This window comes from Coturnix japonica, chromosome 2 (genome assembly GCF_054131305.1).
Source record: "Coturnix japonica strain WE chromosome 2, WE-NBRP24, whole genome shotgun sequence".
NCBI lineage: Eukaryota > Metazoa > Chordata > Aves > Galliformes > Phasianidae > Coturnix > Coturnix japonica.
The window spans coordinates 81,552,162-82,664,661 of NC_140664.1; the positions used below are offsets into that span (position 1 = coordinate 81,552,162).

Consider the following 1,112,500-nt stretch of genomic DNA (forward strand, 5'->3'; position numbering starts at 1 on the left):
GAAGTGAAAGGAGCAAGATTGCAGTATTTGCCTTGGAGTGGAAGAAATGTAGACAGCATCACCTTATCTGTGGTCTTGTGGTTGAGGTAAATTAGTGATACACACTAGTTGAAGAAGATATCTAAGTGATTCCTCCACTGGCACTAGATTTAGACTTTGTCATTAGCACTGACTGGATTTTCTATCTGATATGGATATACTCTTCTGAGCTCCTGGAGACCAGCAAGAAATCTAATCCATTTGCAGGTGCTGCTCCTACATATTTAATGTGGGAAATGTTAAATTATCTGAGAAATCTGGAAGACAAATTAGGTATAAGGAATGAGAGTTATCTGGGTTGCTCTGTCTTAAATGAGCAATACATTAATTAGCCTGTGATGGTGAGCCTTTCTTCCCTAGTTTTAAATACTTGTATGATGAGTAACTTCTCAACCCTTTCTTTTTTTTCCCCTTCATTGCTTTATTCCGTATTAACTGTCTGGGAAAAAAAAAAAAGTTTTATTGTCTTTGCAATATATATTGTTGGAATACATATCATCCAATTCTCCATGTTTGTAGAGCAAACAGCTACATGCGACTTCATATCTTCAGACTTACAGAGGGAAATTGCTGTTGCTTAAAACAGAAGGGTCATACCACAGCACTATGTGTCTCCAAAGTGAGCCTCTACTGATCAGCTTAGATGTAGACAACTAACATTCAGTTTGATAAATCCCACCATCAGTGTCAAATCACAATCTCTCTCCTTTTTTTCTTCTCACCTTTTTTTTTTTTTTTTTTATAAAGGAGTACCTTCTGCTTCCGATTTCTGATTACCAGAGAACAGCATCCATTAAAAAAGGGCTGCTTAACTTCGACAAATCTGTGTTTGTCTTATGCATCACTCTATCAACAGTATTTCCACAGCAATAGCAACAATACTCTAAACACTTTTCAAGAATACATGCATACATATATATATCCTTGTTCAGTGAAGGTTTGTGTCTTGCTTCCAACAGAAACTTCAAGGACCAGATAGTATTTTAGTAGGTAATCATCAGTACTGTATATTCCTGTAGTCTAGAGAAAAAGAACAGGGGGTGGTGCTAAATATCTTTTCTTCCTCTTTCCTCAGCAAAATTGCAATTCATATAAAACCAGTTACAGTGCCTCAGAGGAAAATCATTTTCATTGTTTCAGCTTTTTAACTCAGTTGGGTGAGTATAAGCAAACAATGGCCTCATTGATCCACCACATAAAGGTCATCTTTCTCTGTAAGTAATTTGTTATTTGTTTTATTGTCAACTTCTGGCTTCCCACTTCAATGGGACTGTACAAATTTAAAGCTAGAAGTTCATCTCTGTGAGGTTTTTTCTTTTAATTTCCATGCAAACCTAAATCAACAGGGCAAATGTAGACTGCGTGCTTTGGGTTATCCCTGAACCCCAAATTAGAAATATAGAATCATTTAAGTTGGAAAAGACCTTCATGATCAAATCCAATCATTATACCATGCCCCTGAGCACCACATACACATCTCTGAAATATTTCCAGGGGTAGCAAACCTGTCACCTCTTTTGGCAGCCCCTTCCAATTCGTAATCAACCTTTGTTTTCTATTACTTGTCACCTGAAAAAAAGAAACCGACAGCCTCCTTGCTGCAACTTATAATCAGTTAGTTTTTGAAAGCCATAATGTCTCCTTGCAGCCTCTTCTTCCTTAGACTAAACTGCCCCAGTTCACTCAGACTCTCTTTTCGTTTGGCTCGCATTTTAGCCTCTTCGCCAGCGTTTGTTTGTTTGTTTTCTGAACACTTTGCTCTTTCCCTCAAACAAACTATCCTTGTGTCACTAAAACTTAGGACTCAAAGTACAGCCTCACCAGAGACAAGTACAAGGGGACAATCACCTCCCCAGTCCTGCTGGTTATATTACTTCTGATGCAGACCAGGATGTTATTGGTCTTCTTGGCCACCTGGGCACAATGTTGGCTCATGTTCATCTGCCTGCCAGCAAGCATCCCCAGAATCTTTTCTGCTTGGTTGATATCCAGGCTCTCTTGCCTGAACCTGTGCTACTGCATGGAGTTGTTGTGACACAAGTGCAGCCAATTTGGCCTTGTTGAATATTATATGAGTGGAACTGAGGCAGCCTATACAGATCTTTCTTCAGAGCCCTCCTACCCTCAAGCATGTCAACACTGCCATCCAACTTGGTGTAGTCAGCAAACTTAATGAGTTTGAATTACCTGCACTTTGTTTGCAAGGCATCTACTAGAGTCATCTAGTAAATTAAAGCTGGGTAGACAATGTTAAACCTTCGCCTACCTTAGCAAGTCTGACTTAAGGTAGACTTTGTCTGATTACACTTGCTCATGCATTGGAAAAGTGAATAGAAGACAAAGAATTAAGCACAAACAAGCACAGAATTATATTACTCTAAAATGTATATAATTGTTCTGGAATTGGTAATTTTTAAATTCTCTTTCGAGATGATAGACACTGCACTGCACTTTATTGTATTTGAAGTTAGCTGTTACTTAAATTTTAAGTTGAATAGAATCATAGAATCCTTAAAGTTGGAAGGGAACTCTGAAGGCCATCTAGTCTAATTCCCTTTCAATGAACAGGGACACTACAGCTAGATCATCTTGCCCAGGGCTTTATCCAGACTCATCTTGGAAGACTCTAGGTACAGGATATGGACAAAAAGACAACTTTCACTGTGATACAAAACAAATTAAATTTACTATATGATCAGCATATATAACCTGCTGTATGAAGATAATCTACCTTTTTGCTTATAGTTTTGCCTTGATTCTTAGATGCTCCTGTCCAATAAGTTAGAACAAACATTGAAGTTATGCGAATTCTGCAGAGCTTTGGTGAAAGTCACCCATTCTCTTTCAGTGTTCCCAAACTAGTAAAATACTAATGAGGCAGCAAGTCATACACAACAATATATGATATCAGACTCTGTATCAAATGAAGGTTAAAGAAACGATGAGTAAAATATCTTCAAGCTTGATAACCCTGTACTGCCTCTTGAAGCAACCATCGACAAATACATTTAAATTTGTGCATTATTAACCAGCTGTCTCTTGGGAGCCATGGTGTGTTTATGTTCTGCAGAAGATGCCATTATACATCTACTGCCCAATATGGTACTTGGTCTTTACATCTTGTAACTTTAAAATATAACTAGCCCTGCATGAAAAGTTATTTCTGTAATGCCAAGATATTTGTATTCCAACGCAAAGTGCCAGTTCAATACAAAAAGGGCATGTATACCATTATACACCAGCTGCCTCATCTAGCTATTTGCAATTGCCAAATATAATAAAGCTCTTTATTAGACAAGCAAAAATTAGATTAGAATCTGGACAGTTTCATGTTTTAAAGAGCTTTTCTTGTAACTGAAGAGAGAATACGTGTTTGTAAGAATTCCTATCCAGAGAACTGACTGGCAAAGTTATTTATAGGGATCTATGATTGCTTCAAAACATGCATACTCTCTCCTCTCTGGAGTCTTTATTGAATTTTCTGTGTAGAAGGTGAAAATGAAAAAAAAAAAAAAAAAAAAAAAAGTGTTCTCTGCTTAACTTTAAAGAGGTAGACAGTCGGGAAAAAGACTGAAAAGAACAGATGCATGGAAATTTAAAATGGATACAAATGGACTAAACTGATATATAAATTAAGAAGACATACTGTAACTGCTCGTAACATGCTAAATTTAGGTCTTGCTCTACCACGTGGTAGCATATGATTTCAGTGTCTTGCCAATTTATGACATGAATACAAGGTGCTATCCATAATACACAAACACATGATTATTTTACTTGGGTACTAGGAGCCCAAACAGATGCTGTAGATCTGCTTAAAATGTAGGAAAAAAACCATAATTTTAGAAGAATGGCAATGATTCCTATTAGATGGTGGCTGATGGCATAACTCAATCACAAGTACAGTCACAATAGAATTTGTATGTTGATTGTACCTATCAAGTACAAAATGGGAAGATGGGTTACTATATTTTTTTTGTTGTTTAGTTATCAGGATTATTACATTTTGACTTAATGTACTAAGAGAAATAATTCCATGGTACATATGAACTGTTAAGTCTTCCCTGAATTGGTACAGTCCAGCGTAAGGTTTATAGAGTCAAGTCTCAGAGTGAAAAAAAACATTCGGCTTCAAGTGAGAAAAAAATACCTTCTAGTGAACATTCACAAGTTTCATCTGGTAAAACACCAAAGTAATAACTACAACAACAAAGACTTTTTTGTAAGTATTTCAGATCTCAAGTAAATATTAATCATAGAAATAACTGAAATTTAACATGCCCTGTCACAGAAAGCTTTGTTATGACATAATAGATTAAATTTTGTAACAAAATTTATTTGTTGCATTGTCCCTTGCTGAATTAAACAAGTTAATGTACCATTATAGCTCTTGTTTTGAAGAAAAGCAGGAACAAGCATAATATGTTGGCTTGAATAACTGATGAAGAGAGATTTATGACTGCTTCTGCAATGATGGCTGTTCCCTGCAATTACTTGAGGAAGATAGGACAAGCACTGAAATCAAAAGATGGCAATTCAAAATGAAGACTGCTACACTGCATGCAGCACTATTTTGAATAGATTCAGTAGGATTGCTTAACTATTATTACATACAGTGTTATACATACTCAGCATCAACTATGATTTGACATTCTGTGTATATGAATATTCGTTTATATATATTTATATAGAACTGTCTCACCCCACTCAGTGAGCTTTGAGGAAGCTATTTTTCTCTCCGAGTAACATCTCTTCTAGTCAGCAGGGGTCGTTACTGAGACACAGTCATCCAGGAGTCAGAGGAATAATACACGTCAATTTATTGAGAGTTTTCTAACAACAAATACCATACGTGGAGGTAAAAATGGCTAATTTGCTAATAAAGATTAATAAGCATTACAGATAAGAGCACTTTGGCACAGGAGTTATTTCTATGCTAAAAGTTCTAAGACAATATTAGGCAATGGCTGTTACAAAGAGTGAAATAGAAAAAGAAGATGTAGAGAAAAGGTACAAAATGGGGAAAGACAGACAGACAGAGAGATATTCAAACACAGCAAAGTTTCACCACTTCATGATCCAGCAGGACCTTGCTGTCAGGGGATGCTGATCTTTGGTAGCGGTGGATCATCCAAGACCTAATGGTCAGTTAAAGACCACAATATATGTTCTCATGCATACAGTTCAGAGTGGTCAAGACCAGTGGCCGATTCTGGCTTCAGTGATCTCAGCAGGAACTCTTTTGTCTTTAACTCTCTTTAAGTCGGCAGAGATAAGTGGAAGCAGGGAGAAGACAGCTTGTATCCTGTCTTCCCAGGATAGAATGGCATCATCTCCTGTATCAAGCTGAAAATCTTTGCTCACTGGCCCTTCCATTCAAAAGCAAATGGATAAGGGCTCTGTCCAAAAGAATGATTTCAAATGTAAATCTGTCCACGAAGTGTTTTGGATTGCCTCGTTTTTATTTGCAACATCTCAAGTATTGTCTAATCCAACATTTTATTATGAAATTAGGATGAAGAAACAAGCTGATAAATGGCTCATTTAAACAAACAATCGAAACAGATGCAAGACATCCACTTCTCCATTTCAGAACTGTTATGTTACTTAACAAATGGCACCTTGCTAGGAAAAAAAAAAACCAAAAAAAACAAAAAAAAAACAACATCGGAAAACCAAGAAAAACAGAACATAGCATATAGCATATAGCATTCTCCAGTCATTTTTGGGTCCCTTTCTTCAAACTTGAAGGCTGTATTATTCATATAGTACTGCTCAGCATAAGTACTGATTAATTCCAATAACATATACACTTATATTTATGTCTCCTTGAGATTAATAATGTCAGGTATTGTCTTGTGATAATTGCATTTCATGTTCAGCATGTCTAACTTCTTTGTGTTCTCTTGTTATTCAATAAATAGATTTTAAAAACATTTCATTAGTTATTAGTTACAATGTTACAGTAGCAATTTTGTAAGGAACAATTATGTTCATAGTTCTGCCAAAAAATAAAAAATAATAATTTAAAAAAAAAAAAAAGAGAGAAGGGCCACAAAAATGATTCATGGAATGGAACAGCTCTCCAAAAAGGACAGACTGAAAGAGATCAGGCTCTTCAGCCTGGAGAAGAAAAGGCTACAAGGTGCCTTGATAGTGGTATCTAAAGGGGAGCTACATGAAAGAAAGGAACAGACTCTTTAGCAGGCTCTGTGGTGACAGAACAAGGGGAAATCACTACAAGCTCAAGGAGGGTAGATTTAGGTAAGATAGCAGGAAAAAATCTTTTTCAGTTAGGGTAGTGAGGCATTGGAACAGTATGCCCAGTGATATGATTCATGTCCTCTCCCTGGAGACTTTCAAGGTGAGGCTGGATCAGACCCTGGACTACCAGATCTATCTATGGATGTCCAAGTTCACTGCAGCTGAGTTGGACTAGATGACCTTCAGACGCCCCTTCCAACTCTAAAGATTCAATGATGCCATGAAAAATGTTCATACAGATGTGTTCATATTGCTTGAGAGTTTAGTTAATTAGATAGTTGATGCCTCTTCTTGAAGAAGTTTATAATATACATTATTCTGAGATGTTTAAATGCCTGTATCAGAAAAGTAAGATTTCTGATTTTTAAAATCGTTTTGATAGCAATGTAACTACATCTGAGAACATTTTACTATTCCAGTTTTCCTCAACTTCCTGATGAAGCTGCATTGTATATCCAGCGTCCAGGAAGAATATACTATGTAGACTTCTGCAAAAGCAATTCTTCCTATTTATTTCCATGAAAAATACAACAGATGCAAAAAGCACAATAGCACTGTTTGACAGAACACATTCTCAGCTACAAAACAATATTTTTGTAGTCAAAGCCACTAAGTATGCATTTTCAAAACCAATGAATAAGAATTTCTATGCCCTGATATGCTTGGCCATCCGATAGGTGGCTTGTCTGTCATGTTGCTGGCTCCAATGATGAAACTCAGCACCCACCACCTTACTGTCAGTGGGTGCCATTTTTCCCACATGGAGGTATTAAATGACACACTTTGGCCTCATGCACACTTCCATGTCAGCTGTCATTTTGTCAGATTGTTTCTCCACTGCCATCTGTTTCATGACAACAAAATATAGTGTGATATTGGTGGGAAGGTTCAACCTCAGAGATACTACCAACGTCTGCTTCTGATGTTGCCTGATATAAAGAGATCTAAAATCTAAAGGAACTAAAACAACAGAAGTGGGAACTATTGAGCCTTTCGTCAAATCAGAATACCATTTCAATTTTCCATCATTAATCCCTTCAAAATATTTCTCAATGGCTGTGCAAATATCATCTCTATCTTCGGCTGCCCTAAGATATCAACCCACATTATATAGATGGCAAAATTTCAAAGGAGTATTTCTCCTGTGGTGTCTTCTCTTTTTGGATAATTCCTTCTTACACATTGACAGAAGTAAGTAGTTACCCACTCTAACGTGTCTTCCCTGATGGTTATAGGAATTCTGGTAGCAATTAGTCTGCTGCAGTGTAGAGTCTGACCTCTTTCACTAGAGCTTCTTTAATCTCTCAACCAAGTATATCTTCTTTTTTGTTGTTGTTGTCACATCTTCAAGTTCTTGGAAGCTGCTTGATTAGTGGGGAAGCCACAGCAAGTCCTTCTTACAATGAATGATGTTTCTTGATGCTCTAACTCTGGAGGTACATCAGAATGCTTTCATCCCTACGCTGCAAGGGAGACAGCCTTTCCTATATTTTCTCCACCTTCATCCTCCTTCCACCTCCCTCTTTCAAAATTCCTCATCTTTAACTGCTTATCATACCTTTAATTTTATATTTGGCTTGGAAATATAAACCAGCACTTGACTAGAGGCAGGTAGATTGAGTCCAACAGGGGACATGCTAAGTGAAAAGTCTTTAGTCCTGTGGACTGTATATAGAAAACGGGAATAATCAAGATGATAAAATAAAATTTATCACATTCATGAGGCTTTATTAACTGAGGATAATAAAAACACTGGTATGCCTCAAGCTCCTTGAGCAATTTCCATTGAAATACTGCAATGACAATACTAGAAAAAGGCATTATTTACTTCTGAGCTTTAAAGCAAGAACTCTTAGTTTTGTATGTGTTATCAGAGTCTATTGAGATTAACAGGGGCCAAACATTCTTTTCCAGGATTAGTTCAAACCAGTCATGCCAAAATGACAGATATCATCTATTTCAGCAGAAATCAAAAGACCAATTAGCATTTTTCATTTATAAAACTAAGGAAGCACTGTTACAAAAGTAAATCTTGATAAAACCAAGACTAGCAGATAGATGATTTGCAAAAGAGGCTCAGTATTGAAGTTACCTTTGAGAAGCCCACTTAGAACAAATCATCACGTTTACATAATGATATACATATATCCCATGGCACATTTGAAATACTTCTGTTCATTAAAAGATTTCAGTCAGTTCTACATTTAGAGTATTGTTAAGTCAAAAATGACTCACCTAAAAAAGATTTTGATAACTAATTTTAATTAAAGTAGCCCATCAAAATAGTTCTATAAGCTCTAATCATCCTTCTTCCATAGCTATAAAATTACTTCGTCACTGAATTCTCTGCTTTTAGTTGACACACAGAAACTAAATGGCTTCTCCTATACAAAAGATAAATCTTTCAAGATTTTGCAAAACTTAAATTATTCATATGCAGTAGATAATCTCCATTCTTGACCTACTGCATGGAGTTTGGGATCATTTCCTTTGAATGAGCTAACATTCTCTTAAAAACATGATAACAATTACATGCTCCAAAAGCTACTCTGTGAGAATATGTATTCAATTGTGAGGTACTTTTTTTAACAAATGAAATAAGAAAGATAAAAGACAACAGCAAAAAGGGTACAATTAGTTTTTTTTATCTCTTGGTGTCTGATATTTGTTATTCATCATTTGCCAGAAATCAGAGCTGGAATGAGATCAGCTAATTTAAATATCTTTCAGATAATTTATAAAAGCTCAACTTCCAAAATTTACTATGAACTTTATCAGAAAATTTGCAAGAAAGCTTGATACTGTAGGATTCTGATCCTCTTATCCATTAAAAAGATCCAGGAAATTATATGGATAAATCTAAGGAGAGAATCAATAGAAATAAATCAATACATCAGGAGATATTACTATTACATAAGGGCCTGATAATAAAACAGCTGGTAGAAGGCTGATTTTCTGCAAGAGGCACTTCACTGATGCAAAGAAATTGATCATATTTTCAAAAATTCTCTACACTGAAAGAAAAAAGACACACATAAGTTCTATTGAGGCTGTGTCGGATAATAATGATGTAGTGAAAACCCCTGCTCTTCTACAGACTGCTGCAGACACTATGATTTTGATAACACAAAACAGACCTAAATCCAAGCTGGCTATGCAGCAACTCCAAACACACCATGCAGGAATCTTGGCTTGCACAAATACACAGTGCTTCATGTATCTTGGCTGCCTGCACTCAGAGCCATCTGCTAAGCAGGCAGAAAGCCTTATTGCAGCTCAGTGTGCCAGCGTCACAGGAGCTCCACTGCCAAGCTAAGATAACTTTAGGTAGGCAGTCTTCATGGCCTGCCTAAGTGCCATCTATTCAACATAAAACTTATCTTTTGTCTACACTATTCAAGATACTGCAATAACTAGATTTAAGATATGCATTCCACTAGATGTTATACTAGATGTGTGCCCCGGTGGCGCAAGTGGTAGGATTGCCGCATTGCAACACCGGAGGCCCTCGGTTCGAATCCCCCCTGTAGCACAAGTGGTAGAAGTGCCGCTCTGCTACACGGGAGGCTCGAATCCCGAGGGGTTGGACTCTAAGGTCCCTTCCAACCCGCACAAGACTATGATACTATGATACATATTTGTGTATATGTATTCCAGTGTAAATGTAGTGTGTACCTGATGAGCTTGCATATTTTTATGGGCAAGGAAAGTTTACATTTAAGGTCACTACTGCAACTAAGAAAATCTACATTAAAATATCATACTGAATATTGGTATATATGCCAGGAATTACAAAATTGCCTAGTTTTTTTGTCTTCTGCTCTTTGAAAAAAAAAGATCCTTGAGGAAAACAGATGCATCTGCTCTTGAGGTACAAGAATCTGAAAATCTCTCCATGAACAAATGATACAGACAGAATACTGGAACCCTCTTTCAACTGCTGTCAGAATTCTGCCTCTCTGAGAAGTTTATTTGTGGACTATTGTTAGTAAAATCCAAGTACAATATGTAGCAGTATCTCCATTTACATATTTTAACTATATCTGTGATATATTACAAAGTAAGGTAAATATAGATAAGATTTTAATGAGAAATTACTCTCTGATTTTATGTGCATACCATATGGAGAATACAGTTCATATAATTTTGTCAGCTAACTCTTATTCAACAAAATGCTCAAGGTTATTAAAACAAACAAACAGAAACAACAACAACAACAACAAACCATCTAGTAAAATATCTGCATTCAGCTAAGAAGAATGCCTTTTTTATCATCTCCCTTACATCAAAGACTATATACTCTTTCTTCTCCATAGATCTATATCGTTTCATTAAAATGTACTTACTAGAAAAATAGATAGATATCTTTATTTTTCTTGTAATTGTCTGTATTGCATGTAAATAAAATTATGGAAGGCCACTGTAGAAAAAAATAAAAAATAAAAAAAAAAAATCACATATTCACTGCTATTTAAAGTTTCTGGATTGTTAAAGTCCTTCAACAAGATTTCAGATCCACAATTGTGCTGTCTTCTGATTCCTTTAATATTAAAAATTGAAAGGAAAAAATATTTTCTTTTATTATATTTTATAATATGATTAAGTCATTAAAGGGAATAACAATATTTTCAGTATTACTCCATAGCTTGTATTGTTTCCTGTATTATAGTTACAAATAGAATCATAGAATGGTTTGGGTTGGAAGGGACCTTAAAGATTATCTAGTTCCATCCCCCTGATGTGGACAGGATTATTATCCACAATATCAACCTGCTCAGCGATGCACACAACCTGGCTTTGAATGTCTCTAGAGCTGAGGGATCCACAGCTTCTCTGGGCAGTCTGTTCCTGTGCCACACCACCCTCCAAGTGAAAAATTTCCCCTGGCATCTAATTTAAATCTCATCTCTTTTAGTTTGAAACCATCCCCCCTTGTCTTATCACTATCTAACAATACAAAGTGTTGATTTCCTTCCTACTTACAAGCTTCTTTCAAGTACTGGAAGGCTTCTTCTCCAAGCCTTCACTTCTCCAAGCTGAACAACTCCATCTTCCTCAGTCTTTTTCTTCTAAAGATGAGGTGCTCCAGCCCTCTGAAAATCTTCATGGCCTCCTCTGGACCCATTCCAACAGCTCCATATCTTTTCTGTGTTGAGGGCACAGACCTGGACACAGTTTTCCAGACAGCCTCATGAAAGGAGAGTAGAGAGGGGCAATCACCTTCCACTCCCTACTGGCCACCCCTCTTCTGATGCAGCTCAGGATACTGAGTATCCTGAGTATCAGAAGTAGGTCTTCCAGACTGCAAGAGCACACTGATAGATCATATCCAGATGCTGTCCATCAGGACCTCCAAGTCCTATTCCACAGTACTGCTCTCCATGAGTTCTTCTACCAGTCTGAACACACATCTGGGATTGCCCCAGCCCATGTGCATTTGCACCTGACCTTATTGAATCTTAAAAAGTTCACACACTCACTTCTCAAGCCTGTTCAGGTCTCTGGATGGAATCCTTTCTTTATGTCATATCAATTACATTACTCTGCTTCATGTCATCAGCAAACTTTTATTCAATTTCAGTTTAAGTTTTGAAAATGTAAATTAAAACACCTGTTGGTGTAGATAATGAAATCACACAATCAGAAAAGAAATCAGAAAGTTAGTAGAGGCTTGAAGTACTTATCAATAATGTTGAAACATACAAATTAATCTATGCACTATTTTATAATGCACTATTAAATCATTAATATTCATGATTGACTATTTGCATGTGGTCTGAATATACAGTTAAGATGTTGGTAAAAGCAAATGGGGATAGAACTTCCACAAGAGTTTACATAGCCTCATAACAAAACCCCAAACATAACAGCAATTTTTTTGTTTTGTTTTTGTGTTTGTTGTATTTGAAATTAAGTCTAAAATGCCTTGTGCCTTTTTTTTACTAAATATTGATCGGGTTTGTATCATATCAGACACTCACAGTGAAACAACTTTTGTAAGTTTATTTGAAATTTTATTTTAAAATCACAAACATATAAGGATTGACTAAATAGTTATAACTACCTAATATTTTGTTAGCTGCTGGAAGTCACTCAGAACTAATCACATTCTTTCCTGTGTACCCATATCTATGGGTAAGATAATTGGCCCTGGCTCTGATTGCCTGTCCCCAACCAAAAGAACAGCTTTACAGCTCTGCTAGAATAATTTCTGCCTCTGTATATTGCTCCAGGCAGTACCAGACATTACTTCAAATCCTGCTTCCTGACTGTTTAAACTAGATTGACTTTTATTTATTTAGTTACTTACTTGTTAGCTGATAAGCTGGTATGTAAACCATGCTTTTGCCTGTGGGGTTGCAGAAAAACTAAATTCAGACAGCAGGAAGGTAAGCAATGGCAAAGGAAACAAAAGTGAAAACAGAAGCATCTTCAAAGAGCACAAGCATATGTCAGATGAACTGCTGGAGGCTTTGTTTAAAGGCAAAAGCACTGAGGCAGAGGTTCAGGGAGCAACAGCAGCAGCCTGTTGGTAGGATGCAACCTGGCTAACCAACAAACATTTATTCTAGAGTTTAGCTATACAGACTAGCTAAGGGAGTAGTTAAACCATCTGTGGTCATCTGTGAGAGCACTTGTTTTTTGACTAGAGGTACTAGAAGAGGAACGGGAAAAAGATGAAACTGCTTCTGGAATCAGGATACATTGCAATGGAAATTAAAATAATAATAATAATAATAATAATAATAATAATAATAATAATAATAATAATAATAATAATAATAGGTAAAAAGACTTGGGGTCTCTTATGGTATTTCTAATGTGATTCATTTCTCACTCAAACTAAAATATCTGCAGGTGAGGCAGATATTCTTTTTAGCAAAACTTCTCCTTTCACAACTAATTTAGATCTATTCTTTTTCTTATTTCAAACTGAAAAAAAATCAATCACATATTAGATATGGATGGCATAGGACCTTGATCTGGAAAATTATGTAGTTTATGCATATTATACAGTAAGCAACTTAACAACAAAATCTTTCTGCTTCAGAAATACATACAGATATCTGTAACCTGTATGTAAAATGTCTTTGCACAGAGGCACTGTGACATATCAGCAAAAAATTAACGTCTTTTCCAATAAATGTGTCAGTAAATGCTGGGTCAGTTGTTCCAGTAAACTAAAATCTGTATGATTTCTGTGCTTCTGATAAATACTGACAAGCAGTATTCATTTAAAGCATTATGTGCTTAAGCAGCCTATCCATTAGCATGTACTGCAGATGACTTCAGTGCTCACTGTTCTAAATGGTGATGTAGAAGGCTGTAACTCATTTTTTACCTAGGCCATAGGACATATAAGCTGAATAAAAGATGTGATGCTCAGGGCCAGTCAGTCCCTGTGGGCAAACTAGTTGCAACTCTGGATCTAATTATCTCTAATTTCCTATGGATTTCTGTCAGATGGCTTCTGACTTTGGTGTCTCAGAAAGGCCTCTGCTATGAATGAAGCTTTTCCCCAGGTAACGTCTTTATGAAAGGGCAAGCCTTCCACTGTTGTGGATTCTTTCTTTTCTGTTAATACCATGTTCTTGTGTTGCAGCCTTTCCTTTACTAAGCTGTCCAATTTAACAAAATAAGAGTTATTTTCAAGACCTTAATACTGCTGAAACTTGAGTTTTTCCAGAGAGTTCAAAAGGCAGAGGAAAATTGGAAGGGTGGGGAAGGCAAAACATCCCAAGCTGATAAAGATACAGAGTGATCACACTGTCCTTGTACTTAGAGAAACAGTAGCTGTACACACACAGAATGAGAAATTATCCTCAAAAAAAAAAATCACACACTTCTTAAAATTTATGTTTGCAGTGATATTTGGACACAATTTTTGGAAAAAAAAAAAAAAAGTATTTAAAGGTTGGAAAAAAATGAAAAAGAAAAAAAATAAAAATGCATATTGGAAAACAATGAACCAATAAACTTCTCTAATAGCTGTTTAAATTCTAATATGAAATATGTTATTAGGTTAGCTTTCAAAGCCTACCTACTATGTTGCACACTCCCTGTCAGTCTGTCAGCTTGCAGCATCCCCACCTAATCAGAGTTCTCAGCAAGCATCAGACACTGTTATCCACTTGTCAGAGCTGCATGTCCCAGACTCAGCCCTAGAGCACTGGATGCACAAGATAAAGCTGAGGGAAATGCTCTGCTCAGGTGGGAGAAAATAAATTGAAGGAGAAACAATATTGTCTTCAATAGTAAACTAATAGGAGAATGCAGAAAAAACAGAGCCAGATTTTTCTTAGTCATAAACAATTATAGGTCAAGAGACAAAAGCCGTAAACTGGAACACAGAAAATGCAATTAGATATTTGGAAAAGAATTCTAAGGTGAGATTAGTCAAATACTGGATGTGGTGCCCAAAGACATTATAGGTGTTAAGCTCTCAAATGGACACATCCCTGAGCTACCCACTACAAAGTGTGGTGTGGAACAGGATGTCATCCAGGGGTCCCTCCTGCCCTCTGTCACTCATGACTGCTTTCACTCATGTACAAGCAGTCAGAATTCACCAGGATATTATCCTTTCCCACAAGATTCCCTCTGAAATCTCTGATTTATTTTCTACAGAGGCACAGGGCTGGCAAGATGTTAAAAAAAAAAAAAGCAAAACAAAACAAAAAAAAAAAAAACGTAACCAAGAATTACTGAATTATTCCCCTAATGCTTGCAAAAGTCTCTAGATACCTTTCACTTACTGAGTAGGGGTGTTTACATTCTCCTGCATAACTGAAAAGGAAAGGCATATCCATGACATGTTTTCACTGCTGCAAAATAATGCTACCATCTTAGAATAAAGAGGAAGAATTTTAATTTATTCTAGATGTCATCCCTAGTGGTAATTGTCAAGATTAAAGAGTAATCATCTTTTAAGAATTTCAGCAAAATGAAATTCCTGACTGTACTGTCACTATTTAATCAACAGTAACTGCAGAATTTTAAATCAAGACTAATCTCCTTCTACTAAAGATGATACATAAGTTGCTCTGAAAGTAACGCTTCCTGTTTATTTCTGTGGAAACCACAGCAAATACAAAGAGCACAATAACACTATTTATTAGAGCAAATTCTCAGCTACAAAACAGAATTTTTCTACTTAGTCACCACCATTACTTAAGTCTTTCTGCCTGCAATGAACCAGAGCCTGCATGCCATGCTCATTACATATTAGCACCAGGATACATGACCCGTTACTGCTGTCACTGCTGTTGAAATGCACCACCCACTGCCTCACTGTGCTCGCATCCACTCTTTGGTCTCCATAAGTGTTCAGCAAGCATTGATGAATGTCAGTGAGTGCAATTTTTTCTACACAGAGGAATTCGGTGACACCCTGTTGCTTCATATGCCCTTCCATGTCAGACACCATTTTGTCAGACTGCCCCTCTGCTGCCATCTGTCACATGGCAATGAAATTTAACAGAATATTGGTGGGAAAGTGAACTTCTAATTCCATACCACCAACATCCTCCTCTGCCATTGTTAGTCAACATAATAAAATAGGAGGATTTACTATCAGAGCAGCCCTTGCAGTAATGTCTGAAATACTTTTCAATGAAGCCAACACAGTATCTATGCGTCTAATCAGCTCTGCCTACTCTTTCCAATTTGATCAGATAATCTTGGTTTAAAAAAACAACAACAAAAACAACCAAACAAACAAAAAAATGACTTTAGTTCTATCCAATATGTAATATTTTACTTATATAGGAAATTCTAAATAACAGTATAATATTTGCTGCCATTATATTTTTCGAGTAGCACCATTCAATTTGAAGATTTTTCCACCATGACTTCATTTTTCATTTTACAGTTTAGTTTGCATGCTTCTGACTGTTGTCTAAAATTTGTATTCTATTGCTCAGATTAATTTTACTTAAATGACATAATGAACTTTGTTCCAAATCTGTTTTATGAAGCATAGTGGAAACTGTTTTATTAGAAATTGTATTCAGAAGACTGTATTAGGAATAATTTATTTACATGACTTCTGGACTGGAGTGCCCTCTTTCTTCATGTCTGAAGTGAAAATGAACAGCATATGCAAGAAGTTCTGTTTTCAAAACTGTTCAAGTGATCAAGTAAAACCATATTCTCTTTTATCCCATCCCAGGCAAGTAGAAGTGGTATAATTGCAGCTCCAAAAGTTCAACAGGGGAAATTGTTTTACCTGTAAATAGGAACAGTACCTCTGAGATTTGCTAATCTATTACAACTATGTGGTCTTTTTCATGATTTTGTAAGAAGGCAAAAACTTCAAGTCCTTTATCAGAGATCAAAGTCTTTTTCTAGAGAGAATTCTCTTTTTTATTTTTATACCCATCATATAGTATATGTGTCCTACTTTACATTTAAATTTCTTGAGATCTTACCAAACCATCTAAGAGCATATTAATTAAACACTACAAGTAGTAGTCTTTGAAGTTAATACCTTAACTACTTTAAAAGTACTATTTATTTTAGAAGGACAGGGTTAACAGCCACAGATGCCTGCAATAAATATATTCAGATATATTTATATTGAAAAAAAGAACACTTAGATTGGGATTTTATTTCTTCATTTATGACCTGATTTTTATGTTAACACACTCTCATTTTTCTGTCTTTTCTTGTATTTTGTTATTTTGAGGGATTGTGAACTTCTTAGGATGGAAAAGGGTCTAAGTAAAAGAATGTAATGCTTCTCTCTGAGTGAGGCATGCTAATCCTAAACAGTCATCATCTTTAACTTCATTTTCCTTTCAATTAAAAGTACATCAGCAAACCCAAAGGTAATATAACCCAGTAGTCATGTTATTGTAAATGTCATAGGAAAAAAAGGAATCAAAAAAGTGGACACAACAGCCCAGGCAGAACATAACTAGACAATCAATATTTTGCTTATCTTACACAAATCTAGGCAAGCTACCTTTTCATTACACACTACAGCACTTTGAATTTGTACTCAAAACAAGAAGGTGGATATTAATTGATATGTTTTGCTCAGCAAATAACAAATGAAACCCTTCACTCCTCCCTTTAATAGCAGGAGAGTATTATGTGTTTTAAGAATAAGACAGTTCCAAGGCTGAGGTTCTGCACAGGTTATTTAATAATATATTGCAGGTCTGTAAGCCTTTGCTAATCTAGCCAAGGACCTTACATAGGAACTTGTACCTGCTTTGAAATCAGGACTAACACTTAAAATCTATTCCACATATAGCAATGCATCTATTGCAAACAAAACTAGCCTTTTGGAGAATGCTATCAGCAAATTGCCTCTTTATTGAAACTGGAATTACTCAAACTCATAAGTATTCCCTCAAACTGTGCAAGTTTTTCCAATGTGCAAAAGCTTAAGAGAATTCTCAAGATAGTGCATGAATGAAGGAGTACATATAAAAAAACACCCTGCCATATTCATTGTTTCAAAACATTAACCACCATTTTTAGTTAAATCTGTCATTTATTGTAATAAATACATCTCCTGGAAGTCTTCTTGCCACTTTCACTTGTAACTTAATCTTCATGCATCTCTCCTGATAATGCAGCCAGCTCTAAGTGGTTGTAGAATTACTGTGTCCAGAAATGAAGGTATTGAGATGCTCTGGAGTACTTATCTATGGTTTGTTTTATATCTATATATTGTATTATAAAATCTGCCTCTGAACACTGCTTTCTTCATTATCTTATAGAAAGTCTGGAGAAGAAATAAAAGCAGATAAAGATTTATAGATAAATATAATAACTTACATTAAACCAGCAGATAGAGATGGGGAAAACATAATAAAAAATAAAAACTGTAACGAGCTTTTAGGAACCCTATTTCTTCCTTGGGGCTAGAATAGTTATATTTCAGACTTAGGCATCTGAGAAATGTATTCTTTAGATTATCTCTAAAAGTAAACACACTTGATATACCTATGAATTTTAGAAAGGGTGTAGGGAAAGAACAGAAGAGTGAAAGAAGATAGAGACATGACAAGGTCATTAATCTCTTAGGGGAAAGACAGCAGTAGTTTATAAAATGTGAAACACAAGGAGATTAATGGGTCTGGAATTGGATGAGGAATATGACAATACGTTACAGAACCAATATTTTTACTGAGATTGTGGGTTTTAGTATTCGGTAGAGTTACGGATTTTAATTCCAAAGTTTATTTTTATAAGGAGTTTTGGTTCCCTTGAGAATCAGGGCTGAGAGATCAGAAATTGAACAATTGTCTTCAGAAAAATTCTCCTCTATGGAAGTTCAGTGGGTTTTATTCTTTACTGATTGTCTGTCAGGATTCATTCTCGTTGATAGCAATGGCTTAAGGCTTAGTTTTACTCTGAGATTACTTGGTTCACAAAATGTAGGATATTAGATTCTTTGATATATAGGTAGAAAAATGTGATGGTTCTGTTATAAATGGCATTTAGTTGTCATGTTTTCACAGTGGAAAGTTTATGCTTCTTATGGAAGAATGTCCTGGGTCATTTCAGTGTACTTAGGATTTCAAACATTCACATCCAGTGGCGAATGAGGCCTGGAAACTATTTGGAATTGATGCTGGAAGTTGTGCAGAAAGGGATTTATGCACACCAATCAGTATTTTATAAAGCTACTTTATAAAGAAATATTTTATATGACTTTCTACACAGTTATATAATTTCAAAATACACAAGACCACTGCAACTAATCTCAATAGCATGTGAAAAATGGAGGAAGGTTTCATTTTGTGTAAGATTATCTGTAATGTCAATAATGCAGTGTTCACTCTCCTGAAGAAACTGAAGATGAGAATTATTCTTGGAATGGAATGCTGGGAATACTTTAAACACTAGATGTGTAAATATCTGATTCAAATGACCAAATAAATACTTTGAAACAGTGATTCAGTCACTGATTATTATCAGTAGTAGATTTTGCAGTTCAATCTTTATCAAAACCTACCTTGATATTTAGCAGCTTTTCCAAATCCTGATCTCTGTAAAGGAAGTACCAGTTGATTGAAGAAATATATAAATATATTATTATTCTAAGATTATTATCCCTTCCAACTTAAACCAACCTATGATTCTATGATTCTCTGATCCCACTCAAAATTTATTTTAAAGGGTTATGTTTATTTTGGTCAAATCTGAATTGTGTTTGTTTGCACTGTGAAGATTATCCTCATATTTTTAAAACTCAGCCTTCTGCATTTTATATTCAGCAAGACACTGAAAGACATTGAGGCCCTCGAGCATGTTCAAAGAAGGGCAACAAAGCTGGTGAGGGGTCTGGAGCACAGGCCTTTCAAGGAGCAGCTGAGGGAGCTGGGATTGTTCAGTCTGGAGATGGGGAGGCTCAGGGGAGACCTTATTGCTCTCTGTTCTACCTGAAGGGAGGTTGTTGTGAGCTGAGGGTCAGCCTCTTCTCCCTTGTAACTGGTGATAGGACTAGAGGGAATGGCTTCCAGCTGTGCCACGGGAGGTTCAGGCTGGACATTAGGAAATATTACTTCTCAGAAAGGGTGGTCTGGTAGTGGAATGTATTGCCCAGGGAGCTGGTGGAGTCACTGAACATGGAGGTGTTCAAGGAATAATTAGATGTTGTGTTGAGGGACATAATCTAGTGAGAACTATTGGTGATGGGTGGATGGTTGAACTGGATGATCTTGTAGGTCTTTTCCAACTTTGGTTATTGTTGGGGAATAAGATCAACTGGAGGACAGGCCTGAATAAATAACTGCTAAGATAACAACAGCCAAAGCAGCTGAAGTGGAACAATGGAACAGGGATACAAAGAAGAATTTTGCTGGATGCCCCATGTTAACATGATTTATGCAAGGGAGGATTCTGGGAGTGAGAAGAGTTGTGTGTGCATGGCGTTGCATAGCAGGTATATGGGACATGCATGCATGGAAGCCACGCTGGTATATAAGCAATGTGACACTGCAGTAAATTGAGAAAAGACTTCATGGCATGCACGACTGTGCCTCTCTCCGGATGGGGTCTGGAAATACTTTTGAGCATAGGCTCTTTATTTGGCATTATTTCTTCTACTTTTTCACTATTATTCAATTATCAGGGGTTCTTTAATGTTTCCAGTAACCTCTTATGTTCGGGAGTCTGAGATAATATTTTGAGTTTTTGTAATTTTCCCATTCTTTTTGTATGTTTAATTCTAAAACATTAGAAAGAGGAGGAAAAATATCCAAGACACTTAAAAATTGAGATATGAACAACAGTAGTCAAAGCTGAGATTTTTCCAAGGCCTAGAATGGTAATGCATTATTGCAGAAAGCTTCAATACCTCTAAAAAGGTAAACCTAAATGAACCAAAGAAGGTGCATAGCTCAGGCATTCATTTCTGTTGCTACCATATTGCAGTAATAGAAGTAAACGGTGGGTTCTTTTGAAATAAGGAAAGTAAATAACATGGTGAACACCCTTCTACAACGGCTTTTCCACATACACTCAGTTTTAATCATGTACCTAAAACAGGATGCATATCGTAGTGCTCTGTGAAATTTCAGCTGATAGTAAATGCGCTTCAGGCTTTAGTCTACAATCAGTCGAAAATGGAAATAAAATATGTGAAAAAGTCTTGTAAAATTTTGTCTGGAAATAGGATATCAAAACATTCATAGCCTAAATTGTCAAAAACTAAGTATTACTGTCAACTTCTGACAGCAATTCTAGAGCTCTGTAAAAACATAATTGTACCAGACATAGACTAGATGAAATATGTATTTTCATCGGTTTAACAACGTAGAGAATAAAAATATAATAGCTTTGCACATTTCACATCATAGCATTGATCAAAGCCAGTAACTGCTTGCCAAAATGAGTAAAAAGTGATTTTGTTCATCTTCTACATCCTTCTTTTCACATTAAGGAATATTTCTACATCTTTTTTTTATCTTCATGGGATGAAATATTAGTTATGTTCATATCACTTCCCTACTATAAATTACTACAAAGTCAAGTTCCATTTTCTCCTTTAATTTCATAGCTAATATTTTTTATTTTGTTTTAGTGCTAACTGTGAAATGAAATGTGGCCTGTCCTCTGGAATTCTGGAGTGTCATTATGATTTGCTGACCTTAAGCGTTGCACATTTTCTTTGCTAACAATAAAATTAAAATATCTTCATTCTTAAAAACTGTTTTGTTGCTGAAAGTGCAGGAAATGGCAGAGGTGCTTACTGTGAGGTCTGCAAGTATTTGAGTATCAGTCCCATACAAAAGCACTCCTAGGTGGGTAGGCTAAGCTACAGTATGTTCTGGGAATTGCTTCTTTTCTTCTTACTGTTGACTTCTGTAACTGAATTTAAAGTCAGTTTTTAGACATAGACCTGCACACATAGATCATGTGTTCTCTATTTCAGAATAGCCTGTTAATTCAGGTGGAAAGAAATTTTTCTTGCCCATGAGTTGTCCACTCCAGACAAACAAAACAAAACAAAACAAAACAAAACAAAACAAAACAAAATAAACATAATGACATTTATCCTTACCAGTGAAACAAAAATAGCAACTTACAAATTCTACAAGATAATGAAGAAACATATCAATATACAGATAAAAAATTTTATGGGAGAAAAAAAAAAAAAAAGAAAAAGAGGGTTTTACATAGGAGGTAGCAGCAGTTACCATGCTCAGCTCATTTGCAATAGATTTGCCAGCTTCTGTTGGAAAGGAACTATCTGATTTCTGTTTGATTTTTTCTTATTATTTTGTTTTCCTTACCAGCTCTCAGAGCCCCACAGGCTATATTAAGCCTTTCTGACTATTACGGACTTCACCTGCAGCCACCCTGCACATTCATCAATAAGTCCAGGAGCACCCCTGCATCTTAGCATAGAACCATAGAGTCATGGAATGGTTTGGATTGGAAGAAACCTTAAAGAACATCTAGTTCAGACCTCCTGTCACTAGATCAGCATGCCCAGGGCCCAGTCTAACCTGGCCTTGAATACCTGCAGGGACAGGGCATCTGCAGCTTCTCTGGGCAACCTGTGCCAGTGCCTCACCACTTTGAAGCATGGGGCTGTCAGAATGAAGTCATAGGAGTCTCGCTTCGGTTTTTAAACTGTAATTTGTTTTTCCTGAATTGAGCCTGGCCCTTGCTTGTTATCTTGCTTCATACAGTACTCACTGGACCACCAATAGGGCTTCCTACTGCAGAGTCAATAGGACCCTGCTTTGCTCCTGTGCAGTGAAATGACACCTCAGTGGTGCAGGCTTGGTCTGACCCATTCTGAGGTCAGCCCCAGGTCCTGGCTCCCTTCCCTGAGGAAGCAACCCTTGTAGTGCCCTGAGGCAAACGTCAACCCTTTTATTTCCCAGCTCCCAAAGGTATTTTAAGCTGTTGAAAATAACAAAAGGAAAAAGAACATCTGAGAAAGAAGCCCAACTTTTCCTGGCAGCAATAACTCAACAATCAAAATGGTAATTGCTGCTTTTCTTGCTGACATGCAGTTCTCTCAAATTTCAGGTTGCAATCAATAGAATAAAAAAGTCATTGCCATAAGCAGACCACTTCTACTAATTTAGTTCACTCTTTCAATTCCTAAGGAATCCCATTCTTTATATCCTCACCAGTAGAAGACTGTGCTCTCTGTGTATGAACTCTTACCAGCAAGAAATGCATACGCCAATCTATATGCTGAGAAATATTTTTATCAGTAACTTCATTCCCTTTTTATTTTTGGAATTCATATTCTCTTTTTAATCCTGCAGCCCTAAGCCTTTGCTTTTTGTTTTGGATGTACACATCATTTAGCCCCAGATATTTTATGGCATTTTCTTGTCCGTGGATAATATTAGAGAATGACTGTTACAGGTCAATCACTCTGTAGAACAAGCTTTACTAAGTTTACAGCTAAAAGCAGGTGTTAGTGATTAAATATCCATCCAGTCTACAGTCTATGTTAAAAACCTAAACAATGCTTAGAGAATTTTTCAAATTACAAGAATTTTTACAAGTATTCTTGAGTCTACTTGCATGCAGATGGAAAAAAAAAAAAAAAAAAAAAAAAGAAAAAGAAAAAGAAAAAGAAACTGTATTTAAAAACTGGAAATAAGACTTCTCAAATAAGACAGCATTAAAAAGTATGTTTAATGCTTTAAGATTTTGTACAAAAGCAAATTTTACTACTTTCATTTTTATTTCTAATGAGCTGTTTCAGGTCTATAGAAAACTACCAGAAAACAAAATCATAGAATCATAGAATCATGGAATGATTTGGATTGGAAGGGACCTTTAAGATCCCTTCCCTTATGTTCCAATCTACCTGCTATAGGCAGGGACACCTCCCTCTAGGCCAGGCTGCTCACCACCCATCCTGGCCTTGAAAGCTTCCAGGGAGGGGGCATTCGTAGCCTCTCTGGGCAACCCGTTTCAGTGTCTCACCACTCTCACCGTACAGAATTTCTTCCTAATACCTAGTCCAAACCTCACATTATTTATAGTATAGAAAACTGTGAGCTTCTTAGCTGTGGTTTCGTAACTATTTACACAATGTTTCTAATAGTGAGTCTCAACATTTTGCATAGATCTAGGGAGCAGTTTTTGTCATGCCCTGTTTTCTCACTTTGTTCATTAGTGCATTTATGCAAATACAGAATTGTCTTTAAACACTGAAACAGGCTTTTGGGTAAGTAAGTGCAATCCATCACAATCAAAGGCATCCAGTTAATGTATTGCCTTTAAGTTCTATAGCAAAGGAACTAATGTTTGATGACATGTTCATAGACTCATGGGTCCCACCAGGAGTTTTGCAAAAGTTTGCACAAGCTCTTAGCATCCACTATGTTGTTTTTCTGAAAATAAGTCTATACTCAAAAATGAAGATAAAAAAATTACATCACATAAGCAGTGGCTATTATTTTGCCTCTTATAGTAAAATTGTTCTTCTCCTTCCTTCAGAGTAAAATGAATTTGTTCAACAAAAGGTAATGGGATGTTGGCAGGAAGTTTCAGCCTCTACTGCCTTACCATCTTCTGACTTACTGCTTCTGACATCTTACGCCAACATAATAAAATAGGAGTCGTGACATTTTTTTTATTATAAAAAATCCTAGTTGTGGAACCTACAGGTTCATCTCACGGAGGTTTTTTTGAGTGGAAAGAGGAGCTGGCTTCCACTTGCTGTTTATGCATGTGCAGCAAATATAAAAACAAAACAAAACAAAACAAAACAAAAACAAAACAGGAGAAAGGGTTTGCAGAGCAGACTGCATTGAAGAAGACAGAAGTTAAAGAGCTATAATATGCTGAAAGCAAAGATAATGCGAAGTTGCATAACTGAAAAACTGAACATACTGAAGGACATTGCCAACTATACTGCCAACATTTTTTCTCAGTCATTTTTACACAAAAGGTGAATAAGAATAGGTTATTTTGTTCTGTCCCAAAGGTCTCCATACTATAGCCTTCTGGACTCATCAGCTTCTGCTTAAGGATTATAGACAGTGTTGGCAAACACAAAGAAGAAAGACACCGTTTACTTTGAACTGTTTTCAACAGTTAAGTTGCTTCTCCCTTCAATTCTATCATTGTGACAAAAATGTATACTTCAGAAGTGAGCCTCAGCATTATCATGTTTACTACATAACTAGGTGTTTTTTCAAAATGTTTATACATATATCAATATAAATTCACCTCACTGTCACTCAAATCACTGCAGTTTTAGCTGATAACTGTTCACCTAGCAGCTGATTTACAAACTCTATATGCAGAATTGTTAATATTTGTTGCCATTTATACCCTGAACTTTACCACAAGTAAACTCTGGATGACTTTTCCTTGCTGAGACACCTGAAGTTCCTCACATTCCCTAGGCTTGTTTGGTCCATCTACATAATCTTTATTATTTCCTTTTTTTCTTTTAGAGAAGAAAGCTTGTTTTCCAGCTTGCTGTCATGGAGAGGCACACTACATTTTGTTACATACAAATGATTTTGCTGATGGGATGGATTTGTGAGTAGGTGAAACATCAAATAGTTCCTTTGATTGTGATATTTCTATTTAACTTGAAATCTCTACAGAACTTATTAAACAAGAGCAGAAAAAAATCTGAAAAACAGCATGAATTAAAATTAAAAAAAATACTTTTTTTCCTTCATTATACCATGACTTTTTTTCCTATTTGAATTTGAGATATATAGATGTTGCTTTTGAATGAAAAATATATAAAATATGCAAAGGCAAAAGCACTAAAATACATTTTAAATTATCTCTTAAAACAGTGTTTTGTCTCACAGGGATTATCGTCAGCATCTTTGACATTATGAGTTACCACACTCACAAAATGAGCATGCTTATAATGTTGTTGGAGAGTTGAGCATGTAAGCAGGTGAGAATTACAGATCTCTCAAGCCTGGAGTATGAACTGAGGGCAGCTCTGCAAGCATTTGTGCTACATCTCCTGCTTATAAATCTCCCCCATGAATACAACAAGGGTTGCTTCATGAAAAAGGATATAGTTTATTACTAAATATAAGGATCTGCATAGACGATACAACTTCTGACTTTGTTTTCCATAGAATAGGTAAATAATAAATAAATAAACAAATAGGGTTAACATTTCTTAAGGATTTTTTTTTTCTTCAGCTTTTGATTTACCACTGACTAAAATTTGTTATTCACATAGGTGTATTACAGGTCTATGAAATTAAGTAAAAGGTCACGCTGCTACTTTCTCGACCTATCCGTATCACAGCCAGCTCACTTACTTGTGACAGCTTTAACTATGTTGCCAGTAAATCAAGACTGACAGAAGGACAAGGTCAACATCACTTTCCAGGCAGCACAATGTTCCCTGTCCCATACTACCTAACAGCTTATGCACTTTAGATTGCTTTAAGCAGCAAACCAAGAAACCAGAAGAGAAAATTATTATATATTACTAGTATAATTGACAAAGAAAATTTGATGTATCTGCTGAAGAATTTTCATTGGATAGATTAAGTTTTGCATCACAAATTCATCACATTTTCTTCAGGCAGTTCTCATAGAAAATTGTAAAAGAGAACAAGTACTTGGAGAACAAGTATTCCTACAATTTCAGAATCACGTAGTGTTCAAATTAAATAAAGAGAAAATATTTGGACAATCACCTCATGTTTGTGTTGCTGTCAGCAGTTTAATACTGTACAAAAATTATTTGTAATTAGACACCACCACAAGGCACTTCCAAACAAACAGAAAATTGTATTTTGGATTCTGCTTTATGGACAAGTAAAAGGAGAGAAAATTAGTTCTTCCTTTATCTCATCTGCACTTGGGGACATAGCAGAGATTTATTTAAAGGCTCTCTTTTTGCTCTACAAGCTTAGAGAAAGTGATTGCAAGGTAATGAGACAGAAATATAAACCAGATACTTAAAAACTTTACAGACATGCTCTTGTTTGCAGCAAACACCTCTTTTTTTTTTTCTCTTTTTTTTTTTTTTTCCCCTAAGACATCAGTATAAAGTGCTGAAGAACAACTTTCCTGATGTCTAGTCTAAAGTCTTTTATTCTGTGCTGGCAGAATAACACTGCAACTATTAAGAGTCACAAACACTTAGTTTTATTTACCATCAGACTGGCACTATTGAGAATATAAATTACAAGATATGTCTCAGAGGACAAGAAGGCTGCATGTGCACCTTTATTTCTTCCAGCACCCTTTTCTTGATTGCTTCACAGTGCTAAAATCTGCTCTTCTCATCTCTGAATAAAAACTCCACTGGTCTCCTCTGTGCCTCCAAGTTGCCACCCAAAGTGCCATTATATTTCCCAAACTGAACATACCACTTCCAAGCAACATCTCAAATTTCTTTTCTCAGACTCAGTCTAAGGCAATAGCAGAGCCACATATATGCAGTAAAAAAGTAGTCATTTAACAATATGGTAATGTGAGAGAAAAGGCCAAAAGGTTTGTGTTGAATATTCTTTAGATATGCCAAGTGTCATATATCTTATATAAAACTCACATTTGGCAAAAGTATCGTTCCTGGCAGCACTCCTTGATGCTTCATATCTTAAACAGAACTGCAGATAGAAAAGTACATAATGTACTTCTTTGTACCAAAGAGAAAGAAAGAAATAGTACGTTGGGGTGAAAGCCAGGATTTGATCATTTCTAATTTTATGCCTATTAATATGTGGCTTGAATATATCTTTGCAAGAAAAGTCTCCTAGTTTTGTCCTGGAGCCCAGCAACACTAAACCCCTTCTTGTTTCGAACAAACAAATTGTGAAATTGAACAAATTTACTGAAAACAGAGCTCAGATTACAACTTAGGCAGTCCCTGAGGAAGTGCACAGCCAAGGCTATGAACTGCAAGGCTTCTTCAGTATTTACATTATCATCTTTGTGTTTAGCCATTCTTTTCTGCCCTACTGAAGCCATTCTGCCAAACAGAACTCAAAATCCTAATATCTGTTATTGTACTTCTATTTCAGTAGTTTTACAAACCCCAGTAACTGTGAATAAAGTTACCATGTGGAAGATCTTTCATACAAATTCAGATCCTCTAAATTGCTTCTGAGGCTCTCTCATGCTTACTTTATCTTTTTCTGAATATTTATCTCCACTGAATATAGACTCCCAAGTTCAGCAGAACCCTTAGTGCATAAAGACTACACATAAAGACCAACTGTGCTCCTTCCGATCCTTCCTCCATTGTCTACACTCTGCATGAAATATATGAGCTACAACAGTGTAGTCCTTTGGTACAGTAGAAAATGAGGACATGAGCATTTCCTTCCACATATTTTCCCCATTCCCATAGTATTCTCTAAATTGCTACAGTCCTAGATGATATGACTCTGGAGGTTACGGAGAAATCAAGTGGATTATCTTGTTTCCACTCTTTTCTGAAGGCTGGCTTGTCTAACAGCCTCCAAATCCAAGGTGGAAATTCAGAGGAGCTGAGATATCCTTGTATGGAAGAGGAAGACTTGCTGGTGCAGAGTTCAGACATTTCAAGCCAGTTTCAAGCCAACAGTTCTCCTTTGGAGAAGGAAAAGAAGACAACATGGCTGCTAGGGGGATTGAGAACTAAAAGGCATGCAAAAGAATTTCCGACCTATACACGTTTGTTATTTTTTTCAATTGTATTGTAGCTTTTAATCTAGTTATTATTGTGTGAGAGAATGTGTAGCACTGATTTTTGGATGTTTCAAATAAATAATACCATTCCTTGGAAAGTCATAGCTAAGTTCATATTCATTCAGCAGTTAAAACTGCCAAATACAATGGCTGTTGTATGTAAAAAGTTGAAAAATCTCAGCAAAATAATTAAAATAGTGAATGTCAGTTCCTCTTTTATCCACTTCTAGGAAAAGTGTCAATAAAGAGTTCTTGATCACTACAATTTCTGTATCTGAATTTGATTCCTATATGGTAATCCTGGTGATCTTGTTTAGACCAGGAAGTCACTTTGTTCTACTCAAAGTTTCATGCTCCATTTACCGAGATAAATTATATAGATATCTATTCAGCTCACACACTTAACATTATACTGATGAAACTGGTGAACCCATTAGCAATTTTGCTTTTCTATCAGTGTGATGTCATGAACATAACTAACATAGTTCTATGATGTACACTTCTAATTAATTCTTAGCACAGCTTATTTATGATTGCAACATATTTCCATAACTTCGAATTATTAAATCACATCTGGACAATAACTTGCATGTTACAGATACATTAAAATTCATCAGCTTAGTACAGAAATGACTAGTTTAAGTTTTTTGAACATGGATGATGAACTAATAATTCTCTTTGTCTTAAAATTCTCTAAATTCCTAGCAAATCCTTTCTGAATTTAAATTCAGAAATTCAGGGAAGCAATTGTGATTTACCACAACCACCACCAAAAAAAAAAAAAAAAAAAAGTGTCTTAAACACAATTTTAGCATTTAAAATTTTTATTATGTTATTGTACTGTATTTTTATTTCCTTATTCAGGATGGATTTAATTTGGTGAAGAAAAATACTGTGGGAATTCTGATGTAAGCCACTTCATTTCAGACAGGTTCAATACTAATTATTCATTCCTGTTAAAATAGAATTTGTAGCTGAACCAAATACTTCAATTTCATTTTTCAAAACATTGATTGTGACCAGATTATCAACCACTACATTTTTTCAGTTGAGCGATATTAATATCTAAACTATAAATCTGCAGATGACGCAATACTAGGAAGACAAACTGACACACGGGATAGTTCTTCTGCCAATCCAAAGGATCTTGATAGGCTGGAGAAATGAACAACAGGACCCTAATGACATTCAATAAAGGAAAACACCAAGTGCTGCACTCTGGAGAAGAAAGCCACAGTGTACCAGTACATATTGAGGACAAACAGACTGGACAGCAGCTTAGCAGAAAAAGACCTTATGCTCCTGGTTGACAGATTGACTCCAAGCCAGCAATGCACTCTTGTGACAAAGAAAGCTGCTAGGATTTGGGATGCAGTAGTAAAAGTATTGCCAGCAAATCAAGGAAGGTGAACTTTCCGCCTAGTTAGTCTTGACTGAGACCACACCTGGAGTGCAGGGAACATTTCTAGACCCCTGGAACAAGACAGGCATGGACTTCCTGGAGTTCAGTTAAATGAAAAATACAAATCAGCATTTGAGGGATTTTGTTGTTGCTGTTTCAGGAAGTTCTAGAGCTTTTGTTCTTCTTTCTGCTTGCTCTGTATACAAACTGAGTGTAATTATTCTCTGGTATATATTTTAATGGGGCTATTTGGGCCTACCTTGATGTCATGTGTAAGCCAAAGATGGGTTTTTTTATCTAAGCCTTATTACTTTGCATTCATAATGATCAGAACATTACCATCTTATCCATCTGGTATTTATTAAAAGCTATCACAGGTAAGATTAACCAATCTGTCAGAGCAATTTAAGAAGGGTTTGTCTCTTGCCATGCTCATTCCATGTCTCAGACATAAAGGATATTTCTATCCTAATGCATTGAAATGGGTTTATGCAAGCCATCTCTAATTAGTTATAATATCTCTTAGGCAGTCTGGTTGTAGGGATTCAGGTGTACTTTATTCTCTTAATATACAGCAATGGATTCACTTTTGCTCCCATAAATCCTTACTGATGTAATAATGCCACTTCATAATATACATTTATTCAGTCTTAAAATAGAACCATAGAATATCCAAAACTGTAAGAAACACACAAGGATCACTGAGTCTATCTCCTGGCTCCAAAAAGGACCACCCAATTCAAACTTTATGTCTGAGAGTGCTGTCCAAATGATCCTTGAGGTCCAACAGCTTAGGACCATGATCACTGCACTGGGGAGCATTTCTTAGCTGAATTTAATCACAGAGGCAGTCATTTAAAAACGTAATATCACTATATTTATTAAAGATTCATATATATATCTGTCTATTCATTCTTGACAGAAAAGTCCCATTGTGACACTAATGTGAAGGAAGTCTTCCTTTTTACCTTGTCAGTAATAGAGAGAATTCCTAGAAAAATTAACCAATGAAAATACTCTGAATTTTGTGATTTCACAAGCTCAGAAAGCTAAGAAATCAGATTATAGATGGGAAGTAGTATTCAGAAGTAAAATAAATTTTCATCTATTCATTTGTTTTTCATCTGTTCATCTGCTTACATGGGAAAAAATGTTGAAGCATAAGAGCACTTCATACACATTAATTAAATGTTCTAACCTTGTGAAGGAGGTCTTACCCCCAATTTTCAGAGAGAAAACTGAAGAAGTAAATGACTTCTTGAAGATCATGAAGAAGCTTGTGATGGAAATTAAACTTGACTCTAAATTAAGTACTTTGTCCTCAGTGATTTTCCTTTATGGTTCATTGTGAGTGACATGAATGGCATGAATAACAAAACATCAGTGTTTCCAAATATAAGCTATATATCACATTCAATATCTGGATCTGAACTTTATTTTAGTCTCTTATTAACACTGATTGTGGAAAGAGGCCAAAGCTGAACCAGTTCTCACTCTTATTAACACTCATAGTGGAATAAAGCCAAAGCCAAATTAACTGTTTCTGTAACACATAAAAATCATAAAAATAAGAAAGTAGGAAGCCTGAAACCAGATCAGAAGATTATTTGACTAATTGTGTAGGTCCAAAGCAGTGAAATTAGAAGTATAAAAGAAATCCTGTTGCCTTTTTTTTTCTAACAGAATAATATCAAAAAGATTCATAATTCTGTGTATCATGTTCACTTTGTTTAACTGTATTTCAGTGTAATCCGCTTTTGTAACTGAAGAAGCACCTGTATCTTTTTTTTTTTTTTTTTTTTTCTATGCATGCTTTGATAGAAAATAAGATGGAAGCATATATCCATCAAAAGCAACAAAAGTCTAGGAAATTAGTTTTTGTCTTGTTTAGTTTTGTTTTCCTTTATTTTTTCATTTACTTGAAAAGCAATTAGCTTCTTGCATGTGCTGATTGCAAATAAAGTGACAGCTAGGTGCTGATGCTGCTTGGGGCCACATGGCATTGGTCATGGGCAGGGTGAGGCCTTATGGTACCGCAGGGCTTCCTATTGGTCCTGTTGTCCTACTTGAATGCTGGTAATTGCGTTTTTGTTTCCATTTTCCTCTTCTGTCTTAGGAAATAATCTTTATCTCAACTCAGTAGTTCTATTTTGTTTCCAGTTCTCTCCCTCATACCACTGGACGGGAGTTAGCAGGCAGCTGCATGGTGTTGAGCTGCTGCCGGGCTACATCAAATAAAGTCCCTGGAAGTTACATATTCCTGTCACCCCCAGTGTCTCCCCATCCTCTGTTAAAACAAGCACACTTAACAACAGATTTACTGAGTGTGAGCAATGGCGAAACAATGCTGACAGTATCTGTTTGCATAGAGTTCCTATTCAGAGGCAGATTGCAAGTTGTTTCTCTGAAGAATGTGTTAGTGGCTTATGATTAATGAGGTATTTAAATTTTGGCTTCTGCTGAAGGAATCAGAGCAACCAATTCTAATGTGCTTTGACACAACACTTGCACTGTGTGCTTCTTCATTGCCATAGCCTGCCTTAAAACTGTTATGTGCAGATTGACACCTGTTCCGCCCAAGTCCTCCTCATCTTGAAATCCCTCGTGGCTGGGATACACTGCAGCTCAGCAGTCCGCAGCATGGATTCACCTAATAGAGATGGGACCCTTGGTCCTCTATATAGGACAACTGGCAGCTTGGTTAGGGATTGAGGACACCAGTGGGACCCTCTGAACATTTGCCCTAAGACTGCAATCTCTCCTGGCATTAGAGGAAGGCAGGAGAGGAGTGGGTAGGGGCCTGTCCATTCTCAGGAGCCACCTCACAGCTCCAGCTTTGTCTGGCAACGCCAGGGCTGGTGGCAGCACAGGATCCCCTTGAGGGTGCATAGGGAAGGGCCAGGGCTGGAGGAGAAGGGAGGATAAACAATGTGAATTCTGTTATTAATGAGGTGCCTCCATCCTTGTTAGGTATCTTGGATTTCTGAGTTGCTAAGGGATTGGTTGGAACAATTACATTCTTAGTGATGTCTCTTGATAAACATGTGCGCAAAAGCATAATGTAATGACAAATATATGTCTTGTTTCCTTTAGCCTGTATTTTTAGACCAAGAGGACATATCTGTTCAGGACAGATTTTCAGCTTAGAACCAGAACAATTGAAGTCCCCATTCCTGTCACTCATAAGCGCTTGAGATACAAAAGGGAAGAAGTTTTGCCAGTAATTACAATCCATGGTATTACAACTGATTTAGTCAGTAGTGAATAATATTAATTGTCCTAGTGAATGATGTGGTAAGAAATCATAGAAATTGCCAACAGAAATAATTACTGGCAGCTTTTCAAAGCTTCTTTGAGAACTTTTCAACTCTCAAGAAATTTTGGGCACAAAGATTTCTTAGACTTCAGATTGACAGTGTTTATATCTAAGCTGGCAGCCTTTAAAATCATATCTAAACCAAAGCTTGTTCATCTAAGTGGAGGTACCCCTGCTATATTTTAACTCTGCATGTAAAATGAGTTTCACACACACTAGTCCTTTCTGACTCACTAGATGTTCAGTTTCATAGGAAGAAAAACTTGAAGTTTATACCAAGGGAGATGCATACCTCATTTCTACTGCCTGGATGATTTGGAAACTGAAATTCTGGGGTGTACTGAAGCATGCCCTCTCAGTTTATGCTCTAAGCATATATAGGCTAGACTTGTCTAACAAAATAGGCAATAGACAGTTACAACCCATACTGTTGGAACATACTCTCTCCTTCTAACTATGTTTCGAATAAACACTTCTTCAATTAAATTACCCAAATCATTTTCTTTTCCTGAATGATCCTAAGTATTTTTCTCAGGCTACATCTGCAGTCTGCTCAGTCCAAGGAGAAATCCCTAACGATGGATGTAATGACACAGCATGGCTTGCTACCTCATTTTTCATTGTTTACTGTTACAGTAGCTGCCATCCATGTCCACTCTACATATTCTTACATCTCTTCTGGAGTCCATGAGGCAGATTTATGGTAGAAAAAAAAGCAATTTTTTAATGTTGATCTAGTTCTAGATTATTATCCTCAGTATCATTATATTTTAAAAAAATAAAATAAAATAAAATTTAAAAAAGGAGGATTTTGAAGTGGTACAATATGTATTCTGTGCCTTGGAATGTAGTATGAGAGAGTTTTGAGGCCATAAGGACTGCCCAGACAGTATCAGAACTGTAAGAACAGAGAGCTATACGTGATGCAGCTATATTCATGCTACCCATAGGAAGCAGTACCAGGAACAAAATATTGCCAGCAATGTCAGTGCAAGTTAAAATATATACCTTCTTGTCCCAAGCTACTAAACGGATGGAAAATAAAAAATAAAAATGAAATAATAAATAATGGCTACTTGAGTCCTGAGCATCAAAACAGCAATCGTTAAACAGAAGTTAAAAAAGATCAAAGCAGAAGATTTTGTAGGCACAGATACCACTGGAAGCATGATGAAAAGAAATCAGACATATTCAGCTGATAATCATATTTTATGAAAAAAAAAAAAAAAAAAAGTAAATCCAAGAAATCCAAGAATTCCTTTTTAGTAACATATTACACATTATTTCTTATACACTCAAGTAGAGGTTATTTCAGAAAACACTGAAATAATTTAGTGAAGATTAAACATAGCTTTCAAAGGAAATTACAGATAATTTTGTTTAAAAATATCAACCTATTAAGGCACTAAGTAGTGTCACTCTGTAGTGGTAATACATGAAAATAATTACAACTATGCACATCTTTAGAGAGAAAGTTTCTAAATGTATTTCAATAGAGATTTGATTTATAGTTAATGTACATATTTGCCACATAATTTTCAATTGAAGTTTCTCAGAGATATTCAGCTTAAAACTGTATGGGATGAAAAGGAAGTGTCTTCCGTAAATCAGGTTGGACTTGTTGATGGAATTCTGATGTTAATTTCTACTTGCATTTTGACACAGTAGGAAAGAGAGGCAAATGAACAGTCATTTGCCACTTTATTTTGGAATAAAATCCACTCATATTTTATATATTAATAATAAATCAGATCCATCTTAAGTTGCTTATTTTTAGTATGCTATGAAGTTTCTGTTTTCTATTAATCTCTGGATATATTTGCACATGAACATAAGTAAAGAAAAGAGGAACCAGCATTGAATATATTAATAGAGTTCTGAGGATGTGGGATATTATAAACTGTTCTACAGAAAATTACAGTAACTGTGGTTTTGCGATACTCCATGATGCAGACTGCTAATACAAGATAGATATTCTGCACTTGTACTGTTCCAATTTGTCTGCTTTCAAAGAAAAGAAATAAATAAATAAATAAATAAATAAGTCAACATCAGCCACCATATTAAAGTAAATAAATTCATTTAGTGGAAAATCACAGCTTGTCTTCAAAAAGTTATCTAGATTTTTCAAGGCTACAGTCTTGATCCTCCAAAGTTTTCGTTTTACCATGTGTTTAATTAACACTGTAGTCATGGAAATTTCAAGCACCCGTAATTGTTCCTCATAACCATGTTCAATAGTCTGGAAATAGCACGTCATGATTTTTAATTTCTTATCTGCTCTGCATTTAATCAGCATTCTTCATGGCTAATGTCCCCCTCCCTCTTTCCTTTATTCTGCAGCCTATGACCTTTGAAACCAGTGTTGAGAGTAACAGCTCCTGCAGCCTTCTTTGCAGCAGGCCCTTGCCAATATTATCCTACAGTCCCACAGTGTGTAAATTCCAGAGTGCAAGGTCTCGGGTTTCTTGCCTTCTTCTCCATTCATTACCTGTAGCATAAGAGCCTCAGCAAGCAATTCCTTCTCTCTCTTTCCTGGTCTTTTGAAATTCCAAATATTTCTAGAAATTTAGAAAGGATATATAGTATGCTGACTGTCAAAGAGCACTATAAAACCTTAACCAACAAGGAGGGGAAGAAAAAGGTATCAGATTAACTTGGGGTATTTCCTTTCTTCTGGAAATCCCAGTAGTATAAGTAGACATTTAGTGAAAGATGGAGGCTGGCAGACAATTCTATCAGGAACTCAAGAAAGAAAATATGGAAACCAGTTGGAGATTCATAGGCCATACGAATTAGGGTGATGAATCCTTTACGACATAAAACTCCCTATTAAATACAGCCAATTAAACTGGAATTGTTAGAGGGAATTTTCTTCCCAGATAGTTCCTTTAGACAGAGCTACTCTGATTTTTAGCTGAGAAATGGAGGAGGGAATGGCATTCATGCTTGTCAAGAAGGACTACCTGTGTACCTTTACCAGACTGCATAGGTAGCTCGTAAGAGATCTTCAAGGTTAGAATTCAGAATTCTCTCCTTTTTTTGTGAGACACAGAAAATTAGTCCCTTTGTTTCTGAAATCCAGGATCTCAATAAATGAATTAAGAGGATTATCTGTGCCAGAAAGCTTATATATTTATCCCTTCAAACACACTACTTTCCAGCTTTTCTAAAAGTACCTATCCTAGTTTGATGCGTAAGAACTGTCTTGTATCACAAGTCACATACTATTCTCAGCCTCCTGCATGGATATTTTTCTTAAGAGAAAATATGCTGTTAACGTTATATGAAGAATAAATAGCAAAATTAGTATTATTTTGTACAGACTATATCATTTCATAACAGCAAAATCTTTCTTAAGTTCATAAAAGTTAATAACATGCTAGAGCAGACACAAGTTTCATTTAAAATAAATAATGCATCTATTCATATGTAAAAAAATATCTGTAGACTAATCTATAGACTAAATATCTGGAGACAAGCATAGATTGTTTTGGAAAAGCTACCAGTTTTTTACCAAGCTGATCACCAAGCTGTATATTAAATAACAGAACATGAGCACAAAGATCACACAAAGAGCAACGGGGGTATATGAGTAATGGTCAATCTTTTCAATGCACGTATCTGCTGCAATCAATGTAAAAATGGTTGCACTGCTATGGCTCTCATTCTGTGTTTCATGCAGGTAGTATCACACCTGAACAGAAATGAATGTCAGCTTCTGATTTCACTCATTTTGGCATCAGTCCAATTTAGCTGTACTGATTTTTATGGTGTTTTGGTTTTTTTTTTCAAATTCAGAGGAGCAAAGTTATAAGAGAGCTAGAAAATCATATGATGGTTAAAAGTACTCTGGTCATTGCTAAAAATTTTTATTGTAGTTACTTTCCTTTTCAAAAGCTAGAATTCATCATTTATTAAGCTTAAAACAACATTTTACATAAAACTGCTCTGAGTTTTTGAACACGGCTGAGATGCAGAGTGAGTGAAGGAAGTCTTGCTCTTATTCTAAAATAAAATTAGGAAATGCCATGAAATTTAAAATAGTACAAAAGGATGCACTATACAGGATTTGCAAATTTCTTGTTAAGTCAATATGCTTTGAGACTTGTAAGAAATAAATTATGAAAACATTCCCCCAAAATATTCTTTACCCTTTTTCATAGAGCTTCATATATAGATTGCCAAAGATGGAACTGATTTAAGCAAGCTATGCAGGACTGAGTCACCAGTTTGAACTGATCAAAAACTGCTTCCGAAGAAAATGATGCAATGTCTCACAATTCACAACCCTAAAGAGAATGTAGTCTGACTACTTAGCATCTACAGCTTGTGTCCTTGTAACCCACCAGTTCAGATTCTTGGAGGTAAAAATCCATGATTGCTCTATCACAATGTTTCAGAAAACTTTCAGTAACAATATAAATAAACACCTGAGAAGCAGTTTTGTAAAGAAATTTAGACGGACACTGCTTTGTTGATAAGGATGGTTCTTAGTCCTCATTTCAGCCCATTTGTGCTCACTAATAGCTCAAAGGTCTTTGCAAATAGCCTTTCAGGAAGCAAAAACGTAGTCTTCCTAAACAAAAAGGGAAGCAGATCACATTCAGCCTCCCACAATGTCAGGTTCAATAGGAGACAGTTACAAGCTAGTGGAACATAATTATGTTCCTCCCTTGAAAGGGGGAGTCTATCAAAAAATCAAGATAATAGTCATGCAGAGGAAAACATGCCTGGCTGACTACGAATGTATACAGTCGTTATCCTTCAAAAATGCATCTATATACATGGAGCTAGTTCAATCCCTAAAGCCTACATAACAGTTTTTTTTCCACTGGAGACTTTCTGCCTAGAGTCAGCAGTTACCTCACCATAAATAAAGATTGCCCTTAAAAGCTTGCAGTTGGATGTGGAAATAAAGTAGGAGGGAGAGCAGCATTATCACAGAAGTAAATGTTAAAGCTTTGTTATATAAACTATTAATATAGAGTTTTGTTAAGCGCTATCACAGAGCGGCTTGAGCCTGCTCAGGGGAAAAGCTTTTAGAGTGCAAGTTATAGAAGGCAAGGAGATAGGTTATGTGTAGATGGCAGGCTCTTACGATAAGCTAGGAAGGGAATAAATACATGGGCAAATATCAGAGGTTACAGAAATAGGAGTGATCTCTTCACCAGCAGGAGACTGTTGATTTTAACCCTGGCAGACAGGTTTGCTGGACAAAATGTCAATGCTGCTGGGCAGAATCCACCATAAATAATAAGTAGTATGCCATAAGTTTATTTTCAGAGTTTTTATTTAATCTGTGTAACCCAAGAGATTCTGATTATTCTCTGTTTAAGAGAGCAATCGTCTATTAGCTTATGTCTGTTTTTCTTCTGAATTTTAGCCTGAGAGATTGGCAACTTTTGCTTTGTCTCCTAAAATGGATGGGAATATTTCCTAAAATCTCTCACTCATAACAATCTGTGTACTAAGGTATAGCTAAAGGAAGTCTGGTGTTTTCACAGTTCTGAAATTGTCATTCACTACCATTACCCAGAGTGTTTGTGTTTTCAAATTTTAAGATGCAATACCTGACTGGGCTTCAGAGTTAGAGAAATTGTACTGATGGTTATGTGCCTCATATACTCTGGTAGTGGAAGTAGTAAATATTAATAAGAACACAAAAGCCTTTCTGCTTTCTGGACTCCATTCTTGTAAGACTCCCTAGCACTCATATATGTTATTTGAGAAATATTAGATATCTAGCTGTCTGTTTCCTTTAGTATCTTTCTATAGACAAATTGTGCACATACTTGACTAGCATTTTCTAAGGGTTAAGTTTGGGTTAACTAACCTACCAAAAAAATTCTGCACTTACATTTTCCATTTCTCCATGATCTTATAAGCTCTAGTCATACACCCTCTTATACTCTATAAACAGGAGAACTACAGCCATCTTGGACTTCGACTATAGTTCAATACTCAGACTATAAGCTGGCTGCAATCCCTCAATTTTATAGTGGAAAGACATTAATTTTATAGGTACCCAGCAGATACATCAAGCTGTGGAAGGTTTAGAACATTCTGAAATATTCTTGCTGGATTTTGAAACCACTTCAGTTATATTCAATTCTGTGCATTTCTTGTTTCATGTAATATATTCCAGAATTGTGAACTCACTACCTTCTCAATTTGTTTTATTGTTTCTTGGAGAACAGTGTTAGTGTTAGTAATGTCACCCATGAAAAATCTCCTTCGTAAACAGAAAGAAATTGTCTTTTAAACACATACTTTGAACCCTTTCTACAGTAGATAAGACAGCAATTATCTGTATTTATTGAGCATTCCATATAAGCAGCATACACAGGAAAGAAATACGACTGGAAAGATCAGGATACAACAATTTTTCTGATACAGAAGCAGGGAAATTGCAGTGGATATGCTGAAGCTTTCTGAATAAATAACCCATGACCTTGACTCCAGGAGGGAAGTATACATGTGAAATAGAACTGATGTTTCCTGAACACTGACCATTAATGTCAGAATAATAGCCATAGAATAAAGGCCACATTGTCAGAAGATTGGGAAAAGCACCAATCATTTGTGGGGAGAACATCCCACCTGCTCAAAACAGATCTAAGAATCACACAGTATGATTCTCTGTGTGCTCAAGGGAACTGTACTTCATGTACAACTGCATAGATAATCAGCTGTTTTTACAATAGCATGATTTCAAGTTCTGAACATTAAGCACTGGCAAGGCAGAGCTTCATAATGGGAAATGTGACACGGTAGGAACAATATACCATAATGCTGTTTGGTATTTTAAGATGGGATGTGTTTAACTGATTACAGTATTTAACATCTGAATCCTGCCTGTGCACAGCAAGTCTTTATATTACCAAGTGAAAAGATTTTGACACATTCTGTCTTGGCAGTAATATCATAGAATGATCACCAAATGATGCAACTTGACTTAAACTTGGTATTATATTAATTCTGACCTAGATAGCCTACAGAGCATTTGAAGGATACAATGAACCAGATTTAAAAAATGATTGCATTCCAGGTTGTTATATTCATAAGGGATCAAAGGCTAATCCTGCCTTTGGCAGCTCAGAATAAAACCAAGATACAAATGTCAAAAGTCTTTAGAGAATGTCTTTCATGTTTGCACAAATTCTAACTTGTATATTCCGTTATTTAAGCCATACTTCTTTTTATGTATCTGTTCTTGATAACAAAAAGCCTATGGTAAAAAATTCATGTGTAAACGAATCCCACTAATGAGTAGACTGCCTGACTTGACAGGATGAGACATGTACTGCACAGGATCTGTTTCCCACATGGTACGTTTTGTCATGTAGCCTGGGTCTAAGCAATTACATTATTTTAAATGTAACTGAAGTTAAATAAAAATGTTAAGAAAAGCTGTCAACTATGAAAACATATCAAAGTAAAGAATTAGGCACCCAACCATGACTTGTTTTTTTCATGTGGCATAATTTTACTAGAACAATGAGGAAGAAGTGTGTCTGATGAGTTATTTTATACTCCGAACATGCTTAGTGCAATTCCTCAGTAAGATCAAGAAATTTTTTTTCTTTTTCTTTTTCTTTTTCTTTTTTTCTTTTTCTTTTTCTTTTCCTCTTTTCCTCTTTCTTTCTTTCTTTCTTTCTTTCTTTCTTTCTTTCTTTCTTTCTTTCTTTCTTTCTTTCTTTCTTTCTTTCTTTCTTTCTTTCTTTCTTTCTTTCTTTCTTTCTTTCTTTCTTTCTTTCTTTCTTTCTTTCTTTCTTTCTTTCTTTCTTTCTTTCTTTCTTTCTTTCTTTCTTTCTTTCTTTCTTTCTTTCTTTCTTTCTTTCTTTCTTTCTTCCTTTCTTCCTTTCTTCCTTTCTTCCTTTCTTCCTTTCTTCCTTCCTTCCTTCCTTCCTTCCTTCCTTCCTTCCTTCCTTCCTTCCTTCCTTCCTTCCTTCCTTCCTTCCTTCCTTCCTTCCTTCCTTCCTTCCTTCCTTCCTTCCTTCCTTCCTTCCTTCCTTCCTTCCTTCCTTCCTTCCTCCCTTCCTCCCTTCCTCCCTACCTCCCTACCTCCCTACCTCCCTACCTCCCTACCTCCCTCCCTCCCTCCCTCCCTCCCTCCCTCCCTCCCTCCCTCCCTCCCTCCCTCCCTCCCTCCCTCCCTCCCTCCCTCCCTCCCTCCCTCCCTCCCTCCCTCCCTCCCTCCCTCCCTCCCTCCCTCCCTCCTCCCTTCCTCCCTTCCTCCCTTCCTCCCTTCCTCCCTTCCTCCCTTCCTCCCTTCCTCCCTTCCTCCCTTCCTTCCTTCCTTCCTTCCTTCCTTCCTTCCTTCCTTCCTTCCTTCCTTCCTTCCTTCCTTCCTTCCTTCCTTCCTTCCTTCCTTCCTTCCTTCCTTCCTTCCTTCCTTCCTTCCTTCCTTCCTTCCTTCCTTCCTTCCTTCCTTCCTTCCAACATGTCTTCCACAAAACCCCCATCAGAAAAAAATGCAACCACAAAAAATGTGTAGAAAGTCTTGGAAAGATCAGGGCAATTAAAACTATTTTTAAATTGATTGTATTCTCAGTGGTGGCTTCCATGCTAAGTGTAGTAACATCCACTCTGCTCTAGCTAAAAAGGATATGTTGATGAGAAGAAAAGCACAGTGAAATGAGCTCTGGAGCTGGATGGCTTGAATAGCATAGATTATAAAATTCAGCATTCTATATGTATGAAATGTTTGAATATTCATGCAAAGACAATTTTACTTTCATCACTAATTCCCTCTTCCGTATGTGATGCACCCACAGCAAGGCTGTGATCACACTCAAATTATTTCAAACTAATGCTGTTTAGCCTAAGCATAAGGAATTGATGATCCTTCTTATATGCTGAAATCAGAGAATGCTTAAACATTAACATCAGGCACATTATCTCATTATGTCTGCTTCTATATCTTTTATGTAACCAGTAAAAAATTTTTGTTATTGAGCATCTCCAACCATTTTATGTTAAACTACATTTATAGAATTATTTATAGGATATTTTCCACAAATTAATTGCTTCATGCTAATCATGCTATATTTGTAGTCATTTCTGCAAAATATGTGGGTGTTTCTTTGTTGTTGTTTGTTTCTTTATTAAGGGGTGGGCAGGGAGAAGAAAGATTTTAATAACAATAATGTAGGTATTCAAGTGTATGAAGAAAATTTTTTAACAAAATAATTTTGCTTCTTCTGTATATTTGCCATACTAAAGTTTCTGGATGGAAAACAAAACTGAAATAATTTTTCCACTGATTTTCAAAGAAGTTTGCAGGACTTGTAGAGAAGAAATTGTGTTTCAACAAGACAAGAATTCCTTCCTCAGAAATACCAACGAAGATATTATGATATTACCTAATGGAAACAATCCTCTACATTGAATGAACACATTAGATCACAACAAAGCTTTTAAATACTTAAGCATCTCTGGGACTGATCATAATCCAGTCCATGAAAAGAGGTTACTGTGTAATTTCCAGTAATTATTAACTCCCATCTATAGAAGTTGCAGTCAAGTAGAGGTAGTGTTGTTCTTCAGCTGAAAACAATTATTTGGGGTGGAGATAAGGATGAGGACTGTGAATACAATTTCTGCTGAATGAACAGTAAAAAAGCTTGCAATTCTTGTTTCTGTAGTTTTTGTTTTGTTTTTCCCGGCAGTAGGGAGAGGGTGGTTATTATTAAATCTTATAATACATGTCAATTTTGTCATCGGCCAAGAAAAGCAATTAAAATGGGCCTGTCTATATTTTGAATCTTGAGATGAATCTCTTCTTTACTACCCTTGCTATAAGACATCCCATAACAGAATAATTTCTTCAGGCACTGTTCTGCTTTAATGATCAAGGCAGTAATGCCACAACTTCACCTTCTGTGCCTGGAAAGGAAAAATGGAATTGAGATTCAGAGAGAAATTTGGGATTCATAGGCTGAAGTACTCCTCTATTTTTTGGTTCCCCTGCTCTGAACTACAGCTGCCATTTACATCTGTGCAGAATGAGTATGAAGTGTAATTGCTCTGCTTATACACTTTGAGATAAAAGGAAAATTGCTAGAAATAGAGAGGTATGTTAGTCCTAGTGAGCAATTTGAGAAAAGGATTATGAAAACTGGTATGCAGCTGCCTGGCCCAGTGTGTAAGAGCCATCTTCTTTGAATTATACTGAAGAGTCGAGATCTTTCTTAGAGAATATCTTCAATGGTGTAGGTCATTCTTCATTTTAAGTGAAATACAGAGAAGGATATAACACTTTCTGTCATTCTAGGAACCTGATCTACATGCCTTTTCAAGCGTCCAATTAGCCTTACCTTCTTTTCTAAATGAATAATATGTAGTTAATGTACTCAGAATCAGTAAAACATGCACACTTTATTATCATTCATATTTTAATAATATGTCGAGGTTTGCTGACTGTTATTTGCCAGCTGAATTCCAACATAAGCATTGATGCAGTCCTTAGCTTTGCAAGCATTCAGAAAATCCACAAAATAAGATATTGCTATGCTTTGTTCTACTTCTACATCATGCTGAGTATTCTGTGATTTGATGCTCACATATTTTTTCTAGAGAAGTACATAATCAGTGTAGAATATAAGTGTCTGCTTGGATGCTTTGAAAAGCATGGGCAATGCCAAAGCCAATCAAAATATCTATATCCTACTGCTGCACTCCCTACCCTCCGTCCCCCCTCCTCCTGCTCCATTTCAAAACACATCTTCATTATTTCTTCTCCATTTGATGGAATTTTAAGCAACATAGCACTGAGTGACAGGTTCTTCCATGAAATTTTTCTTCAACTTTCCACTCTTATTTACAAGAAGACACATTCTGCAGTACTGCCTCAATTTTGTTTTTTCTATTCCTTCATACTAATTCAACTCTGAAAAGACATTTCACAGCAGCAAGGAGAAAAGCTGCTTTTTTGTGGTTGTTGTTGTTTGTTTGTTTGTTTTTGTGCTTGGTTTTTGTTTTTTTTTCACTCCTCTGATGAGAGAATTTTAAACATACTACGGTTAGCTATGTGCACTAGTAACAGGAACAATGACTGTCATTTGTTTCCATATAATATTGATCTTTTGCTAAACTTTAGGAGGATGACTAGTTTTGAAAGCAATGAAGATTGATCAATAAAGCAGATGGTAAAAGGAGTTAAACCTTCTGCTACCTGAGTAATAGACTTTTTCCCAACAAGCAGGTAAATCAATTACATCACTCAGCCACTCAGTTGTCTTCTTCATCTGAATTTTATGATCCAAAACATGTTCTGAAAGAATTAAGTTTTATGCCTTAAATTTCATTGATTTTTGTCTCAAACTATATACAGGGACACTTAAAATGTACATTTAAAACAGTAATTTTTATTTGATATCTAGGGTTTACATAATATGTTTTTTTTTACAAGATACTACATAAATTATGATATTATTCTATATTCCTCTTGCTTTATCACTCTAATTACATGAATCTTACTGTACCTGTTCTCATACAGGAGAAAATAGATTTGAGCATAGTGTAGTTTCCAAACTTTGTAACTAAAGTACACATAACCTGTGACAGTATCTAATAAATTAGGCAGCACTGTTATATACCACATCCAAATAATGGAATCTGATGCAGTTTACTTTTAAATTCAGATAAGAAAAGATGGCCATTTTTTTAGAAAAATTTGAAATTTGTTATTTTATGCTCATGTACAAGTATTTAGTCTTTACTGTACTGCAAATGTTTATAAACCTATAATAAACATTTACAGAAATTACACATTTATGTAACATTTTTAAAATTATAACTTTCTATGTGACAGTTAAAGAAAACAACTCTATAGACATGATTTACTCAGACACAGTGTTGACTCACAAAATCACACAGAATTTTAGGAGTTGGAAGGGAGCTCTGGAGATCACAGAACCAAACCTCCCTTTCAAAACAGGTTCCATACAGTAGATAACATAGGAAAGTGCACAGACAGGTATTAAACATCTCCAGAGAAGGAGACTTCACATTCTCTCTGGGCAGCTTGTTCCAGTTCTTTGTCTCTCTCATGGTAAAGAATACCACTTATTTAACTCTAGGGCCTCAAGAAAGTGAGTTAGAAATCTTTTTTTTCCTCCCCTTAATTTCCAGATTAACTCTCAAATGGCTACCATAAAGCAGAACGCTATGATTGAACACTGTGAAAAAGAGAAAATACTTTACTGTTACCTAACAACCTACTGCTCTCTAGCATGATAATAAACTATGATTAAGGGTATTCTTAGTTGATTCTACTGAAAACTGATTTCAAATGTCAAAATATTTATAACTAATCTACATCTTATAATAGACTACACTTTTCTTCTGTCTTTGAGTATTTGAGCATTTGAGTAATTAAATTTTACAGCTTTTTATTCAGTAGTGTCTGTTTCATGTTTTTGCACTCTAGTGAAGCTATCAATTTTTGGCAGTGAAAAAACCCTGCTGAGTCAATAGCTCCTGTTTGCTGTGACATTATTGACTCAGCAGACAGTTCCTTGTTTGCTTGTTTTTATAGAATATGGACTTCATATCCATAATCACTTTTGCTTGATAGAGTGCATTAATACAATATATACATGGCTCACTGTCATCATGTCCTGTGTTATCCATTTGGTTTAGACTCTAGGGAAAGGTTTTAATACCAATTGGAGGTAAGTTCGATATATACTAAATGATACAGTACTGCTGCTGTACATGCCTACATCTTGACATCTTGAATATCATTTTAAACCGGGTCGTATGTCACCTGTCCTCTTTCAAGGCCTGCAGAAAACTTTTCTTTTTATTGTTTTGTAGCTGCACCCACTACATATGTAAGTGATCTAAAATATCAAAAAGGTTTCTACATGCCATTGGATTTCATGCATTTGTAAGCAGTCATTTTTCATCATTCCCTGTAGACATTTTATCAGCTCAGATTAAATACTTTGACGTTAGGACAATTCATTTACAACAAAGTAACAACTTATTTCTTGATTCAGAGAGTCTCCTTTTAAGTCCTATCCATTTAGAAATTGTCCATTATAAATAAATAAATAAATAAATAAATAGCATTTAGGCATTCAAATTCATGAAATAATTCCAAAAAATATACAAGCATTTTACCCTCATGCAAACATATGTGATTCTTTTAAATACTATGCGACAGATGTCTTACTGCAAAAATGTTCTTGGGACTCTGAAGTTTGTTCCTCAGCATGTCAAAAAGCAGTGGTACCTTGGTTAAATTACAGAAAAACCTGTATAAATATGAGGTATTCCTGTGAGAGTAACGTCCTGACTTGTGTCATTTGAAGTAACTGAGGTGGAGATAAACTGAAATTTAAGGCACTCCTTTTGCTTAAATCTGTTTAAAACAATAACTTGTTTAATTTTTATACCTTAAATAACAAATATCACCACCTTCCTTCAAAACTATTAAATTAATAGAGGTGATCACTCCAGACTAATTGAAATCAATATTAGAACTACCAACAACAGAGAGAGGAAAATAAATAAATAAATAAATAAATAAATAAATAAAAGCGCATAAATTTGTAACATACAAAAAATTACTCTTGTATCTGAAGGAGTACAGGTAATTACTCTGCAAAATGTCTCAGAGAGAATGCAATGGAGGAAAATGATGTTATACTATGCCAATCTCTCTATCTTATATTCTATCTGTGACACAACTACTGGATATCTACCCTATCGTTGGAAGAAAAACACAGAAGAGGAGAAAAAATATATATGCAGTGTTTGCATATCTAGGTTAAATTATTCGTGCATAGGCTCGTAGCATTTTGAAGACTTCTTTTATTACTGTTAATTTCACTAATCACGAAGATAAGTGGGTCAGATACAGGCAGTCCACAGGCCTTGGCCAACTGTCCACAGCTAGCACTGCTGTTCACAGATGCTTCAACTCTTTCCCAGTTTACATTTACACAGCACGAATGGAAAGGCATCCTATTTATCTCTTTCCATCTAAATAGAGTCTCTCCAGGAACAGCATAGCTGTGTTTTGACTCCATCTTTCTTCAGCACCAGAATTACAGTAGGATAGCTTGGTCAAATAGTGGAAGTTAAAAGCAAATTGTTTCAGGCATCTGTGTTGATAATAGAATTAAGTAAACCTGATAGAATTAATTAAATGATTCAGAAGTCTTTGGGGATGATGGAGGAGGCTGACTGAGTCTACATGAAGAAATTAATTTAAGAAAAGTTAAGTACAATTCTATCAGAATTCTATCAGTAAACACAAATTATGTAATCAGGTTACTAAACACAAATCACTTCTCAGGGGGTTTCTTTTAGAAGCAAACACCAATGCTAACTCTAACAAAGCGTTTAGAAAAGTTTATTTTTAAATAACCTTGATCTTTATTAAGGAAATTGCATTTTAAATGTAGTTCTTTGTAGATTTCAGCTTGTTAATATGACCTTAATATGGGCTTTCATTGAATAACCATACTTTGATGCAAAATGCAATAACTTGTTTTATGTTGACTTAAGTTTAATGGGAAAACTACAGCTTGTCAAGCCCTGGACTTGACGTAATACATGTCCCCAATAAATGTGTACTGTGGCAAGGAAGAATATTCCAGAGTCCTACGACAATTCTTCAACACTTAGTGGTGCTTTCCATAGCAACAGAGAAACTTTTGTGGCATCTGATTAACTTACAATTAATCAGGTAAACATCATAAAGCTGCAACTTTGTTCTCTGATTTCACTGGGAAATGAAAAATTTAGCACAGTCACAGGTTACTGAGATTCTGAGAGCCATTCCAAGCATTTCTATCACGACAAAACATTTTATGAGGAATATTAAAATAGTAGCTTATATTCAAAATTAAAGAAATGTAAATATTCATATTAAATATTGAAACAGCATAGAGCTTGCTGGTAACATAACCAGAAGTGTATTTTAAGATAAACAGCAGTTAATGTGCAAGAAAAAGGCTACTTCTTATTTTTTATACTAAGAAAAATAATAATAAAATCCAAGAATATAATTCAGATTCTCAGTTCTTCTGCTGAATACATAAACCTTTTATCTATCATGAACAGGTTTATGGTGTCATCTATGCTATCAAAATCACGACTGAATATTACTTTAAAAAGATATACATATATATGTATACATATATATAATCCCACTTCAAAACATAACTTTATCCAAAAGAACCTACAGAATTTTTTAAATGATAGCAAGTTTCCAATATTGTCAAAATACGTTTCCCACAATTCTCCTGTGTTATCATGCCCCATGTTCCACCACATTCCTTTGTTCTAGCTCATTCCATTATCAGATTCAAAACATTCTGCAAGGTCATTCTTAAGAAATTACATTAAAAACCAATAGAGTACCTTTCCTTGGTACTTGAAAAACAAAGCTTGAATATATCTGCTTTTCTGGTGTTCAAAAGCAGTATATTTATTTCAGATCACATGTGTAACCCATTTTCCTTTTTTAAAATATATTACTTGTTAAGCAGTTTACATAGTACACATTCATCATTCATATATAGTGCAGAATCATAGAATATCCTAGCCTGGAAGGAATCGCGTTGGACTACCCAACAGCCAAACCCCATGCTTGAGAGTACTACTGTAGCTGAAATGCAAAACCACAGACTGACCCAGTGACTGAGCATCTGGTGGGAAGGCAGGGCCAACCGAGTGGAGATCAACTGTATGCAGTGTGCCTGAGTGACTGAAAGGGGTGGAAGCTGGTTCCACCCCTTCCCAGACCTAAATTAGGGACTGGCATAAAAGGCAATGGTATTTTGGTGGAGTTTCCCGCAAGACTGAAGCCTTGTGAAGGTTAGTTCCTTTCCTGGATATTTATTTATTCATTTATTTATTTATTTATTTATTTATTTATTTTCCTTTTTTTATCCCCCTTCTTTCCTCTCCCTGTCTCAGTGCCTGTGTCTGTCATGTTTGAGCAAATCCTTCCTTCTTGTGTCCTAGTATCTTGCTGCTCTGCTGTTATCATTGTGCTTTCTGTTGTATTATAGTTACCCAAGTACTTTTTAAACTTTGGCAGCTTGAAGCTGTGCCCACTAACCTAGCCAGCTTGTTCTATACCTATTATCCTCTGGTAAAGAACGTTTTTCTAATCTCTAATCTGCAGCCGCACGCCATTTCCTAGGGTTCTGCTGCTGTTACAGGGAGCAGAGCTCAGTGCTGCCTCTCCACTCCCTGCGAGGAATTGCAGGTGCTATGAGGCGTCCCCTCAGCTCCTCTGCTCTGTGCTGAGCAAACCCGAGTTACCATCTAGACCTTTCATCATCTTCTTCACCCTCCTTTAGATGCTTCAACTGTATTCTAAGAGTGAACCCATATCATGGAGGATCTCTATAAAGCTCTATATTGACATAAAATCTTATATAGCCATTCAATTAGGGCTAGTGAAGAAGAAAAACATAACGTCAAATTAACTAAAATGCTGAATAAACCAGAAGGATATATTAACAAGTAGAGAAAAAGATATAGCAGATAATTATGTAATAAATCCTTTTTGAAGAAAATAGACTGTTTCATTAGTATCTAAGAAACTTGCACTTTCTTAAGCTAATCACACTGATACATAATACTTTTAGTCTTTTTGAAAACATGACTCAACACTGCTAAATGAGATTTGAATGGAAAGAGATGTGCCTATGGATTTCCTTGCAGTATTTAGGTCTTAACCACAGGCAGTGAAATAAATGATTATATATATATATATATTCTGTTAGTTAAGGGCAACATGATGGCAATACATGCTTGTAATAAAAAGTTTTCAAATATGAATGCATCTTTTTGATATCCAGTACCTAATCAATTTTGATGTTTTCCTCTACAAACTTTATAGTCTGATATATGCTTAAAGGAGAAAGATATTTCATAGAAGGGAGAAAAAGAAAAAAAAAAATAAATTACTCATCACTATCTTCTATGTTGCTGAGGACAATTTTTAATGTGTGTGCTTGTTCTTCTGTTTAATAGATTCATGTTACATATTAGCTATTATTTTTTGTAAATCCATATTCTCAGTCACGTTAAAATGCAACTCCCGAGTTGCATGAAGCTCTGGAAGTAAAATACAATGCTTCAAGTATTCCAGAACTGATAGTCAGTTCCTCAGTAAATCTTAACCAATCTGAAGTGAACCTAAAGCACAATGAAGTACTGAGTACAAACAGTTTTTGAGTATTGTATTTCACTTTCCATAACTGCCATTTGCAATCCATGTCGCATCTGATATCACCAACGTAGCATATGCTGACACAATAGTATCACCTTCGTTTATCCTCAAAGAATGCTAAATACTAAACAGCAGCGTTTTACCATCTGCTGTGTGAGCTCTCAAATAGGCTTGTTGAATGCCCAGGAGTGTCACACCTTCTGAGGAATGATAAAGAGTATGCTAGAGTGGAAATACACAGGGAAGGGCATAAAGGGCAGTTCAAATCTTAATTTTGTAAATTGCTTTCTTCTGGCTTTATATTAAAATAAGATGCCAAGTAAAGTTACTGGTAGAAAATATGACATGAGTAACACAAATTGAAAAGTAATTTAAACTTGAAGTAAATAGTCCCAGTGGAATATGCAGTATTTTAGGTCAGACGTTCAGGTTTTTCTTCAGACTAAAAGGTATTCAAGGCAGTTAACAGCAATAAGTGTCTAAGGTCACCTTCCCTTTATGCTGCAAGATTTTCTTGGCTAAAATTATGAGAAAAGTCTACAGTATCCAAAGAAGAAATGCTGCAAAATTTGGTCTGTAGATAGTACAAAAAATGAAAAAATGCATAAAGGAGCATGAGTAAGATGCTAATATATTGGTCATTGCAGGGGAAACTGATAACATTCTTTTTCACTAAGGAATGCATGTGGAATAGACCTGAGGAAGGTGCAGTGCTTAGTATTTTATTCTAAGTAGTTCTTGGTGATACTCTTGCAGCTGAGGAAAAAATACAGGAAAAGCCTGACGTGAAGATTTTTGCTATCTGAAAGTTTTATCTGGTTTCGTTCCTGTATCTGTTTAATTTTATTTCCCTTATGAATAAAATTAATCTGCTAGTAGTAGTGTGCAAATAGATACACCAAATAAATGAGTTATAAACAATTATGTGAAATACATGAAACTGTTATAAACAGCAAAATGTACATAGAGAATGGTATTTCCTGCTACTAGAGGAGGGAAATAATAAATTCCAAGTAATTACTGGCACTTGCCATTTGGAGAAGTAGCCTTGGAGCCTATTGCCAAATGGCTATGGTATCATTTTGCCAGTTTTAAAGAGCTAGCAGGTAGCTTAGTAGTATGTGAAAAAGATTCTTATGGAAGCAATATTGTACAATATCAACATTTGTTTCAACACTACTCTACCTTTTTTGTGTTTTGGCTTAAAAGCATTTTTATACTAATTGTTCTGCCATTCACCTTGCAGTAGAAATATAGCTACATTTTTCAAAAAAACTTTTGCATAATACAATCTGAAAAGAGAACCATGTGAACAGGAATTATACTGTGTGTGTTGATTCTGTTTGTAGTTTTTCTTTTTTTTTCCCCAGAATTTCCTGCTCTTTTTACATTTTTCTATAGGTCTAGATTAAAACAGTACCTGTTAAGATTAATCACTTAATTAGCCAAGAGTCTGGTTGTGCAAGGAACTCTTTTTGATCTTGATGCATATCAGGGACTTTACTGCTTTTCCTTGAAGCTGAGAATGTTTAAACATAGTCAATTCAGAATAGGCAAACAACTAGTTGCTAAGGACTTACCTGAGAATCTGGGCTCCTGTCTCAACCAGCACCAACATGCTCTTATTGCCTCACCCATGGAATACTGTGGGATGGGGCTCATTCTGTAGAGGCACGAGCTTCTTCCCCTCTTCTTGCCAGTCACAGCTCCCTTCTTACCTTATCTCAAGGAGCAGACTGTCCTTACCACCAACTTACAGGATCATGTACAAATTCACAGTAATTAAGGAACCTTAGTTGTTAGAATCTCTTTAATAAGGCAATGCTCACATGGGGAATCAGAGCTTTCAAACATAAGATGATCAGTCCCTGTCAGGATGGTGCCAGGTGCAGTGGTTCTCATTGCAGGGGATCTTGTGCTGATATTTTCATATGGATTCCCTAAATCATATCCCTTATCCATTTCTGAATCCTGCAGTCCTACTAGACAATTACAGCATATGCACAGTATATTGCTATTTGTTATCTTGAACTGTATACAAAAGCCCTCATACCTTAAAAATGATCCAAAAAAATTGCCCTAGATGAATACTTCTGCATCTGCAGGAATTATTTCTAATGCCTAGTTGAAATTATTTTATGTAAAGTCAATTCTACAGGAATAATTGCCTCAGAGGCTTGGTACAGCAGATGGATTCTCCAGTGAAGATATTAATCAATATACTGAAGTACACACACACTCCCTGTGAATTGAGGAGTGAGTAACAGGGGTTATCTCCTGAGCTCACTGAATTTCCCATGTAGGGAGCTATTGCAACATTTACTGATTTTTTATTTTTTTTTTTACTGTTGAAGTGGGGAAATAAATCTCTCTGTCTCCAATAATCCATAGATTCACCTGAGCAGAAACTGGCCAGGGGGGCTCTTTGATCGTTCAGGAAATTGGTGACTGAGTGTGCTGAGAGTGCACGTGGTCACAGCCATGATATCCACCTACAACACAGTTATAAGTACAGGAAAAACAGAGTATCTATCAAATAAGCTTTTGGTACATTCATGATTAGAATGTTTGCATGCTTCGACACAGCAAGTTAGTATCTCTGACAGCTGGCTCAGACAAGTTGTAAATTATAAAACTTTGGACAAAATGAAGGTCAAAATAATATGTATCTTCCAGTCAGATTTTTCAGAAATAAACTTTCTCTTTTCCTACATGGAAGTACAGTAAAACCATATTAGCGATGTGAATAACATTTACAGGAAGATCTGTTGGCTTGTTTTCTACATGTAAATTTATCCTAAACTTTCTGATTTTATTTTATTTTATTTTATTTTTTTAGTATTCCAGCTACTGCTGTTTGGCTGCATGAGAAAGAACTATGTTAAATAAAATGGACCACAGCGTGAAATGCTTGGTCAGCAATGAGATTACTTCCAAGCCTGTTTTAGCGGGCATGATTAGTGTCCTTCAAGAGTTTGTCTGCAACAGAGACATTTTCCTTTGTTTACTAGCAAAAAAAACTGAGCAAAGCAAAACACTCTATTTTTAGAAAATAAAGAAACACTAATTCCTAAGAAGCCAAGGAAGGCATCATTTTATTGAAAAAAGAAATAAAGGTTGTATCAGTCCTACAGTTCTTTTGCCTCCAGACAACTGCGTCTTGTTCTCCTTCTCAGCATCCTTAAAAAATGTGCATGCTTTCATAAGTCTCTTAAAGAACACTCCTTATAAACTTTGAATAAGGTAATCTAAGGACTCCTGTCATGAAAGACACATTAAAGGGGTACTCATCTTTTCCTATGGGAAAAATTTAAACTTGCAGATCAAAATAATCAAAATGACTTTCCAAAGGTATTCTATAAGAAGTGATAGAGTGAGCAGCATATTCAGCCTATTTTTCTACTGCTTCTTTCTTCCCCTCTCTTCATCTTTCTTTCTCAGTCCCAACTCAGAGTCCTTTTCATGGCCTTTGTAAGTTATGGAGCATTCCATAACATGTTAGAAAACTGCATGAATGCAGTAGCGGTCAGCTTCTAGCATCCGTTTGAAAGCTTGTTGCAGTATTGATGCACCGAGGCTGAAAGAGAGCTGAAAATGTGAAGCCTGTGATGGCGGTACTTAATCTATTACTTCAAAGTGTCAGTAGTAGCAACAGGGCCATCTGCTGCTTGCAGCAGGCCTGTGGATACAGGCCATGCCCAGATTCCTACTACATACCCTTGGACTCAAGGAATGGGAACTGTTTTACTTTATTTCTGTGAATAAATCAGTGTACATTAAAGGAAGTGGAACATTCAGTTCTGGCTGCTGTAGTCAGAGCTGGCTCTGTGCTCTCAGCAGACTAGGCAAAATTGAATTTTGCTGTCCAACAGTGGAAGGCAATATGAATTTTAAGAGGAGAATGACAGTTGATAAATCTTCCTCCTTTCTGCCCTCCAAAAGGGCAGGGCTTTATCTTTCCTTGGAAGAGGAACAACACGGACATATCAAAACCAGTCTGCAGGGCTGGGAGATTAAAAACTCACAGAATTCCCAGTGTTCCCACATAGAAAATGCTGCTGTGTTCTGTGTACTGCCAACATTGCTGAGGAACTCCAAACTCTTCTCAAAATAAAGTCATTTTTAGGTGCACATCAGGGCTGACTGCACTAGAAGCCTAGCAGGACTTCCTTTTAGTGCAGGCATTTTCTTACCCTTCACAACCTATCTGCTATAGGTAGATGCAAATTTTAACTATGCTTATTGTCAGCCTACCTTAAGTCAAAAGAAACTCTTCTTTTATTCAACAGAACATGACATAATAAATATCAGAATACTTGCTTCATCCATTAAAATCAGTTTGAACTTTGTTCAAACAGCTACTGAAATATACGGACTAAATTAGGCGATGTTAAGAACTTAATAAATTACATTTTTCTTTTTACTTGATTTCTTTATGAGCTAACATAGGTTATATTTATGGGTAATCAATTCTTAAATATATTAATTTAATTGCTGCTTCAGTTCTATTTGTTATAATGAAAAACAGCTGAAAGAAAAATTAAGATGTAGCTCAGTTATACATTTCAAATAATAACGCTGAAAACTAGATGTGATCAAGTTTGATGCTTAAATTAAGATTTCTAAAGTGTTTTAAACTGTATCTCAGTTGTCTCCACGAGGGCATATACAATGCAGATAATACAGGAGACTTACACCCTCCTCCTGCAGGAGAGGGAAGTCAGACAAGATACAGCAGAAAGCCTGAAATGGCATTAGGTGATCATGGGAGCAAAAGTAGAGCTCCTGATAGCTTATCAGTGAGTGTCTTCCTGTGCCTATAATGGCTGTATTGCAAGTGATTGATGCTTGTCTTAAAAGTGCACAAAAAGGTTGGAGACTTAGCACAGTGAAGATTTGGTTAAAGAAATGGTCATAAAGTTAAGAATGCATTGAAGTCATGTAGCAATAGGAAAAAAAGATTTGCAGATAGAGTGGAATTCTCCTTCTCCAAATCTGCACATGATAACAAATTGTAAGGGTGGTCTGGAGGGCTGGACTGCTGTGCAATAAAGGGACCTTAACTGAAGAAACGGTCTGAAAGAAACTTGATCGAGTAGAAAAAATGTATGTTAAGTTGCACAGTTTAGATAGAAAAATCTAACAGAACCTTATGGCCTGCATACAAATTGAACAGAAAAAAAACAAAACACCTTTGAGAGAGAGTTGGAAGTAGTAGTGGTTAGCAAATTAAGTAGGAGACAGAAGTGTCCACTTGCATCAAGAAAGGCCAACAGCACCCTGGCTTGCTGCCAGCAGGTCCAGGAAGGTCATCCCTCCCCTTTCTTTGGCACTTGCCACCACATCTGAAGTACTGTACTCAGCTTTGTTCTCCCTTACCACACAAAATGCACTGACTTATCAAACAGGTGCAGCAAGGTTTTACCAGGAAAATGGGAGGACCAAAGTAAATGACATGAGGAGAGGCTAACACAGATGAGTCTGTTTGGGTTTAGGAATATAGCTCTACCTAAGGCGGGGAGTTCACAGGTGCCTTTAACAAGCAAGGTATAGAAAAAGGCACAGCCAGACTCTTGGAGAATGAGAGGGAATGGATATAAAAATATAAAATCTATTTTAATTCTTAATTTGGTTAGACTGGCTGCCTGGAAAGCAAGTAAAATGTCCATCTGTGACCACAGTCAAAACTTGACGGAATAAAAACTTAATTTTCATGATTTTAATTCTGCCCCTCCTTTTTGGGGGGGCGAGGGGGGGCAACAGGATTTTGGACAAGATGATCTCAAAAGGTTTCTTCAAACATAAGTTGTTCTGGAATTGGGTGATTCAATAATAGTATCAAAAAGGTGTAATAGGTATAGAAATGCAACAATACCTGCATTTTTATGTGTCTGGATAAAGAAACTTTTTGATAGTTTCATGGGACTGGTTTGTCATTATTGCATAGCTTGAATAGAATGATATATCTATGTGAATATCAGAAGAAGAATTTTAGAATAATTACACTCTCCTACACATGCAGGGAGCAGAGAGAGTTTGAAATAAGAATGAAATGTACTGTTCCCTCTGAATAAGTTAATATTATGCAAAAATGATTTTATTTCACACATTTAAACAGATGTTTTTTACAACTAACTTTACAAGTATTTTGAAAACAGCAAAGGAGGAATTTTGTACCATCTGCTTTACCTGTGTAAATCTGCCAAGTTGATAGACTTGCATTTTGTAAGATGGCAATGACAAGATATAATCTGTCAAGAACAGTCCATATTAGACATGTGTTAGACAACTGTTAATCACGTTAACAATCACATGTTTAGAAAGTGCCTTGACCTATTTGAAGAAATAAAGATTGATCTTCAGTAAAAATGCAACAGTAAAAATTGACTCAAGAAAGAAATACAGGGGAAACAGACTTTATGAGTTGTTCACAAACAGCAGAGATCGACATAGAATCATAGAATCACCAAGGCTGGAAAAGGCCTAGCAGATCATCCAGACCAACCATCCACTCCTCACCAACCATTAGAGGAGATTATGCAGCTCCTTCAACAGAGAATTAAGAACTTAGTGTTAAAATGGTTTATATATTTAGATATCTGAAGTAAAATACATTTGAACAGGTAATCTCATAGTTGTTGCAGAGAGATAAAAAGATCATGTTATATATTGTTATCCTTATAGAGGATCAAAACAAAGTGACAGGGCATTTGAAATAAAGGGCAAATAAAGAGTAAATGCAGAGAAGAGGTTCAGGCGGGCAGTGGATTGCATGCTGTCAGAAGGAGTGTGAAAGCAGAGTTGTGCTTTTTTAATCTATCTTAAACAGGAACCAAAAAAAGTAATTTTCAGTGTTAGTTAGAAAAGGCTATTTTTGAATATGATAAAGGCAAAGCTTGGAGCCACGTATTATATTTCCACAGCTTTTCTCTGCTGAATATAAATTGTGCTTAATAGCTTTATTTCACACATATTCCAGTTGACTTAAGGACACGGCCTGCAAACAAATTGGCATCACTTGCTGTATAGCCTTGCATTTTGTGCTCTTCTTAGCCACTAGGATTCATTTTAATTATTTCACCTCATTGTCCTAGAGAAATATTGTCAGACACAGAGAAGATTGCTGGCAAGGCTCTAATTTTCAGATCAATATTCATCACAGTATGTAGAATACTTAGACGAAATTCAAGAGAAAAATTCAGCACTTCAGATTAACCTTGCAATGAGTTATTACACACAGAGCAGGGTTATTATTAACTTCCTTAAATGAAAATTTTGAAACGGGAAAATATATTTGTCAAGGTAGACTTACTGATTGGTTGGCTTAAATTAATGAACTCATCGAATATGAAGGGCCACTTATATGTGGCCTAAGTTTTGCCCAAGTATTGTTTACAACATTAGATTTGACTTTTACATTTCTTATATGCAATTGTTAGACTAAAAAGAGCTTATTGTCTAACACTGAATTTACACATAATCCATCTATAATGCTAAACATTTCAAACATGATATCTTTAGGGAAACAAAAAAAAAATAATCTGAACAATTACAACTGCTTATTAATTTAAAGAAAAGTGAAATCTTACTAAAGGAGATTATGCCATTCTGAAATACATTCTGGTGAAGTAATTTAATTTCACCTCTTAGATATTGTGAACTTTGCAATTAATATTTATATTCAGGAAAATGTTTTCTAGTTGAGAAGGTAGTACACTTTATTTAAGAAAATATTATGCTGTCGCTGGCCTATTAGCTACCTACCAAGTTTCTTAATTTAACCTTACAGCTTTCAAGGCCGAAAGATTACATACACAAATTAATGAAAAAATAAGTTATTTGACAAACAAAATCCTGAACTTAATTCAAGCTTAAAAAAGCAGTTGTTTTCTTGTAATTCACTGAGAAATGAAATTCTGTTTATTCAATCGTATGAAGAAAAATATTTATTTACAGTTTTGTGCTTCCTTCTGATGTTAAACTGAATAGGAGTTACAGAAGTTGTGCAAGGGTTACACATAAGAAAACTCAAAGGAAACCTTATGGAAACAGGTTTTGTTTTAAGCAGAATAATTTTCAGTCAGTCACACTCATTCCTGTATGTATTTTGTTCATTTGTTTCATATGGAAAATAAAGGTTGCTAGCTATCAAGTCATTTCTTGGGTTCTTCTTAGTTGGTGACAAGGAACTGGTTTATGGCTAAAGTATTTTAGAATTATGATTTGACACTTGTTATGAACTGATCTTTGATACTTGAAGTTCTGTTTCTTGCTTCCTTCCTTGTAACATTGTAAGGGTTGCTGTCCTTGCCTTGTTTTCCATATCATACAGTTACATTCTGATAAGGAGTCACAAATACAATGTTATTGCTATCTGTTAAAAGGGTGGTATTCTACTAAGTACTAAGTTAACTATCCTGTGGTTTTATTGCAAAAATACGCACCTCTCTGTTGACCAGGCTTTTTTTGTTTGTTTGTTTGTTTTCTTTTTCTTTTTCTTTTTTTTTTTTGTTCTCTATCAGCTTATTTCTAAATACATGCTTTTTTTTTTTTTTTCCTAGTACTGATATGGCTGTGCATTGCCATTTCATATGTCCATCATACCAATGTTTTCATCTGTCTCTATAGTATATCTCTATCAAAAGCACAGCTGTAAATGATATAAATGATAGCACAAAAAGCATAATGGTCACAGACGTTTAAATGCCGTATATTTAAATCTAATGACACAAAGTTACTCTACAAAGAAAATTTTCAAGTGCATCTTCAAATGCATTGCATTTTAGTCAGGGATGTGTCTTAACTGATCAACACAAGATAATACTTACATTCTCCTAAACATTATGATTATCAAATAGTGTCTAAAACAGATCCACTCCATAGTTTTATCCTCTTAAGGTCATAGACCTGTAGGACTGGAGAAGACTGAATCTTTTGCTACCTTATATCTAAGTTCTTAAAATCCAGGTTTGTTCTTGTGCTTACCTCTGCCAGTGTTAATTTCCTAATGTTTCTGTATTCCTTGTGCAGATTTTGTTAATTCAGTTTTATTTGGAGACTCTGAGAACAATAATTACTGTTCATTTCTAACAGAGACACGTGTTCTTGTCACTGTTGGCTCTCTTTGGGGAACTTCCACTAAGGAAGAAATCTAGGAAGCTTTCCTTCTAAGCTCTAATTCACTCTGAATAGTTCTGCTAGAACCATCTGAGCTGGATGTAGTGGATGAACCTGTTGACTTACTAGATTTATTTCTGTTTGTTTTTTGGGGTTTTTTTTGTTTTTGTTTTTTTTTTTACAATGACCATGGGTTGTTAATTCTGCATTGTGAGACTGCTGACTGTTACTGTTATCATCAATACATGCTAAAACAGGGTTAGAACAGAGTTTATATCAATTACTTTATAAACATAAAATAAATGTTTAATTTAGTCCAGTGGCACCATATTGGTATATTCAGTAATGTGATGTGAGGCAGCACTTCAGAATTTTTCAAGGATGTGAAAGATCTGCTGCTCATTGCATGCATCCATGGAGGAATCTCCCACCACTTAGGACTACCAGTTTGAAAACAGATTGTTGACTACTGGGCGGATCACAGGTGACTACAGTTCCTGATTACCATGTCAACTGGAGTTCTTTAAGACCATGTGAAAACACAGCAGGTTCTGATTGTTTCTTATCTCATTCTGATTGTTTACTGCTGCTTACCTTTTTTTGGGTTATGCAAGGGTCACCTTCCTAACAATCAATACAAGAATTTAAGTACTCTTTCTTATTATACTTCTAAAAGTTCATCTCATCCTCCTTGTAACTACAATTAAAGTGCATTTTCTAGCCAGAGTTTATCCTCAGTTTATCTTAAGTTCAAAACCTGCAATTAGAAAATACCTTTGCTGATACCAGAGAGCGTAAACAGTTTAGTGGTCACACTTTGATGTAGGCCTACTTTTAAGGTTAATACTGCTGAGCAGTAATACCATGTCATTCCTTGTGTTAGTATTCTCAATATAGTTTCATTCTTTTGTTCAAGCTGGACCTGTAAGGCCATATTTTTCTGAATTTACTATGAGGTCTCATGTGGCTCTGTGTGAAAAGCTTTATTAAAGTAAAGCAATCTTATCTTCTATTGACTTCTTATCCATTAGACTAAAAGTTAGTATGTCAGAAGAGGAAATTAGATTGTTTTGACATCATTTACTCTTGAGAAAGTAGTGTTGTCTGTTTTTTATCACCTTTTTATTCTCCTGAAGAGTGCTTATAAATTGGCTATTTAATAACTTCTTCCAGTATCTTTCAAGATACTGAAAATACTGTGATTTCTCAGGTCTTCGCTTTCAAACATTTAAACATTATTCTTATGTCTTGCCCTTCTTCAGTCCCCTGAGACTTCCCACTCTGTGCAGTCTTAAAGATAATGACTTGTGTGCAGCAAAAGAAGTCTATGACTGCACCTTTTACTGGGAAACAAGTGCTATGGAGCGATAGAAGAAAACAAAGAAAAAAGATTAGCTTCTGATGACTAATGATAGCTTAAGATAAGTGCAGTCTCTATCCAGAGAGAAGCTACTCCCTCAGCTTCTAGCCCTTAAATGAGAGTGAGGAGGGACTAACCCAGAGTCCATGCCTTCTGGTCACGCAGGTGCATTGCTTGCACCTGAGCTCCCTGGGTTGGTTACACCTTTTCACCTGGTGCTCAGTCATTGGTTCAGGCTATGACCTTGCAATTCTACTTCTGTTTGTACACATACTAGTTCAGCTATTTTGCAAAGTGTTTTTCTTCCTTTCTTCCTACTCCTGCCTTGGCCCATCTAATTTAATCAAATATATGTACTTTTAACTATGTCATTTTGTTTTAAGTTTGTGTATTAGTAATAACTACACATACTCTCTTGATACTGTTTTTGCAAAACAGTTTGTAACATGGCAATGAATATTTCTTGATTTTTATTTATTTTTTTCTGACATATGATAACTTTCTTTTGAGAGATTTTCATCATACTTTTTTATCTTCAAGATCATGGTGTATTTATAGATTTCATGTCTCTACCTGTTTATCATTTATTTATATGTAAATATTTCAGGTTTTATTCTCTGTTTGCTGTTTCTTTAGATTCAGTCTTATTATGTGAAGCAGAACTGCAAAACTGCATGGCATCCTTTCCTTTTTTTTCTTTTCTTTTTTTTTTTTTTTTTCTTTTTCCCAATCTAACGTAAGTTCAAGATTAGGTTTATTTTATTTTTAACAGTTTTCTGTTGTCCTAGTTCTAGAAATCTTTATAGAAATCTTATAGATTTTTGTGTCTTTATTACCATTGTAATTTTTGCCATGTCACTCATCCAGTTCTAAAATAGGTGGAAACCTCAGAAAATTATTACTGTCATCATCATTATTTTCATTTCAGTCAGTTTCTTCCTTTCTTCTTTATGAAAACTGTGAACTTCATCCTCCCGTGACCATCTCCATTACCTTCCAATTTTTAATCCTCAGTTACCTCCGCCCAGCTAGAATCAAAATTAGTTCCTGAACTAACTAGTGTTTTATATTACCCCCAGTGCCTTCTCTACCTTCTTTTTGAAGCTGTCTCTGGTTATGTTGCTTTCTAATAGGAACTGGATGATTAATGTTTCCCTTTATCACTTGGCAACAGAAGAAGTAGGAGCTAAAGTATCCTCTATTCTATGTCTGGTGAAATAGTTTAAAATTATCTATAATTACAAAGATCGGTTGTTTTTTTTTATAACCATTCAGAAACAAAACAACAAAAGTTTTCTTCAAATTATCTTTCTTAATTTAAAAAAAGATGGAGGTGGTGTTAAATATTGTCTTTGTCATCTTAAATACTAGTCTTGAGACTTGTCATGAAAGTTCATGAGGCCAACATGTAAATTTGTCTGCATGATCAGACGTAGAAGTTCAGTCTGTGCTTTGTACTGTAATGTTCAGTTACTTCCGCTTATTTTTCTTTTACTTCTTTTATTAGCAGGATGTAACAATCTATTGTCAGCTCCCTTGGTGAGATCTGACTTGTGTTCTACCCTGCGAAGGGTTTTTTTCCCCAGCTCCCATCAAGTATCCTAAAGATCCTTTCTCTAGTTTACTGAGCTGATGATCTCCTGTAATGTCTAGTGATGCATGTATAGAAAAGTTTTATAATATATTTACAGCTGGTATACTTATGTTTGCCAAAATAAAGGTGATAACTATGTGTAGAGTGATTTACACTTAACAAATTATGTCTGAATTTTTTTGCTGATTAAAGTTAGGATAGTATACCCTGGAATGGGTTGCTCTACATAATGTGCGAGTCAAAATTACTTCCCATCTCCTTTACTTTTGGTGGCTACAATTACAAACAAGTTTGGATAAAACACTAGTAAATGACAATCTTCATTACTGAAGGCTGTGCAGATCCCATATGTCTGATGACCTCTGTTATCCTGAAGATAACTGTATCAGGAAGGTAAGAGCTTGCTTTATTGAAAAATCTAACAAATAAAGCCTTCTTACAAATAATAGTAGCTGCAGAGTAGATTTGCCTCCCAATACTCCCTCTGTATGAACACTGTGTACCCTGGCTTATGAAAAATGTTTATAAGCTGTAAATGTCAGTCATTTTAATATAAGTCGACCATTGGGGAGTGTAAAATTGTGTTATTTTTAGCATCTCAAATCTGAATTGACTAGAATGTGCTCAAATGCAATTTAAAGTTCACCTGTGTGCTGTTCCTACTGACTAGCCTTCACTTTAAAATATAAAGATCATGTAACTTTAAACAAAATGTCTAATAGTCAGCACCAACATTATCAGTATTGTTGTTGGTAAGGCAAGGTAGAGCACAAGTTTATTAGAATAAGTGGTTGTACTTCTGATAGGGGATATAGTAGGCAGAAACATTAATTGTAGAAAAGTTGATCTTTTTCCTGTTACCTTCAGAAGGATCATTATGTATCTTGAATGCACGACAATAAATATTCTGTCAGGATGGATTTGACACTAAAAAAGTGAGCATTACATGTAATTTAGGGCTAAGAGAAAAACTGGTTTGGATATCAGGACCCCACTGTATTTGTGTTATACTCTCTCTTAAATATGAGATGCACCTATGTTATATCTTTAAAAGCTCAAAAAATGAGCACCATTTTTTTCTCATTGATGTTCATGATGTTAATGTTCATTGAGATTGCTATACTATATGCACCCAGTGTTATTTTCTCATTAGTAGAAATTCATGTCATGTGCCATTCTTCTGATTCTTCTTCCAGCAGTTTAAGGAAGTGCAAAAAAGCCATACTGCACTTTGTATACTGAAAAACTGTTTCTCTTTCCATGCTTCATGTCTTTCAGACTTGTTCTATTCAGACTATCCTGTAGAAATGTAATTTCAGAGAGGTTCTATTTATCTCAAAGCCTAACAGTCCTTCTACTATATCAATAATCTAATTGATGCCTATTCATCAGTTCAGAATGAAGCAAAACTGAGTAACAATAAAAGATAAAGTTTTTAATGTCAACATGTGTTATGGCAATTACTGACTAGTGAACAAATGTGTGAGCAAATATTGAATGTGATTTTTCTGTGGGACAGTTTTATCTTGATCAAAAGCTTTCTTAGATTATATGTATGGCAAACTATACATATATATATATTTCAACTTCTGCTGTCTCTTTTTTCCACTAGTCAGCCTAAATTTCCCATGTAGTTTGAGTGAATTTCAAATAAGCATGAGATTATTTTCTACCATAAATATAGGCTATTATGTACAAGTGATCTAGTGCTTTGAAAATGAGGAAGCTTGTTTCTTATGTCTTTTTTACTTCTCTGAAATATTTAACTACTCAAGAATTTAGAAAATCTCAGAAGTTACAAAATGGCTGTTTCTACCTGATTCAGCAGGAGAAAAACAAAAAACAAAAAACAAAACAAAACAAAAAAAACTAAAACTTCTTCAGGATAAAGACTGCAGTACTGAAAATACAGTTTATAATTTCAGGTGCTTTTTTCACTATCTAAGTAAACTAAGAAAAAAAAGAACAGAAAACTATTTGCTATAGTAGACATGAAAAAGTAAGCAAATCCTAGAACTGTGTTTGGGATGCTATCTTGACTAGGAATGATAAACACTGTCATCTTAATTCACAGTAGGAGCTGCTTTTTAAATAGCCTATGTCTAATACTTCTAAAATCCTATCAGAATAAGGAACTGTGAACAAAGTTGGCCCACTTGCAGTCCAATACAAAGATCTGTGACCCAATGATATCAGCAATATGCGTCAGGGAGTAACTTATACAGAGGAAACAGAGATTATCTGCAGTTTCCAGTGCTGGAAGAGCATCATACACGAGATCTGCAATCTTCCTACATCATCACCTTAAACAACTTCATGCATTCTTTTACCCATTGTAGGGTCTTAGCACGTACTCTCAACAGCAAGATTACTTCAGCTGCACCCGCCTGAGTTTACATTGGACTTCAGAGAAGCTGTCTCCTGGCTGCCTCCTAGGGATATTCCAGTGGTAGTCTCCTGTGTGTTTAGCACAGCTGTAATAACAGTGGAGTTTGAGGCCAACTGCACAGAATGTCAGGTTTGGCCATCCTTCCTTGCAAGTCAAGAAGCATGTAAAAGAGACAAGTATTACTTGTAACAATGCACATTTTGCTGTGCTATGTGACTCGCTGTCTCTGTAACTTGCAGCCTGGTATAGCTACTGTAGCAGACAGCACAACTTTGCTTGCATTGTGTGTATTTAAAAGAGGTATCTCATCCAGAAAGGCCACAGAAGTCGCCTATAGACTGTCATGGGTACATGACTCTTGCGGTACTTTGTAACTTTCTCTCACCATTCCTACAATGGAACTTTTATTAGGGATCAAACCAAATGGTTCCTTTGCCTTACACATGTAGGCAGCAGCTTCAACTAGCAAAAGCAGACGCCTAGTCATAAAAGACACATGAACAAAAGAACCAATCGTGTTCCTGCAGTCTTTCTCTGTCTGCTATCACTTCGTTTTCAGGATGGCCAAGGCATGGCTGTGTGTGCTAACAGGGAAGGTGGATGCAAGCACTGGAGTGGGTGCAGGTTCAGTGTTTAAATTTTAGACAGGCTTGGAATGCATCAAGGGAAGACTTGAGTTCAAGCCCTAGGTTCTTGCTTCTCTGAATTCTCATTCCCCATCTTTTTCCCGAGGATGTTAATTGTTTGTCAGAAACAGCTGGCATCAGATACTGAGGTGACAGTGACTGCAGTATGCGTAGATGCATATACTGGCAATGAACTACTTGGCCCTCTGGCAATAGGAGATCTGAGCCAAAACTAATCATGTCTGCAGAAAGTAGCCAGTAGTGCCAGGCTACAGATAAGCTGGGGAAATGTAGGCAAGAACATCTGTTACAAAGTGTTCAATACATTGATCGGATATGTGAAAAAGAAATGGTACAAATTTATACATAGATTAAATGCATATGGCTTCAACAGAATGAGAAGAGTAGAAACTAGGAGAAAAAGATCAGAATTTAAATTAGAACATTTAGTCTCAGCTCATCTAGCTGGGCCACACATCTAGAAGGGATGCACTGTACCAGAATGCACACTGAGTTAGAATTCCTGTGTGTGACTGTGCCTGATAGAAAATACACATGGAAAAACAAAAGTTTACAGATGTTTTCTTCTGGGATTTAGTGCTTCAGGGATTTCCTGAGACACTCTATTGAATTTAATATACAGTGCTATTGTTGCCATCCCTGAATTCGATTACATGGTATCTTTTGATCTTTATATATATATATATATATATATATATATAGGATCAAATTTCCTTATTTGCTGAATACCTGGTTCTGGCAGGGAAAATAATTATACTCAAAATGTAAAAAATATATATATTTCTTTTTTACTTAACAGTTTCAATTAGAAAATTCTGCTCCAGAACTACAAGCTATTCTAAAAAGCCACTAGCTCATAATTAAATTTATGTATTGTAATTTTAAAAGATGTCATAATCATTTTTAATATGGATACTGCAGTCTATCTTAATTTACATTCACTACAAAGGAAGACACTGAAAATAGAATTTCAGGCATTTTCTGCTTCCACTGAAGTTCAAGTGCAGTTTATTTCTCAGCTGAGGCACATAAAAGTCTATATTTGGACACACAGGTTTAGACTATATGGCATTCCATTAGGACACACTTTAGTCTGCTTCAGGTCCAAGAACTGAATCGAGAAGGTCATGCAGTATCAGACCCAAAGTAATAAACAGTTTCAAGAAAAAAAATACATGGAAATCTTTTGTACACCAAAGAATTCCCAATACTGACAATCTTTTCCTCCTGGGCAAGTGCACCTTAGTTTGAACTATAGCACTGAAAATATGTGTTTCACCAACTGGATTTATTTGTTTGTTTGTTTGGTAGGAGAGGATAAACAAAACAAAGCCAACCAAATACATATATGTTTAGCTGCAGCTCAGAAAAGCTAGTAAAAATTGGAAGAGATTTCCCACAAATATCCATACAGGAGAACACTTTAGTTTTTAAAAAGTAGATTGAACTATGATTTTAATGTTAAATAATGTATTACTTACTGCAGCCTTTTTAATTGACCTCTTATTGAAATCTTTCTCAGTCACAGTAAGATAGACCAAACAGATGTGCAGTTTTCTTGCTGCACCTAACAGGTGCAGTACAATTACACAATATATGGCAAATTACATTTATTAAATGATACAGATAATCAAGAAGAACTCCCAAGGAACTTACTAAACTGTAGCCAGTGGTTAAGACTATGGGCAATATTTTGTAAACTCAAGCATGTAGACATAACACAATGGAAGACAAAAAGTTGGAATACTGGAAAACATTGTTGAGCTATTAATCAACTGCAAACTACAGACTTGGTTTTCATTTCTAGACAGTTCTTCTACAACACACTTTGATGAGTTCTGATCTGTCAAATACTATAACATAGCTAGATATCTTTGGTCAAACCTCTAGGCAAGAAGTGCTAATTTTCCTAGAGAAAGTAGATCTGTGGAGGGAATATCCAAGGGCTGGAGCATCTCTCTCATGAAGATAGGCTCAAGAACTGGGGTCAGAGGAGGCCTCATTGCAACCTTTCAATATTTAAAGGGAGTTTATAAACATGAGAAAAATAAACTTCTTACGTGGGCATACGGTGATGGGACAAGGGGAAATGATTCTAAACTAAAGGGAGGGAGATTTGGTTTAGATGTCAGGGTAAGGTTTTTACTGAGAGAATAGTGAGCTGCTGGAACACACTGTGAGTAGAAGCTGGGTATTTAAGGCCAGGCTGCATAGGGCCTTGGGCAAACTGGTCTAGCACTTGACCTAGAAGCTGGCAACCCTGCTTGTGGCAAGGAGGCTGATGTGCCTGAAGAAGCTTGTGACTGTGAACAGTCACACAGCAAATGGTAGGAGATCTGCCTGTGCAGTTGTCATAATTTACATAACCATATTGAGAAAATATTTTCTAGATGGCCTTGATAACATTCTACTGTGTATTCAGCATGCTATTTCTGATATCCATTTGCTTCAGAGGTACTTTAAATAAATATGACACTAATAATTCATTTTCATATAAAGCTGTGTTAAGTCAGGATGTTGAAGTATTTTCTTATAGGAATATTATTTTCAAAATGTTCTGCTTATATACATTATTCTACTGTAAAGTTTAACAGTCTCTAATTTAGAACTAAAACAAAATTTGTGTGTCATGTGATTAGTCAAACTAAATTGAATAAAATATCATATGCACTCAATGCATCACTGAACACCAGGAGGTGCATATTTACTGTGAGGTGGTGGAGCACAAGCACAGGTTGCCAAGAGAGGCTATTAAGTCTCCTCCTTGGCAATATATAAAAGCTGCCTGGACCTGGACATGTGAACCCTGCTCTTGGTTTCTTTGCTTGAGCAGGGGTTGGACCAGATGAATCCTGAGGTTTCTTCCAGTCTCAGTCATTCTGTGATTCTGTACTGGATACTTGAGAGATCCAATATGATCTTAATATCTTGGGTATTTCAATATCCTAATAGCCTAGTGTCATGTTTTATGATTTTTGGTTATCGGTATTCCACATCATAACATTGTATAGTGCACTGGGATTTAAAATGTTCATTCTCCAGGTCCAGTTACCTGTTCAGAAGAAAAGAACTACTACATTTCCCAGAAGAATGTTAGCTGTTCTGTTATCATTTCTGCTCAAAGGGAACAGATATAAGCCTTAGTAGGTCACCTGGCCCCCACTTTTTCAATTGCCAGGCTCTCTCCACTGCTGTTCAACCTGACTGCACATCTCACCTCAGCATTAGTGCAAGGCCTTCAGTTTTCAAACACTTACTCTCATTTTATTTGATTTATTAGCTCCAATTCTATTTATATTGTATTGTATTTCATTTATTATAGTGTTATCTTGCATTCCAATATCTTATTCAGTAAATTAGTTTGTTTCTCCTAAGATCATTGCTGCTGATTTGTTTTGGGTCCTATCTTTCCTTCATTCCTTATCCTTTTCCAGGGTGTGGATCTGCAGGTTCCTCCACCCTGCTAGTCATGGAACTGGGTCAAACCAGCCTATAAACCACTGACACTCAGAAAAGCATCAGGAATTTAAAAAGATAGTGTTATTTCATTTGTCTGAATCATTGTGACCATTTTTTTTCCTTTATGCGACAATCTTCTTTTATGATGCAGTGTGGATCAATATATAATCTAAGACAGGGTTTGCTTCTGTTGCACACATGTACTAAAATCATCTTGCTTTATAGCTTATAGTTTTACTTTACATAGTTTTAACACATCTCATCATGTCCTTCCTTAGTACTAGAACTGTAATTTGGGTAGTCTCCAACATTTAGCTATCTCCTCAAATTTTTTCTAACATAACTGCTGGGGAACTTCATAGAATTATATGTTACTCACTAAAGGTTAAAGGTTAATAAAGGTTATTCACTTCTCTCTCTTTTTTTTTTTTTTTTTCCTGTCTCACATTCACCAGTTTTAATTTTTGTCTTTCTCTTCATGTTCAAATTTTGAGACCAGTCATGTTGTCTTTTTCTTCTCAGTCGAAAAACTTAAGTTATCAGTAAAACTAAATGTTGAGGTTTAGAGCTGTGAGTGGCGTGAATCTTAGAAGCAATGAAAGAACTTAACATCCAAAGTTGAACAGAGGATGAGTTGAACTGCATAACAGGTGATTATAACTAGTGTAGATTTTTGGCTCTAGAAATAGTTAATCAGTTTTTACTGATTACATAGTTATTCCTGTGAGATCCTAATATTGTGTTTCCCCAAGATTCTGTGCATTGTTCCATAGAAACTCTTCAGATGAAAAGCATTGCCTCACTACTTACTCTTTCTGTGTGTTTGCCACCACATACCATCTTACTGTAAGCATGTGATATAACTAAACATTTTATTTTTTTTATATATAAAAATTTTACTCATTACAACAGGAGATTTATAAACATTAGATCTAGCAGCTTGAAAGATTCAATAGCATTTCTTTCTTGGGTACAACTTCACTGCACTGTCTAGAATAAATTGTTTTGAGATATTAATGATGTAAGTGGGGTTAAATGTTCAGATTTCTGATTTCACTGCACTGATATTTCTGCTGACATAATATTAGACAATCTATATATAATCTTATTTATCCTATTACTTCAGCTGCTTTTTAAGTAGAACTGAAGATATATTAGTCTCTTTCTTCCTTTTCTTCTTTTTCGTTATGTGTGCATGTGTATGTATGTGCACTGATGAACACTGATTTACTTAACGTAAATCTTCCTTTTAATGATGCGTTGTCATTTTACAAAATGTTTCACCTATTGAAATCAGTTATTTGATTCTGCAGTTTAAACTGAATTTCCCAACCCTATACAAAAGTGGTACCAGTTTACACACTTACCTGCATTAAGATCTTTCTAAGACAGTGAAAATTAGGCCATTCTATCAGTGTGCACAGATATCCTAAAAATTCTGGTACTCTATACTGTCTAAATGTAGACCAATAGATTTTCTATGGCCTATTGCAAGCTTTTATCACAATAATGTCTCTGTATTTGAAGCTATTTATGGATTGATGGATTTCTAATTGAAAAGGGATCATTTTCTGTAGAGTTTGTGACACTAAATCTAGAATTTGAAATATATGTTTAGATGGGAGTGTAATATATTGCAATTGTGAAATCGTTACTTTTCAATAAAAGAGAGAACAGAAACAGATATAAAGAGCATCTGGAAACTAAAAATATGAGAACCTTGTATACATACATAGATACATACACCATGTATAAACATGTGTGTGTTTTATATATATACAAACTATATGCGTATATTTATGTATCATGTATGTATATATATTTTTGTACATATTTACACACACAAAAGAAGGTTCTGTGACAGTATTCTTTATATTCTTAAGTGTCTACCTGGAATCAAAACAAAAGATTGATCTTCTTAGCAAACAAAAAACAATGATACCCACCATATAATGCATAAGACTGTTCAGTTCTAAGCCTGTTATAAAAGTGCTTATTTGGTTTGTATGGTAATAAGTAGTCAACAGAATGAAATCTATGAGGAATACTAGAAGTAAGGTGAGATAAATAGATTAATCATATAAAAGGAAATCAGGAGACAACTCTTTTGCTTAAAGCTTCTTACACTGTTGGTGTGTTTAAAACCAATTTAAATGGATTATCTGCATCATCTACTGAGATGATTCTAATTTCTGGTATTGTCAGAGAGTACTCAGGACTCTTAATAATTTATTAGAAGCTCCTCCAAACAAAAAGGAGATGTTGTTAAAAAAGGAGATTTTGTTACTTGTGCTTTCTTGGAAATGGTAAAATAAAAATATAGAGTTATGTAGTAATGCAGAAGTAACTAAATCCACACTACATTTATTAGGGCCTGCCAAAGAAATGTTATTCATTGTCATAAGTCTCCATATGTAACTTTGGAAGCATAGGAAATAAGTAGACTCAATTGAAATATGTAGGACCTTATATCTTGCTTTATGAGGAGCCTGTAATACAGTGTGATTCAGGCATGGAAGAATGTTACTATAAGGTGACTTCAATAAATTCAAAAAAAAAAAAAAAAAAGAGCATATATACAATATGTGGGAGAGCCGTGTGTATAATAGACAGTAGAACTTCAGAGGTAAGTCTAGACCATTCAGCAGTGAGATGGATGTACAGCAGAAGAGCAATCTGTCTGCAGATGGAAGGCAGAGAAATAAACTCAGTCTGTAATCTATTTGGCAGGTATCCTTGAGCAGTGATTACTTTTAAAGGCTTCCAGTAAAAGTAGATAAATTAAGTACAGAAAAATGACTCAAAAATCAATGAGAAAGTTATCCAAGCCTGTGGACTTTCTTATAGCATTCAGTAATTTTTGCACTATTAACTTCTATATCAAAATCATTTTCTGTGCTGACCTTCATTAGGAGATTTTTTAAGGATTGAGTATGATCAAGGAAGTCTACTATTTTCAAAAAATAATTGTGAAGTATCATAAATGAATAAAATTTATCCAGAAATTAAAGCAGCAGATTATCAATGCATTTTTGCACCTAATGCCAGCCAGTTTCAAAAGCAGTTCAGTATCTGCATAGAGGTGTTGCTTAGGTGCCTTCAACCTTGAATAAAATGGGAAACTAATCACTTAATGGAAGTACTTGGCAAAATTGATCCCTGGAATGTGCTTGGGTAGCAAAATCTATTCTAAAATATTCTTATCATGCATGTTCTCCTCGGACAACAGTGTATCATAATTTTATGGGAAGAAGTTAATGCTCTAAAGCAGACCATTGCTCCTGGAGAATTAGACCACTATCTGTATATTTCAGATGTTAATCTCAAAATTTACCTTCCTGTCTGGAGTATCAAAACTTAAGCATGCAGAACAGGTGACAATCTTAAAACATCATGAACTGAATCAAGCATTTTCTAGATCTCTTTACTCCTATTCTGAAACAACATCTTGGAAGTTCTCACCTATGATCAGACTGACTAGTCAATAACTGGCCTATCTGAAAATCAAAGTAAAATTGAATAAACTACATACATACATAAATTATGAGCATTATTACTGTTAACTGCTACTCCATGAATGAGATTAATATTATGGATTTCAAAATGATAGTAATATATGGTAATAAGCATGAGTAATATACAAGGATGTATTAGATACTAAAAAGGAATTGCTCTTGTGGCAACATTGTCTTTTGGCAAATGATTGTATTGATGGTGGTGAGATGGTATTTGCTGAGATAAATGAAGAACATTTCTATATCATCCCTTGGCATAGCATAGCAGAAGTATGTGCTTGCAGCCAACACCAGTCCCTCTGTTACAGACTACTTTTCCTTTTACTTTGGAAATCAATTATTACAGCGTCCACCTGATACAGCAGTAGAAAAGACAATGCATATAATTGAACTAAAAGCTCTTGAATGCTGAAGTGGTGAGAAATTTCACTAGCTACATCATCAGTTGATTGAGCTCCACAACTGCAGCCACTTCAACTGTCATGTCTGATCTACCCAAAAGATGAAACTTAAGTGTTATATTGCCTGGGGAATGGGAAGCAAGTACTTGCCCACATGCATGTGTGGGAAAGTTACCCTTCAGCCTTTTTAAATTACCAGAGCAATATTTATGTGGCTGAAAATAACACACAGCTCGCTTTGCTTCTTCAACAGGCCTAAGTATGTTTCTTTTCTGAGCCTAGACACCCCAGCAGGAATTACATAGGGGCCACTCTGACTGGAGGTGGTAGTTTAATACGTTCTCAATGCTTGTTCTTTTCAAACCTGTAAGCTAGCAGAACCGTACCTCATTCCTGATGCCAGATTAGCTTTTGAATCCCAGAAAAAGAGAGACAGTAAAAGCAACCCCTTCCTCAGGGTACTGTGATCATCACCAAAAAACTTCCCTGATATATGTTGGAAATATAATACTGCACAGAGGAAGCAGTCCAGGAGGTTTCTAAATAGCTTCCTGACACAGCTGGTATGAGAGCCTACAAGGGGTGGTGCCCCTGCTAGACTTGCTCTTCACTAACAGTGAAGGACTGTTAGGAGAGGTGAAGGTTGGGGACTTCTTGGGTTGAGTGACCATGAAATTGTAGAATCCTTTGTTCTTGGAGATGTCAGAAGGGTGACTAGCAAAACTGCTATCTTGAACTTCCGAAGTGCAGACTTTGACCTGTTCAGGACACTTGTTGCAAGGGTCCCTAGGGAGTCACTCCTTAAGGGTAAAGAGGTCCAGGAAGCCTGGATGCTCCTCAAGATGGAAATCTTAAAAGCACAAGAACTGGCTGTCCCTGAATGCTGTAAGGTGAGCCGTAAGGGAAGACTGGTATGGATGAACCAGGAACTATTGTTGAGACTCTGGAAGAAAAAGGGAGTCTATATGGGAGTCTTAGGTTGGATGTTAGGGGGAAGTTCTTTACTAGGAGAGTGGTGAGGTCCTGGAACAGGCTACCCAGGGAAGTTGTGGATGCCTCGTCCTTGGAGGTGTTCAAGGCCAGGTTGGACGGGGCCATGGGCAACCTGATCTAGTAATTATAGAAGTTTGGTGGCCTTGCCAGGCAGGGGGGTTGGAACTTCATGATCCTTGAAGTCCCTTCCAACCCAGGTCATTCTGTGATTCTGTGATATATCCTCTGGAAGAAGGGACAGGCTACTTGGGGAGATTACAAGGAAGCTGCTAATGTATGCAGGGAGGAAGTTAGGAAGGCAAAAGCCCAACTTGAACTCAGATTAGCCACTGCAGTTAAAGAGAATAAGAAATCCTTTTACAAATATATCAGTGGTAAGAGAAGAACCAAGGAAAATGTCCATCCTTTACTTGATGCAGCAGGGAATGTGACCACTAAGGAGAAGGAGAAGGCTGGGATCCTCAATACCTTCTTTACATATTCCTTTAATAGGCAGATCAGTTATCCTCAGGTCATGTTATGCCCTGATCTGGAAGTCTGGGATGCTATGTAGAATGTACCCCTGATGATAGAGTGGAGACAGTTAGAGAGTTCCTCCACTGTCCATCCTGATTTCTCCTGGGGAAACAGGCTGCCCATGGCCTGGACAGGTATACCCTCTTTTGGCTAAGGAACTGGCTAGAGGGTTGTGGTGAATAGGTGGTGGTTAACAGAGTTAAATCCAGCTGGCAATCCATCATAAATTGTGTCCACCAGGGGTCAGTACTGGGGCTCATCTTGTTTAATATCTTCATTGATGACCTAGATGAGGGCATCGAGTGTACCCCCAATAAGTTTGCAGATGACACCAAGTTGGGAGGGTAGGGAGGCCCTTCAGAGGGATCTGGATAAGCTGGATCACTGGGCTGAGGTGAATGGGATGAGGTTCAACAAGGCCAAGTTCCGGGCCCTGCACTTTGGCCACAATAACCCCATACAGCACTATAGGCTTGGGGATGCATTGCCAGATAACTGTGAAGAGGAAAGGGACTGGGGGTGTTGGTTAATGCTATGCTGAACATGAGCCAGCAGTGTGCCCAGGTGGCCAAGAAGGCCAATGGCATCCTGATCTGCGTTAGAAATAGTGTGGCCAGCAGGATCAGGGAGGTAGTTGTTTCCCTGTACTCAGCACTGGTGAGGCCAAACCTTGAATACTGTGTTCAGTTTTTGGCCCTTCACTACAAGAAAGACATTGAGGCTCTGGAACTTGTCCAGAGAAGGGAAACAAAACTGCTGAGGGGTCTGTACCACAAGTCTTATGAGAAGCAGCTCAGGGGGCTAGGATTGTTTTGCCTGGAGAAGAGGAGGCTCAGGGGAGACCTCATTGCACTCTACAACTTCCAGAAGGGAGATTGTGGTGAGGAGTGGTTTAGACTTTTCTCCCAGATAACAAGCAGGACCTGAGGAAATGACTGCAGGTTGTACCAGAAGAGGTTAGGATTAGACATAAGGAAAAAACTTTTCTCTCAGAGTGGTCAGGCACTGGAATAGCCTGCCCAGGAGGTGGTGACTGTCCCTGTCAGTGTTCAAGAGGTGTCTGGATGAGGAGCTACAAGACATGGTTGAGTAGCTTGAGATAGCAGTGGTTATGGGAGAACTGTTGGAATAGATGATCTTATAGGTCCTTTCCAGCCTTGTGATTCTATGATTCTATGAACAAATAGACAGTATCTCTATCATTTTTAAAATTTTACTTTTTTAAAGTAAATTTTACATTTTTAAAATTTTACATTTTTAAAATTTACTAAAATTTTTAAAATTCTACTTTCTTGAAGTTCTCTAATTTAACTAATTTTCAGTACAACCGTGGGCTTTCACTTGCTTTCAGTTCATATGTTAATTCATTTTCAAATTTCTTGGTGTCAGAGGAATTTGCTTCTTTTATGGAATTACAGATTTGAGTTCAGTGCCTTGCTAAGCTATGTTTACCAGTAAGTTTTCCATAGCCCTTAGTTCCCCAAATCTCCTTGAAAGCCCTCAGATTTGCAGATGTACTTAATCCTTCAGACATTTTAAGATAGCTCTATTTAGTATCCACCTATCCATCCAACTATTCTATTCTATTCTATTCTATTCTATTCTATTCTATTCTATTCTATTCTATTCTATTCTATTCTATTCTATTCTATTCTATTCTATATCCCTTGCAGTACATGACACTGGTAGCCAGTGATCAAGGAATGCACAGTCTCATCAGTTCAGTAGAGCAGCCGATCTCTATCAAGTATATGTGTAACTTGGTATATTTCATTCTAAGTAATTATATTTGGGTTCTACACAAGATTCTATGTAAGAATAAAAATCACAAAAGAAAAATTAATACTTTCTTTATGCTGTATTCCTCACAGCCTGCAGCAGTGTTGCCTTGCAAATCATGCCATGAAATCACAGTAATAGCATTTACTGAGGCACAGAACCTGTGCATACACTCTAAATTGCACTGCAGAAGCCTAGTTTTGAAATTAACTTTTCCAAACTTCTATACTAATATTTGACAAATAAATGAACACTAATATTCTTTATAATGTCACTACTGCTTTAGGAAAGATGTTTGAAACAGGAAATATGATATTGAAATAAATTAGGTTAGTCTATAACCTAGTCTTCCTACCTTTCATGTCACACAGGAAATATCTCAGCTGTAGTTCCCTACGAACATAATCCCTATCCTTGTCATCTGAAAGCAAGAAATCAAAGTTCTCTAAGGGAATGAACTGAGATTTTTTTAAAGTCTCAAATGGATGGGAATACTTTTTGGTTTTGTTCCTATCCCACCAGAGTACAATTAATAAAACTAAGAAGTATTGAAAGTAAATATAGTAAGCTTTAAGAAGTATTCCACTACTGAGATTCTTTTAAAGATTCAACAGCATTTCAAGGACACATATTTCCATTATGTGTTTGAATTGAATGCTAATTGTGTGTTAGTTTGTAATTTAAGGATTATGCCTTAACTGATTTTTCATATCAGAAACCAATTTACATTCAGTGCATCAAATACTTTAAGAAACAGTTCCAATTACCAGAAATGTTTTGAACTATGTTTGACTTTTCTTAAGGAATTAAATGATAATCAGGTAACTTTTAAGCTTTATTGAGCAATTTTTTAATTATTATTTTTCTCCTGTTAATCTTTCTGTGCTCGTAAGCAATACATGGTTTCATGGAGAAAATGCAGTTTAAACTGATAGTATTTTTTAATTCTTATTTTGTAAGCCAAGATTTTACTCTCATGGATTAAGTAATTCACTTCAAAGTATAAAAATCTCAATAATTGATTCAATTAATGGTCTTCTAAACTCTATACCACACGATTTTCTGTGGAAAACGGCAAAGCTTAAATATGCAATCTGCCTTAACTTGTAGATAACCTGTGTCTGAATCTGAACATATAATTTGTTGAAAATCAATTAAGATTCCATTTTGGAAACTCCTTCTGCACAACTAGATTGAACCCATATATTTTTCCTTTCATGGAGAAAATTGTTTAAGGAAAAGAATATCCTGCTTAAATACCTGCCCATGTTTAAGCCACTGCTCAACACTGCGTGTTTGTGTTTAAGATTTGAGAACTAAGATGTTGTGAAAAAGAGGATAGAGACAACAGTTCTGACATTCTTTCATTTTTTATGCCTATCAGTTGTCAGAGAAAGAATGCAGATGTATCTATTTATCCCATTAAGTCTCCTTTCCTTGCTTTTTTTTCCCTACAAGATTGTCAATGTGTTATATGGCATAACTTCAGCATTTAACCACACAAAAGACATAGTGGTGTGAAATCTGATGATTGCTTTTGCTTTATTTTCAGATAAAAATAATTCTCATGCAGATAGGCCAATTTGTATCTTCCTTCATTCAGTTTCTGTTGTCTTCTCAAATTCAAGTAGCCAGTGTAACACCTCTATATAGAAGAGAATTCAACCATCTTCTCTTCAAAAGCAGTTATACAGGAACTATAAAACATAATTTCTCTGGGAAAGAGTGAGTAAAAGTGAATATAAATGGCCTTTTTATACTAGCTCTAAAGTTCTGAGATGTTCTTCTGGAAGATAGAATTGAGAGGTCATGACCACTCAGCATAAGGAGAGCCATTTCTAGATTTTGCAAAAGGCATGGAGCCAGAACATGGATGTTCCTGAAGAAGAATGTGTGAAGAGATTCTATACAGATAGGGGGGAAAAAAATAAAAACAAACAAACAATAAAAAAAAAAATCGCCTTAAATGGTGTTTTAAATTCAAATGCCTGAAGACTTAGCAAAGACAACCGGATTCCAATTACTTGTTTAGGTTTGGCTGGAATGCAACACTCTTAGAGTTTATGTAAAAAAGTTGCTTAGTTGTCAGGACAGTTCATGCCTAAAATTCAGCTGGCTGTTTTGGAGAGGTGTTTGAGAATAATTCTGCCATCGTAATCTTTATTTCTAACAGCTGAATATAAAAAAAACAAAATTGAAAATAATTTCTGTGACCTGAATTATAAGTAATATTTTCAAGCCTCCTTAAATTTAGCATTAATGTTGAAAGTACAATATATTATATCAAAACATCCCCCTTTCATAGAGTCCACAGCTAAAAACCTACCCTATTATGTTTTGCAAGGTCTATGTTAGGAAATGACTGTGTATCCTGACATTCAACAGACCAGGCATGTTTCCAGCTCTTCCCAAATGTAAAAGAAACAGATAAGAAAAATCTCTGCACCTCACTAAACACAGATTTCTTATTGAAAGTGCAATTTTGATATTCTAATTTCATAATTAGCACCATGCTTTTCTATCATTTCATTTGAACTTGAATATTTCCTGTACTTAACTTTCTTACCAAATCAGACCTACTGTGTTGTCAGAGATATATGGATCTCATTCTTGGGGCCATGACCAGCATGATGGCTAAGGCAGCCATGGACTGTTTTCCTCCAGGTGCATTTGGCACCTGAGGAAAAACAAACAGTGGTGTTGGGCTCTTGTGGACTGTGCATGGCTACTAGTTTAGTTAATGAACAAGTTAGATTGTGAACTTTGTTTTTCAGATGTGATTTCTAAAACAATATTCAGAGTTTCATAACCTTTGATTATAATAATAATTATATATATAGAAATCTTCACCAATGAGCTGAGTATTCTGGTCAACAATATTTACAGAGTGCTCATTGACACAGAAATGACAGCAGTTCAGTCTTAGCAAATGGCTATCAGGTTTCCCATTAAACTGACTGGGAGAGAGCAGAAGTTGTAATGACTAGAAGTAATGCTCGTAAGAATAAAATGATCATTTGAGAGTGGTCACCTATGAAAGAAACCACAATAGCATGGGTATTCATGGAGATGCTTTCTCATATTCTGTTTTATTTTGCTTTATTTTTTTAACTGAGGCAAGTTGAGTATGATTTTCCCTTCCATGCTGTACCTGGGCAATTTAATTGAATGGGGCTAATCAGCATAAAAGTGAAGACAATTCAATCTTACACAAGAGTGTTGTTTTGGGTTTTTTTTTCCCCACTGCTTAGTGTGGCTAGGTGATGATTTTCCCCGAAATGAAGCAAATTATACACTTTTTCCCTCGTGTATTACTTGTGACTTACCTAATTTAGAGGAAAAGATGGGTCTATATTGATAACTGCATTTCTTGGGAACAGTCTTTACTTTTTTGTAGTCTAGCAGACAAAATAGCTGGAATTTGGCAACGCCTAAAACGGAGACTTATCAATGAGTAATTATAGATAGATGTCTTCTTTACACTTTAAAATCACTTCAGTGTATTTTTGCAACCTTATAGTAAATGAAAATGAGGTCCTAATCCTAAGACTTATGCCAGTTTGAGCGTTTTTTTGTGTCTGACATACTGTAGTCCTGAGTAACTTTTCTAGGCAAATAAAAGTCCCCTACAAATATTGTCATAATTCAGGTGTTGTCTTAACTATGGTAATTTTATCAGCAGCAGCACTAAGACAAAAAATGAAAACAAATTCAACATCAATCTCAGCAAAACAGAAAAGCAAGTAAAAAGTGTATATCTGTACTTGCTTTTCCTGGAGGAATGTCTAAGTTGTTGGGTGCTGCCAACATATGGTAGCAAATTTCTCAAGATCTATTCTGCATAGAATAAACTGAAGTGGTTTTCTTGTTTTCAGCAATGTTACTTAATTTCTGCTTACAGTATGGTACATTACTTTGTCAAGACAAATAATCACCATGCAGCTCCGGATATATTTCTAATATTGTTTTATGGGATTCTGCTATTGGATATATGCTATCAAGACAGCCTGATGCAACTATATGTGTCTTTACATGTGTATCTGTTTGTGTAATGAACAGTTACGTTCCTGAGTATATATCGAACCTTTGGTTCTATGAGTACTATAGAAATATACATATAAAGAGGGCACTTCCCTCTACTCCCCTGAAAAGTGTTATATCATTAAATTAACACATTGCTGTCTATGGCTATTTGTTTAAAATTCAGCTCCTGTACTTGGGATAAGTTTTTTTGTTTTGTTTTGCTTTGTTTTCTGCAAGGCTATTTCTTCAAACAAAGATGTACAAGAGACTGTGGGTATTTTAGAATTACTTTTTCTGAGTCATTGATTTTGCTTCTTCTTGCATTTTTCTCTCTTTTGAGCTGAAAGTGTTCTCACTAGCATTATGATTGAAGGCTGTATTATTTTGCAGTAGGATACACAGAACTTAGGCAAGAATCAGAGTAGCAAACACAACATTTAACATCACAGTGTTTTGAACCATGAATTGTTCTACCTTGCTGCAGTGGAAAGTTTAGGCTGTTTTTTTGGGAAGTCCGGTATGTAATGCAATTCAAATAACATAACCATCCCAGCAAATAATGCAGAAACAGTATGTAGTGAATTCTTCAAACAGTCATTTATCATTATATGCTGAAACAAATAAAGTATCAGCAAGGGAAAGAAATAAAAGATATTGGGAGACATTCTTTCCTTCCTTCTTCATTCTGCTGTAAATATTAGGCAAATGTAACGACAGGATGTGATGCTTTGGGGAAAAAAAAAAAAAAAGCGATACATTAAGTGATAACTTAATGGAGCAGCTGCATAGGAATTCCACAAGAGGAAATGAAGTTTCTGTTCGTTTTGGGGCCAAGCAGTGTCAGAAATCTGGCTAAAAAATTTACTGTTGAGAAAAAACGTTTTAACAGAAACAGAAATTGTAATTACATTTCACATCCTCATGGGATTTACAAATGCCAGAAAGTCCACAACAAAAGTTCCTTCAAATGTAAGGGAACTTTTAAGAAAGAAATGAAAACTCATAGCTAAGGGAATTCTTGAAGGTCTTACAGAGGATCTACAGATTACTGAAAGGTACCTTCCAAGAAGTGTAACACTAATGAACCAGAAAGATAGTTTAGGTAGGCAAGAAAGTAAGGAAGATTGTTAGAAATAAGAAACTGGAGTCAGCTTTTTCAGAAAAAAAAAAAATAGAAAAGATCAGGAACTCTGGCAAACAAAATTTAGAAAGACAGTTAATCTAAAAGAGTTTGAAAACAATTAGTGTAGTATATATATATGGAAGAATTCTCATCTATATGGATTTGAACATAATAGCTTACAATCAAGAAACCTTTCAGAGCATCTGTTGAACAAATTGCTCATCAGCTTATTAAAGAGCACTAAGAGCGGGCAAGGCATTTACAGAGAAGATAAAATTATTCTTGAGTGTTACCCCATGAAAGAACCATAGCAATTCAAATGCTAGACCATGTGTTTGAGAATGGCTTAGGAGAGGATATATCTGAAATTGAAGAGGCTGTGGAACAAGTTGGTAGCATGAACAGTCAAAAAGTTACCGTGACTGGAATACTTCTTACTTTCTTCAGGCTATCTAAGAGCTCTCTATGAGCTCAGAAGAAAAGCATATAAATTAGTAATTTTGAAAGAGTTTATCAGTTTCCTTGATATCAAAATGCAGTATGATATATAAGCACTGACTATAAAAATAAAAGTTATAGAAAGATATAGGAAAGTCCAGACCTATAAGTCTGACATCTGAATTGAACCAGATAAATAAATACTGTAATTACTGGTCATTTAGATTATCACAATATGTTTTTTGTTTTTGTTTTTGTTTTTTAATGTTTGCTTGTTTTTATGAAGTTCTGACTTACAAATCTCTATATATTCTCTAAAAGAATTGTTATAAAAAGGATAGCTTATAAAGTTATTGTTATTTGTCCTACACTACAATTATAAGGACATGGAAGGCAATTTATTATAAATATTTATTTTTTCCATAATTCTACATGTTTGTTTTCTAGTATTTGTTGCTGCAAACAATTAATGAAGCAAAATCTGTAATATTAAAAGATTAGCTTCTTATATTACTAAGAGCACACCGTTAGACAAATTAAAACTCTCAGGAAATTAAGATAAAACTCTTCATGTTTCCAAGCATAAGACAACTGAGAATAAATTTTCCATGTGGTTAGATTAAATTTCCAGTCATCTGCTGTTTAGCTGGTGTGATGATAAACACTGTCTTACCTATGCTGACAGCTACATTTTGATTTTGATTAATCTCATATTAGGTTACTCTCAATCCATTCTGCACCCAACTTGTATTCTTGTCTGTACTGAACCTAGGTGCAGGACATTGCACTTTGCTTTGTTGAACTTCATGAGGCTCATACAGACTCACTTCTCAAGACTGTCAGGCGTCTTCTGAATGGCTCCCCCCAGCCTGTCAACCATGCCACTCAGCTTGGTTCAGTCAGCAAACTTCCCAAGGGTTCTTGTTGCTGAGAAAAATGTTAAATTTGTGCCAGTCCCAATAATAAACCTTGAGGAGCACAGCTTCCTGTTGGTCTCCACCTAGACAATGGGCTGTTGACCACAAGTCTGTGAATGCAACCATCCAGCCAATTCCTTATCTAACCAGTGATCCATCTGTCATATCCATATCTGTCCAATTTTGGGACAGGGATGTGGTGCAGGAAGACACATCTTTGTGGCCTTCTGCTGGACTCCTAGGAGGTTGTCTTTTTAGAACTGGGAAGTCCAGAGATGGAGACAATATTCCAAATGTGGCCTCACCATGGCAGATTATAGAGGGAGGATAACCTCCTTTGACTTGCTGGCCACACTCTTTTCTGCTGAAAGCTAGGAAATAGTTTAATAAGAAGTTTGGTAAGTGCCGAAGATAATGTTAAAAAGTACAAAGACAAAATGAAAGAAGACATATCTGTGCATACCAGTAGCATCTTCTAACTAGAACAGAACTTGTTAGTCATATCCAGTAACTAGCTCTGTCTATTATGTCCTTCTAGTCAGTCATTTGGGTTATGCTGCACTGAAAATACTCACAATAATACTTCCCCCTTTAAACCTTTTTATACATCACATGCAGCTGATGACAATAAGCTCTTTATCCTTCTGTGAGTCTTCTTGTTCTTCCTCTGGAAAGAAGTAGGTGTCCCTGACAGCACTCATTGCATAGTTGAATGATCAAAGATTATGGCTGTTGATAAGCAAAACGAGTGAGAATTACAAAAAAGCTGAGAACATATTGGACCATAATATTAAATTTACATGAATACAAGTATATGCAAAGTAAAATTAACTTGTAAGCTTGACAGAGTCTAATGTGAGACTGCTGATATTTATGCACTTAAATCTAAGATGTGACACGTAGTTTCTGTCTTGCTTAATAATTAATGCCTTATTTTTGTATATTTCTCTTTGTTTATTTACTTGACAAAGTATGACTTACTATAATCTGTCATCAACAAATAGATGTATATCCATGTACTCTTTTGGTGAGGGAACCATTATAACTCTTACTATTTACTTCTGGAAACCAGCTGTAGACATCACAATCTTTGTAGTAGTCATAAGTTCCTTTGATAAAGGGTTAATGCTCAAAATAAAGTATTACATGTATATGTAACAAAATATTTTACTTAGACTTGATGGTTTAATATGTGATAAATATATACTAGCTTATATTTTGTAAACGTATAATGCTTCAACAAGAAAAAAGAAGCAGTGAGGAATAGAATTGTGTAGTTTCTAGAGAAATATCCTTTCAGACAGTTGTTTGTGTTTTTTGTCCCTAAATACACTGCATATAGTTTGCATAAGGGGAAAAGCAAGCAACTGAAATGCAAAGATTTATTTTTACTAAAACCACTATAAGACTTTGGAGAAAATTATGACAGCAATCAGGATCCTTCCATATAAGGCAAGGTCAGAGTTAGAATCAATATATGGTAGGTAAATATCTGTGATTCGTCAGTTTTGAGAATTTTGATTTAGCGCACAAATTAAGCATGTCTACAATGTAGTTCACTGATTAAGTCTAATTTGTCTGAATTTTACAATGATGAAGCATTTTTATTAGATTGAATTAAAACTTTAAAAATATTTTGCCTGGTATTTTAGTCTCTAGTTGCTGATTTGATTTATTGTAGTGTTGAAGACACATGGATACACTTAGAAAGCTTAATGTAATTGCTCAGTGGTTGAGAGATTAATGACTGTTAAGTTACCACTATGTAGATATGAACTGTTCCATTAAACTGTAAAAAGACTTTTCATTATGGTTATATAAAATCCTTTGGATTTATATAGGACTGGAAGAATCATGAGGGATGAAGTAATATGCAGATTTTTTTACTTTTGAGCTACTGTTTGGTTTAGTCTTAGTAAGATGCATTTGACTTGTTAGGTAGGTACTTATAAATATATTCAGCTGCCAGCTTTAATATGGATGACTTACCATTTAAGAGGTTTCTATTATATTGGTTATCCTCTGCAGATCTGTGAAGTAGTTATTTGTGAAGTAGTTGTTCTTGGTTAATAATAATAATGCATTAATACTATATGGTTCTTCTTCCAGGAAATATTGTAGGGCTGTTAAAACAAAATAGATTAAAAGAAAACCCTAAAAAAATTGCCAATTAGGAACAAGATGGTGTGTATATCTGCATATGGTTATGTCAAAAAAAAAAAAAACGAAAAAAAAACATGAGGAAGTAACTAAAATAATTCATATCCTGGCAGCAGTTTAACAGGGTTGTGATTTGTGTTTGGTTCATTAATCAGGGACATGAAATAAACACAGAATAAAGTCTGCAGGTGATAGTGATGCAGGTCATCAGAACTGGAGGAAAATATAAAGAAGCAGATGGAGAAAATAAAGTAAATGGTCATAATGATGCTGAATGAAATGATGAAAGTAGTTGTACTGGAGGAGGGGATGGCATCCTGTAACTATAAAACTGCTACAGAACACAAAATTAACAACATGAAGTCTGAACTATGATCTAGTTAGTAAAGTGGAAAGCACATCAAAGGTTAATAAATGGGGAACTGCAACTCCAAAAAAAGATGAGAACGTCAGAACATCACCTCAGTGTCTGTGTTAGTCATATGCAAAGCAGTATAGGGTATCTTATGTCAGAGATCTCTGAAATTGCACAAAGGCTATGTTTGAAGAAAAGACTATGTATGAAGAAAAGTTTTCTTATTAGTACAATGAGATGGTGCTGTTTTAGTGGACATTCTTTGTGGTTGGTGGTTTTTGTTTTTTGTGTTTTTTTTTGTTGTTGTTGCTGTTTGTTTTAATTTTAGAGGAAGTACAAAAGAAGCAACATGATTAAAAAAAAAAAGTTAAATTAGAAGCCATCTAAAGAAGATAAAGGCATAGGAGGAATAGAAGAACAGTAAGGACAGCAAGTTGCCATTCAATTTGCCTGTTTCTTCTTCTATTTATCTAAAGATACATTTTTAAAGTCAGGATGCCTGTGCTTTCATAATGGCTTTAAATTATGCAGATTTTGTAATGTGAACTTTATTGCATTGTAAAGGGGCACAGGGACCTATCTGAGAGAAATATGGAGGTAGTTCAGATGTGGAACTATGCAGGTATTAATTAAAACTCAAACTGCTGGAAGTAAAAAGCATGAGTCAATTCCTGCTGGATCAGTGTGTAAACACTTCTATTATAATAAATATAGTTTTGGCCTGCAGCGCTCTCAATGCAAGTCATCACTGCACTCAGTGCAGATCAAAGCTATTTTCCAGGCACCCTTTTCAGACATCTGACTTCATGGCACACATTTGAGTTAACAGTCATGTTCCAGGTAAACAGACTGTGGTGTAATTGAACACAAAAGCTTAACAAACTGAAAGATGCACACCACTCCAGTGAAGTGTTCTTTTATGTCATATACAGCCAATAATACTGGAAGCCTCTTTTAGTCTGCATAATGACTGAAATACTTTTTGAAATAACCTGGTCTTTTGTCCATATTTTGTGTCAGGTCAGTCTGAATATTGACTGACTGTAAGATAGCCTTTCTGGACTGAAACCAACAGATTTTCGAATGGCATCTGACTTTAATGAGAAAATCAGCTGCTGATTTGTGGACTTGTGTGCAAAAAAGAGTACATTTCCATCCCATTAATTCCAGAGGCTGTCCATCTGCTTTTGTGCAAAAAACAAGCTGTTGTGATTTTTTGTTGGGTCATCTTTAACTTCAAATTAGTAATTTCTAATTTCATCATTTTTAGTATTCCGTGAGATTTTATGAAGCTATCAAGCAAAACATCATGAAAAAATAGATTTAAACTTGGATGTTGACATGCACATCATACAGAACTGAAGGATTTGGCTCTTCTGACTAGCTGAAATCATTCAGATCATAAGTCTTTCAAAGTGACCTCCAACATAGTTTCTCTTTGTAGAAAATGATAAATTATTCAGTTGAAAATAACATTTCCCAAGGATGTTTTCAGTTAATTCCTTATCTCAGAAGTAGAATTTTGTGCAAGAAATGAACAGCAAAAACTGAAATCTGTGGCTCAATCTGAAGTTATGTCTTTGAAGCTCTCACAAATAATAAACAAATTAAACAGAATATCCATTCTTATTTTAACCATGCTTTAAAGGTTATTACAGATCACTGCTAATGTTTGCTAGACATGAATAGTAGCCCATTACTTCTCTTGTTATGCATTGCTGGTTTATATGCAATTTAAAATGAAAAGCCAAATTAAGCACTGCTGAAACATCACACAGGAAATAAAATGTTTTATGAGTAATGGAAAAAAGGAAAGTATTACACACTCTAGAACCATAGAATATTGTTTCTATCCTGTAGTTCAATAAATCTGTCTGTGATAAAGACAGATATTTAATGTCTAGAAACACTTATAATGTCTGTTGCTCATGTATTAGTAACGAACTGAAACATGGCTTTAGAAAATAAGATCTTGATATGCAGAAAATGTGGAAAGAAACACAGCTTCAGTTAAAGCAAACCTATTGTATGGGTTTTACAATTTCCTGAAAGGAGTTTATAAGTCATAGAAATAAGATTAATATCTGACTTGATAACAAAAATAATCTTGGGTAGGTTGGTTGTTTTATTATAAAAGACTAACAGGTGACTAACTGCCCTTCTCAAAGCAAAATTTACTATTTGGTATTATAAAAGGCTCAGATATCAGTCTTAGATTTCTTCTTCTCTATTTGAGACATAGGCGTGGCTTTTAGTACATACAGCAAAAGTATATGCACAACTGTCAGTTTTATGTTGGCTTACTCTCTTTTAACAAGGTCTTGATTGTATATTCATTTATTTTATTATATGTAGAATCTTTTCTTCATGAGAGGAAAGGTACTTGTGATCTGAGCCAGACTTTGACATATTACTCATATCTCATTATGCATATAATGCTATAAAAATATTACAAAAGCTCATTTTAAAAGCTTCAGATAACACTGGAACCTATGATTTTATTTTATGAATTGAGGAAAGTGGTGCCACTTCTTTGCTATTCCTTTCATGCTATTGACTTTATTCACTCAGAAAATATACTTCAGTTATTCTTTTGTTGAAATGGATAATTTTATGTAATGCAGATTCAAAAGCATCTTCTGAATTTAAAATTTGATCTCTGTACTCTCCTCAATGCAAGGATTATTGCATCCTAGGAACATTAACTGCTTAACAGGATGTAGGGTAGAGACTCTCCATTTTCTTTACTTACCTGGGCTTCAAAATGAGGTTAAATGGCATCATTCTAAAAGGTGACTCAGAACATTAATTAGTTTTTCAGAGAAAGCATTCTTGTGAGTAGTGTGGCCGTTATCTTTAGGTTATAAGCTAATCTTGAGGACATAAGTGCATAAACAACAGCAGAAAAGTTCTATTTCCACAGCTATTGAAACAAGATTTTATTTATTTATTTATTAGGCAGCCCTCAAAGATCAAAAGTAACTACCCATGGGAAGCAAGAAAGGTTTTGGTATAGATTTGTCAAACCATTTTGAATCTATTCAAGACAGATTTGAAGAGTTAATGACATGAAACTTCTCCTTCCTGAAATAGCAGAAACAAAGTGAGGAAAAAATAACTTATAAAAACTTGTATGCTGTTCTAATAAATTGTAGTTAAGATAATTTTGCCCTCCTGTCATTAGCAGCAGCAATTCTGTTAATTTTTACAGTTTGTGTATCCAAAATTTCTTCAAAGGTCTACATGCACCATAGCAATTATGTTATTTTCTTTCATATGCCAATAAAGTTTATTCAAGTATTATTTTTCAAGATTATTTTTGTATTAATCTTTCTAAGAATTGTGGCAAAAAAAAAAAAGTCTGAATTTACATTTAATAATGATTAAGGTGGTGTTTTTTCTTAATTGCAACCGTTTTTTGTTTGTTTTTAATGGCTGGAAAGAGATTCTTTAAAATTAATTTAATAGCAGAATTAAATATATATATATTTCTATGAATTTCAATTTCTCATAGAATATCCAGCATTTAAAAAAATAAAAAAAAAAAAAATAAAAAAAAATCTCCATCACGAATTATAGACATACATAAAGCTCAAATTCCATCAGTGGTTAAAAAGTGTAGAAAGAGCTTATTTCAGAAATCAGTGATTCCTTAACTGTCCAATAAATAGTATTTCACCTGTTTCTGACATTGAGGAGACATGGATGGAATGGAACTTGATGGTTCCTGTGTTAACAAGAAAATGTCGTCATACATATTACTTCAGATGATGTTGTTTTTCTAACATTATATTAAATCATCCCAAAGAGAATTCAGAGGTTTCACTTGGGGTTTATAATTGTGCTTCTTCCAGTAAGAGATCTATATAAATCCTTGAGAAATAGCCTGATGAACAGATACTCTTTGTCTCTTTTGCTCTTAAACAGATGCAAGGTCAAATGTTAATTCTGGATTCTCCTTCATTCCCAGAACTGTCATTTGCAGAAGAAAAAAGACTACTAAGCAGGAGTCAGAGGGATCAAATCATCACCTTTAGCTGAGAGATCTGTGGTTATGGGGAATAGTGCCTTGTGCTACTACTGTGAATGGTTACCTCTTTTATTATTATTATTATTTAAGGAATTAATGCTTCCAAGAAAATGTTCTTATTTATGTTTTCAGTCTGGGCTGTGAGAGGACTGGAGCAAGAACTGGAAGAACAGGGTTTTGTGCTAAGGTCTCCTATAGATTTTCTGACATCCTTGAGCAGTAACTTCATTCTAAAATAGAACGAAGACAGTCAACCCAAGAAGGATCAAAAACATCAATGCAGAATACACTGACATGATTCACAGGGAAGTTATGAAAAAAAATCAAAATATTTCACTTTCATTTCAGAAAAGAATATCATTATCATCTGCAAAGCCTATCCTTTTCTTGACTCTTTGCCTTTCACAGATCAGCATTACTTCAGTTCACAGATGTTCATTTCATGCAATAAATTTGGTAGCAGATAAAATGAGCAATAAACAAACAGCATGCTTGTGTAAAGAAAATATTCTTTCATTGAGAATTCACCCCCAGATATACCACAAATATATACCCGCAGATATACAGATAGCACGTCTGGATACAGGCAAGGCAGTAACACAGAAATATTTATTTGCCTACACTATTACATTGTCTACATATCCAGAAGCTTACTAGGCAAATTTTATAAACACTTTTTGTGTATACTTGATTATTTTTACCAACAGTTACAAAATAAGTAGGTACTGTTCATATAAACTCAGTTAGTAGATTTGTAGTTTAGCATAAGAAATAATGTAACTGTGGCACAATTAATATCCTGTTTGTTGGTGTATGTTCAAGCAAGCAGAAGAGCTCATATTGCTTTTGTGGGGTCAGCGTGGATATTTACTGATTCATATTGTGTACATTCCAGTAACCATTAATTTCAAGTGTTGCTCAGATTTGGTGGGCTGTTCAGTTTATTGTCTGGACTGTATCAGTGGTGCTAGTTAAAGCGTATCTGGGTTTCTTGTATTGGTTTTATTTTGTTTGTAAGCAAATAAATTCCTATGCACTGAAAAAAAATAATAATAAAAACAAAATGACTTTCAAGCAGATATCAAATATGGATATTTTGAAAAGTAGATATGTAACCATTGGGATTTTGAAAAGATAACTATCCGCCTCAGTGACAAATTACATTTATCTTTAAACAGAGGACTGGACTTTATTCATGGCCATATTTCAAACAGAATATGTGATTACACATAATTTTCAGCCTCAGATGTATGTCCCTCACATCATTAATATTACAGCTGCTGTTCCTTTTTCTTTTTTGGTCAAATTTATAAGTAAAACTTAAAAAAAAAAAAAAAAAAAAAAAAAAAAAAAAAAAAAAAAAAAAAAAAAAAAAAAAAAAAAAGTGGAGACCAATCACATTTTTAACTATTTAGTTAGAGTAGCCTTGACTATTCTGGGGGGTTTGGGAAGTAAACTGAAATTCTAAATGCTGACATTTACTGTTAGATATGTAATCTGCCATAATGAGAAGCAAGTATTTCTTGGTCATCTAACTTCAGCGTGAGATACTGCAATATTTATGAACAATTAACACTTCATTTCCTACTGTAGCCTAATAAATACAAATGAGTTCACTTTGTCTCTCTAGATCTTGCAGGATCTAGGAGTCATAATTCTGCAATGTATATTTAATTTGAAAATATCTGCAGAGCTGAATCTCTAGTCAACTAAATAATAATAATTTTAAAATATAGGAAGCAGGAAGTGATAAAGAAAGGTTGAAAGCTTCCACTAGCCACTAGCTGCCAGCCAGGCTTAAATCCATTGAAAATGGGCCCAGCCATCAAGTCAGTTTTGTACCCAGTGGACTGTTTTTCCAGGTTTGCTTAAGAGCTGTGATCTGCAAAAATTTAGATGGAATAAGAATCAAAATTGTTTGAAACAGAAACAGTGTATCTAGAAATAGTACTTTTCCTGTCTTAAAGTCATATCTCCAGAAACTTTTCAACCAGCCATAAATTTGGATAACAGGTACCTCTGAAATTTGTTTGTATTCCCATCTAGAAATATTTCACTTGTTCCTTTCCTATAAAAGATTCTTTGTAAATATTTTTGTAGTGGAAATGCTAAGTCAAGGCCTGATTCAGTGACTGCGCACCTGGTGAGAAGGCAGAGCCAACCCAGTGGAGCTCAGCTGCATGCAATGTGCCTGAGTGACTGGAACAGGTGGAGCCAGGATCCACCCCTTCCCAGGATATTGTGTTGGAGATCCCTATCTACCCGAGTCTTCCATGGTGAGCAGTTTATTTTTTTCTTTTGTTTCTGTGTCTACAGCTGCTGCATTGAGTATATCACTTCATCTAGCCTTGGACTTAGCTATTCTATTATCACTGCTGTCCATTCCTGTGAAAGACAAAACTGTTTTTCTTTTTTGTCTCAAAACTTGCTATTGAGGCTTTTCTGGTGATAAGACTCAAACTGACAACTGCTAATTATCTAGGGGAATGAATGGAGGGTGTCACCATGCCACAGTACCTCTGTTTATGATTGTAAAGGTAAGCACTGCAAAAGGTAATAATGTTTGTGCATGGCAATGATTGGACCACTCCCTGCTGGTTTATCTTTTGGCCCAGGTATGTCACACTAAACTGAGAGAAAAGAAGAAAAAAAAGCCCACAGAAATGGAGGATAAAAGGCCCTCACTAAACTGGGGACTTTGGAGACAAATTCCCAAAGATACCTTTGACAGAGATTTCACAGAGGGAAAAACCTCTTGCTTGCTGTGGAGTTCCTTTGCTTTCTCCCATCCTCCATGGTGATCAGGCGAGTTCCTGAGATCAAGTGACCTACTGTGTACCCTCCTGGACCCACTGTGGTGACTATCTCTTTTGCTCTCTACAAAGACTCCTTGCTTATGTTTCCTATCTTTCCTATTGCCCATCTCCCCTTCCCCATCTCTGTAAATGGCTAGGACTTGTAATAAACTGGTTAGAACAACATTTGAACCATTGTTTCTTAATCTCACGCTGGGTATACATACAACAAAGAACCTCTCCACCCTCCTATAAATTCCACTGCATTATAGCATTACAATTTTGCATCTTCAGTTTTTATATGTACTCTTAGTGCCCATTTGCATGTTCTTTATTAATGCTTCTTTGTATTGTAGTAGAAAAGATTGTGTGATGTCTTACACATATATAAAAGACACTTGTTCCTCTATGAAATACATTATGCTCTAAGTAAGGCATGTAAAATTTTTTAGCAGTCCAAGTACCTGTGTTACCTTAAAGATTTCTGCATAAAATGTAGTAATGCAGGAAAAGAGGGGAAGAGTGGGAAGAATTGCATTATATATTCTTTGGCTTTTTATGTTTTGACAGCTGGGTATGGTCTTTAAATAATAATAATAATAATAAATAATAATAATAATAAATAATAATCTGGAGTTAGACCAGCACTGAAAACTCATTTGAGAAAATAGGTGTTTGTGGTAGAAGAAGACTCCTAGAAAATCAAGTAAATGCCAGTGTCAGACACAAATCTAAGCATTGGGATTTGGAAGTCATTTAGATTTGTATTTCTAGATTTGTGTATCTAGATTTGTGTTTGATGTAGGAATAAAGGCGGAAGCAGGAGAATACAAAAGTAGAATAGTGTTTCTTTACCAGTTCAGCAAATAATCCAAGCATCCACACAAAAATGATCTGATTTTAGAAATACACACAATATGTTGGTATTCTTCACATGTATGGGCAGGTATGGACAAGAGGTTTTTTTGTTTGTTTGTTTTCTAGTGAAGGGCATAGTTAAAACAGTCCCTTCCACACTGTTTGAGACTCTATTTGAGGATACATGCCAGCATCTATACATCTGATAACGAATGATTAAATACTTTTGAGCGGGACTAAATGGATCAGGCTTTGCTTTGAGGTACTACTTACTTACTGCAAGTGATTTAATTAGGGAGTCACTAAGTGAAAGCTAAAAACACAAGATATAGGGACATATGTCTTGAACTAGCTGGTTTATTTTTTAAAAATAAGGATTTTAAATGCTGTTTCAGTTTAAAAACTAATTCCACTTACGCTAGACATTTCCAGGTGACGTGTATAGAAGTAGTAGTATATAAATATCGCTGTCAAAAATAAACTTTGTACAATGTGAGTGTTCATAAATTCCAGAAATCTGTAGTTCACATTATCACAAATTACGCATCCAAAAGTCTTTGTTTAGGAAACTTCCACTGAATTCTCAGTAACTTCATTTCTTAAAGTACTAGTTATTCACTACTTGAACTATAGAAGACCTCTCCAAAATAGTAAATTCATTTGTTACCTTCTAGTGGAATGAGGATGTTTGTGGAAGCAACCAGAAATACTGTATTAGTATATAATACTTTTTCCTTTCTCCAGCATCACCATTCTGTTAGTGGTCCAGTTTGGAGACTTGGTAGGTTCAGTGAAAATTACATGAAGCAAAAATATCTTTTTACATGAAAGTACTTCTAGATGAAACATTATTTATTATCATTCATGACTAGTAATTAATGCTAGTTAATTATACAATTTTGATTGATTAATATTATCTCATAGTTATTGTTTAAAAAAGAGTGAAAATCATGAAGTTGATACCTTCATATTACTGGTCTTAAAGAGATCAGCATAAACCAGAAGATTAATATTTGCATGATCAGTTCATCATTATCTTAGACTCTGATAGCTGCAAATATATTAATATGGAAATATATGTGGAATTTATGTTTTATAAATATAAATTAATATAATTTATATATTATGAAATATATGTGGAAATTAATATGTGGAAATGTAACTCTATATTTTCTTTGCGTAAAGTGTTTATTTTGTAATGTTTGTATATTGTGTTCAAATTCTGCATAGTTCGATTTGCTTCAATCTGACTAAATTTATGAATAGATGACAGTCAAGACTTCATTTCTTATTCACTGAAGCTTACATACACTGTGTAAGAGTGTAAACTTTATGTTGTGTAGTTCTATGATCTAATGGCTTGTGTAAGTAAAGCTCTCACTTGGGTGTACATTAGAATGTAGACGATCATCTGCAGAATCTGAAACGTATCTTTAGTTAAATAAAAAGTCCTGACCTTTCTGCAGTGAGGAGAACATTTGTTCATTGCCAGTACGTATAGTTTTCCTAAAGGATTCAATCTGGCTGCCTAATTTGGTAACAGACAAAACAGGTGCATTTGATTAGAGAAAATATTTTGTTGTGTGTCAGCCAAACAGTGACTTTCACGTCTTTCAGAGGGTAAATTAATGTCACCTACTTAAAAGGCCCTTGATTGTTACTATTTTCTGACTTGTTTCTGCTGAAGTTTACTTCATTGTTGTGTACACTTTATAATGTGAAGCACTGAAAGTGTAGATAGGAGAAACTGGCTGGATTCTCACAATCATGCTGAGAAGCACTTTAACCCAGTTATTGTGTCATCATTTTCAGCAGAATTACTCAGGAAGTAAAGAACTAATGTAATCTGAATAACACATCTGACTATAAATTTCTCACAGAACACCATTCTGCCTTGCAGCATAACTAGAAAAAATAATCCTGTATGCTACTGTATAAGTATGTGCTGACTTAAGTTTATGTACCATTCTTGACCACCAGTATGCAGGCTAGGTGAGAATATCCCCCCTGTATCCAGTGGTGTGTAGTACTGATTAAACATACCTGCTTTATAACTACTCTGAGTTTATAGAGTTTGATTTCCACTCATCATCAAGATTTAAAAGTATTTTTAATGTGTCACTGAGATAAGTTATACATAAATATACATACTGTATTGTTATTTCTTCATACTTATTCCAATGGAGCTCTCATTTATTCTTTTTTATAACTTTTGCCACTTTCTTTGAGGAATGCTTTTAAGCAGAGCTTGAAAAGTGTAAGGAACATAGTAACAATACTAACCCTGAATATGATGTATTTCATACGTGATCTTAGTTGTAGTTTAGTGACTCAGTCAAAAATGTTAATTTGACTGTAGTATTTTTTACTACCTTTGGATTCTCTTTTGTATTAAATTGTAGTATCTGGAGTGGAGCTCAATGTATAGAAAATGCCAGGGAGCTTATCTCTTGTCACAGGTTTCCAAAATGGCTGAAGTTGGTAAAGACCTCTAAAAGCCATCTGGTCCAATCTCTACTGATGCAGAGCATCTTAATTACGTTGCCTAGGAACATGTCCAGGAAGCCTCTGAAGATCTTAGTTGAGGAGTCTTCACAACCTTTTGCCTTTCTGGGCAGCCTACTTAGTTGTTCCATCTCCTGCACAGTAAAGTAGCATTTCCTGATGTTCAAATGGAACTCCGTATGTTTTAGTTGGGCCCACTGTCTCTTGTCCTGATGTTGGGAGCCATTGAAAACAGCCCTTTGCACCTTCCCTTCAGCAACTTATACACTTTGCCTATTTATAAGATCATCCCGGAGTCCTCTCTTCTCCAGGTCAAGCATTTCCAGCTCTTTTGCATCAGAATGATACTCCAGTTCCTTAACTGTATTTGTGGATATACACTAGGTTGTGTATCAACAAGAGAAAAATCATGACATGAACTATTTGTCAGGAAACAAATCCTTCATATTTGTAGTTTAGTCAATAAAATTTCATATCCTAATCATTAAAAACATAGTATTTAATCCTATTTTATAAGAAATTGAAAAAAATATATATTTAAGACTGTTTACAATCTATTATTTTTTAAGATGCTTGTACGGCTTTACAAAAATCTATTCCTAAAGGTCAAAAGTTGACCAAAAAATCAAAGTGAGTCCTGAAATGTAACCTTCTGGTTTGATACCACAAACAATATAATTCAATTACCATGGAAAAGTTCAAAAATTAAGTGTTGTGAGTAGATGACCTTCCAGTGTTTTGCAGCCAGCTTTAAAACTGGTTTATATCTTGTGTCATATGTTACATGCTCACTTTTAAGATAACTTAAAAGCATTTCAGTTGATTTTAGTGTCTTGTAATCTATATCTTCATTATTATCCATGCTATCAACATCTACAACATTTGTAGACGAGAAGCGATAATGGTATCATCACCTGGATTTATGAGGCAATAATAATGTTTCCAGTGATGTTAAAATGAAGTTATGTAATAAATAGAAGGGTGTTTGTCCAGGAGTGTAATCCTATCCATTATTTTCCTTATCCTGACTGAAGGAATATCTCTTTGTGAGCACATGTTTAGAAACTGTTCTTGTGTAAGGGGAAAGCAAAGAAAAGGGTAATATGTAGTAACAATTACGTTATACCTGAGCGGGAACAATCTCAGCTGGATGGAAAAAAGGTTAAGATTACCATTTCATAAATCCTTAAAGACTTTCATTTTCTCTGCTGTTGTCATAAAATTATCTTTGTATAAGGGAATAACAACTTGCAATAGCTCTAAGTTGTCACTGCTTCAAGGATTCATGTTATGTTTTTTTGGAACTATCTCTTACTGCACCATCTGGATGCTTTTAGTACAAATTCCAAACATGAAATCACATGAGATCCAATTTGTAACAGCCATTCTTTTCTGTGAGTATGAAACTTTCTGCAGTATTTATGTAGTACTTTTTCCCTCCGTTCAGAAGTACTCTTTTCAGTTCATACTAATATACAAATAAACTGGTTTGCTGTCTTTTGGAAACTTAACTCTTAACCTATACTTTCTTAAAGGATGTTATAAATGTAATAGTAGATAAGATGTGTATGACAGAATGCCACACCATGGTTTTAACACATACCCAATGAGACACCAGTAGTGTATAGTCACAGAAATCTTGTCTGGCATGGGCATTGTCATTAGCCTGCTCTACAGTTAAATAGAAGAAAAATGCGACAGTGTTCTGATAGTTTCTTTAGTAAGTTCATTTAACTGAGCATATGTCAATTTGAAAGAACTTGAGTACCAAATCTTAAACTCAAAGGGAAAAAAAAGGGAAAATTTAAGCATAAGGAATTTATACATAAATTTTTGCTTATATGTCAACAGAATAGTCATGTGCATTCACTTCTTTGTATAATGTAATTCACCTTCTTTCCTAATAAATCATGTTTACAAAGAAGGGTGGGGGAAGTTGCTAGTGTGATTTAATGTCTCCTAATCAATAGGTATAATATTGATCCTATAGAAGCCTGTAGTCCAGTGTGAGGGGGAAAAAAAACTAAAGGAAAAAGTCTATATTGTTCTCTGCAGTACAAACAAAAGCTTAGGACAGTCCTTAACAAAGAATTACATGATCTAAAATTTGCAGTACTTTAGTATTTGATGTCTAATTAGTTATATTGTTAAGAAACATCAAAAGTAGGGGAAAGTGAAAGGATAAGAAATCTAACATTCTTCCTGCACTTTTTGTGACTATGCATGTATGGCAATCACCTCATAAATCCTTCTAGAATTTAACTATTGCCAATAGACATGCTATGACTCTTCATATAAGAGACTCAAATAAAAATAAATAGAAACCATTGCAAGAAAACAGATTCTGTGAGACAGATTAAGAGCACTCCACACATTGTGAATTTAAGACATCATGGCAATGCTCCATCTCAGTATTATGTTTGATAGAAATATTACTATATTACTGTTTAATACTGTGTATTATTATATATTATTATGTCTATAATAATACTGTGTATTATTTACTTCAGTAAATTCTGAAATCGATTAATTATCTGAAACATAGCGTCATGTCTCCTATGCTGTAGAGAGGCTCATCAATCCATATAATTTTTGTGTGCGTTAAGCATTGCTCGATAATTTATATCCTTTTTTCTCTCATGTACTCTGAAGATCAGTTGGGAGGTGCAGGTGGTTCTGGAAGACAAAAAAATTGAGCTGCTGTGTTTACACAGCAAAGAAAGAACTCTAAACTTAATACAGAAATTTACTTTTAACAACTTCATATACTCAAGTTTGTAAACACAGTAGTCTACTGCTTGTCACAGCCTGACAGTCTTACTTGAGAAATGTACAAGTGTTCAGGCAAAGAGCTTACTCCACAAGTCTAGAAACCCATTAGCAAACTTATGATAGACTGCAATTGCCAACTTGTGTGATAGGAGTGTGTATATTGGACTGTTGTGCAACTATTCAAGAAAGTAGGATTCTCACTGCATTTCTCTATCTTTCTCTCTTGAGTATCCCTCATTATTCATACTGATGGCCTTAGATACGTCGTCTCACAGCCTCAAACAAATTGCTCATTTTACTTGTAGTAACAAAAACAATTTGGACTAGATGGAAATTGAATCAATTGGATTACTAGGGCAGTTCTTGTCAACATTCACGTTTTTGGTTTCATCCTTACTCTCTGGAGAGAAGAATGTGACTGGCCATTATTCCATTAGTAATCTTTCCTATGACTAACAAGCTGATGTCAAACCAAAAAGGTACCATTTTCTGTCTTTGTAGTCTGGCAACTGCTTCATTGTTTCAGTGCAAAAAGTCAGATGGTCTTCATTTTGGAAAGTGGGATGCCTTTGTGAGGCAGCATTTGTCTTCACTTACTGCTGCCTTCCTTTTCCAGTCATGGCAAATTATATTAAATATAAAGCACTTAAATTGCTTTATAACTATGTTATTGCTATCAGTGAAAGACCAAAAATACCAGAAAACAGAAATATATAAATATATTGATATAAAATATAAACTTTCAGGCTGTCTAAATATTCTGATTAAAAGTGAAGGATTCAACATATAGAATTAACACTAAGACAAATTCAATTGTTACCTCTTGTTAAGTTTTGAGTTAGAATCCTCCCTAAACATACCATTGTTAAGCTTTTCTATTTTTGTCTCCCAAATCCATACCTTATTCAACATCTTTCAAAAGAATTAACTGCCACAAGAGCTCTTAGATTTGTTAGTAAAACTTCCCATACAGTTTAACAAGCTACTTATTACAAATCTTAGAAAATCTTATATAAAATTACATAGCTTGCACCTGAATTCATAATGCTGAATTCACATTGTTTCACAGGTTTATAGAAGTAATAATAAAAAATATCTGAAGTAAGCTTTTCAAGGAACATCCATTCCATTTTGTCTGAAGATAAAGCTGCAGTTTAGAGATCATCTGTCTACAGAAGCATCTTCTCTGATCAAAAAGCTGGAGGTAATCCTGAGTTAAAGGATATCACTTGCTAAGCATCTTAAGAGAAACATCCATACGCTTGCATAGCTAATCCAAAGAAACGTCTTCAAAAAGACATGACAACACAACACATGGGCTGTAACTTGTAAAAATATCCATAAATCATTATGGCATGAATAATAAATTTAGCTGAATATACGGTTGTCTTTTCTATAGGATTAGCAGGTTCATTTGAAGGGTTTGATTTAAAGGGTTCATATAAATATCCCCCAGGCCTGGCATTAATGCAAAAGTTACTCTTTAAGTCTTCTTTTCAAATTACCAATAACAGCAAAAATAGATTTATCTTCCTTAAAAACTTTCCATGAATGACATAAAGCCTACATGTAACAAGGAGTAAGATTAAGACTAGATCTAATGAAGAACTTAAGCACCTACGATGACCGTCTTAGTGGTTAGCACCTGTCCACTAGAAAAATAAAATCCAGAAGTAGCTTTGTATTATATAACATGCAGAGCCTAAAAATGATCTCACAAAGGAAAGAAAGGAGGACTAGAATGAAACGTCACTTGGAGAATGTCATAATGGAGTCTTCCTTTATTCATCATTTTTTGAAATCTTTTCTTCTGCTGAAAAAATGTTTGAAGTTTTTAGTAGATTTTTGATGTTGTTGTTTGTTTGCTTGTTTTAACCTAACACAGAATAGCTCATTGTATTTTCTGTAAATATTTTTTTTAATTATGATTTGTGTCCAAGGACATAAGTTCTGGACTTCATAATTGAACTCAACATAGGACATATCCCTTTCTTATTTCTCTTCTGTATGGTTCAAAATGTCTATGGAAACTCTAGATAAGCAAACATAACTGTATGTCTGTCCCATTGTTTTCTTTTAATATTAAACTTCACGGTAGAATGTTTGTACCAAATTAGATCTGCACAATAACTTTTGCAGTTATATGGAAGTTTATTTTGTACTTACAGAGCTTTTTCTTTCTTGAGATTGACTTAGATTTTCTTTTTCATGGAAAAGTTTGTTTTGCATATGTGATAATTTGTCCATTTCAGTTATAATAGGAAACTTTGCTCCTTAAGGAAAGCCCCACAATAAGCTTTTAGCAAGACCTGAGTTTGTAGTTGCATATTTATTTATTTACTTATTTATTCTGTATTTAGTTTGTGCCTGTGTTATTACATCTGTTAGAATATTCACACTTAAATCACGTCCAGATTCCTTTATGTGTTTAAATAGTCATTTAATATGCAGCTGTATTTCAAGCCACTACTAATTTCATAGCTTTGCTTCTTAGATATTTTCATAATAATCTTGCTCAGTCTGCTGACTTTAATAGTCAGTAATTTTACAGTAGTAATAATTCACAAAGTCCAAATTGATGAATGGCAGACTTTTCCAACAATTTGCAAGGAAAATGGACATTTTCATACTTGCTGAATGCCTTTTTTACTGATGGAATACCATCATCTCTGAAATGATGCTACTAAATTGAACAGCAATTTTAAAAGTCTACGCATTGTGGAAAACACAAACATAGTAGTGTCAAGTGAGGAAAAATTATAAGCAGAAGTGGGTTCAATATGTAAAAAACTTTATACCTTCACATAAAAGGAGCTTTGTATGTTGTTAAACGATTGGCATATGCAAATCAAAAAGGATACAGAGGATTTTATGTAAAAGTCTTCCAAGTTACAATGGTCTCAGTATTTTTTAAAAGAAGGTCATGAGAATATTTTTACAGAGGTTTGGTACTATTGAAATACAAAATATACTGAAGTATTTATTCAGCTTTTGAAACTATGCCCATTAGGATCCTATCTCATTATTAGGTATGGTTTCTAAGTGTGGTTGTGTAGCTAGGAGGTTGAGTTTCAAAACCCTTTACATTTTTTCCAATCAGTTTCCAAGCTGATAAACAATAACTTTTTGTACAGCTATGTTCTGGAGTTAATATATATTCTTGGTATATATACAATATATATATATATAATATATGTATATATAACAGGCAACTGTTTAATCTTTGACTTAATACAGATATTTTATATTTCAATGCCTCGTAATCAATTAAAGCAGGGTTTTTTTGTTTTGTTTTTGGTTGTTTTGTTGTTGTTGTTTTGCCTACTTGTATGTACAATAACCTCAGTGATATCACGCTGTAGTTATATAAAAATCTGAACATGAACATACTGAATGAATCACTGATCATTTGGAAGACAGCAAGATTTTACCTTTAGGAAAAAAAAAAATATATATATATATATATATATAATATTTTGAGAAGTTTTCCAAGCAGAAATTTAAAGAAATAATTTTTATAATCATAAGTATTATAAAATAAACAAATTCTGTTAAATTAGGCTAAGTTCTCTCATGATTTATATATTTGAGGTCTGACATATCATCCAAAGGAATATATTTTCCTATTTCAAATTCCTGCTCTGAGTAGTTAATAAGGGAAAACAAGCTTCTGGTTTAGATGAAGCAGGTCACCAAAGTTAACACAATATATGTGTTATTTACTGTAACAAATAGGTCTACTACGGTCACACACCTCTAAGATAAACATTTATTTTTATAAGTTACAGTAAATAACAATTTCAGAAAAGAACACTAAAAACACAAGAAATCCAACCAGCAATAGAAAACAGGTCAGTACATTTGCACATGACTTTAAGGTAAAATGAGTATGAATATCTTCATAGAGAGCCATGTAAGCCAACAACACTAGCATGAGAAATAATCAGTACTGTATGTCTACATATGACACATCATTCTTCCTTTATGATCCCAAGAATTCTTGTTAGTGTACCTTTCCTGTCATCAGTCACCTCTCTTACCTCTCTATTCACTGATCATTGAACTTTTCATGTCTTTCACATTACAGTTGTTGGTCTTTATACTTGCTTCTTATAGTGTTTATATATATCGCTAATTAAGCTCCGAATGTCTGCCACATCAAGTGTATTATGTAATTTCAGAAATATTTTCTCTGTATGAATGGTTGTATGAAATGAACATGAGAAAAGTGTAGAATGTTTGCAGATAGGGAATATTTCCCATATTTGACAAAGATTTATTTGCTCTCATTCTTTTTTCAGAAAGACAGTGATACTAATTAAATTCTTTTTCCCACAGGCTGTGATTCATATTGACATTCTGTACACAAATCGCTCATTTTGCATGTTGTGTTGCCTTTGCTGAGTCTATTAAATATTAATGTAGCAAGTTTTCTTGTTGTTGTTACAAATCATATGAATGCCTGCAGTCAGTGCTTTTGGGAATGTTTGCAAAAGAAATTAAGCACACTCAAAAAATACCTTCTTCTGCCACTGTCCAACTTTTCCATTCATGGTATGATAAACAGCTTGTTCTTGATTCTGCTCTGTTACCCAGCAAACAACCTACAGATCAAACTATGTAAGCATTATTATAAAGGAAGTATGCATGTCAAATGCCCTAAGATTTATCATTCAGATATAAAAGAGAATGTATCACATAAAGGAAATACCATTTAGGAAAACTATTCTTTTCAGAATTATCCCACTTCATATAATAAATGTTATTTGCTCCCTAAATTCAACAGTAATTTATGAAGGATGTAAAGGATTTTCAGTGTCTACTAGGAATGTGATAGTTGCATAAAGCAAATGTCAGAAAACTGCATATGCTCAAGAATTTCAATGCTGGATATAGTGGATGATTACTTTCAACTCAGCATTTTGAAAACCAGGATTCTACACACTTGTCCTCTGACATCACACCATCAATAGCTGGGTTAGTGCTTCCTACTGTCCTTCAGTCAACTACAACTCCTCAGAGACCTTGTACATGTCCAAATAGCTTATTTAGACAGATTGCCTTTGTAGGGTGATTTTGAAGTACAGAGAATGGAGAATTACCAGTGTTTTGCAGACACATTGCTATGTCCCTCTGAGCTTGCTATAAATGTATTAGGAAAAAGAATATTTAAAAAAAGACTCACAGAAGATATTGTTCAAAATCCAAGATCATTTAAAAGAACAACTCGACTTCTCTGCTTTGCTATAAGCACAGGGTTTCCAGGCAAAGATGCAATTCAACAGACACTGTTCTGTCAGACGATTTGCACCATAGAAGAGGAAGAAGAAAGTTATCTGCAGCTGCAGGCTGACAGTCTGCATAGACAGCAACTAGCTACCCCAGTGTGTTTGTATGGCAGTATGTGCTAACTGAAGGAAATGAGAAAACCTGATAAAAGAACATAATACAAATTTATTTGCTATTTTAAATACAGTAGTTTAAGTCTGTGTACACTTTGGCACACTTGATTTTATAGGAATTTGCAGTATGAGCATTCATTGTGTTCCATGATAGGATCCCAATCGAGCCAGGGCACTGAAGTAGAACTTGGCATTTTCCTTATTGTAAGGACACTAAGTGACACCAGAGAGCTTTTTATATTTAATGACATTTTACTACAAAACAGTGTACACGGTGTAATTTTTTAATTAAAGAAAAATTGGTTTTGCTGTGTAGATACAGATACTGAACGTTACTTCACTCCACTACTTTGGCCTTGTAATCTGTAATCAGACAAGTAGCTTTCAAACTTGCTCTCATTTATAAAGTTTTAAGGGCTTCCTAGGTTGTAGATTTGGCTCAGGGCTGCTCTTCTGCCGCCTCAGGAAATTTTCTGTTTCTCATTGACAGTGTTGTCCTTGCCTGTCTAGGGTCAAATATTGCCCACTGTTGTCCAGGAAAGGGGCAGTCTCCTTCCACAACCTAGTAACTGTACCTAACCCAGTGTGCAGCAGCAAGAACAAAACAGAGGCAGCCCTTATCCTTGCTTTTAGTCATCTACATCTTGAAGTTGAATGTGAATCCATCAAATGATTGATTATCTAGATTACAAGAGGAAAGCAAGCCATTCAGACTAGCTAAGAATGTAGGTACCAACCCACCCACCTGCCAGCTAACAGTGTGTGCTGAGCTTAAAAAATCAAAAATAGGGCAAGCTTAAGATTTATACAACAGTTTGAACTGTAGTTACTGCCAGTCCGTATCCTTTGTCAGCCATGTTATCACAAAATCTATTGAATTTCCTGCGAGGAAATTTTTGAACTTCATACTGAATTTTGAGCTTCATATTAGCATGAGGTGGCACAAAGAGTGCCACTAACACAAGTGCATTGTTGAAATTACTTAAAAATCAAAGCCCCTCTATACTTGTGTAATCATATGTTTGTTTCACATACAGCTGATTCAGTCTCGATGTTCACTACTCTCTTGGGAATCAGGGAATAACTTCCTCATTATGATTTGGCTAAAGGAGTCTGTGTCAGGCTACTTCTGTTGGCTGCTTTCAGATCATCCTCATTTCTGGAAAAAGCTTAGCTGCTTGGTTTTTGAAATCACATTTTTTTTGTGTGTGTCAGAACTTACAGTGGCAAACAAAATTGAAATATTTGTGTATGGATAATGGTTTTAATGTTTCTGCCTTGAAGGTCAGTCTGACAGGAAAACAAACAATATCGATAATACTCATAAAAATGGTATCCTTGCAAACCAGTTCTTTCTAGATCCAGTTTGTTCAGTTCCGAAATATTCTTATGTTAGACTGAAACAAAACACCTTTTCTGTGCTCCTTTGTCTCTCATTCCTAAAGGCAGCATTTTGAAAGAAACAAACATGAAATGGTCTTTCAAATTGCAGTCATGCCTCACTGATTTTTGTGCTCAAAACTGCGTTCCCTTGTACTGCATCTGGTCCTTTACTGTGGATGTCTACTTTTGCTCCTGCAGACAGTATCAGCCAGGCACAATAACATTTTATTTTATAATCTGCAAATGTTGGAACACAATGCTATATATTCTATAATTGAAATTGTTGCCATGTCCTTTGTATCTTGCAACATTTTTGTACATGCAGTCATTGTTATCCATTTTCTGTAAAATATTATCCACAGAGGTTTAGAAATTTTCATTATGTTTGCTATAAAAGTCAGGTAAATAATATTTTATGTCTTCTTTTAAGTCGAAGTATCTTGCAATTAATAGAAAACACTTTGTAGACCACTTGCTAAATGAGTCTGTAGCAGAGAAATAGTACAGATTATTCATTTTTATATGGAGTGATGATATTAAAAGAGTTACAAGCTAATACATCTTTAGCTAACGCTTCTTCATTTGTCCTTGGCACATGAAACATTGTTTCATACATATTTTTCTATCTGTAAAGCACTTCAATGTGTATTTGGACTGAGTTAATTTTTGCTGAGTAAGTGAAAAGCAGCCTTATACATACAAGTTTTTTGAAAGGCAACAAAGATAGATTGTAAATTTAAAGAAAATAATGGAGATGAAAAACACTTAGCTTTCTGATTTTCCCCCCATGCATCAGTCCAAGAGCCTTACAGATAGGCTATTTTTTATTTTTATTTTTATTTTATTTATTGATTTATTTATTTTTTCCAGAAGAGAATAGTACCAGATAACTGAGAATGGTCATTAGATGTACAATCTCAGGAGAGATATAGCAATATGTTTTTCTTTCCTGGAGTAGATAGTCAGAGTCAATCAGATGTAAGACAAGTCTGACTCACATTTTGTAAGCTAAATTGCTATAGAAATGACCTATGAAATGTCCCTGTGAAGATTTCTCATCACAGGCAGGGCAAAAGCATTCAGGTTTTGATTCTACTGTAATTTCTCCTTTCCTGAGCTCTGAAACATTTTAAACTTTCTCTTTCTATGCTCTATGTGATACTGCCATTTGTTAAATGAACTACTGCTATTTGGGTGATGAATGATAAAATCAAAATCTTCTTTATTTTCATTTTCTTTAAGTGCCAATAGAAAATTTCAAGTGTGACGTGCAAGTGGAGAGAGTGGCATGAAAGGCAACTGCACATATGAACATTGTTTCAAAAACTTAGTAAAAATGTATAATGTAGCAGGAGACAATGGGCCTGAAAACAAGATTCACAAATTCCAACAGGGATGTTCTACTCCTATACAGATCTTCCTTTTCTCTCTCTCTCTCTTACACACACAGTTCAGATGGAGGCATAGAACTCTTACACAGGTCTTCCTCTTGTCTTATTTCCTCTTTTATTTTTATTATTATTATTATTTTTAAATCTGATCACTTTTGCAATATAAAATGTACTATGTGGACTGAGACTTGTTGAAAATCCCATCCTATTTAGGAATGGTATATAAATACATTTCTTCTTTTTGGGAACTGTATTGTTGAGATTTTTTTATTTTAATTTTATAGGAAATCCACTTGACAAGAAAATACAAGTTTATTTTCATGGCATGGATATTTAAGATGTTATTGGGGAGAAGAAAGTAAAACACCAGAAACTCCTTATTATCACAGAAGATACAAAGATATGTAAGTGATATTCCTCTTTCTTTCATTTTTTGTTTGTTTGTTTGTTTTTCCCTTCTGACAGTTTATTGGTTCTGCCACTTATTATGAATATATTCAGCTTCCTCTTGTGGTGGAATTTTACAGGTCTATGATCTAAAATCTTCATTTCTCTATGTTCTGTTCTTGTGGAAGGGCTCCAGGGTCCTTCATTCAATTTATGTAAAATAGTTAAGATATTCCCATAGCAAAAATGACAGTACCTCCTAGCTTTATCCAAAGACATTCCTCTGTGAAGCAGGACTTTAGGCTCTGCTATAGATAATGTTTGTTCATTCATAGAATACAGAACATCACAAATACAGATTTTTCAAAATCTTCTCCCTAGCCAAAATGACTGACAGTCCTCAGAATATGGCTTCAAATATCAGCCGGTGACTGTAGGAAATGAATTAAGTCGTCTCATATCCTAGAATAGAGCCCTAATATTTTGATTGTTCAAGAAAAAGGAAATAACTTTCTACTAACACTTTTGTTTGTTTTAATCCACATAGCTAAAACTTTTGTCAAAGATCTTACATTTATTATCAAAATAATCAATGCATTTACTTATTATTATTATTATTGCTGTTATTTGGTTACTGAAAATGTGCCCTGCTCTGATTTTATGGCATTTTATTTTCTTAGGACAAAATTTCCCAGCAAATCAGTTTAATACTGTAAACCCTAAAATAGGCCCTGAAAAGGACCTATTTAAGCACAAAAAATGCACTGCTGTGTTAGCACTATTGAGGTGAGACTACTTCAGGTAGAGCAAATAAGCTCCCTAGGGCTGCTAAGAATACATGAGTTATGAAATATTTTTCAAATACTCTTGAAGAGGTTTCAAAGAGGTTTCAAACATCTTTTCATTTCCCAGATGCCACCCTATGTCAAAAACTTTAATTTTGCTTAGGGGTGATATGTAATTTGGCACCAAATGACCTTATCAAATTTTATCAAAAGGAAAAGCAATACAACTGGATTCCCTCAAGTAATGTCTTTGAAGTGTTTTTAATATAATGTTCAACTGAGGATTTTTGTATCACTTCCTATTAGCACAGTTTCGGCTGCAGCCATTTCAAATTGGTGTTAGAACACTTTTATCTACTCCAGCATTCACTTGTGCACTTTAAAACATGATGTTTCATTTAAAATAATAATAATAATAATAATAATAAAATATCTTTAGAAACACACCTGTATGGAATATTTCTGCTCTTTGTACACCTTTCTTTTTCAAACCCAGCTGAAAACAGACTGTTGAATACAAAAAAGTGGTAGGCTACAAATTGTTATCGCAGCTTGTAGAGACTGTACTGTATCTTGTGAAAAAAGTTAAACTATTACCACAGCATCTCTGGCATGAAAAGATTCTCCATTTGCTCAAAACATTCAGTTCAGGCTCTGAATTTTCATTTCTATTTTGTCTGTAAAGGATGCAGAATGGCTGAAATGGAAGAATTTGGTCTTTCATACAACTGCTAAACCCACATGATATATGTGATAATTTAAAAAATGCATCCTTGCTGTATTTATAAAATTGCCAACTACGATTCATTTTCTGTCCCTTATCTTCTACAAATTGTTTCATGTATCCATCTGGAATTTAAACTTCAGCATCATTTACTGGATTGTAAAACTCTAATTAATCAAGCTTTAGGTCAGAATAGCAATCTGAACTGTTTCTTTCATGAAACAACCCACTACCTCTTTGCTAGCTTATGGATGTGGCAAGCAATAATAGCTTCTGTCTAACATAGGTGTAGTAAAACCACAAAAGTAAATGGAACATTATTCTTAAAATTATAATAAATTCAATTTAACAATTTAGTTTAATTCCAGCATAATTACATGTAGTAGCATGGGTAAATTTTATGCTTATCAGCATATATATGTGTATATATTTATGTATATGTATGTATATGCATCTTTAAGGTTTGAAAATGAAATTAAAAAGTCTGTATCTGTAAATCAAAGGGCTACACTGAGAAAGTAAAACTGCAAGTAAGCGTATCATATGTAGAATACATGGTAATTAAGATGTAGATACCAGAAAGGAGAGGATTGCAAAGGAAAATTCCTGAGAAAAGCACAAAAGAGGTAAAGCAGAAAGCAAGTCTGACGTTTGCTGTAGTTTATACCATATGACAAGCTAGTAACAAAACCCTGACTTGGCTAGGAGGAAGACAAAACTCAAATAGAATAAAAATCTTACTCTATTTTCTTTCTTTCTTTCTTTCTTTCTTTCTTTCTTTCTTTCTTTCTTTCTTTCTTTCTTTCTTTCTTTCTTTCTTTCTTTCTTTCTTTCTTTCTTTCTTTCTTTCTTTCTTTCTTTCTTTCTTTCTTTCTTTCTTTCTTTCTTTCTTTCTTTCTTTCTTTCTTTCTTTCTTTCTTTCTTTCTTTCTTTCTTTTTCTTTCTTTCTTTCTTTCTTTCTTTCTTTCTTTCTTTCTTTCTTTCTTTCTTTCTTTCTTTCTTTCTTTCTTTCTTTCTTTCTTTCTTTCTTTCTTTCTTTCTTTCTTTCTTTCTTTCTTTCTTTCTTTCTTTCTTTCTTTCTTTCTTTCTTTCTTTCTTTCTTTCTTTCTTTCTTTCTTTCTTTCTTTCTTTCTTTCTTTCTTTCTTTCTTTCTTTCTTTCTTTCTTTCTTTCTTTCTTTCTTTCTTTCTTTCTTTCTTTCTTTCTTTCTTTCTTTCTTTCTTTCTTTCTTTCTTTCTTTTCTTTCTTTCTTTCTTTCTTTCTTTCTTTCTTCCTTCTTTCCTTCCTTCCTTCCTTCCTTCCTTCCTTCCTTCCTTCCTTCCTTCCTTCCTTCCTTCCTTCCTTCCTTCCTTCCTTCCTTCCTTCCTTCCTTCCTTCCTTCCTTCCTTCCTTCCTTCCTTCCTTCCTTCCTTCCTTCCTTCCTTCCTTCCTTCCTTCCTTCCTTCCTTCCTTCCTTCCTTCCTTCCTTCCTTCCTTCCTTCCTTCCTTCCTTCCTTCCTTCCTTCCTTCCTTCCTTCCTTCCTTCCCTTCCTTCCTTCCTTCCTTCCTTCCTTCCTTCCTTCCTTCCTTCCTTCCTTCCTTCCTTCCTTCCTTCCTTCCTTCCTTCCTTCCTTCCTTCCTTCCTTCCTTCCTTCCTTCCTTCCTTCCTTCCTTCCTTCCTTCCTTCCTTCCTTCCTTCCTTCCTTCCTTCCTTCCTTCCTTCCTTCCTTCCTTCCTTCCTTCCTTCCTTCCTTCCTTCCTTCCTTCCTTCCTTCCTTCCTTCCTTCCTTCCTTCCTTCCTTCCTTCCTTCCTTCCTTCCTTCCTTCCTTCCTTCCTTCCTTCCTTCCTTCCTTCCTTCCTTCCTTCCTTCCTTCCTTCCTTCCTTCCTTCCTTCCTTCCTTCCTTCCTTCCTTCCTTCCTTCCTTCCTTCCTTCCTTCCTTCCTTCCTTCCTCCCTTTCTTTTATTTTGTTTTAATTCTAGACTGTCATTTACACATGTAATGACAAAATTAGTCACTGATAGGAGTAAAGTAAATAAAAGGGATGATGTTTATAATTCAGTAATTCAGTCTTCACTAGTTCATTACAACATATTATAAAACAGCATTAAAATCATCTCCTATTTATTGGCAAAACAGTAAGGAAGGAAGAATACAAAAATTTTGCAGGCTTTTCTTTCTGAAATAACTAAGTTGTTTATACTTAAAATTTAGAAACATATGTAGGATTAATAAGTCTAGAAAATACTGATTTTCATGTGTTCTAACTTTGGAAAAAAACCCACAAGATTTAACATGATAATTAACTTAATATTATTTTAATTAATATTATTAAAATATTAATAATTAATATAATGTTGTATACTGAATATCCCTGAAAACTGGCATTCAGATACATGTGATCATGTTGCTGAAAATCATGGCTGGGAATAAGTGGAACCAGAAGTGTGAGATACAAAAAAAAGGACTAAAAATGACTTTCAACAACTGCACAATCAATAGCTCATTGTAAAAGCAATGCAGGAGGGACTATGTTACTATATAATTATTGTATGATGAATGTAAATGGAGTGGATAAATCTGAGCTGTCAGTGGGTGTCAAAAAGAAAATAGCTGTAAACATTACATTGTAAAATATAAGTTAAATTTGTGCTAGAAAGAAGAAATTACAATTATTTGAAAAAATAATCTTTGCATATTACTATAGAACTTCTGTAATAGTATTTATGCATTCCAAAAGTACATTCAAGTTAGTTAATCATATCAGTGGTGGTGGTGGTTGGTTTGGTTGACTTGTTTATTTATTTACGTACTACTTAAAAGCAATAATTATTACATTTCAGATGCACAATCTTTGTTTATGAAATATTGTCTGAGGCAGTCTCTTTTCAAAATTCATTATATAGTGGTTTACCACACAGTTCACTCAGAGATATTGTAGATGGTGCTGGCCAGAATGCTGACCAGATTTTATCTTCAAAAAGTTTACTCTATGAAATAATGGATTTTTCTTAAATTAGGTGTTCTCTATTTTTGTATGTACAAAACATTACAGTGGGAGCAGTTAGTAGAGAGGGACATGGTTTGCTGAAACAGATTTGTAACATAAATGAAAATTAAAACAACTTCATTTGTATTTCTGGGAAAAAAAAAAAAAAAAAAAAAAAGAATTAATGCTAGTTATGTGTGAAATATTTCTATTACAAAACATGACTGAGGTTTTCCAAACTTGCCTCTTTCTTTTTGTGAAAACTAAAGAGCTCCATTAAAATGAGCACAGTTCTTCTAATGAGCCATAGTATATGATTTTGGATAAATGTGATTTACTTCTCAAGTATTTTCCTTATACTCAATTACCAGTTGTGTCAGGTATTTCATATCAATTCTTCTCACATTTCACGTTCTCTCAGATTCAGTGTGCAAATTCAATAATGTTAAAATATCTGTTGGGGGGAAAAGAAGTTTTGGTATATACTCCCTTATTTTGATAGACAGGTGTTAGAATCATTTGCATGACTGTCACATCTGCATCCAAAGGGAAAAGATAGAACTTTTAATGCAGAATCACTTGCGTTTAAAAATACAACAAAGAACATCAGGATGAGAACTGGTTATAAGGTACAGACTTCCTTTAATCTCTCAGAAGTAAGGGAAGTAATTGAAAAATAGGTCATTGTGGAATTTTTAATCAAATTTAATGTATTTACTTCTGCCAGTCTGTCACAGTTTTCCTATTTTACTAGGAATTAATTCTGAGAAAAAATGATTACACTGTGCATTTTATTACATACAAATTCAACAAGCTGTAGGTAAAGAAAGAAGTCTAGGCTGCTGTGGAGATATTTTATTATCTTTCTGATTGTCTCAGGTTCCAGCATACGATGTTCTCTGTAACAAGAATCCTGACTATATGCAGAACACCTTTTATTATTTTTCAGTTTATAGGGTTATTTTTATTTATTTATTTTTCTTAAAAAGTCAGCAGATTTTGAACATCTTTGAAACCACATCCTGTAACTGATGAAGGTATAAATATGCCTTAATACTGACTTTTATCTGATTTTTGAAATGGGAGAAAAAAGGAATGATGCTATGCCAACTGGCAGTGATGTCTCTAAAGCAAGGTCATATATGGGCTGCTAAGGAACCAAATTCTCTAAATCGTTCAAGGGTTTAATGAAAAGAAATTGCAGTATAAAATACCTCTGATTAAAATAATGTTATCAAGATAAAAATTAAAGTCATAGTTCACTGTAATGTCATTCCATTTTTCCAAAAATATATATGGAAGAATCAACTTCAGCCAATTCATTCTGAAAGGATACTGGAACATTGTGTACTGGGATACTTGATGCTGGATTCTACTGGAATTTAATGTCAGGAATTAGGAATCAGTAAAAATTAATGCTCAATCCTTTTTCAATTGCAGAGAAAACCCACTCATCCCTTCTCTTCCTGACAGCCTCCTTAAAACTTGGTAGTTTGGGTTTTTTTTGTTTTTTTTTTGTTTTTTTTTTTTTTACCTTACAGCACTTCAGTGTGCAAAGATACACAAACAGTTGTTTGTAAGTATTCTGAATATCTTACTTCAATGATACGAACCAACTGTCCATGAATACCTTTAGTTTTTATAGCTGTCTAGTCTGATTAATGCAGTAATAAAGCTGAGAAGACTGTTTTTGGTTTCAGGTTTGACTCCACAGTAACATAATTTCCCATCTTCCAAACCACAATTTTTTTATTTTTTTTTCCCTTCAGATAGATGGTTATGTGTCTTATAATTACAAATGAAAAATATTGTTGTTAGAAGCCTAGTAGATCAGGCATTCTAAAGCTAGTTATAGGGCAAAACATAAGATAAACTATTTGATCATATCTCGTTCTTTTGTTTAATAGAGGACATCCATCCAGTTCACTGAATGAAACAGGGATGAAATAGGAAGAACAAAATCCATTAAAGAATGCAATACTGTACACAATATTATTTGTAATAAATAAACACAAAAGAATTAAATGGAGGCTGCACATTACAGTTTTATTGGGACATAGCATATAATTGTAATCATATCAGCTCAGACCAGATGTCCAACAAGTCCTGAATCCTATTCTCAAGAACAGATTGATATGGAAATGCATTGGGACAAGGAAATAATATAATGACACTTTTCTAGCCACCAGTGATTTTCAGCTTGGAAACTTCAGCAGACAGTTAGCCTATGTGTGAATTTTTGTATTCTATACATTTATTGAATTATTTTTTAGTTGTTTGGTGTGCATAATATTTTCTGGTAGGGAGTTTCATGGCTTAACTAGGAATTGTAAATGGAATCATAGCCTTTAGTATGTTTTGAATCTGTCACTTTCTAGGTTTGTATTATATCTCCGGTGTTTGCATTGGAACTGGAAAATACGTTGTTTTGTTATCATGCTTGGATAGACCGCTGTCTTTTCCTCCCTTAGTCAAACTTTGTTTCTCTAAATAGCAACATTATCACCTATGTTTTCTGCAGACATCAGCACTTCCATACCTCTGGCCATCGCTCTTCCTTTCTTTAAGAACTTCCTCATTTTACACAACTACATTTGAAATGGGAGCACCAAAACAGCAGCAACATTGGAGACAAAATTTCATGTGTAATTGCAGGATGGCAATGTTTTTTTCCTATGTTCTCCGTTCTTTCCTGGATGATGCCCTATGTTCTTTCACCCTCTGCACAGTTTCCTTTCTGAGAGCCCGTAGACTTTTTGCGTAAAATTAGGGTTTGGGCATTGAGTTATGGCATTTTATGTCTATTTATGCTAAAGAGATTTGTCATATTACTACAGAATTTTCTATATTGTGAAATATAGAAAATTCTATATATTATATATATCTATATTGTGAGATCCTTTTGCAATTTGTGTTTGACTAACATCACTTCTGCCCTGAATTCAGTTCTGTCTGTTATTCTCTATTCTTCTCTGTTCCAGCCTATTGCTATTAATGTGTTTAGTACTGACATTTGGCTTAGTAACTTGGAGTCTCATAAAGTTTCCTAAAATCTTTTCTAAAAATTGACAACACATCAGCTGCCGAGCAGTTTGGAGAGAAATTTCATCTGAAGTCAATAGTTCAGTTATTTTGTCCTTCGAGAGTTTTAGCTGATTATCTGCTGATCCTCATGAGTTATTACAATTCATATTGACTTCTACTGTGTAACCGTTGTTGGCAAGATTTTAATTTAAGGCAGATCTTCCCATGGGCAGCCTTGTATTCTGTCATGAGTACTTCCTTTTTTGCTTCTCTTGTAACATAAATTGATTTCTTATTATATTTCTGACTTTTTGGTCCTTCATTTTATGTTTAAGATACTAAATTTTTGTCTTTTTATATTCTTTGTATTGATTCAGCTTCATCTTTAGATTGGGTTCTTCCTTTTGTGTAATAATGTCAGCCAGACCCTGTTGTTCACTGTTGACATCCTCTTGGTCTTTGCAATCTTTTTTTTAGTAATGAAATGAATTTTCACTCAGCTCTAAATAAATAAATAAATAAATAAATAGATAAATAAAAATTACTTTGGGGGGTTCTCCCTTTAGCTTTCAGTAACCACCTTAACCACCTTTCTCTTTATTTTTTCTTAGTAGTTTTTCTATTTGAAAAGTTAAGCGTAACTTCTGTTCGTTTTCTGACTTTCTTTGCAGCGACACAGTTGTCATAAATGAAAATTCAGTCCAGTTGCAAGAATGAATTCATGATATTGACTTTAGTAGGTTTGTTTCTACTTTTCTATTGGTGTGAAAGACTTGCTAATGGCATTACTTATGTCTGAATACTTGATTTTGCACCCTCCAGAAGATCTTGAAGATGCCATTCCTCAACTCAATAAACTTTCACCCTAAAGCAGAGTCTGATCTTGCTTCAAACTTGATATATTTTGTTTCAAACTGTTTGGCACCTTCTTCCTTCTATACTACTGTCTGCTTATCCTAGCACTAATTTGTTTGCCTGGTACTTTTTTTGCTAGGTATTTTGTGAATTTGGTCATGCGACTTGTTCTGTCATTCCTTCTTCTCATTTTCTTCTTCATCTACCTCCCAGTTACTGAACACTGGCCTTTTCCTCAACCAGTTCCCTTCTTCATCCTTTCCCAGCTGCATTCCTGCTGGATACCAAGTCCTAGCATCCTTCTTATGCTCCTAGTCTTTTATACTGACCTATGATCTGATTTTCATTATCTATGCATTCAAATATTGCTTTTATACTTAGGAAAATATGATGAAGTGAGGTAATTTTACAATTTGAAATGGCAACTGGTTGCCAGCAATGGGAGGGCAAACCAGCCTTCTTATAAAGGGGTGTCCTTATTAAAAGGAAAACGAAAAACTGTTATGTTAGCACACTGATATTTTAAGAATTGCTTAGTTTCCTTTCTTGTGAAATTAAGGTTTAAATGAAAGATACTGAGTATCCTTCTACTTAATATCTATTATGCAGTATGGAAAACAAAAAACAAAAAAAAACCACATAAACAAGAAATATTTTTCTACTTTGAAGCAATATTTCTGTCTTCTAGGTTGCATACATATTTTATATGTCTAATAATCATGTTATAAAGCTTAGGTGAGTTAGATTAGAAACTTGATTATGTGCATATGCATATTTTTTGTTAATACCTAAAAATAAATCTCAGGCATTGTTTTAGGATTATTTTACTAGCAGAGATATCTGTTTTGAGTTTGAAATTTATCTTGCAGAAATATTCCATAATATTTTTGTCAGAAAACTTCACTAGAAAGTGAACAAAATGGGGGTAATACATATTTGAAATTATTATTAAAAGAAGTTATTACTTAACTAGCTACAAGTAAAGCATCCTTTGCTTACACTTCTTTCTTCAGTTCTTCATCCCTACTGAATTACCAAGGATAATACATCTGCAAGAATCAAACACTTATGATAATACCTTACCAGTAGAGCTCACAACTAGCAAAAATAGTTCTTGTTAGTGAAATGTGATTATGGATAAATTTGTGTCTAGCATTAATGATAACTACTGACTTGAGGAACATTTTGGAATTGCCTCCTGATGCTTAAAAATTTATGTTGTTTATTTTATTTTAATAGATTAGATCGAAGCAAATATAGTAATATTTTCTTCTTGCCTTTACACATTACCACACTTTTTTTTTTTCCACATTCCCATTTCCTTTTCCCTCCCCTTTTTCTTCCCCTAGTTTCTATTAACTCATTTGAAATGTATCTAACATTTTTGCTTCTTTTTTTGAAGATATTGCTGTCCCCAAAACAGAGACTCTTAATTATGCATCAGAAATGAGATTTGTTTTCAAATGTCTTCTTCGGTGTATAAATGGACCCTTTTTATTTTTTTTTTCCTAATGTTTAGACATGTCTTTGTGCAACTATATACAAAAGAAAACTCAGGAACTTCATAATGCTAGCATTGATACAGGAAAACAGTTTGGATACAATACCCAGCAACTTCTGTATGGATGCTATGGGTGGTTTGAAGGTCAGTATTGATTTTTTTTTTTTTTTGCATTAACATATTTACATTAATGCATTTGGTTAAAAATAAGATTGTTTAAAGTTTTATTTCAGTATTCAGTCCCAATTCCTTATAAATGAGATAAACTTTATTTCAAACAAAGAAATAAACTGATACAGAGATTTACATCTCTGCACTGGGCCAATAAGAGATCAAATGGAAGCCCTCCAGTACCCAGTCTGCCATCACTGACAGTTCATCTTATCTATTTTCCTTAGGAAAAAAAGGACATGGTTAAAATACATTCAGCTGATGAATATTATCAACATTTTACCTAAATGTCCCACTACTAAATCTCTGAATAATTAGTAAGCCTTTGAGTTCAGTGATTTAAATGCACAAGACTCACAAATGCTTAAAGCAATGTGTAAGAAAATATCTTTCTGATTTGCAGCAACAAATCTAATCTTTGAAACCACACTGCTCATAATAACATTGCATTAGTAACATAGATGTTACAAAATCTTAATTGTTAGCAAATCTCTCACTAAATACCACCAGAGGAGAGGATGTGTACACTCAGGAGAAAGATCCTTTTTCTCTTAACTTATAATTTTTTAAATTTATTTTTAATTATTGAATCTTTGCAAAGTATTGTTTTTTTTTTATGTAATACTTAAATTGTACCATGATATTTTTGCACTTTTTTCTACATGTGAACAAATGTTACTCACTAACAATGCTATCTGCCTGAGTAACAGCACTTAAATAAAAATTAAAGTGTCACAGTAATTGAGATTATAATACTGCATATAGCAATGAATTTCCAGATGATAAACAAGGGAAATTCAAAGTATGCACCTATGCACCTTAAATCTAAAAAAAAGAAACAGTGGTTTACAGAAAAAAAATAATAATAATTAAAAAAAAAATTGCTGAAAGGAACTTCAGTGTCATTTCTGATAATAGTAAATACATATTCTAAAGAAAGAATAATATAGGTTATTGATAGTAGTACAGATTTTCACTGTAGTTCAGTGAATTATTTTGAAACAACCACTAAAAAACTTTTTTTTTCTTTCAGTAATTGTTTAGGAGGCAAGTGGAAAGTGGTAATTTTCCTAAGAAAAATTTCCTAAGAAATTTTCCTAAGAAAATTTGCCTAAGAAAAAAAGAGAAGACTGTTTCTTAGATATATTTGTGACAATAAAGCAAATAAACTGAAATATGAGCTTTCTAACAGATGAGGAAAATTGAACATCCATACAATGTCATATAAACTGGCATTACTTGGCACTAGTGAAACAGTACGTGGCTAAGAATTGAATACATCTGCTCTCCTTTGTGCCTGTGATAAGGGAACATTAGAGAAGCAGGTGTGCAGGTGCCCCATGCTGGAATATTTCCTCTGTCATTTTCCCTGCAGAATACATGTCTTTTTTCCCTTTTTGTGCAATAGAATTTGGAAATCAATATGAATATGACTTGTGCAATCATATTAATCCAGGTAGACAACCAAAATATAGCAGAACAATTGTTTCTTCATCATACACTAGATTTTCCATTTATAATGTCATTAATTTTTTTGTTTTTCTCTGCTTACACCAGTAGAACTGTGGTATCACTGCTTTCTTTCTCCCTAAATATTGCAAACACAGCAATGCTTCAGGTCCTGAGGTACACAATTTTGATATCAATAATGACTGATTTGCTTGGGGAAAAACTGTCAAGTGACTGTCAATTATTAATAAACACAATGCTTTATTATTAATAATAGATTGCAAGTATGGTTTAATGTTCATTTAGAATGATGGATTCAGAAAACAGTTTTTCAGCATTTGCAGTTTCGTCATGTAAAACTGTTGACAAAAATAATGAGAAAGAAGTGCAGAGGACTGCTACACTTGTATTTAGATTCTGTTTAATATTATAGAGAAAGAGTGGTCGTATAGTCAAGAACAGCCTCTTCCACAGGTTCCCTTTGAGCCTGGATAACTAAAAAGGTTTCCCATACCTCTCTTTCCAATTTGAAATTAATGACAATTATGCCTTCCCTATAAAGTGATGTCAAGCTGTATTTGCTATTTGTGTGGCCCATATTAACAGTAGCAACTACAGTAACATTATCATTGGAGCATAGTCTGCCTCTCATTAGAGATAAAATACAAAGTTGCTTGTTTGGGCTTTTTTAAAGAAACTCATAGTATAATTTTGCTGAAGAGAACCAAATACTGTATCATTCATCTTAAAAGCTTCATTTATTTTTCAGTTGATTTTCTTAGTTGTCCTATGAGTTTGTTTGAAGCTTTAGTAACTCCTCAGGTTTCTTTTCCTTGTTTCCCTGTCTTTGTGGATTGTGCTGTCAAGGAGACTCCCTTGGTTAACTGCAATTAAACTAGTACCACCAGTAAACATCAGGTAAGATGTGATAATATGTAATGTGAAAACAAGATAGGTTGTTGTTTAATGGCTTGTTTTATGTTTGTGTAATTAATTTCTCTAGATACAGTTTCTTTCATAGCTTAAAATATGTATTTAACTACAATTCAAAAGTGAAAAACAATATCCAGAGGCATCTGGCTATGTTTTTAGAAGTTTTTCTTTATTATATCTTTGTCTTTGTTAATAGTCATTAGAATGTGAAAATATATTTTTTTTTTTCACAAGCAATAAAAATAGGAAGTTTTGCTTTGTTAATCATCAGTCTGTTTTGAAAAAGGATTTTTTTAAAAAAATATCTATTTATTTATTTATTTATTTATTTTCCTAAAGCAGGATTTGGGACTTGGAAAAGAAACTTCATGATTGTGTGGAGCAATATCGGCTGCTGTGAATTCAATATTATATATATATAATAATGTATATATATATATTTCATGTTAGCTGAATGAAAAAAAGAATAGTTTTTGTATTACTTTCCTTCTTTTGTTACAACCACTGCAAAAATCCTAATGTCATTTTGTCAAATTAATGTGCTAGTATAGACAGTGCTGATAGTGATACAAAGAGATAAGGTCCTTTAGCCAGATTATGTCTACCAAAGATATGGGCAGTGTAGACAAACGGTTTATAGTAGTATTATTTCCAGCCATCTGTGTGCATAATTTTTTAGGGCTGACTATGTACATGAAAGAATATGGCTGGAGTCCAGTATATTGCAACAATTTTCTGCTGAGGGATTTTTGAGAAGCAGAATGGTTATTTCATTGTTGTATCTGTCTTGCACTTGAAGCAGAGATGTGAAAATACTCTGAATATAGTGCTACTTCACTGCCTCATGTTTTACTTCATTCTTCCTTCAAATGTAACGGCACAATACAGTGAAAGATAGAACCATTAGACAAATATTACTATGGTTAGGCTGCAGTTGGACTTGATGATCTTCAAGGTCTTTTCCAACCTGGGTAATTCTATGATTCTATGATATTGTATAAGCAGTTTTGCTGAGCCTCTCACCCTTCCATTAAAGAAGTTACTTAAATGAGAGTCTGGAGGGAAAAACCAAACAGTTCTTTAAAATACAATCTTGCAGAATTTCACCTAGGACTGAATAAGAAGGCTTATAGGCCATTGAAAAAGTTATGTACAAATTACAATGATGACTTTTCTTAATACTGATGAGGTGAATGCAGTTATAAGAAAAGCTAATAAAAGTATTTTTAATCCATTTGCTGGAAAGGTAATAAAATCCCTGCTCCTTGGTGGAATAAAAGTCTAATACAGCTATTAAAGATAAGGCAGGGAGAGGCAGATCTAAATAAAGCTGAGACGTCACATTTAATAGTAGGCTTAATGGAATATAAGAGGCTCAGAAGGTTATAAGGCTGAAAGAAAGTATATATTGGCATAAGTTTTATTCAAGTGTTAGATGAAATACAGTGTCATCAAAACTGAGATGGAGAGAGGTCTACAATGCTAGGATAAGTAGAGAAGATAATTACATAAAAAATGTATTACTATGTGAAATTTTAACTGTGATCATATATAATAGAACCCTCTGTTATACTATAGATCCCTGGCGCCTTTTGATAAATTAGGACAGCAGAACCATAAGGAGTACTTAAAGCAGCCAAAGAAGACATTCTCCTAAGAAGCAGATTATATACTTCTATTAAAAATAGCTGCTACATTTGGTTCGTTAAAACTTATCACTTTAGAGGGGAATGATATATGGAACATTTCACCTATAAGCCTCTAAGGCTGGCTTCATGAGAGCTACAAACTGAATATAAATCTTTTCCTTTAAAGGTGATCCTTTCTGTAAGGAGAGATGTCCATCAGCAAAGCAATGCATAAAAACTTTTAGCTTCCATTAGCCATCCTCAGTCTGAAAATTTACTTGCTTTTTGCTTACCACCTTGAATGAACCTATATGAGCATTTGGATTCAAACTGGAAGATTTCTACTGTGAATCTCCTGATTCACACCCACTTGCATTATTTTGGTTTTAAAATTGGTTGATCATTGATGTGTTTCTCTTGCATGATGCTAAACTACAGATACAATTTAGAAGCACATCTGATATGTTGCATCCAGGAGTGGAAGTCAGGACATGGGACCAAATCCAGGGACACTCTGCCCTACCATATGGTATAGATCCTGGTCCTCCCTGTCAATTACTATTTTGCCTATTTTGCTTTGCATTGCACATATGCTCTTAGGGGTTCACTAAGATGATAAGATAAACACAACCTTTGTGTTGAGTATTCTCTAGCCCATGATTTAAGGCCATCACAAAAAAAAAAAAAAAAAAAAAAAAAAAAAAAAAAGCTTTGTAGCACTACTGTTAATTAAACAAATAGACATAGTTAATGGAAAAATACAGTTAGCATTAAAACCTGCAGATTTTTGGTGTCTTCTTGAAATAGCCAGATTCAAAGATTTCAATAGCTGAAAAAAATTCATAGTAAATCATAGTATGACTTGAGCTGGAAGAGTCCTTACTGTATATATGTACCAACATCAGACTTTTTTGTGTACTGGTGATCATATCTAACTGTATTCATCAGTATCAGGTTTTTCTGTGTTCATAGAATTCTTGGCTCCCTAGAGAGGTGTTAATAAACAATTCTTCCATTGACTGCCACCAAAGAAGCTATAGTTGACATAACGTTTCTGATGTAAACTTTCATGAGATATTACTGTTGTTTCCTACCATAATGGACATATTTTTTCTAAGAACTGAATGCATATTGTTGCTACTGAAGAAGCTCAAACTTTCATTATCTCTGCTTTTTGGCTTGCTTTCTCACTACCCTTATTTCATTTTAAGTAATCATATTTAGCAGACTGCTACCACCCTTAGGTATTATGCTTTCTTCCTCCAGTCATTTTGCCTTCTGTATTTTATTATACTGGCAAAGCAAAGCTGTCCACTGCCCTGGAGGATTTCTTTTTCATTATTTCGACTTGAATTTACTTATGTGTCTGTATTTGTCTATATTAAAAATTTATGTGTAAAGTATTTGTAAATAAGAACAAATCATATCGTTAGTATCTGGAATCAGCACGGAAACCCTCTGCACACACACTGAAAACATAGGAGACATAAAAATGAGCATTTAATGTGGTCACTGGTATAAAAGAATGCATTGGTTTAATTGGCAAATAACACTTGGGAGGTGCTTCAATAGAAAGATTTTTCAGAAAGGAAGGAAAAGGCTATAACAAATAACAACTGTTCTGGAAAATCTTTCAGGATACACAGGTCTGTCAGAACAGTAATGGAGCATATCAAGCCAAATGGCCAGTCCTTCCCAATTCACACAAAACTTTAAAGAAGTTTTTAAGCACTGGATAGAAGATAACTTTTGATGGCTGTTTACTACCCAGAAAGGCAGAAAATATTTGTCTGCACAAAGGATATATATGAATGTGTTAATTTATCCATTGACATTCTGGTTATATATAACCAATTGTTGTTCAGTATTTTGTACAAGATAATTTCTGTATTGGGAGATTAGGAAAATAAATGATAACTTTTATTCTTTTTCTCACACGTGCTGTACATTTATCATGCCATCTATTATTACAACCCTTATCCACTGTCAGTGTTTCCTTCATCTGTTCCTTGCCTATTCTAATCTATTTTTTTTTTTTTCATCTCTTTTTTCTCCTAGGTCTTCAGAGCAGTTTCTTCAATGACACAATGCTTAACTGTTCCTGGGTTCATGGAAGCCATGCTGCTCAGGAGCTATAGGAGGCCAGGCAAAAGTCTTGATCTTTGCTTACAAAGTAGGCATACTACAGAGAGTGCCAACCAGGCAAGAAATCCTGCAGCTCATTACTTAAATTCTGATTATAAGGCATTATTTTGCTTAAAGAGCCCCAAGACAGCCTTTGGCTGTCTTTTGACAAAGACATTTCATTCTGTCATTCTTCTGAGAATGACTCTCACCCTTCTCAGAATCATCTTTGTTGGAGCCTCATTAAGCACCCTTTCCATGGAGGTATAATTCCATTGCTATCTGCACCAGTTGCAACAGACCCAGACCCATTTCACTGGGCAGTCCCATGGCTCATAGTTTAAAAGAGTTCTTCCTTTCAGTGCACAGCTAATTTCCACTTCAGTCACTGAGTCACCTGTCAGAGGGGGTAGGATAGGTCAAGACCCCATGGGAAGAGAGAATACTCATGGAGAGTAGCATCTACGCTGCCCATGGTGATGGCACACCAGGCTACCCATAGTGACAGAGGTGCAGCTGATGAAGAGGAGTAGAGTGTTCTGCAGTGGAGGATGGAGTGGGCTCAAGAGCTACAAAGAAAGAGCCTACAGTGTGAGGGAAAGTGTCCAGATCCCCTTTGCCTCTCCTCCCCATTCTGATGCTGGGATACTACTCAATTGCAGACCTTCTAACAATTTCTTTTCACTCTGAATTTGGGTTAAAGGCAAACGAGAATCTTTATACAGGTTCAAATAAAAATGTTATAATCAAGGGACCAATGTTAACATTGTTAAGACTCCTGGAATGCAGTCACTGAAAACTCATTTTTGTCAGGTAAGTGAGATTTTTGAATTAGTTGTTTTTAACTATTTCAAGCTCTTAATACATATTCAAGTTACTGACTATGCTGTGTATGCCAACTTGCTACTTTTTTTTCAATAGAAACTTTTAAAATTTTTGTAATATTTTGCTTTTTCATTTAGTTTGCTGAGAAAGATCTTTTTATTGTTGTTGTAGCTTAGTAGGACATGAAAATCCTCCATAAGTTCAGAAAGACTTGTTTAAAAATCCATCCAAAAATATCATTAAAATAGATTTTTTTTTCCCCTCATTTTATTCCCAAGACATTAAAAAGACATAAATAAGATGTTTTCTGAACTGGTTGAGCAAACAGATTAAGAAATGATATTTAAGTAATTTTTTAACTGGTTGCAGAATTTTTTTCCATGCTGAAATGGGTCCTACTAATAGTAATCAAATTTAACCTCACTGCATTAAATAGAATTAACTTCAATTTGTAATAACTTCCTTATCTAGCTAATTATTGTTGCTAATATTTACATTATGATGATGCATTATAAAAGGTTTTTGTCACCTCTTACCACTGCTAATGTGCTGCTGTATTTGATAAAACACTTCCCAACATTTCCCCAACTAGGTTTTTCTTGAAGTGTGTTGTGTATGTATGAAAAAACTGAAGCACTTTATATTAGAAAGCCTTCATGCCTATTTCACTGCTCCTTGCAGTGAACATAGTGAAAAAAGACCCTTTGTGCTATGTACCGTATGAGTGACTGTGACAAAACGTGCTTCCTGATCAGAAAACCTCTTTTCCAAGAGATTTGCAATCTCTTTTAAAGAACTCTTTTAAGGTTTTGTCTTAACAATAACTGTTTTGTAGAGATAAAGATCACATCTATGGTAAATTGTTTTGGGTTTCATTTATTTTATTCTTCTTCAAAGGGCCTTATTCTTCAAGGAGATGCACATATCGGTTGATAGTGTGTTGACAAAATAACTTCTCTATCTACAATTTTCTAGCTTTTATACAGTCATGACAGTCAATTAAAGTTTGTTGGATGTTTTACCCAGAGAACAAATGCAACACATTTGGATAGAATTTAAGCCATGACAGTAGTTATAAAAGCTTAACTCCAGAGTGTTTGTAGCACATTTACTGTTTTATAGTCATAGGTCTTATTTCTGTTAATGATTGAGATTCATTCTAGTGTTGCAGAAATTCTCAGAAAATTCTTCTGAACAGCTGGAACATATAATTTCATCAGATGAAAAGTCAAAACATTAGTATATGGTATTCTTCAAATGTTATGAATATGAAGATAATTGTAAGTGTCCTAAGAGCTAATAGATATATATATTTACCCAATGAAACATTGCTATAGAATAATAATTATATCTATGACTGTCTGTATTAGTAGCAAGGTTTTGCCTGGCACTAGATAAGTTTCTGACTTTTAAATGATACTCATTCACAAATTCTGATTGTCACCAAAATTATATCCTAAGTCAGAGTATCAATGATGATGAGCATTACCAATAGGTTTGGTTTTGTTTGGTTTTTTTTGGTTTTTTTTTGCTGGTATATCCAGAAACACTCAACAGGTCCTTCAAAATAGTAATTTAACACTCTTCTCCAGTGCTAAGGCATTGAAAAAAGAATGATTCTGTGGAAATGGAGGCAATTAACTCATTTTTCTTCTCTTTTATTATGGGTAACATAAGTATTTCCCAGCGAATTTATAGGATCCTATTAATTAATGCTTATTAATTTATTTAAAATCCCTGAAGAAAGGGCATTATGGAATTACAAAATATTATCATTTCTTCTTCAAAGCTTGAGCTTCATTCCTCTTTTTACAAGTGGAACATTTGGTCTGCTTTTCTGTTGGCTAATTGCCAAAGTGGGAAGCCTTTTAATTACCTGCTGGAGCGACAAGGGCCATTAGGCAGCTTATGGTGCAGCTTCTTTTTGAGAAACTGGTGAAGAAGATAATGTGTGCCATCTACTGCACATGAGTCAATTAATAATTTGAAATTTCAGCTAAAGAAGAGAAGGATGAGCTGTGATGACATTATGTTAATTGATTCCTGTAGTTGTAATGAAGTGAGTGATAGCACTATTTTCTAGAATTAGTGCTTTGGATGGATAGAAAGTATTAGATGAGTACCATTTCTTGTAAAGCTCATTTTGTATATCTAACTTCTGAATAATGATTTTTTAAGTGTTGCCATTTCCTGCCATGTATTGATTACGTTAATTGAAAAGTACTCTAATATCTCAGCAAGAGCGCAGAAATTACACATTCATCTAAGCATGCTTCTTGTGTAAACAAAAAACTTATTCACTGTGAACTCATATTGACTCATGTTCCTGCTAATATCCGAGGACATATGATCTCTAGCTTACAATTTTCTTCTATACCAAAACATTTTATGTATGTGTGATTCTCACCAGAAATCTTTTGATATATGTATTGTTTTTTCATTTGACTTAGTTTCCCATTGTTATTTTTCACTAATACTCTAAGAAGGAGAGAAATACAGATAAAAATCCTACACTGATTGTTGGGTACCTCATCTATGTATTTTTTTTAAGAGATTCGGACACTAATTTTACACATACACATTTTTACACATAGGCAAAAATTGAAAGATTCAGAAAATGTGATCTTCAAAAGGCTGAAGAATATTTACCATCTGTGCTTTGTGACATTAAGAAATGGGTGTAAGATTGTAACTCATGAAGTCTGTTTGTACTTATTTTGCCTCTGCAAGAGGCTTTTGGACTGAACTGCAGCTCTTTTGATTACATATGATTCAGATATTCCCTGTACAGACTATTATGACTCAGGCAGATATAAATGTTAATTAAGAATTAACTGAAATCAAACGTGCTTAAGCAATAGTAATGTAAGTAATTTATATCACATTGATTTATTTTGATCTTTGAATGTATTCCTTGTAGGTATAAAGGAATGAAAATGGAATATGATTAGATTCGAAAATCAATTACTCTTGAATAAATAGTCAATTATATAAATGGTAGCAGTAAACAGGCTTTATCACAACTGCATTTGTCAGATGCAGGTCATTAAAAAATGCTAGAATGTAAATTGCGTGGTAGGGTGAACCCATGAATGCCAGAAATTGCCCTGAAATGATTGTCCTAGCAGTTCTCTACTGTGATTGTTTCATCCTGGAGCCTGCACTAAAAGGCAGGATTCTCTGTGAGCATGGATTCTTTCTGTAGGGTGAATGTTTCTTGCTCCAGTGCAGCCCTCTTCATCCCTTTGTTCTTCTTCAGTAGCCTCTTTTTGTGTGTATGATCTGTTCTCATCCACTGATAGTTCATGTTTCCATTTTCTTTCAATCCTCAGATACCTTTCACTAGGTTGAATGTCTGGTAAAATTGAAAAGAGCTCTCCAATAGGAGAATTAGACTTTTGAGAATGGTACAAAGTGGAAAAGAAAATGCTGGGGAAAAGAAATCTCTGACCTATTTTCTCTGACCTAGCTATTTAAGAAAGAGAGTTGCTTGTCAGAGCAGTACTGACACAGCATGTTGTTTGTCTTTGAGTGTAGCTTGTACCTATTAATAGGACACAAAATAAAGTTTGTCACAGCTCAAATTATTTGATGCACTTGTTCTCGGATATAACAGATCTCATGAAGAAATAAAGCAAAGTTCCCTTTTTTCCATTTTTTTTTTCTTTTTTCCAACTTTGCTACACTGTTCCTTCATGCTGTATAGGTAATTCAGACACTTGATTTCTGGTATAGCTAAAATTGTCTACCCACAGATTAAATTATATTTGAAGAATGGAACACTGCTGTCATTGATTTATGCTACATACTCTGTGTAGTCATGTTTTCATTTCAGTGAGACCTTGGTAGAGTGTTCAGAAGGAACATTCTCATGGATTTTGGAAGAAATTAGTCAGTAAACCCAGTTGGGAGGATTGTACACTTACTTGCTTTGTTATTTCTCAAAACTCATAGTATGAATGCTTATCTTCTGCCTCCCATCGAGAAAGAAAAAAACTTATTTAAATTTCACCTCTTTCTCCGAAAACATCTGGGAATGCTCATGCTGTAGCCTCACTTTCTTGGACTGGATTGTGCTCCACAGGCAGACTGCCATTGGTGGTCACATTTTCACTATGAAGTAGATGGGGAGGTGGAGAAAGGGATATTCTAGCCAAACAATTGGAGATATTCAACAGGGTGATTTTTCATCCACACCATCAGAGTGTTTCATTTGGGCATCAACAGTGCAGGATTTTTGGGGGGGGGGGGGTGGAAATAGAAGCAATTAAAGGCTTCTGGCTCTTCAGGAGAGGGAGTAAGAGACTGTTCTGAAGGTGGGGAGTCCTGCACTGCAAACCGTACTCTGCTGGATCCTTGTCTTGTGTGACAGGTCTTAAATGGAAATTGTACAGACTGACTCTAAAATACTTGTTTCTGAAGAGAAAAAAGAGAGTACTCGTTGTTAAAGTGAAGAATGTATCTCCTCTCGTCTGTAATGTCTGCATGCTGTTGTCCTGTATTCCAAGACTTAGACTGCAAAATAGTTTTGATTCTTGTGAAATAACACTTCCCTTTGGTTTGTGCAAGTAGTCCTAATTACCAGCTTAGTAATGTGTCAGCAATTCTTAAGTGGGAACAGTCAGTTACATATGGTTCAGGTACATTCAACCTGTGTCTTCCTCTTCTGTACATGCCTTCTTGACATATGTTTGTTTGCTTGTTTTTCTATGTAGATAGCAAAGTATGAATAACCCACTGAGGATCACGCATGTCCTTAAGCCATCCAATAAAGGGTGAAAGCAGGAGGCAGATCCACAGGTGAGTGTTGTCCAGTTTGTTCCAATTATATTTGTGTGTTTGGAGAATACATCTGTTTGTTGTATGCATGTGTTTTTTCTTTTTTCTTTTTTCTTTTTTTTTCTTTTTTTCTTTTCTTCCCTCTTATTGTTGTTTTTAACCTCAGGCAGCTGTTTGCCTTTAAAAGCACATTTTCAGGTCAATTCTGTCTACCTAGTTTCACTGTCACCAATCTCCAATGTTAGTGAGCTCAATCTGGATCTCAGTGGGAGATCTAAATGTTTTATCTTACATTGTTTTCTTCAATCACAAATAATCTTATTTCTGGGGTGGCTCAGTGTATCATCACTGCCCTTTCTTGCCTCCAATGCCCCTAGAATATCCTTTACAAAATGTTTTAAATTCAACTTCGCCTCTCATTCTATTATCCTAATTTTGGTACTTAACAAGAGCAGGGAGAAATTCTTTAACAAGTTGGAAAGTGGTGTATAAACAAAGGGAGAAATTAGATTTTAGTAAGAAGATATATTTCAGTGAGATATGAGAGAAATAAATATGAATGAACATATTCTTTTTTGTAATTCCCATCTGATTTGAAATAAAATATATGCAGCATTTGTATGTACAGGAGAATAATGACTAAAAAAAGGACATACAGTATTTTTGACAAAAAAAAAAAAAGTGTTTTTTATTATTTTTTTTTTTCACACTGGATTTGCTAATTTTAATTAGCATCTACATGGAACACTTTCTTTTTCTTTTCCTTTTTCTTTTCCTTTTTCTTTTCCTTTTTCTTTTCCTTTTTCTTTTCCTTTTTCTTTTCCTTTTTCTTTTCCTTTTTTCTTTTTCGTTTTCTTTTTCTTTTTATTTTTCTTTTTCTTTTTATTTTTATTTTTTATTTTTTTCCCACACATACTGAGCTGTATCACAACAGAAAATAAATAGCTTATTACATTCTTAGACTTCCTTTTCAAAGGTTCATTAGTACCGAATCTGCACTTATTTCCTGGTTGATTGTGTACAAGTTAGGATGAGTTCTTTATGGAAATAAGGATGCAAACATGTTTTTTGAAAATTCAGATGATACAAGGGGCATAATTTCTCAATAGCTTTGCCCTTGAATTATCTCAGATGGTATAAAGAACTCAGATTATATTGAATGAACCGCATGAGTCATGGAAGGAAAAGTGGGAAAGGGTGAACTTAGCAAAGTGTCAATGCTTGATCAGAGATGGCTACTTGGAAGCAAAATCAGACATCCCTCAAGTATGGTTGTGAGAAGATTATAGAACTTGCTAGAAGAAATGATTATTGGGACAAAAATTAAGGAAAGAATAGATACTGCTGGGACAGTCAGGATGGAAAGAGACAACAGACACACAGTTACAGAAACTACTGAATTCAGACACACAGAATTCTGTCATTTTTACTACTGAAGATGCTGTTCCTTCACAAGAAGGTACCTTCCAATCACAAGAAATAAAAGCACAACTCTTGCACATGAAAGAATAAAACTATGTAGCAGAAGTTCTCCACTCTTAAGGGGGTTTTCCTTCAGGTCTCTCCAATATCCATATTGTATTTTGCCTCAGTAATTTAGAAACTGTACTATACTAACAGATGTCAAATGTTATTTTGTTGAGCTCAAAAAAGCTCCATAATCACTGCACGGATCACGTTGTTAGACTGTATTGATATTTTCAAACATTATTACCTGTAACATCATAGTAAAAACAGGAAACTGAAAGAAGAACACTTTTTTTATTATTATTATTATTTTTCATGAAACAACAAATTGCTTAGCTGTGTGCGTAGCTGGCTAGGGAAATGCATTAAATCTGTTCTGAAAATGAATATCAGTTTTGCTACAAAAAAATACTGCTTTACAAAACAGTGCTTGATATTTTTCTCCTATATGTATTTACACTTTTCTTGATAAGATACAGTCTTCATATTTTGTCCTGCTGTAAGCAAAACAGTCAAGACTCCATTTCAAAGCAGCATTTTGACACTCTCATCATGACAGTAAAAGCTGAAGTGCTTGATATTCACAAAATGCAGTGATAAATTTCAGCTTAGAAATACCATGTTTTGCTAGACTGAGTTCTTTAGTTTTGGTTTAGTTTGGTTTGGTTTGGTTTGGTTTGGTTGTTTTGTTTTTTTTTTGCTGCAACTGGTAGAATTTAATGTTTTGCTGACCCACCTAGCCAATGCTCACTCAAGCGTGCAAGAACCATTAAAGATTTTCTTGCCCCATATTGTTTTCTGCCCTTAGCAAACACCTGTTCCATCCATATGGTAGACTACACTTGATCAGAGTTACTATTTCCCAGCAATCATTAGATCCATTTAACCCTTCCTTCACACCTCCCCCCCCCCTCCAAAAAAAAAAAAAAAAAAAAAAAGAAAAAGAAAAGAAAGAGAGTTTAAAAAAGGTAGTAGCTGGTGTGTAGATCTAAATACAGCAATTGACAGCGTTATAAAGGTTACAAGATGATGTTATGGCAGCCCTAGTTGTAAAATAAAAAATAATTTGTAGATAATAATAATTTGTAGATAAAAAAAGCCAGAGTCAGAACCTAAGAGAATTCTTTTGAACTTTGAGTATAAAATGGGCATTAGATCACCTCTTCTGGGTAGCTAAGGCTCCTGTATGTTCTGCCTTAATGACAATCTCCTACACCCCCAGCTTTGGGAAGTTAATCAAGGTTGAATCTTACAAATAGTACTCAGGGGAGGAGGGAGAAAAATGTCAGAGAGCTCTTCTCTGGAGATCTTCGCTTGGCAAAGCATTCCCAGGAGACTAAGTGAACTGAAATAGGCAAAGGCAATCCTAGGAATTCTTTAAAGAGAAAAGACTAAGAGCATCAAGCTTTGATCCACTGGAACATATATTTGTGACTTTTACATTTTGTGGAGCTGGGACAGTAAAAATGCTAGTAAGCTATAAATATCTCAGACTCTTATGTGAGGCTGCTGTTAGTTGGTAATGTATTGATTGCAGAAAAAGATTCAAGTTATAAAGTAGCAGACTTTAATGAAGGTTTAGTCTTAAATCAGAGTAACATACTATGAAATTGCTTCATGTAGGTTGCTAAGAAACTTTCTATGGGTAGTTACTGAGTTCACAGCTACAGGATATATCACTTGGTACTATCTATAAATTACTTAAAGCCAAACATGTAAAGAGGTAATGCTGGAATTATAATATTGGACTACTGCAGACATTACCAACGCTAACCAGAGTAATAGCAACACTATCTCTGTCCTTGATTAACAGCCTGGCTTAATAGTCATAGGCACTTCCAGCAAAACTCATCTATCATGCAAATTAAGAATGATAGTGGTCCTGTTGCTGCAGATAACTGCAACATTGCCAACGCACAGCAGTGTTCTACTTCTATCATTTAGGAGTGTGATGGGGTTTAGAACATTTATTTATAGCCATGGTAACATTCCAAGGGCTCAGATGGTTTTAATCAGCAGAAAACTGACTACCAGAGGTATTCAGTGAAGAATTCATGGTGTCTTTCCTCTGACATTTAGTTCTTAGAAAGCAGTGAGGAAGAGGAGAGAAACTGAAGAACTGGGTGCTGGCAGCCCCAGCAACTTGGGTATCAGTGTCTCACACCCTGGGAATAATCTTTTTAATAGTGCAGTACCATCTGTGGTATTTGTGTGAGCAGCTGTGGCTGTCACTGCCTGGCAAACCCCAGCCCAGGCTCTCAGTGGCTACCCAGAAAGGTCAGTTGGGTGTGCTGAGGAAGCATATAGCATGTAGTTTGTTTTCCTTATGGGGGAATTAAGAAGTTTAAGAAACTTAACATTTTCAGAAACGAGCACCAGAAGGAATGAAATGCACATATGCAGAAAGATGAAGGTATTACTAAGAGAGCTGTAGGCTGTAAAAGAGAATGTTTTGATCACAGTATCCAAAGGTCTGAAGGTACTCTGACTGCCAAACCTGAGCTACCCACAGTATGTCCTGCATTTCAGTTCATGGGTTTGTACAACATTCTGCTTCAGGTTTATTTTTTTATGTCTGACTTTCTAGTTTCAAGACTGTATTCTAAATTATTCTCAATATGCAGACTTACTGCAGATAAAAAAAGCTTTAATTAAGTTATATTTTAATAGCGGGTCTTGCAGGTGCTCATGTAGGCCTATTTTGTATGGATGATGTTAAGTTTCTGAACTGGAAACGTTTTATTTTGTTTCCCAGCGGTAGAGACAGATGATGAAAACTTCTTATCCAGAAAGAAAGTGGAATAAACAAAACTGTAGAAAAGAAGACTGTCTTATTTACTTGTATCAAAAGTTTCACAGTTCTACTTGAGCCTTCACATGAACACTCTCTTATCAACAGAATCACTGTTTCATCTTGAGCACAACATTTAATTATCAGTCTTTCAGATTTGTTTGAGAAATAGAAATACTAACCTTTCTCTGCATGAGGTAGTATGAGAGAAATGTATAGCCATTTAAATATAGGTTGCTCCAAAAGTAATCACTTCTATTTATTTCCACGGAAAGTACAATAGATACAAAGAGCTCAATAACACTATTCAATAGAGCAAATTCTCAGCTATACAACAGTCATTTTCAACATAGTCACCACTATTAGCTATGTAATTTCACCCATGATGAACAAGAGACTGCATGCCTCACTGTCATAGTTTTATGATTCTTTGCAATCAGTATTCCATATCATAACATTATGTAGTGCACTAGGAGTTAAAGAGGTAATGCTCCAGTTCCAGGAACCTGGTTCTCAGAAGAGTAGAAGAACTACATACTCCTGGGGACTTCGTGTTTCTGTTTTCTGTTCAGAGGGAAAGATAAAAACTGTTTGCAGATCATGAGACACCCTTTTTTCCCTTTCTGCTCGTCCCCACAGTATGTGTGTTTCCTAGTCATCTTGCCTTCAGCATTAGAATTAGGCTTTCCGTTTTTGGACACCCTCTTTCCATTTTATTTAGTTTACTAACTTCAATTATAACTATATTGTGTTCTTCCATTCCGATATCGTATTTAGCAAATTAGTTTGTTTCTCTTCAAATTGATGCTGCTGTTTTGTTTTCAGGCCCATCTCCCTACCCTTTTCCTCTTTTCCCTTTCCCTTTCCCAGGGCATGGATCCATGGACCCCCCTGCCCAATTAGTCACAGAACCAGGCCGAGCCAGCCAGTAAGCATTCACTCACAAAAAGCTACACCAGCAGAGGTGAGCCACACTCACTGTCACCACTGCTGAAGTGCCTTACTGTGCTCACATCCACTGTTTGGTCTCCATAAACTTTTAGCATCACTGAATGTCAGTGGATGCCATTTTTTCCACATAGAGGAATATAGTTCCACACTTTTGATTCATACGGACTTTTATGTCAGACATGATTTTGTCAGAATGCCCCTCTGCTGCCATCTGTAGCACAGCAGCAACCTGGAATGATGGCTAGATTCACTCTCTGCTGCCGTACCACCAATATCCCATGGGCCAACATCATAAAATAGGAGGTACTGCTTTGGGAAAGCCCTTGTATACTATGATAAGTGAATATCATAGAAATGTCATAAGACACTGATAAATATATGTGTATACATGTAGAAATAAATGTTGGATATCACGTATTTTCATTCTTATCAGAATTAATATTTATGTAGGTAGAAATTTGTTACTTTTTATTTCCTTATTCTTTTTTTTTTTTCTTGTTTCATTTGTGTAGGCACAAGGATGACATACAAAAGCAAGAACATTAGTGTTTTGAATATGTTTGTTTCATCTGTGAATAATAATTTATTGAGTTTTATTCTGAATAAATTATCACAGAACTAAAATGAATGCATTGGTTTATGCATAAATTTGCATTTTTCCAGGCATAGTTTAAGAACAGAAAAACTATGCATAGCACTTTGAGTTCAAATTTAGTTAGAATTCTATGTCACAGTGTTCTAACTGTTTCAAGTTCAGTTTCTGCCTTTAGTATGTGTAAATCCATGAAAGTATTTGCATGTATAAATACTGGTTACAAAACTATATTCCTCATCTCCTACTGTCTATTTTTACAACTTCTGGTGTGTTTCATAAAGAGACAGTATTTTTATTTCATCCTTTTCATATAACTTAAAAGATTTTATATATATATATATATATATAAAGTATATATATATATATATATATATATATATATATATATATATATATAAAGTAATGTGTAGTTGAGTAGGGGTTCTTCCATCAGACTCAGGTAAGGGTAAAAGGGCATTGAGTAAACTGAGACTGACTTTTCTTGACATGACCAACGAGCAGAATAGCAGAGACTCTTAGAAAGTAGTGCCCTGCACTGTGATGCTTTTTGAATGCATCAAGGTAATCTGTACCACTTTAGAGTATCCTGCAGGGAAGAACATCATAAAACCAGTGAAGTGCATCACATGACAGTTATTTGTACTGTAGATAAACAGATTAATCCCAGATAACATGCTTTAGATGTACATGCCGTATTACTAAGCCACCCATAGAGAACAATCAGACAAGGTCAAAGAGATTCCAGTAAAGTGGAAATAGTGAAAAAGTTGAAAACAGATACATGTCAAGCTAACTGCTGGCACATATTCTTATATATTACAGTACTATTCTTGTCTCGGTTCATCTGGTGATGGAGCAAAAATCTTGAAGCACCACTGTATTAATCCTATCCTAAAGCTTGAGTAATGCAGAGATAGTGTCAAGACAGAATTTGTTACATCCTCTCATTTTTGTATATTTAGACAACCCTCTGTTACCTTTTTTGTGTACTTTCAAAGTTACATTAGGCATGGATTTACCAAAACAGCAGAAAGGGATTTTCCGTCTTCACCTTTTTGGGCCAGTTCATAATCCTTCCTTGCTTGCCTTGGCTATGGCTACATACCATCTCATATTAAGAAAAGGGCTGTGCGCATTGCTGCTTGCTGTATGGTAATATGATGTGACAATGAAAGCATAAATTAACTGACTATTAATATATCAATATATATATCTATATACATATATAAATATATGAAGGTAATGAAATTGAATCCTCGTATACAGGCAGAGTACGGGGGAAAAAAAATCTCCATGGTATTTCAAAAGATTTATGGAATAGAACATAAATGGAATCTTTCTGCTAAATTATTTGTGTCTGTTGCTTTAGTTGAGTATGGAGAAGGTTTAAAGCAAGAAGATGTAGTTCATGCTTATAATGATATCAAAAAGCATTTAGAAATTAATAACCTTTTATGCTTTACTCTCACTCAGTCTTGGTCTAGTCTCAAACCACGGCAATTAGCATTACGATCAAGGACTTGAAAAGAGAGATTTTAATTTTCTCAACTTTTGAGTGGTTTCATGATCTAGGTGCTCTTCCCACAGACTGGAGAAAGTAGGAGAAGTTCAAACAGTGAAAAACACTTCTGGCAGTGCATCAAATATTGGCTTATTGTAGTTTTGGTACAGGCAGAGTCAGAAGTGAGCAAGGACATAGCAGATTTGTTCTGCCTATTAGCATGTGGAAACAGACAATATTTCTGGTTCCTTCCAACACAAGACATTCTATGATTGTATGATTCTATGAGTTTTTGTGATTCTATATGTCATAGTCAAGTACTGGCTTCAGCAAAGGAAAGGCATCGAGTCTGGATTCATCTCTAGTCTTTATCTGAAACACAATATTCTGAAATTTTATTTTAAAATTTGGTACAATTTTATTTAGTTGGCAGAGCTTCATGAGCAAAGTAAATAATTATTTTCCCCTCCTTTCTGATTATGTTTTTCATAGAATCATAGAGCTACTCAGGTTGGAAAAGACCCCAAAGATCATCAGGTCCAACCTCAGCCTAACCATAGTATCTTAAATCCTCTTGTAAATCATATATCCGAGCATCACATCCAAATGGCTCTTAAACACATCCAGGGATGGTGACTCAACCCACTCCCTGGGGAGCCTATTCCAGTGTTTAATTACCCTTTCTGTAAAGAAGTGTTTCTTAGCGTCCAACCTAAACTTACCTTGGCACAACTTGAGGCCATTTCCCCTCATCCTGTCACCTGTCACCAGTGAGAAGAGATTTGCCCCACTCTCACTGTAAGCACCTTTTAGGTACTGGAAGAGATGGAAAATATGTAAATGTACACCCCATACTTCTTCTGACCTGTTTTCTAAATTACATTTTAATATATTAAAGATGTGTGCTTATGTGCGTTATTTAAATAATCTATTTTTTTTTTCAGTAAAGTAATGTATTCAGTAAGCATTTAAAAATATGTAAGAATAATTTCCATGTCTGAATAGATAGATTCTGAATATTTTTTGTAAGATCACAAATTTGCATTGAAAAACTCTGTTGATAAATATCAGAAGAAAGCTGATACTGTGATTTTTTTACTACTTATTCCTACACCTGCAGCATTTGTGTTTACCTAATCTAATTTCTTTAAATTACTTCCAGAATTCAAGCCCCAGCTCCTTGAACCTTAAATTAAAAGCTTCAATCCACCTTCAAGGAAGTGCAATCACGTTGCAAAGGAAATTTGATGTCAACACCTACTGAAAAAGCCTCACAAAACTTCTGGGCTGCCTGTACAGATTTTCCACAAAGAGTGTATCAAAATTTCCTCTTTATAATTTGTCACTTTAAAACAGAAGTGCTTTTACGACTCCTGAAATTTTCTCTAGCTCATGATGTATTTAAAAGTGATTGTGTATTTGAAGGGGAAATAAAATGACAGTACAAAGATGAACTGTGACCATCTGTGATTTTATCATAAGAACTGATTTAATTTTGGTTAGAAAATTCTAAGGAAAGCCTAAATTCAGTAATCTGTATGGTGCAATGGGAAAACAATCTGATTGTCTAGGACAAAAGCATTACTTTCATGAATTTTTTTACCCAAAGTGGAGTGCTATAGAAACAATTATATGTGTTTCTCCATTCTACGTAAAATATTCAAGCAGGACTTTAAACTTGTAGACTGTTATTCATTAGCAACATTAAAGACAGAGTCTTTACCAGATAATACATATGAAGAAGGAGACAGCTTAGAATTTCAGGACTAGGAGCAGGAATATAAAGGACAGCAGATCAATGTAGTTGAATAAATATGTGCATGGAATTAACAGATGCAAGGTACTATACATCTAAGATACTGTGTGCATCTTACTGGAAGGAAAATGCACTTATGCATGCCTCCTTGACCTGTGGTAGCTTTTTGAAAATCATCTGTCATTGGCTAGTGTCAGAGATAGGTTACTGGATGGGTCTTTAATTTCACTCAGGACAGCTATTCACATAGCCAAATTTGAAATTGAGGTTGATGATGTATGTTTCTTCATGGCATGTGCTATAATTTCTAATATGTAGTCTTTTAAGTACTCATCTATGAACAAAAATTAATGTATTGGAGAGGGGCATTAAGTTGATGTAACCTTAGTTTTGTGTGTTCCGAAAGTCAGAACTACCCAAGAATGACATTCTAGGTTACTGGGAATTCCATTTTTGCTCAGTTTTACCCATCTGTAATGCCTTCACCTGATATCTAAGGAAAATATGGAAAGGCATTTTGTAAACAAAATCCTGTTTGTAATAGTATGTTAACAGACATTTTTTAACCACTGACATTGTGAGGCATCTTGCTATTACACTGCAGTTAACATGTTAGATGGATTTGCTTTTACATGAAATAAGCAATATGACAAAAATAACTTTAACCATTAATAACCATTAATAATGTTAATAACCATTAATAAATTTGCAATAATCATTGCAAATTTGCCTAGCAATATTTGAGGCGAGCTTTCAAAATACAAATTGTCGATAATTGTTGTATGTATGATATCATAACACAGACACCTTACATTAGATCAGAGAACATTTCTGCATGTATCAAAATTTCCACATGCACACGTAATACCATGGTAATTTCACAACTTTTACTTCCTTGTGGACCTACTTTTCACTTGAATAGCCTGTACGTCTGAGCAGAACTACGGTGGCATTTCTCTATGTCAGTAACTTTTGAGTATCAGCCAATGGTCTGTGTGGACCTGGTATAACTAAACCACAGCTTTGAAAACTTTCCAGACTTTTCTAAACAGTTAAGCAAACTATTTCACCAGTTCTTTAGAACTTCATGGCACAGCAGTTCTCTCCTGTATTGGTTTGTAAGGAATTTGTGTCTTGATGCATATTTAGTGCTGTGAGCCAAACACTTCTGTGCTTTCCCAGTTCAAAGAATTCTTTCAAAATAATGCGTTTTTTTCTTCATTAAAAATCAAAAAACCAAAAAACCTGTGACATCTAATCTCACTGAAATGTTAATATATTATGTTAGAAGAAATGACTTCTCTGTTGTAACAGTACTAAAGGTAATGCTCTACCTGTGCAAAATAGTTTACTTGTTGCAAAAAAAGGAAATTCCACTGTAAAAATATTCCTGATTTTTGAAGGCTGTTCCGTGATTTAAATGAAGACTTGCAGACAGTTTTATATTGACCTTTGGAGAGAGTATACATGCACTGATAGTAGAGGGAGAAGGTAAAGCACATTATTAGGTTATTAGTGTGACAGAAACTCTTTTAGGACACAACTGTAAGATTTCCCATCTGAAGTCACTAGGAGGTCTGAGTCCAACATGGATTCAGAACAAGTTTGTAGCAGGAAAAGGAAGAAACAGGTAGTCAAGTGTCTGCTCTTTGCTCATCAGGAAAGACTAAAGGGCAAGGAAGATCAATACAAAAGGAGAACCAGTGATAAGAGGAGTAAGTAATGAATTTTTTATTAGACTGTTCCCTGCAAGGAGATAATCTATCTAATTTTCTATTTTTCTTGTCTCGAGGCTTGTTTTTTGTTGGTAGTTTGTGTTTTCCTTTGCTTCTGACAAATATCAATTATGTAGGTACTTTAATGATATGTAGTCTGAGAAGAGGAAGAATTTTAAGAGGTATCATTTACTGATGGATTTTTTTGTTTGTTTGTTTTGATGCACTTTCCTAACACTTCTTCAGCACCTGAATGCAATAAGAAGGAATCCTGTATGTGTGTATGTGTTTCTATATATGTATGTTTATTTTCACACTTGTTCTTTTTCTCTCATACATATGTATGTAGAAAAAGAGTGAAACATTTTCAGCAGTCTTTAGCTGTTTGAGCTACTCCAATAGCACAAAGAATCAATATAATTAGTTAATTTTGAAAATCTGTCAAGTACATTAATTGAACTAAATGTTTATTTTCAGCAAGGTTTAGTCTTTCAAGATGGGCTTAATTTCCTCTGATTTAGTATCTAGATTTCCTCAGTTATCTGTTTTTGTTTTGTTTTTGTTGTTGTTGTTGTTGCTTTTCTTGATTGTTGATAGAAGGAACTTGGGTGACTAGCCTAGACAAAATATTTGAGTTTGCTGTGATTTTAGTTATTTTGCAGTTGCACCCATCATGAAAATGAAACTGCACATTCTTTAAATTATGCATTTATGTTAGTAATTATATGGGAAATAGAACATATGCTATAGTGATTTACAGAATAATAGTTTTCTTTTTTATGTTGCTTTTGTTTATGCATTATCTCTACAACCATAAACTCGCATTTTATGCTGCCTGTAACCGTTTGTTGGCTTAAGGAAAAGAGAAGAAAAAACAGAGGCAAAGGGAGGAACACCAAAGAAAGGATGGTGGAAAAGTCCACTAAAAATCTTCATTCATAAAACAGTAGAGTCTCACAATTAATTGGCAGTATTTAAACATGACCTATAACAGTCTAGTAGTAGAAAGCACAACAGTAGAACTTTACATTGAATATACAGTTATTGATTTATAAATCAGTAAGCAGTAGTGGATTTAAATTTTTATCATAGAAGTAAGGTTGGTTACCTTGTTAGGAGGGATTAATTGTCTCCCTCTTTCCCCTCCCTATTAAAGGATCACATTAACTTTGGTTTATGCAGATCAATGAAACTGCTATCCAAAGTGTGTTTTAAAAATGGCATGTTTTGCTCTAATTTTCTTGAACTGCACTTTCTTTAAATAGATCAATACTTCATATAGATTAAGTGTACACCTTATTCTATTTTTTAACTTCAAGTATTATGCAGATACATCTTTCTTATGTGTCATAAATATGCATTATTTTATTTGTATAATTATTTCATTTATGAAAATCCACCATTTAATAAAACATTCTGATTTCTAAATTATAACTTTCTAGATGAAGTGTGCATACAAGTGCTTCTTCTCTCAAAAGCTGAGTGGCTGCCCTTTTGTCCAGACCCTAAATAGTTGATTGAAGCAATGTTTATTTTGGGAAACACCCAATGAAGCTAGTGTGCATCAAAAAAACTGGAAGCACAATTCCTATCTTTTATCTCTAGTTTGTTTCCTCAGTGGTGCTAAGTTGATTTACAACTATGCTACTGAATTTGTAATGTCTAAGCTCACCTATGGGATGAATTGGGAAGAATACCTGTAGAATCATAGAAGCATAAAATGGCTTTGGTTAGAAGACTACTCCAGATGGAGCTGCAAAATGGCAGAGTAGAGGAGGACAGCCTCCTCCCTCTCCCTGATGATCAGGTCAGGCCTTCTGGGTTGTAGGCACACACTGCTGGTTTGTGTCAAACTTGTCATGCACCAAGTCCTTCTCCTCAGGGCTGCTCCCAATAAGTTCTTCTCACAGTCCATACACATATCTGGGATTGCAAAACAGCAGTATGAAGTATCATATGAAGTCTCTTGCAAGTAGTATCTGGGAAACTGGAAAACTACATTTGGCTATTGCATCTCTAATTATTTTCTTTTGTAAACTAAATGTTAAGTGTTGAATGAATTGTCCACACAGAAGACACGTTTATTCAATCATTAAAAACTTGTAATCTGTACTATTAACAGTTATGTTAGTAATTAGTTTAAAAGAGGAGACCTGGATTAAAAAAAAATTCCTCAGCAGTACTGCTGCTCCTCCATATCAGTCATTTTCACTACACTGAACTCCTAGCACAATAAAGAGAAGTTCATTACCTATCTCCAGTTCAGGGCTGTAAAGATTGGCAGCAGGAAATAAGATAAAGTGTACAGAGGGAAAGTTTAATTGAGGTTAAATGAGTCTTAGCTATTTGCTAGCATAGAAAACATTGCTTCTGTTGGTGCATTCTGACATTACTTTCCTTAGTCTATCTTTTTTCTTTCTGTGAATTGCAACTCTTTACAGCTCCAGTGATACAGGAAAATAAAGCAAAACAAGAAAAAGCCACTCAAAACAAATCCTCCAAGCTGAAAATTAGATGATAACACTGATTATTCCTTCTTGAATATCATATATTTATTTCAGTTACTGATTTCAAACATTTGGGCTTGAGGCAACTCAGTTTTCTGTGGCAGGCAAATGACTTCCAAAATCTGACATTCTTCTCTACAAATCCAACAAAAAATGGCCTTGAGTTTTAGAGACCTCTCTTTTGTTAGAAATGAAATAACTTAGTGATTCTATTAGCAAAATTAGAATGTACTGATTTTGTGCTACTACTGTATACTGGAAATAGCTGTATGGGTACAGGGAGGGTCATAAATGGCAGAAGATCACAAAATATTTTGCTGCTATATGACACACCAAGTCAGAGTTTGTAACATATACGACTATCATTATAGAGAATGGAATTTTGTCCAAAAACAGTTTCTGACCTCATGGACATCTTAACCTGATTGTCTGTTTGTTTTTGTTGTTGATTTAATCTTCTCTCATAGATAAATAGATGTCTTTACATTAATATAATACAAACAGAATACTTTGAAACACAAAGTACTTCAAAACTGTCAAGACATTTTTTTCCATTTTTAAATTAATAGATAGATTTTGTGATTTCAAAGGAAAAATTATCAACATAGATTCTTGTCCCTTTTAGGAATGAGAAAACAGACAGTGAATTTTTAATTTTTTTGGTTACCAGTAGACTGTGTACTCATACTGGAATTTGGAGGTACTTTTGTAATAATGTGAAAGACATTGGTCCCTCCAAATGTAATGCCTCCCATTAATTTCCAAGGAAACTGCAACAGATACAAAGAGTACTGCAACAGTATTTGAGAGAGCTACAGAACATTAGTTTTCAGCATAGTTATTTGTATTAGCTGTGCATTTTCAACAGCCACAAACTGCATGCCAAACATGCATGTTGTGCTTGAAAAATCTGCACCGGTGGAGGTGACCCACTCTTTCACAGATGGCATGGTGTCATATTGGTTAGGAAAATGTTGTCCATGCAATCCATCTTTCATTTGCCTGAACAGATGGTAGTCAGAAGGCATCAAAGGTGCATGTGGTAAGATAGTCCAGCCAAGACTGGGATTTTGCTTCATAGACTTCAGGAATGGAGCCTGATGTTATGTTTCAAGAGTAAGCTCATCTTCTTCTCTGGAAGTTCAAGCCTTCCCAAGATAGCGCACACAACTTTACCCACTGATGGCTGCATTTTGAACTTTCTCTTCAATGGATAATTCATATATCGCTGCTTTATGGACTACCATTTTAATTCCAGCTCATAGTGGTGACACCACTTCTTATCACCATGAATGATGTAATCCAGAGGTCTTTCACCTTCAGCCTCATATTTGTCCAATAGGTCCTTAAAAACTTGCATACAGTATTCTGAGTCCTGTGAGAGCACTTGTGGTACCCACCTAGTGAAAACTTTGTGACATTCCAGCATTACCACCATCATTTTCAACAGAGGAGCTGATCAAGGTGTTCTTCATTTCATGTGTGATAGCTTATGGCCATCCAGAATGTGGCTTGTCCTTCACATCACTGTCACTACTGCTAAAAATACATCACCCACTGCCTCACTGTGTTCACATCCAATGTTTGGTTTCCACAAAGATTCAGTAAGCATCAGTGAATGTCAGTGGGTGCCATTTTCTCTGCATGGAAGAATTCAGTGACACACCTTTGCTTCATCTGCACTTCCATGTGAGATGCCATTCTGTTAGACTGCCTTTCTGCTGCCATCTGTCACTCGGCAATACAATGTAATAGAATACTGGCAGAAAGGTTCAGCCACTATTACCATTCCACCAGCGTTCACCTCTGATGTTGTGAGACAATATAATAAAACAGGGGGCAGAACTTCTGAAGTTGCCATTGTAGAAAATATTTATATTCAAGAGGTATGTTTGACATAAAGTACTTCAAAACTGAAATATCTATGAAGTGGTTTTAATCACACATAGTTCATTTAGAATACTTGCATAATAAAATTTTTGTTGCTAAGAAAGAATTACTGACTGCTGTCAAATTCTAACTTATCTGTCTTGAACTACACTATTACAGAATCACAGAATCACAGAATTACCTGGGTTGGAAGGGACCTCAAGGATCATGTAGTTCCAACCCCCCTGCCTAGCAGGGCCACCAAGCATACGCCTTTACTAGATCAGGTTGCCCAGGGCCCCATCCAACCTGGTCTTGAACACCTCCAAGGACGGGGCATCTACAACCTCCCTGGGCAGCCTGTTCCAGGACCTAACCACTCTTCTAGTAAAGAACTTTCCCCTAACATCCAGCCTAAATCTTCCCTCTTTTAACTTAAAACCATTTCCCCTAGTCCTGCTATTATCAGCCCTTTCGAAGAGTTTACTCCCCTCCTGGGAGTAAGTTCCCTTCAGGTACTGAAAGGCTGCAATGAGGTCACCCCGCAACCTTCTCTTCTCCAGGCTGAACAAACCCAACTCCCTCAGCCTGTCCTCATAGGGGAGGTGCTCCAGCCCCCTGATCATCTTCGTGGCCCTCCTCTGGACCCTTTCCAAAATCTCCATATCTTTTTTGTACTGAGGACTCCACACCTGGACACAGTACTCCAGATGGGGCCTCACAAGAGCCGAGTAGAGAGGGACAATCACCTCCCTATCCCTGCTGACCACCCCTCTCCTGATGGAGCCCAGGATCCCACTTGCTTTCCGGGCTGCCAGAGCGCACTGCTGGCTCATGTTAAGTTTCTCATCTATCAGGACCCCTAGGTCTTTCTCTGCTGAGCTGCTCTCAAGGACAACTCCTCCCAGCCTGTACAGGTGCCTGGGGTTCTTCCGGCCCAAGTGCAAAACCTTGCACTTTGCCGTGTTGAACCTCATTAGGTTCACCCGAGCCCAGCTTTCCAACCTGTCAAGGTCCCACTGAATGGCATTGGGACCTTGATTACACATCTTGCTGTTAAATTTCTTTATTTTGTATGCATGTGCTTTAAGAAAAACATCTTCATCATCAGACAATTGTAAGGACACTGAATACAGGTGTACCTGATGGAGAGATGGGAAGAAAAATGAACCAGCTGGTACATCAGAAATTGTGTATTTGAGGAAGTTTGTGGGATAGGTTCCTTTGGTTTGGAAAAATAGAAAAATTATACACATAGGAGGAGGAGATTCTCATGCAGAGAAAAGTCTGAAATTTTGGTAATATTAAAAAATCAGGTAACTAAACCTAAAAACTGAATGACAGGCCCACCACTTTTATCTAGCAGGCTCATTTAATTTTGACAAGACATGGAGAATCTAATCTGTGTTTTTTTTTACTCCCTAAATTTGACTTGCCAAACAATGCCTGCTTAATGTTTACAAATAAACATCTGTATAACTAATGACATATAATACTACTATATTTTCTTGCTGAAAAATATGCTCTCTGGCCATAAAGCTTAGCTCAAGGAAAATAATCTTTGGATATTTTGTAATATTGAACGCATCAAAGATATTTCAGCATCTTCAAATTATCCATAACATTCTGAATGCAAATGAATGCATGTAGCTCTTTTCAATTTCACTGGAGCTTGACTCATTAAGAAATTAGTATTATCCTGCATACCAAATTTAGAGGCATTGATGTAATGAATTGAATACTAAACATAAATTGAATCCTGGGAATTTCGGCATGCCAAGTGCCTGTGAAAATAGATTTTGTGTATCTGAAGATGGAAGATACTCTTTTCAAGAAGAAATAAATATCCTGACTAAAAATCCTACTCTAATAAAGGCATTCATGGGATTCCTTGAATGATACAGTAAATGATGTAATAGTTTATATCAGTAAAATCTCCTATGTTATATAATCTGGGTAGTTTGAACTACTTTCCATTCTCTACTTGACTGCACTGTCACTGACTCACTCTCTGTTAGTGAAGGTTTTTGGTCTAAGTCCTGTTCATATTCCTCTTTATGAAGCAACACTTTCAGAAGCAGCTATCTGTCATCATTACTTACATTCATTCTGCATAGAGTTTTGGTCCACCACCAAATGAAGATTAGATTCCTTGTGGCTATTCATTCTAGCCAAATGTTGACTGTTTGTTGTTAGATAGCAGAAGTCTGATTTTACTTAGGATTTGCACCTTACTTTATTGTATTTGTTTGTTGGTTGGTGATTTTCCTCAAAGAAATTACACAAAGACTACTGGAGGTTTTCTTTTATTTTCTGAGCTCATACAAATTTAGCTTCATCATTCTGAGTTAGCACTTGGATTACCATAATCTGCCTTCATACTTAAATGCTTGAGGTTGCTCTCAACTCCCCAGCCTTTGGAATTATAGCATCCCTGTTAGGTATTTTCAAGCAATAATCTCTGAAGGTTGTAAACATATAGGACATGAAACTTATGATACAATGTGCCATTAAAAGAATGTGGCTTTGCCTTGTCTTCTTTGGCAGTGAAAAGTGGTTTAAACATAGTGACAGATCTGTACTTCTTTCTGGCACCTTGACTGAAGTTATAAATTCTAAACTGAAAAGTTTCTGTTTCTGCAGAAGCAACAAGAATGATTACCATCATCTCTTTTGGAGAATACCACTACCTGAAGAACAATAAATTTTCTAAGTGAAACTCAACTCTACTGCTATGCTCAGCAACTAACTCATCCCAAAGAATTTTCTACCTGATCTAACTGAGCCTCTGAAAGTGAGTTAGGATACTAGAGGATTTGAAGCAGAAGAGGAAGAAATACATCCCATTAATTGTTCATTTCTGTAGTGCCTGAGATGTTATCAGCAAATCTTACTGAAATATCCATTATAGGTCCAGTTATACATTCCTCAAAATTTTTCTTCTGACACATAATAGTAAAAAAAGATTGAACACTAAGATATTTTTTCATCTGTCATTACCATATGGCTTATATATGCAACTAATATGAATATCAAGATCATTTTGATCTTTTATTTATTCTCTTTGACCACTGTGTAAATTAGACATGATAGGTATAACACCGCATTTCTAGACCATCAGTGTTCATCTGCATTGATTTATTTTCAGACACAGTTGAGGTTTTGGTGTCTGTCTTCCATGGAATCCATGGAAGATTAAACAATTGCAGGTGCATGACGGACAAATTATAGACAAACACAACTTTCCACATTTACCATAGATTCAATATCCAACTGGCTGACAAGCAGGCAGATAGTTCACATTTCAAATGCATAGTCTATTCTGTAACTTTTAAAATAGTGCCATTTTTAGATTTAGGATGAAGTAGTTGACTTGTTGAATTCTTTTGTCCATTCCCATTGTAGAATTACAATGAAATCAATGCACAGTACTAACAAGAGCTAATTCTGCAATTTTAGCTCTGCAGTGCTAGGTTTTTGTCTAGTAGCTTAGTAATAATATGCTTTTTTTCCTGCTTTATAACTACAGTAATTGGATTGCATCTACAGACAATCAGTTCATGGTCTTTAGAAGAAAACCTCTTAGGGAAACAAAAGATAGCAGGGATTCTCAAGACCAGTAAGTGCACAGCCAGTTTCACTGGTCTTGATAAAGTACCTATGTTTATACCAACTTAAACTGCAACAGAATCTAACAATTATTCATAAAACCCCCTTTCTTTTTCTTTTTAAACACATTAAGAAGTACAGAAATGCGTTTTCAAATTTAACTTAAACTTCAGTATAATTTTATTTTACAGCAGGATTTGATTAGTTTGTAAAACTACACAATACTAATAAATAGAAAAAATGGCTTAAGTTGAAGAAAAAGGGTTTTTGGAAAATGTCTTTCTAACAATGCTTGATAACATTAATATCCCCTAATAAAGATTGATTCTGTTTATTAACAGTCATAACAGGTATGGCTGAATAATTACTATGTGCTGAATACTAATAATAATTATTATATTTTCTTTTATAATTTGCATACTAGAAGATCTCAACTCTGAGGTAACATCTGCTTTCCAGCAAAGTGCTGCTCCAACATAATTTTACAGCTGAACAGAAAAGGGAACAAAGAGCTTAAGTAACTTGCCCAGGATCAGCAAGAATGAAATCAGCCTTGATTAGCTCCAAGTGCAAATTATTTTTCAGTCTTTGGCTCTAGACAGTGAAGTTGATGTATCCCTAGTCTTTAACAGCTCTTGCTGAAGATACACAGAGAGAGCATTCAAAAATATTGGATCACACCAACCCTTTCCTATGCATGGCAGGAAAATTTCTCAGAGGTTTTCCTTATACTTTCCTGAAAAATTCAGTGTGAAAGAAATTATAATGTAAGAAAATAAGGAGTTCTCATGGTTTGTTTGTTTGTTTGTAGATGTTTTTGTTTCAGTTGTGACAATTCTCACCTGAGGCAAAAATTAGACAAAAGTGATAACAACTTCAGCTAGAACACTTGAGTCAACATTTAGGTCTGAACCTTAAATTGAAAGATTATTTGTGTGGTTTAATCAAGTCTTGCAAAACTCATATTGCTGACGAGACATTTGTCAGATTTGTTCTGACACTCCTTTGAAGTGACATTGGTGTTGCCCAATTGGTTTTTGAAAACACATACGGCACTGTTCCCCTAAGCTTCATCTGTAAAAGGGCAGATGTTCTCTAGCCAGCTGACTAACTGCAGTAATTATGTTAAAACAGGAGTGTACTGATTCCTTCCGGTGCTGTGCAACTTAAAGTGCATGCGCAGTGCCAACTGAATTGAGTATGAAATCTGGCCCAATTTCACCTCAAAGAATTAAATGTCATGTTTCTGCCTAAGCAGGGATTTCCACTGCAGTTAAACCTCGAGGTATAGTGCATTTATGTAATAAAATATACCATGGCGTGTTATCTTGATGACATCAAGCTGATGGGTGTGGTTGACACAGCTGAAGGAAGGAATGCAATTTAGATGGACCTTCATAAACTGAAAAGTCAGGCTCCTGTGAACTTAATGAAGTGCAAGATTTTGCACTTGGGTTGAGCTAATCCTAGATATGTATACAAACTGAGAGAAGAAATCCATGAGGGTAGCCCTGCTGAACAGGACTTAGGGGCCCTGGTTGATGAAAAACATGAGCCAGTAGTGTGCACTTGCAGCCTGAAAGGCCAATGGTATCTTGAGTTTCATCAGAAGAGGGGAGACCAGCAGGGTAAGGGAGGTGATTGTCCCCCTTTATACTGCCTCAGATGTGGAGCTTTAGTGTGAAGATATGAAGAAGGTTCAGAGGAGGGCCACAAGGATGATCCAGGGATGGAGCACTTCTCCTGTTAAGACAAGCTGAAGGGACTGGACTTGTTCAGCCTGGAAAAGAGAAGGCTGCAGGGAGACTTCATTGTGGTCTTCCAGTATTTAAAGAGAGTTTATAAACATGAGGGAAATGAAATAAACTTTTTACATGGGTAGATAGTGATAGAATGAGAGGGAAAGGTTCTAAACTAAAAGAAGGGAGAATTAGATTAGGTGTCAGGGGAGTTTTACTGAAAGAGTGGTGAGGTGCTAGAATATACTTCCCAGAGAAATTGTGGGTGTCCCATTCTTGGAGGTGTTTAAAGCCAGGATGGGTGGGTTCCTGGGCAGTGTAATCTAGTACTTCACCTACTAGCTGGCAACCCAGCATGTGACCAGGGGTTGGAACTTGATGATCCTTGAAGTCCCTTCCAACCCAACCCATCCTAGGATTCTATGATCTGTGTTAATCTCTTCCCACCAATTTGCTAGAGAGATTTCTTTTCTCCCTTATTTCTAAAGGAAAATATGCCATAGAACATAATTTCTGGATGATGAAAAAACAGCGTCTCTCTGTTCCCTTACTCTTCACAGGTCAAAAGCTGTACTGTATATCACCTCTATTATCTGTTTTTCTCATCTTCTCATAGCATCAGGCAGCAATTTGTATATTTGTAATAACTTGAACTTGGGTACAAAGGCTTTTTTGTTTAAATTATTTTTATCCTATCATAGGATATTGTATTAATGGGAGAAAAAAGATTTAAGAAATGTTACAAAGCAAATGGATACTTAAATAACATAAAAATTGTAAAATGACCTAATGAAAAAAGATTCTAGAGATAGGTCTTAGAACCATTACATATATAGTTACAGAAATTCATTGGAGATATATATAAGCATAATATGCATATCTTGAAGAGATAGCTGCAAAGGAATTAATTTGGAATACTTAGCATATTAAAGTAAATGTTCACAACAGTATAAGATAATAGATTATAGTACTGTGCCTTAAAATGTACTGAAAAAGACCAATAAAAATAAGCAGTAGGAAGGACATCATTAGATGTGAGTTCATGAAGCTCAAAGTTCTTTAAAGAAAACTGAATAATTTTTAAAACCTATTTTCCACAATAGAAGGGAGGTGGTTATTATGCCAGTGCTTTTGGAGAATGACTGCATAAAAGAAACATTTTTCCATTTGAAATTATGACACAAGCTTCCAGCCAAAGCTGCCACTGCAATTGTAATGTCCATATTCTAGTATCTGTCTGGATAAGAAATGAAGCCTTATTTGAAAAATTCATGTACTTCATATGAAAGGATACTGCTGAGCAAACAAGAGAAATGTCTTACTGCTTCCAGGAGGAATCAGGGTTAGTTTAACAACTTTCTAAGACAGTTTTATAAGAAAACATATGGCACAAAAATAAGCTGAGTATAAAAGGCCTGTCCCATATAATGGTTATAAAGGAAAAATAACATAGAAATCAGAAAAATACAAACAACGAAATAAAAAGACAGAAAACAAACCTGGCACCACATTTCCCCAAGTCCTTTGGAAGATACAAGTCATCAAATAACTCATAAAACTGCTAGAAAAGTGGATTTCTGAGGGAGCATTTTGCAAGAGGATGTTGTGTCTGAGCCGTTCTAAGAGAAAACACAATATATTATCTTTGTCAGAGTGTTAACTCCAATGAATAAGGAAAATTATTTAGTAGAGCAATTGAAGAAAGAAGTAGGTGCTATAAAATTGGATTAATAATGAGGAAGTAGAGATTTCTGTGAGAACGACTGCCACAGCAGGAGGATATTTGGAGTCAGTCTCCAAAGGCATTGTTTGGGAGATTCAAATAAAGTTCTTTTATCACTAAGAAAACATACTTTTGAGAATCATAGCTACATTTGCAGAAATTAGAAATCTAAAATATTTTTCCTTTGTAATTCACCATCCTGGTACACTGGAATAAACTGGAAGCAACAGGAAAAGCATACTAACAAATCTTTTATGATGACTCCTGTATTCCACCGTTCACTTATGAAACTTGAAGAAATACATGAGACTCAGACCTTTCATTTTGCATTGGTGAGGGGTAAGGAAAAGTGACTACAAAAAACTAGACAGTGCTTTTATAGACATAGTTTTTACATACTTTCTCCTTGGGAATCTAAATCTTTAGTTACTAGGATTCTGTTCTTGGCATATCTGGTATAGGAGAATGCATTTAAAGTGCCTCTAATATAAGTAAATAAAGTTTCCGAATTGAATTATGGCTTTAAAGTCCACCATCTTTTGAACTCTAAGAAATTCATCCAGATATTGAACTGTGAACTCCAGGGAAGACCTTTTCCAAATTATATGCTTACAAATATCCTTTTAATTCTGTATTTAAAAATCAAGAATAAGTGACTTTTTTTTTTTCCCCCCTAACTTGAACTTAAGAAAAAAACAGTCAGATTGTCTGAAACAAAAGTAGTGCTATACTTAAGGTAAACTGATTTTAGAAGGAATTTATGAGACTAAAATCAGGTATGTGCAGACCCATAGTCAACTCGACTGTTGTACCATTCTGCTCTAAGAAGTTGAGCCAGTCTGAACAGGATGGCAGACTCCATTCCCTACCACAGGACTACTGAAATTATTTTCTTATGAAGTCTTCTTTTCTTTTCTTTTCTTTTCTTTTCTTTTCTTTTCTTTTCTTTTCTTTTCTTTTCTTTTCTTTTCTTTTCTTTTCTTTTCTTTTCTTTTCTTTTCTTTTCTTTTCTTTTCTTTTCTTTTCTTTTCCTTTCTTTTCCTTTCTTTTCCTTTCTTTTCCTTTCTTTTCCTTTCTTTTCTTTTCCTTTCCTTTCTTTTCTTTTCTTTTCTTTTCTTTTCTTTTCTTTTCTTTTCTTTTCTTTTCTTTTCTTTTCTTTTCTTTTCTTTTCTTTTCTTTTCTTTTCTTTTCTTTTCTTTTCTTTTCTTTTCTTTTCTTTTCTTTTCTTTTCTTTTCTTTTCTTTTCTTTTCTTTTTTCTTTTCTTTTCTTTTCCTTTCTTTTCCTTTCTTTTCCTTTCTTTTCCTTTCTTTTCCTTTCTTTTCCTTTCTTTTCTTTTCCTTTCTTTTCTTTTCCTTTCTTTTCTTTTCTTTTCTTTTCTTTTCTTTTCTTTTCTTTTCTTTTCTTTTCTTTTCTTTTCTTTTCTTTTCTTTTCTTTTCTTTTCTTTTCTTTTCTTTTCTTTTCTTTTCTTTTCTTTTCTTTTCTTTTCTTTTCTTTTCTTTTCTTTTCTTTTCTTTTCTTTTTTCTTCTTCTCCCCTCCCCTCCCCTCCCCTCCCCTCCCCTCCCCTCTCCTCTCCTCTCCTCTCCTCTCCTCTCCTCTCCTCTCCTCTCCTCTCCTCTCCTCTCCTCTCCTCTCCTCTCCTCTCCTCTCCTCTCCTCTCCTCTCCTCTCCTCTCCTCTCCTCTCCTCTCCTCTCCTCTCCTCTCCTCTCCTCTCCTCTCCTCTCCTCTCCTCTCCTCTCCTCTCCTCTCCTCTCCTCTCCTCTCCTCTCCTCTCCTCTCCTCTCCTCTCCTCTCCTTTCCTCTCCTCTCCTCTCCTCTCCTCTCCTCTCCTCTCCTCTCCTCTCCTCTCCTCTCCTCTCCTCTCTTTCCCCTTTCCCCCTTTCCCCCTTTTTCTTTTCCCCTTTCCCTTTTCCCCTTTCCTTTCCTCTGCTCCTTGCCTTTGCCTTTGCCTTTGCCTTTGCCTTTGCCTTTGCCTTTGCCTTTGCCTTTGCCTTTGCCTTTGCCTTTGCCTTTGCCTTTGCCTTTGCCTTTGCCTTTGCCTTTGCCTTTGCCTTTGCCTTTGCCTTTGCCTTTGCCTTTGCCTTTGCCTTTGCCTTTGCCTTTGCCTTTGCCTTTGCCTTTGCCTTTGCCCTCACCCTTGCCCTCGCCCTCATCTCTTGCTTCTCCTTGCCTGGCCTCAAGTTACCTCATTGCAAACTGTCACTGAATGCATGCTAAACAAAGCAAGGCTCAGACACAAACTTTTCTTCTTTTGCCTTTATCTAACCTGATTGGTTACAGAGTTTAGTATCCAAGGGTCAGATCACCCGATCTGCTGGGTCTATCAACAAAAGGGATGATGCAATCCAATATCTATGTTGTTTTTACACAGCTACTGCCATGCAGATTGCCATTGAAATCCAGGCAGTCAGCTGCTGCTGCTGCCTACTGTCATTAATGCTGTAGCTTTGAGCATTATTTCTCTGCTGCAAACATCCCTTAAATTAGTTTTCCTCCCTTCTGCTGTGTTCTTGTGGAAACACCAGTAGGTTTTACTGGGAGCTTTGAAAGCAACCAGCCTCCATGGCATTTATTAGTGGCAGGAAGCAACAAACTTCTGTGGGCTCCTACTGAGAAGTTAAATAGCTTCAAACATTTTCTATCAGCTTAGAGCACTGTGCTAGATGGTGCAAGCACACTTTGCTTCCTTTGCCTTACTGTCACTCTGGGATATCCATTCTGAAAATAGATTTCAATGGACTAGAAAATTCAAGATAAGCTTGATTGCCAATCTGTCACAAGCCCCTAAAAGAATGAAAAATCAAGTGACAGCTCAGAAGAGCTTCTTGGTACACTTCACTCAGTGTTCACTATCTTGTCAACCATCAATATTTATGCTCAGTAGGGGAAACCTCGCCAAATGAGAGGATGTGAGAGGGCACTGATGAAATCAAAACTCTGACACAAGTCACAGTTGGGCTTGACTTTTGTTTCATTAAAAAATTAATTGGAACCAAACTGTGCAGTTGCAAAGCTCATCAGTGCTTCCTGTTCACAACGTTAAGGAATCAGATGTTCGAACACCACAAATTAGTGAGGAGCATGTTTACACTCTACTCCCTTATTACAGAAAATGATTATTTGATTAACAGTGAGGTGCAGCCAGGAAGAAATGCCAGCATTTGTTGACAGATTTAGTGTGCCTTGGTGATGCACCTCATTCCACTGGGTGGACCACAAATGGTGCTTCAGTGAGTGCTCTTGAAGAACCCATAAATAAAGAAGTGCAGCCAGCTGCCAGTGAGCTCTAAATTAACCTCAGAGCAGAAACCTTTCAGGACATTGTCTTCATGCAATACTGACAGCACTGCTCCTAATCAACAAGTTTGCATGTGTGCTAAAAGGAAAACTTGCTTGTAAGATGTAGAAAGAGCTCAGAGGACCACACCCTTGGGTAGACAGGATCTTTCTTCTGTTCGGATATGTTCCCTGCTGTGTTGAGAGAACACATTATTTGTTGGTAGATATAAACTCTAGCTTTCATTTCAGAGGAAGCTGTGTAATATTACTGCACTGCTGCAACTGTACTATTTCAAAGCTTAGCCATCCAACTACTGTGTGTGGCTATCTGATGAAAATTAAACTGGGAAGAATAGGTTACTTCTTTCTGAGGCTTTAAAAGGACAAGTTTTCCCCTGAGAATGAATGTAATGCTCCCTATCAGAGGGGCTTCTTCAACCTGGTTTGATTTTAAACAGCTTACAGCTGGAAGACAGAGTAATAAGAGTCTCTTACAAAGATAACAAATGCAGTTCGTGTATAACTGAACAAATATTAATTTTGTATTGTAGCTTCTTAGCTGAGGTCAGGATCTATATGCAAAACTGCAAAGCAGTCAAAACTTACACATCAGTAAACAGGAAGAGGGAAAAATGGAAGTATATTTATAGTCACCTATGAAATTGTTAACTGTGAATTCATTACATTATGTAATTTAATAAGAAAATACTAATTTAGTAATCAAAGGTGTTAAAATTAATTACTGTCTCTGCCAGTTTACTTCCAGTGGGATTGCCATGAAATTGTTAGACACTAAAAAAACAGGGAATCTTAAAGGTACTTAGAAAGTCTTCTGTATTTAATTGTGAAGTCCTTAAATCTGCTTAATTATATCTTCTTAATCACACAGGGAATAGATTTAAACCTAGAGACACTGACAGTTGCAGTTTATATGGCTTCAATTTCCTTTCCACTGGGATTGAATTAATGTAATGTAATGCCTGTGTGTGTAGGTTGCAGAGCAGCTTTCCCCCTGCAATGCACACAACCACCCCCTAAGAAAGCTGGTCTGAACCACGATGCCAGAATGTAGTCTGTGTGATTGTAGTGTTCTATCATGACATCCCTCAGGTCACTGAGTCTGGTCTCTTTCCCTCACTTCCAGCACTAGGCAGGCATCCAGTTCCTCCTTTCCTCTCCTTTCATCCTCTGCATGTATTTGGAATATAATAATAATTGGTGGTCTTTATTAACTATTAATTCATAGTAATTGTATTAAAACATTTCATTAAGGTTTTGTTTTGTTTTGTTTTGTTTTTTCCCAGTCATGACTTTTAGCAATTTGATAGCTCTCACACTTTTCTCTTTTAGAAATCAGTCCTTATATTGCTATTTAATTATTGATTACTTTAATAATATCTGCATTGGCAAGAGTACTCCGTTATTCAATCCATTGGCTAAAATCTTTTCACATTTTCTTTTCTTTAGAGATTCCAGAAGTATTATGAACAGAGTATAGTAGGACTGACCATATAAAGAACTTCTTTCTTTTTTAAATTAAAATGGGGTGTAGTGTATTAGGTGGTAGGTGGGGTCACGGGATGTGACGGGACAGGTCCCTCCTCCTTAGTTAATATTCATGATGGGTGGGATTAGCCCCGCCCACTTTCTAGTAGGTTCTATACCAAAAGTTATATAAGGGTCTGTTTGTTTTAATAAAATGCCTTTTGCCACGCACTCCCTTGTTGTGTCGCCATCTGGTCCAGCCGTGGATACCCGGGCACGAACGGGACGCACGGCACCGTGTAACATGGGGAGCCTAGACCTGCTTTTATCCTGATACAAGAGGCCAGTATACTGACAAATTTATGTCTATTTTCCCATCCATAAACCAGCTTCAGTATTTGTCCTGTTAAAATGCTCCCCATACAGTCACAGTTACTTGTGTGAAATATATATCGCAAGCATTCTAAATGATTATTTTGAAGTACATGCACAACATACAGTGGTCTGAATTTAATCTTTGAATCCACAAGAAATTATTTCACTTGCATCATGAAAGCTTGGGTCTATCTTCTGATCATATTACAAAACTAAAGCCTTTTCCAGATTTGTTATTGCCAGATTAACTGTATGTTCCTTTTGTTGAGATTTATGCAGCATGTCAAATCTTAAAGTGGTATCAGTTTATGTAGTTTCACTTCTGGGGGAAAAAATCAGGGTGGTTTTAATCCAAAATTTTTGTCAGGAGAAAAGTATATAAAATGTGTACCTGTGAATATTAGAGAAGTTGGATCTTGATTTTCTGTTTGTGTTGATGTTGTCTGTGACTGCAGAATTGATGAATATGTACCCACAGCAATGTACAAATGCACCGCATGTTTAAATGCAGGTGAACTTAACAAATCTTTCATCTCATGAGGATGCCAACTATCAGTAGCTCCAAAGGCCATGAATTCCTCAGCAAAGGCCAATTCCTCTGGGGTACACAAACAATCCAGAGGACAGTGACAATGTTAGCCTAGTGACCTATGTCTACATCTGCAGGTCTATACAATAATTTAATTAGTAAAATACAATCTGAAACTTTGTTTGTGACAGAAACAGGAGATACCAGAGCTATGTGCTAGATGTAACTTTGACGTGGATCTCCTGATCCTATTACTGAGCTCAGGTCCTCCCAGGAACCCCAATGAGCTGCTAAGGATTTACATACCTTTTTTTTAGCACAACTACTGTGCTGGGATTCACTAAATTTGAGTGATATATAATTCAGTTACCTGTAAGTAGAAGAAGGATAGTGTAAATATAGATTAATCTATCACAGGAATAGTACAGCTATAATAAATTAAGGAATTCCAAAGCTCTAATATGCGATGAGCTTAGTATCCAGAATTTGGTGTCTTAATGCACAGCATATTCACAACTAATCTACAAATGAAAACTCTATATTTTTCTCTCATTTACTTTTGATCATTAGGCTGGCTATCGTCAGATGAGTAGTCAACATAAGAATTTCTTCAGAAATAGTATGGCACTAAAGTATTGAGGTTATAATTTAACAAATTTTAAATTTCCACGCAGAAAATCAAATTAAGTCCAGGTTTATAGGGTTCATTTCTTTCCATGCAATTTTATTATGATCAAACTCCATGAATAGCAGATGCTTTATTGCCATTCTAAATGAAAGGGGACTTGTTCCCTGTTTTAGTTAATTACACTGCTAATGCAGTAACAGGGTTTACTACTCCTTTACATTCATCAGCCCAATGCAATATTAAGCAGTTATTGACTTAGGAGAGGTGAACCATCATTATTTATTTAGCTGAGAGGTAAATATTCGGCAAGCCAGTACAATTAAGCTTCTGCTTCTGTTCTCCATTTTTCAGAAAGTGTAGGTGGTAAAGGGAGGTTTATCAAATGCAATAATAACTGCATCATTAGGGTTCAATTAGGAACTAAAGAGGATCTGAAGAACTGTACTATAAGTCAGCACAACAAAGCTGTCTTATTACAACAATAAAAATAACAAATCACTAAATAAATTTTCACTCTTCAATATTAAGTCTTCAGATCTAAAGAGACAAAGTGAAATGATAAAAACATGCACAGAATCTCTTACAATTTCAAACTTCTGTTTAATGTTGTTCACATGAGGCAAAAAAAAAAAAAAATTCAAAATTGATGTTTTAAATTCAGCAGTTTTGTTGGGAGTCATTTTTCTGTCACTTCTAAATCATTAAACAGGAAACTGCCAACAACAGTTTCTTTTTTACAGCTCTAAGAAAGTGCTTTGAATACGAACTGTATGATGATAATACTGCAATCTTCAGTCCATTCAACATTTAGAAAAAGAAAGAATTTCCTGTTGTATTTCACTTCCCCCTGGGTGTATATTCAGAAAAGTACCGTGCTGCTGGAGTGTTTTGATGCAAGAGAGTGAATCTGCCTTCTTGAGGAGGGACTGTTAAAAGTAATTCACAAATTTAGATTTAAACTAAAACTGAGTTGTTGCAGGAAATGCTACTATTTTTTTATTATAAAGTATAATCTGCCACCACATCTAATGAGCTCATGTTAAGTGCGATTTGAACTTTTACACACTATGAGGATGAGTGTAAAGCAAACAGTGTTGCCATTTACAGAAAGTTTGTTAGTCTTTTTTTCTTGTTCATCATATTATTCGAGGCATCTAGAAAGTAGTTTAAACTGTACTCATAAACTGTGTAGAAAACGGGACTGGAAAGGAATGACTTTTTCTAACCTGGCCCTCATCTATGTTCTGATTATCAAGACTGGGAAACACCATAGTTTCTTCCCTTTCTGTTCACCTCTTTTTTTCCCTGAAAGGATGGGAACTGCTCCAGCTTAGTCCAATTCCAACATTTTGTTCAAGTAAATTCCAGTGCCAAGATGTTCTCTAGTGTTTTGTTTTTGTTTTTGTTTTTTCCAAAATAGCTAGTATTTTCTTGGGCTGACTTAATTTTGGAGATACTGTAAAATCTTGATCACATGGTTACCCACCTTTTCTCTTGGTGAGCTACTGGGATAAACTTAGAATAATAATTTATGCAACTGTTAATTGATCCGAGTATGCTTAGATGTTATGACCTTATAAACTGACATGAAACAAAGTAATTTTAAACACCATTATTTCTTGCATCTCGTAGACATGTTTTAATGCTTTTTAAGCTATGGAGCTAACACCTTTCAGTACTATTGGTGAAAGTACAAAGACTTATGGATGATCACATTCAGGTACATGCTACACTTTAAAAAGCACTTGTGTTATAAAGGCATTTGAATATTTTGCCCACTGACCTTAAATGCAAGAATATACAATTTAAAATGAATTCTAGAATAATCCATACCATTATACTTGTATTGAGTTCAATGTCAACCTGATACATGGGTGGTAAGAATCAAGGCTGTTTTTGAAAGAATTGCCTCCTACTTGCTTCCAACAGATACAAAGAGCACATTAACACTATTTCATTGAGCAAACTCTCAGGTAGAAAACACTATTTTCCAACATAGTCAACATCATTAGCTATGCATTTCTGCCAGCCATGAACAAGAGCCTGCATGCTGTTCTCATAAAAATCTGCACCAGTGGAGGTGACTCACTGCTGCTGTCACCACTGCTGAAATGCACCACCCACTGCCTCACAGGAGTAAATGAATTTTAGTACGAGCCTGATCTACTGTCACTGAACTTGTCATTTGCAGCAACTGCAAAATAAACAAATTTATTTAAGTATTTATTCAGGTAAATACAAGGGGGAATTACTCTCCTTGCATTCCTTTATGCCAGTGTTTATGCCGCTGTCAATGATTAAGTGTTTGTTCCTGTGCTACAGAAAACCGCATGCTCGGGCTTTACTGCAAGGAATGTTTGATGAGAAGGCATACTCTTCTGCTGATCCACTGCTACAGCCTTAAGTTATGGCAAAGCCCTCTCCTCTATTAGTTAGTGAAGGGTCATCTAGGTGTTTAATACTTGCATTCCAACGTGACTTAATAAATAACACTGTCTCTAGTTCCAGTTTGAAGCATTATTAAGCAGTGAAAGTGTGCAGTAAGCCTTTTGCTGGAATTCTTCAAAATTTAGCTCAGTGTAAAGGAAATTGTTCTTACTCCCCTTTAAGACACAGAGAATGTTGACATAGAAATTTCATTGTTATAGCTTTTGCATAATGGAAATTTTCACACGTTTAATTTTCTTTTACAAAATCCATAGTATAGCATGCCTAAAGAAGCAGGCCTGTAATTATATATGTGATATGACAATTTATCTAGAGTAGTATGAAAGCTAAATTTATATCTCTTAGATAAGTGTGATTTTCCTGATTTATTTATTTATTTTAAAGCCTTTTTTTTTTTTTTTTTTTTTTTTCAGTCAAGGTAGTGCATGTAGTTACAGTCTTAGCACTAAATCTTTTTCATACAGAATGATAAGACCTATTCTAATAACTCTCATGCATTCATTAATCAATGTTTTTTGTGATGCCTTTAACTTGGTAAGCCTGAAAATGTGATACTAACAAACTATAAAATGTAAAAAATTAAAGGCATAAAATGCTGTGTTAGCCTCCAATTCCTTTGTAGGCTTTATGGAAATGTTGCAAAAATGCAGATAGAACATGCCAACTGAAGAAGGAGATTATGATGAACGAAAACAATAGCAACAACAAATAAAACTTTATTTAGCCTATTTACTCTGGACAAAGTTGTATTCAAGAATATATTTTGTTTTTGAAAATGACTTTGAATTGTAAATTATTCTGTATTTTCCCATGCATTTTAAATTATTGTTGCTGTTGTTACTATAAGTAATGTAAGAGAGGGTAACTTTCAGCTGTACGTTAATATCATGGTTGCTAAGACATAATCATGAAGTGATTAAACAGCTGTAAAAACATGTACGTGTTAGATATGCACATATAAGATACAAAAGATCCGTAACTATTTAGGTTTTAAATTTGGGTCCCAGTTTCACTTATTTTTCTGATGTTATAACTACTATGCATTCATAGACAGACTGGTTATTTTAAGAAAAACAAATCCTTTACAGAATGCTAAAAATTAGTAGATGTTAAACTTTCCATAAGTCTATTTGGACTCTGTGTACTCATTTCATCATATCTGTACATGTGTATCTTCTATGTGCAGAAAAGACACAATGTATTGTCAGTTTTGTTGGTCAGAGCTGTGAATTGTTTTAAAAAAAAAAATGTTTATTGGAAATAAACTATACCCTACGTTGTGTTTAATTAGGTCAAACTTTCTAGGCATACCTTTCTATGTTCACTCTTATATCATATGAAGGTTTTTTTTTATTTTTCTTGTGTCAGAATACTGTGCTCAGGTATAGAATGACAAATTCTGATTGCTGCATCTTACATTACTCTTGGAAGCACTGATTTTGAACTCTGGATTAGTTCACCAGATTTCAGTATGTCTACATTGTCAAAATATTCAACTGTTTTGGTTTTTTTTTGTTATTCTATGGGAGAGAATAAGTCTCACATATGTTTTCTTGCTTAGTCTTAAATATATCCATTAATTCCTCCATACAGCTTACCAGTTTGCTTCCAAAATCTTTGTTACCGAAAACTGCTTATACCAATTAAAGGTTCTGGAGCTTTTCAGTGGTATCTTTGGAGATCAAGCTAATCATCTATTTTTGATATATTTAATTTTTTTTTTTTTTTTTCACATTTTTAATAACAGGTGCACTTAAGCTTCAGAAATTTCACATTTACAGAGAACTTCATTTCTAGAGGGACTTTTAAATGTCCAATTCTATTTGAGAAGCTATTTTCAAATATAGCTCATTTATATGCTAATTTTGCTTATTTATATGCTAATATTTTCCCAGTAAACTTTTCTGAAGATTCCACTGGAAGACAAGAAGTCTACAGTGTCTGTTTTATTTAGTGCCCAGCTCCTGTTAGCACAAGATCAGCATCTTCCTTTGCCACCAACATGCCATATCATCAACATTTGCCTCTAAAATCATGGACAAACATTGTGAAATCAAAGGCTTTACTTTTGCAGTAGAAGGTGTAGATGTACATTGTATTCATCAGACTTCTTTCTTTTTTACTGTAACATTACATATTACATTACTTACTGCACAGAGACATGATTTAGTGGAGAGTTGTTAGAGTTAGGGTAGTACAGTGAGATTGCAGTTGGACTTGATGATCTTTAAGATCTTTTCCAACCTAAGCAATTCTATGATTCTATGATTCCATTAAACACATGGGATTTTTAATCTGTTTGAAAATGATCACTTAAGCTAACATTTACTCTTAAATTATTAATATTTCTTTTCTACACTGTAAATTTAATTGTAAGGATAATATTTCTAAAATATAATATATCTCCTGACTTTCCAGGTGATTGTAGCATGTTAATGAGACTGTCCTTCATTCAAATTTAGTTTTATAAATTGAGTAGCAAGAGTCATACTGAGATGCTAAAACAGATATATTATGATAGTCAAGCTTTTAGTTTAATTAAAGGAAATGGCAAGAATGTTGGCCAAAAGCTAGATCTACAGAAAATTCCTCTTGCTGTCTCATGTATCTGATTAGTTTTTTTATAATCCTGGCAGGATTTTCTTTGCCTTGCATTTACTGACTTTTAGTAATTTTTGTCATCTCCCTCCTGTATACTAGTTCTTTCCACTGTATCTTCATGCACACATTTATTTCCATATAGTGTCCTTTTCACCTGCTTCCTTCCATTATATGTATATACATACATTTATTTAATGATAATTAATGTCATAAAATCACAAGAAAGTAAGAAATACTTACATAAGCTGCTTAAAAGTGTATCCAATTGATTAGCATATAGCTCACAAGCTTTTCCAGACTAGAAATGCATCTACAGGCTTCCTCAAAATATTTTGGAAGCTGATATTCTGATTTTCCCAATAGCTCAGTCTTTTAGACTCACATTAGTGACTGTTTTCCTTCTTGCCTCCTTTCTAATATGTTGAATTAAGATGCTGGGTCATTATGAAAAAATAATAATAATAAAGGTAAAAAAGATACATTTGGCTCTAATATTTTACTAGACAAAAATTTTAACAAAAAAACAAATGCGGCAGCAGCAGCAGCTGTGGGTGAAAGCATTATGTAATTATGTGTAATGATCAATATCTAATTATAACATAATTATGGTTTCTAAATTAATGTGGGTACTTTGTACCTTAAAGGCAATAAGAGGAATATATGTGTTGGTGTTTTTAGCATGTCTCCATGTAGCCATTACTTTAATATTACTTTTAATGTTAGTGTGATTGCCTTTGTGTCTCATCTACTCATGATAGACATATGGTTGTAATATTATAGTAGCATTACATATGTAATCTAATTTGAAACATTATCTACACTTCATATCTAATTATAAGGGCTGCTTTGAAAGTAATGTCTCCTACTGTATTATATTGGTTTATGATGTCAGAGGTAGATCTGGTGGTACATTTCCTGAGTGGCAACAGTGATAGTGGGTCACCTTCACTGGTATGGATTTTTACAAGTGCGGCATGCAGGTTCTTGTTCATCGTTCATGAAATCGTGTAGCTAATGGTGGTGATGATGCTGAAAAACAGTGTTTCATAGCTGAGAATCTGCTCTATGAAATACTGTCATTGTGATCTTTGTATCTTTTGTAAGTGTTACTTTTAGAGCAACCTATGTATTATTTTGACAGTGTGCAAAGAACTAAGGAAAATACAGCCTGGCCACAAGAGTTATAAAACAACTCTATGAAGATCTCTAAGTTACCCAGGGAACCTCTCAGCATGACCGAGTAGGTGAATCTTACCCAGTAGGTATCCCAATGAGGGAAAGAGAAGCTCAGCCTGACAACTGATTCCAGAAGTCAGAGATGTTCTCCTGACTTGTCTGAAATGTTATCTTCACTAATCCTCCCCATATTCTTAGGCCATCTTTATACTATTTCTTATTTTACAGATAGATCATGTGTGACTCTAGTCATACATATATTTATTTTGTTAGGTCTAAAATTCTCTTGCTTCTCTTCTAAAGGTATAGGCTAAAAATTTTAGAGTGTCTGCTCAGAGAGGGATAGTCACACCTTGAAGGTGGGTAGTTTTTGGATGGAGAAATGTTTTGGTGTAATAATGAGCATATAAATGAACAAGGTTCAACTAAGGATGTCATTTTATTTAAAAAAAATAAAAATAAAAATAAAAAAAAAAGCAAACTGGGAATTCCTTAGAGAACATCAGTTCTTTAAATTTTTGAATTTCCTCCCCTAGAATAAATACAAGTTAGGTGAAAACTATAAGCTGTTGTGTGTTTTTTTGTTTGCTTGTTTGTTTGTTTGTTTGTTTTTGTAGGAAACTTGAATAATGTCTTATGAACATGAAAGTAAATATTCTGTATTTTTATAGTTATGTATACTTGGATTCTGGATTACAAACAAAAGTTGAGCATCATTTTTCACTGAATCACAGAATCACTGAATTGTAGGGGTTGGAAGGGACCTCTAGAGATCATCGAGTCCAACCCCCCTTCCAAAGCAGGCTCCCTACACCCTTTTCAGAAGGGAAAGAACTGCCTTTGATCACACAATCATAATAGGAAAAATAATATCACACTTATTAAAACAACATTCGTGTAAAGAAGCAAAAGACACCAACTTCCTAACTACTGGGTTTGTTGCAGTTCAGTTGACCTTTTTGCCCTGCTGAGATGGAGTTGTTTAAACCTAACTGGTGCAGTAATCCTTTCAAGTGCTCTTTCGCTCCACTGCCTGATTTACTGCTTGCAGAAGCAAGAAGCCCAAAAGAGAATCTATTTAAAATAAACTGCAAAAATAAATAAAACAAATGGAGGAATGAACTCAAGCTTGTTTACTGCCAAACTCTCTCTGCTTCTGTACATCAAAGAGTAGTAGACAAAAATGTTAATATTACTGCTATATTTTTATGAATAAAGGTCCTCTGCTAACAGGTAGATGACACTAAAAGCTCCGCAGTGAAAAATGTTTTAGATAACCAAAACACTGGAAAGCACCTGGCCCTTTTTCATAATACTTCGATAAAACTTACAATTTGGTCAGCCTATTTTTTTCAAAAGCAAACGTTTGGCTTCAGAAATAGCATTATAAACCAAGAAGAATAGTAGCTGGCATGGATTGATTAACAGAGACCAAAAATCGTGCTATGTACTGCCAAAGGGATGAAAAGCCCCTCTTTCTTCCTGCTTACTTCAGGTATTGCTTGTATATACATTTAACTATTCCCTGTGTACTATTGAATTGAGCAGTATACATAGGCTATACTTAAAGTAATGCCACCTATTTTATTATGCTCACTTATGATGTCAGAGATGGATCTTGGTGGTATGACAGCAGAGGTTGAAACTTCCCATCAACATTCCATTACATTTTGTTGCCATGTGACAGAAAGCAGCAGACATGAAGCCTGAGAAAATGGTGTCAGATATGGAACCATGTATGAAGCAAAGGTGTGAAACTAAATTCCACCCTGAAGAAAAAATGACACCCACTGAAATTCATCTGTGCTTACTGAATGTTAATGGAGACCAAACTGGATATCAGCACAATGAGTTGGTGGTTGGTGTATTTCAGCAGCGGCAACAGTGATATGAAAGACAAGCCACATTCCAGACAGACATACACAGCTGTCACACCACGAAAAGAAGAGCAACTTAATTCACTCATCCATGCAAACTGACAGATTACAACCAGGGAACTGTGAATGGAATGCAATATCACCTTCCATGCTTCGGAAATGATGGTAGCAACATCACAGTATTGCAAAGTTTGTGCCAGGTAGATACCATGAATGCTCACACAGGAACAGAAAGAATGCTGTATGTAAGTTTGTCAGGACCTAATGAATTAGTACAAGGCTGTAGGTGAAAGTTTCCTGGATCACATCATTTATGGTGGTGAGACATGGTATCACAAGCTGGAGACAAAATGACAGTCTATGAAGTGGAGTCCATGTCAATTCCCCACTGAAGTAAAAGATGCAGCCCTTAGCATATGAAGTGATGTACACTGTCTTCTGGAATAGGAAAAGAGTGATCCTTCTGGGAAAACAACAAATTATCAACTCTGACCTCTACAAAGTAACACTGACTAATGACGTTTCAAACTTGCAGAGTCAGGCCAAAGATAATGACAGCCTTTCTCTAGTAAAACAGTAACACCAGGCCCTGCACAACTTGAAGACAATGGAGCACATTACTGACCATTGCTGGGCTGTCCTGCTCAATAGTACAGAATTTAGCACCTTGTGACTTCTACCTGCTGAGGCCAGTGATAAATGGACTGCATGGGCATCTTCTGTGGCTGATTTCTGCTGTTTGATAGGGGTTTTAGTTAATATGCTGCTACCTCTGGACAAACATTTGAGATTTGAGATCATGAGGAATCTGAGAAAATGAAGTTTGCTGTTATGGAACTTATGAATTTCCAAAATATTTACATTCAAGAGAAAAACTAATTTGGAAACCCACATTGCTTTTTTGTATTTTTAATGGATATCACAAAGCGTGTGAAAGCAGCCAGAACAGTTTGATCACAGATTCACCTTTTTTTTTTTTTTTTTTTTTTTTTTGTTACCAAAATTCTGGTTGTTTAACCACTGTATTAGTTAACCTAGTTTATTAACACAAGCATAAAATTACTGCTTCAGAGTAAGTGAGGCAGAAAGCATAATAACACTTCTGGAGCATTCAGTTTAGTCTAAAAAAAGTACAGGTAATGGTGAGTTCATTCCACAGACAGTTAGTCTGGAAGTCCATTCAACATACTCCACAACAAAAGTGATGGAGATTAGCACAGGGTTACTTGAGCTGATTTTACACAGAATGATTCAAGTGCTTGAAACAGCACTTACAACATAATGTTAAACATTGTGAGAAATCACATTAATTCAATTTGATAAGACCCATAAAAATCCAGAGCACTGTGCAATTAAATTAGGGCAAGAAATGGCAGTTAACACAAAGTCCATATTTTTCCACTGTCCATTTTCCACTGTCCTCTAGATGTTAAATAATGGACAGTTGAATTATTTAAATACATACTACAGAAGTTCAATTAGAAATTAGGGTTAGAGAAGGCTGAAACTAAATACATACACTGCAGGAATAAATGATTAAAATCTGTAACTCCCCACTGTAGGCTGTAGGCTAGTCCTACATTTGGCCTGTAGCTTGAAAAAAATATAGTCTTGGAAAAGGAATGCATCTGAGAATAGTTATTTGATAAAGTAGACAAAAAAAAAAAAAAAGAAAGAAAGAAAAGAAAGAAAAAACAGCTACTCATATTCTAGTGATGGCTTACTGGATTATTCCTGTTCATCAGGAAGTATTGATAAAAAAAATAGGAAAGATTTAAAATCTGTGTTGAAATGTGAAGTTTTAGACATAGATGATTTGCCGAAGATCTTTTGTAGTGTTTGGTCTATCAGGAGTATGGATTTTATTTTATCCAACCTTCCATTTAACTATAACATTATTCTTACTCTGTTTGTAACTTATTTGGCCAATTAAGCATGCTGATTTGGTGAGTTAGTGCCTTAATATAATTGATTAAAAAGGCTTAATGAAATACACACCTGGAAATATTTAATCTATCTGACACAGCATATAAGTAATTAGGGCTAAATCAACACAGTTAGCTAAAAATATCCAGTAATAAAAATCATCCACAAGAATTTATCTTCCAGTATGCAGCAGTGAAGCAGGCAAAGTGACCACCAAAACAACAGTCTTGATTTTGTGAAAATGTGCAGCAGAGCAGATGATGAAAAACTGCAGGTACATAAAGCTGTTGCTATGGTGTTCAATTCTTGCACCACTGTGTCTGGATTTAGTACCTTAGACTGAATTACCAAATCATATATTCCAAATATGACTTATCATTTCAACAGAGCCTAGTAATAAATGACAGGAAATGCATTACCCATCCAAAATGTGTAAGACTATATGAGCAAAGATTGAATTCAGGTTTTCTAAAATGCACATTATATTTTAAACTGTAATTGTCTCCCCTAACATATATACCCAGATCATAATTCTGAGGTTTGAGGTGGTATTTGAAGACGCAGTTTGCTAGCTGTGAGTATTTAGGGATAGTGAGAACATGAAGAGAAGGATATATAATACAGTTATTGATCTGATCTAAGCTCCTGCTTTTAAGACAATGATAAAAAAATGGAAGCAATCAAAAATTGAAAGTTAAAGTATCTCTCCATGATGAGTTTGGTACAGCCATAAATGTAACGTGATGCTACAGAAGACATTGCTAACTAAATTGTGAAGTGGACTTCTAAAGACAGTAGTCACAATTTTGAGATGGCAAAAAGGGACAGGCAGGCCTTTCTGAAGGGGAACTAATTATTATAACAGTAACACCTTTCCTTATACTTCCTATCTTTTTATTATATAATTTTTTAAGTTCCTCAGTATTGACAGATGATTTTCTCTTGGTTTTCCCTAACATTCTCCTTTCCTGGAATTTTATACCTTCTCTCTCTTATTCTTCCCCATTACTGCTTTTACTCCTTTCATCATTTGCTTCATTCATATCCTTTCCTCTCTTCTCTGTTTCTATACTATCAATCATCTCTGGCCTTTGTCTCAGGGTACAGTCTTGAACCTTCCCTCATTTTAAAAGACAGACAAATCCAGTACTAGTTTTATTATCTTATACTTTAACACCGTCCTGTCCACTGTCCTTCATAAATGCCATCTTACCAGATTCATTTAATTTGAGAATAGCTGTACGTAGTTGATACATATATGCTGCCTTCTAGGCTAGCTCGCTTTTTCTCTTGACTCTCCACAGTAACTTCATTTTCTCTCTTGCATCAAGCCTACAAGATAGGGGGTTTACATCAGATCTCCCAGAGCTTCATGCAGCACTGACTGACTTCTCATAACAAAAACCTCCGTTTTGGACTTTAGATGGTAAACAGGTAAGCAAAGTTATTTTTTTCTGTCCATCTTTTTGTCTTCCATCAAAACTCTGATGTACTTAATAAGCCTGTAGCTACACAAACAGGTTCAGAACCCACTCCTTATTTGATCATTGTGGAAATGATACACTGATCTTTGAGTAAAACTATATTTTATTTTATTTTTAAACAGACATTCTGTCTCTTTTGCATAGAGGATATTATAAGGATGATTACAAAAAGTTTTGCAGTAACCAATTGAAATACAGATTTTTCCCAATATATTTTGAAAATTAAAAAAAATTAACAATTTAACCAGAGATAACAAAAAGCTACTGAGATTTGAAATGACTGTATCTAATTTGAAGGTAAACTGATTGTCAGTGTAGATTAAAAAGAGGTTTTATTTGGAAAATTTGTCTTTACAAATAGGGAATTTTAAAGAAAAATAATTTAATATAATGTAACAATTGTATCAAGTTTAATCCTGTGATAGCTTTAGCAAAAGCTTGTGTGAAGGTTTTGTATTCTAATATTTGTGGTAAGTGGTACCAAGAAAATAACATTAAATAAAACACCCCCTGACTATCTCGATAGATCTGAGAAACTCCTCATACTTTCTTCAAAACTCTAAAGCTTGAGAGAAAAACTGATGAACCAGGATATATTGGTGATTTTGCCTAAGAGGCAAACTCACTTATGTGTTTCATTGTAAAGTACCAAACTGTTAGTGTTATAAAGGAGAAACAGGAGAAAAACATAAACAAAAAGAATAAGAAATATGGGGAAAAAAAAAAAAAAAAGGAAAATGTGATCAAAAGGATAAGAAACATAAAAACTAACAGGAGAGGAGAAAACATTCTTACGTATCAGGACATACTCTTCAGTGTATTAAGGAGAACCAGGAGTAACATAGAATTAGATCTAACTGCACAAAGATATAGATTAAGTGATTACTGTTTTCATAGCTGTATTGAGAGTGTAATGAAAATATTTTAAGACAATTGTATTAAGCAGAATATTGACAGGATGTTTTCAAAAGCATCTAGAGATTTGTTTAATTTGCAGATTATATTGAAGTTCCAGTTTGCTAAGATCAACACTCAGGCATCCCAAATTTAAATGGCTTTTTTCCCCCTTAGTACAACAGCATGTAATGTCTCAGCAAAATAAAGTTAAATTTTACTTCTTATATTTGTAATCTCAGCAGCCTGTGAGTGTGGGCAGTTCTTCAGAAGGTAGGAAGACTTCCTGGAGAGCACCTCTTACATTCAAGATGCTGACATGTTGCATTTTCTGTTCAGGTTTCCAGTGAGGAACACTTAGCACACAGTTGTTCTATGTGACTGTAGCAATATAAGATGTTCACCAGTGATGCCTAGGCGTGGACCTGAGGAATAAGATCTTCAGAGAGTTGAACTTGAAGCTTCAGAGAAATTCTCATGCCAAGTCCCATCAGGGAGGGGACTATGCCGGGTCAAAAATGAATTATGTTTGCGATCTGGGAGGTTGCAGCCTCACAGTGCTGCAGGTACTTGCCTTGCAACTTAAATATTTACAAGTCATCAAAAAGTAGTGCAGAAGTCAACTTTGAAGCAAGTAATGATTGCACTTATTCACATGAGATACTGCTGTGCTGTAGGAGGTAAAAAATGTATTATAAATTATGCAGTCACCTTATTGGTTATTCTGAATTCATGAGCTCAACCTAAGGAGACAGTCAATTCTCTTTTTTTTGTTCTTTCCTCAAAGCAATTGTTTGTTCAACAGCAGTGCATCTCTCCCATATGGGTGGTGCCATGCAGCTGAAGTGATCTGAGGTTTGGTGACTGACCAACTTACTGTTTTCATTATTATAGGTCCTAATCTCCACAGCTCAGACCTAGAGAAACAAAGTGTGAAATTAAGGCAGCTTCCAGAACAAATTTTAGTTGCAAGGATAGCACTGGCAGGATAGAGAGAGCGAGATGTACTAAGATAGCAACTACATACAGATCTATTTAGATGTGACTAATGTCATCTCAGTAGTTTTTAAATTATTGTTGCAGGTTTTTCTCACAAAATGCCTGCAGGTGAGAGTTTTCCTCGAGAGAAAAAAACAAACAAAAATTATCTGCCTTAATTTCATCTGGGATGGAATTGTTTTCTTTAGAGTGTCTGATATGATGCTGTGTGCTGGTTCTAGGAGAAAAACAATGTTGAAAAATCACTGGTGCTAATTTTTGCTAAGCAGTGTTGTACAGAGATTCACAGAGAAGGGCCCAAGGAGCTGGGAAGGAACAGAATTAGAACAGCTGACTTAAAGTGAGCAGAGAGATATTTCATACCATATGACATAAAGTAGAAGGAGTTTTGAAGGGGTGGGTGTTCATCTTGCTCTCTTCTGCATCTTAAGGGACTAGCTGGGCATTGGTCAGGGGATGGTGAGCAATTGCTTGTGTATCACTGATAGAATTCCTTCATATATGTATATATAGTCATAGCTATTATCCTTTTCCTTTTCTCTATCTTAGTAAATAGTTACATGTCAACCCACAAATTGTCCTTTTTTTTTTTTTTTTTTTTTTTTTTTTTTTTTTTTTTTCCCAACTCTCTCCCACATCCCACTGAGAAGGGGGGAGTGAGTGAATAACTGTGGGGTTCTTAGCCATCTGCAGGTTAAACCTCAATACTGTCTTTTGCTGCTTTCAGCAATGAATGCGTTCTCCTCTTCCTACCTATGTCTCCTGGGGTATGGCTGCCTGGGTTCAGGACCACCTATCAGTTCTCTGGCCTTGAAGCACCTTAGTGGGGGCCTCATCCTGACATTTGGGAACCACCTTGGAGCCACAGCCTGACCCTAGTCATGGTTATCATCACCTTGAGCAACCACCCCAACCATACATCCTACAGTACTAAAAAGAAATGGTATCATAATAAAACTTGAGGTCATGTATACTGTTACAAAATGTAGTGTGCTGAGTTTTACACGCCCAGAGCTAAGTGGGAAGAGGTTGCCAGCTGAAGGCATATTAAACAGAGATGTGATCTGTAATTCAGGAATTTCATTGATTTTTTGAAAACTGGGAGAGTGTATTGAAGAAAAAATAATAATAATAATTAAAAGGCTTAACTCCTTACTAGACTTTTCTGTGAGCATCCAGTTTTTAAACTGCTACATACATTGCTGGAAAGGATCTTTCAGTTTGAGCTAGTAATGGCATTTCTGTGGTTACAGTGGTACATGTGGGAGTCCCAGTACACTGTTGATATTGTGGAAGTGAGGAGATCCTCTATTAGCACAAAAATGAATTCCTAAACTAAGCTCTTCAAAACCTATGTATTTTTTTGGCCAACTCTGATCATATTCCAACTGGGGTCATTCTGTCCTCCTCATTTGGTTTTTCAGAGTCTTTTAACAGACTATATTCCTCATTTTCTTGATGACTTGTCATACTGTCTCTGTGAAAGATCAGCCTATGGTAGTGCAACAAAAATACAGAATGCTAAAAAATAACCTTTTTGTCTAAACGAATGACCTGCTGATATTAAAAAATAAATACATAAAAATAAAAAGATTTGTTAGCAAAATTTCTTATGAAATCAACACATGCAGATCCTTCCTAGACTGAAATAAGGGCATTAGTTAATGAAAGCTTTGTATTATATAAGAAGGCTGCTGAAAAAAGTGATTAAATGAAAAAGGTTGCATACTGAACATCTTCCACAGTGTATAAAGTTGGTGAGAAATCAGTATGTAGAAAAGCTCGACAATAAGAGGATTATCAAAATTTGCGATTGAATTTGTTTTGAAATAAGCTTTCAAAACATCTTGAATGCAGAGATGTCTGCCCTAGAAATAAATAAGTAAAAGAAAGAATGTGAATAATGTTAATGTGAATGAAGACATTATATTTCAAAGCTTGTGTCCTGGTTTCAGCTGGAACAGCGTTAATATGTCAAATATTGTTTAAATATGTAAATATATGTTTAAAAGGGTTGATAGTGATAAGGCAAGGGGGAATGGTTTTAAACTGAGACAGGGGAGGTTTAGGTTAGATGTCAGAAGGAAGTTTTTAACACAGAGGGTGATGGTGCAGTGGAACAGGTTGCCCAGAGAGATTGTGGATGCCCCATCCCTGTAGGCATTCAAGGTCAGGCTGGATGTGGCTCTGGACAACCTTGTCTACTGGTTGGTGACACTTCCCCGGACAGGGGGGTTGAAATGAGATGACCTTTGAGGTCCTGTTTAACCCAGTCCATTCTGTGATTCTATGAATATCACACCCATGTTATGGTTGTTCCTGAATGACAGGAGCACACCCAAGGCCATGGCAGTCTGACAAGGAACAGCAACCACACCACCATTATGACATGGGAGCGGGGAATAACCAGCAATTAGGCCAAGGCTGTGTGATATGCAGAAGGCCATAAAGCTGCAAGAAGTTGGCCAGGGGCAGCTGCTGCTCAGGGTTGGCTGGGCATAAGTTAGTGGGTTGTAAAATCTCAGTCTGTGAGCAATTGCATTGTTAGCTGCACATCAGCTGGAGAGTGGCAAGTAATTGCACTGCAGATATATATATAAATTTATATATCTATATATAGTTATCACGTTTTTTTGTTTCAATTTTCCTTTTCTGTCTTTGTAGATAGATTTTATATCAAACCACAAGTTCTGTTTTGATTCTAGTTCTCTACTCCATGCTACTTGAGGGGAAGTAAGTAGATGGCTGTGTGATGCTGAACCAGATTAAACTACCACAGCTTGAAAGCATAAAATATATATTTTTTAAATGTGTGAAGTTGGGCTAAAAGCCATGTTAAACCTGAATGTAGCTTTTAGCAGACATGTAAGCACACTCCAAGCAACACATGGCTCTACATCTTATTTTCAGAGCCAATATCAGCATATTCTAATATGCTTATATCAAGTTGCAATGAATGTGATTTAGACTCCTTCTTCATTAAACACCTGTAGAGTACTGCCAAGAATTCGTTAAGCAACCTACTTGGTCAGAGCTCTGACTATGTCTTGCCAGACCTATTACAGTTTATTTGAACCTGTTTATTCCTACTGCCAGCATCTGTGCATCCCAGGCATTCTGTGAAGAAGTAAAGAACATAAGTCGATGTGTGCACTGAAGTAAAAGAAAGGATGATTTTTTTGCCAGAAGCATGAATTTTCATCCTTGGGGAAAAAAAAAAAGAAAGAAAGAAAAAAAAGTATATAGTTCTGTATATAATTTCAAATGTTTTTCATTCAGTCTGTGAAACGTGTGCTGCATTCTCTGATGGTCTTGAAGCAGAGCCAAAGTATTTGTCTTGAAGTAGCCTACGATCTGACTTCTTCAACATACAAACATACTAGTTTTGCTATCTGTTTGTGGTAAATCAGGATCAGAGTGAAAAAACTTCTGTGATTAATAAGACTTTTAGCCCTGCAAAGTTTTATACTCCACTCTCAGTTAAGTTTTTAGTAGCAGTACTCTGGAATACAAACAGGCCTGTACCCCATTGAGCAATGGAGCATTTATAGATACTGAAATTCCTCATGAGATGTGTGATTTTACTCCCCAAATAGTTGAAACCATGGTATTCAGTTGACTACTGATTATCAGCTATTTTAAGTGGTCTGTGAAGTCAACATTTTTCCTAATTTGTAAAGCTGTTGAACTAGCAAAAACAAGCACTTAAAACATTTTAAATTGAATAGCTTGATGCTTTGTATTTTTTTAACTTAAATGAAATTTATTTTAATGTAATAACCTTTTTTAAGACAAATAATCAGAAGAAACTATGGTTTGTCAAAAATAAAATGAATAATCTTTGAAGTTTTTACCTTTATTTTGCAGGAAAATGCAAATGTCCCTTTCATGGACATATCAACTTGATGGGAAAACTTCATGTTACCTAATATGTTTATCGATTGCTAGACTTTAGTGGTAAATTATAACAGGGCAGTTGAAAAGCTAACTAGTTTTAACAAATGGTTTATGGCCTTTAAATCTGTTTTTGTATTCCAGTTGGCAGTCTAATTAATCACACTGTACAGGGATTAGTTGTTATTAACAGTAGGAACAGGAAATCACATTTGTTCTTGTGATCCAGCTTCTATTAATCTCCATTCCTCAACTGTTTGGGGGTTTTCTTGGTGTTTTGTTTTGTTTTGTTTTGTTTTTCTATTTGTTGAATTAGGGTTTTCTTAAGCAAGACCTAAAACTAAGAAAAATACATTGTTAAAAAAATACTTTAATCTTTAAGATTTTCATAAAACTAGTGAATGCCAATGTTTGAATTTTTCATTTTCTGAGAACAGACTTTTCTCACTGAAAAGGCAAAATTACACCTCTTCTTCCAAACTGAATAAGATCTTTGGAGCAAAAGAAATCCCTGTCTTCATGCACTTTATTTATGGAAACTATCACATTATTCTCTTCCTACTATAATGAGTAGTTTGCACCAAACATAAAACTAAAACACATAATCTGTTGTAAGGTCCTAAAAATGTCTAGGGATTCTTTTCAGTACGAATGTTTTTCATACAAGCAATTTTCAAGTACAAAATGACCCTGTGGTTGTTAACTCACATAATGCATTCTCACATTTTTTAACATAAGCACAGTTGCACTAAATATAAAGGTTCACCTCATCTATTAAGGTGTTTCCAATGACAGTTACTAAGCAGATAGATAGTTTGAGAAAGCTGCTCTCTGGTAACCTGTCCTAGCCTCCAGAAGTCCGCAGCTCACAGACAAGTTAAACCAGAGGCAGTGTTTGTATTTAATAATATTTGATAGGCTATTTCTATGAGTGCTCCTAATGAGTCCCATTTTGAAAACTAGTTCCTTTTGCTTGTATTTTAATGTCCCTTTTTCTAATTAAGTCCTTCATAATTAATGATAAAACCCCCCAACTCCTCCCAGCTATATAATTTTCAGTTTAACAACATATAAATGTGTTAACAGTTTTGAAAATGTAACTACCTTTTACCATTTTACCATTTTTTCCTCCATAAAATTGCAAGTAGCTGAAAGACCATTATATTTGCTGAATCCTACCAAAGAAACCCTGCATAAATTAACTTTACTAACAGTAATCAAACAGTATGTGAACAATAATCATAGTAAAACTGTTCTTAATTAAAATCATAGGATCAAATAGTGAGGGTGTCACGGGTTACCTAGATTTACCTGTGCCCGTGACAGGGGGAAGCCACCCTGTAGGGCCCCCCGGGCCCAGAAAGGAAGGGAATGGAATAAAAACAGCAGCAATCTAAGGAGGAAAACTTATTTTACTAAATATGATATTGGAATACAAGATAACACAATATAATATAATATAATTGAGGCTAATAAATCGAACGAAACAGAGAGAGAGAGTTTCCGAAAAACGAGAAGCCTACTGTGAACTCTAGGCGACACGGCTGGAATGCTTTCCACTCCCCAAGAAGTTTGAGAGAGAGCACTCCAGCCGGGGAACGAGATTATATAGTGTCCTGGTCCCGTGACTTATCCCTGACTGTGATGTTCTCTGGGATATGTTCTTCTTCTATGAACTGCACATTCAGCAAAATCATCCATGCTTTACGTGATGTTATGATGTGGAATACTGATAGCAAAATTACAAAATTACAAAACCATGACAGAGGGAAAATAGCCCAATAGTGTACAGCTTGAAACGTACAGTTTCTAAATGAATTTTTGAGCTTGCAACTACAGATTCTGGAATTATATCTGACCTAGAAAACAAAAGCCAAATGAATGTATTGTAACATATAATATATACGTTCATTATGGGTTTAGTACATTCATCATCCTGTTTTCTTCATTTTCTTGTTTATATAGTTCTCAAAAGATTTTATAAGCATGGGTTGTGTTTTTACCTGAAATTATAAAATCACAGAATGGCTTGGCTTGGAAGGACCTAAAATATTATCCAATTCCAACTCTCTGCCATGGGCAGTGTTGCCACTCACTAGATCAGACTGCCCAGGGCCTCATCCACCCTGGGCTTGAATGCCTCTAGGGATGGGGCATCCACAGTTTCTCTGGGAAATCAAGAGTCAGCTTTTACTAAAGGCTAAACTGACAATACTGATTTTTAAACAAAACATTACCAGTTGTATGTAACTGTATGTATTAAGTGCATCTAACAAGAGCGTCCAATTTGTTGCAGTGTACGATTCACATTCTAGCTGACCTTACTTTGCACTAGAGGGTTGGACTGTATGGTCTCCAGAGACCCTTGTCAACCCCAACTATATCATGATTCTATCATTTAGGACTGATAAAGTACTTTCCCATCTGCACTGAACTTTCCAGGCTTTTTACTTTCTGAATCTCCATTGACAGGTACATAATAAATCAGTGTCTGTGTGAATCCACATTCTTCTACTTCATTTCAGTTCTGCATCAGCTGAACTTGGCGGAGGCTGCCCTGGGAACCTTCCTCCATCTTCAGTTGACCAGAAGCCAGCACTAGCCTTTTGGAATGGTATCAGCAGGATATGTGATTTATATACAAAACTATATTTTTCATATTAGCATATCAGAAGGAAAGTTGGGAGCAAGGAAGTCAGCCAGGACAATCCCACCATGCTTTATAATTTTACAAACTAAATTTCTGAATGACAGCCTTGTTAAAAATATGTGTTGTTTAGTGCCAACTTGTTTTCACCTTCAAAGCTGTCTGCGCTAATAATGAGTAATTCCACTTGGAATATATTTCCTTTAGTTTAGTTCTGATTTTACAGCTGTAGACAACTATATTATCCTGGATGAGAGAGGGAAAGAGAGCAGACAAATGCAGTCAATACAAGGTCTTTGCAATACTGACATGACAATGAAATTCTGTGGAGGGCACATGAAGGAATTATATATATTTGTGTATGACTATACATATAAAAGATGTCTTGATCTGATCAATATGTGTAAGGAAAACTGTTGATCACAGCCTGAACCTCTGATTAACAATCTGAGGCAAGCAACAGGTCAGCTGTGGGAGCACAGGTGAAGGTAATTCAGCTGTGCTCCCGGAACAGGTGGAGCTTGACTCCACCTCTCGTAGGTCCCATTTAAGGGCTGACCACCACTAAGGTAGTATCTCTTTTTAATGGTTGCTCCTTTGTGGAGTTTTTTGTGGTGAGCCTCAATATTGGTGAGAATCCATCTTGACTGAAAGCCTCAGCACTGGTGAGTCTTTTTTTAGGTATCCTCTGGCTATCCATTTACTCTGTAATTACAACTATACACTTGTATTATTCCAACTATACACTGTGTTAGCTGTTAGTATTCCTTTGATCTGCTTGGATACTCTTCATACTAAAATGAATTTCTGTGTAGTGCTGATACAACAATACCTTCCAAAAAAAAAAAAAGTTTTCTACAGAAAGCAATCTTGGAAAGGTATAGCTGGTTCTGTTTTTGGACAATGGTTTTGAAGAGACTGTATCTTTTCCAGTAATACGTACATGTGAACTTATCTACTAAAACCATCCTTGGAAATCTGGTTAAAATATCAGTGCACAGACTGCTAATTTACCAAGAACAAGTATACATTGACTTGTTTCCACTTTCACTGAGTTCTGTGAGTGTTGGTTGCTGTAGTTAATTATTATTAGTTTTTTAATAATTATTTATTATTATTACTTCAATACCAGAAGCTTGATTCACACATGCCTAACATATCATCTAAATTTTAAAGTATATTGAGTTCTGTGAGGTTTTATCTGAAGACAAATAACATTGGTATATCTTGGACCAGGTATAACTGTCAAGTCTTAAATATCTCCTGAAATTTTCTGTTTATTTCCTTCACATTCTTAATTGAAAATATAAAAAATGATATGGGTTTGTGGCTGCATTATTTAACAAAAGAAGACAGCTGGAAGACAATCTAGACAAATATAAATGGTTTGAAAATCACTGTACTGAATACATTAATAGGTAGGTTGCTCCTAAAATAATCTCCTATTTATTTACATGAAAATAAAAACAGAAGAAGTGCATAATAATGCTAGTAGATGAACCAAATTCACAGCTAAAAGGCATTATTTTAAAATGCACTGATCTCCATTAGCAAATTTGCATGGATGATCTGATTGAGATGCTTTTGATTTTTGTGGTGTAACGGCCTTGCTTGGCTGTCTGGAATGTAACTTTCTTTCACATCAGTGTCACCACTGCTGAAACATACCACCCACTGCCTCGCATTCACTGTTTGGTCTCCAAGAACCTTCAGCAAGCATTGGTGAATGTCAAGGGATGCAATTTATTCCACATGAAAGAATTCAATTACAGATCTTTGCTTCATATGCACTTCCACATCAGGCTCCATTTTGTCAGTCTTCCCCTCTGCTGCCATCTGTTGCACAGTAACAGAATGTAATCAACAAGAGGGAGAAGACTCAACCTCTACTGCCATACCACCAACATTTTCCCCTGATATCAGGGACCAATAAAATAATAGACATTTCTTCCAGGGCAGCCCTTGTACATGTTTTTATTATTCTTTTTCAGTTATTGTACTTTTTGACTATGACACTGTCCTCTTCAAAGTCTGTAACAAATATAAGCCAGCAGAGGAGACAAATGCAGAGTGCTTCTTGTGCAGAAGTTATAAAATGCTTTGCATAATTTAAAACAGGAAAAAAAGAAAAGATTAATTAAAAAAAAAAAATGAAATCTGTGTTGGTACTAATTACATTGCTCTAAGATTGGTTTGGCCTTAGGCTAAATTACAAGATCATCATGGCAACTAACTGTTCCATGGCATTCTGAAGCTTTCCATGTTTGTGTGTATGTATTTTTAACATATCAAACAATGACAGTTTAAGTACTTCAGTATGGAAATAAAATATTTGACAAAAGCATTGTATATAATGTTATTTTTAAGATTAAAGTGATCAGTATCTGAATCCTTGTCTGTGCTTGGAAGCAGTCTGTGGTCTTGCCCTTAGCTGTGCCCAGTTGTCCAACTACTTGCACTCCAAAATATCATAGTGCAAAATGAAATACAAATATGCAAAAAGAAGAAACTTTAATTTCAAAATAATAAGACAAAATAATGTCAGGTCTATAGTTTTCAGTCTGTAAACACAATCTTCTGACAATGAAATATGTATGACAACTTTTTTCTCGATCATTTTCTTTTGCTGGCACAGTATAATAATCATTTAAAAAAAGATTATCAATGATAAAAACATGACAATATGAAGATGCTGGAAAATTCCATCATGTGTGAGTTAAGCTATTTGATTTTTTTTCATTCAATTAACATAATGGAAGTTAGTCTTGGGAGATAAATTTATGCTTTATTTAGGTCAATGAAAATAACATATATGAACATAATGATAAAACTGGTCCCCAAACAATTTCTTGGGATCTCTTTCTATGAAAGTAGTAAAACAGTTGTACATGCTCCAGGAAGCATGTCTTTCATATCCTTTTTCTTGTTGATGATAGAAAATCTTTAGCTTTTTTAACCTTGTTGACTTGAGTTCTCCTTCAAATATTGCCTGAAATAGAAAGCACTTAACTTTTATAACACATGCTGCAGGATACGTGGGATAACAGCTCCTCATATGATGGAACATGATCCAGAGTGACCTACCACAGATGTCACGTTAATGTAAATCAAAAGAAATACCACATTGGGGTTAAAAGTGGGCAGATAATTGCTCCTAAAATGCATGCGCTTCCTATCTCCAGTGGGTTGATGAGGAAAAAGAATCCCTTGAATCTGCCAGAACTCTTCTATTATTAGACTGATGGGAAAAATGGCTTTATGGAGAGAGTGGGCCTATTCCAATATTTAGCTGGAGTTGAAACCAATTGTTTTCAAATGAATGAACTGATGTTTGAGGTCTCTACCAGTTTTACCCTCTATAGTCAAGAATTAACTTTTATGTCAAAACAGTGCATCATTGGTAACAACATCCTTTTAGGTATTACAAAAATTGAACTTTTAGGGAGATGTATTGTTCTTGAAAAATGTACCTGTTGCAATATCTGCGAAAAGCTTAACTAAATTCAGCTTGTAACAGTCTTCTTTCATCCTACAGTAATTCTCTTCAACACTTTCTTTCTAGTTAACTATCAACATGTCAATGCCACAAAAGCCCTAAAAACCTCTGTTTTAATTTGTAGGGAAAAAAAAAATAAATCCCATTTAACATTAATATCCATGTGCATTTTTTAATTAAAATTTAATTCACAAAATTGGTTAAAATATTCCAGGACAGTGATATAAATGCATACAGTGCACAGTTATCTTTCAGTTGGGTAGCTATATGCAGAATCATCGTATCATTTCTATTTATTTTTTTATTATTGTCTTAACACTTTGCCCTTGAGGAAAGTTTTTATTATTATTATTATTATTTTACTACTTCTTTATTTCCTTGGTAAATTGATTATTAGACAGATTAGCACTGTCAGATTTAAGGGACTATTGAAGCATTGTAGAATTTTTCTAGGACCAAGTTGATGGAGGAAATAGTTCTGCTTCTGTTTTACTAGTTATCAAGATAAAGTGAAATTAAATCCACTCTACAGCTATGACCAGAACCTACACAATTTGTATCAGTTAGTGTCTAATGTAGAAATTAGATTATGGTGTAATCTTTCAAATTATGTTGGCAGATAACATATTTCTGCGTCTTTCATGCTGTAGAATTCAGAGTGGGTGAAGGCATACTACAGGTTTGGCTTTATTCTGTGTATCTACAGCATTATTCAAAGAGTCTGATAACACATAAAAGGACCAAAACTAATGTCTCCTATTTTATTATGTTCGTACACAACATCCAGGTGAATGCTGGTGGGATGGCAGTAGAGGTTTCAAGATGCATACTTTTTTATTTAAAAAAAAAAAAAAATCTTCCAAATTTAACTATTAAATAGGGAACTATTCTATGCTTTAATGACAGTTCCAACAATTTACTTGTCGTTGTTGTTGGTTTTTGTTTTTTTTTTTTAAACTGCCAAATAAGTATCCTATTACACTGCAGTTCCATTGCAGAATCTTCAGTTTCCCAGATTTTAGTCACCTTTACATACTGACATGTGGTCAGTATGAGTTGAATAATTTAAAATTTTCTAAATAGAGGGAAAAAAATAAAGTAAATGATCCCTCACAGTTAGAGATAGAAGGTGACTTTAAAATCTTAAGGGACTGGCCAATATATTAAGACTAGTCAATTAAAAAATTTAATTAGAGATGTAGAGTGGCTTCACTTGTCATATGTGTACTTTAGTTAACCCTGAAGCAGGTTTCGTTATTACTTGCTCATTCCTATGCATTTATATATTTTTTAAGATTTCTCCTTTATAATGACACTTCTGTTTCCTTTATTAGATGGTCTAAATACACTCAGATAAAGCAAATACAAAGCCGTTAGTGAAAGGGCACATTTTTGCAGCAGGCAATTAGAATAGTCTGGCCTATTTAAATTCTAGCCAATTTATTTTTCTTACACATCTTATCCCTTAGGACAAGGTATAGAAGTCAAAAGAACTCTATCAAGATCTGAGTTCATTTTCCTTGCAGAGATTTGTTTTTTCTTTTCTTTTCTTTTTTTTTTTTTTTTTAATTTTACCTTTATTTGCTCATCTGTTTTGTGTAAATACTAATCATGACCAATATATATATATATACATATATATGTATTATTTTTATTTATTTATGCATTATATATAATATTGTTTTATATATATTATCTCTCTATATATATTATTATTTTTTTATTCCCAGCTTAAAATAAGTCCACATTAGGTGACCTGAAATTTTGCATGGCATGATTCAAATGTAACACAAATATGTCCGTAAGAAAAACATATAAGATTATTCTACTCAGATCTCAGCTCTCTGGCATTGTTTTTAAGAGTCTTATGTCTCTTACCAAAATACAAAAGTCTAATTGTGAATCTTCTCCCATGTAAGGGTTTTGGTTTTTTTCTTTGAAACATAATTCACTGTTGCTTTTTGATGGTAAATATTAAGTGGTATTAAAATGCATCATTTTTTATTTTGAAGCTGTGCTTTGCAGATACTTACATTCTGATGACCTTTATGAACAAACTTGCAAAACAGAGTTCGTGTTCAGAATTCTTGTAGAATAGCAAGCTACTGAACTTTTTTTACCTAAAAATGTTTACCTGAAATCAAGTAAGATTTGCTATTAGAAATTAGTTGAGGATAGCACCACACATATCACCAATGCACACTTTTCTGTCCTACTATGTGAACCACCACCTCTAATTTTATTTTTCTAAAATGAAATACAATATATATTAGTGCTCTCCTGGACACTTAGAAACCAATAAAATATTTTGAGAGATGAAGTATTGCAGCATCTGCAACTCAGGTAGACAATATTTTATCAGTTCTGAGGCAAAGAATGCATTTTTCCCAATAAAGTAAATGCTGAATTTAATATGAACATACCATAGTGACAGGGTAAGGTGAAGATGCTTAAAGAGAAATTTATTTGTAACACTATCTGGGATTCAACCCCTGATTTGTGATCACTTTGAAATTCAGTGCTGCTAGAAGTCTTTGTGGGGTCTGAAGCTATCGATTGGCCTTCAGTATTTTACAATAAAAATAATGCTCTCAGAGTTATAGTGAAAATAACTTTTAAAGATATGCTGCATTTCTTTATACATGCTTTCTTACAGTATAATTATTTATTATTTGAAGGCTCTATTTTGACACTTTTTTTTTTTTTTTAACTGTTTGAGCGTACTTCACAACGGAGGAAGCTTAATATGACTGAGTAGTTAGTTCATAGCATTGCTTGGGTTGGTATGGTCACCATCTAATTTCAACACCGCTGCTGTGGGCAGAGACCCCTTCTGTTAGACCAGGCTGCCCAGGGCTCCATCCAGCCCAGCTTTGAACACCTCCAAGGGTGGGGCATCCACAACTTCTCAGAACAACCTGTCCCAGTGCCTCACCACTCAGACTGAAATAATAGATGATGCTATATGATCTTCTCAGAGCCTTCTCTTCCCTTTTTTTCCCAGGAGAGGTCCTCCAGCCCTCTGATTATCCCCGTAGCCTCCTGTAGACTCACTCCAACAAATCCATGTCTTCTTACACAGGGGATTCCAGAGCTAAACATAATACTCTAAGTGGGATCTCACAATAATGGAGAAGAGGTCAATGACCTCTCTTAGTCTACTGGCCACACTTTTTCTTTGATGCAGCCCAGGATGTGACTGGCTTTCAGGGCTGCATGCTTACACCGCTGGTTTGTGTTGAGCTTTGTATCCATTAGCACTCTAGAGTCTTTCTCCTCAGGGCTGCTCTCTATTTCCTCATCATCCAGCCTGTATTCATGTTTGGGATTGCCCTCATCCAGGTGCAGGGCCTTGTGCTTGTCCTTGTGCAGTTTCATAGGCTGGCATATGCTCACTTCTTAAAGCTGCCAAGTTTCCTCTGGATGGCAACCCTTCACTGCAGTGTGTCAACTGCATTATACAGGTTAGCATCATCTGCATGCTTGCTGAGTGTGCATTCATTCCCACTGTCCAAGTTACCAGCAAAGAAGTTAAGTGATACTAGTTCCAGTACCAATCTCTCAGGAGCACCATTTTGCACTGGCCTCCATCAGTACATGACACCATTTACTGCAAGCCTATTAGTGCAACTATCCAGCCAATTCCTTATCCACCTAGTGGTGTACCTGTCAAATCTGTGTATATCCAACTTAGGGACAAGGTTGTGATGCAGGACAATGAAAAATGCTTTGCATGAGTCCAAGTAGATGACATCAGTTGCTCATCCACTAACTACCAATGATATAAATGTAGCAGAAGGCCACCAGATTTGACAGGCACAACTTGCCCTTAGTGAATAAACCATTAATCACCTTTCTATTTTCTGTGTGTATTACCATAATTTCCAGGAGCATCTACTCCATGTAGTTCCCTGAGTCTTCCTTTTTTCCCTTAATAAAAATGGGGCTTATGTTTCCACTTTTCAATCAGTGGGAACTTCACTGGACTGCTGTGACTTCTCTAATATGAATGGCGGCCAAACAGTGTTATGTGTCAGTTCTTTCAGAATCCTTGGGTGCATCTTATCAGACTCCATGGAATTGGGCACCTTTGTATTCCTTAGATGGCCTTGAATTGAGCTTCTTGTACACTGGGTGGTTGTTTCTTAGTACCTGCCTTTGCCTTCTGTGACACGAGAATTATGGCTGAAACACTTGTCAGTCCAGACTGAGGCAAAAAAGACTTTGAGTTCGTTTCTAAACCTTAACTACTACTTTTCCATCATTCCTTAGATTTAAAATGTATGAACTTTAATTACAAAGAAGGCTTTTAAAAATTTTCTTCATGTTTTTTGTTGTTGTTTTGTTTGTTTTTGTTGTATAACATGTTGCAGGCTTGCTTGGGGAATAAACCTGCTAATTTAACTGAATAAGTAGAAAATATCTCTATTTTGCTTAAAAAGAACAATAGTAACTTTTCAATAACCAGCTGTAATTTGGATATAATGATGTGTTTTGTCTTGAGATGAGCTGAGGAAGAGGTCAACAATTATGCAATGTAAATATGTAAATTCTAGGGAAAATAGGTGCATGATGAGTTTTTTTTGTTGGTGGTGGTTTTTTTTTTGGTCATGTTTTTGTAGTAGATGATGTAGTTGATGTAACGATGATTAATTTAGTAATTTAATGTTGTACATCAATGCCAGAACTTAGCAGCATGAATGCATGAATTCTGGTCCTTAGGGTTGCAAAATCTTAATTAAAGAACCAGATTTGTTACTCAAGGAATTTAAAACACACCTTTATTTTTCACTTAGGCCACTCTAAGGAAAGGGAACATGCTATCATAGATAAATTTAGAAAGGTAAACTTTTACATATTTTTTGAAAGCAGTTTATTTAAAATGATCTAATTTTAGCTAGGGTATAATTACTGTCTGTATTAGAACAGGAGTTAAAAGAATAAAGTTATGATAGGACACAACACAGCCTCACACAAAACAAAATACAGACAACCCCAAGTCCTTCACCTGTTCTTTTGCCTGTTGAAGTAAAAGTACATTTTTCTTGAATGGGTTCATGTGAAAACAGAGACACAGAGCATATAGTAAAACCCTAGCAGAGTAATCATGACTTTTTTTGATTCTTCATAGGACAGCATCTCATTTATTTACTGCTTTGTCTATTTCATGCTCTCACTAATTATAAAAGTGCCTATAAAATCCTTCAAGTAAGGAAGCAGGATCTAAACAAAATTTAATTTCAATAAAGCTGCGTAATTGATCTACCTAGATGACAGTTTCTTGAAGATGTTGAAAGCAATGGCAAATTATCTCAAAAGCAAGTGATTTGCTACTCTATAATCATTTTATATTCATATTTTTACATGACATTTTATTTCAAACAGAGCCAACTGACTTCAGAATCTCTTCATACTGATATGCAGAGAGCATGCAGACTTTTCCTCTAGGTACCAACTAAAAAAAAAAGAAAATGGATTTAACAGGGTCTTGCACATGGATTTTCATAGAATATTCAGTGTTGTTCTTGCCCTTTCTTAAGGCAAGAAGGTTAGGTTAGATTCTTAAGGTTAGAACTGAAAACTCAATAGCTTAAGTTTTCTTCAAAGAGATTTTTAATAACCTTATCATCCTGGCAACTCTTCTTTGCCACCTTTATTTTAACCATTTTCCTAATTTAATTACATTTCTAATTCTCTTGAACGAGCCATAGTTAGTTTAGTTGCCAATCTAGATTTTAGAGTCATTCTATTCTTTACTAAGTTGTAATCTGAACTGTTAGATTTTATGAGGTAGCAGAATAAAGATTCTAGAAGTGGCATGGCATAAGTCTATTTTCGCTAGTTTACTATTGTGTATTTATAAGATGTTACATTAAGGCAAGAGTTTTCAGGACCATGGGTACAGGAATCACACTTGCATTAAATGAAAATATGTCTATTGAGAAACATACTTTCTAAAACAGTGTAAATCTTATTAGGACATTTTTATTGTACAGAAACTGTGAACACTAATAAGTCAGAATTTATGTGTTTGATAGAACGGACTATTAAAATAAGCATGAGACATTGTTTAGTGTAAGGAACAAAAAATTATTCTCTAAGAGAATTTCTGCTAATGTAATTTTCTATGAACTGAATTGATAGAGGCTATCTTATTAAAAAACAAAACAAAACAAACAAAAAAAAAAACAAAAAAAAACCACAACACAATTTCATGTAGAGCCACTTTATTTTAGGGTATAACATTTCGTATAATATTACTCTTTGTATTCCTTGGGAGAATGTGTGTAGTGGTATAACTAGGGTGAGTGTGAACTTCAAATGAAGTGAAGAAAAATTTTAGAATATAGCTCATTTTACTAAAAAAGAAACAAGAAATGTCATGCCTCGCTGTTCATTGTCTCAGAAGTTGTTTCCTCAGTTTTAGCTAAGCATTCTTTAAACAGTCTTGGAAATAGGATAGATAAAACTAGGCAAACCATTCCATTGGTAATTATAGATTATTGACTTTTCCTTCTGCTTCCATTATGGTACAACAGACAGCAAACAAAGAACCAAGTTAAACACCTTCTATTGGTAAGTGATCATTACTTCCAGTTTTCACTCAGTTCTATCTGAATGGTGTTTGTTTTCACAGGCACTGCCTGCCACTTGCTGACTTGATGGTAAGGTTTGAAACATGGAGCCATATAATGATATGTGAAACTCTATTTGAAGAGATAGGAGTAAAGTGATTTCTTATGCTTCATCTGACAATGTCAGCTATTAGCTACCATGTTATACTTTATACTGTACTAGAATGCTTTATATGATGAATTCTGAATACTGTAAAAACTGAAAAATAGTTAGTGGCTAGTGTCTCTTAGCCTACACTGGTGAAATCAGTAAGGAACCTATGGCAAAGACTGTAAAAACTTAATATGAAAAAAAAAAAAAAAAGCAAGCATTTATACTAAAACTGACAAATTCCAGTAAATGAGTATTCACAAGATATATTTGCTGGACATTCTTATTTTAAGTTAACTTTGTTCATAGCAGCTCATGTGTTGCTGTGGTTTGGATCTGTGGTTAGGACAATGCCTTGTAACACACCTGTGTTTGGCTGTTGCTGAACAGTGTCTATACAGCACCAGGGCTTTCTCTTTTTCTCATCGTGTGCCCCCTAGGGTGCGTCCTAGGAGAGGACACACACACGGCAGGTGAACTGAATTGACCAACAGTTGTTTCATAACATCTCATGTCAAACTCACTAATAAAAGCTGAGGCAGAGGAAAAAGCATGAGGTGTTAGCTTCAGAGCTGGTAATTGCATGAAGAAATGTCTGGACATAAGTATGCTTGTGGGAGTTGGTGAGCATGTTCCCTGTGTGTGTTGTGGTTGTTTGTTTCTTTCTTTCTTTCTTTCTTTTCTATTTATCTTTCTATACCCACAAGTTTTCCCAACTGTTGCCTTAATCGTTCCCATTTTGCTGGGCAGTAGTGGGAGGTGCAAATACATGTGCATGCTTGGCTTTTGGCCATGGTTAGCTGCATGTGTTTTTTGATACACAAAAACACAGCTTTCTGTCAGAGTATGGAAGACAAATATGCTTAAAAAGATCCCAAAACATGTTTCCCTACCAAAAATATAATGGAGGCAGATCTTGAGTACTGGAATAGTATGCTGAAATTGGTTTCCAAATTACAGGATGGGGATTACAGGATTTGAGTCATCCACTGTCTAACCCCCCTCCCTCCCCCCCCTCCCCCCCCCAAAAAAAAAAAAAAAAAGAAATCTGACAGGAAAATACAGGCACCAGTCCTTATCTTGTTTCTTCTCATTTCTCCCTGGAAGGATGGCAAGCACTGAAAACAATGGAGCATGCAACAGCAATGGCTGTGGTGGTATCCTTTACAGTTAGAGCACTGAGGAAATGCAAGATCTGAGAAGGGAACATTTAGGTGAATGGAGAATTTCTGTCAGGACATGAAGGCAATTATTCATTTTAGACACTGAAGAGAGTTAAGAAATGATGAAGAATAGGTCATCCGGTTTGCTGTCTAGGACTTCGATCTGTGACTTAATAGAGTCTGGACCTGTCCAATGCCCTTTTCTTCACACCTAGGCTATAAGGTGAATAGACTGACTCTTTTCAGACTTTGATGTACATCAGTCTAGCAGATTCTCAGAATATGCCCTAACAAAAAGAATTGCCTATTTGTGGATTTAGATGTTCTAAAGAACTGACAGTCTTTCAGTTCATCTTGTAAATGCAGCTATCATTCATGGTTATGATCATATCTTATTTGTCAAAGCACTGAGTCATTCCTTTGCTGACATGGCTGCCATGTGCAGTTTCAAAGAGCAATGACAGACAGAAGTTTCTTCTCTATGGGCATCGGCCAGGCTAGATGTGAGATAGATCCAATTTACAGGCTGCGCCTACTGCCACTAGCATAATTTTGAGATTAATTTAAAATTTTGTAGGACTTCATATATGAGACTTGACACAGCATCCATTATCTCAGATACTGACTTATCTGCGTTAGCTCAGCTTGCCTATATAGACAAGTGCATAAAAAGTTAAGTTAAAAACTTACATGAAACACCTCAGAAGTTCTCTAGGGGTTGTTAAGAACACCTTCGTTGTAGGTTGGAACAATCACAGTGAGCAGAAATAAAAATAGAAAACCCTTGACTAAAGACTGAATAAATTAAACTTTGTTTCAATGACTTTTAAAAGAATGTCCAAAATGTCTACAAGTAATAGTAGTGGAAGTGTGATAGAACTCAGTGCAGATAAAGTAGTTGAGATTTTGGTAGTAAGGATTCAACAAACTCATAACTGATTTAACATCATTTGTTCTGGATCCATTTTTACCACTCATGCTTGGAAGGTTTGCAGATCCTTCTACTGAGGCACTGCGTTATAAAAGGCTAAGATTATTTCTACCAGAATATGCTTCCAATATGATGCTAGGAAACTCAGGTCCATACATACAACATCTGTAAGAAAAGAATTTAGGGATCTTTTTGAAAACTGTAGCTTTCACACAGTGATTAAATGAAAGGAATTATTGCAAATGGTCTGGATTTATTTCTTAACATTTTCATTTGAAAATCTTAATTTTCACTTGGAATTGAATCAATACATCTGAATTTTTGAGTTACAAGAGCATCTGTTTGTTGGAAACATGCCCAATGTCAGTGTCCACAGTGAAGACTTTAGGGGTATTAAGAGTGAATTACCAACAGCTGGGCTCAGCTTTAAAAAGATTGGAATATGTTCAAAATAAGTGTCTTCAGTGTGCAATGTAAACTCTCACCATTCCAAAGTCAGGGAAGATAAAGTTGATACAAAATTAAATAAAGCAGGATTAGTGGCAGATGCTAAAACTGCCCAAGAATAAGATCTGTTATAGATTTCCATAACACAATTCACTGTAGCAAATCACACTTTTAAGATACCAAAATTTAATAAATTTCTTATTATTACCCAGCAGGCAGATACCTACTAAGAAGGTTGTTTTTATTGTCAAAATATTTTTCCCACAATCCTCTTAATCAAAGCTCTTTTGGATTGGATGGAAGAAAGAAATAACAATGAAACTAGTAACAATAACAAATCTACTAATGCTTCTTTAGTATATATTTGTTCTGCCAAAGAAGACAGACTTCTTGGCTTTAGGGAACAAATTATGAAAATAAATAAATAATATATTTTTATTGAGATTATTCATGTGAGTGTTATAATTAAAGCTATGTGAGTAAATTCAGCTTTTCATTCATGAGGCAGCTTATAGCAAGGGCAATCATAACAGGCTGTATCTTTCTCTTAAATGCACTGTTCCCTTAACTAAAATAGCACAGTGGAGGTGAAAAGACAAAGACAAGTCTATTTTTAATTTTGTTGTAAAAAATAGTCTGTGCTTTCAGGACGTACAGAAATAGAAGGTTATAAACCAAATTTTATTTATCTGATGGCAAACAAACAGACAAACAAACACATTTTATATGAGCACATATATATATATATATGCATGCATTTTCCGATTCTGTGCATCAATGAAGTATTTTTTCCCTGACATAGGCAGAAATCATAAATTTAATAGTAGTTTTAAATTTGTACATGACGGAAAATAAAGAAACAAAAAATAGCTTTGTGGAAAAGGGTGAGTGTGATTTTTTTTATTTTTTTTTTTTTTACTGCAATCTGTAATAGTTAATTGTTGAGGAGGGTATAAAGTGCAAGAACATACACTGTGTTTATACAAGGTTTGTGAGATATAGATATTTCTGTTTTTATAGTCTGCATCTATTTCAGAGCTCTTAAGGGTACAGATGAAAATTTCCTATGGAGTGCACAAATCTCATAAACTGGTATGGCACAGGCAAAAATAGAAGTGACTTAAATATGATGATTTTCAAACAAGTTATATTTATTTGTCTTCTGGCCTCAGAAGTCTTAGGGCTCATTTGAGTTAAATTTCTCCTTCCTTTCTTCAGAGCTGTGAGCACTAGGAACTTCTAAAATGAAGCACAGATTTTCTTTTGATTACACAGTTGGGGGAACTGGAACTTAAAGTTCATACAGTGTGGGAATTGTAGTTAAATTAAGAGCTGGCCATTTAAATGTTCAGTCCATAGGCATGCAAGTAGTAAAGGTGGACTGCTAGCAGCCCTTCAGGGTCAGGCCTGTGAAGAAGTTCACATCAAATAAGGTTCACTCCATATAATTTCCATTTAATCTGAACATAAACTCTAAATGCTCTGTTTTGCTTAGCTTTCTTGTATTTGCATTTCCTGGCATTTTCATCTTTTCTACTGAAAGTTTATAGTATGTTTTTCTTACTCCATATATCCAGGGTTGTTGTTTTTTTTTTTTTTTTGTTTTGTTTTTTTTTTTGCATTTAGTTGATTAGAAAGGTCCCTGCTTCAGAAACGTCACTTCATGAAATTGCTGGTAAGGCTCCATACAGCGCTGATTGCTGTCTGAGCCTGTATTTAACTGACTGCACAGGGAATCAGTGAGATCTGCTCTGGGTGCACAAACACACTCAGTAATATTTCTGCAGGCCTATTTCTACCTCTATATTTTCTTAAACTGCAGATATCTGGACTTCTTTTTGTGTGAGTGCTATTGACTGAATGTGATGATCAAGCATCACCTATGTTTAAAGGCCTGACAGAATTGCAGATTGCATTGCATGTTTACAAAAGCTTCCACTAATATGCCATGAAGATTGAGAAATGTCACAGCATATAAAGAAGACTTTGTATGGCAATGTACTCCCATGTAATACCTGATCAGACTACTCATCTGACTAGTGCATTATCTATCAATGTATTTCATTTTTAGTCCATACCATCAGAAGCATCGAAAACACACCCTTTTATGAGACTTATCACTGTATCTTCCTATAAGATGCAGGTGTAGCATTGTTGTAAATGGCTCTTTCTCCTTTCAGAATGAGCATATTTTATATTCTTAAAATAACATTTAAAGTCTTTGGAAATCACAGGTCACCTTCTCTTACTACATGTGTCCTAGTATCTTCATATTCTGTTCATCCTTACAGATAGCCTTAGGACAAGATCACATAAATTATAGTTAACCTCTTTAATTGCCAATAGAAAGAAAAAGTAGAAATAAATTTGCTTCTGTAACAGAAAGATGTATTGCCGGTTACAAAACTATACTAAAGTGATTAAGCAGGAACTTAATTAGAAAAAATAAGCTAGAAAAGGAAACCTCTATTTCAGTTAGCTTAATATGAATTAAGCTCTACAGCAAATTCATCTAAATAAAGCTACTTTGAGAAAGAATATTCTATTACTGATTATTATGTGCAAAATTGCACTGAAAGCAGAAAAAAAAAAGTATAAATATGTATGAAACAAAGATGTTATTGTTAGTTTAATCAAAACGTAAAATGAAGTTGTTACTTCTCTAGTCAACAGATACAGCTTTAGTTAGAATGGGACAGTGCAGTTGGAAGGGACCTACAAACATTAAGTTCAACTGTCTGAACACTTCAGGGTTAACAATTAAAATCGTATTAAGGGCATTACCCAAATTCCTCTTGAACACTAACAGGCATCTATAGGAAGTCTATTCCAGTGTCTGACCACTCTTGCAGTAAAGTTTTTCCTAGTATCTAGCTTGAATTAGTAATAAAATGTTAATTACAGTGAATAATACATTTCAGAATATATGCATGTTTTCTTTAAAATGTATCTAATATACTTTCAGGACTGGAGGTCAAAAGGATTAGTTATTTCCAGACTATGTTTATTTTTCAGACTATGTTAAATCATCACTCATCTGAAGTTCTTTACCAGCAAACAGGAAAAATACAATAAGAGATCCTTGCTCTTGAGAAACACCGAGAACCTTTTTTCTGTTCGTGCTTTGCTGCTACAGCCTGGCTTTCTTTTCATTGGTTCCCAGGTAAAGTGTAAGAATTGCACAGCCGTTTTCCCAAGGCAGATTAAAGAGTCAGGTCCCGAGTGCCATCATTGATCTTAATTGCCCTGACAGACCCACACCCTTTGCAAATTGGTCAGGAAGAGTAGTCCAGCACACCTGCCGCCTTTCATAAGCAAAGTTACAAAGGACCTGCTTTCAGTCACGTTCTTTGTCTAAACTGTGCCCGTCCTCTGGTAGATCTTTGCAGCAACGAGAGCTGCTGAAAGGGCTCTCCACAAACAGGGCTTTCGTGGAGTTGTTCTCCTGATGCTGCTTCTTGACGCAGAGCAGCTGTTTGTTACGCAGTGACTACGCCCCGTGCTTGGGACTTGTGACTTCATAATGTGGTGGAGCCTTTTTACTGCGCGCAGTCTTCCCTGAGCTCAGTTGAAGGGTACGGGCCGTTCAGCTAACCATCGGCTGGTGGGCAGAACAGGACAAAACCTGCTGAGATGGCCACGAGTCAAGGTAAGGTGTGGAGACCGTGCTATAGAATTGTTACAGAACATGTGGCCTTTGAGTAGGAACAGCAAAATTGCTTGCTTTAGGCAGGTGGGATTGTCTGTTTTAACTGTAGTCTCTGTTCCGAGCTGTTTACTGGCAGAAAGTACTGAAGCTCATTTAACTTTAGATATCCCTACCAGAGATCTGTCCGTTGGCCCTTGCTTTAAAATGCATCTGAAAGTTGTTCGGCGTAGTTTGTTTGTTTTTATTTTTTGCTTATGTTCCTGTAGGGTTCTGTTGAACAAGGTTCTATCCTGAAGTCAGTGTTTGTGGTAGTGGAAGTAATTCTTGTTGGATCTATTTATTTATTTATTTCCCTTTGGGATATGTGTTGAGACTAAATTCATTAAGTATAGCCTGCTGATATACCACGTATTACACTACTTGAAAAGTAGGCTGTGTGGACTTATGCCTGGGGATTTTGTAAAATAAGATTTAATGAAATATGTTGTAGGTGTTCCTTGCTTGGTGTTTATTTGTTGCCGCTTAAGCATTGCTTTCAAAAGCAGTACTTCAGAGATGTCCCGGGGAGTGGCAAGTCAGTTAGGAGACAGCAGGAATAATCTATCAAAGATGCACGAAAATCTGTTGTATTGATTTCTATTGTACAAAACGATAGGGGGAACATACAAGAACCGTTGCAAATAGGAGATTGACATGAAGACTGTTCTCAGTGTAGATGATGGGTGGCACCAGTAGTTCCGATGTTCGAGATGCAGATTTATGAAGTCTGAGATTGAATTCCGCTTTAACTGCTGCTTTGCAGTGTGAATAGTTGTGCTAGTCGTCCTGAAGTTGCCCTACACTGTTGGGCTTTAAGCTTTATACTAAGTAGATCCGTTCAACTATTGCTTTGTAGAGCGTCTGAGACATGGCTTTGTTTCTTATCTTGAGGCGTTCACAGGTTGTTTTTGAAAACAAAAGGTAATTTTACAGTGTTTTCCATCTGCCATATGGGGAGATAATGAGAAGCTTATAGAATTACATGAATTATTTAAACAGCTATACAGGTTCTGCAGGCATTTACTTCAGCTATTGTCATAGGGAGTTGACGTTGCTGAGTTTTACTGAGGCACGGTGAGTAATTATGAGGCTAACTGCATTTAACTAGGGAATAGTGACGGAATGATTAGATTAAGCACATTCAGTGTTGGTATAAAATAAATATCCCTAATAAGCTTTTTCCAAAACCAGTTCATCTGAAGGGGAAAAAAAAAAAAAAAAAAAAAAAAAAGAGCTCATAATGCAACTTTTGAAGGCAAAACAGACCTTAGTTTGTACAAAAAATTCCAAAATTAATCTTCAGAATTAAATTTTATGTTCCGAAGTTTCAGTTGCATGAATCTGAAGCAACTTAAGTCTGTAAAAACAAAGATTGAAAGTGGCTAGCCTCTCCTATGCCTTCAAATTCTTTGACAGTCTGTTAACGTGGAGATAATGGTTCTAAAGAGAGCTGTAAGTAATTTGAACAGTTCACTTTGCAGAAGGAACAACTTTGACAGACTTTAAAAAGTATGTATCCTATCACACTTCATAAACAGGTGAAAAAATCTGAAGAGCAAGTAGTCACTACAGTCATGCTTAGGATATGGATGCTGGCTGTCAGATGTAGAAACTCATAGGAAGTGTGTTGCTTTATATTGGTGCAGTCTCTTTGATAAACTGTGTAACTGCTTGGTTTCAAGATTACAGTAAATGTATTTTCTGTGTTTTTTGAATGTTTTAAAATCCTGTTTAATTGTGATGTACAACTGGACTTGTTATCTAACTGCCAGTATGCCAATTCCAAGCTAATATTAAATTTGATATAGAACTGTCATGTGACCATGCAAAGCAGAGTGCCAAAGATTGCCTAATGCTTTATTCTTGCTGTACTTGCTGCCACTGAAGGGCCTACATCTTAATTACTTTCTGTATTGCTTCTTGAAAATCTTCAGGTTATGAAAGTATTCTGAATGAAGTACATGTGCTTTTAAGACACTTCAGATCCTCAGCTTTTTTAATTTCTGGACTTTAAGGTTTTGGACCAGTGATCAAGTGCTCAAATCATTGAACTGAAAGGACTTGGTTAATAACAAACGTTTGTTCATTGTCCCTTAACACTTTGTGATGGTATTTCACATTACGTTTTTCATTTGCAAACTTTGTGAAATTGTGGGAGCAGAGCTTTATGTGAAACTAAGTAATGTGCTGTTCAGAAGGGGAATAACTGCTGTATGTTGTCCAAAAGATGGTGTCGAGGACCTGAAAGGTATGTATATGGGTACCTCTAGGGACTTGTCTCAAAACACACAACTGTGAGGAAGTGGTTGTGGTTAGCAGGCCTTACTAAAGGCTGTGGACAATTTACACATTCCTGAATCTCCAACAGAGCAAGTATAGAGACAAGATCAAAGGAAGGTCAGATGCTCGGTGAGGGAATTAAAGGAGCAGTGAAGACCAGATTGCCATTCTTATCTAGCATATATTCTAAGTGCTAGAAGTAGTGAAAGGAAAATCTAGTATGAAAGTAAAACTGTATTAAATAAGTTAGAAATACTACAGAGAATCTGCTGTTAATCACTTGTGTCAAAGGCAATAACAAACTGCTAATTATACATGCTAGAAAACCTTCTGGCTTTTCTAGTTAGAGACAAGGTGATAGGAGGTATCTTGCCATGAGCAGTTACAGAACAACTTTGCCTGAAGATGATTTTTTCCTGAACCCTTATACTTTATTCATCTACCTTAATATTTTCTCCTGTTGAACTGTGTTCAGTAAATTTATTGCTTACAGCAAAATTACTTTTTTACTGTGTAACCTATAGTTGCCTCATGAAGTGTCAGGGCTTTTCTTCTGAGGTTTCATCCTTGAAAACATTCCCCAGTAGCCTGATTGTATTGACAAACCTCTCAATTACCTTTTCTAACAAGGTTTGGTAGCTGTAGGTTGTGCCTGAAGTATGTGAAAGAACGTAAATCAGCATGCTGCTGTTTACGTAAAACTGCCTGTCTGCTCTTAAATACAGCAGTGTATGCAAGGCATAGAATACCATGGGAGAAGCAGAAGCGAACTACCTGCATACTACAGTCTCCTTACTAATATAATGAATGTATTGCTCTTTTTATAGCTATTTAAGACCTATAAGTTCTTGAGCAAATTATATAGGTTACTCTTTAAGTAATTCCTTTTATTTATTTCAGTGGAAGTTATAACAAATATGAAGAGTACAATAACCCTACTTGGTAGAGCAAGTCAGCAGCTGCAAAACACTGCTACAGAGCATTTTGCCAGTTTGCCCCTTTGCTGCCATTTGTTACATGGCAATAAAATGTTGTAGAATATTGATGGGAAGGTTCAACCTGCTGTCATACCATCATTATGTGTCTCTGACATGTGAGCAAGCATAATACAGTAGAAGGTATTACTTTTGGAGCAGTCCTTATAATACTTCTGAGTATTAATAAGAGTAGAACACCATACTGACTTCCACTAGGGAGTTGTTACTGGGGTTGTGTATTTTGGCTTGGAAACAGATGATACTGTGGCAAAAATCACAGAAAGGAATAACTTTTTTATAATGGTATGCCAAACATGTATGATTAGGGACAGTTGCACGGAGTGGGAAGTGTTATACAAATATTTAATTATACTTAATAGCTAGTAGTTTGATAGCATAAGTGGAAAAAGAATATCTGAGAATTATCTAAGGTGAAAATATTAAATGTAGTCTGTCTAGTAAAGCAAGGAAACATCTTGTTTGGAAATTAAAAGATCTCATTTGTATGTGGTGGCTTTTCTACAGGTATCAGAATATAGATTATCTATTTCACCACATGTGTTTCACTTCAGATTTAATGCTGGTAGATAAGCAGGAAACCTTTTTCAGAAGATGAGCATGCTGAGTTTATTTTTGTTGCCAACAGCTTCCTCCTCCATTCTCCTCCAGTTTCTGGAAAAGGGAACTAGGATGCATGTTGTTTAGCACAGTGCAATGCTTTGAATGACCCAGGAGGCTTAGCCTGTGTAGCAGCTGCTTTCCTCTGCCAAGGCACAGGCAAGAGGATCTTGCTTTGGGTTGGAACTGGCGGTATTGTGCTGCAGGCTGACAACAAATTTACTGCTGTAACTTGCTAGCTAAGGAACAGTGCATTGTTATAATTGTTTTGGAGGACACTCAAGGTGTTGGCAACCTGTTTCAAGTTGTATATTCAGCCTGTATATTCCCAAAAGAAACACTGGTAATTTAATAAAGATTCCTACAATTTCCTGCCTCTGAATTACTGTAACTACAGGCAGATGTCAATTTAAATGTAAAAATGACACAATGGAGATTAGAGGAGCTCTGTGAGTACAGGCTGATTATAAGTATCAACTAAAACATAGTAGGAATGTGGTTTCTTTAATTGTAAACAATTGAAATATTAAGTAGGATTTTATTATCAGTGCCTTCAAATTGTGTGTCAGAACTGTGAACTGTTGTTAAATACTTTTAAGCTGTGCCAAAAGAAAATCTGTATTTGCCTTCCCAATGTTGTTTGTATGTGAAATGTTTAAAATCCTATTATGTCTTTGTAATGAGGATTATTGCATATACAACAGTACAGCAGTTCTACTTAGATTACCGCAGGTATTACTGGACAAATAATTTTAATTTAAAATGAATTGATCACGAGTATGTAATGTAATGAATAGATGTATCATTGAAAGCATTTATAACTTATAAGAATTAGCTTGACATTTTATCAATTACTTACTTCCCAGGGAAGTCTAAGCTCAAACACCTTGACTCTCCATACTTTTCAAAGTGTGTGTTAATGGTGATAAAAGACTGACTGAGGTAATAGATTCATTGGAGTCTATGAGCTAATTAGTGAGATCCTAGTTAGAACCACTGAACTTAATGACTTGATAAAGCTGTCTTGTGGAGAATCCATTGATCTCTCACTCTTCTTGAAACCCTATAAATAATTCTTATTAAGTGCTGGTAATGCATCTGGATCCCTGGACTTCAGTTAGACCACCTACTGTGCGAAAGGATCTTGCTAGACATTGGAGTAACATGAAACAAGGGAAGAAAATGATGCCCAGTTTGCATCCAGATGTATCTTGTGTGTGTGCAGTACTTTGAAGGACAACAAATGTGTCTCTCAACGCTAGTTGGTGTCTTGGTTTCGGCTGAAATGACATTAATCGCGCACTAGTGTTTTTGCTGAGTGATGGGAAAATGCCTAGGACCAGAGTGGAGCTGCTGCTGTGATGGTGTGGGGAGGGGTCATGGTGGTCCTTGGTTGAGGCCTAGGGTCATTGTGTACCATGTGGTATTCAGAAGGTTATAAAGCTGTGGACAGCTTGGACATGGCTGCTGTTCCAGGGCTGCCAAGTGTTGGTTAGTGGGGGAGCGAGTAATTGTATATGCATTGCTGCTTTTTATTAATCTCTTTTCCTTTTCTGTATTAGTAAGTAGAATTCATCTCGTTCCTCGAGTTCTATTTCATTTCCAGTTCCCTGTGTGGTGCTGAGCTGTCCCTGGGGTAAACCACAATAGTTGGATAGTAATTATGGTTGGTTTGTTAACATGAAGCTGTTAGTGATTTATCAGTGATCCTCTTTGGTGGCTTGAATTGAGATCCAGTTTGTGGTTTTTGTTCTTTTACTAACGCTTTTCTGTGATGAACAGCTGTAGAAAGATTCTCTGCTTTCTGATGTGTTTATTTTCAGCCTAGTTCCAGGATCAAAATACAATGATGGAATTCTTGTAAAAGTATGAATTTGGAATGAGTCTAGGATGCGCATCGTGCTTTTGCTACTACAAGAGGAACCCAGCTTACTGGATGATTCATTCTGTTCTTGTTCATGTGCCATGTTTTTGTAGAAATTTAAATAATACCAAATGAAGGAAAGAGATAAGGTCAATACTTCTCTTCCTGTTATATGGACTTACAGAACAGAGCAGACTAATTGAAAATGCATTCAATTTCTAAGGCATTAATTTTTCTATCTTCAGGGAAGTTCTTTTCCCTTCTTTTGAACCAGTGAGACATCATGCAATTCTCCATGCCCTGGAGAATGTCCTGACCAATGAACTGAAATATTCCCATCTGAAAAGAATACTGAAGGAAATATACAAAATAGAAAAATCTTGAAGTTGTGACTCCATAACTTTCCTGATTAGTAGGTCACTCAGAGCTGTAGATAGCTCTGCTGGGTTATAAGCTCGAGGTCAAATGTGAGGTGAGCAGAAGAGAGAATAGAATTATTTGCCTTCAGAGATGGATTGTCTGTACAAAACATTGTGTTTATAGCAGTTCTGATGTTTCTTTTGTGACTTGACTATGATGGTTTAATATTCTAATTTTCATTTATTTATTTATTTATTTATTTTAAAGATTTATCCTGTTTTGACTAAAAGTAATTATGATTCTTTGAGGCTGATTCAAATGCTCTGTCCACAAACACAATTTTTGTTACTTAAAGTTTATTACTTATCTTCTATGCTTCTTTTCCATCTATATCACCCCCAGCAGAATATTATCAAAGTTGAGTATAATGTTGTATTTACAGCTGTTTTAATTTGTCCTCTTACAAATGCAGGTTTTTGGTCTGAGATGTTTCAGGTAGATTTGCAAATGTAATACAAATCTATATTGTGCAGACTCAAGGATTTTCTGTGCATAGCTTAATATATGCAGTGCAGTCCTGGAATGTAGGATATATGTTCAGTTGTCTTTACCTTCCCTAAATTTCAGTTCACACCAGTGTGTGGCATCTGTGATGCTGTGATTTGCCAACCAGTGTTGGACTTAATTGGGAGTATGGTGGATAAAAAGGTGGTAACTTCTGGTATTGCGTGATCTGACAAACAGCTTGTATTTTATATGGGATGCTCCTGTTAAGCTACTGCAAAGCTTCCTCTTCAGCAAAATCAGACTGGGGCTGATTGTATAGCTTACTCAGCATTATGCAACAATATGGCAATATGCAATATACAAAATGCAACAACTTCTCCAAGAGCTGGAGACAAACAAGACTTATAGCAGTGAGGCTTTGGTACATTCCCATGATGTGTGTTGTATCCAAGTGCTGTTGGATTAATCTTTGGAGAGGATAGAATTGATTTTTTTCAGATTGTTTTTTAAATTTGTATCATGGTACATGAACGTATAATAGAAAGTGAAATTGTCACCACACAATACAAAGTGAAAAGGTGCAGGCAGCTCTTACAGGAACGTCCGCTACAGAGCTTCAGTTGTTACTGCATGAAGAAATACTCCAGCTAGCTTGCAATTAAGCCAGTGTCTTCACATAATGCTTCTTAAGGCATAGAAACTGAGGTAAGGAAAGCTGTGTAGCTGCATAACACTGCTATGTGATTGGAATACGTAGCTCTGAGATTTACCCACTTTTTAAAAAAGTACTGTATAGATGAAGCTGTATTTTTACAGAAATTTATTTTTATTTAAAACATCTTTCTGAATTGCACAGCATAGACAGCTTATAACCTGCTCTCTGAAGTAGTTTGTCATAAGTTTTGGTATAAAGCCTTCTTCACGTGATTAAGGCAGAATCAGCCATCTTTTAGTTATGATCATTCAACTCTTCCATACGGCATCAGGAGTGCAGGGCAGCCAGCCAGTGCATTGAAAGGGAAAGCTAATTCACTTGGGCTAGCTCAAGACAACAAGGTTTATTTTCTTGTTCCCCTTCATGGCAGATATCTAGTAAATGCTCGTAGTGTTGTACAATGCAGTGCCTCTTAAATGCTACATGGAACACTTTAACTGCTCTTTACTAGTAAATCCCCCAAAACCATTTCAGACTCTTTTCTATGGGGTCTTCTGACCTCCCTACTATGTGTGTCAGTTGTTGTGGCACTCATTCTTGACTTGTGCCCAATATATCAAGCAGTCCAGATCATTTCACATTAGTGGTCTGTCCTCTTCATTCATTTCCCTATTTCTCATATAATTTATGAATGTTATTAGTGATTAATTTGTATATCCTCTCAAGTATTTGATAAAATGTTAATTGTGGGGTTAGAACTCTGAAATCCTGCTAAAAATGAACCTTCTGATTATTTATCAGTATCTTAATTTACTTACTATGTATCACTTTTTCTGAGTCCTTTTAACTGAAATACCATGCAGTAAGATGACAGTTGCTAAGCAGGGTGCTAAGTAAATAACTTGATACTTACTACTAAGGAAATAGCTTGATATATTTTTTTATCAAAAGTGATGTTGTTTTTATCTGCCTTAGACTATCATTAATAATATTTTAATGGAGACCCTGTACATGGAGATGTTCAAGGCCAGGCTGATGGGTGTTCTGAGCAAACTGATCCACCTGTGGATATCTCCATTCTAGGGGAGTTGGACTAGGTCATAGAATGGTTTGGGTTGGTAGGGACCTTTTAGATCATCTAATTTCAAACTCCTTGCTATAGTCAGGGTCATCTGCTCTTAGACCAGGTTCCTCATTTAGCCTGGCCTTGAATTCTTCCAGGAAGGGGGCACTCGAACCTCCCTGGGCAACCTGTTCTAGTGTCCCACTTCCTTCACAGTAAAGAATTTCTTCTCGATATCTAGTCTAAATCTGCCCTGTTCCAGTTTAAAACCATTTATCCTTGTCCTGTTACTACATGCCCTTATAAATTATAGTTCCTTAGATGATCTTTAAAGGTCCTTTTTAACTCATAAGGATTCCATGTTTTTTCTCGTTTACTCTTTAATATATAGATGGAACTTTAGCTTTCTTCCACTGTGTTTGAACCTTGGCTAATGCGTGAAGTGTTGTTGAGCCTTTGTGTTCCTGTCCCAGCCTCCCTCTGGAGCCAGATGTGTGTTATTGTGGAGCAGCTTCTCTAGATATGAGTTGCTGTTGCATCTTTGTACTGTGGTGCTGTATCATTACCTCTTTCTGGTTTGCAAGACATATTCTATTTTCTACTTGTTTCGTGAAACACCACATCTGTTTTTTCCACCTAGAAATGCACTTACTTAATCTTTTACTTTCATTTCTAACTTAGCAAAGAAACACAAGGCACTAAGTCCCTTTCCTATTTAACTTCAGCTTTGATAATGGCTACATTCTGGTGTCTTTTACTTCCCTTAATGATTTTTCTGCTGGTTTATAACTTGTTTCATATTCAGTGCACTACTCTTTACATGTATTCTGAGACTTTGGAGAGCTTTTTCTCCATGAGCATCATATTGATTTTCTTTTTAAATGAGCAAAAAATTATTCATTCATAATGTAGTGATTGCTTGAGCATCTAGTCAAGGAATGTTAAATAACTTCAAATTATTGTTCTATTAGTATTTTTGCCAATTAATTGGAACCATTTTTCTCCAGATTACTGAATGCACTTTGAATGTTTTCTATCTGTGCATGAAACTGATATATTTATATATTTGTAAAAACATAAATGTTTATTTTTTCCAAAAGTAAAAACATGTCTATGAAAACCTTATTTTCATTATTGCTTTTCCACTAAGTAGAAACAATGATAATAATAATGGATGTTTCTGTAGTAAATTCTTCAGAATGAGTCCTGGTTTTCTGGGGTTTTAACTTCATAGAGGGTGAGGGGGGTGAGGAAGTATATGTGGTGTTACAGTAAGCAACAAGGGGAAGACTTTTGGTTAGACACCTAGTTGGCTTCTAAAGATTTAAAGAAAAATATAAAGTTCTTGACAACTGTAAATGGCCAAGCACATGAAGTTACCCATTAGGTGGATGTAACATATGTTCTGTGACAACAGCTACCTCCTCCTTACTTTGGCTACAGTTAAACAGTCTCTGGGAGGATCTATGGGTTTAGACTTGGATTAAAATGGAATCTACTGATTTTTGTTGAGTGTTGGATCCTATTTTGCACTTCTGTATCAGTTATTCAGTGAAAGATGTTAGCATGTAGCCACAGTAATGCTCTCATTGGAAGCTCCAGTAGAGTAAGCTCCTCCTGGGAAGTAGCTGTATCTTGAGCATCCTTGCTATAGGAGACTGAGGCAAAGAAAAGTTCCCAAATACCAGACTATACTTGTCACAGCTGGTATGCATAGCAATTGCAGCAGAAAACTGCATGGCACAGCACTTTCTTCAGAATAAAAAATGTGCCTCTATTCCAAGGGATCCTGCAAGGCAATATGTAACAGCATCATATGCAATCTAATGAATTAGTCATGTGAAGCTATTAATCATACTCCTTTCACCACTCACTCCTCTATTAATCAATTCCTGCCAGAAATTTAACATTACATATTCCTCAGACATTTCATACACCTACTGCTGTTTAAATTAACCTCAAACTTCATCAAGTCTCCTTTTCCTTCAAACTATCTATTTTCTCAAGGCATGAAAGATGGGATTTCTATAGAAAGTTAGTTACTCTAATATTGTGGGGGGTCACTTCAAGTATTATAAACCCAGAATATATTTCATATTCAGCAATGCGTGCCTACAGAAATTAAGCTTTGTAAATCTGTTACTGACTTCCAAATGTGAAAGAAGGTGGTTTCTCCACTTCACGGCTAAGTGAGCATAGAGAAGAAGCTGTATGGCATTCTTAAAGTACTGAGGACAAACCCAGAGGTGGAAATGAGCATAGGAATTTTTTATCACCCATCGTTTACTGTTGTACAGTTCATCCCACCACATTTCTGTGGTGGCAATTAGGTGATAATTTTCTAATTGCACCATGGCTTCTTTGTCTTGCTTATTTCCCATGCTGCGTGCATTGGTATAGAGGCACTTCTGCTGAATTATCAGCAGTGTTTCTTGAGATATAAAGTACTATAAAATGTCATGGCATTTGACTCAGCTGGATGTATCTATAACTGTTAATCGTTGTATCCTTTTTTAGTTAATGGGTGCAAAGGGACAATTATAGGACAGTTTGCCTTATTTTGCTGACTTATTTTAGACATCTGTTCTATGCTATTTCCAGGATATAATAATTTCAGTAGGTCATATGAATCTCCATTGTATATAAAAGAAACTCAGGATAAGTATCTTAAACATTGTAGTCTGCTCCATGGTCAGATGTGGATTTTGTTTTTGGTCTTCAAGACCTCACTTGTTAAGGTGCTCTGTGAATTCTGCAGCTGATGGTATGGTTGTTTGTCAGCAGAAAATTTAGGTTTACACAGATGTTCCAACTGGCACAGTTGCTCAAATTTTAATTTGACTCCAAATGCAGACTTAAGTTTTGGTTTCATACATACCAGTATGCTACTGCTGTCAAATAGGCAATCTGTCAGTGAAAGCTTTCAAAGTCTTATGCTCTGAGTGGAGAGAAAAAAATAGGAGAGACAGCTACCACAAGCTGACAGACCATATTACAGCAATAAGAACAGACTGTTGTGTTTGGGCACTCTATAGTGATAAAATACTGTAAACAGTGGAAAATAATGGTTCTTAATGTCTGTGCATTCCGCATTTATGTCCGAGTCAAGCCTTTAAAAACATTGATCATTACAGTAACATTTTAGGGTTTGTATTGCACTTCAAGGAAAACTGAATCTGAACTGTAAGTGTTCTTTTGTTTTTAAATTACAGTCTTATGACCACTAATCAGTAGTGTGGTGTTATGCTGATAAGACTTAATTGTGCCTTAAAAATAAACATGATCATATCAACAGTCTATTTCTTTTGAAAATCATAACTTACATAGCAATATTCCTTGGAAAACCATAATTATACTTTTTAGTTACCCTGGAGGTAGGCAAAGATTTTCTGTTTCTGATATTACTTTGCAAATTTTTCTGTATGAGTATCTCCTCAGTTTTAATACGTTTGTACTGTGGAATTGTTTAGTGCAATGCACTTAAAAACATGCATGTTAATGACATGTGGCTATGATTAGTTTCAGTTCATTGTGTTTTATGGTTTCTTCTTCATTTCTGTGTTACTTATTTTCTTATTCAAGAAAACAGTGCAAAATTCACTTTACAATGAGGTTGACTTCTTACATCTATTTAAGATAATAATAATTCTGTAAGTACATGAACAGTAAGAGAAGGGCAAGGGAGAATCTCTATCCCTTGTTGGATGCTGTGGGCAACATGGTGACCAAGAATCAAGATAAGGTTGAGGTACTTAATACATTCTTTGCCGCAGTCTTTAATAGTAAGACTAGTTGCTCTCTGGTCACACAGCCCCTTGTGCTGGTAGATAGGGGTGGGGAATAGAATAGGCTCCGCATAATCCATGATTCCCCCAGTTTGTATAAATACCTGGGATTGCCCAGGCCCAAGTGCAACACCTTGCACTAGGCTGTGTGGAACCTCATTAGGTTTTCATGGGCCCACTTCTTCAGCCTGTCCAGGTCACTTTAGATGGCTTCCCTTCTCTCCAAGTCAATGTATATACTCAAGTCAATCTCCTAAACTTACAGCTAAAGTCCATGTCTATAAAATATGTAGTGTATTAGGCGGTAGGCGGGGTCACGGGATGTGATGGGACAGGTCCTTTCTCCTTAGTTAATATTCATGATGGGCGGGATTAGCCCCGCCCACTTTCTAGCAGGTTCTATACCAAAAGTTATATAAGGGTCTGTTTGTTTTAATAAAATGCCTTTTCCCACGCACTCCCTTGTTGTGTTGGCATCTGGTCCAGCTGCGGATACCCGGGGACGAACAGGACGCACGGCACCGTGTAACAAAAATACAGTATCTTAAGGAAAGTATTATTCTGTTTGTTTTCAGTTAAAGGCTTTTTTTTTTTTTTTTTTTTTTTTTTTTGCCAGTCTTTATTTTTGTAGAGATTTTTTCTTTGTCTCTTCTTTGTAAAAGAAAATGTAGAAGTGATGGTATTGCTGCCTTAGTCTACTTGACTTGGAGCTGTCTATTTACAAATGTATTCTTAAGCTCTTTTTGCAGTATTTGGTGATTCTTTGTTTTGTAGGATTTCTAGTACCCTTACTGTAGATTTCTTTTTCAAAATGCAAAATCATGCTGCACTTCTAGCTGCAGTTTTCCTTAAATTTAAATCTTCAGCTTACATTTCTGATCTCAATTTTGCTAACAGACATTGTTAATTTTATATATTTTCAAGTGTTATGGATGATTGGATAATGGAAATTTGGAACAAAAAAAGAATAGTGAAGTGAAAATAAGACAGTGAAGAAGCAGAAGCGAATAAGGAGAAAATAATTTCAGTAAGAGAAAAATAGGAAAAAAGTAGGTTGTTTTAAATTTCACTTAGTGAGTTAAAAGAAAAAAATCAAGAGTATATCTAAAGAACTACCTGAAAAAAAAAGGAAAAGTATAATATGAAAGTGCATGCATTTCTTGAATTTAAAAAAGTAAAATTTCTGATCTAGTATGAGAGGGTATTTTTTTTGCAGTGATTGTCAGATGTTAGCAAGGAACATATCTGAATATCTCTTCCAGCTCAGTGATGCCACACATGCTCTCAATGCTGTTCTTCTGCCTGAATGATTCCATTCACACCTGTCTTAAGTGGAAGGAACTTTGTCTTAAGTGGATGGAACTTGTGAACAGCAGGTGCCTTGGGGGCTGCAATATACTTGAACATTTTAAATAATGTCAGTGTACTTGGATATCAAATGTAGTTACAGCCTAGAGAATTCCTCAGTAGTATTCTAGAATCATAGAGTGCACAACACCTGATGGTAATGACTGTCTGCAATGCACTCCGATGGCAAGCCATGAGACCTCTGGTAAGGCTGGCTATTTCTGTGGTCCTGCTTGCTATGCAAGTTCATGTGTGGATTGAGAAGCCCAATTGTGGTTTTTCTCATTCATTTGCCATTAGCAGTTTGTGCTTTTGTTCTTCTTTCTAGAGGAAAGAGTAAATGCTTCTCTCTAGACTGTTAGTCAAGAAAAAAAAAAAAATTAAAGAAAATCAGAAAACAAAAAGGGTGAAAGGAGTTTATATCTTGAGTAGACATAATATTATATCTTAAAATAGAAATACTGGTACTGGCTTTACACATCTGGCAAGCATTCATTTATAGGGAGTGCACTCAGACTACATCTGTGACCTGTTTGCTTTTCTAGAAAAGCATTCCTCTATACGAGCTCATAATGGCACAGATATTTAAAGAAAGACAACTTCGTAAAATCCTAAATATTGGAACTACTAGTAGTAAGTTACAAATGTATTGAAATGTCTTAATTTGCCTTTAAAGATTAATTGATTTGTAAAGGAAAAAAAATGTACAGAGTCATAAACTGAGAACATGTCTAAAAAAGTAGTGATGTAAATGATAACCTGGCTCTAATTTCACAACTAAATTAAATTTATCTGAAGAAATACATCAAATGCAGAGTTTTAAGATATACAGTAGTATTGCATAGTTTAAAACATTACTAAGATTTAAGCTTCAATCACTGATAACATTTTATCTTTGAAATTACTTTAAGCTAGAGTCTGAAGAGGCTTAAAACAAGTTAGAAGCATGCAAATCTTACACACTTTGAATAAGATCCTTGGTTCTTGTATTTTGCAAACAGATTTATTTTATAATAATAATTAGAAATTTCATATGAAGGTTTGTTTCAGAGGTCCAAGGTTATAAGCAGGTTATTACAATGTAAATTCATATAAAGTCCTGCAAATTAAAACTCGAAAGCCTGTTTTAAAGCACTCTGATCTTGTTTAATCAGCAGCATGAAAGCAGTTGATTCCCTTGTGTACTCCATTTATAAACATTATTGCTTAGATAAACACTATACCTGTACTGATTAGGTTCATGTTTATTCACTGAGCTGAAGAAATTAGAGATGTGGAGACCTCTGAGGTCATCTTGTCCAGTACGTTGTAGGTGCAGTATTGTTCCAGATGAGTACTGCAAGCTAGAAATTTTGTACTTAAGTTGGTTCAAGCAGTGGAGTTTCTCTCACATCCTGTGAGAATTAAACGATTTAATAGATTCTGGTCTTGAAAATATTTTGTGATGCTCTGTGTTTCTGACATACTCAGTAGTCCAAGCAGTGATTGGTTTTCCACATAGGTGCTTTCAAAGAATGCTAGATCTGCATGAAACTTGTCTGATTAAAAAAAAAAAAAAAAGTTTTGTTACATAACTTCTAGTGCTGTTTTGTCTTCATCTGTCATTCATTCTTATCGTTCTCTAATTTTTTAATGAACTTTCTTAAATGTCACTCTGTCTTGCTGAAAATTTCAGTGATACACTAAGGTTATTTATGTACTGGTACGGAGTATGTACATGGGGCTGTCTAGGTTATAGTGCCTGAAACATGCACATGGTTCTCCTTTTTTCTCATTCTTACTGTGAGAATTGTTTCCAAAATAGCTCAAAAATTGTACCCGTTTTCCTACTCTTTTGTTATTAAGCAAACAAAAAGCCTCAGACTTCTTTACCAGGTTTGTGTGTATTAAGTTAATCTAATTTGAAATGGCTTGGAAGAAAAAAAAAGGACAAATATTCAAGTAAATTTTAACTTTCTAGCTGAAAGCTTGTGTTAGCAGCTACAGATGGCTAGAGGCTTTTTAAAAAATGAATAACAGTGCTTGTGGAACTGTTTAAAAATCCATTGCATCAGCAATTTTCTGAGGTCTCGTTCTACAGCAGTCTAGGCTTTGAACATGTAATATTTGTCTTAAACTGTACATCTCCCTCCAGGTGCCCTCCCAGTCTTCCACATCAACCCTTCTGTGACCTTTACTTGTGAAACAATTACCATTGCTATGGAATTATAATGGTTTACATGGGGAGAATATATAATCTTGTCTCTGTAGCTTGTCTGTATCCATGGAGCTTAAATTGTAGTCAGAACTGTGAGTTCTTCCTTATATGCCATGGTCTCAAGTGCTATGCTAAATAGCCTCTATTAATAATACTGTTAAGCCATTGTTTAGTCTCTTAGATTGCTGTTTTACTTCATTCTACTTCTGTAGTAAATGGTGTTTTAATACATCAACTCTCGTGCTAATGCACAGCCATACTAGTGTTTGATTCAGCCATCACCTAAATAAATCTTTATTGATACTGAAAGGGTGCTAGCAGGTCGCCTTGGAGCTTTCTCTTCTCCAGGTTGAACAACCCAAGCTCTCAGCCTGTCCTTGTCAAGGTGGTGTTCCATCTCTTGGTTTGTTTTTGTGGCCCTCCTCCAGATAGGCTCCAACATGTCTATGCCTCTCCTGTACCAAGAGGACTCCACATCTGGATACAGTTCTACAGGTGAGGACTCACCAGGGCAGAACAGAGGGGCAGTATCACTTCCCTTGACCTGCTTGCCATGCACCTTTTGATGGAGTCCAGGATATGGTTGGCTTTCTGGGCTGCGAGGGCACATTGCTGGCTTATGTCCTGTTTGCTATCCACTAGTACTCCTGGATCTTTGTGGGCAGGTCTGTGTTCAGTCCATTCATCTCCAAGCTTGTATTGTTGGTGGATATTGCCTCAGCCCTGGTGCAAGAACTTGTACTTGGTTTTCTTGAACCTCATGAGATTTACCTTGGCCAACTGCTCAAGCCTGTCTAGATCTCTCTGTATGGCATACTGTCCATCAGGTGTGTTGTCTGCGCCCTGCAGCTTGGTGTCATCAGCAGACTTGCTGAGGGTGCATTTGACTCTGTTGTCAGTGTCACTTATGACAGTATTAAAGGATATTGGTCCCAGTGCTGACACTTAGGGGTCACAACTTGTCACAGGTCTCCATTCAGACATTGAGTCATTGACCACTACTCTCTGGAATTGATCCTGCAGCAAATTCTTCATCCATCAAATAGTTCACACATCAAATCCATATCTTTCCAATTTGGAGAGAAGGGTGTTGTGGAATAGTTTATCAAAGGCCTTAATGTAGTTGAGATGGGTGACATCAGTGGCTCTTCCATTGTCCAGTGATGCAGTGACAACATCATAGAAGGCCACTAGGTTGATCAAGCAATTTAATTGAATAAATCTATTTGGCTCAACTTCTCATATAAAATCTTAAGAGCTCAGTAAATCTTTTATTGTTCTGACTTAGTCTGTATGTATGTCTTATGAAAGTAAAATAAAGTGCATAAATAAAAAGATGAGTTTGCCTCTAAGAATAACAGCTGTTCTCTCCCTCAACTCATATAACTTGTGTGGCTCTCATTTTGATACAGTAAGGTAAATTTGACATGCAGTAATCATCTTCAGCTTCCATTAGCTTCCAAGCCTCAGCACTTAGAGCGGTAAAGGAGAAGCCTCAAGTTCTCCTTTAATGGAGAAGTTGAAACTAAATTATTATGATGATGATGCCTTGATGTCTCTTGAACTGAGCTTGGAGAACTGTATTGATGGACCAGTTAGTAAGATTTTCAGGCCATGCCTGAAAATGTTTGTGTTTGAACAGAAGCATGGGAACTGCCTGCTCTGTAGGGTGCAGTTGGTTGTCCATCAGTGTCCTCCAGTGCAGCCTGTGCAGTGTGAATGCAGTCAAAGAATGTATCTGTCAGGTATAGATAGAATAAAGATGAGCACAGGGAAGTACTGCCTGAACAATTATATGTTTTATCTGAGCCAAAACATGTGGTGGTGATTACCTGGAAGCTATTGACAGATCTTGAATAGTTCCGTACTGACAACTTGGAAGTTGTCAGTTACTCTATGAGAGTGAATCTAGGCCATAGTGTGCAGTTCAGGCTGTTGGACAGCATTGTGCATTGCAGTTATGTCAGCCTTTCTTTCCTTACCTCTTTCTCTTTGTTATAGGATTTGTGGTCTCACATTATCTATATATTAATTGGAGTACTTGTCCTCCTTGTAGTCCAGGAGACAAGTGACCTCCTCACAAACATCTTCCATCGAAGTTTTGGCCCTGGTCATTTAGTGCAGAAGCACAGTGATGCATAATGGTCCAGCAGTTCTTGAACTTAACTACCCAGTGCAGAATCCTCCCTGAAGACAAATTTTAAGTGGTGGAATGTTTGGATCCTTCTAAGAAGCAAACTGTTCTTAAGTTTACCACCATCTGAAATCTATTACAGTAGTAGGAGGGCAAGCTTAAGTAAATATTTAAAATACAATTAAAAGAAATGGAGGACAAAGTCTTAAATCTGAATTACTTCCTATTTACAGCTGCATATGTAGCTCCTTAGTGCAGCAAAGCTTGAAAGAATCTTGAATACGAAATCCATTTACTTTCAAAAGCACTTGTGATACTTGTTTTCTGACATTGGTATCATCATCTGCACTGCATGTATTTCATTGTGTAAACAAACAGAACTAGCAGCATGTGTATCCATGCTGAAATTTTAGAGGTTAAAATGTATAATGAATCCTACAAAAAAGTGAATATTGTAATGAAGTATGAAGAGAAGGAGGTTTCTCAGAGGGTGGTGAGGTGCTGGCATGGGTTGCCTGGAGATGTGGTGCTTTCTGTCTCTGGAGATATTCAAGGCCAGGTTAGATAGGGCCCAGGGCAACCTGATCTAGTACATGATCTAGTGATGGGTAACCCTACCTGTAGCAGGGCATTGATGAACTTGATAATCCTTGAGGTCCCTTCTAACCCAAGCCATTTTTTGATTCTAAAAGCCAAGGAAAGAAGGACTGGTCTTGTTTAGGCTACGTAGTCTTCATTTAGCTGGGTGAGCAGGTGTGTAAGTTGTCATATATGCACATATTCATTAGAATGGATAAATGTTGCGAAATTTATTATTAGCATGAAGAAATAAAAATGAAATAATCCTATAAAATTCAGGCATTTACTTTGAGAAAATGATACTAATATAAAGACAGTATTTGTTCTTGTTGGTACATTCCTTTATGGTTGAAAATGGGAAAGAGATTGTGTGCAATTATAAACAAGTGATAGACAAGAAGAAATGGGATGCACAGCAGTATATTTTTGTAGAAGATAAGGTAAATTAGCTTGCAGTAAAATCTCACATAAGGCAAAGCTTTGTGAAGCTTTCGAGTTGTAAGTCTTTCTAATAGAGTTTAAAAGTAAAATAAAAAAGTAAAAGAAAGAAAAATAATCACACTGAAATTACAATATTAAGGAAAGTGGAGAGACAACAGATTCATTTGCTCTTATTTGCCATGAGGAAAGAGTAAGCATCCATTGGCTAAATAGGGTAGCGTGAAAGCAGAAAATAAGGAGCATAACTGGAGTGCAATGTGCTGACTTGAATTTCAAAGAGAAAAAAATAACTTTCATACACTTTAAGTCAGCATTTGAATATTTTATTTCTTGAATACAGCACAAAAAAATCTCGTGATAACAGTAATTTTGGCAATGTAATTTGAGATTAAAACAAATATATTGCTGTGCTACAAAAAAGTCTTTTTTTCACATAAAAGACATCTTAGACTTGTGTGCATAGGCTGATTATTTAAAAAAAAAAAAAAAAGAAAAAAAAAAAAGGTCAGTGATGAGAGTGTGAGTGAAAAGGAGAAGTTTAGTACTGAATAGACAGTGAAATAAGTAGTTGTTTTCTGGCAGGTATGTTAGAACCTAACAGCAGTTTACCTCAGCTAGGTTTTGCTGGATTTATACATATAGTAGACTGTATTCATAATCAAATTAATACTGGTGAAATTGGATCTGGGCTCATGAGGAAATAACCTTTTTTCCCCTATGATAGCTGCCATCTAAGGGATTTTATGACTAGTATAAGTAAGAACCTAAGAAAATCCATTCCTATTCTGATTACTTTTAGATACAGTGTAGATACTTTTAGATACTTATAGATACAGATTACATAATAGATACAAATGGATACAGATTACTTTTAGATACTAACAAATAAACATATTTTCACTGCAGAAATGGAAAATTCTGTTAACATGCTAACAAGCTAACTTTAAGATCTACATTGCTGTTCATTTTGCGTTGGTTAACACTGACAGTAAACTGAATGCCCAATCTAAAATTATGGTCCTATCTTACTTAGTTTGAAGATATCTAGGGTATGGTAAAGGCAGTTTTTTTTTTGTTTGTTTGTTTTTTCTTTTTTCTTTTTTTAACTAAAATACTAGTATTTTCTGATGCAAAGAACAGCATCATTGAATTTAATTCCAAGATGCCCCTCCGGGCCTCCCCCCCAACTCCCCAGTTGGTAAATAGAACTAAGGATCAAGCCTACTGTGTAGTATTGTTAGGAGATGTCTTATTTTGAAATTAGAGCTGCTTTTTGTTAAGCAGGGAGTTGCTGCATTAAGGCTACTTTTTGTGTATTAAGTGAAAGCGGCGATACTCTGTAACTGTCTGCACCTAACCAGAAGTGATGGTAGTTCCTGAGGCTGAAATAGTGTTGGAATCTTTGAAAACTGATAATTTTGTGATATTCTCATGTTCTTAGTTCTCTTCAACTGCTTAGACTCTAAACATCAAATTTGTTTCAGAGGTAACAGTAGGATCAGACTTGTATTACTGAGTTTGACTTCAAATGCTGTTTAAGTTCTATGTCTGGCATCTCATGCCTATTTCACAACTGGTGTTTTACTTCAGATACATTAACTTGTAAGCAGAGTAAAGCTGAAAATATCAAAGAATCTGCACTTGCTTTACACCTGTAAGAGGGAAGAGAGCACTGTCTGTTCTTGCTTCTTAAAGTATGCCATTCACCTTCTCTTAAATGTACTCAGTCTATATTTCTAATTATAATGCTTTATTCTTTAAAGTGATTTGAAGTGTTACCAGTGGAAGTACTCTTTAAACTTAAAGGTACATTTAACAAAGCTCAGTGTGATATTTTTCTGTTATTTATTTAGTTCTTCATCATTTGAGAGTATCTCTTGTAACATAATGAGAGCAGATAATGCATTAATGTTAAAGGGGATGTGTAAAGAGCTATAGAGTATTTTGTAGTAGCTTCATTGCTCTGAATATTTTGGGTTTAAATGACTTCCAATGTATTCCGAGGGAAACAAGTATGCAAAGCCTACTCCTGAACGATAAACTAGTCTGAATGAAATATTTCTTTGAAAAATACTTGATTGTAATATTAATGGTATACAGTGGTTGACTGGAATGGATGCTAATTAGCATGGAACAGATAGCAAATTCAAACTTTGAGGTAGGTTAATGAGAGTCCCACCCTGTGCTTGAGTGTATTTCCATTAATCTGAGATCTCCAATGATATGGCATCGTGAAGTGCCTAGTTAGCTGTTTTGTCCAGACTTTTTGTTATATTCTAGATTACAGAAGAGATGCAGATTTTACTTAGTTCCTCTGTCCTCTTCAATGGTTCAGAAATGGATGTTCAATTTAGAGTTGATTTAAAGACAGAGTGGTACCAGGCGTACCAGACTTCCTCTGCTGTGGGCTTGTTCCTTGTACTCCTTCAGCCTAGCACCATGGGACCTAGTCTGTGACTGTCAGGTGGACGCTGGGTGCAGGGGCCCTTTGAAAGGCATGGACGGTCTCCTGTGCTTGGGAGCTGCCTAAAAGCCCCAGTGCTCAGCTTGGGCCAAGCCACATGTATCCTCACCCTGGCAACTGCTGACACTACATTGCCTGGAGACAGCAGCCTCCCTTCCTCACTGGGGTGCAGTGGGACTGTGGCTGCCAGGGAGTGGTGCAGAAGGCAAAGTTCTGGGCCCCACTGGTAACGGGTAGAAACTTACTTCCACCTCCTCCCACCACCCCCTCACCCCCTCAAAAAAAAAAAAAAAAAAAAAAAAAAAAAAAAGACTTTAACACCATTAACACTGTAATTTCTCATTTGCTTGCTGTTTGGCCTGCAGAACTGACTCAATCATAATTTTGTTATCATTTAGTCTGTATTTATTTCAGTTTAAGCATGTTATATAGATAAATGTAAGTTAGAATAGTTTTTTTTTTTTTTTTTTTTGTTATACTTGTTAACAAGTTCAGAACAACAAGAGTTATTATTGACTAGCATTTTTATTATACACCAGCATTTTCAACACATCCTTGGAAGGAAGGTTATGTCCCGTGTCCTGCTGATGGGAACTAATAGTCATGAAGGCCACTGGGCTTACCCATTTCCTTGCAGTCAGGTGTATACTTAAAATGTTCTGTTGGTGAAAGCACAGAATACATTTTCACATTCATTTTGTTTCCTTTTCTGGTAATTTCTGCTTTCACTAGGAAAGTCTTTATTTGGTGTGTTTTTGTTTTATTTTTGTTTGTTTTTTTTTTCCTCCCCCCTTAGAAAACCAAATGTTTTTCTGTGTTTTCTTACCATATGACTTAGTGAAATCATCATAGTGATGTAAAGAGTTTTGGGGTACCTTTTTGGAAGGAAAGAACATAATTATTCATTTAAATATATATATATATATTTTCTTGAATATTTCACCCTTGCGTGAGACAAACACAAGTTTTTGATTCAGAATATACAGTAATCATGCTTTATGAAATAGTGAGCAAATCTAACAGTTTATCATACTTTCCCCAGTGCTTTTTAAAGAGCAATCAAAGAATATAAACACAACTCAAGTGTACTTTCTATTTAAGTGTGCAGTTGCTTCCTGAATAAGCATGTCACAATTAAAAGACTGCAGATGGGCAAAGGTTGAATTAAATAAAAGCACTTAGCTAATGTTCTTTTTAATTAAAATTTATTGGTGTTCTTTCCCTAAAATGTGATTTTTCTGTGAGGCACTGCAGTCTTTGCTCCTTTGTGTGTTTGGCTTTCTAGTAAGTTTTGGCAACCTGTTCTTAAACATAGCACATGCTTTGCTTAATGATTATGACGATGAATCCACTGCAGTTAAAATATGTAGGATGTGCAGTGGTGTGAATTCTCATATCAATCTCATAGTAAATAGATGTGACCCTTGCCTGTTCCTCACAGAACTGTCAGTGAAACCATTAATGTTAGTGATCTAGCACTAGACCAAGTCTAATACTGCTGGCAGCAGTGATATGTGGTAACTCAGTGTTTCTTTTATAAAGGAATTATATGCCAGATGGATTGTAGCCTGTGAAATCAATATGCATGGTTAGAAAGATCATTTTCTGAAGTTTCTCCTTTTTTACTGAGAATGGTCAACAGAGAGTAGCTGAAATATCTATGATTAATGCCTTTATTTCTCTAGTTTAGATGTGTGCAATCTCCTTACTGGAACAACAGCACATTTTTTTTCATTTCTGTTCTACTTTTGTCTTACCTTGTCTTAGGAGGTATAAACCTTTTACAAAAATGATTGAAATACAGAAACGTGAAACTTGGGGATCTTTATAACTGTTGTTTGAGGATAGAATAAACATACAAATGCTACCAATTCAAGACACTGCTGCATTCTGAGGAAGCATGATATACTAACAAGAACATGGAAGTGATGGTACTTGGAGAAAGGAAGAAAACTGTTGTTGAGAGGTTTACTCATCAGACTGCTTTTGGTCCTCTAAACTGCATGAGAAGTTAAACATGTTTCTAAATTTATAAATTAGAATGAATTATCAAATGTATGTCAGATGAGAGTTAACAGAATGAATATTTCCAAATATTTGATGCTTGATGAGAGATCTTGATAAATGTTTTTGGAACAGTTACCTCCAGTTAGCTCTGTTAGATGCATGTGTGACTGAGGATGTGTTTGATAATGCAGAGTGTCTTGTACTGCTCCTTTTTATTGCCGAGGTTTTCTGCTTTCAAATATGAGAAAGTTAGAAATGCAGTCAGGTGGCCTCAAATGATCATAAGGGTCTTTGGAAACAGTGTGGGGTAGGGCCCATAGCCACTAGCATTATAATTTTGTGATATCTTTCCTGGTAACTAGGATGAAGTGGCTTTGATATTACAGAATACTGTTTTTTTAAAAAAAAGAGTACTGTGACTTTTTAGAGTAATATGAATGTCTAAATGTACTAATATTACAAAACATGGAAGGAGAGACCCTAGAGATATTTGGTTTAATCCTCTGATGTAATAAATTAATAGTGCTCTGTTTAAATCCTCTCTAAATTGATTTTTATTTTATATCCTCCTAGTTTCTCAGTTCTGAACAGTAAGAATTTGTGAACACCTTTTAAATGCAACTCTTTTCCTATGAGTCTGTTTTACTGTGACTCTTGTTCAGTTCTAGCCCTATGCTGTTTTGTGTGAAGGGTAACATCATATATAGATAGATGCAAATTAGTAACTCCTACTGTGGGGGAATGAATTGTCTCTATATACCTTAGAATCACAGAATCACCAAGGTTGGAAAAGTCCTAAAAGATCATCCAGTCCAGCCATTCACCTATTACTAATAGCTCCCTATTCCTAATAACCTTTGTAGGCTAAGCACCATGTGATGAATATCTTTGGACTATTTGTGGTAGTTGGAATATTTCTCTCTTCTTGTGTGCTGTCTTGGAGAATGAACTTGATTCCTGTTAGAACTAGGGTGGAACTGAAGCATTGAGTTAGGACAAGGACACTTTGTAGTGTTCACAGAATTACAACAACAACAAAATTTTCTACAGAGAAAGTTTAATTGAAGCATTTCAGTTCTCTTTCCCGTCAAGTCTCTCTTAGGTGATCAAGAGAAGAAGGGCAGCTCATTGCTGGCAATATTCTTTTTTTTTTTTTTTTCTTCCCATAATAAGGATGAGTTACTATGAACAGTCTTCAGTGTCTACTGTTGCTGAAACAGTGGCTAAAATTTGTCTTCTGTGGCTATGACTAATTGCATTAAACATGACAGCAATCACAAGAATGGCTGTTTTAAAGGTTTAAAAGGGTACAAAATCTGTTTTATGTAAATAAAGATATATTTGATATTTTATAGTCTAAGAATAGAAGGAAGAGGAGAGGAAAAGGGAAGGAAAGCAAAAAGAATTGTCTTGAGGCCATAGCATTGTTACTTTGCAAAAAGGCATAGAATCCAAAACTTAATTTGCTTCAGGGAATAGGACAGAACAGCATAAGACAAATTCAAAAATTTGAAGCTTATTTTTCCTATTTGAAGGCTCTCTAATAAGATAATGACGTCTTCTTTCCCAACCAGGAATATTATACTGAACACATTGTACCTCAGGAATGGTGCTTCTTTCCACACATGTTGTCCTGAGTTTTCTTGAACCAAGTGTGAAAGATTAGGCAAGATAATTCAAAGTAACAGCACTTAATTAATGTCAGTAGGATATGAATGAAGGAAAATAAACTGCCACTTGTCACTGTTTCAGCTACATTCTTCAGGAAGTCAAGAAAGAAATAAAAGAATTAAAATACATTCAAAGATATCAGGGACATGGTCATTTTCTGCTTAAGTTTGGAATGAGAATTAATATATACTTTTATGCCATAATCTTATTTCATCTTCATGCATGTTCATACAGGTAACGATCTTTATGGCTTAGCCTTAGCTTTGCAAGGCTAAGTCATAATAATCGCACAGTATAAATTAGGCTTAGTCAACATTTCCTATGCAGTTTTCCAATACTTCTATCTGAAAACCCTCTTAGACTTAGTTGATGACCTTTTATCTTTCTGTGTTGCGATAGAAATTAATAATTACCCGTTGCTCTGACTTATCTCTTAGTTAAATAAGAATAAATATCTTTATCTTTTGTTAATATAGATGAGCTACTTTTTTTTTTTTTTTTTTTTTTTTTGCTGTTGTTGTTGTTTTTTTTTTCCTGCAAAGCAAAGGCCTCCCATTTCCCACTACAGAGACCTTTTTGGCTGTATCTTTTTGAAATGTGTAGTACAATTTGAAATGAGTATGTACAGTGGATAGTAAGACTTCTTATTTTCAGTGATAAATGCTCTGGCTTCAAGTTGGCAAGGACTAAACAGCAGTGTGTGAAATCATAGATGAAGGATTCAAGGGTTTGTTTTGTTTCTGATCAGTCATAGTTCTAAAATGAAACAAATGCTGTGTTATTTACTAGTTTTCATCTATGTTGTCATTTGCTGAAGACTGAAAATAGTTGAAAGCATAGTGTAGCTAAACTTCATTTTACAAAGCTAACACATGGAGTAATTGTTTTTTTAATGTATCATGGACAGTTATCAAAATATTTGGCCTATTTGCTTCATACTGCACCATTGGCCTTATTCTAATAGTTATTTAGCAGAATGATAGCAGTGGTTTAATCTTTATGTAAGAGACAAACCTGAACAAGGAGCTAATGTATCTTCTGTCTTAATCACAAAATAACTCTGCACCTTTACTGTAGTTGTGACTTCTGTACTGAGCTATAATATAATGATATTTTTCGATTGTTTTCTTAATTTTATCAAGATTAAAGAAATCTTTGATGCATTTGTTACCTTTTTTAAAGACTAGAGGTACATCTGCTGCTCTTTTAGGGGGAGATACAGTGTCGTTACAAATGGGTTCAGAATGGGAATTGTAATATTAGCAAAAGATTGTTTTGATTCTTAGTGAAGTAGGCAGAAATAATGCCTCCTGTTATTGTTCCTGACTAAATGCTTGTTGGTGAAAAGCAGCCTTTGTTTTTGAAAGAATTCATGTATCAGTGTTTCACAATCTTAAACTAATTTATCTTCATAACAGCCTCACAGATAGTTATTACTACAGTGCTGATGGTCTTGAAAAAATTAGATGCAGTACTTGTTATAGCTTCTGTTCTTGTCTGGATAAGAGTCTAATTGACTACAGAATCTGATTGTGCTCTCATGTAAAAGAGAAACTACACATAACCATGTATTTAATGACAAAGTGGCTGTATCTTCTAATTGACAACAACAAAAAACTTTTCCATGTTCTCTGAACGCTTTCTGGAAAGGACTTTGAAAGAAGACTTCAATGGATACACTAGTGTAACTGCAGAAGCAGTACTCATAAGTGTAGTTACTCTCTTTGAGTGAATAAATATTAATTTGCATGCCCATTACAAGATTTTGCAAGAGTAATGTGTGCAAAAGCATTTATGTCAGGCACAGTGAGTGTGCCTATAAATCTTGAAAGTGAATGTTGGGAGCAAAGATGCATTTGAAGTTCTGAGTATATGTGGAAATTGTTTGCTTAATAAGCAGCACAGGGCTTGACTGCTTGAGAAATTTGCTTTAGGTTTTTGTACAACTGCTATCATGGTATTTGAATCTTTCACAGGTAGATATTTCACTTAAGATACCATTTTAACATATGGTCTATTTACTTTCATGTTCCTCTTTGGAGGAAGAAGGGAAAAGTTTTTAATTCTAGTACTTAAATATTAAAACATTTGCCTGTTTCTGCCTATTGCCAAGCCAGTATCTCTGTGATAATTATTCTTTGTGGATATTCATCTTGGAGTTTTATTATAGTCTAGTTTGGGGTTTAAGTCTAGGCCACAAAACATTCCTTCCCCACCACCTCCCACATGCCCCAAACACCACAATGCTGAAGTGTAGATTAGCTCCTGTATGAGATAATGACAACATCTTTCACTCTGCAGATATAGGAATATGGTTTCTTAACCATTGATTATGAATTGTCACTTGTTGCTGTCAGTGTCACCTCTTCTTAGTGTGAAACTTTAGTCTTATCAAAGGACTTAAATGAGGACTCTGTTATAACCTGGCTCTGTTAAGGCTGTACATGAAAAAGGGGATCTAGTAATGCTATTTTTCAGTAAGAGATTTGTGATAAATACTAATACAGAGAAAAATAATCTTATTAATATTTACCTTAATGTTTGATAGGACTTGGTAACTATTGAATCTATATAGAAAGATGTATGAGTTTAGCAATGTATAAAGGGTGTACAGTTTATGTTAAAAAAAAAAAAAAAAAGACCCTAAAAAACTTGGCAGCTGAATTAATTGCTGCCATTTTTATAAAGCTGAATTTGGCAGACTACCCAAGAGGAAATGACAGTGACCAATAAGCATTATAATCGGTGCATGAAACAGGATTGTTATAATATTCCAATTAAAAATATACAGCAGGAATTCAATATTTCTTGACTAGAAGACTACTGTAAAGGTGAAAACATAGTACAAATCTTTAGGATAAACATAGAACAGGCTTTTAACAAATTTGCCCAGAGCATAATAGGCATGCTGTAATTTAATTGAATTCCCTAGCATATGTAACTGTAGTCATTCCAAGCTAAGGAATAAAATGTATGCATCATAAATCATTCAGACAACTAGGTATGTTTCAAATATGGAACTACTGCATAATCATAAAGAAGTCATGCATTTTCATATGAATGAGGCTACTGTGAATTAGTAAAGAATTAGTAACAGAAGTCAGATTTTATAGTGGTTATAAACAAATGAAAGTACTTACTACATAAATATAAAGATGTATTTCACAAGTAAACAATGTAGAATTCAAAATATTAGTCCTCTTACAAACATAAGAGTTGATGGTTAATAAATGGTCACGAAGTCTTCTTACAAGCAGTGTTTTTCTGGCCTTAGTATTGACAGGTTAAAGATACGTGGTCAGAAGCTAGTGTATAATGTGAGTCTGAAACCATTATATGGCAGCAGTATAAGCTTCTGATGAATCTAAAGTTACCAGCCCATGTCCTTTTATTTGAATGGGATGGGAAGAAAAGGCGTAGGTGATACATGAAGCATTTCAGCTTCCATCCTTTCTAGATTATATACTTGAACTCTCCATTGATCTGCTTTGTTATTCCTTTCTGCATGCATTTTCAGTTACCACAGAGAGACTGCCAACTTCAGCACATTCTATCTTAAAAGATGTTCAGGGAAGGTAGCATTTCCTATTAAATGCTATATGTATTAGCATTTTGCTTTGTCAGGGATAAGGTTTAATATTTTAAAATTTCCATATCAATCTTTCTCATCATTCAATCTTCTTTAGCCTTGTTGTATCAGAAACTGTAAAATACCACAAAAAGCTATATGTGAAAACACAAGTGAGCGTATGACATGTTTTGGGGGAAGGGGGAAGCCACAACAACAAAAGAAGGGATTTTTAAAAAATAAAAATTGAAATGATACAGAGCTGATCTGAACTCTGTGGAGTAAGCCAGAGACATCCTGCCTCTCAGCACTGATTACATTACAAGAACTCTGTGGTGACTTTCTGGGTTTATAAAATGGCTGTTACTAGGAAGACAGTGTGGCAAGTATTTCTCTCATTGCTAAGATAGGAAAACTGACTTGTTGCTTAAGACCATCCATCCATATGTTCATTTTTTCCTTCTGGGTATCTGATCAATACAAATAGGACTGCGATATGAGAAAATCCATTTCTACTGTCCAGAGCTGTGTGTGAGCTATTACTGATTTCATAGCAGCTGTCTGTTGTGTTACCTATGCAGTCCTAGTCATTGTCAGGTCTACAGTTTTCAGTTTCCAGTGCCTGTGACAGGAAGAATAGAATCTGGATTTGTAATCCTCACCTCAGGTGAAAGCTATTAAGCTTGCTTTGTTGCAGTTGAGACACTTAGTACATCAAATGACAGTGAATCTTTAATAATTTTATATTCGATTAGAGAGATTGGTTACTGGATCTAGCTGAGCAACAGGTTTATATATTACTCAAAAGTCAAAAGTGAACGGTAATATTGCAGCATTCAGCTAAGCAGCACATAACTGTTGTTATCCACCAGAAAATTTGTTGAATAGTTTCCTGTGTACCTTATACTAAAAGGCTTCAAGGCACATGACTTAAGTGAGCTAGAAATTACAGTAACTGTCTTCACTGTATGTTCAACAAAGAAGTTTGACACAAGCTTAAAATTACGTTCCTTGTTTCTGATACACTACAATATGGTATGTCAACATACCTTGTTGCTTTCAAATATTTTCCTGTTTGTGTTCTGAGTATAAAAAGCAAAATTGCTCTCCAATTATTTTCAATTTCCTTCTTAATATTCCTCTCATTTTAAACATCAGTATTTGTATTACTAAGAGCATGCATTGTTATATGTATATATATATAAAATAATTGTACTGCTCAGAGTAATGATGTGTTCCTGTTTTCCAAATTGTTTTTCCTATGACAAAATCATTATTCCTCCTGCCACCAACAGCAACAAACTGCACTTGTGGCTAAGGAATATGTATAAATGGCTTTTTCTCTTTGTATACTAAGTGAGTATTTTTCTCATTTTCTGTTTATCATCCCCAAAAGCAAAACCACTTTCGTGTTTGCGCCTTGATGGAGCAAGATAAGTAGCAGCGAGCCTCACATAATATGATTTTCCAAGTACCTCCCTATCTCAGGGCCTTTATGTTTGCAAAACCTTCTCCAAGAAAAGAAAGATCCTGTTGTATCTACTGGTCTTACTGATACTGAAGTTAAACACTTCTGTGCAGTCCCTATTCTGTGAAAACGAAACTGAAATTATTAAAATTGCACCATAAATAAATTTTGACACCCGATTCTGATTTATGCCTTTCAAAAATTACACTTAAGTCGTGCAAAGTACTTTGTGCTCATCACATTCCATTGGAGCTTCATCTAAGCTGATTTGTCATTACAGTTGCATAATTCTAGTTTCCAGTGATTTTTTTTTTTCTTTTACTTTTTTTTTTTTTTCTTCCCCTTTGTGGTGAAATTAAAGGCTGCCTCAAAATTAGAGAAAGAGTTCAGAGGAGATGAATTATTCAGATCATATTTCCATAACCCCTTTGAAAACTAGAGTAAATAAATTTCCTGAGCATTAAACCACAGGGATGGCTTAAGCTGTGGCCAGCAATTATTGACTGACCAGAATTCTTTCAGGGCTTTTAACTTTATGTATTTCTGCAAATGTCAGATTTTTGGCAGCTGCTTGGTAGCTTCTCAGAGAAATGGCTGAGAGATCTCAGTGGCAAACAGTCGGCAAAGATTAGTGATGTTTGGAGTGGTCCTTGGTAGAATTGAAGGGGCTTTTTCTCTAAGGAAATGAACCTTGGTAGGTCCTGGGACTTGTCTACAGGGAATTTCTGAGTGCCTTATTTTGTCACAGAGATCTAGAAGTATTTGTTAACTCAGAGCTTCAGCATTTATATTAGGCAGATATGAGAATTCCCTGTGCTTACTAGGATCTAAAAAGCAGTACAAAGCAGGTCTATCTTAAGGTGTGGAAATAAGAATTGCTGTTTCATGCATTGTTGAATCACATTGTCAGGAGGAGCTGAGCGAAGAAGTTAAGCAACTGGGTTAAGGAGGAAGATGAAGGGAAGCTGAGGCATAACAGCATACTGTACTACTTCATCCTGAGGGCTTTTGAGAGGAGAAAACCCACTGAGTAGCCATCTTTCTTATTCTTCTTTGCTTATGCTGAGTGCCAGCTATGAACTTGTTTTTATAATAAAGATGGTATTCTCTGCATTACTGATCTTCATGACTGAAGTCACAGAAGTTTCAGATCTGACAGTTTCTACTGTTAGTCACACTAAGAAAAAGTTTTCCAATACGTCAACTATATATTTTCAGTCCTGTTTTCTTGGAAATTGTGGAGTGATGAACTGCAAATCTGTTATCTAGCTGCTATGTGTGCAGCGCACAATTTCTTCTGGTTTGAAAATAGAGTTGGAAATGGAATTCATTACTATTCTAAAAGGCTGGTTGCATAGTTGTAAATTGACTTCTGATACTGGGTTGAATGCAGTGATACTGGACTTTGCCAGTTTAAACTCCTAGAATAAATAATGAACAACAAATTATACATCTAAAATAACTATTTTCTGAATGAATGAGGAAAAGGAGCAGTGAGAATAAACCCCATAGGGGTTAGCAACTGAGTGAAAAAATAGACTGGAAGCAGTTTCTTGTTTTTGTGATGATTGGATCTTATTTCATGAGGAAGTTATGGTCAAATCATGGCTGCAAGGTTTGTAGGACTTTACTTTAAAGCACTGACTAAGCAGTTGGTGCTGTCACTTAAAACTACAGTGTGGTGTTCACTTTAGTCCTAAGATATTGCTGGTGTCTAAAATAACTGTGCATCTAGTATATTCCATGCATCTTGTAGAGGGCTATTGTATTAATATTTTGAGATTCTTAAACTTTACAGGGTTTTCTGGGTATATGATGCTTTATCACAAAGAATTGGTTCTGGCACAAGAATAAGTTTTCCTTGCACATTCATTTTTCACAAAGAATTTTTGCTTTCTGGAAGAAAAGGTTACTTCTGATGAGGGAGAAAAAAAAATCCAAGGATGAAAAGATTTTTTTTCATTTTCGTATCCACAAATCCATAAATGTCCACGGCAGAGCGACCTTGTGAATTAATAATGCTTACATAAGATGGAGTTTCATTTCTTGTTCTCCATAGTCCAGCTTTCCCACTAGATGGGAAACTAATGTCTGCTTACTTACATGAAATGACTGTTAGAATGCTGCTGGATTATCTGTACAAACATTTGGTAATACTACTAGAGGGGGAAAATGTCCAACAATTTATGTTTTAAAAAGTAAAATCCTGGAATGTTCTTTTTAGCCTTTTCAATATGGAGGATGTAAGAGACAATGAAACAAGAAACTTTGTACAAACACTTCAATGTTTACCAAGTCTCTTGAAATTTAAATAAATGATTTTTTTAATTTATTAATTTATTTATTTATTTTGTGAATGCTGTTTTTTGCTTTGGGAATTTCTTGCATCTGCTTGGTAAACCTGAGAGCAGATGAGTTTGGCTTAGTCTGTTGTCAGATCAGTGATTTCAGTAATACTTTCAGTGCTTTAATGTGACGACAGTGAACTGTACAGATTTAACGGCAGTTTACAAAACAGTGATAGGTTTGTTCTCAAGTTCAACTTGACACTTAAGACTGATGTCCTTGTAAACAGGCTCAGCAAATATAATCACTTCATTCAGGTAATCCACTCCACACTACGGAAGTACTTGCTACTACTCAGGAAGGCTGAAAATACAGATGATTTGTTTCTGTTAGGCATGCAGGTATATTGTACTTACCACTGGAAGATCGCTTATGTTGACACAGTGTTTGTAAGTGACAAAGCCGTGACAATTATATGAAGTTTGTCAGTCATGTCGCACCTCTTTTCCACATACTTTAGTAAGGACATTTAGTGGTTCATGATGGAAGTATTCAATTATTTATGTGTTACAGCTATACTGTTTTTCTCAGTTGAAATCAGAGCAAAGTAAAAATTGATTAAAAGATTTCTGTCATTAGCTCTGTATTTCCAGCAAAAGTAGTTTAACTATGAAGAAGTCAGTGAAATGGAGAAAGTGGAAGAGAAAAACAGTTAAAGCAAATTAAAATTAATGCTGTTGTGATTCTGGGGTCACAGTGGGCTATGCATTCATATTTCTTGATACTCCAGGTCCTTCCTAAGAAGAAAGTATTAGAGAACATTAGAGCTTAGCAAAGTCATAATTCACCTTTGAATATGGTGCCTTTCAGTATAGTTGTTTTAATCCATAATGTTAATTTAATCCTGTCAGGATGCTGAGTGCCATGGGGGTTATCTGGTTTGGCAGGGCAGGGACCTCATTAGTTGAGGTCCATCCCATAGCCTTCTTAACAAAGGAGGAGAATCTGGTTTAGTGAGGATGTAAGCGGGATCAGGCACAGTCCAGTGATCCCTAGGCAGTTTCTTAGTGTTAGAGTAGGGCCAAAGATGAGCAAAGATGTCAGCCTGACATCATGTTTGCCATCATTCCGTTCTTCCGCATGATAAAAGCTTATCAGAGTGTTCTTGGCTTTCTCCTTTTTTTATTCAAATTATAGAATATATTGAGTTGGAAGGGTACCCACCATGATCACCTAGTCCCACTCCTGGCTCCATACGTAACCAGCTAAAATTCAAACCCTATCCTGGCTGCATAATCCAGCACTTGTTCTTGTTAAACTTTGTGCAGTTCTTGACTGCCTAGCATTCTAATTTGTCAAGATTTTTGCAAGGCCTTTCTACCCTTAAAGTCAGCAGCTCTTCCTAATGTCATGTCATGTGATAGCTTATTTTGTGTACCTTCAAGTCCTGAATTAAAATAATGAGAACACTGAAAAGAACAGGCCATAAAATTGAGCCCTGAGGAACCCCACTATTGCCTGGCCATCAGTGTCATGGAACTCCATTTACTATAACCCTTTGAACTTACCCCCTTTTGGACACTTTGTCCAGAAGGATACTGTGAGAAACAGAATCAGGAGGTTTTTTTTTTTAAATGTAAAAAGATGACATCAGCTAGCTTCCTTTGGTCAGCTTGATTGGTAACCTTGCCATAGAAGGTTAAGTTTGTTTAACAGTTTTCCATTCATTAATCTGTATTGGCTGTGATCAATGTCTGTGTTGTTTTTCAGGTGTTTTTGTTTGTTTGTTTGTTTTTGTTTGTTTGTTTGTTTTTAACTTTCCCATCTTTGTAGACTTTTGTGAAGGTCAGGCTGGACAGGGCTCTGAGCAACCTAAGTTGGCTGTGGATGTCCCTGATCATTGCTGGGGAGGTGGGCTAGATGACCTTTAGAGAGGTCCCTTCCAACTTCAATGATTCTATATTCTGCCAGCGAAGAACTGGATCTAACACTAGTAGAGTCACACTGGTTAATCCTATCCTATCCCAAGCAATTGACATCATTTACAGCTCAAGTTCTCAAGTTCAAGTTCTGAAGTTTTCACCCTCACCTCATAAAAGTGTATTTATTATTGACTCTGAATAAATTCAACAACAGGTTATGAATTGGAAATATAGTGGAATGTTTGGTGACTGGTGTGTGGGCAGGATTGTGTCGAAACAATCTGCTTTGTTAAAATGAAGCTCTGGATCCTGCTAAAGCATCACTTTGTATTGTTCTGTACATGAATCCTTAGCAAGATTTCAGAGATTTCATGGACTGTTTTGGCATCCTAACAGCTGTAATAGTGAATGTAAAGCAGATGAGCATATGCTAGAATATATTAACATTGTCTATAGCTGGTGCCATACACTACAATGTTATGACAGGTTTGTTTTGTTTGCTTGTTTTGGAGAAAAATAAATAAAACAAAGCGTAAGAAAACCATAAGAACTATCTCCATGTGCCTAACAATAATATTAATGGCACGTTCCTTTAGATGAGTGTAGGCAGGATGGTCTTCAGTACAGATACTGATGAAGACAAGGATGCATTTCCCTTAATATTTTTCATTGGGACCTACTCAGATTCCCCATTCATTGTGTTTATCATGAACTTAACATTGTTTGGCATATTCTAATCGGGTGCAAGTGTTGCATACTAACTAACTTTTTAATGCCTGTAAATGTCTAGTATTGGATAATAGTGACAGTTACATCTATTGCTGTTGTCTATGTTTAGCTTTTTCTAGCATAAACTAAAATCTCTAAAATGATGTGAAGGAGGAAGGTAAAGAGGAGCGAGTTGTTTGCTGTTGGTAGTTTCTTACCTTATGGAGATGCCAGGAGAGCAGTACTGGGCTCTGGAAATGCAAGGTGTGAGACCTGCAGTGCTGCAACAGTAGCAGCAAAGAGTCGTCTGCACTTCTGGGGGCACCAAGTGCAGCTTAGATGGAAGGGTGAGGTGCTGCAAGTAGCAGCCACTTCCATTGCTAAAGGTGAAGTATCAAGGCACTGCCCAGCATAGGCACAAAATGTCTTCTCTGTCATAAGGACCTTACCCTGTAATAGGGACTTTGGGGCAGAACAGGGTGTGGCCATGATGCTTGGACCTCTCCTACCACTTACTGCCAGTGGTTTTAAGTAAGTTGGTTACAGGTGGAGATAGTTCTTCAGAAAAGCTTTAAGATTGCTTTATACCATCTTTTTCCTTCAGTAATTTCTCAGGGTTGTGGGCTATCTGATTCTGAGTATTATCTTGCACACATCTAGTTGTGGAATGGGGATCTATTATTTGTGGAAAAATATATATATATATTTAAGAAGAAAAAGATAACTTTGGATAAATCAACCATTCCCCTCTGACTTAAGTTTGTATTCTATCACTTCCAGAATTTAGCAGAGTCAGGTGCCTCTGTAATAGTTTTACTCTTTTCTTATTTGCAATGCATTTGAAACAGTCTAATCTGTGTCCTGTGTAAGTATTTTATGACAGGGCTCCTGGGAAAAAGTGGTTTCTTTGAAGTAAGGAACAAGAAAAAGAAACTTGTCCAAGGATTTCAGTTATGAGGTAGTATAATTTCCTCAACTTCTGCTGTAATTTAGAACTTTCCATTGAGCATGTTTGTATGCTGTAGGTGGTGTCAGGACAATATAAATATAGACAAGAAATTACGATCTGTAACAGTTGGAATAGACAGTCGTGTTTGTTTCCCGTGTTTATAGATAAATTTTTCATCCTCGTAGACTGTAGTCAGACTTAATGAAGAAAAGTGAATCATGCGTGTATGCACATATAAAAAGCACAATTGAAGTACTACTGCTTACTTTCTGTTTTTTTTCTTTAAGTGTTTAGGGTGATTTTCCTGTAGGCTTATTATCAGAATAGTCAACGGAGTAAAAATGAAACAAAGATTTCTGAAAGGGTTTTCTAATTATTTTTTTGGGGGGTTTGTTCTCTGAATATCATCTCTCAATTTTTTTTTTTTTTTAAATTTTTATTTTTGTCTCTGTTCTTATGCCTGAAAAAAGAAAAATGTATTGATATTGCTCATCTGGGTCTTATCTCACTTCCTGTCAGTTTCTTTCATGCACTAGTCTTTAAGTCTACTTAAGAAGAAAAATTTGATTACAGAAAGTATAAAAGGGATACAGTGGTCTCGTTATGATGGTTTCATCAGTTTTTATTTTACTGCAATATTTTTATTATTTCTAATTCAATGAAGCAGTACTTTGAGCCACATTTTGAGAGGGGTGTTTTGACTGATGTGAGAGTGGAAGTTCTTAACTGATGCTGAGATTATTCTGCTCTTAAGAAGGTGAGGATTTTCATTAATTCCATGTGATAAGTATAGCTCTTCCAGCTCTTGGAAAATGTCATCTTTTTCACCTTACAATGATGAACATTGACTGAGAGTTGCAGCATCTGCGTTTCTCTCTCTGACCAGTAGGGGACCACTTGAGTATTCAGGAGCTCACGTATCTCAGCCTTACTTTCTGGAAGGAAAGGGCTGTCTGTCATCGCTTCTGTTACAGCTCTTGGGACCATACCTTGTGAAAGGCTGAATGCTTCTAATTGTATGTGCATTCACCCAGCAGCTCGTGGGAGATACCCCTAGCTTTCTAATTCCTTTTCCTGCTCTTTTCCCATGAACCATGAAGATTACTAGGTTATACCAGATTTTACTCATCAGATCCAGTTTCCATACATGCTGTCAATACAAAGGTGAAAACTCTGCTTCCTACAGTCAGTTGTCTTGAGCCTTAGAGTCCCCAGAGCTTTTGTGTTGACTGTTATGGGAAGAGTATTGTAATTAAAATTGTGTGAATGATCTATGATGAATAATTTATCAAGCAAATTCCTCTATTTTGTCCCATAGGAATACCTCAAAGTAAATTGACTTCTGTTTGTTTTTTGAAAGTAGCTTATTGTCCAAGGAAGTGTTTATCTTCTGTGATTAATAGTCAATGATGCCTTTCATCTGCCACTGTTCTGGCTGTTGCTTATCCTTCATTGGCCAGAGAAGTCACACTGGAGTTTACATTCCGTTAGAATAAACAAACAAGACTTTTTACCTGAATGCTTTACTGTGCTGTTGTAAAATCTACTGGGCAGGGGAAGGGGTAACAAAAAAACAAATAGGAAAAACTGTTTTTCACTGGTTATGAGTGACTGAGACAAGCCCTTTACATAAAAAGTAACCTTAAACCATCAAGGGCAAATTGAGTAGCTGGTGTGATGGTTGCATTTACCAGGGTGCAGCTTGAATAAACTGTGATCTTGGCTCTCTTTCTTGCTTAAAGGATCACTCAAACAATGTATGCGAATATCCATGAAAATTTTAAATGTGTAATTAATGCAATAAGAAACTTGGCTAAAAATGCTGTAATTTTCATTTGGTTGTTTTTGGTCAAGCTTTAAGTAACATTTCAGTTGAATTTTTCAGGAAACATCATTCGAGATCTAATTTCTAATATTTTAGTGTTATGTTTAAGGTAAGTTTTTGGTTGAACCGTTTTAACTTTGTGCAGTCGCTTTACTGTGATACAAATTGCATCTGTTAGTGTAGCTCTGCGTTAGTTACCTAGTAGGTTTGTTTCATGTGGAATTGTTGTATCTGCTTTTCTCTTTAAAATGTGGCTTCCAGATGGTAAAATTGGCATATAGATTCCCTATCTGCAATGTAAATGTGTTCTTACAAATAATGCACTGACAAAGATAGGCAGTTTATGTGGTCAGACTTGTTAAAGTAGGAAATTACCAGGCTTGGGCAGATTTATGATCAACAAATGTAACAATGTTAGATTTTTTTGACTTCAAAAATATCAGATCTGTTATCTACAGTAATATCACAGGGTGTGTGGCTCTTACTGTTCTCTTGCCATCCCAAGAGTAATGTAGCTGCCTCAAGTTCCTGATTTTCCATTGTATATTAGTCCATAATTAGATCAACAACTTTAACAGTGGTTGTATAAATAACATGTTTTAACTGAAATCAAGGCATTTTCTGTGTTAGCTATTTGGTTTATGCCATTGTCTGTAATTGTTGATATGTCTTTTTCATTTTGTCACATTTTCTTCTTTGTATTATACAGTGTTAACACATAAAGGAGTAACAGTATAATCAGTTGCAGAATACAATTACCTACCTAGTAATCAAAGGTAGCACATTATATCTATTAATTTCCTATAAAGAAATAATTCCAAAATAAGCTGGGAAATATCTTACAGATTTCTTTAAAGAACAGTCATTTTCCCTGCCCCCATCAGAGCTAGACACTATTATGTCATTATGTTAGTGTAATGCATTCTGTGGCAGAAAAGTACTTCAAAGTATAGTGGCAACATCTGAGCATCTGAAGGTGTGATTTTTTATTTTATTTTATTTTATTTTATTTTAATTATTTTCTCATCCTGTTGTTGAAGTCTGACTTTAGAGTTCTTAGCAGAAATGCTCTCAGAGGAAGCAGAAAGTCTGAGATGGTTTTTAGGAGAGAAGAGATGCTGTAAAGAAACTGCCTCAAATGATAAACGTTACCTGTAGCATGTTTTAACTTTTAGGGATGAATGCAGAGAATATGTATATGTCTCGCCACTATTTCTTCTTGCCTTGAAAGCTTAGAAAATCTGTTTTAATACTGTTTTGAATCACATATGATAAGATGGAAGGAAATGATGAAAACACAGGAGAAATATAAATGCAAACTGGAACAGATGTTTCAAACACGGCAAATGTTATTTTAGGATCATTATATCTTCCTTTCCTGCTTTTTCAAATGATTAGACATGAAATGTCAGAAAGCTTTTCTTTTTTTTTTTCTTTTTCTTTTTCTTTTTTTTTTTTTTTTTCTTTTCCCCTGATCTTCGCATAGGATCTTCATTGCTAAAATTATATTAATTTTACACTGTCTTCCATACCTGCCTTATATTTGCAAATGTACAAAGATATTCAAACTCACACTCCAGAAAAATGTTTTATGGCATGTTTTTTTTTAATATTTTTTAGAAAAGTTGTATTGCTTGTGACCTCCTCCTGTTCCTCATACATCCGTTTGTTCTCCACATACAAATAACTTGATTTTCATTGAGCATTTTTCTTTTTTTTTTTTTTTATATGGAACAGTTATTTGTTCAAAGCTGACACTGCTAGATCCAGTGTAGTAGTAAATGATGTTTTTCTTGGAGTGTCTGGAGAATCATGAAGTCTGTATCAAAGTTGTTCCTGGAGGATGAGTGAGTTATCTTGTTTCCATGCTAGTGTAGTGGTAATACGGATTTGTGGATTCTGGAAGGACAAGTTAAGAAAATTAGTACTGTGGCCACAGTCTCAGTGACTGAGAATCATTGCTGCCATTCTGGGGCCTTCACTGATTCTTGTGGCATAGCAACATGAGTTGGATTCTTGTGGCACAGCCTGAGTTGGAGTGCCTCAGTGTGGGACCCTCAGAAGGGCCTGCGGCTGCCTCTGCATGAGAAGGAGTTCTGCAAAGGCATGCAGGGATGGCATGGAGTAGATGATGGCATGAAGACCATCTGGTATGGAAGGGCGTCCAGCAGCTGTTGCAGGCTGCGAATCTGTATTTTTTGCAGAGAAGGCACTAAGTGAGATACAAAGAGACAGCTCCTCAGCTGTAAAATGTAAGCTGCACTTATATGGAGTTTGATTTATATCGGATAAAATATGACCTGTTGTATACATGTAGGAAGTGGACAAAGAACTGATAAATACCTAAAGCCCTGAAATTCTTAAATCTTTCCCTTTAAAGGCCTTAGGTGGTTTTTTGTTTGTTTGTTTGTTTTGTTTTTGTTTTTTTGTTTTTCTTTCTAAAGTACATTTAGTTCTGTTCTCCTGCAGTGAGAGAGAGGAGGGAGTCTGGACTCTGTCTCCAGTGTGACTTCAGTGGTAATGGAAGGGAGGAGCTTGTGCATTTCCAACACATCTCACCTACTTGTAGATCAGCCTGTGCATTAAAGCTGTGCCATGTTTTCTTGTCCAGTTCTGAGTTGACTGGAACCTTTGGTATAAACAAAAACAATTTCCCATACTATAGCCATGACAGCATGGTGTTCTCCCTTGAAGCATTAGCCTTTTCCAAATGGCAGGGGCGAACTGGTGACTCAGCTGCAGTGCTCCAGGAGGGCCCTGGCTCACTACTACAGTGCTGCTGTCCAGGATAAAACATGGGCAGGGCATGTTTGCTTCCTTCTGGAATATGGCATTTAAATGAGTGCTTACTAGTGCTTCCCTTTGTGTTTTTTTGTATGTTTGTTTGTTTTCTTTGCAGTCAGATTTACGTTGCCTTAGCTATGTATTATTTGGACTGATGATTGTATATGTTCTGCACTGAACGATTCTCTACAAAGACTACTTTGTTTAATTTGTTCTATTGTTATGCTCTTTTATCTTGAAATTCAGACTTCAGTTAACTGCAAACTTTTATCAGTTCAAAGCAGGCTTAGCTTTACTAGGAGTCATAGAGTCATAAAATATCCTGAGTTAGAAGTGACTCAAACAATCACCCAGTCAAACTCCTGGCCACCCAACATTCAAACCCTGTGTCTGTGGATTTGTCCAAATAATTCTTGAACTCTTGACAGCTTGGGGTGATGATCACTGACCTTGGGAGCCTGTTTCAGGGCCTGACCACCCTCTGGTGAAGAACTATTTCATTCTCCCACCTGCCCCTCCCCTGACAAAGCTCTATGCCATTCTCTTGGGCTTGGTTGCTGTCACCCAGAGAGCAGAGCTCAGTGCTGCCCCTCTGCTCCCTGTGAGAAGCTGCAGGCTCCTCTACTCTGGCCTGAACCAAAGCAAGGGGTCTGAGCCACTCCTCAGATGTCTTCCCCATCAGACCATTCACAGTCCTTGCAGCCTTCCTGAAACAAATTTAGGCTAACTACTTGTTCTTTTAACAGCCACTTTTACTTTTTTTCCCCCTTGATGATACATACCATTGGTATTGCTGCAGTTTTGGTATGGGAAAACAGACTTTGCAAAGCATCCAAATGAAGAAAGTGTTGGACCAGAGCAGAGTTGCTCTATCTTAATGCTCTAGCTGTTCACCCTGCTTACCTGTGGACGTGCACTTCTGAGGTGTGGTGTCTTGACTTTGCTGAAATCAGGTTTTTAACCCTCCTTCTTCAGAAAATCTTTGAGATGTTTTGGCTTTTTCCTTTGACTTTATTGCAAAAATTACATATACAAATGTTTTTTTGAATGTTTGAGTTTTACATTGCTCCTGCAATTATGCCATATTGCAGAGCAATTATGCTAATGCTGTATTACTTCTGCATGCAAATAGTTCAAATGAGAACACAGAAATATGACTACTTAAAACATAGACTTCCATTACTAATTTTCCGCTATACAGTGGATCTGCTTCTTTTGCATTTATACACATCTGTTTCACTTGTATGTGTGGCTGAAATTACAATATGAGCTGGCTAGTGCATTCATGTTTGCTTTTACGTGCTTCTTTTTTTTTCTCCCCTAGAAAGTAAGGATTTAAAGAAGCAGAAGGCAGCAAGATGTTCAATAAGTGTAGTTTCTTTATGACTTTTGTGCAAATTGCACAAAATCTGAAAAATCTAGCATTTATGTAAAATTTATGAATCTAAAGGAGTCACTTGCTATATGCTTAATACAAAAAAGTAACCAAACATGCATTGTAGTATACATTATCATACAAAACATGAAACAGATTTCAAAAAGAATTTTTAAGCTCCTGCAAAGACCTATTATGAAAAAAAAAATAAAAAACAAAAAACATGATATGAACATCCTGTGGTATACTGCTATATACAACATACCGATCCAGATCCACCCCGACTGGGCCCCGTCCAACCCAGCCTTGCATGACCCTAAGTATGCTGCATCCATAGCTTCACTCGGCAACCTGTACCAGTGTTCATGACCCTGTGAGTAAAGGATTTCTTCCTAACATCTAATCTCCTTCTTTTCTAGTTTAAAGCTGTTAGTGCCTGTCCTGTCCTTGCTCTCCCAAACAGTGAGTTTCTTCCCATGTTTCCAATAAAACCTCTTTTAAGTACTGGAAGACTGCAGTGAGGTCTCTCTGGAGCCTTTTTCACTCCTGGCTGAATGAGCCCAGTTTTCCCAGCCTATCTTCCTAGGAGAACTGCTCCAGTCCTTTGATCACCCTTGTGGCCCTCTTCTGTACTCGATCAAGGAAAAAAACCAAAAAAACAAAAAACATATCCAAATATATACCTCCATTAATTTAATGTTTTAAGCCAATTAGATTTGAGAGGAAACAGTGTTCTGCTCCACTCAACCCATTGGCACCCTCATCTCCTAGTCTGATTATGATAATTTATTATGTGTTGAATATGTGGGAAACAGTGATCTTTCTGTAACCAATATTTTTGATTATTTTATTAAGAACTTGTTATATTGTGGTCTGAAATGTGTGATTCTTCATTCTGCAAGTGGCGAAGCCAGCACAAGTCATTACCACCTTTATTTTGTGTGACCTGAATAATGCTTAATTACTGTCAGAAATGAAGTCGTACAGCCTCCAGTAGCAACTGTTAGGTTTGTGGCAAAGGCGTTACTAGATTGGGAAGGTGAAAGTGTTTCACCTATCTGCTAAACTGTGTGGAGAGTGGCCATATGCATGCTTTTAGATGAAACTGTTTTAGCTTCACCTCCTCTGTCTGCCCTCTGATATGAAGGGCTAATCCTTTCATGTGCTATTTAGGGGTGTTCCACTCAGGGAGAGATGTGACTCGCGAGTCAAGGGCAACCTGCAGAAAATACCTGATCCTTCCTGAAAGCCAAAGCTGTGTCCTGAGTGCTTTGAGTTGGCTGGCATGTTGCTCTGTCCACACAACTGTTACTGAAAATTGTACTCCTGCTTTTTGTCTGAAACCATGTCAGCTGTGGATATAAACACAAATTTTGAGAAATTAATTTGTTCGTATAAATTTTACTATGTATAAATGTGGGTGATTCCAACAGTGTTAGCAAGAATACGTTGTAAACCATTGTATGTGTCAGTATACTGAGTTTGAAAAGTATCATGACTCGAATCTGTAGAAAATGATTTTAGGTATCTTGAAATTTAAGTTTTCTTCTGGCTATGGATGTCTTTTCTGATTGTCCTCCTAAGTTTTTGCAGTAATGTAGGAAATAAGTGGGGGAGAAATAGCAGTATTCAAAAGAATAGAAATTCTTCTTTTAGTTTTAAATAAAAAAAAAAAAAAAAGAAAGGGAATTGTAGTAATTTGACACACTGATATTTCACTAGTGACGCTGCATCTGTTGGTTCTGTATGCGTATGTAAGTGCTGTAGAATATGATTTACTGCTTTCAGTACATCTATAGAATTAGGATGGTATTTTATATATTCAGCAAATTTTCTTTCTTTTTTTTTTTTTGTGATTGAAGACCAAAGCAAACTTTAATGAAGCAATAGCAGCATTAAATACTGTTGAAAATGCTGTCTTCGTTTTGAGCTTTGATCACATATAAAGAACTGGAAACTTTCAAACATTATTATTCTTTTTTTTTTTTTTTTTTGTACGCGACTTCTCCATTTCTTCTTTGTATTAACTGGGGAGGATGACTCTTGTAATATTCACCAGGTTGTTGCCAACATTAATTATGATGCTTGCAATGTGCTTTGAAGATGAAAAGTGCCAGGTAAGTGCTAAGTAGTGTTTTTATTCCACTGGAGTCATACTGATGTCAAAGAGAAAGTCAGCTTCAAAGACAGGTCTGGAGTGCTCACAGGTTACTTAGTTTTTACCTGCAAATAATGAAATTTTTATAGTCAGTATAATCCTTTTTTTTCATTCCAAATACTACTGAGATACTTGCAAAAATATGATGTATGTATGTAATTACACATATTTAATACATGATCAATTTTTATTATATGATGTTACAAAATAGATGGATTTCGAAAACCTACTAACTAGAGGCAGTGTTAAATAGTACTGAGGATACATTCTGGACAGTAAACGGCTGCTGCTTAAGTGATAAGGATTTTCTTTAATAAAGAAAAAAAAGCAGTGTCAAAGGAAAAGCTGCTGCAACTGTTCAGGAGAAAATATAAGTAGAGATGAAGAAAGCAGTGAAAAGCAGAATAGAAAATTTGAAATGGATTTAAAGTAGGTCAGAATCCATTCTTTTTTTTTTTAAAAAAATGTACCTTCCCCCCACCCCTTTTAAAAAGAACGTGCACTGTTAATGGTCTTAGTTTTTGTAAGCAAACAACTGTAATTCATGTGATCTAGTAAGGTGTTTAATATACCCATCCAACCTACTTCAATTTGATTTAATTCAGTGCTGGCTGTCATTTTGATTTCACTAGTGGACCTTCCTTCAGTTGGATTACTTTTAAAAATTCATACCAGTTTGTTAAAGAAACATTCCGCTTATCACCTTGAAACTGATTCAGATCTGAGAAAATGTAGTTGATGTTTATGGAATTAGTGCTATGATATTTCTATAAGCTTGAGCTTTCATGCATTACCTACCTAATGCTTTTCACAAGTGTCTGATTGAGAAGAAGTTCTGAAATCTTGGCTCCTGGTGTCCTGACCCCTCGAATTTTGAGAGCATCCCAACATTTAGCCATGCTCGAGAGACAATCATACATTTTTTAAGAACTGTAAAAGTACTTATTTCTACAAACGAATGACTTAAGTTCATAAATGCAACTTTACTGCTATTATGTAACTTCATTATGTGTGTAATATGTGTGTATATATATATATTTACATTAGTGAATGTTTTGTATTTAGCAATTAAATATAAGCAGTATAAAATCATAATTTGCTTCACAGACTTGAAGTGAAAGGTGTCATCATGTCAAACAAAAATGTAGAAGAAAACTATTTGAGTACTTAGATGAGCAAGGCACAGTTTGTGAGTAAAAATCATCCTAGGGACTGCATGTCTGCAATACCAGCAATTACTGGAACAAATGCTGATTTTGCTCTATTTTCACACTGCTAGACTCAGGGCAGTGAACTGTCCTTGTTAAGATCTGCTTAGAAGGCTGAATTTACAAGTCTAAAGAGGCTAATAGTGTAAAAGATAAAAATAGCAGAAGGATGGTTATAAGGAGCAGGAGTTGGAAACGATTCAAAGAAATGCTTAGCCTTGTGAGAAACTTGAATTCTGAAGGATAGATGTGACTGAATTATCTGGTCCATTGAATGCTGACAACTTCAAAGCAGTTCAGGTTCAGTTACAATGCCACAGCAACTTGCTTGATCCATGGAATGGATGTATGTCCACAGAGGCTGCTGAGGACTCATCCTATAGTTGTGGGAGTATGTGTGACTGTAAATGTTGTTGAGGCTGACCTTTCTGGGAGACCCAAACACAACCTCTAATAGAAAACTGGGATTCAGGGGGAGTAAATGATCAGTTTGAGTTCTGTTTGTACCTGGCATTCAGTGCTTTATGTTACAAATAGGCAATTGTGGGTCACTCCAGCTGTACAGCTCTGTGTGGGAATGACTGACTGCAGGTGTCTTTGGATTTTAACTGTCCACTTTTGTGATTATACCATGAGGATTTCTTCCAATCCATAGAAATGCTTCCAAATAGCTCCTCAGGAAAACTTTTGTTGTAAATTTCAAGACAGCGGAAAGTCAGTTTTAATGTGTCAGTTGAGTAGGAATAGGTACTGTGATCCAAATTTTTTTGTTCAGTAGTATTATGAAATTCACAAAGTGTCTATGGAGATCTAGTAAAAAGTGCCTACAGTTATAATTAATTTTTGCCACTTTGTACATGGCTTGAAGGGCATCTGGGGCAATGGTACTAAAGTGGTTATAAAAGAAATCCTTAGTATAAACTTCAGTTTTAGTTAACTGAAGTTAGACTCTCAGCTTTCCTGTAATATTAAAAAAAAAAAAAAAAAAAAAGTAGTAATTTTATGACTTTTAGTTTAGTGTCAGATGTGGTAGAAGCTCCACTTTGTGCATGTACCACATTTTTTATAGTGAAAGATACAAAATTTGTCTTTGTATTTAGCTACATTTTGGATTTTCTTGTTCCCAGAAAGGGAGTCCCTGGGCTTACCTTCCCTTATCTCACATTTGTAAACTTCGTTTCCTTGGTTGAGAAATAATTATAGTGCATTATCTTTCAGAAATCTAGTTCCAACATGTTGTACCAGCTCCTCATGGGATCTCCATCCTGCCAAAAGGAGACCCTTTTTCTACTGTAAGTCTACTGGCAGCTAGTTCTGAGGCAGAGCTGTTTGGCACCTTCCTTCATAGGTGCTTGTCATCTGCTTTGTTGCATGCTGTCTCCTTTGATCAGAACTAGTCTTAAAATGCAACAGTCTAGCTTTTAGTATTATAAACTGCATAGTATATCACCTAGATAAGTGGGTGCCCTGTCCCGGAAGGCATCTAAGATCAGGCTACATGGAGTGCTGAGCAGCCTGAACTAGCTGTAGGTGACCCAGTTCATTGGAGGGAAGTTGAACTAGATGGCCTTTATGGGTTCCTTCTGACTTCAAGTGATTCTGTGATTTCCAAGCTTTGACTGAAGCACTGTTCACTTGGAGTGGTCTGCTGTTGGTACTGTACTTAAAGAAATGATATTTTTATGCTTTAACTTCTAATACATAGTAAGTTTTTTGTTTTTTGTTTTTTTTTAAAATATGAGTAGTATTTTCATTCTATTCTGCTTGGGAAGACAATTGCTTCTTGGCAATACCAGGCAAAGTATTTCCAGGAAGGCCAGTAGTCATATACAGAAAAAAGTGTTGAATTTACCCAGCTGGTGAAGGGGCTCTCCAGCTATACAGCACTCTTTCTCAGGAGGCAGCCTAGGTCCAAAGGATGCTGTCCTGTCAGTGTCTGGCCCTCGTATGAACCCAGCATGGCACTAGCTTGGGTCCATCCATTCTGGTCACAGATACTTTCTGTGCATTGTGCTAGTCGGAAGGCACAGGAATGCTTGTGCCATTTTCTTTCATGCACTTACAGCAGTTATGTTGGTAGTGTGACAGACAGCAACGTACCTTGATCTGTTAACCAAGATTTACAGAAGCAGTGGTATAGAAACTGGCATGTGTACAATTACTCTTTCACTGTTCTGTGTGAATACAGGGCGGCTTCTTTCAGTCAATCTTTTGTACTTCCAGCTAACAAAACCAGAAGGTCCAGTTCACAGCATAGTCCTGTGTCTAGTCCCAGTCCTGCGTTTTCTGCAGGCCGTGGTTGTCACTAGTAAGTCTATCCCATGCTCAGAGCAAATAGCAGCTGTCCTTGCTTGCTCTCTGAACCAACTGGATGCAAGCCAGCTCTTTAACTGGAAACCCTGTAGCTGTGTTAGCACGGCACTGAGCCTGAGTGCCGTACAAGCCTAAAAGCCTTGTCTCTCAGCAAGGCTTACTAGCTCAAACTCAGTGCCATATTAATTGGACCTCAGCATCTTCTGGTCTGCTGTTGGCTTACATTCAGCTAGGCCAGAATGTAGTTGCCAGTAAAATACCATGGAAGTGCAATCCATGTTTCTTTTCACAGTAGTCACCCTCCTTTTTTTGCTTAAACCCTTTTAAAAACATTGCCATAGTCACTTTCTGCTTAGAGGTTTAGCCCTCTAAGAGAAGGAAGGTAGCTCTCAAAATGTGTGGAGCTGTATAGAGGGGTATTGTTTGATGAATATATTGTGGATAAATAACCTCAGTTTTGCCTGTTATTGCCTTATTTGGTACTGAAACTTTTGTTCTGGTCATTTGAATTCAGGTAGGGGAAAAAAATAAACTTAATATACATGACTTAAAAATGTATAGTACAGATCAAACTATATTTCAGCCTCTTGGCCTTCTGCAGATATATTTTAAGCTGACAGTTAAGGTTTTGTAGACTGACTTAATATCTTCTTCATTTCACTGATTTAACATTTCTTAATTTCTGAGTTGTAGAAGATCTCATAACAGCAGTTTTCAGGTATTGTGTATTTTTTTATAGCTGTAATATTTATCACTCATGCATTAAAAGAAGTTAGGAGGCTGCTTTAAGGGTATCTTTTAACTGCGAACTTACAAAAATTGTTTAAGTAAAAAGTCTGTTCAGAACTTGAACTGTAATTTGCTTTGCAAACTCTACTGCTTGCAGAGTGAACTTAGAATTCTTAATGTTTGTTTCTGCATTTCAAACAGTATATCTTACTATACCAATGAAGTAGCCGCAAGGGAAGTTTTACATTTCAGCAATGGATATCTTATCATAATATCCAAGAGGCAAATACTGTGCTGCCATCTGCTTATTTTTTCTTGTTAAACTGAATGAGAGCAAACTTTTAAAAGTATATTTCAAAAGATATTTGTCTGCACTGAGCTTCTGAGAATGGTAAATATGCATTTATTTTAGCTTTTAGAAATGTTTTTCACAAAAAACAGTTTTTTGTACCAGCATTCTTAACCCTTAAACACAATATACTTTGCTCTTTCTAATTTTATAACGCTGCTCTTGATTTCCAATTGATACACATACCAGAAATGACCACATATTCAGAAGCGGGGGTGGGGGGTTGGGGGGGGGGAGGGAACAACCATAAATATCAACCTGAGAATATGTTAAGGCTCACAAGAAATGGAGAGAAAAAGATAAAAGTTATACAACCTAGGATAGAAAAAGACCTTCATTCATCATGAAATATCTGCTAGTAGAAAAGGAAAGGCTGAATATTTATAAACATGATCACAGAGAAATAGGCAAACAAACCTGACTGGTTTCATATCATATCTGTAGAGATCAGTCGTTTTGAGCTTAAAAATGGCATTTTGTTTTCCTCACTTTCTTGCAACGTCAGAAGAATTTTTTGAGGATATGTTATTTTTATTTGCTGTTAAATGAATGCCTCCCAAAATATTTCTTCTCCCTTACCTTCCAAATAGGTAGTTTTTACTTCACTTTCCTTTCTCTTACAGGGTTATTTGTGATTTATTATCTTGTCAACTCTTTGAACAAGAAATGGCTTTCTTACGTTGGGTAGCCAGTGACTTAGTACAGCATAATATCTGCTTCCAAGAGTTGATTTTGATTTACCACTGAAAACTATACTTTGGATGCGTTACACAGCTTTGGAGTTGATTCTGTCTTTTGTATAAATCCCCCATGGTAAAAAGAAAAATAACTCAAGAATTGATAAGCTAAACATCTGGCTGCACTTCAAAGTGAGACTGAGATTACCAATTTCTGAAAGAAAACTGATTTTGATATGTGTCCAAAAAAATATCCATAATGACACGATGCACTATACAAACTTCAAGGAGAAGACGCATAAGGCATTCATAGATGTACTTGACATTGTCTGTTGTGTCTGTGTAAACCAGTGTAGAATAAACAAAAGAATAACATTCCTACGGCCTAGAGAAATAGTACATCTCTGTTAAAAATGAAAATAAAATACAACAGTTCAAACAAGACTATTTGAAAACATCTAGTCCTGACTAAATTCTGGCCCAATTTTCCTAATTGCTTAAGAGGTACTTTTTTTTTTTTTGTTTTGCTTTGTAGGGTAGTTGTTTATTCCTCATGTCATAGTTATTGTAGAAATCTCCTGTAGTTTCTTTGCTAATTACATGCATCCTTCAGTGTAAAAAGTCTGTACAAGTGAACAAGTTGACTTTGAGACCTTGAAAACTCACCTTGTCTTTAAGTACTGTTGAATATACAGACTATATAGTGGAAATCAGGGTTGTCATAAGTACATCTTTTGTGTTCCACCTGCGGTGGCTTTTCTGACAGCTAAAAAGTGTTTGGGTTTTACACTTTCCAAGTCTTCAATTTCCAAGACAGCTTGAAATCGCTAGCTGTCATTACAAATTACTATAGTGAAAATGGATATGTGGATTAAAATCATGTACCTATTTTTAAATTACTCTCCAGTAATTTACATTGCTGAAAAGCTGACATGATGTCATTTAATCAGTGTCTTTATGAAGCTACTAGATTTTCTACGTTAAAAATGCTTTCATTTTCCTATTGCACAAAAAACAGTAGGTGGTCTACAAACACTTAGTTAAGTGGAAATGAGACACTTTCAGATCCAGGGAACAGAGACCAATTGTTCCCATTTCTTCTCTGTTTCAGTGAGGTGGCTCCCTGTCTTTTGTATGCCTTCTCTTAGTTCTATTCTCATCCAGTCATGACGTGTCAAACTACAGAGGAATAACTTGATTCCAATTAACAGTTAAGATGAGGCTTGATATGGACCTTCCCCTTTTAAAATGTTTAATGTTAAAATGCCTTGTTTCATGTGTTCATTTCTGTGATGTGGCAGACACTGGGAGTTATTACTAAGGTTCTTCACTCTTACTGCCCAACCCCCGTCCTGGGGATGGATGATTTCTTTACTCTGAGTGAGGTCTTTGACAGTCTGCTGTAGGCAACTTCAGCCACAGAAGATCTCCTGAGTGAATTCCATTGGATATTATTTTTTCAGTGCAAATAATATTGCAGTTCTGTGGCAAATATACTAATAGTCAAATCTTATATATGTGTGTGTATATATATATATATAAGTAATCCAATTAGAAAGTTCTGTGCCACCTCTAAATAACAGTTTATTTATGTATACCAAAAAATTATAGTTTGTAAACTGAGATGTAAGCTCCTTGTTTCCTTAAAGGGGAATAGGGGGGAAGGCACCATTTTCTAGAGTCAATTGAATGTATAACACTGTTAGTAACGTTAAATGTGCTTTTGTTTCTAATGTCAGAGCAGTTAGGGCTAACTAAAGCTTTCTGTGGTACACTGTTCTTGATCAAATAGTGCTGTATAATCTCTTCATAAGATTTGGAGAAAATCCAAAGCTTTGTAAAAACTTAGAATGAGACACAAAATGGATGAAAATGGTGCCATAAGAGAAATTTATTAAGTATAGCATTAGATCAGGTGAAGAGCTGGGATGCCGCTATGATTAACCTCCCAATGTATTTAGTTTTTTGCTAATTATCTCAGTCATCAGATAGCTTTGAGCTCCAGAGAATGCCCTCTCTGACCTCCTTCTACTTCAAAGCAAAAGTTATCTGAGACCTGAAAATTAAAAATTGTCATCTTGTAGGTCTCTGTCATTTAGGACATGAAAACTTAGTGTTCAGTATCTATGAATTAATTTAACGTTGCTAGATATCTTTTGCCTTTCCAGACAGTGAAGTTCAGCAAAATACAAGCCTCTGAAAACAAGGGTAGAATTAAGGCGTGGGGCAATATGACATAATTATTTGCAGAAAAAGAGGAAAGTGTGATTACCTGCATCTAGTTTGGTAACTGTCTTTGCATTGGATATAGCTGTGTTCATCTGGAGGGTTTAGTGAGAAGAATTTATCTGAGGGGAGGCAGAAAACAGGTGATCTAGGCATTAGCTGAATGTTTCTTGGCTGATCTTTTGTGACATGAAGAATTCTAATGGTCTGCTGGCTCTCCTGGAGTTTCAAAACATCACGATTTTTCTTTTGATAAAAGTGAAGATAAATGTACATATTGTTGAGCTATATCTCATTTCAGTTTCTGTGTACAGGACTAAGGAAATACTTTCTGCAGATGATCATGTAGGATATGAGCTATTTTACTAGTTAAGTAACCATGCTATGCTTACGAGTTGTGGAAATGGGAAAAAATGAGTTGTGGAAATGCTGCTGGGTATTTTATTGTGGCACTTAACAACTTCTCCAACTTCTCTACTGAACTCCCCACTATGTTTTATTTATTTTAATTACATCCACGTGGGGGGAAGCATGTTTACATTTTATAATGTGATTATAAATAGAGGTTATGGGAATCCCTTGTTTAGGAGATTCGTACTTAGATCTCCAGCCTGCAAGAGTCTACAAAACTCTTAACACTTGATATTATTAGTGGAATCTAGATGCTGGCCATCTGCTGTTCTTTGTTTTGTTTATTATAAGTGCATTGATCATAATCAGATTAAAGGAATAATTATTTGTGAAGGCCTGTGATTTCAAAATTTGCTGTCTCTAATTCAGGAATTTCCTCAATCAGATCTTAGAACTGAGGGAGGTATAATGGGAAGGTATTGCTGTATGATTTACTTCCTTTTTTTTTTTTTTTTTTTTTTTTTGGGCCCTTGCTCTGATCCAGTGCAATAGATTTTACTAAGCTTATGGACTTAAAGAAATAATTGACCTTTGAAAACTAAGTTTAGTTCTATAAGAATAGGCATTATGTTGTAATGCTGATTGCATTCTACCAAAATCCATGGGAAAGAAATTGCTTTGCTGCTGTCTACCACTTGGAATACTTGTAAATAAATGATAAATTTGGCAGCGAGTGCTTTCTTAATCTGTCACTGGTGTTAAAATACGAGTTGGCCTGCACTCTTGCAGATACTTTTAGTGAGAAGTATTGCTGTGTGAAGTGTGTTTTGGCACTACAGTGTCAGAAGCAAGTCCTTATTGGTTCTGACCTCTCCCCATTATATGTCTTGCTGATAAACTCTTTGCTAATAGTGCTGTTCTGTCAAACTGCAGAGTATGAGAATTCGAGCAAATTGAGCTGCCAGAGCAGGTTTCCACCATGACTGGATCAAAGGCCTAGGATTCATTCCACAACTTAATCACTATAAAAAAACAAACCAAACCAAAACCAAACAAACAAACAAAAAAAAAACCCAAAAAACCCACCCTCTCAGAGCCTGTTCAGTTTTGCATAACTAAGTTAAATATATCCTGCTATGCAGTAATATTTCTTTCACTTGTTGCATAATGTTTATATTTACATATCTTTTGTCATTGTTTGAAAATAACCATTTTAGTCCTTTAAACCATCTGTTAAATTAGCCTTTTAAGAAGACACTCTTTTTAGTTTCTATTCAGGTTCTTTTAAAATATGCATATTTGGAAGTTTTGTATTATCCGTAGTGGCTGTTTTGAGAGTCCCACCAATTAAAGTTTTGAATACTGAATAACATGATTCTTATGAATCTATATATGTGAAATTAAGATTCTGTTCTTTCATCTTCAAACAGAGATTTGGGATTCAAGACCATTATATGTATTTAAGCCGTGTACGTGGAGTTATTCATAATGTCATGCTTTTCAAAAAGCAGTCTGGATTAATTCATTTGGTATATGAGACAATAGTCAGGGCTTGCTTAAGCCAAACATGACTTTTAATTAATGTCATCTAGGTCTCTGTAGGCTACGTTGCTAGTTTGTAGTCTTCAGCTTCTGATCTAGCTGGAAAATGCCTGGACAAAGAAGGACTTATTCATGGTGTGAAAGTAGAAGTGTGATGGTTGCTTTTACTGAATTATTATTATTATTATTACTTACTATCAGTAATTATTCCATTTTCTGTAGTTTAGTTGGATGTAGAAAAAGATGCTTTCTTTTTTTTTTATGATGATACGATAACATATTGGGATAGTGTAGGCACTTGAGAATTGGATAATTCAATTGAGTATGCTAGGATAGCCTTGCAGTGCTACTGTAGCTTCAACCTTAAGAACACCTAGTCTTTCTCAGCTGTAGCAGTCCCAGATAGAGTACCAGCTTGGTCATTCCTGATATATGTTGTCTGTGCTGTATTTTCCATCTCAGTATCAGAAGGATGTATTTACACCACTCTGAAGGATGGATATTTAGCAGTTCCAAATTGCTCAGCTTATTTGGACAAACTGCTTGTGATAATACTAAGGGAGAAAGTACATGTGAATATTAACGGCTCAGCTCTTAGAGTAAAGGGAGGAATCTGAGCTATTTCCAAACAAACTGATTAAGCCCTTCCTCCACACAAACACAAAATTTAAAGCACTTCAGAACTTAGTGATCATTGTGATTCTGCATGCCAAAAAATCCTTTGAGACAGGGGAAATGAAGGATGCAGCCTAACTCAGAAAGTGATGGTAATTTGGCACAGCTGAAAGCCTCCTAAGCCATAGGGAGGGTTGTGAGCTTCTACTTCTATTCACATAACTAGCAGAATGCAATAAATAGGCAGATGAAAATAATATCCAGCCTAGCATATACAAAATAGCTCAGTCTTTACTTCCATGAGTAAAGCACAGAGCCTTCTGTTGAAAATGTGTAAGAAAATCCTAGAATTTTTTCTATTTTTGGTAGCTCCCTCTTCTATCTGTGATTGGCTACTGGCTTCTTTGTTTGAGGGGAAAAAAGAAATGGGTTGTATTAGTGGAGGTTTTTAACTGGACTCCACTCACCCCATTCAGATGAATCCATGCACTCCCATACAGGAGGGCTTTTGCCTCCATGTTACTTGCTCTGATGTGAGCAACAGCCCATGGAAAGGACTAGAATGAACCATATAACATCATTACTATTAATGGCCTCAGAAAGCACAATCCGTGAAAATACACGAGTTTAAAAAAAAAAATAAATAAAAAAGTTTTAGCACACTTCACCCAAATGATGAATGTAAAAGCTGAACCATTTCTACAAGACTGATGTACACGGTGAGCTAAAGAAGGTTGTTCATGCAGACTGCAAGCCATGAAACCTATAGTTATGAAAGATGAGTGCAGTATCCTTCTGTATCAATATTAATGATGCTTAAAATGCATTCCTGAATATACACATCTGCTTACAGATATAGATAGATTTGAAAGCATGTCATGCATTGTGGCTTTTTTTCTTTAACTAATAGATTAGTGCAAGTGGCTGCCCTAGTTCAGCTTCATAACTTTACTAATGTAAATTGAAAAAGTTTGGTTATAGTTTGACAAATGTTCCTGTCTACATCAAATCCTCTGAACCATGATAATTTTTATCTAGAGATGTGCCAAGTACTTGAAAATAATTTGGGCAGCTGGTGAACTGTTTCCCACTAGTTCACAGATAGAAATTTCACCTTTTCCCTTCCACTTCAGTGAATTTGCTTGGAAAATTGTAAGCACAGTGATAGAGGCAAAGCATTACTTTTATCTGATTAAACCGGTGATGAAGTGATCAATATGACCTGTTTGTTAGCATTTACTTAGTACAGCACTTAAAATCATAGAATTGTCTGGGTTGGAAAAGATCTTCCAGATCACCAAGCCCAACCATTGATCTGACCTGCCAACTTCTAGATGACTTTTTGAGTAGCAAAACTTTGGATGGCAGTAACAGAAGTATGGAAAACTTCTGGCTTGGGAAGCACTTGAAAGAGATACAATAAAGCATTTTCCACTCCATGTCCTATTGGTGTTCCCAAACCTTGGTGCTAAATAATTATTGCTGGAACCAACATATAGTAATTCAGTCTCAATTTAAAGTATTTTTCTAATTTCTAACATTGTCTCAGTGATTTACTGTTCATTGCAGTTTGTGAGGAACCTGTGGCATCACCTTAGTTTTATATTAATATGGCATTAATCTGTGTAGGAAATATCTCAGATTATCAAAATAGTTTAAAGAAGAGGGGTAGTGTTGAGTGTTTGTGGGATTATGCCATATGTGAAAAAATATTTCAGCTTGCTTTAAGGGCAGATGAACTTTAAGGACTATAATTAATGCAATTAAGAAATCTGTCATTTTGTAGAAATCAGTTTAATATAAGAATGCTTTGTTGCACTGCACTGTTTCCAGCATGTGGGCTGAAGAACGCTTTGTGTTTATAAGGACTGTAATCAAAGCCTTACCAGTCTAATCACAATTCTGGAAACTGTTATCACAGTTAAAATAAAGAATAAAATGATCTGAACATGTAATACTACAGCTGTGACCATTCAGTTTAAACTGCTATAAAGATTTCTTATATCTATCCATTGAGTGTTACACTCACCTTCTTGAGGTGTGTGTATTGTGAGCATTCATGTTCTGTTTCCTGGGGGGAGAAGGGAAGAATGTTGATGGTGGGAGTTTTTGTTTTTCCTCAGACCTGCTCCACTGTAGGCAACTTTTTTTATGATACTGTCCATTGCTTGCACCTCTTTTCTAACTGGTCCAAAGGTCATACAGTGGTTGCTTAATTTTATTATGCTTCTGTTGTATACAGTTTGATGTCTTTTAGGAGTGAATCCATGCAATTTGAGAAAGCTAAGCTAAAGCATGCAAGTTATGCTTGCTTCACCACTGTATGCTGTATTGTTACAACCAAAACAGGCTCAGGTGAAGACAAGGCTCGACAAGTCCAGACGCCTTGCACTTCAGCCCTGGTACAGAGTCAGTGGCATATCACTAGCAGCAGCAGTACCTCCTCACCTGGACTGTAAGGCTATGTTTCTGAATATGAGAATGTACTACTGTATCAGTCATTCTGTAGCTATTTTAACAAAACATAACTTCTGATTTACACTGTTGTAGTGACTTAACTGTACTAAGACAAGAAGAGTGGCTTACACTTAAAGCTTCCTGTTCTTCACCTGCTCTTACTTCCAGTCTGGAGTAAAAGAAACAGAGAGGTTGCTGGTATTTCCTCTTAGTTGCAGATATCAATCTGAAAATCTTAAGTAATGCCAATGATTCAAAGTTATGGAGCTTTGTGACTTGAAATGACTATGACTATGTCTCTTTCTTCCTCGCTTTACCACAGCTAAGGAGTAACATATAATCCATATGGTAAGACTTGCATAGTAGAAAAGAAATTCAGAATGTTGTCATCTTGGTGTCTCCTCCTGATAATGCTGCAACTTTCTGCATAGTTGGTTGTTCATACCTGCACCCTGCATTCATGTGAATGGATTATATATTCATACATATGAAAATATGATGTCGTGACTTAATAATGCTTATTATTACTTTTAATACTGAAAGAAAAAATATGCATTTGCATGTTACTTAAAGCAAGCTAGAAATATTTTAAATTCTAATTAGAAAAAAAATAAGGAACTTGTGTCCTCATAATAGCAGAAATACTGAGTAAAAATAAGTCTTTTTTTTCAGACGGCACGAGTTATAATAACAAATTTTTCTTTCACTCAGTGAAAAAATTTCTTATCAGGCAAAGTCAGAAAGACACACCAGCACAGTTTAGGAGGGTAGCTCCTGCTGCTTTGAAACTAGCTTTTCAGGTTGAAAGACTAAAATCATACTTATTTCTAGTATACTGGAAAAAGAACAACCAACAGCACAAACATCAAGATGAAAATGTAAATGAAATAGCATATGATGACTTCTATGTGGCTCTCTGAAGAAGCATTCTAGCTGAAATGTGGTGATTGACATATAAATATTGCATGTTAATTTTAATATGATACTTTGTCTTCAGTCATCTTACTGCTAATTTTTATTACTAATAGAGATTGAGTTTGCTGGTAGCCACCAAAATGAGCAAGAAAGTATGCTTTATTGTCAGCGAAGATAGTGTGAAAGCAATTGTTGGAGTTATCAGCTCCAAAAAATTATCTTACATTTGAATAATATTAATTGAAATTCATTTTCAAACTAATTTAAAAATTAGGCAAGAAGTTGCATAAAGAAGTATTTAAAGTAAATGGTGCTGCTACTGTCCATACTTGGAGTGAAACATGTCAGACTCGAACAGATAAAGTGATCCTGCCTTACAACAGATTGAGAGTAATTCTTCATGGATGGCAAACAGAAGCAGCAAGATTCTTCAAAGCATAAAATTTTATTATGACTACATAGATGAAATTGCTGCATGTGATGGGATTCTTTAGAAGGACACCACTTCAAAGTATCATATAACACACACACAAAAATTGCTGAAAAACACTAAGTGCAAGCTGTAGTGACTGTATTTTGAGAGCAGTTTGAAATGTTTTATGGTGTCCAGGCATGATGGCTGTCAGTAAATGTTACATCTCTAAGTGAAATCTGATGTACACAGAAAGTAAAATGCAGCGCCACTGAAGCCCGTAAAATTCCCTATTGAACTGGGACCAGATCTGTCACAAAACAATGTGTTCATTGAAAAAGAGTTCCTTACACAGTAAAAACAATTAAAAGCATTCCAGTTTTTAAAAATGTGTAGACTCATTGGGGCTGGAAAAGACCACTAAGGTCTAGTCCAGCCATCAAACCATCACCATCAGCCTGCAAAACATTGTTTCTCAGGACCCCATCTACATGTTTCTTGAATGCTTCCAGGGACAGTGATTCCGCCATCTCGCTGGGGCAGCCTTGCCATTGTTTCTGAGAATACTTATCCTAATATCCAACCTGAACCTCCCCTGGAGCAACTTCAGGCCATTCCTCTCATCTTCTCACTAGTTACCTGGAGAAGAGGCCGACCCTCACCTTACTACAGCCTCCTTTCAGAGAGGAGTTTCATGCATAATCTTAATGGTTTCCAGAAAAAGTGGCAATATTAAAGAGAATTTAAAAAATTAAGAAGTATACCATGGTGTTGCAGGTGAATTACAATTATGTAGCAGATGGCAGCTTGCTGTTAAGCAGGGACTTATTTTGGTAGATCTCTCTGGTGTGTTATTCCTAGATCTCCTATTGACTGCTTACTCTAGTATAGAGAAATGAGTTAAGAAGAGACTAAATACAACTTCTGAAGTAAACCATCAACTTCTGTGCAATAGAACTTCTATTATGGCATTACCTAGTTTTCCAGAATTCATTGCAATCGCCTGTGGCATTTTAGGGCTACAGCTTAAAATGCACATACCAGCCTAGTCTAAAATCTGTACTTATGACTTTATTATTGTGTCCATCCATTTGCATAAACATATACATTTTTCTAAGTAGATGTGTCTCAGTTTTAAAATGTAGAGTGTAGAATAATACAAAAGCAATAATATTCCATGTCATTTTTAAAATTTATTTTTAAATTAATCAGATTGCCTTAAGAATGTAGCTTTGATATGCTTTTGCTTTTATGTTCTTGCTAAAATGATGAAATAACCTTCTAATTTTCATTATCTTCTCCTTGTAACTGATTATGTACTTTTATCATTACTTCAGTTATCCATACATCTCTATGGTAAGGTAAATACAGTATCTCTTTGTACCCTTTATTCTATAATAACCAAGTCAGAAATTCAAGAGTAATTGATAGTTAAAATAATGTTGCTGAGTCTCAGGCTCAAAACTTTTCTATGTGAAATTAGAGATTTATCCTTGTAAGAAATGAGAATGAGCTTGTTGAGCTCTTTCATTCATTGACTGATGTGTCTTAATGCCGTATTTTCTGTGATTCACTGTACATCCCTCATTGTCTCCGGTGATAAAGAAATAGTTTATAGTTTTTCTGTTTTATGTGCAAGTTCATCTCAATGTAGGATTTCTTCCTGATTTATTTTTTAAACTGGAAAAAGAAGTTTGTCGTTATAAAGATACATTTATTTTCTGTGATTACACCCAGCATCTGCTTCATTATTAGCATCAAAATGACATCTCTGTAGAATGGCCTCAGGCCACTGCCTAAATTATAACTTAATTTTTATTCCCAGATCTGTTGTGTACAGAGTGGTCATATTTCCATGCATGTATGTATGGGCTTCTGTCACTGCTCCACAGATTCACAAAATAATCAAATCTCATTTTTAGGTTGTTTGATAAGTTTTCTGGACTGCCAGTGTACTGTGCAATTGTTTTATTGGCATCACAAAGCCATGGTGGGTTGGACCTTGGCTGGCTGCAAGGCTACCACCCAGCATGCAGGCTCTTATTTATTGCTGTTGATAATGCACAGCCCATGGTGCTGATGACGCTGAAAAATACTATTTTGTAGATGAGAATTTTCTCTGTTAAAATAGTGTTACTGTGCTCTTTTCATCTGTAATAGATTTCATTAATTTAGAGGCATTATTTTTCAAGCAAAGAATGTACATTTAACAGTTTTTCCTAAATGAGTTTATTCTGAACTAGAATAAAGGTCTATTTATCTGTTGAGAAGTTTATAAGCGAAGGACAGTTCATAGTGTGTATGTGTTTTTCTTTTACTTTAATTGTAGACTGTTAATCTTAAGGGTCTGTACATTAAGGAGTTGACACCTGATGAAATGGAATCACACAATTTTGGCATTATTTTTGTTTATGCTTATAAAATATTTAACTTATCTAATGACAAAATAGAAGAGAACTGAAGGTGGAAAGGAAAGCAAAGAAAAAATATTGGCTTGTGGAAACTGCATTCTAATTAGTTTCATGAAGGCTCTGGGTTTTGCTCTCAAAAGCTGCAATTGGACTGTATTGCCTACTATCATAGTACTGAAAAGAGAGAATGCTGGTGAGTTCAGCTTTAAATTACCCTTGTTTGCCTTTGCTAATTAATGGTTCAAAGAAAATTTTCAAGAGTATGCAAAAAGGACTGGTAATTTTGCACTGATAAAGGCACATATGTTTTAAATGCAGTTGATAGGACACAGAAGAATGATAGGTTAAGAATATGTAATTTCTCATGAATGTTGTTTGGATAGAAGTATGTAATTTGTATACCTCTGATATTTTTTATGAGTTAATATTTTGACCTGCAAGATAAATTGTGCAGTCCTAAACAAACAAAACTAAATGATAATTTTGAAAATGCTCTTGCACAACTATGTCTAAAATAAGCCTACCTTCATGCTTAATCTTACCTCTCCCGTGCCATGTTTTTGTGTGTATGTGAGCCAGGAAAGGCTGGTGAGATGCTGGTGATGCTGTGGGATGGGCACCAAGAACTGCAAGCAGCCCCACAGTGCAACCCAACATGTTCAGTGCTCCAAGTCTCACAGTTGTGCTCAACTGGAGTCCAGGCATAAGTCCACATGAAACTCTGTTGGAACCTGGATTTGTACAGTGAGTGTCAGTGAGGTCACAGCCATCTCTTGCTGATGTCACAACAGCTTGGTCAGTGACCTCAGAGTGTACTGCTTTGTGTATTCAGGCACCAGCCTGGGCATCTATCACCCTTCATCAGTGGTTTTTTTTTCTTTCTTTGTAATGGTGATACATTTAGGAAAATAAAAAGTTCTTCATCTTATAAAATTAGCAACCTTAAAAGAGTTTGAGAAACAATTACACATTTCTCATTAGGTGCTGACAGAACTGACTTAGTAACTAAAATGGCTAGATCAAAAGTTTTCCATAGTTTGCATTTTACCTTAATGAAAGCAGCACTCAGTGTTCATATGATAACCTTAGCTAACTTGAGAGTACTGGCCACTGTTATTTGGTGCAGATGAAATGGAGTTTAAGAATGTACCATTGGAACCTGTTGTAGGTATTTTGGTGAAAAGAAGTAGTGAGCTCTTGCTGAAGGCTAATGTGATCATATAAAAACAATAGCAAGAAGTTATTTTCATTTATGTTAAAAAGGTATTCTGGGTAAAAACGATGCCAACAAGATTCTTTCAGCTAAAAGGATCAGCTTTTACTGATTGAATCTATATCATGGTACAATGAATCTGTGAGCAACAGGATGGTAACTACAAACTACCTTTTTCCACCCCCCCCCCCTTTTTTTTTTTTTGTTTTCTTTTTTCTTTAGCTATTAGAGTGCTTTAACATAAGCTTTGTTTTTGGTGTTTTGATCTTGATTTGGGAAGAGCATAAGACATGACACCAGCTAGATCAAGAGTCTGTTCTCAGCATTTGCATGGAGATAAAACTGGATAGGATTTCTTGTAATAGGAGAGTGCAGGGAATAGTGTTGCTTAAATTTCAAAAACAGGATCATAAGCTGTCAGCAAATGATAGCAATGTGCAATATTAATATATGCATTTCACATGCGGAGGTGATAAATGAGACAGCCTTGTGACAAATTGCACAGGCATGTAATAAATAAGTTCACCACATAGCTCTGCAATTTATCAGATGTCTTTTGCCATTACCTGCCCACTAATCCATCTTGCAGTGCTGTGTTTTTACAATTCAGATTCCTCAGTTGCTTGAAATGTCCTACTTCCTTTAAAGTTCATCATGCTTTAAATAAATAAAAAAATGTCTGATCCTGTTCTCCATACAGTAAGTCTGCCAGAAGCACCCAGTGATCTAACCCGGACTGTTATCAGCTCTACTGTACATGAAAATATCCACTTTATTCTAAAATACATCAATTTCTAGCACAAGAGATGGGCTACTGCAAGGAATAGTGACCCACTCTGGTCATGGGCCATCCGGTCGTCTTTTAAAATCTATTGCAGTCATTATTTGAAACTGTTATTTTTCTGGTTTTCCTTCCCTTTGCTTTTTTTCCCCCTGGGGCAGTTAGCAATGCGCTGCTGAAGTTGTCACCTTGTAGCTGTAAGAATAAGCAATAATCCACTTGCTGAGAAATGGGACCAGTTAGCTTTGCCCACTGAATTAATCTCTTCAAGTTTATCAACACCCCCCACCTGCTCTAATAAATCTGGAAGAAAAAAAAAAAAAAAAGTAAAATGCACTCTCATCATTCACGCTTTACCTCTTCATCAAAGAATCGTTCCTGAAAACCTACAAGTGCTGCCTGCTCAGAGTCACAGGTCTGTATGGATTACTGATGTGTTACATTACAGTTATTAAAAGCAAATGCTGTTTAACATAAGAGGATGCATTTGAACAGGAGCTGATCTAAAAATGCTCAAGTAAATCACATTCTTTTTTTTTTTTCTTTCTTTTTTTTTTTTTCCTTAATACTGTGATGTAGCCTCTCTGTCAGAAAATTGTAGGTCTTTTTCAAGAATATGGGTTTGCTTAAATATGTGTGGAATTTCTCAAGATTTGGGTGTGTTTTCTTTTCCATTTTGATTCTCGTCATTATATTCAGGAGCATTTCTTTGTTCTACCAGTCTCTTTAAGTATTACTGCAAGTCTCTCATAGTGCTATGCCTTGCATACACAAACTCCTCACTCTGCAGTTTCCCCCGCCCCCATAAATGGTACTATGAAGGTTGACTTAGTTTTATAAATCTATAATAAATGTTCCATTGTCCCATTTTAAGAGCAAATAGTTCAGTTTTATCATCTCACTGGCTCCACTGTGTCAGAAATGAAACTTTTTTTTTTTTTTTTTTGTAATATCGATTTGGTGTAAATATTTGGAATGTTATGTTGTCTTCCTCTCTTATGTTGAAATAAGTCTCTAAAAAGTGGGAGAGAAGTATAAACAGAATTGAGTTACAAAATGAAATTTCAGATTTTTTTTTTAACAGTTTCTTTTTTTTTTTTTCTTTACAGTTTCAGGTTTTGTGAGTCATGCCAAATATGAAGTGATTTTGAACACTGAGACTCTCTAAATGCTTACTGAAGTAGTACTTTTGATTCATTCATGGTTTTGGACTTGTCTATTCACACAAATATAGTAATGGAAAGATTGCTTTGAAGGAACGCAATGTATCCTTGCAGTATTCTTTACAAGTGATACTAACTTTTAATTTACTTCTCTGTTATCTGTTTTAGAAACAAGTAGTACTTGATTTTGTGAGCAGCTGCGAGTTTCCTTTCAGGATAACAAACTAAGATACCTAGAAAATGAATATATTCACATGTTCGACATTCCAGGATTCCTTGTTCCTCTGCTACCTTGCATATAGTTTGCCTATGATGAAATCAATCTGTGGGAGTGAAGATGTCAATTTCATTCCAATGCAGTGTAGGAAAAAGGTGAATTGTGTACTCAAGGAACGCAGATACACTGTTGTGTCCCTGGATTAATTCAGTGAAAAGGCCATGTTGCCTGGTCATTGCATGGCAGTATGGGAAGGACTGGAAAACTGAACTTAATCATCCTCTGTCCCAGACTGCAATAACTGGCATGCCATCCTACACCTGTGTATTGCTGGTTGTAGACTTTGAAAGCTTGGTGTCGCAGGATACAGCTTAAGTTTCTCTTTGTTTCTTAAGATTTATACATATCAGTGTAGGCTTTTATGATTGAGAGAGAATTTAAATAATAAGAAACATGATCTTGAATGTAGCTTGTTATAGATTTCCTTTAGAGCTACTTATGGTGGAGGAAAGTAATGTCTTTTTCTAAGTGTGCCATTTATCAGCAAGTACAGTGGCTCAGAGCAATTTTGTTCTCCTCCCATTTCCCAGGTGTCCTCATATAGATTTTTTGCTTCTGCCAGCAGGATAGATCCCTGAAATGCAACCTGACGCTTTCTCCTGATGAGGTGTAGTTTATTGACTACTAGATATTTGTTTTTACTCCACGGGGCTGAAGAAAAAAGCCATGTCCTACATAGCATATGGAATGTTAAAAGAAATGAGAAATTAAAGCCTTGTTATTAAGAACGTTTTGTTGCTTGTTGAGAATCAACTTCAGCAAGCCAGGCCTTAGTTGTAGAGTGTGTTGTGCACTTTTGACTCTTGAGGACCTCTCTCAAGATAGAAAGTTTCCTTGCACACTCTGAAAGCAGCAGCAAAGTAAAGAGGAAGTAAACTTTAGCAGATGATTTCTAGGTTAAATAAAATAGTATTCATGGACAATAATAGTCTGTGGTGAGTAGAAGAAAGTATGAAGGGTATTTATATTTAGACCTACCAGATACTAATATCTGTAACAATCAGGAAAATCTTACTAATGACATTTTAGAAGATACCAGAGACATCCAGAACCTCTTGCTCTGTATGTATTTTAAGGAGAAATGTATCAGAATCTTCTGTTGTTTTGTTTGTTTTGTGTGTGGGGTTGGGGGATTTCAGAAGTCAGTAGTTTGTCATGTACTTCTACTTGCTTTCTTTTATTTGCAGACATTGGAAGAGTTTGATGGGAGTGAAAGGTGATTAATTTGTTTAGTTGCTGTAAGCATGAGATAGCCTGAGTGACAGAGAAAGCAATGACTTCTAATACTTAAGTCTTCACTTGAAACTGCCACTATATAAAGTGGAACAGAAAGATTACTGAATATTGATACATCATTCTTTTTTTTTTTTTTTTTTTTTTCTCCTCTCCCTATTGAAATATCCATGCTACACCAATAGCAATAGGCCTGTGATAAAGGGAAAAAAATAATTAAAAAAAAATATTTTAAAATACCATTTTTTAAATACTATATATGTAATGTACAGTAACAAAATATTTTGTAGCCATAGAATCTCAAAGAAACTTAAGATCTTCCTTTTGAGTATTTGCATTCACATTTTGAGTAGATGTTTATATTAGATTTTATTCTTGTAGTTTTATCTGGAAAAGCAGTACACCTGATTCACTAAATCTGTGAACATCTGCAGTCTACATCTCATGCAATTCTTCTGATTCAGATTTTGGAGCATAAATTTGCATAAATTATTTGATTCTAAGCTTCTGAAGTAATTTGGATCCACAGAGAGTTTGGATCTTTATGAGCAAATAGTTGAACCCTAATTTCTCTTGTCTGCTTTTTGGTTTTGTTTTTTTTTTTTTTTCTGTACTGCCATCTTTTGCATTCGTTAAAACTGCTCATATCAGATTTCATGTTTTCTTATTTGTTTTGTTGGTAGCATTGTAGTACAGATGCATAGAGAATAATTCTGATGTCTTCTGAAAGTAACTAAAATGTAATGAAAAGTTCTGGAAAATGAAAACCAGCGTTTGAGTCTATACTAATTTAAGTGTCATTTGTATGCTTTACATGCTTTTACTACTGCATTTGTAATAGCGTAAAGAAATTTTATTTTACTGCCAGGGAGCATAGAATCAGATATAGCATTTATTTAAGCTGTGCTCCACTTTTATGACTTGGGGGAAAATAATGCTTATGGGCATGAAAACTGTTTGTTTTTGAGTTGTGGGGAAGCAGATTGTTCAGTTCATTTCCAAAGATTGAGTCATCTTTTTAACTTCCTAAAATATTATTTTCGGCTCCAGCTGAAGTGTTGATGCTGGGGAGACTTCATAAAGCTGACCTACAAGAAAAACTGAGAGGTGTTTTTTTATCAGGTAGTGTAATGATTGGACAAGGGATAGCTGCTTTAAATAACATAAGGTAATTTTAGATAAGACATTAAGAAGAAATTTATTATTCAGACAGTGATGAGGCTCTGTAACAGGTTACCTAGAGAAGTTATGGATACTGCATCCCTGGAGATGTTCAAGGCCCGCCTGGATGTGGCGGGAGGTGTCTCTGTCCATGCTAGGAGGGATGGAACTATATTGTCCTTTCCAACCCAAATAATTATGTGATTCTGTGTAGAAGTACAATTTATATGGAGAAAAGAAAAAAATAATAGGTTGTGTAGGAGCACAGTGACTCACTGCTGTGTCTTCTCTTTGACCACTATTAAAATGGCTCTGTGGATGAGGTTAGTGTGGTGTTGACTGCTTTCTTTATGTGATGCTAGAGGATATTGCCACTGTAGTATTCCTGTTTAACTACTCGGGATAAAATAGTAATGGTTCACTGTCACTCCTCTTATATAACCATAAAGAATTATTTTCATAAAAGAAGAGACTGACGGCAATAAATTTATGAAGGTGATGTTGACAGTGAGATAAAAGGATTGCGCTGCTTTGAAACTGATCTTTCTAGGTATTGGTGCATCCATTTGAACCTGAGGAGCAAGAAACAAACTGTTCACAGGTTTTGTACTGAAATAGTTGCAGCTGATTACCTCATTTCTCCACAAGTGGGAAAAAAAAAAAAAGTAATTCTAAACAGAAAAATACATCAAGGATGGCATAGATGTGAAGAAGCAAGATCTTTGTATTAAAGTGTGAGTTATTTGGAAGAAAAGAGTATGTAAGGAGTTTTGTTAGATTTTTATCTCACTGGCTGGCAATGGAGAAAATGTCTTTTCACGTGCTTTAACAATCTTCTTATGTTTTTGTCTATAAAAACGAAAGTATGATCTATTTGCTCATTAGAGTACGTTCTTTACTTCTTATTGAGACATAATTTAATATTATAGCTTAAATTAATACAAGAATTCAGCATACAATCTCTTAGGCACTTCTGCAGGAAATCATATGGTCATATGGTTTGGAACATTCTTTTGATTCACATCATAGCCTGACTTCTTGCACATCCCCGGTCTACTCATTGTAGGGGTAGCCTTGACTCTGTGTGAGCTCACAACTTACAACTACAGCTCAAATATTGCTGTGTTATTAATGTTATTCTGATCGCAAACTTAAGATGCAGCACTGTGCTAACTGATGTGAGGAAAATTAATTCTGTCCCAGCCAAAACCAGCACATGGAGTTGCATGGTCTGTCTTTCTGCTACACTGTCATACTGCCAGGAAATGGCAGTTTTACAAGTTATGTTAGATTTACAAAATTTGATTTGCTGCTAAAATTTTGACAAGCTAAATACATTTACCCTTTACCGTAGAGTACATAGTCTGGAGGGGAAAAAAAAAAAAAAAACGGACTTCATGCTTCTGGTAATGTTAAGTCTGAGAACAAGCTTCATGTCATAGAAAAGCATTCAGGTTTCCTCCTAATTACCACAGAGAGCATTCATTCCAGATCTGTCTGGTAAAGCTGCTGCTTGGTCATCCTGGTTAGTCTGTTCTTTAAGTGGACTTTTATCAATGTAGTGAAGGGAGGAAAAAAAAAACCAACATGGAAAATGTGAAGAATACCTGTACAAGGAATAAATAAAAATGATAATGTTTCTCTTTAACTGAGAGACCACTACTTTTCTTCTTTCCCTCTAAAAAAGCTAGAAAAGAATTTTCAAGATTCACTGGTTTCCAATTATCTTTACAATTGCAAGGAAATTTTTTTTGTGTGTGTGTGTAGATGTTCAGATCCATTCGGGAAATGCACTCTTGCATAAGGTTTAACATCTCATAAACATAAACATTGCATTATTTACTTAAGACATGCAAATATTTTACAATTATCTGATCTCAAGAATTATGGATATGGATATAATTCATTTAAGCACACCTAGAAGTGCTTGTTTTCCATAAAAGGAAAGAGATTGATTAATATCTTTGCCAGTCTCACTATCTGACCTATTGTTTTACCTACCTATTAACATCAAATTCATCATATAATTGCGTAGTGAATTTTAAAATACTGATAATATAATGTGATCAGCAGACATAACAATTGGCTGATTTGTGAGACTTTTGTTTAGTATTTTTTGTGTTGTTGTCAGTGTATAAAACTTCTTAAATGTTCCATCTGTTCCATTTTCCAGTTCTGATCAATTTTATAAGCATACGTAAGTGGAGCCCTCTTGTAAGATTTGGTAATCTTTTATGATTACTGAAAAGTAAAAAGGGAGAAAAGTAGATAGTGTTTGAAATCAAGAGGGATGAAAAGATGACACAAATTGTTTGCAAGGGAGAATCAAAGATTTATGGGTGTTAGTTGTGTGGGCTGTAGTTGATTTACTAAAGCAGAAAGGGGTGCAACATCCTAACATTCTACTTATAAGTCATAATCCTTAGTTATGGTGTTAAAGAATATAATGCTCAGGAATGTGGTGGCTTCTGCAGTGGAGAAGCATCAGCATGATATCAAGTGCTGAGTAGTTCAGAACAGATAATAGTACAGCTTCCTTCAGAAGGAACAGTGAGAGAGAAGGTGGTTTGGAGTATATTTCATTAGATAATAACAGAATGTTTTTGGATTTCTCTGATTATACTTTTTCAAAATTAAGATTGGGTAAAAATACCACAGCTTGGAACTTTGTTGTTTTGAGGATTCTTTCCTTCTTTTTGTTATTACTGAAAGATAAGCTTATGTAGTTTATAATAACATTCTGTTCTTCCTTATTAATTATCACAAATATTTTTGTGCCATTTACTTAGAAAAATGTGGTTATGAGATTGTTTTGATTTAGCATATCGTGAACTCGAACTTCATCTGTAAAGGCATGCAGACAACAGTGCATTCTATGATACTGACAAGTTCTAAAGTATAGCCTGCTTTTAAAAGCATGAAGGCAGATACATGTTTTACTCTGGTATATGGATGATAATTTGACGTGTGGGCTTTGTATTACAATGGAGAGAAGCTCCTGCCAAATTTTAAAGGAACTGTGCTTTGAGGACACAGCCTTTTACATCATTATTGTGAATGGCGTTTTATTGTGGTACTATTAGGCAAGTCATAAAAGCGCTGCGAACCTAGTGAGGCATGGGAAGTAAAGCTGAAATTGTAATAAATAGCATTTCTACTGTGGTTTGGACAGAGAGGCCCTTTACTAGACATCATTTTCAATTGTTTCAGAATATTGTCTTGTTGCACAGAGATGGAGTTTTTCACTGGATAAACACAAGTTAAGAATTAGGAAATACTCCTTGCCTTAGAAATTTGAAAGCCAAAGTATACCTGCAGCATGTTTTAATGCTCTTCTCTTTCTAACATAATCAATTATGTTAAAAAGACATAATTAATACATAATTATGTTAAATTAAAATAATTAAAGCAACTTAGGCTAATCTAAATACGCATGTAAGAGACATCTATTTATATCTGTTATAGCCTGAGAAGGACCAAACTGTAACTGTTAGAGAAGTCATCTAGTCCATTTCCCCTTGGCAAAGTTGGAGCACCTGTACATAAACTATTTGACAGGTGGTTGTTTATTTCAGAAGTTATTTATCATTTAATTAGCTTATGTGTGGGTCTCTTTGTGGAGCTGTTTTCATTTCTGATAGCACATCTGGAAGGTTCCCCTTCCCCCCCCCCCCCCTTTTTTTTTTCCTTTTAATTGCTTCCTTTCTATTATTAAAAACAAATTTGAATGTCCCTTAACAAAAACAGCCAGTGGAGGAAGTATTGATTGTTTGATTTCTTTAGAAAATATCTACTGTGCAAAATCACATTATTCACATTTTCTGAAAAAGAGGTAGTGGTGTATAAATAGGAGAGAACCTCTTTTGTGTAGTATCAATATGCTGTTACCTCTATTTCATAGTGATTCATGTAATTCTTATCTTTGTAATTCTTAGCTATTAACTTGGACCATTCAATCAACGATACCCTTCTTCCAAAAGTCATTTCAGTTAGTTCTAGCTCATTTTATTTAAACCAAGGAACATCATAGCTTTTTTCTTTGGCTTGGCAAAACCAGTTTTAATCTTTTCTCTGTTTAAGCACATCCTTCTGCCTTTGTCTTTTCATTTTCAGCATGGAGGAGGGGGGAAAGGGAAAAGTCCTTCATACTGTGCCATCTCCCAGCTTTGAAGCACTGCCAAGCTTCTCATACTTTAAGCTGTTTCAAGGCTTCAGCTTTGTCATAAAACCATAATGTACAAAGCTTTTAGCTACCCACACAACAGTTTTTTTTTGTTGTTGTTGTTTTTTGTTTTAAAGTATGCTTTTGTTACTGAAGAACGGTTAACGTTGATGACTCCATAAATTATCTGTGCAAGTGTAACCTTTTCTCTAGTATATAGTAATATAACTTCAGACTGTTGCTTGGAAAACATTTTATCTTTTAATTAAATTAGAAGAAACTTGTGATGTTATATCGTGAAAATAATGTTTACTACTTAGTCTTCCATTTGACTAGTATGCTGTTTCTAAGCATCTGAACTGATTTATAAGTGAAGTTCTAAACAGATACCTGAAAAGTTTTATTCTGATGATCCAAAATCTTAAGAAAATTCACTGGGAATTTTGTTTTATTTATTTATTTATTTAAGATGCATGTGTAGTTAAAGAGTTCAAATGTATCCGGTTTTAAAAATTCAAACTAAATTTCATAAGCACATTAAGGTTAATACAAAGAACGATGATACTATTCTGCTGTATGTAGATCCTTATATGTTGATACACCGAATGTATCAGTTCCTTCTTGTTTGCATGAGTAGTCACACTGAAGTAGAAATAATTAAGGAAAATTTTATGTTTACATAACTGGACCCTACATGCAGCAATAAGCTGATGAGAGTCTGTCATAGAGATCTAAAAAACCTACAGTATATTCTCTAGTGGCACAGCCCCTAGTTTGATTTCACCTTGGCTTTGTGGAGCCTTTTCTCTTGTGGAAGCCCAACATAGTTTTCACCACAGACATATACCTTTTATACGATAGGTATATGTGATAGTCTGTTATCTGAATTGGTCAGGAAAAAAGGATGAGAATGATGAGAAAATATTATTCTTGACCATGAACTTTCAGCACTTTTTTCTGTATTGTGTCACTGTTGACACAATACAGTTGTTGATGGTCATCTGTCTTTTGGCTTTTCAAGAGTTGTAATGAAAAATAGAAAACAAAAGAATGGTGAAAACTTTGCCTTTTGGAATAATATGGAATCAACTGTGTAAGTTTTTACCTCTGATTATGGTACCTGGAATGAACTGCTCTGGTTAGATTCATAAAGCTATTTTCTCTACACTGATATGATGCATTCCTGGTTACTACGGTGAGTCTGCTAACATCAACTGAATGAATGCCAAAAAAAATTTCACAAAGTCTAGCTTTGTTTACTGGCAAATAACTTTCTATGTCCGATTCGTTGGACAGTTAATTTGGAAGGTTAAAGGATGTATTTCACTTTGCAACATATAAGTGTGTTTTAGAATTTGAGGGATACATGCAGGTTAAACAGAACATGCAATAACTAGTTCTTAGCTTCTTTGATCCACTAAGTTAAATCAAGTAAAAGATCAAAACAAATCTCTCATGAGAATGTAAAAATTGTGCAAAGAAATGTATAGTGTCAGTTGTCTTGCTCTCTTTGTATTCCTTTTGTGCATTAGGGCTCAAAAATGCTACTGATTTTATCTTAATGAACTTGCAAAACACATTGCCAAATGTAACTAATACTTGATATGTGACTGATAAGGATAGGTGCCAAAGCAACAACTGTGGGACCAAATAAACTTAGTACAGTCTCTGCCAAAGTGACATTAAACATGGCAAGTGTAGTGAAGCTAACTATTTCAGTTGGATAGTAAAAGAAATAATGAGGAAGGTTTTTAATTCTATTAGCAGCTAATGGAAAAAAAGAAATCAAAATACAATGTCTTAGGAAAGCATATATGTACCTGATGTGACAGGAATCAGTAAAATACTCTGACTGCTGGATCCTTACAAAATAGAAAGGAATGCCTAGTATAATAAAGAAAAATCTGGAAATGATTTTATTTAACTCAGTTGTCAACTGTTGCCGTGCAACAGAGGTAAGTGAACACTCAGGACAGGCACATCAAGTTATTATCTAGATATACACCTGCCTCCCACTAGACAGTAGTTCCTAAGGTAAAGCACTTTCACCTGATTCAGGGCCTGAGGAACACTGCCTAGACCTCATACCCATTTATCTAGACTGTTGTTAAATTGGAAGTGTACATATTACATAAAAGGGCTACATTTGAATGAAGGCTGAATGCTGTACAGTACCAGCTGTTCTGTTACTCTGGATAATAGAAATAATGATGAGTGGCAATAGCAAATTAGTAAATGTATGTTGAAAATAGTTTCTACCTTTTCTTTTTCATTTTTAACTTTTCATTAGCTGCAATTAGTTTCAGTACATTTGTATTAAAAAAATAATAGTGCATTGAGCTAAAAAACCTTATACAACTTGTATTTTCAGATTTATCTCAGAACTGATATATATGTCAAAAGTAGATCTTTAAAAATAATCCTTTTCAACTGTCATACTTAATTGGGAAACTCAAAATCAATTTTCACTATTTCTAGTGTAACTTATAAATTCAAATGCAGTTCAGAGTAGGCTCAACCATAGATCTGTGAAACTACTTTGACTTTTTGCCTTTAGTAGAGAGCCACACATTTTTAAATAGTCATTTTCTTCAGGACACAAATTTTTGTTCAGCTGTAATAAAACATGGAGTGGAGCATGTCTCCTTGACTTTTCTGATCAGGGAAGTTATTTGGAAGGGCTCCTCATACATAGTTCAGCCCTGTGCTGTTTTCATAATGTGTGGGGCCAGATCTCAGAATTAGCTGTATTGTTAATGAACAGAATGTAGAATCATAGAATCTTATGATTTGGAAGGAACCTCTAGAAGTCATGGAATCCAACTTCCCTGCTAAAGCATTTTCCTTACAATAGGGTCACACAGGTAGGTATCTAGGCAGGTCTTCAATATCTTCATGAAAGGAGACTCCATAACTTATCTGGACAGCTTCTTCCAGTGCTCTCTCACTCTCACAGCAGAGAAGTTCTTTTGTATATTTGTTTGGAAATTTGAGTGTTCTGTATTGCACCCATTGCCCCTTGTCCTGTCACTGCACACCACTGAAAAGGCTGAATACTCTGAGATATCTATCAAATGGGAGATGCTATAGGCCTCAATCATCTCTGTGGTCCTCTGCTGGACTCTCTCAAAGAGTTCTCTGTCTTTCTTGAACGGACAAGTTCAGAACTGGACACAGTATTCCAGATATGGCCACTCTAGGGCCACAGAATGATTCTTTTTTGAACCCTGCTATCTTTCTATCTCTGTTGTTTTCTGTTAATGTGAAACTTTGCAAGAAGTACAACCTTTCATACATAATGCTTGACAACTTCAAAATTTATGATACTGCATTTCTCACTGTCCAAGAGCAAATTAAAGTGATTGCTGTGTGAGTGACTAAGATCAGAGAACAAGAGGAAAAGAAAAAATTGCATCCAGAGGCCTGTCTCTCTCTACTGACTAAAAGAGTGTGGGATGACAAATAACAGGGTTGTATACTTCTAAATGTAGGCATCTAGCATTGGCTGAGATGATCTCCCCTTACTCACTCAGTGATTAACCTTAGCTAACTCCATGAATACTCACTGAATTTCAGCTTAGGTGCTTTTATTTTTCTTATGTTTTGCTTGTTTTCCTGTTCTTTTTAGTAAAACATTAAAAGTGAAATGAATATGGGAAAAAAATTTGTTGGGGGATCTGTTCTACTTTTAAATGATGGTTGTTTTTAATCAATTAAATGTTATGATGCAATGTCTGTATTTACTCAGCTTTTCATGATATTCCATCATCATCATGATTTCTACCTCGATTTTCATAACTATACTAAAGATTACAACTATTAAAAAGCATGGCTGGACATTTTGGAAAAATGTAGTGATATATTTTCAATGATTTTTACCCTTCTATCTCAGGTCACTGAAGAGTAAAATGAAAAATATCCAAAACTCAGTTTTGGTTTGTATTTGAAATATATTGATTTAATGCATCTCTCTCCTTGCTTTCACTCAGCAGTGTGATTTACCTGCATGATACGAATTAAAAATAACCCTACGTATTTTATTTTTAAAGCTAGCAGAACTTTGGCTTTATACTGAACTAGAAGTCTGAAAATTCACGCAAGAAACTGTTGTGCCTGTGCCCATAACCCGCTGTTGAATTAAATGCCATATTCTTCTGTTTGTCATTATTGTTCTGATTGTTAGACTCTGTCAGTAATTTATATTTTAGTTACAGTACTTTTAAAAATTGGTAAATAATACTGTGTAATTAGTATGAACAAATTTTATTGTGTTGTTTCTTAATTAATACTTACAAGCAAGACTGCATTTTGAAAGTAAAGGGCCAGGTTGGATGGGCCCTGGGTAAACTTACCTAGTCGATGGCAACCCTTCCTGTGGCAGGGGGTTGGAACTGGATGATCTTAGATGATAGAATCATAGAATGGCCTGGGTTGAAAAGAACCACTGTGATCATCTAGTTTCAACCCCCCTGTCCCAGGAAGAGTTGCTAACCAGTAGACCAGGCTGTCCAGAGACACATCCATCTGGCCTTGAATGCCTCCAGGGATGGAACATCCACAGCCTCCTTGGGCAACCTGTTCCAGTGCATCACCACCATTGGTGTGAAAAAAACTTCTTCCTAATGTCTAACCTAGACCTCCCCTGTCTTAGTTTAAAACCATTCCCCCTTGTCCACTATCCACCTGTGTAAGCAGCCATTCCCCTTCCTGTTTATACGCTGCCTTCGAGTACTGGAAGGCCACAATGAAGCCTCCCCTGAGCCTCTTACAATGCAAGCTATTCTATGATCTTATGATTCTACTTTTGTTCCTCCCCCCGCCCACCCCCTTCCCCCCCCCTCTCCCCCCCCCCCCCCCCCCGCCATGGGAAGTAAATATCTGCAATAATTCTATCAAAGTAAAAACAGGTTATACCGCTGAAGCAGTAATAAACCTATCACAAGTCTCTGAATAATGATTACAGTTATGCAGATGCAGTAGTTAAATACTTTTAAATGCATTTAACATTTTAATAAGTAATCTTTTATACCTCTAAATATGCAAATAAGATATGACACCTGGACTGAGGTCACGGCATAAGTTCTTTAGCTACAGATGGTCTTAATGTTGCCAGATCAGTAAGTCAGGAACTTTACCCTACTCCACAAATGGCTTACAACTGACCTGTGCTCAGCTGTTAAATAAAACTGTATTTCATTGCAGGTTTACTGGAGGTCCCTATCCTTAGGTAAAACTTTTTATGCACCATAAATGGATTCTATCTACCTTTTATTGGCTAATGTGAAGCCATGTCTGAGTTCCCTTCAAACTTGGGTGTGGCAGCACAAAGCTCCTGATGTTGCTATTGAAGTATTCCAGTCTTTCCTGAATGCTCTGTTGCTGCAGCTACACTTATAAAAGGTCTTTTCTAGTTTAAATTTAGCTGATTCATACATGCTGCATACTGAGTACTAACTGCACACTGTCTGTGTGTGAGTCAAAACAACCCAACTGGTGGTAGCCCACCAGCAGGATAATTTTATACATCCTTTGCCAGTGCTTTAGGAGAACTGCTGCTGTCAACAACTGAAGTTATGATTAATGGTGAAAGTGGAGGTACAGTGCCTGCTGTGTCCATGCAGGACTCATGGCAGAAAGCAGGAGCTGTTCTACTGTCTTGTGGTGGTAGGAAAACATCTTGTGTTTGGCTCCTACTGATAAGAAAACTGGAAATCTTTTCATCAGTCCTGAAGATAATTGGTGGCATACAAGTACATACAAGACAGGCTTTATTAGTTCTCATTACTTCTTATTTTCCCCTTTCTATTCACTCCCTTCCCCCCCCCAGCTTTATGTTAGGGCTGTTCATTCTTGTAGCTAAAGGAGCTTTACATTGTCAAATGCATTTTTATCAACACCTCCCTGTTCCCTGAAAATATTGTGATAGTGAAAGTTTGGATGTTCTGATTATTCCTTTTTGATAGAGATGAATGGCATTGTTTTCTTCAATTACACTGTTATGAAGATGGTTCTGTGTTTGATTATGAATACACTTAGTGCATGCATGTAAACTCTCTTGATTAAGCTGTGTTGACTTATGACAGTATATCATTCCTTGTGCTAGAGAAAAGACAGCTGATGAACAGGAAGGGATAAAGCAGCATGATTGGTGTCTGGATGAGGAGCTACAAGATTTGGTTTATTGGCTTGTGGTAGCAATGTTAATGGGAGGACGGTTGGACTAGATGTTCTTGCAGGTCCTTTCCAACACCGTGATTCTATGATTTTTCTAAGCTTTGGAATTCAGTAAGATGTAAATGGTGGTAGCCGACCACATACTCACTAGGGCTATTTCCCAATCCAGAGAGCTCTGCACTGCGACTCTCAAAAGGGAAGCAACTCATTGTGAAACCAGTAATTCTACTATCAGTATTTATAACTAGTTTGGCTATGTTGTAACATTCAGTGTATACTAACATTTACAGTCTAAACAATTTGGTTAATACAAGGTAAATCTCATTAATAATATTAAAACTGAAAGGATCTTTTCTGGTGTGCCCTCTGTCTTCCATGGTGGTATGCTCACCATTTCATTGCTTCTCTTCTAACCAGTCTCAGTGGAGGATCGGGTTGCAGTGATGATGAGTTCTCAGTGTCCACAGATATTCACTGGGAAGTTGTTCAGGATGGGAAGCCAGTGGTGCTTATAATAGTTATGATAACAGGATGAACAAACATTTGCTCACCACTGCCAACTGTTAACCAACAGTGCCTTGAGCAGTGAGTGGTTGCCCCCACTAGCCAACTGCCCCAGCCTTACTGGTCAGCATGACACCACATGGCATGGACATCATGTTGTTGAAGTAGTTGATGTTGTCTTGATGGACTGAGCAAAGAAATGCATACAAAAATCTTTCATTTCCTAGCAAATTCAAGATGATCTTGCACAAATAATTGAAGGACTGGAGCACTTGGTACCTGAAGAACACAGCTATTCATGTTTTTATTGTAATGTAAATGTTACCTAATTAACCATAGTAAAACATTTCTTCCCTCCCCTAAATGTTACCAAAACCAGCTAGGTTTATTTTCTCCACTGTAATTTTGACATGGGCTATGCTGGCAACTAAGAAATCACTAGGGAACATAACAGGAAATCTCCTTGGAGAACTGCAATTCAATTTATGTGCAATAGATTGGTTGGCACCAGCTGCTAAGAACTGAGTTTAAGCACATTGTGAGAGACGGCTTCTCTTCCAAAATTTTGTCTTTTGAAGCAAAGCCAGAACTTATTATTGGAACCACTGTAACTCATGAAATGATCTCAAGCAGATTTTTCTGGACAAAAGAGATTTCAGGAGGACATTTTGAGAATTAACATTCTTTTCTCTTCAAGTTGTTGGTGAGAAGAATAGAATTTTATCCAAAGACTATTGCCTTTAAAGGCTATTATTTTTACTGGCTACTATAATGAGCTCTCAGTTTTGTATAATCTCTTGCAAAGAAATGAAGAACAGGCTACTGAATTAGTGGTGATGTGTAGTGATTTTTGTCTTCTTAAGTACGTAATATATAATACAGAAATACAGAAATTATATCTTCCAAAGGTTGTTTAGCTTTATGCATGAGAAAAATAGCTGAATTATCTTGCATAAATTACCACTAATGCATAGTATTAACCTAATTCAAAATTTAAAGAAAAGTTTTGAGAATAGTATCATATTTTTCTAATTTGATTTTAAGTTAATCATTAAATTACAATATTTTGATGTTTTATTCCAATTTAAGATTAAAAAAAAAAAAAAAAAAAGAAACAACATGAATATTTCACATTTCAAAGGAATATAAATCTCAGAGTTATTGTTCTTTTGTACACATACTGAGTATGAAGTTTGTCCGGTAGTTTAAATTAAAAAAATCCATTTGAGGAAAAAAAAAATGCATAAAAACTGAAGATGAATGTGATCTAAGTAGCATAACAACAATTAACAAAACATGCAGATTGTGTTCTGATCAAGAGCAGTTTGTTCCCAGTACAGAAGAACTTTCTATGGAAGATATGGGTTTTCTTGTAAATTTAACAGTTACTGTATTTTGTTCCTGGAGGGCTTGATTCAAGACCATTGATGCCAATGAAAAGCCCATTATTATTATTTTTTAAAGAAAACTATTGGATTCCCTTTAAATTACTTCTCATATATAAGATTAGTAGTGAAAAATAGACAATGGAGTATTGGAACTGCAGAATATCTCAAAGTACATTTCCTGCTGAAATCCGTGATGATAGCTTGAGTATTACTTGTGCCCTTATGTTCTGTCCTGAAGTACATAAATGTACTCGGCTGTCAAACACTTATTTGCTGAAAAGCTTATCTGGGCTTTTATCTGAGTCTTTATGAAAAACCTCATCTAAATGTGCTGGGGTTTTTTGTTTGTTTGTTTGTTTGTTTTCCTTCAAATTGGGCTAGCAAGCTTATCTTGGACTAAAGGCAAACATGTCAGTCCAACTTATTCTGTCTGGTAATGACATGCTTTAAATGGAACAGTAGTTTAAACAGTTGTGATGCAGGTGGGAGTCCTTTAGTCCACTCCTTAAGAAGTTCCTTAAGCACATTCTCTAAAGATCCAATAGAAGGGGAATAGATCAACATTTTAGAGTGCAAATAATAATAAAGGGTAATCCTGTGACGTTATAGAAAAAATCACGAGTTGTAATGCAAGAAATGATGCAGAATGGATTTTATTATTATTATTATATTGTATTTGACCTAAGAACGTGTGACAGTGACAGTGAAGAGGAGATGTCTGGGACATCTCTTCACATCTGCTCAGTTTGGACTGTCTAATCCTTATATAAGTCCAGGATGAAAAAGTATAAAACAAGACTGGTCTCATTCCTAGTAAACTTCCTGATTAGATTTGTCTGTGATCTGATGAAATGTAGTCCTGGAAGATACTGGGTTAATGTAAAATTCATAGTTATTCTGTCTGGCTTTACAGTCTGATGGGAAATCAGCTGAAGGATATGACACTAAGGAACTGATGTGGAAATATTCTCCAATAAGAACAAAAATCTGTATATTTATACTGTATTTTTCTGCATTTAATTTTGTTTCATTTTTGTTTCTCTTTTAAAAGAGTGTTTCTCTGTTAGAGAGAGTGAAGGAAAAAAAAAAAAAAAAAAAGCTATTTATATATCCCAAAAGCTCTTGGATGTTGCTTTCTTTTGAGAATGTGCACCTTACTTGCCCCATGGACAGAGCTGAATAGTGCTCTTGAAGGTGGTTTCTTTGATATTTTTAAGGATGGGTTTTGATACACCATAACAATCAGAATACTAAGAATGAGCAGTTGGGTACCTTTGCATTACAGTATTGTTCGAAGATACGTGTACAGAGTACAAATACCTGTTTTGAAACAGTGAAAGGCAGGTACTGGTTTGAACAGTCTAATGCCTGATCTGATGGATACGTTGTGCATAATGATCTCACTAATCCATAAGCAGTTTTGGCTGTGCATAGATTCCAATACTGCTTACTTAATTTGGTTTTCAAGAAGCTTTCTAGCCTGTGTAGCTGATTATTCAGAAGTGCACTCTTAAACTGTGAAGGAGCTGGTGGTCATGTGCATATTCTTCATTCAGAAAAGGATTTAAAAGAGCATTAAGGCAGAAAGCATATAGTGTGCTAATTTTCAGGAGAGGGTCAACTACCAGAAATAATGCATCTCACCTTGAAATGGCAAAAAGATAGCTGTTTCCTCAAAACTATAGAAAGCGCTCAAAATCAGACGGCTTTGATGTATTGGAAGGGTTTGCAGTCACTACTTTTGGAGGCAAATGAAGCATCTTCTCAAATGGAGTATAATTGTTATATGTGGGCTAAATGTAAGAAGATACGATTTTGAGAGTTTCAAAGGCAGCAGTGAGTGAATGTGGTGAGCAGTTCTTATTAGGTCATAGTAGTAGAGATACTAAGGAAATGAGCCAGCAAAGGAGAGAGGGTGGGAAAGAATATTCAGAACCAAGACTCAAGGATTTTTAGTTTTTAGATTGTTAGAAAAATCAAGGTTCAGATTCTTTGGAAAAAGAAATTTAAGAAGAAACCTTAACCAGCTATACTGTGAAGAGGTGGGAAAGGACAGTTTATGCAAGGTTATTCAAGCTGTCAGTACAGTCCATCACCTACTGTATATATATTTTTAAGGAATGGCAACATAAAGAAAAAAATTCTAGAGGAAAAATCCAACAACTAAACAGTTGTAGAAGAGGAAAATTCTGAGAATTGTCAATAATTATGTGATGTGTGATAGGACACAACGTAATAAGAGCTCATCTCAGTGACTAGTTACATATAATGCGTATGTCAGACCAAGCTGCAGAGGCTATAAAGTAAGCTCTTGGAGCAGAAACTGACATGATTGAAAACAACATGGCAGTAGACACCTAGATCAATTTTTCATTTCCTATGCACGTGTGTATACACATGTTACAGGAGGCCTGTGATGTGTCTTTGAATGGCAGTTATATCTTCTTTCAGGACATTTTACAGGACCCCTAGAAAGCTGACAGTATATGATGAAATTTCAGGATTATTGCTGGAATCCTCTAAAGATATTACTGAACTTATTACAGCAGAATAGATAAGTACCTGCTGTAGTGCAGTCTGATCTTTTTATTTAATAAAAACGGGGAATGTGATTTTTTACTATGCCATGAACAGACAATAGACTGGGCAAACCTTGTAATTGAGTGAAAGAAACATTCTGTTTTGTTGAGACTATGTTCCTTTGCCTTAAAATAACTTCAGATACATTTCACCTGATGGATTTATTCTGGAACAAATACAAGAATGGCAAATTTGTTCAAATAATTGTTGAAGAGTCTTATTCACCTATGAATGCGATTACCTGGCTGCTTGCATTTATTGGCAAGAGCACTCATTTGGGCTTTTTGTATTTAGTGGATGCTCTGAACAGTTTTTATAAACTGGGCCTTTTTTTTTTGAACTTTATATACTGAATTGTTGTCTTTTCTTCACCAAGGAGTGCAAAGCCATATACCTCAGAAAATGGAGAATAATAGATGTCTGCAGGCAAGTGTGTCTGTGTTTATAATATTGCAACTATTGCTTCCAAAGATAGAATCCTTACATTCTCTTATGGTGGTGCAGTTGCAGAACAGACTTTCTCCCGCTGTTTCTTTTGATTCTAGGAGACACTAAACAACAAATTCAGTTTCTCTGTGAGATCTTACAGAAAACACAGTAAATACAAATGTTCTACAGAATAATAAATTCCTGTGGAAAATGCTGTTTTAATGTAGCATAAAAATACAATTTAATTTCTAAGCAGGTGTGACTGTAAATTGGGAGAAAGTGTAGTTATTGTTCTTATCAACAAATCCTCTAATTATTTTGCTTTATTGTATGAATTAGTCTTTATAGCATCAGAACTAATTTGTGTACTCAGAATGGATGATGATATTTATCTTTTTTGTTCAGAAGCAATAATTGCACATTTTACATTAATGAGAAGCATTATATGTGTATCAGTTAGAATTGTCATTTCTGAAGTTAAATAGCTAAAATGCTAGATGTAGAATAGGACAGATGGTTAAGTGGGTAGAGCATTAAGTTTTTGGGCCGTGAGAGTGATGTAATACTTGAATGGGAAATGTTCTCCAATCTGGTCACCTATTAACATACGTAATCCTGCTTTTCCCTTTCTTCAGAAAGCGACTAATATTTACAATGATATTCTTATTGATCGTTGAACTTTTCTACATCTGAAATGCCTTTATATAAATTAAACATGGAAAATTTGAGAATAAAATTTTACTCGTTAATCTTAATTTACATTCACATAAGATTGTAAATTGAATTGAGAAAAATGTAGTGTATTTTTTTTAATACAGATTACATATTCATTGTATTTTATCACCTTTTCTTTGAACTTTGTGTTATTATATATAGACATTATTCAGTTGATCTCTTCCTGCCTTTTGATGGTACCAATATTAATATTTTGGTGAAAATTTTTTCATTTGGCAATCTGGATTTTCATGGACAGTTGAGAAATTGTTTCCTATTGGTAGTATTTCAGGTAACTACTGCAGAACTAAGAAACAAATACTGCAACAAAAAAGCTGTCAGAAATATTTGCAAGCTTCAGATAAAAATAAATCAATAAATTGATAAATCAGTTCTTAATTTTTCAAAATTCTCTCTATCCTTTTATAACATTTAGATGCTACATCAGTTTGATAACAACATTTATGTAGCCTACACCTACAAGTATACAGTATTCTTTTTAATAGGCAAATGAATTAATCCCTCAAAATGTGTTATTAAGTTACATATTTAGGTCATATTGGTAAGAATCAATGAGAATTAGCTTTTTAAGTAGAAGTCACATTTTTAATACTTCTGAGGAACTTGTAAGTAACAAAGCTTGTATCACTCTGGACATCATGAAAGGGAAAGTGGTAAAATCTGAGAATATTATTCAACTTCCTTAATTTTCTTTTTTGAAATATTCCCATTGATTATAAATTTTACAGTATCTACAGCATACAAAGTACAAATCTTTCTATAGACAGTCTCTTGTCATGCATTTTTCTTGGTAACAAATCAGTTCAATAAAGCAGAAGTTTGCACAGGGGAAAAAAAGGACACAGAATGAAATTTGGAAATGTATTACAACATAACATGGTCAAAAAGGAATTGAAATAAATTTGTTTTAACTTTGGCAAACAGTACTTCAAACACTTAATGCTTTTGTCAAATTATTTTTTATTGTTAACGCTCTTTCATTCTTCTACTTAATAGCTGGGCAACCACAATACGGTGAAAGCTCCCTTAAAGAGTGAGGTTTGAAATCATTAAGATTTCTGAAGAGAGGAGCTTTACTAGGTGTAATACAAGCTAATTTTGCCTGTCTGCTCTTTTCAGAGACCAGGTTTGGATTAATTCTTCTTGCTTAGCTGTTGAGAAGTGCCAAACTCCTTACTTTGTCTACAGAGTACACTGGACAGACTGACTGTTTTTTCTCTTGGAGTGTTGAAAGTCTAAATGAAAAAAGGTCAAAGGCATGGAAATACTATACTGGTTATGATAAATGAGAATTTGAGGGAGGCAGAGATAGTGACTGTTTTAGGTTTTTAGAAGAAATCTGCTACATGAATAGGAAAGCATTCCCACTGAATTCTGAAATATGGGAATCTCTTCTATATTGGTGTAGACTTATTTATTGTACTTGGCTATGGCATTAATTCTTAATTTACTGTGGTAACAATTGAATGGTGTTTGTGTTTATGCTGTCTTTCACAAGAGAAACCTGGAGGTAAGTTTTTTAAGTGTTAGGCTGCTCAGCATTTTAGTGAGAGACAGAAGTAGATTTGGAATGGTGTTAGCTCAAATGATTTCTGTTAGAGGTCTGGTGAATTCCATGCAGCTTCACCAGGAAATGAGTTTGAGAATTGTATCTGTGTTCATTGACTGGGAAAATGATTTTAAAAAGAATTACTAAAAACAAACAAACAAACAAAAAGGAAAAAAATACCTCTGAAAATCTATCAGCAAAAAGTTCCACATCTTGTGAAGACGTAGATTAAAATCTTCAGAAGTTTCAAGCACCATTCTTTGAGCTTAAGCAAAATGAATGATGGAGTAGATTGTTATCGTGAAGTTGAACAAAAGGCCTGAAGTAGATCTGATGCCCTTCTGAGCAAATAAACTCATAATGGTGTGACAAGCAAGAAATACTAGGAAGCACGATTCCAACTTTGTTATTTCTTGTGCTGGAGAGGGAGGGACTGTTCTTTTACCTATTACAGTGTTTGTTAGAACATTCAGCTTTGCGCTATTGATCATATGTAGCACAGATGAGTTCCTATCTTGCTGCTTTCAGCCTCAAGGCCTGTTGAGGTTTCTTCCTATCTAACCTTTCTGTAATCCGTGCTAGAACTGGAAGATATGATCTTTACCATTTTTCAAGTACATCTCAGTGAAACTTAATAATGTAGTGTAGGCTGTTAAGAGAATGACATCAATAGCAATCTGTGGAAAGCTTCCTCTGCTTCTCAGCTTTGACTCTTATTATTTCTGTATACCAATCCATTTCTGAGACTAGAAAAAATATTACATATCTTTCATAATCAAATTGCTATTGGCTTCAGCTTAAAATGGTGTTTTGTTATTTTTTTCCTGAAGATTTCTTCTCAAATTTATTAAGTTTAGGTATCTGTTTCTTCTCTCCTAGGGAATTCTCATGCCTACAGTATCAACACAACTGTTTTCTCTTCAAATGTTCTCTTCATGAAATGTTTGGAAACATTGTGTTCTATTTCTGTTTTTATTTCTGCTTTATTCTATTTAATTTCTAAAAATTGATTTTATAGAGAATAATAGAATGTAGTAACATTTTGCAGTGTAAGTTTCCAGATTTGTGCTGGGAGAGGAACAAATAGAGAAAATGCTTTGGATTCAAGAAAGAGGAATAGGAATTTTTTTTTATTGATCTTCAAAATAATGTTGGTATTGGATGAATTTTTCACGCCATTCTTTCATACTGATTGCATATAACATTAATAAGAATGTGACATGCATTAAGTCTCTCTGAGATTGATAGTTCTAGGTAAAAGCGTTTACCTACACAAGTTCTTAGAATGGAAAAGAAGGTATTTGTTTAATGTTTTTGAAAAGTTTATCTTTTTTTAATAGAACAAAATTTTTACAGAAGACATGATATGTAAGGTTACTATCTAGAGTTGTGCTGGCGTTGTAGGCTATTCAGAGAGTTTTGTGTTCTTCATGGGAGGAACCGAGGAAAGGAAATAAGAGCAACTGACTCACTGTGGGCATGATTACTTATTTGATCACGTCCTCATGTAAACAACACAGTTAAATTCATTAATGCTATCAGCTAGAATGCAGTGTTGGCATGCTTAAGTATTTGCATTATTTTGTTCTAGAATAATTAACAACCACAAAATTGTTTTTTATCATGAGGTAAAAGACAGAGGAAAGGGCTGAAATGGTTGAAGTTAGTTATGGTTGGTTATGAAAAATGTAGGAAATAGTGGGATCGGTACAAGTTTTTACATATAAGCCCTGAGATATAAGCAATATAATAAGCTAACCTTTCTTAACATGTACAGTTGCCTCGCTGAGGTAGATGAATTTTTCTTGTTGTGAAAATATTTAAGGCATAAAGAGAATAAAGCCCCTACTCATGTCATTGATATACCTGATAAGTATGCTATTCGGCATACTTGTTATTTAATTTACCCAACCCTAATAAAAAGTCCCATCTGTTTTGTAAGGTCTGTGAGTCATAGTGCCTACTACATAAGTCATCTTCCTCAATGTCTCATGATTTTTATTTTTAACTATAAAAGAAGCACAGCAGTAAAATGTAATAAATGTGGTTTTGTACTTCCTGTGTATTCTAATTGCCTAAAAATACTCTTTATATCATAAACATGTGATAATTTCTCATACAGTTTTAATATATTGCAAGACTATATCAGATAAAGTGCGCAAATTGCTGTACAGCTCCAAAATTCCTATTGCTTTATTTCTACATAAAACAGACCAGATGAATGTCTCCTTAGCTTTTGCCATTTTTCAGTCATCAGTATAGCCAGGAAATAAAATCTGTGCCATATCCTCATTTCCAGGCAGGTTATTGTGTATCCAGTTGTTGGCATTCTGTGGTAACTAAAGAGGGTGACTCATCCAATACAGAAACTTTGAGACTTCTCCCAAACTCTTTCTGAAGTAGAAAAGCCAGATAATTTAATGTATTTAGAATCCCATAAGGGACACAGGTACTTGCTTACCCCTGCTATTGCCCTTGAAACGATAGCAATATGCTTAACTAAAGGCCACTTTTGTAGCTGTATTGCAAGGAGAGACAGAAAGAGGACACTGATGTGCATTAAAGCCACTTAGAGCAGATACAATTTCCACCCTAATGTCAGTGGAGCAGAAAGATTTCAGTCAGAGCAGCAAAAGAACTTGCTAGAGCACCAAGAGGCTATGTGATAGGGGATTGAAGTGCTGGCAGTATACAACAAAGAAGGGAAAGGCTCCTTTGTTTTATCCTTTTTTCTCTGAAACAAAAATTTGAGTTTTCTCATATGCTGGTTAGAAAAAGAATTGAAAATAAACCACTGATGCACTTAGTGTGGCTATTCAAAAACTGCAAGAGCCCAGACTTATGTTTTCAAAATGCATTTTTCAACTGGGCTTTTTCACTTCAGTTATTTTTGAAATGTGGACAGAGATTGATGTATAATTTAGGGTAGGTAAGATGTGTTTGCAGTATTAATATGAGCTTGTGTGTATGGTCTGTATGTGCTTCTGTCTCTCCCATCACACATAGCTGTGCTAAGTGGAATATAAAAATAATTATATTTATCTGATACTTGGAAGGACTTACATTTTTCACTGAGAAATGTAACTTTCAACTAAAATTTATGTTTGTATTTTCTATATGTATGTTCTAGAAGAAATTGGATTATCAGATCCTAGGTGAGGTTTTCTGAATGCTTTTTGTAGCCTCTAGAGCTTTGATTTTTGGAAGTAAAATTTTTCAGGTTTGAATTCTGCCAAAATTCAGGGCTTGATTTGCTTTTTGGCTTCTAAGGAGAAAAAAAAAGTCACTATTTTTGCAGTCTTTTTGCTATCTAATAGCTGCATTGAGTTTATCTGATATGTGCACAAAGCCATAGAGTAAAGCATGATGAGCTACAGTTTTTGTTGTTGATGTTGTTGAATGAAAGATTGAAAAGCTATTGAAGCTCCATCTGCATTTTCATGCATGGCTGACAGCCTAAAGCTTCTGAATTTCTGAATTTGATTTCAAAGAAGAGAGGGAAGAGCACTGAGGGAAGTTAAATCTAACTGGAGACCAGTTACTAGTGATGTTCCTCAGGGATCAGCACTGGGGCTGGCCCTGTTTAACATTTTTGTTGATAATATGGATGAGGGAATGAAGTGCACCTTCAGTAAATTTGCAGATGACGTTAAACTGGAAGGAGGTGTTAATTTGCTTGAGGTTAGGGCACCTCACCACTCTCATAGTGAAGAACTTCCCCCTGACATCCAACTTAAATCTTCTTTCCTTCAACTTAAAAACATTTCCCCTTGTCTTGCTATTATCTACCCTTTCAAAGAGTTGACTCTCCTGTTTATGGGCTCCCTTTAGGAAGGGAAGGGCTGCAATGAGGTCACTCTGTAGCCTTCTCTTCTCCAGGCTGAACAAGCCTAGCATCCCCTGCCTGTCCTCGTAGGGAGGTACTCCAGCCCTCTAATCATCTTTGTGCCCTTCCTCTGGACTCTCTCCAACAACTCTCTGCCTTTGTTGTATTGGGGGCCCCAGACTGGGACTCCAGATGGGGCCACATGGAGGCAGAGTAGAGAGGGACAATCACCCTCCCCATCCCTGCAGGTCACCCCTCTTCTGATGGAGCCCAGGATACCATTTGCCTTCCTAGCTGCAAGAGCACACTGCTGGCTCATGTTCAGTTTTTCATCCACCAGGACTCCCAGGTCCTTCTCTGCGGGGCTACTCTTAAGGTCTGCTCCTCTCAGTCTGTGTATATGCCTAGGATTTTTCTGTCCCAAGTGCAAATCCTTGCACTTTGCTGTGATGAATGTCATTAGATTCTTCTGGGCCCATCTTTCATGTCTGTTGAGGTCAGATGTGTGTTTCTTCAAGTATGCTCTCTAGATAAAATGCACTGAGTGAAATTACCTGTGTGTTCTTGGGTTTAAATATGTTTTCTTATCTTCTCATCACTTTATATAGATGTTTAATATGGACAATTATACCAAAACAAGTATTGTGTTTCAGAGGGATGGAAAGCATAACAGGATTTTTGGTTCTGAGTAGAAAAGAAAGTCCTCCAGTCTCTTTACTTGAAAGTTTGATTATGCTAAGTCTGTGGCCAGAAATAAAATGGAAAAAATCAGAATAACTCAGGACACTTTCACACTATATATGCTAGTCTCTGAATGTTGCCTGAAAGTGGTCCCGTTGTATGCAATCAGTGCAAATGTTATGGCTTTAAATAATCATAGGAAGAAGATATTCTAATTTTATACTCATGTCTTTAGATGAAATATATTTTTGTGTCTCTTTAATTTCATAATTGCACATTTTTTTTTAAGATACAGATAATTCAGAGAAATTTTTTGAGTGAAACATACAAAGCCATTTTTCATTAACTGATGATTTACAATGTTTGTTCAGCCTCCTGCAATAATTACAAAGTGATGAAACTGTCAAGCAGAAAGAAATCCAAATGCTTTGTAACAAAAAACTTCTAAATGACTTGGATCCCTGTGAAGTAGAATACAACAAATAAAAAAGATCATTAGAGAAGAAAACATCTATTTAAGATTGATCATTTTTTTTTTTTCTGCCAGTTTTCCAGTGTCCCCTCTACTTGAGTTTTGTTTTAGAGTAACATTATTTTTATTATTGCTTATGACAAAGCATATAAATGATTTAAGCCAAAAGATTTGCATTTTAGATTTGCCTTTGAAATGTTCCTTATAGTCTGGATGCAGTCAGATATGGAACCATTACCTTGAATTCATCATTGCTTAAATTCAGTACCAAAATATGGGCTATATATTCAAGAATCTAAATAGCTATGGACATTGAATTGCATGTGACTTCCATGTTTGCACTCCCTGTCTGACTGGTAAATGAAGTTTCTGAAGAAATGAACCCTCTCCACTTGTATCTTCAGCTGTCAGCTTTCAAGCTGAACCATGTATTTAAATAATTACTAGCCTTGAAGGCAAAACCAACAGAAGGATCTCCTGCTCCTCATCTGATCACACTTCACTGTCCATAACATTTGCATTAATCTTCCTGTTTGTTGGGCTGTGTTACTTACCATAGTATTGAAATGATCCATCGTAAAATGTGAGCCTGAAGAATGGTTCTTTTAATTGGTCCATGTTCAGCTTTTATTTCTATAGTCTGTCCTCAGTTCTGGAGTACATGTGGTGCAGTTGAAGTACAGAATTGACTGATTGGGTATAGGAAATTTTTAACTGACTTTTAAGAAATCAGTACCGTGAGTCCTGAGGTGAAGCTGTTAAACCCATTATCTGGTTACATTGAGATTTGTAATAGCACAAAGCACAGTATTCCACTCCAAATTAATGTTTCTATCTTCATTCACGTTTTTGGCAATCAGCTTTTTGGAGAAAAGCCAAGAATTTTGGCTTTTGTTATTGGAAAACCTGGTATTTGGTTTTTTATTATTTATTCTCAGCAGGATTTTGTATTTTCATCATTCATTTTCTTCCAGTTTTTACCTTTATCTTTGACCTTTGATTATTTATGAAGTTGTTGGGCAGAGATCACATTTAAGCATTCAGCTATGGAAGTTTAAGTCCGACTAGCACTTTCTGGTAACATTTGTTAGAGAATCAGACCAGCTTAGGTTAGATTTTGTTTGTCAGGTAGGAGACAGGTGTTGGATGACTAAAGATTGTAGGAGCTTCTGGACTTACTTCAGCACAAAAATAAAGCCTATAGGGATTGGCTTTCCTGGGAGGACCCCATAGAAGTTGTCTGAGCATCCAGGGTCATGTGAGGAAAGCTAAAACCCAGGCAGAATTAAATCTAACCAAGGACATAAAGGGGAACAAAAAGATATTCTGCAGTTATATATCAGTGATGAAGGCCAGGGAAGTTGTGGGCTCTCTCTGAGAGGAAGTTGGGTTGTGAGGGATATGGAGAAAGCTGAGGTCCTCAATGACTTATTTGCCTCAGTGTTCACCAGTGAGGGCTGTAGCCACATTACCCAAGCTGCAGAAACCAAAGGTAAGAATTGTAGAAAGAAGATCTCCCTGCTATAAGTGAAGACCAGGTTTGAGACCATAAAAAACCTGTAGGTGCACAGGTCCATAGGACCCAACAAGATCCATCCACGGGTTCTGAGGGAACTGGCAGATGAAGCTGTCAAGCCACTATCCATCATATTTGAATGGTCATGGTGGTCTGCTGAAGTTACCACTGATTGGAAAATACATGGAAAATAAAGATGAGGTGATTGATGGTAACCAACACAGCTTCAGACTCACAAACTCAGTGGTCTTTTATGATGACTAGATATTAGGAAGAAATTCTTAACTGTGAGGGTGGTGAGACACTAGAACAGGTTGTCCAGGAAGGTTGTTTATGCCTCCCCCTGGAGGCATTCAAGGCCAGGCTGGATGGGGCTTTGAGTAATCTGGTCTGTTGGGATGTGTCTCTGCCTGTAGTGGGGCGGTTAGAACTAGATGATCTTAAAGTCCCAACACAAACTGTTCTAGTATTCTAAATATTGTAGGGAACAGTGTTTTTGCACTTTGGTTTACTGAAGCATATGCTATATAAACTCTTAAATAAGCCCAATCTTGACCAGTATCAAACTCTTCAAAGATTTATAATGATATACAATCAAGGCAGTATTATAGCCACAGATCTATTAATTGGGAAAAGTAAAATTTAAACTGTAATCCTTGGCAGAAGAATGCTATGACATTCTAGGACACCTAGGTATTTTCTGGATAACTACCACTTAAAAGCAGATTGGTTTCCTGTGAGTAATTCCCTCTATGTTGGCAGGCAAGAATTGTGGGTAGCACTTTTGATCTGCCTGTTGGCTAACCAACTAGTGTTAAAACTAAGGTTTTTCAAATAGGATAAAAAATCTCTAACTGATGAATTGTAGCAGAGAACAGTATGCTGAGGAAAAAGAAGGCACAAAAAACTGCCACTATTGAGACTCTAGAGGCATTAAAAATCTAAAGGACAGGAAGATTGCCTTATAAAACTCAGTAATATAAGCAGGCGTTTTTATGGATGTAAAGGATCATACGAACAGTAAATATTAATTACTTTTATGGTCATATTGTCACTCAGTTCATAAATTAACTTCAAACCAAGTATTTGTGGCTTTAGAATTGTAACTGAAAAAATGTGCATTTTGACACAGATCAAATAGCCGTGCTTCTTGAGTATGTGTTCAGCTATTGAAAACCCTGGCTCAATAAACTGAATAACTTTGCAAAAATGTTCCAAAATAAATACATGTAAGTACAATCAAGCAATTTGGAAGAACCAAGTAATACCTTAAGAAAGAAAATAAACAGAAGATGCATGTAGTAGGAAAGCTGAACAAAGGAAGTCACTCTGAAGGAAGCAGTAGTAAAAGATAAAACGTGATCCAGTACATTGTTTTAAATTATGCCAACAAAGTAATTCTGGGTATCCTTTCAATCCATAACTTGGAAAAAATTATGTCCAGTGTAAGTGGTTATATTTTACTTTAGATGAATAACCTCTGTAGTAAGGAGTTCAGATGCAGGAAGAGTTCCTGTCCAGAATAATTTTACCTCTGTGAGAAAATACAGTATGTTGCCCATTGCATTCTTGTGTCACTCGTTCATTAGTGTTTAACATATCTTTTGCAGTGTTACCTAGAGCGTACACAACTACATGATCTGTTAATATGAAGGTTAGCTTCCCAGCAACTCAGTAAACTCAAACTTGTGTGCAACCTGTCTTGGTTTGCTGTTCCACACACCAGTAGTCTTTCATTATGTTTTTCTTACCTGCGTAACTGGATTTAGCACACAGCAGCAGTGGATCACTGAACTGTTTTATTAAAACAGATTTTCATTGCCCTTCAAACTGTTAATGCATGTTCTCTTTCAAAAAAGATCTTCAGAATGTGAAAATTTATAACTTGAATATATATACAACTGTAGGACATTTCCAGCTGCCCGCATTTCTTTAGTTCAATTTCTGAACAATATTTCTGAATACTTGCTAACATTTAGTAAATATTATATTTAGATCTGAGAGAAGGTGGAATTAGGCCTTTAATGCACTTTTTTTTTTTTTTTTTATTTAAATAAAAAATAGTTGTAATTGGTTCTCACATCATCCTCAAGTATCTTTTCAGCTCTGGTAGGGAATGAATTTTAAGAAGATGGCACAGGTAGGTAGGTCATTGAAGTCTGGAGGTTTTTATTTGCTGCTTATGTTATGTATTTATTCATGTTAGAGGACCTTTGGAAACGTGCTGCCAAGTGTTTTGCTGTCAACATGCTCACAAGTAGCAAGCACTAGGATTTTTGGATGTCTGTAGCTCAAAAATCCGCAATGGAAATATTCCCAACAATTTCTTGATTCTGTCATTCAGATCAGAAGGATTCATTCTCTACTGTGTAATGTGACCTCAGTGACAGTTAATTAGAGTTGTCTCCTTAAGCAATCAGGCCAGATTTTTTTTTACCTTTTTGCTTTTTTAAGCCTTGCAACTTTCAGTCTATCAAGTCAAGAGGGGGAAAAAAAGGTGGATATATTCTATGGTTCCAGAGAATACCATTATTGCATTCTTCTGCTTTGACCTAAAAAAACCATTCACTATTAGCTTGATGTGTCTGTAATCATTATGTTTATTGGGGAACACATTGATTAAATAGATATTGTGAGTTAAGTAACGTCACACTTTTGACCTAAGTGCTTCTTGCCCTTGAAGTACAATGTTGCAATAGCATGATCTTTAATACAAACCAACTCATTCCATGACCTACTTAGAAACCATTTTATTACCTTGGTAGTTAAAGCTCATATACTGTAGTTGATAAATGTTATGAGCATTAATCATTTTTAGATTCAATTACGTTTCAATATGTGTACTTATTAGTTAATAGAGAATCAATGTTTCTGTCACTTTTAGTTTTCAAAGATTTATCAAACCACCTGCCACTGTTTTAAATGTATTTTTTGTCACTGTACACCCTGAAGATGTTTCATCTCAGTTACAATACTTTGAGAGTAAAGAACGTTTTGTTGCAGCTCTCATTGGAGGAAAAGATGTTATCAACGTCTTGGTCTTCTCTTTAGCCCATGCCTAGTAAACCTCATTTTAAAGTTTGTGGAAGTATCTCAGTAATATTCTTGGCATAAAGGAGATTTTAAAATACAATTTAAACTGAATGGATTTGTGTTACGGATATTAGATTTTCTGAAAATGTTGTGGTAGTGAATTTAACCCAATTATTTCTGCTTATAATTGTGCCAACTCATAGTAAAAGATAGTGGTTAAAAAAATTATCTGGGATCTAAGAAACCATTTAGTTCCCTGCTGTTATGCAGACCTGCTGAATGACTTTGAGCAAGTACTTAAAACGGTTTTGTGTAAGTATTCAAGGCAGCTACAGGGACTTCACAAATGCAAAGGTACCCAAATTTTAATACGATTAATGTACTGTATCTATCTTCTTTATTAGCACACAGTGCTTCAGTAAGAGTGCTTCTTTAAAAGATTTTCTACTGTATATAGGTATTCTTACACTGTACTTCGGTGTACTGTTAGTTGTTAAAGGGTTCAAAGGATTCTAATCTGTGCACACAATTCAGAAAAATCAGAGAATCAAAGAATATCCTGAGCCTGTTTCATGGCTCCACGCAGGTCCCACTGGATGGCTTCCCTTCCTTCTAGGGTATTGACTACACCACTAAGCTTGGTGTCATCCGCAAACTTGCTGAGGGTGCACTCGATGCCATTGTCTGTGTCACTGATGATATTGAAAAGCACCAGTCCCAAAACCTACCCCTGGGGGCCAGCGCTCATGACCGGCCTCCACCCAGATATTGAACCACTGATCACAACCCTTTGGCTGTGACCAGCCAACTAATTCTTAATCCATTAGACAGTCAGTCCTTCAAACCTGCCCCTCTCCAATTTAGAGAGAAGGATGTGGTGAGGAACCATGTCAAAGGCCTTGCAGAAATCCAGGTAGATGATATCCATCACCCTTCTCCAGTCCACTGGTGCAGTTACTCCATCATATTAAGCAGAGGTGATCATGAATTCCTTCATGTGAAAAAAATGGCACCCATAGACATTCATTGACATTAGTTGAGTATTCCTGGAGTCTAAACAGTGGATGCGAGCACAGTGAAACAGTGGTTTGTGTGTTTCAGTAGTAGTGACTGCAGTGACGGTGGGTCACTTCCACTGGGGCAGATTTTTCCAAGTGCAACATGCAGGCTCTTGTTCACTGCTGGTGAAAATGAATAGCTAATGGTGGTGACTGGTGAAAAATAGCATTTTTGCAGCCAGAAATTTGCTGTATCAAATAGTGTTACTGTGCCTTTGCTTCCACTGAAAATTACTTTTCTAGTGACTTACTTATATTAAGCTTGTGAAAATAAAAAAATGATCACTTCAAAAAGTGATTGAATAACCCACTAACTCCCACTGAGGGCTATCAAATACAGAGACGCTACCTATATGAGAATGTTTCTCACTTAAACATTTTTTGCAAGCTAAATAACATATTTGAAAACAGTAGTAGTTAATTCATAGACCAACAACTAAACCTTTCAATAGCCTCTTCTAAAGGTATCCAGCCTGAATGCTAGGCAGACCTACAGCATCATTATTTCAGGCAGCCAACTGCTACAAGTTAACTTGATCTTGTTCTTTGCTGTGGACCTTCGATGGGATTTCTAGCCAGTTCAGGTATTGTGTCCGTCACTTCAGCCAGATGGATTGCACTTAGCTCCAGTTCATCAAGTGCAAAGACCTTTGCAAAGCATGTGACTGGAGGAAACTTCATCCCAGCATGGGCTGATTGAAACTTTCCTTTTTCCTGGATTGTGTCTCCTTTCTTTCCACAATGGGAATCAAGTAAGTTCTTCCAAAATTTATTTTTACAGGAAAAAAAAAAAAAAAAAAAAGAATAAAAAAAAAGGTAGTCTGTATGGCCGTTTGATTTGTCTCAATGACTGTAGTTGTTCATAGTCCTGGACTGCTTCTTTGATATTTCTGTTAAAAGATCATCACCTATAATCTTGGCTGGCTGAGATCCTTGACTTTGCAAGTGGATTCCTGCCCCATGATACCTTCTACAAAGACATGACAAAAACTGGGATATCATGTATAGAATGTCTGAACGTGTTTAGCATCATGAGCACTGAGTGTTTCTGGCATGGATAAATCAGGAGGTATGTCTCAGAGTAGATCTTCAGTCGATTTAAAGGTTGTTTTGCTGTTGTCAGTCTCCTGATGAGTTCTGTGCTCATCTCATGGGATGCTTTTTCCTTACAGATTTACTTTATATCAGTGGCTTTATCTTTGCGTTTTTTTTTTTTTTGATGTGCGTGATGCAGCTTGCCTTCTGTGTGAATTTACTGAAAGTATGTATTGTCTATTCTATTAGAAAGCTAGACAGCTAGAAAGCTAGATTCTATTAGAAAGCTAGACAGAAGTCACCTGTTGTAACCCTCCTTCTTCCAGTACTTCTCTGTGTTAACTGTAACAACCTCAGTGCAATAGCATGTCTAGTTTTCTGAGTTTTTTTTACTGACAACATGGAGTTGTCATACCTCAGAAAGATTTTACTGTACATCCCTAACCCTTGATCATAGTCTTTCAGGCTGTTACAGCTTTGTATTGCTGGGTTTACAGTTCTGCTGGCTTTACAAAGAACATGAAGATAGATGGGTCATTGATCTAATAACATGACTGTAACTAATGCAGCTGGATGGCTAGCAGCTTTTTTTTTTTTTTTTTTTTTACTGCAGCGTGCATGGTCTCTTTATCTGTTTTAGTTCCATTGAAGATGCTCTCTTCTGCTGAAAGTCTATAATCTCTACTGTATATGTTGCTGTTTTTTCCATCTTTGGTGTCTTGACATTGTACTTTGTTGCTGGGTATTCTTACTTCTATGTTTCTATTTCTTTCTAAGTTCTTGACTGTGCTATCCATCATTCCTCCCATATCTTTTACACTTGACCTTAACTTTATACTACAAGTGGATAGAAAGGCTAATGCAGTATTGTAGTGTAGATATATTTGAACTATCTTCAAACTTGCCAGCAACAATGCTGAATAGAATAGAGGTCATTCAGTCCTAAGCAGTTCCTGAGATTCTCATGTCATTTTTCAAGAGTACACTGAGCTTTATGCTGCAATATCCTTACTGCTATGACTTAAAAATAACTTGACTTTGTCTGTTATTTTAAACTTGGCTAATTCAGTTGCTCTTGTATTTTTGGAGGAGCTTGCTTATTGTGTCTAACAGCTCTGTTAGATTTCTGTGTTGGAGCTATCACTCCTGTTTGCTCATATTGCGACTCTTACCTAATTAAGGTAGCTGTTCTGTCCCAGAAGTTCTTATGAAGGTCAGCCTTAACTAGTCCATTTCATCTTTTTCTTCTTAGTTTCAAATGCAAAATTGTGCTTCTTACTCTCCTGAGGGTTGTAGCACTCATTAAACACCTTTACCAGCTGTAAGCATGTTTTGCAGGATTATTTCTGGAATCAGTCTCACTTAATTCTCATTGCTTCTTAAGTGAAATAGAAAAGACTCCTTTCATTAACTTGTTTTTATCTTCCATAGTTAATTCTGGATTGTGACTCGTTTCTTGTTCTTATTCATAATATTTGCTTTTCTTTCTCTTTTGTTTTTCTGGTCGAAATCTTGTTTATACTCTAGTCTAACCTCTGTTCTTTAGTCAAAGTTTCTTGTTGCTGCGTAGTTTGACTGTTTATTTATTTATTTATTTATTTTGGTTGATTTAGTCTCATTATTCATGGCTGTCAATGCTACCTATCGTGTACCATGTGCTCTTTAATAACCAAATGAATGTTTTTACTTTGTGTTTCATTTCTGTTATTTGAGGATCACCAAAAGGTAGCCATCACATGCAGAATTGCATATTTACTCAGCTTTACTCTCCAGCCAGTACTGATAAAAAAGAGATAAATTAATCAGTGGAGTAATAGTGTATCTTAATTCACTTAATCCTTTGGTATTTCTTTTTTTTCTAAGCTTCTTGTGAGAATGTCACTGTTTGGAGCTACTAGATGTAGGAAGTCTCTATATTATTTTTCTCAAGATAGAATCTAGAAGAGAAATGCTAAGAAGAAATTTGCTGGAAAAAAAGAGAGAAATGAATTTAATGTAGTTCATACTGGCTGAGGCCTTAATTCGGAACAAAGCCTCATTACCTGTATTTAAGTTTCATTCCACTTTGTTCCGTCTTTTCATTGAATGGAAAATGATTTACTTTATTTCCTAGACAAGATGTTTCTAGCATGTCCCATAAAAAATAATTATAGGAAGAGAGAATAAAAATAGTCTTGAACAGATACTGAAATTGAAAGACAGACAACATGTCTGGTCCTGCAGTTTCCTGAATGAAGAGTTCGATGCATATCTCTCTCATTCTTTTATTTCTTTGCCTATTTTCTTGTCATTGCTTTTAATTCTTTCAGGTTCCGTCCAGATATAGCTTCCATATCTGTACAAATACTTGTTTTATGCACTGTAAAAATAAGTGAATAGTTTCATATTTTGTACTCTATGAATGAGAACTCAATGCAATGTTAAATCTTCTTCATATTAGATTTCAGTCACTTTGATTTTATGCTGAATTGATTCTTCCTGTACTCAAAGATCTCCTCAAAATATTAACCTAAAGGGAAAGTTACTATCACTGTCTGCATTGCACTCTGTTGTTCCAGGTGTTGCAGTGCATGCTTTTCACCTGGCTTTTCTGGTGTCACCTGAAGTATCTGGCACATCAGACACCAGAAAAGAAACAGAATGTGCATTTTAATAGCTTTTTCTTTTGTAGTGATAAGACTTGTCTTTAAACAACATTTGTAAGGAGCCATTTTCATTTCATAAGATCTTTGGATAAATCAGTTCACAAAGAATGCAAAGATGTATCCTTAAAACTGTGTTAATGTTTAGAATCTAATTTTATGATAACCTCTTTTTAGGCTCTGAAAGCATTTATCTTATTCCTAATATATAATTTGTTTGAAACTGATGAAGTACAGTAAAATAGGCTTGGACAAATTTGACAGAATTATATCCAGACTTAGACCTTCATCACTCTCTTGACTGTAAACGTGCCTTTCCCCAAATACTTACTGCCATTCTGTTTATACACTAGAATGTTTATATACTATAGAATTCCTATTCTACATCTCATTAAGGTCTTCATGCTTCAGTTTTACTATTGCCATTGTTTCCTGTATTGTGCATTGTCATACTGTTTGACATCTATCTTGGAATACCACTCTGCTGTTTCAGCACTGTCTTACTATGTCTCCTTTGAATCAGGGCAAAGGGCTTTGCTCACAGTGTGTTCTGCTTAGGTGTGTCTAAAAAAAAAAAAAAAAAGTGCATTATATACTATAATAGACGAAGAGATTGTTTATATATATATATATTTATATATAAAATACGCTGCAGATTATTACAGTTATAGAATGCTGTAGAGAATACTAGAGTTACTGAATTTAAAATTGAAATAAAGTTGATAATGCTAAATATAGAGTAAAATATTTAATTCAAATGGTTACTTCAAATTTCACAGCATAATTTGAAGGAGTTTTTTGTTTTTAGAGTTCTTTAGAATATTTCTTTAAAGCTTTGTCATAATTGATATATTCCTTTGAAAGACATCACTTACAATGAAACAGCATTTTCTGATAGAATATATTTCATTTAAATAAAATAAACTTCCTTTAGTTGTGACTGAGTAGAAAACCCTACTAAATCTAGTTTATATGTTATCATTATATCAGGAAATTATGAACAAAGGTCATACAATCTTCAATGTATTTTTAATCAATCTAGACTTCCATAGCACTTCTCTTTGCTGTATTTTCAATCTAAGTAGACAGAACATACTGAAAATCATTTTACCTTATATGCTTACTTTTAGAAGAGATTCTGTTAATGCTTGTGCTGGAATTTCTATATGAAATATGTAATTTGCTCTGAAAGTAATGCCTCCTATTTGTTTCTGTGGAAACCACAACAGATACAAAGAGCACAAGAACTCACTGTGCTTACATCTACTGTGTGGTCTCCATAAACATTCATCAGATACGAATAAATGTCAGTGGGTTTAATGTTTTCTCATGGAATTCAGTGGCATGGCTTTACTTCATACTTATTTCCACGTCAGACACCATTTTGTCAGACTGCCCCTCTGCTGCTGTCTATCACATGGCAACAAAATGTAATGGAATGTTGGTGGGAAGGTTCAACCTTTACTGCCATACCAACACTGTGTTTTCTTTGTGAGAACATTACTGAGATTTTGCATCTTACAACCCAGACATCTAAATCTGTGTGAACTGCAAACATGCTACTATTGTAAGGATAAGTGTTACTGAAGATTCCACACGGTATTTTTGGAGGGACTTACTTACTTACTTACTTACTTATTTTCTACTTGTCAGGCTTATACCACATCCTTAAAATGGTGACTAATGTCATAAATTATTAATATCTCTCCTTTTGATTAAGTGCTATTAAGTTGTTATATGTTCAACACTGTAGTTATGTTTTTACTCAAAATGTTTGCCTTCATATTTTTCCTTCTTGCTATGTGCTCATCCCCTAACCATTTTGAGAAGGAAGGAGAAAAGTGGTAAGGAGCCAAATAGTGTCTTAGGAGAGAAATAAAGCAATTTTTTGTAAACCAAAATTTCAGTAGCCACACTGCATTGTACTAATGTTAAGAATTAATATATGAAGTCGCTGGAAGTGTGACTTTTTTGCAGCCTCAATAAAATAACATCATGGCTTTTCTTTGCTGTAAAATATTTGTAAAGCTTTTTATATAAACACATTCTGAAAGGGCTTTTATGTCAATATTTATTGTAGAGAGGTTTTAATATCAGCATAACTTTCAAAGGCTTTTGGAAACTATAAATCCCTTATCAATGTGGTTTCTAAATTTACTATGAGCTTTACAGCAGTGCTATAAAAAGCAGCTGTAGCTGCTACACCAGAAAGAGCAAACTGCAAAACAGAAAGGGAGCCACCATTCAAAATGTCTGAAAGTTGGCCCGAATAGCAATAAATGACATGTTAAAAACAGGTAGTGTTTCAGTGCAGCCCAACCACTGCAATTTGGTTTGATTTCCTTGTGGTTCCTAAATTGATAGCTTTGCTCTTCCATCGAAGCTCATACGTAGGAAACACATCTGGCTCAGTGGCAGAGTGCATTCTTCATGATTCCTCTCTGTTTTTGCAGTAAAGTGTTTTCTTGTTTGTTTTATTTTTTTCATTGTAGAAAGTCTGTTTGGTGCATTCTTAAGATAAAGATGCATTACTGGCTGGGACTAAGTACTATCAGTGCTTCCTGTGCTTCCTCATAATTACATGCCCTGCTCTTCTTACATGTGAAGTGACAGATATATGCAGCATACCATTCTTCATCACATCTCTCCATTCTTCCTGGTAAAAAAACAAACGCAGAAACAAACTGAAACAACATGAAATCTACAGTGACCAATTACTGTTCATTGTTTTTCCTTTCTCATCGTATCTGAGAATATGAATGCCTAGAGTTTCAGGATCTTTTACTCTGAACTGTGCTCAACAACTGGTATATTTGAAGGTAGGCAGGGTGCCAGATCTGGAGGAGACAAGGTTAGTTTAAGTGTGGAAAAGGGGCTCAGACCCTAATACTATAAGAGGTAAAAAAGGAAAGAGAGGCCATGAAGGTGCTGTAAATGGTTGGAAAAAGGATGGTGTGGTTTGTGATGACTAAGTGTAATGCAATTCGTGGATATAGGGAAAGGTATGTTTTATTATTGTATGATAAGTTTAAAAGCGTGTGCTTACCTTCTGCCTTTCCTACATACCGAAACACTTCTGCAAGTAAAGTTGCTACAAGGTTTTTTCCAATGCTACTGTTATTTAACAAATTCCTTTCTTGGATCAGATAATTATCCTTAGAGTGCCTTTTGAAGGCTCAGTGTGAACAGGGACTCCTGTGGCATTGTAGCTCCTTTGAATCTCAAGCACTGTGTTGCCATGACATCCTCCCTCCAAAGTGAAAAGATTGCTCTGCAACCCTGATCCTCTCCATCTAAATTCTCAAGTTAAATATGAATAACACTTTTCAGTAGGAAAATACTATGCTTTTCTTTATGCATAAACGATTTAAGAGATTGTTAATTGTTAAACAGATCTTAAGTAAGTCATAGAGCATAGAAAAGGTAAATTAGTAAAGCACTAAGTTCATTTCATTCTATCAAGAGGTAAAGAATATATATTTCCAAGAATGTCCTTCAGTCATAATCTGTTGAAAATAACATAGTGTCTTTTGAAAACTAGTTGAATTCCAGACATTAACTGCAAGCAGAACAGTGTGTATTCATCTCCAATTTTGGTTCGAATCTCTCAGTGATTTTTGGTTTTGCCTTTGGCTACTGGACTCCAGAGGCTTACAATGTACTGCATGGCTTTCTCTGTGAGGGCAGTAGAAGCTTTCTGTCTTCATATATATATATATATATTTTTTTTTTTAGTCTATTTTTATTTTGCAATAAGCCAGGTGCAAAATACTTCTTAGCAATCCATAAAGTTTTCTAAGCTTTTATCTACTGCTCTCATTGTTTTCTGACCTTCCAGTTTATAAAGTCAGCAATGAAACGTAGGCAGGTATTGCATGATGCAAAAGAATTTTCTCACTTAGCCCGCTTAGTGCTTGTCCAATGTGTCTTTCAACAATAGACTTGGTCTGTTCATTAACTTGTCTACTTTAAATTCATCCCTGCACAACCTTTTGTAAATTTTAACTGTGATATTTTTATGTTTACTCTCTAATTACAGGAAAAAAAAATGTATAACGTGGGGTACATTAATGATCTACATAGAATCTTCCTGGAAATGCGTCAGTTTGGTGTTGATGATTGCTGATGGCAAACCAAAAAACAGTTTTTTGAGATGTTTTTTGGATGCTTGCTAATCTACTTAATTTTCACTTGGATCATATTTTGTAGTTTTAATGTTGAAGAGCAAATTTCCATGAGTCAAATGGCTCATGAAAGTACATTTCTTCTCATATGGAATATGGATGCCCATGTGTCATCCTGTGGCTGCAAAGCAGTGGTTTGAGGTGAGGCTGGTGGTAATGTGAATCTAATTTTCCCTAGTTCAAGTCTCTTGTGCCCATGTGGGTAACTGATAAAGGATTTTCCTGTCTCTATATGGATACACAGGTTGTCTTCCTGTTTTCTTCCCATCTTGTTGAAAAAGGGCAGTGGGAGTTAATTAGCTCATGGTGGGCATCTGGTGGCTAACTGAGGTCAGCCCATCACACTTATGCACACGAATAAGTCACGTTTATTAACTTCTAAAAGAATCATTTCCTTCTAGAAAACTTTCTTTTTACCACTCAACCTACTTCTCCATAATTTTCAGTCCTTGGGAAGAATATGGGTCTGGAAATTGCATTCCTTTAAAAATAAAAATTACACTACATCAGTGTAGTATGCTTTGCTACTGATTAATTTGATTTTTGATTTCTTTTTCCAGGTGTGCGTTTTTGTTGCATACATACACACATATATAAGTGTGTATACTTGCATGCACATAACTATACATATATAAAATAAAAGTATCGTTAAGAAAATTTAAGATTAAGTCTCCAACTGAGACTATTAAATAAGAATTTTGCTTATTAAACCAGCATTTGAGATTGAAATTTTTCAAAATAATATATCTGATAGCATGCTCAATGTTTTGTAAACATATCAGAGAAAGAATCCTTCCAATACTCTGCAACTGCTCTTGTGGGTTTTTGTTGTTGTTGTTGTTGTTATTGTTTGTTTGTTTGTTTATGAAATTCAAAATGAATATGAAAAGTTTCTGAGCAGTATTCACCTGTCCCATAAGTATTATCTGTCTACCTAAATTCCTGACAGTAAACGTTCAGGATGAAAAGCATTTTTGCAGCATTTTACAGCACAGACAATCTAAAAAACTTGCCACAGATAAAATTTAGATGCACTGAAGTACACTTCATGGGAGTGGACCCCAGGGAGTCCTACTGTTGTTACTGGGGCAAGTACAAGTGCAAGGATCTAGCAGAATTACTTCCAGGTTTGACAGTTAACGTGTAGGTTTTATTGATGATAACCCAGTAAAATACATCATAGTTATACGCTGTTGTTTCTTTTAAGCATGTGGTTAAATCATAGGTTATAAAGAGATGAAGAAACATTTGTATGTAGGTTGTTCTAAAAGTAATGCCTCCCATTTATTTCTATGGAAACTACAACAGGTAGAAAAAACACAATAACATTATTTGATAGAGCAAATTGTCATCTATAAAATGCTGTTTTTCAACACGGATATCATGCTCACTGTGCCAACATCCTCTGTTTGGTCTCCAGAAACATTCAGCAAGTGTCAGTGAATGCTGGTGCAGTTTTTTCTGCACCTTTGCCTCATATTCACTTCCATGTCAGACGCTGTTCTGTCAGACTACACTTTTGCTGCCATTCATCGTGTAGCAACAAAATATCATGGAGTGTTGTTGGGAAGGTTCAACCTTTACTTCTGTACCACCAGCATCCACCTCTGGTGTTATTGGTCAAAGCAGTACAATAATAGGTATTGATTTCAGGGCAGCTCTCATGTTTAAGACCACAAGATAAGGATGGCAAGGAGTAAGTTCTTGAAAATCCCTGTCAATTATCATCATTTACTTCTGTGCATAAATTCATTGTTTTATGTACTGTGCATATTTGCAGATCAGAGACTTTCTGCTTCATATGGTTTTGAGTATTGTAAGCAGTATGAACAGAACAGAACGTTATCAGAATTTTTCTTAAGATAAAAATAAATTAACTCAGTTACTTATTTATCAGGGCCCGTGTCCATTTCCATAATGCAGTCTGATGGAAATAAGGAAAGTTTTTCCCTAGAGTGACTGCTGTTCCCACTCAGCGCAACACTGAAAGTTTACAAGGTAGAAGGCATCTCACACCATATCTGAACTGTGAATTGCATTTGAAAATAGCTGCTGCTTTTCCTTCTGTGGAAATTGGAATTTTTGTACATTATCTTGGTAGTCTGATCTGAGATTGTTACTGCTTTCCTGTGAATCAGTGTCTAAACAGTGTCATGTGCAAATGGGGAAAGAGAACGTGTTAACTGGAAAATAACAGAGTATTGTGGATTGAAATCTACTGCCTGAAAGAGCATGAGAGCCATCATGTTATTTACAGGGATGAGCATTCACAGTAGTAGAGACTTGGATAGCCACTACTGTCCCAGTTTTCAATTAGTAATGTATTTAGCAGCTCTCTACAGCTGATTTAACTGGTATATTAATCTCCACTTCTGCTCCTCACACTGAGTCCTGAGAAGTTCAAAGGTCTAAGAAGTTCTCCCTCTTCAATCTCCCTCTTCAAATCATATGCCTTACACACTTGCTTGTCGATAAAAAAGAACAGAGATGAATAGTTACAGACTGATAGCTCTGTAATCCAATTGTATGGATTGCTTAACTAGGTCTGATAAATGAGAGGGGAGGCTTTAGGGGTGAAATTAGTTCAAGACAAGAACGATGTCAAGAGTACTCAACACATACTCAGGGCTGGGGAGATGATGTGGTAACACAAAATGGTGCATGAATATATTCAGTGGTCTAAATATTTGCGCTACCATGCAGAACTACCAAACAGAACTGAAGAAGGTGTTTAATTATGTAATATCCAGATGTAGATTGCTCATAATCACTTATTTAATCTGTACAAATGTATTTATATATTTATATATGTATGTACATCTCAATTTTATTTTATTCCTTTTTTTTTTTTAAATTTTATTTTATTTTTTACATTTGCTTGTTAAAAATGTAGGATTATAGCACAAATACTTTAGAAGTTTGTGTCATTAACTATGTTGGAATTGAAAAGTTGTACATCTAAAACTTAGTACAATTTTTACAGAAACTCAGTTGTTCCAGAGATCTTTTAAATGATTTTGTGGAAAAACAACAGCACAACAACCTTTTTGAAAGTAATTAAGAGGCAAGCAACTACCCAAAGAAAATACAAACTTCAAGGTTCTTCGCTACGGAAGAAAAAGTTATTACTCTTCTGTGCTATCACTGAGGTCAGCATATTACTTTTATGGTATTCTCAGTGGGCTAAGCAGTTTACAAGAATTCATAAGAAAAGGTCACAGTTATAATCTCCAGGGTTCTTGAAAGGCAGTGAGAAAATAGAGGACACAGTTTTGTCCTATTCTGTGAAGGTTGTCCAAATGTTGCCAGGCTTAGGAATTCCTCAAAAAACAATCGAACCAAAACAACAACCAAACTGTGGGCAGACTGCTGGCACACTGTTACTGTGTGTTCCAGTCATACATTGGCATATGTGAATATTTCAGAGTTCGCTTAAACTTACCGTCAGTCCTTCAGATCAACTTGAGCACTGTGCACAGTTGAAACTGTATTTAGGAAAAACATTAATTTCACTGGAAAACTTACCAGTTCTGGAGTCGCTGTACAACCTCCAGTTTTACTTAGAGCTTCTTCTAAAAGATGATACTATAAAAACATAGATTGCTGATAGGCAGAATATTTTTGCTGTAAGTTAAAACTAGCTGGTAAGCCTGTCTGGCAAATAAATGGAAAATGAGGATCAGGAAATTTTACACCAAGCTAACTCATTTATGTTTCTTTTTAAAAATGCTACTAAAATGGCTGCTATGTTTTGTGTTGTAGCTGTCAAATGTGTAGAAATAAGCCTGTTATTTTCCTGTTCTTTATTATACACCCTTAATTTTTTTTTATTTATTTTTTATTTTTATTTATTTATTATTATTTTTTTTTGTGAATTAGTCTTTGGTGATGAATAATATTGGCTTTTTCATTGTACAGTTCCATTTGTTAATGCCTTTTCTCAGTTGTCCTCTGTTTTAATTGTAACAGCTCTAGCATACCTGTGAACTATACAATGGTTTGGCTAAGAAGTAGGTCTTCTCTAGAACTTGCAAAAGACTAAGAGTTGCAATCACTTTAGAAAAGGGAAAGCACCAGAGTTGTAGCCCCTGTTGCCCTGCTCAGGTATTATGATTTGGCATGTAGTGTGTTGTCATATAGGCTTTGTCTTTTGTGAGGTCATCTTTCTGTCTTACTGAAGTAATTGCAGTGTACAAGTTAGCATAGGTTAAATTTAAATTTCTACACCATGATAATTTGGGACTCAAATGTATCTCAGATGATACATAATTTTTAACAAATCCTGATACCTATTTATAAATACTGTATATATTAAGAAAAACATTTTGTATGGAAATTCATTACATTTTTTTTTTACTTTTTTACATTACTTGAAGATTCTGAGCATAAGGATCATTAGATGATGAATTACAAGCATTTAATTAGCTTGTTTGCACACGTATGGACATGCTCTCATGCATAAAAGGAAAGCTGAAGTAGTAGGCATGGATAATTTGTTTTTATAAGTTCATTATTAAATCACTGCATAACAAAAAGTCTTAATTTGAAGGGGTAAGCAGTCAGTTAACACAATTGATTTAGTACTTATCAGTACAGTTGTTCTTCTTTTGACAGCAGAGCTTTTATTCATTTGAGGGTTTTTTTCTGTAGTACAGTCATGATATGTTAAATAGCATATCTATAAAGGATTTTTAGAAACTTTTGTTACATTTATTTTTGTTATTTCTATTTAATGTTAGGCCTTATAAGTCTCATGTACCTGAGTATGACTGGTGTGACTTTCCCTAGTTTTCAAACCTCCCTACTTTCCGTGTATCTGACATGTGACAAACCTTTGAAATCTTCTGTGTTTTCAAATCTTGCAGAGAAGTTTACCTTCTCTGCATACATCTATGAAAAATGACTTAGAAAGGTTACTTCTTATTTCTTCAAAGTAGATGGAGCTTCACTGACGTATTTTTTCTCTATTAATTCCTTAATTTCACGTGGAAGGAAAAGAACAATAATAGGAAATGCAGTAAGTATAAAATTCAGACTACTGATTCACATTCAGATATACCTCACTGCACTAGTGCTTCAAAAAGAAGCCCTCTGTAGTAAGTTTATTCACATGTTCAGAATGGGATAATTAAAAACATTCCCTGAAGTGATTTTCTTTGGACTAATTCCTTTTATTAGCAGCTGAGGAGTCTTGCTGGCACTTTATGTAGCTCTTTCTGGATATGGAATGCCTTCCTGGAAGCTACATACCTGAGGCTTCAAAATGAAAGGCAGTTCTGCAAATAAGTTCTGCTTCCTTTCTCTTTATTAACCCAGAGTTAATAGGCATTTCAGTATATGTTGCTAAGCATCTGAATGTATTTATCAGTGAAATGTGTGGAACAGCTAATATAGAATTTATTCAGTTACTATACTTAACATTTGCAGAGACATTTCTCCATCAGTTTTATTCAGAACCTTCCCTAATATATAGTAATTGAACAAAAATCCACACATAGATTCCTAGGAAATGATAGCAGCCCTCAGAAGCTACAGATAGATTCTACTGTTAAGTGCTACTGTAAGTCTAAAATCATATCATTCTCATTTGCCACTGAAAATTTGTTTAACTTTTGTTAGGGAGATGCACCATGAACCAGTTCAAAATTTAAGTAAGTTGTTTTCTAAACTAATCAGATTTAAAACGGTCAATTGTTGAAATCTTTGCAAATAGGCTAAGAGAAAACACACTGTATAAAGCCAACAATTTACTATTAGTATAAAGGAGATATTAATGTTCTGATTTGTGACTTGTTATTCATCTATCTAATTATTTCAGAAACATATTTGTATGTAGGAAAACATTTAGCATTAATAATAATAATTCAATAGTAATTGTTATACTTCCTATTTTGCATCTCACCAAATTCTGTTCTCACCCTTCTGTGATGCTTCAGAGTTATAATATTGATGGCTTCATTCTGGTGTTGTTGGTGGGCTGTTGACAGGTCATCATCATCTGGGGATCTTGTGGGGAAGAATCAAAAATTGATGTTTTTCCTCTTCATTTTACCTTTGTCAGTTTGTTGTTGTTGTTGTTTTCCCCATGCCTTAGGTTTATCTATGTCCATTTTTTTCTGGGTTTTCTAACATACTTTTTTAACTTGGCTTTCATCATTGGTCTGCAGTATCTTTCATTATCCTCTGAGTCCAAAAGAGTGAGCCATACACACCTGTAGTTATTGTTTACTTGATTATATTTGAATTCCTCCAGTTATCAGGGCCAGTACCTAATAATCACAACTGTTGATTAACTACATAAATGATACAAGGACTCTTCCAGACTGCTTTCTTAATTATCTTCTTTTTTATGATAATATAGCTCCCATTATGTCTGGAATAGTTACTTAATTCCAAGAGAAACCATTGGACTGGATCAGAAAATCTGTTGTATTAGGCGAAATACGGGGAACTTATCGAGATGTTATGGGACAAGCCCTTCCCCAGTTTCTGGAATAATCTTAGTGACATGTAATGCAGTAGGCGTAGATGAAAGGCGTAGTTTATATAAGGGTGTGTGTGTTTCAATAAATCACCATTTTACCACTCCGCCACCTTGATGTTACTTGGTAGTTGGCCTAGCTGCTGCTTTGGTAGAAGGCAAGAGATCATAAAGTCATTAACGATTGTAAAGCCTTCAAAAATCAGGAAATCCTAATGCAAACTGTGTGTTAGCCTGATTTTTAGGGCTGGCATGTCCAGGAATTGATTTAGTTTTCATTCTTGTTCCTGAGTTTTCCATAGTAGCTTACAGGTTTCATCTACCAGTGACATAAAATCATAGGAAAACTTAAATAATTCTGAAAGAATTCATTCATGGAGGCAGGAAATTGTTCTGTTATTTTCTGGTGGTTGGAAGACTGGCCAACCTATCTGAAGTTCGTTCCTAGGTATTTTAGTTTGTTCTGAACCACTCTGATTTATTGAGTTCTTTTTTCATACTCCTAACTAGAACTCATCGAGGCTTTTAAATCTGAATGAGGCCATGCATAAAGACACCATCCAAATATGAAATTAGATGAGTCTGATCAGCTGATGAAGTTCTGATATTTTTCCCAACATTCGCATAACATGACAGATAGTTGGAGCATTGTGAAATCCCTTGGGAAGTAAGTACTGTTGTCCTTTGTAAAGGCAAAATTAAAGCTGTACTTCCTGCTGGTGCAATGACAAAGAGTGCCTTTCCTAAATCTGTTAAATGCTGAACCATTTTGCCCTGGCTGCTGTGGCTGTTTTTCTGGCACTTCTTTGCAACAGATGTTTATAACAGTATTTAATGCCCAAAAATCAACGGTTACCTGCAATTTTTTGTCATTTCAATTGAGACCAGGCCAGGTTGGAGACCCACAGAAATTCAGGCTTTATATAATTGTTCTTTGATCCAACAAGTTTTAGATGGTGGTGTCCAAGATATTTTTTTTCTGCATCCTGAGAATAAGAACTCTTCTTGTTGTGGATTGTCAGGATCTATCATTGACGCTTCAACCCATGATGTGATTTATATTGGAAGCATAATAGAGTGAACATTTCTATCTATTTATCATCTCTGGGTAGCTTATGAGCTTTAAGTGTCTTTAAGTTTGCATAGTCATGTGTGGCTGGGACAATATATGTATGCTCTCTAGCTAACCATTCCCAGTTACACAGGCTTGTGTTTGCTAAATCCACAGACATGGATGTGCTAAATCGAGTGTTGATGCATTTCCCTGTAAAAGGACTACAACCAGAATTCTTTTTTTCTTTCACATTATGCGGATTGTTAGCTTTCAGCTCTGTACAGAAGTTTCATTTCTTCTTGAAGGACTGCTATATACCTCAGTAGCATTAATGTCTTCTGCATTAATGGCGTGTCCAGTAAAAGACTCCAGAAGTATAATTCTTCTTGTATCTCCACTTAATGGCTTCAGTAATTGGGAATGCTTGATTATGTTAGTGGCTGCATCAGTGCTTAGTAGCATCTAAGCTTCTGTTACTTTGTCACATTATAAATTTATTTCACCAGTAGGCCTCCTTTCTTGCTCTGTCATTGATAAGTTGGGAGTATATATTAATCAGTCATGTTAATTAATCAATTAATTGAATAATTAATTATTGACAGTCTCTACCAAGAGATCCACTAACACACATACTGGAGCTCTGTCTAATAGCCTCCTCAGATTTCTCTATGTGTACTCATGTTTGATCCGACTGCTGTTTCCTTGCTGCAGCACTTTTTAATACTGATGGAGGGGTTCTGTTATTTCAACCTTCCATTTTTTTACCCTACCGCCCTATTTCCTTGTCTTTTGATGAAGAAGGGTGCTGAGGAATTACAGTAGCAAAAGCATCAGTTTGTGGAGGCTCCAAGACATTTCCTCTCCCACTGGATTCCTTCTTCTTAATTTTATTAATTATCCTGGAGATTTCCCCTGCCTCCCTTTTTCAGCTCTCTGACACATCCCAAGCTGTTCCTATGTCTGCATACTGTAGAACTACAAACATGCTCAGGTCATCTACTCTGTATTTTTAAAATAAAGCTAAAATATGGAGCACATGCACCAGTGTTATTTAGAATATAATGACTTCTTCTGGGAGAGGGTTAGCACCTTCACTGAGCATCCAGTCCATCGTAGCCTAGGGGATCCATGGCTCTGCTGCATCTACTTTCTCCAGCCTCACTGTGTGGGCTCAGGTCTTTAACCTGTTCCTTCAAGACCTTGGAGTCCCACATTATTGCCAAGACTGCTGCTGAGATTTCCTTAGCAATACTTGTATTAGCAGATTGCTTGCTTTTATATCTTGATTTTCTTTCATATATGCCCCCTTTCATTCCTGTGCTTCTTGTTATTGTATAAGCCTTCTAACTTCTTGTATAGCTAGCAGATCCTCTAGGAATTCTTTCCTCTCCTAGTCTAGTTTGGTCAGCATCATTTCAGTTTCTAGTTTAACATCTTTTGTTTTTGAATTCTGATAACCTCTACTAGTCTTTTTTGTTGCTAACCACCCTGTCCACACTCTTGACTCAGTCAGTTCAAGGCATTTAGGGAAGAAAAGAATAATAAACCAGATGGCTTTCTTAGATGTTGCAAGGTCTTACTCATCTTGCTTATCAATTCTGGAGTTTGATTTCCACTGAAAAACTCAGCTCTGTCACGTCTTCTGTAAGATATAGTAGGGAGATATATGTGTGTTGTTTATTCTGGGATTAGTATGGTACAGTCTTATTCTTAATTACAGTGTTTTGTTTTACTTCATTGTGTTATTATTATATTATGTATATTATTATGTTATTACATTATTGTTATTATTGTCTGGCTTGTAAGAATGACTGTATTTTTGTCCTTTAAAAAAATTCTGCCCTGTGAGAAGAAAATAAAAAACAACAAAAAAAGCAGTTTCCTGGAGGTATTATACAAGTTTGACTATACAGGTGAATCCATTTGGGATTGTAGCACCTCTTACAGAAAGCTAAAGGGTTATTTAGTCCCCTCAAGCCATAGTGGCCTCAGGGATTTCTTCTCTTCTCTGAAACTGAAATGTTTCTTTACTCAGGGCAAAGGAACAGAGCACAATGCCCTTGGTTTAATCTTTCCCAAAGTTTTTATTTTATTTTATTTTTCTTAGTTTTTGAGCATGTTGTTAAAGAAGTCTGTTTAGTCTTCTGTAATTACTGAAGAGAGTACGTAGGGAATGTCCCCTAAATGGTAAAAGGTTTTACAGGCTTTCCTTTTTCTCCACAAAGTAGTTATGTTCAAAATTTGTCTATATCCAGAGAGATGGCACACTTTCACTAAAAGCTAATAATTAATTCTGAAGAAAGTTGAAATTTAATCAACTTAGTCCAAGACTCAAAATACAGATCTAATTATTACGAGGAAATAAATAGATATTACTGGGCAGAATAAGTATCAGTAATAATTTAGTCAAAATAGTAATATGCGTTATTTTTAGTTTCTTCCCATTCCTCTGGTGTTACAGTTTCTTTTCCTTTGCCCTTCTTGATTCTACTTATGAAGTTTTTTTTTGCTAGTCTTAGTGCTAGTATGTTACAGTGGGCTAGCATCATCTGGAGTCCTTTTGCAAGGAAAAATCTGAATTTTATGTATAGTGTCTTTACAAATGTCAGATACTATTTCTGTATTTTCTTAGTTACATCTACGGTCAGTTTGGTTTAGCTATAGTCTGAATTGATTTAAGTATAAGTGAACTTAAAAGCAGGAGGAGCCCCATCCAGCCTGACCTTCAGTGTCTTCAGAGATGGGGTATCCACCACTTCTCTGGACAGCCTGTTCCAGTGCCTCACTAAACTTACTGTAAAAAAACCTTCCTTATATCTAGTCTAAATCTCTTTTAGATTGAAACCATTTCCCCTTGTCCTGTCAAATTCTATTCCTATACTTTTCCATGCTCCATCTTGTGTTTCCTGGTATGAGGACACTCCAGGTATGACTGTCATACCTCTATGCTGTGCCATTATATTAAGTCTCATCCTAGAATAATGACTTCTTGCTGTTACTTATATAAAACTGTGATCACAGTATACAGGCTCACTGAAGATGCTGCGCTTTGTAGTGCTATAGTGCAGCCAGAGCCCTGGCCATTGACTGGGAGAGGACAAACAGTGATCAGCTAAAAACTAGGAAAGTTTAAAATAAATTCACATAAGAAAAGCATTTGTAGAGACCCTAGTTCTAATGTAAGATGTTTACCTTAGCAGCAGGCAATTTTGAACATCAAACTGTGCAAACTTCTAATCTATCAACAATGGTTATGTTTTTTAGTTTTTTTTTTCATAGCACTCCCTTTTCTATATTCATTTCAGACCGGAAAAATATGTTTACTTGTGGAACAATTTTACTGAGTATGTTCTGTTAACCTTATGATCTATGAAAATTCTACAGTACTATATTGACTGTATTCGTTTCCAACTCATTATTAAAAAGCAAACCAACTTACAGTGTTAGTCTTACATTTTAAAAATAAACATGTAAGTAACTTCTGCCATTAAGCTAAGGATTTTGAATGGATAGAAAGGGGACTGTAGTGATTACTGTGGTGAAATATAGGAATTAAAAAAGTGACTGTGTCTTAAGTCTCCAAATGGACATTTTCACCTGCTTTTCACTTTTTATTCCACCTTGTGTGCTAGCTGAATGCAAGACAACTTATCATGTTATGATAGACGCGGGATTGGGAAGAATGAATTCAAGTAATAGGCCAAATTTATTCAAGTTTTTTTTTTTTTTTTTTTAAGTTGTTAGATACATCCTCTTCTGTTTTGCATTTTGTGAAGCCTTCATGTTGCAAGTCCTTGATCAAACCACTTAAGAAAGTGTTTAATATTTAGATCCCATTAAAATATGTATATCTCCTTCAGTGCACAAGGAATAGTAGCTCAATATGCTGAACAGCTGCAGTAAAGCAAAATTTAGAAATTTTCTAATGTTCTGTATATGACTGGAAACACTTTAACCACTTTCCAAAGGTGGTTGTTTTTTTTTTTTTTCTTTTTTTTTTCTTTGTATTAGAGTGGCAGGCTTTATTATTTACATTGGATGCAATTTTTTTTTTTGTGAGCTCATAGCAGGGGAAAAGAAGTTGCACACAAATACTACTTGGAAAAAGGTAGCGTTATCTCAGTTTTCTCACTGTTATGTTTCTTTCTTATTTTTATTGTTGTACTGCAATCATCGTGTATTTTTAATATGTTCCTTAGATAATTTTCTGAGCATTGACTAAATTCATTTCAAATTTTGAAGGCTACACATATATTTTTTCATATTAGACTAGGCAACAAGATACCACAGAACTTGTATCTCATGTGAGATACAGTGCCACATCTAGTGTCTCAGAATTGTTTGAGTGCTTCATGGGAACATATGTGTCCTATCCAGTGGTATTTGCCATCTTGCTGTATTAGTACTGGCAATAAAAACTGTTAAGGTTACTCAATAAACTCAGTGGGTTTACCAGTAAAATTCCTGATATTAACTGCTAAAGCAGTCTGATGGCTTACAGGCCTTATAGCATTAATTGTTGCTCCAAACAGGAAAAGCATTTTGTTTCATCTTCTCTGTTACGTGGAATGGAAGCTAAAATAATGGTTTTATATTTATCTCCTTGACCCTTTTTTGTATAGAAGAAATTGAAAGAAAATACCACCAATATAATTAGTTTTTACAACAGTTTATCTGGCTATTGTTTGGCCTCCTCATTAGGGATCTTTTTTCTCCTTTCTTTGCGTATTCATTCTTGTTCTCAGTGAGATGTCATTGCCATTGCTTTAAATTTACATTGGCAAATCAGAAGATTTTTTTTTTGACAACCATGCATAATACTGCAGGCAAGATACTTAACGTATTTCTACGAAAAAGCCTTTGCTATGAGTTTAATCATGCTATTTAATTGCTAGGCTTAATTTGAAAATAATTGTTCACAGCAATTAAGTAAATGCCCCAATTTCATTAACAGACTTTGTAATTAGAAAGTACAACATAAAAGTGCTAATGTTGCTTCATTAGGCTTGAATTACTGTTTCTAATACTACATTTTTACTATCTATACAATTTCATTTTGCAGTGGAGTATCAGCATAATGACTGGTACTAGATTAGTAACAAATTTTCTGGTGTAACATGTTCATGTCCCAGTCAACAGTGCAACAATTTAGTAGAAGAGTCATATAAAATTGCACTGCTTTTTCTTCTAAATTGTAAATATACTCTGAATCCTAAAGAGATACAAGATAAAGCAGTTTCTAAACAAGTATGTAGGAGTTCATTGCTTTGAATAATAGTAAAACAGGTTTTCCAAAATTTAATATCTCACAGTGTGGTGGCCAATTCATATGTAAGAAAAAAAAGGATAATATATGTGGTTGTGAATAAGATACAGTGATAACAAATGTAATCATGGCAGTTATCACAAAATAGGAAGGTGTCATTTATAGTCTTTAGCTGTCAGTGTTGTTGTTTCCTTTGGAACACTGAGGGATCATTTCACTATTTTACCACAGAAATATAACTGCTTGTTAGAAAGAACATGTATATCTGCATTTCAGTCAGTGTTCTGATTTTTGGTGTTAAATCATTTGCTGAAAAGCTTGAAGAAAGGTGAGAAAAAAAATGGTCATATGAGGATGATAAAGAATAATAACGATAAGGCAACCAACTTTTAAAAATTATTATTATTTTTAATTAATGTGTTAGATTCAAGTGATTAATGAATCCTTGTAGAAATTTTGTAGAAATGACTGCATAGTGTCTTCCTGCTCACACTGTCATCCTTCACTAGAGGTCATTGCATTCCTTTCAGTTTATAAAAATTTCAGTATTTGGCAGCTTCATTATGCCATATAGTGGATAAAGAGAAACACAGAAGATAAATTGGCACATAAAAACAACAAGGAGAAAATTAAAAGCGTGTCACTGTACATAAAACCAAGAAATAAAATAGTCCTTCCTTGTTTCTGAGTTAACAGCAAGATTTTCTCAATTTCACTTATTTTTTCTTATGCTGTCTCTTGCTTGAAGTATAAGAAGGATAAAAACAGATTAACAAGAAATTGTGAAATTTTCTTGTGAAAATCCAGTCAGTCATCTCTTGTGCTGATCACTGAATATATGTAACATGAATATGTTATAGCTCTGTCAACTTTCACGTAATTGTAGACCTTCATATCAGTAAAAATCTATGTATTGCTGGGATTTGTATTGTTTTTTTGTTGTCAGTTTTGGATTGTAATTTCATCTCATTTATGCATGCATATATATACACATACAAATGGCCAAACGTCATTAAAAAAAGAATAATAATTTTTATGTGCTTTCCAAAGATACTGAATCCAGATTGTATGTATGAACTTGGTGCAACATGAAGATAGAAGTAGAAATGTAGAAATGTTTGTTCCTCGTCTCATGGGTTAATGTCAGTGTACCGAAAACCATATTGCAAAGAATAAGTGTCTCAAATTGCAACTTGGCTGGTTTCTCCATACATTAGGAACATTATTTTTGGTAACAGAATAGGGCAAGTTACCCATAGAAGACAGGGTTGTTCAACAAGTTGTTGCTCAACAACTGCCTGGTTGAGCAGAGCAAGCTTCAAGGCTCATCTAGACTATAGTCCTGGTCTAATGTTGACAGTAATCCCTCTTTGAAGAAGTTAGGCTCGATGGCCTCAAGAGATTGCCGTCAACCAAGTTTTCTAGGTCCTGTGATATTGGAATGTATACAATATTATAGAAGGATTTAACGGACTTGTCATGCAGGTGCAGTATCATTTTTGACATCTGACTCTTATGCTCACAAATGAGAAAATATCACAGCAGTAGGTCCTGTTTATCTGATTACCTAACAGGACTCCAACATTCTTTACAACCCTACTGTATTTCAGCACACAGCTTTTAGAAGGCCTATGCTACTTTTTAATGTGTTGTGTGTATTCTTACTTAAATAAGTTTGTATTTAACATTTTTAAACACTGGATTGCCCAAATATGCCCTACTTTGTTCTGTACCAATCAGCAGGCTGTCATCTCCTCATCAGTTCACACTTCTATATCAATAATAAAAACTAATCATAATGATGTAATATTTTCTCAAGCACATATATAAATATTAATGTGACTGAATTGAAAGCTCTCCAGAAAGGCCTCAGTAAACTGGATAATGACTCTCCACTTAGAGTACAGTTTTGAGAGCAATCATTTAAAACATCATTTAAGCTATTGGCTGCAGCTATTTCAGTTGTGTTCTTCCGCCCTCCCCCCCGCCCTCCCTTCAGCGTCAGGAATCTTATGGTTACGTTGTATGCTTTTCAATTTATTACTTTAGAAAAGCTTTCTTTATCCATACTTTAATATATTCACATGTGAACAACTCGATCCCTCTTATCTTATTCACATCAAAGTCAAATTATGTTCATCATCCCACCTCAGGACACAATAATCCCTAAAAGTCTGATTCTGAAAATGTTGCTTATCTTCAGTTCTCTTGCAGTAGACCTACAATAACCTGTTAATTTGGATGAGGTCGTTTGAACATTCTGAAGTGCCAGAAAGAAGTTATGGTAGCGGTGTGAAAATACATGAATTCCCAGCTGTGTGACTGAGAGGGGAAGGGAGAGGGGAAAAGGAAATCCTTAAATGAGAGTGATGTTTAACAGGACACAAATTCATAATGTTTTCAACTAAACCTCAAAGTACAGTGTATAGTATTTATTTTGTTTTGAAGAACTTATTTTCCATAGAACTATGAATTTTGTCAATATTCTTCAATACTTTCCTGATAATATCCTATACCACCCTTCCTGTGTTTTAGCCTAGGACTTACATAAATTTTAACATAGGCTATGCTAACATAGTTTTGAGTGCTAGTAATTCTATATTCACTTCTGAAATGTACTAACAAAGTTGGTTTTATGTGTGCATGCACATAGAATCATAGATAACGAGGTACTTCACAACTCAGTACTTGACAGCTCAGCCAAGTACTGCAGAATTTACTCTTATATTCAGTCTATTGGTCCACTGTATTTAGCTAGATTAAAAAAAAAAACAAAAAAAAACACGAAGAAATATGTATTGCTTTTAACAATGGCTGTATAGCAGGTATACTTACACAATAACACTTCTTCAGTGTAGTTAAGTAAGATGTGACTGCAGCTTCCAGATAGACCTGGATTTGAATAAATTATAATTGTGTAAGAAGATTCTTTACTGCTTTTGTGTTGTCCATCCTTCATCCACCCTCAAAACTATTTCCATGAGTGTGTGTTCTAATTGTAGGTATCCCTATTCATTGTAGGGAGTTGTAATAGATGACGTTTAAAGTCCCTTCCAATTCTAATGATTCTATGATTCTACATATTTATTTTGGTCTCTTGGGAACAATTGTGTATCAATATGTATTCATTACAGTTAAAAAATGATATTTGTACATGGATAGCTTGTGTCTGGACTTGGTTGCCTTGAAATCTGTACCATTTGCACAGACACTTGTGGAAATATTTTTGTTTGTTAGTAATTTTTTAATATGTAATTTAGAATGTCTAGTGTGTATACTTTGCATCTAAATTAGATCTAAGAGGACCTTTAATATTAATTGCTAGGGCTCTGTGAAGACAAAAGCGAAACATGTCTTGGGCATTTGCTTCTGGGCTGCTACTGGGCGGCTGCTGCAGGATTGAGAGTTATGATGGATGATATCTCTTCTGTGTGTTTGTATATCAAATTCTTTAAAAATGAAAAATAAAAAAAGAAAGGATTTGATCAGGCCACTGAGAAAGGGTGTACTGTGTCTTTCTTTGCATGTGCTTGAGTGCATTCAGGAGATAAAAGATGCTAGGTGATTTGGACTGGAGAAAAGAGTATACAAGATAATAGAAAACAAAGAAATTACAAAGAAGAGTTGGCAGCAGCCACATTTTCAGTGATGGAAAGAGAAAATTTGTAAACTGAAGATTTTGTTGCTAACCAGAAAGTCATTATCGTCACTCAATCCAACCCTGGGAGAAAGAAAATAAAGGCAGAACTTATTCTTCTTTCTTAATTTCCTCTTCTGTTCTTCCTATTTATGGTTATTCTGTGCTACCTTGTGATTCTAGTAAGTCATTTTAGTTTGCTTCTTAATAAAATAGAATTTTTCCATATAAAAATCCTTTTGGCGTTCTTGAAGAGGTCAGAATGGTGACATTCAAACTTCTAATTAGTGTAGATCCAACAACAAGAGGGATATCCTAGCCTATGTCAAAGTGTCTGCACTTTATATAGACTTTCTTCAGTAACAGGTGGCATCTTACACAATGAAAAATTAGTTCCTGAGAATCCGTGCCTGAAATACCTGCCTTCTGGTAGTCCTGAAGGTGGTCAAAGAGAATATTACTCTAACTCTGATTTTGTTCAGTTCTTGTAAGATCACTCTTTAGAGGTATCTGTCTGAAATATGAGCAGTGTTTTCATTGACATTAAACCTAGAATGGTTGTTCAATAACTAAATGCATTATTTATATTGTACATTATTCCAATATCTTTTCAGCTTGAGTGTAACACAAATTATTTGTTAATTCTCTTAAATCATTGTTAGTTACTACTGCAGTATATGAGACCAAATATCAACTAGGGTACACACGCTATTGCTTATATGCGAGAAAGGAAATATGTTTTTATTGTTTGTTTCCAGTGGAAAACTGACTGCTCTTCAGTGGCTTCTTTTGATTGGTTTTTGTAGGTACAAATTTGCCCTAATTAAAATGCAGAACACAAAAAAATTATTCAAGTATTTCAGACTAAGCTAAGAAAGTGCTTATACTATAAAGTTTTTGATGCTGCAGTTCATCTTCTGTAACATGTTTTGTAAGAGGAAAATACACAGCTTCACAACTTAATTCCTTTATGTTACTGAGTTTAAACAGCCTTCAAGGTTTGACCTTTCTGGAGGTCTTAGAGTGCTGCAATTCTTTTGTCTATGTTGTTTTTCGTAACAAATAAGGCATTTCTTTTAGAAGTTCATCAGCCTCTTGCAGAGCTTAGTTTTATCCATATATCTGCAGTTTCTTAGGTACTGGCAGAAACGTACCCTGACAGATTATAGCCTAAATTACTTGTCGTTCATTTTGTGCATTTTCATTTATTTACTCATTATTTCCTCATCTTGAAACATTTAAGATACAGGTCTTACTGTGCCTCTGTAGTTGGTCTGTGATTGCAACAGAGATTTAATGTCAGTGTCAGTGACCCTACATAACTAAAATTGCATCTTTTATCTTTCCTCTAGGCAGTTTACAGTGTTGTTTTTTTTCTTTCTTTCCTTAGGCCCAAGCCCATAGATTTTTTCTTACATGATTAACATTTCTCTGTGTAAGAAAGGAATTACAGAATCAGGCCTTGTGCAGGTGTACATGCTCTCACGCATGGAGATTAAATTGCTTTGTTCTCTGTGTTTGTTGGCAATTCAGTCAAGGTGAACAATACTACAAGACAAAGAATGAGAAATAAAAGTATGCCAGGTGTTATTTCGGTGTTGAATGGAAAATGTAGAGTTTAATATTTTCTTCTGTACATGAATAAAAGAGAAATAAAGGAAAGCAGAAAAGGATGCAAGTAGAATGCTACATAGTATTTGAAAATACATTCATATGAAATGGATCGAAATATAACCAGCTTTTCCTACTCCTCTTATTTGCATAAAACTTCAGTACTGGTGCCAAAAAGGTATTCTGTCATTGCTATTTCTTTATGGATATGTATTTTGTCATTTGTGTTGTAGAGAGCTATTTCTTTAGTTTATTATTTTTTATAAAATCCAATACTGTTAAATTAGATATTTTGGAGAACATTCTAATATTTGTGATTGACAAAGCTGTGATATGTAAATCTGTCATCCAGTAGTTCACACAGTTTCACTGAGGGCAAAGTGCCTGCTGAAATGGAGGACTGATTTTGTACAGGCTTCTGACACATTTTTTGTCACTTCAATCACATTGGTTTTTATTATTATTGCAGAAAGGATTAATTCTACGTCCTGAGAAGCTTCTCCATATGCTTGTGATGAGTATGAACCCCCAGTCTTCTGAACAGGTATCTATCTATATACGTATTTATTTAATTTTTATTATGGAGAGTCATAGAATTGTTGAGACATAAAGGGATCGCTGGAGTTCCTTTACATGCATTTTGCAGGGAAAAATGATAATGATTTTAAATATTTTTAAAATGAAACTTGGGGACAAACGTGTTACAAGATAAACTGAACAAATTTGTTTCAAAATTTGTCCTTGCTATATACATTTTGTCTTTATGCTTATTTAAATATTATCTTCCTATTTATTCTTCTAATGTGTAGATTGCTATGCTAGTTTAGGAAGACTTTATTTGGGCCTTTGTTGATGGACTTCTACAAATAGTCATTCTCACAGATCACTGCTTTGGAATGTGGTGGAGAACAACGTCATCTGTTCTAGTCTAAGGTGCTATGTCCTTCCAGTATGCTTTCTATCTAAAGGTAGCTGTAGATGAGCTGGCTTTTGTGTTGAGTCTTTCTGTGCTTTATATAAAGATGTTGCTAAGTTGGGTTATTAAACCATACTCTTAATAAATCTTATAAAGATTCTGTTCAGTTATACACTTTAGATCATGTCATTTCTCTGTCCTTCTAGCATTTTCAGACCAAAGAAACCCTTTAGAAACCTGCTTAACCTCACTTAAAATTCTTCAAATACAACTTCTTTTGTCTTCTCTGTTTCCTCTTCAGATATGGCAGGTGTTGATAGACTGATTATGATTCTATTCTTAATCACCCTGGTAAATAATCTGAGCCTGTGAAGAGTGCGCACTTTTGTTTCCATGGCAGCAGAGAAAAATGAAAGTTTGTAATTTTGAGTTTCTTTTTGCCATTTTACAACTACTAGGGAAACTGTGTTTAGGTTACTGCTCTAACCTAGCACTTCTGAATTTTGGTACCCTACTTGTTCTTAAAATGTCTACATTAGCTTTTGGACTTGGCTGAGAGATCCTGGCAGCAGTCTTTGAATGTTATAGAAGTACCCATTAGTAGCTTAGATGAGTCAGGACAGAGACTGTATTTCTACAGGAGTGTCTTGTGTCAGGCCTCTTAGAACTAATCTTTGAGAACAGGAGGCAGAAAATACACCCTCAATTGTGGATGCACTGAGAGGATTTACAGCAATATAATGCTATGTACAAATATTACTGGACTGGAAAGACACATGAGAAGGCAGCTCTATGCCTGAAATCCCATATTAGATTTTCTTGTATGAAAATCTTCTGTGAAATAAGTTAAGTTTTGCAATTATTTTCTAAAGAATAATAAGAGTTAGAATTGCTCTTCACCTCTCTTTCTGTGAATTTATATTTGTAGGCAACTGTATGCCACAAAGTGTCCCCTAAAAGTTTTCTGCTAAAATGCTATTCATGCTATCTGGTAAAGTGGCTACATCAAATGCTATCAAATATATTTTATGAAATGCTATGGTAAAAAGCTGTGAAATATATCTCATACAGTGCTGATACAATGCTGTGAAATGTACCTCATAAAGTGCTATGAAACCTGTAACTTCCAGAGCACTGATCAAACTGTGAAGCAAATTAATTTGAATGGTACCTAGTCTTATAGTACTCTTAATATTTTTATTTAGAAAGTAGCATAATTCAGATCTCCCAGGTGAAAGTGAAAGAAAAACAACAGCTCAAAACCATAATTTTGAGCGCTTTATGAGAAGAAAATGCATTGACAAGGTGATTGCCTAGGAGTCAGGTGGATCAGGAACTAGATAGGGAGAGAGAGAGAACATATTATAAAGCACATTGTCCCTGTGGTAGTATGAATTGATTCCTCAGGCTGATCTAAATCCTATTCATCCTCTCCAAGGTAGAGAGGAATAACCTTAAACAATATTTGTGTCTGTCAGCAGATCATGAATGTTTCATTTGGTAAAAAGCACAGTTTAACCAGCTCAACTTTATTTTTAATATTACACATAAACAGAAAAAATATGGCTAACAACAAAAAGGCAATATTTAAGTGTTCCTTCAGAAAGCACCATGACTGTGCAGTCTCCCTAGAGTATTTTTAGATGCAAGAGTTGGGAAGAATGATGACTTTCAGAGGAACCTCATTATCAGAGTGGTAATAATTTGATTATTCCTGTGTCTACTGCTCACAGTAAAATACATTTTGGTGGTTACATTCAAGGTCAGAATTCTCCTTTGCTTTTCTGTATGTGAACATATGAAATAAGCACTTCCGTGAGGCTTGTACTTTATTGTTAGCTTCTCAGAAACTTTTTCTTCCTTATTCTTCTTTTGTTTCAGCATGGCCTGGTGTCTGAGATGCCTGTCCATTCTAAGTGGCAGAATATTTTGCAGACACCTAAAAAGACTTCCTGAATCCTCAGAAAGAAGAGTGATTCCACTCATATGTTTATCTCCAAGTTGCATGATACGTGGCATAAAACTTCTGTCACAAGGAAAAAAAAGCTTCATGTATATGATTTAAAGTAATTTAGGGATGAAAAATTTATTAGCAACACATAATTAATCAGCTGCATCAGTAATAGAACAGAAAAATCACTTTAAAGTTAAATAATTATTAGGTGTTTAAGAAAACCTACAAATTTGTAAACACACCTCTATGCTTAATAATCCTCCATAGTGATAGTGTCCCTCGCTAGCATTACAGGTATACCCCCCTGTGCTGTGGGTAATTAGTATCAATTGGCCTTGATATCAGCTGGTCTCATGAGTCTGTGTGCTGTGCATAACACCAGTTCAGTAACTCTTAACCACAGAGATAACCATACTTTTTTTTTTTTTAGCCTACGTTTATGATAATCCCTACAGAATCCATGAGCTGTGGTAGGCCTTAAGCTTTTTAGCCTTGGTAAGCAAATCAGTTAACTGTCTGTATTAAAGCAACAATGTGGCCAAAAAAACCTTTAGCTGAAAAGCCTGTCTAAAAGCATAATTCGGCCAGATTCTCAGAGCTTTAAAGATGTGGGAGGTAGTATCCTTTCCAGTATTTCACACCGGGGATAAGAAACTGTATTATGTAGAGGACTAGAAATGTTGCAGGCAGCATCTTGATATATATCAAGTCAAATACCCAAAATATGTTTACATAAGACAAAGATTTAATTTGATGGTTGTTTGGGTTATCTTAAAAGACTTACAGGTTTTGATTCCTATTCATTTAATTGACTGTTTTAGAAGATGCAGCTTTGAGAAAGCTGAAGAGTGAAATCCCTTTATCTGTCCTCTGGCTTGTTTCAACTCTGGCAACATCTACAATTATCTGTTGGGCTTTAACCAGAAGGAAGGAGCTATTGAAGAGAGAAGATGGTTCTGTCTGCTGAGAGCATTGACAAGAATGCCAACCGGGTTGCAACTTTCTGAGCCAGTAACATCAAAGGGAACTGTGCTTTCATTTCAGTGCAAGTCACGGATGTTTAGCCAGCGATTCTGCAAAGGTCTGTGCCTTGGCATTACCTTAACCTAGTTTGTGCCAAGTTTTGTCAGCAGCAAAAAGGTTCACATGTGTAAGGGGTTCTTTAACTTATTGAGAGACATTTCTGGCACAAATTGCAACCCAAAAATCTAAAAAGGCTATAGACATCCCTCGAGGGTCTTGCAAGGTCTGAATCTATATAGTACACAAGAAAAACAAAACAAAACAAAACAAAACAAAACAAACAAAACAAAACAAAACAAAACCCTCAAGTTTCTATCAGAAAAGGTACAGAATATGTGTGTAAGCTAATAATATGATTTTCCTGAAACTGCCACTACTGAAGATAAGAGGACACGTCAGCAAAGAAGTCTGTACTTGGTTTGTGGGAGTGTGGTGTGGAATTACAGTCCTTCTAAAACAATAGGGAACTTTGATTTAAGGTTGTCCAGCATAAGTAGCAGAGAGGATGATGCCAGGTAACAGAATGTATGTCTGCAGGTAATTTTTTTACATTGAATGAAGTTCCTAAAAATTCTGTTGACTTCAAACTCTTCCTGTTTCATATTTGTTTTTTGCACAGAGGAAGGACTGCAGAAAGGCTTTCTTGAGAGGCTTTTTTCAGATGTGTCATTGTGTCTATCTAAAACATACTCCTCTCTCAAACAACCTTGTTCTTTCTATTACAGTAATACTTAAAGAATCAATCAGGGATCGAGACACCATTGTGTCAGATAAAAGGTTGAAGACAATCCATGCCCCAAGGAGCAATTCTCTGGATATGACAGTGGTCTTATTCTATAACAGGACACCAGGAACCACTTTCAGTACTTTAATTGCTATACACAGTAGTAGCTGAAAAAAAACCCAAACCTGTTTTAACCATGGCTGAGCTTTTCAGCTTGTTGTCCTCTCTCCCCAGGGAATGTGAGATTTAGATCAGACAACCTATACAGACTCTGTGCATGTGGTCTCAGGGGATGGTCTGTGGATGTGCTTTTCAAGAGAAGAGCATAAGCAAGGGAGAAAAAAATGTGCTTTATGTGTAACTGACTTATTTTAAAGGTGCTGAGTGTCAGAAGATGCTTAAACACTTAGGCATTAAGACATTTTAAAGCTTTGAAATTAAAATATGTATTTCAGAATATTACACTTGGAAAAAAGGAAAAAAAAAAAAAAAGATAAAATGCAAAGGAAAGAAAGAAATGCAAAGGAAAGAAAAGACTTTGTGCCTGAGATATATTGGAAGCTGAGTGTTTCTGAATCTAGATGAAACAAAGGTCAAGTCATGCTGTTGGTTTTTGTGTTTCTACATGAGAATTGCTAGTTATATGAGTGACAAAATTATTGTACTGATAAATGGAAGAAATATTTAACACAATGGAAAATAAGAACAAAAAGGAAAATAGGACAATGAATAATCTGTCATACATTGCTCATCTTCATTTTTTTATTGTTAATATCACAGCTTCATAAATTCAGTATGAAAAAGCTTTATATAAATATAATTTAATTGAAACGTGAAGAACAATATTGTTAATATATCAGTTCCTGTGTAACTATCTGTATTTATAGAAGATATTTATATAGGAAAGTATAATTTTGTGATATATTATTGCAAGAAAATCCATGAAGTCTAAATGACCTTCTCCTCAGGTGCCACGTCAAAAGTGCATATATGAGCCTGGAGCTCAAACAAATTTGTAAGTGTAGTGAAAGTGAATTTAGGAGTTAGAATATTGGGAAAAGATCTTTAAGGATACAGACCAAATGTACAAGCCTAAGTACACTGTCAATGGTTTCTATTATATAACTTGAAAATCAAGAGACATGAAAGAAGTTACAGCTGCATGATGTCTTGAAATCAAACATTTGTTGCTGTAAAAAACAGCATTCACATTTTTGGGTAACTTAACTATGTATTACTTAGATAAATTGATTTATATACAATCTAATATAAAAATGGAACCTATTTGGTCCCACCTGACAGTGAAGTCAGTGTCTGGGCAGTCTTTTGACTTCAGTCCTCGGAAGACTACTGTATAAACTACGTGCACTTTAAGTTGGCTCACTTCAGTGATTAAAAACTTTAGCACCTGAGTGTCAGAGGGAAAGTTATTGGCTGTTTCAAGTTGCTGTGGGACTTGAGGCTGTAATGAGTAATAAAAACAGTGGACATAAAAGCCAGGATTGTTGATTTCAGAAGAAATCCTGAAATGACACCTAGGAAATGTGGATCTTACCTAAGATGCTATGAAAAATGGATTTTTATTGCTACAGAATGCTAATGTAGTTAGTAAAACCAAGGAAAGTATTGGAAATTCTATACTGTTTAAAACTATATAGCATGAGAAATGTAATATTGTAGCTAGAAGTACAAATTGCTTTTCTTTCACTGCCACAGCTGCTTTTGTAAATGCAATGCTCATGTACTTCGTAATGGATACTGGAAATTTAGGAATGCTGATTCAATAAGAACTCTTATTCCCTTACCAACACTGTCTTGTCTCATACTCACCTACTCACTCCAGCTGGGAAGTGTAACATAACCTGAGGCATTAATTATCTGCTTGGCTACTCTATTACACATCTTGAGCTTCAGAATCTCAAGGTTTGATGTTTTTATGTCTTTGTATACTCCTGCTAAGCCCAGAGTGATACTAAGAGAAGCATTTGACTTGTACAGGTGTCATGGTTTTGTAATTTTGCTATCAGTATCAGTATTCCACATCATAACATCATGTAAAGTATGGATACTTCTATTGAATGTGCAGTCCACAGAAGAAGACTACATATCCCAGAGAACAACAGGGTTAATGATAAGTCACGGGACCAGGACGCTGTATAATCTCGTTCCCAGGCTGGAGTGCCCTCCTTCTTCTCTCGAACTTCTCGGAGAGTGGGAAGCGTTCCAGCCGTGTCGCCTAGAGTTCACAGTAGGCCTCTCGGTTTTCGGGGACTCTCTCTCTCTGTTTCGTTCAATTTGTTAGCCTCAATTATATTATATTGTGTTATCTTGTATTTCGGTATCATATTTAGTAAAATAAGTTTTTCCTCCTTAGATTGTCGCTGTTTTATCCCACTCCCTTTTTCCCCCTCCTTTCCGGGCCCCGGGAGGGGGGCCCACGGGGTGGCTTCCCCTGTCACGGGCATAGGTAAATCTAAGTAACCCGTGACAACAGGGAATGCTGATGGGTAAATCAGAACAGAACCGAGGTACTGAAAAACTGCAACAGCTTATGAAGTAGTATATTTTGGAATTCTTTTGTAGCAGACATTATCAGCAGCTATTAAGAAAATCTAGCTATCACCAATCCATTCAATTTAATCAACCGTATATTAAAATACACAGCCACCGTCATCAAAGCAATGATCTGTGAGTTCTAGTTTTGAATGGCAGAGACCAACAAGAACAGATACACAAATTAGTTTAGTTCAAGTAATTGTGACAGAGTCAGTCCCCGCATCTCTGTGAGCAATTAATCCTGGCTCCAGTGAAAAGAGGATCTTGGCCCATCAGATCCAGTCTATGTGGTATGAGATCCATCCAGTCTTCTTTTGTACCAATTCCCAAACATTATAGCCAACCAAAACTTCATATTTCTCTTCTTTCTAAAGTCACAGAATGATTGCCAGAAATAGAAGAAAACATGGAGTCTCAGCTTGTAGAAGAAAAGGTATTTTGAATGGGAAAATGAGTACACATGGTACTGTCAAACAGAAAGATGTCTTTGAATTGCAAAGGAAAGAAGAAAGAGTTTGAAACTAAAAAAGATTGTGTGCCTGAGATATATTGGAGTCTGAATGTTTCTGAAGCCAGTTAGTTTTGCTTGAGGCAAATACAGCTTTCTCATTTCAAACAAATGATATCTGGTCATCTAATATTTGGGTAGGGGCTCCTGTTGAAGAACCAAACTTCCTTAAGAGTCTCTGTAATTTAAAATTTTATTCCTGAATAAAAGAAACACAGAATATACATACTTGGGTACATTTTATAATATAAGGTATTAAATATACATAAGGTTTCATAAAAAAAGGAGCACAGGGCTGTGTCAAAACATACCATGGCCTCTGGGAAAGTGGAGCATGCTCAGAGGCATAATTAAAGTGTTAGCACAGGCTCCACGGGTGTAAGAAATAGTCCCTGCATAGAACTATTAATGGTATTACAATGATTCCAAATAATTTTCGTCTTAATATTTTTCACTCAAATAAATGACAAATTTATCTGTTCAAAAGCTAGGTTTTTGTAATGTACCGGCCCCTAACATTAACTTTTAAAATCAAATATTAATCCTCACTTTCACATATTACTTAAAAGTATTTTATTATGACAGTGTAACCATTACTAAAGCGTTATTCAAATGCTTTGTGTGCAGTTTTCCTTTCTGTTTGAAGCCTGAAGTCTTGCCCCAGTCTTTGCAAATGGTCTGCGTAATTCCTTTCTTTACTCTCTCTTCATAAGTGCCTTCTGTATTCTTTATTCTGTTTCACTTTAGGACTTTGTCTCACAACATTTGCCTCCAGTTTTTAACTCTGCATTTCTGACCCTCTGTTAACTGACTGTCCTTTAGAAACTGCTGAATCTTGATGATGGTGTTGGTCAATACTGGCACATACCAAAAGCTGAGGCTACAGATACACCACAGCACAGATCACTGTATGCTGTCTCTAAAGGCGCATCTGCTTTTATGAGCACTACTACTGGAAAGCAACATATCCAGATTTATGTCCATTACATTTAGGTGCTTCAATCTAATTGAGTACCCTTCTGGATATGAAGTGGTTGAAGACAACTTTGAGTGCATGCTTAAAGGTATTTACATTCTGTCCCTAGACTTCTGTGTAGATTTCTAAGACAACTGTGGCTCTAGCGTATACACATTTTATTTTAATGGAGAGAAATGTTTTGCTAGTGGACTGAGGCTTCAGTTCTGCCTGAAAGCCTATGGCAAGTAGATTTTATGGTCCCCTGTTAAACACAACTAAACACATAGATGTAATTTTACTGTGAGATGGAAGGTAGGTGAAACAAAAACAGAAGTAAGGTTTTCTGCTTGTTCAGAGGTATGCAGCAGAGAAACAACTGGTCCAACTCTGTTCTGTTGTGCTTGGTAGCTATCACATCATTGTATATGACAAAAAGGTTTAGATAAATCTGGAATGAAGTAGCATTACAAATACTTATTAATTACTTTTTTTTTTTTGTCTTTTTTTTTTTTTTTTTTTAATTTAAATGAGATCAGTCCCAAAATCTTTTTATTTTTCTATAACAGTATGCAAAGAATCTCTAAATAGGAGAATCTAAATAAGACAATTTCTGCCTTTAGAAAACGGTACATCAAGGCTTTTGCAAGAAAACTGTTGGAAAGAAGTTCATAGTTAATGGTATGGAAGATCATTGCTATGAAATTTAGGGAAGTACAAAAGATACTTAGGACTCCTGCACAAGGTTGAACCCCTGTGTTGTGTGTATTTGATCTCCTGAAAGTCAAATAAGATGATGAGTGTCTGAGTTTTCTTTGGAATGCTACCAACTTAAACTTCTGGTAAAGTATAATCTTGCAAGAAATTATATTAAAATATGATCTTATTTTCATTATGTTTAGTTAGCATGTGTAAGAGTTGAAGTTATTTTGACTGAAACTTCTTTTGACAGCTATGAAAGCACTTTATTACTATGGATAATGAGACTGAAGCACTGAACGTAGAAGAAATGACTTGTGACCTATATAACCAAGTTCTTAAAAGCTTAGAATAAACAAAGGCAAATGAGAGAAATACCATAGTAAGGTGAATAATTTTCTTTCATTGATTTCCTCTGTGGTGTTTTTAGTTAATTGATGTTCTCAGATGTGTATTAAATTTGACAAAAGGTGAGTGAGAGTTTCTAAGGAAGGGGTGGTACTTAAAGTATGTGGATCATACAGATTGGTGTATGGGTTTTATTTTGTATCATATTTAGATGTTTAAAATTTAGTTCTGATAACATTTGTCTGCATAGAAGCGACCTTTTGTAAGGACATCTAATGACAGGACAAGGTGGAAACAGCTTTTAACAGGAAGAGAGTAGATTTAGACTAGATATTAGGAAAAATCATTTACTTTGAGGGTGGTGAGGCACTGGAAAAGGTTGCCTAGAAAGGCTGTGAATGCCTTGTGCCTGGAGGTGTTCAAGACCAGGCTAGAGGGGCTTTCAGAAACCTGGTCTAGTGGTAGGTGTCCCTGCTTGTAGTAGGGGGATTGGAACTAGATGGTCTTAAGTGTCACTTCCAACTCAAACCATTCTGTGATTAAACTTATAGATTTGTTTTAGCACTTACATAGGCCTTTGTATGTATGAGTGTTAAAATATATTCTTGTTTGTTTTAGTACCCCAAGGAGATGATCTTCTTGGTATTAGGAAGGAAATGAGGCAGGGTACTGAATAATGAGAGGTATAGCTTATATGTAATTGTAGCCATTTACTCTGGTAAATATTTCTGGAGTGAAGCCTCAGTGCTGTAGCATAAGAACTGTGTTCCAGTTTTATATTTGATCATGTTTTGGAGATGCCACAGATGTGCTCTGTTCTCAATTTGATATGAGCTCCCTGGGTTGTGAAGCACTCCCTAGCACCAGTGTAGCTGTTGCCTAGAAACACAGTTATACTCAGGTAACATCAGAAACCTGAAATGATATTTGATGCAATAGTGTGTGCACTATGCATACTCAAGCATACACTAACGGATGGTAGTGTTTTAAGTACGTAAGGGATGTTGCATTTAGTTCTTCTAGTATATGGTTCCATGCAGCGACTAGTGGCTAATCAGTGTATGTTTGGAACTATTCTATTTACATCGTTTTTGTTTTTTTCAAGAAATATGTTTGCCCTTGATTTGTATTGTCTGTAAAAGTAGTTATTTTATGCTCTACTTTCTGAAGAAGGAAAAAAAAAAAAAAAAAAGCTTCTTCCTAAACATTAAAGATGATGCTCATGCTTTGTGCTTTTCTTCCTTGAAGCAAAAAAGGCATTAAGATGCTCCACAGTTGTTTAGGGAGGTGTGGTGGAATGGCAAGTGAAATATTGAGACAGAAATAATTCCTGAACTGTAAATCACTAGCGGTGTAACACTTCTTATTATATTAATGCACATAATGTACACTGTTTGCAACCCTAGAGTTCAGGAGACCCTCTTCAAGGACCTACTTGGAGGTATCCCAAGGGTTAAAATATTGAAAAGTAAGGGACCCCAGGAGAGTTTGTTGACATCCAAGCACCATTTCATCCACTTTAAAGACTGGTACATGTCTAAGAGAAAGAAAACAGACAAAAGTAGCTGAATACCTCCATGGATGAGCAAGGAGTTCCTGAAAAAACCCAAATGGAAAAAGAAAGTTTTGGTATACAGGCTGTATTTTCCTCTACCATTCAGTGTCAGGGAAGGATACTGAGAAGAGCAGTACCTCATAAAACCATCTCATAAATACATAGTGGAGAGGCTGATGAAATCTGATGCAAGAGTGGGGGTAAAGTAGATGGGATTAGGCTCTTTTTTGGTGGTGCCTCGTGGCAGGACAAGGGGCAAAGGGCACAACCTAAACACAGGAAGTTCCATACAAACGTGAGGAAAAACTTCTTTACTTTGGGAGTGACAGAGCACTGGAAAAAACTACCTAGAGAGGCTGTACAGTCTCTTTCTCTGGAGGTGTTCAGAACCTGTCTGGATGTTTTACTATGTTGATCTACTATAGAGAACTTTCTTAAGCAGGTAGTTGGACTTGATCTCCAGAGGTCCCTTTCCAACCCCCTACAGTTTCTTGATTCTGTGTGAAAGTGACAGTCTACAGTTAATGCTGTAGTTAATTACTATAGTTAATTTGGAGGAAGAGGCTTTTTGTTTTCCAGTTTTGATTTGTGATCTCCAGTGAAGATAGCTATACTTCTATAACATCACTTAGAAACTTCATTATAAAATGATGAGAAAAAAATGTTTAATACAGTCAACTGTTTCCTTTTGAACCAACAGTATTGTACTGTTTCACAGGGTCATGATGAAAAATATTTTGTATGTAATCTCCTTGTTCTTCAAACTGTTTAGCATGCTCTTTGAAATAAGCTCTCAAAATCATTTTTTTGCTTCCTAGCTAGCTTTCACTTTTCCACATTTATTTAGTACTTGCAGTAGTCCAACAAGTTGATAATATTGGTCAGCTTACTGTTCTCTGGTGTAGGCAACTGGTAATGGTAATACCATAATGTTTCTTTGCTATTAAGTGGCTGCCTGATATCATCAACAAGGAGGATTTTGCAGTCATTGTGCTGTTGAATAATAATGTTCTACATATATAGAAAAACATTAAGTATGGTAACCAAATACTTAGAAAACATTTATTGTTTGAAATTCAGTTGGCTGTAAAGATGAATATTTTATCACATGCATCCAGGCAGAGTTGAACATGACAGGCTGCTCAGTCATGACCACTTACTGAAGGTGACTGAAGATGTCCTAGGTCCTGGATGAGGTGATGGTATGCTGCAGTTGGAATCAAGTTTACTTATTACTAGTTTCTAGAATAGTGTTTCCAGTATTTGAGTTAGACACAAGTGTGATATTTTGAACATCCTTTAGATGTTGTTGCTGTGAAACAGTGGCTTTGACTGCCTTCATCACTGCTTTAATGTGGTATGGGTCAGAATCTTCATTTTAAAATACTGCATTAGGATTCTTTCTGTTCTTTTTATCTGTTTACAGTGGCTCTTGAAAGGAAAAAAAATAACTTGCAAGGTAGTTATATCAACACATCAAAAATGGAGTTTTTTTCTTTCCTTTCCAACTTTTTCCTTTGTAGTCCATATGACTTCCATGATACATTCAAAAACAATAATGTAACTTCTGGAAATCAATATACATGCAATCTGTTGGGAATTTGTACTTTCTTGTCAAAGTTTCTCAACTGAGTTTTATGCAAGATCCTGGCTGTTCTCACACAATTGTTACTGCAGTGACTTTCTGTTTAGTTTGGGGTTAATAAATCCTCTTACTTTCCTCAAAATATTGTATTATTCACCTTTGGTAATGCTACAGGACTTATTTTGCAGCATGTTAAACAATTGCTCAAACAGTGTCTTACAGAGCCTCTGTGGTAATTTATCTTTCATTTTTTCCTCATGCTGTTAGTCCTGGACTGCTGACCTCACGCTCTGTACCTGGAACTCCAATAGTGCTACCGAGGCAGGTTCTTGAGGCAAGTGATTGTTACTGACATGAGTTCTTTTATGGGTTTGCTTTTGTACTTCAGGAAAGCTAACCTAGTGTGCAGTGAAATAGGTAGTGCTTTAAATAACTAATAGTTGTGTAATATTCAAGTCTTTTTGTGCACAGATTAATATTCAGCACTTGGAGCAGATCAGTGTGCTTCAGTGTGGTCCAGCAGAATCATTAAACAGGAAGAACCAACAGATCTGCACATTTGCTGAAGAAAAGTTAGAGGGGCAGAAGAACGAAGTGAAAAATGACCCTTTTCCATTATTGGAATCTGAAGCTTAGTAATTCTCATTTGAGGCAGTAGATGTGAACGTAGGTAAATTTAGGATTAACTGATAATTAACCGTTTTGTTTGTTCTGGCTTCTGCGGCATTCTTGGGGGGAAAAAAAAAAAAAAAAAGTCACTTTCTTGGTAGAATTTATAAGTGTTCTGAAATAAATTTTAGAGGGGAAATCTGACTCCCTGCAGAGGAGAAAAGGAGGGAAGTTTAGCTGTTTCTTGTCTGAGCCTGTAGTTTTCCCTATGATTTTTTTTTAGTCATATGTTTGAATTTGTAATAAAACCTACTTCTCACTTCTTACTTCAAGGACAATTGGGATGTTTAATGTGCTAGACTTAAACCATCTTATCAAAGTGCATGCAGAAGTTAAACAAGTAAGGTCTTCCTTTGTGGCTGTGCACAAATGTTTAACATTCTAAATATTTAACAGATAAACTAAACTGTCATTCTTGGAAAATAATTTTAGAGTTGATTCACAAGCGGTATTGCACTTTTTTACTGAAAAGGTAGGTGGATCAAACACTAAGATTATCAACTTCAAGAAAACTGATGGGGGATTGAAGGAAAATTTGTGTCTCTGTCTCTGCTGTCTGTAGCCTAACTCTCACGTGTTCTTGAGTGACTCTTTAGTGAATTGACATTGCTACACTACTGTGCTGCTACAGTGAGACTCCAGTACTATGCCCCTGCTGAACATGGGGCCTGTTATTTTACAAATGTGGAGGAAGCACAGTTTTAGCCAAGGTACCTTACTTATCCTGCATAGCAGATATCTGCAGTTCATGCTGTGGGTCTTGTGAGCATGCTGTGGCTATCTGTAACTGAGCTATCAATCTCTATTGCAAGTCTTTCTTCAGAGGTGTGGCAATGTTGCATATAGTTGTAACTGGAATATCATGTAAATATAGCATCTTTTCAAGGTTGAGACCTTCTCAGCAGAGAGAGTCTATAAATACGTTCAGTATTACTGCACTTCCTTAAAGCAACCAAGCATACAGGTGGTCTTGACTTTCTTTGAGGATTTATTTTCTCTAACATGTAGCAAACTTGTACATTTTGGCTTCTTAGCTGTATAGTTATGTATTTTTCTCAGGTTCATTTTAAATGTATGGCTTTTTTCTTACAGTTTTGTGAAAATTTTTTATTATCTTGCAGTGCTCTGGAGCAAGCAGTGTTAATTGTAATGCTTATTGTGATATGAAGAAAATCTCACTGTGACCTAAAATGCTGATTAACTAGACAAACAAAAATGAAACAGTAAAAATCTTTAGACATTATAGGAATTGTGGTGTATTTTCACAAAAAGGAATGTATGGGGTGAGTATTAGTGAAAAACATAACAGAAAAAAGAAGTCAGAATTATTGACTGAGCTCTTTAGTTGAAAATACACCTGGCAAATCTATTGCTTATATATATATATACTTACATATACTGTATGCATGTATCTATACACACAACTGTGCATGTATATATGCTTGTAACTTTAAAGGGGCATTCCCAATGTATAGTGTCGTATCTACATACCTGTGTATGTAAGACATCAAGGCTTATATACCAAAATATTACTCTTTTCATGAAAAAGTTCTTATTACTAAATACTAAACTGAAACTGGAGCAAAAAGTTCCTGTCAAGGTTGTAGGTAGATATCTAAAATGACCTAAAAATAATTCATAGGACTGTTGTGGCATCAAAAAGTCCATAGGGAGAGGGGAAAGCTATTAACCTAGGTGTAAGAAATACACATTGGATGTACCTAAGAAAACTTAAATGTGAATCCTTTTTGTTTGTTTGTTTGTTTGTTTGTTTGTTTGTTTTAAAGGGACATAAAGAAATGAAGCATAAAGCACTGAAGTCAATAAAGAGTAATTTCCTTGTCCTTTCAAAAGTTCTGATCCATGCGATTACTCTAGAAATGAAAGTGACTTTCTCTTAGTCATCCTTCTTCTGTCATCTGTCAAGAGTGTGCCGTCATTTTTTAATACTAATCAATATGTATAATACACAGTTGTGAAGGGTCACATCTCTGATAGGTAGGATGGAATACAACTTTCATAGTATTCATAGTTTCTTTTCTCATGCTTCAGGTGAAAAATAGGAGTAAATGTAAAGTTGAGATTCTTTTTGTGGTAGAGCAGGTCTGAAATCCTGGGCTCTTTTCCCTTATTGCTTAATCTTCTTATGAATGGCAAAGTTGTTAAAGTTATAAAATGTGAGTTATACTGAGGATTTAGTCATCTGAGTGACTAAGTCTTTCAGCATCTGAGTTTTTGTTCTGTTCTGTTTTTGTGCTCTGAGATGTATGTTATTAGCTGTGCCCTGGAATTTTGTGCTTGTGCCTATATGTGCTGATAAATTTATCAATGACTGGATCACAGATACAGCCATAGCGACCTTAGTACCAGAATTTTAACCTGTAAAATAAAATTTTGTCAAAATGACCTTTTGGGAGTAGCTTCTTGACTTAGCCAGCTTCTGAATCATGTCCAAGAGTCATTCCGGAGAGCACTGGTTGTTCCAGGCCAAAAAAATATTCTAACAATTAAAAGGACACGAAATTGAATTCCAGTGCTGTGGAGCACTTCCTAATGCTACTTAATTAAAGTACAGAACTAGCCAATTTGATAACAGAACAAAATATTTCCTAGCTTGACACTAGACTTCAACTTGTCAGTTAACTTAAAAACTGGCACTCTGGGCAACAGAAACTTTTTTAAGAAGGAAAAAAATACGGTGAACTTGCTTTAAACAGTAGACAGCATAATTAATTGGCACAGCTGTGAACAGTTCAACACGTCTTTTCTCTGTCATATTAACGAATTATTTTATAAAGTAGCACATTTCCTTTGTTTTATCTCACATCTGTTTATTTTAAGCTAGAGCTGTATTTCTCTGCCTTAACTGCTGGATAATAAGAACAATTTTCAGCTATCAGAATGAAAGACTTTAGAGCTGCAGACGAGTATCCCTAGACTTGGGAGGAACTGATAAAGATGGCATTACAGATTTGTCTTCATTCTTTTGTGTAAGATATCTTCTGAGTATTTTTGGCAAGAGCAGAAGCTGAAAATCAGAACTTCTGGCTTCTAACTGCCTGCATGTGACATCATCTGATGATCACATTTTCCTTCCTATGTATGAATTTAAATTCATCTTCAAATGTTCATTCTTGTTTTTTTGATGCAGTTAGAGAAAAATTATATAGAATGTAGTCTAGGAAGTACTGTAGTACAAGTAACTTTCTTGCTTTGCAAGACTATAGACAAAAAGATATGATTGTAACTGATACTAAAGGGAAAAACAAAAACGAAACAAACAAACAAACAAAACAACAACAACAACAAAAAAAAAACACAACCCAGAACGTATTATCTCCTCTGTGGAATTTAACTCTTATCATAAGTTTGCAATTTAGAAGCATGTTGTCTCATCCCTACATATTATACAAACATTGCTTTCTCTTTTCAATGGGTTAACATGAAATTACATTGTTGCATTCTTCTGAATGCTTTATTATACCTCAGTGTCTCAATTTCCATGAAGAGTTTTTAACTAAGAAAGAGTGGTCTAGAAACAATATTGGATAATTATGTGGTGGTTTGTTCTTTTTGTTTGTTTGTTTTGTTCTTTCGTTATGTTACCTCTCTGGCTATCATTTGCTATGAGGAGCAGAGTAGTCTGAGGGAGGATAGATTTGCAATATAATGAGGATTTCAGCTACCAGTTTTCTTTTTGAACAAAGGATTTTTGAAGAACATTGAGAGAGCTTCATTTTTTGGTAAGTGATTTGACTATGGTTTTATGAATGATTTAAACATGCTGTTACAGGAGGTAGTCAATTGCAGTTCCTGTCAGTGCTGGTACTCCCTGATCAGATTGTTTATTTTATACAGCTTGCCTTCAAAGGTTGATCTGCTTCTGTTGTCCAAGAGCAACTGTACAAGGGGTACTGCTATGAATCTCCTTTGCACAGGCAAGGAGATCAGAAAAAGCAGGTCACCAGTGAGCTGAAGGGGAAAAGTGGGGCCTCTGTTTCTGACAGCAATCCTAATTGGTTTATTAGACTCCTTTTTTTTTTTTTTTTTTTTTTTTTTTTTTGACAGTGCTTTGAAAAGCACGGAGTTTGCTAGAAACATGCTGCTGCAGAGCTCTTTTTTATTAAGCAATGAAAATAAGAAAAAAAAATAATAAAAAAATAAAATCTTCTGGCTGCTCAGGGGGAAAAAGCCAAAACAATGCTATTTTACATATTCAGACCCATCTATAAATCTGCAGTGGTTTTTTGTAATACATACATACTTGTCATGTATTAGCCTTTTCCTGGTGTTCTTAAAATCTATTTAAACTTACCTTTTATGTCTTGACCCCAGCTTTCTTGGCTTCTGTATTCAAAGTGCATAGGCAATGTGTAAAAATGGTCAGCAGGGAGCTGTTCACCTCCAGAGACTGACGGAAAGGTGAGGGGAGGGCAGGTAACAAACAGATCTGCCTGGTATGTGGGATCCCCAGCTTACTGCTGCATGAAAGCTGCTGCAGGAACGGGCTGGGCAGAGAGCTCAAGAAAATACTGCTCTAGATCATTTCTGGGGATAACTTTTTAACCTATTGCCTCAAAGGCTTCTTAGTGCTAGTGTTAACGTCCTGTGGAGAGGTAAGAAAATTGCCCATATAAATTACTTCAGGATTTCTATGTTTAAAATGGCTTATATGGGACTACAGGTGAAAAATATCTATTTATTTTATAGACAGTTGTTTTTTTTGTTCATCAGAATGTGATTGTTTTTGGAGTACTTCACTTTCAAAAAATAGGAAAGGGATAGCAAATGAGATAATACTTTGCAGCATCGTACTGAAAATCTAAAACGTGTTCTGTACTAAAATAGAAAGCTGTTGCATACCAGCAAGTAGTATCACAGTTTATTATTGTATATCCCATTTAAAGCGTGTTGGCAGTTTCCTAGTCAGACTTGTCAGTAAGATATTAAACACTTCATGTGAAGCCTTCATTTTATCAGAGTATAACATAATGATTTAAGGAGCAGTGCTTTTCAGCCTCACAGATCTTAGGATCATTTTAATAATTCTCTTTGTCATGCTAGGAAATTTGTTAACTTTATTAATATATTTCAGTTTCTTCCTGGGGATCTGACGTTTTATGCAAAGTAATCCATTAAAATTGCCCATTTCTATTTTTTCCCCTTCTGGGTATAATAGGTATAAACTATAAAGTCATATTTTTAATGGTGGAGTTTGGTTAAAGAAGAATTCTTCGAGACTCTATTCATTAGTGTCTTATTAGCATACTGTTTTTTTCCAGTTATCTCAATTTCTTAAGCTGTTAGATGGGAATAAATAGACTGAAAGCCCAACAGAATGAAAAATGCTGAAATGAAATAATCTTGTATAGGAGGAATGAAGGATCACATCTTGAATTATAATGTGAACTCTTTCTGTGTATGAGTGTGGCTTAGTAGAAATGCGATATTTGATAAAGCAGGCTGTCTTTGTGATTTGTAATGGCTAGCTTTATTCTCACCCAGCCTTATTCTCTGCTTTAGGAAGGTGTGGTGCTTTTTTTCCCAAGAGGTGCATCATCTAACATGCTTATTTGAAAAAGGTCATAGGTTATGTAAACTATTTTCTCATCAATTGAAAATAACTGAGAAATCTTTCACACTTACTCTTTGTGTAATGAGGCATAGTTAGGACATTACCTCAATAAGCTACAAATTTGTAGGTGCTTGCTTGTATAATGTACAACTTCAAGCTATTATAAGAAAAAAGGAGAACATGAAATAGTCTTGTGAATGCCCAGCTTATAAATATTCATTAGCTCTCCTTCTGCCTCTTGCTCTGAACAACATAGACATGGGACATAACAGAGAGGGGGAGTTGGGGATGAGTGTTTGACTGAAGTCAATTAATGCAATGCTTGATCCCAATTCAAGAGTCTTATCTGGTTGGTTTGCTCTATTCTGTTCCACCACACCTGCAGTAGTTCTGCTCAAAACAGATGTGTGCTCAGGGAGGGAGGGTGAGCATACAGTGAGTTTTGCCAGGTGAACAGGCTCATGGAGGCAGATAAGTATCTTATTGCAGAACTGGTAGTAATATTTTCTTCTTGTGCGTTCGTCCCATCAGGTTTTTTCATCTGCAGTAAGAAATGATTTTGCAGGAAGTTGTCCCTGCTCTTAAGTCCCTAAAAAGTATGTTTTGTGGGTGAGGAAGTGTGACAAGAATATCTTTCGCAAAGCATCTTGGCTTTTCTCTTGTGCTGCAGTACTACATTGGAGCCACAAGAGCTAGGAGCAATTGCTTCAAGTATGGCAGGTGATGCCACTGACAACAGATGGTGAAAAAAACTGATCCTACAGCTGAAGGAGCATGCATGTTCTTAAAGAATGCTCTAAAACAGTGGTGATTATTCACAATATTAGTAATATGCACAAACCCAATTCAAAGTCATAATGTTTTTCTCTTAGCTTTTTCAAGGGTTCTCCCATGATAGATGTGTGTAGCTCTTGAATTTCCCCTTGCAGCAGGAAATTTGTTCTTTTGTTCCCTGTAATATCTCTTTGCAATAATAGGAGACCAAACTGCATTTTTCAAAATAATTACTCTTGTGTTCTACGCAACCCTGTGGCAGTAAATTTCCTGCTAATATTAGTGAATGTCTGTAACTTGAGGGATGGAGGAGGGATATTGAGGGAGGAAAAAACCACATGCATTACAGGAGGCTGGAGAGAGTGCAAGTAGGCTGCCTTTGAGGAGCCTTCACAGCTTGTTACCAGTCCATACTTTTAATTGCTAGCTCAACAGTAGGAGGAGGGGGCTCCAAAACCAGGAATTAGCTTTTTCAAACAGCCTGCCTTCATTACCGGTAATGGTGAGAGCAACCCAGCCCTAGAAGCTTTGCACATCACTTTTTATAGTGTATTTACATTTTTAAAAAATTGTTTAAAATAATCTCTGTCTTGTAGAATTTCTCATCTATGCTAGTCTGACTCCTATTCAGATCACCTCTGTGGAAGAGGAACCACCTGCATGCAAGTGATTTGAAATGTTAAGTGCAGAAGCCAGCAGAAAGAGCTCAACAGTACTGAAATTATGTAGTACATAGTTAAGTCCTTAGCCAGATCAGACTGTCTTGTAATGTCAGTCAGGGTGTCAACTTAGCTCCTAAACAAGTAGAATGTTTCCCTAGGTCAGCACGAGCATGAAGATTTCTCATAAAGCAGTATGTCCTGTTGCGTCTAGTAAACATGCACTTTTTCTCCCTAGAATTCTGCAGTTCCAGTGCTGTGAGAGGACTATATATATATATATTTATGAGGATATAATATTTATGTTCCTATTCTGTGTGACTTAAAGCAGTGATGAGCATTTTGCTTGTATCTTATTTACATGTTCACAGTGTTCTGTTAAGTTTGAAAGCAGGAGGACTCACAAGCACAGAGTTCCCAGAACCTGTAATTCTACTGTTTTTCCTCAGTTTTTTTGCATTTTCTTTTACTCTCTGTGAATAATGGATTTTGGTAATTAAGTAGTGAATATAGTCATTATAAATTCCAGTAAATAATACTCCATTTAAATTTAGATGTTAGAAATTCGTCACTCAGAAGGTTGTAAGGCACTGGAACAGATTGCCCAGAATAAGTGTCGGCGCTCAATCCTGAAGGTGTTCAAGGCCAGATTGGGTGGGGCCCTGAGCAGCCTGATCAGGTGGACGGCAACTTTGCCCTTGGCAGGGGGCTGGGACTGGGTGATCTTTAAAGTCCCTTCTAACCCAAACTATTCCGTGATTCTGTGAAAATGCTGTGAATGAGTCTTATTTCAGTAGATTTGTGGTAGCATGCAGTGTTACATAGCTGAACTTCCTGTGCAAGCTGCCCATCTGAAAGCTATAGCTCCCGAATCGAAGTAAAAATTCCTGATGTGCTTCTCAGACATGCAAATTTCTTATTTGTTCAGTGGAAATTCAGATTGTGCAGAACACTTAACCAAAATCATGGTGTTATGTTGATGTTTTGGCTTTCAGTAGAACTGAGGGCATTGGATTCAAACATTTTCTGTTACTCTAATTGAATTATGCTTGGACACAAACTAATTTTGTTTCTGTCAAGTCTTTCCCGTTCCTATCCCTGTAAAACTGGTGTACAACAAAAACAACAGTCAACATCAAAGCATTTGGTGGAACCAGTTTGATGAGAGTGACACAAATAGATCTAGACAAGTTGAACAAATTAACAGAAAACAAAACATGATTGCTGGCGCTTGAGTCAAGCACTGATGGCTCTGGGATACAAACGCAGTCATACATTCGATTTAAAATCATCCAGGGAAGAGATGCGCTCATCTCTGTTTTGTGGAAATCAATTTTTAAAAGTTCTGAAATGGTTGACTACCTGAAGGAAACAATAGTGGCTTTGTGAAGTTGTTTATAAACAACATCTCTTTAAATTTTGGGAAATCATATTTTTGGCTAATATTGTGGGGTAGATTCTGTCTCTATAAACTGAGCATGAACATAAATCTACCATGACAAAAAAGGTCCTGGAGGAAGCAAATCATACTGAAGAAGAAGAATCATTTACCAAGCTATCACATGTCAAGCAGATCTGAGGATTTTTCTTTCTCCCTTTTGTGATGCAAAAAACATCAAGATTCTAAACTATTAACTGGAACAATAAAAATAGATGAAGTTATACTATTGCACTTAAGCATTATTTTTCTAAGGGAATAGTCTCTCTAAGGGAGACTGTGATGAGATGAGGGTTGGCCTCTTCTCTCATGTAACTAGTGAAAGGACTAGGGGGAATGGCCTCAAGGTTTTCCAGGGGAGATTCAGGGGAGATGCTAGCTAGCACTACTTCTCCAAGAGGGAGGTCATAGGCTGGAATAGGCTGCCCAAGGGGGTGGTGGGGTTGCCGTCCCTGGAGGTGTTCAAGAGATGTTTAGATGTTGTACTGAGGGGCATGGTTTACTGGGAAATACTGTTGATTGGTAAGCGGTTGAAGTGGGTGATCTTAGGTATCTTTTCCAACCTTGGTGATACTATGATTCCACATTTAGCCATTCTTATGAATATAAAACTTCATTGTTCCAGTTTCTAGCCTTCCTGACTGCTGTTGCAACATGAATTTTCTTTGAAAAAATAAGTGATATGGTAGTTGTGTGTCTGCCATTCATCTGATTTTAAAACATCTGCAGGGAAATATTCATACATGCAGTAGGAAGAGTTCAATGAATGGTAATTATACTGTGTTCCTATTATGTAACTTGGTTGTCAACCATCTATTGAAGACTGATTTGGCATGGGTCATACAGGTCAGCATTTTCCTTTTTTAAACTTTCTTCAGTGCCTGCTTGCCATAATTTCCTTAATTTACGTAGCTGGACCAGACTATCACCTGGTATTTTGTCTTACCATTGCCTATAGGAGTCCATGGGTTATACAAGTGTCAGCTTCTTCACTAGAACCTTGGGAATCCTAGGGAATATCATTTTCTGATCTTTTTTTTAATCTTTTTTTGAATAGCTTTAAGATACCTGACAAATAAGCAAGATTTCCAAAACATTAGGATTCACATTTTTATTTACTGTTTATTCATAGTTAACAACTGCATATTCATAGTTAACAAATCTTCAACTTTGAGATATGAGGTAAATTTACAAAGAACTTAAGTATTACATGATCCAAAGCTACTTGAGTATCTAAACTAGAAATATTTTTCAATTAGAAAAGAATCAGTTTAATGCTTCATATTGCTTATTCTAAAAAACTCTTAATAAACCATAGTTTAAGAGAACTAAAGGGAGAATAGGGGGAAAAAATGTATACAGAACAGTGAAAAATGTTTCTTTTAACTTCTTGCAGAGGGACTTATTAACGGATACACTCCTACCATGTTAGTTCGAAATTTGGAAATTAATTCAAAGTTGTAGTGTTCCTAGCAGGTGTGAGAAATGGAAAGTGATGTCTTGTTGAAAAATTAAATAGTATTTTCCTTGCTGAATTACTAAAAGAGTCTGCCTGATAATCACTGATTTTTTATTTATTTATTTATTTATTTTTTTTTCCTGACCTATAATGATTTCATTTGTCTTATATTACGTTTTAAGATAGCTTGGTTAGTGTATAGCTCAGGCATAGTGAGAAGCAAGTGAAATAGCTTGAAGAGCCCATGCACATAGAAAAAGAAGGTGAGACCATCATAGCTTGGGTTTGAAAGGAGAAAAAGAATGAGAAAATTGAGTTCTTTTAAAAATAACTAAACAAACAAGCAACTTCTCTCTCTCACAAGAGACTGCTTAATGGAAGCAGCAGGGTGGTCAGATGAAGTAGGCAGTCAGCTTTCACAGAATCATAGAATGGCCTGGATTGAAAAGGACTATAATGATCATCTAGTTTCAACCCCCCTGCTATTTGCAGGATCACCAGCTACCTACAGTTAACATTTACCTTTTGGGAGCATCTTGAATTTACACTTTGTGTAAAATATTGAGTTGTAGAGTAGAATCATTTGGATTGGAAAAGATATCCAAGATTACTAAGTCCAACCTTCTCATAATGCTAAAGGTCTACTCCTACACCATGTTTCTAAGTTCCCTATTCTCTTAAATACCTCCAGAGCATTAGGGTACTTCATCTGACAATTAAAACCCTCTAGAAAATGAATCAGAACTAAATAGATGAAAATGTCTTATGTGCCATGTAAGTGAGATGTGTGACTTTTAAACAAACATTCCTTTTCAGATAGAAGTAAGTAGTTGTTGTGCACAGGGTCTTACATGGGATGTTTAGCCCTGGAAGTGCCATTACACGCAGAATTCACTTGCTTATTCCACACATCTCAAGTCACTTTCAAATGTAGTCCCTTATCTATTCATTACTCACACTTAATTTTGTTTAGATCTTAACTCTGGCTCTCATACAGCTGTGCTTGGAACACAGCTTACAGGAATCAGATGGAGTATTTTATTGTTGTAACAGTCTCTGTGCATGCTCTGACAACATAAAAATTGCAGGACTATTCAGCTTAGCAAAACTACTGAAAAAGGAATGCTAACTCCAATTCCTTTGAATGTGTGTTCATGGCTAACACATGAGATGTAACTTGCTGTGTATTTGAACTCATAGCTGCATTGCCAAAAATAATAAGCCACATCCATCGTAAGGTGGGCAGCCGTGTGTTCCAACATTTTCAAATGTAGAATGTTTACAAAAAGTAAACTTATCTTAGAGCTTGTAAAATGAAATAAATGTAAAAATTCTACTGGTGCTTGTCACTTCAAAGGCAAGGACCTGTCTTATTGTCTGGGAGTGGAGGGGGCCTTACTTTTATTCCAGGATATTTATTTAGTTGGTTAAGTTTGAATCTCCTAGTTAAGCTTTCTTTTGCAGCAGGTTTCATTTGGATGACTTTGGATGCTACTGTAAAATGCTGCACAAAATATTGGAAAAAGCATTATCTTTATAAAGCTGTGAAAACTGTGGCCTTATTAAACAAAGCTCATGTTTAAGATTCTGCATTTTTGCATTCTCCTCTAAAGTTCAACTACATCTTCACCACTAACTATAGAATAATGATGATCTCTGATTTTATTATGCATGTATGTGTATGTCCCACTTAAATTTATAAACTGTGACTTGATGAAATGAATTGTGGACATCTGCAATTTTGAATATGACAGAAAAGTTTCGATTTTTAGCATCTTTATTCTTGAGTTACTGAGCTCTTAAATACTTGGAAACTGATCTTATTTTTTATTTTTTCCCATGTATACATATATTAATCTGTGAACATTTGAAAGTCATCAAGAATAAACTTCTCAAATAAGAGTAAATGACACAGCTCTGAATTATGGCTCTTGTGGTGTAACCTGGCAGCAGCTCAGTACTATGCAGCTGTTCAGTCACTGCTTCCCAGATAGGATGAGGGAGAGAAATGGAAACAAAATAGAGCTCCTGAGTTGAGATTAAAACTATTCACTAAAACAGAAGAGGAAAATAAAAATAAATAAAAATAAAAAGGGAGTGAAGACAATAGATATATTTATAGCTGCAGTGAAATTACTTGCCAACTCTTGCCCAACCACCCTTAGCTAACTGCCCACAGTATTATGGCTTTCTGCATGTTGTCATGTGATATGAGGTAACCCTTGGTGTCATTCAGGCCAATTGTCCTTTCAGTAAAGGTGGTGGTAGAGGGATGCTTTGATAGCTTACAGATGTAACTTGAGCCTATTCAAAATTGTAGCCTAGAACACATATGTCTTAAGGTGAGACTGGTTTGGAACATTACATACTCTGCTTCTAATTCCGTATTTTACTGGTCATCGCTGTGATGAAATACAAGAAAAGACCAAGACCTAATGTCACTAAAATTATTAACAATGTACGTTAGATTTCTAATTTCCAATTAGAATTGGAAGTGTTCTGGTAAAATCAAAGTTACTAAAAATAAAAATAAAAAAAAAAAAATAGGAAGCAAACTTTGAGGAGAAATGGGTTAAAGCAGGAGTTAAAATAAAACAAAATACAACTGCAAAAGTACAGTATGTGGAATAAATTTTCAGATGGCAGATATTTCCAAAAAGTTCAGTACTGGCTCTCTAGCTGAGCCAGTATTCAATCAAATCCTGCTGTGTAGAGGGGCAGAAAGGAAGTGGTCTTTTTTTCTCTTACTGGTCTGTAAGGAGTTTTGAAGTAATCCTTCTCTACACAATACTACTAAGGTCTTGGCTTCTGTCCAGTTCTGAGCTTTGTACTGCATAAATGAAGAAAGCTCAGAGGGGATAATAGGAATGATCACAGGTCTGCATAATGTAGCTTACAAGAAAAATGATTTAATTCATGTTATCCTGTCTAAGAAGAGAGTATTAAATATGTAAAACACTTGCAAAGAAGGCTAGGATAATCCTTTTCTTCATCCATAAGATGAAAGATAATGAATTCATGAGACAGGAAGGAAGATTCAGGTTAAATATTTCTAAATTTCAGAATGTACAAGTAGGGAAGCACTGGAACAAATTGCTTGGGGATTGTATCTTCCAACAGTGGCAGACAAGTAGATAAGAAGATCTAAGATGATACAAATGGAATTATGCCTTAAGGCAGAGGAATAGGTAAGTGCTCATGCAAGGTATGTTTAAACCCTAATTTCACATGCCACTGCTTTAAAGTCACTTGAGTCAGCATCTGCTTGATACTACCAAATGATGGTTGTCTTGTTTTATAGAAGATGTACAAAGATAAAGATGTAAGTACAGAGATAACTGGCTCTCCAGTCTCTGCCCCAGCCATCCAGTTAGCCTTTGGTCTGTAATGAGGTGGCAGTCACAGTACTTCAGTCTTGCATTTACTTTTTATCTTGGTATGTGCAAATTAGATGCTTTCCATTGGTAGAACATCCTTTAAATTCCCCATTAGTAAAGGGAAGTCTTTTGGATGTTTTTTCCCCCCTACTGTCTATTTACTTTTATTTTCTCAACCATTAAGTTAGGGTCAACAATAATAAAGAATAGTAATTGATTCTGTATTATTTCTCTCCTTCACATGGTTAAATGTATGGCAGTTTAAGGAAATTTATTCTGCCTTTAACACAGACCCTCAGATTTCTTACCTGGAAGCTGTTCTTTGTCAGTAGTAGTGTCCACCCTTCTGATACGAGGAAAACTAGGTGGAATGTGCACAAGAGGAATAAGTTTATAGAGCAGAAGATAGTGTTTGTTATAAGGCATTCTACTATCAGTCCTGATTTAGAAGTGATGATGAGATGATTCAGATTACCTCTTGCTTGTCAAGGAAATTGTTGCTCAGGATAAGACTCAGTTGTGTTTTTTGTTTTTGTTTATGTTTTTCACAAAACCTATTCACCTGAAATATTACTGGATTATATGAACAAATCCAGCAACATATGTTTCAACCTTATCCCAGTTTTATATACTAAAACACGCATCTTTCTGAACTCTACTGTTCAAATTGCAAGTATAGTACTTCATAAGGTTAAGTTGCTTCTGGAGTAACTGTTCATTCTCAATAAACAAGGTGAGGAAACTGGAGTTTCTCCTCCAGAAGAAGCTTAGTATATCAATTCTGAACATCTATACATGTAACTGTAATTAAAACAACACTTTCTGAGAACTGCCAGTATTAACTATAGATCCTAATTGCACAACAAGTTATTTTTGAAATTGATTTATACCTTTCAAGGTTGTATTGGTTCACGTTGAAGACTTAATTAATGTGAAATCATTTCATTACTGAAAAGGAGATCCATGGTGAATTTGCTTCCCAAGCTAGTACTGGAAGTGCTCATGAAGAATTTCCTTGTTTCAACAAGAACTTGAACAACCGGTGTAAGGAAGAATTTAAATACTTCAAAACTCTTTAATATACAGATGTAAACTTTCTCATTTGATTGTGAAACTTGTTTCAATCGCAGAATTTTTTTAATGCTTTTTAGCAGATCTGCTGACTAGTGTAATCTAGGAGCTCAGATTTCACATACTTAAAACATCTGTCTTTGAAAGACAAAGGCTCTGATTCTTGCACTGGTGGGTGCTGAGTGGTTCTATATTCTGTAAATATTTCTGCTGACTTCCTTAAAAACCAAAAGCAGTTTGAATGAAAACATTGGCTTCTATAAACTTGATGCCTTGTTCTCTACCCTGCCTTTTATAAATCTTAAATTTAGCCTCTCCATTATGTTAAAGTACTGAATGACATCAAAATGGTTATCATGAGCAGTCCTCATATTTAAATACAGAAGCATAGATCCTCAATAATCGTATGCTAGGAAAATCTTATTAATTGGTATGCGTCAAGTCCCTGACCTGTATCTCAAATAATTCCTTCCTTCTGAATGTAACTTATTAGTAGTGCAGAGCAAAAAATATTTTTCTATTTCTTATTTCTTATTTTCTTGTACTGAAATTGGCCCAGGATAGTCTGTATTTCTAGGAACTATTTATAATGAGAAACAGCTATGCTTAGCTGCAAAAATGTTGTATTTTTATTCTCATTTACCTTTGTTATTTGTGGAGAATAACCCTAACTCAGGTTTTTGATTTCAGCTTTGAACTCCAATGTCCTTATGTAAAGTGATAACATTTACATTCCAGGCAATATCTGGGAACTGTCATTATTTGGAAAAGGCTATAATTAACTTATTCTCAATATGATTTTGTGCTCAGAAGCAAATTATAAGTTTGTTGCAATATAACTGATCTCACTCGGTTTGAAGGAATCTCTTCAGTTTGAAGAACACTTCTGGTTTGATACAACAAAGGTATTTCAGCAGAGTTCTACCTCAGTCTTATTTCAAACATATGTAAGTATTCATATAATGAAGCACCTTGGTAAATCCCCTGAAATAAGTTACATTTCACATATGTGGCTGGTATTTGTATCTATCTTCAGCTTTCTTTATTGTAAAATTAAAACTTTAAACTAAAAATACAGATATAACAAAGGGTATATGCTAACTACTGCAACATAATTCTGAGTTTGAATAATTATAGATTATTTGTATTTTGTACAAATATAGTGCATATTATATATAGTATATAATATATATTATTTATGTATGTATATGCTTATCTAATATTATTTGTACTCTGTCCATATATGGTTTTCTTGGTGAGCTCTTGCTGACATTTTTCTGAGTAGAAACTATAATATAAATACATATATCATACCTACACATATGGGCCAAGCTTCAGAGACAAATGTGACTGCAGTCTTTACTCTAGAAATAAAAAGAATAATTCTTCGTTTTTTGACTGAAGAATCATGATAAACAGATAAACAGTAAAAGCTGAAGAAACGTTCTCAAGACCATATGCTAGTGTGATGTGAATGTTAAATTAGTTTCATACATTGTCCCAAGAAGTTCCGACTGTTAAACGTCCTTGGAGCACAGCTCAAGCATCTTGACCAAAGAGATAAGTGTCAGTGATTTCTATTTCCTAAGAAAACAGTAATTTGAGTTGCTGAAATTTAATTTACAAAGGTTGGCTACAGTGTGCAAGGCTTCCGAGTGGATGTCACAGATTCAGGATGAAAAGAATAGCCTTGTAGAAGTGGCAGTCAGGCAAAGTATATCTGCAATTAGGTTTGAAAAAACTTATGCAGCCTGAAAAAGGAACTTTAAGTGGAAATATTAAAATGGCAGAGCTAAACCTAAAGCTTTTGAGGCGTACTGCTGCTATTTTAAAATGAACACAATGTATAAACATGACTACTTTTAAGACTTAATGTAGCAAATAAACTTCTTACCTGTTCAGTTCTCTAGCTGAAATTCAGTGCCCATGACAGTTACTGGTCTGTGTCACTTGAAGATAATAACTTACTGATATTTGTAGTCTGAAACAAAATGAGGATCAGGTACCTCTAATTTGCATATCACTGCTATCTTGTTGATAATGAACCAGTATTTATCTAAAAGGATGTTTATATTGTGCATACTTTTGATGGATCTTTGATTTGCACTAAAAATTCTGGTGAGATATGTATTACCCCAAAATACTCTAAGTGAGCACTAAGAGGTGGAGAGTTTTACCCTTCTTTTCAGTAAGGCTCTGCTACTTCCTTTAAAAGAGTATTGCCAACCCTACCAAACTATAGTTAGTAAGTACAAAACTTGAAGTGTACACTATATTTTAATATATAATCTGTATGATCACAGAATCACAGAATGATTCTCTATTAGTTTTGTATAAGTGAATCACTTTCCTTCTTCACAATCTGTTTCTCCTGTCCTAGCGAGGGCTAGTGAAATCATAGCCCAAAAGCATAAAAATGTAAGAATCATAGAGATGAACCAAAGGTTGTCAGCATCCTGTGACATGTGTACTAAGCTGCTGGTGGTACATTGTGCAGGAGGATACAGAGAAATAGTCACAGGTTTTGAATTTGTCAGCCTTAAATCTAAAGTTCAGAGGATACAGAAGTTCAAGTTCTGCCAGAGCAACTACTATTGCTGTACTATTTGAGTACCCATTGTATTTCTTAATCTGAAAAATCTGTTCTTTAAAAAGCTGTGTGGTTTGAAATCTGTTATTGATAATTATTGAAACCTTCAGTCATCCCATGCTACGTATCAGGCTATGACAGATCATTTAGAATAGGTTGCTGGTTCCTGACTTATCAGGCAAAGGAATCAATCATTCCTTAGTATTTCTTTTTTTTTTTGAGACACCTCATTGCCAAACCTAGTAGCTAACAGTGGTTAGGATCTACCCATTTACATGTTTTTTGGATGGATCAGCACACAGTTTACAATTCCACTGAAACTTCACACAGATTGTAGCATGTTAAACAGTTTCCCCCATTACTGAGGAGTTGTCAAGGGCCTGAGACGCAAATAAACACTACTCATCTATGGAGCATGAATGCTAGAAGCAGGCACTTTCTTTTAATTGGTGTTTTGCATGAAGGAGACAAAGAGTTTGCTCTGAAATTAAATAAATAAATAAACAAACAAACAAACAAATAAATAAACAAATAAATCTGAACCTTTAGTTTATTTTCAGAGGAAGGTAGTGACAGAGCTGATTGCAAATAGATATGCAATCCTTGCACAGCCATGGAGAGCTGAAGCAAACTGGGGCTCACGTTAAGTAATGTATAGTGGCTGAGTATACAGATAGTGATTTTGGTAGGGAACTCAAACTCAGTTTGATATAGAATCTAATAAATTACACTGTTGTTCTGTTAAGGAAATATTTGCTGACAACAGTCTACCTCTAATTTTAGACATACTGTGATAAGGGAGAATCCAAATAATGTATTTCTAGAGAAAGGAAGTTTCAGTTCCTCAGCTTCTCATACTGTAATGCCAGTGATAGCAAGCTGAAGAGGCGCAATGACTTAGGTGGGGATGGAACCAGGACAACTGACCTAAACTGGCCAGGGATATTCCATGCCATGTGGCACACACAAAAAAACCCAAACCAACAACACGCACACACACAAACAAGCAAATAAACAACAAACAAACAAAAAAAACCCACCAAAACAAAACAAATGGGGGTGGGTGGGTGGGGGGAAACATACGTGAAAAACTGAGGGGAATTGACTGTGCAGGCAGCTGCTCCTTGGGGACTGGTTGGTCATCAGTCAGCGCGTGGCAAGCAATTACACTGTGTACATGTTGGGTAATTTACTTAGACTTTGGCTACGTTAAGACTTGGTACGAACAGGCACTTCTGTCATCAGTGCTTTGTATTTACTGGAGTGTAGATAAAGTTTAAATAGTCAAAGACTGAGGTAACTATAAAAAGTCCATGTAAACAATGAGGGTAGAACATTATTTAATCTTGTACTAATGAAAATTTTCCCTTGTGTCAGTCTTATCTAAATTTTTGAACTATTACAGTATTAATTACTTCTTTTTTTTTTTTTTTTTTTTTTTTTGGTTAAAAAATTGAGTGACTAAATGGCTTTCTTAACTGGCTAATTAAAGAGGTATGTCTGAACCAATTTAAAGTATTGGAATTTATAGCTTTATTAGGCATAAGAGGCAAATATTATTATTTATTTATTTATTTCTTACTGCTATATTTAGTATTCCTTGCTACTGAAGTTTAATTTTTGATGTAAACAAGATATCATGAAGAAGCAACAAATAATACTGGAAACCTGATGCAGCTAACAGGTTATTCCCTGTTGAATTGGAGTTAATGAACTATGAAAATGATGACATTTAATCTTAATTGAAGGTTGCTTCAGGGAATACTTTTGCACTTTAAACTGGTATCTCATAATTTGTTCTCATCTGACTAATCCGATGTAGTATAGCTGCTAACTTTTCAAATACGTTTAATAAATATAGTTCTGAATCTGGTATCAGACTTGGAGGGAAAAAGATGGTAGGAGAACGTACAACAACTGTGTGACAGATACAGACATTTCTAATCAGGCTGTCATTAAGATCTGTAATATTCCTGTGGCTTTAAACAAATTGTTTAAGTTTAAAGTAACCGAAATGTAGGTAAATGAACAGAGTTGAAAAGTATTTCAGTTCTCTGGCGCTCATGAAATACAAGAGTGATATCCTCAGGCTTCTTTGTCTTGCCAGTAGGAATTGCAAGGTAGTGGTTCATTACTTAATAACTGGGGGATGGGGGTGTCAGTAAACTGTGAATGAAAACTTGAACAAAAATCAAAGCAATGTTAAAGGCCTATAATGTTTGTCTAAAAGTAATGATTACTCTGTGGAAAAAATGAGTTACTATGTTTGTTCTCTTGCTACTAGTTTGTACAGAGTATTCTTTATCAACTTTTACACTACCACATTATTCTGGAAAAATTATTTGGTTTTGGTTATTTATGAGTGGACATAGTTTCAGGAGTATTTGTGAATTTAAACTTGATGCTCCTTGGAAACTTTGTCTACAGTCAGCTGTAGACAAAGCAAACAGGTTAATTCATGAGAGCACTGAACTGTGTATTTTAACTAATGTAGATATCTAATTGGACACTTTTGAGTGTCCAAAAATTTCAAATGTCACTGTAAAATGTGAAGACATTATCACTAAATCAGGAAAAACAATAATACATTTAAAAATACCTGTATCTCAGTGCTAGGATGAGACTTAAACATTTCAAGCATAAACAGAAAGAGCTTTAGGATATCGGTGGGGGAATATGTAGTGGTAATTTCATGTCTGTCTGAGGTTTCATTATTATACTCAAGGCAGTATTTCAACTTAATTTGTGCAGGTCTTAAAGCCGGTCCATTAATTCACTGTATTATCTAAAGTGCAGAGAAAAGAGCTATAGATATGGCAGTAAAGCATGGAAGTAAGCTTGCATTTTTTGTTTTTCTTAGTATTTACAGTGCATTCTAGTTTATTGTCACAAATAATCAGGATTTTACACTTTAGCTTTCTTCCATATATCTAGGGCTTAGTTCTTATTTGCAGTGAAAATAGAAGTACGTAATCACATGACTAAATTAAAAAAAAAAATTAAAAAAAAAAGTAGTAGTTTTTGTTACAGGATTTGATACGTCTGAAATCTAAGTATTCGCATAATAATCCTCAGGTTTAGCACAAAGCAAGGTAATTTTTGGATGTATTTTTACCAAGGCAAATTTTTCTTAAACATGATTTCAAATTGCAGTCCAGTTTTCATGATTTGCTTCTCAAATAGGTTCTTAGTGGCACTTCACACATACATTTTCTAAGGCAATTAACACTTACTTATCTTCCCTATTAAAAGCAACTCCCACCCCCAGTGCCCTCTTGAGGTCCCACCTGGAGTACTGTATCTGGGTGTCGGGCCCCAGCACAAGAAATATGTGGAGCTGTTGGAATGGATCTAGAGATGAAAGATGATAAGAGGGCTGGAGTGCCTCTTCTGTGTGGAAAGGTTGAGGGACCTGAACTCCTTCAGTCTGAAGGAGAGAAAGCTCCAGGGTGTCCTTCACATGATGTTCCAGTACTTAAAGGAAGCTTATAAACAGTTGGGAGACCAACTTTTTAAAAGAAGAAAAAAATGAAAGGGATAAAAGGAATGGTTAAACTAAAGGAATGGAAGACTTAGATTAAATATGAGGAGGAAATCTTCTTACACAGAAGATGGTAATGTACTGGAACCAGTTGCCCAGAGAAGTTGTGGATGCCCTTGAGGGTTGTCAAGTCCAGGTTGGATGGGGCCCTGGGCAGCCAGATTTGGTGGGTTTCAACTCTACCCTAGCAGGGAAATTGGAACTCAATCTTCAGTAGCTTCAGTAGTTGTAGGCATCTCTCAAAGACTTATCACTTAATAAAAATTCTTCGAGTTTTTCTCTGGTTGGTATTGTTCAGAATTGACCTGGACTAGTATGTGCTGAATTTTAAAATTAATAAAAAAAAAACAACCCAAAACTAAAAGATATACTCTACTTACTATTCAGATAGGTCCAAAGGACATTTCTGGGAAAGGAATATATTATAACCAGGAAATTCACACACAGAGGGCTTGACCAAGAGTACTGAATGAGAACTGAGAACAAGACCCAGATTTGGATTTGTACTCTAGGCATTCTGTAGAAAGTATAATCTACTTTATGTTGATAGAAATGAAAAGAATACTTATCTTGACAATCCACATGATCAAGGGAGTAGGACTTCAAATTTAATCACACTTCTTTGCTTTGTCAACCACATAAATATCTCCAAAATGTTATTATAGATGTGTTAAGGAAGATTTTATTTTAATTAACCTCTAATAGGTTGGGAGTGCACACAAAGTACATACACCATTCAAGAGATACCTGACATTCTGTGATAGCACAGCTAGTTAATATAAAAGCAGCTAAGACAACATTGTACTGGCACTGTACTAAACTCTGACCTTTAGGTGTACAGATTCCCCTTGTAAACAGTTGGAGGACAAATTTATAATTAAAACTAAACATCGTAGCCCAGTTATCTTCATCTCACTTCTCTCTTCAAGAAAATATTATTATCTTGATACTCTTCTTGATTATTCTTGCAAGACTGGAAAAATCAGAATTAGAAAGGAACCATTCTCTTTTGAGATACAAATTTTGAAAATAATTTTAGAAACTTCTAGATGAAATAGTTTGTTCTTCAATTATAAATGAATGCAGATATAAATTTGTTTTAATCTAGGAAGTCAAGATTTAATAATTGGGTTTAATTCAGCTCAGCTTTTCTTCATCAGTACTGAATTGACTTTTCTCAGGAGAAATGAGTGGTTACTGTAAGTTCTAAAAATATTACCAAATCCTTTGGGAGGAAGAGATTGTGAATAAAATGCAAAGAAATTGCATAACATTATCATTATACTAGAAAAGCAAGTTGTCTGTGCCAAGAGTAGATTGGTTTAACTTCTTCTATCTTTCTACTTTGAAGAACGTACTGTTTTCTTCAAACACTTTCAGTGGGAAACTGAGCATACGTTCAATGCCAGTTTGATTCTTGTGGTCACAGCACTTTGCATTTAGTCAGAATCTTGCAAGAGACCAATGGACGTGTTCTGGGAGAGAGGAGATTCACAGCAGTTTAAAATAACTTTTGCCTTTGTCAAGTACTCATGACCAGGCAGGAATTATTTCTATAATGAGAAGAGAAAAAAAGATTGGAGAAATAAAATGAATTTTTAAGGAAGCCCACCACCACGCTAGATAGTTGACTTTGACATCTTCATTGTTTTATCTTGCAGCCTGCCCTCACCTTCCTGCAGCATTTATTATAGCTGCATGTTCTTCATATTATTCTGATCTAACAGATACTGGTTTTAGGCAGAGTTTTTGATGTCCTTTGGTTTCTGTAGTTCTCAACTGTAAGCACTTTATGGTGGTTTTAGAAGATCTAAATAAGACTTTCATATACTTGCATGCATTGAAATGGTGTGATGATACCTGTGTTCTGTAATTTATTTTGAGATAAAGGCTTTTTAAAAACTTTATTTGTGTGAGAATTTACTGCTTCCACCCTAAACAACTACTTAAATAAGTGTATGTCTGAAAGGATTTGGATGCTTTAGAGCAAACCTTGCCTCTGTTAAGTGGGATACGATAGGATTAGATTTGATCTAGGCAGATCCAGAGGTCAGTCAGCTGGGCAGCTCAATTTCTTTATGTATTCCTTAGCAGAGCCAATACAGAAAGGTAATATTACCACTTCAGATGCTGTATGAGCAAGGTCTGATTTACATGCTGGAGTGCTTCTGAACACTTAGACTGAATTGTGTTTGTAAACAGGCCATCATAACATTAGCTTACTAATACCTGGAAACAAAGATTACAAGGAAGCTAAAGATGTATTTCCATTTAATTTCAGTGGTGTTTTTACTTTCAAGGACCATGATGCTTGGGGCTGCTTAAAATCACTTGCATTTAAAATTGTATTGTGGAGATGGTTGCGGGTTGTACAGATTTAATTGTTAAGGTAAAAATTTAAACATTGCAGGACTGAATCAAAGCCTGTCTTCTTTAATTAGAGGAAAGTGGAGGAAAAAGAATGTATACTACGGAAATGCTTTCTTCTGTACAGTTAATAGTTATGAATATAATTAATAAGGATTAATTTACTTAAACTCAAGGAACTGATTTGCATATCAGACTGTGGGAGTGTTCGCTCATCAACTTCTAATGATCTAATGTCAGGAACCTAAAGCTAGCAGCCTGTGTCCCTTACAAAATGAACATTTAGCAAAAAGCCTTTCAATTGGATAATTGGAAAAGGGAATCTCACACCATCTAGACACCTTTGTAATGCTCTAGAAAATCTTACATTTTAGTCTCACTCACTTCTAGGGTTTGAAGCTTACTGTGCATATCCCTTCTTTCTAATGTATGCTAAATTACAAACTCATGTTCTATATGATGATCGTATAACTTGAACTGTGACTGTAATGAAATGGTATCTCCCCTAGGGAAAACATAGAACTTCCATTCCTCTGCAGACATTAATCTTCACTGCATTATGCATAACTGCACTTTCTTTTAAGTGCACTCTGTTAATGTACATCAATCAAAGCACTGTAAGGAAATAATAGTCCTCTTAATCAAAGTACATAAGTTCATGCATTTCATCCAACAGCTGTAGTAGTCCATAGTAATGGCTACTATATATTCAATTGTAGCACTTACACTTGCTTTTATCTAGTGTACTGATACCTGGAATACACTTTGCGGTTGAACAACATGTTCGTTTGTTATAAAGGTATTTGAAAGATAATTGGATGTAGAATTCCAAGCTGAGCACTTTAAGCAGTTATGTTTAAGAATTAAGATATTTATGATGAAAGTAAAATCATGAATTAAAAATTCAAGTAATTTACTGTTTTTATCACCTGTATAAATATTGCATGTGTACCTTGAATGGTGAGAGTGGTAATTGTAGTAGTTAATATAAAAGCCTATCTGATGGCTACTGTGAGCAAGTCCAAGTAATCTAGCAAAATAAAATGGGAACAAATGAGAAGTATCTTAACACGAACAAGGTTAAGTGTAAGTGGATGTGTTGGGGATATTCTTCATTTGGAAGTTTGATTTTGTGAAAATGAACTCCTTTAGAACTACATTTTATATAATGAAAATAAATTAAAATTCTCATTTTGAGGTAGATTAGGATAATTATATTTTAAATATAAAATATGGTAACTTTTCTTCTCCCACACCTTATGTAAAATGTACCTGATGAGATTGTTTATTTTCTCTTTCAAGTAGGTGCTTTAATTTTTCACATATAAAATGTGTTGGTTTTGTTTTGGGTTTTGAAATTTACTTTTGTGGCTCTGCACCTAAAACCTTTGCGTAACTGATTTGATCTGCACGTGCTCAAGTATTTAGATCAGTTTAGGTAGCACAGTAGCATTTTACGAAATGTCTCCAGAAACATGAATGTGTATTTGAAAATAAAGAGGAAATAATTTTATTTATAATAATATTTATATTTATATTAATTAATATATATTATTAATATTTATAATACAACAAAGTAGTACCTCAATTTCAGCTTGTATAAGTTGCTGTAAATTTTTTATCCCCTTGGAAAGATGAAAATCTCATACAGGCCTCTGCATTGTATCTTGAATACAAAGAAATTCTTAAAATATCACTTTAAAACTTATATGTACTCTTTTGTAATAGTTTGTGTAGATGAAAATCTATAAAATGTTCCCAGTGGATTTATAAATAAAAAGTGGTTGTTTTTTAGTGTTATGGTCTGTCTTTAATTTGTTTTTCTCAGACCTAATTGCCTGGCAAGTAAAAACTCTGTAGTTCATAAAATGCAGATAACATTAGAGGACATGCTTTCATGCATGAGGAAGGAATGCAGTAGGGGCATATAAGGATTCTGGCCCAAGGATGAGTTTCAAGAGAGATAATGCCTTTAATTATCTAGTCCTATGTGTAGTCTGAGTGTAGGTTCCTTTCCCATAAAGGTGGATTGACTGAGCTGATTATCTCTGTAACTATCTTGATTGAAGCATGCTGCTGTTCTTGAAAATTCTTGAAAAATGAATTTAAAAATGTCTGTAATAGTGTCCTAGTCAAATCCTGATCTTTTACCAATAGTACTTATGGACTGTCAGTCCCCAGGGTTCATGCTTTCTAATACTATCACTCACATTGATGCTGTTCTGCCCTGTCACTTAGGAATAACCCAGTAAAACGTGATTTAGAGTCATAAGAGACAGACAGAGTCCAGCACATGTGGTTTAATGGTTTAAGACGCTTGTATTTTTGACTTGCTCTGGCACTGTGGAAAACAAGCATTCTTAGCTTTTGAGCTCCAGTAAGACCAGTTTCTGTTACAGGCTGTAGATAGGCTGTTCATTCCATGTACTAATGAAAGGAATAGGTATTTAATGTGTTTTTAGAATCGGATAGGTGCTGTCCTGCTGTTGGTATGAATCAGCTACTAAAGGCGTTACTTCCACTGCATGTTCTGAGGCCTCTTCTTTAATCTCTTTTTCCTTTTGGTTTATAGAAACTTTCAAAACAGGATGCTGTGCTTGCTTATAATGTGGTAAAATGTTTATGTTGTGGGATAAAAATTACTCATGTCTGTAGAAGTAAAAAATGGTCTTTGGAGTCCATGACCCTTTGTTGTTGACTTTCAAGTAGATGAGCTTTACTTTTGAATTTCTTGGGAAAGAAAAGCATACAGAATGTAGATTGTCTCCTTCACTTATCAAAATAAATAGATCTCACGATTTATTTTTATTTTTTTAAATGAAGAAACTGATCTGTTTCCTTATGATGATTATTCTTCAGACATCATATTAATTGTTGGAATTAATGCTGAGACGGGTAATGCTGTCACCATCAAAGTGTTTAATTAACACATCAGCATACAAGGTAATGCAAATCTGAAACCTAAGTAAAAGTGAATAATGTAAAATGCATTAGCTTCTTAATACAAAAATAAACATGTAGAGAATGCAATTAATAGAACACTATCTTGTGTGGAGGCATATGTAATTTGCTACTACACTTGCATAAACATGAACAGTTGCTTCGTAATTTTTCCTTGACCTCCTTGCTCCCTAAAAAAACCAGAACAACATACTGAAAATAAGAGGCTTTGCCCTCAAATTGATTTCCATAATCATGTGGGATCCTTTTCCTTGTTAATGGAATAACTTTATTTAACTAAAAAATTATATTGAATATTTGGCTATTGAATAACCTGGTTTCCTTGGGAGGGGACTGAAGGCCTGTTTCAGAAGGTTCTCTTGTTTAAGAGCAAATGGGACTGAAATGTTGCCCTTGCAATGTGACTATATAACAGTGCTACTGCCATGAAGTTTGAGGCAAACAGGTAACCTGGAAAAAAAAAAAAAAAAAAAAAGTTAAAAGTTTTTAATTGGTTTTGCATATCCAGTTATGTTATCATTCCTTTTCACGTTCTGGTAATTTCCTTAAAAACACTGAATAAAAACAAATGAAAACAATCTGACAATATTGCAAGCTGTTACATTTAGCTTATTTTCTATAGAAAGCTCTTGCCTTTTTTTTCTTTCTTTTTTTTTTTTTTATTTCTTCTTCTTTTTTTTTTTTTTTTAATGGGCTGGTGGCAGTGACATACAAAGTGACTGCAGAAATAAATATGTTTATGTATAAAAGGTAATGAAAACCAAATGTTGCTCCTTTACTCAGTTCTGGAACTATGCTACCGATTGCTTTAAAAACTTGGATGGCTTTGTCAACACTTAATGAATTTTGGCCATCATAAATCTCAGATGCCCTCACTGAGTAAAAACAAAAATTATCACAGTTTCATAGCCTAAGATGCCCTTGCCATATGGTGAGTGCAAATGTTTCTAAAGCAGCAAATGTTCTGTCAAGGGTTTGCAGTGATGTTTTGATTGGATTGCTCTATTATCTGAACAAGTCTGCCAAAAGAAAGCACCTGCACAATGAAAAGTGTGCAGAAGCTGCCAGCCTGTAACAAGGGAAGGAAGGTGAAGCATGTAGTGACAAGATAACCGTCACCAGAAGATATGCAGGATAGGTTATGATCAACTCTGCTTATCTGATAATGCACAATACCAAGGAAGGGAGGGGAGAAAGAGCTCTCCTAACTTGAGTAATCTGACCTTGAGTACTCCAAGCCGTATTTCAGTGTTCTGTAACACAGCTTGCTAAACAGTGAGCTCTTTGGTGACTTAGACTGTTTCTAAGGTTATCAAAAACTGGCAGAGAAGGTAGATGCTTTCCTTCACCATGTTCGGTCTTTTTGTTTTGCTTCAGTTTTAAAATGCTAATGCTGTATGCAAATCTTTATTCTCTTGGATGATCTGGTGCATAACACATCTTTCATTTATTATAATTGATAGCTGAATGTGCAAATGCATTAAAGAACTGACAAATAAAAACAACCTTTTTTTCCCACTACTGAGGGAAATTGTTTAATGGCATCTACTTGCTACAATCCACTTTACTGGACTGTATATCATCTCTGAGTGGATTAAAATTGTGATTTGCTCAGGGGAAAACTTGCATGAAATTGGGACCAATTCTCAGCTACTGTCAGTTCTGTATAGATGTTTACAGTTCATTACCATTTCTGTCACTTAAAAGAGCACACAGTTATGCTGCTCCCATTTTTCTTGTAAAACTGAATGTTATTGTTTCCTCAGTAGTGAACAGAGTGGGAAGCATTGCCAAGACATACTCTGTGCTCTCTCTCTTTGTCTTGCTGTGAATTTTACTGTCCTCTGACGTGAAAATGAGGAGAGGAAAACAAGTGGTGCAAAAAGGTCACCGTGTCTGCTCGGGGGAGCAGAAGTGGCCTGAAGTGCAGGAGTGGATAAAAGCATGTTGGATGGAAGAATTTCCCTTCTAAATGAGGTGTGTTAGATCCCATTTGGATGTAATTACTTATTTAATTTTTTTTTTCTTTTAAATTTTTATTTAATAAAAATAAACGATGGAAGCATGAGCTTTGGACCATAAGTTTCATAAGAACTTTTGGGGATAGACATTAAATATTATATTTGTCTTTATTCCTATGCTAGATGAGGATAAAATCTATTAAAGGATTTTAAAAGCGCTGTTCAATAAAATTTACTTGTTCTTCCAGATATACCTTTGCATATCTCAGCTCTAAATTTTTCACACTGTGCATTTACTTTGAGCTTCGGTATAACGTAGTGTCTTAACTAAAACATTATCTTGGTCTGTTGGATCTCCTGCCTGTCAGAGTAGCTGTAGTAGTTACACAAATGCTATATAAAATGGTAGTTGCACAGCGTCCTAGTGATAACTGCTTGGATGTTTCTGAAGACTGATACTGCAGATCATGCTGTCAGAAACTGTCTATGCAAGTGCTTCACCTGTCCCACAATCTGGGTTATTCTAGCACTCCAGTAATTCATTGCTAAAGAATCTAATACCAAACTCCTAGAGGATGTGCTATGCTTGAAAATACTAACAGTAACAGTTCTAATTCAGAATTAAGCCAAATGAGAGGAAATCGTTCTCTTTTGATCTGTTAGATAGAAGCAAGGTGGTTCCTCCTACTTTCCCTTTTCCTCAGCCCAATGCATACATCGGGTGTTTAGAAAAGTTCCATTTTGTCTTTGGTCAGCGTTGTGTGGCCATTCATAATGTTTAGAAGTCTGAAGTTGACAGTACAGGAGAAAAAGCATGGCTGTGCTATTTGCAAAATCCCTCTCTTGGGTACTCTGGTCGTGACTTAAGGCCTCATGTCTGAAACCTTCCTACTATCCATTTTCCTCTTCTGTCTTTATGCTGCTGTCCAAACACAGTCATAGTCTAGTGGCACTAATGCAAGAATTTTCGTTACAATGCAAATGATATAATATCCTGAGCATTATACCATTTTTTTTTTCTATCATCAGAGAACTTTCTGCACCTTTATAACTGAAAGTCCATCTTTATGGATGAACACTGCTTCAGGGTTTGCACGCTGCTTAATGCAGTGGAGCTGAATCTTGTTTGGGTCTTAACTCTGTAAATTGTTTCTTTTTCTGTTCCCTTAAAGATATTTCATAAAGGGCTTAAATAGTAGGAGAAGTATTTTGACACTACAGTGTCTCACTTGCTACAGACACCATACTACACCATGGTTGGGGGTGCAGGGAATGTGTCCTGTGATCTGGTGGGTAACCCATATAGCTGCATAACAAGTAAAATGCCTCCCTCTTTCAGAATGAATTGTTATATTTAATGGATGCTCTTGACACTTTCTGAAGCAATAGATAGAAGCCATTGGATGAGCAAGGCATAGGTTATTTTGGTATCCATCTTAAGATGAAAATGCCTAATTTTGCTGTCATATATGTATATTAATTTCAAGGATGTGAAATTAATTTTGAAACCATTATATCTGCAGAAGACTGTAGCTCATCATATTACGGTATTTCAGCACAGATATATGTATATCCATGTAGTGAAGAGGAGCACTTCTAGAGCTCATATCTTTCAAAAGAAATATCTTGTAACTGTTGATGGATGTCATGACTGATATGCACATGACAAGCACTGTATTCTGATAATGCCTGAATAATGAAGCAGTCTAGACACCTGGTACATATATGTAGACACGTCCACCAACCAGCAAGATTATGTTGGGTCCATTAAAAAAAAAAAAAAAAGAAATAAAGATTTAGGTTGATTATTGGGGAGCCAGACTAGATGACCCTTATGGGTATCTTCAAGCTCAAATGATTCTGTGATTTATTTTTTCCCCTAAAAATTTTCACACATTATGCTATGCCCATTTTTGTGAGAACAATATACAGAACAGGAAAATTTCTCATTCTCTGACTCTTTAATTCAATTATATTATGAAACTCATTGTGTACTTCAAAAATAAATTAACTCAAGATGTCATTCTGCTCTCCATCTGCTACATTTCTTTAAATGTATTCCTTCCACTCCTGGATAAGTTTGTGTTGTTTCTGTTGTTGTTTTTTTTTTCTATCAAAAGCCGTAGGCATTTTTTCTTTGTTTGCTTTTTTAATGCTCTTTTCAGAAATTGCCTCATAAACCAAGAGATTCTTTTTCTTTCTCTTTTGTATGTAGAAGCAGGCAGTAGAATGCAGGTATGCATCTCTGTTGCTGTTGCATGACTTTTAGCACGCTTTTATTTTTCTACCTTTGGTTTGCTTCTGTTTCATGGATGCCAGATGTGTGGTCATTGAGCAAGTAAACGACCAGAGTACAGTTGCATTATTGTTTTTCGATGCTGAGAGAGTCAAAAAATGGCTGAAGAGTGTACTTGAAGTAACCAGATCTTTGGTCCAAGTATGTGTTTCCTTCAGAGGTAGACATTCCCTAAGTATTCATAGAATCATAGAATGGCCTGGGTTGAAAAGGACCATAATGATGATCCAGTTTCAACCTTCCTGCTATGTGCAGGGTTGCCAACCAGCAAGATCCAGCCTGGCCTTGAATGCCTCCAGGGATGGGGCATCCACAACCTCCTTGGGCAACCTGTTCCAGTGTCACCACCCTCTGTGTGAAAAACCTCCTTCTAGAACCAAAGTCTCCCTTGTCTCAGTTTAAAACCACTTCCCTCTTGTCCTATCACTATCCACCCTTGTCAACAGCTATTCCCCGTCCTGTCTATAGACTCCCTTCAAGGACTGGAAGGCCACAATGAGGTCTCCCTGGAGCCTTCTCTTCTCCAAGCTAAACAAGCTCAGTTCCCTCAATCTTTCCTAATTGGAGAGGTGTTCCAGCCCTCTAATCATCTTAGCGGCCCTGCTATGGATCTGTTCCAAGAGTTCTGCACCATTCTTTTGCTGGGGACCCCAGGCCTGGATGCAGTCCTGCAGAGGGGGTCTCACAAGAGCTGAGTGGAGTATTCCTCTTCTCAGTTTGATCAACTAGCAGCTGATCGATTAGTGCTGCACAATATGTCCACTCTAATATTAGCCATGCTAATAGGAATATTTAAGATGTTTTTAAAGCATGGAGTGTTTCCTATCTTCTCTTCCTGATGTAAGTAGTGCTTTAATGTCAGAGGAAGGAGTAGTAATAGTGTGCAGAGTTCCTCTCAAATCTTAAATCCAGAATTAGTAGCTTAACTGAATATTTATGATAAACTAATGAATCATGATTACACTTGGCTGATAGACCAAGGAAAAAATGTTTTTAAATGTCATTAAATGTGAATTTCCTTAGCTGGTCAGAGAAGCTGGAGGACTTTTGCTAAGATTTAAATATAACCACACTATCTAATTCTGATGTATAAATATAGTTCTGTATTGAAAGTAGGCTACACGTAAGTCACCTATGCTTTTACTGAAGACTGCCTGTGCAAGACTTTGACTTTGATCCAGGAGGTCAAAGAAGTGTGTATTTTCCTTGTATTGTAAACACCACTTTTATTTTATCAGACTTAGATGATTCTTTCTAACCGAGCCTAAATTGTGATTTGTAATCTGAATCTTTGTCAAGAAAAAATAATTGAATTTTTTTTTTTTTTTTTTTTTTTTTTTTTAAGAAGCATATGTCTCTTTGTATGTAACAGGCTTAGAATTTTAAATTTCAGCTAATAAGGAAGTCTCCTCCTTGCAGATGTAACTGGGTGAAAGATCAGGACTTAGGCCTGCATTACCATCAATTCTCTGTCGCATACATTTTTAGGATATCTGATCTAAAGGCTGAGGAGGCCGTGATACCAATGTGTTTTAATTCAGTGTTTATGCTTATTGTTTTTATTTCATTTCACTGTGTGATGGACATTTGTCAGTGAGCAACTTTTTGTTCAGAACTGAGAAACAGTGATTATTATACTTCAAGGTATATATTAAAATCTGTAGCTTTTTTTAATGTTTTATAAAGGAATCTTATCTATACATCTCTACACATCTTGTCTGTGTAATTCCACTTTTGAACTGATTCTTACTTTAATTTCAATGCCTACCTGCCCTAGTTTATCATCTCTGTACCCCAAAAATAGATGGTGTAATGTTTTGTCCCAGACTTCACTTTCCCTCAAAAATATACTGATGTATTTATACAGGGATATTCACTCAGTTTTGATACTCATAATTCCAAAACAAAGGATTTTTAGGAAAATTATTTAAGGTAGTGTTTTTGTTTACTTTTTAAGTGTTTCTATACACTGTTTGTACTTAAATTACAGAAAAAGTTACAAGACATCATTAAGCTGTGGAGTGAGCATGTAGGCACTATTTTCTCTAGTGTTTAGGGCAAATGTTTCTGGGTGAAGTTCTTTCTCCATTAAGAGTCTAGTCTAGAAACTAGACTTGTCTAGGGCAAGCAACTCAAATTGATCAGTAGAAGTATAAAATTTATATTTATAAATTTATATTTATGCCAATAATATATTATACCAATTTAAATAAATTGGTATTCTGACCTCTGATTTTAATATATTTAATAAGTTTGTGTAAACTGTGTATTTTTGCCTTTGCTTTTCTCTTTGAAATGCATGTATTACTTCTATATCTCATAGAGGGTTTTGGTATTCAATTTACATTTTTAAAAGTGTTTTGTCATCCTTAAATGAAGATTTATTTAGAATCACAAAAATTAGCATGTCTCCTGGATAAATAGATGTGCAGTTGAACAGATGTCTGTCTTGATACCTTCACACAGCTTTAGTACAGCCTTCATAGAGACAAAAATTGAACAGCTGTTTAGGATTCAAATGAATGCAGGGAAACCAAGTGTTGATGTCAGTCTGATAATCATCCTAAAAACTAAAAAGGGCCAGTTCCATGCCTTTTCTGTAATCAAACAATCTAGTATGATCAGTCTTGAGTCAATGTAATCCTTTGCTTATGACTGGTCTGTGTTATCTGACATATTGAGCTTTGACTGCAGTATGTAATTGAATAGAATTTTTTCTCGGAAGATTCTTGCTTGTATAAGTCTGATTCATACACTTGCTTGTCGTTTTTTAAATCATGTTGTATGGCTTGGTGAGACTGAAAGGCTTCTAGATGAGTTGCAGCTGGGAATTTCTAATTTTCATAGTAAATAAAATCTACCGGTGATACGGAAGATGCATCAGGTATGTTTATGAAAAAAGTCATTTTAGCTTTTTGTTTCCTTGTTGTTGTTGTTGTTGTTGTTGTTGTTATTATTATTATTATTATTATTATTATTATTATTATTATTATTATTATTATTATTATTATTATTTGAGTTTGCACACTAATATCCTTCTAACTTTCTTCTCTGAAGTAGGAAGTAAACTTTCATACTGATTAGAGAATGTAGAGAATTTTTATATTGCTTCTGGTTTCTTAACATCAGTTAAGACGTTAACTAATAGGTAAAAATCTTCAGATATCTTCTTATCTTTTGATGGTAGGAAAATAAGAAGTCTTAAGCAGGCTCCAAGCAAATTACTTCTGTAAGACACTTACCTGAGCTAAAAACTAAGACAGAATTTCTCCACCCAGTGAAGAGTAGCATATAATAATTCTATTCAGAATAAAAACTGAGTTTGTCTTCAACCTACGTATGTTGCCCAAGATGGAGTGAGAAACACACTGTGACTGTAAAAGTCAAAAACCTAATCTAATGCGTACTTACTGTTGCATACTGCCAGCCCTAAATTGATTCACCTTTTCTTTTGCATCAAGCAGACAAGTTTTTAAGAAAGCTTGTTGCTATTGTAAGCTCCTGCTCTGTTCTCACTTGAGATGCTCTAAGTCACTGATGATAATTTAATGCATCCCAAGGTATCTTTTCAAAAAGACAAAGTATTGTGAATTTTTAACTTGATCTCTTGGGGAAGAAGGCTCCTTGTTCAAACAGCATGCGAACTTAGGCAGAGTCACTTTGAGTTTATGCTGCCACCCTTTTCCTCCAAAGAAATGCCTTTGATCTTAGAATCATGGAATCATAGAATTACTCAGGTTGAAAAAGACCATAAAGATCAAGTCCAAATGCAGCTTAACCATAGTACCCTAACTCTCTGCTAAATCATATCCCTGAGCATGACATCCAAATGGCTCTTAAACACATCCAGGGATGGCGACTCAACCACCTCCCTGGGGAGCCTATTCCAGTGTTTAACCACCCTTTCTGTAAAGAAGTGTTTCCTAACATCCAAACTAAACTTACCTGGGTGCATCTTGAGGCCATTTCCCCTTGATCTGTCACCAGTGAGAAGAGGTGCCCCACTCTCAAATGTAATCATCTTTCAGATACTGGAAGAGAGCAATGAGGTCTCCCCTCAGCCTCCTTTTCCCCAGACTAGACAGCCCAGCTCCCTCAGCCTCTCCTCATAGAGTTCATTTTCCATGCCCTTCACAAGCCACATTGCCCTTCTCTGGACCTGCTCCAGAACTTCAGTGTCCTTTTTGTATTGAGGTGCCCAAAACTGAACACAGTACTTGAGGTGAGGCCTCACCCATGCCGAGTACAGGAGCAAGATGACTTCCCTTGGCCTGCTCACCACCATTCCTGATACAAGGCAGAATGCCATTGGCCTTCTTGGCCACCTGGTCATGCTGCTGGCTCATATTCAGCCAACTGTCCATCAGCACATCAAGATCCCTTAACATCAGGCAGCTTTCTAGCCACATCTCCTCAAGCCTGTAGGGGTGTTTGGGGTTGTTGTGGCCAAAATGCAGGACCTGACACTTGGCCCTATTGAAACTCATGCCATTAGCCTTGGCCCATTGATCCAGTCTATACAGGGCACTCTGTAGTGCCCTTCTTCCCTCTGGCAGATCAACATTCCCTCCCTGCTTGGTGTCATCTGCAAACTTACTGAGGGTGCACTCAATCCCTTCCCAGCTGTATTGCTAGAAACAAAATTGAGGCATGGAATACAATAAATACATTTACTGTAATTAATAAGAAGATAAGGTGAGTCTGCAGCCAAGTGTGATATCATGAATGTGGATGAGCGTTCTGAAGCTGTATTACTTTGCCTAGATTTTCTGTTGATTCTCTTTTACTTGAGGAGCCATCATAGTATTTTACCACAAAGTCATGAAAATTTTTGTTTTCCAAGTTGGCAAACTCAGTCATAGAGAAAAATTGGATTTACTTGATACTTTGTCACTCCCATGGTAGCATGGAAACAGAATCTCCCTCTCGATTCTATGAAACATAGCTTCTATCCTGCAGTTCATAAAGTTTGAGTAAACTTAATAGTTGCTTCCCCTGCTATCCAGAAATACTTTACATGAGCCGTGGCAATGTTTCATGTAGCAAGCCACATTTTGGACACCATGAGGTACATTAGCTTATTTTTAGATATCCATGATTTTCATTGATATGTTTATACATGGGGGGAAAAAAAAAAAATAAAAAAAATAGTATGAGAGATTAATGTTAGGTCATTATGGCAAAAAATTTTCATTTCTAGTTTGACATTTAAGACCCAGCTTTAGGAATTTAATGACTCAATGTAATAGATTTTGATACTTACTAAAAGCTCTGGTGTCTGTGATGAGGACCTTATTTGCAGTTTTCTAACTGCCCTCCTGAACCTAGATATGTTGATCTAAAAATAATTAGGAAGCAGATAGAAACCCAATTTTCATTGCATATATCTTCAGACAAGGAAGAAAAAAAAAAATCAGATCCTAATAGCATATAATGGAGGGGGAAGTTAAATTCTGGGTTGTGAGGCTGATTGAAGCTTCAGCTGAAGAATCATTTGGAACTTTTTTGTCTATATTTTTGTCATGTTGTTTGGAAACTATGTAAGAGTAGTGGAAACTTAAGTATTTGGCCAATTTCAAATGTCCAATCCTAAGTTAACCCAAGAAGAATGATCTTTGAAGGGGAATGAAAAACACTGTGTCCATATCATGCCATCCAAGAAGCTGTGGAATGAAATACAGGTATTGGATAATAGGTAGTATCCCCCTGCAGTCAGGCAGCCTCAGAAGAGATGACCAAGGAAGGGAATAGTGAATCTGTTCTTACTAAAGTGAGACCTTCCAGTTGTCACCATTTTTCATAGGCAGTCCCATAGGCAGTTATTTGAAGAACAATGAAATGAAGGTAGAGATACCGCCATCAGCCTTAACAATAAACAGGGAAGGATACAGGATGGAATATTCAATCAAATATACTGTGTTGCTGGGAGGTCCACCTGCATAAGTAACATTATTATTATTATTATTATTTTCCCAAAGACAGGCCCCTTGGACATCTCATACATCATTTTCTTACGTAAACAAAGCATAATGTGTCTTATTTTATGTCCTGTAGGACTATATTCCCCATTCCCCCAGAATATAGGTTTATATCCAAAGACAAGTAGGGCTGTAAGACAGTGCTACCTTGCCCTAAACTGAAAAGAGATGTGCAACAGTCATATAAAAGAGAGTCTGTCATCAGGTGAATTAAATTCTTAGTGGCAGAGTTAATCAGAAAATCCCTTGTTTAAGAAAAATTAAGCAGCAGAAGCTGATGGGATTAAACCTGGATTTAATAGAAGAATAAGAAGATGAAGCATAAGCAAAGCATTTTTTCACTTCCTAGCAAAGAAAATAAGAATCAGTCACTAATTTAAAATTCCTAAGAGCATTTACTGGAAGTAGTAATCAAATAGGTTCTTGTTTTGTCTGTGTTTAATGTGAAAGGTTTTAATCTCTGAAGATGTCACCAGGTATCCTTAAGTATTATTATTATTTTTAAACCCATAACTGTACTTCTATCATCAAAGTTTATTAACAAATTATGAAGGAGCTTTGCTGATTGTATGGTAACAGAGCATAATAGTTATTTTATTTCCACTTATGAAGATGATAAGTTAGTCAAAACTGGGAAAACAAGTAAATACATAAAAATAAATAATGTAGATAAATCATAAGGATGCAGAGAGGAATCTGTTTCCAGGAATATATTGCCGTAGAAAAGTTGCAGTTGCTTTGGAGGATCTCATACAATAAATTTGATTATTTCACATATGTGGATGTAGCTTTTCATTAAGTCTGACATAATATTGACAGTTTTCTACAGATGAATCGCAGACAAGGTAAATCCATAGGTGGAGGGACTTACATTGTAAAGAAGTAATTTTAAAAATTACATAAATGGGCAATCTGTGTTACAAAATGTCTTTTTCACTTCCAGTCTGAAAAGTGTTTAAACAGACTGCTTTTTTTCATGAGCAGACTTTATAGTTAGTTTAGTAGTAAAATAAACAGTAATTGCTGGGAAATGTAAGAATTTTAGATCTCTTGTGCAGCCCTTCAATTTCCAACAATGTAGCTTTTCTCTTATTACAGTGTGTGGTGTAATAGTGGTAGTACTTGCCATCCATGTGACTTCTCCGATGTGTTCCCTACCTAGATTTTGTGGAAAGGAAGTGAGAACCAGCAAAGGCTATGTATTAACAATCACTTGCGGGCTGCATTTGTGTGTAATTTTATTTGAAACTTTCTGTTTCAAATTTTTTTCGATATTTTTGTGTGTAACTATAAGACATTTTATTCTCAACAAAAGAAAAACTATGACTGGATGGCAAATTAAAACAGATAGATACTCCCATTAATGCATGCAGAGACTAATAAGCAATATTAGTGCTCTGTTTGCTTTCTTTTCTAGGGAAAAAAATAACCAAGTATTTACTGCCTGTGCAAATGAATGTGTTACACAGTAAGCAAATGGAGTTAGTGAAAGTGAAATGAATGGAGTATTTATTTTTCCTGTTAAGAATATTTTTTTATTGAATGATCTTTTTCTGGAAGAAATGACTATGAATCAGAAAGATCCATATATGAAAATCTTGAGAAATATGTAGTGAAGCAGTGCTGGACAGATAAATATAGATCAGCTCCCGTCACCAGAAACTTGTGTTAAAATTGCACTTTATTTCATATTTGTTCTTAATTAAAGCATCTGTTCTGATTTCAAGAGAATCTATGAATAAATAATGGCCAATATAAAATGCTTGTACATTTTTTCCAATATTATGTATTTCATGTGATTATATTTGCATTTGTTAAAATTAATGGAAGCTAATAATTATGGAAGCAGGATATTAAAAGGGCACAAGTGGAAAAAGAAAAAAAAAGGTATTTATAATAAAAAAGTATTTATAATACATGAAATAATTTGTTTTATGTTTTTTTATAATTTATGCAATAAAGATATAGCCTTGGGTACTAATTTCCTTTACATAAGGAAACCAAAAGCTTGTTTCTGGGAGGAACAGTTTTATTTTTTGCTTAAAGTTTTGTACTGAGAAGCAGAGGGTTTTGATTTCTATTCCTTTTCTGTCTCCTGATGTGTCAGACCAGTGTGTAATCTGGAAAAGGCAGGCTGTTGGTATCTCAGCTAACTTCATAAAATGGGCACGATACCAGCTTTCTTCAATATCTCTTGCTAGTTTGTATTCAAAACTTTTGGTTTCACTGCGTTTAAAGTTTAACTCCAACCTCGGTAAGAGCTTTTAAATGGTACTGGAACGCTGAAAATAGGTGCATTGCTCTACTTTTCTTAAGAAATTCATGTGAAAGTAATTTTGGATTTTGAAAAGGTCTTTCCCTGTAACAGTACCTATGAAGGTGGCTGTGAATGACAAGCAAGTAAGGGATACTATGAACAAATCTTGCTGATAGATACAATGGAGTTAAATTGTTGTTCAGGTTGGTACTTCCAGACCTCTTACTGATCCACAGAGTAGCTTACTTGCAAGCAGTGGATGCCTAGGGTAGCTGAAATGCACCCTCTAACATCTCTTTTCCTCTTTCCACTTAGTCACTTAGTTCAACAACTACATAATTAATCAAAAAAGCACTCTGTATTCCTTTTCCTTATCAGCATCATATATGATACTATATCTCTTTTATATTCTAGTTCATTTGTCATCACCAAAGAGTAGGAAAGGCTAAGGATCTTAAGTGGCTACAGATTGTGCACTAGCGTGAAGAAAGGGAGTCCATCTGAGATAAATGGGTCAAGGAAATAAATTTTCTGATACTGAAGGTGGGAAACAACCATAGCAGCTAGCTGATAAAATGATACAATGTTGTCGTGAGCCAAAACTTATGTTTTGTTTTTTTTTTTCTGCATGCATACCCTTCTATGCACAGGTCAAATGCATGCATACTTGTCAGTATTTCTAAGTCTTAAGACTATCCAATGGAATAAAAGTGTTTGCTAGGTGAAATTCACTGGATGCTATGCAGAACTACAAAAAATAACTATTTTGAGTTATGTAGTCATATCGGGCTGCTAAATACTTTCAGACTAAATTTATCTGCCTTTAGAGGAATTACCTTGGAGCTTTTACTTCAAGAAATGTGCAGTGATTCCTTTCCAAGATGGTTGCTTCATCTCATTCTTCCCAATCGCACTGAAATAAACTACCAGATTCCTGGTAGATTATTTCAGATTACCTGCCTTTTGTTATTTCCACTGAGGGGAAAATCACTATAGAAGACTCAATTCCTTATGCTACCAGCAGTCCAAGTCAGAATCATGCTGGGGAGAGTGCAAGAGAGCAGCCATTTTGGAAACAAACAGTCCTCTATGGAACTACCTCTTGGAAAACATCTGCTGTTGGTGTCTGGTGTCAAACCTTCAAAACACAGAAAACAAGACACTACTTGAAGAATAATTAAGAAAAAATAATAATTAAAATAGCTCAAAACAATTAAACAAAGCCTTGAAATATTCCAGAGTTTACAGTACAGATAATTATGAAACATATGAGATGTTCGTCTTTTAATTCAGTCATAAGGGAGGTGAGACAAGGGAATACAACATAGCACTGATTTTCCTGAGGCTGTGTGTTAAATTTAAAGGTTTTTTTTGTTTGTTTGTTTTTTGTTTTTGTTTTTGTTTTAAATAAGTAAATGGATGCATCTTTCAATCAGTGCTCTTTTGAATGAAAGTAGATGTGTGATGAGATCTCTCAAGATTTCACAAGGGAGTGGGAGACAGCCCTAAAGTTCTTTCTCTTATAACCTATTAGTATATCTATGAATTCATTATATGGCACATATTCTGACTGCTTAGCAACAGGTATACACTGCAGAAGCCTCCACAGACAAATTGCTTTTTGTTTACCTCCCAACATCTGAATAGTAAGGTGCACCACTTGTAGTAAGAAACTGTTTGCGGGCTTCGAATTTGAACAGGGTTATGTATGTTCAGGAGAGGCTATGTGCCCAGGGTGGCCAAGGCCTGTTGCACTATTGCAGATTTATGCATTTTTCCTTGGAGCAATATGCTGATTGTTTTTGTGTGCTTCTTGGAAGGCTGCTTCTAGAGGCCTTTTTATTTGCAGTTCATTATTGGGAAAGTATGAAGAACCTTTTATTTTCCTTTCTTCTTTTCTTTTCCTTTCTTCTTTCTTTTCTTTTCTTTTCTTTTCTTTTCTTTTCTTTTCTTTTCTTTTCTTTTCTTTTCTTTTCTTTTCTTTTCTTTTCTTTTCTTTTCTTTTCTTTTCTTTTCTTTTCTTTTCTTTTCTTTTCTTTTCTTTTCTTTTCTTTTCTCTTCTCTTCTCTTCTCTTCTCTTCTCTTCTCTTCTCTTCTCTTCTCTTCTCTTCTCTTCTCTTCTCTCTCTTTTTTTTTTTTTTCCTAAGATTGAGCAGCTTTCTGTTTCCAAAGTAGAAAAATTATTTCTTTTCAAATTCATCCAAGTATTGTCATTTATTTCAAATAACATTTTGCCCTGTGGAGTGATAAATGACTTGTTGTAACTCAGGGAACTGCAGTGTATTGGCAGGTGGCTGAATGAATGACAAATGAAAAAATATTATTTCAGTAGACAATACTGAAAGTTCATGTTAAAGTTAGTGATATTTGGTGCAAAACCGATAATGATGCTAGTTTATTATTTTGCATTACATATTCACTTTTGTATATGTTTCTATTTATTGCATGATCGAGATGGTGTATTCTGTAGATAAGTGTTCAGTTGTATTATGGATGAATATTTCATACAATACTTTTTGTTGTCATTCTTATGATATAAATATATATCTTATTTGTATATATAAGTGAAAAATCTCATAATGAAAAATCAGAGTGTCTGTAATGTATGATATGTAATGTGCAGTTCAGGCCTGGCCCAATACACATTCACAGATCCTGTGACTTCACTGTTGTCTTTTGTCCTTAATGTTCTTTGTATTGATATATAGAGAGACTGTTTTCAGACAGCATGAATCACTGGTGAAACATAATTTAGATTTGCAAGTGCAAATCTAAATAAGGTAGTGTGGCATTAATGTGAATTTTGACTCAGATTTTTGGTCAGAAAGCCAGCAGTTACATCAGACCTGATTTGACACTGATGATCAAAAAGAACAATGCTAAGGACTTGGTATCTTAGGCTGTGCTCTTAATTTATGTACCAGAAGATGTGAGTACATTATACACTCCTAGTGGGCCATTGCTTGTGAGCTTCTGTCCAGGATGAATGCTGTACTGAAGAAAAAAATCCTTTGTAAGCTAGAGGCCACCTTAGCTTATGGCAGCACTTTCAAAACTGCTTACATGATAAACACGGTGTTTCTGTTCCTCATCAGAGGGAACAACTTGAGGTATTTTATATTGCCAGTAGGAAGGAGCAGCTGAGGAAAGCTCTGCATAGGTGTCCAAGACACATAAAAGGTGTTTCTATTACAGAATTACAGTTGGGAATAACCTTGATATGCGGAAACTCTTTTGTAACTGAACTTCATTTTGAACGCATGACATAAAATATAAAACTAACTCTACATGTCAAAGAAAGGTGTTTCTAATCTTCTGCCTTTAGCATTCAAATTACGTGCTTTCCTTCTTCAGATTCTCTTTGGAAAGACTTTTTTTTTTTTTTTTTTTTTTTTTCCAAATCTTATAAAAGGCAGCTAGACTATGCTGTTGCTCTGGTGATTCTGTATAGTGAAGTGTTACGTTCCCCTGGCCAATAAGTCTCTGCAGTGAACACCAGAAGCTGACTGTTTCTAAAGCAGAGTGCCAGAATCAACTCAGAGAAGCACTGGCATGGAGCAGTGCTGGTTGAGGAAAGTGTTTTAGCCACCTTTGTACTTTCTCTCCCTTAAACCTTTCTAGCATATATAAAATATGAATATTTCTCTAGTGTGTGAGCACATCGTGCATTAAAAAAAGCTGGGCCCCAGGCACACCAGTAATCTTTTTATCACTCGTGATGGTTGTGACAACATATTACCATTTGCTTTTCTTGCACCTGCTGTGATCTCTGCTGCAACTACTGTCATTAATCATCTACCTGATAAAGACACATTCTCACAGTTTCAGTTTGTAAAACCTAATTTTTCAGGATGATGCTAGACAAGCTGCTTTAAGGTTCATATAACTAGTAGAAAATGTTACCCGAGGCCTACCACAGGTAGAGAAGACAAATGATAGAGCTGTGGTGCCACATCATTCTCTACATGCTAGCAGTGAAGCACTCAGGGCCATCTTCAGCAGATATCCTTCTGTTGCTTGAAGGTTTCTGGCCAGAGAGGCAATACCCACTGGTGGGACTGGACTAGGTGGTAGTGTGCACCTAAGGAAACAGTTTTCATTTAGAAGATAAAAAAGAGCACAAGTGGAGATCTCCCTATAGGGTGCCTTACTTATGATATAGAGAACAGACTTCCTTCTTTGCAGCTAATATATCAGTAAAGAAGATGACGCCATCAGAAACCTCTCTATATATGTGTTCTTCTAAAAAAGCCAAATAGCAGAACTGTCTTAATTCGTCCTTCTAGTTCATAGATGGTATCCACACCCAACTCCCATGCTGATTTTAGCACAAACTAGGAGACTGATGAGGCAATGCTTACTCCTAATAGTTCAAATAAGCAAATAAATAAATAAAAAATATATATTTAAAACATTGAACCAATTAAAAGTGCATGGCTTTGAACAACCCCATGGCCATTGCAGAGTTAACAAATTGCTACCAACTCTGTAAGTACTGAATGTTCATGTAGAGTCCCTTTATCTGTGGGAAAATTTGCCCAGGCAGAAGTGACCCCTTAAGGGGGATTACAGTGACCTCTGCTTGTATTCTAAGGAAGCAATGCAACTTGTGCATGCCTGCAGACATGGCTTAGTGATCTGTTTTCACGTGCATGTGTATGTTTTGTTCAGAACTCCTTTTCAGATTGTATTATATATTCACTATGTATTATAGAATTATATACTTTAATTTTGTTTTTATATTAGAATAAATATAACTGTGATCCATATAGCTTGATCTAGAAAAGCTGGGCCACCGTTTAATCTTTTATTGGCTGAAAACTGATCTTCTGTGGCAGCTGTGTTCTGTTAATACTGGCTTTATGCTACCATTGATTTAAGAATCCTTAAAGTAAAAATTTCTTTCACTCTTTTTCTCCTTTCTCAGTTGTAAATTGTGTAGGATTCAGTAGGATTCAACCTGACTATAAAATGTAAACTTTATATATAAACTTTTCTATAGAAGCTTTTTTTTTAAAGTATCAGGGAAACTGATTACAGGTAGGTAATTTGAAAGATACTATATTGGATAGACTGTTGCCATACAAAAAACAAACAAACAAACAAACAAACAAACAAAAAACAAAAAAAACCCAACAAAACAACAAAACACACACACACACACACAAAACACGTTCTGTGCAGTGTTATGACGGTGCAGCTCTACTGAGGAGAACTTCTGAGCAGCGAATGAAGTGCTTATTAACTCTGAAGCCTAAGTTAGCTTCTCACATGCTACACCTTCAAATGCTGGGAAAATCTACTGTTACAGGAACAACAGGGCATTACTTAAGAGTTTAATCTTCCTCATAAGAAATAGCTGGCATTTCCAGGAGATCAGACCAAAGTTTATTAAATTGCATGAGGTGAAGGGATGGGAAATAAGGCTAGCAAGATTTTTAATCATAATTCTGTTGTGTTTTCAAATAGGCATTCAGTGTTTCAGACAAACACATCTTTTCATCTTCAAGCCTCTGCTTTCTACATGCCTCTTGGGTTTAATTCCAGATCTTTTCTAAAGTTGACTGACTGACTAAACCATCTAATTCATTTTTCTTCCACTTGAAATGTTCTTTCTCCTTTCATACTCATCTCAAAAATGGTCTTTACTACTAGTACCTTTTTTTTTTGTTGTTGTTGATGTTGACTTTAAGCAGGCAGCAGCACTTGCTTGAAGGACTGATTCAAATAATAGTTTTCAGTGTTGAGAAAAGAGCATTTATAAAAGCTTTGTTCAGAATCCTGACAGTCCACCTAATGATCATTCCCATGACATGACTCTCTCAAAACTCCTGCTCTGTCTTCACTGAATCTTTTTCTGTACTGTATGTCATAAGTCAAAGTAAATGCTTTTAGAAGCTGAAAACTCTTTCACAGATCTTTATGTTTGTTTGTTTTGTTTTTGGTTTTGATTTTGCTGAGCAATGCAGTCAATACATTGGAAAGAAGGGAAGCCATCCAGAGGGACCTGGACAGGCTGAATAAGTGGACCCATGAAAACCTCATGAGGTTCCATAAGGCCAAGTGAAGGTATTTATACAAACTGGGGGAAGATCTCTTTGCAGAGAAGATTCTTCTGTGGAGAAGGATTTGGGGGTCCTTATGGATGAGAAGCTGGACATGAGTCAGCAGAGTGCACTTGCAGCCCTGAAGACCGACTGTGTTCTGGGCTGCATTAAAAATGGAGTGGCCAGCAGGGTGATTGTCCCCCTCTGCTCATCTCTTGTGAGGCCCCATCTGGAGTACTGCATCCAGGCCTGGGGCTCCCAGTACAGGAAGGATGTGGAGCTCTTGGAGCGGGTCCAGAGTTGGGCCACTAAAATGATCAAAGGGCTGGAGCACCTCTCCGATGTGGAAAGGTGGAGGGAACTGGGCTTGTTAGCTTAGAGAAGGCTCTGGGGAGACCTCATTGTGGTCTTCCAGTATTTGAAGGGAACATATGTACAGGAGGGGAAATGGCTGTTTATGAGAATGAATGAGAATAGGACAAGATGGAATAGATTTAAACCAAGACAGGGGAGATTTTGGTTAGATATTAGGTGGAAGATTTTCTACACAGAGGGTGGTGATGTTCTGGAACAGACTGCCCAAGGAGGTTGTGGGTGCCCCCTCCATGGAGGCATGCAAGGCCAGGCTGGATGTTGCTCCAGGCAGCCCGGGTTCATGGATGGCCACCCTGAACATAGCAGGGGGGTTGAAACTTGAGGATCATTGCAGTCCTTTTCAACCCAGGCCATTCTATGATTCTATGAGTTCAATGCTCTAATCTTATAGAAGAAGATTACATACTGTATTTGAAGTTTAATACCATTATTAATCATTTCCAGTGATCTGGGATGGAGGATATTTAGGAACATTCCATAAAACAGGGAAGGGATAACCTTGTGAAGGTATTGGGCTTTAAGCTACAAAGTGTTTCAGGAATGATCTATACTGTATTTCACTGTGTAAGTAATTCTTTGGGGTAAATAATAGTGATCTTAAAAAGGAACTTTAAAATGAAACCTTTTTGAAGGTTTATTACAATAGTTGGTAGCATAAATATATTTCTGAATATTTATTAGCTTCTTTTTTAGAAGCCCAGTGTGATATAGAATACACAAATTTATATATATACAAATTTTCTTTGTATCTGATATTTGTGAAAATGAAAACAGTTCCCAGTTTCATTGTGTTTTCTAACTGCAGTGATTCCTTCTTGGCACTGTTGGAGAGAACTGTAACCAGGAGATGAATGTAAAGCAAAACAAGAAATGCAAAGTTCATTTTTAAGCTTTTTTTGACATTTGAGAATCTCATAGCTATCTTATCTTGGCTAATGATCTCAGCAGATCGCCTGAAGAAATTCACCCAATTTATATAGTGTTTTGCATGCAGAAATTCTGTCAAATTGTGTTAAGCATCTGTTCATGCAGATGCTTTTGGAGACATGTTTTGAACACTCAGATTGAATGTAGTAGCAGTATGAGTGTGCTAAAAATTATGGATGTGTTAAATCTTTTCTGGATAAGAGCTTAAGACTGATGCTTTCTTTGTTTTCTAAAACTAATATATAGAGAGAACTCGGAGACTGTTCAGTGACTTCGGGTTTTTATATGATAAACTCTTATGCTTCTTTTAATTGCTACGCTACTCTTGGGTTACTGACTTTTCCTTTTTGCCTAAATGAAAATAGAACATAAAAAGAAGTGCTCCAGCATTGAAACATCTGTCCCCACAGCCAGCTACAGGTAAAATCCAGTACTAGGTATTTCCTAGGCAGCAGAGAACTCATGGCTCCCCTGTTTAAATTCTCACATCAAGGTTTCTGTTCAGGCAGATGGGAGAGACAAGATTTAATTCTCAGTTTTTCAAGCTTGTGAATCTTGTTGACAATGCAAGCAGAATTTTAAACTATTAATAAACTCATATGGTATTGGAGCATTTTAAGATTTGTGGTTTGTAACACAGCCCACCTGTAAAGTCACAAGACATTTCTGTACCAGATTAAAAACATGAAATGAAAGTCAGGATTTATAAGTACAGGCTTTGTTTTGACACATGGAAATGTGCAGCTGACTAAATAAATTTAAAAAAAAAAAGTTCTAAAAATCAAATGATAGGAAGACATGGGGTAAGAAATAATGCTGAACCATAGACCATAGAATTGGAAGCACATAGCATGCTGACATGGGATTTATGATGAGGACTGAAAAGGGAAGCTGTGGCTTTCAGCTGCTTTCCCCACTTCTGTGTAGTAGATATGCAGTAGAACTTTTTTAACCTCAGAAAGTCTATTTCTGTGGAGTTGTAAACTTTAATTTTTTGACAACATCATCCGAGAATGTTGCTGATAAAAATAGATTAAGGTTCAGAAAAATAGTAATGAAAGTATTTGGGAAGGGGAATGAATCATATCTGGACAGAAAGTAAGAAAAATCCTCACAAAACATACAACAAAGATATTTTGCTTACAAGATAGCAAGCTCATACATGCGCAGATTGTCAAGTATTAGAGTGCATAATTCAAATATTCAGAGATTTTAGCAGATGAGAAATTGTTTCAGGTAGCCTGGTTTTTATATAGGAATGCATGTGCAGAAGTTGGGGTAGTTTTTTTGTTTATTTGTTTTTGTAATAGGAATCTTGACTTACTTAGTCAGCAGAAAGAACAGAGAATGTTCTAAGAAGTAATTTGAACTCAATTTAATTTTATGCCATCATTCATTCTCTAGTGCCATGCCATATTTTTTACCTTTTTAATCTCTAATTCTGCAGGCAGTTCAATATACAGGTGGGGCTTCTTTTCTTAAAACTTTATTCATCTTGAAAATTCTTCTCCAGGAGAGGGAAGAATGATTATCTCCATTTGATAAATGGGAGAGGAGGCACAAGACAAGGTAAAAAGTCGTTCAAAACATCCACTGATTTAGAGCCTTAATCTAAAATGATAAAAGATTCTTCTTTTTTTTTTTTTTTTTTTTTTTTTTTTTACCCCAAGTAATTTAACATTTTGAAAAAAACCAGCATTAAATATCTTAGAGCCTCCTTAGTGATAGTCATGGATGTTCATCAATCTCTTCCAACAAATTTTGTATTTGGTAATTTAAAGAAATGTAACATCTCAGCGTTGACCTGTTATGTAAATAGTATTAGTGGGGAAAAAAAGGTTGCACACATTTGTGTGGAAATTTTGAAAGAAAAGACAGCACTGATACAAAGAGCAGTTGCCTGTAGCTATAGGGCATTTTCTGTTTTGCATTTCATTCAGCATCTTTTGACAGTTGATAAATATGTGTGTGCAATTTTTGCTTTCTTCCTTGAAGGCAGCCCATTCTATCTATAGGTGCACAGGAAAGCAGAGAATTGAGAACTGATTTCAAAGAAATCTGGTACATCAGGACTGTAGAAACAATTTAATTTCTGATTTCAAAAATCAGGATCCCTGTCCTCCCCCCCCCCCCCCCCCCTTTTATTGTTCTTAAGACAGTCCCTTCTGCTATACTATAGGCAATCAGACATTTGAAAACTTAGCCCAATGTCAGAACTGAGAGAGTCCTTAGGGGTTATAGAATGATGGAATGGCTTGGATTGGAAGGAATCTTAAAGATAATCAGGTTGCAATACCATTGCCATAGGCAGGGTTGCCCATCACTGGATCAGGCTGTTCAGATCCCTATCCAACCTGGCTTTGAGTGCCTCCTGGAATGGGACATCCACAACTTCTCTAAGCAGCCTGTGTCGGAACTAGAGTATAGCTGCTTTTGTTGCTATTTTAATAATACTTTAGGGTTTTACTAAGTGAAGTAAGTTTAGCGTTATGTTTAGCAAAATTATAAGCAATCAAAAATGACTCAAAATACTGGAAAACAATGGAATTGAGTATAGGTGAGCAAATACAGCATAAGTTGAACAATGTTCCAGAGTTTATATAGTAAAGAAATATACAAATGTGATGCATCTACTTGCAAGAAAATAAACAATGCTGGAGTAATGTTTTTAATATCAAGACATATGACATTGTTTTTAAATTATAAGTAAATCTGTGGTGCAATTCATATGGCTCTGGGAATTTTGAAGTAAAACTTTACTGTATAAAGCCTTACAAAGAGTATGTATAGATGGTAAGTACTGTTTGGTGTTTTACCTTTTATACATTTCTAACTCTGCTAAGTATGCTGTTACTGTAAGTCCTGTAGGATGTGTTCTAAAAATTTTATTTACTTTCTTGATCACAGTGAGGTCTACTTGTCAGACAGAGATGGAACTTTCAGTGTCATTTGTGACCACTTCAGCAACCTAATTTAAATTTAAAATGTACTATGAATGCTTATAGATATTCACAGAAACAAAAATATCTGGTAGAAATTTCAGTGGCTATTCTGGAAATTTCAATTTAGCATATTCCTTAAGTACCTTTTTTTAATGCAGGTTTTGTAACATTTAAAAACCAGTGTTTATCTATGTAAAATTTCTAAATGCGGATATACCTGGAAAATCTTTAACTACTTTCATTCTCAGTGGCCTGATTATCAGGAATCTTTTAGGACAAGTGTATCCTGCAAATTCTTAGAAAAAGACTGAGAAGAATCAGCGGGGAATACTTAAGTAGGTGTTCTGTAGTCTTTGCAGGTAGTGAATTTGTCACTTCAGAGTAGAAACTGTATTTCAGAGCAAAGGTGTATCTATTGGAGGATACTGAGCTGTCATGTAAGGGCATACATACTCATAAAAATCGCATTTTAGTTTTAAAATTACAGACATAAAAACAGCTTTGTCCTTTCTGCTAACTTAGAAATGCATACTTTGGCTTTCATAATTACTGAGAAAAAAAGATATTAAAAGATATTAGTTTTCATGGTTGAATAACAAAGTACATAAACTGTAGTAATTAATCAAATTAATTCCATAAACCATGTCATATAGGAATTATACAAAAAAAAAATAATAATTTAAAAATACCTAAAAAAAAGTCTGCAATATACAGCTGCAGCATCTTGTACTGTCTTGTCATGAGCCTATTCAAAAAGTCAAGGAGAGCAAAATGTCTCCTCTATCATTTATAAGACCAGATCTGGAACCCTAAATTCACCCTTAGGCTCCATAGCATGAGAGAATCAGTGACATAATGTCAAAGAGAGGGCCACCACAAGCACGGAGCACGGTAGGAAAGGCAGAAAGAGGAAGATGTGTTCAGCCTTAAAAAGGGAAGGCTGAGAAGATACCTGATTGCTTTATAACAGGTACTTAATGGAGCAGAGAAAACAGAGCTGGACTCCTCTTTAAGGTGTAGGGTGACAGGAGAAGAAGATTGACAGGAGGGTGCTCTGATATGGTACAGGTTGCTCTGAAAGGTTGTTGAATTTCAATTGGGGAAGTATTCAAAATTTAACAGGATGTCTGAAGCAACCTTATCTGCATGGTTCTACTAGAGTGAGAGGTTGGTTTAGATCACCATCACAAGTAATTCTCAACACAGAAATCTTAAGATAAGTGAATCCGTGGAAAATATCAAATTCCAGCCTAAATAAAATATACTTGTGTATGCAAAGAGAGTGAGAGAAAGAACAGTTCATAATTTAGAGGCAAAGTTTTTTGAACTGTGTAGCAGATATTTGGGTCACAAGAGTGTATAAAGCCAACAAAGTAAATAGAAATGTAATAGTAGTTATGCTTACCACATTTCTTGTTTAATTACTGAAGAAGTCAAAGAAATAATATGTCATCAATTTTTGGTGCATCCTAAACATATTCTGTGTAATTATGCTTATTATTGCAATGCATTTACATTGCAATTGATGCCCTCAGGTTAAGATGCTTTACAGTTGCTGTGCTGGCATAATGTTTTATCTTATTTGTCAGTCACGGCATGTGATATGTCATGACATGTCATAAAGTGGTAAAACACAAAAGGCAGCCACTCTGTCAGAAGTAGCACACAACAATCATTTGTTTCTAATCCAAGCCTCAAAACCAAATATGACATATCAGTTGTCAGCCATGATTTGTGTATTTTTCCCAAAAGAATGAGAAGACAGAGAGGAGGGGGAGCATAAGTACAATTTTTACTTTGATATAAAAGGTTATGGTTGTTTTAATATAAGGCTATTACATTTCCTACGTCAAATACGTTAAAAATATGCTTCTAAATGTTATGTCTCCACAACATTATTTTTGAATATTGTATTTTTATCTTAGATGGTGGTTACTGTTACAGTGGAAGATAATCCTGTGTGTTACCTCCTACAACTAGCAGATCAAGTCAGACTAATATGAATCAAAGTAGAGCCTGAGAAAAATAATGGTAATACAAGTAAGTTCTTTGAGAACAAATAGCTTCTGAAAATTCATTTTCAGTGTTTCCTCTTGAATGCCCATGATTGCAGTATCCAGGCATCTTGCATATGTCAGTATGTTTGCCCTCATAGACATACTTTCAATATAATTGTGATAAGTGCACTGGGTTATCTTGCATCTTAATAGATAATCCTCAACCTACTGCCCTTTTAAAGTTTGTAGTTATAACAGTTACCATATTGAAATTTTTCTGGAAATGTTTCACGTAAGAATATAAGCACTCATGTTTTATACCACTTCTAATGATTTATTGAATGTGATTATATGATATTTGAAATAATTTATTACCATAATATTTTACTGGTATAGTGAGTACCATACTGATAGACTACTGAAGCTTTCATAGAAAATTCGCACTCTGAAGATGATATTTACAGTATTACAAGTTTACCAATCAACACTACATAATAGTTTTTTTATACAGTAACATAGCGTCACAGAACAAAAATAACTGTCTCTGTAATGTTTCATCTGAAGTTTTGTGAAGAGAGTCTGGTTTTCCTCTGAAAGGAAGCTTTTCTAAAAAGCTTGAGATTTGGAAATATGTAAATTTTTCTGTGAATATTAAGAATTGGCAATATTATGAATTGTTGCTACTGCCTTAAATACACATTGTGTAAAAATAATTAATGTTTTGCCTATCTATCTTTACATGTTTACACTTCTGTCCTTGACTATGAGTGAAACTGTAGCCTACAGGAGAGCCAAATAGAATCATAGAATCGTAGAATCACCGCGGTTGGAAAAGATCTAAAAGATCATCCAGTCCAACAGTTCACCTATTACCAATAGCTCCCACTAAACCATGTCCCTCAACACAACATCCAATTGTTGTACATATGCCCAATCTTTAACTAGAATGACCAGGAGTACCAGAGAGAGGAATAAATTGTCATAGAATCATGGAACCTTTTCAGTTGGAAGAGACCTTAAGTGGTCATCGAGTCCACCTCCCTCACAATGAACTAGCATATGTACAGCTAGATTAGTTTACTCAGGACCTGGTCCAGCCTGACCTTGAATGTCTCTAAGGATGGGGTTTCTACTACCTTTCTGGGCAAGCCTGTTCCAGTGCCTCATGACCTTTATTGTAATTCTTTTTCCCCCCCTTATATCCAATCTAAATTTCCCCTCTTTTAGTTTGAAACAATTCCCCCTTCTCCTATCACAACAGAGTCTGCTAAAGAATCTGTCCATTCTTATAGTCTCCCTTAAGATACTGAAAGAGCACTGTCAGGTCTACCCAAAGCCTTTTCCATAAAGTATCTCTAGATTACTTAATGCATGTAAGTTAGGTTTACATGTGTGAAATTTTACACAGCTGTTCTTTACAAGAATCAGGTATGAGAATAATAAAGGACTATCATCACTGTATATAGCATTTCAGATGCAAGGATTATTTCTTAAATCAAGACAATCTAATTCTATCATATGATTCAGGTGATTTACTAAACATTAACGGATTGTTGCCCTGTGTTGTTCTGAGATCTCATTTGGATAAATATAAAGAATGCCAATTTGTTTTATACAGTTTCACATCCTGTCTTAGATACTATTTGCTGTAAAACTTGGATAATGAGTCAATCCTTTTAGGTGATGATTCGCTGGTATAATCCAATATTTGCAGGTCATTTGTTTCACAGTAATTTTATGTACTTTTGAGTGTAAATTCAATCAGATCCTTTCTGATACCATGGCATACTATTTGTTGAATTTCTCTGATATATCTCTGGTACTTATTGTACCCCTATTTAACATTTACTATTTAGCATATGTCAGGTTCCAGTAAGCCAGGTATAACCAGATGCTATTTTTGTATTTTTGAAATGAATTAGAAGCATTGTATGGGAATAATAATAATAATAATAATAATAATAATAATAATAATAATAATAATAATAATAATAATAATGATAATAATAATAATAATAATTTAAAAAAAAAAACAAACAAGCCTGGAGAATCTACCTAGTGTTCAGATACATTTACTATGGAAAGATAAATTCACATTGCAATAATTACCATGGCAAAATTGCACCTAAAGAAAAGGCAGGAATACCTTTCTCACAGTTTTCAACAACCAACATTATTTTTCTCTTAGAAATGGCTGTGAAACCATCTATCTTCTGTCAGTCTGTTTTCTGCCTTTGTAATGATTCATAATGATAAAAGTAAAAGACAACTAAGAATAATTCTGTCTAAAATTTTACTCACTGTAAGTTTTGTTTTTTATCAACTAAACTGACTTCTAATTTAATGAACTGAGTAATCCTATACCCCCTTACCATGTAGAGCCACAGGAGTTCTGGCTCATCCCTCATCATGATGAGGTCATTGCTAGGACACATTAACTAAGTAAATGTGCTCATGCGTCAATCTCTTCTACTAGTTTCTCTAGCCTAGAGAAAATGCTGCTTCTCATCTACCCACTATACTATTGAGTTTTATAAGCATTTAAATGGTATCTTGTTACTCTTCCCTGTTCATCAATTCATTTACTCGCTTCTTTTATAAAGAAGTGTGAACCTCTAACCTTACTCCAAATTCTGATAGTCCATCATCCAGCTTTCCTGTCATCTGTAATTTAGTATCACGCAACCTGATCTAGCAAGTGGCAACCCTGCCCACAGCACAGGAATTGGAGCTAAATTACTTTTAAGGTCCCTTCCAACTCAGGCCATTCACTGATTCTGTGACAGTGCTGAAGACCACCAGCCAATATTGACAGCACCTCAAATAAGTGCAGTTCCACTTTTCCTTGTGCTGCCCATTAGTCTGCCTGCAAATATGATCTGTTTTTAAATTATTCACCTATAAATATCCATTTTTTTTCATGCCACGCTATTAAAGCATGTTAAAGCTATTAACTTTAAATGATTGTCAGAGGCTTTTGTGTACTGCAGTGCTTATTGTAGATTTCCATATTAAGTCACATGTTGCAATATACTTTGTAATTTCTCAAAATATTATTTTAAATGTCAGTTTTTATATTGTCAACCTCAGTGGAATAGTGGTCTGTGAGTGAGACTGTGTGCTATCCTGATGGTTCACTGAGAGGAGGTCTGATTAGTGTTTATAAATATCTAAAATGTGGGAGGCTATTGTAGAGTCTCCTTCTGTGGAGACTATCACGACCCATCTGGATGCTTACCTGTGTGCGCTACCGTAGGGAGCCTGCTTTAACAGAGGAGTTGGACTCAATCTCTAAAGGTCCCTTCCAGTCCCTACAGTTCTCTGAAGTGAAACCCTCATCATTCTAAAGTGTTTTTTTCCCCATAAACCTCTGATATAAACTGAATATTTTTTTACTTAAAGCTTACAGACTTTTTATGAATTTAATAAAGAAAATAATGAGAACAAATTTAAGTTAAATCCACGTGTGAAATTCATCTGATGACCTCTTCTTTCTAAACACAGCAGAATTTTCTGTGGAAATCAGAAGTAACAAAAACCTTTTAAAAACAAAGTCTCATTCTTCTGTCTTTTACGAATGTTTATGAACACCAGATATTATTTCACAGTGTGCTGTCAGAGCAAGTAAGCAGAGTCTGCAGTAACTGTAGGTTGAAATATCTGTTTTTATTAGTCAAATCCTGCCAATGGTCTTTGTGTCAACATTCAAAAACTGCTGTTACTGAGTTGTTCTCATTACTCATATGCTGAGGGAAGTTATTTAGTTTAGATATTTTATAAAGTGAAGCAAATCAAATAACAGGAAAAAGAAAATATGATCATGAAACAGTACATGTTTTTAAGTCACTGCCAATGGCCTGAAGGCTGTTAAAAACCCCAGTTTTAAGGCATTTTAATCTTGGTATAACATGGCCAATATCAGCCTGAGAAATGCTGAAGGAGAGAGTAGGTATGTTTACAGATTTAGAGTCTAATTAAAAAGCTCTATGACAAAAGACATGAGGGAGAACATTTCTTCTAACACAAGTTTCTAAACTAAATCTTATATGCTGATACAAACTTAGATTAAGAATAAAACTGAGAACTTTCTCCAAACATAACATTCCAGTTAGCAAAAAATGACTATGACAGATGTTTGAAATACAGTTATGTTGTTTTTTTTGTTGTTTTTTTTTAATGAATGTATGTAAATTGCTTTTGTCTCACTTCAATTTATTTTAGGAGGTTCTTTGATATATGTATACACTGTGTTATTAAGAAACAACAGTTCAAATGTTGGTCTGACCAGTTTATTGCAAACTGTAGCCATTCAAGGAGATGGTGAAGGGAAGAAATAGAAGCAGGAATAGAAGCAAGGAATCTTTGTAGGAAGAAAGAGGGAGATAGTCACCACCATGGGTCCATCGTGGTTCTTAGTTCAGTCACTGATCTTCACTAGTGGTGGGTCATTGGGCATTGTTATTCTGTTGATGATAGTAATACTTTCCACTGGCAGTATAAACTTATAAGTCCAAAGAGGCTGAGTTGGCTCCTTTTGAAGTGACAACTTCTGGCTTTTGGATCTCAGCAGGAATGACTGCCTTTTGTTCCCCTCTTCTGGGCCTTGCCAGCAGATAAGAGGAAGCACAGAGGTACCAACTTATACCTTGCTTTCACAGCATACAGTAGTATCATCCCCCAGTCTCCCATGGTAAGCTGGAGTTATTTGGTTACAGGCCAGATCTTCATTAAGTAAACAGTCCTGAGCATTCTATTCTGAAGACAAAAAGCTCCAAAGAAATGCTTTCAGATGTAAAATTCTCATCTACTTTGGTGGTGCTCCTGGTGCAAACATCATGCTGTCTCTCTGCAGAAACTATCCTAAAAGTAGCAATGGTCATGTTATCATACCGGATCATGAGTAAGGCTGATAAATCCAATGAGACTGTCTCCTGAGATGTTTCCTTCATGAACTTTTATCTATATGTTTGACATACTTATAATCAACTTTCTGCTGCTTTTATTGCCTTCTAGATCTTCACTGAGACATTTGTTCCATGCTATTATTTATTAGACTTGAGGTGATAATACTGACTACTGTGATTTACTTGAGCTTTTAAAAATATTTGCTTTAAAATTATTTTTTAATTTTCAGTTCTTTCTGTGTATGCTTTGGAAAACAGGCTATTTCCCTCCTACATTTGCCTTTCAGTAAGGCAAAGGATCCAAAGAATTCCTTGTGGAGTACTTAGTATTTATTAAAATTTACAACCTAAATTTCATAGATTTCATAGTTCTGCGAGTGTCTGTTTATCCTCTGTCACATTTTCTTTTAAAGACTTTGACAACCAGTGTTGTAGATCCTTTTAATGGAAGAGTTGCCTTTGGTCTGGAGTGGATAATATTTCACAAAATCACAGCTTCATTTAGGTTGGAAGAGACCTCTTAAGACCCTCTAGTCCAGCTACTCTGAGCATGTTGCCTAGAATCTTGTCCAGTTGTGTTTTGAATATCTCCACATATTAAGACTCTACATCTCTCTGGGCAATCTGTTCCAGTATCTGAACCCCTTTGCAATAAATATAAAAAGAAAAAAGTATTGTGTTCAAATGAAATGTTGTGCTTTTTGGTTTGTGCCTATTGCCTCTTGTCCTGTCTCTGGGCCACACTGAGAAAAGCCTTTTCTAGTGTGAAGTCTAATCTCTTGTCCTTTCTTCATAAGAAAGACTCTCATTCCCTTCAGTTATTTTTGATCTTTGATTTTTGAAACTCTCACAAGTATGTTCAGAGATCAAGGAGTGTTTGGACAACTCTGTCATACATAGTGTCTGAATTTTGTGTCCTGTGTACTCGATGATCCTTTGGATCCCTTCCAACTTGAGATAATCTACAGTTCTGTGAGAAGGTCTAGAATTTTGCAATCCTATAGAAGTTCAGTTACTATTGCTGTGGTGTACAAATTCTTCTTTGTAGGCGTACAAAGACTAAAATAGTTATGAGCATGAAGATGTTTTCAAGGTTTATCTTCTCTCTGAAAAGCTGATACATTTATGTGAAAAAGAGCTGATTTTAAGGGTCTTTATATGGCATTAAGCGTGGGGAATGCAATTTTATTTTATTTTTTTTCCTCTTTTCTATCTAATAGAAGGAAAAAAAAGAAAGGAACAAAAACTAACAAAATTTGGGAAAAATGCAGACTTACAACTGACAAATAAGCATAAGGAGGTTGTAATGACTGACAAGCAGAAATAAAATAACGTACACAAAAAATCCATTCTGAGGAGCTGGTACAGCTGAGATTTAAATAGCAACACAGTACTGGGAGAAGAACCAATTACACAAGCACATGGAATCAATGTGGGTGGCTGAATCCTCACCTATGCCTTTTGAAAAGGTTTTTGCTTAGACATAGAAAGTGGTTTTGCTTTTCTTGTTTGTTTTCAAATGATAGTCAAAATGATTCTTAGAAGCTTTGGAGTTGTTTTATTTTGGATTGTCAACCAAGTTTTACAGAGGCTTTATTTTCAAAATAATTTTCTTTGGAAAATAAGTCAAAAAACTAAAGAGAATGTATTAATTCCTTTCCCCCTCTTGCTCTCTAGTTATTTGTCCATGTCATGGTTCTTTGATATTTGAAGAATATTGTTTGGTTTCTTATCTGAACTTTAGAAATTCTAGAAAAAATTGGGATAAAATTCATATGAAACAAGCATTTTGTTTCAGTATGAACTGTGAAGTTCTCTATAAATATATTTGTACGGGAAATTGGTAATCACAGGCTGAACCTCTGATTAATCAGCTGATGCAAGTTTTGGGTCAGCTGTGGGAGCACAGGTGAGGGTAATTCAGCTGTGCTCCCAGAAGGGGTGGGGCCTGACTCCACCTTCTCTAGACCTCATTTAAGGGCTGACCACCACTGTGGCAGGATGTCTTTGAGGTTGCTCCTTGGTGGAGATTGCTTCAGCATTTTCCTGCAGGCATATATTGGGTGAGTCTTTCCTTTAAATAACCCTTTGGATACTTGTCACCACCTCTCTTGTACCATATTTGCATTATTGTCACTATACGTCACTATACAAAATGTTTAAAAAAACAAACAACTCAATTGTTGTGAGTTGAAAAACTGAGTCTTCCTTCTAGATATCTGTATCTATATCTAATATTGTTAAAATATACTCATCATAGTTTTATTCAGCAAAAAACTTGATTGATTTTTACCTGAATTCCCACTGATTAATTCTGATACCTAATTGTTGTATTAACTTATGTGCATGTTGATGTGCATTTAATTCTGAGTTATTTTTAAAATATGAGCAAATTCAAATGTGAAACTGTTGTTTGTGAAAAGCAGTGATCGCTGCTGAAGTACTGCAGGCTCCCCTGCATCAAAAACCTATGCTTTATATTTCTAAGTGTATGGCAATCTTAGTGCTCCATCTTTCTTTATTTGAAGTGTCTTTTATAAAATTCTGCTCAAATTGTTTTCACTGTTGCCACAAATTCTTATTGGCAGTCTCCTTTTCCTTCGTTGCAGATAGCTGATTTGCTTTATGTTTTCATTGAAGTATGTTTGCTTTTTTTTAATTTTCTTTTCTTTTTGCCCCCTCAACTAGTTGCCCAAGGTCCATCAGCACAGTTACTTTATTAGTTCCACTGGTTGTGCAGTTTTATCTGGGTGACAAAGCTCAGGAATTGCCTACTGCAGCCCTTCTTGGGGAGGATGGAATCTGAATTCTTTGTAAAGTAGACAAGAAATATTAGCATGCTAAAAAATATAATTGCACAAGATACGCTTTAACAAAGCACTAGATGATAAATTGATACTTTGAGATTTTTGTTCTTTAATTTTTGGAAAATATTGTCTGTATTTAGAGCTAAGAATTGTTGTTCACCTCATTGGGTCTTATAAAAGTTCCTCCTGCTTTTCTAAGTAAATTATTTTTCAGTAGCCTGAAGCTACTGAATGTACCTGAAGAATTATTAATGGGGTTGGCACAGGTCAATTCATATCCTGCCAACTCTGTCTCACACTGAGCACATGCGCTAAGAATATAATAGTTACAGTTCTGGTGGGATTTTATTGTATTTGCTGATAGTGGTGATGGCAGTAATCTTAAGTGTCTAGCAAAATGGGAGGGCGCTGAAGAAAGATTCAACTAAAATAATGCATAATCTACAAAAGAACTGTGCCTTCCAGTGGTAATTTCCAGTGCTTCCACCAACTGCCCTTGGATGTGCTTTGGTTTGTGGTATCTTCATTGAGGGAGCTTAATTCCTTTGTGGGAATATGTGACAAAGAACTAATTTTAGCCACCTGAAGGAAGCTTGAAAAACAAAATAATAAAATCGGATGTTAATTCTAGTATGTTCTAGTATGTTATTCAGCCAGCATCAATTTATCAGTTCAGGGCTGAAAAGTGGTGTTCTGGTAAGCTTGTTTCTGGTAGGGCAATGACCATGGTTTCGTAGGTGTACTTATTAAGGTTTACAAAGTTTTTCTTGAGAATGGATTTAGAAGGTTTAGAAAAGCTCAGTTACAAGCACTGAACTTTTTTTTTTTTTTTTTTTTTTTTATAGTTATTTGTTGTACTTTTGTTTTCTGGTATGAAACTTCAACCAACCCAGGCTTCCATAATGGAAGTTACCAAATAAAGATACAAAAAAAAAGATGATTGCTGCTGCACAGAGCTCACAGTAGCCTGACATTTCAGCAATGTTAACTATAAGTATTTAACTGAAATGTTTTATCCATTTTTATAGCAGGTATTTAATCATTAAGGAGTATATGTAAATACAAATTTAATTTGCATTGGAAACTAATATAATTTTAAGTGATAATTTTAATGTAAAGGAATATTTTGGAAGTGCCATATTTGTTGAATATATCATTGTAACTAATTTTAAGAAATAAATATTTTATGGACATTGTTTTTAAGGTAACATAAAACAAACCTTACTAGAAATATCCAGTTACTCTTCACTTGTTGCATTCATTGGGAAAACTTGAGTATTTCTGATCATATTGAAGATCAAATTAAAAATTCCATACGTATTTTAGGTGGATTTATTCACCACTTCCATTTGTATCCCATCCAAATGGAAATGATTTGGATTTTTTTTTTTGCCATAAATATTTTGACTAAGGTTGGACATGTCATCCTAACCTTCGTGGTACTATCCAGATAACTGTAGACAAAACAACCTTCCAGGAAAGGTAAACTAAAATGAACCTAGAATACATGAAAACTTGTGCTTGTATATAGTAACACATGCTGACAGTAGATGGTGCTGCGCATTTAAATTAAGGACAACCTGCAGCTACACCCACCCAACCCCCCATGGTTTGCTTGGGTATAAACGCAGATGGAGCTTGAACCATATCTGTATTTTTTTTTTCTTCAAGATCTGTCTGGGTTCATGCTATTTCTGGTTTAAAAGTTCTTGTGAGAGTTGTCATCTTGTCTTGTAATGCTTTGCAGTGCAAGCAGTCAGGAGTAGAGCACATTGCTTCCTGCAGCCAGAATGAGTCATTTCCAATGTGACAGAGCTCTTGTGGAGGAAAAAAAACCTCCTGGTTATTTTTATGTTTTAAAGCCTGAGGTAATTAAGGCATATAGAGCTTCAGCGGAATACCTCACATCTTCTATGGGCTTTGCTTTGGTTGTTGCAGTGTAGTAACTCTCTGTGCCTTGAACATATGCGTCTGTTTGTTATTAACAACAGGCCTGCTGAAGGGGCAGCAAAGCACACAGAGGTTGTGTTATTTTCCTGGGAAGGTTTTGGACCTCTGTCCTGAAGACAGATTCACCCCATGCTCTAGCTGTATGCAGTCATCTTAGGGTAATCCTTCAGGCTGCAACAGAAGTCTCTGTAGATGGGGATGTGAACTCGATGTGTCAAGAGGAAGCAGAATTGTAGTATCTCTGATGGGAGAAATCTGATAAGTAGCTAATTGAAGCAAATGACTGCTTTCTTGTGAAAATACCTCGGTGAACAGTGAATCATACAAAGTATAAATAAACAGATCGTTTAACCAACCCAATGGAAGGACCAACATCCATGCTAAAACACAGAATGCTACATAGATTTGAGATTTTTCCCTCAGTAGTAATTTTCATTTTGAAATTCCTTTTCTATGTAGTTCTGACCCCAAAAGCCTACAAGAGGCTGAAATAGAATATCATACATCTAAAAAAAACTAAAGTATACATGCAGTGTATGAAAAATATTACATGTGAAAAGTCTGATAAGCAAATTCTATGACCTACTGGGTTGAACCACTCTGAATAGCTGAATCAGTGAATTTCCTGCCTGTTTATTATTATAACTGATTAGCCAAAGACTGGTATTCCATTCAAAAAAGTATCTGCTAATTCAAGTGTGCCTGCAGTGATTCTATGTAAGCTAAGCACTACAAAAATACTACTTTTGAGTGCATGTAGAGTGATTCCTGTTCTGCTTGGAGTGTTTTGACTTGGCAGACTGCTAAACACCACATAGCCTTTCACTCACTCCCCCCTCAGCTGGAATGGGGAAAAGAATTAGAAAAAGGAAGTAGAACTCATAGGAAGAGAAAAAATTAATAGTAATGATAATAATACATATCTATTTACAAGAAAAGTGATGTGCAAAACAATTGTTCATCACCCACTGATTGATGCCCAGTACCAATGTTCCTGAGTAATAGTTTTCTGCACAGTAATCAGTCAAGATCTGTCACATGATGTCATATGGTATAGAAGATCCCTTTTGCCAGTTTAGGTCAGCTGCCCTAGTTTTGTCCCCTCCTATCTCTTAGTCTCCCCTTCTGACTAGCAAAACATTACGAGAAGCTGAGAAACTGAAACTTCCTTGGCTCTGTACAGCATTGCTCAGCCACAACTAAATCATTGGTGTGTTATCAATGTTGTTTTTTCTCCTAAAGCCAAAGCATACCATCAAACCAGACACTATGAAGAAAACAAACTGACACAGCTGAAACCAGGACACTATTTTACTGGGGGAGGAAGAACCTCATTCTTAGAACTGGTGATACCTAAAACGGTTAACATGGTAACTTTGAATAGCTTCTTAAATAGTTGTCCGCTGAAGCTAAGGGAGAAGCACATGTTTATGGTCAAATGAACATACATAAGAAGGACTTTACTACCTGTTTGTCAGTAGGAGGTGAATGTGGAATGTATGTATTCAGAAAACTTAGAGAGATTCAAAAGAAAAAGAAATAATTACTGCTTTTGTTTGTTTGAAGAAAAAAAAAAGCAGTTGCCATATATTGGGCTTAAATTGTGTTATGTATGGATTTTTTTATATGTACTGCACAGTACATACTGATAGATCTGTAGGCTATGAGGAAGCATAGCAGGTTGGCTGGTACAAAGTTAAGAGTTCTGTGAAAGACTTCTTGTAAGCTTCATACACAAGTTTTATCTCTTTTTAGTGATGTCATTTTCATCATATGCTAGAGGTTTTTCAAGGTTAAATAGTTATTTAACTGCTGAAAAATCATCTTAGAGAGAATCAGTGACATATTTCATTAAAATTTCATAAAATGTTTGGAGTGGCGTTGTGCTTGCAATAAATGTCACTGAAGTTCACTGCAATTCTTCTGGAACAAAGTTGATGCAGTCATTAGCAGGAAAACCCAGCAACAGCTTGTACAGCTTTAGAAGTATGCCTGTCTAGACAGCAGATGAATGGAGAAGAATTTCATTCTGCATTGGCCTTGAGCAAACTCTATATGAAATAGCAAGAGCTCATATATGCCAAGACTGAAGTGACAAGACAGCAGAGCTTAGCATCTTCATTCTAGATTACGTTTTATGTAATTGTGATTTATTCACATGCTACAAATGAACATAAATCTTATGTGTTGTCTACTCTGCAATGATACAGTACACCTTGTGGAAATCCAATAATAATAATATAAAGTGAATGCATGGAAAGAAATATTCTTACACAGGAATAAAAATAGTACTTTTCTATCACTCATTGTGCTATTGCTGGCAGGAAAAATAAATTTCAGGATAGAGCTCTGAGCTCCAGTAAACTCAGCAACATTTGTGGTCACGCTGCAGGCTGACAAGAACTGTGACGGGCTCTCCTCTGATGTACTGCTTGTACTTGTTCCCCCAAGTATACACCAAAAGGCTCAGCCCTTTGCAGAGAGGTTTCCCTCTAGGGAGCTATAGTCATCCTAAAGATACTTGAAACATGGTAGGGAAAGGGAGAGGCGAGTTGCCACTATCCCATGCTTCCCTATAGTCACTGGGAGCTGCGCATAGCAGTCAGCCAATGGCTTTTTCCTTCTCGGAGCAGAGGTGCTCTTTCTCTGAAATTCCCTATGCTTTTTTTTCACTGCTATTCTATTAGATAATCAAACTTGCAGTCAAGCTATGGCAAGAACTAAATGCTTAGTATTTGCACAATTCATTGAAAATATATAAAAATAAAGCATAACCCATAGTAAAATACTTCAAATAAAGCATGCTACTTCACATCTGTTGCAAGCTGAGAACAGAAGATACAATGAGTGTGAATGATAGCTGAGCTTATGTTCAGTAACTTATCAGTTCCTGGAAAGCTAGGGTACAGATCATATGAAGTAATGTAAGCTGAAAGCTTAAAAGTTTTTATTTAAGTGATTCCTATTATAATATAAATAATCTAATATTGTCAATATTGACATTTGTGAGTTTGAGCTGTACTCTATTCAAAATAATTTCAAGGAGAAATTCTGTGTAAGAGTAATCATGAATGAGAAAAAGATATAGGGGATCTTGGAAGCATCGGAATATAGGGATGAGCCTCAGGAATCAGACAAGGATGATGTGAGCTATGTATTCTATAACTCTGGAGTGAACATGATAGAAAGCTCAAGGGGAAGGAGTGACAGATATCAGTTTGAGCAGCTGTTTTTACTGTGTGCCAGCATAACCTCAATGGAGAGAGAAAACTGGGCTGAGCGGATAATATACAGACAGCACTCGACCTGGAAAGATTCCCTTAAGTCAGTTTGTACAGACTTTGGTGCCATGCCAAGCATCAGTGCAAATGAGCAATGAGGTTAAGCAAATAAGAATGATTATAAGGAGCTCAGAGCAACAGCTATCACACTAGCCAGTCTCTGTCACTTTGATCTAGAAGATTAAAGATTAAATAGCAACAGGCATCAACTTAAGGTGCAAGCTTAATACAAAGCATGCATGTATTCAACCCTGCTAATGCAACCTCACAGGCTGAAGACGACAGCAGGAAAAAGGCTTTTAAAACTGTAAAATAATGTACACTTACTGGTGTTTAGATTCATTGTCCATTTACACAGCTAATATCAGAAGTCTTAAAATGGTACATGTACTAAAAACACAAATAGAGGTAGCATACAAGGATGAGCCAGGTGGAGCTGCTACTTTCTAGACTTTATCTGTGGGCCAAGTGACTGGTTTCATCGTGCATCCCAGCAGTGACTTAGGCCACTGACTACCAACATTTCTTTAGTTGAATCTCATGTGAAAAACCCTCTATCTTCAGCCACATTTACTATGTTAAACTCTATTCTAGCCTTTCTCTCAAACTTATTATATGTCATTTGTTGGAAACTGGAAGGCTAATGGTTGGTCAGACAGTAAATACTTTCTAAAGGTTTTTTTTTTTTGTTTGTTTGTTTTTTTTGTTGGTGGTAAGGAAAGCATATTGCTGTTCCAAAATATCAACATAATGATGCATTTTTAATGTAAAGCACAGAAGGTAGGTAGTTTCTATACCACAGGTAAATCTACCTATAATTTTTCTTTGAAGTCATAAAAGATCCTCAGACACCTTAAAATCAATTGGCTTTTGTTCTGCCAGACCCCTTCTTCTCTTACTGTTTTTAATAAACTCCCTACTTTTTAAATTCTTTATTATTATTTTCAAGCTGGTAGGTAAAATGAGAATGGGAGCTCTCAGTCTCAAACCTCTCTAAGCTTTCTGTATTCCCTGCCTCCACAGAAAAGCCAGAGACAAGCTGGAAGGCTGCCTGAAAGAGGAAGAGGAGGGACTGAGAGTCAAAGCACTCAGGTTACAACAATTTGCCAGAGAAATGTTTGCCAGTTTCCCTTTCTTCCCGCAGTGAGAAAATTAGTTGGAGAAAAGCCTTTCAGGCAAACAACAGGAAAGCTATTTTTTCCCCTTTTTTGTGTACCCGCTTTCATATTTTTCTAGAAATCCCTTCTCTCGCTTCCCTCTTCTCACTAATTTTTAAAAATTATCTTTATGCTAATTTGCAAAAATATCTACAAGAAGCATAGAAGGAGAAACAGATGGAGGAATGGTGTTGGACACAAGTTGGAAGGCTGAATAGCTTTGTATGATTAATTGGTTGGTTAATAACTCGCATCACTTTATAGTATTACACAGTAGTTTCATCATACTGAGAGAGTGGTGGAGATGGTCAGATGAAATGCAGCACTGAGTTTCAGTAGCCTTGTGGAAAGGAAAAATTGCTGAGGAGTAAAAAAATAAATAAAAATGTTTAGAATGACAGCTGTATCATGTAACGTTTAGATTCCTTGTTCCAATGTGACTGATTTTTTTATTTTTTTTTTCAATTGTATAAAAAGATTCAGTTGGATTTTTATTTGTAGGGAATTAATATAATTTTGTGAATACAAATAGTGCCTTTGGAAAGTAACATAGTGTGAAAGGAGGAAAAAAAAAGGTATTCAGCAGCTGAGTGCTTAAACAGTGTGGACAAAGGTGCTCCATTTTATCATCTGCAATTAGAGTTTGTTAAATGTATAGACTGTAGTACTCTACTGTGCTTTCTCACAAAGCAAGGCCCTGAAGAGATTTTGAATAAATGTTTATAGTTCTCCATAAACTCAGAATGTGCAGTGTGGTTGCAGATACCGAGTTTATTGCAGCAAGGCAACACTGTAGGTTCATACTCTTTGAAGAAGGTAAGGACTCTGAATTACTTCAGTAGAGGTGTACAAAACTGAGTATCTTTCATGGTTTGTTAACTTCCATTTCTGATTGTGAAAGGTGAATCTGAACAACAAAATCGCATCTTCATCTTTTATTTATTTATTATTCTTTTTCCAATGTATTGTTACTTTTTTGATATTTTCTTAAACCCAACACTCCCCCCTGCCTCCTCCGGACTCATGATTCTGGGAAACTTTCAGGTTTTCAAATTGGTTATTTTCTGGGAAAATATATTGCTAGTTTATACAGCTAGTTTTTAAATTACTTTTGCGCCCCAAAGTGTCAAGATGGTCAATTGAAATAATAACCAAAATGTATCCTGAGGTTTGTTTTTCACTCTGAAAAAGAAATGTGCAGAACCTGATAGCCAAGTTGTTTTTTCATGAATTTTATGACAAACTTGAGTTTTAGGATGAAAGCTTGCATGCCTGCAATTGCCCATCCAGTGGTAACAAATACATGACTAAATTAGCAATGAAAAAAATTCAAGCTGTACGTCAGGTTGTGTTGTCTGGTTGCAGCTGAGGGAATTTAAGATTTGATTCCCAGCTCCTTTCAGAAGCTTGTTAACCGCTGTGTTAGTCACAGGCAGAAGGCAACAGGCAAAGTCAGTGTATACCTACAAAACTGTGATAGCACACCCAGCCTGGCTGTGCTTGGTGAATTGTTGGCTCTTTCTGAGTCCTGGTCTGAACTGTGCTGGTCAGTAATCTGCAGGCATTCCACCCACTACAGCAAGCTTACAGATTATTCAACTCATGCTTTATGTTTTCTGTGAAAAAATGTTATGTTTCTAACTTGAAATATATAGAAAACAAGGTATAAACGTCATATGGTAATGAAACCTTGCTCAAGGAATGTCAGGAGCAGCTAAAGCCAGTGGGCCCATGCCTTCTGCTTCTTCTTCCTCAGCAACATCCAGGCAAGGTGATGGTGGTGATGAGGTGGGTGCTGTGTGGTCAGGGAGGGCTGGGGCCAGACCTAGGGATGGGGGGAAGGGAGAGGTGGTTTCTGTTAGCACTGGACCCATGTTATGTTGGCAGATGCTGAAGAAGGTATCTGCAGAATGGAACTGATGAAGTAGTGATGTTTCTCAGTCTTACACTTGATACTTCAGTTTTGGCTGTGTACTGCATTTAGCCATGCACCCAACAGCCATTGGTGTGACTGAGAGCCCTGTGGCAGCTTGGGAAATCTACAGAGTGGTGGTGTGATTAGGAATTGTGTATGGACTGCAATGTAAATTTCTGCACATTCACTGTTTTTTTGAGCCTCTGTTATAGGCTAAAACTGATATAGACCTGTGAAACACTGTACAGAAAAGAATTATTTTGGGTGTTATAGTTCTGAAATAGCTGTCTGTACCTGAGCATATTGCATAAAATAATGTGCTCGATAGGCTTTTTGTTACTGCAGAAGCTCACCTGACTGTAAGAGCTGTTCATCAGTCAGAGACCTTGACAAAGATGTGTGGAAATAAGGAAGAACAAACTTCAGTCCTTTAGTCATTTGTGAGATTTTTGTCTATTACTGTTTTTTGTTTAGTTATTTTTCCCTGATGTAGTATTTCTGTTTCTTGCTTGGACAAGTGAGAATATTTAAGAACTGCTCTTTAGGAGAGATAATTAAAGAACGGTGTTGAATTATGGGCATAATGTTAATCTTTCTCCCAGTTTTTTCAGGTAGTAATATTTTGAAATCTCAAAATAGCAGTTATCCACAACTATACAGTCCATCAGTCAGCCAGGAAGTAAGCATGAAAATAGCAATGTGGTTGTCTCAGGGATTGCCCTGTGAGTGGTCAATGCTGACCAAATAGATGGATTGGGATGTGTTCTTAGTGAAGCATAGGTCCATGAGGTTCCTCATTTTTGGCATCTGAAAACCAAAGACAGTTGTCTTTATTAGCAGATTGGTAAAACACTTGCTAACTTTTCATTTCTGAAAAGTTGCAAAGCCCCTGATAAAGATGTGAGTGGAATTAAATAGCCATGTATTTAGGAAGTAGTTAATTTTGTTTCCATACTAAGAGTAATGGTGTCTGTGAATCAGTATATGTGTCCTACGATGTGAGAAGCACACCAGGACTATTGTAGCGTGCTGAGAATGTCCACTAACACCCTAGCCAGTCTGCCTATGTCTCCAGAGCCCAGAGCTTCTCAAGGGGACCATATACAATGAACAAGGGCCTGATTACAAAAGAGTTGTGAAAGTGTAATTATTCACATTCTGTTGCATTGCAGACCTAATCAGCATCTCCGTCTCTTTCTCTGAATCTGCTTTTTCTGTGTGGCTCTTAAAATACACTCTTTTGGAAGAACCAAACTAAAACTTGAGTTTGGATGATTCATTAGAGAAGAGTCCTGGGAATGAATTATAGTAGCAAATCCTTTCAATATAATGGAGATTTTAAATGAGGCCATTGCTTATGCTGATATATAATTTAATTGATCGTTTTATGAATGTTTAGAAAACAAAGATATACGTTTATATTTCTTCCTGTGTAAACTTACTACTCTTTTGTTTGACTTAGAAATTTACCTGATTCGGGAGCTGTACCAATTAATCTCTGCAGTATTGGTGGGTACCTATTCATAAAATGCAGAGATTTTTCCATAATTTCTGGGAGAAAGTCAGTGTTGCAAAGTGAAGTGTAAAATTATTCCCATCTCAATGTTATTTTTGAGTCATATATCTCTGCCTTTTATGAACAGCAGGCATATTTGGAAGAATTATGTCTGAGTCATAAATCCCTATTTGCCTGGGACATGACTAATAGGTGTCTTTAAGACAGTGAGATGATATTACTGTCTTAGCTTGCAATTTTTTTTTTTAAACTTCAGAAGCTCATAGAACAGATGAAGTTTAAACAGCACAATGACATTAATCTACAGTCTGTCAGAAAATTGTTACCTCCCTCCTTTTTTGGTCCATTGGTTCTAGCCAGCAGATACTGTAATTCATGTAAGTCCAACAATTTTTTATTTCAGTATTTAGGAAGCAGTGTTGGCATGGTTGCTTTCCAAACGCACAGGTTTTTGTGATCTGTGGGAGAAAAGGAGTGTTCAAATCACGAGGGAGGCGGGAGGGGATGAGTGTTCAGGCATTCCCTAGCTTTGCCTCAGCTGAGACTGCAGTTGAGGAAAACAGAAGTCTAATTAAGTGAATAATGCTGCAAGACCTTTCCACTGGTGCACCAGCAGGGGCTTCTCTGCTGTCTATAGGCAGTCACTAACCCCTCATGAGTTGAATAGTTACATGTTATAGGTGCAATAATATATATAAAAATCATAAGTGGGTTTCTGTTGTCCATGATGTCTAATGGAAAAGACAGAGAATTTTAAGAACAGGTCTAAAATATGCATGTTTAATAGTTATGAATATCTATCTATGTTAGTCTAAAGGCTACCAACCATTGCTTATGAGGAGATTCTGAATTTTTGAGAAAATTTTATTATTATTATAGTGGTAAGAACACCATCTTTTCTGCATTCTCTTACTAACTGCCTAGTTGTCATTATCATTACTGTTATTCATTTATTCGTATGTTGTAGCTGAGACTGTGCACCCCAGCACAGTGTTGTTTAATAGCTGTTAAAAGCATACGCCCTCCAAAGCTGAAGGTTTTTCATGTGCATTTCTGTGTATAGATACACGGTACATGGCATGGTACATTGATAAATGTTATATTTAACAAGAATGAGCAATAAATACTTGGAGTTTCATGTACAGCCCAAATTGTTCCTGGCACTGTTATCTTTGTCTTGACAGCACAATCTGAAAACACAGTGAACTTAAGAAGTTTCTTTGTGAAATCTTGATGGAGTTTACCTCTGTATTTGTTTTTCAATGTTTCTGCTATGTCATTCATCCCTCAAATCCCACAACACTGTATTTACTCAGCCATTAGGTGGTCAATAATCTTAGGAGAAAATAATGGTGAGGAATAACGGATGAAGAATAATATAAAATGCATAACTTACATGGAAAATAATAATAATAATAAAAAAAAACTATGTAGAGATGCACAAGCCCTTAATCAGCCATTATCAATTATTATATAAAAAGTAAAATGTTAGCTGTCCAAGTATTTAGAAACAAATAACATGCCTTACTACTATTGTAAAGTTAACTGATAAGATATATTTGCTAAAGCATCAACAAATTGGAGTTTGTGCTATTCAATCAGCTGTAATTAATTCTAGATGTTCCTCAGGGGGACCCAGTTCAAATGAGCTGATTATTCACGGTGATGAGAGTTGGATGTTTAAAATCATATCCTTCTCTTACAGCCTTCAGGAATATGAAAGCAATTGCTTGGACATCAAATAAGGAAGTGAACTGTGTATTCAAATATGGCATAAAAGAGATTTTCAGCTCCTGGCAGAAAGTTAATCAGAGGCTTTGTGTATTTTAAACTGTTTTTCCTTTTTTAATTTAATTTTATTTTTTAATTTTTTTTAATTTTTTTTTTTTTTTTTTTTTTTTTTAGCTAGAAGTGGACATTGCAAGATAATACTGTAGCGCTCTGAAAGTGACATGTATGTAAAACTATCTGACACTGACTGCATTTCAGATTTGACACATTAGCGTCAATCTCCAGATGAAACTAGCTGGAGGTTATATAGTTTAGTATCAGTTAGGAATTTATATTCTTTATATTACAAGCTGACTTTGTGAGCTTTTGGGGTCTGCTTGGAGAAAGAATGACATCTTGAAATACCAAAAAGTAAGCATTTAAAGACAAACAGCTGAAGTGACAGCAGCTGTTGCCCCCAGGCTTATCAAGCTGAGTACTAAAAAGGATTATTTTATTCCTGTACTGTGGAGACTGTCACTTTCTGATGTAAACTAACATATAACATTTCTTCTTAAGCACTAATAATTGTAGGCAGCATTCCATAAATGAAAGAGAGGCTGTGCTAATACATCTGCCAAACCATGAAGGCTCTAAGTAGTGATGCTTCACACAGGTCAACAAATATATAAGATGCTTTCAAGTTTAGTTTTTCTGAACTTTTTTTTTTAATGAAAGAACATGAAGAATAACACTTGCAGGAAAACTGCAATGAAAGGAGTGGATAATTTCTTTTGTCTCAAAATAAACAGAATTGAATTCCTCTGTTCCATATTAAGTATATTTTACCAAATTCTGAATGCTATTTATTTAAAGAATGGAATCAAATATGTACTTGATGTTCTTGAAGTGTGGATTTCCAGCTCCAGAGCCCTAGCTTCATCAGATATCCTCACTGAATGAACGGTTCCATCAAATATTCATTACAATTTCCTAGGATGTATAACTTCAGCATAATTTCAGAGTGTTTTTCTGTATAAGTGATGTACTTTGTAATCATTCTGAGCCATTAATAGAATAACAGATCTTTGCAAAGAATCCCCTTGGTTGCATTTTTGAGATTTTCATACAGTGAATGGTCTATTGCTATTTTATGCACTTTTTGTCAGTAATGGGATTTGACTAAGACAATGACGTAGAACTATTCAATGCTTGATGTACACTTTTTATGGAGAGATAGTTCCCTATTTTAATAGAAATTTAACTTCTGGAGAGAGTTCAGATGTTTCTTTATGCTACTTTTGATCAAAGATATTTGAATACAAATACCTTTAAAATCGATACATTTATTTTTCCTTAAAAAGATCCATTTTCCTTCAGAAAACAAATATCTCTGAAAACAAATTACACTGTAGTTACCAAGAGTTGTCAGATTATAGGTGCTCATTACCAAACCGAGTTACAAACAAACTGGGTTAATGAGTGCCTAGATCTCAAAGTTCACTACCCAAGATCCCAGGCTGCTGAAATCCACATTTAGGACGTTTGTTGTTTTTCTTTTATGTGTGATTACAAGGGAACACAAACAAACAAAACCCCAGTAATTAAAAAATAAATAAATAAATAAATAAAAAATACAGGTCTGCAGATACTTAACCTGCAGTCAGTTTGTCAATGGTTTACGGGCTGGTTTGGCCCAGTTCCATGACTAGTGGGGTGGAGGGACTTTGCAAAATCCGTGCCTCTGGCAAAGGGAAACAGGGAACCCCAAAATAATTAAAAACAGTGGCAGTGATCTGAGGAAAAACAAACTAATTGACAAAATATGGTATCAGAACTCAAGATAACGCACTCTAATATAATGTAATTGGAATTGAAGCTAATAAATCAAATATAATGAGAGAGTATCTGAAAGCAGTAGGTCTTACAGTAACACTGAAGGATGGGCAGCAGCAAGGAGAGTTGTAGGAGAAGAGAGCCTTCAGGTGACCTTGCCAGGAATTGTATCTCCTCTCTGACCACAAAGCCCCCTGGGGAATGTAGTTCTTTCGAACGGGTACCCAGAACTGGAGTATTAACACTTGAACTTCCAGTGCACAACATGATGTTATGATGTGGAATACCAGTAACCAAAAAACACAAAACCATGACACGCTTTCTGGATTTCTAATAGCAGTGGCCTATAAGAGTGATATAAAGCAATCTAATGAAAACTCAGAATGCTTTTTTAATGTTTGAAAGATGAAATCATAACATTGGGGAGAAGGGGGTGAATATTTAATTGTTAATTTCTGAGGTGAAGCAGAGACAGTAAACAGTGTCTGACATGGGAGAAAAAACGAAAGGGTAAAAGCACAACACAAGTTAAAATACAGCTGCATGTGACTCCAGGGTAGGTGAAATGTTATCATATTTGTGAATGTAGTAGTTGTCTATTGGCAATATGTGTACAATGTGCTTTATTTTTTTGGACAAAAGTTTGTGTAGGACCAATCTGCTGGAAAAGGTGCAAAGTTTTCAGCCTTTTGTTGTAAATCATCTTAGAATTACAAAGTTAGAATATCTTGAGATGGAAGAGATGCAAGTTATCACTGAGTAACTTTGGTCTCCACACATGATCATCGAAAATTCAAACTGTGTCTAAGAGCGTTCTCCAGAAGCTCCTTGAACTTCAGCACTTGGGGTCCTGCCAGCCACCCTGGGCAGCCTGTTCCATGTCCACTGCCCTCTGGTGAAGAGCCTTTTCCTAACCCTCACCCTGACATTCCTCTGACACATCTCCACACCATTCCTTGGAGCCCTGTTACTTCCACTAGAGAGCAGGGCTTGGTGCTACCTTTCCTCTCCCCTTGTCAGGAGCTGCAGGCTGCCATGGGGCATCTCTTCAGTGGGGGAACTCTGGGCTGAACAAAACCAGGTGGCTCAGCTGCTTCTCATACACGTTGCCCTAGACCATTCAGTATCTATATAGCCCTCATTTGGATGCTTTCTCCTAGTTTCCAATCTTTCTTATATCATGGTGCCAAAACCTGCATGCAGTGCTGGAGATGAGTCTATACAGCACACAGTCCCTCCCCTTGTCCAGCTGGCGGTGCTGGGCGTGATGCACCCTAGGAAATGGTTGGCCCTTTTAGTTGTCAGGGCACACTGCTTTCTTGTGCTTAATTTTTCATCAGTCAGACTGCTGAATCCCTTTCTGCAGGAGCATCAACTGACTTTCCTTCATCAAACAGATGAGTGAACTTGGCATGAAAGGAGATTAAGTTTGTTAATTGGGACTTATCTCTTGTGAATCTGTTTTTGTCTGTGACCAATCCATAGTGTCTCTCAGGGATTTTTCAGTAACTCTTAGAATAATCTCAATAATTTTGCCAGAGACTTAAGTGAGACTGACAGGCTTGTAATTACGGATTCTTCATTCTTAAAACTTGGGATGATGTTTGCCAGCTTCCACTCAAGTAGGCTGTGATCTCTTCAGATTTTCATGTCTGTTGAAAAATAATAAAGAAGTCTCATGATGACATCAGACAGCTCTTTTAGTACACTGGAATGAATCCCATTAGGTCACACTGACTTACATGCATCCAGCATCCACGCAAATTTGGGATTGGCTGGGAGTTTATCGTTGCTCAGTCATGGTCCTCCAACTAAGGCCTCCAGGGGCTCTAGAGCCCATCTGCATTATTGAAAACAGTGCAAAAGAAAGCAATAAATGCCGCTGCTTTTGCGGTCCTTTTTACCAATTAGCAGACCAGTCTTGGTCTATTTCTGGTCCTCTGTTTTCTGTTAACGTTCTTTAAAAAGTCCTTTTTATGGTTCCCCACAGTACTGGCCGGCTTTTAATTGTGCTTTAGCTGCATGAATTTTCTCCCTGCTACAGTGAACATCATCCCTTCAGCCCTTCCCTCTCACCCAACCTTCCTGTGGCCGTACCCTTTATTTTCCCACCTATGATCTAGAGGAAAATCCATGCTCAGTCAAGTCAATCTTTTTCAGCCTGCTTAATTTGACAAGCAGTTTTGTAATTGCTTGTTCCTGCGTTCTTCAGAGTTGGCTACATGGATGATTAGGAACCTGGAACATCTGTATGAGGAAAGGCTGAGAGATGTGGGACACTTCATCCTGGAGAAGACTGAGGGGAGATGTTATCACTGTTTATAAATATCTAAAGTGCAGGATGTCAAGTGGATGGGGCAAGACTGTTTTCAGTGGTATACAGTGATAGAACAAGGGACAAAGGGCAAAAGCTGCAACACAGGAAGTTCAATACAAACACAAGGGCCCGTGTAAATAAAGCCAATGAGGTTCATTTGGGTTGGGGCAACGCCAGGTATTTATACAGACTGGCAGAAGATCTCCTTGTGATCAGCCCTGCGGGGAGGGACCCGGGGGCCCTGGTAGACGAGAGGCTGGACATGAGCCGGCAGTGTGTGCTTGCACCTGGAAGGCCAACTGTGTTTTGGGCTGCGTTAGAAAAGGGGTGGCCAGCAGGGAGAGGGAGGTGATTCCTCCTCTGTTCAACTCTTGTGAGGCCCCATCTTCAGTACCGTGTCCAGGCCTGGGGACCCCAATACAGGAATGATGTGGAGCTCTTGGAATGGGTCCAGAGGAGGGCCACTAAGATGATCAAAGGGCTGGAGCATCTCTCCTGTGAGGGAAGGTTGAGGGAACTGGTCTTACTTAGCTTAGAGAAGAGAAGGCTCCAGTTAGACCGCATTGTAGTCTTCCAGTGCTTGAAGGGAGAGTGTAAGCGGGAGGAGGACTGACTGTTTACAGTGATAGGACAAGGGGAAATGGTTTTAAACTAAGACAGGGGAGGTTTAGGTTAGAGATTAGGAGAAGGTTTTTTACACAGAGAGTGGTGGCACTCTAGAACAGGTTGCCCAAGGAAGTGTGGGTGCCCCATCCAGGCTGGATGTGGCTCTGGGCAGCCTGGTCTGGTGGTTAGCAGCCCTGCATAACGCGAGAGGGTTGGAAGTAGATGATAATTATGGTCCCTTTCAACCCAGGCCCTTCTATGATTCTGTGATTCTATGACTCTATGATTCTATGACTCTATGATTCTATGATTAAATTCAAAGAAAAAATTGAAATTTTTATTTTTATTTTTTAATAATTAAAATAAATCTTTTAAGTTACGTAAGTATACTAAATTGTATTTTTCCTGTCTTTCTGTCTGGATTTTCTTTATCATTTGAGCATAGCTTCACACAGTTTCAAGTTTTGAACTAACTTTGTTATATGATAAAATTTTAGTAGATGAATTTGAGTATCACTTCCACTTATTTAATCAGCTTAAATTAACTCAAACTAAGGAAGAACAGGGAATGCCATCATTATGTATTGTAACAACAGAAGAAAGAAGATGTATTCTTTCAGTGAGGATTCAATTCTGAAGCCGGCTTCTGTGCAGATTAAGAGTCTTAAATAAGAGTGTGTTTATTCTGCAGTGATTTCAGCTGAATACCAGTGGACATGCATTCTTTTTAACTTAAATTAGTGTTATTTTATTAGTTGATGGCCATGCCTTCTTAATCTGCTGTCATTTCCTTATCACAGTTTTTTTTTTTTGTTTTTTTTTTTAATATTCATTCAAATTCCAGGGTTATGCATGTACCTTACATCTGTAGCCAACAATGGCAGCATAATATTTCTAAAATATTTCTACAATTTCCAGAATAGAAAAGTTCGCTACTCGAGTGCATCTTTTTTTTTTTCTCTTTCTTTCTTTCTTTCTTTCTTTCTTTCTTTCTTTCTTTCTTTCTTTCTTTCTTTCTTTCTTTCTTTCTTTCTTTCTTTCTTTCTTTCTTTCTTTCTTTCTTTCTTTCTTTCTTTCTTTCTTTCTTTCTTTTTTTCTTTTCTTTCTTTTCTTTCTTTTCTTTCTTTTCTTTCTTTCTTTCTTTCAGAAATATGTGTCTTTTCACATTCCTTAGAGAGTGGCAGTGAGTGCAGAAGAAATTTTGTTAGAAGTTAAGAATTTATCTGGTGACGGTTTTGATAGTTTGAAAAGGCATTGAATTATTTAAATGTTTAGCCAGAAAGTTTTTGAACTCCTTCTCCATTAGATTTATGTCTAATTTTACTGTTTGTATATCCATTTATGCCTACTTACTACATGTTTACTGGCTTATTTGTATCCATAATAGCTTCTTTATGGCTCCCTTTTCTGAAGTTAAATAAAAGTTTCTCTTGAGAGTAATAAAACAATACTAAGAAGCTGTTCAAGAACTACTGTATTTCTTCTGTCCTAGAAATAAAGGTTAGCTGATTGATATATAGTCCCTAGTGAGCCTTTATGTGCATCTTGGTCAAGATGTTTAGTAGAAACTAACCTCTTTCTGTAGAGAGACATAAGTCTTGATTCTTCATCTGCCTCTGGCAAGAGCATTCTCCATTATCATCAGTGTATTTGTGAAAAATGAAAAATGTTGTCTTTATGAAGATGGTTTTGGTCATCAAAGCCTTAGTAGGCTTTTGTACTTGAATTGTGCTTCTCTCCAGACTTGCTGAAGGATATAACCTTCCTACTTCATCATGGTTTTACTGATTAAATACATATTTTTACTGGAATGATGTAGTTAATTACTGTTAATCATTTTCTCCACAATTCTGCCAGCTTCAGATTTTGTTAGAACACAAAGAACATCTTGACAGTTTTATCTTAAATGTCTTCTAATTTCATTGGAATTTTTTACTTGCGTACTTAGAAGAATTAGTAAACATGAAAGTTGAGAAGTAAGGCAGTTGAAGACAGGAGATTGTGCTTGGATGCAACACCAATATATAAACAGTTCTAAGAAAATTAGCTCATTACAAGGTATAACTTATATGTTATAATGTAGCTGGTGGGCTCAAATGTAAATATAGAAAGTAAATGTAAACACACATTCGAATGAGCCCCATTCAGTTCTGCACCCCTGACTTGTTTATTATTTTATGATAGAAGTGCAGTCAGAATCAAAGCTTTTGAAATGAAATATAACTGATCTGTGCATGTGCTGGATGGTACTGCTTTCACATTGGCCTTTTTTTTTTTTTTTTTTTTTTTTTTGTCCTGAATGCAACACCCTCGGGATTTTTTTGAGTAGGTAAAGTACAAAAACTTATGAGAATTTCAACTGTGTCTTTTTTTTTGTGTGTGTGTGTGTGAAGTAAATTTCTACACTCCATTGAAACTTTTTAACTAGCTGCTGGTTTTAATGTTTTAGATACTCCTTCCACAATATTACCATTATCTGGCACTAGGAAATTAATACTCTATAGGAGCAACTGGCTGTATCATCTTCTGACTTGTTATCATTGCTTAAAGACAGTGTTTTGAAGAAAGCTGAAATAAGATAAAAGGAGAGGGGAAGGGAACAGATAAACATTGAAATACAGTCTACCTGTTATTAGGGAAGAGGATTAAAGCAAATATTTGAAATAGTCACAACTTGCATATTTCGTGATTTTTCTGCACAGTAACATCCTTCCCAGAAATAAATGTGCTGTAGCAAATAAAATTTCCACCCACCTAGATAAGATTCAACTCAATCAAGCTCTTTGAGTTTTCATATTTCACTCCAGAAGCAACAAAGCAATGTCTATACACAAGCAAGATAATAAAGTGGCTTACATGTATATTTTTCCTCCATAGCATATCATTCATTTTTTTAGCCATTCCTATGAGCAGGTACCAGGATTTGAGCAGTCTGCTTCAGTTTTCATAGGTTTATGCAATAATACCATAGCATCCTTTACTGCTTTGTCTGTAAGTTCCTTTCCTTTCTGTCATGATTAGTCTGCCACAATTTATTATGTAGGTTCAATATTCTGAAGCAGAATGACAAACCCATATTTCTTAAGAATTTAAAATGCTTTTTATTGTTTTTACATCATGCAGCAATTTCACACCTCCTTGGAAGTGAGGCTATGCATGGCATCAGACTTCAAGAAAAATAAATCTAGTGAGGGTGTTTTGATTTTTTAATTTTTTTTTTCCCAGTTAAAAAAATGTCTGTCAGCTTCACAGTGTTGTGTTGATTTCTCAACTTACATTTTAAAATAATATGCACATGGATTTTTTTCCATGAGTTGTCATTGTTTGTGCTCATTACAGAAGGAAAGGAGTGGTGAAGGTACTGTGTTTTCCTAAGTAGGGACAAATTTAAGCAGCAGCAGGATTGTTGCTTCAGAGTTGTTTTAAAACTGGTGTTGAAAGGTAAATATTTCAAATACTTCAAGAATTTCAAATAAATCTTAGATTATTTTAAGCAGTCCATTAAAAATAAAACAAAAACAAACCATACTGGAATGCTTTCAACAGAAGAAAATGAAATAAAATGGAAAAAAAAAAAAAAAAAAAAAAAAGAACAATTTTCTAATGTTTGAGATAAGTAACAGCTTGTGTCTCTGAGGCGTGTGTGTAGTGAAAGAAAGAGCAAAGGAGAGGACAGCATTTTGGAAGCAAACAAAAATTCCATGCACATCTTTCCTTTGTTAATTTTATGCAAAATTAGCAGAATGTTTGGCAGTATCCTCCATGTTGCTATAAAATAGCTTATGTAGCTATCTGTATAAGCTTCTACACACAGCTTTCTTTCTGCAACATTAATCTAGACTGTGTCTCTATAAACCAGTGGTAGAATTTTTCTTCCACTGTTTTCCTGTCCTCTTTCCAATGTGCTTGGATGCTGGAGAAAGCAAACAGTGTGACTGCACAATATTTGTGTGAAAAATACTGAAACACTGTTAAAAAAAAAAATAAAAAAATTCTGTAAATATTTTTAAAAGATGAATTTATGTCTGAAGATAATACTTTTACATGCTACGATACTATAAACTCGCATTTTAAACTGAAAAAAAAATATATAATGTTTGCGTTGGTATTTTCTGTAATACAAATCACCGTTATTTATTTTTGGTCGAGGCTGTGAAGGATTGCTTTGGGATTGCTATATTCTTTTATTTCCAACCTACTTCTCTCTCTCTCTCTCTCTCTCTCTCTCTTTCTCTCTCTTTTTTTTTTTTTCCTTTCCTTTTTTTTATATTTATTTATTTGTTTATTTTTCTATGTAACAGTAGTAGCCTCTTTTCAGCAAGAGAGATGGATGCACTACCCTATGTACATCAGCAGTAAACAAGGTACTGAATTGCAAAAATAACTCGCAGCTAATGTTTTGTGGACTGTGAACATACATTTTGTGAAACTAGGGGTTGGAGGTCCCTTGATATTTCTCAGTCGTCTTTGTAGAGAACACTATGCTATTTAATGTATACACTTACCCAGTAACAGCTAAATCTTACCACCTTAGGAGGAGAGGGTAATGAATTGCAGAATGATGTAGAAGGGTATTTTCCTCTTCGGGCTGATTGATGCTAGAGCACAATTGATCTGAGCAGACTAGAGGAAGCAGGAAGGGTAGCTGTATCCCAGCATACACGTATTCAGACTCAGTGGGTTTTAGTAAGTTCATCGCCAGGAAAAAAAACAAGCTTTTGTTGTTTAGGAATTATGTATCACTTTTCAGTGCTCTAGAACATAATGCTTAATTGTGAAACATACATAATCTTCTCTCAGAATAGCTTCAGTCTTAATGAAAATGTCTGTATTCCAATTTCATGTTAGTGTAGTGAGATATGAAAATTAGATGACCTGTCAAAAGCTGCAAGAAACCTGTGAAACAACATGTTCATTTTTTGAGATCGCAGTAGTTACACCCAGTTTCATCAGTAAATATTAAAAAATTTTAGATGGGTGCATAAGAAATTTATGCTGTTCTTTTTTAAGGGAGCTGCAAACAAGAATGTGCTGTGGGATGTCACTTAGTGACAAATTACTTGCTTGTCTGCATCTTTGTTCTGGCTTATTCTTTTAACACTTATCTGTATTTTGTATTTGGAATGTAAGTATTTCTTCAAAATTATTTTTTCTCTGTTAATATCTTGTGAAAACAGTGCTGCTTACTGCTCTGAAAACTAATTTGAGACATAGATATGTAAAATTGCTATTCGTATGTAAAGTACTGGTGTTAACCACATGATGGAGATGAGGGCTTTTAAGTACATATCTGTAATCTTAGCCTAGAAAGACTTCATAGTATCATAGTACCATAGTCTCGTGCGGGTTGGAAGAGACCCTAGAGATCATCGAGTCCAACCCCCGGGATTTGAGCCTCCTGTGTAGCAGAGCGGCACTTCTACCACTTGCACCACAGGGGGGATTCGAACCCAGGGCCTCAGGTGTTGCAACGCGGCATTCCTACCACTTGCGCCACCGGGGCACACTTGTGCTTTTTACAAATGTGAAGAACTGCTGTTTATTTTAAAGCATACGTAGTTAATGTCTTTCTTGAGAGAAAACTAATTGTCAGTATGTTTGCTTGTATATATTACCTGGATAAGCATAATTTAATATCTTTGGCAAATACTGGGAAGATCTTTTCAAGAGATGCCTTATAAATTAAGGAAACAAAAACAAAATTTAACAGTGTTTCAGAGTGTTTTTTGTTGTTTAGAAAAGGCATTGTATTGGGATTTACAAAGTGTTTCGGAGTTATCAGAAAAGGAGTTTTCCTTTCAGTGAAATAAACTCACTGTCTCATTAGAGATGCTGTAAAATAAGAAGTATCTAAAAATGGATGACATTAATATGTATGTATTTATAATTGTACTCTTGTGAAAAATCTTGTGAGAGTTTAAGGTTAGTAATAATGATTTATAGAGATGTACTTATCCCCTGAAGAAAACAATGATAACTTACTAAAGCACAACAGCATCAACAGTGCTATCAAAACATATAATGCGGATAACATAGTAAATCAACATAGTGCATTATTTAAAAGCAAAGTTTGTATAGATATTCAAAAATTAACAACTGTTTTGCTTAACTCTGTCTGTGTTCCTTAAGGCTGTTTTCCATTTAGTGATAACTATTCGGTTTTCATCTGTGCTACTGACATAACTTTTCTCAGTGTTGGTATTTCTTATAAACTGCAAATCTTTTCACAGTTCGCTCGTGCTATCAGTACATGTGGTGCTAGTGATGCTAATTAAGTCCATACAAGAGCAGTTTTAAAGGATGAGTGTTAGTTGACTTCAGTTTGACAGGCATCATAACTGATTTTTGCTGTACGACGGTGTCTGGCTTATTGCTTCCATGAATGCATAGAAATATGAGTTTTACTGGATGAGATACTGGTGAGATGAGTAATAGTTTCTGTGTTATGACAGTGGTTGTAGGGAGCAAAACGAACTGAAATGATAGTTGTTAAATGTAAATGAGCATCAATAGAGGATCCAAGAAAAGCATTCTGATTCGTCATGTTACATTTTTTTGCTTCAGGACCAGCAAAGTTGAACTCAGTGCTAGAATCACCAGCAAAGAAAATTATTCAAATGATGAAGTGTACTTTCCCTTTCCTACCAGTTTTTATGTTGTTGTCTAAAAAACAAAATAACTCCACAGAACACATTGCAAGAAATGGCACAGATTGAAAAGTGGGAAAAAAATAATAATTAGTTCAAAAACTGATAGTCATGCAGCTTATGTTTTGTGTCTTAAAGATTAGTCTTCCAGTGGGTAGATGGAGGGCAAGCCCAAGAAGTTATGGACACACTGTCACTGTGGGAAGCGGGCAATTTGGATAAGACATAGCTAGTGACAGTGACACAAGCAAACTGAAAGCTATGACAGAGGATGTAATAATAAAAAGGAGAAATTCAGAATGGCTTGTGCCGGTACTAATGCATCTTGTTTTATCTCTCATTTCCTGCGTCACCGATGACTATTGAAGAGTTGGTCATGCTTGGACTACTACGTTCATAGTGTACTGCTGTGCTGATTGCATCTGTGAATTCTCACTCATTTTTTATTTAAGATTGCAAGTTCTGTGGAGAAGAGACTGATTATTAGTATAATGGCATAAAAGAGGAAAGAATAGCATTGACCCTGAATAAAGATAGCACTCAAATTTGGAAGCATTACATTTCTAATAATCCTCTGGATGTTCCTTACTAACACTGAGCCACAGCAATAGCATTGTATTCAGTGTTAGGCATTAAATTTTGGGAAAGGGGTAATCTCTTGAATAAAGAACAGAGCAGAACAAAGAATGATCAGGGTCTGGAAACAGAAAGTCCTGTGAAGTGAGATGGAAGGAATGAGGATTGTAAGAGAATCTGTATTTCGTAAATATAGTATATGAAAAGTCATAGGAAAAAGGAAAAGAATAATGCACATTATACTAAACCATACTATATGGAGAGCAAAAAGCAGAGGGCTTAAATTTCAACAAGACAGGTTTAAGTTAGACATCTGGAAAACATAGCTGAGATGTGGAGAGAGCTAGTTGAGAAACTGATCTCTCCATACGTGGAGGGCACTAGGGATAGGTTAGAGATGAGATGGGAGTGGTACATCTGTTGCTGACTTTGTGTATGACCTTAGGGTGGGACTTCAGCTCCAATGGTGGTAATGCCGTATCTGTAGTTGGTTTCTGTAGGAGTCACAGTAACAATATTTAGTAACTATTCCAGTAAAAGGTAAAGTATTTTGGTTATGTGGAAAACTGGTAAACATTGCAGTGCACCATTTAAAACATACACTACTAGTGCTTTATTAATGTAATGTACTGGTTTACATAAGTTTCAGAATATAAAAAAGTCATGATGAGTTGCTAATAAGTATACCTACAAAAATAAGTTTTTTCTTCGAATCTTGTATGTCATAGATTTAGCCAAAGGAAACTTGAAGTCAAACCCTGCTTACCTAACTGTTTTACAAATGCAAGCAACTTCTCCTCTCTTTGTTTTATTATGTTGGCCCACAGCATCAGAGACAGATGTTGGTATGGCAGTATCCCACCAATATTCAGTTACATTTTGTTGTTATGCAACAGATGGCAGCAGAGGAGCAATCTGACAAAATGACTTTTCTGACATGGAAGTACATATGGAGCACAAGGAAACTGTTGCACCTAGTGACATCCATTAACACTTGCTGAATGTTTATGGAGACCAAACAGTGAATGTGAGCCTGGTGAGATAGTTGGTGATGAGGCATTGAGAAAGACTGGAATGCCTCCACTGGTGCAGATTTTTAAGAGCTGGGTGTGCAGGCTTTTGTTCACTACTGGTGAAAATGCATAGCTAATAGCAGTGACTGTGTTCAAGAATACTGTTTTGTAGTGGGGAATTTGCTCTATCAAATAGTGTTACTGCGCTCTACATTATAGGAGATGTTGCTTTCAGAGCAATCTAAGTATTTTAAATGAATTATAAAACACTCTAGTGAAATTTCAGATATTTTTTTTACTTCTGGTATGCAGCACTTGGTGTTTTAATCATTGTTTGACACTGTAGATGAGGCAATTCTCCATACAGAAGGCTGTACCTGTGTCTGTAACACCTACAATCAGATGAATAAGGATTTACGTAAATAAATTCAGATAGTTCCATACATGTGCTTCTGTTGAGCTGCAAGGCTATAAGTTTCAGATTTTATCTTTGCATGAATGGGAAAGTTTTCTTTCAGACTTTCAAAGTTATGTCTAGCCTGTGTCATCATAATATAGGTCTTCAGAGCATCTTAAGGTAACATCTAGTAAAAGAAAGGAAAAGAAAAGAAAGGAAAAGAAAAGAAAAGAAAAGAAAAGAAAAGAAAAGAAAAGAAAAGAAAAGAAAAGAAAAGAAAAGAAAAGAAAAGAAAAGAAAAGAAAAGAAAAGAAAAGAAAAGAAAAGAAAAGAAAAGAAAAAAGAAAAAAGAAAAAAGAAAAGAGGTGAAAAGAAGAAAAGAGAAAAGGCTTGAGTTATCTAGTTGAGTATAATTAGCAAGAAAGAGGGAGTATTTGTTCATGTTCACTTCTACTGGCTAGCAAGGACCTTTTCAAAGAGGAGGAATCAGCTCAGCTCCTTTAATTGTGTTCTCCATCTTACCGTATTGTTGACCATTTTCAAATTTAATAAGAATGCTTGCATACGTAGGCAAGCTTATCTCCATCAATAAATGAGCTGTTGGTGCTCCAGGTATTTTTCACTTCTTTATGAAAGATAAATAGAGCAAATTGGAGACTAAAATTCCTAACTTAACTTTATGGCTTTGCAACAATTTGTTTGATTCGGTGTAAATGATGCTAGTCTACTTTTTTAATTTTTATTTTTATTGTTTTATTTATTTCAGTCTTTCAGTTGTCAAACTTCAAAATTGTAAAGCTACAGAAATAAATAATCATATTAAGTAGTTTTTAGGGGGGTTCATTTTGCAGATAGTATGAGCTTCATTGTAGGTACTTTTCATTTTAAGGGAATATATAGAATTTATGAATTTTTAAAGCCACCTCTATGTTATCTTAAAAGGATATGGAAGAGAAGAAGGTTTTCAGGAGTGGTCAACATAGATTTGCCAAGGGGAAATAATGCTTGACCAGCCTGATAGCTTTCCATGATGTCATCACTTTCTGGGTAGACGGGAGGAGAGCAGTGGATGTTATGTATATTTTACTGCAGCAAGATATTTGACACTATCTCACCACAACATCTCTGTTACAAAATTTAGAAAGTCTGGGATAGATGAGTGGATGGCAAGGTGGACTGAGAACTATCTGACTGACACAGCTCAAGGGTGTCGTCAGTGGCACACAGTATAGTTGGAGGCCCACAACTAGTAGTGTTCCCCCAGGGGTCAGTTCTGGGTCCTGCCTTGTTCAGAGTCTTCATCATGACCTGGATGAAGGGACAGAGTCTATCCTCAGCAAATTTGCTGATGATACAAAGCTGGGAGGTGTGGCTGACACACCAGAAGGCTGTGCTACAGGACCTGGACAGGCTTGAGAGTTGGGCAGGGGGGAACCTGATGAGCTTTAATAAGAACAAGTGTGGAGTCTTGCATATGGGGAGGAATAACCACATGCATCAATACAGGCTAGGGGATGACTTGCTGGAGAGGAGCTCTGTGGAGAAAAACCTGAGTGTCCTGGTAGACAAGAGATTGTCTGTAGTCCAGCAGTATGCTATTGTGGCCAATAAGGGCAATGGGATCTGGGGTGTATTGAAAGGAATGTGGCCAGCAGGTCGGGGGAGGTGATCCTCCCAGTCTACTCTGCCTTAGTGAGGCCACATTTAGAACAGCTTATCCAGTTCTGGTCTCCCTGTAGTTCAGAAAAGACAGGGGTGTCCTAAAAGGTCCAGCAGAGGACCACAAAGATGATAAATGGCTGGAATATCTCCCATATGAGGAAAGGCTTAGTAACCTGGTTCTGTTCTGCCTGAGAAATGAAGACTGCGGGGTGCTCTGTTTAATGTTTATAAGTAGCGAAAGGGAGGTGGGAAGCAAATAGATGTGGCAAGGCTCTTTTTAGTGTTGTATAGTAGTCGGACAAGGAGTAATGGTCTAAAACTTGAACATAAGCTGAGCACTGGAATAGGTTGCCCAGAGAGTTTGTGGAGTCTCCTTCTTATGGTGATATTCAAGAAATGTCTGGATGCCTACCTTTGCAACCTATTGTAGGGTACCTGCTTTAGCAGGGGGAGTTGTACTCTAGGATCTTTTGAGGTCACTTCCAATCACTGCAGTTCTGTGACTTTGTGATTCTGTGAAATGCTACCGTAAAAATTTCCTTGCCAACAATTAATGGGAATGACTACAATGAAAATATGTGCTGATGATCTCTTAGTTTTAAGTGTAGTGTGTCAAGAACTTCTTCAGTCACTACACTTGTAAACCACAGTGAATTGTGGACACTTTTGGGGCTTATTCACTTGATAGACAGGAAAATAAATTGTTTGATTTGTTGAATCCCTTTGAGTTACTTGAATCTGTCAGGGCACTCACAGTTTTCTTCATTCCGAAGACTACTCTCTTAGCTTTCTTTGAGAAGAGCAGTCTAAGACTATCTGTCTAAACAGTTCTTATAGTTAATATTTTTGTTTGTTTGTTTGTTTGCTTTTTGTTAACCACCAGGATTTTCATGTATGACCCACTAACTCAGTCCCTTGTGGAAGCTAGACTTGGATGAGTAGCTCACATGCTAGTATAGAGCACAAGTTGTCTTCTGCGTTTTAGTATGTGGTTGTGCAATGAGAAATAAGACTTGTAGGACAGCACTGGCAGTGCCGATCAGTTATGTAGAAAATCATTCCCCTACCCATGGTTTTGCAACTTTTCTTCTTTGTGACCTTGGTGAGAGGAGGAGGGTTTGCTTTTGTCAGACTCTTTTAGCCATGTAGTCACTCCCAAGCTGTTGACTTCAGGAGAGGAAATGCCGCCTTCCCAGGATACTTTCCGTCCTGGAAATTTAGTTCTTGCTAAATGTAATTCAGCAAGTATCAGACCTACATTTACTTTGATTCTGATTTTGATGTGATGTTTATGATGGGCTAAGGTAAAGAACTTTGAGCTTAGCCTAACATTTATGGCCTTTTGATTTTCTGACATAATGGAAAGCGTACCTTCATTCTGCAGCTGGGCAGAAGTGCAAATTCTCTTCTGTAATCCCAGCAAATCTTATCAGCCATACATAGAGTCCATCTGGCAGTGGGTCTTGTGTCTCTGGACTTACGTTGGTACGCATCAGATATCCTGCATAAATATTACATCTTGCTGCACATATCCTGCACACACACAGCTTCTTGCAGCATGCTCTCTGACCCAAGAAACATACAAAAACAAGCAGTAATGACTATTCCTGGATTCTCAAATGATGAAGCTTGGACTTCTTGTAGTTTGGAGTCTCTGGTGGTACGATCGGGAAGTGATTTCTTGAGGAACACAGAATCTAAAGCTGCCAGAGCAGCTTGGTACATTCTCACTCTTCTCCCTATATTTCTTTTGGGAAAGGGGTCTGCTGAGACTGAGGGTGCAGATCCTATCAATCACCTTAATAGGCTGCAAATGGTCCATGAGTCTGAAGCCAAACCTCTCTGCACTGTGACTTTGTGATGCTGAAGGAGGCACTATTTTCTGCTTTGGTCAAGGAGGGATAAGTCAATTGGGAAGAAGGGCTCATCTGCTTTGTGGAAGCCACTTGTGTTTCACTGTGCACTTGCATGTTTTTCCTCTTTAACTAAAATTAATGAAGCTGCTGCCTGCCACTTGAAAATCTGTGCATGTGTCTGTAATTCATTTGCCTGTCTCTGTCAATGGAGTATTACATTATATATAGCGCTGCACTCTTATCTGCTAAGTAGAGGAAACCTACGTGTGTTTTTACTAGACGAGGTTGTCTCATTTGCAAGTACAAAGCTCAAGATACTGAAATGTTATGAAGATTGCATTGTTCATGTTGAGGGGGCACACTTAAAGGTTATGTGGCTGGCATACTTCTGTGCTAGTATATTCCATCTTCTATTTTCATCAGAATATAAAGTTCTTTTTTTAACATAACAGGAATTCGTGGAGCTTTGTTATTATTGGTTCTTAAGTTCAAAATACAAGCTCTTAGGTTTTACCTATTTGACAGCAGTTCTTGACTACAAATTAATGCCAAGAAATAAATGATTGAGCGCCATATTTACACTCACAGTGTGAAAGTAGGTATTTCATAAAATGTAAAGCACTCAACATTCTTGATGAAAAAAAAAAAAAAAAAAAAAAAAAAGAAGCTATAAATTAAATTCCAGTCAAAATAAAAATCTCTTCTGTATGCCTTCTTTTGACTGTATATGCCACAATTTAAGTTATATTTTTCTTGTTTTCTTGCAGTTCAGGCACACTTCATGGTCAGAAAGACAATAAGGCTGTGGGAGGGGGAACAATGATTCCTGGATAGTAGATTTTAATGTAATTTTCTGGGACTGGTTTGTTTTTTTTTTTAATATATTATTTATTTATTTATATTTTGTCATATTTTATATCTAGTAGGTGGCAAATTTATCATCTTCTCAGTGAGTTGATTGCATTTTAAGGTCTTTTGGTTTTCTCATTGAACACTACCTAGTTTTCCAGTGTCCAGAGAGGGGCTATTGTCTGAGCCTTTCTTAATGTGAAAAGAAACTGAAAGCTTCTGTGTAGCTCCAGAAGGGCAGGGTGGCTTCCGAGTAAGGGGTTAAAACTACTTTTCCCAACTCATACAATTTCCAATGCAGTCCGTGTGTTTCTGTGGGAGGGGGCTGCAGTGAGGGAAGCCACGGTAGCAATTGGCTGCTCTCTCTCTCAGCTGCAGCTGAGCTCGAGCTGCTGCTGGAGCGGTATCGATCTGAAGGGTAAATGTGTAGGGAACCACTGCGAGGGATTCGCTCATTTCTGAGAAGGGACCCAGCCTCTGCCGGTAACAGCGTGCTTTCTACCTTGCCTCTCCTGCCCGTGGGATCCTTTGTGAATGAGGGGTGACCCGAGGACGGGCAGTTTGTTGCCACAGCGATCCTGAGGACTGTCTCGGTGCGGGTGCTGCTGCGGCTCTGTGCAGCAGGTAGGGCTGCGTGCTGCGCCCCGGCCGGGAGCGCGGCGGAGCGGACTGCGGAGCGCGGACCCTACATCGCCCCGAGAGCGGCCCGGCTCTGCGTGGGGCTGCGGGGAGGGCGGGCGGGTGGCCTCCGTGCTCCGCACCGCAAACTTCAGCGAGTTCCCAGCAAAGTGGGAGGGCCGGCGGTGCCCGAGGGAGGGAAGAGACCGGAGGGGGGTTGGGACGGAGGGAGCTGTCCGCGGTCCTGCTCTCTGCTGCGGTCCTCGGCTCCGAGGCGCCCGGCCACGGAGTGCAGTTTGCGGTGAGCAGTGCTGAGAATGCACCGTGCCAAACTGTGGGCTTAGTGCGGTTGGAAGGAAAAATAAGTAAGTGACGGTGTGAAACTTCAAGTGACTGTATTTGTGTGCTGTTAAAATCTTTTTAAACACTCAGTCTTCCTTGTGTGTGTGGAGGATGGGGGGAATGTGAGGGGGTGGGTTTCTGCAGCACTGACCTTTGAAATGATAAGGTGCAATTAAAAGCCAGAAGGTAAGAAATGGAAATTTGACTTGATGTGACTTTGAAAACACCTGAGCAGCTTCCTCCCATAATAAATAAATAAATAAAATAATAATAAAAAAAATAAAATAAAAAAGTCACTGCAGAAATAATGTAATAGTGAGAAATGAAATGTAGTCTTGACATCCAAGATGTTCAGATGCAAGCCATGCCGTATTATTGTAATGTTTCAAGTTCATCTTCTACAAATTAATCATGTGATGAGCAGTAGAACATACATAATCCTTATGCAAACATTTTAATGGTGATTTTAGACCTGAATTATAAATCACTCTGTGAATGTCTATAACAGGGATCTGTGAAGGTACTTGTCTTGATGAATATTTCACGTACTCTTCAAATGTGAATGGCTGTGGCTTTAGTATCTCAGCTCCAAATGTTTAGTATAGATGAGGAAGGCTATATGTTTCTTGTATTTTAAACATTCCTCCCAAAGCATACTGTGGTGGTGATGGGCTTTGTGCTAATTTTTGCATGTACTGAGGTATGGTTAACAGCTTTTCTTTCTGTATCTGCAAATATCTATACATAACTAAATAGGAAAGCAGACTATCTTATTGCTGGATGACATCAATGAGCAGTTGGGATTTCTGCTGATTTTTTTCTTATTTTCAAGTTCAGAGAGAGATCACAAAAAAAAAAAAAAAAAAAAAAAAGCAACACAAAACAAAAAAAGAACTTGCAATACAGGAATACTAAGTAGGTCTTATGACAGCATACCTTTTGCTGTGTATATGATTGCATTTCAGGTCGAAAGTAGATTGGAACTGAAATGTTTCCATAAAATCAGGACTTTAGAAAATTCACTGTTTGGTCCGGAGGTCTTTATTTCAGCCATCTGAACATCTCATTAGACCTTTCATTGATCACTATGTGTTGTTCAGAGTTTTCAAGGCTTCTTATGAAATACTTCCCCAGATGTGAAAGCTAGGAGGTTACACTGCAGGAGTCGTAAGCAATTAATTGCTGAACTATTCTGAGTGCTTCAGAACATATCACCACACAGAACAAAGGCTTCAGTCTCAGCTTATCAAACTAGTTGCCTGATGTTGCTCTTGCTGAGATCTAGTTCCTGTTAGAGGTAGCACAGAGAAAGCAGATTCTCTTTCTGGGAAACAAGAAGCAAAATGCAATATTTTGAAAAGAATTCTATAAAAAGTTATTAGTATTATTATTATTATTTATTATTCATGGCTACTTTATGTACAATGTTTTTCACTGAGTTTATTTAATTTGAATTAGTTTGTTCTCCCCCTGCCCCCAGCTGTTCTGAATGTCAAGTGTATAGTATTTGTTGAATGGTACACCAAACAGAGGTAATACAGTCTCCCAGAATTTCATTTCTATTTGCAATATGTAGACAGCATTCCCTGCAAATACACAATTATTTATCTATTATGTATCTATATACATACATATATATAAAGAAATTCTGCTTCAATTGCAGTGACATACAATATAGAATAGACAACAAAAAAGGCAAATGCGAGTGTTATGGTTGTCTTGCTATATGCAGTTTCTCATTTTGTATCCATCAGTTGGGGTTTTGTTTTTCTGAAGAAAAAGATGACTAGTAATGAGTGCTCAGAAGGAAAGTAAATGCTTATTTTGCTTTCTTTCAACCTTAAATAACCCATTAGCTCAATGGTACTGCTAGAGTTGATGTTAAAATTTTATAGGGTAGCAAATTCCTAAATTGCTTTTTCATAAGTAATTTTTAGGCTGGCAACTTTTCCAGTATTCATATTATTTTACATACTTTCCTGCATAATATTTTGCAAAATGTTGACACATGATGCATCTGCCTTCGTTTGTTTTTGTTTTTTTTTTTAATCTGGATACTTCTATCACACTATCTTAAAGATGTAGTTATAAATGCTTTATAAAAAGTTAAGAAAAAGTGTTTAAGTAAGGAGTTATAACAGAATGAATAAATTATATAGGTTGCACAGAACTGTGCAAGATAATAACAATTTTTTTGAAGTGTTCTTATATCTTTTCTGGTCCCTTCCCACTACGTACTCTCAATGATTCTGTTATCATTTCATTTCATTTCTTTCTTTCTTTTTTCTTTTTCTTTTTTTTTTTTTTTTAATTGAGAACTTGTGGAGCCAGGAGTTGGACTCTGATCTTTGTGGATCCTTTCCTACTTCCTACTACTCTGTGATTCTGTAATCATCCAGAGCCCAGGTAGTCCATTTGTAATATACCCATAGGATCTGACATTAACCTTTTGAAGCTATTCAGACATGTACATACATGCAATTAAGATGTTATATGAATTTTCAGTTTATGAATTTTCATCAACTTTATAAGCAAAAGAGATGGAGATAAATGTGTGCCCCGGTGGCGCAGTGGTAGGAATGCTGCGTTGCAACACTGGAGGCCCTGGTTCGAATCCCCCTGTGGCGCAAGTGGTAGAAGTGCCGCTCTGCTACACAGAGGCTCGAATCCCGGGGGGTTGGACTCGATGATCTCTAAGGTCCCTTCCAACCTGCACGAGACTATGATACTATGATAAATACTTGTGTCTGCTATATGTATGGCCATAGAAGTATCTTCAGACATCTCACTTGTAGAAAGTTAGGCTTGTCTTCAGACACGTTCCATAGAAGAAAATTGATCCAACGCTAATTGTTTTCAGTGTATTCACTGACTTTTAAAATACAAAAACAGAATTTATTTGGAACAAGTTTTTCTCTTGCTAGTCATAACTGATCGTAAATATCAACTATATATAACTATTATCCTATCAGCCTGGAGAAGAGGAGGCTCAGGGGAGACCTTATTGGTCTCTATAACTTCCTGAAGGGATGTTGTAGTGAGCTGGGGGTTGGCCTCTTCTCCTGTGTAACCGGTGATAGAACTAGAGGGAATGGTTTTAAGCCCAGCAGGGGAGACTCAGGCTGGACATTAGGAAGTATTACTTCTTAGAAAGGGTGGTGAGGCACTGGAATGCACTGCCCAGGGAGGTGGTGGAGTCACTGACCATGGGAGTGTTCAAGAAACGTTTGGATGTGGTGTTGATGAATATGGTTTAGCTGGGAAGTATTGGTAATGGTTGGACTAGATGATCTTCTAGATCTTTTCCAACCTTGATAATTCTGTGATTCTGTGGTCTATAATGACATTTTCTGCACATATTTCTGATATCATTCTGAAGATGACAGTGTCTACCAAGGAAATATATGTATTGCTCATGAATATAGCATTGCTTATGCTTATCATAATACTTACGCTCTTTACTATTCTTAGTTTCTTGATGTTACTAATTGTCAGGCATACTAGTTCTGATTCCAACTAGGTATATCAATTGTATACTGTTGTATATCAACAGTAGTCAAAGTTTGATAAAAGTTCTGCCTTGCAGTTTAATGCCATGCCATATAGTTAATGTAAAGATGTGAATAGAGTATGAAATAGTTTTGTAATGACAAATTGTATTTTGATTAGGTTATCACAGTTGTCTAATTCAGTCATGAGGATCAGGAAAAAAAAAAGTCGTTTTTATATATTCCTATTAATCGATGTTGTTTCTTTTTTGGGGGGAACATGAACATTTCCAAATGTTTTTCATAATATTGACAAACAGTGGTGTGTCTGTGCATGTGTCGTACCTACTGATCTATGAACTGTTAATAAAAAAGCAAAAATAATGCATTGTTGAATAACTGCAGCAGAGGTGTCATCCTCTTGTGAAAACCTAGATGAGTTAAATTATAGTGTAAATACAGACAGAAAAGCATTTTTAGAAGATATCATTTTAAACAATAAAATATGTTGATATTTTGTCAGTATCCAAGAAAATCTTGGACACATTTTAATTTCATTTCCACACTGACACTCATTTCTAACAGCTGGTATGTTTGAAACGATACATTAAAGAATATTGATGGAGGCAAGTGAGAAACACAGAACATGAAAAACTGATTCCGTACTATCTTGTTTTTTTCTTTTCCTGATTTATCCATTACTTCTTTTTTTTTTTTTCCCTTTGTGTGTTAAGAAAAAAAAAACAAACAAACAAAACAAAACAAAACAAAACAAAAACAAAAAAAACCCCACCACTATAATTCCTTTACATTTATCTGCTTCACTTCAAATGATGTGCATTTACCTACAGCATGACTATATATGTTGGCTTCCAGGCTATTCATTTGCAAAGCATGAGAGATCTGGAATGTAAAATTTGTTATAAGAAGCCAAATATTATTCTGCTTTCAAAATCTCTCATAAAATTGTCTCCACTTAAAGAATTTCTATGTATACACAAGTTTGTGTGTGTTTATACATACCCTTTAAACTGAGACATTTTTATGTGATGTCCTTAAAGGAGATGAGAATTTGAGTTTATACAGCACTTAACATGTTTGATGTATCACAAAGCAGTGAGTTATGGTGCATGGTGGCAACAGGTACTGAATAGACAAATGCTGCTGAGAATGGATGTTGGCTGAAATATTAAGTGCTATAACTGTGTTAAGAAAAGTGTAATGAGAGTTTTACCTTTTTAATTTGTTAATGTTTAGGTAGCTAATTGTTCATGGAATAGACTGAGATAACATACCTTGTATGAAAGTTGGCTCTTCTCTTTTTCAACTTTAGATTTCACTTTCAGGAAAGTCTTCTTTGAGGAAGGAGGACTAGGTTCTGCTGTGGTATACTAATTGTTCTTAGCAGATTCTCCTGTACTAGCTTACTTGTAGCTGTGTGATAATTATAAGTGGTCCTGTCAATCTAGGAATACCTGGTAATTAAATTAATTTATTGTTTTATATTTGCACATGAACTTTATTTTGTACCTAGGTAATGCCAAACTCAACAATATAAATCAGAGAGGTTATTATTTGAGGTTAAAAACTAGGATGATGTAGTAACAGATTCAGTCATCTCTCTTAAATACAGTCTGCTGTTCAGAAGCCTCCATTCAAGAGGTAATTATGTCTCTCAGTTTAGGATGCCATTTAAGTCTACTTAGTATTAAGAGATTATTTCAATATATACCAATATTATCTTCAGAATCTCTCTGCTGAAGAAGGTACTTGCTTTCCATGACAAGTACTGCTAGGTGTTAATCATTTCTCATTCATATGTAGTCTGCATAGTTAGTGAATAAACCAGGAGTTCCAGGACCCCTACATTGGGCAGGGTTTCCACTCACCAGATGAGGCCATTCAGGACCCCATCCAACCTAGTCTTGAAAGCCTCTAGAGGTAGGATACCCCACCTTATCTGGGCAGCATTTTCCAGTGCCTCACCACCCTGTGAGTAAATTATTTTATCCTAACATCTAACCTAAATCTCCTCACATTCTTCATCTTTCTTTCACTATCAGATTATTTAGAAAGTCAGTTTTCCTCCTGCTTGTAAGCTCCATGCAAGTACTGAGAGGGCTTCTTGCAGCCTTTCTTCTCCAAGCTTAGCAAGCACAACTTCTTCAACCTTTCTTCCTAGGATAGATGCCCCAGTCCTCAGATCATCTTTGTGGCCCTCTTCTGGACCTGCTCCAATAACTCCACATCTTTCTTTTACCGGGGCCCTGACACAAGCTCTTCCAGATGAGGTCTCATAGTGTAGTGCAAGTGGAGACAATCACTTTCCTTGCCCTTCTGGCCATCAATCTTTTGATGCAGTCCAGGATACAGTTGGCCCTCTACTTTGCTGGCTCATGCAAAGCTTTACATCCACTAAGTTCTCCATAGGGCTTTTCAATGAGTTGGTCTCCCAGTCTGTATGCATATTTGGGATTGCCCTTAATGAACTGCAACACTTATTGAATTTCTCTAGATTCTTGTAGGTCTGCTTCTCAAGCCTATCCAATCCCTTTTGGATGGCATCTTTTCCTTCTATTGTGTCAACTGCACTGCTCAGCTTGATGTCATCAGCAAAGTTTCTGAGAGTGCAGCCAATCCCACTGTCTATGTCATTAATAATGATGTTGAAGAAAATCCAAGATGAACTCCTGGGGGATACCACTCATTTCCAGCCTCCTCTGGTATTTCTTCTTTATCTCAGTGTAGATTCTTATTACTTACACGAAAAATTAATTACAAGCTGTGTTTTGAGCCCTGACCAGAGGTTCCAAACAAATGTCCGTATTGCACTTTGACTTTACTGACTATGGGAACTCGAATTTGTTCCAAACATGCCCTCTTTTCGCAGACAGAGAAACTGCAGACTAGGAAGCACTGTCACCCACAGAAGAGGTCTCTTTTTCAGTTCCTTTTTCACGTATTTTTTTCTTTTTTTACACCACTGAAAACTTTGACAACAGCATGAAATACGATGGGACTTGTGTGGAATTAGAAAAGCACCTTGAAAATTACTTGAGAAGAAGGAAAACATTTTGAAATAGCAAAGTGAGTCTCATGGATAACATGTTGACTATCAGATGAATTCAACTGCATATGGAAAGATAATGATTGTAGAAAGGGAGATGATAGTACTGAGATTCGTTCTTGATTTTAAATTCTCTAGATAGTAAAGAGAAACAAGCCTAAACAACGAGTAAAACCTCTTTACTTCAACTTTTCTGACATTAATGGAAAAAGCCATGGTTCTGATATCTGTCAGAAAAAAACAAAGCTATGTGATTCAGGAAGAGACAGCTCAATGAACTAGTGTGACAGAGTTGATTCATCAGTGTCTTTCATGTTGCATTCCAACATTAGTTATGTATTCTTCTAGAATATGGCTTTAGTTTTGATTGATCCTTGTCTCTTCGGGAGCACAGATGAGGAATAAAGCTGTTTTAACCTTGCTTGGAGACTCTCTGTCAAAAAGATACTAGTGTTCTCTTATTGGCAAATAGCCAATACTGGCCAGACAGAACATTGGTAACTTGTAGTTGCCCTGCTCGTTACATATCTATTGGTAAAGTTTTGCTTAGGAACTACGATTAAAGCAGTGAAGGGAAGCCGTGAATGAAAAGGTGGATTTTCTTGGCAGCAGACCAACAGTCAGCAGAATGGCTGGGATCTAACTCTTTTTCTTCAGATGGCAAGCTTTGTATGATTCTCCTATGATTTTTTTTCTGTCTGACATCTGCACTTGATTGGGCTGATGCATGAAAATGGAGAATTTATTAAGCACGAGTAAACAGAAACACATATACGCAGTGAAGATTTACCTAAAGTAGAAGAAGTGGAGTCATTTTCTATCTGTCCCTCTCTTATCATCTCACTTTTCCCTTTCTTAAATAATAAGCCTCATTTCAGGTCAGTGATTTGGTCTTCCCATTGTTCTCCTATTCTCTCCTAACCATTATGGGTATCCAATCTCAAACTTAAAGCTGGGTGCTCAAATGTGAATGGGAAAGCAAGTCTAAGTGCATGAAAAGGAAGGCCACAGTGTGAAGCAAGTAACACAATTCAAAAAGGTTTCATGTTCATGGAGATCCCTCCTTCTTGTTTATAAGAGCTACATTAGGCCCTAGAGTAAGAGGCAGAAGTTAAGTAGGAGAGTACCTAAATTTTGCAGTGGCTGTTTCTGGAAGGTGTGCAGCTGTCTCTCTGTATTCAGAGGCAGACATCTTCACCCATATATCACTTCTTCATGAATATATATATTTTAATGGGTGAAATTTAGAAAGTATGTCAGATTGTGTGTTTCTGTACCAAAACCTAGTTTTTACCTACCAACCAAACTGAACACAGTTAATACATGAAAAATGAATACTTAACCAGTTGCAAAATTGGCCGCTAGTTGACCAAAGGCATTTCTTGTTTTCACATGGAGTTATTTTTCTGGGAAATGTAAATCAGTGCATAAAAATAAGAGTGAGGTCTACAGAAAATGTACCATAGTGGAAATACTGCTATTTATCATTTTATTTTATTTTATTTTTAAGGAAATATGGCATTATCTCTTCTTAGTGATAGGAGCAGAATCAAAAACTACTATCAGTAGTAGCAGGAAGGAAAAATAATGTAAAACTTTGCTAGTGTTGAGTTGTGAGAACACATCCAGATACTCCAGAAGAGGAAAATGAACTTGTCGGTTTAATGTAACTAATATCACAATGGTGTGTAACTCAAAATAATTAAGTAATATTGTCATTTGTTTGTGATGGAGAGAGAAGGTAGCAAAAGCATAGGGTGCAGCTATTTTGTTGTATAAATTCCTAAATTTTCTTACAAGTGGTTGTATTGGTTGCTATATGTTCCTTTCTAAAATCTTGTTTGCCCTCTTACACTGAGAAAGTGTACTTTTATTCTGTTACCAGATCATGTGGACATCCATGGCCTGTATACAGTCTTAAGGGAATTAAGGGTAAACAAATTCAACCTATAAAAATGATATATACTTACATTTCATAGTACTTCCTTTTCCATCATCAGGTAGTTTCCAGAAGTAGAAGTGTAATGCAGACTTCTAGTTTTGAGAAGGAGCTGATTATGATAGCTTCCTTAGAGTCTAACATTGAGTAAAATGTGTGTGTGGTTCATGGGGGCTACCTTATTATGCAGTAGAATGGTATTTCACTGGATTTGTTCCCAAGGCTGTAGGATGAGCTGAAATGTTTAAACATGAATCTGAATTCCCTTCTTGAATTTGTGACCAGAGAAAAGAAGTTGACCCTCCCCTCCTGCCATAAAAGTAGCATGTCACAGTGCATTTCAATCCAACAGGTGAAAGTCTCAAAGGAAAAGTGAAGGAAGTTGGTGTAATAAGCAAATCACTGGTGAAGTATATCTCAAACAAGTCATGAAAACAGTATACATAGTAATATTTAGTAGCTTTTTCTGGTACTCTAGTAAGGTTAGCAAAGTTAATCTGCAATAGGGTCCTGGAATTCACAAGAAGGGCAAAGCAGATGCTTGTAGAATATACTAGGCAGCCATGAAACATCAGTCTCAAGTGAGATACTCATAGGTGCTTTTGTATGTTTCAAGGTAAAAATGAATAAAAACAAAGAAAATCTTCTGTCCTTCCTAAAATTAAATAAGAGGTCTCAGGTGTTAGCACTACCTATTGCTTCCCTGTTTTGCAGGATCTGAACCTTCCAAATTACCTACAGAATTTCCCATGATAATGTCTTCTTAACTGCTAAGTCCATTACTACCATTGTTAGTCAGAACTGCCATGCAGGTATGTAGCAGTTTGCTTCATAGATTCATCTATTTACTCATGTTTTTGCAGGCAATTGCTCTGAGTTTTATAGTTCTACAAAAGGGAAAAAAAGAAAACAAACAAACAAAAGGAAGGCCTTGGACACTGTCAGCAAAGCCTTCAAAACTGTCTCCCATGCTATTCTCCTACAAAAGCTGGCAGACCATGGCTTGGATGGGTACACTCTTGGCTGGGTAAGGAGCTGGCTGGAGGGCTGGGCCCAGAGAGTGGTGGTAAATGGAGTTAAATCCAGTTGGAGACCAGTCATGTGTGGTGTTTCCCAGGGGTCGGTGCTGGGGCCTGTCCTCTTCAACATCTTTATTGATGACCTGGATGAGGGCATTGAGTGTGCCCTCAATAAGTTTGCGGATGACACCAAATTGGCGGGGAGTGTCAATCTGCCTGAGGGTAGCAAGGCCCTACAGAGGGATCTGGATAGGCTGGAGAGCTGGGCCTTTGGAATGAGGTTCAACAAGACCAAATTCTGGGTCCTGCACATTGGCCACAACAACCCCAGGCAGCGCTATAGGCTTGGAATAGAGTGGCTGGAGGACTGTGTGTAGGAAATGGACCTGGGGGAACTGATTGATGCTTGGCTGAACATGAGCCGACAGTGTGCCGGGGTGGCCAAGAAGGCCAACGGCATCCTGGCTTGCATCAAAGACACTGTTACTAGCAGGAACAGGGAGGTAATTGTCCTCCTGTACTCAGCACTGGTGTGGCCGCACCTCGAGTACTGTGTTCAGTTTTGGGCCCCTCACTGCAAGAAAGACATTGAGGCCCTGGAACGTGTTCAGAGGAGGGCTACAAAGCTGGTGAGGGGTCTGGAGCACAGGCCTTATGAGGAGCGGCTGAGGGAGCTGGGATTGTTCTGCCTGGAGAAGAGGAGGCTCAGGGGAGACCTTATTGCTCTCTATAACTTCCTGAAGGGGGGTTGTAGTGAGCTGGGGTTTGGCCTCTTCTCTCGTGTAATCGGTGATAGAACTAGAGGGAATGGTTTTAAGCTGCGGCAGGGGAGATTCAGGCTGAACACTGGGAAATATTACTTCTCAGAAAGGGTGGTGAGGCACTGCCCAGGGAGATGGTGGAGTCGCCGACCATGGGGGTGTTCAAGAAACCTTTGGATGTGGTGCTGATGAATATGATTTAGCTGGGAAGTACTGGTAATGGAACACATTCCTTCTTCATTTTCAGTTCAGCAGTCTTGGAAAATGGTTCACTGTTGCACCCACAGTTAAGAAGAAGTGCCAGGATGCAGTAAAAAAGGAGGGAAATCTTTGAAAAGATTGTCATAACTGGTTCTGAAGTTCACTACTGTTATCTAAACTGAACAGAGAAGAAGCGTATGGACTCATGCCTACGCAAAACCCAGAGTTCCTAAAGAAGCAATTAAATGGCTTAATATTGTAAGTCTCCTAAACTTTATTCTGAAGCTCTTTTCAGTGAGCAATGCTAATTTGTAGTGTTGATTCAGATAAACTGGAAATACTTTTTTTTTCATATAGTCCTAAAATCTTCACTCTTGGTCCTATAGAAGTTTGTTAGGAATAAAGTATTTTGAAGTCAGCAATTGTGTATTTACCTTTCTTTAGGACAAAACCTAAATAGTTATATTTAGAAATATCTTTTTTTTTTTTCTTTTTTTTTTTTCCCCCTCATATAAGTGTTAAGTTTTCCCTTTCTTCTTACCTATCCTTTAAGAACATACTTAAATTCAGCTAGACTCAGGCTCTGTGCTCTAATAGAACACAAGTCCTTGGAGCATTAACAAATCTCTCAGCTTTTAAATAGACTGTGACCTATTCATTTACAGGGCTACTTCAATAAAGCAATAGCTCACTTAGGTTAATGATGGATCGTGGTGTGATTCGATTTGCAGAGTGCAGGCTTGCCCATTATCCCCTAATGTTTGTATGGGTCGTGTTATCACATCCAAATAATGATTCATGCCACCCCTTGTTCCTGGAGGTATCACAGTGATTACAAGAAAGCTCAGTATGCTAGTACACAAAGCCTTTAGGGTTCTGTTAGCTGCTGTTGAGTTATTAGTTTTGGCTGTAGTATGATAAAGCAGAAAAGACTTGGGTTTCTCGGCGACTGTGACACCATCCTCCTGTGATTCAGTTGGCCATCTGGATAAGCAGACGGGATGGACGTTTGTAGAAATCAGATCTGTGTTTCTGTCTTTTGCATCCTGCTTCTTTTTTTTCAGTGAGGAAAGTTAGCTGACCCTGACCTGCTGTGACAGATTATTAGCAAGTCTAGTGTCTTGTGATCTTTTCTTTTCCTCTCTCAGCTTGAGATGAAGATGGAACAATTTCCAACAGTAAGAAAACAGCTCACTACTTTGATACCAACTGCAGATACCACTCAGGAGAGACTTGGGCTGGTAGCACCGCAGAGAAGAAGAGAGAAGTGGTTGTGTTTTGTAGTTGCAAATACAAAGCAAGTACCAACATGACAGGTTTTTTTTTCCAGTGCTGCCACACAGTTGTTTGCTCTGAAGAGGTCTTCGCCTAGTCACAGCAATTCAAAACACTGAACGTGATAGAACAGAATGAGGGAAGTTTTGAATGTACTTGTAAATTCTTGTTAAGTTTTACCTTTACCAGCCAACCCCCACCCTCCCTCTCACAAAAAATACCAAACCAAACCAAACCAAACCAAAACAAAAAAACAAACACAAAAAAACCACCCCAAACTCAACAAAATAAAAACACCCCAAAAGAAACAAAACCCAAACCAAACCAAAAACAGCCAAAAAATCCAGAGTTTTCATGCCTGTCACTGTGTTTATACTCTGACCGTTGGGCTTCTCATTGATCTAGCTGCTCACAAAGCCAAATCTTAAATGCTTTTGGTAAAACTGTCATAATACTGGCACAGGAACTTCCTAAACATAAACACTTTAGCTAATATAGAGTCCAAGTAAAATATGAGTGGGCAGAGGAATAGTTTAGATTTTCTTATACAAAGATATTAGATGAGGAGAAATAGAAATATATATATATATATCTATCTTTTTTGTTTACTACTAAATGAACGTGGAACCTAGGTAAAGGAGAAATAACTCCTTATGGGTAAGGAAATAATGTTCTTTGAGTGAATCAGTTTTGTTGCAGCTGAATTTAAGGATTCTCCAACAGTCTGTGTCACTAGGGAGAGAGAACAGTTATACATGGTTCAAGAACACTTTTCTAAGATAAGGGACTGATGGTGAAAAATAGGACTGGAGTGCACCTGTTTACATCATTTTTTCCACTTTCTCTGCTTCTAGACAATGATAAATATAATACAGTCAACAGTGTCAAGTAGTGATTAAGTATTCGAAAATATACTTTCTTGACCAATCAACTTTTTTTTTTTCTTTTTTAAACATCCTTACCTAAAGCTACATATATATTTATTCATACGTAGTACAGAATCTATGTATTCCTAAATAGCTGAAATAATAAAGAGCTTAATTTGAGACATTAGAACTACAGTTCTTTGTGATGAAAATACTATTGCCATGCTGACCTCCCAAGCAGGGAATCAGGGAAAAAGATGGACACACATAGTAAAAGAGTAAAGCTATTCCATTGCCTTAAATAGATTTGGTTCTCATTATATAACATTTTTATTCTGCTCTAAAAGCATTACGCAAAAAACATCCCCAGAAATAGTGGCAGTGATCTCAAAATTGTAAACAGATTTTGAACCTAAATTAGATTTCGCAGCTGCATATTGGTATATTCGCAAAATGAAATAGTGAAAAATGGCCTTTGAAATGTTTACTAAATTAAAATTCTGAAAAGTCTTGCTTATTTTAATTTGCTCAAAGTTGCAGCCCATTTAAGGCTCAGAGGTCCCTTGTGATATTTGCCTGAAGCTTTAATGGAAGGAGTTTTCTTCCTTTTCCATCCCCCTACATTAACAGAGTAATGATTTTTGAGGATCAATATTGCATTTCTGTTTGGAAGCTTAAAGTCATGTAGCCTTCACTCAAAAGGGTTCCTTACTGAAATTTGATAGGATGTTCGAACTCACTAATTGCAAAGACCAACATACAAACTTTTGTGCCCTCTTTCCCATCTCCTGTTTCCAGTGATAGACATTTCAGTGAAATCTGATCATCTTGTTTGCATCTGTGAAACATTCAGAATTTATTTACACAATGAATACAAAGGCCCATCTTTCAAACTCTGCAGGCTAACACTAGAAGATGTATGAACTATAGGCATTTTTTTGCAAGCAAAGCAGACTGTCATTCAAACAACCGTGGCTGCTACTCTTGCCTAGCATTTTTACAGTGGACTAATTTTTGTAATGAAATACAAAAGCTTAACGTCAGATTTTCAGAGTTGGTGTTGATAATTGAAAATGAAGTTGTTTGCAAGGGGTAATGTAAAAGCATGAGAATTTTCAACTTGTTTTTATCTTCTTTATATGAAAATAACTGAATCACTTTTGTTGTTTTTTCTTTTTTCTTTTTTTTTTTTTTTTTTTTTTTTTTTCTCTTTAAGAACAGTACAGTGTTAAAGCTGATCTACATGACCACAAGAAATGCTTGGCTCTACTGTTATTTTTGAAATAGGCAACTGGAATCCCACCCTGGAAAAGAGGCATTATTCTTTTTATCATGTTCAAGTGGTTAGAGTTAGGTTTCTTGTTCATGTGTAGTTTTTTGTTTGTTTGTTTTTCATGGTAAGAAAGATAACGATTTTCAGAGGTACTTAGGTACATAGAAGGTAACTTCCTTCTATGTTGTTTTAATTGCAAAGTAGGAATTAAGTATTTGCACTTTCTTGAATATTTAAGGTAAATCCTTATGTAGACCCTAAATCTAGACGAGAAACAACACAGCAGTACTTTTATGTTAACAAAAAGTGTGGATCTCTGAAAGATTTAAATGTGTATTGCCTCTGTTTTACCTATGTACCAACAGACCCCTCTTTTGATTGTTAAGTAGCTCATTAGAATCTATTGTAGCACAGAACACCTGACACAGAATACTATACACAACATAATCTGGAATTTATTTTGAATTTTCTCTAAGAAAAGACTTTTCAAACTTGCATAGAGCTTAGTTTTGAATTATGATGTGGGCCTTTCTTTTCTGCATCATTTCAAATAGTAAAAATTGCAAGGAAAATGCTTATTTCTACCTTATTTGTTAGTAATTCCAAGGTTTTTTCCAAGTTATTGATATTGGATGAGGGAGATGTAACTGGCTTTATTTCAGTAATAGTAATGATTTTCTAATGACTGCTATCACTGTATTGTTTCTCTTAAACTTACTTATGTGTTTATGTAATAAATAACTTATTACATATATTTAATAGTGGTTATGCAGACACTAATGCTCTACATACGATATATTATTAGGAGAAGCTCATTTTTGACACTAGACATCCACTAAGCTAGTCCTGATGACATGTGCATCCATGTTGTTTCTATGTTTGAATTTTTTATCATTGTTATTTTTTACCCTAATTTTATATTTGTAACTCAATTGAAACAATAAGTAGGGACATAATGAAATACTTACTAAAAAGGGAAATATATTTTTGAAAGTATTTATAAAACCAGAAAAGCTTGAATACTAGCTAATAATATTGAGCGTATAGATGTGATTGTCCACCTTTCACAAGTACAGAACTAAACAGAGAAGTGTTGTGAATTACTGAGAAGGAGTAACATCTGAAAGAGATGTAGAAACACTGGTTGAAACCTTCCTAGTGGAAATATTTTTCTTGTGACAATTTGATTTTCAGCTGCAGAAAACATTCGGTCATGAAGAAATGTAAGAAGATGTTTAGATGGATCTAGCAAAGTATTCCCTAGACAAATCTGTGAATCTGTGAAATTTCTCAGAATAGGAAGAATATATGTCAGAAGTATGATGTTGAAGTTGTAGTTCTTGTCTTTTTTGCACCTTTGTTCTGAAAGGGAGAATTGCCATTTAGATTTCCTTCCCTCTCATAATGCTGCACGGCCTCAACAGCCCTTTGAAGTATCCACTACAGAAACACTTTGTGGAACAACATGGAACGGTACAGGAAATAAGAGCAGGGAGAAGTCCCGTGGGAACTGCACCATTCTATAAGCTTTGAATTCCACTTATCACATGACATCTAGGAAATATTTGAGCTAAACAGCATTGCATTTTGACTAAAATTATATTTTATTTTTGCCCTTTTTTCCTTTGGGGGGAAAAAAAATAATTCAAAAGCAAATCCCTGTATTTTTAATTTTTATAAGCAGTCTTACTCTTGCATAACACTTAGGACCTCAGAATACTTTATATTTGTTTCATGTGAACTTACAAATATCAGAAGATAAGTTTATCCACCTTCTTTGTATCGATTTCCGCCTCTGATTTGTTCAGCACTCCATTTATTCTATCACTTTTTCACCAGATCAAGACTTACAGAAGGACAGATAACACCACACACTAAATTATAGAAGTTTAAGGGCTTGGGAGTTATTGGCTTGAGTCATTTTCTGACAATGTAAATAATTATCTTAACATCCAAGTCTGACCCTCTCCTACACCAGTGGAAGCACCACATACTGTTCTGGTTTTTTTTTTTGTAACAGTTATGGCTGATTATTTTTCATCTTTCCTTGAGGACATTTATCAGATGGATAACTTAATGTCTGTGCTTTAATGATTTCTTGACAGCTGGCCATAAAACTTGATAAATGCTCCTGCCAAAAAAGCCACACGTGGGTTCCAAAAAAAGTTTGCAAATTCTAATAATGTAGATTATTTGATTGATGCACAGTATGCAATTTAATTACAAAAATAAATGAGGAAGAGGAAATTTGTAACTTCCCTGTTCATTATTCCTTAATTAGAGTACAACTAATCAGGGTTTCTGATTGGCTGAAATAACCTCTGATATAATTCACCGCACTGCCATTACAGTAGGATAAATAGGAAAGTATGAGTTATGTCTCCCTGCCAAAACAACACAAAAGAACAAGGAAACATGATGAACCTTAAAATATTGTAAATGTTGCTCTGTCGGCAATCTGTCAGATCAGTAATTTACTACAACTAATGAAATGTTTGTCTGGCAAAGTGACAGAGTACATTTTTTCAATATGCAGTATTTATATATATTCTATTTCTGACTACCAGAATAGATCAATACTGCACCTGAGACCAATGCATTCATTTTGGTTTTGGCTTGTGTAAATGCATTCTACATGCTTTGCTTAACATCTAAACACATAAAGTGGACCAAGTAGATGATGTTAATAACATAGCTCTGAGGTCATTATGGCTTCATTGTGGAGGCTTAATGCTCAGTACAAAATTTAATTTAAGGGTTTTTTTTTTTTTTTTTTTTTCCCTAAGTCAATTATACTTGATCAGCCTGGTTTTGCTGTGATGTTGTTGTGTGCTTCAACTACTTGTGTTGTCTATACTTTAATGCACATATTTCATGGAAGAGGACAGGACAGAAATGGGAAATACACTTTGCATATTATGAACTGTACTCACAAAAGTCAAAATGTTTACTTAAATACATTCATGCCTTAGTTAAAAAGAGTGTTATTATTTTATATGGAAGTCTGATAACTGAGTAGGCAAATAGGAGTATCGTGATGATGGACATGGTCCAGGATTCTTAGTTGTGATTATGGGAGCAGGAGGTTGAAAATTCTAGTGAGTGAAACTTATTTCTTCTTCTTTGGGACTGCCAGTGTTTCCATTTGTTCACAATTCCTTCCATTCTGGGCATACAAAAGGAGAGATAGGAAGATAGCTGTAGAGGCGGTGGTTAAGGAATACTTCTGGGATGTTGAAAAAAAAAAAAAAAAAAAAAAAAAAAGAGTTTGAATTCCTATTTGCCTTGGCTTTAACCCAGCTCTCATTTGAAGTACGTAACTTTACCTCCATACTATTATAGCCTAAGTATCTCCAAGGAAGGTATTTAAATTTTTATAAAAACCTAAAAGGTCGTTGTTATAGAGAAGAATTGTAAATGGGTCTGTAGTGCAGCTGGTAGAATTCTTACCCACATTTACAGAGGCGGGTTGGTTTTCTGTGCCAAATTAGGCCAAGTAGGGACTTTAAACCCCTCAGTCTCCCCACATTTCAGATGAGTTACTTTCTACAGTATTAAATGGTCTACAATCTATCTGCAGGCTCTTTACAGGTGATCATCCAGTATTGTCCCTGTGCTGCATGGAACCACTTTTGAAGGCTGAAAAAGTGTAATGGACAAAAGATACATTTTAATTGTCTTTTTTTTTTTCTTTTTTTTTTTTTTTTTCCCCAGTGCATTTTAATACAATGGATGATTTTTGCTGCATTTGGTTCTCACTTGGGCAAAGTAGAACTGAATTGGTTCAAGAAGAAGGGGACACAGGGCAAAACAGGAATCTTTGTACAAAGATTGTAATCTTGAATGTCTCACAATGAGAAAACTCTTGGGGGGTATGGCTAAAATGAAGTAATTCTTTGAAAAATGCTTATCTCATTGTAATACAGGTGCACATAAGAGCAGCTTATGTGCTCCACTGAGAGCTGAAGCACCAAGCCACAGGCTTGATATGATTTCCTTTGATTCCAAGGCTTGTAATTAAGCAGGTACAATGTGCAAGACTGAGTCACGTATAGTCCCCTTTGGTCCTTAGTGCTTCAAGCAGCACATAAAAGATGACTAATTCAGTAGGCTGTTATCAAAAAGGAATCACTCAAAATGGCAGAACCTTGTGTGCTTGCCTCTGTTTCTGCAGTAATGTTGTCTCTTGTGTTCTAGTTTAGACAGAGCTTGTACATGATGTGTGGGACATCTTTGTGTGCATGTGTGTTTCCAGCATCCTGACAGTTTCCTTATCATCTCTTACTATTTGGTTTGTGTTTACAAGCATATGTATGCTTTCTCATTCCTTTACACTTGTGTGTGTGTGTGTGTGTGTGTGTGTGTGTGTGTGTGTATCTTGATATCTCATTCAAAAGAGGCTATGTAGCTCAGTTATGCTGCTGTATTAGGCTTAAGGAGCCTTCTGCTTCATTCCAAGAAAGATGGGTCACATCTGCAGAAAATAGTAGTTCTCAAATGCATCAGATTCTAAGGGAGAATTGAGGCTTTATGCCATTAACAGGCAACTCTAATAGCAGAAAAACATCTAGAAAACTTGCATAGGGATGTGCATTTTCAACCTATTTGTATCTTGGTAGACATCTCTGCCATTTGATTGTATCTCTATTTTACCTCACTATTTTATAGCAATACACATTTGCAGAATGGAAAGGAGGACGTGAAATCACATCCAATGTCTCTGGACATTTTAAGCATAAGAAACTATTATTTAGATACTGTAGTTCGACCTCTGAAAAAAATGATTCAAAGGAGCAAGGAAGAAACTCTTAGATATGTGTAATCAGTATCAATATTTGGATTTCTGTATGTGTTCTATCAGGATTTTATTGTGCAAAATTATGGCTTAATTCAGATGATTCTGAAAACTTACTATGACACCTCCTGAATAAATATTGACTTTTTTTTTCCATTGTAGAAATACTTGAATCAGTAGGCAGCCAAGATAAGAGAAACAAGACAGCCTCTGATCTAGGCTCTTCATGTAGTTTTTAAAAGATACAGAATTATTTTTATTTCATTTGTTCACTTCAGGCACCTCCTGTCTGACCTTGGTAAGACTTACAGCAAGTGCTTTTACAAACCATTTTTAAAGAGAACTTACGTGTTTAAAACTCCCACATGGATTCAGACATTTCAGCAATTAAATAAATAAATAAATAAATAAATAAATAAATAAATTAATAAATAAATAATCCACAGCACATGTCTGTATTTATTTGCTAAGTATTTAAGTTATTTCAAACGTGTAGGCTCTGTACTTAGACTTTTCGATAATAACTTTTGAATGCTCTCCAGGTACTGCTCTGTCTCATGCCAATCTAAAACAATAGCTTGGTAAGTGATGCCATCTGCCTGTATCCTTTAAAATATGATGCTGACAGAAAAATGGTATCATTGGAAAAGTATGAACTCTGACCTCTGGAGGTCATCTTGTCTAACTTCCCTGCTAAAGCATGTGCAACCTTCTATAAGGAGCCTGCCTTAGCAGAGAGGTTGGACTAGATGACCTCCAGAGATCCCTTCCAACTCCTACAATTCTGTGTGATTCTGTGATATTAGCTTCAATCATTCTCTTAATAGTGTGACAGTCTTGTAATTGAGCTGTAATTGAGGCTACAAAGCCATGTCAGATCTGCTCTGCCATCTCATTGGGACCGTAACTATTATATATTCAAGGATACCATGAAATAATGCATAGCTATTCAATTGCTTCCTTAGTTTAGAAAAGCTTTCTGTAGATGACCTAATAAATGCTCTTTCCTGAACTGCTAAAGAGATTGGGACTGCAAGGATATAAATGGTGAAAGTAGAGAATCTGGTTCTGTGAACTTGTAAGGTATTACACAGAAACAGCATACTTTTAATGATGATAAAATAAAAATATACGGGAAAATATTTTCCAAAATATGTTTGATGTTATATTTAATTAAATGAAATGTGCAAAAATAAATCTGATAATTCTTTGTGACAACATAATTGCTCTTATTATTTTTCCATAGTTTAAAAAGCAGATTTCCTCCAATAGCAGTATAATCAGAATAGTACAGCTGATTGACTTCCTGAGTCTGTGGATTTCTTCCATAGCAGATTTCCCATGACACCAAACAAAAAAATACCTACTTGAGCCAGCTGCCACTTCCATGTCTTTCCCTACATGGTGTTATGAAAACACCTGGGGCGGAAGCCTGAGACACTGAACAGTTAGGGATATTGAAGCTACAGGACAAGGTGGCGAGCCTGTACAGATGTGTGTAGTGTCATAGAATGTAGGCTCCCTACACCTGTTAGGGATGAGGGAGATCTTATTTACTTATCAGAGAATCTTTGTGTCTAATTCCATGTGCATCTGCATGCAAATGAAAGTATAGTTAATCCCTATGAAGATGAGATAGCTCAAATAAAGAGGTGGTTTATGTCATAGTATCACAGTCTCGTGCGGGTTGGAAGGGACCTTAGAGATCATCGAGTCCAACCCCCGGGATTCGAGCCTCCTATGTAGCAGAGCGGCACTTCTACCACTTGCGCCACAGGGGGGATTCAAACCCATGGCCTCCGGTGTTGCAACACGGCATTCCTACCACTTGCACCACTGGGGCACACGAGGGAAGAGATATCATATAGTGAGCAGAGGGAAGAGATATCATATAGGTTACACTGTACTGAAAGCTAAATAATGGGTTAATAGTATATTTGACATATAGAGAAGTAGCCTCAAGCAATTTCTCCATTCTAGTTCCTAAAATAATTTCCCTGTTAGCCTATGCTTTTGATGCAACTTCAGTTCAGCCTGCTATCTTTGAACTGTAAAAAAAAAACAACACACAGCAATCTTTACCATACCTCCCTGATGACTTTTTCTGGTCTTGATCAATTGAAAGAGCTTTTTTTTTTTTTTTTGCCTCTGAAATCCAAACATTTTGTTATTCTAAGTATTCTTGCAGAAGCAGATATCTCCCTCTACCTTCAGGAAAATTTGACTTAGTGACTTCTTCAGATTTTCAAGAACATGATGACCTACAGTTCCAAACAAGATTTGGTTTGGAAGTAGAAGTTTGATACAGAAATAAGTGATAAAAAGTGTTCTCTGCACAATGAAGTTTACCATCAAGTAATATTTCCACTGTTGAAATAACTACAACATTAATGATTTTAAGGATTTAAGCAACAGTTACAATTTAAGCTCTCAATTGCAAATGCAATGTGATTTTTATATCTTTGTCTTCTTCCCTAATGAATTCAGATTCCAGTAACATCACTGTTATATTGTAGAAGCTTTGCTTGCATTCCTTGGATGAGAAATGTGCATCCATTTTGTCTTTCCACATCCATCTATGTACTTCTGTATTATGTTTGATCTTATCTAGCATCTTTAACATGATTTAACAGACAAGTGTAAATTAAAAATAAAAATAAAAACAAAAAAATCTTACAATGGTGAAAAAGCATTAGTGTAGTGGCAAAATGAAGCCTCCAAATTTTGGGACTTGGAATTTCTAGGAACTTGCTCTGTTCAGACTGTCTGAAAGGAGATGACACTCAGATTGCACTTGGTCTGAGGTAGATTTGATCTGTGATGTTTCTTGCATATCTGCATATAAAGACAAACAGGAACACACTGGGAGCACTAACAGAGGTGTTGGGAAGATGGGAAGTGGTTATAATGCAGAAGTCACACAGCAGTCACAAAGGCAAATCCTTTGTAAGTACTAAAACCAAATGAACAGCATGGAAGAGATACTTCATTATTTCCTAATGCATTCTTGTGCCTATAATCACTCTAGTTATTCCAGCCTTCCCTTGGTTACTTAATCTCACTTTCTCTGTTTTGTCCTATTTCACTTGTTTATTTTATGGATGATAAATTTGTCCTCAGGGCATCAGAGTAAGGATTTTGTAGATAATTCAGTATGTGTTGCTGTTTAAATGTATAGACAGTTAAAATATGTGGGTCACTCCAAAAGTAATGCTGTTTTTTTTTTAACTCCATAGAAACTGCATCAGGGACAAAGAGCACAATAACACTATTTTGATAGAGCAAATTCTCAGCTGCAAAATGATATTTTTCAACGTAGCCATCAACTGTGTATTTTCAACAGCCTCATGCCCTGCTTGTAAGCATCTGCAGCAGTGGAGGTGACCCACTGTTACTGTCACACTGAAATGCACAACCCAATGCCTCACCATCCACTGTTTGGTCTCCACGGATGTTCAGCAAGTATCAATGAATGTTAATGGATGCAATTTTTTCCACACAGAGAAATTCATTTCCATTCCTTTGCTATCCACTTCAGATACTACTTTGTCATACTGCCTCTCTGCAGCCATCTGTCACATGGCAACAAAGTGTAATGGAATATTGTCTGGAAAAGTCTTTACTGCTGTATCACAACCATCCATCTCTGATGTAGACCAACATAACAGCATAGAAGGCAATACTTTTGGAGCAGCCCTCATAACTATCTCAGTATATTTTTAAGTAGCAGTAGGAAAATCAAAATTATATCTTTAGTACTAGCTTTGTTTGGTGTAATGTTCTCCTTTTTATGGGAATCTGAGTGTTGAGAAGAAGAAAGGTAGCCCCGAAGCAGAGCAGATGTCATGACAGCTAGAGAGTAACTGGGACAGAGCTTCTCGGGTCACAGATGCTGTACACAGATACAGCTGACCACAGATTGGTGTTTGACTGAGTGCTCCTTGATGCCTTACTCTTGAAAGGACAAAAGTGGAATATCAGCAGATGGAAATAATGATGAACAGAGAGCAAAAATGATGCTGGTACAGAAGTTCCATACATCCACATCTGGGTCTGAGCTTCAGTGAGCAGAATAAATAGCAGTGGAGAAAATTGTCAGTGCTTTATTATCTTTCTTGATCTTTGTCTTCAAAACATCCTAATGGTTGAATTAACTGGCTTGATTTTTTTTACCTGCAGTTTGGACTGTTTGGATTTTAATTACCAGCTATTTGTATCCAGTTTTAGGGAGGAGTGAGCTGCATTTTACTCCTGTGAGCAGTAAGTAACCTCTGCCCACATTCACTCAGTGGATCTGTGGAATATTAGCTCTGGTAAAAAATGATCAGTTATAGCACAATTAGGATAAAATATCTTAAAGCAATTTACCACACAATTAATAAAAATTCCTCCCATTTCTGAAGCAACGCTTACCAAAAACTATCAGGTCAGGAAGCAAAACCACATAAAAAGAAACTGGTATCTGCTGATCATCTACTGAACATAAATACATTAGATAAAATCCTTTTATTATGCTGCTTAATTAGCTACTACATTTCTTCACAAGCAGATAAAATGTGTTTTATGGATTTACATGTCTAAGATTTGCTTTTTCACCCCTTTAGGAGTGCTTAAAATGCAGTTAATTTGTAGGATAAATATCCAGTTGTTTGTGAGGCCCTGCAGTGATGATACGTGCTTACTCTGTTATTTAGCATTTCAGCATTTAGAATTTGTGGATTGCAAAGCTGAACTAATAGAGCTCAATTTGCTATAGAGCCACCATATACTTCATACTGTTACTAGGGAAGAGAAGAATCAAAATATATCAGGCACTGCACCGGGCAGATAAATTTGGCCATTAGCAGCACTGCCAAACCAGAAAAAAAATATATATAATATGTATGTGCAAATGCCCTTCTCAGCATTACATGAGGAATTTTGTAATTTTTAAATCTGTTAGATCACCTCACCTGAATCTCACTTGCTTTGAAGTAAGACTGTTAAATGACTACTTAAGCTCAACATTGTTAGAACTAATGGCTTCAAAAGCTTTTGGTGCTGGAAAACACAGAGTTTGAGTTTGTGCTTATATGCATTATTTTTTCAGTAACATCGCTTGATGGTATTAAGAGAATAAAATTCCAGCTTCAGACAGTGCAAATGACAGCAAAATCTATCCGGTGTCTTTCTTACTTTGGGTCAACCTATTTAAAAAAAAAAAAAAAAAAAAAAAAGTTTAAAGTAAAAATCTCCAAGAGACGGGGATGTGTTTTGCTATGCGTTAACTGTACTTATATATCTCAGTTTCCAGCAGAAGGCATTCTCTGTCCTGTTACAGTAGGTTATTAATCCTACAGGAAAGCCAATGCCTTAAGTGGATACAGGAAGCAGGGAAGCTGTTGTGTAATGTAATGAATTTTATGAGCTCAGATTGTCTGCTTTTCCTACAGAAACTTCAAAGCAAGCTACAATGACAGTAAAAATCCCTGACCATCAGTTACACATCCCATTTCATTCTGCTCTTAGAAAGATGAGGAAGAAGTGAAATAAATGCCATATGGAATTGTTTAAAATAGTTGACATCTGTTTTTTTTTTATATGTCAATACAGGTTCCTTTTTTCACTGATTTTTGTACTTTCATGCGCTCATAGTTAGGATGAGTGAAAATTTCAAATGCAGCTTTTGTGGGGTACATCATTGATCAGATATCATCCTCTAGGCCCCATTGTCTTAAATACATAACACTGGAATTGTCTGTGAAACTCTACTGCTGGTTTTCCAATTGCTCTGAATCACATTGCTCATTTGTGACATGTGAACTGTGAGAGCTCACTTAATCTAAATGCTAATTGTACAATACTATGAACCCATTATTTTCAATTTCTTTCATTTTTTCTTTCTGACTTGTTCTGTGGAACTTTACCACAGCATTTTCTTTGGCATGTGATCCTCTCTCTCCTTTCCTAAAGACTTCTATTAGTTTATCCAGCACATATAGCAGTGCTTCCTAATTTGTGATATGATGTTTGTTGTTTAGGGTGTATTCTATGTAGGGCAGGGACCAAGTGACCTGGTAGACCTCCAGGAAAGAGAAACGTAGGAGGACTTATCCAGTGACGAATAAGAAAATGAACAAGGAAAGCAGAATAAATTCTTTCCTCAGCTGAAGAAATTATTAAAGTCTGTTTTGGGGCAAATGTGCTCAGTTTTTACTGTCAAAGATTCATTGCAGTAGCTGTCCTAGTTTCAAGCCACATAAGTGACTGAATTTATAGTTAGTGTGAAATTATGCATTAGTATCAACAAACAAAAATATTGAGCTAGATAATTCCTAAGTGCTTCCAAATTCAGAGCTCTGAAATAGATGTTTATGTACCTAACTTTAGCAGTTTGACTTGAAACTGGACCTATTGTTTGTGTATGTTTTGAAGATCATCTGACACTTTATCACACCACTTTAAAAATCTAACATTTCAGACAGTTTTGCAAGACTAGAAGATACAATATGAAAGGCACTTAACTGTGTAAGAGAAGCATTTCTTATTTCAGTGAAAGCTGCAATAAATTTGATAGAAGTAAACAGATTTGAAATGTAATAAACTGACACTTCACTAGTTATTTCAGAAATATCTGACCGTGAACAGGCTAAATTACAAAACATACAGTTTTTCAGTGTCAAAGAATGTACTTGTTTCTTAGCTGCAGGGCAACTAACAGATTCCATTTTCTGCTCAGAAAAAAAAACTTTCTTTCTTTCTGCTACTGGAAGGACCAACATAAAAGTCAGTAATAATTTTGAAATAAAATCATACAAGAAATTTTGCAATTCAATGCAATTGGACACTAAATTAAATATTAATAAAATCATCTGCTTAACTGCAACATTTGAGAACTGCAGCAGTAAAATTTGATGGTTTTGGCTTTAGTAAGTGTGCAGACATTGAGTCTAACATATCATGAATGACTGCAGTGCATTCTGGGACACGAGAGAACTGACAGTATCCAATGTCTTGCAAACACTAAACATACTGGCAAATGTTTGGATGATTCTGCCAACATACTACAATGTCTATCAATGACTTGTCTTTTATGATAAAGATGCATTCAGCTTTGACATTCAAAAATATAGTGAACTATTAGCCATTTTTTTTTAAAGAAAACTTTCTTTTTCTTTTTTTTTTTTTTTTAAGTGCTTTGGAGGATCAAGTTGGCAGTGTTTTTTATTGCTTCGTTGTTGATTTTTGTTTGCTTGTTTCTCGAAGGTACTTCTCCCTGTTGCACCTCTTCCAGGTAAGAGGTGGCTTTATGGCACCTTCTGCAGCTCAGTGTTCGTGTGTAGACTTATGCTATATTATGAGGCATAGTGAGAGTAAATCTTGAAGCAGACTTTCTAGCAGCCTTTGAATTTCCAGTTCCACAGCCAGTGTGTTGCTCAAGTAAATACATTATTTCTCTGGCTGATGTGATCTACTCTAGTGAAGGAGTCACAATCAGATGCTTTGTTAACTGTGCAATATTTTTTCACTCACATTACTTTGTAAGGCAGTAAATCGAGACAAATGTGTGCACTTTGAGCCCAAGCATCTCAGAAACTCTGCTGTTACTCAACAGTGAATAGCTGAGACCCATGCAGTATTAACAGAAAACTCTAGCGTGTTTTTGGCCTAATTTAGTATCTCTCTAATAGCATACATAAATATTGATTGAAAAGAATTAATAAGGAAATGCAGTGGCATTTAAAATAAATCCTATAAATGTCAAGGTAGACAGTCCAAGGAAAATATTAATCTTCAGTTAACTGTTACAATCACAAATAAAATGTAATTACTAGAATTAGAAGGAATTAATGATCTGATTTATTTTATGGCTGCTTAAAGTATCAGAATTTTGAGCAGAGTGGCTTGTATGAGAAGATATTTCCATTAGAACAACAACAACAACATACATACTTTTCTGCCAGTATTCACAGCTCTTGGGTAGTTTACAAGTGTTGCAGATTACACTTGGACATCTGGTTATGCAAAAACCAATATCTTATGTTAAGTACTTGGACATTTGGAATCAACTATGAATACAATAAAACCTGACTGCTGTTATCCTACAGAAACACTTGAAAATTAAAGATATTTAATGGAAAAATTGTAACTAAATCATATGCATGTCTGTGCACCCTGGCTGTAGATAACATTCCAAGTTGCTTCTCAGTTTCTTTAACTGTAGTTGGTGTAAGTCTGGTTTAAGGCATTTTTACCTGAATGAATACAAGAGATTCTGCTAACTTCTTAACTGCTTGTTTTTCAAGCCTTTAAAAATATTTTTTCTCCAGTAAATATTTTGGTAGTGATAGTTTTTTGGACTTTTTACGTTCAGCCAGTTCAAACCAAGTGACCTGTGATACATGTACTGGAAATAGCTAATTGGAGGTTGAGATATCTGAATTTCAGAGATTTTCCTAGGAAAACAAACTATTTCAGGTTCACGAGGATTACTACATGAAAGGTTTGAAAGTAGTTTGCCTTGTTAGGTATGCTGCTTCTATGTCTTCACCTTTATACTGACTATTTCTTCACCATATTTTATTGTAAATGAACAGGAGTCATTTGTTTGAAGTAGGTTCATTGAGTTCCCAAATGGTTGATTAATGTATCAGAAATTTTACTGCTGCCACTGATGAGCTCCTGGTAAAACAGAATTGGAGATGGATTGTACTGAAATGTTTAAACCTAAATGAAGTTCAGAGTATGATACTCATAATGAACAGCAATTGTAAGTGTACATATATATATATATATTAACTTCACAGAGAAGTATATACTGTCAATGGCAGCAGGTTAAATTGATACTCTTAAGTTGTCTTTAGTTAATTCTTGTGCATTGTACATTTACACCTTTTCAAATGATGAAAATCTGTCTAAAATTAAGAGAAAAAATTTGGCAGCATTAAGAGCTGCTACTGAAGATAGTAAAAAATGTAGAACTGAATGTAAAACTTTCTTTTTAAACTTCAAAACATAACAAACTTATTTTTTCAAGTTAGCATTGTTTTTTGCATGTTTTTTTTTGTTTTGTTTTGTTTTTCCAGAGTTTATCTTAACAATACAATAAAAGTATGTTCAAATTTTACGTATATACTTTAAATATAAAGTATTAAATATACACTTCAGTTTGGTTTGGTTCTTTGTTTACAAAATTGTATGCTCTCTCCTTCCTTTTGATGACATCTGGATCATGGACATTTGTGGATATTCAAATTAAGTTGATTTGCTTATGATTAAGAAAAGGAGCTAAGTCACATGTGTTATTTTCAAAGTTAATAAACAGCATGACTTCCTCCCAGGCAAAGGTCTATAATAGTCATATGCTTTATAATAAGTCACTTTGTTATCTGATTTTTGTTGTTTTTGTTTTATATTTTTCTTTCTGCATCACTTTAGTTTGCAATACACTATTTAACTATTTTATCTCTTTTGTGATCTAAATTGCAACTCACTTTTCATTTTATTAAGGAAAAAAAAATATATATATATATGGCTAAACATTAGATACTGTGTTTAATGTTCCAATTGTGCTTAGTCTTTTAGAACATATAGTTGCACCAGGGAATACGGTATAAAAAGTCAGTGATATCTGAACTACAGCATTCATTGAAGTGTTAAAAATCATCTTTGGGCAGAGGTATTTCCTTTTAAGGTGAAGAGATAGGCTGTCATTAAGCTTTTTTCTTAAAATCATAGCCATAAATACATGAATTAAACTAACTATTAAAAAAAAACCAAACCAAACCAAATCAAACCAAAACAAAAAATCTTTAAAGAGAAGGACCAAGCAGGGATGGATCACTGTGGAAAATGATATTAACATCAGATGGGAAATGGAATGCCAAAACATTGTGTTTTGAATTTGTGTCATACAATATTTATTACAGCTCATCTTTACTTCCTATAGGCTACTCCAGTCAAAATTAACAGTTAAAGATAACATTTTAAAAGGACCTGGACCTAGCGAGAATCTTCAGGCTTTTAGCCTAGCTTTCCACTTCTCCTTTCCTCTTCAGAAATGTCTTAATATTAGCTTTGGTATTTATGGATGGAAAAAACTTCCATCTTATAAAATGTAACCACTGTATTGTGAAGCTACATCTTACACAACAGTTTTTTATTGCAGTTTTTTAAAAAAAAAAAAGTAGCATTCTTGTGTTCTTCTCCAGAGTGACTTGTAGACATACATAGATCTAGGACATTATAAAATCGAACTCTTGAAATATATCATCCATGAAATTAATATTTTTGAAACTGTTTTATGAATGCATTAGTTCTGAAAGGGTTTATGCAATAGAAAACTGGGTATTTTCAACAAAGATGTCTCCTATTTTTCATTAGCTTTCTATTACTGGAGAATAAAACTATTTTATTTTCTGAAGCTGAATCTAACTGTGCAACAGTCATTGTCCATACTTATCATCAGTACTTCGTGTTATTATTATTTTACACTTTGTTTTTCCTCCCATTAGCTACAGAATCTTCTTTATCACTATGAAGTTGAATGTAAATGTGTAGCTTCTGTAGCACCATCCTCCTACTTCAACTTAATTTTGAAATTCATAGTCCTCAGTTTGCTTTGTAGAACATCAGATATATCCAAGTGGACTCACACATGAACCAGGGACAGAACACATTCATTCCAGTCTGTCTCAAAGGCTTTGCTATTCATGTGGCCTTGCTTATTATAGTTTTATCTATTTACACTCCTTAGTGAATTCATGCAGCACTTCTCAGAGGTACAGAGGAAGTATTGCTGTTCTCATTTCATAGGTGGGAATTGAAGCATAACAAAATAAGCGACACATTTGGAAATATACATATATGGAAATACACATATATATATGCATATATATATATATATATATATATATATATATATATGCATATATACATATCTTTTACATTATGTGATTTTCGACATTTTGGTCACTGAAGTGAAGATTAAAATAAAAACCTTTGGCTGTGAAGTTGAGCAACATAGGAACTGGTGTGGCTGCTGACCCCAGCTGTGTTGATGAAAACTGGCAGTTACCATTAGCTCAGCTCCCTTCATCAACCACTCCCTGCCTGGGAGGAGGTGTATCATCAGTACACTCAATTGTTTTTCTGCTCAGCAGCACTGGGACTTGAGCTGCTATGGCCTTAGGACTGTAAATAATGGCTTTACTGGCTCTGTATTTCATGATTTTTATTTTTTTTTAATTATTTTTTTTTTTTAATGTATTTACATCTTTGTCTTTTGGATGGACTGAGATTTCTTTCTGTATTGGTTCACTGGAGATTCTCTTTTCCCTCTTTCCAAATATTTTAATGATATCCAGCTTATAAGAACTGGAGAATTTGGGTGAAATATTGCCTACTCCAGTGCACAGGTGATTGTTAAGAAGATGGTCTTCTAAATTTCTTAGGCCTTACAAAGCTGGGCAGAATAACATTTACCTGTTTTAAACAATCTGATAATAAGTATCTTCCCAAAAAATGAATAGAAAGACTATAGTATCATATTTCAGGATGATCTTTTTTGGTACTCTGTCTTGCTTCCTTTTTTTGCATCCATGCCAGGGACATTGTGTGTAATTGACAACTACCATACATTATTTTATGTTTTGTAAGATGAGATACTGAAGACAAATTACTTCTTCTACTAAACCCAGACATTTTGAGTCTAAAATCAGTTTCTAAAATTTGTATATATTATTTGCTCCTTCATTTCACAATCCAGTTTTGTTATGTCTGTTTATTGGGAGTGAATTATAAAGATATTCATTAAAAATAGCATGCAAATGGGAAAACATAGATGTTATTTGAAATATAGTTGAAGATATTTCTGCTGTGAAAGTCCAGCACAGTTCATGTATCCTCTTTGATATTAAAAAAGGAAGTATGGGGGGGGGGGGGGGGGGGGGGGGGGGGGAAGGGAACAGCAAAAAACTGTGGTTACATGGTAAATCTTCAGGCAGAAATGAAAGAAATTTGAACTTCTTTGAGGGTCACCACATTGCACTGACGAAACGCTCACAAGGTATAATTAGAAAGACACTATCTGTATAATTTCAGTTGATTTGAAGAGACAAAATAGCAGTATAAGCAAATTCTGTAAAGATGAAAACATTGCACAATAAAAAAGTGAAGCAAATTTATTGATGTTGAATCAGTAATAAAATTACTGCAGATTACAGATGTCTCGGTGATTTTGAAGATAAAGCTTTCAAATACCATCAAACTGTAAATGGAAAATGCTTTAAAGAATAAAGTGATAGAAGTAGGATAAGAACAGTTCAGGATAGTAACACTGCTGTGTTCAACAGCAAATTAAGAGTTTGGCTCTCAGGATTTCATCCACTAACATGCAGTGTTCTGTTGTTTCTCAAAGATATGACAATATTATTGTTTCAGGATCTCAGAGCGCTGATTGCTGTACTGGTGAAGGTTTATCAAGTTGGTTATGACTATTTAGCCCCTCTGAAGTTTTGTCTAGTTCATAAGTCTTTATGTTCCAGGAGGATCTGAGCTTGGTCTTTGAGTAGTGTAGAAACACTGATGTACTTTGGATGAGCTCATATTGCAGCTGGCAACCCAATGCTGGCTTTCATACCCAGGGCTTAAGCCATAAGATTGATACATCTCTACCTGTTGATGAATTCTGTCTCTGTGTTTGAAGACACTAACAGTTGCTTCAGAAATACAGTAAACATTTTAATGCAAGCTTGTATCAATATAATCTGAAAAAAGGATACATGAAAGAGTGCTTATACCTACCATCCCATAGTGTTATTTTTAACTCAGGCAGAAGTAAGCATTTTACAGGTGAGATGTTTGTCCCCTTGACAGGAATGGGTAGAAGTTTAATGAAAGAATGGAAAACAAAAATAATATTAAAATTCTCTATCTGAGAACTGCACAAATATTTTAGATTCACCTTAGGGTTCTATTTCATTAAATTAAATAGAAATAGAAATTGACAGAAAAAGGGTTCACAGGTAAGTCTAGAGCAAAATGTGCTGATTTTTCTGCATCTTTTCTTGCATTGGAGATGTCTTCCAGTAGTACTGAACAGCTCTGCTTTTCCTCTTATGCCTAAAGCAGAGGGAAAGCGTAAGGAAGGAAAAACCCATAGGAAATTGAATTGTCTATTAATTTTTCAAAAATGCTGGAAACGTGCTGCTTCTCAAACTTTAATATTTCAAAGGACCAAGAAGAGCTTCTGGCTCAAGACTCTATGATAATCATGGTTAAGTCTGCATTGGGATTTAACCAAGAAGATTTGGGTTCTTAATCTTCCTTTATCAGAATGGGAGAGCTCTCCATAGTGGGATAGGAATATAATACTATAATACTTTCTATAGCAGTTTCATACTGATAAAAAAAAAACTATGTTGGTTCCTGTATGAACAAGTCAGCCATACAGTATTAGACATATTGAAGAATACAAGATGAGTACACTGAAAAATCTTCATGTAATAATTAATTGAAGAATTTTAGGTCATTGCTTTTGTGAAATAATCATTTTTTAAAAAGACAGCAAGAACTTCACATGATCTGTATGGATAAAATAGAATTACTGAGCAGGTGCTAAAGAGTACTGCCAACAGCAAATAGCAGCCAGTAAAAATTCAACCAAGGTGTTTGTTTGCTTGTTTTTTCAAGTGCCATAGGGTTTTAAATTTTTGGCATTTTGGGATTGTGCTGAAATTAGGTTTCCAGTTTTGAAAGGTAGGGAGGGACTGGGGATAATACTGCATGTCTTTTTTTTTTTTTTTTTTTGTAAATAAGATTAAAACCTCTGTGCACATAAAAAGTGAAGTTTTTTGTTTGTTTGTTCTGAAGATCCAAAGATAATCCAATATAAAATTATGCTTTCTGCTTTCTAACCGATGAATCTTAAAGAGTTTCACAGATGGCACTACAAGGAGTCTATATTCAGTCAACTGATGTGAACTCCTTCTGTATGTAAATAATATTTTCTAGTGCTTAAAATGGTCTATCAAAAAAAATTTACCTATTTAGAACTTTAAAAGCTATTTAAGGTTTAAATGAACATAAATAAAATTAGCTGAAGTGGAATTTTGCCTGAGGCATTCTGGCTTAATAAAATAAGAAAATCATGTGAGATTTTCTATACTTCATTTATGCATATTGCCTCTAGTCCTGTCAGTCAGAAGAGTCTGACTCTTCTTGACTCTCTCCCATCACATAAGGTACCCTTTGTAACTCATCTTCCCCAGGCTAAGCAGTCCCAGTGCTCCTAGCATCACTTTCTGCATCATTTGATCCAGCCTTTTAATCCTCTCTGTGACCCTTTTCTGACCTGCTTCAGAAGTTCATGTTTGTATTGTACTGCAGAGCCCCAATCTGGTCAGAGTATTCCAGATGTGTCTCACCGTGGTTGAGCAGAGGGGAAAGATCAACTCCCTTACTTGCTGGCAACGCTATTCCACATGTTGCACAGCACACTATTCTTGCTTACCTCATCTCCACATTGTGGTCAGCTGCTCACCCACCAGGAACCCCAAGTCTGCCAGGAAGAATCACTTACCAGATTGTTGGCCACCAGCATATACTGGTGTGGGGTATTGTTTCCACCAGGTGTGTGACTTGGCTATTTCCATTACTGAGGTACCTGAGATTCTTGTCTGTCCATTTCTTCAGCTTGTTGAGGTCTCTCTGATCTATCACCCACTTCTGCATCTTTTCCAAATGACATAGGTCATTTTTACAGGTGTTAGACAGTGCTGGGCCTGGTAGCAGGGTATATGCTTCTCTGTCCTCATGGATGAGATCACTGTGTTCCTGAGGCGCATTTTGTTAGGATGCTTTCAATGTCCAATAGTTGAGTTATTTTTAATAAGGCACTTGGTTATTACATTTATTTAGCAATGGACATTATGCAGTCACAGTTAATCTGTCGCAGTTTCAAGTTTTGGGATAAAATGTAGTGATATCTCTCAAGAAATAGTGTCACAAGCAGCAAGTTCTGCATTACGCCATGGGAATCTTGTTTGATAGTTAGCTTTTAAAAATAATTACTTTGTATTTATAGAGATTTGTATTTTAATATGCCAGTTATAAGGAAAATTGTCTTTGGAAACAGAAAAAAAATATAATCGTTCTCTGTTTATTAAATAGCTTAATTTGTGTTTCACTGGTGCTTTTTCCAGGAGACTGAAACAACAGGAATTAAAATGTTGACTGGATAATTTTGAAACTCAAATTTCAACTAAATTGTTTAAATAGAAGCAAGTTAATCAGATTTTTGCAAATTGATTAAAGTGCCTCTTTGACTTACTTCCCCATTTGGAATCAGGAAATTTCCTTTCTGTCTTGAGTTTTGGGAAGTAAAATGTATTACATTGCTATGGTCTGTGAACAAAGCTTTTCAATGTGGAGGAAGCATATAATCACCTATGATAAATACAGATTACTGTGACAGCTTGTGGGACTTCCTTAATAAAATCTGTCCAATGCCATCAAAGCCAAAGTGATAGAAAGAAATAAGGTCTTTAAATACATGATTATAGAGTGATCACGTTTCTCAAGGACTTAAGATTAAAAAAAAAAACAAAAAAAAAAAACAAACCTGAAAAAACACTCTGCGTGTTATTTTACCAAACTTTTATTAGGTTGATTTGTTTGTTTGTTTTTTAAATCAGTTAGCATTATTCAAAAACACGGTATTGTTATAGTTTTCATAGAAATCCTTCTCTCGTTGTTTATTCTTGATTCATCATATTGATATATGATGAAATAATTGGTTTGACTTCAGGGATTGAAAATGTTACCTTATGAGAAAACATTCCTACTGAGACTTTTAATAAGTAGAGAGAGGGGCTAGGAACTTACTAAGAACCCTTTAAAATATAGTGGAAGAGAACACATTTGCTGTAGTTTTCGTGATACGATAGTGGTGATTTAGAACACATTTCCCAGGGAAGCAGTATTTGGCATGAAGTGATGACATAAATCACAATTAGTCTGGGGTGTCTCTTAACCCGCAACTTTTTTGGAGTAGTGAAAAAAATTATGATTAGAGCATAACATTCTGTGACCTAGAACCTAAGGCTGATTGACTGCCTGAGTTCATCATAAAAATAAACAACCAATCTTTACCTTGAACTCTTAAAAAAATTACTGCAGCAAATTCAATGGCCAATAATCTTTAATAGTTATGATTAAATAGCAGCCATTACAGAATTCATCAAATGCTTTTCTAGTACAGTATTCAGAGGCAATTGTATTGTATAAAACCAGGAGGCACACCAATCCTCCTGAAAAGCAAATCAAACTGAAACAAACCAAACCAGAAGTTTTTGTTTGTTTCTTTCAATATGCAATACAATACACATAGTTTGGAAACCAGTCAGTCCATTTGTAATTATATATTATGGTGAAGTCCTACTTTGCTGTTTTTATTAGAATTTCAACAACTGGATATTAGCAAATAATAATTGCTTTGTCTTATTGTAATTTTGTAAGCAAAATCACACCTCTTAGGTATGACATCTGCTATGTTATTGATATTTCTACATGAGCTGTGTACTGACCAATACAGGAAATAACTACAGTTTTCAGAACTTTCTGAAAAGGATTGGTAGGCCTTACAGCTCACTGAATATTTTCGAAGGGATTTATTATAGCCGTGTTTGCACTATGATGGATCTAGACATCGTGCCCTGCTCAGATCCCTGCCCCATCTCTCTTGCCTCTCACTCTAGCCTCCACTTCATGCTGTACCAGAGTGGCACATAGCCTTGCGAAGTTCTTTTACTGCCTGAAATTTGTAAAATGTGTTTCAAAAGACCAATAAAAGGTGCCCCAGAGTATCTTGATTCTATTACTAAATAGCACTTTAAGTATCAATTAATATATCAAAATATTGTGTGCCATTACTGTATCTTTCAAAAACCTCCATGATGCCACCTAAGAATCTGAAAGCTTTTTAAAGTCCACCTACAACTTTAAGAGCTGAGCTGAGAATTTCTATTTAGCTTCTTGAAATCAAAATGGAAAATAAATCATTTAACCATGTCTGAAATGCTGATGAGATGAACAGCCAAACTTCAAAGAAAGTTGTCACCTAATTCTAGATTCTACCAGGTGAATCATTTCTTAGGCAGCTTGGCTGCTGAGAGGCCTGACTTTCACCAGGGAGGTAAATTAGCTCTCTCTGAAGTGCCCCAGCCAGGTAGGAAGGACATTTTCTCTTTGAAGTTTGGCTACTAGCACTTCTTTCTGGAGGATCTAAACTTCAAAGAGAAATACTGTTTCTCTTCTTTTTGGATGTTGTGCTCAGTAACATAAGGTGCAGCTGTTCTTTGTGTAGTGAAGAAAAGGACATACTTTTAAACAGTATTTCCATATAAATATGAAAATGGAGATTTCAGATTAGCTTATCTGTGAAAACATGAAATGAATAGTGATTATGAAGAGTTGATAGAGGTTCTCAGCTATGTAATTTACCGACTTCATAGAAGAATTTCAAAGAATGGGAAAGAAAGAGAAAATATTAAGGCAGTGGTTTTCCCCACTAGCTGTCCATTTTGCTGGCTTTTTGGTCCAATCTGCTGTCAAAAAATAAATTAAAAAAATAAAAAATAAGAATTGGGCTTCTGGTCTAACTTTTAGTGTTTTGTTCTGTATTTACTTGGAGTGTACCATAGAAATAGCAGTTAGAAGGTTCCTTTGGAGGCTATCCAAACTTCCTGTTCTGGTCAGTACTATCACCAATGGGTCATATTGTCTGTGACTTAATCTACTTTGTATAAAAATCTTGGAAGTCTCCATGATGGAGATCATACTGCCTCCATAGGTTACCTGTTCCAAAGCTACAGTGTCTTCCTACTGTTTTTGGATTTATTTCCCTGCAAGTACCTAATCTGAAGTCTTCCAGACTGTTGATTTTAGCCACTGTTTTAGCCTTCTGCTTGATTGTCTGTTACTCCTGGGAGGAGATACTTTGGGTATTAGCAAAAGTATCTTCAACAGAGTGCAGTGGACATGAAACAGTCTCACAAGGGCAGTGGGAACTGCTCCATGCTGCTGGAGTCTGAGTGTTTGGACAGTGCTTTCAGACGTAGGGTTTGAGTATTGGATGGTCCTATGTGGAGCTGGGAGTTGAATTTGATGATTGTTTTTGATACTGTGAACTTCATAAGTTCCCCACAAATACTTTTATTCAGTTTGCCCTTTTGCCTTTACTTCTCTGGATTAAACAAGCCCAGCTCCCTCATATTCTCCTGGAACTTGTAGTTTCTAGGTTGACTGACTTGGTAAACTTCTTCCTAACATGTTTTCAGCTGTAGCATCCAGAAATTCCAGGTGTGGTTTCATTAGCACCGAGAGGAATGGGATAAGTGATGGACTGACTATTATAATGGTATTTGATGTGCTGGTTGCTTAATCCCTGTTAGGTCTTATTTGATGTCAAATTTCCTTTTCAGCTGCTTTCCATCTAGTAATGTAGGATTACACTTCTTACTGAGTTTCATGAGTTTTCTGATGATTTAGTCCACAGGTTTATCAAACTCCTCCAAAATGAAGTGTGCTACTTGGTATCTGGGTTTTCTCTCCTTATTTATTGTCATTGACAGATTTGGTAAAGAAGGGTTCTGTCTCGAGTAAAAAGTGTGAAGATGCATATAGGCAATAACTAATAACACCTTAGGTGCACATTAGATTGAACGTAGATAGATTAGATTGAACGTAGACAGGTACACTAAAGGCACAGAGGAATGACAGGCAATAATACTAGCAATAATAGTAATGATAAGGATGTCATCAAAGTGAAAGGCTCATTAGTAAACTAAAAAATGCTATGATTTTTCATCCTGGCTCCTTCTCATAATAGAAAGAGGCTATAACCAGATCTTAAAAAAAAAAAAAAAAAAGAAAGAAAGAAAAGGAGTTATTCTGTAAGCTTTTTGTACACATCATAAAGTGAAGCTCCCTGGAACAGACAGAATGTGGTAACATCTGGCAGTCAGTGCACTTATCTGGCACATATCAGCTTTAGTAATTCTGTGTATTGGATGAGTCTTTTTTGGTGTGAGTTTGCATTGCATTCACGCTTGGAGCTTCACAGACTCCTGAGGGCACTTGTACTGCACTCAGAGCGGTTGGCCCCTTGGTGCAACCAGAGTGCTTTTACTCTTATGGGCATGGTTGAGAGCAGCTGGCTTTCCTTTTGAGCACAAAAGTCTTTGTTCTGTGTATGTAAGTTGTAGCCAGGCTCAGTACATGTTATATAACCCTTTACCAGCAAAGTTACAGTGCTGTCCAGCACCAAGATGTATCATAACAAATCGTGCTATGATCCATCCATGTTGTGTAGGCAGCCAGCTGTGTGGGTAGACATGCAATAGAGGAGGGCTCCTACTACAGAGTTGTGAAAGATTGACCTCCAAATATTTTCAGCTTCAAAGACTTTTCTCATGAACTGCATGTTAAGAAACTGATAACTACAGGAGATGATTGATAATTTCAAACCCATCTGTTGTTGTGGGGGTTGCACCTCCCCCCCCTTAAGCACACTTAAGGAGTGCTTACTAACATTTTTAACCTAATTTTGTTGGCCACCTTTTGTATAAAAATGGGGAAAATATTGTGAAGTATTAAGTAGCTTGAAAAAAAAATTCCTAAGTACACCTATTGACTTCAGTATTTTTAAAGAAAGCTTTTAACTGCTTTACAGATGCAGATAGGATTTATTGCAGTCTGTGAAGTATTAAAATTCTAGCTTATGCTGATGATTAAATCTATCATAATTCAGCTGGTCTGAATCCTATCAGCCAACCTTGATACTGCATACTGCTGCAGTCAGAGGAAGGATATGTCTTTAAAGCAGCCAGGTGAAGTACATCTATTTAGACAAAGCATAAGTGGTGCTCATACAGTTCCTACTCTTCCTTTACAATCAGGTGTTTCTTATCCACTAATAATAGTCTGAAATTCAGACAAATGAATGCCAGTTGTGATGATGGAGAGGGAGCACTAGTTTCTTCAAGACCATGTGAATCATGTTTAGAACATTTTTTCTCTCATAATTAAGCAATTATAATCTACACTCACAAGGAATAGACCTATGTCCTTGAAATATTTGAGGAATTTGTATACAGTAGATGAGCAATATATCACATAAAATCTTTCATAGTGGACCATTTTTAGTTAATTTCATGGAAAGATATTAGGAGTAACTTGAAATCTTAGTATTTGCTATACCATTTAGGAATATCAATAGGGAAACTTACAGTAAGTGAGTTCTGTAAGTTTGGAAAGAGCTAAAATACTGATACATACAACTGCAACTGAATATGAAAAATAATGCAGCCTCAAGCCCCACCTCTTCTTTTAAGACTTATATGATATAAACTTATATCTGTAATACATGTCAAATATTGGAATAGAATATAATTAATTTGGTTCCAAATAGTATTCCAGAAGGTTTATCTTTGCTGAGCTACTAATTACTTCAGGTTCTACAGTGGTGATGAAGAGTTTGCAGCTGTGTTCTGTTTTTGAAATGAATATCCCTAATGTTAGTTAGAGTCCCTTTAATCTCTGTTATTCTCTCTTGTCTTTTCCTGCTTGGGTGAGTCACCTTAATTTGACAGTGCCCACTGTCATCAAGAGCTCCAGTACTCCTCAAAGGGTATTTTGAATTTGAGGGCACTCAGAGAAATTCCATAAGTTAAACAAGCTGCAATCGTGATTGTTGTAAATGTAAAAATGCTAACCATAGTGTTTGCCCCTGTACTAACTAGTAAAGTGAGGAAAAACAACAGAGGACTGATTTTTTTTTTGGTATCACAAGAAACAGCCCATAAGCAAGCTTTTACACTTTCTTAGCCATCCAGACAGGGAGAACACATATAAACTGCTGTAGATGAACAGCACACATTAACTTCTGATCTGTGTGTGTATTTTATTGTGCAAAAACTTGGGTGAGAACCACTCTAATAATTCAACAGTATAAATAATTAAACATATGGGCAATGTTGGCATTGATTTCATAGGATTAACACGCTTGTTATATTCAGAAATAAATAAAGATGTTATTTCTTTCTATTTAATTGTATTTATCATAATTTACACAAACATTTAAATCCTAGCCCTAGTATTTCTAAGTTTCAGTCTTTTTGCATAGAACAGACAGAAACTGCATTGCTTATCCTCAAAATTATTCTTGTGTACTAATTATATTTTCTAATATGAATCCTCAGTCCCCCTCCCCCCCCCTTTTTTTTTTACCTGTACTTTATTTTATTTTCTGTTCTAAATATGCCAGTGTACTGAGTAATGAAACTAGACAAGAGGCAAAGCTGTTTTATGATTGATGTTGTTGCAGCATGAGTCAAATACCGCATTCTGTTTTCTTGCAGTCTTTAAGTTTAAAACTTAGTATTTCACGGCTGAGAATGTCCTGGTTGAATGTTGGTGGTTGTTTGTTTGTTTGTTTTTTCCATGGACATAGATTTGCTTCTGCAAGATAATAGCAAATGTAGGAATAGTTTTATGTGACAAAGTTGCTGGAATATGTTCTTGCTGCCCATAAGGCAAACCACATCGTGGGCTCAAGAGAATTGTGACCAGCAAGTTGAGGGAGGTGATTACGCCCCTCTGCTCTTGCAAGACCTCACCTGGAGTACTGCGTCCAGTTCTTGGGGGTCTCCAACACAAGATGGATGTGGAGCTGTTGGAGCAGGTCCAGAGGAGGGCCATGAAGATGACCAGGGAGCTGGAGCACCTCCACTTCAGGGGCAGGCTGAGAAATCTGGGACTTTGCAGCCTGAAGAAGAGAAAGCTGGGGGGAGCCTTACAGCAGCTAACTGGTACCTGAAGGAAGCCTACAGGAAAGTTGGGGAGGGACTGTTTATAAGGACATGTAGCGACAGGACAAGGGAAAATAAGTTTAAACTGGAAGAGGGCAGATTTAGGCTAGATATTAGGAAGAAACTCTTTATTGTGAGGGTGGTGAGGCACTGGAACAGGTTGTCCAGTGAGGCTGTGGATACCCCCTCCCTGGAGGTATTCAAGGCCAGGCTGGATGGAGCTTTGAGCAACCTGGTCTAGAGGGAGGTGTCCTTGCCTGAAGCAGTGGGGTTGGATATAGGTGATTTTAAAGTTTCCTTCCAATCCAAACCATTCAATGATTCTGTGCACGTCTTGAAGCTTTTCTGTACATTTTTCTTGTAATGAAAGTGTAGAATTTGCTGGGAAATTGAAAGGATGCTGCATTCATATGTTCATCTAGTGTAGTTAAGAGTTTAAATGAAAGAGCTGAATGATCTAGCTTCGGGATCCATCAAATTAAAATATTTCTGTCCCAGTAGTGTTTAAGAAAAAAAGAAAATTAATGTGCTTCCTTTTCTGCTATATGCAGCTGTAAAGACAAATTCAGGGAGATGTATGTATTCAAAGTTCATCTGTATCCAGTTAGCCCTATCAGGTTGTGGCTTACTCTCAGGTAACATCCAAATGCCCACCCATCTGCTCACTCACTGTCCCCTCTCAGTGGGACATGGGATGAAAGTAGATTGTAGAAAGTAATTTATCTCATGGATTGAAAAAAAGACAGATAGATTGCTTACCAGTTACTGCTGCAGGCAAGCGGACTCAACTTAGGGAGAATTAATCTATTATATTTTCAAAAATCTATATATCTATATACCCCCTTCACTTCCTGCTCCTTCCTGAGCAGAGCAGAGAGGAAAAGAGGGAGGGTTGCAACCTGGCGTCTCTCTTCCTTTTTCTCCAGCATGTATCCTCTCTGTGGGCTGCAGTGCTTTGGGCCAGACCATCTCCAGAAGGCTGGGACTATAATCAGGTTGTCCCATTCTCTTCCCTATGCAACACTCCTTCTCAAACCTTGACACCTGCACCCAATACATAAAGAAGTCTTGCTTTAGAGAAGTAAAATATGTCAGTTGTTCTCAGTCACTGTTTAGATTTTGAAGCACTTGTAGCATTGTGTAATATTACAGTGAAATTATTTGAAGTTAAATATGTTCTTTTTTTGTTTTTTTTTTTTGTTTTGTTTTGTTTTTTTGTTGTTTTTGGTTTTTTTAGTGTTATCTAACTGGAAATAATAGTGTGCCCTTGCCCCTTGCTGCAAAGTATTAGTGTTCTAACATGGTGGTCATATGATCAGCAATGACAAACTCAATAAATCATCAGTAGAGTTGTGAACTGGATTATCCATGAGCATACAGTCACATTTTCACTTGAATTATCCAGAATACAGATTTTGTGTTTGTACCAAATAAATGCTTTGTATGCTATAACCTACTTTAAAAATATTCATAAGGTTTCTATTTTATTTATGTTATACTTTATCCTGATTCTTCCAGAAGCTTTATTCCAGAAGAGCTTTCAATTATCACAGAATTCCAATAAAAATTACAGACTAAATTCTGTACATTCCATATAAGTAATGTCTTTTAATTGCACTTTTAGACAATATTTTCAAGTTTTAGTTTATTATTTTACAGTGAATTTCTTTACTTTTTCTTTTTTTTTTTTTTTTTTTCTGGAGGGCAGTAAAGGCCATGCACTTATATGAGTTGTTTGCACTATATGACATCTGTTTATGACTTACTAATGTCAACATATTGTTATTGGCCTAGTGCATTACATCACTTCATCAAGTGCTTTAGTAGGAAATAAAGCAACATAGTATACCAGAGATGCTGCTTCTGAAAAATCAGTACTTAACATTTGGTGGCTTGAAATGTGTGCGGAGAAGCATTAGAAACAAACCAGAAAGCTTTGTAAGCTCTTGCTTCCTAGGCTGAACTTTATAGCCCTGGATTTTCATTGTTAGTAATCTTACACTGAAACAGCCTCTGCCTCATAACATTAAACTTGTTTTTTAGAAGTTCTCCCTCATTAATTCTTGCTTGCAGTCATTTAATTAAAACCTCACAAGGTGTTCCTTGGTAAAATATGAGTATTTTATACATGAAGATAGAATACAAATTCCACTCCTAATACAATGGACCTTCTAACCTGGCACTCTCATAAACCCAAGATGTTGCCAAGTAAATTGGCTGCTAACACTATCAGGGCCCTGCAGTGCTTTTGTTAATTATCTTGCCATAGTGCCTAATGCAGATAGCAATCTTTCCAAAAGAGAAGACAGATTTAAAGAGGCAGAATTAATTAAAATTGATTTGTGCAGTCTGTCATGTTGAGATCTGATGGGAGAATTTTCTTTCCCCTCCTCTCTGTAATTCATGCTGCAGGAGTACACAGAATGGATAGTCACCTTACCTTGGAGTACTAATGATGGTGAGTGAATATTATTTGTCTGCTGTGATAGGTAGTTCATTGGGTGAGAAGACATTGACATTTAGTTCATTTGAGTACTATCCAGTGGGAATACTTCTACCTTCTAGCTTTCCACGTTCATAAGACAGGGGGCTAGAAAGTAACCTTCAAGGTCATAATTTTGTAAGTGAATGTGTGCTTTAATACCTTCAAAGAATTATTGTAAAACTTCTTTGTCAATAGGATAGAAAGTGATGATGTAAAAGACAATCACAAGAACGAAAAAAACCTCTTAGGATATACAGAAAAATACCAGTGTGTATATTGAACTAATTTTGTGTTTATGACCTTCACTAGCAATGAATGCAGCTCATGAAATCTAGAGCTCATTTGTCAGTCCCAAATGTTATGTAGGATTCTTCCTGTTTTGATAAATCTCAAACTACAGAGTTTCATAAGTAATTCTGAAAAACACCCTCAAACAGAAGAATGTTTCTTTTATAGAAATTGCTTATGTTAATGGCAAACAGTGGGTGAGTGAGCTTACTATCCTGCTTCTTCTCATTGCTTTATTCACTGCAGTGGCAGCCTTCTCCTGTAATAATAGGTGTAATAATAGGTGTTCTGCCCAGCCCCTTTTCCACAGTGTAAGTTCTATAAATGTGATGATATAGTGGAAATTTTACTCTGTAATGGTTTTGTCTTTTATTAAAATTGCATAATTGTTTGACTGTATATAGGCATAATAATTGAGGCATACTGGGCCTGATAGTCACCAATTTTTCATCCACTAATAAGACTGCTAGAATTCATGAAGTTACAAGAGAAATTAGAATGTTGTTATCTTATATCCATTTGTATTTTTCAAGTATGAAATTTTGCACCGAGTGTAAAGCCATAAAAATAGCTCACTTGAATTAAGAAATGTGTGCTCATTGAAGTCATGTGCCCGAATAGCAAAAATAGATGTGATTAATTTTCTGTACATAGTGTAACTGTTCTGTTTGAAAGTTTTATTTCTGTTTTTCAAGCACACTTAATGATGATTTTGTAGGTATTTTGAGCTACAATTTAATCTATCCAACATAGAAGGCGCACAGTGGAAATAACCCTATTGTGCATTAAATCCATGCAGTCAGCAATAAAACTAATGTTGGAGAAGGCAAGAACCAGGCCTAACTAAAGTGTTCTATTCTCTATCTATATATATTGAAATTATATTGTACTGTAAACATATTGTTTGATAATCACTCAGCTTTCCATCCCAGAAATTCAGTCATCAAAGGAGGAAGTATCTGAGAAGTATGGATCATTTCTATTATGAAATATGTATTACAAATCATATCCATGCATACTTTGATTGTAGCCAACAACAACAACAACATAAGATAAGGATTTTAACTTAATAAACATGTCTTGTCCTGTTCTGGATTCCAGTCTTAAGCATACAGGCTGAAAGGGAATGCAATGAATAGTAATTGTAAAAATGAAAACTTTTTCTTATAGTTAATTTCTTTTTCAGTCATTTACCTGCTTGTCATCTTTTCCTCTCTTTTCTTGTCTCAAACTGGCAGCTTTTCTTGACAAAATAATGCTTTGATTAAAAAAATAAAAAAATAAAAAAAAATAGGAAGTACTCATTAGAATCTGCAAGAAAAAAGAACATGCTGCTACTAGAAAGGCATTTTATGCGCATTCTGTTTTTCACTCTCAATGTCAAATACATTATTTGACAAAATCACTTTCCTTTTTTTCCTTTTTTCTTTTCTTTTCTTTTTTTCTTTCTTTCTGTCTTTTTTTTTTCTTTTTTCTTTTTTTCCCAGCTGTAGTCATGAACAACTTGAAAATGATGCAGAGCCTCTCTTATGTAGGAAAAAATAATAAAAAAACTGTTCAAACATTATCTCCAGAGAGTACTTCTGAAATACCATTCCCATTTCAGATCTGAATTTTGATTCCAGCTCACAGAATGCATGACAATATGCTTTACTACTTGTATGTGTTCCCATAATAATAGCAGCAATGATGCCCAGCTTTTATGTGATGGATTTCTTTAGATGTTTAAGCAATTTACAAGGATAGTCAGTAAAGAGTTGCAGGAGTAACCTGAATTTGGGAAAACATAACTCAGATGGGGAGGGAAAAAAAAAAAAAAACAACAAACAAAACTGATATATATTTTCTCTCTCCAATAGGAGAGGAAAACAACAAAAACAATAGGGGTTGGAAATATATTGTTGCTTTGTTTTTGATGAGAACAGTCAAATTGTGTATCAGTAGCTAGAATAAAAAGATTTATTTATTTTTTTAAGAAAGATTTTAAGTTTTAAAGTAAATTTGATTTTCTATTTTAACGGCTTTCTCAAAGCCACAGTGATTTATCTTTCACCTCAGATGAACCTAGATCCTTTCTCTCTCTCTCTCTCTCTCTCTCTTTTTTTTTTTTCCCCTCTCTTTTTATTTCTTTCAGTAATACTGAAGCTTGAAAAGAAATTACTGACTTACAGAAATTGCTGTGGGATGTTCTGTGCAGGAATGCTCAAATTTAATCTGAGAATCATAGAAGAATTTAGGCTGAAAGGGGCCCTAGGAGTTCATCTGATCCAATTTCCTGCTCAAAATAGGACTGGTTGTGAAGGTAAACCAGGCTGAGTATCTCCAGCAGTGGGAGGTGATCAAGCTCTGTGCAAATAGGGCTACTGTTAGCAGCTCTTATTACCACTTACTTTTATGTTCCAGTTGCTTTTTTATTAAATGTCTGCATGAATTTTCTTCCATGATAAAACACAACCGAGTGGTCAAAGAAGATAAAAATCATTGTTTCAGAAATATATTCTGAAAGGACAGGAAGTGATTTTATTGTAAATAAAATGATTTAGTGTGTAGTGATCATTTTATATCTAGGGAAAACAAGAACATGCTTTGGATATTTTAAAAAATTTCTTGACTCAGAGTAGAAGTTTGGTGAACTGGTAATTGCTCTTCAAATACTTTATTGTACTTTATAGTATTTTGTTGTGTTTTATTATTTAAAATTTTATTTTTTGTTACCAATAACAATAATATTTCTGTTCTTTCAGTTCTTTTCATTAAAAAACAAAAACAAACAACAACAAAAAACCAAACCAAACCAAAACAAAAAAATACCCACATTTATGACTGTTAAAAATGTTTTGGAAAGGTTGCTGACTCTTCTGATAAGCTATTGTTTCCATTAGATGCTTAATGTGAGCAAAATCATATTAACTTTAAAGTAGATAATGTAATGATTTTAATTGTGTTGCTTACAGAATGGATGAGGTTGGAAAGGGAGCTCTGTATATCATCTCCTCAGATTTCCCTGCTCAGAGCATGGTCAGCTGAAGCAGGTTGCTCAGGGCTATGTACAGTTGAGTTTGGAATATATCCAAGGATGGAAACTTTACAGTCTCTCCATACAATGCTTGATGACCTTTACTGTAAATATGTTTATTTTTTCTTTTTAATGTTCAACAGGGAATTTCCTTATTTCAGTTGATACCCTTTACCTCTTTCAGTGACCGAAGAGATTGTAACAAATCTTCTAACTGGAAATGTTAATTGATATTAAGATGGAACTCAAGGGATAATACAGATATCTTGCTGTTCAGTAGCTTTGAACTGCAGTGCTATTTAAATTGATTGTATTGAAATCTTTTCACAGAATCACAGAATGACCCGGGTTGTAATGGACCTCAAGGATCATGTAGTTCCAACCCCCCTGCCTGGCAGGGCCACCAAACATACACATTTACTAGATCAGGTTGCCCAGGGTCCCGTCCAACCTGGTCTTGAACACCTCCAAGGACGGGGCATCCACAACCTCCCTGGGCAGCCTGTTCCAGGGCCTAACCACTCTCCTAGTGAAGAACTTCCCCCTAACATTCAACCTAAGTCTTTCCTCTTTTAACTTAAAACCATTTCCCCTAGTCCTGCTATTATCAGCCCTTTCGAAGAGTTTACTCCCCTCCTGGGAGTAAGTTCCCTTCAGATATTGAAAGGCTGCAATGAGGCAACGTTCTCTTCCCCAGGCTGAACAAACCCAACTCCCTCAGCCTGTCCTCATAGGGGAGGTGCTCCAACCCCCTGATCATCTTCGTGGCCCTCCTCTGGACCCTTTCCAAAATCTCCATGTCTTTTTTGTACTGAGGGCTCCACACCTGGACACAGTACTCCAGATGGGGCCTCAGAAGAGTAGAGTAGAGAGGGACAATCACCTCCCTATCCCTGCTGACCATCCCTCTCCTGGTGGAGCCCAGGATCCCATTTGCTTTCCAGGCCGCCAGAGCCCACTGCTGGCTCATGTTGAGTCTTTTGTCCATCAGGACCCCCACGTCCTTTTCTGCCGAGCTGCTCTCAAGGACCACTCCTCCCAGCCTGTACAGGTGCCTGGGGTTCTTCTGGCCCAAGTGCAAGACCTTGCACTTTGCCATGTTGAACCTCATTAGGTTCACCTGAGCCCAGCTTTCCAGCCTGTTCAGGTCCCTCTGAATGGCATCTGTTCCGTCCACCGTATCGACCACACCACTCAGCTTTGTGTCGTCAGCAAACTTTTATTTGCTTAAAATATTTCTGTCTCAATTTAAAATCATTTTTAAGCAGAGGAGAATCTCATGTGAATATAGATGAGAAAAAGTTTCACAGCAAGTCTGCTTGTTAAGAACATGTTGCAGTGTTGTGCTCATATCTGTGTTGTGCTTTCAGGTGAAGGTGATTTCCAGGTTTCTGAATCACCCTCTAATTATTTCTCTTTTGTGTTGCAGCAAGCAGATAAAAGATGAAAGAGTGAACAAGAAATGGTATTTTTAATTATCTCAACAAGAAGCTGAAAGCTACTTAGAGAAGGGATTAAGTTAGAAAATGAAAGTTGTACTATCTACACAGCAACAGAGTACTATAGATAACATCAACCAGATTTTTCAGATGATATGAAGTGATATTGACCTTTAAAATCAATGAAGTTATTATGACCTGCATCAGCTGAGGATTGAGATTTTCTTGTTTTTAGGGAAAATACTGCCATTATTGAATATGTGGTACTTATTTAGAGCCATATTATCCACAGTTATTCAGCCAGCCTTGACAAGATTAGTTTTAGTAAACTAGTTCTGTATATCTTTGCTGACACAAAAAATTAAGGATCAATCAGAAAATAAATAATGTCCTTAAAGTTTTTAGCGTGAAAAGCTATACTGGAGTTTTCTGATTCCTTTGCAGTTCTGCAAGTTAAATCCAAATTTGAATGGCTCTGGAGAAAGCAATTCTCCTGCCTGTGCTTCAGTTTCCCTTTCTGCTTCTCTTGTTTACTAGCATTCATCTTTTTTGAACATGAATTATCCTTGACAATAAATGGCAATGTGTTATGTGTAAGTAGGGATTTGCAGTTGATGCAGTATGAAATCATTGATGGAGAACAGAGACATATGATTTTTCAAAGTCATTTGTAGGTGAGAGCACCTAATGATTCATGAAATCCTTGTCTTCAGAGTGGGCAATCTGACATGAGGAAAGGAGCCCAAGTGGTCTTGGCTAAGTTTACACATCTGGAATCTTTTATTGTGATCTTTTAATAAATACATGTATTATAGATAAGTAGGTAAGAGAAACACAATTTCAGTTATTGTAGTTTTTAGTAAGATTCCAGAATATAAGAATGCATTATATGTGGGATTATAGTACATCCTATGGACAAGATGACTTCCAGAGATCCTTTCTGAGTTACACCGCGCTGTGATGGTGTGATTCTGTGAAGTAGCCAAGAATATTTAATAATATTCAGGAAATTTTCCTTTAAGTATCTGTGAATCCTATTTAGGCACCTGTAGATGGATTACAGCTACATTACTTTAACTGTATCCTGTGGAAATCTATTAAAAAAACTGTCAGATCATTTTAAAGTTTTCTCTTACAGACCAACACAAAACAACACCCCCAAAGCACACAATCAAACCAAAAATGTGAGAAAACGAAGAAATGAGAAATAAACAAGTATTGCACTTTCTGCAACTCAGAATAAATCTTATTATTTACTTGGGTAAGTCAAGTTTCATCTTAAAGGAGGATCTCTTTAGGAATGTATAGTCATAACAGCTTAACAGAAGATAGATACTGCTGAATAGTAAAACAGTCTAATCCAGTAAAACACTGTGATTCTTACAGGCAACATTAAAGCTTAGTCTTTGGCAGTGCTTTTACTTGTATCTTCTCCTTAGTCATGGCAGTTTGTTCTCCCTCATGTGTAAAAGGTGCCAAAGTAGACGGTAATTATGTTTCAGTCATCAATAATGTTGCTGAATTTAAATTATAAGCTTATTAATTTTTATGTCCATATGTTAACAACATTTTAGCTAGTGCAAATATTGAGAAAATCATCAATGACAAAAATATCATTCACAGAAATATAGATCCCTTGGAAAATTGATTGCAAGCAGTATGCAAACCAAATATTCTTTCCATAAATTAGAAAAATAGAGCTTTCTAAAATTTTCCTGTATCAGTCTTGTCCTTTGAAAATATAAATCTTGTCCCAGTGTCTTTTAGACAGGCAATGCCCCAAATCACAAAGATCAACAATCTAAAGTACAACTCACAATTGTAGTTCCAACCAAGTAATCCAGAGAAAACAAAACAATAACATCAATGAAACAAAACTTAACTTTTAGATAAACTTTAATGATATGAAATTCAAATATATGAACCGTTAACACAGAGTAGAAATCAAACAGCAGAACTTTGAAATCTGTACAGTGGGTCTCAGGGTGGTATGTTCAAGTTTATGATCCTGAAGCTTTTTATACTTTCATTTATTGAAGGACAGTGGAGCTTTACCTTAAAGCAGAGGCTTATTGAGCCTCATAATGACAAACAGAAGACACAAACATGGGAATTAGGATATTCTTGCATCGTCTTGTCTTTGAGAGTAAGTGTGTCTGCAAAAAATCTGTAGCAGCAGAGGCAATTTTATCATTTGGAATTTTATTACAATTTTGTATTATTATTATTATTATTATTATTATTTTTCTCTGCTTTAAATCTTATTAAACAAATTCTGACAACTTTTTATTGTTCCTCTTCAGGCTTTGATATTAGGCCTGCTCTGGTAAATGTCCTCTTCGACAGATTTTTTTTTTTTTTTTTCTTTTTCATGTTAGTAATTGGGCATTAGAATCAGATACAGGAAGTTTCAATTCAGCTACTTTGGCTGAATATGTAAAAGTGTGGTGATACAGATAGTCATCTGATTTAAACTGTTAACTTTACAAGTTTTTTGCTGAGCACAAATTACATGTGGATTCTTTAGATCTTGTTCAACTCAGCTTGCTGACAGCCTTTGAGAATCTCCTGTTTGATGGCTATCTAAAATATTTGTTTAGACCACTGCTCAATTGCACCAAGTTTTAAACATGGGTCTGCTGAAGCACTCAGATAACTGATGAATGCAGTGCTCTGTGAAGATCTTATGTGAAGCCCCAAAACTGTTACTTAACTAGTGCTGTCTTGATGTGCATTTTTATAATCCTTACTTGGTAGTGTGGTTATTCTGCTTCTTGCTCTTCTTGCTTTTCTGTAGATTGTTTTTTAGTGTAGCATTATGCTGTCATAAAGAGAAAACTACACTGAGCCACACTATTTACATTGGCTGTATGTCTTTCTGTTCTCATCACTGCTGTCCCTATCAGTATTTTACTAAGGAATTGTTAGTTATCACCTATAGTGTCTTTACAAACCCTGCATGCGTAAGAGTTTTCTGAATAACACCCTTACTATTTGCTCTACTCCTGCGTCAATGAATAAAGAAGATGAGAAAACTCTTTCATTAAATATATTCCCTGAATATTTTTTCCAGATAAGAGTTTCTGCTTTGTATCCTCAACAAAAGTAGAAATCTGTTAAAAAAATAATAATAATCTGATTTTTAAGACAAAAATTGGTTTAAATTCCTAGATATGAGTGTTCTGTATCCTGATTGTAAAGACAAGGAGAACTGTGTATGAGATTGTATTATGAATCTATGGAAATGAAAATCAAATAGTTTTCATTTTGTAGAAATTCTTAGTGACTATCTCTATTGACTTTTGAGTTGTTCCTGCATTTTCTTTCTTAAAGTCAGTATTGATACTGTTATGATTGGACTTTTTTTTTTTTTTTTTTTTTAACGTGAAGTTGAATCACAGTGAATGTGAAGTCTTTTTTTAAAAGCTAAGTAAAGACTTTAATGAATAGTAGCTAATGATTGAGAACAGTGATGTTTTAAAAAGTACAGTGTACTACTACATTTTACAAAGACTTTCTGTCCTCATATCTTGTGTTTTGAAATGATTGCCAAATGTTTTCATTTCTTTTTCTCAGTTTAAATAATTTGCGCCAGAAAATACAGCTGATTAGTGGTACTAATAAATGTTTCTAATTGGCACTTAGAGTTATTTTCTCTGAAGGGGGATAGGTCTCTCTTACTTGTTGCTTTAAATCTCAAATTCTACTTTTTTGGGAAGCTTGACATTTTAGAGTGCATTCCTATTTGCATACCCTAAACTGATGCTCTTAACCTAATGCAAGGGAAAGTGATTTTAAGAATAACTTTGTGGTTTGATCAGACAATCTCTGGGCCACCTGCCTTAGTGATACATGAGCAACTGCTGTGTTGTACTTCTGTTCAAGTCTGCATCCACACATATCAAATAGACTTACTTTTTTTTTTTTTAACCTGTCACTTTTTTATTCATTTTCATTAATGAAAAGACAGAGTGACCTTATTATTTTCCCACTTTCAAAACAACAAAAAAAAGGTTGTTTTGGGACTGGGACTGGAGATAATTGGCATACTTCTTAACAGTCTCTAAAGACCAATTAACAGCAGGGAGCCATGTATGCAGCCAGTTTGAGTTTCAATTAAATGTCTGCTCCAGGAGGAGCTAAACTAATGCAGAGCTATTGAACAGCAGTTGCACTACTGATATAGCTGAGTCCACTGCTGAGGACAAAGACTTTTGCTTCCAGCCAGATGGCCCAATGCTCTGGCAATTAGTAAATTATTATGACTTTTAAATCTTTCTGACCTTTTGCTTTCTTCTGTCTGAATTAGTAGGGCACAGTTTTATTAGTCAAGTGGATGTTTAAACACATATTTATGTGGCATTTTCCAGAAACTCCCTTCTCCATTTATTTATTTATATAAGTTAATAAGAACTATTAGCTCATCTATAATCAGTCAGGTCTGCAATGCACTAATTCTGTAGGTAGGGAAAATCATGTTTTTTGGTGGGATTTTGCTGGTACTATATTTGGACCATGAAGGCAGGTTAGAGGTTTAGGGAATATTAAGTCTTAATAGGAATTCACCAGCCTGGATATATGTAATAACATACCATCTTCTACAGTTGTGTCTTAAAACTTCATATTCCAAAAATGAATCTTAAATGAATCTTAAACCTACTTTTGCATTCCTAGGACATAAAGGCCACCTATTGTTTGTGGATGTTTTTTTCTAATATCTGATTATTGAGATGGTATGAAATTAATTTCCCATGTTTATACATTAATTATTTTTATATGGTCTTCATTAAGGATAATTTCTGTCAGAAGCATTTATGACTAGTGAGCATTAAATGCCTTTTAAAAAAATTATAATAACAAATTTTGTTCTATAAAATCAATAAGAAATACATAATTCTTTTAATAATCATTAGAAATTAGGATATTATTTATCCATACACTTATGAATATTTTTTAAAAAGAAAAGCAACAATGAAGTACTAAGTTAAACCTCTGTAATCTCTGTCTGGGTAAAAAAAAAAAATAAAAAAAAAATGCGTGGATAAATGACTCAGATATCTTTGAGTGAGTATGAATTCAGATGTTCTTACATATAGATACATACTTGAATGGGCTGCCCAGAGAGGTGATGTAGAGTCACCAACCCTGGGTATGTTCAAGAAATGTTTAGATGTTGTACTAAGTGATGTGGTTTAGCAGGGAAATATTGGCTGTAAGTGGACAGTTGCACCAGTTGATCTTGGAGGCCTTTTCCAACCTTGATGATTCCATGATTCTGTGATTCTGTGATACTATGATTACATATAAGACAGGTTTTTCATTTTTCTTTCCCTCTCAGTGGCATCCTCTATGCATGTTTCAAATATCAAAAGATAAGTAGACAACTCTACTTAACATAAAACAGTCAACAGACCTTGGGAGTTACTCATCCACTGACTATTGATTGTGGACTCATAAGAGATTTTTACTAACTAGGCTTTAATGCCTAAATTTGTATGTCCAAATGTAGATCACAGAATCTCAGAACCACAGAATCATTGGATTTGGAGGGGACCTTGAGAAATTATTGAGTTCAAATATTGAGTTCAAATCCCTGCTAAAGCAGGTTCCACAACAGTAAGTCGTCCAGGTGAGTCCTGAATATCTGTAGAGAAGGAGACTTCAGAACCTCACTGGGCAGCCTATTCCAGAGCTCCAACACTTCCACAGTTAAGAACTTCTTCCTTGCTTTAGTATAGAACTTCCCGTGTTCCAGATGTTGCCTTTTCCCCCTTGTTCTACTATGGCATTCTATCTGTAATGGTATATGAAAGTAAGATTCCATTCTCATTCATAGAAAATTTCAAAATAGTTCACTCTGATTTTAAGTGCTGAAATACATGTTAAAGGATAAATCTTTTCCTCATTGATCTAAGCTAAGTTTTTTTGTTTTGTTTTGTTTTAATTCATATTTGATCTTTTTTGTTGTTGCAATTTGTTACTATTTTACTTTGCAATGTGATTAAAAAAGCTACACTAAATTAAAAGCAATGGGGAATTTCATGCTTAATCATATCTTTGCAGGCAAGAATTCTGTTTTATCAAGTGACAACAGAAAATCAATCTGGAAAATTGCCTGCATATAAAAATAACTTACCACAGTTCTAAAAAATTGGAATATATCTTATATTAAAGTTTTTAATGAATTAGTTGCTGTTATTATAAAACTGACTTTACAGTCCTGCAATGTAATTGACCTTGCTTCGGAATTCTACTCCCAGCTGTTTCTGAAAAGGAAATCTCTGGACTTTATTTAATTAAAAGATTAAAAAAAAAATTAAAAAAAAAACCATAGATTTGATGCTGCTTAAGTATATCACTGGATGTACTTCTCTTCCACTTCTTTCCCATGAGAGGTCATCAGAACATGGGTTAGAATCTAGTTAGATTTTGGCCAAGAAAAAAAAAAAAAAAGTAAAAGTAAATAGTAAAATAAAACAGGACAAAAATCCTAGTTTTTCATCTGTTTAAGATGGAAAAAGTGAATTGTAAGTCTAATTTTGTTGTTGTTTGGTGGTTTTTGTTTAGTATTTACTTCTTGCTTTCTGCTGTTGTTTTTAAAATGTATATTTTCTTTCTGTTTACGAACAGACTATTAAGTGCTAAAGAATTCATCTGTGGCGAGCATGGAAACAGCTTATTATTCACAGGTGGCCCTTAAAATATATATATATATAAAAGACTGGCTAAGGTAATTATGGCATTCTGTCTGTATTCTGTTGGGTAACTCAGTTCCCAAACAAGTTAACTGAAAAATCATAAGGAAAAGAGAAATACCAGGTAAAGGATATCAGGGTCCTCTTTCTGTATAGGAATATGTAAACTGCCAGTGTATTATTTATCTAGATAGAGGTAGCGGATGGCTAACTGAACAGACAGTACTCTTCATCGTTGTACCTACAGTTAGAAAAGTGGAAATGAATGAGATCAGGCCATTTTTCTCATTGAAAATGACTACTTCTCTCTTTCACATCTATTCAGGAGTCATGTTGGCCTTGTGGTAAGATTTTTTTTTTAGGCTGCAGTGTGCCTGGGTAAAGAACCTTTAAATAGTCATAAACTTTTGTTTAATGTCCATGTCTAGTTTCTGCTGGTGTCTGTTCATGCCTGAGTCTGTCATCTGCTTTTTAAAAAGTTAGGTATCTTGGCTTTTACCTTTCATAAACTTATGGTTTGGGGAATTTATGGGCATAGGAAAAAACAGAAATATGAATTATATTTTCCATATGGGTCTTCACTCTTCATAGCAAACACTTACTGAACTGAAGAAATTGGTTTTTATTAATAGCTTGGTTATAATTTTATTGCTTATACAGCACACCAGTCTGACAGCACTCTAGACTTATATCCTTTGTTTATCCATGTAGAAGTACAGGATCATTAAATCCATGCTTTTCATTATCCTTATTCAGTGAAACTTCAGCTCCATTTAGGTGTATGATACCTTTGGGACAAAGAGCTCTTAACCATCCTTAAAACTAGTTCAGGATATGTGATGTTCTTCTAGTTTTATAGTGCATGGCTGGTATGGATTTATAGGACCTTCTCTCTCTCCTACCTTTTATTCTCCTTTCTTCCACTTCTCTGTCCTTTCTGCTTCTCCCTCTTCTTGACTTCTCTTTCCCCTCTCTTCCCTTTTCCCTTTCTACACTAAAATAAAACCCATCTTACATGGATATTACTGCACCATTCCCTGCTGCCTTAATGAAATGAAGTCTATGTCAGTGAGGTCTCATGGTTTTGGGGTATTTCATTTCCAAAAGAAAATAAGCATATATTGGCATCTATTAATAATGTATACAAAAACCTTTTCCCTTGCAACAAAATATAATACTGCAAATGCATGCTTTTACACAACAGAGGGCAAAATATCAATTTCAGAGGTATCTGATCATCCCAGTCTTTGAATTTGTTCCTACTCCAGTATAATTTTTGAAGCTGCACTTGTTTTGAGCTTTAAAAATGTTAAAACCAAGATAAGCTCAAGTACTCAAAGGCTACATCTGTTCAAAGCTTACAGATGGTCTTTTGTGTTATCTCTGGGCTCTCTAATTATATGTGACATTGTGCTTCTCTGGGAGGTGTTGCAGTGTACAGATACATTATAATTGAAATGTTCCGAGGGGTTTTCCTCAATTCTTGTTATTATCTGTTCCTCCATGTATGCGTCATAACCTCCAGAGCAAAGATTAAGTTCCTGGGCATTGATTTGAACTTATTTCTGAATCCCTGCAGTGGAAAACATCTGTCTTCTTAGGCTAAGAAATACTGAAGAGCTTTCCTTCTCTTTTTGCATAATTTAATAGAGAAAAAGAAAAAAAAAAAAAAAAAAAAAAAAAGAAGAAAGAAAAAAAAAAGAAATTTGCCTTATATTTTTCACACAGGAAATTGTCTTTTTTATGTCTGCGTAAAATACATAAGATAAATATTAAAATATGAGCTTTCTAATAATTTCAGTGCAAATCTTTTGGTTTATATTAGCTTGTCTAGTATTCTTTGACATTCAAATTTCTGTCTTTGGGAGATGTCCCTTCTTTCTGCTTTTTCCAATAAGGTAGCAGTCTCAGAAATTCTTAATTTGTTTGACTGCAGAATCTCCCATGTTCTCCTCATAGAATGAAGGGTTAAATGCAGCAATGTGTATACAAAGCTGGCTGAAGAAGCATGTGGAATTTCTTATGGATGAGATGTATACACCTGAGTATTAAAACAAAAAGGAAGAGAACTATCTTGAATTATTTATTTTCCTAGATTCCAGCAGCTCTTTTCTCAAAAAGCACTTTTCTGTTGAATAAATAACCAGTTCCCAAAGGTATCTCTGCTACAGTTGAATCTTATTAATCCTAATATGAAGGACAGGGAGGCTTTCTTTTAAGCAAGCAAAACCCCATGCAGTGTACGAGGGAAGAGAAAAGTGGCAATATTGTAGAAAAATTTTAATAGAAAATAAATAAATAAATGATGTGGTATCATTTCTAAATACCAAAGCAGAATATTTTATTAAAATATTTTAAACTTTCAAATCTCTAGATGCATAGCTTGAGTAGTTTTTTCTATTTTGGATTAAATCTTTTTACTAAAAACTTCTTGAAACTAGCACTGTACACATACAATTCTTTAACTCTATTGTTAACTTTATCTCTTTTATTAACTGTTTTTGTAATTAACAAGAGAACAAGTACATAACTGCTTCTGATTTCTAATCCAGTGTTGCAAATGAATGTGTGATCTGCAGGAAGTCTATTGTTTTCATCCCACAAATTCTCAGTTCTGTTTGACACCAATAAGAATTATCTGCTCTTGTGTAGATAAGAACTTGAGTGAATTTTATGGTCAATATTATGAAGATTTCTGCAACATCATCTCTAACTTATAAACAGTCTTTTGCCCTGTTCAATATGGGGGAAAATAAGGTATAGAACTAAATTATTGGCCAGTGTTCCTGGTGTTTTCTGCTGAATTTTTATTTCATCCTTGCTGAGTATCCTTCCTGTGAATTCTGATTTCACAGTAATAGTTTAGAGCTGCTCAATTCCATTGGTGCCATACATACTATTAATTGAAGTAGAATTGGAACCTTGAGTTCAGTAATTAAAACCATAGTTTTTTACAACATTTGTCTTCTAATTGTATTTTCTAAGTATAAAGCCTTGTTCAGTATCTGCATTCAATAATCTGTAATCAACAAAATCATCATTAGCGTAGGTTTTTCTCAATTCTGCCAAATTTGGTGAAGTGCTAGATATTCAAAGTAAAAATAATAACTGAGTCATTAAATGTTTTCTTTGACTCCTATCATTCAAACAATTCAGTTAAATTAAAAAGACAGATCTCACTGCTGTTTTTCAGTTGATTCATGAATGTAAATAACTGTACTTTTACATGAAGCAATTGCTGATATTAAGGGAATCATAGTATATTTAGGTGTAACTTTGAAAAGCAGAATGGAAAAAAAAAAAAAAAAAAAAAAGCCAAAACAGATCTATGTTATTTTGAGGAAGTTACTTCCAGTTTTGTAATGTAGCTCAACACAGCCACTTAACAAAGCAGTTTAACAGGGGCAATAGTATCTTTTCTTTTTTCACTTGTAATGTGTGAACTTAATTCTAGTAAAGACCCTAATTTTTCAAAGGCTACTTTTAAAAAAGTATTACACAGTGTTTCGACTCAAAGCGCTTTGAGCAGAGTGCTGTATCTTTTTCATTTCTTTTGAACACATGTCTCTGTGGACCAGCATGAATTTTTGTAGGAATGGGATATAGAAGCGTTACCATGTTCTTGGAACTGGGTTCTGTGAAGGATGGTGGTGTTTTGTCCTTTATTTTGGTCTTTTTTTTTTTTTTTTTTTTTTTTCTTTTTTTCCCCTTGTCCTAACAAAAATAAGTGACAAATTACCAAAAAGCAAAACCAGATAAATTTAAACCATCATCTACACAATTGTAAAATGTGTTCCAGGAATACACAAGAAACAAAACAAAGCAAACATAAAAGAGACAAAAGCAAGTAAGAGTAGTCTTTGTAAACATTGACTTATGAAAACTATTTCCAACTTTTATTGAATTATGGAAACTCAATTGCTAGTACAAGTCAAAGCAGCAAATGGAAGCACTTTACATTTTTTCCCAGTTCCTATGAGAGGAGATATTTTTCTTTGGAAAATATTAGAATCAAATCAGACTTTAGAGAGGACTGGTAACGTGCAGATGTACTTATTTTTTTTGGTTTGCTTGTTTATTTCCTGTTCTATCTATTAAGGTAGAAGCTCAAACCTTTTATTTATAGGCAAACCTCATAGCAGCTATTTATGAAAATGTCATCTTTCGATCAGTGATTGCAGTATTTTCTAAATAGCAGAAATCTAAAAAAATAAAACCTTAATGAACTGAAATACTGTTCTGATTTTGTTACTATAGGTATATTGTATCCATTTCCCAGGAATAGCGTTAGTTTTCAAAATACTGATTTCCAGATGAATGCCTCTCTGTGTATTGGATTATTACCCCAAGAACTCTTTGTCATCCCATATGGTAGCTGAGATTAACAGAAGACTAATTTCCAATCACAACTCAAGATGATTTTGGGTTATGTGAAATGATCTTATTTCCTCTTGAGTATCCTTCTAAAGAATCAAAGAATTAACAGAAGGTTACAGCTTTTAAACCGAAGAATTGTCAGTTGTCGTGATTTAGTCAGTTAAAAAAGAATCTTTTCAGTAGTTTGATGATCTAACTGAATATCTGATGTTCCCATCGAATATGAGAATAATAGTGATTAGACTACTCCACATGTCTTACCTAAACAAATATTGATCAAATTCAAAATTATTTTGGGAAAAAAAAATGCTGTTTTTTGCAGAAATGCCTAAAAAGATGGAAACATGCAAGCAACATAGAAATCTCCAGTAAATGTGTGCAGAAATATATATTTTTAGAAATATCTCATAACTTTATAGACTGTAAAAAGAAAAATAAGGAGTTTATTGATGAAACCTGCATATTAAACAAGTCGGAATTGCCAGCCTTCTTTAAAAAAGAGGAATGGAAAACCTGAGGGTATCAAAACATGGGCAAAACCAACATGAAAGTGATGTGGAGGATAGAAGCAATTAATGAAACTGAGGAAAACAAACCAGCATGCTCACTGTCATCTGAAAGGCAGTGATGCTGGAAAGAACAAGACTCACTGGCATCACAGGGGACAGCAACATTTCCATGAGCTCATCAGGAAAATAGCAGCAGAAAGAAAAACTGCTGTGCTGGGCTTTTTGCTCAGTGACAAAATTTGTAATAATAAGAATAGATGCTTTCAAGTGATATAAGTGTAATTACATCCTACTATGTTGCTTGGACTGATTAGAATTATTTACACAGTTGTGGTTACTTAATTCAATGAAATAAAAGGAAAATGCATAGATAGGAAAATAAAAGATAGGCACTTAATTGTGAACATATTTGTTAATCATTTAAATACAGGAATAATTTGTCCGAGAAGTAGTAAAATATTTCTATTATTCTATAGGAGATATGGTTTAGTGGTTTTTCTGTAGGTATGGTAAAGGGAGGATGGTTGGAATAGATGATCTTGTAGGTCCTTTCCAACCTTGTGATTCGTGATTTGCCTCTTTATAGTTTGAGGCCTTAATGCATTTGTTGAGATTGGTCCTTCTCTGCCTTGCTGACAGGAGACTATGTAGTGGATGTTCTGAAATATTTTCCACTTAGATTTTGAATGTTTCTAGCGAGAGGATGTAGCTTTGGTAATAGATGCTTACATTTGTCTTCTTTTGATGGACCCATATTTGTGAAATAGCTAGGTGTCCAGAACTGAAGCACTAGTTCTCCCATCTAACTATGCCACTCTATTTTCTGTAGAAATCATGTTGCCAGAAAGAAACAGGATTTCTTTCTAAAGACAAAGAGAGGAGGCTGGCCCAGTGACATGACCATTAGTAGGCGTCATCTGGTTATTCCATGATTGTTACTGCACATGAAGATCAGTTTATATAACCTGAAATAATATTAAAAAAAAAAACAACAAAAAACTTTCAATTTCTGGCCACAGCCATTGTTAGTTTTATGTCAGTATGCTTTACGTCAAGCAGCCCCAGCATGAAACCTCCCCTTGGAAAAAGCTCAAAGCAAATGGTGAAACTTCCACAGAGCAGGAGAAATGTTTGGAGTGATGCCTGAAGATATAGTAGTAGATCTTAGTGATGTTATACAGATGAATCTTTTTTGTATTACTGGCTGTGAATACGTTAATGCAAAATAGTACAGCCATAACATTAAATGACTAACACTGACTGTTTTTGTAGAACACCATTTATTGATCAGGTTCCCTGAGAATGTTGCCTCCTGTGGAATTTAATTAAGTAAATGGTGTAAATTTTAGTTCAGCAATTAAACATCCTAAATAACCTGGTAAAACACAGCATACTTCTCTAAAGAAATAATAGTTATATTGTTTTTATACTGTCGGTGAAAACTATGAAGATACATCCTTCTAGAAAAAGTTATTTATTTTCTTTTCCTTTCCTGAAGCTCTTAGAATAGTATATTTAAACCAATCACATAAATTATTACATAGCTTGATCTTTTTTATTTATTTATTCTTTGTTTGTTTATGTTTCTGTGTTATGAATGACTGCCCTTAGGAAAGGAATCATTTGAACAATATCATATAAAGATATTTAAGTTTTAATCACTGCAAGACTGGAAACATAAGAAATAATAGCAAAATATAAGCATTTTTGACCACTGTGGTCCTTAATGATCCTGCAGCAGTACTGTTTGTTCTGGGTTTTTTTTTGTTACCTTTTAAACTTTTACATGAAAAAGAGTCTTCTACCTGGAAAAATCCTGTAGCAAGAGCAAAAGGGAGCTGTGAGTATTGCCCTGGGGCTCTCGCTTTAAGATCTACTGATTGCTTTAAGCAGCAGAAAATGAATATCGAAGGAAATCTTTCTTATTTGGATACTTCCAGTGTGCTTTTTTGCCTATCAGATAATTTGAAATAATTTATGTCAGTTTTGTGCTGGGAGTGGTCAATTGTTAATGAGTGAATCTCAGTGTCAGCAATTTAGAAATGTACTTTTCTTCAGAAATATAAAAGGATCTTTTACTCTTAGCTATAGTAAATGGCACAGTGACTTCTTTCAGTGACTGTGAAGTGACATCCAGTAGAGGAGGAAGGGTAATGCCAGAGGTGTTCTTATTGGATTGGAGAATGACTGCATCCAGTTTTGGCAAGTTACGTGTCTGTGTTTCTAAAGATGTGCTCAATGAAAAATTCCTTGAAATAGTGCAGCTTTAGGGCAGCACATTCCTAGATCTGATCTTTTTCAAAATATCTTAACTGCCTCCATTTTAAATACCTTGTGTTTATGAAAGTATATTTTAAAATTAAGGATGCAATTTAGATTTGCAGAATTATAATTTTAAATATACCATATTGAAATTATTTGAAATTTCTGTAATCATTCCTCTAGTGGATTGTAATGGTCACCAGTACTGCATACAACCAAGCAGAAAAGAGACTGCAGTGAAAGCATATGATTTCCCAACTTCAGGAGTACAGGATCCTTAAGACATTACATTTTTAATCTGTGAATCATACAGCAGTGCATCAAACATGCAGAAATTTTTGAGTAGAATAGAATTTAGCCACTATTCTAAGTCTTAGAAGCCAGAAGCCTTAAATGTAAATTATAGAAACAAAGAATGCCATATGTACATCATACTCCTTCCCTCCTCATGGACTTCTGGCCTATTCAACCTTAGGTAGCCAGTCTTACTGAATCCCTATAACTTGAAACAACTTCAGAATCCTCTAGAAATAAGCTTTCTCTATAAATTCAATTCTAAAATGCAATATTTCTTTTATTGTGAGTGTTGTTTCCAGATCATTTCAGTTTATAGAAACAGAACTGTATGAATGGTGGGTAATTATAGGAAATTAATTAAAGGCAGAGTAAAGAGCAAAAAAGCAGAGCTATTTTGAAAAGTGAGAATCATTACCTGATGAAAGATAAAAAATGACAATACAGTACAACCCAAATGAGTGAAGATAATAATCTAGGTCTTCTCTCTGATCTTTGTGTAAGCCTAGTAATAAATTATCTTGAGTGACAGGGTATAGTGAGGCCAAAGTTAATACCCTAGATCCATCATTAGAAAAGGAACATTTTCTTATCTGCTTAATTGTCTTTCTAACCAATTAGCCTTATCAAAATTTCCTACTGAAAGATCTAGAACTTCTTTCTCTATTTATGATGCTCTTTTTAATATAATAATGCCTACCACCCCAGCTATTTGGAAGATCTTCTTGAATTATTTTAGTAAAATATTTATATTTCTGTATATACCATAACAAAATGATATAAAGAAGTGGAAGATAAACCAGCTCCTACATTTTTTCCACTACTGAAGAATAAAAGAATATACCATTGCAGTTTTAGGCAGGCTTAAAGCAAACAAGTAACCTTTTTTAAGATGTATGAGATTAAAACTGCTTTAAAAATTTTAATTAAATCTGATTACCAAGTACACTACAGAATCACAGAATCAGGGAAGGGACCTCAATAGAACATTTAGTCCATTTCCCCTGCCAAAGCAGGAACACCATGATTAGGTCTCACAGGAATGCATCCATGTAGATTTTGGATGTCTCCAGAGAAGGACACCCCATGATATCTCTGGGCTGCCTATCCCAGTGTTCTGTTACCCTCACCATAATTTATTTCTTTATTTTTTGTATTTATTTGGAACCTCCTATATTCTAGCTTGTACCCACTTTCCCTTGTCCGATCATTGGATGTCACTCAGAAGAGCCTGGCTCCATCCTCCTGACATCCACCCTTTACATTTTTATGAACATCAACTATGGTCACCTCTAAGTTCTTCCAAACTAAAAAAGCACAGCTCTCTCATCCTTTCCTTGTAAGAGAGATGCTCCATTCCTTCAATCATGTTTTTGGCTCTGCACTGGGCTTGCTCAAGCAGTTCCCTGTCCTTCTTGAACAGAGGGGCCCAGAACTGGGCACAGTATTCCAGATGTGGTCTCACCAGGACAGAATAGACCATACAACAGCAACCAGTAACCAGTAACAAATATCCCCTGGATACAAATTCATTTCGTTTACTATCCCTTAGTATTTAATTCCTTCTCTCAAATAAGTAGCATTTTGTGCTTTTCCTTCCCACAGCGTCTGTTACCCTTCCCAGGATTTAAGGCTGCAGATTTTTCATATGGGTCATTAAAGCCATTTTCATGTTCACATTTCATTTAGTTCTTTTCCACTATTTTAGAAATTCATTGGATACTGAACATCTGTAACAGCCTTTCCCCTGGTTAGATTCAATGTGTTCCTTCCTAATAAGTTTCATTTCTTTCTTGCTTCTTAGCTTTTTCTTTAACATTTTGAGAGTACAGTTGCATCCTTGCCTCTTTTCAGCTTTACGTGGTATTAGATGTCCTGAAAGTTCTTCAGCCCAGCTCATTCTTATCTCCTTCAGTTTGTGATTAAGACATGAAAACTTTGTGTAGATGTGTGACACGTGGGAACTGCAGCAAGGGCTCTGAAAATGCCAGCTTAGTGGCACTGAACTGTGAAAGCTGCTCAAATAACTGCAGTGTTCTCAGATTTGGTTAGGCTCAGTAGTCCTCTGTTACAAGACAGATTGTCTGAGCAGAGTGGTATAAGCTGTGTCAGCCAGCCTTCTGAACAGTGGCTCTGCAGTGGGTAGGGTCTCTTTCGCAAATGGCAGCCACTCATCAGCTGAACCTGACTGAGTGGAAAGTACAGCTCCAGATAACAAAACCAACTATACCCTGAGGTGCATCAGGCCCAGGCCTTCTAGCCATGCCCATGCAAGGGAAGGGATTATCCCAGTCCAGTGTGTGTGGTCTCAACTCAAGCTCTGTGCACAGTTTCGGTGCCGCAACATAAGAAGGACATAAGATTTAACACAGTACATCCAAAGGACTATGAAAATGGTGAAGGGTCTAAAGGGCAAGATGTATGAGGAGCCTCTGAGGCCCAGGAGCACATGGGCAGACCTGATTTCTGTTCTCTGGTGACTGTGACAGAACCTAAGGGAACAGCATGGAGCTGTGTCAGGGGAGGCAGATTGGACACTGAAAAAGATTTCTTCACCATAGGGTTGTGGGCATGGAACAGGCTGCCCAGAGTAGTGGTCCAGCCCAAAGCTCTGGAGTTCAAGGAGTGTTTGGGACAGTGCTCTCAGACATAGGATTTGAATGTTGAGTAGTGCTGTGTGGAGCCAGGAGTTGGGCTCGATGGTCCTTGTGGTTACTTGGGATGGTATATGATTCTATGGTAAACTTTAAGAAAGGGTTCTGTATACCCAAGTATAAAAGTCTTTGTATGATCAGCAGAACCTGAAGCAACACGTCAAACAAATTTCATGTGAAACATGAGACTACTTTCTGATTTAACAGGTTGTTCTTGTCCTCAATAATCTTAATTCTTGTATACAAATTAATGTGTACACAAGGAGAAATTAATCTGTAGTCTTATTTGAAAGGAAAAATTGGCCTCCTTTTTTTCTTATTCTGAACCATAAAAACTTATTGAGGCCAGGAAGAGTCATACTTCTTTCTTCTTCAGCTGACAGCAATTAAAACAACAGAATGTTACAGATTTTCATAAATGAGTTATTTCTGGGGGATTAGCAAACATTTAAGGACCTGGGGGGTGAGACCTCTTGTTTCATACTGCATTCCTTTACATGGTGCTTACTCTATCCTACATTTCAAACCTAATATTTCTTTATTTTAGGTTGTCTGTTTTTCAAAAAAAAACCTTCTACAATAGTCTAACTTCTGTGGTTTTAATGAATTTTGTCTATGGTTGATTGCTCTTATTTCATTGATCCAGAGTATGTGTAAACAAAGTAGGCAAATAAGCCTCTTCACCCCCACCCCTGCATACGTGTGTATATTCTATAGAATTCAATAAGGATAAAATCGAGTGGTCTATGCAAGTTCACTAGGATTCTGTAGTTGCACATTCAAAGCCAATGGGATTCAATGAAAGATTGTCATAATTTTTTAAAAGTTTTAAACCCCCTTTCAGTTATAAAATGAAGTTATAAAATGTAGTCAGTTGGTTTTAAAAAGCAAGACCATTCTCCCCAAAATTATCGGATTGTTTTTTTTTTCATATGAGAACAGTTTCCCTTTTAAATGTCAATATTATTAGATGAAGTGACCCATGGCCTGAAGGTTAAGGTGTATGAAAATGTGTGTGGATGTTTGGAATGCACTGACTTAGAAAGAAAAGCAGTGGAGTGTGGGCCGCAGAAGGAAAAGCCTGATTATTATTATTATTATTATCATTATTATTATTATTATTATTATTATTATTATTATTATTATTATTATTATTATTATTATTATTATTATTGATTATTTTCTATCTCAGTCAGCAAAGGAACTTGAATTAATTAAGTTGATGGTTTTCCATCATGTATAGTGCTTTAGCAGAAGTCTTCTCGAAATATATTTTACAAATATTTTCTATGCCAGAATTCTGGCAGCAATTGTATGTACATAGTTGCTATGCTTATGAATACAGACAAGGAACTTGGGCTGCATAAGGTAAAACTGAAAGAAACTTAAGTTCCACTTTCCATACCAGATTAATCCATTTAAGAGCTGTTTGTAAAGACCTTTTACAAAGAATTAACTCACTATATTCTCTTAATGATCTATGCTCAGCTGAAAGTGTTTTAATGCCTCCAGTTTTGCGTACTCTGGAAAACTAGGACCTGTGTAAATGGGTCATGAGGACCTGAACATCAGTTACCTGAAATATAATATCATATACCATAAAATAAAATGGCATTCATTTTGAGATAAAGATACTTTGTTTTCTATATATTGAAGTCTGCATGTCTATTGGCTCTCCGAGCATTCTTTATCATCCCTGGAGATCTGTGCAGTGCCTATAAAGGAAACCAGAGTTACTTAGTTCACCACAGCCTGAAAATCTCCTGGCTATTCCGATAATTAGCTGTCTCATATCCAGAGACATCTGGACCGCAGACTTACATGTATGTGGAAATCCAAATATAATATAGGTTTGTTTGTTGTTTTTTTTTATTTTATTTTCTTAGGCAGTTTTAAAAAGAGAGAAAAGTTGAGCATTGCCATTTAATTTTCTCTTTTTTTGCCATCTGAATTGCCTGTGGATGGATTTTTGGAAAATGCAGATTGTGTCTAGGCTTTAGAAATTCCACTCAGGACAAAATAAGTTTTTCAATTAGATGAGTTTGGGCTGGAGAGATAGGGAAAAGAAAACATTAGGACAGGAAACAAAATGAAGAGCTCTGGGAATAGCATGGGGAGAAACAACAGTTTGAACTGAGAAAAGATGTAAAACGTGAATGTCAGAAACTTCAGAGAAATTATGTAGAATTTGTATTTCCTGGTTGGGCATTATTCTCTTCTCTCCCAGAGTAAGGGTTTTTTCTAGAGCCTAGGAGGAAATGAACATGTGCGCAGGATTGCTGTCCTCTGTCTTCCCTCTTCCCCAACCCCTCTTTTTATAATATAGAGAAATTTAGTACCCTTTGTGTCTTGATTCACATGTTCTTTGTTTCTGTTACTTTTGTACCCTTACATTTCCATTGCTTATTTTGATTTACCTCAGCTGCCTCTGGATCCTTTTGTCATGCTACTAGCTACTATTCTACTGAATGTCCTTATTCTTACATATTTTATTTTACACTGATGCAGGAGTCATAGTTCTTCCATTTAATCTGTTTGTAGCTACAAAGTTGGTTTTGTTTTTTGTTGTTGTTTCCTTTGCCAGCAGTTGAATATGATTATGGCAAGGTTTTCTAAACAACCAAATTTGTTCCGAGCCAAATAAAATACTTTTCAAAATCAGCCTGCAGATCACTTCTCAGCCTGTCATTACTTTCACATCTGCTGCTGCTGATAGGATCTTCTGCATTGGAAATGCCTGCCTGAACCGAAAGCTGAACACAAATGGCAAGACATAAGGAATTACAATGAATGTAAAAGAACATAAGAACAATTTTCAAATACCATTTATGAGCTCAATCCTACAAGCTGCTTGAAGATTTCAGGGAGCCAAGGGCAACCTGTATCTCTGAATGTAACCTGTGGTTATCTCCTGCAAGGCTGAACTCTCTGCTTATTTGCTCATAGTTGTATCTTTGCTTATAAACTATATTCTTAAGTGTGATGTCAAACCACCAGCACAAGTTATTAATACATTTTCTGTCATAGTACTAGCTGTTTCATAAATCATGGTAATATCAGTTAGGAGTATCAATATTTAATTTTGCATTATCTTTTCTATTGTAAGTCTCAGCTTTCGTTTGTAGTTAGCATTGCCAAAATTTAGGTGGAGATAATGTATTCTTTGTATTCTTTGTAACTGCAAGATAAATGCTTTGCCTCTAGGTGTTGGCAAATGATTATTTTCATCAGGCCAAATTCCAGTGTCTTCCAGCATGAAGATCCTTTAAGATCACCACCATTTTTATCCAAAAGATAGCATTCCCCATTGAAAAAAGTCATTTGAGTATTTTTTGTTACCATCAGCTTCCTTATTGTGATGTTTCCCAGTGACTGAGAAAAGGGAAACCACGCCCATTTTATGAAAAGGAGAAAGGAAAACCTGGGAAATTATAGGCTAATGAGCCGTATCTGCCTAGGAAAATCATGGAGCATGTACTCCTGAAAGAGATATTAAGGCATATGAGAGATGAGGAGGTGATCTGAAACAACCAGCATGGCTTCACAGAGGGCAGATTATGCCTGACCAATCTAATGGCTTTCTATGGTGCAGTGACAGCATCAGTGAACAAAAGGATGGGCAACTGAAGTAGTCAGTTGTGCAAAGCCTTTGGCATGTTCCCTAATCACTTTCTTGTCTCTAAATAGGAGAGATATTAATTTGGAGGCTAGACTATTTGTTGGATAAATAATTGTTTAGATTGTTGTAACCAGGAATTGTTGTCAATGGCTACTTGTCTGGGTGGAGGACAGTCATAAGTGGTGTCCCCAAGGGGTCCATCTTGGGACTGGTTCTCTTCAAAATCTTTATCAATTACATATTCAATGCATAGAGTGAGATTGATTGTACTCTTAACAAGTTTGCAGATGACACCAAGCTGAATGGTGCAGTTGACACAATAGAAAGGAGAAATGCCACCCACAAGGATCAGGACAAGCACAAAAAATGGGCACATGAGAACCTTGCAAGGTTTAACAGAACCAAGTGTAAGGTGTTGCACATCAATCGGGGCAATCCCAGATGTGGTATTATAGGGTACAATGGTTAGGCTGTGGTTGGATTTGATGATCTTTGAGGTCTTTTCCAATCTGGGTAACTCTATGATTTTGTGATTCTATATGATTGCAGATTGGGAAAATAACTCATTGAGAACAATGTTGTGGAGAAGGACTTGGTGCATCCTGATGGACAAAAAGCTGAACATGAGTCAGCAGATTGCGCTTGCAGCCCAGAAGGCCAGTGGTATCCTGGGCTGCATCAAAAGAGGGCTGGCCAGCAGGGAGAGGGAGCTGATTGTCTCTCTCTGCCCTCATTAGGCCCCTTCTGGAGTAATGCATCTAGACCTGGGGCCTCAATACTTGGAAGTGATGGAGCTGTTGAGTGCATCCAGAAGACCACCAAGAGGTTTGCATGGCTGGAGCAGCTCTCCTACAAAGACAGGCTGAGGGAGCTGGACTTGTTCAATCTAGAGAAGAGAAGGCTGTGGGGAGACCTCATTGATGCCATCCAGTACTTGAAAAAAAGCTTACAGGCAGGAAGGGGAGGGACTGTTTTCCCAGTCTGATGGTCACAGGACAAGGGTGAACACTTTTAAAATAAAAGAGGGAAGACTTAGATTAGATATTTGTTTGAAATTTTATACTCAGAGGGTGATGAGGCACAGGCTGTTCAGAGAAGTTGTGAATGCTCCGTTGCTGGAGGTATTCAAGGCCAGGTTGGATGGGGACCTGGGGATCCTGATCTAGTTGTTGTCAACTCTTTCCATGGCAGGGGGGTTGGAATTAGATGATCTTCAATGGAATTTTGACCAAAGCCATTCTATGATTCTGTGATTTTGTGATCATGGAATACCAGAAGGGAAGTGCTCTCAAAACGTTAACATTTCTACAGTTCTATTCAAACTAGGTTTCTGGTCCCACTTGTTTCCCATGTACAGTCAAGTACAGTTTAATTCCTGACAGCAGTTAAGTGTTGAGTAGTCTGGTAGTTTGTCAACCTTTGTTAGCCTAGCAGAAATTGTGTATGAAGAAATATGTTAATCGAACTGTATGCTTTAGTTCAGACTCCTCCACCGACTGTCAGATGTAGAAAGTTCTGTATGATTTAGATGCTTCTGAGTTTAGGAAGCTCCGAGTATCATTTGCACTGATGATATTATCATTTCAATTTTTCAGATGTCAGAATTCTACAGATCATTTCTTGCAGAGATCTCTAATGCAACTCCCCCGCCCCCAATTTCTAATTAGCCTGAGTTTAGTCTAATTTATTCAGTGAGAAAGTTATTCACTGTGATGTGACAAGCCTGTGAATATGTCTGCACCGTCAATAACTCTAGATCATGCTTTTCAAAGGACAGGAAAATTATCTGAAAGCTCTGAGGGTGTAAAGTTTTCTGCTCATGTTGCAAACAATTATTTATACTAAAGCAGTCTGACCTGCTTCATCCATTGGCTAGCTGGCTAACAGCTTTTCAGTTTAGTTTTGCTAACATAAAGTATTAATTCCAGTTAAAAAGATCTGCATAGGCTACCTAAAATTCTGTTGGGTGCAATAAGATGGGTGTCAGGAGAAGATTATGTTGAACCATGGAAGTATGTGAAGGGGTCACAAGGGACCATAAAGTGTATTTCTGAGAATAGCACACTGCTCTTGGCCAAAAGCAAAGTCTCATCCTTGGGCCTTATGTTGTTCTATTATTGTCATATCAGAGAAGAAGGAATAATTCATTTACAAAAGGACAAGGCTGCAGGAGCAATTTCAAGTCTGGTGTCTTTGTATTTCTGTACTTTAGTTGTATCTTTTGCATTCTTCCAGTATACCACTGAGTTTGATTAAAACAACTTAAAAGGAAAGACTGGCTTTTGATTTTGCTACCAGTAACAGGGCTTGTTTTGGAACTATAATACCTTGTTATTAAAATGTAAACAAATCAATGTGACTGTATGGTCTACATTCACTGTCCTATCTGTCTATGTTTCCCTAAGCAAAGTCAGTGGGAACCAGGCTGATTTTTTTTCAGGCTTTAAATTATAGCAAGTAAATAGAAAGAGTACAAATAAAAGAAAATAATAATAATAATAAAAAATAATAATAATAAAGAAGTGGCTCCATTAGCCAGAGGCAGTGACAGTGTCTATAATTGTTAATGCTGCTGATGGCACTTACTCTCAAGGAAAGTCTCTGGCTGGTACATATTTCTATCCTCATCCTGCATGATAAGAGATAAGTTGGGATTTTTTTAAGATCACTTATTTGCTGTTGATCAAGAAGATACATGGACACTATCCATTTGATGAGTGGAGAGGTATCAGTGGAAGGAAAAGACATCAGCAGGTGTCTCCCAGAGAACAGACTCCTCTTTGTAAAGAATGATGCACGTGAATGAGAAATACGTACAAGCAGCAAAAGAATGCACTCAGAAGTTCCCAGAGCAGAGTTAACTAGCTTTTATTATTGCTCACCTGTGCTTTCTTCTTCATGCCTCAGAACTGCCTTGGGATTTCCAGTGCTAATTTGGCTCTATATCCTAAACCAAATAAATAGACATATTTGTTTCCCAAATATAAAAGTACGTGATCATTCCTTAAAGGACTGTTTGACTGTATTTAAGGCTCATATCACCTAATTCAGGATGCACAGAACTTCTTTCTTGTGGAATTCCTGACTTCTCTACGCCAAACGTAGCAGTCTGAAGTCTACATTTATTGTCATTCAGCTGGCCCATGGTAAGGTCAAAAAGTGGGCCCACAAGTAGTTCATGAGGTTCATCAAGGCCAAGTGTAAGGTGTTAGACATCGATTGAGGCAATCCCAGATATGACTACAGACTGGAATGCATCAGAAGAGGACTGGCCAGCAGGGAGGGGGAGGTGATTGTGTCTCTACTCTGCCCTCATGATGCCTCTGGAGTACTGCATCTAGACCTGGGGTCTCAATACAGGAAAGAGCTGCATCTGTTGAGTGGATCCAGAAGAAGTTGTGTTGTGGAAAATGAGCAAAATGAACAGCCAAAAAACAAACAAACAAACAAACAAACAAACAACAACAACAAAACCCACAACAACCAAGCAACCACTTAAAACCCTACGTATTTGTTTGTAAGGGAATCCCCATTTGGAGTCAGAAAAGGTTCAAATGTACAGAATAGAGTCTCTTTCCTGCATGTGCCAGTCCAGACTATTATGTAGACTGACCTAGGAGCTAGTCAGCTACCAGATAGACAAGAGAGAGCTTGCCTAATAGCTTTTGTTGTTTAGGATTAGAGGCTCTCAAGCTTTATATATTTCTTCAAGAGAATGTGCAGTTGATTGTATATGTCTCTTGCCTTTTCTCCCTGACTCTTTCCCTAATCTTTTGCTTTCCAAACCTCAGATTCCCTTCCTTCTTCACCTGTATTTGGTACTACTGAATTTAGATTTCTTACTACAGTGCTGCTTCCACATCTTACCCTCATTGTCTGCATGAGAAGTACTGAGAAAAAAAAATCCGTTGTTACAGGATAATATCTATATGCTCTTGTTATTGGCAATACTTATTTAGCAGTCAGACTTAAATGTAAACAGAACCGGGGAGGCTTTTGTTTATAGCTTCTCAGCTAAAGACAGAAAATGCTACTGTGGAAATACCACAAAATTGACATTTATTACAAGCTTTTTTTTTTTTTTTTTTGCTAGTCACATTGATGATACAAACACCATTTTGCCAAATATTTCACAGTCACATAATAAAACATGTTTGTCCTGGAGATTTCATTACCTATGATTTCTTACAGGAATTTTCAGTCTTTAGAGCTTTGGAGATAATGAAAGCAAATCTAGAATATCTAAATCCAGATCACATCCAGAAAACAGAGGACTTGTAGCCTTGTGATATTACTACAGTGTCTACGCATTTCAAGCTATGTCTTTTATTCTAAGTCATTTTTAATTTTATTTTATTTTTTAATACATGACCTTCCAAAGTCACAGTAGCACCATAGTCTTGGTCTTGGGCCTTTGGCAATAGACCCTGTCTAGGCCTTCATTTGCAAAAAATGGAAAGTGCTTCTGAGTTTATATCAGGCATCAGAAAATTGAACAAAATACCATACAACGTAGGTTTGGTTCTCCTTACCTGAAGTCCATATATCTTTATTGTCTTTTCTGTTATGTATGTTCCAGAATAAACCACTTTTCCTCATGCTTCATTTAGAACCTCAGTCCACTTATACAGTATATCTTGCTCTTTCTGCCATCTATTCTAACATACATTTCCACTGAGAACAATTTGGCATTGGTTTGCTTTCAGATGCGCAGGTTGGTGTGCAACTCAGATTGATCTAAAATAAATTCCGATATACAAAGATTTTACACTAACTGAAATTGCTGGTTCTTCTCCAACTAATTCTAAACTGACTGTGGCCATTTAATCAGAAACCGCAGCAATCTGTAATATTTCTTTGTGATTTTGTGTTTAGTTAATTTGTTAGCAAGTATATCCCACAGATTTGAAAGTGAGGTTGTAAAAACAGCCGTGTCTGTTACACGATTAAATGCTGTATTCTTAGTATTTTGCAAGCCATCCAAGTTACCGGGTATTGAATAATAAAGCCCTTTAAAAATATTAACAATTAAAAATAAATTAGTTGTTTTCCTTTTCCTTTGCTTCACAGCTCTTTCGTGCTCCTTTTAACAAGCAGATAATAATGCTGACAGTATAGCAACATTCACTAAGTAGATTTTCCGGTTGGAGTTACACCAGCATATTTCAGCTAGGGGTCACATCCAGCTGTGGTTGTTATGGATACATTTTAAGTTTATATTCTTTAGTTTGCTCAGTTTACTATAATTTGGTTTGGTTTTTGTTATATTTGGTTTAAGTTGGTTTGAGTTTGATCTATTTGGGTTTGGTTTCATCTGGGGTTTGCAGCCATCACCAGAGGAATAAATACAGGCACCTCCAGTGAACAGTTCAATCCAAAGATATTAGAATTAAGGATCTTGTAGTGGGAAGAAGAACAGATTAGTAATGGGAAATGGAAATGAAATCTGTGTTTTAGAGCTCAGTAAGGAAATGAGAACTGAAGATAGCCAACTTTGCAGAGGAATTAAAACTAAAAGGATGTTTTCACTCAGATATATGCAGAAAATAAGGAAAAAGAATAAAGAAGTAAAAAAGGAAAGAGGTAGTGGGATTGCTATCTAGGAAGAAATTAATGAAAATCCTTGCTTGCCTTGATATTCAGTAATAACAGTGAGCATGGAACCAATACAAAATGGACTGTAAGGCAGAGAAAAGGAAGGGAAAAAGTGATACATAATACAAAATCAAAAATAGCCATTTTTTACATCATTTCCATAATGAATATGTATGTAAAATGATGAGTAAGATGGAACTTACTACCTGGAGTGAAAGTAAGGGTTGAGAGAGGAACGTGGTCACTGCCTCCGTTTGTATCATGTGGTAGGAGTAAACGGAAGAAAAATAAACAGCATTATTGACCTAGCAGCAAATGCATGTACATACTTTGAGTGAATTCAGCCTGGAGTTATAAGATTTTTAGCCATTAGGGCCACATAGTTTTTGGAAAGACTTTCTAAATGACCACAATGTGGCCCAAGACTCAGCTAGGTTTGTGCTGGAACTTTATTCCTGTGAATGGATGGATCTTCACAAGATATAATTTGTTCTTAATAAAATTCCTTTATTATGACCTAATCTTTCTTTCCAAGATGTATCTATGGTTATCTGTAAAGACAAAATCCAACAGGTTTATAAAGATTTTCCACCTTTTTTCTCTGTAGTCTTTCAGTTGCAGGTGTTAATACAAGGTAGCTGATAGATGTATAAAACAGAAAGGTAAATGTTGTTTCTGACAGTTGTCCTTAGTTCATCCTCGTCATAGTCAGCTCAACACTCTTGTGGAATATAGGCTGCAGGAGCTACTGCTGTTTTGGAGTTAAAGGGTTTGGTACTGTTTGGCTGATGTCATTACTTAATGTTTTCTTTAAGAATAAAAGTTAAGATTGTCTTTTTTAAACTGATTTCTTTTAACATCTTTCTCATACCATGGAATGTGAAGATGATGATTTGTGGCATTTTGAGAGCTCTTTAATAAAATCTGCCAGCATTTCTTGCTCAAAGAGGAAGAAAAAATCTGCTTTCTAGGCTCTCAAATTCAGCTCTGCAAAAGGGTTTAAACCTTTCTAAAGAAATAAGTATGTTCTAGATCTTTTAACGTGAATCCTTTCAGAAGTTGAGATAAATGCAATCAAAAGATAAGTAGAGAGAGCAGAATTGAGATTTTCTGCAGAATTATTCTTTTCAGTACTGTGTTGTACTTATATGTGGAGTAATTTTTTTAATGAACAAACCTAAACCATCTGGTAGCATAATACTTGGCTTGTGCCTCGTGTCTGTGTACTGGGTATGCAGAAAAACTTTGATTCACATGATGTTTTTCTGAAGCAAATGAGATACACAATGCATAATTCATGATAGTATGTCTTGGCAATGGTTAGCAGTCTTGATCCTGATGTTAGAACCGTATCTTTTCAATAGTTTGTGGCTCTGTGGTAACAGTATGATTGTAGTAAAGTTCACAGAGAACAGCCAGATATGATGAGAGATTGTATCTCTGTGTTATATATCCAATCTGAATATGTTGTTTCAGGTATCTGGGCAGTTGTAAGCTAAGGACCTTCGTGTGAAGACATAAAATGTGTGTGGCTGACATACTACTGAAAATAAAAACTGCAGAAGAACAATATGAGTTTGTTCTAATGTTAGAGACATATGAAGAAGAATATGTTTTGAAGTGAACACTCCTTGCTTTAGAAACCTTAGAAGATAATAGCTTTTGAGTGTAGAGCATTGTACTATGTAAGGGTATTTGTAGTGTGCACCTGAACACATCAATTGTAAACCCTTAGGTTTTTTTTAGATTGCTGAGCACATACATATAGGACTAGGAGTGTTTGGAGAAGCATTTTAGAGGCAGTGTACTGTGCACTGACACTGCATCGTTGCTGGCAGATCAGTGCAGGTAATTATTCCTGCCAGTCTAAGTGATGATTGATACTAAGACTACCTAATGTCTGTTACTTAAGTACAGCAATGAAGGAGCATTTGTGAGAGTTGTATCTGTTCCCAAAATGTGGAGCCTTTCAGTGTGGTGGAGAGAAGAGAATGTTTTCTCCACATACCTTTCTGGGATAATAGTTATTTAGGATTTTTGTTTGTTTGTTTGTTTGTTTCTGTTTTCAGCACATTTCACTGTCTTTCTTCTCCTCATTCCTCTCCTCACTGCATTTTTTTTTCATAATGTCTACTCATTTCTGTAGCAGAGACGCCTATAATAAATGTGCTGTTTATACCTTCTCTTTGTTATTAGTGTAGTGGTTACATAAAATAAATCCAACCTTTTGAAAACAGTGTTGTAGCAGATTTACATTCCGATTCAATGTGTTGCAGTGCCATTCAGTATCTTTTGTTATCAACTGCAATGACATGGTCTTCATTATTTCCTAATTGTCCATAACATTTCCCCATATTCTTCTTATTAATGATAGCTTGAAAATACAGTCCAATAGCTGAGATAGTTTAAGTAAAAGATTTACAGAATTGTCATTGTGCAGTCCTTGCTGAAGAAGGTCACATTACTGATGCTTCTGAACTAAGTGAAGCATGGCACAGCCAGCAGTGAACATGCTTTTCTCAGCCCCTCACAACCTTGAGGGACAATTCCCAAGGCCTGTTTAGACTTTGGCTTCTCTCATGACATTGCTTACAAGGTTGCAAATTAGCTTACTAATTATAGTGAGGGGGACATGAATTCATAAATATCTTTCCTTCTTCTTAACAAAAACCCGAGAATTCATCAAGGTTATCTACTACAGGTAACACTGTGCTTCTACCACAGGAATCATAGAGTGGGTTAGGTTGGAAGGCACCTTAAAAATCATTGAGTTCCAGCCCCCAGTGCTATAAGCCAGATTCCCACTCACCAGATCAAGCCATTCAGGGCCCCTTCAGGGATAAGACATCCACAACTTCTTGGGACAGCCTATTCCACTGTATTTCCATCCTCTGAATAAAAAAAAAATTCCACAAATTATCTAATATAAGTCTCCTCTCTATTTAGGTTTAAAACCATTCTTTATCTTGTTACTATCAAACCAAGTAAGAAGCCAGTCTTCCTTCAGTTTATAAGCTCCCTTCAAGTAATGGAAGGTTGCAGTAAGGTCTCCTCAGAGCCTTGTTTTCTTCAAGCTCAAATCCTTTATCCTTTCTTCATAGGAGAGGTGATCCAGCCATCTGGTGCTCTTTGTAGCCCTCCTCTGGACCCTTTCCAATAACTCCGTATCTTTCTTGTGTTGGACACTGCAGGCCTGGACACAGTATGCCAGATGGGGCTTCATGAGGACAGAGTAGAGAGAGAAAGTCACCTCCCTTGCCCTGCCGACCATGCCTCTTTGATGCAGTCCAGGTTTCCTTCTAAACTGGAAGTGCATACTGCTCACTCACATCCAGCTTTTTGTCCATTAGGACCCCCAGGTCCTTCTCTGTGGAACTGCTTCTCCCAGTCTGTACTCATATCTGGGATTGCCCCTACCCAAGTGCACTTTGTCTTGCTGAACCACATGAAGTTCTTCTGGGCCCACTTTTTGAACCTGTCCAGGTTCCTCTGGATGGCATCCCTTCCTTCTGTTGTATTAACAGCATCATTCAGCTTGGTGTCATCTACACAATCGCAGAGGTTGCACTTCCACTATCCAGGTTATTAATGAAGATGTGGAAGAGCACTAGTCCCAAGATGGACTTCTGGGGAACACCACTCATCAGCTGCTTCTAGCTGGACAAAGAACCAGTGACCACAACACACTGCTTGTGCCCAACCAACCAATTCCTCATCCATTAAGTAGTCCTCCCTTCAAATCCATCTCTCCAATTTAAAAATAAGAATGTGCTGTGGGTACATATCAAAGGCCTTGAAGAAATCCAGGTGGATATCTTCAGTAGCTCTCTCTTAGCCTGTTGATGCATTCATTCCATGGTAGATTTCCAACAGATTTGTCTGGCATGATCTGCCCTTGGTGAAGCCGTGCTGCATGCCACAGATCACCTTGTTGCGTATATGCCTTAACGTATCTCTCAGGAGAATCTGTTCCATGTATTTCCCAGGCAGAAATGAGATCCTCACTGGCCTGTAGTTTCCTGGATCATACTTTATTTGTTTCTTGAAAATGAGAGTGACGTTTCCCTTTCTGCAGTCTCCGAGGATATCAACTGACAGCCTTGAGTTTTCTAATACGATAAAGCATGCCTTGGCAACCACAACAGTCTGTTCCTTCAGCACCCTGGGATACATATCATTGGGCACCATAGATATGTACACATGCATATCAGACTGTACACCCCATATCAGGTTGTTTATAACTTGTTCTTTACAGTGTGACACGGATTATGTTCCCATGACCCACACTTAGAGATTTGTGGATGTTAGAGGCATGGAAAGCCTGACTGGCAGTGAAGACCGAGTCAAAGAACTCACTGAATACCTCAGCATTCTCCATGCTGACATTTCCTCTTTCTCATTTATTAGAAAGTGTACATGCTCCTTTTGCCCATCTCTTCTGACCAATGTACCTGTATAATTCCTTTTTGCCTTTTTTTTCCACTCCCTTCTAAAATTCAATTCTGTCTTTGCCTTGGTTTTCCTGATCCCATCTCTGCACTTCTGCTTCCACTGCCTGTACATTTCCTTCTTAGTTTGACCAGCAGGTCCTTGCTCAACCATGCTGATCTTCTTCCTCTTCTGCTTGATTTCTTACGCTGGAGGATTGGGAGCTCTTGTGCTGTCGGAAAGGCATCCATCAAGAGCTGTCAGCTCTGCTCCATTCCTTTGTCCCTAAGAACAACTTTTCAGGAGGTTTTACCCAACAATTCCTTCAACAGATTGAAGTTGCTGTTCTGAAGTTCAGACTTTGCACTTTGCCAGTTGCCCATCTTCCTTGAGATCACAAACTCAACCAGGTCACGGTCAATCCATACCATGATATTAACATGATAATATCATGGTCTTGAGGCCTTGATATTAACCTGCTTAATAGGCAGATCTGCATTGGTGAAAACCAGGCCCAGTAATGCTTCACCTCTTATTTGTGAAAATCTTTGTGACATGGCTGTTTGCTATTTCTATAGTGTCAAGAAAAAAGATTTTCAGGGCACTGGCTGGAGATTCTAGTTTCTCTTCTGATAGAATAACAGATTTCAGAGTATGCTATATGGCAAGTAATCACTTTCCTAAGATTCCTCAAAGAAAGCAGTAGTCTTATATTATTTGGCAAATACAAAAGAATAATCCCAGGAGAGACCATCCTTTTCATCCTCTTGCCCAAACTGCTCCTGACAGAGTTATTCCAAATCCCACTAAATAATTCCAGTGATGAAAATCTCACAGCCTCAACCTAATTTAGTGCTTAACTATCTTTATAGTTAAAGAGTTTCATAATGTCTAATCAAAATAAAGGCTTCAATTTAAGCCTCTTACTACTTGTTCTATCCCAACTGGATTTCCTGTGTGCAACATCTATGTCAATGTACAATTCACTGCATCCTTTTGCACTTACTGTGAGTCATTTAGTACCCTTTCTCTTCATTTATTTCTTGGTCTTTAATCAGTCTCCTTCCCTTCAAGTACATAGATATATGTACACATGTATATAGGACACTGAAGACAAGCATTTCTAAATTCTTCACAAATGACTTCTATATATTTTACGATTGGATTAACTCAATTTCAAAACAAATTCCTAAGAAAAAAAAACAAATAAAAACTGTAACTTTCTTCTTACTCCTCTTTTTTTTTTTTTTTTTTTTTTTTTTAAGTATGAATTTCTAAATCTTGGCTTCATAAATAATAGTTGTTGAAGCTTTAAATTTCTTTTCTTGACTTGAGAGGATATTCTTGTTGTACAGTTCTTGAAGTCGAACATCCTTAAATGACAGAAATTAGTAAAATTCACTATTAGCTCTACTTGTGTACGTCCTGTCGTACTGGTAGGTTTATTTTTATTTAATTCAGGTCAGAATCTGGTACAGAATTTTACAAAAGGTTTGGTTTTTTTTGTTTTTGTTTTTGTTGCTGTTGTTGTGTGTTGTTGTGATTTTTTTTGTTGTTGTTGTTGTTTTGTTGTTGTTTTTTCCCCAGTTAGTTTATATCAGCCACTATGATGTGTATGGAGTATATAACAATAATTCCAAATTCAGTGGAATGTACTATTAAACATTAATCTCTTTGTAAAACAACCTCTTAATCTTGGTAACCATACATGCCAATTAAATTAAATTTCCTTGTCTATTACCCAGGACAAACATTAACTAAACTTGGGGTATCAGGCACTAAGGTTGTTTATAAATATGTACCCTTATAATGGAGCATTAATAGACCTGCTTACATTACTCAAAATCTATAGATTTTAAATGTTCTCCTTGCATAAGACATTAATGAGGTACATGGAATAAATAGATCAATCAGATGTATTTTGCTATGCAAATAGTAGGTCCAATTTTCCTCACTCTGCATTTAGAAAAAACTGTATTAAATCAATGTTTACCAAGGGTAAATATTTACCAAGTTTACTATTTCATCAGACTGAGTGTTCCTGTGTTAAAATTACAGGTTTCTACTTGTTACTTTCCTTAATTTTACAAGTTCTTGTATATCCTTTTATCTGAAATGAGTGAGATGTTATGGTCTGGATGGGTGGACAAGAAAAACCTTGTTGGATGTTGAGCTCAGAGGACAGAAGTTAATGGTTTATGTGCTCTCCAGAGGACTGTGACAAGTAAAATTCCATGTTAGTATGTCCAGGGACCTGCTAAATGTAGCATCTTCATTGTGGTTTAGTCTAGGGAAAAGGAGGCTGAGTGGAGATCTAATTGCTCTCTTCCAATATCTGAAAGGTGCTTACAGCAGGAGTGGGGTTGATCTCTTCTAACTGGTCGCAGGTGACAGAACAAGGAGAAATAGTCTCAAGCTGTATCAGGATAAATTTAGGTTGGATATCAGGAAAAACTTTTTTACAGAAAGGACTGTTAAGCACTGGAATAGGCTCCACAGGGAGGTGGTTGAGTCACCATCCCTGGATGTGTTTACAAACCATTTGGATGTGGTGCTAAAGGACGTGGTTTAGTGGAGGGTTGTCAGTTAGGGTACGATGGTTAGGTCATGGTTGGACTTGATGATTTTTAAGGTTTTTTCCAACCTGAATGTTTCTATGATTCTATGGTCTGGAGCAGGCAATGAAGGGTACTTTTATCAAGGTTGCAGGTGATGACAAAATGAGGCGACAGGTAATGTTCTGTAGGGCAGTTCCATTATCCATAGGGATATAGACAGACTAGAAGAGAGGGACTAGATGAAGCTCATGAAATACAACATGGAAAAAGCCTAGTGTTGCCTCTGTGTAGGGAGCACCAGTGCAAAGACACAAGCTGGGCCTGCTTGACTGGGAGCAGCTCTGTGGGCAAAGACACAGTGCCTGGGCAGACACAAGCTGGGAATGAGCTAGCAGTGTACCCTGGCTGCAGGGACAGGCAACTTTGCCCTGGGAGCCATATTCTCAAGAGCACAGCCAGGATATTGAAATAAGTGTCTTATTAAGTGTCTTATACTCAGTACTCATGGGATTATAACATCTGGACACCGAGTCCAGTCTGGGGATCCTAACACAGGGCAGATGCTGAAAAATTGGAGCAAGTTCAGCAGTGGTCTGTTCCAGGCAGATAACAGAGTGTGTGCCTGGTGGGAAGGGGTTGAGGGACCAAGGCTAGTTCAGTCCGAAGGAGGGACAGCTTCAGTGGAATCTAAGAGTACACTGAATGTTCCTGTGATGGGGTTACTCAGAGGGTAGAGTTGGGCTCTTTGCAGCAGTGCCTGCTGGGATAACTAGAGTGAGCACACAAAAACTGAAACAAGAGATCAGAATGCCTATAAAAGATAGGGGAAAAAAAATCACCCTCAGGACATTCCAACAGTAGCATATATTTCCCAAAGAGGTTTTTCATCCTCCATCCTTGGAGGTTTTCAAGACACAGCTGGATAAAATCCTGAGGAACCTGATCTGACTCCATATCTGCTCCTGCTAGGATCAGGGGATTAAATCAGAGACGTCTTGGCATCTTTTGCAGCCTGAATCATTCAGTGAATACAAACAATGCAAACTGTAATCACTGTCATTTTTGCACTTCTAGAAAAATGTGAAGGAAATGCAGTTGCTTCTCTGTTTGCTTTTGGCATTTACTAGAGGTTGAAATTAAATTATTATCAATAAACCTTTTTTTGCAATTATTTTTTTCATTGATTTAGTTCCTTTAAAAATAATAATTAATATAGTCTATAATAATACAGTCACTTTTATCTTTCCATAGATCAATATCCCTCTCCAATGCACAGCTTCTGCCATCTTTAGAAATTACTTAAAGTTGTGCATCAGGTTAAGGTATTATTTTGACACCTGTACATTTGCCTGAGGCAGGGAAAGGTGCACATAAATGTTATCATAAACGACTGTATTCTTGCTCTGTCTCAGTTACTGTTTACCTGCACAGTTCTGAAACACACAGTTGAATTGGACTTCAGACTACATAGGTTTCATTAAAACTAATGCCTCCATGCATTACAATTACATTGTTGCATTACAGTGCAACAAAATGAAATAGAATATTGGCAGGATTGGCAACCTCTACAGCCATGCCATTAACATCTGTCTTTGACAGTGTGGCCCAGCATAATAAAATAGGAGGCATTACTTTCAGGGCAGCCCTTGTATAATTCATTTTTGAATACTTAAAATGACTGATATATATGCCAATTTTACCCTAATTATCACAGCTGTGAAATGGAACTCTCCATGTCACAGTACAGAAATGTTGACACTGTTGTTTCATTTTCTAGTGAAATTTTAGAGAATGTCTAGAGAACAACTAAGAAGATACAGTGAGAAAAAGACATTTGGGGTAAGCATGCTTCTCACTAGACAAGACAAGGACTTTCTGGAAAACAGCTTTATGGGATAAAGTCATCATCTGTGCAAAGTGGCAAATAATAAATGGAACAGTTGAGAATCTTAATATATTATTTTAAAGTAAGCTAAGAGTAGTATTGTTTTAATTTTAATTTTAGTTTCAACTTTAAATAAATTAATGGAGGCTCTATCACCTGGTTTTGATTAAAAAATCAATTTGTGGATCAAATAATGGAAAAGCATAATGTGAGTTTAAGAAACTTGTGTCTGGGTTGCACAGGAGAGGCTTGCTGTATTGTCTCAAAATTGAATAAAAACTTATTAAGAAGTAATATCTGAAAATATCTGAAGTTTCCTTTTCTTTTTATCTTGGTTTCTTTTGCATAAGGGGAGTTTCAGGTGCTCACACCTCATTCATACCCGCATCACTACTTCGCAAGTAAATTCACTGTATTATCTTGCACTTCAGTGCACATCTCATATATTTCTCAAGCAGAATACACAACTCTCTCACAAGGAGAAGAGCATATCAAAGGAAAAACAAACATAAGCAGCAGAGGCCATCACCAGCCAGACATCACAGGTCATTAGTATTTCTGCTTTGCTATCATCTTGTTTTTCTCTCTGTCTTGTCTCTCCTCCTGGGCAGAGAGAGCACATCTGGCCATAAAAACAAGAGGTTTTGTTTACAGAGAAAAGCATTTCTTTATTAGAAATTCCTGTGTCTTTTTTTTTCCTACTGTCATCAGCCAACTACCACCTGTCCAACAATGGTGAAAGAAATGCCTGCAACAGTGTTCTGGAGGATACATAATTTACAAATATCTATATGTATTTTTCTAGAAAAGACTAATTAAAGAAGAGATACTGAAGCACGCGCACGCATAATCTGCTAGACTTCATATCTCATACGACATTCAGAAGGATTCATAAGTTATTTCTTGTTGCTCCATACTGCTGGTCAGGTCACTCTTTTAACACTGAAAAGGGTGCTTTGAAATTCTGCAGCAAAGTATTTGAACATTTTTTGGATATTATTTAGATAAGCAAAGAGAAGTCAAACCCTGTGTCTGTTAGCCTAGAAATTCATGTCAGTAAGTCTGTATAGAGATAGTGTTATTAGATAAACAGAGTGATGCTTGAATTTTGAAAATATTGCCACATGATGAAGCAGTCAAAACTTGTTTTCTATCAGAGATTTGTTTTACCTGCATTTACAACTTTGTCTCTAGCTTTAAACCAACCAGAAACTGCATGCATGGAGTCCACTTACATTATGTCACTTTGACTGTTTTCTTCCTGACAATTTAATATGATCTGATTTTCAGTTTCACGTGAAAAGGAGTTCCATATGGAAATACATCACTCTGTGACAGATTTCACTGTTATGTTTACCTAGTAATAATGCAGTCTTCAAAGTGCTATGCCAGTTAAACCTCTCGCCCTTTTTGAATTCAACTATTTCCTAGAAAGCAATACATGGCTAACATTGAGCTATAATGTTAATTTGAGTTTATGTTTATTTGTACTGGGAACCTGACCTATATAGAAGATAAAACACAGAATTCCCAGATAAATTACAGTTCATTAACTTAAGTGATATTATCCCTTCTCAGGCATTTTTTGGACACGGCCATTCCCTGTGATGGATGGATGAGTAGATGTGGAGTGACTGGTCTTGTTCTTTCTTGTGCTGGACACACAGAACAGTTGATCCATACTGTGGAAACTGGCAAGTGACATCACCTTAAAAATGAAGAAGGGACGAAGGGAGGGAGGGAAGGAAGGGAGGAAGGGAGGAGAGGAGGAAGGGAAGAAGGAAAAGGGAAAGGAAAGAAAAGGAAGGAAAGGAAAGGAAAGGAAAGGAAAGGAAAGGAAAGGAAAGGAAAGGAAAGGAAAGGAAAGGAAAGGAAAGGAAAGGAAAGGAAAGGAAAGGAAAGGAAAGGAAAGGAAAGGAAAGGAAAGGAAAGGAAAGGAAAGGAAAGGAAAGGAAAGGAAAGGAAAGGAAAGGAAAGGAAAGGAAGGGAAAGAGGGAAAGAGGGAAAGAGGGAAAGAGGGAAAGAGGGAAAGAGGGAAAGAGGGAAAGAGGGAAAGAGGAAGAGGGAAAGAAGTAGGACAAGGCAAAAAAACAAACAAACAAACAAATAAACAAACAGAAAACAAAAACAAAACAAAATAGAAAAAAAACATTATGGCAGTCCTAAGGAAAGGATTGGCTTTCATTATGGCACATGCTTCTCACATGAGTCAAGAAAAAATATCAGCTCATACCCTACAGACCAAATAATATTCTTCAGTTTTTAAGTCACATTTCTAATACTGTGACCATAAAAACTCTCCAAGAGTTGACGGCATTAAGCTGAAATCAAGAAATTATAGGGACAGTGGAAGAGGAAGAGATAAAAGTGATTACAAGATATTCTGCAAGTGTTTTAGTTCAAGTTTGTCTTTTAATAGGGAATTCCATGAAATGTATTTCAGCATAGTTAGCACTGTAGGCTTCCTGAAAAGCCGTACTGGACAGTGATCAGAAAAGAATGGAAGGACAGTGGACTGTACTTGTTTGTTTTATACACATATTGTCCTTCAGGATTTCTTAGTTGCCTGCAGATACACCACTGAGATAATTTGCCACCTAGTCAGAAAGCAATTACAGAACTGTGATATTTTTGCTGAAACATGTTACAAACTTGTAAAACGTTCCCCTCTTCACACTTCTTTCATTCTTCAGTTCACTTACATTATTTAAAGATCTCTGATCATTGAATATTTTACTCCATGGGGACAGGATATTCCACATCCTTAGAAATTTTTTTTTTTTTATTTTATTAATCATTTTTCTTTCTTATTTTGAAATTTTACTTATTTTCTTTCACCTATAGTTGCTCATCAATATGCAGTCTTATTTAATTTCTTACTTATAGGAGTCAAAGCACATAACCAACAGGAAAAAGAGTTTAAACAATTTACTTAATGCTAAATTTTCATATATAACAATATATATATATATATATATATATATATATATATATATATATATATATATAATTTTATTTTATTTTTGGAAAAGAAAGAAAAGAGATGTCAGCTTCTCCAAAAATATTTACTATTTTATGGTATTTTTGCTATCTAGTTTATGATATAAAAACTGTTATTTAATTTTACCAGTGAGCAGACCTTTGTTAAGGAGCTTTTGCATGGATACATGATTTTGGAAAAGGAACTTGTTTGTCTTCCTTGCTGCATCCCACCTGCAATGAACCTTACTGCTGGGAGTTTTATAAGAATGGTACCACAGAAAGTAATCAAGAAAGAAGGAAACCTATGTAACTGCAAGCGTGGCAAACTGAGTTTTATGTTCATCTGTGTATATGTAAGAAGAAGCCTTGTAACTGATGTTCTTGTCAAGAAGATCTTCAGTCTTCCAGCTCTTAGGCTCTCCCAAGTTACTTTAACACTCTACTTCTCTGTTGTATTTCTTTATTTTTGTAGAAATTCATCTGACAGTAACTATTTCTTAATACTGGAAGTGTCATTTGGCTAGCAAAGATGATTTATTGTGATAAAGTGTAGATTTATGTGTTAATGTAACGGTATTTTGAAGCTGATAGAAGCTGATAGATTTGGTACGCTATATTTGAATTTCAAAGGTAAAATCATTTATGTTTCTAAGAAACGTGCATATTTTAAAAATTATAATAAATCATCTTAAAAACAAAAGACAGAATTTGAGCCAAGATCTGAATCTGTCTTTAGATCTTCAAGAACAAAATTGTAATCTACAGTGAATATAAAGAAAAGGAAGCAGGCTTTAAAGTAAGAAAAGTTCTCACAGCAAAGGAAATAGGGTTGTTTGCTGTTACTTATACTATCTGCATCTCAGTTCCCCAAACCCATTCTTCTCAGCAAGATATTTGTGTATTCACTGAGTGTGTGAAAACAGGTGACCCTCAAAGGTTACATGGTGTGAAGCTGATAATTTTACAGGTGGGTTGTTTAATAAATAAGAAATCTTTGAGTCTGTTCACTGCCTTTACAGTATTTCTGTGCTTCTGTGCAACTGCCTAATTGAAGATTTTATTTTATAACAATAATTGGCCTGAGTGTAAATCAGTCTTCTAGCAGTACAGCATGAATGATAGGGATTACTTCAAAATATTGTTGAAAGTGGTTGTCTTGTTTTTGTTGTTATATTTATTATATTTATTTATTTTTGGAGGGTGGGAGGGCATATGGGCTTTCTAGAAGTAATGCTTTCTATTTATTTGCACGGAAACCACAACAGATACAAAGAGCATGGTAACACTATTTGGCAGAGCACATTCACTGCTACAAAATGCAACGTAGTCACCATTATTAGCTGTGCATTTTTGCCAGCAATGAACAAGAGCCTACATGTTGCACTTGTAAAAGTCCGCCCCAGTGGTGATCAACCACTGTCACTGTCGCTGCTCTTGAAATGCACCACCCACTACCTCACTGTGCTCACATCCACTGTTCACTCTCCATAAACATTCAGCAAGCGCTGATGAATATCAATAAGTGCAATTTTTTATGCATGGAGGAATTCAGTGACACACCTTTGCTTCATATGTACTTCCATGCCAGACACCATTTTGTAAGACTGCCATTCTGCTGCCATCTATTAGATGGATACAACATGTAACAGAATACTAGTGGGAAGGTTCAACTTCTACTGCTATATTACCAGTATCTGCCTCTGATGCTGTAGGCCAATAAAATAAAATAGACGTCATTACCTTCAGAGCAGCTGTTGTATTTATATACATTGATTCTAACTACAGTGAATTCACAAGATGATTTTGTGTTATAAATATCTTCATTCTGAATCCAGGATAATTTACAAGTTAAAAATAAAAATGATTGAATGGGTTAAAAATAGCATTGTTCTATTTCACTCAGGTTTTAGCCCCTTCTAGCTTGTTCTTCAGCTTTATGTTTATATCCATAAAGAAAGAAGAAATACTAATTTATTTTATGCATAGTGCTGAATTTCATTTTTACATTTTAAGGAAATGAGAATTCTATTAAGACATAGTACAAGCTTTGATTTTAGAGCACTGAATGTTGGAGTGCTTTAGGTTTTTTTTTCCCATTTCTTTGTCTTTGCTGTTTGTTCCACATAGAAATGAATGAATGGTAGAATGTTACTTATTTGCTTACTTCAAGTTATTGCCTCTCTCACATCTCACTAGATTACATTTGCACTAACCAAAGACACTGTTTACACTTCTTTAACTTTAGTATTGACTGAAGTAACACTGAATCTCTTGCAGTGGGAGCAGATTTAGATACAAATCATTGTTCCAGCACCAAGATCATTAATCAGCCTCAGGCTAGATCCGTTATGTGTATATTCAACATAGAAGAAATATTAATGGCTCCACAGAAGAAACATTACCATCAGATTAGCTTTGACTCCCTACTGGAGCAGCAAATTACTCTGAAGTAATAATTATAATACATTACTAGAGGTTTAATTTTCAATAAGTGCTGTCTGTTTAAGGGATAGTAATCTCACCATGGCTCAGAGAACAATAGATCATACTATTAGCAAGAAGAAACCTACATGGAATTTAAAAAACAAAAACAAAAACAAAAAACCAAACAAACAACAACAACAACAACAACAACAAAAACAAAAGATAATAAAAATTCATTAGGGACTCCATATTGAAACAAAAACTCCTGTAGAAATTTTCTAAGCTAGAGGTTTGTGTACAAAACTGCTTATGCTATTGGGTAAATGTTTATATTAATCAGAAGGTGGGGAAACATCTTTGTACATGTAAATAAGGCATAACTATGCAAAATCAAATAATTTTTTTTTTAACTGCTCATCTTTGAAACAAGTTGATCTCTGTTCTATGGTATATGTAATGCAAGAAGAAAGATGTGTTTTACCTTTTTAGTGAGCACAGCATATTGGTTTTGAAGGAGTTACACCAATTTATGATACCTAAGGATGTAGAATTTTTTTGTTGTATGAAACGATTTGATTCCTCCATACAGAGCCACTACACACCACAACTCTGAGTTTTCTTTGAGAATCAACTATGACTAAAACAAATTTTGTGGATTTTTTTCTCCTATATCTCCATACTGATATTCATCAATTTTAAACTTTTCAGGTAAAAAAGACTATGCTAAAAATGATTCAGTCCTGATCATGGCATTGTAAGGAAGTAATATAAGCTTAAAAATTAAAACTTATGAAAGTAATAAATAATATAGGAAGTAATATTCATCACAGCCCAGATTTACACTATTTTTTGAAGTGATATACAATGAAGTTTTGAAGAACTGCATATCTGATAATTGCTGTTCTGGCAGTGAGCCAGTGTATTTGCTAGGCTTGTTTCTTTGTCAAGTGATGGGGAAGAGTCTGTTTTATGTGAAGTTGAAAACCTTTAGCTACTAGATATTTACAACTGTAACTTCAGTTGAATGTTTTGTATTGCATCTTGTCAATTTGGCCATTGATTAAAAATAAATAAATAAATAAATAAATAAGTTACTGGGACTTCAGAATGCTGGCTATCGTATACATTATGGAGTCAAGTTAAATAACCCCATATAGCATTCACAGGGCCTGCTGTCTTTCCCTCTGATGAGACCAGAAATGGTGTTTCGAGTGTGACTTCTCTTCTTCCTCTTCCTCTAAAAGACAGCCTGGTAGCTAGAGTCTTAGTTGCTGCTTCAGCAGTACCAGCTATCTGCTTGTCTGTGCACAGAGATTGGTTAAAATTCCAAACGTTTTCTGACAGGGATCTTGGGTAGATCAGTGTGGAAAAAAAAGCAAGAATGTCAATTTGGATTTAGATCACTCTACATCAGAATGAGAAAACTAAAAAAAAAACAAACCAAAAAAAAAAAAAAAACACAAACCACAAAACAAAACAAACAAAACAAAACAAAACAAAACAAAAACAAACAAACAAAAAAAAAACAAGCAAACAAACCCACATGTATAGAGGGCAGCAGAAATTTAAGGATCCTTGTTTGATAATAGATATTTTATTTTAATTATGCCTGTTATATTCATTCATAGACTTTTTCTGAAGACAGACTGGTTTGGGGATACATTTGATGCATTCAAGGTTAGTTAGTTCACGAAAATTTTATTCTTCCTTTCTTTATTTCAGCTTCTTCTTTTATTACTACTGATATCCCACTATGCACTCTCCTTGTTCCAGGTTCACTCAAATCCTGATAATAAGGAATTCTTTGTGGTCCAAAAATAGCAGTGAAACGATTCATATTTTTTAATCCTGAAGTTTATGCATTTGATATATATCTTCCATGAATATACACATTTAAGTTTTTTCCTCTGTGATTTTATTGATTGTTTATTTGTTGAAAAATCTTAAAGCCACATTGTTAGCTAAAGATTAAATAAAAGACATAATGTCTGGCTTTGAGCTTTGGTGGTCAGACTGATGTACAATATACTAAGAGCATTACAAGATTTATTTAATCATTTAGTTCAAAAAGAAATAGTCTTCTTGGTTCCACTGAACTTTCTGGGATACAAATAAGCCCAACAAACCATGCATTCTCTTTGTGTGTTAAACTTCCAGACTAAGCCATGAATTGGGAAAAACAGAGTTATTCTTCGGACAGTTTATGCTGAGATTAATTCTTTCACAGTTCAATAGCCCTGTTACTTGCTTTTTTCTGTCTGCTTTTAAAATGTTTCTATGAAATATCGTTCTGAAGATTTTGGCATAAATCAAAACTATGTTCATTTTTCCACTTGTCATATATTCCCAAATGGAGATTCTATGAAGTGCTAAAATATTAGAAAAATCAAACTATTCACTGATCTGAAAAGAGATGAACAACCCTGGAAGATAATTTTTTAAAAATCTGGTATCAATATGCATCATTGTAGTAAGATTACATATTCCTGCAACAATTTCTTCCATCATGAATTAATCACTGCTGATGTACATAGATATGAGTTTGATATTCAGATAAAAATAAATATGAGTTATAGCTTAATTTTCATTAGATTAGAAAGAGAACAGCAAATTAAAATAACTTGTACCCCTCCTGCAAGTTTCCTGACCTATGGATAATTACAAAATTCACAATAACTTAAATATGCACTTTAAATACTTGTTCAGATAAGTCTAACCTCTTGTAAGTCTCACTGTATTTTAAGAAAAGGTGATAAACACGCAATCACAGAAATGCATATTATTGTATACATAGTAAAAGGTAGCTTTATTTCAGCAGTATGTGTTGAGGGACATGGTTTAGTGGGAGCTATTGGTAATAGGCGAACGGTTGGACTGAATGATCTTTTAGGTCTTTTCCAATATTGGTGATTCTATGATTCTATGATTCTATGATTCTATGAATCTATGATATGTGATATAAACCATTTATTTTTAGGAAAACCAATGTTAGTTATAGCTTAGTGTGAAACAAGGAATTCTTGAAAATGCATAACTGCAAAGTATTTCACTCTCTAACTCTCTTCTTGAAAACCATGTTTTATTTCTTCTAATAACATCCTTTATCCACCTGAACTGCATTGATTGAACTTACATGCTGCTTACACAAGCAGCTATTTTGTTGAATCCATGCAGGTCATAATTTCTGTAAACAGTGATCCCAGATGCTCAGGAATACGTGGGACATTGTATCTTCTTTACTGAGTCACCTACAGATAGCATAGAGTGAATAGCTATAGTGTGAGAGGAATACAGTGCAAAATAGAGCATAGTAAACCTCTGGCAATCTATGGCCCTTGTAATATATAAAACAGTATTTTGAATATGTATAATTTTAATGTATTTCCACTTTTCTTCTGTACCTAATTTTACTAATCACATATGCAAAAAGAGGGAGTAAAAAGAAGCTATCCTCTCTCCTCTGCTCCAAGACAAGAAAAAAAAACATCTGTTTTGGTATCAGCATTGTTCTGTAGACCTCCGTTGTTTTTGAGCTAATGTTTATTTCTGTGGAAAAAAAAAAAAAAAAAAGAAAGAAAGAAAAAAAAAGAAAAAAAAAAAAAAAAAAGAAAGAATAAGATTTTGTGATAGGATCTCCAAACTGTAATGTATGCTAATATTGAATCTCATATCCCTATTAGAAATAGAATTTGTTTTCAGAAATGTAAATGCAGTTCAGTGCAAGGGAGCAATAGAAAGATAAAAGGATAAAAGTAACCAGTTACAACTTACAAGGCCCAAAGGCTTAGATTCAAGAGCTACTGATCCTATCTCAGGGTATGTGCATTAGAATTACTACCTCATTGAACTATCCAAGAGAATACAAACTGAATTTGATAGTTTACTGCACACCTGCTCTGATTAAAGACATATTGGCAAAACTGAGTAGGAAAACTGTCAGGTTCACTTTTTATTCTCTCCACAAAGTGAAGACAGTGCATTCTGGTTCCCACAGCTTGGTAGCGTAATCTAAAAGATATTTCAGGGTATATAGAACACTAAACTGCTTTTTCCTTCAATATGTGGATTGTCCTGATCCCTTCCTCTCCTGCAAATGGGAGATTAGCTGCCAGTCTGAGCAATACACAGCCACATCAACAAGTTCTGCAGTTTTTCACTTTTCATCTCCAGACCCCCTAAAAATTGCTTCTGTAGGTTTCTGTTGTAATTCTTTGGAAAAATCCAATTCAATACTAATTTCTGTTTTGCTAGAAAGGAAATGTATCCCATCATTTCTAGATGGGCACTGCTAAAGATGAAACCGCAAAAATAATCTCCACAGTTTTGTATTCTAACAGAGTTATTTATTCCTGCTTACAGTTCACTGGTTAAGATACACAATACAATATGGCTTACTGAAAGTGAGAATAAAGCACAGATGTCTTCATTCATGAACCAGTGGTTTATTTTTCATCTACTGAAAATTAGTGATGGACTACATTTTTATTATTATTATTATTATGTTTTGACTTAAAAATAATGAAAACAATTTTCAAATTTGCAGTATATATATTGCTTTTCTCTAGAAATGCCCATTTTCTAAAGAGCAATACATATATATATACATATTGGTATATATATACATATATAGTAAACCTTTTGACAGCTCTAATGAAATCTGTTTATGGAACAGGCATAGACATGAATATAAATTGAAAAATAACAAAAGATCTGATTTTCTGGAACTGAGTATCTCCAGTTCTATGCTTAGGAACTGTAATTTCATACTTCTCAATTGTCCTACATTACTGTCACAAGCACAGTGTTTCAAAAGAGATGGAGAAAACACTTCAGAACAAAAGAAATATTCAGAGAATTCAAAATTAGTATTCAAAACATTCAGGAACATTCAGAACAAAAATAGTTTCAAGATATTTGACACTATTAAAAATGAAAGAGTTTCTACATTCATTGGTTTATTAAACCTTTAGATGGGGGGGCTTCAATACTTTCTTACATGTTTAAGTCCTTAGATTAAGACTGCTTTCTCTGTCCTCTGATGAAAACCATTGTTTTGGGCCATTTAAGTGTTTTTTTATCATTATTATTATTATTATTATCATCATCATCGTTATATTATTATTATTAATTATATGATTATTATTAACAACAACAACAACAACAACAACAACAACAATAATAATAATAATTTTATTTATTATTTTTAAATTTAATATACTTTTTAATCCTTTAGAAATACTCCAAACATACTGACTGCTATTCAGGTGGATGACACAAAAATAGACTTGCTACCTGATCTGTTCCAACCACTGGGAATTGTCATTCATTTCATCACTTTCACCAATGAAAAACAAGCACTTGTGAGGCCCAAGGGAGATGTAGGCATGGATTTAGCTCACTGAGATGCTCCTCTAGAATTGCCTTTTTCTGTTTACTGACTACAGCCAGGACCTGCAGTGATTACATTCCTACATAAGGCATCTTAATTGATCCCATTCAATTCCTTATGCAGTGCTGACCATGTTATTTGTGCTTCATAAAAGGCACAAAAGAAAAATGAAAAAGTGAAAACACTGGTAGTTGAAATTGCAAGTGTGTCTTTTATTTCACAAGCTTCGAGTGCATGGTCATCTTCCACATCAAGCCAAGGCAGTCCAGCTGCTGGCTGCAGTGCTCCTGCCCTCACCCACGGCTCCACTTTCCAGGCCCCAGTGCTCACTAGCAAGAAAATTACTTTTTCAGAAAACTGAATTTCTCCCCCACTCCCCTCCCAAAAGCAAAGAAAACTGATGGAAAGAACTTAATATTTTTTTATACTTTCAGCACACTGCAGATCTAGCCTTACATTTCACGAACAGAATAATAAGTGTATTCTATACATTTTTTGCCCTGTTTTTTTTTCTTGATTTACAGTAGATGTTTAAGGGATGTTTTATCATTGATCACAAAAACTGAACAATTCCAGCCCAGGCTGGATAGGGCTTTGAGCAACCTGATCTAGAGGGAGATATCCCTGCCTATAGCAGGGAGGGTTGGAACTAGATGATCTTCAAGATCCCTTCCAACCCAAATCATTATAGGATTCAATAATTATACAATTTGATGACTACGGTGTGGGATTCAGTCACCCAAGTGTGGATTTAGTGTACTAGCTTGACTATTGCCAGTAGCTAATCTGTATTATGCTGTGTGGTCCTGTACCATGGCTTATACTTCAAACCTTGAAATCTGGCAGTGTTATGAAATCCTTCCTTGATCTATCACTGTCAGTAACCAGCAGGGTTCCTGCCTTTCAAGATGGGTCAGTTATTCTGTCAATCAGTCTATAGAAATGTGCCTGTGAAGGTGAACATTCCTCTCTGAAGGTGCTGGAAGGTTATGTTATGTGCTCTAAGGTCTAAACCTTTTTCTGAACATTGCACCCCTAAAGTCAAAAGAAATACTTGAAAAATCTTTTTTTCTCTCCCACTGTGTAGCTAGTATCCCCTTGTGTTTTGGCAGATGTAGAGCATTTCTCCAATAAAGGCACACTCAGTAGTGAATTTTAAATCCACTGCATGTCATGATCCATGCCCAGTCTTCCCTGAACATACTCCAAAGTAATGCTTCCATTTTAGAGCTCTGGAAGGGATGAACTTTCTTCAGGATCCCAGAAGCTGTCTGAGGATGATTCTTTTTTTTCTTAGTAAATATATAATAAGGTTGAAAGTATCTTTTTATCACTATTTTGAAATCATATTTTTTCAGTGATTTTGCTACCACTGATACATTTTCTTAGAAGACACTACCAAAACCAAGTAAGGTGTAAAATATTAAATAAATAAGTTAGGGATACATTTATCATAAAATAACTATGTAACCACATAAGAGGTAGTGAAAAACAAACGAACAAACAAACAAACAAACACAAACCAATTCTATTTACCATTATTAGATTGCAGTTTACTTGCAAGCCTTGGGAGGATTTGCTTTTTTTTGAATGCTGCAATTTTTTTTATTTTTTTTTTTTTAATACATATTAATATGCTTAGAGAATGCAACAAGAAATTAGAAATTTAATATTTTTTTGTTGTTGTTAAAGGAAAAGAAGGCAAATGCTGGAAGTAAAGACTAACCATATTACTAATACTTCCTTTCCCTTCTTTTCCCTTACCTCCCTTCCACTCTCCTTCTTTCCTTCTCCTGAAAGGTGAAGATAAAATAAAGGATTGATCACTATCAGAACAGGAAAAAAAATGTTCACACACAAGGCAAACAACAAAAAAATATTCAGGGGTATGTGTGTTACTTTCTTAATGGGAATGGATAATAAGAATTGTCATGGTTTTGTAATGATGGGACGTTGTTATTCCACAGAACTGGAGTATGAACCTTTTAATGGTCCATATTGCACATGATGTTACAATGTGGAATATTGACAGCAACATTACAAAACCATGACAGAATTTATTAACAGTTAGTTCTAATTACATATGAAAGGAGTACTATATTTGTCCTTGATTTTACAACAGATATTACTCAACTATATGGTAAAAAGTAAAGATGCATATCTACTTTCTGAAGTGAGCATCTGAAGAACATGAGTTAGTCAACAGTCAATTTGGCTGGAAAATAGACTGAGCTTGTATATTTTCTAGTAATGTGTTTTCTGTCTTGCTGACATTGATATTGCCAGCTATTTGCAAATTACACAACTTTCCTATAAGTCCTTCATTATATTTACTCATTTTAGTAGCTTTGTCATTGTTTCATTTCTGTTACAAGCCAGAGGAGGTGATGACATCATTTGTGAAAGTAGAGTAATTGCTAATTATATTCTACAGTTTTTATTCAAATGCTTCCTTTTGGTAAATTATTAGTGAACCTATGTCAACCTTTTATGGTCTGGTTTGGCCTGGTTCTGTAACTAGCAGGATGAGGGCATCCACGTACCCATGCCCTGGGAAAGGAAAAAAAGGAAAAAGGGGTCAGAGTAGGGAGACGGGCCTGAAAACAAAACACCAGCAACGATCTGAGGAGAAACAAGCTAATTTACTAAATAAGATATCAGAATGCAAGATAACACACTATAATGCAATATAATACCATATAATTGGAATTGAAGGTAATAAATCAAATAAAATGAGAGAGAGCATCTGAAAACCGAAGGCCTTACTCTAAGTAAGCTGGGGCGATACTGCATCTGCAACAGAGATGAGCCAGAAGAATGAAAAGGGACATGTGATCTGTGAATGGTTTTTTATCTGTCCCTCTGAGCAGAAATGGTAACAGAACAGAGAACAGTCCTCTGAGATATGCAGTTTTCTTCTGGGACATGTACCTGGAACTATCCACAATCCACAGAACTGGAGCATTAATTCTATTACTCACCAGTGCACTACGTGATGTTATGATGTGGAAAACAGAAATCATAAAACCCCAACAGCCTATTAACTGCACAAAATTCAGACAAAACTTCTCTTTGCATATGGTGGCATGTCCCTTAAATAAGCTCCTTAAGGCCACTGATAGCCTCTATCTAGGATGATTTCAAAACTTCCTCAATTTACACAAAGTTTATTGTGATTCTAAGCAGCCACCTATATCCATCCATATAAAGCCCTCCTAGAGGTGCACTGTTGTCTGAGGGTATTTTCAGCTATTATAAGAATACCTAATATACGTTCTTCTATACCCAAAATCACCTGAAGTACTTATCATGAATTGGAACAGGAAAACTGAGATTCTGATGGTACCTGGTTCTGGTGGTTCTAGGGCAGTAAGAAATACTTTATCAGAAATCTGTTAGCCTCACTGGAGTTCACAGGGCTTTAAAATACACAGGAAATAAGTAGTCAAGTACCAAAAATGTAATCGTCCAAAAGTTAGAGAAATAATACAAACCAATTTATTGAGAGTTTTCTAACAACTAGTAATAATCTACTTGGAGGTAAAATTGGCTAATTTCCTAGTTACAACTAATAACTGTCACAGGTAAGAGTACTTTGGTGCAGGATTTATTTCTGCATTTAAAGTTCTAAGATAACAGCTTAGGCAACTAGAGCCTTCTCGTAACTAGAATTCATACAGACAACATCACTGAGAACAAAGGCAAACAAACATTTGTGTTCTCAGAGACAACTCTGAGTGAAATTCTTTCTTGAAAACCCTCATTTTGCTTTCTTTTTATGGAAAAGCAGATAAAGAAGGTATAACAGAAACGTTTCATTGTAGAGACTAATGAATTAAGGCAAGACACCTGATGTGCTGTGTCTCTCATCTGCTCTGTTAGCCAGCAGGGTGGGAAGCAGCTGTAGACTGCACAGAGGTAATACCTCTGTGGGAGAAGGAGGTGTTTAGAGGAGGTTTTGAGGTGGTGGAGGAGAGCTTTCTGGACTCTTTTGAGCTTCTTTTGTTCTGCTGGGTGCTTCCTGATTGAGGCAAGAAAGTGAGAGTAGGCTCTATATATGTTTCTAAAGCCTCTTGTCTTGTGTAGTGATAGCAGTTGGACTGGTAGTAGAAAGTCTGGGGTCAATTGGTGTTTGTAGTTTTAGTGTGAGGATACTCAACAGAGAGCTGTTTCAAAGCTGCCAAAAAGACTGTTACTGAATGGCTTGGATGTGGCAGGCTTTGTCTGGCAGACTTGCTGGAGAGCTTAATAAGGATTTTTCATGAGAGCTTGATTTTTCTAAGCTTGTGATTGAAGGCTATGAGCAAAAAAGGGCTCAAAAACCTGCCTGTAGCTCATCTAAAGGTGTCTGTGAATTGGGTTTATAGCTTAAACTCATATGAGATGTTTTCCTACTAACAACAGGTGTTGCTTTTGTCTCTTGGAAGGAAAGAAGTAAAAATTCTCTGTGTGGGCCTAAGATAATTACTGTACCTTTCATTTGTTGTTTTCAAGTACACTGTTTTAGTGGCTTCCGCTTTTCAGGTCTGAACAATGCAGCTCTTGACCTGAGATCTGTTTAGTCTTGCTTATGAAATAGCAACTCTACACCACATGTGTCATTGATTTTAAAAGCTACTACTCTTTTAGTGAAGTATATAAACAATTGTTTGGCTTTTTTCTTGAACACACACTGTGTTATTAAAAAAAAAAAAAAAAAAAAAAAAAAAAAATCTTTTAATATTTATGGAAACCTTTGGCTCGAATTCAAGAGCTCTAGAAATCAAGAGATAGCAAAGAGCCTACATGTGATTCTCTGTATAATTATCTATGTTGAATGATAATTCAACCAAATATTTAAGTATGAAATTAAGTCCTATTGGCTTTAAAAGTAAATGTGCCAATATATCTTGATAGTAAATGTGCTTTTTGTATTATTATTAATTAAAAGAGTATAAGATGGTTTTTGTTTTTTTTGTTTGTTTGTTTGTTTTCTGTTTTTTTTTTTTTTAAATTAATTATAAAGGGTGGGGGGAGGGGGGAACTGGCTTAATCTTGGAAAATGCTTTTATGTGAGCTTAGTGCATATGTAGGAATGTAGTTTCAGTTCTTTCACAAAATCTAGTCTTCCATTGTATGTATAGTTTGAGACTTCACTGTTTGATTCCTAAAATATGCTTCACAATGTAAAACCTGTGTTCTAATACTGCAGAGTACCAACTTAGATGTGTACTGTAAGTTCCTCTGAGTTATTTCTCCTTTCTTTCTTCCATTGTGCCTTGAGTGCCTGCAGCCATATCTCAGAAAGAGAAAGCATTTTGAAATCCTTGTTTTCACATTTCTCTTATTTGAATCAGAAAAAATATTCTAAATAATGAAGATGGTGACAATATAGCTATAACATCTTGAACACTTTATTTTTAATTTCACTTGATGGAAATTCATCCAAGTTTGAGTTTCTCTCTTTTTAGTCGCTTCTCTGTTGTTTCCATATCACAATACTTATAGCAGAGTATTCAGCTTACATTAGCACATCTTGAAGCTTTTTTTCCATATCTTGCAGACCGTCTACTAGAATTTCATCTCAAGTCAAAGTTGAGTGCTTATGTCTAACCTGTTCAGAAACCTTGATGTTACCAAAATGATTTTGCTTTGGTATCTTGAGTATTTTTGGCTTAATAATGTTTTTATAACTGATAATTGTTTAATGTTTTAGTTATTAATAAAGCATAGTTCAGTTGCTGTTGGTGGCTATGTAACCAAATTAGTTCAATCTGGAATGCTATTGGAAGGGAACAGCCTTTCTCACAGATGTTTTAAATGTCATTAATTAACAGCTTAATCCTGCAGGGTATTAATCTCTGCTTACGTGAGTCTTTGATTTAACTGGGTATTTTCCCAGCTGCAGACCAGAATTTATAGGATAAGCGTGATCTAAAATAAGTAATATATCACAAATATCTGCAGAAAGTAAAATTTAATGGATCACTGGAAAATGTCTGGTCTCCAATGCTTTGAGAAATGTTAAGTCAGATGGCAATTACAATCATAATTGGCAATTGGCTGAAAGACTGGGGCACAGGTTATGTTTTCCTCTGTCCTTCCAGTAGCAGAGAACAATATTGAAAGGAGCAGGCAGATCCAACTAGTTGATATTTGGATCTGAGGCCAGTGCCTCTGGCAGATTTTTAGGTTTCTTGATCGTAGGAGGATCTATGTAACATCAACAACTCTTGGTTCCTGATGGGATGCACCTTTCTTAGAGTGAGAGAAAGAGTTTTGCACAGGAGTTAGCAGGGCAAATGGACATGCTTTAAACTGGATATTAAGGGAAAGTGGGGGTGATGGAAAACAGGTTTGCTAGTGATAAGTTACAGGATAGCATGCTAAAACTTGAGGAGCTATATGGTAGTGAGATCTTTCAATCTGCTCCATAAGATGCTGGGTACACCAGAGTTCATTTGAAAGGTTTCGAAGCCTATGTATGAGGCATGAGAAAAACAAGAGGATTCATGAAACTTAGCTTGGTCTCAGAGCTATGACAACACTGGCATAAGTGAAACCTGGTTGGAAGACTCTTGTGACTTGTGTCATGATGTGTGCTTCTGGGATAGGATGGGCAGATGAGGCATGGGCCCCAGAACTGGATGCAGCACTCTCGGGGCAGGGGGTGGAGGGTTGGTCTCACAGGCGCAGAGCAGAGGGGCGAAGTCACCTCCCTTGGCCTGCTGGTCATGCTTTTCTTGATGCAATGTGGGGTATAGTTGGCCTTCTGGGCCAGAAGCACACATTGTCAGCTCACAATTGGTCTTTCATCAATGGGCAACCTTCAGATCCTTTTCTTCAGGGCTGCTCTTAGGACATTGTCTGCCAAGATTGTATGATTGTATGTACTTGGGATTGCCCTGACCCAGGTGCAGGACCTTGCATTGGTAAAGATGTTGAAGAACACAGGTCCCAAGTCAGAGCCCTGGGGGACATTGCTCGTGACCAGCCTCCACCTGGATGTAGAGTGATTGACAATAGTGCTCTTGTTACAACCATCAGCCAGTTCTTTATCTACTGAACGGTCTGTCCTTCGAATCCATATCTGTCCCATTTAGAGATGAGGATATGGTGCAGGACCATGTCAAAGGCATTGCACAAGTCCAGGCAGATGATATCGGTTGTCTTTCCTTGTTCCATTGATGCTGTCTCTCCATCGTGGCACCTTGGGTGCCACAATATGCAAAGAACATAAAACTACTAGTGTCCAAATGAGGACTATGAAGATGTTGATGGCTCTAGAGGGCAATGTGTATGAGAAGCGGCTGAGGTTCCTTAGGTTGTTCAGCCTGGAGCAGAGAAAGCTGAGGGCCTTATGGCAGCCTATGGCTTCCATGCTAGGGGAGTGGAAGGGCAGTGCTGATCTCTGTTTTCTAGTGATAGTGTCATGATCTGAGGGAGTGGTGTGGAGCTGTATCAGAGAAGGATCAGATAAGGTGTTAGGAAATGGTTCTTCAGCAGACAGTGGTCAAGCCCTGGAACAGGTTTCCCATGACAGTGGTCATGGCCTTAAACATGTTAGAATACAAGAAGTATTTAGACAGTGCTCTTGGGTACAGGGTTTGAATTTGAAGTGGTGTTGTGTGAGGTTGAGAGTTGAACTAGATAGTCCTTATGGGTCCCTTCCAGCTCTGGTGATTTCTGTCTTGTCACTAACTTCACCTTCTTTCCTATTCATAGACAAGCACAAGTAATATCTTGGGGAATGGAAGACCTTTATTTTAACCACTACAAGGAATCTCAGATTGTTGTGGTATTTTTCTATTGTTGTTTCCAAATGATTCATTAGGCATGCAATGTTAAGGACAACTATCTTTTTTTCCAATTGCTATATATATATTCCTTTATTTTAAAGTATTTTTTTATTCTACTCCTTGTTTTTATCCTTAGTCTTCCAGAACTGACACCTGTAGGTAATTAACAGTGAAAGAAATCCTTGTTTGTGTCCAGTGTTGTGGTTTTGGTGTGTTTTGTTGTTGTTTTGTTTTGTTTGTTTGTTTGTTTTGTAAAGATTTTTAATAATTTATCCTTGATGTGTCTGATTCTGTTATACAGTCATTAGGGCTTTGTTGTGTTACGTTTGTTTAGAAATAGAAATAAATTGGTGTTCCATTGAATCTTCAGTATATTCCATCACTGTTAATACCTGTAAAAGAATAATAATAAAGAGAGCTTTAAGTTTTCAACCTTTAAAAACAAAACAGTGAAACAGTGTAATAGCAAAACAGCATGTAAAAGGAAATGGTCCAGGGAGTAAGTACAAGGGTTTTTTTTCTTACGTGGAATCTAGAATTCTAGCTTTAATTAGGTGCCAAGACACTCCCAAATGTTTCCCAGACAGCAGGGGAAGCAGATATATGTATGTGAATCATTAATTGATCTGGCCATCTAGCTGGCAAACTTACATTTGAGACAGCATCCATCTATCTTCATTATCTCTGAGCTTTATGACTTTTCCTGGTGATTGACTTTTATGTTCAAGTCTTGGCTATTTCAAAAGGAAGGCCATTAAAAGGTTTTCCTGAGCCTGTGGTAATACAATTGTAATACGTGCTCCAAAATTAGTCTACTGCAGTTTCAAACCATACAGGTTTGTTTGTTTGTTTTGCTTTGGGTTTTGGGTTTTTTTTGTTGGGTTTTTTTTTGTTTGTTTGTTTGTTTTTTGTTTTTTTTTACAGCCTTCTCTGTGTTAAAATATGCTTTAGTGTTTGACTTTTATTTCTAATAATTCAGATATTTGTTTTGCCATCATTCTATAAGATGCCTTAGATGCATGTGCTTTCATGTCTGTGTTTCTTGGGACTATCAAATGATACCATCTTCTTTTTGAACGTGTTGCACAGGAATACAAGAAGAAAAAAAAAAAAAATCCCTCATTTCACCTATGATTGAGTTCTTTGGGATGATTTTGATGTGTGGCATTGTATAATCAGAACATGGTGCTGCTGCAGCTGTAGTTATTCATGGTTGCTGCTGGATGACTGAATTCAGTGCTCTGTATTCCCACATGAAGACATGCTTGGTATGGGTTCTGTGCTACTCAGTTAACCACTTGAGTTTTCATTCCATTTAGCATGAGTTTTATCTGATTTCTTATACAATGGCGTAAACACTGCACTGAACACAGAAAATTTATAGAGGCTTGCTTGTATTATCATGAATATCAACAACTTCAAGCGGAATTTCAAGGGCAACTGGTGTTGTCTATCTGGACTTCTGCGAGGCATTTGACATGGTCCCAGACTACATCTCTAAGTTGGAGAACAGGAACCAAAACATTGGTCTGCTCTTAACGCTGTTTTGACTGAAACCAGGACAAGGATCAATCTAGCAATGGCTGTGTCATGTATTAACTTGCCTGAAACCACAAATTCTTTTTGTATACAGATGATGCAAACACAATCAGAGGTTAATGGCAGGGATTGTCCTTGTGTCTGTCAAACTGGGATTTCCAGCAGGAGTGAAGAAAGGGTTGTCTGTCCATTTAGCTTCTCAGATTGGTGCTGTGTGGTGAGGGTTTTGATGTGGAGGGTAAGGAATATGCTTAACTCTCCTTGTGCTTCTTCTCCACCCCATAATAATTTAGGGTTTGAAAAGTTAAGCAGTATTATTATATGGTAGTGGATGTGAGAGACAACTGCATTCAACTTTCTGAACAGTAAATGAGAGACTGAAATCATGCTCTAAATATAATAAAGATTATATAGTTAAAGTAGGTTTATTCGGACTCAAAATTACCTTTTGGAAAGTAAACTAATATTCACATCTATTAGGAGTTTTCAGGCAGAAAATTCTTATATTCTGAAGTATTTATACTGTAAAATGTTCTATTCTTTGTTGGCTAACTTGAGGTAGCTACTTGGTTGATTACATCAGCTTTTGAGTTAAAACCTAGTTTTGTTCACTCCTGCAAGTATAAGAAATAAGTTAATGTTTGCCACTCAAGTTCATTATTCAAACCTGTCGTTATTGATAGCAACAAAGAAGTATAATCAGATTTTTCAGTGACTTTGGTACAAGGAAAGATTAAATAACCATATATTCACCTTGGGAAAGAGGCAAATTTGTTATTGACCTATAATTTCATGAATGATAGTGTATTAATCACTTCATATTTGTCTCACAACAGAAGAATGAAACATATCTACAATAATCACATAGCAAGTATAAAATAAAGTACCTGTCAGGCAAAATACAATTGGACTGTGATCTTCCTGCCAGGAAGCATCTTGGAAGAGCAAAGCATAGCTGTAGAGACTGATTAGACCAATTAATAAAGTAGCTCCTGAAGAGCTATTGAATATAAAGATGAAAGCACTCCCTCCAGCTGCAAAGGTCTGACAACCGTAAGTTAACATAGCTCATGAAGGGGTGTTTTCAGCACTCAGGTTTATTCAGCATGTATGATGTATCTGCTTGGATTCTCAGTCAGGCCATATGGATCCGAGCGAGTAAAGAAAACAATTTTTTTTTTTTTTTTGAGAATTCAAAAGATTAAGAGGCAAATTTACTGCAGAAGACAAACCTTTTACCTCATTTATGAATTTACCTCATTTACAGCATGGGTTATTTCAGTGTTTTAGCTTTCCTGGGGACTTACGATGAAAGACGAAAGCCTTCTTCTGTTGTGTGTTACAGTCCTTTGGAGCTAGATGTTCCAGCTCTGTTCTTCCATTGTTTTTTCATCATTTCCTTGCCCTGTGCCTCCATTCACCTCAGACCTTCTTCCATTAAAAAGATAATTTGAGAGACAAAGAAAGATGAGTTGAGTTACACCTCAATATCAGAAGCTTAGAGAGGGCAAACCAAAGGGGGAAGCAGGGTTTCTCTAGCAGTACCTTGTGATCCCAAAGGCATTCAGTGTGGGTTCTGTTCCTGGACCCTGAGAAAGGGAAGAGGCTGTTTTCTGCCTTCCTCTTGGTTATGCTCTTTGCATCAGTCTGGCAGGAACTAGGAGAGGATTTAATGAGGACCTTCTACGACTTGGCAAGATCTTGGGGAGCAGTGGGTTGTGATTTTTCAAAACAAGTATTTTACCTCTGCTAGACTGAGAGTAAGCTTTTAAATTGAACTTTGTAAACAAATGCTTATTTCTGCCAGTAACTGTTTCCTCTGTTCTCCTACACTAACAGTGATGTGGTTTAGCTTTATCTGAGCTAGTTTCAAATTCAGTAAGCAGTTAAAGCTAGCAATGGTAAATTGGTCTGCTGTCTTCAGCACACTGGGTTTCTCAGTGACTCAGATAGCAATACAGGGTGAAGAAGAATTGTGGTATTTCTTTGTTGTTACTTGGTATAGATCACATCATGGTGGAGACTGATAAGCTTTCAGTTCTTGAGTACTTAGTTTCCATATATTCCTAATAAGTATCTTGCATTGTGAAGCTGTGGTGAGGAGTTATGCAAAAGAAAATATTCTGTTTTAAAGGACTGAGGGTCTGGATGCTTCTAATTATTTCTTTAATGGGCACATCTTGTAATAGATAAGTTGTATTTTATCTGCTATCATCTTGCTTATGCCCACAAATGAGCATGAGATTGTATCCTGGGTTTGTCCAAGACTGCCATCATATTCTATAATGAAAACAGCATGATGTGACTGGGAAATGTTATCCGTTTGCTATCTGCTAACCTTTCCAAATGGTTGGCTGGATAGACCCATGAGATTTAATATTTAAATTATCTACGGTAGTTTTGAGAGATAATCCCTAAACTTTATTTCCAATTGCATAATTAGTTTCTAAATCAAGGTATTTGCCCCTTGGAAAGCTATGTAATACACAGCTGGTGACATAAAGCTAAATAATTAATATTCTTATGTGTAATTAAAAATAATCCTTTAGGAAAAATCCAATTACATTATTTTTTTGAAAGCTGAAGTTAATTAAGCCCACCTACATCTACTCCTTTGCCCTTGTTTGTGTGTGTGTGTGTGTATTCATGTGTTTGAAAAGAGACTTTACTGGGCTAGAGAAGTGAGATTTCTATCCTACCCCCCTTAATGGAGCCACGCTGGCTTGAGCCTATCAAGTTATATTTATCCAACTGTTCTGCTATTCTATCTTTAATTAGATTCTCTATCAGTTTACTCCATAATGGGATGAATCTCACCAGGCTGTAAATTTTAAATTCTTTCTTAGGAACATTATTTTAAAAATGTTACTACATTATTTTATGCATTACTCTACAGCAGCTTGATTATAAGGGCATTCTTCTGATTCATTTTTCAATAATCTTTCCTGATGTTTGATACTACAACTTGTTCTCAGATTTTCCATAGTATTTCCAACCTTTAACCTTCTTTTCCTGTAGTACAAAATACTGTGTGATATCATCCCTGGTTTTAAACTTGTGTTTTAGAGGCTGCTGTATATGTCTGTAAGCGATACTCAAGTGGTCTTGTACATTGGTTTGATTTTCACGTTGGTAGGGTTAGTTCTCTGCTGTAGAAACGCTGCGAGTCTGAACTCTGGAGAAATACTTGAAAATAACCACCATCAGCAATTTCTTTCCTTTATAGATAATTGTGCACTTACAGTATTCATTCATTTGGAAAACTAAATGTGATTTGAATACAGTCCAATAAAGATGAAATGGTGGGTAATTAGGTGCATAGCCAAAATATTAACATCTTGGTACAAAAGCAGCAGTGTAAATGATCTGATTTACTTAACCACTTCAATCATATATAGCTTCATTTGTGTAGGTATTGTAGGAAGAAAATCATTTCAGGATTTCTAAATTAACTGAATGACTTGTTATTTATGTATTCTGACCAGCACTCTTGAATTTCAGGATTCTTGGTCGTACTCAGGGCATGATACTAAATGAGAATATGTCATACTACAATTCTGATGGAAAATGAGTGATGGGTTGGTTTGTTTTGGGAGAGGGCTGGGGGATAATAACCCTATATTGGCAGCTGCTGGCAGTGTTGTGCCTTCCATTCCCCAGGCTCTCCATGTGGTGCTCACACTCAGCTGCTGGGCCCAACCATGCCCTGTGCTGGGGCCATTGTAATTGACTGTGTCTGGCATGGGGCAGACCCAGCCTTGCCTCATGCTGCATTACACCCTATACGCACACCAGTTTGTTGTTCCTTGTCCCATGTGCTCTGTAAATGGGAACATGTGTCTTATTTTTTTAGTAGAGGAAATCATATTTCCTTCCTTCAGATGTTTGCTTATCTCCATGTTAGAATGGAGACCTCTTATCTCAGTGAGGGAGAAAGCAACCAATCTCTTTGCCTGCATTACTACATTCTGACACCACTTTCGCTGTTTGAAAGCAACTAACAAATGGGATTTGGTTTGCTCTGCCTAACTACTACCCCTTCCGAGTTTTATTTTTGTAAGTCTTGGTTTGTTTACTTTGGTCAAGTTTTTTGGCTTGTTGATCTGTTTTAAAAACAACTCATGTTGTAATTATGCAGCTTGAGGTTCAAGGTCCCTTAAATGAAAACAGTATTTTTTTACTCAGTGGGTGATAAAGCTCTCTTCCTTTCTCATGAAAGCTTTAGAGGGCTAAAGAGTTTGTATCAGATAGCAATTATAGATGTAAAAAAAATGAGATGTGGCCTAATGAGTAAATGAAGAGTTGATAACAGCGATCCCTTCTAAGAGGCTTTAATGAGGAAAATGCTCTTTAATCATCAGATGATTATGGAAGAAGAACAGTAATCTGTACCGCTTTGGTGTCCTGGCAAGGTAATTTACTGTATTTTATCTTCTTGCTGTGAAGCTGAACAGCATCACTCCTTGCCCACGCAGCAATCTGCAACATCTGGAGTCTGCTGCATATATTTGGCTTTTTTCTTTTTTTTTTCTTTTTTTTTTCTTTTTTTTTTTAATTGTTCATCCCAAATGGAGAGTTGAAAGTTGAATTGTATGGGGAGCGTGCTTTCTACTGCTGACACACCAATATGTGTGAGGGGCTGTGGATTGTGGGTAGGGAAAGGATTACTGTGAGGTAAGTTCTGTAAACACTTTACTGTTCAGAGAATCTTTGTACTTGTCTTTTATGCTGCTCCCTAGAAATGGCAGCTCTTAAAGCTGCAGTAGGTTGTCTTTTTTGCCGGAGTGCATGACCATGCTTTGAAAACTACTGGCTATAATAGAGTAGCCAAAAGTCTTTTCATTAATGAAATTACTGTTGAATTCTATTATGCTTGTGCACTTATTAATGTAAGGAGTAGCATTTCATGTCCATGAGAAAAGACTATGGTCACATGTGTATAGTCATCAGACTATAGCTGAATATAGTATCCCAGATATGATCTTCAGCCTTTCCTTAATGGTTGTTCTATATTCTAACTGCAACGATTTTTTTCCCCTTTTTTTTGAACTTCTGATCTCTGCAATCAAGCTGGCACATTTATGAGTGACTGCTAGTTCTGTTTGTTAAAAGCCCTCTAAGCAGTCAATAGGCAAGCAGATTCTTCTGCTCCCTGAGGACCTAGCTGCTTGTGATACCTTTGCACAGTGAGATGTGTACGGTGTGAGCCTCTAATCTGTCCCTCATTGAAATCATAGGCCTATAACTTACCAACACAGCACTGTTGTCAGAGATTACATGGCAATTCAAACTCAAAACATTTTCAGCTGACTTGCAAGTACCTCAAAGCCTTTCACAGGTTCAATTTTTTATTTTTTATTTTTTTGCAGCTGCTTCTTTTTCAGGCTTCCACATCTGTTCCTGAAATGGATGGCCTAAAGAACTGCATTCTTCCAGTGGAAGGTATCAACAGTCAGATGTTGGTAGCACATGTTTGTGATGGCATTGGTTGAAAACCAGAACCACAGTTACCACATGAGTCTGTATGTGGTCAACATCCTGCTCATCAATGGATAGAAGGGAAGAGAAAATAGATTTTTCTGGTCTCCCTCAGTCTTTCTTACTGTTTCCACAGGGTTTTAGTAGAAGCTTCTTTAAGGACTCTTCCGAAGAGTAGACTGCCTCTGAAATTAGTGAATTCCAAAACTTTTCTGGGAGCACCTCTAAGAACATATTCAGATGTGTGTGTGTGTTAAGACAAAAGAAGTGCTGTGTTTTGACTATGGTCAAAGTATGGAAGATGCAATGGGAAAAGATGTCTAATACTCTGCTTTATTAAGTGCCAGGAAGGTTCAGGTTAGATGTTATGAAAAAATTTTCTCAAGTTTTCAGGAGGAGGGTAGATATAACACTGAGAAACATGGTTTAGTGAGTATGAGTGATGGGTTGATGGTTGGATTAAATGACTGTACTGGTCTTTTCTAACCTTTATGATTCCATAATTGTAAGTTTTACTGTTATCACATCTACTAGTACAAGATTTAGTGGATTTGTTCAAGTGTGTATCTTAAAATATGGAAAACAAAACTCAGAATACACAAAGGTATGGATGCAGATACCTGGGATTTTCTTTTCTTCTTTCTTTTATTCTCATTTTATTTATTTATTTATTTATTTGTTCTGTCTTGTGCTTTGATGAACATGAGAGTAGCGGCCATGCAGAGTTTGGGTTGCAAAAGCTGTGTAATGAGATTACTACACCATCACAGCATGATTCTGTTGTGCTGCTATGTCTATGTCCCGCTTTTCCAATAAATCACAATAACCAGCTGACAATGCAAATATCACAGCATGCTGTCTGGGAATTATTTTGATTAGTTTATAACTTGTAGATGCTTCTCACGCTCTGGAGCAATGAGTCCTTCCGTAGCTGTTACTTCTCCCAGACACTGTCACAAGAGAGACTGAAACTGCAGTAGCTATAATTCTGGTTCAGAGGTGTTTCCATGCTTGTTTTTGTTACCTTTCAGGGCTCTTGGCAGCATGCTACAAATAGAAAAATATTTGTCCGATATTCTCTTTCTGAATAACTGTGGCAAGATTGTAAGATCCCCGTATAAATCTTTGGTTTTAAGTCTTGCACAAAAACAAAACATTGACTAGTATAGAAGCACAGTCTGTACATGTCAGTAACCTATCTGTAACACGATAGCCTTTTTAGAGGCAAAATAAAGTCACAACCATTGTATTTATCTTTTCTTCACAGAAATATAAAAACTTCCTGTTCTGGAAATCAGTTACATTAACCTGCAGTAACATATTATTTTAAATGGAATCATGACTGTAACAAATCATGACTTTTTAAGCTACTTATTCTTCAGCAAACAGCAGAGGATCTGTTTGTACTCTGAGGTGTGATAAAAAATAAGACATTGATTCCAAAATGAAGCTTGAAAACATGCTAAATTGTGAAAAAAAATTCAACTGAGAAAGATTAAACCATGCAATTGTTTACAATGATGTTGGTTTTATACTATTAATAATATTTTTTTTTCTTATAAGATATAGATTAAAATCTAGCTTAAAATCTAACAAGAGTAAGTATGTCTGAAGTCATCATAGTGCTCTTAACAGGTAACCAAAGTTAAGGATCTGTTTCTAGCATCCTTTTCTGTTGTGAAAATCTTAGTCTTCACAAGAGTATTTAATCTGTGTTAACTTTCTAGCTTCTTTCTACTAAAGTATTTACTATTATTGAAAGCACTGGAACATTCCTTTAAATTTGTAGTTGCTGGGGTCTTGAGTACTTTATTAATGTTTAGTAGAGAATTTATTAGCTGGTGTTCCAGAATAAAAACCTAGCTTAAGCTCCTTGCTTTGCAGAAGATTTCCAAGGGGGCCTGGATAAGTCATTTGTCTTTCCTGTATCTTGATTTCCAGTCTGTTTAATTGAGTGAATATTAATCTTCCCATGGTGACTACAGTGAGAAAATAATTGCTATCATTGTGAAAATATATTCATAATAGATTCTGTAATGCTTAGGAAGAGTGGGATGGATCTATATACCTGAGATGGATGTGGGAAGCAGTAGCTATCCCCAGTGTAGCAAAGGAAAAGAACCTGATAGCATCGTACTGGAGCGTACTTGAAATCTATGGAGTTATGTCACCTTTTTGTTAACTGCAGTCTGCTGCAGCATTAATACATTTTGAGTTTAAGTCAAAAGTTAATTGGACCTTCTCCCAGTTGACTGCAATGTCACTTTCTCCGTGTGCTTTGGAGTAGAGGGTAAACAAAAGTTTCTTAAAGCTATAGAAATTAAATTATAGGAAACTGTGCTGAACTTATCCCTATGTTTAAAGGGATGATGTTGTGTTCTGCCAGGAATGTATTTGTTTTGCTACTGTGGGAAAGGGAGCATTATTGCTTGGTCTATTAAAGCATAAGAAAATGTCTGCTTAGTAGATGGTGAGGTTATTCTCCTTCTTTTCTCAAGGTATGTTCCTGCCAATGTGTAGATAAAATTATTTGTAGAATCTACAAAGAGCAAATGCTTCTTTATCAAAATATACAAAGAAGTTCAGTAGAATGAGCAATTTGATAGAAAACTACTGGAAAAAAAAAGATTGGTAAGAAGTCCCCATGCTTCAAGTCCTGTCTCTGAAGGACTACATACAGAAAAAAGTCTATTTTATAGTAAGTGTTCTGGGCACATCTGAAACCTTTCAGATAAATGTTTTATTGGCTGAATCCCATTTCAGTGGTGTGCACTGGCAACCGAGGTTATGACTGAACTACTGCAAATGCCAGGATTCAGTTAACAATGTTTCAGAATCACTGGGCTGGACTGTAATTACCTACTGTAAAAATGGGAAATTGTCATGCTTAGTAACTCTTGAAGCAGCATCAGCAGGAATTTGTCCCTTCAGTGTGGCAGAGAATCAAACAGACTTGTGTAAAGGCAGCTTCTGCTGCTGCTCCTCACTGATAACAGTGTGCAACTTTTTTAAAGGGCAGGGCCTCATTCTAAATAATCCAGTAGTAGCAGGGAAATATATCGGTACTTGTGAGCAGATGGTTATCACTGACTATCAGAAGGCGTTCTGTCTGCACGGATGTTATTTGCTGCATCTTTAAATTTTTACCTTTAATTTTGATGTTTTCCTTGTTTTATGGTAGATTTGCTGAGAGTAATGTTGTATTCAATATTTGAAATAAGTTTTTTCTCAGATTAGAGCACTTGAATCTATCAGTCTATGCTCTTATCTGTACTTAAGTGCTGGGAACCTTTCTAGAAGGGGTAAGAATGGTGGCAATACTCACCATCTCCCACAGTATAGTCTTCATCACCTGTGTGTCTGAGCTGGGAATCCTCAGACCTGGGCAGAAGCCATAACTTCTTTGTGCAGCCTCTCTGTCCCAGAGACACCTATGCATTTTTCATCCCAAATGACATCCAGCTTGGTTTCCTGGGTAGAAGGATTTGTGCTATTTGTTAATTAGTTCATTTGAGAGCTGCAGAATGATCACTGAAAAACAGGAATATTTTCAGATTGGAAGAGTTGGAAAGTTCAGGTTTGTTTCTAGGAGATCTACAATAAAATCTTCAAGACACATCCAACATTTTATTTCCTTCATGCTGCATGGTGTTGAACATGAACACAGTAAAAGGTAGCTTCTATTATGTAGAAGTTTGTTTTAATTGGCAAGCAATAAATAAATAAATAAAATAAAAAACCTTGCACTTCTAAGCCCGCTTCTACTAAGCTACCCACTGTGTTCTGCTTTATATACATAAAATGCAGGGAATCATGTTGGTATTGAGTATTATCTCACTGAGTACATTATATATTCCTTAGAAACACAGTATATATAGACATAATTACAGCTAATTGGTGCTTTGGAGCAAAAGTGCATTGCCTTTTCACTCTGGACAAAATGCTAGGATGACTCTTAGAATTTACTAGCCTAAAGTCTATATGCATACGTATGGGTATATATGTTCCTACTTGTTACACGATAGTTCCTTTAGGGTAGGTTTCCTCTTGTAAATATTTCTGTAGTCTAGGACATTAAATAGCATAAGGACTTCCACAAGCTGCTCATGCTTCCACATTTTTTGAGCTAATGAATACTCTGTGATTATATTAATGAAAACTTCATTTTAATTAAAATATATATATATCTATATTACATTTCAGCTGGGCTAAGTGGTCTTCATACTAACTGAAAACAGGTTTCAGCATGCTCTAAAATGGCCAGCATTAGCATGTGGGAAAGTTATTCTGCTGTTAAAGGAATGAGATCTGTGACCTTCATCCTGCTTACCAGCTGGTTCTGCTTGAATAGAGGACTACACCCACACACCTGTGTTGACACCAGCATGATAAAGGACCTCCCCAGCATGTGATGTAACTCCAGCTACAGCACTCTCACCCCTTACCCTCACCCTGTGCACACAGTGTAGAGAGCCCTCATGCAGGGCAGAGTCAGAATGTAGTTCGTTAAGACTAACAGACTCTGTTAGTCCAGCACGGGGCATGGCTAGGCAAGCATGCTAACACACCAACCATTTACACATGGCTAGCCCTCTACATCCCCTTAACCCTCCAGCAGTAGAACTGATGGCTGGGCTGGGGGGGCCCAGATAGAGTGTTTTGCTTTCCAGAAAGTTTGTAATTTGAGTTTCCCCCTACTCTTGAAGATATTCAGCTCCTCTGGGCTTCTGGAGTTGGGCTGCTGCTGATCCCTAGGGAGAAATTGGGCATTGTTTGAGTTCCCCTTCCTGCTGTCATCTCTCTGAGCTCCCTTACAGCATGCAGATTGGGCTCTTGTAATGCAGCCGAGTGGTAATGAATGCAATGTGCTATTGTAGTGAAAATTGTAAGACATGACCTGACCCACTGATTGAGCACCTGGTGGGAAGGCAGGGACAACCTCAGGTGCAAGCAATGCTCCTGATAGACTGGAAGGGGTGGACCCACCCCTTCACAGACCTCATTTAAGGGTTGGCAGTGGAGGAAAAGGTATCTTGTTGGAGCTTACAGCCTACCTGAGGCTTTCTGTAGGTAAGCAGCGTTTTTTTCATTGTTTTTGCATCCATGCTTGTTGTGTTTGGGCTTATCCTCACTTGCTGCATCATGGGGCTCTGCTACTCTGCTATCATTGCTGTGTTTTCCATGACATTACAGTGTTACATCTGTAGATAGTATATTCTGACCTGAAAGAATTGTAGGATTTGGTCCAGATTGCATTGCTGAGAGTAACGTTATGTGTTATGTGTTCATCTGTGTATTTCTTCTTTAAATACTCTTCGTAACTGAACTTTCTGACTTGTTTTCAGTGGTCTCAGACTACAGCATGATTATGTGAACCAGCCAAAAGCATGTTCTTGTCTTTCACAGATGAGCATGTGTCACGGGTTAGTTAGATTTACCTATGCCCGTGACAGGGGAAGCCACCCCACGCCCCCCCCCCGGGGCCCGGAAAGGAGGGGGAAAAGGGGAGTGGGATAAAACAGCGACAATCTAAGGAGGAAAAACTTATTTTACTAAATATGATATCGAAATACAAGATAACACAATATAATATAATTAAGGCTAACAAATCGAACGAAACAGAGAGAGAGAGAGTCTCCGAAAACCGAGAGGCCTACTGTGAACTCTAGGCGACACGGCTGGAACGCTTCCCACTCTCCGAGCAGTTCGAGAGAAGAAGGAGGGCACTCCAGCCTGGGAACGGGATTATATAGAGTCCTGGTCCCGTGACTTATTGTTACTCCTGTTGTTCTCTGGGATATGTAGTCTTCTTCTGTGGACTGCACATTCAACAGAAGTATCCATACTTGACATGATGTTATGATGTGGAATACTGATAGCAAAATTACAAAATTACAAAACCATGACATTCCACCCCTTATTCTACATTATTACATCATGGTTAATATATACATATATATACATATATATACACGTATGTAAAATTGTGATAGCTAAATAGAATTGCATGTAACATAACTAAATGTACAACTATAATAACTAAAATACACTACACATGCAAACATATATATATATATATAGATACATAAAATTATTGACTGCACTCCCCCAGCATCAAATTCCCTTGTGGCACACATTGAACATCCCCATCCTTCTGCATTACCCACCAAGTGCACCCAGGTCCCTGGGCGAAGACAGTTCCACGGATAGGTTTGCCCTTTCCAGAAGCTGGAAGGACCCAAACAGCTTTTCCCAACATGTTCTTTACATGTATAACAGGGACCTTATCTCCTTCTACAGTGTGTAGGGGGCTAGATTGACTAGGACCATCACGATTGACAGATCCTCTAGTATTGACCAACCAAGTGGCTTCTGCCAGATTCTTCTCCCAGTGCTTAAATGTTCCACCACCCATTGCTTTCAACATAGTTTTCAACAACCCATTATATCGTTCAATTTTACCAGAAGCTGGTGCATGGTAGGGAATATGATAAATCCACTCAATGCCATGATCTTTGGCCCAAGTATTTATAAGAGAATTTTTGAAATGTGTCCCATTATCAGATTCAATTCTTTCTGGGGTGCCATGTCGCCACAGGACTTGTTTCTCAAGACCTAATATGGTGTTTCGAGCAGTTGCATGGGGTACTGCGTATGTTTCAAGCCACCCAGTGGTTGCCTCTACCATAGTGAGTACATAACACTTACCACTGCGAGATCATGGCAAGGTGATATAATCAACCTGCCACGCCTCCCCATATTTATACTTTTGCCATCGCCCTTCCTCCCAGAGAGGTTTCATCCTTCTGGCTTGTTTAATTATGGCACATGTTTCACAATCATGAATAATCTGCGCAATAGCGTCCATGGTTAAGTCCACCCCTCGGTCTCTGGCCCACTTGTATGTTGCGTCTCTTCCTTGATGACCTGAGGTCTCATGAGCCCATCGAGCTAGAAATAATTCGCCCTTATTCTGCCAATCCAAGTCGATTTGAGCCACCTCAATTCTAGCAGCTTTATCTACCTGATGGTTGTTTTGTTGTTCTTCAGTAGCCCGACTTTTGGGCACATGTGCATCCACATGACGCACCTTTACAACCATATTCTTTGTTCGGGAAGCAATGTCCTTCCATAGTTCAGCGGCCCAAACAGATTTTCCCCTCCGTTGCCAGTTATTTTGTTCCCACCGCTGTAACCACCCCCATAAGGCATTTGCCACCATCCATGAGTCAGTATAAAGATACAGCATTGGCCACCTCTCCCGTTCAGCAACATCTAAGGCCAGCTGGACAGCTTTTACCTCTGCAAACTGACTTGATTCTCCCTTACCTTCAGTGGCCTCTGCAACCTGTCGTGTGGGGCTCCACACAGCAGCTTTCCATTTGCGATGCTTCCCTACAATGCGACATGATCCGTCAGTGAATAGGGCATATTTCTTTTCATTTTCTGGTAATTCGTTGTATGGTGGGGCCTCTTTAGCACGTGATACCTCTTCTGCTGGTGATGTTCCAAACTTTTTATCTTCAGGCCAGTCCATGATTACCTCTAGGATTCCTGGACGATTGAGGTTTCCCATTCGCGCTCGCTGTGTAATCAGCGTAATCCACTTGCTCCAGGTGACATCGGTAGCATGATGGGTGGAGGGAACCTGTCCTTTGAACATCCAGTTCAGCACTGGCAGTCGAGGTGCCAAAAGGAGCTGTGTTTCAGTCCCGACTACTTCGGAAGCAGCCCGAACCCCCTCATACGCGGCTAAGATCTCCTTCTCAGTTGGAGTGTAGCACTCTTCAGACCCCTTATATGATCGACTCCAGAATCCCAGGGGTCGGCCTCGGGTCTCTCCTGAGGCTCTTTGCCACAAACTCCAAGTGGGGCCTTTCTCTCCAGCAGCAGTATAGAGGATGTTCTTTACATCCTGTCCAGTCCGTACTGGCCCCAGGGCTACAGCACGGGCTATCTCTTGTTTAATCTGTTCAAAAGCCTGCTGCTGCTCAGGGCCCCATGCAAAATCATTCTTCTTCCGCGTTACCTGATAAAGGGGGCTTACAATGAGGCTGTAGTTTGGAATGTGCATCCTCCAAAAACCCACTGCACCCAGGAAAGATTGTGTCTCTTTCTTGCTAGTTGGTGGAGACATGGCAGTGATTTTGTCGATCACATCTGCTGGGATGTGACGACGTCCATCCTGCCACTTTATACCTAAGAACTGAATTTCCTGGGCAGGTCCTTTTACTTTGCTTCTCTTAATAGCAAAGCCAGCTTGTAGAAGAATCTGGATTATCTGCTCTCCTTTTGTGAAAACTTCTTCTGCTGTATCGCCCCACACAACAATGTCATCAATGTACTGCAGGTGTTCAGGAGCACCACCCTGTTCCAGTACAGTTTGGACCAACCCATGGCAAATGGTTGGGCTGTGTTTCCACCCCTGGGGCAAACGGTTCCAAGTATACTGAATGCCCCTCCAGGTGAAGGCAAACTGTGGCTTGCATTCTGCGGCCAAAGGAATAGAGAAGAAGGCATTGGCAATGTCAATGGTGGCATACCATTTGGCTGCTTTTGACTCCAGCTCGTACTGGAGTTCCAACATGTCCGGCACAGCAGCGCTCAATGGGGGTGTGACCTCATTCAGGCCACGGTAGTCTACTGTCAGCCTCCATTCTCCACTGGCTTTACGCACTGGCCATATGGGACTGTTAAAAGGTGAGTGAGTTTTACTGATCACTCCCTGATTCTCCAACTGGCGAATCAAATCATGAATGGGGAGCAAGGAATCCCTGTTGGTGCGATACTGCCGTCTGTGCACTGTCTTTGTAGCAATCGGTACCTGCTGCTCTTTTACTCGTAGCAGCCCCACAACAGACGGGTCCTCTGACAGGCCAGGCAAAACAGACAGCTGCTTAATGTTGTCCATGTCTACAGCAGCTATCCCAAAGGCCCATCGATACCCCTTAGGATCCTTGAAATGCCCCCTTCTGAGGTAATCAATACCCAGTATACATGGAGCCCCTGGGCCAGTCACAATAGGATGTTTTTGCCAGTCTTTGCCAGTGAGGCTTATTTCAGCCTCCAGCACAGTCAATTCTTGAGAGCCCCCAGTCACTCCAGAAATATGGATTGATTCTGTCCCTTCATGACTGGAGGGCATTAGGGTACACTGTGCACCGGTATCCACCAGTGCCTTATATTCCTGTGGTTCTGATGTGCCAGGCCATCGAATCCACACAGTCCAATAAACTCTATTATCCCTTTCCCTCCCCTGACTGAGGGCAGGGCCCCTCTATTGGTTACCTGTGATGACTGGAGCAACTCCACTGGTGGTTGGTATGTCTAGTAGTTCTTTCACCCGTGCTCGTAGTGCAGAAGTGGGCTGATCATGCCACTTCCTCATGTCTTCTCCACGGTCACGTAGGTAGCGCCACATGGAAACACGCGGTGCAATCGTACTGTTGTTCTTTGCTCGAGCTGGGAAGCGTGTGCGTTTAACAGCTGAGACTTTTGATGATGCAGGTGGGGAGTAGGACTGGACTAGTTTGATCAGATCCTTCATTAGACCTGGAGGCCCGTACAAGGATTGACCTTCATCAGTTGTTTCTGATACTATTACGGGATCATTACAATTAGTTGATGGAAACAATTTCTTGCACATTTCATCTACTCGGTTTTCTAGCCGTGAGATGGCAGAAACTGCGGCATGCAGTTGGGGGAGCTGCTGATCGGTGGTTTGAAGCATTATAATCAGCTCAACAACTCGGGGCCATCTGTCCACGAATCCTTTAGATCCTGATACCAATGACTGTGCAATTCTCTCTGGTGCTGTACTTGTGATTTTCTGCCACATGTCAGGATCGGCCCTCACTCTCTCAGGGTCAAGTTCGCTTGGATCAGGGCTGTACAACATTTTCGCCATGGCCAATTCCCTCAGGCGCTGAATGCCTTTTTGGACGGTATTCCAACTATCAAATTTAGGCTTCAAAGCATCCTTATAGGGGTACCTTTCTCTCACGGCTTCTAACAGCCGCAACCAGAGAGTGGCAGCTCCATCCGAACATCTGCTAATCCCTCTGTCGATACCTGCATCTTGGGCAATGCTTCCTAGTTGGCGAGCTTCATTACCATCTAGAGACAAGCTGTTGGCCCCGTTGTCCCAGCAGCGAAGCAACCAAGCAAGGATACCTTCATCTTGACGCCGTGTGAACTCCTTTCTTGAGCCTTGGATTTCAGTCAGCTTCAGAGGTCGACAGTAGGTGATTTCCTCCTCATCATCAGTCTCTTCTTCATGCCTCTTGGTTTTTGCCTTTGCTTTTTTTGGTACTGCTCCATGCCCGGCACCTGGGTCTTCTGCTGGCCCCCCCTGTGCTTCTCCTTCTTTTCGTTCTAGACGCATGGACACCCGTTTCCATTTCTTGCCTTCCACAGGGGCAACTGATATTGCTACTGATGCCTCCTGTGACTGATCAGAATTAACTTGGGCTTGAATCTCAGATCGGAAACTCTCTCTCTCCAGAATAGTATGATACAAAGCACGGTATGCATAAGCCAAACCCCACATAAGGTTTACCTCCTTAGATCTCTGACCCAAATACTCACTTAATTTCTTAGGGTCCCTTAGGTGTTCAAGAGTGAAATCCCATGACACTGCGGGTCCCCATGCTTCTAAGACTTTTCCTAAACCTTTCCATATTCCCTGCCAGTCATCATTCTCTGGTTCTGGAGGAGACTTCCGCATAGAACGAATGCATAGGAACATATATGCATGCATTGATAGTGATAACATGAATGCAAGTATGAACCCTATCTCAGTTATTGAAAAGCGTGTGGAAATCTGAGAGTACAACCTAAATAAAAAGGGTTTATTTAGCCTGTACAATGAATTAAACATGGTGGTGTTTGTAAAATTGCCTGTTCCATCTGGGATGCAAGTATTTGTAAAATTGCCTGTTTCATCTGGGATGCAAGTGTTTGTAAGATTCACAATTCCATCTGGGGTGTAGATGCCAAAATTCTGACCATACCACATCTCGTAAAAGTACCAGGCAGGTGTCTCCATCAGTATCCACCTTACTAGGCTATATATCTGCACAATTCCACAACACCAAATTATGGTGTTAATAGTTGACCAATACTTTAAGAAGATCATAATTGCTTTCAATCCCTTAAACAGAGCAACTGGGATGAAGAGTGGATTCATAGCTGGCAGGCTCTGTAAAAGTCAGAACTAGCTAGCTTTGCTCTAAGGGAGAAAGAAATCCCTTTGTTTTCTACACAAAAGTTAGATAGCAGTGCTGAGAATGTACAGCAGCCCTTAATGTTGACAATTTGTCTGGTATTTCAAGGTCACGTTCTCCGTGAGCAGCTACGGAAAGATAACACTCCCAACACTCCCGTAACGAAGCTCTTTAAGAGCAAAGAGAGAGTTGTTCTAAAAGCTAAAAAGCTCTATGCCCGCATTCTCCACCAAAAAATCTGTCACGGGTTAGTTAGATTTACCTATGCCCGTGACAGGGGAAGCCACCCCACGCCCCCCCCCCCCGGGGCCCGGAAAGGAGGGGGAAAAGGGGAGTGGGATAAAACAGCGACAATCTAAGGAGGAAAAACTTATTTTACTAAATATGATATCGAAATACAAGATAACACAATATAATATAATTAAGGCTAACAAATCGAACGAAACAGAGAGAGAGAGAGTCTCCGAAAACCGAGAGGCCTACTGTGAACTCTAGGCGACACGGCTGGAACGCTTCCCACTCTCCGAGCAGTTCGAGAGAAGAAGGAGGGCACTCCAGCCTGGGAACGGGATTATATAGAGTCCTGGTCCCGTGACTTATTGTTACTCCTGTTGTTCTCTGGGATATGTAGTCTTCTTCTGTGGACTGCACATTCAACAGAAGTATCCATACTTGACATGATGTTATGATGTGGAATACTGATAGCAAAATTACAAAATTACAAAACCATGACAGCATGAAAGAGGAATTTAAAATTATTTTTAGTGCTCTTTATTCCTTTCCATCTATCTGTTGCGTTGCTTACTTACAAGATCAGGCAGTGCCTCTTGAATTCAGTTATTTTGATGTGATGGTGTTACTTTGGAGAACTTTTGCTTGGGATCAACAAATACTTTCAGCAGGAAAGTATTTACAACAACCTTACGATTTCAAGTTGGCAGTGTTTCAGTCTGCAGTGTGCGCAAATGCCTGTTGTGGACTGAGCTCAGTGGAACTGATCAGCTCGTGGGAGGGATAAATTCTCAGAAAGGTATTGGCTGACTGGGAAGATGTGCAGGGCTGCCATTTGTGGGGGTGAACTTCTTTCTTTGCTGTCATGCTTGAGGTTAATGACAGGGTGAATGTCACCAGGAATGGAGTGTGTCCAAACTCAGAAAAAATAAAACAGCTTTAACTGTTATCGAGTAAGCATCTCTTCATCTTCTCTTGTCTGTTTGGGATAGATGCAAGTGTTGATCTGCTGGTTTGTGAATGTGTTGGCTATCTGTATGGAAGTACATAATTTATAGGAAGGAAGTGTTAAACTAAAGGAAACACAGGTTCTCACTGGAAGCCCTTTTTGTGTTGAGGTTGAATAATGGGATACAGATGCTCAAGGGAAGAAGAGAAAATAGTCTCAGTTCTCTGGGATGCATTTCGGTAGATCTGAAAGTGTGTAGTGCTGCCTTGTTCTGATCACATCCATGTTCTACCACTGATGTGAAAAGCCAAGACCGAAATGTTGAAAAAAAAAAACACCATGTATCCAGATTGAGTCCCAGGTTTGGCTGTGGTCTTGTCATTTAGGAGGTATTTTGTGGTTCTGAGAGGGAAAACAAGCTTTTTAGAAAAGTTCTTTCTTAGCCTTTGCAATGTTCTACAGTCTCCTGTAAACAAAAATGTAGAGTCTTGTTTTTATTTTAAACTGAACTGAAGATTTCATATGATTTGGTTCCTTCTTATTCAGGAGCTTCTTATTAGCTGTCTTTTAACAATTCATCAGTAACTCAAGGAATGAGAAGCAATACTAGGTGTTGCAAAATGAGGTCATGGGCAAAGAATGCAACGTTCAGTTGAGAGACTTTATGGCCATGCTTTTTCTACAACTTCATGAGAGAAAAATTAGTCTCTCTCAGGCTTTAACTGACTGCAAAGTAGGCCTTATTCCAGCAACTTTGTAGGTTGTCTTGGTACTGCTTTAGCGCATAAATAGGCAACTGGGGACTACCTGTTCTTGATGGTTACATTGCTGTTCTTCATATTCTAAAAAGTTACCAAACTGTCTTTTCAGAGTTGGTTTTAAATAACTGACTTCAGCTGCACAAAATACGTTTTGGAATCGAGTTAAAAGCCGCTTCAGCATTTCTAGAGGAAATACATCACACAATAGAACATAGTTCTTTTACTTAAGAGAGTCTCAGTACTTAAAATGGACATGACAAAGGATATAATTCTTTTTATATAATAGCTATATCTATAATCATAAAGATACATCTGTCTTATTTATTAGTCAACATATGTTTCTAACTTCTGTTTGCAGTTTTGTATGCATACCCAACATTTTCAAGAACACAACTTGTAAGGAGACAACGTTGGCATGTTCTGGTATTAAATGAATGAGAGCAAACTCTGTCTTTGAGAACAAACGTTACACAGGCTGAAACAGTAACTTCAGAATATATTCCAAACATCTGAACTTTGATTGAAACCCGGAGTTGAAAAACTTTATTTATTTATTTATTTTTATGAATAAGTTACCCAGAGATGTGGTGGATGCCCCATCCCTGGGAAATTTCAACGCCAGGCTGGACCAGGCTCTGGGCAACCTGATCTGGCTGTGGATGTCCCTTTTCATTGCAGGGGAGGTGACCCTTACAGGTCCCTTCCAGCTCTGAGGGTACAATGATTGTGTTCTAACCAGTTGTCCACCAAGACATCCAGGCTCTTCTCTGCAAAGATCTTCTCCAGCAGGTCATTCCCTAACTTGTACTGATTCATGCGGTTATTCCTCCTCAGGTGTGAAACTCTAGTATTTAAATATATTACATATTTTCTTGTGTATTTTATATGTTGCATGACTTGTAAATCAGCACAGATTATCTGCCCACCACCAGCACTTTTATTTCAGAAATACGCTGTGCTCTGGCTGTGAAGGGCAGCCGCAGTTGTGTCAGTGATTGCTGCTTACAATGAGTGCTAGGGAAACAACATTATTCCTGTCTTCCCAGAGGTAAACAAGGAGCCTTGTGAAGCAATATTTTGTTTGGATGTGAAGTAGTCATGCAAAGCAGCCCTTTCCAGCCACTGAGTTTCATATTATTAGCTCATGAAAAAATCTTCTATTAACAGTAGTTACTGTATTGACAGAATTAAAGTGTTTGTGATTCTTACCTGCTTCCCTTCTGGGGAATGTAAAGAATTGGACAAGATAATCTTTAGTGACTCGTCCAGACTTTCATCTCTCTAATTACATGAGCTTCTCCATCATTCTTAATGAATACTTGTCTGCTGAGGAGCATTGTGTTTAAGTGATGCAAAATAGAAATATATACTAAATTCTTAAGAACTTGGTTGGATTTAGAAACTAGGCAAGGATAGTAATGTAACATAGAAGTAGTTAAAATGGGAATTACTTGTGCACAGTTTCTGCAGGAGTGTTAATCTATTCCAACGCTTTGGAGGATGCCAGGTAATAAATGATGCTTTTCTTAAGGTCCTGGCCCAAATATTGTTAGATCTTTTTACTGCATTTCAGGAAACAACTGTTTTTACAAGAACTCCTCAACAAAAGGTAAGTCTTTGTGTTCCTAGCCTTTCTGGAGACTTAAGCAACTTGTGATACTTCCATTAGAAATAACTGATGTAAGAAGCACTTTTTCTGCCTTGCTGATATGCCTGGTTGCTTTTTTTTTTTTTTTTTTTTTTTTTTTTAAGCTATATGCTAAAACTAAAAAAAAAGCTTTGCTGGAAAAGGTGGATTTTTATTTTTTATTTTTTATTTTTCCATTTTACTTCCTTTGTTTTGCATTGCAAGAGTTTATGGTTTGTTATAACAAATGGCAAGCAAAGGTAACTAGTATGTGATGGTTTCTGAAATAGGTCTAGTTGGCAAGATGAAGTGAAGAAACTAAAACAAGTCCGTATCTTTTTTTTCAATGTTTTCTTTAAACATGGTCATGACAGTGCAATAAGAAAATAAACATTAGTTTCCAAGTTAAAGGGGATAACTGATATAACAACTATAGGCAATTAAGAGCGAATTCTTGCTCCTTTAAGAAAGTGACAGTGAAAAACTTATTACAAGCAGAAAGTAAAGTAAGAATCATTTCTGTGGAAATAATTGAAGATCTTGAGTGCAAGAAGTAGTAGATGTGTATACCAGGAAGTACAGAAAGAAACTTAAGATAGAAAAAGTATCTTATTTGTACCAAATTAGAGAAAATGTCTGTTAAAGAAATAAGCAATTCTATAGCACTTGCTTGGTGCCTGATAAAATATTGAGATTTGCTCAGTTTTTCTCTGTATTTTATTTTATATTTTTAGCTATAGTCACTTGTGAGGCAAGATAGATGAGTTTGGCTTTCTGACAAATCAGTGCTGCTTCTCACAAATCTGTTTTGTTGTTTAGTTGCTGAAATCTGTGACATCTCTGTCTAGTTAGTGTCAGAATGAGGTGCAAGCTACAGCTTTAGGGAGATTTACTGTCAGCTGCTTTCTTGACTTATAACTTGCTCACAATACTTTATCTTGACTGTAAATGAGAGTTAGGTAACTCCTCATTTTCAATCCACACAATAGAAAATGGAAGAAATTGAATTTGGAGGTTATTTGTAGACTTTAGCTGTATGTAATGTACTGCTTCACATTCAGGATAGCTAATGGTCCTGTTTTCCATCCTTACTGGTAAAGGTGCTTAAAGTTAGAAATCAAGGTAAGTTATCTCTGGCATTCTTGCTACTGCTCTCTGTTCACGGTTAGTTTCTGTGGAAAACAAAATGTCTTATTTACCAGGAGTTTAAAGGAAACTAGATGGGATAAGTGGGTCTTGTATTTGTTTACACTGATCTCCCATCTAAATGAACATCCACTTTAACTACAAAACTTGCTGTAACTGCTTGTGACTACAGAGATGAAAATGAATACTTAATTATTGTTTATCTTTCTTATGATGTGTAATTATGTACTGTGTAGAAAAGTGTATGTATGAGTCTTTGGTTCCCAGTGTAATTTGGAAATTGAACAGATTGTCTGTGAAGTCTGATCTTTAGTACCAAATATCATCTCTCTAAAGCAAACTGGTGGGTTATGCTCATTAATGATATTACTGCAAACAGCCTGATGAACTGAGTTGTTCATTAGCATGCTCATCTCTTTCAGAAATAGAGAAGTAGCATGGCTATGTTGCTGTTTTCCTGTTGTGGGTGAGAATAGAGCTGCATACATGTAATAGAGGAAAAACATGGAATGACAAAGCCTGGAAGAAAAACATACCATAACTTGATCCCTTGTAAAATAGGACTTGGCTAGTTAGTGTGTATGTAGGACTATGTGTGTCACTTCACTTTAAACACAGGTAAGTGTGTGTTCATGTGCGTGTGTACAGGTATAAGGGGAGCAGCCAGGCTGAAAAACCAATAAAATTCCTTCAGTTTAGTAGCACTGCACTGGGAGTCAGTGGAGATTCCCATCACATGTGCTGCTTGCCCTGAAGATTTTCTTCTCTGGTCTGCGCTTCTTGAGTACAGAGTGTACTTATGCTGGTTTGTCTGTTAAAATGAATGTTCATATTTGCTAAAGTAACCACCAAAATGCTAAAGGCGGTTTGTTTTTTTTTTTTGTTTGTTTGTTTGTTTTCTGGCAAAGTATATGTCCATGACTACAATCATAGAATATTTCAAGTGAAAAGGACTTCACTGCCTAGACTGCCTAGCCCACCTTCTTGATCAAAGCATGGTCAACACAACATCTAGATCAGATCTTGAAAACTTACGTAAATAGTAACTGTGCCACCTCTATGGGAAGCCTGTTTTGCTGACTGTCACTGTAGTGATGTTTTTCGCCTTATATTAAGTCACAATTTGTGTTTCAGTTTTTGCTCATTGTATCTTAGCTGCTGGCTGTGTATAGATGTGAAAAGCTCTTTCCCCTAGAGGTCAGCCTATCCTCCTCCTCACTAAACCTGACCCTGTGATTAAGTATTTCTGCTTGTACCAAGAGTCCAAAACTTTTGGGGGCATGAAGTCAAGTACAGTAGTCAGGACGCATTGAAAGTGGGGCAACTAATCATGATCCTCTGTATTAGAGATCAATATCTTATCACTTTTCTGCCTGATGCATAGGTGTTCTACAGTGAGAGAGTCCCTTTCTGGCTACAGTAATGTTATCTTTAACTTTCAAAGCTACTGTAACAAAGGCAAAATGATATGGTTTGCCTAAAGTGAATATTTTTTAGCACTACAAAATCCATTGCACTCTGTACCTCAGATTATAAATGCAGTAAGAATATACCCTAAGTTCTCTTTTTCAGTTCTCTTTTTTCCTTTCAGGGGAAAAACTACAATAACAACAGAAAACAAACAAAACAACTTACCCAGCAGTGGGACAGGTATCTCAGTATCTGGGTTGAATTATATCTTTAGGGAAATTATGTATCTCCTTTTGAAGTTAAATTCATACTTGGAAATATTTATTTGTAATTGCTCCAGGCACATAAAAAATACCTCTAAAATTTAGTCAGATGTAAATTAAAGTTCTTTGCTTTAGGAATCTAACAGGAAATAAAGTTCCTTCTGAAGATTTTCTTTTAATAACTTCCATAAAGAATAGGGATGATGGTGGTTAAGAAACAGTTTGTAGAATTTGCAAAAAATGAACTGCTGTTTAAAGAACTGTATTCAGAATAGATAAAATCAACCAGAAAGCTCTTTGCTACTGTTGAGGCTGCACAACCCCTTTTGGGTTTCTACTTTTAATATATTTCACCCATTAACATTTTAAAAACCATGAAAACCAACTGAACTGCTGCAACAAAAAACCCCACCAATAACAGGAAGCAGATTTCATAAATATCTTTTTTGTTTTATCAGCTCAGCTGGTAAATGTCAGAAACTTGTTGAAACTAAAACAACCGCTGAAATTAATAACGATGCGGAAATTAGAAGAGGTTATCTTTAAAAAGACAGCTTGATTTTTAGCTGTTACCTAGAGTGTATAACACTGTGTATGAAAAACAGCTATTAAAGCTGAATTACAGTTTCATGTGGTTACTTTGACAGATAGTCAAGTTTTAATTAGAAATGAAATTCATCCTTTTCTAAATGTATTTGTAGACATCGATTTCACTTTAGCTTTAATTTCTCTTCATAAATCCATTCATTTACAGTGACTTTTCTTTTTACATTTACCTTAGCCTGCTTCATTCTGCCTGTTTTACTCTGTATTAAACTTCTGTTAAAGATTAAACTCTTCCCACCTATGCATATAATTCATCAGGCAGTGAAAAATTTTCTTGCAAAATTGCCATCGTTTATGTGAGGCCATTTGGCTTCCTAATAACTTTGTTATAGTAAACAATATCTCCTTTAGACTTCAGAATTGGCTTAAACATTATTAATTGCTTCTTCTTATTTATTCACTTGGATTTGTAACTTTTAAGTTTTCTTTTTTGTGTGTGTGCTGAATGAGAGGATGCTGTTATAACTAGGGAGAAGTAAATAAAACAGTCTCAAAGGATCTCTTGTAATAATTTGTCTTCCATGGTTATCTAATTTAGAAATCCTGCTGTAATTTTACTGTGGTTTGTCTAAAACTTTGAATGTAGGTGACCTGAAATAGAAGCAGAAGTACTTTTTTTTTTTTTTTTTTTTTTTTTTTTAATATCTACATTTTATTCTATCTGTGTAGGCTTCTATTTTTAGTATTTTTAGCTTTGTGATCTGCTTGTATTTTTTCTCACTCACTCTGTCAAGACTTAATGCTGGAGGAAAGCAAGCTTAATCACTCTATCTTTCTCTATTGTAAAGAGTCAAATATATCGCTTGAGGGACTTTGTAGTACTTGTAACATTTGTAACAGAACAAATGGTTGAATTTGTGTGCGATCATGCTACAATATAAAGAAAATCAGTTCATTGTATTAGATTCTTCACACGCTGACTTGTTCATCACATAAAACAGTAATGAAATACTCATCAACTTCCATAAAAAGCTGGCTTAGTAATATTGAATTAGATACAAAGATAATGAATGTAACAATTAGGTTACTTTCTAGGTTTCAAAGTTATGTAATTATTTGAGGGTTTCAAGTCTTTTCATCTCTCTCCCCCTCTCATTTAGAGGAATGGAAAATATTGTTGGCAGACAATATTTTGGATCTGTTCTTTCTGTTGGCATTAGCACTAGATGATTTTTCTCCGCAAAAAATGAAGTTGCATCAAACCCTTCAGGTTACTTTCTGACCTTATAGTTCATGTGCAGTTTCTATTTTTATGGTCTCTAATTAAACAAAAGGAGAAAAATAACATTGAACATTTGATGACTGACTCATGGAATGGATTTGTAAAGCTCACTTGATTCCAGAAGATGGTTGATGGTGGTATGGATGTAGACAGGATCTGACTTTAGAAAGTTCCCCCAAATCCAGGTGCACTAGGATGATGACATCATTTGCAAAAATATTGGGCCAATGTTTTACTGTGTGTGCATAATTTCAGATTTTTATTGTTTAGCAGCTGTATTCTTCCTGCTCATAATCCTAGGCTGTATATGATTTTCTTGTCTGTTTCTCTGTCAAAAGGTGCTTGATTATTCCACTGTGTGTTGATGGTTGCTATTGTGAAGATTTCAGTTTTGTCAGATGTTATGGAGGAGTTGTGGGTGCCCCATCCTTAGGCTGCCCAGGGCCCCATCCAATCTGGCCTTGAGTGCCTCTAAGGTAGTGTGGGGCAGCCCTGTCCGTGGCAGAGTGTGTGGAACTAAATGGACTATAAGATCACTTCCAACCAAACCTGTTCTGTGATTCTATGAAATGTCATTGAGAGCTGGCTAGGGTGACCAAAGGCTAGATGCTCTTTTGCTATTTGTTTAGGTGGTGGTCGGTGTGATGACATGCTGAACAGTGATATAACTGCCATCTGATGTGCTGATTGTTCACACCTGTGTCTGATAAGTGCCTAGGCAAGGCTTTTTAATTTATAAAATAGCTGGTGACATTAATTCTGTATTTACTTGGTACACTTTTAAAATAAAATTTAAGTGAATTGAAACAATATTTGCATGGTATAACTAAAGAAATCATCTGGTATTAGATTGTTTTGTTCATTTTGGACTTGAAGAAGCTAAAACAAGTGAAAATACTGTAGACTGTGATATATGATGGAACTGGGAAAGCCTTATGTGAAGTTAAAAGAAGTTGGTTGGCAAACCAGATTGGTTACTATTTTTGTTACTGTAAGCTGCTCATTCTCTTTGTCTGTGTAGTAATAAATGCCGTTTATGTCTGATTAGTTTTACTCAGAGCATAAATTTTCTCTTAAGACAGGTTTTTTCAGCATGCTTAATTGCACATATAGTAACAACATTAGATATTAAACTATGTAGATTGTAGATAAAGACAGGGATTGCTGTCATTTGCAAGAAGAAGTCAGATAAAAAGGGGTTAAACAGATTTCTGTACTGTTCATTGGAGTTATGTAATTATTGTCAAACTGCTACTAATTATGCAGAACCAAAAGTGTTGCCTTATGAAGTGTAACAGAATAACTAATAATTTTTCATCATCATAATTGATATAAATGTGTTGAATTTCCTGCTTATGAAGTAATTGAGTAGCAGTAAACATGGGGTAAACTGATAGCTGCTGGAATGAACACAAATATCTGGAAAATAATTAATCTCTTAGTAGACAGAATTTAAGTATTTCTGTTCCTGTATAAATAATAAGAGGAAAAAAATTAAATTTAATGCAGATAGGAAATTGTCAGTTTGCACAGCCATCACCATGTCTGGCTTATCCACGTGCAGTTCCTGTGAATATCATTTCTACAGGAATGTATACATTCTTATATCTTTATACATGCCATAAATGCATGTATATCAAAGAATGTACTTACTAGTTTCAAGATGTACAATAGGGTAAAAATGTCGTGTGTTTTGTTCAGAGTACTTGTATGCATCTCAAAAGAAAGGTAACTCTTTGATGTGTGTATTTGTATGATGTACCTGGCCTGCAGTTCATGATAGAACTTGTAATCGTTTGTGCTGGGTTTTTTTTTTTGTTTGTTTTGTTTTTTTTTGTTTTTTTAATACTGCATCACTTTCATTAATGTGAAAAACACCAAGGCTCATCCAGTGCTTGCCTTTGATGTACTTGATCTTAAAGTACAAGGGCTGCTCCAGAAGTAATGCCTTCTATTTTATGTTGTAATTGGAATGGCAGTGGACAGTGAACCTTCTCGCCAGTATTCCATTACATGTTCTTGCCATATGACAGATGGCTGCAGTGGGGCTGTCTGACCAAACAGCATTTGACTTGGAAGTGAATATGAAGCCAAGGTGCATAACTGAATTCCTCCATGAAGAGAAAGTGGCACTCATTGGCATTCCTTGATGCTTGCTGAATGTTTATGGAGACCAAGTGGTGGATGCAAGCACAGTGAGGCTGTTTGGTGGTGCATTTCAGCAGTGGTCATATTAATAGCAGGTCACCTCCACTGGTGCAGATTTTTTACAAGCATGGCATGTAGGCTCTTGTTTGTTTCTGGCAAAAATACGTAGTTGATGGTAATGACTAAGTTGAAAAGTAATGTTTTGTAGCTGAGAATTTGCTCTATCAAGTAGTATTACTGTGCTATTTGTATCTGTTGTAGTTTCTGTGTACCTAAACAGGAAGTATTACTTTCAGAGCAACCTATATCTTTTTTTTTTAAGGGTATCTGTGTGATATATGTGTATTTTACAACCCTTCACATTGTAACATAAATACCAAGTATATTTTGCTAGTTAGCAGTGCAGACAACTATCATTTTGAGTAACTGGTGTTCTCTTTTTTTTTTGTTGTTGTTGTTTGTTTCTTTACTAAATTTATGATGAACCAGGCAGTATTATATCTGTAGACCAATGCTGATGGTATTGACAACCTGTAGGATTGAATATTTGTCCAGTTGTATGGGAATATTTATTTAAGGCTGCGAAAGAGCTCTGAGCAAAAGGAGTAAATCCTCTGCAGGAAAGTACATGGCAATGTGGAAAAGCTGAATAAATAAAGGATCGCTAGATCTTGCTTTGCTTTCCTTCATAAGCGCAGTCATCACTTCTCAAGTAGTTCAGTGCAATTGTGTCCCTTGCTCTCTCTTGGCCCGAGTGCAGTACAGTTGCATACACTAGTTCAGCAGGCTCTGTCAATGCATTCAGTGTCTCATAAATCTAATCTTTCTGAAGATGAGCTTAAATGGCTGAGCAACACAGCTGGTCTGACTGTAACAGCTCATGGCATCAGTGCGTTTTCTACATGTCCACACAAGTGCATGGCAGAAACTGAATAATTACTTGACTGTGCTATGTCAGAGCCAGGTGTCCGATTTTTGGCTGAACGATGTGCTAGCTATAGTCATACAAGTACATGCACATATGCTCTTTCTGTCTCTTATGTTATGATAGTCTTTCCTTTTGTTACTCAGGTAAAACATAAGTTGAAACTCTTCCTGCTGTAGTTGTAGTGTTTCAAAGAGAAGAATCAATTATTTGATTTTCATTTTTCTGTTTACTTTCTACTTTTTTTTTTTTTTTTTAATTTTATTTATTTATTTATTGCATCTATTCATTATTGAAAATAGAAGATAAAATCCATTGCATAACTTGGAGCATCATTGGGTTAATGAGGTCTAAAAACATTACTCAGGCTGTGCCCCATCTGCTTACTAGCTTACAAATCTGTGATCTTTCAGGAAATTAAATCTCTGTGTACTAGGTGCAGTTGCTCACTGTCTGATCTGACTGAAAAATCTAGGAAGTTGTAGAGAGTCCTGCACTGGAGTTACTATGTTGTGTTGAAGTGCCTGGTTTTGACTTTCTTTCACTGTTTGATTTCCCTAACTCACCTTTTGCTGGTAACTTTAATGTTCATGTCTAATGTAAGTTCTGCATCTAAGCTTTCTTCCAGTTTGTGTCTGCTGTGATGAGCACTGTCGCAAGCCCCCTATCTTATCTTCCAGCTTGCACGTTTGGAAGTGCTGCAAGTCCTAGGTAGCACAAGCCATCTTCTGCTCCCCATAGAGCTATGGCCTAGTTGCAGCCATGTCAGCTAGTTAGGTTTCTTGGCTCACATGCAAGGAGAAACTTGTGAGTTAACCTGTTATAATACTCCCTAAACTTGGGAGCACCCAACTAGGCTCCTGCTTCCTTTCCTTGAGATACATTCTGTAAATGGAGTAAAAGAAAATTCTGTCAGCAGACATTCTGTGGGTCTGGGAAGCGAGTAGCATTTTGCAAGCTATAGCTTCTTGACCTTTCACTTTTTCTTTTCAGAGTGCATTTACCTGCTTTACCATGTGTTGTCAGCCCTTAGGCACAAGATGCCGCTTTGGAATATCCAGATTGAACAGCAAATGGTCAGGGCATATGCTGATGAAGGGCACTGAGATCTGTTTGTGGACCAGCTGGTGAGACCATGGCCAAGAGGAGAAGGCAATAAAGTAAAGTGTTAAAGTGGGGCTGTTGCTCTTGCATGATGTGATCAGCTTCCTTAAGTATCAGAGGCTTCTTCAGAGGGTGTTATTTGTCTGCGCCTTGTGGTACTAGACAGAAAACTAGCAGTGAGTTAATGATTAGTGTCATGATCTTTCCTGACTGTTTCTTTTAACTCATGCTGTCTCAGCCCAAGTCAAAGTGATGACTGTATTTCTTTGGTTTCTCATACTGCAATTGATTATTTACCCTGCTTTTCTATGAGCCAGGGGTTTATAATGAGTAATAAAATTTTGTGAAACTAATAAGGGCTCTGACAAAGCAAATCTGTAACAAATTAAAATGGCTAAGTGGTTTTAATTTTCTGAGGTATGGCTGGTGAAATCTCCTTCATATGCTACCTTTCAATGTAGAAAATCAATAGTAATCTAAGTAATCACAAATTAACTAAACACGTCTAATTAAATCAGTTGTACCTATAATAATCCAATCAGAAAATGGAAATGCTGTAGATCACTTAATACCATGCAGTACATACAGCTCCTCTGAGCCAGCTAGTGTTAGATTATATCCTTTTGAAAACAAGCAGTAATATCACTGTTGCTGATTCTGCTGGACACCTTTCCAAGATACAGATTATGATCATTAGATAAAGATTATTCTATCATTAGATTCCTGTAATTGGATTTAGAGATGGAATAAGGAAATTAAGAGGTTTTTCTTTGGAAAAAACACACAAGATAGAACTGTATTTTTTAAATGATTGCATTTGGTGGTTTCTTCTAATTATGTAGTACTTTTACAGTCAGTTAACACTGGAAGTAGAATAGATGCAGTTTGGGGTGTTCAATGTTAAAATGTGAAATCTCTTTAATGTGCAGGAATCATTCCTGTGTCAACTGTAGTCCTATAAAAATAATTTGAAGGAATACTCCAAAGAATATTTCTTTGGGGGAAAAAAAGAAAATTGTTGGCACAGTACAGCATCAGATAGAGGTGTCTAATTTCTAATTACTCACTCTAGTCTTTCTGAAAGCTTATTCTCTTTTATTTTGCCCACCCAAGCTTTAATATGGCTTTTACTTTTTTTTTTTTTTTTTTTTTTCCTCTCTTGATATTATCTTAAGGCTACTAGATTTAGTTCTTAATGGTTATACTGTCACACATGAGTTTACAACTTTGTATGACCATTATCTCCTGAGTTGTTCTCTACCAGTAAGTCTACAACCACTCACTGAGGAGGAAGTTAAAATACAGAAAAGAGAAGCAAGCATTTCTGTATTTGTGTTAGAACTGCATCAACGTATTTAAATGTGTATTTTGAAGATTAATGAGTGAAATGACCTGTCATTGCGTAATTATCTGAGCACAAGAGGACAGCAGCTGAAACATGGTAGACTGAATAAAACAGTGCGACAGTAATCAATATAGACTTGTCTGGTTCCTTTGCCAAAACCTGAAGTCAGAATGGGACAACTATTTATGGTATCATTACATTTGTTAAACTAGTTTTAGAAATGTCAGTGCGTGCTTACTGCTCTGAGGTACAGAGAAAAGTGGTCAAGGCTGAAGTGCTGCCTTCCCAGTATCTGTTAATTTCATTCAATCAGTCTCTGGCTTTTGTGATAACATCAGAACCCTGGAATTAAGTTAATAATCGATCCACATACCCTTAATTACAGTACAGAGTAATGGAACTGTGTTAGAGCGTGAACTAGACCGTTATCAGTGATGCATGTTCTGTGGGAGAAAATCTGTCTGAGGTGAATGATCTTTGTGAGCTATGGATATTTACAACTTGACAAAAATAGAAATGAACTATCTTGCTGTTTGTGTGGATGATGAAAATCCAATTTAAGAGAATTTGGCTGAGTATATATATGTAAATTTTTTTTCAATGCAATTTTAAATATTTTACCAGCTTCCTGTTACAGTCCTCTGACAGTTACCTGTGGTAGCATTTTAGTGTCAGCCAGTTTCAGGCAGCAGAAGCCTGGAGGCAGTTGCAGAAGTTTCTGCAATGAGGAAGTTCCTGTGAGGAGCTTGTGCTGAGTGGACAGAGCACAGCTCCTGTAGGGCAGAGCAGCAGGTGGCGTTGCTGTCAGAACTATGTAGGACTGACTGCATACAGGGATGGTGTACCTGATAGTATAGAGCTTTGTGACTGATCTGAACTGCGTGCATCAGAAGTCCTCCTTTTTCTAAGGCAAGCTCATACAGAAGAATGTCTTCTGGGTTTATTTATAACAATCCAAATTGGTTGCTTAAGGGAGAGAAGTTTGTGGAAGATGGATAACTGTGGCTATCACGGTGTCCACAAATGTTGTTTTTACCTATGGAAGCTGTAGGAAAATAAATGGGTGAGGCATTTACACATGCCTGCTGCTGACTTCCTCACCAACTCACTTGGATTTCCTGAAGGGTAAAAAGTATCTCACATCTCAGCAGCAGAAGCGTATATGAAATGTGAATTGCAGGCACTACAGGAGATCTGGAAAAGTATCTAGGAGTGTTAAAACACTGGCGCCCTTTGAGAAAATGAAGAGCAGTGTGACAGTACGGCAATCTCAGTTCAGTATTATTAAGTACTGCTTTGTAGAATTCACTAAAGATATTAAGCTTGTTTACTGCTCATAAGATTAAGTTCCTGGAGAAAGAGAATTGTGTAGGAAAAGAAAATAATTTGTAGGAAAGTTACCTTCTGTTGCACAGTTGTATAGAATCTGCGCTTAGTGTGTGTATTCTGGACTAATTTATAAATTCAAGGAATAGATAAGGTATTTTTTGAAAGACTGGCATTGGTCACCATGACAGTAGAGGTTACAATACTGCTATTTTTGTCTTGTTATTAGCAACATGTGTGTTAAACACTTTATTTAATCTCAAGGTTTGAAACTGATTGCTCTCACCAGCATTGGCTGACGTTTGGATTAAATGAGCTGGTTTGTTATTGCAGCCTGGAATTGGCCTTTTCTCCCAGCCCTTTGTCCCCTGCTAGGAGGTGCTGGAGGGCACCTTGCTGAAGGACAGCTCACAGGACTGTAGTGCTCTGGCCTTGTCTGTCCTTGAACACTTAAAATACCTTTGTGAGCTAGCTCCAGTGTTTAATTAATATTTTGCTTTGAAAATACGCCCAGTGAGGAGGTATGGATCTATCTTTACTGTGTTTGCCATGTTATGTGTTACTTAAACCATCATCAGATTGCAGAGTTCAGTCTTGTTTGTTATGTGAAATTGTTCTGCTTTCTAGAAGCTTTGGAAATTTGTGCTATTACTCAGTGCAAGTCCCATTTCAATTAAAATCCATTATAATGATCACTTCTGCAAGTCAGTTAAAATACTTAACTCCTACCACAACAAAGATATTAGTCTAGGCTTTTTAATGGATCCCTGTTTCTGGGGGATATCTTATTAGTAAACTCTAGACAAAGTGCTTTTGTTTTATGGTTTTCTTTTATTTGTTCAGTGTGTGTGTGTGTGCGGAGATTTGAGGGTTGTGGGATTTCATCTGCTTTTTGTGTCAGTAGATTTGTTTATATGTGTAAAACTATACACGTGTATATATATTCAAGCTGAAAATTGTTTGCACATTTCATTACCCTAAAGTGGGGCTTTTCACAACTTAGGTATGGATTTAAACTTTCGTTTTTTCAGTGTGCTGGTGTCAGCATTCCCGAATGAATAATTGATGTTTAGTGAATTGTAAGATTGAAACTTTAGACTCTTATTTACACAGTATAAAGAAGAGGTAAAGCTGGACTAAATGTACATCTAATATCCTGATTTTGGGCACCTATGAAGTCTGCTCCAAAAGTAATGCCTCCTATTTTGTGATGTTGACTCACAATATCAGAGGCAGATGTTGGTGGTATGTCAGTAGAGGCTGAACCTTTCCACCAGTATTCCCTTGTGATTTGTTACTGTGTGACAGATGGCAACAGAGGGGCAGTCTGACAAAATGGCATCTGACATGGAAATGTCTGTGAAGCAAAGGTGTCTTCTCCATGCAGAAAAATGGCACCCATTGATATTCACTGATACTTGTTGAACGCTTATAGATACCAAATAGTGGATAGGAGCTCACTGAAGCAGTGGTTGGTGCATTTCAGCAGTGGTGACAGCAGCAGTTGTTTGCTTCCACTAAGTGGAATCTAGACATCAGTAACTCAGTGCTGCATGTCTTCACAGTACATCAAGGAAATGTAAAATGTTGCTTCATTTTGGAGTATTTTTTTTTGCTTTTCTGTAGTCTTCTCCCCCTCACCAGTAGCATTCATAAGATCAAAATGGTGATTTAAAATCTCTGAATTCTCTGGAAAGGAGTTCTCCTAGGATTAGAAGTAATTATCATACTCATCTACTTTATCAAAATGTATTTTAAAATAAAAAACTGGGGTTTTCTTGTAAGGGAAAAAAACTGTAATTAAACAATTGTAAATAGGAGGATCATTTATGATAACTTCCTTTACTGAAGGCTAATCAATGCTTCCTGTATTTTGAGTTTTAGGGATGAGATTTATCTACTGAATCAGTCTGTGATAGTAACTTTTGTCTAATAAAATGTGGTGATTTATGAATATTATTAAATAATAAGTAGTGTATGCTTATAACGCCTTGGGAAGATAGCTTCAGCAGTATTTTTTGTCCTGGAGAATTTTTATCTGAAACAGGTAGATTTGCGTTTCAGCAATGAGTTTGTTTTCTATTTTCTACCTTCTGCTTGATAGAGAGTTATGCTGGATGTATTAGCAAATTTACTTCTTTTTCACCCATATGCATAAAATTAATGGAAAATGAATATAATTCTGTCATGTAAAAAACATAAAATAATAAAATATTGGAAATCATAACAGGTAACTGGAAAAGTAAATTTACTTGGAATGTGTAAAAAGCTTTCAATTTACTACTTAATCTGTGTAACGGAGATGTGAAACTCTGTCACTTTCCCACATAGCATAGTATGGTGCTCTAAAGGTAAAATGAGGAGGTTGCAGAATATTGCTCCAACTGTTATCGCTTATAAGGTTGTTGGTAGTGAGATTTAAAGAATATGGATGAAACTGATTCAAAGCACTGTGTGAGAAGCTCACAGCTGTGAACAGTTTTATTTACTCTTCTCTGAAGTAGGTTGGGTGAATGTGGTATGGGACATATTGAGAAATATACTGTAGGATTAAGTGGTTTGTAAATATCAAAAACTATTCTCTAACGCATTTGCTAACTTTCAGAACCATGTGTATATACATCAAAATGGATTGGTATTGTTCAGCAATTAAATGCCTTTAATGACTGTTTCCATTATTTTCTTACAAATGCATTTTCCACACATGAAATGCAGGGCCAATTCTTTTACTTAATTCACTTGAACATTCTGTAAAAATAATGGCTCTTATAAAATCATCCAATGTTTGTTTTTTGAATTAAAATTACATGGTGTATATTTCTTTGTTCTTGGGGAAAAAAGAAAAATGAACTTAACAACAAAAACATGAATAGGCAAATTAACTTAAGGAAATGAGCAAAGATATAAAAGCCTGTGTATAATTCTTGAAGGCACAACTGTGATAATCAAAACTGTGGGAAGTAAACCTAAATAAACTTTAAAGCCAAGTTACTGGAAAATAAAAGAACTGTGGAACTTTAGTATCACTGAGGGGGAGAGCAGAGGAAGCAATTGTTTTCAAATATGGAATGAGCCATTTCTTTACTGGCTTCCTGAAACATCAGCTTTTCCTTAACAGTATATGTGGTCATCTCATTTTGAGATGACCCACTTGAAAAGATATAGTTTGTTTTAAAGCTCCCATGTTCATAGTCAGTACTAGTGCAGGTCCTTAGTTTATTGTCTGAGACTCCAATCTGGTAAAACTTGTATGTATGTCCAGTTGCATTGCAGCAGGCTGAAGCAGACTTCTTCAGAGCACCTGATGCAAGAGAGTTTGTACAGGTACTCTTGGGAGAGTTGTACACTGGCCAGGTCAGTAGTTTCATCTTGCTATTCACAATGCTTCTGAGCTGCTGTAACTGATATATCAAGTGCGTTCCCTTGGCTCTCTCCATCCATTTGTTTATCTGCAGGCGAAAGGCAGCAGAGCTCTGTGAGAGGTGTGTGTGATCAGCAGCCCTGTTACTGTGATGCATGGTAATGGGTTATCAATGAAATGGAAGTGAAAAAAAGTCAATAATCTATATAAAGTAAATTTATTGTAATGACTTTAAGAGCTCAATAATAAGTTAAAAATAAAATAAAATTAAGTCCCTGTTTTTATTAAGAGCCTCAATAATTGCTCTCTTTGGACTGTTTATAGTCTGTTTGATGAATAATAAATATTGAACAGCGTAAGTTATACAACCATGAAACATCTAAATGTGAAATGTGTTTAAGTGAAGCTAAATACTGTAGATTACAGTGTGAACATAAATTTTCAGAAGGGGATAAATACCACCTGGAGCTCAGTGTTCTGTGGCCTGTGACAAGCTTGGGTTTTAGTGGGAGCTCTCCTCCCTGCTCTCCTGAGCCAGAGACCTTTGCTCTGTTAAGTACTTTTTTTGGCTTCTGCTGTTTCTGTTTGCTTTTGCTCCTTATAGGTACCTATGTATACATCCATATACTGCAAATGTGTCTGTCTGTGTCAGTTGATAAATATGCACAGGAGAACACTGATTTTAATCACAGAATCATGGGTCTTTGGAGGGACCTCTGGAGATTAGCTAGCCCAATCTTCTCCAATCAGCTCTCCGATCAGGTTTCCTGTTGTAGGTTACACAGGAAAGCATCCAGGCAGGTTTTGAATAACAGCAAAGAAGGAGACTCCACAGAACTTGTTCCAATGCTCTTTCACCCTCGAAGTAAGGAAGCTTTTCCTCAAATTCAGATGAACATTCCAGTTCCCTTGTCCTGTTGCTGGACTCCGCTGAAAAGAGCCTGGAGCCTGGCCCTATCTACCTTATCCCTTGCATCTTCATCTCTTAAAAGGTAAGCCGACCCACCCTTTGTTGCTTTTGCCTAGTAAAGATAGTGTTGCTGCATTCATTCCCTATTTTGGTCCTTCTGATGTCGTTAAAGTGATCTCTATCTCATAGAGTACGACTGAAGCGTTTACTAAAGGTTTGCTGGTTTTGCCAGGCCTCTCTCCTGCAGGGATTTCCAGTTTTTTGCCCTTTAACTGTTTATGAAGAAGCTCAGCTGTTCTTGCCATAACTGTCTGTAAAATCCAGTCGTCCTTCCTCATGGCAGTGTTTGTAATGGTATTTCTCTTTTCACATAGTGGTCAGGACTTTCTCTTGCTCTGTTCAGGCAACTTAAACATATGTCAGCATTGAGTTACCTGCCCTCACACCTCAGTATTGTGTTGCTTCTCATTAGTTTCAGGGAGAATGAGTTGTAAATGTTATTGGCTTATTTATATGTTTATGTATCATCTCATGTGAGCTGAACTAACCTGTGCTTAGTCTCTCATTGAACAATGCCATTTATGTTTCTAAGTTTTTTGTACTGAGTGGTCACAATACCAAGCATCTACATATGAAAACAAGATTTTGGTCTTCTGTTAAATTGCTGAATGTGTGAAATGTGGACTGAAAATCTGATGGTGAGGTGGAGTTAGGAGCACTCTCTATCCAGGATTACAGTAGTCAAGGAAGCAGCTGTAGGTAATGGTTTCTGTGAATGCTTGGGAGGTAGATTGAAGAAGTACAAGCTAATGCCTGTGCATGATGGGAAACAAAGTCATCTGTATTGTTAGCTCTCATGAGTTCCTAAGAAACTGATCAATGTTAGAGGAGACAATTAATACCACTAAATGAGAACATTTATACATTCCAGATACTTCTGGAATTTTAATTCTGCATGGAAAAAAATTCTGGTTTGTTTCACTTGTCTACTTCTTGATGCTGATAAATTCATGTGAAATGATTAAGAAATAATAAATACCTCTTAAGCATTCAGCAACTTTATAGTGCTTTGTCAATAAGTGAAGGAAAAATTGAATATATAGGGAAGATGTAATGAATAATTCTATTTCTTTTCTTGAAACATCAGCCAGAGTTGGGAAATTCCAGAAGAAAAATTCAAGATTAATTTCGGTCAGTTTTGTATCATTTGGTTCCTGCTGGATGAAGTGATGCTCTTAGGAAAGACTTAAGCTCCTTCACTTCATTACAAAAAAGTGCCTCGAGTATAATCTAGAGATTGATGAGCTCTTCCTGCACTGAGGCTGTCCCTGTCCTTCCTGGTGTATGTCATTCAAGCAGGAGTCACTGAAAAATAAAATGAGAGTATCAATTTCTTTCACATAATCCCCAGCTCATCCTCTCAGTTAATGATTTTCTGTTGCCACTTGCCAAGGCTGCACTTGATATGATGCTTTTAGGTATCATCATCTTTTTCCTGTTGTTCCTTAAGACTTTTGTTCTCCCACACATTCTCATTCAGCTCTGCAACTGTTTTCTTCCCTTCTTAGAATTCATTTCATTTATAAATTAATCTGTGGAGTGAAGGACAATTAACTTCCCCCCCCCCCCCCCTTCTAGTTGTTTCTCTTATGTTCTTGGATAAATTCTTGACAATTTATTATCTTTATTCCTTATTTTCTTTGATAAATATTTCACTGGTTCCTCTTCTGCCCATGTTTTATTCAATCTGTAATGCAATTTTTTGCTAAATAAAAAGTGTACTGTAGCTGATGAATTTGAATGGCTGTGTCATACATATACTTCAAATTTAGTAGAGTATTCCCTGCACCGAAGCTGGTTTAAGAAACAAAAACAAACAAACAAAAACACAAAAAATACAACACAACAAAAAAACAACTTGGTACCTATTTTTGGAGTCTGATGTTAGGAACTATAGCAAGTTGTATTTTGACAGTCTGTGTAGGCAGAAGAGTAAGAATATTAAAATGTAAGGACTGAAGGATAATTTCACCATCTTTTTATCTCAGTCTATGGAAGCATAATAGAACTGATGCTTGTGACTTCAGTGAAAACTCACAGGACAATGAAAACATTCCAAGTGCCTCATATGTTTTCAAAATGTTGTTGCATGCAAAAGGAATACACCATATGTATGTATACAAGCCAGGATTTTAGTATTAGCCTAAATATAATCTCAGTCTGAATACAAAATCCCCTTATTAGTTTATTTGCAATAATTAATTGTAGTCCCAAGTAGTATAGAAAATTCTAATTAATGCTTCGTTTAGAAAGGCTTCTTGAGAACTTAATGTAACTTGTCCTTATTCTTGATGTTTTCTCACTCTTCGTGTGCTTTCTGTACCCAGCATCAAGGGCACCAGGCTTTCTGCATAGCTTGTCCTCAGTGCTCAGTAAACTTCTGGTGCTGAGTGGCATCTACTTCTCAGGCCTGGCATCCTTGACAGGTTATTCTGGTAACAGTGCTGGTATTTGCATCTCCTAGAAAAACATCTGAGAGATCCCTTTTGATGTTTCTGGTTGTCCATGTGAAAGGAGAATCATTAAAAGGAATCTGAAAAGACTGTGAAACTTAAAAGTTCAGGTTCTCATTGAGCTCTTCTGTCCTATTTGTCCTCAGAAAATTTAAACTAATTTAGGAGATTTTTACACCACCATTTTACCACCACCATTGTCTCTTTATGAGATACAAGCTTCATATTTTTTATCAGTGGTAGAAATGTGAAAACAAACTGTCAAATTATTGTATAGAATTTTAACTGCGTCTTTTGAAGAGTCTTCATAATTGTAGTTTCAAGGACTTTAACTAGCTCTTTCATCCAGTTCTTAAGACTAGAATTGTAAGAACTCTGGGATTTCAAAGAATGGAGTAACTTTCTATTATTTTTCTCATTATTGTTCTTCAAATTCTCCTTTGTTCTGTTGGTGGTCTCAACAGACTGCCATTATTTTAGTAAAAAAAATAAAAATATATATTTGCACACAGATCATGTGGAACTCTTGTTTTGGAAATTTCTTACTGTGGTAGCTGTTGAACTGCTATCTGTATAGACATATTTAGTGTCTTTAAGTTCCTGTATCCGTTTTGTATAATTAGTGGAGAAAATGCTTTTATACTTGGAAGTAATCATCTGTCTACGTCATGTACATGGATTGCTTCAAAAGTAGTGCTTCCTATTTCCATAGAAACTACAACAGATACAAAGAGCACAATATTGCTGGTTGATAGCTCAAACTGTCAGCTACAAAAGACTATTTTTTTTTAATGTAGTCACAGCTGCTAGACAATTTGTGTGGATAAGCTGATCAAGAGTCTTTACGTTTTGTGATGTGAGTTGTGCATGACCATCCAGAACACAACTTGTCTTTCAGGTCACTGTCACTACTTCTGAAAAGCACCATCCACCACCTCACTGCACTCATGTCCACTATTTGGTCTCCACCAATGTTCAGCACACATAGATGAATGTCATTGGGTGAATTTTCTCCTCATGGAGAAATTTAGTGACACTTCTGCTTTATACACGCTTCTGTGTTAGACAGTATTTTGTCAGACTGCCCCCTCTTCTGCCATCTGCCATATGGCAACAAAATGTATCAGAATGGATGGGAAGGTTCAGCCTCTGCTGCCATACCACCGCTATCTGCTTCTGGTCAGCATAATAAATAACATAGGAGATATTACTTTTAGAGTTCCCCTTCATTTCATTTCTTCTTAGGAATGTGATTGTATTAAAATACTGAAAACTACCCTATTTTTCAAAATATCCGTAGTTCCTTTTTTATTAGTGATAAAGAATAGTGCTTTATATATTCCTATTTGTAAGAAATTATATGGCACCTTTAAAATGTCTATGTTAATCCTGGTGAATATCAGGTGGATTCACCTTGCAACTCTTGCATTAGTAGCAGTACTGTGGAGTTGATTTGTTTTATGATGGTGCAGGAGATAAATGAAAAATTTACTTTTCTGTACCTATAACTTTTATCAACTATTAATTACTATTCTAGATATAATATCAGTGTCGAGGTCCTGGTCAGTCAGGACCTTGGGGTATATCTGCCTGCACATTTTAGATAAAATAAATACACTGAGAATACCAGCTCCTAACTGAGGCTTATAACACAAACTAGACCAAAGTGTAGTTTTTCAAACAAATTAAAATTCAAGTTGTGACAGCTGGAAATAAAAGGAGCTGGCATCAATTTCTTTCCTTGTTCATTCTGACATTTTTTTTCCACTGTGGCCTTGCTTGTCCAGGACTTTAAAGTTATATCTTCAGATGCAGCAAACCTTACACATCTAACTCTGGATCCTGAGGAGAATGACTTTGTCTGCCACCTCAGAAAATTTGGCTGTACATTCACTCCCAGCATCCGCTCGGTAGTCTCACAGCCTGCACCATTTCTGCAGGTTCTTTCTGTGTAGATCTACTGTCTCTGCCTACTTTGTCTTTTGCTTCCAGCGGAGAATCTTCACCTGCTCTAAAGCACTCTCTATGTTCATCAGAGGTTCTCTTCTGTGGCACCAAACACTATTAAACCTGCTGTACACCCATGCTCTTTCAAACATAAATTGAATAGATTATGAACAACTAAAAAAGCAATACCGTATTTTGCAACGTTTAAAACAGATAGCAGGCAGCCATGTCCGAAGATTTGTTTAACACGGTTTCCAAAAGTTTCTGAAGTGTGTTTTCATCTCTTAATTGATTAGACATGGCTTATCCTTCCTGGCAAGCCCCTTGTGTTGGAATGTGGAATGCATGTTCTTTTACTCAATTTTTATGGTAAGTACAGCCTATCTTCTGATGCTTTATGGCCTGACAGTATCCTTTGACCACAGATTAAGTGTCCTCCTCATAATTCACTGAAACTATACTACACAGAATATAAAAACTCAAGGCGGAATATTTTAATGCTACACATCCTGTGAAAATAGGATTTTGAACTTAGAGTACAGCCTTTTCCTTCAGAGAAGAATATGATAATAGGGTAGTTCTTCTATTGTCTGCATTCAGATTCCTTTCTTTTTGCTGCATTTTTTTGTGATACTGTCTCTCATGGTCCAATTGTGAAATAAACACGTATATGTTACACTGGGTAATGTACTATTTGCTAATGATAGGGCTGAAAAGGGAGTGTTATAGGGCTATACCTGGCTGGTGACTGGTCTTCAGGGGTATTTCCCAGGGTTCAGTGTTGTGGCCAGTTAGATTTTATGTTTTATTGATGATGTGGATGCAAGCATTGAATGCATGCTTTATAAATTCACTGATGATACTGAAGTAGGAGATGCTCTTTTGGGACAAAAGGCTTTGCAGGGGAATGTAAACCTACAGCAACACTATGAAATTTAACAAGAATGCAATTGTGGACACAGGCTCAAACTGAAGATGAGTGGCTGGAAAGCAGCTTAGCAGAAAGAGACATGGAAGTATTGGTGCCAGCATGCTCATCATGAGCCAGCAGTGTGCTCTGGCAGCCAAGAAGGCAACAGGTATTTTGAGGTGCATTATATGTGGCACAGTTGGAAAATCAAGGGAGGTATTTAGCTCTGATGCTGCCTCACATTATTTACTGTGTGAAGTTCTGGTCTCCAATGGGAATGTTAAGGTAATTCAAAATGTGCAGAGGAGCAAAAACACCTGGAGAAAGATACCAAAGCTGGTAGCAGGGCTAGAAGTCATGTCCTGTAGGAAGAGGCTGAGGGCACTTGGGTTGTGCAGTCTGGAGAAGAGACAGCTGAGAGGTAATCTTACTGCTCCCTGAGTAAGGAAAGCAGGAGGTTCTGAGCCCTGCTCTTGGTCACCAGAGGCAGAAAGGGAATAGTACAAAGCTGCCAGGTGATGCTTAGGCTCAACATGAGGAAAAATGTCTTTACTGTGAGGTTGGGCAAACACAATTGCTGGAATGAACTTCCTAAAGAGCTCCGTGGCTGTCCATGTTTGAGAAGTGTCTGGAGAGCATGATTAATGATATGTTTTAACTTTGGGTCAATGCTGAAGTATGAAGTAATCCAGCCATTCAACTTTACATGTTTAGGTCCTATTCCAGTAGAATAATTCTGTAAATCTCTTCTGTGCATTAAAGGGTAAAATATTCTGAAAGTTGTTAGACATTCAGCTGGAAACATATGCGAGTTCAACAATATCTAATATGTTTGATACAAATAGATACGTGCCCATGTAATATGTTATTCTAATACTGTGGGTTTAGGCCTTTGCTGGTTGACTTGGTTGGCTGCAAGGCTTGGAAAGGCAGTTAGGTTATGCAAGATGTCTTTAGCTGCCCTAGTTGCAGCACTGCTGAGCCATAAAAGATTCAACCTAATTCTTATCTACAGCCTCTTGGTGAGCAGTCAGTTAGGATAGTAATTAATACAACATAAGCAGTACTGTAAACTGTATTAACAAAACTTTAAAATAATGTTGCTGCTGCCTATTATTTATTACTTTTAGAGATGTTTGCAAATGTGCATACAGAGAAGACAAGAATGTAGAATCCAGTCAGGCATGTGATTGTAGGAGAGAAATGAATGAAAAACGGGTGACTTAAGTTGTGCAGAATTCTACTCCACATTAATATTTTGTTTCTGTATTCTAGGTGGCTGTGTATATAGAGTTGTATTGAAATAATTCCATGCTCACTTGTTCTGACTCTCTGATTGCTGCATGTAGACCAACTACATTAATTAGTTAAGTATCTGAGTCTCAAGCTATACAGAGCTTATTAAGACCTAAGGCCATGATATGATGCGAATTTCTTATATTTCATAGATTTAAAACTAAATTCCCTTGCTAGGTAAAGAACTTCTCTTACAGATATAAGTGTGTGTGAATATATATATATATATGTATGCATGTATGCATATTTCCTTTATGGACATATAAATGGTAACTGAAAAGTGAACTGGATCTCACTATTAAAGAAATCCTGACTTCCAGGATGCTCCTAACCAAATTACAGAAAGAATTGCTAATGAGTACTCAGCAGCAGAACTGAATCAGTGCAGCAGTATGGCATTAAAGAAGTACTAGCACTTGGATGAATATGTGAGCAGTAAGATGGTGCAGAATAAAAAGATAAAAGCCCTGTGTTCTTAACAGATTCTGAGATGCGTTATCATTTTCTTATCTATCAAATTTTTCAGTCTTAACTTGCAGTGCCAAATGCAGTTTAGGAAAGCATATATGGTCCATGGTAATATTAATCTCTCAAATTGTACACTACAGTAACAGGAATCTGTACAAAGGCATCAAATCCTAGACACATTCTGCAAGCCTCTGGCTATCAATGTGTGGTATATATAATGCAGCTGTCCACCCTTGTGGAATCCAGACATGGATTTTATTATAGAGGATCAGTGACAGAAAGCAGTTACTTTTTACTTTAAATGATTCCCTCATTGTTGTTAATTTGGGTTAATGAAAATAATTAACACAATATTTACTTACGATGAACACCAAAAATTCTTAAACTCATGTTTTTATTTAAAGCTCTATGTACCTGGATACAAATCCAAGCTTTGGTAACAGTGACAAATTTGTGTGACGTACTTCAGTTTAAAGGGGAGTTGATTTTATAAAGATGCCATTCAAATAACTAAACAAGCTTCCTGAAAACATTGTAATACCTGGCTGTGTTACAGGCTTTAAAAAGTCTGAGATTTTTTTCCATTTTTTACCCATTCATTTTTCAAATTGTATTTTTGGGTAAGAATAGTTGGGATGTGTGTAATCTAATGTTCAAATCCCTTTAATTGACTCAAAAATTCCTACAATGGTGACATAAATTTGTATTCTGGTACTTTATTATCAAAGTCTTTCCAGAACTTCTAGTTCAGTGATATTAGAGCAGTATTTTAAAAGACTGCTCTGTGGCACAGAAGAGCATAAGGGTTTACATTTCAGAGTAGAGGAATGCTTCTTTGTATTGTTGAACCTGGAATTCTGTACCATCTGATATAATTAACGTGTCAGTGCCATTGTTATAGGGAATATATACTAATTCACAGAAAATAAAGTTTTTTTGTTATGTTGCTCACAAAAGAAACCACATCCAGCTTGGCTGAAGTCATAGAGATTTCAAAGATGGTGTTCTAACCATGTATTTTGACCATAGAAACAGGTACTCAGCCTCTTGTAGGAAATTTCACTACTGCTACTTTGAACATCCTTGTCATTACAAGCTGAATTTTTCAGATTACAAATTTCAGCAAAACTCTTTCCTAGAAATCTGGCCTAGGTGGATTGGAAAATTTATTCTACGGAGCTTGATGAATCTTGATCTGTGAACTGAGCAGTTTCTCAGGATCTTAAGCATCCAGCTACATTATTACATCTCAGTTTTCAATTTATTGGGGAGTATCTTTTAAAAAAATAAAAAATAAAAAAATAAAAAAAAATCTTACTTCTGTACTGGCTTTCAGCGATATCCAGTAGGTGGCACAAGTGTAGAAGAAATTTGTACAGTTCTTTTCTTATCGGAGTTCTTTTTTTTTTGGTTCCTTGCAAGGATTGTAATTCAAACTTAGTCCAGATTGTTAAAGTGTTCTCTCTCCTTTATTCATGTATATCGCAAATTTTTATCTTAATTACAAGTGTGTATGTATGCATAAGTCCTGTTTTTATGGTCTCCCACTATTCCTTGTATCGGTTGGATTCTGTTATAGACTGCAGAGAAAGAGAAACAAAATGTTTTCTCTGTCTGTGTTCATAACAGATTTCTCAGTGCATCCCTGGGGAATAGTGGCAAATAATCTTCTCATGCAGTGCCTTACACTATGATCATAAAGTAAACAAATGTTTTCTGTCTAAAAAGATAATTGTCTTTCTTGAGAAAACAAATTTTACTTTAACTCTCTATTTTGCATCTTTTAAAAAATCTGTTTTGAAAATGATTTCATTTTTCATCGTCTTTATTATGAAACTTATCCCTATAATTTTGGGGTCAGTTTCTATTTTGTGTGACAGCAAGAGGTTATCCTGTTACAACAAGCTGTCTGTAATCATAGCAAAACCCCAGAAGTTTCATCCATATTTCATCCAGAGAGGAAAATGATCTGGGACTTAGGAGTGGTAAGGAGGCTTTCATTTTCACTCTTTCTGTCATTTGGTCTTTAGAAGCAAAGTGTCCACTTGTGTAGACACTCTTCTCTCTGCTATATTTGTTAGCTTCAGTGGGAAAAATAAAATATAGGGAGTATGCAAAGAAGCATGTGGCTTGTAATCTTATTTTATATAGAGCTGAGAGCAAACAAAATGCTTCTTAATTATGCATAGCAGAAAAATCCGTAATACTTCATTTTCAGTATACAGTACAGGTGTGTTAGCTGTTTACAAATTTCATAATGAAATTACTTATATAATTGTTCATACTTTTTCTTATTATCAAAGTAAGAAACAATAATTCTTTTCACTGGAATGTTTGTAGAATTATAGAATAGCTTAAGTTGGAAGGTACCTTAAGGATCATCTAGTTCCAGACTTCTGCTGATAACAAGGTTTGCTGCCCACCAGGTCAGCCTGCCCAGGACCTCATCCAACCTGGCCTTGAATGTCCCAAGGGATGGGATGTCCACAGCTACTCCGAGCAAATATTGAAAGTTTCATAACTGAATGCTAACTTAAGAGTACAAATTTTTTGTTGCTGTTATTTATCGTCCACAGTCCCTACAACGCAGTTGCATTTTATTTGCACTGTACTCTTACCCAGGTCTGCTTGCTTCAATAGCTTATTTCAGTGTATTATTCCATAATGTTCTTCATGCTAAGACACAGTTATGGTAGCCATATTTTGTTCTTTTAGGTAAGGAAGGACAGCTAATCTAATTCTAAGGAAGCCAGTTGTTAGGACAGAAAGTAAATGGGAAAAGGTCAATGAGGAGCTCTCATTAAAGTAGCCTTTAAACCTTTTTTTAAAAATGTTTATCCTATAACTGAACTTCATGGGCTTCTTTTACAATGGCAAACCTTCAGAAACAAATTTGTAGCTGTAGGCTTGAGGGCTGCTCAGTTGGATCACAACGTCAGGCTTTTAATAATACACTGTCAAAACAGATGCAAATCTCAAGTATTGTGTTATTTGGCTTGTAAAAATGGACAACCAACTATAATAGCAGTTTTAATTTACTCTCTTGGCCTTAACTATGATAGTTCTTGTAACATCTTGTCACTAGTACTTTCCTTTGGAATACCAATGAGAGACATAATGTTGGTTTTTTTCCTTTTCATACAATTGCTTTAAAACTTCATGGTTCTTTAAGCAAATACTTCTAAAATCCTATGTTTGTTTTAGTTTATATTACTAAATAAATATAAATAATGAACATCAAAATTGAACCAAAAAAACACAAACAGTGGCACTTATTCATTTTAATTTCTGTCTCAGTCCTTGCAAGGATGATCAATTTAGTTCAGGGATAAGGTTTTTCCTTTTTTCGTTATTTGGTCTATAACACTCATTTGAATAATTTAAAATATATATATTCTGAACAGAAGATGTGGAACAACACAAATCAGTGTTTTACAAAATTAAGTGTTCTTTAATGCATTTTGTGTATGGAAAGGCTTATATATTATAGAAAGATTTTGTACTAATGTGAAGAGCTTTAATCCAAAGCTGTGCTTAAAATAGAAATTTTGTAATTTCAGTGTTTTCTGTGCTCAAAGATAAAAACCCAGATAAGCAAAATATCAGTATACAAAACCTTGTAATATTGATCACTTTGATATCAAACATGTTTAAATTTATGCAGTTATTACTTAAACATATTTCTTAATCCTTTTTCATGCGCTGGTTGGGCTGACTCCTAAAATTCCCAAAAGCATCTCCAAAACCTACACCCATGATCAATTTTCATAAATACTTAGGAATTAGGTATCTGCTTGGTTTTTACACACTCCAAGTAGAGGTTTTCACCTGTCACTAACAAAGCTTCCAGCTAAAGCTTTTCCTGACACAAGGATTAATTACTGCTAACTTACCTACTAAACCTTCCAAAATATCACTTCATGTGGTACAAAAACAGTGTTGTTAGATTGACAGTTTTCTCTGTCATGCAGCAAAAACTCCCACCTGGCTGTGCAGCTGGCATTAAGCTTTGGCAGTCTTCCAACAGATTGTGTTTGCAGCCCCTGCACACTTTTTCTTTTCTTTCTTCCTTTTCTTCTTCTTCTTCTTCTTCTTCTTCTTTTTTTTTTTTTTTAATTTCTTTTTTCCTTTTCTCTCTCTCTTTTTTTTTTTTTTTTTTTTTTTTTTTTATATTATGTTTGTTATGAACCTTTCAACAGTTCCCTGTTCAACCCTTCTGCTCCCATATGCATGCATTTTTTTTTCGTTCCAGTAACACATTGCTATTTTGGGTAGTCTCTGTCAGAAATTATCACTGTAGTCCTCAGGAATGGTTCTTTCAGGATCTTTTGCATGTCGTCGTGAAGACAAAGGCCAAATCTAACTCCAGTGGTAAGTCATGAATACTAATACAAGCCATTTAAACCAATTACTGACAGCAAAATTTGACCTTAGCCTAATGTGTAGCTGAAGTTTATATTGTTCGTAGAGGATTCTGAAGCTGAAAATTCAGCAGGATGATCTGTTTTATTACCTTCATTTGCATTAGAGGAAATGCCTGTCAAATAGTGTATTTTGTAATAGGTATTGTTTAAACTGCAATTTCTCATTTTAATGCAATATGAATTAAATGAGTGAGTACTTTCCAGAACTGCCCTATCAGCGTGCTGATTAAGGCAATATTAACGTGTTTTAGTTTTTGTTAATTTATATTGTCCTTGTGCCGTACAAGCTAGCTCAGGTGAGTGTTAGCTCAGGATTGCTGGGTGCAAAGTCTTTGCTCTTTCCTCTTGCTTGTGCTAATTGCTCCAAGCAGTGCCCATTTGTTGACCAGGAGACTTCCTGCTTTTACTGATGTCCTGATTATAAAGAAATACATAAGAAAAAAAAATGGTTAAAAATAATCAAGTTAAATGGAAAATATTTATGCTGATTTCCAGATTAAATCCTTGATAGTGTAGAACAGTCTAAAAAACTACCCTGTCTTCCCAGATAATTAATAATTGTCTGCTCACAGTCAGTCAGAATGCACCTGCTCCTGGCTCATGATGTTCTTCTTCATCAGGGGATGGTTTCCAGTCTATGTGAGAAAGACACTCCTATTGATCCCCTTATGGGTGAGAGGTTTGATTTGGCATTGTGAAGCTGAGAGAAAAGGAATGAGTGAGAAACAGGGTTATTCTCAAATTCTTGGTTCTGTCTCAGGCCCGTACAGAAAGACGAAATCATCACCCACTCTTCCCCCATCAAGTATGCTGTGAGAATTGCTACTGGGTGCTTTTCTCAGAGCCAGAAGGAAACTTGCTGGCAGCTCTGTTTTTAATAGAATGGGAAGACTTGCCTAGTGTCTCATTAAACACTTCAGTTTGACTTCCCAGACTCAGCCTGTAATATTACTGGCAGAGATGCTTGCTTCAGTGAAGTAGGAAAATACAGAGATGAGCGTGCTTTGTTTGTTTGTTCCTCTATTCCAGCTGGATTAAGCTAAATTAGTCTCATCTCAGTGACTTGCTGCAGACATAAAAGAGCTGTGGTTCTTACTCTGGTGAGCAACAAGAACATTACCTCTGCTCCAGGCTCTCTCATTTTTTCCCTTATGCATAGTGTGTTCCTCCAATGTTGGGTAGTTAAGTGAATCATAAAGTTTTCATGCTCTGCAGAGGGTATATTCATATGTAAAACTACTGCTATGCTTGTCATGAAATTCTAATAGGACACAGCACTTGCCGCAGCTGTGGACTTTTTCTCAGCCATCTGAATCTCCAGGTGTGCCCTTGAGTTGACAATAACAAGGTGATGTGCTATTGTTATATCTTTTCTCTATATTTTCTAGTCTTACTCTGGGAAAATTATTTTATAGGCAAGGATAGAGAAATACCATCGACTTTTCCCCAAGATTTGGGTGATTTTACATGTTAAGAGTTACATGTAAAAAAAGGGATAAAGCGTATCAATTCAAGTAAAAGATAAAGCTCAACTAACTGGATTAAAATGTTAGATTTATAAGGAAGTAGTAAGATCTTTTATAGTTGAGGTTAATAAAATTCTGAGCAAAGCTTTTATATTATTGAGCAGAGTTTCTGGTTGCTTAGTCATGTTTGTGTCCATATAAATTATAGTCTGTTCTACTGTTTCATTTTCAAGAAGGAGAAGACTGAAAAATAGCTTCTGCATTGTAGAAAATTCACATACTTTAGTGAAATGTAATTGCAAGTCAGTGAGGTTTTTCAGTTATATTTGTTAATATGTTTCAATATGAAAAAGCCACCAAGAGCAAATTTAACCTTGTACAGTAGATCAGTAAAAAGCCATTAATTGCCATAATATTTATGATACAGTTTGAAGAGGAAGGCAGATGAAAGGAATGTTGGATCATGTTGAGGTCTGCACCTATTCCCTCACTGCTACAATTGTGAAGTTGTGGCTTTTGGCATCGCAGTTGGATGGACTTTGACTACTTTTTCAGGTCCTCCAGAGAATACTTGTCATCTTGTACAAATAACTGCATAGAATTTTTATCATTATTATGAAGTTGATTTGATTGTGAATATGGGATTTCAAGCTATGGAAGTCAGTTATATATTTTGTTCTTTTAAATAATTTGAAGAATTTTAAGACTATTGAACTGTCAATGTTTGTTGTCAAAATTTTACGTTGTTTGTGATGTTCTTTCTTATACTCATGATTTCACAGTTCTTTTAGCAGAAGAGTCTTTATTTTAAAACTTACCAATCACAATCATTAGTTACTTATACTGTCAGCAGCTGATTTCCAGCTGTGCTTGGTGAGCACAGTGTTTTATTCATACTTTTATGATGTTAAAAAAATTGCTGCTTCTGAGCCTTTCCAGACAGGCAGTAAGCTAGTTCCTTTGAGATTCTATAGCTAGTTGTTAGTGTTAATTACAGCATCACTTTGAAAAATCACATGTAGTCCAGAAACTGTTCCAGTTGTGTACTGAACTTTCAACTTGAAGTAGCATGATAGTATCATTACAAAGAAACACTACAAACAGATAGTGATGCCAGAAAATCACCTACTTGTTTCTGGTGACTCTTTTTTTTTTTTTTAATATTTTATTTTATTTTATTTTTAATAGCATGTCCAAAAGTAACTTCATAAATAACTTTAACAAAATATGCTACTCTCTTTGAAACTGTAGTTGCTCACAGCAACCACATAAAATTTTAGTTGGAATTCTTACTGGGGAAAGGTGTATAAAACAAAATTAATTCCTAGCACCCCTAGGACCAGTTCTAGCCAAAGAAGCTGTGTGCGTAAAAGCAGAATAAAACACTGTTAAGTTTGTCGTGAGCTTGGCATGGATATACTAGAACAGTTCTCACTCCAGAGATGACATGTAAAGTTATTTAACTTGGTTTTAAGATGTAACTGACAATGAAATAGGTCATTCTGAATGCAGTCACTAGTACCAAAACACCATTCATAACCTCAGTAGTCTCCCATCCCCTGTTTGGTCCCCATAGGCATTCAATAAGCATTAATGCATATCAATAGATGTAGTATTTTCCTCATGGCAGAATTCAGCCAGTCAGATCTTGGCTTCATATTCACTTTCATATCAGACTGCCACTCTGCTGCCATCTATCACATGGCAACAAAATGTAATGGGATGTTGATAGGAAGGTTCAACCTCTACTTCCATACCACCATCATCTGACTCTGTGACTCAACATAATAAAACAGGAGGCATAATTTTGGAGTAACTCTTGTACACTGGACAGTGATTTTACTTTTCCTCAATGAAAATATGTGATGCGTGTATATGTGTTACTGAGTAGTTTAGTTATGAAGTTTGAAAAAAAAATAGTATATTATGTTATAAAGAAATGAAAATATCTGTCATTATTTACAACTGCCCTAAGTCCTTACATAAGAGCCACTGTACTTTGAGAAAAGATTTGTTGGTTTTTTTGTTGTTTTTTTTTTGGTTTGTTTGTTTGTTTGATTGTTTTTGTTTTTAGGACAGAGACAAAAATGTTTTGAAATGAATCAGAGATTCACAAATTTCACTGTCAGCTCTGTGAGATAGATTCAGTTTCATTCTGTTGCTGGACATGTCAAGTGTTTATAACCATTCTCCATATTTTGTATCTGCTTAATGATAAAACTTATACCTATGTTTTAGCTCATTAGACACATACCTCATTCCATATATCCTTGTTTGAATTGCTATAAACGTGATTAACATCCAGAGCTTCTATGAAAGATTTATTTTTAATGAACCTGGGTGTTTCTTTAGCATTCCTGCCCATGACTTCCACTCTATTGCATATTCCAGTGCTGACTCATTTAACAGCAGTGAAGGTGATGCAAAGCCATGTAAGTGAGCTGGTTGCATGTCTGCCTTGGAGCACTTGGAAGTATACAAATACATTGCTAGTGAAGAGTCCTGGCTATATTATTAAAGAAATCCCCTTGTTACCAGGAAGTAAAACATAATGCATGGTAGAAAAAACCTACTCCGTTTTGCAAGTGTTCAGAAGAAAGCAAGCAGTTTTTCTTCTTTCAAACTGCAGTGTGATAATTTTTATTATCTTGGATCCTGAGAAGTTTACAGAATGCAGTACCAAGTAGCCATTGAATGGATGGTGTTTAACCTCTGTTTTAAGAAGTGCTTTTTCTGCCCAGCCAGGAGCATAAGAACTAACTGCAGTCCCCAAATCTGAGCATGGTGTGGAATTCTATGTCATCCTATTTTTAAAATGTTTGCTATTCTTAGTGTAAAAATAAATGTTGGGGAGGAAAGTATTTGTGCTAGATAATAGCTACCTTATTAATTCAACTGGTTTTGGCTGTGTCACACTAATACGACTATCAAAAGTACAGTAATTTCTGATAGTGAATGAGAACTGATGGCTCCAGTATATTACATTTCTGTTAGTGCTGTTCAATCTTTGCGTATGCACTCAATGGAAATACTGTTAGAGGGAAAGCAGAGGCAAGTTTTTATTTATTGATTTATTTTATTTTTTATTTATTTTATTTTATTTTATTTTATTTTATTTTATTTTATTTTATTTTATTTTATTTTATTTTATTTTATTTTATTTTATTTTATTTTATTTCACCTTTGTTTAATTTATCAAATATATGTATCAATTGTTATTACATGAAACAAAACAAGAAAATATCAGTAATAAAACTGTTAAATTTAAAGAAAGTGTTTAATAAAATATTTATTTATTTTTTTTTAAATGTAATTTAGATATATGCGCTTAGGAGTGTATGTGAGTAGGTGTGCACAAAGGTAATGGTGACAGAGTAGGGAAATACCCATTTATTTTTCCACTTAGACAAATTATGTTCCTATAGCCATTAATCAAGTAGACATATGGTGTCATTTCACAGAGGAATTTATGTACAGCGGATTCTTCATCAGTTCCCTGTTCCTGAAAAATGCATTCAGAACAAGTCTTCTTTGAGTTCACCCAAAAGCAGAATAATTGAATATATTTTGAGGCTATAATAATTTATTTTGAGGAATAAGCTATATATATTTAGAAATCCTCTGAAAATTCTCTTAAAGTAGAGTATTTATATGAACTTCTTATTTGTTATGAGGTGTGTATGTGATATGAAGGGGAATGAAGGTTGTCAAATTAAACTGATATTCTGGAGTTGGAGATGGCAAGAAACTGCTGGATAGTACCACAAGTTGTCTGTCTTTTCACACTAGATAAATCCTACAATCCTTTTCCTTTTATTATGTGTCATCTTTATGGGGGAGGGAGATTAACGGTAAACTTTCTGGAGTCCAGAATGTGATTTTCAGAAGGCTAGCTATGAATTCCTTACGTGTATCATAGTTATTGGGACTCTAGATTTTTGAAACCAGATGAATTCCTTTCTGAAAATTCAGATTTAAGTGAATCCAATGTTGAAGAGACCATAAGACACAACTCAATGTAGTGAAGAGGGTTCTTAGTCAATTCTAAAGTAAATCCTGCATAGTCAGTATTTAATTTTAAGCAATATTTATAGAAGTTATTTTATTATAGTTTTCTTGCCTTATCTCTGTGAAGAAGCATCTGCAGCATCAAAGTAAATGTCAGTTCCAGAGTCTTATTTGATTAAGCTATTGCAACAGCATTAATCTTGTAAAGGAAATCAAGACAATAGAAGGGGCTGGATGGACCAGGAGATTGATAATTGGTTAGAAAGCTTTTGACCTTTGGGCTGGTAGTACAGATTCAAGCCAAGTTGGTAGTGACTGAAAATCATTACTCTCTGATAGTAGTACAATTGTCATGTGAAATGGGTGATTGGTTTCATTCCAGTTCCTGCTGAACTGGTAGGCTAAATGCAAAAATTACTGCTCCCAGTGGCTTTGTTTTAATGCAGAGAGAGGAAGGAGAGGAGGAAGGGAACATCTTTTATTTTTCACTTTCAGGAGCATTCTGGGAGGTAAGAGAGGAGTAAAACTGCAGCTTTTTGGCTGCTACCATATGGAGAGCTTCATAGCTACCACGCTCCTGTTAAGAGATTAGGAACTCTTTCCTATGTCATCCACATGATGTCTTTCATTAGCATTAATAGAAGTGGAGGTTTTATATGAAAATCCACTCTAATTATCTTTATAATTAAATTTCTTGTTTCCAGTAAGTTGGGCTGTTTTCACCATTTTTCAGTTGGAAAAAAATATAAGACAATAGTGATTTCTTTATTTTTCATTGATTTGCAATTCATTCAGGAAGTTCAGCAAGTACTTTATATGAATCTGTTTGACCTGGCAATTGTGCATGAACCCTGCTGAGTCAATAGATGATGCATACCTGGAATGAGCAACTAAAGATTTACAACTCTTTGTCTGAGTTTCATTGTTTTCCCCTGCTTAATTGGATGACCTGAGTTTAATTATTAATGCTGGCTGAAGCCAATATAATCTAATCCTGTAAGAAATCATTTGACTTGCTAGCAATCTCAGAACCACACAAACTCTTATTAAAATGATTGAGGACTCCTTTTATTCTCTTCTTACTCTTTTGAATTAAACTTGGTCACATTCACCACAGATAGTGGAATCTATTTCTTTTCTTACTTTTTCTTATGCATGTGAAGCATACAGCTGTATTACACATGCAGTCACATACCCTGATTGTTCTAGAAATCAGGGGGACGTTTTGTTTGTTCTCCAAGCTCATTTTGTTGTGTCTTTTGTGTTTGTACTTGCTTGGGTGTTGCTTACTCTATTCTTACCTTTCGCTGTTTTTTTTTTGTTGTTGTTGTTGTTGTTTGTTTGTTTGTTTGTTTTTAATCACTTTAAACGATGTGTATTGTCACCGTAAGGACTTGGTTCCTTTTCTTCAGACAAGGAAAGCATGACCTCTGTATCATTTAACCATACAGCTAGTCACCTGTTCCCTAGTAGAAATGTTTAAGTGCACTTTTTGATGCAAGAGTAGACAAAACAGGAGAGAATACAAGCAACATTGAACTACTTAAAATTCAGGCAATGTTCATATTATTAGAAGTTTTCATGCTAAAAATACATGTATTCAGTGGTTGTTGCATAGTTTTCCTCTGTGGGGAGGGATAAAGCTGCTTCTGAAACCTACTGGATTTGTGTTGAGCCTTTTTTGAATAGAAATGTATGTTTTCAGGTATAGCTCTTCAATTGCTAATATGGTGAACAAATATGGTTATTTTATGATATGCACTGTCTTTCTGTAACTACTGCTTATCCTTTATACTGCCAGCAGTGACAGGAAACAGTTTCCTTCTGCTACAGAGAAGAGAAACAGGAAAATTCAGTGCTCGGGTCTGTTGTCAGTGCATGCAGACTTACCCCATGTCCCTGTAGTCTGTGAGAGCTTTATTACTGAATTCAATCACAGGAATCTCGTCTGCAGCAAAGGAGTTAGTACTGCTTGCTTTAGTATTGATTTGTGAATGAGTAAACATGATGGCATTATTAGCTTTGCCTTGTTGCATATTAGTGTTTGAGAGCATATTTACCAAATGCGCCCTGATGGAAGTGTTCTTCTGTACAAAACTGGCTGTTATGATTTTGAAAAGAGGTTAAAAATTACATGGCATTCTTGTTTTTCTGGTACGTGTTTGACTCCCAGATGTCTGTAAACAGACAGTAAAATGTCAGAATGATGAGGGTGAGAAGTACCGGGGGAAGTGAGGGATAACAAAACCCTTCAGTCTATGATCATGCTCTTTCTAAATGACCTTGCACATGATGGGCACAAATTTGTATTTTGCATGAAAACCTGTTGTTTAGGAATAGATGTTGGTGGAAAGAGAATGTGAAAAGAAAGGCAGGCGTGGATATCAGTTTTTCAAACAGTACAAAAGGGCTGAGTGCATCTGAGTAGCAGAGAAGTGAATTTCTCAGTACATAACTAACCCACATGTCAAATATTTATAGGTACCTAAAATAACAATGTGAGGTCATTCTAAGCTGCATTATTTATATTTGGGGCAAAAGCAAATAATTTTTATGCTTTTTTTTTTTTTTTTTTTTTTCCTACCTGTGTTCTATTTATATGTATTCTTCTTTACTTCCAAAGCATTCTGGTAGATGGTAAGGGTGTGTGCCTCATCGTTTTTCTAGTGCACCCTTTGCTTGGTTGAAACACCACTGAAGGCCACTGTGTGCTATGAGATCAAAGCTGAAAGAACAAGTGAGAGGGGGCAGACAGAAAAAAAATCTATGAAGTTAAGAGATTGATAGAATTGTTTCAGTTGGAAGAGAACATTAATGATCATGTAGTCCAATTCCCCTACAGTGAAAGGAAACACCTATAACTAGATCAGGTTGCTCAGAGCTCTCTCCAACCTGTCCTTGGTTGTCTCCAGGGATGAGGCATCTATCACTTCCCTGGGCAACCTGTTCTACTCATTTCATGACCCTATGGTAAAAACAAACAAACACCTTTGCTCTTATATCCAGACTAAATCTTCCCTCCTTTATTTTGAGATAATTTCCCCTTGTCCTATCATTTCAGATCCTTCTAAGGATTCTGTCCCCACACAAACTATATTCAGTACAGATATGAAATGAAAAAGGAACAAGGATCAATAATATCATGCAGTATAGGTTAGATGACTACTTGTTAAGTTGTCCACTTCTTCAATTCAAACAGCAGATTCTAAAATTCGAATTTCAGCAAATATTCAGATTCCCTATCACTGTTTCTTTCAACTTTGTTGCTAATAGGAAATCGGACAGCTTTTACTTTGATTTGTGAATATGTTGGAAATCTTCTGTGTGAACATGAGTATTTTCCAGTAAACTCAAGTAGCTCCATAGATCCCAGTAGTCTCCCCAGGCTAAATGATTAAGCCAAACTATATATTATTCTTCTTGTGCTTTACTTTTCCTCCAGCTAAATAAACTGAGTATTTGCAGTAAAGATTTTTCAAATGTAATCAATGCAACTAAGAACAAATCAATCAGGTTTACAGAACCACTCCAGACCTTATTTGCAATAAAAGTCATTGTAATCTCTCTCTCATTGCTGATGCTTTCTGTAAAAGTTCCAAGCAGTAAAATTCTTGGGCATTACACTCCACGTTAATATTTTTAAAGAAACAGGAATTCGTTGTACTAACACCAAAGATGCTGGATATTTTCCCTTTTTCTTTCCTTGTTTTCTCATTCATTCGAAATTTTTCAAATTATTATTATGTCATCAGTGAACTCTAGATTTCTGCAGTGTGTTTATTTCTAGATGCATTCTTCAGTTGCTGTTTTAGATCCATGAAGTTAATTTTGTCAATATTAATAGTTGCTACCAAATCTAATTTAAAAATAAGGAAAACTAATATTTGAAGGACAGTTTCTGTTTGTTTGCTATCAGAGACACAGAAAACTATTGCAGTGCTGGGATTCTTTTCTCCTTACTTCTCAAGAATTATTGCTCCCACTGAAGTTAAAGGAAGGTTTCTTTTTCTTTTGGGGTTTTTTTGAAGTTGTTATAGATTCCTAGACTGCTGAAAAGGATTACAGGTTAACTGTTAACATGAAAATGTGGGAGTAGTTGAGCTATTGCAAAACAAGTGACTTTTTTGTAAGCATAAAATTTACATTGCAGTAAGCTGTCTGCTTTTATGTCATTGCCTACTTGAAGTTTGGAAGTTCGGCTGACTAATATCTTTATAAATGGTTTATTTCTCTTTGCATATGTAATTCACTTAACTTCTGTGTATTTTAATTTCTAAAAGCCTGCATTTAAACGAAACTAGTGTGTTGGCACAGAGTAGATATTGTGTCTAAAAAAATAAAATAAAAAAATAAGGGGGTGGGGTGGGGAAGTGATTACTTTCCAGCTGTTTGTCTTCCCTTGAGTTTTCTCTGCACATTTAGTTTTATGTTAGAATGCCATCTGCTTTTCAGTATTCTGTCAGCCTCAGGTTTGGACTTGCTTGTTTTTTAATTTCCTTTTTCTCTTCTCTCTTATTCATCTCTCTTAAAATTCATCTGCATTAAGAATTTCCAATATACAAAATGATGAACAAATGTAAAACCATCAAAGAACTCTCAAGTTTTAGTCCTACGGAAGTTTTTGTAAACGTATCTGACGGATATTATTATTTTTTGTTTGCTTTGTTTGTTGCTCCTAAGGAAAAAGCTAAAATTAGATCAGAGTTTTAATAAAAACATATCTCAGAATTGGTACAAGAACCAATTCAGGATGGGTTTGTTATGGAAATTGCTCACGTGAATTGCAAAGCTGACTCTTAGCAGAAAAATAACCACCCCACCATATGTAATACTGATTTGAGGCATTATGGCAGTGACAAAATTGGCTGCACCACCACTGTGGAAAGAACAAAGCATTATATGCAGTGTCACTAGCTCATGTTTTTACTCCTTCATCCTTTTCAAAGAAATCTTTGTGTGTTTATTTTCCCACTGCGATGAATGATAGCTGACACAAAAGAAACCCAGACATGGCACTGCATACAAATCAGAGCCATAATAGGATGCTCTGCAGTAATATCTATCTCCAGTAAAAATCCCATAAGTTTAGGCAGCTATTAGGAATGTGAGCAGTTTACTTCTGCTGACTGTTTGCTCAGCAGGGTTCATCTGTTCCAGGGGTATCTGTCCTACTCCTTATTTTGCCATACTGATATAAAAGGCATAGAAGAGATGTTGGGTGACTTAGTTTATGTGTTTGGTGAGTTGTTTTGTTAGTTTGTTTCCTTTTCCTTTTTTTTTTTTTTTTTTTTTTTTTTTTTAGTGTTCATGAGAAAGAAAAAAAAACTATTCAAAATGACAATTTAATTTCTGTACATTTTGCAGATTGTAGTAACCCAGTCAGCTGAGGACTGCAGTGAGTGAGACCAGCAAAGGTCTGAACTTCGCTTCTGTAAGACCTTGGAAGATGTGGCATTCTATTGACAGGTAGGCTTTTTAAGTGTGGTAGATTTCTCCTTAGTCTTCAAAAGTTTGATCATAACAGTGATCAACTCACCCTGTTAAATGTAATGAATTTAGTTTTCATTTGTGGTTTTTATGGATTTTTATTTTGTTATTTGTGTTTTAAAAACAGATTTGTTTTAGGCCTAGGAAACAGATAGAGAATTCCTAGTATCTGCTATCTTTAATATGTATCTCCACAAAAAACATTTGATACAGTCCGAGGACTGCAGTACTACTAAGCAATAGAGTATTTACAAATGCCGGTGCTGTGTGTTACCCTTCTCAAGCTATTTCAATTTACATGCAGATTGGAGAAAGAAAAAGTACTTTTATAGTCTGTATTGCACCTCTTAAATGACAGAAATGCATTTTGTCTTTGAACTTTACATTTATAATGCCTTTTTCTTGTAATTGAAGGGTTTTCTTTTGTCAAATGGTGTTTGTCTCATTTTGGTGGGGAAAAAAAACCCCACTATATCATAGGTTTCCTCATGTTTATTAGTGTTGTCTACTTCAATTGTTTCTTAAAGGAATCTGCTATAAAACATATATACTATAAACTGCTATACTCTTGGCAAGCATCTAATCCTGGTGAAAATGAAACACTGGGAATATTTTGACTGTATTTAACTTTTTAAAAAAAACAATAAAACAAACAAAAAAAAACTTTCTGTATTTTAATGATTTGTATTGTAATTGTAAATCACTTCTTTACAAAAGGGTAGTTAAACACTGGAACAGGCACCAGAGGGAGTTGATTGAGTCACCGTCCCTGGATGTGTTTAAGACCCGTCTGGATGTGGTGATATGATTTAGCAGAGCGTTGTTAGAGTTAGGGTACTATGGCTATGCTGAGGCTGAACTTGATGATCTTTGAGGTCTTTTCCAACCTGAGTAATTCTATGATTCTATGTATGTTGAAATAAGAGCCTAATGAGTTTGAAGCACAGTCTCTGGAAGAGACAGCAAAGCCATTGTTTAGCTTTTTGCTCTATGAAATGATTAAATCCAGTTATAGTTTGTGTATTACAGCTCTGTTGAATGCTGGTTTATGACATTTAATGTGCAGGGAGATATGGAGTGAGGAGGATCTGAATACAGAATGTCTTCTGCTGAAGTTGCATAGAAAAGGCAAACAGCTTTAGAGAGTAGTTTGTGGTTTGACTATGTTTATTTTCTGTGGAATATAAAAGCAAAGCCACTATATATTGTGCTTTTCTAAAAACTGCGATGATATTTTTCTTTATAGTAAGAAATTTTCTGCCTGAATGCTGTACAAAGTAATCATGGATTACTTTTAAGCTGCGCTTTTAAGCTTCCCTATGAAGTGTTGTTAATGCTGAAGTTCTGTTTTTCTTGTGACTCCATTTTGGTAATCAAGTGATATATTTTATGCAAACGCTTAAAAATTTATTACTGCAATAAAATGGTAACAACAACTTTAGATACAAAGATACCACTGTTTTCAGTTATGTATCTATTATTTTCAAGCTCTATGCATCTGAAGGTAATGGAAGGGATTTAGGAAGCTGATATTGTATCTCTGCGAGTCTTCCAGATAAGTAACTTCCGGAATGTTATCACTATTAGCATTTGTTATCTTGTCACTGTTCACTGGAATTTTTCCAAGGGAGTATTGGACTTTTCTGTTTTGTAACATGGCTTGTGGGTGATACATTGCTATGCAATTTTCTTTTAAAATGTTTGGGTTTTCTGAAACCTGGATTGTAGTCAGAAATGTACATTGTTTAAGGACATTCAGCTAGACAGTATGAGACAATAATAAAATTTACAATAGCAAGTAATGCGCAACGATTACATTAAATTTCATCTGAAACTTGATGAGATCTGCACTTAGTAGAATACTTTCTGAAAACACAGAGAACACAGATAGGAGGAACATTGTATGCTTTATATTTTTAAATAAAAGATTGGGAGTTCAGACACAGTTAAAAAACCTGGAAAAATTCGGAATAGGTTAAGAACCTAATTCTCAGTGCTTTGGTTTAAGCTACACGAATTACACTGTTTTGTTGTGTTTTTTTTTTTAAATACTCAAATGTACATTTTTACCCCACAGGAGTGCTTATATAGGTTTTATATGTATATATATGTGTATATATGTGCATATAAGTAAAGATGGAAAAATCAGTATATTAGTTCAGAATAAATTTTAAGTGGTTTTTTTTGTTTGTTTGTTTGTTTTCCTACATGTGTTTGTGTGAGATAAGATTTGTGAGCCTTAAAGAGCTCTGTGCACAAAGTGAGCATTATTTAGCCGTCTGTTCTGGCCCTCACAAGCCTACTCCCTTCCTTCCTTTTCACTGCGGGTTTTTGCAGCTAAACATATTGCTTGAAAGTATGCATGACAGGTGGTAATCCAGGTCATCTTAATATCTCCCAGTCTAGCAAAACAAAACTGATAGGAAAAAAAACCCACAACAACAACCTTTCTTGTTATCAAAAAATACTACAGTGAGATGAAGAGGCAGCTTGGTTGTGGGACAACAATCCATAATTTACTTTGCAGATGTCTCTGTAATTTAAGCAGCAAGCAGAACGACCGCTCAGTTGTAGATGCTCTGGGGAAAGGATACCCAGAGCCTCGTAAATCATGGTAAGGATTAGAAGCGATGAACATTCATCTTCTTAACCTCGTAAAGCAATATTGCAAAGCTGAGGATTACAACTTACTGTGCAAGTAATCTTTGTTCAGGGATAAAGGGTGTCAACTTCTTAAAAAGCTTCTCTCAATTAACAGTGGTGCCTATCTTTAGAAGGAGAGAAATCAGTCTTAAAACCAATTTTAAATGAATTCCTGCTATTAAAAGAACAATATACTCAATATTTTCCACAACGAAAGAAAATAGAGTAACTGCTGAGAATATTGGTTTTGTTGTTGTGGATTGGTTTGGTCTGATTTTCAAGTAAAGGCAATAGTTTGAAAGTTTATTTAGTAGATAAAACCCAAAAAATAAAAAAGGCCACTTGCTTTTCCCATAAGTCTGAACACTTTGTCTTACTTGACCTCAGCTTCTTTTTTAAAGTATTTGATTCAACTGCTCATTGCTATTAAAAAGAGGCTTAATGGACATGGATCCTTTTGAGTGAGTCTAGAAGAGGCCATGAGGATGATTAGAGGGTTGGAGTGCCTCTCTGATGAAGAAAAGTTGAGGGAGCTGTGCTTTTTATAGCTTGAAGATGAGAAGGCCAGGTTGAATGGGGCTCTGAGCAGCCTTATCTACTGGGAGTTATATCTACCCGAGGCAAACTGTTCTGTTTATCTATGATTATAAAAACAACAACATCAAACAACAGACTACGACCTCAGGCTGCTAAATAAGCAGTCTAAAGCTTGAATATATTCCTTGTAATTATTTGGGTGAAGAATGTGAATGCTTCCTATTACACCACAAGAAAACTCAGAATTCTGGTTTGCTGACCTAGGACATGTAGGGTAACAGCATCCCTGTAAACAACTTCTAACTCATTCTCTAATGTATTCAAAATACTTCATTTTTTCTATTCAGAAACACAGATTTTAGAGGGACTGAGGGATTCTAAAAGTCTGTAAAAGAGCAGTGCAATTAGGAGATTCCTTCATAGACCAGCAATCCAAGAAAATCAGGGTAGAGTGATGTATTGGATCAGTGACAGTGACAAATTTTTTATATATGTGGCAAAGCAGAATGTAAGGTTCTTGTAGGTTTAAACCTAAGTAATGAAAAGTAGCTGAGAAGGAACATGCAACTTTGATGGTACTGTTCATGAAATGGTAGGGTTCAGGAGAAGAAGGAATACAGGAAAATTAATATAATTTACTTTCTGAAAGCAGATTTCAGTGAGCTCAGATTATTTATAAGATTTAAGGAGGGCAAATCTAAGAAGCTAGATGAACTGGTAGTTCTTAGAACAAGTATTCTAATAGTAAGAAGAAAGCCTGTCATCAGCGGTTTTTACTGCTTTTTTTTTTTTTTTTAAATTCCTTCAGCTTTTTTCTTTATTAGTAATTAGGTGGCATCAGTTAACACCAATGGCAAAGGTATAAGATCTCATGTGACTTAGATCACTTTTCTAAGTAATTATTCATTTTCATGCTGTGAAAACATGATTTAAGTTATTCCAAGTTACTTACCAAACCGAGTCTGTCTTAGCTTTAGAATAGATATAAGAACTGAGTGAAAAAAGAAGAGATGTAGAATTACAAGTTATCTTAACATTAATTCTAGGGAAAGGAAAGCAATCTGGGAGGCATACAAGAAGAAATCCATTTAGCATGGATTTGTCAATAATGAATAGTATCCTTTTACAAAAGGATAATTGGACAGATGGTTAATAGAAGAGTAGATATTATCTATCATAAATTTAGTATGATTTTCATAAAATATTGCATAATACAATCTAGACAAAAGTATGCTGTCTATGTACAGAGTGTGAAAACAGTGTATGGAAAACAGTCTGAAATTCTCAGTAGTCTGAAAGGATTTTTGGGTACCAATTTTTACGAACTTATTTGTGAGTTGAATGAGAATTACTTACTATTAAATTTGTATGAGTTTGTATTTCGCTAATAGACTTAAGAGACAGTGTAATGTTATCTGCTATTTTATTTTCATTACTTTAAACAAAGTCATGCTGTCATTATCCTTAACACAACTGTATTTTGATAAGTTTCTGCTTTTTTTCTAAAAAAGTATCTTTACAGGCTGTCTTCTCAGTTTCAGTAATTGCTGTATTTTGGGTCCACTGCTTCTTTTTGTTCCCTTTTCAGAAAACTTAGAACAAACTTGTGGGTTTTGGAGTAGATACCTTGGTTTAAAATATTTTCTTTACTATTTATTTTCAGGCTCTCGCATGTTTTTACCAAAGGGCAGACGTTAATGTATTCAGTATTAAGTTGCTTTAGAAAATTATTTATTTTCAGGTCCAAAAAATACAGCTGTTTGAAGACCTTTGTATTAATTCAGATTGTCTTGAATTATTTGCTATTATTGTAAGCTTTGAATCATCTGTTTTTAAATGATGGAATTAGAAAGGGGTATCCAAGTAGCTCAAGCATCACTCTTTTGGAATCTATGAGTCATAGCTTTGAAGGAAGAAACACTATTTTGAAACCAAGCATACTAAGTCTTTGAAAATAATTATGGAAAACCTTATTTATTATTTCTTTTTGTTTTTGTTGTTTTTTTGTTTTGTTTTGTTTATTTCTTTAATGAAAAATGTCTCCTTTTCTAGAGACATTCAAGACCCACATGTCCAACCTACTGTAAGGAGCCTACATTGGCAAGGGTGTTGGACTAGATGATCTCTAGAGGTCCCTTCCAGCTCCTACAATTCTGTGATTCTGTGAAAATTAAAACATCAAGAAAATTCAGTCTGTTGTGTAGATCAGTACAGTAAACCAAATTAATCAGTAGTCTAACATAATAGTTTTCGTTTCTTCTTTTACAGTTCAGTGCTTTCGATATCTGACTTTGGGGTCTCAGGATAATCTGTCTTTTGAAAATCAGAGAATTTATAGTTATCAAGTTTTTATAAAGCAGCAGTAGGTGGATCTCAGAACAGTTATGTCCGTAGACAACTGTAAGCGTTGGATTATAAGTACTTATACTGACCTTTTCTTCATTAGTTAGCATGATTGAGTGGGGTTCTACTTCCAGGCTTTTAAATGGTAGGTTTGCTTAGTAATTTAAATTTCAGATTGTACTATGTACTGTAACATTAATGCTGTGCTTATTTCAGTCTCATTTATTTTATTGCCTCTCCCTTTTCAATTTGGCAAATTATTTCTAATGATGTTAGGTAAGTGGAGGGAGGAGCCCCAGTCCTGAAATGGAGGCTGTTGGAGGAGATTTTCAACATCATGACGTAAGAAACGGCTTTTCCAGACTTATATTTACTGGTAAAAATCCAACCACAAAATAACTTAGCAGTTAGAAATCAGCTTTAAGATTGAACAGATCTCTGAATATTAATGTTCTAATATCACGGAATAATGTTACAGGGAGAAAAGGTCTTCAAAGATATATATTTTCACCCTGAATGTCAAATGGGTATATATCATTTTTAAGTAAAAGAGAGTTGGTCCACATTGTGATTACTTTGCTTTTCTCTTGGATCTAATTAAAAAAAAAAAAAAAAAAAAAAAAAAAAAAGGTATCTATACGTGCATAGCTTGACATTTCTAGTAGTCAGAATAAGAGAGAATTATTTGGATTGTCTGTGGACTTGGACATCACTCTATAGTCTTTTATTTATTCATTTATCACTCTTTACAGTGAACCTTTTATTGAGGACAGGCTTTCATAGATACTTGCAGAAGATCACAATCATGGGACTTTATTTTATTTATTTATTTATATATTTTCCATCTGCTTCAGGCCAGACCATTTGTCAGATGCTTAAAACAGTGCTGTAGAGTTTTACAGGCCTTAGGGCAAGACTTTCTGTCATCAGAATAACTGTATCCTCCAATGATCTCATAATGATTGTGCTAGAGATGTCTTTCTAGACAGTTTTTCTGTTGTGATTTTTGTCCAAATTTGACCATTTTTCTTTCTTACTTTGAAAACATAAAAATGCATTTAGTTTCTAATATTGCATTGGGATGTTGGTTATTTTGGAAATACTGCCCGTAAAACAGAATGCAGGGAGGCAGTTTGCTTGTTTAGCTGTGATTCAGTCAGAACAAAAGTTAATTCTGAGCATGGATACTATTTGTATGCTGGCTTTTTTTTTCCTATGATTTTGCATAATCTTGATGGTGTCTTTCTCATCAATGGTTTTTTTTTTTTTCTTCCCTTGCACCAGCAGTATGACCCAGATGCACAGTTTTTCATACTCATAAAACGCATGCCACTGTTTTTGTCAGTTATCTGAATCACTAGTTAAAGACATGATTCAGGAAAACCAATAAGGTAAACAGAGAAGGAATCACATCTACTCAATGAACTGGCAAAAAGCATTCTTTATTTAGGAATGTTAATTTTGCCTAATGTGAATGTCTTCTCAATATTTATAATATAGCCTTCTATAAATTTTGATAGGTTTGATGTATGTAGAGTCTGTTACTTGAAGTAAACAATATGATCATATGCTGGTTATAACTGCTTTTGAAATTTATTATTTATTTGGGATTCTTCAGTATTTTATGCCTATTTGAGATGATTTTGGGAGACACTAATATTTTGAGCAAATTAGGTTTTACGCTCTTAACAAACTGATGGAACAAAGGTTCAGGTTTCAAAGAGCATATCTTACTGAATTGGTATTTTCATTAACTCTAAAACTAATCCAAGGAAATCAAGTTCTTAAGGAAATTCCAAATGCACTTCAAATGTTTGAAACTAAACTTGTGTAATACCTTTATTCACCTCAAACAACTACGTGTAGAAAATGGGAAATTATTGTTGTAGTTCCATCTGAAATGAAACAGCTGCATTAAGAAGTTGTTCATAAAAAACTGCAAGAAAGATAATACTGTCTGTGTCTGTTGAGGCATTGTAACTTAAGTCAGAAAAAAGCAGGTGGTTTTTGTTTATTTAGCAGTGAGGAACTGCAAAAACTGTTCATGCCACTACTGATTCCTGTAATTTTGAATATATTTGATAAGTGCTTGTGTTTTAAATACTAGTATGAGTGGGTAGGTGCCATTAAAGAAAAATGGTTCAGTTAAAAGTAGAACTAGAAAATTATAATCCAAGGATGTAAATCTTTCAGCAAATGGTATATAGTATTCCAAGAATTATGAGCTATTGCACTTGGATGCAATAAATGCTATCTTACCAGTACGGCACTCTGCCAAAACTCATTAGTTTTGATGAGAGGATTTGTTAGCAATGGGGCAACTTGGCTGTCACAACAATTCCTCCTCAAATTCTTACTTTTTGTCCTTCTATGATACCATAGTATACTGTATAAGGTGAGCATCAGCTTTCATTATGCTCACTCAAGCAAGCATGTTTTAAGAAACATGAGAGCATGGAAGATAAACCTAAAGAACAATGAGATTTACAGAATGAACATAGCAGGTGCATACAATGATAAAAAACAAAATATTGAACCCAGCAACTTAGAAAGATCTTGAAGTAATCAGTGGAATTGAGTTACAACAATTAAATCAATTAATAGTGCTTGCTTTTCACAATATTTGCTACACTCAGAATTAGCACAGCTTTTTCACAGTCTTAATCCTAAATTTAGATGAATATGATCAGAAATAAAGTAGTTTTCCTCTGTATGTTTCACATATGCAAGTTTTGCTTCTCTGTGGAGACTGTCTTTAAACAGAAGCTGAACTGATGCAGTTTTCTTCATTCTTGCCATTGAAATGTCCTTGTTTGCCAAATGGCGAAGGAGTGATGTGCCTGGTAAAATTGCTTTGCTATGCTGGTTGCGTATGCTCTGAACATAGAACTTGTTCAGAGTGGATAGTAAATCAAAGAAGTAAGCCAAGATCAGTTTAAGTATTTCCACCTGCTCTTCTGTGCTGTCAGCCTCCAGGTTCAGATCCTATGTGCCCATGGAGGGCCACAAAGAGTTTTGTGTTTCCTTGCAGGACATAAAGTTAAGATGGGTATGTCAATATCCTTTTATTTTGTATGTATGTGAAAATCTTGAAAATATTCTTGAAAGGTGTTTCTAGGGTTGTTCTTTTTTTTTTTTCTTTTTTTTTCTTTTTTCCCTAAAAAAAGCATGTATGGGAACTAAAATGCTGTATTTGTTTTGGTAAGCCTGACATAGATCTCACAGTGCTTAGCGGTATTGCAGAAGTATGAGCTTTGCAAGAAACAGACATGAGGTTTTCAATTATAACACACCTTTTTTTTTTTTTTTTTTTTTTTTAATAGGTATTATTTACATACACATTTCTGGAATGCGATATTAAAGAAATTCAGATCATTGCAGTCTACTGAATACATAAAATGTGGTATAAAAATTCCAATCAAGCTTCGGGGAGGAAATAATACTTATGTCAAAGTGCTGTAATATAGTAAAAAGCTTCTTGTACTAGATCAGAAATGTATTCTAAATACTATCTATTAAAAATTTTTAAATGTATTGAGAAAATAAGAACACAGAGGTGATACACATTTTGCATACTGTGTCGTGTTTTCATAAAATTTTACTCAATGCAAATTAAAAATCAGTGGCAACAACATAGGATTTTTCACTTAGAATTCATGTGGGGGAAGCGAACATTCTTCTGTTGCCGGTGTGACTTTTAGCTGAAGAATAAGAGAATAAGGCATTTGAACATGGAAATCCAATTTAAATATATATATATATATTTGAATTATGTTTTTTTATTATTATCATCTTTTATTGAAAAATGTGGTCAAATAATTAACTGGTGCTTTTCTGAATATCAAATATATTGTAATAAAGATACTTAAAAACAGCATTGCAAAATGTGAGTGTTATGGACAAGTTATTCAGAACTAATTATTCTATTTCTGCTTGGCTGCCCATTGTGGGACATTGCACTGCCGCCCCTGTTTCAAAAATGTCATTCAGTTACCTACTATTGCAGCATATGTCCATTGAATGTGTTGCAGAACAAGCAAGTGAAAATTCAGGCAATCTAAATTCCTTTAGTTCAGTTTCCTTCAGCTCCTTTCTTGTATCTTCCAGTCCATCACCCCTGAGCAGCCCCAAAATCTTTGTGTTAAGGCTGCTACTGTAAAAGACATGGATGGGATCAATATGATCTGTTACGTGTTATAATAATGACAGAGAATGCTTCCAGCTTGCTGATGAATGGCCTTACTTAGAGCATTTTGAGTTCTAAGAGTTAAAAAAGATGAAAAATAAGCTGTATGGTAGAAATGTACAGATAATGAATGAATTAAGTAGAAGTTCTCTTGTCAGTGGATTCTTATGGATAGAGAATAAAAAACAGGTGTCATAAATCTTGATTAAATAAGGATTTTGGTACTGTTCACACACTTTTAATCTGCATTTGTTGTAGATGGATCAACAAAGAGTGAACACAAATCTGATTGCAGAACTCTTTTGCCTAATGACAGAATTATTCACATTCAGAGTATAATTCTATGTCATAAGGATTTTTGCTCTGGCTTTAGACCTAGCTCTTTTTGTTCAGTATTGTCATTAGTCTAATGGGTGATGAAATAGGAACATGTATTGCTTACAAAGTCTTCAGATAAATTTGCCACCTATGAAACAAATGAGAATTAAGATCATTTCAGAGGCTAGGATCAACATTCAAAACAACAATGAAAAGTGGGAAAGTAATCAGTAGAAGGCAAGGTGGAACTTAGACAAAGGAAATCTCCATGTGCAGAAGAAGTCAAAAGGAAAACATAAACTGAGGAACAGCTGATGAATTAACTACTCAGGATGAGAGGGAAATGGAAGCGGGATTACCAACTAAGATAATTGTAACATATGACAGGATATGATTTGAAGGATGGAGAAAGGCAAAGTTTGCACACATGATTAAAAAATGCCAAAAAGATGATAGAGGACTCTACAGTACTGGCATCCATTTTCAGCTTTTGAAGGAATTCTGTGTTATCTTGGAGGCTGGTTCTGGGTACCTGGAGGAGACAGTAACAATTGAGAACAGTCAGCATGGATTTTCCAAGAGGAATTAGTACCTGGCCAACCTGATTGCTTTCCATGGTATTTCCATGAAATAACTGGACTGGTGAACAAGGGAAAAGCAATGGGTAGAAGAAGAGGGGAAAAAAAAAAAAAAAAAGACAGCACTGACTCCATTCTCAGAGAAATTCAGGATGTGCCTGGCAGAAGCCCTGAGCCACCCAGTCTGACCTCACAACTTACCTTTTTATGAGTAGAAGATTGAAGAAGACACCCACTGCTCCCTCTCTAGCCTGTGAGTCTTTATATGTCATTAAGGAGAAAAAAAATCATTCTTATTCGGTTTTGGTTATATTTTTTCAATGTTTTGGATGTTACACTTCAAGAAAAACAGGAACAGTTTTCTCAGAAGAAACACAAGATAAAAAGCCTGTGAAGAAAATTAACTCTGTCCTATCCAAAACAAGGACAGCAATATTTTGTTGCTTATATAAATAAATAAAGAAGTGGCTTTTGAGAAAACCTTTGAAAAAGCATGGCTTTATAAAGAGAAGATATGAAAAATGAAAACTTTTCATTTGACCTGAAAAGCTTCTGAAAATAGGGGAGAATAACATATTGTCCATATTCAGAACAAGAATTAAGTATTTTTGTATTTTATAGCAAGAAAACCTTGCGTCAGGTACAATTAAAAATCTTATAATGGCAAAAATATCACTGGAGTAATCTATATAGAAAAGCACAAAGTCTTCATTATCAGAGGCATTTAAGAACAGCAGCGTTTGTCAGAAAGTGATTCCTGAGAGCAGAAAAGAGAGCATTTAAATATATTTCATGTTGTGCATGCATAGACTATGCAAAAATGATTTAAAGCTTTCCTGACTTCAAGCCACTATTGTTTGCAGTATAACTGGGAGGTAATTCTTTAAAAAACCTTCAGACAGTGAGTGTGTCAGGATTTGTTCAAAGACTGTCTTAGCTGTCGGTTTCACTACTTTTTTCTGTAAGATTTATGTCAAATCATGTTAAAATTTAACAGTACATTTTTACACACGTCTCTGTACAGAATACAGTCTTCCTTGAATTATGTCAGCCCAAATTCTAACATTCACAGTATATGTCTTCAAATGCTTCCAAGAAAAACAGTGATATGATGCTTTTTTTTTTTTTTTTTTCCCAGCAGTTAATTAGAAGAGCAAAAGCCAAACCTTTATCAATTATCTATGTTCAGTTAGATGAAATAAAAATAAAGGCTGTTGTAACAGCTTTTCTTTCATGAAGAACAAATATTTGTGTTACATATGTGTGAGGATGTTGACAAGGTTTTACTTTGAATTATATGGACTTGCAGTAGCCTGAGAAGCTCAGGAAGGTAGTCTCATCTGTCCACATTCTCTTTAGGGGAAAAGAAGCTCCCAGCATCATTTCAGTGCAGTGGTGCAGTGTGTTCCCTTGTCTTCTTTGCTGCGTTGGCTTGTGCATTGAGAGGTCTGCTTGAGACAAGACCATAGCTTTTTCTTTGTGATTTGTTTGAGTTTTAGAAAAGGCAGTAGTTTGACATAAATTGTTTCATCTCCTGACAACACTGCATTATACTGAGAACTTCATGCATAACCTTCATGGATGACCCTGGTCCTTCTATGAATTTCATGTGTTTCACCAATAGTGCTCTGCTTCCACTATGCAGGCAGGTGAATACAGTGCAGCATCACCTGAAAAGGGAGCATCTGTTCCCACTTTCCCTGTTCCCTCTTTCCCTGTTCTCTTTTGCCTCCCCCTTCTTTTCTATTCCTTTTTCTTTTTTTCTTCTTCTTTCTTTTTTTTTTTTCCTTTCTTTTTTTTCTTTCTTTTTCTTTTTTCTATTTCTTTTTTTCTTTTTTTTCAGGAATGCAGACAAAGTAGAGAGATAAGATTTAGGGTAGACTGCAAGTTCAGCTTGCGTGGAGATGAGTTTGAGGTCTGTAATTCTTGGAAGATTAAAGACTTTAAATAAAATGAGTTATAAAGGGAATAATCTATCTTGTCAAGGATGATAACTACTCTGTACAGATCAAGCCTCAGTTTTAGTCTGAAAAGTCCCTGAAGTAGACATACCATATTAAGTGTGGACTGAATCATGTGAACAAAGTAATTTTAGAGCAGCATAAGCAAAGGAAAGAAACTGAATTGTATTACATGTCCTCTTTGCTCTGTTCCCCAGTGTGTTATTGTGCTCCATGGTACTGTGGTATCTTTTTCTTTCAGTTTTGTCTCACAGACTCCACTGCAAAAAAAAACAACAAAGAAACAAACAAAAAAAAACACAAACAAACAAACAACAACAACAAAAAAAAAAAAACAAAAAAACCCCACCAAAACAAACCTCTGTTTAAATGTATGACTAAATGTATGACTATGCAAGTTACAGTGCTATTTCACTTATTTGATCAGAGTCAAGGGGATAACAGGAAAAAAGATGAAGTTTTATTTTGTTTTACTCTTCCAGTAGATAGCTGATATTAGTTGTAACACATGAGTGCCTGAAACAGAGTATCTCAAAGATAACTTCTGTTAGAATGCAGGCAGATGGTAAGAAAAGGCCTGAATGTTTCAATGCTGATTGCCAGCTGCCACTTTTCTCACAACTAGACATGGGAATGCTGTCTGTGGGGTGGTTCCTTGTACTTAAAGTCTTGTGACACTGGAAGGGAATAGTGTTTTGATTGACCAGCTTATTATTCAAAATGTCAATAATTGTACTTAAAACTGTGACTCACACTACCTAATGTTTTGCCTTCGCTCCTGGCAGTATAATATGCATGCAATCAGCAGGGGAACTTCACATTTCAGAGCTCATTAGTTAAAAAATACCACTTTTAATTTGCTAGGCCTTTTCTATTCAAGTTTCCATGAAGGACATTCTTTCAGCTCCTCTGAGAAGCCTATTTTATCTTACATTGGCGTTTTATTGGAGTCTTTATCTGTTCTGACATGTGTTGTTGGATGCTGGGCTTCTGCTACAAATAAGTTAGACTTTTTAATCTCTTGTTTGATTTAGGTGGTGTTTTACCTTTACTTCTACTGACAAGCATGGTACTAGCCCTGTAGATTTAACTGTATTATATATTAGTATGTAAAATACTATGATATTATGCATTTTCTAAACTTTGCATCTGAGAATGTGGATAGTATGGTAACAAATATATTACAGAACATTTATAAGATTTACTGCCCCAAAAGGATAATGCTGTTTTTTATCAATTCTGGTTATAATTCCAACTTTGAAATCTGCAAATAATTTTGTGTTCCATAACTTTCCATACCAAATCAGATGAACTTGCTGACTTTGAGATAAATAAGTGGAGTATAATGAAATATTATTATCTGAAGGTCACTTAGCTTCACCTGACATGTAGTTATTTGAATAAGTTTTATGTGGAACTGAGCACTTACTTCTGTAGTAAATGTTTTCTTGTATTGTTTAATGCTTTTTTCTATCAAAGGTGTATTGTTTCTTTCTGAAAGCTGAGATATCCATGTCATGCTGTGCAAAGCATGTACTTGAAACTGCTATAGACCTTTGAGAGAAGCATGGTCTCAGTGAGGCTTTCGAATGTTGCTAGTGAGAAGTATTTTCTGATGCTTCCCTGTGGGTCTGCCACTCAATTCAAATGCAAAACTCAGAGTCACCAAAAAGCATTTTATTCCTTAAAAAAATAAAAAATAAAAATTAAAATTCAAAAAAAAAAAAACCAAAACAAAAAAGAATATTGAAACTCTTTAATAGCTTACATAGAAATACCTTGTATAAAACATCAGTGCAAAATCATATAATATTCCTTGAGTTTGATGGAGGAGTAAAATATAATTTAGTTTCAGAAGTTATTTAGAATTTGTGGATTACAGATTAGACTTGAAAGGAAATTCCTGAATAAATAAAAATTGTCATAGTAGGAAAATCCATCTTTTTGGAGTCTGCATTGAGTCTCATGCATCTCCACGGTGCTGTGATCTTTCAGGAGCACTCAAACAATAATGTAATGACTGATACTGAAATAAATGAAAGATGATGTCTCAGAGAATTGGAGACTTTCCAATTTGACTCCCATCTACAAGATTGGTCATAAGGAGGATCTAGGGAACTACAGGCCTGTCAGCCTGAGCTGGGTGCCAGAGAAGATTATGGGGTAGGTCATCTTGTGAAAGTAATTCATCTCCTTCAGTGACCTAGCGACCAGATTGGTGGATGACAGAAAGGCTGTTGACGTAGTGTACCCTGACGTCAGCAAAGTGTTTGTCACTGAGTACCCCAGTATTCTCCTGGGGAAGCTGGCAGCCTGCAGCTAGGACAAGTACACTCTTTTCTGGGTAAAAAACTGGCTGGAGCATTGGGCCCACAAAGTGGTGGTAAATGGAGTTAAATTCAACTGGAGAATGGTTGCAAGTGGAGTTCCCCTGGGGGAACTGGGACCTGTCATGTTTCATGTCTTTACTAAAGTATTTATTGATGGCCTGGATGAGGGGATTGAATGCATCCTCAGTAAGTTGCAGATGACAGCAAGTAGGGAAGAAGTGTTGATCTGCTTGACTGCTGGGAGGTTCTACAGAGAGATGTGAACAGACTGGATTCCTGTCTGAGACCAATGGGATGAAAGTGCTGTGTCCTGTACTTTTGTCATAACAGCCCCAGGCCATGTGACAGAGTTGGGGCAGAGTGCTGGGAGACTGCAGAGGAAAAGGACTGAGGAGTGTTGTTTCGGTGCTCCATTGAACACGAGCCAGTAGTGTGGCCAAGAAGGCCAATGGCATCCTGGCTTGTATCAGAAATAGTGTAGCCAGCAGGGCAGGAAGGTGATCATCCCCCTGTACTCAGCTCTGAAAAGGATTTGAGTATTGCATTCAGTTTTGGGCCCCTTGCTACAGGAAAGATATTGAGGCCTTAGAGCATGTCCAGAGAAGGACAACAAAGCTAGTGGGAGGACTGGACCACCAGTCTTATGATGAGTGACTGAGGGGACTGAGATTGTTTAATCTGGAGATGAGGAGGCTCAGAGGAGATCTTATTGCCCTCTACAACTATCTGAAAAGAGGTTATGGTAAGGTGGAGTTTAACCTGTTCTCCTGGGAAATAAATGATAGGACTGGAGGGAATGGAAACACGTTGTGCCAGGGGAGGTTCAGTTTGGATATCAGGAAAAATATCTTTTCTGAAAGATTGGTCAAGTGATGGCTTGGGCTACCCTGGGAGGTGGTGGAATCGCCATTCCTGGAAGTGTTTAAGGAACATGCAGATGTATAACTAAGGAGCATGATTTAGTGGACAGTATTGGCGATAGGTGAACAGTTGGACTAGATGATCATGGAGGTCTTTTCCAACCTAAAGAGGTGATCCTGCCCCTCTACTCTGCTGAGATCTTACCTGCAGTACTGTGCCCAGATATGGAGCCCTCGGTACAGGAGAGACATGGACTTGTTGTAGCATATCTAGAAGAGTCACAAAAATTATTCAAGGGATGGGACACCTCTCCTGTGAGGACAGGCTGAGAAAGCCAGAGTTGTTTGGCCTGGGGAAGAGAAAGTTCTAGGGAGATTTGCTAAATGGTGTTTCAGTGTTCAAAGGGAAGTTACAGGATCCATTGTGATAGGAATGGTAAGTGAAGAAAAGGATTGTGTGAGCCAAAAAAACCACTACATTTTTGTAGGGAGAAGGCACATCACAGAGGAAGTGATAGTTTTGGCTTTTGTATTTCTAAATGTCCTACCTGAGTAACCTCCAGCATGAAATCATGGCTTAATTAGTGCTGCAAATGGAATGTACTAGTTTTAATAATCATTCTGGTGTAATCTACTGCTCAGGTACTCTCTTGGTAAAGAGAATTTCATTTTCTCTCTGACTTGATATCATGAAGTGGTCATCCTGGTAAAATCCCAAACAAGGTATATAGGAGAACTGAAAATGTATCTTTGGTCTCTCTTCTGTATTTAAAATGCTTTAGTGAGATAATCCTGTCTCTGATTAGAGATAGCTAAAAGGAAGTATGCTTTTTAAGTTTCATATGTCAGGGATCTCTTTTATTGTAGTAACTACTTCATTTTAGAAAAGATCACAGAGTAAAAAAGTTAAATCTGTAGATTAACTGATTCTTTCTTGCTGATAATAACATTTTTAGAGTATTTTCTCTAATGTTATATCTAAAAAAAGTTATATTTAGTAAACGTGTTTAGATATTTTGCTGCTGCTCTTGCAATTTTTGAAGCTCTTTTTTGCTTCCTGCACTGCTGCCTTCCCCTATGAAGTGTAAAACTTAGTATTGTAATTACCTGCAAGAACTGTTGGGAAGTCACAATGCCTACATTAATACATCAGATCAGGAAACAAAACTATTCAAATAGCAGTTAATACACATATACACTAGTGGAGCCTCATTCCACTTAGTTTTCTGGTCCATGAAGAAACAAATTTAGTCTTCTGTCTCTAATGATTTAACCATATGTGAACATACATCCATACTGCGTTTAAAGAAAATCTGAGATTTTCTTATCTCTATTACTGCAGCTAATCTCTTGGGCTCTTTTTTTTTTTTTTTTTTTTTTTTTTTTTTAAAGCATTTTTGGTTTAAATCCATCACCAAACAATTATTTCCAAAGAAGAAATATATGGATAGATAGTTAAGTAAATCTAAAAGGAAGTATTTTAGTGTGATTAGATGCATACTTTTGTGCAATAACAAAGCAATTATTCTTTATTATTTCTAGAATTTCATGGAAATTGATTATGTTTCAACTTGTCTTTGAATATTTGTTTTGAAGGGAAACAGTATTACAACTCTAAATACTAACAAACAAAACCCTCAGGAAAAAGTCAAATTGCCATTCCTCTCTCATGGCATTAGTGTAAGGAGTTAAGCCATGCAAGAGTGCAGAATTTCAAAAATATTATAATAGGAAAAATCCATTTGCTGTGTTGATCAGAGAAATGATAATTGCAATGTCTTTAGCCAAATATTTTTCATATTCTAATTAATCTGTACTTCTCTTTCACAGGCTTTTGATGTATTTATTTCATTTGGATTTTCATTTTACACTACAAAATACATTCAGCATTGAATTATTTGAATAATATGTGAGGGTATATCAAACTTCCTTAGAGAATTCCAACCCTATATCTTCCTGAAAAGCTCGAAGGAAATGTGTGTGAGGGGAGGGGGGAAAGTGAAGAAAAGAAAGAAACCTTCTGCATTAAATAAACAAACAACAACAAACACACACAAAAAAATAAAGTAGTAATATTTTTAAAAAATTATGCAAAAGCAGGAATTTCCCTGTGACCAGAAATTGCAATAAGAAAGGAAGAAAGCTTTGTTGCTTGTGCCATAAACTAACAGCTAGATTAGCATAGACTTGAGAGAATTTTATTACACCATTGAATGTCTCTTCTAAAAACTGCCCATTTTTCAGCCTGAGTTAACTTGTATCATGGCAGTTAATTTACAGTCCTAACAATAGAATCACAGAATCACAGAATGACCTGGGTTGGAAGGGACCTCAAGGATCATGTAGTTCCAACCCCCCTGCCTAGCAGGGCCACCAAACATACACATTTACTAGATCAGGTTGCCCAGAGCCCTGTCCAACCTGGTCTTGAACACCTCCAAGGACGGGGCATCCACAACCCCCCTGGGCAGCCTGTTCCAGGACCTAACCACTCACCTAGTGAAGAACTTTCCCCTAACATCCAACCTAAATCTTCCCTCTTTTAACTTAAAACCATTTCCCCTAGTCCTGCTATTGTCAGCCCTTTCGAAGAGTTTACTCCCCTCCTGGGAGTAAGTTCCTTTCAGGTATTGTTTATAGAACTCAGATACAGCCAGAGGTGTTTGTTCAGACTTTGCTTATCCCTTCAGCAAATATTGTTGAATGGAAAATTTCACCTCATCTGAAAACCAGCGCTAAAGTATAACCAGTGCAATCCTTGATATAGGCCTTTAATAAATAAAAAGCAAAACAAAACAACAAACAAACAAAAAACAACAACAAAACAACAACAACAAAAACCCAAATAGATAATTCTTTCCTATGTTATTTTCTTACTTTCTTTAGAACCACAAAATACTAATCATACAGTAAGAACTGACTGCACCTTCTGTTACTTGTGGTTCATTTCACGTCAGGATTCTAGCGTTAAGCCTCCGCGAATCCGACCTGGTCCAGTCTGGGCCCATTTAACTACACATTCACACCAAAATGGTGAAGAGCTAAATGGCATTTTATTATGCATGTTAGCAGTTTAAATAAGCCGCTATCTACTTCGTCTACACCCCTTCTACATATGCATAATCCCTTCTACATATGCATAACCAAGCAGGGGAGGGTCTATCGCATTACATCCCGAGTGTTCGTACATGCCTAATACAACACCTTCTTGGTTAGATTTTTCTTACTAATAACAATGTGATATCCAGATATTCTACTTGATGCTAGTAGATACTAGATATAACTAGAAATATGGGAAAGCTAGAGCCTACCTAATGTTGCATCTGACAGGTGGTGTAAAGGTAATCGTAATTGTTTATGGTAAGGTAAATATAAATGTTAAGAGTGAATGGTTTTAAGTTAAAGGATAGAAAATTTAGGTTGGATGTCAGGGGGAAGTTCTTTACTATGAGAGTGGTGAGGTGCTGGAACAGGCTGTCCAGAGAGGTTGTGGGGGCCCAGTTCCTGGAGGTGTTCAAGGCCAGGTTGGATGGGGCCCTGGGCAGCCTGGTCTAGTATTAAATGTGGAGGTTGATAGCCCTGCATGTGGCAGCAGTGTTGGAGCTTCATCCTTGAGGTCCCTTGCAACCTGGGCCATTCTGTGATTCTGTAAACAAGAACAAATTCTACAAGTATAAAAGTTGAAGAAGGAAGACATAAAAAAAAACATAAGCTTGCTGCTAGGTATAGTAGGGTGCTGGTAATAGTGGTTATGGATAAGGCCAACGTACTTACTGCCTCTTCACCTCAGTCTCTGCTGGTAGAATCAGTCATCAAGAATCCCAGGCTACTGAAGTCAGAGGAAAATTACGGAATCAGGAAGAAAACCTCAGTGAAGGAGGGTTAGGCTAAGGAAGTTTGAAAAGAATCTGTGCATACATAACTGCATTGGGCCTGCTGGGTTACGCTAGTGAATACTGAGGGAGCTGGATGATATTGCAAGGCACTCTGAAGTATCTTTGGAAGGTCATGAAAATCAGGAGAGATCTCTAAAAATTATAGAATGAAGATGCCATTGCTATATTCTGAAAGACACTGTAGGGACATCTGTGGAGCTATAGGTCAGTCAGCCTCATCTCAGCCTCTAGGAAAGCAATAGAGAAACTACTCCTGGAACTACATATAAACACATAGAAGATAAGCAAGTGACCAGGATTGACTTGTGAAGTAGGAATAATGGGTTAACCAATCTGTTTAGTTTGGAGGAAAAAAAAAGGCTGAAATCACAGAATCACAGATCACAGAATCACAGAATTACCCGGGTTGGAAGGGACCTCAAGGATCATGTAGTTCCAACCCCCCTGCCTAGCAGGGCCACCAAACATACACATTTACTAGATCAGGTTGCCCAGGGCCCTGTCCAACCTGGTCTTGAACACCTCCAAGGACGGGGCATCCACAACCTCACTGGGCAGCCTGTTCCAGAAATGAGACCTCATTGCTCTCTACAAATACCTGAAAGGAGATCACAGCGAGGAGGAGGATATTTTTTTTTCCTCAGGTGACATGTAATAGGATGCAAGGAAATGACCTCAAGATGCACAGGGGGAAGTTTAGGTTAGGCAATGAGACTAATTTCTTCATATTGAGAATGATCAAGCACTGTAAAGGTCTGCCCAAGGAGGTGATGGATCTGCCATCCCTGGAAATATTTCAGAGTACATAGGGACATAGTTTAGTGATGGACTTGTAGTGTTAGATGGATGGCCTAAGTGGTTCTGTGATAGCCTTCTGCAATGAGATGACTAGCTTGGTGTACAAGGAGAGAATAGAGAATGTTGCTTACCTCGAGTTCAGTAAATATTTTATTGTTTCACTTGACATTGTAGACAAACTGTCAATGTATTGATAAGGGGACAGAGGGGTGAATGAAAAATATGCAGAACAACTGAGCCAGGAAGATGGTGATTCGTAGAAAAGTACAGTTAGAGACAAGTAGAGTACCCCAGAGCTCAGTGCTGAGACCAATTCAATTTAACATATTTGTTGATGATCAGGATGATGGAGCAGAGCATGCCCTCAGCAAATTCACAGATGGTACAAAACTGAGAGGAGCAGCTGATATACTAGATTGTTTTGATGCTATTCCTCAGCAGCTTGGAGAAATGATCAGAGAAAAACACAATAAAGTTCAGCAGAGGGAAATTCCAGATTCTGTATCCAGGGGTGAATAACTGCAGGCATTAGTACACATTAGAGCTGACCTTCTGGAAAGCCACAGTAGATACAAGATCATGGGTAACAGTGATGGACAGCAAGTTGATAATGAGTTAATTATCTGTCCTTGTGGCAAGTAGAACCAATAGCATTCCATACTTGTATGGAAGAGTGTTGCCAGCAGGCTGAGGGAAGTAATTCTTCCTTTCTACTCAACACTTCTCAGATCGCATTGTGAATGCGAAGTCTGCTCTCCCTAGTGTAAGAAAGATCTGGACTCACTGGAATGAGTCCATTGAAGGGCCACAGAAATTTGTGAGAAAAAGAACATTTCTCATACAGTGAGAAAGTGAGATGGGACTGTTTAGCCTGAAGCATAAAGTCTCAAGTGGGATCTTATCAATGTGTAGAACCTTGTGGGAGAGAATGACAAAGACAGGTATACATGTATACATTGTAGAAAGGGGAAAGTTAAGATATGAACAATCCTATTTACAGGCTGTAGTGTTCTTTCCACAGAAATACTGATAAAGCTGCAATCAGTCTTTTATGTAAGAACAAATCAATGAGATTGTGATACCTCTCAAGTCTTGTTTAGATAAGGATTCTGTTGTGGGCAGCAGTCTAAAACAAAGAATATCAAGTTCATGTAAGTCCAGCTGAACTATAAGTGACACACATTCATTTAGCACATAGATATCATTAAACTCATTGTAGGACTCTTCTGCCTTGTGCATCTTTATTGCTAAAGATTAGTGTTATGAACATAGTGTAGGAATCATATTTTTCCTTCCCTTTTTCACAAGGTGTACATACAAGTCACAGTCATGAAAGAGATAACACCTTTCATATGACAAGCGGCAACCTGGTATTACTTTACGGTATTGTTTTTACCACTATCTGAATTGCTTCATTGAAAGAAGAACTTTATATTTCTACAATGTTAATTGTGTAGGATACACACAATTTCTAGAAGATTTAAAAATCTAATGTAACCTTCAAGTTACAAGCAAAAATGAAAAGTAAAACAACTGCAAAAAAAAGAATTTGGAAATAAATTGTCATTAATTATGTGAACAAATGAATGCCTGGACTAAATTTTAGGACAGTTGTATGACAAATTATGCTGTAAGTGAAATTGCTCATGGAAATAGAAGCAGCGCCCTAGAGGCTGCCTGTGTTGTGAAATACTATCGTAAAATACACCAGTGTAAAATGGCTTTGTCTTATTCAGTGGATTTATGTAAATGAAGAACAAGTTTGCTTGATGTGCTTACTGAACTTTTTGTAATTTTTATGGCTGGTCTCTTAACACTGAAGTGCCAACACACAACTTTCGGTAAGTAAGATGAATCGTTAGCAGGATTCCTTACTAAATTCAGAATCAGTTGGTGAAACTTGCAATTAATGATGACTAGCATATGTACCCAACATGCCATTTTAGCTTCTACTTGTCAGAGCTTAGATAAACATATACAAATAATGCCTTTAAGAAATGGAAAACCTAACAATGAAGCTGGAAATACTATATTCCCTGAGAGAGAGGAGAGGCAAAGGCTGAAAAACATACAATATGATTTTATCTTACCCTGTTAGATTTAACAGTGTAGTTGTAATACTACCAGGTTTCATTAAAACAGATCTTCATAGCTTAAATGAGTCCTTTTTAGCTTTGCATATTTGCATTTGTAGAAAGGCTCAGATTTTTTTTTTTATTTATTTTTTTAATTAAATATATTTATAGATGAAAAGAAAAAGCAATAGAAGAACAAATCAGTTATAAACCATGTCTCTAAGATGATTGGCTATTTCTGTCAATTACAGTATTTTCTTTTTTCTCCTTCATATATGTTAATATTCATAAAAATGTAATCTATTTCACTGTTTATCTGTTCATGGATTTTTGTTGCATAAAATTGAAGAGTATCTAAAGACCAGTACAATCTATTTGTAAAGAAAAAACATTGAAAACATAATCAGTGATCTTCAAAGTGTAATAAGAGCATAAATGAATTGGAGTCTTGTTGTCTTCCTTTATATGAAACATGAGTAAAAAAATATCTCAAATGGTGGAGTAATGTGAAGATGATGTAGGAAGGCAGAATCTGTTTTTGAGTTTCTAAGATAATACATAGTGATAAATTGTGAGCAACATAATTTAAAACTGTGAAGGAGTAGCTGAATTTTCCACTCATTGCTACATACATGGTTATTTTTAGGTATATTATATCTTATGGTAGTGTTGTCTCAGAGTTTGAGCAACGGAGGAATAAAAGGTAGAAGAGTTCACATTCTCAAAGAGAGAGTTCAGGTTTCTACAGAATAGGAGTCTTCCCTTCAGTGTATCCTGAATTGTTTTTCTCTTCTAGCCTAACATTTCTTTAGCTCTGGATATCAGATTCAAACTATCCTTTCAGATCAGGTAATAGAAAGGAAAGAAAGAAATCATGAGAAGGGCAGACTGAAAGAAGACTTGCTAGAGGAAGCTCTGCTGTTCTCATGAGGAGTGTCTAATGCTATAAAGAAAGATTGAAGGAGAGGAGGGCAAGCTATCTACCACTGATTCAGGAGAAGAAGAAGTTTGGCAAAAAAGACAAGGTAGAGCTCTTCCAGCCCCATTCAAGACTTTTCTTTCTCTCTCTCTCTCTCTTTTTTTTTTTTTTTTTTTTTCCTTTTTTTTCCCTCTCCCTTGAGCCACTGGAGAAGTTAAAGAGAGCTCAAGTGAAAATAGTCAAAAGACTCAAACCTTGCAGAAGTTTAGATTCTCTGGTAGGAGAAAATTGTATTTGGGGAAGTGTTTTCTTTTTAATTAATGACAGCTTTGTAACACAGCTCAGTCAATACTGTTTCCTTAGTAACTTGTTCTTTGCATGAAGAGGAATAGAATTACAACTGTAAAAGCTTTTCTTTGCTTCAAGCCACATACACAGAAATGTATTTAGCAAAATGTAATATAATTGGCAAAAGGAAGCAATTGTGTGCTGTAGTGTTCTTTAGATAGTGTTGTAACAAAACTACCTCTACCAGAGGAATTGAAGTAGGTATTATTAGGAAAAAAAGGTTGTATACGCTTGCTGATGGAAGCATGATTCTTGTAGCTTTTTGGCTTCAGCCTCTGGATCTTCTCAGCCATGCTCAATTTGTTTATGTTGGATATAAGACACTTTGAGGAATGATTCAGAATTCGAATACAGAATCTGCAAGTACCATTGCAGAGTTGAATTAAAAAATTATATCTGAAAGTTAAGTAAGGATTTGTTATGATATCTAGATAGGAGAATTCTTTGACCTCATTCAGAAACTTAAGTTTAAATGCATGTAATTATGCTTAAGATGAAATAAGATAAGAATGGTGAGGAAGAAAAGTACTGGATCCCAGTTAGTGTATTCTTTAGTAAATCAGTAGCTTGAAATATGCTAGATTTACAGATTTTAGTTCACCAACATATGAATAAGAAAAACTTCTGTTATTCTTGGCAGATTAACTCTTAAACCCCTTCACTGACAGTTTCTGGTTGTTGGGTTGTTTTCGGTTTTGTTTCCACACAAACAGAGTTCTGTTGTAAAACTTGGCAGAGCCAAGAACTTAAATTCTATGAGCAAACTTTTGTTTCCTTTGTCTTTGAGCTTCATGTGAAAATGAAAACAAAGTTTACACCTGTCATAGGAAATATTTATGTTCTTTACTACCGATTGTACAATCTAGATGAGTTAAAATACAGTCTAGTAGTACAACTATAGATGTAATGAATTTACAACATAACATGTATTTTGTAATATTTCCTGTGTGGATTAACTACCTTACTCTGAAAAAGTAGTAGTGCTAAGTGTCTCGCTCCAATCTGTAGGAGGGAGGCAAGGTTCTTTGATATGTGTATACCCGGCGTGAGATTAAGAAGCAACGGTTCAAATGTTGGTCCAACCAGTTTATTAAAGTCGTAGCTGTTTTTAGGGAGACGGGGAAGGGAAGGTAGACGATAGGGAAAGTAGGAAATATAAGCAAGGAGTCTTTGCAGAGAGCAAAAGAGATAGTCACGACCCTGGGTCCAGCGAAGTACACAGTAGGTCTGTTGATCTCAGGAACTCGTCTGATCACCGCGGGGGATGGGAGACAGCCAGGGAGCTCTGCAGCAAGCCGTCCCGGGGTTCTTCCGACGAGGTTTTCCCCTCAGGGAATTCTCCGTCAAAGGTGTCTTTGGGAGTTTGTCTCCAAAGTCCCCAGTTTAGCGAGGGCCTTTTATCCCCCATTTCGGTGGGGGTTCTTCTTCTTCTTTGAAGCTTGACTCAGCATTTTTGGGAACGTATCTCGAGCAAACACTGAACTTCCAAACAAGCAGGTAAACACACTTTGTAATAGGGTTTAAAAACAGCTTTTGTGACATTCCTGGCCCACAGATAAGCCAGCAAGGAGGGGGGGGGGGGGGGGGCTCTGTTGCCAGACACAAGCATTATCACCTTCTGCAGTGGTCAGCTCCTTCGAGCAGCACCCCTGAAGAAGACTGCTCATCCTGCTTCTGCTTATCTTCGCAATCATAAGCAGAGGTACTGTGGCACAACAACACACACCATTCACCCTCCTAGATAGTTAGCAGTTGCCAGTCAGAGTCTTATCATCAGAAAGGCCTCACGAAGCAAGCTTTGAGACAATAAAAGAAAAACAGTTCAGTCCTTTACACTAAGTTAAGCACACACATTAATTCATTGGGTCACAATGAAAGGAACCATAAAAAAGAGGGGTGAATAATGCAACTTACAGCCGAGCAAGAGATCTTTGTCTTATTTCCTTCCTACTCATATGGATATAACCTGTATAAGGGGAGTCATGGGAAAGATGATCTTCTTGTTCGTTTTATTTTTCTTTGCGCTACATATAGCTGACCAGAAAACAATTTTTGACACTTGCACTGATAATGTAGTGAACTTTTACATTAATTACCACAAGGCGAAAGATTCTTCTGTTTGGAACTTGATTCTGTCTCAAATTCTCCCTAGGATGTTTCAGTGTGCTTTAATGTCACAGTTTGGGCTTAGATTCAAAATCCTCACCTTTAAGTGTGTGCTTTGCTAAAATGGCAGGGTTTTTTTCAATAGATTGAATGCCCATGTTGACATTTCTTTGAATACATGAATATGTTGAATGTTACAGAGAACAATAATTGCCATTTTCTTTATCAGAAATTGTTCTGAAAATGAAGTCATATGATGGAACTGAGCCTACACACATGCCAATTAACTTCTGTACTGAACAAATGTACAAGGCACAACTTCTGAGAGTATACATTTGTACAGGCATCTTTTTGGTCACATACCAAAATACTTATGAAATTATTCAAATCGTCCTGCAGCTATTTGATTCATGGATGTAGAACTATAAGGAAACTTGAAGATCATGTATTTTCACAGACAGAAACAAGCATGTATTTTTGGATGCTTTTAATTATCTGTACTTACTCACATTAGTATTTCTCAGGAAAACTTGTGTTTGTAGGATCTGATGGATCTGTCTGCATAATATTATTGGGCATATGCATGCCATCACAAATCACCTAAATTACAGTATTGCACTCTATTTATTTGGATTTTTAACTGATAATAAACCTGTATAGGTGTATTATTAGTTGAAAGATAAAATTGCAGAACAAACATAATAAATTTGAAGTAGAAATAAGACTTATAAATAAATAAGGTTTAAAGATGGTCAAAGCTTAAGTAAGAGGGCAGACTTAGAAAAGGGAGAGTTTGATGTTTCAAGATAATTGCACCACCAGTGACTTCTAGACATTGCTAGAAGAGAACTTCAACAAGTTGAGCCACCAGACTAATATATTTCTTGGTTTTGTGTGTAGCAGATTTTCAGGGAAACTCAAGTATAGAAAAGACAGTGTTGTGTTGTCTGTTGTCAGGCTTCTATTTGAAATTTTCATAGAATCACAGAATAGCTTGGATTAGAGGAGATCTTTAAATGTCATCTAGTCCAGTCCCTAATCCATGGAAAAGGACATCTTTCAGTATGTCAGGTTGCCCAAAGACATTGAGGCTGATCTTAAATGTGTCCATGTACAGGGGTATCCACAAATTCTCTGAGCAGCCTGTTCCACTGCCTCACTGTCTTTGCCGTAAAGGGGTTTCTCCTAATATCTAATCTTAATCCATCTTCTTTCAATTTAAAATCATTTCCCCTTTCTTAACACTAAATGTCCTTGTAAAAGTAGCTCATTTTATGCTTGTAAGTTCCCTATTAGTATGAAAAGACTGCAGCAAGTTCTCCCCAGAGTCATCATCTCTTCTCCAGAATGAACAGCCCCAACTCTTTCTGCTTGTATAGGAGAGGTGTTCCAGCCCTCTGAAATTTTACCGAATAACTTCTGATTTATAATATGAAGGGATTTACGTTATCCTAGAGTTGCATGGTAAAAATCTGACTCGAGAAGTCTCAGAAAGATATGTTGTACAGAGTTTACAAGTGCCTTTGCAATGTAGCTTAAGACTCATTTCTAAAATGTGTTTTAATACCACTGAGAAGATCAGACAGCAAAAGAAACTAAATTATAGGAAACATTACAGTTTTAGTGACAAAACTGTTTTCCTTTGGGGACTTTCCACGTTCTAAGATGCAGTAGCTGGGACTGATAGGAATTTAATTCTATTGCTAAGAGTGCAGTTAATAATAAAGGTAATAATTACAGCACTGAAGTTAATGATCTCATTGTGTACAGGCCTCGATATTGTAAAGTCCTGCTGACTGTTACTTTGATACATCGTATACTCCATAATGGAATTTTTTTACTCTGGTCTCTGATAGGGAGAAAGAGGAAACACTGAAAATAAACTTGGATTTTCATACAGAAATTATATTTTAAACATAAACATGAAGTAATGTGGATAACAGTGCCTTTACAAATATCTGGCACAGTTAAATTTTGGAATTATATATATATATATGTGTGTGTGTGTGTGTAAATATATATGTGTGTATATATTTAAGGTTCAGATTAATTATTTATGAAGTAGAAGGCAATTTTGACCATACTTATATCCCTGCATTTTTTCCTCCCATGGGGTTCTTAAGCAATATTCAAGGATTGTCCATTCTAATATATAGAAACATATGAAATACTACACTATTTGTCTTTAATGTTGATAGCTGGTAAGGTCCAGGAGAAATATCTGTCCCAACATATACAAAAACCTATGGACATGTTTCTTTGTAAAAACTAATTTGGATACTGTGGTTTCTGTATTTATAGACAAAATCAGAAACCTACATTTGTCAGTATCCTACTGCCAAAATTAAGATCTCAGAACTGTAAATCTGGCTTAAAAAGGCATGAGATTAAATTCAAAATCTAAGATAGAAAACAAGTAATAACAATAGACATTGCATAGATACACTTATTTCATAGGTACACATGATTAAACTTTTAATATGCTTTAAAATGAATTGTAGAAATTACTATAGCTAGGCTCCAGTATTGGAAATATATTTATGTATTTGCAATAAATGATTCAGAAACTGTTACAAAAATGTAATAAATAAATAAATAAATAAATAAAAATTGTTGATTGAAGTCATCAAATAACCTAATGCTCCTTTTCAAGTGATATTCTTATGCAACTGCTTTACTGTACTAATTAGAAGAAAAAAAAAAATCTGTATTTCATGAAAAGGAAAAGAAAGCTAAGGAACTGCCATTTCTATCTAACACATTCATGTTATATATACGAAGCAAATTTCTGGCCAAGCGAGTTTGTGGTGTGAGCTCTCAGTTCCATAAAACATCTTTTGTGCAGGTAAGCTATCATCATCTTTTGTCAGCTACTTCTAAAACAAACACACACAATGTATTTCAAATTGCTTTTCTGAATGGATCCTATGTAAACAGGTACCAGGCATGAGAAGAAAGCTAAAAGTAAAAGTTATCTGGCCAACCTCCCCTATAATCTTAAAATTTTATTCTGTGCTCTGTGTTTTAAATGATTAACTTATTCCTACTGAAAGATATGGTTGGAGATTTAAGCTGTGTCTAACCTACAGATACTCCAATGGAAAAACAGCAATAATAAAAACAAAACAAAACACAGAAAATACATTAAGTAAGACATATTTTAAAATATATTTATATATATTTTTAGCAAAGCCATGCTTAGTCTGGAGAAGAGGAGGCTCAGAGGACACCTCATTGCACTCTACAACTCCCTGAAGGGAGTTTGTGATGAGGAGGGGCTTGGCCTCTTTCCAAGGCAATAAACAGGACCCAAGCAAATGGCAACAAGTTGCACCAGAGGAGGTTTAGATTAGAAGTAAGGAAAAGCTTCTCTCAGAGAATGGTTAGGCACTGGAATGGCCTCCCCGGGGAAGTGATGGAGTTGCTGTCCCTGGCAGTGTTCAAGAGTTGTCTGGATGTGAAGCTTCAAGATAGTTCAGTAGTTTGTTGTAGTAATGGTGATGGGAGGACTAGATGGTCTTGTAGGTCCTTTCCAGTCTTGTGATTCTATGATTCCTGTTTAAGATTTTTATTTATTTATTTATTTATTTTAAATTTAAATTTTGTTCTTCACTGTACTAAGATAAGAATTAACACTATGACAATAAGAGCACCATACATAATATTCAGTATGCTTTCGGTTTCTATGTATAGTATTGTATATATGTATGTATATATATGTATTTCTATGTATAGTATTTTCTATTAAATACTAATACTTTTTATTTTGAAGGGAGAGGCACTGAGGAGAGTATGAGCGGATTTAAGGTGCTGTTGGGTGTGTTAGACAAGGGGGAGTTTGCTGTCTCTACAGGATTCCAAATGTTTTGGTGCTAAGTGTTTACATTATCTGAAAGGTAATGCATAGGCATGATCATTTATGGTGACTTGCTTTTTCATGAAATGACTTTCCTGGATAGCAGCACAGCCAGGAAAATGCCTTAGGCCTTCCTGACTTCACTTCATGTTAAAACCACTTTACTCTTGTTGCAGATGTTGACAGAATAAAGCACTTAAGAGATTTGTAGAAGAAAGGTTCAGCAAAGCATTTAACTAACCTGAGTATTATATCCGCATGTGTTATACATGTGTGTATACAGGATATCTATAGTTAAGTATTGATAGGTAGGATATAATTATACTGCTGTGTGGTGTAGGTGCAGGTGCCAGGCATGGTTGCAAATATGTGGGGGTTTGTTGTAGTTGAGGCACCTTCAAATTAAAAATTCATCTTCCGTCAGTTCGGTTCCTGAATATGTTGTTGACTGAATAACTGGTTAGAGGATCGTGTATGCAGTGTAGCTCATAGGTGATGGTGGAATATAGATGGTAATATTACAGCTAGACCAGAGAAAGCAATTCTATTTTTAGTAGATGTATTTACTCTATAACTGTGAATATTACCAATAGGACTATTTTTCTTCTTCTTCTTCTTCTTTGTGTGTGTGTGTTTTTGTGTGTGTTTTTTGTTTGTTTGTTTGGTTGGTTTTTTTTGGTTTTTCTAATTCATGTTTGGGCCTACCAGTAGACATCCAAATCCACTCCTACCCACTATTGTTCTTGAATAAAACCTCACATCTTAGAAGTAGTTAAACTGAAAATATAGTACAGTCATATCTCAGCTCTGCCTGCAGTGACTTGCAGTCAGAATAAAGATCAGACTCAGTGATTCAGATGGAGATGTTAAATAATGGTATAACAGTTTTCTTGTGTTTATTCAGCATCTGATTCATGCAATGATGCTGATCCATAGCTCAGTCACTTAAGCAATACAGACATAATAATGATGATGCTGATGTCTAGCATAGTAAATGAAGGAACTCAAACAGTAAATTTATGAGTGCAGAACTTACTTTTAAATTTGTTTGCTGGGAAAAGTAATTCAACATTTTTGTTAAAAAAAAAACAACAAACCAAAAACAAAAAAAGCCCCAAAAAAACAAAAAAACAAAAAAACCCACCCAACTTCGTAGACATGTATGTCTCATTCATTTCTCACTTGATTTTTAGCATGGTAGTATACCTTAGAACATATGCATACTTTATTTTTGTAAAGGTGAGCTTACTTTATCAAAAGCTTAGCTTATCAAGTCCTGCCCCATTAACCTGTTAACACTGAAAAGTATTGAAAAGTAAGTGTGAAATGTTTTTATATTAAAAGATACAAATATTGGTATTCAGAGAAGTTTGTGGGGAAAAAAAAAATAAATCCATCTAGAAACCATTTAGCAGAAACAGTTTCAAAATCATTAGATACAAACAGGAAGAATAGTTTACATCATTTCTAAATAAAAACAAATTGAGCAAAGCAATTGAGTGTCTTATTAACATGTGGGGGTAATGATTAGCATTTGCAATTCATCAGTATATTAAGGCAAAATATAAAAGGCTGTTCCGTGTTTTAAAAAATTCCAGTTTCTTGCCATAATTGTTGTAGAAGTTCTTGTCTATTCTAGTTTTATAGCATGTGATACTGTTACAGTGTTTGTAGTGCATTGTTGCAAAGACATTCATGCTTTGAAACAGTTTCTGGCTAAGGTTGAAAGTATAACCAATAAAATACAAAGTACAGAGACAAAGGGGGATTATTCATCATGTGTTGCACTGAAATTGTATGAATGCTAAATATATTCTTAGTGTTTTTCTTTCTTTCTTTCTTTCTTTCTTTCTTTCTTTCTTTCTTTCTTTCTTTCTTTCTTTCTTTCTTTCTTTCTTTCTTTCTTTCTTTCTTTCTTTCTTTCTTTCTCTCTTTCTTTCTCTCTTTCTTTCTCTCTTTCTTTCTCTCTTTCTTTCTCTCTTTCTTTCTCTCTTTCTTTCTCTCTTTCTTTCTCTCTTTCTTTCTCTCTTTCTTTCTCTCTTTCTTTCTCTCTTTCTTTCTCTCTTTCTTTCTCTCTTTCTTTCTCTTTCTCTCTTTCTCTCTTTCTCTCTTTCTCTCTTTCTCTCTTTCTTTCTTTCTTTCTTTTGTTAATAATCATCATAACTAATTAACTGCAGTGCACTAAGTGTCAAACGCATGCCTGCTTTTGTTTGAAGAGCACTGATGTTAGAACAGTGACACCGAACAGGAGAAATTATTGTCTGTGCATTATGTTGAAACTTATGCACCACCTGGTGGTTTTAAGAAGTGATTATGTTGCCACAGAAGTTGCATCTGAAGTGGCTCATCAGGTCAAAGAGTTCAACACTGAACAGTCACAGCAGCACTGTATGATATGGCTAAAAATGTGTCACTGCTAGATGGATGGGTGAGAAAAGCATCCACAACTCTTACTTTCCTTCTAATTCTAAATGAGACTAATTTTCATTCACTAAATGCACTTAGGGTTCTTAAGTCAAGTACGCTAGACAATAACATTATTCTTATTTCTATAGCTGCTGTTATTTATAAAGACATGCTCATTCTTCAAAGTTTCTTCATCTTCATAGCCATTCTGGAATTGCATATACCCAAAATAGATTGTTAGTAATTTCAGAGTTATTCCTCTAATTTTTTATTTCTGAAACACTGATAATTTTTAATGCAGTATCTGGTTGTAGATATATTAAGAAAGACAGAAAGGAAAAGAGAAAGAAAGAGAGAGAATAAAGGAAAGAAAGGAAAAAAAAAGACATAGAAACTTCATTTCCTTTTTCAGTCATCTAGTGAGAAAGTGGAAAAGCATGAGCATGGACAGATAACACTCTTACCATGGAACATGATAATCTGGAGCCATGAACTTCTATAGGCTCTAAATAATCAGCAAAAACAATGTCTTCCTTATTATAAAATTACAGCAGTGATCTCTTTCTTTTCTGGTGGCATAAATCTCATTACTCCTCACAGTGAGTCTTATTTTTTCTGCCTCTCCTTATCTTCTAACCCTATTTTAAGTATTCTGTGATAGATTTCATTATTATTATTATTATTATTATTATTATTATTATTATTATTATTATTATTGGCCAGTTTTCCTTCCACAAATGCAGACATTTGAATTTTTCCAAAGCCTGATATTTCTGTTGAAACTGAAATGAGGTATTCCTCTTTAAACACATAAAATCTAAATCAATCAATTAAAAGTAGGATGAAACCTTTATTAATAATATTTTCTGTGTAATTATCTGCATGATCATTAAAAAATTGAAGACTAAGGGAGGCAGCATGTGTTTTAAATAGGCCTGTACAAATTGGATGTTGTCACAATATATTTACCAGTCAGCTGTGTGTCTGAATCAAAAACAAGTAGAAAAAAAAAACAAATAACAGTACTTACCCATCAGGAAAATCCATAGAAAATTATCTCAGAAAAGTGTAGAACTCAATCAATATTGACTCAGTAACTTCAAAGCCTTGCTTTCTTTTCTTCACTTGTTCTGGATTCCTGTAAGTGCTTTTCACCCATAGATTTGTACTTCAGCCTGTTGTATCTCACTCACAAAGGGAGGGAGGAGTGACCAGATTTGCAAATATCTCTGGTTAGATTAAAATGAAATAGTACTCAATGTCTGTGCATAAGAGGAAAAAAACATCAACTTTAAAAGAGATGACTATATACCTGTTACTCTACATGTGTTGCTCTCCAACAGTTACATCTACCTAAGCTGTGTCGTTTTAAAGGAAATTCCAGTAAGTCTTGTATTTAACAGCTTTGGGAGAGAGATCAAAAGAGTGTAATCTCCAGTCCAGTGCCCAGTATTGAGCTAGTTTCTTTTGTTGTTGTTTTTTCCTCTGTTATTTTGCTTCTAACACTGATTTCCCATAAGATCATTCAGCAAATCGTTGCAGTTGTCTTTACTATCGTAAGTTAATCAACAAACCAGCTCACCTCACTGCATGCCTCTTGTTCAAGTTATTTGTGAATATAACAAATAGCCTGTTCTGGAAATGCTTCTAGCACAAACTTTGGAGGAATTCCATAGGTGACTTCTACCTATTATGACATACTGTGAGAGGTATTGATCTATTATGAGGAACAACTCCTTTCTCCTACATTTTTAATTCATATATTTACATGATTATCTGTCCATGCAGTAGCTTCTTTGTTTTCTTGAAAGCCTGAGGTAAGGAACTTTATCAAAAGCCTTTTGGAAATACAAGGAAGATGTAAGAGCTTGGTCATAGTTATAATAATGTGCTGAAAACTCAGATGACTATGTAAGTCATGCAGTCTTAGCTTCTATTACAGGAAGAACCATTTTCTCTTAACCAAGATGTCCAGTAATGTGTTTTTTTATTATTAATTTATCCCCTGTTGTAGTCTGTACTAGCATGCATGAAGTTTTTAAAATCATCATAGTTAAAATTAATTTACTCCTTTGAGTTTTTTTTGTCAAGCTTTTCAGTGTACATTATCTTGTTTTGCCCGTTGGTTTGATATATTCATCCTGAGTGAAATTAAGTCACCAAACAATGTAAAATATTGTCTGACTGCTTTGTTACAAATTCTACGCATTTACAGAATGTGGGGAAATTATCAATAGTAGAGAGGAATGTTAGTGAATGGGTTATAAAGCAGGGATAGTCAGTATCAGAGATCCAGCATTGTCTCATTGCTCTGTAGGTGGCTGTAGGTCCACCAGTTTGGTGGAGTGGATACCTTACCTCCAAACTCTGTATTTTTATCTTCTTCATTCTGTTTTTGTCCACCTCCGGTTGCTCACAGCAATGGCATACACTCCACATGTCAGGAGGCAAGAATAAAAATTTCTCTTGCACGTGGTGGCTGCTGAAGGAAGACAAAAATAGCTGACTATTCATACCTTCATCTGAAGCATTCTCTTGTTTGTGTAAGTAAGACCAAAATCAATATAAAGTATTCTAAGTAACCATTTGTTATTTTGGCTTTCTTTTCTGCAAGAACTTTAGTACCCTGATATATCTTATTGTCTTTAAAGATATGGGGTTATTTTTACAAATATAATAGAATAGAAAGTAATATCTGTTTAAATTACCCAACTGCCTCTTGTACTTTCTAAAATGCTTCTTTCCTAGTTTTCCATCTGTTAGGACACTCAGGAAGCCACTTGGATTTTTGGATTAGAGGGAAATAAAGGGTCAGAAATAATGCTGTCTGAATAATCTGACCAAGCTGTTTAAACAGATGACAAAAATCTAAGTCTTTGAGGGAAAGACCACAGTAAACACTAGTCAAACATATTCTGTATCTATTTAACCAGCTCAGCTATAAAAACTATGGACTGTCCGCCAAACACCTATGAACAAAAAGGAAACTGAATTCCGTTGTTTTCTGGTTTGGTTTGTTTATGAGCAGACAAGGTGCATCAGGGTGAGATTACCCTTGAAGATACATCTCTGACATTGGGAATAGGTGAATTAGGTTAGTCTTGCTAGCAATTGTAGGTTATAGAACATTAAATTGAGAGTAAACAATATGCTTGACCTGGCAGGAAGAAGCATTTTTCATCTCCTAGCCTATGTAGGGATTCAGAGTGAATCCAAGAGACCGCAGAGCTAAGCAAGGGTGCAGGGAGGAGATGATGGTAGCAGCAGTGAAATAACTAAATGGAAGTCTTATGAAAACTGTTTTAAAAGTACTGCTTTATTTCACATGGAGGGGTTTTGCTCAGAAGTAGCACCACAGCACAAATATTACACAGTTAGTCTGGAGAATTTGGGGCTGCTTTTTAGTAGCTACAATTCAGATTGAGTGTTTTTGTCATACAGATACAGATAAGCTAGAGCTTCTGCCAAATCATTGTGTGACAAAACATTATTGGAGGTTGAAAATTATCAGCCACTTGACAAAGATGCTTCTCTTCAGATAGCTGACATGTTTGGCTAACATGTGAGTAGCAAAATCTCATGTGCTACAGGCACTTAAATGCATTGCAGGCAAATTTGTTTGCTTCTCTTTCAAAAAATAAATGTGATTGGACATTTACTTGCTCTAACCAATGTATCACATCTGTTTCCTTTATTTTCTTTATTATTTCCTGCTATCATTGTTGCTTTGTTTTCACAAAATATACCAAGTTGTTACTTTTCTTGATCAGTGATGTCAACCTTTAATTTGTTCTTTGTCTGTGTCCTCAGCTACTGAACTGTTACTAACTAAAATGGAAAACAAAATAATAAGGCTTAAGTACCAGAATATTATCACTTCTGAACTAACCCTTAAATAACTCCTAAAGAAACGTGTGTACAACATGAAATGAGCAAGACCTAAGTTCTCATGTAGGGAGGATACTGAAGCACTTACAAATTATAATCTTATACATTGGTATAATTGCTGGGGAATATGTTCACCATGGCAGGTGTGATTTCCATAATATAGACTTTATCAGGAAAGCAAATGTTAATTTTGTACTGGCATCATCCATCACAAAATGAGGAAGAAAAAGTAGGAATCATAAAAAGGAATAATACTAATGAAAAGAAGTAATTTGTGTGAAGTATGTAGTTAGGGTGCATCTCTTAACATTTAAAATATGTTACATTATGAAGTATGATAGTATTTTAAAAGTAAGTGCTTATCCAATTGTCACTGATGAGAGATGTGCAAAAGATGGAATTTGGAATTTTCAAGTCAGGAACTAAAAGTTTAAACAATAAATAAATTTGCATTAGCAGAATAATTCAGGAGTATCCTCTTTGTTGCTTTTAGGCTCTGGAATAGGCTCCCCAGGGAGTTGGTTGAATTGCCACCCCTGGATGTGTTTAAGAGCTATTTGGATGTGGTGCTCAGGGATATGATTTAGTAGAGGGATGTTAGAGTTAGGATACTATGATTAGGCTATGGTTGGACTTGATGTTCTTTGAGGTCTTTTCCAACCTGGATATTTCCGATTCTATGTGAACATAATGATATGAAGAAAATTCTCCCACATAAAACATTATTAGTCAAGTTAAGAAATAGTAATGATTTAGCCACACATCCATAATTCACTGGCTTCACATTTCAGGAACAAAAGTGTTTTAAGTTGATAATTTCAACTTAATGATCTACAAAATCTTTATTCTTGAGTTCCAGAAGTGTTGAGGTGATAGTAGTTATATTTGAAACAATATGAGTAGTGAATGAAATTAAGAATGAATAATAAAAAAAAAAAGGGGGGGGGGGGGGGGGACACACGACACGGGACGGGATGACTACTTTGTTTTTCCTTTAGGGAACAGCAGGAAATACAAAAATAAGCAGAAATAAAAATAAGATTAACCTACCATTTTGCTCTGCTTTCATGTTTTATACCTGTTTCTGTAACTTAATGTCAGTTTTGGAGACAGTGGTGCAGAAGCATGAGAAAATAGCTCAGTAATACAAGCAGAGGAAGGTCAGACTTGCTGCTCAACTATTGCTATATTATTTTTACCTCAAAATCTTTGACATAGTTAGGTTAAGCAGATTGATGATTCAGTCTAAAGTGAACATGAAGAAAAAAATTCTGTGTGATGGATGTATAAATATAGACATAAATATAAGCTTACTTGCTTGGCCATTAGTTTTCACAAAGGACTCTTCAGCTTTTCCTACTTTCCCAGCATTTTCTGTTGGTTTTTGTTTGTTGTTGGCTTTTTTTTTTTTTTTTTTTTTTTTTTTTTGTAGGGCAAACATCACTTAGCAAGGAATATCCATAGAACAATCTTTTAAAATCAATTTACTAAACATTGTATTCTGTGTTTGTACTTCGTATGGATCACATAAAATCAGCCCAAATCTTACTAGGAAAACCACTGATCTGTCAATTTTTCGTGCTGAAGTCCTGCACAGTATGCTGTTGTTTGTGTTAGTGCTCTTTTTATCAACCTAATAGTATTTATTATCAGCATAATAGTAAAGCTCATCTAGTTGTTGTTATCGTATGGTAAAGATGCCATTTTGTACAACAGATCACACCAAAACCATCACTTTTCTTTTTTTTCTTTTTTTTTTCCCATCAAAAACTGTTACATTTAAAGACACTATAGAATATTCTCTATAAGTGTGAGTTGGGGTAGACATACACTGTCTGTGATGGTTGTCAATATGTGAAGCTTTGCAAAATGATTGGGTATATGAAATTTCAAGGCCTTACTTGTTAGAAATCAATTTTCAGCTTAGGTATGTGTTACAATCTTGACAGACACCATTAGAAAGTATTTAATATCAACTGTTTCATAAATGATCCATTAGGGTCAGACTTCATGATGACTCCTGGGAGAAATATGCTTTTATATCTTTGCCATTTACTCACTCAGCTTTCTTTCCTACTGGGAATTAAGAGCTGTAAATTCTCCAGAAGAATCTCCAGTTTGTAGTCAATAAAAACCTGAGCCTGAGCTGACTGTGGTAAGATTTTCCTGTTGTGCTTTCCAGCCAGTCCAGTGCAGGAAGGGCTTACTGAATTTCAAAGTTTTATATCAGATTTGAGTGTGGGATCATTGCTTTATTAAGAAATGAAAGAAATGTACAAAACCACATTCATTCTTGTTTTGAGCCCAGACCCTTCCTAGAGTTTGTATTACTTTATGTGAATAGCTTTTTACCCCTTCCAGAATCTCCCATGCAGGAAGATATTTTCTGTCATTTTTATTAATAACTTACTAGCTAACTTACTTTCTTAAAGATGAATTCCAACACATATTCTAAGCATTTCTGTGCTGCAGAAAAGTTTGTACTGAGATTTCATGTCTGACATTTATGACTATTCCTTAAAGGGCCTGGCATTTTTTGCAGAGCCAGTTGCTCTGTATAGCCTGGGTGATAAATGTGATATCAATTACAGAAAAAATGAATGAGATATGTAATTACAGAAATTGCAACCTAATGATGCTTAACTCATCCCACGTGTGCTAGATGAGAAAAATATTAACTATTAAAATTTAAATTACATTTTGTGATAGAAACAGTCTAGTGTAGTAGCTGATTCAATATATAACTGTAAATCATCGTAAATTTTTTTTTGTAAATAAGAAGTGTCAGATAATAGGAAAAAAAAAAAAGAAAAAAAAAAAGGAGAAACCTGATAAAATTTTTTGAAACTTTTGAAAAAATCAATCCAATGGAGCATAGAGTTTACTAATGTAGAAGTCAAATAGGGTTGTAATCATCTATGATAAATTAAGGATTACCTTATTTTTCCTCCAATTTTTCCAGTTCCAGCTTGTTCCTTAAGAACTTACTTTTCTTTATGAATGTATCACCCAATTCAAAAGACTTTTTTTTTTTTTTTTTTTTTTCCCTTATAGTAATTTTTGTTCCAGGCCATGTACCTGTAGATCAGAACCTTTTAGGCTTGAAAGAAGTTTGAGTGTTTTTTTTTTTAGTTTTTCATTGTTTCCTAAACCTCAGATCATCCCAGTTAACCTCTGATCTATTTCCAGTGCTCCATCACCTCCTAAGGTTCACCTGAAGAAATGACCATACTGTTGTGTCAGTAGTTTTATGAATAGTTATATATAGGTCGTATTCTCTCCAGAATTTTAGGAGATCATCTTGTCACTTATATGTATGCCTGAGATCAAGTTTGTAGTTCCATTGCTTCATTACACTGCGAGTATGCCAGCTGGTTATACACCCTTAAATTCTTCCCAGAATCAGTTTTCAGCAGTCTGCTTTTATTCACTTGCATGACATGTATTATTGACTTGCTCTTACAAGATATACCAAGTGATATATGGGTGTATGGAGAAAATGTTCTGTGTTGACTAAACAATCAATTTCTTTGTAAAATGGTCTGCTTTTGGAATTAATATGCTGCTGGCTTTGTGTTATCTGCAGTTAAAAATAATTTTTAAAATGGTGAACTTATATAAATATGCACACACAAAAGTTGTTTTTTGGGTTTTTTTTTGTTTTTTTTTTTGTTTTTTTTTCCTGTATGAAAAAAATATTACAAATAATTCTGGTCAATTATTTCACATTTGTAAATAGCTTTTGAGGTCTATCATTGAAAACATACCAATCTTGGTATAAGTTATAGTAGTGCAGAGATAGTAAACACTGCCAATGCTGTTATTATGATTTTGGTATTTAACTACAAGAAAAATGACACTGGGTGCTTCAGAGAATCTAACAAGTGGAAAAAATGTTTTACATTTTCCTGTCCATTAAAGAGTAAAGACATCAACAATCTACATATCCTGTAACCAGGAAATCTGAGAGACAAAGACACTGTAGATAGGCTGTTGTTGCTTTTATCATAATTGAACAAATATTCATGTGAACAATCCCTCAATAATTAAAACAAAGTAAGTAAGCCTGCCTTTCCCCATCAGGGAATTTAAAGAAGAGTAATCAAGATCTTCTATTTTAAACACAAAATAGTTTTTGATGAATATTAGCAAAGAAAATTGGGTAGAGAGTTTTTAATTGATTCGAATCCGTAGGTAAGCACTTATGGATATTATTTTCAGAATAGAGATATTACAATGTCTCTGTTTTAGAGATCTTATAATTTGCATTAGCGTGCAAGTTTCTAGCCTGGCATAGACTCAGTCTGAGTAATTTCATTGATTTTTGGTTGCCATTTAAAATACAGTTCTAGGATTTAAGAAGTGATGATTTATTTTGTCCTTAAAAAGACTTGTAAAACCAAAAAAATAAAATCTATGATTTTTTTTTTTTTTTTGCTACCATTAGACATGAATTTTGCTGTTTCCATTTTTGTTCTGAAACTGTGCAAGACTGTTTTGCTTTCCTGTGTCTTTATGAGTTGATATATGCAGGTCAAATGTAAACACAATAGTTATTGATCCCCGTGATTACTTTCCATTACATATCTAAGTCTAAAATAGATTATTAAATTGACAAAACTCAGTACAATATTTATTTATTTATTTCCTACATGATTCAATAACTGAGCTGCATAGTAAGAAATAGAGCTATTCTGTTATTGCATTTCTGAGAGGAAAATAACAGTGAAACTGAATGAATTTACAGCAGATTTGAAAACTATTTTCTTCATCAGTTTGTGTTTAATCAACTGGTATTGATTATATAAATAAAGGATTCCCAACTCATCTAAAGAAGATATATAAATACAAATGAAGTACAGATTCTATAAAATGATGTTTTCTATGGCATTAAGTTTCTTGTTCAACTGCGTAGGGGTCATTTCAGTGACAGCACTGAAATGTTCATCAGTTGCCTATCACTATCCAGAAGATGTTCTTCCAGTGAACTGAAGGGAAGATTTTAAAGGAAAATTAAACATTTCAACATTTTATGAAGTAAAGAAATACCGATTTTCATTTGTAGTTTCCATTTTGTAGTTCATTGAATATGGCATAAAAATATACATATCTGAACTTAAAAATAACATATTACATTATGGTAAACTTTTTGCTTCACCCAGTGTTTACCCCGTCCTCACTTTTCCAGGATTATGTTGTTTTCCTGAATTGTTTTTACTTTGCTTAAACTGCTAATGTACATAAAATATAAGAGACACAATCTTTAAGTCAACAGCCAGTAAAAAAGGATGTTATGCTGAAGCAGTGATGTTGAAAATGAATGCATTTTGACTGGATGGTTGCCAGAATAGGTAAGAATTTGCATTTTGCAATGTGACATTGCATAACACTTTTAACTTACTTTGCTAGACACTGATTTAATGAATTCAGTTTACCTCTGCTGCAGTAAGATCCAGTGACTTTGCTTAGCCTGAGATCATTACACAGAATTTTTATTTTAATACTTCTACTGTATCTATTTTTTCATTGATTTCTTCAGGAAATTTCACTTTTTTTTTTTTTTCTTTTTTTTTTTCTTTTTTTTTTTCCTGTGCTAATAGCCTTCGGTGAGTTAGAGTAGCTAATGTATTGCAAATGAGAACACCTTAAATGGCTTCTTTTATTGTTAAGTTTACAAAGCATGCACAAAAGATACAATAGGGCGGTACTGGCAATTTTCTTCCAAAAATGAGTATAGTAAAAATTGATCACTACTATTAGTCTGCAACGTATTTAATTGGGAGGAGGAAAAAAAAAATAATAATAGAAGAAAAAAAAAAGAAAGAAAGAGGAGAAGGAAAAACAATGTAGAACCTCCAAGACTTGCATATAATGCAATATGCAATCCTAGGAGGTGTTATTGATCATAATATAGCTTACATAAAATTGTTTTGGCTCAGCCATTCTCTAAAAGCTGTTGTCACGCTGAGTTCTCATCTGTCTTTGTCAGTTCTCTCCATTTCATTGAGGTACTGTTTGCAAGATAAGGATAGGTAAAGAATGCTGCATTGCAGTTTGATTCCTTTACAGTCAGCATTGCTAGCTCTTTGGTAGTACATTCCTAATGAACTATGATGTTCTGATATTAGTGATGAACCTTCCCTGAAGAAGGTAAATGGATCACAGAAAGAATCAAAGTACACTGTAAGTTTGACAAGTTTCACTAATGTAAACTGGGTGAAAAAGTGCATTGCAGTTTGACATCTTCCATTTCCTGCCGCTATTGCTGGAAAATATATTTAATCTCAAAGGCAATTTTTACATACTTCAAATAGTCAAGTTTAGTTTTTTACATACTTGAAATAGGCGGTTATTTAGGGGTAGCTGGTTTCAAATAAGTCAGATATTTCTTCACAAGTAATGACTAGTAATGTCAAATAATGACTAAACCAAGAAAAACTTTTAAATTAGTACTTAACTGTTAGTCACAGTTCTACAAATTTTGTCCTGGTGCCAACAAATCTGTTACAGAGTGTAAATTTTTATCCCTGTGTAGGCCTTGTGAGGCAAACAATTGTGCAATTGAGGCAAAATATTGAATGAATTTAATTATATCTATACAAATATAGATATAATTTCAAAACGTGGTTTAAAGAATACGAGTCTCAGACTACTGCTGTCCTACTGACTTGCCATCACATGCTTTCATACTGCAGACTTATTATTAAGACCAGCCTTCTCTTGCTCCACAGCATTACATTTTTAATTCACTATTACTATCATTATGCAAATAAGCCTGTCATTTCTTTAGAGGTTAGACATATATAAAGAATGTTGAATAAGTGTTATACATATCAATAAATATGTTGAAGCATTGCAATTATAGAGACAGTAAGGATTGTCAATGTCAGATAAATGTCAAGTGTTAGAAATACAGAATTTTTTTTTTTTCCATTTCCATATTGAATATTGCTATGAAGTCCAGTCATCTTCACCATTTGTTATGTCTTGTGGCAAAATACAGAACTGATTTGCTGACAAGAGTACTTTTTTTTTTTTTTTTTTTTTTTAAAACCTAATACTTATTTCAATACTTATTTGAACTGTTGTCCCCCGTCTGTCCTGGTCTAGCTTCCTCACTAGTTTACTTTTACTTTTCTCTACTTTGCATGATGCAAAATAAATGTATTGAACGATTAAGCTATGCAAATATAAATCATTATGTAAACCATCTACTACTGCTTATTGAGGTTACCATTGTAAATGCATGTGGTGTAGGAAAATGAAAAAAAAAAAAGACCCTGATTACTTACTGCCTCAGAGATATTAATAAAAATAAACACCTTATTACATTTATTCTGTAATTTCATTTGGGAAAATTTAAATGAAGTTTTGAGTTAATAATAAGCATTTATATAAATAATATTTTTGTGAATATACTTTTTTTACTTTTTTTACTGTAATAACATAGTTGTGAATATTTCCATCACCAATGAAATCTTACCTTGAGTGATACATCAAAACTTACAACAATCACAGTTTACAATTATCTGTAAAGGTGCTAAGATATCCAATTCAAAAAGAGTAGAAAAAGAGGAAGACTTGGTGAGTTTGGTGCCTTCTTGAATCTCCTAAAGGCCTGTCATGGAATGACTGTGACTATGTCATAAACAGTTTGAAGACAGTCAATATGGCTATACTCAAGTACTGCATAGAAATCAGTGTTTTGTGTGAATTTTCAGATATGGGCAGGTTTAGTGCTGAGCTCAGCATGCAGTGTAGGCATCTTCCCATCAACCCAGCCCTGTGCTTCTTACGTTTGCAGCTCCATTCTGCTAAACTCACTGAGTGAAGCACTGGATTCAAGGAGTTTGTGCTGTAGTTGGAATCTCTGGTTTTAGAGAGAGAGGGAAATAGATTTTTTGGAAAAGTGGTTCTTGGCTGTATAACTTATTTTTCTCAGCTCAGAACAATTTGAGTCTGTTGATTTTCAACAATTTCATAGCAAATAAATCATTTTCATCTCTGAGACAGGGATAGGCTTGAACGGATGAAGTCACAGACAGAAGGACTGAGCATCTTATCAGGCCAATGAAGAGTTAAAGCAATTCAGTAACTAATAAATAATATATGCACTTAGAATGTACTGTAAGACATACATTTTAACAATGAATTATTTCTGAAAAAAGCTAAAAGTGATTTTTCTAATTAGTTATCTGGTGATTTACCTGTGAGGGAGGTGGGGGAAGGAAAGAAGCTGTAAGTATTATAGTCTTCTAACAACTTATTCAAATACTTACAGTGCTCTAATTACTTGCTGAATCAGTAAGACTTCTTATCCATTTTAGTAAAACATAGGAGAAAATACTCCTAGACCTGGCATGTAAAGTATGGTAAATTTTAAAGAGAATGTGAAGCAGATATTAATTCTACAAAGTCCCTGGTCCCTGTGACAGCTTAAGTTTGCTGACATAACTTTTAGCCATACATTATTCATATTTTAATGTCATGTATAAAGAGCATTTGCACGTCTGGTGTATTTTAAGAACATGACAGTTATTTACAAAATCATTTAAATATTTGCTGCACGACTATGCACTTCCACTGTATTTTGACAAAGATGAGCTAAGAAAAAGTTATGTTTCTACCAGAGCATCACCCTTCTGAATTACCTTGTAAATCTTGATAGCATTAGACACAGAAAAATAAATGAATAGGAAAAAGGCAGTTTCTGTGTTTCATTTATCCATCTGTTCATTCCCTAAATCTTTCCAGCCACTCAGAATTAAGAGTATATGCATTTTCCTTCAAATTATAACATTTTAAATATTTTCTGTATTGTTGATTGCCACAAGTACTGTTCACTGTAGAGACTATTCTGAAAGCAATCAAAACCCTGTCATTGACAAGGTCTTTGACTAGAGGACAGAGACTGTGGCATGGAAATATGTAATGCAACATCTTCCCATGTAAACAGGAATTAATCTTTGATATATTGAGAATGTTAATCATTATCCAAATAGCAATTCCACAGTAATGCAGCTGGAAGAGGTTTGAAGAAAGGAGTCCATCTACCATTAAAGTGGTTATTGATTGGAGGTTAATGTTGTGTGTCTGGGAGATCACTCTGCATCCTTCTTGTAATCAAATAAGTGCAGAATTGAATGACTAGCTGAACTGCTTGGCTAGCTGTCCATTTTACTCAATATGGCGTATCAACATTGATTGTTTAAAGTAATCCAGGACCTAGAAAAAATTTTATGACCGAACTGTCACAGCTCTTAGTTGACTGGAAATTGTCATATGTCCACTCTTACCTACCAGAATAAAATAGATATTTTCTGATTTATTTATTTATTTACTTTTTCCCACTTTGAAGCTGCAAACCTTTATTTCTTACTGTATTTTAAAGAAGGTCCTCTTCCTGTGAACAGAAGGGTTTTTTTTTTAAGATTACATGGTGCTGTACATTTCTTTGTGATATACATGTAAAAAGAGAATGTTGAAGCTGGATAAATCCTCCTGAGAGATGAACAGGTGGAGACAGCCCAGTGAGCACCCTTGAAGGAGAGAAGATGAAGAAGTTGTGGGGCTGCAGGCAGCAGCTTGGAACACCCAGTGTAAGACCCAAGTGAACTAGTGAGCTTGCAGTACAAAAGGTACCAGGAGACAGCTAAAAACAGGCAGCAAACACAAAATCAGGTTCCTGATCTGACAGAATAGAAAAAATATATATCTTAATAACACAAAGTGGCAAGATAGAGATGGACACAGCTCAGAAAAACTACTGAGCTGCTGAAGTGAAGGTAAGATAAGGGACAACAACTTTCCCAGTTACGGCACGATGAGAAAAGTTTCCTTTTTATTTCTCTTCTGTCCTTACAGTCAGTCTCAATTTTCTCTGCCTTAGAATTAGAAAGGGGAGAGAGTCTACAATATGAGCACATAACTTAAAAGATCGTGCTCCCTAAGTGCTCAAGGAAAATGCAGGAGTTAAAACAGCATTTCAGAGCGTGTAAATGAGAAGTCCAATTAAACTCTGCGTAAAATAGATTGTGTAAATATCATAGCAGTGTAGGCACTGACTATGTCAACTTGTCTGACATTGTCAGTATATTTCCTCTGCTCTGGTGCATCCTCAGTGGATTGATAATTCTTTTCTCTGTTTTTCTGGCTTAAGCCTGACCTTTATTCCTCAAGGGGCAAAATGAGATGTTGTCAGTTTTTTTTGGAAATATCAGCAGTGAATGCCTTGTGTAATTCTATTACATTGAAATGAATTCTTCCAGAGAGAGAAAGATATGAAAACTAATTATTCCAAATGAATAGTTTTGTGTCATTGTTTTTGTTGTTTGTGGTGATGTTTTTGTTTGTTTGTCTGTTTTGTTTTCATTGTTACTGTGGCCTGAATTTGAGCTTTTTGTTGTTTTACTAAAAATAATGATGACAAAATATGACAGCAAATATTTATTTTTCCTACTTCCTCTTCATGGCAACAATAATTGGTCTGTTCAGTGTGAATTTCATTTTCCCTCTGCCTTTTCATGACTTTAATTGTTGCACGGTTCAATTCATAGAATACTAAATATTTGCCTGTCGAAATAAGGAAGCTATTTCTATTTGCATAGTAATGAAACCATCTCTCAAAAATGATGAGGATAATCAGCAAGCTAATGAGACTTTCTGAGTGACCTAGGCCTATAGGTTAGTTCTTATTGTAATTTAGATAAAACACTGCTGATAAACTGAGGAAATCCTTAGTTGAATGTAAACATTCAAACAAGAGAGGAAGGGATAAATTAGTATAAATGGAAATGAAAAGGAAAAAATGTTCTGAATCACAGCTACTCTAGCAAACGATTCTTTAAGACACAGCAAAGGAGGACATTAATGTTTACTGATTTGGGCATGATATAATTTCTACCTGAGTTACATGCAGATTTTCCAATGGACAAAGTAGACAGACTTATCCCAGACAAAGAGCCAGCCTTAAGTTTGTTTGTTTGTTTGTTTGTTTCTTGATCAAATATCTGGTAGCAAATACTAATTTGTAGGAATAATCTCAGATACATCTTTCCTTTTAGATAAATAACCAGTTAAATTTTCTTCAAGAAAGTTTTTGATTTGTGTTATGCTTCTCTGTTACTCATGTACATCTATAGTGAAGCATTTGTACATTTTCTTTAAAGCAAAATCAATCATCTATTTTAAAGCTGTTTGTATTTCTACATTCTGAAGTTTTGGCTTCTCAGGGAAATTGAGTATTTAAACTACAACAAAAAGGATAGAACATTTAACTTCAAAATGGTGACACCGACCCTAACTTGGACACTTCTCCTTGCTGCCTATAATAACTGACTGCCAGGGCTTTAAGTTTCCCCTTCCTTCATTTCCAGTTGTCTTTTTTTCTCCCTCTGACTCAGCACAGTTATGGTATTGTGTTGCTTCTCCTGTTTTTGTGTATGCACACTCACAGAGTTCATGCTGCAACTGTTTGGTTACTACCATGGCTGAATACGTGCAAGAAAACAGCAGACTGAATGGAAACACTTGTTTAGAAAGTGGTTGTGATGACAATGAGAAACTCCAAAGAAAGTACATTCTCTCGGAGGTAATATAAAAATGCAAAATAATTTGTTTAAAGGAATGCATTTGATAATAAATTTGTATTTCTTTCATAAACAAGTCTAGCAAAATGACATTTTGAATTATGGAACAAGTAGGAAAAAAAAGTCTGTCAGTTGATTTTTATTTTTTTTTTTTAATTTTAATTTTTAATTTTAAGAGATGAAATAGCTATTAACACATATATATATATATATATATTAACAGAAATTTGTCAGTGTTTGGTTTTTTTTTCTGGGGAAAAATTTCCACATGTAAAGCTCTAAAATTTAGTTTCTTGTGCGCAAGGCATGTAAGCCTTTACATGCTACTTGTATATTTTTTTGCATAATTACTCATTTCTTAATATACTATAGCATATTATATAACATCCTAAGGGTCTGGTCATTACCTTGATACATGAGATTCGTTCTGCTGGTTGTGAATGGTTGCCACAGAAGTTTAAGTCAAGAGCAAATTTTAAACAAGACCATAAAAGTTCATTTTTCAATACAGTAATGTAATCCTGTGGCTATTTATTTGTGTTCTTGAGCAGTTTTTTAAACGTGTGGTGCATGATAGTCAGTTGAACAAAGAATGTGGTTAGTTTTCCTCAAGAAATGACCAGAAGAGCACATTTTCATCACATAAAATTATTTTTCTTGGTAACACTTTCTTGCGCATATCTTGTGTGCTCTGAGGATGAGTACAGCGCCATTTCCAGATGTGGGATATGTGGAGGGCAAACACACAGACTCCTGAGGCAACGCAGAAGACAGTCTTTGGTTTGTAAACTGTCTTTCTAAATTGGACTAAATTAAACCTTTCACTCTGAGAATAAACTCCTGTTTCAAATAGAGTTTTGCAAAAGATCTGCTATTAAATAGAAAGAGCTTTTTTTTATCTGTGATGCCCTTTCTGCATCTTCTGTATGATACAAAGGATACAGGTTTGATCATTTTCTCAGTAGATGAGTGTCTGTTGTCAGCGGGAAAAAAAATATGAGGGGCTGATGAGTCAGTGTATCCATAGGTCACATACTGCCTGCACTGACTTAGGAGAAGTTGGCTCTGAGAATACTGAACAAGATGTGAGACTTAACGTGATTAAAACTGTTTTCTGGCTTTTCTTAGACAGTATTTCATAATTCATTCAAATTTCATATTTCTTTCCTTCCTCTTTTTAAAATCAAAACACTTGTTATTCTCACTAGTGTTTATCTTTCCTTTTTAGCACTGATTCTACTGTCCATGTAGTCTTCCTTCTCTTTTAATTTTATGAAATATCTTTTTCATAGCTCAGTGTACCAAGACCATGGACTCCATTTTTAAAGAACTTAATATGGATTGAAAAAGTGATATTATTAAAAAAAAGTCACACTACAAGATGTTTATCAAGAAAACTGGTGGAACATACAATGGCCTGAGCAACCAACTTTTAGAAGCTAGCAGGACATTGGACAGATTACTTACATACCAAGTTGAAAGGCTCTAAATGTGGAGCTTATAGCAATCTTGTTTGTATACTCATGGTAGTTTACATCAAAAGGTCTTTTGCTACACCTTCCTTGTATTTCAGTTTACGTGTTCTGCATTCAGTCACTATTAATAAATCCCTCACTGTATATTTCCAAATAAGTAGAGAGATTGAGCACATAGAACCTTCAAGTGAATATTCTCTTCCCAGAACAAAATATACAAAACATCTGAAGGTGTAGATAAGTTAACATGTAAGTCTGGATACGATTCCTGATTTTTCTTAAAGTAAGAGAATATTTTAAAATTTCACAGAATCACAGAATTGTAGGGGTTGGAAGGGACCTCTAGATATCATCGAGTCCAACCCCCCTGCCATAAATTTGTGAGAGTTAGTGGCTTTGAACTTTTCAGTGATTGAATTTTATTTTTTTTTTTTGAGCTTTAATATGTTGTCTGTCTCTTTACAAATTAATCCAAGAGCCTGATGGTTCCTATGGCTTTTGCTCTTTTCAACTGATTAGAAAGGAAGAGGAAGCCTGGAATTCCATGAGGGATCTTCATATTCATGAAACCTGTTCAGTTGACTAATCTTCTGTGTTCCACAGATAAATTCTGTTGTCTCTAAATTTTTGGCAATTAGAGGCCTAATGTAATAGGATAAGAAATGTGATAACAAATGAACATATGAGAGACAAAATTTTCTACATTATGTAAGAGAGGAAAACACCTATATATCTTTTTTATAAAAGGAAAAGTAAGCAGCATTTAAAATCTAACTGTAGGATCCAGGCAGAAGAGAATAAGTGTACTAGATGATTGTGAATGGCTGGTGAGCCACTAGTAAATGTTAACACCACATTTATCATAGAAACATTTGAGCTGTAGGGGATCTGTAAAGGTCATCGATTCAACTTCCCTGCAATGAACAGCGACATCTACAGCTAGTTTACGTTCCTCAGAGCACCATCCAGCCTGATTTTGAATGTCTCCAGGTGTGGGTCATCTACCACTTATCTTGGCAGAAACTTGTTCATGCCTTAGTTAGATTCTTGCCCCTGAATCACTGACTCATAGAGTGCTTGAGTTGGAAAGAACCTTAAATATAGTCTAGCTTCAATCTAGTTACCATTCATTCGAACAGACTGCTTGAAGCTCCATGCAAATTGTCCTTGAATGCCTCCAGGGCTGAGGCATCCACAACTTCCCTGGGGGACCTACTTAGTGCCTCACAACCCTTTGACTGAAAAACTTCCTCCTAGTATTTAATCTAAATATCCCCACTTCTAGTTTTAAACTCTTCCCACTTATCCTGTTGCTATCAAGCTGTGTGAAAAGTCAGTCTTGCTCCTGTTTATAAGCTCCTTTCATGTACTGGAAGGCTACAGTGGGGTTTCCTTGGAGCATTCTCTTCTCCAAGCTGTACAAGCCCTGTGTCCTCAGCCTTTCTTCATGGGAGAGGTGTTCCAATCCTTTCATCATTATCCTGGCCCTCCTCTGGAACTGCTATGGCATGTCTTGGTCTTTCTTGTTTAGCACTTGTATGCAGTACTCCAGGTCTCATGAGGCATAGCAGAGAGGACCAATCATTTCTCTCTCCCTGCTGGCCACCTTTTTTGATGCAGCTCAGGATACAGTTGGACTTCAGGGCTGCAAGAGCGCACCACTGGTTAATGTCCAACTTTTCATCTAACCATGATGCCCAAGTTTTTTCTGCAGGGGAGCTCTCAGTGGGTTCTTCTCTCAGTCTGTGTAGGTATGTGGGATTGTCCTGACCCAAGTGCCACACCTTACTCTTGGCTTTGTTGAACCTTATTAGGTTCAGATAGGCCCACTTCTCAAGGTTGTCTAGCTCCCTCTGGATGACATCCTTTCATTCTATTGTATCAACTGTACCACCCAGCTTAGTGTCATCACCAAACTTCCTGAGGGTACACTTGATTTCACTGTCTGTCACTCTAACATAAAAGTCTGCTGTATTGGTCAGGCATGATCTTTGTGAAGCCAAGCTGGCTGCTTTGGATTAGCTCTTTGTGTTCCCTTAACAACTCTTCCAAAAGGATCTGTTCCGTGGTCTTCCCAGGCACAGATGTGAAGATCACCAGGACTCTTCAGTTCTGCTCTTGCAATCGCCCATATTAATCACTGTTAGTTTCTCTGTACTGTACTGTACTCTTCTGAGTACCAGGGAATTAATGGTACAGAGACATTTAATTCAACTACCTACCTTTTATAATCCCCAAATGACAGTACCTTCTCACAGCCCATCCCTTAGAATTTCTGTCTTGCCATGTTAATGAGTTTCAAACATTAATGCAGCAGAGGGCACAGGTCTCAAAATCCCAAGTAGAGAATAAAGGAAATGGACATTTCTTTGAGTCTTAGAGCCTCACAGGTATAAACTTGGTCATAAATTGACAGGCAACCTTGTTTGGCCTCAGGCTGTCTGTGAGAAAAGGAGTTTGTAATGGTTTGCGGAAAAAAAAAAAAAAAAAACCACAAAAAAACACACCTTGATAGGTTGCCATTTGTTTAAAATCCAGTTGTGGTTCTGTGTTCTGTGTACATACTCTCTTGTTATAGAACAGAAGATGAATTTAAGCCTCTGGCTATAGATTTTCACTGAAAATCAATCACACTTTTACATTTCTCAATTCTGACTAATTTACATTAAACAGTTCCCGATGCATTTTATTTTAAAGGAAGGCTAGTAAATATCTATGCAAAACTTTTACTGAAAGTAACATAACTTGAGGCATTAATCCTTTTCCCTAAATTGTATTTCTGCCAGTCTTCCTTCTCTTCATTCTAAGACAGGTTTTTGAAGTCACCTGGATGTGAACAATGAGCTTGAAATGTTTTGACTGTGTGTTGATATTACAGAATAGAATCTCAGCCTGTAATCATTGTCACTTTTTGAAAACAGGGAGGGAAAAAAAAAAAAAAAAGACAACAACAAAAATCCTGTAGAAAGCAGACTAAAGGATTTGCCTTGTGTCTTTATGTAAATACTCTAATGTACTTCTTAAGTAGTCTGCAAGTATTGACAACATTCTTTCTTAATATTTAACCATTTCTTGGTAGTGAGGTAGAATTGAATTAACAAAGACTGCTCAGAAAGAAAACAATCTTTTCCATGCTGGTGCTTTCATGTGCTAATTTCCTTTCTTTTTCTGACAACTTTCTACATGTTTTTCATCTGCCAAAAATAAATCAAAAGTGATTTCAACTAACAGTAAGTCTAATAGCATATCAATAAAGGAGAGTAAAAGGAATAGAGGTTTCAGATAAAAGCAAACCATTCCCTTTAAGATAATTATCACTTGTGCATCAGAACAAATCTTTTCTTGTTTTACAGATACTTGCCTTTGTTCACTAGATACGACATTGGAGTGGGATATTCTTCCATAGTCTTCTCTTGTTTTTTGGACAAATCAGTCATTATGAGTATAATAATAATATAATAATAGTATAATGATAATTCCATTCTTTGAGATCAGTAAATAGAAAGTGCTATGCAATTGCTGGTATTATTTTTATATTATTACCTTAAACCTCCTTGAAAATAGTGTTACGTTGCATGCACCAGATTACAAAGGCTGGGTAGTTTTCTTATTTTTGAAACTGTCGTTTCACTTTATCTGGCATTTTAATGAGGTAAGTAGATGGAATGATTACAAAAATAGGTTTTTATTATTCTTCCTTCCTTCCTTCCTTCCTTCCTTCCTTCCTTCCTTCCTTCCTTCCTTCCTTCCTTCCTTCCTTCCTTCCTTCCTTCCTTCCTTCCTTCCTTCCTTCCTTCCTTCCTTCCTTCCTTCCTTCCTTCCTTCCTTCCTTCCTTCCTTCCTTCCTTCCTTCCTTCCTTCCTTCCTTCCTTCCTTCCTTCCTTCCTTCCTTCCTTCCTTCCTTCCTTCCTTCCTTCCTTCCTTCCTTCCTTCCTTCCTTCCTTCCTTCCTTCCTTCCTTCCTTCCTTCCTTCCTTCCTTCCTTCCTTCCTTCCTTCCTTCCTTCCTTCCTTCCTTCCTTCCTTCCTTCCTTCCTTCCTTCCTTCCTTCCTTCCTTCCTTCCTTCCTTCCTTCCTTCCTTCCTTCCTTCCTTCCTTCCTTCCTTCCTTCCTTCCTTCCTTCCTTCCTTCCTTCCTTCCTTCCTTCCTTCCTTCCTTCCTTCCTTCCTTCCTTCCTTCCTTCCTTCCTTCCTTCCTTCCTTCCTTCCTTCCTTCCTTCCTTCCTTCCTTCCTTCCTTCCTTCCTTCCTTCCTTCCTTCCTTCCTTCCTTCCTTCCTTCCTTCCTTCCTTCCTTCCTTCCTTCCTTCCTTCCTTCCTTCCTTCCTTCCTTCCTTCCTTCCTTCCTTCCTTCCTTCCTTCCTTCCTTCCTTCCTTCCTTCCTTTCTTTTTTACCTGTGTATAGTAACCAGTGTCTACAGTGTCTAGTTGAATATGGAGATCAAATAAGAAAGCAATTATAAGTTTTATTTAAGCATTAAGACTGGTTCATGAACAACGAGAATTCTGAAAACTCTGCTATTATATTAAAGGTACTGGCCTGTTCTTTTTTTGGTTTGTTTTTGCCTTTCCCGAAGACATTCTATATGAGTTTTGATTGGTTAATTTTTATCTGCATTTTATACTACACATGTGTAAAATCATGATAAAGGTGATTTATTTATTTATTTATTTTTAATTTGTTTTACAAGTCTTTTGGTGCAACTTGGAGTGCTTGTGAAGAATGGGTATGCTTGTATAGGTAAAGTGCAGTAATGTAAATAAAATAATTATGAGATTTCAGTAACACGGCTACTACAATATTGTAAGGCAGATGTTTGTAAAAGATTTGTACCTGAAAACAGCACACATTACAGCAATAAACTGAAAAGTAGAATTTACACATTTCAGAAATCTGTTCTGATTTAGAAAGACTTTTGTAGAAAAATTAACAAGTTTTATCTGTACAGATTACTTATCATTAATACAAGCATCATAGAAATGTGGAAAATTATGTGGCTCTATGCCTAATTACATGTTTCTGTGCAGTATCTCAAGGAAATTTTCTCCATACTCATGTATTCCTAAACAAACTACATGGGACAACTGTAAGATGCCATGCTTTTTACACTATTACCTCAAAAGTTTGCTGAAATGGACAAGTTCAGGCAAGTCCTGACCAACGTTCCAGAAATCCCTTTGAGACACACAGAAGGACAAGCCCTGGGCAGGGGATGAGAAATCCTTTGTCTGAGGGACAAGTCCAGGGGAAACGAGAGAGAGATAAGATGCAGATTAATGGCCCTAAAGTGGTCTTTTTGTGTGGGCCTATCACAAAGAAGATGGCCATCTCTGAGGAATTCACATGACTCTGACCCGAACCTTCCAGAAATGTCACGAAGGCTGGAAAGAAGGATAAAAAGGGCACGGACAAACCCCGAATTTAGGTTTTCTTACATCAGATGCCTCACTGTGGAAACAAGGAGGTTTTCTGTCATCAGATGCCTCTCTGCGTGAACACCTGCATGCTGAAGAAGATGCCAGCATGCTGAAGAACCTTTTTGGTATCTGACCTCAGATTCCTCCACCGTCGTCCTACTGTTGCCTACTGTCTCTTCCGGGATTGCGGCTCGAGACTCTGCTCCGTGAGACCTCGCTGCCCGAGACTCCACTTCTTGAGATCTCGCTACTCTGACCGCCTGCTCTGCGCTGCACTGATCTTGCTGCTTGCGGCTTGCCATTCTGCTGTTGCTCTCACCTACACTTATTTTGCCCTGGACCAACATAACAATGTGCTACGGGACGCTGCTGCATCCAGGAGGTGACTATCCCCGCTTTTACATAATTCTTGCTCTTTTCTACCTTTTCTATCGCCCACTTTCCTGTCCCCATCACCCTAATTTTGATATTTGCCGCTCTCCCTTCCCCATCCCCTCAGCTGTCCATTATTTCTAATAAACTGGTTGGATCAACATTTGAATGTTTTTCTTCTTAATCTCACACCGGGCATAACAAAAGAACCTTGCCTCACTCCTAAATTTGAAAGAGACAACATCAAAAATCATTTTTGGAACAAATACAAACAATTCCTTTTTTGAAGGTCCCAGAGGCTATTACTAAAGAAGTTCCATAAATAATTGTCACTCTGAGTTCTGCTGGGCCCTACTGAAATATTAGAAGATGAGTATAAAGGAAGACTCAATATTTTCTTGACTCTGCTGATCAATATGAAATTATTTCAATCAGTTATTCTTTCCCTCCAAGCATTACGTATGTAAGAAAAAAAAAAGAATTGTTCACTCCTACATGTCCTGGGAACAATATATTGAAAATTAACAAAGAAAAGAAGTAGATGCATGATAATCTCCATACCTCTTTGATAACTCAAGAAAATGACTGACAAATTAACAACTAGTGGCCTTTCACTTTTCATAGCTAGTAGTGGTTATATAAGTAAAGATATACAATATTTGGTGTTCACCCAGTACCATATAAAATCCAAAAGAGTTTCATATGAGGGTTACTCTGAAAGTAATGCCTTCTGTTTTATTATGTTGGTCTACAACATCAGAGGTGGATGTTTGTGGTATGGCAGTAGAGGTTGAATGTCCCACCAATATTCCATTGCATTTTGCAATTGCCATGAGGCAGATTACAGTAAAAGAGAAGTCTGACAAATGAAAGTGTGTATGACGCAAAGGTGTGTAACAATTCCTCCATGTGGAAAATAATGGTACCCACTAAGATTCATCAGTGCTTTCTGATTGTTTATGGAGACCAAACATTGAATGTGAGGTAGTAGATGATGCATTTCAGCAACGATATCATATAATTTTGAAAAACATCATATAGTTTTGAAATGTGTATGGTAGGAGTATGAATGAAGAACAGGCCACTAATGTACAGGAAGGATAGATGTGGTAGGAGCTTCCTCCCATGTTTTTCATTCTAATAGCAAGATTGATGGCTCTTTTCCAATTCAAATGAGTGCAGTCAAAATTAGTCTTTACTATCCAGAGGAAAAAAAACAAAAAACAACAAATGGTGAATCATAGCTTCATATCGTAGAGTGTTTGTTATGTAATACTTATTGAATTTATTTGCATGCTTTATGCATATATTTATTATGCTGAAAGCTGATTACCCAATTTCTTCTGAAGTATTTTAAGGCACTGTGCCAGCTCTTCCTATAGTTTGCAAGCATATTGTTTTTGACAGTTGGGAGAGTTTGAGATTTCTATATTAATTACTCTGTGTACATAAAAATGAGTTTTATGTCATTTGTGTATTCCTATTATACGTATTTTAGAAATTACAGAGTAATTACAGGAACTGCTTAAGCTGCATGTGGTGTCTAATTTAATTTAATAAGATGCAGCTATATCATTTTTCACATATCATAAAACTGGATGTATGAGACAGTGAAATCAGAATGAACTGCTACTATAATATTTATAGAATTCTAAAAATAATGTTAGTTTACTTCACTAATTTCCTTGACCATAAAAATAGTTAAGTTTACTTCCATAAAGTGCAAAGTTTGTGAATGTTTACTACTTCTTTCTTACTTTATACAAAGGAATGCATGTCCCTTTTTCCTTCCTTGTAGGTCATACCTTTTACCAAAGCTGTAGTCTGTGGTAATGTATGTTAGTACACTAAAAGGGGTAGCCATTTATCAGACTCGACAAGCGGTGGCTGGTTAATAACTTTCCTGTAATGCAGACGCTTTCCTGAATATTTAAGTGCTGATGGTTTGAACATTACAGCTCACCAAATTTTAATTGATTTGAGGTTCACTGAGTCCCTGACCTCAAAGTAAATACCAGTACACAGCATGCATGTTTTTATTTTCTTTTAGTTGTCTATCCACATAGCTATCTATCCTTCAGTGTTCTAGAGGTAATGCAGAAATGTGCTTACACATGTAAAATTATTCTCTTGACATGGTGCATGATCTGTACATCCAAAAGTACTGTTTTTAGCTGAGTGTGAGTTAAATATTGTGTAGGGAGAAAAGTGCTTTAATAGTGAGAAATAACTTTTCTCAAAGTTTGATTGCATGGTTTAGGAACACAGTTTATCAGCTACACAGCTTCAGAATGAGATTATAGACTTGGGAGCTTTATTGTGCTATAGAAGCCAGATTTGACCAATCATTGGAGCTATGTTTCTGTTTTCCACCCATTCTGTGTAGCCTTATTTCAGGCAATTTTGAAGGAGTCACTGTACCTTGCAGCTATGTACTTCAGTTTCTGCACCACAAGGTTTCATTTATGGTTATTCTTTTCAAAGTTTTCTTCTTTTGTTCTTTTTTATAACTTATAGAAATAGTTAGATAGTCAGTTAGTATTATTGAGTGAGCTCTTACTCACTGAGACTTTAAAGATTGTTGTGCATTTAGATGATTATTACAGAATCACACAGAATCACAGAATCACAGAATGACCCGGGTTGGAAGGGACCTCGAGGATCATGTAGTTCCAACCCCCTGCCTAGCAGGGCCACCAAACATACACATTTACTAGATCAGGTTGCCCAGGGCCCCGTCCAACCTGGCCTTGAACACCTCCAAGGAAAATTCTACTTTCTTCAGATTCTTTAATGACTTAAAAAGCCAGTGACCAAATGATGGAATGAGAGGAATGCTAAAATTGCTGTCCAAGCTCTATTACATTTTATGTATTTGAAATTGACTTTAGCTGTGGAGAAAACAGACTGTATAAGTTAGTTTCATATGCTAGAAGTTCATAAGAGGAATCATTAACGTGTTATTTTGAGAAAGTTGATGATGCCAATTTCAGATTTTTCAAAACAGATGTTATCCTGCTACATTGTTCAAGATGATTTAATTAGCTGTAACACTATTTTTTATTTATTTATTCTTTTTTCCCCAAGACTTGAATTCAGATTATGTTTTTTTAGTTTGGGAGCTGATAATTTTTGTAAGGAATCAGGCTGAAAATACATTTCATACCTCAGCTTTTCTTTTGTGTGATAATTTTATCAAATATGGTATTAAGAATGCAATGTCAAGGATTAGCAGTGAGGCTGAAACATCAACAAAATACCTTCCCCTTACATGGCAATACAAAAGCTGATGGATATCTCTTATCACATATTTTTATTCTATAAATCAAAATGTTAAATGTATGAAGAAAAACAAACAAAACAACATCAGCAAACACCCACCAACAACAACCAAGAGATAATTTAGAATTCTTTCCTAAAGTAAGGTTGGAAGATTAAGTTTTTATTTTCTTCCAAACTACAACTGATCCAAAAATTTTGTCATTTGTCCTTCAAGATTTCAGGGGAGGATGGGGGTCAGGGAGAAGATACATTAATTTCTAATATAAGTAAAATTTCCAAAATTTTAGATGTGATGATGACTCCTAGCATTTCTCCATATCTAAATCTTATTCCCTGGATGAATCATGCATCATGTGGGATTAATGAGGAAGCAGTGAGCACTCTTCTCAGACTATGAAATGCCTTATGATATTTTCTTTCCCAGTAGGATGATATCCCTACTGCACAACTTTTTAATTGTTTAATTCTGAACCCCGGTAAAGAATGTCTATTAATTTGAAGACATCATGCACACAACTTAGAGCCCTTCTTCCATAACTCAGGGTATATTTTGGCAGAAAGGAGTTAGACTATTCCATTCTTTCACACTGCTAAGGTTTTTCACAAGCTATTCAGTGTCATCAAATATTAGGAAATTGGTGCGTAAAGGATGCAATTTGTCATTCCTAATGGTTTTAGCTTTGTCTTGAGTTCTTTTTCAATTGGCTGGACACTCAGCTAGCTGGAATGCATTTTTTACTCCATGTTTGGAGACCAGATATTACTATGAAACTGTACATGACCTACAAACAACTGCTTATCAAGTAAAATCCACCTCTATTATAATATGGGTGGAAAAAAGACATGCTGTATGTTTGACTTACTTGAGCATAGTGTCAGTGTTCTAAAAATAGATTTTCTGACACAAGGCCTCTCTGGTTAGATAATTAGATCCTCACTTGTAACAAAATTTACCTTATGTTGTTTGATAGTGAAAAGGGCAAGAAGGAGGCTTCAGAAGTTCCCCTGGAGCTCTTTTATTAGCATCCAACCTAATTCTCGTTTAAAAATCAGAAATTACATGCATATCCAGAAACAGAGATGTAGATAGGGAACAATATCCAGTCACACCACAACTGGCGTAGGTTCCTTTCTGGTCTGCTCATGAGGGAGACTGTTTGGCCTGCACAAGAGAAGAATTCTAATGATGCTGCAAAAGTGCTGGAAATAGTACAGGAACTGAGTTTGATCATTGTACAAAATCCCAGAGCAATCATGTTCCCAGATTCAATTGCTACTCCCTTCATGCCAAGTGAGTTGTGTAAATAAGCCGACATAGGGACAAACCAACCCTTTGATTTCTCTTAATTACTGGAATCTCTGTGATAGAGATATAATTCCCATTGATTCCACTCTGAACTTGATGTTAGCATCAATTATGCTACATTTGATGAAGAAGGTGCCCTTACATCATGCTACCAAGAAAAAGACCAATTTTTAGGCTTTAATTCACTGCTGAGGTTTGGTAGACCTTGCAACTTGCTAGACTTTGCACTGTAGGAGGAAATTAGTCTGTGCAAGACCTAACCATGTGTTAAGAAAATAGTGTGTCAGTTTGTGTCAGCTAAGCTTTATTCATGCAAAATTCATTGTCATCCTCCATTTTGAAGTCAAAACATACTCTAAGCCTTGAACAGAGACACCCTAGTTCCTAATTTTATAATAATTACAGTTTTAGGTTTTAAAACCCCACTTAGTACGCCAGAATTGACAGATACAAAATGAAAAAGTACCTGCAAATATCTAAAGTATAAAAGGTATACATAATAGATCAAAATCAAGAAGTGACTAAGAAAGGTTTATTTATGTAAAAGCCTGGAAAGAATGAAATTTCTATTTTGGAAAGAATAGAAGGAGCCTCCAGGTCTGTGATGAAATAGTTACACTGATGATAGTCCCATTAGGCAGCAATCATACTCATTCTATCTTTAGCAGAATACTACGCTGGATGTCAGCATTCCCAGCTGAGATGACAGCTTGACTTTGGGTAGGCAGATGCTTTATGCTTCTACCAAAATTGTATTTTTTTCTCACTGTTCAGCTACACCCCTAGAGAGAAATTTTTGAAAAGGAAGGAAAAATGCAAAAGGATTTTTGATGACAGAGGTGTACTTTTTGTTGTTTACTTGCTTTCAAGGGTGATGCATATTCTCTGAAAAATAATTACTAATTGATAGAAAACATATTTTACACATCTCTTTGTGTGAACTCCACTTTGTTTTCAGGTGCTTTGTGTTTCAGAGAAATGTGTAATTTACAAAGAGTAGTGCAAGGTCAGGCACAGACATTAAAGGCCACTGTTAGCACAGTTTTGCATATCAGAAGACCTAAAATTAAGGCTCTACAGGAGTATTCGTAAAAACAGCACTCCTTATTCCTAAATTAATCACAGTATCAGTCCTACTTATTCTAGTATGTTTATGAGATTTGTCACAGGCATCAAATACTTGGAACTTCTCAATTTGTCAATTTTCTGTTGTAATTACAAAGGAAAAATTGAACCATCACTACTGTGAAAAATCTGTATTAATTAGCAAGACTTTCAAGGGAAGTTATAAAAGGTTGGTTCTCTGGTGAGTACTGGATTCATACTTAGGTATTGCTAAAATAAATGTCTTTGATTTATTTCCTTGGAAACTACATGTCTACAAAGAGCAAAATGACAGTATTTAATAGAGCAAATTCTTGGCTATGAAACACTATTTTTCAACATAGTTACAACCATTAACTATTCATTTTCACCATCAGTGAACAAGAGCTTGCTTGTAGAAATCTCCACGTCTGTCCAGGAGAGTGGTTTGTATTTCGTGCCAATGTTGAGTTGCTGAAACACAGCACCCACCACCTGACTGTGCTCACATCCACTATTTAGTCTCCATAAATGTTCAGTAGGCATTGATGAATGTTAGTAGGTGCCTTTTTTTTTTTTCTTTTTTTTTTTTTTTTCCCGCATGTAATGAAATACTGGTGGGAAGTTTCAACCTCTGCTGCCATATCATCAGCATCCACCTCCGATGTTATTGGCCAACATAATAAAATGGGAGGTATTACTTTCAGAAAAGTCTTCATACAGTAATTAGTTCTGTGGTAGTGTATTTGTTTGTTTGTTTTTTATTTTTTTCTTTTGGACATTTTCATTATTATTTCTATTTATACATTCATTTTTACATTTTCTTTTTTTACTGCTTTCTCTTCCATATCCTCCTTATTTTTATGGGAGAAGAGCGGGTAGCATTTTAAAACTGTGGCAGAGGAAATAACTACGATAAATATAATAACTTGTAAATAATTACCTTTTCATTTTATTATTACTGTTTATCTGAAAAGACTGGGAAAAATAAATAACATTCTGCATTAATATTATGTTGGTAATAAGTGTACAGCAGTTAATGGTGCACTTGATGGTTCGGGACAAGCAGTTAAAAAGTAGCAGGCATGTGTACTGCAACATCATGTCAGAATTAGGTCAAAAGGTTGGAAATTATAGTTTCCAGCTTCTAATCTTTTTCTTTCTAGGAGGTATTGACTTGCGGAATCAAACTCTATAATCCAGAGATGGGTTATAAAGCAGGTATGTTTATTCCAGCGTTGCGCAGCGCCGGGTGCAAGGGGGATAGCTCCTCCAAACTTGCACACCGTAAGGAGAAAAGTGTGTTACAGATATAGGTTAAGCTAATACATAATCAATAGTCTCCTCCTCAGTTTGATTACATATTCATTACATTCCCTATGGCCCCGTTCCCTGCGACCCCATTCCCTCATTCCCCCTGACCCCATTCCCCGCGACCCTTGCCGATGTTTTGGGGTGAAATTCTTCTTCTGTTTTCTTCTTGGTGTTATCTGCTGTTATTGTTCTTCCATGTCAGCATCATCTTGCCCGGGGGGGGGGGGTATCTAATCCTTCTTGTCAGAGGTCTCTGGACAGTTTCTTCTTATCTTTATTGCCCTCTTCTCTGGCTTTATTTTGACTAAGTGTCTGCAATTCCCCCTTTCCCTGCACTTTTAAATGTACAGTTACCCTTTGTCTTGGTTTCTGTGAAGTTCCCCTTTCCCTTTCTATAGCAAAGTGTTACCTTACCACCATTTTGAGGCTTTGCTCACTCTTCAATTCCCCCCTTTTCTTTAATCTAGCAGGCTTTTACCTGCTAGATTCTTAATGGGTCTCAAAATAGGCTCCGCTCTCTACCTTTTGTCTCAGCTCATGTCTCTTCCAAACCTCGTATTCCCTTCCAGTACCTTGGTACAGACACAAAAGACATAACAACACAAGTAAAACACACCAAGAGTAGCAAGGTGATGCAGGCTAAGAAAAGCTGTTTTAGTCATCCTAAATTTGGCAACTAGTAAGTTTATCCCATGATCCAGAGAAAACTATTCCCCAATCGGTGTTATCCCTGCCTAATCCATGTTGCAGTGCATCTTTGGATAAACAGGATATCTCCTTTTGGATTGTCCATCAAGCATCTGCAGCAGCATCCTCAATTGTTTCTAAGGTTACAGAAATTTTCATACAGTGGTACCCCCCTTTTCTTGGCAGTTCTGTGAACTCAATTTGCCGTTGTTGCCCTGGAAGGCCCTCTCCCGTGAGGCCCACTTGTGCCCTGTTCCTGGTACTGGGACTGTACTTTGTAGTGTTGGTTTGCTCAATATATTCTCTTATCTTCCCTTATAACCAATTTCCATAAAATACTAAAGGGCATAATAATGTGTCCATTTGGGCATGCACACATCTGTCAGCTTGCTCTCTTCCTTTCTAAATTATTAATTGGACTCCTGTTCTCTTTAGAATATTTTACAGGTTTTGACTTGGCTTCAGAGATTTTAAGTTTACCGTCTGGAATTGAAGCCCTCTTCAACTGCCTGTTCTGCCACCTGATCTATCATCTTATCTTCTGTTTCCTGTACAGTGTTACATTTCTGATATCTTTTACAACATATAATAACCATTGGTAGATTTAAATCAGGCTGTTTTTCTTGTGTGTGAGCAATCCTTGCTCTTTTCAGATGGTACTATGAGCGTGTGGCACATATTTAGCATCTGTCCATATGATTAAAGCTCTTGTCAAGGCAGTTATTTCAGCCTTCTGAGGGGAAGTCCCCACAGCTGGTGGTTGTGCTTCGATTACCTGGTCAGTAGCAGTTACTGCATGTCCTGCCTTACAGTCTCCTTGTCTCATAAAATTGCAGTTGCTGGTAAACCAGGCGTCTTCTGCATCTTCTAAGGGTTCGTCCTTCAGGTTCGACTGACCGGCTGGAATGTGCAGCTTCAGTTGATTCAAAGCAGTCATGTAATAGTGGTTCTCCGGGAGTTCAGCTAAGGAAAGATACTGGGTTGACAATATTAGTCACAATTATTTCTACATCACCCTGCTCTACCAGGATGGCCTGGTATTTCAGGAATCTTTGGGGTGAAAGCCAATGAACTAATGTCCCCCTTTTGCCTCCAATACAGTAAACACTGTATGAGATATTAAAACTGGTATCCTTTGGCCCAGTGTAGATTTATGGGCTTCTTGAATATTGAGCACTAGTGCAGCCACTGCCCTCAGGCACCATCCCTTACTCACTTCAAGCTGTTTGAGGTTTACCATCAGTCCGTAGCTGTGTATCCATGGTCAGCACCCTCCTGTCATTCCTGGGAACGTATGGAGTTCCTTGGCAGTTTGCAGCTCAGGGGCTTAGCAGATGGCTTCTTTCTTGGCAGTCCTTAAGGTTCAAAGTCCAGCTGTAATTTCTGAGTTATTTGTGCTGTCTATAAACCAAGAAACTCAGCAAACTCTCAGTCTATTCTACACAGTCCTTTTGTCGCTGTGGCATCCACATGCTCCAGTAAAGTTCCACCCTAGGATGGAGGATCCCAGGTCTCAGGCTCACAAGTTGACCAGTTCTCAAAAATCATTAAGCTGTTCTCACAACCCTGGGTAACACTGTCCAGGTTAACTGAGTCTCTTCTCCCTTTATTAGGGCTTTCCTATTCAAAGGCAAATAACCTTAGGCTTCCTTTAGCCAAACCAGGCAGAAGAGACATCCCTCAAATCCAGAAGGTGAACTCCACCTAGTCATTCCTTAACTTGGTTGATAAAGTGCATGGATTTTCCATCACTGAGTGTATCCATTCAACAATTCTATTACTTGTCCTCATGTCTTCTACCAAACTACCGAAAATTTAGCAAATTGGCAAAACTAGAGTTTTGTACTTGGATTCCCATTCAATTAGTAATTGAAACTCAAAAAAAATTATCTATTATTTCTTTTATCCTTCTACAGTCACATATCCTCAAAGGGCATCACTTTACCCCGAGTGGGTGAGCTCTTGCTTTTAACTTAATTTTTGGCCCTGATGCCCACACCCCTAAGTGTGTCTTATTTGAGATTGCTGTGGCTCCTGGGGGTATAACATTGTTTTTCCCAGTTTGTGTTAATAGTCAGACTTACAATTCTTAATCAGCCAATATTGTTTGACCCTTAGCTCCAGTTTTATTAAATTTCTTGCCAGGGTAACCTGACAGGTACAAGAATTCCTGTATTCCTACTTGTTTTCTTAGCTTATATTTAATTAATTCCAAAAGTAAGCCTTTTCTTGTTGGGCAGTAGCACCTACTAATGTTACAAAACCATCTATGGGTAGTAAGAAGCTCCCATATCCATCAGAAAATGAACTACTTTATCCTGCTTCTTTAGCTGCAGTTTCATCGGTGTATCTGCTAGGGTAAACTTCCCAAGTTCTCATTGTTCAGTTCTGCAATCAGAGACAATTCCTTCTCACTCAGCTTGGTCGGATTTCTCTACCAGTGTCCCACTGCAGTTTGTACACTGCTTTCATTCCAGCGGAGCAGAGCCCTCCCTGGGCTCTTCAAGCCTCCCTCCCCTTTCCTCGTGGGGGATCTCTGGGTCCTATGGCCCTACTCTAGCACCACAACAGTAACAGCTGTTATTATTCTCAATTTCCTGAACATCTCTGATTCTCAATCAGGTGTTTGTTTTATTTTCTGTTGTTGTTGTTGTTTGTTTGTTTTCTTCTTATTGTACTCCTCTCTTCAGACCTGACATCCCTGTTTTTATCTTTGCCTTCCTCAACCTGTGTCCTTCCCAAACTTTTTCGCTTTCCAAACTCTAATCATTACATTTCACCTCCTCTCCAGAGCCGTCCAGTGCTGCCCAGATTTCAGATTTCCCACATCTCTGCACATGAAGGCTATTCTCACTTCCAATGCCCTGTCCTCTCCACCTCCCCCTTTGCAGTTTACAGCAGCAGTCTCTGACCCTGGCTCCCTCTCCCACTCTGAGAGTTCTGATTGCAGGGGAACGGTGCGGGGGGGTTGTTCTCATGCCAGCACAGATAAACTCACTTTCTCTTTAACCCTTTTTCCTCTGTACACTATTCCACTATTTGTACCCTCATTTACACTTCCACGTACCCTCAACAATACTTCCGTATGACATTAACAACTACACTTTCTTATACCAGCAAAACAGTTTGTCCCATTCCCTTCAAAACCCACAAATCAAACAACACAGTTCTTCAGTTTCCATAAACACTCTTACTACCTTATAACTTTCCCTTAGCAATCCATATCGTTCAGTTATAAACCTCTCGCCACAGAGCCAGCACTGACTGACCCACCTCCCTTACACCTCTTCGCAGGCAGAACACAGTATCACATAAATGGCTTGATACTCATTCCACACAGACATCCCTCTATATGTTCATTGTCCCTGTCCTCTAGCTTATACATCAACCACCACTGATTACAATATTTAATCAGGATTTTTTTTTTTTTTCGGCTCAGGGTTCCTCCTGGTTCCCCAGCGATATCTCGCCAATGTGCCAGTATACACCCCAGGGGTGAGCGCGCAAGGACCTCTTTGCTCTGTGATTTTCCCATCGTAACTTAATATAAACCACCATATTCTTTTATAAGTAAAACCACTTCTGACACAAGAGCATTGTTATGACTTATGACCACATACTTTACAACAACCAGTAATTAATAATACAAAATAAACATGTATTAAAACAAAGACAAACAAGTATTGGAGACAACTTTTGCTTCGTCCGTCCCCGGCCGTTTCCCTCGCGGGAGGACGGAACCGCGGGTCGGGACTCCGCACTCGCCCCGCAGCTGGGCTGCGTCTCACTCACACCACACTCACACGACAATTCAAACAGAATTACAATATATCATTTGTTAAGCTTAACCAAAGATGTTAAGAACACTGGTGCTAGTTGACTTAGGTCACCTATATAGACAGCGCTGTACGATACCAATTATCCCAGGATTACCCAAATCACCCTGTACGAGAGAGCAGACAAGCTCTGCCCAATTAGCAATCACCTGAATGTGACCAATAGCTCTTTTACCATGCGTACGACTTACTGGCCCCTTTGTAGGCACTCCCTAGGGAGTCCTAACCCAGCCGGCAACCTAACCTAACCCGTGAGCTCACATCCCTGGGGGGGAGCACGCCGACTCCACTGTGCCCTGCGTAGGACGTCTCCTCACGACTTACGGGTCCCCCATTTCACATACCTGGTCCGCCGATAGATGGTTCTTGTCTGCTCCTGCAGTGATCAGATGAGGGAGGGGAGTCCTTCCGAGAAATCTCGGGGCGCGCCAAAGGCGTCCCCCTTCTCAGCTGGTCCTGCAGCCGAACAGAGAGGGTCCCATCTGGGTCGCCAAATTGACTTGCGGAATCAAACTCTATAATCCAGAGATGGGTTATAAAGCAGGTATGTTTATTCCAGCGTTGCGCAGCGCCAGGTGCAAGGGGGATAGCTCCTCCAAACTTGCACACCGTAAGGAGAAAAGTGTGTTACAGATATAGGTTAAGCTAATACATAATCAATAGTCTCCTCCTCAGTTTGATTACATATTCATTACATTCCCTATGGCCCCGTTCCCTGCGACCCCATTCCCTCATTCCCCCTGACCCCATTCCCCGCGACCCTTGCCGATGTTTTGGGGTGAAATTCTTCTTCTGTTTTCTTCTTGGTGTTATCTGCTGTTATTGTTCTTCCATGTCAGCATCATCTTGCCCGGGGGGGGGGGGTATCTAATCCTTCTTGTCAGAGGTCTCTGGACAGTTTCTTCTTATCTTTATTGCCCTCTTCTCTGGCTTTATTTTGACTAAGTGTCTGCAATTCCCCCTTTCCCTGCACTTTTAAATGTACAGTTACCCTTTGTCTTGGTTTCTGTGAAGTTCCCCTTTCCCTTTCTATAGCAAAGTGTTACCTTACCACCATTTTGAGGCTTTGCTCACTCTTCAGTATTGGATAAATCACTTTACCTTCAGAATTAAGCAAGTTTAAAAACTACTAATTTATGCTATGAAAATGATGCGTGGTTAGCTTAACGACTATTTAGAGCTCTAAATAATTATTTGAGATCTTAATGTGAAACTTTTCCCCAGTCATTGTCCTAAGTTTAGGAATAGAATTATTCTTGCTCTTAGAAATGGTTAGTGATTATTCTTGTGTTTGTTTGTTTGTTTTTGTTTGTTTTTTGTTTGTTTGTTTGTTTCTTGTGCCGTATAGAAGTTGTTTAGTTATCATGAAAACTTGTCCTTTCTATGAATCTTACGTTGTTTAAATTTAGCACACAGCCCCAATATGACAAGAATACATTGGTCTTAAGGGCAGTTATGGGAATCGATACTTTTTATCCTGTACGATTCTGCCTTTCACGCAACACTAAGCAAACTCTGTTTGCTTGCTGATGCACAGGTCAGCTGTTCTGATTTGGGTTAGTCCTGTAGGCTGGAGAGACTAATTTTGGAGATCAAGCCAGCTTTCTAAAATTAACAAATCAGCTACTGAAAGTGTGATTGCTGGCCTGAGTGTATATGTCTCTGTGCAAGGACACCAAGAAAAACACATGCCTGTTTCAGTGTGTTTTCTTAGGTCTGAATTATTATTAATGACTTCTCTTTTAGTTCAGTTAGGTCTTCCCTTTACTACACTGAACAATAAGGTGATCTTCAAAGAGAATGAAGGTGATCATTTTATTTTATTTTCTATACCTAGCACTGGACTGAAAAGGAATACAAACTTTACAGCTTCTGACAAGGAAGGAATTTCATTCTATCATTTCTAGTAATTAGGCAGAAGGCAACTCTTACTTTGTCTTTTCTTGCTGTGTGTTAATAACTACTTAAAAATAAGAAAAATATTTTCCTGTGATAAGTATATGTGCATAGTAGTTTTGTGGGTTTGGTGAGGTTTTTTTTGTATGTGTTTTGTTGTTTTTTGTTTTTGGTGGTGGTGGTTTTTAATGAATGGGAATGGTGGAAAGCTGTAGCTTCTGCAGGATTAAGTGATATGGCAAAAGCCTCTGTCTGCAGGTTGTAGCCTAGTGGAGGCAGAGTGAATTATCAGTTTGCATCAGGTGAGCTGTGTTCATTGTGAGTGCAGCAAAACAATGAAGGAAACTTTTACCGTATTAGGGAGTTAGACTATAAAAAAACCTGAACATTCAAAAATCTGGTATTAGGATAAACCCTGAAGTCTTTGTTTAACAGCTTGGAATTTACTGAAAGTTTTCTTGGAATTTTTCCCAAATGAAAGCTAATGGCTGTAACCTTACCTGGAACAGATCCTATAAAGTCAAAAAACTATAGTATTTGAAGCAGCAGAGGAGATGATTCCTCCTTTCAAAATAGAGGCTTGGCATTATTGTTACTCCTTCTCTTTATTTTATTATTATATCATTTTATTATTTTATTATTTTATTATTTTATTATTTTATTATTTTATTATTTTATTATTTTATTATTTTTTAATCTTCAGAGAGTTTTGAAGCATTAACAATTCACCTCTTGGTCAGTGGTATTGGTAAGAAATATGCAGATGTATCACTTTGTGTTTTGGAGCTGGAATGCCTAACTCATTACCTAAATTATTTTGTGGTCAAATGGAAAAGAGTCTGCAGTTTTCTGTGCAGATGGAATAAGTATTTGTACAGAGAAGTCTAGTGTATCTATTAATCTCATCCGGAGAAGCAGATAGTGAAGAGGTCTGTTCTGTGACAGCCTTGCCATTAACAACATCCCAAACTTGATTTTATTTCTTCACCTTTTAGGGGCTGAAAATACTGTAGCTAAGATTTATTATGTCATTGTCGTCTCTGCCTTTCCTCTGTCTCATCTGTATTCTTTACAGAGCCTATAAACATGGGCTGTCAGCAAGCTAAACCTGTCAGATTTTCACTTCCCCCCTCCTCCGTCTGCTACTATGCTGCCCGGGAAAGAGCCCTGCATGCTGCATCCTCACTATGATTCTCATCATCGCATCTCATTCATCACCCTGACTCCAAACTCTGCTCAACACATTAGAAAAAAGGTCAGGGATGTGAAAAGAAAAGAGAAATAAACAACTACCCAGCGGAAGCAGTTGAACTGCAGGAGACGTGGGAGGTAAGATCGGAGCCAATTTCTCTGTCAGCAGCTGTACTGGGCATAAAGTACTTGCTATACAAGTTCTAAGTGTTTTTAACAGGAGGGTTGTGTAGGGGTTTCCTGCGTCTCCTGCTTTATTTCCCAGCACAGAAGCAGAGTGAAAGAATATCAGACTTTAGTTAAGGATGGAAAGGTTATAAAACTTTTTATAAGTAGAGTAAAGATGACAGATCGGCTGCTGAGTGACTGGAAATCTGATAGCATGCGAGATTTGGACTCGGGAGTCTGATAAACATCCTTGCAGTGATGAAGAAACAAGTCCTGTGTTGACTTTATAAGCCAAACTTTAAGAGGCTTTTGATTGGAGGTGGGGGAAATTTTGTACGGAGAAAAAAGAAGTGGTTTATATGAAGCAGTAATATTCCTTTAAGTGTCATCAGTTTCTTCCTATGTGCTTCTGCACTCTCAGTGCTGTTAGGCAGAATTTATCTAAAATGTGATTCTGCTTTAGTTATATCCCTTCTTTATTTTCCTCACTGCTGTTTTGGTCATTTATCACTGAGCAGGTTTGTTTTCTTGATTGAGAATTATCCTTTTTTTTGGCCTTCATATCATTGTTTTTTTCCGTCCTCTTGGCACTTTTCATCATAAATAGAAAATAGCTGTTAACTCTTTCCTTACTTGAATTTTGAAAATCTACATTTAAAATATTTTTGTAATATCAGTCCAGTAATTTCCTTCACTCAGCAACTGCTGAGCTTAAAATAGATAACTTACAAAACACTTTTCACAAGAGTGTGATGCAAATAAATTACCTTGTGTAACCACAATGTGTTTATCTCAGAAATGGTACTCAGTTTATAAAGATTTTAGTTCATAGTTTCATTTATGAATACAATGATTAGTGGAGAATTTGAGTAGGCCTCTGATTGTATCATTGCAAACAGCAAGCATGATGACTTCTGTCAAATAATTGGGAATATATGTAACTATCTTCATTGACTAATGATGTTTTTAAAGAAAGAATTTGTGGCTGTGCTTTATATGAGCACAGGTCATTCGTTCTCCAGCCGTTTCAAATATGTACTGTCTCCAACTCAGACTAAAATCTAGCTTTTCTGCTTTATATGCTATTTAAGAGAATAGAGAAAGTAAGTAAGCTGATAGATACTTGTCATTACACACACACACACACACACAAAAAAAAAAAAAAAAAAAAGTAAGAGGCTCTATTGAAATTATCAGGCAAATGATAAAACCAAAACCATAGTGGGATTTAGAAAATAAATAGATAAATAAATTAAATTAAATATATATATATATATATATATAGAGAGAGAGAGAGAGAGAGAGAGAGAGAGAGAGAGAGATGGAGTGGATCCTGTGATGTCTTTTGATGCAGTTCTTTGGATGAGGGTTCCAGATCTGATAATCTCTGTGCTGCTGGTTGTTGAATGTTGAAAGGGAATGCAACAGTACACTTTGGATCTATTTCCCATTCACTACTAAGCATTTGCTATCTTGCTTACATTGAAGAAAGGGTTGTGAAGTTCTTGGTCAGAAACTATATATCTTCTAACAGAATTAACTCATGTGAAGAATATAGCACAATTGGGAGAGAAACTGGTTGTGGCTCTGACAAGGATTTTCTATATCAGAAAATAAAATAGGGAATCACTGAATTCATCTAATCCTTTGCAGGTATTCATGTTTTTCTCAGTAAATGTCACTGCTCTCAGTTCCAAGAGGCAGCTTATCCTTTCTTTGCTCATTGTACTCATGGGATGATAGTAAGGAAGTGCATCACTTTTGAACTTGCCTTAGGAGGCAGGAGAGGTTAGCACCACTGCACCAGGCAACCGTATGAATGCATTATGTGTATTTGTCTATATGATAAGCCAGTAAAGAGTAAAAAGGCAAGCTGAAAAAAGAAAAAAGTGGAGCACATGAAGTGAGGATATGCAGACAACAGTTCAAAATCAAGCTGAGACTAGATAAATTCTAGATTAATGTGAATCATGGGGAGTAAAATAAATTGCGAAGAACAGGAATGAAAGCATATTAGAAAGGAGAAATACATTTTGTTTCATACAACCTACTGTATCCTGTCAAGCACTGTGACACAGAAGAGCTCAGTGCTGACATGACTCTTCTGGCCCTAATATGAAATGACTCATACTTCAAAATAAGGAAACAAGGCATGCTAGAAATTTCAGACTTGTGAAGGGGAGTTGATAGACATATTGCATTATATCTATAAAATAGAAATACAGAAAACCAATGGAGATTTAGATTAGACATAAGGAAAAACTCTTTCTCTTAGAGAATGGTCAGGCACTGGAATGGCTGCCCAGGGAGGTGGTGGAGTCACTGTCTCTGGCAGTGTTCAAGAGGCGTCTGGATTAAGACCTGCAAGATATGATTTAGTAGCTTGTGGTAATGATGGTGATGGGAGGACAGTTGGACTAGATGATCTTGTAGGTCCTTTCCAACCTTATGATTCTATGATAGTGAGAAATGAGGCTGGCCATCATTGCTTGCCACATAACACCACACTGTGGGCAGTTGTCTGGGGGTGTCTTCTGTTTCAGGATTGTGGGACATCAGATAGGGGGCGAAACAGAGAAACCATATGGTGCTGTGAGGCATTAGTCACTGGGCAGTTGAATTTATTGCCATGCATTGGTTAGTGATTGGCAAGCAATTGCACTGTAGCAATATACAATGTTATCAGCACATTTTTGTTTCTGTTTTCCTCTTCTTTCTTAGAAAATGGAACTCCTTGGTTGAGATAAAACTATTTTGTTTCCAGTTCTCTCCTCATCCCCTTAAGGGGTAGTGAGTGAATGGCTGTGTGGTGCTGAGCTACTGTCAGGTTACACCACAATGGATGTACTGGGAAGAAAAAAACTTGTAGACATTTTATCTGCTGGCATCAACAAGATTGCTTCAGTTATCTCGATCAGTACCAGATGAGAATGAGGTGCAAAGGAAAGATTACTTTGCACTGAGACACGAAGTGTTCTTTTATGTTTCTTTAACAATGTAAACTAGCATATTGAAGCTGGCAGGTTGAATCTGATAAATACTTCAAATTTAAAGTCATGTACTGGAAAAACAAATGACTATGTAACTTTTTTCTCTTGAATATACAATAGTGCTATTACAAAATGCACTACAGTCTATGTAGTTGTTGTCTGCTTGCTGGTAAATATTCTTTAGAGAACTGTATTAAGCTACGGAAAATTATCCTTTACTGAAATACGAAAGGCAGCCATTTTTATAATCTTGCAGCAGGGGTAATCTGTTTCAAATGATTGACTCTTCTTATTGAGCAAAAATTTGTGAGCATTCATCATCTAATAAATATCAGTGTTATATGATGAAACCTGCCCCCTTTCAGTTTCTCATAACATCTAAACTACCTGATTTTCTACAGTGTGAATCAGTCTTGTAGTGCAGTACTCTGTTTTTCCCTCTGACACGTTCTTAAGGAGGATAATTTTGAGTACACAGACTACCTTATCCATGCTTGGTGGCTCACCTAACTTAAATCAATTAATAAATATATTAAGACTATATATATATATATATAGACTATATATATAGTCTAAGATAAATTGCAAAATGAACCACATTGTTCCATTGTTACAGATCATTGAAATAAAAGTCCACTGTTAAGGTAGCGGAATTCAGAATTTCATGCTGTACTCAGGTAGCTCTTACACCTGGGAAAAAATGTCGCAGTGACTTCATTCCACTGTTAGGATGTGGATTTGTATATTGTATGTGACAGTTCCAAGTACTGGATTGCACTGAAGTCAGTGCTGGAAACATAAAAGGATGTACCACTCTAATGATTCACATGGCTGTTGACCCTTGTTCATCTTCTGGCATTTTACCTACTATTTGACACAATCTTAAAACAAACAAACAAACAAACAAGAAAACAAAAACAAACAAAAAAACAATCAAACAAAAAACACCATAAACATGCTACATGTTATTAGGGAAATTGAAACACATTTGGATTTCTCTTTGAGAATAATTTTTTTTTTCTTTTCATACAAAATCCTTCTTGGAGTTTTCTAGTCTGCTCTTCTACTCCAAACTGAGTTTTATTAAGATATCTTCAAAATGTGAGAAGATGGGATCTAGAAATTTGCATATTGACAAAGCATTTAGAATCTTATCTTTATCAGTTGATTTTTCTTGTTGTGCTATTTATAATGTCATTATTTGATAGCTATTGTGCTATTCCAAGCACTGAGATATCTGGATATTTAATTTTAATCTTGCTTTCAGTTTAGCCTATAAAATTAAAGCTATTCATGGGTGATTGGGCTTCAGTACTAAATTTATTTTGTTTACACTTTCTTTCCTACACAGCTATTTGAAAATGTACAACGGTGATGGCCATTTTATTTTCTTGGTGTCACAGCCTGTAATATTTTTCAAGAATCCCAAGATTAGTTGTAATTAAAGTCTATAATGGCAATCCAAAAATTACTTTCTAAGAAATCTGTGTCATGTCATATAAAATTCAGAAATTAATTTGAATTGCAGAATTATAGAGAGAAAATAAAAGAATAAGCAAAGCTTTTTTTTTTTTTTTTTTTCAAAAGCTAAGCCAGATCATTTATAGTTAGTCTTACAAGAATTTTGCAAAGCAGTTGAAATGCAAACTACTCACTGCATTATGCATTATATTTATTATTGGCACCATACTTAATATGTTCTTGGCATTCTTTCACCAATCACAATAATGGCATATAATGAGATCTTTTTTTAATGCACCAGGTGTAAAAGTGTATTATTCAGGATTTCTCAGGCAACCACTGGAATCTAATCAACACATTTGCAAACAACTGGAGATACTCAGCACTCTGGTGTGTGACTTGCAACAGTCTTATGCCAGTTGAGAGACATTCTGTCAAGTTAATTGGAAAAAAAAAAAAAAATACAATTAAGAGGATCTCTTTTGTCCACCAAGGAGAACATCCCACATAATTTTTACTTTGGCTTGAAATTTTTAGCAGCAAATCAAGGGTATGTTCTCCAGAGAGAATTATTCTCCCTCCCTTTCCTTTGAAAATGCTTAAAATGTGCAGATGGTGACATGTGTATGCCCAGAACTGGACTAAATATTCTTGTTAGCTCTCTCTGTTCAAAACTTGTCTTTTAATTAAAAAGAAAAAAAATAAAATAAAATATCTGTCAGGTCCAAATAACTCAACTTATGTTTCAGTTGAGCAGAAATGCATCTAATCCTGTCTTACACTGTTGGTGTGGCACTTATTAACCTCAGATTTAGTAAGGCATCACACCATCATATCCACTTCAATCTAAAATGCATGGGAACATGACTAGGTGTAATAAATTCTTCATGTACAAAGCATTTTCCTGATAGCAAATTCTTTGTCAAGCAACTTTTTACTTTATCCTCATTCCCTCAAGGCTTCATGGATACTGTGCATGACAAAGGGACTTTAAAATGCAATCATGTTGAGCACCATGTACCTAATTTCTAAATATTAATTTCCATCTCATGCTTTTCATTTATTTTATTTTTTTCTTTTTCTTTTTGGTACTGTTGCCCTCCTAAGTTAGCACATCAAAAATACAGAGAATTATAATAATAATAATAAATTAAAAGACCCCAGGTAGGATCTTGAACTGCCATTTCTCCAGGTGGATTCAAGAAAAATAGATATGAACATGATCCAATGATGCCCTGCACGCATCCACTGATGTATGTTTCTTCATTTTTATTCAGTGTTTCAATAGCAAAAATTTGTTCATGAAATTTCATTTTATGGCCTTTTAACTGGATATCTGAGGTAGCTGCAACAAAAATCAGCCAGATTCATGTACTGCCGTATAAGCTGAAGTAGTTTCTGATTCATTTCATTGTTACTTATTTTGTGAATTAGAGTGAGAAATGTCCTATAAAGTTTCTACAAGTTGGCTTTTTAAAAATTTCAATTCCTAATGAAGGGAAAATCTAAGAATTGCAATGTAAAGATGTCCCACTAAAATATCTGGGGCTTAAAATGTGTACTATTTAAGACAAGACAATCTTTTACTTGTTAATATATGAGTGGTTCAAATCCAGTTTCATTCTAGACAAAGATTCCACACTTGGGAAAAAAACAAACAATATTTTTAATATTTTTTAAAAAACAAAAACTTACACATGTTCATAACAAACTGTATTGTTTGTAGTTTCGCTGCCAGCTTTTTCTGTTTATTCTCAGCTAAAATCCTTTTGAAAAACAAAAAGCTCCCTACTTCTTAACATAAAATCTAACTGCAAACATTTAAATTTTAGAAAGATATATTCCTTCTCACCAATTTTAATTTGTTTCTAACAGTACAGAATGGTATTAATGTAGATATACACTTCTTGTTTTTTTTTTTCTTTTTTTTTTCCCCCTCAGTGCATTTCTTTATCTCTAAGGTTAGAAATGATTAATCTCTTACAATACTTTACTAATGAATGTTTCTTCACTGAAGAGCACTGTCCTTTATTTAAACATCTCCCTTTCTTGTTTTCTTCTGATATCCTTTATTACCCTTTTCAATTTGAATCTGAACTTTCCCATCTTTTAACCATGGTAAATTTAAATGACAGCATTAGTCCCAGCCATATTGAATTGCTGATGATGTCCAAACTCAAATTCTGTGTAGCTCAGTCATGCTTTTGTTTCTTATTCCCACTCCCAGTAGATGAATTCATCTTCATTTAAAACCTGCTTTGTCATTTTCTTATTTTGTCTTTTGTCATCACATATAAATTAACTCCAACAAAAATACTAGGGTATAGTTTTTCGCTTAATATTCATGCTGTAATCCGAAGCCTATTTTTTCATTTAATTTTTTTATAGTGTTTAATAGTTTTTACACCAGACAGTATTTGCCAAATAAAATATTATTTGGTTACTGTAGTGGGTTCAGGTGAAAGCACTAATCCAATTTTTAGCTATTTTAAACAGAAATAAGGCTTAATCTGAGGTCTAAATAGTGTGGGTTTAGCTCTCAGATTTGCTAGATACATAGTTGTTCTGTACCCTGTTTATAAAAGGAGAATTTTATTTCTTGCTCTTCAAAGATACTGTAAGCATGAATTCCTTGCAGACTATAAGGTTTTTGAATTAATTGAAGGAGGCGGAACACACAGATAAATATCTATTACTAGAATTCAGTGATAAACCTATGATTCTGAATAGCTTTCACCAAGACAATGAAATTACATGTTATTATTATTCAAGAAGGATATATTAAACCTTGGTTTTCTGTACTGTGTTGTAGTGGATAAATAGCACTGTTGTCCTGGCTTAAAAACAAGAGTACGTGTAAAGTGCCACTAGCAGGACAAGGGGAAATGGTTTTAACTTGAAAGAGGGAAGATTTGGGTTGGATGTTAGGGGGAAATTCTTTACTAGGAGAGTGGTGAGGTCCTGGAACAGGCTGCCCAGGGATGTTGTGGATGCCCTGTCTCTGGAGGTGTCTAGTAAATGTGGAAGTTTGGTGGTCCTGCCAGGCAGGTGAGTTGGAGCTTCATGATCCTTGAGTTCCCTTCCAACCCAGGCCATTCTGTGATTCTGTGAAGTGGTTTATATGATAAAGAACATACTGATGAAAGCAAGGTGGAAGAAGGCAAGTTCATCCAAATTTTTTTTTTTCTTACGTCCTCCTGCACTTCAGCCACATATCTTGTCTTCTTGTAATGCAATCTTTGAAAATCAGTGGATGCTTTTTCTTATTGCCCCTGTCTTCAATACCAGAAAATAACTTGTTCTAGCAGACTTTAATGTCTTTATATAAAAGAGCACATGGGTCTTATAACTTAATATCACACTCCTGAATGCCTGTGGTTCTCTGCTGCTGCTACAGCCCATGGTTTTCTAATTATTTGATGGATAGCATGAAGTGATTATAGATGAGCAACAGAGTAGTTGCTAAGAGACATCATAGGTAGCAACTGCTGATTAACACTACTCAACAGGCACCTCTCAAGTTTTCAGATGACTAATCAGCAGAATTCTGCAGTAAAGAATTGTTGATGTAAACATCTTGGAACACAATATATTTGATTTCTTTCTTACTCTCAGTGAGGTCAAAACAAAAAATAGACAAAAAAGCTTAGAACTTCAGTCTTTGTGGTTTTTTTCACTTGGTCTACTAGCAGTCCATTTGATTCAGAAGTTTAGGAGTAAGTTTTGCGAAATGTTTTGCAATATGTTGTTATTGCCAAAGGAAATTCTTCTTTTTTTTTTATTTTTTATTTTATTTTTATTTTTTTTTAAAGATTGGAGGTTTAATTAACCTAGGATCACTGATCCTTCTACGAGAAAAACCATGCAGTGAAGTGTCTTACAAGAGTGTTTTCTGTTTAAGCAAAATGTTTGATCTAGCAGTGTAATCTAATATTTCTTGATAAAGTTGAGTACATTTATTTACATAAATATGTATGGAATGGTTGTTGAGAATTTTGACTTTGTTCCAGAAGTCATTTTAACAAATGGCCAACTTTTCTATTTATGAGAAGATTTTACTTACCCTTAAATTTACTAAAACTTGTGTTTAATTTAACAATCCATACTGTCTCTATTAAGAACTATCTTGTAAAACAATATTGACAGAGTAGTACTTCTTATCCTTACTGTGGATAGTCTATCCATGGAGGTCACAGTATCACCTGAAGTTCAACAGTATAACCATAGGGAATGAGGAATCTATAAATGTATCAACCTAATGTATTGGCATTGTTAAAATTATAGAAGAAGAAATTATTCCAGTTTCAAAATCTCTTCAACTTTCCACATTTTAATTCTTCGAAAAGACATTTAATGACTTCTTGGTACATTCAGTCAGTTCCTTTCTGACCTGATGGATAAGTAATCATACAGACCCTGCTATAAAATAGTTCTTATCTCTTTCTCAGATGTCTTCTATTTTTGTCCTACCTCTCTCTGTGATGATCATGAACAATTTGGCAAAATACAGAGCTATTTAGAATTTGAAATCTCTATTTTGAAATTTAATTCTTCTCTATATATCTGTAGTTTTCTAATGTAGTAGACATATCAGACATATAATAAACCATTTTACTATTTCCAATCCATTCTAAATGCTCACTGCATTGCCACAAAAATTGCTGACTGCACAGAATCAAGGACTTATACAACCTGACAAGCAGCATTGCAATTTCTGGAGAGAGTAGAATAACAGTACGTAATGTGGGTTGTACTCATAGTCTGGAAATGATTGATAAGTTTTTAATTATAAAATCATATTTTACTTTTGTTGTTCTATTCATCCAAGTATATCTTACAAAATTTAATATATGAAATATTAATTATTTATATAATTTAGTTTCCTGTGCTCATAGATTTGGTTGCTTGAGTACACGGAGAATATCCCTTCATAATGACTGGTTTTATAAGCAGGGACTTAGTGATTCATAAAGGTATGCAGGAAACTTGGAATGGTGACATGAAAAAGTTGACGTCTGGGGTCCTGCTGTATAAAATCCTTCCAGCTTTGTCCTAGCCTTCATAGCACTGAAATACAGCATTTATTTATAGACATCATGATTCTGTTTCTCCTCTCAAGCTCTGTAAATCATGAGTAACTAGATGAAAAGAAAAGAACAAAGGCAGTTTGTATCAACTGCTCTAGGCAACCTGCATGTTATTTAATTTTCCTTGGTAAATATAAGTTGTAGATCATGTTCTCACTGATAAAGCTTTTGGGTACAACTTGCACAGCTCTTTGCCTATGTTTGATTTGACTGTTTCAGTTTGTCCTCACTGATTTTAAGAACATATCTATTTTTGCTTAGTTGGTAAGTGAGTTAGTAGCCCTTAAATGACATTTATTTCTGTCTCTCATGGAAGAATAGGCATGTCATAGATTGATTTAAAGTTTTACTTCCCTCTCTTTTTCTGAAACTTCTCTGGTGTTCGATTTAAAAGCTACACGGTAAGATCAAGAGTTTGCTGAATCTTAATGTCTTTGGTCATCTATCCTATGATTTAAATACATATTTAACTGATCATGCACCCCATTCGACAAAGTGTAAGCAGGCCATTTTACTAAATATTGTGTCTAGAGTAGTATGTGTGTCATAGTGTCACGGGTTTAGCAAAAATATACCTGCACCCGTGACAGGGAGGCAGCTGGCCCGCAGGGCCACTGGCCCAAAAAGGAAAGGGAAAAAGAGAAAAGGAAAAGAAAATAGCGGCAGCAATCTAAGGAGGCACACTTATTTACTAAATACTATATCGAAATACAGGATAGCACAATATAAAACAATATAATCGAAATCAAAACTAATGAATCAAGCAAAATAGGAGAGTGAGAGAGTGAGTCCCAAAACCGAGAAGCCTACTGTAAGCTCCAGGCGAAAATGGCTGGAAGGCTCCTCCCACCCCCCGGCTCCAAGGATTCAACAGAGCGAGTCCAGCCCTGAAGTGAGATTATATAGTGTCCTTGTCCTGTGATGTTCTCTGGGATATGTAGTCTTCTGTGAGCTGCACATTCGGTAAAATTATCCATGTTTTACATGATGTTATGATGTGGAACACAAAAAGCTTTATTGGAACAATTCCTGTGTGTCACAAAATACTGCAAAGCAGGCATGATTTTCACAAGTAAAATGCTTCTTTTAGTGTTTAATTAAAATCCATATTTTAAAGAAAAACAAGCATACAAATAGTACCTTGGCATTTGTTATTACTATATATATACTATATTGTTATCAACTCTGTAAACTTAGGACATATAGGGCCAAACTTTGCTGATCATAAATGAATATCTGATATTCCTTATATTATTACAAGAGATAAATTCACAGTTGAGGAGGGAATGACAGTTCATGATCAAGTCCATAAATTAAGCAGTATTTACCTGTAAATTAAAACAGACACTGAAAAGTAACTTGTATTTCTTCACAGAAACTTTGTATTGAAGGGCAAGGTAATTCTCAGCAGATTGGGTTATGTTGAGCTCAGGGCTTCATAGTTTGCATTTGGACTTCTGATCTTTTCTCAGCTAGAGGCAAATTATTATTGTCTTACACACAAATATATATATATATATATTTTAATTGCAATCTGTTTAGAAATGCCAGAATAGATATAATATTTGAATTTTTAAAGAGACTAGTTCCATGAGTGTTGTTCTCATTATACATAAGTAACTTTGTGAATGATTGGTTTCTCCATACTTTTTTGTTGTTGTTGTTTGTTTTTTTCTGTTCTCCCCTACCCCCCAGTTTATGCACTTTAGATTAATATTAGTCAATCTCTTTACAAAATGACTCTTAGTTATTTTCAGTTTGTGACCTAATTATATGAGTTTTCTATTTAAATTTGTTTGTAATTGTTCAGTGTAACGATTACAGAGTCAGCTTTCCAATCCTCAGTTCCAGTAATGCTAGAAAAATTCCAAAGATCTTTGGCATGGGAAGCTGTATAGTCAAATATGGCATATTCATGTGTTGAGCTGTATGAAACACTTTTTCTCAATGTTGCTTGTGGGAATGAAGGTTTTCCATGTGTAGGAGGTGAATGATTCCACTTCATTCACAATGAATGAATTTTACATACATTAAATTAGCAGCATAGAATCTTAATTATCTTAGATAGTTCTTTGGACATTATTATTGAAGAAAATGCACAACTCATAATGGTTAATGTAGCAATGATAAAAGAATGAAGCAATGCCTGTAAGTGAAAAAATCATCCATCTCTCCTCTCACTATCATATACCTCTTTATTCCCTAATGTTAGTGGTAGTTGTAAAAATAAATAATGTTATAAGCATGCCTCTGTAAAGTTTCTACTGCTTAAGTTAATGTTCAGAGTCAAAAGATGTCAGAAAGATTATATAAACTTTAATTCTTTTATTAAGGGTGTCCTAGCAGGCATGAATTTATAGGGAAAATTTTAGACATTATTTATTCATATTGTGCTGATTTTGGAATGCTATTTGAGGTGAAAATATACACTTCTGCTGTTTAAGGGGAAAAAATAACAACAAAAAACCAACAACACACAACTGTTCCAAGTTCTGAAGTACCTACTTCTACTAACTTTTTAGATCCTTTACTTAATCAGTAACATGCAATGTGAAATTACATGAAGGCAAGCTGGGAAAGTATTCAGCAGAAAACACAGCAGGAAAGTAATGTTTTTCTAGGCTACTTTTAGGAAGATAAGGAGTCTCTCATATTTCTTCCTGGCCCCAATTTTTGTTATCCCTTCAGTTTCACACAGAGCTAACTGATAAAATGCACAGAGAGCTGGAAAATTGTTTTCTAGCTAGTAGAAAGTCATCACCAGGTAACTAGCTATTCATAGACTGTCTGTGGATGCATTCATGTGTGTGTGTTTGTGTACATGTGTTTGATGGATGGTTTCAATCTAAAAAACAAACAAACATATGCTTCATATTTATCCTTTTCTGAGTGAGAGTGTGAGGGAGTGAGATTCACTTTTATCTAAAAAACTCACAAGCAATAAGATACAAATACTACTTAAACACATACTTTTTTCTCTTAAAATGAAGTGAATCCAACTAAGCACCGTCTTTTGCAAAAATGTCCTCTGTATAAGGTTCCCACTGCAGTGTCTGTCTCACCCTAAGTCACACACGAGAACTATTGCTCACAGGATTTCCAGGCATCCATATGCAGTTTGAGAGGAGACTCTGGACAGTCCTTGGAAATATCATCTACCTATTGTGTGAAGGGACTGCAGTCAGTCTGAAAATTACCATCCCATAAGCATTCTGATTGCATTCTGAATCTCTCTTGCTGGCTTTATTACAGCTGAGAACGGAAGCATGAACTTTTTAAAATGGAAAGCTCAGAACAAGACAGAAAACTCAGAGAGTCTGCAAGTCTGAAATTTCTCTTGCCTGCTTTGTTTTTGCAGCTTTCTATTGTCTTCCAGTTTAGTTATTTGTCCCAGCTTTGAGTCAGGAGCAGTGCCCACATATTTTGTTAATCCCTAGGAAGAGACTGGCTATCATTTTGGAATCCGAGATGTCTCTGACCTCTGGGCACCCTCACTGCTGGCAGGAGGGAGTAGTCTCCCTTCCTCCCAGTGCACCTACAGGCCCAAGATGCAGCTCACTCAGCCTTTTTCTTCCCAGGCCTGGTAAAGGAAAGGAGTGCTGCGATTGACTGTGACTGAATGAAGCAGATCACACTCTCTGTGCCTTCTGAAACCAAAGGCCAGAGGCATTCAAACGGATTTGCAAGAGTATTTTTACAGGAATGGATACAGAGAGGGAGACAAGCTAAATGTTTTTCAAGTGCTGGTTCATCATTTTACTTCCTGTTAGGAAAATCTGTCTGTCTTTGTGATTTCTAGATGGCATTTGACTGGTGATGTTTGGCCAGTAAATTATACTTGACTGATGCTTTTCATGCTGCATATGTATTCTGTGCCTTCGCATGGCTAAGTATGGAACAGTATCCACAAAAAGAAAGCTAGCAGCAGATAACCACCATTTGTCCTGCTGTTTGAGAGGCATTCACTGGTCCCTGGGAAGCCAAACAGAACTAAGATTTTTGGGCAGCTTCTCTAAGGCTGCTACTGACTGTATGGATAGAAAGCACCATTCTCACTGCTTATGTTTTCAAATTTTCCGACTCCTAATTTTGTTCTTCTGGACCCCTGCCACGATGTAGCCATGGGTATTAATTTTAAATGCAAAGTACTCTCTCTGACTTTCTTAGCATTTTCCAGAACAACTGCTAATTACACTGAATGTGGGCTGCTGTGGTTCTGCTTCTACTATGTTCCAGTTTCTGTCTCTTGTGTTTTCATTTTCTCTTCTTCTTATTTGCTTGAAATGAAAGGAGTCATTTAATGAAATGTATTTACCTGAAGAATTACAGTTTGATCTCTTGGCCATAAAGATGGTTAGAGGCATTTGGCACAGAATCAGGTTCAATGGATTGTGGCTGCCTGTTCTTGTTGTATAAGGCTGCCAGTTGTAGTTTATAGTCTACGTGGAACAACTAATCTCTCTCTGGTGTAAAGGACAGAGCTGGGTTACTATGCATTATATCTCATGCCAGCTGGAAAGATTGCTTGGCATTCTGGAAGCTTTTTTTTTTTTCCCAAAGTAAGGACTTTTTCTTAGTTTCTATATGTAGTTTTTTTCTTTTGATTGTCTCTTAGCAACAGGCTTGAAAGCATTACAATTAAATGAATAAATGAAAAAGGAGACCAGTGGGAATTTTTTAATTCCCTCCAGAATAGGACAGAACAAATGGAAAGAGATGCAGCACTGATCTACATCTGAACTTCATTCCATTCCACATCTAACTTATAAAGAATGAAACAACTGCAGACTTGCATTATTGACGGTTAACACAAATCTGTGGCTATAGACTCATTTAGAAAGACTTGTGGTGAAGAAATGCTTCACTGGGTATTTTTCTTAGATGTTTATTTATGAATTCAAAAGGAAAATCAGAACTATAGAATAAAAGTACTGCAGATTTAATCTATTTGTTCTATTTGAAGTCTTACATGAAAATGAGGCAGTAACTGTAATGCTTCCTGAATAGATTTGAAATGACTGTATAAGAATATTGAAAGCAATTAATGCAATATATAAAACTAAACATTTTTTTCTTGTTTTTTCTTCCCATGTGATATTTGGAATAGATTAAAAGTAGTGAATTACTATCTTAGTTTCATGAACACTTTCATTAAAGCATTAAGGATTGCTATGTTTAGTTATATCTCACATCCATATAACCTAATATCCTTTCAGACAGTAATTTGATGCCTGGGAAAGAGTAGGAACTCAGCAAGCATAAAGGCTATTCTTATGTCTTTCCAGCATATTTTCAGCCCAAGGAGTACTCTTGTGTTCTGTCGAGATATTTAGCAACCATCTGTGGATTTCTCTTCCATTAAATTCTCAGGTGCCCTCTGGATATGTTGTAAAACTTGGGTAGTCAAATATCTTCTGGCAAGAAGTTCCCTAATTCGAAAAACGGGAGCTATTTTGAGCCTGACTTCTAGTGTAATTTATTATCCCTAGTTCTTGTTTTGAAAGAGAGCATTTAATCAATCCCTATACAAATCATTCCTTTTCACTTAAAATTTTTTACCACAACTCAACTTCTTCTTCTCCATGATGCAGGGTTTCTACTTCCCCAGGCATTCAGGGTAGGGAAGGCACTCCATCTCTTTTATCTCCAAGCACTTTACATTTTGAGATGTAGAAACGGAGGAACAGAACTGCCCACAGTATAAAAGATGGAGATAGACCATGGATTTCTACAGTACCGACTACCCCTATGACAGGGAAATTACTTGATAATAAACATGTTATAGGTAAAATGCCAAATGACTTGCATTTTGTTCAGAGACTACCATAACTCAATTTATTTTGATGGGGTTTAGGATCTTTTAAAGTGCTTAAAGACCTGGGTCAATAAATTCAAGTGAAGCTGTTTTCGGAAGTAAAATTACCATTAAAATACTAGTTGTTCATGCTTGTGAAAGTACTTTTGCTGACTTCACAGAACAGGAAGAATTTGAACCTAGAATGTATTTACTAGATATTTGTATAATTTAATTCAAGGAAAATGCAATTTTAAATTGCTGGAACTACTTTGATGTGTTAGGTTTTCCTTTTTCAGATCAAATTTATTTTTCAGAACATGATAAATGCACAGCTGACTAAATTATGGCAAAATCAGACAATAACCAACAGTTCTTTTTAAGGAAGTTGTCTAATAAGGACAGTAAAGTACTCACTCTTTTAATTACAGTAGAAGACACTCTTGGTCCTGTTCTCTAAGTCAACAGATGGGTTAAAAAAAAAAAAAAAAAAGAAATGTGAACAGGTGAACAAAGTTCATAATGTTCCTGATTAGACTTTACTATTCTTATTCAGCAAAAATAATTTTTAAGCTTTTTAAACTTGCATGTTTTTTTCCCACTATCTGTGTTTCAAAGCATTTTGATGGAAGTAGCACTGTTCCAGTTCATGGAGAAGATGTGCCTTTTTTTTTTTTTTTTTTTTTTTTTCCCCATAAGTCTGATAAGGCTCTGTGAGAGTGAGAGCATTCTCCAGACATTTGAACAGCCATTGTCCAGTCCTATTAAGAATGGTTTTGCATTTATATTTTCAACTCTGGAATGTAATGAGCTTTAAAGCTGGTGAAAGATATTAAGTACATTTAAGAAAATATTTCTTATGCTTATTTATTACCTTTTATCTTAATTCATAGCATGTACATGAACATTTTGTAATACAGGAAACAGTTCACACAGTCTAATTTCAGTACTGCTGCAGTCATTTTGACATTGTTTTTTGTTCCAGTTTCTAAATGAGCCTATTCTTTGGATGAATGTTTTTGTTCAGTAAACCTTTCTTAGAAAAAATCCAAACTCAGATAAATGAGTAAGAATGTCTAAGTGAGAGAATGCTAGCATATGGTTGTTCAGAAGAAGGCAAATAGATTTCCATGAATTTGGTTTTAACCAGACTTTTCTGACTGAAATTTTTATTTATTTGCTTATTTTAAATATAAAGTCCAGTAGTGAACTATGTTTATGGAAAATGTTTATGGAAAATTTTAAAAATTAGATACAATAACTTGACTTTAAACATGGGAATAATATACTTTATTATATTTATCAATCCAGTGGTGTATTCTGAGTAGATCTCAGAAAGACTCAGTGGCTTAAATGTTTTTCATAGTTGTGTGAAATAACAGAAAAATAAAATAAAAAATAGCATTAAAAAAAGAATTATGTTAAGAATTAAGCAAAGGACCTTTCATTATGGGCTAATTTTTATGCTGCTAACTTGTGAAGCAGATCTATCTTTATGATTGAGATTAAAAAAGCATTTCATTTAGGACATGAATATGCTTCTAGTGAATCTTTAAAAGCATAGCCAGATGAAACCCTTCAAATCCTGAAAACAAATTCAGTTCCTAGCCCAGGGTTAAAAAGACCATAATATTATTTGCAGTGTTACATTTCTTAACTTAGAGCACATGATGAGTTTACACACACACTAAAAAATCTTTTCTTTAAAAAATTTTATGAAATCATTTGTAAACACCCGCAGCATGGTAAGACTCAGTAGAACTATCAATATAGCATTCACTCTATTTGCATGTCATAAAAACACAAGTACATCTTTATTGGAATCTTGTCACCTTCCAAAAGAAAAAAAGAGAGGATTGCTCAAACTAGTAAGAAAAAGAGATCATTGGACGTCTATCAGCACAGTAAAATGAGTATGACTGATAAATGTAGGAAGCATTAGTTGACCATATTAGATATTTTAATGAACATATCAATATGTACAACCTGCAAAATTGCTAAAGGCATTACAAAAACATTTGAGTCAAATGTCACATTATTTACAATAACTGCACTTTATATTTGTTTTATAGTGTACAGATGTGGAATTCATGAAGCCAACTGGATTAATACATTAAGTAGTTTGTGGGTTATGTAAATGTTGCAGTAACTTTAAACCTTCAAGCTAAAACGTTAGGGTTCAGTGCTTGAAAATATGCAAGGAAAAAGCAGGATATGCCTTTATATGCAAAATGTTGTTATTACTGCTCCTCCTCACCCAAAAGAAGGTTACATATTCACAACGGATTCTAGCTAGGAAGGTATTGGTGATGATTTGTTCACCCTTCGTATAACAGAGATCTCATTTATTTGGAGTGTCTTATCATTTTGATAAAGGCAATCCTGTTTCTGTTAGCTTAATATTCCAGATGACTTACAAGTTTAAGTCATTTCCACCGCTAATTCAATATTTTAGCTGTATGAGGAGTTGAGATCCTTATACAGATCAATACTCCTATGTGTACATATAGTACACCAATCTAAAGATCTATTTTAGGAAGACTAGTAGGCTCATAAAACCAGTGGACAGAGAAGGAGAGGCACTCTGAATTACTCTCTGAAGAAGTGTATTTATTTTCAATAAATATTGAAAGCTTTTACATCTCTCACTTCATTAAGGGCTGAGCTGGTTAACTTAGCCAGCTAATTTAGGTATCTGAAACTCAGTGGAATTAATAGTTCTTAGGTAGCCCCCTGTTTGTGCTGTCATAACATCATCTGACTGCAACAAAACTCATTATTTCAGTTTTCTTTGTATATTTCAAGACTTTGCCTTAAAGATGATATTGAGTATATTTTGATAATTTAATTTTCTTTATCTGCAGAGATGTGGGTGATACTGAGTTCTTATTTACTTTTTGCAATTACCATCAAAGAAGACCATAAAATACCTAAAATGTTTGTACTATATTATTTACCCCATATATTATTTTTTGTGTTTCAATCACAATCCTGGTATTATATTGTATTATTATCCGTGTTCTTCAGTTTTGCTATTACATAAATATGAATTGAGAGTATAACCCTATAAAAATTTATGTTTCAGTAGTGTTTTGACAGCAGACGATTATGGTGCTACTGATCTGCTATCAACCATGCTTTTAGATGACCTGATAATATCTCTGCTGGGAAATGGTAATAGAATACTACTTTTCACTGACCTGTCTATAAAATAATTATGATTTAAATATAATATGCTATGATAGATTTTCTGCTATTGTTATTATATTATAGATTTTCTGCTACTGTTACATGTAAAATAAACATATCTTTAGATTGGATTTAGATTCCAAATTCCTATTTCTAAAGAAAGCTCCAAAATTTTCCTGTTGTGATAGAGTTAAAAATCCCACAGAGGTTGGCTTCTAGAAAGCAATATATGATATTTAACCTGTTTGTAAGTGAAGAGATTTTTCAGACTTGAAAGAGGTCATGATTAGGGGAAATGACTTTAAGCTGGAAGAAGGTAGATTTAGTCTAGATATTAGGAAGACATTATTATGTGAAGGGTGAGACAGTGGAACAGGTTGCCCAGAGAGACTATGGTTGCCCTCCCTAGAGGCATTCAAGGCCAGGTTGCGTGGAGTTTTGAGTAACCTGGTCTAGAGGGAGGTGTCTGCCTATAGTAGGGGTGTGTGTGTGTGTGTGTGTGGAACTAGACATTTTTAAAGGTCTTTTCCAAGCCAAACCATTCCATGATTCTATGAAGATAGGTCTTCTAAAATCAATGCTTCATTTCTCTTTCCCTCTACAAGGGATCTTCATAATAATTTCAGAGTGAGCTTGCCTGTCTCATAAAGAATACGTGTATATCTAGCATAACTAACTCATCTTTTCCATAGGTGTAAAGTTATATTCAGTTCTTAACTTCTAAACGTGTGTTGTTAGATGTGAGTATTGTAAAAAGCTCTACAAAATTAAAAGACTTGCTGTAACTAAATAGAATAGAATAGATTGTTTCTGATTGCAAATGATATATATATGTGTGTTTATATATATATATATATATATATATATATATATATATATATATATATATATAAATTCTATTCTTATGAACTAGAATGTGTCTTTTCTGTAATACTTCTTTGCATGTACAGTTTTTTGGATTGAAATACTACTGCAGGCAGTGGAATGGATGTAGTAGTTTTGACAATGGCCATGCTGCCTGCTCTGGCCATCATTTTTTTAAAAGAACGTGCTAGAGGATATTGCAGTTGTATTTGTATGTGTTGCTGGGGCTGGAGAATGCATTAGAAATGGGAAGTATGGAAGGCAGTTTCTGCTCAACAAAGGAGAATGAAGTTTTCTCCTACTACCTGCTCAAACATACACAGCAGTTACTGCTCTCATCTCCTAGAATTGGCATACTCACTCCTGCCTAAATTTTTCATGACAGATCTGTCAGGACAGCTTTACCCTTTCCCTCCGTGTGAGAAGATTGACTTCAAACTCTCACCTCACCTATACACAGTTGTGGAGCTACACGGGAAATTTTCTGCAGAAAGGAATAGGAGAGTTAGATTTATAGCAGAACACCACCAGAAGTGAGCAAACTATTAGAGAAGAAGATAGTTTCTCCTTTCACTTTGATCTCCAGAAAACTTAACTGGATGATTTTCATGGATAGTTTGTGTTTTCTAATGTGTTAGAAACTCAGAGTAAAACTCTTTCTTATTGTTAATAAAGCTGGTGTTTGAGTAGTTGAGTTTTCTACGGAGTGATGAATCTTCTGGAACCACAGAATATCACATATTTCAAGCCAGACTCTAACACTACTGTATCACTACTCTCTTCCTAATTCTTCTCTGTGTGTCATATAGCTGTCAGAATCATACTTTCATGCTGGTTCTTGTTATGAGGTGGCTTAAGGATACAGTGTAAATGTCTCTGTCTTTCAGAGGCTAACTTCCCAAATTAATATATTATATAATATATAATAATTTCTATATTAATATATAGAAATTAAGATTCTAAATCCGAATTTTCATTAGGAAGTTGTACTTGGACATGACTTACAGCTCTTTCATTTGTAGGACAAATATTTGTAAGACAAACAGTTACTTACATAGCTCTTACTGACTAAATATTCTCATAAATCTCAGCAAGAAAAAATTTAACAGTATTCAGGACAGGATAAAGTGAAACTTGCAATTGAATATTGATCTATGGCCAAATAAAAATCTTTTAAATATAAAACCTTCACTTAATTTAGTCAGAATCAAAAATAACATAAATGGACCTGTTACAATTCTCCCAAGACCTTGTCGGGAAACTTAATACAATTTTCATGTTGTCCGGTGATGGATTCAGTTAATGGAATAACCCTATAACCTTTAGTGTTATTATTCATATTCAGGGGTAGTATAAATATCATCTGTGTTTCCCATGGGCTGTAGAACATTAGGCTAACCTCATTCTTAAGGGCCCAACAAACTGTGGTTTCTCTGTCTGTCTGATGCATTGATTGTTTTAAAATAACTAGTGTTATTTTAGGCACAGACGACTTCTTAACTATACCAACAATGTATTAGGGATTGAAAATTGAACTGAAATTCGTGAAATTGAATCTGCACCTCTCTTCCTGAGAATCTTCTGTTTTATATGTGTTGAATGTTGACTGAAAAGGTACCTTTGTGCCTTCTCTTTCACCCAGGCTTCTCATACCACCTCAAACCACAACATTCCAAGAATCCTGAAGAATTATTGCTGTTGAAGGGAGAGGAGTGAGAGAACAGTAGAAGTGAATGATATGCTGCTTGCTATTGACAGGACAGTGGTTAGGATGAGAGGATAGCTACATAGCCATTTCATTTCCTAAGATCTGTGAAATTTATATGAGACCTCTAGCTTTATTTGGGTTTTCCTGAAGTGTATCTGCCTGAAGATCATTGTATATACAATTTTCCTATTTTATTATTATTATTATTATTATTATTATTTTCAAAGAGGCTTTCTATGAAGCATTTTAGGAAAAGATTGGCTTACATATTGATTCAGTGGGCTGATTCAGCACTCCAGTTGATGTATAAAAACAGCAGATTCAAAGCATAATTTTCATATTTTCATCTTCTTTTTTTCTTTTTCTTTTTTTTTTTTTTTTTTTTTTTTTTCCCTGGAGGCAGTGAGTATGCATTTGCCTAACAGACAGCTCAGTAGTGATGAGAGCATTTCTGGATATATAATAGTCACAGCATTTCAGCACCACCAGGTTTTAATAGATGCTGGTGCATGCAGTGTTTAAAATAAAGTGTGTGGCTATGGTTCTGTGCACATCCCAGTGCATGCCTTTTATGTACAGTAAAACAGAGAGCAGAAAAGGAAGTTAATGAAATGGCAAGTTCTTTTGGATAGCTACCAGAGCACAGTCTAAAAGATCAAGTTTAGAACTAGATGAAAGTATGATCTGTCTTAACTCTTGGCCGTGTGTTCACCACTGACCTCATATTAAAAGTGCTTGTTATTCCATTCTCAAACCTGTAAAGCATCTGTGGTTGCGTTTAAGTTTCTAAACCAAGGTCAGTAGGACTACTCTCAAGCTTGAAAAATTAGACTACTTATGAATGAAATTTACTGGATTGAAAACTGAGGGTCCATTGATCTGCAAAATTTAACCAGCCCTTGTTTTTCGGATGTACCATTTAAAATCAAGTTACTGTTTGCATCAGCAAAACTTCTCTTTCTGGCATTGGACTGAGCCTGTTAACTAGACTACTCCTTGAGGTAAAGCTAGGACCATTCAGCTCATTTGTAGTCAGGACTGAATTTGTCTATCCTTAGCCCTTGAAACAATATCAAAGAGCTATAAGAATTAATTGCCTGATATCTGTCTTGTCTTTAGAAAATAAGAAATGTTATCTAAGTTCTTTTGTGGTAACCCATAATTTTTTCAAGTGGTTATTATATTTAATAAAAATGTTAGAAGCACCACTAGCACCATGATAACAATATTATGCATGGCTGAGAAAATACATGATGACAAATGTGATGTTCTTCACCATCTCTTCTAAAATAAGTGTCAGCAGCAGAGCATATTGAGTGCAGGAATAGTTATCCTTCACTTTATTCCTAACAAGAACTATTATGTGACCAAGTTGGAAAGGAGAGGCCAGTACTCCATGTATGCTGGTGTTTTCTTATATGGATGACTTCATGAGTGAGCCTTGACATCCTAGGAAAATTATCCCAATCTAGAAGGATTATCCCAGTATGGATTATCCTGATTTAACTTTTTCAGAGACAAACCAAATTTGTCATGATATATTATGAGTCAGATTTTAGGAGGCTTTGCTCTGATATACTGACTCTGTTTCTTTTTTCTTTGTGCATCTTCAGCAATGTGACCCAAAACGTGGGGAGAGGAAGATTCTGTGAGTTCTTTTCAGTGTCAGACTGTGAATAAATGAGTTTCACAACTGCTGCTGAAATTCAAAAACATCTTACTGGTATAGAATCAGCCAAAATTTTGTGAAGAAAGAGATGAACACAGTCCTATTTGTCCTATTTTGGAGTGCTCTTATTGCCGTTTTACAAAAATAATAGCAGGAGAAAGGAAAAAAAGAGATCATGGTGAATGCAAAGGTGTGCTAGGTCATGATTTAAAGTGATTCTTTAGTCCCTGCATGGCCAAGCTCCCCAAGGGAGCTTGCCTTTGTGATATTCTCACAAAAGCTGGGATTCACACCCTTATTTAATTCATGGAATCAGAGAGTCATTTTGAGTTAGAAGAGACCCTTAAATGTCATTTAGTCCAACTCCTCTGCAGTGAATAGGGACACCTACAGCTAGATAAGGTTTCTCAGAACCTTGTCTGCAAGGATGGGACATTCACCACCTCTCTAGGCAACCTGTTCCTCACCACCCTGATTATAAATAATTTTTTCTTATACCCAATCTAAATCTTCCCTCTTTCAGTTTGAAACCATTTCCTCTTGTCCTATCACAATGGACCCTGCTAAAGAGTCTGTCCCCTTCCTTCCTATGGTCCCTTTTTAGATATTTAGAGGTTGCTGTCAGGTCTCCCTGGAACCTTCTCCATGCTGAACAGCCCAGCTCTCAGACAGTACTCAGAAGGTTCTCTCAGACTGTATTCATCCCTACTGAAAAAGTGTTAGAACAGTTGGATGGTCATTTTAGTTAGGATTCTCTGGGCCCTGTGGTATATCAGGGACTTAAAGCCTACTCCATTAGATTGATTTTGTGCTAAGTAACATCTCATTTACTGGGACTCTTGTTTTTTTCTAGTAAATAAAAATAAATTTTGATTAAAGTTGTGAAAATTCTTAAAGTCAGTCTGAAAAAAACCTATTTTTATATATATATACTTTCTTTGTAAGGACAGAAAAAAGAAATGCAAAGCCAAGATGGGTAATGTCCTTGATTTTATTTCTAAACAATAATTGCATATATTATGTTTGTGTGTGAGACTTTAATCCCAATAGGATTAAGGTTTAGAAAAATCTATTACAGTATGTCTAGCTAAAGCACAAATTTGTTGGTTAATTCTTACCTTCCTGTCTGGATTGACTCTGATTCTAATTCTTTATTCTGGCAAGGACAGAAGGAAAATTTAAAAAAAAAAAAAAAAGAAGAAAAAAAAAAAGAGAGAGAGAGAGAGAGAGAGAAAATGAAGCAATGAAGCATTATTAGGAAGTAATGTTCTGAGAAAATATGTTCCTTCAGTCTTGTATGATTTTGAATTATGAGTTAGTGTTATGTGTTTATTAACTTCATATAGAACAAACAACACCCCCAGCCCACTAAAATGTCTGTTTCTTCAGTAGGGCATTTTAACCCTTTTTTAAAATTTGATTTTCATTAGATTTACAATTGTATTCTGTGTAGCTTGTCTATGTAGTTTTTAGTATTCTAAAATTTAGAATCTATATAAGAACATTCTTAAGAAATCAACTCTTTAATTTTTTTTCTTGTTTTTGGTTTTTGTTCATATATTATGTGTTATTTCTTTTTAAGTTTTTAGACAGCGATTAGATCAAGTACAGTTGTTCATCCAAAATCAGTGTCTAAATATGTTTATCAAAGTATTATTTTGTCCCATTTCTGTCATCTTTGTATTTTTCATCATGTCTTTAAAATGTATTTTTACGTATTTCAGATATATTCCACATTTCTCAAGCCCATCTTAGCTGTCTCTACTCCAAAGCTACCATGTCACTGTGGAACGTTTTTGTGTTCCAGGTAGTAGTGTAAGTGGTAAATCTTTTGATATCCATGGATATTTAATGTAGTGAATAAAGTGTTAGGACAAGAGGCAGAATGCAGAAGCAGCACACAGGAACATATATCTGAACATAGGAAGCAATTTTATTGATTAATTTTATTTTTTTCTTTTCTTAATACGATTTGTTTGTTTGTTTGTATAAACTCTGAAGATAACAGGTTCAAATAGAACAGGTTGCCCAGAGAGGTTGTGGAGACTCCCTCCTTGGAGATGTATCTGTACATGGTTGTAGGCAGTTTACTGGGTGATTCAGCTTGAGCTGGTGGTTTGGACCAGATGACCTCCGGAGGTCTCTTCCTACCTCAGCTCTTCCGTGGTTCACTGATACAGTGTTGAGAAGATTCTGGTGAAAATACAAACATCACATAATGTAACATGAATGAGAATTCAACTGCCCATAACTTTATGCTGCTGAAAAGTCACTGTGATTTATTTTTACACCTTTTCCATCACTGCTTTATAGGCAACTGATATAATTGCTTCTGATGATTTATATTCACTGTTCACTTAAGGGAAGAAAGGAAGAACTTTAGCAGTAGTCCATTGCATTTGAGAGCTACGGGGGGAAAATGTGGAAAAATTTGTATGTAACGTGGAAACAGTTGTATGGTAACATGATTTCAGGGATTTTAGTCACCATGTCTGTCTAGAAGACTGTGTCTGATTGTGATTTAGTAAAAGCAGACATTTGACTAACATGGCACGGTGTTTCAAGATGTTCTCATAGAAGAGTATAGGAGTAGCTTCAGGCCATGATGTGAATAGAGGCCCTGCTCAGATGCACAGGCACTGCCTCTTAGCTTAAGGGAAGTTTGCAAGATGTAGTATTTTTTATCTAAAGTGGTACACTGTAATAAACACTGACAGAGAAAGTAAGCAAAATGCACATTGATTCTATCCTGGTCACCTATCTAAATGCTACCACTGAAAGCCATAGAAATAACTGCTTATGATTTGGATTACTTTCTCAACAATGGACAAATATGTAGAACCTAGCTAGTATAAAGATGTCAAGATTTTTCATAAATTTAGGATGAATAAACAATCATTTTACTCATAGCCATACTCATCACCATATTCAGCCATTAAAAGTAAAAAATGAAAACAATGTTAAGTATTATATTTGCATGTGATGATTTTTCAGGGTAAAGTGAAGCCAAAGGAAACGCCACATTATTTGTGAGGGAACTGCTCAGAAGAAAATGTTGCAGTTGTAGCCATAGCAGTTAGGCTCTAACAGCTATTTTCTTGCAGAATATGGCTTTAACTGACTGCCATATTACTAATTCTAGGTAGCATAGTTTGTAACATAGATATATGTCAACTGTTTAGAAAACTACAGTTCTATTTTTCTACTGATCAAATTGTTTGGAAAGTCATCTCCAAGCTATCTTAGCATTTTATGATGTCCTGAACATTGTCTGTATTCAGACTTGCCAATGAACTGCATGGAGGATGGCGGCTACTTCACTGTACCTGCCAGAGACTGTGCAGATAGGGTGATAGATATCTTTGTCGGAGAAACTTGCTATTTAATTGTGATCTTGTTCCAACAGCTTTGCATAACACTCTTGTACCAATGTATGTCAGTTCTGAACATGTCAGTTCAGATTTTGAGAATCCTGTGGAATTTTCTGGAAATAGTAAGCTGTATGAACTCATGCATGCTCTATTAATTCAGAACTTATAATTCCAGGATTTTGTTATTTCATACTAAATACTAAATACAAAAAGCACGAAGAAGGCAGATTTTTTGTGTTTTCTGTAGGCATAGAGTAGGTAACCTCAGTATCTGTTTTAGGTATAATGTACTATTGCTTTAATTACACCTGTATTTAGTACATCTCATTGCAATCATTGTTAGCACAAGGTTGTTGAAAACAACAGCAGTATTTTTTCTTTGCAAATGATGTGATTCCTGCAGTTCTGTCTCTGGAAGTATTTCTGGTCATGGGACGTGATTGTTTGCTCACATCAAGGTAATCCATCTAAGCTGTTTGCTTCAAGATAAAGCAATAGTGATAGATAGACTTTATCAGTTGGCTACTAATGCATTGAAGTGCTTCCCAAAAGTTGTTAAGGGAGTAGAACATCTCCCTTATGAGGAAAGGCTGAAGGAGCTGGGCCTATTCAGTGTGGAGAAGAGGAAACTGAGGAGTGACATCATTAATGTTCATGAATATGTTAAAGGTGAGTGTCATGAGGATGGAGCCACGCTCTTCTGAGTGACATCCAATGACAGGACAAGGGGCAATGGATGCAAGTTGGAACACAGGAGGTTCCACATAAATACGAGAAAAAAATTCTTTATGGTGAAGGTGACAGAACACTGGAACAGGCTGCTGAGGGAGGGTGTGGGGTCTCCCTCTCTGGAGACATTCAGAACCCACCTGGACGTGTTTCTGTGTGATCTAATTTTGGTGTTCCTCCTCTGGCAGGGGGATTGGACTACATGATCTTTTGAGGTCCCTTCCAATCCCTGACATCCTGTCATTCTGTGATTCCCTTTCCCAGAACTGGTAATTTGTTTGTTTTTAATTGAATATGTGGGGACTGCTGAACAGTTTTATTACAGCAGCTTTTCTCTAGACAGTCACTGGCTCCCCTACAACCTCCACATTACTGAACATGAAACACAGGAAAAGAGTGGAGATGAAAAGAGTAGTTTTGGTTTTTTTTTTTTGTTTTTTTTTTTAATACAGAAACAGGCATTTATCAAAGACAGTCAGACTTTTCAAAAGATTTCCAAGTCTTTTCAAAACCTGTGTTCCTTTACAGTTCTTCAAGTAAACTTATTTCATTTTCTGTGACTCCTTATACCAGTAATTCCCACAAAAGTCCATTATGCCAGTGCACTCTTAACTGTAATGAAACTAACTGAAAGTTGGGAGCAAAACAATTATATGATTCATTGCAATAGTGCTTCTCTACAACAGTGGGTATCAGCAGTTTTAAACCTCAGGTAGTCAGGCAAACAAACAAGAGACAGAATCTCATAAGAATCTTTATTACTTTTTTTTTTTTTTTTTAATCTCAAACTTTTATATAGCTCCATAGGTGGCCTTTTAGTTGTTGTTCTTGGGTTAATCAAACAGATTCCTTTGAAATAATGTCATTAATGCTTACTCTTCATTTTCAAGAGCCACTTCTATATCTTTGTGGTATTGGTCCTTAATTCAAATATTATGTAATTAGGAAGATTATTTTTAAAAGTTTTTGAAAGCATTTAGAAGATATAGCAGTACTTTACCGTGGCTAACATTATAATTAGTATTAAGTGCTCAAGAAGTGGTATAATGTCTTAATAATGAATGCTTTTGCATAATGCTGTGGGATATGCATCGAACTCTGTTGGATGCTGACATCCACTTGAACATGGGAGGATTAAAAATGCAACTCCCTCTGTTCCGTTGACATCTCTGCTCTGAAACTCAAAGGAGGATGCTTTTTCTGCAATAACAGGATTATTCATAACCTAGTTATACTGAACAGTCATATATTATCAGCCTGAACTGTTGCTTATTAACTAACTAGACAGTTCAGGAATTTTAACTCTGCTACTCGCTCAGGACAGTTCATATCACTGTAGTCAAACAGGGTGTTTTCTTTTTTCCATGATAAAGAGCTTAAAGATTTCAAAGCACAATATTTTAGACAGAGGCTACCTTTTACAGCTTTCTGTAACATAATATGAAATCTAACAATGAAGAAGAACATCAGGCTCTTGAAAACAGTACCACATATTCCTTACTTAAAAAGTCCTGATTCAACAAATTATTTTAGTGTATATTGTATATAATAAATACATAATCTGCATTCACAGTGAAATTCTATATTAATATCTAAAGGTCTTTAAGAGTTTAAAATATAAACATTTGCAAATAAGCCTAATATTGTAGATAGTACTATTGAGCATATGTCTCTGGAGTACAAAAAGGGCACCTTCTTTAATGGTTCATGATCATATTGCAGATTGTTGCAAGATTCTAGACAATAAGTAGGGAAAGACTCAGGAGGTAAGATATACAATACACAGTTTTTGTGAACACCTCCTAATTCTGTGGAATGCCACAGTAAAAATATTGTAATAATATTGTCGCCTGGCTTGTAGATTTACTGTATTGATGTCTCCCCAGCTACAGACAGAGCAAGTACAGTGTACTGGTGCCCAAGTAATGTTATAAATGGGGGTAATTCTTGCAGACAATAAACCCTAAGGGTGAATTAATGTGGGGAAGTATGAGTATAAATATTCTAGTATGTCAGATGATTTTATTTTGACACATTGCTTACTTATGTTGAAGAATGATTATCTTGTATTCTTCAGAACTCATTTCTCCTCTCAATGATTATACTGTCCATGATCTTCATTGCAGAATGCTGCAGCCTTACTGAGATTTCTGGCTCTACTGTGAGATGTAAAATTCGGTCTTGAGAACTTATGGTCTCAAAATATTCCTTGGCATTTCTTCTAAGAGAGGAAAGGGGTAAACTGCTAAAGAGTTGTCCCTGTACTAGCCAGGACCTAGTCTGAGTTATTAATGAATTAGTGCAACTTTGTTATCAAAAAGGAAAAATGAATGGTAAGTTTGTCTGTCCCAATACTGCCCTAAGATAAATTATTTTCCCTGTCCCAAACAAATGGTCCCCAAGAATAACTAACTCACTGATTAGTGAGAAATTATCTGTCCCTCTAAACTATTCATAAAAACCTCACAGCCAATGCAGTCTAAATTATAAAATAATGCATTTATCGTAACTGATTCAAACAGATTGTGGCGGGCTTTTTTGGAGCATCCTCATAACTCTTATTTGAGAATTGGAACTCCAGATTTATTTTATTTCTTGAATGGTAAAGTTGCTGTAGGATTGGTTGTATTAGGGATGGAATAGGGAGTAGAAGGTAGAATTGATATTCCTTTGTTTGTACTGAGATATACTGATAGTATTTCTGAGTTAGATTTTTTTCAAAGAAACCCCTGCTGTAATGAAGTCTGTTTTCTTGTGTGTTTTTTGTTTGTTTGTTTTCTGTTTTTTTGTTTGATTGTCTGAGCATTTAGTTGTGAGTGTAATCCAAAGATTTCTTAAGCCTTTAATTTATTCACAAGGAATTTGCACTGATAAAAGACAGCTATGACAAAATATTGATTTTCCAAGCATGCTTTGGTAATAAGAGGCTGAAGGAATTAAGTTTATATAGCTACTATGTTGGGAAGAGGAGTGATGTTGTCAGATCAGCATGATGACTATTATGAATGCTTTGTACCTAAATTTTGCTTTGAGATCAAGAACAAGTCAGTGAGGGCACCAGTATGGATTAGACTGTGCTAAAACAATCAAGAAGTTTGCTCTCAAAGAGAAAGTATTATGTAGTTCTGGGTTCATGATCGCTTTTATGGGATGGCTTAGTTCCTTTATACAGCTGTTAGGGTCTGCCTTGGAGGGAGGGAGTCCTTCATTGCTTTCTAAGCCTTTACTGCTCTTTGCTTTCTAATTCAAGTATATAAGACTCTTTGTATTGTGTCAGAGACTCTAGATTAAGAATTTTGCCATGAGTTCCTTTAGGGGAAATGTTGTTTGAAAATTTTTTAAGAATTTACTTTAAAAAAAAAAATTACAAAAATCAACTTTCTTCATGTAGAGACCTATAAAGAAGAGTGGAAGAAGTAGAAAATAGTATAGCAAGATCATCAGTTTAGCTCTTGTACATCACTCTGTAATTCTAGAGGGACATCATGAAACCCCAGTGACTACCCTTGAAACTACAACATTTTTAATTTCTAGACACATGCTCCTTTTTTTTTTTTTTTCTGTTTATTTATGCAGCAGGCATTTAAGTAGTGCCAGCCTATTCTTGTATAGATCCTGCCTTTTACAGACTGACTAGTCCTGGGGAATATGCTGCCAGCAGGCGTGTGCGTGAGGATTGCTGAGACAGTTATTGAGTATCAGGTGAGAAGGTGTGGTTAACCCAGGGCACACAGGTGCAAGCAAAGGATGGACCCTGGTTCCAGCCCTTCTCATTCTCACTTAGGGGTTAGCTCCTGAGGAAGCAGGGCCTCTGTTTGGGGATGGTCCCTTTTGAAGAGTTTGCTAGCCTTTGGAAAGGGTAACCTGCTTGTTCTATTATTGTCTTTTGAACAAATGCCTTCTTGATAAATAACTTTATGAGCACATTTGTATCTTGGCAAAAGGCAATATTCTCATCTTCCATCTACCTATTCTGAGGAATAAAGCTGGTGTTTGGCCTGCAGGAATAATTATTATGAATTACTTCCCAGGAGACACTCTATAAATTGTGCCATTTTACATCTGAAATATATATTTTAGAGTAAACTCTTTATGACTTTCTGCATTTAATCTGGTATTTGCTCTGGAGTTGTGTCTCATCTGAGTGCTTATAGTTCACCCCAAATTATTCCTTATTAGAACCATTTAGTTGCAAACTCCTACAAAATTATTAGCCCTTGAAAGAAGAGTTGGGACCTGGTGACTGAATGTTTTGGCCTTGGAGCTGAGGAGGTAAGCAAGCTAGTTAATACATCAAGTATTCTTGCTTATTGCTCCCATTGTTCATTTGAAATGAGTCTCTCTTTGCCCTATATTATATCTGTTACATAACTATGCATGCCATTTGTAATTAAACATTCTTAATTATTTAGTTCTGTTAGGGCCTGTGTTATAAATTAATTGAATATCCTTTAGAGGCTGTATCATATTTTCAGGCATGGGAGTATTCTGCCAGGCATTCTCTCTGATTTATCATAGCAATAGAACTGGCCCATCATTCAGCTAAGCCTTTAAGCACGTTCCTGGATTTCATTCATTTAAGAATGTATTAAGGTTAATAGTTTGTTCAAATGCTTTGGTGAATTAATATCTTCATTTACTATTTACAAATTTGGCTTTTAGTGGGATGTGTCAGTTACTAATACTACTAAAAATATAGTTTTGTTTGTTTGTTTGTTTGTTTAAACACTAAGATTGTGTTTTGGTTGGGCTAACTAATGGAAGAAAAGCATTTCTGTCCTGTTCTGGACAACTTTAATAGATAGGACAAATAAAAAGCTAGAGGAAAAATGGCATTATCTGTACTGAATTAGGAAGAAGCTTCTATTCAGATAATTTTAGCAACCTACAGAGATCTCAAAGGAAGCATATATAGCAATAGAAATGACCCTTTGCCTTCAGAGTTTCCAACTCCCAACCATCTATTCATTTTCCGTGAATGCTATCATGTCCCTAAAAATGTGTGCTCCTTTTCCTTTAATTAACAGTCAGCTAAAAAATAGAAGTCCTTTTTAGAAAGGAAAGACCTATCTTTTACATCCTTTGTCTGATTTCCTTTAATTGGAAAATCTGGAATGACTCATGGGAAGCTAAGCATTAAAATCCAAATTCAATCTTCAGTCTATTAAAATGCATATCATTTTCTGTTCCCTCAAGAAATGTTGTCAAAACTCCCTTCCCAGGTGACTGCATGGAAGGAAGCTACAGCTGGTGTCTGTCCCATTCCTAACCCTGATGTTTGTATTTGTCCGTTTGACTGCATGCCACCTGCTGCAAGGGTGAGAGGGTGGGATCCCCTGCTTCTGAACAGTGTCTTTTTGCCAGCAGATGGTTATTCAATTAGGCAATTGCTTTGCTTAATACTGGATGGGATGATGTAAACCATAAAACTATGACACACCTGCACTCCCTTTTTCTTCTCCCCAACCTTGTCCTTCGCACTTGTTGGGGACAGCAGCCTTTTCTGTTTCTGGATAGTTGGGGAAGGTTTTCAGTCTGCTCTCTTTTCCCATTAGCTTTTGAGTACAGTTATTAGGGGTTGACATTTGTTTTACTTCCTGACTGGTGCTATATCCAGTGCAAGCACTTTGTAGCAAAATCTAATATGCATTTGATAATGTCTTAACACTTTATCACCTTTACTGAGATGATTTTTTCCCTTGTCCTCAAAATGGTTTTTAAGAAGCTGTATATGCACTAAGGCATCAAACTAGGATCAGTAAGGAAAGAGTTGTGATTCCACTTACTATAGCGCTATGGGACTCTCCACATAATTTTGAATTTACCATTTTGTGTATGTAGTGTGTTTTCCTTTTCAAAGATATTTCTTAATATAGTTGATTTTACTACAGTTACTCCAGTCTTTGGTAAGAAAAGTAGTGTTCATTGCTGTACTAAGTCTAGCTTCACCAATAAATGCTTTTTGCTGTTTGGTTTCAACTGGATGCATGACCTTGTGGCTTGTCAGTGTCTTTCATGCATCTTGTATGATAGATTTTATTTTGTGGGACTGAAAAATAATATGTGGTGTGTCAAGCAACCATCTTATCCAATATCTTTTTTAATAAAAGTGATGGCTACTCCTATATCTGTCTCAGATTGGATGTCTTCCTGAGATGCATGATATTTATGTATCTTGAAATCTTAACTTGAATCTGGAAAAATATTCCTTTAAGCACAGTTATTTGAACAAAATTAAATTACATTCAGCTCTTATGTGTCCCTGAGACCCTAGTGAACCTAAGTGCCATAGTGTGGAATTTAAAGGAATTCTCTTCTGGTTTTAAGTGCACTAAAAACAAAATTGAGTCTTCCATATCTTAGTTTAGATGAAGGTCGTAGCTGACATTATTTTCCTACTGTATCAGGTAGCAGTGCTAAACGTAAGTTTATACCCTTGTATGACTGGAGAAGTTGTTTCCAGTCATTCTTTACTAATGCTGTACTATTTTGAGGAACTTTTTTTTTTTTTTTCTTTTTTTTCCATTTAAACAGAAATAGAAACAAGCAGTCTGCCAACATGAATTAGAACAGTGTTCATTGCTTTCCAATGTATATGCTGTCTTGGTTATCTCCAATGTAATTAACAATCTTATACCTGACTGACTGTTTAAAGAGTTTTATAAACAATACACGCTCTTTTGAAATAGTAGAGTTTCTGAAAGAAAGGCATTTTTATTTTATTGTGAAGCGGCGGAGACTCACAAGATTTTAGTTTTCTAATTGCCTTCATTTTTTTATTTTTTTTCAATGAATGTTTTTTTATATGCTGTAGAGTTCGTTAATTTTCTAGGCCTCTCTATAATCGGTAACATTTCAGAGGTTCTGCACCTCCTGCAGAGAATACAATAGAAGTCATTGGGAAAAATGGCTGATGCTCTGGAAGGCTGTGCTGCCATCCAGTAAGACCTAAACAGGCTGGAGAGCTTGGCAAGGAGAAGTTTAATGACCTGTAAGAAGGTCAAATATGAAGTCTTGCACCTGGGAAGGAACAATCCCGGATACCAGTATAGGTTGGGAACTGACCTGTTTGAGAGCATTGTAGGGAAAAGAGACCCGGGGGTGCTGGTAGACAGCAAGATGACTATGAGCCAGTCCTGTGCCCTCACAGCCAAGAAGGCCAATTGCATCCTGTGGTATATGAGAGGTGATGTGATTAGATCAAGAGGTGTTCTCCTTATCCTCTACTCTGCCTTGGTGAGACCACATCTGGAATACAGTGCCTGGTTCTGGGCCTCTCTGTTCATGAAGGGCAGGGAAGTGCTTGAGCAAGCCCAGTGTTGAGACACAAATATGTGTAAGGATGTGGAGTGTCTCCCTTATGAGAAAAGGCTGAGGGAGCTGGGTCTATTCAGTTTGGAGAAGAGGAAACTGAGGAATGACATCATTAATGTTCGATGGAACCAGGTTCTTTGGAGTGACATCCGATGACAGGACAAGGGGCAATTTTTGCAAGTTGGAATACAGGAGGTTCCACATACATACAAGAGAAAACTTCTTTGTGGTGAGGGTAACAGAACACTGGAACAGGCAGCCTAGAGATGTTGTGGTGTCTCTTTCTCTGGAGACATTGAAAACCCACCTGGATGTTTTTCTGTGTGACCTAATCTTGGTGTTCCTCCTCTGGCAGGGAGATTGGATTAGATGATCTTTTGAGGTCCCTTCCAATCCCTGACATTCTGTGATTCTGTGGTGTGGCTCGTTATTTGTAAATATGTGATGATGTGATTTTAGTACTGAATCCCTATTGAATGAGTATGTTGCCTCTTTTAGAGGATCATGCTATAGCTCAGTGTTTTGTGATAATGCAGCCTGATGAACAATTACTGTGTAATTGCTGTGACTTGAGATTCTTCTATTAACTGAGATGTACCAGGGTAGAAGAGAAATTCTTATATGGTAGAGATAAATCCTTGTGACCTGTTCTTTTGTGAAACCCTACACAGCAACCTATTTCTGTACATCTGTCTATCTGTGATTGCAGGTAACTTAAAAATGTTCAGACCAGATCCTTTTAATGACACCGAAGTGTACTTACTGCAGGTTAAACTAACTGTAGAACCTAATGTGATGATTTGAATATGGGAAGAATTTTATTTTCCCTTCAGCTGAAACTAATTCTTAATATTATGAATGATTAGCTGAATAATTATGGGATTACTCTGCACTTCATGGAATTTTATGTCCATAGCAAAATACATCTGTACCCCTTATATTGCTCTAGTTGGAGCTCTCCTAGGATCTGGAATCATCAGTTATTTCTCTATCTGGGCTTCAATTAATTTTAATCAACTCAGAAATTAGTGCTGAACCATTATGTGTGGTATTATGTGATAATGTGTGATTACAGTGAGTATAGAACACGCTGCATGAAATGAATTTCCAGATGTCACTCGTCTGTTAGCAGTTTAAAAGAGTATTGTGAAGAAGTACAGGGGGCTATGTTAGGTATGTAGTGTAAACTGAAAAAAAGGCCCTTTCTGTGTAGTCATGCTTATGCTTAGCACCCCACTAAAGGTACTTGAGAATAGCCACTACTTTGAAGAAGGGATAGAATAGACAGATATTTTGGAGGGGAAAAATATATATTTATTAAAGCATATTAAATCACTGTAAAAATTATATATACAGCTGAATAATTTCCAGGTGATTATAACATGTTAAAGAAAAAATAGTTTCTGTTATTACGTCGAGCTGCGATGAAACACGGAACATATTCAAAACCAATACTAAAAATAACAGAGTAAGTAACTGTTTCAAAAGTAAATAATCTCCTGATATTCTAAATCATAAGTAACTTCTGGGGATTAATTGTTCTAAAGTGGTTCTAGTTTTATTCAAGACACATTTGCAGATAGCATTTTGACAGGTTGAAGATTAGTGCTATAGTCCCAAATACAGATATACATAGGCAAATACATTTAGAAAACAGTATATTTAAAGTGTATGTTTTTGTCCATCAATTTGGGAAGCAATGCAGAAAGATCCATCAGGTTATATGTTGTTTGTCCATAATGGCATTTATATCATTATTTGTATGATTATATTTATAATAGTCATATATATATAAATTTATACTTGAATAGCCATGTGTTTTCCTGGCCAAAACAATCCATACTGCAATAGGAATTCTGTAGAAGACATTTCTTCCTTTATAATGTGACAGTTTTGTTCTTTTTGTGTTTTTTTTTTTTTGGTTTTTTTTTTTTTCCCCAACTGATGACAGTGTAGCTGCAGACATCTAAATTGAGTTTGTGTGTGTTAAGGGCTACAGTCATGACTAGATATGGGAAACCTGTATCTGATATCTTCCTTCAAAGCAGATGGTTTTCATCTGAAGTTAGTGATGCATTCACCTCTGAGTGTCTCATGACACACCTACAAGGTCATTGTCATTATATTTACCCATGTAAGGAAGAAGTAACATTATTATGTATGATATTATCAAGGCTAGTATTTAAAAAAAAAAAAAAAAAAAAAAAAAAAGTTAATGTGTAGATGTTCTGCATTAACTAAGATTAAAAAATGATTAAAAAACCCTGTTACATTTATGATAGAATATACATTTATTATAGTCTTTAATCTCTTCTCCTCAGTAAAGCTGCTTTTCCATTGACCATTTACATGACAGCTGGGAGACTCGAGAATTCTTTTGAAATATATTCTTGTCAAAGAAATGATGTTTCCATTCTGTATCTTATTACCGGAGGAATTAATACTGGTGTTTTCAGGATACTTTTAAAGCTTCTTGAGAGTTTCTATTAGAAATACGTTTCTTTAGAGAAGTTCTCTATTTTATTTTTCTTAATGAACAAAAACTGACGTACATAAAGTGTTCTCAGTGAGATTTAAAATGTTTTCTGGCTCTCTGGGTGTACTGAAGGTATTTTTCTAATCATTACTTACAGGGGTAATAAAGCCTAAATAAATGTACACAGAAAGCACAGAGCAGCCATTGCTTCAGATGAATGGTTAACCGGAGAAGCTTGGACCACTGAGATGAAAGAGAAGACTAAAAAGCTGAAACAATCTATTTTTGTGAGGAAAAAGTGCATTCGTGCATATCTCAGCTTGTCATTCAGTACTATCACACACAGATCTTTCCAATGTTGACTTTTCATTGATTATTGTTGTTCTCCAGTAGTTTAATGAAATCAACAGTTCTGCTATTTTTCAGAAGTTGAAATGCTTTAACTCTGCTGTGTAAGAGGAAAATATGAAGAGGTGGCTGAAAAGCAGGAGACAAAACTTAATAGGAAAGTAAGAAGAAAATACTGCTAAGGTAGTGTTAATTGGAAAGACTTAGGAGCTAACAAAATTACTAAAGGCAGAATCAAGATCAGAATATTTAATACTCTATGAAAGTTTTTGTTGGTTTTTTTTTGTTTGTTTGTTTGCTTGTTTTTTACTTCTCTTGGTCATAGTTTTCATCACAGCACAGTGAAATTACAGTACTCCAAACTGGCAGGTGCCTAGAGTGGTAATAATTCAGCTCCCTTATCATCCAGTATCATTCTGTTTTTTAGTTATGATGACGGGAAATATGCTGTCCCTTCTAGATTAAGTCCACCAGTATCTTTTTAACCAAGTTAGATTTATTTCCAAGCCAATTTAAAAGGAAGAAATCAGGCAAAGGTTCAAAATGTACGAAAAGAGGGAGGAAGTAAAACTTGTCCAAACTGAATGATACACTGTATTTTCAAGCTAAAAATTATGAATGTAGAAAGAGGCTATGGGAAACAAAAATGCAGAATCAAAACACAAAGTGAAGATAAAAGATAAACTGGATTCACTGGAATCACTGGAACAGGCTGCCCAGGGAGTGGTGGAGTCTCCCTCTCTGCATATATTCAAGACCCACCTGGAAGCCTACCTGTGCGACGTGGTGTAGGGAACCTGCTTTGGCAGGGGGGTTGGACTCCATGATCTCTAGAGGTTCCTTCCAACCCCTACAATTCTGTGATTCTGTGAAAGATAGGTGATTTGACAAATCTTCCTTTAATTCTAGATATTAATAACACTGGTCAACCCTGTTTTGAAAACAAGAATTTTCCCAGTTAAAATTAAGATAAGAAACAGTGTTTGCCTTGCTGACAGTGGCAATTGCTGAATTAGGTCAAGGGTATGGGTAGTATTGTACTATTACAGTAGTACAAGAGCTCAAGTTCCTAGAACTTATGGAGTATTACTGTAAATGTTTAGAAAATGACAAAATTTTATTTGGCATTTACATCTGTTTAATGCTGTTTGTTTATAGAAGGAAACTAGGCTAATTAGTGAGTTTAGTTTTTTTTTAAATGCATTCAAATAAGGTAGGAGTAATCTGAAAGACTTTCACATGCACTCAGAGTCTGCAAGTAAAGCCTGAAGGATGAACCTTTTTGTATAGAGTAAGAGCAAGGCCACAACAATTAAAAAAGTTTATGACTGGGAGTGACTGAGGCAATAAAGGGAGCCTTATGCCTAGTGTCTACTACAGGCAACCTGTTCAAGTGGAGCCTTCTTCCTCCATCTAAGATCTCAATTTCTTGTCCTGCTGGGTGTCTTCAGTCATTCTGAAATCTTCTGGAAGAGTAGCATGATAAGCTGTAGGCAATCCAGGAGGCTCTTGGAAGTTTTCATCAAGGAACACTTATTGAGCTTGGAGACACAGAGCTTCAAAAGGGGGTGTGCAGTGTTGGACCTGTTGCTCACCAAAGTCAATGAACTGATAGGTGATGTTAGGATTGGAGTCTGTCTGGGCTGTGGTGACCATGCAGTCATGGATTTCATGCTCCTGAAGGATATGGGAAAGAAAGACAAAGAGTAAAATCAGGATTCTACGCTTTAGGAAAGCAAATTTCAGCTCTTCAGAGAGTTAGTCAATGAAGCTCTCTGGGAAGCTTTCTTCAGGGCAGAAGACCTGCCCATCCTTTAGTTGTAGGGAATCAGGAAAGGAAGGCAAGAAAGAGGCATGGCTGAATAGGGACCTGATGATCAAACTGGAGAGCAAGAAGAAAATGCACGGGCAATGAAGCAGGGACCTGGGGTGATTATAGGAATTTTGCTAGGCTGTGTAGTACAGAGATGAGATAAGGCCAAAGCCCAATAGGAACTGAAATTGCTGAGGGATACAAAGAAGAACAAAAACACTGCTACATGTACATTGACCAAAAAAGGAAAGTTGAAATATGCATACCCTTCCTAGTGAGCAATACAGGCAGGCAGGCTTGTAACAATAGATGAGAAGAAGGCTGAGGTACGCAGCATTTTTTTTCCCCTTCAGTCTGCATTGGCAGCTGTTCTTTACACATCCCATAAGCAGAGAACTTGGAAGGTGGAGACTGGTGGGGCAGTGTCAATATCAGTTTCATGACCACCTGAGAAGCCTGAACATCCATAAGTCTATGTGACAATGGGATCAAGTGAAACCTCATTCACTTTGTGTATGCAGTCAGTGCACCTGAGGGATGGGATGCCATACAGAGTCCTACACATGCTTGAGTAGTGGGCCCAGGAGGTCTTGCACCCGGGTTGTAGCAAACCCTGCTATCAATACAATCTGGGTGACAAAAGGATGGAGTACTGCCCGGTGGGGTAAAAAAAAAACCACAAAAACAACAAAAAAAAAAGACTTAGAATATGGGTGAATGGCAAGCTGGATGTGAGCCAGCAGTGTGCCCTTGCAGTCCAGAAAGCCAATTGTATCCTGGACTGCATCAAAAGAAATGTGGCCAGCAGATCAAAGGAGGTGATCTTGCCAACTCACCACTAAGGTGAGGCCTTATCTGTGCCCAGATGTAGAGTCCACAGTCTAGGAAATAAATGCACCTGTTGGAATGCATCTGGGACAAGCCACAAAAATGATTGTTGTGGAAAAACTTCCCTCTGAGGACAAGCCGAGAGAAGTGGGACTATTCAGACTGGAGGAGGCTCCAGGAAGACCTGATTGCAGCCTTTTGGTATCTAAAGGGTGTTATAAGAAAGAAAGAGACTCTTTGGCAGAGGCAGTTGTGACAGAACAAGGTGAAATGGTTTCAAAATGAAAGAGGGAAGATTTAGATAGGATATTCAAAGTAAAAATTAGGGTAGTGAGGCACAGGAACAGGTTGCCCAGAGATGTGATGAATGCCTCATTCTTGGAGATTTTCCAGGTCAGGCTGGATAGAGCTCTGAGTAACCTGATCTAACTGTACATATCTGTGTTCACTGCAGGGGAGTTGGACTTGATGAACTTTTAAGATTCCTTCCAACTCAAATTACTCTATGATTTCTGGCCAGGTAGCATATGGATGGGTGCTCCAGGGCAAATTGGCTGTGGTTGTCTACTGCTGTGTGACTGGAAAAAAGTGATAGAGTGTTTTGTGCTTAGCTTCCTTTGGAAATTGCTCCTTTATGGAAAGGCAAATGTAAAATATGGGTTGTATTTGTAATTCATATAAGCCAGTGTGCATTAGTGCAAATGTGCATTACTGGAGTCAGCTTTCAAAGGGGTGTATCAGCTGTATGGATTACAAAGCCCTCTCTAATGCATATGAATTTATAATTTGTTATCTGCAATTTAGATTGAAGTGTAAGTTCGTTGCCGATGAATGCCCATGAAGTTCACAGCACTGCAGCAATGTTACAGCCAGCAATGTTTAGCTTTAAACTAGTATATCTCAGTTTTGATTTAGACTTTCACCACTCAAAATGGCAGAATCAATTTGCTTGAAAATTGGTTGAAAGAAAACAAAGAACTGCTGTAGGCTATGATCTTAGGTGCCAGACTTAATCCCAGGGAAAAAAAAAAAAAAAAAAGTAAGTAATGTTAGAATTATAAATCTCTGAAGAGCAGTTTTTATTGCAGAAGTACTGATATCTCCTTAACTATTATGGTATGACTGTAATTTTGTTAAACAATAGGTGTATGTTTTGCTAGCTGCTAAGTAATATTTCTGAAACAGTAAACGTTGAACAGAAAAGCTACAGAGAAAAATGGTACTGACAACAACAACAACAACAAAAAAAAAAACAAAAACAGTAATTGAAGTGCAAAGAATAAAATGACACTGTATATAACTCCTTATATATAACACTTATGTAACTCCTATATATACTATATATATATTTATACTATAGGAGTTACATAAGATGAAAATTACTTGGGCAACTGATATCACTGTTTATGTTAAGATAAACATATGTGGACATCTATGCAGTATATGTTCTGTTTATTGTCTGTTTCAAGACACTGTTTTCTAGAGATACAACACTACTGTAATATGAGATTCCACTATTATAGGAGGTAATAGACTCAATTATTGTGGTTAACTACCAAATGACTTAACACATCATTTCAGCGCAGATTTATGTACTAGTCTAGATCTGCACTTTCAAATAGTATTGTGCCTTTAGTTTGTAGAGTTGCTGGTTAACTCACAAATTAAAAAAAAAAAAAAAAAAAGTCACAAATATCTGATTCTCAGATTTTCTCAAGGTTTATATTAAGTACACCTTAAATTTTTGTTATTTAAAGTATTCATTCGACAACTTTCTGCTCTTTTAAACTTACATAATTAAAAATATCATGGCAAATAAAAAAAAATATGTTAATCAGATAAATTTTCTACAAACATTCTTAAGAAATGGCGCTGATAAGATCTTATGTTAATACAAAATAATCCATTTAAATTATACCTCATTCAGAGAGACCACTCTTAGAAGTGAAATATAAAAAGGATAAGATTCTTTAAAAGTGTACCAGATAACAGAGATCTCTTTTCAAACTGTAAGCTGCTACAAGGGCTGCTTCAAAAGTAATGCCTCCTATTTTATTAGATTGGCACACAAAATCGGACACAGTGGTATGGCAGTTGAGGCTGAACCATTACTCCCAGTTTTCTGTTAAATTTCATTGTCATGTGACAGATTATATCAGAGGGATAAAATGGTGTCTGATATGGAAATGTGTACAAAACAAAAGTCTAAAACTGAATTCCTCCGTGCAGAAAATTTGCACTCTTGGACATTCATTGTCACTTGCTGAACACAGTCAGAGACCAAAGAGTGCATGTGAGAACAATTAGTTGGTGGGTCATGTGTAATAGCAGAGGCAACAACAACAGTAGTTCACTTCTGCTGATGCACACGTTTATGAGTGTGGCATGCAGGCTCTTGTTCATCACTGTAGAAAATGTGTAGCTCGTGGTGGTAACTATGTTAAAAAAAAAAATAAAATAATAATAATAATAATAATAATAATGATAATAATAATAATAATTGTGTTGTAGCTGACAATTTGCTCTATGAGACCATGTCGCTGTATTCTTTGTTTCTGTTGTTGTTTCCCTAGAAATAAATAGTATATATTACTTTCGGTGCAGCTTATATAAATTAGCATATTCTGTGATTTATATATATATATATATATATTTACTTTATTACTTTAAAAATACAAGATGATAGTGAAGGATGAGGGGCAGGCAGAAGTTGTGGTGACAGCTTTCTCCATTACCCTCCCTCCTATCTAACAGAAGCACATTTGTCTCAAAAAGAATCATAGAATCATAGAATTACACAGTTTGGAAAGAACCTTAAAGATTATCAAGTCCAAACGCAGCCTAACCATAGTACCCTAACTCTAACAACCCTCTGCTAAATCATATCTCTGAGCACCACATCCAAACGGCTCTTAAACACATCCAGGGACAGTGACTTGACTGCCTCCCTGGGGAGCCTATTTCAGTATTTAACTAACCTTTCTGTAAAGAAGTTTTTCCAAACATCCAACCTAAGCTTACCTTCGTGCAACTTGAGGCCATTTCCCCTTGTTCTGTCACCAGTGAGAAGAGACCTGCCCTGCTCTCACTGTAAGCGCCTTTCAGATACAGGAAGAGAGCAATAAGGTCTCCCCTCAGATTCCTTTTCCCCAGACTAAACAGACTCAGCCCTTCACAAGCCTCGTTGCCCTTCTCTGGACCTGCTCCAGTACCTCCATGTCCTTTTTGTATTGAGCTGCCCAAAACTAAACACAGTACTGAAGGTGAGGCCTCTCCAATGCCGAGTACAGGGGCAGGATGACTTCCCCAGTCCTGCTCACCACACCATTCCTGATACAGGCCAGGATGCCATTAGCATTCTTGGCCACCTGGACACGTTGCTGGCTCATACTCAGCAGAGTGTCCACTAGCACACCAAGGTCCCTTTCCATCAGGCAGCTTTCCAGCCACACCTCCCCAAGCCTGTATGGTCGCCTGGGGTTGCTGTGACCAAAATGCAGGACCCGACAATTGGCACTATTGAAACTCATGCCAGTAGCCTTGGCCCATTGATTGAGTTTATTCAGGTCTGTCTTGTATTGTCTGTATTGCCCTACTTCCCTCTGGCAGATCAACACACCCTCCTAACTTGGTGTCATAAGAACGCCAATTAAGAAACTCCATGTTTTTCCCTGCTATACAGTAACTAATATGAAAATTTGGTAAAAAGTTTGAGTTTGAACTTGAGTACAGGTTATTTTTAATACATGTTTATACAACATCAGGTAGCTGTTATATCATAAGCCAAATGAGTTCAAATCTCTGTACATTTGAAGAATTCAGAATTCTGGAGGGCTATAAAAGCAAGAAACGTTTGGGAGCATGGATTCATGTACCATGAATAGCTGCAGCAATGTAACATTTGTTTATAACACACTCTCTTAGCTGATGGATATCTGCCCTTTCACAATATCTGTGCTTTTTCAATGTTAGCCAGGAGTGGAACTGTTTAGCTTCCATTGTGATGGTTCTGTCCCTGTATATATTTCTGCATATGCAGTGTTATTAGCCTTCATGACACCTTTCAGCAGTTTTCCTTCTTCTCTTTAATCATTTCCTGTATTTTCTTTTATTTTTCCAAAACCTATTGGCCTTGCTATTGGCTCTGTAGAGCAGAACACAATGGGAATTCTTGAGCTAACTAAAAGTTAAAACAGAACTATTCTTACTCCCTAACACCTGGTGTTGATAGTACAGCAAGCAAACAAATCTTTTAAATTGCATCTTTAAGGTTCCATTGGTGTGAAGTGAGCATCCTTACAACATTTAAGTGCATTCTTATAGTATCATCAGCTCCACTGAATTCTCCGCCTGAGGCAGTTTGATATGCTCTGTCAGCTCAGCAGCATATTGTTTGACTTGCTCTGCAGTGCAAATCTAATGGGGAATATTAGCAACAAACTCGAGAGCACTCAAGGGCTTCGTTCGCCCTACTTGGACTATGAGATGGCCTAGGAAAGTGCTTCAGCTTAGGTTTGTAGTAATATCTCCATCAATTCACTCTGAAGTGACTGCTGTGGGGGACCCAATATTAAAATATATAAATGGCCTTGCTAGATGTGAAGATAGTTTTTAAGTCTTTTGAGTGTCTAGTGTGCTTATAAATTTTGTCCCAGTCTGGTCCCTGAGATGCTTCAGTGTAGTTTTTAACTTAGCAGACTATCCCTCTCTTCTGTGGGTCTGCAAGTACCACATGAAGAATCAATTAGAAAACTTAATTTCCTGTAAGAAATAAAACTTTTATTTCTTCTATTTCTTATTTCTTATATTTCTTCATGGGAGAATGAAGTTAAGAAATAGTTTTGAAAAATGATTTGATACACTGTTGCATTGAGGAAAATGGAATTAAAATTATGTGTTTCCATTTGAGTCAAGAGGAAAGCTTATCTTCCAATTCAGAATGTATCAAAGTGTCTTCTTTCACCTCCATATGTCTTATAAGGAATGTACTTCCAGAGTATTTATTTCTAGCTTAGTGTTCATAGCTGACAGCAAATGCTACATCTCAGAAAGCAGCATTCTTGTCTAATTCTCCTCTTCCAGTGTAGGTGCCATACAATTTATCTGGGAGTTTGCTTTAACCCTCAAGCTCCACTGTGGCTATGTGTGTAGTTATCCTGTGCTAATTGTGTTGATGCAGAAGAATTTCCCAACAGGAGTTGAAATCACAGGTCAGACGTGAAGCCTGTATCAACTTAATGAGGTTCAAGAAGGCCAAATGCATTTGTTTTAGGACAATCTCAGATACTTGTATAAACTGGGAGAAGAGATAATTGAGAGCAGTCCTATAGAGAAGGACTTGGGTGCTCTGGTAGATGAAAAGCTGTCTGTGAGCCAGCAGCATGCACTTGGAACTGAGAAGTCCAACTGCAATCCTGTGCTGCATCAGAAGAGAGGCGGCCAGCAGGGAGAGGGAGGTGATTGTTCCACTCTACTCAGCCCTTGTGAGATCCCATTTGGAGTACTATGCCCTGGTCTGGGGCCCTCAGGACAAGAAAGACATGGAGATATTGAAGTGGGTGCAAAGGAGGGCCACAAATATGATCAGTTACTTCATTCATTGTGAAATAGAACTTCTAATTGTGGTCATTTATTATAGTGCTGCTTTTCAGCTAGAAGATTTTAGTTCATGAATGTTCATTCTCTCTCTGATTTCTCTGAAATTCTCCCCCAGAATTTCTGCTTAGGTCATAATGTGCTAAATGGTGTGAGGAATATATTGAAATTGGATTTTTTTTGTCCATGTTGAGAATATACCTGTATATTTAGTTTAATTATTGCTCAAGTGTGATTCATCTTGTGAAGAAACTTATTTATTTATTTTTCCATTTACGTGTGGCAAATTATACTGTTTCAAAGCGTCTGGACTGGAAATCGTGAAGATGTTAATAAGTACAGACTCTTCAGAGTTAATACTTTTTAACCGAGTTACATTGAATTGCTACTCTATTTATCCATCACATTCAATAATATAAAGTATAACCGATTTTTAAGGTATTATTAAAGATTATGACTGTTTCTGAAACAGAGTTATCTGATATTATGTGCTAAAAAATACCACAGCAGTTTATAAACTCTTACTGAAATAACTCACTCTCTCTCAAAATAAATGCCCACTTGTGAGGATTGCTGCTTTTTTTTTTTCCTTTTTCTTTTTCTTTTTCTTTTTCTTTTTCTTTTTTTCTTTCTTTTTCTTTTTCTTTTTCTTTTCTTTTCTTTTCTTTTCTTTTCTTTTCTTTTCTTTTCTTTTCTTTTCTTTTCTTTTCTTTTCTTTTCTTTTCTTTTCTTTTCTTTTCTTTTCTTTTCTTTTCTTTTCTTTTCTTTTTCTTTTTCTTTTCTTTCTCTTTCTCTTTCTCTTTCTCTTTCTCTTTCTCTTTCTCTTTCTCTTTCTCTTTCTCTTTCTCTTTCTCTTTCTCTTTCTCTTTCTCTTTCTCTTTCTCTTTCTCTTTCTCTTTCTCTTTCTCTTTCTCTTTTTCTTTTTCTCCTTTGAGGGATGCATGCAAAATCACTTTTTTTTAGGAACTTTTTTTATTCTGGAGACTTTTCTCTCAAATCTAGGTTGTCATGTTTTGGTAAAATTACAGTTTTGCTCCCCAGCTGTGTGAGAGATGAAAGATCCTCTTTTTAATTACTATTATACATAATGATTTATTTTCTCAAAGAATGAGTTTTGTAACGATTCACGAAATTTTAAATGACACAGAAATTAATATAATGCTTTTAACAGCTCCAGTGAGGGCAAATGAGAGATACTGATCCCAAAGTATTCCAGAGTGGTTTTAAGGAATTGCTCACTTAGAAAATGAAATGCAGATAGATTAATGGACCTGAAGCTGACATTTGGCAGATGCCACTTTTTATTTTCACCTTGTCTGTGGGGAGAATGTCTATGGCTCTATTTCATTTTTGTCCCTTCTTCTGTCCTTTTCTTCTGTTTTCTAGAAAGGCGTCTAAATGTCTTTGGTTTAACTTGAGCAAATATTTCCAATTCTTTGTATGTCAAGAAGAACTGGGGTACAGGAGATGATTTTAAAATGAAGCACCACCTTTGAATGTAAATTAAATTGTTTATATAAGCTTTGTATTACATGCTTATTTTATAATAAAGAAATTTTACAGAAAGCATTTGGAAATTAGATACATCTTGTCTCATCTGCTCAATTACCAAAGTTATATACAAATGTGTGGAACAGAATTCTGGCATAACTTCATCAACAAGAGCAAAATTTAACAATTGTATTGTCCTGAGACAGAAAATTGAACAGCTGTCTGAATTATGGGAGGCAGTTCATGGCAGATCTTATTGATGCAGGGACAAAGATAACCTATAGCAAGCTGATTTTGTTTCTCTGTTATACAACACTGCTTGGCTAGACTATTGTCTGTGAGTTGAGGAGTCATCTTGGTTGTTCACAGACAAATTATGTACTTTGGAGAGTACTTAAAGCATGTGAAGTGTAGGAATGTACATCCTCACCTCAGTTCAGCAGATTTGAGAGAAGACTGCAGGTGGTACGAATTGTTCTGAGTGCTTTTACATCTCAACATTGTCACTTTTCTTTGCGTAGGTCCAATTTACTGAATTGCCTGCTGTGATTTACAGGTTGTTGTTGGTTATTGTTGTTGTTGTTTACACTTAAGAAAGCAAGGAGATGAGTCCACTTCTACAGATGATGGAAAAGAGATGTAAGAATAATATTGTCTATAGTGGCTGCTTATAGAATCTAACCAGTACTGTTGTTTGTTGTTTGTTTGTTTGTTTGTTTTTTCTAATCAAAGCGAACGTTGATTAGAAAATACTCAAAATGAAGTGTCTGATAATTTTGTTTTAGGTATAGTTAGACCTAATAACTATACAACCTAATCTCTTACTGGTAAATGAGTCTTGTTTGAACTGATGTGGTGTAGATACCTGTCCAGAATGTCATGGCAATCTCAGAGAAAATTATTTAGAAGAAATATAATGGTTTTGGGGAAATCAGGATGGTTCTTATAGCTTGTTTATGCATTTGAATGTGTGGATTATTCCTCACTTCTTGACTGTGATGCTCAGAAATGCATACCTTACTTGTATTCAATTCTCAGAGAATGGAGACGTTAGTAGTATGAAATTAGCACAGATAAAGCACAGATTCTAGTAGCTAATTTAATAGAAAACGTATAAACAAATAATAAACATGCCCCTCATATGATACAGGTTTTGAATAAAAACATAAAAAGGATTGGAAAATACAAAATAAGCTGATTTTGCTACATCAGTCAAAGCCTATCTTAACTGATTTCTAAGAAGGCCCAGTTTTGAAATAGTTTTACATTTAGGTTTAGTGTGAAACATTTTCTGTCAGTTGCTAGAGTGTACTACAGATGTTTACATATTATTACAAAAGAACTCATGGTCCCTAAGTACTTCAGATTTGACATTTCTGGCTGTAGGAGACAGACTGGTGATGCAATGAATTACATTTTATATTTATCCATTAGGTATGTGGAGCTGAAATGAAATGAGGACTTAAAAAAAATGAACAATTAAACTAGGCTTTTAAATATAGTAGTGAGATAAATCTTGTTTGGAGTGTACAAATACTATAATTTATCTTACAAGATCAACACGTAAGTAATTGCAGCTACCCATTTCCCCAGAGAAATAAATTCCACTTATGCATCTTGCAGTTGTACTTCTCAACTTGTTTTTTTTCTGCCATTCTGCTATCTAACCAATACACATCAATGTGTTGGGGGAAAAAATAAAATAAAATAAAATAAAATAAAATAAAATAAAATAAAATAAAATAAAATAAAATAAAATAAAATAAAATAAAATAATAAAAAAAATAATCCCTTCAAAAGCAAGTTGGGAGCAGGAACAGCCTTATTTGAAAGGCTTAGAGGACAATTAGTTCCTCAGGCTATGTTCGTATTTAAAAAGGTGCAGAGAGGAGTATATTATAGTCAGCAGCATGTATAAAATTGCAAAACAGTGAATTTTATTTAATCTTGAAACACATTAGGCATTTGCAAGTAAAAGTATACTAACTATATTAGTGTATTTATAACTATATTAACGTAAATCTGCTGTTTCAATTGATATCACATAAAAAGTTATATTTTTCCATTTAAGCCAGAAGCAATGTGCAGATATCTCAAAGATGCATTATCTCAGAGCTATATCTTTATTGATTAATCAAAAGAAAAAAGAAAAAAAAAAGTGCTTGAAACTCTCTTAGAATTCTGAAGGGCAGTTCTTTTCAGGAAATTGACTGTAATTATTTTTTAATAATAGTATTGAATAAACTCCATTTACTTTGCTAGCTAAAATCTGAAGTATTTGCATGTGTTCATATTGCACTTCACACAAAATGTGCATCAGGGTTTTGTTTTAATTTTGTACCTATAGAATCACAGAATCGTTTAGGAAAAAAGATTTGAGATAATCAAGTCCAGCCATCAACCTGACTTCCTATGTCCAGTCACTATGCCACATTCCTAAGTGCCACAGTCACACATCTTTAAAATACTTCCAGGAATGGCAGCTTCACCACCTTGCAGCCCCTTGAAATGTCTAACTGCCCTCTTTGTGGCAAAATTCTTTCTAGCATACAATCTAAACCTTCCCTAGTGCAACTCGGGACTGTTTACTCAGTTCATATCACTTGTCACCTGTAAAAAGAGACTAAAATCATACCTGCTGTTACCTCCTTTCAGGTAGCTATAGAGAGTACTGAGGTCTCCCTGCAGCCTCTTCTTCTTGAGACTAAACAATCCTTGTTCCTTCAGTCAGAACATGAAGCAATATGGAGAATAGTCTGGTAAAAGAACAAAACCGAAACAGATATACCAACAGAGTTGATACCACTTAACCAGGATCAGCAGCATTTGATTTAGTCCACCTGGTTGCTCTTGCAAATGTTGTATTCTATGCCATACACAGGGGCTGTATAAAGCATGACAACAGATTACTGTAATTAATGGCAATATTACTTTCTGTAAAAAGTAAACCGAAGCAATAGTGTTGCATGTCCTATTTTATTGACCATCTAGAGTAGAGAAGCCTTGCGGAAAGATCTTGATGAGATCTTGATGGGCTGGGCAGAGACCAACCACATGAAGTTTAACAAGGGCAATTGCTGGTTTTGGCGCCTGGAGCAGGGCAAATCAGAATCTATGAACATAGGATGGAATCTGGGGGTTCTGGATGAAGCAGAGCTGAATCTAAGTAAGTAGCATGCCAAAGGGTTAGCAGTATTCTAAGGTACGTTGGGCCCAGCAGTGCCTACTGGGAGGGGTAGTCCCACTCTGTGCTGAGTGATCTCACCTCTTACTGAATGTTGTTTGGATGCCTGAGTGCAGGAAGGACAAAAATCTATTAGAGAGTGTCCAAAGGGCTGTGATGAAGGTTCTGGAGCTCAGGTTGTACGAGAAGCAGCTGAGGCCTCTGGGTTTGCTCAGCCCAGAGCAGAGGAGGCTGAAGGGAGGTCTTGTTGTGACCTGAAGCTCTTTGTGAGAGAAGCAAAAGGGCAGTGCTGAACTCTGCTCTGTGATGACAGCAGTGGGGCATGAGGGAATGGCATGGAGCTGTGTTATGAGAAGTTTAGGATGGGAGTTAGGAAAAGGTTCTTCACCATAGGGCAGTAGGCATGGCTCCAAGCTGCTCGAGTTTGAGGAGTGTTTAGACAGTGCTATCAGGTTTAGGGTTTGAATGTTGGGTGGTGTTGTGTGGAGCCAGGAGTTGAGCTTGATGGTCCTTCTAGGTCCCTTCTGACTCAGGATAATCTCTAGTTCTATGATTTTATGGCCCCGAGACAGACAATTTCTGATCTGAAGTAAATTTCATGCATTATATATATATGATATATATAAACTTGAAATATTTGAATATTTCCTGTTGCTGGTCAAAAACAAAATCTGAAACATACAATGGCTTGTAACAAAATAATTGTACAAATCATGACTTTTTGTTTTGTTATGTTTTGTTTTGTTTTGTTTTGTTTTGTTTTGTAAACTGGTTTAAACTGGTCTGATTTAAACAGTTCTATTTGTTCTCAAAAGGAAGAGGTGATATTTTTATGTACACCTGAGTTAGATTAGGTTTGTTTCTCTAAAACAAACAAACAAAAAAGCCTAAGCACATTTTTGTTTGCTTTTTAAACTTGGGTTTGACAAAAGCTTTAAATTGTCTATTGAATTTTTTTATTCCTATTTGCTGTGGATAGATTTTTCTGCTTTAAAGCTCTTTGATGAGCTTTCAGATCCACTTAAAGTAAAAGTTTTCAATACAAAGGTAGGTTTTCAGCTCCTTTTCTTTCATTAATCTTGTTGAATCAGTTTTCTGAATGTGTGAAATGATCACTTCTGTGTTACATTTGAGGTAGTTTTGATTTTATTGATTGAGGACATTTGGACCACTCTTACATAGCCTGTCAAAATATTTGGAATTCATTAATTAAATCTGAGATGTCATTGTGGTTTAACCCCAGTTGAGAGCCAAGCCGCTTGCTCACTTCTTCCTTCTGGGGCGGGGGAGAGAATTGGAAATGCAAAAGTCAGTAGACTTGCAGAATGAGATAAAAACAGTTTACTAGGTATAAATGGTGTGCAGAAGCAAAGACAAACAAAATTCACTTGCTTCTTCCTATTGCCAGGCATGTTGTTCATCCATTTCCAAAAAAAGCAGGTCTCGTCACTGTAGCAGTTACTTGGGAAGACGAATACCACCACTCTGAATGTATACCTCTCATCTGACTTCTTTCCTAGAACTCTTATTGGTGAGAACAAGGCCAGTAGTACAGGATATCCCTTCAGTCAACTGGAGTCATCTGCTTTGGCTGCCTCCCTTACCATCCTCTTCTGCTCCCTCAGCCTGCTCATTTGAGGAGCAGTTTGAGGGGCAGAAAGTATCTTGACTCTACATAAGCACTGTTCTACCGTCACTAAAACTTTAGTTTGTTATCAGTATTCTTTTGGTCACAGATCCTAAATATGGCATCATATGATCTCTATCCCAACCAAAACCAGTACAGCTAATACCAACAAAACTTCAGAATTTGAATACTTGTGTATTGGCTCATTTGTAAACTAACACCAGATTCTGACACTCTTGATCAACTGCTGGCAGTCTGAGAGGTAGGCTGAGAAGAGGTGGGACTCAAATAAAAGGTTCAGGGTTACTGAAATATAGTTTTAGTCTGAGAAGATCTAAAGTTTCCATTTCCACTTTTCTCTTACAACCTGACTGAGCTCAGCTTCTTGCCCTTTTTTGACAGGGTTGTTTGTGAACTGAGGATAGGGGCAGAAATTGAAATACAGTTGTAAAGGAACAAGAATGGGGAAAACCAGATGTTCTTCCTGACCCCACCATAGCTGTCTTCTCCACAGTTCTCCTGGCTGAGCTGGGTAAACAGGCTGTACCTAGAGAATCAAAAACTTTGGGCTGTCAGTTACATGCAGAAATTCAGTGTGTCTGTAAAATGAAAGATTTCAATTAATTTACCCCTCTCCTAGATGCTATTTTCCAAGCATTCCTGGTTGAAGTGCTGCATATGTTTGAGCTAGCATGAAATGCTTCCTTTCCATCCTTGCTTCTGCACAGAGGAAAAAACAAATATTTTTTTGTTATTTATTTATTTATTTATTTTTTCCAGGACTGGATTGGATTTTGAAACCTAGCAAATAAATGGTTTGAACCTATCGCTCTGTTCAAAGAGATTTTACTGTTGTAATTAAACTTCCTTTAAATACTAAATACTCACTGTATTGCCTACAAAAGCTAGATTATTCTCTCTTACAGTCAGATTCACTCTGTCACTGAGATTTTCAAAACTTATTGTCTACCTGAAGTTATATGCTTAGGTATCAAAGTTGGTTAATAAGGTGAGGAAGTAGAATAGAATTGCAAGACAATATGTGAGATGCAATAATTTCTGATAATCCTTCTTTGTATCTGCCACTTAATTGTTTTTACATGACCTAGAGAAATGCACAGACTGAATGAGCAGACACAGATTAACTATAAAATACATATTGTTGATGATGAATTTTCTGGAGAGTTAATGTAGTTTTACTTAGCCTATATTCACAGTGAGGATTGGCATGCATCTTGTATCGTCAGCGTGATCTTTGGCTTTAGAATATTCTCTTAGTTGGTACTCAATTTTAGTTTGACATAGTTGATGAGTTGGGAGAAAGTAAGAGTGTGACTTAGGAGATTTTTGCATCTTTTATTATTTTTACAAATCTCAAATTTGCTATTTTCTTATCATAGATGGATCTGCATTGAATACAGTTGTATTTTCATATGTTCTATGTATCTGGTTATACACAATAACATATTCAATTGCTTCTTTTTATTATTATTATTTTTAAATAATTACTTCCCTTTTGTTAGATATTCCACTCTGTATTCCACAGCTAGACTTGTTAGCATCTTTCAGAACAATGAACTCTCCCATGGGCAGATGTTTTTAAAAGATAAAAAAAATATAAGAGTCAGTGAATATGCTGAAAGACCATGAAGGGAAACAAACATTTGCACAGAATGTATGAATGAATTTCTTCTCTTATCAGAAGTGAATCTGAAAAAACAAAACAAAACAAACAAACAACAACAACAAAAACCACCACAGCTGATTACAGCTGATTACCTTATGTTCATGACAAGAATTGTCCTTAAATATCTCAGTTCATTATTCAGATTTAGATTGCATATTTACCTACCTATTTATCTGTTTTGAGTTTTGAAGTAATTTTATTTTGATGATTTTTTTTTTTTTTTCTTCTTCATAACAAATATGCAAGACTGAATCCTTTTTCTGGGGGCTGCACACTGTTAGCTTATTATCTAAAACTGAGATTTTTCAAGGACTGGTACCCTTAGTACTCAGACCTTAGACTATCTTACCTTAGACTATCTTCTCATCAGTGTTTTAGTGCAGCAACCATGTACTTTATCCTCCTGACTGTGCAAATACTTATGGGCCTATGAAAGCAAAAGGATCTGCTTTATTTATATAGGGGTTTGCTTTTATCCTCTGATTCTCCATAGCTCTGTTAACCTAATATGTCTTTTCTATTGAATCCTTTTTAAGATGCTCTGAACTATAAAAGGCAATTTTACATTCTTTAGAATCTACTTGACCATAGTGCTGATGCTTTCATTTCTCCATATTAATGTTGTTGTAATGCATTTCAAGGGGATGATGGGTAAGATTTTGAATGAACAATTTGACAAATCTTTGAGTTTAAAATAGCAATAAAAATAAAATACTATTTCAACAAGGTTAACATTATCTCTTAATTTTCATAATAAAAGTGATTTCATAATTCAGACTGACTAACTTTTGGGGTAAAATGCAGTAATCTTCTTCCTTTTATTTACAAGTTATAAATTTGTTTTCAGTGTGATGTTTGGACCTGTAATTGAATCCCAAAGGGGGAGTGTAGGTATCCATGAACTTTTTAAAAGATTCGCTGTTTATGTTTTCTTAATTTTTCTAATTTTGGAAGCACTACAGTCCAGACCATAACTCTGCCCTTGAAGTGAAGTCACATAATAGCTTCAGTTTGTGACCCCCAAATCATTACTTTCTTCCTTTTTATGATGTTTCTTGGTATATTTTTGTAAAGATTACTTTCAAGGTTTTAATATATCTGGACTTTTATTAAGATTTTTTATCAAGAAGTTTTTAATTTCAGGAACGCTGTATAGTTTGTTGCATCCAGAACAATTAACAAGGCTTCTGGAACAATTTTTAGTTATCAGCCTTTTTATGACTGGTGCTCTGCTTTGCGTAGACTGGAAATACTCTTCTTCATTTCAGTCTTTTCCTGTAGCTACTCCATTTGAAGTAAATTAATTCAAGAAATGCACCACTAAGGTTTGTTGTTGTTGTTGTTGTTGTTTGTTTGGCTTATTAGTTTGTTTGGTTTTTAATATATTTATGTATAATTTCTTTAACTGTATCATTTAATGTTCTGTGTAGTAATAGATTCTGTAGATTTCTACAATTGAATATTATATTACAGGAAAAATTGTGGCATTGGCCTCTGAGACTTAGCTTGCATAAAGCAGAATAAAACTGTTATTTTATCTAATTATTCCATTATTTATTTTTCCATAGGAATATTTTATTTTTTCTGCATCATGTAGGTCTAATTTATCAGTTGAGAGGGGTATAATATCAAAGAAAGGATTTCAGGAATTGTTATGAAATTGTATTTGCCTGGTGATATGGGGATGTTGTGATTTGAAATAAGACTGTTGTTGTGAAACTACTACTCCATAGATGTATCCCAAAGAGCACACAAGGAGTTGTTTTTTTTCTGTAAACTGTTAGAGTAACGCCCTCATGAATTTCCTGAAAATAATCAACAAGCTGTTGATAGTATTTCCCAGAGAAAAAAGACTATTTTAGTAGGCAGTGAACCTGAAAAGGGAGTCAGATGTTCAAAGCACAGCCTGACTCCAAAGAAACAGATTGCAGTTAGGGATGCTACTTGTAGACTGATAGGGAGGGTCATACTGTGAACACTGAGTCCAAAGGGTGATAGTTGTTCGCTCATACTGGTATTACTTCTTCTTTTTTTATTTTTTTATTTTTTATTTTTTATTTTTTATTTTTTATTTTTTATTTTTTATTTTTTATTTTTTATTTTTTATTTTTTATTTTTTATTTTTTATTTTTTATTTTTTTATTTTTTATTTTTTATTTTTTATTTTTTATTTTTTTTTTTTTAATTTTTTAATTATTTTTTATTTCTTCTTCTGTTTTTCTTCTTCTTCTTCTTTCTTTTTTTTTTTTTTAAAAAAAAGCAAACTTTTGATTTAGTTGAAAGAATTTTGTCAAATGTTAAGCAAAACTGTTTGAAGCAAATGCATATTTTTAATGTTCTCAGTAGAAGCAATCTATTATTCAATAAGATTTAAAAATTAATGATTTCCATCATAGAAACCAAGATATATGTGCCACATATACCTAAGTAGATAATAACACCTCAATAGTAGTGCATTTATTTTACATCTGAAATTATACGTAATTATGGTAAATATTTCATTGTAGCAAAGATACTGAGTCAAACTGAAAAAAATATGTCACTTGAGATATCTGACAGGCCAGTAGGAGGTCTGAATTTCCAGTATACCCATCTAGAAATCTAATTCACAATAAGTATATTCCATAATTTAGCATTACTATTAGGAATTCAAGTAATTTTCACTTTATGCAAACCAAATTTTCTATTAGAATCATTTTTTCAATAAAGATTTTCAACATATAGATTGCTTTCCACTTTGACATGAGCTTTTATAAAAAGAAAAAAAGCTAAATGAAGTATTTCACTCTAAGTAGTTCATTTAAGCAACATTATTTAAATCACTTTGGTCTGTGTGTGTGCTCATGGGCATTTGATCTTGATTATGCTTTAAAAAGGTAAGGGCATTACACTACCAAACTTTGTTTCCTATAGTAAAAAAATATAGTGCCAAAAAAGTTTAACCGAACTAATGAAGAGAATCAAACTGAAGTATTTAGGGTTTGAGCCCAGATCAAAACAATGCTCACAATAATGATCAAAGAGATAATTGTTCTTTTTATTTTATTTTTTTTCCTTCTCATAAATGGCTAACAGAAACAGGTTTTGTCATTTATAAAATAGATTATAAATTTATTATATATATGTGTGTGTGTGTGTGTGTATATATATATATATATATATATATATATATATATATAATGTGCAGGGGGAAAAAAAAAGAAAAAAAAAAAAAAAGAGGAAAAAAAAAAATCTAACCTCATGTTCCCACTGAGGAGATGATTTATTCTGGGAAGTGAATTTAAGACTGAATGCTTAATCTCTGTACTTGTCTCTATGGGAGGACAAATACCTCCAAACCATTGTATTTTGAGATAATCTACTTCCAGAAAGAGCAGTCAGAGGTGGAGATGGTTAATACAAAAAGTATCTTGAACAATACAAAAAGCTTTTCATCCATCTGAGAAAGCATGAAGGATTCATGATCTGAAGTTTAGAAACCATTCACTTCTTTGTGTTGTAAATGTCAGGCTTCTGTTGTTTGTTGGATTTCTTATTAAACAGTATGCAAATCTGCTATTTACCACAAAGATTAGTTTTTCAATCATGATGTCACACCATCAGTGACTAGTTATGATTGTTCACTTATTCAGAATTGCTAAGAATTCCTTTTGATCATGTTTATCTGTCTTCATTAGTGATACATGGCCTTTAGGTATATGCCTGGCAGCTGTGTGGGAAAAAAATATGTATTTCTATATGTTCTCAGAAGGTGATATAACATGGGTGATACCTTGATAGGAGGTCACTAGAAGTCTTTCATACAGATCCTTGTCACTTTGGCTTTATCCGTATCAAGAAATGAAACACACTCACCAGGACCATTTTCTGGCACTGAGGCTAAAAATCAGAGAGCAGCTCATGTCAATATAATTAACTTTGTTAGGTTCAAAAGCAAGATTGTCTCCTGCAAATTCCTTTGCCTTTTGGTAATATCTAAGCCATGCATTTGAATGCTTGCAAGAAGACTCCAAGTCCACAAACATGCCAGAAACTATTCTGATGATTCTGCAGTATGATTGGTAGATTGCAGCGCCCACTTGAAACTGTTTAGCTTAATCATACAGGTATATCCTTTGGGCTGCAGAAACATTCAAATTAGTTTCAATTGCTTACTATATATATTTTTTTTAATTATAGGTTTATACTTTATGCAGAGATAGGAAGGGAGTATCAGAAGACTTCCCTGTGTAGATCATCATCCCAGCTTAAGTTTTAACATGATAGAGTGCTAACCTGTAGAATTAATTTGAAGATGCCAGGTTAAAAACAACTGAAATGTTAATTCTAGGAGCAGCACTGAGTCAGCTGAATCCAGTAAAGATAAAATATAAGACAATTAAAATTATGCCTAATAAGGGAAAGTTTATGCTTGCTCCTAAGGCTACAAAGAAGAGATGCATATATGGTAATAGATTTTGCATATGAAGACACGAGTAGTAGTACATTTTCTGCTAAAATTTATGAGTGTACCTCTTGACCAATAAAAACCCAAAACTAGCTCTGAAATTGCTGGCTGTGTTACTGGCAGTGACATAACTACAGAGCTACTGAAGAATTACTCAGCTTGGCTAGATCCTCTCTTTTGCTGCCCATTGAATTACTCATAACAAAGAGGGGGTTGGGGGGGGGGGGGGGGGAAGCAAGAATGATTATTTCAGGAATTGAGTACTGGAGCTAATCAAGACTGAACCAAATCAAATATCTTTGTGTTATATATGGATAGATTTTATACAGTGAACATATATTATTTGGGTTTCAGTTACAGTCCAACAATTTTTTTAAAACATCAAAAAACACCAACAAAAAAGAACCCACCACAGTAAAACTGCAGGAGACTGACACAGACATCCTATTTGCTTTGAGAAATAATGGTTTTGGAGTTCATTGAATGTGATCAAACAGCATCTTGTCCCTGTTTTATTTATGCTGCTGCCTCAAGACTTAAAACCTCCCTTTATTTGAATACTTTACGTTTGCCACTTTTGCAGTGTTACTAAAAATGTCATGTTGTCATTTCTTGCTGCTACAGAAAGCCAGAGTACTGACTGATGTAATTTGCATTCTGTTCCTAGGCTGCAACTGAAAGGATCTTCAAATTTAGCTTAATCTTCATCTAGAGCCTGGTACTTTAACCTGGCGTTATTTCAACCCTGTAAGATAGCCCTGTTTTATAGATACAAAAAAAAAAAAAAAAACCAACAAAAAAAAAAATATAAAAAAAATTAAATAATGATCATGTTTGAAGATGGTGAACAGAGCTGTGTACAGTATTGACCTCTGAAATACAACACCAGCCAACTTCAGTCTGTGTCGCCTATCACCATTCTGTGGGTCCAACTGTTCAAGTATGTTCAATTCACTTAATTCATCCAGTTATACTGGATCAGTTTCTGAGGATCTTATGGGATGCATGAAGTCAAGGCAGACAAAATCCACTACACATCTCTTATCTGCCAAGCCAATCATTCAATTGTAGGCATTTATCAAGTTGGTCAAAGATACTTCTTATTGTTGAATCTATGCTGACTGCTCCTATTGATTTTCATATCCTTCACATCTCAAAAAAATAAAAATAAAAAAAAATTTAAAAAAATCAGGAACTGGAAATGGAATATCAGAACTGAGATGGGTTTTACAGAGGTTTTATTACTTATCTATTAGTTCAGAAATTACGCAGTGACAGACAGGGAGATCGGAATTGATCAGGATGAGGTATGTTGTCTTCTTTATTAATTTACATAATGTATGAGTTTACTTAGTACAGTAAGAAGAAAAGCAAATTGCAACTAGGAATGGACTTACTATTAAATTGCTTTGCAATGAGATGGGTTGTGCTTGCACAATGTCCTATTATCATTACAGTTACCATTATGAGAATGAATTCATGTTATTCCATAGTCTGTTCTCATTATAACGTTTTTATTTTCACATAACCATACTGTATTGTTGGGGTAAACAGCAGCAAACAGTGTTAATGCCAACTCCATCTATGCTTTATTCCCCTGACTTTGTTTGCCCTGTGCCTAGTGCTTATGAACAAAGGTGAAATAACATAAACATCAAAAGCTGAAATTCTGACCTTTTTTAAATAAATGGGATTTTAGCCATCTATGTCTTTGTATTCAAAATTGCTTCAATTATTTCAAGAAAGTGAAGATCAGTAAAATCTTAACAGAAATCTAGCTACGACGCGAGTTAGCAACACAACACAGGGTTCTCGTGCCGGGAATATTTCTTTATTGCTGTGATATCATGATCATAATGCTGTATATATCCCTCTCATTCTTGTAAGCAAGCCTTTTCATACTCTAACATGTGTATTCAGTGTATTTCCACTAACAATCCATTGGCTAGAAAGCAAGCAAATTCCATAGCAAGTCTTAATAATCAGCAGAGTTTATCTTACGCCTAGGTGCAAGACATCCCTGTTTGTACAGACCTTCTATCTCCTTTCCAGAGCCTCATTATGAGTGAGTCAGTAAAAGACAAGGCTGAGCTGACTTCTCCATCTCCCACATAGCTAAAAACTGTTTTGAATTTATATTAAGCCTAATTAAGAATGGACTAACCAGCTACTTTACCTTTTCTTTTTTTTTCTTTAAAAACAAACAAACAAAACAAACCCAAACAAACAAACAAAAAACCCTAAAATCATCTTGTTTCTGTTTAGCATAGCAAAGATACCTTTCAATTTTAAAGTAGTATTATTATTTGGAAAATTTTCAAGTCCCAGATAGAAGGGTGATGTAGTTAGTTGGAAGTATCTGCTTTTTGTTAGGTTTCTATTCTTTCCCAAGGGATGTCTGTTATTGTGATAGAGAGTATATCTTACAGTTTTCAGCAGGAGAAGATACGGCATTCAGTAGAAAGGTCAGATTTCTTTGTTTTGTCAGTAAGAGAACATGTATCTGACAACACTCACCTACTGTTTCCATGAAAGTGGAATATGCAACCACCTTGATAGTGGAAGGAAACTGCTTATTGCATTGCTCACTGCCATATGAAAAAAATGGTGATAGTTGTGTATATACCAAAATGAGGATCAAACATTTACGGAATTCCCATATTGTCTACAGAAACAGCTATCACACATCTATCTACATGTGTCTCATGTGACCCTTTTGCAGTGAAATTACTATAGCTATCCCTTCCAGCTTTTCTCTCCCTTCTGCCACTTATGAAATGAACAGTTTTATCCTCTAGTGGAATTGTAGAAGAAACCTGTTTTTGTTAAGAAACAGAGCAACTTACCTGAGCTTTTTTTGTTCAGTTCCCAAAAACATCAGTCCTACCTTTCAGTTTTCCTTAGATATAGTGGGGCTTCATGGCAAGTTAATGGTAAAAACAGTAAAATCAGATTGGTTAATATTTTGTATACAAAGAGCATCCTGTAGAGAAAACATACGTGTGAAAAGATTTAAATCAGAAGTAAAACATCATACATCATAAATAACAGTGAATACACATAGGTTTGTTCCTCATGTTCTATTCCTTCTCTCAGCATTAAAAGTTAATGCTGAATTTAAAAATCTGCTTATGTCTGCTTAGATAAAAAACAATTTTTTTTATTTTTTTTTTAAGAGTAAATAGTAGTAGGAGACTATTTATGTAAACATTTGACCATGAATATTCAAAAATAGCATTAAATTAGAAAACCTAATGCTGAAATTTCAATCAGTTGAAGACTGATGTCTGTGTAACTGAATGGCATGTTTTCATTATGTTAGCAGTTTAACAAGATATGTTTAAGATCTTAAAGCATTATAATTATGATTTACACTTTTAAATTTACCAGGTACTGTTTAGTTCAGCTGAAGTCCATCTGGACTGCAGGTATACTACCTAATCATTACTATAGTAAAGTGACATGACATAAAGTTAGCTCAAAAGATTGCAGATATGTCTTCATGGTAAGCTAGAAAATGCTGTAAAAGCCTGACAGATAAAGAGACAAAACAATTGACCTGAATATATCTCTTCAGAGAACAAGGTGTGTGCTCTGGTTTTTTGTTGGCCTGTTTTCTATACGTTAATGCTAAAGGAAGCTTGTATGCAGTGGTGAGCAATGGTGGAATTTTGCTCACCTGATAATTGCTTAAAATTTTAGCATAAAATTTACTCTTTATTATTATTTTTATTTTATTTTATTTTATTTTATTTTATTTTATTTTATTTTATTTTATTTTATTTTATTTTATTTTATTTTATTTTATTTTATTTTATTTTATTTTATTTTATTTGTATTTGAAAGAGGAAGAGCTACACATCAGCCAGGAACAATAAATCTGATTTTCTGAAAGGCTTCTCTGCTCAGGAGGACAAAACCCTCCAGATATTCTTGTTTAATAATGGTGTAATTGGTAGCCTAGATGGCTTGACTTAATTAACCGTGATTGGTGGTGGTGCAAACTCAATGAAATAAAAATGCATGAGAGCCTTATTCAGTTTTAATATTGCAGGAGTGTTGCAACATTCTTTACTAGAGGACTTTTAAGTTGTGAAAATCTATAAATTTGAACCAAGGCAGACCTTCTGAAAACTTCTGAATGCTTTGATTTCTTCAGCATATTGGATACTCTTTTTTTCTTGTGAATAATTCCTTCTGCATGTATGCATGTATATCACAAAAATGCAATGTTTAATCAATGACTTACTAATGTTTCACACTTTAATTCCATATACATATTATGTACATACATAAAATCAGTGTATTTCTCACATACTCGGAACTTTTTATTCATAAGTAATTTCAATAAGCTGTGGATATGAACGTGATTATGACTTCAGAGATCAATTTTGGAAATATTAAGATGGGATTTAGTAGCTTCATTGATTTTTATTTTTTTCTCTCATCTGCACAAAAGATATTCTCTTTAAGAAATGTATGCAAGGTCTGGCCTTCCATTTGTTAGTCCACAAATTAAATGATCTCCCCTGGATTCTTCACTGGAGCAGCCTTCTTTGAGACTGTTGTGAAACAAATAATACTGTGTACTCTCTTTTTAATTTTTTCATGGTTGGGACATAAAGGATGAGTTCTTCATTGTTTATTTTGGTCTCAAACTTGTTGATTGCTGAGTGTGATATTGTAAAGAATTTGTTTGCATGGCTAACTTGCAGTTAATCCATTGTGCCCTTTTGTATTTGACCTAAATTAGACTATCTTACATACATGATATGTGAGATGTAATTGTTCCCAGTTCGCTTGCTGTCAAAGATGAGACCATTCACAAGTTCTATAACATGGATATTTGCATCCGATGTTTTGCCAATGTAATACTCTTGAGCTTTGTGGTATGGGACTGTTCTGAAACATTACTAATATATATAAAACCAAATGTCTGGAAATATGCCTCATTCTGAACATTAGTGGTATAGAATGAGGCATTTTAGATTCCCTGTATACTTCAAAAAACAGTTTAGAAAAAAATGAGAGATTTTTTTGTGCACATAAAAAAAGAAGATATTTTAATATCTGAGAACTTTGGGTATAGAGAATGAAAAATTCAGGTAAATCTAGACATTAATAATAGGAAATCCTCAAACATTTGAAAAACAGTATAGCTATTTATAAGGGCCACTTACATTGTTCTTATTATTTGGAGAAGTTGGAAAAAACCTGTAGAAGAAAAATAGCACATTATTTTAGACACTGTCAGTTCCTGCTGACTTTGCTGATGAATCTTTTGTGTTAGATACATATTTATATGCACATGAAGGATTTTTTTTCTCCCGTCCCAGCCATTATGTTGTTTTTCTTGGTTTCTCTGTATTGAAGAAGGCTCTTACAATGATCCATGTAGACTGTCTTTAATCTCACACACGGTTTTCTTAATTAAAAAATAAATGATAAGAAGTACAGACACTTTTATTTTTGTTTTCAGGTTTTGTTTTTTATGTCTAGTCTTCATTATTTCTTTTTATCTCAAAACATAATTTTCTCTCTGAAAAGATGGCATTTTATAGAGTTCATATCAGTTCAGTGATACTGCATAGTAAATTAATCCATTATTACAACACTTTTTAATTTTCTTATTTAGAAGTTGTTCTGAAATGAGTATTTTACTACTGTTTACAAGGCAGTAGTATTATTTGTTCTGATTATAAGTCTGTATCTAATTACTTTCTAAACCAAATTAGAGAAATGTCATCCTGGTATCATGGCCATGGAGATCATTACTATTTATTATTAATACTGTGTTTTCTTCAACAAATTAATATTTCATTATTAATATTCCTCATAAATAAATAATTTGTATATTTTATATCATTAATGACATTGGACAAATATGCTTTCAGTTGATTGCAAATGTGCTGCTGTGCAAATGTCAGTGTGATAGAGAGAGTTTACTTTATTCCATTTTGTATAGCTTTTAATTAAGCAATAAAAGACGACATCCAAAATAATTACTTACTCTTTCCTTGTTAAAGAATACAAAGCTAAAGCCAATGGTAACATAAAGAAACCAAGAAAAATAAAGCTGACACTTTTCTACCTACCCTAGAATAACCTCAAATAATTGAAAATATTGGCATTAGCAATATTCACATAATATTAATGAATATTAATTAAAGATAAGCTGGTATGCAAAGCTAGTTTTCTAGGTTCCAATATTTAAGAACCATGTGCCATACTTTGATAACGGCTCTTATCTTACAGTGTAACTTACAGCACTGAAATACACTGCACTGTCTAGTTCTCAGGTAAAATAAATACACAGTAACTACTATTTGAAAAGCTTAGTTCCTATAGCAGTAATTAAGTTTCTGTAATGAGTACTTCCAAGTTCATTCCTTGTTCAGAAGATTCTGAATATATTTATGTTACTATAAATCTGTATCTTTCTTTTAGACATTAAAATCCTCTGGGGTGGAAGTTTCCCATCATCCACATGCCTACAGCGACTCAGCCTGGAGCATGAGGCATTATGTTTCTTTTATTGTTGTGAGGCCAAAAGAACTGAGCTGGAACATGTCTAAGTCTAGTGCAAGGTCCTGTATTTGGAGAGCAATAACCTTTGCAGCACAGTGTACTGGGTGCTGACAGATCGGAAATGTGTTTTGAAGAAAAGGAGCTAGGACTCTGGTAGAAGACAAATGGAACCATGTCCAGCAATATGTCCTTAGGGCAAGCGTAATCCTGGATTCCTGGGCTGAATCAGAAATAGTGCTGCCAACATGTCAAGGGAACTGATCATTGCCTCTGTCTGGAACTGACAAGAAAACATCAGGAACTCTGCATATAGTTCTAGTCTCCCAGTAGAAGGCAAACATGGACATACAGGTTGGTAGTCCAGTGAAGGGCCACCAAGATAATAAGAGAGTGGGAGCATATAAGGTAGGAGGGAAGACTGAGTGAATTTGAGTTGACTTGTCGCAAGGAGAAAAGGCTAACAGATATTGTTGCTACCTACAGACACCAAAAGCATGAAGATACAAAATATAAATGCTTTTATAATATATATGTATTTTTGTTGAGATAATGTATTGCTTCCATATTTTTTAAGACTTGGGAGACAAATAAGTTATCAAGATACAGAATAGGTGCATCTCCTCTATATGTAAATATTTTTCATTCTTAAGCCATCTTTTGACAAGAAAGTAATCTGAGGAAGGCAAGGAGAGGGTGCAAGAGTGGAAGCTCCAACCCTGGACTTTGCAGCACATGTCTTTCTGTACTGGTTGAAATATAAGTTTTCATGCACTATTAATGTCTTTTCATTCTAATCAGGGATATCAATATAGTGAGGAAGTTATGATTATATGAATATGTTCAAGAATGTTCATCACTTTGCTTCTGCCATCACTGGTCACCACAATACAGTATTATATAAAAAACGTCTGTTAATATCATAGATGTAAAAATCATAACAGTATCACAAAGTGCAACTGAAACAAACATTTTACCCTATCCATTTTTGTAACAGAACAGTTTCTAGAGCAGAGAAGAAAACTTCTCAAAGAGGTGCAATGTGGATTTTACTTAAACCAACTGATACATCTTGTGCAGGTATTAGTATTTTTGGGGTTATTTTCAATCTTTGAGAAACATAAAGTCCTTTGACAATTTTTTTAAATCATTTGGAGATTTTTAATTTGAGTAGACATGCATAGTACACTTGTTAAGATTCTACCCTAATCCAAAACTAATCCTCAAGGTCCTATCAGCTGTGTTGCAGTGCAGTTTTTGTACTCAGGTCACTCAGATATTCTACTCATGGCTTTAGCCTGTGTTTCTCACATCCCCAGTCACTGACGAAAATTCTAGGTAATTTTGTATCTCTTACAGCCTTAATAAAAATGTAGTGCTATACAACAATACATAAATGTCTTTCTGAAATAATTTTGGAGATATAGATTAAAATCATAGAATATAAAATGGAAGATCTTAAAGATCATCTAATTCAAACCCTTCTGCCATGTGCAGGAGTAAAAGGAATTTTTTTACTGTAAAAATAAAAAAAAAAATTTAAAAAATTGCATGGAGTACTTAGTGGGTTAAAGAAGTTGCTTGGAAAGTAGAAAAGGAAGGTTTAAGGGGTGAATCTATTTTGTTCCATACAGATTCATGTGAAGTCTAGTCTCACTGACAGGATAATTTCAGTGAGACTCCCAAGCTTCAAAATGAAGAGGGCATAGATTTGGTAACTGAATTTATACCATTATTATTGAGCAGCCAACTATCTTTAAGAACAGATAACCAAGAAATTAGAATTCTGTAGTTTCCTGATTTTAATTTTGGGCTCTAAGAACCGGCAGCATTTTGTTTTTGAAATATTGTGTAGCTGTACAGTATATTTCATTTCTCGTTTCCATTTTTTTTTTTTTTTTTTTTATTAGTGGATCTTTTGGAACACTGAGTGGCTGTATAATGTGCTGTGGGACTAATTCTGCATGTTCTCTTCTGGTATGATGAATTCTTCAGTGGAGTGTGATTATTTTTTGAACTATAGTCGTAATTGTTTCATCTGCCTCAATTTCTTTCTAGTTATAAGCCTCTTTCCCCTTAGCCTTCTTTCCTTTGTCTACTTTCCATGTCCTCCGGCAGGTCACTTGCCCTCTCCTGCTAACATTTCTCCATCTGTAAAATGGGAGTAATCAGAGTTGTTGGAAAGATTAATTAGTGAATTAATATTTGTAAAGTACTTGAAAGATGAGAAGCACTAGATAAAGGCTAAGTAGTGTAATTACTATTCTCAGAAGTACCCTCATGAATAGGAAAAAAAAAAAAAATGAAAGTAAGATACAAGGTTTCTGCAAACTCTGATTAATAATCAGTATAGGTGGTTCTGGAGACAGGCTAGTTGGTTGCACTCATAAAGAGAGAAATTAACATGAATCAATATGGAGCATTAATTTAAGATGACATACACTTAGTTTACATTTCTTGTATGTTGCTTTTAACAGACATTAATACTGCACATTTTCACGTTGATCACAAAATACAAATTGTAATGATTAGAGAAAATGTAGTTCTGTGAAGTTAAGGGATCAAGCCTGTACCTGTTGCCTTTCACATCTTCTGCTGTGATTCTATATATTTCAAACATGTTACTTATTACAAATGCACACAAGACTGAGAAAGTAACTGAGAATAAATATTTTAAAGTAATATCCTACAGTCTCAGCATTGTATTGTGATTATAATGCCTTCTTCTCGCCTTTTTCCCTGCCAAAAGGGAGATAATTTTCCAGTGCTCTAATTAAACCATCTTTTATTCTTCTATATTCAGAAAAAAGAGAAAGAGAAGCTAATGACCCCAAATGATCAGGATCATGTAATGATAATTCCTGTCCAGAGAAGATATAGTTATTAACCTGAAGACTTTTTTTCTATGTATTTTTATAAATCATGTCTTCTGTGACTAGAGAATTCTGTTAAGTTTAACCAGACAAACCTTATTACTTTCTATCTTAAACCATATATCTTAAACCAAATTGTCTTAAAAGGAGATGAAGAGTGATTGTGCATTGTGGAAGCATGTTCTCATCCAACATGTTTCCACAACAAGCCCACAATAAAGCTCTTTTCCAGTATGTTTTGTATGGGGTACTGGAAAGGTGGTGGTACTTTATTCCTTTTGTGGGAGGTGATTCTAAGAATATGTTGTCAGACTATTGTTTCTTCTTCCCATGCTGAAAGGGTTGCAGCTGTAACAGCTTTTGCTTGGGCTGCCCAGGAGAAGATTCTCATTGTTTTCTCTGTTTTTCTACTCCCTTCAATATCCCAATGCCTAAAACTCAATTTCACATCATGGTCTGATTCTGTGTCTTTTAAAATGCTGATATTCATAGATCCCATTGGAAATAATGATTACAGGATGAAACAGTGAAGAAGACAGTTTTGTATTATTGCCTGTTCATTTTTCTATCTCTGGTAAGCATCTGAGGGAAAGCTTTGGAAACCTAGCAATCGCTTAGGCCTGTGTGACTGATATTTTTGAAGTGTAGGATAGGATCAAAAAGAAGCTGATAAAGATTAACATGCACCTGTAGAAGGGAGTGATGATTTTATTCAGATCTCTCACAGAGTATAGATAAGCAAATTTACGATATGTTGTGCACTGTCTGTAATGGGAGGGGATAGGAAAGTACTGAAAGAGAACCTGTAAAAAAGGATAATAACTTTTTGTATGGTCTGATAGTGATAGTGGTTTTAAACTAAAAGGGGAGAGATTCAGATTGGATATTAGAAGAAATCTTTTACTCAGAGAGTGGCGAGGCACTGGCACAGGCTGCCCAGAGAACCTGTGGATGCCCCATCCCTGAAGCCATTCAAGGCTGAGATGGGGCCGTAGGCAGCCTGATCTGCTGAGAGGCAACTCTACCCATGGTAGTTCTGAAACTGGGTAATCTTTACAGTCCCTTTCAATCCAAGCTGACCTGTGGTTCTAGGATTCTATGATAGTCTTATATCACACTGTAAGGTAACAGTAACAGAAATACTCAGTCTTCTCTCTGTTTTGTCATAGTGTTTCTTGAAAGAATGTGTGATTCTGTGATGTGCGTGATACAAAAAAAAAATTTTGCAGTGTTAATTAAGGCCTGCAAAACAGCGTCAGTGTACTAGATTGAAATTTTTGTGTTCCTCGGTATCCAGAAAATAAGACCTATATTTACTTCACACATTTCAGGTTTTTTTAGGTCATGAAAGCTGCTTACTGCCCACCTGGATGTAGTACAAAGCTTTTGGGATAATGATCTTGCCATCTTGTGATTCTGTGATTAGGCCAATGGACAATGTTACATTACTTACATCATATTTGCATTTCCTGGAAGGCTGCACAAGTTCTATTCTGCTGAGAAAATAGGTAAAGGGAACTGCCTTACTTATGCTTGGCATGGTGTAGCTTGGATACTCTTTTAGGAGAGAGCAGACTAAGTGCTAACTAGCATTGCCACATATGAAGCAAGGAGTGCTGGCACCAAATGAGAGTTAGTCTTGCTTAGAACTGTTCACATCAGGCTATTTTTCTCAGGGTGTGGCATCAAAAGGATATTTCAGGTACTCATATACTGTAGCCCAGCCTTATTCCCTGTTTACTATATAAAGAGGAATTATCTTTTACTGACAATAAACTGATGCTTGTTATATGAGACAAAACTTGCTTCTGAGCAAAAATAAGAGAGAATTGGGAATAAAACTGGAATAAAAAACTTTCCAGTAACGCTTCTTTACAGCGTTTCCAACTCCTTCTGAGCAGCAGTTGAAGGACTGTGATACTAAAAGCATTTCTAACGGCACTTCTTTGCTTTATCTATGTGAGAATTTTTTGTATGTGATTGGAAAAAAAGAAAAAAGGAGCTGTTGTTCTTTCTCTATTTTTTCCTTCTAACACTGCTAGGGAAAAAAAAAAAAAAAAAAGTATGTATACATATATAAAAACAAGGAAGGAAGAATGCTAAGAGAGATAGGGAAAGAAAAAAAAAAAAACACATCATAAGCTTGTGGTATTGGAAACATGTAGGGAGAAACACATAAGGAATGAGAAAGTGGAAAAAGATCGTATTAAGGTACAAAGCAGCAGAACAAGTAGATTAGAGTTGCTTGGAGAAAAAAAAACAAACACACACATGCTTCACAATAATAGTAATAAAAAAGAAAATGTTGCATACTATGACTGAAATGAGCAGATTGAAAAAGAGAAGAGTGGGATCATATAAACTGTCCAGTGTAAAATGCTTATCCAGGAACCATGTTCAGACAATCTCAGGCAGAGGTGTTTTTCTTCACCTCTTACAAACTGATTTTCTCTAGTTATTCTGAATCTCTGTGGTTCCCTAGGAAAAACATAAATAAATAAATAAATAAAAATGGGCTGATATGATGGTTTGTGACTCTGAAAATGTGGTTCTTAAAGTGTGTTAGATTTATAGTATTAGTCTGAGTAAGTAGCAGAACTGGCTTCAGCCATAAAAATGCCAGTGCAAATCCCAAGACTAAATTGTAGTTCAATTTTGTCCCCTTCAAGGGAACAAGCAACCTCTCCTTGTTCAGACAGATGAGGGCATAGAGTCTGATGGATAGATATAAGATATTTATGTGATTGCAGGCAGTGTATTGCATTCTTGCACAGTTTCTGCACTAACATCTCCCATCCCTGCATCCCTGCATGCTTAAAGCACATAGATGGCAAAAGGGACTGAGTAGACAGATTTTACTGGGAAGCTGTAAGTTGCTGCTGCGACAGGTTGTGCCACAAATCACTGTTCCCTTCACATGAACAAGAAGGATGTGAGGGAGGAATTGTACTTTAGGAAGAATGTCTCCGAGTCATTCTGTCTCCCACGCTGTTCCCATGGTACAACTTACAGGATGTTCCTGTTTTCTCTGCTATGTGTTAAGGAGGTACATAGCCCCCAGCAAAAGGAGACCCAGACTTGAAACTGTATGTCACACTGCTGCAAAACCATGCCCTTGATGACCATTGTGTAACTTGTTTTCAGTAGAAACTTATAGATGTACTGATGACAGAAATTTCCAGCAGAGGTTAACTGACTTCAGATGTAAAATTTCCCCTGTCCCATCTTAGTAGCCCTGAAGATCTCAGTACATACAGAAAGGTATTAACAAACTAAATAGAATTTGGATTTCACAACTTAATGAAACGGCTCTTATAATTCAGATCTGTACTGTGGCCAAGCAACATATTCAAACAGTTGCAGATTTTCTTTTTTTTCTTTATTATTGTTGTTGACCGGGTTTCACCTTGGTGCTTGAATATTAATCCCCCACTGATAAGAACTATATATTTCTCATGGGATAGTAGAACTGAAAGGAGTTGCAATTACAGTAGTGCAGTGCATTAAGAAAACTGAGTTATTTGGGTAAGGATAAATTCTGGATCATATAAGAAAGATACTAGTTTCTTCTTCTCTGCACTCTTTTAGCTTTTGCTGCTATCTTATCTCACAAAGTCTGACCTAAAAAAATTGGCACACAGCACGGACTTAAAGGGTTTATCATTACTGCTTTCCTGCATCAGCCAACCAAGAGATTTTCTCTATATGCTAATCCTGTAAATTATGTTTTCCTTCTGCTCCTAAATTTCTATTTTTACCATCTTAGCATTAAAGTTTTCTGACTTTTTTTTTTTTTTTTTTTTTTTTTTTTTTTAATTTTACCTCATTGGTCCCGCTTTTTGGTGACCCATTTCAACTTCCATCTTCTATCTTTATTTTTCTTTTCAGCAAATTTGAATGAATCCTTAAAAACATTGCTCTTCCATGCTTTGTTTGATTCATAGAACTATTTATCTTCTCTCCCCCCAGGTTCCCTATTTTTATGTAGAACAGTGTCCTTGACTACCTTTCAGAACTGAAGTGTATTGATTTAGGTGCTACCAGCTGTTCCCACTGTCATTACACTTCTAGAACTTTTCTTTTGTTGGTTTTAAGAGCCTCCAAAGCTTGCATTTATTTCTTTATGCATTTTGTGACCCTCTGCTTAAATCCAGAGGTGTTTGTGCATCCTGAATATCTCCAATATTGTAGCGATGCCTCCAAGGAAGTAGAGAGCACCAATATTTAAATGTGTCAATCCACCACTGTCACTTAATAACAGTGTACAATGAAGCTCAAATTTTCCATTGCATAACATAATTGGAAATGTCTTAGAGCAATATGTTGTACTACTTTTCTTATCTTTGGAAATTTGGTCTAAGTAAAAAGAACAATACTGACTACTCTTGATAAACTCAAAGTGAGAGCAATGGTCAAATAAGGACAAGAGCACTTTGGAGACCTCTGAGCCACTCGAGCTACCAGAAGGAAAAGCCCGAGGAAGTGAACAGTTTTGTAGTGAGTATAGCTAAGATTCAGCTACTTCCTTCCACCCAGATAACATCTTTACTTTAACATCAACAGCATGTTTAACAAGGTGCTGAAGTAAAGTGCTGAATGTCCAAACTCTTTGCTAGATGCAGTCAAGCTTGCTATGTTGTCTATAAATCACTGTGACCAGAAGGTTTGAGGGAAAAAAAATGAGCCATATCAAAAATAGATTAGTGGATGATATTGCAAAAAGGTGATCTTTGCACTCTGGTATAATATTAATTGATGACAAGATATATTGCTTTTACACAAGACCTCACTACTTTATAAATCTGCTGTGCAGTTCCACTTCAATCAGTGCAGCTGCGCTGATGAGAATTTGGAATTGAATCTGCTCAGTTTTTGCTTTTGAAATTAATGAGAATGATAGTAAAATTCCAGCCTTAAAATGCATGGCAATTATCAGGTACTACTGAGAGTTATCTAGTCTTGCTGCCCCTAGCCACAATAGCAAAAGTGGTTGCCAAAATGTGGAAGATATGCTGATTGTGAAAGTTCAAATGGTACACTTCAAAGCATTTTTAATCTCTTTAGGTAGCTTATTATATGTATACATATCTCTAAAGAGTTGAAGTATAAGGGTGATTTTACTCTGACTCTTATGGTGGAAGGAAGAAGCTGAATCTTTTGTTCTGCTGCTTTTGCTGTTACCCTAGAGTACTCCCACACCTGTAGTTACTATCTTTCCAGCAAAATGAAGCAGACAATAATCTTAATTACTTACTAAAAGGGATGAAAGTACTGAGAAATTAACCCTCTTGATACATTTATTTGAGTTTAATCTATTTTCGCATCAAAAGATCTTTTCAATTTAAAAAAATAATAATAATAATAATAATAATCTGCAAGGTGAAACTATTTCTATAGACACTACTGACTTTTAGTTCTTTTAATTCCTGAGCATCAGCTGGGCTCAGGCAACTGTATGTGTGATTTGGGTCACCTGAGCACTTGCAAAAATATTAGCTTAATTGACTACAACTATTGTAACAGAGTGAAATGCTATAGAAGTATATTGATAATGATGCATGGTAAAGTAACGTGCAGCACTAGTTTTGTCTCTAAACTGAAGAGGGTAACACAATAATAAAGAAATTTAAACTGGAAAAGATTACTGATCACGTGTTTTTGTTGGCATTCAGTTTATTCAAATAACTAATTTAAGAAATAAAGCTTAAAAAATATATCCTATTAATCTCTTAAAATATACCCCAAAACATCTAAGTTATTCTTTCAATGAAACAAATATCTAATAATCTTTGACAGTAAATATGCTATGGTTTATGCAATGATATCACAAATTTCTTACAAATTTTACTACAAAATTATATTATTTTTTTCCTTGATATCTTCACTTGTTCTTAAGATAATATTTCTAATTCTTTATTAATAGTAGTTCTGGAAAAAGAGAATCTATTGCTACATATACATTCTAAATGCTGCTGTGACTTTAAAATCTTCTCACGTGTTTATTAAGCCTTTTCACAGACATGCATGGCATGTTCTGGTGAATTCAAAAGTTTAACTATAGATTTCATATAAAATTTATTTTTATTGTGTTCACTGATTTGTTGTACTGCAACTCTGTATAAGAATTATAAGCCAAGAAAGTTGTCTAATTTTTATTGTCTTTGTAATTGTATAAGCCCCTCTAAGGACGTAAATCATTTTTGCTTCCTGCTCTGAACAACCTTGGTCTGTTTATTCAGATGATTATGAGGAACCAAAATCAAAATATTGAGTCATATTTAGGATGAGGAGATGGACCTTGGCAACTGACTTCCATTCTGTTGTTAATACTGCAGAAAGATTTACAAGTGATTCAAATTATTGTTTCTTTTTGTCAGCACTGAATTTAAAATGCTCATTTTTTGCCCAATTGTCCAAGCAAACAGTAAGTCACAGTGATTTCTGCACAAACTTAAATCATGTTGTTTCTTCAAATTTTGTCACTTCATGCTTCAGTCACTTTTCTGGACACAAGATTTTCTCTTTCCAACCTTTACGTGCGGTAAGAAACAGGTTAGATAATTCACTTGCATATTATGAATGTCTGATTAATGTTGACTTTTGAACCATACAAAGACCGTCAGAATAGTAGGTGAGACAGAAATCAGTATTGTAAGATTGGAATTATACTATAAAACTGCTAAAGGAGTTTTGAAAAGCAAGCAATAGGTATTCTGGTCACTGAGATCTACTAGGTTGTTTAAGAAAATTGTGGAAGATTTCAGGGCTGATTCAAGTCAGACTGAATCAATTCAAGAGTTAGGATTCAAGTCGACAAAATAGTGAGACATCTGAGATTGGAAGCTTTCAGGCACAGAAGCTTTCTAGATGATCGTAATAAGGCCTTTTTCATATTTAACAACTTTGATTGTATTTGAAATCATAAATAATACAGTGTGTGTCTGTAGATTAGCTGTTTCATAAGGGATGCCGTGTCAGACCAAATAAGATTGTAACTGTTGGGATGACTGGCTGCCCATTCTGCAGTACAAATTTCTGGATAAGGAAAGCAACCTTTTTTCAGTGAGGGCTTGTAGCAGCAAATCACCTTAGTTTGGACACTTGAAACCCACTTAGTCAAGCTCAAGAATGTGATCACATTCCATATTAATACATGTAAAGCCTTCTTATTTGATTAATCATTATTTTGTTATTATTAGTCCCAGGTGAAATGGTAGTCTCTGTGTGATAGATATTCTGTAAATCATATTAAAAAATGCTGTCTTTTTATCCAGATTTTCAGATGAGGAGCTTTTCATCAGTGAATATAGAGAGAGACATATACAAATGAGGATCATGAAAATCATTAGCTGCTACCATTAGGGCAGAAAAGTCAATCTCTTCCTACTTACTATAGGGGGAGCATGGAGCACTTAGATTTATTGCTTGTTTCTCAGGAATTTTAGTTAGGGTGACAGCATTTATGTTGACAAATAACTGTCTTGCTAAATAAATTTGAGATTCAAACTTTTCTGGTTAATTCTGAATTATCTGAGTCACATTATGTTGTTTTCTCTGTAATAATTTTGTTTCTGATGTGAATGCCTGCAGAAAGTAAATGTGTAATCTGTTTCCTCTGTCATTTGGTTAACAACTTCAAATCACTTTATTGACCATTCATCCTACAAAAATAAAATTATACTAATTTACTTGTAGGTTGAATAAAAACAGACCCAACATAAATTTGATTAAGAATTTCAGTAGATGTTTATAATTAATTGTTGTTGCAGCATTCATAGAGTATGATATGAAAAAAACTTTCATTGCTTGTATAGGTTCCAAATCTTCTTATATAGTTTATATCAGAATGCAACTTTATCCATTTGCCACTGGTGCATCAGACCTCCATTACTAAATACGTTATCTTGTGAACTCCTCTTTGTAAATAATATTCACAGGCAAGTATTTCCATGGATAAATCTGTGTAGAAAATTGAGACAACTGGCTAGTATTGTGATTGTTGTCAAAGAAGCAGAAGGAAGCAGATGAGGATAGTCATAAAAGTTGGCGTACTTAGGCTGGACTCGAGCACATCAGCTTAAAACTTACTATACAAAGATGTAGTTTCTGTAATATCTTAGAAGCAAAACTCAGTAGAAAATACACCTCAGTTTTCTTTCACACTATTTTTTTTTTTTCCATTCAAATTTGAGCTGTCATCTTTAATATTCTTATTTTTATCAGTATAAGTGAGAGGCAAATTATATCCTTTAAATGCATTCCTTGTGGGTTTTTCTCTTCTACTGCAAGCATTGAGAACTTGTATTTATGTGCTTTACTACTGATTTTATCTCTGTCTTTAAGAGTCCTTTCTGTAATTAATTGGCATTCTTTCTCTATGTTTTATTTAAATTGCTACAAGTACTTCTTAAATAATCCCAGCCTGTATGGGTATTGTTGTTCTCTTCTTTTTCTTTCCATGGTGATTGATTGCCATCTGGGGGCTAACCTGAACCCATCATGCTAATTTCACTTACTATAACCATTTGCTGCTATTGTCCCCAGGGTCTGGAGCCACTTTATCTCTCAGCTTACAGAACATCTCATACAGCTAGCCTTGTATTAGGAAACAGCTACATCAGCTTCTAATTACTCAGCTCACACTGTGTTGTATGCTGGTGCACCTTGAGAAGCAGCATGCAAAAGCACATTTGTTTAAGTCCTCAGATGGTTAACATTGTGCATAACCTCCTCACAAATTATAGCCTCAGCTGTAGCACATCCATTAGTCTGGAAGAATGAAGATTCCCAAGTGGCCTTGGTGTGTTTCCTAATTCCCCTGCGACCCACCAATCCTCTCAGTGCTTTCTCTGTGTGTAGGGAGTGTTCAGAGCTAATCAGGTCAATGATCATCTCTCAGCTCAGGGGACATGACAGGAGCCTATCACGGCAGTTACGCGATCTCCCAGACCGGAGCACTCTTGCTGAGAATCTCATGTGAAGAACATAGCCTTGGTGCTTCTTCTCTCACTCCCTAGGAACCTCCGAGGATTTCAGCTCATCTTTTTCTCTTTCTTCTTTAGACAGTGAAGAGTTCAACACAAACGAAAACCAGGCAGAGCATCATGCAGCTACCCGGAGGGTGTTGATTGAAACTTAGATTACCCTCTGATCACTGTTGATTTGACTGATGCACCAGCTTTACCAGAGAAAAGATTTCAATTAAGGTAAGTGCTGCTTTATCTGGCTGACTGCATCATGCTGCATGTCTGCATTGAAAGTTCAAACTGAGTAAACTGACAGTCTGCACTGCAGCAAAGAGCCCGCGTCGTGTGTCACGAGAGGGCTTGGGCAGAGGAAAGTGTCCCAGCATGGGACCAGTGTCTGGAGAGATGCTGGTTTTGTGCAGCTCCTTGTGAATGGCTGCAGTTATTTCTGATTCAGTGGTTTCCAGAAGCTTGAAAAAATGCTGGAAATGTGCAGGAGTATGAGAGGAGGGGAGGAAAAGCAAGCATACTTTCCCCCTTTGTGCTTAATACATTTATTTCAGACAGCACAGCAGCTGGAAAGCAGAAGTATTTAATGGTAAAACTTCATTCTGAATAAGGAGCTTTCTTCTTTTGCAAGGAGAAACTACTCATAGATGAAAGGCTTCAAAGTTCCATGACATTTAAACACGACAGAAAGAGATTTTTGAAATGTGAGCTGAGAATATGCATGCAGCTTTACAGGTTACTGCCGGACTGAAGGCTGTGTCTTGTGTGCGGACCGATGCACTCAGCAGCTGGTGGGTTTTGGATAGCTCCTTTTGCAGGATTATCAGTTTTCTGAGGGGGGAGAAGTGTGAGCAGGGGTGCTGCTTCAGTTTGAGTGGTCAGAGAATGAAACTGGTTGTTTCTGGGGTGTTTGATTGAGGAGGAAGAAAGAATATTTTTCATGAAGTGGTAGGAAGAATGTAGCATATCAAAAGAAATAGTCTGATGATTGAAGATCTTTGCTGGGAAAAAAAAAAAAAGTAGATGAGAGAGACTGCCTTGAAAGATTAAATGATTAATAAGAAAAAGTCAAGGATGCTTATGCAGCCTGGAGTATCTATCTGGTGTATCTATGGCAAATGCACCCTGAAATGTCCAAAGTGAATTGAAGCTGATAGTCAAGTGTACATTTCAAATCTATGCTGTCAGGGAACATAATTGCAGTACTAGTAAACAGCCCAAACTTTTTAATACCTAAGGAGTCAAAATTAAGATCTGCTGTATTAAACATTTCAGTGTTCTTTCTGTCACTTGCAAAAAATTACACAGTTTTTAAAATCTGACATGATAGGGAAAAAAGATCGATGGAAAGTTAATTGGTTTCAGATCTTGCTCTCTGAAACAGATTTGCAACTCTTGAGCAGTTTGCAAAAGTGTGAACTAATTGCACTGCTTTTCTTCAGGCAGTGCAGTTTACTGCCATTAAATATCTGTAGCATCGGTTATCATTCAGCATTGGTAATATAATTCATGGCACAATACTTTACACTGAGGGATCAACTACTCAATCGGGAGATTTCTTTAAAATCCGAAAATACCTCCCAAGCCCTTGATCCACTCTTTCTCCTCCCTCCCTCCCCCAGAAAAGGACAATTCAGGAAGATGTTGGTTACCAGCAGGTTTGTTATTTATGCCTCTAGATTTTGCAGTGAGAAATGCCAAGTTCTCTTTCTCATAAAAAAATATAAGCATATGGGAGAATGACCTGAGGTTTTTGGAGAATGTACTTGGAACAGTGACAGATTTAACTGTGTGATCATATATTCTCTTTCTGGAAAATAATTACTGTAAATTTTGTTTGTTATGATGGTGACTCAGTGAGTCCATTGTTTTCTTGGAGAGGATGTTAGTTTTGAGAGTAGCTACAAGCACCATTTCTCATCTTGGTACTGCACGTGGCTCATTTCTTTTTGCACGTTGCACAAATGTGGCATTTACAAAGTTTCGTGATGCATCCACTCAGAGATGCAAGTCTTGACCAGGCTAGAAATTTGAATGCACAAATCAGCTTCTATTATACCTTGTCTTTTCCAATTATTCATTCATGAATGATCAGTGGCTTCCCAGTGTAATTAGTATTTGTTAATATACTTCAGAATATTCATTAAGGGGAAAAAAAAAAAAAAGACAATAACTCAATATACTGCAAGGAAAAAATTATAATGCAAACAAATCCTATGCAGCTGCAGACTTATGGATTATGCACAACTTCCATTCCAGTCTTTCTCAGATACAGCCTATAAACACTGTTTGACATGATGGCTTTGCTCCCCTTTTGTGTCACAAAGCTGTTGCTGTAAGTAAATTATAAATAAATCACACTTTCATGGTATTGTGTTTGTGGGTTTCTAAACAAGTCTTACAAATGCACTTACATCCCTATGATTATTTTAAAAGATCAGATGTTCTAATCTGCTTCTAAGTGAAGAGCACTTTGAAGTTTACTAGCCTCAGAGATTTTATTAGATGGTAGTTCAGCAAAGATTGGAAAATGCTGCTTTTCCTCATGTTTTGATAGAACAGCCAATAATACTATAGCTATTTTACAACCTCTTCCATTAGTGGACTGTTAACTTCTTCATATGCAATGACTGCCTAGAAGTGATCTCAACAACATGCAGAATATAATTCCCTGTTAAACAAATAATTTGGAGCATCTGACTTGCTGAAGTTTTTCAGAGTTGCTAAACATAAAACACAGGTTACACAGGAAAGCAGTGGCAGAGACAACAATATAGTGTGGTTCTCATCTCTCTTGGACTCTTTCTTTGTACTTAGGGCTACATAAATTAGTACTAAATATATATATATTTATATATCCATGTATGTATGGTTAGTTCCGTTTTTTGTTTGTTTGTTTGTTTGTTTTTGGTTTTGGTTTTGGTTTTTTTCCCCAGCTATTTCTAGTTCTTTGAATGAGGCCAGTGTTAAATTTGGTGCCTCAAGCTAAGACTCCTTGTTACTGACAGAACAGTAAGGCTGTTATCTGACCTATCTCCATTAAAAAAACTGGGTTTGATACAAGTGCTTTAATACTGTAGGAAGTGTTTGTGTGTTTGTGTTAGGAAATTTATTAAATTGAAGTTCAGTGTGGGATAAAGCAAAGGAAGCTCTCTGCTAGCTGACATAAATTCACCCATGGAGTGGAAAAGGACAGGCAGTTCTTCTAAACTGTCTTCTTATCTTCATTATGTGATGATATATTAAAAATGAAGCAACTGTTAATAACTAGTTAGTAATCCAGAAAAATATATATATATATGTCATTATAGGAGGGAGGGGATAGAATTACAGCAGAATAAACTTCAGGGGCTTCATGAGTTCCCCTGATCTCCTTTCTCACAATTCTATGGAAATTCACCAGAAATTGAGGCTTTTCCAAGCCCTGTGTTATTAATACGCCATGAGAAGCTAATTTTAGCTCTCCCAGCAAGACCTTTGTGTGCCATTCTTCTCTCTGCCATTCTTGTTACTCTCATAGTCTGTTTCCTGGGCAATTATTTTTGCACCTCCTCTATTATGTCTTCTATTTCTTTCTAAATGTTTGTGTTTTTCTTTGTAGTTGTTTTTTTTTTTTGTTGTTGTTGTTTTTGTTTTGTTTTTTTTTGTTGTTGTTGTTTTGTTTTGTTTTGTTTTTTCCTTTTCATTTTCTATATCATTCTCCTTTCTTTTCCTTTTCTTCATCTCCAAAATGAATTGCTGCATCACCTTCAAATGCATTCTTTTCTTTCCTTTAGTGCTACCAGACCATAATTTTTCTTTTTTTCCACTTGGTCCAGTTGTGTAAATTTTTCTTTATTATTGAAACAAACAAATATCTCTGAAAATGTTCCAGGATTCACCTAAATAGGATATTTTTCCAACCCTGGTGATTCTGTGATTCTGTGCTTCTGTGTGCTCCAACACTCTACCATCTCCATCTCAGCCATCCCTTTTTTTTCTGATTTTGATTGTTTTAGTGGTGCTCTCTTCATGGTAGGGCTGTAATCCCAGTGTAAAGTAAGTAGCTAGCTCAGGAAGAGACAGCTTTGGAGTCTATGTGTATAATGACAGTATAGAAATCACCTGTTCTTAACATAATAAAAAAGCTTTGCAGATTTTACCTCAGATACCTCAGGCTGTCCTTGTTCTTGAAAAAGCAAACTCTGGATTTAAAAAGAAATACATATTGCAAACTGTGTGTTTATATTTATGATTGAAACTGTATAAGTTTTCAGCACTTCAAAGGGTTATTTTCAAGCCAGCATGATAGTTGTATCATTTGAATGACTTCTCAGTCCTATAATCAGTTCAATTAGTAATAAAAATTTCACAGAATCACAGAATTGTAGGGGTTGGAAGGGACCTCTAAAGATCATCAAGTCCAACCCCCCTTAAACCCATGCTGAGTACTCCTGAGTACTACTTCAGTTACCTCTAATTGTCTTTCCCTCTATTTCTGTTGTGCCTCTATAAAAAGGAACTATATTAAAGAATGAGTTTCAAACCTCAGTCTTCTTTTATGTTAATAAAAACTTTCACCAGGATCTGCTTGTTGTGCAGAGATATAACAAATTGAAGGCATTGGGTTTGGCATGTGTCACTGCAAGAGTATTTGTTGAGGCGATAATTTTGTAGTGAACCAGCAGAAGTTTGTAGCTTCAGTGGCATTTCGAGAGGGAGAAAACTTTAGTCTGCTTTCTTCCTGAACTTTCAAGCCTGGCAGTTTGGGGAAAAAATAAATAAATAAATAAAATAAAGAAAAAAAAAAATATATATATGTCATGTAGATGATTTCTATATCAAAGTAAAATGCAGGTCTACACTACTGCATTTATTATTACTAGACTTGGTATTTAGCAGAAGTCAAAGGCATATGTTTTACGCTGCCAGAACTGAACTGGATTTTTTGAAGAGGTTTCTTTTTCTTCCAACCATATGGGAACAAAGATACTGCCTGATGAGACTTGGTCAGGTTACAGGAGCACCTGTGGTTCAGTTTCTGTCAAATGTATTGCTTCCTTTTACTGGGAGTGAAAAGGATCTTCTTGTACAAATCAGATTCATTGAGGTACAACAGGCTGTTCTGTTGTGGAGGGGCATCTTTCTACTACAGACGTCTCAACTGTCAATATTTCTTAAGTTGATTGCTGCATTGGGTGACGTATGTGTAACAGTAGCTATGTTTACTTTCCTGTGTCCCAGCAGGCTGTAATTTGGGATCTGTTATTGTTGTAGTACATCTCATTGCTGTTGTGCAGAGTGGCCCTAACCTGGAGTCTGAGATCAGTCTGGACACATCTTTGGAAACATTCATAAGAAATATAGAGATATGAGATTAAAATCAATGAAATTTCTAAGCACCAGACACAAACAATTGCCGCATCCTACTTAAAAGTAAAAATTTTGTGTCTGGGTACTGGAATTATGTTGTCCTTCCATTTTCTGAGTACAGGATTTTCAGAAGAGTCCTCCAATCACATAATGAAAAATGTACTCACTTAATGATTCTGGTTAGGTGTTTTTGTTTCCTAATTTATGTCTGAACTCTTATTCTTTTTATGCATGTATTTACTGAGTACGTTAAAACCATGCCCAACACATCAAACACTTACAAAATACTGTTATGGCTGACTTAGTACGAAAAATGTGTGTAATTCTTTCTTTTCCTGGTGAATGTAAAGAAGGATGCAAACTGACTTTTTCCAGAAAAGAAAAGAACAAGACTTTTGGCCTTTCTGGATCAATAGTATTTGCCCAGATTTTTGACCTAGGTCATTTATAGACCCTAAGTGTTCGTTTCTTGGCTCCCATTTTCTTAAGGCTGCCAGCAAGTGCTAAAGGTAATTGTAAATGCAGACACGTTTGCCAGACTCTTGCGTGTGGCCTCATTCATTTCACAAAGATCTTGCTTTGTTCATGCCCATTAACCACTACCCACAGAGCTTGGTTTGAACTGGTGACCAGACTCTGAGTTCGCTTATCAGTCCTTCATGTACTTAAGTACTCCTGAACCTTTGGAAAATACAGAGCATACTGTTTCTGTGTCTGTAGCTGAGATGGCATTTTAAGTATCTCTCGTAGAAGTCTATATGAAGATCACCAAGTGCATCTACTAAGAATAACCTTAGCATTCTGTCTTCATGTGTATGCATTCTGCATATGTTATATATTTTACTATATCACTTTTATGTATGGCTTAATACTTATAATTCAATATATTTTTTTTTTAAAAAAAAGCTCCATCTTGTAGTTCATTTTCCCAGTTTAAGTTAATGCAGCATACAAAAAGCTATATTATTAAATGGCACAAATATACCAGATAATACACATAATAAGCATTTTGGGAAAACAGCTAAAAAGTGATTTTTTTTACAAGATTTCCATTATCTTTAATATTTTGAGCAGACTTCTAGTGCAAACTGTTGCTAGATATTTTATGATGAAGCAATTCCAGCATTTGACTACATTCAAATTTGGTTGCAAAAAGATTTCTGTAAAAACACCAAGTATTACTTCAAGTAATATTTCTTTCATTATAGTGTCACATTAATTATACAAGAAAATGAAAAAAAAACATTTCAATTCCATTTATGAAATTTGTATCTTTTCTTCTTAAAAGTCTCGCATCTGTGTATGAAGTACTAATAAGAATCTTACTGCTTGGTTACCATAATTTTAAATATTTAACTTTCTCTGTTTAAATTGGTAAATGGAAAATAAATAAATTAGAAGTTAGAAGTGACACTTCCTATTCCTTTTCTATTTAAAATAGTAACAATTTAGGATAGAGAGTGAACTTATCTAGTTTATATCTACATCACTCTAACTCTAAATAAAAGAAATCCTGATTTACATTGAAAATTGAAAAACAATACCCTGTGCATTTCAGTAATCTACCCCCTTTTTCTGTCACTGTACAATGTGCAGTCTTCTCAAGATACAGTTGTAGTTCATATTCTCATATTTTCATACCTTTCTCAATCTGACTTTTTAGATAAGATGACTCATCTTGGTCTTTTATTTAAAAAGCAAGCAAACAAACCAGCAATGTTCCATTATCTTCAATTACCTAAAGTGTGGTAGACCTGGTTTATTTCTGAAAGAGTGTGTTATGTCAGAATAAATACAGAGATAAGAGGTCATGTTAAGAGAGTGAGTGATGATAAGGAAAACACTCAAATGTGTTTTAATTAAGATGCTGTATGACTAATATTTATGATGGCCTTGTGTTTTCTCCCACATATCTACTGGCCTTTCTGACAGGTGGATTTTATTAATCTTATGAGTTTTTATCCTTTCTTTTTGTGCCCTTAGCACATAAATCTAGATTTGAAATTTCAGGCACCATTACTTTCTCCCACCTTTGTCCTTATGTCTCATCATCCCCTTCCCCCCACTCCTTTATTATTATTTGGGATGGTGATGTCCTTTGTCCAGCACAGAGAATGTGTAAACAGCTACATTTAAGTCAGTCAATGGGCTTCAATGCCACTCTGAATTACACATGGGCTGTAGCACATAGCAATTACCTGATAGTCTCTCACACTAAGAGCCAAAACATATCGGTCAAGGACACTTTGAGTTCCAGTAGCCAAGAAGGGAAGTAACCCTAGTCTAGGGACATTTTTAATAGGTAAAGTTTATTTTTTTAATAGTTAAATATTAGAAACTTTTTTTTTTTTTCCTGTAGAATCATTTTCTTTAACCATATTATTTAAATTGAGTGGATTTGTTTTCATTTCTTTCAGTTGATTTTTCTGATGACTTAGAAATCACTTGGACGTTATTTTCCAACAAACAATGGGCTTTTTTAATTTTTTTTTTCGTCTTGCAAATGCTTTGTAAAGGTCACCCTCTTTTTAATCAGCTCACTTTTTCTTTAATAACTGTATGACATTTTTTGCCCTATTTGTGATCAATGAGCATGAATATTTTAAATGGAAAATACACTTAACTTTATTTTCTAAATATTGTTTTATTGTAGTTTGGGCAGGGAGGGAAGGGTCAGAAGGAGGATACTGAACACCCAGAGTTACCATGCTTTTCACATTGCCTGGTTGGTAGCTGTGCAGACCTTCCTATAAACAGATGTCTAGAGTTGCTTTTTCAGGACAAATGGTAATATACTATTTTTTAATTTTCTTTTGAATGTGAGTTCTCATAACTATTTATGAACATTTGCATGTTTTCTGCCTGCTCTGAGTCAGAAACAGGTTCATGTTGTTCAGATACTTAACACTATATGATAATTTTAACTAAGAGTTGAGATGTAGTTACTTTAACTTGGTATAAATCTTCCTTATTTATGGAGAACAGGTGGAACTAGTTGTTATGCAGTTTACTTCAGTTGTTTTAATCAGTGCAGTTTGTGCCAGGACATACATAAGGCAACCTGCCTAAATATTTCTGAATCCAGCATTTGGGTACATCAGATGTTCTGCTTTCTACCAGCTGTTCTTTAGGTTTTGGTTTTTTTGGACAGATACCATGGGGGAGAAATGGCTCATTACAACTTAGAGCATCCTTTAGGGTGTATCATTCTTTTACACTCTTCCTTTGACTTTGTGTCTGTGTGTCTGTTTCTTATGTGTTTCTTATGCAGAAACAAAACAGAACTAGAGATTGTATCCTAAGATAGTAAAATATTTAAGTACTATATATTAAAGTTCTATCTGTTGGTGTTAAAAGGTTTTCCTACACTTCTTGTTTTTAAATTGTACTTTTTATTTATGTCTGTTCTTGGAATCATTCTTAACATTTCCTGTTAGGATATTTTTCCTCTTCCCAATAAAAGTAAGCAATTGTGTTTGTTTTAGAAAATGTCTCCTCCAGAACCCTTCAGCAATCATGTCTCCCAGTGGAAATTGCAAAGAAGTAACTTGGGTTGCAGGAGTCTACTCTTCACTGTATATATAGCTGTATTTTTTAAGTGCAATTCATAAGGCATAAATGTGATATTTTGAATAGCTTGTCAGGAAGAAAAAAAAAAAGTGATTTTAACGTAGATTTAGTATTTTTTGTGACAATAGTTGGGAATACTTATGAAAATTTGCTTTACAGGAAGGACAGAAAATCATAGAATCATAGAATAGCCTGGGTTGAAAAAGACTTCAAAAATCATCTAGTTTCAACCCTCCTGGTGTGGGCAGGGTTGCCAACCTCCAGACCAGGCTGCCTAGAGCCACATCCAGCCTGACCATGAATGTCTGCAGTAATAATAATACTTCAAAAAAATTGATATTCAAGGGCTTGTTAGGTTCACTGAGTGTGACAGAATTAGCAAATCTAACTAAGAAGGTAGATTTAATAACAATCCACAGCACTGTCCATGGTTTTGAAGTTACACATACAGTGTGAACTGGATCTCAGAGCTACATCATATTGATTTCTGCCATACTACTATGTCCAGGGATGAGCTGTCTTTCTGTAGCCAGGATGCTGAGTAAGGGATAAGCTCTTTCTCTGAGTGATGCTCCACCCCAAGCAGTGGTGCATGCTGGACAGTACAGTAGCTCTGGCCATTTCAGTCTAGGTGAGGTTTTGAGTACTTGTGAGGCCATCAGCACTTCCTGAGCTTTTTCTCTTGGACAAATAAGTACAGAAGTAATGAATTGATTTCTGTTTTCCAGTTTTCCTTTACCATTTAATACTTTGTTTGGTTTATATCCTCTCTCCTCGCATTCTGCAATGAAAGGCTTCTCTTTCCAGTATTTGGGAAGCACAACATCCACCCCACGTGAAGAGAATGTTTCCTTCTAGCTTTAACTTTAGCAGACCCTGGAGTTGCTGGCTAGTATAACTGCTTTCAGAAAATGCTGCTCCCTTCCATGACTTATTATCTAAGACCCTTTTCAGTGCCTAAGGAAATAATGAGTCACTGGTTTGACAACACCTAGCTCAAACTTTCACTTAAAATAGCCTTGCAATCACAGATTGTTCTAATGCCAGATATTAACAGAAGGATTATCAGAGCCATAAACAGAAGTTTTTGCAGTTGGGATTAAGGAGTTGGTGGGGAAAGAAGAGTAAGGCTATATGTCTTTCTGGACATGGAAGCAGTATATTTATTTTCACTAACAGTAGCAGCCAGTAATTACAGCCTTTTCTCATTCTCCTGCCTCAGGGGAACTGCACTGCTGCTGTCTCTTGGGAGGCTGAGCTGCTGCTGGTGCAGCCATTTAACACTTCCTACTCTTCTTTGAACCTATCTGTGAACTACTTCTCCTTTCCTATTCCAGATTCTTTGCTTCCCCCAATAAATATGTTCCTGAAGTGCTTTTTGAAGGAAGTTTAGATATCAGTGCAAATAATATTGTTTAAACACTTGGAGAAAGCTAGCAAACATAAATATTTAGTTTAAGGGAGCCCTTATTTGCAACAAACTAGCCCTCCTCCACATAATTGAATGTACTCTCTTAAGAATGGCAGAGAATGAAAATTTAACTAGTTGTGAATTTGATGGGCAGACAAAAGAAGTCACAATCTATAAATATATTAATAAATGTATAGGAGAAAAAAATGGTGTTTCTTTGAGCAGACATGTATGTGAACACATAGTTTCTGCATACAAACAGCAGATAAATCTTACCATTGTGTAAAGGGTGAATTATTACTCAAAGTGTGGAGTGTATACATGTTCAACCAGACCTTACATCATGGTTGTCCAACCTTTTTGGTCATAGGTCATTTCAAAAGCAATGCATTCTATTTATTTCCTCAGAAACTATAACATATAGAAAGAACACAAAAACAGCATTGGGGGTGACCCACCGTCACAGTTACCACTACTGAAATGCATCACCCACCCCTCAGTGTACTCACATCCACTGTTTGGTCTCCAGAAACATTCAGCAAGCATCAATGAATGTAAGTGGGTGCAATTTTTTCCACGTGAAGAAATTCAGTAATGCACCTTTGCTCCATCCGCACTTCCATGTAAGGCACCATTTTGCCAGGCTGCCCCTCTTCTGCCATCTGTCAGATGGTGACAAAATGTAATGGTAGGTTCAATCTCAACAGCCATATCACCAACATCCTCCTCTGACATCGTGAGCCAACATAATAAAATACAAGGCATTAATTTTTGACCTGTCATCATAAAATATATAAAATATATATAATATATAAAATACAGTTAATATATGTTACAAAACATATTTTAATTTTTAATATTTTTATTAAAACAGATTTTAAAAGGGAGCAAAAAAAATGTAAAGCTAATAGGATGTTTGACCTTGTTTTTGTGAAACAAGCGCATCAGTCTGATTCAGTGGCAGTGGCTGCAATTCTTAGTGAGCTCTCAGTGTGTTCTTCAGAGATTTTTTATTAATTTTTACTCTACCTATGCTTCCTCCTTGACAGCAGTTATTCAGAAATGTGCGTCCTGCCAGAAGCGATGGCATGATTAAGGTGTGATTGTGAAGTGAGGGGTGTTTTTCTCTTTTAAAAGTCTGGAAATGAGACATGATCAGATTTTCGAGTTGAATTTCTGATTCCTGTCTATACATTCCATTTGAAAAATGTATTTATGTTAACTGAACATTTAGATTCAAAGAAAACAAAAAAGAAAAGTCATCAGTCTTGAAACCTATTCTCAAATTCTTGTATCAAAATGGGAAGCATGGCTGCATATTTTTCGCTTTTCACAGGACTGTGTTTAGCCAGTGTATCAAAGTACATAAAGTTGTTTCCCATGATTTTGAGTTAGCACTGTACTGCGTCCTGCTCTGGTTTCAGCCCAGACAGTGATAGTAGTGCACTGACAGTTAGTTTGGTTGTTGCTTAGCAAAGTGTATGTGCCCAGGGCCAAGATGGACCACTTGGCAGAGTAGAGGTACTGTCTTTAAGTACAGGGCAGGAGGTGGCCACCGTGTGAGCTGTGCTGGGCAATGGATTGGGCATACCTTACTTTAGATGAGGAAAGTTATATATCCCTCGTGGTTTGATTGTATATTTCCTGATCATGTTCCATTTTCTAATTCCTATTTACTACTATTTCTTTGTTTTAAGTATTTCCTCTCTAGAAGTAGACTATGCTATTCTTTTTAAGTACAGCAGTTGCCTTTTCACCAGGAGATGCCTTTTTATCATGACAAACTCTCCCCTTCAGAACCAGCATCTGTTATTTTAAAAGAGACACCAAATCAAAGGAATAAACCTGGATATCTCAGGTCATCTCATTTTAAAAAACTTTTACATTACACTGGATCCACATATATTCACATGCTGTTTTTTATAGTCTCTGTTCACCCCTGTGTATCATTTTTCATCCTTCATGATTCTAAGGGAATCCATATAGTGGACAAATGGGGTGAAAGGAAATATCAATTCAATCAGGCACTGCACCTCTTTAAAATAACTGTGCAACAGACTCTTCAAAATAGTATTAGTATAATCTGAAACTGTGTTTTTATTCTGATGTTTAGAAGGCTGATACCTTTGCTCGACCAAAGAAATGTGAGCTTTATAGAACAGTCCATAAAGATAATGTAATGGTACAAAATAAGGATTAATCGTGAAAGTAATCATGTTCGTTTTCTAATTATTCAAATCTTAATTACAACTGTGTTGGCCCAATTACTTCAAAACACAAGGCTAATGTTAGGGTTGGGTGGATACTCAGCATCTGTGCATAAGTAAGAGGCATCTGTTGCCAAGTGGTGGAGCGATGAAAAGTGTCAACTCGCCAGCTGTGAAGTCAACAAAGCTCTTAAAAAAAAAAAAGCATGTTTAAGCCAACACAATGATTTAGCGCTCTTGGGGGAATGTAAAGCTTATTGCACATGTATACTTTAGCTAGCTGTTGTCACCTAGTGGGACTGACTGAGATCTAGAGCAGTGTCACAAATCAAAGTCTTTGCCTGCTTGTTCAACAATGTCTTGCCTGGTAAGGATATGCGGCAGGGAATCCAGTGGTGATATTTCTGCCCATCAGTGCTTCAGAGGATTGATTTTTTTTTGTATTATTTTTTCCCTTGAGGAAGCTAAAGAACAAAACTGTGAAATATTAAGAGGAATGTCTTATCTAAAAAAACAAAACAAAACAAAACACTGGGTTTTCTTACCTAATACCAGTTTCTCCATTCTGAACAGTTCTATAAGGGGAGATGGTTGTACTGACACCGAGTTGTACCTTGCTGTTGTTTATTGCTATCAATGTCAGAAAGTCAGGATTTTTATGATCCTGACAATTGATACCGATCTTAGTAATTTCTAATATTGCCTGCAGAGATTGAGGATATTAATAGTCTCACTCACTCTACATGGTGTGTTTAATATTTATGCATTATTAACATTTAATGGCAACGTGTAAACTTTACTGAAAGATAATCAATTGGCAGCAAGAACAAAAGAGAAGGTGAGCATTAAAACCAAGACAGAATTATATTGAACACTAATGCATTCACTTTTGACCTAGTTCTGAATTTTATGGATCTTTTGTCAGTGACTTCATTTGCATTACTTTCAAGTTTTTATTTATTCCCATTTCAGAAAATACAGGTGGAGGAGTGTTTAGATTCATTGTAGTCTGATAATGTTGTTGTTAATTTACATGAAATGCATAGAGAATTTTTTACTATGCTAGACTGTAATGCAAAACGAGCTGAACTTTCAACATTACCTTCACCAGATTTTTCTGTTACAATGAAATAAAATTAAATGGAGTTACAGGGCACTTCTGGCATCTTGGATTAAGCTTTTCGTATTTATAAATTACAACAGGAAAGCTTTTGATTTCTCTGCTGCTTGAGTAAATAGCCCTTTTTAGGTGTACTTTAATACAAAATATTTTGCTTTTTAAGAATAAGACTATGCTAGTGTGGCAATACTTGATCTGTATTATTAAAGCAGCACCCTACCTTGACTAGAGAAGCAACTTAATGCACCTCTACTAAGAAATATATGAATAATTACAGGTACAGCAGACTGGCTGAAATGAAGTGTAACCATAATGATTGAAAAGTGAGAACATACAACTTAGGAAGCATCCTTTTTATAGTCACAGTTTATTCAGATGTTCAACACCTGCATCTTTCACACTCACAAAGAAAATTCAGCATTTCTCCAAACTATTTTACAATTTGAATATAAATGTGAGCAGTGATATAATGATAAAGACAGCATTGTGTTAGTTTTAGCTAAGATTACCTGACCAATTTTACTTATGATGGTGTCACAGACTCCTGTAAGTTCTAAAGCTGATACTTCCACCGCTGAGTCACCAGTGTCATGAGTCTGAGTGCAGTGTCTCTGAGAATAAGGAATAAAAACAGCATAATGAGGCACACAGCAATTAGTTACACATGCTTTAGTGCTGTGGATTTCAGCTTCTTGTCACAGTTGCAGCTGTATTTCACCTGCAAAATGACCTTTCCTTTTAAATCATACTGACAATGTGAATAGCATGTGTATACTTTTAACTAAACAACTTACCAATTCAAGGGGGCTGCCTCAACTGTAAGACATGAACTCAGAAGTGATAAAGCATGGCACTGCTTCAGCAAAATGGAATAAGAAATCATTCTGACAGAGCCTAGATCTTGGTCTGGGATGTTGAATAGGTTTGGATGTCAGATGTATTTTTTTTACTTTTTTTTCCTTTCCTTTCAAGGTCAGCGTTCCTTATTTTGTATAGAGTACATCTTATGCGACATTACAGGAAGAAATTCAGGGTCCCTGGGTTAATGCTTGTGGGGTCAAAGTGGACTCCTGAATGCAGGGAAGTGGCACCTGAGAAATAATGTTTCCACTCACTCTAGAAAGTCAGACAGTGACTGCATATCTGATGGTCAGAATGCAGTTCTGTGCTAGGGGTACATTATGAATAATTTTGAAAGAAAATATATCAGTCTATCAGTAGGTAAAGAAGCTATTATTTCCCCTCTTTTGTTTAATTATCTTCTCATGTAGAATTAGGCAGTCAAAGCTGTTGCTATAATGTTAGAATGATAGTAATGCCTGGGAACTGATATTTACTTGTTGGATTTCTAGTCACCTTTAAAATTGCAGAAGTATTCAGGCAGTTAGCATCAGAAAGAATGCAGTTTTCTGCCATTTCCCATCCTATCCATTTGCTAAAGCAGGAAATGTTATTAAGCTGAGTAACAACGATTATTATTATTATATATAATATATATTTAAGATGACTTGACATTTACATATGATAAGTACAATTTTTAAAAAATATCTAAACCAGAATGATGCAGATGACTGATTGCAGAGGGTCTGTATGACATCTCTCTTGTGAAGCTCTCTGTGTGTTCTTAAAGCAGCAGATCTGTGCTCTTCTGATCACAAAGCTCTGTTGATTTTCCATGCTATATACTAGAACAATTGTAAAGCCTCAGCTGAGACTGCTGCTCACCTAAAACTAATGAAGATCCTTTTAATTGTACTGTTCACGTAAGTTAGATTTCTCTCTCTTTGTTTCACTTTATAGAATCATAGAATTGTTTGAGTTGGAAAGGACCCCTTAAAGGTCATGAAGTTGACCTGGACCCCACTGCTCAAAGCTGTTGTGGTCTCTCTAAATGGCATCCTATCGGCTGGGTGAAGGCATCATTTCTTTCAAGAAATACTCTTGGAAGAAAAGCACCTAGGTCAGATAGAATCATAGATATACTCAGGTTGGAAAAGACCCAAAAGATCACCAAGTCCAACCTCAACCTAATCATGCTACCCCAACTAACAACCCTCCTTTAAATCATGTCCCTGATGACTACATCCAAATGGTTTTTAAACACACTGAGGGATGGTGACTCAACGACCTCCCTGGGGAGCCTTATTCCAGACTAAACAGCCCCAGTTCCAAAAGGAACAAGGAACATTAGCATTTGCAGTTGGAAAGTGCAGCTTAAACCTGCATGCAGCATGTAATCACTGCTCTCAAGTAAATGCAGGAAGTCATGTCTCAAACTTATTGTCTTGTGACTTTTGTGTAGTTCTTGAGTTTTATCAGCTGCACATTTGATAAACTGTACATCTTTTATTTTGTACAATAGTGAGAAAAAGAAAAAAAGAATGTTGGATCTTGATCCAGTGGAAGATCTGCCATATTGTATACAACAGAAATGGATCAAGATCTGATATTCTGTTTTTTAAGAGGAAAAGAAAAGAGAATCAAGTCTTTAAAATGTGGGAGTAGATGTCTTTGCAATATATCTTTACAGTGTCTCACATAATACTATGTTCATAAATGTCACAGTCACTCTTTTGAAGAAGTAAGCATAAGAAAATGAAGTGCAACTGTGGATTTTTCAAAATATAATGGTATCTGGGTTCTGTATTCAATCATGGCAAGTGTTTGTCCTTCCTCATTTCTTTATGGATGAATTTTTCCACTACTAACCTAGAGTTATCAGCACGGTGATGCAGGAAGCACAGAGTATTAAAAAAAAAATAAATAAAAATACATGAAGCGTTTAATGTAAATTATAAATTTTCAGGGAAAAATAAAAGGATGAAAACCATGGCAGATCACTATACTGCTGTCTACATTGTAGACTCATTTATGTCAATTAGCTGTCACTTCTACAGCATGTGATCAGTAAGAAGGAACTGATTTTAAAGTATCCTGTACTAAAGTCCAGTAGTGATGTAATTCTTATATTATTTTTTATTAAAATACAGAAGGCAAACATAAAACAGAGTGGAAGCAAGGTAGTGATTTACCCTGAGTGCTAGGATGGCAATATAGACCAGCTACCCTGTATTTCAAACCCCCAGTAACTTTTTACAGTTTTGTTTTGGTGAGCTGAATTTTTTTTCTCCACTTTTCTCTCTGGACAAGAACACATTTCACATGAGATAGCATTAATTTAGTTTCACAGAAGAAGAAAATTGCAGTACTTATTCTCCCTTGCGCACATTATATTCCTGAAGACATGAAGAAGCAGGCTCTATTCTTACCTGTTCAATAGTCAAGAACATTTGTTCTAAGCACTGTAGGAAGGACTTAAATGGTTCTCTTTATTCCTCTATAACTTTAAGTACATGAAGTCAGGATTCATGATAGTGATGAAAAGTGATTTCAGAGTAAGAACGAAAAGGTGAATGTTCTATTAAAACCCCCTCAGTATCTCTTTGACTTTTCTCAAGACATCTGCTGTATTCCCATATCATCTGTCTCAAAAGAATATACAAAAGAAACCAAATTTCATTGTTTTTCTTTTATTCACAAATTAAGTTTACATCTAAATCAAATGCTCTAGTCAGCTGTCCACATAATCTGGATGGAGCATGAGACCAACATCCCAAAATTTGCTCAGTGAATTATGGGGTTTCATAAGCAAAAGAAGAGAGACTTTCTGAAATTAAAATTGTTGTTCAAGTTGCTTATGTGGTGCCATGCCATTTCTTCCAAGTGGCCTTTGGATGGAGAATTTAGGGTCAGGATTTCCAGATTTAAGTTGGAAGGTTTTGTGAGAGATGTTCTAAAATTGGATAGGCTAAAGGACTTATATCAAGGGACAAAATATAACTGAGTAGACAGATATTGATTTGAGGTATTCAATAATATTAAAAAGTCCACAATTCTCTGGTTTCAGTTTGCCTAAAATATTTCCTCATAAAATTATGAATTTTAGCTTCCATTTCATTTGCCTCTCAAGCTTTAAGAAACATTAAATCATCATGATGAATACTATAGATCATAGAGTTTCATATTTTTTCTAGTAGATTTTTTTTCAGTAGATTTGAGATTCCTAAATAGGATTTATTTATTTATTTATTTATTTATTTATTTATTTATTTATAATAGATGAAAGGGGAAGCTGAAATCTAATACTAACCATGCATTTACTTAGCCACAAGAACTCAATCCACTTGAAATTAAATAGCCCTAGAAATTCCACACATGCATGCACAATTAATCAAGAGCCATGGAAAGTAGTTACCTGTTAAGCAATAGGTTATGTCAAAAGTATGATAGGTTTTGGTAGCCGTCAATTCGTAGTTCATCACTGAGACTTGCTGTACTCTGATGGAAGATTCTGAATTTTTTCAGTTAGAATCAGCAGATCTTTGTGTTTATGTGGGTGCTCTGTTTGACTTTGCTTGAGTAGCAAATACAATTCCAAAAAGCTACCAGTGGTGGATGGATTAGAAATCAGTAATATATAAGACTTGAGAACTATTAATTCATACAAACGTGAAGCTCTGTTCAAATGTAAATTTTAAAAATTTCTAAATAACTATATTTCATTATTTTATCTATGACTGCTCTAACTGAAATCAACATTGATTTCTTTCATATCAGAATTTCTGTTTTCAGTTATCATGATTAATAAATATTAACTGTTCAAAAACTTCTATCTTTGTTGTTGGTATGTGTAAGTTAAGTAGTTGATAGGTGAAGGAATACATGAAGAGCTGTAATACTCATGAAAAGCTGTAAAACTCATGACATCTTAAACTAGGAATGTTTCCAAACATACTCAAGTGTATAACTAAAGGTGTTACAACAGAACTGTATTTAATGTAAGTATGGAACTGGATAATTGTTTGTTTCATTGTTTTGAATTGAAGTAGCTCTCATAAAAACAAGCTATCTGTAAAAAAGACAGAATGGGTTTCAACAGATCTCTGTCTTTTTCCTTTACATCATGGAACTGATAGCAGTGAGCTCTGCAACTTTCTTTGAATTTGTTTTAAATTTGTGAGTGCTGAATTCTTTGCATCAGTTTTGTTTTTGTTTTTGTTTTAATTTGTTGTTTTCGTCTTTTTCTTTACAAAAGTTATAATACAATTAGTCTGCATGAAATAACTGTAAAATTTAAGACAAAAATGATCAAAGATGTGCAATTAATTTCTGATGTTACAACAATTGCTATGAAAAAGAAGCAGCTGGAGAAGGCAATGAGTATATGTAATATCAAAACAAAATGTTTTGCTGAGAATTCAAACAGGTGTTTTTGTTTTTTTTTTTACCAGTATGATTTTTTTACCAGTATAATTCAATTTATTTGAGACTACTGTGAATATATTTATGCAATTGCATTTCTAGGCTGTGTAAGCAGCTGTGATTTTCACTGTACGCTGGGTACATGCATTTGTATTTATTACATTTTTCATGGTTGCTATTAGATACCCAGAATTCTCTAGAAAGAAGGAGAAGGATGTAGGATCGAGAAGGCTTTGACTTCTGTTTTTCAACAGCAGTTGTTACTCTTGTGATTCTGTGACATGAGAGCAGTCCTATGACTTTAAAGTTCTCACTGCCTTCTTTAAACTTCATGTTCATGTGATAATGACTTTGTAGATGTGCTTCCATCCTCCTGAAGGTTATGTCCTTAACTTTAACTTAATTTACAAGTACAAATAATGTTTCATAAACAGTGAGAAAAATAGATGAAAAGATAAAAAGAAGGAAAGGAAAGAAAGGAAGGAAGTTGCATGGGTGATGTTTCCTTTGCATGAAGTATAAGAGCTACTCAGTTATCTTTCCGTGGATGAGAATATTTAATTGATTTGCTTAAGCCTGATTAAGACATTTAGAGCAATTGATAGGAAAGGAGTAAGAGTCTGTGTTGGATTTACAGAAATCTATTTACTAGTTTTGCCCAGATTGTGAATTCTCTGTGGAGGGACTACAATTCTTATGTGTTTGTTTCGTGTTTCTGCTCAGTGGATTGCTTGCTAATTGTATGGTACATCTATACAGTTTCACTGTAAGCAAAATAAGATTTTTAAGCATTTTGAACTGATTTATTTATTTATTTATTTATTTATTTATTTTTTCTTCCATGTTTATTTCCATTGGGTAACTGCGCTACCTTCATTATCTTAATAAGTGCTATGCAGTTATGGCTAACAAAAATTCAGTATTATAGTTTCAGCCTTAAATTATTTACTGAGTTGTGTGAATAAAACAGATGAAAATTAAAACTGTAAGCAAAATTTCGTGGGTGATTATCCACATGTATTTTTGTAAATCATGTTGTACAGGTGTTTTAAAAAATATGAGATTTTAAAAAAGTAAGTGATCAGTTTAAGACCTTAGCAGTGACTTTCCAAAAGTATAAATAAGGAAAAATCTGAAAAAACAGTTGTTCAGAAAGGGACTGTATTTATGCATATAGATATTAATAGGAATGGCCATTGGAGTCCATTTAAATTGTCCATAGTTCAGACATATTTTGTAGCAAATGAAGAATGTTGGGCCAAGGTGTCTTAGCAACATTTCTCTCTCAATTGCTCTGTGCCATACATGAATGCACTAGCTGAAAAATGAATAGTTCTTTATGCAGAAATTTTCTGCATAACAGGCCTACAGTAAGTAAATGCTGAAAATTTTATTATTATTATATTTATTTATTTATTTATTTATTTATTTATTTATTTGTATGCCTTGTTTCTTCAGACAGAATAGGAGCATTGCTTCTACCTGTCAGTTGTAGTGGTAAATCCTCCAATAATTTAACTAATTGATGGAGTCCAGCCCCTTGAATTATTGAGGAGCAAGAAAGATGTTTCAGGTCAGTAGGTTATTTAATTTAGTTGTTGCTGGCAGTGAGCTTTTTCTCTCTTATAGAGTTTAATCTTGGTACACTTTATTGGAGCTGTTTTAAATGTGAAGACAAGGACATGGTTATTGATGAGTCCAGAATTCTTTGAATAGAATTTGAATAGAACACATTTTGAAAATAAAGCTTGGAGCAGTGTTTTTCTGTCCTGGATACTGCAGTTCTATCCCTTAAAAACTGCTGAGAGGCTCAGCAGATGATATGCTGAAAGGAATTTGGAACTCAGATCAATGTTGGGAACTGAATAAAGTCATTATAGAATTACTTAAGATAATCAGAATAATTTATTTATATTTTATTTGGGGATTATCAAAGAGATCAGATCATTGCACTTCCTAGATACATTACTTGATATACAAATGGAATAAGTACATAAAATTTTAGCAATCTGAGTTCTTCATTGCTAGTTAAGTTAAGCTATGGAGTCTTTTTGGGGAGATCAGAGCACAGCTTGTTTGTCCATCTGATTCACCTATATAAGTTCTCATCTGGAAAAAATATTATATGAATTTAGACAGCAGTTAAATATGTTTCACTTATAATAATCTTTGTTTTAATGCATTTGTAAATTGTGGAAAATATCTGTACCAATGATGCGCTAATATTTAACAAGCACCATCTATGATGTAAATGCTTAAACCCAGTGTTCAGTTGTTCATTTTTCTATGGGCAATCTGCAGTATTTTAAAACAGGTTAGTCCAAACAAATAGCACAGAGAAATTTCTTTTTTAACTTGCATTTCAGTTTTAATCCAACTCCTGGTTTTGACTTTACATAAAGTATTTTTCTCTGAAGAAATCTGTAGTACAATGTGTTGTCAGCTTTAGGAAACACTTTATCTGTACCTGAATGAAAAAGACATCTGAATACCACAACTTTCTTTGTTATCTCCCTTGTTATGATTTTGACTGACTTGTACATTTTAAAAATAAACAAACTAACAAATAAATATAGAAAGTGCACTCTTCTTTGAAGTACATGTGATAAATTGCATTTATAATGTGTTTTTGTTTTTTTTTTTGCCAGATGCTCATGACTCTTTTAATAAATTCTCCTAAGCCTGCGTCTTAAATTGCAGGTCTCCAAGTATGGGGTGTTTTATGCATGCAAAGCATTGTGTGTACCATGCATTTTGCACTCTCACCTTTCCTGCTGAGACACTGTGAGTGTTGCAGCGTAGTGGAATGGAAGAATCCACCTTTCTGGGCAGACTGCTTACTTTTCTGTCACTTGATGGACTAAAAATACCACCACTGAATTGGAAGTATTGTATGGCTCTGTCAGTTACTGGGTCAGTTCCGCTGGCCCTGTACAGCATTCAATAGCAAAACATCATTGTGCTTTGTGGGAGCTAGAAATAGAAACTATAAGAGGATATTTTTAGAACTCTTTAAATTTCCAATACATTATATAATCACCTGGGTACTTTTGTAACTGACTAATTGTGGGGTTGGATAGAAGGTTATACTGACTTTTAGGTAAGATGATCTGCACAGGTTACTCCTGGCTTCACCCAGTAACACAGCACAAAGGAATGGTCAAAAGCTATTTTTAAAAGTAGCATTTGTCAAAGAGCCTGCTTGAACATCCCATAATGTGAAATGTTGAAGGGAAGATTAAGGAAAAGGCCTAATCACATCTGTGAATTACCATCCTCAAAATGGGTCTGTACTGCTGGTCTCTTTCATGAATGCATTTTTGTGGTTGCAAAATATTGTCCTTTTCCCATATATGTCTTCAGTTTTGGGAGATGATGGTGTAAATATTTGTCCTAAAAATTCTTTATCTGTTTGCCTGTGTAATTTGTGAAATTAAGAAGTACATTCATAGTCTTTGCATTTCAAAAGGAAAAAACAATAAAAATAGATCTCTGTGGGACAGGGTCCATGGGAGTAAGTTAGGAAAACTGATTACCAGTAACAAATGAAACAGTATGAAGATTGTGAATCCGGCATAAAATGGAGTTCTGTTTTCCAGACTGAAACTCATTTTCAAGGGGAGGTCAGAGTAAGTTTCTTCCTAAGCAGGTCTCTGGTCTCACCTTGTATAGTATGTTTTCATGTTATTTGTGTAATGCATTTAAATAATTTCTCTTGATGCTTATTTTGTTTGTATAAACATGTTTACAGAATTTAGTATAAGGTTGCAGTGAGGTTAGAGGGTAATGCAAATTTATTTTGAAGCTTTGCTAGAAATAGTTTTCTGACCTAAGTTTAACAGACAAGAGCAATATTTTTATTACAGCAGGACCCACTGATGGCTGTAGAACCTTTTTTAATGATAGAGATTCTATTTGCAATGATGCTTCTGGCATTTAGCACTCGCCCTCTGCCCCAGTTTGCTTTTGTGAGGTCATTCAGTGTAGCTCCAGCTTCTCTTCTGCACATCAGGGGATAAGAACTCTGATAATAGTATTCTTGACTAATATTTTGACATTCTTCTCTTTCAGCATTCCTGGAATGCAAAACGAAAACCTCAAGACATGTTGACTCACCAGCTACACATGCATAATGCAGAGTTATGTGTAGCTCACACTGATTAAAATTGGTCTCATCTAAACAAATTAAGGAATCTGATCTCTCATCCATATACATGGATAATAGTCATTAATGCTAACAGAGGATATGTGCATACATGGGCAGGAGGACAGGCTTCTAACTCTAAGGCTGACTGTTCTGTTTCAGTTGAATTTGCTTTTTGCAACAGCAAAATATACGGTCCTAAGTGTTACAATGATTTACAGGAAGACCAAAGAGAAGAAAGGTCAATAGTGTAGTTTTTCTTGTGCCTTATACTAGTAAACAGATAAAACAATATATATTGTTTAAGCTTCTTGTAAGCTATGGGGAAGTAGTGTTTTTTTTGTTGTTACTGTTGGCTTTTTACATTATCTACTTACACATGCAGATTTATATGCCTGTGTTTTCAGACAGAAATAAGGAAAACACCAAAAGCGCAATAATTTAATCCTCCATAAATTTTGTAACATTGGTTTGTATTGAATCTTGTCATTTTCATAATTTTACAAACTATAAATATCCAGTTACTGTGTATGAGCATGTGCTTGTGTTAGAGCGTATCAGTTGTACTGTCATCAAAAGAACTCCTGTGATTTAGTCATTTGATATTCAGTTAAGTGTTCTCAGAACACAGTCTGTCAAGACACTTTAAATATTTGTATTAATTCTGTAAAAATAGTGTCGTGCATATGGTATCAGACAGTAGGAGCTTAATCAGCATTCTCAACAGCATGAGCTATATTGGGAAAAAGGTGCAGAGTACAAAGGCTGATGCCTTAGGGGAGTTTGTTCTGTAGGTGTGAGGTCTTTAGAATGAAGACCACTGGGAGAGGCTGGTCTAGACTGCCTGCATAGTAAAAAATGATAAGTTAGGATTGATTCAGGAGTACTGAAAAATATCAGCCACAGTTTTTTGGTAGTGCTAGAGGCTGGATGGCTGCTATGTGTGGGATGCTGTTAATGAAGTCTTATTATTTTCACTGTTCATGGCTTTCTAATGTAACTTTAATATAAGTCATCAATGGCTTCTTTGGTCACATCACTGCAGGACAGTTTCTTTTACTTGCCCCATAACCAAATGTATCTGGTTGTTGTTACCTCAGTTACTACCACCTTCTGGCTTCCTGATAAGTATTTGTTACCTGGCTGCCAGTTTTTTAAGAATTCACCTGTGCATCTCTATTGCCCTTCTGTATCTATCTAATTATTAGAGTGGTAAATTATAGGCCAGAGCTTTTGGGTAAGCCCTTCTGTAACAGTGATCTGTGCTTCATTTGTTTTCACACTGTATAGCAGAGTCATGTAATGAGTTTACAATAAGCAAGTATAGTCAAGGTATAATTTTCTCTATTGATGCTTTCATGGAGGTTTTATCTCTTGGTAGCTACCACACTCTCACCAACTCTGAATTGGCCAAGGAGAAAGTGAGGCCTTGCATGAGTCTCTGATTAGGAATATGTATGATTAAGTGGTACCAATTTACTTCCCTGCTTATTTTAACTTAAGCCAACTTGTAAATTGAAAATACATAACTTTTTATACAGTGTCATCAAATCATCCAGAAAATTTTTGAAGGACTTGAAATTTTGAGTTCTTTATTAGAATTAAGCCTAGCAACAAAGTTATTTTGTCTGTCTTGCATCCCTCTATAAAGGCAATTAATCCAATGAACAAACAGCAACAATGTGTCTGCATGAGAACAGGGCCTTTAATAGAGGTTTCTCTTCTGTTCTGTAGTTTATGATCACTAGAAGAGGTCACTGTCTATCTTAATCTCTTAAAAAACTAAAGATAATACTTCTGTACAAGTTTACCAAGAACTGGAATGACACAGACAATGAGAACTGGCAGGGTTTTGTCATACGGATACAGGCTCAGACAGTTAGTGGTTTTTGGGGCAGAGGAAGCCAAAGTAATTAAACCATAAAAATTAAAAATAAGAGAAATTATTTAAGATGAAGAGATTTGAGGTACTTCCATTTGCTTTATGTGTGAGAGATGTTCTGTGCTGCAGAACCCCCAGGCATGGGACATGGGACATGGCTTATCCTACTCTGGGGACATCTAAGGCACATTTCTTCTGCTTAAATGTAAGTGCTGCGCTAATGGGATGTCAGCATCTTCCCACACTTCTGACTTTAGGGATGGTTTTAGCTAGTTCCAGCTCTGTGCTAATGTATTTCTGAAGGCTGCCTGTATCCAGCTTCTGCAGATTTCCATTTATGCTTACAGAAAGGCTACAGTAGACATAGTTTTGTTTGGGAGTTACAGGGCAGATGAAAGTTAAAGCTAAATTAAACTTAAAGACATAAATCCTTTCTCTGTTGCCTTGCAGAAAAAAAAAAAAAAAAAGAAAAAAAAAAAAGAAAACACTCTGTGTTTTTGAAGGATAATATTTCATTTTTCCTTTCTTCTATATAGTCTGTCATGTTCTAATTCTGTTTGTAAACAATTGTCTGTAAACATAGAAACTTGTCTTCTAGGAATTTAAGTCTGGGAAAGCTGTAATGTAGATTCTGGTCAGGTATGATTCCTATCCAATTAGTCTAATAACTTATTAGAATTACGTCTTTTAACCTTATCTCTAAGAAGAAATAAAACAAATATGCATGCTTCATTAATTGACCAAAAGAAATCAGTTACAAAACTTTGGCTTTAGCAATTTTCTTTTAATAAGGAGAAAGCAAGGACAAACTAAAACAGAATGAGAGATGTTCATGTGGGAGATTGTAAATTGATTTTTTTTTAAATTATTTATTTATTTATTTATTTTGAGATGGAACATGAGAGTTACATTGTTGTTCAGTGCTGGCTCATCTAAGAATTTGTGAAGGAGCGAGAACAAAATTCTGCTCACAAGATGAGTCACAGAATGTTTTGTAGTTGTTCTTATTCATCTGTAATAATGTTTTCTTATGTATCATCTGAGAGATTGTAAGAGTATCTGGAAAGGAGAAAATAAGTGAAAAATCACTGATATTTGCTGTTTGAGATGACTGTATGGAAAATGAAAAAATCTGAGAATGCAGTATTTAAGGTTAATTGGATCAAAATGAAGATGGATATTTTGATCAATATAAAGACGTCTGAAAGGCTTAATAATTAGTTATTTATTCTTTTAAATGAGAGCACATCCTTAGGAAGATGGGTGTTTATAGTTATATATGTTTCTGTGTGTATATAGTTATATGTGTTTTTGTGTCTGTTTTTTGTTTGTTTTTTAGTATGTAATGTACACTGTTTTAAATTCACTGAAAATTATATAATTTATTAATTTTACTTTAATGTTTAAATTACCATTATGCAATCAGATTCATCGATCCCTCCTGCTCGCACAAAAACATATTTGCTTCAGTCTTCCTATGGGTAGTACTATAATTGTGTTCAGACAGGCTTCATCTAAGGAATTAGATCTTTTGGTTATAGTATCTTTGAAGATATCGTTTTCTTATACTGTTAGCCTGCATTTTCCTAAGGTTATATTTAGTCAGACAGAGCAATTTTTTTTTTTTTTTTTTCATAGGTATTGTTAGGTTAGAGATGTTCATTAGCAGCTGAATTTCCTGCCACTTCAGAGAGGACAATAGAATGAGCTTTTTAAATTATAGGGTTATTTTTCTTTGGACATTATTCCTTTAACACTTTTTTATTGAAAAAGAAATATTACAAAAATAGCACTGAACAGGATCATTCAGCTTGTGATTGGCACACAGTGTAGGAGCTTAGTTATCTTTCTTCTCCTCAGTCTACAAGGGGCTGTATTGTGAAGATACCATTTTATTACCCAGTTTTCTGTAAGTGATGTAATTTGAACAGCCTACATTTAGATATTTAAGCATTTATAAGCTAGATACTTAATCTTTTTATTCTTTAGTATCCCATATCCCATATATTAAAAAAAAAAAAAAAGGATTGAAAAAAAGATTGACATGACAACTTCAGTGGTGTACCCAGTTTTGAAAGGAAGTGTGAGGTACTCAGACATAGTTCAAAACTGTATTAGGATATAATAAACATGAATTCAGGAAAGAGTCAAAACAGAACTTTCATAATAATGTTATGGATTAATTCTAAACTTGAAAGTAGGCTTTCTAACTGTTTTTAGGTTCAAATGGCTGCATTCTTGCACTGATTTCACTTGCTTTGGTGGGTGATGAGTGAAATAGCAGTTAGTGCCTTTGTGTGAAGGAAAAGTTAGAAAATTTTATATATATATATATAATATATGTATATATGTCTTTGGTTCTTACTATTGGATTGTTTTTTTTTCCTGCAAAAATAATAAAAAAAAAAATCCACTGTAGTTTTGTTTGTTTGTTTTTTAAATTTGTTGGTATTGTATTAATTTGATAGATTTTCTGACTTACCAGCTCTTTATGAACTAAGCTAATCTATTTTGAGAAGTCTAAACTGTTTGAGAAGTCAGGAGTCTTCCAGCAGTGCAGTGAGTTGTGGTCTCATATCTGTCAGTTGTGGACAGAGTTTAGGAACGTGAACAGAAGAATAAAGCAAGTTTCTTTATTCTAAACTGATATTGTGATAGAAGCAATGTAAGTCTAGGAAATTTGGTGAAGATAAATTCCATGGTTTTGTTTTGCTTTGGAAGGACTAGGAATGCATGAAGTTCCATATCTGTGTGGAAGGGGATAGTGGGACTTGGCCTGAAGAGAGCTATTTCATGGTCAGTGAACTACCATAAATTGGCTGGAGGCTGCAGAAGCCTAGTGTTATCACTGTTCCCTTTCCAAGATCAGACATGTCAGGGCGGTGGACAGGACTAAAAGCCTCAGAGTGACCGGTTGTCACACCCCCTTCTGTCCCACTTGGCCAGCTGTGTCCTGATCATCAGCTGCCACTGTTACCACAAAAGTCTGATTTGTCCCTAACAAGAGCAAAGTTGTGGGAGTGCTCTGCTGTCCCAGTGTATCCACTGCTTCAGGCTCTCATGAACAGGGGCTGTATGCCAGCTTGGATCTAGTCCCAGCAGGTGCTTGGCTGAATCAGAGGTCTAGCATTCTGATTGATGCCTGTTCATCATACTTGCATTCTTCAAAGCACTCTGTCACTTTTACTTTACTAATTCATTGTCACAGGTCTGTACCAATGATCCACATATCCCTTATATCTTATTTTTCATTGTTGGAAGCACAATAACATTAAGAAGGGATGGTTTGTTGTGATATGGATGTCATAGATCAAGGCTGTGGTTTCACTACAAATCTGGGTGAAATTAAATTGTGAATGTCTTACAGCTCTATTTGCAGCTCAGAATGCTCCAGCACTCTTTCGAGCACAAACGTGCCAACATTCCTACAGCCAAATGGTTTAACAGTACTAAATTGCAAATTCAACATTTGTTTCAGGTGTTTTTTTTGGTTTTTTTTTTTTTGTTTTTTTTGGTTTTTTTTTTGTCACTTAAATTTTGGATGTTTAGTATGGAAGATGTTTGTTTGTTTGTTTGTTTTGTGAGAAAACCATGGCAAAAAGTGCAAAAACCTTTCCTAAAAGCAGTGGCTGTTGTACCTACAAAGATCAGTACTGAAGTGAATTGTTTGAATGATATGTTGCATTACAGAAGAAATAAATGCTAGTTTGCTGAAACTATTTAAATGGACCCTGATAATGAATTAGCCCTAGGTAGTATTTCTGAACTGCTCCAAAGTACATAGTGTAACTCATCAAAGAAGATACTTTGAAAATGCTAAGTTAACAGTTGTTATGTAGCATAATTATAGAAGTGATTGAAATTTGACAGCAATATGCAAAGAAAATCTGCTATTAAAAAAAAAAAAAAAAAAAAAAAAAAAAGAATACATAAAGGAGAGAAAAAAGAAGACTGGCAAAATGCTTTCTGTGTTTTCAGGGACAGACTTGTAACATTCTGTATCATTTGATGATCTGAAGGCAGTCCGATAAATCTGAACCATTTTTTTTACTTATTCTAGGGTGATAAATTTGAATTCTTAATACTGATTTCCATATTGTTCCTTTGGTTAGTGCATTATGAATCGTTTTGTGTGAAGAGACTTTTCTGTGAATTAACAGAGTCTTATCTTTTCCTCAGAAGGTTCTTTTAGGGTATGGTGAAGAACAGACATTCCAGTAAGGCAGCATTTTCTGATGAGAGAGCTTCACTAGTTTTAAGCACTTTTCATATCAATAATGACAGTCCCGATACAGAAATATATGTCAGGTGCAGAGTGCTGTGGCTCTAGGAAGAATGAATGACAGCTGACTTTAGGTTTTAAGACTGGCTAGACATTTTCTCTATAGTCCTTGTGAGTGAGCTGTATACTGCCAGAAGGATTAATTGCAATTAGTCTGCTCTGTATGGCCTTTCTCCTGGGTCTTCTTATAGCATCTTGCTTTTCAGGTGACTAGAAGTATGTCTGATGTGGCAGGTTTGCATTCTGTTGTGTGAAGGTACCCTGTATGTCAGTACATTCTGTCTAACTGCAATTTCTGTGCATGCAATTGAATAAGTTGATAAACATTGTTTTTAGAATGATGGCGCTAAATCATCTGAGGAATAGCGAACTTATTTTTAGTCTTATGACTCTGGTCTTCTGGTCAATTAATAGGTCAAGAAATATTTTCTTGAGTTTTAGCATTACAGATAGTGTGGCTTCCTTAGTTGTATGAAGGTGTATGTGTAATCTTTCACATGAATCTGACATCAATGATGGGAAACCTTCAAAAGACACGAAAAAAGTGACTGTAAGAATAATCCAACCAAGGGCTGCATTTTTAAAATAATGTATATCAAGTAAATTATACACCTTAAATGCAAACATTGACATCCTTATTTTATCTTTTTATAGTTAAATCTAGAGCTCCTTTTGTTGTTGTTGCTTTCTCTTTGTTATTTTTCATTATTGTTGTAACGCTACCTTCCTACTAATGTGCATTCGCAAACATTTTCAGGAATAGTCATAAATCATCTGATATATGATCTGTTTCTTTAAGGACTGATAAAAAACTAGGTCACTTTTCAATATGTATGGCATTGTGTGCAGAACTGAAAGAGCGGTTTTAGCAATGTCGTGTTATGATACTGCTCAGAAACCACAATGTAGATTCCTACCATGGAGATATGAAATAGAAAAGGAACCATGTAGAAATCTGTGCTTTCTTCCATCTGTATCTGACTTGGGGTTAGTAATCTGTGCTAGGAATTTTAATCTGCATGAAAAGTATAAACTGCTTGTGATCAATTCATTGAATTCTTATTGTACTAAACATAGGTAGAAACAGAAATGACTTGAGTTATCTTGCTGTAGTCTTCTGAAGTAAAATAAATAAATAAATAAATAAATCTAAAAACATTCTTTTAGTGTCCTTGTATCAGTCTCATATCACCAGATCTACTGAATGACCTGAAAAATGTCGTGTTCCATCCAAACAAATGACTTCAGGATTAAAGGGCTTGAGAAGGATTATATCCAATTAAAGTAAGTCAATAAATATATGGAAGAGATACAGAAGAATAGGCAAGACACTTTGAGACACTATCTAGACCTATTAACCATGTAAGCCAGGGTGACCTTCTTTCAAGAATTCCTACCGCCTGTTTCTTGCTCCAGGCCACAATGTTGTTACTGTTGTGATGGCACTGTGCTTTTTTACACTGAAAATACCCTTACACAAAATAAAACATCAGGATTAGTATCTGGCCTAATGAACAAACAGAATGAATTAGCAGAGGTACATCCTTCTGTTGTGAGAAATGCATTACACTGACCAGTGAATAGCCTTTATGCTCTGAGTATAGAAATCTCACATCAAGAGTTTGGCCTAAGAAGACACTGATTCTTTATTTTTAGTTTCCATTTGATTTACTTGTGTTTGCATATGAAGCTGTAGATCAAGTTTTCAGAGACAATAGGATATCCATTTTGTACATGATTCTGCTGTATGTGCTTAGTCATGAGATTTAGTATATTTTTCTCTGAAACATATATCTGAATGTAGATTCTGGGTATTATACCAGCAAATAAAATTCTATAAAATTCTACATCAATAACTAACAACTTCAGATCAAGTAATAGCTGTTGTAGAAAATGCATGCAGAGTTGAAAACTGAATGCTCTAAAAATTTTTGTCTACAGATATTAATAAATAGAAAGCTATCTGGGGGGAAAAAAACCAAACAAACAAAAAAAAAAAAGGATGGAGGCACTGTAACAGACAACAGACTACTGCTTTGTAACAGATAGTGTTGGAGAAAGCAAACACAACCAAAAAAATAGTTCCGCTGAAGAGCACCAGAACAATATTGCAACTAAAATGGAATAGATTATCTGCATATTGAAAACAGTAGTTTCAGATTAGACACTTACACATCAGTAGTAGCACAATAGTCACCAGGAAGGTGAAGAGAGAATAAGAAGGTAAAACCCATGAGGTATAGTGGCAGTTTTACCTGCATGGATAAAGGATCTGAATATGTCTAAGTTAATAAAGTGGAGAAAGAATGACAAGTTGTAATAATATCTGGAAACCTTTGGATTTCTCAAAAGTCTGTTTCTACTGCATTTTAGAGTATTAAAAGTTCTTAAGAATTCAGAGACAAATCATATTAATGTAATTCAGGGTTCTCCCTTCCCTAGTGGAGCTACTAGAAAGCGAAATTCTGCTATGAAGTTTTCTGAATAATGACAAGTACTATGTATACACTTTGCAATCTAGATCCCAACAATTAGAGAAATGTGAAAATATGTGCTTTTCTGTTACAAATAAATTAATTTATTTATATTAATAAATCAATTTATTAATAAATTAATAAAGCTTTTTTTTTTTTTTTCCCTTTTAGTACTTTCATATTTTTAAAAATAAAAATCTTTCAAGTGTTTTTGGTTTTTTTTGTTTGTTTGTTTGTTTTGGTTTTTTTTTTGTTTTTTGTTTTGTTTTTTGTTTTGTTTTGTTTTTGTTTTTTTTTTTCCTGTTTCTTTTGGCATCCAAAAGATCTTATAATAGACACTTAATTGGAAGAGGAAAATGGGTTTAGTGGGATGTCTGGAGATTCTGAACAGCTCTGGAAAGAGCTAAAATTCAACACTGTATGCAACACAGTCAGGGAAAGTAGGGAAAGCAATTAAGGCAAGCATGCAAAATGGTAATAAGGAAAACAGTAAATAAAAGAAAATATACAAATTGATCTCGAGATGTTCAAATCCATCTCTGGAGTACCTGATTTAGCAAGATAAAAAATGAGGGACTCTCAGAAAGCAATATATCCTATTTTATTATGTTGGTTCATGATGTCAGAAGCAGATGTTGATCATATGACAGTACAAGCTGAACCTTCCTGTCAATATTCCATTACATTTTGTTGCTATACAACAGATACAGCAGAGGAGTAGTCTTACCGCATGGCATCTGACATGGAAGTATGCATGGAGAATAGGTGGTTTGCTGAAATCCCCAATGAGAAAAAGTTGTGCCTGTTGACATTAACTGACATTTGCTGAACATTTATGGAAACCTAACAGTGGACGTGAACACAGTGAGGCAGTGAGCAGCGTGCTTCAGCAGTGATGACAGTGTCAGGGGTTCACCTCTGCTGGTGAAGATTTTTATGAGTGCAGCATGTAGGGTCTTGTTCACTGTTGGTGAAACTGCATAGTTCGTGAAGGTGACTAAGCTGAAAAATAGTGTTTTATAGCTGATCGTTTTCTCTACCAAACAGTGTTGTGCCCTTTGTATTTGTTGTGGTTTCCATAGAAATAAATAGGTCATTTTCAAAATGAGGATTTCAGCAATGATGACCCATGAAAATATATTTAAATACATAAATACACACATACATACATATATTATTATTATTATTATTATTTTATTTTATTTTTAAGGATATTAAGGATCGCTAAAGCTCAGTTTTTGATTATTCCACTTGGTATCTTGGTTGAAAGGTCTTGGAGAGTGGGAGATTTTGTGAGATTTTAGATACTCTTATAGCAAAGATAGGAGCTGAATTACAGATCTGTCTTTTAGTATACTGCAGTCCAGCAGCAATGAAGCATGCAGAATATAGCTGAAGTCTGTGACTTTTTATATATTACTTTTCAAGTTTACCCTATATGTTGCTGTTAGCTAAAGATTTTGATGATTTTTAAGGCACCTTTCTACCTAAATCTTTCAGTGATACTGTAGGGGAAATATGCATTAGAAATTATGAAGAAATTTTTACTCAGAGGATGGTGAGGCACAGGCACAGGCTGCCCAGAGATGTTGTAGGTGTCCCATGCTTGGAAATGTTCAAGGTCAGGTTGGATGAGACCTTGGGTAGCCTGATGTAGTGTGTGGTAACCCTGTCCATGGCAGGGAGGTTGTATGAAAACAACATACTTCTGGCTGCGCTGCTGTACAAAAATATAACAAAAGTAGCAGAAGATAATTTGCATTAAATAAATAAATAAATAAATTGACTGATTTATGTCAGAGATGCAGAAGGAACTTGAACAGGCTCTGAAAACCTATTGCATAGGCAATACAAACTATAGATTACAAAACCTAAACTGATGGTTTGTAAACCAAATAATACCTCTTGCTCAGGAACTGTAACATTCTTTGCTTCCAAAGTAGCAGCGAGTATCTTAAAGTTGTAAAAAAAAAAAAAACCAAAACAAACAAACAAACAAAAAAACCCACACTTTTTGACAACTTATTGAAGACGTTTTCGCTTGCATTTAGGTTGTGAAAGAATCATTCTGAAATGAGATACCATGAAAGATAAGATACATTTTTTTGCTTTATCCCATTCATAATCAAATATAGCATGGGGTTTAAAAGTATTCCAACAACTCATGACGAAGTAGAATCATGCATATTTTTCATCTCTTGTCCCGCTCTGTCAGATACAGAATTAGCAAAGATGATAGATTATTGATAAAATGGAAATAATCATATTTCTGGGACAGCATGAGCAATATGAGGAAAGAAGTAATCCATTTATTGTGCTGTTATTGTGCTGTTTCTTTTAGCGGTAATACAAAAAGTGTATTGAGCTGACTGCTAATTTAAGAAGGAAAAGAAAATGATGGCTCATTACTTTTTCTCATAACATGACTTTTGTTTGGCATCTGTGCTGGGCGTGCAGATTTAGCTAAGAATCTGAATCTTTGCCTCCTGCAGCAGGCTAGAAAAGTAACAAAGGTTTGATTTTATTCACCTCCCCCATCTGAAAAAAAAATAAATAAATGACTCTCACTCCTGTATTTTGGTATAGTATTTTCCATTTAGTAATATGGGAAATAAATACAAAATGATTTTGACAGTTCAACTTGAGAGTTCATTGAGTAAAATACTGAAGATTTTTGTTGGTGTGTTTTAGGACAATAGTTTTATGTGGGAGTCAGTAATCCATATAATTTGCACAAGAAATGAAGTAACAGTGATCTTCAGTGTTTGCTAATGAAGGTGTAATATCCAGCTCTGCTTATTGTCATTCAGGTAAAATCAGAGTTGATTCATGAGAAGCTGGCAATGGCTTAGAAAAAGATATGGAGGATTAGTCACCTGAGGATTACTATTTTCTCCTGGAAAATGTATGTTAATGAGCTGGATAGCTACAGTACTTTGAAATATTTGTCAGGTGTGTTTGTTAATTCAGAATGAAGAAGATATAAAATTAGTAGTACTTATTTGTTGTATATTACAACAAAATATGTAAGTCTTTCACCAGATGAAGGGAGGGGATGAAATTACTCCCTAAGAAGTTGTTAAGTGGTCAGTTAGGCATAGGATATAAGATATGCAAGTACAAGGAAGGAGAAAAAAACTTACTGTTGTCAAAAAGAACAGTCATCTGATTTCCTGTGTAGATACAAAGCAAGTTAGTGTTCCTGGAGAGAAACTGAATCAGCCTGGTTGCCTTGGGAGACTTGGGGCAGGGGGGAAGGGAGCACAGATATAGGAATGTAGGATTTTCCCAAGAGGTGATGATGTTTGGTGGGTGTGGTAAAGAGAAGATTTTCTCTGAGAGTACTGCCTGGGATATCAAATAAGATTTTGAATGTCTTACTGCCATCTTCCCTGAGACATCATGGCAGTTCTGCTTGCCTGTGTGAGGAAGAACAGCCTGATTTTAATTTAGCATAATAGATTAAGTCTGTCTGTTGCACAGGAGTGCTTTGAAAGTAAGGCCTCCTATTTTATTAAGTTGGCCAATGACGTCAGAGGTGGTTGTTGGTTATATATCAGTAGAGGCTGAACCTTCCCCCCAGTATTCCATTACATGTTGTTTCTGTGTGACAGACACGAGCAGAGGGGCAGTCTGACAGAACTGCATCTGACATGGACGTGCATATGAAGCAAATTAAATTCCTCCATGTGGAAAAAAAATCACCCAGTGACATTCATTGATACTTGCTGAACATTTGGAGACCAAACAACGGTTGTGAGCACAGTGAGGTGGAGGGTGCGAATCTGATTATTTTTGTGGTTGTAGTATGCAGACTCTTGTTCATTGCTGGTGAAAGTGCATAGCTAATGGTGGTAACTATGCTGGAAAAAAATAATGTTTGTAGCTGAGGATTTGCTCTATTAAATAAGGTTATTGTGCTCTTTGTGTCTATTGTAGTTTCTGTGGAAATAAATAGGAGGCATTACTCCTAGGAGCAGTCCCTGTAAGGCATTGGTTGAAACCACTGTTTAATGGCAGTTACAAATTTTCAGACCACTAACATATGAGATACAGAAAGCTTCATTAACTCTTTATTGTTGTTTCTTCTGCATAGGCTGTCAAAAGCAAACATTTGAATCTCACTGAAGACTGCTTGTGAGTCTTGTATGATGAAACTGGCATTAAACACATCAGCTGTGAGATGAGTCGTGAAGTATTATGTGATGTAGATTTTACATATTTATATTTTGTAAATGAAGCAACCACATCATACCAGAACACTTCAAAGAAGAAATCTTAACAAACAGATATTTGTCATCTTGAGTTAAATTATTAACACATAATCTGAGGGGTTGGTATAGATGAATTGATTTATCTTTGCATGAATACATGAGAGTTTTCTGATTTTCTACAAATGCTGTGGGTTTTGAGGATGTGAAATATCTAAAGAGTTGTTTTGTGTTTGTTTTTTTTTTTTTTTTATTCACAGTTCCATGAGATATTTTGTGCAGTGGCTTGAGTTATATAGGTCAGGAGAACTGAAATCATGTTTTGGCCCTTTGTTCCCAATTCATCTAAGCCTTTGATCTCAGGCATGAAGAGTCACTCTGCTAAGATTAATACAGTCTGCTCTTTGGTTATACAAACAACTGAAAATTTAGAGAAAAGTGCAGATGGATTGTATTTTTTAATGTTTTTTTTTGTTGTTGTTTTGTTGTTTGTTTTTTTTTCTGTTTGTGATCGCTTTTACAGTACTTTTTGATCATTTAAAAAGAGGACCTGTAACTGTAGAGTATGGCAGCAGAAATATCACAGGGTTTGGGATGAGCACAATGTAATACACTCCTGCTCATTAATGAGCTGTGGCTTCTGTGTGATTTTGCTGTCTATTCACGTTTCAGGAAAACTGAGTTTCTCGGAATACATTTGTTTTTCTTCAAGCATATTTGATGAAAAAAAGATCTGGCAAAGTAGTTGATGAAGATACTTGATGCTTTTACAATTCATTTGAGCTTGAAAAACCTAAAAAAGTTCCCATCTAAGTTACAATCTCAGTTACAGTCTTTTGTAACTCATACTGCTGTGTCTATGAAAATGGATACTGAATATCTACAAATCAGAGTTATAAATCACCCTTATTTTAGGGAACTGATTTCAGTTTTCTGCAGCTGAATGATATAAGCGATGTTGGTAGCTGGAACTGCAGAAACTGCTTTGTTTAGAATTTTTTCTTAAAGAAGAAAGAGACTTTTTTGCTTTGTGGATTGGTGAGGAGGGGATGTGATGAAGTCTCAAACACAGCCTGTGTCTTCTAGGCAGGAATCTGGACTAGGAGCAAACTGGAACTGGAAGGGAACATTCACTTTCATCAGGGTTAACAATGTCCTGTAAGGTCTGTTCAATAAAGAGAGATTCTTGTGGAAGAAAATCATGGAACAAGCCAGATTGTATTTCCTCTGAGCTGTTATTTTCTACTGTTTTTATTGTTGGTTGTTATTTATTTATTTATTTATTCCTTTTGTCTTTCTAAAGTTCTCCTCAATTCTGAATTTCTGATATGGAAAATTTACATTGATGCCTGCAAAACATTTATTTGTTATTTCAGTTGTCTGTGTTTACTAGTGATTATCATAGCATTGGTAGTTAAAATGCATAGTGTTTAAGATCACCTTAAGTGATTTAAATGTTTAGATAGTTTGTGAATTAAATAAGAAAACCAATTTTTGATCCATGGATGGAAACTTTATTCATCATTTGTATGATCACAAATAAATATAGTTACTTAATCTTGAAAATAACAATACATTTCAGCAAGTGTTTTAGTGTACATTAAACAAAAGCAGTGATATAGAAGAATTAAGCAGGGTGCCATTAAATTGTAGTTGTTATAAACAGAGCTTTTATAAAGTATAATTATCCTTTTGTTGTTCTTGGTAGAAAAGTTCAGTAGTATTCATAACATACTACACCTGAATAGTTGAATATCTTACTCTTTTCAAAGCAGAATACCTTTGCTTTGAATAAAATATGTAATTATTACAGCCACAGATTAAAATTCTATGAATTCTGTGGTTTTAGAATTCTTCAGTTCTACGAATAAGCTACTGTGTATTTTCCAGAGATAGTGAAAAACATGGAAAACTGAAATGGAGTCCAACTTCTTTTTTAATCCTGGATAGCTTTGTTTGTAAGTGATAAAATTAATCATATACAGTTTTAGTCTTGTTAATAAAGTATCTGAATGTGTAAGTTTAGTAGGATGTAGCATCAACTTGGGAAAGGCTGTAATTCTATAATCTAGTATTTTAAATAATGAACAAATCGAAAGTATACTTTTCAGTCTGTTTTTATGATTGCAAAGATATCTTTTGTTATTCAGATCTTTGCTATGAAATGTGTTTGATAAAAGCAGGAAAAAAAACGATCTGTAAAGTTTTTTGTTTTGGTTTGGTTTGGTTTGGTTTGGTTTTTTTCTGTGTCACTTTAGTGATTTTCCCCTTTCTTCTACTTTTCCTTTTTCCTGGTTGACTTTAGCGAAGCAGAAGGCAAGATAATAAACTCTTAATGAAAACATTCCCTACTGTTCACCCGTTTCCATGAAATATTTAATAGTGGAAGGGAAATCTTATGTTATTCTGAATGATTTCTGCTCGGCCTAACTGATTTCGTTATCTGTTAGTCATGTTAACATCAGGCTAACAGTTAATAACTTGCAGGGACCTATGTAGCCATCTTTAATCTTTCTCTTCATCTGTGTCAGTCCTCTAGCAACTCGGTTGTCTCCCATTATTAATGAGCAAGTGTCCTCTCAGGTTTCAGCTCACAGAGCTTGAAGGAAGCATAAGGTCAGTCCTTTCAGACCAGGTCTCTGGAGTGACATATGGTAACTGAAGTCACCCCTCCACATAAGAAAAAGAATGGCAGCTTCATACAGCGTCTCAAAATATTATTAGAGCTCATTCTTTTCACAATTCAGTCAGTAGTCCAATTTTTACTTCTAAAAATGTTGGAAATAGAAGTAGAATGGTGACTGATGGAAAGTCAGTTGAGAGCTCAGTATCAGGCTGTTTATATTCAAGTGAGTCTTTTTGTATAGTAAAATGACTCAGATTTCTGAATTTCAGTAGGCAAACAGATGCCAAAAGATGTTCTCAGAATGAAGCAAAGCACGGATGATTCATTGCAGAAAATTACTTTTAATATTTTTCTGACTGACTTAAATGATATCATGTACAAACATTATTACAAACCAATGTATTTTATATTAAATTGGTTAAATGTTTCTGTATGAGAAAATGTAAGTAGGTACTATAATTCTCATGCATGTATATGTAGGTAGCAGAAAGTATTTGTCTTAATACAATAATGTCAAATTGCAATTTTATCTTCTGTGATGAACAGATAAAAGAAACTGAAGTATAGGAGGAACTTATTTTAGCAGTTTCTATTCAACAGGGTAAGTCTGCTGTATTGTTACAATCAGAATGAATGTAGTATCAGCAACTGCAGGGTAAGTGGGTGTGCTTGTATCATGGAATCTGAATGAGGCCAAGTGTGTATCATGCTAAGGATTTATGATATGCACATCTCTGATATGCTGAAGCTATTTACATGAATGTTATTACTATTATGATTTATTTATTCTTAATTTTAAAAATAAAACTCCCTCCCCCCCTGCCCCCCCCAAACATACACACACAGTTACTTGGTTAGGAATAAGAAAATGAACTTTAGAATATAATTCATCCCTCTATTATGCCAGTATAGGCTGTTCTACAATAGCCTCTTTTATCAATCCAGCTGTAAGATCTATGAATCTAAAAACAGAAACCAGACCCTTATCTTAAAAGACACCATATCTACAGACAGATAATCGTCAACTGAATTACATTAAGAGCTATAATGGGACCTGCTAAATTGTGGATTGTCTCCTGATTAAAGTGGCAGGCAATCTGCTAGCTCGGGTAATGTTTGAAATTTGACTACATCACCATATTGTACAAAATTTTTGAACCGGTATTTTACCCTTTAAAATGTTGTCTACCATTTGAGTTGGTCAGTTATGAACATATATATATATATGTTCATAATATATATATATTTGTCATTTTCTTTCAACACTGTTGATAGTTTTCTTCAAAAGAATCTAGTTCAGTATAAAACATAAATGTTTGGGGCCGAATTCTGAATTCATTTAACATTATAGAGTCCCAGACTATGTTGTACGGTGCCAGATTATTTTGTACAACTCCAAAGGAATTAAGTTAAATGTTTGTGGTATATGGTTGGCAATTTATTCAATATTCTTTGAAGTTGTTAGTTCACTGGTGGAAGCATTAATTAGGCTTCAGGAGTTTTATGAATGTATGTATGAATGAAGTATCTATTCATTTAATCTGTTTATTTAAACTAGAGCTGCCAGGGAAGGGGATCCTCAACCCATCCCACTTCAAGGCTGATGTAATTTATGGCCTGGGCTTGGAGTTGGATCACAGGCCAGGAAGGCAGCACCTGAAGTACAGGGTAAGGGAACTCCAACTGGTAAATCAGCCTCCATGGGAGCCCATCTCATATGCCTGTATGCTAATGCATAGAGCATGGAGAACAAGCAGGAAGAGTTGCAGGTGTGTGAGTCTGTACGGGGCTATGATGTCCTTGGCATCAATGGGATAGAGTTAAAGGGAAGGTAAGAGGAAGGAGACATCATTGTGGGGGTCTACTGCAGGCCATTCAAGCAGAAAGACCAAGTGGATAACGCCCTCTATAGAAAGATAGGAGCAGCTTCACTTTCACTAAAACATGGTCCTCATGGGTATCTTCAACTACCCTGATATCTGCTGAAATGACAACATAGTGGAGAACCAGCAACTGAAGAAGTTCCTGGGATGCAATGATGATAATTTCTTCTTCCAAGTGGTACAGGAACCCATGAGAAAAGGTACTATTCTGGCCATTGTCCCCACAAATGATCAGGAGCTGTTGAATAACATGATGCTCAAGGGCAGCCTTGGCTGCAGTGATCATGAAATAGTGAAGCTGAAGATCCTTAGGATGTCGGGGGGGGGGGGGGGGGTGCTGCATACCAATCTTGCTACTCTGAACTTCAGGAGAGATTTTGACCTTTCCAGGGAACTGCTTGTCAGAGTAAAATCAGATAAAGCCCTGAAAGGAAAAAGAGCCCAGGAAAGCTGGTCAGTATTCAAGGACCACCTTCTCCAAGCCCAGAAACAGTGTATCCCAAGAAAAAGGAAGGCAAATAGGAATGCCAGGGGGATCAACAAGTTGCTCCTGGACTTAATTTGGTGCAAGAAGAAAATCTATGGGGAGTGGAAGCAGGAATAGATTACCTGGAAGGACTGCAGAGAAGTTGTCAAATCAGCCAGGGATCAGGTTAGAAAAGCTAAAACCCAGATGGAGTTAAATCTAGCCAGGGACACAAAGAGGAACAAGAAAAATTTCTGTAAGCATATCAGTGATATAAAGAAGGCTAGGGTGTATATGGGCCCTCTCCAGAAGGAAGCTTGTGACCTGGTCACAAGGGATTTGGAGAAAGCTGAGGTACACAATGATTCCTTTGTCTCAGTGTTCAGGGGGAAGGGCTCTAGCTGTACCACCCAATTTGTAGAAAGTAAAGGGAAGAACTGGGAGAAGGAAGATCTGTCCACTATAAGTGAAGATGAGGTTCAAGACCATCTAAAAACCTGAAGGTGTACAAGTCCACGGGACCTGACAAGATTCATCCATGGCCAACCATATCCTCCTCAAAAGGAGTGTGACCAGCAGGTCAAGGGAGGTGATTATGCCCCTCTACTCTGCTCTCTTGAGACCCCACTTGGAGTACTGCGTCTAGTTCTGGGGCCCCAAACACAAGAAGGACGTTGAGTTATTAGAGCTGGTCCAGAGGAGAGCCATGAAGATGATCAGAGGGCTGGAGAACCTCTTCTGCATGAACAAGCTGAGACTTGGAACTCTTTGGCCTGAAGAAGAGAAGGCTTCCCATACTATGAGAGAAGTTGTGGATACCCCTTCCATGGAGGCATTCAAGGCCAGGCTGCATGGGACTTTGAGCAACCTGGTCTAGTAGAAGTGGTCTCTGCCTATAGTAGAGGGGTTGGAACTGAATAATCTAAAAGGTCCCTTCCAACCCAATCCATTCTCTGATTTAAAAAGCAACAACAAAACAGAACAGGTCAAATGCAATAAAAATTAAATTTTGTTTTCACTATATGTATGTGTAAATATATACTTGCATAAATACATATATATATATATAGGTATGGCATTAAATCTCTTTCTATGCCAATTGTCACTATTACCTACTTTTCTTAAATCAGAAGTGCCAGGTTTTGAGTGGCAGTGATAAGACGGAGTTCTTCATTGATTAAGTGGCCTTTGGCTCAAATCAAGGACTTTGTTGCTTCGTGTAGGGGAAAAATATGAGAGAACATGACAAAAGTGGATTGAAAAAGCAAAGGTAAATTTACAGATCCACTGAGGTTAGTCAGCTGACTTCAGTAGCTATAGCAGGTGCAAGCCTGCTATACATCTTTGCCAGGAAACTTTGTGTTGACAGCCTGATGGAAATTCATGCAAATAAGTGTTTCATGTCACAACTCAGCATTTGGTACATGAAAATTATGCTGATTTTGTAAAATTAAACTGTAATTTTATGGAGAAAAATATTTAGAGTTGCTGTGTTAGAGTTTTCAATCATGTGAACATAACTACAGGCTGACTCCAAAATCTATCCCTCCAGATCTTTGCTCTGCCTGCTGACTTTCAGCAATTCTGTAGTGTCTTTTGCATAACTCTTCTGCTGAAACTTGATTACGTTGCTCACTGCAGGGACATATATTTTACTTGTCTGTGGAGGGCTGTTTTGAGAGTTAAGTCTCCTGTCTTATTGTGTTGGCCTTCAGCATCAGAGGTGGATGTTAGTAGTGTGGCAGTAGAGGTTGAACCTTCCTGCCAGTATTCCATTACATTTTGTTTCCGTGTGACATATGCGTATGAAACAAAGGGATAGAATTGAATTCTTCCATGTAGAGAAAATGAAACCCACTGACATTTATTGGCACTTGTTGAACTTTCATGGAGACCAAATAGCAGATGTGAGCACAGTGAGGCAATGAGTGGTGCATTTCAGCAGTGTTGACAATGACAGTGGGTCACCTCCACTGGTGCAGGTATTTAGAAGTGCAGCATGAAGGCTCCTGTTCACCACTGGTAAAAAGGCATAGCTCATGATGGTGACTGTGTTGAAAAAATAGTGTTATGTAGCTGAGAATTTTCTCTGTCAGTGTTACTGTGCTCTGTGTATCTGTTGTTATTCCCTTGAAAATGAATAGTTGTATAATGTTTGGAGTGAGCCACGTAGAATCAGAGAATCATTTCATTTGGAAGGGACTTCATTTAAAAGTCATGTAGTTCAGTTCCCCTGCAGTGAACAAGGACACCTACAACTATATCAGGTTGCCTTGAGCATCATCCAGTCTGACCCTGAATGTCTCCAGGGACAGGGCATCCACCACCTCTCTGGTCAGTCTGTTTCTGTGCCTCACCACCCTTATTTTAAAGAACTTATTCCTTACATCCACTCTAAATATTCCATCTTTTAGTTTGAAACCTTTCCTCTTGCGCTCTCACAACAGACTCTGCTGAAGAGTCTGTCCCCTTCTTTCTTATAGCCTTCCTTTAGATACTGAAAGTTTGCTAACAGATCTCTCCAGAGCCTTCTCTTTTCCAGGCTGAACCTCAGCTCTCTCAGCCTGTCTTAGCAGGGCACCTTTTTTGTGGAGCTCCTGTGGATGCCCTCCAACAGATACGTCTCTCCTGTACCACCAAAAACAAGTATAAAATAACCAGCTGGTCTATTTCTAGCCTATTTTTCTTCCAGGTAGAACAGATATGCTCTAACCTGTAGTGAAGTATGAACTCACCAGATACAGTACTGCAGATTATAAGATCTTTGTAACATTAATAAAACAGATATTCTTTCCAATTTTATTTTCAACTTTGATATTCTCAATTTCATGATTTAAGCAAGTTGTTGATTAACCCTTGCAGGCAGCAGACATCTACTCACTCACTTGCCTGCAGTGGGATGGGGAACAGAAGGGCAAGAATGAGAAAACTCCTGTGCTGACTTAATGACAGTGTAACTGATGAGAAGCATTGAATTTGTCTGGCCTGCTTAATTAGGTTGCATTTTTTGAATATTGAGTAAAAATTCAATAAGTAGGCTATTTCTTCCAATAATACTTTCCTTTGGAGAAATGCAAAATATGTGTTAGCATCATTTTGAAGTGTTCAGATTTTTTTCATTTGGTCTTATATTTTCATCACATTGCTCCTTTCATGGCCATCCTCCTGTGCCATCCTCTAACCTAAAGAAGATTTTGGCCATCTAAGATTTCATTTTATTTCTGTTCTGTATCCAAATAAAGTGTAATGTCTAGTTTTGGTAAGAGAAAATTTGAAAATTAAATTGCAAGCATATACATGCTTTGAATTTCAAAATGAATGTTGGTGGCATGTAGTCAAAATAATAGGAGGATAGTGTAAGTTTTATATGGGAGGACAATGCATTTTATTTGATTGCTTTTTCTTTGTAAAAATTACAATTAATTATCTGGAGCACTGCTCTTTCTGAAAAATAGAAGATATTTTAAGTGGCTACTTCTTTTTTTTTTTTTTTTTTTTTTTTTTTTTTTCCCCAGTGTAGAACAGTAACTGTCTTGCTGGGAGTCTTTTTTGAAGTATATGTGGTACATGGAAGGGTACTTATTCAGGGAAAGAAATGTGAAGGGTCTATATCTCTAGCTGCTGGCCATCAGAAATGCTTAATTTTCATAAAGATGTGCAAGAGCAAAGGATTTTAACACTGTATAGGGAAGTTTCATTTATGTTAGATCAGTTGATTCTGTGCTATTTCTGCTGATGCACCAATCTTAGGCATGTCTCTGAGTGATACCTTAAGAGGTATATGTATAAAAACATCTATAGTTTTACCTTAACATACAAATAAATGACATTAAATTGAGAAAAATAAAAATAAAAAACCCATTCTCTAAAGATTTCTGACCTAAAGACCAAAACAAATATGGTTGTGATTAAAGCTTTGTCCTACTTAATAGGAAAAATGTGTCATCTGAATGGCCAAGTATTCTTTTTTTTTTTTTTTTTTAAGTAAGTTGATGAAAATTAAAGACTTAAAGGTTTTGCTTAGATTTTCTAGAAGTATTAAAAAAATAAAAAATAAAAATAAATAAAAATAAAGTTAATATGAGTTTGATAGGAGAATTTATATTACTTTGGCTTTTCTCTCAGAAAATTTTCTTTTTTATTCTTTGGGAGATGCTTTTTTATTCTTTGGGAGTGCTTAATCTTTTCAGAACAAAAGGGCCATCTGGGAGGTTAAACTCACTACCTCCCTTAGGCTGGAAGAGACATCAACTCTAAAAGTCAATTAAAAAGAAAGGCTTTCTTTGGTTGTGAATACTTTAAAAGGCTCTGCAGTGTTCTTCAGACTGGTCACTGTTTCGTCTTTCTACTTCAAAGATCCCTTCAGATAGCTAACATCTAAATTTAAAGCATTGCTGAGAGTACTGTGAATTTTTTTTCAGTACTCTCACAAGTAAACAGCCCTGACTTTTAACACGGCGTACAGTCCAGCCTCCTATATGTTCTGATCATGAAAAGATGTATATGCTCTGTGCAAATATGCATCTAAAAAGTTCTCTGTGTATGATACCTATGACTAAAAACATCTTTGATAAGCAGACCTGTCTACGTGTGTCTAACTATAAACTTAATATGTTGTGTTAGCTGTTGATTTTTAATAAAAAAATAAAGATCGATTTCCCTTCTCTCTCTTGGCACTTCCTTAAATAAAAGTTCTAAAATTTACTGTAGTAGATAAGAGAGGAAGACAGGGAAGGCAATTGACAAGTGAACACTAAAAGGAGTAAGCTGATCAGTGTGTTGACAGGCTGGAACTCCAGTGCAGTATTTTATTATTAATTTAAGTAATTTGAATCAGCTAAGAAACTGGGATGCTGCACAGCTGCTGATGCCCATCTGTATATTTCTGGGGCAATTTAAAATTCCCTGCACCTTTGCCTGCAGGTTGACTAATATAATTGTGACTTTTTTTTCCCAGTAATAGTCAAATATGAAAGTTTCTGCAATCTGACTGAAACCTCTTATTTACATAATTATTATAGTTTATGAACAAAGGCCTAGCAAGTAGGCATGCTTTGTTAATTTGCTGAGATCCACTGTAAGCATCTTATTAAGAAACAATTGGAATAATTCTTTGTGTTCTCATTGTCTGTTGCTTACATGAGTTACTGCCCATTCAGGCTGCCAACTATTGCACCAGATGCTAACTAGTTAAATATTTAATTATCACTAGAGATGCTGAATAACATAATGATGGGTAACAAAGAGAAGAACCTTTCATACTGAGCTAGGAAGGGCCTTCAGAAGGTATAATGCTTTATGAGTTTGGGAGACATATCCCAGAGGATAAATTTCTTATTTGGTGTTAATGGAAAATCATAATCTTGGAACCTTTTTTTTTTTTTTCATTTTGTTTCTTTTGCAGAAAATAGATTTATTTCTCAGTTTGTGTTAGGCAAACTGTTTTATCAGAAACATCTTAACAGGTAGTCATATATAAACATTCAAAATATGGGCCATTTTTTCATTCTGAAGTGGAAAATTGGACTTCTGGGATGTTTGGCAGAACAGAAGGGAAAAACACAGGGATAGCACTCTTCCCCACTATTACAAGGAATGGTTAGAGCTCTTTAGGAGATTCAGCAGAGAACATGTTTTTCACCATGGAAGGTGAGAGGTGCTGCTGGGTCTTTTCTATCCTCTCTCTGTCTGTCCTTGTGTCTGAATGAAGCTAATTAATAGTGGAAACACCTCTGATAGCTGAGTAAGCCTAAAATATGAACCAGTGAGAAATCATAAGTGCTCATTGCACTGTGTCTTGTGTGCAAAACCAAAGGGGTAGTAAAACCAGCAATGGTCTACATAGTCTCAAAAATGCAACCTTATTCAATTTCTTCAAGTTATGAAGTTTGTCTTTTAATGTTCTTTAATGCCACAAAGCACACAAAAATATGTATCTGTATCAAAAGGGGTTAAAGCAAAGAATTGTTTTAGTTCTTTTTGAAATGGAAAATAAGACTCTTCCTGGGGATAAACCCCCCTCAGGAATTTCAAAAGCTGTAACATCACAGAAAATTTTAGCTTAAAATGAGGCAGAGTAATAAAAGCAGTTCAGCTGGGATTTCTTTAAGTGATAAGGTTTTACTGTCTATTATGTCATCAGTTGCTTTTTAACACCTTATTAATATCCAGGAAAGCAGATACTTGGTTTCATGTTGAATTAATTATGCATTTTATATTTCTTAATAATCTGTCACAATGATGAGGAATATTTATATAGTCTCTGCTAGAGAAAAATAGGAAGGCATGTATTTTTTAAAAGAATGTTAGAGGTACAAATGAATTAATTTACCATTGTTTTATAATGCTCTCTGTGCAAACTGAACTTTACTTACGTATAAAGATTATATGTATCTGTACCTACCAACTTTTGATTATTACATATATGACAAAGAAAATAAGTAAAGCAAGTGGCCCAAAGAGATGCTATCCTATCTCATCTCAGTCATTCTGTGATTCTAGAGAGAATCACACAGAAGACCACATCCCTAAAGATACACAGTCATGAGTAGGTGTTTATTTCCACCAAGTCAGCAGCTCTATCTGTGCTTTTTTAGTGCAAAATATTACCCCTCATTCTGGTTCAGTCTTTAGCCCGGTACTCAATTTCTACCTGGAGTGTGTGTGTTTGTCCTTTGGGTTGTGTCCTCTAATAAGGTTAATCCTCTCATTTTAGGGAGGTATTTGATTTAGGTTGCTCCAAGCAAAATGTGTCAATCCTTCTACCTTTGGCCTGAAGGTCTTTTTTTTTTTTTTTCAGTACAATAGAAGGACTGTGCCCTTAGCAATTACAGTATATCTGATTGATTGGCTGCAATCTATAATACTGCAGGTATGAGACTATCCTCTCTCCATAATGCGGTTCTTTCTGAGTTCAGATGAGGTGCAATTTCATCAGGGACTATTTCAGCCCTTTGTTTCACCAAGCTTAACTTTAAAAAGGCAATATTGATTTCCTATTTAAACCAGTTTTACAGACTGCAATAACTAGAAAAATGTATGCTTATAATAATAAAATAAAGAAATATATGCAATATTGAGCTGCTTATTACATGTTTTGAGCCAAGGTTTATAAATTATAAGCCATTTATCCATTCTACAGTTTCATTTGTACTGTAGTAAGGAGGAGCTCATACAAATGTCAAGGAAGACTTAGATTAAATTGAAAACACAGCAGAAAAAATACTGACTTTCATGAAGACAGAACATGTTGGCTGCAAGAGTTTTAAAATACGTGCTTTATTTTAATTAATACTATTGCATCTAACTATTAAAACAATGTAGTATGTTAGTGGAAAAGCATAATATGTGGTAGCATTTCTACTCTAAGTTAAATCAGAATGTCCCATGACACTTTGTGAGCATTATTGTTGCTATAAAAGTATTCTACAGTTGTAAATAAACTGACAAAGATTTGTGAGATTTTGGATTCCACATTTTAAGTATGCTATTGCATTTTCTTGTAACGTTGGAAGAGGGGACATGTATGCATGAACAACAAAAAGGAAGCAAAATAATACTTGTCCTTGCCTTAATAAATTAAACAAATATTTACATGACTGGAATTATGAAAATATATTAACACAAGATAGAAGAGGTCCACTTCCTACTAGATGGAGGAAGGAAAATGTTGGTGCAAGGAAGCTTCTGGTATTTTCTGTCGCTGACTGTATTTTATAGATTGCAAGCCGTAATTCTTCTAATGTATTGTTTTCTTGTCCTATTATTTTAAAATGTAGAAAGGTAGGTGAGAAGCTGAAAAAAAAATCATAAATAAGAATCACAGTTATTTCTCTGTTCAAGACACAGAACAAAGCTACAATAGCATCACCAAAATAAGTACTTTATTTCTACCTCATCTAGTGTCTGTATTGGGTCATAATTGTTGAAATTCACAAAAAGCATCTGTTGTAAAATTACTCAATTAAGTAGTCTGGAATTCAGAAAATGAACAGTAACAGGTAAGAAGCATGAGGATTTGTGATGATGAAAGTCGGGCAAGAATAGTGTTATCTTCTTTAGAGATTGTAAAATTCCTTGTGACTGGGAACATGCACTGGAGATTGGAAGGTTTTAGAAGAGTGAAAAGTGAAAAGTTTCCCAAGGAGAGACTAGATATTCACAGACAGCTCTGATGTCCAGTAAGCTTTAATGTAACACCTCTGAAGCTGAACAACAAAGAACAGTTGAGGCTTGACTGTGGTTATTTGTAGATGACTGGGCTCTCTACTTAGATCTTTTTGTCAGTCTAACTAGAGCCTACTTTAGTTGTTGTGGTAAGCTGTTTATCACATCTTTGGTCCTTGTATTCCCATATTACAATGCTTGGCAAAACAAGGGAAGCTGTCAGTTTTAAAGAACAGAAAAATAAGAAAGCCCTACAGTTACTATTTCTCATGTTCTGAAACACATGAAGGATTTTTTACTGAGTTCATTCATCGCCATAGATTCTTTACAACAGCTGGGCCTAACAGAACATATATAAAAGAAGTCAAAAACAGATGTTTAAAACAGACAAATTTTTAAGTTTAAGATTTCATAGAATTGTAGAATATCCTGAACTGGGATGGACAAAAAGACTGTGAAGGTCAACTTCTGGCTCCACAATGGACCACCCAAAATTCAAACCATAATTCTGAGAGTATTCTGAGAGAGTTGTATGTTCTTAAGTATGCACTGAGCAGTGGTGTATGCCTCGTGTAAACAAGGTGATTCTGGAATATTGAGAGGCCTGAGATGAATGTACACTCTTAAGAAACTTGATGGTTTATTTCTAGGTTCTCTTGTCTCTTGGACTACCTTGTTAATACAAGTTTTGGAGCTTGTTGGGCAAAACAACAACAGAAAAAATAACAGACAACAAATAAGTTGTCTGTTATTTTTCCTGAGAAGACTGATATCTTCTGAAATTACAAAATTCAGTTCTGATAGAAGCTTGTAGAAGAACAAATATCTAAAACTTTGCTGAAAATACAAGTCAAGCTATGGATTTCCAAAACTGTTATGGAATGTCATATTAAGAATTAAATTCTTACTATTACTGGTGATGGATACAGAGACAATTATAACAAATATAAGATATAATAACTGTATCATTATACATACATTAAACAAACTAGAAGTAAACAAATGCCTGCAAATAATCTATTAACAGAAATATATATATATATTTATATATATATCATATACATATATATCAGATGATAGTATCAAATATATTGCAGTCAGAATCTGACCAAGGGCTTTTTATTTAAAGTATATTGGTAGATCCTAGTAATTGCTAGAATACTTGACAGTTTGGGAAGAACAGAATAACTCTAGGAAATAAAAAAATAGTGTATTACAGAATATGTCAAAATGTTCTCACATTCATTTCAGTCTGCCATATTACTTACAGAATTATAAACCAAGTTGCAGCCTGAGGTCTATAAATTCTTCCTTTACTGATATTGTTAATGTACAGAAAAGTTCTGCTTTCTTTTGGTTTCCTTTTCCTCTTTTCCCCCATCTCATGTGTTTATTTAAAAAACAGAAAAGGGTGGCAAGATGAAGGATGGTTTTCTGATTGTCCATGCTTTAGCACTGACATTGATAGATTCCTATGAGAAATGAAAATATTTGTAATTTATCAAAAATAGAGACTCCAGATCATTGGTAAACTATGTATACATTCACCATAGATAGTAGTTTTTTGAGGCAAGACCAACATAGCATGATACAAGACAGAGCAAAAATAGATTAGATGTTGCTATTTCATCCTCTGAAGATCTTCTTGAAGGAAATTATACTATTCTGAGGCATTTTTTTTCTTAACTTTAACTGATAATTGAACAGCAATGTTGCTTTATATATCAACAGAGTAATATTATCCTGAGCTTTAATGTCACTGAATTAAACATTCATTTTTAACTTGCAGTGAAATTTTCATAATGCCTCAATTGTTTTTCAAGTGTATAGTGAACCATGGAGCCTTGTGCACTGGCTGATCTATTTTCATTTTTATAGTGATGGTTATATTTAGGTCCTAAGTGAACTGCTCTGTATACCGCTAATGATTGCAAAAGTGACACAATAAGTAAACATCGTGTATTACTACTTATATTGTTTTGGTTTTGTAATCATACAGAAAAAGGTATTTTTTCATAATTTATATTAATATTCATATTTATTTTTCCTCTTTTTTAATGATTCTGAACATTATAGTTACGCAGTATATCACACATTTTTTTGTGCTGTAAGTCTTTCTATGAATATATTAAAAAAGTCATACTCAAGGAACAGGGACATCCTCCTCCTCTTGTTTTGGTTTCATGCCAAAAAAAATCAAGAAAGTATTCCAGATTCATTTTAGTATCAATGTCTAAAGACTTAACTGACATTAAAATAACTTGTACCTCAGTATAGAAAATACAACTATGTGAATAACAGTTGAATAGAGAGAAGATAGCTTTGGCAGTTAAATCCAAAAATCCTTAAACCTTAACAAATTCATATTTGTCTTGCCCAATTGAGTAATTGGTAAATATTTGCCTTAATATTACAATTTAGGGACCTTTCTAATTGTGTTTTTAAAAGTCATCTTTTTGCAGGATGAAGATCAGTATCGTCTTTTTGTTCTGTAGTTCAGTCAATTCAGTTATCCTGCAGTGGATGGCACCTGACTCCCATAAAAACCAAGCTTTATCTTCCATTTCTATCAGTGTTTCTTTAATTTCATGGTAATGTTCCAGAATATTTGGGATCAACAACAGAGTATTGGTTCTCAGCTCCTCCTGTTCATCATCAACTTTATATAAACCAAAGGAAGAACTGAGATTCATATATTCAACTTCAAAGAAAGCTAGAAAAATTCCTTTGACTTATTGTATCCCATATAAATGGAGATAAAAGAGTAACTATTTTGGATTATGGACCATGTTAAGACTCTGGTAAATTAGATACTTAGTGAGTAGAAAGACTTATTTATTTATTTATTTATTCATTCATTCATTCATTCATTCATTCATTCATTCATTCATTCATTCATTCATTCATTCTCTCACCCCTTCAGAATTGCCTGTCATGGATTCCGGATGTTATGCTTTCCAAATGGCTTTTGTGGCCATAAAGGTGGCATTTCCTCAGACTGTTGAAACTTTTCCAACTTGTAGGATGGACAGACTGAGAATTACTTTCCTTGATAGTCCAGGGTTTCTAATCAATTCACTTTTGATCTCTCTCCTATCCTCCATTTTGATGTTACCAAGTATTCTAACTGAAAAAGACAAGGTATAAAAAGGAAGAATTACTGTTATTTCCAAGGTGTCTATATAGATTATGGAGGGCAGGAAAGTCAAATTCACTAAGATCTATAGACATTTAGAGTTTATTCAAATGGGAATTATTTAACTAAGTACTTAGGAGAATATCAGTGGAAATAATTTGCCTAAGGTCGGAGAAAGAAAATGCATCAAGGTGAGAGATGAACTGAGGTTTTCCTTATTCTGTAACCATTCATTTAGCTACAAAGCATATCATCTCAGGTGCTTTTGCAGTTAATTTTAATAGATATTGACAGTATAGACATACCTTTTTTTCTGTTGTTGTATTTTCTTATTTCAAGACATTGCAGAGAAATGGGGTTAGATGGTCAGCCGTTACAGCATATCCACATTCATAGATCTTAGCTGGCTTTCCATCTGGCATGGATCAACCATTTTACTGTACTGCCAATTTTTTTTCAAATCTCTTTACGGGTAGGAAGATGGTTGTTCTACATTAGCTGTTGTTTCACATAAGCAAAACCATTCTCAGTGCTGACAGATTTATGATTAAGGTGGCTGCAGAAATGTTCCCACCATCAGTACATAATGGATGTTTTGTCAGTAAGCAATTTTCCGCCATTCACAGAGGTACAATTATCGTCTTTGCTGGACTGAGTACAGTTTTGAGTGCTTTGTGGAGCTTTAGTGTTTCTAGTTGTCTGCATACATCAGTAGTTCATCTCCTGTCTGATCCAACTAGATACCTCATATAGACCTAAGACCATTTAGAATTTACTTTCTGAGACTTCTCTGAATTAGGTCTTCTGTACATAGTAGGGACTACATCCAGAGAAAGGCAACGAATATAGTGAGGGGACTTGAACACAGGTATTATGAGGAGCCCCTAAGGGAACTGGGATTGTTTAATCAGAAAAAGAGGAGACTCAATTGAGGCCATATTGACTTTTACAACTGCCTGAAAGGAGGTTGTGGCAAGGTGAGAGTCATCCTCTTTTCCCAGGTAACTGGCGACTGGATGAGAGGGAATGGCCTCAAGTGGTGTCAGGGAAGGTTCAAGTTGGATATTAGGAAAAAAATATGAGAAGGAACGGTCAGATGCTGGATTAGGCTTCTCAGGGAGGCAATGGTGGAGTCCCTGGAGGTGTTCAAGAAATGTTTGGAGCTTGTACTAAGGGACATGGAAATATTGGTGGTACATGGACAATTGGGCTGGATAATCTTAGAGGTCATTTCAACTTTAATGATTTTATGATTCTATGACTGCAAAGGATGTATGGCTGTCCTCTCTGGAAATAAGACGACCTTTCCTGAGTTTGGTCAAGAGACTTGTTCCATGACTTTCTTTGGTTGAGGATTATTGCATTAAGAATGGTATACATAGTTTTGCTATTCCTGTGGCATTTCTTTGCTCAGGTTGCTTAGATTAATAGCAGTTCAGTCCAGGTCAACACCAACATTCTTGCAGGAGTATCATCTACGCTCTGTTTTGTTATTCACAGTAAATACTCTTGGTAATGATATTTAACTCATTATTTGCATTTCATGAATTTCTAAGCCTGATAGTTTGGGGGACAGAGTAAGTAGGATCAGTCATTCTTAGTTATGCTTTAACATTGTCCATACTTGCTGCTGTTTTGCTTCACTTTTTACAAATGGGGGAAATGAATGAATGAAATCTCAACATATAAAAGCATTTGCATAGGTAAATTCAACTTTTAGGATTTTGCATAGAGGCTCTCCCTTTGTAGCTTTCTTTATGGGTTAAGTAAGTCATGCAAAATGGTACTTGAGTCTATATAACAGTCTGAATAAATCTCTAGAAATGGTTATTCTTGGGAAAAAAAAAACAAACAACAAGATCCAAGAAAAATCTAATTTCCTGTACTCTCGTATTGTATGGGAAAGAGATGCATTGCAAATGTTTCTCTTTTGCTATATAAATGTATCTTTGTGAGAGCATCAGAGGAAGTAATTCCTTGGGGGGGGAAAAAAAATGCAGGAAAAGTCGCACTGAATCTCTTTCTTATCTCTAAATGTTCTTATCAGGTTTCTAAACAGTTACCTCTAAGTACTAATAATTGTTTTCCTGGCAAATGCATAGAAATGTGCTAGATTTAAATGTCTAATGAGCATATGACAACGTAAAGGTACCAAAAAGGGCTAAGCACCCCTGAATGGAAGACTTAATACATAGCTTAAAAAGAAGATGCAAACCAGTAAACACAGACTCATTGAAACATTAGTCTTAGCCTTTGAATTACTGCTTACATTCCAACTGTATTAGTAAATACACACTACCAAGCCAGGCTTCCTCCAAAGCAGCAGTGAAATGCTGGGGAAGGAAAGAAGATGGGGATTGACCTTCTGCCACAGTCTACTGCTCCTCAGATGGTGCACAGCAGCCGTCTCGCATGGTTTTCTTGAGTGCTGAAGTACAGAAGTCTTTACTAACTACTTAGCTTTAAATTAGAAAGAGAAAATTCTTCATTGTGAGCTCCTCTGTAGCTGATAAGGGTGTCTGTGCTGCAGTCCTGTAAAGCAACACCGATTACCCTCCTTTTTTTTCCCTGACCCTCATGTTCATCCATGTTTTGAAGCTGCAGGGACTGAAGCAACTGCTAGCATTGCTCTTCCCTTGCTCTGCAACAAATTCTCAGAAGACAGACCGAGAGACCAATGGAGAAGTGGTTAAAGTGCTCTCTGTTTTGCACTTGGTTACTAACCTTTCAGCCAAGGGGGAATTGTTCTCTTTCCTCTGAAGTCCTTCAATCTCTTCGCATTACTTTTGGTGCTGTATAACATTTTAAAAGCTCCTTGACTGACAGACATGGCCGGAGGCAGAGCTCTATTGGGAGAACCATAATGTACAGATTCTCCTCAACAAAGAACTAAATTGAATACAGTGTGATTTCAGGGTGTGTGAGGCAGTGCAGGCTTTCCCGCCAATTTGTTGTCTTTTTTTATTTTGAGCTTCCATCCATGCCTGAGCAATTCAAGATGATTTTATTTTTTCTTTCTCTTCCCCTCTCCCCCCTCTCCATCTTGCACAGTTACACTGGTTTTGCCATAAATGCCAGGCAAGCACCCTGTAATCATGGAACAGGAGAGCAATGGTAGTTTGAAGCATTTTTAACTGAATTATGGATTAACATGATTTTGTATGCTGTTGAATAGATTGAAGAGAGAAGAGCTAAAAGTAATATGAATTGTCAAATGAAGTTGTTAATAAAAATAAAAATACATTTTAAATATTAATATATATTCCCCCTCCCCCCTAGTGTCTTAAGTTTCTGTCTTAAAGATTCATTTGATGAAATAAAATTCATTGGAAAAAAAAAATGAAATGCAAATTAAAATACTTTTGTTGTTTTAGAGAAGTATCATGAGCAAATAGGAGTTCTTTCATTTTTGATGCTTTCTGAAGGTAGAGTACAAGGACTCAAAAAACCAGCCTCTCTAGTCAGAACAGGACTGTATAATAGGAGCTGAAGTTATTTTTCTAGGGATTTTTGTTTGATTTTCTTCAAAACTCATTAGGTTGTTTTGGTCTTCCAATTATAAATCCTTTCTATTTAGGTACTTTAGTATGTAGGTAGCAAACATTTCTGTGTTATTTATTGCTATGCATAGTAATAATATTATGCATAAGGAAAACATAAACTTTGGCAGTATTTGAAAATGAGAATATATATATTTATGCTTAGATACTTTACCGTGTCTTCTTTCCCAAGGTCCATATCATGTCATCGATTTTTAAACAGAATTCTATTGATTTGTAAGAAACTTCTGCTTAAAAATCAATGGCACAATATGGCTTAAGCCAAGTGGTGAATTTCATAGTGGTATAAAATGTTGCTTTTTTTTTTGTTGTTAAAATGTACAATGCATCCATCTTAAGTCCTAGAAGCAGTATTTGTTGTACCTGGTAAACAGTAGGCCAGAGAGTAGGCTGCTGTTTCATTCATAGTTTGCAGGTCTTAATGAGACAGGATTACTAATTCATTCTTAAGTCTTCAGTCCACACTGGAATTTAAAGTTTATTAGCATAGGATTGTGGTTTATAGAAATGCTGGTTGTCAGAAAACAGCTACTGCAACATATAGCTTGCTGGTCATTCACCCTCAATGAAAAAGAATCATGGCATGGAAAGTATTTGTCAGATGTCATGGACACTATGAAAAAACAAAAGTTCAGGTTTAATACCTTAATCAGGGCCAGCATAGACATGGTTAGCTTCGTGAAAGCCATGCTCTATTAATGGAAAAACTGACGGCTTGAAAGAGTAGGAAGAATGAACACAAAAGAATTTGTGTTGCCTCAGTACTTACTGATGCCCACTTTACAATAAATGTGTATGTGCTACTGTTTATTGGCTAATTCTAAATTCTAGGACAACTCCATTTGTTTCAGCATGAACTGTAGATTTATAAATCTTTGCAGTGTCTTTATTCTGGGCTGTGCCACAGCATTTTTAGATGGCATGAGTGCTCATTTTCACAATTTTTTATTGCTGCTGATTTTGGAGCAGTTGCAAATGACAGCTAGGGGTTCAATTTACGTATTCTATATTCCATAATATTTAAATATTTACATCCTTTACTACTGTCATTTTGTTAATTTCAGACAATGAATCAGAACATTTCATAAATACTAAAAGAAAGCACCTCTGTTCATTATACTGTGGCTAGAAAACACAGTATTATTTATTATCTGTCCTTCTGTTAAAGTGGTCTGTAGTGATATAAACAGAGCAATGTGAGAGCAAAACATTTCCTTCAGGGTTTTTGTTGTTTTTTAATTATTATTTATTTATTTATTTATTATACTTTCTCTACTGATGGCATTTGGCTGCTACAAGAAACACCACAGTTTTAATTGTCACCTTGATGTGATGGTTCTTTCCCAGCCCTGTAGTTCGTTAGTGCTGATTTATTTTTAATCAGTGTACCTGGCATTTGTCAGTATAAATGAATGTCACTGTCTTATCTTACTGGCTTCTGCATTGTTTCAGTTTTCTACACTGACTACAGATCTATCATTTGCTCCATGGATCAAGACCATGGGTTTTTTTAATGCGTTTTACAGTATTTCTGAACAGCAACATAGCTACCATTTTTATACAAGCCTTGTGAGAAGAGAACGTCTGTCACAGACAGCATATCGTGTGTTGACAGCTCTGTGGTGTTTAGCTGCATGGGCACTGTTTCCCACTTTTTTAGTTTTCACAAGGTTCATACAAATCTGCCTTCCACGGTTTAATGTAAGCTTTGTCCATATCCATCCACATTCATAGGAGGAAGATGTGGCCAGTATGCTGTTCTGGCCACAAAAAGCAAAGCATTCCTGCTTTTGAGAGTGGAAGAGTGGGTCCTCTCTTTCCCAGTATTTTATGTCTGTATCCAGAGTAAATGTATCACTGATGGGTGAAAGTTTTGTGAGATAACAGGGTCATAAAGCAGAGGGTATGGGCCTGTTCTCATCTAGACACAAACATAATGGCAAGCAGGGCAAGAATGATCTATTCCTGTGCTAACTGCACCATATTCCAGAGCTGTTCAGTGCTACTACATTCAAAACAGTAATTGCTTTTAAAACTGTGATTCCTAAGCTTTTCTTTCTGTCTCTAGAAACTAACTAGGTGTGAGAATTTTGATGAACACTTCAATGTAATTTTACGTAATTTGATGTTGCCATGTAAATCTCTTTTATAGGTCCCTTTAGATGGAATTTAATGCGGCAAAAACCTTGTCATCAGAAGGATTAATGCCTGCATTAGCATTTCCGCAATAAAATCAGAAGCTAAGTGGTGGAGGCCACAGACACCTCAAACCTGGATTACTCTGCTCTGCATTAAGTGCTGGAGTTTTTATTACTTGCTGTAGGGAAGCCGTTGCCAATGCTTACAAGGAACTGCTTATCCCTGCTTCTCTGGGTCCTGTTTGATGGAGGTCTCCTAACGCCACTGCATCCACAGCCACAACAGACTTTAGAAGCAGAGCCAAGAGAAAATGTTGTCCCAGTGCCAGGGAGGAGGTCGTCTGCCCAGCGAGTCAAACGAGGCTGGGTATGGAATCAATTTTTTGTGCTGGAGGAGTACATGGGCTCCGAACCTCAGTATGTGGGAAAGGTAATTTTTTACTCTTTCTTTAAAAGTTGAAATGATACAGACAAAGAATGCAATGTTCTGTAAATATGTACCTGTTTCTGATGGGGCAGATCTTCAGCTGAAAGTAGTTCCCTCTGTCCATCCCCTTCACCATTCAGCTTCTCATACAGCTGCAATAGTCATGATTGCTATTTTTAGTGCACAGGTTTAAAACATTTGCTTTCTTTCTTCATATGTTTATCTTATTTCCTTGTCCTTGATTTTAGGATAAAACTTAAATTTGGGAGTTTTCAGATAAGTTTGTGTTACAAAAAGCATAACTTTTTTTTTTTTTTTTAGTTTACATGATTTTTTAACAATGAATGTCAGACTGATATCAGGGAAAAAGATTTAAACCCAGAAGTCTCTAGCCCAGGATGTGCAGTCATTTCTGTGGTTGGTATTATTACTTCAAATTGGTTTTCAGTATCCCTTGCTTTCCTTTCTGATTGTTCACAAATTATTTTGAACGTGATTTATTGCTTCATAATTCAAAAGTCTTGCACTATAGCTTTTATTCTCTGTGTGTAAGCACACACTCATGCAGAGAATTTATGCAGTTCTTTCTTATTATGTGACTACTGTTTCCATAATAGGACCTCAGTAGTTTGATAGCTGGTTGTTTGAGGGGTGTCAGGGTGGATTTGGATAATAGAGCTTTCAGAAAATATGGCTTGATATTAGACCTGAGAAGAATAGGAGCACAGTATATAACTGCACGCTATGCATGATTTTCAGTTTAAGTAAAGCTATTATTCAATGAAAATAAGAGGGCAAGGATTAATTTCCTGGGTCCCTAAATGCCACCTCCCTAGACAGCAAGATTCAGATTCCAAAAATACGGGTGTCACCTTTCAGTTTTAAATTTAATACTGTGTCTTTTTTTAAATCTTTATTGTTATTATTATTAATGTAGAGACTATGAATGATGATGTTTTGTTTGTTTATTTGTTTCTAAATATAAATGAAATTCACAGAAAGTTAATTTTCCCTCCTTCCCTTCCAGAAAACTATTACAATAATGGGTGTATAATCAGAGCAGCGTAAGGCTAAATTTGGCTCATTAGGTGCTTGGACAAACCAGACAAAAGTATTCTTGAATATTACAGATGTAGACACCAGTGTTAAGCACTGGAATATATTAGCCAGAAATATTTGAAAGACAGTATGTTTATGTCGCGAACATAATATGATGAGTTTCATTTACAAGCTGAAGATCCCATCACGAAAAACAGCATCTTTGTATCATCCAGTTACTACCAATTCTCCTTTCTCTGAAACCTTTTTTTCCTTCTGGCCACCTACTGAAGAGGCAAATGAGGACTCTAATTACACTTGAAGCAGTAGCACAGGCAGTGTGATTGCTGTGCTTTTTACCTCTGAAGACAGAGATGCTAACGCTCTATCAATGTGATTCATTAGTTTTTATTCGTTTATATAAGCAGCTTTAAAATTAATAGGATATTTCCATTAACAGTAATGTTTGTCACATCATAGATTTACTTGGTATGTTTATTGCTCATAAAACTTTTTAAAAACTGTTTCAACTTTCTGAAAAATATTTTTCAAATATAATGTTAAGTCAAATTGCACTGTAGCACAAATGATAGCAGTGTTTCTTGAAAGGTTATCTGAATGAGAGAACTTTGGAAAAAATTGTTCTGTGAAGGCCAGACTGTGAAAGACATGCATTATATAAATTCACAGTTTTCAGGGTATCAAAATACACTCAGAAGCAGTTAATCGGTATCTTTATGTCATATGTACTTTTTTTAATCATAGAAAAATTTAAGATATGAAATGGTATTGAGTTCTTACTTGCAGAAATAATTGTTTGGTGTTTGTCATAAGTTAGCATTATTCCACAACCATATATTTTCAAAATAATTCTCTTTGTAATATTACTGTGTTGTATTTTAAAGAGATATTGAAAATATTGGAGTTCAGGATATTTCAGGAATTACAGTTTATTTTTATCTTCATCTTCCAGCCACAATAGCTGGGCACAATAGAGTTACAGCTGCATAGGAACTCATATTGCTTATTCTGGAACCACTGCACTAGTAATGTCACAGTAATTTATAAATAGGAGTTTAATGTGTCTATTAAATCAGTGACAATTTCACTAAATATTTAGGGGTGACTAGTTAATTTTGGAAGCCACCTGGAAGAGCACACAGATTTACAGCATTAATGACAGCTGTTATTGGCCAACAAACTCCATTCATTTTATGTCTGTTTTTAGAAGACTATTTCAAGAAGTGTCAGGATACAAATCAAAATATAGTTCAGAAACTGATGCAATCTAGCTCAGTTAGAGATCCTGAGATGGTGCTTCATGTTGACACGTGGTAAGCTGACATTAATAAATAAACAAGTAAAAATTAGTGCACTTTGTCATTTAACCTGATTGTTAAAGCAAGGGCCTGGAAATCCTCTGCTTTGATAGTATAGAGTGCCTTAAAGATCCAAACAAAAGAGAACCTTCCTTACTAAAGACCCATCAAGAATACCTTAAAAAGGGAAACTAGAATACAGTGTTGCTATGTGATTTCTGCAAGTTAGAGGAATGCTAATAGGCTTACTGTGACATGTACCCTTTTTTACATATTTGCTGTGGTTTCATTTCTTAGTACTACGAAGATCAAGAAGGCTATGCAAAACAGCAAATATTTAATAAAATTGAGAATGTATTCTTGATTTTTTTTTGTGCCAAAGTATAGTCCTCACTGAAAGGTAATAGAAATCATCAGAAGACTTGATTTTCAAGTACAGCCTTGTCTTAGCACAGTCTAAAATCACTAGCAAGGTAGCAGTTGGAACCGACCTTATAAAAGGATAACTTAGGGAGGTCTGTCTTTGATGAAATATTATAAATCTTGCTGAAAATATTCTTCATTGCTCTGTTTCAATAGTCATATTCAGAGGCAACATAATAAAATGAAGGTTCAAGATAAAAAGTAGATGAAAGAAGTATAAGTTCTTCATTAACAAAATGATACCAGCAAAATATCAATTTTTAGTTGTTAGATGTGTAATGTACTTCATATATTTAAAGGTGTTTAGCATGTAGCACTATTCCATTTACATATGTCTTTGTATTTATGTATTCCTTTATGTCACTGTCTGCGTGTTAATGCATTAGATCTTTTTCATACATTGTGCACCTACACAGAATTTTTGTGGCTGTCCTTAAGAGTGCGGGGACAGGCAATTGGAGACTTACACTGAACACAGGCTAGGTGCATTGGAAAATATTGCAAATTGCTTTTCAAGGCAATAGACACTTTTTTTTTTTTTTTCCTGATTTTGTTTTTCCAGTGTGCAACAACTAAATATTATCAGCTTGCCAGTTTATTATCTTGGTAATGAAATACTTATGTTTTGCATATTTTTGTTCTTTTAAAACTTCATTATATTGTACCTGATTACAAACAAACTGCTTCAGATTTTTTATTGCTTTGATCCCCACTTCCTAAAAAGTGTTATAGTCACAACTGCCCTGGGGCTGTACAGAATTCACACAACAGCATGTAAGAATGCATAGATGGAAAATATTAACTCAATACTGAGAAGTCTTTATTTTCTTCAGAGATTTCCTCATACATCAAGGCAGAAGCTACAATAATCGGATGGAAGAAGAGCTTTATATCTGTGACCAGAAGAGTGCTTTTCTGATGCATAGTCATTTATCCTCTGCATCTTAAATATGAACACAGAACTCATTTATGCATTTTATAGTGGATAGTTTTTATTTCATTATATTAAAATTAATGTAGACCACCTTCAGTGAGACTTAAATCAGTACCTCTTTCTCAACTCAGATAGTACCATTCTTTTCCATCATGGGTGAGTGTCTGGGTGATAGGGCACTCTGAGGAAAATTTTGAATTTTTCAGACAAAGAAATGTTTACTACTATAAGCACTGAGTTGATCTGAAAGAAGGAAAGAAAGAAATAGAATTAAGGAAAATAAATGCTTGCACTGAATTTGAAAGCCACTGTCCTTTGAAGAAAAAATAAATAAATAAATGAAAGCCTGAGTCTCAGTTGATAACTGTACCACTGTTAATTGACTTTACATATATATGTACATATATGTATGTATCTACTAGATTTCTGTTAAGACAGTCTTGACAGTATTTCATTTAAAGCTGTCAAGAGGATTTTTCCTAGTTTATCATATTCTATGCCCAGAAGTAACATTAAAAAGTAACTGGAGATAGGCCTGCAAATCATTTCCACTTAACATTTACATGGTATCATGTTCAAGCAGGTGAGAAGAGTTGTTGAGGGACCACTGTAAGTATTATATTAATTCCCCTTAGTTAATAGTTTCTGGGTGATTTTAATTTGAAAGATCTTTGGAACAGTAATTATAGGAATAGTTCACAATGTCTTTAACCTGCAGGAACTCATATACCCTACTCTGTCTGCAGACATCACAGGGAAATTCTTGATAAGCCTTTGTGGGTCTTAGATGATAATTTAAACTCTGCACAGCGAGTCACACGTGATTTTAGCCTGGCTTAGTAAATGAACTCACTGAGTTTATACCTTTTAAATTTTCAGTTAAAAGCATCATCACAGTTTGTTACAGGTAAGAAGAGATGGAGGGAAATGAAATATCAAAAAGGTTTGATAGGAATCAGAACTGGAACCAGAGCTCTTAACTTTGCTTATCACTGTTGAGATGAGACCTCTGTCTTCATTACTTATTGCTGTCTGGTGAAAAAATATGATGACTCTGAAAACTTTGCATCTTATATGTTCCATAAAGTATGTGAGATACAAAGATGTTTTGACAGCTGCACATGAAACTCTGAGATAGGTGGAGGTAGAAATGCAAAGCTCTGATTAGCAAGTCCGACTTTCATTTAATATTCACTTTCGCAAGTTCATCTTTTTACAAGGTGTACAAAGCCTCAGCTTTACTGTCTGTCTCTACAGTGTGGTAAGGATGAGCAACCTGCATACCATAGAATTTTTCTTACTGATCTTGTGACTTTACTCACTGATCTACTTAGATAGCTTAGAGCGGGAAAGTTAGAATCAGAACACTGACAACACCAACTTCTGGGGACATGGACAAATGAATATAGTCTGCTTTTTTAATCAAAGTGAATTTGAAGATTTTTAATTTGTTTAATCTAAATCTGGAGTTTGTTTGAGGGTTGATGAATCGCGTGGCAACTAGAGAGAAGCTCTGATGCTCATCTCAGATACAGACAGGTATGTTATGCATATTGTTAACTTAAAACTGAGTTCACAACTAATAAAACATTAAAATATCAATGACAATTGAACTTAAGGAGTAACTAGCTGAGTTTGCAAGATCTCCTTTCTGGAAAAGCACCAAAATGCCTATTAAGAAATGAAATAAAATTACCCAGACAGCAAAACTTGGAAAAGTATGAAATGCCTGTAGTCACTCCTGTATCTTTGTAACCAAAGTACTTAGGAGGTTCAGAAATGGAATAAAGTTTATGATCACTGGAACATATTTTTTATGAAATTGCAGCATGAAAAATCATCACTGAAATTAAAAAGAAAAATAACATATGAGTATAGAATATAATTATTATAAAAATTCAAACCTAAATGTATTTTTTTCTAATAAAGGGCTGAAACAAAATAATTTTCCTAGCAAAATGTAGGCATACTTTTCAAGAAAAGACAAAAAAATTCTCAAGAGTTGTCTAACATCAGCCTGTAGGGGAAGCAAATAAGCAAGGTTATTGATTTTTCAGACACCGCAGTTAGTGTTTGTGCGTGAACATAAAAGGAAATTAAGACAGTCGGGACCGAGAGTCTCATAAGGTGCTTCAGTCACATCTAGCACAGTTTGCTAGTCAGGGCCCCAAAAGCATGAAATTCCTGAGCTGCAAAACCACTGTTCTTTCGAAGTATATATATCAAATCACAGTTTGTATCTCAGTCTGAAACAAAAGCAATGGACTGGGAACAGGTTTTATGGCATGTGCAGTTCCACTCTCTCTCACCCACCTCCATGTTGCAGAGGCTGTAAATGATCTGTCTCTCTTCTTCCTCTAGAGATAACCATCCTCTAATCCTTCTTGTGTCTGACATCCACTCTGTTGCAAAAAACACCATTTCTTTGTTCCTTACAGAGGGTCTGTTACAGATCAAATTAAATTCTGAGGAAGAATTTTAGGTATCTGGGATATCTGCAGCTTCTGTTTTGATTTGAAAAAAGCCACTTGTACCCAAAAGCTTGCTTACTTTTTTCCATATATGCTGGTGGAAATGAAATGAAGGGAAAAACTTCCATAAGTGATCCTTGTCTTTGTTCCACACTACATTAGATGTAAAACTATAGATTAGATTTTTATTTATTTTTTTCCCACTAGGAATAAACTGCAAAAAAAGAAACCATCATGAATGGTCAAAAAGAAAAAAAAAAAAAAAAAAAAAAAAAAAAAAAGTGTTAATAAGAAGAGTAGAACATAGCAAGAGGAAAACACAAGAAAAAAATAATAAATGAAAAAAAATGGATATTGATCAAATTATCTTGAAAGTAGAAAATATTTTTTTATAAGAATGCTGTTGCATAGTTCTCTATTTCTCATTGCTGAACATTTACCTAATATAAATGTATATTGTAAAGCAATGATATTGTAGAGTTATTTCCAAAACAGGGATTAGGCTGTTTCTATGGGTATAAGCTGAACTCAGGCATGAAAACAGTCTAACTGAAAGTTGCCCTTCTCTTATTTTTTTTTCAGGATTATTTTTAAACAGGCACAAAGCCTTGCTTTGTTTTGCTGTGTGGTAATGGAAGTATCAGTACTATGACTGTCACGTGGCAGTGATTGATAGATAAATTACAGTGTTACACAGGCAAGAAGGTGAAAGGCACAGAGATGACAAACTGCTGGATGTCCTTTCCCTCCCCTACCCAGCCCTGGGGCTGTTATCTCAAAGAAGGTGAAAAAGGGAAAGTAAAGTGGAAAGACATAATAAGAAGTGAAGAAAATATCTATCCAGCAATGGCACAATTTGAAAGTAAATATAATATAGTTTTAACTATCAGTTACCAACTTAAACTTCTTTTTCTTCCAGAGAAGGTTTCATTTCAGAAGCATATAGAAGGAAAAAGAAGGAAACCCTGCTGACTCTTGCTGTACTACAAAATTTAAAAAGGGGACAAAATTAGTTTGAGTAGAACAGATGGAATAAGATGTAAAGGGATACTCATGAAGTAAGATGGTAAAATAGAACAACTTTCAACAAAATCGGAAATTGTAGTAATGAAGTTGTAGATAGAAAGAAACAGTAATGATGGCAGTCAAGATCCTGGTCTTTTAGAACTGGTGGGACTCGTGCCCCAGTGGCAGGGGCACAGTACATAACACTGTGGTAGTCTCTTGCCATGCTAATGTTTTCCATCAACTAGATGAAGTATAGTGTTTTTCTTCTATGTTTTTCTTTTCCTGTGCTTTGTTGTTATCTGAAATTACTGGCTTCACTGATAGTTGACAAAATGTTGTGGATTGAGCCATAGCGTTATTAACCTAAACAGCAAATAAATGCTTTTTCAAAATACAGTATTATCTATTTGAACAGTTATGTGTAATAGTTGTTCTTACACTTCAACAAAAGAAAGAAGCGTGCATAGAGAACAAAGGAGAGCTTGGAATAATACTAATGTCTTCTAGCACTGGCTTTAATTACAGAGACAATTCCTTTGTGTACATTGTATTCTTTTTAGCTCAGTCTCTGAACATGTAAGCTACACTTATTACTGATAAAGTTGAAATACTGCCATTTTTACTTGGTTAGTGCTTGCTGGGGAAAAAAAAAAACAAAACAAAAAAAAAAAAAACAAAACAAAAAAACCCGCAAGATTTTCAGTGATAGGTAGATTATTGATCCATAGTGTCACAAAAACACTTAACTGATCACTGAAAAAAAAAAATATATATATATATATATATATATATATATATATATACCTGCTTTTCATATAAACATACTGCATCAGTAAGGAACTAGGTTGGAATCTATGTGATTTAACATATTTACAGATTTTCTGAAAAAAGATTTGAGTATCCGGGTGTTTGTGGCTGATGCTAAGCTGTTTGAGCTAGTAAAGACAGAGGCTGAATAGTAAGAATGGGAAAAAGACCTCATGAAACTGAGGATTAAAATAATGAAATTTTATAACAAGTCAAGCATACTGGAGAGGGGAATAATTCCAATTTAATTAATAAAACGTTGTGCTCTGAGGCAATAATGATCTCTCTCAAATGAGATCTTGTTTTATAATACTTGTTTGCATGTTTGCTCAGTGTGGAGTGACTGCCAGAAAGCAAATAGGATGTTAACAATTCTCAGCAGCAGAAGAAGAAAATAAATGTTGTTAATAGGGTCTTGCATCTGAATCTCTGGTGAACCTGTATCTTCAGCATTGGGTCATTATGTTGGTCTTGTCTGCAAGTGTTTCTTTCATTGCGCTGAAAGTCCTTTGAACAGTTTGATGGGCAGGGATATGGTCAAGGAATAATTCATTTTTCAGTAGAAAAGTAAATTTACTTACATATTTTGCTTAGGGAAAAATAAAAATTTTACTTCTCATGTGTTAAAAATCACTAACATCTGCAATGCTTTACATGGTAATGTGCTATATAGCAGTTTATTAAATGTGGATCTATTAATAATAATATTAGATTAGAAATTTTAAAATAGTAGTGCAGGTCAGCAGCTACTATGGTACTGAGAAAAATGTCTGTCTAGCAAGAGATTTTTTATGCTGTTGCAAGTACTCCGGCTGTGCATGAATGCACATTTACTCAATGTGCAGCGACTGCCAAAAAGCAAATAGGGTGTTAAGAATTCTTACCAGCAGCAGAAGAAAATAAATGTCATTAATACAGCTATGTATGAATATGTGTAAATAGCAGCACTCCTTGCACCTACCATTTCACACTAACTATTTCTGTAATTTTCCAGTCTACATTGGTGGTGACTCTGCTTGAAAAGCTCACAGAACCTCCTCAGAGTATCCCACAAGCCCCTCAAAGGACCCATTACTTTTCAACTTGCCATAAGTGCTGAACACTAAAGCTATGTGCGACATTTATTATCAGGTTAGCTCTTGGGCTGAGCTCATGCTGCATTTGCACACCTAATTTTCTGTGCTACCTATGAGATTCTATGCCTTCAGTTGAGAGAAAAACCACCTTAAACTCTGTCCAGGCCACGCCCCATCTGGGAGGGGATGCCATCAGGTACAATGAAACCTCCCAAGCAATCCACACGCAGCAAAACTGTGGCAACCTTTAGTTGCAGATGTACCTGCACTCAAGCCTAAATTCAAATAGCTGCAAAAGACAGATAGATATTAAGTACAAATGTTGCCATATGTCTTCTTGCTGCTGTGGGTTTATCTTTTTATACAAATCTTACGCTATTTTTAGAAAATGCAGTAGGTCATTTAAAATACTTTGCAATCTGTTTTGTGGAACTGAAATGACCTGGTAAAGTAGATAAGAGCTGAAATCACAACACGTTAGTCTGACTGCCTGATAAGCCAAAAAGCCAAAAGTAAACAAAAGGGAGCTTTTGTTATACCTTCCACTTTATTTATGTGGAAGAAGTCTTTGTTTATCTCGCAAATCCAAAAATCTTCAAAGTTCTGTATATGTTTGTGTACATTCTTTATATACTAAATAAATAACCACATAGGCAGAATAGGTGTTACATGCGCTGGTTAAATAAGGCACACCAGCCTTTTCATTTTTCTATGCCTACTTGTGTCTTCAAAAGAGTTTTTCAAGTGTGTGGTTACACATGCCTTTTAAAGAAGCTTAAGGTGAGGTAAGGTGAGTGAGTTTTCTCTTACAGTATCTCAGAGAATAAGGTCCACAAATGTGTTTTAACTAGCAAATTAGGCATGACCTGCTGGAGAGGAGCTTTGAAGAGAGGGACCTGGGTAGACAACAGGTTGGCCATGAGCCAGCAGTGTGCCCTTGTGGCCAAAACGGCCAGTGGTATTCTGGGGTGCATTAAAAAGAGCGTGGCCAGCAGGTCAAAGGAGGTGATCCTCCCCCTCTACTCTGCCCTGGTAAAGTCTCATCTGGGGTACTGTGTCCAGTTCTGGGCTCCCCAGTACAAAAAAGACAGGGATCTCTTGGAAAGAGTCCAGTGGAGGGACACAAAGATGGTGAAGGGCCTGAAGTATCTCCCCTATTAAGAAAGGCTAAGTGAACTGGATCTGTTTAGCCTTGAGAAAAGACTGAGAGGAGACTTGATCCAGGTCTATAAATATCTAAGTTGTAGGGGGCATAGTGGTGAGGCCAGGCTCTTTTTTGCAGCAGTGTGGAGACAGGACACACTGTTTCTGGGAAACGGCCAGTAACTGGAGCATAGGAAGTTCCACACGAATGTGCGCAAGAACTTCTTTACAGTGAGGGTGATGGAGCACTGGAACAGGCTGTCCAGGGGGGTGGTGGAGTCTCCTTGTGTGGAGATATTTAACACCTCTGATCTCTGGAGGTCCCTTCCAACCTCTATGGTTATGTGATTCTGTGAAAACATTTTTGCCCTTTGATCATGGCAGTGAGTAAACAATATTCCTTGGGTATACCATTCAAGAGAGGTTGCTCTATTGAAATTTCTCTAGTGTGTCTACATTTCTACAGTAAGTTGATTTTTAGTAATTCTTTAGCTTGTGTCTTTATGCTCATGTAGAATTATTCTGTTGAAGATAGCATATATTTTAGTATTATTTCATAGCACAGAAAGCAAAATAATTTTCTTCAGGATGTCAAAATACAAATTTAGATAGTTAGGTTGACACATTATGTCCAGAAAAACAGCTTATTTAGCTATTATAGTTTATGTGAATAAAGGCTTACAATTGCTTACAATTGAAAAAAAAAAAAAAAAAAAAAAGTGGTCCAGAGTAGTCTAATTGCTTTGTGTTAGCAAAGTGCAAGACAAGATAAAAAATCTTACTGAAATTATTAGTGCAATGTTTATTTTCTGGTATGTTAAAGGACTTTTTCAGCACTATAATATAAGCCAGTCAATAGCTCCTGCTTGTCAAATCCAGCTGTATCAACCTACAGCTGGTAACTGCTGCTCGTTTAACCCTAATTGATGCTAGTAGTAGAGTGCAAGAAGAAAATCAATGAGTGTTTGCAGAATCAGGAAATTCACACATGGGCCTAATGAATTCTGACAGACAGTGTTTGTGCACTTTAAGAACTGTAATAAAGATGCTGAAACCTTGAAACACAGACTTGTTCTACAGAAAGCTTCTATTCAGTAAAGGTATGTGCAATTGTGATATTTAAATAATACACTGTTTATTTTGAGTAAGTTCTATGTGGATAGAGTAGATTTGTATTATCAGAAAGTTAAAAGGTAATTACATAGTTGTTGTATTGGATAGAACAAATTTTTTGCATAATGGAAGAAAGATTCAATAATAGATTCTTTTTTTCATATGAGATAGAAACAAACGTTTCTTTATAATTTTGATATGCTTATTTGCTATGTCTGAAAGTTATGTAGACCTTGGTCTGAATTGTCCCTACTGCATGATGTATGCTTCAGCAACCTGAGTGTAATTCTCTTACATGAGTGTGGTTATAGGTACAGAATAGATTTGTTATTGGGTATAGTAAATTTAAATATGTCGTCAACTAGAAAAATAAATTATTGATTAATGTTCTTTTGTTTTGGAGGACCTTTTTTTAGGAAACTGTAACTTATGTTATACAAAACAAATTGTTCTGTCATCTATTCTTATTCTAATCTCTATAAAATACTGTGATTCAGAGGGGTGCTTTCATGGGCAGTGATTATCCTTGCTTCAGCTTTGTGAGGCAGCAAAGTATTACCTCCGTTCCAGAGGGATTGAAGCAAAGGAAAGACTGAATTATCAGAGTAATTATCAAAATTATACTGAAACCTTAGAAACAGGAGAAATAAAGTCATTTTGATTTATGTTTCTACTTTTCTACACTGTTATTTGTTTTAAGAAAAAACAAATAACAGTGTACAGTTTGATAATGTCTGGATAGATAACTATAGAGTTCTGTCTATGCTGAACAACATAGCAACTGAGACAGCTGGGCAAATCTGCCTACCTGGAAATGAAATAAGGGATTACTGATTAAATTTCTCTACATCAGCCACTGCAATGCTCTTTAGATTAAATACTTAGCTTTTAAGTCCATTCCTAGTCTTGATGTTAATAATGTCAAATTTGGAACTGCAAGGTAAAGTAAGCTCAAGGGAAAAGGGAAGGGAAGAAAAGGGCAACACTGTCGATTCCTTAATAGCCTACTGTATTCATAGATCATCAGACTAGATAACAAAATTTTTAGAATAACAGAAAATAGGCAAAGATGGTGTTAGACTTGTAATATTCTGGCTTTTTTCTTTCAATTTCTTTTCTTGTGTTGTTGGAATAGAATTTGTTTCTTTGGGGAGCTAAGCTCCAGAGACTGATGCTGAAATAATGATTTCCTCAGTGTATTAAATAATTCTGTCATGCTGCTCATGTTCTTAATTATCTCCCAAGTATCAGTAGTTAAAAACCTGTGAAAAATAATGGTATAAGTAATCAGTCTATTGACATTATTTCTCCTATAGGCTAAACAAGATAGCAAGAAATGTGTGCTGAATCTGAACATATCTGATGCATTTCACAGATCAATTTTGTTTAAACTAAAGGCAAAAACAAAAACAAACAAACAAACAAACAAACAAAAACAAAAAAACCCCACTGTCTTTCCATCAAATATCTACAAGGCAGGAACTAGTTATTTCTTCATTCTGTATACTTGTTTGGGTTCTATTGCTGTGGTTTTACATATGGATAATTGGCATTCTACAAGTTAGATAAATATGCAGAATAAATAGCTTGCTTCAGCATTTTATTTCTGGTGTTACAGTTCAGTAATACGGCTCAAATCTTCAGGAAAGAGCAAGTAAGTTAAAAAGATAAATATATGTAAAATTATGTAAGGACTTTGCAAAGCCAGTGAAATTATATTATAATCATGTACTTAAATAGCTGCAAATCATTTATGGTCTTAATATTCATGGGCATTATAAGCTAAAGAGCAGGCTGAACAGGGGCCTAAAACAACATCTAAGAAGAAAGCTTGCAATGGCGTTTACCTAAATGGAGAAAATATTCCACAAATTTTAATTATTAACATAAATGCTTGTCAGAAAAATGATTTTCAGATTCAGGGAACTAAAAATAAACCATTTTTTTCACATTGGATTCCCCTTTACTTCATCTGATGCCAACTTTTATATCCATCTGGTGAGAGTCGTATCCCTACTTAATGAGATTTCTCTAAGTTTACAATACAAGCATAATCTAATGCTCGCTTCTGTTTTGAGCTGTGTCCAAAAATAAATAGGACCTTTCCTTAAAAGAAAAATCTTTTTGAGTCTCTCAAATAAAAAGATGGACATCATCTTTCTTACCAACTAAAGCCATGATCCTGTTTTAGAATCCTGGTATTTGTGCATTAGCTGACAGCTGGTGAACCTCTGTGAGCATTTTTGTTCTGATCTAAAGTGGACTTCTGAATCAAATCTCTTGATCATTCAGACTTGCTGCACTTTTGTTCATGTTAAGAGAGGTCTTAGTGCAGGCTATATTTCTTCTGCATATAAATAAACTGAGGGCGTGCTACATGAATTGTCTCTTAGTCCATCCAACCAGATGAGATCTTTTCTGAAGCAAAAATCCTTGAGGTGCTTTTAGTGTGAGCATTGGTTCCTTAGCATCATCTTGTACATTCTACAGACCTACTCTTACATACTGAATTTACTTGCTAACATAGATTTAACTCACAACCCTAAGCTACTGAAAACAAGATATGGAGAAATTATCCCAGGCTAGGTGAGTGCTGTCATCCTACTTTCCCTAAACTTCTTTTAAATTCTCCTGACATTTAAGAGCAGCTGCTAAACAGAAATGATTTACTACATAGGATATCTGAACACAAGAAATTATGTAGAATGGTAGTGTGAAATATGAGAGAATAGTCTTTGTTTCAAGGTAGCTCTTAGAGATATTTCTATTAAGATTTATATTTGTCCAATCTCTATCTCATTAATGTTCCATATTATTATGCTTGTTACATACAACTCCTCGTCGTCAAGTCCTTGAAAAGTTTAGGTTCTAGAAAATACGTTTTTATATAGTTAGTGCAAAATCAGATCAGACGGGCTAAAGAAATAGAAGGAATGAGCTACTTTTGTGTAAAACTAAAAGAGAAGTATCTGAGCAGGAATTTCAGTTACATGCACATTTGTATGTCCTGCTGTGCTCTTGAATCATTTTTTTAACAAATAACCCCCAAACTATATTCATGGAGTCTGGCTGAATAAAAGTTTAATTATCCCATCCACACATTTTTTATTTATTTATTTTTTAACTCTATGTCAGAATACGTTCAGCCATCACTGCAAGGAACAACAAAAAAATGATGAGACAGATCACATTTCTACTGAAGTCACTGACAGAATTCCACTTACATTATTAAGATTTGATGTCTTTCTGATTGATAAGACAAGGCCTGAAACAAGCAATTCAAAGTTACAAGAATGATGACAAAAATGAAAAATTATTTGTTAAGGCATTTGATTTACAAAATATACTCTATTTAAATAAATTTTCCACTGCAATTCAGAAAGGTAGCATAATGTCTAGTTGCAATTTTCTTTCCTTTATAAAAATTTCTAACTCACTGAATTTGTCAAGAGAAAAAAATGGTTTGGAAAAAGTGTCAAAGGAGTTAAGAAAAACAGAAGTTGGTTTCTAAATATTAGTTTACACTCTTAACATTATACGTATTCCTGTGAAGGTCAGTACTTTTCCCTGAATGCCTGATAATTAAAATATTCATTATAATTTTGTATAAATTTAAAAAAGAAATCAAAACGTATATGGTAAAGTTGAGAATGTAGGCATACATTATTCACAATCTGTGATAGAAAATCCTTGTATGTAGAGTGCAGCCTAAAATTCCATCTGTTCCTTCTCCAAGATTTTCATAAAATGAGTATTTTTAAAATACTTGGCTATGTAAAATTCATTTGCCCTTTCTCTTAGAAACATTTGCTAGCTGTTTTGCAACATTCATTAGTAATGAGTATGATTTACATATGTTTAATCATATATATATTTTTGTCCTTCCTGCCTTACCAGGAAAGTATGCTTCTGAAGGAAGCATGTAGAAAACAAGTGGGTATATGCTTGTGCTTAAAAACAGCAGGTGGGGGAACTTCATTTAGTTATTTACTTTTACACTGATAAAAGATCTAGATTCCCCTCATTTGCACTCAGATTCCTGTGTCTTAACTTTTTAGAGTTTTTATCTTTAAACCTTGATTGTGATGACCCAGTTTTGTATGGGAGGAGGACAGCTTTGCTTTCTTGGTGCTTGCTGTTGAGACCAACTCCTCTTCTTCAGGATCAGCTGGAGATAGTGAGACTGATCATTTCTTAGGTGTTCCTAGCTTATTAAGTAAGATGATTTGGTGTTAATTTCCCTGATCTTCCATTGAGCTTCTATGGTCTGAATGAAAAACAGAATGCTCATCTACAACTGCTGTTGTGCTGCAAGGCAGCTAAAAGATAAATCACTGACATTAAAGTCACTGAATTTGAGTGAATACTGTTTACAAATTGTACTGTTGAATTACTTCATACCTTTTATTTCTTTGTCTTTGTTTCTTTTCCTGTGAGTAGGGATGATAATGCCTTCTGTAAGTTGATGTAGAGTTATCATCTGCAGCTGTTCTATGCATACAGTTTTGTAGAACTGGAGTGTATCAGCATATGCATCATTAGCTTTCCTTCGTCAAAGTCCATAATACCTCCAGGACAGGCAGTGTATTGTTACTTAAATCCTATATGCACCCCACAGTGCTGATATGTGCTTCTAATTTGCTGTTGCCGTGACTAGATTATTTCTTTGCTTGTCCAAAGGGAGAGTACTTTTCCATCATTTTCACAGCAGGCGGTATTGCTCAGCAAGGAAATGTAGGAGTTCTTATGGAGCAAGTAGAGAAAGAGCTGGTGTCTGCTGCCCTGGCATAGCATGGCTTGTCACTTTCTCCTATGGAAGAAAGATAGCTGTAGCGTCAGAATTGCACAGAATGCAGTTAGTAATATTGGGAGTACAAAGGTTTATTTGCACTTTTGGGAAGCCATCTGGCAGTACCTTCCCTCACCAGTTCTGTTGAGTCTGCTGAGGAGAGGTGTGTGTCAGGGCACTGTGCTGCAGTGATGGGGGAAGGTATCCTGCAGCTGAGATGGATAAATTGGATAAATGCAGTTTTTTGACCATTAGGTATGTACATTTTCTTATTCAAGCTGAAAAACCTATTCACCTCTTGATCAAACTGTACTAGGTCAGAGTTTTTACTATAAAAGAATATCCCAAGGAATACCATATTTCAGATGACTGTGCCATGGAGCTGTCAGTAATGAGTCATAGAAGCCAAGTATTTTCACCATAAGTTCTCATAACAGTTGACTACAAAATGGATACTGCGGGAAGTCAGAAGTGCTGCACTACCACCAGATGCAGCTGGTATACCAAATTTAAAAGAAAGTAAATTACCATTGCCCTATGCGCCAGCTGTTCCAGTAATGAAAACTCTGCTATGCAGAAGTACTGGATAAAAACAAACTAATCTTAAGATTATTCTTATCTTATGGACAATTAGTGTTGTAATGTTTTGTTAATCATACTAGTAAACTGAATAGGTCATTAAGTAAATGGGCAATTGAAAAAATATGTATCTTGATTTATTTATAAATTTCAGAATCTTTAGCACCACTGATTCTATTCTTTAAAAAATAATATTGGTTAAAAAAAATAAAATAATATCCAGTTGAATTTTTGAAGAAGAATATCATCCTGATAGGATTTTAAGTGTACTGGGACACATTTTATTCATGATTTTATTTCAAGCAATTTCATTCTGTGGCAGGTGTTTGGCATCCCACAACACCAATTCATGCTTCCTGCAAATATATCATTAAAATGAAAAATATGCACTTTTAAGATACACATGTAGTAAATCAAAAGCTCATTTTTTCTTAAATATTTTACTTCATCTGTGCTGGATGATTTTTCAAAGCGTATTTTGCAGCACTCAAAACAAGGCCAACTGGATGGCAGCAAGGGATTAATCTATTCTGAAAGCTTTAAAAGGTCCACTGTAAGTGAATGCCTTATTCTTTTCATACCCCTAAGCCAGCCTCTCAAAAGGTAAAGGGTGTAGCTCTAAATTGGATCTCTGAGTAGCTCAACAAGGATGGATATTTCCCTGTATGAGTACAGAAGGTGAGAGAAAAAACAGGAAACAAATCCTTTTTCTTCTCCTGCTCTTATTGAGTCAAAATTCTCATTGTTCTTTTAATGAAACAAGCTTTATGGAGCAGGTGGCTGGTTCAAATAGATGTGTGTCCTGCTGTGGATAAGGGTTTTGGCACTTACTTCTTATACCCTATACATAAATAAATTGCAGTACTACAGAGCAGTCTTGCATGCCTTTCTACAGATGGCCTGCACACTGTGTTTGACAAGATTATAGTGTTGTGTTCGTAGATTCTCATGCCATGATCCTTGTCCAGAATGTAGATCTTGCCTTCTGAATGAGATGAGAAAATATACCTTGTCCTACTGCTTGATTTACTTTTTTTATTTTTATTTACTTAGTGAAAACTATCTTGTAAGACACTGTATTGAACCTGTACAGTGCATGACCATGGAAGATAAATCACCTTCAGATATCCCTGAAAGAAATGAGATGTTATAAAAACTCAATTTACACTGAAAATAGTAAAATACTAATTATTAAAACATTTTGGATTAGAAACACCACCTTTGCACACATTCAGTAAATTTTTATTCATGGAGCTATTTCCCCCTCAAAAAGATGAGTAACAGAAATAATTCCTGTTTTCTGGCTAACTCATTGTCTTTTTCTCATTCATTAGTTAATGAGTATAATTACCTGTTCATTCTTTGATTTGGTTTAAGCAAAAGCACTTTGCTTATACATTACATTCCTGAATGAATTTTTGCAGTAATTGACATATTGTTCTATGTAAATTAGACTACATTATCCTTTATTGTTCAATTAAGTTCAATTTATGGAGCAAATATTGCTAGTTTTGTTAACAAACAGATACTAATTTGTTTAGGATTAACTGATCTAATTCTGAATAGATGTAATTGTTCTCTGATCTTAGTAATGAATATATAGTTTATTTAAGCATGCCTTTCAAATATGGTTAAAATTAATCATATTTCACCGGATTGTGTTTTCTCAGAGTGACTTATTAACTAAGTGAAAATATATTTTTGTCATAGAAAAAGGAGATGTGACATTATTATTAGTCATGAGTGTTTACAGTATCATTTTAGAGAAACAGGAACATGTTTATCTGACTTGGTTTCTGCATTTGGAGCAAGGGCCATGAGGTGAAGAGCTTAACAATTAAGTTGAGAATCTTTGAAAATGTAAAGGAAAACTGCAAAGGTAGATTATGTTTGATACAAATAAATGTATTCTATATCTGCTCAGAGATATGATTTAGCAAAGGGTTGTTAGAGTTAGGGTACTATGGTTAGGCTGCGGTTGGACCTGATGATCTTCAAGGTCTTTTCCAACGTGGGTAATTCTATGATTCTATGACTCTTTAAAATTTAATCTGTTCTAATATTCAAATAGAATGTGTGCAAATTTCTTGTCATGCTAAAAGAGTACTTTGTAAGAAATTACTAAAAATGCTTCTTTTTTTTTTTGAATATGACTTCTTGATTATAATCAGCAACTATCACAAATTGAGGTAAATTTGGTGGTCAGTAGCTGCAAAGTGTATCAGTTAGAGGAGCTTTGCTTCTGTGAACATTAATAAATAGATCAAACAAGCATTACGGAACAAGGCACTCCTCCACCAGTAGGATTTCACACTAATTTGTCTAAGTAAAGTCTTATAGTTAAAATCACAAAAAACAATATTTGATCACGTTTAGCTTACCCCTTTCCATTCTTGGAAAATTATTTGAGGTTCTGAAATTGAGTATTATTTGAGGTTCTGTATTCTTTCTGTGCAAGAGCTTTTCGTTGTTTCTGTTTTCATGTCCTTGATTTGTTAAAACTATAGAAAGTGGAAAGAAAACTTACCTAAGAGTGTGAACTGAAATGAAAGAAAACATTTACTGTCACTCTGCAGGAGAGTACCCTGCTAGTACTCTGCAAGAGAGTATTCTACCAGTACTTGCAAGGGCCTAATTATTGTTGAATGATAATACAGACAATGGGAGTTTTGCCATTGACGTCCCTGAGGCCCAGTTTCAGCATTTATTGACACAGTTAGGTTCCTCTGGAGCCTGGAGAGATTTTGCCCTTGTAAATTATTTTCCCCAGGATATCTGGAAGGACCGTGTGAAGAAGGATTAGGAACAAATTAACACCTCTGCTATTTCACTGAGCAGCTCTGTCAGAAAAGAGATGGAATATAAACCCACCTAGACACAGATCCTCTACCCTGTTTCTACCTTCCTCACTCTTCAAAGTCCCTGTAGCAATAACCTTGCTGCCCTGTCTCTCTGGGGTAAATGACTCTCCATGCGTTTCACCTCCTCTTCCATTCCATATTGCAGCTGCAGAAATGGCTATTGTTTCATCTTGCCAGTATGAATGTAAGTAGGGCACAAGTACAGAGAACTGAGATCTTACCACAGCCATGCAATCATTTCTGCCTTAAACTGCAAAGCCCTTTTATTGTTTTTATCTATTGGACTGTGTTTTCCACTCATTCTTATGAACATTTTTCTTTAGCCATTAAAAACATGAATAAATCTTGCAAGTAAATGCTTTAGCTAGAAGACAACCACTTGTAAACTCATCTCATTTTTTTAATATAATTGCATTGGGACAATCCAGCAGAAACAATCAACATGGAGATTTATAATTGAACTGCTTGATTTGAGAAGAAATGATTTAGTCTTGGGCTGTGACTTTATTTATTTATTTACAGCTTTTTGGTACATAGGTGTGAAATTTTTAATAAAAAGAAGACGTACCAATTTTCCAGTACTCTTACAAAGTGCAGCTTAATGACATGCGAAGTACAAATGTATCCATAACTTTGAACACAAAAGGTTTTTTTCATTTGATTAATTCTGCATAAGGCTGTATAAATGCTGCTTGTTTCAAATAATCCAAGCCTGAAGAACAAATCCTGTCTGATTCTTTACCTATGCCTTAAGAACCTGTTATTATCCCATTGGAAAAATAATTAATTAAAAGACTCTATGGGGAGAGAAATTTTCTTACGTTTGCAGAACTGTCAAACAAGTTTTCAGAAGGTCAAGTTAAATGAAAATGCCAACTATGCAGTGTGTCACTTACGTGAAATGTAACAATTTACTTATTTTATTATGCTATCTAACTTACTATGCTTTAAATTATCAATACCACCTCATATACAATCTACTGAAATGGCTGGTAGTGTTCCTGAAGATCTATAATAGTATTTTGAGTACATATAACTGAATAAGGAATTGCAGAATTGACCTCTTGTTATTATTTCTAATACAGCAAAGTTGGAAATAAAACTTGTATCCCTGACAGCAAAATATTTAAGGGAATTTTTGTTTCATTTTTTCTCTAGTTTCCGTCTTATTTCAGTATGCTCCTACTTCCACTACTGATTTTAGTCATCATTATGCATGTAAGATGGCGTCAGGCTCAAGTGCTGACCCCAAGGTGGCAGAGATGGTGTGTATGCAGGCCAACAAGGCGTGTACTCTTGAAGCACTTCCATTTCTCTCGTTCCAGAATCACCATCTCAAAAACATGTTTCTGTTTCTCACTGTGTAGAATCCCTTTAATTTTTTTCTCTTCTTTCTTTGTTCAGTCTACTTGAATTTAGGACACAAAATTTCATAAATTGCTACTGTGCTGTTTATTAATCAATTCCAGTGCTCTATTTACTAGATTTCTTGCTGGTTTCAGAGAAAAAGAGTGCAAGTTGATCAGATGAGAAACCACCTTCAGTCAGTAGTGGTTGGTTGGTTGTTTGTTTTAAATGGTAGCATTATTGTTTAGTTTTTAATTGTTATATCAATTTTACCTGGACCTCAAGTAGAGATGTACAGAGTAATCCTCTTCTATGCTTTCTGTGAAATGTGAAGAAAATCAACTGTCTTCTGTGGGGAAAAATGATTTCTCATTCAGCCCAATTCAGCTTTTTAACAGCTGTTTCTAAGGAAATGATGCAGCTAGAATATAACTATATACATAGTTATAGGGTACTATGGCTAGGATGTGTTTGGACTTGATGATCTTCAAGGTCTTTTCCAACCTGGGTAATTCTGTGATTCTATGATTCTTTTCTTCTTTTTTGAGGGCCAAGGTAAATAAAGACTAGGTGATGAAAAGTTCAGATAATATCCATTTCCTCTCATAATACACTGTACCTGTAAATATCTTAAAATTATCCCTCAGAAGGTGTGTTTGCTGTTTTGTTTTTTTTGTTGTTGTTGTTTTGTTTTGGTTGGTTTTGTTTGTTTGTTTGTTTTCCTATTTAGAAAAAGGAAGTAGTTAAATACTTTATGATAGTAGATCTTGTCACAGTGATACAGTGACAGACAGGTTGAAGTGGAATCTTTCTATTCTGTCATTTCCTATCTGCTCAGAAGTGTCATTTATCAAGTAAAAAGAGAAACCTTAGCTGACAGTGCTTTACAGCAAATGTGATTTACAGAACAGGTTTTTTGTATTCAACATAGCATTAAATTTAAATACATGAGGAAAAGAATTTTTATACTCATTTTCAATCTAATCAGTGGCGAAAAATATTTGAAGTATTAATATTAAGAAAAAAAGAGAATGCTTAATCATCAGCAACAAAATTTAATAGGCCCTTGCTTTTAGATCCCTGAGTTCAGATTGGCATTGAAGAACATTCCAAAATAAATAAAAAATGAAGTGGCAGAAGATTTATTTGCTACTTTAGGTTCCAATCAATGTCAAACAAAACATAAACTTGTACAGTCAGTTTGGAATATTTGACCTCTCCAAATGCAATGGACTTAAGCAGGAACTCTTTCAGCTTATGTTTCCAGGTATGCCTTTATTCAGAAAGGTAGAGACCCTATAGCTCTTGTCTTTCTTATTGTTTTCTAACTACAGGAAACTGTTTTTTTAGACTTGACTTTAGTGGCAGCTCTATTGTATTTATAATTTGTGTATTTATCATTAGTGATTTTTATCAACTATTATATTTGAGCAGGGTATATGATGATACACTGTCTTCCTGGTGACATATTCATAGTTAATCCTTCAGTGTACACAAAAGTATTGCCATTGGCATCAGTAGGGCAATTTCTATGAGGAAAAATTGTCCCTGGAATTGAGCAGCTGTACTACCGCTTCCAAGAGAAATCAAAATATCAAGGAAAACATTGTCTATAATGCTACGGCCCATAATTAGATGAGATGAGATGAGGAATTTCATACACAGTTCACATGGGATTTGGTATTCAAACATGCGCCCCCTGTGGCTGATTGGATTTTCAGTGTAAAGCCTGTGTAGTTAACATATAAGGAATACGCAACATAAACTATATGATTTTGTATCCTGTAGCTGAAGGCATCTGTAGTGTAGTTCTACAGAAAATGAATTATGTTCACACACTCTTGCAAGAAAACAGACCTTCTCATTTTGCTTGGCAAGTACGTACACTTCATTTTACACTAACGTTATCTAACGTTATATCTAACATTATCAACAGCTGAATTTCTGGAACTTCCTTGTCAGGCACATATTCGTCAGACTGCCCCTCTGCTGCCATCTGTCACCTGGCAACAATATGGAAAGTAATATTGGTGGGAAGGGTCAACCTCTAGTGCTATACTACCAACATCTACATCTGATGTCATGGGCCAGCATAATAAAATGAATAGGATTTACTTTTGGAGAAGCCCTCATATTTATTCATACATTGTAATACATATTTTCATGCATTTTTTTTTATATATGTTATGAAAGTGGCACAACAGGGAATATAATGCAAAATAATGTATTCCAGTAAGCATGTGGTACCTAGAGAGATGCAGGAATTTTTTGGTTCACTTACAGATTCCTATTTCAAAGGGGAAATAATACAATAATATATACTAGCTACAAAGAGCACCACACCCTTTTATTTGCCATTTTAGTTAATCACAGCAATATGGAGTGTTTTGCAGATATTGCATGATTAAGTAGCAAGAATGCAGAATTCAGTTGTAATGGATTTCCTTCATTTGATTTTAGAATTAAAAAGTAAGTATTGCTTTGAAAAGGAACATTGCTATCTGCTGCTTAGAACTGTGTTGTTTGTTTTTTTTAATTTTTTAATTTTTTTTCCTCAGAACCTTGATCATCATAACTTCCCATTCTTCATTTCTCAGTTTCATACATCAGCATTACCTTCCAACATAGCCACCAGGCTTCCAGCCAAGTGCTGATGTGGACTGAGAATCGTCATTTTCAGAGGTGTAAATCAAACTATCTCTACTGTTGCCAACTGAAATGCATTCATCCATGAGAGGCAGTGTCTTACACAGATTCCTTTGAACCAGGATATAGCTTACCATGAATTTCAAGTACATGGTAGTAAAAGGAAAATACTACATCTGTTCACAGGGATATGTGCACAATATTGTTTTTCTCATCTGATGTGTTGAGGTCTTTGGACCTAAGGGTCTCAGATTCAATCCCCTGCTATGTTTCTGTGAAATATTTTACAAAACTCTGAAATTACAAAAATGTAAGAACTTCCACTGAGATGTAACCAGCAGCTGCACGCTTCATTGTAGATGATCTTAATTCAGTAAGATGTATAGAACTGCATTGGAGAAATAAAAAATTGGAATTTGCTGTATTTCCTCTTCTTTTTTTTTTTTCTTCTTTTTTTTTCTTCACTTACTGTCTAATTGCTGTTACTGAAATTTGTTGTTGGAATCTGTGTTTTTGTTGTTACCATACTGTTGTAGGTAAAAACCTTGACAGATTCTTGGTCCCATCATCTGTTCCAGTTGTGCAGAACACTGATGTTTTTCAAAGTATCCCTGTTTTCCAAGCAGTAACAAAAGTGTGTGAATGCCACAACAGAGTGCTGAAGAAAGCCTCTGTTTCAACCTAACCATAGTTACTGCTCAAGAGGTGGCATACTGTATTCCAGAAGCTAGGTGTGGCAACATAGAAATCTGTGATGAGAACTGAAAGAAGACCATCTCTGATTGCATACTAAGATGTTTCTAAAAACTGTGGGGAAAAAAATAATCATCCAGTACCTAACACAGCTCTTCTGGCAAGATCTCTACTGAAGACTTCTCTGTTTCATAAAATAAAAAGTAGCTTTTTAAGCCAACATGATTTAAGCTTAAAGACTTATATAAGAAATAATGAACATCCTGACAGCCTCTACACACACAGATTTGAGCTGATGAAGATGTCACATTAAGTCTTATTTATTATTTCTCCCAAATGAAATTCAACACAGCTATGGTCTGAAACTAGTTGACACACTGTAATTTGGAGTTGAGTTCAGTAAGAATATGAATTATGCAAAAGTGAATTCCAATATTAATTCTTACATTTAATTTAAAAAGAGAAGCTCAGGACACTGAGTTTCTGTATGCATCAACTCTGGCTGAAATGATGGTTCAAAAGTCATGATCAGAAGTATTTGCAATTTGTAACTTACATGTATAATTACTTGAATGTTCCATAAGTTAATGTTGATAGAGCTTTCAATTTGTGCAATTGATTTAATTTGGAAAGAAAAAGATAATTATTTCAGAATGTGCTTTTGCACATTACTTTTTAATTCAGCATAATGCAGCAAAAATATTTTTTCTGGAGGAGCATAGAATGACATAAATTCATAGCTCTTTAAGTCATTGATGATGAGAAAGATAAGGATTCACTTGAGCAGATAGGTCAGGTAGCAGTTTTGTTCCCCGCTAATTTGTTCCTAATGACTTATTTGCCATCAATATTACTAACTGGCAGCAACACTCATTATTGGAAAAGTCTGGTCTGACTTAGTATGCTTAAATTAAATCCCTGTGACAGAAGGAGATAATGGTTTTATTTAATTGGATGATCAGTGATTTAATTTAAATAAAACTCAGCTTTATTTGACAAACAAATCATTAGGAAAGGAGTAGAAAAGCTTCCTATTTAATTCCTCTTGAATAATAATGTATACTAATCTAAATTGGACAGTACATAAAAGGTACTTAAGAAAGCAGAACCATGTTGTTGTTTTTTGTTATCACTTTTATAAAAATTAGATAAGAATCTTGAAAGTAGATACTTCACAAAACATAAAGAAACTATAACAATGTGTTCCTAAGAAAATTAGTCATGATCATAAGATATGCACAGCACACTATTTCAACTAATTAATTTTAGTCTTAGCTTATTATATATATGCATGTATATATGTATATAATCTTTTTCTTTGAGTTATTTAATTATTGTTTAATATTGTCATAGAACTACGAAAGACTATTTGTGGGTGGACGTGCCTATTAAAAATACTTTACAAAACTAGTACAAAAATATTTCTTCTTATTGCAGATGACAGTTTTCAGCCTTATAAGGAAACAAAACTATATTTTCCAAACAATCTATATAAACCATTATTTTCTTCCTTATTTATTTATTTATTGTTATTAGTCTTTCTTTTATTGCATCATTTTAGTTGCCATTTCTTTCCATATGCTTATATTGTGTCCTGACTCTTCCTGACACCAGCTTTAGTTTGGGATCTTGGGTGATTAATGCACATTAGCTGCGTACTTGAAAGGTGCCTTTAGTCATCTAAATTTTTGGATCAATAAACATTTACAGTGAATGTGACATGAACAGATAATGTCTTGTCCCTAAATGTCCTTCCTCTGAAGGGTGTCTCTATGTGTGCATTTGATGAAGACAGGAGGAAATAAAAGTATTTGGTTTGAATAGTGGCAATTGCTCTGTTCTTCAAGTTAGTTAATTTCCTGAATTAAAGTCTGTGACCCCACTACCTTGTATCATATGGGGGGGAGGGGGGGGGGGGGTGTTAATCAGGTTGTGTTTTTAGTTGGGAGAAATATTAACATTTACATAAAAGCCACAAATGACAATCTAATGATCAGGTTTTGAATGAAACTCTGTAATCTATGTAGATCATAGAATACTTGCCAATATAAAATCTGTGATACATATCTTTACAAATAACTCTCTTTATAAAGGGCAGTCTTCCAACTACAGTTTTCCTAAGTGGTTTGTATGAAAGGTTTCTCATTTACATTTACATCCTCTTCTTCTGCACTGGTCATCTTTGTTCCACCACACAGACTTTAAAGATCAGGATTGCCATAGTACCTCTACTTTGCATCTGCCTTTTCCATACAGAAATGATGATTTTTCTTTTCCTCAGTTCAGGCTATCATTTCGCGTTTGTGGTCTTAATGCAATAATGGATTTCAGTCTGATTATTTTGACTCCTTGAACAGCTTTTGTTGCAAATGTTATGCAAAAAAAGCCACAGGGGAGGGAAAGCTTGTGGCTACAGAGCAAATGGAAATTCTTAGAAGTACTTAGAGAAAGTAATGGAATTATGCCCTAAAATGTATTGCATAATGAAAAATACTGTAGAGATACAGGTATAGGGTTTATAAGTCGTACTATTGTGTGTTCATAGAAGGGTTAATATCTTGGAACATTCATCTATGAACTGCCTTTATAGCTCTTAAATTCATCTACTAGTAATAAACTGAAAAAAAAAATATTTTTTCAGCCTGTGATACTGGTAACAGAAGAAAACTCAGTTCAACCTTCCTTGACTATTAAAAGATTATTTTTTTTTTCTCTCTTTTTTTCTTTCCATAGCTCTTGTTTCATACCTTGGGCGTGGATAATAATAATTTTATTTCAAGTCTGGTATATCTTGGAATTTAACTTTAGGGTGTTTTTTTTTTCTTTGTTTTGTAGGTTGTTGGTTTGCTTTTGCTTTCTTCACCAATATCTGTGAATTCACAAAGTATTTTGACTTTCCAAAACATTCGAAGTTCATTAATGCAAGTGTCTGAAGTATTTAAGATGTACAGTTAAGAATCGGGTGCAAAGGATGCTGAGGAATGTACTACTAAGGTACATACATTTCTGATCCATGCTACTGCCACGCTCAGTTTTGCAAGGAGTATAAAGTAGTTCTTGAAGTATGCTAAAGTAATACATGCATTTGGTGATCTTTCCTGTGTTTACAGAAGTTATTTAAAATTCTGCATCTGTGTAAACACTTGAAACGACACTGAGTTAATAACACTGTACTGTTAAAGCTATAAATTGATAAAATCTTCTTCTAGGAAAAACAAAAAAAAAAAACCAACCAACCAAAACAAAACAAAAAACAAAACAAAACAAAACAAAAACAAAAAACACCTATTTGTTTTACTGAGTTCAGCTGTCAGGATGTGCTTAGTTCACTATTGGTAATGAGTAAAGATTCTTGGAGACCACCAGAAGCCACCTTCTTGTTCCGAAGGTCCTTATTATAAAAAACGTGTCTTCATGCATCATCTGATTTTCTGACAGACGTTTCTACTTCAAAGTTAATCTCTACCACAGAATATTAACAAAGTTAATCCCTGCCTTTAGAAATAGACAGTCGTGGAAGTGGGGAAAAAGTAGGTCTGGAGGATTTAATATGTTGCATCACAAAAGGAAGTCTTAGGTAGATATTGAGACGTTAATGGATTCATGAATTTTTTATTTTTTTTTTCCTTAATTGTTCTTTAGCACTCTGACTTTGAACCTTCTTAGGTCAATCTTTTTCTATGGGGCAGTAGCAACTTCCAGAGAAAGAGTTATAGTGACCTGTGGAACAACACTCAGACTCACAAGAGTCAGAATGTAAGGTAGTTTATTTAAGGTGCATACACCAGCACAATGGGGGAGCTTGCACCGCCCCAATTGCGCAACTGTTGTCTCTCAAGCAGTCATATTTATACCACACAAAGTGCACACTCATTATTACATGCAGCAGGTATTGCTAACTCTTTCTAGACAGTGGGTTGTCCTATGCTAACTAATTCCTTGAATGTTTTCTTGCTTTTTACTCCTTGGGCATGCACAGTGTATAGTCAAGTCAAATTAAATGAGTTTTCTTTTATGATGACTGGTCCAGTTTCTTATCTGAAGGTTTCAGGCCTTCCAGGAGCTTCTTCCTTTGCAATATGCTATTGATAAGCGAAAGCCTTGCCCTGTTCTACCAAACTCCTCCCAAGTCCTGCTTATTCCTAGTAATCCCCTTCCCAAACTCCGCCTAAACTCCCCCAAGTCCTGCCTATTCATGGTAAACCACACCCCAAACCCCACCTCTGAAGAAAGGTTTCCTCCCTTCTTTGATTTCCATTTATCGAAATTTATCAAGGGCATCCCTCTCTACATGTACAGGGGGCCCCCCATACAGTGATCATCCTAGCGTTTCTACCTTTACTCTGTAGTGTTTTGATTTTGAAAATATTCTACTAAAATATTCCACTAAAATACTATCTATTCAACTAAAATACTAAATTTTTCTACTATTAAATATGCTACTAAAATGTTGTACTTATCCTACTTCTTTCTTATTTTCCCCAAGCAATTTTAGAAGATTTTGAATTCCTGCAGAATTAATTCCACAGTTATTTTGTAAACATTTGTAAGAGTTTGCCAAACCAAATTAATTGGATTTGTTTCTAAAAGTGGTGGTAAGGAAATACAGGAAGTGTTATGGCCTGCCATAACATTTATTGCAATAATCATACTTCTTGCTAGCAATTAGACATAACTGCCTGTAGAACTAACATATAATTTCTTCTTGGCACGCTTGTGGTGAGTTGTATTACCAACTTTTTCATTTTCTCTGAAGCAAACTAGCTGTCAGCTACTTGCAGTCTGAAGCAGACTGTTAGATCATATGGCCCAGTAGACTGACTCAGTTTGGCATCTGGTATTGGATGTGATTCAAGAATACTGTCATAGTTCCTGCATAGATTTACACAATGTACTTCACAATACAATTCCATCTTATTTTTCATACTTGATTTTTTGTCAGTCTTTTCCTTTGCCATATGTTTTATTGTTTGTAACCATTAACAAAAATTACGGGATAATGCGTCTTTATCTGCCATTACAAAAAACCAGTCATAGGTTTTTTGCACTAACAGATTTTGCTGCAAGAAATGCTTAATCTTATGGTTATGGTAGATTTTTCCAATGATCTGACCCTAAAATAGTCTCTGTGTTACTTAGTAGGGAGGGTAACAGAATATATTTGAAATTATTCCTTTGCATTTTCAAACCTTTGTGGCATTTTTAACATTGAGGATTTACAGAGAAAATGTGGTTGTGAAGAAAATTCATATGAATACACTCATTTGGACCACACAGTCTTAATAAACTTAAGTAATTCTGAAATGTAAACATCAGGGGAGTTTCAGGAAGATTTTTGTGGTTATGCTCTTGTTCAAATAGCAAAGCAGGAATTAGAAAATAAGTACAAATCAGAAGGAAAAGTAGAAACCAGAACAAGACTACTGATGTACACGGTGTCAGAAAAAGTAGTCTATTGCAAATTTTCCATATGTTCTTCAGCACAAAATGTGTCTTTTCTTCTAATTCAGTATGGTATGTAGCATATAAAACCAAGATACCTAGCACACGTTTATTCTTTAGCTTAGACTGCTTTCTTGAAAATTTTAAGCATTCAATATCAAGACTACTTTCTAGTGCTGTGAAAGTCACTGTTCATTAATAGGGGGGTTGGACTAGATGACCTTTAAATGTCCCTTCCAACTCAAATGATTCTCTGATTCAAGTCCAACCAGTGGCAGTTCCTCTGTCCTTGCATCTGAATGTCAATGTTGTATCTCTTTTTATTGCTGGAGAATTTAGTTCAATTTAAATTAAAGCAATCAGCTATTTAACTACAGTAATTAGATGCTTTGTAACATTTAATTGCCCCACAAATTGCATGGCTCAATACAGGTTACAAATAAGTATGCATTTGCCCATTGTCTAGCAACAGCATTTGAGGAGCCTATAACATAGTATGATTTGATGAAATAAACACAGTGTGACAAATCCTAGCTAATGCAATTCTGGTTCAATCAATGAAGTGATTTTTGGGTTATACCAGCTGAGTGATGTTTCTGAAGCACAGTAAACACAACCAAACTACAGAATTGCTAATGCTACTAATTACCAAGTCCAGTAAATTTGAAAGAGATTTGCTTGAGCTTGTGTTCTAATATCCTTCTTTCATTCTTTTAGCAGCCATTGTTTTGCTTTCTTCTTGTTATATATATATATATATATATTTTTTCCCTTACTAGGGAAAAAAGAATATGTATAATGTAACTATTTCTCTTTAGTATAATCCTAGCTTGATTTGTTACTAATTGAATGTAAACCCTTCAGCTGGCAATCAGAGAGATTCAACCATCTCAGATTTAATTCCAAGTCTGATAACAGGATATGGGAGAAGAGACAGTATTCTTTGCATGGTTTTCTGTTTACAAATCCTTGCTTGGATATCATATTCTTCTTCTTTGTGATATTCCTTCTTCCAAGAGTATGGAGAAAGGGAGACACTGCAATAAAGCCTAGACGTACTTTGGTTAATACAGTGAAATAAGTAAGAAAAAGCTGAGATTCCCTTTATAAAATTACATTTTTCTGTGAGCTTTCTCAGCATCTTTTTGATTTATTATTTTGTTTCACTTCATTTGTGTCTGCAAGCCTCTATCTCATAATGGAAGAAAAATAGCAAGTTTTAGGTGAGCAAGGTATAATGGAACAGCAGGATGCTTGCAAGCCACTTAAATTAAAATGATGAGGAAGAAATAGATATTAATTATCTCAGGCTGTATTATCTTTTCATTTCACAGGCCGGGAATATTTAACTCCCCAGGAAAAAAAGAATTAAATTCCATTGAATTTTTCCACAGTGAACCAGTGCTCCAGAAGCAAAATGCTTTGTTTCAGACTGGAGAAATAATTTAAAATCCCATACAGGGGGTGACTAGATGAGAGATCAGAATCCAGTTTGTTCACTGAGCAGGAATGATGAAATGAAAAGGTAGACTAAGAAGAGACTATGTTTATGTTCACTCTATCCCACAAACTATGACCTCCTCCACAGTCACAAGGACCTACTTTCAATTTCAAGGCAATAGCTATAAATGTTAATAATTGCCTTTTCCTCTTTCTCTGTAGCTTAGCTTCTTGCCCCATTACGAAAACCATTATGTTTCTCAGTAATTCATTCTCTATATAATCTCATTTCATGTCCCAAGTTTCCTTTATTGCGTTTCACCTTGGGCAGTACATCATGTAAATAAAGCCTATATCCATAATCTGCTTAAAGAGAATTCACTCTTGAAAACTCCATTCCAACCTGTGTCCATTATAGCAGAACTCTTTAGACCTCATTAGGTGGTACAAGCAGGTGAGTATTTTAAAAGCTATTTCAGCATCTGTGATGTAACCTTGAGTACATATTCAGAGCTTCTAGTTATATTTAAAGGATGAGCATGAATCAGATAAAGACATTGAGAAAGATGTTTGTTGGACTATATCTCTACTGCAAAAATGCCTACATTTTCTGTTGAAGATAATGTTATAGTAGACAATGATCAAGAGGACAAACACTAATTCTTGAAGATTTTTTAAGTATTTTCTCAAAGTAAAAATAGAGATTTAACATTCAAATAGGCCGGAGAATGTGCAAATTGATATTGAAGATGAAAATGATTGAGTTAGAACTGATATTTTTATTTGTATTTTTCCAATAAGGAATTGAAAGCCTAGCTTCAAACTCTTTGTATCTCAGAAAACATAGAAATAAATGAACTAATATTTGTGGAAAATAGGTAGTACTTTTAAATTCTGTTTCATATGTATTGGAGGAGCAGTGCATTGTCCTATTTAATCCAGGTTTGATTTTGAGTTTGTTTAGCATTTCAACAAGCTGTGTGTGAAAATGAGCTGATTTCTGTGTGTGTGAAAGCCAAATGCCTGTGAAGGATTTTGACACTCTTTCATGTCATCTCACATTTGTTTGATGCAGTTATTGGTGTTTTTCCATTATTGGTCTTACTTTGGTTTCTAACAAAACCTAAACCTTTTTTCATTGCATTTATTGTAGTGAGCAGCATTCATGGCAGAAAACAGATAGAATTTGAAATACTGCCTGTGCTAGATACCAGACAGAGCTAAAAATATTAACATTCTACCTGTATTTTCACTGTGAACTTAAAGACAGGAAATTGGTTCCTCTAACACCTTTTATTTTACATAAGAGGAAAATAATAATTACTTTCAAGCCTAGAAAAAGTGATTAATGTTTCTTTCCTCCCTTTTCTCTTTTTGTTCTCAAGCTTCATTCTGACTTGGACAAGGGAGTGGGCACAGTTAAATATACCCTTTCAGGAGATGGTGCTGGCACTGTTTTTACTATTGATGAGACCACGGGAGACATTCATGCCATAAGGAGCCTAGATCGAGAAGAAAAACCTTTCTACACACTCCGGGCACAGGCTGTGGATGTCGACACCAAGAAGCCACTAGAGCCTGAATCAGAATTCATCATCAAAGTGCAGGACATTAATGATAATGAGCCAAAGTTTCTGGATGGACCTTACATTGCCAGTGTACCAGAAATGTCTCCCGTGGGTAAGAAGCTTTAAACTCTTGATAACTAATTGCATAACACTTGATAACTTAATTGTCTCAATATGCATTTCCTGCTGAGGAGAGAAAGGGAAGGATGAAATGAAAATACATCTTAAAAAAGTTAGTTAGAAATGTCTCACTCTGTACTTAGAAATATGCATATTGCAGTTTCATTTTTTACTTTATTAACTTGTCGAAAAAGTTATTGTCATACACAAATGAGTCCTTTTAACTTTTAATTCCTGAAGACATGAGAAGAAAAGAAATGGTACCCATGGCAGATACTTTAACTTTCAGAGATTCTATATTCCCAGACCTGATATTGCATGTGATGAATTGTGTTCCTTTTTCTTCCTAGTTCATGTTCATTATTTGTTGTGAAACATTTTGCTATTTATTGTTCCTCTCTATGCTGCTGCACAACTACTAGTATTTACATAATCCCATAGTTATGACATGAGGCAGAATTCTTTATCCTGTTACCTCGCAGGTGCTGAAAGTAATGATTGCCATCACCTGGCAGTCACGATGAAAAATAGAACTGGAGGAGAACCATCAAGACTTAGCTGAGGTCTTGAAAACCTATTATTCAAGATATTAAGTGCAATAGATTCATGAGGCAGAAAATAAATAAATAAATAAATAAATAAATAAAAAACAAGAAAAAAAAATACCCAGAAGATTGATTGTAAACATGGTAGATTTTCATATCTACAGATGTTACTGTAGGAGCAGAGAACTATAGAATCATATAATTATTTGAGTTGGAAGTAGTCTTGAAAAGTTACCTGGTCCAACTTCCCTGCAATGAATAGGGGCATCTACACTCCAATTATGTTGCTCAGATTCTGGTCCAGCCTGACCAGGTGTGCACTAATAAAGTTACAGAAGCACTGAAGTAGGCATTTGCTTGGAGAGTTTTCACAACACAGTAGACAAACGTCAGGACATAAACAACACTGATCTTGCATTTGAGCAGGAAAATACTGTAAGTGAATATTTCTGGTCTCTTCTTCATGGATGATTCTGCAGTGGTCCCAAGCAGTGCACTTGTAACTCAAACACACCACCTGCTTCTTTTTCCAGATGGCACTTTGGGCTTCCTTGTGGGCAGCAGAAATTAATTTCATACTGGATTGAGAAACAAAGAGGCAGTTGGTATCCACTGCCATTTCCCCTCATAAGCTAAGCTATCTTTTCCCAGTACTCCAGAAGCCACTACAAGTCATTTAATGCTCCCTTTACTTACTAACAGTTTCAGAACTTTTCTGACCATGAAGTGTGCAGAGATTCTGTTGATCCTTCAGCTGTGCAGCGCAGGTGGTAATATTTTGTATGACATTCCTGGAAGCAGCTACCTATCTATGTGTGTTGCTACCCTAAATTAATGGTGTACTATTTAAATTTAGTGATAAACAGTAGTAGTATGGGATAAAATGTGATGTGAGTAACATGTAGAGGCAATTGCATTATCCTCGTATGTCACCGAAACAAAAAATTGCAGGGAAGAGACCTCAGGAGATCATTGAGTACAACTCATTGCAAAAGCAGGTTCCCTACAGTAAGTTACACAGATAGACATACATACAGGTCTTGAATATCTCCAGAGAAGGAGACTCAACAGTGTCTCCAGGGTACTTGTTCCAGCACCCTTTTGCCTTCAAGGTAAAGAAGTTTTTCTTCATGTTCATATGAAACTTCCTGTGATGCAGTTTGTGCCCATTGCCCCTTATCTTGTTACTAGATAAAACTGAAAAGTGTCTGGCTCCATCCATCTGATTCTCAGCCTTTAGGTATTTATAAGCATTGATAAGATCCCCCCTCAGCCTTCTCTTCTCCAAGCTGAAGAGTCCCAGGTCTCTCAGCCTTTCCTCATAAGGGAGTTGATTTATACCCCTCAACATTTTTTTTCTATTTTTTTTTTTAATCCCTCTGCTGGACTCTCTCCAATAGTTCCCTGTCTTTCTAGAATTTGGGAGCACGGAAATGGACACAGATGTGGCCTCACCAAGGCAGAATAGAGGAGAAAAGCCTCCTTCTCAGTGTGCTGGTAACACTCTTTTGAAAGCACCCCAGGATACTATCAGCCTTCTTGGTCAATGGCCACAAGAGCACACTACTGATTCATGGCTAACCTGTTGTCCCCAAGGACACTGGTTTCATAGTCTCATAGTCTCGTAGTCTCCTGCGGGTTGGAAGGGACCTTTAGAGATCATCGAGTCCAACCCCCCGGGATTCGAGCCTCCTGTGTAGCAGAGCGGCACTTCTACCACTTGTGCTACAGGGGGGATTCGAACCCAGGGCCTCCGGTGTTGCAACGCGGCATTCCTACCACTTGCGCCACCGGGGCACACAGTTCTTCGCTGCAGAGCTCTGTAGGTCAGCCCCTAACCTGTACTGTTGCAGTTGTTCCTCTCCAAGTGTGGGAATCTGTGCTTGCCCTTGTTGAACCTCATAAGGTTTCTCTCCACCCAACTATCCAGTCTGTCCAGGTCTTGCTGAAAGGGAATGTAGCCTTCTTATGTGTCACCTCCTCCCAGCTTTGCATCATCAGCAAAATTGCTGAGGGTGGACTCTGGCCCACACCTACAGCTACAGATTAATGGTATACTCTGTTACACTCCATGCCTTCTTTTTATGGAAAAAAATAAACATAGGTATGCAAGTCATACCTGACATTCTTGGTGGCATTTTGTGATGGAGTTGCAATGTCAGTGGATAAAGGAAGAGCAATTGACATCATCTACCTTGACTTATACAAAGCATTTGTCAGTGTCCTGAATGACATCCTGTTCACCAAATTGGAGAAAAACAGATTTGATAGATAGACCACTCACTGGATAAGGATGTTTGTCTGGATTATAACACTCAGAGTTTCAGTCAGTGGCTCAATGTACAAGTGGAGACCAGTAACAAATGGCATTCCTCAGAGATCAGTAGTGGGACCAGTGTTATTTAAAATCTTTGTAGGCAACGTGAACGGTGGGATCAAGTGTACTTTCAACAGGTTTGAAGGTGACACGATGCTGAGTAGTACAGCTGATGCACTAGAGGGAAGGGATGCCATCCAGAGAGACCTGGACATGCTTGAGAGCTGAGCCCACGACAACCTCATAAAGTGAAATAAAGACAAGTGCAAAGCCATGCATCTGGGTTTGGGACAATTGGATGCTGCGTCCTTCACTTCGGCTACAACTCCAGGCATGGGGCAGAGTGGCTGGAAGACTGTGTAGAGGAAATGGACCTGGGGGTGTTGGTTGATGATCGGCTGAACATGAGCCAACAGTGTGCCCAGGTGGCCATGAAGGCCAACAGTATCCTGGCTTGCATCAGAAACAGTGTTGCCAGCAGGAGCAGAGAAATGATTGTTCCCCAGTACTCAGCACTAGTGAGGCCGCATCTTGAGTAATGTGTCCAGTTTTGGGCCCCTTACTGCAAGAAAGACATCAAGGCCACCCTGGAACTTGTACAGAGGAGGGCAACAAAGTTGGTGAGGGGTCTGGAGAACAGGCCATATGAGGAGAGGCTGAATGAGCTGGGACTGTTCAGCCTGGAGATAAGGAGGCTCAGGGGAGACCTTATTGCTCTCTATAACTTCCTGAAGGGAGGTTGTAGTGAACTGGGGTCAGCCTCTTCTCTTGTGTCATTAGTGATAGGACTAGAAGGATTGGTTTCAACCTGCAGCAGGGGAGATTCAGGCTGGACATTAGGAAATATTACTTCTCAGAAAGGGTGGTAAGGCACTGGAATGCACTGCCCAGGGAGGTGGTGGAGTCACCGACCCTGGGGGTGTTCAAAAATTGATTGGATGCTGTCTTGAGGGACATGGTTTAGTGGGAGTTATGATCTTCTAGATCTTTTCCAACCTTGGTGATTCTATGATTCTGTGATTCTATTTAATGTTGCATTCTTTACTGGGAACCAAATTTCATCATGTGCTTTTTAATCAGAAAAAATATCATCAGCAGGATATTTACTATGCTTTAAAACTCTAGTTTAAGACACCTGCAAAACAGAATACCTACCTGTTTTACATCAGAAGCAATTAACCTTGCACCTTCCACACATGCAGCGTAATCTACTCACCTGCAAAAAGGGGATACAAATAGATTTATCACAGATACAAACAAAAGAAAAAAGAGGTACTGTCTTGAAAAAATGTCTTAGTTACAGACTTCTGTATCATGCAGGCTACTTTACTGATAAATGATTTTCATTATTTCAGATACTTTCTAAGTGTGTATATTTTACATACTGTAGTGGAAGGATACTGTTGTCAGAATCTGACATTGTTGCTCACGTAACCATTGGAGCAAGGAGCTAAGAATATTTTATGACAGAGTATTTATTTTAGAAGGAACAATGATGTAAAGTTTCTTACAGAGAAACTCAACAGATGGAGTAGAACTAATATTTTAAGAATATAAATTACATTGTTGTTTGTTGTTAACAAGAAGAACAATAAGAAACTTACAAGAGCTTAAGTGCTAGAATCTGTTTGTTTGTTTTTTCCTCCTTACTTCTGGTATTGGTTGGATTTAACCATCTTTAACTGAAAATGTTATCTTGAAATAATGTGAATACCAACATGTAATGCAAACCAGAAATTGAAATCTCCATGTATGAAGACTGGGAAGAGGAAGGCAACTTCTTTATTTGAAAGTTAGAAAAATATCCTTAAATATAACTACTTTGTTGCTGATTCTGGTGGCTATTCCAGCTGCTTTTGCAACAGAGCTCTTGAAAGGATGCAAATACAGGGCAAGTTTTCACAAAGGTTATGCCTTTATTGAAACTTCAAGTCTAGATGACTCAGAACTGTAGCGTGCCAGCATTCACACTCAAGGAAAGAGCTAAATATATTTTTCGAGTTTAAGAGTATGTACAGAAATATCTGCATTACTTTTACCAATTAGACATATATCAATTGATCGTATTATTAACAATGTATTACACGTGACAAACTTTTAATTTCTGCCGCAATTTGCTATTTGTTTTCCGAGGTGCTGCCGTTATTCCTCTATGCTTATAGGTGGGATTATACTAAGCTCAGTAATTCCCTAAGCTAAAGATACCATGTGTTCCTTCCCAGAAAATTTAGTTTCATACCTTTCCCATGTACCCAGTAGTTTAATGTAACAGAATATCAACCTGTGTAAAATTACCCCAGTGAACTGGTGAGCAGAGAGAAATTCAGGAGCTTGCACAGTGGTCTGACATTGCCTATAGTTGCCTGTCTGTGTGTGGCTAGGAGCTTACCCTGGTGTAGTGCTGTAATGAGGTGGAAAGCACAGCAATAGCAGTTGGATGGCAAAGTCTTTGGCTGGAACAAATAAGGACAAGCCCACATGCAGCAGTCATAGGCACAGAGACAAAGAAAGAAAATTCACTTACTTTTGGAAGGACCCAGGTAGGCAGAAATCTCCAGCAAGATACCTTTGCCTCTACTGCCAATCCATAAATGAAGTCCGGGAGGGGGTGGATCCTAGCTCTGCCCCTTTCCACTCACTCAGGTGCACTGAATGTACCTGAGCTCCCCTACCTTCCTACCAGGTGCTCAACTGCTGTTTCAGTCCGTGACTTTGCAGTTCCGCTACATCTAGGTCAAGTTTGAGGAGGAAGGGCTATGAGACATGTAGATGGTCCTTCCATTGGTATAAATTCTGGCAGTGCATTTTTAAGCACTTTTGGAATTGCATTCAGCCTGCTGTGGAATATATTACTTGTGGAATTTGTAGATGCCAGAAAGGTATTTAAATGGAATTATGCAGTACCATGGGGAGATATGCGGTGGTACAATCTGTGCAGCTTCTGTCTACAGCTTTACCATCTCCACTATGATCTCCATGCTTTTTCTGGTGTTTCAAAGTCTTCAAAGACAGTGATGGGAATTGGATTCAAAACAGAAGTGCACTCAATTTTGTTTTCTCTATTAAATAATTATTATTATCATTGCTGCTATTTTCTTTGTTATTTATTTACTTATAAATAAATCTTTAGAACCTTGTTCAAAGCTTTATGAAAATCTAAATGCTGTTTTTCTATGCAAATAATATGTATATTCACTCAGTGATTCACTTAGCAGTTTTAAAGGGTTTTGTAAAGAGTGGCTTACTTTCACAACACTGTAATAACTCATAGAATCATAGAATAGCTTAGATTGGAAAGGACCTTAAAGACCATCTAGTTGTAGATAATTCCCTCCCATGGACAGGGCTGCCTTACTCAATCAAGGCCCCAACCAACCTGGCCTTGGAAGCTTCTAGGGATGGGGCATCCACAGCTTCTCTGGGCAGTCTGTTTCAGTGCCTTACTGCCTTCTGGGTAATTAATTTCTTCCTAATAATTAACTGAAATCTTCCTTATTTTAGTTTGAAACCTTTCCCCCTTTATTTTCACTATTAGACAACGTAAAAAAAAAAAAAAAAAAAAATAGGTCCCCTCCTAATTATAAGCTCCTTTCAAGTGCTGGAAGCCACAGTGTAGTCCCCCAAGAGCCTTTTCCAAGCTAAACAAGCCCAGCTCTCTCAGACCTTCCACAGGAGAGCGGTGTCCCCCTCTTATGATCATCCTCACAGCCCTCCTCTGGTCCCTACCCAACAGCTCCACATCTTTCTTGTGCAGGGAACCCCAGCTCTGGGTGTACTACTCCAAGGTGGGGCTTCACTGGGGCCTCATGAAAGCCTCCTCATGGTACTTCATTGGTTCAGGCTGATACACGTCTACCAACCTGTTCAACACCTGGGACAGTTCTGGTGTTCTCTTGATGCCAACAGCTTTTTGTAGAAATTCTTGACACACAGCCAGTCACATCAAATGTCATTTTGCACAATGCAGTTGATGTTTCAGCATATCTGGTTTAGAACTGCTTTGTTAATTCAGTTCTTGTCTTTGTGCTTCTTTTTATTATTATGAATAAAAATATCTGCTGCACTAATGATCAATATGTTCTCTAGCCTTTGTAAACAAATGTGAATTTTAAGAAATGAGCAAAAGGAAATGAAGGTATGACTGCTTTTTGTTAAAGACCCCTCTCTGTATATAAAGGGCATTGCACACACACAAACACAAAAATAACTTAAAAACAACAACAAAACCACCAGAAAGCACACTATACTGAGACACTGAGAGAAAATTACTGGTAAGCAATAAAAGCTTTTGAAACAAAAGTGTTTCAGGACATTATGATATATCACTATGAAACCTAGCCAGATTCTACTATTGTAAAAAACCTTATAGACAAAACCATTTTAGATCAAAAGAAAGAAAGAAAATAATTCAGAGAATTAAGGGTAAAGGATTTTGACTATAGTAATACTGGCTGTGAGTTTTATTTCACACACTGGCTGTTGGAATTTGTCAGCAAAACAAGGAAACTGGCAAATATTTTTAGCCAGGAGAGTTTTGTAGAAGGAAAGTTATTAAGGATATGACCTTACAGGCATCCACACAGCAAAAAATATTAGAAGCTTTCGCTGATAAGATTGAAGTGTTAAACATATATATATATATATATATATATATATATATATATATATATATCTGCACATTTGTTTCAAGCATACAAACTACTAGTATCGGTGCTGAATTCATGTGAAGCATTTGAGTCTCACTTCATGTATATCCAGACTTTATTGTTTTGAACTAGAGATGGTCAAAATCAAAAATTAATTTCCCAACAGACAAAAACAATACACTGCTATTCACACTGTGACATTGCTCCAGTTTAGGATCATAAGTAAACAACACTCTATCACAACCAAGTATTTTGATGTAGACACTTTACCTAGCCAGTACTGCTATATTATTATTATTAAAACTGAGCTATTTGGTTTTACTCTGAATGTGTATGTTGGTTATTTTTATGATGCTGAATCAAGTTAGTTCTTCTAGTATACACTGAGAAGCTTAGTAAAAATTAGTTCTGCATTGTGGTTTACATAATCCCCTCTGGGTTTAGAATATATTGCATATCATGTTGTTAGGATTATGAGCTAATTTTTGTCAATGACACTATCATGGAAGGAAAAGTGTTTTAGTGTAGCACTGAGAAATGCAGGAATTCTATCTAGACAGGCACATGGAATGTCTAAACGTAAAACATGTTGTATTAATTGTTGTTTCAGTAGCCACTGATCAACTGTAAATGTTAAAAATTAACAAGAAGTTGCTTTTTGTCTACCACAGAAATATCTTTTTTTAAATATCTTTTCAGCAAGACCTGTTATTTTGGCCACCAATTGATTTTAAACATTCAAGATATTTCAAAAGCATTACTTTTCTTAGCCACCAAGTGACTGTAAACCTTAAATATGTTTTATAAAAGCTGCTTTTCAAGTTGCTGCCTCCATGGCTAGGAACATCATTTTTCTTTAAAGACTGGCTTTTATTATTATTATTACTATTATTATTATTTTATATATTTTTTAATATTAGTTCAGATATGTTTTTTTTATTTTTCACAGAGGAAGAAGTGAAAAACTTCAGTGGCACAGGGTAGGTCTTCATTGATGACAAGCAGTCATGTCCTAGCCATCTTTATACAAAAAAAACTACAAGTAATGGAAACAAGCCAGATTTAAAGTGAATTTTTGGTCATGAGCATATGTAAATCTGGCATTCTTCTCCCTCAAATTAGTATATAACATAGCATTATAAAATAATTATATTATATATATATTATTATTATTGTATATAAATATAAAAATATAATAATTAAAGCAGACATTAATTAAATCCTATACTAAGATAACTGGCCTAAGAAACCAGTAATTGATGGATTGTGACTCAATCAAGTCATCATCAGTTCTAGAGTAGGGCAAAACAGAAGGCAAAATAGTCTCCAAGCTTGCTCAGCAAATGAGAGTCACCAAACCAAATAAGATTAAGGGCTTTAATTCTGTGTGCAGAAATAACTCCATGTGGCAAATTAAATGTAATCCTAGGAAGGCCCAGAGTGATAAGAAAAGTGTTCATGACAATCTGGCTTTAATAGAACAATGAGAAAAAAATGTAAATTGCAAATATTCTGTGAATGACAGATTATTCTCTGTTTGGAGAATTCTGTAAGATTTAAAGTCAACAGCAAAGATACTGCAGATGAAAATGAAAGCTTAGGAAAACAGATCTATTTAAAACAGGGGCTTAAATTTGCTGTAGAATGAGGAATTGCACATGATGGAGTATTTTTAAATGGCAAGTAAGTGTATCTGACTGTGGACTTTAAGATTCAGTGATCCTAGATACCACTTCTCCTCAGCTGTAATAAGAAACAGCATGAATGGGCAATCTAACACAATGTCTATCCCATACATATTGCATTTTTCCCAATTAAAGGATTATTACAGGTCTTACATGAACTTAAATGTCCCTCCAGCCTCTGATCAACATAGCTCTCAACAGAGCTGGTTGTAACCTTTCCAGAGGAGTAATTATTTTTATAACCTTCTGTAGAACTGAAAGATAAAGACATGCAGTTCAGTTAAAATGTTTTCTGAAAAAACAAATGTCCATTTTGTGAGTCATGCCCCAGGTCAGCTGACTGACATTAAACAATTGGCTTCTAAATTACTAGAGAAGCATTTTTAATTCCAACCTGAGAAACCAAGCATGTAGTAGACCCTTCCTTGCTGGCAAGCAATCTGTAGGCCAGGCAGCCTTCTCTGGAGCTGGAAATATACTGGTTTGCATGTTTCTCAGTTTCTCTGCCATGACAAGGTCACTTGCCATGCTTCTTAGACTGCAACTTCTAAAGAAGTAGCAAGAAGATCAAAGGAAATGAAACATGCTGTCCTCTGTGCCAATAACTCAGCAGTGTCAGTATTATTTTCTGTTGTGTGCTAGTACCTTTTCGTCTGGAATGAAACAGGATAAAGTGAAAAAGTAAAACTACCTAAAAAATCCTAATTAAAAAATATTCCACTGATCAAGTTTGGTGACAACACCAAGCTGAGTGATGAAGTTGACATAATAGATGGATGGGACACCAGAAGGACCCAAACAGGCTTGAAACATGGGCCCATGGAAACCTAATAAGGCTCAGTAAGTCCAAGTGCAAGGCATTGCAGTCATTTGATTTGGAGCAGTCCCAGTATGTGTACAGACTGGGTGAAAGTCTCTTTGAGAGCAACTCTGTGGAGGACTTGAAGGTCCTCATTTTTCTGAGGAAGCGTGGTATCCTTGGCATTGTCTGAAGTTCTGGGGTCCTCACCACAACAGTGTGGAGCTGTTTGAGCAGGTCTGGAAGAGGGCCACAAAGGCAGTCCAAGATCTAGACCTCTCTTATAAAGAAAAATTGAGGGAGACTGACTTGTTCATCCTGGAGAAGACTTTCGGGAAACCACATTGTCACCTTCCAGTTCTTGAGGGAATCTTAAAAGTAGGAGGGAGACAAACTCCTTATGTGGTCTGGTAGTTTTAGGACAAGGGGGAATGGTTTTAAACTAAAATAGATGAGATTTAGATTAGATGTTAGGAAGAAATTCTTTACTCAGAGGGTAGTGAGGCACTGGCACAGGCTGTCCAGAGGAGCTGTGGGTGCCTCATCCCTGGAGGCATTTAGTGCCAGGTTAGATGGGGTCCTGGACAGCCTGATCTGGTGAGTGACAATCTTGTTCATGGCAGGTACGCTGAAACTAGATAATTTTTAAGTCCAACATAAGTGATTCTGTTATTCTGTTATATTCCACTTATGTTTATTCCTGTTAGTAAACTATGCAACAGTTTTACAACTAGTTCTATTCTGAAGTACTATCCTTATTTATTTGAAATGTAACATTTTTATGTGTCTAGGTTTTCTATGTTGTTCAACCATAGGAAGTTCAAATTAGAAGCCTATTACATTCTGCCTCTCTAAATGACTAGAACAAGAATTTGGAAGAAAGTTAAACACAGATTTATACAGATTATCATGTCATTGTTTTTGTGTTTTTTTTTTATGGGGGGAGTTATATCCAGACTCAACTTATTTATTTTTTTAACTCTGTTTAAAAGGGCTATTATTACGGTTCAAATGCACGTCAGATGCTTCTCCCATCCCTATTTGGTTAGTTCTAGTGACTGCATACGATCTAAATTGATTGCGTAATTCTACAAAATACTTCCTTTCCTATTTTTTGACATGTCTGATTTTGTCTGGAAGATAAAAGATGGATAGAAATACTTTATTTTTGATACAGTCTGAACTACAGTATACATCTCTATCATGTCCTGTCTTAAATAGATGTAATCTTTAAAATTCCACGTGGAAAACTTTTATTATCTCAATTATTTCCAGCGCTTGCCTCTGGGCCTCCTTTATTTCTGCTGACCTTTTCGCAGTAGGCCCACAGTAATCAATATTTTCCAGTTTTGAGACAATTCAGATGAGAAATATGCCTGGAGGTTCATATGCTCAAGATTGTAATTTATAGTCTTGCAAGACAAGATAGAGACACAGATGCTCGAATTATCAGCCCCACTTGCTTCTTCTCTGGTTCAGTAACTCCAAATTCATCTACTTTTTCTTTCTGATTCCACTCCATCTCACCTAATCCCTGAATTCCAAGCCAAACAATGTCAGACTGTTTTTAGCAGATGTTTGATAGTCCTGGGTTCTTTCATAGTTCTTGCTTGTGATTCGGAATGAATCACATTCACAACTCTTAAATGCTTGCACACTATCAATCAATGAACAGTGGGACATAGAACCTCACAGTTTAAATAGATGATGATCCCATTTGCCTTCAAAAGATCAGCCAGAATAAATAAATTAATAAATTAATAAATAAAAGCAAAGAAACAAAAAAAAAAAAAACAAAAAAACTTCCCTTAATTGCAAAGGAAAAAAAAAAAAAAAAAAGATGGTTTGATACCTTGAAGAACTGTGTTTGGCAGCTTTATTAGCAGTACTACTAGAGGAATAAGGAGGGGAACATCTACATTAATGGAGGAGGAGGAGTATATGTATGTATATATATGTATGTAAATTAGTGCTTTTATTTGCCACAACCCAGATCAGACGCTAGCGTGTTGGAACTGCTACAGCAGAAAGAAATAATGATTTCCCTTTTCAGCTTTTCTTTATGACAAATAAACAGAAGCAATTTCTGCTGTTTCCCAAAGGAAGTTTTTCATAAGTGACCTAAGAGGTGATGAGAGGTTGTTCTACTTGTCTGAATGGAAAGATAGTAGCAAGATATTGCTCCTTAAATTCCTCAATCTACATGAAGCTGGTAATTTAACTGGTACACTGTAAAACAGGAGTACTTACTTTGGGTCATAGCACAGCAAGAGGAGGTGTTTGAACTGCTCATTTAAAGGAAAGATATGAGATGAAAGCCACACCAGCACATCCTACTGGTCTGCTCCTGGGCTGAAGTTATGGAGGTTCAGTAATGGCTATACTGCAACCTGGATACTTTATATTTTAGCTACCTTAATCAATATACTTTGGTATATTGATTAAGTTTGGTATATTGATAACAGTTCTGATAGTGTAGATTTTATGGCAGTGTGTTGCAAGGGACTTCAGGGCAATAAGTCAACTGCTGCCTTGTGTAGATGTCCTGATGGTTCCTATCCATTGTTACTCTTACCCAGACTGGCTATGTTAAGGTCATTATGAGCCTCCCTGCCCATATTGCTAATGTGTTGTATGGTTTGAGTGTTTACTGACTTTCATGCACAGCATACATTGTGCCTGTACTACTCTTATCAGCTGTAGAGTTCTTGGACTTGATAGTAAGATCTCATAAATAAGTGTTTGTACCTGCACATTCTCACACAAGATTTATAACTGTATTATGTCAATGAAAAAGTTTTATGGGCAACTTCCTTTCCTTTTTCTTTGTTGTTTTTGTTCTCAAAGTGCTGGCCATTTAAATGATTTTGAAAACCCTAGGCAGGCTCTCAAACAGCAATTAAAAATTAAGCCTAAAGCCTAAAACAGCACTGAACTAAAATTTGCTGATATGCATTAGAGATGTGAACCAGTATGTTTTGGAAATGTGGCCAGGCAATTGGAGCAGGATCTCAGGACCTCACCAGATCAGACACAGTTCAAATTCCTCACTGTAGCAGTAGATGATCTGGGATATGCCATGAATGGTTATATGTCCATACAGATTTATTTCACTGATTCCAAATGTATTTTCTTAGTACCTGCCTAAACCTGGGGGAAAAAAAAAGAAAAAAAACAAAAACAAAAACAAAACAAAAAAAAAAAATGAAATTTTTCCGTGGGTTCCTAAAATGTCACCTAAGCCTCCTGCAATCTGCTCGTGCACAGAACTGTCTGAACTTTACTCTGCTGAGCAGCCAGATGCCAATTAATGCTTAAGCACTGTCAGAATTCATAAAGTAGATATACTTAATTCTTCTTTGGAAGTCAGTCAGTGACATTTTCAGAGTTCATTGTTATATTCCATGCAAAATTTGGCTGGAGCAGAGGTCATCTGTCTTTGACTGCAGTGAGGTAGATAGAGAACTTGCACAATATGCTGGAGATGTAGCTTTAATTATTTATTATTATTATTATTATTATTATTATTATTATTATTATTGTTATTGTTATTATTATTTTATTTATTTAGTCATTTTTTAAATGGGAAGCTTTGAATACCACCCTTGTTTTAACCATCAGGCCAGAGAGCCTTTCTTAATCTTTCTCACTTCTCCCTCTTTTTGGCCTGATGAATATTTCATGGCTCTATATAAAACAGATCAACTTCCTCATTGAAGAGAGAAATTGTCTGAGTATTCACTTAAGAAGCAGGAAATAAGCATTCAGCCACCATAGAACAGAAGATTGGCTTCTGCTGGGCATTCAGGAGGGAACATCACCTGCTTCTCCATTTTGTCCCAGTAAATAGTTTCTGAGAAAGATATTATCTGGGACATAACTTTTCTCATTGGTGTTTCTTACAGGCTGCAGCAACTTTTCACAGTCAATCTCTTTTATACAGATTGTATTGTTAGGCATCTGAACAACACCAGGTAGAAATAAAGCTATGTTTACTGCATTTTGCTATGGCTAGTTTTATTATTCATGTCCTTAGTATCTGTGCTGTAGCACAGATCATCAGATAAACACATCATTTAAAGCTACTTCTCTGTTTTATAGGTGTATTCTTTAAACAGTGAAAACTGAAAGAGATCTTAAATGCTGCAGCATATGTGATAAGAGAGTTTAATGTACAGAGGGAATATTCATTTCAAAGCTTGCTTCTTAAGGTATCAATATTTCCAGAACTGATGCAGCACAAATGAGAGTGCATGTACAGAGTACTTGAGCGGAATTCACCTTGGAAAAACCTCTTTTTTATGTGTTTGTGAAGGAGTCAGGAAACAATTAAATTTGAAGAATAGGAAAAATACTGAATAAAAAGTTGGGAAGCAGCTCACAGCTTAAAACAGGCTAAAGATTTAATGGTCATTAAAAGGCCAAAGCATGATTACTTTAGTGAGTTAAGACATTAACTTTGTTGTCATTCTTTATGTATGTGAGGAGGAACGTGTATGGCTTATTAAAATCCACTTGATAGCATTGTTAACAGTCTTTTGTAGTTGTATGGCTTTTCACTGTCTTACTTTCAGACCTAAATTACAAAGACTGACATGTTCGCAGCTTGAGTACTGTGTTCCATTGTGGGCTCCTCATTACCAGGAAGACACTGAGGTCCTATAGCATGTCTATAAAAGGTCAACAAAGATCGTGAGGGGTCTGGAGCACAAGTCTTGTGTGGAGCGGCTGAGGGAGCTGTAATTGTTTATTATGAAGAAGAGGAGGTTAGGGGAGATCTTATGGCTCTCTGCAACTTCCTGAAATGAGTTTTTGGTGAGGTGTTTGTCAGCCTCTTGGCCACAAGCTGCACCAGCAGAGATTCAAGTTGGATATTAGGAAAAAAATATTCTCTGAAAGAGTGATCAGGCTCTAGAAAAGGCTGCCCTGAGAAGTGGTTGAGTCACCGTTCCTGGATGCATTCAAGAAATGTTTAGGTGTTTTACTAAGGGACATGGTTTAGTGGGGAATATTGGTGGACAATTGAACAGACAAATATTGTGAGAAAAGTGTGGTCTGTCATTACCACTTCCATTTTTTTTTTCCCTTTCATCTGTTTTTATTCTCCTCTTCTCTCCTCTTCTCTTCTCTCCTCTTCTCTTCTCTTCTCTTCTCTTCTCTTCTCTTCTCTTCTCTTCTCTTCTCTTCTCTTCTCTTCTCTTCTCTTCTCTTCTCTTCTCTTCTCTTCTCTTCTCTTCTCTTCTCTTCTCTTCTCTTCTCTTCTCTTCTCTTCTCTTCTCTTCTCTTCTCTTCTCTTCTCTTCTCTTCTCTTCTCTTCTCTTCTCTTCTCTTCTCTTCTCTTCTCTTCTCTTCTCTTCTCTTCTCTTCTCTTCTCTTCTCTTCTCTTCTCTTCTCTTCTCTTCTCTTCTCTTCTCTTCTCTCCTCTCCTCTCCTCTCCTCTCCTCTCCTCTCCTCTCCTCTCCTCTCCTCTCCTCTCCTCTCCTCTCCTCTCCTCTCCTCTCCTCTCCTCTCCTCTCCTCTCCTCTCCTCTCCTCTCCTCTCCTCTCCTCTCCTCTCCTCTCCTCTCCTCTCCGTTTCCATTTTTTTTTTCCTTTTTTTTTTTTTTTTTTTTTCCTGGCCAGAGTTATCAATTTCAGTACTGCTTTTTATCTGGGCTCCAGAGAGCAGTGATTTTGATCATCAAAATAGAGAGAAAAATGCATACAATGGGAAAAAATCCCAGCGCTTGCTCAGAATAGATCTAACAAGTAAACGGTTCAAATTTCTAGGTGTTAAGAATGAGGTATTTTTTGTTGATGATTTCAACAGCATGAAGTGCAGAGCTGCAGAGCTAAGCATTGTATCTCTCTTAGCTATAATTTTCTGGGTCATAACTATGCCATAGAAATATTGAAATACATGTATTTTTCTGTCTATGAGTGGCCAAAATTAATCTGTATGTTATTTTGTTCTCTGTGAAGTTTAAAAAGACATAATGCACATAAAACATGGTCGACATAATAGAGGTATAAAAGAAACCCATAATAAGCTGTGACCTTAAAATGAAGAAGAATGCTGCAGCCGTGCTGCAAAACAGCAGAGTATATTGAGACAACTGAAATGCTTTAGATTCTGAAAGCAACTGATTTTGTCATCAGTGTCTGATTTTACTCTTCTTTAAAAATTTCAGGTATTTTAATTGAGGAAATACTATTTTTTCCCTGTTTCCTTCTAAAAGTGGATTACATGTGAAATACTTGGATAGTACTTTTAGAGCCATGTATGCCTTGGCTGACATGAGAAGGATATTGTAGTCATTGGTGCTGGTAAGATGTTAACTTATGTAGTAGAATGATGCCTCAGAATTCTTAAAGAATAATTGTTTTATATATTGTTGTAAGAAAGGTCTGATTGTCCGTACTGTAATGGTAAGGGGGAAAGGCAAATATTTGGGAGTATGTATGGTGTCCTTACCAGAACTACTGGAATACTGTATTCATGATACCACGTACTTGTGACGTGAAAATATCACATAGGCCTTGTGAGATTGTGGTTTTCACCATTGCTTTTTAATCACTCCAATGTTAAGGCAGAAATTCACAAATTCAGGTGAGGTTTTCAGAATAACCTAAAGCTGATATGCTCCTAAATTTATGATGTTGCAGCCACATCTGTCTCAGTACAGTTGGTAAAAGGCAAATGTATGTGCAAGAGTGTGACAGTCCTTCCACATGACTAACACGAAGTCTAACAGATCACACACATTCTGTCTTTTCCCTGCTCGTGTTATGCTATTGAGTAATTAATCCCTTTCATAAAGTTTATCTGCTACTGCTTTTACTGATAGAGATACTTTCATTTTCATCAAGATAAACCGCTGGCATGCTTCATGTACCTAATCTGTAATATATGCACATCTTTACTGTATTCTCTCTCATCCAAACTAGAGAAATAAAATGTTGTATTGAATTATAACTCTTAGTACCAATATTTAATCTTAACTGATTGATACTTTGAGAAGCATTTACTTTCTGACATTTGAAAAAAATGAGGCTCCTGATACCTGAGCTACCCTGTATTTTTACAGTTAAGAAGCTAAAGGGTCCAATGTGTTCCAGATGGCAGAACATCAAATGCTATCTACTGAAAGTCTACAGTGGTGAATTAATAGTTTTTTCTCTTGGCAATTTTAAAATGCCTTATTCTAAATAGAAAGTGTCAGGATTTCACTTTTTGTGTAAAACAACATCAGAGTTAAAGAACTGAAGCTGTATTCTGACATGCAGAAATAGATAAACTCAAGCTCTTAGATAGATTTATGAGTACAGGCAACCTAGATCTAACTCTTCTCCATGGCTGTTTTTCTCTTCAAACTCCTATGCCCATTTTTGTACTCTCTTTTGACAATGAATTACTATTGCAGCATGAGAGATGGAAACCAGCCAGAGCTTTCAGACTTTTGATACTTTTTTTGTCTTTCTGCTGTTCAGCACTTTGTTTCTCCAAACACACAAGAAATATAATGTTACCTGTGTACATAAGTAAATAAACCTTAAAGGAAATCCTGTTTACTGAGTTAGCATTTCTGAAAAAGCCCTCCATAGTTTTTAGGAGGAATGGTATTCTTCTACTAGTAAGAATTTTGTGACTCTATGTAGCAGTACTGAAAGTACAGTTGAAAAAATGACCAGAAGCATATTTTTCACTGGTTTCATGAGGTTCTGTGAATTTTTATTGTTACTGATGTTCACATCAGTTATGATTTATTTTTTTTTCCCACTGACTGTAAATTAGTTGTTTTCACAAATTCCCAGGTAGTTCTACAAATCTTATACAGTTCTGCAAAGCATGTTAACACTTAATCATGATATGCACTTCAAACATTAGAATACGTCTTCAAAACAGATTTAAATAATGCATCTTCTAACTTTCAACTATTTATTGTCTAAACTATCCATAATACATGTGGAACAGCACATGACCTGTACTCATTACATATTCATTAATTTTAGAATACCAAGGTGAATTTTCTAGTCATATTTAAGAGAGACACCATATAAGGATATCATACATTTGCTGTCAGAGCTCTTTGTCTTGAGGGACATTTTTCACTTGTTTTTAATACAACACAATTTTAAATTAGACATTAATAGTGATATACAGCATTCAGTGTTGCTGTTTTTTCACATGTAGGCCACATGGAAGGGTAATGATATAATATAGTTTCTTTTCTTTTCCAGAAAACAATGACTCTGCCTTCCTCTTGCAGTTGTACAACAGTGTAGAACATATTCCTTTTTGCCATTTGTCTGTCTTTAACTTTGGAAGAGAACTTCTCTGTGTTTCTTGTCCATGATTCGTCTGGGGATCATACTCTGGGATCAGATTATTGTTTCACAAATTTATGCTCATGTTATGAAATAATAGCGAGAGTTAATAGAATCTAATTTTATGGGGGAGTGACAAATGTATGTAAAAACCATTTCCCTATGTTTTAATATTTCATTCAATTTTCCATGCAAATTAAAAGAGTTATGACATACAAATAGGTTTGTAGAAGTAACCGAGTTTTCTTAGTTCACTGACTTGGAAGATTAGAGTGACCTAAAATAATTACTCATTTTGAAATGAAAGCGTGAAAGTTTCAAAACAAAGTCATTTCTCATTTCTAATTATTATTTCTGAGAATTTTGTGTTGAAGCTACTCAAAACATATTTGGAAATATCTGATTAAGCTGAACCTCAGTATCTCAGTAAGTCTCATGTTTTTAAAAATTTCAGTATTATTTAAGTTTGTATTCACAAGGTCAAAAAGCATTAGAAGGCCTTTTTAGGACTTTTTCATGTTTGAAATTCTTATAGTGACAATCTGAACTGTTTTGTAACAAGGCTACTTCTAGTTCTCTGCAGGCTCAATAGTGGTCTATATGTGAGAATGACTTGGAGACTGCATGCAATGTGTTGTGCGTCTCAAGATGTTTTTACAAGTAAATTTCCCAGCAGAAGTGTAAACAGATGTTTATCCCAGGTGTCAGTGCATAAGAAGTATGTCACTGCAGATCTTGTAAACATAGTTCATAAATATTAAATATTTCTAGGGTATTTTTTTAAAGACATTTTCTGGTATTTTTAGCCTTTCTGACATGACAGATATCAGAATGTAGAGTCTGTTTTCCTTTATAAGAGCTGTGGAACTGCATCCCTTTTTCCAGCTGCTTTAAAGTACTATGGAGTGGTTTGCACACCCCTCGCTATTTCAACTGTGTGCCTTAAGTTCCAGTTGGTGTAGTGCATTCCTGTGCTTGTCATCAGATTGTTGAACTCTGATAGCCCTCCTGGTGCTGGATGGCTGCACTGTCAAAGCTCAGGGCACTACTGAACTCCAGCTATCTAAAGATTTACTTATTCCAATGGTTTCCAATAATTCACAGTTTTATTAAGCTACCAATAGGAACCTGACAAAACACCTATTCTATTCCTGAAACCCTCACTGAGCCTGCAAAAGGCAGGTGATGGTAGTACAGAGAAGCTGCATTGAATTCTAATTAAAATTACACTAATCTGGAGGAGGAATGTGTTTTATTTCCTAAAAATATGGTTAATATTGTCATTGTTCTAAGTAAAAATGTCATCAATATTTACATTGCCAAAAGTGATTTTATTACACAGTACTATGATAACCTATTACACAGTAAAGTTCTAATGCTTGAATGCAAAGTATTTAAGTAATATTAAGTGAAAGCTTCCTTGGCCAAGAGAACTGCAACCAGCCACAGCTCCTCCAGATGTTTACAGAGGACCTGCTCAGCTGTCCAGATCTAATGTCAGCCCAAAAGACACCTAGAGGTGTCTGCTTACAGACAACTCCATGCACTGGACTGGCTGCACGGAGGCCACAGAGCAGGAGTATTTGGGAGCCAATACTGTGTGACAAGTGTTATGCCCCCTGTGGTTTGTGTTTTTAAAAATGTGGCTGGCAGGGCTGATGTTGCCCCTTCTGAGAACAGTGGAGCAGATCATACAGCTGTATGGTCGACACTGCACTTGAGATATTAGCCAGCTCATGCCATGTACATGATGGCCAAAGAGGGGCTCTAGCAGACACCAGAACATTTCTTCTTGTTGCAAGGGCCAGTGTCAATACAAAGAACTATAAAAAAGAATGTAGCTTTCTGACTGCAGTGGTTTTGCATCATTGCATCTTCAATAAAACTGACATTGCTTCTGGCTTTCATCAGTTATCTAAAGATGCTGAGTGTTTGAATTTCAGTCTGTGGAAAACAGTAAGTGCTATGCTAAATGACTGTTATACTTGGATGGGAAAAAAAATAAAAGCTACAAAACAGGAAAAATAACTTTATTTATTTATTTATTTATTTATTTATTTTCCTGGTGCAGCACTGTGACTTGTTTAAACTTGGAAAATTATCTTTAAGATTTTATTTATTTATTTGTTTGTTTGTTTGTTTGTTTTGGCAGAAGTGAGAGAAATAAATGGGCAAATTCTGTGTTGTTTCAGCTGAATATGACTTGAAATTGAGGTGATATTAGAACCTGAAAATAATAGTTTAGAATGAGAAAAAATCTTTCATAGAAAACAACAACAAAACAAAACAAAACAAAACCACCACTGACAACAAAATAAAACAAGGGGAAGGGAAGATAAAGGAGAAGACAGAAATAGATTGAAAAAAAAAGAAGGAAAAGCAGAGAAGAGAAAAGAAAAAAAAGATATTACCACATCAGTCTAAACTGTGATGCATAAGAAGTATCAGTATGGGTCTGCATGTGTTTATTACGTCTCAGTGTGTTGTTTCACTGGCTTTGTACTAGCTGGTCTGTGCAATCATCACTCCCTGTTGGATTTCATGTAAATTCTGAGTGCAAGTGATACTTACTTTTTCAAAAGCATTTCATCGTACCAAACCACCACATGAAGTGATACCATATTCCCATTGCTCTGTGGTCTCCTTGTTCTTGCAGCCTTATTTTTCATCCCTTAGGGACTGAAGCTGCATCTGCTGAAGAGCTGTTTCTGTAATAGCTCTCTGAAAGCCTATTGCAGGTAGTCTCTAATTAGGCACACCCAGATGGTGGGCACTGAGCAGATGTACTGCCAGCTTGGGGTATATATGGGGGAAAGTTTTCTTTTGGCATCCCATAGTTTGTCTTTCTAATGGCTTTTCTCAATTTTTCTTCACAGTGAGCAACATTTGAACTGTTTGTTCACAGTTTCTGAATTATGGAACAACTTTAAGCATTCTAATTTTTATTGCAGCTCTAATCTGTGGTACTAAACATTCACAGTGCTTGATGTAGTCTAAAACACAGGCATATCAAATGCATGTAATCCAAATGCTGTCATGAGCATAACTGCTCACCTGTGCTTTCCAACAATTAAGATTTTGTTCTTGGAAACTAATTAACAATTATGTTCATGCTGCCAGAGCCGTAAGTAAGCACACTCAATCATGTCTATGTAGCCAGCCTTGTGGATTAAATAAATGCAACTAGCTGGAATACAGGCTGCTGTTTTCAGTCACTTGAGTAAATGCAAGAAGCAGATCTCCAGAGTAAGAAACATTTATTTTCTAACAGATTCTTTCCACTGTAGGGTCATACATTACATGTCTAGCTACATCTGACTTTGAAAAGCTTAAATGCAGACTACTTACCCAACAATTCAACCATCATGTTTTCTGTGCTCTGTTCCGTGCTTCATGTCCCATATGTGTTGCTGAATTTTTCAGAGCATTCGAGAAAATGACAACTTCAATTTAAGAGTTCCCATACTACTTCTCGACTTTTATGAGCCATGTCTCATACAGAATTAAGAAAAAATAATTAAAGTTGTGTAAAGCAGCATTCTGTAATCACCCATGTTTCAAGGATTTTAGGAATTGTATCACTACTGTATTGTAATTTTTTGAGTGTGACGGTTTAATTATTTTTTTAAAAAAACAATGTTCACAGAATAGCAAAGTAATGTGCGATGCAAGAATCTAGAAAGGTACTTGAGAACTGAAGCGAGATTTAAACCTTGATGGCAAACTTTGTGAACCAGAATGCTATTCCTTGTGGGGTTTTTGAACACATCTTTACTATCTAACCATCAAGAAATGTAACTAAAGCATAATTAAGTAATTATTTGTGTCAGCTTGAGTGATAATAGACTTTCACAATCTGTGTGTGGTGTAGTGACTTCCTGTATTTTGCTCGTTGTTTTGTCAAGTCTTTCAGACTTAACATTAAATTTGTCAAGTCTTTTCAGACTTAACATTAAATATGTGATATGAGAGAGAATTATACTAATTGTTGATATGTGAATATGTGAGATGCCCACTAGCCTGTTGCTTAGCCATGCTGCATCCAACTGAAAAGCAAGGAAATAGCAGAGTTCTGTGGTGAGGGAATGGTATTTATATCTCATGTTTTTAAAAAGAACAAACAAACAAACAAAAAACCACAAGCAATCATTTGCAAGTATTAAATTTTAGAAGACTAACAGCAAGAACTATCTCAGTTTTTTTAATCACTTGACCATTATTATTAATTATAGAGTTGCTGAGACCACCTGACAAGATACATGCAGCCACTATAAAAGCAATTTTATCAATAACCAAGTTGTATTCTGATATACTTTAAATTTAGGTAAAGAGAGACTATTGAGTGAAGAATAAACATCATTTTAAGGCAATCCAGAATCAATCCAACTTTGAAAATTCTGAGATGCGTCTTTATTTCCCATTTGATCATTTTCATATGCATCTTCATCTCTGACTTTCTAATATAGAGACACATAAAAAATTCTGATAAATCTTAAGCAAAACTCCTTTTTCTGTTTTTCCTGTCTAGTTACATGCAGAGGACTGTAAAGCTAGTTGGAAGAGTAACTTCTCATGGATTTTCAAATGTAATTTTATAGACAGCATATTCTGAAAAAAATTGGATGAACTTTCAGACTCCCAATAGCAAGATTAGAACTCTGAAATTCACTTGTACTTAAGGAAAAATGTAAAGTTTCAATATGTATGGCAAAATGCTTTTAAGTTTTTCATCTTAATGTACAGTGAAGCCAGGTGTATGACAGTATCTACTGAAAATATGTTTTAGTAAACTTTGCATAAATAAGTAGTATTTTAATAGATTCTGATCAATGAATGCAGTTTTGCTTCTCTTTGCTTTTTTTTTTTTTTTTTTTTTTTTTTTTTTTAATGTTTGTCTTAGGGTCACAATCAGGCAATTGCTGCAAAAATAATTGTGATAATTCTAAATTTTATTATCTTTCCTGGTTACCATGCTCATTTCTAAGCAAGCGGAAAGAACCACAGAAACATTTCTGATCTGCTTTAGAGGCAAATCATTTCTGTCTTGGCTTGATCTGCTACTAATGGTTGTTAAAGCTAAGCTGGAGGACATTATACTGGGTTCAGGTGCAGAGAGCTCACATCCAACATTTTGCGAATTTAGCTGTGCAAGACTGAAATAGAGGAGGTGATAACTAGCAGTATGACAGTACATGGATGGAGAAGCTAAAGGTAGTGTGTCTTCTGATCACAGGATGCAACATAATTGAGCTTGCTGTTTACTCTGTTAGCAAAGGCCTGCAGAGGTAGCATCTGCAATGGTAGCATCACGTACAGTCATTAATGCAGTGTAAGACAGCATTAAGAAGCTACAGTAGACATTAAAAGTAGTTTAACCAAAGCTGTGTGCTCTCTGTCTGAGGTAGTTTATGTTGATATTGTGACTTTTCAACTTTACCAAGCCAACCATACTTTTTTCATCTCGACACAGTATCACTTTGAGCTGTATAGATGTAACCAAGTAATTTTAGATTGCCTACGTTAGGAGTAGAGATTGAAACAATGCTATAAGCGGTCTGCATCACTACTTCTACTGCTACTTCTGCTGGTGGTCTGGGGTCATATTTCTACTGTTTGGGATTTTGATCTCTCTTGTGTTTTTACTGACTTTTCATCCTCTGTTCTGTGAGTATTTTGTACAGTTAGCAGTTCTGAAAACTGGAAAGCCAGCATGGTCTTTATAAATGTAATTATCACTAAACACAAATTTCCTTTTGTCTTTTAAATGGAATTGATAAAACATCTACATGCCACTGATCTTAAATGAATGTTAACTCAGAAAATCAGAGGAAGGAGAATATTCACATTCAGACTGAGCTATATCTTTGTTATTAAATTATCTCTGTTTGTCTGCCTATTAGTTAGTGTTCTTAGTCTTTTCATTTCCTGCTCTTTTCCTGTAAGTTATTTATCTGATTAAAAGGTAGCTAGTTACTTTTGTGGGGCCACACACATATGATTCTACCTAAATAGTTTTTAAAATAAGATTTGTAATCATAAAAGTAAACTGAAGTGGCATAAGTGGCATTTTGCTTTTAATATCTTGAACAAAATAAATAAATAAATAAATAAATAAATGGGAAAAAAAAGCCAAGGAATTGACAACAAAGTTTGTGGAAAAAAGACATTTCTTAGAACAGGAACAAAGCAGAGAAAAAGAGCACAGCATATGTGGTGTTTTGTAAATAATCATTTCATATTTGCTTTTAGTCTGACAAAATTCAGATATATGCAAATTAAAGTGAAAATAAAGTGAAATATGGGAGAGAGACAGAAGACTCGCCTACCTTTCTGTAGACATGAGCCAGCAGTGTGTTCTCACAGCCCAAAAACCAATTGTATCCTGGGAAGCATTGAAAGAAGCGTGATCAGCAGATCAAGAGAGGGCATCCTGCCCCTTGACTCTATGCTGGTGAGATTTAAGCTGGAATTGTGCATCCAGGTGTGGAGTCTTCAGTACATGAGATATACAAACCTGTTGGAGTACATCCAAAGGAGGGCAGTAAAAATGATCCAAAGAATGGAATACCTCTCCAATGAGGACAGGCTGAGAGAACTTGAGCTGTTCAGTTTGGAGAAGAGAAGGCTTTGGAGAGACCTGATAGCATCAATTCAGTATCTAAATTGGGGCTATAAGGAAGAAGGAGAAAGAGTCTTTATCAGAATCTGTTGTCACAGGACAAGGGCATTTGCTTTCAAATTAGAAGAGGGAAAATTTAGATATGATATAAGAAACTAAGTTTTACATAGTGCAGACACTGGCAAATGGAACATTACAAAAAAATGGTCATTGGAAATGCAAGATTACTACAGTCTGCAGAAAAGTCTTGCTATTTGGTCTACCTGGACTTCAGTAAGGCCTTTGACACTGTCCCCCATAACAATCTGGTGGGGAAGCTGGCTGCCCATGTCTGGATGGGTGTATGCTCCGCTGGGTGAAGCACTGGCTGGGTGGTCGAGCTCAAAGAATTGTTGTCAATGGAGTTGAATCCAGCTGGCAGCTGGTCACAAGTGGCATCCCCCAGGGCTCAGTGATGGGGCTGCTTCTGTTTAACATCTTCATTGATGATCTTGATGAGAGGATTGAGTGCACCATCAGTAAGTCTCCAGAAGACACCAAGTTGGGAGGGAGTGTTGATCTGCCTGAGGGGAGAAGGGAACTACAGAGGGACCTGGATAGACTGGATTGATGGGCCAAGGCTAGTGGCATGAGTTTCAATATAGCCAAGTGTTGGGTCTTGCATTTTGGTCACAACAACCCCAGGCAACCCTACAGGATTGGGGAGGTTGGATGAATACGAGCCAGCAGTGTGCCCAGGTGGCCAAGAAGGCCAATGGCATCCTGCCTTGTATCAGGAATGGTGTGGTGAGCAGGACTAGGGAAGTCATCATGCCCCTGTACTCAGCATTGGTGAGGCCTCACCTAGAGTACTGTGTTCAGTTTTGGGCACCTCAATACAAAAAGGACACTGAACTTCTGGAGCAGGTCCAGAGAAGGGCAATGAGGCTTGTGAAGGGCATGGAAAATAAGCCCTATGAGGAGAGGCTAAGGAAGCTAGGGCTGTTTAGTCTGGGGAAGAGGAGGCTGAGGGGAGACCTTATTGCTCTCTTCCAGTATCTGAAAGGTGCTTACAGTGAGAACGGGGCAGGTCTCTTCTCACTGGTGACAGGTAACAGGACGAGGGGAAATGGCCTCAAGTTGCACCAAGGTAAGTTTATGTTGGATGTTAGGAAACACTTCTTTACAGAGAGTGTAGTTAAACACTTGAATAGGCTCCCCAGGGAGGTAGTCGAGTCGCCGTCCCTGGATGTGTTGGAGAGCAGTTTGAACATGGTGCTCAGAGATAAGATTTAGCAGAGGGTTATTAGAGTTAGGGTACTATGGTTAGTCTGCAGTTGGACTTGATGATCTTTGAGGTCTTTTCCAACCTGAGTAATTCTGTGATTCTATTTTGTCCAAGGCAGAATCTTGATGATCTGAAACTCTTGATCCCTCTAGATTTTGGAGGTAGCACAATTGATTGTTCTTACTATTTTTACTTGCTTCAATTTCAACTTTGAAATGATAATTAATTTGATTTGTTTTTATTAGCACGAAAGGAACCTGAGAAACTGTTACAAGTGCTGTACTAGTAGCAGTATAATTCACCATGTACCACCTCAACAGCATGTAATTAGCATATAAAAGCCTCTCCTTACTATTAAACTTATTACATTAAGCTTTTATTTTTTAGAAGTGTCTTGAAGTACAAAATTCTCCAAAGTATAAATTTGGCAATATTTAAATTTTTTAAATCAGTAACACAAAGCCTACTTATATATACCTATGTTATATTCATGCCACACACCTTCTTTGTATCTATGTACGTGCATGCAAAAGAGGATGTCTAAATCTAGAAAAAAGTTGAACTGTTTTTGACTCCCAAAAGGAAATTTAGTTTAAGAAAAAATCTGTAGTATAACAAATAAACAGAAAACTGGCTGTGAGAAAGTAAAAGCTGAGGTATCCTGAGAATACATCAGGCAGAGAGGATGTTTGTCAAAATGCGAGTCCTGCCAAAACCCATTAGCACTGTCCTGAGTAAAGTGTGAGAGTCTGCAAGTTTAAATGGGAAACTCATTTTGAGAGAGGAGGCACTTGAGTTCCTTAGAGAACTCTGCTTGAAGGGTTTTCAAGAGCTGTGAAGCAAGTGAAACCAAGAATTATATACAGGTGCTCCTTTTCTCACATCAGATTTATTGCATTAAGTGGAGGAGCATTTGGTTTGTACATACACAAGGAACCAAGCATAGATATTTGCACAATGTCACTACCTTCCTCCTACACACACAGCATGAGAGGCAGCTTTGGTCACAAGGCTGTACATCCTTATTACTGCTCATTTGTGCAGAGACTGATATGTCTTGTATATTAGGTGGATAGACGAGCAATATTTTGCCTATGTGGCTTTCAGCCCTGCTTTGGCTTATAATCAGATGGGAAGGTGTCCAGAGTTAGTGCCAAACTGTTTAGTCTGTTATGTTTGTGCTTCTTCTGCAACTGCAGTGCTTATGCCTGTCAGCTCAAAGTGCATTTGGTCTGCTGACACTTCTGGATGCTACATGAACTCACACTGTGATATAATATGAAGATTAAAAGAAAGAATAATTCTTGCTAAAATGAAAATCTGACCTTACATTCACTAGTATACTTAAAGTACTGATAATGAAATGATAGGTGTAGGACAATATATCTCTGAATTATAGGTAATTTAAAGTGATAATTTAAATAAGAATATTAATGTTTTTGATTTAATAGAGAGATCCAGTTCAAGCTCCCATCAAAATTAAACCCATATGTATTACAAATATGTTAGCTAATGTTAAGAAATTCCCAGTAATTTTGTAAACAAATAGCAAAGCAGAAGGAAAAAAGTAGGATTCTGAGTCTATTTTTTCTTCCCTAGTTGCACACAGGTTTTACATCAGAACATGAGGGTTTTCCCTCATCAAGGGAAAGGTAGGAACTTGTGAGTAAATGATGACAGAGACAACTTTAATACTGAGAAACATGCCAAATCATCTCCTCCCATCTACTCTTCCTTGAGAAACAGATGCTCTGACAAGTTTAGCTCTTTAAATAAGAGTTAACAGAATATTCATAAATTCATAGGATATAAATATAATGACGAACAGATATTGATTATTAAACAATATGTATGAATAAGAATTTGAGAGCTTGCATGGACCAAATTCTGTATCCTACTAGGAGAATGGCACCATCTGGTGGATCTTTTCTTTGGAAACTTTCTAATGGAAATTGTAATCATAATTTAGATATTCTTCATCTTCTAGAAAACTGAACTTCTTAAAAGAAATGGTAATAGTTAAATCAGGACAGAAAAGGGAGTAGCGACTGATATTGTAATTGTTGCACTTGGGATTTCTGATATCCTACAGTAATTTCTTGCACAATATGTGCTATGTCAGTATTTAGTAGAACAAAGACAATTACTTAAAAACTGAAATACTTGTTATGTTTGCCTGAACTATCTGCTCAGAGCCAGGAGCACCTAGTAAAGAAATAGGATATTCTGAACAAAATAATAGCGTTAAGTAGATAAAAATAATATGTAAATGTTGAGTTTGTTATTTTTTTATAAAAGTGCCCTCATTTAATGTTTCATTATTTAAACTCTTTGATTTAGAGACTTCTGTGGTATTCATTTTTGGCTTTCAAATATTATAGCAGTCACTGCTAAATGCATTCAGTAGGATACCAGTGATTTGCAAGTCTCAGGTAATCAGTCAACAGCTCCCATACAAATGACAGAGATCACAATATGCACAGAGTTCTTTGAAGTCAGCATATTCAGGTATCTTCTACCTAACTGCTTACTTGCTCTGCTACATTACATTACTGTATTTTATCCAGTAACTGAATGAACTAGTTATATTCCCAAAGTTCTTTTCTATCTATCTAAACCAAATGCACTCTATATGGTACCTTGCTACCGCATATTGGTCCATAAGAAAGGATGTTAGGGAACCATTACTCAATGAAAATTTTCCTCCTTTCTCTGTGTCATGTCATAGACAAAAGTGTACCAGAGACCTTTCCCAAAAGATTTTGCTCATTTTAAATAAATAAGCAGTATTCTAAACAGTGTAAAAAAGTATTTTAATCAAATGAAATTTTCGTCCAGAATGAGCATTTGATATGTGCTTAAGAGTTTTCATTGAGAAAATATTTAGAATTACTTATGGGCAGTAATCCACAGTTTCAAAATTCAGCCATTGTTGGGAACTTCAATAGTATAAGGCATGTAATGGATACATATTGAAACTAACAAAGAAAAATTAATTAGATGCTTTTACATTATGTTCAAAATGTGCACTCTCTTTTTCAAAGAACCATCACATGCCTACTGAGTTTCAAGGAAACCAGACTGTATTCTTCATTGTACTTAGCTGCTGTAACAAAGAAGTGAATGAGCCAGTTTTCTTTACTGCCTCCCTCAAATATCCATGATTCATGAATTATTATTACGTCTTTTTCTTTTATTGCTATAAAAAGCATAGACACCCATTTCAAAATTCAAGTGAATACATTTAAACCAGACAATGAAGAGTGCCCTGACAGTGCTTGATTTCTCATTAAAATTCTGCATTGTTTAGGTAGTTGTGACATATGCTCATTTTTTCCAGGCTCTTGACATGAAGTCTCTTGTTGGCACTAGATGTGATGGGGCCATAGAAAAACTGGCTGTGGAATAAAGTCAATCATTTGATATGCAGTGCATTTCCAGAAACACAATCTCTTATTTATCCTATATTTGATTAAATGGTTGATGTGTGTCAAAAGAGCTCTTTCAAATATCACCACAGAATATAATTAAAAAGAAGGTGAAAACAAGAGTTAGACTGGTGAGAGTTGAAGGTTGAACAAATGATCAGTATTTGAATGTCAACATCCAGTTCCCTGGAAGGAGAAAGACAATGAAAGAGGAAATCTTTTTCTTTTAAGGAGAATCATAGGGAAAGCTACAGCTGCTTCTCGGGCATTTTATCAAGCAGGTCTTGGGTAAAAATTGAAATTTTGAGACTGGAATTCCCAGAGCAGAAAGACGCTGGGAGACTTCCAGTCCTGGAGGAATGAGTTGATCACAGAAGAAACATGGTTGGCAACATGGTAGTTTAAGGAGAAGGCCCGTAATCACTCTGAGAGAAGTGTCGCTATTCTCTGAAAAGGTGAGAACATTTTTAGCAGCTGGAAGGAACAGCTGGCACTTTCATTGTTTTGATTTTGGCTTTGCGCTTAGATGGTAATTTTCCCTGTGTTGGAAGTCTTACAGCCTTTGAGAGGAAAGAGGAGAACTGACCATCGTGTCATTGTTCTCTAAAAAGCTTTGAGATAAAAAAGAAAGGAAGCTAATCACACACAGATGTGTGCATCACAGGTGCATCTCTTTTCCTGCAGAGAAACCTTCAAATGCATGTGCTCCATACCATCTATAAGGTTCCAGAGTTGTAAAAACAAAAGAGCAATGTTATTCTGCTGCAGGAATAACAGATTGTTCAACTGAACTGCAGTATCATCCTGTGCAGTATTCTGAATGATTTCATTTGTCGTAGGTCTGCAGTAGTTAATAAAATGAAAATGAATGCTAAAAACAATTTCTGCCTTATGCCTGAGGCTCATTACTAATTATAACACACTGTTGAATAATTTTGATCTCATTTAAAGGATCAGTTAAGATGACAAATGTGATTGTGTCTCATGGAGACTAAACTGATGTAAAAAATGTGTAGATTGAGGATGTAATAGAATCATAGAATCATTAGGGTTGGAAAATCCCACTAAGATCATCTAGTCTAACTGTCAGCCCATCATCGCCATGCCCACTAAACCAAGTTTCTTAGTATCACACCTACTCTTTTCTTGAAAACCTCCAAGTGGTGACTCCACTACTTCCCCAAGCAACCTGTTTCAATACCTCACCACTCTAGCTGAGAAGAATTTTTTTTTCAAAATATCCAACCTGAGCCTTCCATAGTGCGACTTAATGCCATTACCTCTCATCCTATCACTCTTTACCAAAGAGGATGACCCTCACCTTGCTACGACCTCCTGTCATGGAGCTGTAGTGAGCAATAACATCTCCTCTGAATCTTCTCCAGACTTAACAATCCTGGTTCTCTCAGCCATGCCTCATAAGACTTGTGCCCCAAACCTTCATTGCTCTTCGTTGGAGATGTGGCCTCACCAGGGCCAAGTACAGAAGGACAATCACCTCTCTCGTCCTGCTGACTGCACTATTTCTGATACGAGTTAGGATGCCATTGACCTTCTTGACCACCTGGGCACATTGCTAGCTCATGTTCAGCCAGTTGTCAACTAATACTCCCAAACTGCAGAACCTGGCACTTGGTCTTGTTGAACCCTCAATCCATCAAACCAGCCTATAGAGATCCTTCTGTAAAGGCCTTCCTATCCTCAGGCAGATTGAGACTTCCTTCCTGCTTGGTATCATCTGCAGACTTACTGAGAGTGAGCTCAATCCCCTCATCCAAATCATCAGTAAAGATATTAAACATATCCAGCTTCAATACCAGCCACCAGAAGAGTGTCACTAGTGGTCAGCTGCCAGCTGAATCAAACTCCATTCACCACTACTCTCTTGACCCAGCCCTCTAGCCAGATGGAGGACCCAGCTAGGAGTACACCTGTGCAAGCCATTGGCTGGTAACTTCTCTAGGAGAATGCTGTGAGAGAGAGTCGGGGGCTTTCCTGAATTGTAGGTAGATTGCATCCACAGTCTTTCTCTCATCCACTAGATGAGTCACCTGGTCATAGAAGGGCTTGAGGTTGGTTAGGTAGGATCTGCCTTGCATGTACCCATGCTGGTTGGGACTGATCCCCTGCTCATTCCACACATGCTGTGTAAATCAAGGCAATCTACTTCATGACCTTCCCTAACATCAAGGTCAGTTAGAAATGAGCTTGGGAATTGCCTCTGCCTGCTCCCTTAGCATCCTCAGGTGGATCTCATTTGGTCTAGTGAACTTGTGACAGTACAGATAGAGCAGTAGGTTTTTAAATGTTTTCACCTGAATTGTGGGGGCTGTTAGTCTGCTCTCCATTCCTGTTTTCCAGTTCAGGGAGAGGAGTATCCTGAGAATAACTGGCCTGAGTATTAGAGACAGAATAAGGCTTTGAGAGCCTCATCCTTTTCGTCATCCTTGGTGGTAATGTAATAAATTATTAAAGAGGATATTTTCTATTTATTTTCTAACAGTTTATCTGTGATAAACTTATACATTGAGGTACATTTCTAAAAACTTTTTTACAGTTTTTTTCTACTATATTTCATAAAAAGAGCTCCAAGTGTTTTTTGAAAACACAAAAATCATCAGGCTGACCTAGCAAGATAGATAAATGTAAAAAGAAAACCTTCTTAAATACTTAAGAATAAAAAACAGATTTTATTTATTTTTTTATTTTTAAGATAAATGTTACTTTTCGAAGACATATCATTTTGCAAAATGAATCAAAATGTGTTTGAATAGGGTAATTTCCTGTATACATCTGTAGTGAGATGCATCTCATAGTCTCGTGCGAGTTGGAAGGGACCTTAGAGATCATTGAGTCCAACCCCCGGGATTCGAGCCTTCCTGTGTAGCAGAGCGGCACTTCTACCACTTGCGCCACAGGGTGATTCAAACGCGGGCCTCCAATGTTGCAACGCGGCATTCCTACCACTGCACCACTGGGGCACACATCTGCAACAGGTAACAGGAATTTCTGTATTTTAAGTGTTCCAAGTGAGTTCAGTCAGCCATTTGGGATACAGAAAACATTGTCTGTGTAGTTAGTGTTTTGAAGAAAAGAATATTTGAAGTATCATACAAGCAAGGTTTTAAATCTGTATATCTCCCAGAAAGGCTGATCAAAATCCATCTATAATTATAAAATCATAGAAATATAGAACACACTAGGCTGGAAGAAACCAGTGGTTTAAAGTCTGAAAATGTAACATTTAATCTTGTTGCTCTGTATAAATACCAACACGACAGGAAACAACAGACATTATCTGGAATCATAGCTCTAAATTCATGGTCCTTCACTATCCAAGGTACAGAGTGCGTTCTTCCTAATGATGAACACCCTTCCCAGCAGGATTTTACAATGAGTACTGCAGAATAATGTGAGCTGAAACTACAGCTCATTTCACATTTTAATTGTACAAAAGATAAGAAGCATAATTGCAGAGGATGCACAGTGTTATACTAGCTATGAATTCAGTTTTGTTTGTCAGTATTATCTGAAAGAGGATAGTGGAGAGTGGAGGTCTGGGACTTTGGCTTACCTCTAACAAATAAGAGTGGCTTCTATGTGATTATAGCTTTTAACATCACAACTAGCTCATCACCACATCTCCTGTAATTCTGTTTTGAAGTTTGGCAGGCACAACCTACTCAGCCAACAATGCAGACTGCCCCATAAGCATTCAAGCATTTATTTTTAGATGTAAGATGAGTAAAGTTTAGATTAATAAATAACCACTGTCTGCCTTTTGGGGTGGGTCGGTACATTAACTTTTAGAGTAGTGAGATTGAAATTTCAAGTGCCTGAAGTTAAATTGTAAAACTTCAGCACCTACAATTCAGACATGATGATGAGAACAATAATCATTTTTTAAAAGAGCTCTGGGAGTAATATTCTTCATCAAGCAGAGAAGCAGAACTTTTGTCCATTGCTTGAAATGCCTCATACCCTTAATCACATTTCCTACTTGCCAAAGTGGTAGTTTGTGCTGAAATCCCAATAGTGGCTTGTATCTTTTCAGAGATTAAAACTGATTCACAAATCACTGCAGTGTTACTACAGCTTTTGTGTGTGTGTGTGTGTTAGTGAAGAATTCATTCAACTAAAAATTCAATTCCAGATATCTCATAACTATTTAACATGTAGCTGGTTATGCACACAGAAATGTTCTAGGATAGGTTTTTACACAATAGACCCATTTATATGAAAGAGTCGTCTTCTTTTAATTTCCCTAAGAAATGGTTGTATTCTGTTTGGGATATATGCTTGTCTTTCAGTCACACTTTATAATAGTGCTTAATGTTACGTAAAATAAATAGATTTTCATTTATCAGGAATGATCATATAAGGGAAACTGAGAAGGAAAAAATATTCCAGGAGTCCGGCAGCTGTCTTCAGAAAGTTGCATGTAATCCATGCTCCTATGAATAATTAAATCTCTGAAATAAAAAAGTTTATCAACAGTGTCCTTTACAAAATTCCTAAAAACTGAACAGTACTGATTTGAACATTCCTTGCACAAAAACATGAATCTTCCACAGCATCTTTAAATGTCTGTTCCACGCAGTTCTGGAAAAAGAGGCTTTCTTGTTTGGATCTGCTCATCAGACTCAAAATGTGTTATGTGGATTAGAATGGTTTAGGTTAACTCAGGATCATGGTTTTTTGTTTGTATGTTTTGGGATCCATACTGTAAGTTTTCAGTAAGTCAAACAAATGAGGAAAATCAGATATTTGCACAACCATAAGTTACAAGGTGCCTTCCATAATATTATAAAATATTGTTTTGAATAAGCAGTGTTTTGTAATTCTTTCAGTCCTTGTGATTGTCATTTGACTACTTCTTGACTGTAGTCCATAGTTCTTTAAAATGAATGACTTTAAGGAATTTGAAGAATTTGTTACACTGCTTTCTGTGGTTTAGATTGGTACAGTTTGGTGTTCTGATGAATGCTACATTTCTGAGCTATGTGTATTTTTTTGTCAATACTAGTGATAGTAGAAGATTTCTTATCATACAGAGCACCAAAGACCACCACACACTGGAGCTGTCTTACAACAGCATCTACAACTTCAATTATGAAGGCTCATGTTTCCCTTTAATCATGGCAAATCTAAGGAGTGTTGGATTTCTGTGTTGACCAACATTATAGAATAGAAGAGAGAACAGGACAGGGGTTTAAATCTTCTGCTTTTTCCTGATATTGAGAACATGATGCTAAGAAAAACTTTACCTGAAATCCTGAAACAGAGACATACTTTGTGCGGTATGCTTTGTCTTTGACCTTTTGGTGAATAATGTAATTCTATTTATGCACTTCCCTAGTGAGACAGTGATGTTTTCTGTGTCTCGAAGGGCTTTTCTTAAGGAAATTTCTTGTCGGTCCTGAGTCTGGAAGCACACTGTCCACAAATTTGACTGCTGTGAAGAATGTAGAACAATGAGTAAGTACACTGAAAGATACGGAAGGGTCCTATCTATAGATACTAAGCTTTTATGGTGTCACTGGCAAAACTTTCTTTTTTTGACAAGATTGGCCTGTGTGGCAGCAGAGTTGCAGACACCAGATGGGAATCCCCTCTCTCAAAAGGGTAAGAGAGTCCTTTGGAAAAGCTAGCTGGGCACGCTGGCAGGGATTTCAAGTGTAAAGGGGGAAGGAGGTGACAGTTAGGAGGCATTGCTCTCTATGTCAAAAAAGGGATAACTCATGAAGAACTGTGCCTGAAGTCAGAACCCTATGAGTGAAAGCTAGAGACTGAAGCAACAAAGGGAGCCTTGTGGTTGATATTTACTACAGGCTGCCTGGTCATGCAGAGCATGTTGATGAAGCCTTCTTCCTCCAGCTACAGCAGCCACTGTATTCACAGGCTTTTGTCCTGCTGGAGGACTTCAGCTACCCTGACATCTTCTGGAAAAGTGACACAGAAAGATGTAGACAATCCAGGAGGCTCCTGGATTGCATCAAGAATAATTTCTTGAGTCAAATAGGAGAAAGCCCCCCACTGGAAGGGGATGCAGTACTGGACCTGTTGCTCATGAATGCAAGTGAACTGACTGGTGACATCAGTACTGGAGACTACCTAGGCTGTAGAGACCAGGATTTCAAACTCCTGAGGGTTTTGAGACAGACAGAGAGTAAAATCAGGATGCTGAATTTTAGAAAATCCAAATTCCAGCTCTTCAGGCAGTTAGTCAACAAAACACCCTGGGAAACTGTCCTCAGGGAGAAGGGAGTGGAGCAGAGCTTCAAGATATTTCAAGATATTTTAGGAAGCTTACCTTGGGGCACAAGAGCTCTCCATCCTCAGGTGTAGGAAGTCAGGAAGAGAAGGCAAGAGACTGCCATGGCTGAACCAGAACCTGCTGATCAAACTGGAGAGCAAGAAGAAAAGGCACAGGCAATGGAACCATGGACAGGTAAGCTGGGATGACTACAGGGATGCTGTAAGGATGAGGTAAGGAAAATAAAGGCTCAGCTGGAACTGGATTTGTCAAGGGGTGCAATGAAAGATAAGGATGTCTTCTGCAGGTACATCAGCAAGAAAAGGAAAGTCCAAGAAGTCATACCCCTACCCAGTAAGCAATACTGGCAGGCTGGTAACAACAGGCAAGGAGAAGGCTGAGGTACTCAACAACTTTTTTCCTTAGTCTTAACTGGTAACATCTCTTCCCACAGCCCTTGAGCAAATGGGTTGGAAAGTGGAAACTGGTGGGGCAGTGTCACTCCAGCTGAAGATCAAATTTGTGACTGCCTGAGGAATCTGGCTATTCATAAGTCTATGTGTCCAGATGAAATGCATCTCAGAGTCCAAAGGGAATTGGCTGCTGTAATCACCAAGCCACTCTAAATGATGTTTGAAAACTCAGGGTAGTTATGCGAAGTCCCTGGTGACTGGAAAAAGGCAATGTCACATCCGTTTTTAACAAAGATAGGAAGGATGACTCAGCCTTACCTCTGTGAAAGGAAGAATCATGGAACAAATCCACCTGGAATCTATTTTAAGTCATGTGGAAGAGGGAGAAGTAATATCAGAGAGTGAGATTGTCCAGCTTGGCTTTACAAAGGTCAGGTCCTACCTGACCAACCTAGTAGTCTAGTTGAACTAGATGACCTTTAAGTGTTTCTTTGAACTCAAATGATTCAATATTTCTATGAGTCTATGCTTAATGTTTTGTTTAATAATATTGTATTGTCAACTTATAAAGTAAATATAAAGTTGTATGTACTGTTAGATCAATAACAAATGCAACTGCTACACTGGAGAGTTCTAATGTGATATTAGAAAGAATAATAATAATAATAATAATAATAATAATAATAATAATAATAATAATAATAAGAAAACAGAATGCAGACAGTTGGGCTATTACACTGAGAGAAGAAACTTGATAGAAGAGAGTCATGCCTACCACTATTTTTAAATGGGTGCTTTTACAACTTCCCTATGTTTAAAATGATGTTATGGTTTGAATTTATTCTGTTTGCTAATCAATAAATAGTACTGATTAAATAGATTTATATAAATGTAAAATGATTGAATAAATAAATATAAATATAGTTCTGTGATTCTGTCTGGATATGTTTGGTAGCAACAAACATCATTTCTCTTCAGTTATGACTTTACAGATTTTTTGCTAATTAGCTTCCAGTTGATCCTTTTATGAAATAATAAAGGCATCTATGTGCTGTTTTGGCTGTACGTAAAGGCTCTGAAGAGGACTGGAGATCCATTACTCCTCATGCTGTACAAAAAATGCTACCTACAGCATACTACATAGTATTGTGACACAACAGGATTAGATTTTGGTGATACTGAGTTCTGAGGTCATCCAGACTGCATCTGCTCATGGTTTCAAATGGACTCTGATCAGGTCTCTTGAATTAAACACCTTCGTATTAGCAGCTGTGATGTACTGTGTGCACATCTAGAGCATGTCTTCCATTTTAGTTTTATCTATAAAAAATCCAGTTTACATAGTTTGAGTGATTCACTTATTTGCTTACTTCAGCACAGTAAGTGGGGACAATTGAAAGATTTTCTTCATAAGTGCACCCCTGAGACAAATTAAAATGCTAGTGCAGAAGCACTTCTATCTTATCCACAAAGGCAAGCATACAGTGATATTCTAAGAGGGAAACATCTGTTTATACAGCTTGTATATCATAAAGTGAGGGTTAAACGGAATATCAGAGTTAATGTTTTTTCATTAGGAGCAGATACATATATTCTGTTCTTACTGAAGAATTGTCTAATCTGGCTTCTAGAGCTTTCAAACATAGGTCTCTTAAGTGTCTCTAGTAAATAAATAAATAAATAATTTGCTTACCATTAAGCAAAGCTTACCATTCCTACTGAGCATGAGCTCAGTATGAAGACAGGGCACTCTTAACTTGAATATCTGCACTGTTTTCTGCTGCCAGCTGTTTGCTCCATGTTGTAGCTTTTATGAGAATGAGTCATTTCTACAGCAGGGATGAGATGCTGAGAGAGACCAGAAAGCCTGGCTGAGACTTCCTGAGAGTTACAGCAGTCAGCCCTGTGCGAGCCATCTCCACCAAGTTCATCCACCAAAAACCATGGTGTCCCTTGCTGTATGTACAGTTCAATACTCCTTATCCTGTTCCTTATTAAAAAAAAAAAAAAAGAAATTAGTCCATTGCCACCTTTTTAAAAAGGCATATTACATTATATTAAGCTGTTATAGCAAGATGCAGATTTGGAAGGGGGTATGGTTGCCTTTGTTCCAGGATTCAAATGAATATTTGCTACAGATCAGATCAAGACCTTATATGAGGACGTGTTATCTCAAGTGTTTTCAAATTCTGTATTTCTTCCACATTTTTTTTTCTTTTTCTGAGCTGATTGTGCTGTCACTTATATTAGCAATTTTACTTGCTTTTATGAGTTTGCATGAGCAGAATACTTTGAGGGGCCAGAAGACACCCATACCATTCCAAGTCCCTAGAGGTAGACATCTATTCTTTAAGGCACTGGTTTGTGGGGTTACTGTCTCTTGTCACTGCTGAAGGCTAGTGCAGTTGGAAGTTGATATTGGAGGCTATACAGAATAATGTAGAAATGATGAGTTAGAACACTGAATGAAGCAGATGATATTTTGCATTTTAATCAAAGTAAATGTCTAGAGTAAAATTCTGTGGATCCTTTGATCTTGAAGTAGGAGGAAAGCCTTCAAAGCAACATTTCAATTAAATTTAAAAAAAATCAGCACCTTTCGCAGAGTATCATATTGCATTATGGTTGTGTACAAGTCAGTGCTGTGTTCTGAGGTTATTTACACATATACCATGTTTCAGTCTAATCCAAGTTTTCTCTTAAGATATTTGTAGATTTTAACTAGGGGAATATAAAAAAAAAAAAAACAAAAAAAAACCACATGATGATAAATACATAAAAACCTGGATATAAAAGTCAACATAATTGACAGTTGTATGGAAGACTGTTCTGTATCCTTGAGAGATTTAGCCACTACACTGTAAATAGGTGGAAGAGATCTGATGCAGGCAAAACAAACTTTAGAAGTGCTGTCATCATTCTCTCCAAATCTCTCTTCTTTGAAATATCACCATATTAATGATAGTTAGTTACTAAAATTTTGTAATTGAAGCATATAGCTGTATTTTAAATTAAATTAAAATTGTTACTGTACAAAAGATCCTGTCAAACCTATTTCTGTCAATCAAAACCCAAAAGATTTAAATTGGTACTAGCATACAACAAAATTTTATCCATGTAAAGATGCCTGAATGAACACTGAATCAAATCATTTCTAATCATGTCCTACATTTAGTAAAAATAAAGTATCCTCTATTTACCAGCTGAGCATTTAATGAAAAGAAACTAAAGTTTTTTTTTAATTGACATTCAATATGGATGGCATTTATTTCACACTAATTTTTCTTCTATGTAATGCTGAAGTTATCCTATTACTACATTCTAAATGAATCATTAGTTGACATTTGAAGAACTGATATGTGAAATTCCACCTCATGAAAAGAATCAAAGAATAAAATAATAGAAGTACATTATGACAAACTTTCTCCTGTTTTTGTGTTTGTTTGTTTTTTTATATGATATCCATCGTTTTTTACATTGAATTTTTTAGGTCACCATTTCAAGACTTCCGACATATCTTCAGAATCTACCAGGAGCTCTTTAGGGTTGCCTAAAAATACATTTCCTGGTAATCTTTCATGTGACACTGAAGTGATGCTGTCAAAAGACATGCAGCTGATAATAACAAGTGCTGTTCAGCTAAACATCATGATAATCATCAAGTTTTATTAGAATTACAACGCTAGGAACTAATTCCAGTATATAACTGACTTCACTCAAAGTGATCAGAATAATTAGCCTTCTCTTTGAATATGTTTATCTGGATATTTTGATTATTCTGAAACCATACTACAGATTAATAAATGAATAACAACTCTTCATAACTCTGGGGTTAACTTTATTTGCTCAAGCTTTTAAAACTTCAGTGCACCGGATGCGGCTAACATTTATTTTTTCATAATTACATAGAAGTAGATATTTACTCTGTTGGGGCAAACACCTTAACACATACAGCGCTGTTGCCAACATTCTCTGATTCACATAGCATTTTGATATCAGAAAGATTCTTTCTTTGGCATGGCTAACTCCACCTCCTTGCAAAACACAAACTAACTCAACCAAATAATGTTTTAGGAGTTCTTCCAGCATATTGTGTTAGAGGATACATTGTTGTTTTTATCTCCCACAGCCTAGACATGATGGATATACAAGCAGCATTAAGTCCCTGTTGAGTCATGGCCTAGAAAGTTAACAAGTAGTAAAAATGAGAAAAGCAAAACTCAAAGCTAAGTTTTCTGTTTGCTAAGTTTCATAAGTTCAACTGTCATATTAGTAAGAAAAAAAAAAAAAAGAAAAAAAAAAAAACAATTCATAGACTTGAAAATGGAAAGAAAAAAAAATCACCCTCAAGAGGTGTATTTCTTAAATAGATGTATATTAAGCTTGCAATTTGCTAATTGGATCATGTGCTTCTCTTTCTGCATTATTTCCAGCAGTTGCTTTACCAGGCTACTCCTTTATGTGCATGTTGGGTATACCCCATTAGCTATTTCAAGCTCCTCATTTGCTTTAGAAGTGCAACCTCTGTAAAGATTATCACAGCCCTGGGACTGTGTAAGCAGCTGGATGTCTTTATAAATAAATAAATAGCCTAAATTAATAAAAATAAATAAAATAGATAATTATGCAATACTAACAGAGGCTTTATTAGCTTAGCCAGATTGCCTGCCCTTAGTGGCTTAACTCTGTCTGACCCCAGCAGGAGGGGACTGGGAAAAAGAGGAAAACAAAATAATTGCTTTGCTGATTTCCAAGATAAATAATTATCTGAAAAACACACAGCTGTATGTTTCCTATGCTCTTATAATCCATGAGGGAGACAGGGATAGCCAGGAAAAAGGGACAAATTAATTAATTTACAAGAAAGACTCTGAGAGACAAAAACATTGTGAGTAATGTTTTTGGAAAAATCCTTTGACTCTCTCTAAACTCTTAGCTTTGCTTTATAAAGCATTTGCTGCATAAGGAAGAAGAAACAAGAAGTATTTTTCCACAACACCGTGTATCCCATTTTGCTAGAAAAATTATCTCAACACTTAGTATACTGTTCTTCAGATGAAATGAGAATATGTACATGGTTCAGCCTAACAAAAACTGTCCTGAAAGTCAGATTCCATACCACCAGAACTGCAGGCACTGAAAATCAAATAGCGTTGTTCCAGAGGTACCAGAAATAGGTCTGATTATGCACTAAGTGTGAGACATACAACAGGTCTTAGTTGTATGCACAGCAAATGGATTTGCGAAAAGCTGCTATTGCTCAAAAATTACAGCAGAGAATGAGAGTGTTTCTCTTGTAGGCATGGTTTCTTCAGGCCTATGAGGTCAGAATGGGTTTGAATTGGTTTGCAACAGAAATAACCAACCAGAACTGACCAGAACCGACCTGAGCTGTTTGGAACTGTCCCCTACATCAAATATTTGTTGGTTGCATATCAACTATTAAAATATAATTCTTTTTAAATGTTAACTTTTCTCTATGTTATTTCCAAACAATAAATATTGTAATTTTGTGCTCATTCAATTACCCCATGTAATACATATAGGTACATATTGGAATTAAAATGTCATGAGCTATAATAAATGTGATCCCCTGTGACTGTGTTAAAGATTTACATGTTCAGCTTCCTGTATTATTTCTGGGAAACAAAACAAAACAAAACAAAAAATTCAAACCAACACCACCACCATCAACAAAATCTACCATTTTCGAGTCCACTTTTAAAACTATATTAGTTGTAAACTTTATAATAAAATAGAACATTTATTAGATACAATGGGCTCTGCTAGATAATACTGAAAGAATGATAAACCAATTTCAGAAAACCTGTTCTGAAAATTAGATATATATATTCAGTTAGTCTGTAACTGATGATCCATGGAAAAAAAAATAAAAACTTAACTTCTCATGAAAATATAAGCTTTACATACTAGCTGTTGTAGAAGATGTTAGATATGGATTACTACAGTTGAAAATGTGGAAATACTATTTTTCATATTCCATATTTACAACTTATCTATCTAAAGGATGACTTAGAATGCTTGCTTTAATAAAGCCCGGTTTATATATCACCATTTCTTCTTCCTTTTGTATAATAAGTCTGAATTACTTGTAGCTTATAAGTAAAAAATATATGTAAACTATTATCAGTAGACAGCTAAGAACTGGTCTGTGTGTGACCATCAGGCATCTAAGTCACTTTCAGCATTTTCTAGCAGGCTGATTGTTGCTATTCATTTCCTTCACCTTACAGTGTCAATTTTTTGCATAGAAATAGATATAGATTCAGCTGTGGTGTTTCACATGACTACCATTGCAAGACTGGTCTGTGCTGTCTGGTGCTGCCAGGCTCTATGTGCTCAGTCTGTGTCTGCAAATGCTGCTGGCAAGAAAGTCAATGTCCATGATGTAGGAACCAAAAATTGAAAGGTATCATGAACTCCACCATGAGTACCTCCATGAAAGTACTCCTTCTGGCTCATGCTCTATCAATACATATTTGTTCCTGAAAATAATTTTTGTGTTGGAGGAAAATGATGCTGGTGTAGGAAGGAGTCTGGTCATGGTGGTTTGGGGAAGATAATCCAGTCATTACTCCACAGAAAGGATGTTGATCAGTTTTGAAGTATTCCTAGGGCTTATAATACAAATATTGGGAAAGAGGATGAGGCCTAAAACCAACTCCCAGCCACTGTGCCTTTTATTTGAGTTTACTTTCAGCTTTTGTATTTGTGAGACTAGTTCCGCCTGTCCTGTTCTCTTATTTGGGATACTGCCTGCTTTAAGGTGCAAAGTGAATGTCTTGGTGATATGCAAATACAATTTTGACAATTTACATGTAGAAGATAAACTAAAAAATAATTAGCTCCCTTTTCAGTGACTAGCAGGGCATCAGAAATGCATGCCCTGGCAGAAGGGGAGACTTGGCAATATGTGTCTTTGGAAAAGTGCATGATGTTTCAAGTCAAAGCACTCAAAGCATCTCACTTGCCAGCTAGGTTGCTTTTGGCCAACCAGCTCAAGTTCAGACTTCAGCACCTTGAGAACCTAACTCTTCCGCCTGTGAGAGGAACAAAATTCATTCAAAAATCAAAATATATTAAATGGATGAGCAATTTAGGGAAAGACGAAGGCTGCTAATATGTTGAAAAGTAGTATTTCTTTCAAAAAGAAAAAGGTAGACTGAGGTTTTCATGTTGGAAAGACAGTAAGATCCTGCAGAGATGAATGGAGACAATTGTATGGATACCAGGTAGGTGCTGCACTATGCAGCGTGGGAAATCTGCGTGACATTTTGTCAATGTAACTGTTCCAAAAGGCACAGACCTCACCTTTTCTTCCACAGTGGGAAGAGTCCACCGGTGGTCATCAAGTGCTCACATATCAGGTAGCTTCTGTCCTTTATTCTGGTAGGAGACTGTATTTCTCTAGCTGGGTTTTTCTGATCTTTTTGGTGAATACCCAATGTGTGCTATGTAAAGAAATTTAGACTCAAATTTGTTGAGTAGGCACTGCTTCCACTGTTGTTATACTGAATCTGGACTACAGACTTCTCTAACCTGTACCATTTTTCATCCTGTAGATCCAGAAAATTGGGAGAGTAACTTCAGGCACTTGGTTAATTGAGTCCAACTCATTTCAGTGGCATTTGTTTTTGTTCATTTGTTCATTGTTAATAGAATCATAGAATCATTATCTTTCTTTCCTTTAGAATTTGTCTTTAATCTGACTCTCCCTTGTGTTAAAAATGGGATCAGCCTATTGACTTTAAAAATACTTATTTTTAGTCAGTAATTTTGAAACTATTGATTTTGAAAAAGATATTGATAATTTTGAAAAAGAAATTCAATTTCTGTCTTCTTTAGGAGATAAAAGGAACATCTCGGTGAATATTGTTTGCTTCTTTGTTATTCAGTAGACTGTAGCAGAAGCAAACTTGTACGGCCAACCACCACAGAGCTAATATTTTTGTAATGTTAGCTGCAAACCCATCAACACTACTGTTTATCATCATGTGGAAGGATGTGGGGAAAAAATGAAAGCCAAGTCTTCCAAATGAATAACTTCATCTTGGGTCACCTTTCTGTCCATGAAGCACCTTTCAATAAGACACTCCTGAGATAAGCTAGAAAAAGTCCATGAGAGTTAATTTCAGATTATGAATATCCTTTGAAGCATCCAAATTTTCACTACAGAAAAGCTTCAGCCATTATTTGCATGTAGTATTCCGTGGATATTCTTGAAACCATGTCAGATGGTCTCCAAATACAGAACAATTCTTGAAACAAAGATGTGGAGAATCTTCCTCCCTGTATTGTTTTTTCACATAGATTGCCTTGTCTCTCATTCACTCAAAATAAATATTGCAAATTCTAATGTTCATATTCACATAAGATATAGGAAATATTAATTCTTCAAATCTGAATGGAAAACCTTGATGTGTGGACATTTATTTTGCTGGAAAATGTAGTTTGAGCTCTATTTTCATTTTGGGACAATAGAGATGGGTAAATTGCTTATCAACCATCAGGAAGGACAAGAGTTTTCTGTGGAACAGTTGCCACTAAAAATGATTTTTCCGTTTTCTCTCTTTCTGTCTTCATATGCGTTACATTGGTAGCTGCTAAGTCAGAGAATAATGCAGATGATTTCACTGGGTATGGTCTGTAGTCACGGTTAAAAAGAGTGCAACAAAGGGAGGTTCTGCCTCCAAGGAGCTTGTGTAGCCAACTGAACTTATTGGAAAGAGAATATTGAAATCCAGATTTCATAGACAACTGATTGAACCAACGCACACTTTCAGTCTGTAATGTGAGCATGAATTCAACCACTGCAGAGCTAACCTTAAAGGAAGCTGCATTATATTTTTTAAAGGCACTTAGAGATTGGTTCATGGACAGATTCAGGATTTGCTTGAACAAACACTTGTTTCAAAGTCAAAATGCATATTTTGCTTGCATAGTTGTCTGTGTACACACAATAACGATAACTCTATCATTTCACAAAACTAGCTCAAAAAATCCTGTCTTCTGCTTTCCCAGGTCTCCTTCTTGTATATGTTAGATTAAATAAATAAATAAATAAATAAAATTGTAAATAATGTATGCATCATAAATTTTTTATAAATATCTTCTGATACAGGACTTCTTATTTCCTTCCCATTTTTCATCACTTGTTACCTGGATGGACGTAAGCATGGAACTGAACATCTTCCTATTTTTTTCTTACCTTATATCCAGTGGAGCAGGAGTTACTACAGTCTGCTAGCAGCACGACTGATGTGCCTGAAATGTCCACCATCACTGATCTATACTGAAATTTTTATTACCTGTGTTTCTTTTCAGGTGCATACGTGCTCCAAGTAAAGGCAACAGATGCTGATGATCCTACCTATGGAAATAGTGCCAGAGTGGTCTACAGCATTCTTCAGGGGCAACCCTATTTCTCCATTGATCCAAAGACAGGTAAACATTTTATCAGCAACACTGGAAGATTTAATCTTCAGATTCCAGTTCATGTTGGCAATATCAGTGAATATGGGCTGCTATATGTTGATAAGGTGAAAAGCTAGTAGATTAACTTTGCAATTAATTTTGTTTTAATTATTGAATGCTGTTCTAATGAATTGCAATCTGTTGTAAAAGCAAAAGAAACACTCTCCTCCAAATAATTCTTTAATATCTAAAATATGTATACACTAAGTAATTTTTCCTGATGTTTTGCCATTTCTTTAGAGCTACAGATTAATCTGCTGCATACATTATAATTTATTATAATTTATTTATTTTTTACTCATGATTCAGTTTTATATCCCAGGTCTTTTTTTTTTCTTTTCCTTTCTTTTCTTTTCTTTTCTTTTCTTTTCTTTTCTTTTCTTTTCTTTTCTTTTCTTTTCTTTTCTTTTCTTTTCTTTTCTTTTCTTTTCTTTTCTTTTCTTTTCTTTTCTTTTCTTTTCTTTTCCTTTCTTTTCCTTTCTTTTCTTTTCTTTTCTTTTCCTTTCTTTTCTTTTCTTTTCTTTTCTTTTCTTTTCTTTTCTTTTCTTTTCTTTTCTTTTCTTTTCTTTTCTTTTCTTTTCTTTTCTTTTCTTTTCTTTTCTTTTCTTTTCTTTTCTTTTCTTTTCTTTTCTTTTCTTCTCTTCTCTTCTCTTCTCTTCTCTTCTCTTCTCTTTTCTTTTTTTTTTTTTTTCCCTTGGCAATTTTAATGCGCTAAACTTACAGCCCAGATTTACCTAGAAATGATTGTTACACTGTATAGGGATAAGGCTGTGAAACAGCTAAATCATCTCCTCTTTTCTTGGGGCATAGAATGGCTGTCTTGTGTTACAGAATGTGTGAGCAGAAAAGGATGATGCATTTAAAGAGACTGAATTATTTTGGAGGTTGGTAGACCTGTTAATTAGATATCTTGTCCTATATTTTTTAATGTCATTCTTGTTTCTATATTTAGCAGTTCAGACAAAGAACCAATATCCTACATGGTGACTGCCAAACATTGTGTCATTCTGAATGTGTTACGGAGATAGTTGTCCACATACCCCTTTCAGCAAATACAGTTTCGCCTTCCAGTAAAGCTGTACCTGAATGTCAGATTGTGTGTTAAAAAGCCTCTCTCCCTGATCAATCAGTAGCTTGGAGGTGAGAGCCACCTAAGGCCATTAGTGCACATTCTCCAACAGGCACATTCCTTTGTCACATGCTCCATTTAGCAGAAGATTGTGTTGCAATTTGCAGTCAGCAACTTTACTTTTAAAACTGAAATGTGACTTCTTAAGTGTCTTGAAGGAGGGAAAAGTATTTACCTTCATGTAGTTCTTTTTTTTTTTTTTTTTTTTTTGGGCTTGTGTGTTGTTGTTGGGTTTTTTTTGTTTTTTTTGTTTTTTTTTTTAAGTATTTCTCTCTTGTGAAGAATGAATAGGTAGTAAACAGTGGTAAAGACATTCACTGAAGCCACAATTTGAGTTCTAGTGCAAGTTTCCCAGGGAAAAAAAAAAAAAAAAAAAAAAAAAGCAATGATTATTAAGGAACAACTTCACCCTGCACACCAGCACTTTAAATGGCTATATTATATCCTCTCATCTATTGCGAGTGGACCATGGGTCATAGGCTGCAGCTGACTATTCTTATAATAACATAGAAATTTAGTGTTTCCATACCTATCTATTAATACTTGTCTTATATTGAAACTTTCCTATAAGAGAGTTTTCTCTAGATCTAACAATGGCTGTAGAGGTAATTTCTTCAGTAAGTGAATAATTTCTTGATTTGAAATCCAGAAGTCCCAGATAGCATTATGGATTCTCAGGTATTTCCAGTGTTTTATTTTATAATTGAAGAGACAGTAAAGTAGTTTTTATTGCAAAGTCTTGCTGCAAAACACTTGACTTGAGTGTGTGTGATAAAAAAAAGGGAAGAAAACCATTTTGATACAAAATGTCAGACCAAACTTGGAACTGCTAGCAAATGGATAAACAATTTTTTCAGTTGCTGGTTTTTGTTGTTGTTGTGTTGTTGTTGTTTTATTTGTTGTGTTTTGTTTTGCTTTGTATTTGCCATCTCTTGCTCCCTCTCTAGTGACAATTTTCAGGCACTCTGTTGTAATTATTTAAAGGACATTAAGAAGTCTGTAATGGATCAGACCAAAGGCTCATGCTACCCTGTATCACGTTTACAAAAGTGATTGTCTGTTTAGATATAGATAAAATAAGGCAAGAAATTAGCTATGCATTCCTGGACTATTCTTATAGTCTCCAACATTTTCTCCTTCCATACTTCTTGGGTGGTTAGTAATGTTTCTGTAACTGGAAATTCTGAAAGTATTTCTCCTCCAAATGTCTGGATCTGTTTAGAAAGGAATAAAGAGTAAAAAAGAGATGATTAAACCATTATTATTAAGTACTAATGGTCAAATCACTGATGAAAAATTTTTATGTGAAATTATATATCTTCAGATATAATCTTTTGTCTAGTCATTTTTGATAGCTAATTTACTCTGATTTGAATTTAGAAATTGTCTCTAGTGATTATGGATTTGAATGTCACAGCTGCCTTTTTGCTCATCTTTTGATGACACTGGCTTTTGCAGTTCTTTGCTGCAGGTAGGCATGACTGTGTAGAAGCAGGAGAGCAAGCTTATATTGCTCTTGCAGGAAGGTTAAATGCATTACCGTGTCTGCTGGAAAGCAGCTGTTGGAGTGGAATATTCTTAGGCCTTAAACTTTATATATGGGGGTTTCTTTGAAATGTTATAAGATTGTTCACCTGATGAAAAATGTAACGAAGATTTCTTTAACATGGAGCACTTCTCTTCAGACAGATGACAGTCTTTCTTTTGTAATGTTCTGTTACTCAGACATCCTTTTCAAAAACTTCTTTCTATCCACTTTTCTAATGTGCTTATATAGTCAATATTCTTACATATATCTGCAGTTCTTTCTTAAGCTCAGTCATTCTGGTCCATATTCTGACCTTAGTTACATTACTGGAATACAGACTGCTTTTGAGAGGAATCTTATCATGAATATTTATACAGGAATTTATTCACAAGAACTATTGATCTTCCACATATATGAATCGTCTTATTGAATTATGTCTGAGTAGCACTGCAGGACATATCTTCTGGATTAGGACCTGTGCTTATTATTATTAGTTGTCAGCAGCCTCATTGAAATAATAATTTTCTGCAAGTTTGACATTTATATTTTTAAAAGATAAAAAGAAAAATTATTTTCTTTGGAATCGGAAAGATCTTTATCATAAAATAGAAGAAATTAAAAGCACATTTTAAAACAAGTATTCAAGTGCATGTAAGACTATTAGACTATCAGACTATATTAGAATAAGCCTTTTGTTCAAAGTTTTCATATTCTTTATGAAACTGAAGATGGAATACTGGGATACCAGAGCCTGTTGTCTTCTCTCCCATGGATTTTACCCCTATTAAAGTTATCTCTTTTGCTGTGTCTACATAACTTCAACTCATCTGTATCCTGCCCATACAAATGGATTCTGTTAGAAACAGCATTTTTGTTCTTTTTTTTTTTTCCCCTAAGCTTTTGAAATACAGTAAGTAGAAGGGAAAATTGCCTATGAACTGTGAATTCAAGAACTATGAAAATTATTCCTTCTTTTTTTACTAATTTTTTATTTTTTTTTCCCCCTGGGAAAAAAAGACCTCTTACAGGAAACAAACAAACAAAGAAAACAGAATACATTTATACTTCAGACAGGAATAAATAGTGGGTAACTGGCAATTTTACTACTAGAATGATAGCAACTTCTTCATTTTCTGAAGACTATCAGGAATATTTTTAACTCAGAAAACCACTCAACTGTACCTAAAGCAGGTATAGTAATCAGAAGACATTCATCTCCTGCTCAAAACACTGGCCATTTTCAGCACTATTTATTGTTATTATGTTTTGCTGGTATAACAAGGGAAGTCTTTAATTGTCACATTTTTTACTTTTTAGAGTCAACATACTTAGGGTGTTATAAAATACTACAGAATGTACAGTCTCCACACTACAAAAAAAAATATGAATTAAGAGATTTAAGAGAAGACATATTAATGTTCAATTTATCTACTTTTTTTTTTTTGTTATGAATATTGCCTTCAACTTTTATTATGAATGGTTCTGTTACTTGTATGATGCCTGTCACAATACCAATTTTTCAGTATGCTACTTAAAAATCACGAGTATGTGCATGAACAAATTTTTACAGTTATTAAGTCTTACAATTCAAGATTTCTGTCTTGAACTAAAAAAAACACTGAACACCATCAACTGTTTTCTAAAACTCAGAAGTATAGAGTTCTTTATAATTGTTCTTAGGTATTTGCTAGTCATATTCTAAATCTATACAGTACAGTAAATGCCATGCTGAGGTGTGAAAAAGTAGTTATTGTTAACCATTGTTATCAGTGTAGAGTGGAGGGAATGGACATTGTTATACAATTTAATATGAATTTATAATCAGTTCCATAAAAAGCAGATTTGGGTCAAAGTTATTTTTAGATTAAGAAAAAAAGTACTATAAGCTAGCAATTCCTATTTTTATTTATTAATATAGAAGCAATTATTTGACAGAAAAAATAAGATTTTTTCTTTAGTCCAGATCCATTAAACCCCCAAGAGTAAAAAACTGCTCTGAAAACAAAACACGTTACTAGAAAATAGCATTTTCTGAAAGCATAATAATTTAGAGAAGAATGCATCAATTGATATAATTTTAATTGCATATGCTACCTGCAGCTACCACCATCTAGCCATTTTCTGAAAAAACTATTGTTTAATTTATATCAATCTGCAATCTAATGCACACTTCTAAAATCACAGAATCACAGAATTGTAGGGGTTGGAAGGGACCTCTAGAGATGGAGTCCACCCCCTCCTGACAAAGCAGGTTCCCTACACCATGTCACACAGGTAGGCATCCAGGCAAGTCTTGAATATCTCCAGAGAAGGAGACTCCACCACCACCCTGAGCAGCCTGTTCCAGTGCTCCGTCACCCTCACTGTAAAGAAGTTCTTCCTCACATTCGTGCGGAACTTCCTATGGTGTAGCTTCATCCCATTACCCCTAGTCCTGTCCCCGTGCACTACTGAAAAGAGACCAGCCTCGCCACTATGGCTCCCACATCTCAAGTATTTATAAACCTGGATCAAGTCCCCCCTCAGCCTTCTTTTCTCAAGGCTAAACAGACCCAGTTCCCTAAGTCTCTCCTCATTGGGGAGATGGAATTTATGACAAAGAATTCATCTTCTATACATTTGCTTTTAAGAGATAGATTTGAGTGCCTAAAACCTCGTATCTTTTTACAATCTCATAAGCTAATCCTATGATCAGTGTCACCTCCTTCTCCATTTTATTTTTCATTTTATACTTCTTCCTTTTATTTTATACCTTCTAAGTGTATTAGAAAAGGGACTATAAAATATGTATTAAGAGTAATTTGAGTAAGGATTATGTTTGTTTACATTTCTTTAAGGAAACTTGTTTCCACTGTATCTTTGTGCTGTATCCAGAAAACTTTCTCAATAAAAGGAGAGTCTTCTAATGAAGACCATCTCTTTTCTACAGAAGGCATATTGTCTTGGCCTACAGTAGCTTCAATGTGTTGACCAGTGAATAGTTTGAAACAATGTAAGATGCAGGCTCTGGAATATACTGTCATCTTTTCCTACACTGCCCTACTCTGCACAAGATAGTGTTCCTTGTCCCTCACATGGTTAACATATGCTCACACTGTTTACATCTCTAGTGAATATACACTATCCTCTTTTGGCCATTTCTGTCCTACTTGGAATGTCACAGTGGTCATTTTGAATAGCTGAACAGGTGGTAAGCACACCTTTTAAATGCTCAAGTGATTTGAGTGTTTCTATTTGAACTGCTGTGGTATCAGTCCTTTAGAAAGAGAGACCTTTCTGGTCTAAGTGATTCAGTGTTAAAATGTAATAGTAGACAACTACAGACCTTTATTTACCTGTTCTTATTCTTTCCCACTTCTTCTTATAGGTGTGATAAGAACAGCTTTGCCAAATATGGACAGAGAAGTGAAAGAACAATATCAAGTTCTTATCCAAGCCAAGGACATGGGAGGACAACTGGGAGGACTAGCTGGAACTACAACTGTAAACATAACTCTCACGGATGTCAATGACAACCCACCCAGATTTCCTAAGAGTATGTTGTATTCCAAATTTATTAATTTTCAAATAAGAATGACTGAAAGTGTAAGATCTTTTATATAAGGACTTGAAATCCAGAAAGAAGAACAGTACATGACAAAAACAAACAAACAAACCAACCCAGAATATACTGTTGTTTTTACAATAATATGAAGTTAAATTTGAAAGTATGAGTTTTGAATGTTTAAAAGAAAATATCATTCCAAAGGATTGTCCTCAGTCTGATGGTTCATGTACACTTTAAAATAGATTGGAAAACTGGATGGTTATCTTCGAATGGCTAGTTATAACCTGAGACTTCAAGGTATAGAAAACCAGAGCAGATTGAGCTCATGCTAGATATTGCTATTGTGATTAATAAGTACAAATTTTTCACATCTTGGCCCAGAAAATTATATCTTTCCTTGAAAATACTTAGACCTTCAGAATAGAGTCTTCTCTAGAAATTTATTACATTTCTTATGCTTTACTTTAAATGATGCTTTTTCAGTGATATGCAATTTTAGAGTTTCATAGTCTGTATGTAATTAGAAAGAGGATTGTCACTTATTGCTCTTCTTCAGTTCACTGAAGGCTTGTGTGTTCCCTATCTTTGAAATGTAGACACTAAACAAGTATAAGTTTTGATAACAACTACACCAAAAAATTTGGCTGCAAAAAGTTGTTACTAAGGCAATAATGTTAGAACATTAGTGTGAATTTACAGTTATATCAAGTCATCATTTTACTTGATGTATTACATGTTCTTCTTATGTAACAAACCATATTTGAAAATTCACACTACTCTTTCTTATATTAAACAAACAAACAAACAAACAAGCAAACAAAAAACTCATTTTCCTTCCCTCATTGTGAAAATGTACTGCATTTTTGCAGAAATGTAAGAGCGAACACTCTAAGATCCGTCTGATCCTGTCTTCAGTCTCATATAATGACATCTGGGGAATATACATAAGAACAGGCCAAATACGTAATAATAATCCCTAACATTTCCTCTGTTCCTAAAGATTTTCAGCCAAGATGATGTCTTTGTAATTAACAACCTTCAGTATTTTTTTCTTACAGCAAATTTCAATTGTCTTGTGTGTATGTAAAATTGAAAGTCCACAGCATTCTAAACTATCAAGTTCCTCAGATTACGCGCATATTTCACAACAAACAGCTTTCTCTCATTTTGTTTGAGTTCTGCCCCACATATCTATCTGCACACTTACATCTTCAAATAATTTAGGCAGTGTTGCAAAATATAACTTTTATTTAGACTAGCTGTGCTTATTTTTATTTATTTATCTATCTATTTATTTATTTATTTTTCAGCAGGAGGTTATTATCTATGAGTCCATTAATTCCAGTCCTACTGTTTTGCCCTGTGAATATCAGGCATATTCATCTTCAGTTTCCCAGAACTCCCTAAAAATCTTTGAGAAAGTCAGTGCTATGTTAGCACCTTCAAATCTTTCATATTTCATATTCAAATCAATCATATTTCACAGGGGTTTGAAGCAAGATGTTGCATGCCATAACAGTTTACTTATTACATTCTTGAAGCTCTTTGTTACATAGCAGGAACTCTTCATGATTTGTTACTGTTCTGCCTGTTTCTCCACTGCTCCTATAAGTAACTTAACCTTCTCTCATGAGCCTTCTCTTAAGGAGTATTCTAGGATTAAAAAAAAATTCTCAGCTTTCCAACTTTGAATATGAAGAAAAAACTGTATTAATTTTCAAATTTTTTATTTTATCTTCTTCATATTTCTAACATGCCATTATTCAGATATTCTTGTTTATTATTAAGCACTATCTGTGCGAGTTCGCATTCTAAACCCATGTGTGACTGCAGCCTTAATCTGAACTGCATGCGTTATCATTCTATATATATATATATATATATATATATTGGATCTATGTTTTCCTACATCTGTAAAATTTCCTGAACTCTTCGTCTAGAATTGCAGCAGTCATAGGAAAGTTCTTAAACTTTATGAAGCTTGTTTTTTCCTGTGACTGCAATGAATTTTCCAACCTGTATGGGTACGCATCCTTTAGCTCATCTCCTCTTTCTGATAAAATGAATCCCTTCTCTTCACACCTTTCTCTCATCTAGGAATTAATGCTTTACCTTTCCATCTTTCTCTATCTAACTGCATGTAATGAGACGGTTTCACACTATATTTCTCTGAATATCCTTAGCTTCATCTTTTTCCTTCCCAGACCAAATTTTTTTTCACGAGCAAAAATCCAGTCTTTGTTTTGTCATGGACTACAGCTGATGTTTCCACTGTCCCTGTCCTCAGTATTCATTAAGCTGCCCCACCACAGCATTCTGTCTCTTTCTTTAATCTCAAACCCCTACTGCTGGAATAGCATCACAGATGCAAGAGAAAGTAATACGTCATCCTGGAGGTGGAAATTTTCAATGCTTTGCTATGTCAGATTTCAGTTATACATTTCACTTCTTTTTGCTTTGATTTTAGTCATTTTCTGTCTTGCTGTATGCCTTCATCTTCTACAGAGTTTCAAAAAACCACGTAAGTCTCACATGTGTCAGACAGTTTCTGTGAATCATGGACTACATCTTCCTTGAACATAGTAGCCTTGAGACTGCATCTGTGAATCTCATCCATGCACTATAGCAGTGGCATCTTTGTCCAGTCATTGCTATTGAAAAAGAAAAAAAAAAACACTTCAGAGGAGACAAAGCTTTGCACACTAATAGGATTTAAATACTTCTACTACATCAAATGTCCCCAAAACTGAATTATAACAGTGATTCTCAACAAACAGAAGAAAATTGGAGGTTCATGTTATATTGAATGTAATAAACATTTAGCATGTTTGCAGAATTACAGGCTAAAACATGAGTATGGAAACTCCAGTGTACTGGAATAAGCTTAACCAAGGCAGACTATGACATGAACATTTTCTCAATGTGTTGCAGATGTTTTGGCAGCCAGTCATGTGTGGCATCCCCCAGAGCTCAGTGCTGGGGCCACTTCTGTTTAACATCTTCATTGATGATCTGGATGAGGGGATTGAGTGCACCCTCAGTAAGTTTGCAGAGGACACCAAGTTGGCAGGAAGTGTCAATCTGCCTGAGGGGAAAAGGGCACTACAGAGGGACCTGGATAGACTCAATCAATGGGCCAAGTTTAACAGGGCTTGTGAAGGGCTTGGAAAATCAGCCCTATGAGGAGAGGCTGAGGGAGCCTTTTTATTCCTGCCAGGAAGCTGAGTCATTCACTTGTCCATAACAGCTATAAGGATACTTGTGCAGAATTTTATGTAGGTTGCTCTGAAAGTCACATCTCCTATTTATTTCCCTGAAAACAAATACAAAGAGCACGATGACACTGTATAAAGGATAAATTCTCAGCTATAAAACACTGTTTTTTCAACATAGTCACTACCATGAGCTATGCGTTTTTGCCACTGATAGACAAGACCCTGCAATCAGCACTCATCAAAATCTACAACAGTGGAGATGATCCACTGCCACTGTTGCCTCTTCTGAAACACACCACCCACCATCTCATTGTGCTCACATCCCCTGACTGATCTCCAGAAACATTCAGAAAGCACTGATTAATGTCAGTGGGTGCAGGTTTTTTGTTTTTCTCTTTTTTTCCTCATGGAAGTATTCATTCACACACCTTAGCATCATACACATTCCTGTGTCATATGCTATTTTGTCAAAACTGCCCTTCTGCTGCCATCTGCCATGTGGCAACAAATGCAACAGAATATTGGTGGGAAGGATCAACTTCTACTGCCATGCCACCAATATCTGCTTCAGGGCCAACACTGTGGGCCAACATAATAAAATAGGAGGGCATTACGTTTGGAACAGCCCTCATAAATCTTGTGCAAAGTAAGCCTTTTCACTGAGGTCCATGTAGGTTTCATGTTCAAGCCAAGACCTAGAGATCCCTTAATGTTAACAGTGGGAAGTAACAACTTCAGTATCACATTTTTCATCATAGGTCAACAAAGACAGCAAGTCTGAATGCAGACTTAAAAAGGGGACAAAATGTTCATTAACATTGACTGCTACTATATAAATCTTTTTACATCTCATAATCAGGACTGAAGTTTCCCAAATGGCTTATACCAAAGATGTTATGCTCTGGATTACGTTATCAAATGAGATGATATTCGTTATCACAGGATGAAGTTTAAATATGTTTTCTTAACTCAGGTAAGCTGAAAAGAAAAGATTTCACAGCAGAAGTGAGGGAACATTTATTATTAATAGTTGGAGGTAGATACAGTGGTAAATAATACATTATAAGCTTGCCAAAAAACCTGTATCATAGAACACCTTCATCTCATCAAGGGTCCTTTAAGGAGACAGGCAAGCTCGAGTGGGATATCAGCTTCAAGTGATGAAACACCACTAACTAACTATCCTGCTGAACATAGAATTTTTTATTTAGAATCTGTGCTTTTGAACATATTCAGTAGGGAACTCCCACCTTGCATGTCTCACAGTAATGAGGAGATGCTGTGTAACAAAGGGGAAGCCTCTGCATATTATATATTTCAGTCAGAGTTGTTTGACCTGCAGGTATCTATTGGCCCACATTTCAGAAAACCGAGACACTTCAAAATTGATATTTTCTTAATAAGTAGAAGGAAAGGTGTATTTCAAAGATTTTATTCATAGAAAGTTGTTTTCAAATGTGTTTTACATATGTCTTGCCCAACTCCTCATTAGCACACTGACTTTCTGCATTACTGTGCAGGTTCCTTTGCTAAAGGTAGAATCATAGTAAGAATTCGTAGAATTAGAGAATGATGTGAGTTGGGAGGAACCATAAAGATTATCTAGTTCCAGTTTCACTGCTATTTGATAAATTTGCTTAAGGTGCCACTGAACATGTTATTGAAAATTTCCAGGGATGGGACATCCACAGCCTCTCTGGGCAATCTGTTTCAGTGCCCTCAAAGTAAATAATTGCTTCCTTATACCAAATCTGAATCTACATCGTTTCAATTTAAAACCATTACCCATTTTTCTATCACTACATTCCCTAATAAAAAACCCCTCTCCATCCTTTTGGTTTTCCTGGAGCCTGTTCTTCTGGAAGTCAAATAACCTCCTCTAATCATCCTTGTGGCCCTCCTCGGGACTTACTTGGGGAGGTCCTTCTTCTGGAGGCTGCAGAACTGCATAGAGATGGGGGTCTTAGCAGAGCACAGTACAGAAGGAGAATCACTTGCCTTCAACTAGTTGCTGTGCCAGGATACAGTTGGCTTTCTGGGATGCTAATGCACACTTCTCGATCATGTTAAGTGAATTATTGCTTTCTCTGACACTGCTGGTAAAAGCTGTCCTTTTGCACAACATTTTACCTTCATTAGTTCTCAGGATGAAAATGAGTCTCTTACATTGATTAAGGAAATGACCTGGCAGACAAGATACACTACTTCTGGCAGATAGTTATTTATTTTATACTAAATGAGAACTACTTACATGAGACAGACAAATTCATGCAAACTAGCCTGAAGGCAGTACTTAGGCGGTTGATTGAGATCTGCTGTTATTCTTTTTTTTTTTTTTTTTTTTTTTTCCCCCCCCCTCAATACTGTAATGAATTAAAGGAAGTGGTTCCATCCTGGTTTTGCATACCAACCTTAAATATTCTAATGTATTGTCAGAAAATACTGATCAAGTCTGATTCCCATTTATCTGTGAATTTTGAGAAAACTAAAACTAAATTTCTGAGTTGACTGTGTCTTGTACTCAACTGGTTCAAGGAGTTATGGAAGATAGAAATTGAAAGGGTCCAGAAACAGTCTCATGCAATTGAAAGCTGATTGTGAAACCAGCAGCCATGCAGAAATCATTATAATTTTGGACTGTAATATCAATGAATCATTTGACTAGAGCCCTAACGTCAGCAAATCAGTAGTCAAATCAGTACTTGATTGCATGAATAAAGACTAACAGACCAGCATTTGCACAGTGCTCCTACAGGAATCAGAGGAGGAATTAGTGTAATTCCCCTTTGATCCAAGTTCCTTCCATATCTCATACCTCTGTTCAATTGTACATCCATCATCCCCTCCTGTGCCCTTCTCTTTCCTCCTCATCCTATCTATCTTATATTCAACATGCATTCTTGTCTGATTTATCCTAGAAGAGACATAAATTAAGCCTTTATCACATTTTTTATCTAGCAATTAGTGCATGGTAATCCCCTTCTCCTTCACAAGTATTTTTTAGTTTTCCTTAGTTTTGTTTAGTTTTAACTCCCTAATAATGTAGCTTTTTTCAAGGACAAATGCCTGTATTCTCAAAACTACCACCTCCAGATTTGAATCTCTCCACATTTTTCTGTACTGGAATCATCAGTTGTCACTGTCCCAGATAAGCTCTTTATATTTTCATTGCACTTGGTCTTTCTACTTCGCCATTAGCACAGTGACTCTTTCCTTCTGTTTCTGTTCAACCCACCTGTGTCTGCTGTGCGTTTGCTGACTAGTCATATAGGCCATTTTTTCCCAGTTCTACCACATAATCAGTACTCTTATAGGCCTTTGTTTTTACTTAGGCTAAGAGAGTAAGGTACGCAATCTCATTTTGTTTCACTCTGAAGATGTTAAGAAGGATGGAGAGTGTTTAAATCATACACACATACCATTAGAACAGTCCCTGGTGTTTTGTTCTGCATCGTGTAAAGATTTCTCAGACTTATTTGGGAGTTTTGGGGTCATTAGCACAGTTAGAGAATTTTTCTCTGCTGCCCCTTTCCATGAAGCTGACCTATTTTGATGTGGATAAGAGAATTTAATAACATGGAAGTAGGCCATCCTATCCTGGCTGGCTTCTGGACTGCCAAATATAGATAGATACATTAAATTTCTTTGTGCAGCTGTAACTTTTTTTGAACCTGTGTTTAGCAGTCCAGGAGATGCAGCTCCGCTTTTCATATAGCACCTGATGCTTTGTAGGCATCTGTTGCAATTTTTCTGTGTGCAACATGAAGAGTGAGTTAACACAAACTTCGACATCTATACCAATTCTAATCTATATTTTTTCCAGCTTTCTTTTATTTATTTTTCTTATTCCTTTACACATTAGAATTACATTACACTTCAGGTACCTTAACTGAGAGCAGATTTGCCCCAGAAAGTGGATGCACTCTTTGTAAAAACTCCCTAACAATTTTTCCTATTCCCTAGCATTTTTGTTTTGGTAGCTGTCAGTGTTGCATATTCTTGATCATAAAGCATCTTCAAGAGTGAATCATTTGATTGAGGCAGAGTGATGACAAACAAAGAAACCCTGAAGCGTAATATTTCAAAAAACTGAGAATGAAATATTCTGTTACCATAGATTCTCAAAACATTAAATGTTTAGCAAATTTTATATCTGCTACATTTATACTGTTCCTGTTTTTGTTTTCTTTTAACATTATGAAAAATGCATAACTTGCAAAGGCTATTCTTAGAGGACTACTTGGAGTAGTCTCTGAAAGAAATAAAACTTCTTTAAAACAGTAAATGAGAACTATTGAACCCCTAGATAGAAAACAGAGCATTCAAAACAAATATAGCTATTTCTTGGTACTATTCCATAGCCATTTAAAATATATATGTGATTTGTCAACACATAAAATGTAATGTTCTGATGGTATAGCAATGGATAGCAATTAAATATTGTATATCATTCATACAATTTTCCTGGTAATCTGCATTTATCCAATTTATTTTCTTCCTCTTATAAGGTTTAAGTAGTAATTCATCATTAACTGCAAGATTTATGGGTCAATTATTTTTAAACATCATTATCATCAGAATAGATTATTATCATTAATAATTGTATTTTATATCTGCTACCTGCTGTGTAGAAGTGTAAACAAATACAGCTAATAGAAATTCAACCAACTTTGTCAAGAATCATGATGTTCATTTCACCCCAAGATGTTTTCTTTGGGGAGTTGCAAAGGAATTACACATTCAAAACACAGAGAGCATTTAGATAGATTGAAGGAATGAAATTACTCATGGTAATCTTAAAACTGCTCAAAAGTACTGTCCACCTCTGCCTTCACTCTGACACTGAAGGGTAACCAGGTCTATAGATGCAACAGCATGGGATCACTTTGCAGTGCTTGAAGAATTGTTTGCAAAGTGACACACAGACAACAGTGCCCCTTGCTCCATCATTATCATTTTTAGCAGCATCTGTCTTTTTCTGGGAAGCCTTTTGCCCAAGTAGGAAATCAACACTGCCTTTCTGTTTCTGACTATAATGAGCTTGTTTCCTGAGACAGAAGTGCAGTGTGAAGTGAAACACACCATATGTAATTATCTAATTGTAATAGATAAGGCTAATGATTTTCAGAAATACTTGATAAAAACACTTGTAGTCAGATTTTCAGGAGTATATGCTCCTAAAAGCATGAAATGAAATGCCTAAAAAGTGCTTGCAACAGTTCAGAGATTCCTACTGACAGCAACAAGAGCTGTAGATACCAGGCTGCTTTGAAACTCTCTTTTCCATATCAAAATTCAAGCTGACGGCTGTCTGAGACCATAATACGGTTAGCTGAGATTTTGCTTAAATAAATCTATAAAAATAAAAATAAAAAGTAACAGGCATACTATGTGGAAAGCCTTTCATGTTTTCTTCTAAAAGCATGATCATTATTTTTTCTCAGTAGCTTCCATAGTCAATTTGTTATAAACTTGACTGCCAAAAACCTCAACAGTCTTTAGTAAGCATCCACGTCTGACCATTCACATATTTCCTTTCAAACTGAACAGTATTTATACAGAGGTCAAATCTTCTATAGTTAAGGCGGAAGATTTAAGAATCTCTTTCACGAAGTTGATTATATTTGCTGCAAGAAATACATGGACATATGAGAGTGAATCCAGAGGAGGACTATGAAGTTGTTCAGAGAGCCGGAGCTTTGAAAACAAGCTGAGCTGGCATTTTTCAGCCTAGAGAACTTGTCTTGGAGGAAATCCGGTAGCTAAAGGGGGCCCCATTGATAATACAGGGAGGGACACTTTCTCAGGGAGTGTAGTGATAGGACAAGGGATAAAGATTAAACTGAAAATAGAGTAGATTAAGATTAGAAATTAGGCAGAAATTATTTACTCAAAGGGTGATGAGGCACTAAAACAGGTTGCTGAGGGGCTGTGCGTGCTCTATCCCTGGAGTTGTTCAATTCCAGGCTGGATAAGGCTTTGAGAAACCTAGTTTAGTGGAACATGACTGCCCAAAGCAGGGGGATTGCAATTAGAAAGTCTTTAAGGTGTCTTCCAACACAAACTATTCCATGTTCCTGTGATTCCAAAATACAAGAGGCTACAAGTGTGATGCTACTGCTATCCCATTGTATCATTAGTTTTTAATCTGTATCACCCATTAAATAAAAAATATTTCAAGGAAACTACATACAGTAAAATGAAACCAAAACAAAGAACAATCATCTATTTTGCTCTTGTACTTGAAGATTTCTCTTTCAAAAATTTACAAAATAATCATTTTCTTCTTTAGTCTGTGCCAAGTTGGTGAAAAAAAGTAATGTATATTTTAAGGAAAACTATTTACAGAAGATACAGCTGATGAATACATGCAAAGAAAAATTTCACAGACAATCTTATGATCAATACTGATGTGGAACATACTTTGTTTATGTGGTTTTAATCATGCAACTTATCCACGACTCAAAGTATGAAAGATAGTTACCTCATTCACTTAGTTGGTTTAAAGAAAAATGGTTATTCCCGTACAGATGATTTAGAGCTCTTGGCCTAAGTTTTAAAGTAAATGCTTGGACCACATTTTTAAGAGTGAATGAATAGCAGTAAAATTATGTTACTGTGTTATTACATTCTGTGCCAAAGTAATGAAAAAAATCAAAAAGCTTCCACAAGATATTAAAGAAGAGAATTTAAGCAGAGCATTACTTACTCTGTGTCCCATTCTCAGCAATATACTTTTTATCGTGTTAACATTTTGCGTATATCATGCAATTTAAATTTTATAGAGAGAATGAGTGTATTGATTTATTACATAGTGACAGTGTGATCACCAGAATATTATCAATAGACCGACCTGATAAATGTCAATTACATGGTGCCTGATATTCTGAAAAAGAAATTTTCTCCTGAAAACTATCCCTTTTCCCCACCAAGTACATCTTTTAGCACACAAATGCATTGAGAAAGTCAGACTTTGCATGAATAACCATATAGATATTGCTTACACTTATATCAAGAGAATCCACCCCTAAACAGAGAGAGACAGAAACTGGGTCTGAATATTCTCAGCTGAAAACATAAACTGGCATTTCCCATTTTCCAAATGCTTGCTCCTACTAGGAGGATACTGAGCCCTTTGGAATTAATTTTTGACATGTAGTGGGGAGGTTTGTTTTTAGAAAGCTTTCTGGCTAGAGCATTTCAGTGGGAAAACAAACAAACAAAAAACTGTGAATGTTTAAATTGAAGTTTTTCAGAACACAGGAGTATACTGGATGTGATGGATTGTTGTTTTCTTCTAGCAAGGGAAAAGGAACTCCTCAGGAACTTAACCTGTTAGCTCACCTAAGGGGCTGGCAGGGTCTTGCTCAAGAGCTGCCAGTGGTGGGGAAAGTCCATCATGTGCATCTCACATTCCTTGGGTAGGATCAGTCTCCAAGGGACTTTTGTTTCTGCTCCTTTTATGATGAAGAACATCCAGGATCTTAGCAAGTTTAAAAAGTCTAGGGAGAAGTAGTTCATGCTAGATGTAAACCTGGGGATCCACAGCAGGGAACTGAGTGCTTTCTAAAATAATTATACTGTATCTAATGAGGCTGTAAGTCCTAATACAGAGCACTGGTGCTGGAAGTGGAAGAAGCCTTGCCATAAACAAAGCTCTGCCTGCCTATGCCAGGTGATGTGAAATTCATCACAGTGCATGGGGACAGAAAGCATCTTTTTTCACTTCCCTGCTCAAGGTCCCAGGCCCCACAGGGCACAGCCACAACAAGGAAAGGAACTAGTACAACTCAGTGCTGTCATGGCTTCCTCGTGTTAGGAGCAGTCATGTCAGATGCTGTGATCAGCTGATTAGCAGTAGCTGATATGATAGGTTGAATATACTGAGTGTCTGCATTCACAGTATTCTGTTTTGCCTACTCCAAGTTGTTATAACACTGACAAGTAAATATGAGCCATTGGCTTTGGATTATTCCTAAAAAGACAGAAATTGGTGCCCCTATGACTTTCTGAGGATAAAACCTGAAATGTTTTATTAATTTAAGCTAACAATAGCTCTCGTATTCATACTAGTTTTATTTTTAAAGGAAATCTTTTTATTTGCAAAATATTTATTATTATAATATACATAGCTTTTTTTTTTTTTTTTTCCCTGAGAAAACAGTAGAGATTTTGATCAAAGACTTTACTTCAATATTGTTGACTATAATGTTTGTGTTTTCAAGGTTAATTCCAATGCAGCATTTTTAAGGAACAGAACTGAATACAGACAAAGAAGAATCAGTGGAGGATAATCTCATGTGCACACAGTATATGTAGAGTGACAGATGAGAAAACTCAGATAAGATTTACAGCTGTTTGCTTGAATGCAAAGTCCTTAGATACTAACCTGGTTCACCTCCTAATAATTATTCTACTGATGAGATGTAATGATGGATTTCATTTCTTATTCTCATTGGAATTGAAAGCCTTTTTATTAAGTGATGGTGTACCAATAACCTGCAGCTGTGGGGAAACAGGAAAACTGCAAAAAGTGAGAATCAAGCCCCAGAGCAGATTTTGAGTCTTAAGAACTAAAACTAATCTAGTCATGTCAAAAGAACTGTAAATGTGTTCTGAATTTCAGTCAATATGTCTGATTACCTGTCACTTATCTCTGATTTCTTCCCACTAAGCTGTCTGTGTTTCAGAAACTCTGCAGTGTGTATTAGCTGCTTGCTCACCTCCACTTGAGCTTCTTGAATGCTTTTGAGGCTCTGTAAGGATCAACAGTGCTATCACTCATTTCATTTTATCATCCTCACTGACGCTGCTCAAACTGAAAATTCGAGCAAGTTTCAGTGTGGGTAACAGGATACTAGGCAGGGTTGATATAGGAAGGTCTACATGCTTGTCTTAAGCTGTGTAATCATTGGGCTTCATTTCTCTAACTTTGGATTCTTCACTACATGTGATTGAATTTTAGCTGTGACATATTTCATAATTTCAGCATGTCAACAGACAGAATCACAGAATCACAGAATGACCCGGGTTGGAAGGGACCTCAAGGATCATGTAGTTCCAACCCCCCTGCCTGGCAGGGCCACCAAACATACACATTTACTAGATCAGGTTGCCCAGGGCCCCGTCCAACCTGGTCTTGAACACCTCCAAGGACAGGGCATCCACAACCTCCCTGGGCAGCCTATTCCAGGACCTAACCACTCTCCTAGTAAAGAACTTCCCCCTAACATCCAACCTAAATCTTCCCTCTTTTAACTTAAAACCATTTCCCCTCGTCCTGCTATTATCAGCCCTTTCGAAGAGTTTACTCCCCTCCTGGGAGTAAGTTCCCTTCAGGTATTGAAAGGATGCAATGAGGTCACCCCGCAACCTTCTCTTCTCCAGGCTGAACAAACCCAACTCCCTCAGCCTGTCCTCATAGGGGAGGTGCTCCAGCCCCCTGATCATCTTTGTGGCCCTCCTCTGGACCCTTTCCAAAATCTCCATGTCTTTTTTGTACTGAGGGCTCCACACCTGGACACAGTACTCCAGATGGGGCCTCACAAGAACAGAGTAGAGAGGGACAATCACCTCCCTATCCCTGCTGACTACCCCTCTCCTGATGGAGCCCAGGATCACATTTGCTTTCCGGGCTGCCAGAGAACACTGCTGGCTCATGTTAATTTTCTCATCTATCAGGACACCTATGTCTTTTTTAAACTAAGTTCACGTAAGTTTACACTAAGTGCAACTTAGTGTGGTGAGAGGGAAATAAGGGCCTGCCCTTTTCATACATCCCTTGTCACTCATAGAATGAAGCATAGAATCACAGAATGACTTGGGTTGCAAGAGACCTTATAGACCACTTCCAATCTATGGGCAGGGCTGCCACCCTCCAGCTCAGGCTGCCCAGGACCCCATCCAACCTGGTCTTAAGTGCCTCCAGGAATGGGGCAGGCACAACCTCTCTGGGCAGCTATGCCAGGGCCTCACCACCCACTAGGCAAAGAATTTTGTCCTAATACCTAATCTAAATCTCCCCTCTTTTAGTTTAAAACCATTCTCTCTTGTCTCCCTCCTATTTATAAGCTCCCTTCAAGTTTTGAAAGGCTTCAGTGAGGTTCCTGACCCTTCCTCTACTCCTAACTAAACAAGTCCAATTTCTTCAGCCTTTCTTCATAGGAAAGGTTCTCCAGTCCACTGATCTACTTCATGGCCCTCGTCCAGACCCATTCCAAGAGCTTTGCATCTTTCTTGTGTTGGAGGCCCTAGGCCTGGATTCAGTACTCTAGATGGGGCATCAAACAGGAGAGAAGAGGGGACAATCACCCTGGTGACAATTTGATGCAGTCCAGGGAACAGTTGGTCTTTCAGACTGCTAGTATACACTGCTGACTCATGTCCATGAGAGAATCTGCAGAATTTGATGGAAATGTTTGAGCAGTATAATCAGTGCTGCGTAAGTTTGTCCAATATCTTTGTCCCATAATTTCTAGAAACTGTAGAGAATAAATTTTTCAGGACATTCATAGAATCATAGAATCACAAACACATTAAGAAACAGAAAGCTTGTTTCAATGTAGATACACTGAAAGCAAATGGAGGTAGTAGTCAATAGAGGGGAAATAGCTAATAAAAATTGCATAATGCTTAAAGATCATTGCAAGTTCACAGCACAAAGTGCTGCCTTCTGGAAATAGAATATTAAGGATCTTCAAAACTGTCTTTCTGGTATTTTTTATATCCAGTGTGTGTAAACACTCCAAATGCCCTCTTTTCTCTACAGAGGCTGTTTTCTGAAGATAAAAAGGGTTTTCATGATGTACATTGTACCCTTATGAAATTCCTCCTCTAGCTGGTGACAGTATGCTTTGTTTGCTCTCATTTATTTTATTCCAGAAATATGTTGTTGAATTAGCACAATTAGTAGTTCCCGTACACTATGAAGGTTCTTCTGCAAGAGAAGGCTGGCAGTGTAATTAGATACTACATCTTCAGAGATCTGACTCGGCAGAGTTGAAGTTTACTTCAGAGTTTCAAATTAATCTGAATGACCCCAACATTGTTGATGTTGAATTTCAGGAATTGATAAAATGCCAAGTCATTGAAAATAATTGATATGGGCCTAAACAATCTGAAATGAGTAATGAAGTGTTTCTTTGACTTCATCTAAGTCTCCTACGCATTACAGCCAGGTACAATATTTTTATAAAGGAATGTTTGTTCTAATGAATCTGGGTGCTCTGTGGTTCACTAGGAATATAGCAACAAGACAAATAAGGAAAAATCTAATGCTCTTATATTTTACGTTCACCAACATTTTAGCAATAAGGAGCAAAGCTGCTAATGTGTGATTAGCATAAGTGTCTGTAAAAGACGTAGGCATCATTTCTGGAATTACACAGTGAAAGTGTAACAGAGGGATTCAGGTGTAGGTGAAGCTCTCCCGGATGCATTTTCTTCCACCTATTTGAAGAAATCTGCACAGCAGACACACGGCAATAAGCATATTTGCAAATGGCATTATATCACAGTAGGATTTGTGATTGTCTCTTGCATACCGCATTAAAATTTTGTTAGTCATTAAAATACAACTAAGGAATAGCTATTCAGTCTTCATAAGATTGTACATCAAAGTGCTCATTTCCAGCAGTTAAAACAAAGAGAAGACAGTGTAAATGTCCCTGCATTTCATTACCTTAGAATGAAATGGTGAAATGATAATTATGCAATCTTCAGTAGCTCGGTCAATGAATGTTACAAAGCCATACACGATAATGTCCAAATGCAGAGGTAACAGAAGCAGACTTTGCTTACAGGAGTTTTCTCAAACAAAATAAAGTCAGTTTTGCCTTCAGATATGCTTTGTAGACTGAGTTATAGGTGAAGGAAGCAGACAAAAATCATTTTTTAAAGGCAATCCAAGAGTCAATTAGGTACTGTGGTTCAAAATATTAGGTCACAGAAGAGCAGGTTTGCTCTTAGTCCAGCAGTGTGAATGTCAGATTTTCCTTCACCTGGAAATACCAAGAAGCTGAAAAAGCTGGCACAGCATGCATCCTAAGGAGGAAATGACAGGGAGCAGCGTCTGCTGTTTAATTCAGCTGCGGGATGTGAAAGTCATCTGTCCTCCCATCAGCAGATACACAGCTTCTCAGAGCCTTGTTGTGGGACATGTGACTGAACAACTGCCAGGGGAAATCTTTGAGATGTCCCCTCAGTGTGACCCCACTATTCACAGAAGCTTGTCCTCCTGTACTTCTGAGAAAGACATGTAGATGTCCTCCTGCCTTCTCAAGGGCAGGGAACACAGAAAGCCTTTGTCAGTGCTTGCTAAGCTGTCTGGGCTGCTCTGATGGAGTTGCAGGAGTATAGCAGTGATGATGAAACATGCAGCCGACAGGGCGAGACAGGTAGGCCTCAGCCCTGCACATTAGTATGCAAGTGCATAATGTCATACATCGAGGGCAGCTCCTGATGGAACTGAAGTCAGGATTGGCTCAGAGTGCTTGCAGCCTTCTCTTCTTGTTATTTTCATCACTATGACCAGCACTTTTGCAAAATTGCTGTTTCTCTGAATGAAAGCATTTTGTCCTTAAATGTTAATGATTCCTAAAAAAAAAGTGTGTGCTTTTCAGAATGTTTTTTTTTACCTTTTTCTACTCTTTGCGTTAAATAAGCAGAAAATAAAAATGTGCAGCGCTGGAGATTTAATAGAACGCCCTGTAGTTTTTATAAGAGCGCCCTCTGGTGGCCAATGGGTGAACAAAGCTTTCTATGCCTTTCCCCCTCACAAGGAATTGTATGAGTCATTATAATACTGATTATTACGGTCATAGGTGGAAACACTTTTTTCCAATGAATTTTTTCTTTCAAGTACTTTGATATGCAGATATGTGTTCTCAAATAAAATAAGAATTAAGATGCTAAAAACACTGAAGGCAGTAAATGCTCATCCTAAATGTGTGCCATCTGCAAGTTGAATTAAGTTCAGTTGAGTCGATCATATGTGTAAATTAAAGAAAGAGAGACAGACAGAAAGACAGAGAGATGCTAAGACCCCTGAATTCACATTGTTCCAGATCTAGCAAGTAGGGGAAATTAGCATATTTGGTGGGTAACACGTCAATCTATCTAATCCTTTGTATCTTCTAAATTTTTGAGTTTTTGATCTCATCATTTCAATTGGATTTTTCATGTCTGTTTATTTTGTACAGGCTTCATGTTTTTAATCAGGCTTGCTATGTTGTTTATCAAGGAATCTCGAGAATGACTTCTACTACTTTCTTGCAGGTATCTTCCATTTGAAAGTGCCCGAGACCTCTCATGTCGGTTCTGCTATCGGAAGAATCAGAGCTGTGGATCCTGACTTTGGGAAAAATGCAGAAATTGAGTACAACATAGTTCCAGGAGATGGAGGTAACTTGTTTGACATCACAACAGATGAGAACACCCAGGAAGGAGTCATCAAACTTAAAAAGGTATGTGGCAAAGATGGATTGCGTGTACCCATGGCTCAAGTGAGAAGCTGGGAAATACTTATTTTATGGAAGTTTTTGCTCTAAAACTGTGAGGGGAATGCTGTGATTCAGAACATTAAATGAGGAAGTGACATTTTACATTTGGGATCATACATTTCAGTTTTTATTTTGGTGGTGGGAATTCTTAATTGGATTCGGGGAGTCCCACATGGTTGCAAACCTATTGATCTTAATTCCGCTCTCCCTTTCATATCCCAAATGGATAATTTTCAGATGTCCATCTAAGGGAGCAAACCCCAGTGTAGTTGTTGACAATGCTTTAATGTACTTGAAGAAAAAAATAAGTAAATAAAAGGTAAGATTATTGAATGTATTGATTTCAAAGATAGAGAGAATAAAAGTTGTTTGGAATGTGATGATTAAAATACTCATCAAGAGAGATGATCATGTTTTAACCAATTGCACTTTATAGGGATTTTATGATACATAATTCACTCACTGTTTCAGGGGTGTAGGGGGAGTAATAAATAACACAATGAATGCTATATACAGATATGCTATTCATTGTATCTTGCTGATTTGTTTAGTCTTTCCAGTAATAATATACAGCATACCTGAAACTTTAGAGTGTGTTTTTAATTGTACTTAGTAAGTAAGTTGGTTGATGTTGCCAGATGGAAATGCTAGAGTATTACTCTATGCTAGAGTATACTCTGTGACCAAGCAGGAGGAAAAAATTAAAGAATAATGATCCTAATACCCTTCTAATCCTCATCACAACAAGGCTGGGAACTGTGACAGGCTGTGAAGGTCAGGGAACACCACCTTTGTTCTATGCAGGAGCATGGAAAAAGAAAATAAACTTAAAACGTGGATTCTTCCGCAAAGGGTGCCTTTACGTAGATCTCAGATCTTACTCTTCTTCTCTCTTCCTCTCTCTTTTTTTAAGATATTCTGGAATCACCCCAAATCCATCCAAGTTGTGTGCTGGATCCTGAGTTAAACAAAAACAGTCCAGATTCTTAAACTCAGATGTCTTTTCATCTTTTCTACACTTGTAGCAATACAGACACGTTTTCCTGGGTTGCAGTTTTCAGATTTTCAGAAGTGCTGAACATTCACATTTCAGTAGGTAACTACTAAAACTCATGCTACTGGTACTGTACAAGCCTGCAGCAGCAATATTTATTTGCCTCCAAAGAAGCAATTTCACATTACAGTCTCTTCAAAACACTGATCTGACCTTCTGGGATGACACAAGTACTTACATTAGGTACGCACTTAAGTAATTCTTTAAATCAGAGTCAGTGAATGAATAGGATCAACACTGAATTATAAGTAATACTCAGTAAAAACCATTAATAAAAAGTACCACATGTTTTAAAAGCAAACTAGCACTTGTTTCTGTACCACAGCATACTCCAACATTGTATGTACTGCAGTAGTCCATCACTGAGCCTTTTCAAGTATATCTCTATCATTTATAAATTTTGCTTGTATTTCTCCTGAATATTGTTTTGCATTCAGAAACTGTCAGCCATTGCATAGATGCTCTTTTATTCCACTGTTATGCAAAAAATCTCATGAAGCCTGTATCAGAATCAAGAAAGCAGAAGCCTTCCAAGGCTATGTTTATATTGGTGGAAGAAACATTTGCTGACAAAAACTGCAGAAGCGTAATTGCTCTTTTCAGCACATTAAGTGAATTGGTGGTGACAAAAGCCCATTTACTGTGTCTCAGACGCTGAATAGGCATGACCAGCTAAAGCTGGGCAAGGTACATGTCTTAAATCATTCATCTGGGTTGCTAATTTATTTGCATGCTGTGATCCAATATAAGCTTGATTACTGCTGCTCTTGCACTATTTACATATTTTAAAATTTGAATGCATTTTATGATCTTCTGCTAAAGAAATGATTAAAATGCCACTTAGCACCACTGTGTGGATAGTACTGTAATTGCTTCCTCTCCTTCTCAAAACAAACAAATAAATAAATAAATAATATTTTGAACAGAAGGGGGAATTTTCTGGCTTTAAGCTACAAGAATCTGACATACTAGGGGTAGAATGACTAGTCTATTCTCTTTTCCAGCCCTGCCCACTACCATGTTTTGGGGTTTTATGCTTATTTAATATCTGTCATCCTACCTGGTTACTCCAAAAAAGACTGAGCGCATAATCTGAAAGAAGCAGGGAGCCAGAAGGACTGATCCCTCTGGAGCAATGTGTAGTGGGCATAGGGCAGTGCTCACAAGTACAGGAGAAAAAGCCAGATCTAGAGAAGCTCCTGATTCTGTCTAAACTGTGATCTTTAATGACCACATGCAGTAGGAAAAAGAAAAGAAAACAGAAAGATCCAAACTTCACTGGACAGTTGGCACTGGCTTTATTAAACCAAGGATAAATGCACAGAAGCCTCAACTCTAGGCCCATTTCCAGGAGCTGTGTGTGGCTAACTGGCCAGGTGACAAAGCTGTACCCCTGAATCACAGCATGTCAGGGAGGGCATGATAACAGCACAGAGTGCTCGAGTGATGAGGAAATAACAGAAAGTGGGGAGGATGATGAACAGATGCAGTAGTGGCACGGAGGCATTTGGACTTTATTCTTCCTCTTAACCTCAGAGACCTCTTTGACTCCCAACAAACCTTTAACTGGAACAAGCAATCAGGTGTTTGCTGAGTAAGCTGCCTCTCCCATTAGAGAGCAGGTTTGTGTAGTGCTGGGATGTCATGTGAGGACAGTCTGACTGCACCCCTACAGTGCAGTGCTGAGCACAGAGCAGGTTGATGATGTCCCTTAGCCTGAGCAGCACTGCTACTGCTGCTTGCTGTGCTCACTCACCCTTTAATTCTGCAAAAGCAGAAAATACCCCCTAAAATTGTGTGCATAGGCTCTGTCTGCTTGTCAACCAATATCCCAGCTTCTTGTGAGTGAGGAGCACAGTGGATGGTTTCACATTTTTGAAGAGAAAGTACAGGCAGAAAGCCATGGGGCATTATAGATGCAATTGTAAAGATCACAGTAACCACAGAAAAAAAGTAACAAGAACAGTATGGAAGGGAGATCTTCAGGTACAGCAATTGGGTTTGTTTTTTCCTGGGACAATGAAAAGTGGGCATGGGTAAGATAGGGTGATATATGATATATGCTTTTGCGCAAATGCTTGTATCCACTTATTCACTGCAAATACTATATTTAACTTAGCAGTTAGCTCTTGATCATGGTTGGATGGATTAGCTAGAGTGAGAGATTAATCAGATCTCCCCTCTCTTCAGAGCTTCTAGATGGAGGCTGAAGGCAGGGCAAACACGACACAGCCTGCTGTATGCAGTAATCCATACTCTGCTTGTTGTGATATACAAGCTATCCCTGCTTTCTACCAAAACCTATTCACAAGTTTTACAGTATATTTAATGCTTTGCTACAAAACAATCATGTTCTTGCTTTACCTTACCCTCCTCTTCTTGATCCTCTCCATATGTACCTCATGACTAAAAAAACAACTATCCCCTGTCTTGAAAAAAGAGCACAATATGTTGGCACAAGGCTTTGCATTTTCTTGTATGAAAATACAGATATTTCCAGAAAAGAAAACAAAAACAAACAAACAAAAAATCCTGAAGCATTGTGTAATTAATTTCCACCTATTTTGTCTGTTCTACAGATGACCAAGACAAACTGTATGTACTTCTCACCTGGGAGATTCATCACAAATAAAAGAATATATAACGAAGAAAAAGTGTTATATAGTTTTATTTGAGGCAGCCCCTTTTTCCTTCTCATTTTTTGCAAAAATCATTTGCCACATGGTCATGGTCATAAGCTGGAAGCATCTCCCCTGCCTATGTGCTGTACTCCAAATATAATACTTCAGTTTCTCCTCAGGAAGCAAACAGGAGACTCCCTGATGCTAGTTGACTTCTTCCCTTCTCTGCTTAGAAAGCACATATTTATTTTGCCCACTTTCCATCAAATCTTTGATTACTCACTTAAGATTTGATCAGATCTGCAGCATTTGTTGTGGATTTGTTATAAAGATCTCTTTATTTTATTTTATTTTATTTTATTTTATTTTATTTTATTTTATTTTATTTTATTTTATTTTATTTTATTTTATTTTATTTTATTTTATTTTATTTTATTTTAACTATGTATTCTCAGCTCTACAATTGCTGAATGTTTCTGTTTGACCCAGAGCTTCCTTTAACGAACATACTCTACAGCTCCAGCTATTTACTAAGGCTATTTAAAATCCACTGCAGAAATACAACTGTTGAAAAGTATTGATGCACAGCAGTGAATGGTCTAATAGCCTGCTCAGCCCATTTTCAAGTGGAAAGCATTACCAGGCTTTCTGACAGACACATGAGACAGAGTAGGGAAGACAAACCTAAGATAGTACATGCTTCCTCTCAATGCAGAACAGTTCTGTTGCATGTAACTAGCCATAGGTCTTGGGTTTACAGTCTCATTCCCAAATATGGCTTTTCCATTGTTGTAGTTGTAGATCATGAATGTCTGTATAAAAAACAGTGTCTTTCTTAGGTCTGAGCAAAAATCAGAAATTTCTGGAGTTTTCAGCCCTGCCTCTTTGTGAAGACTAAACTCAAAGAGTAGTCTTTTCCATGCGACAGCTGTGCTTCTCATCAGAACTTATTATGCCTTTCGGCCCTTTATTTTCAGTTTCAGTTCTTTAATTACACCTACATGTATACAGACACAAGATGCAAAATTCATTAAAAGTACAAATAAAATGAGAAGTATGTATCAGCCTTTCTTCACCTCTATCTACAGTACAGAAAACAATAATATTTTTTAAGAAATTTATTTTAAACTAGAGGTTTTTTTTCTGTGGTTTCCTTATCATACTAAATAAATTCATTCGTGGTACTTCCTGAGCTGGAAGATAATGTGATTTGTCTTTATGTGTTATTTAATTTTGGGATTTGTGGAATTCCTTTGCCAAACACAGCTCTGTATATGCTGATAGCATTTTATTATGCAACTGCATAGAGCAGCTTAAAGCCATGATGCAGAAAAGACAAGAATGAGTAGAAGGAACACATACATCTATTCAGACTCTGGGTCTTAGAATATCAAATGGAAGTACTGCCATAGTTGCTGGATAGTTAACAGATCATTAAAAGCTTCCTTAATTTTATCCATACTGCTGTTTACTGTAGGGAAAAATATAATTTTTCTAAAATGAAAGCCTTAATCAAACATAGCTTTTTTCTCTAATTATCTCTTACGGGATAAACACATTTTTTTCCTTCTTGTATTTATTTATTTATTTTTAAACTCAATTAAGTCACTCCATTCAAATCTGATCGATTGAATGAGGTTTCAGTAACCTTCAAGATACATTTTTTTAAGATTGGAACATCGTCTCAAACATTCTGCTGGGTTTGTATCCTTAACAGCATTCCAGATTGTAAATGATTATTATTAAACCATGACAACACAGAACTGAGTACTGTCTGCTAAAATTTTGTTTCAATCAATCAGTCATTTCCTTCATAGATCTTAGTGATGTCTAATAAATAACACATACAAATAAATGCTGTTCTAACATCTTCAAAACTAAAAACCCATTTTTGTTTTCCTGATTGCTGGGCAGGCTTTCAAATTTTTTTCTGTTTTCAAAGGCAGTCTCTAAGCATATCAGACAAATGCCAGAACTTGAGACTGTCAGTATCTCTATGGATGGATCGACTATGCAAAACTGGGAACAGAACTGATCAGTAGATGGCCCACAAACACAATCATCTTAAACCGTACTCATTTACTGCATGACATATGTTGCACAAAATCTTTTTCACTTTGTAATTAAACCCTGAGTTTACTTTTTGAAGTCTTCCCGCTTTTCCATCAGCATTTCAGCTGCAGGTCAATCTCCTGTATATTAAAAGGCTGTAGTCTGCTATTTTGTGGGTGTCTCTCACTGATTTCTTCCTGCAGTGATGGCTCAGCTCTTTCAGCCTGTATCTTCTTATTTTGAATGCCATCTGCAGTTTGAACACTATTTAACCTCCAACTATATTTATCTGTCCATAGAAGGATGGAAGGAGAGAACTGGTTGCTCTGAGATTACAATGGGAAAACATTTCTTTGGCAAACTGTCTTTTCAAAAATGTACCACAGCATCGCCCCATAGTACTTGAGAGAGATAAGTAAAGCAGAAGTTGTATCTGGTTTCTAGGTAGTTGTGCCATAAAATATTTCGAGGGCTGCCTGAATTTTTATTTCTTTCCCTCCACCCCAAAACAAGGACTGTTCCTTACATTGTGAAAGTTGTATACTGGGCATTGCCATGCACCAGGATATGTATTTCTGCCATTAACTCTGCCTTCAAGGACCACATGTAAATCGATTCTTGCTACTAACACACCTGTCTTCAAATATACTTGGGCTAAGAGGAGTCTGGTTTTGTACAGTTTGAGGGAGTATGGTTAATACATGCAAGGCATCAGTTAGAATTACTGTTTAACTGGGAGCTTAGATTTCTTATTTACTCTGTTTTAATCTTTAGCTTAACCCCTCATAATTACTTATTTTCCTCTCCACACTAGTTCTGTGAACTCCAGGTTTTCTTCTCCTAAAATATTTTTATCAGATATTATAATCAACCGGAGAAGGATTTGTTTTGTTTGCTCATCTGGGGGGATTTTTTGGTAATGCACAACAGTAAACATAAGTACTACAGAAACTGAAAAAAGAGTATGACAACAATTCAGACCGTGAATCAGCATATCCTTTTGTAGCAAAGGCAAGAGTTAAGGGATACCTCACTTGAGAACAGGACCTTAAGTGTTTTGTTTTTCTTTTTTGTTTATCTTTTTTGACTTTGTTTCTTCTTGTAGTCATGATGCTGCAACTCATACTGGCTTTTACTGGGAATTTTATCTGTAGAAGGATGGTTCCATGTGTTAGTGGATTGGTCAGCAGCATTTGGCTTTTAAGCTAGATTATTTCTAAGACATATGTTCTAGAATGGCTAATTATAAATCCCCAACTCTGATCATGCATTCTATTAAAATTATTATGTTTTTCATAAGAATTTGAAAGCATTAGGCTTGCTTTGCAGCAAATGTAAATCAAAGTAACTCCTCTGATTTTAATGGAGCTGCCTCAATTTACACTAACCAGGCATCTGGTCAATTATGTCTTGTTGTGTTAAGGACAGAAAATTTAAATTTAAATCTATCCCAGCTGTGATAAATAGCTGGAAACACTGTGATAATGATCTCTAGTAAGAAAAAAAAAAAAAAAAAAAGAGAGTGAGAGAAGATGTTAAAGCTCGTATGCATGTGATCCTGCCTTCTTTTCCTTTCATGTTTGGAAAATCTCTACCTCGACAATTATAGGCAGAAGCCACTAGGTGCCAGTGTTACCCTTCCTTACTAACATCATAAACAGCATGAAAGCCAATGCAGCAAAACCCTTTAACTGAAAAGAAAGCTTTTTATTTTATTTTTTTTATTTACTTTTTTTTTTGTCTTTTCAACTAAATATCACTGCATTAAGGTTTCAAGATGATTACTTTTCTGAAACCAAAGGTACTAAATTGATGTACATTGACACAAACCCAGATAAAAACAACCTGTCTGAAGAAGGCATTTCTATAAAATATCTCACATAGGTACAAAAGCTGCTATGATACCTTCAATGTGTTAGCAGTTATACCTTGGATTTTATGGCAGACTAAAACCTGCATTTTAGACATACCTCTTGAATAGCAGTTCACTGTTAAAATAACTGTTTTACAGGAAAAACATCAGGTTTAAATTCACACTACAAGCCATACGTGGAAGTTGGTTTGACCCACCAGGGTTTTAACTTGTAATCATTTCTATTGTTGTCATGTTTCTCTTTTCCTGCTAAAAGAAGTTCAGATCTTCTCTTAATGAACTCGATCAACTGGGGATGGCTGACTGCCTGTGCATGGGAATTGTGAAAGTTCATCTCTAACTAGCATGCACGTAGCCCATTTGCAAAATGTGAACTTCATTGTGTTAATTTCAGATCTTTACAGTAACTGTTTACATCCATGTCTGTCATTCTGTTTTTGTTTGTTTGTTTTTTAATGTGAGAAAACAGTCATGATCAATCTAGTCTATTTCTGAAACCACCTTAGAATGAGGTGTACTGTCCATTTCTCTTCAGTGACGACAAAACAAATTTAAATGACCAGTACAGGAGCTGAAATTTACACTGAAGACATCTTGTATCAGGTAAATGTTGCAAAGTGATTTTGCAACATTTAATTTTTAGTCAGGGCTGATACTTTGCTTCTGTTCTTTCCACAGCCATTAGACTTTGAAACAAAAAAGGCGTATACCTTTAAAGTAGAGGCTTCCAATCTTCATCTTGACCATCGATTTCACTCAGTGGGTCCTTTCAAAGACACTGCCACTGTGAAGATAAATGTGTTGGACATGGATGAGCCTCCAGTTTTCAGCAAGCCTTTGTATACAATGGAGGTGTATGAGGACACTCCTGTGGGAACAATCATAGGTGCAGTGACAGCGCAAGACCTCGATGCTGGCAGCAGTTCGGTTAGGTAAGAAAGCTTTTCCTCCTTCAGTCACTCTCAGACAGCCCAAACTGCTGTTGACACTGGATTCGGTAGCAAAGAGCTTAGTAAGAAGGCAGAAAATGTTTCAAGTCTGTCACTGCGATGGGTAAATGCTGCTGAAAAAAACACTGAAAGGAAATGCTAGTTTAAGTGATTTATCTGGAAAAATATATTAAGTGTGGGTAGCTTCTTATCATACAAGATCATACAAGTTACCATGCAGTGACATGGCTTCAGAGGTTGTGTCCTGAAACTAAGGGAGTAAAAACGTTTTGTCTGATGTCAGGAACTTACACAAAGCTGCTCTGAACAGTGAAAAATTAATAAATAATTGCTACTTCTGTCTTGGCTGAGGTGGTGGGGATTTGATATCTGACCAACAGGGCTGTGACCAGCAGTCCTCAGCTTGCCAGTAAAACCTCTCACTTACTGGTATAGCTTGCTTTCCTGAAATGAGAGAGAGAGGAGCTGCAATACAAATGTAATGTATGGATTTTGCTTACATATTTCCAGCCTCATAAGAAACTTTGCTGGTGCATGACTCTGGTTTCCTTCAAAGACGCTCCTGTGCAAAAATACTGTAAAGTATAGGAAGTCATTACACATAATTCCAGTACAAATCTATGCTGGTTGTACAAATCTATGCTCGATCGACTTGACTTCAGGAAATATTTTTAGTTCCAGACTGTAAAAAGCAATATTACAAATGTAATAGAAGTCTTCAACTTCTGAATATTGTTTATCAGACTGAACTATGATCAAAGAGTAAAATGTTACTCTTGGCTATGAAGTAGACAGGCATTACTGCATACATAACCTTTCAAAGTACGTATTCAAAATGAAATAATTACAAATCTAATTTGGACTATTTAATATAATCCATATTTATTAACTATATATATTTTAAATCAGCATTGATATTCCTAAAATACAAAATGTATTTTAGATTATCTGTTGTATTCCTATGCAAAAATATTAACACAAAAGTGTCTAGATCCTGTTTCACCAACCCACTATTACTTATTGATTAAATACTACTAATGTTGCTTGCTTCCCTTTTTAAAAAATGCATCCTTAATTATTTTCTAGTACAGAAAAGTATTTAGTTGTGGGTCTGTGGCACATTGCTTTCCTGACAAATGATTAAAACTTTCAACAACAAAGACGATGATAGGAACCTTTTCCTCCAGTGGTAGCCTATGAAAATAGTCCCTCTGTGTCATTGAAAACAATGTTGTATCTTGCAACCAAATAGCAATCTCTGTAATCATATTGTTGAGCAGTACTTCAGATGGCAGCAGAATCATCATTTCACAATGGAAAGTTTGTTTGTTTTCTACACAACTCCCTGCTAGGGTTTTCAAGTGTTTTACTCACTGATTTGCAACTACACAGGAGATATCACCATTTCAAGGTGGTTTCTCCATATATAGAGTGCAGTAATACTGAATACTAAGCCATTCTTAGGTGCTCAGTTGACATTTTTTTTTTTTTTTTTTTTTTTTAATCCTGAATAATTATTTGGGTGTCCAAATTCTCATCTATGGTTAAAAGATGTGGAATATCACAAAATACTCTTGTATTTCTGCCTAACTTTTCTACTTACTGACCATGAGCAATTGTAGACTGCAGAACTACTCCCAGCATTACTTAATGAATTCAAATGGTTCACAAGTGTAATATATAGGAACTATGATCTAGTATTAGAGATTTCTTAGAGGGGTCCACTTCTACCCAGAATTAAGTCACACACTGAATTCAATGGACTATGGAGGGAGGTACTTCATTCTAAGGGCAGGGATTTGTTCCAGTAGCTGGGTGACATCCAGGGAAGACAAAGATAGAACTCTCAATGCAGTTTTCCTGGTCCAGCTTTGTAAGATTACTAATTTCTATAAATTTCACTGAAATATCTTATTTAGTTCTCATTTATCTGAGGATAGATTTGATTCTCTGTATTGAATTTGATCTTCTGCAGTTTGAAGTCTGTGATAAGCCATGTACTAACCAAGAACAGATCTGATTGTATTTTATGCCCTGGAAGAAATCACCTGTATCCAAATGATGATTTATCCAAGTAAACAAAGAAACTCTGTTATTTTTATTGATGTGTTAGTGATCAACAGTCCATGAGTTTAATATTCTTAATGTGTATAAAGAAATTCAATGATCATAAGTTAGAAAGAATCATAGAATCATAGAATCACTCAGGTTGGAAAAGACCTTGAAGATCATCAAGTCCAACCTTGACCTAACCGTGCTACCCTGACTATCAACCCTCCGCTAAATCATGTCCCTAAGCAACACATCCAAACGGCTCTTAAACACATCCAGGGATGATGTCTCAACCAAATCCCTGGGGAGCCTATTCCAGTGCTTAACAACCCTCTCTGTAAAGAAGCATTTTCTAATATCCAAACTAAACTTAATCTGGTGCAATTTCAGGCCATTTCCCCTCATTCTGTCACCTGTCACCAGTGAGAAGAGACCTGCCCTGCTTTCACTGTAAGCACCTTTCAGATACTGGAAGATCTGAAGCAATAAGGTTTCCCCTCAACCTCCTTTTCCCCAGACTAAACAGCCACAGCTCCCTCAGCCTCTGCTCATAGGGCAGATTTTCCATGCCCTTTACAAGCCTCATTGCCCTTCTCTGGACCTGCTCCAGAACTTCAGTGTCCTTTCTGTATTGAGGTGCCCAAAACTGAACACAGTATTTGAGGTGAGGCCTCACCAATGCCAAGTACAGGGACAGGATGACTTCCCTAGTCCTGCTAACCACACCATTCCTGATACAAGCCCAGATGTCATTGGCCTTCTTGGCCACCTGAACACACTGCTGGCTCTTATTCAGCAGACCATTGTGTGTACTGCATTCATCAGTAAACTAATGTCACTTTTCATCAGGCAGCTTTCCAGCCACTCCTCCCCAATCCTGTAGGGTTGCCTGGGCTTGCTGTGACCAAAATGCAGGACCCAACACTTGGCCCTATTGAAACTCATGTCGTTAACCTTGGCCCATCAATCCAGTCTATCCAGTCCCTCGGTAGTGCCCTTCTCCCCTCAGGCAGATCAACACTCCCTCCCAGCTTGGTGTTCTCTGCAAACTTACTGAGGGTGCACTCAATCCTGTCATCAAGATTGTTAATAAAGATGTAGAAGTGGCCCCAGTACCAAGCCCTGGTGGACGCAGCTCATGACCGGCAGCCAACTGGATTTAACTCCACTGACCATGACTCTTTGGGCCTGGCCATCCAGGCAGTGTTTCATCCAGTGGAGTATACCTCCATCCAAACCATGGGCAGCCAGCTTCTCCATGAGGAAGTTGTGGGGGACAGTGTCAAAGGTCTTAATGAAGTCCAGATAGACCACATTGACAGCCTTACCCTCATCCACCTCATCCACTACCCTCATCCACTTTGTGACAGAATGAAATCAGGTTTCTCAAACATTATCTACCATTCATTAAACCATGCTGATTGGGCCTGATCCCCTGGTGGACATTTAATTGGTCCATGATGGCTCCCAAGATTATCCGTTCTATAACCTGTAGCTACCAGGATAATTCTGGCCGTTTTTGAATATGGGCATCACATTTACCAGTCTTCAGTCCACCGGGACATCCCCTGTTAGCCAGGACTGCTGAGGAATGATGGAGAGTGGCTTGGCAACCACATCCGCCAACTCCCTCACCATGCTAGGGTGCGATCCATCCAGCCCTACAGACTTGTGGGCATCCAGCTTTCAGAGCAGGTCCAAAACCATCTCATCATGGATCATGCAGGGCTTATTCTGTTCCCCCTCCCTATCTGCCAGTGCCGGGGGCTGTGTAACAAGTAACAAGTCTTACTATTAAAGACTGAGGCAAAGAAGGCATTAAGTACCTCAGCCTATCCTGATCCCTTGGCACCAAGTTGCCCTCAGCATCCAACAAGGGATGGAGATCCTCCCTCGCCCTACTCTTGCTGTTGACATATTTATAAAAATATTTATTTTTTTCTTTTACCTTAGTGGCCAAGTTCAGTTCTAGCTGGGCTTTGGTTTTCCTAATTTTCTCCCTGTACAGCTTCACTATATACCTGTCATCATCATAAGTAGCTTGCCCACTTTTCCAGAGACCATAAACTTTCCTCTTGCTCTTGAGATCCAGCCAAAGGTCTTTGTTCAGCCAGTTCACCCTCCTTGTCTGTCAGCTTGTCTTCCATGACTTGGGGATGGTCAGATCCCACACCTTTAAAATAACTTCCTTAAATTATTCCCAGCCTTCCTGGGCTCCCACATATACATTTGTTTCAAATCATTGTGTGTGATTATAATTTTGAAGCTTACCTTAAGCTATTACTCACTTTCAGTTGCTTAAAATGTAATTTTTGTCATAGATGTAAAGAATGGATGCAACAATTTCTTCATGCTTTAAGAAGGAGTTTGAACATGTTCCAAGTAAATATGCCATCTAAACAAACATTGAAAAGCAAGTATTGTTCTCTGAGGCAACAGACCATGCCATTTTCTGGGTGGTATAGTCTCTCTACCAATTAATTCAATTTCTCTAAAATGTTTTCCTACAGCAGTTTGGCCATTAAGATGCCCATTACAACAACAATTGGCAGGGAAAAAAGACAAATCGGCACTTTATGTAACAAAAGGCAAAATTCTGGGGAACAAAGCAGATGGGAGCAGCTCACATGAAAGGAAGCAGCGCAATGTTATCCATGCTGCTAGACAAAAACTGTATCTAGACTTATCAGGAAGGTGGAGGTAACAGCTAAGAGTGGAAGCTAGGTTCACCATTTAGAAAAAGAAAGATATTTTGCTGGAAGCCATTAAAAACATTCAGGGTTGTACACTTCTTCTCTTTTCTCCTGCAAATGGAACCAAGTTGTAAGAACAGGAATTTTAAATAAGTTTGTTTTGCAGGATGGTATTTGCTAAAGATGATAAAATGAAGGAGCAGAGCACACAAACAGTAAAAAGCAGAAAACTAAGCAGAAGGCGAAAAGGGGCCACAGGTATTCAACACCTGCAAGGGTGACTGGCTTTGAAGCTATTTTGGAACATTATTCCACTGCACCTGATTTTCAAACTGCATTAAATATGGAGTTTATTTATCTCAGGAGAGCTATTCTGTCAATTTCTATTTTCTCCGTAGTGCTGCAAGAAATGATCTGCGTGAATGCTAAGATTAAGTCTTAAGTACTTTGTGGACGTTAAAAATTCCAAAACCCGTCTGAAAAGAACAGTGATCTCATGTTCTTCTCAGACTCCTCTTGTTTACAATGGCTGTAAATTATATAGGAGGGGAAAAAAGCACCAGTGTCATAAAGCTCATGATAATGTATGTTATTTATGAGTATGCAAATGTTTTAAAATTCATTACTTCTGGTGCAAGGGATGCTAGAACTTTAAAAATTCACTTCTACATGCACACACACTTTGTAGGTGCTAGAGACAGGTATCTAAACAACAACAAAGTAAAATGGATGGCAAAACTGTTACTTGCAGAGCTACCTAGAATAGGGAGCTTTATCTAACATTGTATGTGAAGTTTAGCAACTTTACACCAATGCCTTTGAAGCTTTCAGATTTCCTAGGGGTTGATCTTCTGGCATAAGACATGAAAGGATTTTTGTTCCTAGTGTGAATGCCAGATATGACTCCAATTACAATGAGTCTAACATTCTAAGCCATAGTACTGCCCTTCAGATCTCTGCTTGACTCAGGAGCTTTGTCTTATGAACCAGGAGAACCACTCAAAGCAAGAAAGCTGTAGGGACTGTGAATTATTCTCCCAAGTCTAGAATCATGGAACCATGATATTAGAAGATAAATAAACCATGTACTAGCCACAGGTCAATCCTTCTCTTAGTATCTCAGGATCAGGACCATTTTCCCAGCATGAGCTTCCATAGGAAAAGCCTTATTTATTTTCAGAACAAGTTCACTCTGGTTCAGAAATAGTTATGTGGAGGGTCTGTTTTCGCAGTGCAGTGCTTTTTCAAATAAAAAGAATAAAAAGAGCAAGAATTAGATCCTACTTCTTCCCAGCCTTCGTGACATTTCTGGAAGGCTCGGGTCAGAGTCATGTGAATTCCTTGGAGATGTCCATCTTCCTTGAGATAAGCCCACACAAAAAGACCACTTAAGGGCCATTAATCAGCATCTTATCTTTCTTTCCTAGCTCCCAGACTTGTCCATCTCTTGAACAAAGGGATTTCTCGAATCTTGGTTCCTGTGTGTCTCAGACAAAGGGAGTCCTGGAACCTTGGCCAGGACTTGCCTGAACTTGTCCATTTCAGCAAACTTTGAGACAGTAATGTAAAAAGCATGGCCTCTTACAATGCACTTTTTAAATGTGCTTTTTCTTCAAAGCAGTCAATCTTATTCTATGACATCAAAATGTTTCTCATAGTTACATATATACATGGAAAAATTGGGAGATTTATTTCCAGCACCTCATACATTTAATAGCAGATTAAGCAACAGCTATTTTTCTCTGTATGGTGTTGTGCTCGAGGGAGACACTGCCAGTTGTTTTTGCATAGATAAATGATGGCAGAGCTTAGGAATTTGGTTTGATTTTTACTGTCTCTAGTGAGTTCTGCACATTGTTCTGTTGTCCTGTCTGTCACCACTCGAGCTCTACTCTATCCATAGCCTTTATTGAAGTCCCATTCTCCCCAACTACTTTTCTGAGCTCTGCTCGAAGTTTTAATTTATCCAGTCCAACCAATTATGATTCCTGCACCAGTATCCTGCTCCTGCTCCAGATTGCTATCATTTCCAGTCCTCTTACTGTTTTCTTCTATCTTACATGATCTGTCTATTTAATACCAGTCTCCTATTTAAAGGTAAATCTTTCTCTCTCCCACACCTGGTTTCTGACTTTTTCCTCCTGAACTACATCTCATTAGCTTAGAGTCCTGCTTTTCTGCCTTTTTCCCTTTTGCTAATGACAGACACCTATTTTTTTATTATTTCAGAGGATCATTCTTTTTTATTTATTTTTTTTTCCTCTTTGTTCCTGATACTTCAATATTGTTTCTACATTCCTAGAAAACAAAGGGTTTATATCCCAGAATTTTCCCTGTATCCTAAGGGAGATATTTGTCTGACATATTTGCTCTTTGCCCACTGACATTCTTAATTTGAAGTCTCATTTGCCTCAGTGATCATTCAAGTACCATATATACACATTTCCATCAACCTACCTACCAGCAAAGCTGGTCAAATAACTCTTACTTACTCCTCTATTTCTCCCACCTTCCTGAATTCTGTTCTATTCTCTAGCTCTTACAGTTTGTCTTCTTGACGTGAGACAATAACATCCTCCCTTCCACCTTCCTTCTCCCATACATTCCTCTGCTCAGTGAGGTGGCTTCCTCCTCAGCATCTGTCTGCTTTTAGGAGACTGGGAGAAAAGTGATTGTTCTTCAACACAAGCCAGAAAAATCTCCATCTTCTGATTATAAACTGTCTTTTGAAAGCAATCATTTTGTTTCAGCTTAATTAATTCCCGCTCTTCAGCAGAGTCACAGAAATTGGAAGTATCTGCTTTACCTTTACTGTGAAGCAAGATGAGTGTAATATTAATTCATTCCCTAATAGTTTACATTAATATGCTTTATTTCACATTTGCAGTGGAGTATGTACCCACGAGTATTCAGTTACATGGCTCATTGACAAGTGACACAGATGTATCAATTGAAGAACTGTGGTGCCTCTGTCCCTGAGATCAGCTGGAGCTGCTCTTAGCCACAATGAGAAAAACACAGTTTTGTTTTAACCTTAATTTGAAATATTTTGCCGTAAGGCTGAAGGGAACACATGCCGCTCCTTGCAGGGGATGGTAAACATGCTGCCATTCATTGACCTTGTGTGACGTTGCAGCATGTTCACTGTGAACAGCCAGAGACTTGAGTTGGAGAACACTCATTCACATTTTGGAGCAAATGCAAACGTATTTTTCAGCCTGTATGGGTTTTCATAATCCTAGCAGGAACATGGAGTAAAGGTGAATATTTTCTGGCTCAAGTCATCAAATGTGTGCTTAGAGGAAAGTTGTACCTTTCCAAGTAACTGTTTGCTAGGATTCTTTTGACATACAATTACTTTCTTTTTTTTTTTTTTTTTTTTTTTTTCTTTTTTCTTTTCTTTTTTTCCCTAGATCTACTTCTGGAAGCAGTATTGCTGGAAATTTTATTTCTCCAATCCAGCAAGGCAAAAGCAAATTAAAATAAGGCTTAAAACTGCGAAAGGCCAATAACCTTTATTTATAGTTAGGAAATTCTAAATGTACTGATACCTGTGAAGAATAGCAAGTGGTCTCCTGTTGGCATATACAATCATATTAAGCTTTTGAAAGTCAGGAATTTGGAACTAAAAGTATACATAGACAAAGTATGTGAGAAGTTTAGGCACTACTGCTTTCAGTGATTGACCTGTTTGTGGAGAAAATGGATTCTGAAAATCAAGAGTACATTCAGCTCAAAGGCAGGGGAAAAAAAAAAAAAAAAAAAAAAAAAAAAGACTTGGCAGGGAAAGCTTTTAAATTAACTGAGAATACCTAAGAAGTCAGAGAGAGAGGAAGGAAGCAATATGACTGTAATAGCTCTGGTTTACTTCACAGCACTTGTACCACCTGGTGATGTGATCTTACAAAGCCGGTTCACATCCCACAGGCACACACTGTCATTTTATTTCAGCTCAAATAATAGTCTTTCTAGGTTTTGATCAAGAGCTCTTACTCCAAATTTCTCCAGCAATGGATTTTTCAAACTTTCTAAAACACAATTGTGAGATTAAAGCAGAGGTTTAATGGTTGCAACCATGTCACCTCAAGCTGTGAACCTCTCATGGCTTGACACTAAGAGAATTATGAGGGGTCAGGTCTTAAACCAACATCTAAGCAAAGCTTATCTGCTTCATGTAACATTGTTAGTTGGTTATTCTGCACAGTCATACACAGAGTCTAGTTTGAAATATTATTTCTGTTTTAAATTTAAGATTCCCAGCATTTTTAATTATAGATCTTCTGGCCTTTTCCATAAGCATGTCAATTTTAACCATTGTGATATGAACAGATTTCGAGTCCTATCAGTCTCAATTTCTCCTTTAGTTGTTTGTAAACCTATTTTACTTTTCTGTCCTAAAATGATTGAGTTTATGGCTGTGATTAAGAAATTATTGTGTTTAAGCAAGAGTTCCTAATATATTTGGTCATTTGCTTGCAGGCTTATTAATGTCATTTAAACAGTTTTTTTTTTCAAAGACATATTTTGGGATCTACATGTGCTGAAATTTCAGTCTCGTCTTGACTGTGGATCTGCAGATGGATCTCATGAGCTTCCATCTCCCAGCCAAAATGCCATTCTCCTTTCCAGCTGGGATAATAGCACAGAATCACGCCAGGTGGCTCTGGATGTGAGAGGAGCAAAGCTTATCAGAATACAGTGCTGAAGTTCAGTATGGCCAAATAGAAAAGGAATGCTGTGGAGGCAGTAAGAAACAAAAATATACTCTGTGGAAGAAATATGACACAGAAATTCCAGCTCACATAGGAGGAGAGCAGAACCAATTTAAGAGACAAATGACTGGACCTGATGTGGCTTGTATCAGGCCATCAGGCCACAGGGAATCAAGGATGTGATCACCAAACACTTTCTACCTGGGACTCTCAGGAAGAAATCTTTATAAAGGTGACTCCATAATGTCATTTTTCTCCATGGATTCTGGGTTTCATTACATAAGCAGAGGACTGAACAGGAGAACTGATAGAAGAAAACTTGGCTGATCTCATAGTGGCAGAACTATCTTGAATAATCCTTTACTTTATAAGCATTTCACCAAACTGGGTTTGAAGCAACAATACAGCCTCCACTTCCTGACTGCCTTGTTTGCATCTGCTGGTGGCCCAGGTCAGTCCTTGGTGAATAACCAAGCTAGAAATAAATCCTCCTCTGAGCCACAGTTTTCTCTGGAGCCAGCATGACTTCTGTTCTGTGATTTTTCTCTGATTGTCTCAACACTTTACTTCAGCCTTGGGGAAAAAAAAAAAAAAAAAAAAAAAAAAGGAAAGATTTGTTCAGATTTTAGTATCCAAATGTATAGAGCAAAGCTAATATTTATGTGATGCAAAAGGAAAGTCATCAAAGATTGTTCCTGCTAAATTTATGCCTTGAGGTGTCTTGTCTTAGTACTTTATTGTACAGTAAAACTGTTCAGCCAGAGTGAAGGTCCCAGGCAGCATAACACAGCTTCATTTCTCTGTTCTATTCCCTGGTGCAGCTAGTGCAAAGTGAAGTTTTAGCTTCTGAAGAGGCTAAACATCTTATAGAGCAACCCACATCCCTTTGCCCTTTCTCAGTTTTCCTAGGGTTTCAAGGCTAGAGGCACTTAACTTCCTTTGGTCTCTAGCTTTCTATACTCCCTCTATCCACTGACAGCAGTACTGAAGTGCATCTAGATACACAGCATGGCAGACCTTTTCCACACCAAAAAGCAGCAGAAAAAGCCCTTCACTAAGTTGGAGCAGCCCCTCCAGCCACCAGGTGGTAGAGCTGCAAAGCACAACATGGGGAGCACCATGGGGGACAAACCTGCACTTCACAAATTCAGAGTGAAACGGTGCTCAGAGCCTACAATTTGTGGTTCTGGTAGAGTAAGTGCTCTCGTGTTTGCCTACCACTGCAGTATACAAAATTCAGGTTAAAGAGATGGAAAGCGTTAAACCGAATGTAACTTCTGCTGCTTCACATTCCTACCATGTTCTTCCTCCTCCAAATTACTGAAGCCTGATTAAACTGCAGGACAGAGCTGCCTTCCACCATGCTGTTCTGTGATTCTGCTTGCTCAATGAGGCAGTGTAAATGATGTTAAAGCTTGATAAAAACACTGCATTTTCTGATGTGGCAATGTCTTTTGATAAGTTACTCAGCCTGTAATGAGAAATGCAAAAGCAGAAAATGGAGCTGACTGCAAGGGTTGATAAACAAATGAACAAAATCTTTAGATGGAGAGTGGGGAGGAAGCAGTGGAAGTTGTTGACAGGCAGAACTGGCAGTTTGGAAGGGCTGATAACTCAGCTGCAGCATGTTTTATTTCCCATATTGTCTAGCATGTTTTACGAATATCCTTATGTAAGATTTATAAGGCTTATGAAATGTTTAAGAGCTTCTGGACAGATTCTGACCTATTGTTAGAGCCTGGGTGTCTGCAGCCACTGCTTCTCAGTCAATTCTGCAAATTATTCCATTTTGTCCAAAGGAGCTAAGTATAATTTGTTTGCACTGCTACTAATCGTTACATATCAGGTAAACTCCTGACTGCTAAAATCACAAATCTTCATTTTAAAATGCATAAATATGCACCAACATATGAAGGAGTGTGAACCCAACCATGCTGTATGCAGGAGAATCAAACTATATTGTTTTTTTCAAATGGAAAATGTCCTGTTGTCTGGAAGACATGAGGATGATGAGCATGAGTCAATCTAACAAGAAGGGTTTGCTCCTTCTTCCAGTTTGCGCAAATTCCTTCTACCCTTCTCTATAGCATCAGGGTCTGATGTAAAGTGTTTGTGTAGCTGTGGTTTGTCTGGGATCTGGAAGGTATCTGGAGGATTACTCAAAGTGTTGGATATGAGAAGAAACTTCCTTTGGAGTGACCACTAATGACTTAGAAGCATTCTCAGGAATGCTAATGCCTGAAGCAGTGTTCAGCAAAGGTACGGAAAGCTTCTGCTTCCATTAACAGAGATAGCTTAGTAAATTATTTAAACAAATAAACAAGAAAAAGCAACCTTGCAGAAAAGCACCTGACACTTTGGAGCATTATTACATCCTTTAAAACTTTTGGTTAACAATAGGAAAATTTTACAGCAAGACATCAGATGTTATTTTGCTGTTACTAACTTTAGACTTTTCTGGTAACACTTAGTAACTATGAATATATATAATTCATACATGAATATAAATTAAATTTGTATGCCATGGTAAATATATTTCTCTAGATTTGCTTCCTCTAAGTAAAAGAGCACATAATTAAAACCAGACTACTAAGAATATAATTTCTTATACCAGAGGTCCAATTTCTTTTCACAATACTGAGCAATTTAATATTTAATGTTGATATTAACAGATATTTGTTGATATTAACAGAACAGAGGTTGATAAAAAAAGTAATTTATTTTATTAAATATATTTAAACTTCTATGTATATAGAACTTTGTATGGACAAAGCACCACAATTACTGGCTTGTACCTTGGAAAGGGACCTGAAAACATATGAGAAAAAACATTATGGTTGTATTTACATAGGACAACATGAGTAATATGCAAATACTTTTGTTTGCTAGTGTTTGGCGAGTTGTGTATTATACCTTATTTTATATTTTCATGTTGCAGAGAAAAGAAAAAAGGATATTTACTATTGCTGCATTCATAAAAATTTTCAAGGCAGCATTTATAAGTTAATAGCAAATCATAAGACTCAGAATCAAGGGTAATCTTTAAATCAAATGAGAGTATGAGAAAGGGTCTAAAGTTATTTAATATTGATTCAGTGCTGCTGTCCTAAAGAATAATTTAATAATCTATTCTGTTCAGCCCTATAAACAGATAACTGAGGTTATTATCATTTAGATCAGGAAAATCTTCATGTTTGTTTGGTTTTTTTTTGGTTTTTTTTGTTTTTGTTTTGTTTTGTTTTTTAAAGTTATTTTTATTTTTAACTGTATGGCTTCTCTAAGCATGCATAATGTATAGAGAACTTGTATTAAAAACACATATTGCATCTTTAGTAAAATTATGACAAGCATCCTCAGTCTTGACTGGAGGTGCAGGTACTTCCAGTGATCAGAGATCAGGAGCTAAAGAGTTTAGCATTTACATTTGAGAAGAGCAGAAGTCAGCGGCGCAATAAAGAACTGATGTTTCAAGTCCACATGTATGTACGTGTGATGTTTTTTTGATACTTGCACAACGATAACTCACTGAATGTATAATTACAGGAACTACAGCAAGAAAGTTTCATTGTCAGGATAGGAGTTTGAATTATACAAACTTGTTTGCTTGCTTAAACTTCTCTGATATTTTAATTTCTTTCAGGCTTGACTTGAGCTAGGGATGTCGTGTTTCTCATTTTAGAAGCAATTTGCTGTTTCTATACTTTTAGTGTATAGTAACTGCGGTTACTAAAAAGTAACAGCAGTCTTAAAAAAATGTGTTTATAATTTAAATATTTCAAACTGAATCACAGAGCAGATTTGCAACAGTATGTTTCACATGAAGATAATATGCCCTGGTATGTGTCATATACATCAGTATTACTAATGGGATTACTCAGTCACTCTTTCTAGAAATTTCCCTGACCGTACTTTACCAAGCTTGGCTTTGCTGTGCCAAGTAACAGAACTGGTATCATTTATTTTTTGTGCAGTGTAATATACATCACTGCCAGAAAGATTTTGCTGCATAACAAATTTTTTTCCTTTCTTAATTTCATCCTTCCACTCCTCTGTGCTTACAAAATAATATCTTCCTTTTCATGGTGTTTAAGCCCTTCAGCTATCTGTAGACAATTATCATTTCTTCCTTTTCTCATCTCTTATCCAAGCTAAACATATTTTAGCTCTTTTAATCTTTCCTAAAAAATGCATCCTGCCTACACCTACGACAGTTTTTCTTGGGCTTCTATCAATTCTCTCTGATATCTGTCTGATGATGTGATGGCCAAAAGCTGTTGTAGAGGTGCCATTTTCTTGACAGGTAGTTATATGTAGAGATCTATTAATTCTTAGCTGCAGTGCATGAATGTGGTACAGAAGAAAATTCCTTTGGACTTTCAAGTAGTCAAATCACATATCAAGTCTCATTTGCATTCTTCTAGTCCCTCAACCCTTTTGCCAGTCCTGCTTTACATTTTTCTTTCATCTATTTAATTATGAATGTGTTGGAACTACAAAAAATCCCAACTGCTTGTAATTTCCAACTGAATCTTTGTATCTTTTGTTTATGTTTATATGTTTGTTTTCTATAATCTACATATTTTTTTATATGATAAGTGGTATTTAATTGTCCCAAGTTAGCATAAGTTCTGCATTTCATTTACCAGCATTTCAATATTTTAATAAAAATTAAAATGAACTCTAATTAAACAATCTAAGGTCACATACACAAATAGAGATCTACAATAATAGAAAAAATAATCATCTTTCACCATTTTTTTTTTTTTTTTTTTTTTTTTGGTAGCATAACTCTCCCAAAAATCAGTGTTCTAAATCATTAATTTCCAGAATAATGAATTTGCTTTATTTCAGCAAAGTTTGAGATGAACAGTTTCAAGTTAAGATATTTGTATAAAACACCATCTCTATCATTTAGGTTATTTGCTCCTCTTGTAATAAACAAACTGTCAGGAATTTTTCAGGAAATATTCATTCTGAAAAAAAGCTACAGCATCCTCAATCTATTAATCTTCAAATACCTAATTGCTAGTTTTCCTTAGCTCATCATATTGCAAATCATTCAGTATATGGACAGAAAAATTGTGATTTGGGCTTTCTTAGAGTCACCATGTAGGTCTGCTTTAGCTACAGTTTTATAGTAGAAATGGGAATACAGACAAGACAATTTACACTGTTGAATGGCATGAATGATGTGGAACAACCTAAAGACAAATATAGAAAGCAATGTAATGTCCCTCTTTCATTTTTCCTTTCTTCTTTTAGAAGACTAATTTTAATTACTCTTCCTTGTTTGTTGAACGTAAAATAAAAGAGAAAAAGAGTATTTAAATGTTAAATGTGTTATTGTTCACTGAATTGGTTAATTCATTTTCTTCTTGCCAATTTCAGTTGAATATGCTTTCAAATGATTTGTATGCTAGTAAAGCAGGAGCAAGTTTGGACCTAGTGCCTTTAGCATAATACCATCTCTAGGTGTATGGTCCAAGCTTCCCTTCCCTTTTTACTATGCAAACAGTGACAGTGTTTGTAGGCAACACTTTTTCTTCACTTTTCTTTTAGCAACTTGGCTTAGTAAGAATTCTCATGCTCACCATTCTGTCGAGGATGGACTCCACAGTTCTCGAGGCTATTTCTTCTGGGCAGAGGAAGTCTCTTCTATATTTTGATGACCAAAGAACCCTGCTCAAGTCCTGGGTTCCATGGCCTTCTGTGCATACTGCCACCTCCAACTGCTCCTTAGCGTGACCTGTCATCACACATCTCCATAGCAGCAGCAGGACAGCTGTCTGGATCTTTTATTCACAGCATAACAGTCTGAAGCAACTGAAGTTGTCTGCTTGATGGCTCAGAGTTCACGCTATCCTCACAAGGATGATCTGGTTTTGCTTATGAATTCAACACCCCTCCCACAAGTACTCTTCTATCTTCTATGCTGCACCTTGTGTAGACATAGTCTTCCTCAAAGCCCACCTGTGAGCCACAGCCCATTCACCATTTAGCCAGGATCAATGCAGATTATTATGTTAGCTCCTTAAGAGGGCAGTGTGTTTTGTGAACACCGTCAGTGAGAGTCCTCCAGGTTTGTCTCCAATTATTTTAGAAATCAAATATTTCAACTCTCTCTCTTCTATCCTACTTGATGTACAAATGCAGCTATTGTTAGGAAGACTGAAACAATGTTAGTAAAGATACATCCTTCCACACTCATTCCTACTCAATAATATAACATCCAACACAGTCCTCTGCTGAGCAGTATATGCAGGGAGTTATGTTATACGAAGTGTCTTCTTTGACAATGACTATGAGCTATGTATCAACATCCAGATACTGAGATCTCCTAGGAGGCCAGTTCAGGTGCTTCTAAAATAATATACTGCTGCTGTGTCCACAGTCAAAAAGTGAGGCTGTGCCAGTGCACCCTAACTTTTCCAGGAGAGAGCTGCCTCTTGAAATTAGTGCACTGACTCTGGCCTGTTTCACAGGAAGTCTTGGCAGTTAAACAAACCAAGCTCAGTTGTTTCAAACTGCTAGAGCATGACTAGAAGATCTAGACAGCTGTCCTAATAACAGCATTTCAACAGCAGTCCTCTCCGTGTCAGTCTAACAAGAAATGTCAGGCTTTGTGTTCCGGATACCTGGGTCTGTCTCTGGTAAATTACTGAGTTTTTCAGATTGGCAACTCTTTTCTCAGTTCTTCTTTTCTTGAAAGTTATTTTTCTGTTTGCTTGTGTGTTTGTTTTTTGTTTTTTGTTTTTGTTTTTTTTTGTTTTTTTTTTCTTCCCCCAAAGGAAAAGATAGAATTCATGTCTTAAGAAAAGACAAAGTTTTGCAGTGCTCCTTACAGAAAATCTCACACTGAATGCCAGACTGTATGAAAAAAATACTTTTGGGCCATAAAGGAAATTTCCCTTCTTTTAGGGTCTTCCCCAAATTAGACCTTTGAAATTTTTCAACAATTCCCATTTTAAAAGTAGCCAGAGTTCCATTCACTATTTTGCTAAGCATTACAAATTTACTGGAGTGAGAGGAAGCAATTCTGTGTCCAGAAGTGCTGTCTGTGAGAGGATCTTCTAATAGAATTTTTAAATTTTTTTTTTTTTTTTTTTTATTTTTTTTCCCATGGGTACTGCCCATAGACAGACTGTGAAAGGAAAGAGAAAGGCTATTTGCCTTTTTTTCTTAGAGAATATATATTTTACACAATACATCTCCAGTACTTTTGTTTCTCTTTGCTATCTTGTCTAATTTAGGGTCTGAAATAACTGTTCCATCCCTATTTGTACCATATGTGCCTTCTTTACCATATACAAAAAGAAGAAAGCGTGTCTTCAAACATAATACCAAAGTAATAAATAAATAAACTCATAAAAAACACCAACAATTATGGCACAATAATATCCACAGTTTGGATGTAAATGAAGACAATGAATTTTGGAAGAACTATTACAAGCATAAAATCTATTTTTATTACACTGTTCTATTCCCACTGATCTAGCTTCCTCTGCAGCCAGAGGAATTCTGGCATTAGTTTCATGAGGAGTAGTGCCAGTCTTGCAGTGCCTATCTGGGACTTTGACCCTGCTGCATTTTGGAGTAAGCATAATGAGTTTATCCATGAAGTTAAGCACCTGTGTGAATGCATGCAGATAGATTATTAGATTCTGATCTTACAAGTATGTGTTATTAAATTCAACTTTGGAAACAGCAGTGTTCAAACTGAGTATGATTTTGGTAGTTTTAAAGTCTCACAGTGAAGGATCTTAATCACTTACACTACACTTTGAACTTGATCCTGTATTTTCTTTGACTCATACTGTTGGTGTGTAGGATACTTAGATGGAGCTGATTTTCCACAGGCTGAAGATAAGTTACTTTCTCATGCTTTGACAGAACTTATTTGTGTGTGGCTGAGTATGTAATATAATCTATTAAAAATGAAAAGTATGAACAATTAATTTCACTGTTTTTGAGAGAGCAACCAGTGTTTCTAAGAAATGGTGTATACATTTTTCATATTTTTTATGTCAACTAAATTTTGAATGAGATTGAAATTCCATATGTGTATAGAAAATGCACCTGCTCAGCTGTGTAAAAGGATACAGTAGGATTTTAGCAAATCATAGGTGAGGCTCCACAAATAAAGCAGTGAACTGATCCTGATGACTATCAGTTGAAGTAAACTATTTCATCTACAGGCAGGGTTTTCTAATAATTTTGATTAAATGAAATGGTATGCTCTATTGTGATTTTTTTTAAAAAAAAAATTAAATATATTTAATAATTGGAGCCAATATTTATTAATCATTTTGTTATTAACATTCATGAGTCCCATTCTAAGGCAGTGTGCAATTTAAGTTTTTGTAACACTGCTTCCTTCTGTAGATATAAGCTTGATGCTTAACACTGCATTACAAATACATTCTTTCCACAAACTATACTAATCAGAAGAGGAACTACTATCTTCTGATTTTAGTCTCAGTGAGGTGTCATAGGTACATTCCTCTGGTCTTTCTGAACTTCTAAACTTAACTGTTGCCAAGTGCCACTCTTTCTTATTTCCTTCTGCTCACAAATGTGTTTCTCATTTTCATCCTGCCTGTTTTTTGAGAAACACAATCTAGGTATGAAGAGAGCAGCAATGAAAAGGAAATTAGTTGCTGGCGGCACTGCATCAGAAGAATTATTCTGTTATGCTTATAAACAGTAGCATCAAATGAGAAAATAGACCTTCAAATTAATTAGCATTTAAGGTAAATGGTTTTGGAATAATTATCAGATTGCTTTTAAGTGGCTACATTTACAAACACATCTCTTCTTCCTAATATGTCCTTGGTAGGGACAAATAACAAATGCATACACATTTTGAGTTTTGATTTTGTCCTGTGTTCATCCTTTTTTTGCAAAAGAATTTTAAAAAATCACAATGTTGCCCCATTCCTCTCAACTCCAGTGAAAGTCAGACTTGTTCCCTCTTTCCAAAAGCAAAGAGCTTTTTAATGCTTCTCTGTAGGTAGGGGTAATAAGAGGTCTTCTATACAGTGACTGTTCCAATATTCTTTTGATAAAGGACCTCTAAGTAAGTAGGCTGTACTAACAGTTGTTCTACCAGGACACCTCTCTGTCAGCCCATTAAGTCTATTGTAACTATGAATATATATAAAGAGACCAGATAGGAACAACTATCCATCACTAAGCAAGCACTGTTTCACAGCTTTTCTCTTTTTCCCTGTGAGCTTCTCTAGTGCTTTACAAAGTGATGGGCGTAAGTGATCACATCAACAAAAGCTGTGCATCAACATCTTGGGAACCCATTTTCAAATAATCTGAACAGGAGAAATACTAAATCTTTTATTATATGCTCATTTTTCCCCTTGAACATTCCAACTCTACAATAAATAAATAAATAAATAAATAAACAAATCATAGCTTATTGTCTTCTTCCTGCAAAGATGGTAATAGCTGGGAAGAGAAAAATAACAGCTCCAGTAGCTAGACTGCTGTTATGATAAATGTGTAATCACTGCACATTTGCATCTACTCTATTTAATATTTTTCATATACAGATACTTCATCGATTGGAAGAATGATGTGGACAGCTTCTTTACAATAGATGCTAATGAAGGAACCATTGCTACTAACGAATTACTGGACAGAGAAAGCACAGCACAGTACAATTTTTCTATAATTGCAAGTAAAGTTAGTAAGTATGACACAAATTGAATTAATATGCTAATGTGTTTTTTGTTTGTTTTTTTTTTTATCAGAATGTATTGCTTGAACATAAATATTTTGTGAAGAGTGTATATTTACCAAGAAATGGTTTCGAAAGGCCTGATAAATATCATTTTCACAGACTGACTATGACATTCAAACAGGCCTGCACAGTAATGGTCTTCTAGTAGTCCTCATGCAAGAACAATCCCTTCAAAAGCTGAAAAATCTTACCAGCAAGAATGCTTGAAATCAGAAGAGAATGTATAGAGACCTTCCTCCATACATAAACATTCATTTAATTCTCAGACAAGAATTACAGTAAAACTGAGTCATAATAGCATGCTAATAATTTAGAGCACTAAATGAATCAACTTGTGTGCTGCCTCTTTGATTTTGAGTTTTCTCTATGCTCAAGTCTCTTTCTTCTTAACTACTTGTTTTCTATTACTGTATGATTGTTGGTTTTGTTTGCTTTATTTCTTTCTGACTTCTCCTGTAAAGCTTTTATTTTCATGTAAGAGCTCCCTTCTTCTCATGTATTAAGTAGCTCCAACTTTCTTCACTGACATTCTATGTAGCATTTGTAGCATTCCTCCTTCATGATCCTGTCAAAGTGAAAGTCTGGTAGGCATACACCACTATTCAAATGAGAATTTTGGTAAAGAATACAAAAATCTTTCTTAGGACATAATAGGATGTACAAAAATACACCTAGTATATTTCCTATTCATTCTGTATTGCTTGTGTGTCCAGAAAAACAAATAGCTTGTTTTACTCAATATATTTCATGACACTGAGATGTCAGTTACGAATATTTATAAATGTCTACACTTACCTAGGTGTTAACAGAAATATCATCAATTACACATTGCTGAAGAGCAGATGTCAAGTGGATGAGGCCAAGCTCTTTTTGGTGGTCCCCCAGTAGCAGGACAAGCTGTAATAGGCATAAAGTGGAATATGGAAGTTTATTCTGAACATAAGAAAGAACATTGCATTGAGGAACTGGAAAAGGCTGCCTAGAGAGGCTGTGGAATCTCCTTCTCCGGAGATATTCAAGACCCACCTGGAGGCTTTCCTGCCTAACCTGTTGCAGGGAACCTACATGGTTGGATTCAGTGATCTCCAGAGTTCCCTTCCAACCCCTACAATTCTGTGATTCTGTGATTCAGTATGTAAGACATTCTATTAACAGCTAGAGGGAGATATTGGAAGCAAGGAAAGCTTATATTACTTAAAATAAAATTAAAAAACAAAATTCTCACCTGCAGTTATCTCATGGAGAACTATGGTATCAATACCTGAGTCTGAAAAACTAACAGAGACACTAGACAAATTAACACTTGAATTTTATCCTTAACTTGAAAAAGGAATAGACTAGAAAAAGAGACTAAACCTTCTCAAGTGATTGATTATATGGAGGTACAAGCATTTGCATATGCCAAAAGTCCAGCAGAATTGTACTTCATTTTCAGAGAAACTGAAAGTCTATAGTGAAGAAGTCTTGTAATGCTCTACATTTCTGTAATGCTTAATTTTTTTTTGGTGGATAAGGATCTTCTGAGAGTTATAAAATCTTTCTGTATTAAGGTTGCAATTTTAATAAACTCAATAGGAATCTGTTTATTATTCCCTAGAGTAATTAAAGCTAGCTAAAATCTCCAAGTTTACATAATGTTATGCAGAACTGAAGCAGGTAGTCTATATTATGAAATTCCCAATTTCAACACTCAGCTAGTTAAAGCTCTAGACCTGAGACATACTTGTGATTTATTTCAGCATACATCAAAATATTTATAAAGCATTATCCATAGCAACAAAAATAATTGCTGTAGCTGTACTAGAGGAAGTCTCTTCTTTCTTTGGAAAAAAATGGAAGATTTTATTTATATTGTCTTAGAACTCTATATGCAGGTGTGTAGGAAATAACACAGAAATAAATGCCAGCTTTGAGAAATGATACACTGTGCACAGCCAAGAAGGTCAAAGAGAAAAGTGGGGAGCATCTGAAGTAAGAGAGGGGAAAAAATATTTTGGAGAATTTTCTGTCACAAAAAAGACGTGATTGATTTTGTGCTTATATAGAAACACTGCAATAATCATCTTTTATAGTAACAGGACACTGAACAGTGCTTTGATGTATGCCAGATTACCAAGGGGCCCAATATTGCAAATGGTTGCACAAACTCGTCCCAGGACTTTGTCCTTATCTAAATATTTTCGACTCTTGTTAAGCACACCTATGTGAAATAAAGAGATTTCAAACTACTGATAACCATTTTAATTTCAGTTAATCCCTTGCTAAAATACTTATTTTTCTTTCTCACACATTTTTATTTATTTATTTTTTCTCTTGAAGGAACAAGAAAAAAAACTTTCAGATACCTCCAAATGCCCTTAGTCCTGGGGTTTTCTAGTACTTGTCCCCACTGGGCTTCTGTAGGTTCAGGATGAAACTATGTAAGAATCACAAATTATGCTTGTATCTCTTTATGTTATACCATAGACTTTTCTTAAAAGCTGATAAGCTGTTTTTTGTTTGTTTGTTTGTTTGTTTTAGGTTTTTTTTTTAATTAGAAAAAGAAAAGAAAAAAAAATCTTACATTTTTTTAAAATGAGGCAGATGAGAATTGCCTTATGTAAATCAGTGTGTCCTCTATTGACATGACCCATTATAGAGAAAAATAATTTATTTTTTAAAAGCTTTGCTGTTTGGGAATTTGTAAATGGTTTTATGTCCAATGTCCTCCCGCAGCTTTATTTATTTATTAATTTATTGACATAGATATACTGCAACTATTCTTCCCTAAACTGTAGGTTCTGTCTTTTCATTCCTACTTGCAGCAATTGTGGTGTGGATTGGCAGCTTGACCAGAAGCCAAACTTTGGCCCTTAGTAATAAGTTAAATTATGAAATCTGCTTGTTCTAGGGTTGCTTGTGTTAGTGTGTATTCAGAGCTGAGGGAAATCCTGATTACCCAGAAACAACATAATAAGTTTTGCATACAGACAGAACTGTCTGGCTCCACATCGGGAAATTAGATATGGGAAGTTATTCTAGCCTTGTTATTGAGTCACCAGCTCAAACCATGTATCATTATATTGGTGTTCATTTTTTATTTCTAACCCTGAAAAGTTGACAAATACCTGTTCTAAACATGATCTGTGAATCTGTCTTCAAATAGCAGAACAACTACTCAGTGTGGAGTGATGGATGCCTACTGTCATTTTTGACAGAAGACACTATAACCTTTTTCTTACCCTTGTTAAAGAAGCTCATCCCAAAGTAGAAATATTCATTTATGGAAAGCAGATGACTCTTCTGCTACATGCATATGATGACACAGACATGAAGGCATTAGAATGCAAAAGGTCTCTTACCCATCTGTTGAAATAAAAAATCAGCCTCCATGTAGAACAAAGTGCATGAACAGGAAGGGAATGTTTCAAAATCCTATTTTTTTTTTTTTTTTCATTTAATTTACCAGTTTCTCCTTACTTGAACTTTTCTCTACTTTTCATTTTTGTTTTGTTTTTCTCCTAATTGTTTCTTCTAGTATCCTCCATGGTTCCTGTTTCTGAACAGTTTTGATTCCACAAACTCTGTCCAGAGTAATAAATTATATGTGCCTTGCATTTTTTTTCCTGGCACTCAGGCCAGTTGGCACTGAGTAGTTTACTTCTATGTCATTAAACACTCTGGCCTTCCAAACAGGGTAGCAACACGTAAATGAATTTGCTGAGCTGTCCTTCATTCATACTAACTCTCACTACATAAAAGTGAATTACCTGAAAGACCACTAGTTTCCCCAGGCCAAAACTGTGCCAAGGTTACTGTAAGAATTTGACAGTATAAATAATCACAGTTCAGTGCTCAGAAAGGCCCACACTGTCCTGTGATATCTTGTACTTTCACAGTCTCATTCTTTCAAATCTTTAACAGTTTCTAGTCCTGTATTATCCTTGAACTATGAAGATGTTTCCAGATCATGGCACTCAAGCAAGAGAAGGAAGCAGTGTTGTCATGGTCTTACAGACAGGAAAAATTATGAAGAAAGAAAGTAATTAATTTGCCGATGTCATACAGACAATTGAAACCTGAAATCAGCTTCTTAATTCCTACGCTAACGATAAACCACTTGTCCTCTTTTGTGGGTAATTTGAATTTAAATTGCTTCAGTAAATGGCCTGAGTGAATCATTCACTGTCACAAGCACACACATATCACTACTGTGCTCACAGGACTCAAAATGATATGATTTTCAGACAGAGGGCAAACAAGACAAAAACAAAGATTAAAGTAAACTTTGTGAAGTGGTTTTTGACATGTAATTTTTTATCCTTGTAAACATCATGTATTACAGGTCTTTATAGTTATATAGGAATCCCAAGCTATACACAATCTTCTACTTGTCTTCCTTTTTATACATGAGTAGTTACACAGACACCAGTGTAATCCAGAATTAAAAAGAAACTAACACATAAAAAGAAAGTAGCTCTATCTTTTGCTGTAGTAATCTTATTTTCATGTTTGATTTTTGCTGACCATTTATGTAAGGAGACATTCTACCTTACTACTATAGTTAGCAGAATAGATATACATACACCTGTCAAGAAAATGACTTGCAAACTCTCAGTGAGAAATAAATGCAAAGAATGAATGTATATTCGTATATACTTCTAAATCATGCTGCAGTGATTAACTGATCCTTCCATGTACATGATACATGAATTGTGAATACATTCATTCTTGTACATAGTTCTAAAAAGAAATGAACAAATGTCTATGCCTATACATTCACCACAGTGAATTAATTAACCTCTAACATGTCTGCAGAACATATATTGTAAACTCCTGCCATTCCATTCAGCAGTAGCTTAGGGCAAATGTGCAGGGCCTGAAGGAAAGCCTGAATTACTCTGTGGCAGTTACTGTGCTCTCTGCATGGGTACTGCTAGCAGGGAGGTTTAAGATTTTTAGGTTTGATTTCTGTCAGCAACTTTAAACACGATCTCCTCAGGACTTAGCTGATCTCTTTCCATATTCAGAGATGGGGTTCTGCTTTCCATTGATCAAAACAGCCTCTTTGTACTTTTTTTGTTTCCTGATAGTACAGAGGAACCAGTTCAAATGTGGGCAAGTGATTCAGATTTCTTCTGGCTCTTTGGGCATCTAAAGAGTCTCAGCTGCTAGACCAAGGCCTATCCACATTCATATTGCACAAAGATTTTTTACAGAGACCTTTGTGTACTAGTGGTCACTCGAAAATGATTGAGCGTTCAAAAAGCATGGAAACTGGTTGTGAGATTTCTGTATAAATTAGTTATGTTCACAGGAAAGAACTAAAAGTATTGTGAGATTTGGATGGTGTTTTTGTGGGTCTCTTTTAAGAGTTCAGTCTGAGTTTTTAGGATGGTTGCTTTGTCCACTACATGTAAACAAGTAAAGCATGCTTTTGCTTGCAGCTGTTGTTATTTAACTAAAAAATCAATTTGGAAAACCCTTTGGCTTTGGCAGAGATTCCTTGAAAACATTCAATTTAGTAGTTTCTAAGAACAAGGAAGAAACCATGTAAAATTTTAACAGCGCTACAGTGAATTTCTTGTTGATGAGTTGTATGTTGTAGGCATTGACCTGCAAAAAGACTTTCCCTGCTGTTGGTTATAAATAATAGATGTTCAAAGGTTTATAGAAATTGAAATTAGCAGCTAACACAAACAATATAAATGGGACATTTATATGTGAATGTTCAAGAAAACTCTTCTTGTTCTTGGACCAGACCACATGTTGTCGTTCCCTCACCACCATTCTTCAGGCATAGATTTCTGCAATAATTAACTGTTTCTCAGTAGTCACTGACTGTCTTTAAAATTACAAGGGATAATTACATTATCTTTTTGACTCACCAGCTAAACTGTTTTTTTATGTATCTATTTCTAAACATATCTGAACATCTGTGTCTAAACATAAAATAAAAGGCAATTTTATCTGCTCAGTATTGAATTTATATCACCTTGCCATCAGACACTGAGCTTGCAGATAATCTTGTATATAAAATACTTCTAGTGACCAGTTATATCTGCTAGTAAATTATGATTATCTGCATTAGAAAGGCAATGAACAGACACTGATACATACAATTTTTATCATTTATTTTGCACAAAGTATTTGCTACTTGTAATTATTTATGCAGTTAAACAAGTAAGAATGACGTAGCTTAATAATCTATCCGTGAGTTGAATCCTATTTCTATATATTTTGCTGCTAAATTTTCCAGTGACTTTCTGATTTTCAGCATTTTTTTTTTCTTTATGTCTTTTTCTTTTGCTTTTCTTCACCTACTAAATGCACTACTTACCTCCTTAATATCCTGAAGATGTAAACAGTGGATAAATCATATTGATTTTTTTTTTGTATTCCACTGTTGAAAGCAGAATTCAGTTTTAATTCTTGGAAATGTTCACCAAAGACTCCATGAAAATTGATCTGAGAAAAGTTCACTCCTATAATTACAGGTGTAACTTCAAATTCTGTAAGTCATGCTCTGACAAACATAATCATGTTGATTGATTCTTTACTCCATGAACAATAATAGATCAAAGTCTGGTACAAAATGATAAGCTTGCTTCTTTTTTTCTCCCGCATACAAATCAGAAATGAATGTAAAGCAAGGATTTTTAGAAGTCACCATACTGGCATCAAAAAATATTATGACATCTCATGGACACTGGAGATAAACAAACATAAATAACATCCTTTAATTCTTTTCTCCTAAAACTTATTTATAGGTAACCCGTTATTAACCAGCAAAGTCAACGTTATAATAAACGTCCTGGATGTCAATGAGTTTCCTCCTGAAATTTCAGTTCCATATGAGACATCTGTATGTGAAAATGCCAAACCAGGACAGGTATTTCAAATTACTATTTTGCCTCACCTTTTCTCATTGGAAGAATCATGGGTATAAAAAAATCACATCATGTTTAGAATTATTTTGTAAATAAAATGTGTTATAAGTATTCATCTTCTGGAATTCTCTTTGTTGATGTTTATTTATGGTCTTTTTATTTTATGATCTCTGATTATATGGACCACAGACACTTGGTACTGTGCAAGGAACAGCTATGACAGGAGAAAGAAGCTCTTAATTTTAGATAATCAAGTACAGGAGTAAAATTATGGTCAAGAAAGTAAACACAGCAGGCTGGAGTTCGCACATTTCTGTGTCCTATCCACAGAAAAAGAGCTCACAGTGCCAAAGTCAGTCCTCCTGAAAGCTTGCTTTTATAAACAGTTTCATATACACTGCATGGAAAAACTTCAACAGATATAGAATGTTGTCTTATTCCATCAGTGATGCCGATGTCAACAGAGTTGGGCCAAAGGCTGTTGGCATGTGGTCTTCCTACAAAAAACTTGCACAGCTAAACAGAATATCCCTGCAAAAGGCAAAGGTTTTGCAAGGCACCAAGGATACCATCAAACTTACTCACAGCTAGCACTGTTTCCAAGACTTGTAACTTTGCCTGTTCAATTATGAGGTAACTATCAACCTCAGAAGTAACTTATGCACCCTGCCATGTCATAAGTAAATTCTCTTTATATGTGTGTAATATGTAATCAGCCTATGTGATATCTATTGCTTTATTTTACAGATATGCCTGTGACTTCATATAATATTCCTCTCTTTTTCACTTTTTTATAGTTTGCATGTTCCAGTTACTTGTCAGAAAAATTAAATTTCTTGCTTATCGGACAAAGCCATTAGTTTTCTATCCATACACTAATAATATAAAGGGTGATCTTTTACAGGAAAGGCTGAAATAATCAGTGAGCTGACAGCAATTATAAATATTTTGTTACATAAACAATTGCCAAAAATGTTTGGTGCAGAAATGTAGATCAGTGTCAGCCCTACTATGAAATATTGTAACTGTACTGTCCTCTAGAATCTCATAGATTTTAGATTGTTCATGTCCTAATACTCCATCATTATGAGATGGTACAGACCTTAAAAACCTCTCCACTTCATCTGGAGATGTAAAATTAGGGTGAAGTACTAGCATATTCTAGTCCCAGCAGTGATAGTATAAGTGACTGATAAAGTGAAGTGTCTCTAATTAACTTACTTGCAAACAATAGCGTTTAGATAAAAGGACAACTATTAGATGCTTCTTATATTATTATAGGGGAAATTCTTCTGATTTCCTTCCTATATATCCAAACAAGACATTCTAGGATATCACAAGATCTCTAGAGACTGTAGCATTCAGACTCCCTGCCTCCACCATCCAACCCACTAGAGGAATGATAGTAATCCATAAGGATTGCCCTTTTATTGTTTCACCTGAGGTTCACTTTCCACTTTAACAGAACTATGTCTTCTAGAAGAGTGAACTGACTTCAAAATTAATCTTAATCTGGTTTCAGGTAATACAGACTGTCACTGCCGCAGACAAAGATTTGTCACCAGCTGGGCAAAAGTTTTCCTTCAGACTGTCACCTGAGGCTTCTAACAAACCAAATTTCACAGTCCACGACTACAGAAGTAAGTTGTTTACCCATATATCTCTTTCATAACAGCAGGCTGTGATTATAATGACCATTATGATTACTTTGTATTCCAGTCATGCCCACAGAAATTTTATTTGACACATTTCTAATTGTTAATTATCTAGGACATAATATAAGTCCAGGTCTTACACTTCTTTCCACTTTAAGGGGCTAGAACACCAAAGACTGGCATTTTCTCACAGGCCTGCAAAAACACTGCTCCATGTTTAATTACTTCGTTCTATCATTCAGTTTATCAGGAAGAACTCATTTATTAATACAGGTTTATCTTTAAAGAAAGCACTAATGCTGCCTTGTTTAAATGCTTCTACTTTTCAAACTGATTTCAAAACATGCAGCTATCATGCTTTCTGAAGGATGCATAGTCCTGTAGGAGAATTAGTTCTAAATATGAGCAGTGCTGCTGCAATACAACATCCTACAACACTGAATAATTTCTGGATTTATCTGATTAACTTCACTGATTTTCCACCCAACTTTTTGTCCCTACTGACAACATTACGTTTATTTTTCATTTGAATCTTCCAGTTAATGGCAAAGAACAACTCAGGATGAAAAACTATTGTTTTGTAGAGAATTGACAGTTGATATTTTTATATAGAAATCAACAACCAGCATCAGCTTTGCCTGGTTATGCTGTATTATGTTTCTCTTCCTCTGATCATACGACTGAAAATGCGAGATCTATAACTGAGGTAACATATGACTGATAGAATGAGCAATGGTAAAAGCTATCAAAGCTACTCTAAAGGCCTAACAAATAATCAGGTCCTTTATGAGATAAGGTGAGTATCAAGTTTATTCTTGCAAAGAGCATGGAGGAGATCCTCTTGGAAGGTGTGTTACGGCATGTGTGAGAGGTGGAGGTGACCCAGGGCAGCTCAAATGGCTTCACCAAGGGTAAGTTGTGCCTGACCAATCTTGTGGCCTTCCAAGACAGAATGGAGGGTAGATATACCAATGGCCAAAGGAAAGGCAAATTGTATTGTCTACTTGGACTTGTGCAAGGCCTTTGACAAGGTCCCACACTACATCCTTATCTCTAAATTGGAAATGTGTTAAGTTGAAGGATGGACTAATCAGTGGATAAAGAACTCATCAGTGAGTTCTGTAAAAGTGTATCATAGATAACTAAAACAAGCTTATGAGTGAGCAGAGAATTTCATTTAAAAATACGTTATTAAATATAGTGTATATATGTATATATATGTGTATATGTATATAAATGTATATATAAAATATACATAATACAGCATGTAATGAAAACATAATTCATAAAATTGCAGATATGAATACTATTAACTTATTAAATAAAAAAAAGTGTACTTTTTAGCATTTTTTTCAGAGGCCATTCAAGTATTTATCCTGAGACAGAGATTTCAGCAAATATAAAGGACAGCCTTGGAATGGAATGAAATCCTTTTACTTCTATTCTTGGAAGATTAGATCATTATTCTTCTGAAGTACTTAGCCTAAACAGTTTGACTTTAACATCCATTGCTGTCTAAAAATGCTGTTTCATTTCAATATCTATAGTTATGCCAAGCAAGATTTAAATGTTTTGCATTATTTGTCCCATTAGACCTAATGCTGAAGGTTGCTTCTTCTTAATAATGCACCATTATTGCTATTTTCCATTGTCTGCTTAGCAGCCTGTGGTGGTGCTTCCTTGGAAAACAGCACAATGCACTATCTTCTGCTCTTTGTTTTATAATAACAGAGCATCTTTTTTTTTTTTTTTCTTTTTTTTTTTCCCCTTTTTTTTCTTTTTGCTACAACAAGAATACCTCTAAAAAATATAAATATCATAATTTTTGAGTTAGAGACTGTATTAGTATCAAGCAGGTTCTTTGGGAGAGGAATTTTGGCTTTATTTGAGAAACTGATGTTTTTCATCACATTACACAATGCTTTTACAAGTAAATATATCTACTAACATTTTTAAACACATCAAGAAGTCCAAAAATAAGTGCTGTTCTATAATGATAAAATCATGGGTGTTGTGAAATGACACTGGATATAATGTGTTTGAGGAGACCTGATAAAGGCCTTTAGGTATATAAAGGGGGGTTGTAAGACAGAAGGGATAGACTCCTTAGCAGGAACTGATAAGACAAGGGGAAATGGTTTTAAATTAAGTGGGGAAATATATATTTTGAATATAAGGAAATATTATTATTTTTTTTTAAGATGAGAGTAGTGAAGCACTGGAGTGTGTTGCCCTTGGATGTGGTGGCTACCTTGTCCCTGAAGACATTCAAGGTCAGACTTTGAAAAGGTGGCCATTTTCATTGGAAGGGAGTAGGACTAGATGACTTTTAATGATCCCTTACTAATTCAAATGGTTCTGTGATTCTAGAATAAACTTTTCCAGGCCTTGTACTCCTCAGAATATAACATGCTGTGAAGATAAGCAAGAGAGAAGCTCAACGTGCAACTAGAGGCTCTGTTAAAATAGACTGAAGAGCCAGAAGCAGTCTTTACTTCAGACTGTAGATCCAGACTGCTCTGTGTAGAGTTCAAACATGTGCCTGCATCCTTATTTTCAGAAGGACATTGAAAAATAGTGAAAGGGGTCATAAAAGAGAAGCAGAATAGATTCAAAGCCAATGACTTGAGAGTTTGAGCTGTTCCATTCTCTTTAAAAGAAAATGGAAAGTTCTTTGGTTTCTTTGTGGCATCTATAAAAGTGATCTTCAACACTGCAGCAGAAAAAAAAAATCAATAGAAATAATGTTAAGATGAAGCTGGATCAATTTTTATGCAGTGCACATGATGAAACAGAGAGAGAGAATAAGCTGAAGATGGAAGTTGGTCTGAATAAAGCAGTTTTGAAATACTTCTATTTTTCAAAGCTAATTGTTACTGAATTTGATATGTGTATATGCCTGTTCAACAAAATAATGACATCTGAAATAAACATTCTGTCAGCCAAGTGCTTTCTGAATGGAATTCATTCATAATGTACTTTATTTTGGATATTTAGGCTTCTTTTCTTATTGTTCTTACTCAGATCTGCATTCTGAACTGCCCCTATTTTATTCAGAGGCCTTAATTCTTTTTCATACTGTGAGCCTCCAAGAAGGGATAAGATTCATAACACAGTCAGCAAATAATCTCCTCTAAAGATATAGTAAATTGTATGATTGAGATGGTAAAATGGTTACTGCTGCAGGCTACCTTCATTCAAATCTGACATCTAATTGATTGCCTGTTAATTTCATTTTCTTTCTGTTTTCAATGTAATTCTTTTAATCTTCACATCATTTCCTTGTTGCTGTTTGATTCAAGAAAAGTTGTGATAACTGACAAGCTACAGAGAAGAAATGACAAAGCATAATTTCTAGGAGCTCTGAACTCATTTTTGACTAATTGATGGAAAATGTTCTGGTTATAAATTACTCACTTCATTTCTGTAGTCTTAATAGGGCAACAAGGCTGAAAGAGTTTTGTATTTTGCCCAAGCATTTCACTTTCTTTTTTTTCAAAAGGAATAGAATGATTTAATGGAGTCTTAATCTAAGTCCTCTTGCAATTAGAGTTGTTTGGAACATAGTCTTAGGATGGAAATTATATAGTGTTTGATTGTTTGGAAATACCTTAGCTACACCAATCAGAATATGATTCTTTCTGTAAGGTTAAGACAATACAAATACATAAGACGATGTCATTCACTGAGTTTCAGAAATGAAACAGCTTCCAGTAGCAAAGCTGATACAAACAACAAGGGTAAATAATGTGAACAATAAAAATCCTATAATGTCTCTCATGTTTTACAGACAACACAGCTGGGATTGAAACCAGGAGAAATGGCTATAGCAGAAGGCAGCAGGAGCTGTACTTTCTTCCAGTGGTAATAGAAGACAGCAGTTACCCTGTCCAGAGCAGTACAAACACAATGACCATCCGGGTTTGCAGATGTGATTCTGATGGTACCATTCTGTCCTGCAATGTGGAAGCAATCTTCTTGCCAGTAGGCCTCAGTACAGGAGCACTGATTGCAATTCTCTTGTGTATTGTTATACTTCTAGGTTAGTTCTCATGATAGAACTTCAAGTATGTTATTCTGACTCATATGTTAATTAATTTGTGCTCCCATTAGCTTAATCTAGTGTTAAAAACAAACAAACAAACAACAACAACAAAACTGAAAATGTATTGATATTCTTACGAACTTGTGTATTTATAACTTTCTAGAATAGCATTTCAAAGTGCTGACCAAAATGTGAATCTGCTAACACCTACATATTTCGAATTGCATGAAAAGATGTAGCTTTCAGTGGAACTTGATCTGCAATATTTATGTCTGAAATGCTTTCACAGAAATATGTCTCTTGAAAAATTTCAGTTTCTTAAAATTACTAAAGTAGACAGGCCCTACTGACAGTAATAGCATGTGATACTTCAAAATTCAGAGGCAAAAAAAATGTACTTTATAAATAACTGAAGTTAGACTTCCTTTGTCTATCTTTTTTTTTTTTTTTTTTTTTTTTCCCTTTCTTCAACACTGTTTGGTAGTGGCTGTTGTTTTGGTTTTGTATTCATTTTGTTTTCTTGGTAAGTTTAGGTTGGATATCAGGTAAATGTCTTTATAGAAAGGATCGCGAAGCACTGGAATAGGCTCCTCAGGGAGGTGGTTGAGTCACTATCCTTGAATGTGTTTAAAAACCATTTGGATGTGGTGCTCAGGGACATGACCTAATGGAGAGTTGTTAGGGTAGCATGGTTAGGTTGCAGTTTCATTTGGACTTGATCTTTTTAAGGTCTTTTCCAACCTGAGCAATTTTATGATTCTATGATTCTTTAATGTCAAAATGTGGGAATTTTTCTCTATTAATCCACGGAACACATTTAGAAAAGAATCCCATCTCTCTCTATCTGAACTGAAATTCCTATCCACCTCTATTTTTTGCATAAAGCAAGACAGTAAGAAAATTATTTGTTACTCCCTTCACAGCAAGCACTAAAGAAAGTTAGATTCATACATCAAACAGCAAATGACTTTTTGTTGGATGGAGCACTGCTATTTTTATGATAATAGCAGGAGTCTATCTTCTAAGGAAAAAAAAAATCCTTTTGATTGCTTGCATCTTTCAAAGGAAGTATAATGATATATCATCAGAGTACTGAATTATTTTTATGCATGTCTTAACTTCAGTTTTCTCTCATTACAGTTATTGTAGTACTATATGTAGCACTACGGAGGCAGAAGAAAAAGGACACCCTGATGACCTCTAAAGAAGACATCAGAGATAATGTTATCCATTATGATGATGAAGGAGGTGGAGAAGAGGACACCCAGGCTTTCGACATTGGTGCTCTGAGGAATCCCAAAGTGATTGAAGATAACAAAATGCGCAGGGACATAAAACCAGACACCTTGCGTTATCCACGTCAGAGACCTCCAGTGGAAGACAACACAGACATAAGAGATTTCATTAATCAAAGGCTGCAGGAAAATGATGTTGACCCAACTGCACCCCCTTATGACTCCTTGGCAACTTATGCTTATGAAGGAAATGGATCTGTTGCAGAGTCCCTCAGTTCTATAGAATCCCTTACTACAGAGGCAGACCAGGATTATGACTATCTGAGTGACTGGGGACCTCGTTTTAAGATCTTGGCAGACATGTTTGGAGAAGAGGAAAGTTATAACCCTGACAAAGTCACTTAAGAACAAATACAACAGTGAAATAAAAAGAAAAGCAAACCAACAACAACTAAAAAAGATAAACCTAAGCTTTATAATAGGACAGGATTCCTTTGATTATAAAAGACAGCAATTGTTTCCAGCAAGTTACTACATTTATCATACTGTCAGTTTTTGTTTGATCTGCAAAGAAGAGATAAATCCTGTAATATACACAGTTTTTTGTTCTTATTTTGTTACTCTGGAATTACACTGAGACAAGCTCAGGCCTACAAGGTACAGTTTACTGACTGACTTAGAAAGAAGATAGCTTTCTGGCATCATGGTGGAAGAGTGGTAGCTTTTTCGTAATTCCACTAAAGTGCCTATTGAAACTTTTATCATTTAAGTGGTAAAGAGTCTGCTGTGATGGTGTTAAAAAACTGAATGGTGAATTGGACATGAACTTTAAGACAAGAAGCAATAGCAACATGCTGACTTCTTATAGAACAAAAAAGGAGATACCTTCCTGGAGTATATCTAATGATTAAAACCAAGAGGGATGTACATTGTGTTTGGGGGTTATATTTGTGGGTTTTTTCTAAGAAGAAAACACTATGTCAAGACATTATATTTCTTCTTCTAAAATTTCACTGAAAATTGAAATTTAAAATGCTATTGCTGACTCTGAAGATGTAAAGCCAAAATTAAAAAGGAAAGCATTTTAGCATACATCAATGAATATTTAAAAGTTCATGAAAATATTTCTTTTTTTTTTTTTTTTTTCAGAATAATAAAAGATGAAAGCAGCTACTCCTTTACCCAAAGGAATTTTCCCTTTTTTAAAATGAAACTCTTATTAGAAAATTAAACACTTGCTGTTTTTTGTTTTTTAAGAATTTATTTCTATTTGTTTCTTTGTTTAGGAATGTTGTATTTTTAGTATCAAGTCATTTTTTTCCATTGTAATTATCACTGAAGTTTGTTCATCTGTGGGTACTATAGAAACATTGACTACAGAGATAATTATTTTTCAACTGTCAACCTGCTACAGTTCACCATTATATTTTAGTGTCAGACCCTAATTAAAAATTTATAAAGCATTCTGAGGATGGAATCCTTATTATGTAATTTTGTTCTTCATAAAATCATAGAATGTTTTAAGTTGTAAGGGATCTTAAAAATCAGCTATCTTCACTCTGCCATAGGCAGGGACCCCTTCCACTGGACCAGACAGCCACAAAGACCAATCCAATTTGCTCTTGAACACTTATGGGAATGGGGCATTGATGACTTCTATGGGCAAGTTTTCTGTGCCTCACCATCCTCATACTAATAATTCTTCCTAATGTGTACTTTATCTTTTTTTTTTTTTTTTTTTTTTTTTTTGTTCAAAATCATGACACGTTGTCCTAATGAAATCTATTCCTTGACAAAATATTAACAGAACAAAAACATACGACAGTATATTTTTCCACACTTTATGTTCCCATTCATAAGCATAATCTGTGCAAATAACAGAATTACATGTATTTGCCAGGCACTATGCCATGGAAGAGCACTTGTAAACTATTTTTTTTTCCTGATAATTTAAGGAATATGCATTTTGCAAGACAATGGTTTATGGCTCCAAAGTGCATATATCCTTATATTCTGCTTCAAAAATCTCTGCCATGCTATACAATATGGTCAAGCTCTACTCATGATTACTGGCAGCAGTAAGGTGAACCTAAGTCTTTCAGGTTTACAGCTTAATTTTTGTGCCACTGAAGAATTAATAGCTACTAGAATCAACTTAGATCACATACCTGATTAACATACCCAAAATACCCTCTACTCTCATTTCAAAATGAAAAGGTATTATGAAAAAGTTGTATAAATGACTCTTTCAAAAAGACTTTAAAAGGCATATTACTTAAATAAATTTAGATTTATGTGGTACAATTGGACAGGTCTGCATTAAAACAACTGACAGTGTAGACTATACCAGCAGAGAGCTGAGGTGCTACACAGCACATGGTAACAGATAATGTTTTGTATTGGTGGTTTCTGTTTTTCATTATTAGTAAAGGTAGCTTATGTTCCTTCAGTGACAAACTAAGGCAACAAAATCTCTCACCAAGTATTAGGGAATCAGACGGATTAACAAGGCTTGTTTACTACCATAAGAAGTTTAGTTTCAAAGCTACTGTTTTTAGTTTTTGTGCATGATAACATAGCAAGATCAACTCAGTTCTGCAGAGTAGACCTCAAACAGAACTCTTAAATATTTACGAATGTGTAATCTTAGGGTCAAGTTCTGCTCTTTGTAACTGTATTGGTCCTTTACAAGTATGATACAAGTTAAATCAATGGAAGTGATACCAAGTGAACACAAGGACTTATCAAAGAGGTCAGCATTTCCTCTGAGCAGGACAGTCTGTACAGGAACACAGCATCTACAATGAATGCAAAGAAAGTGTGATTTAATCATGCTATTACACAAAATTTGGATACAACAATAGATGTTTTGTGCTGAATTAGTGACAAATTGAATCTCAAATGCATATTTTTGACATTTAAGAGCTTTTTAAATTGAGATGTTTCAATCACATAATTAATAAACCTCCAGGAAGATTTTAAAAAAAAAAAAAAAAAAAAAGGTAAAAAGGTTATAGAATTACTGATGCAATTATGCTATAAAATCTTAATTAAATTAAAGAGGGCTTTTTTTTTTTTTTTTTTTTTTTTTTTGTAAACAGCCCTACAGAGCTAAAGAAAATCTTCATTTTATATTCACAAAAAAATTGGGACCCAAGAAATTTGTTTTTTATTCCATGTTTTCTTTCTAAAAGATACATGGCAGATTTTAAGATTCTGTTTTTTAAAAGGTAATTAAACAGATATGAAGTTTATAAGATTTAAATAAGGTATCTGAGATGACACAAAGTCAATGGGACTAAGGAACCCCCGTGCATTTGTAAATTGTACTAGATATGTACTTTTGTTTTTAAGCAACTGTATCTTTGAAAAATCCCTACAAAGACTTGTATGATCCGTATCTCACAGTAGATGTTTGTTTTTCTCTGGTCTATGGAAAGAGCCATAAAATTTCACATTGTATCAGTGACAGGAAACTGCTTACAAAAAAGCTTAAAATGAGCTGAAGTGGTAGACTCAAGAAAAATACTTTTCATTCCAATTTCCAAACAAAATTCTGGTTCACAAACATTTGGCAACATCTTAAATGTCTGAACAGTACCCCTTGAAACACAAAATATTCTGTAAAATGTCTTCAAATAATCTGGCTGGTAAGATTATATATTATACAGAACTGATGAGAAATTTATAAAGATCTTCTGAAAGAAGTTTAATTTAGAATAAAGACTTTTGTGTCCTGAAAATATCACAACTTAGGATAGTTCACACCATTTCATAGAACTTAAAAGATTATCAATACAAGGATTTAAGAGTGCTACCTCACAAATCTGAAAATATTGTTATTCTTGAAATGCAGATTTACAATATTGTGAGATAACAAAGGTTTGGAAGGCAATGATAGTAGACAATGTCTGTGGCACAAAGGTCTGTATTAGTATTTTATACTTCCAAAACTTTTATTTATAAAAATTTTATAAGTTTGCTCTGAATTTTGCTGATTGAAAATAAAATCAGTTGATGAGGATTTACTCTGAGTTATGGAAACAAAATGCATTATTACGGAGCGAAGAACAATAAATGATTCAACATATTATTGATAATATTATTCTTGACAATACTTTGTGAATGTTTTTGCCTTAAGAATAATATGTCCATTTCCAGATAAATGCAACTGATCTTTTACAGAATTAAAAAATATGGTTCAGCCAATGCAGTACTCATTTTAAATTTCTCTCCATTACCTTTATGAAAGAGTTCTTAAGATCACATTGCTCTGTAATAACAAAATGCTATTTAGTGAATACAGAAAAAAAATACAATAATATTTTGGGTTGCTGGTATTTCAAGTGACATTAATGACTGTTTTATTTGCTGATATTTGGAGATTTGAGCTTGTTATAGTTTTTTAAATCATTATTAATATTCCAGTCCTATGTGTATAGAAATATTTTCAAGCTTTACTAAACTTCATAAAACAAATAATGAAATGACCCCTAAAATAACCCTATAGAAGTGACATTAACTGTAGATGAAAATCAAACTTTATATTAAACCTTTCCAAATTTTCTCTTAATGGCAAATCTATAACAACCTGTTTCCTTTTCTTGCCTTATTTAAATCAAGACAGAGCAGGAGAAACAGTTGCTATTTTCAGCAAAATTAGGATAAGCTCTTTTAATGTTGCTGATTGTTGTTTGTTTGTTGTTGATGATATTACGTTTACTTCAATTATAAACCTCCTTAACATAACTGCAATGGAGTCTACAAAAAATTATGGGCAAAAGTGAACACAATTTGTTAAGACAAAACTAGAAAATGTAACCAGCATGCTCCATAGGAAATGTTAGGCTTGAAATCAAGGCACTTTGCATACTGCCTCTGTCCGATGAGACATTCATAGTTTTCATTGAAAACATGTACATATTAATTATATTAATTATTATTTATGATATTTCATAGAAATAATGATACAAAATTATGGAAGTCTACTTGAGCAACTCTATGCACAGGAACAGGAAATACACTTTCAACAAGAAATATATTTTTAAAAAACTCATGAATTTCCTCAAGCATGTCGTTAAAGCTTTTAAAGTTATATATGACACACAGGACAAACAAATGTGAATAGAAGACATCAAAACAAATGTGTTATAGAATCACAATAGAAATTTACCAGTTTTATTTGGTGGTGGGGTTTTTTTTTGTGTGTGTGTGTGGTTTTTTTTGTTTCTTTGTTTTGTTTTTTTCCTGTCAGCATCTTTTGAATTAATTTTCATGAAAAATATAAAAAACTATAAAAAAATAGAGAATATTCCTTAATTAGTTGATAAAATCCTTTTGTTCTAAACACATATTTCTTTCATAAAACCAAGGTTTTCTAAATGTTGGAATCAGGCTGGTACATTTAGGAAAACAGAAGGAACTCATAAAGCATTCAATCATATTTTACAACATTTTCATTCTGTACTGCTAAGTTTTAAAATCAAATGTTGAGCATTTTTAACAAATATTGAAAATTGACTTCAAAGCACCTCAAGGAACACAAGGAAATAATTTCATCATTACTTTGCTTTCCATATAACGACTCAGAAAGAGATGACTTGACTTGCTAAGATGGTGCAAAAGTATTCTGTGGTGGAGACAGCCTTTGTCCAAAGTATTACTACACTGCCCTGTGAAAATGTGTTGAAAGAGAAGAAGAAGGAATTTGACAAGACTTCAAAGTTCTTGCTTGTTTGAAGCCTTGGTTAGCACTACAAAGCAGTCTATCACCACCTGGTTTCTCACTAGCCAGGAGCAATACCTCTTAAATCCTACAGTACGTATCTTGCTGAACCAGCATAACTGACTAGAAAATATTATACAACTAAGAAACTATGCAAACAGGTTGGGATTTAAGCACAAATCCCAGACTAAGTTATAGCCAGATTTAGTCCCACTTCAGGAATTATATTTCAGTTTATTTTGCATTTTTCTACCTGAAATAATCCTCAATTTTACAGAAAATCTGACAATGGATACTTCAGGTATCAAAGCTTTTGATCTACAGTCACTGATATCATTATTTCTATTGGAAATGTCCATTGATATCCTGAATTACTATTATATACTGTTCTGAAATATAAATGACGTTATTTGTGCTCATTAGTCTTGATCACTTAAGGGAACTTTCCTGGATGTAGACTCTACAGCAATTAATTTCTAGTCCGACCAATAGATCACTAGCTCACACTTTTGTGAGAGTCTATTGAAGCAACCAAAATAGATCTGCAATCAACACAAACCTTCTTGCACTTTGCTTGCTCGTTTTTTTTTCTGTTTGTTTGTTTGTTTTTGTTTTTGTTTTTTTCCCCTGTTGCATCTTCTTTTGATTAAAGTATCCTTATCTCAACCTGTGAGTCTTTTTTAACATCATATTTTCATATTTTCTACTTTCCCTCCTCCTTTGGGGAGGTGGAAGAAGAGAACAGTGTAGTAGAGTTTAATTGGCCGTTGTCATGAAAGCATCACAATGATGAAGACAAATCATGATGTCAAATATGTCTGGATGAGAAATCCAACTAGCAGTGTGATGCCAGACCTTAGCGCTGATATTAGTGATATTACTAACCTTAACAATATCAGCAGCATCCTGAGAGGACATGGATTAGCACAAAAATGCCTCAAGCCAGCCAATTAAAAGGAAATAAATAAATAAATAAATGGTGCTGGATAGAAGCTGAAATTAGTGTCTGTAATCAGCTGAAGATGGAGCAGTAGAAGCTGTAGCTTTGCAGTGTGCAACTTAGACTTGGCAAGAAACTGCAATATCAGGACAGATTTCTTCAGTTACAGCCACCCTACACAGCTCAGTAACAATCTGCTGCTACTGAATGAATTCAAGTAATTTCATTATTCCTAATAATGAAATAAAATATTCCCACAAGTGAAAAGACAATGCTCATTTTTCACAATTGTCCTTCTAACTTCTCTCTGTATGGAACAATCTCCTCAGCAAGAATTTTTAGATAGCTAGATATGAATAATCCAGATGATTTAATTTGCTCCAGCACTGTCAGGTCAATGACTTTAAATATATTTTTTTTTTTGTATTTTCACTTGTACACACAACTGCAGAATTTAAGTTTATGTTACAAGGATTTAGTTCCCTGAGCAGACAAGGAGAACTCATTCCATCCCAAAGAACTTATACTCTCCTAAAGCAGAGCTAGTAGAAAGAAAATAATAATAAACAAACAAAAAAAAAAAAAAAAAAACCACCAACAACAACAACAAAAACCCACACTGCTCTCTCCTTAAAGGACTGAGCATTCTGATTATGGGCCTTGGGAGTTAATAGGTATTTCATCTCTACATGCTCTATCGGATTATTGGCATTACAGTCACTTGATAAACATTTTATATTAGCCCTAATATGAAAAATACAATGTATATCACAATAACAACAGAAGACAGAAAATTTGACCACCATCATCATTTTCTTTTTTTTTTTATGTGATCTATAACCAAATTTAATTCCTAGAAGAGCTCCAATTCTGCTACTAGAAACATTTCATACCTCAGGTAATGTTTTGTTGGTCATCATTGGTAGTTGCAGAACACAGCATTGTGCTAGTTGATGACTACTAAGTGGAGAAGCAAGAAACATGGAAATTTCATCAGCTTTCTAATAAAGCATGTGTAACACCACCAGCATAGCAATATGCACAGCTTCCATGTTTTAGAATGTTAATTTACAACAGAATCTTTCTGTTTCAGAGGAATGTAAATTCTAATTTTGATGTAGATTTTGACTCAGTTATTGTGTTTAGTTGTGAAATTGTGTGTTAAAGAGTTCTGCAGGTGATTCATTCTTATTTAAATTTATATATATTATATATATTATATATATATATTATATATATATATATTATCTAAATTTTATTCATTTCAATTGTTTTCACATTTATACTCTTAAAAGTACAAATATTAGAAGCAAAAATAGAAACGTGAAATGCACACTCTTTCCATTTAAGATACATTTATTATGGAAAGGCATTAGGTTCTCTTGGGTCAATTTACATAAATTTCCTATTTGTAGAACTTATGGAGAATTGAGGCTCAATAAAAACTATAGTGTCTGGATGCCACAACAAAAAACAACCACATGTGAATGTGAATGTGTACAGAATAGCTTACTAAGCAAAAGAAGAAATAATACTAAGCAACAGTGTAATTTTACATGCTCTGTATCTTAGAAACAACAGAGAATTTTTTTAATATATAACATGGTTCAGTTCCTGTCATCCATAGTGCAAAGAAAGCAAGAATCTAAAGGATCTACTAATTTGTTTGGGGATCACAGGTTAATGTTGGAGATGTTTATTGGGAGCCAATTAATCATCCTCATACTGAGAGACTGTTCATTATCCATAGATGGCATTTCTAAAGTACATGTAGGAAAGGAAAAATGGAAGAACAGAAGGGAAAGAAAGAGTGGAAGAAACAAAAAGTGGAAGAAAAACAAACCATGTTCTGACATGTTTAGTTGTGTCAATGGCTCACGCACCACTCTCTTAGAACTCAGGTCTGCTGTTCTTCTGTGGCTGGTAGATTGAAGAGGCCTCTCAAGCAACTGGAAAATAGGTCCTGGTTTGTTGAAGCAGTGGATCAGTATACATTTGTTACAGCACATTCAAATTTGCAGTATCTGACAGGGTTTCAGTATAACAGGTACTCCTTAGTAAGTAAATAATAGCAGGCGATATTAGAAATATCTATCTGATCTATTAATTCTTTCAGTTTTATTAAGTTAAATATTTGTTTGACACACTATGCATGCCTGCTTAATTCCCACATGTTTTCATTATAAAAATAATGTTGAATATGGAAATTAAACCTAAAGTAGTAATTTAACTTCTATGACTAGAATTTATTATTTATTAAGAAATGAGATCCCAAAATGGCAATTGAACTGCAACCATTTTTAAAAAATCTATGAATAGATTTCAGACACAAAGATTGAAATTCATTGTTACCTTATTTTCAACAATGGAATTCCCTTGAACTCTAGAAGAGTCAAGATTTGGTTTTAAATAAGACTGAAATTTAATGAGAATTAATACTATCAGTGCTGTATTTACTCTGATTATGGCTGAGGGGTTGAGTAAATGATCTTAAAGGTTTCTTTCAACCCAAACCATTCTATGAGTCTGTGATTCTAAATTCTGTAGAAGTACAATTTCTTAACCAGTTCACTTTGTAGCAAACTCACATTTCATATTAAGTTCTTACTACACTGTCCACCAGAATTAACTGACTAACACCAGCTGTTTCCTCCATTCCTCTCAACAAAGTAAAGGTTTTCCAGTATTATACTGTTCTGTAGTCAGTTATGTTCTTATTTGTCTTGAGCTTTTCAAAGGCTGTTATGAAAGAGGATTATTGTTCAAAAAATACACATATGTTTTAAAAAGTATGGTATCAGGCTTTATGGAATTTCTCTAGATGTATAATCTCTAGGCCTACACAGATAATGGTGCTTCTTATAATGAATTGAGTTTGTTCAAAACTCAACAGAAACAACAATATAACAGCTTGGCAATTGCATATAAGCTAAAGAGCAATCAACAGGCTCTGACATCTTTTCAAAGTTATCAGACTGCAAAGAGAAACTTGAATCCCACCAAAGCAGCACTGTGTGATGCATATTAACACTGCAGAGGGCTTTGTGCACTTCACAGACATACTGTTAATAGCAAGTACCTGACAATGGCTGTCCACAGTTCCTCAATTTAACATTATGCTTCTCCTTCTAAACAATCATGACTGTATTAAGAGCAATGGACTGAATTCAACTATGACAAAAAAAAAAATAATTCTGATCACTCCAAGTCTCTAACTGCTATGACTGCTCATTTATGAGCTGAATTTAACTGTACAATTGCCAGGGAAGTGTCTGCAAGAAAGAAATCCCCTATATCCCCTATACCATGCAGGAGGCTCTGCCTAAATACAGCAAGGCTTCTGCATGCCAGGCAACACATTTACACATCGTTTTACAGAACTGTGAAGTCTGATAACTTATCTTTAGTTCTGATTTCTTTTAGGGGTAAAGATTAATGCTCACGGTGGAACCAGTCTTGACTGAAAGTCCTATACTAGTGCACATGAAAAAGAGGCAGACAAGAAATGCATCAACCTTTAATAGTACCTGCTCTCACTTTCAACTCAACAGTCTCTGGACCAGAACTGGCTGCACTTGGATCTCAGTATAGCAGGAATTAGGCCGCCAAAAGGATCCTGACATTTCTCGGATCCCTAAGTACATACTCAGATTTGGAAATACAGCACACTATGAAATTTTCAGAGTAGTTGCACAGATTTGTTCCGTAAAATGAAATCACAATTTTGAATACAAAAATTTCTTAGAGAATAGAAAATTTAAGCTTTGACTAGCACTTCCTCGTGACAAAGCTGCTTCTCATAAAACTGAGAGAACCATCTTTGAGATTGATTTAATACAGTAATAATATGAAGAAATATTTTTCAGTTTATGAAGTTTTAATGAAAGGTTATTTATTATTGACTAATGATAGAAAACACAACTAATCCTGTATCTGATATTTTGCTTTTATTAGTTATGGCATAAAGTCCAGTGTGGAATTTTAATGTTAAGAGTGCATTGAATTATAATTGGTTTTCTCTTCAGGAATAAAAAACACAGAATTTCATTTGTTTACCATAATGTGACTCACAGAAAGCTTTCATAATATTATGTTCTGAGTAGGAGGATGTTTACAGGGTTATGTTAGAAGTCCAAAGGGAAACATTTATTTTGGAAAAGGGCAAAATATTATATAAGAAGGGGAAAAAAAGGAAAAGAGGAGAAGAATACTTTCTAGAGAGATCCTTTGTTCAAGAAATCCAGAATAGCCCTCATCTCCCCACACTTTTATTCTGTTATAGTTTCATCAAATATATTTTATAAAGATTAAGTGACTAAACATGTGAAGGCATTTAAAATGTTCTTAAATCATTATTTTTGACATACTCATAATGAAATGCATTCAGTTCTATGAAATGGATATCAATACCATTAAATGGATATAGACTTTGGGTTTTGAACTTGTTTGGTACAGCTGGCTGCTGAATTATGGCGAAAGAAAAAAAAAAATTAAAAAAATAAGAAAGCCCTTTTTGTTACTGGTGAATGATTATACCACAAGATACTGCCAAAGAAGAGGAAAGTGCTTTTTGCATTTTTGTTTTTGTAAACCCATTCATTTCTAAAGATATTCTGTGCCTAAATTTTGGCAATGACTATAGTATGGATGCAAATTAAATTTACCTGTGATCATCCAAAGATCCTTAGTACTGTCCTTTAATTTCAATATTTAAAAGTCTTGGAGACTTTTGTTTTTAAATAATTCAGAACACATTTCTGTCCTAAATTGTCCCTCTCAAGTAAGAAAAAAGTCTTTTCAATGTAGTTCTTTTAGTTCTATATTTTCCTGTAGGAATACAGGAAAATAAACAACTACAAAAACACCTACACAAAAACACAAACACTGTGCTATGAGACAGTTTATTTCCATAAAACTTCCCAGATGAAAATGTGCTAGCTCCACATTTGCTGTGTTCAGACACACAGTGTAAAGGTTACTTACTCATAACACATTTTATATTCCAGATTTCAAGCAAGATACACTCTTTGGAACACTCATTTACCAACAGTAACTAAAAAACAGTTCTTAAAAACTGGAATGCTAGCTCCTGTAACTTGCCCTTCTATTTTTATTACTCTGAAAAATAAAAAGAAGGATCTAGCCTAACCAAATTTGCACACCTTTTAAAATCATCTAGAATAAAATTCCACAGTTATCAAACAAATTTTGTAAATGTAACAAATCACACTGAGAAAGCATCAGCTGTCCATATGGGATTTTGGAAATGTAGTTGAGATCAGAGTCGCTGCATTGGCCAACGGTCACAAAAGTTAGATTTATTTTGATTCATTTATGGGTAGGAGCACAAAAGGTCTGTCAAAAAAAATTTTACTAAAAACCAATCAGTGGAAGTGCCTATACAAAGTTGTTTGTGCTTTCTGAGAGATACTCAGCGTGCCAAGAAGGTTTATTTTTTTTTAGCTTCATTTCCCAGCTGTTTTGTCTTATGTAGATTCTAATATAATATTTCTATTGTCTGCAGTGGCAAAGGTAGACATGACTATTGCTGGTCATTGCTGGGTTTTTTGTTTTTTTGTTTTTTTGGTTTTTTTTTGTATTTGTAGACAGTGATCTGTAAGAATGGAGGAGAAAACTTTTGCAGGTGTTACATTTTGGCTCAGTTTTATTAAACACACACTTTTGTGGCAAATCATGAACCTATTCAACTCCCCAGGTGAATATCATACTTTTAAAAACAGTAATTTTTCCATATCAACCTGAATCCTGTAAGGAATAGCTGACGATCACCAGACCAAAATGCGTTTTCTTAAACACAAAAAACTTTACTGCTTTACATTTATCCTAGTGATAATAAGTTGGGCTATGAAGCAATGTGTATTAGTACGTTTTAGAGGTGTTACTGACTACTTTAAGACTATACACAGTGAACTGACATTGACGGGCTCTGCATGAAGAAGACAGGTTTTTGACATATTTTACTAGGCTAGAAAATCCCTTCTGCTGCCTGCTTTATCACGAAAGACAGGGAACTGCAGGGATTAACAGCCTATACTGAAATACTGAGAATTTTTTGAGCTCTCAAGGTAGAAAGCCACCTGGAGTTATCAGCAATGTACATGCAATTATATATGAGTCCATACTTTCTGCATCAGAAATGAATATGAAGAAAATGTATGAAGAAAAAATAATATTTTATCTGCCACACAGTAGATTCTTAAAAATGATAATAGCACTGTTATGGATATGATATAACACTATATTCATATACCTATTTCTATTTTTTCCCTCTTCTTTAGCAAGAATAGTTTCATTCTCTACCTTAGAAATTAATGAATCCCAGAGAAAGATGCTTCTCAATGAAAAACAGTCTCAAGTACATGCTAGAAAGAGTTTCTGAGATACTAACGATGTGCAGAACTTACACGTGTGCTGGAGGAGCCAGTTTATAACACAAACAAAACAAAACAAAACAAAACAAAAATAGCACACACCTCTCCCACTGCCATTTCACCCCCAGCATTTATAAATATAAATAAAAGAACATATACAATGAGAACTCTGCTATTCCTTGATGAAATTGTACTTTGAAAAACATTTTTTTCTGTATTATTTCTGTTCCAGAGAACCCTATTTTATTTTATTTTATTTTATTTTATTTTATTTTATTTTATTTTATTTTATTTTATTTTATTTTATTTTATTTTATTTTATTTTTTTCTCAGTGTGAATCATACATTTGATTCTGCAAAAGCAGAATTAAATTTGAACTGAAAACAAATCTTGCCCAAATTCTGAAGAATATTACATTTGTTTGAATTATTTGTGAGCAATTGTCTAATTATAAATGTAATTTCTCTCTGCCCTTCCCATCCAGCCCTATGATACTTATTGAAAACAAAAATCTGTGGTGGAATAAGTTAGCTTGTACAAGTAGCTATGCCTAAGTACATGGATCTAGAATAACGTTCACAATTTCAGATTTCCGCTTACTGCCAAAAATCTTAAGTAGTTTTGAAAACAATTTGAAACATTCCCCTCAGGAAAAACACAAAACCATAATTACACTGCAGCTTCTCTAAGAATAAGACAGAGGGCATGGCCCTGCTTGTAGTCTGCATTTAATTTCTCTAAGCTCTTTAATTATATAATCCTGTCTTCACTAGTTGCTGCGTCAGTCATGTTTGTCACACATTAATGTTTAAATTTTTACTACAATAATGTTATTAGCAGATAGTAAAAACACATCTCTGCCTTACTGTCATATCCCTCAACAGTCAGTCTTTAAATAAACTCTAATAAATTTTGAAAGCTATTCGGCAGTGAGTCCTCATGGTCACAGTGTTTGGAAGGAGAAATGTTGAATGTGTATGTGGAAAGTAAACAGTTCCTTCAACTGAGCTCAATGATTATTTGTTAGTTTAATAGTATATGGAAATTTTATGCGTGTTTTAAAAATAAAACCCATTTATATGCTAATATGGCGGGAAAGGGATGAGAGGAGACATTCAAAATAAACTACAACGATGCTTCTTGGGGGTCTAAAAAACATATTGAATGGATATTTATTTAATTCTTCTTTTCTTTTCTTTTCTTTTCTTTTCTTTTCTTTTCTTTTCTTTTCTTTTCTTTTCTTTTCTTTTCTTTTCTTTTCTTTTCTTTTCTTTTCTTTTCTTTTCTTTTCTTTTCTTTTCTTTTCTTTTCTTTTCTTTTCTTTTCTTTTCTTTTCTTTTCTTTTCTTTTCTTTTCTTTTCTTTTCTTTTCTTTTCTTTTCTTTTCTTTTCTTTTCTTTTCTTTTCTTTTCTTTTCTTTTCTTTCCTTTCCTTTCCTTTCCTTTCCTTTCCTTTCCTTTTCTTTCCTTTCCTTTCCTTTCCTTTTCTTTTCTTTTCTTTTCTTTTCTTTTCTTTTCTTTTCTTTTCTTTTCTTTTCTTTTCTTTTCTTTTCTTTTCTTTTCTTTTCTTTTCTTTTCTTTTCTTTTCTTTTCTTTTCTTTTCTTTTCTTTTCTTTTCTTTTCTTTTCTTTCCTTTTCTTTTCTTTCCTTTTCTTTTCTTTTCTTTTCTTTTCTTTTCTTTTCTTTTCTTTTCTTTTCTTTTCTTTTCTTTTCTTTTCTTTTCTTTTCTTTTCTTTTCTTTTCTTTTCTTTTCTTTTCTTTTCTTTCCTTTTCTTTTCTTTTCTTTCCTTTTCTTTTCTTTCCATAAATTTTTCCTTTTTTTTAATGATATACATTCAAAGGAAAATAAATATATAAAAAGTAGTCAGTCTTTCATCTTTGGTATCCTAATGACTCAGCATTTCATTACACTCTTCTCACCTTTTTTTTCATCTTATCTCTTTCAGTCATCCTTGTCAATTCCTACACCATTAAACTGTTATTAACTTTAGCGTATTATTTGTATATTGTTAGTTGTGGTAGTGATGATGGTAGATTACTGTACCTCATATTTTCTACACCTCTTCTTTAGGTGGCTTAGTCTAGCTGCAGTGCCAAGCCCATTACAATATTCAGATCCTCTATACTGTTGATTTCCCCTTCCTCAGGCTCAAACTATACTCTTTTCTTTGACATTCTTGTTATAATTTGTTGTATCAGTTTTTGGCTGTCCAAGTCCAAGCAATTTACTAAGAAACTACTATGCTCTTTCAAAGAGGCATTCTCAGTTTTCACCATCTTGTATTCTGCTTGAAAACTTGCAGATATGATACAGAATATTTATGAGCACATATATTTATAATGTTTTTAATTATTATGATTTACAGACAGAGAGTATGAACACAACTTCAGATGGATCAACACTATAAATATTAATGAGAAATTCACAATTAATTGTTTATAAAATTAAACAGACCATTTTGTAAATATCAATAGTTTTTTTTCCTTGAGCTCATATCCCACTAAGCAAAACCAATTCCAGCAATCTTCTGAAGGTTCCATGTTCTTTGGAAATGGAGCTAAATCACTGCAGTGAATTCTTTCAGACGTGAAAGGAATATACAGAGATAAGTATTAATTAAAAATGCCCAGAGGTGCAGAAACATTCACTACAGCAATTACTCTTGTTTTAAGCTAGAGGAAGCTATTACATTAAAAATTATGACTCATGCTTAGTTTTCACACATGCATATGAATTATTTTCATGTAAACAATGGTTTGACATGATTTATTTTATTTTAACTCCTGCATTAACAACCAGAACATTAGAACTGCATCAGTTTTAAGGAGACATTTCTTTTTCATTGGTTGCTGAGAGTAATTACCTTTTCTGCTTTGCTAGCTGAAAATAAATGGATCTATTTTGATTTCTGATAATTGTATTATTTCTTACAAACTGCAGTAATAACGTCAAAGATGTAATACTGCTTTCTCCCAGTCAGGTAGGCTTTAAGAACTGAGTTTTCAGAAACTGTTCAAACTGACATTACAAGTTCCTAAACTCTTACAGTCTGATTCTAAATCTCTCCCTGTATTATTTCAGTTTCTGATTTCTTTACAGCAGGTCTTAAATAAAGCATTGTGTGCTGCATCTTTTTAACACCGTATTGTCATAGTACAGGGTTGTAAATATTTATTTCAATCAAGAAATTCCATCAATATATATCATACACATAGATAGATAGATAGATAGATAGATAGATAGATAGATAGATAGATAGATAGATAGACAGATATAATGCCAGTGATATCATTGTACAAATAATCCTTTTCTTAGGTTGTCCCATTATTTTGAAATTAAGTATCAATGTGATACTGGACCCAGCCTCTGTCTCCTATCTGTGAATCTACTAACGACACTGGCTAGACACTTAAGTGAATCTCTGCAGTGTAGAAGATGCTTGCAGCTATGAAGTTTTTCTGCTTCATAAGGGATGATGCAGTTCCACCCAGCCCATAGCACTGGTTGTCCTGAAATAATAGTTCTAAACCATTTGTGCACAGCAAGAAGTATGAGTCTGTCTAAATGACTGTTATTAAAAGTATAATGTTGTTTCATGACAACTGTAGTTTCACTCCGCATGAAAACAGCTCTCTGCAGCAGAAATAGAAATAAAAGGAATGAAAGACCATGAAGGGGGAGGAAGGGGTGAAAAACACTTACCTCATTTTTTCTCTTTGTTGTGCAAATCCAGACATCACAGTAAATATACAATGCCATTTAGAACAAGCATGCAAATACAGAACTATAATGCAACTTAGACTAGTTTGTCATTGTAATTATGGCTACAAGGATTTTTCTTTTGTGTTCATGCATTAGTGTGCACTATAGCAGTAACAGCAACTAAAGAACTTTTGTATTTACAAGCTATTGTTATCAATATTTAACTTTTTCTTTCTTTCTTTCTTTTTTTTTCTTTTTTTTTTTTTTTTTTTTTTTCCTAAAAGCTGCACATAATTTCCAATGCTAGTCATAAAGCTTCATATTTGTCCTTCCAGAAGGGCTATCAATTTGCCTGGAAGCAGGAATTCACCTACGTGCATCCTTTTTTACTACAATAATAGAAAATATTTCCTTATCAAATCTTTTCTACCTGTATTTCATAGAACCATAGAATTATAGAATCATAGAATCATAGAATGACCTGTGTTGAAAAGGATCATAATGATCATGTAGTTTCAACCTCCCTGCTATGTTCAGGCTTGCCAGCCACTAGACCAGGCTTCCCAGAACTACATTCAGCCTGACCTTGAATGCCTATCACTGTCCACCCTCATAAACCGTTGCTCTCCCTCCTGTTTATATGTTCCTTTCAAATACTGGAAGGCCACAATGAGGTCTCCCAGGAGCCTTCTCTACTCCAAAGAAATTTCCTTCTTGTTAGGAATGTTGTTTCCCATCTTTACTTGCCAGTCTTTAATTTAATCCTGTCAGTAACCAGGCATCCAAAATTTGTTCTAGAATGAATTTTCCTTAAAATGATTTTGAACAACTATACCTGGAATTTCCTCTTTGTCAGAAATTTATTATCTGTATCTGCCCGAAAGAAAAGACTGACTATATTTATATGAAGGGATATATATGCATATTAAATGACTTCTTACATAAAATGAAGAATTAATAATTGTTTGTATTTTCTATTTAGTTACACAAAATAACTGAATCACTTAGGGTCAAAGGGGCTTCCCAAAGGATCTTCTCAAAGAGATCCTTCATCTCAAGAAGTGTTAGCTATAGCATCTCGTTCAGCTCGATTTGAGCAACTCTTCAAGAAACATGATACAATGATATCTGCAACTTTGACATAGTTCAGATATACAGCTATTTACATATATTTTTTTTTCTTGCTGCCTTTCCAGACCCAGTATAACAAATAGTCTTCATTTAACTTTGTTCTACTAGCAGCATCACATGTGTATCATCAGCAAATAACATTGAAAAGGTGTGGTTTACAACTTTATTTTTTTATACATTACAAGAAAAATTCTCACAGCTTGAATGAATCTAGCCAGACTATGAAATCTAGCCAGACTATGAACAAATTGTGACTGAATTATATGAATGTATTTTGACATTATTTACTACTGGATTATTTGTAAAATGTTGGTGACAAAATATTGCAGTTTTAATTATACTTATGATGAAGTTATATCTTTCTTGTAGGCCAGGAGTCCAGTGTCCATTGCTGAAATTCCCCACATACCAGCTTCCCAAAGAGAAGTAACTCATGAAGGCATGAAGCTTGTGAAAGCTGTCCCAGAGTAGCAAAATCCCTCTCCGTGTGTTTATCTTCAAAACCTATTTTTTCTCTTCTATCTCTTTGTTTCTTCCTTTAAAAAGAACATCTTAAATGCTATTCATTTTTCTTATTGCTGGAGATTCTCTGGAAGAAAAGAACAGTAAAACGAAAGGCCGATGCACAAGCAACATTCTGCAGCAGAGGCAGCAGTGTAATTGTTATCTTTAAACAACTGTCACAGTTTCAAATGTCTAATCTATTCATTCTGAATTCAGTGGCTGATGTTCTGTCAGGCAATTGCTACAGCATGATATAAGGAAACTGCTTTCTCAGTGAGGTACTACATATAGTTTTCCATTTGCTTTATGCTTCCTTTTATAAAAATTAGAATTCTTGCCTACTGGAAACACCAGAGTAAATGGAAACAATATCACACAGTTCAGCAAGCTATCCAAAATGAAGGAAGAAAAAAGGAGGTGGCAAAGGAGTGGATAATATGATGACCTGTAACCTGTCTCACGATTCTTGTCTGTCTTCTGAAGAAAGCAGAAGCAAAATGAAGAAACAGTGCTTTCAGTATGAAGAGAGATCATTCGAAACTTACCTATTCCTTATGTATCACACACACACCAAAAAAAACAACCAAACAAACAACAACAACAAAAAACAAACAAACAAACAAACAAGGAAAAAATTGCAAGCAAATTTTCAATGATTTGTTATTAAAGTGATTATATCTAGAGAGCAATTATGGTCAGTGATGCTCTTTTTTATACACAAGAAAATATGCTCATCTTGTGAAACTTGGTGGTAACAAATAAAGGTTTAAACTACTGTAGCAGGTATAACCTTTGATGAGATACTTTGAAAGAAAGAGCTAGTATTACAGAGAGTTACATTTAACAGCTGAACTCTCCAGGTGTTCTATCCAGCAATTTTTCACACTATTTTGTTGTGTTTAATGCTGTGAGAACCCCTGAATGCTTTTAACTACGGCACTAAATTCACACTTCTCTCATAAATTTGACTTCACTTGTTTCTAGGTTTATGCTTTCTCCCTTTCCCAGAAAAAAAAAAAAAAAAAAAAAAAAAGAATGGTAAAAAAGGTGCTGTTTCTCTGATTACTTTCTGTTTCTGGTCATATTTCTTTTTCCAAGACTTTTTTTCTGTAGCTCAGTAAAGTTCAGTAAATTGTTGAAGAGGGAATGAAAGACAGCTTTTTAAGATTTTATTAGCATATTGCTTATATAAACACACATATATATTTTTAATATACAAGCACACACAGGTTGCACTAGAAGTAATTCTATTTATTTGCACTGAAACTACAATAGATACAAAGAGTACAATGACACTATTTTATGGAGCAGATTCCCAGCTACAAAACACTATTTTTCAACACAGCCTCCGCATTAGCTATATGTTTTCATCTGCAGTGTACAAGAGCCAACATGCCGCACTGGTAAAAGTCTGCACTGGAGGAAGTGATCTCTTGCCTCTGTTGATAATCACTACCCATTACTTCACTTTGTTCATATCCACTGTTTGGTCTGCATAAATGTCCAGCAAGTACTGATGATTGTCAGTGAGTGAATTTTTTTCCACATGGAGAAATAAAGTGGCACACATTTGCTTCATCCACACCTCCATGTCAGATACCATTTTGTCAAGTTGTCCTTCTGCTGCCATCTGTGGCACAGAAACAAAACATAAAAGAATATCTGTGAGAAGGTTCAACCTCTACTGCCATACAGTGAACATCCACCTCTGCTGTTGTAGGCCAACACAATAAAAAAGCAGCCATTGTATCATAGAATCATAGAACCATAGAAAAGCTTAGGTTGAAGAGCCTTAAAGCCCACCCAGTTCCAACCCATATCCACCAGATCAGGCTGCCCAGGGCCCCATCCAAACTGGTCAAGAAATGGAGGTAAGATGTTTTTTTCTGGCCACATTTTTTTTTCTTAAAAAGTATAAGGGAAATCTCCAAAGCTATAGTTTATAAATCTTATCAAAAGTAGGAAAGTGTCAACACAAGCTACACACATTGCAAGTAATCTCTTTTCCTTTTTGTTTTGTGGGAGTTAGCTGGGAAGGTGCTGCCTTAATGCGCAGTGCAAGACTGCAGACTAATATGTTCTCTAAATGCTCAGGGTTTCCACTTAAAATATCTGATAACTCCAGGGCATCTGAGTGTTAACTCTGAAGTGCCACTTTTATTCACACTATTAGAAGAGTAGCTATCATTAGAGTGTCTCTTATCAGGTGCAGATCACTCAACCACTCAGAAGTTATAGTTCAAGAACCTCTGGCAGAAAGTGTCAAAAGTTATGTATGTCAGAAAGAAAAACAGAGGAAAAGAAATAAACATGATGTTCAACTTCACACTGGAAGAGTAAGTGAGCTTCAAACAGGGTACGTGCAAGTCCGTCACCTGGCAGACACAGAGAGTAAAAGAGACCTTATGCTCAAGGATAGTAAATCAGCCCCCAGTGCCTGCCACCCCAGTGGGCTGTAGTTGGGAGCAGTTGTAGTGGGGCTGCTCTACAAGGGAGGATTAGACAGGAACCAAGGACAATGTGCAGTTCTTTGGTATCCAAGCAGGGTTGGGCTAGGAAATATCTCAGGAGTTGTTAACAAACCTGGACAAGGTAAGAGGATGAGTCACAGGGTTCATCCAGTGGCTTAGGCCAGACCTAGCCTAAAGAGTGAAGCCTAGAGACAGGGCTTCTTATGATGTGTGTCCAGGGTCTCTTGGAGCTGGAAATAGCTGTAAAGAGGTACTCATACTTCTCATATGGATCTGCTAAACCATGCCTAGAAGGAGCTGCTGTGACATATCTGGCACAATCTTCTGAATATGTTTCACACCAATTAAGCCAGATCCATGACTTCACATTTATCATTGAAATGATGAATCAAACTCTATCTAACCATACACTAAACAATTGCAATGGTTGCATCCTGATACTTAGGCTGTCAAGACAGAGAATGACTCTCTTTATGCTACCTATGCAATGGCTGGAAAAAAATAAAATTATCATTAAATGAGCCAAGTATAACAGCTCGCTAAATAATAATGCATCATCATAACTGCAGAATCACAGAATCCTCTAGGCTAGAAAAGACTTTCAAGATCATCAAGGCTAACCATAAATCTGACCTAATGAGTCTCATCACTAAACCATGTCCCTCAGTACCACAAATGAATGCCAGCACAATTCACTTTGTATTTCTGTGTAATAATCCATCATATGAAGAGTTGCACATATGTAAGAATTGTCAAGCGTTTTATGACATAAAATACATTGCATCTGAAATGATATCACTATATCATCACAAAATACATACTGCTATCTCAGAATTAAGAGATTAACAGTTATGGGAAAAACTAAGGATAAGGATAAAGTCTACAGGAAAATGAGCAAATAATTGAGATAAAGTATTATTTGATGTAGCTATATCCCTGAAAATTAGATTTCTCTTGAAAAAATAAATTCCTGCTTACTCCATTTATAATCTTGTGAAATTCACAGGAACAAATGGAATGAAATTGCTAAATACAGCTACAAAACAGAATTTTCACGTGGACAATTTCATACTGTTTATGTTATCTGGAAACTGGAAGAGTTTTATACAATGCAGCTTTAGTTCAATAAAAGAAAAAGTTGTCATTTGATACTTTCCTAATCATTTATGTCTGTATTTTGTACAGATGCAGTTCCTCCAAATAAAGCTTCAGTTATTTGCTCTGGCTACAAAAGTGGTTCATGAGTGATTTTCAGAGAAAATACTTTTCTTAATGATTGACCATGAAATTTGTATCTCTCTCTTTAGCAGCAAGAGCACTGAAACATAACATGCCAAGGAAACAAACCTATTACAAAGATCAGGGTATCCAAACCCCTTATAACCATTAAAGATGTGCTAAATACTATAGTACATCTATTTACTGGAAGACTAAGTAAGTTAAAGCACCCTTCACTGAAGAGTTTTCCCTCATCACATGATATTGAAGAAGAGATCTGTGTCTGCCTCAAAATAGTACAACACGTTATAGAAAACACACAAACAAACAAACAAAAAACAATCTAGCTTATAGTTTAGCTTTCTCAGGGATTACAAGTACCAGCACACAATTTGCAGCTCTCTGATAGATTCAGTGAACTAAGGGGGCATTTTTGCATATTTAGTCTACTGAGATTCTGTTGCCCACAGTAGCAGATCTGCACAGAACTACACTGCACTTCTTTGCCACAAATGCTTGTCTGAAGTTAGGTTTAGTGTCTTTGGCTGCACTGTGCGTAGGACTCACTTTCTGTATATAGGATGTCACTTTATCAGTTCTTCAGTATTTGCTGGATACAAAAGTACACTCAACTCCTTATGGGAAAAGGAGTATTTTTTCCCATAAAAAATGTATATTTAAGCAGTTTACAATTAGTCTACATCTTTTTAATCTTTGTAACTTGGACACAGTAATGAAAAAAGCAATGTGAGCTCCTAATGGAATCAGTTTGACACATGCTTTTGCTGAGCATTGCTGGGTCTGAAATAAGCAGTTATTAATTTGAGGTCTATGAATTTATCTGACAATGTATCAGTTTCTAACTGCTAATAATTCAGGACTGTAATTGACTTTTCCATGCCTCACAAATCTGTAGGACTACTTCAAAGTGCTTCAGCCAGATGATAAAGCTCAATAATGAGAAACACTGTGCCCATCTAATAACTTCTCAGAGGCTCATGAGGTTTATCTAAAGGTTCCTAGAAAACACAAATTCAGTTCCTCTGGAAACAGTTTTTCATTTGCATTTCCCAAGGTCAGTAAAACTCCCTTTTCACAGTGATTGTAGAGAATAAACGCAATACCTTGAGCAACTTCTCATTATTCTCATTTGTATTTCAAAATTTGCATTCCACAATCCCAGCCAAAGAAATGACAGGAAATACCAGAGGTTAAGGTTGAAGTTAACTTCAAAATGGCAATTATGGTTATGAAAAGGAAGGCGTGAATATGATTTGTAAGGGTCATGTAAAGATTTCCATGGGCATTTCAAGTGACAGCTAACTCTCTACAGTTCCCATGGGAACACACTTTGACACTACATATTCTGGGCTTTTGCTAAGTCTGCAGCACTAATGTAAGTATCTTCAATACATTTAGAACTACTTTGTCAAATTTAATGTTTAAGAATATTAATATATACAAATTGTTTTAAAAAATCTTCAGATGATGAAAATATCAGCATTAATGAGAGTTCAAATACTGAGTGGAGCAACTTATTAAAACATTCTAAGAATCACAAACTTTGATGAGAAATCAAGTTTATTTTCCACATTATTGCCTTATTAACAGATTTAATCATTAACACAAGTTTGGCTGCTATTCTTCAATTTATTCAAGTGGAAATCAAGTTGGTGAATAGTACAATACAAGAATTCATTAAACCCTAGAGCAGCCTTAGAAATTTCTCCTGCTAGAGGCATGATCAAGAGAAACTACAAGTTCATGTTTGTTTAGTCAGACTTGTCCCTGACTTGTTAATTTAATTTGAATGGGTAAGAATTGGAATATATATATGTTTCAACATGACATGAATTGTTACCAGTGATTTCAGGAAGATCTGAAATCTCATCTCCCTAACCATATAGATTTTGACAATCCTGTCATAAACTTCTGTTACTTGTCAGCACGAATCTGTTGAAGTGTATGTAATGATATTGAAAAGAGCGATGTAGTTTATACAGAAAATCTGTAAACCATGGAAGATACCAATATCATGATAATCTCTACTCATATATTAAAGGAATAAAGCATAAGATGAAAAATAAAAAACAACAACAACAACAACAAACCAGATGATCAGGTCGTTCAGAGTCTTAAGCAATGAAGCAAGTAATTTTCCTTTTGTACCTCAGGCACTTTCAGTTATTCTGCCTGTCACTCCAGAAACCTTTTCCCACCACTTCTTCATTGTGAGTTTGGGGAATTTTTTTCAGTCAGACTGTAGTCTTCCCATAACTATATTATCACACTGTTAACAATAGTTCAAACATCATGAAAGAGTAATCTTTAGGGCAATTGACTTAACAACCTACATTTGTAATTAAAATCAATCTTGTAGCAAAACTATTATACATACTTCTGGATTGCATTGATTATTCCTTTGAATCATAGAATCATAGAATGGCTTGGATTGGAAGGGACCTCAAGGATAATCATACCCCAACCCCTCCACCACAAGCATGGCCACCAATCTCCAGGTCTAATATTAGACTAGACTGCCCAGGGCCCCATCCAACCTGGCCGTGAACAGAGCATCCACAACCATCATCAGCCTGTTGCAGCAGCTCACCACTGTCTTGGTAAAGAAAGTCTTGAAACTCCAGTCCGAGATTAACCTAAATCTGAAAATCTTAACCTTAAAATATTAAAAGGGAAGTGTTTACAATCACCAAACTAATGTCATCACACTGGTTTCACTATGGAAAAGCAATGAATTACTTCTCAGTTACTTAAAAATTGTATCACTTCATCAAGTTACAGTGAGTTGTGCACTGAATAGGAAGTAAAGAGAAATCGACATCATGATCCTGCAACACAGATTTTAAAAGGCTTTGAATGTTTAGCAGTTTCAATTCATAACCTGGGGGTACTGGTCCAAGGTCAGCTGAACACAAGACAGCGGTATGCCCAGGTGGCTAAGAGGGCCAATGACATACTGTATCTGAAATAATCCAGTCATCAGGATCAAGAAGGTCATCGTCCCCATTTTCTCAGCTCTGGTGTGATTGCATCTCAAATACCATGTTCAGTTTTGGACAATTCACTACAAGAAAGGCATGGAGGTCCTGGAGCTTGTCCAGAGAAGGGCAACAAATTCAGTGAGAAGACTGGAGCATAAGTCTTATGAGGAGCATTTGAGGCAATTGGGATTCTTTTGTCAGCAGGAGAAAAGGCTCAGGGGAAAAAACTATCTGAAAGGGCATTGGGGTGAGGTGGGTTTCATCGTCCTCTTCCACGTAACTACTGACAGAATGAGAGGAAAAGGCCTCAGGCTGTGCCAGGAGAGGTTCAGGTTGGATTTTAGGAAAAAACTTATCCCAAATTGTGGTCAGACATAGGAACAGGCTGTCCAGTTAGGTAATAGAGTCATTGTCCTTTGTGGTGTCCAAGAAACATGTTGACGTTGTATTAAAAACATGGTGGGCAATATTGGTGGATGTTTGGACTAGATATCTTTAATAATCCCTAATAAGTCTTTAATAATCCTATGACTCTATGATTCTATGGTTCTATGATTACAAGTGGGAAAAGTAAACTTAAAAAGTACTGAGTGGGCAGCAATATGTTTTGGTTTATATTTTTCTCTACTTTTTCATGCTATGAACCTTGAAAAACTTTATTTTGCATGGATAACTTGCACATGCAAGAACAGTCAAATGCCTATGTGCCATTACCTCTGTGTTTTACATCTAAGAAATTTTTAATTTCTACAAAGATCATTTCCTGTTTTTAAGATCTCCAGTTTTCACTTTTTGCCCAGTTTATCCAGCCTTCTCTCTTTATGCTGCAACTAAAATAGGTTCTTATAATAAAGCAGAAGGGCAGTGCAATGCAAAAGGAGGGCAATAATTGTTAAGACACACTACTGTGTGGCAGGCAAACTAAGGTAAAGTAAGAAAAATATATAATTTTCTAATAATTCTGTTCCTAAATCCCTGCGTAAAAAGTCTGAAAGGTATTTCTGTGATTACTGTTCACAGCACAAGGCAGTAAAGAACAGTAAAAAAAAATCATCCCCAATCTGTTCTTCAGATTTTGCCTGTACTTCATTAAAAAAGAAATAATAAAACCATGCTTATTCCAGGCAACTGATTATACTCATGAAAGCAGGTGGGGGAAAAAAAAATAATAATAATAATAATTACAAGAGTTGAGAGCATCATCTCAGATCATCTAGTGGATTCTGACTTCTTTGCTGTTCTCTTGGAGCAAATCTCTTCATTTCTATTATTTTCCTCTGTTCCTATTTTTCTGACTCACTTCAGAACTTCTCCGAATGAATGAAAAAAAAAGAAAATAATAATAATAATAATTGCAACTCTAATCATGATAACGGGAAAAAAAATGGTGCATCTCTTACAGGAAAAAAATAATAGCATTTTTTTAGAAAAAAAAAAGTGCTTTTTCTTTGACAAAGGAAAACAAAACAAAACAAACAAATAAACAAAAAAACCAGACTGGAATTAAATTGGAATAAAAATAAATAAATAAATAGAATTGAATGTTTAGAGAAACATACAAACAAAGAAAGAAACTAAAAATCTCTACCAAAATACAAAATTTAACTGGAGTTTTCAATCATCAGACAATGAAATGAAAAGCATATTCATTAATATATGCTTTTATTGTGATTTTTACCACTGATATTTTCTTCTCTTTTTTTCTGGTCTCGCTTAGAATCTCAAGCAAAACGTGTTGGTTGTAGAAAAACAGAATAAATGTGGGCGATGAAATACTAGTGAGAATAAATCCATACTCAAAGAAACTAACCAGAAATGAACATGTTCTAACATAAACTAATGAAGATTTCTTAATCTTAGAGAAGAATCTTCTTAGAGAAGAAGATAAATTGACAACCTCTTGAAACACTGATTTTACTAGCTTTGTTTTTTTGTTCTTGAATTTAATCTCAGTGTTCACAAATCTACCAAATGCAAGGAAGTAGCTTCATTTATATTACAGTACTTAAGAGAGAATACATATTTGGAGATTGTTTAATAAGCAGATTTATATAAGCATTTGTTGTAATGCTGTGTAAACACTAGATTTTCTATTTTCAGCTCAGAGAAAGTAACTGTGATACCAGAAAGACCATAGATAACCATTAACGCACTAGCAGTTGTTAGGATCTGTTAGCACACTGGTTTACATGAACAATGCTCCTACTTTTTAGAAAAACAATCTAAACATCATCACTAGATCAGAAAAATACTGGAGCACTGAAAACTTTTGGAAGAGTGGAATATCTCAGAAATGAGATGCTTAAAAGGAGAAATCTATTAAGGGAAAATGTGAATCCTGACTCTTCACTGGAACTTTAGTAGTCAGAAATAGTTTGGGAAAGGGCACTAGATGTTAGACAATTGCCAGTGAAATGGACGTGTGGAGAAAGGAAACTAGATCTCTCAGATGTACGAATCAATACTTCCACAGTACAGGTAGATAGGTGATAGAATTATCTTTAAAAGGCATGTTTGAAATGCTTGGGTACTCACAGTCAGAAGAAAAATAATCTGAACTGAAATACTGGAGTAAAGAACCATTTATACAGTCTAAGTGAAGATCCTTTACTGACACAAGAGCATGAAAGCAAAATGAAGACTGTTGGCATATTAATCTTGACTATGGAGAGAGAGAAAATTACAGAAAGGCCTAGGATTGGTTTTTATGTACACTATACCTCTGTACTGAGTCTGGCTGGAATGGAGATAATTTTCTTTATAGCAGTCTGTACAGTTCTGCTTTTGAATTTGTCATTAATAAGAGTTGATAACACATCAGTGTTTTGGGAGTTGCTGAGCAGTGCCTGCAGCAAGGTCTCCTCCCAGCCCTGTCTCCTCCAGAAATTAGACCGAGGGAGCACAAGAAACTGGGAGGAGATGCAAATCCACAGCTGATCTAAAGTCCAAAGTGATCAAAGAGATATTCCATGTCCTGTAATGGCAAGCTCAGCTGTAGAAATGGAGATTAGCAGGTTTTGTGGTAGGTCATCATTTCCCAGAGACTGGCTGGGTATTGGTCTACTTGTGGGAAGCAGTGAGTAACTGCCTTTGAATTGCTTGCACTTTTTTGTTGTTGTTGTTGTTAATGTTTTTTTGTGTTTGTTTCTGTTCCTTTATGTGTGTTTCTTCTTTTCCTTTACTTATTACACTATCTTTATTCTGCGTTTAGTCTTATTCTATCCTTTCCACACTTTATTCTCGCTTTCACTCTTCTCTTTGCTGTTCCAGTGGGGAACTGGGTGGCTTTGTGTTTCCTGACTAATAACAGGACTTAGAAACAACCACAACAGTCTCCCAGCCACAACACCTTAATCCAATCATACCTTTACACAAACCACTCTGTCTCTTATTGCTCTGGCTTTCAGAGGGCTGGAAAAGTGCTAAAGTATACTTAAGCTGTGTCCTGGCTATGGATGACTAGGTGTTCAGAGCTGCCAGGTACATATCTACGAAGGAAAATAATCCTTGGAAAACCTGAGGAATGGATGCATGCACATATCTTTCCTATACCATATTCCTACCTCTCAATTGATTTAATAGAAGACATTCCTTCTCTTTGGAAATCTTGTACATCTCCTGGAAAAATGTAAATGAGGAAAAAAGGGAGGGAGGGGTGTCACAGACTCAAAAAGATACAAAATCTCAATACATTTATCTCAGAAATCCAAACTGAGACATTTCCTGAAGATTCTCCCCATTGAACAATGGGGTAAAGACTTTGGAATTTTAAGATGAAACTTTATAAATCTGTGAACTGGTGTATATCTGCTTTCCACAAGAGCGTCAGACTACAGCTATAGCCCAGAGTTAGAAAGAATCTCTTATGTAAGACCTAGACAGGGCAATATCTTATCCAGGATTATACTCATGGGGAAATAATATGTCTTAGAAAGGCTGCTCAACTTAAACACTTCTCCCTCTCTTCAGGAAAGGCCAATGGGTGTAAATTTCTATGAAAATCTTCCATTATGAAAGATGGTAGAAAAATCATCGTGTTCTTTTTACAGCCAGCATACAGACATAGCTCTCTGTGAAAGCACTTTGAACATGTTATGAAGAAAATAGTTTTACCTCTGCCAGACTAAGGAAACACAAAATTTTTATTTTATAATTACTAAGAATAGAAAACTTCCTTTTGTAAATTCACCAGATTGCAGGTAAAGAGCCTCATGCCTCAGTCATATGTGCTTCAAAGAGGAGAATGTAATACCTATTTTGTTCTATTTTACTGCCTGTAGTGAGCCACTTACTATTCACAGGAAGACTATAATCTAGCTTGGCTACAGTTTATCTTCTTCTTAATAGCTTAGCAGAAAGGGAATGAACCTTAGAAACATTTCTGCCTTCCAAATGCAGCATAAATGACAGCAAGTAATTATTTTTTTTCTGTTGTATAGTAGTACAAGACCAGCAACAATTTTAGCCCCAAGATGCTGCAGAAGCAGATGCAGCAATCTTGTTCTTTAATGAAAGTAAAAGGACATGTAAGAGTCATGCCTTACAGCATCCACAAAGATAAAACTCCTGTTCTACAAGCCCTTTGGATAAAACTACCACTAAAGAGTGGTAGTTCTTGGGCTGAAATTCAATTTGGATTAAGCACTATTTTTACATGATTGTGATTACATTGTAAATCTACTATCCAGATTGCACTAGAATACTAATGCATTTCAGTAAATTGTCAGTGATCTGTTTTGTCTGACTGGAAGAATCTGTAGTTCTAGTTCTATTATAAAAGTAATAATAGTGTATCTTGTTGTAGCAGATAACCCATGTGGGCTTGCATGCATTTCATCAGATGAGAAAGCCAAAGGCTAAGCCTTTATATGCTGGAGAAATAATGGAATTTGTGCAAAAGACCTTTTTGAATGTTATTACTTTTGAAGTGTTTCCTATTGTTCATGAAACACTGAGACAGATTCTACCTTTTATGAAAAAAAAACCTGCTTTTTTTTTTTTTTTTGAAAGGTGTTTGCATACAAGCCATATGTAAACACACAGGCTGCCTCCTCAATAGTAATGCCTTCTATTATACAGTGTTCACTCATGATATCAGAGGGTGTCAGAGGCAGATGTTGGTGGTATGGCAGCAGAGGCTGAATCTTCCCGTTACATTTTGCTGATGTGCAGCAGATGGCAGCAGAGGGGCATACTGACAGAATGGTGTCTGACATGAAAGTGAGTATGAAGCAAAGGAGTATCACTGAATTCTTCCATGTGGAAAAAAATATGGAACCCATTGACATCTGTTGATCCTTGTTGAATGTTGGTGAAGACCAACAGTGGTTGTGAGCACAGTGAGGTGATGGGTGGTATGTTTCAGCTGTGGCGATAGTGACAGCGTGACAACTCCACTGGCTACAGTGTGCAGGCTTTTGTTCATTGCTGATGTAGAGGCATATATAATGGTGGTGACTATGTTGAAAAATAGCATTTTGTAGCTGATAATTTGCTCTATAAGAGTGTTATTGTGCTCTTTGCATCATCTCTTGTAGTTACCATGAAAAGAAATATGAGGCATTGCCTTCAGAGCAACCTGAGTGATATATAGGGACAAATTCTAGCCTTGTGATAGTGTCCTTTCAGAACAAGAATTATAGAAAAACAGTGATGATTCCTCTCAAATGTCACAGCAGAGCATAATGTAGGAAATAAAACAGTGAAAGCATAGCTTTAAATAACTGTGTGGTATAGCCGTGCATCTTACTACACTAATGATACCTTCAGATTTTACTGCCAGTCATAGGTCTGGTCTAGTTGACCATAGGAAGATTCCTGCATGCTAATTATTCCATAATTCTTAAAGATACTTCTAGTATAAATAAAATATATTTGTGCCATAGGAATATAGAACCGCACTTTGGAGTAGATTGTCATAAAATGTTTGCTTATAAAATACAGGCCTGAGATTTTAGAGATAAGATTCCTTATCAGGAATTTGTGGAATTGTAAATACAGAGCAAGTTGATATGCAATTTTCATTACCAGCTCTGTGATGGGCTTGCTTATACAATTCTCAGCAAATTATGTACTTTCACTGCCTGCCAGATAAAGTGAATTATTTGGGAATTAACATATCTCTCTTATACTTCCATAAAAAGGACAGAGTGTTATTAATGTCAAATAATGTAAGAGTTTCTAGAATTTTGAGACAAACAATAGGCCAAAGCATGCTCTTTCAAAATATGTACCTATCACAAATTCCTTTTCAAAATGAGCTTTAGATCAAAGGGAAAGTACATTACTTTAAATTATTTAATTATTACTTTAAATTATTCTTTTTTCCTGTGATTCTGAGATTTATTTTATGAACAACAGCAATAATTCAATGCTCCAGTATATAACATTATATTTATTGCAGTTAATATGAAAATAGGATGCATAACATACCCTGCTTCACAGACTTTATTATAACTGAGTGAAATAACATATATTCCTGTGTGTGTGAATGCTCCTTCCATTCACCTGCTAAATAGGCAAAAAATAAACACATAATTAGATTTTGCTCTGATCAGAAATAATGAAACAGTGATTATTTTTTACCAGTCTTCAGATCATTATACTATAGGATGTCTCTATAAAGAGGCTGTATTTATTAATGTAAATATGATTTGAAGACTGGATGAACAAAAAACAAAGCCATCAACTAACTGAGGTAACAATGTATATATTAAAATTCTTATGTCAACAAAAAATAATGGAAATACTTTGACTTTGCTTTGTTTTCACGTTAAATAGTTCTGCAGTCTTTGTAAATTTTAGATGTAGTGCTAATTATGTAAATTTCTCTTTAATAATAAACCACGATGAAAACAAATACCTGATTTACTTAGTTTTTTTTTGTTTTTTTTTCCAAAGGTACAATAGTGACCATCTGAAAAAGACACTAGGACTCTCTGAGATATTTTCCTAAATCCCTCCACCCCATTAGTCATGGAACTGGGCCGAACCAGCCCATAAACAGTTGACATACTATCACATGAGCTGAGTCTTCATTCAGAGAGCACACTGTCATATGACTCTTTCCAGAGAATAACGGGGTATGTTGAACATGTAGAGTGAAAGTTATCTGAAAATTTGCTGTGTTGTCACTGAGTACAGTACATTTCTTCTTAATTTAGGGTTATCACTGAACAGATGTAGTAGAGCTGTCCTTCTAGGCTTCACATAGCTGAGAAGTTTTAGGTAGGTTATATCAGTTACTTGGTGCTACATGGGATTATCTACAGAAGATGAATGATTTTGACATCAAAAGCAGGTATTAAGTAAAAAAAGTATAGCAGAAGCTTAACACACTATTTTCTGGAAGCAGAAAAGGTCCTAAGTTGATTCATTTTGTTGACTTTTATCTAGCCTCTTCTCCTCCATGTAAATTTGTGAAATTAGTTTATATTTTTATATATATGCATATCTATTTAACATGCAGCAGAACAATATCAGAAGTAAATGACATGAAAATAGTTGAGATTCATGTGGATATAATATCACACATTATGGAACATTTTTTACAAAGTATTGATAACTTGTACTGATGTTTCTTTCTATAATTGATGATAACACACTTCTCAAGACTTTAAAAAATATGACATGAAAACCCTGAATAAAACTTAGGCAATGGAGATGTTATATTGATCCCTTTACTGAATATGACCAAAAGTTATTTGCAAACAGGATAACCAACACAGCAGTCAGATCTAAACACCTCAATCGGTTCATTCATGCAAATGTTAAGAGAAAATACCTCACTTAAGATGACTCTTCAGAAGTTTACCTTCAGAAAAGGTAAATATGAGACCCACATCAAAATTTGAAAGTATTTAGCTTCTAGTCAAGTACTGGAGACAAAAAGACTTCATTACTGACATATTTTCCTAATCTCTATATGGATTTTAGAATGATTGATAAAAAAATGAAATGAATGAATAATTGAAAAGTAATCATTATTTCCTTTACATAGGATATTAATCTTAGTCAAAGGTGATTTAGCAAACAGTTGCTAGAATACTTGTATTTTTAAAGAAAAAACATGCTTTGGTAGCCTAATAAATCTGTAATAGCTGCAAGACGATAATTGTGGGATACATTAAATGTTTCTTATAAGATAATTTTGAAGTTGATTGTGTCATTCATAAGTCACATGGAACCAAAAAAGGCTTCAGCCTTCCTGATACGTTCTGGAAGGACAATAGGTTGGACACAAACATTCAGGAAATGTATGGAGTGTCTGAAGACAGTTTTTTTGACATATGTAATACTCTTCTAAATCAGAAAGATTCTTCTAAAACAGAAAGAACTGATCAAAGATGTAAGAGCCAATGGCAAATGTCAAAAGGTTGGTGGAAGCACTTAAAATCCTGAAAGCAGTCATGAAAAGAAGTAGTTGAATCACATCTCTCAAAATAATACAGCTGCAGAAATGAAACTTTGCGGAAAATTGCATTCTCAGAATTGGTTTGAGCTTTTTGTCATTTCAGGCTTTTTCTGCCCCCAGGATTTTCTTATTTATGTTTTAAGGCTAGATAAGAAATAGTTTAAACCTTCTATAAATGAGATGTCAAAGTACATAACTGCTCTGTCATACAGAAAGCCCCAGGCTGTGAATCATGAGCTCTTACGCCTTCTTCAGTGTCCAACTGAAATTTCTAAAAGATGTGGGCTCTACCAAATATGCTCCCACTTAGTACTAAAATTATTCACTGAATCTAAAAGACATGACAGATATGACTAAAGAATCTAACAACAATAACAAAATATGAGATTTATAATTAAGTATGTATCTTATGCATAGATTTAAGTACTTAAGCATCAATTGATTGATATGTGAAAGGGATTTTTATGTTTTCTGGTGAAATACTTTTCCACTGTCTTGCAGCAATTTCTTCTGGTTTAAATTTTGCTTAACGGAACATAACCAGATTGACAGAATTTGTTACCTATGTCTCTTCAAAAATGGAATCATAGCTAAAAAAAACAAAAACAAAAACAAAAAAAAACCCTAGAGCTTGAATTTTGTGTTTTTGTTGTTGTTAATAAAATACTAAGAGTACAACTCTAATTCTACAAGGTGATGTTTTTAATATCGACCTTAATACCTGAAGATCTTTCATAACTTTTATACTTCAGGTTAAGAAGATGCTGGTTTTGGTTGATCAAAAAACTGGAGTAGTTTAATTTCATACTTTCAAAAAGGTGCAGAATGGCAGCATACATGCTAATAGATATACTGAAAATGTGACATAAGAGGACTAGGTGAAAATGAAGTTTCTCAGAACACAGAGAAAAATAAAATGGAACACGAAATGAAATATGGAAGAAAAAATAATTATAAATATTATTGAACTGGAAATTCATAATATTGTCAGTGCAATTATTGTATAAAAATATAAATCCTATCTACAGGATCAGTGTAACAATTGATTTTGGAATTTACTATGAATATCTGAGAAGTTTTTCATTCAGAATTTCAATTTACATCTTCGTTAAATGAACATTCTTGAGTTTGGAATTAGATATCATGGATAAATCTATGAACAAAATAATGTCTCATTTCAACACAACCTAGATTTCATAGTATGTATGTTACCTCACTTAGGCATTATAATTATTTGGGGTTTTAGAGCACGAAGAATTTATGAAGTGTAGCATTTCATATCTCATTTCTATTAACAGATATGAACTGTATTTCACATTTGTCTAATGATAAAAAACTTCTAAAGAAAGCTTATATATGTTAAGTTGTATTAGACTTTACATTTTTCCATAATAGAGATAAATGCTGTGTTTTGTTCTTCAGTCATCAGTTGAACGTTTAAAAACTTGAAATGTTCTATGGTTGTTCCAGCAAAACTATAAGAGTTTATAGTTTTATAATATAGTTTATAGAATTATAACTTTAAGTTTGTTTGACAATTGGTGGTGTTTTTGACAAAACTCCTCTAGTTTAGTATTTGTTTTCTCTAAGTGGGAGGGAGGGAGGAAGGAATCTGTATTTAAATACCCCAAAATATTCAATTTATGTATCCCAGTTCATCTTTAAAAGAGGAGAAAGTGTTGTCTTTTATTTATGGTCTTGGCAATTATATAAATGTAAGTGAATGCACACAGTGCTTGCTTTCTATCAACAGTTTATAAAAATGATAAAAACAGTTCCTGTTTAGATTTAATGCTATCAATTTTGTGTGTTCCTTAAACCTTAATCTCAGATGTTTACAAGAAGGTTCTGTCCTGCACAGAACTTAATGCAGGTACAGTGCGGGGTCAGCTGGTTAATAAAATGAGTGATGCTATGAATTCACAATATAGATGCAGAAAAAATACTGCCTCTGTTTTTGTTGTTGTTGTTTGTTTGTTGTTGCTGTTGTTGTTGTTGTTTTTAAATTTTTATTGTTATTCTCTACATGTCTGCACTCTAGAAGACAGAATGGAGTAGTCCAATTTAGTGAAAGCTGGGAAAATTAAGTCCATGAATCACTAGCCTGCAAGAAACCTGGTATCTTTTTACAGATGGCAGAAGACATCTTATATGAGCTTTTATCAGTGAGAACACTACCAAAAATATTCTTCCTCCTTTCAAATTCAAAATATGCTTGAAAGAAAGAATGGGAAGCCACTAGAATCCTAATAATTATAAAGAAAAATTAAAAGCATCTTACTGATGTGCTTTACTGGAAGAAATAAAAATATTTACCTGATTTACTTAGATTTTTTTCTTTAAAGTAAAAAGTAAAGTGAAATGGTGATAACCAGTGCCACTGAACTGCACTATACAAATAACAGCTACTGAGTGTAAGACTTAAATTATAATTACCGATAATATTATTGTGTCATTTTAATGTACTTTTAGATAGAAGAGAATGCAAGGAAATTTATAAAATAGTAGTTCATTATGGTTTGGGAAGGGTAACAGAATAATAAAGTAGTTATTGAAAAATGTAAGTACTGAGTAATTATTTTTTATCAGCCCCCTCCCCCCCATTTTTTTTTTTTTTTTTTTAAACTGTCTAGACTTCTTGAAAAATTAATTTAATTCAAATGGAAAATTATTTATCTACGTAAGTCACTCTCAAAGTAATGTTTTTTATTTTCATGGAAACTACAACAGATACAGAGAAGAAATTACACTCTTTGTTATGGCAAACTTTCAACTGCAGAACACTGTTTTTCAACATAGTCACCACTCTTAGTTATGCATTTATATCAGCAGTGAACAAGAGCTGGAATGTCACATTTGCAAAAATCTGCACCAAGTGGAGATGACGTGCTGTTACCACTGCTGAAACATACCGTTCACCACTTCACTGTACTAACATACATTGTTTGTTCTCAATGAACGTCAGTGGGTGCCATTTTTCTGCATGGAGGAATTCAGGGACACACCGTTGCTTCATCTGTGCTTGCATGTCAGAAACTGTTTTTTCAAACTGTCCCTCTGCTGCCATCTGTCATACAGCAACAAAAATGTAACAGAATATTGGTGGAAGGTTCAATCTTTACTACCATACCACCAACATCCTTCTCTGAAGTTGAACGAGATAATAAAATGGGAAGTAGTACACTCAGAGCAGCCTTTGTAGAAACTGTAAGACTGGGCTGTAGGGGAATCAACAATCTAGAAACTGTAAACTACTCAGTATCTACTTTCTTGCCTACATATGAAAAACATTAATATATATATATATATATATATATATATTAAATACACCGTTGGCATGGACGTCTGCCTTAAATACTTTAAATGTTCCACATTTTTTTTCAAATTCTAGGACTAGATGACTAAAAAGACAGGCAACACAAGCACACAACAACTCCAATATCAGTAGTGAGATTTCAGTGCCATGACTCTATCCTGCAAATGAAAAAGACTGAAACACCTAGACTTCAAAATGAGCTGCAGAGCACAAACATTAGTCTGACAGATAAGAGGAGCAAAATGAGAAGCATGAGTTTTGCAGGAGAACAAGACAAAAAGCAATCACATAAAAAGTAACAAAGTGACCATTCTCTTCTGAAAGGAGATGAAAACATCTAGCTTATAAAATACAAAACAAATAGGAAATCTCAGAGAGAAAATGCATTCAAGTTAAATATGTTGCAGGAAATTTAAGAAACGGATGCTAAATATGTGTGTATAAGAAAACATTTTTCCTCCCAAGAATTAGCAGTGACATAGTTATTCACACAAACACTACTAACAAGCAGATATTTCAATAGCATTATGCATTCTGTATCCACTGTACAGAACAAAACCAAGTTCACTGTTTATATTTTGCAGAATATTGCCCTCTCTCTGATGGATAACTCCTAAATTATGCTAGTGCGACCTATAAACAATTCCTACAGTTTATCACTGAATCTGAAGCTTTGCATTGCACGACTGCATAATTGCAATGAGATGGCCTTTTTTTTTTTTTTTTCCCAGTTATCACAGTATGTTATCAAATAAAGTAACATCTCATGAGTGCTTTCTAAAAGCCAAGAATGCTTTTGAAAGTTGATTGCAATAAAAATTACATAAGTGTTAGAAGAACCTAAAGAACAAAACCAAGGATCACTCACTAGGAAAGTGAATAAGAGGTTTCACACTCTAAATATTTCAGGGATTAAAACAGCTGTCCTTGACCACAGCTAAAATGTGACCCACTGTATTTAATTTCAGAGTTTGAAAGACTGTTAAACTTTACAGAATCTATACGAGAAGCTATGTGTCTTGCAATGCATATATACACATACTTCCTATCCCTACCTCCGAAGTTTCATGTGTACTTCCTTACCAGATCAAGTAGCTATCTGAGCAGAATGCATATCTGAAGAAACTATTAGATCTAATGAAAACATCTAGTTAAATAACCATCATTTTCCATTGCCATTCTTAACATATGGCAGAGCCTCAAATTTACATTGGAAAAGATCAAGAAATTTCACGCTTTGCAGAAAATATTCTCAAGTTGCCCAGCTATATGTTTCTCTGCAGAATTTTAACAGATGGGAATCTCAGTGGAAAATGCCTCAGTTTTGAGAGGAAGTTTCCTACATGCTAATTGTGCAAACAGCAATTTGATTCTTGTCAGAACTTAACATTAAAAATATATGTTTGAAGTACTGAAAAATAAAAGCAGAGAAGGATGTTTCCAGAGTGGATGGAAATTTTTAGAAAAGTTAATTTTAACCCCCAGAATATTTCAGTGTAAATTTGGCAAAGAAAATTATCTAAATAATTTTCTAATAATTGAAAGTACAGATTTTTTCATATAATCAGAGAGGTCATTCAGCAAATTAATTAAATAAATAAATAAATAAATAAAATATAATCTTTATTTTTTAAATTAGAATTACTCTGTTAAAATAATGAAAATAAACTTATATACTTCATACAACCTAAGGAGAAAGGAAATATTTATACTTTGGGTCCTCCATGTTACAAGACTGTCATTATCTTCTTGACGTACAAAGTTACTAAACAGACACACAAAATGCATTTTTTTGTAGTCCCAAGAAACAAAGTACAAATGAAAATGACTCCCCTTTGGAAATGTTAGGAGATTCAATTAGGCAATCACACGAAAACCTACAATTACTTCTCGATATTCATTTGAATGTTTACTTCTCAGTGGATGATAATTGCAGCTGTTTTCAAATCCAAAAAAAATTCATGCAGGGCTGAACCTTCAGCTTGCAGAAGAGGTAGCTTGAATACAAAGAGGCTGAAAAGAATTGAACTCTGTAAATTTGTGTCTGCACTTACATGCAGACATGGAATGCTTCCAAAGAAACTGTGACATACAGAAGCATCTGAACCAAAAAGCAGTTCCATTCCTTACATGATAATGAACATTCTGAACATTAGTGAACATTTTTTCTCATTCCTGTACAAACTGTAAATTTAGCTTTAAATCAGAGCCTTAAAGGTTATATTATTCAGTTATGCTACAGCACAGTGATGAAAGACAAAACAAGGAAAGACTTAGTCAATAATGAAAGACCCGCCCCATCTTTCAAGAACAGTGTGATAGGTAATCTCAGAGGAGATCCAATCAAATCAAGCTTGCATAAGAGAAATTGAATATTGTTTCTGAAATCAAGTTCATATTCTGAAAATCACTATTCATGCTATTATATACAGTCTGGATGTAGAACTACTATTTGTCAAGACAGACGAAAGAGACTGCATTTAATATCTATGTCCAGCTGGTCTTCTATATGCTTGAGCGACCTGGTCTAAGGGAGTTGTCCCTGCCTGTAGCAGAGGAGTTGGAACTAAATGATCTTAAAGGTCCCTTAAAACTCAAATCATTCTATGATTCTATATTTCTTTGCACTTCAGAAAACAGGGCATTGAATTATATCCTGTAGAAACACCAACAGTCAGCAATAAATAGCAGGCCTCCTAAATCCTGACATAGTAAGTTATCAGTGTGACCATACTGTTTCTCATTATGTCTTGAAATGGTGCATGGAATTTTAACATTCTAAAAATGAAAAGAAACAAGTACTTATTTTATGGCAGCAATACAGTGATGTTGTCCATTTCTTTGCAAAAAAAAAAAAAAAAAAAAAGTAAACCAAAGTAACTGTATGTCAGATTTTAAACACAGCATTATGTCATCACCCTTCAGACCAAGCTGAATGTCTAACAGTGTAGTTGTTCTGTTCTCATGTTCCGTTTTCATGTAGAAGTACAAGCAGAGCCAGCCCTTCCCCTAAGAATTAATTCATATTAAATTATGCAGATCAAGAAAGGAACATTAACAATAAAAAAGGGTTTGGTGATCTGTTACATCAGAAATTACAGTCAGCAATCCTGAATAGAGAGTGTTTCCATATGCATAGGTCCTCATCCAAAAAACAGTGAAACATGAGATAACCTAATGTAGTCAGACCTAATGCCAATTTTCTTCAATTGACATCTGCATAATTTGCTTGTCATTTTCTCGTGGATTTTGTGAACTTTACATGCATTAAACAATATATATTAGCAGCCTACTAATTAGTATTTATCCTGTTTGCCTTTAAGATGTTAAAGTAAGCACTGATTATTTCTGAAGAAGAAATAATGATAATAAAATTGCTGCTTTGTTTCTCACCCTTTCCATCAACAATTCACAGACAGTAGCACTATGTATGCAGCTTTTAATAGTCTATGTAAATATATTTTATGTTAAGTATTTGTAAAGTCACTTTTTTTCCTCTATACTGTCTAACTATTTCAACTCTACCTTATCTTATTTTGCCTTTGGAATACCAAGAGAGATAATGCACTATACAGTATATTCAGCTTCCACATAATAGTGACTTGAAACTGTTTATCTTTATTTCTAGGAGGTCAAGATGTTTTTCACCTTTAGTCATACAGGGAGGGATATTCAACTCTACACCACTCCAGTGTGAAATGTTATTGAGCAGGGGAAAAAAAGCCTACTGAATCTTTTATTCAGATGCTAAAAAAATATGCCTATCCATATGAATGTGTGGTCATGCTCTTCTCTCTACTCCTTTTAGGTCAAGATTGAAAAAGTAAAAGGAAGCACTAGGGAGAACAAAAGGGCTGCACTTTCCCTTGGTTTAAGATGGAAGCTAGTGCTTTATTTTTCTTTCCATATATATATATATATATATTTTTTTTTTTTTTTAAACTTACTAAACAAAACTTACTGAGATGTGTAAATAATTTTCACTTCTGTTTTCTACAGTGTACAGAACAGAATTGTATGTTCAGCTAAGTTCTTGCAGAAGTCCAAATTGTTATAAGCTCTGACATGCAAATTTATAGGGCACATATTCTAATGGCAATTATTTTTACACAAAAAAAGCTAATAATTTAACTCCTTCATAATTAGAACTTTATCCACAATAAACTATTCTTATCTTTCCTTATCCTAAGCTGACAGACAGGAGATCTGAGTCTTGGTTGAATTAGAGCTTTCACCTGATCCACTGATTCATGGTTGCCTCTCAATCCGCTGGTCCAATACGGTGTCAGCTTCTAAGAAGATCAAATCACATTTCTTAAAAATTGTTTTCAGCTGATGTTTATTTGAAGCAAATAGAAAGTACCCAGATAGAAGCGTGGACAGCCCACTACCCAGTATTTTTCTGCATAAGTTTAAGAAGTGTCTGCTCTTGACCTTCTGAAATGATAAGCAGGTACTTCTCTCTATGCATTATGTGGAGCACTATATTTTCTAGCAGTCCTTTTAAAAATTTTCCTTGAAACCCCACTCTATTGCTCTCAATAATAATTCCATGGTAATAGGCTTTCATGAAGCAGTCAGAAGCAGTGATGATGAGAGCAGTGTTAATACATAGTAATGGAATTGATCGTACAGTCTGTATTTGAGATAATGCCTACGTATGAACATGAGTCATTCACATTTTCATAAATTCTCATGGCAATTAGGCCTTTCAGCAGCCACTGTTACACATGCCAGCAGCAGTAAAAATCCCTCAGTACAGATTTCTTGTACTGCACAAACCATAGAATACAGTTAAGGAGCTTATGCAGAAACCTTAAAAAGCAGAGGAAAAACAGCAAATTGAAATTCTGTATCACTTTTCACTTCAACTGACCCTTTCAGACTACAGAGAAAATCTTGAAAACCGTCACACCAAAGGAGTCTCGAGAAAGAGAGACTAAGTGCTGGGCTGCATTATTCATCATGAATTTTGTTTTGACTGTCAGGGAAGCAGAAAAAAACAGGAGTTTTATTAGCTATGTCAACTGATCTCAATTAAATATTATTGCATGAAAAATATACCAGAGCTGATATCTAAGATAACATTTTCAACACTGATTTTCTCAAACTAATGGAGAATAGCATTGCAAGAGGAGAAGTTGAGCAATGACATACACTTTTAACTTGAGATACCTTATCATAAATAGGACAGTACTGGTCCAGAATGGAGTTATGAAGTTCCCTTTCTTCAGGGTAGCCTGTATAGTGCTGTGCTTTCTGTTTGTGGCTAGGACAGCACTGATTCCATACCAGTGTTCTGGCTATAAGTAAACAGCTTTCACAGCATCAAATATGGAGAATAGTGATGTAGCTTAAAATGATTTTATGTTAAACTTTTATCCTCATTTGGTTTTACTCAAATAGCTTATTACTTACTAAAGATTTTCTCTTAACCCTTAACCCTAAAGCAAACATATTAGCTATTTTAATTTATGTTTTATTTTTTTACCATTAGCTCTTTTACTTCATTACTGCATTTGATCTTGACGTTTCTTTTAAATGCAAAATCCAAAGGGATGACTCATTTCTTAATGTCTTTTCAACAGCAGAGGGAGCTTTCAGCATGCTTAGAACTTCACTGCGGTTTTAGTTTATCATTCAGGAAAATGTAGTTGAGCTGCGTTACAATTCGTGCAGAATGCATTATTACTAAGAAAAAATGATTCCTGATTGTGTTCCCAGGGCTAACACTATATCTAAACTATGACTACACAAGAAAATAAATAAATAAATAAATAAATAAAATACAAACAAATAAATAAACAAAATAACATCAGCAAAACGTACAACTACTTACTGGCATCTTCAGTCAACGGCAAATCTGTTTTCTTCGACATAAGTAAAAGTCTATGTTCCTTGACTTGCACTCTGTTTCTGCATTTTTCTAACATTATGGACATTTTCTAACATTATGAACATTGGATTCATTATGAGGGTCACAAAATTTTTTTTCATGTTATAAGGAAAGCTGCTTTGTTTTGGCATGATTTTAATTTATGTTAAAATGTATATCTCAAAACAGCCTTCTGTTAATTCTTTTATACAATCTATTCTGTCAGGAATCTTTGCATGTACTACTAACAATAATTTTTAAAATCCATGTGAAAGAAAAGACCTTCAATTTTCTTTGAAATTATTGACAGTAAATAGAGAATGACAACTAATCATGGAAATACTAAGAAAGAGGTTTCCGTTACATTTAGTAATTATGAGCAAATTATTTAATTATTAATTTTTGTTTGTTTGTTCTCCCAGTGATCTGTATTTTATGTTTTTTTTTTTTTTCTCTAAGGGATTTGTAATTGTCTAAATGTCAAAAACTGCAGGAGTGCAATAAGGTGTTCAGAGCAATATTACTGAACATAATCACAGAGTTGTAGAAAGTGGAAGGGACCTCTGGAGATCATCTAGTCCACCTCCCCTAATAAAGCAGGTCTTGCAGAGTAGGCTGAACAAGATAGAGTGAGCAAACAAGCTGCTGTGATATGACCACTTGGTTTAAAAAACAAGTCTGATATAGAGACTGGCAACAATCTGTATTGAATTTGATCCAAACCAGGCAAAACAAGTTCCAAAAACTGTAAATAGCTCACAGGAGATGTATTATTGTGGAGATAGTAAGTGTGCAATTTTTATTTTCCCAAATATATTATCATTACGAAGGAAAATCACTGAATGAGAGAGGGCAGTGGAGGCCCAGGCTGGCACCCAAATACTCACCAATGTTGTGACAGAAGAAGATGTTGACTGTGACCTCTCTGACCCTTGCTGTACAAATTTGGGTGCCAACAGAGTCAAATGTGGACTCCGATGTCAAGTACATACTGATGGCAACAAAGGAATAAGAAAAATAAAATACCCATGTAATGCTATATGGCAGCTCTCTGACATAGTGAGGCATAATAAGAACAAATGAGAACTGCCTCTATTTATCACAAAATCCAGATGTTACAACAATTCAGTCAGTCTCAGAAAGAAAACTGACATAAATATGTCCATTTATGAGTAATCATCAAAAAGTCAAATGGGCATTACTCAGTTAATCAAAGTTCATTGAGCATTATGATTTAGTCTAAATCAATCTGAATGCTAGCAGATCTTGTTCATTAAAATGCTAACAAGGACAGCTTAGTTGAGAACATTAGTATATTGTTCTTTTTCACATGGTAAAATATTTCAGAGAGAAGTAATACACAGTTTCTCCCTCCAGTATGAGTTATTAAAATACAAAATAAAAAATAATTAAAAAACCATAATCTTCGTGATATATTTGAGAGCTGGGTTCTCTTTTAGCATCCCTACTCGCTGTGCTTGTGGGGGAAGCCTCCCAGCATAATATTATTTCCGCTTTCCTCTGAAGTGTTCTGCCTTCTTCCATATAGCAGCTTTTAACAAATCACATTGTTAGGGATTATTTCAGAGGGAGTACTCAAAAAAACCCTGTCTGTCGTAATGTCATTTGACATGTTTGTTTCACTTCATACAACCCATCCACATGAGCGGACATTCCACAAACAATAGCAACCCATAAACACGTTTAAATAAATTTCTGTTACCACTAGTAAATCACAGAATTACAATCTAGTTGAGTGTGAAGGGACCTATTAAGATCCATTCTAACGGCCTTGTTCAAGCATGGTCAACTAAGACAGGCTACCCAGAACCACATTTAGTCAGGTTTTGAGTATCTGTAGAAATGGAGATTCCACAGAACTCTGTGTAACCTATGACAGTGATCAGCCATCTTAACAGTCAGATTATGAGATAAGATAATAATTAAGGAGTACAAATTCAGCAAGGGAATGCTGATAAAACCACCCTACTTGGATGCCTCACTAGGGAGTCAACCCTAAAATATACGCCAAACCAGTGAAATAATTAGGAAGATTTAGTTATCAGCTATGGCTTTCAAATATAACACTTTCATTCCCTTCTTTCTTTGCTCTCTCTCCTGAATCACTTTACTTCCTGTCCTTATCCGAGAATCAGAAAGATTAATACAAACTGACATACTAAAATGATTCCCCTTCAAAAAATCATTGTTTAAATCACTTGTATGATTTTTAATGTTCCTGCACAGGGAATATTTGTAAAATAACTTAATTGTATTTAGAGTCCTTCTTCTTTGAACTTCCTTTCTTTGTCTTTTCTCCACCACGATTAACAATGCAGCAAAATTTTCCCCTATCAAAATGAATAGAGGACAGATATATATAAAGAATACATATACAAGAATACATTTTGCTTATTATAAGAATACTTCAAAAATATCCACCAGTGCCTTATATCTCCTGAAGTCAATTTAATGATGCATAAGAAACATATTATCTGTTCTGGTTTTCTTCAGCTGGAGAATACAATCCAACTTCCAGGTTATTATTTTTGGCACTTCTGTGCTTTGTAATCCCCAGCTTCAAAAAGCCATCCTAGTATCAGTTTGATAATCCAAATGCTTTAAAAACATCAGCTTTCATTCTTGAAGTACTTGATGTGTAGAATAAGTCAAACACTCAAATTATTGAACTACTCCATTTTAAGGAAATGCTATTGTTAGTAATCCTAGGCAAGACTGCAGAGTTTATCCCACAACAAACTCAGATTTACTGGACAGAAAGTAAGTGACATGATAGCTTAAGAGCTGAAAACTTTTAAACAGAAAAGCCCAAGGATCAAACATAAAAGAAACAATAAGAAATTTTCACAGCAACCCACATAATTGTATTTCCTACTGTACTGTATTATTAGTTCACTATGGCTAAGACAGTGCAACAAATTTTGGTAAGAAGGATTCATTGATGTATTTTACTTGCCTTTTGTGCTACACACAAAAGCCATTGTTACCCTTAATCTGTCATCATGTAATCTGGGCTTTTTGTTGATTTGAAATATTTCTGCAGTGAAAAAATATTCTGTCTCCCGTTGATACTGAGGATGATGTCTGTCTCCAGATTACAGGTATTTCACAGATAGCACAGTTGTTGCTGCCCAAATGCCCCATCAACAATAAAAACTGGATAACTTTGAACACTTCAGTAGAAAATTATCTCTTTGCATATATCTGACAAAATTAAAGGCACTAGAAACTAACTACTGGGCCTACCACTGAATTTCTTTTTGGTGATCTCAATATTTTCTATAAATGCAAGCCATGACAAGTATGACATGATTTCTTTGGAGAGCTATTAACAGTACTCAATACCAAAAAGTTTTAAAGGATGAAATTAAAGAGTTATTTAACATACTTTCTACTGTAATGGTACATCACAATTGTCAGGGCCTAGATGTGCTGTCGGGGTTGGTATTTCTTTAGTCCTGGCGCCCGTGACCTGCTGTAGCTTGTTCAGTTGCCATGGAAGAACCAGGTTGCAGCTGCTGGAAGATGTTGAGTGTGAAGGAGCCAGGAGAGGCCTGAGCAGGGGCCTCCCCCACCCTCAGGAGCCAGCAGTCACTGACAAGAAAAGGAATAGTGTTTCAAATGGGGTAATCCTTTATGGAAATAGCTATATTAGCATTTTTTCTTTAAATACAGGATTTGTTGCAGATGAAAGGGAAACACAAGATAAATCCAAGCTATTAAGATGTGTTCAGCCCTTGTGTGTAGAAATCCAAGTTTTATGACACAGACAGTGAAGACACTTGGGTCTCAGTACCAGCTGTCTCATTCTCCTGCTCTACTGTTGGCAGCCCACCACTGACCCTACATACAGTTGGTACATACAAAGCTATGTAGAAGACACCCAGTTCTCTGATAATAACAGTTTTTAACCTTTCTATCTGCATTCATTCATGAGGGTTGTTTTCTCATTTATTTATTTATTTATTTATCCCCCCCTCTCCCCCCCCGAAAGATTCTCTGTGAAAGAGGCCAAAACCAAATGTTTTATGTCCTGAGATTCGGCAAGGTTATATAAACTTGTTTTGATACTGCAGTTCAGAATTAGCATTTCAAGGTTTCAGCAGAGAACACAGTCAGGAAATGTAGAATGCTTTCTATTACAGTATTGTGTTACATGTCTGCTACTGAACTTCTGTCTTCTTGTTTTTCCTTTTGACTGTCATTTATTCTTGGTGGCCGCAGCTTGCAAAGCATTCAGCCTACAGTCAAAGACATACTTCAGCATCAAGATGTCAGAGGATGACAAGCTGGCAGATCAAATCTACTCTAAGAATTGTTTCTACATAAAAATGTTTGGATTGGTTTATAGTGAATAGAGACCTGGTAAAAAAGTTAAAACATTAATCAAATCTATTGAAGATTCATGCTAGACATGAGCTACCAGTACTTACATGGTAAGGTGCTTCTGTCATCCTTGGGGGTAACATTCAGCATGATTTATAATTTCATTCAAAGGCAGGTCACATTATATACAACACAGAATTTTCCAGACTTTAAAGCTTCTCATGCTAATAAAAATTTATTGGATGGAAGAGAATAATCTGAAAAAATATGCTCATTCTGTGGCACTGCTATTCAGAAGTGTTTATAAGCACAGTGACTTAATTCACACAAGCTGTACTGTTTTGTTGTTTTTTGTTTTTTGTTTTATTTAAATCTTAAGACTTTACCAGGAATAGCACCTGCATTCATACAAAATTGTACTTTTGTAGTTTATTATATAAGAAAAAAAATATTAAAAATCACCACCAAAATCTCCATGTCAGGATGTAAGATCGACAACTACCAGGCTACTTACACAACTTTTCTTTCTCAAGGGGAATGAACACCAATGACTATTGTTTTCAGACTTTTCTTTCTGTGGCAAATGTCAAACTTTCTCCACTCTCAGGTTAGAACCAGGACAGGATCTTTGGCATATCAACCCAAGCTAACTCTACTGGGAGTGCAGTAGGTCTATGTAATTGAATCCTGAAAAGATACTGCTGTTTTTGATCAGGTTGTTGTTTTTGTTGTTGTTGTTGTTGTTGTTTTCTGTTTGTTTTTTTTTTTCCCCACAAAATAAGTAAATAGATAGATAGATAGATGATAGATAGATCACAAGAAGATAACACAAAATAGTTGATATCTCCAAGAGACCAAGAGATGCATAGAACTTAAAGAAGTAGATTTAGGGTATTCTATGCATATTTTAACAGTATATCTTCCTTATCCACAGTTCAGAAAAATCTGATTTATTCCCTACCTCTGTTAGCAATTAATTGTGCCTTATGAAGCACCCTCATTGCTTACATCCACGCCATTTGCATGTCGTATGGAAAAAGACACACAGTGCCTGCATATAAAGAGTACTTAATACTTAGAGGAGAAAAAGTATATTAGCTAATCATAAACAAAGAGACAAGACAAAAATTAAAACACGAAGAAGTCTAAAGAATGCAATCAGAATGAACTTAAATGAAGCAGTTGTGCATAGCTCAGCTTTTTTTTTTTTTTTTTTTTTTTTGTAAAGTCATCAGTAAGAAAATATAAGAAGATATAAGTGGTCCATACAAAATGTGAAAAATTTAACTTTAATGCTATTGTGAATGTAAAATAAACTTTTTTTTTTTTTTTTTTAAGTACAAATTATTGTTACGTCTGAACTTGCAAAGAAAATAATGAAGATAAAATTCTATTTGTACTCGGAGCAGTTATGATGCTATCATGTGTAATGTTCAATAAAAGTAGGAATGAGAAATATGTAAACAGAGAACAAAGTAAATTAATAACTGGTGAAGAAATTAAGTTTATTATATATCATTTTACATAATGAAAAATTAGTAATTAGTTATAGTTTGATAGATTTCTTCTTCACTAAAAACTATTTTAGTGTTTAACAGATGACTGTGAAGAATGAAAAACAAGATGAAGATAGATAAACAAGTAATCAATTGTGTTTTCCTCTACAAGTAGGCACATAGGGGATAAACTCTTTGAAATGGCTGATAATAGTAGGACAAGAGGAAATAGTTTTAAGTCGAAAGAGGTAAGATTTAGGTTGGATGTTAGGGGGAAGTTCTTTATTAGGAGAGTGGTGAGGTCCTGGAACAGGCTGCCCAGGGAGGTTTGGGTGCCCTATCCCTGGAGGTGTTCAAGGCCAGGCTGGATGGGGCCCTGCGTAACCTGATCTAATAAACATTGAGGTTTGGTGGCCCTGACAGGCAGGGGGGTTGGAGCTTCATGATCCTTGAGGTCCCTTCCAACCAGGGTCATTCTGTGATTCTGTGATTTCAGAAAGAAGAATAACACTGGTGCTCTTTCAAAGACAAAGCAGAAATAGAACAAGGATGACAAATTTATGTTATGACTGCAGATATTAAAAAATATCTTAAATCAATAGTCCAAAATTAGTACAAAGTCTATGTATTTACATGCATCTCTTAATTATTTTTCTGCTTTTACATAAATACTACTGTTATTGAATACAAGTGTGTAGGACAGAAGGAAAAATGAAAGGGCACGTGAATCATAGTAATTATAGATAATGAACTAACTCAGAACTATTACAAATTGGAATGTTTTCAAAACATTGAATTTTCACAGTCAAACAGATCTAGGAAAGACATGAAAAGCATCAGATGAATATTCTGAAAGAGAGAAGAAAGGAATTAGATCATTTTGATGACTTACTACATTGTAGAATAAAAATCCTAAAATGTCAGCTTAAAAACTAAAGAGAAAAAATTGAAACAATTTTTTAATACATAACATTGTATTCACTACTGTTAATATAAATATTCTATTCTTCTAAATACAGTGAGAAAAATTACTAACAGGGAATAATGAAATTAAAGTACCTGTGCCACACAAGCTGGAACTCAGCTACAAGGCAACGTATGTGTACAAAAAGATATAACATAGGAACAAGAAGATTCTCCTTGTTACTTCTTGTTACTATTATGTAACGATTAATATTTAATACTATTAAATAAGGTGAGACTCAAGAAAAACACCGAATTTCATCAAAGGAGAGGTACTTCAATGGAAATACTAAAAAGCAGAACTCGTGGAAGCACCAATGATCAGATAATGCAAATCAAGAAAACTGACCAGAACCAACAAAAAACATCATCTTGGAAAACAGAACAGGGAAATTTCCAACTTCCTTTTTTGAGTAAAATATTTTGAAAAGTCCATAAAAATAGGCATAAAAATTTGAAAAGTCCAATTTAAAAATAGGAAAAAAAAAACAATTAAGAAAGTAACTGTTTCCTACAGTAACTTATATTTTAAGTCTTTTGGGTATGGCAAGAGTATCAGACTTCCTATCTTTTATCATGCTGGCGTGTTAGCCTATACCTAACAAATGACAAAGCAAACTTCTTTACCTGAAATTTCACTAGCTTCTCTCTGATACAGTGATGATAAAACAGGTTCTGACACAATAACCTGGATGGACAAAGCTTTAACAATTGTGGTTTCTTAATGATGAACTCATACAACTAGTCCTGAAGTTGCCCAATTAGTACTTAGATTCAAATTGTGAGATGCATCCTATCTCCTGCATTAGGTAGCTTTACAACTTAGTACCTGGATAATTTCTTTATAAAGGCTGTTTAACCTTTGGTTAGTAAGTGCTACAAACAAGGGACAAACTCCCCAAACTTTTGAGAGATTACCAGATCAGTGAATTAATGATTTCTGCAACTCAAAAGGAATTCTTTTCAGCTTTTTTTCATTATTATTATTATTTATTTTTATTTTATTTTTACTCAGGTACAGCAGAAATAAGAAAAGGGGGTATTCAACAGTATATGCAACAGTACATTAAAAAAGTAAGTTGAGACTTGCTCATGACTATCAAAGAGCTCGAATTCATAAAGTGAAGCAGAAATGAATGATTCTAAGATGTTATGTTGGTATCTTAACTTCCTTTTAGAAAAGCAAAGTAATTGTTCTTCATTCACTGATCATTTTCATATATGGGAATTCATCCTTGCATAACTATAAGTCTTTTAGGGCTTAATGCATGAGATCACACCACTATTGACACAGGCTTTGCAATGAATTATGCAAAAAGAGTCATGCAAAGTGCTCTTGGATAACTATTAACATGACATATTTTACATTACCTATCTTCTCCACTCTCATCCTATTTATTTCCACCAAATAGTCCATATTTATACCTACAAACAAAATCTTCACCACAAACAAACAGACCCAAATGAACCAACCAATTAAAACATAAAATAAAAATAAAATTTAAACCCAACACTTTACTACATCCTTAAAATAAGTGATATTTTATTCTTCCCTGGCACAGGTTTTAAACTATTTTTGTTTTTTTTCTTTTTCTCTTGTAGATCCTTGTTATTCAACAGATCTTGTAAAGGGCCAAAAGAGGTCACGAATTCAGCAAAATTGTGATGGTTTACTAGAGTTAAATGCAACTGGGTGATCAGTTATCATGCTATGTTCTGGCCAAAATCAAAGACCTAAATATATAAAGGTAACATCTGAACACAGATTTATATTTAAATATCCCATGTGGAAATATTCACTTATCTTAAATTCTGATCACCCTAGTATCTCAAATCCCAAGCTGCACCTAAGAAATATTCCTAATACGCTTTGAGTCAATGAATATTTCATTTAAAGTGGATTTTTAACGTGTATAGATCCGTTTAACAGAAATGTTTCACAGAAGTCCTTTAAAAAAATGTATCTTCTCACAATCTGGAATTTAAGCCTTTATAAAAAGGAGTTCTTTTATTAAAAATTTAAAGAAATGTGTAACAAACAAAATCTAAGCTCATTAATTGTATGATATGATCAATATTTATTACAGGAATACATTGGAATATATGTTTGTTGTTGCTGTTGTTGATGTTTGTTTGTTTGTTTTTAATTATATGACAAAATAATAGGAACAAATGCATTATAAAATAGAATAGTTTAGTTGGAAAGGATCTTGAAAGGTCATCTAGTCCAACTACCTGACTGTTTTAGGGCATACTAAAAGTTAAAGGTTATTAGTGAGAGCACTGACCAAATGCCTCTTGAAAACAGACAGGCATGGGTCATCAGCAACCTCTCTAGGAAACCTGTTCCAGTGTTTGACTACACTTACAGTAAAGGTACATACATTTCTTCTCAGCACTCGGAGAGTACACACATACAGACATACACAATACAGTATAAAAAGCATTTGAATCACCTGGACAGTTTCAAATAACAAACTCCATAAATTCCATCAAGTTCAGTGTGAATTCTGTGCAAGCAATAGAACTTTTGTTAGTACTTTAGATTCCAACCATTAATCCAAATCTTCATAAAATTGAAGTGATCATTTGTAATTAAAAATAGCTATATTCTGCAGAACTAATTTTAGTGGTAGCAATAGAAAAAAATTTCAGTATTATTTTCCTTTAAACATAGCTCTTGAAAGAAGTTGCATTAGCACTGTGAAAATCTGCATATCTAGTTCAAGGGGCATTTAATTCTACTGATACAACCAGGTAGAAGTTAGTGTTCAAATAAAACTGTGAAAAGCTATAGTATTTTCTTTTCCTCATGCAATCGAAGACTGTGATCCTCCAATCACAGTATCAACTTATTGTAGAATAGTTGATGCTGCCTGGACATCTAAAATAATTACTAATCTTCTAATGTAAGCACTGTGGCTTTTAACTCAGCTTCCTCAGTTTGAAACAACACCCTGCCTTAAGTGTAAAGCCAAACAGTAATTATTTATTTGGTGTATGCATGTTAGTTACTGGTTTATTTGAATTCCCTTCAGTCTAACACATTCAATGCATTATGAGGGGCAAGAGAAACACATCTGACATGCAAATACAAGATTTTAGTGCTAATGTAATTAAATTTTTGAGTATAACAAAGGAAGTAATTTCAATTCAGTTACAGTGGTACTAAAACTCTATGTATATATGTACGGTTACAATGATTTGCTACTGTCTGCTCCTTTCTGTGATGGTTGGCCATCCTTCCATCATTCTTCTGGATCTATGGCCAAAACTTCTGGGTAGGGAAAAGAAGAGGTTGTACAGTGGGTCATAAGCATCTCAGGTTGATGCAAATTTGGTGGTTTCTTGATGCTTTAGCATCTGTTCAGGATCATTTTTATGTCTCCACTAATATGCTCTACTTTGTTACTTCTTCCTCTGTCCTAGTTTATAGCTCCATTGTGTATTCAGGCTTACTGTAGTGTGTCATTTAGGTTGGATGTTTGCTCTTTGTTCACTTTATCATCCATAAAATTGTTTTTGCCCAGCTTCCAAGGCTGCATTCCCCTCCTGAGCAATAGTTGACAAACATAAGGTTGTTAGCAGCCCTAGAGCTGCCACCTTCAGTTGTGTGCAATGGCTCCCCATTGGTCTCTGTTGCATAACTGTATTCACTTCTGCATATTACCTATGTGATTCATTTTACGCAGGATCATCACTTGTTACTGCCTACTTGTTGCAAATATATAATAATAATTACTGCTATTCCACATGATTGGACAAAGCTAAACAAAAACTAAAACAAGGTATTTAATAATGACCTGGTCAACAATTGCTGTACAGCCTAGCCAACAGAAAGACTGTGAATGATAACAATTTCTAGGCCAGAAAGTGGTTGCCTGTATTCTATACTGAACTGACATTATTTTACACTGAATTCTATCACAAAATCATTGAACATTACACAAAATAAGTTCCATATTTATAACAAATGTCTCTTGTTAGGCACTCCTAATGTAACTGTACTCCAAAATTCACTTCAAGCCTATTCTCAATAATGTATTTCCTCCTAGAAACACTGATGAATTAAATCTGAGGTTGCAAACAGAAATTACATTAATCCATCTTGTAGCTTACAGTAATGTAAATCTGCTAACATTCCCATTTATATTGCTACAAATGTCTCATTAATCTATTATGTCCCAAACTTTCATTCTCTACTACATAAGAGCATTGGAGTAGATAAACCATGTGTAGTACATTAAGAGGAAGGAACAAATTGTAGCTTTGACAGTAAGTGATTTCCACATTTTCCTTCTATGTACTTTTGCTGTGAGTTATCACTTGGGCACTAACACTTCCATTAAACTTTCAAACAGATTTTCTCTCTGTATAGGACTTGTTCTTATAGGTTTGTGAAAGACAAAACTGTTTCTTTTTGTCTCAAAGCTTGCTTCGTTAGGCCTTTCTGATGACAAGACTCTGACTGACAACTGCTAATTATCTAGGTGGGTGAATGGTGGGTGTCACCATGCCACAGTATCTCTGCTTATGATTGCAAAGATAAGCGGAAGTGGGACAACCAGTTTTTTTCCAGGGGTGCTGCTTGAAGGAGTGGACCACTGCAGAAGGCGATAATGCTTGTGCATGGCAATGGAGGCACCACTCCCTGCTGGCTTATCTGTTGAGCCAGGAATGTCACACTATACTTAGAGAAAAGAAGAAGAAAACCCACAGAAATGGGGGATAAAAGGCCCTCACTGAACTAGGGACTTTGGAGACAAACTCCCCAAGACACTTTTGATGGAGAATTCCCTGAAGGGGAAACCTCTTCAGAAGAACACCCCCTCCCCCGAGGCTGGCTTGCTGCAGAGCTTCCCAGCTTTCTCCCATCCTCTGCAGTGATCAGACGAGTTCCTGAGATCAACGGACCTACTGTGTACCTCGTGGACCCATGGTGGTGACGATCTCTTTTTCACTCTACATAGACTCCTTGCCTATATTTCCTGCCTTTCCTATCACCCACCTTCCCTTCCCTACCTCCATAAATGGCTAGGACTTGTAATAAACTAGTTGGACCAACATTTGAACCATTGCTTCTTAATCTCAATTACATTTCAGTTCTCATCATTAATGTGCTTACAAGAGTGCCGCAAACAGGAAAATAGCAAGCACTTACAGATATTTATCTGAATAACATCAAGAATTATGAGAGATTTTGTTATCTGAAGTACTAGAAAGGTTATTAGACTTTGCAGTGCATATTTACAATTTTGGTTCAGATTAGCAATTATTAAAATAACATCATCTGCCTGGAAATCTGTTATTGCACCAGTTTACTATGCAGGCTTTTTTGTATATTTTGAAATGGTGCAGACCAGTATCAGATACAGGACATGGACTGTTTAAAGGTGAGTCTGGCAGTGACTGTGCATTTGAAGATACTCCTTAAGATGCAAAGTTCTGCAGCAGTCTATTAAAGAAGCACTAAATGTTTCTTCCCTACAGAATTTTGAACCATAGTTTGGAAAGTGCCTCTTGGAATATTTTACACTGCTAGTATAATGTATCTGATTCTGGTGCACTACAAAACACTGATAACATAAAATCCCATAATAGACTGCTATAATACCTGTTATTGTGACACTGTTTATTAGTCATCAGTAAAATATAACTTAATTTAGACTAATATTTTTTGTTGTGGCTTCTTTGTAGCGCTTGCATGAAAAGCTCTAAATATACCACAAGATTCCACTGTTGTACTTTAATTTGAGAAACCAGAAAGGACTCACAAATTTGTATTCATTACAGTACAGAGTCTTGCATAATTTAAAGTTTTCATGTCTTCACTGAGTACCTTTGATTCTCCAAGGTAAATTCCATAATAATAATCTAATAATAATATATTCTTGAAAAACATATGTTCTTGAAAAACAGAAATCAAAACACAGCATGAAAGTCTCTTACTAACACTAGGAAAAAAAAAAAAAAAAAAAAAAAAAGCACATGAAAGAACAGTATGAACTCAAATTCTTTGAAGAAAGTTGCTCATAAAAGCACACAAAACATTGTTATAATGACTGAGAAATTATATGAAGAGAGAGAAATCTGTACTTACCAGTAATATGTTGTAGAAGAAAATGAAATTTCATTACTAATGTAAAATTAATTTATAATTGTGAAAATGTTGACATTTTACCTAAGCCTGATCAAAACACTTCGATCAAAAAGCCAGCAGGTCATTGGCTTTCATCACATACATCTAGAAGATTGACCTCAAATGCTGTGTATCCATCTGCAAGAAAACAATACAAGGCAATGCAGCAGCTATAGAACAAAGGCACATTGAAACATCTGACAAACTGTTTTTCCTTATTTACTGGGGAAATTATGCCTGACATATGAAAACCTGTATTCTGTGAAGTCTGAGAACTCCAATGCCAACACAAATAGTATGATACCATTCAAAGTAAGAATTTCCAGAATTTTTACAAGTGCATTTCAATTTTCCAAATTATTTTGTCATTTATGTTGTAAAGCCATTAGACAATAAAAGTTTCTATATTTGCAGACTATGTTTAGTTTTAGGTGCTTATGCTGTAGTGGTTTAAATTATGAAAGCATATACATAGGTTTATGACTAAATAGGATTACATTCATTTACTGAAAGATGAGTTTGTTTGGTATATTCATTATAATAATTCTGTTTCCACGCCATGCTAAAGGCTTAACTGGTCTTTTTATGTACACATCTATTATTAGCTAGTTCTCCTTCTCACCTGCCTTAGGTATAGAACAACAAAGTCACTTATTCCACACTTAACACCATTAAGAAAATAATTATATTTTAACCAATAAATAATTTGTTCATTATTTTTAGTTCAGATATTTTTAGGTCAATTTTAGATCAACTGAGGAGTTATCTATAACCAGACTTATCTCAGCAGAGGACTTGAACATGTTCTTTACAGCTTCCAGATTCAGGTTGCAAAATGGGGCTCTGGTTATAAAGATTGCCTTTAATGCCCTTCAATGAGAAAACCTGGTTGAAATCTAATAGATTATTTTATTTATATATAGACTTATTTATTTATATATTCTTTTGGACAGTTATGCTATTTTTACACAATATATTTTTTGCAAAACCTTCTAACAGTGTGTAAATTTCCATTTATGAATGTGGAAGCTCATTCCTTTTGTATCCAGTTTCAGGAAGGCTGGTATGAAGAGAAGAATATTTAAGAAAGAAAAACTGAAAAAATAATATAAAGTAAAAATTAGACCTTTGTTCTGACAATCTTTTGCTACTATGAATCACTGAAGAGTGTGTTATAATGTTAACAGTTTTAAAAGAAACTAAAAAATTTTGTGCACTTCTCTGCTCCATTATTAAAGTCTGCATAAAGTTTAAAGTTTAATTTTAAAAAATAATTGTCCCTTATTAAAATTTCCAACATTATATGTTGTTCATGCAGAAAATTACATTAGGAAACAAAATCATTCAATACAATCACTTCTGTCCTATAGATTAAAGAAAATATGTTCAATCACGCTGCAAAATCTTGGAAGTACTTTGTTTACTAAACTGAGTTATGGCTGTCAGTGATGATATCAAAGAGTGACTGAGTGTCACCATTATGCACATTCATAATCATTTCTTGAAGCTAAGAAGTGGTCTTCTAGGTCCCGTTGGCACTATCTAAGCTTTAAAAGTGTGCCTTCTTATATTACAGCTATATTAAATAGAAAACAAACATTTATTAGGAAAAGAACTATGAAGACTTGAAAAAGTGAATACATGAATCCTATTCACAACATACATTTTCAGTATTTCAATTTATGTAGTTTTCTGCTTGGTTTTGACACTACAGGGAAGGTCAGGCATGTACTTTGATAATATACAATTTGCATATATATATAATTACATAGATAGATTATATGTATAATCTATCCAAGAGTAAGTCTGTTTTATGAACTTGTAACTAATTTTTTAACCTCTACTTATCTTAATGAATCATAATACTAAAGATGGATTTCTCCGTGTCTCTATTATTTCTCCACTCTAACCTAATTCACAGGCTCAAGAAGAGTTTGTTTGAAAATAGGGAAATTTTAGTGAATGAAGTTTCTTTATGTTCTACACTGAATGTCTGATTTGGACATGTATGTTAGAGCTGTGAATTGGTTAAACAAGGTGCCTATAGAAGCACAAGAAGGGTGCTGCTCCATGAGGGAGGATAAGCCAGGAGTGGCAACTGCTCAAAGCACAGGCCAGCTTGCATACTATCAAAGACGGCAGTGCAAGGCGCAGAGGACTGGATTGAGAATTGACAGTCTCAGGCAAGGTGTGATGGTGAGTCAGGGCTAGGTTCTATAGAGAGAGATATCACTCAGAAACAGCAGGAATCAAGACTAGGCACAGGGACAACTGCAGCACTGATCAGGCAAGATCTAGATGCAGAAATAAATCTCCTGGACAAATAGGCAACAGTATGCCTTGGCATCAGAATCAGTCAGGACAATGGTACTGTCACTGTGAGCTGACCATTATGGATGTGAAGGAGCTGAGAATTCACATATACAATTCTCAGAGTATATTTCCACATCTAATCTTGTCTTATGAGGGACTTCTATGTAACAACTCCAGATACATTAGTTTACAGATGAAAAATCGGAAGGATCCAGACTGTGCCTCTGTGAGGTCACCTTTGACTTATGCCAGAGGAATGAGTCAACAACAAACTCTTGAATCTCAAGCAAGGATAAGTGCCAAGTGCAGTTGGGCAGGAAGCACCAATTCAAGAGCAGCCTGGAGCCTGTCTGGCTGTAAATGCCCTACAAGCTGTGGCAGCCACTAACTGAACATCAGTCAGTAGTGTGCCCTTGGAGCCATAAAAGCCAGTAGTGTCTTATACTGCATTAACATAAGCATAACTGGTAGATTAAAGGAAAGGATTATTCTCCTCTCCTCAGCACTTCCAAGACCCCACCTAGATATTGCATTTCATTTAGGGTCCAGCTGAGGGCCCCCAAGAAGATCCGGAGATGGAGAACTTGCTCTCAAGAAGAGGCCAAGGGACTAGTGTGTGCTCATCCTGAAAAAGCAATGGTAGCCTTTTTGTACTTTAAAGGAGGTTATCATGATCTCTATGCAATTTCCTGTTGGGAGGAAAAGAGGCAACTAGGCTAAGCTGAAACAAGAATTTAGACTGAGCATTAAGACTTTTTCACTCTGAGGGCAATCAAGCTGTGGAAGATGTTGACCAGAGAGTCTCTACCTTTGTCTTTTTAAATGTAACTGGTGAAGCCTTGGGCATGCTGGTCTAATGTGGTCGCTGACCCTGCTTCAAGGTGAAGTTCTCACAGATTTCTTTTGCTTTATACAGAATTGGTAGTTTGTAATTCAACAGTAGCACCTGCTATATCTTCTGGCTTTTTCTTGTTTGTTTTTATCCCAACAGTTTGGCCTAGAGTTACTTAACAGAAAATATGAAGTCAGTCAACTGCCTACTGATGAGTAAAAAACTGTGATGTAAGTGGATTATTGAACACACAATACTGTCTTGGTACTTTCTTAGCTAGTATAAATCCATTGGATTAAGTGAAAATTCAATGCAAGAACTTCTCATCACTGAGGATACAGTAGATTTCTCAACTCTTGGAATAAATTCAACAAAGAAAATAGTAATATGATCTCAGGAAATATTTGGAAGGAACTGAAGATATCTTATTGTTTGTATTTCTAACTTTTCTCTTGTCTCAGTACTTGCAATCCTTCTCTGATTATCAGACAAGAACAAATCACTGGAGGAAGGAGGATTGAGCATATAGAAATGAAATATGATGAAAAAAGTGTCAACAATTTTTTCTACTTGCAAAGTTAATTCTAAAAGTACATGTTAGATGTACTATTGATACTTCTAAAAATTCATGCTGAAAGTGTGAAACCATTAAATAGGTTACCATGCAAAGTTAAGCTCATTAAATCCTCTAAAACATTTAAGTATCAGGTTGGTAATATAATCTAATATTAAAGTGTACTTTTAATAGGTTTTGAAGAATATTCTTCCAATAAAATATTAAATGTTCAATAAAATGTAACTGCTGCCCCTCAGTAAAATGTTGCTGGTATCTGTGTATCAGTGCCTAATAGCTGAAAGTGTTTCAGTAATCTCAATGCAATTTAATATTTGATATGAATATTTTAATGTTAAACCTGGTCCATTATTAGAGAGACAGAGGCCAAATCCTCTGCTATTACTAAATGATTGCTTAGCTGATTCCAATGCAATTTTATTCATTTGCTTTGGCTTTAAAAGCCATTGCCAATTTAGCCTATAAGAGGGGACTATGTTGCCTACAAACCTACCCTTAAATAATGACACTCAGAATTTTGTAATATGTGTTTTTCTGCCTCTATTTAATGCCTGCATTCAGACAGAATGATTATTTCTTGAAGAATGAGTTCTTCAGATCTCACCTGGACAATCAATATTTTTCCTTCTTAAGATGATTAGTAAATGACAACTTATCCTCATACAACAGACAGTTGCTTTGGTGTAACCCAGCAGCAGCAGCAGCAGCTCAGCACCGCACAACCATTTACTTGCTGCCTCCCAAGGTGGGATGAGAAGAGAAATGGAAATAAAGTAGGACTTTTTGGTTGAGATGATAACTTTATACAGTCACAATGTAATTACTCACACTCCTCCACCCTGCACCATTGTGGTGGTGGCTAGTTCTCTCTGAATGGCCCAGCTCAGCCCTAGTTGTATTCCCATCACTCAGCAACACCCAATTATTGATGTAATCAACACTGCTTCAGCTGGAAGCAGGACAGTGAATTTTTAGTATGATAATTAAGATATGTAATTACCCATGCTAAAATTTGTGTTAATGATAGCAAAAGTTACACAAACACTGTAATGAGAAAATGATTTTCCTCACAAAAAATATGACTCATAAATAGCAAGCATTGGTTACACTGAGAAAAAATTAAATAAATAGTATTTATATGTATTAAGAATTTACAATAAACGAATGACTATAAACTGAATAATGACCCTGTTGAGTAACTGCTTATCATGGGCTATGATTACCAAAGTTGCAATTCACATTTTACAATTTTGTGATGAATGTTACAAATGAGCATTATTTTCAATACAATGAATATTGATTGTACTTGGATATATCAGTATATTTCTATAATTATGCCCACTACACATTCAGCACAAATAATTGCTCTGTAAACTACACCTAGAGAGACTGCCAAAAGCCATTTTAGAAACAAAAAAGAAGTGCACAGTTTTGTCTAAGAGCCCAGAATGAGTGAAGTAGAAACACCAAGAGCTAAGCTCTCAGCAACAGCATCTGGAAACCCAGTTTCCATCTTTTATAGTTCTTGAAAGCTTTCCATGTCATTAAAACCAAAAAGGAAAGCTTTAATGTAGTTTCAAAATGGAAATCCTTTCCCAGCATTTCCCTTGAGAAAGAGATGCAAAATTTTTCCAGTGGGAAATACATTCCTCCTAAAATCAGACAGGGGCTGTTCTAAATTGATATTGGTCTTATCAGTTCTTGACTGGTTAAGCAGTGAGGCAGCAGCAAGAAAGCCATTAAGGATTATCTTAGTTTAAGACAAGGAGGACTGAATCTCTGGACAAATTCTGGGCCATAAGATTTTACTGAGTAGTCCTGAATGAAGAGGTTCTTTCTAGTACTGTGTTAATGAATGCTGGGAACTTTTTAAAGGCAGCATGAGTTCAGAAACTTGAAGTAGATTTTCATAATTTGCTGGACAAACTTTGTGATAGGCTCAAAGATTGGTATCATTACTTTACTATGACATGCTCCATTTTTTTTTTTTTTTTTTTTAAAGCTGTTATATTGATGTACTAAAGGAGGTATCAATATACTTTACTGATCAGACCTACATTTTTGAAAAAAAAAAAAAGTTACATAAGCTGAAATATACAGAATCCTTAGATAAATTTTAAATATTTTCTACATTAAATAAGTAGAAATGAAAAAGAGAAAAATACAAAAGCAAGCCTAAGTTTATATCTGACATCAAATGTTCTAAGAATGGGTAGATACATGTTTTTCCTGGGTCAGTGACTTAGGTAGATGGCAGTAAGTCCATGGAATGCAGCTAGTCCATTACAGAAACACTTTTAACACTTTTTCTCCAACTACTGTTAAGAGACTGTAAAATTTATAAAGAATTTATCAGTCTGTGAGTCTTCTGAGCTATTTGTTTTCTGAGTGATCAATAGGCTTCCTTTATTATTCGTACAAAACAGAAAGTCACTGGACTTTAGTATCCTGTATTGAAAAATCACAGAGAGTATTTGTGAAGCTATCTTATGTTGTACTGAAGGAGTTAATTCTGCATTTAACTGTATTCAGCAAATTAATTCAATATATAATGCCATTTTCCCATTTAGAATTAAGCATTTCAAAGTGTGTATAATCGAAATTCACTTTCTGGATACTGATTGATCCCGGTTGACAATGAAATCTTCCACATACAGATCTGAATTGATTTTTTCTTTTTTCTTTCTTTCTTTCTTTCTTTCTTTCTTTCTTTCTTTCTTTCTTTCTTTCTTTCTTTCTTTCTTTCTTAATAATGACCAGATCCCCACTTACTGACCTCAGGAGATTAATGCATTTTGTCAGTTTTAAATTATATATATATATATATATATATATATATATATATATATATAATATTATATATATATATAATATATATATTATTTTTCCTAGGGGAAGGAGCTATTTTTTAATGGTTTTTTAAAAAACTTTTTGGACTGTGGTGATTTTTGAAACAAGAATTTCAAAGTAATATAATCTGAAAAAAAAGTAAATAAAAAAATCACACTTTTAAATTTTTAGGTATTGGAGGCTTTTATTAAAAACATTTCTTGCTAATGCAAAGATCTAGTTTTTGACAATATCTCTAGACTTTCCTGCTCTCTTTAACTCAGTGATAAGAAGAACAATTTCAGAAAATCTTCCTCCTTGCTCACAGTCTTCACAGAACTCTAGTTCTGATAAAGAAAGAAAATGAAAGAAACAGACAAAGTCAGAGGCATTCAGACTGAGAGAATAACTCTATAGCGAGCCTGTAAAACTGAAAACAATGATTCTCAAATAATTTTTCAAGCAACAGAACACAAGTGATGGTTGACAGAAAAAAAGAAAAACAGAAAAAAAAATAGTCTGCAAAGGCATAAGAGATTACATGGAACATTATTTTTATACTTCTAGTAGGTTTAGTCATTGGTCACTAGAAACAGTATCCTATAAATAAAATAAATGGAATGCCAGCAACTGTATCACCATTAAGTGAGAGCAATTGCTCTTTCTTGCACTGATGTAAAATTCAGTACTATCATAAGGGCAAGTAACCTTAATTTACACAGCCTGCTGAAGGCAGAATTTGGTCTTCAGTTTTATATACAAAGAAACTTAATAATGGTGGGGTTTTTGGCTGGTTGTTAGTTTCTATGTTTGTTGTTTGTTTCATTCTGACAATTTACAAAAAGAAGAGAACATATTTAATTATGCACTGGCTATTTTCAGGAATCCAAGTCAAAAGGAAGAACCAAGATTCTGCTTCTTACATACTAAGACATTTCCAAAACATCTGTCAGAATTGTTATTAAAAGGAAGTTGAGCACAACATTGAAGATACACATAAAAACATACATATTCACACATATACATAATTACATATTTGTATATATATGCATGTATATTGCATGTATATATACAAGTATATTACTTCTCAAAGTAATACATTTATATAATTGATGTATATATGTGTATGAATAGAGAAAAAATAAAACAAACAAACAAACAAAAAATACTACATGGAAAAACAAAAAACAAAACCTACATAAAACTGTACAGTTCTAAATCACAGAGAATTCCCAAGAAGGTATTAGAGCATAATAAATTGCAGATTTTGAATCCCAGTCTTTTTAGATTGCTACATCAGATGGGAAACCTCACCCTTACAGCTTCACAGGCTATAGCAGCAAATTTTTCTCCTTGCATTCTAGTGCTGCTTCTGTTTCATCTCTTAGTGAAATCCTGAAATCTGAGATTTTGACCTTCAAGGCCTTTTCAGAAACTTTCTAGATATACTCTGCTTCTAGGTAGGATTAAACCTATCTATTTTCTTGCTCTATGTGATAAACACAATGATAAATAGTTTCCAATAAAGTACTCAAAATTGCTAAGGAAAGTGCAAGTGCAGCTAGCAAAACTCACTGAAGGCCAATAATTATTAAAGTTCAGAGAAAATGGAAGACCACTTTGACAAAAAGCAACATCAAAAAAGACAAGGTTATATTTAAATATTAAAGAAATCTGTCAGAGATTCAAATGTCCTTCACAGAAGGTTATTTCTTACTGTGCTTTCCACCAAATACATGCAGAATCTAATACAGGTAAACATCATTATCTTACACTTTTTCATTGAAAGAAAAGTTGTTAGTTTTGCATCATGCAATTGAAAGGCCTTGGGGAAAAATAGTAATAATAATAATAATAATAAAATAAAAATAAAAAAAAAAGTTTGAAACCCCAGTGAAAAAGTTCTAGGCCTTCAAATACGCTTTTAGGTAATAATCAGTGGAGCTATAAAGATGTGGGCCACATTTCAATAACTGTAAGTCTATAACCATCAAAAAAAGAATATTTATAACTACTATATTAACCACACATCAGAATGCATTGAAAGTGTTGCAAAGCAGAAGTCAGGATCTGACATTTTTTTAATGAAAGAGAGAAAGCCAAAGCTAGAAATACTTCTCCTGAGTAGGAAAGCAGAGTGGTTCTTGCTGCAACATCACCCACTACCAACTGATCTATCTAAATCAACTGTGCTGTGACTTAATCTTCAGGACAGTCCCATCACAATATGATACTAAACTGAAACAAAGATCTTCTTTTCAAGAGAGAGATTATTTGTTCTAGAATTTATGTAACCTAGTTGACACTACCGCTGATCACAAATCACTTGAAATAGCATGTCTATTAGTAACGGTTGCTGCCTGCTACTGCTTCCGTATGGGTTTCTGATATAAAACACTACTGCTTGTAGAGCAGTGCTAAATTCTGTGATTTTACAACCTTAGTAGAGAGATTAACAGTGCTGCTTGTTACCTGGAGTAATCCCCTTTCAAAGCATCTAAATTTCTAACACAACGAAATACAATGTTACCTAACCATAGAAGTTTTTTTTTGTTTGTTTGTTTCCTTTGTTTGTTTTTTTGTTTGTTTGTTTGTTTGTTTTGCTTTGTTTTCTCTTGGGTATTTGTTGTTGTTTGTTTTTACCTTTATGCAGAAAAGGCTTTGAACTGTTTCCCGAGGAAAGAAAACTAAACCTGTGGGAAAAAAGAGTTCCTGTTTTCAAGATTTGTCACCTTTGAGGCCCTTTTGTAGATTGCAGTAAGCTCACAATTGTTTTTTCTGATTATTCACTAAGTTCATGAGGATTGGGATCATCACATACAAAATGAAGCACATTACATTTGGAGATATAACTTCAGAAATTTCAGTAGTATGTTTGGGGAAAAAGTTAGAAAATCAGACAAAAAACATGGCAACACCAAGTTAGCATCCTGCTTGGTATTTTTGTAGATTCCTAGCTGAAACACCTCTGCCTTATGCTACATAGAGAGCAAAGAAGCTCCACTCACAGAAAGAATTGGCATGTGGTCAATATATCAGAGGAATAGGATGCCATCCAGAAGGACATATGCTTGGGCAGTGGGCCCAGCTGAACTGCACGAGGTTCAACAGATCCAAATTCAATGTCTCGCATGTGGGTCTAGGCAACCCCCATTACCAATACAAGTTGGGGAGTCAAAGGACTGAGCACAGCCCTGCTGAAAAATTCCTGGGGGTACTGGTGAATGAAAGGCTGGACGTGAGCCAGCAATGTGACTTCACAGTCCAGAAAGTGAACAGTATCCTGGGCTGCAACAAAAGATACCTGACCAGCATGGTGAGGGAGGTGATCCACCCCCTCTACTCTGCGCTGATTATGCCTCACCTGGAGTACTGCATCCACATGTGAAGTCCTCAGTACTGGAGAGACATAGACCTCTTGGGGTGCATTCAGAGAAGGGTCACAAAAATAATCCATGGAATGGAACACCTCTCCTACAAGGCTATGCTTCAGCCTGGAGAAGAGAAGGCAGTGAGGTGACCTGATAGCACCTTTACTGTATCTAAAGGGGAGCTCCCAAGAAAGAAGGGGACAGACTCTTGAGCTGGGTCTGTGGTCGTAGAACAAGGGGAAATTGTTTCAAAACTCAGAGAGAATAAGTTTAGGTTAAATTTAAGGAAAAATACTTTACAGTGAGGGTGCTGAGGCACTGGAACAGGTTACCTACTGTTGTGGTTATGCCCATCATGTCATCACCTGGTCTAACTCTGTTGTCCCTGTTCATTGCAGGGGAGTTGGACTAGATGATCTTCAGAGGTTACTCCCAAGTCTAAGGATTATATGATTCCATTAATTGAAGTTTTTGCTTGGCTGTTGTCACTGACTTTTGGTGCATAACATCCTTTTTCTTACACTCTAGTGAGCTGAGGAAGGAAACTCCAGCAGCAAGGGAAACAGTCACTGTTTTAGGATGGCTTCAGACTGTCTCATCTAAATGATTCTTTGGTACAAGACAGCAAATCGTGTAATTGTCTCTTTTGCCTGTGCCCAGGAAGGAAGTATCCTGTTACCCTTCCTCTGCTTGTACAGTTACTTATAGACAAACTAAGCAGAATACTTACGCTACCAAGTACTATTGAGAAGCAAAGATCTTTCTTGATGAAAAGCACTGGCAGGTGTGGAAAGAATGCATTGAGCAGATGAAACACAGGGCATAAACTTAAAAAGCTATTATACAGGTAGGATAAAGCTATCCGCAAAGCAATTTGGACTCTGAGTATTCTCCAAATAATATACTCTGCTCAATTCACTGCTGAACAAAGTGTATTCTGTTGATGATCCAAACAAATTATTCTCATAATACCATGAGGCTGAGTAGCAAAGTCTGGTTTTGCCAGGGTACAAACCCCAGTGGAAATAAGGAGGCGGAGGAAGGACAGTATAGCATATCCCTATAACACTATAAAATGCTGATCAGTGCTCTTCAACACTAGAAAGCTGTGTTTTACAAAACAACCAGAGGCCTTCATGCTGATTTGTATGGAAGAGTGTTGTTAAAGCACTTTACTTCATATTCCTACAGAAGATAGTCCATGTTGTGGTGGTTTGGTGACAATGGAAAAAAAAGATTCCTGAAAATTTTCATTTTCAAAGTTGTTTTATTTCTTTTTTCTTTCTCTTTTTTTTTTTTTTTCTTTCTTTCTTTCTGGGGGAAATAAATAAATAAATAGATAAATAAATGCAGTATTGTTTGTGTTTCAATTATATTAAGGAAAAAAATTTCCTCATCTGCAGAAAGGAACATTGGGATTACATTATATTGCATTTCTACTTTAAATGAATTAGCCTTGCAATAGAAATGAAGAATTGTTCGAAATTTCTTTTGCTCAAGAGCAAGAAACTGTTAAAACTACACTTTTCATTAAAAGACTCTTATATGAAAGTTTTGTACAAATCAGAAAAATGTACTTAAGAAACATTAATTTAGTATTAATTATAAATTTCAGAGGCCAAGTCTGCCTGCCTTCTGTGTTTGGAGAGTAGATTAAAAGGTTTGCTCAAGAAGTTGTTTGCATTAAATTAGAGCAGATTTTATGGTAAACTGCTCTGAGAATCTCCAGTATTCCACGATTTGTAACACTGTTTCTTTTGTGAAGATAATGATGAAAACTAGGTAAGACTTTATTGCAACTGATGTAGTACAGTCATGCTAGTGGAAAACAACTAACACTCCTGCATTTTTTTGTTTGTTCTGGGGGGGGGAGTTACAGAATTAGATGTGCAATGAAAGGATGATGAAGGTTTTTTTGGTTTTGTTTTTTGTTTTGCCTTTTATTTTATTATTATTATTTTAAAGTAACTATTTAGAAATATGTATTTTTTTCTGAAAGTACATAACTGAGGGACAGGCTAGAGACAAAACCAAAAGATTTTATCTAGCTTTAATTCAATTAACTGAAATCTTGCTATTGTTATTTTGATGTGAAAGTAGAGATCTCTGTAAGAAGAGAATAGAATAATATTGAAAAAATATAAGTAGACAATTTGCTTAAAAAAAAAAAAAGGCTGAGTTTAAGATGTATACTGATAGGATTATAATAAAACTTGTTACTTGACAATTATTTAAATGGAATACTGAGAAAGTTATTGTTTCCACACTTTTCCTGTTTTTCTTTGTTGTTATTATTGTTGGTTGTTGGTTTTTTTTTTTCTTTTACTGAGTCCATGTATCTGCTATATTAATGCTGCTACATTATTAGCAGATCAACAATGAAGTTCTGAAGCATAATCACATTTTGAACAGAAAATCCCTTACTTAACCTCTGTTTGATCTCTTGCCTTACAATGAGCGATGTCAACTGGTAGGATGGGGGAAGGGGACAAAACGAGGGCGGCTGGGTCTGAGACGGCAGTTCAAGACTTAAAGCAGAGCTTGCTGGATGCAGACAATGGAGTTAAAAGGCATGGAGAAGGGTGGGGAGATGCTGCCTCTCTCAAGTGCCTCTATACCAACGCGCGAAGCATGGGGAATAAGCAGGAAGAATTGGAGTTCTGTGTGTGGTCATGTGGCCATGATCTCATTGCGATCACGGAGACGTGGTGGGACAGCTCACATGACTAGAATGTTGTCATGGAGGGCTATGTGCTTTTTAGGAAAGATCGGCTGGCAAGGCAGGGTGGTGGAGTTGCTCTTTATGTGAGAGAGCAGCTAGAATGTATTGAACTCCACCTGGGGGAGAGTGATGTAGAAGTCGAGAGCTTGTGGGTGAGAATCAAGGTCCAGGCTGGCAAAGGGGACACTGTTGTGGATGTGTACTACAGGCCTCCTGATCAGGAGGAGGAGGTTGATGAAGCCTTCCATAAGCAACTGGAAGTAGCGGCACGCTCCCAGGCACTGTTACTTATGGGGGATTTCAATTATCCAGATATTTGCTGGACAACCAACATGGCCAGGCATGTACGGTCCAGACAATTCTTGCAGTGCATTGAAGATAACTTCCTGATGCAGGTGGTAGAGGAACCGACGCGCAGTGGGGTGTTGCTGGACCTTATTCTCACCAATAAGGAAGGACTTGTTAAGGAAGTAAAAGTTGGGGGCAGCATGGGATGTAGTGACCATGAGATGGTGGAGTTTGAGATCCTGAGTGGAGGAAGCAAAGCAAAAAGTAGGATTGCTACCCTGGACTTTAGGAGAGCCAACTTTGATCTCCTTCGGGACCTACTTGGGGCTATCCTGTGGGCCAGGGTACTAGAAGGCAAGGGGGCCTGTGAGAGCTGGTTAGCATTTAAGCGGCTCTTCTTCCAAGCTCAGGATCGGTGCATCCCTGTGACTAGGAAATCGGGAAAAGGTGCGAGGAGACCTGCGTGGATGAGTAAGGAGCTCATGTGCAAGCTCCACGGAAAGAAGAAAGTACATGATATGTGGAAAAAGGGTCTGACCAATCCGGTCTTGTTCAACATCTTCATCAACGACCTTGATGAGGGGATAGTGACCACCCTCAGCAAGTTTGCTGATGACACAAAGTTGGGAGGATTGGCTGACATGCCTGAAGGCTGTGCTGCCATTCAGTGAGACCTGGACAGGCTGGAGAGCTGGGCAGTAAGAAACCAGATGAGGTTTAACAAAAGCAAGTGTAGAGTCTTGCACCTGGGTAGAAATAATTGCATGTACCAGTACAGGCTGGGGGAAGAGCTGCTGGAGCAGAGCTCTGCTGAGAGGGAACTGGGCATCCTGGTGGACGACAGATTAACCATGAGCCAGCAGTGTGCCCTTGTAGCCAAAAATGCCAATGGCATACTGGGGTGTATTAAAAAGAGCATGTCCAGCAGGTCGAAGGAGGTGATCCTCCCCCTCTACTCTGCCCTGGTGAGGCCTCATCTGGAATACTGTGTCCAGTTCTGGGCTCCCCAGTACAAAAAAGACAGGGATCTCTTGGAAAGAGTCCAGCAGAGGGCCACTAAGATGGTGAAGGGCCTGGACCATCTCCCCTATGAGGAGAGACTTAGGGAACTGGGTCTGTTTAGCCTTGAGAAAAGAAGGCTGAGAGGGGACTTGATCCAGGTTTATAAATACCTGAGGTGTTGGAGCAATAGTGGTGAGGCTGGTCTCTTTTCAGTAGTGCGTGGGGATAGGACTAGGGGTAATGGGATGAAAGTACAGCATAGGAAGTTCCGCACGAATGTGCGGAAGAACTTCTTTACAGTGAGAGTGACGGAGCACTGGAACAGGCTGCCCAGGGAGGTAGTGGAGTCTCCTTCTCTGGAGATATTTAAGACCCGCCTGGATGCCTACCTGTGTGACATGGTGTAGGGAGCCTGCTTTGGCAGGGGGGTTGGACTCGATGATCTCTAGAGGTCCCTTCCAACCCCTACAATTCTGTGATTCTGTGATTCTGTGAACTGTCATTTTTTTCCTCTTTATTTTCATGAGGAAAATAAAGAGGAAAAAAACTGCATACCAGGCACTGCTCAGAACTGAGCAAACCCCATAGAGGTAATGAAAACTTGAAAACAAGGTAGAGTCTGACTGCATTAGGAGCAGAAGCAGTTCAGATGAGTACCTCCTGTTTTGAGAGATTTTATTCTAGTATGGAGGCAAGATGTCATTTCCTTGAAACTCTGTAGTTTTTTTGTACAGCTTTGTCTTGTCAGTGATCTAAAGGAAGCTATAATGCAAGCATGCAAGTAAAAGCAAAAGGCAGTAAATTTTCTAACAGGGAAGTCCCTTCTGGTTAATTGCCATGTCTGTGGTTCAGTCCCTTCCATTTGCCGCAGATATCTGGGTTCAGAAAGGCACACAGTTAACTCTGACAGGAATTTCATTAGATACAATGATATGTCCGGACATCAAAACTGTTTAATTTCATACTGTATAATAATAAAGTATATTATACTGTATATTATTAAAATACAAACTGTATCTTCAAAAAATGGTATGCATGATCTCTGGGTAGAGGATGTAAGCAAAACATGTATCTATACCATAATATAGCTTTACCTCTGGAAGATTCTTTATGTGTATGTATTTGCCAAGGACACAACAGTGGGGATACCACAGAACAGCTGAAACACACAACTCATCTTTCACTAAAAAAAACAAGATTTAATGAAAGTTATTCTAATTAGGCAAAATGCTTCCTTCTCTGTATATGAATGAATGTCTTTGTACCTAATATAAGAGGAAAATCATTATTAATGAAATTACTGCTCTTAGATGTTCTCAGCGCACCAGTCACATAACTCTAGTCACTCTGAAATGAGAAACATTAAGATATTGAAGTCTCAAAATATGTGGCATGCTAGCTGAGTTGATGAAACATACAGTAAAGAAGGAGCCCCCTTTAAGAACCTTTAACATGCTGCATTTTCTAATGGACTGTGACACACTACATAAGATGTCAGGTTCTTCTTTCTGCTCCTTCTCAAAGCCATCTCCAGAACTACTGAACAACTGTACTGTACTACAGAACACTGCAGCTGCATTTCGAGAGTGGTGGAATGGTTAGACTCATGGTTAGACATGCCATGTGGCAAAGAAGAGTGGATAGAGGTTTCACCTAGCTTGAATGTTTTCGCCATTCCCCAGACCAGAGTATGCCACACAAGTACAGTAAAATAAATATGCCAACAGGGAAGCCTACCATGATTTTATATGGCAGGGTAGTGAAGCAGAAGAAGCTTAAACAAATTAACTGTTTTCCAGTAGTCTGAAGACAAAAATGAAGGACAAAGAAGCCAAGCAGGGGGAGGGGATTAATATGGATGAATGCAGGTATGGCAGTTGGATAGCACTTAACAGCACAGCAACAGGACAGCCACCTCAAGTTTGTTGCTGCTCTAACAACAGGACAGGCTCACTGCCTTCTGATGTTCAGCTGAAGGTCACAGTAAGTGTAAATCTAGTTTTTTCTGCATTTTGCACTGATATAAAGATCTGTAAAACTAATGCAGCAATAGAAAACATTATGATACCTAATTATTTTTACTGCCTCAGCAAATTGCAAAATAGATTTGCTTCACTAAGAGGGAAGGCATCAAAGAGCACCAGAGATGTGAACAGAATAGGAATACATCAGCTACTGTAGCAATAGAAAGTTAGAAGGACTATGAAGAATGGCAAACCAGTGATTTTTACACAACACCTTGGCAATATTCACGTAAACTTTCACTGAAATCCATTAAAACTAGGTGTGAGCATAAAGAAATAGTGACAACAATAAGACTTTCTGATCTACAAAACACAGTCTTTACATATGGTAGCTGACATGGTAGAGAAGAAGTGCTCCATGCAACTTTTGCTTTGTGGATGCCAAGTTCTGACACATTCAGACTCTGGAGGGAAAAAAAATAAAAAGGAAAATATCACCATTATTTTAACCCATGTTCAACGTTATTCTGGTTTTGTACAAATTCTCTATATATGCCATTTTCAAGCTTCCTAAAACAAGGTTTTGCAGTATACTTTTGTTTTAATTTTATGTTTACTGCACCTTCAACAAATACCAGTCTGCAGTCTACGTGAGTAACATCATGCTTACAGACAGTAATTCTTTCTACTACCTACAGTACGTGTCATATTCAGCCATAAATCTTGCTGAGTGTAGCATTTTAAGTTCTTACTTTACTAATTGTACTGTATCCTAGATCTACAGTGTTGGTTGTTTCTTCTTCTTCTTTTTTCTTTTTTTTTTTTTTTTTTTTTTTTTAGTATATTTCTTAATTTTGGCAAATGAGAAAACCTTTTAGTACATTGTAAGATAGTGTATATATCAATCAATGGATACAGTTTTAAACATTTTTCCAAGTATTCCCTTTCTGTAAGACCTTCAAAATAAAGGCCAAATTTTTGTCAGCAAATTTCTTTCATACATTATTCAGGATAGGAAAAAAGCCTAGAAGCAAGGCTAAGTGGTTTGACATAGTAATAGAAGAAGGTAAAGAGTCCATTGAGGGAGGACAACAAAAACGCACTGTACCAAGACAACTTGTAGATATAGTCTACATTTAAAAGACATTGCAAATTTGCCTTTATCATGTGGTCCATTTCTCCAATAACTATGCAGAATTTATGTTAGTTTTAAATTGCTTGGCAATGAGCTAGAAAAAGGAACCTTAAGGAAGCTGATGATTAATTCCTTTTAAATCCTAGTGAACTGCCAATAACATTGGAAGCCTTCAGGTATCTCAGTCATAAGATCCTCTAGTACATCTCATCTAAGACAAATTGAAGACATTGTATAACTTTATCTCACACTGAACCATACATTTATTTATTGTAACTTATTTTATTAATACTTTGCCTATCACTGATTATTTAAATATCATATTCTATCTGTGCTGTGTTCCATTATTATAAATGTTTAATTTAAATTATTAAGTATGCTTAATCAGAATTTTTTTTTTTTTTTTTTTTTTTTTTTTTTTTGGTAACCTAAAATTTTACTCTGAAACAATATTTAAATTTTGGTGCATGTTTGTCTTTGAATCCATGAGGCAGAAAATTGCATGTAAGTAAGTGCTCGTGTAATTCCTCTTTTCACATAGAAATCTAACCAAAAGTTTGATCAAAGATGTAAACTCCAGGCACCTGACCTTAACTTTGTACCATATACACCAACAGTCCTAGCTGGTTTACATGCTTACTCATAGACAAAAACAAGAGATCAGAGCAGTTGGAGACTTGATCAGAATGGGATTTCAGTAAAGTTTATTGGTATATCTTTATTACTGTGAAGACATGGAAGGATCTAAATTCACCTTTGTTGCCTGGATCTAATGGAAGATTTACACTGTTTTCAGGAGATGGTATCTCCAGCATATACTGAAAACTGACTTGTGATGCAGTAAATCTGTCCAGGCCATGATGTATTTTAAAATATATTTTTCAACTGAATAGATCACTCAAAAGGGAAAATTGACAAAAGAACTTATTAGGGCTATGAAAATCCACTTTATAATTCTGAAATAAATCTAGCTGAACAAAACATATACTACTTCTTTCATTAAGCAGATTTACTTTCCATAGCTTTTCCTCTAGCTGCTAACCTGACAGAATCACTTCATTGATGATCTATTCTGATCTTATTAGATGTAAGCAATGAAAGAACTAATTGAGAATCAGGCTGCTGTGTCCATTTTCTGATCTCACATTTAAAGAGGTCATTTAGAAAAACTACACTAGTCTGACTAATGGGTGGTGCATAGCATAGTAGTGTGAAATAAAAAACTATTTAAGTTTAATCATCTAGTAAATTATATCTAGCAGCTAACAGAACTGCGCTGAGGCACAGAGAAAAGAAAGATGAAATCAACACCATCCCTTTTGTCATCCACATCTAGTATACCTTTCACTTTGGATGCAACGTCATATTAAGAGTGGATAAATGGAATAAAGGAGTAATCGTATGATTCTTTGAGTGTCCAAGATCTGAGCAGGGGTATCCAATGGTCTGTACTGGTACACAAAAAGTCCAAGGCCATGCAGGTGCTTGTGAATGTAAAGTACATCCTCTGTGTGCCTGTGAGTCTACACCAGGGACTTTCTGACTCAGTCAGACAAAGAGGGGAAATGGACTTGAATTTTGTGCAAGTCCTGTGGGTGTTGTTGAAGGCAACATCTAGTCTGCGGCAGATTGTGTTACAGGCTGTGTCCACGTCCTGTGTTTGTATGTCTATTTGCTCTGAGCTTCTCAAGTGTCTGAACCTGCAAATGGGTAAGTGGCAGCCGTGTGCCTTGACTTGGAAGGAGAACCCAAGACCCCAGGGCACTGGGCTGGACTCCAGCAGCGAGGCAGTAGCAGTTCTGGCTGGGAATGCAAGAAGAGATGCTGTCCTGCCAGACAAAACTTATTAGAAATGGACACATCAGATATTCAAGTAATCTATTTGAAGTGAAAAGAACATTTTAATGAGCTTGATTCAAAATAGGCAAAATCACTAAAAAACTACAAAATGTGCAACAAATATTAAAACCTTCATTAAGAATTTAAGAACGATTCCTTAATACAGATATTAGTGAATCCATTACAAAAAGTTACTTAAATATAGAATAAAATACCATACCCAACCAATGAGACTTTGCCTAACTGCTCTGGTTATCAGATAGTAATAGGTCACTGCAAACATAATGCTTCCTATTTATTTCCATGGAAACTACAATAGCAAGCACAATAATACTTCTTGGTAGAGAAAATTTTTAGCTACAAAACACTATTTTTTCAACATAGTCACAAATGTTATCTATGCATTCTTGCCAACACTGAATAAGAGTCTAAATGCTTCTCTGATACAAGTTTGAAATGGCTCCTCCAGCTGCAGTTTGTCACTGATGCTGTCTTGGAGCTGAACTTCGGGACCTCTGGATTCTTCCTCTGGTAGGGTCTTCCCAGTAAAGACTCGTCCAAGTACCCAGTATTGCAGAAACCTCCCAGCTCCCTAGCACTCAGCTTCTTGAGCCTCCCTTGGTGCCACCAGCCTCTAACTCATACTACCGAGCCACAGCACATTGCCGCAGCACAGGAAAGGCTGCAACGTGCCCTAAATAAATATAAGCAGTGAAACAGGTGTCATCCACCATGGAGACAAGAGCTAAAGAGCTGTTTGTAGCTCTCTGCACAAGCACCAGTGGGATGAGAGCTGCCAGGCAGACAGAGGAGTTTCTATTTTATCTGCCCATCCTTTCTCATTAATGCTGTCATGGTACCAACATGATTTATAAGTCATAATGCTTGTACAAAGGAAATTACTGTTGTTGTTTCTGGCCATGCATAACTCATCAAAATTAAAAACACAGCTACGCACTGGGGATGTTGTCACCTATGTTGCGCCTCATTAGGCAAACTGAATTCATAAAATCTTAAATACTGTTGAGCCTTGGATTTTCTCAGCAACAAAAGTCAAGTCACAGAATTATTGTAATTATCCTCTTACAGCCAGGTTACTTTTGCTGAGGGTGCATTCAGAACTCTCCTCGTGAATGTTGTGCCAAGGAGTCTGGGAAGAGCTCTGCCTTTTGTCTCATGTCAGACCAGGTACAAATGTAGGCTGGCTTTGAGCATACCGTGTAGCTGCCATGCCCCTGCACAGCCAACCCTCTGGAGATGACAGCCTTGCTGAGCATCATCCAGAGCCATGCTGTGCAGGTGTGACTGTACAGATGCCTGGGGTTCTTCTGGCCCAAGTGCAAAACCTTGCACTTTGTCGTGTTGAAACTCATTAGGTTCACCCAGGCCCACCGTTCAAGCCTGTCAAGGTCACTCTGAATGGCATTCCTTCCTTCCTCCATGTCGACTGCACCACTCAGCTTGGTGTCATCAGTAAACTTGCTGAGGGTGCACTCAATTCCATCATCAATGTTATTGATAAAGATGTTAACAAGCACCAGTCCCAAGACAGATACCTGGGGGACACCACTCGTTACCGGCCTTGATCACCACCCTCTGTCTGAGGCCTTTCAACCTATTTCTTATTCATCGAGTGGTCCTCCCATCAAATCCACATCCCTCCAATTTGGAGATGAGGATGTGGTGGGGTACCATGTCAAAGGCCTTACTCAAGTACAGGTAAATGACATCGGTCACCTTCCCTTCGTCAACCAATGCCATCACTCCATCATAGAAGGCCACAAGATTGGTTAAGCATGACCTTGTCCTGGTAAAGTCATGCTGGCTGTCTCTGATCAGACACTCATTCCTCATGCGATCGAGCATATTGTCCAGGAGGATCTATTCCATGATCTTACCAGACACAGAGGTGCGACTCACCAGCCTGTAGTTCCCTGGGTCCTCCCTGCTCCCCTTCTTGTATATGGGAGTGACGTGACCCTTCCTCCAGTCATCTGGGACCTCACTTGACAGCCACGACTTCTCAGATATGATGGAGGATAAACACTGGTACATTTTGCTTGCGCAGATTGTGGAGTCTCCCTCCTGGAGATACCTGATACTTGTTAAGACATAGTCAAGGGCAACTTGTTCTAGCTAAACCTGCTTAAGCAGGAGCCTAGAAGACCTTCATAGGTCCCTTCTAATCACGGTGACTATGAGAAACTGAAAGGACTAGCTGGGTATATGATGAGGCCCACAAATGAGTAGCCAATCTACTATGAGTTTTTACACTGGAAATTTAAGAGTACTAAAGGGGATCTTGCCATGACAATTAGTTTTATTAAGAGAAAAATTTTCTAAACTACCAGTGTCACAATTTGAGCAACTTCCCATCCGCCCTCAAGCCAAATGAAAAAACATAACTGCAATAAATGGTTCAAGTCATTTAAAAATTATTTGTATTAAAAACAGAGGATTTCAATTCCCAAGTACAATGCTGAGGGCAGCAAGTAGTCAAATTACCAGAGTAGAATAAATTTCCTGGCTTGCCTTTGAGAAAATTTAATATCCAGAAATGTTAATAATTCATAATTACCAATTAAAGTCATACAGCTAGTCTTTACTCATTTCCCATGATTATTTCCACATTCAGTATCTAATTAGTGTGAATTCACTGACTCTAAAGTAATTATCTAATCATTATCAGACAACAAAACGAGCTTCAATAATAACTACCAATCAATATAATCACTAATACACTATGTTTCACCTTAATGATCCAACATTTACACTTCAGATTGTTTAATCTGCAATATCTAGGTTGAATAGTCCCTATCTGTTACGCTTCAAGTTCCTACATTCACAAGAGGATGATTAAATTAATAATCAATTTTTTTAAATGTCAGTCCTTTATACATGACATATTAGATTTCCCTCTTCACATTTACATCTCAAAATAAGTATTTATAAACGTCCAAAAATGAAAATTAATGAAGCAGTAGCTGATTTAAATTCAGAGCTCATCCACATTGACCCTCAAGTCAATGTGAAATGATTCTGTGGCTAGACGCTACAATTAATAATATTTCAGACTTCATCAATCAACAGAACTTCTCAGATATGGTTAAAGACTACCAAGAGTTTCATACAAGACTGCTGGAACACCCTGTTCATTTACATTGCAAAGTATTTTCTTATTCCATCACTAAGATGGCCTTCACATAACTAGAGGTTCCTGAATTAAATGGACCTTTCCTCCACTCCAACAAAACCCTTTCAAACTTAGAAACAGTTCTGACACAAATATAGTTGTTAATAAATGTCAAGAAGATGGTTGCCTAAAGTGTTCATAGTTCTGTCTTTCAACTCAAATTAAATCTACATACCATAATTTGTATACATGTAGATCATGAGGTCCCACACTGCTGCTCTCCCTGGACAAATTTTGGTCTTCCCCATTTTTATAACTTTTAAGCTCTTTTCAGCTAATACTGAAAGCAATTTTCTTCAACTAAAAATTAGTGAATTAATTATTTACATAAAATATTCATATACAGGAATCAGCCATTAATTTAAAGTGAATACATTTATCATATGTTTAAATTTGAAATTATGACTCCTAAGACAAATGCTTGAAATAAATGTTATTTAATGGAATTCTTAGTTTATATAAATAAAACCTTTGTTAGTCTTAATGAACTTGTAAGAAATCTAATTTTCTATCATACTTCAAAATACCAGTGCAGCATTTCATTATTTCCCACTCCTCCCCCTCAATACTCAGCATTATTCTAGAATACTTCAAGATTCCAGAATAAGTATACCCATAAGCTCTTTCAGAATAAGGGATTTTTTTATCTGAATTATACATCTTTGATGTGCAATTATTTTAAAATTGGAAAAGTAAAAAAAAAAAAAATTAATAATAATTACGTTTGCCACCAATCAACTACAAAAAGAACCAGTTTACTTCTCTTAGCCAGCTATAGAGTATGATCACAAAGAAAATTAACAGCATTTAAAATACGATGGGTTTAATTAAAAAAAAAAAAAAAAAGGTTTTATTTTAAATGGGAAAATATGACTGTTCTTCCTTTTAGAAGATTTATCAGATTGTTTACGAATTATCTGTTTTCCTTAAAATTGTAAATTAACTTCCATTATTTGTATCAAAATACTTTCTTAAAATACATTATTAGTCATAGTTTAGACAGCCTCCGGAAAAATATTTCATCATTTGTTAGTGCAACAACTTCTTTCTGGCATTTTATATATTCTTAGAGAACTTTGCAGGCCTTATTAGTACCTTATATTTATTACTGTTTACCACTCAGGCTTATCACAAGTGATTACTGTCTTCCAATTGTGTAAAAACAACCATCTGGGAAAATTATTTCTAAAAATGTTCTTTAAACTGCAGAATTGCAGTTTAGTATTTAGGAGACAGTCTCTTCACAGGATCTTTCTAACCTGTTAACTTTATATAACATATTGAAATACTTACTTTGCATAAAAGTGATGAGCAGATTTTAATGGCATTACCAATCAAGCTGAGTATTTATCACTGCAGATCACTCAAATTGCCAAAGGAGTATGGAAATCTAGATTTTGCCAAGTAAAACACACCAGGAGAAGCAAAAGAGTCTTGCATATATTATACCTAAGTAGATATTTAGTCTTCCTATGATAATCACAATTCTTTTCTAGGCCTAGTCCTTTGCATACTAGAGAGAGTCTGTAACCAATCATAAGCCTGGTTGATTAGATTTCTCTCTGTAGTTGAAATAGAGTGACTGCTACCGAAATGCATGATCCTGAAGACAAATTGCATTTCCAGAGCCCTCTGTAACTTATGTAGAACTGAAAGACATCATGTCAAGCAGAGGAGGAAGCAGTGGCACTGCTGCAGGAGACATCTGTCAACCCAGTAGCATTACGCAGCAGGACCACTCTGGTGGACCTTGGAGGACATCTGGGGATGTTCCTTCATACAGGGACAATACAAACATCTGGACAGTTCACAAACCTAAGAACTCTTGCCTTGGATCAAGACAAACATAGAGAAAAAGACAATCATAGAGAAAAAGAACTACACATTACAGTACAATAATAAGATCTTGAGCAATTCTAACCCTACCCTATCCTAACCCTAACCCAAAGCTCCACAGCGTCGGAGAGCAGCAGCAGCTGCAGTACCATCAGCCAGGCATCATCAAGGTGCCTGAGAGCAGCGTCCTGAACAACCAGTGCAGGACAGAGTGGAGGAAAGTCTGCTCACGTTTGCATCACAATGACGATGCAAGTAACAAGCCCCAGAGATGCTGTGGGAGCAGCCGTGCTGCAGACCTGAGGGCTGAGAGCAGTGTCTCGAACTCTGCCAGACAAGGGACATCACGGTGCTCGAGGCACTCCCTGACAGCTGACTGCAGCCGCCGGTGCAGGCAGGGACGACGGGCCCAGACACGAGGGACGACGGGCCCAGACAGGAAGCCGCTCTCGGGTTCCCCGAGCGGGTCTCAAAGACGTACTTGTTCCTAGTGTCGACGGCTGCAACTGCACCTACACGCGGCGGGAGCACGCGGGTCCTCGAAGGATTCCACGGGGGCTGTTGGAAGTCGGCGCAGGCAGCCAAGTCGGGCCTGGACTCAGAGCCGCACTCCTTATCAATCATCGGGCTGCAGAGTCTGGAGCCAGCACCGAAGACACTGCGGGAGCTGACCCGGGCAGCGACGGCCAGTACTGTGTCGGGGCCAGAATACCAACCGCTGGCCCCACTGATGCTACAGGAGCAGTCATATGCAAGCTCCACATGCTGGCTACAGTCATCAGAGTCAGTCACAATAAATCTGAGAGTTCCATCATACCACTGTCAGTTTTGTTCTTCTCTGCCTTCCCCCAAGGAGGTGGGCAGCTCTGGGGCCACCACTAACATTTTCAGTAATATTTGCCTAAATGTTGTTTGCCATATTCAGTCTCAGGAAGCATTGTCCGTGCAGAGGTCAGTGGCTCTGAACATCCTCTTAGCTATTATAAAAGGAGATGGTACTGCAAATACAAAGCTGTCTTTTCTTGATATTTGGATTTTTGAAATTCTGATATAAGGTCATGTTCAAGACACTGGCATATGAATGGCATAACATAAGATGACGTATCATAGGTTATTACTGGCTCACTGGCTCAGAGAAATTGTAGAGTGGCCTGGGTTGAAAAGGATCATAAGGATCACCTGATTTAACCCCCCCTGCCATATGCAGGGGCCACCAAGCACTATACCAGGCTGCCTAGAGCCACATCCAGCCTGGCCTTGAATGCCTCCAGGGATGGGGCATCCATGACCCTCCTGGGCAACCTGTTCCAGTGTGCCACCACCCTCTGTTTCATGAAAAACCACCTAATCTCTAACCTAAACCTCCCCTGTCTCAGTTTAAAATCATTCCCCCTTGTCCTTTCACTATTCACTCTCATTCCCCCTCCTGCTTAAACTCTCCCTTCAAGTACTGGAAGACCGCAATGAGGTCTCCCTGGAGACTTCTCTAAGCTAAACAAGCCCAGTTCCCTCAACCTTTCCTCATAGGAGAGGTGCTCCAGCCCTCTCATCATCTTAGTGGCCCTCCTCTGGACCTGCTACAAGAGCTCCACATCCTTCCTTTATTGGGGGCCCCAGGCCTGGACTCAGTACTGCAGATGGGGCCTCTCAAGTGCTGAGTAGAGTGGGACAATCACCTCCTCCTCCCTGCTGGCCACCTATGAGACTGTGACAAAGCCATTAATTTCATGGATTTGAAAATATGTTGCTAGTTTCAGGCACTAATAGTAATAGTAGTAGTAGTAGTAGTAGTAGTAGTAGTAATAGTAATAGTAATAGTAGTTCCTAGCAATTACTGAAAAGGAACCAATTTTAATCTGCTTAAATATAGACCACCACTAAAATATTTTGCTGAAACAAGGTTTTTGAGTTACAGCTTTCCAGATGAAAACACCACTCTTTGTTCCCTTCAAGTCTCAGCAGACCTCATGCCTATTTTAATTCCAGATTTACTTCTAAGAATCATCTACACTAGTACAGATATGACACTTGCACAATTAATCCTGAGGTTATTTGGAGTGTCCTGATCTTTCAATACAAATAATAGTTCATCTTTTCTATCCCTTATGATCTCAAGTTCATTATATCACTAAAAAAAAAAAACAAAAAACAAAAACAAACAAACAAAAAAAAAAACAACCACAAACAAACAAACAAAAAACAGAAAAAAAATACCAGTAAATTTTGTTAGAAAAATCCCAGTCAATCCTGTGAGATGGGAGGGGATCAATATGCGGAGTGTGTTAGAGAATAAAATAGTAAGGGTATAATTTTTCCTGACAGAGAAGTCTGAATTTAATGTGGGAATAGTCACAAGGCAAGAATCCATTTTATAGCACCCTTTGCAGTAATAAAAATTGCTTTTTGGAGTCCACCTCCTGAGATACTGCTAAAATAATTTTCTGTGATCTCTGAAGCTTGTTTTTGTACAATTACATATATACAAAAATATTTTGTTATTGGAGAACATAGGGATAAAAGAACAGAATAAGACTTTGAAATTTAAATCCTATATCTAGAAATGAAAAACTCTGTGAACTTTTCCAGTGAAGCTCTGTCCTGAAAAAACACATGCCAAACTCCCATTTTCTTCTAGAAATAGTGAATTGCACAGCTATTCTATAATCAGCAAGTAGATGAATAAGAAATGACATAAAGGTTAAAAATAGTTTAAGCCATTATGATGGAAATCATCACATTGAAACATCTCATCCTGTCATCCATAAAACTGTGGGCATAAACTTTATTTTGAAGCTAATCTGCAAGGAAAACCAGTTATGTATATATTTCCTGCCTCCTCACCTCCCATCCCTACCCAGTGACTTGGCTAAATCACCTCATACTCAAGGCTTTGTTAAGACAGGATTATAAAAGTAATGAGGGATTTACTCTGTAGGGTTTTCAATTGATTTTTTTGTTTGTTTTGGTGGTTCTTTTTTGCTTGCTTATTTGGTTTGTTATTAAGTCAGAATAGCCACAGGTCTCTGCCAGGGAAGGTCAGAAAGAACAGGCTTACTCTGCCCACAACAGCCAAGTTTTCCTTCTGCTGTGTCAGCAGTATCCAGCCAGACCATCCCATGTGGAGGAGATATTTTGGTACTTATTTCAGTTATTATCTTGCCAAGCAAATCCGGGCAGTCTGCCTGCAGGTCAGTTGTGCAGATGGGTGGTAGTCAGAGACATAAAATTTTGGTTAACAGCTCTTGACTCTGAAAGTGCTGTTTAGGAAATAGTATTAAAATCAGAAAACAAAACCAAACCACCACCACCAACAACAACAAACCAACCCAACCCAAAAAAAAAACCGTTTCCAATAGAACGCACTAGGTAATTACTATAGCAGTGAGCTGCTGGGTGGAGACAGAAATCCCCAAACAGAACACAGAGGAGATTTTAGCATCTAAGATCATGTCAGGTGTGATCTCTAAATGGGCTCTTTGAAATAAACTTGTGCTCTCCTCAACAGTCTTGGCAGTACATTTAGCAGAACTGCTGCTGTGCCCATAGGATTAAGTGGCTCTATGTATTATTTCTGTGCCTGAATACACCCACATTCTACCTATTATTCAGGTACATGCACTGTGCCCCGGCGCTTCTAATAAAAAATAAACAAACAAAAAAACAAAACACACACAGACATGCATGCAGCTGCCAAAGAGTAACAAAAGGACAGTCCCCCAGAGAAGAAAACAGGAGCAAAGAATAGCCTGGCACATATTGTGCCCTCTCTGATGCGTGCAGTCCCACAGGATTGACCATAACAGGTAGAGGAATGTGCTAGTACTAGAGAACATTGATATCACAGCAAACAGCAAAATAAGGACAGAAACCACCCAGGGAACCCAGTCAAGGGTGAGAAGAGGCAGGACAAGAGAGAAAAGATCAGAATTAATATGAGAGCAAAGGCTTGAATGTTCTAACTTGAGAGCAGGGCTGGAGTCAGGGTATCTGCAGGACAGGCTAAGGCTTAAAGAGATACCACCATAAACAGAGCTCAAGATAGCTGCACATATAACATGGCTGTGAAAGCAAAAAAAAAGCCCAGACATGAACTGAAATGAGGCTCCTGGCCCTATGGGCAGAGGTATCAGGTGAGACCTATTAGTGTCATCAGGGCCCTGGCAACCAGAGTAGTGAGAGTAGTTATTCAAGTGTGTGAAAGAGTCTTTAGTCACTAGACTGCTCCATTAAGCATGAACATACTCAGAGTGTTTTTGTTATTCTTTTTAAAAACTGTACTCTTTGCAAAAATAGGAAACGTCCTACTAACAAAGAGATTTGCTAGGGTGAGTGATTAATTTTGCTTCCCAGTCTCAGTTAGTGTTTCAGTTAGCATAAAACTCAGATGTCCCAGTTTGAACAAAGATAATTCCTGGACCTGATTTAGGCTGAAAATAATTCTTTCCATCTTAATCTTGCATCTTCTGAATTCACTCTCCAATCAAGGATATTTTGTGTGAAGTGACACTGCCATCTGCACAAATTCACATTCATTTGCATGAATCTCTCCTCCATGCAGATCAGTTCATGCAAGCTGTAGAGCTGAATACCTCCCAAGTACTGCCCAAGGCTTTGTCCCACAGTAAAAAGGGTCTGAGTTAATAGTTCAGTGTTATGATCCAAACTGCATAAGCAGTCGTGAAATGTTTATAGTTTTCTTGATTATATCATTCAGTTTCACTCTTAATATACTACTGCTACAAGGAAGATACATCACATCTCCCAGAGCTGGTGTTTACAGGCTATTTGTGGAATTCAGAGAACACTGTATGTTTATATGCTGCTGGCATTTGGACGAGGTAGTTTTCAGAAACTGAAAAGAATATCTCTTGCTGTATGTATCTGTATTGCCCAAGAGAAGAAAAGACTAATGCAGATGTAGTCTCTAGGTTTCTAGGTATCTATGTGTAAGAAATATCAACATTCCTTATTTAAATGGAAGATTAGATTCTCAGAAACAATTTCATGAAAACAAGTGGTTTCCATGACAAATCCAAAATCATAAAATACAAAAAACCTTGACTGTTGAGTAGCATTTTGGCAGATATTAAGTAGGCAAAATAAGGTTTTCTTTCTGAAATACAAGCTTCAGTGTCTGCATATAACACAGGGGGATTAACAGCTGGCTTTGAAGTCAGATGTTAGCCTGCCTTGGCTTACCAGAGTCCTGCATGACTGATCAAGAATAGCTTCTAGACCCTGTCAGGATGTCTCAAGCTTTTGAAGCAGGACTGTAATCAAGTATGAATGCTGAATACCAATGAAGGCATTTACAAAGTGTTCATATGAGTAACTGTTTTTGACATCATTCAGACAAATGTGGAAATTCAGAGACATTTTGCAGGTTGCTTGAAAACTTGCAAGCCATGAAAAACTTATGCAGCTCAAACAAACAATAACACATCCACCTTATGATAGATGGTAATGAAAAACCAGAGCTGGGGTCCTGCCAAGCCTTCTCCCGTATTTTCAGCATCTACAGCCAAAACATGCCCTGGCCCCCAGCTGTGGGAGGTGCCTGGACCTTATCCTCTTGGCTGCTCTGTTCGTTTTCTCCTCTGAAGGACTGAGGAGCTCTTCTGTCAGAAACAGTCAAGCTGCTTTAAAGGCTTTTACCTGAAGCTTCTGAATTACCGTGACACATAGAAGATACACGTTAGTTCTATGGTACTTGATCCTCCTTAGTTTCTGTCCACAGGATTTTTTCTTCCCCTTTGTTTCTAGATCATGTTTTCCCATGTGTTTACAGAAATGAGAAATCTCATGTCTGAACAGAATATCCAACTGCTGGCAACACGTGCTGGAGCAGGAGTGTTACTGTTCAACACACATTACACTCAGGTTGGGGATTTTAAGACCTTTTTTGTGGTTGTCTCAAATGAGAAACACAATGGTCTCAAATTAGAAATACCAAATGCACATCAAAAGAAAAGAATCTCCCAGTTACATGTTCTTTCAATTGTCTTGAGTTATTTATTATGGCATCCTTTTCATGTTGGCGGGGATGTGTGTTTGCATGGGTAGTAGATGCAGACAAATGGACAATAAAGTGACACTAGTATGTTTGTACAAAGTTGACATGAAAATTGAAATCCTGAGAGACATTGTGTCTGTATATCACACAGGGTGATACTTGGTTTGGTTTGCAGTGCAGCTTTGTTTTGACACATCAGTTCCTTCCATGTGATATTGCAGTGAGTACAACATTCAGAACTTGGTATTAGGAATGCTCCTCAACCAGCTCAGCAATAAACAAGCTCTTCACTACATCTTCCAGAAATCCAGCTGATGGAGAAATTTTAAAAGGTGAATTATGAAGTTTTGCAGAAGAAGCAATGGAATTTTCTATGGAGAACATATATAAAGTTGTGGGAATACTATGAAATTATGCTGCATTCCACTAATACATATTTAGATTTAAAAAGATGAGAAAAAAAGGTAAAAAAAACCCAACAACCTTTGTGATCTTTCAAAAACAGATGTGTCAATAATAAAAAATACAGAGCTTCATGGGTTTTTTTTGTTGTTTTTTTTTGTTTTTTTTTTTTTTAAACTTTGAGCTGAGACAGAAATAGATTAGTAGCCAATAGTTCCTACGTATGTTAAACAAGCAACCTCACTTTTCCAAAAGTCTATCTGTAACTCACATATTTACACTGAATTTCTGTGTTTTGCTAAATGTTTAGCTCCTCCTGCAACCAGCAAGGAATAGAAGAGCTATGACTTCTTTTAATTGTTTCATATATCATGTCTTCAAATGACAGACTCTGAGGACTCAAACTTCCTCTCACAAATGTAATTGTACTGAATTCACTGGGATTAGATGGGTATTCCATCAGTATGAGATGACAATCAGACCTTGAAAAAATGCAACTCAAACTTTGTTGCAAGCATTCTGCATTCGGTCTATTTTTCTTAAGGTCAAATCTGCATTAAGTCTTGTAACTGAAGACAAAACCAGAGAAAAAATTTCTGCTCAGTACAAGTCTGTTGCATATGCTAACCACATTTCATGCTTGACATTTTCACTGACATTGATAAGAGACTTGCACACAGTGTAAGTACAGAATTAGCAAAACAGATCCGTGCTGATGAGAACTGACAAAAAACAACACTAAAAGCAAAGACTTCCACATCAGAAGTGAAGAATTAGGTTGTTAAGTCTACTGTAAACTTCTGATCTTTTTGCAGGACTGAAGTTTTACTAAATTTTCTCCAACCTGTGCACACTTGCTGTTTGTTCATCCTTCTTCTGCTTGTGTTACGCAGATTCATCAGTTATGCACAGTCCTTTCTTTCCGCAGTTTCCTAATGTGATCACTCTGCATCTTTACTTGTCACTGGCTTGGTCTGATTCCACTGATCCAAAAATTACCATCATCTATGTTTGTGCAGTGCCTTTAGTTACCATAGTCTTGATTAATTCGTGGCTTTTTTGTTTGTTTGTTTCTTTTTCTTTTTTTTTTTAATCTTTGCCATTGTATATAGTAACAATATGTTAAGTGTATTATTATTCTATTATAATTATAATTATAATATTATTCTGTCTTTCCTGTCTTGAATTAAAAGATTTCTAATACTTCTCAAGCTTGTCATCTTGTGAAATAACTGCAATAGAAATCAGGTGCTTAGGCACATATTATATGCATGCTTCTCAAATTTAATTACAAAATGTCTTGTTTGGCTGGAGTAAGGTTGTAACACAATGCCTAAATGAAAAATAAAGTATCTTACTTTCTTTAAGACTGAGAAAACTCATTTGAAGGCACAACATAAACAAGGATTTACATTTGTATGGTAAGCGTATTTGTTCAGTAAATCATAAGCACTTGCAATCTACTAGATGAAAAAAATCCTGTGAAAACTTGTGCCTTGAATCCATTTTTCATGATGTTTTTCAGAGTTTCTTGTTCCCTCAGCCATAAATCTTCTCAACCTGTTAAAATCCCATTAAAACAATTAAATCAAATAAATACCACCAATCTGCTTACATGTGACTCAGGGTAAGAACTGCAAAAGGAGTGTAGTAGTACAATTCTAATGTGATACCTGTTTACAGTTCAAACAAATGCTTTGCACTGATCGATCAATACTGCCTTACTCTGCTTACCATTATTTGTAAGCCTTTCAAATAATTCTAATTTTGAAGAATCACTACTGCAATTGTACATGATTGTTTAAAGAATACAGTTAGTATGAATAAATTCCATTTTAGATTCAGTTAAACCTGTTGAAAAATTGGAAGTTGTATTTTCTCAGAAAAGTTTGTTTTGGTCTTTCAGGCAAAATAAATTAGTGTAGATATGCTATAATCACAGTATTGATGATAACTTAGATCAGTGGAAGGTTTAATTTTTGGGTTAATGTGCCTACAATCTAGTTGGGAGTAATGCACTAACCTAGAGCTCTTCTTTTTCGTCTTGCCTTGTACTGATCAAGGGCCAGAATAGATAGACCTGGATACTTTTCAGTGTTCTCTTTCTTTTATACAGAGTAGCTTATCCAGGAGGACCACACTTTTGGTGTACCCCTCCTGCAGCCTGATCAGATGCAGACCAGCCTGCAACTGTAAGCTCCAGAGACATGTTAAAGTAATTCTGAGTTAACTGAAAGGTCCACAAAAGACCAGGTTTTCAAGAGCAGCTTCTGCATTTAGTGTTAGATGTGATAATATCTCAGCCACTCTTAGAAGAATGTTTATGGTCAGATATGTTTTAAAGATAGCTAGCAACATACACAGGGGTCTCAAAAACAGAGAGACATTTCGAGGTACTGAACTTTTTACCAAAAATCTAGTTTGCACTTAAGCTGTAACAGATAGCACAGTTCAGGTTCACAGTATCACAACAACTGAGAATTAGATGGGAAAATGTCACTATGCCTTCTCGCAGGCCATCTAAAAGTGGTTTAGCCTTTCACTGTTTTTTGTTGTTTTTTTTTTTTTTCAGCTCTTCTGGGAAAGATAGATGAACATCATGTATATTTAAGAGAAAACTAAGCTCTTAAAATGTCAGCTGTTTCCTATCTGCACTGTTACTCAAATTCTATGTACTTCAGCTCCATGCATTTGTTTTCAAGACTTTGATGCAGATTCTCCTCTGGCTGAAAGTCAGAAATACTGTCAAATTATTGTAGTTCACTTGCATTTCCCAAAATTAGTCCATCAAAATATTTTCAGACATGTATTTTTACTCCTTTCCTTTCCTTTCCCTTTCCTTTCCTTTCCCTCTCCTCTCCTCTCCTCTCCTCTCCTCTCCTCTCCTCTCCTCTCCTCTCCTCTCCTCTCCTCTCCTCTCCTCTCCTCTCCTCTCCTCTCCTCTCCTCTCCTCTCCTCTCCTCTCCTCTCCTCTCCTCTCCTCTCCTCTCCTCTCCTCTCCTCTCCTCTCCTCTCCTCTCCTCTCCTCTCCTCTCCTCTCCTCTCCTCTCCTTTTTCATTTCCTTTTTCATTTTCTTTCTTTTCTCATTTGGAAATTACGGGTATCCCTTGCTGTTGATTTTTATTTACACTCAGAGACTGTTTTGCAGTGCAGGTAAATTTCAGAGGAAAAGTCACCTGGTCTTCTGACTAATGGTGCATGCAGCTGAAGATAGATTGCAATCAATAGAAAAAATTTTTTTTAGCTTACCCTTATTGAGAGAAGTAGTCCTTGTTCTATTGTCTCACTTATTCATAGGTAAACCTTGAGCTTTGTTGATTTTGGATGACTTTGCAATTCAGACATGTTTTCTATAAAGCCAAGTTACCCTGTAAGCAATATTCATGTTTGGGATTGTGAATACGATAAGAGTAATTCCCTAGATACAGAGACATTTCTTAACCTTTGAGAGATTTCTTGATAAGTTCTTCACATGATTGCAAAATGACTGCAAATTCTCAGTGTCACATAATACCTACTTGATTTGTAGCAAAAGTTATCATTTCTGTATGACAAGTACTAGAAAGTAGTTTGCTAACAGACAGTTGAAAATGGGCCTGTCTTATGTGCAAGTGAAGATTATGTTATTTTACTTTTTTTTTTGTGAACATCTAGTTTGTATAATCTGTAAACTATTTGTGTTTTTGGACTTCTTGAATCATTACGAAGACTGTGATGGTTTCAGAAGAAAATAATAATTCTTATCAGCATTCTTTTCATGTAAAAATCTGATGAAGATACGTGAAAGAAAAACATGAGTAACTTCTGGGAGCCATTAGTAGCTGATAACTGTATCGGAAGAACTCTACCATTGCATTTTTCTGCATCAAACAGGCTGAATGGTTTTTAGCTACTCAGTAACTTTAGCTACTTACTTTAGGAACTTGTTCTGTTTGTAAAAATTGCATGTAATACATTGCAAAATCTTCTCAGCTCTGTCAATGAGTTGCGAAACATTGGTGTCCAGTATAGCACATTACTTCACATAGGCCTAATTGTACCTATAAGAGAAGAATAACCTCCAATGCAAGTAAGGGAGAGAAGTATTAATTTTTAGTCAAGATTTTTTTAAAAATTCATAACTGGAGACATTGGTTGATACCTCCTTCTCTAGAAAGCACCTCAGTATTCACAGATGTAAAATCTGATGCAGGATCTTAATAACAAAACCATTGCATCTTTATTGTAACAACTCTGGTAGAAAAAATGCCAATATCAATCTGAATGTCTCTAAATTTGTACTTTCCAGTATTCAAACTTTCTGTGTAATGCTGATGTGTAAAATGTACCAGAGTTTTGGTATAGAAATATATCAATATACTACAGATCTGAAAATAAAATGAAGTTGTGCTAGCAGGTAATCCATGTACTCATCAGCCTATACAAAGCTTCAAGTTCAGTTCATGGTTTGTTAGAATTTTATGAATTTACAGAAGGAATTGTACAAAGAAATTCACTTGCAGTGTACTCAGATGTAATAGGAACATCAGATTTAGTGAGAAAAAATGTGAAAAATAAAATAATTCAAACATCTTTAAATGTCCAGGTATCAATTTCATTTATTACAAATTAAAAAGTATTTTGCACGTTTTGAGTATTTCACTACATAATATTTCCTAGAGTCAATACAGATGGTACCTTTCATTTTATTCAGCAATTTTATGACATTCTTTGTCATTAAGGAATTATCATTCCTTTGACCTGACAATATTTCCTTGTCTGTCAGTTCAACAAATCTCACTTCAGCTGGGTTGTATGTCATTCTTTGAGGCTTCTGATACAAGCATGTCTCCATCTCTTTGCAGTTGTAATACTGGGTGTCTTTACTCTATGAAGTATTTAGACATAGAAAGAAAAGAAATAGAAGAGAAGCGCACAATAATAATAAGACTTCCATAAAAATTGTTTAGTGCTCCGAATGCTTATGTAACCACTGGTGGAAGACTTGTGCTGACCTGCATTTCTGAAAAATAATGTCTTTCTTTACCTGATTTTTCTGATATCTTTCACAGATATTAGAACGTCATCAGCTTTATAGTTTTATGTTCTCATTAAGAGATTCTACACAGAACTGTAGAATTATAGAATGCTTAGAGTTGGAAGGGACTGCTGAAGGCCTTTTAGTTCAGTTTCCCTGCAACATTTTCTTACTGCATAACAAAAGCATTCATTGTTAATTAAAACCTCATTTCAATTTGGAATCCTGCTATTGAAAAAAGCTTGTCTAAGTTCATTCTGTATTTTGCTTGTTGGACATGCAAACAAATGATAGTATCTAGTCCACAGTATATTTGTACTACTAGATCTCTTTATAGAAATCTTGGAACCTTATGTTGTTTTCAATTTAATATAAACATGAATAGGAAACTGCTTAAATAGCAGAAAACATCTAGTGATCAATGAATAGAATATAAGGTTATCAAGCTTTGCTGTCAAGCTCTACAATGCAAATTTAGATGCCATCTCCAGAGAGAAATGTTTACGCGAATAGGCATTTCATCAAGTGAGATGTCTTAAATTGAATTTGAAGGTAAGGAGACATTTGCTTTTTTCTCTTTTTATGTGAGTAGTGAATAAATCAGAATGGAAGGAATTAAAATGGTTTAGGAAGCACTGTTTTTTCACAGGGGATTGAAAGTTCACATTAGCTACAGGCAGTGCACATAGTGAATGTGCATGAAAAATGTCTAAAGATAGATTTATTTATTTTCTTTTAAAAAAATAATCCAATTAAACACAGTTTTGACTGGGGAATTAAAGAAAATTTTAGTAATAATCAAGAAGAGATAAGATCAGAGGCAAAGGGAGTTGCTTTTATTTTTCCCAAAATAAACTGTTTACTTCAAAATCTGTAAGTATATACTTAGCTGCAAATCTCTATTGTACTTAAAAGCATTTTGAAGTTAAAAATGAAAATAAATAAATAAATAAATAAATAAATAAATAAATAATGCCAAGGAAACAGTTCACACAAGAATTTAAATTTACCGTGATTGTGATTTCATATGTATAAACTGAAGTAGTTTTTTTGAAAACGTGATTGACGCTGACTGCTCGTTGACCACCAGGAGACACTGTTGCACCGTAGAGATTGAAAAGCGAGATTGTGCCTAGAAATTGTCAGAGGAAATACATGTAATGGGCACTATTATCTTCCAGGTTATGGACTTCATAAAAGTTATATGGACTGAGATGAAGTTTAGATTTTTTGTGGATAGGGATCAAATGAACATCCTAGCTTTCTCCCTCATCAGAACTCTCTCACACACACAATAAATAAATAAAATAAAATAATATAATGTAAAATAAAATAAGGAAAATACTTTAATATTTGTATATCTAGTTTCAACTTAAAATCAGATGAATTCAGTAAAATGGTTTTAACTTCTATTTTAATTCTCAGTATTAGTTTTTTTGGGGTTTTTTTGTGGGTTTTTTTTTTTTTTTTTTTTTGAGATAACAATTGTAATACATTCTACATATTTTATGTGTAACAATTGCACTGGCTATTTTTCTTAAATGATAACTTGGTTTGTTAGCTGGTAGTGCCATATGTTGATTGCTATTCTCTAAGTATCAGATATGAATATAGACTAAAGCACTTCACATTCTTAAACAATATTATTACATTGCAGTGCAATATATCCATCATATCTATGCATATATTTGTATTATATAATGATACAAGGCTAAGGAAATGGTGTCCCCTCTGATAAATGAGAAGGGAGAAATGGCTCTTATGATATGAATGAATATGTACAAATCTGTGGGTTCCAATGGCATGAATCCCAGGGTCCTGAAAGAACAGGCTGATGTGTTTGTGAAGACACTTGCCATCATATTGGAGAAGTCATGGCTGTCAGGTGAAGTCCACAGTGACTAGAAAGATGTAAATATCACTCCCATTTTTAAGAAAAGAAGAAATGAAGATGAAGGGAACTACAGGCCAATGAATCTCACCTCTGTGTCAGAGAAGATAATGGAACAGATCTTTCTGGAAGGCGTGTTAAGGCATACACAAGATGTAAAGTTGATCCAAGACAGTCAGCATGGTTTCATGAACATCTGACTGATCTGGTGACCTGCTACAATGTAGTGACATCATGAGTAAGCAGATAAAGGAAGGACAAAGAAAGGGCAATTGGTGTTGTGTATCTGGCATTGTGGACTAAAGGGAGCATGTAAACAGGATGGAGACCGACTCTTCACACAGTATGGTAGTGACACAACAAGGGGAAACAATTTTCAATTAAAAGAGGAGAGATTTAGATTTAGATTTAGATTTAGATTTAGATTTAGATTTAGATTTAGATTTAGATTTAGATTTAGATTTAGATTTAGATTTAGATTTAGATTTAGATTTAGATTTAGATTTAGATTAGACAGTAGGAGGAAATTTTTTATTCAAGGGAGTGGTATGAGGTACTGGAATGGGTTAATCAGAGAAACTGTGGATGCCCCATCTTTGAAGGTGTTCAAGGCCAAGTTGGATGGGCCCTGAGCAGCCTGGTCTGGTGGGTGGCAATCCTACCCATGGCAGGGGACTGGAGGCCAAGGGTCTTTAAGGTCCATTCCAACACAAGCCATTATATGATTCTATGCTTTTATGATTGATATTGTTTAAGACAGATTTGAAATAAGTGAACTATTACTGGTAATTTTGATAACACAAAGTTTTAATGTCCTTATAGTGACTTTGAAATATCACTATTCTGACTAACAAGAAAAAATAAGGCTAGTAATAATTGTTCTCTTTCTTAGAACTGATTACACAGAAATGCCATAAATATTTTTCTGATATATCTCTTATCAAATAATAATAATAATAATAATAATAGCACAAAACCATCCTCTTTTGGAGATTGATTTATAGCTAGTGGCTCAAAAGTTACTAAAAATAAGGCTGTTACCTATAATATTAGAGAAAGAAGTCTCAGGATGTAGAATTATGATTATGGGTCTTCCTGAGTGGTACCTACTCTTATTGTAGATCAGAAGCAGGAATTCTAGAACAAAATTCTCCATCCCACTGGATGAAGTGATCATTACAGTATTCTCCAGTTTCAAAATTCTTTGACAGGAATGGGAATAATTAAAGTACAGAACAAAGCAGAGACAGAAAGATTTATCAGATCTTCTATTTTGTTATCCTCAGCCACTGACTTGAATCAATTTTGTGTTGAATGTAGCTGATTCCTAGCAATCTGGAGCTGCCTTTTCTAATTATTTTTTATGTAAGTCATGTTGGGAAGAAGGCCAAATAATTGTGATTCAGTCCACCTGACCTTTTTTTTTAGAAATGTTCTTCCTGAGAAAATGTCTTCCTGAAATGATAGTGTCTTGGTCTTAAAGAAAATTGATCCAGATAATAAATAAGATAAATAGTGATAATGCAGGCACAAGTTGCATAACATCTTAAGTTCTGGGAACTAAAATGTTCATGTCTGTTGATCTTTGAAAGTGCAATCTATTTTCTTCAGTACTTTGTCATAGGCAAATTATACAGTTTTAGAGGACAGGATGCAGACTTTGGCTAGAGCACAGAAATTGAATAAACAATTATCATTAAGGCTGGAGCATGTCCTACAAGCATTGTATTTATTTTCATGGAGCTTTAATGTAGCCCTTGTCATGCAATAATGGAAACTGTGAATCTGAGAAAAGCAATAGTTTTGAAAGATACAATAGTCATTTCTCAGACTGCTATTAAAATAATGTAAAGCCACCAGTTTTCTGTTTTGGCTTCTTCTATCCTGGCAGAAATATTGTCTGTGCTTGTAATTACAGCAGTGTCTGATTCTCCTTTATCTGTAAAAGTTTGGATCCAAATGATCTGAGATCAAGTGATTGAAGAGGATCAAAGAACCGTAGAATTATAGAATGGCATGGGTTGGAAGATCCTTAGAAATCACCTGGTTTTCACATGACTTCTGTAGGCAGGATTGCCAACCACTAAATCAAACACTAGAGTATGTTGTCCTAGGCCCCATCCAACCTGGCCGTGATCACTTTCATAACCTCCAGGAATGGGGGAGGGATGAAGAGTCCCTCCATTTTCTTACATTTTACCATGTCCCTCCAAACATATCTTCTCTATTCCTTAGTTCCCAGAACTAGATGATATTCAAAAACTCACAGGACATTTGCTTGTCTTTTCACAAGATTTAAGATTTTAAATATATATATATATATATATATATATATATATATATATATATACACACACATATATATAATTATTATTTAATATATGAAACTGATATTTCTCAGTTAAGAGCATATGTTGCATTTTACTTCTCATTGGTATTTAAGGTGTACTAGCATAACTAAGATTTGATCTTAGATTCACTGTGTACCCCCTACCCTGTGTCAAGCAGTCAAGGATATCTAGCCATTTCAAATCATGTTAAGTTATTGTCATCATTGTTCAAATTACCATATTTTATCTATTTTATATGAATATATATTTTTCTGCCTTCCTCTTACAAGTGAAGTTTACTGTACTTAAGTCTCCATCCATAACAGTAATAAAAAATACAATGCAAAAATACCTTATTGTTTAGAGAAGGCTGACTAATTAATAAGTAGCTTCATTTTATTTTTCTGTTTCTTTCTCAATTTTGTTGAAAGATCTTAGTCTATCTAGTACAAAATCTATATATATTTCCACTAGCCTAGAATAAGATGCTGGATTCTAGAAACGGTACTTGTTTATTTCCAACTTACCAGCTTACTTCAACTCAGAATTTACAATGTTTTTTCCTTCCAACACTAATCTTACAAATGAGCTATTATCTCCACTTTACAGAAGTGCTCTTCATGCAAAAGAGTGGCTAATTTCAGAAGCTAGAAAGAAATCTATTATGGAGCCAGCCTCCCTTACCAGTTTGAGTATATGCTTTCTTAGTTGATATTCATATAGTTTTAGCCTGAATTAAGATTGGATACTTCTGGAAATCATATCAACTTTTACATTCATTGTTAGCTACAAAAAAATCCTAATTGTTCCTAGCATAGAACATCTATGGTAAATGAGGAAAATCACATCTGAACTCCTGATTTCTAGGTTGGTACTCAATACGCTATTTCTCAGATGATGTAGTTCTAAGATCAGGAACCATTATATTTCAACACAAAGTATTTCATCTATGTATGTACTGAAGAAGCTTCAGCAAACTTTGGTATTGTCAGACAAGTAAGAATTATCCTCCAAAGGAACACCATAAACTGTTTGGTCAAGTATCACAGTGATCACAAATGATAAAAGTAGTTAGCATCCTCAGTGTCACTGCCACATTAAGACCTTAATACAGGAAACTGTAACCTTGTCTAAAGACTTACCATTAAAAATATAAAAACATTACTACAAAATTATTACAGTAGATACAAAGGTTTTCAACAATTATACATACATGATAAAATGTATTTATCTTTGTGACTGTTATATATTACATGATGTCAGACAACGTTCTGGGCATATCTTTGTGTAATTACACATGCCTTGAAATATTTTTATGCAAAGAGGAAAAAGAAAGAAGTATGTAAAGAGTAAGTGCTTAATACTAGACTCTAGTGGCTGTCTTCTCTTGTAGTAATGTGTGTTTCATCATTTATCAGTATACGTCTCATGTAACTTTTGGTGATGAGCCCACCATTATAAATAAGAAGCTGCCATTATATGAAGAGTTCATTCATTATTCATGAAAAGAACCAACCAAACAACAACAACCAAGCAAACAAACAAAAAAACCCCAACCAAGATAATTCCCAATAGCAAAGCAGTTTCAAACAGCTCCCTCTCCTATGTCTGCCCTGTAAGACCATATGCCTCACAGACATAAAAGCACAGACATTAAAAGTATTTAGGTAATCCAACTCATCTAGTACAGCATCTGTAAGTCTGTATGCAACTTGTTTGCTAGGAGGACAGACAGTAAATATTTGCAGGAAATTTTTCATTACTGAACAGATGACAGTAGAAGCATTAAATTTTGCTATTGAGAACACAGTTCATCAGCAAGCTTCTGTATATTAATTTCCTGTTTGTACTTGTTTGAGTTTCCCAGTACCATTGGAAGCCATATTTAGATAGTCTGTGCACTTTTCCATGCTCTCTTAATATCTGGAGCAAAATCATCTAGTAACGTTTTGTTAAATTTGCCATCTGTACTTTAAATTTGCCATTTCAGAATTGCAGGTATATCCTAACCAGCTATCTCCAATTCACAATAATTATTTAATATGTCAGAATATTCAGCATTCGAGCATTCATTTCCACTTGGAAATGCAGAAGAGGAGATTTATAATGGCACTGAGATTTCCTGCTAAATTTCCCATCTGGTGATAATCTCTCATTGGCACTACAATATTCCGGATTTTCATCCATTTGCAGCTGTGGCTCCTGCCCCTGTGAGATCAGAGTTGCACCTGGCTAAGCAGCCTTTTAGAAAATGCTGCAAATAGTGCAATATGTCATTTTAAATGATGATGACTCCTCTTGGATTATGCAGTAACAGCAAGCATCCTGCAACTTGCTGGCACACCCACCACAAACCAGAAAATTTCCATTCTGTTAAGTAGATTTATTGACTTGCTGAAGGCCACAGAACAAATCTGTTGTGAAGGGGAGGAAGTATCCTTAGTGACACATGCAGGGCAATAGCACAACTTAAAGTAACTGTTCTTAAGCTGCATTTAGACCAGGACAAGCCCTCCCAATTAGGCAGCTCCTTTGCCTAATGCCTGTTCCAAGCAGATATGTGCTGCAGAAATGAAGAGAGTTGCTGTTCTTCATACACTTGCTGTTTACAGGGATCACTGTCAATCAATAGCTCTGCTACTTACAGCAGCATTTGAATAAATCTTGCCTGTTCCTTGATGATGAAGACATTCCTGGCCCTACCTTATGAGACTACTACTTAAAAACAGAAGCCATGGGAGTCTCAGGACAGAACAGTAGGCATGGCCTCAGGAGACCAGGATCCTCTTTACCATACTGCCAGCAGCTTGCCAGGAAACCCTGGAGAAATTAATCTCTTCTCTCACCCAAATCTTAACAAATGGATGCATTATGTCCAAGTTTTTCCAGTCATGGGTGAAAAATGTTGAAATTTTCTGCGATGTTACAACATGCTAATGATTAAATCAGAAAAGGGACAGATCTACTAGAGATTCTGTGTCATTTCAGGTGGCAACACTTCCAGTTTGCATAAGAAAAAATATTTACTGAAGATATCTTCAGTTGAGATAAGGGAAAGTGGACAATATTCAGTTTTGAGTTAATGACATCTACTAGAAAGTACAGCTTAAAACCATGGTGCCTAGGAATCAGTATTTTGTCACCTATGGATACTACTCCACATGAAGTCTCAATGGAAGAACTAGCAAGGTGATAAAACTGTGTTTTAAGATCAGCTCGGAATTAGACTCTTAAACAGTATATGTGAAACTTCAAAATAGCCACTGCTCAAAATTTTGTATAACCTACATAACATTAAAATTCATTGTTTCTCTTTCAGATGTACTCATATAACAACAGATTTTCATTTCTGAGATTTAGATACAAAATTATATGATAAAAACTTGAATCCTTTAAAGTTGGGTTCATCCACTCAGTGTGGGCCACAAATACATCTATACATCTTCAATTTCAAAGGAGCATAGATCAGCATTTTCTGAAAACAGATTCCACTGTGACATCTGTGGGCGTAGTCCATGATGACAAGTTTGTGTGCTGCTTAGTGAGATTAATTTGTGTAATCATAACATAAATAGTCACAGAATAGGTGTTATATGTGCTTGCACTTTTCTTACTCGACTTTTCATGCATAGCCGCTGATGCAGTGAAATGTCTAAGTTAGACTCCCTCTTTGACAGGGCAAGCAGTAGTGGTTATGTTTCACTGCAAGTTTTAACACCTACAGAAGCTTTAGTAGGATATTCTAACACAATCTTTGCAACAACTTTTCTTTGAAGTGTTGGTTGACTGCCAAAGACATTTGAGCAGCCGCAAAGAATGAATATACGTGGAATAAGTGAAAGTTACGTATTTATTTTCATCAATTTATACTCTGACTAGAACTGAAAATTTCATTTCAGATATGAAGGTTTTTCACAGATTTTGAATGAAATGTCAATAGTTTGAAAAGATCTGGTTTGTTAAAAGCTTTTCTTACCCCTCCTTCCTAGAGAAGGAAAAAAAACCTGCTTTGCACTCACTCAAACTACTTAGAAACACTGAAACATTTGTTAACTCATGCTGGGACTTTTGCACTTGGGTTCTGGCATTAGCGAAAAGTCAATTATCAAAAGAATGTGTATATTTTTTGTCATTTTTACTTATAAAAGTTTAAAGAAAGAAAACTCTGACATTCAAGTACTTTGCAAAGGCAAAAATTGTAGATTCTGTAAGATAAGGTTGAAAGGACAGGAGACTCCACTGAGTGATTTACAGGCTGTCTGCTGTTTTCCCAATAGCTGTCTATCAGTGCCACATGTGGCATCTTTCACATAGCATACTCTTTCAAGAAAGTCTGTAAAGGTAGCAAATATCAAGAGAGTGTGTAAAAGTGTGCTCGTGTAAATGCTTGAGAGCTTTTACAGTAACAGTTTAAAAAGAGAAGTCTCTAAGGTAGTACTTTTGTAGGTAGAAACACAAAATGATCAATAAACTTCCTTACAGTGAAGGTGACAGAGCACTGGAACAGGCTGCCCAGGGGGGTTGTGCAGTCTCCTTCTCTGGAGATATTCAAGACCTGTCTGGATGCCTACCTGTGCGACCTGGTGTAGGGAAACAGATTTGGCAGGGGGGGTTGGACTCAGTGATCTCTGAAGGTCCCTTCTGTGATTCTGTGATCTTTAGTAGCTGATGTTTTCCTGTAGACTGACGTCAGCCATTTGTCGTGCATATTGGTAGTATCTCTGTATCTCTGTATAACATCCACATGTTGGCAGGTGGATGCTTACTCATTATGCCATATGTATTGTCCTGTTGGATAGCTTCTTCTGGTCTGTAACATAAAGAGAATCAGTCTGCACTAAACCCTGAGAATAAAAAGAATACAGAAATAAGGTAGAGCTCTTCTTATATCTGTACTCTACACATGCTTTCCCATGTTGGTTTTTTTTTTGTTTTTTTTTCATATCCACTGCAATGTTGTGCATCTATTCTATGCCCAAGCGTAGGCAGAGATTTTGCAGGTGTGAAGGGGTAGATCCTCAAACCTTTTAAAGCTGACACTCTCCTGCACCCAGTGTGCAGTGTAGCTTGCCCGAATCCACCAGCCCGTGAGTATCTGACCTGAATGAAAATACATAATGCATTGCAGTTGATAAGGAGCCAGACAGTTGTTGAAATGTATGCATAAAGCTTTTTTCAGCAAACACTGCTAAGTCAGCTAACCACTGTAAATTTAAACGACTTGTAGCTTCTGAATTATAATCTGTGAGCTGCAATAGCAGAATAGCAAAATCAAATGTGGAGGCAACTGTAGGCAGTGCATGGAAGAAATATTTAAAAATGTACAGTGCAGACAGGACTGGAAGGCCACCAATAACCATCTGTGATACCTGGAGTGCTTGAGAACTTAGAAACAGCAAAACTGCAAGCCTTTTACAATATGATCTCTGAATTTTCATTCCAAAGGCTGGCTGTGTTTCTCTTTCCAATCTTTAATGTAACGCTGAACTTAGTGCTTATGTCCACAAAATAAATTCAGAACATTTGTCATCAATTTGGTTACTTTCTTTTGTTTATTTTTCTAAACGTAATTATCATTTTTATTTTTCCTTTTTCAATTCCCCTTTTTTGTTTGTTTGTTTGTTTGTTTTTGTTTTTGTTTTTTACCCATAATGCTAACATTACACCTGTAACTACAGAGGGATCAATAGGATTTACTAAAAAGGCTTGAGTGCCTTCAGGCTTGCTGGTTATTCCTTCAGGGAATATAGTATTGGCTTTTTGGTACCACCTGTTCATCTATATTTTTATCATCACTGCTTTAGTTTTGTTAACAGGATAGTTCTGATTATCTATGTGGAAATTATCTATGTAAAATATGTAAAAGAAATTTGTGGATTAAGAAGGACATGAGTTAGTTCCTCGCAGTCTGATTAATCTAGGATGAGCTGAGGAGTGTAATGAAGATGACTTGCATCCCTGTCAGTATACATCCCTTGTACTGGGATGAGAATGTATGACTTGAATCCAAGAACTAGCTGAGAAAGTCACTGACAGGCAGCAAAACAACAGAGACTTACTTAGCACCACAAATGCAGAGCCCTTGTTTTGCTCTGTCACTAAATATGGTGCACAGGGGCCTACCAAGTACGTACAGATTTCAGCTTCCTAAACCAAGTGTTTTAGCTAAAAAATCATCCATTTATGTGTTCTCTAAAATTTCCTCTGTGTTTCAAAGTCAGTGGATTTTTTTCTGTGCAAGTTATTGTAAAAATATTTGGAGATGAATCCATGCAGTATTCCTTAAAACCATTAGAAGAAAGTGGAATGGTGTTTGGTCTGTAGTGTTTGTAAGAATACTCTTTTTCTGTGTGTATGTAGAGTACTAGTGCCGAGAGGTTATCTTATCCCTGTCAACCTGGATGAAATATTGACAACTTCATAAGCCAATTCTGAGAATCCTAGAGATGAAAACAGTAAAAATTTAATTAATATATATGAAATGTGTGCATTCTGCTGCACATGTTCAAGCTAACTCTGTTACTCACTTCAGTATTAGATTTGTGTATGTTCCTTAGCCCTAGAGATGGACAAAAATGATCATGTAATGCCATTTAATAACATACTGTCTAATTCTAATAAAAAAAATACTTGCTGATAAAACCCTTAGGCATTATTAAACACCTTCAGCTTTTCTCAGTAAAAAATAGTGTCAAATGTATAGTCATGCATAAGACTTGGCTGGAGTACAAATAAAATGATTAATGACTTAGAGAATTAGGGAAGGTTGCTGAGGAGGTGAAATACACTGCTGAAAATAAGCAGATTATTAACCTTATTGTTTTCTTAAAGGGTATGGTAGGCTGAGTAATTAATTCAAATTATTCTTTGCTATTAAAAGTACATATCTGCATCCAGTAAGAACTTTATTTTGCAATATTCTGTTTGAAAATTTTATTGATTTACTACTGGGCTAAATTGTATCTTTAGACTGAGATATTCTGTGTCATGTTTTATGAAGTAGAAGGCCATGGTACTCAATCCAAATCTGTCTTGGTTCCAACAGTTTGGTTGTACATAAATAGGCAGTGGCTCTGTGTTTTTCTGTAAAAAAAGAGTAGAATGTCTTTCATGACTCTGTTGTTTCTGTGTACTGGAAAATTAACAGAAAATATAAACAAGGAAGGCAAAAATAAATAAATATAATTCATTTTGAGGGTTGAGCATTTCTGTAAATTGCTGTTGTAAATAAATCATGAGCTAAGTATCAGCTCTGGGATAAACTGTTGTGGATTTGCAAACATTATGAGGAACTGCAATAAAGAAGATAAAAATAAGATGATCATCTTTTTCTTTATGTGATGTATCCTGTCGTGGTCACACTTTTAATTATCTGAGTTTATTTATGATACGTTTTATTTTAATGTTACATTCTACCAAAACCCACTTAACTGTATGATTTTACACTCTGCCAAAAAGAGAAAATTATTTAGGTCCTTTCATGGAAGGTAATGTTAAGAAACATTACGTATGGAGCTAAGAAACTCTCCATAAGGCCAACAGTTGTGACTTCACATTTTGATTTCAGTGATTGTACTTTTAAATGAAGAAGTCATATCTTAAAGTTAGCTACTAATGTCCATTTTTCAATACATAAAAAAAGTAGCAAAATTTTCAAAGCTGTTGTCTACTGGTAGTTTTCATTTATTTCTGAAGGAAATGTAGGTTTCCTGAATTCAGAGTAATCATATATGTGGTTAAATATCATTATAAATGTAAACAAAAAACTCTTAAACCCCATAAACTATGCAAATTAGAGTTATATGTATGTGAATATACATATATATAGAACTTTAGGAAGTCTGAAGAGCATTGGAAGAGATTTTGGGGCCATGGGCATACAACTAAAGGACTGAGGAGCACAGTCAATGCTTTCCTCAATCCTCCAAGTAACAGAGACAAAAGAAAGAGAAAGTGAAGCCCAGGCCATCAATGTATGGCTCCAAGACTTGCATAGTCAACATGAATTCACCAAGAGAAAGTCCTGTTATCATAATTTTACCTCCTGCTATGACAGCGTTAAATGCTTGCTGGGGTAAGGGAAAGTGGTGGATAGAATCTTTCTGGATTTCAGCGAGGCTTACAGATTTCAGTGATGCTGCCCCTCACAGCAAATTGTCCAATGGTGAGATAGACATGTTCATGCTATGTTGGATGATGAAATGGTTCAAAAGTTAAGCTCAAAGGGTTGTAGTGAAAGGGATGCATCTTATAAACTGATGGTCACCAGTGGCATTCCCTAGGGTTCAATTCTAGGGCTCTCCCTGTTCAACATTTTTATCAATGATGTGCATGCAAGGGTGGAGTGCATTCTCAGCAAGCTTACTGATAACATTAACCTAAAGGCCTTGCAGAGAGGCCTAGGTATACTTGTGTGATTAGCACAAAGTTCCACAAAGCAAATATTGGGTTCCGTACATGACAGCTGAGTTATAAGTAATTGAAATAGCTCAGCAGAAAGGTACCATGGGGTGCTGGTCTATAGCAGACTCAACAGGAGCCAGCAGTGTGCCCTGACAACCAAGAGAAAAACTGCATTTCAAGATGCATTATACATGGCACAGCCAGCTAGCCAAAAGAAATCATTCTTTTAAATTTATTTATTTATTTATTTACAGATGGTATGACCTCACCTTGAATACTGCATACATTCTGGGCTCTACTATATAATAATAATTTTAAGGTCTTTGGAAGCATCCAGAGGAGAAAAGCAAAGCTGGCAATAAATCTGGAAGTCATGACTTATCAGGAGAGGCTGAGGACTTCAGCTGTTCTATCTGGGGTGGGGAATGTTGGGAGGTGACCTCACTGATCTCCTCGGCTCCCTGAGGAGAGGAAGTAGAGGGAGGTGCTGGGCTTTCTACTGGGCACCAACAGCAGGACATGTCAAAAAGGTACAAATCTACTCTGCGGGAGTTTCAACTGGGTATTAGGAAAGTCTTCTTTGCTGGGAGAGTGGTCAACCACTGGAATAGGTTTAATACACAGGTCACCTGTGGCTATCAAACTTAAAGAGACATTTGGATAATGCCCTTGGTAAAATGTTTGACTTTTGACTAGCCCTGAAGTTGTCAGCTCGCTGGACTAGATAGTTTTTGTAGATCCCTCCCAAGTAAACTATTGTATTCTGTTATATTTTGAATTGAAGGATTCTACTTGTTTCACTTATCAACTTAATGTAATAACGAAGAATTTTCAGACTTTTGAGAAAACGTTGATTTAATAGGTTTGTCAAAACTTAAACATTCATACCAGCAACCAGTTACGGTGAATTACCGTCTCTGAATTCTCTGACAGATGTCAACATCCACCTCAGCACTTCTTCAGAACGCAATCAGCAGGTTACATTTGCTTTTGTGTGCAGTTGGTGCTCAGTACAATAACAAGTAATCTAAAATTCTAATTTAATGTTGTATAGGAGAAATGATACAATGAAATAGTAAAAAGTCTATTGTCACTGAACTCTTTTTATCTCTCCATTGCTAAAATAAATAAATAAAAAACAGATCAGAGAACATCAGTAACTATATGGATACCTCTCAAGATATTAGTCTGATCAGTTCTTTGGTTCCTGCTCTTTGCTTCAGCGTACACAGTATCAAAAGCACTACAAAAGTCACCCAAGTCACTTGCTATCCCTTTGCATTGTGATTGCTATATATTTTTATCCTCTTTTTCACAAACAGGGTGTGTGGGAGTTAATTAAAATAAAAAATAAAGATTGTCAAATAACTTAATGAAAAATTTCTTTGAGGATTCAATACCTTAGTACATTTTGCATCATCTCCTTATAGCAAGATAGACAGAGAAAACTCATTTTCCCAAGCTTATGAAATTTGTAGATGCAGAGTACATCTGATAGTATGGACATGGCAGTCTTTCTATTAAACCTCAGTTGACACAGATATTCTTACTCCTTTTCTACTTCTCGAGCATAATGGAAATGAAAATGGGCCATAATGACTCATTCCGTATTAGATTACCTATTGATTTTTCACGCAAACAGGAACATTAAATGCCATTTCATATCCTATCCATTTTTATATCTTCCTACTATATGTCTCAATAATAAATATTTAGACAAACAAGTGAATAAATAAGTAATAGTAAAATGTTAAATAATTGGGTGAAAAGAGGAAAATTCTTTGATTATGTGATGCTAGGATGGGTGCTTTCTTGATTTCCAGTGGAGCAACCTAGGAAAAATAAATTTTCTGCTGTGTGTCCCTGACACCTTAGAACACCAGTATAGATCTATAATTAATCATCCTGCCTTCTTCACAAGGGTGTACCGATGTGTTAGATGCCAGCTAAGCAAAGCACTCAGCCTTATTCTGTCAACAACTTGCGAGTGTCCACACTGGGACGCAACTCATAATACCTTTGTCTTGAGACCGTTCAATGCCTATATATGTAGTTAATTTCTATCCATTTCAATTAAAGTTTACCACAGACCTCAATGCTTTGAGGAATCAGTTTATAAGAAGATCTTTTTTTTCTTAGTATGACTTTTTAATGAATAGCTTCAGTAATTTTATGTCCATAAATTCTGAGGTGTGTAAAACCAGTGAATTTCTAAAAACTTTCTAAAAATATTCTCAAGTACCATTTATAATTTTAATTTGATGTAGAAAGAAATTAATCTAAGTGCTTTGAACTGTTCATATAATGCAAATATTATAGAAATTTTGGCTCCTCAACTACTATAAGTGATGTCATTCTCTGCATGAAATTTTGCTTCTTGATTTCCACAAGCTAATCTCAGTGGTTCATTTCAAATACTATAGTGATCATAAAGGCTACAGCTGTCTGAAATATTAAATCTCTTATTTATAAAAGCTGGAAGAGCAACATGATAATTTTATAACACATCAAGGTCTTCTTTTTTGTTTTAGGAAATGAATAAAACATTAATTTAGTGAATAAAACAAATTGGAAATGGCCACTGTTCCATATCCACAAAATCTGAGATATGGGGATGCAAAGTAATCATATAATAATCTGCTAACTATAGGCAAAGAGATAAGAAATTATACAGGTATATATAAATATAGTGATACAACAGTTTAACACATAATTACTACATACTTGTAGAAATGAACAAATGATTTTTACACCCTTGATGCATCTTTTCTGAATTACTTTGGACAGTCCAGGACTCAATAAGAGTTTGTTAAGAAATAAGGATGTCAGTATATCTGAATATGTGCAGGATTTTTGTTTTCCAATTGTGTTTTCAAAATGCTGAGAGAATATAAGATTTATTGAAATTAGAAAGTGCACTGGAAGAATTTGTAAGGTTTTTGGAGTGTTCTTTTAAATTCAGACTGTTCCCAGTTCACTCACAGGAAAACTTCATGGTGGTATCTGCACTGAATGTTCAGTTTCTTATGAGAATGTCATGGTTTTATGATCATCAGTATTCCACATTGTCACATCATGTAGTGTACTAGGGACTAAAGTGTTAATGCCCTAGATCCACACAACAAAGAGAAGAAACTATGTTCGCCAGAAGACTGTTTGCTGTGCTGATATCATCCTCGCACAGGGGGAACGCGTGTAAGGCAGCACTGGGTCATCTGACTTTTATTGGCTTCAACTCTAATTATTTCGCATTCCGATACTATATTTAGTAAGATTAGTTTGCTTCTACTCAGATTGTTGCTGCTGGTTTTTTTTTTGTTTTTTTGTTTGTTTGTTTGTTTGTTTTGGGGTTTTTTGTTTATTTTGTTTGTTTGTTTGTTTCCTAATTATTTTGGGGTCTCCTTTTTCCCTTCTCTGGAGGCGTGGGTTCTGTGAAATCCCTTGGCCCCACTAGTCACAGAACCGGGCTGAACCAGCCCGTAAACTGGTAATAGGGAACAACCAGAGTAGGTACATTAGTCTGCTTTGTTGCCCCCCAAAACTGCTCATAGAACCATGTCCTAAAAAATGCCACAGCCAGATGAGCTCCTTGCTTACATATTCATTAATATTGGAAAGAAGGAACATCACTTTATTATCTACCTTCAAGATTTTCATTCCTTTGAAATATGAAGTACAACATTTTACTGCTGATTTTGTTTTCTATGGAGGCATAAAAAGTCAAGTACTCTGCCTTCAAACTACTCTTACAAGGGACAATATTTTAGCTAAGTGTCTGATATATCTTTCTTAGGTAATATGATGCAAATGCACATTTTTCTCATAAATATGCAAAGAACCATAAATAGATTCTTTCAATTTCACAAGGATGTCAGCTATTTATGAGTATTCTTATTCCATTTGATAACAAAAAGAAGTATCTTGAAAATTGTAATGTAAAACATTTTAGTGGAGATGAGACACTAGTTTCTGTTCATATTTGCAACCCCTAGCTCTAAATCAGTATGCATTTTATTGACAGTGACTGGTTACTTATGCAAAAGGAAAAACTACACATAGTAGAGTGATGATCTCTATTTTTTACTGTAGTAAAACAGCACACCTCTCTTTGCAGTGGAGAAGCAGCTTAAAGATGCAGTTTAGCATACTTTTTATGCCAAGACAGGTCATATTGCTACAGGGAATAGCTCCAGGTATCTACAGTTCTCAACTTATAGTCTTCAGCTGTGGTTCCATGGTCAATAATTAATTCATATTGACCTAAATATATAAATGTATAATCACATAAATATACATGCATGAATAATGGCTACAAAATAAGATTTGGAAATATGCATATATTTAAAAGCTTATTTTTAATTCAAATCATCCCATAGCTCATTGTCAACATAGCACAAAATCCTATGCAGCATGAAAATGGAATTCGGGATCAGTACTCTCAGAGGAAGGCAGTCAAAGTGCTGACTTGAGTCATTTTGTAGATGGAACTATAGGAAATATTTGAAGGAGATTGTAAAATACATATTAATAAGCAGAAATTGAGCTTCTTTAATAATCTAAGGGCCAACTTATGATCTTAGCATACACAAAATATATATAAAAGAAGACTTCAAATGTCTAAATGGTAAACATTTTTCAGAAATTTTTTGAATTTAAATTACACTGATATTGAGTTATGGTGTAATATGGTATATTAGATTTTCACATCTTATCTCACATCTGTATAGTGACTGAAAATAATATAAAAAATTAGTTTTTCTTATTCTTTTCATCTGTGAATGATCTTGTATCCTAATATATTTAACAAAATCAACTGAAGAAAATATTGTTTGTGCATGCAAAAGAGGCATTCTATAGAGATTGTGCTTAGTTAATGACTTTGATTGTCTTCCAAATTTCAGAAGTATACGTGAAAAAATAAAAGATCAGTTATTTTGATTCATTATTTTTTTTAAAAAAAAACATAATTGATTAACAACTTCTTTCTAGGCACAGAATGCAAACGAAAAATCGTCTCTTTTTGTTATGTGACTGTAAATATCAAGGTAAAGAAATGTATTTTTTATTTTGTCTACCTAATGAATATTGAGAAGTGTTGTAGTTTACAGATTAGACCTACTTTGAATTCACGTTGTGCTTAATGCCACATAAATCAGGCATTAATTTTTTCCTGTTAAATTTGCTAAGAACTGCATTTTGCTTTAATCAATACTATATTTATCTCACTGTCTCAAAGCTGTCTTTTGTTTCAGAACATCTTTTGGGCATTTGTCTAAGCATTGCTAATTTGCAGAATTTTGTTTACATGGCATAATGCATTGGCATGCTCTTCAAAACTTGGTTAAAAAAAAAACAAAAACAAAAACAAAAACATAATGAAGATTCATCATTTCCATCTGTTTGGTCTGAATGACTTCCCATAGCTTTGGGAACTGTATATGTTTGAGGACATGGTTGGGAATAAGGATTTTTTGCTTTCACACCAGGTGTCTTGATCTGTAACCTTACTGTACTGTATGTTTGAAAGAAACAACTACTCTGTCATTTGGTTTTCTTTTGTTTTCATTATGTTTAGTTATATTATAATCTTGTTTCTCCTTGATATATTAGTGAAATAAAGGCAGTGCTAATACTCCCCTGTGCTGCCACAGTTAATGAACATTTCCAGAACCAGAAACTCTGGGGACATGTCTGTTTTACCCGATGTCTTTTCCTTCAGGTCCACTGAGAGAGCTAGCTTTGGAAACAGCATCAGAGAAAATTAAAAGTCATTTTGAGACCATGAAGCAAATGAGAAAAAGATAGTGACACTTGGGAAGAAAGCTTGAAGTATTGGTGGGAAGATATCAGTAAAGAAGGTCAGCTCTGACAGGAAGAGTGTATCCATTTACAGGTATTTTCAAAGAAAAGTTGGGAAAAAAAATTTGTGAATCAGCGAGTTAAAATGTATGGATTTCAGCCATGTTGGTAGCCATCTCTAAAGATGGAGGCTTGAATGGTGTTTCAATGAAACAGTAGTAAAAAGCAATGGTGAACACAATTAATGTTAAACTTATGAACAACTTCTACTGTGAAGAATTCAGAGGAAATACATGAAAGCATGCACGTGGCTTTCATTGAGGGGAGGGCTGTTCCAGATACCCTACCAGCTACTGAAAACTTCTGCAGCAGCGCAAAACATTCCTTTCATTTTCTGTCATCACCTGCATCCTGAGCTTATACACAGAGATTCAGGCACAGAGCATGGGAGTATTTTGCCAATAGTGAAATTGGATGCCACGTGTGAAGACTCATGTCTCTCTTCAGGATCCAGGCACTGTCCCTAGGGCAATGGGGCTGCTGTGTGTGGCAAGGCCTGGGCTCCCCCATGCCTAACACAACAGGTTCCAGCCATCTCATTGCAGAGCATGGATGGACTATGAGAAGAAGGGGACTAAAGTGAAACCATTTTAGTTTTTGTCTTTGGTTTTCACTACACAATATTCATTGTCAGTAAGGTAAATTAATTTTCCCTAAGTTGAGTCTGTTTGGCCCTTGATGGTAACTTGAAGGTAAACTTCCCCTGTTTCTACCACAGTCTGTGGTATTTGCTACCTTATTTTTTCCACAGTCCTGCTGAGGAGGGACAACAATTGCACCTGGGAGAGAGTCTAGCAGCTATCTTAGGTAAACCCGATGCAGCCCCTCAAGAAGGGTGTCTGATTTTTGAAAGTACAGTATATTTTTAACAACATATCTAAAAACCATTTCCATATTAATCACTTAGTGAATTCAATTTCTAAACTAGTTACTTAGAAGATTCTTCCAGATTACAAATTATTTCTTGTCTTTGAAGCTTCCAACATAAGCTGATTTGAAATATCTCCTCATTGGTGACGAAAAAGTAGTTCTGTCAGGCTTCTCGGTGTGAAGATAAAAATTTCAGGTAAGGTACCTGTGTTCTTTCAGAATTAGTTTTCTTATATTGTAGCATAGCAGTTAAAATAATATTATACTTCATATGTGTCAGTTATGGCCATCTCTGTCAAAAGAAAAAAGAAGGAAGGGATGTTTGCCTTTCCAGCTGTATTAAAGTAGTATATTTTTATTACACAAATATACAAAATAGAGCAGCTTTAGTTCATTCCTTGAGTCCATAAACAAAGTGTCCTGAAAAAAAAAAAAAATCAAAAAAGTGCAAAATCATTGACTTACACAAGATTCTGAACTTCTTACAATTCCAACCAAATGTCAATTTCCCCAAAAAAAAAAAAAAAAAAAAAAAAAAAAAGTGAAACAGAAGTGCAACATCAGCACTAAATTCCATTAGGATATGAAATAAATGAAATAACAAGAAAAAAGAGAAAGGTCTGATGCAATGTTACTGCATTTCTGTTTTGCCTGTAGTCTCCTACAGCAAAAGCTCTTTGAGTCTTCATGTTGTCATTCATTGTATATAAAGAACATTTAAATCAGACTGACATAAAAACAATGAAATTTGAAAATAAATGCATGATGTCCATTAAGAAGCCAATTGCCCTTTCTCCTTTTTATCTCTGGGTTCCAATGTCAGCTGCAAAGAAATGAAAAAAGTGTGCTTGATACTTTCTGTAACTGCAGCACCATAAAAAATGTAAGAATCAAAACTCTCAGTTATCTATCTGATGCTAGTACTTTCCTTTCACTGTGGAGGAAAAAAACTATCAGAAGAGACATAAGGAAAAGTAGAAACTCTAGAGAAACTCACCAGGAACCTCTGAAGCAAGAGCTATAAAGGCGGTGAGATCTCAAATCACATAGTGATGAAAGTAATCCTGAGAACAGTCTACACAGAGAGAAACAGTTGTAAAGGTAGTAAAACAACAAATCCAAAAGGTAAACTGTTCTTAATTAACCATCTGGAGATTCTGTGACTTACAAAAATGAGGCCTACTGCATTCTAACTAAAACAGTGGCAGTAGTAGAGATTAATTAATGGAGAGACCTTTTGAAGCCAGCAATACACATTGCTCTGTTATAATGGTATGGATGTGCTGAATATCTTACCGGAAAACACAGCAAATTGTTTTCCAGATTTGTTACGGGTTACCTAGATTTACCTGTGCCCGTGACAGGGGGCAGCTGCCCCATAAGGGACCCCGGCCCGAAAGGGAAGGGAAAAGGGGAATGGGAAAAGAGGACAGTGGCGGCAATCTAAGAAGGAAAACTTATTTTACTAAATATGATATCGGAATACAAGATAACATAATATAATACAATATGATTGAGGCTAATAAATTGAACAGAATAGAGAGAGTCTCTGAAAACAAAGAGGCCTACTGTGAACTCTAGGCAACGTGGCTGGAATGCTTCTCACTCTCCGAGAGTCAAGAGAGAGAGAGATCCAGCCTGAGAACGAGATTATGTATGTCCTCCTCCCGTGACTTATCTCTGACCGTGAAGTCCTCTGGGATACATAGTTTTCTTCTGAGAGCTGAGTATTTGGGACATTGTTATTCCACGGAACTGGAGTATGAACTTTTTAATGATCCATACTGCACATTATGTTATGATGTGGAATATTGACAACAACATTACAAAACCATGACAGATTCCTCTGGCAGGACACTTCTCCCCATTTGCACACTTCTGTGTAAGGGGTTAGAATTTAGAAGATATTTGGAAGACATGTTTACTGATGTTTGATAGATAGTTAGGTACCAAAGGGCACTTTGTCTTTCCTTAGTTTTCCTCTCAGTGACAGTGGCTAAAGACCCAAAGCCCTTTGAATGTACTCTCTTGCTCGGTGTTCATTTGTTATCTAGGGCTGGCACAAAGGAATTTCTTTCCAGACTTGCGGTAAAGTACTCCTTACAGCAAGGTTTATAGCATCTACACATGACTACATGCCCATAAATGTGAAGACGTATAATAGCTGCTGATATGAGTCTCTCACTAGGTCACTGATCAATGTAGATCCATATGAAGAAGACTTGACACTGCATTAAATCTTCAGACATATTTCCACTGAATGAACACCCTTCTCATTTCCCCTTAACTGTGCTTTGCTATCTGACCATGGTAGATTGTCACTGTGACCAAGGTGAAACTTTATTGAATGTGTGCTTGGGAAAGTTTTCCCTCTTTTTTTTTTTTTTTTTTTTTTTTTTCCCCCAATGATTTATTACCCTGAAACATAGAACTCTACTCCTTCTCATTATATAATCAGATAATTTAGGCCATGCTAGTACCAGCAAAACTTGAATTACTCCAGGAATTTCCAGGGAGGATTTTTAGGGCCAGTCTCTCTCTTCACTATAAGCAGATGATTTTAATACTGCTCCCAACTCTATCAGTTTAAGTCATAGGACATCATGATTTCACTTGTGATATTTCTGGTCCTATGTTCCAATCTTTTTTATGAGTGTTCTACATATTGTATACACTTCATTCACATTTCAGACATTTTTTTTTCCGAGTGACCGTATTTATGAGTTTTTCATATGTTAAATTCCTTCAAAATCCAGAAGACTTAGGGTATATTATAAACATGACAAATATATAGATACTTAATTTTTATGTGCCACCTTCAACTTCTTTAAAAGGAACTGAAGTGAGAACTGTTAGATCATTTGACCACATGGCACTTAACCATTGTAAATATTATTTTTACACAAAATAGCCCCAATCAATTCTGAATAATAAACAAGTATGCAAAAAAAAAAACCAAAAAAACAAAAAAAAATAAAAAACCAAAAACCACAAAACAACCAACTAACCAAACAAAAAACCAGTATATTTTGAACTTCACAAATATAACTTATTTCCTTCAATTGTATTTTTGCCTTTTATTTCTCAGATGTCCTGTCTTCATAGTCCAAGAATACAAAAAGATTTTTGTTCATCAGATAAAGCTGGCAATTGAGAGTAGGTTTTAAATTACAAGAATGCTAATAACAGAGTGGAGATATAAAAGATCCGCATTACAGAATTTAATGAATAAAAGCTAGAAAGATGGGAAACAAGGAACAACAGAAAGTCATTAGACTCAGGTTCTTTTTCAAAAACAAAAACAAAAGCAGATGAGCCATGCATAAAACACATCAGTGTTTGTTTTTTTTCTTTTAAAAGAGTGAGAGAGCAAGAATTTTCTGGCAGCAATGTTTTTATGAGCCAACACAACAACAAAATTAATATTATCGGGGCAGTGTAGGAGTTGTTTACACTTATCCAGAAAGCATGCTGACTATTTTAATTCTGCTTCTACCATAGATGTATCATTTGAAGGAACAATGAACCGCAGAGAACATCAGTATTAACTACTTTAAAAGAAGATTATCTTAATGAAGAAAAAATGGAAGCATCAGAAACAAATTTTATCTAGTCAGAGATTTTTGTCTAGCTGAGAAGAACCAGAGTCGGTTGATCAGAATTCAGAAACTACTTCATGGGGTGCAGTCTGCACTGTTGCATTATTTTCATGTAGGGCTACATTACACCAAATGCAAAGCCTTATAATCCGCATACAAAAAAGTTGTTTAATTATATATGTTCACACATAGAAGCACATGGATAGCTGCGACATGATTACTTAGCAGCTTCCTTCAAAGCTTAGGAATAAATGTTTCCTTGACTGGAGTTCAGCACTGTGCAGATACCAAGCTTTTCTTGACTTTGAAAGGAACACATAGACCAATATATGCTACTGGCTGCTGGACAGGACCTTGGAAGACCAAGACCTCTGCCTTGCTGTGAAGTCTCATCAACTTCAACTAAAAGTATCTATTTTTCTGTCTTTACTTGAACTGCAAATTTTGGAGCAGAGTACATTTTAAAGCAAGTACTTACCTATTAGGTCACCTAAGGGGAATCTGAACTTGTGTGGTTCTCTGTGTAAACAAATCAGTAAATGTGAGAACCGTGTAGATACTAATTACTATAAAATCAGTACTCTGTAACTTGAAGCAGAAGCTTAGTGACTGGACCTTGTTTTTAGATGTGTCAAGCAAGCATAGTTTGGTTAAAGACGCTGGAATTAATAAGCATTTTGACTCTTCTACAAACCTGTCCTGATTTTGCCCTGGAGTCATACAAATTTCCTTTCTGTTCTGCCTGAATTAAGAATCATCTTTATTTATACTAAAGTTTATAACTTATAAATAATATATATATACCTGTCAAGGGAATACTTGCACAGCAGTAAAATGTAATTCTTTTAGAAAATCTACTCTTTAGCAGGTGTTAATTTGTGAGGGCCCTAGGGTTTTTATGAAATATGTCCAGCTGTAATGCACTGAAAGTATATTCATTTATCAGGACAGTATTCTATTGCTTTTCCTCTTGAAGTCATTACATGTTATTATTTAATAAGTTTCTTCTGTAATTATTTATTTATGGATATTAGGATACTTCACCACCTACTGCACAGAAACAAGAATGGTTGCTTCCTGTAAAACATGTTCATCTCAGGGGACTCCACTCTGGTAAAATACTTTGCAGATAATGTGTGACTAATGATGAATCAGCCTTGTACTTCTATTATTTCACTACACAGCAAAAGATGAGCAGAATAAATGGCATTATATCAGAAGGACATGTAGTTCTTGTCAGACCACAGATCTTTGAGTAGCCAGGCTACACTGCTTATCTATGAACATTACCTACTGGGAATTTGCTGACCTCTCTGCAGGGCAGCTGAGCAAGGGCACGTGTAGGGCAGTCACCCTGCCCATTGCTCTGAAGCCTGACAAATCACAACCAAGCAGTAACAATACAATATCCCCCGGTGTGTTATCACACTGCGAGATGCATATTTCGTGTTAGGATCTGATGGATTGCATCCATAAGAAATACTCTAACAAAGAGTTTGTTACTGCACTAGCCAGAACACGGTCAACAAAGATAACAGACAATTAGATTTTACATCACTTATTCAATGACTAAGTGTTGCATAGTTTAAGGAAACCAGATCTGTCACTTCTCTACAAATTTCCACTACTGAAGAATACAAAGCAGACTGAAGAATTAATCTGCAACAAATCTAATAAAGAAAAAATGGGTTTTAATACACATAATTCTAAATAAGTGAAAAATTTTTGGGATGGGGACATAACTTTGTCCATTTTCCAAGGCTGAACTAGATCTTCTGCAATGTGAACACACTGGTCATATTTAAAATTTAAAAGAATCAATAACAGAATAAAAAGGACAGATTATAGTATGAAACATACTGAAACCATTTGTTGCTGATGTTGTTTTTGTTGTTAGTGCACTTTGTTTTACTCCAGCAGTTCTTTTTTTCTTTTTTTCTTTTCAGTTTCTTCCCATTCTGTGTCCACCAGAAATTTCAGTTTCTTATTCATAGTATTGAACATGTGTTTCTTATTAACTGTGTATCCCAAAAGTAATTTATTTATATGGAACAGAAAGAAAATAATGAAAGTAAAACAGGCCTGTTTGCAATCCAGAAACTATGGGTTGATCTACATGCTCAAACTTTCCAAAGCTAAACAAACTAAGGATTAATCTAATAAACTAACAACTTCAGAAGAACTTTTTGTTCTTCTTCTGAAGAACAAAAGGCAATCTCATAAGATAGCTGCAACCAGTTCAGAGTGGCCCTGCATAAAAAGTAATATTTTATTTTATTTTATTTTATTTTATTTTATTTTATTTTATTTTATTTTATTTTATTTTATTTATTTTTAGTGGTGTATGATCATTAAGGTGTACAGAATTTCTTAGATTGCTGGTTGAAAAGAATTAAACCAGTTCCAGTTAAGCATCATAAAACTGATAATTTATATTCTGTCATCTGGGTGAAGGATGTGAATAAATATGTTAAATTTCTGCATTGTTCATGCCTGCCTAGTAGGTAGGTGAAAAAGGGCCACACTTTTTCCTTTGTTACACTGACAATCACTGCTCACTGTATCACACTCTGGAACTCCTAGTGCCTGTCGTATATACTGTCTTTGACTCATGTGCCACTCACTTTGCCTAAAGCTTCTCAAAGTGAATGGGAACTTGCAGGAGGAACTGAACAAAAAATAGCTTGCAGGCAGCTTGACCTATCACCATTGGAAACTGCTGAGGGCATAAGGTGCTTAACTAGAAAATAATATTTTTTGCAGCTTCTCACTCATTCTAAGGAAAAAAAAAAAAAAGGAAAAAAAAGAAAAAAAAAGAAAAAGAAAAAAAAAGAAAAAACAAAAAAGAAGAAAAGAAAGAAGATAAAAGAAAAAAAAGAAAAAAAGAAAACAACAACAACAACAACAAAACTGTAAAGATGAAAGTTTGAGCTACCTTACAGTTTTGATAGTTAATTTTGGAAACCAGTATTTGCCAAGGTAGATGCCTCTTATGAGTGAGTCTCATTTGTGCCTGTAAGTACTTCAGAGATCTTTCATAAACAAGAAATGAGCCAAGTCTACCAGACTGAACTTTGGTCAGTGATGCCTTTTGCCTCATTTTTCTTCAGCAACCTCTGTGCTGGCAGCATGTCTTATGACCTGAGATTTATGAGTATTATGTGCAATTAGATGAAGGTGTGCCATACAGGGGGTACAGCAGACAAAAAGTCCTGCTACAGGGCAAATTTTCTTCCCCACTAGCTAACCTTTATGGCTGTATAATACGAATTGAGGAAAAGATGCTGTAACTACTTGCTGCAATCTGACGTAGCCTATAGTTCATTACATCAGTCCCAGTCCTTCAGATTGAAAACTTGGAAAGAAGTCAAAGTGTTGATCAAGCTAGAGTATGCCTTTATTTATTATTTATATTTATTATTTATATATTATTATTTATTTTAAAAAAAAAATGGGAGAATGAGAGGAAAAATTTAAAATGGAAAAAAAGAAAAAAAAAAAAAAAAAAAAAAAAAAAAAAGAAATAAGCAAAGGAAAGAAGAGCATGTCACCACCGCAGATCTCATGACATCCTAAGTGTCCATCATCTTTCTTCCTCTTGGGGTGACTAAGGATGTGGTGAGGTGTACGCTACTGGTAGTGGGAATGACTTTGCATTTTATGCCATATAACAGTTCCTTTCAGTTGGGCCAGGAACTCTGGCCAGGCAGAGTGTCCAGTATCACTTGCCATGCACATGCAGTATACTGGCTCTACTTCTTTTGCATGGTGGTCATGGAGGGTTGGGACCAGTGATAACCTTAAGCAAGATGACTAACTCCTGATTTCTCCATTGCACTAACATACAATGTGTTTTTCTGCAACTTTCACAAGTGCTACAGTACAGATTTTGTTCTGAGGCCTTCACAAGTTCCTGTCAGTCACCAGTTAGCCACAAGTCCATCTCTTAATCAGTCAGAGTGAGAATTCACAATGTTAACAGTTTCATACAATGCTGTCAACAGAGTCTGAGCCAGAAAGAAACTTATCTGTTTATTTCCGTAGGATTACTGCATTGTTGGGATCTTAAGTGAGATGTATCAGTGTGGAGTCTACAGTGTATCTACTTGAATAATGACTCTGGAGCACTGCAGTAGAATATTTTTCTTTCAGGACACTGCCTTTAGTCATGAGTTTCTATTAAATATACCAGAACATGAGTATCAGTCTGAAAGGTGCATTAAACTGATAGTGAAGTGATAAATCTATCCTAAATTTTAATTGGTTTTTGAAATGCAATCTACACCACAGATACATATCTAATTTGTATGGATAATGTTTTCAATAAAAACATTCTGGAATTTTCAGAAGGAAAGTGGTATACAGTGAAACAAAAGGCAAAATTAAATCATTGTTATAGTGAAACATACAGTTTATCTGTAAGTACATTGCTAGGAAGTCGGAAATAGACTGTAACAACAGTACAATTCTGCTGTTTGTTTTTTAAGGTAAGCACCTCTAAGGACAGAAGGCCGCAAAGTCATTGCTGTTAAAGGGTATACACAACAGAATGAAGTCACCATCCTGTGTCTGACTGACCTGCAGCAAAACCAATTAACTGACATTTGTAGGGGATTGTTTCTGTGGCAGTGCTGGAGTAAGGAATGTTCTGAACAGAGTTCCCAGCAAAGGTCACAGTATGCTCAAAGCACATATTATGGGTCAAACCTTTATTTTGCATTTATTCTGTTTTAGAAGTGTCACGGAGTTATCTAGATTAATCTATGTTTGTAACAGGGGGGCAGTAGGCCCCCAAAAATGGGAAGGGAAAAGGGATTGAGAGACAGGATCTGGGCTCAAGGAAACAAACGGAGCAGCGGCAATGATCTAAGGAGGAAAACTTATTTTTACTAACTATGATTTTGGAATGCAAGATAACACACTATAATATAATCTAATTGAAACTGAGGATAATAAATCAAGTAAAACAAGAGTTTTCTGAAGCCTACTTTGAAACTGAAGGTGCATGGCTTGGAAGTACACCCACACCCACTGTCAGGCAGTGTGAGCAAGCATCACTTCCGTGACGTATTTTCCTCTCTGACCATGAGGTCCTCTGGGACGGGTATTTCTTTTCTCTGTGCTCCACATGATATCATGTGAAATACCAGTAACAAAAATTACAAATTCATACACGGCAAGAAGTTAGTTTTCATGATATCTGTAAGAGGAATTTAATTAAGAACTACTACTAATCAACAGATAGAGTCCATTAGAGAGAGTGAAGGAACTCACATAATAAAGCACCTAATCTGTAAAGCTCAGTGAAACAATATGGTTTCATTGTCATGTGTGGTGGAATTCAACTTCATTTATCACTGGTAGTTATTTTCATTGAAATCTGTGGATGAAAACTACTTTCTGTAAATCAGATATCATTGATAATATGCATTTACCCTTACTTGCATAATATGCATTATGTAAGGACAAAAATAAGGAGTTTAATGAACATTTCATTCTCATTTAACAACTGACTCTCTCCTACATTGGAATCCATTGAAGAAGTAACCCAAAGTACCTATAAGAGCTTTTAGACTGGTGAAACCCTATTGCAGTTTTCCAGACTTAAGTTCATACTGATTTAAAACAAGTTTATCTAAATCTAAATTTCTTTTAAGAAAATACTTATCTTTCTTCATCCCTGAACTGCAAGATTAACATTCAAGTACTACTTCCTTCAGTCTCAAGACTTTCTTATTCATCATTATTAATAAGAAATCAGGCAAAGGTGACAAGAGACCTGCATGTGTGAGCAAGGAGTTCCTGGAAAACTCAAAGGGAAGAAGAAAGTTTACAGAACCTGAAAAAGGGGACTGGCCAGTTGGAAAGAATATAGAAACATTTTCAAGGTATGCAGGGATGCTGCAAGGAAGGTTAAAATCCATTTGAAAATGGTGGAAAGGGATGGGGATCTTGCATATTTTCTGTAGTAGGAAAGAGTCCAAACTGACAGATGGGGTGATCAACTTACATTTTCAGCTATGAAACTTCATTACCACTTGCTCAGCATGCACAAAATTCAGTGTTACTACAGGCTGTTAAACTATCCATCACTTTTATAAATCCACCTGTTCTTTCACATTCAAGGTTACAACCTTCCAAATACTGAGCACACACACTCAAAGATGTAATTTATTTAATTTGATGTAAGTTTACCTTCCTTTTTGTTTTCTCTAGTGATGTATAATTCTTGTTCATACATCTCTAAATAACATCCTAGGATTTTAGAAAAATTGAATGTAAGTATACTCTACTCTAAAAAGTTACTCCAAATAGAAATGTATTCCAATAAAATGCTTTATTGACTTTGATGCTTTTTCTCTCATAAATAACTTCAATTTAAGTGCACTCTTACATCTTCTAAGGCTTCTGGATGCTAACAACTGTATCTGTCCCTGCTTTCTTTAGATAAGAAAAATCAAAGAAGTGACCCAATTCCAAACTGACTCAAATAGAATGTAGCTATTGGCAAGGCAAAGTGAATGATTAGAAGTCTGACATTATAGCACTTCTCCATCAAAGTTAATGTCTATCCACAAAATTAATCTTTTAGTCTGTCTGTCTGTGTGTTCATGGTAGCAAACTGTACACAGAGGCACAAATCTAAAAGGAAAAAAAATCCTATTTCTAATTAATAATTAATATATAATTAATATTTCTATTAATTTTGTGACGTTAAATCACTTTCTCATCACATATTAATATAAGTTTCAATTATGCAACATTTAACATGTGGGTCTTTAAAATTACTATTAATATGTTTAAACTAAGCTATACTTATACCAATGAAAACAAAACAAAACAAAATATTATCCTTAGCAGAAAATCTCCAAACATGGGTTAGTGGAAGTTTATCTATGAACTTTTCACTCATTTACTTGAGATGGCATTACAGTGATCGCTAATTTGGTGTCATAGTTTTGGTGCTGTTGCTGTCAATATTCTACATCATAACATCATGTGCAGTATGAATCATTATTTGAGGGTATAAATAGTGGAATCATGTACAAAGGAAAAAGGGTTAAAGAGAAATTAAGTTTATGTTTATAACTGAACAATACGGATTGCTAAGGGAAAGTTATATGGTATTAAAGGTGTTTGAATGGGACAAACTGTTTTGATGGTATAAGAAAGTGTAATTGAGTGTATGTGGAAGCGTAATAGAGGGTATGTGAAAGTGTAATTGAGGGTATGTGGAAGTGTAATTAAGGGTATGTGGAAGTGTGCAAGGTTCATACTCTAGTTCCGTGGAATGGCAGTGTCCCGAGTACTCAGCTCTCGGAGGAGAACTACATATCCCAGAGGACGTCACGGCCAGAGATGAATCACTGGAGGAGGACATATATAATCTCGCTCCAAGGCTGGAATGCTCTCTTCTTCTCTCGCTCTCTGCGTGCCAGCTCTGTCGTCTCTGCACTCCAGCCCTATTGCCTAGAGTAAACAGTAGGCCTCCCGGTTTTTGGGGATTTTCTCTCTCTCTTTCTCTCTCTCTCTTTCTTTCTCTCTTTTGTTTGATTTATTTGCCTCAATTATATTGTACTATATTGTATTATCTTGTATTCCAATATCATATTTAGTAAAATAAGTTTCCTCCTTAGATTGCTTTCACTGTTTTTGTCCATTCCCCTCTTTACCATCAATTCTGGGGTGGTGGCCCCTGTCACGGGCACAGGTAAACCTAGGTAACCCATGACATTTGGCAAGCAATCACATTCACCTTTTCATCGATCTGTTCTCTCATTAATATATGCATTTAAGTCTTCTGAAACAAGATATGAGGCTGTCATCATTATCAAGCCTGTTGCTTTCAGATCCAGGGTACATCAATCATACTGCATCCCACAGAGAAATTCTGAGTGCTTACAAGTGTGAGGAGTATGTTCTCTATGCTGGACATTGCTAGAGTCTGTTCCCTGTTTCAGAACGTAAGTCTTCTCTATGAACTGTCTGCTCATCCACAATACTGTCCTACTTATATATGAGTTAGGTTTTAATAAACTATATCATGATGATATATTTCAAAATAAAACTTATTTTACAGGTGAACTGCAGAAAGCACTTTGGTCAAAACTGAGAATTCAGAAAGATCAGGTAATGAAGCAAAATGATATTCAACTTTAGGTTATGAAACTAAATACTCTGGGAAATTCAATATAATTAAATACACCTATGGAAATAGACACAAGTACCTTTGTGAGAATGGGATTTAGCTAAGGGTAAACTGAGTTTACCTAGTTCTATCTGGACAGTATTTACTCACCACTGTCTAAATTTAGCTTTCTGTACTTATGGAAATAAAACACAAATGAATTAAGACTTGACAATGGACAGTAAACCATACATCTGCTTGAATACAATAGAGCAGCAAAATTAGCCAGACACAAATAGGGATATTGAACACAAAGGCAATTATTTACACTAATTATCGTTAAGCTCAGAGATAATATTCCTTCATTGCTCTTCTTACCGCACTGGATATATTTTATTATATTATGACTATCAGACTACCACAAAGAGATAGACATTTTGCAAGTTCATGAGAAAGCAAAATATTTTAAAGAGTGCTAATGACTAATTTTTAAGAATAGAAAACATTAAATACAGAGCCCCTATCTGAAATGCGAACAATCTGAGTACTGTTAGCAGTTTCCATGAAGACTTTATGCATCTGCTGTTCCTCTGCCAGTTATATGTTTCTCAACTAACAGGAGGATACAAGCACAGAAAGAAAAAACAACAGAGAACAAGGAAATGGCACTCAGGTGACCCTAGTTTAGTTTTAAGTAACCCTACCTATTTTCTGTGCACAAATTACATAATCCCTCTGTAACTCTTTATGTTGTTTGTAATTTTTTTCCTTTCTTTCATTATATATTAAATTCCTTACTGCAGAAAATATCCCTTACTGTGTTTATATATATAAACACTACATATATACAGTATTATACTCGAGGCATGACTGCAACAAAATTAACAGTGACAATGGAATTATTTCTGGTCTAGCAGTTAGTGTGCACAGGAAAAGTGGACTAAACTAAGGTGGAAAGCAAGAACAGAGTATGAGAAATAGATAGTTGCTAATGGGAATGATAGAAGTGGATACGATCTCACTGTGTACTAAAAGCCTTATTGCAGCAGTTCTCTGAATGCACAGTGGAAATCATGTTTGTGCTGAGGACAGCATTGATGACCAAGGGATCATTCCAAGTTTTAGGCACAAGACACATAAATACACTAATTACATTGTGTTGCTAATAGACAAAGTTTTCTCATACTATCCAGTTAGGAAGGTAATCAAAGTTACAATAGTATCTTTGAGGTTTTCATCCCAAAGACATGGAAAGTAAATTACAATTGGCTGTGAAGATTAATCTTGTCATTTAAGACTCTGAATTGCAACAGAAAGGTCTGAAAAGGATACCACACAAGAAAACATAAGCTTGTATTTTCACTCCTATTCTTGTTGTCTACTTACAGCCTTTTCACAGCTTTTATTCATCTCAAACAGATCAAAGCATTCCTTCTTGTATCATCTTCTCCTTTGGACGTACCTCAGTGACTACTCTCTGATTCTCAGAAATGTGATAAGCTGCTTATAGTGCACTAAAAACTCATTTTGCGATGTGGCCAGCTATTCCATATAAAATATGTGCTCTTTGAGGTTTCCCCAAATTAGACATGTCCATAAAGTATCACTGTTCATTTTAATGACTATTTAAAACCTGTAAGATTGGAAGACAGTAATTGCAATAACCTAGTACTCCGTGACCAAACCCTGCAAAGGGAGAAGTCTGAACAAAAGAGGGAGAACAATGCTCTCAGTCATGCTGATACTCCAAGAAAAATTTACTAAGGTTTGATTTATGAAGCTTCCACGCATCAGGAAACCTGGATTTTTATTTTATTTTTTGTCTTCTGTCTATAAACCCCTTGATCTGAAATACTCAAACATGAATTCAAAACACCTGCGGCAAGAATATCGAAAGCTCATTAAAAGACAATAAACAGAAGTTGGTATAAAGCAATTGTGCATAACACAGGGAGGTTTTTGCAGAAAAGTGATATAGAATGTTCAGTCAGTTACTCCAAAAAGAAATTCCTAAAAGCTATACAACAGTTAGTAGCTACAGAAAGTTGTCATATTGAAGACTTTGGGGATTCTACAGAGTAGAAGAGTTTAAAAAACAAAACAAAACAAAAGCAAAAACATTAAAACAGATGCTGACCTTAAGTGAAATTTGCTTGTTGTAATATATAAACATTATAACACTTCAGAGGAAGTTCAGCACAGAATAAATAGTCAATGAGCCCTGATAAAATGTCTCCCCATTTTTAATGTGCTTTCTGTAATTAATCAAATGATGTTGTTTTTCCAGAGTACTGCAAATGAAATTAGATCAGAAAGAAAACTAAAAGTAATAATCACCCATTAAATGTTTTGTTTGTTAGTAATATGTTTTGCGTTATCAGTGAGGCCTAACATGCCTTGTGGTAACCTATAGCTCTGCTGCATGAGGTACAAACTGTGAAATGGTCTATTTATTGGTGCCAAGGTCTATTTGCCTTTGAAGGAATTTCCTCCCTTTAGTAAGGTGAAAAGACTTCAGCACATATATATGATGCATATTCATACCTAAGGAAGAAACATTTTTTGACTGGCCTTTTTATCCAGAGTCACCTAAGAGATTTGGATGCCCAGTTCCTACAAAAACTACTATTTTTGAAAGTAACAGCATAGCAACAAAGAGAAACTTGCACATATGGGTCATATATTGCCTTTGTAGGACACCCTAAAATTCACAGGGAATCTTGGTTTCTACTGTACTATATTAGACAAAAATTTAAACCTCATGCTTATTTGTCAAAACGTATCTTCACCAAATCCAGACAGTCTCTACCCAGAGTCCATGACAATCCTTGGGGTTATCTAAACTGCATTCATTTTTATATACAGTTTTTTTGGATACAGAACTCCCACTCTCTAACACTCTCAGTACAGAACACTAAAGGACAACAGATTAAAATGTGTTTTGAACAGAGTGCTAGTGCAGAGCAAAACATATGCCCACGTACATTCCGTTAAGTCTTTACTCTTTCATATGTAGATGTAATCTTGTTCTGTTATTCAGCATGACTGCATTATTTTTCCTTAAAATAATTCCTGAAATTTAGTCTTGAGCACTCATTCTCATTCAATCAAAGCATACATGAAACTAATTGCAACATTAGGCTTTGCTGTGTGAGACCTTCCAATTTGCATGGAGAGAAAAAGTCCTGTCCAAAGTAAATTTCTCATCTTGAAAGCAGGATATTCCTAAAACCAAATCAAAACAAATAAAGGAAAGATATAAAATATTCTTGTGATTTTAAGGTCCATTCTTTAGACATAAAATGCTGCTATAATGTGTGTTAAAGTTTCAGATTTTACTGATTACTAATTGCCATAAAATCAGTCCTCCCTAACAATTTTCTATTTCTCTCTAAGATTCTCTCCATATTTTAAGTTCCACAATGTCTGATTCACACCACAAGTAGATAAGATTAGGAAGATAATTTGTCTCTGAGTGCATTATATTCCATAATTGTTTATCATGGGTCTCCTTTCCCTGAAGCAGCTGGTATTGACTACTGACAGAAGTAGCACATTGAATTAGCAAATCAGTGTTTTGACCTGTCATGGCAATCCCAACTGTCCTTTGCTGCCATGAGAAAAAACATTTAATCAAACTGGATATAAATTAGCTGAGCTGTTTGAAAATTAATACAGACTATACAAACTGCATAAAGAAAGAAAATTCTTCTAATGCAATTTTGGCAGATGTCAGCTCAAGGATAAAGGTAGGAACACTTGAAAATGGGCTTTCTTAGCCATGTCTTATTAGGAAAATTACTGTCCTACTGCCCAACAAACTCCTCTGGGACCATCAAACCTTCTGGCCCCAACACTACTCTCTTCCATACTTTACACATAGTAGCCCAGAGAAATCACAGAAGTTATGTTTCTGTAGGAAAACAAAAGGAATGGAAACAGGAAAGAAATAGTCATGACAGGATGCAACAAACAGCTGTTCTCAAGATCACTGGCATGTTTTTGCTATTCTGAGAGGTTTCTCAATACTGAAATCCGAGCTTTGGAAAAACAATCAAGATACAACATGGATTCTTCTTAAGACTGACAAAAGAAAATTATTAGAAAATGTTATTATGCTTGTAAATTCAAGAAACATTTGTAGATTTAAATCAACTGTAATATGTGTCTGTTACTTAGAAGAATGTTGTTTTTTAGTGTAGATATGAATGCGGAAGGTGGTGTGGTGTCATTCCATCATTTATAATATTTTCAAAATTTTTATTTGAAGGATATTAATAAAGACATAAAAGTTTAAGAAGAAAAACATAAGAAATTGCACTGATTACATGCACATTTTATCCAAACTAAGAATGTTGCTTTTATTCTCTTAATATTGTTCCCTTCCATAGGGAATCCAGCAGAGAATTCAAAATTTCTGAAGTTGACTTATGCTGAGATTATAATAAACCTTTATTTTATTTAATAATTTATAAGTATATTTTACAATACATTTTTTGTACCGGTACTGTCAGTAAAGTTGTGGTCATAATTCATCTGGATTTGTGAGCACTACTTTGGTGCTGAAATTCTTACAGCTTATTTTATTTTCTCAGTTTCTGTGGTGGTATGGTTTTGTTTTACTATGGAGACAGAAAAGGAGGAAACATAGGTGTTGCACTTGCTAGATCCCTCATGTCTCATTATCTGTAATAGAATGTTTCATTCTGTTGATCTTACCACTTAGTCATGTTTTTACTACTTTTGGACAAGTCATTTTTTTGATATGCAGGAGGGGAAGATGAGTTCCTTGTACTTACACAACTACAACCTTCTCCAAATGCTTCCTCCAGAAAATGAAACTGCGTACTTACTGCTTGGGTTTGGGCACATTAGTGTAGAGGAGAGGAGAAGGGAAAAGAAAAAGAAAAAAAAAAAAAAAAAAGAGAGAAAGGAAAAGGAAATGGAAACGAAAAAGGAAAAGGAAAAGGAAAAAAAAGGAAAAGGAAAAAAGGAAAAGGAAAAGGAAAAGGAAAAGGTTTTCACTTGCAGTTAGAACATTTGAAACTGGCAAATGGAATAAATACATAATTTGGTACTGTGCAGTAAACATGACCAAAGCTGGTATATATTTTTTGAAATGAAAGCAACCTATTCCACAATAATTCTACAGGTAATAGGAGCCAAAAATCAAATGCGTTTAGATGTTATCCAAGTATACAAATAGGAAATAAATAAGAAAAAAAAAAAAAAAAAATCCTAGTCTGGAAAAATCTTTTTTGTCTGTCTGCTTGTTTATTTATTTGTTTGTTTTGCACATACTAATTTATTGTGTTTGTGTGAGATTTCATTTACACATGGATAAAACACAACAATTATATTAGTGTACAGAAGTGTGGGGCAACTACATCTGAATACACCCAAAGAGAGAAGTGATGCCAATTTAAAGCAGTGGTTTCACTGCTGGAGAAAGCAGCAAGGAATAGTATAAACTGCAGATGGGGGAGCAATCTGGAATTTATGGAAATAACTATTACAGGAATATGAACTTTGCAGGAGGGTTGATAAGAAGAGAATGGGCAAATAGTGAACAAGAGGTGTAGTTTATGTAGGACAACAAGAATCAGTTGGCCAAACTAGTCTGCACTAACCCAAGAGAAGCTTGCACCAGCACTACTCATACAATGAGGACAAGATTAAACCATTCATTGAATTTACTACAGGACTGCAGGAAAAGTAAACTGAGTTGGCCTGGAATCTGGGGCCTCACCAAAGAAAAAATCCAAAAAGAAATGTATTATTATACTTATGCAATTAGTTAGTTATTCTGTTAGTCTTCTTACAGATCTGTTCCTTAAATAAAAACAATTTATGTCACAAAAATAAGTTTTATAAATGGAGAAAAATAAAAATAAAAATAGTTCATTAAGCTCCAGAAAGCTTGTGTTCACTTTCCTAGCTTATAAGGTATCTTAATAGCAACTTCATTTACATTAGATTCAGCTCTTGTTCCAACATATCTAGACTTCATGGAAGGATTACACTGCATAACTTTGCTAACAGATCACATGGAGTACAAGCAGCCACATTAACAAGTGCTGTGGCTATTGTATTTTCTGTAAAAAGACAATGTTCTCTGTTCAAGTTCTGTATTGTAAGTACTGTTCTATTTTCTATTTTTTTTTTTTTTATTAATTTATTTTTATATAGTCCAGCAGCACTTGGCTTTTCTGAGACAAAAACAGTTCTGGAGACTGAAGCACTATCAAGCCTGTCTGTGGCGTTGAGAACTGGTACCAAGTAACCATGAGGCAGCAACACATTGAGACAACTATTCATTTTCCCAGATTCAATGTGGTATCTCTGGGAAAGTGTACTTGTTTTTCTATGCTAGTTGGGTGCCATTTCATTGTGCTGTAGATAATGTTTACTTGCATTTAAATTATTGTATCTTAAGCTAACACTAGCAAGTACTGCAGAAAAGAAAGAGCAGAGCTGTGAAGCTAGACAGCTCGTGTAGAGGCTATAGTTGATTGCCACCTATGTTGCTTCCATCTGTATTGCAGTCCTAGTTGAGGTGCGGGGGCCTCATTATCACCCGTGTGCATGACATATGTTCCTTTAGTACATTTCCTATTTCAAGCTGGTCTGACAGAAATTCATTTCAGATGTTCCACTGCGTGAATCAAAGTACAGTAAGTAGGGGCTTAGGGATCAAGAAATCAGCTTCCAAATCACTCTTATGGTAAGACTTAAAACTCTAGTATAGATGCATCTTTTAATACCAGAGCACTGCTGGGTTTCTCTCTGAAGTTGGGTGTGTATCTGAAGACACCATTCAAATACAACGAGCAGTACTACTTGTATTGAAAGTAAGTTTACGTTATTGAAAAACCTTGTCTGAAATCAAGAACACTTTTAAAATCATGTCAGATAAGAAGAAACCTTTCTACAGTTGTGAATTTTAACACACACACACACAAAATAAAAAAAGAAAAAAAAAGAAAAAAAGTGGTAAATATTAATACTACTATAGAACACTGGTTCATTAATACAACGAGGGTTCTGTGGCAAGAGATGTTACTCATTTGTTTAACATCACTGTAATACTCCTGACCTTGATTTCATTTTGAAACCCAGTAAAATAAGGCTGTCTGGGTCTACTGGAATTTCTGTCACTTGTTCTGAAGTGAATGAGATCATCAAAAACCATAACAAAGAACAAAAGCTCCTAGTGATCTCAATTCTTCAGCTGTCCTTTCTTTTTTTTACATTTATTGAAAATGCCCTTGTGCTCATAATAGTTTCATCTTCCTCTACATTCTTGCTGTCTCTTTATTCCCATATAAGTTATATTTTTCTCAAGATGGGATAATCAAGAAAAGGTTTACCTAAAGCAAAAGCTGCCATGCCTTTACAGAGGAACAGGATGCAAGAATGCATTGGTTCTGTACTAGAAACTGGGTTAAGAAAAATTTGCACGTACAGTCACAATGAGTTTTTTAGAGTTGGTGGTTAAAAAAGAGCTTTAAATCCAATGTCTGAGACAATGCAATAGAAGATACAATGCCATTTGGGGTGTTTACTTAAGCAGGATGTTATTTTAAACAGAATGAAAATCCAATATTTTAAAGAGACACTTCTCTCAAAGCATATGAAGGATCCCTTTTGGAACAGTCACATCAGCACTCAGAAATGCATACAGTTCCAGCAGAAGACTTCAAGGACATGATCAGTACTAACTTCAGCTAAACACAGTGTCAGACAGTGAAATGATGGGTTAGAGAAAATTTCACCAAGTTGCTTGTTCAGTCTGGAAAATAATGTTTCCCCCACCCCACAAACCCACACCTTATGTAAGCCCAGATTTCTCAGCCTTTCTTCATAGGAAAGGTGCTCCTGCCCTCCGATCATCCTCATAGCCCTTCTCTGATGAACTACAATAGCTTTGTGAATTTCTTGTGCTGAGGGCCTAGCGCCTGGGTGCAGTACTCCAGATGAGTCCTCACAAGGAGAGAGAGAACAGAGGGGGACAATCACCATCCTCACCCTGATGACCAGGATACAGTTGGTGTTCTGTGATGCAACTGCACTCTGCTAGATCATGTTCATTGTTTTGTCCCCCTTTACTCCAGTTTCTTCTCTGCTGCACTGTTCTTCATGCACTCATTGCCCAGCCTATACTTGTGTATGCTATTGCTATGATCCAGGTTCAGGACTTTGTGATTGGCCTTGCATGTAACTCTTTCAAATGAATTTTAATCCAGTGACATCATTGTCCCAACTTGACCCAATATTTTAAGATAAACCAGTGACCTTTTCTTTGAATAATAATATTGTATCTTTTGGAACATCTGCTTAACTGAAAAGGAGTCAGAAAGGAGTAGGTCCTGTGTGAGCAGGACAATAATGCCTGGATTACGAAACTCAATTTCATGTTTAGTTTTTAAAGGGACAATAGACAATCTAGTGATTGTGTTAAAGTACTAAAAATAACTATTAAAATTTGACATGTTAAGAATCTGTACTATCTTCCTGTGTAGTAGCAGAAGTTGCAATCGAAGAATTTTCATGCCTATAAAGCACAAATTATTAATCCTTTATAAATACAGCAGTTATCATCCTACAATGCATGACTGTTGGATTGTTCTTAAACAGCAATGCATTCTGCTGGATATAGTTATGACATAATCCACATAGTGCAATATAGCTAAGAATATTCTCTGTACAAATCCTATGACTGATACCTTGGAATCTTTTATAAGGTTTTAAAAGGAGCTGGTGCAAGAGCAACAGCCCAAACTTAATCTAAATAGATGCAAATATCTGTTTCTGCTGTTTCTGTCTGATAAAAACACAAAGCAAATGCATTTTCTTCTCCAAAAGATGAAAACATATTTCTCCTAAATTTACAGGGAGGATATCAATACTGAATAAACAGAACCAGAAGACATAGCTCATTCATGCTGAAGTCTGTACAAATCTACGCAGGTAGAGCAATGTACCAAAATTTGCTGTGCTAGACAATAAGAACAAAATCTGCTCTCTAAGCAAAGTTCCCATGCGTAAAAGCATTTTTCAGCAACTGTTATGCCTGACTGGGATCCATATGGCTTCCAACTTTTCTACACAGACATCTGCATTTTTACACAAATGGAAACACCTTGTAAATATAATTCATGATGTCTGCTTTTGTTAGACAGTTTTGTTTGTTTATTTGTTTTTCCCCCCTTTGCAATCACATTTTTTCCAAATTCAGAACAATTTTTGTGAGGTATAAGTCTTGTGAAATTAAGCTACACTATAGCCAATTTCTAAAGAATCAAACAAAATAATTTAAAAACTGTATTTGAGAAATTTTATCAATGCAAAGATAAAAGATACCAAGGAGTCTTTCCAAGATTATATACAAACTTTTTTCAAAGAAGGACTTTTCTTAATTATTCACTTTTCCCACCAGCCTCATACTGAAAAAAAAAAAAAAAAAAAAAAAAAAAAAAAAAAGTTCTCTAAATCTGAAGGGTAATATATAGTACTCAATATAATGCATATTGACATTATAGTACCATGAAAACTATTAGGGCATCAACTCTGTAACTCAATTCAAGCTATAAACTGTATCAAAAACAGCCAAAAGTTGACAATATATAAACTTGGTATTTGACTAAGACTGGATCACAAATTAACAACTGTAGCACAATTTCATAGAATCATAGAATCACAAAGTTGGAAAGATCATCCATTTCTACTACAGCTACTAAACCATATCTATCTCATAGCTCCTCATCCAGATGCCTCTTGAACACCACCACGGATTGCAACTCCACCACCTCCCTTGGCAGGCCATTCCAGTGCCAGATCGCTCTCTGAGAGAAAAAGTTTTTCCTTATGTCTAGTCTAAACCTCCCCTGACACAACTTGTGGTTTTTCCTCAGGTCCTATTTGTTGCCTGGAAGAAGATAACATTTGGTCTGATATCTTGTGGAGAGCAATCTCACTAATATGCCATTCTTCCAAATTTCTCAATTATAAACAATTCTTTCTGAATAAAGGTTAATCTGGTTAATCTAGCACTTCACTCTAACTTGTTTCATGAGCTGTTAAATGCAATAGGGGAAAATTAATAATAATAATAATAATAACAACAACAATAATAATAATGTAAAGAAACATCTTCCAATACATATACATATAAATATATGCAGACATACACAACTCGTGAAAAATCAAGCACTTTCTTCTAGAGGTATTGACAAAACACAACATCAACTTACTGTAATAAACCATTTGGAACAGAAAATGCAACAATGTTAACTGACAGAATAACAGTAAGTCAGAAACAATTTCAAAAGATAGAAACATACTGCTTTTGTATGAACATGAATTTATTGCTTCATCAAACACCTGTAACATTTCCAAGTAAGTGCTACCACAAATAGAAGACAAAAGTCTCCTTTTTATCACATGCATGGTATAGCAAACTTCAGAGCACTATTTACTGCACTATCAGCCAGATTCAGCATATGATATTTAAATTGGTATTTTAAACTTAATTGTCTTTCACTTTTTAATGTTCTTACAAGTTCTGTTGTGATTTGGGAGGAGGCTGTAGCAAGTTGCACTTAGGAGACAACAAAGTTACTGCAAAGGACAAATTTTGTTTGTGAATCCCCACGAGGCTACAAATAAAATGGTTCATCACCCACACAGATTTCTTCTACTTAGAGATCTAAAGCACAACAGACTCAGAGGGCACATGAGTATAGGCAATCACTAAATCCCATGGGCATAAATGCAAATTAAAACTAGGGTATATAGCTGTTGAACACCACTGAAGACAGCATTTCAATTATCTTGACAGTTATAGTACCTTGAATCAAAATAGCACATGGGATTATTGGCCAAGCATGTGTATTGCTGTTCATTAAAACAACAAAATGAATGCAGAAAACACTAGACAGTGGAAGTAGCTCTGGAGATTGCAAACTCTTGCATTCCACAGTATTTAAAAATTAACAAAGAGAAAAGCATTGCTAATTTGATGACTATAAGCTTTGTCTTCTGCTGTAGAAATTCATTCACTTTTTTTCCTTTTAGGTTATTACTGCATTTACAAAAATAACTACAGTTCCAATATTTTTAAACAGCTCCCAAAAACACACAATACAGGTAAAAGCTTACTTTCTGGAGTACTAACCTCAGACATAGTGCTACAATTCACAGAAATGCAAAATAGAACTCATAAGAAATATAAAAGAACTTATAAACACAACTATACTTTTAGGAGATATTTAACCACCCTGGAGAAAACAAACAAACAAACAAAAGGAACACACAACGGAAAAAAAAAAAAAAAAAGACGACTCAATAAAGTTGTTTATCATGGAAACTGTGTATTAGATCCAGTTATACATGGGTACAAAGATCTGGCAAGTTTTTAACATGAATTTGTTCTGAAATGCTCCTAACATGCCTGCAACTTTTTCAATACATTTGTGACAGTTAATCCTCTTTACAGACACAAACACATAAAAAGATTCTACAGAAGTTGTATTTGCTTCTCTGTTGGTTAAATTCTTTGGGTATGATTACAGACTTCCATTTTTATAATCCATACTGTGGCTCCAAAGTGAATGATTACAATAGATTCTGTACCACAACTAACATTAATCAAACAGGGTGGCAGATCTATTGGCAAAAACTTTGACTGCAATCACAGAAACAGAGAGAGATTGGAACAGTAATAAATATGCAGGGTTTTCTTGTACCCCATTTTAGCTAATTTAAAGGCCTTTTCAAGACCTTTGACTTCACGGAATATCAGATTATGCTCAGTGGACTACAGATTTGATTTAGTGTAATTTCTATGTACCTTTTCACTACAGAAAACTTCTTACCTCTGCCTTAGCGGTGGTCTATGGTGCTTAGACAATGGTACTGCTTACATTCATAAAATTACATATACTTTTCAGAGCTTTGATTACTCGAATTCCAAAAGTCTACTTTCCTTTGGGGTCAAAGAATTGCAGTGTCACTAGTCTAACTTCAAAATAATTCATAAAGGCAAAGTGTCCAGCTGGTAAAATACAATAAATGGAAACTACAAAAAAAATTTAAGTTGGCAACAATTACTAATTCAACTTAAGATGATTTCTGCATATATTCAAATTTTGGACCACTGTTAGATTAGTAGAATTAGTAGAATTGCCAGAGCACTTAGAATCATAGAATCATTAAGGCTGGAAAGACCACTAAAATCACCCAGTTTAACCATCAGCACATAACCACCATGCCCAATAAACCAAGTCCCTTGGGGCCATGCAGGCAGCTTCAGCTAGAAACACATCCAGAAGCATCATAAGAACTGTCCTAATATTCAGCTATCAGTTTTATATCCAAGAGATTATCAAGATAACATGAAATCTATATCTACATATTGCTCCCTTCCACTCATGTACCACTTGCTTACAAACCTGAAAAAGAAATACACAAGTGATCATTAAATTGTTTTCTATTTCTGATCCTTTTGCATCAACAGAATAGCAGAAGAGTACTATCATTGATTAAGACTCAACCAGCAAAGCCGGTATGGACTGGCAGCAACACATGAAAAATGCAGTTTATTTTAAGTTATTCTTAAGTTTATAATATTTTCTTTCCATGTTTTATCATGGCATTGAGAATTCCTCTCACTTGTTCTAAATTGTAAAATACGGTACTTACACAGCTGAAACTGCAAGAAATCCACAAATATATATATATATATGGATAAATGTGTGTGCAACTATGATAAGGGTATACATGGCACATATAAGAAGATCATCCTGAAACCTAGTTGACTCTGATAATTAATAGGAGAATGCAGAATTAAATAATTATGAAAAACAATTAAGTTATATTAAATTAACAAACTCCACAGCCTAAATTTCTTCCCTGTCCTTCATCTACAGACGTATATTTACAGTTTAAATTGGATTGCATGTCTAAAAACAGTTTTCAAAGCAATTTGCAAGCCCTTATTAAGCCTCAGAAAACCCTTGTGAGAAAGGAGGTGAGTTAGGTTTCCACCCCATGTCTTCTGAGGCCTAGTTCCAAACTTACTACATTAGACCACACAGCTGCCAGGATAAATCAATTAACCTACTTGCTTCTGCATCTTCCCCTGGCAGTTCTCTCAACATGCACCATACTGGCCTTTTTTTAAAGCTAAAATACACGAAGGAGCTAATCAGTCATTCACCTATCATTTAATTCAATCTGTGAAACTGATTAGATATACTTGGCAGTTGTGGAGCTGAAGTCCTATTTTTCTGGGCAAGCAAACTTATAAGTTTACTGGGAAACAAAAGTCCCTTCAGCTCCCTCAGTTATCAGATAGGAATGACATTATATCTTGTTAAAAAAAAAACAAAAAAAACCCAAAAAAAACCACACAAACAAACAAACAAAAAAAACCCCAAATAATTAAATTCAACAGCACAGTTAAGAGTACATTTTTGTTGATTAAAGAGACTTAAGGAAGCATTCTGAATACATTGGTTCTCTCTTCTCTCCACAGTAAATGTTTAATATGTGTCATAGTTCCTTTTTTCAGTGAAATTGCATCCATGGCTGTGTTTCAGAACATTTATCACAAGACATCTGTGCCCATAAGACTCTACCTCTGTAACTCTACCTTTAGCTGAACCACAACTGAAATATTTGCAGACAAACTGGCATGGCTGACTTTTCCTTCATGCAAAAGAACACATTCCTACTCACTCTTCTTTTGTTTTACTTTGATTTTCATATATTGGGTTATTTGTAACAATGTTTGAAAGTACACCATTACATTTTTATCCATGTTAAATGGTTCATCTTACTACTGGGAACACAATAAACCTTGCTGAAGCAGCTTTTAGTGCTAAGACAAGTTTTGTCCTTCACAGCTGTCATCATCTAAATGTACCAGTGGATTCTTCAACTATACATGGCACAAAAATAATTGACAGGCCACAATATTTTTAAGACACACGTGCAATTCCATTTACATTGCTTCCTTAGATGTATTTCCATCTTACATTTTGTCACCACTACTTGTCTGAACATGAGTAGAACTAGACTGCAGGGTATTCTATTACGCAAACATGGTTTTGAATATATTAAAGGATGGTTGTGCATCTTATCCCTTCATATTCAAAATTATTCTCATTAATCAATATTTCTTCAGTTTGAAAAAGTAGCCCATTAATTTTTTCCTAATAAATTTATGTGAAATATTTTAGGTATATTTAAAACCTTGGGAGGCTTATAAAATATATATCTGTTTTAAAACTTATATTTCCTGAATATAATTTCACAATTGACTTGGACTAGAAAAACTACTGTTTTAGCAACATTGTTGATATAAATATTTGAGACAAAGTATTTTACATCACAAAGCACTACAAAATTATTCAGTACTTAAATATTACCACAATAAATAAATAAATAAATGAATGAATAAATAAATAATGAAAATTCTGGGCTTTTGAAGTTTTCATGTGATTTTAATCAAATTCTCTAACTTGGATACTATAAATAGGTGGTTTACAAAAGGAAGTATATTTAAATGGTATATATACTTACAACATAATGAAAACCCACTTACAATAATGCTTCTTGTCATCAAGTCAAAATATTTAAGGAATTTAGCAGTTTTAATAGACCTGTAGATGGCATAAAAACACTGGAGAGGATTAAAGGTACTAGTCCAGAAGCTAAGAGGTTATTTACATACAGTGCTTGGAAGTATAAGTGAAGCTGACAAGCAGGGCATGTCATTCAGAGTGTCTCTGCCTTCCGGCACAAGTTGAAAAACATGACACAGCTACAGAGCAGAAAGGTAGCTCTGTGCATACTCCAGTGAATCAGCTTGCTGATGGTGCAAGCTGAGTTCCTTGCTCTCTGGTTGCCTTTCAGAGTGACCTTGCTTGGATGTCTTATAAATAGCCCTTTAAGGATCTCAGAGCTGTAATTCATGCACGTTGTGGTGGGGAAATCTCTTTAGACATCAATCCATGGTAAAGTGAGAACACAAATATGCAACTTGGGAGAGAAAGGACTCTCAAATAGTGCTTGATAGGCAGGAAAAATTCTGTGTATATTAAAGTGAACATAACCTCTATGCAAAAGAATTTAAGCTTTTCTGAAGTCTGCTTTGGTGATAGTACAAATTTAACACAAAACTGCAGAAGTAGTGCTGCTTTCCTTAAGTGCAAGCTCAGCGCAGATTTCGTTTAACAAAATGCTTTTTCTACTTAATTCCAATATACACTGATATTCATACCATCAGAACAAAAATGATCAATCCTTTGCCTTTGTAAAACAATGTTACCATACAGACCTCCGCAATGCTGGACTAATTTACAACCTCTCAGTAACTAGATTGCAGTTGCCTTGTTTTCTGTTTTTCTGTTCATAAATACTGTTTGATTACATCATGGCAGTTACACAAATAATATATATTTTTTCCCATTTCTTTTTTTCATTTGTTTTACTTCCTTTAAGATGCATCTTGTGTGGTATGAAGTCCCTCCTACCACAAAAACAGAACAAGCTTAGTATTTGAAACAAAGAGAAACAATACAAAGAACCAAAAAGTGACAGAGGACATAGAAGGACAGGTAGATGTTTTGCAGAGTTATAGCTTCATCTAAAACTCTAGGTGCTAGATCCTTAAGTCAGTGATAAGTGGATTGGTCTCAGTGCCTGTTCAAACTCTCACTGAAGCCAGAATGAACAAGCTCCCTACACAGGCCTCTTATCTACATCTTTCTCAGGTGACACCTGCAGTATGACATGTTAAAGGATTTAAGTGGGACTTAAGTTTCAAGTTTTTTTTGTTTTTTTTTTAACCCCATGAATATCTATTTAACCCTGATATCTGTCTGGCCCAACACACTCTGGAAGCCACGAGGAGTTTGAATTTCTAAAACCACAGTTGAAATATGGTTTAATGACTGTTAAACCAAGCATTTTATTTCCAGATTGACTGATGAGTCAATGAAAGGGAACATGAAGGTACAGAATTCAATAGTACTCATTTTGGGGCTTCTTGCAACAAGAATGGTAAGGTTATTTCCAGGAAATGTTCATGAATTGTTTTGGTAACATAAATATGAAAACATTAGAGGCTTTTTACCTGCTTTACACTGGACAAGCAATAAGAAAACAGTAATAGATGATAAAACCAATCAAATCCTCTGAAACATTTAAATCCTATCCAAGAAATATTTCATGCTTAAATCTTTCTTTATTACAGATTTTCCAGACTGATACCATGTTTTCCTGTTCTCCAAATGTTCTAAAATGTTCAACTTTTTATGTATCAGAGGATAAATTCATTTTAAATGTATGTAAAATCACAGTACTCAGTTTCACACAATTGATTTTCTTCCCCCTTTTTCCACCACAGGCAACAGAAGGAAGGTAAAACAATCTGAGTGAGACTGACAATGCTAGAGAACATGTTTCAGGCTTTTTGAAGGTGCATGGATGCTGATCAGGATGATGAGAATCTATATAAAACAGATTGAGCATCTCAGTTCATTGACAGTAACTCTACCATCACAAATAGATTTTTAGAACTTCCCCAGAAAAGTATGATTCATAAGGTAAAATTGACATAGGCTGTAAATCCTTATCAGTGACTACTCTATTGCTTTCTTTTAGATTTGTGAATCACTAAAGCCTGGAAGATTTGAGATAAAAGAAGTCAGCTCAACAAGTCAGTATGTTTCCTCTGCTCTGATGCAAGATCAACGATATCTCAAATGTGTTCCTGAGATATTTATCTAACGTCTCTTTAACAGCCTCTAAAAGAGATTCCCAGCCCCCTAGCCAATCATCTGTTATGCAGCTTGTCTTTTCTAACCATTAAAAAGGTATTATTAATATCAAAATTTAATCTAAAACAGCTTAAGCCCATTACTGATTTTCCCAGTGGATGAGCAGACAGAGCAGACAATTCCCTTTCTTTGTTAGTAGCTTTTTATTACTGAAAGATCTAACTTGGTCCAGGCCTTCATCTCCCCTCCTCTAAGCACACAGATGTTCCACAATTCTATAATACTTTTTTATGATTTATAAACATTACTATTTTGTATGTTTAAGAGACAATCTTCTCAGACTTGGATTGCAAACAAGGTTTTAGCAGTCTTGTTAAAATTAGTCTTAGCAATTTTTAAGAGTAACATAAAACTACATTTTCTTTGATGATATTAGCTTACAAAACTACAGTTACAAAATGATGTAGAACTCTGTGAGTCCGTGTTTAGGTGAAAAGCTGTGAATGTTTGTTCATCTGCTCTTCTTGTACTCAGAGCTGGCTGAAATTTCCTCAACCACATAGCCACAGCTTGCAGTCTGTGGCTCTGCTTTTATTGCACCACCTCAGACTACAATATCTTCCGTCAGCTTGACTAAGAGCAGGAACAAAATGGCTGCATGACCGTTGGCCCCTGTGCCTAAAGCAATTTTCCACCTTCTTCTCTTAGCCCCAGACAACAAAGGTTTTGAGGTAGTAACTGCCTCCTTACAGCCTGCATCCTCTGGAATGATGCTCAGTCTGCTGTAGGGCTACAGGCTGCTATTTCAATACAAATATGCAGCTATGCACAAGGAATTATATTACAAAGAGCCACACACATAGTTGTAAGTAACCTGTGCACTCTAAGTAACCTGTCTGCACTCTTGATTAAGTTCTGCTTGCACTTTGGGTATGTTACAGCTGTATAACCAATAACATATCACGAATGAAGCAAAGGCAGGAGGACAGGTGAGTCATTATGTTGAGTCAGACATAGTGGCACTTTAATTTCGAGTTATGCATTTTCAATGTAAGTCATAGAAATAATTCATTAATGGAAATGAATAGGGAATTAAAACCCCAATGCTACAATCAAAGAAAAAAGCTACCTTTAAAACAAAACCAACTATTAAGCCCTTATACTATGTTAGTAAGCATCACTGCAAAAGAAAAAAATAAATAAATTATTTAAAATAAAATAAAATAATTGAAATAAGGATGTAGCATACTTTTAATCTATATTATACTTAGATATGATAATTTTGAAGTACCATAATATCGTATGCAGTTAGAAATGCTCATTCTGTTTGCAAATACTGTGTTGCCACATGTTGAGAAACATCCTCTGAAAACACTTAAATTTTCTTGTTACTCAGCCTTTAGACACCAGATGGCAGTGTGATCTACAAACATTACATTCACCCCAACTAATTCTGATTCAAATGGAAGAAAATCTTCATTAATCACTTTAGCTACTATAGCTAAACTATAGCTGTGTGATTAAAAGGCTTACTAACTTGTTCATTTTCAGCCTTCCAAGTGAGCAGCTGTTGTAGTACTAGTCTCATTCAGACTTTTCACTGTCAATATTCAAAGTCTTGTTCAACATTAGCATCATTTTTGTTCAGCCCTTTGAGGTCTGCTAGCCTTTATTTAAAAACAATTGCTCACTGATCATGAAGCAGGGAGGTGGCAGACTCAGGATCTGCAGACATAGTTTACTCAGTGTGCGACTACAATGCATAGCAGTAAACAAATGAGTATCTGGAAGTGATCGCTCATTCTCACTTCTTTCCAGATTCTATTCATGGCTTTAAAACCCTGAAAACTTGTCTGTCTGAGGTGATCATTAACTGAAGTAATTAACACAGGCTTTTAACTTAGAGTAATGATAATAGTAGCATTTTCTTTGTCACATTTCACAACCCTCAAAAACATAGAAGCTTCTTTGACATATCTTACAGATTCTTCCCCAGCCCCTTCCAGCCAATGTTTTCTGCATCAGCCCTCTTCTGTATGAGCAGGGCAGGAGGAACATGCAGAAGTTCTGAATGTTGAAGCAAATTAAATGTGAATTAAAAGTGAATTAAATCATGAACTTCTTAGACTGTGTTTCCACACATCAAGTGTAACAGCAAAATTCCTTTAAGAAGACCAAATTGTAATCCTGAGAGATATAAATTATGTTGGCAGATCTATCTTGAATTGGGCTGAAATACAACCCAGATTAAATGGGACCATCAAAGATTGCTACCAACCTAAGAACATCTTTAAGGATGGCAACAGCAGTTTTCAATCACGATTTTCCTAAGGACTGAAGTGAGGCAACCACCCTGCAGTTCTGCAGGCTAGTCATTTGGTCATTTTTTTTATTTTTTTTTTCTTTCTTTCTTTTTTTTCTTTCTTTTTTTTTGTTCTTTTTCAGATAGATGTGACATTTATCTTCTACCTTGAATCACAGATTTTCAGGGGCTGGAAGGGATGTCAACCCACTGCCAAAGCAGGTTCCCTGCAATAGGTCACACAAGCAGATGTCCAGACGGGCCTTGAATATCTCCTCAGTTGGAGACTCCACAACCTCTCTGAGCAACCTGTTTCAGTGCTCTGTCATTCTTACTGAAAAGAAGTTCTTCTGCATGTTAGTACAGAACATCCTATGTCTAAGTTTTAGGCCATTTTCCTTGTCCTACCATTACCCACTACTGAGAAGAGCCTGGCCTCATCCATTTGCCTCCCACCTCCCCTAAGATATTTATAGACATTTAACAGATCCTCTCCTTGATATCTTTATCCCAGACTGAATTAATCCAGGTTACTCAGCCTATCTTCATATGGGAGATTCTACAGGACCTTAGTCACAGAATCACAGAATTGTAGGGGTTGGAAGGGACCTCTAGAGATCACTGAGTCCAACCCCCCTGACAAAGCAGGTTCCCTACACCACGTCGCACAGGCAGGCATCCAAGTGGGACTTGAATATCTCCAGAGAAGACTTCATAATCCCCCTGGGTAGCCTGTTCCAGTGCTCTGTCACCCTCACTGTAAAGAAGTTCTTGTGCATATTCGTGTGGAACTTCCTATGTTCCAGCTTTTGTCCATTTCCCCTTGTCCTGTCTCCACGTACCACTGAAAAGAGTCTGGCCTCACCACTATGGCCCCCACACCTCAGATATTTATAAACCTGGATTAGATCCCCTCTCAGTTGTCTTTTCTCAAGGCTAAACAGACCCACTTTGCTTAGCTTTTCTTCATAGGGGAGATGCTCCAGTCCCTTCACCATCTTTGTGGCCCAACTTTGGACTCTTTCGAAGAGGTCCATATCTTTTTTGTACTGGGGATTCCAGGACTGGGTGCAACAATCTAAATGTAGCCTCACCATGAGAGAAACACTCAAAGTCAAAATTTTCAGGTGAGGCAAGGATCTTAGTGATAGCAGCAAAGTTTATTTGTTACTGAAATAATGGACACACACCCTCCAGTTGGTAAGGGGAAAATTGCACACCGATCAGTGAAATTCATCCCATTATATACTCTAAACCTAACACAGGTAATGCTCTCCTGGTTCTCACTTACTGGCTGAGTGTCTCAGGCTCACAATCTCCCCAATACTGTGGCTATGATACATTTCCATGTAAGATGATTACCAGCCTGTTGCTTTTGATGTACTGTACCGTGAAACAGGAGGGCAATTTTTTTAAGGCGTGTTCACTCTGTCCTGTTCTAGGCTCTCCCTTCTCCCTGCACACCTATCTTATCTTGTTCCTGAACTCAGTCCTACCCATGTCAAATCACCCCACTAGTGGAAGAAAAACAATCTACCTCTGTCAGTGCTCACTGAACTAGTGGAAGAAAAATGGCTCTCCTAACTGCTTCACTGTTTCAGCACTGAACTTACTGTTCAGTAAAGGCTTACACTACATACAGAAAATGTTGGTTCCACAACAAAAGTCTAGTCTACAAACTGGAAGCACTTGGTTCACTGCAAAAACACAATCTAGCTCCCACAACCAGAGCAGAATACAGGGGGAGTATAACCTCCCTTAACCCGCTGGCCAAGCTCTTTCTAATACAGCCAAGGATACCATTGGCCTTCTTGACCACAAGGTCACTCTACTGGCTCACAGACAACAACTTGTTCACCACAACACCTCCCTCTAGTTCAGAAGAGGTAGAAAGCAGCTTTGAAAAGATATTTGTCAGATCTTTCAGCACCACAGATGAAGCCAATCCGGTCCCAAGAACTTCTGTGAATCAAATCCCCGCAGCTTATCATTCACTTGATCGTCACTCATCTCTGGTGGTTCCCCTCCTCCTGAATCCAGTCTCTAAGAAACTACAGAGGCTAGAGAGACCTTCCTGAAGACACAAGGAGAATATCTTGTGCCACTGATTTCTGTGCCTGCTGTCTACAAGTCATCTGTGACATTCAGCAGTGAGCCTCCATTCTCTTTGTTCAACCTTTCTTCCAAATAAGTATACAATTCATAAGCTACTTGAGATGATATAGTATATATAGAGAGAGATAGAGATACTTTAAGCTGTATCTTGAGGACTTGTGTCCCGTGGTTCTAAGACGGGTCACTGACTCTTTACATTTTCAGTGCAAGGTGAAGAGAGAAAGAAGAAATTTGCATAAAGTTAGAATCTTCCAAAAGCCGGAGAAATAAAAAACAAGAAAAAAACATACAGACTACATGACAAGAAATGGCAGAAGTGTGAACATGTCAAGTGGAGGAATATCACAGTGTTGCAATCATTCAACAGTCTGATAAAAGAAGAAAAGAAAAATAAAAGGGAGGTTGGGAAGTGACTGATGGTGATGTACAATCACTTCAGTCAAATTGAGCCTAATAACGTCATTCTACAGTGCTGTTTGAACAATGACTGACAACAGCAGAGCCTGTCAATCTGCTCTTTGGCTCAGAGTTTCTGCTCTTTTTTCTTTTTACAAAACATAAAGGTAAAGAGACACAGACAGACATAAGATAAAATGAGCACTACTAGGCCTGGGTATAATTAAGTTACTAACAAACAAACATCCTGGAAAAGAAATAACAGTAAATAGTGCATCATCAAGAAAAAGAAAAGAAAACAACAACAACAACAACAACAAAACAAACAAACAAACAAAAACAGGAAAAAGAAAAAAAGACTACACTCAGCAGACATTTCAACTTTAAGATCAATTCCAGGCCAAATTTGATGTTTGACAGTCAGTATTTAGCATATATCAGTGCACATATGTATAAGAAGTTATATAGAAGTCTCTAGCACTCTCTCAATTTTACTTCCCAGTGGCCATATCATCACAACATAATTGGTGCTGCTTTGGGAAATCACTGCTTTCTTTATCCTATCTTCTCATCATTTCTCTATAAGAGAAACAGAATGTTGTGATATCTCTGCTAGGTGTGTGAAGAAATATGTGACAGTATGGCAGAACAGTCACAGAATCACAGATCACACAGAATGACCCGGGTTGGAAGGGACCTCAAGGATCATCATGTAGTTCCAACACCCTGCCTAGCAGGGCCACCAAACCATACACATTTACTAGATCAGGTTGCCCAGGGCCCCGTTCAACCTGGTCTTGAACACCTCCAAGGACGGGGCATCCACAACCTCCCTGGGCAGCCTGCTCCAGGGCCTAACCACTCTTCTAGTGAAGAACTTTCCCCTAACATCCAACCTAAATCTTCCCTCTTTTAACTTCAAACCATTTCCCCTAGTCCTGCTATTATCAGCCCTTTCGAAGAGTTTACTCCCCTCCTGGGAGTAAGTTCCCTTCAGGTATTGAAAGGCTGCAATGAGGTCACCCCGCAACCTTCTCTTCTCTAGGCTGAACAAACCCAACTCCCTCAGTCTGTCCTCATAGGGGAGGTGCTTCAGCCCCTTGATCATCTTTGTGGCCCTCCTCTGGACCCTTTCCAAAATCTCTAAGTCTTTTTTTGTACTGAGGGCTCCACACCTGGACACAGTACTCCAGATGGGGCCTCACAAGAGCAGAGTAGAGAGGGACAATCACCTCCCTATCCCTGCTGACCACCCCTCTCCTGATGGAGCCCAGGATCCCATTAGCTTTCCGGGCTGCCAGAGCGCACTGCTGGCTCATGTTGAGTCTTTCGTCCATCAGGACCCCCAGGTCCTTCTCTGCCGAGCTGCTCTCAAGGACCACTCCTCCCAGCCTGTACATGTGCCTGGAGTTCTTCCGGCCCAAGTGCAAAACCTTGCACTTTGCCGTGTTGAACCTCATTAGGTTCACACGAGCCCAACTTTCCATCCTATCGAGGTCCCTTTGAATGGCATCCCTTCCTGGTAATAGTGGATGCTCAGCTTAGGAAAATGTGCAAATTTTGACACAAATATGTGTAGTCTGGTGAATTCAGAAGTGTGAATCTGTGCCCAGAATTTATTGACTGCTGATGTATTCTATATGAGAATGTAGAATATGGTTCATTATGAACCACGAAAAATAAAAAAAAAAAAATATCTAAAACTTTGGTATAATAACTTTTGTAGATAACAAGGTAAAAAGAGAACAGTCAATGTATGAGGAAAAGAAAGGAGGTAAGATTGTTGAAAAAAAAAAGAAAAAACAACCACACAATACCTAAATGATAGATCCTACTTCTCATTCTGGATTAAAATATGGATGTAATCTTAATAACTAAATCCTCCACTTCAGAACAGAAATTTTAGTCAGGATCACTTGCTTTTAGCTCTTAATAACTTACCTCCTTTTACTCTCTCCTTATAATCCGCCTTCATGAAATCCGACTTCTGTACACTTACTCAAGAGGAAAAATTTCCCTTTGTGTTTCTAATGACCTGCCTTAACAGCAAAGTTTATTCAAATGTAAAACTCCAATAGTTCTAGCTGATGAAAATATTAACTTTACACAGAGGATATGAAGTCTAGTAAGCAGAACCAATTAACAAGGTTATTTATTTTAAATCTTTTTGTTATACTTTATATTAACATATATGAAAAGAAACACGTTGACTTATAAAATAACAGCTTAAGAGTTTGTGGAGATTTCTTAGTAAGTACTCCTTAATAAAAGGCTTTTATACACGAAATATGGTTTACAAATGATTAGGATTAACGTAAGCTTCAACTGCTTTGCATCCTATCAAAATGGGCTGTTCTTGCAGCACTGCACTGTGTAATATATTAGTCAGAATTTGGTTTAAGTGAAGCAGTTCAATTTTCTTTGAAATTTCATTTAAAGAAAAGAAATGTTTTACAAGACAGCAGTATTAAATGTCCAGCTGGGAACAATTATCTTTCTTGTTCTTTTTCATACTAGCTGCCATTTTCATTTTACTTCTTTGCACTTTACAAGACAAGATTTCCTCTCTTTTAAATTTGATCTAACTTGCCCAGAACTAGTTTCAAAAGGCTATAAATAAATACATATACTGTCTTGAAACTGTTCACACTTACTGAAAATTTAGACAATTATTTTGTGATTAGAGCAAGTATTGAAGAAATTATTGAACTAGATTTCAAATTTAACCAACAAAATCATGGGGCCATTGAAATTTTCACCTTTACACAAGTGCATCTATAAAAAAATCAGTGCTGCTACCCTGGCCATCTCAGCAATGACTCAAACTATTTGCACTGCAGAATAGTACACGTACAGCTCACTATTGGTCAGTTTATGTTTACCTTTTAAGTATCCCTTCTTTACAAGGGGTTAAATTTGGATCAGTTTGTATCTATGCTGATATGAACAGCTAATGCTGTTGGTAAGTTTCTTGGGTGAATATACAATAGGACAGATGATTTTCAAAGACTAAAAATTAAAAAAAAAAGGCATCTTGATTGTGAGCATGGTTTATTATCAAGTGTTTACAAGTAAATTAACATGATTAGAAAATCTCTGAACTGCTAAAAGAAGCTTCCTGTTAAACTTTTTAGATTTTGATTTGCCTTCTGACATAATTTCATTTGATGTTTGAAAAGACTCCACTAATAAAATGTAGATATGCTAGTCAAGTTAATCTTTAATTTTGAAACTAAGGCCACATAAGCTTAGAAGAGACCAAATCAATTACCTCCAAAATAGGAAAAGCTTAGATATCCCCCCAGATATCTTATATCTTCTGGGATGAACACACTTGAATTTTGTTCCTATTCAGCTATGATTTGGAATAAAGAAAAACACTGAAATTTTCGAAAATAACATGGGAAAGGATTCTTCAGTACCTCAGAACCTGTGGCTAGAAACAACTCTTCAGTGACCAATTAAAGTAATGTAGAGCTGGAACCAGTCAAAACTTGTTTAACAGGTAACAAAGAGAACAAAGAAATAGTATCTAGCATACATAAATATCATAGTTTATATGTAGCAAACCTGGATATAACATAGAGCTGAAGAGCAATTAAAAAAGAGGAAGGCATAAAATCCTGTTAATAAATGTAAATATGACCTTAAGAGAATTTCAGGAATTGGAGAAATCACCACTATCACTATCATATTCCTCCCAGTGACTCCGTTTGCTGACAACTTGTGTTATTAACATCTCCAGTTATGTGTTCCCAGTGAAGGAATGGAAGGGTGAACTCCAAGGAAAGAGATACTAATAGAAAGTGACTTTGAGTATGACATAATCTTAGTTGTATTATTACTATCATTGAGATTTTTCTCTTTAGTAGTTCTGTGACCTGTGGTCCATAAACAAAATTTTGGTCCATAAACAAAATTTTGAGCCTACGTCTAAGCCCAGAATATGGAAGAGCTCTAAGGTTCATGCTGACAGTGCTTGCACCATGTAATATGACAGACTTGTATCATCACAGGAAGGCTCACAGGACAATATCCAAAACTGCTGAATGAATCCACCTTCAAGTATTAAAAACAGTCACAAAGCTGTTGTGATTAATTAACTATCTTACATTTGAAGCCTGTTTCACTTGCCTTCCACAAACCAAAGCATCAAATTTCATCCCTAAAAAGTGGAGATAAATCATCCAAGTCCTAACAAAAGAAAATACTTCGTTTATTCTTTCCTTTTTTTTTCTTTTTTCCTTTTTTTTTTTTTTTTTTTTTTTCTTTTTCTTTTTCTTTTTTGAGAAGATGAGAAAAGAAATAAACTACAGGAAAATGAATTCAGGCTCAGAACACTACAAGAGAAATCTCACAGTCACAAAAAATTATAAAAAGGAAAAATAGGATTTCCCAGAAAACTGTAAGAGTATTTCTCATTACTTGGTCCTTTGTGGTAGAAACTTATAGGTGCAGATGACAAATAAAAATTTAAGCAGTACAGAATTAGAAATGGAAGATGCCTTATGGCTTTAGTCCAGATTTAAATGCCTCTCTATATGCCATGAATTTTGTTTGTCTCATCTTGCGATAATCTGTGATTTTCTGTGTATTTCAGATGAGAAATCTCCAAGTTAAAAGGGCAGTTAAGTGATTTTAGAGAGAGAAGCCCAAGTTTGTCATCAGCCTGAATCCAGTCCTGGATTTCAGAAACCAAGGGCATTTGGATGAAAGTCTTTCATTCAGAAAGACTATAAATGTAGACTTAAAGGTAGTTGCTTTGTACCAACAGGGAAGGGAATTGGATAGTTCTTATTGCAAGATTATATACTGTTTTGTCCACATTATTACATTTTGTTGATTTTCTGCTCGTATATAAATTTTTTACAAAGATATACATATTTACAAAGATAGCTATTAAACTTGCAGTCTGTTTTTTTCTCATGCTCCAACTACAGGAGACTGAGGCATGAGTGAAAATTCCTTTTAAAAGGTAAAATTCTCATGAAAATATAGTGAAGCAGAAAGCACAGAAACATCCTAAGATAGGCTGCCTATTAGGACTTCATATCAGCCTGAGTCAGTTCTCTTAAAAGCTTCAAATCTGGGCAACCTAACTCTAGCAGTTTCCTGGATTTTGCTCATTTTCATATGCATAGTAAGCTGGTATTTTAATTCAGTTTCATCATGAATGTAAAGTTTGACAACCTTAGGAAAATTTCTGAACTCTTTATGACCTATACCACCTATGAAAGTAATTATCTTTCTTTGAGTGCTTATGGGAGAAAAAGAAGTCCAATTAGGCAAAGTACATTAAAAAATGTAGACTGCCCCTTTGTTCACTCCTTTACAGTGGTTGTCTCTTGGTGCACTGCTGGTTCCACCCCAGCTTAGAGCTGGCTCTCTTATGCCATCAGGAATACTCTTAGGAGCTAAGCAAAGCTAGTTGCCAGATTTCTGCTCTGAAGCCAAGTGCGACTCTGTTCTCTGCTCTCTGTGAAAGCTGCTCACTGTTGCAATCATATGAGTCTGGCACAAAAGGAAAACCAACATTTTGGCTTCCGAAGGCCAAAGTATTTTGCTCAAACTAGCACCAACAACAGCTGTCAAGAGAAAATTCTTGCCCTGATTTCAGGTAGAGGCTAAATATGTGCACAAATTCATTTTTTCCACAGGTCTCCTAAACCATGAAACTAAGGCTTTTAAACAATTCAAATACTGTCATTTTCTTTATGGATTATGCCAGGCATTTATTGGATTAGTGTTAAGAGCCAAGATAAAATATTAATAACAATTGTAATAATAACAGTAATAAAAATTAAAACAGTAATGTCAGAGACCTTTAACTATCATCTAGAAAAGCTAATTATAACTCCTTACATATACTGGATGTGGGAAAATGCTGAACCCTGGCCTGAAACGTTTAGACAGCATCTTTGCAATGATGTTCTCCTTCTGTATCTTCTGAATAGTATGTAACTAAGTGAAATTTCATTGTTGGTTTCACAAGGATTAAAGTGGAACACGATCCAGCTGCCACTGATGTTAGTAGCAAATTTTGCATGTTCTCATAGTAAATTCCTTTTCTGCTTTGAGCACCATAGAATGAGTCCACTGAAATAACCCCTCAGACTCTGAAATCAACCTAGTATCCTTTACTCAGGTGCCTCGGTACTTTGGGAGCACTAATTTTTGATTCATATCTAGAACTTCACTACTGCCCGATTCTGTGAATGCTTGCAGCCTAGTGTGCACTTAATCGCCAAACTTAATCCACACTTCAGCTCTGAGGAGTCAGCATCCCCAATGCAATACAACCAAAATTGGCTATGAAGTGTGCTACACACCAGAAATTAGGCTGTCATTTGTTAATGATTCTCCTTGCCATGAACCTGTGGTCTGCCAAAAAAAAAAAAAAAAAAAAAAAAAAAAAAAAGAAGAAGCTAAAGACACATTAAAACAAAAACTGCTTTCAGACCATATCTTATGATAGGAGAAAGAGATTTGAAGCTGCCTAACTTTGCAGAGATCAATTAATGATTCAATGAACTGAGAGGGTCAGAGAAATAGGAGTGATTTTTAACTATATAGTCTTATGATAATTTGTTCACCAGGGAGCTGAGTTGTAGTGTTACCTGCAATAAATTTCAATAATTATGAATTTAACAACCCATGGCTAATTTGCCTAGTAGACAATCAAGGAATATTTGAACACTTTCTCATGACTACTGTGATCACTAGGCTTCAAAGTCCTTATCCTTTTCGTAATCTTTCATCCAGGTCAATGATCTCAAACAATTTAATATATGTTTCATGTGAATGATGGCATGCTAGCAGCTTCTGGAAAGTTGAACCTTTGGTCCCTTTTCACTTAATCCTTCTGTTAGCCAACAAAACTCTTACTAGTGACAAAAACAACCCCATATTCAGGAAGCAAATCATGCTCATGAATGACAAGCAGCACAAGAGTGAGTTGCCCTAAGGCATTCTGGAAGCATGCAACATTGCACGGTAGACATTCAAACATTTGCCTAACAAAGACTGACAAATTTTATGGCCAAAAAGTGAGATTATTTAAAATTAGTTTTGCCACAAGACAAGATCAAAGTCTTAATGAAAATGTGTTTGTAAATCACTTATAAAAATTGAATAAAAGTTGGAAATGTACTATTAAATTTAAATTTTATATCTTTTCAGTTTCCTATTCTAACATCTGGTCTGTTTGTGAAATTGTACCAGTACGTCTTGATGTAGTACCAAATTTCAATGTCCGGAGTAATTTCTTGTACTTTCTGCTCTCAGCTGTGGAAGACTACTGCAGGGAGTCACCCTGTGTGAAATGGACCTTTTATTTATCCCAGAAAGCAATAACACACACTAACTTGATCTTCACAAGAATCTTTCACAAGGGAAAATCAGCCCTGATACCAGGCAGCAGTGTAACACATGGGAGCGTAGAAATTTCTGTTATTTCCTTTCACCTCCACTTTATTCCTCGAGAATCCTTAATCAGCATTTCCTTTTGTATCTCAGATTAATCCTGGCAGAAGGCCTGAGGCTGTTTTCCTCCACTCGTAGGCCATATAAAACATAACAAGATAACTTTGCAAAGTAGATGTCACGAGAAATACTGATTTACAAGCTTCTTTCAAGATTTGTTAAGTTTAGCTTCTGGGGAATTTTACATGAAGATTGCAAAAAAAGTCTGATTTAAGAGAGGATGTGCCAAGTCTGAGCACTTTGCTAGATCTTGAGAAATCTCTCTGGGCCCAACAGGAGATGGTTTCAATAGAAGGAAATGAATTTCTCACCTGTTCTTGAGTCTAAATGATCTGTAGGAGTGATAGCAGTACAGATTTATTCCATTCTTAGGCTGGGAAGGATAATAAGCGGGTAGTCATCTTGTTTATTATGAATGCATAAGGCTCAAAATATTTCATAAAATCAGCCCAAGTGGCAGTTTTGTAAGTATATAGATACTTCAAAAAACAAGTGTCAATTCCAGGACAAGATTTAGCCTCCTATTTCCATGTGGAAGCAGCCCTAAACAGCACTCTTTTCAGACTAGGAAAGAGCAAACACTGAAGAAATAGACTTTAAGAAGTATTTGTTTCCACAGGATTTGTCATTGATTGTGTCTTCCTATCAGATTGCTTGCACCGCTGCAGTCCATTCAGATTCAAAGTATTACACGGTCTGAGCAGTACCTTGCTAACAACTGCAGTAAATGTATCCACAACACAGAATACAGTGTAAAAGATTTTAAATTCCAAGTTGAATTCTGAATTTATTTTCAAGTACTCTGTGTCAATAAATGCCAGTGGGTGCAATTTTTTCCACATGGAGGAATTCCGTGTTTCATATGCACCCCCATGTCATATGCCATTCTGTCAGATGACCCCTCTGCTGACATCTGTCACACAGCAACAAAATGTAATGGAAAATGAGCTGGGAAGGTTCAGCCTTTACTGCTGTACCACCAACATTCTCCCCTGATGTTGTGGGCCAAAGTAACTAACCAGAAAGCATTACTTTCCGAGCAACCCTTGTTAAAAGTGACTGAATAGAAATATAGTACTCAGTCTGGTATACAAAACTTTGTTAGTTTTAATGCATCCAAATCTGTACTTTGCAGTGATTTGGGTAGAACTATGACATCCTATGACACCAGCTTGTGCAAATGTAGTCAGAGATCTGAATTACTGATTCCCAATCCTGCTGAACTGGAGAACTCTAAATTGTCAAAATACAGGGGAATATTTCACTCATGACACCACTTTCTTTTTCTGTGCACTACTGTTAGAATCTGTGAGGTTTAGATTGAAAGTTACTAATCATACGTTGGCATATCTAGGTTAAAAATTCATACTATAAAAATGCAGGTATTGATATTACTATAATTTTCTCTAACAAAAGTGAGATAAAGTGAATGATGATCAGTAACGAAAAGCCATTCTTATGAATTCATTTCTTTCTGTTGTCAGTGACTCATATCAGCAAAATACAGTAAGGAAATAAAGAGAAGATTGGTGGGGTTTTTTTTGTTTTTGTTTTTTTTTGTTTTTGTTTTTTGGCGTTTTTTTGGGGTTTTTTTGTTTTTTTGTTTGTTTTTGGTTTTTTTTTTGAAAGAGAGAGAGAGAAAGATTTAATCTTCTTCGGAGACCTTGAAAAGTTATTTTATTGCATATATGAAACTCAAAATACTTAATTTGTATGCTTCATGCTGCTAAATTTGTGATCTGACCTTTAGTTGCAGGACAGCTGTAGAGATGCTTGTAAAGCTGATAAGCATTAAGAAATTTTACTCTATATGACTACAAAACCGGGGATGATGTTCTACACAGGCCATGAGGATGAACTTTCCCCTCTCTTTCTTAAAGTATGTGAAAAAATAGAAGTACCCTAAATCTTTATGGGGAAGAAACAAAAACAAAAACAAAAACCACAAAAACAAAAAACAACAATAGTAATTAAAAGTAATTTAAAATATGAAAACAAATTTTATATTATTTTCTTTCAGAAATAGTGTCTGATCTCCTTCACAGTTTCCAAATTTCTTTCCATTTCACAGTTACCTAATAGAAAACAGGGGAAGCCAACACCTCAAGCTTGGCTTGAGATCAGCCCTCTACAGCAAGCGAATAATAAGCAAGTAATTAAACCAACATGCCCTAGCATTTTGTACAATACAAAACGGTAAGCCCATATCTTTATAAATACTACTAATATACTGTTGCTGTTTTCAGAAGTTGCCATATAAGGAAATTGGCATATAAATAAATTTCCATAAATAGGTCATCTGCACAGCAATTCTACATGAAAAGCTGTAGCCAAAAGCATGAAAACTTGACCATAATATATATATATATATTTAATTGCTGTTGGCTCTGCAAGGCTAAACATATTTACTGCATTACCATGGATTCAAAACTTATGAAATTATTTCAAACATTTTTTATTTAAACAATATAATGACGTGACACTTTAAAACTTTTGGAATTTTAGCTTGTTAAGCTAATCATTTCTTTTTTTTTTTTTTTTTTCTATTTTTTCCTTCAAGCCATGAAAATCATCCTTTTTTTTAAAACTGTGGAGTGATTCATATGATTCCCAGAGTTAAGGTTTTAAGTGCAAAAGAAAACATAAACTCTGCAGAATATGTTTTGTCTCATTTTCCACAGCTAGTTTTCTTTCCACACTATTATTATCAGCAATTTTATAAAAGCAGACAGTACTGAAATGATTTAGTCCAAAATTTGGAGATATCTATCTGGGTTACTGGTACCTTCCACAGGCTGAATGGCTATCTCTGGAGTAAAAGTACAGTAAAAGAATATAAGGTTTATTCCTAATGTTATTGTTTTCAAAACACTGTTGTAGTTATTTTATGTGTATCATATTTCCTGTGCGTTTACAATGTTGTAAGAAAAAACAGAAATTCCTGTTTTAGGAGGCTTGACCTAGTAATAAAATGACAATAAAATAATAATAATAATAAAAATGCTGGACCTGCTTTTATTTCCCCATCCAATTTAATTAAAAATATATTACTTTCTGCAATCTTTATCACTACTTGAAAGGAAATTATGTGCATAAAGGATATTGACCTACTGTCAGAAGAAATTTAAAACAGTGCCACAGAATATTAATATAAGCAAAGATTTTTTGCATCAAGGATATGAAATTGGAAGTTTGCCAAAACACAGAATTAGGTCTTACTGCGGAGCTTAAGTAACGTTACTTTGAGAAACTGGAGTGTTTTAATAAGGTCTGAAAATAATCAAAGAAAAGCTTGAGAAGGAAGAGCTATCAGAAGTAAATGAACATTATAATTATGTATTTAAATTAGTTAGAAAGGGCAGAAGTTTAACTATTTTAAAACACATTTCCTTTTTTGTTCTGAAGCTTCAAATAGCTTTTATCAATCTGGATGAAATTAATCAATTTGAGGTACTAATCATCACCACTGATCGGCTTCTAAATGCAGAAAATAAACTTCAGGGGTTTTTGTGTTGAAAAAGAAAATAAAAGAAAGAAAAAAAAGGAAAAAAAAAAAAAAGAAAAAAAAAAGAAAAGACTAAAACTATCCCCAAAACTTTATGCTTCATTTGAACTCCCCTTGAAGTCCAAGAAATAATTAAAGTTTGAATTCAAGACGAAGGAGTGCCGAATTTAGCAGGAAGCCGAGTCATTCTAATCCTCTTAAAGTTTTCTTTCCAATCACAACGGATTTTTTAGGAGCATTTCAGAAGGTTATGTTTTACACTTGCTTGTGAGTTGACCATAAAATTCTGCCAAAATCCTTACGGCAACAAACAATAAAGGGGCCACAATTCTTTCATACTAAGATCCAGACCGTCTCTAGCTATTGTTCTTCTGGGCTATAAATACCTATACATGAACAAATCTGGCAAGAAATTTGAGTGCATTAATTTTTCATGTCTTTGTCATTTGGAATCCATTTCATTGCACATTTTCTTTGCAGTCAAGGTGGAGTTGTTCTGCCTCTATTTGTTGTAGAATAATACATCATGCAATTATAGAAGGCTTGCATTGGACCTTTAAAAATTATCTACTTTTAACCCCCGTGCCATGGGCAACCACTAGATCAGGCTGCCCAGGGCACCATCCAACCTTACCTTGAACACTTCCAGGGATGGGACACCCACAGCTCTCTAGACAACTTGTTTCAGTGCCTCACCACCCTTCAAGTAAAAATGTTAATCCATTCCCCCTTGTCCAATCACTATTAGATCATGTGTGAAGTCAGACTCTCTCCTGTTTATAAGCTCCTTTTAAATATTAGAAGACTGCAGTGAAGTTTACCCAAAGCTTTATCTATCTCCAGGCTGAGCAACCCATCTCCCTCAACCTTTCTTCAGAGGAGAGGTGCTGTCTGTATTGGATCAATTCCTATGCCTTAACACAACTCCCACAAGGTGTTATGGTTTTGTAATTTTGTAATTTTGCTATCAGTATTCCACATCATAACATCATGTAAAGTATGGATACTTCTATTGAATGTGCAGTCCACAGAAGAAGACTACATATCCCAGAGAACAACAGGGGTAACAATAAGTCATGGGACCAGGACTCTATATAATCTCGTTTCCAGGCTGGAGTGCCCTCCTTCTTCTCTCGAACCTCTCGGAGAGTGGGAAGCGTTCCAGCCATGTCGCCTAAAGTTCACAGTAGGCCTCTCGGTTTTCGGGGACTCTCTCTCTCTCTCTGTTTCGTTCGATTTGTTAGCCTCAATTATATTATATTGTGTTACCTTGTATTTCGATATCATATTTAGTAAAATAAGTTTTTGCTCCTTAGATTGTCGCTGTTTTATCCCACTCCCCTTTTCCCCCTCCTTTCCGGGCCCCAGGGGGGGTGGGGGGGGGGCCACGGGGTCGCTTCCCCTGTCACGGGCATAGGTAAATCTAAGTAACCCGTGACAGATTTTTTGGTGGAGGATGCGGGCATAGAGCTTTTTAGCTTTTAGAACGACTCTCTCTTTGCTCTTAAAGAGCTTCGTTACGGGAGTGTTGGGAGTGTTATCTTTCCATGGCTGCTCACGGAGAACGTGACCTTGAAATACCAGACAAATTGTCAACATTAAGGGCTGCTGCACATTCTCAGCATTGCTATCTAACTTTTGTGTAGAAAACAAAGGGATTTCTTTCTCCCTTAGAGCAAAGCTAGCTAGCTCTGACTTTTACAGAGCCTGCCAGCTATGAATCCACTCTTCATCCCAGTTGCTCTGTTTAAGGGATTGAAAGCAATTATGATCTTCTTAAAGTATTGGTCAACTATTAACACCATAATTTGGTGTTGTGGAATTGTGCAGGTATGTGGCTTAATAAGGTGGATACTGATGGAGACACCTGCCTGGTACTTATATGAGATGTGGTATGGTCCGAATTTTGGCATCTACACCCCATATGGAATTGTGAATCTTACAAATGCTTGCATCCCAGATGGAATTGCGAATCTTACAAATACTTGCATCCCAGATGGAATAGGAAATTTTACAAACACCACCATGTTTAATCCATTGTACAGGCTAAAAAACCCTGCTTTTTTTAGGCTGTACTCTCAGATTTCCGCACGCCTTTCAATAACTGAGATAGGGTTCATACTTGTATCCATGTTATCACTGTTAATGAATCTATACGTAATCCTATACATTCATTCTATGCGGAAGTCTCCTCCAGAACCAGAGAATGATGACTGGCAGGGAATATGGAAAGGTTTAGGAAAAGTCTTAGAAGCATGGGGACCCGCAGTGTCATAGGATTTCACTCTTGAACATCTAAGGGACCCTGAGAAATTAAGTGAGTATTTGGGTCAGAGATCTAAGGAGGTAAACCTTACATGGGGTTTGGCTTATGCATACCATGCTTTGTATCATACTATTCTGGAGAGAGAGAGTTTCTTTATCAGGTGACGCAGAAGAAGAACGATTTTGCATGGGGCCCTGAGCAGCAGCAGGCTTTTGAACAGATTAAACAAGAGATAGCCCGTGCTGTAGCCCTGGGGTCAGTACGGACTGGACAGGATGTAAAGAACATCCTCTATACTGCTGCTGGAGAGAAAGGCCCCACTTGGAGTTTGTGGCAAAGAGCCTCAGGAGAGACCCTAGGCCGACCCCTGGGATTCTGGAGTCGATCATATAAGGGGTCTGAAGAGTGCTACACTCCAACTGAGAAGGAGATCTTAGCCGCGTATGAGGGGGTTCGGGCTGCTTCCGAAGTAGTTGGGACTGAAACGCAGCTCCTTTTGGCATCTCGACTGCCAGTGCTGAACTGGATGTTCAAAGGACAGGTTCCCTCCACTCATCATGCTACCAATGTCACCTGGAGCAAGTGGATTACGCTGATTACACAGCGAGCGCGAATGGGAAACCTCAATCGTCCAGGAATCCTAGAGGTAATCATGGACTGGCCTGAAGATAAAGAGTTTGGAACATCACCAGCAGAAGAGGTATCACGTGCTAAAGAAGCCCCACCATACAACGAATTACCAGAAAATGAAAAGAAATATGCCCTATTCACTGACGGATCATGTCACATTGTAGGGAAGCATCGCAAATGGAAAGCCGATGTGTGGAGCCCCACATGACAGGTTGCAGAGGCCACTGAAGGTAAGGGAGAATCAAGTCAGTTTGCAGAGGTAAAAGCTGTCCAGCTGGCCTTAGATGTGGCTGAATGGGAGAGGTGGCCATTGCTGTATCTTTATACTGACTCATGGATGGTGGCAAATGCCTTATGGGGGTGGTTACAGCAGTGGGAACAAAATAACGTAAATCTGTTTGGGCCACTGAATTATGGAAGGACACTGCTGCCCGAACAAAGAATATGGTTGTAAAGGTGCGTCATGTGGATGCACATGTGCCCAAAAGTCGGGCTACTGAAGAACAACAAAACAACCATCAGGTAGATAAAGCTGCCAGAATTGAGGTGGCTCAAATCGACTTGGACTGGCAAAATAAGGGCGAATTATTTCTAGCTCGATGGGCTCATGAGACCTCAGGTCATCAAGGAAGAGATGCGACATATAAGTGGGCCAGAGACCGAGGGGTGGACTTAACCATGGACGATATTGCGCAGATTATTCATGATTGTGAAACATGTGCCATAATTAAACAAGTCAAAAGGATGAAACCTCTCTGGGAGGAAGGGCGATGGCAAAAGTATAAATATGGGGAGGCATGGCAGGTTGATTATATCAACTTGCCATGATCTCGCAGTGGTAAGTGTTATGTACTCACCATGGTAGAGGCAACCACTGGGTGGCTTGAAACATACGCAGTACCCCGTGCTACTGCTCAAAACACCATATTAGGTCTTGAGAAACAAGTCCTATGGTGACATGGCACCCCAGAAAGAATTGAATCTGATAATGGGACACATTTCAAAAATTCTCTTATAAATACTTGGTCCAAAGATCATGGCATTGAGTGGATTTATCATATTCCCTACCATGCACCAGCTTCTGGTAAAATAATGGGTTGTTGTAAACTATGTTGAAAGCAATGGGTGGTGGAACATTTAAGCACTGGGAGAAGAATCTGGCAGAAGCCACTTGGTTGGTCAATACTAGAGAATCTGTCACAGGTTACTTAGATTTACCTATGCCTGTGACAGGGGAAGCCAGCCCGTTGCCCCCCCCCCCCCCCCCCCCCCCCCCCCTCTCCAGGGCCCGGAAAGGAGGGGGAAAAGGGGAATGGAATAAAAACAGCAGCAATCTAAGGAGGAAAAACTTATTTGACTAAATATGATATCGAAATACAAGATAACACAATATAATATAATTGAGGCTAATAAATTGAACAAAACAGAGAGAGAGAGCCCCTGAAAACTGAGAGGCCTACTGTGAACTCTAAGCGACAAGGCTGGAACGCTTCCCACTCTCCGAGACGTTCGAGAAAAGAAGGAAGGCACTCCAGCCTGGGAACAAGATTATATAGCGTCCTGGTCCCATGACATCACTACCCTTGTTGTTCTCTGGGATATGTAGTCTTCTTCTGTGGACTGCACATTCAATAGAAGTATCCATGCTTTACATGATGTTATGATGTGGAATACTGATAGCAAAATTACAAAATTACAAAACCATGACAAAGCTTTGCTCATCAATCTGGATGGCTTGATGTCTAAAACATTCTTGCCCCACCTAGCCAGTCATGCCACATCTTATGTCAGTATGTCCAGTCTGTCACAGATGAGTCTAAGAACAAAGACTCCATAGCCCCAAGTGGAATACTACTCATCCAGCTGATGATTCAACTGGTCTGTTCTTATATTTCTGCCTGGGTCCTGGTCGCCAGCCAAGACAATCAAGGAGAACACTAAACACTACCTGTAATCTTGATCCTTTCAACATCCTCCAAAGGGACATAAAGCCTCTTTTAATATTTTGTAGTCTTGCTGCAGCCTCACTTGACCCAACTTGAAGGAGCGAGAATGCATGGTAATCCTCTGGCTTTATCAGACATGGTAGCCTCTCTTCTCCATGTCATGAATGTGGGCATTTGGCAGGTAGAAGTCTATTGCAGAGAGATTATCTGAGCAGCATATGGGTATCTCAGTGAGTCTTAATGAGGAATCCAGAGTTACTAACACCCTTAATATTACATGTTAAAAGTAATGCAATAATCATTTCTGGGGATGCATTATGGGCAAATTCTTTAGTTTTCTGAGTTGACTAACCTAATTATTATTTAGAAAAATAATTAACAAGAAATGATAAACGTTTTTTGTATGAATGGTTTGGCTGCACATGCATTCCTTATAAATGTAGCCACACTTACAAATGCTCATATACAGCAGGGATAAAGGGTAAGTAAAGCAAAACCCTCTGTATGTGGTAAAAAAAAAAAGAAAAAGAAAAAAAAAAAAAGCCAGACAAAACCCACAGCAACAAAGCCAGCTGCTTGAAATTTGAGCAAACATTCATGAAGAATTCTTACATCAGCATCCAGTTAGCTATCTTCAGCATCTTTAAGAAATTGGATGTAGCCTTGCAGCTTTATATTCTGATTTGAATAACATCAGGACACAAAGCAAATCTATCACCATTGTATTCAAGGTCACCATCTTTTAATACAGTTTTCCATCAAACAATTTTTGTCTAGATCTACTGTCCTAAATACAATTTAATTAGAATTCTGCTGCACAATCACAGTCTAAAAGAGAAGTAAGGAGGTTTAAATCATCAGGAACACAAACTGATAAAAGGAATTGCTGAGCAGAATCCTCCTTCCTTGCAAACATATACATTCACACAACAAACCAATCCACTTAGTAATTCTGGGAAGAAAAAGAAGATGATGATAATGACATGCCCTGAAGCTTTTTGTTAATGAGAACATCTATCAACTGATCTACATTAAAAACATTCCAGTCACCCATGCAGTGAGTTATTGATAAATATTTTTGAACAGCAGACAAAGCATGGTACAGAATAGCTTCGTAGCATCTGCTGCTCCCCTGTAGGGCACTGTGATGTCAGAAGTAGAAGAACCATCAGCTTGACTGCAGGATGTCTTTGCTAGCCTCTAATTATTATTATAATAAACATCTAGGAGTTAATTTACTGAAATGATCCAAGTTTTTTTGACAAGGACTTTTCAGCACAGACTGCATTCAGGCTAAACTTGCATTTTCCTATTACTGCACAGCATCAGTGTATCATGTAAAAACATAACCAGAGCACTGTGCTGAAAATTAAACATGTAATTAAGTCAGTGTCACAGAAGACTTCCTTGGACATAACTTACTTAGCATCTATACAATATCCCCAGATCTTTCAAAAGCACACATCTTTTTGCATGTAACCAATGAATATATAGGAATTTTCCAGCTTACCAGGAGTGCCTGGCACAGCCAGGTTGTGCTTACAACCACAAATCTTCCGGCTTTACTTCATTTTTTCTTCTAAAGATACTATCATTCCAGTGTGCCAGCAAGAAATTCAGGGTGGAAGTATTATGACCACTTTGCAATCATTTTGGTTTGCTTGGGAGATGGAAAATGTGATCTTTACATCTTTCCTGAGGTACTATAAAACAAAACTGTAGATCAAGCCTCAAAAATCTTTTATTATAGCTTTTAGAATGTGGAACTTTATCCAGCATGACTGCTTCCTGAAGAAATCATCATGACATTAGTTCCTTAACAGCAGAATCTCACACGGAGAACATAAGCAGATCACGTTTATTTTAAGAATACTTAGTACACAAGCAGCATTTGCCTCATAAAGAAGACACTGTAAACATCATCCTTCACTTGGGCTCAGAGTATCATGGATGTTGGAAGAATTTAGTTTCATCACACTATATTTTGCTCCTAAGCTATTTTTTAAATCTTAGTAATGTCCATTGGAGTCAGACATTCCTAGTTTAGACAAGAAGTGCTTACAGAGCAGAATTTAATTCAGTCCTGTCCTTCTTGTGTAAACGTTCAGCCTACAAACAGTTCTTCACAGAGTAATTCTACTACCACTTATATACACTCACTCTGATTTTAGGGATGTCAACTAGACATAAAATTCAAATTTACTGTTGTAAAGGCTCCTCCTCCTTGTTCCTCTACTCACAGGCACAAAATATGAATCATTTCTTACAGAACACACATTTTTCCAAGACTTCATGGGCTTTAATGGCACTTTAGTTGTCAGTCCATTGACTGTACTGTAATATAGCTGAGCTGAATGCTCCTTTAGACTTATACAGTGTTCCTTTCATTGTCATTTTAATGAACTTCTTCATTTCTTCCTGTTGTCCAGTATTTTTCCAGTGTACTTAAGTACACTGTATCTGCAATTCTGGAATGGCAGTCAGAGAGCTGACTTGAGAGAATAAAAATCCACAATTTCAGTATTTCTGATGTTCTCAACTCTCCCCTACAAAATAACATCCTCCTTAAATACACCTGCTATTCTAACAGATTACTTTGATCTGTCAAGCCATTTTGCAACATCTCAAAAACGAAGAACTATCAGAAAAGGGGACGAGACAGGAAATTTACAATAACAATGATGCCAATAATTATAACCACAAAAATCAAAGATAAGAAAACTATTTCATTCACACTTAGCTTAATATTTTTAGCAAAACTGAAGGTTGTTAAACATTATCTTTACCTATTTTTGCAATATTCTTCTGCTGTTCTGCTGATATACATAGTGAAAAAATGACTCAGTTTCCATTCAGTGCTATACCTGCAGCTGTTCACAGTGGCCAGCTGGCTAAGTTTTGTAGTCATTTGTTGTCAGGGTGTACGCATATGTATTTGGAGGAGCTCTTAGCTCTTTCTGTGGGGAAAAAAAAAAAAAAAAAAAAAAAAAAAAAAAAAAAGATATCAGACAAAGATAAATTTCTTGACTACCCTGACAATATTGATTGAATATAAAACTTCACAATATGCAGTATGGTTTTCTCAGTGGGTTGTCATGGATATTAGGTGATAAACACCTGCACAGAACATGATCTACCTCTCTGTAACTTCTATTTGCAGCTGAACAGGATATCGTTCACTCCACACCTGGAAATAAGCATATTTTCTCCAGTACAATATGACAACTTTGAAAGTAGAGTTTACCAGGAAGTTTTGCCAGATGCATTCAATTGAGGCCCATAATCAATAAATGTGAGAGGCAATCTAAATGAAAATCAGAATAGGGAAGTGGGGAAGAAGTGGGAAAGAAAGAATCATCAAGGAGACAAGAAGACAAAGTGTAAAGGGCAAAAGGTTTGTCCACTGCAGAACATACCTTCATCTGGAGGATAAACCCAGTAATAATGGATGAATTATATATAACATTTTGTAAGTCATATTGCTGGTTTGTGTTTGCATTTTCTCTAAGTACGTTCAAAAAGGTCTTCAGTTCATTTGAATTCCATGCTAAAAGACAAATCTTCTTAAATCTTGTCACCATGACAATGGCATTTTGAAGACTTTGAAGATGCTTTTGAAGGACAATCTCTTCTACTGAACTGAAGATCAAGCTCAAAGAATATAGGTGTAGATCATTGTAGCAGAAAAGGAAATGCAAATCTACTACTAATATTGATTTTAAAGTTAGAAGAAAACCTGGAAGTGGATGAAGCTATTTGTAAATATTGCAGAGATTGTTAAGTTTGCTAAGAAAGTAAACAAATCCATTAAATGTTACAAATGAAAGCTAGTGTTCCAAAGTTATACAAGTGAATTGAAGTACTTTGAACTAAAATACTTGGGGTGGAATTCCCTTATTTAATAACACTGAGTAATCCCACATGACTAACATTTACATATTAGAAATAAAGAAACATCAAAGTAACATATACTGAAGCAACCTCTGGAAGCTTTTATCTCTCATACACTCTCTTTGCACTTCCAAAAAGTCTTGATGCATTCTGTTCCCTTTTCAACTTTCACAATTTTAATTTCCACTTGTGTACACTCAAAGTTTCTGTTCATAGTTAGAAAAGCGTAGCTTTTTTTATTTTTATTTTTTAATTGTAGAAAGAGAAAGAAATGGAGGTCAGGACTCCTGGCCAACTGAATATGTTTATACTTCTTTTCCATTAAATTCCCTTCCTTTCTGTTACAGGTATAACACTGAAATAATTTAGACTGCTACAGTAATATGACCTGTGTGTTTATTTTATACAGATAATAAGATTTCACTTTCCCACTTGAAAAAAATCTTCTACCTGCACAGTGTTCTTACTCAAATTCTTCTTCCTGTATGGAGTTGCTATGTGGCAACATCAAGGAGACAAATTATATAAATAATGTATGTAAATAAAAATATATTATAATATATATAAAACTATATTTATATAAATAAATAAACCTGATGTCTTCTCCAGCACTATTTCTGCATATTGCTTATGTTCTGATTGTGGCACTTTGACAAAAGTCTGTTTTAAGCTGATGTAGAACATATGGGATAGTGAATTACTTGACATCTGCAATAAAGGTATATGGTGAAGAAGAAAAGCAGATCTAGGGCTTCAATTAATTTTCCTCTGCTCGCTGAACTGAAGAAAAAGCTGATTTCATCTTAGATCCCCAAAGTAAAAACTTAGATCAAGCACAACTTAAAACAGAGCAGAAAATCCCATTTCTTTACAACTTGGCCAGTGAAGTGAGTGACACAGTCTTAATCAATGTCTGAAAGCACTGTACATTATAGCTAATAATAAATTTTGTGATCACAACTAATGGGTAGTTGGAGCAGATCATAGAATCGCCAAGGTTGGAAAAGACCTTCAATATCTTCTAGTCCAATCACCAGTATTTCCCACTAAAACATATCCCTCAGTACAAAATCTAAATATTTCTTGAACATCTCCAGGGATTCTGACTCTACTACTTCCCTGAGCAGCTCGTTCCAGACCCTGGCACAACTTGAAGCCATTCCCTTTAGTTCTATTGCTAATTATATGGAAGAGGAGACCGAATCCCACCACATCACAAACTCCCTTTGGGTAGCTGTAGTGAGCAATCAGGCTGCCCTGGAGCCTCCAGGGGGACTGAAAAATCTCAGTTCCCTCAGGTGCTCTTAGTAAGGCTTGTGCTCCAGACCCCTACCAGATTTGTTGCCTTTCTCTGAACGCACTCCAGGGCCTCAGTATCTTTTTTGTAGTTAGGAGCCCAAAACAACTCAGTTCTTGTGGTGCGGCCTCACCAGAACTGAGTACAGAGAGATGATCACGTCACTGCTCCTGCTAGCAACACTATTTCTGACAGAAGTCAGGATACCATTGGCCTTCTTAGCCACCTGGGTACACTACTGACTCATGTTCAGCCAAGTGTCACCCAATATTCATAGGCCTGATTTCTCTCAATACACTTTAAGAAGTAATGTGTGAAAGAACAAAGGGTAACTTTTTTTGCACCATATTTTCAAAGATGTTCTAGTTAGACTGGAAATCATATTCCTCTGGTCTAGCTTTTCAAAAAATTAAATAGAAAATTATCCTTAGATAGAAGACATCTACACCCAGCATACAAACAGACATAATGTGAATAGGAATATAAAACTTTCATTAAAACAAACAAACAAACAAACAAAAAACCATAGATCTGTAATTAAAAATGAAATGCAAAACAGGAATAAGAAGTGATATACTTTTCCTAGTACAATGGTAACACTTAAATATACTATCCTCAGTGATTTAATTTTTCATAGTATGTGGAATTTTCTTACTGAGCATAAATATTACTTATTTTTGACATACAGCATAATGCTCTTAATAACATACTGATGAAGCAGTTAAATTAAATAGTCCCTTAACTGTAATGTTTCTTCTTATTAAATCATACCAAAAGGTATATAAATTTTGTATAAATCAAGATAACGTATGCATGCTTGTCTTTATATAATTACATTAATGTACTGATTAATTTGTTTTCCTTCTTGATCATTAACGAATGATCACTCATAGAAAACAACGGATTATACAGAGAACTACAAATTGAATGTGAGTTTGCATCTAGATAATAGCTTTTAGTTTGAATTGCATTTGTCCACATGGACACAAACTGCTGTTTCTTTCTATTAATTCACTTGAAGTGAGCAAATTCCGTGAACTATGGCATTCTGAGTAATCAGCATTAATTTACTTAAGAAATTGCAGTTTAAAGTGCCTTAGACTCTGACTTCTTAATCATTTCCCCATCAACTTTAGCATTTAGGTTTATAGGACAGTAATTACCAGGAGTGCACCTTTTCCCTTCAGCAAAATATTGACCTGAGATTGAAAGTTAATAAAGTGTTATATGAAATGAAAGTGTAATATTTAGAGTAATGTCTCTAAATTGTAATGTCTCTTCCATACAGTCAAATCCCTTTCTGAAAGCTGTGTCTTACAGACTTAATTTCTCCACTTGCTCCATGAGTTGAAGATTGATTTTTCTTATCCTAATGAGCTTCTATTATTACTTTCTGGTAGTTTTGGTTAGTTGTACATCAATCTCTGTTAACAGAAGCGATGCTCCTTTACACCTCAGATCAAAATTCCATCCAGTGCCCCTGAGAACTTCATATGGTGCAGCAAGAGCACATAGACACTTTTACTGTGCCCCTTAGATATTACCCACCTCACTGACAGGGCATATGACTCTGCCAGACTTTGTACTACAGATTGTTCCATTTCTTCTCAATACTACTCAGCATTTAGCAATTACTTTGTGGCCTCCTTCAGCCACTATGGTTTATCAAGCACACTTGTTGTCTCTGCAGAACACTTTGCCAACACCCAGTTGTATGCAATTTGTGGGAACTTAGTAAGAAAATGGATAGGAGTCAGAAATGGGTATGACTGTATTAACTTTTACCACAGAACTTGTTAGCATGGGTAACTGAAACACTACAAGTAGGCTGATAAAAATTCACCTCTTGGAAACTTTTCAGTTCATTTGGAGAAGGTAGAATTTAGTTTAATCCATTTAATTGATCCAGTCATTGGATCCCAGATGAGTTCACTGAGCACAGATGTCCTCTTACAGGAAGAGATGGTTTATTATTAGCTAATGTTTTAACTCTCAGTTTGATTATTTGGTTTACATGCATAGCAGTAGCAGCACTGGAAAGTTAACTACACAAATTGAACACAAGCTGAAAAGCATTAAGAGTTGCTGCCCTGGGACACCTCATTTGAAGACACCTGGGATTACTCAGTAATAATGATGCTCAGTTGAATTAATTATCTCTCCAATATGGTAAACATGAGTGCTTCACTCTTGCATTTTCTCCCCACACTTACTATGAAGCATATGGCAATATAACCTCCAAATGTTTACCTGGCCAGAAAGTATAAGTTCCACTAACCTGCATTTTTTTCAATTTTATTGCTGAAATATACACTGGAAATATATGGTGGAGTCATATTGAGTGCAATTAATAGTGCCAAATATAATACAGCATAGTTTTATTTTATAGTTTAGGAGTATCTCTTTGATACTGTACCATTAAATGCTAAAACAACATTGAGGAACTTAAAGACAACTATTATCTAGAAGAACAAGAATGACATGAAGACCAGACATGAATTTTCAGATGAAATTCAAGTAATGACTTGAAATCACTGAAGCTTTCAGATAAGGGAATTTTCACCACCGTGCTCTAAAGATTCATAAAACTTTTGCCATGAAGGATAAAAATATAATTTTCAATATTTAAAAACCCAAGAGATCTGAGTCTTTGTTGCCTTTCCTTCAGTTTCAATAACTGACCAACCTGAAGGACAGAACTTTAAGCACAGAAAAAGAAAAAAGATGAGAGACCACTACACTTTGATAGACAGCTGCTTCTTGTTTATTTACTGTAACTAGGCTATGTCATGGGTTGTGAATAGACACATTAACTGTTTATCACCTGCTATGCACTTTACAAACACTGTGGATTTTCTACATAGCACCCAAGCTCTTCAGTTATTAAACTTATCCTAATTTATTTTGGGAGTGATATTCTAAGAAATTCCTAGAGGGTTACATTAGTCAAGACCCCATGTTTACACTACCAGTGAAACTGTATTTGCAGGAAAATGAACGTGCACAGAGGAGTCTGTAAATTATGAATTGAACAGATATCAGAAAAATGGATGCAGTGATAAAACAATCTCAAAGGCTGGGTAAAGTCTGTAGTAGAAATGGAAATAAATGGTGGTGTGTATGTGTTTGGCTGAGGGATTACAGTAGCTTCTGCATCACAAGTTTACACAAGTTTTGCAAAAGCTGAAATAAGCTCTCTGATTTGGGTATTCTTCATTATATGAATTGTAACATTCCTGTTACCAAGAATGTTGACAGAGTACAGAGTGTGAGAGAAGTGGTGCATTACTTCACCTTCTGAAGAATCTGCCTTTTTTGAAAACAAAAAAAAAAAAAAAAAAAAAAAAACAAAAAAAAACACATAAAAATGGAATGTCTATACTCTTTGGAATATCTTTATTCCTAATGTTAGGAAAAAATCTTCTTCAATAAGCTTGCTCTGTCATCTTTATTCCTCCAAAAGAGACAGAGGAGGGCCTTCAGCTCTCTTTATTCAAATAAAAGGAGAGTCCACATTAGCCCTGCATAGCCTCTTGAAGTACTGGGGACACAACCCCTACTTTATCCCTGTGCCCTGATGATTGTGAGCCCTTCCCACTTTTCCCATTGGCCAAAGTAGTCGGGGTTCGCATTCTTCTTGATTTATCTCTTACGTCTAGTATCTATCATTCGTTGTTCTGTCCAGCAAGCAGAATTTACACACTTGTGCTTAGCTAGCATCTTCTGCCATACACCTGCAAGATAAGACTGTTTAACCAGATACTTGTGACTGAAACTCTTCAGCATTTTCTTTATCTTGTTTTGCAGAGATCCCCTGTCTTTCCTTTGCTCTTCCCAAATTTTATTTCACGATGACTTTATCCTTTTTTTTCCTTCACTAAGGAGTTGGATACATTGTAGCTATGCATGACAAAAACTATACTTTTCTGGTTCCTAAAGAGACAAGGTTAGGAACAATCAAGTTGTGTCACATTTTCTTCCCACAGCAACTACATTAGTCAAGATAAAGAATCTTCAATCAAAGCATAAACAAGTTTTTTCCTCACGATAAATTTCATTCTCAGGTAAAATCACAGATTTAATTGAGTTTATCTGTAAAATAGCAACAAGTATCAAGCTTTGTTTTGTTTTGTTTTATTTTGTTTTGTTTTGTTTTAAGGTATTCTGCTGAACTACCACAAACCTGAAAGAAACAAACTTCCCAAAAAAAAGCACGAGAAATTAGGCAAGCTGCCCTGGCTTCTTTACTTAGACACAGACCCCAGTACCAACTAACAATGTTGTCTATAGTGACAACATTATACAGTTCGGATGCTTGTTATTGAACTCAATACTCCATAGAAAGGATGGGTACAATAGTGGTATTTCCAAACTTTTTTTGAAGTAGGGGTTAGCCAGTACAATACAGAGGGGAAATAAATGCCAGTATGAGCATATAAAGCCAATAACTGACTTAGAATGAACAGATATAGAGTTGTCACTTTTAGATAGATGGAACAATAAGAAATCCCTTCAGTATCCACTGGCAGGTAGACAAACAGATAAGTAAGCCTGAATATTCGCAAGCAATTATTTTTTAAAAAGTCTTCCATAAAAAACGCTAAAAATAACTGAGACAAAAAAGACTGAAACTCTGAAGATGAGGAAAAAATATTGCAGATAATGAAATCACAGGTCCATTCATTTAATGATAAAAAGTAGCACCGTAGAAATATGAAAAAATAAAAGAATGGTATGTAACTCCTTCAAATACCATATGTTAGAGCACAGTTAGAAATACTAATATTTAGTACAGTAAGATTTTTTTCTACCTTATCCTTGTGATTTTCTATACCGATGTAGTCTTTACCACTCAATCACAGACTAAAAAGAGAGAAAGAGAAGTGCAAGTTGACCTTTATCAAATGCTTTTAAGCTGATAAAAGAAATATTCATCTATACTTGAACACAAGAATCCCATAGCAAAACACCCATTCACAAAAATGTCCTAAGATTCTCTGTAGCAAACTTGGCTCGTAAAATAGAAATATTTTGCATCAAGTCCCTTGGCCAAACACTGAGCACAGCTGACAAGGTAAATCATGGAAAATATGAGAGAGAAGTCTTTTGAGAATTAGACACTAATCTTTCATTTATGAAGCTGGTTTCTAGTAAGGTTCATAAGGTGTGTATTTGCTGAATTGTCTTCTTCATTTTGGTTTTGCAGAATTTACAAATATTCCAGAAAGATTTTAGCAAACTTTTCCTGTATTTTGTCTTCCTTCCAAGAAAATATGACATGAATTTCTTCTCCCGGAAATAAATGAACACAAATACAACTTTAAGAAATACTCTAGACTATGCTTTTCTCTTCACCAATGATGTTATCTGGAAATCAATAGCTGTTTTTTCCTCTAGATTTCTCACCTATTCAGAGAGATATTTTCTGAAACCAGACTTTCATACCCTGCTTCTTTCATTTTCTTCCTGGACTGAACAAGGCAAGTGCTTCCCTTTTCTCTTTCGAAATGCACACTCCATTTCTGTAGTCACCCTGGTAGCACTTCTTTGTATTTATTAACAGTCTGATTTTTTCTTTTTTCCCAGATATGATTAACCAAAGTAACAGAGAAGACTTTGTTATCACCTTCATTAAAGGAAGAGTGGTTCTAATCTTTTGTAGATCTGATACATATCGATAATCTTCATGTACTAGCTAATACATTCCAGACAGTCAGAAATGAAAGTGAGCAACAATAAAATAATCAATATTGACATTCACCCATATTTTTATTGGGCTTTAAATTCCCATCATAGGTTCATGGACAAAAAGAATTAAAAGATCTCTGAACTAACTGTTACATCAATATGCAAACTCAAACAGATGTAATGTATTTCTCTCTAAGTTATCTCTAAGTCCTGAAGCAGAAAAACATGATCCAACTTTTGCTTAATGAAGATAGAGAAGGATGTAAAAACTCAGATTACCAAGCATTCTTTGTTAAAGCAAGCACACTAACATATATATGTATGTATGCTTATAGATATATGTATATATATTCAATATTCAAAGTAATGTGTATATAGAAGTCTTCTTTGGAGACAAGGTCACACAGGTCACTTGTCTGCACTGTAGACAATCCCCCAAAGACCCCAGTAACAACAAATGCAATAGTAAAAACTGAGAATTATAGATGAAAGGTAAAGGTTAACATCAGCCACTGATAAAGACCAATAGTTAGTAGGATCAAAGTGGTAGTTAAACTTAATGAATCTGTTAAAATTTTATATGGATAATTCTGCAGTTTCCATTTTTCAATCAGCATTCTGAGGCTCCTATCAAAACACTAAAAATCAGGTATTTCCTGTGTACTGCAGGTACTCCTAGAAGCTGTCCTAGAAGCACATACCTAAGTTTGCACAGTTTATGTGATGACTGAAACCTGCAGAGTTGCTGTCACTGTTACTATTAGACCAGTTGTCTCTATTTCAAAAGGAGTTGTTAGCTTCTGTATGGCAGTGAACATGAAAAGAACTGTTTCTCTAAGAAATCCTTTCTGTGTTGATTTAGAAATGTCTTTTTAAGATGGAGAACAACAGTCCGAAGTAGAAATTAGGACTGGACCTGTACATGGGTGACAAAATTGTTCTTCTCAGCTGTCCATTTTAATATAAGCATTGGCACACATTTCATTTTAGTCCCATTATGGAATAAATCCACAATTTTGGAACCTCAAAGCACCATGAAATGAATCTGTCACATTCTTAAGCTCTCGCTGGTTTATAGCGCTTTTGGAAATCTGGTTCTTAAGTCTTGTCTTAAGGAGACAGCTCGTTAAAATAGAGCGCTGTGACTCTAGATAATCTGTGACGCAGATAACTAGTTGCATTCCAGAGAGATCTTTGCATGTATTTGCATAATTTGCTACCTCTAAAAGGACTAACGCAAACACAAAACAGAACTCTTGTTATGCAAAAACAATAAAGAAGTATAATAATTAAAGAAAAAACACAGAAAAAGACACCAATATATATATATAAATATAAATATTTATATAATATAAATAATATAATATAAATATAATATATATTTATTTATAAATATATATATATAGTGTTATATATATAAATATATATATTATATATATTTATATTTATATATAAAAATATATTTATATATATATATAAATATATATTTAACTTTAACTATATATATATAAAGTTAAATATATATATATATATAAGTATATATATATATATATTTAACTTTAACTCAATTAGCCTTATCTCCCACAAAACAGTTTGTAATAATCTGTATTTACTGTCATGACACATATGGGCACAAGCGGAACTAATCATCTGCAGGCTGTCCCTACTACTGAACCAAACAAACAAGCTGTTCAAGACTTCCTTCTGCACATGTTTCTGCTTCGTAAATCAATGAGAACCTAATTTTTCCTTTGCTTTTATAGGAACAGAACTGAGATCCACAAACTCATTTCTGAATATCACAAACAGAAAGCTGGCTCAACTGGCTATGCTGTTTTCAGAGTGGGCCCAAAAACACAGATATAAACCAGCATGCCAGTTGAACTGGAGTTTTAATCTATAGAATTAATAATATGTGTTCTGGTTCCAGCACCTGTGACAGATGGTCAACAGAGAAGAAAGCTATCCCTATCAGCACTGCTGAGGTTTGAAATCCCAGTGCTAAAACCACAGATGGCATTGGCAGATCTGTTCAAAGCATTAGAGATCCAAAAATAGATTTCTGCTTTTCTCCACTGGACTTCTAAAAATGTGTTTGCACTATTTGCAAAATACCAAAGAGCAAACACATCCTTAAGTCAAAGCAGTTCATCAATTTTTGTCAATATGAATGTTGGATAGCAGGTCAGGGACATATCAATCCTATATGTTGATCAGTGTATTACTACTGCTATTTTTTACATTTAAACTATGAGAAATTCTATTGATTATGGGGAATAATTGTGGCTTATTAAACCTGAATATTTGTGTGTGGCTTACAATTAATCAAAGTACTGCTTTCAACTCCCAGCCAATCATCAGTCTTAGAAATATATTAATTACTGGAAAATGTCACCCTGCATGAGCTGATAAGAGTTCTCTGATTACATTCTGAAGCCACCAATGTTAGAGGAGTGTTTTGAGTGCTCCAACTGATTTATTTTTTTCCTCTCATGTGTCTGAGACTGTCAGTCCCTATACAGAGCTGCAAAAGCCTGGGAGCCATGTCTCTACAGGCAAATGAAAAGACATTGGCCTGTTCTCGCATCCCAAACAGCAGGCACATCTGTGTAACCACAGTGACATACCCTGTCCTCAAAGTAACTTTCATGCTGCTTTCTTAGAGTAATATTCCACTAATGCTGCCAGCAAAGCTGTCCAGATATTTTGAGAGTGCTGACTGGATGGAAATCATGTCCATTAGCATGTCAGAAATCAAGCAATGAGGAAAATTATATGCCAATGCTTAAATTTTGGTAAACAATTGTAGATATGATATACAAGCACAGAAGCCAGTTCTTGTAGCCCACTGAGGAGCATTAAGCTCTACAGATACATTTCACTTTACTTGCTTGGCTCCCATGCCAGATGGAGTACCACGCCTAACAAACAAGAGTTTTTCCTGGGAGTTTGGACTAAAAAAAATGAAACCATCTCCTACCCAAAACAGCATTTTTAGGCTCTTTGGGCTCCTGCTAGCACAGGCTTTTGTACAGACTGTGCTTATCTTCCAGGTCTGTTGTAGAGCTTTAGCTGTAGAAACAAAACCAGGAACTCAAGGGACTGCAGTGAAGGTCAACCTCTTCTAGATCCACTGGATGTTAATGTCCACAGAAAACAACTAAAAGGGACACCATTCATTATTTGACCTGGCTTCACTACTGCTTCACTCAAGTTTTCACAGAGATGCACTCATCTGTTATTCAAATGCTAAATATACATCAGATGCTCCTATCACAACACCCTTCTTCACAAAGGTGAAAGAGAAACAGCTCTCTTTATCTACATGTTTAGACCAGACTGGTGGCAACAGTTTGCATTTAGCATCTTTAGCAGTTGTTGGTCCATTGTGTCTCCTCAGTGTGAATTAAAATTAGCAAGAAAAAAGTGCTATCATTATAACTATCACATTAATTTGCTCTTTCTCCATAAAATAAAGCCAAGAGATAAAAGGACAGAAGAACTGAAATATATTCCAGTAGTGATTACTCAAACACAAGATTAATATTATTGACAACATAGCCAGCAGTGCTGTTATTCTCAGTACAGTCCTTAGAAGCCAGATTTCCCTTTCATTAAGAGCACAAGCAACTGCAGCCCCATTTGAAACCTCTATTATTTTTACTATTGATACACTGAACTGCTTATTATTGCATTGTGTTTGGCCACATCTCTGAAAGACCACACAAGAAAACACACACAGAGAAAGACTAGTTACTGTGGTTTTTGCAATAGCCATTTCTGTTAGACTTGATCTTTGCAGAGATACCTAAGCACAGGTCTTGGGTTTTTTTAGGCATTTAGATGAAGTTGCACAGAGGTAAAACCTCTTCACAATTTAAATCTCAGTCTAAATAACAGATTGTACAACATGTTGGAAAATGATAATCATATGGTGTCCCTGTGATCCTGTGATATGGTTTTTAGAACCGATAAGGAAATGAAAAAAAAAAAAAAAAAAAAAGAAGAAGAAAAAAAAAATATCCTGTAGAACATAGTCTAATGGTTCTATTCAGTTGCATTAGCATGATGCTAGGCCTAACAGGGTCTAGAATATCTACTCACCTTCAATCAGTGTGATAAGTGGACTGTGATACTTTGTTTTATCTTTTAAACCAAAGCTCCTAGGTCATAATGTAGAAACCCAGCTAAAACCAAAGTAATTGTCCAAAAATTTGATTCCTATGGTACAAATCAAAACATTCAAAATTTATCCAAACCAACTGTACTCCCAAATGAGTCAGTCCATCCTTATGAATCATGAATTTATAGCATTGGTCATTTTCTTATTTGTTCATTCTCATCTGTATAATCTGTACAATCTGTATATTAAATCAATACAATCTGTATATTGCATCTGTCGTATGAAATATTTGCAAAGGCTTTGCAAAGACCTCTGTGGTCACATTTTTCATGCCACTGATAGGAAGATCACTTGGTTTTCTTCAACAGTCTTTGATCAGGCTTAAGATGCCTGATATGCTGAAATTAAGTGTGTGCAGCCCAACATGACAGCAGGGAAAGACTGACTCAAAAACACAAAAAGAGAATTCTGTAAAAGGGCATAGTCCAAGAAATATGGGTTTTGCCATTGTTACAATACAACATGGTGCAGGATCTGTGGGGCTTGGACCTGTTCTGAGTTTACTGGTTGTCGTGCTGCCCAGGGTGTTTCCCACCTTCTGGGGTGAGTAGGGGCTTCATGGTTTCACCTGAAGTAATGGTATGAGCAGCAGCAGTCATCACCTCATAACAAACCCCAGCCTTACTCATACAGACACTAAAGACTTAGGGGGAGAATGTGGTAAAAAGTGAATGCAGGTGTAGAAAACACTGATTAAAAGAAAATGGCCAAATATGAGGTTTAGCTTCTAGGCCCTAAGCAGAGCAGTCCTAGGCCTGCTGCCTGCATGAGATCAATTTCGCTTGCTTGTGGAGAGCAAAGAGAGCAGAGAGGATTGGAAAGACCTGCCCCAGTTCGCAGGGGCTCCACAGCCCTCTGACCAGTCAGTGAGGCAGCTCAGAACAAATAACTAACCAAGATGCTTTCCTGGATGTGAGAGAAGGAATGGAGAAAGAGATGGGGAACCCATGGGTTTCAAATATGTCAGAGGCTGAGAGAGACCTGTGTTTCTTCTCTCCATCAGTTGTAAAGAAGGCCTACAAAGATTATGCCGAGATCATTCTTTGCTAATAATTTTTCTCACTCTCACAATCTCTATGTCCAGCTCATATGAATTCATTTCTCTGTACATCCATATCTTTCAGTGTGGGCAACAGTTTACTGTCCCAGTGGCACATAATCAATACATAAAGGCAAAGTCACTGACAGAAATAAATTACTGAGGACAAGGAGGACCAATTGGCTGTGATGCTTTGAGCAAAGCAAAGCAAAGAAAAAAAAAAAAAAAAAAAGAAAGAAAAAGAATGAGAAGGAGAAAACATCAATCTTAAAAATTCTAATTTTAAACCCACTTATGCCCAAATGAGGAAATATATACACCTTTCAATATGTAGGCTATTATAATAGAAAAACAAAGTGGCAAGAGGCAAACAATGAGCTTATGGTATCTACTGCATACAATTAAAAAGATAAGATGCACTCTATTAAATGACAGTCTGTAACTGTAACTAAGAAGCACTTGATCATCAAAACATTAAAAAGTCATCAGCTATCAAGGTCAGTCTCAGCTGAAATGGACACCACTGCAGTTGCAATATTCCTCACAAAACAAATCAATGCACTTGAAGCTTTGCAGATGGGTGCCCACAACTGGAAAAGAGGTCAGATTGAACAAAACAAGGGGTTTAAGTACAGTTTTCTTTCAGAAGGCCTAGATGCATACTCTGTCCCACAGGATGATGAGAAACATGCACAGCGTCACCTTGACAAATATCAGGTTTATTGTAGATAATGACAGCAAATTGTTTACCTGTTCTGGCACATTTAATGACTGAGAGGAGGGGAGAAAGGAAAGGGGAACTGAATGCCACACCACAGCACCAGCAGTAGCTCAAGACCTAGCTCTTAAGTCTCATCACTAGTTACATATATAGAGAGTGAATAGTCCAGTGGAAGTGATGTTTCCAGCAGTGGCTGGTGGTAAGGCTCACATCGTTTACCTGGACAGCACTTACCACTACCACCATAGAAGAGCAAGCACTGTCATCACTGTCATAGCCACCACTGTTCTGAACTGGCCAGCACTTTTAGTATTTTCATAATGTTAATTTTCTGCCTACTTCCTGTGTAGTAATATACCTGCAAGATCTAATCCTTCATTCATAAACTTAATTTATAAAAGAACTGATTTGATTCCCTTATTTTATTATTTTTCCCCTGAAAGGCAAGGTCGTCTTTCAGTGATGGCTAGGTGGACTTTTATCTAGTGGCTGGCCTTCTAAGTGGAACTGAAGAAGTTTGCTCTAAAATGCAGAACTACCTGAAGGTCATTTATTTCATTTCATGCAAGGATATAGGATGTTCTAGAGCTTACTCAGCTCTCATGGCTGACAGTCCAAGAGTGTTCAAAATACATGAAGCTGTGGACATTTTGACTCAAACCAAACAAACAAAGACAAAACAAAACAAAAAAACAGTACAGACATAAGTAGATTACTTCCGTTCTCCAAGAGCCAATAGAACAGTGTCATATTACCTTCTAGGATGCTACATGGGATAAATAAAGCAAAGAATAGAAGTCACTTAGCCACCATAATAAATGACAACACTGAAAGAAGCACGTTTCAACTCAAGCTGTAAAAAATGTTCATCTACTGTCATAAGTTCTTAATACAAACTGGCATCCTCTTCAAATAAAAAAAATTCCCAGCACATCATATTCTATGTCTAGATAAACTTATATATTTTTATGCTCCTTGCTGAAAAACAGCATTATTAGCTAACACAGATACAATTTTAACATAATATCTTAATCACAGATTCACAGACACTGTAAATATTTCAAGAGTAAGCATGTAAGTAAGTAAGTAATCAGTAAGCATGGGGAAAATACTGTTCTTTTCTATTAAAACAGTGAATTTCATAGCTACTAAAATTAATCACATTTGTTGGATAACTTTAGAATGAAAGAATATAAAATATGGTAAGAGAATTACTATTATCATGTGATTCTCAAATAATTAAAAAATGAGTATCTTTTTTCTAATCCTCCTCCCCAAAAAGACATATCAGACAAAATTATGGTAAAAAAGAGAGTAGTACTTACTAACTACAGAAGTAAAGACATGTCAGCTATTCCCACCACCCCCCAGCCCTCCCCCCCCAAGAATGCTAGAACACCTTAATTTTCATTTCAGAGATATGCTTGTTTTGTTTCTTGCTGCCCAGCACTCCCATTTTAAGTCTGTAGCTGAAAACACTTCATGCCAACTCCTTTTCTGAACAACAACAAAAAAAAAGAGTTCAGCAATTACATAACTTGTATGAGTATGTGGTCCATTTCTTGGGAGTTCGTTTGACAGTAAAATCAAAAGAAATCAAAATAAAATCAAGAACATAAACAGCATTTTAATATTATAATCTCAAAATAATAGGGACATTTCAGCATTATGTATGTGATGAGCAGCCATGTAGATTGAATTCCGTTCACTGCTACTATTAGATGCCAGCCAGTCAGACAGTTTTTCATCCATCAAATTGTAAACCTTCTGAAGCTATGGGTACCTTAAGCTGCAGGAGAAGGCTGTAGGAAACAGTGTCAAATGCTTTACTAAAATACATGTAGACAATATTCACAGCCTCTCTACAACTATTAAACTTGTGATAGATAAAGACAGAGTTAAGTCAGGTAGGATCTGCCTTTCATAAAACCTTGCAGGCTGCATGAGTCATATGATGAAATCTGTAATGATCAACTCCATAATCTTACCTAGTATCAAGGTCAAGCTGACAGGGCTGTAAGTCCTTAGATTCTTTTTCGAGCGCTCCTTGTACACTGGAGTCATAGTAATAGTAATAGTCTTGTGCGGGTTGGAAGGGACCTTAGAGATCATTGAGTCCAACTCCCGGGATTCGAGCCTCTGTGCTGCAGAGCGGCACTTCTACCGCTTGCACCACAGGGGGAATTCTAACCCCGGGCCCTGGTGTTGCAAGGCGACATTCCTACCACTTGTGCCACCGGGGCACACACTTACATGGATGTAAGTCATACTTACATCCAGTCCATTAGCACCTCCCCAGCTAGAGACAACTGCTCGTTAAATGTTGAAAACAACTTAGTGAGAATTTTTTTCTAGCTCTTGTGGTATTCTTGGATAGATCTCATCCAGCCCCATAGACTTATAAACATTCTAATGATGTAGCAGACCCACAGAACTGAAGAATGCAGGTCACTTACAGTTTCCAACCAGATTATGGAAGATTCATCTCACTCCATCATTGTCTTCCAATTCAGAGGGTTGGATTCGTTGAGAATAATTAGCCTAAATAATAATTATTAAGGCAAAAAAAACCATTGAGTGAATAGTGTGAAAGCAAGTGTCTGAATACTTTGTTACAGCATAAACTATGTTAGGAGAATGTTTTCTCCTAACACTGACTCCAAAAAAACTGTGACAACTGATACAGAGCACAGTGCAAGCCAGTGAGTTGCCAGTGAGATATTTTTATCCACATACTTTATCTAAGTACATGGGTTAGTGATGTATGGTACCATTCATAGGAACAGTAAGATGTAACTTTGATTCCCTTAGTAATTAATAGTTCCTAGGAAGTAACATAAATAAGAGTTATGTGGATTAACTAAATCAATTGCTGTTGAATGCCTGTCTTTTATTTAACAAATTTCTTAGTTTCTTAGTCATGAAACCAGATAAAGACTCATCTCTGAGCTATTTATAACAATGATCAGATGTAAGAAAGTATCTTTAAGCAAATGGTTTTTCAATAAATTGAATAAATTCTGTTTTTTTGTTGTTGTTGGTTGTTTGTTTTTAAATGACAAAATAAATGTAGACAATACTTTCCACTGTATTTAGCTGTCTTTACTGCTGAGGTGTTCTTGTGAAAGCCCTGCTCTAGTTGTCTATATTAAAACTAGCAACTACTGAGTAATTAATGGGCGCTGTGTGACACCTCAGCCCTTGCCTTTCAGGCATTTCTTAATAAGGGATTTCCTAAAGCATATTACAATACCTGCGTTTCATTGGAAAGGAAAAGTGATCATCTAATCTATGCCAAATGGCCTATACTCCTTCCTGTGTGGAAAGGTCACTCAAGGAATATTATTTCTGTCCCTTTAAGCAGTCTCATTGGGAGACTACCCATTCCACTATACGCCCCTTGGTAAGTCTGAAATTTAAAAGGAAGAAAAAAAAAAAAAAAAAAGAGGATTCTTGTTTGGAACTTACAGTGTGTAAAGCACGGGTGACAGCAAACAACTATTTTTTTTTTTTTAATAGAAATTTTGCATGGGAAAATTGTCTGAAAAATAAGTGCGTACAAAAAGTACAATTTCTCTATCAAAGGAAATGGTCAATCTTTCTAGTAGGTAGAGAAATTTTGCTGGTCTTATTTTCTGTCAGCAAGGAAAAAGTTCAATACTGATCATAAATAAACTACACAGAAGATTTCTTTGTTAGTGACCCATCTTTAACATCTGGCGGTTTTCAAAATCAAGTTAGTGGAAACAAGGTCCACTGACCCACCCTGGGAATAAATGAAGATTTCCTCATTGAGTAACATGAAGCTCTCTATTAGCAAAGATAAATGAAGTCACCAGTGAAGTCATATCAAGTCAAGACAACTGGTGATTAATAATTATCTGAAGAGTGGGTGATTTTTTATTACTGTTTTACCGTTAATATGCAATAATTTAACAGAATAATGTTATTAAGAATATTAGGTAGGCAGTGGAAGAGCTTTGAAAATTTTTGCATCATAATGCAGCCTAAAGACTGAATATTCTCACAAGACAATTTAGCTTCTAAGCAATACAATTTTGCTCAGCTACTACTGTCTGAAAACAAGCATTTGTTTTGATATTTAAGATACATTTTCCATGCTTCTGCCAGTTTTATTTTACATTTGTAGGAAAAGATGATAAGTTCTGCTAAAATATCTGCTCTTTTGGTGTCGATAATGGATATGAGACACTTACATCATTTAAGGCTTGAATCATGAAAGGACCTTTCTCTCCTGCAGCTTCCCATAAGTGAGTCAAGACGCATACTATGTGCTTGATCAGAAAGCAGCAAGTCTGACATTTGAAGGTCAGATCAGAGAGGGCAATAACAGAAGGGAAATTATTTTGCATTAGATTATTATGGAAAAAAAGGCGGCAGTAAAGTTGATGTGAGAACAAAACTGAAGATCCAAGATAATCTTCAATAATAATTATAATAGCAAGCTGATGAACATCATGTATTGCCTTATATTAAAAAAATGATTCTCTTTACAATATTCACAGAAGACCTATATTAAATCTATTACTGGAATGTAAAGCACAGAGGAATGTGAAAATCTACATGAGATATGTTGCTGAATTTACACAGAATTTTGTTTTAAGGGGGCTTTTTTTTAGGTCTGAACAACATATTTTTTGCTGTTGGCAAAAAAATATCATTACCAAATGATCTGGAAAAAAAAAAGAAAAAAAAAAAAAAAAGGAGTATTTAAAGGAGTCTCAGAAAGGGGTGTATTTACTCTGAGAATACTCCATGTGAATTACTTAGTGGTGCACTGAACTAGATAAGCCATAAGTCAAGAGGAAGCATTGCAATTAATGTCCCTCTTTTCCTGATGTGCAATGACTAATGGCAGACTGGAAAGGGAGTGTGTTGAGGTCCCAGTCAGAGAACAGTGTCTGATGTAAAAGCTGTGGAAAAAGGAGCCTGAACTTGTCCTGGCAGACATATGGCTGTTAAATAAAATAAAATAAAATAGGAGGCAGCTTTCTGACAGATTACTCTACAGTCAGCATGTTTGAAGAACATAATGAACCACCTTCCCATTTGTGTATCTGCACAAGACAATAAAATGCTGCAAATAGCTGTATCAGAGGTTGCACAGGTGGAGAACAAAACAGAATGGCTTGGATAAAAAATATCTGACAGACAATTGTAAACAATAAAAAGTTACAGTCAGGCTGCAGAAGAAGGTCATTGTGCTCCACATGGTACCTGTCGAATTATTTACACTAAAATATTGACAGAAAACATAGCAATTTTGTTCTGTTTTTCTCCAGTTCATTTTGGATATTATTGAAATATATAAATATTATTACATTTATTTATCTATTTATATTTATTATATATTTTTTATAAAATTATTTAAATATTATTTAAACACACACGCACACGTATAAATGTAATATATATATATGTAATATATATACTATATTATATATGACTATATATATATATATATATATATTTATATTTATATTTTATATAAATTGTTTGTGTGAGTGTGTGTATATATAAATTTAAAATCCCATATTCTGATTTTTGGTCAAGATGGAAGAAAGAAGAGCTCTACCAACCAGCTAATACTTCTTCTCTCCCTCATTATTTCAGTGTCAGATTCTAATTTCAGACCATTCAGGCATGGTCCTAGCTGTATTGTTAGCAAGAGTCTTCTTGAGTGACCTCAACATTTTGTCACGAGCAATTACAGTTGTACAAAAATACTGTTTTGTGTTGCTAAATCAGATTAGAGTGCACCTGGAGTAAGAGACCTCACAGTGACTTGATCTCATGATTTTCCAATGGAAATTATTAAGGTATTAAGGGATCTGTATTGTGATATGCAAATTTTAAAATCAGGAGGGTGTAATCTCCACTGAATATTTTTGTTCTTCCCTGTTTTATTTTTCCAAATGGTGACAAATGAGGAAAGAAAAAAAAAATAAATAAAAAAAGATTATATATTAAAATACCAGAGATTTACTTAAACAAATTTGCACTGGTGAAGTGCAAAACAAGGCAGCAAATTTCTTTTCTCCTTGTGCATGTTTTTTTAAGCTCCGCATCCGATGATTTTTATAAACTTTCTTCAGTGAATATGCAAAATCTTGCCTTCCTTAAGCTCTCAACAAGCCTCTTACATAATTTATATTTGTAATATGCTCAGTAAGCACTTTTCTTATGAACATGACAGTTAATGAAAATAAGGTTTTAAAAACTCTTTCACAGTGTGTTGTGGAAGTCAAGTAAGCTATGAGAGGGTGAACTAACACTTCTTTAAAAAATAATTAATGTAAAATCCAGTTCACTAGCGAGAATATATTTTTTTTTTTTCTAAACTGAAGCTAACTCCTCATACTTGCTTCTCAGCAAATGTTAACACAGTAGTACCAAGTGAAGTAACAGAAAATACCGAAGATCCTTAGTGTTTCTGAGAGCTTCTTAGATCTAAAAGCATTTCTGTAGCCTGCAGCAAGGCTGCAAAAACATTTTCAGAGACCTGAATCTTCCTATCAATAAGTTAATTATGAAAATGGAAATGACACTGTTAAAATCAGCTAAGTAAAAACCTCTTAGTAGCAGACATACTAAGGCAAGCAGAAAGATCTTTTAAGATCTTTAAGATCTGACAGAAATAATTTGAGAAAATCTAAGTTTTTAGATGATCTGACACATTGGCCCCTTAAGTCATGATTTTCTTTCTTATCACTACCTGTTCTCTTTCCCATTTCTAGCATCACTTTTGCTTCTAGTAGCTAGACATAGTTTACATAACAAAGTACTTTGGATTTTTACCTGGCTCAGCAGGCTTTGGTAAACCATTCCCTTGAGCCTGTTAGTACATTACTCTGACCAGATGGTCCATTTGATTCTTCGGGTGGCTTTTTGTTGGTGAGAGGTGATTCCAAAGCTGAAAACCAGAAAAGAGACACATCCCCATGCACTGCATCATACTGTAAAACTGTAATTTCTGGTAAGGCAGCTTTTGAACCTGCTCATGCAAAAGTGGATTATACGCTGTAAAAATCGTATTAGCATTTTAGCCTGGAGATGACGGAGAATTCTTTCATACATTTATACATTTTTATCACAGTTAAACTGAGTCTATGTCTTTTTGCTGAGGACAGTTCCACACAGGATGCAACTTCTGGATGAAATTCTGAAAATTTACCTGTTGAATAACAATACTAAGAATAAACTGAGGACAATCAAAGGTGTCACACAGCAACCTACATACATGCCTTTAGTGCTATAATTAACTTGCTGTGGGATGTTCACAGATGAAAACAAAAAGCCACGATGATTCACAGTGGTGATTCAAAATATAGCATAAAGTACAATACTCTCTGTGGCATTAAATATAGTTTTCAAAATGTTGAACTCCCAGTATTATTCACACAAAGCTCAAAACTCAACTTTCTGAGGGTTTTTGATAGGTCTAACTACTCTGTCTTCAAAGCTAGACCCAAAGTTTGCTGTATGATACAACCTGGTAGTAAAGGGCAATATGTTCCAAACCATGGCTCAGAACTCTCTCAAATAAAAGCTGTAAAACTTTTGCTTGAGCATTGATCAGAATATAACCTAACAGGGTGTGTAAAGTTACTGATATTACTTCAGATATCTATGTTATTACATATATATATTAAAAAAAAAAAAAAAAAAAAAAAAAAGGGAAATGTAATATTAATTTTACAGGCAAGTATCCTAGAACTTTAGTCCATGAAAAATCATTACAAATATTAATGCTATGTCTTTACATTATGCACTTTAACTGGTGGATCTGTTCAGCATAAAAATGCTTTCAAGGAACAAAGAATAGCGATGCATCAGTTCTGGAGCATTAAAAAAAAACAACAACATTTTAATCCCACAAGTTGTAAACTTGACAATCCTTCACATGAACTAGGTAGTTTGCTTTAAGACAAGAAAGTCTGATGAACCTAAGAATTAACACTCTACATGAGTATCTGTCCATGGGAGTCAACCAGATGAACAGAGGCATCACATCATTGTTGGCTTTCTAAAACAGCAGTATTCTGAAACAGCTGTCAGAACCAGTCTCCTAGACTAATTCTGTATTATATTCAGTATTATCTCCCTTTATTAAAATTATTTTCCCCAAAGTGTCATCTCACTGTACAAATAAATATAAAGGTGAGAGACACCAAAAACCTTGTAAGACTGGCAATAGAATCTCTTCTTTCCTACCTAAGAATCAGTATAAAAAACACAGAATCATAAAGGTTGGAAAAGCCCACTAAGACTGTTGAATTCAACTGCTGACACATCAAATCCCACTAAACAGTCCCGTCACATCTACGCATTTCTTGAAAACCTCTGAGAATGCTCACTCAACCACCGCCCGAAGAAGCCTGTTTCAGCTCCTCACCACTCACCACTCTTTCTGAAAAGAACTATTTCTTAATGTCTGAACTGAACCTCACATGGTGTAACTTAAGGTTATTCCATTTCATCCTATTGTTTTTATGCTGAAGAGGATGACCTCCACCTCTCCACAACCTCCTTTTAGGCAGTTGTAGAGAGAGATAGGGTCTCCCTTGAATCTCCTCTTCTCCAGACTAAACAGTCCCAGTATAATTTTTTACCTTTCCTTTAGTCACCATAAATAATGTCAATCAAGGTACAACAGATAGCTGCAAAGGGAAAAGCTTAGGAACAGAGACGGTTACTAAGCCGTTTTACTTCTTTTCAAAGTAAACAAGCTAAACTGGTATGAATTAAATCTTGAAGTTCTTCAGACTAGTTTATTCTTGTCTTCAGGATTTATCATGAACAGGGAGTTATAAATTTTGACCACAATTATTTTGAATAGGGAGCAAGAATGGAAGAATAGCAGGATATGAAGTCAAATAAATTTGGAATTCCATGGGCTTCAGGTTCTGGCATAATTCTAATTGGTTTAAAACCTTAGAACCTTGTATTTGTTACTCTATATGGAATATAACATATTTTCTGTGCTTTAGCAGCAATGCAAGCACTCCAATATCACATACTAACTCATAACATACATGAGCTTACCATACTTCACACAAACGGTTCAGGAAGCTATATTTGAAGCATCTCAGATATCTGCTTGCTTTGAGACAGCATGCTTGAAGGAAGCAGATATGTATAAAGAAATTCAGGCAACTGTTTCACCCACCTGATGCAGTGCTTGGCTTCCTCCCATGCAGTCTTTTGCGTTCATGACGGAGTTACAACTTTTAATGAACCATTAAGTTTTATTGGCAACAATTTGGAGCTCAGTACTTCTAACATGCTGAAGATAATTTTTTTTTTAATTTTTTTTTTCTTTCCTGTTATGTTCCTGAGTTTAGAGAATGGCGGTGATAATACCCCATAAATTTTGTTTCCTTCACAGAGAACTTCATACGTGAATGGTAACAAAATCAGCAAATATATGGAAATATTCCTAACTATTCCTGGTTCTACATCTGACTTAGTATGTTTAACAGTGTACGTGATAGGTGTCTCTCTAGTACCTTGCTTAGTATTGTAAGGAAATGCCTAGTTTAGATCTAGCAACAAACACTGAACAGAGTTGTGTCTTTATGCTTTACTTGGGAAATATATATATATATATATATATATATATATATATACTTTTAACTCTGTAATTTTATTTTTGCTTTAACCAAAGATGTACGATAGCAAGCAACACATCTATATTTTCCCTTCTTTGTAGCAAAAGACTTCTTTTGTTGCACAACATTTAATTACACAGAACTTACTGATTAAAAGAAACCCTACTGTCTTATTTCTGTCACTTTGATACATTACCCCAATTTCACCAGAAGATTTCTCCTGGTTTACACTTTTTGGTTACTGTTTTTATAAATACCTTCTTTAGGCAATTCATTCTGTTAGAAATGTATATGGCATTAGATTTTTTTTCCCTTCTGACTAGAATTGTTATGATTAATGGATCTGATCCTGCCCTGCAAAGCAGATAAAAAAGTCCTCTTTGGACTAGATTCACTGTAATATTATTCCAATTTTCTGCAGAAGTAACTCCATTACATGGAAACTACTCATGAAAACGCTTTTAAAGTGAAGTACATGAAGTAAACAAAGGTCAAAGCTTTTCACAGCATTATTGCCACTTTCTGTGATCCTCTGCTTTCCTTTTTGATGAATGCTCTTATTTTTTATTTTTCTTCTTGAACAAATCACATTGTGTACTGTGTGGGTATGTGTTGTGGTTTAACCCTGGTATGCAACTCAGCACTACGCAGCCACTGTCTTACACTCCCCTGGTTGAAGTGGGAAGAGAACTGCAAAGGTAGAAGCGTGAGAATTCAGAGGGTGTGATAAAGGCAGTTTACTAGATAAAGCAAAAGCTGAGCACATAAGAAAAACAAAATAAGGGATCCATGCATTACTTTCCCCCAATAGGCAGATGTTCAGCCACCGCCAGGAAAGCAAGGCTCATCATGTGTGATGCCTGTCTCGCTCCAATTTAGGAGTGAGGCAAAGGTTCTTTTGATATGTTATGCCCAGCGTGAGATTAAGAAGAAGAGCATTCAAATCTTGATCCGACCAGTTTATTAGAAATGATAGACAACTGAGGGGATGGGGAAGGGAGAGCGACGAATATCAAAATTAGGGTTATGGAGAAGGGAAAGTAGGCGATAGAAAAAGGTAGAAAAGAGCAAGAATTACGTTAAAGCGGGGAATAGTCACCTCCTGGATACAGCAGCGTCCCATAGCATGTTGTTAACGTTGCTCCTGGGCAAAATAAGCGTAGGGGAGAGCAGCAGCAGAGTAGCAGGCCGCAGGCAGCAGATCGGTTAAACGCAGAGAAGACGGTCAGAGTAGCGAGGTCTCAAGAAGCGGAGTCTCGGGCAGTGAGGTCCCACGGAGCAGAGTCTCGAGCAGCAATCCCAGGAGAGACAGTAGGCAGCAGTAGGACGATGGTGGAGGAATCTGAGGTCAGTTACCTAAAAGGTTCTTCAGCACGCAGGCATCTTCTTCAGAATGCAGGCGTTCACGTAGAGAGGCATCTGATGACAGAAAACCTCCTTGTTTCCGTAGTGAGGCATCTGGTGTCAGAAAGCCCCGATTCAGGGTTTGTCCGTGCCCTTTTTATCCTACTTCTTCCCAGCCTTCGTGACATTTCTGGAAGGCTCGGGTCAGAGTCATGTGAATTCCTCGGAGATGGCCATCTTCCTTGAGATAGGCCCACACAAAAAGACCACTTAAGGGCCATTAATCAGCATCTTATCTCTCTTTCGTAGCTCCCAGACTTGTCCATCTCTTGAACAAAGGGATTTCTCGAACCTTGGTTCCTGTGTGTCTCAGACAAAGGGAGTCCTGGAACCTTGGCCAGGACTTGCCTGAACTTGTCAATTTCAGCAAACTTTGAGACAGTAATGTAAAAAGCATGGCCTCTTACAATGCCCCATATTACTTCTGCCTTACTTCAAATTTTATTGTTCAGAATTACTCTGAATGCTATGGAATACCGCTTTGGCCAGTTTAGTTCAGCTGTGTCTGTCCCCCTCCAGCATCCTGTTAACCCCCAGTTCCCTCTCCAACAGGACAGTATGAGAAGCTGACATGTTCTTGGCTCTGTGTGACACTGCTAATCAACAACTAAAGAAACAGCAAGTTATCAACATAGCTTTTCTCCTAAAATCAAAATGTGGCATTATACCATCCTACTATAATGAAAATCATCTCTATCCAGGCTCAAGACATGACAACATAAGCTTTAAAAAGAAATAAACCAATTATTCCACTATGAGTGATATATAAAAGAATTCTGTGAAGAATTACAGTTGATTACACTTCTTCTGGGAAAAATAAATAAATAAATAAATAAATGAATAAATAGATAAATAAAAGATTTATACTTATTTTGAATGTTCATTTGTTTTTTCTGTGTGAAGATATTTTCACATGGATATCTACATCAAGTTTGGAGAGCCTTAATGCTACAGGCTAGTGAAGAATTCAGAGTTTAAAATGAAATTATAATAGATTTGACATGTAAAGCATCTTTTCAAAATAGCATGAAAATATATTAGGAACAATCTGATGAATACTACTAGGAGTTTGAATGAATCATCAAGGTCCCATTCAGACTCACTTCCAGGTTTTTAAAGAGAATAGGAAAATAAATAGATAAATAAATAAATAAATAAATAACTTCACAAGAGGACTAAGGACAAAAATAACTTCCTGGGAAAGTATGCCACTTCGGCATCCTTTGTGGTACTCAGCTCCATGTGGCTGAAGCTGTTGAACTTACCATATAACTGCAGTTGCTGAATTCATCTTCTAACTTGCTTAACTTCAGTAACGGTTTAGAATGATGTAGCAGAGTGTTAGGGCTGTGCC

At 35.8% G+C, this 1,112,500-nt stretch overlaps 1 protein-coding gene and 1 long non-coding RNA gene across 4 annotated transcripts; both read left to right on the forward strand.

The window, feature by feature from the left end:
• The first annotated feature begins 193,206 nt into the window (after positions 1-193,206).
• Positions 193,207-316,358, forward strand: LOC116652899 (uncharacterized). The gene is made up of 3 exons (XR_004306097.2): positions 193,207-193,292; positions 313,843-313,917; positions 316,171-316,358. It is a non-coding gene; the product is annotated as an uncharacterized LOC116652899 (long non-coding RNA).
• Positions 316,359-414,726: 98,368 nt separating this feature from the next.
• Positions 414,727-925,281, forward strand: CDH12 (cadherin 12). 3 transcript variants are annotated; one of them, XM_015854453.3, is made up of 14 exons: positions 414,727-415,080; positions 576,598-576,699; positions 722,512-722,655; positions 780,329-780,744; positions 813,256-813,550; positions 859,185-859,304; positions 865,359-865,526; positions 882,029-882,216; positions 890,531-890,784; positions 909,823-909,959; positions 916,763-916,884; positions 918,405-918,522; positions 922,328-922,579; positions 923,723-925,281. In XM_015854453.3, the coding sequence occupies exons 4-14, from the start codon at positions 780,514-780,516 to the stop codon at positions 924,220-924,222; spliced, it is 2,385 nt and encodes a 794-aa protein (XP_015709939.2). In that variant the 5' UTR covers positions 414,727-415,080; positions 576,598-576,699; positions 722,512-722,655; positions 780,329-780,513; the 3' UTR covers positions 924,223-925,281. The 3 variants fall into 3 exon arrangements, with proteins under 3 accessions (XP_015709939.2, XP_085393950.1, XP_085393949.1); XM_085537824.1 differs by lacking the exon at positions 780,329-780,744; XM_085537823.1 differs by lacking the exons at positions 414,727-415,080; positions 576,598-576,699 and adding an exon at positions 645,919-646,349.
• The last annotated feature ends 187,219 nt before the right edge of the window (positions 925,282-1,112,500 follow it).

Excerpts from the sequence above, each read along its gene's own strand:
- CDH12 (XM_015854453.3), top strand. The coding sequence starts at position 780,514 with ATGCTTACAAGGAACTGCTTATCCCTGCTTCTCTGGGTCCTGTTTGAT. Across the intron at positions 865,527-882,028 it reads CCCACCCAGATTTCCTAAGA|GTATCTTCCATTTGAAAGTG; the intron begins GTATGTTGTATT and ends ACTTTCTTGCAG. Across the intron at positions 916,885-918,404 it reads AAAATGCCAAACCAGGACAG|GTAATACAGACTGTCACTGC; the intron begins GTATTTCAAATT and ends ATCTGGTTTCAG.